Genomic DNA, 1,153,433 nt, shown 5'->3' on the forward strand with positions numbered 1-1,153,433 from the left:
GTTCCTTTCTGGGAACTATGTTGAGAGTGTAGCCCAGCAGCAGAGTACCTACCTATGATATAGCATGAAGTTCCTAGCTCAATCCCCAGTGCTATAAATAAGGTAGGAAGGAAGAACAGAAGGAAGGAAGGAGAGAAGAGAGGGGAATTGAAAGGAAAGAAAACCCAGACAAAGAAAGAGAGAAAAAACAAATAAAAACAACAGCAACACCATGAACAACAAATAGAAAGGGGACAATACCAGAATAAAAAGTTAAAAAACAAGAAAAATAAAATTAATAAACATTTGAAAAAGTAAAAAAGATAGTAGGAAAAAAGTACAAAAGTGGGAAAATAGGAGAAAAGAAGAAAGAAAAAGTTAAAGAGGAAAAGGGAGAGGAAATGTAGGAGAAACATTTTCTAAAAGGGGGAAAGAAAAAAATCAAATTTTAAAAAGAAGAGGAGCAAGACATAAAAATCACAAAACAGCAATCCAAAAGAAAAAAAAAAAAGAATTAATAAAAATTTCCTCCCCACTGAAGTGCTCAACTGAGCAGTCAAGAGTGGATATTGCCTGTGCCAATCAAAGCTTCTCTGTGTCTTCTTGAGCTGTGTGTCCCTTGGTCAGAGCAAAGGCAGAGGGTCATTCACCTCCTTTTTTCCCTTTGTGGTGCTTATCAGGTGACCATCAGGATTTATTTGTGGCTGGAATCAATTTGACTCCCTCCCAACTTCTTTGCATGCTGGACAAGTTTGGGCAGAATGCAGAGCTTGCCAGGTAAAAATTTTTTCAGAGGCTGCAGTTATGTCAGTAAGCCAAGGCAGAATGCAGAACTCTCCAGTTGTTCTCTCTGGAGCTTTTCATGCTGCATGCCTGGAGCGTGAGGGTAATATCAGCTCTGCTACATGACCCAGTATGCTCCCTAGGATGGTGAAATGATATGGAGTGTCAAAGATCTGTAGTACTGGGATCAGAGAGATGGCAGAATCTGTGTAATCTGTTGCCCAGGATTCTGGTGTTCTCAGTCCTGGCTCCCAAGTGTATGTAGTCACACATGACTGCTTGTTCCACTAGGCCCCAACAACTGGCCTGCCAAACTGCCAATTCCAAAGAGAAGTGCCTTCCATTCCCTCCCTCACTGTTGTCTGGTATCTCAAATCATAGAATTCTTAGTTTATGTCAAAACCCCACCCCTATAACCCCACAACTTGACTGAGTCAATGTACTAATACTTCCATGGGGTTCCAGAGAGGACAATTTAGGGTCTCTTTACCTTTAGAGCAGTAAGCTTAGACAATAGGGCCTTTCTCAAAATGGCTCCTAGTAATAATACCATGATAATATGCTGAGAAGTACAAAGAACTTTTCTAGATCCAATTCACAACACAAATCCCAGGTATTCTATCTGTTTAGACTATATTTCTGCAGAGTGCTGAAGCCTGTACCAGTGGTGCTTACTGAGTCTCTTCCTCTTTTACTTCTACCCCACCCCCAAAGGGGCACTTCCTCTCCCTGCACTCCTCTTCCATGAGATGGATGCTATTTCACCCTTTATTCCACTTTGAAAATCTTTAGGTTTCTCCAAGTCTGTCTGTCTACTATTAAACTCCAGCATTCTCCCACAATCACCCACCTAAGTAAGCAGCTGCTCTCAAGTTATTTTAATTCTATCTCATGGGAGAAGCAAGTGAGTGCTGGGTACCTCCGATCCTCCATCTTGAATCCCCTGCCTTGTGAATATCTAGTGTTCATAAAAGCAATCAAGCGACATGATACAAACTCAAAAAAGAAAATAAGTCAATTCAAAACCTTACTCAGTCAGTATTTAATACCTATGGAAAAGGATAGCTAAAACTAATTGGAAATAACTACTAGAATGAATATTTCCTATTAATAAACTAAAAAAGTAATTATGCCCAATAAGTTTTGCTTGGGAGTTCGTGGCTCTATTTGTACATTTGTCTCTTGTCTCTAAAAAATCTATTCCTCTTCACCTGCCTGCTTTTCTTTCCCCTTTAGCATCTCTGATGGATGGAAATGTACCAGAAAAAGGAAAGGAAAAAAACTAAGACTTATCTTTGAGTAAGCTTCAAAGGGATGACTGAAAGATTTGCTTCAAAAGGGGGTGGCAAGAGATGGGTGATGTTTGTGCACTTCATATGGAACTGGCAGGTCTGTGTCCTCCTGGACTCCATTCTCAGGGGAACATAGCTCTGTTTCATCTACCAGTTTCATCTTTAATCCTCTCAGTATTCAGACAAAGGTAAGGCTGAAGAGTTCCTTGTGGAATTATCAAATCTTTGTGTTGGCTATATACTGGCCATAAGGCACTGTGGGGATAGAGGTGTACAGAACTTGTTTTTGTTTTTGTTTTTTTGAGGGTAGGGAAACAACTTTACAATCTAGGTAAAGAATGAAAGCAAATTCACACTGAAGTTTTTGCCTTTTTTTTTTTCTTTCTTCCCTCAAAATATATAGCTTGAAGAAAGCTTTTGGATCATTAAGTTTACTTGTTCCCTTCCCTTCTTCAGATCAACTCTCTGGACTTCAGTTTTATTAAGAGACTCACTCAAGGTGTCAGAGTTGACAAATGATGGACATAGCATCTTCATTTTTTGGTTTTTGGGTTTTTTGTTTGTTTGTTTTCCCAGCAATATTCCCTGTCTGTTCCTTAGTGTCCCTTGGTAAACATCTCCTTGAAACTGATTTTTTTCATCAAGTTTTCAGGATGCCAGTCTCACTTGGCCTTCTTCCTACCTCATTGATAGCTCTTTCTTAGTCAGCCTTGCTTGTTCTTTTTCAAAAATCCGTACTGTAAAGATTGGCAGGCCCCAGGTCTCCATTTTTACACTGCTTTTCCATTTGCTCTCCCTTCATTGGTGATTCCATATAATTCATATAATTCAATTTAATTCTCATATAATTTAATTCTCATTTAATTCCATATAATTCAATTTAATTCTCATGTATGTACTGTTGCTATCTTGTGGAGAAGCAGGCATATACGGGGTGCTCTAATCAGTCATATTGCATTCCCTGCCTTGTGAATATCTAATATTCATAAAGGTGATCATGTTTCACTACAGATCTGTATATCCATCTGCTACCCAGCATCTCTATTTGGATGTCTAAGAGGCACTCAAGCTTAACATGCCCCCAAATTAGTTTTTTTTTCTTTGCTCTCAAATCTGCTCTTCACAGAATCTTCCCTGATTCAATAAATGAAAACTCCGGTCTTCTAATTTTTCAAGTTACCCTTGACTCTTCTATTTCTCTTAAACCCCACATCCACTGAATCAGCAACTTCTGTTGGCTCTACCTTCAAAATATAGCTGAAATCTGACCATCTCTCATCACTACTATTGGTATAATCTTGGACCAAGCCATCATCATTTCCCAACTAGATTATTGCTATAGCTTTGTAACAGGTCTCCCACTTCTACCCTTGATTTCCTTAACGCAGAAGCTAGAAGAATCCTATTAAAACAGAAGCTAGATCATATCGCTCCTGTGACTGAAAGACTTCCATGGTTCCCCTTTCCATTTAGATCAAAAGCCAGTGTCCTCACAAGAACCCACCAAAAGCCATATACCATCTACTTCCTTGTCTCATCTCTTCCCTCACAAACTCTGAATTTGTCTCCTGTTAGTCTCTCCTCACCTGCTCTGTTCCTATACACTGACCTCCTTTTCTGCTCCTCAAATATGTTTGGCATACTCCCACCTTAGGGCCTTTGCACCATTCTTTCTAGTAGGAATACTCTCCCCCCATATATCTGCACTGCTTGATTCCTACAACTCCTTCACATCTTTTCTCAAGTTATCCCAGCAAGACCTTTATTGACTTGCATATTTAAAACTGTGAGCACTCCTCCCCCATCTTGTAATATTCTCCATTCTCATTACTCTTATTTTTCTTGATTGCAGTTATCCCATTTGACATGTTTTACTAATTTGTTTATATGTTGCTATCAAACAATATTTGTAATCAAAACAATATTTGTTTACATATTGTTTATAATATTGCTAAATGACTATTAAAAAGCCTGAAAACCATGGCTTGAAGAATATAGATGTGAGCAGTCTAGGCCAACAGAGTATTTCTGCTCTCTCTTCCAAAGATTTGTGGTCTTTCCATTGTGTTGCTCTACTACTTTCTAGGGCATTGTTCCCATCTGCATAGTTGAAGCTGGGTCACTGCCAGGTCCAGGATCCAGTTGGCAGAAAAGAAGAGAATATGGAAGAAGCAAAAGCAACATGTGAAAGCCTAGCCCAGGAATTAGTGCTTCCATTCACATTTCAGTTCCATGACCACACCTAACTAAGGGAGACAGAGAAATATAATTTACCTGAGCACCCATTTTCCAAGGAAAATGGATTTTTAGTGGACAGCTATTAACATTTATCATCCGTATCCCTTCTCTCCATGCAAACAGGAGCTCTATAAGGGTAAGAAATTTTGAGTCTTATTCACTTCTGTAATCTGAGTATTCAGAATAGTGCCTGGCACATTAAAAGAGCTCAATAAATGTTTGTTGAATAAATGAAGGAACTGTGGCTGTGAAGACTTTTCTTCTGGGGTTAACAACAACAAACATATCTCCCCTAAAACAACCTGGCACTGACTTTTTTTTTTTTTTTTTTTTTTTTTTTTTTGACTGTTATCTGAGAGCTCATTGGAATCCTTCCTTTGGAGAAAAGGGGACTGACTGAGTCTGCACTTTATTGCATCTCAGTCGTGAGATAGTTGCAAATTCTATATCCACTAGCATAATATAAAAGCAGTTCCACAAAGAGTTCCCTATATATTGAAAGATGACCTTGGCCATGTGAAGAGAAGGATTCTCCCAGGCAGAGGTTTTTCTGGTTCAGTAGGAAGTTCTAGGATTATGCCCTGCAGTGATTCAAGATGGCAGGAATCAGAAGATTTTTTTCATCAATAAAGGGCAGTAGGTTGAAATCCTTATCTGTTCCATGTTTCCTAATAGGTTTGGAAATAAGTTCCCTGTCCCTAACTGTGAGGGATACTTGCTCCAAATAGCCAGAATAAAATGAGTCCAAAAATCCTGGACCATTAAGTGGCCCCAGAAAGCCTCTGATAGTCTGTGAACTTGAGTTCCTGTGTCTCACATTCCCTCCCTTCCCCTTGGCAGACAGAACCCTACCTCAACTCACTCCCTTCCCAGATAGAACATACTCTCACACGGGTTACCTCCAAATAGTCAAAATGTAGTTTTTAAAGACTTACCAAGTAACCCAAAGCTCCTTGTATCAAGCTCAGAGGGCCAGTGGTATTTTACCAAAAGTTTCCTAGTGCAAACAGACACCTCTGATGTAAGGGTTGGCTCTGCTGGGTTCCAACAGTGGAAGAGAGGAAATAACCATGAAGCCCAGGAACAGGAAAAAAGTTTCCTTCCTTCTGGAGAAAGAAAAAAAATTCCAACACCATTTTCAACTTCAGTGTAGCAATGGAACAAAATGAAGGCTGTGAGTTTTGTGTCTTAACCATCTTTATCTAAAATGTGTACTAAAATTCTTGGTGGATGTTATTTTAGTGCTGAATTCAAAGCCCAAAGAATTAAGCTCTAAAATTGGCTAAAGTCACTTGACACAAATAATAGTGAGGTATTTGGGTTTTAAAATTTTTTGTTTTGCTCTTCATACCTTGAAGTGCAAAGAATGAAACTACAAACCTCTCTAAGTGATTTTTATAAATATAGCCAGATTGAGGCACCATCCTACATTCAGAGAATCTGTTGCTAAGTCACAATATGTTAATGAGTTCTGGTGCAGAATCCATTTTAGTAAGAAGACCAATTGCTGTAAAGCCATGTTTGTTTTTGGAAATGATGCTAAGGTTCTTATCCATGTTCTAAAGCTTTTTTGTTTAGATCTCTTGAAACAAGGTAAATTCCCTAAAACTGTTTTAAGTCATTGATGTTTTAATTTGTATGCTCCCCTTGTTGAATATTCTGGGGCACTGAATAAAAATATTAGACAGGAAAGCAACTAAATGGAAAGAGATTTAAGACAGAGGTTTTAAAGGGAAAATTACACACACATCCTTTAGTAGACCCATTATCTGTGGTTAATGTCTGGTTCCACCTACTTCCAGACGATTATCCTGTTCTTATGTTATGCTTGGTTACCTAATAGTATCTATTATTTCTAATCTGTTTTTCAGATTTTTTAAAAACTTTTTTTATACCTTTATTTACTTATTTATTTATTTATTTATTTATGTGGTGCTGAGGATCAAACCCAGAGCTTTGCACATGCTAGGTGAGCGCTCTACCGCTGAGCCACAACCCCAGCCCCTGTTTTTCAGATTTTTTTTTTAAGAGACTTATATTCTTGCATGAGAATATTGTTTCATTTGCGTTCTCCTTATGTTTGAGTTTCTTGAAGGCCCTGATTAATACTCCCCAATTTGGGGGAGCTGAAGGCAGAGCCTGCTAGGCATCCCCAGATCTAAGCAAAAGCATTTTACATCAGTTCCTTGTTTAGTTAAAAATTTAAGATTATTCTAAAGGGAAAAAATTCATAACTTCTATTGAATATCTATTAGATGTCTCTCTTTTCCTCCCTGGAAACACAATTACCATTTCTGAGTTTCTAGTTTCCTTTTCACACTTCAGTTTAGATTTGAGTTGGCACAGGCTGTGTGTTAGCCACCAATGGGAAGTCAAGTCTCCATTTACACATGACAGTTGAACCGTGGAGGGTGGAGTGGGGAGGCAGTAATCATGAAATGTCCAGATGTGTAAATCTATAGAGACAGAAAGTAGATTAGTCCTTACCTACAGCTTGGAGGTAGGTGTGACTACGAAGAGGTAAAAGGCCTTTTTTTGAATAGATGAAATGTTCTGGAAGGAAATTGTGGTGATGGTTGTACAACTCTGTGAATATACTAAAAGACATTGAATTATGTGCTTTAAATGGGTGAATTATATGGTATATGAATTATTTCTCAATAAAGCTGTTATTTTAAGAAAAGTATGAACAACAATATCAAAAAATGAAAGTGAGGGAGGCTGGGGTTGTGGCTCAGTGGTAGCTCACTTGCCTGGCATGTGTGAAGCACTAGGTTTGATTCTCAGCACCACGTATAAATAAATGAAATAAAGGTCTATCAACAACTTAAAAAAAAAAAAATGAAAGCAGGCTGGGGTTGTGGCTTAGTGGTAGAGTGCTTGCCTGGCATGTGTGAGGCCCTGAGTTCAATCCTCAGCATCACATATAAACAAATAAATAAAATAAAAGATCCATTGAGAATTAAAAAATATTTTTAAAAAAATGAAAGAAGGGGCTGGGATTTTGGCTCAGTGGTAAAGTGCTCGCCTAGCATGCAGGAGGCACTGGGTTCAATCCTCAGCACCACATAAAAATAAAATGATGTAAATGAAGGTAAAATTAAATGTTTAAAAAGAAAGAAAGAAAGAAAAAGGGCTGGGGCTGTAGCTCAGTGGCAGAGTCCTTGCCTAGCATGCATGAGGCATTGGGTTTAATCCTTAGCACCACATAAAAATAAAGCAAATGAAATACAGGCATGCTGTCCATCTACAACTAAAAAAATTAAAAAATTAAATAAAGAAAAATGTGAATGATGACTGGCTTCACTGGCTTTAAGCAAAGCTTGGGAGTGTCAAGGCAACTCCCCCACCCCATGCACACGCACACCTATATGTGTGTCTTTCCTGTCTCCCTGCTTACCAACCAGCCTCCAAAAAGCAGGACAGATGTAGGAATCCCCTGGGATGGCCCAAATGGAAAGAACAAGCCCGCTTCAAGATCAACTGAAAATCCAAACAGGAAATTTACATCATTATTGCTTCCATTTGTGAGGAAATTATTATTTTCCAGTTACCACACACATTGTTTCAACACCAAAAGCAAAAGTCTGTTAGTCCCTTCAGAAACATGAGTCATAAAGTCTTACCTCATACACCTTTCGTCCATGCTTCTGCTTGAGCAAGTGTCAGTGTGTCATTGATCATTAAGGATGACTATCAGAAAGTTGAAAATATATTTTAAGTGTTAGAAGTTTGTGTATGAATGAGGAGCAATTCTACAAAGACTCCAAAAAACTTCCTAGGAGTAAAATGAAGACAAAAAGGAGCAAAAAGAATCCTACTCTTCAGTCTGAACAAAACTTCCAAAAAGTTCCAATTGCTACCTTTGGGATTCTAGTGTGTTGTGGTGAGGAAGGTTAGCTGGTCTTTGGGATGCAGGAGGATTTGTTTCTAGGGAGAGGTAGTTTAAGGGGAAACTGGTGTTTAAATGTGGAACTAACATATATTTGTACCTTCTTATCACTTTTATTGTAGCTTGCCTCAGGGAGAGAATGAAAACAAACCACTGAAAGTACTCAAATATTTTTTTTTAAAAAAAAAAACAACAACTAACACTGGACATTTGATAACAAATTAGTTTTAAAGAAATGATACTGGTATAATGATTACATTATTTGTAAGAAGTGACATGAATTATGATTTTTTTAATATTTTTTTTATTTTTTAGATGTAGTTGGACACAATACCTTTATTTTATTTATTTTATGTGGTGCTGAGGATCGAACCCAGGGCCTCACCTGTGCTAGGCAAGTGCTCTACTGCTGAGCCACAACCCCAGCCCCGAATTATGATTATTTTTAAGCAGTTTTAATTTGCATTTATTTTTAAGGCTGGGATGGAACCCAAGGACTCTTACATGCTAAGCATATAATGTACCACTGACTATACCCCAACCCTATATTTCTAAAATAGAGACCTTATCTGTGTGAGTTACATAGTGGAGTGTATATGGATAAAACAATATTATACTAAGGATTTGCTTTAAAAAAATTAGGCAAGAAGAGAGGAGGAAGTGGGTGTAGAGGATGAAGCAAGATGGGCCACTAGTAGTTAATTGAATCAAGTGAGAGATCCAAAGAGGTTCATTATACTTTTCTACTTCTATAAATGTTTTACATAATAAAAAGCTTAAACATTTCAAGAAAACAGATTTTTTAAAAAACATTTAGAACAAACACTGGGGCCCCTAGCCAAGGATGCTAAAAAGGAGCTCAGGAGAGAAGTGAAACACTTTACAAAATACAATTCTATAATATTATTTGTCATAAAAAAACTACAGCCAAACATGAATGGAAATGGCACTCTAATAATCAAGTTCAAGTGAACAACAGTGTTCCAAAAGTGTCTACCTCTGTCACCCATTTCAGAAGGGAGGTGACCCAAATAGGAAGTGGCCCAGCTGAGGCTAATTGGGAGTAGCTGGCTGGCTGATGCAGGGCACAGCAGAGTACTGGACTGGCTTCTTCTTGGAACTGCACATGCTGCCAATCCCAAGAGTTCCCCAGCTGAGAGCAGGAAGGAGGGACTTAAGAATGGAAAAACAGCCTTTTTTTTTTTTTTCTGTTTTTTTCTTAATAAGATGGAAATTATTCTGCTGAAACTTTTTGAGGGTAAGGATAAAAATTAAAATTAAATACTTAACAACATAAATATCCTCTATCATGAAATCTTTTTTTTTTAAAGAGAGAGAGACAATTTTTTTTAATATTTATTTTATTTTTTAGTTTTCGGCGGACACAACATCTTTGTTTGTACGTGGTGCTGAGGATCGAACCTGGGCCGCACACATGCCAGGTGAGCGCGCTACCGCTTGAGCCACATTCCCAGCCCAAAATCTTTTGTTTCTTAACATTATATTCATGTAGTCTGGCCTTGGAATTTCAATTAACTAATATGAAATTGATCAGGACCTTCTATTTACCAGAATTTTGCTACATTCTTTGTTTAGAGAAAATTTAGACTAATAGTTAAACAGGAGGATTTATTTTTCTCAAAGAAATTCTGTACATTTTTACATTGAATTTGCACCCATGGCTTAAGTATTGTATTTGTAACTATAATCTAGGTTAGGAGTCAGCAAACTGTTTCTATAAAGAGTCAAATAGTAAATATTTTAGGCTTTGTAGGTCCAATGGTCTCCTCCTCAACTACTCAACTGCCACAGTGGTCGTGAACAATATATGAACAAATGGGCATGACTGTGTTCCAATAAAACTTTATTTGCAAAAACAAGTCGTAGGGAGCTGAGGTTATGGCTCAGTGGTAGAGCACTCACCTAGGGCTCGTGAGGCACTGAGTTCAATCCTCAGCACCACATAAAAATAAAAAAAAGGTACTCACCTACAACTAAAATATATATATTAAAAATGGCAAGCCATGTTTTCAGACCATTGTTGCTGACCCCTGATAATAAAATTTTATCAATAAAGAGGCTGTATTTAACTACTTATCATAAATTTAATGGCTTAAAACAACAAATATATTGTCTTACAGTTCTGGAAGTTGGAAATCTAAAATGGGTCTCTTGGTTAAAATCAAGGTGGCAGGAAAGCTGTTTTTGGGTTTTTTTGTTTTGTTTTTTCTGGAGGGTCCAGGGAAGAATCTTTTTCTCTTTTTTTCTTTGCCTTCTCCAATTCCTGTGACCTGCCAGCATTCCTTGGTTTATGGTCCCTTCCTCCATATTCAAAACTGGCAAAGGCCATCTGAGTCCTTCTCATGTCACATCACTCTGACCTCTTCTGACTCACTCTCTTTCACATAGCATCAGGTCCACAGAGCTTATCTCCTCATATTAGTCACCTGGTTAGCAATCTTAATTCCATCTCAACGTCTGCCATGTAATGTTACATATTCATAGGTTCCAGAGATTGGAAAAACATGAACATCTTTGAGGGGTGACATTATTCTGTCTACCACAGGGTCTCACAGGAAACACTCCATTCACTAATCACACACTGGTAAGGTTTTGCTTATTCTTGGTAGTTAGCTCATGTCATCAGCAAAGATGAGAATATATTAGCACTGGAAGTATACCACTCCTGATTTTAAAAGCAAGACAATTAGCTCACTGTGATCCAGAGGACCAGGTGTGCATCAGCATATATCATGGTACACTGGAGAAGCTGCATAGAACATCTGAAAGCGTGGACTCTAGAGTCTAATGATTCAGATCCCTGCTCCCGCATTTAGGGGGACATAGAACCCATTACTTGCTTTGTGGCATAAGTTTCCTTGTGTATCTAATGGGAATAATAGCCCTCATCGTACATATTAAATGAGATAACAAGTGGGAACCAACTAACCCAATGCCTAGCCCATCATTAATGCTGTTTCTGCAAAACTGTGCGATTCTACTTAGAGTTGAATCATGTCCCTTTGAATACAACTGCCAAATGGAGAAAGCATGCTATGGCCTAATTTCCCTGCAAAGCAAATTCGGATTTGACCCCCACTATAGCATTATAATTGGGTCCTAATTATGAAGTCAAAAGCAACATTTAGACCACCTTAAAATAGCACTATATATAAGCACCTAGTTAATAAAAACCTTCTGGGAATGATAATACCTCAAAATATTTACTCTCAAATTACTCTGGCAGACCATTCACTAGGGACACTGCTGAGGGCTTGCCAAGAACAGCACTCGTCATATGTTAAAAATAGATGTTGGAAAGCCATTCAATAAATGCAGCAACTTTTATAGTCTTAAGAAATGGTATTAAATTGCTTTAGCCAGGGTATGGAATAAAGTTTGTTCAAATATGAAAGCAGAATTATTTTTCTCATTTTGAGAGTCAATCATCAGATGTTTTCAATAAGCAAATTTTCAACTCTTTGGTGCATCATACATGTCCTTCTGCCAGTAGAGTATTCTTAAATGTCTTCTTGGCATCTCATAATATTTTTATTTTTGCATTTTGACAGAACATTAAAAAAAAGAGGGGCAAAAGTTACTTGCCCCAGGCCACAAAAAAAAAAGCCAACTGCAAACTAGAGAAAGGAATCCTAAATCCCAATTGATGCCTCAACTACTAATATACTCATTTGTAGCACTGAATGAAAACAAATCATTCCCTCATAGAGAACTTCCATAATCTCAGGAGAAATATTGACATATCACAGCTGAGTCATTCTTCTGTGGTCTGTCAATATCAAATTCCAAAGCCCTCCAAGTGCTCCAGATACATACCTATTTCGTATTTACCCAGAAGAGCATCTGGAATAAAAAAAATCCTCAAATACATACTAATCTTAACATTAACATGGTTTTTCATGGCAGTTCATATAGAAAGGAATTATTTGCTTTGAAAAAAATTATCCTGAGGATTAATAGCTTTCTCCTTCTCCATCCCTAGGGCTTCCCATGTTTTTTGAATTCTCTACTTAGGAGTAAATCCTTAAAATGAAGCTGACTCATGTGCCCCATGATTAACTGTAACTTCTTTTCCTTTCTTCCTTCAGATCCTTTCCACAATGTGAATATTTCCTGCAGTGAGCAGCCAAGATTCCTCCACCAGTCAAACTAAATGCAAGATGACCACTGTTTTTTGGTAAGTGAAAGGTCTTTGAAAGCAGCTCCTAGACCTCCAGAGAACTTGGAGATAGGCTACTGTTTATTTATCTTTTAAAAATATAAGAGCAACAAAATTAAGAAAGGTCACAAATAGGTGAATTAGCTATTGACTACTTCACTAACCTATTTAGGTCTGCATCAACAGGTTTGGTGATTTGCTTATCAAAACTAATTTATAGGGGCTGGGGTTGTGGTTCAGCGGTAGAGCACTTGCCTAGCACGTGCAAGGCTCTGGGTTCGATCCTCAGCGCCACATAAAAATAAATAAATAAAATAAAGGTATTGTGTACAAGTAAAAAAATAAATATTTAAAAAAAAAACTTATAAAATAGTACCTAAAAGTTATGTCCCAGAAATGTATTTAATTTAACTGGATCACACACTTAAGCCCTTGGCTAAAATAGTCACAGGCATAAAAGAATGCATTTTTCAATGTTGTGAATATTGAAGAATTTGTACCTTTTTCATGTCACCATTGTTTTATAACAATACCATATTATTTTTTCTTTTAGCTGACATGTGTTTAGAAGTATGCAACTAAAAAAAAACCTCATATTTTTTAAATGATAAAACCTGTAGGTAGTAAGAACATAAAATGAGCCCCAGATACTTCTGATGAAGCCTTAAAGATACACATCACCTTTAGTGCATAAAGGCCATTTCTTGAAATTTATTCTAACAATAACACAGGAAAATGTGTACTTTTGTAGAGAGATTTATCCCAACATTACTTATAATATTAAAAATAACTCATCTAAAAATAGAGAATTGATTAAAGTATAACATAGATCCATATTACAGGATACATTAGTTATTTAAAATGTTTTAAGAGAATTTGGTTTAAAAGATTTAAGATACAGTATTGAGTTAAAAGATAAATTACATGCTGGGTGGGGTGGCAGCTTGGGAGGCTTAGCCAGGAGGATCACAAGTTCAAAGCCAGCCTCAACAACTTAGCAAGGCCCTAAGCAACTTAGCAAGACTCTTTCTCAAAATAAAAAATAAAAAGTGCTGGGGATGTGGCTCAATGGGTAAGTACCCCTGGGTTCAAGCCCTGGTACCAAATAAATAAATTACAAACAACACGTACAGTGTGATTCCAATATATATGTACCTTCCTATGTAACATCTGTGTGTATACAAAAGAGAAAAAAGAATGCAAGAATATATCCCCAATATACCAAACATAGTGATAGTGATTATTTCTGGGAATTTCTGTACTTTCCATCCTCTCTGAAATCAAAATGTATTACTCTTTTAAGATCATAAAACATTTTGATATTTTTACTTCAGAAATGGGCTGCTGCTGCTTCAAAATCATCATTTTGTTTTGTTTCTTATGTTGGACATTTATCACCTTAAATATTTATGATGTCTGGCCCTAAGTACTTGGACTTGCTAGATGCCAGGTCCTTAACAGAGTTTGAAGGCACTGGTATATTGGAGATGGTATTTAATTAAAGGCTGAATTTTATATTTCTTTCCTTCAGATCCAAAAGTTGGGGATGTCACTGTAAACTTTACTGGAAACAAAGAAACACCTCTTAATGCTAATGCATATTTGATTGGTTTTCCCAAAAGTATAATTTCTACTCCAGCAGATCCTATTTCCATGGCTTACAGTTAGAGCAGTGATTCTCAAGGTTGACATCCCATTAGAATCTCTTGAGGGCTTTTATGAGTCCCAGACCCCATGCAGCAGATAAATGAATCAGAATCTCTGAGGATTTGATCCAGGCATCAGAATTTTTAATGATCCCCTGGTGATTTAAATATGTGGTCAAGGTGAAACCTCTGAGATAGAGTGACTATATTAATTTTTTGTCTAAACCAGAACACCTTTAAGAGTGAAAGGTGACACATACTTACTGTTTTACTCTGGGCAACAGAGAAAGCCAGCTAAGTCCTGACTACACTGGGACATAATAGTCACTCTAGTTTTGGCTATCTGTTAATGTCACATTCTACCTTAAATTTTTTAAAGACTGATATGAAAGCTCCATACCCCTTGGAAAATCTCAATGCTAGGGCTGGGGTTATAGCTCAGCAGTTGAGTGCTTGACTCCCACAAGCAAGGCCCTGGGTTTGATCCTCAGCACCACATATAAATAAATAAAAATAAAGTTATATTTTTAAAAAAGGGGCTGGGATTGTGGCTCAGTGGTAGAGCTCTTGTCTAGCATGTGCGAGGCCCTGGGTTCAATCCTCATTACCACATAAAAATAAACAAACAAAATAAAGGTATTATGTCCAACTACTTCTAAAAAATAAATATTTAAATAAAAAAAGAAAGAAAATCTCAATGCTTCTGGAATCCTATGAAAATCTTTTTAATTACCTTTAATTCTAACTTCAGTTGAATTATCATTCTCTGTTCAGCCTCTTAGAGATTCTTACTCATCTCCACCCTGAGAATAACCCAAATGGGGGACCCAGGCCCTTCTCCTGGATCTCTGCCCCACTCCCTAAAATGAAACCCTTGAGGACCTAAGTGTGACTAGATCTAGCTAGGAGCTCATCTAGAAGGACCACAGAGAAGATGGTTGAAAATATAATATTTAATGTTTTTGTTCTTTGTTATGGTTTGGATACAAGGTGTCCCCCAAAAGCTCATACATGAGACAATACAAGAAAGTTTAGAGGTTAAAAAAAAAAAAAAAAAAAAAAAAAAAACTTAACCTAATCAGTGCATTAATCTGCTGATATGGATTAACTAGGTAGTAACCACAGGCAGGTAGGGTATGGTTAGAAAAAGAATCCCAAAAGCATGCCTGTGGGATTTATATTTTATCCCCGTGAGCAGAGCTCTCTCTTTGCTTCCTTGTTGCCATGTCTTGAGCTTCATTCCTCTGCCACAATCTTCTACCATGATGTTCTGCTTCATCTCAAGCCTAGAGTTATGGAGTCAGCTGTCTATGGACTGAGACTTCTGAAAACATGAGCCAAATAAACTTTTCCTCCTTCTTGTCAGGTCTTTTGGTCACAGTGACCAAAACAAAAACAAACAAACAAAAAAAACTGACTAAAACATTCCTGAAAAGTCCCTCAGCCATTTCTACTGCACAGGATTCCAATCTTTTTTTTTTTTTTTTTTTTTTTAATGTCTTTATTTTACTTTATGTGGTGCTAAGGATCGAACCTAGTGCCTCACGTATACTAGGTGAGCGCTCTACCTCTAAGCCACAACCCCAGCCCAGGATTCCAATCTTTATCATATTTCCTATCTATTTCTTTTCTTTCTTCTTGAGTTCTCTGTTTACTCCTAAATGTTTATCCCTTTCTTACAGAGGGCAGTTTGCCATGTTGGGGCTATAGCTATGACTTCAGGGTGTCCCTGTGCACTCAAGCTAGCTTACTAAAGCTTTCCTCAAAGACAGTTCCATCTTTCAGAAAAACTTGAGTTCTAGTTGGAAAGCATATTTTTGTTCAACCCACTGCACAGATTTAGGCATCCTTTGTGTTAGAACATGCTAGGAGGGCTAGGAGTGTGTCTCTGTGGTAGAGCCAGTCTGATCCCCAGTGCTTCCAGAAAAAGAAAACTAAAATGGCTGAAACCAAAACAACCAATAGTTTTAAGTGTTGACAAGACTGGAGCAACTAGAACTCTCATAGCCGCTGGTGGAAGTGTAGAAAGATGCAACCACGTTGGAAACCTGTTTTTGCAGTTTCAGTAAAGTTTAACATGCATCTCTCTCTCATGACCCACCAATTGTACTGATGGGCATTTACTCAAAAAAAAAAAAAAAAAAAAATGTCCCCAGAAAGATTTGTACAGGAATGATCACAGCAGCCTTATTTGTACTAACCCCCAGTTGGAAATAGCTGGATGTCTGTTAAGAGAAAAACAGATAAACAAATTGAGGTATATACATTCAGTGAAATACTACTTACATCTATAATATGGATGAATCTTACATTATGCCAAGGTTAAATAAATAACTAACTGAACTCAAGTACGTTTTGTATAATAATATTTATATGAAATCTTAGAACAGACAAAAATAATCTTATGATAGAAGTAAGAAAGTGAGATCAGAGAAAATTTCTGTATCTTGTGCTGGGTGGTGGTTACAGGCATGAACACAGTTAAATTAAAAAACTCATCCAAAAGTGCATTTATAAACTATGCATTTTATTATATGTAAATTATGCTACTGTCTACTTACCTGTGGTTTTGCTTTCTGTAGTTTCAGTTATCCATAGATAGCCTTGGTCTGAAAATTATTAATGATTAATTCAAGAAATAAATAATTCATAACTTTTCAATTTCATCCCAAGCAGCATGACAAAATCTTGTGTCATCCCACTGTGTCCCATTTGAGACCTAAATCATCCCTCGGTCCAGCATATCCATGCTGTATACACTGCTGACACCCTGGCAGTTGAAAGAGAGACACTGGGTTCACAAAACTTTTTTACAGTATATTGTTACAATTGTTCTATTTCAGCATTAGTTATTGTTGAACTCTTACTATGCCTAATTTATAACTTCAACTCTAGCATAGGTATGCACATATAGGGAAAACATAGTATTATAGGGCTCAATATATCTGCAGTTTGGGGCATCCACTACTGGTCTTAGAAGGTATCCCCTGAAAATTGGCGGGGGGTGGGGTACTGTATATGTCACTCTTTTGAGCAGAAAAATATCCCACCCAAAATATAACCTGTTAGAATACATTTGGACCTTAAAGTGAGGTTTTTACAACCACAGAGTAAAATGTAGGAATTAATATTTGAGTCCTGTTGTGTAATGGGGTTGTGCATAAAACACTTAGAAGAATCGACTTTGCCATGAATTACTAAATAATCCTAGGAACCAAATGCAACTCTACAAAATTTCTTATCAAATCCTTTTAAAAACAAGCATTTTAGGTATTTTAATGGCAAGAACTTTTAAGGAATTTTCATTTCTAGGTGGACTAATAGTTTTCCCATTAGTTTGCCTTGAAAATGATGGTAATACCCATCCAATTTAACACAACAGTGAAGAAAGTATTTCTACATAAATACTTGATGAATCTTCTCTTAACAAGATTGTATTTGCCAGTTAAAGGGTTTAAATTGGAATTTCAATCTTAAATTTACATATGACAATGATAAGCTTTCCACCAACTTGAAACAAAGTAATAAATTATCCTTCAACCACAACAAATCTTTTAATAGAATTTTATTTCAAGAATATAACAATCCAGGAAAATTCCAGATGTTCATTTTTTAAAGCCAAACAAAGAATAGAACAAGAATAATCTATAAAACAGAAGTTGCTATTTGAAGGAGAAAAACAAAGTATTCAGGGAAAGAAAAAAAATGAATTTAGGTTTTCTTAAGAGATAAATGTAGAAGATGAAAGGCTTTTGGGGAGTGACTCTATTATCTCTCTATTTGTTGACTATGTGGATGTGGCCGTTAGCACTTTGATTTAGTGCAAAAAGATATCCAATATTTCAAAGATTTACTTTTTACTATCATTCCATATATATATGATATCTTTTGGAAAGAATCTTTTAAAAATTCTTTACTCTCAATTGCCAGTACTTCTCCCTTATCCATAAAAGAATGTCTAAACTTTAAGCCTATTATTTGAAGCTCCTTCTAATCTGACCCAAAGTATCTAACCTTTATCTTCTACTTTTCTGTACTTTCTCTTTGGTCCAGTCAACTCTGTTTATTCAATGACTGCAAAGTAACTTAGTGATTCTCACTTTTAAATTTTGTTCCTGAGACTATTCCTGGTAGTGTACTAAAGTAGAAAGAGCGAATTCTCCCTCCCCACACAGCCACTTATTAACTAGTAATCCACTCATTAACAACATGGGCTTGGGTACATCTCTCAACCTTCCTTAATATCAATTTTCTTATCTGTAAACTAATAATGCTAGTACATACCTCATTTTGATATTTTAGTACTGTGCTTTGAATATTAAATGAGGTGGTTGATATTCCTAATACACCATACATGGTAAATATTACTTTCCTATCATGTTTCACCCTCATTTCTGTCTTGAATTTCTCTAAATCTTATCCTTCTTCAGGGTATAACTCAAGTCCTACGTCTTGAAACCAAGTCAAACCACCCTTTTGCCACTCTATTCGCCCTTGATACCATATTGCCTCACATTGCTATTTAACTTTTTACTGGAATATCTTGTCTCCTCAGTGGTCTTGTAAATTCCACAAAGGGAGGAACTATTTTTGTATGTTTTATACACCAACCCATTGCACTATTTTTCATTCCCACTAGGAGTCTGAAAATTCCTGATGCTCTGCATCCTTGCCAACACTTCTCTTAAAATTTAGCTGTTCTATTATATATGCAGTGATGTTATGGGTTGAATTATATACTCCCTCCAAACTGATGTTATATCTCAGAATGTGGCCATATTTGGAGATAGAAGTGCCTTGTTAGTTATACATTTTGTAAATATTTTCTTCTAGACTGTGACTTGCCATTTTGTATTTATAGCTGCAGTTTTAAATTTTAAGCTCAATTAATCAAAATATTTTGTGATTATAATGTCCTATTAAGCAATTTTTATCTACAATCATATTTTCTTCCACAAGTTTTATAATTTTAGCTCTTACATTTTTTACTTAATTTTTGTATATGGTTTAGATATGAGGTATCCCACAAAAGTACATGTTAAACAAAGCAAGAAAGCTTAGAGGTGAAATGATATGGATTACCTGGGTGGTAACTGAAGGCAGGTGGGGTGTGGCTGAAGGAGGTGGTCAGGTCTTTGGGGTATATATTTTGGAACACAGTTACTAAATTATCCAGGGTGAGGTCAATGATACCCCCACACTCTGGGGGGTAAGAGAAGCCCAACCATTTGCCACTGCCACCACTACCACCACCCCCTGCCTTTTACCATAAAGGTGTACCCAGAGCACTAGCCATGGGAAGGGTATGATTTCGACCACATAGCTAGTGAGCTGGAGAGGTTCTTCCTAGCTAAGAAGAGGGTGAGGGAAATAAGCAAACGGCTTGTCAAGTTTAAGGGTCTACAAAAAGAACAACCTGACGTGTTATTCTGTAGTCTGGCATCTTCTTACCTACCAGGCTTGGAAAGTCCATTTGGCATCACTGCAATAGAAGAAGTGGAGCTGGGAAGAGATGGCATAGTGGCATGGGGCAGGCAGAAGAGGTAGGGACCACTTTTCTGGTCTCTTGTCCCAAAAAGAATGGAAGATAGATTCTACCTATGCTTTTAGGCCCCAGGGTCAGGTGATGTAGAAGGGGAGAGATGAGTGAGGGATGTTGGCTTGCTTGAAATTGTGACTCCATGGGCCCCGGGGATGTTTCCTTCAGGGAAGTGTACCTGAAAACAGGCTCATACCTCAGGAACTTCACCCAACAGAGAGGGTTATTCAAAAAGGGAGAGGCAAGGGGTCATGGGGGTTGGAGATGGAAAGCAGACAAAAGTCTTTATACTTGTAAATGAACAAGACCAAGTCTGAGTAAATGAAATAAGGCAGATTTAATAACTAAAAAGTCACTGAAAAGTCCTGGAATTCAACTGAGATATTAAGAGCCCATGCTACCCTGTGACAAAGGGGGAAATCAGTCAAAGGAAAGAGTTACTGGAAATATAATTCTTCTTTTCATCACATTTTTATCCCATTGGAGTTGAGATTATTCACCAACCTTTTGCAATCTGGAGGTATATCAGAGTTGTGTCTGCCTGTCCTATTCAGTTGAACTTGAAATTTCACTAGTTGTTCTCTAATTGAATGATACATTGCCAGAGGTTAAAGAACCTTTTAAAAATCAGTAAGAAGCTTATTTACTGACAGATATTATCATCTGAGTAATATTTATGATTCATGAATCAATTCTATCATTTCATAGCTTGTAAAATTCCATGATCTTCTCCAAGAGATTTAGCAGCATCTACCTGTCTAATTTTATTGTATGCCATTTATCAGGCAATTTTCTTGTGTACCAAGTTTTTCACTTTAAGATTGAATCATAATGTTATCTTTTTAAAAATACTTTCATGACAACCAGGAAATCAAATTTAAGTGAAAATTCAACTGTGTGTGATATTACAAATGCAAATACCACCAAAGTAGCATTTAAATAAATAATTTCTATAGATGGAACAGATGATGACAACTATATCACAACTTTTTAGCCTAAAGACTGGCAAGTTTTCTTTAATATGAATTACAATTTTGGAACTGTTAAAAATATTTTTTTAAGAAAGAGTGAGAGAGGAGAGAGAGAGAGAGAGAGAGAGAGAGAGAGAGAGAGAGAGAGAATTTTAATATTTATTTTTTAGTTATCAGCGGATACAACATCTTTGTTTGTATGTGGTGCTGAGGATCGAACCCAGGCCGCACACATGCCAGGCGAGCGCGCTACCGCTTGAGCCACATCCCCAGCCCTGTTAAAAATATTTTAATGCCTATTATTATGAACAAATTCTTAAAGTGAATTCAGTGTAATTTTAAATACCTCTGTGATAAAGCTTAGGGGGTAGGTAGTAAATTTCAAATTCTGTAGGTAAATTGACTAACATTGGTTAAGATTGTGTTTAGCTTCCTATAACCTGACTATAGCAACTTATCCAATAGGGGTTTATATTTTTTTCATGTTGTAGGAGTCCAGAGATTGGCAGCATAACCTACAAGCAAAATCCTAGGCTCCTTTCACTTTCAACCCCACCATCTTTAGTGTATATTTTTGCAAACTGTGCTTGTTACCCAATGGATGTGTGATGGCTACTCTACCACTAGCTTGATGGCTGCATTCCAACCAGAAAGCACCAGAAAGACAGGGAAATGGGGATAGCATCCATATCAGAAAATCAAACATATTCCCAGAAACTCGTTGGTGACATCTGCATATATTGCATCAGCTAGACTGTGTCACCTGGTCTTACTTAGCTTCAAGGGAATCTGGAAGGATATTTTTAGCTAGGCATATTGCCTTCCAGAACAAATTATGTGTCTCATAAGAGAAAACAGCCATTGGGTAGAATCTAGCAGTATCACCAAGAGGTTAAAACAAGCCAAGGATCAATCTCCTACTATCAATTGAATGCACCAAGATTTTTCAGTGAGGGGGTACTGAGAGGAGAAAAACAAAGAGAAGTAGAGCATATTCACACAATAATATAGTTCATCCAAAATCCCACCTGCTTTTAGGTATAAAATTAGCTCCTGTGTGGTTACTAAGGAAGACTAAGTTTATATAGTCCAGTCTCCTGGTGTGTCCCTGGACCACATGCAATTTGGGGGGATCACTGTGAACTAGACCTAGCTCCATGTGGTATTTTTGTTTCCAGTCACATAATCTTCTCATATTCACTACAGAAATGGATGATAAGATATATCTGGTGGTTCACTGTGCTACAAAAATATTTCTGTATTGGTTTCTAGTGGGGTTAGTTAATAATCATCCCTGGAAGAGAGTCTTAGCTGGCAATTGCTGTCACTGAATCTACCTTGTTAGAGAATCAAGGACCCAGGAATGGGTCCTTTGGTCCTGCAGGTAAAGACCACAGACTTTAGCACAACTCAGTTCAGTTTTCTGGACCCCTCAAGATTGTCATTCAAGAAAACAATTTTATATCTAATGATTAAACCAAGATGGCATACTGAACCCACGTCCAGCCTCCTGCTTCCAGTCTCAAAGCTGTTAAGATGACAGAAAAGATATATACACACAGTTTTGAAAATAACACAAGTCACTGCTAAAAAAAAAAAAAAAATAGGAATCCCTGAAAGACTTAGGGAATATGGGGATTGGATAGAAAGAAGAATAAATGAGAGATTTTAGAAATGAAAATCTTAATTGTCATTTCTGCCTGAGAGCTCCTAGTTATCCATAAGAAGTTTTGATAGAGGAAACAAAACTTGTTGTTTTGTCTTGTTCTCAGCAAGAAGCACCTTCCAAGTTATTAAGTTAAAAATCACAGAGATGAAGATAAATCATATTATGTTAGAACCACTACCAAAGATTTACATTTGGAAAGGACTTTGGTCAGACCATCCTTTCAGAATTGTTAGACCAGCAGGAAAGAGGATGTTGCTTTTGTATAGTGTTAGCAAATCCTTCTTCCTAGCAGAGCAAAAATAACATGAGATTCCATGTGGTCCAAACAAGGCTTAAGCTATGACAAATGCCAAGACATGTTGGAAGCCTTAACAGAACCACCTGACTCTTTCATACAATTTCCAGCCCTTTGATTTTTCAAGTCCTAGCTGGAAGTACTAGAAACAGAATTTATCTCAGTGTCTGAAAAAAAAAATCACATTCAAAAAGTTGAATCTGATCCTATAAAACAAATTAGTGTATAATGGAATAATTTAAAATTAGCTGGTATATTCATTACCTGCCCATAATATTTGGCATGATTACAATAAAACTCCATTGAAATGCAGAATCTATAAGAGAAACATGAAATAGTCAGGATTCAGAATCATCTGATTTCTTAATGAAGAACAATAGGGCATTCAGTTGGCTGAGAAACAACTGTTCCTCTGAATCACAAATCAACAATATTGGCTTAATTATGTATTTCATATTTTGTTACAGTGGGAAGCCTGTCAGAGATAAGAAATCTGTATTCTAATTACAGATTTATTATTATATACCTTGTGTCTTTGGATAAATCACTTAATCTCTCTGAACTTCGGTTTCCTCATCTGTGATATGAAGGCATTGGACTAAAATATTCTCAAAGAGTTTTTCTACCTCTAAATACTGTGGCTCCACTTTTCTTTTTCCTATGGCTTTTTTGATTCTTTCACCTCCTTTCTCTATTCCAGGCTTCTAGCCTACTCCTGTTTCCTCTTCCCCACTGCCCAGGGTTATTCTGGGTATCTGCCCATTGTAGGCAGCATCGCCTTTCCCAGGGACACTAGTAGAAACTTACTCTTGCGTCTCCCATTTTCTCAGAGCCATTCTAATTATGGACATCCCTCCCTGAATAACAGTTCTTTCACCTAAAGGAGTGAAGTGATGCTGAGGATTCGAGCTACTGTGGCCAGGTCAGGGTAGAGGAAAGATAAAATTCTGCTGCCTCTTCCATGCTGCAGGACCCTATTTATTCTTTGAGAACCAGGGCTTGTGTGCTTGCTTCTAACATGGGTCTGTCCATAAGGAGGGTCCTGGCGGGTTGAGAGACTGGAGGAAGGACATGTTTGACTTAGTTTTGAATAAAGGCAAATAGAAAGCCTTTCCCAGCATGCATAAAAAGCAGTCCTTCTGTCCATTTCACATTTTAATGTATATTTATGCAAATGAGGCAGAGCATAAGTAATTGCATGTATATGCATTATCATCCATTATATACAGAATTATACATAATTTGTAGAGCTATACTTACACCCAAACAACTAAACACCCAACATATGTGGTTTCTTTTTATATATTTGCCTCTGGGATTCTTCCCTAAAACCCTTGGGTGTTTGTCTAGTTCCCACTCTCAGGTTTTCTCCCCATATTGTGGGCTGTGAAGGGGGTTCACTGGGCAGTGGAGATTCCAAGATAATAAAAGTAGAAGTTACTTCATAATCCTATATATTGTTCCTCCTCCCAGTTCTCATGAGTCAGTGGGCATATTTATCCTCTAATCCTGCTTGCTACTACACCCACCCTGCATATGACCCAGACATGAGATCACAAAACTATGAGTGACATTCACAAACTCTTCTGAAGCCCAAATCTGCTTGCTCCAAAACCTGGTTTCCCCCAGCATCTCTCTCCTAGCTGAATTGGCATGGTTGTAGCTATTTATTTATCTCTTTTTTTGAGATGAGTCTCACTCTATTGCCCAGAATGGTCTCGAACTCACAACCTTCTTGTCTTAGCCTCCCAAGTGGCTTGGAATACTGCCACCATACCTGATCCGTCTGTGGTTCTTAAACCTCAAAGTCAGTGTATATTTGTTCATATGTGTACATTTATACTACAGGTTAAGAGATCACATTTTTTTCTTTTAACACACTTAAGTTAAAAATGTCTTCAGCATACAGCCTAAAATTTGATCTTTCCTATTTTGGGGTACCAGGATTGAACCCAAGTACCAAAAGGACTTAGCACTTAACCACTAAGCCACATCCCCAGCCCTTTTTATTTTTTATTTTGAGACAGGGTCTCACTAAGTTGCTTAGGGCATTGCTAAATTGCTGAGGTTGACTTTGAACTTGCAATCCTTAGTCTCCCAAACCACTGGGATTATAGGTGTGTGCCACCTCCCTTAACCTTTCATTTTAACCAAAACATTATCTCTCACCTATCAATATCTTATCTCAAGTGTTATGCTAACACAAAAATACTAAGTCTGAGGAAAACCAAAGGCAAGGACATTCTGTGTCTCCCTTGGTGCTCCACCTCCCCACCCCCACCTTCATGTCTAGACATTGCAGCAGTCTTCACAGTTACCACCCTTTTCCCCCATAATTCATTAGCTATTATTTGACTTGTACAATTATTAATCTGGCAATTCTGTGCAAGTTAAAACACTGGAACATGTTACTCTGCTTTGCCTGCCAAATCACACTAAAATTTGAATCAATGAAGGTGCTGAAAGATTTTTTAAACATTCATCTTGCCTTTTTTTCTGCTTTTGGGGACAGACTTCTAAAAGGGGGCCAGAGTTGCTTAAAAAGCAAATCAACAACAGCAGCATGAAGTCTGCCTTCTTATGCTGCTGTTTTTCACAGTTAACTGAAATCCAGAGTTTGGGGGCGGGGAAAAAAAGGGGAGTGAGGCAGAGTGTACCCACACCCTGAGATCATTACATCAGGCTGGAAAAATGAGCACCACACCCCAGGCAGTCAGATTTCTGGGGTCACTTAATCATGCTCTGTACACCTGTGCTATGAGGGCAGTGCAGCTGCAGACAAATGCTGCTAGACTATGAAGCCAATGTTCCTGTTCCCCCCTGGATTGTGCTGTTTCCAAATGTCCAAGATTAGTTTGAAAAATTTTTGCAAAGTGAAGTAAAGCAAAAGCAACAATGGATTTGCAGTGTGCTCTTCCAGGGTCAGCCTCAGGGCCACAACTTCTCTTCCATGATTCTTCAACCTCTACTCCAGCTTCCAACAGCCCACAGGATCTCAGTGTTCCATGATTGTAGTGTTCATCAGATGCCCTGAGCATACAGTGAGTTGTATCAATGAGGGTCCCTGACAGCCTCCAAAAGTGCCCTCAGAGTTCAGATTCAGTCCCTAAAACTAGCACCAACTCTGTCCACACCTCTGCCTCCTGGGTTTCCTCACTTCCAGTATTCCCAGGAGACGTTACTAAGAGGTGAGAACATGAATACTCACAGGAAGCAGAAATTGATTGTACTTTTATCACAGATTTCCATGGAAACCCAGGAAGAATCAGAAAGGAATTTGATTGGAGGACTTCTTTAGGCTTATAGTCTGCTTAACTTGTTGCCTGCACACTTGAGTGAGATTTAGATCTGAACTGGGAAAAGGGTATAATACACCAACATCATGCTGGGCTCCAATAGCAAGAGATGAGCTTGCCTGCTGACCTTGGTTTCAAAGGATATGGTTAGTTATGGGGTCCCTTGAGAGATCTGGTCTACTTCACAGGTAGTGGCAAAGACCTAGTATTGGGGCAGAAATCCTGGGATGGTTTGAGATTGCATTGATGATCCCAAACCTACCTTGGAAATCTCCAGAAGAATTTGTCTATTCATTCTCTCTATGGAATATAGATAGGACAGTGGGGTTGACCTGAAACCTCTGAAAGCAGTTACTGGCAGAGCCCTATTCCCCTCATTAGAATCCACTTCAGTCTTTAAGTCATTCAGGGCTGGCAAAGGTGATCAAGTAGATTTGCCTTTATTGCTCAATATTCCCTTTTAGAGTCCACATCTCCCATTTTGTTTTTTCTCTTTCTTCCTTGAAGGTGCTTAATACACTCATAGGGCACCTGGGTGCACCAGAGGATTCCATCCCTGTGGCCCAACTAAATGAACACTGGTGCCTTCCCATTACCATTGAGTTAGACTCCATGCTTCTTTCCATGGTGGACAAGCCATTTAAATCTGGCCTATGCTTATCTCTTTGGCCTCCTCCTCTCTTACTAGTTTTTCATGAGCATGTCAATATTCTATACAGAATTTTCTTTGGTATTTTTGTGGCACCATGTCTTCTAGCCTCTGTGCCTGCTACTCCCTTTTCTGGAATACTTTTCTTTCTCCTTTTCCAAGGTCATCTTTGGGATCACCCCTCATCTTTCCTTTCCATGGAGCCTCCCTAATTGCTGTAAGGTGGTTTATATTCTTTTATAGCCATCGGTGTGCCCTTAGTCACACCACCTTATCACTGCTTGGTTGGTTGTTCATCTTCCCCACTAGACACAGAGCTCCACAGATGTAGGAAATTTGTGTGTTTGTCACCAATTTATCTAGGCACCTGAACACATTCTTACTGACATGCTTACCAGATGTAGCTGAAACCTACCATTACCCTTGGCCTGAAGTATCTTGAAAAACAATAATACCTAATAATTCAACTTTAGGACCTATAACATTACCTTCTCTGACACATCATCCTGAGAGGTGAACAAATGAATTCCATCTTAACATACCAGTTCTCAGGGCAAAAGCTCCCAGCACCGTCATCTATTTTGTCAGTGGTTATTTCTATCTACAATAGAGAAGGCCTCATGTTAGTTGCTAAGGATACAAAGATGAGGAAAACATTATCTTTGTACCAAAAAGATCTCAAAATCTAGATAGAAACAACAACTCTAATGTGTGAGAAATCTGTAATGAATGTATGAACAAAATATTGTGGAAGCAGAAAAGAAAAGCTACTGACTCAATTTGCAGAAATTGAAAAAGGCACCATAGCAAGTCCCTTTTGTCTTCCTGCAAACTCCTACTCATCCTGTAAGACTAACTTACCTCTTCCTTTTTTTCCCTCTCCTTTTCTGAGGCTCCTTCAGCCCTACACAGAACAAATGCCTATCAAGTTCCTTGAATCTCAGGAAACTTCTGAAAGTAAGACATGAAGAGCTTGACCCAATGCAAAACCTTGGTCATCAGGCAGAAGAGGCCACCTAAGAGCTAAAGGAGGAAAAGCAATTCTGAGGAGAGCATGATGTGTGTTGTTCAGATTATTTTTTTAACCTCTAAACCTCCAATGGCAACACAGCTTTTTGAGCTGGTGGGTGATAAGTGGAAGCCAAAAGAGCTGTTTCACTAATAACTTGTTATGGTTTGAATATAAAGTGTCTCCTAAAGACTCATGTGTTGAAGGCTTGGTCCCAAATGCAGTAATGTTCAGAGGTGAGGACTTTGGGAAGTGATTGTATCATGAAGTCTCTGATCTTATCAATGGATTAATCCAGTGAGGAATTCGTAGCTGACAGCATTATTGGGAGGTGGTAGAAACTGTAGAAGTTAGAACCTAGTTGGAGGGCATAAGACCTTGGGGATTATATCTTGTCCCTGTCCTCTTCTTGCCTCTGTCTCTCTCTCTGCTTCCCAACTGCCATGCCCTTCTGCCATGATGTTCTGTTTCACCTCAGGCCCAAGGCAATGGAGCTGATCAACCACTGACTGAAACATCTGAAATCGTGAGCCAAAATTAATCTTCCCTCCTTTAAGTAATTTTTCTTAGGTATTTTGGTCACAGCACTGAAAAGCTGACTAACACAGAAACTTTCAAGGATTCAGATATCAGCTGCATGCTTTGAAAGCCCTCTGAAATACTGAAACACAAAGAGGCAGCCTTCCCTTTTAACTCACTGCAGACCACAGCTTGGTGCTACAGGGTCTTTGATGAGTCTGGACTGAACCCTGGCCACCTAGCAGTGGCACCCAGGAAAGACCTCAATGCTACAGGTAGAAAGACAAACGCCCAGTGGGACAAGATAACTCCCTGGGATAGCGCTTGCTAACTTGTGCAGCATGATGAATTACTGAATCATGAAATTAATTCGGTGGCTCATGGACAGCAGTTTTTAATAAACTATAATAATATAAAAGTCAAAGATCCTCACAAATAGTAAGTTTTATGTAAGTAGGCATATATGTATATGCAGGTATATGTATATACATGTATATGTACAATATACATTATGTAAAATATATCCCTTCCTGTGGACTATAGTCAAAATCACAAAGTAGTAACACAAGTAGTATCTGGTAGAAATGGTGTTGTCTTATCTTTAATAAAGATTTCCAGATTTAACCAAGTAGGGTTTGCAAAGACAAGCCACACTGTGCATTATGATAGCCACTAGTGCATGTGGCTATTTAAATTAATTAAAGTTAATAGTAAAAATTCCATTCTTAATTAGTACCAGCCACATTTCTAATGCCCCCCAAAAAAGGCACGTGGCTAGTAGTTTCTGCACTGGATAGTGAAGATATACAACATTTCTAACATCTCAGAAATTTCTATTGGACAGCTCTAGACTAGAAGTTCTACATAAGCAGGAGGATGCAAAAGTTAGGGAAATGTGTATGCTTATTGTTATCTGGGCTTTTACCTATATCCACAGACAGATGAGGCCTGAGAAACCTCAAGAAACAATACACTACCTATTTTTCCACTCCGTTCCAAGCCTAACTAGATTGTAAGGCTTAAAGCTGGATGCTGTAGCTGACTCATCTTTGTTTATAAGAAAAAGTTGCGGGGACTGAAAGCAGGTGAAGAGTTCAGTTTTAGATATGTTTTAAATACACAAGAGATATCCAGGAACGGGTGCTCCTAGGCCAATGATCCTTAACCCTGGTTATGTGTCGGAAATCATTGTGGAGTTTTAAAAATACGAAGATGGGTGCTGGGGTTGTGGCTCAGCAATAGAGAGCTCACCCAGTACATGCGAGGCCCTGGGCTCAATCCTCACACCACATATAAATTAAAAAAATAAATAAAGGTATTATGTCCAACTACAGCTAAAAAATAAATATTTTTTAAAAATATGAAGATGGGGCTGGGGTATAGCTCAATGGCAGAGCACTTGCCTAGCATGTGTAAGGACCTGGGTTTCGTCCTCAGCACTACAAATTCTTTTTTTATTTATTTAAAAAACTACATAGGGGCTGGGGATGTGGCTCAAGCAGTAGCATGCTCTCCTGGCATGCATGTGGCCCGGGTTCGATCCTCAGCCCCACATACAAACAAAGATGTTGTGTCCGCTGAAAACTAAAAATAAATAAATATTTTAAAAAATCTCTCTCTCTCTCTCAAAAAAAAAAATTAAAAATAAAAATTAAAAAAATTAAAAACTACATAGGGCTGGGATTGTGACTCAGTGGCAGAGAACTTGCCTAGAATGTGTAAGTCACTGGATTCGATTCTCAGCACCATGTATCAATAAATAAAATGAAGGTGCATTGACAACTAAAAAAAAAAAAAAAAAAAACTATATAAATGCATGGGCCTTGCTCTAAATCTAGTGGACCAGAATGCCCAGGGATGGGGCATGCACACCTGTGTATTTTTAAAAGTTCTACAGGGGATTATGAAGTGGAATTAAGGTTGATTTCATTATTGATGCCAAGTAGCATAATTATAAATATAAAGCTAAAAAAAGAGGTAAAGCTGCAATTTCTATCTAGAAGTCATCAACAGGGAAACTTTAGTTGAAGAAAGAAAAATTGGTGAGTTCTTTTTTTTAATATTTATTTTTTAGTTGGACACAATACCTTTATTTTGTTTACTTATTTTTTTTTATGCAGTGCTGAGAATCGAAACCAGGGCATTGCACATGCTACGCTAGTGCACTCCTGCTGAGCCACAACCCTAGCCCCAAAATTGGTGAGTTCACTGATGGAGATTGAAGAGTAAGAAAAGAGAGCTAGTCTATGGCCATACCCACCCTGAACATGCCCAATCTCATCTGATTTCGGAAGCTAAGCAGGGTCGGGCCTGGTTAGTACTTGAATGGGAGAAAAGAGAGCTGAATATAAGACCTAAAATAGAAAGAAGCAAACAAATGAAGGAGACTGAGAAGCAGGGAATCAGAGAACTAAGAAGAAACATCAATAAGTGTGCTTTTCAGTATGGAAATATCTCAGAAAACTGGGAATGGATCCACCATTTGACCCAGCTATCCCACTCCCATCTATACCCAAAGGACTTGAAATCAGCATAGTACAGTAACACAGCTACATCAATGTTGATAGCAGTTCAGTTCACAATAGCTAAACTATGGAACCAACCTAGATGCCCTTCAACAGAGGAATAGATAAAGAAAATGTGGTACATATACACAATGGAATATTACTCAGCCTTAAAAAAGAATGAAATTATAGCATCTGCAGGTAATGGATAGAACTAGAGAATATCATGCTAAGTGAAATGAGCCAATCCCAAAAAAACAAAAGCCAGATGTTTTCTCTGATAAGTAAATGCTGATCCATAGTGGGGTGGGGGCTAGGGAAGAATGAAGGTACTTTGGTTTGTGTAGAGGGAATTCAGGGGAGCAGTGGGGCTGTGGGGATGGGAAGGATGATAGAAAGAGACAGACATTATTACCTTATATACATGTACAATTACACTAGTGGAGTGACTCTGAAACTTGTACAGCCAGAGGAATGAGAAGTTGTGCTCCATTTGTGTACTATATGTCAAAATGCATTGTACTCTAAAATAAATAAAGAAAAAAAGTAAGTATACTCTTAGCAAGTAACAGAATACCCTAGCTCACATCAGCTTAAATAATCAGGAAACTAATTATGTCACACAACAAGAAGTTCACTAATATAGACTTTGTATATAGCACATCAACTTATCAAGAATAGTGATGGCTTCAATCATTCATTGTCAGGGAGAACAGAACCACTATTACTGGCTTAGACTAATTCAGGATTGTATAAATGCTGAGGTGTCAATCATGTGAATCATAACAGAAAAGAAGCAGAAATGTTAGATGTCAGAGAAGCCAAAAAGAGAAAATATGGTGGCCAGCAGAGGCAAATGCTACAGTACATAGTAGAATTGAATTATTTTTAATAAAACATATTGTTTGTTTAACCATAATTAATTAGCCTTATGCAGCTGGAACCATGTTATATAACAGTTCAAAATTCTAGCAGGTCACTCCAAGGAAAGAGATCAAGAGAAACAAAGAAGATCCTGGTGTTAAAATTTAAAAAACGAAGGGAAAGTCAAAAGCAAGGAGAAACAAAAAGAAGTTTCTTGAGTTGCTATTAACAACACAGAAGACATCCCACCACCTTACCCAGCCAAGAAAAAATGGTTAAAATTGATTAACCAGAGAACACATATTCCAAAGATCCAGACTTCTGAGCAACTATAACTTGTGACTTATGGCAAATTTAAAGAACTTTAGTGTCTTTTAGTGTTGTCAAGGCAGCCCCATAGCTTTGAAAACTTTGGCAAAGCAATCCTTGGCCAATGGAGAAGCCATCTCTCAGAGGCCTCAGTTGGCTGTAATCCACTATGTAGATCAGTTCCTTGATGCTATTCTCAGAACAAATTTTCCAACAGATGCTAAGTTAATGAAAACACACTGAGAATTGTAAGATAATTTATTTTCCATCTGTTTTCACCTGCATTCAATTGAGAATACCAGATCATGGCCCAGGCAATATATGAAAGAGGCCAAGGGCTACTCCACCCCTATTTCATAAAGTGCCCATGGTGCCAATTTTAACATTATAGCTGTAAATAACAAGACCCCAGAGTCATAAAGAGTGACCTCATTGTCTGACATACATCTGAAGCTTAAAGAAAACTAGTGTGGTGTTATGGATGTTGCTGAGCTCACCAAAGCTCATATGGCCCAGCTTCATTGCTTAAGGGCTCCTCTGTACATTCTCCCCTCCCTTCTCCATCTGGGAATTGCATAAACTGTTTCCAAGGGACCAAAATATAAGAACCATATACTAGGAGGTTTGGTTAGAAGTGAAGGGACCACATCATCTTTACTGGCATAGTCTGGTGGTTTCATTTTTGTGTTACTCAATGAGAAATTTAATAGCAAATGACTGTAGTTTAGATCTTGAACGTCCCCCAAAGGCCCATGTGTTGAAAGCTTGGTCCCAGATGTGGTGCTATTGGGAGGTGGTGGAACCTTTAGGTGGTGAGACCTAGAGGAAGGAAGTTAAATTATTGGGAATATGCTCTTGAAGGGAATGTTGGAACCCCAGCCCCTTCCTGACTGCCATGAGGTGAGCAGCTTTGCTCCACCACACATTCCCGCCATGATGTGCTGCCGCCTCATAGGCCCAAAGGTAACAGGGCCAAGTGACAATGGGCTGAAACCTCTAAAACTGTAAAACAAAGTAAAACTTTCCTCCTGTGATTATCTCAGGTATTTTGTCACAGTGACAAAAAACTGACGAACACACAAAACATTACTGGAGTTATCAATTGAAAATTCTCCTTAAAATCTGTCATCAGTTTCCATGGCCTTTGAAATAAAGTCCAAATTCCTAACATGGCTTATGAGACTTCGCAGTGTCTGTCTGCCCCTCCACTGTCCTCCATGCTGCCTCCTACGTCTCATTGTCCTCTGGGATCCTTGGCAACAGAGGCCCAGTTTCCTGTGTCTGGAATCCTCTCTACCTCACACCCAGTCATCACCTAGTTTACTCCTCATAATCCTGAAGAGCTCAACTCAAATGTCATCTCCTCAGCGAAATCTCCCCTCCCTTTCTAGATTAGATTAGGATCCTTTATTTTACCTTTTCCTACTTATCTGCATTTTTCTCCTAGAGCATCAACTCAATTGAGTTCTTTATGTTTTTCTAGAACACTCTAAATACTGTGATTGTGGTAACATGCTTGTCTGATTCACTATCCTCAGCACCCAACCCAGTGCCTGGCACGTAGTAACTAGTAAGTATCTTACTAAGAGAGTGACAGACTCCCTAAATGAATTACCATTTCTTATCGCTATTTGAGCTAAAATGGAGGTGAATTCTAAATTTTGACCTGTTAGGTACTATTATAGCTCAAAAGTTTTTTCTTCTGCTAGTTAAATTCCATACTATTTTTCCCCCTGTTCAAACACTTCTTAAATGTTTGCGAGCTAATTCACATACCATACAATGAACCCATTTAAAGCATCCAATCCAATAATTTTTAGTATATTCAGAGTTGTGCAACAACCACCACCACAATTTTAGGACATTTTCATCACCCCAAAAGGAAATCCCCATACCCATCAGTGTAAATGTTCCCCATTTTTCCCAGCCCTAAGCAACCATTAATCTATTTTCTGTTACTATAAATTTGCCTAATTTGGACATTTCATATAAATGGAATCATTCAATCTAAGGCCATTTGTGACTGGCTTCTTCATGTGGCATAATGTTTCAAGATTGCAGCGTGTATCAATACTTCATGTTATTGCTAAATAATATTACATTCCATGTATATATTACACTCTATCAGTTGATGGACACTTGGGTTGTTTTTGTGTTTTGCTATGATGAATAATGCTGCTATTCATACATAGATGTACATTTTTTGTATGGACATAGGTTTTTAATTATTACAGTAAATACATAGATGTGAAATTTCTGAGTCTTATGAAAACTCTATGAAATGTTTGAGGAATTGCCAAATTGATTTTTTTCAAGCAACTTTGTCATTTCATATCCTCACCCGAATTGTGGGATTAGTCCAATTTCTCAACATCCTCACCAGCATTTGTTATGATCTGGTTTTTTTTTTTTTTTTCATTTTTTGTTTTTGTTTTTTGTTTTTGAGGAGGGTACTGGGGATTTAACCCAGGGGCACTTAACCACCGAGTCACATCCCCAGCCCTTTTCAAAAAAAATCTTTTTTTTTGGACACAGGGTCTCACTAAGTTACTTAGGGCCTCTCTAAGTTGATGAGGCTTGCCTTGAACTTGTGATCCTCCTGCCTCAGCCTCCCAAGCCACTGGGATATGATCTGACTCTTTTATTTTAACCATCCCAGTGGGTGTGAAATGGTATTTCATTGTGATTTTGATTTTCATTTTCTTGGTAGTTCATGTTGAGCATCTTTTCTCCATGTGCTTATTGGCTATTTGTATATCTTTTTTGGAAAGATATCCATTGAAATCCTCTTCTCATTAAAAAAAAATTTTTTTTTAATTCTTGGGTTCTTTTTACATTCTATATGTGAACCCCTGAGCAGATGTTGTGATGTGCACCTATAGTTTTAACTACACAGGAGCTGAGGCAAGAGGATCACCTGAGCCAGGAGTTCAAGACAAACCTGGACAGTATAGTGATAGTCCATCTCAAAAACAAAATATGAACTCCTTATCACACTTGCAAAAACTTTTTCTCCCATTCTGTGGGTTATCTTTCACTATGTTGATGCTTCCTTGAAACACAAAAGTCTCAAATATTGGTATAATCAAATGTATCTACTTTTATTTCATTACTTATACTTTTGGTATCATATATAAGAAACCTTTGCTCAATCCAAGGTCACAAGATTTAGTTTTGGTGTTTTTTTTTAGAGTTTTTTGATATTATTTTTGTTCTATTTTGAGTAATCTGTGTGTGCAGTGTGAGGAAGAGCTCCACCTTCTTTTTTTTTTTTTTTTTTTTTTTTTTTGCATGTGGGTATCCAGTTGTCCAGTCCTGTTTGCTGAAAAAAAACTTCTTTCTCCCATTGAGTTATTTTGTCACCCTTGTCAAAAATCAATTAATTGTAAACATGATTTATTTCTAGACTCTCATCTTTATTCCATTGATCTGTATGTCTGTTCTTATGGTATACCAGTATCACCCTGTCCTGATTGCTGTAGCTTTTTTAGTAAGTTTTAAAATTACACAGCACAATTCCTCCGAGTTTATCTGTTGTTTGTTTCAGCATTCTATCTTAGTTTTTGCCTTACTTTTATTTTCTTATTCTCAATATTGGCAGCTATTTGGACCTCCTTTTTTTTTTCCTCCTGATATGGTGTGTGGTGTGGTGAATTCTTTTTTTTTTTTTTTTTCTTTCCTAGCTTGCTTGCTTGCTTGCTTGCTTTGTGGTGCTGGGGAATTGAACCCAGGGCCTTGTGCATGCAAGGGAAGCACTCTACCCACTGAGCTATACCCCCAGCCCAAGAAAGTACACGATTTGACATATGTGGTGTGGTGAATTCTTGATCCTTTGATTCTCTTCTAACTTACCTAACATTCATTTCTCTTGAAATTTTTGAGGAGGAAAAGTTGATTTGGGGATCACAGTTTCAGAGGTCTCAATTCACAGATGGACAACTCTATTCCTTGGGACCTGAGGTGAGGCAGAAGAACATCAAGGTAGAAGGGTATAGTAGAGGAAAGCAGGTATGGAAATGGCCATTAAGAAGCATGACCCACCTCCTCTCATAACCCAATCATTTCACCTCTAAACCTTCTTACATTGTTTCACACATAAGTTTTTGGCAGACACCTAATATCTAAACCATAATACCCATAAACATGAGATGTCTTTCCATTTATTTAGGCCTTATAAAATGTCTTTAAGCACTGTTTAGTAGTTTTTGGAGTGTATGTTTTGTATTCCTTTTATTGAATATATTTCTCCTATGTATGTTATTTTCTTATTTTTGAGACAGGGTCTCCCTACATTGTTTAGGGCCTCACAAAGTTGCTGAGGCTAGCCTCAAATTTGTGATCCTCTGCCTCAGCCTCCCAAAGTTGCTGGGACTATAGGCATGTACCACCATGCTTGGCTCTAGCTAGCTTCTTTGCAGAAATAGACAAGCTGACCCTACAATTCTTATGGAGCTGCACATTACATATGGTAGTATACCCCTGTAATCCCAGCAACTAGGGAGGCTGAGGCAGGAGGATCCCAAGTTCAAAGCCATCCTCAGCAACTTTGAGAGACCCTGTAATGCAACATCTAGAAATTTATGTATTGCATTAAGTTGTCATGTTCTTTAGTCCCCTCTCATCAGCATTTGTCTCTTATGACATTGACATTTTAAGAGAATTCAGACTTTTTAATTTTTTAAATAGAATGTTCCTTAGATTCAAGTTATATATTCCCAGCCAGAATACTATATAAGTGTTGTTTTGTTGGGGTTTCACATTCATTTGATGTCCATCTGACTTTCATTTGTGATGTTAATTCTGATCCCCTAGTTGATGTTGCCCAATTCTATTTAGTTATTAATATCCTAAAATTTTAACATTTGTCTTTTTCCTCTGTTCTGACTATATAAACTCAAGCGTTTTCTGTCATTAATTTGATTGCATCTTGTGCTCATTCTTCTTGCTGCTTCTAATTAACTTACCAACCTTCAACAGCATTGTTCTGGCCTTCAATTTATTTCCTTAACTCTGACATCTTCCCTTTTAGACACATCTGTTGTTTCAGCATTCTATCTTGACTTTTGTCTCACTGTTATTTTCTCATTCTCAGTGTTAGTGGCTATCTGGACTTTCCATTTTTTTCTGATATGGTGTGGTGAATTCTTGATCCTCTTCTAACTTACCTAACATTTATTTCTCTTAGAGCTAGAGTTTGAGGTCTAAATAAGGTATTCTAAGCACTTTTCTATATCCTGATGATATAGTCACAGAGGAAGAGGTAGAGAGTTGTGTGTCCTCTTTGTTAAGGACATGAACTCTCTTTACAAAATTTCTCTCATGTTCTACACTAGGAGTTCAAATCTTATACTTGAGGATGTATCTCATTCCTAAAATATTGCTTGGAATTTATGCCCCCAATATTTTTATGAATCCATGGTAAATGGCACAGTTTAGATTTTATTTTTCTGTCTCTAATGAAATTATCAGGACTTTTCCTTGGTCTTCCTAGAGTTGCTTACTTTCCTCATTGAGTCACTTCTCTCTAAATTGAGAGTCCTAGTGAGAATTTGGGTTTTGATCAACTCAGTTTTTTTCTCTCCCAGTACAGCTTCAAGTGACTACAGACAGGGGAGTGGGTGAAGGAATGAGGGGTGAGCAGTGGTATGGTAGTAAATGATTTAAAACTGACTCTCAAAAATAGAAATCCCTAACATATAGGAGCTGACAATAAATACCCCCACTGTAGCCTATTTCAAGCTGCCAATGTGATGTTTGTTATTAAATGTGGTATTGGAACACACATCATTATATAGCATAGCTCATTGTCATGTAGTGTTTTCTCCAAATAGTTACAGTAGAAATAAATAACCTCAAGAACATAGATAATATTGAAATGACATTAAACAGTTAAAGTGATGATTTTTGAGAATTTACTATCTTTGTTTTAAATAAATTTAAAATGAAAACTTTGGAGGGTAGGGTTTGGTAAAAGGTACCTTAGTGTGCCCAAGAGCATGTGAGTTGCTCAAATATATATAATTTATTTCATATATGTTAGATATAATTTTTTAAAGTATTATTTATTAAATGATTCTTTACTGGATCACATTATAGATTCTAGTCAATATTTCCAATAATGCAGTTGTTCTAAACCCTGTCTGGAAATTGAAATCACCTAGGGAGCTTTTAAAAACACCAACATCAGGACCTTATTCCAAAAAATTCTGATTGAACAGGCTTAGGGCGGGACCATGCCATTGGGAGGTTTGAAAAGCTCCCCAGGTGATTCTAATTGGCAGCCAAGGTTGAAAATCCCCACCATAATGTAACATTTAGCATTTTATTAATATTCTAGAGAATCTACTAAAGTGAATATATTAGCCCTCTAAGATGGTAATAAATAGGGAAATTTGTAAAGTTCCTGGAGATGTTTAAAGACAATGAGATAATAATCATAATGTTATTAAGGCTTTTTTTTGACTGGTCCTCCAAATATTTTATAATTTTTTAAAGACTTGTGCAATGACTTATGGAGCAAAAAATATTAAATATACTCATAGTTTGAAGTTGCATATTAAAAAATAGTATATTCTCAGTTTTTCTTTTGGAACTTCAGGATTATCTATGATCAAGACATCAGCATGTCCCTTATCAGGCTGAGTGAGCCTTCTAGAATAAAATCCATGGATGTGTTTTAGTTAATATGGGAGTCAAGATTTATCATTTCAGAGCAAACTATTTCTCAGGAGCACAAATTAAAATTAAGGAGAGATCTTGAAAATATTTAAACAAACAGACTTCCCCAAAAGTTCTTGATTAAAAGGGAATTAATAGACTTAGTAGATATTATAATTTTCTACTAGCTGAAACTGGATTCCAAAGATCTCTTCTTCCTTTCAAATTAGATTTAATTATTAAGTATATTTAAAATAATATAATTTTCTATGGTAATCAGGACTGTTCTGGTTACAAATAAACCTAGTTAAACTAAAGTTAAAAAAAAAAAAAAGGAATGTATTGGGTCCAATAACTGAAAAGTTCAGAGACTGACTTCAGACATGGCTGGATGTAGAGGCTCAAACAATATTATCAGAAGTTGTTCTTGTTCTTTCCATCTCTCTATTGTTCTCCTTCTAAGTAAACTCCATTCTCAAGCAGATTATCTCCTCATGGTAGCAAGATGGCTAACAGTACCTCTAAGCTTTCACACAACTAGTCAGCCAACCTATTAGAATATTCTTCCATCTCAAGAGCTCCAACAAAAATCATTGTATTGAGCCTTACTGGCTCAGATTGGCAGGGTTGTGGTTATATGCCCCTCCTTGAATTAACCCTCATATCGACACAGGTCCAATATTCTGGTCAGGCTTGGGTCACATGCCCATCCCTGGAACTGGGTTGGGGTCAACTGCACCTGAATTATATGCCTGGGGATGGGGGAGAGAGTGGTTATCCAAAGAGAGATAGCTATCAGAAAATTTGGGAATGGATGCTTATCAAGGAAAAACAGAGGTTCACCACAATTTAGAAAATTTTTAAAATTCCCCTACCTCTCTTCTAACTTCACATTTAGCTGTAATCAAGGAAGCTTTATAATATGTTAGAAATCATTTTGTTTTTCAAAATTCCAACATATTATCCTATATTCCTTTGGTTATATATCCTATATTCCTTTGGTTTCATGAGTGAACATCCTCTGATAAGAGTTAGGTACTAAAATAGTAAATGCCAAATGGGTTGGTCTATATGAGGCCATTTGTAAAGTTTGTTATATCTTAGTTTGCCTAAACCAGAGATAAAATGTATTTGGTATGAGAAATGCAAGGTTTTAAAGAATAAAGTGACATGGCTGAAAACACTGCTGTCCGAACACTCTTTAGCCACAGAAACAAAGTCGTATGTCTAAGTTTTCCCTGATTCCAAAGCAGATGTCTTGAGACTATTTTCAAACTAGAAGGAGGAACCTCCTGAATGGATGAGAATATAAACATATCCTACCTCAGAAACACCATCAGCTTCCACAGTTCTGAGGTGGGATTTTAGAAACAAGTTAGTAACTGGTATTGAAAGAGTTCATGGTTTGTATTTTGTTAGTTCCAGTCATCATGGCAACCAACTGGCTCTACATAAAGCCTGAAGCCAGCAGACATGTAATGGAATACATTCCTCCGAGTGAGTCAAAGCCTTGTTGAAAAGGAAGCAATCACACTGTTATGGAAATAAATTATAAACTCCTATGAACTGCTCAGGATTGAAATAAGCAACTTTTTGGAATCACATTTCTCCCTCCTCCCACATATTTTTGATGATAAGTAACTTGGCAATGCTTTATTTCTGATGGGACTGCCCATCACTTCTTTGAGAAGGGGGCATGGTAATACATGGCCTGCCTGCCTGCCTGCCTCACAAGGTTTCAATGAGGATCAGATGAGAAAGTGTGTGTGAGGAAACTGTGAAAAAATGCAGTGAATTATACTAATGCGGCTAATGCTGTTCATTAAGGGTCGTTAACACTCAGAAATGAAAGTTCCAGATCTGATTTTAACCCACCCCTGAGCCATTAGAGTCTACTTCCTATGACACACATACTAATATTTTGCTCATTCTAAAAGCCCAAGTGATGAAACTTCAGCTATTCCCGTGGGGCATCCTATTCTACCACAGAGCCAGAAAGTTCATGCCAATAGAATATAGTGTTTTAAAGCCTGGATTCTGGAGTCAGACAGACATGGATTCAAACACCAGCTCTCCTACTTTTTAGCTATGAGAATTTGGGCATGTTACTTCAAGTCTTTGCATTTCAGATCAAATGCAAACTGGAGGTGATGGTATCTACTTCATAGAGTTGGGAGTAATATTCAATGCAATAAAATTAATGAAAGCTCCTAGCAGTCTCTGGACTGTAGTAAGAGATAAATAAGCATTAGGTATTATTGTCATCAACTTTATTCCCCTTGGGGCATGGCCATCTTTATTACTGATCTTTGTTGGAATTGTTTCATATTAAATTCTTTTTTTTTTATTTACTCTCTTTCTTTCAAATAGTACTTAAATGCTTTCTGCTATCTTAATATCTGAAAAAATATTTTTCTGCTACGATTTGTTATCATCTCATTGATTAGAATAAAGCAATGATTCCTCAAAAAGTAGACTCCATAACAGTTAAGCATTTTTAGTGAATATTGTCCAGGGTTGTTATTGGTATTGTTGGAGTATATGGACCCCAATTCACCACTGTATCCTTATGGGGCCTTATTGGCTTGGAAACGAGAATGTTCTTAAAATGTCAGTGGGAGAGCCCACTTCAGGCAGGCTCGAAGTGACTACTCATGACAGCCATATATTCCCTGACACCCTCACCTGGCAAGGAGCTGGGTTTGGGTGGTCCACAAAAATCTAAGTTGCATAACTTTGGCAGCAAGCTTTGTGCACTATTTAGCCATTATTTGGACAACCTGGTTAAATTCCTGCAGCTTGGGCCTATCTGAACTCTTTTTTTTTTTTTTTTTTTTTTTAAGAGAGAGGGGGAGAGAGAGAGAGAGAATTTTTAATATTTATTTTTAGTTATCGGCGGACACAACATCTTTGTTTTGTACGTGGTGCTGAGGATCAAACCCAGGCCTCACGCATGCCAGGCGAGCGAGCTACCGCTTGAACCACATCCCCAGCCCCTATCTGAGCTCTTCATTCCAGTATTGTCAGTCTGAGTTAACCAATTTCTGCTTCTAGGAACATTCCTTTGGAGAAGAGCAGAAATTTCATCAAACTCTCAAGTGCTCTTTCAAACTGTCAAATTAGTGAGGCCATTGAGCTGATTCTTCTAATAAACTCAGAACAGTATTTGGAGCTGCAAATTTGTATAAGATCAGTTTTTCCAAGAAATGTAGTCTTTCCTTGGGATAATTAATCTGGAAACATTGGCATTTCCTTCTACCTGGCCACATTTGTTTTCTCTGTTTTCTTGGAGACTGACCTTAAGATGCCTACCTCCATCTTTCTAGAAACTTCATATATTCTTTTCCAGCATTTTTGTTAAGTTTAATACCAGGCTGATTTTTCTTTGCCATAAAAGTTTTTAGTCTTTAATAGTTCATTGATTCCTCTTGGACCTGCTTCTCCAACATAGAATAAGGCTTAACAATAGGGAGTTTTACAAGCACACCATATCCTTTAATGACAAACATGATAAGTAACACAATATCTTGACCTCTTCTTTTACCAGCAAACCTCAATAGTTGGGGTGGAGGCTGGGAGCATACAGTAGTCAATTCCCAGACAGACTTTTTCCTCCTTATTCAAAGACAACTTGAGGATCTCATATTCAAGCCAGAACTATTTTGAACAGAAAGGAGACAGAACATTTGTGTCTGGTAAAATCTTTCCCAAGTAGCACTAGATTCTCTTCTTTGCAATTTCTAATGGTTAAGATGCTAATTACACTGTACTTGCCTTCCTTCCCCCCTCTTGAACCTGAGACCTTTTTTTTTTTTTTTTTTTTTTTTTGAGCTGGGCACTACTTTAATTAGAACCACAATCTGAAGGGAAAATGCTCTTGATTAGAGAGGCAATTAAAAGAAGACTCCATGTGCTCCAAAACTATTTTATTCCATCCAACCAACTAGCCTGGTTTCTATTTTGAAAAACATCGATTATGCACTGCATTTAACTTGCCATTTTCAGAATGCCCTAAACTCTAAGGCAAAATGTTTAGTGAGTGATTTATAGTGATACCAATAAACTAGGGGTACCTAACTACATTGGAGTATGGTTTTTAAATTGCAAAGTTGGGAACATTATTTAACACCAGTTTTCCTCACTGATGAAGCTGTAATTTCATCCAGAGAAGCATTTCTTAACCTCAGCATTATTGGGCCAGATAATTCTTTGTTAGGTGATGGGTGAGGGGCTGCTCTGGGCTTTGGAGATGTTTAGCAGCATCCCTGATCCCTACCCACTAGATGCCAGTAGAATTCTAATTCCAGTGTGATAGCCAAAAATGTCTTCAGACATCGCCAAATGTCCCCTGGGGGACACAATCACCCCTGTTGAGACAGACTGCTGTATTTTCCTTGCTTGCTTTTCTGGATTATAAAAGTCTTAGAGGCCAGTGAAAAATAAGAACACATTAGGTCCTGGAATGTACTATTTTGATTCTATTATTATAAAATTCTTTACTTTTCTCACTTGAGAATTTTAGAAAGACAATTAAATTTCCAAATATAGTTATGATATATAAACATTGATCACTGGCAGGTCTCACCTCCCTACTAATGGGTCAACAAGAATAGAATTTTTCATGAGGTTTTCCAAGAGTTTGCAGGGCCCCTCTGTGGCCTAGTTCACTGAGGGCCAGGGTAAAACTACTCATTAGCAAAGTGACTAATCCACAGGCCTATTAGTTGAAATAGTCAGAGAGGGGAAAAGGAGTGTAACGTTTCCTGTGTACTGTTTTCTCTTTTAAAACATAATACATAGTAGTCTAACGAGTAACTGCATCCAAGTTCGTTTTACAGATTGGCAAGTTTGATCTTTGCTGTCCAGTGTTTGCAATTGACCCCATACAGACCAGCCAGCCACCCCATCCACTCTCCACCCCACACCCCACCAACAGGGTTCCAGATAGAAACAAATGGCACACTCAGGATAAACTAAGAGGTTATTTATTTGCAGAGCTGTTGTCAGAGTTTCGGGAAATCCCAAAGGAGAATGCAGTCCATTAGAACAAGTAATAGGAGGGACCTGGTACCAGCCCTAAGCCTGGAAAGGCAAAGGAAAGAGTGGTAACCAGAACCCAGATCTGTTTCTTGCACCACACAAACCAGAAAGCCATGTTGACCTAGCAAGGAAGGGACTTACAGAATGAATAACCCAACTTCACTTTACCCTGAACTCCAACTTCTGACTACTATTTCCTTTTCTTGGAGGGGGAGGTAGTGGGGATTGAACCCAGGAGTGCTTTACCACCAAGCCACATTCTGAGTCCTTTTTTGTATTGGTTCTTCTTAGTTATATATGACAGTAGAATCCATTTTGATATAATTATGCAAGCATGGAATATATCTTATCCTAATTAGTACCCCATTTTGCAGATATACATGATGGTGGGATTCACTGTGGTGTATTCGTATATGTACTAAGTCCTTTTTATTTTTTATCATATTTTTTTATTTTTGAGACAGGGTCTGGCCAAGTAGCTGAGGCTGGCCTCAAGCTTTCAATCCTTCTGCCTCAGCTTCCAAAGTCCCCGAGATTACAATTACCACAACCTCTTATTGGCCAAACCAAACCAGAAGGAAGATGAAGGAATATTATGGTTTAGAGGTTAGGTGTCCCTCAAACACTCATGTGTGAGACAATACAAAAATATTTAGAGGAGAAATGATTGTGTTATGAGATCCTTAACCCAATTAATGACTTAATCCTCTGACAGGAATTAACTGGTAACTGCAGGTTGGTAGGGTGTGGCTGGAGGAAGTGGGTCATTGGAGGAGTGACTTTGGGGTACATACTTGGTGAGCTGAGCTTAGTCTGCTTTCTGATCATCATGTCATCATGTGAGCTGCTTCCCTGTGCCACGCTCTTGCGCCATCATGCTCTGCCTCACCTCAGGCCCTGAACAATGGAGCTGGCTGTCTATGAATTGAGACCTCTGAAACCATGAACCCCCAAGTAAACTTCTCCTCTAAAATTGCTCAGAGTAAGGAAGAGCAGCATTTGGAAATTCTCCCCTGTAATTCCCTTCTGTTTCTTGGGGGTGAGACCAGCTGTCTTAAAGCATGATGAATTTTTTTCGAAGCTCCCTAAACCTCTCCAGAGGGTTCCATTGCTGAACCACCCAGAAACAAACCCATCTTCTACACTCGCCATTCCATTCTGTGCCTTTTTCACTAACCCACTATTCTGGTTTGTACAGGAGTTCAAAGGAAAATCATTTACCAATCTGTTTTCTCCTGACTTGGTGTTTATAACCTCTTCAATTCCATATAATAATTTTATATAAAGCAGATCTTTTTTCACCTTTATTGAGGTATTATTGACAAATAACATTTCACTTCACAGTGGAAGTCATGAATATTTGTAAAGTGCTTCTCAGATAGGCTTTGGGGACTAAGACTTCAGAGTGAAAGATGGGCTAAGTGACACTTATAATTGGAGTAGGTGGAAGTCAAAGCAAGGACTAACCACTTTCACTGTCTTATCCTGCTTCTTCAAAAAGTATGAGCCTCATTAGTCCTTGGACAAACTTGGTGTAGACTTCTGGGTTTTTATTGGTGATGGTGGTTGGTTTGGGGGAGTGTATTTGGCTTTTTTCTTACAAGTACACAAAGTCATTTGTCCTCTAGAACAATCTTATTATCTCAAAATAATAGCACTACAAAAACATGAAACCCTGAAAAACAGAGGAATTCTACTCTGTCTACCCACCTAAATTTGAAAAGCATCTCCCACCATTCAGAAATATCAATGACAATGTAGTTTCTGATTGACTCCTAGGAGAGTTTATAGGGTATAATTTATAAACTAATTTAATAATCTTGAATAGAAAAATAAGTAATTCTCACAAAGAAAATGAATATGGGAAATTACTGTTTATCATCAAAACACAATAGAGAATAACAATTAGGGGTTGTATGAATTACTCTTCAGTTTGCATTTAAATTCACAAAGGTACTTAGTTTGTGATGGTTACATCTAGATAAGCCATTAGAGTACTTTACAAGTAATTACATTTATCTAATTACATTTATCTCAAAAGCATATTTGAATTTCACAACTATTGTATATACAGTAACAAGCCAAGTTTAACCAAATTCAATTAATTTAAATTTAAAAGAATGTAATTTTAAAGTAATTCAAATTTATAAGTAATCAGCTTTTAAAATAGAAGTAAACAGAAATAATTTCTGAATGTTGTATTTCTTCTATTCTCAGTATTAACCATTACATTTATATGTATGATTGATATGGACAAACAGGTAATAATTTAGCTCCTGTTTTTGCTTTGAGAAAATTAAAATTATGCTCTGAAATGACATTAAAAAAAGACTTGAATTCACTACCACACCTGAAGTTGACACAAAATCTGCTAACCCCCAATATTCTTCAGAATTTGCTATAAATTTCTAGTTTCTGACAGAGCTGGTAGGATGGACTTAAGGAACCAAAACACAATTTTACATATAGGTGGACGAAGTGATTCATTATTTCAACAAATACTAATTGAGTTCCTAGTAAACACAAGAGCCTGTGTTAAATGCAAGGGATATAGTGCAAACATGACCAGAGATATCCCAATTATTAAAGTGGAAGAGAGAGACAACAAGCAAATAAATGGGCAGTATTATTCCAGGGAGTGAAAAACGCCATGATAAAAAACATGTCATGAAAGGATAGGAAGTGACTGCATGGGTGGCTTTTTTTTTTTGGACTGGGGATTGAACCCAGGGGTGCTTAGCCACTGAACCACATCCCCAGCCCTTTTAAAAATATATATGTTTTTTATTTAGAGACAGAGTCTTGCTGAGTTGCTTAGGACCTTGCTAAGTTGCTGAGGCCGGCTTTGAACTCAAAATTCTCCTGCCTCAGCCTCCAGAGTTGCTGGGATTACAGGTGTGCACCACCAGCCCGGCATGGCTGTCTAAATAGTATAATCAGAAAAGGCCTCCCAGAGGAGGTGATGTTTAAGCATATATCAAAACAAAGTCAGGAAGCAAGCCATGAAAGTATCTGGAGGATGTTCCCAGCAGAGGAAGTGGCTAGTGCACAGGCCCTGAGGTGATATATTTTTAAAATATAGCAAGAATGCCAATGTGATTGGTCTAAATACAGAAGCAGAGGCAAAATCTAGATCATGCTGGGCCTTGTAGACATGGGAAGGCTTTGGAGTTTTTCCTGAGCAGGAGGAAATACTAATGGAGGATTATAAGCAGAGGAATGATATGATTTAACTTGAGCAGATCATTCTAGTGGCTCTGTGGAAAATAGATGATGAAAGGACAGGGTTTAGAGTAGAGAGACTCTAGAAATAATCTAAGCAAAAAACGATGCTAGCTGTCTACAAGGGAAAACTTGAAGCATATTGAGAAGACTCTCTTGTCCTTAAATATCTTGCCAACTACTGAATATTCAACCCAACATTAACTATAGTCACCATGCTGTGCATCAGATCTCCAGAGCTTATTAATCCTGCATACAGGAAACTTTGTATGCTTACAACTAACATTTCTTCCACTGCCTCACCTTCCAGTCTCTGGCAACCACCATTCTACTCTTTGTTTTTATAAATTTGACTTTTTTAGATTCTTTTTCAGATTCTAGTGAGATCAGGCAGTATTTGTTTTTCTGTGTTTGGCTAATTTCACCTAGCATAATGTCTTTTGATTTTATCCATACTGTTGCAAATGACATGATTTCTTTCTTTTTTTAGGCAGAATAATAATTTGTGTGTGTGTTGTGTGTGTGTGTGTGTGTGTGTCTGTGACATTTTCTTTATCCATTCATCTATGATGGACCCTCAGGTGTTTCAATATCTTGGCTATTGTGAATAATGCTGCAATGAACATGGGAGTACAGATATCTCTTTGAGATTCTGATTTCATTTTCTTCAAATATGTACCCAAAAAATGGGATTGCTAGATTATATGATACTTCTATTTTTTATTTTTTTTTTTTAAGAACTTTCATTCTGTTTTCTAGAGTGGCTGAACCAATTTACCAACAGTATCTAAGAGTTCTCTTTTTCCAAAATTCTTGCCAACACTTACTTTTGTCTTTTTGATAACAGCTATTCTAACAATATGAGGTGATATCTTCTTATGGTTTTGACTTTAATTTCCCCAATAATTGGGGAAATTATGTAGCCAAGGACCATTTTCATGTAGCCAAGGACCATTTTATGTCTTCATTGAAGAATTGTCTATTCGGGTCCTTTGCTTATTGTTTTGGTTGGGTTATTTTTCCTGCTATTGAGTTGTTTGAGTTTCAAACCCCTTATCAGATATATGATTTGCAGATATTTTCTCCCATTCTGTAGTTGTCTCTTCACTCTTATTGTTTCCTTTTTCTGTGTAGAAGCTTTTGGGTTTATTGTAATCCCACTTGTCTATTTTTGCTTTTGTTAACTATATTTTGGGTTCATATTCAAAATATTATTGCCGAGAGCAATATGAAGATTTTTCCCTGTATTTTCTTCTAGTAGTTTTATAGTTTCAGGTCTTATGTTTAATTGTTGAATCCATTTTTTTTTGTAGTTGTAGATAGACAGAATGCCTTCATTTTATTTATTTTTATGTGATTTAGGATTGAACCGAGTGCCTTACACATGCTAGGCAAGCACTCTGCCACTGAGCTACAGCCCCAGGCCTATTTAATCCATTTTGATTTGACTTTTGCATATGGTGTGAATTAAGAGTCATATTCAATTTTCCAGGATGTAAATACCCAATTTATTGAAGAGATTGTCCTTTCCTCATCATGCAGTCTTGGTACCCTTGTTCAAGATCAGTTTACTGTATATGTTTGGGTTTATATCTGGGCTCTCTATTCTGTTACATTGGTCTCTGTATCTATTTTTATGCTAGTACCATACTGTTTTGATTATCATACATTTGGAAAATACTTTGAAATCAGGAAATGTGATGCCTCTTCTTTCTCAAGATCACTTTGACTATTTGGAGTCTTTTATGGCTCTATATGACCTTTAGATTTGATATTTCTATGAAACATTCCATTAGAATTTTGATAGCAGTTTGAATATGTAAATTGTTTTGGGTAATATGGATATTTTAACAACATTAATTTTTCCAATCCATGAACACAAGATATCTTTCCATTTATTTGTGTCTTCCTCAATTTCTCTCATTAAAGTTTTATAGTTTTGAGCATACCAATCTTTTGCCCCCTTGGTTAAATTTATTCATAAATATTTTATTCTTTTGATGCTATTGTATATGGGATTATTTTCTTAATTCTTCAAATGGTTTCCTGTTAGTGTGCAAAAATACAGCTGATTTTGGTTTATTGATTTTTTAAAATACTTTTTAGATTTATGTGGCCACAGTACCTTTATTTATTTGTTTTTATTTTTATGTGGTGCCGGGGATCGAACCCAGTGCCTCACACATGCTAGGCAAGTGTTCTACCACAGAGCCACAACCCCAGCCCACATTAATTTTTTTTAATCCTGCAACTTTACTGAGTTTATTATAACAACGATAACATTTTTTTTTTTTTTTTTTTGGTGGAGTCTTCAAGGTTTTCTTTTTTTTTTTTTAGAGAAGATCATGTCATTTGCAGAAGTCAATTTTCCTTTTTCCTTTCCAGTTTGGATGCATTTTATTTCTTTTTTCTTTCCTAATTGCTCTGGTTAGGACTTTCAGTAGTATATTGGATAAAAATGGTGATATTGGACATCTTTGTCTTGTTCCTGTTCTTAGAGGAAAAGCTTTCATCTTTTCATCTTTTCCCCCACATTTTTAATTAGTGCATTATAGTTGTATACAATGCTGGGATTCGTTGCTAATGTTCATGCATGCACACAATATAACAATATAATTTGGCCAATATGATTTCACAGCACTTTCCCCCTCCCTCCCCTAGTCCTAACCCCCCTCCCTCTGGTCCCTTTCCTCTACTAATCTCCCTTTGATTTTCATGGGATCCATCCCCACCTTTCTTTTCCCTTTTCCTCTCTAGCTTCCATATATAAGAGAAAACATATGATCTTTGACATTCTGAGTTTGACTTATTTCACTTAACATCATGGTCTCTAGTTCCATCCATTTTCCTACAAATGACATAATTTCATTCCTTTTTATGGCTGAATAAAACTCCATTGTGTATATATACCATGTCTTCTTTATTTATTCATCCATTGATGGACAACTAGGCTGGTTCCATAGTTTGGCTATTGTGAATTGTGCTGCTATAAATATGGATATGCATGTATCACGGTAGTGTGTTGACTTTAATTCTTTAGGATAAATACTAAGGAATGATATAGCTGAGTCATATGGTGGTTCCATATCTAGTCTTTTGAGGAAACTCCATACTGATTTTCATAGTGTTTGTACAAATTTACAGTCCTACCAACAGTGGGAAAGTGTTCCTTTCCTCCACATCTTCTTCAACATTTATTATTATTTGTATTCTTTTTTAAAATTTTTTGTAGTTGTAGATGGACAGAATGCCTTTATTTTATTTATTTTTATGTGGTGCTGAGGATTGAACCCAGTGCCTCATGCATGCTAGCAAGGACTCTACCACTGAGCTATAACCCCAGCTCTTATTATTTGTATTCTTGATGACTGCCATTTTGACTGGTGTGGGATGAAATCTTAGTGTATTTCCCTAACTGCTAATGATGTTGAACATTGTTTTATATATTTGTTGGCCATTTGTATCTCTTCTTCTCTTTAATTCATTTTTCCATTTATTAATTGGGTAATTGTTTTTTGGTGTAAAGTTTTTTGAGATCGTTATTCTAGATATTAATCCTCTGTCAGAATAGTAGCTAGCAAAGATTTTTCTCCCATGCTGTAGGTTCTCTCTTCACGTTCCTAATTATTTCCTTTGCTGTGCAGAAACTTTTTAATTTGATGCCATCCCAGCTGTCAACTCTTGGCATTATTTGCTGAGCTTTAGGGGTCCTATTGAGAAAGTCATTGCCTATGGCTATATATTGGAGTGTTGACCCTACATTTTCTTCTAGGATTTGCATAGTTTCTGTTCTGATTCCTAGGTCTTTGATCCATTTTGAGTTGATTTTTAGTTTTATTCCTCAACATATGAATAACCAGTGTCCCAGAACCATTTTCTAAAAAGGCTGTTTTTTCTCCATTAAATGTTTTTGGCACCTTTGTCAAGGACCAGATGACTGTAGATATGTGGGTTTCTTTCTGTGTCTTCTATTCTGTACCATTGGTCTATGTGTCTGTTTTCATACCAGTACCATGTAGTTTGTGTTACTATAGCTCTATAATATAATCAGGTATTGTTATACTTCCATCATTGCTTTTTTGGCTTATTTGCTTTTCTTTTTCTTTCTTTCTTTCTTTTTTTTTTTTTTTTTTTTTTTTAGTTGTTGATGGACCTTTATTTTATTTATTTGTATGTGGTGCTGAGAACCGAACCCAGTGCCTCATGCATGCTAGGCAAGTGTGTGACCACTGAACCACAACCTCAGCCCTTATTTGCTTTTCTTTGAAATTAATTTTAGGGCTTTTTTTCCCCCTAGTTCTGTGAAGAATATCATTGGTATTTTGATGGGGATTGCATTGAATCTGTATATTGCTTTTGGTAGTATGGCCATTTTAACAATATAAATTCTACCTATCCATGATCATGGGAGATCTTTCTATCTTCTGACATCTTCTTCAACTTCTTTCTTCAGTGTTCTATAGTTTTCATTGTAGAAGTCTTTCATCTCACTGGTTAGATTTATTCTTAGTTTTTTGTTGTTGTTGTTGCTGTTGTTATTGTTGTTTTATTTTTTTAGACATTGATTGGCCTTTATTTTGATCATTTATTTATATGCAGTGCTGAGACTTGAACCCAGTGCCTCACCCATGCTAGCCAAGTGCTCTACCACTGAGCTACAGCCCCAGCTCCATGTTGTTGTTGTTGTTTTAGGCTATCATGAATGGCATTGTCTTCCTGATTTCTTTTTCAGTAGATTCATTGTTGGTAAATAGGAAAGCTCTTGATCTTGTAACCTGCTACTTTGGCAGAATTATTTATTAGCTCTAGTAATCTTTTGGTAGAGTTTTTGGATCTTCTAAGTATAGGGTCATATCCTCTGCAAACAGTGATAATTGACTTCTTTCTGTCCTTATTTCTTTTATTTCCTTCTCTTGCCTAATTGCTCTGACTAGAATTTCTAGCACTATATTAAATAGGAGTGGGGAGAGTAGGTATCCTTATCTTGTCCCAGATTCTAAAGTTTTTCTTCATTTACCATGAGGTTGGCTTTAGTTTTTCATATATAGCCTTTATAATATTGAAATAAGTTCCTTCTATCCTAGGGTTATTATCATGAATGGGTGCTGAATTTTGCTGAGGGCCTTCTATACATCTATTGAGAAGACTAAATGAGCTGGACATGATGACACACATGTGTCATCCCAGCAGCTTAGGAAGCTGAGGCAAGAAGATTGTGAGTTCTAAGCCAGCCTCAGCAACTTAGCAAAACCCTAAACAACTCAGCAAGACTCTGTCTCTAATAAAATATTAAAAAGGGCTGGGGATGTGGCTCAGTGGTTAAGTGACCCTGGGTTCAATCTCTAGTCTCCCCCACAAAAAAAGGGAGAGAGGTGGCTAAATTATTTTTGTCCTTAATTCTATTTATGCAATGAATTACATTTATTGATTTGTGTATATTAAACCATCCTAGTATATCAGGAATAAAACAAACTTGGTCATGGTATACAATCTTCTTATATTATTGAACTCAATTTGCTAATGTTTTATCAAGTATGTTTTTTAATATTTTGTGGGGTTTTGTTTTGTTTTGTTTTAGTTATAATTGGATACAATATCTTTATTTTATTTTTATGTGGTGCTGAGAATCAAACCCAGTGCCCAGCACATGCTAGGCAAGTGCTCTACCGTTGAGCCACAACCATAGCCCCTTAAGTACTTTTGCATCTAACTTTATTAGGGATATTGGTTTGTAGTTTTCTTTCCTTGATGTAGCCCTATCTAATTTGGGTATGAGTGTGATGCTGGTTTCATAGAATGAATTTGGAAGTGTTTCATCCCTTCTATTTCATGGAATAATTTGAGAGTTATTGGCATTACTTCTTCTTTAAAGATTTGGTAGAATTCAGCTGAGAGTCCATCTGGTCCTAGGTTTTTCTTTGGCCAAAGGCTTTTTATTATGCTTCTATCTCATTATAAATTATCTGTCTATTTAGATTTTCTATGACTTCTTGATTCAGTTTTGACGATCATATTTGTGTAGAAATACATCAATTTCTTCTAGATTTTCCAATTTATTGGAGCATAAGTTTTCAAAATAGTCCCTAATGATCCACTGGATTTCTGTGATGTTGGTGGTGATTTCTCCTTTTTCACCTCTAATTTTATTAACTTGGGTTTTTTTCTATTTTTCTTTTGGTTAGTTTTAGTGAGGGTTTTTCAACCTTGCTTATCTTTTCAAAGAAACAACTCTTTGTTTCATTGATCATTTGTATTTTTTTTCTCAAGTTTATTGATTCTTTCCTTCTACTGGTTTGGAATTAATTTGTTCTGCTTTTTCAAAGGTCTTGAGATGCATCATTAGGTAGCTTATTAGGGATCTTTCTGACTTTCTTATGTCAACATTCATAGGTATAAACTTTCCTCTTAGTACTGCCTTCATAGTGTCCCAGAGGTTCTAGTGTGTTGTATTACTATTCTCATTGGAGCCTCAGAATGTTTCAATTTCTCCCTTGATTTCTTCTATCACCCATCCATTTTTCAAAAGTATACTGTTCAATCTCCATGTGTTTATATGATTTCTATAGTGGTTTGTCATATTGATTTCTGATTTCATTTCATCATGATCCTCTAAGATGCAAGGAATTATAACAATTTTTTTTTGTATTTACTAAGAGTTACTTTGTGGCATAAAATATGGTCTATTTTAGAGAAGATTCCATGAGCTGCTGAGAAGAAAGTGTATTTAGATACCATTGGATGAAATATTCTGTAGATGTCTGTTAAGCCCATTGGATTTATATTTTTCAAGTCCAAAGAGTCTTTACCAAGTTTACGTCTGGATGACCTATCTAACGGTAAGAGAATTGTGTTGAAGTTACCCAGTATTATTGTACTGGGGTCTATCTGAGGCTTCAATTTGATTAGTGTCTCTTTTATGTAATTAGTTGTATCTACATTTGGGGCATAAATATTTATTGTTACATATTCTTGTTGGATTGTTCCCTTTACCAGTATGAAGTGACCTTCTTTATATCTTTTGGTTAATTTTGGTTTGACATCTGCTTTGTCAGATATGAGAGCAGCTCCTCCTGTTTTGGGGCTCCATTCACATGGTATATCAATTTCCATCCTTTCACTTTCAATCTTTGGATGTCTTTGCCTGTAGGGTGCATCTCTTACAAACATATAATTGTGTCTTGTTTCTTTTAATCTGTTCTGCCAGCCTATGTCTTTTAATTGGAGAGTTGAGATCATTTACGTTCAATGTTGTTATAGAGAGATGTTTATTCATTCCTGACATTGTGATTTATTTACAGTGTTTCATTTGGTCCTATTTCTCATTTGCTTAGCTACTCTTCAAATAAGATTTGTTCATTTGTGAGTTCTGGGTTGTTTTTTTTTTTTTTTTTTTTTTTTTTTTTTTTCCTTCTGTATGAAGTATTTCTTTAAGTTGCTGCTTGTCTTAGAAAGATTTTTATTTTGTCTTTGATTTTGAAGGATAGCTTTGCTGGATATAGTAGTCTTGGTTGACAGTTATTTTCTTTCAGGACTTGGAACACATTATTCCAAGCCCTTCTGACTTTTAGAATTGTGCTGAGAAATCAGAAGTGATTCTGATTAGTTTGCCTCTGTGACCTGACTTTTTTTTTTTTTTCTCTTGAGGCTTTTAAAATTCTATCCTAGTTCAGTATGTTAGGTATTCTGTGTTGTAGAGATGTTCTTTTTTGAACTTTTCTATTTGGGGTTCTGTATACCTGCTATATTTGGATGTCTTTCTCATTCTGAAGGTTTAGAAATTTTTCTATTATTATTCCCCTGAAGAGGTTATCCATTCCATTAGCCTGCACTTTACAACCCTCCTCAATTCCCTTGATTCTTAAATTTGGTCTCTTAATGTTGTCCCAGAGTTCTTGTACATTATGGTCATGATTACTTTTTTTCTTTTCTTTAATGCTATCTGAATATTCAAGGCTGGCCATTTTGTCTTCCAGCTCTGAAATTCTGTCTTCAGCTTGGTCTGCTCTATTAGAGAGACTTTCAGCTGAACACTTTCTTTGATTGATTGTGTCTTTAGTTTCCAAGATTTCTGTTTGATTCTTTTTCAACATTTTATCTCCTTATTGATTTTCTCATTCATATCCTATACTGACTTCCTTAATTCATTAAGTTGTTTTTCTATGTTCTCTTGGCATTCCTTGGTCATTTTTATAAAGATTCTTTTGAATTCTTTATCTGATACTTCATCCACTTCAATATGTTTGGGGTCAGGTGCTGGCAAATCATGAACTTTAGGAGGTGTTGTGTTAGCTTGTTTTTTCATATTTCTTGTATTCCTGTGTTGGGTTCTATGCACCCATTAGTAGGTATTTCTCTTCTTATGTGTGAGATTTTTTAGGGCATAGCCTTCACTTGTCAAAGTATCCTAGAGTGATCTAGAATTGAGACACACACACCTACAGGTGTGGTATCCACAGCCTTTGTGTTAATTATCTCTGTTTTTGCTGTGGCAGTAGATGTCAATAGGTGGGACTTAGGGGCCCACCCCTAGCCATTTCTACTTGGGGCCTGGTCATTAGTTTTGGTTTTTCTCTCTCTTATTCTTTGTATTAAAGTATAGCAGAAGATTGAGTATCATTAATTTGTGTGTGGAGCAAAGTGTGTGACTTTTGGTTTAGTTTATCAGCAGAGTCTCTGATCTTTGAACTTGTAGTGTCCCTGTAGATTCCCAGCACTTCACAGAATAGAGAGAAACAAACAATTGCAAAAACCAGTGCAAACAATATACATCATTAAAATAAATACCTGGTTCATACTATGACATTTATAATGTTAATTACCACACACACAAAAAAATAGAAATGGTGGGATCAGCAATTGCCAACAGCAAAAGCAATAGGTGACCATGAACTATATCTGGCTTCAAAGCAAACAACAAGTGTCAACTATGTCGTGCACAGCAGTAATAATTTCATCAGCACTAATGGTGGGGACAGGAATTATAGAAACCAATAAGTTTAAAAGATGGTAAAAATACAGTTAATTAAGAGAAAACGTGATAGGAAGGTAGAAAAGAGTTCACAATTTTAAAAAATGAACAGAGAATGCAGAAGAGATGTAGCAGGTAATAGTTATAAGGAAGGAGGAGGAAAAATATGAGAAACAAAGTGAAGGGAGAGAGGAAGAGAGAACAATCAAATTTGATAATAGAAGAAAAAGGAGAATGAGAAATAAGAGAACAAATGAAATCAATTCAAAATAAAACAAAAATATAGAAACCCAAACCCCTAACCTTCAAAAGAAAAGGCAAAGAAAAATAACCACATTTTTAAAATGCTAAAAATGAGAAAAATAAGCAAATATGTTTATGTATATATGTCCTTGAACCAATCAGCACAGTAAGAATTTACACACACACACACACACACACACACACACACACACACACAGAGAGAAGATTCTTAACAAAAAATGAAAAATGAAGGTCTGTGTGCTCACCTGTCTTTCCTTCAATTCAGTTTCTTCTGAGCTATGCACTGAGGGGAAGAATAAGAGTGGGGTTATGTTTCTTTTTTTGTGTTGCTCTCTGAGTTGCCAGTTAGAGTGGCCTAAGACTATTTCAGTGTAAGTATTTTGTACATTTCTAGGCATTTATCCATTTCTTCTAAGTCCCCAATTTGTTGGTATATAATTGTATTGGTGGTAACATTTCCTCCCTTCCTCCCTCCCTCTGAACTGTTCTGTTCTGTAAGCTGTAATTGTGTGAACTTATATAATAACCCAAATGTGGAAAGAGGCATAGCATCAATTCCTCCGTGAAAAATATGTATGTACATATTATCCTCTGTTCCTGAGTTTGCAAATGGAATTATCCAGACTGAAACAAGATGATAGAATTAGTTACTTGGTCTTTGGCGGCCTCTTCCTCTACCTTGTATCCCATTAACCTACCCCTACTTGCCTCAATTTCCCAGATTCTGTCCCCCCATCCATGAGTTTTCCCCTGTTTCAGTAAATTCTATTGACCTAAGTATTTATTTCTCCTTTCCTCCTGGTAATGTTATTTTCAGCTGAGCACATGGATGCCCAAAATGAAGACAACATTTCCCAGCCTCCTTTGCAACTAAATGTGACCATATCTCTAAGTTCTGGCTAATGGGAAGTGAAAAGAAGTAATACTACAAATTTTAGGCTCCCTAAAGAGAAAGGTTATGTCCTTCCCTTTGATTTCCTTTCTACTGGTTGAATGATGAGGCAATAGTGAGCTACCTTTGACCATTTTGACCTCTGAGGTCCCAGAACAACAAAAAGGAGACTAGGCCCCCAACACTGAGGCATACTAGCCTGTTCATCATAAGAAAATACATCTTCTAGTTTGTTCTACCCTTATTTTGGAAGCTTACCAGTAGCTGAATCTACAACCTAACAAAATACATACTCCAGTCTCTCAGAACCAACGTAGCCCATGATTTGTATCCTCAGGCAAACTGTTGCTCATATTATAGGTCAATGTAGACCTAGGAGGCTACTTAAGGCTATTTAAGCTATTTCTATCAGCAAATTAATTTTTAAAGTTTCATATCAGTCCCCATATTCCCTCTACTTTCCCAATCTCCACATATAGGCACATTTTCCCTGAGAGAACCTTTTTATACATTTTTTTTAAATTCACCACTATCTTGATGACTGATTTTAGTCTGATTTTATCTGTATATAAATATTTACAGAAGGAGGCACAGTAAATGGTTCAGGAGCCAAAACCTTTTTCAGATTTCTCTCTATAGCTATATATCCTATTATAAAGGATCTGAGAATCTCATCCATCCTCAGATGCTGACTAATAATGGGTCAATATTATCTGTTCTTATGCTATTTGCATTTTATGAAGGAACACAACAAAATCTTCTCTGGCCAGCTTAAAAAAAAGAATTTATCAGAGAATACTAGGAACATTTCCCACAGTCTTTGTCCTATATAACATTAAAAATTCATAAGCGTCTTCTTTAAATTAAGTAAAATGTTCTCCATTTTGCCTTTGTCTCATGTTCCCTCACACCTAGATTAGGGTCATGTGTTCTCCATGAGTGCATCTCACAAATGATGTGTCCTTCTTACATTTGGAAGTATCACATTTGGAGGTCCATATGTTCATTTGCTTCTCACTATGAACATTAATTTTGATCACCCAGGCAAAGCATCATCAGATTTCTCTACTGTATAGTTACTGTTTTCCCCCTTTCAACAAATAAGCAATCTTTACTGAGGTACTTGAAGACCATATAAATATCTTCTTCTAAAAGTGTTCCAGATTAAAGGAGGCTGAGAAACATGACAAATGAATGCAATTCCTGACCCTAGATTGGATCTTCTCCTAGAGGTAAAAAATTTTGTAAAGGACATTTTTGGATCAATTGATAAAATTGAAACACAAGTGAAAATTAAATAAAAATATCATCATTAAATTTCCTGATATTGGTAACTGGACTATTGTTATGTAAAATATCTTTTTTCTTGCAGAAAAAAATATCTTTTTTCTTTTCAGACATGCACTGAACATGTCTATAAGTTTAAAGTAGTTTTCTGTTTTTTTCAATTTTTTTTTAATTGTAGTTGGACACAATACCTTTGTTTTATTTATTTATTTCTATGTGGTGCTGAGGATCAAACCCAAGGCCTCACACACACTAGGCGAGCACTCTTCCACTAAGCCACAACCCCAGCCCAGTTTAAAGTGATTTTCAAGTTTAAAAAAAGTGGTTTTGAAGGAGAAAATTCATAAAAACCTAGGGAAGTGGGATTAAGGGACTCTGATTAAATACAAAGCAACCAGGACCATTGCCCAAACCATTGTTGGTCTGTTCCAACAAAGAGTCTATTGTCTATTGTGAATGATAATGCCATTAATACTTCTGTACATGTGTTCTGATAGACATAAAAATTCATTGCTGTTAATTTTATACTAGGAGTAAAATTGCTTATAGAGCGAACATAAATTCAGCTTTTCCAAAATGACTGCACCCATTTTACTTCCACTAACAAGATATGAGTCCTAGTTTTCTACATCTTCCCCAGTACTTGGTATTCAGTCTTCCTTTTATGTTTGAGCCATTCTGGTGGGTATGTAGTGAGCCTCACTGAGTTCTATTGGCATTTTGATATAGATTTGAAGTGCACAGTAAATAGGTCATGGCTGATGTTTCAGGGCCAACCTGAAGGCAGCTGCTTCTATGAGGAAGTGATTCCAATAACCAATGAAATGGGAATTCTTATAATATATCACCACTGGAATATGATATTGGCTGTAGGCTTATGACGTGTTTACCAAACGTGTATTTAGATTTACAAAGACCCAGGTTTGGGATTGTTCTGATTTTTAGTTTATTTCCTCCTTTACTAGATTCAACTTGTTCCTTCTGTTTTTCTTCAGTCTTGTTTTCATTTTCTTTCTTCCAGAGTTGAAAATGTACTGTACCATCTATATTTCTCCTTTTTAATATTGTCTTATATAGTCTACGAACTTGACCACATCCCACAGAGTTTGCTCTATAACAGTCATGTTCACTTAAAAAGAGAATGTTTCTACTTTGAGGTCTTTTCTAACCTAGGAATTAATGAGAAATGTGTTTTTAAGCATCCAGATGAGAAAATTTGGGGGGTGAAGATGGGGCACCATTTTCTTGTTAATATTTAATTTCATTATGTGGGAGCAGATCTTTTTTTATGTACATATCCATTCTAAATGTAAGATAGGATTTTTTTTTTTTAATCAGAGAATCCCTGGGATGGTAGAAAGACTCTAAACTCAGGAACCAGAAGCCTGAGCTCTGGGCCTGTTTCTCACATTTGGTACCCTGTAACCCTGGACTTCTTACCCTTCAGCTTCAAGATTCTCTTTTGTGTTTTAAGTTAATCTGATTTATCATATTTTCCTTCTAAACATCTTTTCAAGAAGAAATACCTTTAACTATGTTCTTAATTCCTAGAGGTATATAGTTTTTTTCCTGGACTGACTCTATTATTTTGAGTTAGAATGGGGTTATGTCCATCTGGGTCATCAAAATTGGTTGAATAAAATCAACCCCCTTATGGCAATCAGAAGCTACAAGTTTAAATGAACATCCTATCAAACTTAATGATGCATAGTTCTAAGCTTACAGTCAACAGACGTTGGAACTATTAAGGCAAATCTCTCAAGGTTTTAGGAAGCTTCTTTGGATTTTTCTTTTTAAGGGCAACTTTATGGTGTCAACATACAGAGTAAGTATAGACTGATTTTTTGGTGATAATTGCTACAAAACCATTTGCTCACATATCTCTAAATAAAGTCTAGTTGTTAATTTGGGACTTTGCATCTTCAAAATAGCTCCTGAAATTTTCTTTAAAGATTTCTGGGCTGAGCATGTATATAGCTCGGTTATAGAGTGTATGTATGTTATACACTCTGTGTTATAATTAGTTTTGCCTTTTCTTTGTGCTCTTTCTTATCTGGCTTCTTTCACTTGAATTGGTATCTATGAGATTCATCTGTTATTCAACGTCCTCTACTTCTAACTTGGATTTGACCTTGATCAAACTTAAAATAATTTGGGGCTATATTAACTTGGTTATTCATCCGAAAATGAGATATATGACAGCTACCTCTTAGAGTCTGGGGAATAATAAAATTTATAGATAGCTGAATCCATGTTAGTTTTGTGATGTGATGATAATAGATGACAAATATAATTGGAACCGCAACAAAAGCAGAACTAAAGTATTCAGGGCTTGTCAGAATGAAAATGTTATCTCCAGAAAACTTTTCCTTTAGGACACTCGGCATGTTCTTTGCTGATCACATTACCCCTTTTTTTCTGGGAGAAAAGTCTTCACATTTTCTCACTCGGAGTGCCATTGAGCTGAATGGAGACTATTGCTAACATTGGTCAGCTCATGGGAAAGGCGTTATTTTCCATAGATTTGTGTGTGTGTGTGTGTGTGTGTGTGTGTGTGTGTGTGATCTGTGTGGTTTGGATCTGCTGAAAGGGTCGGCTCCCCAAAGCCCCATTCATACATGTGAACCTGCCCCACCAAGCCTTGGGAAAGCCAAGCTTGATCTGAGTGGTGCCCTTGATTTCTGTCATCTGGACCTCCACTCCAGCTGGAGGTGGAAGGATCCATGCTGGCCACGCATCTGAGACATCAAGGAGCTTAAACAGCTCCAGAAGGAATCTGCAATTCATTATGTTTCACAAATTGCTGTTAGTGCAGGACCTGCTCTTTTCGGGCTCTGGCTCAGGCACCGTGTGTGACCTTGGCAGGCTTACCTGACTGAGTTACACATCCATGGGGGGAATGGAGAACACCAGTGTCGTTTGGAAGAACCTCACTCTTTGCAGGAGATGAGAGCATCACCAGCCAGGACATTTGGCAGTAGAGTCACACCCTCCTGGGCACAATCAACTCATCTTTTAGTCATCGGCAATATGGAAAGTTTGGCTGCCTAGTGAAAGGGATGGAATGAGTGTTTTTTCTTCTGCTCTGTTGAGCTGGGCTAGGCTTTTTACATATCTGTTACACCACAGAGTAGCATCTTCCTTTAATGTTGATTAACATTAACATCAGGTCCTGTTCTGCAGGCTGGGAGTTAGAGGTGAAATGGCCTGGGGAGAATGGCCTTAAGGGTGAGTGGGTAGCCTCCCACAAACATGGTAGAGAGGCTAAGAGCCTAGCTCTGGAGTCAGCTGCCTGGGTTCAAATGCTGGCTGTACCAGTTAATTGCAGTATGACTTCAGGTAAGTAGTTATTAACTCCTCTGAGCTTCATTGCCTCATTTATAACATGGGAAGTATTTTACACTAAGTCCTAGAGTTGTCATGAAGACAAAATGATATAATAAAGTGCTTAGCTTATCACACTTTGCAATACATGCTGTTTAATGTAATAAGAATGATAGTCCAAAAATTCAAACATTAATAAGTTTTGTTATTTACTTCCATTTTGTGCACCTATCTTGCCATACTGGAGGGAAATTTGAACTCGGTTATTGAGTCTTTTCCATCCCAGAGCTGTGTGATTGCTTCATGGTTATTGACCATTTCCCTACAGTGGACAAGGTCTTAACTTTCATTCAAGTCCAGCAGTTCTGGTGCTCCCAAACACATTTGGGTCATGAGATTTTGGAGTTCTTATCCCTGGGATCCAGTGTCCCTCCTATACCATGTAGCTAAACCCTCCAATGTCTTGCCACCCTCCTGGGACATTGGAAAGGCAGTGGGGATCATGAGGATCATGCAGACTCTTCACCTCCCTCAAGGCCTCATAATAGAACATTCTATTGTATTCTATGAAGACTACAACTGGTCCCTATTAAATTCACTAGACCATGTTAAGTAAAAACAAGATGGGATATTTTGCCAGTGTTGTGATGAAATGAAATAGCTAATAAATCTGTTAGGAATTAAAATTCTGTCGTTTTCTTACACTGCCCAAGATAACTATAGTTTTGTGTGATGTGTGCAACACAGGCACAACATGGTTTTATCTGAAAGTCCTATTTTTCTTTATTTTTAAAACTTCTTTTTCAGAAAAAATTTAATGCCTTCAGAAAAGTTATAAGAACAATACAACAAACATTTGTACACCACTCATCTGAATTCACATATTGTTAACATTTTGCCATATTTGCTTGTGCTCTCTGTATATACATAACTTTTAATGAACCATTGGAGAATAAGTTGTAGACACATGACCTTCTACTCTAAATACTTCAAGCATGCATTTCTTATGAACAAAGACACTCCCTTAAGAAACAATAATTATCAAGGTCAAGAAATTCAACAGTGGTAAATACAATGTCATTCTCTCTATATAATCTATATTCAAATTTTACCAATCGTCCTAGTAACATTTTGTAGCAATTTTTTTATCCTTCAAGGGTCACTTGCTATATTCAGTTGTTATATGGAAATCAGTGCTTATGAACGCCACTAGAATAGCACTTGATTAGAAGTTAGAAGCTTTGAGTTTAAATGACCTTTGAACCTCTCAGAACTCCAGACCCTTCATCTTGGTAATGAAGATAAATGCGCACCCCTGCATTTTCTCCCAAGGTTGCTGCAAAGGATCCAATGATGCTCTCTATCATTTCTGAATAGAAAAGCACTATGCAAATGTGCAGGACTTGCCCACACATTCATTTCCAGCTAGTCTCCTAGGTCTTTATTATAAAATTTCCATTCCTGAAGGAATGGGAAGGTGTGAGGCCAAGGCCAAAAAAAAAAAGAGTATCAACAGCTAAATCTGACAGAGATCATGGCACAACTAACGCCCTCACAAAAGTCCCTTCAGAATTTTAGGAGTCTTCCTGTTCTCAGATGTCAATTCTTTTTTGTTGTTGTTTGTTTGTTTCATTGAGAAGGTCTAAAAGCTCTAAGAATCTGTGATCCTGTTTCTACAGTCTTCCCCTGCCCCCCCAAAAAAATTGAGGTATAAATCTCACACTGTAAAATACACAGATCTTAACAAATGTTTATCACCTTAGAAGGCTTCCTCATACCCCTTCTTACCCTAACAGCTGTTGTATCCTTGCTTGTCTGTTCTTGAAGTGCTATAGATTCTTTTTTTTTTTTTTTTTTTTTTTTAGTTGTCAATGGACCTTTATTTATTTATATGCACTGCTGAGGATCAAACCCAGTGCATCACACGTGGTAGGCAGGCGCTCTACCACTGAGCCACAACCGCAACCCTGTGTGTAGATTCTTGTGTGTGACTTCTTCTCAACACTGTTGCTTAGATTCTTCCATATTATTGTATGTGGTGGTAGTCTGATTATTTTCTTGATTGCTGCATAGTATTTCATTTGCATATTTTGCAATATTTATCCCTTTTACTGGTGATGGACACTTGTATTGTTTCCGGTTATGATGCTTTTGGTTGCAAATAAGAAAATTTATCTCCCTGAGTTTTGGCCTTAAGTATCAGGGTTCTCTAGACAAACTGAATCAATAGGATATGTGTATGTGTATGCATGTGCACACATACACCCACAGATATTAAGATCTTAAGATTTACTAATGACACAACTGTCCTATATGCAATTGAAAACTCAATACTCCTTTGCTCAGAAGAGGTAAAGTCTTTAATGTTTATTCGAATCCCATAATTTAAATACTATGATGTGAAGTTAATAATAGTTCAATATTCTGATATAAAATCAGTACATCAAGTTACATAAGGAGCTAAGACAGGGATTCAAACAAAGGTATTTTATACATACACACTACTTACCTGGTAATTACTGTCTCTTTAGCCACCACTGATCAAGCAAAAAGCACCAGCAGGAATCCACCTGCATATGGGTCTCTTCTGGGTGGCCTTGTCTTCAAGCATCAGATTATAAGTGTGGCTTTTGTGACAAAAGCAAAATGTGAAAATTCAAGAGCTTTTTAGTCTTCACAGATCCTCTATACAAGGCAACCAGAGAGGCGAAGAGCTGAGCTCAGCAAACACCAGCCTTTGGACCAAATCCAGCCAGCTGCTTTTTCTAAATCAAGTTTTCTTGGAACACAGCCAGACCCATTTGCTTCCATAGTAACTATGGCCACTTATGCACTATGGTGGCTGATTTTGAGTAAATGCCACATAGAGACCATATGGCCCCCAAGGCCTATATATGCATTATCTGAACCTTTTCAGAGAAAGTTTACTACTGCTCTAAAGAAACTTTAATTTGCATTTTTGGGGGGGAAACGGGCGGCATCAGGGATTGAACCAGGGCCTAATGCATGCTAGGCTTAATCTGCATTTTTAAAATAGAGATTTCATCCACACTTGTGTAATTTAAAAATACTTAAACATTTATGAGTTAAAAAAAAAAACAAAAAGAAGGAAAACGAAAGTTATGAAAAGATATGAAAAAATATAGCATAGTAATGAACAATGACCTTCATCATTGGCTCTCTTGGGCCTTGTAGGATATTTAATAGCAATTGTCATTTCCTTTTTTTTTTTTCTTCTTCTTCTTCTTTTCCTTTGTATGTTACACATTTGTCTGTATTCTTTATATTTTTTTTAAAAAAATGTTTTAACAAAATCATCTGGATCTGCTTTGGTGAGGAGGTAATCTCCTGCATATTGAACATCTCTATCTGGATGTCCCACGGGAACTTGAAATGTAACTTCACTAAAACCACAGTCTCCTAGTCTCACCCCACTGCCCAGGGCCTTCTCTCCCCCACTTTATTGGTCCCCTTCCCCCAGTGGCATCATTTCAGTTTTGCCTCAGTCCTTTTCACCATGCTAACCACTCTCCCACCCCCTATTCCTTTCCTGCCCTCACTCCGCACTGTCACCAAAGTTAATCTAAGATGGATATCCAGCCATGTTACGCCTTGTTTAAAAATCCACCAACTGGTTCTGCATCTTTATGGAATGAAGTCCAAACTCTCGAGCATGGCAGAAAGTCCCTCATCATTTGATGCCAGCCTGTTTTTCCAACCTTACCTCTTCCATTATCCTATTCTGCCCCCTGCTCCCCCGTAAGACCCCTACCTGGCAGCTACACAGAGCTATTATGCTTTGAACCCTCCATGTCTTGTCAGCTTTCAATGAGCCTTTGTACATGTTGCTCCCCCTTCCTGGAATGGTCTTTCCCCTCCTCCCTAGCCTGTGAATTTCTGTGGTTCCTTTAATACCTAGCACAATTATCACTTCCTTATTGAACCTTCCCAAGTACCTCAGTCAGAATTGGCTCCCTATGTTAGGTTCCTCATCTGTCTATTGAGCTTTGAGCAGCTTATTAAAATTGTGCCTCTGTCATGTTCATTGTCCTATTTCCAGGGCCTGGGTTATTATAAATGATTAATAAATGTTGTTGGAGGAGCAAAATAATTTCTGGGGCTGCAGTGAGGATTCAGAGCTCATGAGCCTAAGTGTGCCCACGATGGAGGACAATTAGGAACTGATACATCTGGGAATGCCAGAACCATCTGGAGAAGCACTATCAAAATCTTAGGGTCTGAAAATCCTGCCCACTCCCTCTTGCCTTGTGATAACAAGTCATGGAGGGGAGAGTTTCATATTTCTTGAAATAGAACATCAGTAAGTCAAATCCACTTTTATTTTTCTAACACTGAGCAGCTCCTGTAGCACACATAGTATGAATTATAATACCATGTTTCATCAAAAACTTATTCTTTGGGGGTGGGAGAAAGGAATTAGGAAGTAAGGTAACAGGTAGGAAATCTCAACCTCTCATTCAGAGCCCTTTCCTCATACTTAATGTCCTTAGAGACTAACAGATTCTCACCTAAAGGTCATTTCCAGGATTTTAAAAGTAAGGACTACTGACATTTCATAACTACAATTTCTTAGAAGATTAGCACATAGTCCACATGTCTACCTTCCTGGCATTCAGAAAACTCAAATGATTCCCATCCTCTGAGGCCCATAGGGCACAGGGCAGGAAGGTGCTCTGATAGGGCATGTCAACCTAGATGAAGTTTTTAAAGGTCACATGGAAGAAAAGGAGGTAGAGAAACTTGAGCTTCAAGAAAGGAAAAAGAGAAACAGGAGTCTTTGCATGACATCATTTCAAATGTCTGTGTAAAAGGCCTTGAAAATAAACAGGTGCCAACCTGAATGTCTGAGTCTTAAATATACCAAATAATCGTATCAGTCAAGGCCTGAGCATGAAACCAAACATGCAAGGTGAAGACACAGGGAATAAAGGTTTTGTTTGCCAAGATTGTACAAACATTTCCAGATTCTATGGCAAGGAACTTTTCTACTTGGCTCCCATTTCTTGCTGGTGTTGCCCAATGGTTGAACCTGAGAGGGAGCCAGAGAGCAGTTTCTGCAGGTCTGCCTCCTGGAACACAAAGAGGATGGAGAGGTCAATAATCAGAAGGTCAAATCCATGACTCCACGTATAAGCCCAGGGAGACCTTCATCATTGGTTCTCCTGTACCTTGTAGGATATTTAGTAGCATCTAGGACCTTGGCCACTTTTTCCCTTCAAGAAGAGACAACCCAAACTGCCTCTAGACACTTCCAAATGTTTCCCGGAGACAAATTCATTCCCAGTTGAGAACCACAGTTCTCAGAGGACCTAAACTCGCAAAAAATACTAGTTAATGACCACAAAGTGAAATAAGATTATTCAGAATTAGTTTCAGACTTGCATGGTTTTGGTTTTCACTTTGAAGAAGACAATGTAATATCAACATTTAACCTAAAGTAATATTTACTCCAGAAGCTTCCAGAAGATGAAGCCATTTGCTCAAATGTGTAGAACAGCAAATAAGAGGTTGCAAGACACAGAAGGAAGTTTTCCTTGTTCAGTTTCTAACATGTTTAAACTCTCCAAAGCTGAAGTCAGGTCAGCCTTGGTACATTCATTGCCCATGAGTCCTCACACTGCACAAGGAATGTGAGGTAGACGGGACCCCCAAAATGATCCATTTCAGAAATTTTTCTAAGTACTATAATTTTTAGTGATCAATTGTGGTTCCATGTACATATAGTATTCTGATACATCAGATGCAAGAAATTCTCCAAGGGTTTTGTGATATGAGATTAGCCTGGGTGTATCTATTGAGCACCTACTATATGCCCAGCAATGTTCTAAGCTCTAAGGATACTTAGGTGAACCCTATGTTCAAGATGCCTTTGAGGCTGCCAGATGCTCCAGGGAATGTCACAGTGACTAATGACAGACCACAAATGCCAAGGCTTGTACACCCATTTTTAATTTTAAGTAGGCTAACAGCCAGGAAGTAGGGCATTTTGTAACATCCTTAGGAGTCAAAGCCAAGCAACCCCAGGAGCTCCCAGCTGTGTAAGTGACACAGCCCACAGGCCAAAGCACAGCCTTTAGGGGCCAAGATCTCCATATTCCTTTTTTAAAATCCCTAATCAGTGGCAGATGACTACCACACCACTATTGGAGATTTCTTTTGGTTTAGGTTTTTAATTCAGGATAAAATTCAAATTCCCTTCCCAAGGGCAAAATACAAGATTGTGATGGAGACAGGTCCAAAGGAGCAATGTGACCATGAGCTTCAGGGCAGCTTTCCCATGCTCCTTTGGGCAATCAAACCATTTAATTCAAAAATCAAGTTCCAGAAATGTTGTCAAAATAGTTTCAGTGGTTTTCAAAAACATAATCAAACCTAATGTCCACAAATTTCTTCCTTCTTTTAAAACTGCTAAATCTTCATATATATTAATTAAATGATCTTAATCTCAAAGGCATTAACAACATTTATTTTGGACTCAACTACATTTTCCTCTACATTTCACTCTACATGTCTCATAGCAAGATACAGAAGCCTTGGGAAAAGAGATAAAAAAAAAATCCAGTGTCTTATTCTATTCATATTTTTCTCCTCCTATTCATTTGATACTCACTGACCTATTACAGTTTTATTCATTAATTCATTTAAAATACATTTATTTAATTCCTATTATAGTAGCATCAGCTTCTGCAGTAGAGGCTGGACAAATTGAAAAAATTAAGTTATTTTGTTTCTACCCAAGAGGATCTCCTACCGGTGGGAAGAATGTACAAACTAGTTATTAAAAATTCAAAGAGTAAACACTATAATCATGATAAATTCAAAGTACAGAAAAATAAATGTACTAAATTTTAATTTAATAAGTAAATCTAATAAGTTTATCATATTAATATAATTTTTGCTTAAGTTCCTGGAAAAAAATTCCACACCAAGAAGCAAACTTTTCTTAAATTAGACTGACACTCTATGGAATTTTCAGAAAATGCTGACTTTATCTATTTCTTATGTTGGAGTGCCATCTTGTGGCAATTTATTGTAATTGCAGAGCCAACTTTTTTATTTCTTGTGTTATGCTTCCATCTTGTGGATCTTTTGTGTAATTGCAGGACAACGTTTTTTTCTATTTTTTGTGTTATAGTGCCATCCTGTGGAATTTTGGGGGTAATTGCATGTTCAAATTTCTCGTCTATTTCTTATGTTAGAGCGCCGTCCTGTGGAATTTGGAGGCAATTGCACGTTCAAGTTTCTGTTTTTTTAGAGTGCCGTCTTGTGGAATTGGAGGGTAATTGCATGTTCAAGTTTCTATTTATTATGTTAGAGCACCTTCCTGTGGAATTTGGGGGTATTTGCATAGCCAAGTTTCTATTATGTTAGAGCGCTGTCCTGTGGAATTTGGGGGTAACTGCATGTTCAAGTTTCTATTTATCAGTTAGAGTGCCATCCTGTGGAATTTAGGGTATTTGCATAGCCTAGTTTCTTTTTTAGAGCATCGTCCTGTGGAATTTGGGGGTAATCGCATGTTCAAGTTTCTATTTATTTTGTTAAAGAGCCATCCTGTGGAATTTGAGGGTATTTGCATAGTCAATTTTTTTTCTTATTAATTAATTTATTTATTTATCTTGGTACCAGGGATTGAACTCAGGGTCACTCCATAACTGAGCCACATCCCCAACCTTGTTTTGTATTTTATTTAGAGACAGGGTTTCACTGAGTTGCTTAGAACCTTGCCTTTGCTGAGGCTGGCTTTGAACTTGCAATCCTCCTGTCTCAGCCTCCCAAACCACTGGGATTACAGGCATGCGCCACTGTGCCCAGCTATCTTTCTTTTTTATGTGATAGCTCCATCCTATGGAATTTGGGGGTAATTACATGACCAAGTTTCTCTATTTCTTATGTTAGAATGCCATCCTATGGAATTTTTTTGTGTAATTGCAGGACATAATTTTCTAATTTAGATTACCCTTAGTTCAATGTTCATATAATTGCAGAGCAAAAAAAAAAATTATTTTTATTATTGTTTTTACTGTTAATCTGGTTATAGTACCCAAGTATAAATTTCATACAATTGTATGCAGACCTTTTTATTCTTACTCTTGTCATAATGTCTTGGGATAGAATTTTCCTGCAATTATATATGGGACTTTTTTCCTATTATTTGAGTTAGCGTGCCACCTGGCGGTGCTCTGTAATTGCAAATCAGTTGTTTTTCTCATTACTCAAGTTCAAGTGCCACCTAGTGGAATATACCTGTAACTACATATTCCACATTCTTTTCCTACTACTCAGGTTAGAATGCCATAGGGAGGATTTATCATGTAATTGCAGAACTGTTGTTTTTCCTACTACAGATTCTTCTTGATATACAATGTAGTTATGTCTCAGTATACCCAAAAGTTGCATATAAGTCCAAAAATGTATTTAATATCATAACCTACTGAATATCCTAGCTTAGCAAGATAGTATGCTATAGAGTACAGGTTGTTTCCCCTTGTGATTGGGTGGCTTACTGAGAGCTGTGGTCAATGTCATTGCCCAGCATCATGAGATGCATACTGCTGGCCCAGGAAAAGATCCAAATTCAAAGATTGGTTTCTACTGAGTGCATATTGTTTTTACACCATTATGAAGTAAAAGGGACTTTCTGTACTCTAAAATGTCACCTGGTGGAATCTTTCTATAATTGCAAAATGGATATATTCTCATAATACCCAGCAATTGCAGAAGAAATGTTTTTCTATTACAGTATTTACATGAGAGCATCACCTGGGGAAATTGTCCTTTGTTATAAAGTACACCAGTGGTCCTCAAACTTGGCATCCAAATCACTTGGAGATCTTTTTTAAAATAAAGATTGCAGGTCCTTTGTCAGTGTTTCTTATTCAGGAGGATTGGGCTAGGGTCCCAGAATTTGAATTCCTAAAATGTGTCTCAGTTTATGCTGATGCTGCTCATCAGAACCACTAAGTACCCACTCCTTAAATTTTAGCTTCATGCATACTGAGGTTATTCCTGTATAATTGTTTCATTTTTGGAGAGCTATAGAGATTTGGAAACTTTGCTTTCTGGAGTCCCTCCAAAAAACTCAAGGTACTTTTGTCTAGATGTAACAGTTGGGGGAGGGTTGTTTGTTTGTTTTACCAGGTTTTGCAAACTGATTTAAGTCACTTAACAACGTGAGGTTTTGTCTGGTTCTATATCTCCAAATCCCAGAATAGGCACTCCCAAAATATCTGTTGGAAGAATGAATAAATATGGCTCAGGTTGTTTGGATACATATGGTGGCTTCCCACAAAGTAGACCAAAGCTTTTTGTCATCTTTCTTTTCCATAACTTCAGTATCACATTTCAGTAAAAGAAGTTGCAGACAGAATGCTGTCAAAATCATTCAATTAGGTAGATGTAAAACCTGCCACACATTCTGTTCCCCTAAGCTTGTGCATGCCATGACAAGCTCCTTTTCTTCAATGAAGTGTTGATCCAAGGCAGTCTCAGATAAGAATCCCCCATCAAGGGCAGACACAAGGTCACTACTCTGAAGGTGCTTGACATTGGGCTTATCAGATCATTATGTTATAATCACAAGTTTTATTCATACATTTATCCACGCACTCTAGTATGATGGGAATTTAGGCTGAAACTCAGGAACTCTGAGTTCTAGTCTCAGCTCTGTCACCAACTAGCTGTGTGACCTCAGACAAATTACATCCCTGGGCCTTAGATTTTTCATTTGTGAACAAGAGGGCTGAACTGTCACTAAAGCCACCCCCAGCTGTACAGAGTCATGTTTCATTCTTTCAGGCCCAGGGATGTAATTTGTCTGAGGTCACACAGCTAGTAGGTGACAGAGCTTAGACTAGAACTCGGGGTTCCTGAGTTTCAGCGTAAAGTCCCATCATGCTAGACTTTTCTATTTTTGGTAACAGGGATCAAACCCAGGGGGTTGCTTACCCACTGAGCCACATCCCCAGCACTTTTTAAAATATTTTGTTTAGAGACAGGGTCTCACTGAATTGCCTAGGGCCTCGAGTTGCTGAGGCTGCCTTTGAACTCACAATCTTCCTGCCTCAGCCTCTGGAGCCTCTGGGATTACAGGCGTGCCCCAACTCACCAGGCCATGCTAGGCTTTTCATAGAGCAAGTGGACAAATGGGTGAACAAAAGTTGTGATTCCAATTTCCCTTCAGCCTTTCTAATCCCAAAATGAGGATGAGGCCCCAAATTCCCCCAAGCATCCATTGTAGGTAATGAATGAACTTCTCTCTATGTCCCTACAGTGGAAGTCACGTAATCTCTTGGGGAGAATTGAGAGGATCACCATGTACATGAATTTCTGAGTTCTGCAGTTCAGATGAGGAATCTGGTGAGAAAGGCTGCAAAACACTCTAAAGGGCATTGGACACACAGCTTTCTACTTGGAGTGCCACAAACCAACTCCAAGGTTGCAAAAATGCAATTGCCATTAACTTCTGTTGTGGCTGGAACTCCTGTAGGGAAGCGGGTTGGTTGCACTCAGCTATTTGCTAAAGTGAGAAAGGCTTGCACGCCCAGCACCCAAATGAAGCAGGAGAGTCCAGACTGGTTGCCCTCCACTTCCTCTTAGCAGCTTAGCCATCTGTGTTCTAGAAAGTAATACATACCAAACTCACTCCCTCCTGTCACTGCAGGCAGCAGCATTTGATGGCTCCATGTGACCTCCTCTCAGGCTCACCAGACACCAAGGCCAGTTCTCCCAACATAGGCTCTCTCTCTCTTTCTTCCTTTCTCTCTCTCTCCCCCATCCTTTTTTTCTTAATCCGTTCTTCCCTGCATTTGCCTTTCTCTCTCTCCTTCATTTTTGAGCAAACCCACAAGGATTTTTATTTTCCAAATAATTGATAGGGACAAGTCCAAGAGAACACACAAATGCTGGTGTACTCTGGCAACTTGAGACTCCAGTTCTCTCTGTAAAGGTGATACCGCCAGTATTTGCTTCCTCACATGTTGAAGTCTGAACATTAGAGAAGCACACTGAGGCAAGCATACAAAGCAGGGTCTATTTAAAAGGGGTAACATAGACTTGTCCCGGGAGGGAGAGGGAGTGATAGCTGGATAGCTGGTATCCTGATATCCCAAGAAGTGAAGGGTTCTGCCCTTTGTATATGTCCTAGGCTTCCTTTGTTCTCCTGCCCTCTTCCCCTTATCTTTCTCCTTCCTGTGTTTGTGACTAGGCCCAGGAATGCTCAGTGGGGTGGCCAAAAGGTGGGTAACAGGTGGGCTGAAGGGGGAAGGACAGGATGGGCAGCCCAGGACACATTAATTAACAACCTTACAGCTCCCTGTGGGGAGGGACAATTCCTGGGACAGGTTACCTTGGCAACAGATTGGGGGGGGGCAGGTTCTTGATAAGGGTGGAGAAGGGCTCTGAAGTAATTAACATTTCAATCCCTCAGGGGACAGTCTCCAACTTCCCCAACTCACTCAAAATTGGCCTCCCTGATCCGACCTGACTCAATTCATCTATACTGACTGCCTGTCTAATTCTGGCTTCAAAGGCACCTGCTTAGGCTGCCATCGACATATTTCTTTTAAAACAGATGTTGCAAGTCACCAAGAGGTGACATTAGCTTTCTCAATTGAGTGTTTTCTTCAAAGGCACTGAGGCTCATTTGGGAGGAAATGGTGTCCTGTAGGAAACCTTGCTTCCCTTTGGGGTCTTCATGGTAGCTGATCCCCCAACCCAGGAAACGATTCACAAGGGCCACTTTCTAAACTATGGCCGCACACTGGGCTCTACTACCTTTAGAAGGCTGACGAGTATTCAAGACAGTATGAGAACTAGACCCCAAAAGAGCCACATTGGTGTCACCTGAGAGATCCTCAGAAAGGTAGAGGCCTCCCCCCAAGATCTATGAGTCAGAAACTCTGTCACACTAATAAGGCCTAGCCCTCTTTCAAAGGTAGTCCCTCCCACAATAATGACCAGATTCTCTTTAGAAAATGGAAGCTGGTGGCCTGGGTATATTCTGAGTGACAACAGATGAGAAAGATGGCTATGGGACACTCAAGCAGGATTTTGCCTTGAGTCTTGCATGAAAGGATCATTTCCTTACCAAATTTTGGGGCCACCACACTTAAATTCAAAAACCAACCACTAAGTGAAGCGATGCTCATACATACCACTAGGAGTCACTAGCGAGCTGGAAGAGATAAAATAATCCACCTGCACACATCAAGGTTTTTCAAAAGGCTTGGATGTGACCAAGCTACCACAGCCACCATGTAGTCGGTTGTTGTCATAGAATTGCTTTAAGTAGAACAGCTGCAAGTGTAGACTGAATTAGGGCGTTAAATCTGTGACTCAAATACCACTAGAAGCATTTCCATTGGTGATAGGATTTTTCCATAGTGGTAAAATAATGCCTAAAAAAGCTCAGAACAAGGGCTGGGGTTGTGGCTCAGTGGTAGAGCACTTGCCTAGTATGTGTGAGGCACTGGGTTGGATCCTCAGCATCACATATAAATAAATGAATAAAATAAAGGTCCATCAACATCTAAAAATATATTCTAAAAAAATTCCAGAGCAAAACACATTCTTGACATAATCTTTCTTCAGTTTTCTTTTATATTCCAAGCAAAGGGGCCGCATCTAAGTTCAGATGGTTAAACACGGGATTTCACTGGTGAATGTCCAGGAGGACATTCGAAAGTCAGGTGAGAAATAGGAGCAATTTTCTTTGCCCAGACTGCATGGCCTCTCTGGCCCTGCCTATTGAATCTAAAAGTCTCCCCACCACCACCTGCAGAAGTGGCCATTGTGAACTAAGAGGGATGGTACTGCTGCCATTAAAAAGCTCTGGGCTGGAAGGAGTAAAGGCCAGAGAGAAAAGAAATGCCAAGGCTCTGAGGACCCCAGCAGTCCCACAGATGGGGGCCCTGGGCACACACCAGTAGGTGAGCAGCTGTTATGTCAGCTCCTACTTTTTAGCCTCTCATTTAAGTAACAATGTCCTGTGCCTCCCTTTATTTAGCAGCACTTGCCTGTGTCCCCAAAAAGATAGTTGTTAACCCTTAAATCTGCCAAGTGCCCAACTGATTCACTCTCAAAGTATATCTGAAAGAGAACCTTGAAGCTGAGGGGTGGGACAGTCAGTCCAGTGGTTCAGGGTACCTAACATGAAAAACAGGCCCAGAGCTTAGGCCTCAGGTTCCTGAGTTCATAGTCTTTGTATTGTCCTGCGGCTCCCCTGCTTTCCTGAAGATCCACACCAAGGCACCAAGAGGTTAAAAGATTGACATATTTATAGTTACACAATTCTAGTAGAGTGCTCATTAAGGGTCAAGCATTTAGCTTGACAAATATAAACCCATACAAGCTTCATAACAGGCCTATGAAATGAATACTGTCTTTCTTTTTGTTGTTTGTAGTTGTAGATGGATAGCATGCCCATCTCCCCCTTATCTCTCTCCTTCCTGTGTTTGTGACTAGGCTCAGGAATGCTCAGTGAGGTGGCCAAAAGGTGGGAAACAGGTGGGCTGAAGGGGGAAGGGCAGGATGGAGCAGCCCAGGACACATTAATTAACAACCTTATAGCTCCCTGTAGGGAGGGACAATTCCTGGGCCTAGGTTGGGGCAGGGGCAGGTTCTTGATAAGGGTAGAGGAAGGGCTCTGAAGGAATTAACATTTCAATCCCTCAGGGGACAGTCTCCAAAGGTGCTAAGGATGGAATCCAGTGCCTCACTCTTGCTATACAAGTACTCTTCCACTGAGCTACAGCCCCAGCCTATGAATACTGTCTTCGAAGTTTAAAGATGAGGAAATGGAAACCCAGAGAGGTTAGGCAACTTGCCCAAGATCACACAGCTAGTGAGTGATTGAGCCAGGATTTGAGACAGGCAGACCAGTTCCAGAGTACAGAGGCTGGGCTGCCTCTCCATAGGTTTCCAAAGGCTACTTCTGTTTGGAGTTTGGCCCAGAAAACAATTGAGATAGTGACTAGTCATTCATGGTCTGTGTGATGGTTAAACAATTAGGTCAGACAAGGATGTGCAACTTGATACAATGTGCGGTCTGTCCTAAAGCCAGCCCAGGGTGATGCAGCCACTCACAAAAAGAAGGGGTCTGCCCTGCTCTTGGCAGCAACATAGAATGGGTCACAAGTGACACGATGTCTGAAATACAGATCTGTTGGCCCCAGCATTCCATGTTTGCATTCTCTCTGGCTTGAGCACACCCATGGCGCAGTAGGGGAGGTTTTGCAACCCTTTTCCCCACATTTCTACATCGGCTAATCAAAAGGGAGGATCATTACCCAACCTCCACCCCGTGGATGACACATGCACAGGTTGTATCTTGGATTCAGAAACTCCGTGCCCTCCTGAAAACACAATAGCACTTTTCCCCATTGATTTCCTTTGGGAGGATACATGTCATCTTCCATTTTTATAGAATGCAAAGCTAATGATAAAATCCTTCTTTGGCTTCCCACTCTTCTTAGGAAAAATGTCATTAATGAGATCTAACAGGACCAGGATGACCTGCTGCCAACCTTGTACTCCACTCTCAGATCCCATCACAAAGGGCTCTTCCTTAGTGCTATGGTCTGAATGTGCCTCCCCAAAATTCATGTGTTGAAACCTGATCACCAATGTGATAGTACTAAAAGGTGAGAGACATAGAGGAGGTTACAAGATTAATGCCCTGATCAAAGAGATTAGAGGGAGCATCTTAGGCTCTTGTATGCCTTTCTGTTTTTCTACCGTGTGAGGACATAGAATTTGTCACTTCTGCCCTTTTCACCCATTCTACCACATGAGGACACAGCAAGAAGTATTGGTGCCTCGAACTTGGACTTCCCAGCCTCCAAGACTGTGAGAAATGAATGTCTCTCATTTCTAAATTACCCAGCACAGATTGAGATACTCTACTTTTCTGGACCACCCCCAGCCCCTGACTGTCCATAATACAATTGAAAAGGGTTAATTATGTTCATTACATTATGTAATTGTGCTAATTATGTATGTAGTTACTCTGTTTAATGACTGCCCCCACCTCCCCTGCCCAACAAACCACAGGCTCCACAACAGCATAGCACCACAGACTCCCATCTCTCCAGAGCTTAGCTCAGAGAATGTGCTCAATACCTATTGATCGACAGATGAATGTTAATGAATTGCTTGCAACTGCCCAACCTAAGCAAGTCCTTCAGTAGCTTCCATGTGCTCTATGTAAGCAAATGCCAAAAAATCAGAATGTGGATTTTCTTAAATCAACTTAATAGGTTAATATTGAATATTTAATCATTGATGTCTGATATTTGTTCTACTCTTTTCATTAAGAGAAATTTTCAAATATATACAACAGAATACAAAGGATCCCTATGTTGGCATCACCCAGCTTTAACAGCTTATGGTCTATCTTGTTGCTTCTGTATGAATCCTACAAACTACCCAAGCACTGCCACCCTTACTGCTGGGTTGCTTTAAAGTTACTCTTATATATGTGGGATCTGGGGTGTAACTTAGTGGTAGAGCGCCTGGCACAGGTGATACTCTGGGTTTCACCCCCAGCACCACAAAAATAAAAACCAGGGACTGGGTTTGTGGCTCAGTGGTGGAATTCTCGCCTAGCATGAGTTCGATCTTCAGCACCACATAAAGAAATCACTAAAGGTATTTTGTTCATCTACAACTAAAAACATTTTTAAAAATTAAAAAAAGAAAACAAAAAAACCTTCAGTATGTATCTGTATAAGAAGAGGAATTTAATGACATTTGAACACTAAGAACATTTTTCATACCATCAAACATTCAGTCAGTGTAATTGTCCAAATTACCTGAGAAATCTGTGTTTTACACTTGCTTTGTTTGAGTCAGGATCCAACCAAGATATGCCCGTTGTATTTGGTTAATAAATCTCCTTTAACATGACAGTTCCCCCTTCCTCTTTTTTTTTTTTCCAAATCTTATCATTTGTTAACTAAAGACACCAAGTCATCTGTTCCTGTAATGTTTCCTCCATTTTTTATCATAATTATTGCATCCCTGTAAGCTGGCAGGAAACAGGGTTGAGGGGATGCTGGTCTGATCTTGAGACAAGAACATTTCACAGAATATAAAGCCACTTCATCTACTATTGGGGCAGAAGGCAAAAGTTGAATCCATGATCTTCTTAGGGGCTACAAGAGAAAATTATTAACATTCCATGATTCTTTTTTTAAAAAATATATATTTTTTAGTTGTTGATTGACTCTTATTTTATTCATTTATTTATATGCAGTGCTGAGAATTGAACCCAGTGCCTCACATATGTGAGGCAAACGCTCTACCACTGAGCCAAAACCCCAGCCCCATGATTCTTTTTTTTTATATTTACTAGTGGCAACTGTCCTGTAAAGAACTCTCTCTCTCATCAACTACTTGTTTACCTTGAAATTCAGATTGTACAGAAAAGGCAGCATTAATTCTTCATTCTTTTCCTTTAGCATTTGATTGACAGCAGAATGATGGCACACCCACTGCTTCAACCTTGCCCATGCTGACCAGTTCTAATTGGATTCTTTTTTTTTTTTTAACTGTGTTTTGAAACTTTTATTTATTTATTTTATGTGGTGCTGAATTTTGAATTTTATGTGGTGCTGAGTTTTCAGAATAATTGCTATTGGAATGGGTTGGTCTTTGCTTCTAGGTCTTTCTATTAGGGGAAAGACCGATGAGGACGGTGGGAACATGAGTTTAAGAGAATAATTCTATAAATTGGGCCCACTGCCAAAAAAGCAATTTACCTGCAGCCCTGCCTGGCCTAAGTGGACAGGATATGTCACATTCCTTAGCAAACTACCTGTTAACTTCAAGGAAATTCAGGCAGGGAATAAAGTTGGTAAGAGGAACCCAAGTTACTTTGAAGGGAGAAATTTTGTGGCCCTTTTCACAGATCATATCCCATAAAATAAGGATAATTCCTCCTAACAATGAAACCCGTAAGAATGCATGATTGAGAATCCAATTAGAGGGCTGGGGTTGTAGCTCAGTGATAGAGCGCTTGCCTAGCACACATGAGGTACTGGGTTCAAACCTCAGCACCACATAAAATAAATAAATAAAAGTTTCAAAACACAGTTAAAAAAAAAGAATCCAATTAGAACTGGTCAGCATGGGCAAGGTTGAAACAGTGGGTGTGCAATCATTCTGCTGTCAGTCAAATGTCAACAGGTGAACCTGGATAGGATTTTCTGGAAATTTCCCTGGAATCCCCAGTAAAACTAGAGTACAGGAGAGGCACACTGTCCCTCCGCTCTCTGAGAGAACCCACTCTCTCCTTTGAGAGTGTCCCCTTTCCCTTTTCCTATTCCTTCAACAAACTCATTCCTGTTACTCTAAGCAACATGTCTGAAATTTTTCTGACTTGATCACAAGAATCCAGGTTTGGAGGGGGAGGGGTGGTCTTTGTATTGCCTTCCTTTCTTGGAAGGCCCCAACTCTGTAACATTTGGTGTTTCTGCCTAGTTTTTAACGGTTATCATTGGTTATTATCTTCAATTTCCCCAATTCTTTTCTGGTTGCTTTTTTTATTCAGCCTTTTCTGAAACTCTGTTCTCCACCTCTGATTCTTGGTGCTGTGTTCACTCTTCCTCTTCATCATCATCCTTGGATTTTATTCTTCAAATTTACGAGCTAAGAACCCAGAAGGAAATTGGAGAGGCTTGCAGCCTGCACTGTATAGGATCTACAAAAGGGCAAGTTATAAGGACAAGGGAGTTCTCATTTCTCTTCTCTGTGCTTTATTCTTAGTGGACAAACTCTCTTTAAACATTGAGCACCTGTCAGCCAATTAAATGCGATTAAGATGGCTGGCCACTTAAGACTCAGGTCACAGGCTTATTGGGCAGGTGGGTCCAATCCCCCTTTACCCAGGTGTTGGGAATGTTGGTCCTGACTTGCTTCTGTTTCTTTTCTGTGGGAGAAATCTGGTGCATGGAACAGGGGAAGGCTTGAGACAACTGGAGGTGGCTGGCTGGAGTCACTGCCCAGTGCAGCATGAAGTTCTCATATCCTGAGTCTGACCCCGAAAGCCCTCAAGGGTACCAAATATGGACCACTCTCTGTGTCTCTCTTTCTGGTTAACTTGGCCCGATGGTAGAGGGCACCACCTAATGAATTTTGGATCCTGAGATGAAGTCTTAGTCTGATCTGAGGTCTTTCAGAAAGAGGTGACCCATTGATCCCTAGAGCGTGAGCCAAGCAATCTCTCCCTCTTCAGCGATGCTTCTATCCCATGTTTGTCCCTTCTATCAACCTCTTAAACAGGGACTCAGTATGAGAGATTCTCAAGATGGAGATCCCCAGCTTTTAAATTAGACTATTTTCTCTAGACTCTGACAAGACACTTCTTCTGTACCCTCCTCATCTGGTAAGAAAAAGACCAGAAGCTCTGTCTCACTCACTCAAACTATCCCTTATGTCTCCTGGTTCAAAGAGCCAAAAGGAGAAATAAAACATGTAAGACAAATTTTAAAGGGACAACTACCTTGCAAATGTCCTCCACTAAAATAAAGAGTTATCAAGAAGTTAGTATCCTCCATTCTGAGTGAGGCCCCAGCCAGAGGTCATGGAAGGAAGAGAGGGACCTCTAAAGGCTCCAGGATCAGGGAGATGTCCCCTAGCCAAAGAGACAGTTTCCTTAGTGCAGGCACCCATGTTCTGTTCTCTCCCATTTATTTTTTTATTCAGAGGAGAGCCTCATCCTCAAAAATGATACCAGGGATGACCTAATTGCAGTTGAGAAAAAAGAAGACGCCTGATAATTTTCTGCATCTAAACCTGGCCTGATCACCAGTTGGAAGAATAGAAAAATGGTCCCTAGAGGGAAAAATAGCTATAACACTATACCATATGAGACTGTTACAAAAGGGAGAAGAAAAAATGGTCAGAATTGTCCTATGTATGAGATTTTGCTTCCTGTGGCAGCTTTTCCTACTCTTTAGCTGCCTGATACCCATCTAAAAATGGAAGCCACATGAGCAGGTGCCCAAATCAGGTTGAGACCAGAGGGGGAAAAAGTGTCACTTTTAAATCCCAGCTGCTGTGGGACATAAATGACTGTTTATCTGTTCTTTCTCTGGGATTCTGCTAAATTCCTCCCTAATACTAGAGAATAGGAGAGAGAGACGGAGGGGACCTGGAAAGGCCAACTAGACTAGGTCCTGGACCTTTTAAGGATGCTTAAGAGGTTGCATTCTGCCCTGAGATCATGCAGACATTGCCCCAAGCTGTAGGGGTCAGCGCTGCAAGGGAGCCTGATAGACCAGCTTTGTAATGGAGTGTGATGGACCCAGGAATATCAGGGGACATGCTACTTCCTGAAGTTTTCCTCTTCTTTCCAATTGGGTATAAGAAAGGAAAATGGGCCGATCCCACACATACAAGTCATCTTTACCTTGAGAACATTTACCAGAGGATTTCACAGCCTCCCACATTCTTTAAATATTTGCACTGACTCTAATCCCAAAGTATACTCTGGTCTGATAAAGATGTCCCATGTGCTCCTTTACTAGAGTAATTACAGCTGTGACTTTTTAATTTTTTTATAGAACTTCTGTGTTTTTCAGCTCATAGTTTTTTTTTCACAATTGAATCCTGCACACCTAAATTAATATATTTGTTTTGATCAGTCTTGTTTTATCTAACTATAGGTTTTGTTTTTTTTAAAAACCCTCTACCTGTTTTTCTTGCTTTCTTCATTCAGAGGTCAAATTACTCAAGGGAAAGCTCAAAAATCTTTGTTTCTTATCGTTCTTCATGTAAATTGTGTGCACCTGTGTATTGTATGTGTGTCTATATACATTTCCTCGTCTATATATCACTTATGTGGTACCAAAATTGGCATATAGACAAATAAACACTCATAAATTAAATTTTACAAGAAGAAGAAGGAAAAAAAAAAAGGAATGAATCCAAATGTCTTTTAGTTCATCTAAATTGGGTAAATGGATAAAAGTACAGATGTCTTCAAAATTACTAAAACACATATTTGTATAGGTGGTCAGGCAATTAATAGAGTGTTGGTTTCTATAAACATGTTTAGAGTGTAATACTCATTGCTTCTAGGATTTTTCTTCAGAAAAAAGAGATGGCTTATACTGTTAACTATACTTGTCTGATATCTTGATTTTTACATTTAAAAATGACTAAATTATATTTGGCATAGATTGGATTAATTCTCATAAACATGTTTGCTAGAGGAGATATCTGACTAATTTTCCAATTCAAATGCTAAAACATCAACTGCTAAATATAAAATCAAGTACTCTTAATTTCTTGAATTTCAGAAGATATATATTTAGGTTTATTAAATGTGTTTTTATAAATTGGTAAATGAAAAAAGTTTAAGATTGTTTATTTCTGGGTCTTCACTAAAAGCAAGCTTACTAAGACTTAAAATTCTAATAAGCATAATTCTGTATGCAAATAGTACAAAAAGTTTCAGCTCTGTTTCAATTAAAATACTATAAAAAAGCATAAAGTATTTTATCTTATGGGGTAATTTATCTAAATTCAGAAATTTCATAAGGATTGATTCAGAATGTAAATTTAAGAAAGAATCAGCAACTGAACAAAATAGACATAAGAAAATTACAGATTTGGAAATATATTTTAGTATGGAAATTAGAAGGAAAATGTATCTGGATGATAAAGTATTTTATATGATAAAGTAAAGAAGTTATAGCATGTCTAATTAAGTTATACAAGGTTTATGGAGGATAAATCTCTAAAAGTTTGTGTGTAGTTGACTATAATTAACACAATCAATTGAAGTTATTTAAGCCTTTTTTCCTAAGGTCAAATATTAATGTACTGACATAAACCAGAATTTAATTCTATATGAGTTGAAGTAACAAGGGTTTTTTTAAAACATTAACCTGATATCTATCAAGATAATTTCTTGTGTCTGTTAGGTTTTATTGTTTAGAGGAACTAGTCTTAAAGCAATTAGGGTTTGTACAATTCTGAATAAACAAACAACTGTCCTTTTAGATTATTATGCTACACTATGGATTCTAAGTTTTTCTTTAAAAGTTAAACTTGGGCTGGGGTTGTAGCTCAGTGGTAGAGCGCTTGCCTAGCATGTGCAAGGTGCTGGGTTCGATCTTCAGCACCACATAAAAATAAACAAATAAAAAAATAAAAGTATTGTGCCCAACTATAACTAAAAAATATTTTTTAAAAAGTTAAGCTTAGTTAATATAAGGACATAAATGTAATTGTGATGTTAACTATTGCTGGCTCTTTTTGTATATTAGATGTTTTCCTGGCCTCCAAGTATACAAGTCTTTTAAAATGTAAAGCTTGGGCTGGGGATGTGGCTCAAGCGGTAGCGCGCTCGCCTGGCATGCGTGTGGCCCAGGTTTGAGGTTCGAACCTCAGCACCACATACAAACAAAGATGTTGTGTCCGCCGATAACTGAAAAATAAATATTAAAATTCTCTCTCTTTCTCTCCCCCTCTCTCACTCTCTCTTTAAAAAAAAAAAAAAAAAAAAATGTAAAGCTTAGGAGAGCACTTTACCAAGCTGGTGTTCTCCAAACTAAAGTTTTTTGTAGCAATATTTCTATATAAGTTTCTTTCAGACTTATATAGAAATAAAAAATTTAGTTGGGGATTTATTTATGCTATTTAATGTTTTGTAATTAGATAAAATAACCTGTCATCAAATAAGTGATATGTATAAAATTTTGTGTTACTCTTTACACTGAGAAGGAAATTTAAATGTATTTTTGGAAGGTAATAAGGAGAACCTGGTTTGTTTAAAGGTTGACAATGTGGAACATGAAAACATTTTGCCACTTTTATATAAAAAGAAGTTAGGAGCTCTCTTGGCTTTTGTTTGATTCATCTTTCAGATGTAATGTTGCATTGTTGACTGATATTCATATAAACTTGGGAAAAAATATATGAGAACTTTGTAAAATTGTCTTTAAGAAAGAAGCAAAGATCAGCTTCAAAAATAAAACACTTTTTTAAGATTTGTCAAGAGGTTACCTCATCTAAGTTAAGACTCTGCCTCTTACCTTATTCCATGTTAGGATGACTCCAAAGTAGGCTAGACTTAAGTTCATTTAAAGTTAAGCTCAGGGGCTGGGATTGTGGCTCAGCGGTAGAGCGCTCACCTAGCAGGTGAGAGGCCCTGGGTTCAATCCTCAGCACCACATAAAAATAAATAAAGATATTGTGTCCAACTATAACTAAAAAAAAAATATTTTTTAAAAAAGTTAAGTTCAGGGCTGGGGATGTGGCTCAAGCAGTAGCGCGCTCGCCTGGCATGCGTGCGGCCTGGGTTCGATCCTCAGCACCACATACAAAGATGTTGTGTCCGCCAAGTACTAAAAAAAAAATAAATGTTAAAAAATTCTCTCTCTCTCTCTCTCTCTCTCTCTCTCTCTCTCTCACTCTTTCTAAAAAAAAAAGAAAAGAAAAGAAAATGTTTTTAAAAAAAAGTTAAGTTCAAAAGTTAGATTCTTGTTGTAAAGATTTCTGTGATCTTAAAATAAATAGGGGATATGAAATATAACTAAGTAAAGATTTGGGATTATAACAATTATGTTTCTTGGTTCATAGCTATTATACAAACTGAATGTTTTTCCTCTTGTTAATTCCATTTTGTATTTTCCTTTTAAATCTTATAACTGTTGTCTGTCTGTGCTTTGCAGAAGTACAACTTCTAATATAACAACTTGAGTTAATTTGATATAATAGGCCATTACTCATAGGACAGAGGATATAAGGCTGACTTCCAGTACAAATACTTACCCAATTAAATGGAAGGGGTAAGTAACTGTAAAAATTATAGACATTAAAGTTAAAACCCAGTACTCCTACTTCAAGACTGGTGAAACTGGCCTGCTGGGTATTTAAAACCAAAACTTGGAGACCAAATTCAAGGAAGCAAAAGGGCCAAGGAAAAGGTAGCCAATATTTTGGCACTTGCTCTTTAAGGTCAGCTAGGACTCCTGTACGGGCCTTGGGCCTTGTGAACAGGAAGCCAACCAGTGTACATGCTTCAAAGAAGAGCATCACTTGCCGAAGTCTCTGGCTGGGCACAAATCACGAGCCTCCACACAGCTTGTAGATTCAAACAGCAATTCTTTATTCCCGAACTCACACCGGCCTTCTACAAACACGTTCTGGGGGAATCCACGTTCTCTGCCCAAATCCACACTCTGCCCAAATCCCCTTCTGCCCAAATCCACTCTCTGCCCAAATCCACTACTCCTGGGCTTCTGTCTCCCAAATATACTGTCTGACCCTAAGAACTCAAGAGGAACTCAGCAGCAGGATATGCCCTATTCTAAAGGGGGAACACCCTAATCTCCTATTATGCTAAACCGCCCTATTCTAAAGGGGGAACACCCTAAACACAGATCCGCCCTGGTCCTTGAGCAAGGTCACCTTACATGCAATGTCCTGCAAAATGTCCTATTTCCATGAGTCCTTCCACTAAAGAAACATGGGGGTACGCTGGCAAGGAAATTGTCATACCTACTTGGCTGATGGCTCCCAGCAATCACTGGAGAGGGAAATGTCTCTGATGCTTCTAAGAGAAGCCACATGAGGTCAGCAAGACCTTGACCCATCCTAGCACATGACACCACTGATAGAGAAAAGCTAAAGGAGCCAAGAGGCTTCATACATGTCCCCAAAAGTGACCCCCTGAGGAATCTCAACTGACTCTTAACAGTAGGTAGAAACAAAAGACAATTTTGACCAACTTGTTCTTAAACACCTGGCAGGAGAGTTATAACCAAAGCACATCTATACATGGACATTTAATAGGAAAGACTATGACTCTTTTACTTTTTTTTATTAAATTTTTATTATTGGTTGTTCAAAACATTACATAGTTCTTGACTCTTTTACTTTTAATGTAACTTAATATGTATACTTGTGTCAGCCCCACCAAAAGTAAGTAAAGCTGGAGGCTATAAAGGAAGGGTTCTTAGATGGGAGTGCCTGATAACTATCACAAAAGACTTTCAGTATCACAAGGGTTTTCTTTGTTTTTTTGTTTTTTTTTTTTTTTTTTTGAGTCAATATGATACAAATCTTCCTAACCTCCTGCATAGACAAGTTTGATATGTGTTTCTCTGTTTGCTAGTATGATTATCTAGCCCCAATATTTAACCCTCATATTGGTCTAAAAGATGAAACGTGGACAGACAGATGAGGATGGTGGAAACATGAAGTTAAGAGAATCATTCTATAAAATTATTTTACCACTGTGCTGACCCCCATATGCTTTCCTTGCCAAAAAGCAATTTACCCGCAGCCCTCCCTGGCCTAAGTGGACAGGATATGTCACATTCCCTAGCAAACCTGTTAACTTCAAGGAAATGCAGGCAGGAAATAAAGTTGATAAGAGGAACCCAAGTTAATTTGAAGGAAGAGGAATCCAAGTCTTAACTTTACCAAGAAAGCCCTAAATGACACAGATAAAGGGATCTTTACTAAACACAGAAGTAATGCCAATATAAAGATGTTTTACAAAAGTCAGATGGCATTAGGTATTTTAACTACAGCTCATGGGGACATCCATGACATTATAAAAATTAATGTTGCATATATGTTTCTAACAACTCTACTAGTGTTTCTAAAGCCTTAACTGGTCTCCATAACAAATCAGTAAATCAGTGGCATGTGGATCCCACCTAAATCTTTAAGGAGTTACCATCTTCATGGTTTTCAGAGACCAACCAATAATACTGATTACTTTTGTGATAATTGTTTGCAAAAAAATAATGCTTTGCTGTCTTATTTATTGTTGTATTAGCATGATCCCTCACCTATGTACACATTATCCAGTGACCCACCAACTGCCCCCATAGACCTCTAGAGTGCCCTGATCCTAAATACCCATAATTTCATGCATCACCTGATAAAGAACAAGAACTTAGTTTCTAGACATAGCCCCCTTTCAGCAGGGAGTAGCAAGGATGAGTCAGTGCCCAAATACCCTAAAAGAATTAGAGGCCCAAAGTCCTTAATGGGGAAATGTTAGGGGACAGACAGATGAGGATGGTGGAAACATGAAGTTAAGAGAATCATTCTATCAAATGGGCCAACTGTACTGACCCCCACATGCTTTCTTTGTCAAAAAAACAATTTACCTGCAGCCCTGCCTGGCCTAGGTGGATAAAATATGCCATTCCCTAGCAAACTACCTGTTAACTTCAAGGAAATGCAGGCAGGAAATAAAGTTGATAAGAGGAACACAATTACTTTGAAGGGGGAGATTTTGTGGCTCTTTTCACAGACCAGATCCTGGAAGATAAGCATAGTTCCTCCTAACCATAAAAACTATACAAATCCATGCTTGATAATCCAATTAGAACCAGTCAGCATACCAAGGTGACCTAGAGTTGCCATATCAGTAGGTACTTAAAAGTCTAATGTCAGGGCTGGGGATGTGGCTCAAGGGGTAGCGCGCTCGCCTGCCATGCGTGCGGCCTGGGTTCGATCCTCAGCACCACATACAGGCAGAGATGTTGTGTCCGCCGAGTACTAAGAAATAAATATTAAAATTCTCTCTCTCTCTCCCTCTCTCATTCTCTCTTAAAAAAAAAAAAAAGTGTTGTGAAAAAAAAAAAAAGTCTAATGTCATTCTGCTGTCAATCAAATGTCAACAAGTGGACCTGGGTGGGACTCTCTAGAAACTTCCTTGGGATCCCCAATAAAACTAGAGTACAGGAGATGCACACTGTCCCTCTCTTCTCCGAGAGGACCTACTCTCTCCCGTGAAAGTATCCCCTTTCCCTTTCCTATCCATAAATTCATTCCTGTTACTCTGAGTGGCATGTCTGAAATCTGAGTTGACTGCAAGAATCAGAATTTAAAGGGAGGGCTTCATGTTGCCTCAGTTTCCCAGAAGTCCCCAGCTCTATAACATTTTCAGAGGAGAGAGGAGATATATATGTCAATATATATAACTATATATTTCATTATAGGTATATATCACTATAGATATGTCTTTCTCTCTCCATATATAATAGATATAGTTTTTTTTTCTTCTGCAGGACGGGAGATTGAACCCAGAACCTTGTGCATGTTAGGCAAGCACTCTACCAATGAGCTCACCTCAGCCTTGGAGATATATATTTTAAGGGGAAAATAATCAGGAGTTTATACTGGTGTTTGCAATTCAAATTCAGGACCTCTAGGCTTTAACTTCTTGCATTTCCTATTCGTATCTCTTTTAGGCTGAAAATCCTGGTTCCTGATGACATTAACATAATCATGTATACACTTCGTGTATATGTATATCTATGTATGTAGTCTCACATAATAATAACCCTGATAGGGCTTGGGTGGCCCTGGGTTCACTCCCCAGCACCAAAAATAATAAGAAGAGCACTGATAACTGAAAATAAAGATTTTGGGGGGCAGTTAGTTTGTATTGTCCTAAGGATACATCCCACTGAGGAGGCACAGTCACATTTCTGTGGTGTTAAGTTATGTGAGGTCATTCTGTGTAGGGTTATGTCAACAACTTGATATATGATTAAACTGGTTTGTTGCATTTCATTTCCATTTTTATGTTATTGTTTGTTGTGGTTATGTAAAGCATTTATATGGTTCCAAAGATGAAAAGGCCCCTAGGCATAATCCTTCCACCAGCATGGTGTCTAGCACATCAAAGACATTCACAAATATTTGCAGACTTTTATGACATGTATGTGACTGTTTTATTTTAATTCATTCACTGGAGTGATTGGAACCAGAAAACCAAATGCACGTTAAGGATCAGGATTTGCCTTGAAGTACGCTTGATTGAATATCTTTTTGGGTAATTTGCAAAGGAAAGGGTCAAAGGCACATTTCAGGATCTCTAATCTAAATCTGAGCTTCACCCAGAGAAGCACAATGTAAACTAGTGAGTTCTGGGGTGGGGGCGAAGTAGGGTCCTTTGTCTCCAATTTCACTCAAGATAAGGAGTCCTCTTTTCTTAAAAGACTTTCTCTTCCTCAGATCTGTGCCTCATGCAATTCTTTCTTCATCTCCCTGGCCTCCCCTCCAGATGCAGGAAAACTTTGTGAATATTCTAGCTCATATAACTTTACTTCTAGCCTATAGTTAATAACTACAACCTTAACCTGTCACCACCTGACACAATTTCCTAAAGCACCCTCACTTTCAAGGTTGCTTCCAAGTTTGGCTTTGCAATTTCTGCAAAGAAAGAGCACAAAGAAAATGTCTTGGTCATTATTAAAAAAATGGATTCCCTTGTTTTTCCACTGCAAAATTACTATTTTAACCTTTGTAATGAATAAATTTCCTGTCAGGAGATATTTTGAGATTATGTAAATGTCTTGTTTTTTCATCATACTTTCATCCACTAATTTTAGCCTCCATCCATGTTAATTCTTGTCTGCAACAGCAACTGTGATCTTTACCAAATGCTGATTTTCTATTTCCAGCATCTTTTTACATTAATTTTAATTGGAATTCTGTAATGAAAAGTTATTCCTTCTTCCCAATTTATTTATTCAATTATGTTTTTGCAAAGGATTTGTAGCTATTTATTTTATTCTAAAACCAACAACTATCTGCATTTATTTTATCTTTCAAATAATAGAGCATTGGAAAAGAGAGGGAGAAGAGAGAAAGAGAACACTGAAGGAAATTGGAACAGAAGATCTCAGAAGCGGTCCCTGCCCCTTGGCCTGAGACAGAATCCCCAAAGAGCCCTCCTCTACCCCTACTAGAGACCTAGCTTGTTGAAGACAGCCATGGCTCCCTGGATGACATAGTTCACTGAGCTATTTCCCGACAGTACTTTCCATCCTGGTTTCCTGAGTGATATCATGGAAAGAGTTCCTGCCCAATCCATGTTTGACACACGAGTGGAAAATCAACCTCTGATAATTTGAGGTTAATTGATACTACAACATAACCCAGCCTATCCTAACACATTGGTCTAAGCTCAAATGACCCACACATTTCCCTTCATTGTTTTCATTATGTCCTATGTTTTAAATCTTTATAGCATTTGGGTAACCACAACACAAAAATATAGGCTTCTGCTTTTTCCAAGCTTAATGCACATATCCAATCTGCTGTTGTCCACAATTCAGAGTCCCACCAGAAGAAGCAAAAGCTAACAAATTCAGATTAAGCACTAAGACTGAACTCTTGTTCCTATAATATGTGGTCAACTCGCAACATATAGCTGGGGAATTGATTTTTGGATCCTCAAGTAAACAGGGCAGCATTTTAAAACTGTCACATGATCTTTAAAAGCAAGTCAGTGGAATAACCATTTATAGAAACCAGATGTTCTGTCATTTGGCCCCATGTAGCTAACCTTCATCATCTTGTGTACTGAGTCAAGGCTGCAAAGTTGCATCACTGGCAGGACTAAGAGTACCATAGCACTAGCCTGCACAACTACCACCCCTCAGAAGGTAGTGCAGATAGCAAGGAGAAGGTCCCGCCTCCGGGGAGCGGGCACTTTCCCACGCAGGCGCCTTCGGGTCCCCGCCGCCTCAACCGTCCGCCGCGTGGTGACCGGAGGAGCCCACAGCCCCGCCCGTTCTGGTGCTGATATTTAACGAGCGGCCTCGAGCCTTCTGGGTGGGCGGGGCAGAACGTCTGGGAGCCGTTCTGGTTGGTTCGCAGACCGGCGCGGCGCCTGACGTCGTTCGGACTCCGTCACGTCGTGTTGCGTTTAAGGCGTGGCGTCGTCTCGGGGCGCTTGAAGGAGACTAGAAGACGGCCGGCTCATCCTAAGTCGTTGGAGTCGCCGCCGCCGCTGTCGCTGCTCCTGCTCCATGAGGAAGATGCTCGCGGCAGTCTCCCGCGTGTTGGCTGGCGCTGCCCAGAAGCCGGTAAGGCGGCCTGAGCAAGGCCTAGGTGGGGCCGAGACGGGGCTGGAGGAGGGCGAACTGGACCTCCAAGCGCCCGGCTGTTCGCCGTTTGGGGCCCGGCGCCGGAAGGGGGACACAAGGGGAACCGAGGACCTTTGTTTTGACTCCTTGCGGTACCTTCTGCTCCGAGCCCCGGGATGAGAGGCGTGGAGCAGGTGCCCCGCCTGCGGCGCGGGGTAAGGAGAAGGGGTACCTTCTCCAAACCTGGAGTTTGGCTGCGCCTCCTCTCCCGCTCCCCCGTCGGCCCGGCTCCGCCGGCCGAGCAGGAGGAGTGCTGGAGGATTGCCAGCCCTTGTTTACAGGACATGGAAATGGGGAGCCTAGTACTTCTGGTCGCCAGTTGACTCCACTCATTTCAAGTTTTAGTAATTTCATTGTTCTTGATCGATAGGCTGTGTGGTGCGTAATAGTAAAGACCTTGGAATGCGGAGACTTGAGTTGTTCGGTTCGAATATCGTTCTCACCGTTTACTAACTCTTGTGACCTTAGGGAAGCACAAAAAACTTTTTTTTTCTCCCCCGACGTCCTGGTGGCTGGTTTCTTTATTTAAAAAGGAGATAATAAGAGTCTTTTCCCCATAGTGAATCTCACCAGCGTGTACATCCACAAGACTAGCATCCTAATTAGAATATGATATATTCCATGCTTGTATAATTATATCAAAATGGATTTTACTGTCATGAATAACTAAAAAGAACGACAACAAAAGAGTACTTTCCTCGTGGGGTCATCGGGAGGATTCAAGGAATGAACCTTGCCTAAACCTTTCTGAATAGTGTCTGGCATATAGTAAGTGCCATATGTGTTGAATACAGTTGTTATTTTATGGAGTGCCCAATTTGATATACATTTGTTAGACACACATGCACTCGGCTCTGATGAGGGTTCAAACAGGGTCAGACTCGCCAAAAACAAATTTTCCTCCCTTTCTCTCTACGTTGGAGCTTTTCTTGGCAGTTATTTGAGAGAGGTCAGGGAGAGCCCAGAGAGGAAACTGCCTTTACCCTTAAACACACAGAGGCTTAGAGTAAAAGTAGCTAAGAAAACAGAAGTGATCTTAAGAGGGTAGGTGTTAAGATTAAGACTATTTATGGCCCCAGCTTTTACATGTTCCTCATACCTAAGCTTCTAGCGTTTTGACCCTTAGGCAAAGTAAGATAGTGTTTGTTGATATAACTGTCCCAAGCTTTGACTTGTAATTCTGGTTCTAGTAATTTCCCCAGGGCTAAATGCTGCTCTGGGCCTTATGGGCAAAGATTGTCAAAATGTAGGAAGTGGGCTGCTCTAGGAATCCCATTGAGAAATGACAAAACACGATTTGATTAACCCATTAAGTCCCAGGTTTTCAGGTCTTAGATTATTTCAACAAAATTGACACAGGTGCATTAAAATAGGTTGAATATCAATCTAGAGCTTATACATATTGTTAACATAATTGTTATATTTTAATATGATCTTATTATGTAGCTATATATTGCATACTATATTTTTATAAGTGTTCCACAATTGTGCTGATGGGACAAAATGAGTTAATCAGATACTGTATTAGCATTTGAATTGTAACTGGAAGCCCACCTTCCTGTTAATGTTATGTGTGATATATTCAGTGTTTATTGATATTTTTGTTGTTGTTCTAATTAGTTATACATGACAATAGAATGCATTTTGACACATCATACATAAATGGAGTATAATTTCTCATTCTTCTGGTTGTACATGATGTAGAATCACACCGGTCAAGTAATCATATATGTATATAGAGTAATAATGTCAGATTCATTCTACTATCCTTCCTACTTCCATACCTTCACGATAACCTTCTTAAAAGGTTTTAAGAAGTTGAATTGGAATTTCAAACTAATAAATGCTAAATTTCATACCTTTCTACAAGAGTTTCTGCTTTTAAGAAGTGTCATCCTCTTTGGGGATATCTGTTGATAGAGGGCAATACTAGTAGTAGAAGCTCAGAAATATCCTTAACTCTTTGCTGTTAGATGCTTGATGGAGGTTTAGTATTCTGAAAGTAAAATTTATTGTTTCTCTTACTTGCAGGTTTTTTTCTCCTAAACTTAGAGTAAGAAAGTTTAATTCCAGAGATGAAGTCACCTTAGAAAGTGCTCAGTTACCTTCCCATTTGGTGGTGTCAACTCTTCAGATAATTAGTTTTCTCTGTTAGCTGTACTTGTCCTGCGCTGATTAATTAGGAACCATTCCTAGAGCTTCTAAATTTAGCAAGAACTAAAAGTTTTGCCCTTATTTTTTTAAAGGTTAGAGCAATAAATTCTTACTGCGTAGGCTTTTATTACATTTTGTAATTCTTCATATGAGTGAATGTCTTTTTCATTTCAGTATAAATAATACAAAATAGATTAAGGTTTACTTTTTATATTATACATGTAAGAAGCCTTTCCCCCCAAAGAACTGACAAATGGTAAGTAGTGGCTTGCCCAAATTCGGCAAACTTGTGTAACTAGAGTCATATCATCTACCCCTTGAAGGGAAGGAGAAAGGTTAGGCAATTGATATGATAGCTGTGACACTCTGCCTAAAACTAATTCCCTTGTCTTCCCTCCCAGGACTCTGCATGTTTCTTTCATCTTTTCACTTTTTCTTCTCTTTGTTTGCCATTCCCTCTTGAAACAGGGAGCTATGGAGATTTATCTCAGGCTTATAGATTACCATTGTCTCATAGTGTTTGGCATGAAACTTTGAAATGAATTAGAAGATCCTGATTTTATTTTTTTAATGAGATTGATAGTTGAAGTTATAATTTCCTGAAGAAGACTGAATTGCATTAAATTTTTTATTCTTTGTCTTATTGTTTGCATTTCTGGTTTCTTTTTTTTTTTTTTTTTGTATCAGGGATTAAACTCAGGGCACTTGACCACTGAGCCACAACCCCAGCCCTATTTTGTATTTTACTTAGAGACGGGGTCTCACTGAGTTGCTTAGCGCCTCGCTATTGCTGGCTTTGAACTTGTAATTCTCCTATCTCAGCCTCCCGAGCTGCTGGGATTACAGGTGTGCATTGTGAGATGTATATTACCAACATTCTTTTGGCTTCTTGAGAAGTAGGAAACATTTTTAATTTACACTGGTAGAATCTGAAATTTTTGAACTATATTTCGACCTTCACTTAAATGAATCCTATGCATTTAGGAACTTAGTTTTCATTTTATTGAATAAGTTGGGTCTATGTCAAAGAGGAATCCCTTTAGGGGTTGGGGGTGCAACTCAGTGGAAAGGCATATGTTTGGCATACTTGAGGCCCTGGATTCAATCCCCAGTACCCCCCCCCCCCCAAAAAAAAAAGAATCCCATTTAAAAGAGAATATTTTTATGGCTCTCTAGAGAAAATGAATGGTAGTTATCTTTTCAGAAATCTCAGTTAAGCTGGGGCTGTGGCTCAGCGCTTGCCTAGCACATGCAAGGGTTCGATCCTCAGCATCACATAAAAAATAAATAAAGATATTGTGTCCAACTATGACTAAAAAAATATTTAAAAAAGAAATCTCAGTTAAAAATATGATACACTCACATTTCTGATACGGCTTTTAGCCATATGTTTGCCCCTTTCACCCATTGTATCAGTGGTCCTACTTATTTTTGAGGTTCTTAATATTGAAAAAGGGGGATAAATTAGCTTTCTGGCAATTACAGTTTTTGCCCTTCCTGTTCTTTATTTTATGTAGCACAGTTTATCATTTTTCATTGTTTTGACTTTATGATTGAGAAAGAATTTGCTTTTTGTTACCATTGCCACCTGGTTTGATCTCTACTTTTAAATGGTTCCCAAAACTGTAGTTCCTGTAGTTTTATCTGGAGATTTATTTTTCAATACAATAGATAGTTTTGGCTCTGAAAAATAATTTAATGACCCAAAATCCATATCAGTTTCATGACTGTCAAACATCAACTGTTTTTGCTGCCTCACCCCTCAGCTTTACTTTTTCACTAATTTCTAAATTTTCTTCATTTTGAGATTTATTAATGGACTCTACCTCTGTTTAACTGAAGCATTTATTTCTAGTATTTAGAATTTTTTGTATGTGTCATTGGCCTGTTTGTTTGTTGCTTTATCAGATAATGGTACAGTAGTCCCTCCTTGTCTGTATTTTTGCTTTCATTGATTTTAGTTATCTGTGGTCAACTGTAGCCTGAAAAAATTTTAAACAGAAAGTTCCAAAAATAAACAGTTCAGAAGTTTTAATCTATGTGCCCTTATGAGTAGTATGATGAAATCTCATGCAGTTCAGGATGTGAATCATCCCTTTGTCCAAGATACACTTAGTATATGCTACATGCCTGTTAGTCACTTAGGAGCCCTCTTGCTTATAAAATCTACTGTCTCACTATTACAGTGCTCTGTGTAGGGTTCAGTACTACCTGTGATTTTAGGCATCTATTCTGGGTCTTGGAATGTGTAACCCCTGCAGATAAGGAGGAACTGCTATATATTGACAAGTAAAAAGATGAGTGGATAATAGCTTTCTGCCTCTTGGCTTGTTCATTTGGAGGTACACATAGCACATCATTCTTAACTCTTCTTACCAAAAGAAGTCTAGTGCTAGAGTTAGATAGTAAAAAACAAATGCTGTATTACATGTCAGGTGAGTGTTTTATGGGATCTGATGAATGTGCTTAAGATCTCCATAAAAAGAATGTATGCTGGTTTACATGTAAGTGTGTGAAAATGTAGTAGAAAGTGGCTGTTTAATATAGTATACAGTATCTTTGAAATCTAACCTGAATGTTAGCCACCACATAGAATACTTTTGCTGTGAACAGCTCTGTTCCCTTGTAAAAGTAGGAAGAAATCATTACCCCCAAGCGGTGACAGCTACCCAAACATCAAGAAAGAAACACTGTTTTAGAGAACATTTCTCCCTTCTTGGGCCTCAGGAGGAGCCCACCCAGGATTTAGGCTGTTCAAATTATAAAACTGTTGGCTCAAGTCTATTGTTTTTAAGTCAGTGCCTAAATATATCTTTGGTTCCATTTTGTATATTTCTCACTAATGTACTCATTTCATACTTTGAATAGTGCCAATAGTTTTATTTGAAGTATAATTTTAACAGTTAACCTCCAGATGAGGATATGAGGTTATGACTTAAAATAGTATAAAGCCCACAGTCTCTTCATTTTGGCCATTAATTTCATTATATTCCCACTGTAATATTTTTTTTTTTTAAAACAAAGTGATCAAATGTATGGGTTTGGTTTTTCCCATCTTTCATTTTGTCTTCAGAGAGGGGTATGATCATGTTTGATTGGCCAAAGCATGGATTTATTTTGGAAGATGAGGATACCAGCATAGTGAATAGAATGGAAGAGAAGCCCATGAACATGTTGGGTCCCCTTATATTTCAGACTACATCCTGATAATTGATCAATGATAATAATGACTTTCTAAAATAACTGACACTAAAAAAAGTACGGATTTGTGTATTTTTGTCTTCTAGGCAAGCAGAGTGCTAGTGGCATCCCGTAATTTTGCAAATGATGCTACATTTGAAATTAAGGTAAGAGGTATTTTACTTCGTGATGTTTTTCCACAGATATAGTTTTATACCTTCAGAACATTTTGATACTTATGTTTTTTTGACATTTTCTCCCAAATGTTCCAGAATCAAAGGCTCAGGGAAGTTGGGCAAAAATAAGAATTTATTCTTAGCAGTTTGTTGATGTTTCAGGGAAGGGAGGCTTAAATAATAAAACTTATTTCAAACTTTAGGATGTGACTCAGTAAAACATTCGAATAAGAAGGTTCTTATTTTAATATATATATATATATATATATATATATATATTATGTATAACTCAGTTGATGTCTAGGAGTTTTCATTAAAAAAAATTTCCTTCCTCCAAAGCTCCATCCCTTTGCCTGGTGTGGCTTTTATAGATTTAAAGAGTCAGAAATAATATAAAGCATTGATGATATGCTTCTTTGCTGGTTTTTGAGTTCAGTATTATTTGCGACCAAGTTGGATCTTAGAATGAGTCAGCAGTGTTTGCAATATAGTAACTAGGGGATGACTGCCTTGCTCCATTTCAGAAATGTGACCTTCACCGGCTAGAAGAGGGCCCTCCTGTCACGACAGTGCTCACCAGGGAGGATGGGCTCAAATACTATAGGATGATGCAGACTGTGCGCCGAATGGAGTTAAAGGCTGATCAGCTTTATAAACAGAAAATCATTCGTGGTTTCTGTCACTTGTGTGATGGTCAGGTAAGTGGTAGGTTTCTAATAAAACCATGTTTATTTAGGTAAGGTTACTATTTTTTGATTTTTCACTCTTTTTTTTTCAGAAGGATTTGAAGTTGGTATTTAAAATTAAAAGTAGAATACCAGAACCTGCTGTGAAGCTTAGGTTAAGCATTCATTCACATAAAACATTGCCAATTTCCTGTATGCATTCTTAATTTAAAACATTCTGGCAGGGGCTATAGCTCAGTGGTAGATCACTTGTCTACCATGTGTGAGGTACTGGGTTCCATCCTCAGTACCACATACAAAAAATAAATAAAATAAAGGTATTGTTTAAAATAAAACAAAACTTTCTGACATTGCAATCACCTGTACTGTGGATACTCCTAGGAGAAAGGGTTATTTTGTTGTTTTGTGGGTTTAGGCCAAAGGTTACAAACTCAAATGTCTATAGGGGCCAGTTAGATAGGATCAATGAATGAAAATGATTGGATATACAAAACATGGGGAATGGTGACAGACCAGGGTTGAATGGGGCAGTATTCCTGTCCAGAAGGATGCCATGCTATGGTTTCAGCTAGTTGGTGCCAAATGGAAATAAGGGGCTAAGGCTTCATAGTGTTTTATTTCTCTGAGAGAAAACAAGTCTCAGTTTTCATGTTACATCCCCTCAGTATTTTAACATTCACATCTGACTTAGGATCTTTCATTGTACAGGCATATCTGTGGATTGTTTATGGCTTCTGATTAGGGCCTTACCCTCCACTGTTTTTGATGGAAAAAAAAAGTCACTTTCTGTAGTTACTAATGAGTTTTAGCCCACATAACATAATGTTTCATAATATTTGGTCTAATAGAAATCTTTTTATCCAGAAATGAGTATGAAGTATCATGTTGGTTTCTTCTTCCTTTAATGTAGGAAGCCTGCTGTGTGGGCCTGGAGGCTGGCATAAATCCCACGGACCACCTCATCACAGCCTACCGGGCTCATGGTTTCACCTTTACTCGAGGCCTTTCTGTCCGAGAAATTCTTGCAGAGCTAACAGGTTTGCTATGGATTTATAGAAGGGAAGAGAATGAATTAAATTTTCAGATATTTCACCATTAAGGTGCTAACCATTGTAAGTTAGTGCTAAAACCTTTTTGAATTTAAAATTAACCCCCCCCTCCCCCAATCCTCTGGTTTGATGTTTTGGTACATTTGTTGTCCTTGGGAGTAAACTAGCCATTTGTAAAGTCATCTAGTCCCTTAAATGAAAATTTTATAAATCAGAGTGCAGTTATCATCATCAAGCCTGTCAGTAGAAGTAAATCAGTCATGATAAAGTAAGTTGGGTTGAAGCACTCCCTGGTATACGGTGTAGATTCTAGCAATCTTTAATATTCCTATTTTCTTTGTCCCCTTGACTCTTGAACTGTTTAGTTTACCAGTGTAGAAGAGTCAGGAGATACATTTTGACTGGCCAAAAAAGAAGTCCTGACTACTATACTGAACATCTGAAGGCAACTAAATGATTAGAGAACAGGTGTGATTGGAATGAATGGTCAAAGACATGGAATTAGTCTGAACTTCCTTATCAAAGGGCAGGGAGACAAGGAGGAACATGTTTACATGGAGGGACAGAGGCTTTTGGGGATTGAACTGGCCTCAGAGTAAAGACTTGGGTGTGGTTTTATGACTTTGTTTTTTCATGAGTGTGTGTTCTGCCCTTTCTAGGACGAAGAGGAGGCTGTGCTAAAGGGAAAGGAGGATCGATGCACATGTATGCCAAGAACTTCTATGGGGGCAATGGCATTGTCGGAGCTCAGGTAGTCAAAGATGAGGATCGTGTGCTTTTGTAGATATGGTCCTGGCCATGTCTTCAGAAACTTTTGACACCCCAGAGAACTTCTCCCTGAAGGATTTTAGTACTGTGGGGGCTTGGTTTGCTTTTAAATCCCTATTGCTTCTTAAGTTGCCATTTGAACAATTAATAAGTAGATTTGGATAGTGATTTAAAATTTATTCATTTTTATGTTTAACAAGTAGGCAAAGAGCCTCTAGCAGAACTATCCCTTCACTTTCCTCTATATTTCAGCACATTAATTACTTCATCACATCAACTTCACCTGCCTCTGCCTTGTCCTAGGTCCTAACACTAAAAGAGGTGAGCAGTCAGGACTTTAGGGGCCTACTAATGATCCAAAGCCAGCCTCTATCAGTAGGGAGTCCTTGCCCTCATCAGTTATTGAATGATGAAAAATTAATAGCATGCAATATACCGAATAGAGTAAGATTCTGTTACATATATTTTAAACCTATGTTTCATTTTTTAATTCTTTACGGTTAGTAGTTGAATCTTTTTTTAAATTTATTTTTTAGTTGTAGTTGAATACAATACCTTTATTTATTTACAATACCTTTATTTATTTATTTTTATGTGGTGCTGAGGATCGAACCCAGGGCCTCACACATGCTGGGTGAATGCTCTACCACTGAGCTACAACCCCAGCCCAGTAGTTGAATCTTTAGATACAGATAAGTCATTGCCTACTGGCCAAAATAGAATATGCTATATATCAGGGTGGGTGAACAGAGACAGGGTTGGGGTAGGAATAGTGTGTAGTGATAGTGTTATTTCTGTCTCAAATTCTGTCCAGGAGTTAAAATTTAGAGCATTACTCCTCTCATGGATTTCTGTGGTTCCTTTCTTGGTCATCCTTAATGTTATTAGGTGCCCCTGGGAGCTGGGATTGCTCTGGCCTGCAAGTACAATGGAAAAGATGAGGTCTGTTTGACTTTATATGGCGATGGTGCTGCTAACCAGGTATGTGTCTATTAACTTTGTAACAACAATTAGTTTCGGTTCCAAAGTATTGAATATTCAAAGTTGAGTTTGTAAAGAAATAGTATATGGCTTATTGGTTAAAATAGTATTTCATATGTCAAATTAGCCTTTGATTTTCTGACCAAGATAAGAGATTTACTCCTGGGCACATTTTACCCCAAACCTTACAGGGGCACTTCTTGTGAAGAAGCTCTTCTATGCTGTACATTAGTGCTTCTCAAATGTTCTGTGGTGATGGGCTGGTATTATAGATGCTGTTTCACTCTGGTTATCCAGTGGGTTGTATAGATTAACAAAGCATAAAACTAGGTAGTTTTTACATGTTGATCTTTCCAGTGTATTCTGTACTAGTAATGAGGCCCCAGAGAAACAAGTAATGGTATTTTCTTCCCTTAGTTGCAAGAGTATGATGCCTGCCGCTTTTCCCCACCATCCCCTCCATCCATCTCTCTCTCTCTCTCTCTCTCTCTCTCTCTCTCTCTCTCTCTCTCTCTCTCTCTCCCTCCCTCCCTCCCTCCCTCCCTCCCTCCTTTCCCTCACCACCAAAAATTTGGTTTTAGATGAGGCTTTTTCAGTCTTTATGAAAGCACTCTATGCCAGGCAGAGCAACAACTATTGGGATGATGAAGAAGTCTAGAGAAATGAGCAAAATGAAACCATTTCAACTTTTTATAATTACTTACAGGGTCAGATATTTGAAGCTTACAATATGGCAGCATTGTGGAAATTACCTTGTATTTTCATCTGTGAGAATAACCGCTATGGAATGGGAACATCTGTTGAGAGAGCAGCAGCCAGCACTGATTACTACAAAAGAGGCGATTTTATTCCTGGGCTGAGGGTAAGGACATCAGTTTGTAGAGCCAGGGTCACATCCTCTCAGCTAGATACCAGACTTTCTTAGATATGAGCAGGTCATATAAAAGTAAAATGGGGGGCTAGAGTGCTTGCCCAGCATTGTGTGAAGCCCTAGGTTCTATCCCCAGCACTCTTTAAAGAAAGAAATAGGTAAAATGGGTTTGGACAGTTGGATTTATGTTCTGTTGCTATTAACAGGTGGATGGAATGGACATCCTGTGTGTCCGAGAAGCAACAAGGTTTGCGGCTGCCTATTGTAGATCTGGGAAGGTAAAACTCCCCAATAACTTTGTCTTAAGACAAGTGTATGAAGTAGAGTCCAGGCAGGTGAATGGAGTCCTATGAATAGCATGGTCTTGGTAGCTCATATCCTGGGAAACATTCCACTTTTCCCCCATTTGAGGTCAGTCTTCTAGTGTTTCCTCAGTATTTCACCTCTGTCTTCCATTATGATGATCTATTTTTGTTTTGGTTAATTGCTCACCTACCCACCCATTAATTATAAGCCCCTTGAATGACCAGATCAGGGATTGCCACAATGCCCAGCATAGGATTTTGCTTATTAAGTGTGTATAGCTGTGAGAAAGAAAACAATGAAATTGGCCTAAAAAGAGGTTTAAGTACCTTACTCTCCTTAAATCAGTGTTCCACAGCTGAGAAACCACAGCCCTATGGTTACCTTTTAGTGGCATGCCATGTGTATATTTGGGCAGTAGTGTAAATCATATGTGAATAGTAATGATGAAAAAGTCAGGATGGAGGGAAAGGAAACTAGGAGGGAGATGAAGTGATGAGCTAGAGGATGACTAAGGTGAGCAGGACTAAGGTGATAGATTGACTACAGTGGGCTGAGCAGTCCACATGAAGACTGTAAGACTAGGAGCCAGATCCTCAGGTGTGTTTCCCCATCTCTTCCAATTCCTGAGAAGAACATTTGGAGTCCAACCCTGGGTGAAAACATGGTCAGTTCATAGAATATTTTGATTTAACCTGACCAAAGCCTGATCTTGGAACTATGGGAGGGCCTAGAAATCCCCTTTATCACCCCTGGCCCAATGCACTGTGATTCCAAATGACTGAAAGATGACATTACTAAAAGACTAAATGAATAAATTCCAGAATGAATCCACCCTCACCCATCAGTGTTCATAGCCTTGCCAAAGTAGGCTAGTAGCAAGCTGCTTGGTGTGATGCACAGCTGGGCTAGCCAGACTCCTAGCAGAGTTGCAAGCTTTAGATAGTAAAGGTCATTCTGTTAAACCAGCAAAGTCTAGGTGAAGCTGGATTGGTGGCTGGTCCCTGTAAGAAACACTGCATCATAAAATGAGAAAAGTTGTTTAAGTGCAAGTGGAAATCTACTTAATGTCCATGGGCTCTATGACATGTTCAGTGATTAAAAACAAAAAAACAAATTGTTGGCAGACTGCTTTAAGTTCTGTACCACCAACACCAAGTTACTGAGGCTGGCCTCAAGCTTATACAGTCCACACTGTACCTGGCTTTAAGTTCCTATTAAAAATGAGAAGGATGAAATGTACCATAAATAATAAGAAATCCTTGGCAGGTGACTTATAGAAGATTGGATGAGAATATATCGTATGCTGCAAGGGTCTCTATTTGAGGCTGTGAATTGTTGGCATTACTGGTCCTGGTCCCCTTATCTTACCTAACAATTTATGGGTTCCGTTTTAGGGTCCCATCCTGATGGAGCTGCAGACTTACCGTTATCATGGACACAGTATGAGTGACCCTGGAGTCAGGTATAGTCATGGGAGATCTGGGTGTGGTTTTCAAAGAGGATGGGCTTGGATTAGTGCTGCTCACATGAAATTACTTTTGTTGACATCAAGTAGTTATTTGAGTCTTAGTCTTAGTCTGAAAGCAGTACTACTAATAAATTGGTTCCAATATAGAAAGCACTCAGAAAGTCCCTAGATGTTAGCAAGAACAGTAATTTTTTTTTTAAAGCATGTAACTAAATTGTAGAGGGAAATTGTTAGATAAAACAGGTCTGATGGGAGAGTAATATATTTGGAGGCATTTAGCTTATGTAGGCATTATCCCAAATTCACTCATGGCATACTGTACCTGAAGAGAATCAGGATTTGGAAATATTCTGGCTGGGAGGGAGGTGTTCAATAGGTTGAAATATCAAAAGAGCTAGGTTACATTAGGAAGGTGTGAGTTTTCCTTTTTCACTTACTAGATATCTCATACAATTCTGCAGTCACAGACTCAACACAATTAATAGTCAATTTAGTCAAAGTCTATTGTACAAATTAAGTGTGAAAATATACTTTGATTTGGTTTTTTTTTTTTTTAAAAAGGTAGAACACTTGCTTTTAGTGTTATAAATATCATAGAATCAAGAATCAGAAAACCTGGTGTCTTTAAGTAATTGCTGGCCATGCTTTGTTTGGGGTTGTAAGGGAGAAAGGCAAAGTGATTGGCATTGATACCCCAACCCATGTAAAATATAATAGCCTAAAGGAGTGGGACAGGTGACACTTCTTTTGTACTCTTTTAGATCAAAGAAGCAAACCAGAACTTGGCCCCCATTGTGAGAATGCCAGAGAAGCCCATACTTCAGCATACTATTTGCTATAGAAGATAGAAGCAGCTCTTACAGGCTGCTTTCTTGTGTTTTGGAAGTATAACTCTGCTCTTCTCACAGTAACATTAGTGTTGTTGTGTCCCTTCCTCTCAGGAATGTACTCAGATTTCACCTAGCTATCTGCCCCACTGTAACTGTTCTTACACCTATCACTGTTTCTTTCCTCATACAGTTACCGCACACGAGAAGAAATTCAGGAAGTAAGAAGTAAGAGTGACCCTATAATGCTTCTTAAGGATAGAATGGTGAACAGCAATCTTGCCAGTGTTGAAGAATTAAAGGTACATTCACTCTTAGTGGTTTAAGTTTGGCTTTAAAGGTGGCTGTCTTTCCTCCCTCCCACAAAAAGTTGCCACCTCTGGGTAACCACAGAGTCTTGATTTGTTCAAGCCTGGGAAAGTGATATGACAGGGAATAATTCTGAAATCTCATTGGGCTGTTCTTTATTAAGATTAGGTGGGGTGGGCAGCGAACTAAGTAGTGAAAGTATGCATTATCACAGATGATATTGGCAAAAAGCCTTTTTTTTTTACCCTTTCCCCCGTAGCACAGTTTGTACAGTCCTTGGATTGTTATCTTCCTGTCGAGATAAACAGGTGCTACCCAAGCTGCTGTTAATTTAAAAATTTCTTGCACTGTAATCCAATGTTTAGGAAATTGATGTTGAAGTAAGGAAAGAAATTGAGGACGCTGCCCAGTTTGCCACAGCTGATCCTGAGCCACCTTTGGAGGAACTAGGCTACCACATCTACAGCAGCGATCCACCCTTTGAAGTGCGTGGTGCCAACCAGTGGATCAAGTTTAAGTCAGTCAGTTAATGGGAGACGTATGTAATGATGGGCTGTTTGTCAGCAACTATAAGGAACAGCATTTTCAACTTTAATAAATAGCATGTAAATTAAATTGAAGGGAGAGTAAGTGCATGCAGTTTTGTATATTGTTGTGTTAGAAGATGTTGAGTGCTTGAGTGTTTTGTGATTATTATATTATTGTATTACCTATTTCAGATCTACAAGTCTAATAGAGTTTAACCTTCTCCCAAATAGTTGTTTGTCTGGTCACTGGAAGAACACTTCCTTGTGTACCTGTTCCAACCCTGCCATCTGTTTTGGCTATGTCCTGAGAAGACGCAATTCTGGCATTGCACAGCTAAAGCCATCATTTCTTCATATTTCTTTTTATTATTATAACCAGGCAACAGGTGAAAGGCCAAACAACTAGTTTTCTCCATTTACACATCAGTGGTTACAGTCCTATCACATTTAGGTTCTATACTAGTTAATAATGCTTACCCTACAACACCTGTCTCATTTTAAACTACCATTGTATTTAAAATAACAGAATGCTGAGTTTCTTTTTCTGAGATTCTCCTAATACTCTAGGATATCAAAACTAAAGCTCACTATTCACATTACATACAGTTCTATATAATCTTTAAAACATTCATAAATAATAGGTTTAAAAAAATGACAAACTTCACCAGATTCTTGAATTAATTGAACATATCTCTTTCTTGTGTAAACTGAGCAGAATTTGTGTATACATGTACAGAAGAAGCTTTAACCACAAGCAGGAGGATATGTGCTCACTGTGTCCTCCTGGCTTAGCTGAGTGTGATTAAGCCTAGTCCGCAGTCGCTGAGGACTCCTGAGCCTGCCTTCTGTACTGGGAGACTGCGTGCCACAGCCGACAGAGGACACCACCACTGTGGAACAAAGGAGTTACCATAAGAAAGGCAAAGTTCCAACTGACAACCCCAAAACTAATCTAGGATAGGCCTACTTATGGCAAAAGATAATTCTAGATTTTATTTTAAGATTGGCCATCTACTCTTAAAAATGCAGTCCCATTTTAATTTAGATAATGAACAAAACCAAAAATATATTCTCTTCCTGTGTGAATATAATCCTTGAGTGCCAGCAGTGCTAGGACATGGTATTAGAAGTGTGCACAGAAGCGCTGATGGATTGGTGTAGAGGTGGCTATTTTAAATGACATGGGAACAAGACCATGGGAGGGGTTGGGTCTAGTGCACTGGTACCTCATGCCCAGCCCAAACCTGCCAAGATTTTGGAGGGAGAAGAGGTAGTATGTTTTCAAAGACACTGGAAAGGGAATGAATTTCAAGGAGGGGAAGTTACCAGCACTATTGCCTACTTTAATGTATTTACCCAGAAAAGGTTCTAATAAGCCGTTTTGAAGCTCTTACCGTAGTCTAAGGCATCGTAAGTCTTCCTTAGTGATATCGTTAAGAATATCAGAAAGTGTATAATTTTCTTCAACAATCTGAAACAAAGATCAAATACATAAGAAATAAGCAGTTTTTAACAATATCATAGGAATAGTTTTTGGTTATAAATTTACCTTTTCAATTGTATTTGCATCTGTTCCTTGAAGTTGTAGCCAGTCTATAAGCTCTTTATCTGTTCCCTGCCTAGGAGGGGGTGCTAGGTTCTTTGTCATACCTGTAACAATTAGAAATTTGTTTCATTGTATATTAATTGTAACCATAAATCCATGATATAAAATGTGGTATGAAAAGGTGTATTAAACCTGTGTCATTGATCTGCTCTAATATGTTTTATACAATTCCTAGTTCTTAAACTGACTTTCCAGAGAGAACTACCCTTACCTCAGCACCTTAAGTTTGTAATCCGATGTCTTACTTTAAATGTTTAAAAAATGACCTTTCTTCAGGTGCACAGCCCTAACTACACTGAAAATCGGGTGAAATAGGTAGTAGTATTGAGATTTTTACATTACTTCGGCGCTTATGTAGTCCACACCCCAAGAGGTAGCTATAGCCCACAAAAGGAGAAAGTCAGATATACTGACATATAATTTGGGCAGTAAACCACCCTTTTTAGGTTTACTTTTGACAAAACTCGGTCTTGTAAACTACTACCACAATTGAGATACAGATATTTCCATTACTCCACAAAGTTCTCATGTGTTCTCGCATAATCCATCCCCTCTCCTATCCATTCTGATTTGTTTTTTGCCCCTGAAGCTCTTGTCTTTTCCAGAGAACTGTGTGAATGGTTGGTTCTTTCACTTAGCATACTGCAAGTATCAGCAGTTCCCTTTTTATTATTGAATAGTATTCCAGAATCTACTAGAGTCCTGGTTTAATAGAAGGTAATCTCAAAAATTTTTTTTCAAGGCTGGCTAAAATATTAGGCAGGTTTTTTTGTGGGGGGAGTGGGTAATCAGGGACTTAACTCAGGGACACTCGGCCACTAAGCCACATCCCCAGTCCTATTTTGTATATTTAGAGACAGAGTCTCGCTGAATTGAGTTGCTGAGGCTGGTTTGAACTCGTGATCCTCCTGTCTTAGCCTCCTGAGCCTCTGGGATTACAGGCGTGCGCCACTGTGCCCAGCTCAGCAGATTTTTAGTTTGTCTTTCTGACACACCTTAGTTAGAGTTACATGAACAATGACTCACCATTATAATTGAATTGTAATTGAAGGTGATATAATTCTTGAGTTTTCTGTTCTAGCGTTTGCCGTAGAAGATTCTGGTATTCTCTCTCTTTTTGGACTAGGTGTTCCAAGAGTCTGGTTTAAAAAAAAAAAGCATTAGCTCAGTACTATCTAATTCAACTCAAACATTTGTTTAACATTGAGATTGTTGGGATTATGCCTTTAAATTTTTTTTTTTTCATTCAGCTCAGGGGGAAGCAAATTTCTTTCTTCAGAGTTCTGTTAACCAGGTTTCAGCTTATGCAGGGGAACCTACCTTTTCTCATTTAACAACAAAGACCAGCACTTGGAGCGTGGGTACATTTTATATTATTGAAACCCTAGCCACCAAGGTATTTTGGAAGAAGATCCCAGAGATTCCCTCGCCCCTCCCACCATGCAATAATACAGTGAGTAGCCAGTCATCTATGAAGTTGCTAGCCTTGATCTTGGACTTCAGCCTCCAGAACTGGGAGAAGTAAGTTTGTTGTTTGTAAACCACCAGTTGATGGTATTTTGTAATAGCAGCCTGAACCAGACTTAAACAGTTTTGTCTCAAAGTATATCATGAACTAGAAGTTAATCTGATGTCAATCAGTACAACTAAGCCAGAAGGATTACCTGATTCCTTAAGCTTGTCTCTCTAAGATACAGTAGCTGAAAAATAGGTTACCCTCCTCCTTTGGAGGGAGCTGAAGCAAGGGGACAGCTGCTGGCTGAGGAGAGCCAGAGTTTCACAGGGCAGAACTACTAACACTGAATATCTATGCAGAATCCAGGACTGCACAACACTTAATGGATTAGGTCATTTAGGTCTTAATACCACTCAGAGCTGAACTATTGAGGCACTGAGTCACTAAATAATTCACCCAGAGTCACAGAAACTGGGCTTTCCCCATCAGGACAGTCTCCCTAGGACAAGAAAGAGTTTGGCACATCTGAGCCTCCAACTTCTGGGTCCTTTCCATGCCAGCTTGGATCATATGCCTGGGAGAAGGGAAGCAGGACTGGCAGACTGGAGCCATGTTTACCTTCTTTTGTTTGCTTATGTACGAGATTAGTTTTGTTTTAACTGCATGTTCTTTATGTATATTACCCATGCTGGTGAACTAGGGATATAGAACTAAGCTTTATTTGGATTAGTAAAAGTTAATCATTGATGTTTAACTCTGAGAAGTCACTGCAACAATGTGTAAACAGATGAGAACACAGGTACCCCTGGATGATTCAGTGACAAAATGGCATGGGGAGAGGCAAACACTCCTGCCTCAGCAAGGAGGAAATTTTTCTAGTGAGGAATTCCACCCCCCTACCCCTGGCCTTGCCTATATCTTTGTCAAGCAGTCTTCTTCCTACCAGAGTGAAGGAGACAACTTTAGCCAATGCCTGGGCCCCTTCAGTGCAAAGCGTTTTCAGGCCTGTCATTGGGACACACTAGTTATCCCCAGTCACATCACAGACCACCCTGCTACAGCTCTGCCCAACTGCTGCATGGTCAAGGCATTTGCTACAGGATGGGCAGGCTGCCCAAGAGCCACTTCGTTAGTTAGCCATTCACATTAATGTGCTGAATGCTGTTTAACTAATTCCTAAGTCTACTAAGAATAGAAAATAATGGCATGACTGGACAGTGGAGAGGAATGACCTTTGATCCCACATATAACTGAATTGGGAAAAAAAGTTATGAAGAACACTGTTTTACTACCAATTTCATGTTTGTCACCTTCTTAAAATTTTGCCACCACTACTATTTACTTAAGATTTCAGGTCTGTTAAAGAAATGTCTACAAATTAAACCTGAAATATCCTGGGGGTTTGCACAATTTTTCATCCAAAGTATATACATCCAGCACCTTCTCTCCCAATAACAGTTTGCCAGAGCTGTAGATTCTAATTATTTTAAAAGCTCATTGATTTTTGCATTTTGATTTTGATTGATGTGAATCTTCAAAATAAAGAGGAATCATTTTGTTCATTTAACAAATGCTTATGAAACACCTGTTGGATACCAGGAAGTAAACAAAATAGACCTGGGCATTGGGGGAACATTATGATAATGCCAGGGTACCCTGGTTGGGAAGGCAGTTCATTGATACCTGCCTGAGGAACGTGACAAATTACCAGGAAGACACAAGAGGGCAGACTTCCTTGAGTCCATCATCCATAACGAAGTGCAAACACCCCCAAACTCTGCTACTACAGATGTCTACTGAGCATGCCAGCCTATGTGCCATGCCAGGAGTCCCATCTTGGTAAAGATACAGAAAAGAGTTAAGGTACTGCTGTCTTTAGTATGGCAAAGTTCCTTGTGGCCTGTGACAAGGCCCTATACTTATCTGATTCCTAATATTAAAGGAAGGCATTCTAGTTCCTCAGCTGAAACTGCACATAAAACCTTGCCCAGTTCATTGATGGTAAAGACGTGAGGCCCCAAACAACTCAACTCCAAACTGAGGGCCTGGAAGGTCATCACCTGTTGCTCTCCTGCCTGAGCTTGCTCAGCTGGAGGCTCAGGTGATGCTGGTGGGGCTGGGCCTCCTCAGCAACAGCTGCACCAGGTCTTCTCCCTCCCGATGCCACATGTGCTTCGCTTCCGGGCAGGTCTGCTAAGGGATAGTCGTCTTCCACTTCATCTGTGTCCTTATCTACCCCTTCAGTCTCAGACGTAGGCTCAAAGTGAGCTCGGAGCTCTGTGAAATCATAGACCATGGTTATCATGGCATTTAGCTCACGTCCTGTGCCACCAAATGAGGCTACTCAAGGGGAGTGTGCTAGCTTTATAAAAGGAGAGAAGACAATTCTGTTTGGTTCCCTGCACCATAAAAATGATCACTCCCAGTTTATACAAAGATGTAAGGAGGTTAGTCTAGGAGGCTTTACAAAGATACAACCAGGCAAATACTTGCTTAGAGCGTAGGCTACAGAGCATTCAGGAGAGCAGACAGAAGATGAACAGCAAAGTCCCAGAGTAAAGAGAGGAAGAGGCCAGGTCCATAGAACCCTTCTAAAGCCTTCCATTACAGGAAGAAGTATCTCAGAAGGGGAAGTGACTTTGCCATGAAGCTGCTCTAACATTTCCAGAAATAAGTCTACAACAGCCCAAAACTGGGCTGGGGGCATAGCTCAAAATAGCTCAGGTAGAAGGCATGCTTGATAGGAATGGGGCCTTGGGTTTGATCCCCAGCAGGGGGAAAAAAAACACCCAAAATTCCTATAGCTACTAGAAGATAATTCAGAGAGAGGAAAAAGAAATGGAGCCGTTTTCTTTTCAACTATCTAGCAAGCATTTGTGAGCACACACACTGAAATAGGTACCATAGCACTGGAAGATCCGGGCCTTTTTGCATGATGCATTTGTAAGTAGTCACTTTCATTACACTCAGGGGACACATAAGTAAGTACCATATGTTCTTATCATAGACTGTTCACCTTTGATGGGATCTATGACAGCATTCATTTTACTGCAGGATTGTATAAAGCCAACAGGGGAAAAAAATGATTGTTGAATGCAGAGAATAATTCTGGTCTTTGTTAAAGCCTGACGCTGACCTTGACCTCAGAGGGCACTTACCTGGAATGAGAATGGTGATCGCAGCTTGCACTGCTCTGCGGATGATGTTATCCATTGCAAACATCCAGTGGGGCCTAATTAAGTGGTTCCTCAAAATTTTATTTACCTAAAAATCACAAAAATCCAGATTTCTAGTCTGTTGTGCTTTAAGAAAGTCAAGTTCTAATTCTAATTTGCCTTTACTCTGAGATTGAGTATTGGCAATGCTGCCATGGAGTTTTGTCTAACACATTTCTTCTGAACCCAGTCTTCCTCCAGGCTGCCCTAAGTCATGTTGGAGTCTAGAAGATGTGTACAGCAATGGGATTGACATCACAGGACCTCTTCATTGTTTATTCAACAAGCATTTATTGAAAACCTAGGAGATGACAGATTGCACTGGGGGCTGGGGACACGAAGATGAACCAGATAGTCTCGGGCCTGAAAGAACTCATATCTGTTTGGGCAAACACATAAGCTTAAAGTCTATACCTACTTGCTGCCAGATGCCATATGCTCCTAAATCCTATTCTTATGTTCTCTGTGGCCAAAAGCAATCAGCCCACTCACTCAGGTGACATTTCCTGTACCTACCTACATCCTCAATGTTTAGGAGGAGCTGCTAAATTTCAGCATTCAGGTGTAAATAGATGAGAAGAAATGGGGGCTATGGGAGAAGATGGTGTTTATCATGTTCTCCAGGGTCAGATGGAACACTTACAGCATCCTGAAATCCAAACAGTACCAGGTGAATCTGATTGATGGATGAGCTGTCAAAATCCAGGTCTACCTTCAACTTTGATATTGTGGATGCCATCACCCTGTGCTCTGGGGAGCGGATGAAGTCTCTCAAGATCCCGATTATTTGCTTGATATGACCAACTGAGAGATGCAACTCCTCTGAGCTCTGACCACACATACACACAAACATATGAATCATTTTCATTGAATGAGTAAGGGAGGGGGGATAGAAAATTCAAAATGTATTGTGGGAAACTAGACTGCCCATTTGCTAACAGAATTGTGGAATCCCTTGGGGAAGAAGGAGCCTTTGTTCTTAGAATTCCCTCTATATCCTTCCTGGGGGGGTCTTCTGGCAAGCACACATCCTCACCATTAAGTCCCACTGAATGATTCTACCTCCTGTTTGGGCCCTCATCAGGGCCCTCATCAAAAGGCCTAGTTTACAGTGTGGGAGTGACCTCTTCCTAAAAGGACCTTCCCCATCCAAAATAAAGATAGGGGGATCAGTATACTACTGCTGTGTCCTAGTTAAAACTCAAATATTTCTTTTCATCCATAATCATTCTCCATGAAGTGGCTGTTCTCCCAGATTCTGAGGGCAGCTTTAGCATGTCCTACAGCTGGGGGTTAACTCCACCGTAGGCCTCAAAACCAAGATGATAAGAGGCCAGAGGCTGGAAGCCCTTCAGCTTCCTGGTGTTTCTGCTGCCATGTGGCTCTTTCTCCACCAGGTGGTAGCACCACCCCGCAAATGCCTAGAAGCACTGCAGTGATCTGCAAATTCACATTTTAGTGGAGTTTTTTCTTTGTATATTCTTTTGTTTTGTTGGGGAAGGGAAAGATGTTAGAAAATACTTATGGTGCTCACTCTAACTATGCAAATGTTCCAGGCTACAGAGAGGAGTGGTTCCTGTTCAAACCTGTCCAGGGACTTGGACCCAGGTGGGGTGGGATTAGATTAGCAGATGCCATTCCCAGTACCTGGGTCACACACTCCTGCAAGTTAGAAACCACCTGGTTCTGCTCTTCCCAAAGGATTTTGTACAAGATGGCACGGCGCTCACTGTCCTTGCGCAGCAGAAAGAGGCCCTGGTCCCTGTCATCTGGGGACGAAGGTGCGTTCCGGTCTTCTGAGGCTGAGCTCTCGTCTGGAACGCTGCAGACAAAACACATGTGACAATCCTGTGTTTGTCACCAGGAAGTGTACCATCATATGCTGTGGGGGCGGGGCTAAGAGGAATACACTGCAGTCCCCAGGCTCAAGAAGAGGAAGCTGCAGGGAACAAGGCTGAAGGAGGAGGGAGGCCATATCCCCCACTCCCCTTTGCTTCCCCCATAGTAGCCAAGTTTGCAGGGAGAAGGGGGAAAAGAAGTGGGGTTGAGTGCTGGGGGGGGGGAGCAGAGGAAGAGGAAGGGAGAGGAAAGAGGGGGAGTAGAAGGGAAGGCAAGTTGAGAGAGGGAAGGGGGAGAGAATAAGGGGGTATGTGGGAAGGGGAAACAGGGTAAAATGAGGGGAAGAAGAGACAGGAGAGGAAGTGCAGAGGAGGAAGGAAATAAGACAGTGGAACAGAGAGGGCAGGAGAGTAAGCAAAGCGCTCTCCTGGCTTGTCCCCAGACATTCTGCTGCCCTGCAGGAAAGCAAAAGCCCTACCCAGCCCTCTGGTTATGACCCAGCAAGTATTGCATCACTAAGGAACACCAGCACCCCTCACAGGACCACAACAGGGGGACAAGGGAAACGGGCAGTACCTGAGAAGGTGACTGAGCTGGTGCTTGGGCACCTGTGTCCTCTCAAAGAATGTGTCAGGCTGGGCATCAGAGTCTGGGGAGATGGAGCCATGCTCGCTGCTGCTACTGCCCAGAGGTTCCCCTGGTGATGGCAGGGCCAGGGCACTGGTGACAATGCGGGTTCCTTCTGTGGGGGACAGCCAGACAGGGAATGGAGAGGCTCAGAGAAGGACCAGGTGGAGGTTGAGCTTCTGGCAGCCTCTCAGACCCAGGTGCTCACCTGGGGGCTTGCTAAGCCTGCACAGCTCTGACTTAGGTGGTGTGAAGAGTCACCTGAGACCATGGTGAGAAATGTAGGTCTGAGATGGGCCTCATCATAAACAGGTGGTCTAGGGTCACATTCTGTGGAGCAAGTTTAGAGTTATTCTGCCATGCCTTCTGATTCCATCCACCCCAGAGGGAAGATGGCAAATGGCTTCCTTTTCACAGGCTGCTCTTTGTCACTGCTAGTTACAGGCTACTATTCTAGAAGGTGTCACTGGGCTTTGGTAGCCTGTGGGAAAGCTACCACAGGCAGCATCCCTAACACACCCTTTAATCAAGGCCAGGATGGCAGGCCAGGCTCCAAAAATGAAACATCAGGCTCTACACTTAGGGGAGACACAAACCCCAGACAGGTACCTCTCATCTCCCACGTCCACACATTCCCAAAAGAAAGACTTCAAGGAAGTTGGGGGAGTGGACCTCACGGTCACCCTCCAGGCTCCCTGTGCCTGTTAGGAGATGGAGGGATGTTTGCTAGATGGACTTTGACAACCTTCAAACCTACAGCACCTTCCCTGCCACTCTTCACATAAATAGGCACAACATGGAAGCTCAATGCTATGGAGAGCTAGCACTCTTTGTAAGCAGCAGAGAAGGCCCAGGGCATCTCCCCAGCTGTCCAGGTAGGCCTCACCTGAGGGCTTGAAAGCAATTCGGTTCTTCTTGCCCTTGTTCACCTGCCTTAAGAAACCCTCTCTGAGTAGATCAGTGGCAGTGGCCCGTTTTTGAGGGTCAGGCTCAAAACAGAATAAGATGAAGGTTCTGGCTTCAGTTGAAAGAGCTTCTGGAATCTCAGGGTGGATCTTAAACATTCCCACCTGCATTTAAGGGAGAGGTAACCAATGTGTCAGTGAAGCCTCAGGTGATTCAGGGGAATGAATTTTCAACAGAAAGCTCCTAGACCTCCATCCTATGAGGGGCTGGGAATGCTCCAAAGATGCTCAGTTCTGTCCATGCCCCTTTGCAATGCTATGTTCCTGCTCCTCCTATCCACAGGTGGTCTCTATTTCCCTATCCCTGGAGTCTCAGCTGGCCTTTTGAAGGCTGTGATGTGGCTTAGTGGTAGAGCGCTTGCCTAGCATGGGTGAGGCCCTGGATTTGATCCCCAGCACTGAAAAAATAAAAACAGAAATCAGCTGGCCTTTTGTGACTTTCCTTTCACCAAGAGACTGAGGTGAAAGTTCTATGTGAGGGTTTCATAGCTTAGGCCTTAAGATGTCTTGTAGTCCCTGCCCTGGTCCTCTTGGAGCCCTGAGACCACCATACAGGGAAGGAGTCCAGGATGGACAACTGTGTGGACAGAAGGGTCCAACCCTCACTGCCACACCCTCAGTCATGTGCAAAAGGACCTCTCAGAGGATCCTACCCCAGCCAAGCTGCCACCTGGATACAACCACAGGTGTGAGCCCAGGCAAGGCCTGCAGAAGAGCCATCCAACAGTCCACTCACAGAACTGTGAGGAATAACAAGTCACATAGTTATTAGTTACATAGCACAAGAGACTTGAGAGGGAACTGGGCCAAAGCCTGGGGCAGGCTATCTGTTCCCAAGAGACACCCCCCACACCTCTAAGTCCCTATGCATCCACAGCCCACGTCCCCATCCTCCAGCTCTAAGCCATAAGCATACAAAACTTGAGGCTGCTAACCTCACAGACAAATTGTCTAATCATCCACAGCCAAGCCAGGGCCTCCTCCCTAGGGATACAGCAGTTGAGGGAGGTGAACTGCTCCTTCATTTTATAGTTCTTGCTAGAATGGCTGTTTCAGGGCCCACTTTTGGATAGTCAACTGCTATCCTGCCAAAGGTTCCCTGTTCCTGTGACCCATAGGGAAACCAGTCAGTTCTCAGCTGTCACATCTCACTATGACATGGAAATGTTTCTGACAAACCTTGAATAACCTCTTCTTGCATAATTGTTCCCATCAGGAGTGGCTCTCTAGTTTTCTTAGGCATTGTCATCTTAAAGTTTACAGCCTTCCCTGTGTCTTTTCCAAGCCCACTCAATCCAGTGGAGGAAGCTGTTCTGTTTTCCTGATCCAAGCTCATGGCCAGCTCCTCAGCAGTCCTGAGGGCTGGCTTGGCCTCCTTTCCTGCATGGCATGTGGGAGCAAAGACCTGGGTGCTGCAGAGCCTTCTGACTTCACCTCCCAAAGGCCCTTGATGAGGTGGACATGTCCCATTCCCAGGACACTGCTACTCGTGGACAGCACACCCTACCACCTTGCAAATACATCATTTATTAGAGTGCTCTGCTGTGACTTAAAAGCTCCCTTAAGGGTCCACCAGGGCTACTGTAACAAAGTATCACAAAATGGGGGGCTTAAACACCAGAAATATATTGTCTGGGAGGCTGAGACCAAGGTCTCCCCCTGAGGCCAGTCTCCCTCTGAAGAGGCATCACCCCAACCCCCTGCTTTCACACAGTCTTCTCTCTGTGCATGTCTGTCTTGGAGTCCAAATATCCCTTTTTAATAAGGACACCTGTCATTGCTGCTTTGGGGTCCACTCTGATACCATTTTAATGTGATTTTTTTTCTGTGAAAACCCTACTTCCAAATAAGGTCATGTTCTGAGTTTCTGGGGATAAGGACTTCCATATATCATTTTGGGTGACACAATTAAACCCATAACACTCCCCTTGGGGGAAGAATAATTCCCTTTGTTTCAGACACTGCCCAGAAGTTTTTAAAATTTTTGTTGAAGGATTCTACTATCCAAGAAATGAATAACACAGTGGACATTATTTGCTCAATACTAACTTTTTTGTTGGCAACATAAAGTTACTTCATGTGTGACCCAAACAAATCAACATTTTTGCAAAGAATTTGTACAGATAATGAGCTAACCAAAAACAGGAGGCAGGAAGAAGATCCTGGGAGTTGTTCATGCCCTGTGGATGAATTGAGAAAGTCACAGCCTTCGGTTGGGTTTCTGGAGTTTTACAGAAAACAGACAGACATGGCTCTCCAGTGGGCACCATGTTTTTCCAAGCACCAGCTGCTATTTATTCTAAGGCCTGTGATGGAAGCTGCAGGTGAGATCTTTAACCTCACTGGGGGCCATGAATGGTCACTATATGCTCAAGAAGGTTGCTGCTGTCTTCTAGTCCTTGTGTTCAGGGTTCTGTTAGCACTGCAGGGACCAGAAAACTTTGGTGGACTTGAGGTGTTGGCCTTGAAGCTACCTGGGCAGCTGATATAATGGAAGGAAGCTCTGAGAATCTTCTGCTGGGGCCCAGTCAGGCTGAGGAGAGCAGCCAAGGTACTCAGAGCACAGAGTGCTGCTCAGAGCCAGTTGAAGGTGCTGTGCTCATCTCAGAGGACATAATCCCACACTCATATTTTTGAGGTCTTTCTGCCCAAGAGGCTGAGCCAGAGGGTCCGGCAATGATGCAGGCCATGATGGAGGCTGCCAAATGTGGCAGAAAAGCTACTAAAAGGTCTCTGGACATGTACTATGAAGCTATGTCAATGTACCATAGCTTCATTATCTACAAACAATGGCCATTTGACTTTTTGAGACCCCCCTACCCTTTTGGGATGAATAAAAATCTTCCATAGGGGCTGGGGCTGTAGCTCAGTGGCAGAGCACTTACCTAGCATATGTGAGGCACTGGGTTCGATCCCTAGCACCATTAAAAATAAACAAATTAAAGACATTCTGTCCACCCACAACTAGAAAAAAATTTAAAAAACTATCTTCCATGGAAGGTTACTGTTGATAATGGACTCTCAGGGCTGGAGCCCCTTAAATGTTTCCAAAGATACTCAAGAGTCAGAAACTGCAGACCTGACCTTGGGCACATAGGGTTGTCCTGGCATCAGTTTCCTGTGGGGTCATAAGCAAGTAGATCCCCTTTCAAGGTCCCACTTGCCCAGCAGTAAAACCACCACCTATATGTTAGCCTCCACACATGGAGTGTCCTTCCATTAACCATAGAAGGTTGTTAGAATGATAAAGGATACATTATCTGTACCTACAGTTCTGCCTCTCCAAAATCCATTCCTTCAAAGACGCATACCCCACCATGGCCTATGCAAATGAAAAATAAGAGGCTTAATTATCCCCTTCCAACATAAAGGAAGAGGATTCTTCTCTTAGAGCATTTACTTTAGAGAACTTAGAATTTTTTGTTCTTTCTCTCTTGAGATGTTTTTGTTGTTATTGCTATTGTTACTAGGGATTGAACTCAGGGGCACTTAACCACTGAGCCACATCCCCAGCCCTTTTTAATATTTTATTTAGAGACAGGGTCTCACTGAGTTGCTCAGAGCTTCGTTAAGTTGCTGAGGCTGACTCTGAATTTGTGATCCTCCTGCCTCAGTCTCCCGAGCTGCTGGGACTACAGGCACGTGCCACTGCACCTGGTGCATGTAAATCTTTTTAACAGCTAGATAAGCCTCTTACCAGAAACGTCTTTCCCAAGACTTGAGAGCCATTGCTTTGAAATGACATCATTGAGGAAGACAGTGCCTCTATCTCCCAGTTTCTGTAGGAGGGAAGGGGGCCAACTTTGGTGCTGCCTCACTCCAAAACTACCTCCTGTCTTTCCTCTGCAAAAAGCCAATTCCCTAACATAAAAGGTCACCTCAATTACCAGGTGAATTCTAGAGGAGCCATGTGCTGTCAAGTCCTCTCACTTGAGGACTAATTATTTATCTTGAGAATGTGGTTATAACAAATTTTATCTACCTAGCAATATAAAAGGGGTGAGATTTCCTTCAATCTTTGAAATCTTAGCAGATTATCTGTGATGTGCTTGCATTCTAATTTAAAACTTATTAAATAACAAAACCATTTTCCTTCTCTCCTTTGTGTATAAGTTTTCAAGATTGAGAAGAGATCTTGTTTTAAATTGTTTCCCCAACATCTAAACCACCCAAATGACCAAATGTGTCTTACTTTGAACATTGCTGCCTGTGGTTCACCAAGCTCATGGAATGGAGGCTTGCTGGTGGCCATCTCAATGATGGTGCAGCCCAGGGACCAGATATCAGCTGGGGCACCATACCCACGAGGTCCTTGATCAATAATCTCAGGTGCCATATACTGCAGAGTACCTATATAGAAAATAAATGCAAAAATCAGAGCACTATATTGCTTATAAATGAACTGGACCATTAGTTCAAACAAGTCTGGGGGCTTAATTGTCTCGTTAATAGTGGAAGGAGCCTTGTTCTATGCATAAATAATATGGCTTCATCACTTTTTGACCCGAAACATGCAACATGACTTCTTTCAATACTAGGCATATTGAGAGAGGATTGCATAGTCCCTCAAAGGATAAATGGGCCCAATTCAATTAGCATGTTTTAGCACATGCCAAATACAGGGAAACTGGAATGGGAGAAACAGCCTGATCACAAAAAGCTTCCCAGGGGAGGAGACATATATAATGGTGGTGGTAAAATGTGCTAAGTGCTGTAACAGAGGTGTACACAGAAGGCTGGACGAATGTGGATGAAAAAATGGTTGATTCTGTCTGGTCTGAATCAGGGAAATCTATGACTGTGTCAATTTCTTTCGGTCTCTGAGAGGCAAATGCCAAAATAAGATTAGACATATAAGAGATTTACTGGGGAGAAGGTCTATGAAGGATAAAGGGGAGGAGAGGATTGGCAGGGAGAATGCCATACTACAAAGCAGGCCTGAGCCCTGGGGGAAACGGAGGGAGGAAGAGTTAGGTAGAAGAGTCTCAGCATTGCGGGCTTCAGCCAAGTCACCAAGGAGAACTTGCCCATTGGCAGACTCTCATATTGGTTCTAGAACCTTAACCAGGTTCAGACATTGTCAAGGAGCAGCCTGGGTAAAGTGTCACCTTGCCAAGAATGTGATCCAAAGGGGCATCAGCTGGCACTGCCAATGAAGTAGGTTCCTGCTACAATGGTTGAAGAGGTGATCAAAGGGATAGGAGGGTGTTCAGGTATAGGGAAGAACTTGAGCAAGAACATGGGTAGAGTCCAGGGAACAACAAGTGATATTTCACTGGGGGCAGGGTGTAGAAAGGATTAAGGAGAGCAGCAAGAGCATAGTCTAAATGGCAAGTTGTATGTTCTGAAGACTGGCTTTGGGGGCTGGGGTTGTTGCTCAGAGGTAGAGTGCTTGCCTAGCATGCATGAGGTATTGGGTTCGATCCTCAGCACCACATAACAATAAAATATTGTGTCCACCTGTAACTAAAAAATAAATATTAAAAAAAGACTGGCTTTGGAATTCATCCTGTGGTTCATGAGCTACCAGAGGTTACCCCAGGGAAGACACTGATTGGATATGGTAGCAGGAAGACGAAGGGATTATTGAATAGAAAGATGGGGAGCAGGGAGGTCAATCAAGGGCTCTGGGAAAGGGAAAATGTGGCTGGGACATTAGCAGATGTTATAGGCTGGCAAAGAGGTTTAGAAGAAAACATCAAATTCAGAGATGACCTTAGCCAAGGTGTTATAGGAACACTGGTGTCAGAGAAATGAAAGGTCCCGTCTCAAGATCATTCAACCAAAACAGGTTTCCTGAGTTTTACTCAATAAAAAGGGCTCATTTTCAGTTAAAAAAAAAAATAAAAAGTTTGAATCAAATGTATGATGTCAAGATCATTGTAATATTATGAGCAACTAATAAAAAAATTTAAAAAAAGTTTGAATAAGCTACTGCTATGTCCTTCTCTTAAAGATCCAATATCTTACCAGCATTTTTCCTTCCCATGAAAAATTTAAAGACTCTAGAACAGCTGTGACCAAAATAATTTTCTTTAATAATGGGGATGATCTATTCTATGCCATCCAATATGGTAGCCATTAGCCACATATTGGCTGTGGATATGTGGCTAGGAGGCAGAAGAAATTAATTTTAAATTGTTTTAACTTGATTTGATTTCATTTCAATTGATCTAAAGTTAAATATAAAATTAGACTGTATTAGCACAACTCATCAGTGCGACACAAATGATGGCTTTGGTCTCCAGAGCTAATAAACTGGTGGGGAAGTGTTCAGTCAGTTGCAGAGTTGAGCAAGATGGAGGTGCATCACTCTTGATGCACTATTAGGAAACCCCAGAGCCACAGGAAAGGAACTTCCGGTGTTACAATATCCCCTGCAGGCGGTTGCTGCTGTGAATAACAAAGGGAGAGGTGTTGGCAGGGAATGTGCCTTCTAATGAATCCAAAATTCATTAATTAAAAAATGATTTGACACTATGTTGTTTCTTAAGCTATCATCTCCCAGCTCTGCTCTGTGCTGCTAGGTCTGGAACTCAAAAAAAAAAACAAAAAAAAACAAAAAAACAAAAACAAAAAAAACCCAAAACCCAAAACCCAAAACCCAAACCAAACCAAACAAACATTTCTGCTTTGCCTGAGGTTCCCTGTTAGGCTTTGCAATTAGGCAGTGCTAAAGAGATCCCAGAAGGATGGAAAGGGGACTTGTTCTTCCTTGTTCCTGAGAGGAAGCTTACTCTGGACCCTCAGGTGACTCCAGTCCCTATCTTCTTGTCACTCTATACTCCCAGAACCATCTTCATCTTGCCCTTCCAAGGGACTTGCTCCAGCCCAGTGACACGCCCCTCAAAGTTCTAATCCTACCCTCCTATTTGCACCCCCAAGCAAAGATGGCATTGTGGGGCATCTGAATCATGCACAAATCCTGGGAAACTGGCCTGCCTTACATCTATAGGGGCCTCATATTCTCCCTAAACTCCATTTCCTCCAACAGGTGCCCCACCTCACTGTCACTGGCTCAGCACCTACACCAGGGTGGTGGTGCTGAATACAGAAAAAGGTGTCCAGAAGACCCGCAAACACTAACCCAGCCCCCTTGGAACATAAAATTTGTTAGTAGCTCCTGGACAATTGCCCAAACAGGATTTTCAAATTATCAGCAGGGAAAATACATGGCATAAAGAATACTTTAAAAAATGTTATTGTGTTTTTTATACTTTTTATACTTTTATTTATTTTTATTTTTATGTGGTGCTGAGGATCTAACCCAGTGGCTCATACATGCTAAGCAAGTACTCTACCACTGAGCTACAATTGCAGCCCAATTTGACAAAGGCATCAAGACATGATACAGATACCAGGACAAGGGGAGAAATTGGGGCCACAAGGTACACATTTTCTAAGGGCACCTCAGATCTCTGGGTACACAAGTCTTGGGCCCATTGCTCAGAGGCATCCCATCCAGACCAAGGGGTTCAGAGTGTTTAGAGAGGGGAGATACAACGGTAGGGTGTTGAAGGCAGCCTCTTTGGAGAGAGAGCTCTCATTTCATCAATGCATCAATGGATTAATGCACTAATGGATTCATAGCTGAGTAGGAGCTGGTGGAAACTGTAGGATGTGGGACCTAATTGGAGGAAGTATATCCTTGGGGATGTGCCTTTGGGGACAATATCTTGTCCTTAACACCTTCCTCCCACTCTCTACTTCCCAGACACCATAAAGGGAACATCTTTGCTCTCTGGCATGACATTCTGCCTAACAGTGGGCCCAGAAATAATGGAGCCAGATGACCATGGACTGAGACCTCTGAAACCATGAGTCAAAATAAAGTCTTTCTCCTTTTAAGTTGTTCTCAGGTATTTTGTCATAGCAACAAAGAGCTGACTAGCACAGTCTTTCAGATACTGTTAGAGCCTGATGTTTCAAACTTTAAAGAAGGTGCAGCCTCCCATGGTGGTGGGGGCTTCCCTAGTTGCCCAACCCAAGGGATGGTCCCTGGAGGAGACCACTTCTTCCCAACCCAAGGTCTTCAAACTACTCAGAGCTCAATACATGCACATCCCATAGAGGTAAGGTGCACAGAGGACTGGTTCTCAAGGGAGCAAAAGTCACTTATAGCAGCAGAGATAGGGGATTGTAAAGTCTGGGGATATTTTTATTACCTCTCAACAATGGCTTGAAGATGCAGAAACCCTTAACTCTTAAATTAAAAAGTGAGGCCCGTTGTAGAAATACCAGTTTAGGGGTTTTGTTTGTTTGTTTGCTTGTTTCCCCCAGAGGAATCTAGCTTAAAGGCAGTCTTCCAAGACCTGAATTCCTTCATGGAAAGTTGAAGAGGGGTGGATAGAATGTGAGGGGCAAGAGTTGGGGAGGGGCAGGGGTTAGTCAGCCAAAGGCAGGCCCCTGCCCATGATGTGGAGGGTCACATTCATGGGGATCCATCAAGAGCAATTAACAGGAACCATCACCCAGGTCCATAGCACACAAACTCAGCTTATAGCAGTACTAGTTAAGTGACAATATGTCAAACCCCTTTCCTTGCCTTTCTGTAGCTATTGAGTGAAAAAAGAGGTGACAGAAGAGAAGCAACACTGAGTCACCTGAGCAGAGATCACTGCCTACTGCTGTAGCTGGGAGGGTGAGGGGAGAGGAGTTGGCCCTGGGAATGAGGACCAGACCATTGATGAGTATATGAGCCCACATTCTTTTTATCACTCAATTCGACCTGTTTGCTCTTTAAAGTGTCATTTGGACTCTTTGTCTTCTGAGAGTGGCTGGAAAAGTCATGGGAAAGGCCCACTGCTCTGGGCAGGATATTATGGGGCAGTGGGGAAAAAAATACAATGGCTTTTATCATGACAACCTTTGAGTCCCACAGGTTCAACACACTAGATACACATAGGAACTCAATTCTCTCAAAGGCTCCTTCCAGCTCTAATAGCCTGCAATTTCTATATGAAAATAGGTATTTCTTTTTAAATTAATAAATACTTCCAAGTTTACTTGCTGTAAGCCAGAAAGCGATCAAAGTACTTTATCAATATTAACCCATTTAATTCTTTAAAAACCCTATAAGGTAAGTAATAAAACCCTATAAGGTAAGTAATGTGAGCATTTCCATTTTACTTATGAAAAACCTACGGTACACATAGGGTGGGTAACATGTCCAAGGTCTTCCAGCTAGCAAGTGGTTGAGCCAGGACTTGAACCTGCTCATCCTTGAACCAAGGACATTTATAGCCATAGAGTAAAGTTCCTATTCTGAGTTCTGTCCCTAGGTATCTACTCAAGAGGGATGAAAACATACATTCACACAAAAGCTTGCATGTGAATGATCATAGCAGCACTATTTGTGACAGTCAAAAGTAGAAACCACCCAAATGACCATTAACTGGCAAATGTAGTCCATCCACACCATGGAATACTATTCAGCCTGAGAGGAATGAAGGGCTGATACATGCTAGAGCATGCATGAGCCTTGAAAAATATCACACTAAGTAAAAGCAGCTAGATGCTGCAAATCACATATTTTATCATTCCACATGTATGAAATAACCCAGAATGTGCAAATCAGCAAACAAAGTTGATCAGTGATGGCCTGGAGCTGCAGTGGGAACAGGGATTAATGCAAAGGGGCACAAGGATCTTCTTGGGTGGTGGCAGAAATGTTCAAAACCTGCATTGTAGCCAGGCACAGTGCTGTACACCCGTAATCCCAATGACTCAGGAGGCTGAGGCAGGAGGATTACAAGTTTGAGGCCAGCCTCAGAAACTTAGAAAGACCCTGTCTCAAAATAAAAAATAAAAATGGCTAGGGGTATAGGTCAGTGGTAGAGTGTCCCTGGGATCAAAGCCAGCACTAAAAACAAACAAACAAAAAATATATTGTGATAATGGCTACATGATGTAGTAAGTTTACCAGAAACCACTGAATTGTGCATTTTAAATGGGTGCTTTTATGATATGCAAGTTATACTTCAATAAAGCTGTTAACTACCAGAACAAGAACAAGAGGGCTGCATTGTAGCTCAGTGATACAGCACTTGCCTAGCATGCTTGAGGACCTGGGTTGGATCCCCAGTATGGGGGGGAGCCTGTTCTAGTCCATTTACACCTGTGATGCGAGCCCTTGAGAGGGACACAGGAGGGGAGGGATCCAGGCCAAGAAGTTGCCTGAAGCCCTTGGTTCTCCTGCCAAGACTCAGAAGACCTCTGAGTACTATCAGGAAAAAGCTCCATCAGATCCATCCAACCCAGAGTTCTGTACCAACTAACTCAGATTTCTTTACAGAACTGCTCTGTTTAGCAAAGAGTAATTACATGCAAGGGAATTTCCTAACCAAAATGAGACCCCTTCTTTATTATTCCCCAAACACCCATGCATTATTTTGCAATGCAAAATTCATGCCTCCTCAAACCAATTACTTGGGAAATGTGATATGTGATAATGAATTATACATGTGTTTTCTTTGAGATTTTTTTTTCTCCTTAGGGATGCCAATTATGAGATAAATTGTTGGGGGGTTTTATGTTTTTGAAATTACTCCTTGTCATATCAGAGCCCCTCTTGCTATGTATTGCTAAGCTAATTGGTGGCTTCCAAAGAGGAGGATATAAGTCATTTTCAATTAGGGCAGTAAAGTGCTAAGAGAGAAAAAAGGGCCAGTCCTACATACATATTCATACACATATGATATATGTAGCATATGTACATTTGTACCAGAAACAAAAAATGAAGATTCAACATGCTCTTTCTATGGGAGATTCTGATGAAGCCCTGGTGCCATATTTTCCCATTTTGAAACTCACACACTTCCCCTTGTGTTACAACTTAAAAGTAATTTTTGAGGCATTAAAATTCCCTTTTGATGGAGAATGTGTCTCCACTGTGGGTGTCCAGCAACTAACATATAACAAGTCTCTTGTTGAAGAAAAGTCCTTCAAAGCTGAGACTTTATTCAAATTAAGGCTCAAGCTGTCCATTCTACAGCTTTGGTGACTACAGAGATAGAAAACAGCCATAACCCTTAGCGTTCTGCCACTGAGCTACAGCCCCACCCCCAGCCATGTCCCTTTTATAGCTTATTTCAGAGCTATGAGATATGAGAGCTATTTCATAACACTATAAAGCAAGACCTTTGTGACCTTTATGTTCCTCCTTAGGAGACCATAAATCTTTATTTATTAAAAATCAGTACTTCTTTCCAAGGATCAAGGTTTGGGCTACTGTTGCTTTTAAGCAGGAATTTCAAAAAGACACAGGTCACTTGTGAGTGGCATTCTACCTATTGGTCTGGTAATGTACAACTAACTGGTGATTTGAAGTTGGGGACAATACATCATGCATCTGCGCTGAGAAGATACCCAGTAAGTAGCCTTCCAATGACTATAGCTTGTGAAGAAAGTTTAACACTAAAATGGACACCATAGCCCTACTCTGTTATGCTTACCAGTAAAGGTTTCTGTGCATGGGTTCACTCCTGCGAGACGTTTAGAGGTTCCAAAATCAGAGATTTTCACCACTCCACTGTAGGTGTTTACCAGAACATTATCACCCTTCAAGAGAAGAATAGTACAAAATGCTTAAAGACAGATTTAAACAAACTGACATTTAATGGTTCAAACCTTGAAAAATGTTCTCAAAAAAAAAAAAGCCCTCCCAACCTTCCCATGAGCAAGTCACTCAGCATATGCTGCACTGACAGTTATCATGACTAGATATGAGCAAAATGACACTTTGTTGGTTTAGAAAAGCCTGTACCTTTATGTCTCTGTGCACTATCTGGTTTTCATGGAGATACTTAAGGCCTTCCAGGATCTGTTTGGTATAAAACTTGATAGTGGGCTCCTTCATTGGCCCCCATTTGGATCGCAAAAGAGCAGAGAGGCTTCCTAGAAATGGACACAGTAAAACATTCATAAGGATGACAAAGATTCAGTTGTAATGAGTTTAGGGAAATGTAGTGAAGTGACATCTCTAACCTGACATAAGCACTTCATACCTATACCATTGTATATTGCTAAATGCAATGAGTCTTGCCTCTCTACAGTCACAGCCAGAGAACAGACTGGAAGCAAATCAGCCTGTCGGCCAGATTAAAGTAGAGGACAAAGAAGAATCCCTTGTGATCCTTGAAATTCAGTTGGGCCAACTTTGGGATTAGCTCTGTTCAGCTACATGAGGTCAGGAGAAGAGTGAAATATGGCTCCTTGAACTAAAGAGGCATGATCCAATGTTATAAATGACTCAGATCCCATGACATTTGTTTGCTGGACACCCATTCTGTTTGAGTCAAAGCCAGATTTACACCTCTTGCTGTAATCAAAAGTGGACAGGTCTAGAATGAGTGGTCTTTGGAGGTAACAAGGACTAGGATTAGAGAAGGCTAGGCCTCTTTGTCCTCATTGTGAAAAGGCCCCAATGGTAGGTCACCCACCCCAATGGTAGAGGGGTAGGACCATCCTGATTAATAAGCCTTCCCCATTATTCTATTGAACACTGAACACATAGGCCAGTAGAACCCCCCCCCCCCACTTCAGACTCTCTGACCACATGTCCCAGAGAAGGTGGCTTGCCTGCTGGTAAGAACAGGCTCCTGGGTATCAGCCGGTCTCAACTATGCATACTCATACAGGGCTATGCGACCTTACTATACTTCGGTCCCCCATCTATAAAAGGGAATAAATATTTTTTTTCAAGACTGAATTTCCCTGTGTTGCCAAGGCTGGCTTTGAACTTGTGATCCACTTGTCTCAGTCTCCTGAGTAGCTGGGATTACAGACATGTGCCACTGTGTCTGGCTTCCATCTCTAATTCTGTTGTTACCCTTCATCGCAAAACCTGGAACAGTAACAAATGTGAACAGCAATGGACACGTTTTTCTATTAGGCTATGAGTTACCTGAGGAAAAAGACACTGTACTATATCCTTAACATAACCCTCAAAATTGAGCCCATTGCCTAGATCTTAATGTATAAAATTAGACTCTTAATAATAATAGACTCTTGATTTCTGGTAGAATGAATAAAGGAACAAATACAAGTTTCTAACTGAAGTTTTTACATTTGCATTCAGATAATAATTAATATTTAAAACTTTCATAAATTTTATTATTATTTCAGTGAGCTTGCTGCCAGGCCCTGTTCTAGAGCTATATATGCATCATCTCATTTACCCTACCCAACAACCCACTAAGATAGTTATTATTTCAATAATTATTACTACAATTATTACAGTAATTATTATATTCTAATTTTACAATTTATTTATTCTACCAAATAACTGAGGGCACAAAGTAGTAAAATAATTTTCCCAAGGCCACACAGCTTATAGATTGTGGGACCAATTCAAATTAAGAAGGAACTCTTTCTCCTATATTCTACTGCCTACATTTGGGGACTTTGTGGACAAAGCACTGATGTTTGATTTTGTTACTGATGTTATTTTGTAATGTCACTTTTAAAACCTGTGTTCTCTTTTCTCCAAACCACCTTTAAAATTCCTAGACTATGAAGGCCTAGAGGCAGGAGATTGCTCTCTTCATCTCTTTGTCTCCAATGCTGGCACTCAGTAGATATTCAATGAGTATTTGTGAGTTGAATAAACAAACCAAAAATAGTCTGTTTATGTGACATTTGGAAAGTCTGTATCCAACTCTTCTGAGAAACCAGTGTTTTCCAACCTCTACAATGTCTGTCATTTTTTTAAATGGCAGGACAATTAATGATGTCCATATTGTGTTTTCAAGAGTGATTTTCAGAATTTGCCAGAATACAGCAACTACTCACCTCCAGGTACCTGCTCCATAAATATCTTGATGTAGCCATCCTCTGAAACCGAGCCCAGGTACTGGACAATATTGCGGTGCTTGAGGTATTTATGCAGGGCTATCTCCTCATGCAGAGGCTGAGAGTACCTATCATGAAAAATTTAAAAAGCCAGTATCACCTGCCAAATCCTGGGGGCTCTAGACCCTTGTGGCACCTCACCAGCATCCACCCTACTGCTGGCCATCCCTTCCTTATGGAAACTTTCTCTTCCCTTCCTATAAGACTACTCAGCTTCTCATCTGTAAAATATAGGATACAGGCTGAGCATCCTTAGTCCAAAAATCCAAAATGCTTCAAAATCTGAAACTTTTTAAGTGCCAACATAATACCACAAGCAGGAAATTCCAAACATGACCTTGTGTGATGGGTCACAATCAAAACACAGGACCACTATAGTAATGTATCAAATTACCTTTAGGCTATGTGATAGAAGGTGTGTACGAAATGTAAATGAATTTTGTATTTAGACTTAGGTCACATCCCCAACAGGCCTCATGGTGTATATGCAAATACTTCAAAATCTGATAAAAATCCCAAATCTGAAACATTCTGGCCCTAAGTTTTCCAGACAAGGAATATTTAACCTATAATAATACCAGCCATGTAGAGCTGCTGGGGATTAAGTGTGATAAGTTTCTCAGGCACCTAGTAGAGTATCTGGTGTGTGGTAAGCACTCAGTGATTTCTACTGTTACTATCACTATTGGTAGGGCCTGAACTCTCAGAAATCCCTTTCTCTGTCTGCTGTGCAGGGTGGTGCTCTGAAAGATTTTGTCCTCAGCTGCCTTCTAGTCTTATTCTACACACTCATCCCAGACCACAACAGTAGCCACCTAATGATCGACCCAGCCCTAGGTTCTGGCCTTTTTAGTTCATCCCTCATTCTTGGGATTTGTTTAAAATGCACACTTCACCATATTACTCCCCTCCATAAATTCCAGAGACTATAGTCTTTCACACGGCACACAAGGACCTTCAATCATGCCAGATGACACCATTTTAAAGTTTTTGTCTCAAAAGTTCTCCACTGCCCCACATCTTGCATTCAAGCCATATCAGAAATTTGTTATTCTCTGAAAAGATTTTGTGTATTAACATCTTTGTTTCTCCCTCAGGTAGGCCTTCTCTTCTGCCAAACTCCTACTCATCCCTCAAAGACCAGCTTAAAGATGATTTATTTCCTCAAAATTGCCACAACTCACCCAGGAAAATTCACTTCTCATCTATGTCCTGAATACACTCTGTGTACCCTTCTATTATGGCACTTGTCACTTTGACTCATGGGCAAAGTATCTGCAATCCCCACTAAACTGGTAGCGCCCTGGTATCAGGACAGTATCATAGTTACCTTTCTGTCTCCAGCACAAGCCCAGAAGCTGGCACACAGAAGGTATCTGATCATCATAAGTTCAGCCATAAATTCAGGGAGTTAGACAAAATGATCTCTAAGGCCCCTTCTAGCTCTAAAAATCCAGGAACTGTTATGCACACAAAAAACTAGAACAAGCTGGGCACGGGTATATGCCTGTAATCCCAGAGGCTTGGGAGGTGGAGGCAGGAGGATCGAGAGTTCAAAGACAGCCTCAGCAAAAATGGAGGCGCTAAGCAACTGAGTGAGACCCTGTCTCTAAATAAAATACAAAATAGGGCTGGGGATGTGGTTCAGTGGTTGAGTGCCCCTGAGTTCAATCCCTGGGAGTTCAATCCCTGGTACCAAAAAAAAAAAAAAAAATTACCAAACAAAACAAAACCTAGAACTGCTAGTGCTACCACAGAAGGAGGCAGTCCATACCAGGAATTCCCCAAATCTATAAGAATGCAACGACTTATTCATCATGAGAATAAGGGACACAATACTGGATGAGGGACTCAGGGGACCTGGATCCTAGCCTTGTCTATACATAGTCTTGGGGAATTCATCTTCAACCTGGCTTTTCAGACTGGTATAAAACGAAGAATTTGAACTAATTCATTTCAGACCTTATAATTCACATAATTATCACATGCTGTCCCACTGAAAACCAACAACTGAATGGATGAATGAATGAAGGGTCTTACAATGGGTAGAAAATGATGTTTAACCCATCCCCAATCAATAGTGATCACCCAGATAGAGAAATTTTTGCACATATCCATCAAGACCCAGTGCTGGGGGCAATGCTACAACTGTGGGCTGACATGGGATAATTATCTCCTATGCTGTGGCCATGGTTGAATATGTAGCTTCTCTACAGAAACATTTGACAGTAAACACTGCTATGCTTTTGTTTAAGATTAGGATTAGGTAAATTCAAAAAGAAGTGAACATTTAATAAGACTAAGAAATGTCGAGAAAATAAATTAGCAGTATCAACAGTAGAAAAATAGCCTGAAATTCATGGGTCAGATTAAAGGGGAGAATGTTTTAAAAAAAAGTCTATATCACAAAAATCTGATCTTTCAACTACATTTAGTTTTCTGTAATGTCATATCCAAACAAATCATAGCTGATTTCAATTATGACAACATAAGTTTAAAAGCACTCTTGTCAGGGCTGAGGTTGTTGTTCAGTGGTCAAGCATTTGCCTAGCATGCTCGAGTTCCTGGGTTTCATTCCTAGCATCGAAAAGAGGGGAAAAAAACAGACCTCAGTCACACTTTTGTCACATTTGTTTTATCTGCAAATGATTATATAAAAATGTTAAGCTTAGAGCTGGGCATGGTGGTGCATGCCTGTATTCCCAGCAACTCAGGAGGTGAGGCAAGAGGGTGGCAAATTCAGGCCAGCCTCAGTAACTTAGTGAGACCCTGTTTCAAAATAAAATTTTATAAAAGGAATTGGGGGTGTATCTGAGTATTAAGAGCATTTGCGTAACATTCATGAAGGCCTGGGTCCAATCCCCAGTACCCACCCCTCAAAATGCAAAACTTTAGATGGAGTGGATGCATGCAAATGCAACTTTCTTTTAAGACATGACTCTATAATCCACAAATGTCTAAATGAAATTAGTCCATTTCTCAATCTATTTAGATTACACAGAAAATAAAAGCAAATTATTTTTATTACAAGAAAGTTACAAGTTTTGTGACCACATAATGCTTTTGTTCTTAAATCTTCTGTACTATGCATGGTGAGCCTGGGATTTGGGGTGTTGAGATGGCAAGTACAGAATGTGGAAGGTCAGCGCCAACTTGCCTGCTGTCTTTCTCTGGGATTTCTTTGATGGCTATTCGCACTTGATTGCTCAGGTCTCGGCCAGCATACACAATCCCGTAGGTTCCTTTCCCCAAAACAACTCTCTCCCCATTTGCATCGTAGTCATACTCATACTACAGAAGGAAAACAACAGGACACACAATTTGTAGTGGAGAAGCCCCTCAGAAGCCCAAAACTTGTCCATCAGTTTTTAAAAAATTTATAAACATTATTTGATTGCTAAGCAAGTATATAAGTTATATACTTTTTGTTCAATAACAACTCTCAGATATTCAGTTATTTATAGCATGACCTTAAGAATCAGAATCTAAGAAAATTAAAAATATGGCTCACATATAACTTACCTGGCTCACTTTTTGGAATTTTCCAACTATTTTAATGCTACAATTAAAACCTGCTTCTAATCATGTTAAGTACCCCAAATAGGTTCACTATCTGCAAGTCAGAAAACAAATCTCTTTCAATAGCCCAGGAAAGAACTGACAGTCAATAAAGTTAAAATTGTCTTTTTCTTTAATTGTTGGTTGTTCAAAACATTACATAGTTCTTGATATATCATATTTCACACTTTGATTCAAGTGGGTTATGAACTCCCTTTTTTACCCCATATACAGATTGCAGAATCACATCAGTTGCACAACCATTGATTTATATATTGCCATACTAGTGTCGTATTCTGCTGCCTTTCCTATCCTTTACTATACCCCCTCCCCTCCCCTCCCCTCCCCTCTTCTCTCTCTACCCCCTCTACTGTAGTTCATATCTCCCCCTTGTATTATTTTTCCCTTTCCCCTTGCTTCCTCTTGTATGTAATTTTGTATAACCCTGAGGGTCTCCTTCCATTTCCATGCAATTTCCCTTCTCTCTCCCTTTCCCTCCCACCTCTCATCCCTGTTTAATGTTAATCTTCTTCTCATGCTCTTCGTCCCTACTCTGTTCTTAGTTAGTCTCCTTATATCAAAGAAGACATTTGGCATTTGTTTTCAGGGATTGGCTGGCTTCACTTATCATAATCTGCTCTAATGCCATCCATTTCCCTCCAAATTCTATGATTTTGTCATTTTTTAATGCAGAGTAATATTCCATTGTGTATAAATGCCACATTTTTTTTTTTATCCATTCGTCTATTGAAGGGCATCTAGGTTGGTTCCACAGTCCTGCTATTGTGAATTGTGCTGCTATGAACATCGCTGTAGCAGTGTCCCTGTAGCATGCTCTTTTTAGGTCTTTAGGGAATAGACCGAGAAGGGGAATAGCTGGGTCAAATGGTGGTTCCATTCCCAGCTTTCCAAGAAATCTCCATACTGCTTTCCAGATTGGCCGCACCAATTTGCAGTCCCACCAACAATGAACAAGTGTACCCTTTTCCCCACATCCTCGCCAGCACTTGTTGTTGTTTGACTTCCTAATGGCTGCCAATCTTACTGGAGTGAGATGGTATCTTAGGGTGGTTTTGATTTGCATTTCTCTGACTGCTAGAGATGGTGAGCATTTTTTCATGTACTTGTTGATTGGTTGTCCTCCTCTGAGAAGTGTCTGTTCAGGTCCTTGGCCCATTTGTTGATTGGGTTATTTGTTATCTTATTGTCTAATTTTTTGAGTTCTTTGTATACTCTGGATATTAGGGCTCTATCTGAAGTGTGAGGAGTAAAGATTTGTTCCCAGGATGTAGGCTCCCTATTTACCTCTCTTATTGCTTCTTTTGCTGAGAAAAAACTTTTTAGTTTGAGTAAGTCCCATTTGTTGATTCTAGTTATTAACACTTGTGCTATGGGTGTCCTATTGAGGAATTTGGAGCCCGACCCCACAGTATGTAGATCGTAGCCAACTTTTTCTTCTATCAGACGCCATGTCTCTGATTTGATATCAAGCTCCGTGATCCATTTTGAGTTAACTTTTGTGCATGGCGAGAGAAAGGGATTCAGTTTCATTTTGTTGCATATGGATTTCCAGTTTTCCCAGCACCATTTGTTGAAGATGCTATCCTTCCTCCATTGCATGCTTTTAGCCCCTTTATCAAATATAAGATAGTTGTAGTTTTGTGGATTGATTTCTGTGTCCTCTATTCTGTACCATTGGTCCACCCACCTGTTTTGGTACCAGTACCATGCTGTTTTTGTTACTATTGCTCTGTAGTATAGTTTGAAGTCTGGTATCGCTATACCGCCTGATTCACACTTCCTGCTTAGCATTGTTTTTGCTATTCTGGGTCTTTTATTTTTCCATATGAATTTCATGATTGCTTTCTCTATTTCTACAAGAAATGCCATTGGGATTTTGATTGGCATTGCATTAAACCTATAGAGAACTTTTGGTAATATCGCCATTTTGATGATGTTAGTTCTGCCTATCCATGAACAGGGTATATTTTTCCATCTTCTAAGATCTTCTTCTATTTCTCTCTTTAGGGTTCTGTAGTCTTCATTGTATAAATCTTTCACCTCTTTTGTTAGGTTGATTCCCAAGTATTTTTTTTTTTTTTTGAGGATATTGTGAATGGGGTGTTTTTCCTCATTTCCATTTCAGAGGATTTGTCGCTGATATACAGGAATGCCTTTGATTTATACGTGTGATTTTATATCCTGCCACTTTGCTGAATTCATTTATTAGCTCTAATAGTTTCTTTGTAGACCATTTTGGGTCTGCTAGGTATAGAATCATGTCATCTGCAAATAGTAATAATTTAAGTTCCTCTTTTCCTATTTTTATGCCTTTAATTTCTTTCGTCTGTCTAATTGCTCTGGCCAGTGTTTCGAGAACTATGTTGAACAGAAGTGGTGAGAGAGGGCATCCCTGTCTTGTTCCAGATTTTAGAGGGAATGCCTTCAATTTTTCTCCATTCAGAATGATGCTAGCCTGAGGCTTAGCATAGATTGCTTTTACAATGTTGAGGTAAGTTCCTGTTATCCCTAGTTTTTCTAGCATTTTGAACATAACGGGATGCTGTACTTTGTCGAATGCTTTTTCTGCATCTATCGAGATGATCATATGGTTCTTATTTTTAAGTCTATTGATGTGGTGAATAACATTTATTGATTTCCGTATATTGAACCAGCCTTACATCCCAAGGATGAATCTTACTTGATCATGGTGCACAATTTTTTTGATATGTTTTTTAATCCAATTCGCCAGAATTTTATTGAGGATTTTTGCATCTAGGTTCATTAGAGATATTGGTCTGTAGTTTCTTTCTTTGAAGTGTCTTTGTCTGGTTTAGGAATCAGGGTGATGTTGGCCTCGTAGAATGAATTTGGAAGTTCTCCCTCTTTTTCTATTTCCTGAAATAGCTTGAAAAGTATTGGTATTAGTTCCTCTTTAAAGGTTTTGTAAAACTCTGCTGTATACCCATCCGGTCCTGGGCTTTTCTTAGTTGGTAGTCTTTTGATGGTTTCTTCTATTTCCTCAATTGATATTGGTCTGTTTAGGTTGTCCGTATCCTCCTGACTCAATCTGGGCAGATCATATGACTTAAGAAATTTATCGATGCCTTCACTATCTTCTATTTTATTGGAGTATAAGGATTCAAAATAATTTCTGATAATCTTCTGTATTTCTGAAGTGTCTGTTGTGATATTGCCTTTTTCATCCCGTATGCTAGTAATTTGAGTTCTCTCTCTTCTTTTCTTCGTTAGCGTGGCTAAGGGTCTGTCGATTTTATTTATTTTTTCAAAGAACCAACTTTTAGTTTTGTCAATTTTTTCAATTGTTTTTTTTGTTTCGATTTCATTAATTTCAGCTCTGATTTTAATTATTTCTTGCCTTCTACTTCTTTTGCTGTTGTTTTTCTCTTCTTTTTCTAGGATTTTGAGATGAAGTATGAGATCATTTATTTGTTGGTTTTTTCTTTTTTTAAGGAATGAACTCCAAGCAATGAATTTTCCTCTTAGAACTGCTTTCAATGTGTCCCATAGATTTTAACTCTAAGAATTTTTTAATTTCCTCCTTGATGTCTTCTATAACCCATTGATCATTCAGTAACCTATTGTTCATTCTCCAAGTGATGCATGATTTTTCCTTCCTTCTTTTATTGTTGATTTCCAGTTTCATTCCATTATGATCAGATAAGATGCATGGTATTATCTCTACTCCTTTATATTGTCTAAGAGTTGCCCTGTGACATAATATATGATCTATTTTTGAGAAGGATCCATGTGCTGCTGAGAAAAAAGTGTAACTGCTTGATGTTGGGTGGTATATTCTATATATATCAATTAAGTCTAGGTAATTAATTGTGTTATTGAGTTCTATAGTTTCCTTATTCAACTTTTGTTTGGAAGATCTGTCCAGTGGTGAGAGAGGTGTGTTGAAGTCTCCCATGATTATTGTATGGTGATCTATTAGACTCTTAAACTTGAGAAGAGTTTGCTTGATGAACATAGCTGCACCATTGTTTGGGGCATATATATTTATGATTGTTATGTCTTGTTGGTGTATGGTTCCCTTGAGCAGTATGTAGTGTCCCTCTTTATCCCTTTTGATTAACTTTGGCTTGAAATCTATTTTATCTGATATGAGTATGGACACTCCTGCTTGTTTCCGAAGTCCATATGAGTGATATGATTTTTCCCAACCTTTCACCTTCAGTCTATGTATGTCTTTTCCTATCAAATGCGTCTCCTGTAGGCAGCATATTGTTGGGTCTTGTTTTGTGATCCATTCTACTAGCCTGTGTCTCTTAATTGGTGAGTTTAAGCCATTAACATTTAGGGTTATTATTGAGATATGGGTTGTTCTTCCAGCCATATTTGTTTATTTATGTTACTAAACATGGTTTGTTTTCCTTTTTGATTATTTTCCCCCCTTTACTGTCCTACCTCCCACTGTTGGTTTTCATTGTTATTTTCCATTTCCTCTTCCTGTAATGTTTTGCCAAGGATGTTTTGAAGACATGGTTTTCTAGCTGCAAATTCTTTTAACTTTTGTTTATCGTGGAAGGTTTTAATTTCATCTTCCATCCTGAAGCTTAATTTCGCTGGATACACGATTCTTGGTTGGAACCCATTTTCTTTCAGTGTTTGAAATATGTTATTCCAGGATCTTCTAGCTTTCAGAGTCTGTGTTGAAAGATCAGCTGTTATCCTGATTGGTTTACCCCTAAATGTAATCTGCTTCCTTTCCCTTGTAGCTTTTAAAATTCTCTCCTTATTCTGTATGTTGGGCATCTTCATTATAATGTGTCTAGGTGTGGATCTCTTATGATTTTGCACATTCGGCGTCCTGTAGGGTTCTAGGATTTGGGATTCTGTCTCATTCTTCAAGTCTGGGAAGTTTTCTCGTATTATTTCATTGAATAGATTGCTCATTCCTTTGGTTTGGACCTCTATACCTTCCTGTATCCCAATGACTCTTAAGTTTGGTCTCTTTATATTATCCCATATTTCTTGGATGTTCTGCTCATGGTTTCTTAACAGTCTTGCTGAGCTGTCTATGTTCTTTTCAAGTTGAAATACTTTGTCTTCATTGTCTGATGTTCTATCTTCTAAGTGTTCTACTCTGCTGGTAGTATTCTCAATTGAGTTTTTAAGTTGATTTATTGCTTCCAGCATTTCTAGGATTTCTGCTTGTTTGTTTTTTATTACCTCTATCTCCCTGTATAGTTGATCTTTTGCTTCTTGGATTTGTTTATGTAATTCATTGTCGAAGTGGTTGAAGTGATCTTTCATTGTCTGATTTTGCTGTCTAATGTCTTCCTAGAGACTCCAGATCATCTGCAGCATGTATATCCTGAATTCTTTATCTGACATTCCATCTGCTGCAGCTATAACCTCTTCTAAAGTTGAGTTGACCTGCATTGCTTGTGGTCCTTTCTTTCCTTGTCTTTTCATATTGCTCATGTTTCTTTCTGCTTAGTGAAACTGTTGAGTTTTTGAAATTTTCCCCCTATATATTTATATTGCTCTTGTATAGTTGAAAAGTCTCCCTTGCAGGGGCGGGCGGCGTCTCTGCTCCTCCTCCAATTGGGGTGATCTGTCTACCACGCTGGCGGGCCGCTGGGACTGTTCTGCTGGTCAGTCGCAGGTCTGCCTACCTTGCAGGCGCAGACGGCGGCTCTGCTCTGCCCCTACTCCAATTGGGGTGACGTGACTACCACGCCGTCGGGCCGCTGGGCCTATTCCGGGCGTGGGCGAAGGCTCTGCTCTGCCCCTACTCCAATTGGGGTGACATGTCTACCACACCGGCAGGCCACTGGGCCTGATCTGCCGGTCTGTCGCAGGTCTGCCTACCTTGCGGGCACGGGTGGCGGCTCTGCTCTGCCCCTACTCCAATTGGGGTGACGTGACTACCACGCCGTCGGGCTGCTGGGCCTGTTCCGGCCGCGGGCGAAGGCTCTGCTCTGCCCCTCTGGCCTCCACAGTATTCAGCAGGACCCGGAAGAGAAGCAGTTTCCGCAGGTTCTTTAGCCCCGGGCCAGAGCAGTTCCGGGAGCCGGAATTCGGCCGCTCCGGGCTCGGTGTATGTTCTGATAGGAGCAGGCTCCAAGAAGCAGTTTCCGTGGGTTCTTTAGCACTAAGTCTGAGTAATTTGTCTGCGAGACGCAGACAAATGGCAGCCTGAAATTACCTGTTCTATAGCTGAAAGAGCTGCGATCAGTCGAAAACAGGGATGGTGATGTCAGCTCTCCAAGATGGTGGCCGCTGGCTTCCTCTGTGGTCTGACCGGTGTGCAGAACCGAATTGGACCGCTTCCTTCCCCCATCTCAAACCCAGAATTCAGCTCTGAGTACAGTAAATGCACACCTGGCAGGAGGCCGCAGAATCAGCAGTGCTGTATCTTTGCATTGCTAGTTCGTCGATTCTCAGCGCGCGCCGCAGACTCTAGCCGCAGGGCGATTTGCTGAATAAGCAGCATGACCCTCTGTGACAAATGACAAATCGCTCGCGTTTCAGCCTCCATAGCTGATCCTCTTGCGATGAAAATCCTTCCACTAAGTTTTGGAGCACCCCAATTTTGCTGGAAATTCCTAACAAGATAGCTTTTAGCTGTTCTAACTCGTCATTTTCCCGCACAGTGACGTGGTACACGGAGGTGATGCACTCCTTTCGCCGCCATCTTCCCCGGTTCCCAGTAATCTCTAAAATTGTCTTAATACAGAGTGCATATGCTGGGGTCCCTGCCCCTTTCAGTCATAGGGATCTAGGACATACTGCAAAACCTCAATTTCCAATTAGCATTGGTATTTTGTTCTCCCAATCTTATCATCAAAAGCTGTTACACACAGCTGCATTTGAGTTGATCCTTCTCAATTATTAAAACAAAGGTGACTACAGGCTGAGCAGGATTTAAATCACACAGGAAGCAATGGCCATTTCTGTTGTTTTGCATGCTCCACTATGTCTACTTACAGAAGTACAGCTTATATACAAATTAGAGTGTGATAGAGTGCGAGAGTGAGCATGTGTGTGTGTGTGTGTGTGTGTCCCTTCTCGTCTACCTCTACGGATGCTCACGCGGATTAACATTATTAAAGTATCTATATCATTGTCTGATATAACTAGAAATCAGCCTGCTCCATAAAAGATTTATAACTCACACCTTTCTCTACCCCCCACATCTGTTGCCTTCAAAGCATATCACTCAGTTCATTTTTATTACAAACTTACATTCTAAGCTAATAACTCTAGTACCTGATTCAATTATTAAAACGAATTCCTTTGATATTTTCTGAAGGAAATCTCGAGGAATTCATTTCAGTCTAACTTAAAAGTATAATAAAATCTCATTAAATTGTAATTACTGGGAGAACCAGAATTAATGGCAAATCTGAATAACTGAGTAAGATTTAAACATATGTAAAGTGGTGTAGTAATTGTGGACTAGAACTATGCTGTCTGAAAGAGCTTATGATGATTTTATTTTCTTAAAAATGAAAAATTGTTATATTTAGCATACTGTATGCAAGTAGATATTACTCAAGTAATTTTAGACATAAATGCAAAAGTCTGCTTCCAGTGGCCTAACTTTTTCTCCTGGAATCTCATAAATATTATTAACTTACTTAGAAAAAAACCTTTTTATAGATTGTGCATAAAAGGAAATTTTGGTTTATTTCATAACCATATTTTCTTAAGCATTCTGACTGAGAGGATCCCAATGTAATGAGATTTTCTACAGAGACACATTAAACAATCTCTTATAATCATGGATAATGATGGCTGGCTGGTTCATAAGTATTTTAAAATACACTCAATAAAGGATTTTTACAATAAAAATTGTGACTTTTTTTAAGCATCAAAGACATAGTAAAGAACTTTTCTCAAGTTCTAGGCCTTCTGTGACTCACCTCTAAGGTGTCTCCATCAGCCTCTCCTTCCAGCTCCATTGTACTGCCTGCTGCATTGGTTAGCATCTCTTTCACCAAAAAGCAAAACCTAGAACAGCAAATGTCACAAAGATGCTGCCAGTTAGGACCGCTATTGTTTAACTTGGTCTCATTATATTAATCTGTACTTAAATATAAAACAAACTTATATAATAAGTCATGGAACAATCAATCTACTCCTTGATTTGACATGGTACTCTATAGGCTATCCCCATGTGATTCTTGAATGCTCTCTATACAGTACCTCTACCAACTGGTTGGTCAACTGATGCTTGAGCATCAGAGTAGCCATTATCTAGCAACAGAGAACCCATTATCTCCCAAAGGCAGCTCAATCTGAGAACTCAATGAGAGATGTTTCCCTTTTATTGACCTGAAGACTACTTTTATGTGGGTACCCTCCACAGATTAGAGTTAACCCCCTTTAGGTATATGTACCACATATCTTTAGCCACTTATCAGCGTATGGACACTTAGGTTGTTTCCATTTCTTGGTTATTGTGAATAGTGCAGATGTCTCTAATAAATTGATGTCAGTGAGGGCAGAGTGATAATTACCAGAGGATAGGGAGAGCAGCAGGGAGGGAGGGATAGGGAAAGCTAATTATGGGTACTAAGGAGAAGGAAGTTCTGGTGTTCTACTGTACAGTAGGATGTCTATAGATAATAATGAAGCCCTTTATTTTCTTTAAAGCTAGAAGAAAGATTTGGAATGTTTTTATCATAAATAAATGATAATTGTTTGAGGATATATATTCATTTACTCTGATTTGAACATTACAAAATGCATACATTATCAAAACATAACATGGTAGCCCACAAATAAATATATTTTTTATGTATCAGTTAAAAATAAAATTAGAAATACACTGAAAAAGAGTTCTTTTCTACATTACTTCTTTTCTTATCCCTATAAGACTTTCCTTCTTATTCTCTTATGGTTTCTCTTATGACTCATTTGGGGGTTTCTCCACTAACTGGACATTCTTTAAATAAGTCCCTGTATTACTCTTTAAAATTTGGTTCTACAATCAGTATTGCAGGGGTAACTTAATCAGTGCTAAGGATAGCAAAATCAACTCCTTCCAAATCTTGAACAAGGGAAGAAAATGCCATATCATTCATTGACAAAAAGATTAAACCTAAGATCAACTATTACCCATGTCTTTCTCACAAATGCTGTAGAACCATATCAGCCACTTAGACTTGTGTAATTGTTTATTTGCATAAGAGTGATCTTGATCCAGTAGAACATTTTTATTCAGAATTCTTTCATAAGATGGTAAGGAGGGGCTGGGGTTGTGGCTCAGTGGTACAGCACTTGCCTAGCAAGTGTGAGGTCCTGGGTTCGATCCTCAGCACTACATAAAAATAAATAAATGAAATAAAGATATTTTTTAAAAAAGATGGTAAGGAGGAACAGCACATGCTTCAGGAGAATTTCTGCAAGACCATAAAACATTCATTTTTATAACTAATCCATGTTACCTTTTCTTCTAATATTTGAGAATACGGGGAAACCCAAAGTCAGGCTTCTTAGGAGACACATGCTATGTACTCACCATAATAACTAAAATTCTCAGAATTATATTTATTGTTAATTGTTGTTAAACAACTCTCATACCTTACTTTGGGGAGTATAAATTCACGAGATCATTTTGGAAAACTAATTAATCAAAGCTAAATATAAAGCTAACCTAAAACCAAGTAATCCACTCCTAGGTATATGCCCAACAGAATTTAATGTCTATTTTCACCAAAAGGCATGTGTAAGAATATTCATTCAAGTTTTATTCATAAGAGCCACAACTAGAAATAATCCAAATGTTCATCAATAGGAGAACAAATAAATGGTTGTACATTCACATAATGGAACACCATGAGAAATAAAAAGAATGAACAGATACATACATCAGGGCTGAATCTCATGGCTATTATCTTAAGAGAAAGAAGGGAGAAATAAAAAGAATATGAATAATTTTATTTATTTGAAGGTCATGAATGGGCAAAACTAACTGATGATAGAAATAAAAAATACTTATCATTGAAGGGGGTTTAATGGCTAGAAAGGGGCACAAGGCACCTTTTGGGGCACTGATATGGGAGATGGATATATGGGTGTAGGTATATGTAAAAATTTATCTAACCATATACTTAAGTGAACTTTATACACTTTACTTACTGTATATTATACCCCAATTAAAAATTATTAAAATGACAAACCAGGGAAAGGAAGAAGGAATGGAAAGGAGAAATACTGGGGAATGATACTGACCAAATTATATTGTTACATCATGTGCATATATGAATATGTAACAAGGAATCCACTCTTATATGTAATTATAACTGAACCAACAAAAATATGGAAAAAGAAAAAAAATGTAAGTAAATAGGAATAAAGGAGAAAAAATAATCCAAAATCAATCAATCAAGATGTGTGATCTAAAAAAAAAGTAAAACAAAAAAGGCACTGAGTACTGAATGACAGTTATAAACAAAGGATAATAAAACAATAAAGTTGAAGGACTCATTTTTCCTGATTTTACAGCTTCCTACAAAACTACACTAATCAAGAAAGTGTAGTACTTGCCAAAGGAATGATACATAGATTAGTGGAATAGAATTAAACATTTACAGCCAACTGATTTTCTAAGAGTGCCAAGACCACTTCATGGAGGACAAATAGTACATTCAACCAATAGTACTTGGAGAATCACATATCCACATGCAAAAGAATGAAGCTGGGTCCCCTACCTCACACTATATTAAAATGGATTATCTCTAAATCTAACAGCTTAAAACTATAAAACTCTTGGAAGAAAATACAAAAATCATAGAACACCTTGTGTTAGGCAAAGCCTTCCTAAATATGAACTAAAAGTACAACTGACAAAAGAAAAAATGATAAAATGAACTTCAAAATTAAAAACTTTTGTGCTGCAAGTTTTTCAACAAGACAATCCACAGAATGGAATCAAGTATTTGCAAACCACATCTAAAAAGGGACTTGTATGGATTGTATATAAAAAAAACTCTTATAAAATTCAATAATTTAGAGACAAATAGCCCAATTAAAAATAGACAAAATTTGGAGAAACACGGCAAACATCACTTTTACTTGTTGACTCGATTTAACATCACCAGAAATGACACAAAGATATTGTGTATCCCCTAATATGAGGCACTGGGAAAGACACAGCATTACTTTTGTGGTATTCCTGCCCCAAATACATAACATGAATATACTGATAAGCAAACAGCAAACAAATTCAAATCAAAGGACTGCAAACATATTACCTGCACTCTTTGAAAGTATTAAGAAAGACTAAGACTAATGATAATCTCTTTCAGATGAAAGGAAAGTATACAGACACGGCAAGTAAATGTTATATGATTGTGGATTAGACTGTGGGCCAGGAAAAAGTCTTATTTTACCATAAAAGGTATTAGGGAGACAATAAATAAAACTTGAAAATGGCTTCTAGATTACAGTACCATATCAATCTTATACAGTATGATTAGGTAACTACTATAATTACATAAGTATACATTCCTTTTTTTTTTTTTTAGGAAATATGCTTAAGTATTTAGAGGCAATGCAGCATTATGTCTACAACTTGCTCCTGACCAGTTCAGTAAAAACCACCATATGCATATAGAGAAAATGTAAAATAAATGTAGTAAAGGGTTACACTGGGGAATTCTGGTCAAAACATACATATAAGTAAAAGACGTGAACTTTGCCAGACGCAGTGGCACACTTGGGAGACTGAGGTAGGAGGATTGCAAGTTCAAGGCCAGCCTCAACAACTCTGTGAGACCCTAAGCAACTTAGTGAGACCCTGTCTTTAAAGGGCCAGGGATGTAGCTCAGTGGTAAACTGCCCCTGGTTTCAACTAAAAAAAAGAAAAAAAGTGAGCTTTAAAAATTGGGCAAATGATTTGAATAGCTATTTCTTCAAACAAGATATGTAAATAGTCCAAAAGCACAAGAAAATATACTCATATCATTAGTCATTAGAGAAATGCAAATTAAAACCACAATGAGATTCTACGCCACACCCACCAGAATGGCTATAATCAAAAGCACAGACAATAACAAGCATTGGCAAGGATGTGGAGGAATTGGAACCATCATACACTACTGATGAGAATGTAACAGGGAAACAGTCTGGCAGTTCCTCAAAAGGTTAAACACAAAATTCCCATAAGATCCAACATTTTGATATGTCCACACAAAAACTTGAACATGAATGTTCATAGAAGCAAAATTCATAATAGCCCCAAAGTGGAAGCAAACCAAATGCCTATCAACTGATGAACAGATAAATAAAACGTGGCATATTCATACAATGACATATTATTCAGACACAAACAACAAAGTAATGATATATGCTACAATATCAATGAACCTTGGAAACACTATGCTAAATGGAAGAAGTCAGTCACCAAAACCATACATTATATGACTCAATGTATATGAAATGTCCAAAACAGGCAAATTCACAGACTTAGAAAGAAAGGTTGCATAGGGCTAGGGTTATGTGGGTGAGGTTGGGGAGAAAATGGGGAGTGATTGCTAATGCATACTGGGCTTCTTTTGGGAGTGATCAAATTGAGATGTACACTTTAAATGGTTGTGAGGTATGTATATTACATCTCAAAGCAGTATGATCATTTTCTGTAAATTAAAATTTCAAGAAGACAATAAAGCAAACAAACATCTTCACAGCAAAGGCCCTTCAACAATTATTTACCATCAATAGATTGCAAATAGCTGAGTCAGCTATAACTCACCTACTACACTGGTCTTCAGTGGAAAAGTAGATTTGAAAGTCATCAGAGTTATCATGGACATAAAGAAAACAACACCGTTCATCAAACTTAGATAGGCTGTAAAATTGCAAAACATAAGAATGCTTGTATGTAAGTTGTGACACCAATTTTAAACTTTTGAGAAAATCTAGTAACAGATTTTCTTTCACTTCACAAATTCCTGATTCATTAATCTTTTAACACAAACCCCACATTTTGCCTTATTTCTCTATGAAATTTAAAACCAGAGAACTTTATCTTGTTTGTGTTTGAGTTAGCATTTACAACTGACTTTTACCAATGTGTATCAAGAACTTCTTCTATACTCAGTGCTAAGCAGAGCAGAAAAGGGTAAAAACCATTGTCCCTTGGCCTCTAGGAGTTTAGAATCACACATACAAAGACAGGCAAGGTATTTATAAAGTCATTTACTGTGGTATTAAAGGAATTTCTAAACTTGGAAAATATCAGGACACAGTATTAGTGGCCACACAAGGTTAACAGAAATAAACATTTCATCTTAGTTCAAGAAAGGTCTTTAAATATTCTCTGGTTCATTTCCAACCAAGTGTGGATCCAACTCCACAGCACCTCAAATTCAAACTTAATATTCAGCTTGCCTGAACATATCCAGCAACAGAATGTCACTAAACTCCATCTGCTGACAGATCTCACTGTTAGAAAAGTTCATTACCCACATTGGGCCAAAGCCTCCAAAATGGCTCTCACCCTGCCAGGTGGCACTATGAAGAATCAGGCTAGATTCTCTTCCACAATTAGCTCTTCAAATAAAGCCACTTCATCTGGTCCCTTCTAAGTCAATTTCTACTGAGTACAAAACTTAGACCATTTTTCATGATATAGATGACATGACAAATAATGTGTTGAAACAGCATCAGTCCAGAGTGACTAAAAAAAAAAGGTACAAAAGAAGGTCCTCACCTATATATTCTTCTACAGCTTCGTTACTGAGTAATATATTTTTGAAAATCTTTAACATATTTGGGTTACATTGGGTTTTCTGGGTAATATTATCCAAATGTACTACTGTGTATTTAAATTATTTCCCTCCCTCAAAAGTGATGTAATCATTATTCCAGTTGAAGCCCTAATTTGATCAGAATTATAGTGTGACCAGAGATAACTGGAGACTTATTTAGTGGCCTGAGGTAGTCATAGAATCAAAGAGAGGACAAAAAGTTCTAGTCCAAGTTCTTGGATTTGGTAAAAATAGTGAAGAAAATGGAACCTAAAGAGGTTGGGTGATTTCCCAACATCACACAACAAAGGGACTAGAACTCATATCCACTTCAGAACTATTCCCACCCTTGAAAATGCTGGCAGGGTGATAAATGCAGCAGAGGTGTGTTATTGCTGCTTGGAAAAAAACCACAAATGGTCACCATTCCTGAATAAAAAAGCAAGAGCCACACTTCTCCCTGGAGTACACTACCTCACTCCCTCCCTAATAACAATATCCCTGGTTTCATTGCTCTGTCCAGGAGATCCCACCCAAGTGCTATTAGCAAATAACTCCTGGATTGATCCTGAATACTTGTATATAACTTATTTAAGTTTGAGACAAGAGTTTCTTCTGCTGGATGTGAGAAAAGCCACTCTAATAATCCAAGAGACTTTTACTAGCAGCACATTATGGACCTCAGGCAGGGCAACAAAATAGAAAATAGTTTTTATTTTGGGTTCAGTTAAAAATAAGAACATCACAACTCATGAATAATGGTAACCTTAAAGTGCATCAAACATTCACTATTACGTGTATTAATAGTTACATTTTCTTACCTTATTCCTTTAATTGAAGAGGCTGCAAAATTCCATTCGTGGATTTGTTTCTGCAAGTATCAAAGACAGAAGTCCATAGCTTGGTTTTTTCCAAATTAAAAGATCAGTTTTTGTTTCATACTATAGTCAAGCGTTTCTACTATTTTATTTTCAATAGTGGTTAGAGTTTAGAGCAATATACTTTGCATAACTTGGAATACCTGAAATATTTTCTAATGTATTATAAAAATCTATCTGTGCTTGGAACCAACTCAGCTCCAACTTTGCATAGTTGTGTAAATGGGAAATAAACTTTTGAGAGCTGTGAAAAAAAATCTATCTGTATCTCTAGTCTAGTTTAGTGAAATATAAACTTGAAATAAATAATTTGAGATATAAATAATAAGCACACAATAAATACATAATAAGTGGTCTTTCATATTCTATTAACATAGCAGGCAAACTCTAAAACAGGTTTGGGAATCATCCATCTAAGTTGAGTGTCTTGCAAAAACGTTTGGAGAAGTAAGACTATGGTAAATATTGTTCAGTGTTCATTAATCTTCATTTCCTTTTCTCCCTGGGCACACAGCTAAACAACATTTCCCATCCTCCCTTGCAGGTACATGGGGCCATGTGGCAGAGTTCTGACCAATGAGATGTGAGCAGGAGTAAGAGTACTACTTGTAGGTGTGACGCATAAAAACCTCCACAAAAATCCTCTACTTTCTCTTTCCCCAGCCACTTCAAGATGGAATGGGGACTCTGCCAACCCAGATATGACATGAGGCATAGACAAACTTTTATCAAGATGTTGAGGTTTAAGAGCTATTTGTTTTAGTATCTGGCATATCATGACTAATAGAAAAACTGTACCAAAATGTACTTTCTTGGGAGGTAGGTACCAGGGATTGAACCCAGGGGTGTTTAATCACTAAGCAACATCCCCAGTCTTTGTTTTTACTTTTTATTTTCAGACAGGGTTTTGCTAAAATTGCTTAGGACCTTGCTTAATTGCTGAGGCTGGGCTTGAACTTGCAATTCTCAATTTTCCAAGTCGCTGACATGCACCACCCATGCTCACCTCCAAAGTGCACTTTATTATCTATTTATTTATTTTTATTAGAGCTTTATGGTCATAGATAGTAGCTGGGTTCATCCCAACAATTCATTCATGCATAGAAATCAATTTCTGTTCATGATCCCCACTTTTCCTTCTCCCTTTTCCCTCCCGTCCTGCCCCTCCCCCTCTTCTTCCTCTAGTCTGTATGCAGGACTTCTTTTCGCTCATCTATTAATTTGTATTTTATTGGTTCCTTCTGTAACTTTATCCTTCCCTCCACCTTTCCTTTATTTCGCTCTAGCTTGCACATATGAGAAAACCTTTTGAGTTTCTGAGTTTGGCTAATTTCACTTAGCATGATATTCTCCCTTTCTATCCATTCATGGGTAAATGTGATAATTTTGTTCTTTTTAGTGGCCAAGTAGAACTCCATTGTGTGTGATTGAAATTTCATAATCTATTATCTATTGACAGACATCTGGATTGATACTATGCATTCGATATTGTGAATTGTGCTGCTATAAACAATGATGTGGCTGTGTCACTATAGCATGCCAATTTTAGATCTTTTGGGAAAATACCCAGGAGTGGGATAGTTGGGTCATATGGTGGTTCCATCCCTAGTTTGAGAAATCTCCAAACTGCTTTCCAGAGTGGTTATACTAGTCTGTAGTCCCACCAACAATGTACAAGTGTTTTTTCTCCCCACAATCTCACCAGCATATATTGTTTGTATTCTTCATCATTGCCATTCTGACTGAAGTAAAAAGAAATCAATGTAGTTTGATTTGCGTTTCCTGATTGCATGTATTTATTGGCCTTTTGTGTTTCTTCTATTGAGAAGTTCCTGTTCAGTTCCTTTGTCCATTTATTGATTGGGTTATTTTTGAGGGGCATGTTAAGGTTTTTGAGTTCTTTGCATATTTTGGATATTAATCTCCTTTTGGAGGAGTAGTTGGCCAGATTTTCTCCATTCTCTAGGGTCTCTCTCAATGCTTTTAATCATTTCCTTAGCTGTGCAGAAACTTTTAGTTTAATGGCATCCCATTTATTGATTGTTGGGTTTTTTTCTTGTGCTTTGAGGGGTCTTGTTAAGGAAGTCTGCACCAGCACCTATATGATGGAGTGTTGACCCTATGTTTTCTTCTAGCAGTTTTAAGGTTTCTGGCTTAATTCCATTTTGAGTTTTGTGCAGGGTGAATGATAGGGGTCTGATTTCATTTTTCTCCATATAGCTATCCAGTTTTCCCAGCACCATTTGTTAAAAGGCAGTCTTTTCTCTAAGACATATTTTTGACATCCTTGTCAAATATCAGATGGCTATAGGTTTATGGGTTTGTCTCTGTGTCTTCTATTTTATTCCATTGGTCTTCATTTCTATTTTGGTGCCAATACCATGCTGTTTTTGTTATTACATACTCTGTAGTATGATTTCAGATCATATATTGTGAAGTGAAGTCCTACTTCACTTTTCTTGCTTAGTATTACTTTGGCTATTCTCGATCTCTTTTTATTCCAAATGAATTTAAGATTTTTTTCTAATTCTGTGAAGAATGTCATTGGTATTTTGATGAGGATTGCATTGAATCTGTATATTGCTTTAGGTATTATGGTCATTTTGACAATATTAATTCTGCCTATCCAAGAACATGAGATATCTTTCCATTTTCTAAGGTCTTCTTTAATTTATTTCTTTGGTGTTCTATGAGTTGTCACTGTAGAGCTCTTTTAGCTCATTGGTTAGATTAATTCCCAAGTATTTTAAGGTTATTGTGAGTGGGATGGGTTTTCTGATTTCTTCTTTGACTGAATCACTGTTGGAGTATAGAAAAGCAATTGATTAATGGGTGTTGATCTTGTACCCTGCTACTTTGTTAAATTCATATATAAACTCTAAAAGTCTTCTGGTGGAGTTTTTTTTAGATCTTCTAGATAGAGGATCATATCATTGGAAAACAGAGATACTTTGACTTCTTCTTTTCTTCTTTGTATACCTTTGATTTCCTTTTCTTGCCTGATTGCTCTGTCTAATGTTTCAAGGACTATATTGAATAGGAGTGGTAAAAGTAGACAGCCTTAGCTTGTTCCTGGATTTACTGGAAATGCTTTTAGTTTTTCTCCATTTAGTTTGACGTTGGCTTTGGGTTTGTCATAAGTGACCCTTATGATGTTGAAGCAAGTTCCTTTTTTAACATGAATGGGTGTTGGATTTTATCAGAGGTCTTTTCTGTATCTACTGAGATAATCATGTGCTTTTTGTTCTTAATTTTGTTTTAAGTGATGAGTCACACTTATTGATTTGCATATGTTGAACCAAACTTGCAACACTGGAATGAAACCCACTTGGAGTATAAATTTTCAAAATAGGATCTGATAATCCTCAGGATTTCAGAGGGATATGTGGGATATCTCCTTTTTCACCCCTAATCTTGTTGATTTGCTTCTTCTCATTTTTTCTTTTGGTTAGTTTGGCTATGATTGTGTCAATTTTATTTATCTTTTCCAAGAACCAACTCTTTGCTACAATGATCTTGTATATCATTTTCTTATTTTCAATTTCATTGATTTCAGCTCAAATCTTAATCATTTCCTGTCTTCTACTGGTTTGGGGGTTAGTTTGTTCTTCTTTTACTAAGGCCTTGAGGTGGAACATAATCTTATTTATTTGGGATCTCTCTAATTTTTTAATGTAGATACTCAGTGCTATAAATTTTCATTAGAACTGCTTTCATACTGTCCCAGAGACTTTGATATGTCTTCATTCTTGTTCATTTTTAAGAATTTCTTGATTTCTGTTCTCATTTCTTCTTTGATCCATTCTTCACTTAATAGAGTATTTTTTAATCTCCATGTATTTATGTGGCTTCTATTATTTTGCTTGCTGTTGATTTCTAGCTTCATTCCATTATGATCTGATATGATACATGGGATTATATCAGTCTTTTTTGTATTTGCTAAGATTTGCTTCATGGCCTAAAATACAAAGGATTTTATAAAAAAAGTTGCAAGTGCAGCTAAGAAGAAGGTAAATTTAAGCTGTTTTGGGGTGGAATATTCTGTAGATGTCTGTTAGGTCTATTTGATTTATAGTGTTGTTTAGGTTGGAGATATCTGTGTTGATTTTTTTGTTAGGTTGTTTTAAAATCTCCCTGTATTATTTATTGTGTTGGGGTCTATTTGGAATTTAACGTCATGGAGCATTTCTTCCATGTAATTGGGTGCATAGACATTTGGGGAATACATACACATACACACACAGAAAGAATTTTTTAAAAAAACTAATTTAAGAATATGTATATGTAAAAAAAAAAATCTTGGTGTAGACTAGAAGGCTCCACTGAAGTAGTCAAAATATTTGACTGGAATGGGTGGTCAATATCTATCTTTAATAGTCTTTCTTATCAATTATTCTTGTGTAAATACTGATAGAAAGAACAAGGTATGGGGGATGTTAACCTCTTCCTGTTATTGTGTGGCTGAGTTACTAGTTATAGTGGCCTTAGATTGAAGCTGTTTGATATAAGACTCAATTTCCCTTCTCACCAGCATGAGATGGGATGGGTAAGTTGTACAGTCAGTTTGCATTTTGACCCTTCTGTGCACACCCAAGGTACTGCTTCTGCAGTGCATTCTGTGAGGGGAGATCCAGCAGGTGGTGCTGGGACCTACTTGGCCTTCAGGTCTTGCCTGGCTAGGTTGAAAGATGCCTTCTTTGGAGAGACTAGGTGGACCTGCCCCTAAGCCTAGACTTTAGCTTGATTATTTCCATGGGTTTAGTTCTTGATTACTTCCCTAGAAATCCAATCATGGATCAGAGTGACCATGATTATACTCACTTTTGCCCATGAGTTCAGCTTTCCCAGGTGTAGTTTCTGAGTGTATTCACCCCATACCTACTCTGATTTCCAGGCCAGCATATGAGCCACCAGACACAAAGGCACCCCTTAGCCCTTATAACTGAAGTCCCCCTAGGAACAGTCCACTCCAAGCCAATTTCTCTTCTGTTATGCCAGACACTGCCTAGGTTCCTTGTTAGGCACCTGCCAGGATACTATGGCTTTCTCTGTGTGTGTTTTTCCTGATCTACAGAGTCCCATTCATGTCACAGTGGGTGTGCTTGCCCCAAAGTGGCTCCTGGCTCCTCTTTCCCGGACAAGTTGAGATACCACCAGTACTCACTTATTTAAAACCCAAGAGTCCTTCTCAAGGACCTGCATAGTTTGCTACCCCTTGGTTCAGATAAGTTCAGGGAGGGTTTTTGATCTTAGATTTCTCCACACCAAGACACACCACCACACCACCTGAAATGCTGCTTCCTCTAGTCCCCCTCCTTTGCCCACGGTGGGTTGGCTCCCATAACCCTCTTTTGCCCACCTTGTTGAGAAGCTATACATCTATTATCTTGGTCTCATGCCACAGAGCAACTTGGAAAGTCATCTCTTTTACTTTGCCATCTTCCCAGAAACTCCAAAGCACACTTTAAAAAAAACCCAACTTCATCCTCTTACTTTATTACCATTTCTTGCCCTTAAACTGTACAAGGTTAAGCCTTGGATGGAATGTCTAAACTCTAGTTTCAGAAAAACCATAGGCTACAATATGAATACATCACAAGTGTAAAAAAATAATATTAAACAGGAAAATCCATTTTGTTGGCCTGAGGTTGCTTAAAATTGATCCCTGGTAGTATTTACACTACAGGAATCAATAAACACTAAAAATTAGCCTTTATCCCCAGAAAGTTGGCTGTTCAACATTTACTAGCATATTACTGCCTTCCTGCTTCCAGTGAATTTCTGAGTTCTTGGCTAATAAACCAGGAACTTAATCTAATTTAAAAGCAATGGTACAAGGAGTTGTATATATGTATATGTGTTCTCTTTTTACTATCCATACATAGCCTACCAGGAGAAAAAATGCAACACTATATAGAAAATGTCATCTCACTCTAGGCAAATCTGCTTGCTTTTCACAATCCATACAATTTCAAAATTGTAAATGAAGGCAAATGTTTCAAAGGATTCCTCTCAGAGAAAAAGGCAATTTATATTTCTCTTAGACAACTAGGAGCACTTATGGAAAACATTTCATCAGTCAAGGAAAACTAACATTTGCTATGTATATAATTCTTTTCCATTTCTTATTACAGACTATATGCAAAGCAAAACATTTACAACCAGTGAGATATTATATGTACCAATGGAAATTTCTATTGAGAGTCAGCAACCATTATAGGTTTCAAATGAGGTGGGCTGAGTTGGTAGAATTCCATGAAATCAAAACCATTTCAGCTTTATAAGTATAAAGAGTTACTTTAATAGCATCAGTTTTTTTCTGGAACTATTTGTCTAAATATCTGGTATTTTACATCTATATAAAGAAAGAGTGAGATTACAGACCCCTATTTTAGAAATTCTCTTTTATGAGAGTGGTATCAATGATACAAAGAAAATAAGCAAGGTTGGTGTCTGGTAAAGGATTTTCTGAACTCAGAACAGGGTGCTTCATGGAGATGGCACAAAGACAGCAGGAGCAGGGGCTACTGAGGTATGATCACTTTGTAAAAACTATCAAGCTATACATTTATGATTTATGCACTTTTTGAGTGTAAGTTACACAGACCAAATATCTCTTATTTGAAATGTTTGAAACCAGAAGTGTTTTAGATTTTGCAGTTTTTCATATTTTGGAATATTTGCATACATTTTTACTGGTTGAGCATCCCTGATCTGAAAATCTGAAATGTGAAATGTTCCCAAACCTGAGACTTTCTGAACATAGACATTAAAAAAGCTTCAGATTTTGGAGCATTTCAGGTTTTTGGATTAGGGAGACTCAACTTCAATAAAAGGTTTAAAAAATATATCCAAAGAAGCCAGGCTTGCTGGTGCATACCTATAATCCCAATGACTCAGGAAAGACTGAGGCAGGAGGATCACAAGTTTGAGGCCCACCTCAGTGAGCAAGACCCTATCTCAAGACCTTATAAAAAATAAAAAAGGGCTGGGGATGCAGGTCAGTGGTAGACCACCTCTGGGTTCAATCCCTAGTATATTATTTTAAAAAATACCCAAAGAAGAGGCAAATTAAATTAAAGATGTGTGCATTCTTCAAATGAGATGTATCTGTATGAATGCCATATGTGCACTTTATCATAGGTTGAAAAAATATATGCTTCTTTTGTACTCAGATATTTAATGTACAGAGTGCAGGATAAAAACACAAGCACATCATGCTAGCTTGTCCTCACTAATGGTTGCTGACTATTTTCAATGATAAGAAGATTGATTAGTCTAATGTTAAATATTGGACAAGGTTATTGGCCCTCACTTGAGATATCATGAATACATCTGATAAGGAGTTTTTAATATGAATTGATCCTCTGCTTATTGTTTAATGTTGCAAGTTATTTGTGAAGATATTGGTTATTTTTACCTGATTACAACATTATCATTCACACTCTTGCTTCCAGGAAGAAAAATAAACCTCTTTGCCAAGTTAATGGCAGAAGTCTTTTCACGCTCCATGGAAACACATGCACAGCAAATAAATCTATCTAAAGTGTTTGTCAAAGGTGCTATGTTTCTTTATTAAATGCAAAATTTATGAAAGAACAAACTGATGAAGTACTTTAGATAAAGAGATGAAAATATCACCATTACCACAAAACATCAAGCCCAGCCAGCATTTCTGTAATCTCGTGTACTGTTGGTACGAGTACAAACTAGAATGATATAATTTGATAGCAACTATCAAAGTCTTAAATACATGTACCCTTGGGTCCAGCAAGTCCAATTCTAGGAAATCTCTTCTTCTGAAATGCTTCCATGAGCATAGGATGCACACTAGCATATGAATGAGGTGAAATAACAGGTTCATCTAGACCACAAAATATACAATATGACATGAAACCAGGGAATATGACACTTAAAGAATCAAGATGGATCTGTGTGTTCTACCTGAAAAACTTCCCATGATGTATGCATGATTTTAAAAGCAACAAGTATATGCTTGTATGATCACACTGTAATGTAAAATGCCTTTGTGAATAAAACTCGTATAATATATATTATACATATATAAGTGAGTTTAGAGAAAAGATAAGGGTTATCCTCTCAATCACTGGGGGTGGAGATGGGGATAGAAATGGAAACAAGGTCTGAGAAACATGGAGGGATTTTCTCTGCATATGCCCTATCTGCTTCCTTATGATTTCACTATTTAAAAACCTGTACTTGTCATATATTTGAAAATATTACATATAAACACATATATGTCCACTTACAAACCCACATATGCTCCCCATATATACATATACACAATACATAAAAATGGAAAAAATCCAGGGGCTGGGGTTGTGGCTCATCGGTAGAGCACTCGCCTAGCACATGTGGGGCACTGGGTTTGATCCTTAGCACCACATAAAAATAAAATAAAGGTATTGTGTCCAATTACAACTAATACAAAATATTAAAAAATAAAAAGGGGAAAAATCTGCTTCTTTTCTTTCATCTGTGCTTATACCTTCTCATACAGTTCTATATTTCAGAAGTTGAGCATGGGTGAACTATACTTTCCAACTGTAACACACAAATTCTTCCTAGTTGAAAATTGAATCTTTGATTAAATAATAGAGAAGAAAGAGAACTGCTTGTGACTTTTTCCCTTACCATTTCTGTGGGTGATACATGCCATAAAGAAACTGTTCTCTCCTCAGCTTCATTGTTGATAGAAACATAAGAAGGCTGGTAGACTTTGGTTGGCTCTATCACCAGAACCTAAGATAAGAAAATTCTTGTAAGACACGTGAATCTAAAACAGGTGACCCTACCCAGAGAGGAAGTGGGAAGATTTATACTCAACAAATAGTCTTCAAAGACCAGCTATGCTAAGCATGGCTTAAGAAGCCAAGGGTATAGCTGGGCTGTGATTGAATGGGGTGACAGAGCACCAGATAGGGTTATGTAACCTAACGTCATGTAGTGTCTTTTTAAAGAGAATAAGGCAGAATGGGGAGGGACACTTCTTCAGACATGGCAGCCAAGAAAGGCCTGTCTGAGGAGGTGACAAAAGAAAGAGGGAGGAGGTTGCAGCTTTTGAGAGAAATAAAGAAGAAGGAATGGATGGCAGGTCCCAAGTCTGTAAAGGAGATGAAAAGTGAGTGACATTTTCATTGGTAAGGTGTTATGTGGTTAAGAGAGTAAAGGAGGGCTGGGGTTGTGGCTCAGTGGTAGAGCACTAGCCTAGCACTTGGAAGGCCCTGGAATCGATCCTCAGCACCACATAAAAATAAAATAAAGATATTGTGTCCAACTACAACTAAAAAATATTTTTTTAAAAAGAGAGTAAAGGAGAAGGAGGAGGAAGAGGAGGAGGAGGAGGAGGAGGAGGAGGGAGAGAAAAGGGGGCAGGTGGAGAAGTGGGGAGAGAGGGAAAAAGAGAGAGTTGGGAGGGAGTAGGAATACATCTTCAAAACAAATAAAGCAATATGTTTAAGACAGCTAAACCCCCAAAAAGCTTTCACAATTGTCCATTTCATTATGGGTTTGTACCTTTCAGATTTGAAATTTTCATAATTAAAGTAAGATTTTAAAATGTATTACGCAGGAACAAAATAATTATCACAGTCCTTTCCAACAACTCCATCTTTTATTAAGTACTTAATGAAATTCTTAAAAACATGTTCACAAAATCTCATGGCCTACATATGAAACATAATTACTGAAGTGCAATTTCCAGGACACTTAGATATCTTACTTATGAACCTTTATAAATGGCTATAGAATTGAAACAAAAGCGAAAAGCAATTCTGATTTTTCAATAAAGTTTTAAATATTAATCAGTGGCACTGGAGGCAAACCAAAGCTTATTAGGAGACAGTTTTAAATTCCATGTTTCTATTGTTAAGACTATATTTTTTAAGAGCAGGATTTCTCCGCCTTGGCCTTATTGATAGTTTGGGATATATATATATATATTTTTTTTTTTATTGTGGGGGGCTGTCTTGTATATTGTAGAATGGGTAGCAACCTCCCTGGTCTCTAGCATGCTGGTGACCAGTAGAACAACCTCTTCCCCCAGTTGTGACAACCAAAAATGTCTCCAGACATTGCCAATGTCCCTTGAGGACATAATTACTCTAAGTTGACAGCCATTACTTGAGAAGATATAGCCAACTTTTCCCCAGGGAGTTGATCTATCACTTGATGATTCTGCATGGGATTGGTAGTTATTCTAACATATGAAATTACAGTTTTCTTCCCTTTAGAGTATTCAATAATTAAGGTAATAATAATCCCAAGTTTCTTTTGTCTATCTTATAAAGTGAATTTAGGTCTAGGGACATAACTCAGTGGTAGGGAACCTGCCTAGCATGTGCAAGGCCCTGGGTTCCATCCCTAGCATCAGGAAAAGAAAGGAAGAAAGGAAGGAAGGAAGGAAGGAAGGAAGAAAATTGAATTTAGCATAACTTACTGGAAATCTGAGTCCATTACTAACTTCATTTGTTGCTTCAAAAATTATATCTAACCAGAAGGTAAGCCGTTCTTGCCTAGGTGAACGTTCAATAATGGGTTTCTTGAAGCGCCGAATTAATAACAAGTTCTGAACTAATGATCGCAGATACCTGGGGAAAAAAATCACAAAACCCCATAAATTAGAACTGAATTCACGTGTACTCCCTTTAAAACTAGCTACCCCAAAGCTTTATTTTCTTAAATGCATATTCTGTCACAGTACATCATACACAATCATTTGGCAACCATATAACTAATTAAAAGAAACCAAAACAACAGGCAAAATAAGTAAGTCCAACAAAATCATAAAACATGGCTTTTTACCAATATTGGCCTAAACCTCAATTTTAGTACATAGCATGCAAGGCATAGTGACTGGAAAGCATGCTATAACTCTCTTAAACAACAAAAAGCCAAAGTGTTTCAGCTATCAAGCTTTCTGGCTATTGCTGGAAATCCCCTCAAGTAAAAAAAAAAAAAAAAAAAGGCAAGCAGTTCTTAAGTTAAAATTACAAAATAGCAAACTTTCAAACCCATTGTCTTTTGTTTTTAATTAAACTTTTTATTTTAGATCTAGGTGGAGTTGTAAGAAATAATACAGACAGGACCCATAAATTCTTGACCCAGTTTACCTCAACAGCAACATCTTACAAATCTGTAGTACAATATCACAACCAGAATGTTGCCATCCAAACGGTCAAGATAGATATTTCCATCACCACAAGGATCCCTCATGTTGTCCTCTAATAGGTATGCCTACTTCCCTCCCATCTCCATCCTCCCCTTTACCACTAATAATCACCAATCTGAAACTCATTTTTTAAAAACTTAAGACTCTGACCAGGTAGATTTTGATGCTATGAAGTCTTGACTCTGCCTATACCTTTGCTGTCTTCAGGCAAAGTGAACTTTTTGAAGTATAGTGATCAGGCAGTAACATTAACTATATTTCACAAAGTACTAAATGGAGATGGTTCAGCTGAAAGCATCATAGTATTATTTTTCTCTTTGAGGATAAAGTCTGGAGCTATCCTAGAAAGGCAAGCCAGCTAGACTCCAACCAATTTGTTTGGGTACTCACCAGGCCTCGATTGTCCAAATTTTACTCATTCCAAAAAAAGATCTGGCCTTTGACTGAATACTGAGGCATTACTTCTAAATCTCTGAAGTATTCTGCCTATTTCCCTGAAGCCTTGGGCCATGTCACACAGTTTCTACTAAAAATATGAGTCATGGTGGAGGCCTTGGGCCACTCACTGTATGAGTTTGAATACTGGAGGGGTTGGACACTGAGGTCTTAAGATCAATCACATGAACATTCAATGCCTACATGATTCACCTCCAATAAAAACCCTGTACATCAAGGCTCAGTAAGTTTTCCTGGCTGGATATGCTGCAAGCATGCTGTCTCTATTGCTGCTGGGAGAATTAAGCACTGTCCATATGATTCCACTGGAAGCTTGTACATGGTCTCCCCATGTGCTTTTTTTGCCTTTGCTGATTTAATCTATATTCTCTCATCGTAGCAAACCATAACTGAGTATAACAGCATTTCTGAGTTCTGTGAGTCCTTCTAGTGAATCAGATATTAAGAAGAGTGATGACAAAGCAAAGACTGGACTTACCAGACTGGAGGTTTCAGCTTGAATAGCCTCTCTGCTGCTTGCACTGCCTTCCCAACATCATTGGCCAACATGCTGACAGTGAAGAACTGGCCAACATCCCAGTAATTGTTCATTTTCTCCAAGCTCCCTTTTCTTCCCAACAAACTATTCAGTCGAACACCTTCAGAATTTGAATTTTTAATAGTCATGAAAAAAATCTTCCTAGTTTCGGTCACATCACATAAGCCTTTGAGCAGAGGACATGTGGACATTTTACTTTGGCTGCTGTGTCTCAGGTATTCTATCAGGTAGTAACTGATTGTTTCTTTTGAAATATATTGCTAGTTATTTGAACATAATTTTCAATGCTAAACTTGAATAACTGAAACATCAACATCTGCAATAATAAACAGCATTACCTATTTTCCTTAGTTCCATGGAAGTTTCAAATTGTTGTCCAGCAACAATCAGCAAAACTGCAAGGTTAATTCCCGAATAAAGAGATGACTGCAATTCAAACCCCTTGCGATACCTATAATTATAGAAGCACCAAATTCTTATTATATCATCTTATTCTATTAGAACAAAAATGTGTAAATAATGATATAAACTACCTTCTTATAAAAATATTTATTACTTTGTTTTTCATGGTTCTCCCTTTCACCTTGATGAACATGCAGCTCTCCAATGACTGTTTCAAGATGTTGTAATAGCAGTGCTATAACTTACACTAGGGAGTTTGAAATTTTTCTTCAAAAGGCTTATGTTTTTGTAATGAAAGCTATAATGATCACATAAACAGGGAAGTCACTTTAAAACAGACAAAAGAAATTTAAAGTCTATTATAATCCTATCCTCAAAAGATGACCACAATTTGATGTTAAAATCTTCTTTTTTTAAGGTTTGACTCCAGTTGTACATTCAATATTTTGTGATATCAAAATAGCATCAATCATAGGCTATTTTTCTGTATGTCATTTGTTTGTTTTCTTTATCACGATCTGAAATTGTTTTTTCATATATAAAGTCATGATGCCAGAATGCTGGATGGTTATCAGGGCAGCAACAAAAAGGGACAGGAGGGGCAAGGATCTATCACATTAGAATAAGGAACAAGATACAAAACTAGAAATACTATTTTTATACAAAAATAAGTTCCTTTTGCTGAGAAGAAACTTTTTAGTTTGAGTCCATCCCATTTATTGATTCTAGGTTTTAATTCTTGCACTATAGGAGTCTTATTAAGGAAGTTGGGGCCTAATCCCACATGATGGAGATTAGGGCCTAATTTTTCTTCTATTAGACGCAGAGTCTCTGGTTTAATTCCTAGGTCCTTGATCCACTTTGAGTTGAGTTTTGTGCATGGTGAGAGATAGGGGTATAATTTCATTTTGTTGCATCTGGATTTCCAGGTTTCCTAGCACAAAAGAAAAAAGTTCCATTTCAACTATCTTCATTCTTTTCTCTTTGCACAAACTTTCATAGCAGATTTATTTGTAATAGTCCAAATCTTATTCTTTTCTATACATAAAAAGTTTCTTTCTTTCCCATGAGCAAGTATGACTAGTATGATCAGGAAAAAAAACATTCAATCAATGATGTAATGACACAAACATATCTTCAAGTGGCACTGTTAATACCAAGGACTTATAAACCAGGGGTAACAAGAGAATTCATCAATAAAATATTACTTCTTAAAGGGAGAAATTATTATTTGTATCAGTTAAAATATGGCTTTATGAACTTTATAGAATAATACAAGTAACTTCAGACTCACCAGAGGACACCAAGAAAGTCCTTCCTATCCCAGTCAACAAAATTTCAACCTTTTTTGCCCCCACATATCTTGGGAATTTAAAATTCCATATCCTACCAAGTTTGCCTTTTAAAAATTTTCTTTTACAATTAAATGTTATACTGAAGTGGGTGTGGTGGTGCACACCTGTGCACCCAGCTACTCAGGAGGTAGAGGAGGATCGCAAGTTCAAGGCCAGCTTCAACAACTTAATAAAACTCTGTCTCAAAAAAAAAAATCATTTAAAAAACAAGTTAATTAAGAAGAGGGCAAATAAGTTTTCCTTTTCCCAAATTAAAACAGGCCTTACTCAGGGACAGAGATGATTTGGACTCCAATCAGAAGACTGCAGTCCCAGATTTGCCACTAACTATCCCTGTGATCTTTAGCCAGCCCCATGACCTTGGACCAGTCACCCATCTCCCTGGGCCACATGCTTCACATCCATACTTTAGGGTTTGGGTTAGATGATCTCCAAGGTCTTATCCAGGGCATACATGACCTGATCAAAAGACTAAGCTGCATTTATTCCTGTACCTACCACCATTACTTTCTTAAGTAGCTGGGGGAAAAAAAAAACTCCTCTGACTTTTCTGAAGGAGTTACAAGCAGTGATTTCCTGATCTGGGGGTTGAATTTTTAGCCACCAAAATGGGAACCCAGCTTACTATTTTAGCTTCCCTGCTATTCTTCTTCTGCTTACTCCTCACCATCCGTAAGTGTGTCCAGCATGCTTCCTCCTTGGAGTCTTTGCCTGTGCTGTTCCCTCCACCTCACATATTTCTCCACAGTTATCTGCAAAGCCCACTCCCTCACCACCTTCACATTTTTACTCACCTTTACTACCCACCCTATTTAAAATTTCAGACTACCCTCACAACTCTCCTTTTCTTTTCCCTGCTTAACTTTCCCCCATAGCCCTTGCCATCAGCTAACATCCCATACATTTTGCCTTATTTACTTTTCTGACTTCCCTTAACAGCAAGGTGCCTGAGGGCAGGGATTCACGTCTATTGTGTTCACATTCCACATTTCTACCATTTAGAAAATTTCTGGCACAATGTAAGCCCTCAATAAATATTTGTTGAATAAATAAATAATGAACAGATCACTGGGAAGATAATACCTTGACAGTGGTGGATAAGATTCTGGAAGGAAGGTTGGGGTTGTAGCTCAGTGGTAAAGCATTTGCCTAGCCTTGGTGAGGCACTGGGTTCATTCATCAGCACCACATAAAAACAAATAAATAAAGGTTAAAAAAATATTCTAGAAGGGGAAGCTGGGAAGAAGTATGTTGAGCCTTCTTCCTGCCTCATAAATGAGTGAACTTATAGGAAGTGTGTTTTCAAGAGAAAACTCTGTTTTCATGGCTTTCTCTCAGAAAAGGGAATCTGAAAATTCCCAGACCACATTTATTGCAAGGTTTTTTTCACTGCCAGTGGATGGACACACATATGCACATAGGGAAAAGACCTGGATGCTTGGCCTATGTGATTCTGTGCAGAGATGCATATGCTACTTACCACTCAATGGCACTGTCTCTGCTGGCAGCATCTTTACAGTCTGAATCCAAGAAGATATCCTTGTAGATCCTCCCACACAGGCAAAACATGTCAGGAGCTGGGTGGTCACAGCTCTGCAGAACCTGGAGCATGACCTGAAGAGCCTTCTCACGGTCACCTGCACTGTTTCTCCTGAAAGATACGTAAGATCACAAACAGCCCAATCAAGACCAAGAGTATATGTGCACTCATCCTGCTGGAAGATTGGAGGTGAGGATGATGTGCTTTAATAGAAAAAAGAATCAAAGTAATACTTCAGTTTTCTTTTTCAAAAGCAGCAACTGCTTAGGATACATATTAGTAAATCTCATATAAGTATACTTAGTTCCTACTTGATCCTATCTTCAACAAATAAATTGTAAGACAAGAGAAGAGGAAAGTGAGGTAAAAAACCACAGAACAATTGGCAAAGTATGAACACAGACAATGAGTAATTTTTGTTGATTTTTAGGAATGACACCTTAATCATGATTATTTTATAAAAGTGTCCTTGACTTTTAGAAAGACATGCTGAAACGTCTATAGGTAAAATGATGTACCTCTGATTCATAAAAAATCCAGTGATGTAGTACAAAGAAATGGGGGTAAAGGAGAACCAAAACTAATCATGCAATGATACTTGCACAAATGCAATAATTAAGCCTTTATTTTGTCTCTGAATTTTTCCATTTTATACCTTGGTCCTGTTTTTTTTTTAAGGTGTTGACAGACCTTTATTGCAAAGTTTTTTTCACTGCCAGTGGACGGACACACACATGTACATTACCTTCGAGCCACAGCCACAGCCACAGCCTTGGTCCTGTTTTGATATATGTGATTCTTCCTTCTGTTTGTCATATAGAATCTAATTTAATGAGCCTGTAAACTAGATCTCTTTTTGCATAGCCCATCTATGGTATTTAATTTTTTTTTAAAGATTTTTTTTGAGAGAGAGAGAGAGAGAGAGAGAGAGAGAGAGAGAGAGAGAGAGGGAGAGTGAGTTTTTTTAGTATTTATTTTTTAGTTTTCGGCAGACACAACATCTTTGTTTGTATGTGGTGCTGAGGCTCGAACCCGGGCCGCACGCATGCCAGGCGAGCGCGCTACCACTTGAGCCACATTCCCAGCCCATATTTAATTTTTGAAGTGCTAACAATACCAACCCAATTCAAATTTGCTAAAGCACTTAAATAACTTCTAATGTCTATGTCAAGAATATGGAAAATATTAAAATTCTAATGAGTTACAAATTTTCTATACCTGGTATAACCTCATTTGGGGATTTGAAATACACATGATTCTGCAAAAAAAATGTATAACTCAAATGCTTAATTACTGATGTGAGTTCAGGTTGAGTTTTCTTGGGGTTTTTTTTCTTTTTTCTTTTTTGACAAGTTGAGATTTCCCTTAACATTTTTCATTAGCTTGAAACTTACCCTTGTTTCTCAAATAAAAGATCTTTTTGAGTATAAACAAAACAAAAATCAAGCATCTAAAAAAATGAAAAGCAAAAAGAGATTTTCTGCTTAAAAGCCACTTTTAAGACAGGTGCTAAACAGCTAATCGCTTTAGTAGTTAATAATCAGCTTTCAGATCTGCTTATCATTTTCAGATCCCAAGGTATCCAAGAACAAACCTATAGATAAAGACTCCTGTGTTTAATCAGTCAGCAACATCTGTTTCTGGCAATAAGGTCATTTCACAATGAAGAGAAAGAAATGATGACAGTGGTTGAACCTTGGCTGCATATTAGAATCACCTGGGGAGCTTTAAAACCCCTGGGGTCCAGGGTATATCCTGGACCAAACAAATCTGAGTCTCTTATGTTGCACTCTCTAATTCAGTATGCCTGCATCACTGCTAAATCCACTGGTCAATTCTCAGTCCTTGTCCTAATTGACCTATATATGCATTCCATCTACGTGTATTTAATCAAACTGTGCAGTTAACAACTGTATAATCCCTTCTCCTAGGACTATCTTCATTTGATTTGTAGGACACCACATTTGCCTGAATTTCCTCCTTCCTTAGTTCAATTTTTTGGTTCCTGCCCATCTCTCTGATCTTTTAACATTGGAGTATTCCCAGGTACAACCTTTGGATCTTTTCTTTTATTGGTAACTATACCAGATCCCTTGGTGATATAATCCAGTGCCATGATTTTCAAACCACCTATATTCTGATGACTCCCAGTTTTCTATCTCCAGCGCACACCTCTCCCCTAAACTCCAGACTTACATACAAAAAATGCCTTCTCAGCATCTCCCCTGCAGATCTAATACCTTCAATTTAACATGTACAAAATCAAACAATCATCCTACCAAACCTAATCTTCTCACAGCCTTCTCCACCTGGTTTAGCAGGCAGTCCATTTTTCCTTTTATTCAGATAAAAAAAACTTTAGAGCCATGTTTGATTTTCCCTAACACCCTATATCCAATCAGCAGACACAGTTGGCTTTTATTTCAAACCATCTCTCAAACTGGTCCACTACTCATGATGCCCACAATTACCACCCTGGTCCAAGCCACCATTGTTTCCTGCTTCCACCCTTACCTCTCTACAATCTAATCTCAACACAGAAGTGACTGATCCTCTCCACTGTATGTCAGGTCAGGTCACTTCTCTACTCAAAACTCTCTAGTGGCTCCTATAGAACACACACCATTTTTTTTTCAATGGCTTACAAGGCTTTACAAGATCTGGCTCCCAGTTATTTCTCCAATCTTATTTCTTACCTCTCTTACCATCCACTTTCCCATCATCTACTCTGCCTCAGCTGTACAAGCCTCCGTACTATTCCACATGCTCATCCCTCTACCTGAACTATTCTTCCCCCATATATTTACGTGTCATGTTCCTTGCTATTTTCTGATCTTCTATCCATGTCACTTTATAATAAATAAGGCCTTCTCTAAGCACCCAACTTAAAATTACAACCTCCCCTGCCCACCAGCCCTCCCTATCACCCTAGCCTATTTTAATAATTTTACATCTCTCCTCATTTCAGAAGGTAAGCTCCAAGAGGATGAGATTATTTTTTTGGTCTACTCTATTTATTACTGTGTGCCAGTGCAAACTGGATCTGCCACACAGTAGATGCTCAATAGATGTTTATTAAATGAATTACAAACTGAGCAGAACTAAATGTACCGATATGGAAAGATCTCCAACAATTGATTGCTAAGTGAAAAAGAATAATAACAAAATACTTCCTATATGGTCCTATATTTTAAAAACCCTACAGTATGACATTTTAACTGCATGTTAAGTGCATAGCAAATTGTCTGAATTGACATACATCAAACTGACAAAAGTGGTTACTTCTGGAATGTGAGTGGCAGCAGAAACTAGAGTTAAGAGGAATGACTGATTCAAATGTTTCTTTTTCTTTTCACAAGACTATGTAAATACTCACCTATTATTTATGTAACAAAATGAACAGAATAAAACCATAACACTTTATTTGGAATTACCTAATGCTAGATCTTGGTTATTTTTACGCCATTTACTACCCATGTGAATTTTGAGCAGGTCCCTTTCCCTTTCAGTGCCTCAGCTCTTCATCTGAAAAGTAGGCTTGACTTTGCTCACCTCACAGAATTAGGGTGAGCTGCAGGTCTGCCAGAACATTGATTTGCCACTTACCATCCTGTCTTCCTGTCCACCTTTTCTTATACTGTGTGTCCATAAGAGGAAGTCCATACCACAGGAACCACACTTCCAATAAACCTTTTTCCAAGCCAGTCCTGAGATTAACAAGCAAGATGTCTCACTAAATCAGTCTCCTTTCTAGAACAAATTTTGCCTTGGATCACTCCCAAAAACCTTATAAGAGATTCCTTCCAACTAGGATATAGGAGATATGAAATGCCTTCACTCCTGTGGTAACAATAAAAACTCAGACAATACAACAATCACACCAAGGAGAAGGAAGGAAGCCTTGAAGTACTAAATTCCAGTGCTACAAAAGTTTCCATACTTGCTTGTCATTCTGGGTACTTATGACTGGAAGAGGGAGCCTTTGATAGAAAGAGATACTTTGCAAGGACAAGGAAAAAATTATCCCATCTTTAGACAACAGCATGGGACACCATCTGAAGCATCCCTAAGCAAAAACAAATCACTTGGCCTAACAATGCTGTTTCCCCATATTCACCCCCTGCATTTTGCCAAGAAAACCACAGGGAAGGAGATGCTCAAAACCAGAAAGTCATCACAGGCACCACCACAGCACCTGGACTGCAGGCCCTGCAAGAACTGAATCCAAAGATATCAGAAATAGCTCAAATATTAACAAGACTGAAAAGGTAGCAGAGGGACAGGAGGTTGGGGGTTGGGCTAATCACAGGTGAACTAAATCTAGTTAAGAGTACAGTGCTTTGGCTGGGGATGTGGCTCAAGCGGTAGCGCGCTCACCTGGCATGTGTGCGGCCTGGGTTTGATCCTCAGCACCACATACAAAGATGTTGTTGTCCTCCAAAAACTAAAAAATAAATATTAAAATTCTCTCTCTCTCTCTCTCTCTCTCTCTCTCTCTCTCTAAAAAAAAGAGTAAAGTGCAGTCTCTAAAAGAATCATTAAAAATCATATATGCTGGACTGGGATTGTGGCTCAGCAGTAGAGTGCTCGCCTAGGATGCGCGCAGGGCTCTGGATTTGATCCTCAGCACCACATAAAAAAATAAACGAATGGAATAAAGGCATTGTGTCCAACTACGACTAAAAAAATAAAATATTAAAAAACATATATGCTAATCACCAAGCCTGTGAAAGGGTTCCAGTACTCAGAATAGCAAAACAAAATCATACTTCAGTCTCCAGTTCTTTTAATTAAAATGTACAGACTACCATAAAATTATGAGTTGGAAAAGAAGCAAGAAACTGTGACCCAATAATCAAGATAAAAACCTTCTACTGCCAAACTCTGAAATTAACCATAACACCCAGACACTCATTATATGGGTATCTCCCAACTCTACACCACAGTTTACCATTGTCTAGTGGGAGGGATGATAGATATTAAACAAGTATACACAAAAACATGAATGCTAGGAGAATGATTAATGACAGGAATATCATTTTCAGGTACAGTATTCTTTGCAATGGCCATTTCTCTCAGAAAAGGACACTAACACTAGACCCTGAATGATCACTGCAATCAGGTAAGCAATGAAGGAAAGAGCATTCCTGGCAGATGAAACAGCATATTCAAATACCTACAGATGCAAATATCTTACCACTCTTCAGACTAAAAGAAGGTGAGGGTAGCTAGAGAATGGCAAACCTGGAGGAGCAGAGTTGGGGTGGGAGTGAGGCCAGGCCACACTGAGCCATTTCTCTTCCTCTTCTGCAAAGTTTCTCAAAGGCTCTGCCTAACCAAAGACCTCCTACCCAGAAGAATTTAGAAGCTCTTCTTCAAGTTTCCTCTTTTATTCCAAGTGGCTTTCCAGAGCCTAGTGCCTTCCAATATAACTTCCCCTAAACATCTAAACAGCAGCTATCTCCTGATAGGCATGCACCATCCACTGGGCATCCTCACACCCCCCCTCCCAAATGTCTAAGACAACCAGAACATGTTCCCTGAGTCTTTTCCTATGCACTCCTGCATGCAGTTAATAATCCCCTAATGGGCTGGCCACTGATCACAACTTCCTTTCATCTGACTTGCAGGGCAGCTATTCTCAAAACTACAAAAATAGCAATGTTGTTAAAAATAATAATGTGTCATCTGAGGTCACTCTACAGGATCTACACTAACACACTGCTAAAAGAATGGGTAGCAGGTAATTAACAAAGGTATTTTCTCACCTTAGAGAAGTTCTCTGGTGATTAGCATTGATGTTTTCTTTGGATCAATGAAAGAGGCAACATTTTCCATCTGTTCTTAAAGGAGGGATCATGTGGGAATTTTCTCTATACAACGATTCTCTCAATCTTCTCTGAGAAGCCCAATGTGTGCATAATTCAGAGAGGTACTTCTAAAAGTTTTCTGGTCAATAATATACTTAAAGAAATAAAACTTTAAAAAAATTTTTTTTAGTTGTAGATGGACATAATACCTTTTTAATTTTTATGTGGTACTGAGGATCAAACCCAGTGCCTCTCACATGCCTAGCATTCTATCACTGAGCTACAAGCCCAGTCTCTCTCTTTTTTTTTTTTTTTTGAGACAGAGTCAGTCTTGCTAATTTGTCCAGGTTGGTCTCAGACTCTTGGGCTTAAGTGATTCTCTTGCCTCAGCCTCTCAACTAGCTGGAACTACAAGTGCATGCTACTGCACCTGGCTTAAAACACTTTTGAATAGAGAAATATATCTCAGCAAATAAAAACCTTACAGTAGCCAAGCAACTAAGGCATCAATACCTCTCAAAATCAGAACCCATTAAAGCATATTGCTGAGCAGAACAAACCACTATGAGAAACTAAAATGAAATTCTCCCATGGTTCTACACCAAAGAGAAAGCAGAAAGACTCAGAAGTTCACCAGAAATTAGTATTTCAGGAAAAACGACTGATGAGATAAGAAGGCATTAAAGATAAAAATGTCAACTCCAATGTTAATAGTGAAGGTAGCAGACAATGAGGGCATGCACATGCATTTTCCTGGGCACACATATATGGGTATTGTGGCTCTTGCCATTCTCCAACCTCCAGAGCAGCCTGCAACCAGTGATGGAAGGGAGTTAGCAGATAAGTCCCCAGCTTCTCCCCTTGGGTGAGATAACTGAAGCATGTTCTATAGAGTCTCCCAAGTTCCCTGAGAGAATAGTACCCTTAGTTTCCCACAGAGGCAATTTGCTCCCTACCATATTCTCTACTACTTTTCTTTCACTTCCCCTTCTAAAGTGTCCTAGGATCACCTCCCAAATACAATATGTGACCCCAAATTCTTATTTCAGATGCTACTTCTGAGCAGAACCTAGACTATGACTCTAGAAGTACACAGAAAGTTCTTAGAAAAACTCATGATAAAAATAACAATCTTAAATTGCTTTGAAATTAATTCCCTAACAACAGGAACAACAACAAAAGCAGACAGAGTCTACGTAAGGTGACAGGCAAATAATTTGAGAAAAATTTGGCATTTAGTAAGTATGGGCTTTAGGGGCTAGGGATATAATGCAGTGGTAGAGTACTTGCCTAGCATTTGTAAGGCATTGGAGCCGATCCCCAGCACCATCAAAAAAAATCATAAATATGCCTTCTGGTAAACCTGTGTTCTTCTGACAAATTCTTTATTGTTTAAGTTAAACATTTTTTAATACATGTGCTACTAGAAAGCATATAGAGGAGATTTTACTCTCCCTGAAATGGATATCACCTAACAGGACTGAGATTGCTGATAGGACAAAGGATACATTATACTATGATCATTTAACTAATAAAATACTGCTTTAAGTTACAGACTTATAGAACTTTTGAAAGGAAAGCAATATTCAAGATCATCTGGTTCAATTCTTTTTTTTAAAAAAAGAGGACTATAGAGTCTAGAAAAGTTAAGTGGACTGCTTAAGGCCAAGGCCATGCAGTAATTGTAGAGTTGGGCACCTAGCTCATGTCGGTCTGCTTACATAACCTTCAGTAACTCTCTCTAGTGTCTACAGAACAAAATCCAAATTCCTTAGCTTACCAGTCAAGGTCTTCAACCACTGGGACTAATCTCCCTCCTCAGCCATCTGTTCTATTCTAAACCAAACCTTCATCCAGGTAAGCCCACATTGCCTTCCCATGTCATCAAACATGAATTATTAAAATACCTGGGATGGTACCAGTGATCTTGACAAAAAGCAAAGCAAAAACAAAAACCTTGCACTAATAGCCAACCTTCAACCCACCCTCCTCCTTTTCATTTCTGATCTCAGACACTTCCAAAGCCAAGCACCTTGCCCACAGATATCTGCCTAAGCAGTAAAAAAGTGGAGCTAGAACATGGGCCACCTAACTCCCAAACCAACACATTCCCCATCACAAAATTGTCTTTCTTCATAAGTCCTTCAAATAAAAGTCTTCTCTGTATGTTCCTTAAATAAAGTATTCATTCATACTAAAACATGATTTTTCTGAATCATAAGTAAAGCATTATGTGAAACTACTTTACTGATATTTCATCTTAAATAAAATATAAATTTCCATCCTTAAATTTAGAAGGAGGTTACAGTGTTGATTTGCTCGTGCTCAGGTCTCCAGAAATGTGTCCCAGGAAATCCGAAAGACTGTCTCCCTGATTCCTCCTGATTGATGTCTCTATTTCAAGGGCAACACAGTGACAGGAATGACTGCATGTGAAGTCTCTCAATATACACTCAAAGGCACAAGAGGCTGAATCTACAGGCAATTCTCAATAAATGTTTCCTAACAGAACTGTTTGTCCTTTTCCATTTGTTTGGAGTCCTTAGGCAGAAGGTGGGAAGGTAGCTTTCCCTAGCATCTTTTGGACTTACAGTTTGGTCTTCCAGATTCAATATGGCAACTGGAGACTTATGAATGTAACTAGCATCGAATGTTCATATGCTATTTATTCAGAGTGCCAAGTGGAAGGCTTGACAGCAACCTACACTGGTTAATAATTAAGAGTTTATTCTGGGGCTGGGGTTGTGGCTCAGTGGCAGCACTTGCCTCGCACATGTGAGGCACTGGGTTCAATCCTCAGCACCACATAACAAAATAAAGATATTGTGTCCACGTATGACTAAAAATTTTTTATAAAAGAGTTTATTCTGCATGTCAAAATTAATTACTAATAAATTACTGGTTTTCAAGTAATATCTAAATCTGGAAACTATAAAACTTACTATCATGAGCCTTAAAATACTAATCAAGGGAGAAACTGGTACGGCTGCTATTACTATAATTTTCTGGATGTTCAGTTGCAAAGATGAAATATATGTTACAACAAAGTCTCCTGTATCTGCCCTTAATGCTCTAGGGAAAATACCTTAAGCTACCAGAGGAATATATACATATTATATATATATATAACATATATATATATATTTTTTTTAAAGAACATGACAGGGGTTGTGGCTCAGTGGTAGAGCAGGTGCCTAGCACGTGTGAGGCACTGGGTTCAATCCCCAGCACCACATAAAAATAAAAATAAAAATAAACAAAAATAAAGGTAATGTGTCCATCTATAACTAAATAAAAAATTTAAAAAAGAACATGAGGGGCTGGGATTGTGGCTCAGTGGTAGAGCGCTTGCCTAGCACATGTGAGGCCCTGGGTTTGATCCTCAGAAACACATAAAAATTAAAAAATAAAGATTAAAAAAAAAGAACATGAGAAAAACATAAAAACATAAGAAACTATGCTCTTAAATCTAATTGATAGAAAATCTGATGTCAGGTAGGGGAGAAAACTCAATTGTATATTAGTCTAGCTTTTTCAGTGTTGTATTTTCTTGACAGAAAAGTTGGCCACAACATTGTCTTAGGTTAAGACCATCATTAAAGATGACCTACCACTGGAGGTTAGGGTTCTCTTTTGGGAAACTGAAGGGCAATAAACATTTATACAGCATTTTCTAAGTGCCAGGAACTGTGTTAACATTTTTTATTTTATATTCTTACTTAATTTTTAGAATCCCCCATTAATTCCCATTCACAGAAGTCCAGTCCCTGGTTTTTTGGGTTGTCAACAGCCCAGTGACTTTGAAATATTTTTCAAATCATTCTAAAGTTAAATGTTCTCTGGACAACCAAAACCCCAAACTTGAAATGCTCCAAAATCTGAAACATTTTGAAAGTCTTATTGGGGAATTTCAGATTTCAAATTTTCACATTAGGGATACTCAACTGGTAAAGTCTATGCACATATTCCAAAATCTGAAAAAAACTGAAACACTTCCAGTCCCAAGCATTTTGGATAAGTGATATTCCATCTGTAATTATAACATGGTAGATGTCACTATCCTATTTGATAGATGAGGAAGGTAATGCTTTGGAAACTTAAGTGGCTTGGTCTTGACAATAACACTTAAGTATACTGTATAATCTGGAATTCAAATCCAGATCTGTCTACAAAACCTACTGCAATGATATTAATTTCCTATGTGCCTTGTAAGTTCTCTCTTTTTAAAAATATTTTTTAGTTGTTGATGGACCTTTATATTTTTTTCTATTTATTTATATGCATGCTAAGAATTGATCCCAGTGCCTCACACATGCTAGGAAAGCATTCTACCACTGAACTACAATCCCAGCCCCATAAGTTGTCTCTTTTTAAAAATTTTATTTATTTATTTTTAGTTGTAGACGGACACAATACCTTTATTTTATTTATTTTTTTATGTGGTACTGAGGATTGAACCCAGTGACTCACATGTGCTAGGCAAGTGGTCTGCCACTGGGCTACAACCCCAGCCCCATAAATTGTCTCTTAAGTCATTCCAAAGGAAAAAAAATCGCCTCTCCCTACTGACATCATACTATTTTGAGTAATGGCAGCACTGTCCAAGAAAATGTAGAGCACTACAATAGTTTGAAGAGAACAAGTTGGCTTATCTATAAAGTGTGTGTGTGTGTGTGTGTAATAATATGCACATGTGTGATTATATATTTTAAATCACTCATTAACTTCAGTCACCCCTCATGAGCTCTCTCCTCCTTTACACATGGCCCTTCTGCTGACACACAAATAAGTCTATTATAGACTTTCTTTATTATAAAGAAAGAAGGACAAAAAGAAGGGAACTAAAGCAGGAAGGAGAAAAAAGGGATATTATCAGGCTCAAGGAGGCCAGAGAGAAGGGATAAATCCTCTTAAAAAAGAAAACATGTACTATTGGCAGGGCTACCCACTCAGAAGATAATAAGATAGTTCATTTCTCAGAGAAATAATATAACTGGCTTTTTGCTACCAAAAGTATATACTATTAAGAAATGGATATGACACCAAAAACACAGGAAACAAAAGTAAAAATAGATAAGTGAGACTATATCAATCTTAAAAATAAAAACTTTTTGTGCATCAGGGGATACAACCAACAAAGGGAAAAGACATCCTACGCAATGGGAGAAAAATTTTAAAACTCATGCAAGTGATCAGAATATCTAGAACATAGAACTCCTACAATTTAACAATGACAAAACCAAATAATTTGCTTTTAAAACAGGCAAAGGACTTGAAAAGACATTTATCCAAAGATAAATATGCTAATAGCCAAGAATATGAAAAGATGCTCAACATCACTGATCATCACAGAAATATAAATTGAAACTACAATAAGCTATCATCCCATATTCATTAGGATGTTACTATAAAAATACTGGCAAGAGGGCTGTGGCTGTGGCTTAGCAGTAGCACACTTGCCTGGCATATGCAAGACACTGGGTTCGATTCTTAGCACCACATATAAAAAAAGATATATCAACAACTAAAAAAACTTTTTAAAATAAATACTGGCAAGTATTTATTTTCTGGGTTTTTTTTTTAAATAGCACCCTCTTGAGTATGAGATGTTATCTGGAGATATTATACACCATCTGGCCACTATGGGAAACAGTATGGATTTTCTGTAAAACATTTAAAATAGCACTACTATATGATCCAGCAACCTACTTCTAGGCATGTATCTGAGGAATTAAAAGCAGAATCTCAAAAGAGATATTTGCACACCCATGTTCATTGAAGAATTATTCATAATAGTGAGGAGATAAAGGCAATCTAGGGCTGGGGCTGGGGCTCAGTGGTAGCACACTTGCCTAGCATGTGTGAGGCACTGGGTTTGATTCTCAGCACCACATATAAATAAATAAAATAAAGGTCTATCAACAACTAAAAAAATTTTTTTTAAACTAAAAAAAATTTTTTTAAAGCAATCTAAATGTCCATTGGTGGATGAAAGGATAGATAAGATGTGATCTATCCATGCAACAGAATATAGTCAGCTTTAAAAACAAAGACAATTCTAATATATACTCCAACTCAGATGAACCTTAAAGGCATAATGCTAAGTCAAATAAGGCACATACAAAAGACAAATATTGTGTTACTCCACTTATCTGAGGTATCTAAAGTGGTCAAATTCAGGGACAGAAAGTAGAATGGTGGTTGTCAGCAACTTGAGGGACAGGAAAGTAAAGAATTATGTAACGGTTACAGAGTTCCAGATGTACATGATAAAAAAAAGTTCTAGAGATGTTTCACAATAATTTAAATCTATTTTACACTTTTGAATGGTATGCTTAAAAATGGTTAAGATGACTAATTTTATGTTGTTTATTTTCGCTCAGTTTCAAAGGTTCAGTCCATGGTAGGCTGACTCCATTCATTCTGGGCTTGGGGTGAGGCAGAATATCATGGTGGAGGAAAACAGCTCAGGACACGCCAACAACCTTGTTGTTTTTCCTTCCACCATGATATTCTGCCTCACCATAGGCCCAGAGATAATGGAGTCAGCCCACCAGGGACTGAACCTTTGAAACCATGAGCCAAAATAAATTTTTCCTCCTCTACATTGTTCTTGTCAGGTCTTTTGGTCACAGTGACTAGAAAAAAAAATGACTGAAACAACATATGACTAACCAGGACATAGAAAGGGATGGGCCTAATATTTCAAGTGGAAGCCAATGGCTTATTTTGGTTGTTCTGCAGGCAAATAAAATGTAAGCTAAAGTCTGCTGGGAAGAGTGTAATTATGGCATAGAATTATTAACCTTAGCTTTAAAAGAATCAGTGTCTGTAGCATGCTGGGCCAAAATTAGTTCTGGTTCCAGATCTCTTACTAACCAGCTATTATATTTGGGGCCTCTACTTTTATTTCTTTCTCCATCTTCTCTGAACAGAGTTTGGACTACATAATTCTGTCTAAGTCAACAGATTTTGTGGTTACCTTTGCTACTAAGAAAGCAACAACAAATTTATCTCCTTTTGTAATGTTTTTAAGTGCCTGGAAACAATGCACTATGTAACAGGGGGTAGATCTCATTTTTCTACTTTGGATAAACATAGAATAAAGAATTTTATACAAATCTAGAAATGAAGATGGTGATATTGAATGGTGAAAATAAACAAAGAGACAAAAGGAGACTGATGGCTATTGAAGAGGTGATGAACCTACACTGCCTCTTAGGGAAACTGTCCCTTCACTCAAGCAATGTTTTGGCAAGCTCAGAGGAGGAGACACAGATGCCAGCCATAGGTTCTGGAGCAAGCACAGAGACCCTCTGATGTGGGGTGGATTCAGTCACTTTCATCTATTCTCCCCCACATTTATTTCTAGGGCCCAAAGAGCATTTTCCTCTATTACTCAGTTTAACTTACTTATTCCAATAAATGCATTATACATTCAGTTTCCCCTTCAGGTGCTAAGCAATTCAGAGGTAACTTTTGCTGGAATTGGTGGTCTTGATCAAAAGACGCAGGAAGGAGAATATGAGTACATGCCTTCTATTTTGCAACAGGCAGACTTTATTTTGTTTTAAATCTAAGCCTGATTCTCATATTCTCTTTTGGACCATTGTGCCTACTGACTGGATCTCCGGTCAGAATATTCTGCATGCATAGTGTAAGTAATAAAGTCCTATCTGTAAAAGCAATAGCAAACAACAATTGCTCACAAAGGATTCCATGCCATTGAGAGGCAGTAGTTTAACTGTTCAGTGGAAACCTGAAGTATCTTTGAATAAGCTTCTGAATGCAATGAAGTGGAAGATACCAGGAAAAGCTGGCTGGCTCAAACCAGCTTTCCCACTGACAGGGAGACCTTACCTTGCCATCTGAGTGTCAAACGTCATTCATTCCTCCCAACCTCTAGTAACTAATTCATGACAATGATTTGCTCCACTTCCTAAGAGTTAAAGGTCAACAGTAATGTAGGAAGACTCATTTTTTTTTTTACCCATGACTATTTTCCCCCTATGGGAAACGCCATAAAATTCCCCCAAACTGTACACAATGCTAAACCCTACTGAAACTATCCTGACAGATGTCCAAGTTGAATCTAAAGAAAAAAAGTGAAAAAAATCAGAACTGGATTGCCTATATCAATAAAGCAAATGTTGCAATTCTATAGAAAATTCTTAGTCTGGTGCAGGGGGTTCTCAGCATCAAGTATCCTGCCTGGCTTACAATATAGAGCTTCTGTCTAACAGGAGGAAATCAGGCTAGAAGACAAAGAGAAAGACGGCTCTTTGGCATGCAATCCTGGCCATTGAGCTTCTAAATTGGAAGCACATTCATCTCAGGATCACCTCTTAGTTACCCATTTTCTATTTCAAGACCTATTGGTTTGCATGTAAAATTTTCCCCAAAGGCTATGTGCTAAAAACTTGGTTGTCAACCTGTGGTGCTATTAGGAGGTGATATGACCTATAGAAGGCAGGGCCTAGTTGGAGGAAGCAGGTTACTGGGAGGATGTCCTTGAAGGAGATATTTTGTCTCTTAGCTCTCTGCTTCCTGGATACCATGAAGTGAGCAGTTTTGCTCCACCATGTCCCATGACATTCTGACTCACCACAAGCCCACCTGTGATGAAGACAAATGGACTGAAACAGCCAAAATAAATTTTCCCTCTTTTAAGTTGTTTTTCTCAGGTGTTTTGTCACAGTGACAGAAAGCTGACTAACACAATCTGTATTACTCTTTTATTCTTTTGAGAGAATGGTAATCAATTGTTTCATTCTCTGACAAAAGTTAACCTCTACTCTGTCTGGGGAAAATACATGGCAATGAATAACTTACACGGCTCTCAGTTTTTATTTAATAAGACAATTTTTATAGCACTTACAGTGAACCTCATAAGTGATAACAGTTCAAGGACAAGCAAAACTAACCTATGAAGATAGAAGGTACAACAGTGGTTGACCTATAAAAGTGTGAGGGCTGCTGGCAAAGAACACTAGGAACTTCTTTCTGGAGTGATGGAAATATTTTCTATTTTGATTGGGGTGTTATTTACATGTGTGTATTCATTTGTCAGACTCATCAAATTATACACTTCAGATCTATGCATTTCACTGATCATAAATTTTGCCTTGATTTAAGAGTGAGAAGTGTGACCTCACATGTATTACAAGGTTCAAAAAGCCATAAGCTCTTATTTTGCTAATGTCCTGAAAAAACTGCCAATGGCAAGTCAACAACCTATAGCCCAATCCAACTGCTGAGGCAAAGCAGAGTCTCTGAAACTGGGAAATCCAATACAGCAGTCCTCTAACTTAGTTCATCCTCAACCCTCATCTCGTTCACTCCCTGTTGAAGACATCAGTTATGGAAGGTTGATAAGGAGGTGCCAGAACTCTCTGGCTCTCAAGATAAGTTTGAATACTCTCCCAGAGTACTCTGCTGTATGATTTGACATAATTAATTCCCAGCTCAGGCCCAATAAGGAGTGTATCAGGGAATGGTTCTCAAGATATTCACCTAATGCTGCTTCTCTTCCTATAGATTTTCAACAGAGAAAGGGAGAAGGTAGAACTAATACATTTAAGTGCATCTAGAGCCTTGTGAGGTTGAATGTGGCAAACTTCTAGTTATCCTGCAAATCCATAGTAGCCAAGTTTGGCTGGGTATATGACTCCCTTGCTACAAACTACACTTACCAGCTTCCCCTGTAATTAAATGGAGTCATATGACTGAGTGTTCACCAATCGAATGTGATAGAAGTGGCATGTGTAAATTCTACTTGCTTTAAAGGAAATGACTTGCCCTGGGTTTCCTCTCCTACCTATGGAATAGAGTTGGGGTGGAACTCTGAGTGGCAGTAACTTAGCTTCAATTATGCAGATAAGACCAACATTCTAAGGGATGAAAAGAGCTACAGTAGTTGGATGCTAAGTGCTTCAACAACTCCTGAAGCAGGGCTGGGTGCTAGGCTGGTTCACTCTAGCCTGCCATGTGAAAGGGAAATTTCAATCTAATTTAAATTACTGCATTTGTGGCTTTTTTGTTATATAATCTTAGCTAATACCTTACCAGTGAAGTTTCTGAGGCTTATGATCTCCAGGCATGAATTTCCAAGTTTCACATTCTGCTTAGCCCAGAAGTTTGAATTCCCAAGTTCTTTCTCCTTACATACAACATCAATCCGGTCACTTAAACTAGTCATCCACAGTCTACAAGATAATATCAACTCCTTATTCACGCATGCAAAGTCCTCCCAAGACATGGTCCCATCCTCCATCCATGGTCTCAACTTCATCACCTGCATTTGCCACACTGCATCTGTGTTCTAGTTTCAATGGATATTCCCTGAAGGCACCTGTGTATGAAGAACTCTATGCTCATACTCTGGTCTGGCCAAATGGAATAATGTTTTCACCATCCCCGTGAATAAGCTTCTCTAAAACCCCCAAGTAGAATGGTTCCCTCCCTCTACTATACTTCCTTATCACTTTGGACAAACTTTCATTAAACAATGTACCACCTTGAGCTATTAGGGTTTTTTTACGTGTCTGATCTCACTGCTAGAATACATGTTCCAAAGACTAAGTCCCTGAAGGAAGATTGTGCCTTGTCTATCTCCGTGACCTTGGCATTTAGCACATGACCTGGCTTATACTTGGAATGTTAAAACAAAAGAAGGAAGCAGAATTCAATAGGTAGCATGTTTCAAAACCCTACACAGCCAGGCATGGTAGCATACTCCTATAATCTCAGTGGCTCAAGAGGCTGAAGCAGGAGAATTGCAAGTTCAAAGTCAGCCTCAGCAACTTAGCATAGGCCCTAAGCAATTCAGTGAGACCCTGTCTGTAAATAAAATACAAAAAAGGGCTGGGATGTGGCTCAGTAGTTAAGTGCCCTGGGTTCAATCACTGGTTTGGGGGGGGAACCCTACACATACATTATCATTCTTACCGATTCATTGCAAATGCATAGTGGAATTTAATGTTATGCTGATCAGCCAAATCACATGTAGGCAGCATCTCCAGAGTTTCTACCAGCTTGACCATCGCATCATAGTCCTGTTGGAGAGAGATCTCAAGGTGAAAAAGAGAAGAAACGCAGGTCTTTGTAGATTTTTCTGAATAGTTATAAACATAAGCCAGTCTCCAGATTTTAACTTTTCCTTGCATAGAGTGTTTAGTGAAGTTACTTGTAACCTTCACTAGAACAACAACAACAAAAAATCAGAAAATAAGATAAATGAGAGAGAGGGCAGAAAAGAAATTCCTGTTACCAAAGAGAACAAAGGGATTGAGGAAAAACTGTTAAATCCAAAGGCAGAAAAAAAAAAAGTGAGCCTAGCAACCAGGAAATGGCTACTATGTTTTCAGTGGAAAAGGATTAAAACCACCCAGAAAAGCTATTTTAAAATGAGCTAGACATATACATAAGAAAATCTACAGTTAACTTCCCATGTAAAGGGAAAAAATACCTTAGCCCTTCTTGTTTTATCATAATCAGTCAAATTAATCTAAACCAGAATATTCTTTATTGTGGGATGTTGACTTGTGCACTATAGGAAAGGCAGTAGCATTTCTGGCCTCTACTCATTAGAAGCTAGCAAAACATACATATATACATACATACATACATACATACACACACACACAGAGTTTTGACAACTAAAATGTGTTTAGATGCTATCAGATGCTTCCTGGTTGAGAACCACTGGTCTAAATGCTACATAATCATCTAGGGAAAAATTGCTACCATGTGTGTCTCAGTTGGGTCCCCTCTTAGTAGCGCTACCAGTTAACATTTTAGCCAGGCTTACAATCATTGGTATTAGCCAACTTGCTGCCAGCTATGGTTGAAGAGGAGGGTTTCCTACAAAAATCCCAAACCTGTCTTATGGCTCTGCATTTGATACTATTGGCCTAGGAAAGAGAAGACAGTAGTGGATTCCACAGATCTCTTGGCTCACATTTTAGTCCAAGAGGCCCATCAATGAAAGTTTAAGAAATGAAAGGATACACACACACACACACACACACACACACACACAAAGAAATAAAGTGATAATACCTGAAGGCAAGGGCAGAAGGAAGCCAGAAGCCAGGAACTCAAGGGAAGAAAACCTTCAAGAAAGGTTAATCCTTGGCCATGGTGCATGCTTTAATCATTATCACAATCCCTAATGGCACCTGCTACTAAAATCAGTTAGTTGCATCTGTTCATCACTAGGGGTATGAGTTCCTTAGCAGTTGACTCTTCTTGGTCCAAGGCATAAATGGATATCTCCATTATTTAGATTTAAAGAAACATGGCCAACAACTTCCAATGTAGCTTTATAGGAGTCTATAAGTATTGTACATTACCCCGTGTGCCACAGGAAAGGGAGGCAGACTCCCTTAGGAATGTCTCAAAGGCATTAAATTCAGAAGAGGAAATGCTGATTTTCCTCCATGGTACCACATCCCACAAGCCCCATCTTGAGAACTCTCCAGTAGCTTCTGAGGCCTGTTTTAGACTAAATATTTTTTAAAATGAGGAAAATGAGGCACAGAGAAATTAAATAACTTGCCCAAAGTCACACAGCAGTTAGTGAAGTCAGGATTTAGACTGAGGCTAACTGACTCCATTGTCCTTCTTATCTTCTCTGGTCTGCTATGTCCTTTAGGACTTTGTTACTTTTCTAATTTACCACCACTCATCCCAAGGCAGAAAAAATTAAGCCTAGCAACCAGGAAATGGCTACTGTGTTTTCAAAGAATCTATATTTCAGAGAATATAGATATTTAGTCTAAAACAGACCTCAGAAGCTACTGAAGAGTTCTTGAGACAGGGCTTATAGGATGTGGTACCATGGGCTAGGGATGTGGCTCAGTGGTTGAGTGCCCCTGAGTTTAATCCCCAGTATTCCCCCTCCAAAAATGGGGATCAACAAAATAAACCTATACCATAGGTTTGTTAAGAATAGTGAATGAATTTAGGATTAGCAAAAGGCTTGGAACTATGCGTAGCATAAAGTGTATATAAACTGTTAAATTATTAATTCCTTATACTAAACAGTGCCATATATGTGGTCTCTTGTTGGAGCAGTCACACCAGCCCTAATATGAAAAACCCTTCTCTAAAACTCTCATCCTGATAGATAAGCTGGTTGACCTGGTCACAGATCCATTTATATAAAATAGCTACTTCACCATACACCTAGTAAAATAATACATCTAGTGAGAATACACCATACACTGAGTGAGAATACACTCACATGAGGAGTTCTTCATGCCAAGAAAAATTTTGCTATATGCTAGCCTCAGTTAGGCACATTTCATACCTGGATATCACGGTAGGACAGGAGTAAATTAATGATGATGTCTGATGTCAGAACTTCAATATTATCCATGCGGAGTTTGATCCGAGCCAGCTCCTTTGCCAGTTCATCACCCTGGTATTTCTCTCTGGCTTTCCGGATGTCATTCAACAAGGTTTCTTTGTAATAAACACTAGACAGGGGAACAGGAAAACCTCCATTCATATAGATATGACTATGTGCATCCAGGACCCTCCTCCTTGGCACTCAAACAAATATGGTTCTTATTTATGTGACTGAGGCTGACACATGGAGACCTTGGCCCAGACCCGAGCCTCCTCATGCAGCAAACTAAAGACACTTCAATTTGTTATTCACATTTTGCCAAAATGAGCCAATAATGTTAACAAATAAAAACCAGCTCATTACAACCTTAAAAATATTTTCAAAGCTGAAATATTCAAACAATATACAGAATTTTCTATACAGTTCAATCTATTTCCTCTGGTATTTTGAACCACATAGAAGGCAAGATGGTACCTTACTTGAGTATTTATTTTTCCCCTACCAGCAACAGATAATCACAAAGCCAAACAAAACTCCCAGAACCACGAAATACACAGAAATTCATTTTTAAAATATTCTCATTTATTAAGTGTCCCCAGTTAGTAGTCATGAAGGTTTCACCAGTTGAAGGAGAGCTGGAAACTGGTGTCATGTCCCCAAGCAATCCAAAGGGGGTACACAGAAGCCATGCTCGGAAGCTTACAGAAAACGTTGCCTTTCATTCCCCCCACTTCCCTTGTCTTATTTGACTGCCATAATGTTATTCTAATGTAAAATATAAAAATCTCCTTTATGAGGGAGTCTAGATAATAATGTGGATATGTAAGAACATTTAAAACAGTTTAAATCCACACTTAATGTGCCCATAGCCTCTTACAGAGTCAATGCTAGTATCTGATACTTGGAATAAAACCTTGAAAAACAACCTAATTTGGTGTACAGAGGCCAACTTACAATGACCACAGATTGATTTAAATATCTTGCCTATTTTCCAATTAATTTTTAAACAGAGAATGAGCACTGCCAAGCAGTAATGCTGCCAACCCATTAAGAAGCTGAAATGATTTAATTGTAGAGAGAAAAATTAAGCTGTTTCTTTAAAAAGACAGTAGGATAAATCATCTTTCCTAGAGGAAACAACACAAGATAGAATAAGAACAAATCATACTTATGTGAATAATTATAAAACTATGCCATAAAAATGTGCATACATTACACAGCCTGGTCCAATGCTTATAATAAGATCTCAATTAACATTTAAAGAATGAAGTGATATCCCACAGAAAGGGTTTTGATGTAAAAATATTAGTGCAATGCTTTCATTTTTATTTCCTTATTTGTCAACTGCTATTACCCCAATGATGACCAAATCAGCAAATTCTGCCAGTGTTTAAAATTCTGTCATTAATTGAATGAGTCATTAAACTGGGTGACAGCCATTGCCCATTTGGTAGACTATAAAGGCATGAAAGCTATTAAAGTGTTATTAGTTTGGCCTGATAGTAAAAAGTTATACTTCAGTCTTGTTTTCAAGGGTAATTCTGAAAAATAGTTTCAATAAATGAAGAAATCTAATAAGAACAGTAACTTTTAGGTAAATAAAACACTGACTTGATTATGGTTTGGGGACTTCAGATATGTAATAATCATGCAGCCATTTCTGCCTCTGGCAACCAGGGAAGATGTTGCTAATCAATATGAAGTTGGAAATGGCTTCAAAGCCCTTTATAGCATAGGACTCAAGATACTTTATAAATCTATCAGAATTGGCACATGAGCTTAAAACTTACCTGCCATCCTGATTACAGATGTTTGCAATCACAAGTACCATTTACTGTCTCATTATTGTCAAGACTCCAGCCAATTGTGGGGTGGAATCCACTAATAGGCATTTCAAGCCCTTGGAAATTAAAACAAATCAAAAAAGTTCTTTTCCTCCCAATACATACATACACCGAATGAGAAACAAACTTGAACCTATTTCTTGCAAAGATATGACTCATCTGGAAGATTCAAGTTAGCCGACCTCCTTGTCAGACCTGAAAATATGATATTGGGAGAACTTTCTCCCTAAACGTCACTAAAATGTTTGTTTTGCAATTAGACAAAAGTTAGCAAAGTAAAACTGAATGAGGTTTGCTAGGACTGTGTCACAAAAAGTTTGCCATTTGCTTTTTGTGTTGGCATATGGTCACATGTGTCTATGTTTCCAGTCTTCTTCCCCACTAGGGTCTCTAAAAGAAAGTCTGTATCCAGAAAAGAGGCAATGGCATAGAAAAGGAGAACAAAGTATGAACTTCATGCCAATATTTCAGTAGTAACCCTCCATGGTTCAAGGTGCCATGATTTGGGCCAAAACATGACATGAGGTCCTTGACATTTCATTACAAGCCAGTTCTGCCAGTCCTTTGGATTTTCATTTGTTTTAGAAGTACAAATCCTCCTCCTTGTGACACAACTTACAGGAATAAATCCTTTAAATTGGCTTCAAGCAAAACAACTGGATTGCTTGATTAAGAATAATTTTTCTGCCTTTAATTTTTAGAGTAAGAACACTGAAGGTACAGTTTCTTGAGCACTGAGACTCAAAGAAGGGAAGTGACCTTTCCCAGGCTACACAGCTAGGAATCATCTTACCAGGACTTACATTCAAACCTTTCTACCTGAGTGAGTAGTGCATACTACCTTTGATATAAATCTCAAAGAGAACATGTCACAGTACATCCTGAAGTCAGGAAAATATGTAGGTTCTCAAGAATATGAGAACTCAAGGTCAGAATGACCTTGCTGGGGCATTTTAAGAACCCCCATAACTAAGGGAATGTAAAATCATGCTCAGAACTGATCATGAAACAGAATCTCCAAGTTGAAATAGATGGTTAAAAAAAAATTACTGATTTAACTCTCTTGTTTCCTAGAGGAGAAATCAGCCACAGAGAAGAGAAGGTATATGTCAAGGTCACACAGGGAGTCAGGAGCAGACACAGGCCCAATTCTGACCTCCTAATTCCAGTTCTATTCTCTTTTGGCTTTACCTCAGTGACTCAGATTAGTGAGGCTGGATTCCAGGATGATTTTTAAATGATTGACCAATGCTCCTTATTCTCTGGGCATACTGGTAATTTCAAGGTATACCACCTCTCTGAAAGGAAAGGGAAATTTTTAACAAGGCTCCCAGGGCTGTTGGTGGCTGGTAAGAATTACCATGAGGTCACATGGATGTCCTTGAGGAGGCTAATGAACCTGTCCACCAGGGGCATGCACAGCGGGCCCAGAATGGTATCCCAGTTGGGCTGCATGTACTCCGAGGCTCGCCTCTGGGCGTCACTCTCACAGCAAAAATAATCAGCGCATGGTGTCACAATGTAGGGGATGAAATAATAATTTCCACTAGATGCCTGGAAAAAAAAAAGAAACAAAAATGATCCAGAAAGTACTTGTTGCAGAAGTACAGCTGTGACTTTGAGCAGGTAGGACCTGGTGGGATATGAAGAAAAAGATATTTCAATATGAACAACAAATTATGCAATATCACTACAAATCTATTAGACATAAAAAAGGAAACCTCTAAATTTCAAAAGCTCTATCATTTAAATAATAGAACAGAAATTTGGTTTCAAATGCTGAGCTGACCTGTAAATGTTTATGAATTTCACTGGCAGAAATGTTAGAGTTGGAAGTCTAAAAAAAAAAAAAAAAAAAAAAAAAAAAATCAATTGATTCATTTTATGGCCCTCAAACCAGAAGGACTTGAACCCAGTGAGAACCAAGGATTATAATATGGCATATCATTTTTCTTTCAACATATATGAATATGTATTATTTGATAATTTCATACAGGTGAAATATAAACTTTGTTTAATAAAAATTTAGGAGAAGCATATATTTTTTAAAAATTGTTAATTTATATGTGATGCTGAGAATCAAACCCAATGCCTCACATATGCCAGCCAAGTGCTCTACCACTGAGACCACAACCCCAGCCCTGGGGAAGCATATATTAATAATTATGATTAGTCTTAGAGATCTTTTGGAAAGATCCATTGAAATTTTATAAAAAATTCAAATTACCTTTAATAATAGGTGAAACAGTATACTTTTTCTATGGAATAATTATAGTTTGACTAAAAATCATAATTCTTTATATAGCATAAACATCTTTAAATAGAATTATATCTATGCTCAATTTTTTAGCACATTTTAAGGTTGAAATATAATTCTCTAACAACACTCTTATATCATCATCAATCTTTTGCCTACACTATCATAAAATGCAACTAACTTAAAATTTCAGACTTTTAAATCCCTGTATTTCTACATGAAGAATTTATATGATGCCAGAAATAGTTCAGTTTAAAAAAATGTAAGAAGTCAGATGAGATTCTGCAATTTGTATTTGGGGTAAAAATGGAAGTGCATAACTCACTTGAATCAAATGTATGAAAATAAAAATAAAAAGAAGTCAGATGAATTAACGGAGGTATCTAGGTAGTTTTGACATAATATAGACAGATATATTTTTTCTTTTTCCAAGAATGGGACATAGAATAAGAACTAAATTTTCTTCTAAATTAAAAACAAATTCATTAGCTACATAGAAAACTGTCTGAATATCATGATCTCAGATCAAACAGCCCACTTTAGAAAACTTACAATATGGGGGAATTAGTTTCAATGACATGAAATATATATTTAAAAAGTTTTACTTTTGAATAAGATCTGCTTAGAGGAAGACATTTCTATCCTAACTTAAGACATAAATAATCGTATTGAAACCTCTCTCTTTTGGATGTTAGTGGGCTTCTACAGCCATGTTATGACACATTTTGAATCCTAAAATATTTTGTTAAAAGAAATTACTGGTATTATTCCACTAAAACACATTTTAGACCAGGTCAGCTAACTTCCTGTAAGGGCCAGATGATCAATATTTTGGCCTTTCATATCTCACAGTGTCTTTTGCAACTCTTCCACTCTGCTGTTATAGCACAAAAGCAGACACAGACCATACACAAATAAACAAGCGTGGCCATGTGTCCACAAAACTTTATATAAGGACACAAATTCAAACTTCACATCTTTACATGTCCTGAAATAATCTTCTTTTTTCATATTTCCCAACAATTTAAAAGGGTAAAAAAAAAAATGAAAAAGTAAAAATCTATTCTTAGCTCCCAACCCATACAAAAACAGGTGATGGGTCAACATTTTAGACTAAACTTTCTCATATTGCATTATCCCTGAAAAGAGGGTTTTCTGAGAATATTGAACCTGCTGCAAAGCAGCAGCTGGTGACCATCCCTGTGGGTACCAGCTATTGGCATTAACCCCCTCAAAACACAAGTGCCAGTGTTATAAATAGAAGGCTCAAGAATTAAGGTGTGTGGGGGTGATTGCTGAGGAAGGTGGCTCAGATCTACTTCTTCATCAGCAGGAACTGCCTGTACCAAAATAACAAGACCCTTTCCCTCCCTGCAACACTTTTGAGTTCTCAAAGAGACCCAAATTAGCCAGCAAACTAGTAGGTTTTGGTAGGTTAGAGACAAGTTTCTCCCTCATCCATGCCAGGAAAACCATGTTGCTAAATTAAATGCCATTTGTAAATTCAGAAGTGAAAATATTTTTCTTCTATCTGAAATTGGTTAAGTCCATGGTAAAAGCCCTCCTATTTCAGATTGAGAGGGAGGAAAGAAAGGGCTATGTGGATCAGTGAGGTACAGAAGGTAAAATACCTTTGAAGAAACAATCCTAATTAAGCTGGGCTGGAGGTGTGAAAAGCTTCTCAAATTCTATCCCCAGAAAAATAACCATAACTAGTAAAAATTCTTTTTAATAAAGATATTTAAAAATGTAAAGTCTCAGCCGGGTGCGGTGGCACACGGCTCGGGAGGCTGAGGCAGGAGGATGGCAAGTTCAAAGACAGTCTCAGCAAAAACAGAGGCACTAAGCAACTCAGTGAGACCCTGTCTCTAAATAAAATACAAAATAGGGCTGGGGATGTAGCTCAGTGGTTGAGCTTAATCCCTGGTACCCCCTCCAAAAGATTAAGGCTGAAAAAGTGAAGATCAAACAAAGACATTTCCAGATAAACAAAATCTGAGATAAATTTATGCTAGTAGACCTATCTTACAAAAATACTAAAGGAAGTTCTTTAGAATGGAAGAAATTGAGAGTAGACAAAAAATTCTAATAAAAGTAGTTCCATAGGCAATTATAAAATGCAGTATGATCATAAATTTCTTTTCCTTTCTTCTCTTAACCAACTTAATTAAATGTAGAAAAGGATGTATATAATCCATATTTTGGAGTTTATAACATATAGAGAGATGTAAGCTATTTGACAATAATAACAAAAAGCATAGCACACAGGTGGGAATAAAATTGCTTTGGAATAAGGAAATGACACCAAATGGTAATTCAAATCCACAAGAACAAATGAAAAGGACAAGAAATGGTAAATAAAAAATAGATACCACACATATACTCTTACTCTCCTTCTCTCTCCCTCTCCTAATTCTCTTTCCTTTTCTTAGTTTCATTAAAAGACATAATTGTGGGGCTGGAGTTGTGACTCAATGGTAGAGCGCTCGCATAGCACATGTGAGGCCCTAAGTTCGATTCTCAGCACCACATAAAATAAATAAATAAAATAAAGATTTTTTGTGGTGGTGGGGGGCCTGGGGTTGTGGCTCAGTGGTAGAGCTCGCCTAGCAGGTGCAGGGCCCTGGGTTTGATCCTCAGCACCACATAAAAATAAATGAATGAAATGGAGGTGTTGTGTCCAACTACAAATAAAATATATATATATATTTTAAAGATATTTAAAACAAAGACATAATTGTGGGCTGGGGATATAGCTCAGTTGACAAGAGGTTTGCCTCACAAGCACAAGGCCCTGGGTTCAATCCCCAGCACCACACACACACACAAAAGAATTATAACAAAAGTATTCATAAACATTACAAATAAATAATCATAAGCCTCTGTATGGTAGATAGGTAAATTGAAGGTGAACGATCAAATCTATTTGTAAAGAATTATTATATCTTCAACTGTTTCCAAAACAAATGTTTCTACTGAAATCTTGTTTACATTATTCCTTTAGCAAACTAGTCTTCCCAAACAGCACAAGAATAAACTTTGCCCCAGTCCTGCTCAAACCCTAAATAATGAGGTGTGAAAAATAGGATTTTGACAGCTATAAGATATGTGCTGTGACAAGTTGTTGTTCAAGGAGGCAGAGCAACAGCAGCAGCAGAGACCCTGCAGTTAGGATAGGAGGTGATCTTTGGAGCCAATTTTTAGCCATAGTTAGAGAAAAATGAGAAGAAAGAGAGGAAATGCATGAACTCTGAAACCAGCTGAGAGTTTAATAAACAGGACTGAGGAGACAGCAGGAATCTAGAGACTTGGGAAGGTAAAAATACTTCCTTTGAAAAAATCTTTCAGAAACTGTATTAAAGTTTAAGAAATCTGACAGAAAGAAATTGGAACTAATGACTACATTTTAAAAAGCAATTCATAACTTCCAAATGAAAGCACAGGCTTTTGAGTGCAAGTACTTTTATTCTTAAAAAGAGGAAGAATGGGCCCAAACATCTCCAAATGATGGACCACATTCAAACTTTTTTTGGTGGAGAGACCAGAAACTTAAAAGAAAAACAATGATTAACATAATACATGTTCAATAGTGAACGAGGATCAGCTATTTTTAATTGTTACATTTGTAAATGAAAACATCTCAAGAATCCAGCTCATTAAAACAAATTTAACAAAGGCAGCTTAGTTTCCTACATAAAGAAGCATTAGAACCAGTGTTCTAGCCACATTAATATGTAAACTCTTATTCTAAACACTCTACAAATATTTCTAAAAGGATGATTCTCATATAGTAAGTGAGGTCAGAGAGCAGAGTAAAAACCACTGATCTCTGACACTGTGGGGGTAGAAAGTGGAAGATACTGTAAAGTTTTGAGTTCCTAATCTAGCAATTGCAATTTTCCAGAACTACTACCATCTATAAATATCACTACCATGAACAAATCATCCTATATCACTACTAAAAAAAGCTTAATTACATAGTCTTAAATGTTATGGTATTAACTATATACACTTAACCATTCTCCTATTGCTTTACTTTCAGTTTGATTTGAAATTTTCCTACTAAGTACCAGTAAGATGAACATCTTTGCATATAGCATCTTTGTACCATGGTGTTTTCCTAAAGATAGCTTCCCAGGAGTGAAATTACTAAAACAAGTATAAAGTTCTTGATGTGTGTGGCTTAGGTGTCATAAAAGATGAAGCAATTTATTTACACTCCCACCAGCAGAATATGAAGGCATGCCAATTTCATCACCCTCTAAACAGAACTGAGCAATGTTTTGTTTTTCACATATGTTAGATTAGGTGAACAAGACCGACCTTATTAGCACTGAAATAAGAAGTCAGTCTCATTCCCAACTCAAAGGATTCAGGGGGCCAAGGATTAAATCCTAGTACCACTCCAACCTAGATGTACTTATCTATCTAAACCTTGGTTTCCTCATCTTTAGAATGGGGACAATAATAGTGAAACCTTATCAGGCAGTAGAAGCTTAAATATCACCATTTCTGTGAAGTCCTTTGCATATAATGGAATCAATATCAGCTATGTACACTAGTTCTAGACCAGACCAGGAGTTGTGAACTTAGGGGTCTATTAATTTGAATAAGAAAAATTTTGTATTTGTCATCATTTGCTTTCAACTGAAATGTAAGACTTCTTTCAATCAGGAATGTAGGTACTGTACTCTACTAGTATTATCAAAACATGGAATGATGTCACTAATAGAAGTCACAGAATTTTTTATTTCCCATTATAGTTCCTGCAGATACCTTAAAAATAACTTCTATACCCATTATTACTCCAAAATTATGACACATTTTAGGCCTGATATTTGATATTATTTGACATTAGTAAAGCAGCACATTACCATATAAAATTTTTAAAATAGTTTTGATAACTACATTTCAACATAGTCTTCCTGTAATCCTTTGTATTTAAACATATTCAAACATATTCTCAAAAGTAATTCATAGGCTCCTCCAGAATGAAAAAGGGATCCCAAGTCCCCAAAAGGCTAAGCACTGCCTCTCAGGACTCTTTGCAGAGGCATCATATGGAACATCCCAGCTGTAGCCAAAAAATGTCAATGTTCCTTCATTGGATACACAAATAAAGCTTTCTAGTAATTTGGCATATTTCTCATCCACAATAGCTGCCTGGATTATCCAGGACAACTCAGGAGACCAGAGTATGTTGGAACCTCCTCTCAGCTGTCCATCAGGTTCTATCATGGCCACTAACCAAGGAGGCCAAGATGGAAACACAAACCAAGGGACCTAGTTAGAGCAGCACTTATTTTTATTTATGGCTAGTTGCTGGTGGCATAGCTGGTTAATAGCAGCACAGGGTTTAAGAGTTTATTCCTGATGAACTTCATAATGAGACTTTCAGGTTGACCTTTCAGAGAACATTTTTTTATACTGATACAAACATTTAATCAGTCAACACATGGCCTCATCAGAAGAGAGGGGAAAGCATTAATGGCAGATGGACAGTGGTTTAATATCAGCCAAGATGAACTAAGTTCTGAGCACTTGCAGAAGAATGCACATCTTGCCTGCTGGCAGGATGTGGTTCTTTGGATCTTGTAATGCAAATAAGTCACAAATCTTTAATGAAGACCAAAATTGAAAAAGCCCAGAAGACTCTAAGAAAATTTAGCAAGCTAAGGAACAAATATGGGGCAATACTTTTCACACACAAAAAAATTTAAGTTTCATAAACATATCTTTGTCTAGCCAGTTAGGAGAGAAGTTTAAAAATCAGCACATATGGCCAAGCATAGTGGGGCATGCTTGTAATCTCAGCAGCTTGGGAGGCTGAGGCAGGAGGATTTCGAGTTCAAAGCCAGCCTCAGCAACAGCGAGGTGTTAAGCAACTCAATGAAATCCAGTCTCTAAATAAAACACAAAATAGGGCTGGGATGTGGCTTAGTGGTTGAGTGCCCCTGAGTTCGATCCCCAGTACCCCCAGTACCCCCTCCAAAAAAAATCAGCACATATGCATGTCCAGAAAAATGTAGGTTGGTTTTTGTTTTTCATGATCAATGCAAAGAACATTCCACATTGTTACCTTTCTATATTTATTTGGTTATAGGAGGAATAAACATACAGAAGCTGTATAATGATTTCAATAGCAAAATCAGGCTACTGTACCACTTAAAAGTAAATGAAAATATCCCTGCTGGAAACCATGGAGTGCTAACTGACCTATTGCAATAGTTGATCCACTTTGTTCAAACAATTGAATGATTCTCATAACATGACAATTATTTCAAAGCTGGCACAAATCTCAGAAAGCAGCCTATTGTCTCATTTTTTTAGTTTTTAGTTGTTGGATGTTTATTTAATTAATTTATTTATATGAGGTGCTGAGAATCAAACCCAGTGCCTCACACATGCTAGGCAAGCACTCTACCACTGAGCCACAACCCCAGCCCCATTGTCTCATTTTATAGAGGAGGAATCTGAGACCCAAGAATGTTAAGCAACTGGCACACAGATGACTTACAGAGCTAGACAAATCTCAGGCCTTTCCTCTCCCTTCCTAGGACTCTTGTCACTTCAATTTAATTCTGAAATGCCCTTAAATAAATTAAGCTACACAAAATTCCCAACACAAATATATGAGGGAATAGTGAATTTTAAGATATGTAAATTATATCTTAATTTAAAGAAAACAAATGGGTGTCCTGAATTCCAAGGACTTGTTCAGTTGGTAGGCAGAATTTAATATCAATAATGTGGTTCTGACATTGGTCCTGTGACATCTGACGTTACCCTGTGATATTCAAGACGTACAGTGCAAAGTTTTATATTTCACACCTCTAGAGTACTTCCAATTTAAGAGAACAAACAGAAGCAAAAACATAGCCATGCAGGAAAAAACAAAAAGACTGTAATAGGGAATTTAAGATGAGGTAGAAATTACAGAAAATAGCCACACAAGGTAAATAAATACTCAAAGAGCAGAGATTTTTACATGATTTTAATATTCTGTGGATAAAATAAAATTCTTCTTTTCCATCTCTATGGGATGAAGCCTTCCTGTTTGAAATGGAGTCTTTAATAATAAAAGTGGTAGAAAACTTGATTTTCAACTCAGAAAACCCAAAAGACATGGAAAGAAGAAATTTAATTGAAATTTAATTGACTTTTTACCAAACTGTCCCTAAACACTCTATATGTTTAATAATTTTGGAGCCCAGTTCACAGAAAACTTTAGACTTGTGGAAAGCAAGAAAGAAAGAATAGGAGAAATTTTGTTACCCTCTAACCATGTTCACAAGCCAGGAGGAAGACTTCCAGTATTGAACACAATGCCCTCAGAATTGCCAATGTGTGTTTCTCAAAGAATTTCCAATTTATTGGGATTATAAAGATAACCATTTTAATGGGAACAAGTTTCTCTTAAATCTCACTGATTTTCCAGAAAAAGAAAATCACCTAGTCCAGAGGTCAGGAACCAGATTAGTTTTTTAATAACATGGTTTTTAATAAAGTACTTTTTAATAATGTGATCCAAGCTTGGAAATTTAACATTGCTTAAAAAAAAACTGTGAACTCTGGCTTCAGGACATGACAAATGAAAATGTGATCTAGTATACTTCTAACAATTCCAACTGTAAGTATTGGGTGGAACACCTCATTTTCTCTCAGTAAGTCTCCTGGGGACAGGGAATGTCCCCGTGTTTCCTCTCTGGCAAGGTTAGGCAGTTTTCAGGTAATTACCAACCAATTCAACAGGAAAATATTATTCCTGTGCCTATCAGCTTTGAAGATCTATTTTTTAGTCTTGGGGTATATATGATTTATATATTCTCCATATGAAATTATTATGTGTGATAGATATTCAGATGTGCTACCAAGACCCCCTTTCAAGGAAGGATATATTGCCCTAGCTACTGGAAGTTCTTTAACCCCCAGTCCCTACTGTCAGCCCCTTCTGGAACTGCCTTAGTTGCAGAAAGCACCTTATCAAAGGTTACACTCTTTCTGATGATGGATGGATGTAGGGGTATAAAAACCTGGCCATCTCATCCTCACACAGGACAGCTCAGAAAGGCCAGTCAAGCTTGACTTCCTTTAGGGGTTTGCCAAGGCTGTCATTGGTTTTGCATCACAGCTCCATTTCTCCCTCTGCCCAGTGCTGTTTCATTCCCTCCCCTTGCCCAGTGTCAATCCCAAAGGCACTCTTTAATGAACCTCCTGGACCTTAAATTCAATCTCAGACTCTGCTTTCAGGGGAAATCAATCTGTGAAATATGCTACAAGTTCAAAACTGGTTATTCTTGCAAAGGAAAATGAAAACAAAGGAAGTTACAGAATACCTATGGACTATGTACACTAGTGGCAAACCATCAGGAAGTTCCAAGGTTTAACCAATAAAGTAGCCTCATGGTTGGCTGCATTTTCATTCTTTTGCTTTCATAAAGGTGCAACCTTGATCTGTCATTATATAAACAAGTTTTCTGAATTGTTGACATGCTAAGATTGACTATCTTTGTTATGCTGAAGCAACAATATAAAAATTGAAATGGATAAAAATACAGGAAAAGCAAAAAGTCATTTTTGTAAAGCTCTGACTGAAAACTGAATTACATTTCAACTCAATCAAATATTAAATTATGAATTAAAATGTGATGAGTATTCACAAGATTTTTGTAACACTTTTTAATAAATCCTGAAAAGGAAATTTAAAAAACAGTTCCATTTATAAGAGCATCCAAAAGGAAAAAATACTCAGGAATAAGTTTAAGTCAAGGAGGTGAAAGACTTGTTAGCTGAAAATTATAAAAATTGTTGACAGAAATTATGGAAGATCTAAATAAATGGAAAGACAGTCCATATTCATAAATTGTAAGACTTAATATTGTTATCAATAAGCAATCTACAGATACAATTCGATCCCTGTCAATGGTGTGGGTTTTTATTATTGCTGTTGCAGAAATGGAAAAGCCAATTCTTAAATTCATATGGAACTGCAAGGAGCCCAAATGTCCCAAGAAAGGATGAAAAAGAAAAAGTTGGAGGACTCAGACTTTCCAATTTAAAAAATTACTTCAAAGCAACATTAATCAAAACCGTGTGGCTTGTGTATAAGGCTAGACATACATATCAATGGAACAGGACTGAAAATCCAGAAATAAACCTTACATATAGGTTTAGTTGATTTCAGCAAGGGTGCCAAGACAATTCAATAGGAGAAAAGATAGCCCTCTCAGAAAAAAATGGTGCTGGGACAATTGGATATCCACATGCAAAAGAATGAACTTGGACACCTATCTCATACCAGATATAAAAATGAACTCAAAATGGATCCGAGACCTAAATGGAGGTTTAACAGTTTTTTTTAAAATATAGGAATAATATCTCTTGACCTTGAGTTGGGCTAAAAGTTCTTAGATACAAAAAGGGCCTGATCCATAAAAGTAATAACTGATAACTGAATTGAGTAACTGAAGCCTCTGATAAAAAATCTTGCTTCCAGAAGTCTTTCAACTCTACAGTGAGTACACAACCAATTAAAATGGGGAAAATATCTGAGTAGACATTTCACCAAAGATGATCATGAATGACTAATAAAAATATTAAAAGATGCTCAATATCACTAGTCACTAGGGAAATGCAAATTAAAACTACACTAAGATGCCACTTCATACTCACTAGAATGGCTATCATAAAAAGATGGACACAACAAAGTATTGATGAGGATGTAAAGAAACTGGACCTCTCAGTGCTGGTGGAAATTTAGAATGGAACAGTTCCTTTGGAATCATTTTGGCAGTTTCTTAAGAAGTCAAACATGTATAGACCATATGTCCCAACAATTCCATTCTTAAGTATCTACCCAAGAGGAATGAATATGTGTATGTCTTTATGAACACATATGTTCAGAGCAGCATTATTTATAGTATCCCCAAAGTGGAAACAACCCGAAAGCCCATCACTGGGGAGAGGACCAGTAAAATGTGAACTATCCATACAGTAGAATGTCATTTAGCAATAAAAAGGATAAAACTACTGATACACACTACATCATAGAAAAACTTCAAAAACGTGCTAATTGAAAGAAACCAGGTGCAAAAGACCTCATATGGTATGGTTCCATTCACATGAAAAGCCCAAAAAGGTAAATCTATAAGACATAAAACAGATTAGAAGTTGTTTGGGTTTGGAGGTAAGAACAGGGATGGTCTGTAAAAAGGTATTTGAGGAGGTAATGGAAACGCTCCAAAACCAGATTATGGTAATGGCTGTGCAACCACATACATTATTAAATCAAAGTCATTGGGGCTGGGGATGTGGCTCAAGCGGTAGCGAGCTCTCCTGGCATATGTGCGGCCCGGGTTCGATCCTCAGCACCACACAAACAAAGATGCTGTGTCCGCCGAAAACTAAAAAAATAAATATTAAAATTCTCCCTCTCTCTCTCTCTCTCTCTCAAAAAAAAAAAAAAGGAGGCATGAAAAAACTTTAAAAAATAAATAAATAAATAAATAAATGTATGTCATTGAATTAGGGCTGGGGCTTTAGTTCAGTGGCAGAGCACTTGCCTAGCACTTGTGAGGCACTGGGTTTAATTCTTAGCACTATATCAAAATAAACACATAAAATAAAGACATGTTGTCCATCTACAACTACAAAAAAAATTTATGTAAAAATTTAAAAAGTCGGGCTGGGGATGTGGCTCAAGCAGTAGCACGCTCGCCTGGCATGCGTGCGGGCTGGGTTCGATTCTCAGCACCACATACAAACAAAGATGTTGTGTCCGCCGAAAACTAAAAAATAAATATTAAAAAATTCTCACTCTCTCTCTCACTCTCTCTCTTTCTTTAAAAAAAATTTTTTTAAAGTCATTGAATTATGTGTGTTTAAAACAGGTAAATTTGTAGGTATGCAAGTTATACCTAAGTAAAGCAGTTTTTTGGTACCAGGGATTGAACTCAGGGGCACTCAGCCACTGAGCCACATCCCCAGCCTTATTTTGTATTTTAGTTAGTTGTTGTTGTATTTTTTTTTTAATGTGGTGCTGGGGAACAAACCCAGTGCCTCAAGCATGTTAGGCAAGTGCTCTACCACTGAGCCACATCCCAGTCCTTGTGTTTTATTAAGAGACAGGGTCTCACTGAGTTGCTTAGTGGCTTGCTTTTGCTGAGACTGGCTTTGAACTGCCTCAGCCACCTGAGCTGCTGGGATTACAGGCGTGCGCCACCATGCCTGGCTGTAAAGCAGTTTTTTAAAAAAATATTTAGTTGTAGATGAGCACAAAGTATCTTTATTTATTTTTATGTGGTTCTGAGGATTGAACCCAGTGCCTCACACATGGGAGGCAAGCATTTTACCACTGAGCTACAGCCTCAGCCCCAAGCAGTTTTTTTTAAAAAAACAAAACCTGGTACATAAGAACATGAGCATCATTTGAAAAAGTGGTGAGCACAAAAGGTGATGTCATGTTTCCAAAGAGTAAAGGCACACAGAATGGCTATGGGTAGCCCAGCCTGAAGCTGTGAAATCAGCTTCCCAGCCTTTCCATCTCTGCTAAGTAACTACTTCTAGAAATGGAAATGAATGCGCCCAACCTTCTGCCAAATAAAGGTGTATTCAATGTGGCATCAGGCACATAACTCCCTAAAGACAGATCTCAAAGCACCTTGGTTTTCATATATTCACAATCACACAAATATCTGGCTACATGTTCAGGCTGTGGCATGTAAGCTGTACCCCTGACTGACAAAACTTTAAAGTTCACTCTGGCTACATTATATCTATGTGTGTTTTACCAAAATCTTTCCAAAATGATCACCAATGATTTTATCAGATTGTCTCCAGAAATGTCTGGAGTCATAAAACCCAGGCTCCCCGATTCCAGTGTTATCCCAATCCACATGCAAGAGACAACTAAGCAAACTCTCCTTAAAAGTCACCCAATTTACTTTGACATTCTGTTTTAATGTTTAATCGCCATTAACTGCAAGCTGTTCATTCTGCTGATCCAAACCATTTTTCTGTTTGCCCTATTTCCACTCCATCTGGAGCGGAAAAAATAACTGTCTCCTTACTTTCAGAAAGAGGATAACATTTAAGGATAACCATTAATGGTATCTTCCAAGGTTTACATCCCTTCAGCATTTACTCTTTGGTACTATTTTCTAGCCTTCAAGTTATCTCAGGTCCCTTTCAAAATTCTTCTGAAGAGTGGTTACCAGTACTCAGGAAGGGTGTGAAGAAAGGAGGAATGGAGCTTTAGAGGAAGGATAGAAAGTATAGGGATGCAGCAGGATAGAAAGAATAACTTCCAATGTTCTATAGCACAGTAGGTAACTATGGTTGACAACTATTAATTGAATGTTTCAAAATATGTAGTACAGAGGATTTTGAATGTTCCCAACACAAAGAAATGATATTTGAGGTTATGAACATGCCAATTACCCTGATCTGTTCATACATATTGTATATATGTATTGAAATGTAACACTGTACCCATAAAAACATACAATTACTATGTGCCAATTAAAAATATTTTTTAAAAAATTTTTAGTTGTAGATGGACATAATACTTTTTTTTGTTTATTTTATGTGGTGCTGATGATCAAATCCAGTGCACCTCACGTGTGCTAGGCAAATACTCTACACCACTGAGCTACAACCCCAGCCCCCCAATTAAAAATATTTTTAAAAATAAAAATAAAATAAAATTCTTTTGAATGCTGTAATTTTTCACACCTTCCAAGCATGGTAACTAATATTGGGCACTGAATTCTAATGTAATTTAGAGACGTTAGTTGTCAAATCCTGTAGAATAAATTAATTCCTAACAAACAATCAAGACACCTAGGAAGAATGGTGCCAAAGTGTGCTTAGAATTACTATGAATATTAAAGGAATTCCTGGGTATTTCAGAAGGGAGTATGTGCCAGAAGGAGAATACATAGTGGAATTATAACTGAATTCACTACATAGTATTGTAACACTAGAATTATAACACTACTTAACATTTATTATAACACTAAGTCTTTTAGAAGACAAAAATATTTCAAAGTGCAGGCCAGCCATGGTGGCGGACACCTATAATCCCAGTGACTCAGGAGGCTGATGCAGGAGGATTGTGAGTTCAAAGCCAGCATCAGCAATTTAGCAAGGCCCTAAGCAACTCAGCAAGACCCTCTCTAAACAAAATACAAAAGGGCTGGGGATATGGCTCAGTGTTTAAGCACTTCTGGGTTCAATACCCAGTACAAAAGAAAATCCAGATAGATAGAAGTGTATATACACCCAACAGTAAGAAATGAAAAAAGATAGCTTCTTGCCTTCATGTAGCTCATTTTGTTTTAAGGAATAGTGTTTCATAGGCATTTCTTGCATTAAATCCAAGTTACAACTTTTTGCTTGTGCAATAAATATGGAACCACAGATGTTGAATGCTGGAAGGCATCCACAAACAAAAGGACAGAGGTCAACATTTCTCATTTTACTGATATGACCCAAACAAGGGTAGAACAACTGCCCAATGTGACTTAAGAGACAGATGCGACTCCAACTACACCTCCTGGGCCTGAAGCCCAATCTCCTTTGACTGTTCCCCCATTTCTCCATGAAGGAGGTAAAATGAAAAATCAAGATCTGGAAAGAATAGGACAGACTCCCATAAATGGAAAAACATCAGTACGTCAATGGGACAAAAACAAAATGACACATTATCCCGTTTCTTTTCCAAGAGGAACTTGAAACCAGAACCTCTGGCCTTATTTTACAAATCAGCTTATAAATCCACATTCCAATGGTAATTGAACTACCTCACTTGCTTTGTTTCTAGAATTTCATCCTCTGGTAGGGAAGGAGGGTCCAAGTTTCCCCCTCAGGTGGGTATTTTTGTTAGGTGGAGTACTGGGGAGCCCCCCCTCCCCTGCTAGGGGCCTTTTGGGAGGGGTAAAGTCATGCAAAGCTCCTACTCCCCTGCAGAGGGCAACCTGGGGAGAGCTTCGCCTCCTGTGTCCTTTTCTTGGGTCCCTCTAGGAACTCCAACTAGAATAGGAAAAGTACTGAGAGACCCTTCCCTTGTAGAAGTGCTAGTAGGAGGGATATTGAGATCCAAAGGAAAGGGACCAAGAGCCTGTCTAGAGTCTAGGTCATAGATTCTCAAATTACACCACCACAGATCTAGGGGAATAGGAAGCTTGGGGTACATACAAAGGTATAGGATAACCCTGGCACAATTTCTGAGGACATGATCTTATTCATATATTTTTTTTAGGATGGTAGTTTCTAGTTTCATTATACTATCTAAACCAACATGGCAATAAGACTAGATAATCACAAGAACTTATAAGCTGAATCAGGAAACTTCAGTTCATAATAAAGGAACAGGAAGGAGCAGAAGGAAGTAGAATTTCATCTCACTTCTTTTCAGCTTGTGGCAGGGAAATTCAGGCTTGATCCCCTTGTTAACTGGGGTATAAGTTCATGTTCCTTCATCATCAGGGAGATTTTGGTGAGGAAGTATGGGAGGTATTGACTCCAGTAAAAAGACTCTTGGTGGTCCATGGGAGTGCAGGTCCAGCTCAGGATACACCTAGGTGGTTCCAAGCTCAAAGTCCTATGAAGTAATAAAGAATGTACACCTGTCTGACCTTGCCTCCTGTCCCACACTTTCAAAGGGCCAAGTGGGGCCTAAGCTAACTGGTGGATTGAGGGATAGAGGGTTTCCAACTGACCTCCTTAGAAACAACAAACACATGATTAGAAATCACCTTGCTACCTGTGAGATTTTCAGGCAAATATTTTATGAATTTACACTTATGGGCTGGGGTTGTAGCTCAGTAGTAGAGCACTCACCTGGCATATGTGAGGCAATGGGTTTGATCCTCAGCACCACATAAAAATTAACAAAAAAATAAAGGTATTGCGTCCATCTACAACTAAAAAATTATATTTTTAAAAAATTTACACTTATGAGGCTAAAAATTTGAAAATGTAATACTTACTGTGTTTTTTTGAGTTACCATATCCTGAAAAAAAAACAAAAGATGAATATAGTTTTTCTAAACAGTTAATTTTCATAAGCATTAAGTCTCCCCACATCATATAGTGCCCACCTTAAAACAAGAATTAATCATTTGAACCCCCATAATCTGAAAGCTTCAAATAGAATGAACCTCTGATAATCAAAAAATTCACATTCTATGGAAAACTAATCATAATTGTTTAGCTTTGGAAGTACTGGAGGGCATTTCTGCTTATGATGGTTTTCCCATATCAGTGACAATACTTTTGTCCAAAAGATTTATTTTACTTTTTGTAGTTGTAGGTGAACAACATGTCTTTATTTTATTTGTTTATTTTTGTGTGGTGCTAAGGATCCAAACCAGTACCTCACATGTGCTAGGCAAATGCTCTGCTACTGAGCTAAAGCTCTAGCCCCCCAAAAGATATTTCGAGACTCAAATTTGGGGCACTGAGTGCCCTGCATCCCACCTTCCCAGAGAAGAATGACAGTGATAGTAAGAAAGCACTTGGGAAACACTGTGCCATCCTGAGGTTTGAATAGATCAATGTAAAGGCTGCAGAAACACCATGGTCACCCTTCCTACAGAAAGAGTACTACTGGAAGTATTCCTGACACCCTATTAGAACTGTCTAGGCAGGTTCAAATTCATGTCCATTTTAGCCAGTTAACAACAGGATGGTTATGCAGACCTTGAGTATATATCATTTATATGCTAGAAACCAACATTTCTGCAAGAGAAATCATAATTAAATATCTGCCCTGTAAAACATGTTTTATATAATCAGAGAATCTTTTTTTCAGCGATGGGGGTCAAACCCAGGGCCTCACACATGCTAGGCAAGCACTGTGCCACTGAGCCACATCCCTAGACCAAGATTTCTATTTTTGATAAGAAGTTCAGATTGCTTCCTCTGGTATTAGATATAAATGACTAACTACCCATTTCCATTGTAGGAAATATTTGTCTGATTCGTTAAAAATTAAAAATTTTCAATCTTTAAAATTATCTAGATCATAGAACTTTCCAGAGGGCTTTTCTAAAGCATAGCCGAGGAAAAATGTATTGAATTAGGAAAAAATGTTAAAATTTCATGTTTCCCATCAAAGTATAGATTAATAATCTATATACTTTCATATTTTCTAAATTCTAAGTATTCTAAATACTTCTAAGCACAGTGAAAAATCAGTAAAATCAGCAGTTAATATCTAAATCTCTAAAGTTATTTAGGTTGGCTTATAGACTTTAAATATGTTTCTAAACTATAAACTATACATATTCTACAATGTAAAGCACACTGATAAAAGTTTCTTTTTTTCACTGTCATACAAATGACTTCTTCAAATACACTATGTGCTATAACTACAGAGCACCTATCTACGTAAAATGCATGTGAGGTTTAACACATACAGATTATACATCAGAAGCAGGTGGTGTTTCTATCAGGAAATAATCTCAAACCAATATAGAACCCAGAAAAATTTGGTTAATATTAAATAACAAGAAACACATACACACACACACACACACAGAGCCCAAGTATGGCATAAAATTGTCTTGTTACAGTACTGAGGGAATTGGACACTTAAAAAGGATGTCTGTAAAGGCCAATCTCTAAACCCACTAGTTCTCATACCTGATTGCACATTTGGGAGGTTTAAGAAAGTCCCATGCCTGTGCAGCACACCCCAGAGATTGTGATTGTTTGGGGTGTGGCCTGGCTCCTGGGATATTTACAAGCTCTCTGGGTAATTCTAAAGTGCAATCAAGGTTGAGAAACAGTGCTGTAAACAAACTATTAATTTCTAAATGATCTAACATAAAGCAGGATTTTCTAAGATATTCAACAATATTAGCTGAATTTTAGAATAACGCACATCAGACATTTATATTTTGCAAATATAAGCATTTAAAAATGTTCTATATGGGCTGGGACTGTAGCTCAGTGGTAAAGCACCCGCCTTGCATGTGTGAGGCACTGGGTTCGATCCTCAGCACCACGTAAATAATAAATAAAGATATTTTTTAAATGTTCTATATTATCAAAAAATGTTTGTTTCAATCTTGCCAAAATACATTTCAGAAATTCTCAATATTACTGAATTGTATAGGAATACACTTGTTTTCAGTTTTGCTATGTTTTCAGATTAGAGTATAATAACAAATTAAATCTATGGTAAAATTTTCTGCTTATTTTGTAACTGTTAAATATATCCCTGTCATTATCCAAGTCAAGAACTAATTTTTATAACATGTAAGTTTGGATCAAATTGCCCACAAAGGGATTCAGAGTAGTGTGTTTGTGTCAATGGAAGTGAATATTTTTTGCTTTTTCTCTAATGAGCCTGGAAGTGCTCAGGTTGCCTGCAAAAGCATAATGTAGCAACGATGCTCACAGAGCAGCCAGAAATTTATATGTGTGAGGTAGAACCAGTGGTAGGAAAAAAGGTATTGCAAAAGCAATTTTTATTACTTTTCTCACATATAATTCCTGTGCTATGTTACATTTCGGCTTGACATAAAATTCTGCTTTCCCAAAATGATGCACTCAGAGGAAGGTGAACGATGTTCTTTACCTTCAGTGACAGTGCTGTGTCAGCATCGGTATCATGGTACAGGATCACATTATTGGCCATGTCAAAGCTTTCACGGACTCCAAGATGGTAGAAGAGGGAAGGCTGTCTGGAGAAGTCACTCATGTCTACAACAGCAACATCTGAAATGAACAAGACAGGGATGGGAGTGAGAGGACAGATCATCTGTCTACTTAATCTACTTGTTACTGATAACTAACAGGGAGCCATGGCAATTTGTATTTCTACCATTAACCTTTTAGGTAGAGTTGGGGAATGATTTGATTTCACTTAACCCATGAACTGTGGAAGAAAAGAAGTAAGAATTTTTTAAAAAACAACAAAAACCCTCTTCCTTTTTTAAAGTGATAGGAATATAGTCTCAAAATCAGCTAATGAATTTATCTTTAATGTCATTCTTATGAAATATATATCAAATATAGTTTGCCTATTTATGAAGCATATAGTATAATGAAATGAAAACCCAGGTAAGCCCAAGTCATTACATATACACTTCCCTGATCACATCTCCTCCCTCTTGCCCAGAGGAGATCTCTATCCTCATTTCTGGATTTATCATTTCCCTGCACATGTGTTTGTGTGCATACTATAGACCAAATGTTTGTGTCCCCCTCTAAATTTGTATGTGGTAATCTAATCCCCAATGTGATAATATATTGAGATGGTGCCTTTGGGAAGAACTCTCATGAATAGGTTTAATGTTCTTATAAGTGGCCCCAGAGAGTTGACTTGTCCCTTCTGCCATGTGAGAACACAGTGAGAAGATCCAGGCTATGAACCAGCAAGTGGGCTCTCATCAGACAGTGGATTTGATGGTACCTTGATCTTAGACTTCCCAGCCTCCAGAATTATGAGAAGTAAAATTCTGTTGTTTACAGGCCATTCAGGCTATGGTATTCAGTTATAGCAGTCGGAACAGGCTAAGACAGTATGTAAAGACATATATGGGCATATTCTATTTATGAACTCCTAAATAATATGTTGTTCATCTTTGCATGTCTTTGAATTTTATATAAATAGTACCTTTTGTATTTTCTTTCACTTGCTATTTTTTATTTGTAGTTGGACACAATACTTTTATTTTTTTAATTTATTTTTATGTGGTGCTGAGGATCAAACCCAGGGCCTTGCACATGCGAGGTGAGTGCTCTACCTCTGAGCCACAACCCCAACCCCTTGACTTGCTATTTTTTTAAAGCAATCTTTTTAAAGGTTTAATGTGTTTCAGGATAGGTGTATTTTCTGTGTGTGTGTGGTGCTGAGGATTGAACCCAGGGCCTCATGTGTGGTAGGTGAGTACTGTATCCACTGAGCTACATTCCCAGCCCTGACTTGCTACTTTTTGATGTGATTCAACCAACTTGTTCATCTAGCTCCAGTTCCTTCAGTTTCACTTCTATATAGCTTTCCATTTTATCACAATTAGATCACAATTTTTTATCCATCCTATCTATGGAGATTTTATTCATTTTTATTTTTCTATGTCCAGATGCTACAATAAACATTTCTGTGCCATAGTTCCTCGTTCACATATCCATCATCAACTTGACAACATAAAATGCCCCCTAAAGTTGTGTCCTGTCATGAAAACTTATTCAAAAAGGAGCAAATTATTGTATCAATCACAAACATATTTAAATTTGCTTAGTAGTATTAGACACCATTTCAAAATTTGTAATTTTTTGAGAAGATGCAAGAGCTCCAAATTTCATGGGAGGTTCCCCACTATGTGCACTAGAGATACAGAAATATAATGTCCAAACTTCTGCTCACATTACTGTGACTTACAGCAAGTCAATGAAAATTCTGATGAAATGGAATAGAGGTGAGTTGTGGGTGTCAAGTGTATGAGTGTGAGGAAACAAGAAGGTAGGTAGAGGGCTGGGGTTGTGGCTCAGTGGTGGAGCGCTCACCTAGCACATGCAAGGCCCAGGGTTTGATCCTCAGCACCACATAAAAATGAATAAATAAGGGCTGGGGATGTGGCTCAAGCGGTAGCATGCTTGCCTGGCATGCGTGCAGCCCGGGTTCAATCCTCAGCACCACATACAAACAAAGATGTTGTGTCCACCGAAAACTAAAAAAAAATAAATATTTAAAAAATTCTCTCTTTCTCTCTCTCTCTCTTAAAAAAAAGAAATGAATAAATAAAATAAAGGAATTGTATTCAACTAAAACTGAAAAATAAATATTAAAAAAAGAAGGTAGGTAGAAGCCTCATCAGCACCAGGTTCCACAGGTTCTGCAGAGACACTGGGAGCCTTGAGGCCAAGTGTCACCAATTGACACTTTTATTTTTATATATGGATTGCCTACTGTATACCAGGCATTGTGCTGGGTACCAAGGATAGAAGTGTGAATGGGGCATAATCCTTTTCTTAAAAAAAAAAAAGTACAGTACTATGCAGGGAACTAGAAGGAAGTGCACACAGAGCTACTGTGAAGGGGGCTAAAGTGAGGGAAACTGGGAGAGAGGAACTCCCAGGAGGGTGCCTAACCACTCAAGCACGGAGAGCAGTCAGAGAAAGTCTGGAGGAAGTGACGCTGTCTGTGGCCAGAGGATCTATAAGAGTTAGGAAGGTAAATGAGGGCAGAATGGAGGAATGGAAAGGGAAGGAAAGAATGCTGTAGGAAGACAAGCAAGTGCAAAAGGTCAGAGACAAGTTAGGTTGTGAATGTTAATTTCCTGCCCAGAACACCCTAGGAGATGAATCTGGGCTAGCAAGTACCAACTGGCAAAGGGGCCTTCCAAGCATGTTAAGAGGACTGGACTCTACCTTGAGGCAGTGGAAAACAATGGTAGGTTTTTTTTTTTTTTTTAATGGAGAACTACAAATATATATAAAAGTTGACAGAAGAGTAGGAAACCCACATAAGAGTCCCTCACCCTCAACAATTATCATCTCATGATAAGCTCTGTTATAACTCCAGTGCTATCCATATCACCCCCTTCCATATTATTTTGAAGCAAATACCAGTTACCATATCCTTTTATTCCCAAATATTTTAGGATGCATTGCTAAAATATGAGAACTCAGAGAATAAAATAGTCATAGTATCCATGCCTCACCCAAAACTATTTTTTAAATATCAGGAGAAATTTTAAACAGGAGACAATCACATTCAAATTCACCCTTTAGAGGTTGTTGCTAATGATAGGACAAATGCATATGCTGAGGAAACACTTGACAAGACAGCTCGGCTAATTTATCTCAAATGGATAATTCTGATCCCCACAGAGGTTTGCTCAGAGTCAAAAATAACACTGCAGCTGAGTAAATTAGACATTCTGCCTATATGATTGTTCCCTGGACTCCATTACCTACTCAAAATTAAAAATGAAGAGTTTCATACTGATGCTATTTTAAAAGTGGCAACATAAGATACTAATTCCAAGGCCACAATGATTGCTATCTTTAGTTAATAAAGGAGAGGAAACAAAGGAAAGTGATAGGGAAGGGCAGAGTGCAGGGTCGAAGGACAGCAGCCTCCAACTCCCATAGACTTATAGGCAGTCTGGAGCTTGGTGGAGTAGCTTTTTGCCAAGTAAATTAAGTTTTTATCTGGCAACACAAAAAACCTTCCTTTTTATGCCTTCTCAACATTCTATGCTGGGACCTGTAGTACCTCCAGACCTGTACTTCTAGGACCTCACTACCTCCAGAAGTACTTCTATGGCTCCACTCCAGAGGTAGTGACTTTCTAGTGCCATTTAAAATAGGTCAATGCTGCTACTTAAAATAAAAAGTCAGAACAATTCATGTTCAGTAGGAAAACTGACTCAAATTTAACACTGAAATTTTTTGCTTGACATTTGTCACACAGGCTACTAGCATGAATTGATTTTAAGCAATTATTTATTTATTTATTTATTTTTATTTATTTATTTTAGTTGTAGTTGGACACAATGTCTTTATTTATTTTTATGTGGTATTGGGGATCGAACCCAGGGCCTCACCTGTGCTAGGTGAGCGCTCTACCGCTGAGCCACAAACCAAGCGCTATTTTAAGCAATTTATATCCAGACAATATTCAACTGGCTTGCTTTTATAATTTCAAGACACTAATTTAACAGTGGTCTGAATTTTTTTTTAATCATATATAAAGCCTCCAGGTTTGTTTTCCTAAAGAGACTACTAATTCATTCAAAGCTTTAATGATCACAATGGTCACATGGTCTGTCATTTACCAAATTCTTCCAAACACCTCAGGTGAATTTCAAAAGCACCTCACTGAGAGGCAGGCAGGGCAAATACTGGCTTCATTTTTCAGGTGGGCAAATTAAATGCAAACAGGTTAACAGACTTGTTCAAGTTCACTCAGCTAGGACAGGACTCAAATTCACTTTTCTGACCCAAAGTCCTATTCTCCCCAGTGCATGGATAAGACTTACAGCTATCCTGACTCACTCTAAAATCAAGCCACTGAGGAGGAAGACAATGGATATATCAGACTAAATACTAGGCAAAAGATCACAGATTAAAAGAAAGAGATAAGGGGCTGGGGATGTGGCTCAAGCGGTAGCGCGCTCGCCTGGCATGCGGCCCAGGTTCGATCCTCAGCACCACATACAAAACAAAGATGTTGTGTCCGCCAATAACTAAAAAATATATATTAAAATTCTCTCTCTCTCTCTCTCTTACTCTCTCTTTAAAAAAAAAAAAGAAAGAGATAAAATTCACATATTCATTCCCAAATATACCCTATGTTCTTATCAGTCATTAGTTTCCAGTTAGTTCCCAGTGATACAGGCCAGCCTTGGCAAAGAAGCCTGCATAGTATAACTCAGCTTCCTTGATCATGAAGCAGGCATGAACACATCCCTATCTACCAAGGTTTAACACACTTTAAAAAGTGATATACCATGGGGGACTACAAAAGGCCAAGTCCAGTAAAAAGTACACTTTAGCTGGAAAGCATTTAAATTTTACATTGAAGCACCCCTCAATTTATCAATTATAATCATGTCAAAACATGCTAATATAAAATGAGATCAAATATATATGGGCTTTCAATTCATTCAAATTTGGGGGGCCTGGGGTTAGCTCAACTCACTTGCCTAGCATGCATGAGTCTCTGGATTCAAACCCCAGCACTATGTAAAAAGAAAACCAAAAAAACAACAAAAAATATTTTGAACACCATCTTGAACATAATTTTTGTTAAATGTTTTATAAGACTATAATTTTTAGTGTGGTTTATAAGTATTGGATTTCTGCAGTAAAGCATTAGTCAACAAAATGATACAATAGTGAACAGTGAATGATTTACCAGAGAAGTTCTGTAATCATACTGGTTCATGCCAATCTTTAAATATACTCCAGCTTACCCATAAGACTATCTTCCTCCCAGCAGACTAAAATAAATAAAGAATATAAATAAGACTGGCTTTGTCTAAATGTAAATAGTTGGGGTTTAGAATAAGTTTCCTACCAAAGACACTTCTAAAAAATCTGATTGGACTTAATTGCAACACTGGACATCTGAAAACTCCCTTTAAAAAAAGCTCAAATTTATTGGACAGAAGATATATTGACTAACTCCTACCATAATTTAGATCTGACTTTATCATGACTTGGGAGGAGGACCACAAGTTTGAGGCCTGTCTCAGCAACTCAGCGAGGCCCTCAACAACTCAACAAGACCCTATGTCAAAATAAAATAGATTCAGGCATGGTGGCAAATGCCTATAATCCCAGTGGCTTGGGAGGCTGAAGCAGGATGATCACAAATTCAATGCCAGCCTCAGCAAAAAGTGAGGTGCAGCTACTCAGTGAGACCCTGTCTCAAACAAACAAAAATTATAATAATAATAATGAAATAAAATAAAATAGAAAAAGAGTTGGGGATATGGCTCAGTGGGTTAAGCAGCCCTGGGTTCAATCCCCAGTACCAAAAAAGATCTGACTTTATCCATTACTGTTCATTGCTAACACTCTTTCAAGTTAGGCCAATTGAAAGAATGCTCTATCATGGTTTAGAATTTCTAAGACACTAATTTAACAGTGGTCTGGAATTTTTTTATCATTTAAATCTCATCTTCTAATCTTGTGAAAAGGTGTCAACCTACCAATTCAGTGTTAAGAGGTCAGCAAATCCTTACCTAGTGCCACAATAGATGGGTAATAGTTGCTTTGACTATTGATGTTTAACTAGGAGAAGGGAGGGGAAGAGTGGGGACACCAGAAAACTATATCTGGTCCATCTTTTGCTTCCCAGAATCTATTTTTTCTTATAAGAATGACCAAAATAAATCATTTTTGTAGCTATATAAGTGTGATCAACATGTATCCACCACTAGGTTTTCCAAAAGAGATATGGCATATAAAAGCAAACTATGTTTACTCATTGAGGTAAATGGACTTAGTGGGCTCTTAATTTCAAACCACTCTCAGTGAAATAATTGTAAAACAAGTATTGCATGATTTCAGGTGCTTTGTCTTTCACACAAACACGTTTGTCTTTCACCCAACAACGCAGAAAAAAATGAGCTGCATTATACTGCAAGCTAGGTTGCGTTCATTGCTTTAAATGACAGCAATATTATCCATGTTGTCACACCTCCCAGATCCAACTTTGGTTCCCCAGCAGCCTTTGAACACACCACCTCAAATTTTCATCTTCATCACCCAAAGACTCCTTCTCAGGTTTCTTCAACCATTTTATAACAGGATCACTTTGCCATGCGTTTCTTGGGCAAATTTTTTTATGAATTATGGTTATACAAAATATTGGTTATGCATAATTCATAAAAATGATAAATAATAAAAACTCCATTGTGTATATATACCACAATTTCTTTATCCATTTGCTTGTTGATGGGCACCTGGCTGGTTACATAGCTTGGCTATTGTGAACTGCACTGCTATAAACATTGATGTGGCTGCATGTCTACAGTATGCCAATATTAGATCTTTTGAATATATACTGAAAAGTGGGGTAGCGGGGTCATATGGTAGTTCCATTCTTAGATTTTTGAGGAATCTCCTTACTGCTTTCCAGAGTGGTTGTACTGATTTGCAGTCTCATCAACAACATATTAAATGTACCTTTTTCTCCACATTCTCACCAACACTATCTTGATCACTGCCATTCTGATTGGAGTAAGATGAAATCTCAGTATAGTTTTGATTTGCATTTCCCTGATTGCTAGAGATGTTGAACATTTTTAATATATTTATTGGCCATGTATATTTCTTCTTTTGAGAAGTCTCTCTGTAGTTATACTGCCAATTTATTAATCAAATTATTTGGGGGGGGGATGTTAAGTTTTTTGAGTTCTTTAAATATTCTAGTTATTAATCCCCTATCTGAGGAGTAGATGGCAAAGATCTGTAGATCCCATTCAGTAGGCTCTCTCCTCATGCTTTTAATTGTTTTATTTTCTGTGCAAAAGCAAAAAATGTCTTTGGCAAATTTTTGAGACAAATTTCTTATAAACCTTTTCTGACCAGCAGATAACAAGCTCTTCTTTCCACCTCTTCTTTATCTCACCTTTGAGCTACATGCAATTTTAGAGCCCAGCAGAGTTTGATGTAGTGCTACCACACATTGCAAACCATGAAAAATGTACCACTGAGTTTTTCTTTCATAGTGACAAAATTGTAGAAAAGAGTCCTTGAAAAAAAAAAAAAAAGGGTCTTTGCTTTAAGTTGTTCTCTGTCTCATTAAAACGAACATCAGTCAACACCAGAAGACTCATGGTTGCTTTTACATTTACTTCTCCAACAATACCCTTTTATTCTTAATAAAACCAACTGCTCCTTAAAGATCATCATAAACCAATCAAGACATTTGTATGAATGCTGATTTCACCTATTCTGTGTCCTGTGTTTCCTCATTGATGTCTGTCCCCACCAACTGTGGGGGGAACTGATGATATGGGGCCATCACTTGTTGTCCTTACCCCTTCAAGTTTTCTTAAATTTTTTTCACATACCAATTTCCTTTTTCTTAGGTGGTCATTTGACAATGAATGTGAAAAATTTATGATTTGCATCAAGCATGCCTCAAAAACCAGAGACTTTGCAGTAATTATTTACTTCTGAGAAAGCAGAAGCACTTTTGGATACAAGAGTCTCATTCTTAAGACAGAAAACAGATTTCAACAAACTCATCCAACAAGTTTTGAAGCTTTAGCCTTGTGAAATCCAAAGCCAATCTAAGAGTCATTCTAAACATCAAAATTTGTCTTTGCTGCAAGCTCATAACAAAATATTTGATGGGATACATTGGAGGCCAATTAAGCATCTGCTATGGTTTAGATACAGTTGGCATGTGGCCCCCAAAAGGTTCATATGCTGGAGGACTGCTCTCCAGTGCAATGGTGATGAGGTAGTGAAACCTTTAAGGGGGGCACCTTAGTATAAGATGGTTAGGTCATTGTAGCTGCTGCCCTTGAAAGGGATTAATATAGTTCTGTGAGACTCCAGGTAGTTCCTGCATGAATGGGTTGTTGTTTGGGGATAATAATAAGTTAGATAGTGGTAATGATTACAGAACTCTGAATATACATAAAACCCATGGAACTATACACTTTAGATGACTGGACTATATCTCAATAAAGCTGTCAAAACCAATAAGAACCAAGTACTAGAATATTCATAGCAGCAGCACCATTCATAAGTCTCAAACTGGGACCAACTCTAATGTTCATTTACAAAAGAAACAAATTGTGGCATCCTCTTACACAATGCTACACAGAATGACACTGAACAAATTATTGTTATATTGATATATCCCACAAACATAAGTGAATGAAAGGATCCAAACACTAAAATGGTACAAACTCTATTATTTCATTAATAGAATGTATAGAAACAGGCAAAACTAATCTATGCTGCTGTAAAATCAGTATAGTGGTTGCTCTTAGCCAGGGGTAAGGCTAGAAAAGGGCAACAATCACATGCTGGGATGCTGTTGGCATCCACTTTCTTGATCTGGGTGCTAGGTATACAATGTGTTCAGTAAGTGAAAACTCAGAAGTACACTCAAGACTATATATGTGTGTATATATGTACATACACACACACACACACACACACACACATATATCTCGATAGAAAGATAAATTAAGAGGCGTATTCAAAGTAGGGTTTTATGCTTTTTCCTCACCTCCATTCTTTAGCACAGGACAAAAAATGGAGTTAAGATGTAATCTCCAACCTCTAAACTTTTCTTACAAACTGCAGGAGTATAATATGACACAACTTTCTGATGACTGGCCAACTGTCCAAGGGATTCAAGCCCTGAATCTTTTTTTTTTTTTTTGAGACAGGGTTTCACTATGTTATTGAGGCTGCTTTGAACTTGCAATCCTCCTGCTTTAGCCTCCCAAGCTGAGATTACAGGCATGTGCCACCATGTCCGCTGAGCCCTTAATCTTTATTGCCCAAAGCATCTTTCATTCTATAAACTGAAGCTCTGGTACACTTATTGATGGGGGGCGGAAGGTAAGGGTGTAAGGATAACCAGCATTTATGGAGCACTTACCAAGTTCAAGACACTGAGCTTGATTCACTACATAGGAGATTTTAAAAATGAGACTCAGACATTTTAAGTTATCCAGGTCATCCAGCCAATAAATGATAAAGGATAGGGTAGAAATTCAAACTCTGGTGCCTAATACCAATGTCCTTTGTGCAGTACCACTTGTATTATCAGAGCCAGTGGGACACAATGATAGTACATGTGTTGTTCTGTTTTGGAAGTTTTTTCTCCAAAAGGCAGATGGGCCATTGGCATAAAGGGCAACCTGAGCCTCCAGAACTTTTTGGGATGATGAGATGAAAAGGAGGTAGCTGTGGTCCTACGATCTAGAATCCAAGTGCCTTGTAAGTTCATCCTGGCCAAGCCTTGTCTCCCAATATGTTTGAAGCAAGGTTTCAGGCTTGGTTAATCAAAGTCTCCAGTGTCAAACTTCATTTGAGAGGAATCACAGATGTAAATGTAAAAGATAAAACTATAAAGCTTTCAGAAGTACACAGAAGACTATTTGCACAGAAACCACTTGGGAGGTTTCATAAGACAGATAGGGCATGCAATCATGAAAGATTAATATACTAAATTAGACTACATCAAAAATAAAAACTTCTGCTCATCAAAAGTCACCACTGAGTATATGAATAAGCAAGCCACAGTCTGGGAGCAAATGCTTACAAAATATACTTTTGACAAAGCATTTAAATCTAGAAATATAAAGAATTCATAATTCAATAATAAGATGACAACCCAATTAGATGGTACGTGACTCAAGGGGACACCTCACAAAGGAAGACATCTGCATGTCAAAAAAGTGCATGGAAAGGTGCTCAACATCATTAATCATCAGGGAAAGGCAATTAAAACCATAATGAGAAACCTCTACCTCCTTTACCGGAAAGTCCAAAATTGAACAGATCAATAATATAAAATGTTGGTGAGGATGTGAAGCCACTGGAACTGTCACACATGGGTGCTAGGAATACAAAATGGTACAACCACTTTAGATAAAGGGACAGAGTTTCCTATATATACCTATACTTTGATCTAGTCATTCTACTCCTAGGTATTTACTTAAGAGAAATAAAAAAATATTAGTCCACAAAAAGACCTACACATAAATGTTCCTAGCAGTTTTATTTGTATTAGCTCCAAACTAGAAGCAACCTCAATGTCCATCAAATAGGAGAAAGCTGAAACCAACTGTAGTATATTATTACAATGGAATAGTACTTCACATTTTAAAAAACTCAAACTATGATACCTGCAGTAATATAGATGAATCTCAAAAACATCGTACTGAGCAAATAAAGCCAGGCACACTTTGTGAATACACACTGTGTGAATCTAGTTATATAAACTCTAGAAAAGGCTGATCTAATCTATAGTGATAGATGAATCAGTTCTTGAGGTCAATAATGGGGGTAAAGGAAGGAATGCATCAGAGGGGACATGAGGGAACTTTCTGGAAAGATAGAAATGTTCTGTATTGTTATGGGGTTTGGGTTACACATGGTTAATCATTTTTCAAAGTCAGATGAGATGTGTATTTCAATGTATATACATTTTGCATTAAAACACTTAAGTATAATAGTCAAGTAGGGGTGGTGAATGAGTAGAGGAAGAGAAAAGAATAACAATGTTAATAATTGCTGAAGCTGGGTAATATACATGCTTGAAATTTTCCATAATAAATAAAACATTTAAGAGGGAAAAACTTATCTACATCAAATGCTCCTACTTCTCACCTCCTTCTCTTTCCCTCCCCTTCAATTCTGCCTGGCCCCTGGGATGCCCTCCTGCAAACCCTGATTTCCAAATGAGCACTACTTCCTGCCAAGGCCCACCACTCCATTCTGCTGTGCAACCACCCCCCAACCCACAACCATCAACAACCAAACCCCAACAACCATCAGGCATTCCTGCCAAGTTCTGCCACACCCAATAGCTCAAAACCTGCACAAAGTATTGAGAAACATGAATTTTTCCAGGCTACTCTGTAGAAGTTCAGTCCTATCCCAGCTATTATTTGACTAAGATTTGAATACCACCCATCTCCAAACCTGATATGTAGAAGGCTTTTAAATAATAATTTAAAAGCTTATGACTTATATTCCAAAACTATGCCAGCTGACCGCTAAAAATAAAACATTTTTTGCCCTAGTAACAAATAATAGCTAATAAAGTAGCGGGCCAGCCCACAAATGTCAATTCTAAAATGTGCTCAAGGTGATCGGCAATGAATCAACTAAATGCTGCAAGTAAAATGCTTCTTTCATCAAAGTTGGCCCACATGACTAAAAGTTGAGGAAAGTTCCCAGCTTAATGTTGTGGGAGTAGCAGTGGCATGGAAAGGAAGCACCCCCCCCCACCCCTCCCGACCCCTGTGGTCCAGCCAGTACCCAGGTCTGGCAGAACATAGCTGAGGTCTGGATAGGGGCTCTTGCAGCCTGGTCCCTGGGAGTGAAATTATTGCTGCATACCAGGTCACTTTTTGCAGCAGGGAGGAAGAGAGCAAGAAAGCTTCTGAGTTATAATTCCCATTATATTTGTTTAAAGTAAAACCATAATCATATCATAGAAAATAACACAGTATAAAAAATGTGGACAAAAAGATAAAGAACCAGCATGTCCAGCATACACATGAAGCCAGTGTTTCATTCCGATGTGTCCAGTAAGTTCTGTTAGTCTCTTCTATCAGACATGTACTACTGAGAAAGGTTCAGACTCAGAAACAGCATTACGACATACTTTATTTCTTAATAAAGGCATAAGTGCAGAATGCCTATGTCCTGGCCACCATTTTCAACAAGGTCACCAACAGAAACTCTATTCTGAATTTCTTTTGAGGGCATCCAATAAGTTTGGCTTCATCTCAAAAGGAGAAATCAAGTGTCATCTGAATCCACTAAAAGCCGAAGGATAAGCCAAGTATGGTGACATGCCTATAATACTAGCCACCCTGGAGGTTAAGAGTGGAGGATTCCAAGTTCAACACCAGCCTCAGCAATTTAGTAAGACCCTAAGCAACTTAGCAAGACCCTGTTTCAAAAATAAAATATAAAAAGGGCTGGGAATGTGGCTCAGTGGTTAAGCACCTCAGGGTTCAATCCCTGGTACAAAACAAAAACAAAAACAACAACAACAACAACAACAACAACAAAAGTGGATAGAAAGTCCCAGAATCAAGTAAACTGCATCTGTTCCATTGAAGAGTTTGCTCTCTGGCAGAAGATCAATCATTAAATCAGTAATCATTTAATTGCAATTGTCTTATCTGCTAGGAAAAAACCCCTCAGCATGCAAAAGCTAGCAGGGAGGAGTAGAGGAGTCTGAGAAGGTTTCCTGAAGAACTGTGAATGCTGAATAGCTACTGGCCAGAGGAAGACTGCAGGGTAAGGGAGGGGGGATTAGCTACAGTGGCTTCTAGGCAGACAACATGGATTTGAATATATCAAGACTGGCCCAGGACTGGGTGCTGTGGCACATGCCTGTAATCCCAGCCATTCAAGAAACTGAGGCAGGAGGATTGCAAGTTCAAAACCAGCCTAAGGAACTTAGTGAGACCCTATCTCAAAAATTTTTAAAAGGGCTAGGATCCAGGTGTGGTGGTGTACACCTGTAATCCCAGCTGCTCAGAGGCTGAGGTAGGAAGATCGTGAGTTCAAAGCCAGCTTCAACAATTTAGTGAGGCCCTAAGCAACTCAGTGAGACCCTGTCTCTAAATAAAGTATAAAAAGGGCTGGGGATGTTGCTCAGTGGTTAAGTCCCCCTGAGTTCAATCCCTGGTATCCCGCCTCCCATCCCCCCAAAAGACTAGCCCAGCTTTGAGAGACGAGTTAAAAAGCTGTTGGTAGTAACCTAGATGACAGATGATGGTAGTAGGGCACAAAGGGAAATGGGCAGATTTGAGAATCAGTTTGGAAATAATAAACCAGATTTAGCAATGAGGAAAAAGAGTCAAGGCTAACTCCTAGGTTTTCTTTTTTTTTTTTTTTTCTTTTTGGTCCTAAGCATTGAACCCAGGGACACTCAACCACTGAGCCACATCCCCAGACCTTTTTCTTATTATTATTTTGAGACAGGGTCTCACTAAGTTGCTTAGGGCCTTACTAAATTGCTGAAGTTGGCTTTGAGCTTATCATCCTCCTGCCTAAGCCTCCTGAGCTGGTGTGCACCACCGTGCCTGGCAACATGTCTATTTTTATAGAAAGCCAATATCACTATTGGATTAAAAACCAACAGTCACTACAGAATCATTTAATATAAAAAAGAAATTTTTACCCAGCCTCCAAAACTGATGAAACTGTGAAAGGAAATAAAATGTCTCCCCTCACATGGCTGTTATTAACCTAATGCCTCAAGCATATCATATTTTCTTAGCCCATATGGAGGGGCTACTACAACAGTAAGGATCCATGACATGAGATGATCCATGGCTCTCTCTTGACAAAGTATGTCCTGGCAGACAATTTTCTAGCAGTTAGGCTAGATTTTCACAACCTTATCACTATAACAAATAATCTATGTTTTAGTACACTGACAAGACAAAAAGTTTCTCTCTTGTTTATGTAAAATCCAAAATGGATGTTCCTGTTGCAACTGCTGTCCTTCAAAAGGTGACCCAAGGATTTAAGCACCTTCCATCTTGTGCCACCACTGTCTTCTACATGAAGCCTCCAAGGTCACCATGCAGACCATGAAAAGGGATGGGAGAATTTGGGGAGGCCTACTACATGCAGCAACACTTTGGCCAAAAAGTGACAAACATCACTTCTACTTACATTCCATTGATCAGAAGTAGTGGTACATCTCCCTAGCTAGGGAATGTAATGGTCACTTTAGCAGCACAAATATGTGGCAGCCACCCAGCTCTCTCCACAATTTCTTTTTTTAATTTATTCTTTTTAGATAGATATACATGACCGTAGAATGTATCCACCACAATTTTTATCCCCTGATTCTATACAAGCCAGACAGAATCAAAAAAAAAGGGGGGGGGGTATCAGCATAGAGGAAAGTCAAATGACTAATGTGCAGATTAAAGTCCTAGTCTTGGTTTTTATCTATGTTCAAAAAATGCAAGCATTACATTATAAACAGTAATACTTCACAACTTTTAAAAAAAAATCACTGTAAAGTCAGGCACTGTGGTACACACCTGTAATCCTAGTGGCCTGGGAGGCTGAGGCAGGAGGATCACAAGTTCAAAGCCAGCCTCAGCAACTTAGCAAGGTCCTAAGCAAGTTAGTGAGACCCTGTCTCAAAATGAAGAATAAAAAGGGCTAAGGATGTGGTTCAGTAGTTAAGTGCCCCTGGGTTCAATCTCCTGTACCAACAAATAACAACAAAAATCACTGTAAACATAATTGAAGAAAAAATCAGAAGCAAGTCTCTGGGGTCAAGAAAGTGACATTTATAGTGAGGTTCTGCTGGGCACAATGGTACATGCCTATAATCCCAATGACTCAGAGGATGAAGCAGGAGGACTACAAGTTTGAGGCCAACCTCAGAAATTCAGCAAGGCTCTAAGCAACTTAGTGAGACCGTGTCTCAAAAATTTATTTAAATAATAAAATAAAACAAAGGACTGGGGATGTAGCTCAGTTGTAAAGCACCCCTGGGTTACATCCCCAGTACTAAAAATAATAATAATAATTTTTAAATAAATGAGGTTCCAAGAGGAAAGAAGTGAGGCAAAGTCAGACCCAATAGGTATGGAAGATTACTTGTGCCTCAGGCAGTTATGGACAAGGCTGTTCTTGTCATTTGAGCAGTTAATAGCTAACTCAAGGAGGCTTCCAATTAGTATCTAGGTGGAGGCCCTCACTTAGATTGGACATTAACCACCAAACTAACTGGAGAGTAAAGCTACATCAATAACTTGGTGGACTCCCAGGAGATAATAAATTGAATTCTACCAGTTCAGAGCTCACTTCAACATGTGCTACTACAATAAATATATTCAATTATAGCATCCAGGGGAACCAGTCTCCATGGTCAAAATGGATGGAAAGTATGAAACCAAATCACATAGGGTTCCTCACTGCAGGATGTCTCAGTCTTATGTTCACAAGCATTGAAGGCTGCTCTGGAAAATACAGACCAAACACACTGCACGAGCTGAGGTCATAACTAGGGATTCTAGTAAAATGACAAGATAGGCAAACCAAAGGCATATCCTGAAGGAGTTTGTCTTAGGAAAAGAGGGACATCCTTTGTTCTGTAATACTGGAAGTAACCAGGCAATTGACACTTGAATTGACAGGTTTTACAGTTTTCAGGACTCCTTTTTGCAATGGATGATAGATGCTAGATTAATCCAATCAAATACGGTCTTTCTAGGAGCTAAGGACACAAAGAGATGGCTACCAGCTCTGCTAAAAGTAAATGGGATGCTCCTCAAAAAAATTATACTGAATTATCATATGCCCTAGCACCACTTGTGAGTATATACCCAAAAGAAATAAAACTAGGGATTCAAACAGATATATGTACACCCATATTCAAAGCAGCATTATTCACAATAATCAAAGGTAGAAGCAACCCAAATGCTCACTGATGGATAAACAATGTGTATATATGTGACATTATTATTTAGCCTTAAAAAGAAACTAAATTCTTTTTTAAAATATTTTGTTTTAGTTGTAGTTGGACACAATACCTTTATTTTGTTTTTATGTGGTGCTGAGGATCGAACCCAGGGCCCCGCACATGCTAGGCGAGCGCTCTACCACTGAGCTACAACCCCAGCTCAAAAAAGGAACTAAATTCTAAGAACAATTCTATAAACTGAAATATGGGGGAAGCCTGAAGACATTATGTTAAGTGAGATAAGTCAGTCACAAAATGACAAATATTCTATGATTCCACTTATATGCAGTATCTAAAGCAGGCAAAAATTCATAAAAACAAAGTAAAATAGTGGTTACTAGGGGTTGGGGGAGACTGAATAATAGGGAGTTATTATTTAATGGGTACAGAGTTTCAATCTGAGATGATAAAACCCAAATTGTTCAATATGCATAAGAGGATTTTCTCATACTCTGCACAGATATGATAATGGCATATACATGTGTTTACACATTTGTCCAAACACACAGAACATACAACACCAAGAGTGTAATCTAATGTAAATTAAAGACTTGGAGTAATAATGACCTGTCAGTGTATGTGTACTACTGTGTTGGAGGATGCTGAGAGTGGAGGAGCTCATTGTGGGCAGCAGTGCAGAAGGCCATGGGAAATTTCTGTACTTTCCTCTCAATTTTACTGTGAGCCTCAGTGTTCCTTCTTTGTTTTTTTGTTTTGTTTCGGGTTTTTTTTTTTTTTTTTGGTACCAGGGATTGAACCCAGGGATGTTTAACCACTGAGCCACATCCCAGCCCTTTTATTTATTCATCTAATTTATTTATTTATTTATTTTATTTATCTAAATATTATCAAATATTTGAGATAGGGTCTTACTAAGTTGCTTAGGGCCTCACTAAATTGCTAAGGCTGGTTTTGAACTCACAATCCTCCTGCCTCAGCATTCTGAGCTGCTGGGATTACAGGTGTGCACCACCAAGCCTGGCTGAAAAATAGTCTTAAAATAGTAAGATTGCACAACATTTTAAGTGTGTCACTGAAACACACACTTTAAAACCAGTTAAATTGGTAAATTTTGTTATATATTTTATATATATTATACACACACACACACACACACACACACACACTGCCATGATTTTTAAAAGGTGCTGGGTAGTTTTCTTCCCCAACATTGTCCACTTGTTCTTGCTTAGGTGCCTGTGACATTCTTCAGCTCATTCAATCCCAGACTGAACCACATATGACAGTACAAGGAGATGGAAAGATACAATCAAACTCAGCCTTGACTTGCTATGAGAACAGGAGATAAGAAGTGCTTAAGTGTCACTTCTATGACCCTTCAAAACACACCTGGGATGGCTCAATAGTTGCCCTCCCCTCCTTTTTCTAGAAAAACATTTTCTAAGGGAACCTTGGCAACAAGGAATACATTACCTCTTTGCTGTTCCACACAGTAACCACCTATGCCTATGAAACACTTAAAACAGGACTAGTCTAACTAAAGAACTACTCTATTTTATTGCATTTCAACTAATTTAAATGTAAAGAGCCACATATGGCTAGAGGTTACCAAACTGGAACCTCTAGGAAGAAGCAACCCGAATGCTAAAACACCAGTTTAAGGATTTTATACAATAGCCAAAGTGGCAGATTTATATCTCTTTGGTGGAAATATCAAAAAGCTGTGAGGATGGGGCTAGGGTTGTGGCTCAGTGGTGGAGTGCTTGCCTAGCACATGCAAGGTCCTGGGTTCGACTGTTCCATCCCCCACCCCACATAGAAACACACACAATTAAACTACTATGACAGGACTGCATGCCCTGAATTTGAGGGCAAGCCCCCACTTATCTTCTCATATGCTTTTAGGTTTAAGGTAGACACTGTCACTCCATTTTATGTGCTGTATCACATAAAAATAAATAAATAAAATAAAGGTATTGTGCCCAACTATAACTAAAAAACAAATACTTAAAAAAAAAAAAAAGCTGTGAGGATGGAGATCAAGAAGCCAGGAATGGGGCTGGGGTTGTGGCTTAGTGGTAGAGTGCTTGCCTAGCACATGCGAGGCACTGGGCTAAATCCTCAGCACCACATAAAAATAAATAGGGGCTGCGATGTGGCTCAAGCGGTAGCGCGCTCGCCTGGCATGTGCGGGGCGCTGGGTTCGATCCTCAGCACCACATAAAAATAAAATAAAGATGTTGTGTCCACCGAAAACTAAATAAATAAATATTAAAAAAAATTCTCTCTCTCCCCTCTTTAAAAAAAATTATCTCTTAAAAAATAAATTAAATAAAATAAAGGTTAAAAAAAGGAGACTGCTTTAAAAAAAAAAAGCCAGGAGTGGGTGTGGGTGTGGGTGTGGGTATGGGGAGATCATCTATTTAATTCATAAATGAACTCATCACAGTTGCTACATATCCTTTTTCAAAACTATGAAAATAATTTGGGGTTGGGGCTGTAGCTCAGTGGCAAAGTACTTGCCTAGCATGTGTGAAGCACTGGGTTTGATCCTTAGCACCACATAAAAATAAACAAATAAAGGCATTCTATACATCTACAACTACAGAAAAAATTTTTTAATAATTTGATTATAACAAGGTATTGAGAAGTGATTTATTCAAGACCAGGACAAGGTTAACCAAAAAGAGATACATGATGTAATCAAAAATTCAAGGCAATCTAGACCCCAAGCAAGCAAAGCTGATGTCCTTGTTCAGTAGCTCTGGAATTGAAAGCCTGAGATTTGATATCTGAGCCTTCACACCCAACCTGTTAGAAGGGACACTATTAGCAGGTGAAGACCTGGTACACATGCATGTGTCCACACACACAGAGTCCCACAAAAGTAAAGCCATTGCACGTAAATTTTTCAGAGTTGACACCAGCAGGCAGGAGGACAGAGTTGTGCCTAATGGCAAAAGGGACATTCAGAGAAGGGTCTGATCAAGCTTTAACCTTGGAGCAGAATGAACAGAAGTGGAGAAAACCAAGTGGTTCTAGGTGAATAGCCTCCTGGACAACTTCTCAAAAAGATGAGGTGCTGAAGGGTATAGTCAGTACAGTCAAAAATGTCAAGAGTATTTTCTCAATGGGTCCAGCAACCACTTGTTTAAACAAGCCTGACACCCCACCCCCTTACAGTTGGGGAGGATTTGCTCCGCAGAAGAACCACATCCATGCTGCCACCAGTAAAAAGAGAATTATCTGGGCTGAGGGTGTAGCTCAGTGGTGGAGTGCTTGCCTACCATGCATGAAGCCCTGGGTTCCATCCCCAAAACCACACAGAAACACATACAATTAAATACTATGACAGGACTGCAAGCCCAGAATTTAAGGGCAATCCCCCACTGATCTTCTCATACGATTTTAGGTTTAAGGTAGACACTGTTACTCCGTTTTGACCAGTGGAAGACAAGGATTCCCAGGTAATTACTATCTCACATCTAATGCTTATAAATGTCACTCAAATGCCAAAAGCTTGTCACCAAAGTTGCATCATAAGAAAAACAATTCAGGGGCCGGGGCTGGAGGCACTGGGTTCGATCCTCAGCACCGCATAAAAATAAACAAAATAGGGCTAGGGATGTGGCTCAAGCAGCTCGCGGGGCATGTGCGGGGTGCTGGGTTCGATCCTCAGCACCACATAAAAATAAAATAAAGACATTGTGTCCACCGAAAACTAAAAAATAAATAAACAAAATAAAAATATTGTGTTCATCTACAACTTAAAAAAATTAAAAGAAAAAAACTATTCATTGCACACCTGGAGAAATTTCTTCCAACTTGATGTACTGATTTGAAGGCTGAATTGGTAGGGCACACTTACCTAGAGACATAGTATGCCACTCCTTGAACCCCTAAATGCTTGTGCACTGTGGTAGAATACACCCCACCATCAGCGTGTGTTGGCGTCAGGAATTAAAATGTGCAAAAGAATACTGGAGTATTTCTAAGAGGCAAAACCACACCACTTGTAAGACAGGATTCCAGCTCTTGGCTGCGAGGTGAAGTCACTGGGAAGCATTAAGCACCCCTGAGGCTTCCGTGCCGCGTTGTCACTGGCCTGGGGTGGGCATGGAGAGTTTTAACAGCTCCCCAGGTGACTCTAATGTGAATCCTGCAACTGGGACCCATGCCAGTATGGGGCATGCCAGGAGTGAGAAAAGTTGGAGAACTGGGGTTGTGTGTGTGTGTGTGTGTGTGTGTGTGTGTATGTATGCATGTTCAGCATCATCTGGGTTTATGGGATATTTTAAAAGACTGAAGGAAAAGGGGGTCTAAATGCCGGTGGCCTCTATTTTCTTATGTTTAAAAGGGCACGACACTACCTTAGTGGTCTTGTCCAAAATTCAGGGAGTATGGGGAGCGGGGAGGAGAACTAAGGGTAGCGACCCAGGGAGGGAGTGCCATGGCTTCTGGGAGGATAAGGAAAGCTGGAGTGGGTTGGGGACAAAGGGGGCACCCGCCCTCACCTGCATCGTAGAAGGCATCAAGCACCGCCGTCTCCCCGAAGTCTAGCTCCCCGAAGGGCACGGAGGTGAGGTGGGCGCCCTCAGCCTCGCAGGCCCGAAGCAGGCACTGCAGCGCCCCGGCCTCAGGGTCGCCGACGGCGCCGCCTTGGGAGCTCTCGCTGCGCACGTATATTGCCCGCAGAGCCCGCGGTGGCCCGCCCCCGCTCCCGCCGCAGCTGCCTGCTGCAGCGTCCTCCGCGGCTCGGTCGGGCTCAGCCAGCCCCGTCGCGCCCTCCCCTCCAGACGGCAACCGGCACTGGGGGGATTCGGCCGCCGCCCCGAGTGCCCCGGCCAGGGGCGTCCCGTTGCCGCTCTCCATGTGACTGCCGGCGTGCCCTTCCCCGAAACCTCCTCAGAGCCAGTGGCTGGTGGCTGGGAGTCCGCTGGGGGCCACAAGTTGCAGCGTCCGCGCAGTCCCGGCACCTGCTCCTGGGACGCGGGACCCAGAGAGCAACAGGTGGCCTGGCGGCGGCCAGGTGACGCCAAAGGCCCCTCAGAGGCGGACTGAAGCTCCAGCCCAGCTGCCCCGAGCGCCCTTTGAAGGCCAGCGAGAAAGAGGCGGGGGCTGGGGACGTCAGGGCAAGCGGAGGGGGCGGCTGGGAAGGGCGGCGGGGCAGGAACAAGGAGGGCGCCCCCTGCCGCCTCCCCTGGGCAGCTCCCGGAGTTGCGGAGCCAGGAATTTCAAGCCTTTTTTTCCTTTCTTTTCTTTTTTTCCATCCCTCTAGTCTGACCACTATTAGGAGCCCCGATTACTTTTTTCTTAAACAAGTTGAAGCTTTCAAGTAGGGTAAAGACTCTTTCAAAGCACAGATTTGACGTTGATATTCAATTCCAAACTAAATACAGATGTAGTTTGAACCCAGCATTGGTGAGAGCAGATGCTTCATTTTATCCTCAGTTGCCAAATGCATGGCCTTCCTGAGCCCCGTCCTAGAGTCCAGTTTGTCCTGACTTTCACTGTGACCTTGACAAAGCACTAGGAGGCACCAGCAACAAACCTTGTTTGTTGAAAATAGATTCTATGGAATGCTGTAAACCCCAAAGGGTCTTCACTCTGCTTCCAACCCACCATTTTAGTCGCAATGGTTAAATTGTATTTAAATCATAGAATGCACTAGACATTGTCACAAGGTTTTTTGAGTGTTTTCTTCTCTAGTAACAGATTTATTGACATACAATTCACATACCATACAATTCATTCATGAAGAGTGTATGATTTAATGGTTTTTTAGTATATTCATAGAACTGTGCAGCCATCACAATATTAGAACATTTTAATCCCCATCAAAAAAAAAAAAGTACTCATTAGATATTAGTCTCTACCTCCCAACCCAAACAAACCCAGCCCTAGCCAACCACAATTTACTTTGTCTCTATAGATTCACCTCTTCTGGACATTTCATATAAATAAACTTGTACAGGGTGTGTGGATATAGGTTTTTCTCAGGTATATACCTAAGAGTGGGATTTCTGGGTCACATGAAAAATCTATGTTTAACCTTTGGAGAAACTGTCACTGTTTTTCAAAGTGACTGTACCATTTGACATTCCCACCAGCAGTATAGGAGGATTCTTTCTGCATCCTCACTGCTACTTATTGTCTATCCTTTTTATTACAACCTTCCTAGTGGGTGTGAAGAGGTATAGCATTGTGCTTTGAATCTGCATTTCCCTGATGGCTAACCATGGGGAGCCTATTGTCATATGCTTATTTGCCATTTGTATAACTTCTTGGGAGCAATCCTTTGGCCAAAAGATTTATTTTTAATATTTATTTTTTAGTTGTAGTTGGACATAATACCTTCATTTTATTTATTTATTTTTATGTGGTGCTGAGGATCGAACCCAAGGCTGCATACGTGCGAGGTGACCACTCTACCGCTGAGCCACAACCCCAACACCTTTGGCCACTTTTTAACTATGTATTTGTCTTATGATTACGGAGTGGTCAGAGTTCCCTACATATTTTGGACGTGAGTCCCTTATCTGATATGTGATTGGCAAACAGTTTCTCCCATTCTGTAGATTGTCTTTGCACTTTGTTGCTGATGCTCTTTGCAGCACATCACATGCAATTTTGACACAGGCAGGATGGGATTTAACTTGCAACACTTCAGATTATCTTCACATTTTAGTAATTATATAGCCCAGTAGCCACCCCTAAAAGAAAGCAGAAAGTTCCTGTACAAATCCTTGAAGAAATCCTGCCTTACAACCAGTCTTAGTAGAAATCAGGAACTTCACCAGCAGCATCATTATGGGAAATAGGCTTGAAGGAAATCTGTGAGAACACATCCACCAAAGTTGGGAAAACTCACAACACTTCTAAGACTTTTTTCATGCGATGTTATAAAAGGACACATGCATTCTTTGTAACCTTGTAATGCATAATAGTAGTAATTTTCCTAATGTGCCTGTTCATCTGAAATTACTCCAGTGACTGGCACAGCCTTTCAAAGGGCAAAGTTGCCCATTTGAAAATCACTTGCCAGTGTCTTGCTGTTATCCTCACGGCAATCTTCCTGAATTCCTCTCAGCTCTCTCTGGGGTCCTGCTGATTGAGTGAGACATGCAGGAGTTATGAATTCTGGCTTGAATAATATTTTCCTCTAAATACAAACCCTGCTGGGTAAAGAACCCAGCATTTACCCAGCTAACAAGCGCCTTCCCCTAAGTGGGCACACACAGTCCACCTTCTCATTGTCTGCAGTAATTTGCACACCTGAAGCAGGTCCTAGCACCTTCCCGAATGTCCTTCCAATTCCCCTAGTTCCTCTGAGGAGAAAATTGCAAAATGCTGAATTATTCTTTTCTGTTTAGTTCAACAATTATTCCTTTCTTACCCTTACCTTGCCCCTTCTAAGGACATGTCCTGGAAACCTCTTTACCCTAATGCTGAGGTGTCATAGAATGTTCTTCCAGATATGTAGATGAAATCTTCTCTTTGTACCTTCTTACCATGGATTCTTATTTAATCCTCTTCTGCATAGCAGCTGTCTACATACTGCCCTTAGGAGTTCTCTTCTCCAGGTGATACCCCACCTCCCAGACCCTTCAATCATCACTCTGGGACATAACTTTCAGGCCACTCTCCACTCTGATGATTCTCTTAGAGAAGATTCACTGTTTGTCAGTATTGCTGTTTTTTAAATTAAACTTTTTTTTTTAGATGATTATAGATTCATATGTGGTTGAAATAAATCATATAGAGAGATCTAGAGTACCCTTGACCCAGTTTCAAAACCCCAATGGTAACATCTTATTAAAATACAGTACATTAGCCTGGTTGCCGGGTCACATGCCTATAATCTCTATGGCTTGGGAGGCTGAAGCAGGAGGATTGCCAGTTCAAAGCCAGCCTCAGCAAAAGCGAGGTGCTAAGCAACTCAGTGAGACCCTGTCTGTAAATAAAATACAAAATAGGGCTGTAGATGTGGCTCAGTAGTCCAGTGCCCCTCAGTTCAATCGCTATACCCTCTCCCCCCAAATACAGTACATTATCACAACCAGGATATTGACATTGATATGATCAAGAGAGGAAAAACAGCTCTATCACTACAGGATCCCTCCTGTTGACTTTTGAGAGCCAGGACCAATTTTCTCCTTACCTCCTATCCCTAACTGCTGGAAACCACTAATTGGTTCTCTGTTTCTATAATGTTGTCATTTTTAAAATGTTATGTAAATAGAATCACACAGTATGCAACCTTTTGGGGATTCTGTTTCAACTCAGCATGATTCTCTTGGGTTTCACCCAAATTGTTGCATGTGTCAGCAGTTCATTCCACTGTATGGATATACCATCGTTTCTTTATCCATTCACCATTTGAAAGATATCTGAACTGTTTCCAGTTTGGTGTTATTATGAAATAAGTTGCTATCAACATTCATGAACACCTTCTTGTGTAATAACGAGTTTTCATTTCTCTGAGATAAATGTCCAGAAGTGCAAATTTTGGATGATATGATAGTTCCATTTTTAATGAAATTGCCAAGTTATTTTTTAGAGAGCCTATTCCATTTTACATTCCCACCCACAATATATGCATGATCTACTTTTTCTGCATCTTCAATAGCATCTGGTGTTGTCATCTTTAAAAAAAAAAAGCCATTCTGATAAGTGTGTAGTGATAAGTCACTTTTTTTAAATAGATTTTTTTTTTCAGTTGTAGATGGACACGATACCTTTATTTTGTTTATTTATTTTTATGTGGTGCTGAGGATTGAACCCAGTGCCTTACCCATGCTAGGCAAGCGCTCTACCACTGAGCTACAACCCCAGCCCTCATCATGTTTTTTTAAATGCCTCTCTTACATCTGTTTTAGTAAATTAACAGGGGGATAATCCATATGGAAACTATTCTAAGGAAATACCGTTGATTTGTACACAAAAGAATTGATATAGCTCTATTAGGAGAGCTGTGAAATACTGGGAGGGCATTTCTTGGAAATGCAAATGGAGCTGGGTGCAGTAGTGTACACCTATAATCCCAGCAGCTCAGGAGGTTGAGGCAGGAGGATCCTGATTTTAAAGTCAACCTCAGCAACTTAGCAAGGCCCCAAGCAACTCAGCAAGACCCTGTCTCTAAAATATTAAAAAGGGATGGGGATGTAGCTCAGTAGTTAAGCACCCCTATGTTCAATCCCTGGTACCAAAGAGAGAGAGAGAGATAAGAGAAGAGAAGAGAAGAGAAGGAATGCAAATGGATATTTCATCACTATAGGCAAAAAAGTCTCCAAGGTGATGAAGTTGTGAAGCCAACTTTTGGAGTTGTCATAAGAATATAATCAGCCTGCCAGACACATGCCTGTAATCCCAGCAGCTGGGGAGGCTGAGGCAGGAGGATCCCAAATGCAAAACCAGCCTCAGCAACTTAGTGAGGCCCTAAGCAACTCAGCAAGACCCTGTCTCAAAATAAAAAATAAAAATAGGCTGGGAAAATCTCTATCATGTTGGTTTAGGCCCCAACTTTCTTAATGAAACTTCTGTAGCGTAAGAATTAAAACCAAGAATCAATAAATGAGATGGATTCAAGCTAAAAAGCTTTTTCTTAGCAAAAGAAAAAAATAGTGAGGTGAATAGAGAGCCTACAGAATGGGAGCAAATCTTTACCACACACACATCAGATAAAGCACTAATCTCTAGGATATATATAAAGTACTCAAAAACCTTAACACCAAAAAAACAAATAACCCAATCAATAAATGGGTCAAGGAACTGAACAGACACTTCTCAGAAGAGGATATATAATCAATTGACAAATATATGAAAAAATGTTCAACATCTCTAGCAATTAGAGAAATGCAAATCAAAACTACTCTAAGGTTTCATCTCACTCCAGTCAGAATGGCAGCTATTAAGAATACAAACAACAATAAGTGTTGGCAAGGATGTGGGGGGAAAGGTACACTCATACATTCCTGGTGGGACTTCACATTGGTGCAGCCAATATGGAAAGCAGTATGGAGATTCCTTGAAAAACTTGGAATGGAACCACCATTTGACCCAGCTATCCCACTCCTGGGTTTATACCCAAAGGACTTAAAAACAGCATACTACAGGGATACAGCCACATCAATGTTTATAGAAGCATAATAGCTAAACTGTGGAACTAACCTAGATGCCCCTCAATAGATGAATGGATTAAAAAATGTGTCATATATACACAATGGAATATTACTCAGCATAAAAAGAGAATAAAATCATGGCATTTGCAGGTAAATGGATGAAGTTGGGGAATATAATGCTAAGTGAAGCAAGCCAATCCCCAAAAACAAAAGCCAAATGTTTTCTTTGATATGAGGGTGCAGACACATAATGGCGATTGACGGGGGGAACATGGGAGGAATGGAGGAACTTTAGATAGGGCAAATGGAGGAAGGGGAAGGGAGGGGACAAGGGGGTGGGAATGATGGTGGAAAGAGTTAGACATCATTACCCTAAACACATGTATAAGACACGAATGGTGTGAAAATATTTTGTGTACAATCAGTGTCTTGAAAAATTGTGCTCTATATGTATTATATGAAATGAATTGCATTCTGCCATCATGTATAACAAATCAGTACAAATAAAAAAATAGGCTGGGGATGCGGTTCAGTGGTAAAGCACATCTGGGTTCAATCCCTGGTACCAAAACACAGGTGCGCGCGCGCGCACGCGCACACACACACACACACACACACACATACACACACACACATAAAACCTGTGTTTTATAGCAAAAGTGGAACCACTGCTGTCAATCTACTTGGTATGTCTTTCCCGAGTATGTGATATTCAAATATGTGCAGATTGTGGGAAAGCTTGGATTTTTTTTTTTTTAATCTCTTCTAGATACTACTAGCCCTTTTGAGGGAGATGTAGAAGGGTGTAGACATCCAGGGCAAGATGGCAAGTGAGGAGGTTGGGTGCAGAGCCAGACCAAAGGAGCATGGAAAGGGTCTTCTAATGAGGTCAACTTCCTGGTTGATCAAAGTGCTCATGGATACAAGAAAGGGACCCTATCAGACAGACACTTCCAAACTCATGCCCTTAAGTGTGTGTGGGAATCCAATAGAAAAACTAAAATAGATCTGTGGACACAGGGGATACCAATAAATAATAGTGAGGAAATTATGGACAGGGGAGGAGATAAGAAAAGGAGAAAATTCCAGAGATCATAAAAAAGAACAAGCCAAAACTCCTTCACCACTCCCAGCTCTGGGGCTCCTTATTTTGGGAGAAGTCTGTTTGTTGTTGCTTTTGCAATAAACCTGCTTGCTTGCTATCTCTGTGTCTCCTTCTTCAATTCTTTGCTGAGCAGAGACAACAAACCCAACATGCCTAAATGGTAACACTTTGATGAACATGTGGTATTCATATATTTTCCTTAAGTCCCAAGCTTGTCTTTTCATCCTCTGAAGTGAAAAAGGTGTTTTTCACAGAGCAAGTTTTTAATCTTGATGTGGTCCCATTATCAGTTTTTCTATTCATGGATTGCCCTTTGAGTTCCAAACTAAAGAACTCATTGCCTTGCCCTAGGGCATGAATATTTTCAACTTGGAGAGAATTAACATCTTTATTAGGTTGAATCTCCCAAACTATAAACATAGTATGCATCTTAATGTATTTAGTCTTAGTTGATTTCTTCCATTACAATTTTCTAATTTTTAGCATACAGATCTGATAGGTGTTTTATTATATTTACATCCAAGTATTTCTTTTTTCCCTTCTTTTTTTTTTTTTTATGGTACCAGGGATTGAACACAGGGGTGCTTAACCACCGAATTACATCCCCAGCCCTTTATTTTTTTATATTTGAGACAGGGTCTCACTAAGTCTTTAGGGCCTCTCTAAGGTGCTGAAGTTGGCTTTGAACCTGTGATCCTCTTGCCTCAGCTTTCCCGAGCTGCTGGGATTACAGGTATGCACCACCATGCCCAGTTTATATTGAAGTATTTAATTTTCTTTAGAGTGATTTTTAAATGGTATAGTGTTAATTTCAGGCTCTACTTGTTCATTGTTAATATGTAGAACTGCAACTTTTTGTTATTGAATTTATATTACACAACCTTGCTTAGCTTACTTTTAGTTCAGCAGGATTATTTTTATTGGAATTTTGTATGTAGACAATCATGCAATCTGCAAATAGGGACAGTTTTATTTTCTCTTTTCAATTTATATGCCTTTTATTTATTTTTCTTGCTTTTTTACTGTAGCTAGAATTTGCAGTACTATGTTGAAAAAGAGTAGTGAGAGTAGAACATACTTGTCTTGTTCCCAATCTTAGGAGGAAAAACATTCAGGTCCTTCAACCTGAATATGTTAACCATAAATTTTTGTCTATTTATTTATCAAGGCTAGGAAGTTTCCCTCTACTCCTAGTTTTCTGGGAGTTCTTATTGTGCCTGAAAATCAGATGTAAGAATCGTACTCACCTGTCCAAGCCAAAAGAATGGACTAAGAGACACAAAGATAGCAAAAAGCAAGGCTTTACTTTAATGACAGTCTTGCAAGATCAGGTGCTTGGTGGTCAGGGTCACTTGATTGAGTACAACCAGTGTTTTATTCAACTAGAGCACAAGATCCCTCCCTTGGTTCCTCATTGAGTACATGGGGTGCACAATGTTCCTGAACTTCATCTAGGTTTTATTATTAAAGTAATTGGATTACTGGATTATTTAAAGTAGTTATTAGTTGGATTATTTAAAGTAATATACCTTTGGTCTCTTGTGGCAAGAAATGCCCTTGGATTGAATGCCTTTTGGCAGGTACACAGTTTATCTCTGTCGGTCAGGTCAGGTGGGGGTTTCTTCTCACTTCCTGTTTGTCAAAGAGCTTTGATTTTTACACTCTGGTGTTAGCTGTTTGCAGCTTTTCATCCTGCTCTCCCCTCCAGTTGCCTTTCTTACATCCCAAGTCACCTTACATTTAAAGATAAATACTATATTCTGAAAAGGGACCACTGGGATTTCATTTCTCACAGGATTTTTTTTCAAATATTTTATGTATTAATTGATAGGATCATATGACTTTTCCTCTTTAGCCTATTGACTTGGTAGATTATTTTGATTTTCAAATATTGAACCAATCTGGCATACTTGGAATAAATCCCACTTGGTTGTATTGTATAATTCTTTATATACATTGCTGAGTTTGATTTGCTAATATTTCATTAAGGCTTTTTGCATCTAAGTTCATGAGAAATATTGATCTAAAGTTTTCATTTTTTTTGTATTGTCTTTGACTTGTTTGGGTATCAAGTAGTATTAACTTCATAAAATGGCTTGGGAAACAGTTTGTCCTCTTCAACTTTCTAGAAGGGATTGTGTAAAATGGTGTTACTTCTTCAAATATTTGGTGGAATTCTTCAGTGTGACCATTTGGACCTGGAGATTTCTTTTTCAAGGTCTTTTAATTACAAGCTCATTTTTTTTTTCTAAAAAACACTGAAAACTACACAGATTATCAGTTCAATTTTAGTAGTTTGGAGTTTTTAAGAAATTGAACCATTTCTTAGAAGATATTCAATTTATTATCATAAAGTTCATATTTATTCTTTTTAAAATTTTTATCGATTCTTTTTAGTTATATATAACATCAGAATAGATTTTGACATAACCATAAAAGCATGGAATATAATTTGCTCTAATTCAGTCTCAGTACTTCCTTCCTCACTCTCTTGCCCTACTCCTCTCACTGTACTGATCTTTTGTAATTTATTAATAGTTTTGTAAAACTATTATCTTTTTAATGGCTGCAGGATCTACAGTGATATACCATTTTATTCTTGATTTGGTGATTTGTGCCTCCTTTCCTTTTGTCTTTATCAGTTTTGCTATTTATTCAATATGAATATTCAGGTCTACTGACGAGCCCACCAAAGATATTTTTCATGTCTGTTACTGCTTTTGATTTCTAGCCATTTGATTCTTTCCATTTACATCTCTACTAAATTGCCTATCTGATCTTGCATGATGTCTCCTCCCCTAGATCCTTTAACATAGTAATCACAATTATTTTAAATTCCCTCTGATACTTCTAATAGTTATGCCATTTTTAAGTTTTATTCTGATAATTGCTTTGTCTCTTCAAACAGTTTTTTTTTATGTTTTCTTATGTTTTGGCATGCCTCCCAAGTGGGACATTTTACATAGTGCAGCAGATATTGAGATAAATAAGCCCTGAGTGTGGGACTTGATGTTCATCTAGCCAGCAGTTGGGCTGTGCTTATGCTTGTTTTCCTGTGGACATCCTCATAAATTTCCAGTGATTTTCCTTTTTTGTGCCCCCCTCTGAGTTTTGGGGCTTCCCTTTGTGCTGCTCCCCATGGAGTACCTTGTAGTTCTCCCTCCTGTTGTTCCTAGAGGGTTGTTAGCATGCTGGTGGGACATGGGTGGTGGGGACAGGTTTTCTGATATTCTAAGCTTCAGTTTTTGGAGTCCACAGTAGGTTTGTATCTCAGGGGTATAACCATCACAAATGTTTCTCTCTTCCATGGATAGATGCCCCAATCCCCTTCCTATAGTGCAGTGAATATCTACCAGTGTTTTCAGTCTGTAGGCTTAAAGCTCTTCTTTTTAAAAAAATATTTTTTAGTTGTTGATGTACCTTTATTATTTATTTATTTTTATGTGGTGCTGAGGATCGAACCCAGTGCCTCACACATACCAGGCAAGCACTCTACCACTGAGCCCCAGCCCCAGGCCCTAGGCTTAAAGCTCTTCTCCCTGAACATTCAATCTCTCTCTCTCTCTCTGTATCTCTCTCTCTCAAGGTGCAAGAGGGCTGCAGGGGAAGGTAAAGAGGGTGAATTCCCTGGGCTTAACTACAATGGTATTTCACTAGTGCCTCAGACTTTGTCTTTCCCTTGCAGAATAAGCCTTTTGCTCATTAAGGGGGAAGGGTCTGAGATTTCTCAGTGACTCCTGAGCCATTGCCATGGGATTTCTCAGGATTTCCCCCAAATTCTTCCTATTAAAACCAGCTGGGTCTCCCGGAGGAAAAAAGTCTGCAAAGGAACAGAACCTCCTCCCTCCCAATTGCTGTCCCCAGGAGCGTCATACTCTCAAATCAGCCCATGCTCTGCCTCTATCAATTTGTCCCATTTTTCTAGCTTAGTCTTCCTACCTATTTCTATGACATTCGGTGGCTTGGGCCTCTGTAAGCAAATGCTCAGGTCCTACGTCTCCCAGGAAGTGACTATCTCTCTCCAGATTTTGGAATGACCACTTGCTCTGCAAACTCAGTTCTCTATCTCAGATATAGCATTAATCTCCAGGATATCTAAAGAACTCAAAAAACCAAAAACCAAAAACACCTCAATCAATAAATGGGCAAAGGGACCAAACAGACACTTCACAGAAGAAGAGATATGATTGATCAACAAATATATGGAAAAACGTTCAACATCTCTAGCAATTAGAGAAATGCAAATCAAAACTACACTGAGATTTCATCTCATTCCAGTCAGAATGGCAATTATCAATTATCAAGAATACAAGTAACAATAAATGTTGGTGAGGAGGTGGGGAAAAGGTACACTTATACATTTCTGGTGGGAATGCAAATTGGTGCAACCACTCTGCAAAGCAGTATGGAGATTCCTCAGAAAACTTGAAATGGAAACACATTTGACCCAGTTATCCCACTCCTTAGCATATACCCAAAGGTCTTAAAATCAGCATACTACAGCGACACAGCCACATCAATGTTTATAGCAACTTAATTCACAATAAGTAAACTATGGACCCAACCTAAAGTGCCCTTCAACAGATGAAGGAAAAAAAAGTGGTATATATATACAATGGAATATTACTCAGCCATAAAGAAGAATGAAATTATGGCATTTGCTGGTAAATGCATGGAACTGGAGACAATCATGCCAAGTGAAATAAGTCAGTCCCCAAAAAGCAAAGGCCAAATGTTCTCTCTGATATGAGGATACTAACACACAATAATCGAGGAGGGGAAGAATAGAAGTTCATTGGATTAGACAAAAGGGGATGAAGGGAAGAGAGGGGGGATGGGAATAGGAAAGACAGTAAAATAAATCAGATTTTAAAATAAATAAATAAATCAGTAAAATAAATCAGAAACTTTCCTATGTTCATATATGAATACATGATATACTCCATATATGTATGTCAAAATACATTTTACTGTCATGTATAACTAAAAAGAACAAATAAAAAATTTTAAAAACCCCTCAGTTCTCTGTTCATTTTCAATCTATCTAGACTTTTTCTTGTTTTAGGCATGGGAAGATATTTCTTGCAACTCTTCACATCTTGGAGCTGAAACTATTCAACCACATTGAACCTACAAAAATAATGTCAGTTTCCAAAATTTCAACCTAATAGATGCTGGCATAGTCCTGGATAGCGTACCTTGCCAAACCTGGGAAAGATGGCTGTGCATTACTCTACACAAAACTCACTGGGAGTTGATACCTGCAAGGCAATGATCTTCAATTTTGAGTGGGCATCAGAATCACCAAGAGGACTTGTTAAAATACAGGTGGCTGGATTCCTTTTCAGAGTTTCTAATTTAGTAATTCTAGGGGAAGGCCCAAGAAATTTCACTTCTACCAAGTTCTCCATGGTGATACTGAAATCAGAGTTTTAAGATGAGGCCAGATTCTCTGCTTCTGTTGGTGGATAGAGTTTGTTCTAACTTCAGATCTCTGCAGCTGAAATAGTCTTCTCTAGTGTTAGGAGCTACACACAGCAGGAGATCCCTACCAGGGTCAGCAGCCTGAGGGTCGCAGCCTGTAAAGTTGGATTTTTCCTAATACACAGCTCTTAGTGTCACAACAAACCCAGTGACTCTGGGTCAATTTCTTTCTGTGTTCTTGTCTTGCAAACTTGAAGAATGAAATCCAAGGGCAATCACAGAACAGAAAAGCAAATAGAGTGGGATTTATTTAATGAGAAAAGATAGAACCCTGGCAATGTGGGAGGGGACCTGGAAGCAGGATACTGTTTTGGTGTGCTTAGGGGTTCATATAGGTTTTGGATATGAGCATCAATCTAAATCTATGTAAAACAGGCATTGAAAAAAATACCAAAATCATTGGTAAAAATCTATGTAAAACAGCTGGGCATGGTGGTGCATGCCTGTAATCCCAGCGGGTCGGGAGGCTGAGGCAGAAGGATCATGAGTTCTAAGCCAGCCTCAGCAATTTAGCAAGCCCCTAAGCAACTTAGCAAGACCCTGTCTCAAAATAAAAAATAGAGCCAGAGCCAGGTGCAGTAGTGCATGCCTGTAATCTGAATGGCTTGGGAGGCCGAGACCGGGGAATTGCGAGTTCAAAGCCAACCTCAGCAACTGCAAGGCACTAAGCAACTCAGTGAGACCCTGTCTCTAAATAAAATACAAAATAGGGCTGGGGATGTGGCTCAGTGGTTGAGTGCCCCTGAGTTCAGTCCCTGGTACAAACAACAACAACAAAATGATGTAAAATAGGCATTGAAAAAGTACCAAAACCATTGGTCAAAATCTATTTAGAACAGACATTGAAAATAGCACCAAGGCTCTGGAACAAAGGAGCTGTTTCCACAGGTGAGCATCATTGTTTTTTGTTTTTCTATTTGAAGAAGGCCTTAATGATGCCCATTAATCCCTTTATCAGTTAGCTTCCTGTAGTGGTTGAATGATGCCCATTATCCTGACAGCCTGATCATTCTACTATCTATTCTATCCTCATTCAATACTAATGCTTTTCTTCCAGGAATCACACTGGCAAGAACTACTTCCCAGTGGCTTGTCTTGGAGGCACAGGACTCAGGGACATGTTTCATTTATTCATCACTTTGAGGACAGATGGTCAGCCCTGAGAAGTAGTAATTAGGTTTTCATCTGACATCAAGAGAAGGGTCAAGCGTCAACAAAGAAATTTATTCCAGAATAAATCTAAGAGAAAATAAAGCTTTATGTTTTAACACTGAGGTAGCGACAGTTTTCCAATAGTAGATGATCATCTTCAAGATAATGATGTACAGACCTTGGGAACTTGTTTTCTAGAACTATGTTGATGCCAAAAGCACTCTCCTTAGGGTCCAGGTATTGGCTGAGACTCCAGTACAAGTGCAGTGCCTTTGAAGCTTCTCTTCAAGTCTGTTCCGTTTGTCACAGATCTTCCCTAATGCTCTATTTGTGTGCTAGTTTTAGTAAAAATAAAACTGGGCTGCTCAAATTTATAGAATGAATTCCATTTGGCATCAGTCATAATTATCAATTCATCTATTCAGTCAAATATCTATCTAGTGGTTATTGTCTGTCAATGTCTTAGGTTTTGGGGATACAGCAGTGAAGTCACTATCCTCATTGTGTTTCATTCAAAGCAGGAGAGACAGAAACAGATTGAATGTATATTAAGTATTGAATAAGAATAGTGAATGGTCAGCAATAGGAAGTGCTGGGTCCAGATTGAGGTCTCCTTCAAATGCAGAAACCACACTGTGAGCCTAAGCAGTAGAAATGTTAATGAGCACCTTCAAGGCCTATTTCAAATGTAAAAGATCTTGAGGCTCACCTGTGGGAAAACTCCTGCCAACTCCTTTGTCCCAGATGGGAAGGGGAAGAACCCAGAGGGGAATTACAGGAAGGAGTAAACCTCAGGCTAAAGGACACAATTGAAACTTTTTCAATGACTGTTTAACATAGATTTTGCTCCAAGCTCTATCCAAAACAATATAGCCCCTAAGCCAGCACACCAAAAAGGGTTTTTCTGCTACCAGCCCCCTCCTGCTCTTCTTTAAATAAATCCTACTCACTTCACTCTTCCCTTCTGTTATTGTCCACGGATTTTATTCTTCAAATTTGGGGGACAAGACCCCAGAAGAAAATTGGCAAAGCTATGAATCTAATCTCATCTCAAAACTCTGGTTTCAGTATGAAACAAAGTATTGATATGGGGAGAATTGTGCTGGATTGCTGCTCAAGTTGCTTTTATTTAAGGTGTTAGGAAAATCCTTTCTAAGGAGGTGACATTTCATCAGTGACTAGCCAGAAGGAAGAGATCCACACCTGACACTCCCTGAGGCTTAAGGCAAACTTTAAAGAAAGATGGGTGGTTACTCACTTTTGTATACTGATGTGCATTAAACCATGTTTATACTTGGGCATAGACTAATTTTGCTAAAAACCTCAGGTAATTTAAACTTATGACCCACTTCTAGGAATTATCTTAAGGACAAACCAGAAATGTGAGCAAAAAGATTCATGCCCAAAGATGTTCATGGCAGATTTACTTATAAAAGAAAAAAAAAAAAACAGAATTATTGAAAAATGCCTTTCCTTCCTTCCTGAATCTTCTCACCCTCATGGCTCCACTGGGCATCTCCCCCCTCTGATTCCAAAGACTTAAAAAACTTCTCTGTGATCATGTTTTCATTTACAAAGACTTGCCTGTTTACTCAACTACTTCTCCCTTCTTGGCTCTGAGCTTGGAGAGCAAGCCTGCCTTGCTATGAATCATTCAGTACCTATCATGCATTTGGCACATCATAAGAACTCTATACATAAAAAAGAACTCTATACATGTTTGATCAAAGATTGGCTTAATATCATCTGACATATCTATAGGTGGAATACTATATAGCCATTACAAATCTTATTACTGAAAAAAGGTCAATGAGAAGCTAATATTACGCATAAAAATAAAACTATATATACTGAATGACCTTGATTATTAGAGACCCAAACAATTAAAGGCAGTTTCTGACTGAGATTGGGATCATTCCTGCCTTCTCTTTATATTTTTTTGTTTTCTACTTTGGGCACAGTATAATGTAGCTTCACAATCAGAAAAAAATTGAACAAGTGACTGTGTTCTACATTTGAACTTACTGTAGTCATCACTCTGGTCCACTAGATGTTTTTAAAAGAGATTCATTGGTAAGGCTCTTGTTAATAGGCCCATCCTCAGCAATGTGAGGTGTCTGCTAGTACCATGAAAGTTGTCACTCTGTTTTGTCTTATCATCCCATCCCAGATTCTCAGCACTAGATATATTGCTATGAGAGTAGGTAAAATCTACCTTCAGGCCTGAAGCTCCCTTTGATATGTCTCCCTCTTTCAATCCAGGTCCTTCTCCTCATTTCAGATTCACTTCCTCCAAGGAGATCACCCTGATTGAGAACAAACAATAACATCTTCCAAGTCCCCCTCCCAGGACTCAGGCAAGGGGATGGGTGGCCCTTTCATACAAGCGTCTAAAATACCTATTCATCTGTCTCCTTTCAGCATTCAATGGCAGAGCTTCAGCCCCAGCTAAATTATTGGTTCTCCAATTGAGTCTAAGAAATAATCATGAAGCTTGAAAAGAATCATTCCCATTTCTTAAGACAACTGTTTTTCTTTGGGGGAAATAATCCTGGAAATGTTATTATTTCTTCATGGTTTTTGTTTGATTTTGGGATGGCTTGGTCAGTTTGAAAATTGGTTTGTGCTAGACATGGTGGCACATGCCTGTAATCCCAGTGGCTCAAGAGGATGAGACAGGAGGATCACAAGTTCAAAACCATCCTCAGCAACTTAGTGATGCCCTGAGCAGCTTAATGAGACCCTGTTTCAAAATAAAAAGTATTAAGGCTGGGGATGTGGCTCAATGGGTAAAGCACCCCTGAGTTCATCCCCAGTACCAAAAGAATTGGTTTGCAAACCCCTTAAAACTTATGAAAATATAAAAAAATTTGCACTTTCAAGGCACCATTCTATCAAAGAGCTCAAAGCTTGCTAACAAAATTTAATTTTCTGGAGAACTAGGAACATAGGTGAAGGTTGGGTGGGGAAAGCATTCAAGTCTTACATTACTTTATTCTATAAGTTAATTAAACTTATTATATTACCCTTTAAAGAGATGGCACCATGAAACTGCTTCATCAGGAATTTAGCTTTTCTTTTTTTCCTCCTCAGAAAACTCTATCTATGACCTACTAGACCATCTTGTTCTATTGTTTGGTTGAAATAAGTCATCACCTATTGCTCTAACAAGAAAAAAGGAACAGCATATTTTACTTTGAATTCCAAATTCATGAACATGATGAATACATACTGCTGTTTGCATGAAGGGGCTGCCTCTATGACCACTTCGCTTTGTAAAAGAGTGAAAAGGCGTGAAATAAACCCCCCTCTGGGAAACCTGCATGCTCTGCATGGGTTCTTGTTGGCTTCAGGAGTCACCTAAGCTGCATGGGTTGGGAACCAAGCCTCAGTGACCCTAAGGACGGAACAAGGAAACAGGCAAGGTTCATCCCTTTAAGAGACTTGATCCCCCTTTCAGTCCTTTTGCCACTGACATTTATTTATGGATGGGAGGGTTTTCTCTGCCTTGGCCCTTACCAAACCAAGTTTGGGAATAGCAGCTCAGTGCCCAGCCCTGGTCCTAAGAACCTAGCTTTCCCTCTGTTGGATGCCAAAATCAACCATGCTGAACATCCATCACCCATGCATGTGTTTCTTTGTTCTGTTTCTCATTTGTACAAAATCAAAGGGAAATGCTTTTCACCAAGCCCTCTTGGTGCTGAAACATCTTAATATTAATCTGTGAAAAAAGAAACAACTAGAGGAACAAACCTTAATCTTGGTGTGTGTGTGGGGGTTAGGACCATAATGACCCCAGGTTACAATACAAAAGCCTCTGTGACACCTGAGGATTATTTTTATACAGACCATGGCAACTCTGAACAATAAATTATACACCCTGCAGTTTTCCCATCAAGGAGCTGCTTATGAAAGGAAATAAACCTTGCCATTACTAACCAGAGATACACATGTGATGATAGATACAGGATGTCCTTATGGTAGAAAATGAATCATGTACTTGTGTGTGCTCCCTAGAGGGCCTTACATGAATAAAAGTGGCTTTACACAATTATTTGAATAATGATAATTTAATGATTTTTTACACTAAAAAAGAATGAAAACCTAACTAGCATTTTCTGCTTAGATAGGAATGTAAAATTGAACAATTTAAAAAATGGAATTCATAGGCACAGATTTTAATGGGTTATTTCATGTCTTCTAAGGACATTTCTATAAGAGTAATCAAATTGTGTAAAATGGAGAAAAAGGGTTTATGTTCCAAGAAACCATTCCTCTTGGGCCATGACAGCTTTGAACAAAAATATTTTCACAAAATTTCATTTTAATCATCTTCTTTTACAAAGCACAATACTTAAGACTTTTCTAAATACAACTTTAGAAAATGAAGCAAAAAAATAATCTCCATAGATGCTTGGTTGAGTCCATGCTGAATGCAAAAGAATTTTTTTTTCAAAAGTGATACTTTCAAGCTTTTCAATATTCTTGATGGGTCCATTTTGCCAAGAGTAAAGATGGTGGCTGTGTGGGCAGTGGCTCATCCAGTTCCATGATGCAGAATCCTCTTGCTTGTTAGCCCAAGGGGCAGTAATGAAGCTGGATATGCCAACTTCTCTTTCTACATATCACTTCTCCCTCTCTTTATACAAAGGAAGCCAATGGCCTCTGTGAGGAGAATACATCAGCTCTCTACATTCCAAGTTGCTAGTGCCCCATGAGGGTCCCCCAACATCTCAATTTAATTACTAACATTCCTATTCTGTATACACATTATATAAAACTATATCATCAGGGATTTTCTTGATGAGTAAATGAAAAATTCAAACATCGAAGAACCCAATCCTCTTTCTTATATTAGGTGGTGGGGAATCTCTGAAGGCTTCAAGTTTAATGCAGAAAAGCTTAGAACAGTCAAGGGGTACAGGAATGTTTTATGCTGCCGTGAGAAACTTGGTGCTTCTGGCTGCAAGCACACTGAGACCAAGACTGCTAAAAAGGCAATATATCCAGACATGGGAATAAAGGGTATGAGGGTATGAGGTTTCTTTCTTTACACACTCCCTTTCCTTAACTGTGTCCCTCCCTGCTCAGGAAGACCAGGGCATTGGGGCTTTGTAAATACTGAGAGGAAAGTAATGGCCTCAATCAGAATGGATGAGTATCCAGGCAAGAGCAAGGCAAGGGAAGGGAGAGAGAAAGAGAAAGGAAGAGATATTTATGTGTTATACTTCCAATGATGAATAATGTGAGTTTTTGCATCATTCCTTCATTGTTATCAATTTTCATTTATCACGGCTATGTAAAATCTGTTAATGTTGTGTAGTTTCACTATAAAACTCAGGAATTAGGCAAAGCAGCTGCTTAGAAACACATCAAACATCTTTGGGGGCCATTAAGGGACCACATCCTCCATCTCTACCCCTGAACAATCGTGCAATACAGTATGCCCCTTATTTTCAGCTAAGGATGAGAAAACAGTTACATAGTCTAAGGCTGAACTGTTCATGTGCTACAAAGATAAAGCAGATAAGCAAACATCACTTTCCTTAGGAAGGAAAAAGCAATTCCATAAATGCAAGAAAGATCCAATGGCTATACTTCAACAAGACCCTCCCTCCCATTCTCTTGGACTTGAGGAAGGGGTTACAAGTGAGCAAGGCAAATGACATTATGTGAATACAGTTTAAACAATAACACACACAGATAACCCAGTGCAGGAAATAATACAACTTTCCCCCCCTTGTTTTCATTTGCATTTTACTTTTATTTATTTTTGCTTTAATAATGCATATTCTGTTCACGCAAAAGGTGCAAAGGACAGGAAGCAGGGGTTTAACTTGGCTGATGAAAAATCAAGCAGGGATGACATTTCTAGTTTCATGAACAACCTAAAAGTAGGAGGAACTGAAAAAGTCACAGCTGGTACCACAGAGCCCAACTTCTCAGCTATCTCCTCTTAGGACCTTTGGCTAGGGTGAGAGAAGCTGTGAAGACAGTGGCCTCTAGTGGACTTAGATAAGTGGCAGATTTTTCTTTCTTTCTTACTTTTTTTTTTTTTTTCTTTTTTTCTTTTTTTGAATCATGGTAGCTGCATCACAAAAGCTCCAATCAAGAGGGTGGTAAAAAGAAGGCACAGATCATTGCAAATACCAGATTTTCTCTCTCTCTCTCTCTTTTTTTTTTTGTAAATATACCATCATATATAAGCTAAAATTTCTCTTAGGGTGGCGGGGTCTGCTGGCAGGGGAAGGGATGGGTTGGATCTAAAATTGCATATGTAATAGAATCCTAAAGGGGAACACAAAGCGAGGCAGCTTTCACCTGAAGCCAAAGAATAAGACACTCGCTTCTGACTAGGTGTAGTACAAACACTAGGGGGCATCAGTGACAAAACATGATTAAAAACTCATAAAATTATAAAGCTTGTAAACGAATAATCTGAAGTTACATTTTATTAATGGAAAATATCATCAAAATAGTACCACTATGGACTAAACTGCCTGAGTTTTCGTTTCGCATGAGATCTCAAGGTAGAAAAGCCTCTAGCACAATTTGCTCTAAGTCACAACCAGTGCCAGACCCAGGACTACACCATGGGGAAGATTCTCCTCTTGGATGGAATTTGTGTTGTGCTATCAAGACTTTTGTGCTAATCTTTCAAACAGGGACATGTTGAGGCAAACCTTTAATCTTTTGGCACAAGATTATTTTGGCTGGGGCAGAAAATTTGAGTCTTGGACTCAGGATGAATAATGAGACATCTCAGTTATCAAGTATTCATTTTGATTGAAGAGCTTTCTTTATGTCATTCACTTCCATCTATAAAAGGAAAAAAGAATCAAACAAAATTATAATGAATTGGCTGCTTTCATAAAAGTTGAAGACAATCAACCTGCTCAGTGGAAAGAAAATAATCAACCTGAGAATTTCAAAGGTGAAATGATATCTGAATGAAGAATCAATGACAGTGCTAGAAATGACATAAGCCTTAATAACAGGTACACAGGCACAATGCACTAGGAACAAAGTAGGTGTTTTAATTCTTAGGCTACTTGGATCCAAAGTTTGTCAAAAGCAGCAAGGATTCCAGTTTCCTGACACACTGGACCATCTTACAGTGTCAGAAGGCAGCTGTGATTGGCCCAAGGGGGTATGTGTAAGCACCTCCAAAGTAATGGTGAGTTTACCTATCATTTCTTTGAATAGCATGTGTCTTCATCACTAAGGGCACCAACTAGATGAAAGTTGAGCATTGACCTTTGGTCAACTGGAATGCCCACATACTCTCCACCATTTGGTCATGGCATAGTTGAATCAGAGGCTAGAGGGGGACAGAGCTCAGATACCCTGGCAGGACTGATGTGACCACCAGAGAGAAGTAAAGAGATGAAGTGCCAAGTATGGACAGCTACGGTCTCTGAAGTCCCAGTGACCGTATGATGGAAGCCAGATGGCAATGGGGCCTCCCCAGCTCCATGTCCTCTGGCAGGTACTATGATGAAGTCTTCTGGAAACCAGAGGGAGTTTTTCAGAGAGGAGACATTTAAGATAAATTCCACATGAGAAGCCTCACTGGGGGTATGTTTACTGATGTTCCCCTTCCCCAAGAGCTTCTGGAGTCCAGGAAAGGTTGGGTAGTAAGACTATACAATTCTAAGAAGATTGTCACAAAAAGTGCCTCTAAATCTGCAGAAAAGTAACAATCATTTATTTTAAAAATAAGGGCCTGATGGACCCACCTGCAACCGAAGCCGGATTTTCTTCTCTTCATCCAACTCTGACAGTAACTGCTTAATCTCTCGTCTGAAAAGCAGACGGCAATGGAATTAAACAAAAGCCCAATAAGAGACAAGAAACATCTTATTATCATTAAATCCATTTGTTCCTTTTACAAAGAAAATGTAGACCAAACAGATTTCCTTTGCATTATTATTGCTTAAGATTTGTTTCAGACAGAAAGGCTTGACATTATTTTGGGGCCACCAAAATATACAGCCTTCCAATGGTAGGTCTAGAAATGATCTTTGAGATTCCTTAGTCCAACCTTCTCCCAAAAGGAGAAGATGGGGAAACTGAGGCCCAGAGTGCCTAGCCTGACTTGCCCAAAAACCAGACTCCACGTATCCAGGCTCATATTCTGTCCTCTTCCTTCTAATTATTCCTTTGTAACAGAATACTGGTCTTCAAATATAATTACAAAATACCACTCCATCTATACTTCCTTAATTTCCTACAGAGTTTTAAATGAATAAAAAGTAACTAGTATGTTTTCACCAGGTTTTACAAAATCCTACAAATAGTAAGATTCAAAAACTTGGAGAGGAAATAACTGAATAAACAATGTGGCAAGCATGTTGGAAAGAAAGCAGACCTGAGTTAGGATACATGGCCTATGCCTTTTCCAACCTTAAACAATGAAGTGGAACAACACTAATCATCTTGCAAAGTCATGGCTCTATACTGCAACCATCCAAACACTGGTCTGAGAGCTATGTCCTTTTAAAGATATCAAACACTTAATTCTATATGTACATTTCCATGAACTGTGTTGGAAATAGCATAGTAACAGTAGCAGTGAACTGCATTTGCTCATTTCAGGTAAATATCACAATGGTCACTGTACTTGGAACAGTACCCCAGCACGGCTGTAACATATTATCTGACATTAACCAGTTGTGACTCACTGCTGTACTTATTCAAGTACACATTATGTATCCATATCTCAGTGGGAACCACCTAGGGCTTAGGAAAGAAGTAGAATGTGAGATCCTAAATGAATGGCCCAATCTTAGGAAGACCATGTCAGGCAAAGCTAAGTCTGGGTAGGGGAAGTTAGCTGGAGAAATTGGTCCCAAGAAAATGACTCAGCCTTAAATTAATAAAAGTGGGTCTAGAAGGAAAAAGGAAGATGGGGAGTTGATGAAGAAAAGCCAGGGAAGAGTATGGAAGGTGAGCTTGCCTCTGAACACAGAGCACATTTGGGGATGGGGAGAGGTGGCACAGACTTGAGGTGAATACTAAAAGCAAAGTGATACCAAGAGCTAAGCTAAGAAACTGGTGGGGACCCACTGACCCTAGGCATGAAGGACAGGCTGTGGAAGGTTGTAGAAGGCTGCGAAAGGCAGGACTTGGAAGAGGGGCCATGGTGAGGTACTGATTCAGATGTTGGCTGGAGAAGGACCATTCTGGCTATTCACAGACTGCAAAGCATTTCAGCCATGTACATAGTAGCTCCCAGGCATCTCTTAGAGGGTACAATGGGCCAAAACCTCGGAAACAGGAGAGTCTGACAACCAATGCTCTGGGATGTCTTGGGGCCATGGGGTCATTGCTAGGCAAGGGACACACATTGTCTGGACATGAATGGGGCTTTGGGTACCCAAACCTGTAACCTCCAGAGCCATATAGGAGTTGGGGACTTTACGGAGTTAGGGACAGCCTGGCTAGTCTTAGGAGACTCTCTTAAGTACCAACCTGCCAGTTCTTGATATTTATTGGATGAGTCTCCACTGGACAGGAAGTTAGTCCAAGAGGCCCCAATTTCAACGGACATTACCCAACCTAAGTGGAACAGAACCTACTTAAAGTCACATTGCTCAAAGTGAGGGCTTTTGCCAGCCCCAGAAGGCAGGGCTTTTGCCAGCCCCAGACTCCTTCCGAAGGGTGTGATTTCAGGTGTCTGGCCACATTTGCCCATGCATTTCCTGATCACAAGGCAGCCAGGCACCAGGGGACACACTGGGCTGACCCACTAGGCTGCAATGCATATTCACGAGTCTGCTGTTCCCTCTGCTAGAGTGCTATGCTCTTGGCAATCCTGGATGATCTTTTAAAATCCTACTTGGAAATGCTTCCTTGAGATGCCTGTCCCAGTTCCCTCAAGAAAGAGCAAACTGATCTCTTCTGAGCCTCAGTTTCCTCAGATAAGTGCCCTCTATATCTAATCCTTCTACCAGCTTTGTCATTGCAAACAGCATCCTGGGTGATACTGATATATGACACTTTTTTTGCTCACAGGTCTCTCTCCTCATTCAAGTTCTCCCTGAAGATGAGAGATGTGGCAAGAGAGTCTGTGTATGCACACATGGAGAAAGTCCCCTACATCTCATAGTAAAAACATCTTGCTAAGTGAGAAGTCTCAGGTTTAATATTCCCTATATCTTCATATGTTATGGTTCCTCATACAGGCAAACTACTTCATCTGGCAGCTAAGTGAAGAAGTTGCAATTTTTCTGATGCTAGAGGAAAAGCTGGCTGTTGGGCTTATTTAATAAGTGGTATATGTACTGCTATAGTTTGTATCTTGAATGTTTCCCAAAGGCCTATGAGTTAAAGGCTTGGTTACCAGCCTGTGGTACTATTGGGAGGTGGTGGAATCTTTTGGAGGTGGGGTCTAATGGAAGGGAGTTAGGTCATTAGGGGTATGCCCTTGAAGGAGATACTGGGACCCTGGCCCACTCCTGTCTTTTCTTTTGCTTCCTGGATGCCATGAGGTGAGCAGTTTCTTCCATCACATAATGTCATCATGTACTTCCTTACCACAGGCCTGAAGGCAATGGGACCAAACAACCATGAACTGAAACCTTTGAAACTATGAGCTAAAATAATTCTTTCCTCTTTCTTTTAAATTTTACTTTTTAAAATATTTTTTTAGATGTTGATGGACCTTTATTTTTACTCATTTATTTATATGCAGGCTAAGAATTGAACCCAGTGCCTCACACATGCTAGGCAAGTGCTCTACCACAGAGCCACAACCCCAGCTCCAAGCCTTTTCTGTGTTAAGGTTGATTTTCTCAGGTATTTTGTCTCAGTGATAGAAAGCTGACTAACACAGAAATACTGTATTTTATAAGGGATTTCAAGAATTTTCTTTTTAGGAACCTGCTAATGGTATCAGTCCTTGCCACAAACTCATTCTGTATACCCCATGGCCAGCCTACGCCCTGCCTACACACAGTAGACTGAACATAAAAACACACAGCATAATTTAAGTATAAATTAAGCCTCTTGGGGTTCACACACACTCCAACCACTGCTGCCATCATCAGGGGGAGATCTGGCTCACTCTTTGGGGCAGGATGGGACCCAGACTTTCAGACCCAGGTCCTGGCCTAGTGGAGGGCCATCTAGAAGCCATGTGCAAAGGGTCTCTGGGCACTCACTTCTGCTGGTCCTTCATGGTCTCAATGATGCTCCTTAGCTCGCGGACCTGTGTCCTTAGCTCCTCCACAGCCGCCTGGCTGCTGGCTACAGGCTCCATCTTTGGTTTTCCTTCTGTGCTGAACAGAGATGGGGAGTTGGCTCTGTGTCCAGCTGTTCCCAAAGAGGACGACAGTGGGGAGGATGCCACCGAGGACAGAGAGGCTGGTCCGCCGCCGCCTGCTGCCATGGTCCCTGGCTTGGGCGGCAGGGATGCCTTGTTGTCAGACACCTGTGATGAGGGAAGGTGAAGAGGCTTCAAAGAAAGGGATTTGTGAACTGTATCTCCTTGTTCTGGTGAGTCAGACCTTCCTTCAACATCCCTGTTCCCACTTCCTTCTGCATACTTCACTTGTTTATTCCTTCATCCAGAAGCCACTAAGGGCTAATTTCGTGCAGGCCTGTCCCCAACCCAAGTGGGGGAATATGATCTTCTTTATGGAAAGACAGTTTCTTACTGGTTTCATATACAATATAGAGATACCCAATTGCTTTCCAGGTACCACAAACTTTGAAAGTGAGCAAGACATTCGCCTGAGAAACCAGTGGAGTGCAGACAGACAAACAAATCAGTACACTGCAGATGAGGGGAAAGACTGCACAAGAAAGAGGAAGCACAGAGAGGTCCAGAAATTCATTTAAGAGGCAACCATCCCAGAAGGAAAGCAGCAGGAAGGAGCAGCTGACAGCCCCATATTGGAGAGGGCAGAAGAAAGAAGAGATGGTTGGAGAACAAAGATGTAGGAGGAGGGAAGGTCCTAGAAAAGGCCTTTCTTGTCTACACACAAGAAAGCAAAATGCATTCATGCTTAGTAGGTCACAGGGTGCAGGAGAGAGCTAGGGAGAGAGAACAAAGCTGGGGAGGGAGAAGGTGCTGGCTGAAAGGGCGAAAATGACTGGAGCCTGCTAAAGATTGCTGTGGACACAGAAGGCCCGAGGGATGGCAGGAGCTGGAGAGAACTGCTGGGAGACTCACACAATGGAAGCCAGGAATAGTAAAGGTCTGACCTAGATAGTAGCCAAAAAGAATAGACAGATGTGGTAAAGTCAAGCACATCTAACAAAGCACCTGGTGTTGGGGTGGGTAGTAGGAGAGGCTGATGGATTCCCAGTCCTCACAGAGGATATGCCCCTTGACCAGGGAGATGAGATACAGCCCAGAGGGTAAAAGAGGAAATATGGATCAAGGGCCACAGGTGGGGAAGGAAGAACCAGGTATCAAGGTTGTATCTTTCATAGAAGGAAGAGCCCGTAGAAAGCCCAGATAATTATTTCTCTTTTAGACACATTGAATTTTAGGAGCCTGAGGGATGGCCACAAGGGGATGCATCTAGTAGACGCAGCCAGCAACTAAAAGAGTGAGTTGGGCTAAAGGGAATGGAAGCCATGGGGACAGATAAGACAGAGTTAGAAGAGAAGAGGCCCAATGGTGAAATCTAGGGAATGCCCAAGGTGAACAGGCAAGGAGAGAAGGGAGAGAGAACCCTTGACAACTGTGAAGAGTAGAAAGAGAGGGGATGAAGCAAGACCAGTAGAGGAACCTGGGTGATGGAAATCTCCTGGAGAAGTTTCTGGAAGGGAAAAAAATGGTTGAACAGTGCATAAAGAGTGCTGAGAGGAAAACAGGAGAGCCCATTTGGTAGTGCAAGGGAGACAGTAACACAATGAAGGCAGATTAGCTTCTGAACGGGAGGCGAGAAGTTCTGGCCAGCAAGTTGAGGACTCTTCCCGGAAATGTGTTTGAGAAAGGAAGATAGGGTGGAGGGAGGAGGGCATAAACTTGTTCAGAAGCCTCAGGAGGAGACATGTTAAAGGAAAGGTTTTGCTTGTTTTCGGATATGGCTAAGACTATGAACTGCATGATATCTGGGGGGGAAGAGTCAATGGAGGGTCAGGCTGAACATGGAGGAGAGAGGTGGGGGAAGCCTGATGGAAAGCCAGGAGGGCATAGGACCTGGTACAGTTTTGGGAAGGAGAGGAGAGGAGAGGAGAGAGGCACCTGGAAGGTCCAGGGTGGAGACACTGGCAAAGGGAAGTGAGTTGGTAGGCAGGTTGGGAGGAAGCAAAGTAAAGGGATAGGATGTTGGTAAGTGTTAGAGCGGAAGCTGAGGCTGGTGGCGAAGCTTGGCACCACAGCCACGGGACTCCCTCCAACAGCAGGCACCCAGCCGGCCACCCCAGGGCATGTGCCAAGAAGGGGCTTGGCTGGCACAGCAGTGAGGAGGTAGAGTCTGGATTCAGGCTGTGCTAGAGGCAGAGACTGGAAAGAGTGAGCCAAAGCAGATGGGCCATCGTTCCCAGCCTCTCTGCTCGCCTTTTCTCTGCCAAGTTACCATTGAGGAAAAGCGCTCTCTGCTGCCAGGCAGAGTGATCCGCCAGCCCGTGCTTTGTTGTTAGTAGGAGTTATAGTACGAGGGAAGAGGAACTGACATTTATGGAGTGCTGATCACATGCCGGACGTCAGCTCTACAATTTAAACAGGGATTAACTGGCACAAGCATTTCACCAAGCAGGAAACTGAGGTTTAGAGAGCTGGATGGGTAATTCCCCAAGTCTCACAGCTAATCACTGGCAGAACTGGGATTCAAGTCTGAAGATTTGTGCTCTCCTATTATTATGTTTTTGTTAACTACCTATTCTTGGGCTCATGCCTTCTCCCATTTTCCATCTTGCATCCTTTCGTACTTCTCACGACCTACCAATGCCCATTGACTTCAGATATTCTTGAATCAATGCTTCTTTTGGCATTTCCTGTATGACTGGCTCTCGTGACCCATTTCAACTAACAAGTGTTTTTAAAGCTCTCACAGAGTATAGGTCACCACACTCCCTGATAAAATTAGTTCAAGTGGAATTTCTAGAAGCACTGAAAAATACAGCCTGACAACTCCAGGGAAGTGAAATAGGCTAATGGAATAGAATTGCAAATCAGAAACACAAAAAGCCATTATCCACCAGTAGATGTCACTGTAGAGACACTCCAGGGATGTCAGAGAAAACCAGAAAAGAAAAAGGAGTTGGTGATGGTGGTGGGCTCTAAATCCAATTTCAGTAAATAAGATTCTTTATAAAGAAAGAATGCTTTGGTTTTGTGGATAGTTAAAATTGATCTGTCTTATAGGATCATGTTTTGCTTACTGTAACAGATTTTAAGGAAAAAAAATACATGTAAATTCTTAAATCTATGAAAAGTGGTTAAGTGCCTCTAGGTTCAATCCCTGTACTCCCCCCCACCAAAAAAAAAAAAAAAAAAAAAAAATCCATGAGAAGAAAAATCCCACATAATCTTTGGCTTCTTGGGCTATTTCCTGCTTCAAAAGACTAGTTCTCTACTTTTAGACAGTAAGAGATTGCTAATGTTCTGAGAAAATAGTCCCAAATGACTGGTTTTTTTTTTTAACGTAACATAAAATGGAATTTTTAAATCTTGGTTCATATTCATATGCAGAACAGAGATTGTATAGGGTGCTTACTCTTCAAAAGTTGCATGGAGTAGCTAACAATGTCTTTTTGTGTGTGTGATTCTGGGGATGGAACCCTGAGCCTTGTGTATGCTAGGCAGATGCTCTACCACTGAGTTACACCCTCAGCTGTCCTTCTTTTTTTGAGTTGAGGTCTTGCTATGATGCCCAGGCTGGCCTCCAACTCTGAGGCTTAAGTGATCTTCCTATCATAGCTTCCCAAGATCCTAATACTACAGGCACATACCACTGTGCCTAGCTATGTCGTCTTCTTTATTTCTCACAAATAATTTACTGTCCTTACTAATCCCTGGGATTCCTGGGCATGCAATGCAATTAAAATATTTTAGATTATAAATGTATTCTAGATCATGAATCAAATCAGCTTTAAGAGGCCATATTATGGCTGGGTACAGTGGTGCACGCCTGTAATCCCAGTGGCTTGAGAGGCCGAGACAGAAGGATCACGAGTTCAAAACCAGACTCAGAAAAAGTAAGGCACTAAGCAACTCAGTGAGACCTTGTCTCTAAATAAAATACAAAATAGGGTTGGGGTTGTGGTTCAGTAGTCAAGTGCCCCTAAATTCAATCCCTGGTACAAAAAAAAAAAGAGACCCTATATGAACTTCTAATTATAATTTTTGGCCAGCTCTGAACATAAAAGATAAGATCTGTGAGAAGAAGAACACAATATTTAATATTTACTGTAGTCTCTCTAGAAACATGAAGGCTTTTAAAGTTGTTTTGGTTGTAAGGGCATTTGTGATTGTGTGTGTATGACAATTTGAAAAGGGGTTCCGCTACAAGAGAAAATGTAGTAAATAAATCGCTGAATTTGAGCTCACTGATTCTGCCCAGTTGGGACACTTTGTGCAACATGCCTCAGAGACTTTGATGACTATAGTAATCACTATTACTAAAGAATGACAAACACCTGTGACTGGCTGTTTATCCTGCTTTGGTTTATAACCCATCGTTAGTGCATGCATGAAAGGGCAGGGACACCTCACCCTGGCTGGTCACTCACTTGGGATATGGTAACAGTCTTTGAAGTCTTCTTTGACACGTCTACTCCTCTGTGCGCAAGCGAAATGTGTTCCTCTTTATCTTCTTCGGGACTTGGGGAGTCAAAGATATCGGGGCTTGAAAGGGAGGACTGGATAAAGCCAAAAGAAAATGCTTTTGTCAGAATCATACCTTAGCTGACAGCTTTTGTTAATATGATGCTGTATGCTTTTCAAAGCACTTGACGCTTCTATTTTCTCTGTCTCCCCACTAAAACCCTGTGAGGCAGAGAGTGCTAATATCTGTGTACAAGAGATAATAAGAGCTGATTATTGGCAGGTCTGAGACCAAGAAACAAGATTTCCTAAGCCAGGATCTCTACCCCAATGCCAATCAATCACTTCATCCACACAAGCAACCATTGTCCATCTTTTCCTGCTCCCTCCTTTCTCCAAACATTTGCTACTATGTGTCCAGCACAGAGCTTGGTACTGTAGACTTAATGGTGACATGGCACACACAGTCCCTGCCCTCATAAGGCTCTCAGCCTGGTGGGGAAGAACCCACAGTCAACAGAAGACTGCCTCTCACGCTCCTCTCCTCCATCCTTTCTTATCCTTTTCCTCAACCCTTTATCAGGTTCACTAAATCTACTACACTGAAGTGCCCTAAGGACTTATCTGAGAGGAGACCATTTCTAAAGGCAAGGGACCGCCAGGCCTGTGGTCCTGAGTTATGGTTTGAAGGTGTCTCCCAAAAGCTCCTTTGTTAATACAGGAAGATTCAGAGGTAAAAAAAAAAAAAAAAAAAGATTAGATCATGAGAGCTATAACCTAATCAGTCCACCCTAGTTTGAAGAGACTGACTGGGTGGTTAACTGTAGGCAGATGGGCTGTGGCTGGATGAGGCAGGTTACTGGGGCATGCCCTGCCAGGGTGCATCTCCCTATAGTCCCTCCTTTCCACCATGAGATGAACTTTCTTCTACTGCCTTTCCACCATGATGCTCTTCTTCACCTTGGGTCTAGAACAATGAAGCCGGTCCACCATGGACTAAACCTCTAAAACCATGAGCCAAAATGAACTTTCCCTCCTCTAAGTTGTTCTTATTGGGTTTGTCACAGTGATGAAAAAAACTGACTAACACATCCGGTGACCAGAGTTTCTGCAGACCTTGAGCCCAGCCCTGCCTGCTAGCATAACAAGCCCATTTCTTCTTTGGTAGCTGCAGCTAAATCTTTGCCCTCATTACTGTCGCCAGTTGTTATCCATTTTGAAGTCTGTATTTACGAAAGTATGTTTACAGAATGGAGCATCTTTGGGTAAAATATGAGACAACATCCCCTGCCCTTTCTGCCTCATTGTGAAGATCAAAAAGCAGATGAATGGGGACCAATTCACCAGAATTCACTTGGTCAGAAATGATTCTTGAGCTAGAATTGGTCTATTTTAGAACAAAGCAAATGAAAATGAAAATTCCTCTAGCAAGGAATCTTTTTAAATAAAGAATCTTCCAGAGATATCTTGGGGTGAGCTCATATTCAGCCTTATCCCTCTGCCTTCTATCCCTGTGGTAAAAAAATTCCTTTTCAGAATCACCATTTAAAGTCATTATAGAAAAATTATGCCGGTAAATATTGTTTGTTTTCTTCTGTTTACTTACTAAGGCAGAAACTTAATATATTTTAGGGAATTTTTAAGCAAAGTTTGTGCTTTAAGAGATCTTACTTGTTAATCTTCATTTAATCTGAAAATCCAATTACCTAAAATAACACCCCCAACCAAGCTTTCTTATTAATCTAGGCTTAACTGCTTAACTACCACACAATGCCTGGATCCTTTAATTTTGAGATTTTTATTCAAAAAGCCTGTTTCTTCCTATATAACCTGTGTTGCACAAGCTGCCAATCAAACCTTGCTCTTTGAATCGTATAAACATAAATAGCTTTAATTAGGATGAACGGCCGCATGCTGGGGAATCATGACAGGCACATTTCCTCAATCATTCCCCTAGTGGCATTTTAGCAATATGTCCCTATCCACAGATTCCATTTTGCTATGGAAAACCCACAAGGGCTAACTGTAAGAAGAGTAAATAGGAATTCAATGTATACATCCAAATGGGGGCAGATGGGAATGAAGGGAAGAGAACATGGTCACTATAATTCATTACAGCACAAATGTATTCTGTTGTCATAAGTCCATAAGCAGAACCACTCCCTATAAAATGTCAAGCTTTGAGTCACTGTGCTATAAGCTTTCTGTAGGTAGTAGCTGTGTAGTTCTCATTCCCAGTTAGATCCTTGGTACCTGGCACAGTATCTGGTCCACATGGGATAGATGTCTATAAACATCTGTTGCATGAATGAACAACTGTATAGTTCAAAAGTGGGAGGGATGAGATGCCTTAACTTTGTCCCAAAAGTACACACAACTCCCAGGCAGGGGATGCATGAACTGAGGTGAGGATGGTAATTAAAATCTGTTATTTAATTCTGGAAGCCACAGGGCTCTCTGGACCTTGAAAAGTTGGAGAGAAATTGGAAAGAAAATAAAAATGATGAAGGATTTATAGAGAATGTGGAAGAAAGAGGACTGAGAAATTGAAATGGAAAGATGCTAAGAAGCAATGAAATAGACTGTGTGTACGTGCATGTTGAGGTGGGGTGTGAAAAGAGAGAGAAGGAAGAGAGGAAAGAAGGCGGCATTGCCACAGAACTCTACAGAACAGTGAAAAAGGAAGCCGCTTTTTCAAGTCTTTCTCTCAAAAAGGTGTCAATGCAAAGTTAGGTTTGTTTCATACAAAGAGGACAAATAGGACGATTTAAACCACACTTACAGACTCAGTAGATATGAGAGAAGAGGCTCAAAGGAAGTGGCATTCTTTTTCTTCTAAATGGTGACAGCTTATGAGGGATTAGTGATGAGGTGAGAAGAGGAAAGTGTCCTGGGAAACCTACGAAAGGTTAATTCCTTGGTGTATCTAGGTGGAGGTTATAAGACCTTAGAGCTGCAAGAACAAGGCAATGTGATAATTAGAGATAGATTAGACAGACAAACTGACAGACAGATAGATAGCCAGATGACAGATTGAACGAACACACACACACACACACACACACACACACACACACACACACATACTGCTTATGGAAGGTATCTTTGTGGAGGGGAAATTTACAAACTATGGCAAAAGCAAACTATACATTTCCTTTTGACCCAATTTCACAAAATTTGTGCCTAATGAATAATTTGGGAGCAGCACCAAGATTATTCCACAGAACCAGAAACAACATACATATCCAGTAATAGTACACTGGTTTAACTGTCATATACTCACACATTAGAAGAGTAGGCAGCCATTAAATGTGTTGTTCTGGAAGAAGGGGCAATGATTGGGGAGAAAGGTGTGCAATTTAAGGTGGGGAAAGCAAGGTCCAAAACAATATATACTATATATACTATATAATCTCCATTTTTGAAGAAATAATTTTATATATACAAAATAGAAATTTAAAAAAATAAGGATATATAGTAAGAGGTTAACAGTTTTTTGTTTTAGGGGCAGGATTACAAGTTTACTTTCTTTATAAATCATGTTCTTAAAAATCTGGTCCAAGTAACAGGTTTGCAATGAGAAGTTATTCCAAATGACTAAAACAAAAAAATTTCTGTGGGTTATCATGTGTGTTCTGATTGGTGTCTTCTACGTAACCAGCTGCCTCATAAGTCTAAAAACAATTTCCTGAAGGTCCACATGCTATTCCATGGAAGGGTGAAGATGACAGAGCTTTGGGAGACAAAGGCTACTGCCTAGCACTGTATAGCGGCAGAACTTTATTTAGTAAATCTTTTGTCCTGTTTATGAACCACACCAGCCTCATTTTCCTTTTCCCACCATAAAACATGACATTTTTCTTACCAATTTCATTTCAGGTTCAAGCAAGAATCAGTCTAGAAGGAAAGAGAGGGAAGGTGGGAGGGAAGAGGGTGTGCCACCTTGCTGGCAGAAACAGAAAGAACAAATAGAAATATTGCTTGATTCAAGAAGACTTTTAAATCACATTTAGTTGGCAGTGTATTTCATGGTCTCCCTTTCCTCGGGTGTCTCCAATCAGCCATTTGCAGAAGAGTCCTTGGCGAGAATCTCTAATGTTTCCTGCTTTTCAGCTGTAGAGAAGCAAGGAGACCTGAGGAGGAAACACTTACAGATGTGAGCGACTGGGATGGGGGCCGCCTCCCTGTAGCTTTTGGTCTGCTTGTGGTTGGGTGACTGAGTTTCTCAGTAGAGGATACCACGGAGTCAAAACCTTCTAGGTCTAAAACAAAAATAAAATCAATTGTTACAGGGAAAAACAGGAGTGAGAAAGGCTTTTACATTAAGTCACAAGTACCTCTTTTCTTAATAATCATCCTTTCCATCTGGATTATCCTTCATCTTTTACAAAGGTCATTTACATCCTTTGGCCATTCAATAAATATGATTCAAACTTTTCCCTTCAATAACTACATCCATAAAACTTTAAAAAGCTATAAAAAAGAAGATTAAAGTAAGAATTCTCTTTTTCCACAAATCCAAGTCCATTTTAGTGGATAAAAACATTCTTGCAGTCTCAACACAAAAGGCAGTTATCACAAGGTACAATAGCCACAGGCAAATGAATGCTGGTCATTGATTCCAAAAGACAAGAGGGGGCAGGCTCCTCCTCTGCTTGATAATCAGTAGTCTGATTATCAGCTGTCACCCTGATGTAGGTCTGTAAACTCCTTAGAGAGAAAACCAAACTTCTACTTCTCAAATAACTCACAGAGCCCAACCCCATTCTGTTTTCAGAGTCATTATTATCTTCTGCAGTTGTCAGTCTGTTCATCCATTCTTCCCTTGTCATTGAGCAACTACTCTGTCACCCAGAGCAAAAGATCCTGAGACTACACCAGTGAACATGGCAGAAATGGGCCCTGCCTTTGGAGAGCTTACATCCCAGTGACTGATGCTCAGAGAAACAGAAGATCATTCATGTGTCTAACACATGTCCGGAGGGAGGCCTTTGACTAGACTTTGCCAACCTCTTGAATGAATGCTCATACAAATGGGTTACCCAGTTCTGTAGAGTTCTGGGGATCTACAAACCAAGTACAGATGTGTGCGGGATGCTCAGAGGAATGGCTAACAGAAAGGGGCTGACCCTGAGCACCATTATTGCTGTTGACTAGGACAATACCATTTCTTTGCCACAAGTAGACTGTGTTTTAAATGCTATGGCATACATGACCTTCCCAAATCATTCCCCATTCTCCTTTCTAACACAGCCCCACTTTTGTTTTAGGTCAATGTGCCCAGTCCTATGACTGGTCTAGAGACAGCTATGTAGCCCAATTTGGATCACTGGGAAATAAAGTTAAGTCTATTGAGCTTTTAGGAAAGAGATTTCCTCTCTGTTTAGAAAGGGATGAGTGAGAAGAAGGTCTTTTGTGTTATATCCCTCTGCCTTCTGACTTGGGAAGCTGTTGGGCGAGGAGAGGATGCCTGGAGTTTTAGCAGCCAACTTAGGACCACAGGCATGGCCATGAGGGGAGATCTTGAAGATGGAAGAGCCGAAAAATGGAAAGAGTTTGGGTAACTGACAACCCCAATGACCTGCCCACCAACCATGGAATGACCAAGTGCCTAGACTTCTCGTCATGTGATTTTAACAAACCTCTATTATTTTGGTGAATTTTTTATCAGATATTCTGTATTTGCAGCTGAAAGTATCCTAATTGCCATAACTGCAAATATGCTGGCTCAGGGCAGAGAAGTTAAAAATAAAATTATGTGTGCCCCCCCATATTTGGGGGAGAACTTTTTTGCTGATGATTATAATAAATAGTTAGGCTGTGTGACAGCTTACTCTATTAATGAACAGGCAGGTGTTATTTGAAAACTATTTCCTTTAGTGGACTATGCAAAACTAAGCACAAGGCAATGGTCAGGAGAAGCCATTAAAATATACCTGGAATTATATTAAGTGACATTATTCTAGTACCTGGTGAATGAATAATAACTCAATTAATTACTCTTATCAGGGCAAGATAAAAATAATCAAAGGTTAACCATCTGCAAAGACAGCTTGAAGAAAATCATCAGTGGTCAAAAAAGCAAATAACCCAATCAACAAATGGGCCAAGGACTTGAACAGAAACTTCTCAGAAGAGGATATACAATCAATCAACAAATACATGAAAAAATGCTCACCATCTCTAGCAATCAGAGAAATCCAAATTAAAACTACTCTAAGATACCATCTCACTCCAATAAGAATGGCAGCCATTATGAAGTCAAACAACAATAAGTGCAGGTGAGGATGCAGGGAAAAAGGTACACTTGTACATTGCTGGTGGGACTGCAAATTGGCACAGCCAATTTGGAAAGCAGTATGGAGATTCCTTGGAAAGCTGGGAATGGAACCACCATTTGACCCAGCTATCCCTCTCCTTGGACTATACCCAAAAGACCTAAAAAGAGCATACTACAGGGACACAACCACATCAATGTTTATAGCAGCACAATTCACAATAGCTAAACTGTGGAACCAACCTAGATGCCCTTCAATAGATGAATGGATTAAAAAAATGTGGCATTTATACACAATGGAATATTACTCAGCACTAAAAATAACAAGATCATGGCATTTGCAGGCAAATGGATGGCATTAGAGCAGATTATGCTAAGTGAAGTTAGCCAATCCCTAAAAAACAAATGCTGAATGTCTTCTCTGATATAAGGGGGATGACTCAAAATGGGATAGGGAAGAACAGCATGAGAAGAAGACTACCATTAAATAGGGAAGAGAGGTGGGAGGGAAAAAGAGGGAGAAGGGGAGTTGCACGGAGTTGTTATACAGAATACATACATGAGGTTGTAATGAGAAAAAGAAAAAAAAGTGTGTCACATTAGATTGGATAGAGAAAAAGGATGGGAGAGGAGGGGAGGAGTAGGGAGGATAGGAAGGGCAGCAGAATAGAATTGACAAAATGATTGATGTATGTACATTCCATTATGTATTATATGTAAAAATTCATTCTGCTGTCATGTATGACTTAAATAAATAAATAAATAAATAAATAAACAAATAAGAAAATCATCAGTGGTACCTGGAGGCCAAGCAGAAGCCCATTAGTATTTAGCATCTAGGTGAGAATCATAAAGGAACCCACTTCTCCAGCCAGCTCCATGGGGTGCCATGAAGATCTGGGTCAGGGGAGGAGCTGGCTCACTAGACTGGTCCCTTTCAGGGGCCTTCCCTTTAAACAATCTTATTTTCTTAACAGGTTCTCCTTCAGATTCTACCCTTACCTCTACCAACTCCCTGTTGTCTGAAATGGAAATTTCCCATTACACAGGTGGATTGATGCAAAAGGCCATTAACTGACATTAATATTCCTCAATCTTTCTATTTAGTTAGTTTTTTAAATCAGTGCATTATAGTTATATATAATAGTGGGGTTTATTTTGACACAGTTATACATACATGGAATATAATTTGCTCCATTTCAACTCCTAGGACTTCCACCCCCTGCCCCTTTCCTCTACTCTATTGAGCTTCCTTCTATTTATTTATTGGTTTGTTTTATTTTCACTTTTAGTGCATTATAATTATACATAATAGTGGGGTTCGTTTAGACATAGTATTGGTGCATTTAGATATACATAAGGGCTAGGGATGTGGCTCAAGCAGTAGCGCGCTCGCCTGGCATGCGTGTGGCCTGGGTTCGATCCTTAGCACCACCTACAAACAAAGATGTTGTGTCCGCTGAAAACTAGAAAATAAATATTAAAAAGTTCTCTCTCTCTCTCTCTCTCTCTCTCTCTCTCTCTCTCTCTAACTCTCTTTTTTAAAAAAATAGATATACATAAAAGTAGAATTCATTGTGATATATTAATACATGTACATAGTATAATTTGGTCAATTTCATTCCACAGTTCCTTCCCCTTTCCTATCCTTCCTCTCTTCCCCTCCCTCACTGTTTGAAATTAGTTTTTCTCTGATCACAAAAGTAATACATACTCAATACCTGATTTTTTTTTAAAAAAAGAAGTGAAGTTGTTAACAACAAAAGAAGGTCAACTATAATCGTATCACATTGGGACAACTACTGTTTTTTGGTATATATTCCTTTAAGACTTTATAAAATAGAGAGCATAGCTCATACACATGTAATATTGCATTCTGCTTATTTCACTTACCCTTATATGCTATGTCTCTAAAAAAATCTTCACAAATATTTTGATCATTGTAATAATCTATAGCAGTGCCACTCATCATTTATTTACTCAGTGCTGCATCGTTGGATAATTAGTATTCAAATCATTCCCCCTCTTATGTTTTGCTATTACAGAAAAATGCTGCACAAATATCCTTGCGTGTACTCTACATACAATGAGTTTAGCAGGTTATCTATGAAGATCCCTGGCGGCTCTGGGGAAAAGGGAGTAAGGCTCGAGACAGGGTGGTTTGTTGGTGGGGGTGAAGGTGGTTGGGGAGGGCAGGTAGCACAATGGAAAGAGGAAGCCTGGGGCAGGGGAGAGGACAACATTGAAGAGAAAGCCTGAGGAGCAGATGCTGAGCAGACAGACAGCAGAGGAGGTAGAAGAAAAGACTGTATAAAAGTTCCAATGAATAGGTCATAGCCAAGGGCCTTGGCTAGGGGCTCTTGGGACTGAGCTGGACAAGCTAGATCATCACCCTATCCAAGAAACTAAAACAAGCTTTGGAGGCAAACACTGAGCAGGGTAAAGTGATTAAAGAACAATTAAAGATTAATGAACTGTTTCTCCATCTTGGCTGTACAGCAGACTTACCTGGACAATTAAACACCCCACCTCCCACATACACACACATACCCCTTGTCTCTAAATTCTATTCCTCGATTGATTCAACTGGTCTGGCGTACAGCCCGGGTATGGGTAGGTTTAAGTTTCCCCAGGTGATACGAACCATAGCAAAGTGTGAAAAGCACTGCTGTAGCAGAGGTGGGGGCTTAGAGGAGGAAGGGATAAGGAAGGATTTGACCAAGTAGAGGTATGGAGAGGGGAGGCCACCAAGTGAATGGTGGAACATTCTAGGGTGTTCCCGGTGAGTGAAGAGCCTGCTGGGAAAAATTGTACCGGGTAATCTCATCATTATGATGGGTCTTCCAATGTCAGGCTGAGGAGTGCTGGCCTGATTTGGGGGGTGACACAGTTCCTGGAGCACTGGATGAAAGTGGTGGCTAAAAGCTCAGGTGATTGGCAACAGGTCAGGCACACGGCAGCTGGAGAGAGGAGTAGACCCATCAAGCAGAAGAGCATGGGACAAGGACATTAGAGTGAGGGGAACAGATGGGACAGTCTCAGCCCACCTTGGGTTGGGCTTGGCATGTCCACTGGCACATAGGGATGGCCAAGTTCACATCAGGAAACTTTTGCTTCAACTCTATGGAGGACAGCCTCTTCACTCCCCACCCACCCTTCTCAGCCTACTCAAATAATTAAGTCCACCTGGGAGCTTAGGGTTTGACAATGTATGAGGTGGCATTCTATAATAAATTATGCTTTCAGAATGACTCAGAGGCATGGTGTCTATCACCCACACTTAAGCTGTGAGCCCCAGGAGGACAGGAACTTATCTTTGCATTCTCAAAGTCTAGCTCATTCCTGAGGGGAAAAACACCGGATATTCTGTTAGCGAAGGAATGAAAGAATAAATGAACAAATCATCTCAGGAAAAGCTCTTAGTCTAGGAGTATAGCTTAGAGAGGTGGCTCCTAGCGGAACATGAGGCAGCAGTGCCAGGGCAGAAGGCAGCATTCTGTGCCATGGCTCCAGGGAAAGCTTGGCTGCCCATTTCACTTTATTGGCTAAGGTCTGCACTAAATAGACCCATGCATGTTGGCACCTGGCCACACTTAGCAAGCATCTCCAAGACAGATGGCTGAGATGACTGCCTCATTTCTGTCATTGAGAGTAAGAGGAGGGTCAGACTCCCTCAGGAGGAGCCTCTCTTAGCCTCTTAATGAACATTTCTACCAAGTTTAACTTCCTACAATTTTAGCTTTAAAGAGCACTTTTTTTTTTTTGAAACAAGAACCAAACTGAACTGCCATAAAGACAAAGATGTGAACTGTGGATGTCACTCAGTGGTAGAATTTGCCTTGCATGCATGAGGCTTTGGGTTTGATCCCCAGCCCACAACAAAATAAAACAAGACAAAAAATCATGCACCACATATGAGGTCACTTGTTGAAAAAGGAACCTCATGTTATACTTCCACAGACCACAAACTGCAACATAATTCTGCTTTCTGACAGTAAAGGGGACAAACTCTTCAATGCTGTCACATAACTTTTCAGTGGCCCAGAGCATGCTCCTCATGACTGCGGCCATGGCAGCTGTGATTAAGGTAGAATTTCCATGACTAACTCATTGTGGTGCGAAGAAAATGTCCCAATTTTCATGGCGGGTTTTGAAATGAATCAAGTTGAAACTTGATATAAGCTTTCTCAGCCTAGCTGGGAATTTTTCCTCCTAATAGAAAATGGTTTTAATGCCCATAAACTAGTCCAAAACTATTAAACTGGCAAGTGCTGGGGCATTTTTTAAAAGTTTCATAAGGATGAGAGGCTCTTGGCTCTTGTGACAGTTGGAAGAAAATCCCTCTACAGACATATGGGGATAATTGATGTTGGACATGATAGAATCAACTTGGAAAAGGCCCTTGACTCTTCATGGCACAAAGAATTGCCCATTTTCCAGGAACTTCAGTCACGCCCTATTTAGTTCAATTAGAAAATGTAGCCTCATTTTCCATGGATGGGAGGAATGGTACTAGTGACCACAGGTGACCTAGAGTATATCCACTGAAAACTCAGAGGAGGAACAGTCAAAAGTCTGAGACAAGTCAGCTGTCACCAATGGAACTGTTTGGGAGCTCTTAAATGGCCCTGTTGATTCATTATAGCTCACAGCTCTGGACTTGAAAAGGAGCCCTTGGACGGAAGTTTGTTACATTTGAAGCCTGGCAACATCACTACCTCCCAATAATTCTGGAAGCCATTCTTTATGCTCCATATCCCTGTCTTAGATCGTTAAAGCTGCCCAAATTTCTTGCCTGGAACCACCGTAATACATTTCTCACTTTAAGCCCCTCCCCAACTCCATGTACTGCCACCAGAGAGAGATGTATGAAGTGCCTGAGTATGTCTAACTAACTCCTTCTGAGCCACAGAGGCTGGGCACAACTCAGACCTCTTCCAAGAAGTCAAACTGCACCCTAAGGCCTGGAATGAGTGCTTCCCAACTTACCCATTAGTCTGATCTCAGCATTTAGTGCCCTTATTGATTTATCCGACTCCTCCACCAGCCAGGAAATAAACTGTAACTTTCATCTCTGTTTTCCCAGGCCTAATATCATTCCTAGCTTGTGGCAAGTGTTCAATAGATGATTATTGAATAAATTAGCAAACAGCTGTTCTGGGCTTCAATTTTTTTCCACCATAAAACAATAAGAATTACCTGAGCCATCAGTTTCACAAGGTTATTCTCTTTATGAATGAGAGATTATGTGAAAACCCTTTCAAATCATCCAGGTAGAATTTTGTTTTCATACCCCACTAATGGAGTTGTGGGATTTGAGAACATGGATCTAAGAGCAAAGCTAGGAATACTCCTACCTCCTTTTTTTTTTTTTTTCTAAGATTTAAAGTGAGAAAACCCTAAACCCACAGGGCTGCAGGGTCTTTTTCTTCAATGAAGCAACATCATAAGACATTCTGAATAGCAGAAAGAAATCTCACCATGTACATCAGTCATTTGACTAGTGTGGAAATCTGTATAGACCACAAAGATGGGCCCATTACTAGGGCTTAAATGAATAACTATGCTAGTTGAGTCACCAACAGGAAAATTAGCAATGATTAGAGTCTACAGGAAAATAGACCATCTAAAATGTTTAGGGATAGTGAAGATTAGCTGTTGCATTGGTATTTATGATCCAAATATGAAGTCTGCAGGACATAAGCTGCCAAGAGTAAACAAGTTTTGAAACCCACATGGCAGTCACCCCACTACTCCCTGCTTCACACATACACATGCCCATTTCATCCTCACAAAAACCCATGCTGTGTGGGCACTACTCTATTCCATGAAGGGAGACATGGAAGGTCAGAGGTTAGAAAACTCACTTAAGGATGCTGCCAGAAAGTGACAGGGCCCCTACATACAGATTCAAGTCATGGGATCCCTTCTACTACAAAACACTAAACAGATGGCAGGATTTCTGCACTATTCATTCAACTGTGAATTCTGAGAATTGTTTCTACAACAATAATTGTCTTTTGTGGGAAAAAAACCACTCTGTACTCTAATAACAAACTTGGCTTTTTCTCTATTTTATATAAATATGTTTTGAAATGGGCAGAAAAGGGGACTGGCTTCTTTGAGGAAATTTCTGGCAAGAAATGAAAGTTACCAGGCAAGTTAAGGGGAACTGAATGGCTATTTGGTACACATTACTCAAGAAGTCAAAGGTTTAATGTTTTCTCTGATATGTGGAAACTAATCCAAAATAAGGGGGGTTGTTTAAAGAAAACAGAAGAATCAGTGGAATAGATGAAGGGAATGAAGGGAATGGAGAAAGGATGGGATAAGGAAAGATAGCACAATGAATCTGACCTAACTTTCCTATGTACGTATATGAACAAACCCCAGTGAATTTCACCATTATGTATATCCACAAGACGCTAATTAAAAAAAAAAAAACTAAAAATAGCAGAAAGATCAGTAAAGTAGAGAGAAGGGTACAGGGGAGGGAACATGGAGAGGGAAAGGGAAAGTACTGGAGACTGAATTAGAGCAAATTATATTCCATGCTTTTATAATTATATCAAAATGAATCCTAATGCTATGTATAACTAAAAAGAAGCAATAGAAAAATTAAAAAAAAAAAGAATAAGAGAGGGAGATATCTGGTTTATTTACTCATTAATTCAAACTTTTATTAAGTATTTACTTCATGCCAGGCAAAGTGGACAGTTTTGAGAATGAAAGTATAATTGCTCTCTATTAGTGCTTCCCAACAGAATTTGTAGTCATGATGGAAGTTCTCTTTATCTGTACTATTCAATATGGTAGCCACTAGCCCCACATAACTACTGAGCAGATGGGCAAGTACAACTATTTAAATTAAATATAAATAGTCACGTGTGGCAACAAAGATCTATATTATAACCCTGCATCTTGCTATTTCTTCTCATTTACACTCAGTGCATTCATTTAGTGCATATTTACTGAGCATATACTATTAGCCAGGCACTGGACTAGGCATACGGAGATACAGGGATGGAACAAATAGCTATGGTACCTGCCCACATATAGTTTAGAATCCTTTGAGACACACTTTTATATGTACAATTACAAATTCTGCTAGTTATCATGAAAGAAAGATAAAAGATAAAATTAGCAATGACAGCACAGGAACCTAACAGGGGTCAGGGAAGGGGGTCACATCTTACTGAGGAGAGGGAGTGATTTTCTCAACTGATGACAAGCAATGTTAAGTGGGAAAAAGTGGGTTTCCACATTTGCATTCCTTTAAAATTGCTCACTACATGCCCAAATTTGCTATGCAAAACATTTTAATAAATTATACACTTCTTTATTGGAAATAATTATTGCACTATTATTCACAGGTATGTAAATGGACACAACCTTTCTGTAATGCCATTTAGCAACACATCACAAAATGTAAATACATACACCTCCAGATACATCAATACTACTTCTAGAAGTTAATCCACAGAAATGTTTGTGTAAGCATAAAATGGTATATTTCTGAGACCAGTGGTTTTCAGACGATTTTGCCTTGTCTACTTCCTAAAATAATTGTGAAAACCCATGTATATCCCATCACACATCTTAAATTGACATCTAAAATTTTACATAAATTTGAGTTACAAAAGATGTAATTTTTGCAGTATGCTAAATGTTGGTATTTCAAAATATAATTTATGCTGCTTGCTTAAATGTATTCATTCAATATATTTTTGAATAACAGCAATTTACCACTATTATCCATTTAAAAATATTATAAGATCTTAACAGTTGGAAATTTTACATCATTCCTTTTCCTCCCTGAATTTATATTTTTTACCATCTGGTCCTGAATTTCATTCTAATACAATGTGCTTTTAAATCTTTTGTTAATAATGTTATCTTTTTCTGATATAAAAACACGTATACAAATTAAAATTTATGATTTTTTTTCTTTTCTGAAATCATCAGGCTGTAAATATAAAAATATTTTTTGTCTTCTGGACTGAGTTATTAAAATTATTAGCATAAAAACAATCAAAACATATGCATGCATATGTACCATGCATATTTATACATAATTTTTAAGCATGGAAAAATAGAATTTTATTGGGCTTTTTTCCCCCAAAATACTTCATGGTGTATGTGGATGATTATTACTTAATATCAGAATGAAATGGCTTTGTGTTGACTGCGTTCTTCATTTTAGAGATATAAGCACCAAGAAACTTGTTCACATAAACAGAATTAGATGGGACAGGAAGAATTTTGTTATTACAATGTCACTCAATTCTCTGACCTCATGAATTATATACTCAAATTCAGTGATCCTGCATCATCAAGAATTATTTTTAACAAAGTATTAACAAAGAATTCAGTGGGTACCTCCTCCAAATTCATTGGAAGTAAAGAATTAGAAACCAACAGAATTTACAGAGTAAGGATTCAAATCCAAGCATACCTGTCTGAGGCTGCTTGATTTATCTGACATATCTCATGCCCTTCTTGATGACTTGGAACTATGTCACCTCTCTATCAGGGTTTGCTCTAGTTACTCAAACTTAGGATAGTCAACATCCTATCCTTTTACACTTCTCAGTAAGAATTTGCATTTTAAAAAATCAAAATAATTTTTAAAAAGGATGAATAACTTAAAAATCTATAAAAAGTCGTGCTCATACTCCTTAACAGTTACCTGCACTTCAATAGGGCCAGCAAAATTCTTAAAAGGAAAAATCAGTAAGCCAAAGAAAACCCTCAATTAGACCTTAGATAGGGGCACATTATCAATTCTAGATCAAGAAACTAACACAGAGATGGGCACAGTGGTGCACGCCTGTAATCCCTAAGGCAGGAGGATCCCAAGTTCAAGCCTCAGCAACAGTGGGGTACTAAGCAATTCAGTGAGACCCTGTCTCTAAGTAAAATAGAGCTGGGGTTACGGCTTAATGGGTAAGCATTTCCTGGTACCAAAAAAAAAAAAAAAAGGAAGAGGGGGGGGAAATTAACATGGAAACTGAGCAGCTCAGAAACAAATGAAAGAACAAACTACATAATTTTAAAGAGGATTCATAGGCTACTAAGAGAATAGTTTCCTCAATGTCCAAAAAAGTCAGCTAAAAGAAATGGGAATCAGGAGCTGGGGTTGAGGCTCAATGGTAGAGTGCTTGCCTGGCATGTGTGAGGCACTGGGTTTGATTCTCAGCACCACACAAAAATAAATAAACAAAGTAAAAGCCCATTTTAAAAAAAATAAAGGAATCCCTTAAAAAAAAAAAAGAAGTGGAAATCATAGAAACATGGATTGTGAGGCTGGAGGGGGGCCCCTTACAGTCATTTCATTCAAGCCCTTGGTTGAAAGATGAAAACCCAAGGGCTGGGGGTATAGCTCAATGGTAGAGCACTTGCCCCCTGGGACCCATATCAGTATCACAAACAGACAAACAGAAAAGGATAAAATAAAAGAGACAGAAACAAACCCAAGACCCAGAGAGATGCAATGGGTGCCAGATGGCCTGCTTCAGCAGGGCAAGCAGCCTCAACCAAGAGTGTGTTTGCTTTTTGGACAGCAAGATGTAGGTGTCATTTCATCTTATTTAATAGCACTTACTTAGATAAAAGAGAAGCAGACACTCATAACATGAAATGTTAATGCATATGTAAAATAGTAATATCCTAACATTCAAAACTACATAGAAGCCAAAATTATGCTGATACAAAACTTGAGGAAGAAAGAGCTACTGTCCTGAGGCCCAGAGCTCTTCTTTCTCCACTGGGAGGTACAGGAGCAGAGCCTCATCAACTTCTTGGAGAGACTGGAAGGCTCCCATCCCCAGCCTTGGTAACTAAATGAGCTGTTCCTCATCTGTAAAACTTGCGAGAAAAAAGATGACTGGGGTAAAAAGTATTTCAAGTGCTCTTAAAAATCTAATAATTCATGGGCTGGGGTTGTAGCTCAGCAGTAGAATGCTTGCCTAGCATGTGCGAGGCACTGGGTTCAATTCTCAACACTGCAAATAAATAAATAAATAAAGGTATTGTGTCCATCTACAACTTATAACAACCACCACCAACAAAAAATAATGTTGTGTGACTGATTTAACTTTGTATGTGTATATGTGTGTGTTTGTGTGGTGGGTTCTGGGGATGGAACACAGGACTTCACAAACGCTAGGCAAGTACTCTATTACTGAGGCACCTCCAACCCCTCCATGACTGATTTTTACAAAATTACAAGCAATTTTCTCTCTCTCTGTGCCCCTCCCTTCTCACTCTCATGGTATGAGTTTTCACCTGAGTTATACTTCAATATCTGACTCCCTCTGGTGCCTTCCAATTGTCCCACATTTCTTCTCTCCCCTACCTTTCACCTTTGTAGACATGAGCTGGACCTGTGGTTTTCAAACACCAGCCCAAGAACTGATGTGTCTATGCTAAAGTTGTCTCCAGTCCATAAAGCACTGAGAAAAAGGTCAGTATGGTGAGTTTCCCATTAAACTTAATCTATTCAATTTTTAAACTTGGGAGATTATATCCTTTCTAATAATAGGAGATAACATTTTTCAAATGTGCTTAAATTATAAAATAAAAATTGGCAATCCCTTCCAATTTTCAGCCTCTTTGTAAATGATCCGTGAAATTCCAAAGAGCACAAACTGTCAGGGAGAGATGACTCAGGCCTGGGGAGGTGAGGAGAGTATCACCACAGGTTACTGCAAAGGTATGTAATAGGCTTCTTTTGGTTCCAAATCAGGGCACCCTGTTAACCTCCAACTCAGCCTGTCACCACCAGATCCAATTACCTTTTAATGGCGCCCACCAACCTCACTCCCCAACTGCTAATCACTTTTCTTATTTCATGAATCAAAGTTAGCAGCCTGCTAAGCTTGGCCAAGGTTTCCAGACCATACCTTAACAAGAGTCCATGGCAAGAGAAGGATTTTGGCAATTTACTTCATTAAGTGATAATAATAAAATAACATGCTTAATAAATTATAGTTTGTCCATATGGTTTCAGTTTGACAAAGAGGTATGTGAGCATGATTTTCTGGCAGGTTGTGTATCTCTCTGTATACCTGCAAGTAAAACAAAAGCCAGAGCTGGGCTCTGCCAATCCATGAGCCCACAGCTAGTGGGCGGAGAATGGGGAGTATCCCAAGTCAAATAAATGCCATGTGCAATCTGAGAAATGACTGTCACTTGTTCCCATCTTGCTTTCACATTCACTTGCAACTCACAGGCTTCTGTGGAGTACATGGTGGATATAGAGAAGGCTACTATATAAGTCTCTTTGTTGTATACTAGTCTTCAGATTTGTACCCAAAAAAGGCTGAAAAGCATCTCAGCACATAGCAAAGGTAGAAGCACTCAAGCCATTGGGATGGGTAAAGATTGTGAAGGTCCTATTCACAGAGAGGCAGATGACCAAAATACAAGGGGAATATACATCATCTTGGCACACAAGTGAGCTTTTCTGGGGCTGGCTGCAAGTCCACGTGGCTACTAGGCACTATATAATTTATTAAGTATACTATTTTATTATTATCACTTTATGAAGCAAATTGTCAAAATCCTCTTCTAGCCATATTAAGGCATGATCTAGAAACTTTAGACAAGGTTAGAGGCCTGCTAACTTTGGTTCATCAGCCAAGAGCCATCTTAACTGATGTTCCCCCACCTCATGTATCCCTCCATCCCTCCTCAGATGATTATACTCCTCATTATGGGCTAACAGGTGGAGGTGGCTTGGGCATACTCTCGTGTTTTAGAATAATTCACACCACCAAATATATCACTCTAATGAGGTTAGGCAACATTTGTTATGGTCTCCCCACTATGATTTGTTTGACCTCTCCCTGTGTTTCTATAGTCTTCATGAGACATTTCTTACTGGCATAACCAATGTTTATTGCTTTTATACTCATCTGATGTGATGGGATAAAAGATGTTTATGGAACCCCCCATAAGTAAGCACAGTCCCCAAGATGGACTACTAAGACCAAGACTGCCCTGTTGGGGATATACAGGTAGAGTGAGTTCCTGGATTCTGATGAAAACCAACATCTCTGACTGTAAAGGTCTGTAAGTGGAGATGCTCAGTTTGTATCCAGGATCAAGCCCTTTATTTTTATTTATTTACTTTTTGGTACCAGGGATTGAATTCAGAGGTGCTTAACCACTGAGCCATGTCACCAGCCCCTTTTATATTTTATTTAGAAACAGGGTCTCGCTGATTTGTTTAGTGCCTTACTAAATTGCCAAGGCTGGCTTTGAACGCATGATCCTCCTGCCTCAGCCTTCCAAACTGCTGGGATTACAAGTGTGTGCCACCATGAGGGCTGAATTGGGGCCCTTAAAGAACCCAGAAAGATGAGGCTTCCACATGGGCCCGTTTCCTGTATGATTGAAAGACACCTTTTGAAATGAGTGTTGGTGGCCAGCTTGATCTGTTTAATTACTTAGGGGAATACCTACAATGACACCCCTGAGGGGTGGGAACCAAGGAAGGCTCAAGGCACGGCTGGGAGCGGGTCAGGCCTAGCAGCTCTTTTTTTTTTTTTTTTAGAGAGAGAGAGAGAGAGAGAGAGAGAGAGAGAGAGAGAGAATTTTAATATTTATTTTTTAGTTTTTGGCGGACACAACATCTTTGTTTGTATGTGGTGCTGAGGATTGAACCCAGGCCGCACGCATGCCAGGCTAGCGCGCTACCACTTGAGCCACATCCCCAGCCCCTAGCAGCTCTTTTTAATTAAGTCAGTCTCCATAGGCATCAGGAGGAAACAAAAGTGTGAGGGTTAACAAGCAATCAATCAGCAGTGCTGCCTGTTTTGCTTCCATGAAATAGTGACTGATGCTCAACACGATCTCTTTTCTTTTCGCCACATTAGAGAAATGCAGAGCACTTCTCAAATATTGCTGATGGAAATTTAAGTTTGATTGTGACTTACGTCCCTTAATAGGAGATAGAACTGCATATATTCACACATGCACACCCCACACTGTCACATGCAGACTTGTACAACAGCAGCAAATGCATCTGCCATTTCTTGGCTTGGGTAACGCTAACCACATCTTTGGTCCCAAAGGCCATGTTTGGATGTCACTGGAAAGGAGACAGTTTCTGTAAAAGTGAGCCGTGACTGCATCTCAAATATAAGTTCTCCTGTCTGAGTAATTATCCCCAAGAAAGCAGGGAGGTGTTCATACACATGCTTAGCCAGTAGTCTATCTGGAACTCTGCACATGCCACTCATGGGGTTCTTTACATCAGGTTACATATGTTCTACAAAATCTGAGAAATTGCTCAACAACCTGAAATGCTGCAAAGATCAATAACTGGCTGTCTAGCTCCAAAAGGAGAAGTTTAATATAAACTTTTCTAATGTAATATTATTATATAAGCAGGGCAGAAAAACCAACAATCCAAATCAGGGGATCCAAGACATTGCTCAAAATCTGCCCAAGAAACCCCTAGAGATGATTTCTTATAGTAAAAGGTAGAAATTGCCCAATAAGAATTTAACCCCCCTATTTTTGCAGATTTGGTATCATGGTAACAAAAATTTTCTGTTAATGGTCACAATTAAATTGCTTTATATATGTCCTGTAGAGCTTTACTATAGAGAATATAGATTTAGAATATAGCATTGGTGACATTTTATTTGTTGTTCTTTTACATCCACTTAAACACCAGCTATCGAACCATTGGAGAATATGTAACCTCAAATACAATGCTCTGTATGGAAACCAAGTTCAAATCCTATCACTGGCTTGGTGCGTGGCCTACGCCTGTAATCCCAGTGGCTCGGGAGGCTGATGCATGATCTTGAGTTCAAAGCTAGCCTCAGTAGTAAAAGCGAGGTGCTAAGCAACTCAGTGAGACCCTGTCTCTAAATAAAATACAAATTAGGGCTGGGGATATGACTCAGTGGTTGAGTGCCCCTGAGTTCAATCCCTGGTATCCCCTGCCAAAAATCGTATTGCTGTTTCTAGGGCAAGTAACTTGCCACAAGCTTGAGGAAGAGTTCTCTCTCCAAGGTCATGGCTTTGTCCTTGGTTGAATGAATTACTTGTTTAAGTGAATTACTTCAAATATATTTATTCTTTTGTACATTAAATCACTAGTCTCCAAAGCTCTGAAATTATTTTCAAAGTAGGTTTTATATAGATTCTCAGGAAATCGTACAGTCAACTCCAGGGAACACAAGGCTGTACTTGGAGAGTGTGTGTGTGTGGGGGGGTGGTGGGGGGGGGGGACAGTTCAGATAGTCCCAATTTAATATCAGCTTCTTGACACAGACCAGGATTTCTTGATCTCTGTGCTATCCATATTTGGGGCAGGGTCATTCTTTGTTGCTTATGGGGTTGCCCTTTGCACTATAAGATGTTTAGTAGTGTTCCTGTCCTCTACCTACTACAAACCCATAGCCATCCCTACCCCCATGATATAATAACCAAAAATGTCGCAAAATATCCCTTTTAAGGGAGCAGTTGAGGACTGCTGATATAGATCAACCTCTTGCACTGAAGTTTGGACCTAGGTTCAATCCCCCAACTCTGCTTTTTACTAGCTGGTTAACCTTGCCCAAGTTACCTGGCTTTCTTTATTCCTGCACATTTACTCTGAAAACACAAGTCATTATACCATTCCCTCACAGGGCTGTGGTGAATGAGAGAAATGTGCTAAACATCTTTCCTTCCTCTTGCTTGTTCCACTGCATTATTTCAACACTAGAAAATATGAATGCTGGGAGAGGGGAGACAAAAACAGAGGATCTTCTCTGCATTGCACTGGAGCAATGATTCCAGTGCCAGGCTATCAGACACATAGCTATATCCCTCAGAGGCAACCATCTTAGCTGCACCTCAAAGGGGACTCAAAGATTTTAAAGGCATGCTCTTCCCCCTAATATGTTTAGAAAACACCCAGAAGGTTTTAGGAAAACTTTCTGAACACTGGGATTGTTCTGTCACCACAGCTGTAATCAGCTACATATCAACATCCAGGTGGGCTTCCATTTAAGAAAACCATGTAAAATTAAATAGACAAAGCTCTAGGGACTTATTTTCATCCTCAAATGATTCCTCTACAGGTTTTTGAAGAGCTTTCTTAACATATGTAAAATATAATTCTATGTATAAAGAACTGGTTTACACATAATTCAGAAACACCAATATAGCAGCTATTAGTCACAAATATTTTTGTTAAGTGGGGTAGAAGCACCCGTTTTTATTTTTATTTTTATTTATTTATTTTATTGGTTATTCAAAACATTACAAAGATTGCAGAATCCCATCGGTTACACATCCACATTTTTACATAATACCATAATAGTAACTGTTGTATTCTGCTACCTTTCCTATCCTCTACTATCCCCCCTCCCCTCCCCTCCCATCTTCTCTCTCTACCCCATCTACTGTAATTCATTTCTCTCCTTATTTTTTTCCCATTCCCCTCACAAACTCTTATATGTAATTTTGTATAACAATGAGGGTCTCCTTCCATTTCCATGCAATTTCCCTTTTCTCTCCCTTTCCCTCCCACTTCATGACTCTGCTTAATGTTAATCTTTTCCTCCTGCTCTTCCTCCCTGCTCTGTTCTTGGTTGCTCTCATTATATCAAAGAAGACATTTGGCATTTGTTTTTTAGGGATTGGCTAGCTTCACTTAGCATAATCTGCTCTAATGCCATCCATTTCCCTGCAAATTCCATGATTTTGTCATTTCTTAGTGCTGCGTAGTACTCCATTGTGTATAAATGCCACATTTTTTTTATCCATTCATCTATTGAGGGGCATCGGGGTTGGTTCCACAGTCTAGCTATTGGAAGCACCCGTTTTTAAAAAATAATAAACATGGTTTTATTTGTAACATAACTTTTAAAATGTGAATATTCTGTGATTCAGCCACAGTCTTTACTTGCAGGTAACTTCTTCATTGGGCCTCAATTCCCTTCTACACAACATACTCTTGTTGCGGAAGGTAGACAGTTTTTCATCATTCTTTCTGTCTAGATAACATCCAACAACAAATCCCATAGGGACGAGTACATGAACCCAGTGGTCACGCACAATCTGAAGTAAGTTCACCATGATTGCTGCGGCCCTGGCGCCAACAAACGACACCAAAGATCAAGGGCAGAAGCAGCCCAGAAGCACCCTTTTAACCCCATACATACAGATGAATGCTGTCTATTTATTTATTTATTTATTTACATTGGGACCTTAATGTGTTAGGAAAATTTTAGTGTTCCCTTTTTTTCTTTTTAACAGTTTTACTGAGGTATAATTTACATACCATCTTAAGTTAATATTTTTTTAGTAAATTTATAGTTGTGCAATCATCACCACAATCTGATTTTAGAACCTTTAAATTGATTCCCAAATCAAGTGGCTATTAAAAGAATTCCGGGCTGGGGTTGTGGCTCAAGTGGTAGAGCCACACGTGTGAGCCACTGGGTTCGATCCTCAGCACCACATAAAAATAAAAGCTATTGTATCCACCTAAAAAACTAAAAAAAAATATTTAAAAAATAATGATTCCTAGGCCATAAATACTTTTACACTTCCTGGTCCAAATGAACCACAGTCCCTAGGCATCCATAAGAGATCTGAGGATAAATTGCAGTTAGCCTTCATATCTTCTGAACCACATTCATGGCCCAAGTCTAACTTTAAAGGTAGAAACTCTTGGCCCCTAAATTGACTACGGTGCTCTGTGGGTCAAGTTGAAGGCGAAGGGGAAACCTTCACCTTCCTCATAGAGGGGGTAGTGTCAACATAAACAGATAGAAATGGGGCCAGGCATGGTGGCTTATGTGGCTGGAGCAATGATTCCAGTGCCAGGCTATCAGACACATAGCTACATCCCTCAGAGGCAGGAGGATTGTGAGTTCAAAGCCAGCCTCAGCAATTTAGTAAGGCCCTAAGTAACGCAGTGAGATCCTGTCTCTAAATAAGGAGGAATGAGAAGGACTTTCTCCAAGTCAATTAGTTGAAACTAGATGGTTTACTTCACAGGCTGCTTCCCATCTGGAGGCCTGTTGCTATGTGTTCTAGAAGGAAAGGAATTGAAAATCTCTCTGAAGTATTGAAGTATAACAATAAATCCTGCCATGTGGTGGGAACTACAATATACGGCATAATAAAAGTAAATGTTATGGCACTTGACTCTGTGGCCTATAATCTCTCATTCAATCAGAACAGAGATTCTTCTATCAGCAAGAGAAAACTGGACAATTTAATTTTCTTTTCTATTCATGCACAGGCCTATGTTGGAGCTCTTCCATGTTTTCTATTATGTTACTTGAAATATGGCCGTGTAGTTTGATACAAACAATATCTCAAACTGCCATCAACAACTTAGTTTTGGACCAATTGATTTCATTCTAAATTATTGCTGGCTGACAGATGCTGGTAGCTGCCCACATGAGATCTGAAAAAGCCATGTTCTCTAATTTAATATTACAATAATTTTAAATTACAGCTTTATTAAGAGGGAACACAGATTTATTTATAGCTAACACTGATGGTTTCCAATGACTTTCAGGACTATATTATGCTATTCACTGCAACCCACATTTGGACAGCTTCAATTGTCTAAAGCACTAACAAAACATTCGGGTACAAATAACTTCCTCCTTGATTCAAAGCAATGAACAAATGCTACAAAAGCAGCCCAAGAGAGCCGCCCCCTCTGCAGTGCCCTTTTTTCCTTGGTGGATCTACCTACAAAGAACATTCTTGCTGCTGAGTCTAAAGACATTCTGCTTAAAATCTGTTCCTCCTCTGGTCTCTGAGATGTTGCAAAATCTCACTTTTTTCCCTTAAAAATGGACTTTGCTAGGGTTTGATCTTGAGCCCTAAATTCATCTTCCCTTTTTATTCTTTCTTTCTTTTTCTTTTCTTTCTTTTTTTTTTTTTTTTTTGTACCAGGGATTGAACCCAGGGGTACTTAACCACTGAGCTACATCCCCAGCCCTTTTTATATTTTGTTTTGAGACAGGGTCTCATTAAGTTTCTTAGGGCCTCACTAAATTGCTGAGGTTGGCTTTGAACTCACAATCCTCCTGCCTCAGCCTCCCAAACTACTGGGATTACAGGCGTGCACTGCTATGCACAGCTTCATCACCTCCTCCCTTTTTTGGGTACTAGGGATTAAACCCAGGGACACACCACTGAGCCACATTCCCCAGCCCTAATTTGTATTTTATTTAGAGACAGGGTCTCACTGAGTTGCTTAGCTCCTTGCTTTTGCTAAGGCTGGGCTTTGAACTCCTCCTGCCTCAGCCTCCCCAGCCACTAGGATTACAGGCATGCGCCACTGTGCCAGGGTTCATCTTCCCCTTTCCTATGGTAAAGATTATCTTCTTCCTGACCCAGCAGCCACTTCTAAGCAAACAACATTAATTTTTTAAATATTTATTTATTTATTTTTTAAATCCTCGGCGGACACAACATCTTTGTTTGTATGTGGTGCTGAGGATCGAACCCAGCCCACACGCATGCCAGGTGAGCGCACTACCACTTGAGCCTCATCCCCAGCTCAAACAACATTAATAATAAGCATTTCTATTATGTTATTTTTTTTTGGCAGCCTAACAAGTGATTTGCAGAATTCTGGAAGACAAGACAAACACAGGTAAGGAAGTAGAAGCTCAGAGAATCTGTAAATTAGAGAAGGCTATCTAGCCTGGAAATTGAAGATTCATTACTCAAACCCAGGTCTGCAGATGCCAATTCTGTAATGTTTGCTCCTGCCACAGCTTCCAGGGAACTCCTAATCTCTATCTGCAATCCCTGCCAGTCTCTGGAGCCCCAGACCTCTATTTTCAGACTCCGTCCAGCACTGATATGGGGATGTCTGTCCAAATCTCAAAGTAAACATGCTTAACTAAATCCATCAAATGCCCCCTCCCAAACCAGCTCCTTTTGCTGACATGCTCATTTCCACTCAGGTCATTGTTACCCCAGTCACTGAACCCTAAAACCTCACAACTAACCTATCATTCTCTCTTCCTCCCTGTTCCCACAATCAAGTTGTTATTAAAGTCTAGCAATAATTCTCCTGTATTGCTGCTTTTACATCCTTTCTTTTGTCCCCAATCCTTTTGTGAGCAGCTTAATCTTGGCTCTATCTCTCACCTCAACTATCAAATAACCTGACTCCCTGACACCTACCTTTCTTTCCTCTAATTGGTCCCGCAAAGCTGTCTATCCTAATTTTTAGATGTGATCATGTCACTTCAGTGTCAACCATCAATGGTGCCCACTACAAAATAAACCACAAATCTATCCCCTATAAACACTATCTGGCTCCCACTTATATTTCCAGGTCAACTCTCCTCCTTCCCAGGACAAACACTACTGCAGCCAGGCTGGTTTACACATAATTGTCAACACTTAACATGTGACTTCCCTGCCCACCTTCTACCCTGCCTAATAAAAATCCAACTTCAAAGAATGGATAAGTCCATCCTCTTTTATGGAGCCTATCCTAGCATACCAGTCCTGGGGAACATGCTTTCTTTTGATCAGCATTACTTTCTACCACCCAGTCATCATTTGCTACTTTAAGGGCTCAAGTAGATCTAATGCCAATAGAAGGCAGAGTCCATGTGAGGGCCTCAGTACCCAGGCAGCCTTGCATTTAAGTAGGAGGTACTCAAGTATTTATTGGTTGATTATATAGTTGCCAATTATCATTCTGTGTGATGCAAATAATATATATACATTAAGTGGTTAATTTGAGGTATTACAGTCTTTGGGAACTAATGTTTTCTTGGCAAAAATGAAAGAACCAAACCTCAGCATCATTTTTCTGAGTTCCCAAATACATACTTCTGGTGCTTAGTTTTCACAGTATGAAAAGCTTCTATAGACTTACCCTTCCCACATCAATACCTCCAACATTTCCAAACTAGCTGGTTAGACTGGAAAATATACTATTCATATTTGGACGCTAGCCTTGTTAGGTATCTCCAAACCCAAAGAAAACAAAGGTCAACGCTCCTTACAAGCAAGACATATGGCTCTGTGTACTCTGGAGGTAGAAAAATACCTCCCTTCCTGTGTTATGCCCCACCTGACCTTCACCAATGCCCCACCTGACCTTCCAGCATCATCTGTGTTGGCCACTCAACATTTAGAAACAGTTCAGCAGTTGGCTGAATTTTGCCCACCAGTCACTCTGGAGCCCAAACACTGACCCCAGTGGTAGAACTGGAACTTAATTTGGCTCACTTTGATGATTCTCTTTCATTCACAGATGATCGCTGCTCTGCTTCTCCCTGTTTTTCACCAGATCAAATGATACAGCAGGCCAGAGTTCCTGCTGTTATTGCATCAGCCCAAGCTGTAAGGTTATGCTGTCTGACTGGGCTTCTCAAAGGCTGGCTGAGGATGTAAACCAGCTTTTGGAAACAGGGCAAGTACTTTTGGTATTTACAGTCATGACCACACATCTACCCGCAAGCCTTCAAGAGGTCAGGCCAGAGACTGCAGGTCAGCAGTTTGCAAAGATGCAATTCTATTAGCAGATTCATAAGAAAATAGCACCCAAACAGGGGATGAAAACCAGGCAAGAAGAACATTCATGTCAAGCATTCTAGTGCTCTTATAAGGCCTGCCAACTGGTGAACTGTTTCTAAATGTTGAGTGGCCAACACAGATGATGCTGGAAATGTATATTCCATGAAAAATCAATCCCTGATAGTGACTGCCAGAGGCTGGGGGTGGGGTGTGTGCAGGAGGGAGGTGGATGTGGCCAGAAAAGAGCAATGTGAGGAATCCCAGCATATGAAAAAAACTGTGGCAAACTCAACACACACACTGTTATTAGCAAAACAGGACAATCTGACTAAAATTGGGAGATTGCATCAACATCAATGACCTGTTGCAATATTATGCTATAGTTCTGGAAGATATTACAATGCAGAGGTGGGACTGGGTAAAGGGAATACAGAGCTCTACCATTTCTTACTTGTCTGAATCTATAATTACCTCACAACATAAAGTCAAATTAAAATAAGGTAAAGTTCAAAATGTAGCCCTCTACAATATACAGAATATGAAAGAATGCTGATTTATGACCACAGTAGTTACAAATAAAAGATGTAAAGCTAAAAAAGTTTGATCCCTGAATCTGGATTTCCTAACAGAGCTATCATTCAGGTGAGACCACTAAGAGCCTCATATCTACCCAAGGATACCCCCAAATGAACCTCTGACTTATGTTTACCCAGAGAGATTTTAGCCCCCTTCCTGTTAATCACATGGTGGTATCCTGTCCTTGAGAAAACTCAGTAGTATAGGAGACTAACTGGCAATTACCATACCAAAGCTCATTTTAAACTCAGAGTCCAAATACTTAGTGCTGGATCTACAATGATCTCTGCCATTTTGTATTGCACCCATTCACTCTATGCTAAATACACATATCACTTGAAAAATGTGCTCATGCCCACTTTCACAAAAAGGTTTATTCATCATTTCTTTTCATTAGACTTTGCAAGGAGTTTCTGCTAAGGCCAGAAAGGGTAAAAATCCTAGGTACTCTGTTTTCATGCAGAAGGTACCATCCCTTCCCTTCTTTACAAAACTGTGACATCTAAAGTCAAGCAAGGGCTGGCAGCCTGGCATTTCAATTATCATGTTAGTTCTCATCACACTGCTTGAAGGGGGAAACAAGGATCTGTAATTCCTTTCCAACTCTGGAATGAAAGCAGAACAATGTCTTTACTCACCAATGTCATTGCTGCGATCCGAGAGATCCTTGTCCAGGATGCTGGCTAGCGTACTGCCTGTCAATTCAATCTTTGGACCGTCACCCCTACGTTAAAAACACAAGTCCAGACATTTAATAATCGGTATGTGTTCTCGTCATTCTGTGAGCTTTCTTGCTGGATACATGTTAAGGAGGGTGCTGTGCACGGGGCAAGTGGCACTGTTGCCTGTGACGGAGCCACAGGGAGCCACTGGGAGCCAATGAGCTGTCCAGCCACATAGGCCGTGGTACAATCTGGGAATGGACTGAATAACCCCCTCTCCTGCACATAGATTTGAAGATGGCTATTTTAATGACTGCTCCCCAACGCACCTTCAGCCACAAACCCTCCCTCTGGATACACAGGGTGCAACAGAGGCCCGCTCCCGCCCCATGGCCAAATAAGCACTGGCAAACTGGGAGCTTCCCTTTTAAGGAACATGGAATTTAGCCAATGCTGCTTGTCAAAGGTCAGCTACTTTTAACCTTGAAGAAAAGGTTCTCTGGCCTGGGGCTAAGGCACCAGCCAGGCTGTTGACAGGCACAAGGTGTCGAGTTGAGATCTGGCAGTCTGAAAGCTGGCACAAGGGCATAGGTCTGTAAAATTAGATGGCTCCTGGGTGGGTGCCCCTGTGCCCATCAGGACACGAGTGATTTCCTGTATCTGGGCTGGAAGCAGCACATGTTTGGGATGGGAACAGGCCTTCAAGACAATGAGAAAGAAACCCAACTTCCTCATACACTAGCACAAGGTTCTTCCAAATTCTTCTAAAAGGGCAGTTCTTTGGCCCTTTCAGGGAGATGAGCCCAGAACAAGATTATCCAAGGGCTGTGATGGCAGTGAAACAGGAAAAGATTCTTGCCCATAAAATGAGAAGGAGAAGCCGAGCAGTTGTTCCCAGGAAAGCAACAGAAATAGTCCATCTCATAGCTCCTGAAGGTCACTATGGCCTGAAGCTCAACTACACAAGGAGGAACAGTCACTCAACAAGCATTTGACAAATACCTACTGTACTGGGGGTTTGGAGAGGGCCAAGTCAGGTGGTACCTACTCTGGAAAGGAGCATGGTCTAAATGGGAGAGACAGACAAAAAACCACAAGCACATATGGTATAGGCATGCCCAATACAGGTATGCCACAGTCCTGGGTTTGTTCAGAGGATCTGTATGGCCCCGGATGGAGGGCATACAAAAGAGACAGCATTATAGCTGGGCCTTGGAGAAAAAGGGAAAGAGGACATATTTGTAAAAGGCATAACTGAGCAGGGACTCAAAGGTAGGTGAGGGTACACGTGTGCCCAGGGGTCCTTAGACGCAAGAGGAAAAAAGCTGGCAAGGCTGGAGAGGGCCAGGCTGTGCTGGGCCGGGTGTGATAGAGTCTGCTGTGTCTGGTATGTCCTGGTGTATCTGGTGAGTCCTGGAAGTAGTGGGTGGTGGAGGGAAGGCTGCAGTAGAAGACCTGTAAATTTGGAGGGCAAGGAGGTTGTGGGAGCAGGGCTGGGCCCAAGGGCATGGTCTCTACTAAGAGCAATATCACCGGAATACTATTCAATGAGTGTGTACTATGGGACTTACTGGGCCTTTCAGAGCTAGGTTGAAATACAAGTTTAGGCAGAGAATGATCTACTGAACTTGAAAAGGCGAAATAACTTGGGCTCCATAAAAGGACCTTTATTTCTTGCCTTACCCAATTTCCTTTGACTGTGGAGCCCCCCAAAAAGGGTTCTGTTGCAGACTCTTTCTTCATTTCCCTGGCCACCACAGCTCAGGGCCAATGAATCAAAGAGATCCTGAGCCAACTGAAGGGGTGGGAAGGAGAAATACATTTCAATGCATTTTATTGTCAGGGCTCTAGCATCGAGTAATTTGAAGGTCCAGTCAATCCCCCATATGAGTGTGTTCTGCATCTATGGATTCAACCAATCTAAGACTGTATAACTCAACAACAATAAAACAAATAATCTGATTTTTAAAATGAATGAATGAACGACCTGAATAGAGATTTCTCAGAAGAGGAAAAATGACCAACAGGCTTATGAGAAAAATATTCAGCATCATTAATTGTTAGGGAAATGCAAATCAAACCATAATATCTCATCCTATCTCAGTTAGAATGGCTATTGTCAAAAAGACAAAAAATAAGAAATGCTAGCATGGACATGGAGAAAGAGGAACTGTCATATACTATTGGTGGGAATGTAAATTAGTGCAGTCACCATGGAAAACAGTATGGAGGTTCCTCAAAAAACTAGAACTATCATATATACAGCCAAGTGGTGGAGGCGATCCCCCACTCACTGTCTTGACAGGGTCACAGTGAGAAAAAGTGTTGGCAAAGCCGCTCTCCCACTGTCTTGACAGGGTCACAGTGAGGATGAATGCTGGCAAAGCCACGCTGGTTGGTGGGTAACCGAAACCATGAGACCCTTTTTTATGTAATTGGGACTTTGCATTTTCATGCTTATGTTTCTCACAGGAGGCATGAGTATGTTAAATGCCAAACAAATTAAATTTCAGATGGCTAGAACAGAACAGGTAGTTCATGCCTTGGAGGCCGTTCTACCCACCCCTCAGCATATCAAGGACAAAGTAAAAGGCTATTCTTCTATCTTAGTACATTGTGGACAAACCTAATAATGGACAACAATCATCCTCTGAAAAACAAATTCTTTGAAAACTAGTGCACCTTGACTGAGAAACAAACTCTTTGAGAACTAGTGTACCTTGACTGAGAAACAAAGAAACTCTTCGAGAAAGCAGCTCAACCAGTTTTATGAGAATAAATTTAGGAATTAATTAAAACAGCTTTATAAGACACAGTTTTAGAATAATGTTAAAAATATTATTTTATTTAGATTCTTAAGTTTAGAAATTCTTAAGTCTTTAGTTGTATAGGTTTCTGATATGTTTTAAGGATGATTCATACACTTTAAGATATTTTAAATATAAGATTTAAAGGGACTTTTTAGATGGGAATTTTAGATTAAAAATAAAGTACAAGTGTACTTTGGGTTAATGATTGGCTAGGAGACTTAGAGTCTGGTTACGTAGTTTGGCATTAGTTAATAAGGAAATAACATATCTTGGGAAAAATAGTAAATCTTGGGAAAATCTGAAGGATGTAAATTGGTGACATGTTTTATTGATGATTCTGTACTTTGATGATTGTATGGCTGGGGGTCATATCCTGGAAAAATGTAGATCGGTGTGCTCTCAATCATGGTTAAGGAAATGTCATGTCTTGGCAAAGTTTTAAATTATATAACCAATGACGTATTCTGAATCTATAATGATGAGAAAAATTGTAATAAAAAGGGGACCCAGAGAAAGCAGTTTTAGCTCTCTCTCTGGAGATTGCTCAAACGGAACGACTCCTGTCACATCATTTCGCCGACGCCACTCCTCCTTCAGGACTCCCTGGACCCCGCTGGGGCTGGACCCCGACAGTCAAGTGGAATGAAATTGTTATGTCAAAGAGACATCTGTATTTGCATGTCTATTGAAACACTATTCATAATAGCCAAGTTATGTAATCAACCTTTGTGCCCATTGATGGATGAATACATAAAGTATATGTGGTATAAACACACACACACACACACACGTACACAATGGAGTATTATTCAGTCATAAGAGGAATGAAATTCTGTCTTCCAGCCTGCAAAGGGTGTGGAGGGGACAGAGGTGGGGAGAGGAGGATTAATAGAGTACAGGAGTGCAGTTAGATAAGAGGAATTATTTCTGATGTCTTTTTTTTTTTTTTTTTTTTTTGTGATGGGGATTAAACTCAATGGCACTCAACCACTGAGCCACATCCCCAGCACCCCCACCCCTTTTTAAGATACTGGAGATTGAACTCAGGGGCACTCAACCACCGAGCCACATTCCCCAGCCCTATTTTGGATTTTATTTAGAGACAGGGTCTCACTGAGTTGCTTAGCGCCTCACCATTGCTGAGACTGGCTTTGAACTTGAGAACCTCCTGCCTCGGCCTCCTGAGCTGCTGGGATTACAGGCGTGTGCTACCGTGCCCGGCTCCCAGTTCATTTTTGTATTTTATTTAGAGACAGGATCTCATTGAGTTGCTTAGGGCCTTGCTAAGTTGCTGAAGCTGGCTTTGAACTTGCAATCCTCTTGCCTTAGCCTCAAGCCTCTGGGATTATAGGCATGCACCACTGTACCCAGAACTTCTAATATTCTATAGCATAGTAGGATAACTAAAGTTGACAGAAATTAATTGAATGTTTCAAAATAGCTAATAGGTTTTTAATGCTGTCAACACAAAAAATTGATAAATGCCTGAGGTGGTAGATATGCCAATTACTGTGATCTGATCATTACACCTTTTATATGTATATTGAAATATTGCACTGTACCCCATAAATATATAAAATTATGACTTGTCAATTAAAAACAAAAATATTGAGAAAAGAAAAAATATTCAGTATAAAAACTGCATCTGTATTGAACACATACAAACTTTTTTGTCTTGTCATTATTCCTTAAACAACACAATTTAACACCTATTTTCATGGAATTTACATTGTATCAGTTATTATAAGTAATCTAGATATGATTTAAAGTACAAAAGAGGATAGGTTAAATGGAAATAGAATACCATTTTATATAAGTGAATTAAGCTTCCAATAATTTTGGTATCCTTGGAGGGGGTTCTTAGAAATGATTCCCCCATGGGTACTCAGGGATGAAATATTTTAAAAATGCAGAATTATTAGTAGGAAAGGATCATTATCATTTTAAAATGTCTTCCTTTCCCCAAATAGAATAGAATAATTTCTTGAGAGTCCTTTAATATTATTATTTGTTAGCCACAGAGCTTGATGGATTTGGTGGTTTCATCCTCCGAACTCACAGACTCAACTCAAGTTATACTCACAGCCAGACAGTCCTAACCATTTTGGAACACACCAAGAAGCAGAATTTACACATATCCTGCCTGGGGAGAAAGGTCATTCAGACAGTGGGACTAATTAATTCCACTAGGCTGGGTTTGTTGTTGTTTTCCTTGTTTGTGTTTGTTTTTTGCTTGCTTTATCTGGTCAAGAGGGAAGATGGTTTGAGGTGACATCCTGGTGGGAGGCTCAGCAGTAAATAAGAGGGACTATCGGAGAGAAGGAATTTTGCTCCTAAGTTAATCACATACATCTCAGAACAACGCAGCTGCTTCTGAACGTGTAGTTTAGTTGTGTATTCTGGTAACCATGGATCTTGAAGAAGCTGTGTTTCTCTTTGATTTGACAGCTGAAAGCTTCCAGTCCAACATGAGCCTATCTTGAGGGGTTGTTGGAAGACTCTGTTATGTATTACTGTGCTCATCATATCTTGGATTTTATTACTTTTCTGCCCTTATTTCCCTTTTACTGTCACTCTCAACTATTTTGTTCTTTTATATGTATTTATTTTTCTTTGGGATCTGGCTTTTAATTTATTTTCAAATATTATTTTATTTAACTGACAACAATCATACATATTTATGGCATACAATGTGATGTTTCAATACACACATATGTTGTAGAATGATCAATCACACTAATTAGCATATCCATCACCTCAACTGTTTATCATCTTTTTGTGGCGAGAACATTTATAATCCTTTCTTTAGCTGTTCTGAGATTGCAACACATTATTATTAATATAGTCACCATGCTGTGTAATTGATCACTAGAATTTATTCTTCCTCCCTGACTGAAACTTGTGCCTATTGACCAATGTCTCCTCTTTCCCTGTCTACCTGTCCTCTCCACCAGCCACTAATAACTGTCATCCTACTCTCTATTTCTGAGTTTGACTTTTTTAGATTCCATATATGAGATCTATGTACCTAGTGATCTTCTTCACTTAATCTTCAGAAGTGGGCTTTGTCATTTATCCCCTACCAGTTCAAGCTCTGTACATGTAGGTATGCCAAAAAAGTTCCTGTAAATGAATAGGCAAACATTATGATCTGTCTGGACCTTGTTATACCTTAGACAATAACCTGTGGATAAGTTGCATTCTGGTACCAGGGATTGAACTCAGTACTTGACCACTGAGCCACATCCCCAGCCCTTTTTAATATTTTATTTAGAGAAAGGGTTTCACTGAGTTGCTTAGAGCCTTACTAAATTGCTGAGGCTGGCTTTGAACTTGAACTTGCGATTCTTCTGCCTCAGCCTCCCAAGCCATTGAGATTATAGGCATGTGCCATCAGGTCTGGGTGCATTCTTGATTTCCTAACCTATCTTAGTTCTTCTAGGCTGACAAAACACTGTAAACTGGGCTGGGAATATAGCTCAGTTGGTAGAGTGTTTGCCTAGTATGCACAAAGCTCTGGGGTCAATCCCCAGCACCACCAAAAACAACAAACCATTGTAAACTGGTAGCTTGGATTATAAACAAAAATTTATTGCTCACAGTTCTGAGCCTAGAAGACCAACATGAAGGTGCTGGCAGATTCAGGGTTTGGTGAGGGCTGCTCCCTGATTCATAGATGGTATCTTTTCACCACATCCTCAAGTGGTAAAAGCTGAAAGGTTTCTTATAAGGGCACTAATGCCATTTGTGACCTAATCACCTTCTAAAGGTCCCACCTCCTAATGCAACACCTTGGGGGTTAGGATCTCAATAGGTGAATTGGAGGATGACAGGCATTCAGACCACAGCACCTTCATTCTCAAATCACTTCTCACACTTGAGTAACGTCTCAACACTTTTTAAATGAAAAACAAATTCTTGGAGATCCCCTAGATTATGTCTGTTATTGGTTGAATTGTGTCCCCTCCAAATTCAAATGTTGAAGCCCTAACCCCCCAATACCTCAGAATGTGACTGCATTTGGAGACAGGGCCTTTAAGTTAAAATGCGGTCCTTAGGGTGAGCCATAAACTAATCTAGTGTTTTTATAAGAGGAGGAGTTTGGATACACAGAGAAAAGACCCTGTGAGGACCAAGAGGGAAGGCAGCCACCTGCAAACCAAGAAGAGAGGCCTCAAGAGAAACCAATCCTGCTGACACTTTGATCTTAGTGTGATCTTGTGCTCACAACCATGAGAAAATAAATTTCTGTTGTGTAAGCCACCCAGTCTGTGGTATTTTGTTATGGTAGCCTAAGCAAATAACAACTCTGAGAACTCCAAAGAAACTAAAAAAAAAAAAAAAATTTCTGGATTGTGGCTGTCAATGGACAACTATTGCTATATGGGCATTTTGTCTTTACAACTATTAGAATTATAAAGAACATAGTGTAAATGTAAAACTAAACTGTAAACTGATTATAGCTACTAGAGGCTCAATCCCAAATTTGGGGAGTGCTGTTCTGGTGGTTCTGAATAAAAAGGAAAAGTCATTTACTAGAAGTTGGCCAAAGTGGCTGCTCTTCAATTGGCATTTGGTGTGTCCTGGGTGAGCCAGGGAAGAGTTTCATATCTCTGGGATTAGCCTGCAGGCTCTGTACAGATGGTCTGATACCCTGAACCATGAAGGACCACCCTGAAGAAATAAAAACTAATCATCCCCTAGTGACTCCTCCCCAGATTCTAAAGCACCAGCTACATTCTGACAGAAAAGAGATTGAGATCTTGCTCATATATAACTGAGCCCTGATCCTTCATGCCAAGAGCCAGACACAAGCTTCAGTGGAAATGATCTATGTAGGGCCAGAAGCTAGCCTATTTTGAAAACACAGTAGGTGTAGTTTAAAAAAGGTTCTGATCCTTCCAAGTAGGGGAGCTGCAGCTGGTGTTTTGACAGTGCTCAGACTGTGGGTGTGTAAGCATTTTACAATGTCTATTTGTAAATGCCTTTCACTGTATTTATAGCCTCTTTACAACAATGCTAATGAACTTCAGTTCTAAAAAATACCAGAATTTCTGAAATTCACAGAAGCACATGTCTGGAGTGGCTGCCATCCAATGAGGATACAGCCCCCGATAGTGCCCATTCTCCCCCAGTCTGCCCAACACAAGGGTTCTTTTTGGCAAAACAGGGTGTTGTTGAACTCCAAGAAAGAGGAAAAAGCCCATCCTTCTATCATTTACCAGTTCCTATAAGTGTTTTTGTTTGATGGGTTTTATGGTCACAGCTGTTAAATAAAAGAACATAGTAGAAGGCTGGCAATACCTAGCACCATCTATCCAAAGGCTTCAGAACAAAGTTATCCTGGCTCATTTCTGATTTTGAAATTAAAATAAAGCTATTTTGTGTATTTTTCTTAGCAGCTTTAGTTACAGACACTTAAAACACGTGGCTTGAATAGACAACTCGCAGCTAAGAGTCTCCTTACTTTTCTGTACAGGGAGGCTAAATCATAGAGAAGGGACTGAACGGTTGAGGGAACTGAGGAAGGAAAAGTACAACCCATGGATATAACAGCAGCAGCTACTGCTTGCTGAATGTTTACCATATGTCAGGCACTAGAAGAGCATCCTTCAGGTATTAAGTATTCCATCCTCACTACCACCCCTGGAAGTATCCACTATGTCCCGAACCCCTTCAGGGGTGGGTTCCTCACTGGAATGCTGTCACTGGGTGGCTTCCAGCTACTGGCCCTCCAGGGACTCTCTCAACTGTAGAGAGCCTCCTTGTAGGGCAGCTCACACCCCACCATATAAAAGTCTCAGCAATTTCAGTGCAATGTGGGACAATTCAGATGGGCCATTTTAGTTCCAAAGCTCCTTTTGGATTTGGCAGATGCTTTTTGAGCAAGTATCACAATTTGACTTCTCCCTCTGCCCAATCATGCTTCCTTCTCCGTTACATGGGTATGGAATCCTAAAACAAATCTTCATATTCTGCTGGCTCTGGGTCTGCTTCCTGGGGAACTCCACCTGTGACATCCGGATTTTCATTTTATAGGAAAGACAACTGTCAGGAAGGTTAAGTCACTTGGCAATAAGGGTTGAGCCTAAGTCTAATTGCAGAGCTAAGGCTGCTGACCACTTCTTGAAGCTGCTGTATTAATCAGCCTCCTGGTCTTCCAGGCTAGGGATATGGCCATGGGGACAGTGAGTCATCAATGATGCCGGGCAGCCTGTGTCACCTCAGTTCACTGCCAGCTGGGTAAATTATCTTTGCTCCCCGAGTTAAGAAGTCCTAATAATAAACAAAAATCATGCATCCAGAGGGGCCTGTTCTTCCCACTTAGATCTGAGACCTAAGATGGGGCTTGCACACTGACGGGAATGTGGAAGATGCAGTGTGTATCCCTTGAGAATGTGAACTCAGCCAGTGGCATGGCCCAATTTAGCCCAAGTTGGGACAGTTAAGCCAAGACATGTGGCATGGAAAAGGTGTTGAAGTACGCAAGAAGCCAAGGCAAGCAAGCAAACAAATTGCAGCAGCACTAACAGCAGCGACAACAACAAATCCTACAAAGGACCCACAAACCTTCTGGAGGTGAGTAGAGAAGATGGCAGAAAGAATGGCTCCACCCTTCTCACTGAATAAGATTCCAAGTCCATATGGTAACTCTTTTCTGCAGTCCCTCTTTCCCTCAAAAGGATGTACTACCATAATGCAAATGTTTGGGCTTTAACTGCCTAAAACATTTTATGGAGGAGGGGAAGAAGTTGGAAAGAAAGGAAAAGAAATAGAAAAGCCCCATTGTTTATGTGCAGGCAACCACTGTCGCACATGCTATGCATCCTCTATCTTTTTACCACTTCTCATCCTCCCCAGGAGCTGTCCACTCATATGGACAATGGTAGAGGTCAAATGTGAGCCCACAGAGAAACCACCTGAATCATCCTGTCTTCTTTCTCTCTCCCACTCAGCAAACTTATTTATCACCCCATTCTAATGTAAAGTCAGGAGGAATCACCGCTCACCTCCAAGGTCTCAGTCCAATAATGAACCTGAAGATTTACAGTCAATGCAAGTGAGCACTCCTCTTTGCTGCCCACTCTGGAATATCAGACCTCGACTCCATGAAGCTGGGCAGAGCCCTACCCAGATCAAGCCCCACTCTGTTACAGGCAAGGGTCCTATGCTCGGTGGAGGGAAGGGATGTGCCTAGGGCTATGAGCTGATTGGTGGCAGAGCTGAAACCAGATGGAAGGTTTCTGATGCCCAGGCCAATCTTTCCCCACTATACTTGGGATGGCAATAATAAAGACAAGCATCCACATGTACATGTTCTATGCTCCAAGAGATTTTTTTCCTCTCAAAATAACAACTACAAGAGGGTTTGGACCATCTGTGAAGACGGCAGATGTGAAGTCAGTCTTTCAGAAGCGTTCTGCCCCGGGATGCATGTGACTTTTGTGGAGGTTGGATCTTTCCATCAGGAAAGAACAAAATAGGAGCAGCAGGAACTCCAGTTTTCTTTACTTATCAGATGGAGGGCCTCCCTCCCCTTTCCCAGAAATATAGATCCAAAGGCCCTGCTGAGATCTGTGGAGTCCCTATGTGCCCATCTGGTGGCCAAAAATGTCTCTAGGCATCAAAAGCATTTTGGGATTGCAAAAGCGGTCCCACTTAAGTTGGGACAATCTGAGTGAGGCCAGAGGCACAAGAAACAGGAATCAGAGTGGTTTTCCTGGCAGCTGTCCCTTTGCATTGCATGTCCTTGTCCAGATGAGCACAAACAAGCTCTCTATTTATAGATGGTGAAGACATGTTGGAAGGTGATGGGCATTGCTCACTCAATTCCTCTCCAAATTTCTGTTCTTTATGTACACTCTTTAAGTATACATGGAAGAAGGCTTCCCTCCAGAGCCCATGCAGGGCACAACAAGCCCCATTAACCCTCTAAGGCAAAAAGAGGATGCTGTCTGTAGACCTCATCTGCTATGCCTCAGCTTGGAAGCTCAAAGAGGTGCAAAGGGCTTTAAAGAGGCTGAGTCCAACTCCTGGTCTGTGTCTGGACAAAGAAGAACCTATCATTTTACAACTCTAAGAACAGTTTGTGGGTTGCAGCTTGAAGAACGAGTATTTAGAGAAATAATCCATAGAAGAATTGTGACAGAAATCAAATGGTACTGTGCTGTGTGGGTGTCAAGGTGTTAATACTTCCTAGTGTTTCACTGCCTCATTATGGTCATCAGTAGCAGGAAAATCAATGTCACTCAGGGCTAAATCCTGTCAATACTGTCGGTTCTTTTTGTAACAAATAGGATTCAGTCTACATGTGGGTAGAAAGAAAGAAGATTATACATACAAATGAAATCATGTCAGCAAGTAATATAGACAACCCTAAAATATGAAAAGGTGCTTCCCCCAACCTTTTGGGATTTCTGTGCTCCATAATTCAACTCCCCTCCCTCAGGTCCCAGCCTCCCCAGAGTGCCAAACCTGTTGCTGCTTCTAGGGGTGGCTGCTCCTGATATGCTGTCTGATAGCTACATCTCTACTCTCTTGGGGCTCCAGAGCATGACCTGCTTGCCATTGTGTTGGAACCCCTCTTCCATCAAAGTTACCTGCTGAGCTCTTTCAAAGGAGACAAAAAGGAGCAAGGTAGCCTTCCAGCGTCATTTAAAAAAATTTTTTAATTAGTTGTTCATGGACCTTTATTTATTTATATGTGGTGCTGAGAATTGAACCCAGTGCCTTGCACATGCTAGGCAAGTGCTCTACCACTAAGCCACAACTCCAGCCCCTCCAGTGTCATTTTGCAGAGGGGGAAACAGACTCAAGGAGGTGAGCACCTTGCCCAAGGTCAAAGGGTATGTAAGAAGAAGTGTGGGGTTTCTATCCTGGTGTGCCAGGCTCCAAAGCCCAAGCAAGCAGTGAGTGGGCAGGAGCTATGTCTGGCCTGGCCAAATGACTTTTCCATCTCTTAGAAGGGGAGTTGGCCAAATGTAGGCATTTGACAAATATCTGAAATAAATGAACTAAATATATACAAACACACAGAGAAAGCTTTTCTTATCACTGAATTCACATCAAGCATCTATTTTCTGTTCTTTTGTCCAGTTAATTTCTTACAAGGTAAGTTCGCACATGCTTGGCTTCATGCCTACTTTTCAACTCACCCCACATGATTCGATGCATGCCCAGGCATGAGAACCACTGATCAGTCGTTGCTACACACTCTCTTCTTCTAACTTCCATGACAACCTGCTTTCCCTACCCTTTTGACAGCTTCTAATTCTTTCTCTACCCTATAAATAGTCGCCTCTACTCTCTCCACCTCTTCCTCTCCATAATTTCCTAGAGTGATTGCATCCATTCCATGCTTTTACTGCCATCTATGAATCAAAGATACCTACCCTCCATAATTTCTAGCCTAGACCTCCCTCCTGAATTCTCCGAAGACATGTCTTCATTCCTGACATGTAGAAAAGGGAACACTCCAAAAAAAAAAAAATCATACAAGGCATTACTAGGAATCTTTGAAAAGAAATTTGGAGCACTCTAGTAATCCAAATTCAAATGATGGCCTAAAGCGGCCAAGCACACATCTTACCTGCCAATTCAGGGAACATTTGCAAGGCTCACTCACCAGTTTTTCCTTCCCTTTTAAAATTCATCAATTGATTATTTTATACCTAAGAAGAGCAAAGGTCTATTTTATTAATGCTTTCTTTCGTGGATATAGGAGCTATTCACCTCAGGGACATCATAACCTGGACATATATTTCCTGCTAAGTTGAAACCTGTGGTGAATAAGTAGCCAGGTTGCCTTGGTCAATCTAAAGAAAAACTTAACTCCCATACTGGTAAGATGGTCTCAAGAGAGACATCTATTAAAAAAATGTGTTTGTGTGTGTGTGTTTGTGTGTTTGTGTGTGTGTGTGTGTGTGCGCGCGTATGGCTAGGAACCAGGAAGGTCTGCCCTTCCCTAAATACTTCATTGATCTACTTAATCTTTGTCTCAAGCTAAAATGCCTCTGAGCTCATCAGTCACTTACCTCCCTGCGTTTCTCTGAAATCAGAGAAAGCTAGTGTGGAAGTACATGCAAATGTTCCCTGAGTTGGCAGGTGAAACGTGCTCTTGGATGCTCAGGCCTTCATTTCGAGTTTGAATTATGCGATTGCTCTAAATTTCTTTTCAAAGATTCCTAGTGATGCCTTGTGTGATTTTTAAATTTTTTTTAAAGTACTTCCCTTCTTTTCTACAAAACAGGATGAATACAGGGCTCTAGCGTCACTTGGTGTGGAAAAAAATGCAACTCCATTGCACTGCACCTTCCCATGCACTGTACCTTCTTGCCATGGCCTCCAGCTCTTCACAGGAAAGGTACATGTGATGTGATTAACATTTAAAGCAACAGGTCATCTCCAAGGGGCATAGGAAGAGGTCACTGGGCCAGTTCATTCCACTGTCTTTTAGAATTACCTTTTCTGATGCCAGCTTCCATGTCCAAAGTCAATGGACAATGCCCTCTGGGAGGTTTGAGCCCTGGTAACCAATTCTCCTCAACAAATGGCCCACTTACATCTTGATGCTTTCAGCCACCAGCTAATATGAGGGCTACTTACTAACTTGGCTCTGCCCAACACAGGATGGAACAGTCCTGCTACTACAACATCAAGGTCACATCCCCCATCCACTTCAAGAACACTCTCTTTTGAGGCTCATACCACCTGCTACACATGGTTGAACCTTCTTATTATGAAGTGTCAACAACTCCCTGATCACAATGGGAAGACACTGCATTGAAGAACATTGGCTTTCTCCTCCAGCTCTTGCCATCTTTCTGAGCATATCTATGATGACCACATGGAAATCGCTCCCTATCACTTCAGCCCTTAGGACCTTCATTCATTCACCTTCAGCTGCCCACATTCATGCCCTCCCTTGCTGGGGATAGGCCCATCTTTGGAATAGCCCCATCTATAAAATTATAAGCAACAACCTCCCCTTCTGATCACCAGCTCCTGTACTTCCTTCTGATCAGCAACTTCTCCCACTCCAGCCTGGCCTGCCTGGCTTCCTCCTCACATTCCTGTTTGCACTTCCTTCCCCTTCATCCCACACTCCCTGTCTAACAGTTACAACCCTGGGTACCAAATCCTATCAGTTGCCTGCCCCTCAGAACACATGAGCTTGCAGCAGACAACAGGCAAAGCTCCCCAGCCCCAATTCAGGGCCAAAGTCCTGCTCCAACTTCCATGTTCTTTGGGAAGAAAAAGAAATATAATTATAACTTGTATGTCTGAGTTGGGGAAGATTAACAAATCTGTTTCTTTTCCTTTGAGGCCACACACCTGCTCTGCCCTCAGGTTTCTGGCTTGCCACCTCCCACTGTAGGCACTAATTAGAGCTGAGGGCAACCTGCTTCTCTCCACCATTTCATCAGTTTTCCTTTTTGTTTTCTAAAGTAACCTTCTCCCAAATCTCAAGAGCTCTTTTCACAAAGGTTTCTGAACTTATTTTTCATTAAGTTTTATACACATTATGGGCTGTGGCAGAACACTTGCCTAGCATGTGTGAGGTAATGGGTTCAATCCTTAGCATTGCATAAAAAATAAACACGTTAAATAAAGGCATTCTAAAAAAAATCCTTAAAAGTTTTTTTTAATATGTATTTTTTTATAGGTGGACACAATATCTTTATTTTATTTTATTTTTTAAAATTTTTTTTAGTTGTAGATAGACACAATATACTTATTTATTTATTTTTATGTGGTGCTGAGGATAGAACCCAGAGCCTCAGACATGCCAGGTGAGCGCTCTATCTCTGAGCCACAACCCCAGCCCCAAAAAGGTTTTATACACATTATTAAACATATAACCTCATATATTCATCTGTATATAGGCACACAGATTTAGGTATGGACAGTTAATAGGGGTAGACAGAATGCTCTTTGCACTCCAAACACCTTAGTTATGTGGTGAGGTAGATGAGATAAGAACAGTCTACTTTTATATACTATAAAATAATAACTAAGACATCCCCAAGGCCCAGACTATAATTATGGCCTAGGGGAATATCCATTTTATCATTATTAAATTTTTAAATCAATTCTTATAATAATTTTTGAAGTATCTTATCCCTGTTTAAATTCCATACTAACTTACTTTTCCAGAAATTGAAGGAACATTCTTACTAGTGGTCAAGGATGTAAACATCTGAGGGTCCTTAATGTGTGCTTCCACTTGCTCAAACTGGACATAAACTGCTGGCTGGTGTCCTTCTGATCTTCCTAGATGGAATTCCTAAAAAGTGAACTGGGCCATCTGAGCAGGGGCTGGCACACAGTAGCCCCTCAATACATTTGTGTTAAGTGAATCTATCTAAAAAAGACTATAATCTTCTTAAACTTACATATTCCTTTTTTCCCTCAGGGATGCTTGTTCCTGTTTAAAGAGAAAGTGACAGTCTCTTTTAAAATACCACGTGGTAACAAGTTTGCTGGCTGGTGAGGAGGAGCTCAGGCCCAGACACGGCAGCTGGAGCTGATGCCTAGTTCCCAGCAAGAGCTGCCAATTTGACTGTGTGTCCTTCTGTTCAAGCATCTTTCTGTCTGTCCATCCATCCATCCAGTCCAGCAAATTCTGGCAAAGATTTGGGTTCACACAGCACACAATACCCTTTCTTCAGAGAAACTGTGACATAAATCTGAATACAGTTTATGTTCCTACATCAACTAATTTGGCAGAAGAAAACAACTTCATTAAGAGGTAAGTGTATACATCAGTTGTCCAACTGCTTAGCAAAAAAAAAAAAAAAAATTAAAGTGCATTAAGTACTGAGAAATAATAAACATTTTTTTTGATTTTTTAAATTTTTTTTTGCCTGTTAAAAGTGATCACACTAGGTTTCTTAGAATGTAAGACACACATGCTAAGGAGCCTGTACAGAGGCTGGGAAGGAAGACAGAAGAGAGGCAAAATAGAACAAAATATAAGCACTGGCACCTCCTCCCCTTAAGGAACCATGGCATCCAACAAGTGTTTGTTAAATGAGCCACTACCATATGCTCGACACCGTAAGGCATGTGGAGATGACAAAACACACTCTTGATCTGCTTTAAATCTGGTAAAGGAGTCCGGGGGTGTGCACATCCCAAGTGGCACAGCATGGCGCCCAGCACTAGGCTAAACATGGTGTCAGACATTTGAAGGAGAGAGGAATCGTGAGAGATAAGAGAAGGCTTCCACAGGGGGGCGTGCTGATTGGGCACAGAAGTCATGGAGCATTAGCAGGTGTGTGAGAGGTGGCCAGGGAAGAAAGGGAAAGCACCATCACCAACTTGGGAGAAACCAGAACAGTGGTTCTCATAATCTTGACTTCATTAGCAGCAATAGCAGCCGTGAGCTTATAAGAAACGTAAATTCTCGGGCCTACCCCGAACCTACTGAGTCAGCAACTGCATAGTAGGGTCCAGCGATCTGCTTTGAACAGGTTGCCAGTTGGTCCTGAGGCCTGCCCAAGTCTGAGAACCACTGAGTTAGAGTAGGCACTGCCTTTCCTTCAGCCAGCTTGCAGGAATCTCAGGTCTTTTCTTCCTCTCCAGGCCTTTTTGCAAACTAGTGCATTGGCAGCTGGCAGCCAGAAGATGAGTGGTGGGGCTGGGAGCTGGCTACTCTCTCCCACACTGCTCAGATGACATACACAACATTAAGAAGTTGCATTTCCCACTGACTTCTGTCCAAAGCCCTCTTGTATATCTTCCTTGGTGGTCCATACTCCTATCTGACAATTGGATGTTAGGAAAACAAGATAAGAGGAGAGCTAGGTAGAGGCAGGAAGTAAATGGAACCTCTGAGAGCTCACAAGTTCAGTCAGGATGACACATTTCCCCTAGCTTACAAAGCTATCCCATAACCTGAGGGCCAAGGGAAACTCTAGAATGCAAATGATCTTTCATTCAAATCTTTAGAAGGAGCAGCAGGAATATTTTGGAGATTGTTATTAAGTTCACTGAAATGTTTGCAGCCCCCAAAGGCTAACCCAATTTGGCAGCATAGAGCTTCAGCTCTCCTTGCACCAGCTGTAGTGAATTCGACCTTTCTTGTTCCATATCTTTTCCCTGATTGAATAGCTCATATTCTTCTCGGAAGCACTTAGGTTTATTAAACCTTTCCCTTCTGCTGTGCTAGCTTCTGGGCCAACCACACTACTAATATGACTCTTGCTCTAGTCCCTGGGACTGTGAAGTGGCCTCATCATGCACATGTGCAAAAAGCCTTCTACTATCAGCCAGTAGAAGAGAGCATGACTATAGGGGTGTGACCAGCTCAAAAGGAGCCAAGTCTCATTCCTTTCCCCAAAGGCCATTTCCAGGAATAGTTGTTGCATTGGACCTTGGTAGACATCTGAAGAATGACACAGGTAAACCTGTTGCTACTCAAGTGGGCTCACGTGTCACTGAGATGACCACAGCTCTGTGCTCAACTGGGCAGGGGGCTCCACTGCACATAGGTGTGTGTGCAACCATCACTGTTGGTTGATTCTGACATCTTTCAACCATCCACACTGTGACCTGCTTCCATATTTAGATAGCAGGGGTGGGGTGCATTTCTGTTGTTGTTGTTATTAAAAGTAAAGGAAGGGCTGGGGCTGTAGCTCAGTGGCAAAGTGCTTGCCTAGCACATGTGAGGCACTGGGTTTGATCCTCAGCACCATATAAAAATAAACAATAAATAAAATAAAGCCATGCTGTCCATCTACAACTACAAAAAAAATTTTTTAAATAAAAAAAGTAAATAAGCCATGTTGTAACACAGATGAGCATTGAGGACATGATGCAAAGTGAAAGAAGCCAGTCATTAAAAAAGACATAAAAATACTGTCTGATTTCACTTATATGAGGTATCTACAAGGAGTCAAATTCATAGAGATGGGAAAAAGAACAGTGGTTGCCCAGGCTGTGTGGAGGAGAAATTGGGGAGTTGTTGTTTAATGGGTATAGAATTGTGGATTTACAAGATGAAAAGAGTTCTTGAAATAGTTATGCAACAATTTGAAAGTACTTAATGCTGTTGAACAGTGCACTTAAAATGGTTAAGATGGTACATTTAATGTTATGTGCATTTTACCACAATTTAAAAAACCATTTTTAAAGTAAACAAGCTCTTTTTGTCTTACTGAAGGTTATCCCAGTTCAAAGGCAACAATTAAAAATGACATTGAAAATATTGTTGATTTACAGGCATGAGGCTTCATATTTGGGGATTATTTAGGTGCATTCTATTATCATCCTCAATCTACAGATAGGGAAGTGAGGTGAGAGGGACCATGACTTGCTGAGACTCACACTTCACCTATGAGGAAAGCTGAGATTCTAGCCTGGAGGCCTGACTCAAATGTGAGAGCTCAGAAGCCCCATACAACTCTCAACATGCAAATTTAGTTTATAAGAACAAAACCCCAATGTGTTGACAGTACACAAGAAGACCTCTGGGTCACTGACTTGCTCTGGCGTATTATACCAACATGTATAATACATATATTCAATGATAGAAAGTTTTGGCAATAAACTTGTGAAGAGAATTCAACAATTCTTTGATCTGTGGTAGGCACCTCAGTTCTAGAATGCACACAAACTCTGATCTCACATAACTAAAACATGCATTCAGTCAGCCAATAAAGGAATTTTCATCTCAAATATGTCCCTTAAGAAGGCATGTCCCAAGACTTTGAGGGTCTTTCTTAGAGCTCAGAGACATGTACACTAGGAAGATTTCTGCCATGCCAGCTTCTGGGTTCTACAACAGGCCATGTAGTGAAGAGCAGAAGGAGGTTGGGGTATGGAATGGGGCCCCACAGAATAGTGACAGGGTCAGTGGACACAGCTGTAAGGGAGCTATGCATACCCGAGGTTAGCTTGACACCCAGGGGATGAAGGTGGGTGTGCTACCCATGTCTCCAGTCTGCTGGACAGCTTGCCTTGTTCTAACAAAGCCAGGGAAATCCCTGTGTGTAGGAAGGGCCTAGATGTTGTGTGCCTGAGCCTCACCTGCTAATCCTAAATCCCACACTGTGCCCCAAACCTTGCACCCACTTTTTCAGCACTGGACAGAAGGTGGCCAGCATCTTCATGCAATTTTGCTACAAAGTAGAAAAGTGAAGTTTGATCCCCTTTTCTCTTTCCTTCTCCCTCCCTCTGCAGGTCTGTAGCACCTCATCGTGTCCTGTACCCATCCCATGCCCACCCCTTGGTGAGAGAGAAGCAGTACCTGGAATGAGTCAGTGGGCCCACTGGTCGCTCTGGCCTTCTTGGGGGCAGTGCACCAGGTCGGTTGAGAGAATTGGTCTTAGGTGGCCGAGGCTTTTTTGGTGGGATGGCAGGAACGGAGGGCTTCTGTAAGTCCAGTTTTGGCTCTCTCTCTGGTCTTTCTTTAAGTCATTGTTAAACAAAGCATAAAGAAAACAGATGGATCTAGTGTAAGTGACAGTACTTTGATGCAGATTGCTTATTTCCTGCTTTAAAAAAAATCACTGATGCCATTTCTGAAGGTGAAATTGGTAGCAAAGAGTATCACTTATTCCTTGTCAAGTGAGAAAAAGCCCCACAAAGCCATGTAATCTCCCTGTTCCCTTCTCTCCAGGGAGATTACTGCCCACCCTCAGCAAGCTCCTATTCACCCATCAAAACCTAGCTGAAACGTGACACCATCATGTTCCCAACTCAACAGCTGGACCCACACTCAAAAGAAGACTTTCTTCCTCACCTAAGCATTAAAGGCAGCCCTTTATAAACAGGCTCCACTGGGACATTTTATGGGTGTTTGCATGCTTGAAACAGCCCTAGGCTGTGGGCCTCTCCCACATCTGCTCATCTCCCTAGGAGGCCTGTGCTGCTAGCACGTAGCTGATACTCAGTAGGTGGTTGATGGGTTTGATAAATGGCCTACAGGACCTGCTTCTGGGTGTGGGGAGAGATCAGGCCTGACACCTCTCAGGTCTGCTTCTAAAAAGGACTATGAGACAGTAAAAGGGGGAAACATTGGGAGAACAATTCTTCTAGATTCTCTTTGTGTACAGTTTGAACTTGGACAGTAAACTGGGATTTCTCAAGATATATGGCTTCCAAGGCTCTTTGGAGTCAGGGCTATTGGGATGAAGTTGAAACACTGGCCAAACTGGGCAGTGTTCAATGTCAGCTTCAAGTTTTCTTTTCCCAACTAGCCTTGCCCCATGTATGGGCAAAAAGCATATATCCACATTCTTCTTGATAAATACAGAAATTGAGAGTTGCCCACTAGATCATAGGTAGGTTCCCTGGGTTGACTTAGACTCAATGTTTGGGTGCCCAGGCTGACTGGCACCTCATCAGATACTGTGTAGCTCTCATCTTGTTCACCCCCTCAATGTTTCTATAGGGAAACACCCTCCAACCAGGAATGCTAAGAACTCACTTTTTGGCATACTGGTGCCAGAGGAAGGCTCATCTGACATGTTAAGCAGGGGTATGACTCCTGTTGGGTAACAGGACTAGGACAAGAACAGGAACTCTAATAGCCAGCAGGACGAATGGGAGGGAGGGTATGGGCTGCCCTAATGAGCATACCTAGTTTTGGGACAGGGCTGCTTTCCTGGCTTTCCTATTGCTTTTGACGGAGACTTCTGCCTCTTTGACCCATTGTGGCATAGAACAAGGACTCATGGGAGAACAGGGACCAGGGGTGTGCAGCCATTTGGCCAGCCAAGGAAAGTGGTTGCTCACAAGTTAGCCCATAAGTCAGTCAGTGTGGGCCACTGTAGGAAGATGCCCTCATCATGGAGCCTGGCTATCACCTAGACACGAGTCATGTATCCTCCATGAGGACAGGGGATGGTTTGGTTATTTCACCACACGTGATTTTGTTAGTATATATTCAATGGCTATTTTTTTCAGTGATGTGTGACACAGATGTGGCTTTCACAATGAGGTTCCATGACTCAAATTCTACCAGTTCACTGTGAAAGAAAGAGGTATAGATCCTTAATAGCTTGCAATGTTGGTAAAACTTAGAGGGCTGATATAAAATATTAAATTTCACAATAAAATTTCATGAGGCTGCCAAGGAGCACCTCCAAATAATTGTATTCATTAATTTAGCATTTCTCTTATGACTTCAAAATAACTGCTTTTTAAAATGGAATTTGCTCACCTCCTGTTCAGAATAATAACAGCACTTTTCCCATAAAAATGTATGATCAATCAAATATTAGGCACCTAATAAAAGGAGTCCTTTCACAGCATGCAGATTTTGGGGGGAGATACACTCGACATAGTGGGAATCAAACACATTTGTAAACCTGACTGTGTAAGATGTGTTGAGCCACTTCCCTGCCAATGACATTTCTGACCACCTTCAGAAAAGTGAGCACTAAGCTGCTTTCCCCAGTACTCCTGTGTCACTCTCCATCTGATCCCCAATATCTTGGCCAAGGACATGTGTCTGCAACATTATTAAGCCAGAATCAAGAGCCCAGCAGTGACCAAGGAAGAAAGTTTTCATTTGTTTGGATGGGAATTTCACTAAGCCAAGTCTACCCATCAAGAGTAAATGAGCAGGCTGGGGTTATGGCTCAGAGGCAGAGTGCTCACCTAGCATGTGTGAGGCTCTGGGTTTAATCTCAGCACCACATAAAGTAAAATAAAGACAGTGTGTCCACATATAACTAAAAAAATATTTTTTTTTAAAAAAAAGGGTGAATGAGCACTCTAGGCACTAAGCACAGGGAAGACGATGAATAGATACTGTCAGATATATTCTGATAGTCCACTGACTTTAGGACATGGGCAGGGTGGTGACGGCAAAAATATTACAGAAGAATCCCAATATGTTAAGTGACTGGTCTGATTAGTTTCCATTTGATGAAAAATTTTGGCCCTATTGAGTGCCATACAGCCAGCCATCTCCTGCTTACTTAGAAATGGGATGTTAGGGCTGGGGTTATGGCTTAGTGGTAGAGTACTTGCCTAGCATGTGTGAGGCACTGAGTTCCATCCTCAGCATCATATTACAGTAGAGGGGGTAGAGAGAGAAGAGGGGAGGGGAGGGGGGAGGGGGGATAGTAGAGGATAGGAAAGGCAGCAGAATACAACAGACACCAGAATGGCAATATGTAAATCAATGGTTGTGTAACTGATGTGATTCTGCAATCTGTATACGGGGTAAAAATGGGAGTTCATATCCCACTTGAATCAAAGTGTGAAATATGATATATCAAGAACTATGTAATGTTTTGAACAACCAACAATAAAAATTAATTTAAAAAAAATAAATTAATTAATTAAATAAAGGTATTGTGTCCATTTGCAACTAAAAATATTTTTCTTAAAAATGGGATACTTAAAAGTAATCAAAACAAACTCATAATCACCATATTTAAAAGAAAAAGCAAATTCTATGGTTAATACAAACTAGTATTATGACAGACAGCCTTGTCTCTTGCTGTTCTAGAAGTGCCAATGAAGAATTAATTCCATACCTTTTTCTTCTGTTCTGTTTGGCAGCGTTTCTGGTCTTTCAGGAGGTATCTTTTTAAGTTCATGTTTTCTCTCTGTTGTACCTGGGAGGGAAAGGACAATAGTTATCAGAAAATATTTTCTCTATTCATTTATAAGACACACCAGCATTTCAGTATTTATTAGGTATAGGAAAGTCAATTGATTTTTTTCCTCTTGAGCTGGATGCTGGCATAACTTGGCTAACATGAGTTGCTTAGAAACAGAGCAAAAGTAATTTCTAGCCCATTTCATTATGTTTGTTTGCCTATACATTCTCCATTCATAAGAACACCACTAACATTTTCTGGTATTTAAACCTGGCTTCCTTAGGCATAAAAATAGTCACTAAGTAGGGATGGGGAACATATAGAGTCACTCATCAAAATTCAAAAATAAGGGGTCACTGGATATTGTGCTCTATAATAATAAGTGATTTCACAGGGAACTGGATTCCATCTTGTAGTAGTTTTAAAACATGGCTTGGAATTGTTTGATAAACCTCCTATTAAGAGGTGAGATCTATATCTCTTTTCCAGGAATGTGGACAGGTTTGTAACTGCTTTGGCCAGTGGTTGAAGTGATACTATGTAATTTCCAAAGCAAGTCATAAAAGTCCATGTAGCTAATACTTTATTTGTTAGAATACTAGTCTCCATGTAAGAAGACAACTATCCTGCAGAAGCCATACGTAGATATGGCTTACAGGCTCAGCTGAGCCCAGTCTTCCAGGTACCCCTGCCATGGGAAGCCAGATATGTGAGTGAAATAGCCATCTTCCAGGTGGATTCTCCAGCCTCAGCTAGTCCAGATTTTCCAACTGAGGCCCCAGACCTGATGGGACAGAAACCAGTCATGCAGGCCATACCCCGTTTACATTCTTGACCCACAGTATCTGTGAGCATAAAAAGATTCTTATTTTCTGCTACTAAAATTGGAGTACCTTGTAATACAGCAGTAGTACCTACAGCAAAATTTTAGGTCGAGGGATGTGCAGAGATGTTACATTGCTTCTCTATATATCCCTTCTTTTTCTATTGAATCTCTTAAGTATTACATTTTCCTAGCTGCACCACTTTGCATTTTATCTTTACCCATGCAGACTGTAGTTGCTCCCTCACCTGAGCACCACATAAAGTAAAGACGGTGTGTGCTATTAGCCTTACTGGTGCCATTAGCCTCAGGCATATAAGAGAATTTCAGAAATAACTAGAGCACAAACCAATCAAAAATATTTCTCTTATTTATAGACATGGTTGAGTGCCTGACAGACTTTTCACATGACCAGCTCTAAAATGGGTGCTTGGTATTAAAATCTCAATTACACAGCCTCTGAGGCCAAGAGAACTTTAAAAAAATATTCACAGCTAGCTGCTATGGCACATGCCTATAATCCCAGTTACTCAGGAGGCTGAGGAAGGAGGATCACAAGTTCAAGGCGAGTCCAGGCAACTTAGAGAGATCCTGTCTTAAAATTAAAAAAAATAATAAAAGGTTCTAGGAGTGTAGTACAATGGTAGAAATCTCAGGACCTAAAAGGAAGAATCCACTGAACATATACTTCATCTGAATCCCTTTAATAACTCTCTACCTCCTAATCTCAAAGCAGTTCCCAAGATCCTTCATAAATTAGCAGAAGTAGTCTAGGAAGATAAAATGCCATTTTGCTTTGCCCCCCAGAATCCCTTAACAAATATTGGTGAAATTGTTTCTAAAGGATAAGAATTTGCCTACCATGCTACCAATATAGTCTCCTAATGCTAATGAAGAAGTTCAGTGTCATTCTTAGAGATACAGAAAAAAATCAACAATTGGACCATCTTGAAGAATCCAATCTTAGTTAACTACATTCTAGGCTGCCTTAGCCGTGGACCACTTGATCCATCTCCTTGGTCTCCAATGGTTACCAAGGCCTCCAGGAGAAAGGGTTCTCAGAGAAAAACACATAAATAGCCTGCTTTAATCTCTACACAATAAAATATTTATATAGCCAGAACCACTAGGTGGCAAAATGAAACTGTTCAATGCCAGCACAAATGAAGGCCAAGCAGGAGATGTAATTAACATCCCATTTCAGGGCTTAATCTCTGTAATTCTCAATTATGCCTGAGGGAACGGCAAAGGAATCTGGGGTCAGGTTGATTTTTTCTCTCCAACTTGGTAGGCCAAAAGTCATTTTAAAAAATTCTTGGGGCTGGGGATGTGGCTCAAGTGGTAGCGCGCTCGCCTGGCATGCGTGCGGCCCGGGTTTGATCCTCAGCACCACATACAAACAAAGATGTTGTGTCCACCGAGAACTAAAAAATAAATGTTAAAAAAATTCTTAATAAATGTATAAACAATCTGGAAATTTACTCATACTTTAAATGCTATAGAAATATCATAACTGTGAGTTTACAGAACTAAAAATACCCCCACTATTCTGTTTTAGTTGTTACTTTTTAAAATGCCACTTACCTAGCTAGTTACTCATGGAGGAATTTCTCCCCATAATTTACTGTAACAATTATAAAGTGGAGTTCTATTGGGAAATATGAACCATCCTTTTTATGTATGAAAATCTCATGTGCAATGAGTTAACAAAAGTCAAATGACTTCAATTCTTGCTATATTATTCAACCTTAATATCTGAATTATACAGGAAAAAGTGAATTGGACTCTTCAAGTTTAAAAAAGAACGAGGAATGAAAAGTATTCATGGCTAAAAACAACCATCTTTTTGTTGGGGGATGGATAAGTGAGGGAAGTACAAATTTTGGTTAACCACAGAGGACAGACACTGAAAATCCAGCAAGGCCATACATGAACAATGACACTATGGCCCATGGGAAACAATCTTCCCTAGGCTGACTCTCTCCATTAGGCACAGGGGAAGCAGGACAATATTAGGTTCTCTCTTCAAAAGGAGTTTATTAAAAACAAAACACAAAACTCATTTATTTTAAAGTTCTTTTGACCATTCTCTTGGGGAGCTCCCGTTTTTGCACAGTATCAGGGACATTAAAATCACATTTTAGTGATTTTAGTTTGTTTGTTTAGGAAAAGCAGTATATTTGAAACCTGCCTGCTGAGACCAAATCATAATTTCCCAATGTGGCAATCTGTGGCATTTGAATCGAGGAATCTTGAGCTCTACCATGGACAATTTGAATATATGCAAAAGAAAGATGTACAATTTTATTTTATTGAATTGAAAGGTAAATTTATTACCTGCGCCTTGTTTGATGACAGGAGCAGATGGAGGTGGTGGTTTCTTGGGTCTCTGAAAAAACAATCAAAATTAGACCAGATAAGACTGTTGGCAAATTGTCCTCTCACAGAAGGACCACAGACAATATTTTCTATGCACAGTGTGGACAATTTGAAGAATCTCTCCAAAAAACTGAGCAATTCTCTCTCCAGGGATGTCAGCTTTTGGCACCTCTAAACAAATACTAGAATAAATTCATTTGGCATAATAAAATTCTGATCGACAAATGAAACGCTATTTCCTCCTTTCTAAATTTGTAACAGCCTTCTGGAAAAGCACCGCTCAGCAAAAATGGCCTGAAACCAGCAAGCACAATGGTACTCCTACGCTGAAACCACATTTGCAATTAAGATTTAATCTGCTGAATAACCAAGTGATTTGAAGAGAGTCACTATGAAGACAAAAAATCATATCTGCTGCCGGTGAGGGATCTCAACAAAATGTAGGCTGAGGGTCTGCTACAGCCAGTTCAGGTTCTATACCTTCTTCTACCCCTTTCTATGCTGAAGCTGGCAGACCATTTTTGAGGTCCCTCATGGATCAGATGTACCCTGTCACATGTGATAAACTGGAATAGAGGGTTTTTTGTTTTGTTTTGCAAATTGGCTACTATTTATTTATCTCTCACACACTGTCACTCTGTAGGTGATGGAGGCAACAATATAATCAACTGTAATCAATGGCATTTATTCCTGATCTGGTTCCAGATAGCCAGTATTTCCTTGTCATCCAGGATTGACTGTAGAAGGGAGATGGATGGGCTCAACTTGGTGAATTAATAAGTAGTTGGGGAATCCGGCAAGGGTATCATCTTAGTTATGCCAAGGGCAAAAGGGTGAGGGCCAAGGGCAAGGTAAAACCATCTCAATGTTAAAATCATTAAGGATGGATAGGAATGGGAAGCATTGGAACACATGATCCATATTGCTGTTGATACCTCCTCTCTTCAGTTTCTCTGGGCATCATATACTTGTGATTCTAGGAAAGCTCCAGAGACTCTTCTGGTCTTTGAAAACATATTATTGTGTCATTACCACAGGGACCAGCAAACACACATGCCCAGTCCTGGCTCTGACTCACCAGTACTAAATGTAGTACAGGGCCACAGGAAGAAATGGTTTTAAGTAAAACTCAGACAATAGCAGACCTACAAGGAAATTTTGGAGAGCTCTCATAGCATATAGGTTCTGGATTCAGTAAATTTTCAGCACTGCTTTTCAGTAGCTGGGTGAGTCAGCCAATTTCCTCTGAGTTAAACAGTATAGCATGGTCGGCAAGAGGTGGGGATTCTAATATCTGTCACTACGAATCTCTTGCCATCCTTAGCTGTGGTCACTGGGCAAGCAACCTTACCAAACTGTTCCCTCTCATCTATAAATGGTGAATTAATATTCTTTTTCTTAGGAGGAAGTGATTTCACAAGCAGAAGGAGTATTCTCTGACTTGTTTAATCCTTACAAAAACTCTATGAGGTGGTGATATTAGTATGCCCATTCTGCCATTGAAATAATTGAGGCTTAGAGATATAAAGGCATTTCCCAAGGTCACCAGGCTATCAAATGAGGCAGGAGATGGGAGTCAGGCCCAAGGCTGTCTGACCCGCAACATGTTCTTAACCAGCATGAAAGATCCATCATGCCAGAGAAAATGGGTATCAAATTGCAGCTACAGTATGAGCTTACCATGATACAACCTTTACAGAAAAAGACTAGAAAGAAATTAATTTAAAGTGGTGGCCTCTGACTAGTAAAATTATGAATGATACATGTGTTTCTTTCTTAATGTTTTTCTGTATTGTCTATATGAGTACTGACAAACTTTTATCATAAAAAAGCAGGCTGCTGCTGGGTGCAGTGGCATATGCCTGTAATCTCGGTAATTTGGGAGGCTGAGGCAGGAAGACTACAAGTTTGAGACAGCCTTGGCAACTTACCAGTTCCTAAGCAATTTACTGAGACCCTATCTCAAAATAAAAAGGGCTTCCTATGTAGTTCAGTGGTAAAGTATCTCTGGGTTCAATCCCAGTATCAAAAAAAAAAAAAAAAAAAAGAAGGCAAGCTGCTCTAAGGGCCACCTCTCCTTGCATACAGGCCCTCTACTGAGTGGATGGATTTGGGGATGGGTCTCTGGCTCAGGGTTTACCACTCCTCTATCCCCTGTGTCAGTCCCTTCCAGCTCTCCACCAACTCCTTCCTTTTCCTTCCTCCGTTCTCTGTCTTTATGTAAATTATACTGGGGACAGATGTATGTTTACTTAATGAAGTCATCACTGAAACTCTGCCAATTAACCTTCCTGTACCTCAGGATCAGAGTAATTTCTTATTCATGAAACTGCCAACACCCTGTGGCCTAATTCTTTCCAGTTAAATCCCAACAACGCCTACCCCTGGACATCTTGGTCACTCCTTGTTGGTCTGAAACTTTCTATAACCAATTTCACATGAGCTTCTTCTAGTGGAGGACATTACCCCAGCAACCTTGCCTCAAACCACATGGCCCCAAATTAAAAAAAAAAAAAAAAGACAATTACAAGTCATACTATTTTCCAAGATTACTGGGCGAAGAAAAATACATCCCTTAATGTTGTGCTACTTTGGCATGTAGCAGATACATAAAATGTGACAGAGCAGAGCAGGGGGTGGGGAGAGGGAAAGAAGGAAGAAGGTAGGTGGGGAGGGAAGACAGAAAATGTTGCATTAACAGGCAATGTATGAAAAGTGTGGTCCCAGTATGGATGTGGAAAGGGAGGAGGCAGAGGTGTGTGTTTGTGTCTAGAGCAGTGGCCATCATGAAGGTGGTCCCCTTTTGAAAGAAAGGGAAAGTTTGTGAGCTGTCTTGCATCTACCATACTGGATCAGCACTGGTAAGGTGCTTCCTTTGCTACCTTATTAGCAGAGGGGAATTTTCTTTTTTTTTTTCTTTTCTTCCTTTGAATGACTTCACTTTCTCTGGTCCACCAATCTCAACAGTCTTCATGTTTCTTTAGATGAGAAAAGATGCTCCATTTCTAAATAATACTTTTTTTTTTTAACCACTCACTGAGCCACATCCCCAGTCCTTTTTTGTATTTTATTTAGAGACAGCATCTCGCTGAGTTACTTAGAGTCTTGCTAAATTGCTGAGGCTGGCTTTGAACTCGCAATCCTCCTGCCTTAGCCTCCCTAGCCGCTGGGATTACAAGAGAGCACTAAGGTACCTGGCTCAAATAAGACATCTTTTAAGGCAACTCTAAACAAAATTCAGAGCCAGGGGCCCATGTAGTTCTAGAATAGCCCCCAAAAGAGTCATAGTGCAATGCATATGGGCCTACTTAAAAAAAAAATCCAACCAGAACACAGGGCAGTAAGAACTGAGAAGGGAGACTGGGTAAATTTCTAAAAAAAATGTGACAGTAAAAAAATATATGACAGGAGTTCATGGTTGTCAAAGAAAAAGACATGAGGAGATTGCTGGGTTGATTTTTCTCAAAAATGTCCAATTGTGGCTGAATAAAAGGACAGGACTGGGAGGTCTCCAAGTTGTGCAGTAGGCCAAGGTGCCCCTATGGAGTTTGACAGCTACAGGATATTAACTAATACCTGAGGATTCAAAGTCCTGAATTTTTAGAGGCGTGTGTTCTATTTATTTTTGTATCCCTCCCTCCAGGGTGAAAATAAAATGCCCAGCCCCAAGCTCAGGTATCTTTGGCTGGCTCAATTCTCAGTGCTTAAAAAAAAGCAATAGGGCTGGCGTTGTGGCTCAGCAGTAGAGTGCTCGCCTAGCACACATGAGGCACTGGGTTCTATCCTAAGCACCACATATAAGTAAATAAAATAAAGGTATTGTATCCACTTACAACTAAAAAATAATAAAAAAAAAAGCAATGGATGTTAGAGCCACAAGTCATCAGAGGAGTCCCCTTACAGCTGAGAAAACCAAGGCTCAGAGGGGCTGTGACAACAGCTAGGTGGTAACCACAGGGGGCCTAGACTAATCCCTCAATGTTCAGACTGTGGAAATTCATTTAAAAAGAGCCAAAATGAAAATGTCATTAACAAAAGCAATGAGCCAACATTTCCTGATTTCTGAGAGTTGAATGCCTTTCATGGTCTTCATGTACGCAGAGCACACAGACCTAAGTGTGTGTGTGTGCACATCTGCCTGCATATGGAGTTGTTGGCTTAGATGGAGACACCAACATCATCCTTCAAAGGACAAAGTATCTAAATTTGATTTTTTTGGTACCATTATACCACCAGGAAGGAAATAGATCTGGATGTTCTGGAGTAAGGATGACAGGAAGGCAAGCTTTGCTTCCTGCTAAAGGATTACAGAACTGACTCTGCCCTTTGTTTGACAAGACTGCCAGCTCTAAGTAAGAGTTCATCAGCTGGCTCAACTGCTCTCCCAGGAAGGAATTCTAACCTGAGCCAGTTTGCCTTCAGACCTCTGGCCCCCAAGATGTGCTCTGATGAAAAAAACCAGAGAAATATACTCTGATGACTGGGTACACTTTATGCGATATCTCAGTCTGTTTACTATTGCTATAACTGAATCCCTGAGACTGGGTAATTCATAAAAACAAGAGGTTTATTGTGGCTTGTGGTTCTGGAAGTCTAAGCCCATGATACCAGCATACACTTAGCTTCTGATGAGGGCTTCATATTGCTTCAACTTGTGGCAGAAAGTAGATGGGGAAGCAAAGGCAGGCAAAGAGCATGTGTACAAGAGAGATCAAGGGACTGTGGCTGGCTGGCTTGTAACAATCTATTCTTGTGAGAACGAAACTAGTCTCAAGAGAAGTAACCCAGTCTCTCCAGAAATGCATTAATCCATTCATTAGAGTGGTATCCCCATGACCTAACTATCTCTTTAAAAACCTACCTCTTCTCAACACTGTTATGTTAGGGACTGAGCCCCAACATAAGTTTGGGTGGGAACGAACCATATTCAAATCATAGCAGGGGGTTTCCTCAGGGAAATATAAGGTTCTGGAAAAAAATCGCAGCTTGATTTAGAGCAATTCGGGGCCTTGGGAAGCCCTACAATGCACTGAGCAAAGTTATCTGGAGGCTGGAGGAGAGACACAGTACACGATTCCTGACCAGGGCACGCTTCACAATTCTAGAACACATGGGAGGCGTCTGCCCTGCCCTTTCCTCCTTGCCCCTGGAGGAACAGCCACACTTTTGAAGAGTGCAGCTAGTGCTATGCTTGGGGTAATGGCAGTGTGTATAACTGCCCCTCTGCACCCTTCAGAGTCCCAGCAACACCTGCCCTGTCACCTGCATAGGAGATTCCTAGGAACCACTGTACAACCTGCTCTTTAGAGGGTCTCTCTATTGTTTCCTGCCCTCAGCTTCTAGCCTTATAGTCTATATCCATGGTTTCCCTCTTGGCTGGGTGCATCCAAATTGATGGCCTGTTGGGTGGTTAGCTAGACTTTGGTGTTCTGTTTCCCCCTAAAATACTCTCTCAGTTCATCCCCTTGACTCCTTCACTCCATCCATCCCACCCCAGAAGTGATGCCTCGATTATATGCCCAGATCCTTTGTCTGGAATAAAGGGCCTGGATCCCCTTCATCTCAGAAGGGGAATAAGACAGGAGCCCAGCTCTCCCCAATCCTCCATTCATTCTTCCTCTTTTATTTGAGTATAAGAGAGAGCAGCAAGAAGGAGAGGAGGGGCAGAAAGAAGAGCCGGTACACCTTGCCACCACAAGATCAGAGAACAAGGGGGTCCTGACTGCCAACCATGTTCTGTGCAAGCTTTTAGGCCCCATAAAGAGGACTCTTGGTATGTGGGCTCTGCCTTCAAAGAGATTACAGTTCAGACTGAGTGATCCGAGATAAGCACTTCAGGTGAGAGTATATTGAGTGAGATGCTCAACTGGAAGAATACAGGCTACAAGTACCATCAGAAAAGAGAGAGGAAGCATCACCTGGGTGACCTAGGGAAAGCCCACAGGTATTGTATCAACAGGCCATATATGGGTGACATTAATGCATTGTCAAGCCTTATTCCTCTGCATGTGAGACCTCTCAGAAAATTAAATGTACAAGATAATGTTGCAGGTGGATTATTTCACTAAGGCTGCTTATTGGTAGTACACATTTATCTCTTTTATAAACAATTTCCTGGGCATCTTTAAAAATTAGAAAGAACTACAGTAGATTTCAAAAGGCTAAAGGACATGACAAGGAACAAAGAAAATTTTGTTTAAGAGCAGATTTTATAAACGAGGTTGTCAGAAGATCATAGCAAAAAGTCAGGGGCCTCCTAAGAACTTGGTAAAGAGAAGGTGGTCAGAGTTAAAGCAGCAAAACTCACCTACGAAAGATTAGCAATTGTGGATAGCCAGCAAGGGTTGGCTTGTTTTTTTCCTGTAAAATTTGGAACCTGCAAAAGTGCTGCTGGATGATCTAGAACAATTTTAAAAGGCTAGATTGGCACACAACTGTAAATGGGAAAGTGGGAAATCTAATTAATGATGTTAGAATGTGTCTGGTGAATGATATGAATAGAAAGGATCCAGTCAATTAAAAGAATGCAGAAAAATAGAGTAGCTGAAGCTGGGCTTAGCTAAGAATACCCTTGGCAAACCTTTTCCTTCTGGTGTGTGAGGAGGGCCCTAAGTGATACCCGCCAGGTCCTTTGCAAGAACAACTAACTCCTCTCATTTTGATTTCTTTTTTTAAAATTTTTTATTTTTTAATTATATATGGACACAATACCTTTTTATATTTTTACATGGTGCTGAGGATCGAACCCAGTGCCTCACACATGCAAGACCATCACTCTACCACTGAGCCACAATCCCAGCCCCTCATTTTGATTTCTTGCCCTCCAGGACAAAGTGTAGTTTCTGATGAAACCTGATTCCTTTTTTAAAAAATTGTTTTAGTTGTAGATGGACACAATATCTTTATTTTATTTATTTATGTGGAGCTGAGGATCGAACCCAGTGCCTCACATGTGCTAGGCAAGTGCTTTACCACTGAGCCCCAGCTCCAAAACCTGATTCTTAATCAGGCCCATAGAGGGTGAATGCTCAGGGAAGGCAGACCCATATGCTCCAGATGATGGACATCTCGGTTCTTGTTATGGTTTGAAGGCTTATAGCCTGCATCACAGTTGTAGGTACAGTCCTTATAGCTGAGAGGCAGACCCTCCACTGTGGGATATTCACTAGGGAAACACCTAAGGGAACCTTAGCAATGCCCATTTGTAACATGGCACAAACTCTGAAAAGCCCTCCCAATCAATGCATGCTGGCATAGTAATTCCACTTCTGATGATCTGTCCTGTTTTCCTTACAAGAGTCATGGCCTGAGACTTTCTTAAAACACTACCTATAGGAATATCTATTTCATATTTTCTTTTTCTAACAACAGTGAGGAGTTGTTTTTGCTTTTCTTGAGAGTCCAAGTTCCCCGCTATCTTCAGTAACAATGACAGAGCACACATGTCACTTCATTAGAACTCAGAATATTAAATCTATCCAATATGATGTTTAATTTTACTTTCAAAGTTCAAAATAAACAGACAGCCATTGAATCTAGGTTCTCTCATAAATAGCTTACATAATTGCTCTAAAATATGCACCAAGAGATCAACGGGTGCTCTCCCAGAATATCTTGAGCTAAAGCCCCAAGTGTATGTCACCCTACAGAGAGAATCTGCTGAATGCTCTCAGGAAGAAAGACCACGAAGAATTCCAGAAGGCTTGGTGGTAACCAACAGAATTCATGTCCCTACAAAAAATATCTAGCCTCGTCATTATACTTGGTGATACCTACTGAGTCAAAAGATCTGCTATTAAAGAAATGCCATTTGCTTCTGTTGACCTTAATCATCACAGACTGTCCTCTTTTCTGGGTGAGTGATTATAGCCCCAGCCACTGGCAAGACAAGATGACATCTGCTGAAACCAGTGGCAGAATGTTTTAGACTCTGTCATTCACATAGTGCCTTCGTGTTAATGATTCTAATCATATTTACACCATCAACTCAGCAAATGACAGCCCCATCTCTAATCACATTGTCACCACCTCACCAATGCTCAGGGTACAGCAATGAAGGCTGGCATAACAACTAACACAAAGCTGGTTGGCTGGTTTTATAGGCCAAAGGGGATGAAAAAGGATGTTATACTTTGAATTTTTTCAAAGCTAAGTGTCATATTATACAATACTTTTCAGCGGTAGGTTTTACTTTATCTGACAGGTATGACTATTGTTTCCCTAAAATTGGGTTTTCTGCTTCATGGGGACAAGGTTAAAAGACTTATCAAGGAGGTGGTAGCTGTTTGTGTAGGGTTAGAGAAAGGCCCATGGGGCTCTAAAAAGCATACATGCCCCAACAAGCAAGCTGAGCTAAGTCCACTCATCACTGACAACTTCACTCTCCCGGTGAAAGTGCTTCCCTTAATAGCTTATGTAACACAGAGCTTCTAAAAATGTACACTGTGGAGTCCATCTCACCTAAGTGAATTTATTGCCCCACTAAAATAAGAACAGCAACTAAAATGCAGGGGCCACCGTGGAGGCAACTGCACACTTGCTCATTGGCTTAAAAACAGATCCAGATTTTACCTTAGTCATACCACTTGTCACCATAAAAATGATAACTAGACAAGCAATGCATGTTAATTAACTAGATTTAGTCGTGTATACATTTACAATGCATATATACAGTCAGTCATTGCTTGGAATCTGTGGGAGATTGGTTTCAGGACCCCTTGAGGATACCAAAATCCACTGATGTTCAAGTTCCTTATATAAAATGTTATAGTATTTGCATATAACCCAAGCACATCCTCCTGTATACCTTAAATCATCTTGATTTTTTTTTACAACAATTAACACAATATAGGCGCCATGTAGTATAGTTGTTGTACTGTATTTTTAGGGAAGGACAATTTTAAAAGTGTATACATGTTCAGTACAGATGGAAAGTTTTTGAAGATTTTCAATCTATGCTTGCTTGAATCTCACTGTGCTTAAAACACTATGTTGTACATGGTAAATATGCAATTTTATCTTTCATATTTTAAAAAGTGAACCATATTGGCTCAATCAGAACCAATAAGGTAGCAAATGTCTAGCAGGATAGCGAGCTTGCTAAGACTCCTTTTTTTTATTTGTACTAGAGATTGAACCCAGGGGTGCATGACCATAGAACGCCATCCCCAGCCCTTTTTAATATTTTATTTGGAGACAGGGTCTTGCTGAGTTGTTTAGGGCCTCACTAAATTGTTGAGGCAGGCTTAGAACTTGCAATCCTCCCAGCCTCCGGAGCCGCTGGGATAACAGGCGTGTGCCGCCACACCTGGCTTGCTAAGATTCCTTGGCCAATGTGCTCTCCTTCAAAGTTATATGAAGGTTTTGGTATCCCAGTGCTTTAGGACATAGCTGGCTTTTAGTAGCCTCACAAACATAGGCAAGAAGGAGATAACAGGCAGCCTAGATGGTCCCTGGCCTCCACTCATTCTGGCTACCATGAGTATCCTTTCAGAAAGCTCTGGCAGGCACCCATGTCTTTCAATACCAGATTTGCAGCCAAACTAAGCCCAAACAAGCAGCAGTCATGAGTATGCTTTACTTCCAATCAACCGCCATGATGGCCAGCCCAGGAAAGGAAAATAGAATTGTAAAGCAGCAGATCCAGAAAATATATGCAAAGTAACATGAAGATTATGTCACCCTGTTCTTGCTTATTTCTGTAAGTGTGTTTTATACCTCACTGGCTGTCTTTTTTAATGGCTGTTGAGTAAAGTTTTAGATGCAGCTAGATTCCCAGGGAAGGTAAGCAAGACACCAAGTTAACAGGGCTGATTTGATCAGCTGATGCAAAAAAAGCCAGAGTCCCAGAATCAGCCTTATAACATTACTTCACAATTCTGGTTGGAGTCTTTTGCCACTCTTGTGGCAATAGTAATTATATGACTGGAATGCTTAATCTGCAGGGTGCATTAACCAACAGCCAGACACTGTGCTGAAGAATTCATGTACATCATCTCACTCAGTCTTCTCAACTGTTCAATAAGGTAAGTATGAATATTCTCATTATTTTATGGATGAAAATAGTGAGCCTAAAGCACAACCACTATACTCTATAAATGTTTTCTAAATCTCATTCTTGGGTCCTGTTATTCTAAAACATTTCATATCCAGTCATTATAAGTGTTTAGGATCTGTTTTTCTCAGTAATCGATTTTTCTGTCAAGTGACAATCCAACATTGCTAGTCATTAGTAAAAATGTTTCAAGTGATTTTGCCTGGTGGACAATTTTCTTACTGAATGATGAGCTCTTTGATGTATGAATTCTCTCCTAAAATATGGGGGGAAGTGGAAGGTGGGATTGTCATCACTTAGACATCTGTTTCTATACCTGCATTTCCCAAAATGTAATATGCAAACAGATCACCTAAGAATTTTGTGAAAAATGTTGATTCTAATGCATCAGACCTAAGATAGGGCCTGAACAGCTCTAACAAGCTCCTAGGTGATGCTGATGTTGCTGGTCCATGAATTTGACTTCAAGTGTCAAGGACTTAGAAAACATTAGGAAGCTGAATCCATATTATGCAGAACCCAAACTCAAGATTCCAAGAGAGAATAGCAAGTGTACAACAGAACACTCTTCACCCAAACAATACAAGAAAGCAAGCTATTGAAAATCCTTTAGGCTTTGGACTTCAAACCCATTTAATGATCTACAGGGTACAATCTTGGCAGATGCCAGCACTATCTCGCTTCTTAAACAATTATGTCCATTCATCTAAGTAGCACTTTCACCATGAAATGATGGTTTAGTATCCTTGGCAACCAATTTACCAATATTGTAGCTAACCTTACTGTACCTCACCTCAGCTCTACTAGAATGGTGATATGTCAAAGTCAGATTCAGCCTGGTTCAGTAACAGAGCCCCCATAGGCATGAAGAGGATTCTAACCAGGAGAGGTGGGTAGAGGTCACATAAAAGCCTGAGCAAAGAACCCTGAGGTATAGAACAGGATCGATAAGACCAAATTGCCATTCCTCCTTATACTGTAGGGTGCTTCTAGCTTTTCAACATTTCTTGTTACATCATTGGAAGAGAAAAACAACATGTGGAATAAGGCAACAAAAATGGACTGGCTTGTTTGGACAGCAGCATCATCAAATGGGTTCCCACAAAGAAAAACATAAATGAGAGGTGTGTATGCACACATATGGATATGTGTACACAAACATGCATATACAGTATAGGAAGATTTGTAGTCTTGCTCTGCATCCTTAGCTTCATAATGTGTCCGCCATTTGCATAATATTGGTTACTTCACTACCCTCAAGGACCGTACTATGCAGGATGCAGGCAGTACACTTACCAAACCGAGCACCCACAGTCCTCACAGTTTATTTGGGCACTCAAATGTGCCAGGTACTGTGCTAAGTGCCTTAAACACATTATCCTATTTATACATGAAACTCTGGAATTGGGATCACTGTCACCAGGTAGTAGCTGAGTTCTAAAATTGACTTGTTGTAGGTATAGGCAGCCAAGGGCTTAGAACCCAAGCCCATCAAACACTCAAATGCCAGTGTTCTTTAACATTATACCAAACAGTCTCAATCCTATATCCCAAGTCCCATGACAGAAGCCACAATTCTGACAGTGTATGGTGCACTGAGATCAAAGCCATGGAGACTTACATTCCCCTCCTTGTCAAAGTCCGGTGGAAGTAACTTCACGAAGTTATCAGGGAACACGCCTCGTCTGCCATTGAGCTCTCCTTCCCACCAGCCAACATCGATGCAGTCCTAGAAACGAGGCAGGGAAGAGTGAGAAATGGGGGCAAGCATGCTCCAGAGAGGTCTGCCATCCTTTCATGGGAGAACAGAAGCCCTCTCCTTGACGCTGATATCAATGTAACAATGGTTATTAAGTCAGCACAACCCCAAAAGTCAGAGTAGAGAACCAAGTCAGAGCTTCCAGCAGGGACTCAAAGCCCAATGTTGCTTTTAGATACCCTGAATCATGAAGTATTTTTTTAAAAATTTTTTCTTATAGATGGGAGGAGATGTATGGGCTTCTTTTTAAGTTTACTGAAATAAAAGTATTTTATTAACTGCAAAGGAAGCTTAGAAAATATCTTGTGCAAAAATGTCCTCTTTTGGATAACTTGTCACAAAGCTTGTCAGAATTAAAAAGGGCTTTGCAACAGTAAGCCAAGCATAAGAAAAAAATCATACTTCATACAAACTCATTAACATGCTGCTCTCCTTCACCTTCTCCTTTTGATGTTGGTGGAGCACCGTTGTCACCATGAAAAGTCCTTTATCCCCTTTACAGAACTCAACATTTGCTTACTAAATGAATAAATAAACCTAGTCATTCTTCCAGATCAAACCTGCTTTCCTTTGAATAATATATATTCTCTTCTTTCATTCATTGAATGTTTCTTGAGCACCTACTACATCAGGCACTACTGAGCCAGGTGCTAGATAGAGGGCCAGGAGCAAGACTGGAAAACCCCTAAGCTTCTTCAAGCTTCCATCCTAAACTTAATGACCCCATGGTTCTCCTAAGCACTTAACCTCAGCACACAAAGCTACTTATAGTTTTTTTTATAGTTTCAATTGGATGGAAGCCAATTCATTTTAATATATTTTGCATTCATCCACTGGGTGCTCTGGGTTCAATTCTACTTCTAACACCCAATCCAGGACTCACCTGGCCAACTATAAACTTCCTCCCTTGGGCATTTCTTCCTCCACTGTATGTGTATAATACACACCCAACTGTCAAGTCCAGAATTCTTGAGTTAAAACCCAAGCCTCACTCAGACTTGTGATCAACAACTTCTAGCTGAAGCCCAAAACAAATGAAGGCTTTGCAAAAAAAAAATGCTGGCAGCACAGTCACTTTTAAAATTACATGTGAAGCAAGAAGATAATTAATCAAGAAAGAGAGGACATCATGCTCAGGGCCCATGGACTGATGTGTTGAGGAAGAGACCTGGAGGGCTCAAGCATCAGTTGTAGGCCCCAAGTGTACCAGGGCTTATATATGGTACATTTGCACTGCGCTAGATCAGAATTCCAGCAAGGTGAGTTATACATCTGATTTGTTTCACCAATACACCCTCAGTCCTTCACACAATGTTCCACATAATAAATAAGAATCAATGAAGATTCTTTCTGAGACCTATAATCTCCAGCAGTCCAATATTTGAATACTTGGACAAGATACCTTCTAGAAGTAAATCATGATCATCTCCCCCTCTCCCAGAGGTATGTTACAAAGATAAATTAACGCCTTAGAAAAGCATGCAGATATTAGAGATTAATCCTTTGTGACACACTGTAAATTGTAGTCCTAACCAATACTCAAAACAAATTACAGTTGGAGCAACAATTTCAGATTTACCCAGAACAAAACAAGAGTTCAAAAAACTTCTAAATGATAGAATGCTTATCTTTCTAGAAAAAATGACAATAAATCTAGAAAATAATATGGTCCTGCCCTTGTTACATTACCCCCTAAACAATCTAGCATCAGTCCCCAAAGAAGGGATCCACAAACAGAAGTGGTAATGACAGGATTTGGTGGGGTTTTTATGATACTGAGGATTGAACCCAGGGGTGCTTCCCATTGAGCCATACCCAAGTCATTTTTATTTTGAGACAGGATCTTGCTAAGTTGCTTAGGGTCTTACTAAATTGCCAAGGCTGGCCTCAAACTTGCAATCCTCCTGCCTTAGCCTCCTGAGTTGCTGGAATTATGGCATGTGCCCCATACCTGGCATAATTTTTTGGCTTCTAAGGTTCTGACAAATGCCATCAATGATTCTAGAAAAACTTATAAAGGAGGCAGGGAGGAGTGGAATTTCTTTACCCTTAATCCTTAGAAATTAAGTCTTTCAATCTAGAAAATTCTGGTACATTTTTTCCCCCTCCTCTTTCTGCATGTGTCTTTGTTATCTTAAAAACCCAACTTGAAACTCACTTTTAGGAAAGTGACTACCATGAATGACTTCTTTTCTCTAAATTCAGCACTATGCTAATTTGCACTTCATGATTTTTAATTCTACAAACATCTATTAAGTGCAAAATATGTTCAAGTTCTGAAGGTACTGAACATTAAACATGCAGAAAACATGGCCCTACCCGCTGGGAGCTTAGAGATGTATGTGAGAGACAGACACACAATATTCTGCAGGATTCTTCTGGGGAACAGGTATTAACCAAATGTTCTGGTATCAAAAGAAAAGCTGTCAGTAACAGCTTTTTGAATAATCTTAAATCTTCTCGTGTGAGAAGGATTTGTTTATGTAAGGACTGGACCTTCCTCCACAATCATTTTGGATCACCTGATACAGAACTATGTCCACAAAAGGCATGCAAATATTGTTTAGTGCTACCTTTCTAAATGATGCAAAGCTATGCTTCACCTCAGCCTTATGCAAACAATAGCCCAAGAACCATTTTGCTTCATGTGTGAGAAAAACAATAAAGAAAAATTTAATAAGCAGGAACCTATGCAGAGTAACTTGTGAACTTATGCATATCTACAGGGGAAAAGTGTCCATAAGGACATTATATTCATCATATCTCCCATTAGCGATGACTGGCTTGGATGGCTCATCTATACTCTGCTCCTTGAGGAAAACACTAACAGTGCTAATCATTGCTGTAATTCAAAGCAACAGAGGGAAAGCACAAAGAGAGAATACAATATGTCTAATTGTTCTGATTAGTATAAGAATAAACACAAGGCCCATGGATGAGATAAGCACAGTCAAAAAAGAAAACTGTCAGTGTGGTTGAGAATACTAAGAGCATCCAAAGAGAAAAGCCAGTACAGGACAAAAACCAGGCACGGGGTTGGGATGCCTGGAGTGGGATAGATTTACAGAAAAACCAATGCAATAGAAGATTTACAGAAAACCTCAGCAATAGAAGCTAATTTAAGAGAAACAGGAATGATTTTGACAGCAAAATAAGAAGCAAATGTAACTCCTCTTAAACCAAACAAAGGAACAAGGCTTTTGATGGCAGAGATGAAGAGAGAATTATTCATATAAGGGTTGTTCTTCCAGAAGTGTAAACTACCAGCAAATTCAATTTATTTCTCAAGGACCTAAAATATACAGAATAAGACAGGAATCCAGGGTGGAAAGAAAATCATCATGCCCTCGTGGGGGCTCCCAAGATTGGAGCCTCATAGGAAGATACAGCGAATCAAAATGGCATGGAAACACCACAGGAGTGTCAAGTTAGATTTAAAAAACAAGTGAACCAAGAGAAGCCAGGCAGCCGGGAAGAGAAGGATACCAAGAACAGAGGCAATGAGAAAGTCAAGGGCAGGAACACTGAATGAGAGGGAAGGAAAGTGGGAGGGTGGGAACCCATGTCACAGAAGAACATTCAAGAACTGGGGTTTAGAGCAAAGGCAACCCCTAAATGTCTACTGAATAGTGACATGAGGTGTGAGGCAAGATGGCACCCATGAATAAAAGAAAGGGAAGAATGGAGGAATGAGTGGCCAATGATTTGTGAGGCCAGAATGTCACCAGGGTGAAAGTGGATACCGCCAAAGCAGTTGTTGAGTGAAAGAGGAACTATGAGGCAGTAGGTGAGCACTGAGGAGAGAGGTAGTGTGGCCAACATACTATTATTTATTTCCAATCCTGGGATGCTATTAGAATGAAGCAGGAGGTAGAAATGAATTAAAGAGCAGTATGCAGATGAAAGCTTCTGGAAAAAAAAATAATGTTTAGAAATAAGCTCTATTGAAAGCAAAGGAAAACAGACCTGGAGTCTTATCTAGAGTCAAGAGTATGGAAAGAAATTATATTTCTGACAGAGTGTTCACTCTTCCATGATCAAGTCCTCACAATAGCCAAAATGGTTTGTGTATGTCTCATCATCAGGCAGATATTAGAATAAAAGAGAATACTCTTCCTTATAAAATACAAATGCTGTTTTTCCTTTAAAGGAATAAATTAACAGAGCCTTAGGTGTGCTATCATCTAACTTCTATGTTCAGCACTATCTTAGGTTATCTACTCTCTTCTAGCTTAAGGGAGAACTCACTATGGCACAAGGTAGCCATTGCTTATTTTGCCTGAACTCAGAGAAGGAAGAATGCAAATGTTGGCCATGTGGTACTTAAACCACTGTCAGGGATGAAATTTCTCTGGATCTCAGTTTTTTTGATACCCATGAAAATCACTACAAGGTGTAGAGAAGGAAACAACTGCTGGTTGTTGCTACTGTCATTACTGGGATCACATGGATTGGCCCCAGAGTCCCTGAGGGATGATGTGGTCAGGAAAGCTTTTTTATTAAGCTCCTATGTATTTGTCATGTGATCCAGTGCCACCTTTGGGTACTGGTGGGCCATTTCTACTCCTTGCTGCCTTAGGGAAGCCAATTCTAGCCCCTGGCAGCAACTCAAACACTTTGAGGGGGGCCGAGGGGAGGAATGCCAAGGTCTGGGTGTGTCTGAAGGAGGAGGCCATGCCCAGACTTCAACATTGTGCCTTAGTCTGTACAATCCTGCCAGCACTGCCCCAGGTAACCTGGCTGAAGCACTTCAGTGCTCCATACAGCTATTGCAATAGGGACCAGCTGAGAGAACTCCTTTATAGATAACCTGTTGGCATGGTGAGGGCCAAATGTGCTGGGAGTCACCATTGAAGCCTGGTATGTTTACTTCTAAGCTAGACACTTCAAATTTTGAGAAGAGACAAACTTATCACCTGGTTTGTAAATTGGCTAAAAGAATGAGCCACAACTCTCATCATGGGATGTTTTGTCAATATGTTAGATAAGTAACTATCAAACCTGGCTGCACTTTTAAAATCACCTAGGAAGTTTAAAAAATCCCAATGCCTAGACGAGACCCCCACACCAATTAAAATCACAATTGGCGCGGGGGGCGGGGGGGGGGGGCGCGGGGAAGAAGAAGTGAAGGAAATCAGTGCTTTTAACAGTCCCTAGGTCATTCCAATGTTCAAGTTATGAATAGGTTCGATTTAGATCAGTGCTTCTCAAACGTTAATGTGCATACTTCTCATTTGGGGATCTTGTAAAAATGCCAATTAGGATTCAATAAGTCTGGGACACGTCTGAGATTCAGCATTTCTAAGAGGTTTCCCAAGCAATGTCAATACTGCTGCTCTGTGTACCATACTTGGTGTAGCAAAGGTCTTAAAATGGGTAAACTCCTTAGCTGGGCATGCTGGTGCACACCTGTAATCCCTGCAATTCTAAGGCTAAGGCAGGAAGATGGCAAGTTCAAAGCCAGCCTCAGCAACTTGGCAAGGCCTTAAGAAGTCAGTGAGACCCTATTTCAAAATAAAAAAAAAATAAAAAGGGTTGGGGATGTGGCTCAGTAGTTAAGCACCGCTGGGTTCAATCCCTGGTACCAAAAAGAAAAATAAATAAATAAAAGAAAGCTCCTTGAAAACAAGGATCTTATTCATTTGATAACTTGTACAGTGCCTGGGACATACCAGTTCTGACAAGATTCTGGCTGAATAGATGAGTAGATGAATGGCCCAAACTTCCCCTAGACTGTTATTCTACCTTTTCTCATTTTCAAACAGTAAAAGTGGGGCTAGGATTGTGGCTCAGCAGTAGAGCGCTCGCCTAGCATGCGCAGGGGGCCCTGGGTTCAATCCTCAGCATCACATAAAAAAATAAATCAATGGAATAAAGGTATTGTGTCCAACTACAACTAGAAACATAAATATTAAAAAAAAGAAACAGTAAAAGTAAGGTCAAGTTGAAAAGGCAAAGGCAAAGTAAGCTTCTTCTATACAGTCAGGTTTACCTGCTGATCTGTACTGAATTCGTTATTTGTCCATATTTGTGATAAAAACTTTAAAAAGTACCCCAAAAAAGATAGGTCACATTTTCTCCTATCTTTTTTGAGTCCAAAAGATGGAAATGTCAAGCCAAAACTAAGAAAAGATAAGAATGGGTTTACCTCTTAGAAAGTCAAATGTACTCTGCTCAGTTACTTCTTTGGGTGGTCAGTTGTCCCCACTCTCCTTAGGGCCAATTTCCTAGAAGTACCTAGCACAGCTATCTTTCATGACCTTCCCCGATGACTGAGATATCATTTGAGGAGAAAGTGAGTGTTGAAAAATTTCAGCGTGGCTATTAAGTGAGCTTCAGATTGCCCCAAGGGAGCCTCACACCCTCAGCATCCACCAGTAGTATGGAAAATGCTGTTTAATATTTACTAATGAATGCCTTCTGTATGAAGCTGGGGTGGGGTGCCATGTTGAGCAAATGCTCCACGGAAGCCGAAGCCCAGGAGCACTCTGCTCTGCTTCTGCTTGTTAACACCTTTCCCAAGAGATGCAATTATGCTGTATGGCTGGGGCTGGCATTGCTGTTTAGAACTTCCATACCCCGATAAGTCAGTTATTAAAGCAGGCTTGTCCACATCATGGTTTATGAGGTAACTGGAAAAAAGAGCTCTGGTTAAAGAGTGTTAAGGAGGGAAGTTCAGGGACACAGTCTTAAAGACAAGTCCATTCAGGAAAATACCACATTCCAAATGGCAACACACAGGGATGACTGAGGCATAGGCAGTGATTCACTCTTGTAATTACAGGAAGTCATGATCCAAACTCCTGGCTTCTTATTGGACAACAATTTATATGCTTTTCTATATTGACATCTGATTTATCCATTTGACATATTTTAAATTAAATTATTTATTTATTCTAATTTGTTATACATGATGGCAGAATGCAATTAATTTCATATTACACATACAGAGCACAATTTTTCAAGTCACTGATTGTACGTAAAGTATTTTCACACCATTCGTGTCTTCATACATGTACTTAGGGTAATGATGTCTAACTCATTCCACCATCATTTCTACCCCCTTGCTCCCTCCCTTCCCCTCCCTCCCCTTTGCTTTATCTAAAGTTCCTCCATTCCTCCCACTGCCCCCATCGCCATTATGAATCAGCATCCTCATGTCAAAGAAAACATTCGGCCTTTGGTTTTTTAGGATTGGCTTGCTTCACTTAGCATTATATTCTCCAACTTCATCCACTTACCTGCAAATGCCATGATTTTATTCTCTTTTAATGCTGAGTAATATTCCATTGTGTATATATATACCACATTTTTTAATTCCATTCATCTACTGAAGGGCATCTAGGTTGGTTCCACAATTTAGCTATTGTGAATGGTGCTTCTATAAACACTGATGTAGCTGCATCACTGTAGTAGGCTATTTTTAAGTCCTTTGGGTATAAACCCAGGAGTGGGATAACTGGGTCAAATGGTGGTTCCATTACAAGTTTTCTAAGGAATTTCCATACTGCTTTCCATATTGGCTGCACCAATTTACAGTCCCACCAGCAACGTATGAGTGTGCCTTTTCCCCCACATCCTTGACAACACTTATTGTTTGTATTCTTAATAGCTGCCATTCTGACTGGAGTGAGATGAAATCTTAGAGTAGTTTTGATTTGCATTTCTCTAATTGCTAGAGATGTTGAACATTTTTTCATATATTTGTTGATTAATTGTATGTCTTCTGAGAAGTGTCTGTTCAGTTCCTTGGCCCATTTATTGATTGGGTTATTTGGGTTGTTTTTTTTTTTTTTTTTTTGGTGTTTTTGAGTGCTTTATATATCCTAGAGATTAGGGCTCTATCTGATGTGCTTGTGGTAAAGATTTGCTCCCATTCTGTAGGCTCTCTATTCACCTCACTGTTTATTTTGCTAAGAAGAAGCTTTTTAGTTTGAATCCATCCTGCCTGCCTGCCCAGCGCCACCGCATCCTGGAGTTCCATTTGATATATTATAAAAACAGTTAACAAAAAACTAGGTGGGTAACACATCAAAAGTAAGCACACTTCCTGTTAGCCATGCCAGTTTTTTTTTTTTTCTTGAGACAGAGTCTCACAATGTTGCCCAGGCTGCCTCAAACTCCTGGACTCAAGCAACCAATCCTCCTGCCTCAGCCTCCCAAATAGCTGGGACTACAGGTATGCACCACTGTGCCCAGCTTGGCTATGGCAATATTAACTGAAGCAAGTATTGATGCCATGTCTTTTATAAGCTACCCATACTATACCTCACATTTTCCTGCTTCTTCTTTGATCTAGTCATGTGTGATTACATGCTCTCAACACCTGGCTACCTTGTTCAGAGACTGGATTTTGTTGTCTTCCTTGTGAGGGTATTGAGTTTTGAGTTTTGTAACTATGGAAAAGTTGCTTTCAGATAAGATTGACTTAGGGGCTGCGGTTGTGGCTCAGTGGTAGCACACTCATCTGGCATGTGTGAGGCACTGGGTTCGATCCTCAGCATCACATAAAAATAAATAGAACAAAATAAAGATATTGTTTCCATCTACAACTAAAAAAAATGTTTTTTGTTTTTTTTTTTTTTTTTAAAAAGATTGACCTAACAAGGCTTGCTTTTTTAGTCTTTGTTAGGGTGGGTCTAGGGTAGCACTATATCTATGGTTGACTTTTCTGGGTTCTCAATTGGATGCCTGGGGTGTTCAGCATTCCTTATTTTTCTACTCTGCTTGGCCAGAACTCGAGCATCCCCCATCACTGATGAACTCTGGAATATCCACTCAGCTTATAGCTAGTCAGATACTTCTGAAACTCTTTTTCGGCATAACTCATTCCCCTCTACAGTTTCCTGCCTGCAAACTCAAGCCACCCCAGCAGCCTGAATTACAATTTGTTTCCTTTATCCCATAAATCTGCTGCTCTTTGTTTGGGCTCCACTGCCCCTACAATTTGCAAAGTTCCCCCCAGGCAAAAAGCCAGAGTTGATGTGAAACTCATTTTTATGCTTCCCCTCTCTCCAGCATCACATTTCGGTACTATATATTGTCCAGTGCTAGAAACAGATGCTTCCTATACTTTGTTGAATTTTAGAGTTGTCTTTGGCAGGAGAGTTAAGGCTAAAACTCACTACTCTGCCATAGCTTCGACCAGAAATCATATACTCCTTTGAAGATTGTTTCTTTAATTAGAGTGAATTTATTTTATTTTAGATAAGAGAACTTTAAGCTCTATCTTTTTTGTTTGTTTTAATATTTTTTTAGTCATTGATAGACCTTTATTTTATTTATTTTTATGTGGTGCTGAGGGTTGAACCCAGTGCCTCACACATGCTAGGCAAGCACTCTACCACTGAATCACAATCCCAGCCCTAAGCTCTATCTTTAAAAGTCTAAGCTATTTCAAGGTCTAATTGCCAAAAAAAAAAAAAAAAAAAAAAAAAGAAGAAAGAAAGAAAGAAAGAAAGAGAAATGATGTCTGAAATAAAGGTACACGGCTTAAAAAAAAAAAAAAAACAACCCTTGTATGTACCTTTAAGTTGTGGGTGAACCTCTATTTTTATTTATTTATTTTTATGTGGTGCTAAGGATCCAATGCAGTGCCTTACACATGCTAGGCAAGCGCTGTACCACTGAGCCACAACCCTAGCACCAAGGGTTTTTAATTATCATGGAGTTTCTTTTGTTAGCATATGCACTTCTCTCTAATAAGAAAATTAAAGCATTCCTAACATAAAGTAGAGCCATTGTTAAGCATCTTTATATGGGAAGATAAATACATGCCACCCAAACTTTTTCAGAAAATGGCACACATAAAATATTTTATTAATTCTTATAATTTTATTAATAATATTTCATTCTACTAGAAGCCAAGAATATTTGCAGGTCATCATCCTTGATGGAATTCCAACCACCTAAGGCCCTTTCCATCTACTCTGGGACACTGAGGAGGTCACTTTTCTAACTCTATAACCTGCTGATAACACATGGGTTAAGAAATACTACAGGAGAAAAAAATCCAAAACTTTTGAGTGCAGATGTCACTAAGAAATGAGAAAAAAAGCTTAAACCAAACCTCAGTCTTCATACAAAAAAATAGAACTATCATAGGCACTGAGAATCAGAGACCAGAATCAGGAAAGGTGGTGGGGAGTAGGGTGGAAGGTGGGGGGTGCATGCGATAGAGGACAACCAAGGACAGAAACCTCAAAGGCCTCTATGCTCACAGTCAGTTTCCCTCTTAGAAAAAGATGTTTCTGTCTGGAGCCTCTTCAGAGACTAGAACTCATGTTGGCCCAACTCCAGGGTCACCATTCATATTGGGTATCTCCTGGAGTTGTGGGGCATGGCTGTATAGTTTGTACACAATGAATATATATGAATTGCTTCTTGATTTTATTTGTGGTATACTCGATCTTAAGTCTTCTCAGAAAAAGGATATACTTTAATTTTTTTTCTAATAGCAGAATGAAAGACTTTCTGCTTCTATAAATCCACTTCAAAAGTCTGTAAGTAGTATTTCTTTTCCCTGTAGTAATGTGAAAAGGAAATACTTATATAGACAGGGGCCTTTCAGTGTCCTTGTAACCTGGCTTAAAGCACAAGGAACATTAACTGTATCTGAAGACATGTAAGTCATACACAGAATACAAATCATTAAGATAGCACTTTTACATTTTTTTCCTGCTCATTTAAACATAATCAAATATTTGAACTTATGTTTCAACATGTTTTCATAGAAACTCCCTATTTTCTCCTTGCTAGGTCTTTTACATTGAGATGACCACTCCATGCTAAAGTTTAAAAGCTATTTCTAATGGCACCTTTGGTTTATCCATAGCACATGGCTAAATGTACAGTTTACTTCTCAAGGACATGCGTCCTGTAGCTGAATTTTCATTTTATGTTTAGGGAACTGTGTGGGCTCTGCATCCAAATACATACTTTTCTTCCATTAAAAGGAGAACAGGGATGACAGAACATCAATTTGCTTAATTGATAAAGATAGTGGCATTCATACAGCATCTTTCATTATGTTTTCAGATATTTTTCCTTACCTCCTGCACCACCTCTAAGAGATATAAATAGGGCAGTGAAGAAGGGGGAGGAGGTGGTAATCTTCATTTCACAGATAAAGGCTAGGAACACATAAGAGGTGAAGGGCACAGTCATACTCATTTTGAAGGTCAAGCATAATGAGACAGGGCTGGGGTTGTAGCTCAGTGGCAGAATGTTTGCCTAGCACATGTGAGACACTGGGTTGGATCCTTAGCACCACATAAAATAAACAAAATAAAGGTACTGTGTGCATCTATAATTTAAAAAATATATTTTAAAAAAAGAATACCATAGACAGCTGCAGGAGCTATTAGTAAATTTCTACCTTCTACTTCCATTCTTCACCAGGATAAACCTATATTCTTTTAAGAAGTTTCTCCATTAGGAAAACATTTCTTGGCCTAAAATTTTGTTTGGGGCCTTTTTATCTATATCTAGCCAATTTTGCTTCTAGGCCAGGGTAGTGAGTGAAAAATATACTTCTCAGGTCAAATCCAGGCCCTCAGGCTGCTCAGCTGAGTCCCAGTCAGACCAGTGGAGTATGGCTACATCTGTCCATGGCTCTGAGGAACAAGGGTCACAGGGGCAAAGAAAGTCTCCAATATAGAAGATCTATGGCCTTATATTATAAAAGATATTTTTGGAAAGACTCAGAATAAAACCAAGGACCTTGAAATTCATGCAATTACTTATCAGGTGATTACTAATTAAATATTGGGGCTCAGATGGGCTTGTAGGAGAACAGGGTGGAAAACAACATTCTCTCAATAGTGTTTTTGCAGAGCAAAAGTTTTAAATTTTGTTCAAGTCCAAATTGACAGTTATTGTTTATGGACTGTGCTTTTAATATCATGTCTAACAACTCTTTTCTTCTTTGTTTTCATAAATAACTTTTCATGTTTTGTTTTTTCACATAGATCTATGGCATGGTATGTTGAGTTAACCTTTGCATAATGTGTTAGGTTTAGATTGGAGTTCACGTTTTGCCTATGTATGTCCAATTATACCAGTACCATTTCTTGAAAAGATCATCTTTTTTCTCTTAAATGATCTTTGCACATATATATTTTTTTTGACTGGGAATTGAACCCAGGGGTGCTCTACCACTGAGCCACATCCCCAACCCTTTTTACTTTTTATTTTGAGACAGGGTCTCACTAAGTTGCCCAGGCTGACCTGGAACTTGTGATCCTCCTGCCTCAACCACCTGAATTACTGGGATTACAGGTGACCATGCCCAGCATGCCTTTGCACTTTTGCTGAAAATCAATCAGCTGGATTTTTATGGTCTATTTCCAGATATTTTACTTCAGGGGTCAGTAAACTACAACCTATGGGCCAAAAGCTAAGAATAACTTTTGCATTTTTAAATGTTTTTTTTTTTAAAAAAGTCAAAAGAAGAATAATATTTCAATGAATAGGAAAATTTCATGATATTCAAACTTAAGCATCCAGGACTGCGATTGTGGCTTAGTGGTAGAGCACTTGCCTAGCATGTGTGAGGCACTGGGTTCGATCCTCAGAGCCAAATAAAAATAAATAAAGGTATTGTGTCCATCTGCAATTTAAAAATTAAGCATCCATAAATAAAGTTTCATTGAAATTCAACCATGTCCATTAATTTACCTCTATGGCCATTTTCCCTCTACAACAGTAGAGTAGTAATTCTGACAGAGACTGAATGGTCCACAAACCCTAAAATGCCTTCTGACCCTTTATAGTAGAAGTTTGCCAAGCCCAGGTTTAGGATATGAGGATCCTTATAAGCATCCATGCAGAACCTCAGGGCTCTCTCAATGCCACTATAAAAAAAATACTGAAAGGACAGAAGCTTTAAATAGAACCTCTGAAAGCCCTGAGGAAGGCAGAAAAGGAATGCATTTAATAGCCGGCTACCCTTTCCAACTAGGACTAAAATAAAAAGCCTTAAGTAAAGCTATTCTTAAAAGGATGAATCTTGCCACACTATACAGTTAACTATGAAATGAAGAAATTTTAAGACTAAATGGTTTTAATGGCTTTTTTTCTTGAATATCTCTGTGTGTCACAAACTAAGAAAAAATGTTTGTAATATAAAGAATGACAGGTTAAGGACATGAATATGGGATATATTTAATCAATTGGAAAATGATGCATTAATTTTTCAAATTTGGTTCTTTCTAAAATGCAGAATTAGCAGAGATTAAATCATATTAGCAGAGACTGAAAAGGAGGAAAATATTCAAGTATGAGAATGGTTGGGAAACACATTCTCATATGTTCCTGTGGGGAGACTAAACTGGCACAGTCTTTCAGAACGTCATTTAAATGCCCTCAAAATGCAGTGATGCAGTAGCACATTTGGCAATTTTATCTTCAGGAAATAATAACAACTAACATTCATATAGCACTTTTTATGAGCCAGGTTTTCTAAGTGCTTTACCTACTGTCTTAGTCTGTTTTGTGATGCTATAAAAGAATATCGAAGACTGAGTAATTTATAAAACACAGATTTGTTTCTTATAGTTCTGGAGGCTTCCAAGGTCAAGAGGCCTGTGTCTGCATCACTCCATGGTGGAAGGTGGAAAGGCAAGAAAGCATGCATAAGAGAAAGGGGAAAGGGGCCAAACTTACACTTTCAGGATTGCCAGAACATACTCTAGCAATAATGAACCCATTCCCATGATAATAGTGGTAACCCATTTATGAGGGCAGAACCCTCTTGACCTAATTACCTTTTAAAGGTCCCACATCCCAACACTGTTGCACTGGAAATTAAGTTTCCCACATATGAACTTTGACGGACACATTCAATCCATAATACCTGCTTTAATTCATTTAATCTTTACAACACCCGGAGATAGGTGTTATTATTACCCCATTTCACAGATGTGGAAACTGAGGCACATAACGATGGGCAACCTGACCAAGGTTACACAGTTCATAGACTATAACAGAAATAATTATGGGCATCAAGACTTATATGGGCAAGGTGATGATTGTGTACAAAATGGCCTAAAATAGAGAAAAATGAAATAGGTAAATATAAAAAAGATCATAGTATTCCCTCCATATATTAGGATACTAAGGACTTGTTAGTATGTTGCCAAAAATAATCATGATATATTTTGGACAATAAGGGTGAATAATATGATCATATTTTTATTTTAAACTGTAGTTATGTGCATGTATAGGAAAAGTCTGAAAGAATATCTGCTAAAATATTAAGGTATGAGAAAGTAGTAAGGTCATGGGTAATTTAGAATTTTCATTGTATTTATCTTTTTTTGTTTTAATTTTTATTCCAAGAGTAAGTATTTTAAAATTTTAATACATTACTGAAAAGCATATTCCATGCCACTTTTGATCTCAGAAAACATGTTTTAAGGTACAGAATAGAGGACACAGAGACTAATCCACAAAGCTACAACTATCTTATATTTGATAAAGGGGCTAAAAGCATGCAATGGAGGAAGGATAGGATCTTCAACAAATGGTGTTGGGAAAACTGGAAATCCATATGCAACAAAATGAAACTGAATCCCCTCCTCTCGCCATGCACAAAAGTTAACTCAAAATGGATCAAGGAGCTTGATATCAAATCAGAGTCTCTGCGTCTGATAGAAGAAAAAGTTGGCTCCAATCTACATATTGTGGGGTCAGGCTCCAAATTCCTTAATAGGACACCCATAGCACAAGAGTTAATAACAAGAATCAACAAATGGGACTTACTTAAACTAAAAAGTTTTTTCTCAGCAAGAGAAACAATAAGAGAGGTAAATAGGGAGCCTACATCCTGGGAACAAATCTTTACTCCTCACACTTCAGATAGAGCCCTAATATCCAGAGTATACAAAGAACTCAAAAAATTAGACAATAAGATAACAAGTAACCCAATCAACAAATGGGCCAAGGACCTGAACAGACACTTCTCAGAGGAGGACATACAATCAATCAACAAGTACATGAAAAAATGCTCACCATCTCTAGCAGTCAGAGAAATGCAAATCAAAACCACCCTAAGATACCACCTCACTCCAGTAAGATTGGTAGCCATTCTGAAGTCAAACAACAACAAGTGCTGGCGAGGATGTGGGGAAAAGGGTACTCTTGTACATTGCTGGTGGGACTGCAAATTGGTGCGGCCAGTTTGGAAAGCAGTATGGAGATTCCTGGGAAAGCTGGGAATGGAACCACCATTTGACCCAGCTATTGCCCTTCTCGGACTATTCCCTGAAGACCTTAAAAGAGTGTACTACAGGGATACTGCCACATCGATGTTCATAGCAGCACAATTCACATTAGCTAGACTGTGGAACCAACCCAGATGCCCTTCAATAGATGAATGGATTAAAAAAATGTGGCATTTATACACCATGGAGTATTACGCAGCACTAAAAAATGAGAAAATCATGGAATTTGCAGGGAAATGGATGGCACTAGAGCAGATTCTATGCTTAGTGAAGCTAGCCAATCCCTAAAACACAAATACCAAATGTCTTCTTTGATATAATGAGAGCAACTAAGAACAGAGCAGGGAGGAAGAACAGGAAGAAAAGATTAACATTAAACAGAGACATGAGGTGGGAGGGAAAGGGAGAGAAAAGGGAAATTGCATGGAAATGGAGGGAGACCCTCACTGCTATACAAAATTACATATAAGAGGTTGTGAGGGAAATGGGAAAATAAACAAGGAGAGAAATGAATTACAGTAGATGGGGTAGAGAGAGAAGATGGGAGGGGAGGGGAGGGGGGATAGTAGAGGATAGGAAAGGTAGCAGAATATAACAGTTACTAATATGGCATTATGTAAAATTGTGGATGTGTAACCGATGTGATTCTGCAATCTGTATTTGGGGTAAAAATGGGAGTTCATAACCCACTTGAATCTAATGTATGAAATATGATATGTCAAGAGCTTTGTAATGTTTTGAACAACCAATAAAAAAATAATATCTTTCAAAAAAAAAAGAAAACATGTTTTAATAAAATATGTATGGGAATGTAAAGAGCTTTGAGATACTTAATAAGACAGGGGCCATACAACTATAACAAATGACTTGTATCCTAAAATAAAGTTAAAATAAATAATGAAGAAGAATTTCAGGAAAAGTTCTGACATTAATTTAATACACTAAGAAAAAATATTAAGTCACCAGGCATTTTTTTTCTTCTTCTTATAATAACTTATCATAGCAGTAATAATGATTCAACTTTGATGATTCTAAAGCACTTTCAGCTACACATCTCAGTGAAACCTCACAACACCTGTCTTAGGATAATACAAATAGAAAGGTTGGAAATAGAAAACAAAAAAAGGGGAGTTTCTCCAATTCCTTAAGATACCTGCAGAATTTTCTGTGTGTTGTTGTGGTGGGGGAGGTATGCTTCAAGATGCTGTCATCAGGATTACTGATGCCCTGCTACTTAAGCATAGCACTCTGGAGTAACAAGACAATTAAGACTGAACAAATATAGAACAGTCCCTTTAGATAGTGTCATGTAATTTGTGGAGACACATGAACCTAGGAATTTGCATCAAATGCAAACTCATCTGTCCATGATACAAAGGAAAATTCTTTAATAATGAGCATCAAAATTTTGGAATGGCACTGTTTTGACTATCTACTGTTAAACTAAAAAGAAATTTCTTCCCATCTCAGGCCCTATACTTACCATCTTCATCTAATTCAAAACCGTGTGTTTGTGAAAGTAAACAAGCTTGGTGAAGAAGAGTTTTAATCAAATACACTCAGGATGTCATGTTTTTCTTTCCTACCACAGTATCTTGGCTGCTTTTAAGAGGAAGACAAACCAGCAGCCAACTGTAATCCCTTGGGCTTCTAATCCCTTGAGGAGGAGCTATATTGTGACTTCTCTCTTGAATAAGGACATATGCAGTCTAAGGAGACAGGCCATACTGCAGGAAATACATTCTATGACATAAATGACTCATTTGCTGAACACTGACATTTTTCAAATGTGTACAAACTGAGATGATCCCAGACCTGTGCTTAACTTTTTCATTCACTCATAAAACATGTCCTTCTAATGGGTCTGTCAGCATGTCATCACATTCAGGGTGACACCTGCTAATTTACTCCTCACCCTTGAAACCACAATTAATCCTAGCATTTTAGCTCTGCTAAAAGCTTCAGCAGTTCAGAGAGAAGGGGTCAAGGCCAGCAATCTAACTAGCCAATTGGTTTTCTTATACCAAGCTAAAGATCTTTCTTGAGATGCCCAAAGTCACTTCTCTTGGTGGAGGCAACCTTACTTCCTGGGGAGTGGGAAGCAAGGAAGTCTGAAATATTTTTCCCATAAATGTTTCAATGAATTGATGAGAAAGAGGCAGGAAGGGGAAAATAAACACGAGAACAAACAAACAAACAAACAAAAACATATAGTCATAGGACTTAGGAAGTAGCTCAGGACTCCTGCCTTTCTTTTTTGTCATAGTAACAGCAAGCAGAAACCTAAGTGATACCTGGGCCTTGAAGAAAAGAAGAAAGTAAAACATACGAGATATGGGAAGAAAGCGGAAAACAGCCATGAGAGAGGGGGGCTTCAGGCACAAACAGAACTGCACTTAGTCCTGGGCTGGGGTTGTCATTTCACTGGGTATCATTTCATTTCTGGGCAGGTGACCATGGAATCAGAAAGTCATGGATGATGTAGAAAGCATTATAAAAGTGCAGGAACAGAGGCACTGGGGACTGAATTAGAACAAGATACATTCCATGGTTTTATAATTATGTCAAAGTGGATTCTACTCTCACATATAACTAAAAAAAGTAAAATAAAAAGGAGCAGAAGCATGACATTCAAAATGCAAGACTCAAACCAATGGATAGGGGTAATGGCATGCTAATGTTGTTCTACAAGTAATAATGATAATGTCACTAATTTAGAAAGGAAACTCCACTAATAGTTGCCCTGGATAACCAGCAACAACAGGCAAGTCTCAAAGAGTGGATAAGAGTCACCTCCGGGAGTGACTGAGCCCCATCTACTACAAATATCCAGTGGCCTCACAGGAAATATCCTACCCATAGTTACCATCTTGCCCAGCTCTCAAGTCCCACAAGCACTCAAACAAGGAGTCAGGAGACCTCTGTCCTGCCTCTGCCACAGACTTGCTGGGAGTCCCTTGAGAGAGCTGCTTCCATGCTCTGGCTCTCTTATTGCTCCTTTGTGATATGGAGAGAATGCTCATGGTCCCATGTGACCCCCCAGCACTGCTATGAGGAAAAGGCAAGATGCTAAGCTCCTGAGATACTTGTGAAGAGAAAACGACAGCACCCAGAATCCTACACTGGGAAGATCTAGTTAGTATTCAGTTAAATGCTCTCAGCCATTATCTGGGAAAGGAGGGAGGAAAACATGTTGAGGTAGAGATGAAAGAAGCTGGGTGAGTTTTAGCATTCAGTTCTACTCTGCCCCCAGAGCAGAGGAACTAACTCCAAATATTTGGAACCGGGAAAAGACAAACCTCTCAGTTTGCAGTTTTTGTTTTCCCACTGCATTCCAAGCATCCAGCAGAAACTCCTAGCACACCATAAACCCCTTTTAGCAAATCAGTGAATGAATGAACGAATGAATGCACAAACATTGAGAGGGGAAGAAAACAGGGTACAAATTAAAATTGCTGCCAATAATCCCCAGTGTAGAATAGGTCCAATCCCCAGTGTAGGTCCAAAGAAAAATGACTATTAGAGGTGTTGCTAACTATCTTTAGTAACTCTCTGGGTCCCACTCCTTCCTTAGGATGTATCTATTGTTTCCCTTTCATGAACATTGGTGGTAGATTATGTCATCTCAATCCCCTTCCTTCCATCTCCATCACTCCATGATTTTAGTCAATACTATAATCTTTCTAAGCATGGATCCTGATGTTATCAAACAAGCGTGTAACAAGGAAGACATAGGGGTAGTGCATATTTTTAAGGGTCAAAGACACAGCTAACCAAGGAAAATAATTTTATAAGCAAGACCTAAAGATTTTTGTTTACAAAGGGGCCAATAGGAATCCCTTCCTCCTGGTTAGAAAGGACCATAAACGAAGGTCCAATGCTCTGAGGTTGGGAGGCTGTTGACCAAGAGAAGGTATACTGCCTCTCCACATCTGGGCTCATTCTGTCCCAAGTGGCAAGGGTCCCATTCAGTACAGCCTCTAAGGGCTGACAGTCTTAGAGCTAAGCCTTGACCTGGCTCCCACCAAGCAGCCCTCAGTCCTCCTCCAGGGATCTTCTCTATTTTGAAACCAGACCCAGAGGCTTCTGAACTTTCTCAAACATCCTTTGAGCACAAATCAGGAAGGCAGGGATGGGGGCGGCAGGAACACAGACGCAGGAGCTATTTTTGAGTGACTGGAAATAAAAGCTAAACACAGGTGTGTTCTGCACAAGTGGAAATGTTCCCAAATCCACAAGAATTCTTTATAAATAAACTAAAAAACAAATCATTCAGCTTGCCACATCTCAGTTTCCAGGGACACACACAAATAGTTTAGGTCTTTGCACATTATTTCAGGAACCATAGAGGGCTTATAGACTCCCACTAAAGGTGTCTGACTCATTTTCTAGAAAGCCACAAGAACTGACAATCTAGGGCTAAAAATGAGGGCAACTCCAGCTCTGTGACTCTTGCCACAGCATGGAAAAGCAGGGTAAAGGGAAACCCACCCCAACTGACTACAAAAGGCAGTATCAGCAGAATTCAAGGCCAATGGAGAATCTCACAGCAAATGCAACTGAATTTAGAGAACAGCAATTCAGGTCTTTTACCTCAAAACTCAAACATACAACACATACGCATATCAAAATGCACATTAAGCCGGGCACACTGGTGTATGACTGTAACACCAGTTACTTGGGAGGCTGAGGCAGGAGGATCACAAGTTGCAGGACAGCCTCAGAAATTTAGTGAGACCCTGTCTTAAAATAAAAAATAAAATGGTCTGGGGATGTAGCTCAGTGGCAGAGCACCCCTGGGTTGAATCCTGAGTAGCACAAAAATGCATATTAAACAAAGCAGGGTGAATATATTTATAATAGTATATAATCATCTAAATTAACTTCTGGGTGACTCCTGAATTTAGAGGAAGAGGTAAGTATTTTCTAGAATATCACCAGGGTTATAGGCTCAGACTTCATTTTTACAGCTTTCAGCAAGCTAAATATTTAGGGCATGTTTTCCTTTCAAATTCTTGCTAAAATCATACCCACTGTGAATTCTTAATTATTTCAAGTGGATTTCTTCTCTCTCTCTCTCTCTCTCTCTCTCTCTCTCTCTCTCTCTCTCTCCCTCCCTCCCTCCCTCCCTCTCTCTCTCCCTCTCTCCCCTCCCTCTACCATTTTTACCCACTTAATGTCATAGTACTCCAGCCCTAGCAGCTAAGTCCAGACACAAGAGCCCTTGATTCCCATCTCTGAAGTCCAAGAAATAGCAGTTGAAGTTGAATTAACAATTCTTAGGCTTATGGGTACCACTGGCAGAATCCTTCCTGCAAGAGGTGTTTTATACATAGTGTCTTAGTAATTCCCTACAGCAGCCCTGTGAGGACAGCTTTGTGGCCTTTACACTATGGCTGAGGACACCGAGGCTCAGAGGGGTTAAGTTTCATGCCCCAAAACACACAGCCGGGAACTATGGAGCTGAGATTCAAATCCTGGTTTCTCTGAGCTGGTAGCCTACATGACTTGTATCTTAACATGCTGTTTCTGACAAACTAGAATGCTAGGTCAAGGATGGCAGGAATTTTATGGGAATAAAAATAAAACCTGCACCAGTACAGGACAGCAAGAAACCTGATTTCCCAGAAGATCATATAAAATAATAATAAAAACATAATGTTAGAGCACTAGGAATTTTTGTTAAATAAGCTCAAAATGGGCTCAAGTACATGAGTGAAGACTGGCTGTTATTAGTTCTCAAAGAGACAGTTCAGCGGGTAGGCAGAGGACAGTCCAGGAAGCAGGAACACACATGCTTTTTAGGATCAGATTTCTGAGGACACAAGAGCAGGATGGGGACACAGGAGGTTCCTGCAGAACAGTCACAAGGACCAAGGCCAGAAAGGGACTGTGGTAGAATGCCTGAGGAAAGGAGTGTCAGCAATCATTGTCTTGATTTTTCCAAAAAGGAAAGAGAAACTACCCAAGACTGGTTGGTGCATAGAGGTCACGTGAGCACAGCATTGTTAAGGGATGACAAGAAGAAGGGGCCAGGTGCTACGGATGAGGCAGATAAAGCATGAATGGAGTTGGAAAAAGCATCCTTTACCATCCCAGGGCTTTCCTCTGAACCAGGCACAGAGAAGGAGGCTGGACCACTGCTTATTGGGCCCATAGGCCCAATACATGTGACTACATGAACAGGAAGGGGCAGGGATACCAGTAAACAGCTTGGGGGAGGGGGCAGTGTGGAACCAGGGGACCAAGTGTCAAAACAATACATGCACTCTAGGATCAGTGTATAGGCCAGGTTGAGGGACTAAGTGTACACGGGAGAAGACAGCAGCACATTTTGCAAATGTAATATCAAACTCCTTCTGAATACATTAAATAAAATCAATGAAAGCAGAGAAATGGGATGCAACAACCCTTTGGATACTCTTGAAAGCAGTCTGCCACTCTGGCCTATTCATGTTTCCCTACTGGGTGACTTAGACTGGTAGATGTTCCCCGCAAGGTCTTTGGAAAAATCAGATTCCTTTTATCAAACTAGATCTTTATTTTTTAAATATTTATTTTTTTGTTGTAGTTGGACACAATACCTTTGTTTTATTCATATATTTTAATTGGGTGCTGAGAATCGAACCCAGGGCCTCGCATGTGCTAGGCGAGCGCTCTACCGCTGAGCTACAACCCCAGCCCTCAGACTGGATCTTAAACTATGAGGTTAAGGACAAAATCATCAAGATGAATATGTTCTTGTTGGGTGTGGTGATGCATACCTGTAATCCCAGTGGCTCTGGAGACTGAGGCATGAGGATCACAAGTTCAAATCCAGCCTTAACCACTTAGAAAGGCCCTAACCAACTTAGTGAGACCCTCTCTCTAAATAAACTACAAAAAAGGGCTAGGAATGTTGCTCAGTGGTTAAGTGCCCTAAGTTCAATCCCTGGTACAAAAAAAAAAGAAGATGAATATGTTCTCATCATGACATGGACTCAAATGGCAAGGAAGGACTGGGTTATGATGGAGATTAATCATGGTGTTTTTTTTTCTTTTCTCAAACCTTATTAAATATTACGGGCACATCAGGTTTACAATTAAAAAGAAGAATAAAAAAAGAGCATGGTGGCACATGTCTGTAATCCCAGCAGTTTGGAAGGCTGAGACAGGAGGATTTTGAGTTCATAGCCAGACTCAGCACTTAGTGAGGCCCTGTCTCTAAATAAAGTATAAAAAAGAGCTGGGATGTAGCTCAGTGGATAAGCACTTCTGGGTTCAATCCCCAGTACCAAGAAAAAAAAGGTGGGGGGGCTATCCCCTCCTCTAAAAACAAAACCAAAAACAGGGCAATGAGCCCCACTTGCCTTCAAAAAATGGCATCTATTTAATTCTCTGGTTGCTTTATCATTATGGGGTGGGGGGGAAATAACACTCCATCCCTTTCCCTGTATTACTAAAATCAATTATTGGTGCTAATTATTAAAGCATTTGTATTATGCTTCATGCCTGTTTAACAACTTCCTTATCCTGTTTGTTTGGTTACAGGTCTGATTAAAAATAGGAATGCACAATGCATAAGAGAGCAGCTCAAAGGAGGCCAGCAGAAGGATGAGGGGAGGGGTGGTAAAAAAAAAAAAAAAAGGGAAGAACCGTTCCTGTTTCACTTGCAGAAAGGAACTAACAGCAAGGCAAGCATCTTCCCCTCCTCTCATTTCCTCCTGCCACATTCAACACCCACAGAACTATACTGAAATAACTTAAAGGGAGAATATTTCACAGGTAAAAAGATGGACGAGTTTTTAGGTAATCTGCAAAATGGAATAATTTTGCTATTCCAGATAGGTGTCTGCAAAGCTCCACTTTAATACTGAGTCCTTGAAAGGACCAGCTCTTCCCCTAAAATACATCTGACCTTTGGCAAGCTACTTAACCTCTGGGATCCTCAATTCCCTCGCATTTTTGGACTAGGCTCTTCAAACACAATCTCCAAAGCTATTTCCTAGACGTAGCTGACCTTAATCATAAAGGCAAATTCTACTGACCATCATAAAAACTCTGTACATCAGAGAAAAGACCAAAGAGTTCTAGGAATCACTTGAATAATATGACTCAACTAGTGACTTGGTGAGGAGCGCTACATGAATGCAGAAATGGTATGTGGTCAAGACCCGGCAAACCGCATGGCTTCACTTGGATTTTATAGCTCTCCTGGTGTTTACAGGGCTCTGGCTGTAATGATAATAAAATCGTCCAACCTTCTTAGTCCAAACAAGACAAGCAAAATTCTCTCAGGCACTTTACCTGTCTTTGATCTGTAGAGCATACATTCTTTAAGTGTTTTCTGCCTGTGAGGCATGACCAGTCTTTTTAAAGCCCCTCATGGGTCCTTCATGATACAGAGCTTTGCAGCCCAGCTGCTGTAGAGGGCAAAACCTATAGCCAAGCAGGCTGCTTCCTGAGCTATTCCTTCTGGGACATACTTTTTCTACAGGGCCGTGCAAATCTACAACTGGTCCTAAGGCAAACAGAAACCTATTCTATTCTCAAGTTCATTCATTCACCTAGACTTAACCTGATCAAAGGAAAAAATACAAATTCTTTCTCCCAAGTACAGGATCATGAAAACTAGGAGCTTCAAAGGCTAAAGCAAAACTTTGTATTATTCCATGGACACACCAAAACACTCCACAGTTTAGAAGGCAAGAGAGAACCTTCATTTACCTTATTGATGAGAGTTACTATATCTCCTTCTTTGATTGTCAATTCATCGTCATTCTGTGCCTCATATGGAAATATTACTTTGCAGTAATCTTTGCCTGTAAGAAGAAAAGAAAACACAACCTTTAAGGTGTTTTATCTAATGAGCTGCCCCAGGAGAAGGCGCTCTCTGTCACATTAACATCAGAGAAAGGCACACTTAATAGGTAGGCTATTACAACTGCATAAAGCTAGCGCCACCCTAAGAAAATTCCCAAAGAGTGTTCATTGTAGGCTTATACATATTTATTCTCTGCATTCTTCCCCTCACAAATTGTGAACTGCCACTGGCTGCTTTGCAGGAAGAAAGCAAAAAGTTATTCTTGGTCTCAGGAAAACAGATGTATACCATTTTATAAACTCTTTAGGTGCATGCATAAGCACACATCTACAGAGAGCAAAAAGCTTACATGTTGTCCTATTGCCTTCTTTCACACATTACAAAATCAGAAAAAGGATATTTATATATTATATGAAGGCAACATGGTACATAGAACAATGAAAAATCACATCATTATGGTATGTCTTAAGAGATAAATGTTGATATATTTGTATGTGTATGTGTGTCAACCACAACAGCCAATGAATGTTGACAGAATATTCTTTATGCATATGCGTGTGGGAAGGGATGAACCTGTTCTAATACATCCCATGGTCTCTATGTGGGAACCTGCTTATTCACTGATGGGGCTGTTGATTAGCCAGGAAATACATAATCCTTAAAGAGGGAAAAATACTAAGGCCACTCAAAATCAATTCAAGTATGTCCTGAATTATATGCTTTTGGAAATTTGTCTGACGTCATATCACACCTGAAAGCACTGGTTAAGACAATGAAAACACATGTAGGGGATTTGAGACGTTAAGATTTAGAAAACTCAGCTTTTATGACTTAGGACAAAAGGTAGAAAGAAAAATTCAAGAACTAGTATCTACTAGAACAGGCATTTATTATTCTCGACCAGAGTCAATAAGTCTAATGGCTTTGAATATCCTTAGATATTTCCCAAGGCTTAGGCCAGTTCCTGCAGACAGATAATAACCTAAAGCTATATACATAAGTATCAATTATACTGTCCCTTTTATACTTTATGTCACTGAAATGCAGTTCTTTATTTTGGTGAACATCTCATCAATCAAAGATAATGATACATAAAATAAACGCAATTTAAAATCCATAATACAGACACACTGTGGTCTATGGTTGAGATATGACAAAGAGGGAGAGGAAAAAGGAAGGGAAAGGAGAGACAGAGGGCAAGGGGAAGACAGAGGAAAAGGGAAGGGAGAAGGAGAAGGGATCACTTAGTTCTTTGCAGATGTCTTTGTTTTCTGTGCAGTGGCTTAAAGATATCAGTCATATCCCCTATCCTCAAGTTGAAAACCCTGGACTTACGATGGCTTTTGCTCATTAACCTGCATTGAGGGACACTAATTCTAAATCCCATCAAGACCATTTTCCTAAACCCACATAGTTACTAATGTTCCATCTCTTTTTGATTAGGAGTAGCAAAAACTTCTCTTATCTAAATTGGTCAAATGTTCTTTTCATATTGACTGTGCTTGTGAAATATGACTACCTGACCTCAAAACTTAAAACAACACAAACACATGCAGTATTACTAAAGAACTGCCCTGCAGGGTCCTTGCTTTAACAGTAATTCTTTGGATGGAAATCAGGAGACATTTCACAAAGAATTATCAGATGCCCATGGACAACAAAGAAAGAAGGCATAGGTCATATTTTATTCCTTTCAGTCAAAAAAGTTTAAAGTATGATAGACTGCTGTTGGTTGACTTCCCAGCAGCCATTAGCAGCCCACTTCCTGGTTCACAGAAGCCTAATTCGTTCAGGCATTATATTCTGGAATGGAGAAGCCTTCCACAGCTCTAGGGAAGAGTAAAATCTGTCCAGGCAAGTAATTTTCACCTCACTCGCCTTTCTTGGTGATTGATCTAGGGTTAGACATGTGATCTACTTACAGCCAATGAAATGTGAGAGATACTCTGTTTGGGGTAGGGTGATTAGATTTTGTTTCCTGGTTAAAAGAGAGGAAAAAAAGACTTGGAAATAGCTGCCCCTGCCTTTTTGCTTTAAACATTGTTTTATCTTTGTTGGAAGCCAGGGCAATGTTTGCTCTGTTGCAATCATGCTTCAATTGTGAGAAGAAAGCCAAGAAAATCACAGAGAATTTGACACTGAGCTCTGACACTGCTGAGATGTCTTTCAAATGCACCAGCTTCAGGGGACCTGTCTCTGGATCTCTTGTTAGAGGACTTAATAAACTGATTGTTGCTGGGTTGTGGCTCAGCAGTAGAGTGCTTGCCTAGCACATGCCTAGCACATGCGAGGTGCTGGGTTCGATCCTCAGCACTACATAAAAATAAGTAAATAAAATAAAGGTATTGTGTCCAACTACAACTAACAAAAATAAATATGGAGTTTCTTCATGTCAGGGTGTTCTTCCTATGTATCTTTGTCATTCTTTTTCCTATGTTTTGGTGCCTACGAGGATCGATAAATGGCTGTGGAATTGACTGATAGTAACAGTGGGAAAATACTGCCAAGAAGTGCTAACATGCTTTTAAAATGTTCCACAGGGCCATTTTGCTTTATGCTTACAGTTTCCCTATAAGCTAAGAAGGGTAGGTGTCTCCTGCTTTACTGAAAAACAGTTTTAATGAAGGACAATTTAAATGGCATAAAATGCATCCATTTTAACTACACACTTTGGTGTGTTTTGAAATATTTATGCAGTTGTGTGACCATCACCATATTGTAGTTTGGAACACTTCTACCACACAGCTATGTTGTTTTGTGTGAGAGGCATTAGAGAATTATCTAGAAAGCTTCATCTTTAGATAAAAGGAGGAGATAGTACTGCTAGTGGCTACTGCCTACTACCTACTACCACTCTCCATGAAGCAAGTTGCTGCTGCATGTCTTGCCCCTCTTTGCATCCCTAGAACCCCTCAGAACTCTCATTTCTTGATTCTCAAATGATTCCTATAAAGTAGTAGAACATTTGAGGGGCAGAAAGTAGAAGAAGAGGATTCTGGGCCAGGAATTAGGACACTCAGGACTGGGTTCCATCCCCATGGACCTTCTGGAGCACATGACCCATAGCAATCATACATCGTCCTCAGGTATAAAATCAGGGATCAGCCACAGAGGGACAAGAAGAGGGTTTGGTCAATTTTAGCAGAACACTTTTAGCACATTAAATCTTCTTCCAGATCTCAAATATTAAACAACTAATAACAGAGCTGCTATGATTAATTCTTTATAGCTGAACCGTAAAGAAGAATGAAATTATGTTACATGCAAGAAAACAGATGGAACTTGAGAACATTATGTTAAGTGAAATAAGTTAAACTCAGAAAGTCAAGGGTTATATGTTTTCTCTTATATTTGAAAGCTAGAGAGGGAAAAAGGAAAAGAAAGGTAGTGGGGGGGAATCTCATGAAAACCCAAGGGAGAGCAATAGAATAGAGGAAAGGGACCAGAGGGAGGGAAGAAGGGAAGGAAAGGAGAAGTACTGGGGAATAATATTGGTCAAATCATATTGTTATCTTGTGTACATGAATGAAAATGTAAGAACAAATCCCACCATTATGTACAACTATAATATACCAATAAAAATATGGGAAAAAAGAGAGTAGGACTGTACCATCTCCCACTCAGGTCCCCCAAAGCATGTCAATGATGCTCTGAGGGCTCCAACAAGCACACTGGGCAATAACTAAGTTCCTCATACAATTTATCAAAAAAAATGTAAACATGAAAATTTATTAACTCCAATATTGTGATTGTAGTTTCATAATATATGTTTCCTATTTTCAAATATTTACTGAACCACCACCAAGAAGATACTGTGAGCTCTTGAGCCTGTGATATATGAGTAAGCCCTGCCTCTCCCTCCTGTCCTTGCATGGAATTGACAATTTAATGCCTAGAGAAAAGTAAGGGGAGGGGAGTGACAAAAAGAGATGCACACATACATAAACTGATTATGATGTTGTATTTTTGTGTTTCAGAGAAAGGCAAGATTACATGCAGGACAGAGTTCACAAAAGAGGAAGCATTTGGCATATCTTAAGAATACAATCCCAAATCAACTTTGGATGTGGAAAGATTATAATAAAGATTGTGAACAGGGGGCAGAAATGGAGAAGGTAATGAAATTAATTTTTGGAGGCAGGAATTTTCCATCTATTCATCAATTTGATGGATTTAATTAGCCTTGGATCAAACAGGAATGAATACATAGGCAAACATAAAGAAAAAAAGGCACAATTTATCCAGTGATTGAGCCGATTGTCTCTCTTTTTTTTCCTTAGGAAGATTTTAAAATACTAATAAATTAACATAAGACTGAAATCCTGAATTAGTTCTATAGCTTTTTTTTTTTTTTTTTTGTCTTAGAGTCCTTTAGAATCTTATAAAAAGCAATGACTAACTCTTTTCAGGAACAAAACACAACAAACCATACAATGAATGGAAAAAATGTATATAATATAAAAAGGTACAAGGATCCTGATGACATTACCTAAGTCTCAGATCAAGAGCCCCTGTACTGATTATCAGCTTTCAAATTTTAAGAAATTTGCTCAATTAAAAATCACCAAGAAATTCTGTCATGATTCACACCCTCCCAAATCATTATTTCAAATCTCTAGACTTAGAAATTTACATGATATTATAAAGATGGTTGAAGGAATTGAACTCACATGCCCATATCACATAACTCCTTTTAAGTGATTTTATGATCTAGTCAATAAAAAGTTCAACAAGAAAAAAAATCCCTCAGCTTAAACTATAAGCAGAATAAATAATTAACAAGTTGAATATACACACAAAGGACATAACATTAAATCCAGAAGAACTCTCTGAGCTCAGTCAGCTTTGGGATACAAAGATCAAAGTTCCATGTGCCACATTCAGAGTCTAGTAGAAAGCCTTCCAGAGCCATCAGCAAAGGTGGAAAACACTATTTCAGGATACACCTGGAAATAGTGTTTTCTTTTTCTTTGGGTCACAAGAACAAGAGTATCAAGTTCAGTGATATTTAATTTCACCAACATCATAATCAGAATTTCTCCCATTCAACTGTTATCTGAGACATTATTACTTTGTATCCCTTATACAAAACCCCTGGGGACAGAATTTTTCAGGTTTTAGAAAGGAAATATACTGAACATACCATATAATATATAACACCCCCCTATACACACACACACACACACACACACACACACACACACACTACTGGAACTATTAAAGTTCTGCAGCAAATGGATGACTAGTCACCCCAAGCGACCAATAAAAGATGCATGTCAGTCAGTCCAGGCAAATTTTTTTTTCACCCAATGAGCACTAAAACCTTTGAATTTCCAGAGCTTTTTGTATTTAGGCATTGCATGTAAGGGCATGGAATTCTATCATGTCCTGGAGAAGATGGAATAAAGTAAATAAGACTAGTACATGGTTGTCAGGGAGCTTATAATCAAGTAGAGAACATGAGGCATGCATACACACAGTTCTCCACAGGACAACATTGAGGAGAGGACATGAGACATGCATCTAGCTGAAAGCATTCAAGTGTTAGAAGTGGGGAAATAACTTTCAAAATAAAAGAGGATCCCACTAGAGAGGACTAACATGGAAGTGGGCTTTGTACAATGGTCTAGAAAACATCCTAGAAGAATAAGACTGAGGTGTGCTTCTCAGTCATTCCTGATAAGAATTACGTGGGGCACCTAGTCATTCTATAGCTTCCCAGACCTCTTTCCTGGCTCTGAATCTTCAAGTCTAAGGTAGGACCAGGAATCACAGAGTGATTCTCATCATCAGGGAATCTTAAAAACAAACAAATAAACACACAAACAAACAAACTTGGTTTAGGTCTGTGGTTCTCATGCTTGAGTGGGCACTGACACTAGGTGGAGGACTAGCCAAAACAGATAGCTGGGCCCCACCCCCAGGGTTTCTGATTGGGTAAGGCTGGGGTGGGGTCTGGAGATTTGCTGGCTCTGGGAACACACAGTGAAACTCACTGGTCTAGCAATGGATATTAGCCAAGATTCAATGGTAGCAAGGAGCCAAGCTACAGCAAGGACTGGGAATGTGGTGGTGGTTCTGGGATCAGGTGTGCTACATGTTCAATCTAGATAAGAACTCCATATATGGGTCATATTCTAAGAATCTGGGCTAGTGGTAGGGGAATGAAATATATACTAGGCTTGCCATCTACTCAATAGATATCTGAGTATCCACTGTGAATCAGATGGTAATGATGCCGCAATGCCCTAATGGAGTGTAGGGCAGAATACACTAGCAGTTCAAAACTGGCTCTACTACAGTTTGAATGTGTCCCCCAAAGCTCATGTGTTAGAAATTGACTCCCCAGTGTCAATCGTGTTGGGAGGTGGGGCCTGAAGGGAAGTGTTAAGTCATGAAGACTCCACCCTCAAGAATGGATAATGCTGACCATAAAAGGGCTTGAGGCTGTGAGTTCAATATCTTGTTCTCTCCTGCCCATGTGATGTCTTCCACTACATCAGAACACAGCAGGAACTGTTTGTTCATAATGATTTCAAGGCTGATAGTTTCTGTTAGCACCAGATCAGGGCCCAGTGTGTACATTTTTTGACACCAGGTAATGTTAGTTTTCTGACTGATACAGTGGTGGGTAAGCAAATATTGGGCAGATGGCATGTTGAGATGTAGCTCCTGGATTTTGGATATCCCAACTTCCAGAACCATGAACCAAAGAGATTTCTATCAGTTATGAATTGCTCAGTCTATGGCATTCTGTTATAATACACAGAATGGATTGAGACATACTCCCAAGGGACTTTGGTGATACTCTGAGACATTTTTGGTTGTTACAACTAGGGCTAGGAGTACTACTGGCATCTACTGGATACAGGCTAAAAGTTCTGTGATGCATGCAAGACAGTTTCCACAACAGAGAATGGTCCGGTCCAAATGTCAATAGTGGCCTGGTCTACATTTAAACTTGGGGAAATAAAACCCAATGTAGACTTCACTGTTTATGTCAACTCTAACTCAGCACCTTTCTTTATGAAGTTGACTGTAAACCCTAAGTCATAGCAACCACCTTTGGTCTCAAACACTGCTGGAAAATTGGCTTTCCTATTACTTTCCAGGTATTAACTATAACACATTTTACTCTCTTGTAAAAGGAGAAGGCTTCTTTTTATTTTTTAAGAAGAAATGAAAATCTGAGAAACAAAGCCATCCTGTTCTCTACTATAGAACAGAGGCCAGATCACCACTCCTCTCAGGGGCAGTTTCTTCTGCTCAGATGAGAAGCTTGGAGATTCTGGAAGAAAGGCTATCCACCAAGAAAACACAAAATCTTCTCCAAGAGAAGTGTATTTGAAATGCAGATCTTAAGCAATATGGGTAGGACAGGTTCTCTCACAGGATGGCCCTCACTATCATCCAGATAGCAAGGTCTGTGTTGGGGACACTTGATGAAAGGTATTTCCTAAGAAGAGGAGGGATTCCTGGGACCGCGAACTCTAGGGCTTTTGTACACATCAGGTGTGTAGGAAACATGTTTCATACTGAATGTGACCCTAAGCCCAAGAATGAGTGAGCTTTGGGGTAGATAAGTGGGCAGAAAGATCCAGCATGGAAAAAAGGGTCCAAGGCTTCCCAACAGTAGAGAGTTGACCCCTTTTTTTTTCTCCTGTTTCAACATGTAGTGAGAAAGCAACAATCAGCTGAGACCAAGAGAGTAACAATGTGCCCACCATTCATCAGGCAGGGGTAAGAGGCCAATGCTGCTGCAGAACAGGCAACAGTCTCTCCCAAGCTTGTGCTACAGGTATAAAGTGTAACAACCCTCATTTTTGAGCAACTATTGTTTTCTTATTCCCCCAAGAAAATTTTTCCCCTAAAACCACAGACTATCAGAAACCTGCTTTTAAAAACTGTTTCAGTAAGAATGAAACATTCCAATTTTGCTTTAAGGAACTAAGTGACTTTGACCCAAAGAAGCAACCTGTCTACCACCACAAGTGCAGAGCCTTAGTATAAGGGTTTCTGTATACAGCATTGCACCTCAAGCTTCACTCCATAACTGCTGAAGAATTAGGACCGGGGTCCACCTCCCAGTCTAGAAGGATGCTGACTATGTTGTCACAGAGCCCTGTTTTGTTTGTACCTATAAAAACACAGCTTCATTTACATTTCACTAAATTCACTAAAATTTTTTCTTCTTTGTACTCAGGGTACTCTACCTCCAAGGTGTACTTCCAGTACTTTAAACAAGTTTTTTTTTTTTTTTTTTTAAGATAGGATCTCACTAAGTTGTCAAAGCTAAACTGGAATTTGCAATCGTTCTGCTTCAGCATCCTGAGTCACTGGGATTATAGGCATACACCACCACACTGGCTTTTTTCTCTTTTGTTTAATGGGATAGACACTGGCCCTCTGTTGTGCAGCCTCCTTCACTGCAATGAGCCAATCAACTTCACTTGGACTACATCAGACTACAGGTTAGTTCCTGGTAGTCTGAGGCTAATTGGGTGAAAGCAGTGGCAAGAAAGAGTAAAGGGTCTGTCAGTTCCAAGGAACATTGATAATCTCTGCTAACTACTCAGAAGATGGGTCTTAATAAACATGTGTATCCTTTTCCTACTGGTGACTACATGGTTAGGAAAGGGGCCCGTGGCTATTAGCTTTTAAAAGACCCTGTGTTCAATTCAAAACCCAGTAAGTCCTAAGTCATTCATAACTTTCCATTTGCTCAACCACCATATATTATATGCCCACTGAGCCCCTGGCACTTTTCTAGGGTATATGGTAAGGGATATCCATGGTAAGGGATATACATCTTTGATCTAGAGGGACCAATGATCTAACGATAGGAGCAAGGCACCATGTATCATCATCATGGTGGACAACTCTTAAGAAGCAAATCGATGAACAGGGTGATCATACAGGTGGTACAAATGTGCAGTTATAAAGTGAGTGAGGTTGGGCAGGAAAACCTGGCCTCTGTCCCACCAGCCATCATTTATTCAGAAGCCAGATCTGCCTTTGTACAAATTCTGTCAAGGACTTTTATTTTTCAAACTCACCTGATAAACTGGTCTTCTGAATCTATAAGACTAAACCATTAGTTCAGAAAGATGTTGAACTGCCCTTTTGGGGGGCTATTTTTCCTATCCCGGGGGGCTACAAATCTACATCAATTGTAATTAAAAAAAGAGAGAGAAAGTCCAGATGTGATGAGCTGGAGGCACCTCAGGGCACTTCATTATGAATATTTAGACAGTTTTTCCTCTTGTTATGAAAATTATAGCAATCTGTTCCCAAGCAAGAGCTTCCCATGAATTTCAATGCCATAAAAGCTTTTTGTTTGTGGGAGGGGGATGGGGATAATGCTAGTTGTTTAAATCCTGATCAGCTGAGTTTCACCTTCACTCAGAAAATACTCACACGAACATTTTTTGAATCATTATAACTCAGAATTCTGATGTGAACTCGTAGTTGAGCATGCTAAGACAGCTGTGTAGGAAGAAGCTGCCCTCCTCTGCGCTGCAGGGCAAGTTTCATCAGAAGTTTGTCTTCAGAGCAGAAGGAAGAAGGAAGAGTGCTCAGGTGGCAAGCTCAGAGTTGTTTCTAATAACTAGTCAGTACTCTGCACCTTGCACCTGAACAGAAATGTAGCCTCAAAATGCAAAAGCAGGGAAATGATCCAAATGAAGGGGGATTTTTAGTAGACTAGGGAGCCACTAAATGGAAATCATGGAAGAATAATTACTGTAGAATTTGCTCTTGGCAATGAAAGCCAGAGGTAGTGGGTGCAGGGTGAAATTAAACTACAAAATTCTTGCCCTGAAGTCCATAAATAATGTCCATCAGTAAACATCCTCAAGGCTTTGCTGACAGTGATAATCATCCTTTCTTACCACTACTCAGTTACAGTCATATTAACATCTATGCCTAGGACATCTTCCCATGTTCTCAAATTGTTCACATCTTCCTTTTGTCTCTCCCATCTGGCTGTTCAACACTTTGAATACGAAAACTTTCACTGTGAGTCCTAAAGCTTTTAAAATTGGGTCAGAGGATTAAGATGTGGGGGGAAAATCTGAGGGGTCTTCTCAAGTACAACCCCTGATTTCATAGACAATGTAAACAATAAGGAGGAAGGCTTGAGAAATCAAATTATTTCTCCAAAGAAAATCATACCACTAGCTAATAACAATGGAACTATCTTAGGACTCTAAGACAAAACACTCCACCCTGCCTCTGTAAATCTATTCCTCATTAATAACCCATTCCCCTGCCATGATGCTTCTAGACAGCTGGGTACATAGAGATAGTTAATAGATATTTGGGAAATGAATAAGATGTGGTGAGTTAGAACCAGGATTCTTTTACATGCTTAAGGGAGCTGAACATTGCAACTGTGCTCATTTCCAGGCCCAGGAAACCTATCTTAGGTCAAAGAATTACTCTAAAACTACCCTTTCCAACATGGTCACCAATAAGCACATGTGGTTATTGAGCACTTGAAATGTGGTTACTCCAAACTGAGATATGCAACACCTGTAAAACACACAAGGTATTAAAAAGATATCACATGAACAATGAAGGTAATTCATTTAATAATTTTATATAAATTAATGTTGAAAAGATACTATTTAGATATATTGAATTAAATAAAACATATTAAATTCAGTTCAACTGTTTCTTTTTAATGTGGCCACTAGAAAAATTTAAATTATAAATATGGCTCACATGATATTTCTATTGGCTAGCACTGTTCCAAAACACAGCTAATACCCTCTATCCACTCACTTAATCCTTCCAAAAAGACTTGAGTCTCTTGCCTGCAGACATTCCAGAAGTATCTAGAATTATTTAAGCAGAAATGTGTTCAGGAGGCTGGTGGGAGGATGAGGTTGGGTAGTTCTGGCTAAGTGGTTAGGCTAAAAGGGGTTAAGGTTCTTTGACCTGAAGGTCTGTGAATCCCTAAAGTGCTCGAGCTGCCATTTCTAGAATATTTATGCCACCTAAAGTATGCAAAGTACTCTGTAAACGTGGATAAATGTTAGCTCTGCACATGGGTAAGACACATATGGCAGGAAAAAAAACATGTTTTAGAAAGAAAACAAAAAACAAAACAAAACAAAAAAACAAAGTTCTGAATCTAACTTATGGAGGATCTAATGAAACACATTTGTGTGGATTTTTTTCTGACATGTTTGAAAAAGCTTTGGAGATTACGTAAGGATTTTTGAAAATAGGGAAACTCACTCTTTGTCCTGCTGTCCATTTCTGTTTTCGATGGGTCTGGAGTCACTGTAGCTGGAGGCAATTTCTTCCCAATAGTCTGAGGGGGAAAAAAACAATTTAACACATCAAGACAATTCTCTTCATCAAGCAAAGGAACAAAATCAAGATCATAATGTCAAAATACTCAAGACTGGTTCTAAAAACCACTCCCTTAAGTTTATGCTCTGCTCTGTGTACTGGTTGCCACTCTTTAATAGCTCTGATCTTCAATGACAAACAAGGGGAAGCCTCATAAAAAGAGCTTTATCTTTGAAAGCACTCAGTACCTTTTATTTTCTTTCTTCCCTGATGGTCTTTAAGAGTTTATTATTTTCCCCATATTTTTTATTAGTCCATTATAGTTGTACACAATGATGAGATTTGTTGTTACATATTTGTACATGCACACAACATCTCGATATTTCGCCAATATCATTCCCCAGGTACAGTTTCCTTCATTTTATGAGACATTAACTAAATCTATGGAGGGACAGTACCTGGCCCAGTGGCAGTATTCCAAAATAACTGTGAGTGGAAGAATGGAAAAAAGAGGGAAGAAATAAAAGGGATGAAATAAAGGAATGGAGGGCTAGAAGGACAGAAAGATGAATAGGCAGGTGGATGGGCAGGCAGAAGCCAGGTGTCCCAGGCAACTGGACCTTGTTGTGACTCCTTATCATCTAAGATTCGTTCTTGTTCTCTAGCTGTCCCCAAAATGAAAAACAAGGAGGCCCAGCAGCTCCTTTTCCACTAGTCTTTTAATGTTCCACGGCCTTAAGAAGGTCCATTGCCTTGGACCATATGTGCCTATTAACTAGTTAAAAAGGAAAAAAAAAGTATAGTCTGCCTTGACTTCACTTTCCTTCTTTCATTTGAAGTTAATGCTATTACCATTCATTATTTATGAATCATCCCTAGAAAAGATTGGATATTGCCTCTGCCTAAAGATGTTCTTGAAAGCACAGGCTACTGAGCAGCCCCAACAAAAACACCAATACACAAACTAACAAGCTGATGGTTCCAGAGGTAAAAGCTGTCCCCACTCTTTCTCCTTTGCCACTGCACTTGTCTAACCATGATTAATACCTGAGGAAAGTGTCTATTGATACCAGAGAAACATCTGTCACAACCAAGTAGCTGGGTAAATTTCGCTCCCTAAGGAAGGGCTTCACTAGTGAGAATCCCAGCCACTAGGAAGCCCAAACATCTTGAACACAAGAAGAGAAATGAGCTGCATAATTCAAAAACCAGCAGGGTGGAATTTTTCTTCAAATAAAACTGATTCACCACAGATTTTAATTTGAAAAAGTTCTTCATGCTTCAAACATTGAACCTAACATTAAATATGAATAAATCACAGAAAGAGGATAAGATAAATCAAATCTTCAGCCCTTCATGAATTTTTAAAAACATTTGTGACAGAAAGCCTTTGCATTTTACACGGGGACATTTTTATTTAGTGCCGCGAGGCTTTCTATATTGGATAAAAAAAGAAACCCTAAATAATACGCCACCCCTCAACTGCTACTAAGTACTCAAACTAATAACATTTTATGACTCCAAGGAAACATCAGGGAAGGAAAAAAGTTTGATGTTCTTCTGCCATAAGGTCAAATTTGATGAAGAACTGTTCTTAGGATTATCTTGAAAAATCAGGTATTGGTAGTAAAACTAGAAGCTCTCAAAGTATCATTTCATTAATATTCCAGTTCACACTTCCAGCAGCTTGACTATCAATCTGTTTTCCCTTTGGGGGACTCAGTAAAGCATCACTACTGTTAACACATTAAGAAGAAGGAAACAAAAACAATTAAAACTTCAGTCATCACTGACAGTGGAAGGAAGAAAGGCAAACATGTAAATAGTATAAACACAATTCTCAGTCCTGTTTACTTTCCTGAAAATGAGACAAGCAATGGTTTGGGCTTTAAACCAGATGTCTTGCTTTGGAGAAACCTTGGCAGGTTTTATATTCTTATAACTTTGGTAACAACAAACTGCCCTCATGTCTGATGTCTGGTTTACCAGAATGTCCAAGTTTATAGACATCAGGAAAGACCACTGGTTAAATACCCTTACTTCAGTACTAAAAGACATGAAAATAGCAATGCTTACAGTAGCTGTATTTTCTATTTCAGAAAATACAGCACACTAGCCTCTGTGATGGTGAGCTAGATATTATACTCATCTTCTGAAGGTGTTCAGTACCTTAAGCCTTCCTTCTCCTTTGTGGGCCATGATTAAAAGTCTAGAGTAAGGCCAGATCCTCCCCTCTCAGCTGGTCTAGTAGGTGTTCCAGAGACAGAAAGTGTCCTAGTGTTTCTGTCTTCTCAAGAGCCTAGACCTAGGGAAGTGTGGCCTGAGACCAGCAGTACTTGAGAACTTGTTAGCAAAGTAAATTCCCAGGCCACGCCCCAGACTTTCTCAATCAGAAACTCTGGGGATGGTGCCAGCAGTCTCAGAGGGGACACACCCTCCATGGGATTCTGATGCACACTCAAACTTGAGAAGCATGGACCTAGCTGTAGCAGAGGTTCTATTAATATGAATCAAATGCCCTTTCATGGATTCAACACTCAAGTGCCAATTTTCATACCTCAATATAGTATAAAACATCTTTTCTACTCTTCTTCCTCTCCTTTTCCACCCAATGCCTTCTATCTTCTGTATTCTTACTGGCATAATACCTTATCATTGCTACTAATTACACATACACATTGAAGGCTTTATAGACTATCACTATGGATCTACTTTAAGACAGTGATCACCAGGTTGGCTTCACTTTTGTATCTCTTGTTATAGTCCAATATCCACTTAAAAACCTAAGTTTTAAAAATTCAGAAAATTCATTCCCTTGAACATTTAATAATATTAGTCCCTCTCCCCTTTGGCTCTTTCACCAAAAGTGCTAACTAAACTTTTTGGAGTTTTTGTGTACAGTGGGAGTTTCATATATACTCCTGGCTCCACAAGATTCAGTAACACAGTATCAGAATACATAACTATCACATGAGTTTGGTTAGTAGAGCAAGTGATTTTTTTTTCTAGTCAAAATGAAGAAACGAATGCTTCCAGGAAAGACAATCACTGGATTTGAGTCCAGATGAATCCAGCTCCCCAAATGATGAATGTGTGTTTCTTTGTGACAATGGAAAGTGAGACCAGAATAACACTCAAATCAATAGTATAAAATCACTCCTCCAACTGGACTGTAATTCAGGTGCAAACTCCTTTGGGTGTAAAAAGAAGTTTCTAATTATAGAGCAATGCTAAGGAGAAGGTTTAAATCCATCTCTAATGTTCTCTCAAAATACCACACACAAATTCTGCATCAAAAGGCAGTCAGCTGAATGGGTAAGAGGGAGGAGAGATCTGTGAAGTTGCCTGCCCACCTCACCCTGGCCATAGGCCAGACTTTCTGCCACCTATTCTAGACGTGGATGATGTTCTGAGAAGCTACATGTAGACATCACTCAAGTGCTCACACAAAACCAAACATAAGAGATGACCTTTCAAACAGCTGGTAAAAATCCAAGTTAAAGGTAGCTCTTTGATGGCAGTCCTTTTACAATGCTAGCATCTGACAGTACTCCTTCCCCTTCTGTCCAGTACAAATTTATTAGGTGCCCATTTAACACGAGACAAGAAAGCAGACAAGAAGGCAGGAGGATGCTGAGTATCACCACTTGCAACAACTATTTGTGAGGCTGGTTCTCTATAGTGGTGTGTGAGGGGTTCCCAAGCATGCAGCATGGTTATTCCAAATCCTGCTCATTTATAGCATATAGAGATATATAGATACCAGATATGGTGACAAAATAATATCTATATATCACTATTTTCAGTTTCCTTTCCACCATAACTCAGAAGGATCCCCAAATTGCTAGAAAACTCCCTGGAAACTTTTAATATTTATATTTGTTTTTAACATGCTCGCTTCATGAACACCTATGACTGAAAGTGTAATGAAGTCTTCTTGGCTCTCAACAGGGAGTAGTAGGAATAGAGTCAAAGCCCAGTGAAGCAGCTCATGTCAGAGCCAGAAAAGATCACAAAAGCACAAAGATGTATCCTTAAAATGCAGCACCTTATGCACTCTGCTCTCACTGAAAGGCTTTCATTTATCCCAGCAACTGTCCATGTGCCTGTATTTGGTGGGTCCAGCTTAAACTGTAAGCCATCAACAGAAGACATGCCAGAACAAAATACAACTCAAAATTCTAAAAATAATGGACATGGTCCATTAAAGCGAACCTACATTTGTAGTTCCATTCAAGGGACAGAGTTTACCTCTGAAACACCTCTCATACTATTGTGTCAATTCTGATTTCTCAAAGGGCCCTGCTTTGTGGTCTATTTTAAAACTTGGTTGAAGAAAAAATTAAACATTTTCTGTTTATGAAACTGGGTGTAAGGCTTAGAGTTATTCATATGATGCTCACTTCTGTGGTTGTCCCCAAAAGTTAGAATTAAAATTATATTAAACCTCTTTGCTTAGGAGGGAAATGAATTACAGTAGATGGGGTAGAGAGAGAAGATGGGAGGGGAGGGGAGGGAGGATAGTAGAGGATAGGAAAGGTAGCAGAACACAACAGTTACTAATAGGGCATTAGGTAAAAATGTGGATGTGTAACCAATGTGATTCTGCAATCTGTATTTGGGGTAAAAATGGGAGTTCATAATCCACTTGAATCTATTATATGTAATATGAGATGTCAAGAGCTTTGTAATATTTTGAACAACCAATAAAAAAAAAAAAAACCTCTTTGCTTAATCACAGTTAAAGACCTTGCCAGATTCATCGTTGCTTTAGAAGCATCTGTCAGGTATACCACATTTAGCAGTTTAACTACTTTTATCTTCAGAAATAGTGCCCTCCTTGAGATCAGGACCTGGGTGTTTATTATTCTGTTATACCCACAAAGTGAGAAGTCTATAAGACTCTTGTTGCTGGGTTAAATGGGGAGCTTGGGGATAACATCTACTTCCACTCTGCCCTAGCATAAGCATCCCATCACAACAGGTACAAAGACAGGAGACTCCTTCCCTGACATCAGAAGGCCTCTGTACCTCTTGGAACCCCAATGTTTCAGTCACACTGTCCAGAATGTCTTCCTAGGCACCGGTATCCTTGCTTTACTTCCTTTTGTTTCCAAACACACACATCCTGCCTCCTATTGACTGTTGGCTGCCATAAAGAATCCAATCTCAGAAGTAGAGGTGTCTGGTGGACACCTCTCTGCTTCTGATTTCCAAATACTCATACTAGCCTGCTCCCTCACATTCTTTACAGTTTCATATCTATTTGATCAAAAGACTAGATGGATCATTATCACTCAGGTACATGCAGACAGACATCATTTTCTGAAGTGTGTTCCCCCATGATGTTCCACTGGCACATCCACCAACCTACTACCTAATCTCATCATTTGGTCCATTTGGAAGCACTGAATATTCTATCTAATCAAAGCAACATAACATATAAAGGGTCTGAGATGTCCTGTGGTTATTGTTTAACTGTACCCATGTTTATCTTAGTGTATTCCAAATCTTTCCAAGTATAGAAATTCTATTTCTGTGACACCACTAATATATCCCAAGAATGAATATTCTATGAAAGAATAAGATGAACATCCTCCATCCCTTTCCTAAATTCTCTTGCCCATCCTCTCTGTCTCCTAGGCTCATGACATGGGTCTTAACTTTGATTACCAAGTTATTGTACTTCCTGTATCTAATCCATCATCAAAGCTCTGCTGCAGGGCAAAAAGAATTTTGGAAAGGGTATTCAAGCTGAAGAAAAGCAGAGAAGCAAGGCAAGAATGTGTATGGATGCTGGGCATGATTACTCACACCTTCAGTCCCAGCACTTGGAAGACTAAGCCCTGGGGTTCAAGGCCACCCAGGGCAACTCATTGAAGCCCAGACTTAAAAAAAAAAAAAAGGAGGAGGAGGAAAAATGTGTACAGGAAGTGAGGACTCTCAGACACAGGATGGGAGTGGCAAGAGATCACAGCAGAGTGAGAGTTGGACTCAGAGGCCTGCAAGGTAAATAGGGCCACTGTTACAGTACTTTGTGCTTTATCCTCAAGGTACCTAATGATGACAACCAGGTCATTCTGAAAAATAAGTAGAGGTATGGCATGATTAAATATGTGACTTTAAGAAGGATGAAGAAAGGAAAGGACATAAGAAAGCTAAGTAGATAATGGGGAGGTTGACACAATAATCCAACTAAGAAAGTGAACCTGTGGTTGTAGAAAAGAGGTTTGAGAAATATTTAGACTGTGTGTGTGTGTGTGGGGGGGGGCGCCTGGGATAGTGGTTCAGCAGTACAGCCGCTCACCTAGCACGTGGGATGCCCTGGGTTTGATCCTCAGCACCACATAAAAATAAATAAATAAAATAAAGATATCATGTCCAGTTACAACCAAAAATAAATATTTAAAAAATTTTAAAAAGAAATATTTAGACTGTCTACCTGGCCATAGTTCATAGTTACCACAGGCATAAAGCAGTGATTGTGAACTGATTTGAATATGATGGGAAAATTCCCAATTCTGTTATGTTCTTGAGTCTACATATATGCATGCCACGTAGTTAGAGTGCCAACCACACACAAAGACTCTGATTAAAGGAGTCAAAGAGATGGATCTGGTGGCTCAGGGAAGCATTGTAGAAAAATTATCCTAATGGGAAACCTTCAGTAGAAAAGTAATAGGTCTGCAATAGTTTTGATTTAGCTTTTTATTAAAACATCAATTAATCTACCATTTGAACAGTAAATTTTTTTTAAATTAAGACATGAGAAACTTTTGATACATACAAAAACCATCTTTCTAATCTGAAAAATATAACTAGTTTAGTCAAGTGTGTCTTCAAAAATGTCTTTACCCAAAGAAAAAAATGGAAAATTTCTTTCTCCAGAAGAATTTTCCAAAGAAAGTTTTCTGTCCTTCAAAGTAGGAAAGGGAAATGAAGTTGTTTCAATTAGAAAAGAGGTAATATTGGGAACAAATTTTCCTGCTTTTTCAAGGAAAATTGCTACTTAAAAGGCTTTAGGTATATAATGGAATGTTATTCAACCTTAAGGAAATTCTGACACATGCTAAAACATGGATGAACCCAGAGGACATTATGCTGGGTGAAGGAATCCAGTCACAGAAAGACAAATATAGTCAGCCCTCCCTCCATATCCATGTATTCAATCAATCTCAGATTAAAACATTTGTGGAAAACACTGTGTCCATACTAAACATGTATAGACTTTGTTCTTATCATTATTATCTAAATAATACAATTATTTACATAGCATTTACATTGTATTTAGTATTCCAAGTAATCTAGAGATGACTTGAAATACAGGGAGCATGTGTGTGGTTTATATGCAAATTCTACATCATTTTACATAATAGACTGGAGCATCATAGATTTTGGTATCCACAGGGGGTCCTGGAACCAATCCCCTATAAAGGACAACTGTTTACATAGTTCCATTCATATGAGGCCCCTAGAGTAGTCAAATTTATAAAAACAGAAGAACTATGGTCACCATAGGCAGGGAGTGAGTGTTTAATGGGTATAGAGCTTCACCTTTTCAAGATAAAAAATAGTTCTGGGATGATTAGTGGTGATGGTTGCACAATAATGAGAATGTACTGAACAGCACTGAGCTGTACATTTAAAAATGGTTTCAACTGTAGATTTTATGTCATGCTAGGACATGTTCCTCTTTCCCTGCCTCTTTCTTCCTATGGATGCTGACTAGAATGGCAAAAGAATTGCTCATAAGGCTCTGATATCCTGATACTTAATATTCAACTACAAAATAATCAGGGGTATAGATAGCATCTAATGAGGTAAGTTAGAGAACAAATCTATCTGTGTCCAGAAGCTTCCTGCTCAGGGATGCCTGCTATAGCATTCATTCACTTCAGTCTTATCTGCAACACTCCTTTCTACCACTATGAAAGATAAGGTATTGATTCCATAAAACCAATCTCTAAATCTAGCTAACATTAAGTGGTTCCAGCTTTAATATTATAAAACTCATTCTTCACTTTCATCATCTACTCTATAGGCTCCTAAATAACATCACTTACTCCTTTTTATAATCATTGGGGCTCCCCTACTGTACAGAAGAGCAGAGAATATTACATCAAGTTACCTGAGAAATAATGATGCTGTTGTTGTTGTTATTATTATTATTAGCTACTGGGGATTGAATTCCGGGGCACTTGGCCACTGAGCCACATCCCCAGCCCAATTTTGTATTTTATTTAGAGACAGGGTCTCACTGCATTGCTTAGTACCTCTTTTTTGCTGAGGCTGGCTTTGAACTTGCAATTCTGCTGCCTCAGCCTCCGGAGCCGCTGGGATTACAGGCATGTGCCACTGCACCTGGCATGATGATATTGTTTTTGTTTTGTTTTTATTATAAAGAATGAGTTCAGTTCACCTACTTCTTCAAAATAGGAGCTTGTTAAATATATCTGGAAGTCAGTTATACACCTGATACATCTTCTAGATACAGAGTGGTATATTTAGATAATCCAAGATGCTTCAAGAATAGAGATCCACAAAGAGACAAAATTAAGCTCAGGGCACTCTAGTCACTAGTCAGAAAGACATCTTCAACAATGGGGCAAATCCATATTATATGTCTTCAAAGAAAATATTATAGATAACAATGGCTGGAATTCTCTCTCACCACATATGTCCTCACTTTCCTGTTTTGGATTTATGACTCTTTCTATATGTGAATGACTAACTGGAATGGAGGCATGGAGGGTGAGGACTGGATTCACAATCCTTCCAGGTGCCTTACACATTAGAGGTACTAAATGTTCAGGATTTACTTTAATCCTAAAGAAACTTAACATCCACCAGAAAATGTGAATACTTACGGAGAAACTATTGTGTGCAATGCATTTCTGAGGTGCTATGGATACAACAATGCAACAAATAAACCTGTCCCTCTTTTCAGTGTCTCTAGTGAATTAGTATTGAATAGAAATGGTCTTAAAAAGCCTCACTAGCTATGTGATCTCGGACAAGTTACTTAATCTCTCTATACCTCAGTTTTCTCTTCATCTCTCTATACCTCAGTTTTCTCTTCTGAAATGGCAATAATAATTCATATATTCTAGATTTTCTAGGAGGCTTAAATGAAAAAGATATGTAAGGTACTCACTGTTATTGAATTTTACTAAATTAAAAAATCAATCATCATAATGCCTCTTTATGAATTCTAGTTACAAAGAATGACTGTTTGACTGTAACAGTTTTTTTTTTTTTTTTTTTTTTTTTTTTTTTTAAATAAATAGCAGGTTAACAGCTCCATTCCTTTACTTGGGGTCTGGAGAACATGAAGCAACTTTTACAAGACACTCTCACAGCAGAGAGGTGCTTGGAGGAAAGTGATAAATCTGAAAAATGAGAAGGGATGAAAAGCAACAGCCATTACCTTATAGTCATTGCCTGGAAGGAAAAGTAGATAGAACAAAGAAGATAGGAGAACCAAGGAGGGTCAGAGCCGAAAACCCACAGAGCTTTCGGGTCAATAAAGCTTCAGTTAAGGTGTCCCCTACAGTGAACGGCCAGAAGACCATCCCAGGAGCCCCTCAAGTGTAGGCACATGCCAACTGCTTCTGGCTGCATCCAAACTGTTATCCACTGTTAAGGATGGAAAAACAACAAGGCGTGTGTCTGGGAAAAACGGCCTGTTGTCAGAGAACAGAAAGCCTTTTATTGCGAATTTTGATACTCAGGAGCAAACATACCACTATAGAAAATTACCCCAAGCCATCTTTTACAAAGCTTGGCGTCCATTCAATAATGAACGAAGAAATCCTAAACCACTGGACCAAACAGATACTCCTCCCAAGGCAGTTAAGAAACAGGGGCCAAATGAGACCATAAATTCTTGTGGTACAGATATCTAAAGCTGCTAGTGGAAATTACTGACAGATTCTTAGACATGAAAAGCTGAATTCACAACCCTCTACCTGGAAGTAGCCAGGCCTCCTGCCAAAGGCTGCTCTTAAAGGCTTCTTTCAAGATTAGTGAGGAAGAGAGAATCAAAATCTTGTTCAGATCCTATATGGAGTAAATTAAATTCAACACACCTTTGTGGAACACCTACCACTATGCAGGCCACAAACACAAACTGCTTTCCTACCTTATTTTTACTTTCATGTTGTCAAGAGAATATTGTGTTCTCAGTTATAATCTGGGAGATTTAAACATAATGTTTGAAGAGAATCAATGCAACCATCAAGTTCCAGTTCTCCCAGATCTTCTATGTATCTAGATGTTTAAAATAGAGCCTTATATATTAAGGGTAGACCTCAGTGGTATAGCACATGTTTAGCATGCACAAGGCCCTGGGATCAATCCCCAACACCATCAAAAAAGGAAACAAAAACTGGGCCTTACACACAACCTTTTAAAAAGATGTTTACAAAAAGTTTGTAATGACATGGGAAATTTCATATAATGCTAAGTGAAAAAGATACAAAATTATGTGTGTGGAAAAAAATTGTGTATGTGGTATGATCTCAACCAGTTAAAAATGTATGGCAAAAGGACTGAAAGTTAATATTAAAAAATGTTAACAGTGGTTGCCCCATGATGGTTAAATTATCACTGCTTTTTTTACTTTCTTTTTTCTCCAGTGTTTAAAAAAACAGCACTTTTATAATCAGAAAAGAATAAAGTTTTAAAAAATAAAGTACACTAAGGTAGCTATAAAGGATGGTCTATCTCTCCACATTACTGATGTCTGTCCAAAGATCTGATTTGATTTGCAACACCTCCTAACTAGAAATCACATGCAGCTTTCATTCTTGTCATTGTATTTCCTTTTCCAAGCCATTAGTAAGGATGTGAAGAACATGAGTTGTAAAATGAGTCATGACAGTAATTTGTAACGCACCACCCATATAGAACATTCTCCATCCACCATTTATCATCATTCTTTACTTATAGTTATTCATCAGTTTATATCTTCAGTGACTAAGTACATGATGTAGAGTCATTTCCAATTAATGTTGTTCCTAATAAAGTATTGAGACATTTTATCAAATGTTTCCAAAGTCAAAACATACTTCTTGCTCTTTTAATTAAACCCATGAAACCCTTATTCATACAGCCAAAAGGGACTAAAAAAGGAGTTAATAACTTCTTTATAACTGTTTTTTATGTATGATCAAAGACAATGTTTACAGATTCCTCATCTTTGAAGAAGTATGGATTTAAGGGGTGGAATCTATTTGCATAAGGTCCATACTTAAGTCATCCTCAGTTTTCTAGACATTTTCTAGGTTTTCATAAGTAAAAACATTTTTAAAACACCAAAGTAATAACCAAAGAGTTTCTCAAATGGCAGAAAAACAAGCATGATGAAACTCTCCCCTACACCGTCCTGCAAATTTTGAGATTTCACTTTTTTCCTGCTACTCTTAGGACTACTATATTCATATTTACTGAAGAATGTCACAAATTTTAAATTACCCAGATTTCACAGATATTTTCATTTCTCAGTTATTTGGTGAACATCTCCACTTAATGTGAACATACTGCTGACTTGAAAATTAAGATTGACTTTTTAAAAAATGGGATTCAAGATTTGGAGTGTGGACAGATTGAATAAATTCACTTATTTTGGACTGGGGATTGAACCCAGGGTTGCTTTAATCACTAAGCTATATCCTCAGTCCTTTTTATTTTGAGACAGGATTTCACTAAATTGCTTAAGGCCTCACTAAATTGCTGGGAGACTGACCTTGAACTTGGAATCCTCCTGCCTCAGCCTCCTGAGTCTCTAGGATTACAGAGCACACCTGGCTGAGTAAATGCATTTTTAAAAGAAACGTTTTTATAATTTCTAGTCTAGTGGAGCAAAAGTTTAATATGGTCTCTACTTGGCTGTCATCCGTATCCATTCACCCTTTCATTCATTTTAACTTCAATTTAATGGCAAGTCTGAGGGGGAAAAGGAGAGTTCTCTTAGGGTTGGAAATTCTCTTTTGAGTTTTAGGCAAATTATATCTTCATCATATGAACAAAGTAAGTCTTTCCTTACTCATTTTGCATGTTCTCATTTTCCTGTACTAAATATTTCCCCATTCTTCTCCTTTCTCTGTAATATATACAAAGACACTAAATGACAAAACACAGAGAAAGAAAATTTTCATTTAAATCAGAAAACATGAAATCACCTATTTTACCCTTGTGCTGTTTTAAATTGCCCTTTTTGTGGTATATTTTGGTATATTTTGGTTTATTTAGGGGAAGAAGGTATATTTTGGTATATTTTTTTATGGTATATTTTGGTTTATTTAGGGGAAGAAGGCAAGACATCGTACTCAGTAAAATATCCCAATTGACACATTTTCTTGTCTTAAATTCCTTGTCTTTTTCTATTACAATGGAGAATGTTCATTTCAATGTTCTCCATTTTTAGACTCCAGAAAGCAGCAATCCCTCTTTGTGCTTTCCACAAAGACTTGCTATAGGCTGCATGCAGGAAAAACACAATGCAGATTCATGGAAGATGGTGACAAAGGAGGACAAAAAGAAGGAATGTTGCTTTTGTAGTAAATAAAGCCTTCGTTACTCCTGAGTTATTATATTTCATCCATTTCAGATAGATGAGTTCAGATTGGTCATCTCCCCAAATTGACAGGGATTTTCCATAAAAGATTTTCATATCCTGGCCCCCATAGGACAATTAAGAGTTATCAGCCCTCAGTACTGACTATTTCTCCCTTATTCCCACCTATGTCACCCTGCCTCAAGTTAACTAGAGCTCTCCTTTTTTGCAGTCATTCCTGGGACTAGAAAACAGTCACCTCATCAAACCCTGTTTAATTCTTCATTTCCTCACGGCCTCTGTTTGGTCATCTCTCTTTGCTGCAATAATCACTAATTCTCCACAACTCCTGATTTCCAGTTTCTTGACCATCTTTATTCACTTCCTTGTGTCATTGCCTCCTAGAATATCTCTGCTTCTTTCTAGCCATTCAATTTCACATCAAGAAAATCAACCACCATTAGAACTTTCATTTCATATAGAGTTGGGCTAGATAAAAGTATTGCTTTATGGTTTCACAGATCCGTTTTTTTTATTACTTGGAAATTCAGCAATCCCTCTCTGATTCAGCTCTCTCTCTTTGTGACACAATAGTATCTATATTCCTATCACTTGAAAAAAACAGGATTCTAGTTGGGAGCAGTGGTGCACACCTGTAACCCCAGTGACTACGGAGGCTGAGGCAGGAGGACCATAAGTTCCAGCCCAGCCTGAGTGACTTCATAAGACCCCATCTCAAAAGAAAAAATAAGAAGGGCTGGGGATGTAGCTCAGTGGTAGAATGCCCTGGGTTCAATCCCCAGCACCTCAAAAAAACACCAAAACAAACAAAAACAGGATTCTAAATTTTAAGTAGGTAGTCTACTTTCACTGCTTCTAAAAATGCTTAAATGTAGAGGGGGCATTAGGGCTGGAAAGAAAAGAAATTAAATATAAAATTAGACACACAGACCTGTATAGCATCCAGCTCTCCGAGTATAGTAACTAGATAGTGCCAAGCACTGCATCAAGAGGATAAATGTGGACTGTTCTAGCGTCTAAAATGTTGACAGGTTTGATATTATTACTTCACTTACTATCAGAGTCTAGAAAAGGTACCCACAAAATTTTAGAAAAGCTGCCTCTAGTGGAAAGAGAAAATGAGCACCTGAACTAAGAAGTCAAAATAAAAAGGAAAGACAGTGCAGATGCTACCAAAACAAATGGAGCAAAACATATTAAAATCGCTGGCGGGTGAAAATGCTTAGCCAGTAAAAGAAGAAAAAGAAAATGAGGCAATAAATCCATCTTTACCACTTCTAACTTCTTTATTTTAAATGAGCAAAACAGAAATACAACTTCTATGTGAGACAGACCTCAATTTTCTGCTTCCCCTTTTCCAAACCCTGACTATTGGATCCCTAAAAGTTCAAGGATACGTTTAATTGAGCTGACACTTCTGAATCATAAGGCCATTTGTCAAATACCTTAAGGGTGGCTTTTTGATGAAGAAGTGCCTTTTAAGGTTATTCTGATATGCTCTTAATTGTGAATTGTTCATTTTATAGCCCACGTTTTAAAAGACAGAAATAACTATTAGAGGTAAAAGAAGGGCTCATTATGCTTGTGTTTTCATTTGTTTCTACAGCATTTATGGGTATATATTTATTTGAGGATCTGGCCTCCAAAATTAAGAGTCTGAGTTGGAAATAAGTTTGTCATCTTGTACCAATTAAATGGTCTGCAATGCCACAGAGAAGTACCAAAGAAGTTGCTGACTGATTGAGCTCTGCAATCCACATTCTTTATATGTGAGAAAAGACACACCACCATGCCTCTGGATAGCTTGTTTTAAAGTTGCCAGTTTTCATATAGCATTAAATTCATTCCATCCCACTGAAACCCAGTTGGCCAGAATATCATTTTACAACTAGTGAAAATATCAGAGAGAAAAAGGCAAGTTAAGTACAAAGGCATGATCATTTTAATGGCCACTTGGGAATTTATAAAACCTTGAATATCAGAAACCAAAAACATCTGCAAATTCCAGGATATAAATATTGTGAAATAATTATTAGTATCAGGAAAAAGAAAAAGAGGGACAATTAAATACTTACAGAAAATTCTGTATGTCCTACTGAAGGATATTAATCAAACAACTCAGCAAATAACTTATAAAAGGAAGAACTTTCATTTCCTGTCCCCAAGCAATTCCAGAGTAGAAGGTGACAAGAGAAAACCAATCATAAAACTAGCCTTCCCCACTACATAAAATCAATCAAGTACTATCACTTCAAATTAACAATAGCATCAAGGAGAAATTCATCTTTTCTCAAAAGAACTATTTTGAATCTATTCTCCATAAAACTTCCAACTACAGATTCAAGTAAGGGGACAAGGTTATGGGAAAAGCAGGAAATCAACCAACCACCTGGACACTCCACTTAGTTTTTCTTCAGGGACTGTGGAAAATGGGAACCTAGTTCTTCCTTTAAGTAATTTGCAATCTTGTGGGATTATGCAACTGGTTAATGGTGATCCTCAGAGAGAAGGTCTTTTCCCTAACTCTTCATTCTAAGATGAAAAGAATGATATCCTTCTCCCTTAGTGCTAGGCAACATGAACACACATTAAACGCCAATTCTAACCTTAATAAGATGCTACTTCACATCCATTAGGATAGCTACTATCAAACAGAAAATAGCAAGTACTGGTGAGGTTGTAGAGAAATTAGAACACTTGTGCATTGCTGATGGGAATATGGTACAAACTATGAAGTTTCCTCAAAAAATTAAAATTAGAATTATTGTATGATCCAACAATTCCAATTCTGGAGATATACCTGAAAGACCTGAAAGCAAGAACAAGCATTGGTATGTCAATGTTCATTGCAGCATTACACACAATAGGCAAAAGGGGAAAACAACTCAAATATCAATTGACAGATGAATGGTCCAACAAAATGTGGTCTATCCATACTACTTAGAAAGAAAAGAAATTCTGACACAAGCTACAACATGAACAATCATGAAATAAGCCAGCCATGAAAACACAAATCTGTATCATTCCACATACTCGAATTCAGACACAAAACATAGAATGGTAGTTGCCAGGGGCTGTGGCGAGGGTGCTCTGGGGACTTTCTGTTGAATGGGTACAGAGTTTCAGTTTTGCAAGATCAAAAAGTTCTGGAGATGAACGGTGATGATGGCTGCACAACTATTTGAATGTACTTAAAGCCACTAAACTGGATGCTTAAAAATGGTTAAGACTATAAATTTTAAATTATGTATTTACTACAATTAAACAATTACACATTTCTATAGGAATACCTAGAAAGCTTGAATGGGGATTGCCACTGGGAAGTAAAAGTGAGTATATAGGATTAAGAGAGTCTTGTTTTTATTCTGTTGGTATTTTTTTCTTTTACCATATACTTGGGTTATTTTAAACAAAAAAAGAAACCAACCGAAATTAAGTCAGCCTTTAACCTGGAAATTCCTCTTTAAAAATTCAGCTTAAGGGCTGGGGCTGGAGCTCAGTGGTAGAGTGTTTGTCTAGCATGTGTGAGGCACTGAATTCGATCCTTAGCACTACATGATAAAAACAACTAAATAAATAAAAATTCAGCTTAAGGGAATACTCAGGGAAGGAACAATGATACACATACAAGAATGATGTTTTTAATATTTAAAGTATGAGCTGGGCACAGTGGTGCATGCTTGTAATTTCAGCAACTCAGGAGGCTGGGGCAGAAGGATCCCAAGTTTGAGGCCAGACTCAGCACCTCAGAAAGGCCTTAAGCAGCTTAGTGAGATCCTGTCTCAAAATAAAAAAGGGAAAAAGAATTTTAAAGGATACTTTTTTATAATTTTATTTATTTATTTTATGTGGTGCTGAAGATCAACCCAGTTCCTCACATGTACTAAGCAAGCACTTGCCCACTGAGCCACAACCCCAATACCCCAAAAAGGAAAAAAAAAATTAAATGAAATAAAAAAAAAGCTTTGAATATGTGGAAGCAACCTAGGTCATTATCATTTAGGGATTGTTCAATAAATGGTGTTGTATCTCTACAATGAATGGAGACCCTGAAGATACCATGTGACTATATGACAGAAAAAGAGGGCCCATAATGTGCTAAGATTTTAAAAACAGGCAATATTTACTATAACCTATTAGTGTATGAAGAGTGACAGGTGTACACTGCATGCATAGTCAGGCTCAGGGGGAAAAATCTAGAAGGATAAATATAAAATGTTAACTATAGTTCCTCAATAAGAGGACTATGGAAATTTTCTATTGATTTCTTCAACTTTGAGTTTTTATTATTTCTCTAATTATTGCAAAGAATTCTTGTCATGGGATAAGTGACAGTTATTACCATTTCTGAGAAACAAACAAGCAAAGGGTTCAGAAGCCCCTCATAGTCTTAAGGGCTAAAAAAAGTGAGGTAGGGTAGCACTACTGCTGAGAATTTTCCACAGGTCACAACTTGCTACCCATCATGTTCCCTCTCATTTCTCCAATGAAGTCACCCTCTTAATTTTGCACACAAATACCTAATTCTGAGTTCTACTTCTCAGAACTCAGAATGATGACATCAGCAATAAGATCAGCAAATTTCAGATCTCTTTCCCTAGGAAAATCCTCTCAAGCCTCGGCAGAAGAACTTATTTTTATTTTAGTCAACCCCTACTGAGACTCCCCTCATAGATCTGCCTTTGTCTTCCTTCTAGGCAAGCAACAGACGCCATTTAAAAACCTTTCAAGAAGTTGTCTTACTCTTGAAATAATATTAGAACAACGTGTTTCCTTTTTGCCATGGTATTTCCCTTTTTGGGGGTAATTTTGAAAATATTATAATTTAAAGTCAACAGAAAAAGACATAAAGAGAAATACTTTATAGACCTCGGCTCTCCCCTTAAAATTTTTTTTCAATGAGAGACAGGGATATAGAAGACATATGACACACTGTAAAACCTCACTTATCCTGTGGCTTATTTAGGGAATTTTATTTTGTGTTTGGAAAATGACAGACTTCTGCTTTTAGGTAGACAAATATGAACAACTCACAGAAAGAAACATAACCACTTATTACTAGTAAACTTTTAGAAAAGCAAATAGTTCAGTTTCTCTATTTCACTCTATATGAGTATATGAAAATAAATGCTCAGCCCTAAAAAATTAGGCAAATATCTTTACCTCTATAAAGAACAGTTCAAATGTACCCAGAAGTCACTACTTACAGCTTCTCCATTCACAAGGAAAACTCCAAATGTCCGTGCCCCCCAAGAATGAAATGCCCCATAGCTGACTCGCTCTGCGTGGACATATTCTTCTCTCCTAAACTAACCTGAAAAGCAAGCTGGATTTGTTTACTGCACAAACATCTGTAATTGCTAAACAGCTAGCTCTGTGACATGGTGTAACAGTTACTGCTTGTGCAAACTGCCCATCTAAATTACTCTCTGCAGTATGAGCACATGAAAAGCAACACACAGAAATTGGAAACATCTGTAAAAATTAATGGCAGAATTGACCAAAGCATCGGAGGTGAGGGTAGAGGATTAAAACAGTTGAATAGCTTCAGTGCAATATCTGATTTTAGAAAAGAATCCTTACATTTGATATAGGCTCTTCCTTAGTATAACCAGAGTTCCCCCTCCATTGGGAGAGTCTAGCTAGCACACACACATTTTAACCCACTCATGTAAATCCAGTACAAGTCCTGCTACAAAATGGTATAGGTAAGATACAAATTAAAGGGATTTATTATAACTCTAAAAGCAAAAAAAGAAGTACCTCTTCTCCCATCATGCAGTCAGCCTCCTCTCTTCAGTTTGAAAAGGTCCCAGAACTACCCTGAAATCCTCCCACTTCCTTCCAACAGCCAAAGGCACGGAGCCTGAGGACCCAGCCTAACCCTGACTCATACTTGGGACCAAATGAGGAATGGGGAGAACAAAGCTTGCATTTGTTTATGGTTCAGGAAGCCAGGGCCGATTCATGGCTTGGGTGGCTTTGCAAGAAGTCCTCCTCCCCTGCCTACATCACTGCAGGAATCTAGGTTGTCTCCTGGGGCCCAAAGGTGTAACCACTCGGACAAGGAACACACTGAGGGAGTGTTTATTTGGCAGGACCCAGTGACCACTTCGGTTTAAAAATGCCAGAGAGGAAATAAAAAGCCAACTATCTTTCAACAGATCACATGTTTGGAGAATGAGGGCTATCTAAAACATGGTCTGTAAATGAAACATCAATTGTGAAAATGCCTGTATTTTAAAGGAATAAAATTAGTTGTACTACAAAAAAAAAAAAATTACTCATGGAAAAAAAAAAAAAAAAAACCTTAAGAAGGAAAAACAGTAGTAGCTTTATAGAAATACTTCCCCTAGGAAAAATATAGCAAGATTGCTGCCATGTCATCAGATGTATTCCAACGGACTGGCATGAACTGTTTAAATAGCAATTTTTTCCCCCAAAATTAGATACCATTTTAATCACCACTTTAATGAATTTAGAGTCCAGTGGTTAATAGTTCAAAACTCTAGAACCAGAGTATCTGAGATCAAAATCGCAGTAGGGCCACTTTCTATCTGTGTGATCATCAACAACATATTTAAACTTTTTGCCTCAGTTTCCTTATCTATAAAATAGGAATGATGGGGTTAGGGCAGATCAGTGATAGAATGTTTTGCCTAGTACATTTGAGGCTCTGGGTTCCATCCCTAGCACCACCAAAAAACAAGAAACAAAAACAAAAACCTCCAAATGTGAATAATGGAATTAATCTACAGGGGTATTTGGAAGACTAAATAATGTAAATGAAAAGTGCTTAAGAAGAACCTGGTACATAGCAAGTACCATATCAGCCACTATTACAAGTTCAGGACTACTTTACAAATCAGGTTGCCAAATCAACATTATCCACATCATACCCCATTTCTTATATTCTCAAATCCTGATGACCTGTTTCAGTTGTTAACTATGGTTAATGTTTTGAATTTTAAGTTAAACTAATTTTAAAATCATTTAGTCCATATTTCTTAACTGCCTACACTGTGTCCTACTCTGTATAATAATAATCTTTATAATCTGTTTGGGTAAATAAGACATAGATCTGTTTATATATGACACATGAAAAACAAATGTGGGAGATGTCACTAGGTGATAAATGACAAATGTTGATACAAGTGTTACAATATTAGCATTTGGAATTCAGAACACAGATAAGAAATCACTTTAACAAAGTCTAATTAGGATAAGAGAATGGACAAATCTATGCAGAAGGATTCCGAAAACTTTATTTAGATACTCCTCCCTCAAGGAAGTGCAACATAAACCCCACACTTTAAGCCCAGGGTTCAGAATGACCTCTTCTAAAAGAGCTGAGTGTGGAAGGAAAAACCAGAACTTTCAAGGGGAGAAGCTTGACTAACACACCTCAGTCAAGGTGAGGAAGGGTAACATCAACAGTATGAAGTCATCTTGATAGTTTGTGCCCTAATTATGGTGTGATATAAATGGCACTTGCTATGGTTTAGACATGAGGTGTCACCCAAAAGGTTATGTGTGAGACAATGCAAGAAAGCTTAGAAGTGAAATGATTGGGTTACGAGAGCCTTAACCTAATCAGTGTGTTAATTCCCTGATTCAGATTAACTGGGTGGTAACTATAGGCAGGTTGGGTGTAGCTGAAGGAGGTGGTGGGTCACTGGGGCATCTATTTTGACCTTGTTGAGCAGAGCTCTCTCACACTCTTTCTCTCCCTCTCTATCTCTCTCCTTCCCAGTGGCCATGTCCTGAACCACTTTACTCCATCACACTCTTCCACCATGATGTTCTGCCTCACCTTGAGCACAGAACAAGCGAGTCAGTCATCTATGGAATGAGACCTCTGAAACTGTGAGACCCAACTAAACTTTTCTTCCTCTAAAATTGGTCTTCTCAATGAAATTATGGCATTTGCCAGTGAATGGATGGAACTGGAGAATATTATGCTAAGTGAAATAAACCAATCCCAAAGAACCAAAGGCCAAATGTTTTCTCTGATAATGTGGATGCTAATTCACAATGAGGGAGTGGAGGAATAGAAGTATTTTGAACTAGACAGAGAGAAGTGAAGGAAGGGGAGGGGGAAAGGGAATAGGAAAGATAGTAGAATGAATCGGACATTATTACCCTATGTGCATATATGACTACTCGGCCTGTGTAACTACATCATGTACAATCAGAAGAATGAGGAGTTATACTCCATTTATGATCTGTCAAAATACATTCTACAGTCATGTATAACTAATTAGAACAAATTTGAAAATATATTTAAAAAATAAAAAAATCAATCAATAATTTTTTTTGATTGGTCTTCTCAGGATATTTTGGGCACAGCACAAAGCTGACTAAAACATCACTTCTCTTCTGTGGTCTTCCTCCCTAAAACATATAACTTCATTCTAATCATGAGAAAAACTTGGAATAAATGCCTATTTAAGAACATTCTAGGGACTGGGGTTGTGGCTTAGTAGTAGAGCACTTGCCTAGCATGCACGAGGCACTGGGTTCGATCCTCAGCATCACTAAATGTAAAATAAAGATATTGTGCCCACCTAAAACTTAAGAATAAATATTTAATTTAAAAAAAGGACATTCTACAAAACTCAAAACTGTCAAGGTCATCAAAAACAAGGAAAGTCGGAGAAACCATTGTAGCCAAGAAATAGGGTAACTAAATGTAATGTAGTATTCTGGATGAGACCCTGGAACAAAAAAGGACACTGGGTCAAAATGAAGGCAATCTGAAAAAAGTATGGACATCAGTTAATAATGATATATTGACATTGGCTCATCAATTAGGACAAATATATGATATTAGTATAAGCCATTAACAATAGTGAAAACTGATTTTATGGGGTATTGAGAACTTCCTGTATTATCTTCACCAAATAAAAAGTTGATTAAAAACTAATTAGAAAGATAAGCCTGTTGAATGCATATGTATACAGAAATAAATACATGTGTGATTTATAGATATGCAAGAATATGTCCATATTCATTTATAACTGTATTTAACTATGTCCTCCCTATGTGATTTTTTAGAATTTTCTCTATCTTAGGGCATTAATTTCCAGGATATACAAAGAACTCAAACTTCTCACACACACAAAATAACTCAATTGATAAATGGGCAAAGAAACCAAACAGACCCTTCTCAAAAGAAGAAATATGAATGGTCAACAAATATAAGGAAAAACATTCAACATCTCCAACAATTAGAGAAATGCAAATTAAAACCATATAGAGGTTTCATCTCACTCCAGTTAGAATGGCAACTATCAAGGATACAAGTAAGCTGGGTGCGGTGGCTCATGCCTGTAATCCCAGCAACTTGGGAGGCTGAGACAGGAGGATCACAAGTTCAAGGCCAGCCTCAGCAAAAGTGAGGCACTAAGCAAATCACTGAGACCCTGTCTCTAAATAAGATACAAAATAGGGCTGGGGATGTGGCTCAGTGGTTGCGTGCCCCTGAGTTCAATCCCAGTACCCACCTCTGACCAAAAAAAGAATACAAGTAATAATAAATGTTGGTGAGGATGTGGGGGAAAAGGTACACTCTTACATTGCTGGTGGGACTGTAAATTGGTGCAACCACTCTGAAAAGCAGTACAGAGATTCTTTAAGAAACTAGGCATGGGGGCTGGGGCTATGGCTCAGCAATAGAGCACTTGCCTAGCATGTACGATGCCTTGGGTTCAATCCTCAGCCCCACATAAAAATAAATAAATAAAATAAAGGTATTGTGTCCAACTACAACTAAAAAAATAAATATTTTAAAAAAAAGAAACTAGGAATGGATCCACCACTGGACCCAATAATCCAAGTTCTCCAAATATATCCAAAAGATTTTAAATCAGCATACTACAGTGACACAGCCACATCAATGTTTATAGCATCACAATTCACAATAGCTAAGCTATGGAGCCAATAGGTGTCTTCAACCGAAATGTATAAAGAAATTGTGGTACACACACACACACACACACACACACACACACACAGAGGAATATTACTCAGCCATAAAGAAGAATGACTTTATGATATTTGTCAGGAAATGGATGGATCTGACAAATGTATAGATTCTAAGTGAAATAAGCCAATCCTAAAAAACTAAAGGCTGAATGTTTTCACTGATATGTGGAAACTAAACCACAATAATGGGGGTGAGGGGAAGAAGAAAAGTTCAGTACATTAGACAAAGGCAAATGAAAGGAAAAAAGGGGGGATAGAAATAGGAAAGACAGTAGAATGAATCTAACATAATTTTCCTATGTACATATAGGAAAATACCTAAGTGAATCCCACCATCATGTATATCCACAAGAATGGGTCCTAAATTAGAATAAGATATATTCCATGCTGTATAATTTTACCAAAATGGATTATACTGTCATCTATAACTAAAAATAACCTGTTATCTCCCCCCCCAAAAAACTAAAAATAAAAAAAATAAATTTTCTCTATCGTTAGCCTATCTATTAACAAAGGTAATAGAATGCTGACTCCTGGCTTTTTGGTTCCCAAGATATACAAAGAATTTTCTTTGAAAGGAAACTTGGCTCTTCTGTCAGTTCTGCTGCCAACCCAGGCAATGGCAACCCAGCTTAAAGAGTATGCATGAGGTGGGCCCATCTGCCCCTTTCCAAGAGCTACTAGAAGTTCCTGGTGCCTAGCCAATTAGTCATCAACCACGGAGCCCCAGGCTGGCAACTCTCCCAGCTACTTCCTCTCCTATCCGCTAGTCCACATTCCCTGGCACCTCCCCAGTTATCTTTCTAAAGTGCAAAGCTGATCAGGCCATTGCCCAATTGAACTCCTTGACCAACTTGCCAGCCCACCCAGAAGAAGTATAGCTTGTAAGGGGACTGGCAGGGCCTTGTGGGATGAGGCACCACCTCCCCTCCTGTGCACACTGCCAGTATCATGGCTTTCTAACGTCTTTGTTTTGTTTGTTTGTTTTGGTACTAGGGATTGAACTCAGGGGAACTCAACCACTGAGCCACATCCTCAGCCCTATTCTGTATTTTATTTAGAGTCAGGGTCTTACTGCGTTGCTTAGCACCTCGCTTTTTGCTGCAGCTCACTTTGAACTTGCAATCCTCCTGTCTCAGCCTCCCCAAGCCATTGGGATTATAGGCATCCACCACCGAACCCAGCAGAATCCAACATCTTTTAACATTTCACTCAATTACTCCCTACTTGAAAAGATCTCTGGGATACCCCTAGCTCTTCCTTCTCAATATCTTAAAAAGGAACTTTTGTTCCTTCCTTTCTATTCTCATTTTTTTGGACATACCCCTACTAGTCTTTGTCCCCTGCATTAGAGTGGCTTTTATACATATTCAATTTTCTCCAATTAGGAACAATTCTGAGCATCAAATGAAAGGCATGTATATGATGACTGATCAAGATATGACTTGAGGGGAAAGGTGTTAACTCTATTCCAATTAAGTAGATCAGACCTACCCCACCCCAAATCAATAAACTGTCAGGACAAAAAAAATATGCACTTACTATGCAAATACCGCATCTAGACATACCATCTATTCAATATCTTTTCACATGAATTATCACTCCTTAGCTCATTTATATAGAAATCCCAGAGCTGCCACTGCTGATCTATAAAAGGCATTCAATAATGCATCAATGAATGAATGAGTGAGCCAACTGATGAACAAATAGGAAAGTGACTCTATAGCTAGACCACAAGCAGACCCCAGACAGAATGAGTTTTCCTTGATAATTTCAATTGGATTAGGACAAAATACTATCTTCATTCATTGAGTCAACAAATATTTATTGAGGGCCAACTATATATAACAGTTTTAGCAACTATTTTCAAGGAATTGTAAATATAACAGTGACTAACACAGACAAGGTCCCAAATTATGACACTTGTTTTCTAGTGGCTGACATTTAAGACTTAGTGAAGTGAAACAAACAGTTAGCATAGGTACAGCAAAATTCAACTGTACTTCTCAGACTCTGAAATTCTCCATAATCAAAAATGAAAGAAGAAAATCCTGGAAAGGGCACTGCCATTTATAGGCACTTCTTCTGTTCTATGATAGACAACAATAATAACCAACCTTATTCAAGTGATTATTATACACCAGGCACTTTTCTAACCGTTTTATCTGATACTCAGCCTACGCAAAAACCTTCTGGGGAAGATCCTCTCATTATTCTAATTTTAAAGATGAGGAATCAAAGCATTGAGTGGTTAAGTAACTTGTTCAGGAAGAGGCAGTGTTGGATTTGAACCTAGGCTCCCTGGCCTGCATGTTAATAATCTCTATAATCCTAAAAATATAATTTGTTTTGTTTTGTTCTTTGGTACTGGGGATTGAATCCACGGGTGCTGTACTACTGAGCTACACTCCTATCCCTTTTTATTTTTTGAGACAGGTTCTTTCGAAGTTGCCCAAGCTGGCCTTGATCTTGTGATCTTCCTGCCTAAGCCTTCCAAGTAGCTGGGATTGCAGGTGTGCACCACCATGCCTGGCTCCTAAAAAATATAATTTTAAGGCTTTCTGAAATGTGATTCTTAGTTGAAATCAAATAATTCTTAGAAAATACACAAGGCTGAGTGCTTTACAAAGTACATGTCAAACAAACATATATAAAACACCAAACAGAACAAATAACCCAATCAACAAATGGGCCAAGGACCTGAACAGGCAATTCACAGAGGAGGACATACAATCAATCAACAAGTACATGAAAAAATGCTCACCATCTCTAGCAGTCAGAGAAATGCAAATTAAAACCACCCTAAGATACCATCTCACTCCAGGAAGAGTGGCAGCCATTAGGAAGTCAAACAACAATAAGTGTTGGCAAGGATGTGGGGAAAAGGGTACACTTGTTCATTGTTGGTGGGACTGTAAATTGGTAAGGCCAATATAGAAAGCAGTATGGAGATACCTGGGAAAGCTGGGAATGGATTCACCATTTGACCCAGCTATCGCCCTCCTCGGACTATTCCCTGAGGATCTTAAAAGAGCGAACTATAGGGATACTGCCACATCAATGATCATAGCGGCACAATTCACAATAGCTAGACTGTGGAACCAGCCTAGATGCCCTTCAATAGATGAATGGATAAAAAAAAAATGTGGCATTTATACACCATGGAGTATTACTCTGCACTAAAAAAATGATAAAATCATAGAATTTGCAGGGAAATGGATGGCATTAGAGCAGATTATGCTAAGCGAAGCTAGCCAATTCTTAAAAAACAAATGCCAAATGTCTTCTTTGATGTAAAGAGAGCAACTAAGAACAGAACAGGGAGGAAGAGCATGAGGAAAAGATTAACATTAAACAAAGACGATTGGGGGGGGAGAGAAAGGGAGAGAGAAGGGAAAACATATGGAAATGGTAGGAGACCTTCAATGTTACACAAAATACATAGAAGAGGTTGTGAGGGGAAAGGGGGGGAAACAAGGGAGAGAATTGAACAACAGCACAAGAGGTAGAGAGGGAAGGTGGGAGGGGAGGGGAGGGGGGATAGTAGGGGATAGGAAAGGTAGCAGAATACAACAGTCACTAATATGCCATTATGTAAAAAGGTGAGTGTGTAACCGATGTGATTCTGCAATATGTATTTGGGGTAAAAATGGGAGTTCATAACCCAATTGAGTCAAATGTATGAAAGATGATATATCATGAGCTTTGTAATGTTTTGAACAACCAATAAAAAAAAAAAAAAAAAAACACCAAACAGCACCCAACATGTCAAAGAATAGCCTTGTTTCCCTTTCCCTATCAATCCTCCCCACATTATTTTTCCTAGGTAAGAAAATACTGCAGAGACACACTGGGGAGACAGAAACAGAAGTCTGAAAATCCCAGAGACTTTATTCATCCCAGGCAATCAGTGGGCATCTTGGTACCATCTGCTCATTAAAAGCTATGGATTTTCCAACAGCTCAAAAGATGATACATAATTTTCTTATAAACAAAATGAGGGACATCCAATACTCAAAAGTCTCAGATAATCACAAGTTGTGATTTCATTAGTTAAAAAATATATCATTAGCTTCTAGAAATTCCAGAGCTTATTTCTAGTCTTCAAAGGATCAGAAACAGAGCTTTCATTTTTAAAGAAATAACATCATCACTAGATGTTTACATGTTTTAATTTTATGTAAGTATACAGCTTGATGAATTTTTACTAGAATGGATTTTAAAAAATATGAGATATGTATGAAGATATTTAAATTCTCTTACTGAGATTTGGCTAACTAAAACAATTGATTAGTGACTCATTTACATATAATTTTAATTCTAATTCTCCATCACAAATAAAAGCTACAATGTTGATGCCATCAAGGCATTAATTTGGGTGATTGTGATTCTATAAATGAAACTCAAGATGTTAAGAGTTGAAAAAGAGACCTTACAAACAATATCTAGTAGAAAAACAAAATCCTTTTGCATGAGAGATGTCAAAAGTTACAAATGGAAATCAGCTAAGACAAGAAGACCATGGGAAAGGAGCTTTTTGAAGGATTCCTTTGTAGGAAAACCATCAAACTTCAAAATACCTTTTCCAACCAGTCAAAAAAGACTGGCTTGACAGTGATTAAAGAGGCCTAGAGAGGCTGGGCATGGAATAAGACGGCACAAAAAAGTCAGGATTATTATGTATAAATCCATGTCCATTTAGGTCCTGGACTTGCCCAAGTATCTGTAATTTTTTAAATATATTTTTTAGTTGTAGTTGGACACAATACCTTTATTTTAGTTATTTATTTTTATGTGGTGCCAAGGATTGAACCCAGCACCTTGCACGTGCTGGGGGGTGAGTGCTCTACAACTGGTCCCCAAGTATCTGTAATTTATATACCCATGTATATTATCTGACACTTCTTTACCTAAGTGCTTAGTTGGAAGTAATCATCTGAGTGACTCATAAAAGGTGGAAAGAGTTTAGAAAAAGAGGGTAGGATCAGGCTGGTGTCACAGAAAAGCAGCCTGATGAGGAAATTCTCCCTCAGGTCCTCAGGTGGGAGACAGAGGTACCAGCTTTATTCATGAGAAGAAGGTCCTATGTGGGCTGCCTTCTTTCTTAAAGTCTTCCAACCCAATCTTTAGGCTACATATCAAACCTATATCTATGGTTCTCTCCTGATCACCAGATTTATTTATCCATTTGCCTGCTGGAAGCCTCCATTTAATAGTCCCACAAGAACCTCAAAATTCAGCTAGTCTTACCCTAACCTTCCACCTAAAATATATCCCTCCTCTAGTATCATCTAATCAGGAACTAGTATTACCATTCACCTACTTGCTTAAACTATTTGCCCAAGGCATCATCTTCAATTTCTCCTTCTCATTTTCTCCCTAGACACTATCAAACTTCTTGATTCTACATTTCAAATCTTTCCCCAAACCATTTGTTTCTCTCCATGACGATCATTTAAGCAGTTGGAGAAAACATCCCTTATCTTGATGCTTTTTTCCACATAAAGGGAATTGAAATGGACACTCTTGAGACATTCTCTATTCTTGCATCCATTCTCCCCTGGAAGAGTGAAAGGACTTATCTGATAGAATTTAGAAAAAATAAATTGGACATGCTCAGATTTTCTCTCTGCCCCTCTTAAAAGCAGGCATTCTCTGCAGGCCTTTTAAAATCATATGGGTCTCAGCCAGTCTAATGTTGAAATTGGGTAGGTAAGTCTAATTCTGGGAATCAACTAGAAGGCCCATTTAACTCTCACAGCAGACTATACCTTTCAAATTTGCCATAAATTAAGTGGCTATGTATGTCTGGGTCTGTTTCTGGACTCTATTCTCTTCTATTGCTCTATTTACCTTTGCACCCATTCTACACTGCCTCCATCTTTGTTCTTGAAGATCATGTATGCTATTCTTGGTCCCTTACATTTTCATTTAAATTTTAGAATCAGCTTGTCAGTCCCCACCACCACCACCAAAAAGCCTCTTGATATTCTGACTGGGATTGCACTGAATCTAAACATACTTTTAGTGAGAACCGACACCTTTCTAAACCATGAACATGGTATGTCCTACACACATTTCTGTACATGTTATATTGCAATGCTGTTACTGATGAAGGCAAATTTGAAAGGTAAAGATTACTCTGCAGCATAGAAGGAATCATCTTTTCAATAACCAGTGCTGAATTAACTGCATCTCTCTACTGAAAAATTTAGCAAATATTGTCTCTGTATTCTCCATTCACTGGTTAATCTTATTAACTAATACTGTACCTAAATTGGGGATGGGGAGCTATTTATTGGGAGAGCCAATATAAATTTGTCACCTGTTTTTTGAATTTTATTCACCATGTCTTCTGTAATCCACTCCTCACATGGTAGCTGGAATTCTTTCTCTAAACAACCTATCTAGTTATGTTATTTTCATGCTTAAAACATTTGCTGGTTCTGCATTGCCCCCAAGATCAAGTCCAAATCTCCTAACAAGTCTCATAAGGTTCTTCATGATTTGGGCCCTGCTTCTTCCCCCATTCTCATATTTCCCCACTTTCTGCTGGAGCCTTTACACACTATCTGTGCTCTCTTTCCCTCTTTGAGGCATTATACATGCTGCTTTTCCTTGCTAACTCTGGTTTTTTTTTTGCTTGATGAATGCCTAGTAGACCCATAATTCTCAGTCTAAAATCACTTCCTGTACGAAGTAGGTATATATACACATAAACACATGCTCTCCAGTCTTCCTAATGACTTCCTGCCATGTTTGAGAGCTCCTACAAGATACTACACTGTGTTCTCAGCCTGATTATGACCATATTATTATTGCTTGTTTATTTTCTGTGACTCCATGAGGACAGTGATATGTCCCTGAGAATAGTGATATGTCTTTATCATTGTATCCCCAGTGCTGTGCAAACAGTGAGCACTTGACAAACACTAGTTGAAATGAGTTACATTTATAGCTTACAAAGTATTTTCAGCTAACATGCCTTTTTTTTGGAAGTTCTATGAGGTACAATACATAAAAAGATTATTCCCATTTTATAGATGTTCCAACTAAAGTCAACTTTGACAAGGTCAGTCTGCTAGGACAATGGAACCATGCCCCTCTAAACTTCTGATATTTAACCTGGTTCATCTTTTACTACACAATGTTTTCATTATTTTGATGCAGCACACACTTGTATTTATTCTTAGTTTAAATGGTAGATTTTTCTACGAGTTATTTTTTCTTGAACCTTTAATCCAGGGAAAATTCCAATACACACAATAATAGAGCAGAGTATAGCAAATTCTCATATATGCATCACTCACTTTCAACAGTTATCAACTCATGACCAATATAATTTCTTCTATGCCCTACCAACTTGTCCATCTTTCAGTCTACTGGAAGCACATCCCAGACATTATATCATTTCATCTGTAAATATTTCACTTAAGTGGTGCATTACACAAATCATTCACAGGCATATCCATCTGGGAGTATTAAAAAGGTTCATAAATGGAGTCCTTCCTTATAATTTAATAAGAGAAGAATACCTACATTATTTCTTTATTCATAGTCAGCAGGGGGATGCTAAACAATCTCTCTCCTGGCATATAATCTAATCACTATCTCTGGGTGATATGGATTAAAACAATCAAAATAAGCACAAAATTACTGATGCAGAAAAGTGGATGTCGATACTTTGCAAACTTGAATGGAAAGTACAATTTAATGCCTGCAGACATTAATAATAATCATCTTCTCTTTTTCCCTCATCCAAGTTATCAAACCAGTCATGTCAGAAGGTCAACTATCCCAGCCTAAGCAAGAGGCATGCTTGGGTCTAACCTTTCAAATGCTTCCGTACAAGATCCAATTTCTGCTTCTGCCAAATCAAAAGAGCAGCTCCATTCTCAAAGGGAACTTTCTTCCTTAAACATAAATCCTGGACACAAAACCATCCCAGAAGTGATGAGAACCAGGCTGTACACTAATAAAACAATATCACACTCATCAGCTCTTGTGCCAGGTTGTATAATGACATAATGGATCCATAAATCTATGCAACTACCCATGGTACCAATCACAGGAAGCACAGATAGTTTCAAATCTTCTTAGATGTTATAAAAATTGTCCACAGCCATTAGAGCAGGCTGGGAAATTTATGTTTTCCCCAGAGGCTTCACACTGAGAAGTGGGTTAAGGAAGTTTCCAGCACATAGTTTCATTCTGCAAACAAATCAGGAAACAAGACACACACACACATGCACACATAGGAGACACACATGCATATATATTACATAACTCTGATGGAATTATTATGTTTCATTGATATTGCTATTAATAATAATGCTTCATACCATCAATACCAATGCAATAAATCTATTTCACAAAGATGCATTGACCATACAATTACTTTAACTTGAACTATGCAGCTATTCCAGTATTCCACCCAGTCACCCCTTTCTATAGATGTCTGTAATCTCTAAAGTTCTATTATACAGCTTTTAATATTATTCATTTGATAAATACTTATTGAGCACCTACTATGTGCTGTGCACTGTTCTAAGCACATAGTGTACATTAGTGAGGAGAAGGAAGAAGCTTTATTAGGAAGTAGTGAAGATAATGAGACATGAGTGGGTGGATTCTGGACATACTATGGAAGCAGAACTGATAGAATTTCCTAATGAATCAGTCAAGGTCAACCCCAGGGTTTTTGCTCTGAGTGACAAGAGGAGTTGGTGCAGCCTAAAACTAAGATATATGTGGGTGGAGGAAAGAGATGATGTGGAATTTGGGTTTGGATAAACAGATATGAATTTAAGATCTCCAAGCAGAAATACTGAAGTAGGAAGTTAAACCTATATCTGGAATAGCCAGGTACGGTGGCATGCACAAGTAGTCCTAGTACTCAGAACTAAGGCAGGAAGATCACTTGAACCCAGGAGTTTAAGGTCAGCCTGGGCAACATAATGAGACTATCTCAAAAATAAATAAATAAACTTGGGAATTAATATTTTTCATTGATATTGCTATTAATAATAACCCAATATATTATTGGCAGTTAAATCAAATATTAGCAATAATAATAGTCACATATGCGCACACATGCACACACGCACACACACACACACACGCACACACACACACACACACACACAATGTCTTCCTACACACAGAATAAAAAAAGACCAAAAATATAAACTAAACGAAGGGAATGAACTATTTGTTGATTGAGTCAATGGTCAAGTTTACTTCAAACACTTGAATAAAATGGAGAAAAACTCCATCCATTGTTCCTTTCCAAAATGGTGACTTGGTCTTTTGTAAATACTTATAGGAATCTGAATGTGATCATGTGAAACAGAAGTGAGTTCACAAGCTCACTAACTGGATACTAACTAGATAGTTCTCAGATCTTGAGAAACATCATATATTGAATACTGAAAGAAATAATGCTGGGTCCAAGCAACTTCAACAAAGGAAGAAATGGTCTCTAATTTCAAGGTTTCTTCTCTTTCTCCCTTATTCATTTCTAAAGGGATTAAGTATCCCAAAAGCTCCCTTTTCAGAATCTGTTTCTAATGCATGATGACATTGGGCAAGGTTGCTGGGGCCATGGGGGTGGAAGTTCTACAGCTGCAGAAAATGATGCAACCCTTAAAATTTCATCTCACTGAAAAATGAAAACATTTAAAAGCCACTGATAAACCTGCATTAGAGATGTGGCCAATTCCCCATCTTCCAAACCTGCTGGCACAAATGTCAAAGCAAAAATTTCAGCACTAAATCAAATTAACAAACATTCTTTAAGCACAGCACGAGTGTAGCTTATTATAATTTGGAAAATTCCACAGTATTTATTAACTCCTAAGCAAGACTATGATGCTTAGAAGTGTACCACAGTAGACGTCATCAGCAGCCACAAGCGTGATGGCTCTGGGTGTGTTACTATGGCAACGGTGTACTCAGCAGCAACACACAGTCTCTGTCTTGCCAACCCAGAAGTAGAGACAGAAGAAAAGAGCCAGCTCCCTGATGGGAACAACCCAGGGAGTCAATGCAGGCCATCTCCACCATTCACACATACAGGAGACTTCTTTTCAGCAGTCTGAAATCATCTTCAACTTACTCTTACAGAAAAAAAAAATATAATCCCTTTTCTGTATTGCAAAACCACAGTCAATACACCAAAGCACAAAACACTAGAGAAGAGTACAAGAAAAGGAGAGAAATTTCTCGGTATGTGAAAGGTGTTAAAGGCATGTGTCAAGTCCAGGTATGAGGAGCTTTTCAAGAAAGAAGATGGAGAAGTGTGAGGCCATCTCAAAAGTCATCCTGAGAAACATTCCCTAGAGAGGTGCTATACTTTGGTTCTCAAATATCCTCCAAAGACCCATGTAATAAAGGATTGATCCCCAGGGTGATGCTATTGAGTGGTCATGGAACCTTTGAGAGCTGGAGTGTTATGGCAGATCCTTAGGATATTGGGGGCATGCCTCTGAAGGAGACTGTGGGACTCTAGCACTTTCCTCTCTCTGTTCCCTGGCTCATGAAGTGAGTGGTTTTGTCCTGTCACGTGCTCCTGCCATGATGTGCTGCCTCACCACAGGCCCAAAACAATGGGCTGACCAATCAGACTAGACTCTCTAAAACTGTGAGCCAAAATAATCTTTTATCTTTTTTTTAATATAGTTTCTTTAGTTGTAGATGGACACAATACTTTCACTGATTTATTTTTATGTGATGCTGAGGATCAAACCCAGTGCCTCACATGTGCTAAGCACTGAGCCACAACCCCAGCCCCAATTTTTTACCTTTATTCTATCTCAGGTATCTCATTATAGTGGGAAAGCAGACTAACACAAGAGAGTCAGAAAAAAGGAAACAGAAAACTAGAGTATGCGTCTTTTAAAGGAATCTATTCCCACACAGAGGAAGAGCTAAAAAGCAGGGTGGGCAAATAACCAGTACATGAGGACAATGAAACCCTAAAAGAGGCATTAGAAGTCTCCAACACCAAACCCCACAAAATGCACTTTTGGATATGCCACATTATACTGAAATAAAATAAAATGGTCAAACATACCTTTTCTACTGGCAGAAAGTCGTTTTCTACTTCAATTGATCTTGGTCTTAGTTTGATTGGCTTGTCTTTGAAAATATCTCCAAAGCCCACTCCCTTAACTTTCTTGGGCTGGATGGCCGCAGTTGCCATTGTCCCGTTGGCACCTTCAGACTTGGTACTGCTGGAGTCACCCCCATCACTCTCTGAGCCTGTGGTTTCCCTTAAGCCTGTCAAGAGTGGGGATGGGGAGAGAAAGAGCTCAGAAATCATCCAGAGCCTGAAGAGTTTCACAACCAGCCAGGAGCCAACTCTACAAGTGTCACTGGGTGGAAGATAACTTGCACTGGGCTTCTGAAGTCAGTGTGTTGAATATGCTGTTTAGTTAGCTGAGTTTTGTTTCATCTCCCAACCCTTGGCCTTTTTTGGGGGGAGTAGTGGGTACAGGGGATTGAACCCAGAGGTACTTAATCACTAAGCCACATCCCCAGCTCTTTTTTAATTTGAGACTGTGTCTCGCTGAGTTCCTTAGGGCCTCACCAAGACACTGAGGCTGGCTTTGAACTTGCAGTCCTCCTGCCTCAACCTCTAGAGCCACTGGGATAACAGGTGTGTACCACCACACCTGGCCCCCCAGCCTTTTTTGAAAACAGTGAATCAAAGTAACTTCTCAGAAAACCTAATTTCCAGGAGACCTCTTTGAAAATGTGGCATTTCACCCCTCTTCAGCTGGAGCCTGGTTGTAATCCAAACTTGGCTATAGCCTGTGTAATAACAACTCTCCCAGCCCCCTTCCTCACCTCCCCACCCAGTCAGTACCACATACTGTACCTCCAACTCTGAGTCAAGTCAATTAGCAATTAGCAATGAAAGTAACGTTTCCTAAAGGGAAACTGTAAAGCTTAAAGCGATTTAAACACATTAGCAATTAAAGAAACCACACAAAATTATGACTGCCAAAGAATTAAATCTCTTTGGATGGTTTCACGAGGAATAAACACATGCAGACGTGTTTCTCTAGGAAAGCACTGAACCAAACTTGACATTAAGATGGCTTCACTAGAAAGACGATGGTGTTTTTAAAGAGGGAAAGAAAGCTGCCCTTCCAGAGGCCAGAATCCCCAAAGTCTATGGCTCTCCTTCCCTCCTTTAACACCATCCTCTTCCCACAGCTGAATCCCTTTCCAAAGAACACTGGGGACATGTCACTCTTCCTTTGACCTCCTGTGGCATGTGCTGGGAGGCATAAACCAGGTATCAGCAAGACATTATGGACACTTACCTCCCCAGATTCTTTTTTCCCCCAGCTTCCCCACAATCATGTTCCTAAAAGGAAGGGCCTATTTGGATCTAGTTAAGTTTCTGGGTATACATTCTTCTTTGGATGATCAGTACATCAATTTTGCCATCAAAGGGCAGGATTCAGAGGAAATTTTATGGAATACTAAATTTTATCATTAAACTGTCTCTCAAAGCTTCTAGATGTGTAGCATAGCTCCTGACCATTTATTACATATCTCCTGATCATAACGATGCTCTTAGGATGAAAGTATGTCATCAAATTTTGTTCTCTATAGGCCGATCCTGCATTGTCTTCCTACAGTTCAGGTGGCCCCCTAGTCCATAAAAATAATACACCAAATAATTGCTCACATTTTATGGTATTTTTATATAAGATGCTGAAGTCATTCAAATGAGGACATCTCAGTACAGGAAGAAACTATTAAATGAAAACCCGAAATATATAGAAAGGTCATTAGAAATTGCTACAAGTTTCAAAATCAAATCCTTAAACAATGGTTTTCTTTGTTGTTACTGCTATTTTTCATAAAACTGAATTCGTAAGCCAGAAGGGTGGGGGAGGAAGAAGGTCCCTGGTGCAGATTTTAATTAACTAAAAGAACAGCATTTGTGAGCAAGAACAGAGCACAAAACAATGAGGAGTGGCCCACAACAAGGGGGCCACTTGAAATGGATTTGAGTGTGCAAACATGGAAAACCCCCCTGGGTTAGATATCCACTCATGTGTTTATCTGCTCATTGTTTTTGGAAATATTCCTGCTGGAGATATAATTTCAAAGTCTAAATATTGTGTCATTTTCCTTTTAACATGTTCTCATTTTGCCGTATGGATTCTTTCTATGTGATAAACGGCTTGTATATTCTTTTCTGGTTTAGAAAGAACCATTTGAAGGTGAAATAAAAATAATGATTAGTGGAAAGAAACCATCACCACCCTCCTCCCTCCCACCACCACCACCACCACCAGAAGGCAGCAGGGCAGATGGATTAGGGCAAGCCTGTTTTAGTTCTTCGGAGAGGGTATTCAAAGGGATCTTCTAGCATTACCTATTAACTAGAACCATAACATTTTTAACCAATGCCATCCTAATTTCACCAAGTTTCCAGTTTTAGGGATTTTCTGCCTTTGGGCTCATCTTAATAACTTTATATTAATCTCTGTGAGATAGATTCTATATTACACAGGGAGAGATTGCACGGTCATTCAACCACACAAGCATGACTTGAGAAGGAAACACACGGCAGATTTTTCTTCCAGAAACTCTGGCAGCCTGTTTCTGTCGTTCTGTTCTGTCTTTTCTTTCTTTCTTTCTTTTTTTTTTTTTTAAAGCAGCAGTGGGGATTGAACCCAGGGGCACGCAACCACTGAGTTACACGTCCCCCTCCCAGCCATTTTTATTTTTATTTTTTGGTAGTGGGGATTAAACTCAGGGGCACTTAACCATTGAGTCACATCCCCCGCCTATTTTGTATTTTATTTAGAGACAGGGTCTCACTGAGTTGCTAAGTGCCTCGCTAAATTGCTGAGGTTGGCTTGGAACTCATGACCCTCCTGTCTCAGCTTCCCAAGCCACTGGGATTACAGGTGTGCACCACCCACCGGGTCCCTTTTTTTATTTTGTATTTTGAGACAGGGACTCACTCAGGGGCTGAGGCTGTGATCCTTCCTGCCTCAGCCTCCTGAGTAGCTGGGATTACTGGCATGCACCACTGCACCTGGTTGGTTCTGTCATTTTTAAGTATGTAAATTAAATAGCTGAATATATGCATTGGTAAAATAACTCAATATCCAGATCCTTCCCTTTGGAAGAGAAGAAAGATAACTCCAATTTCACATTAATTTGGTGCTGCATCTTTTAGCTACTGCAGTCCTTCATGCACATTAGCCCATAAAACGTCCCCATGTCATTCTCAGAATGCCAGATGACACTCTTGGGCAGTGCAATCCAAAGAATTTACTATGGACTTGGCCCAGTTCATGAAGGACTCATTACTAGGACATCATGAGATAAGTGCAAAAAGTATGTAAGTTTGGAAATGACTATAGCATTTTAGCGGTATGCACTGGTGTGACTTCCAACCATATGGCCAGTTGATGTGTCCACATGAATGGGGCACAGGCCAATCCAGGTGCTATTAAACTCTTTTGGTGAGGCACAGACAGCACACTGCATGTGGAGCAGTCATGTGCAGTAGGACCATGCATCTGTCCACAGTGGGAGAAAAATAAGCTTCACTCAAATACTTTGAGAAGCATGGTTCTAGCATTCACGTCTGAACCTTTTCTTTTCTTACATCCATATACATATGCCTATATGCATACGTATAAACATGCACTAAGGTGGATGCCCTTCCTTCAGGTAACAAAAAAACAAAGTCTCTTCTAAATTGCTCCTGTTGGTCCTGTACTTTGTATAATTTAATGTACTCTTCTGGCACTAATCAGAGCCATTCTTATTTATTTTAAATTTAACACACACATATATAGTGTTTACTATGTAGCAGGAACTATTCTAAGGGCATCATGAGATGAGTTCATTCATCTCTTTCCCCTCAACTTTTGGCAGCCTTATTTCACAACACAAAAGGCTACATATTGGTCCTGCCAAAAAGAAATCTGCCATGTGGTGATTAGCTGAATGAGCAAAGCAAAACACAATTTCTGGCATGGACTTTCATGCCAAAATCTTATTTCTTTGAACCAAGCAATGACAAAATGGTTTAGCAGTTTCTAATAACCCACTGAGAAAAAGCAATAAATGTGAGAGGTTGATGTCTCTCCCAAAAGCCATCTTCTAGTACCCCAGCAGCCCAAAGACACTGGTATAAATACATGTGCCATGACGAATGCTTCTTTCCCCTTCTCTGCACACATGGTTCATGCATGCAAGTCACATACATGATAGAGGCAGAAAGCAAACAAGAAAGCGCCAGGGGCTGATGGTTGGAATGCTCTTGTAGCGCACACCAAGGAGATGACACTTATCGTAGGCAAATAAGCCCATATCCTTGGATCAGAAATTCACACAGACACTTGGCATAAGAGCATAAGCATGAGCAGCTCAGGAAAGGGCAGCTGCGTCAAAAAACACAAGTACCCAGATCTTATCTTTACAATTGCCTCCTGCTGTTAAGGTCACTCACTGTAATAGCGTCTGTGGCCCTCCGTCTTTCCAGGTGCAGCTCGATACAGAATTGTCCCTTCAAAGGTAGTCTTTCCTGACAGTGAATGAGAGAAGAGAAGGGGAGAGAAAAACAAGAGAGGGGGGAAGGGGAAGCAAATGATGGCAAAAGAAGGAAGAGGAAGAGTCTTTAACTGAACTTGCCTTCAATGAATCTGCTGCAAGAGCTTCATCCACAAAATTAATTAGAGACCATTAGGCAGAATTTAAGGTTACAGAATGAGCCCAAAGTCCCCATGCAACCATGACAGCAATGAGCACCCAGATTTGGGGTTTGCCTCTGCAAGTGACCAGCATATAGATTATGCTCAGTTAAACCCGGAAGCCATCTCAAGATTGTAATTTAAGAATAGGAAAACCTCAATTAACCAGAAGGAATACAATTCACAGATTCCTTGAATGACTTAATTGTGTAGCACCATCTTCGCTTTGCAGAGTATAAGCCAGATCTAGGCCCCATTTTTCTTTATTTTTTACCTCTACAGCCCCATATGATAAAAACAGAATATTCAAGCCTCAAGATTCTAAATGAGACCCAGAATTCTCTACAAAAAGTCTGTTGGGCTGGGGGTATAGCTCAGTGGTATTGTACTTGCCTAGTGTGTATGAAGCCTTGCATTTGATCCCCAGCACCACATACATACATACATACATACATGAGAGAATTGTCATCTTCAATGCCTTTAAGCAAGAAAATGTATCAATATACTGGGGAGGGGGGTTCACCAATGAGGTTTGAAGCCAATAGTGGCATTCATCTCAGTGTAAGGGGGTTTCTGTTTAGCATCAAGGACACTAGAAAATCCTGTTTCTTGAAACATCTTAATTGAGGTTTTGCCATATCAGTCATCATGAAACTGTATTTAAGCATGAGGACATAGGACTCACCCAGTGTCATGTGTCAATTTTTTGTTACAAGTAGAGGTTATCAATATCATAAGCCTGGACATATGATTTAAGCCCAAATATCTTTGGAACCAAGAGTAAATACAGAGAATACACACATATTGTCCCACTTTGAGTGTTCTCCCACCCATCCACCCACCCACAAATACATATACACACACATAAACATAGGCCCTACAGAGTACCACAAACAGGTAAAAACAGGTAAAAATGATTTGCTACAAAAATACCACATCAATTAATAAAGACATTACTCTAAGAAATAAGTTCTATAATGGCTTTTGTATTAAATACTCAAACTGGAGGCTAGTTACATCATATAGCTTTATAGTTCAGTGGGAGGGATGAAAAAGGTAGGAGATATGTACAGAGTGGGAAGAGAACAACCTATCTCACTTCGTATAAACATTACATATAGAAATGAGAAACCCAGTAGGAACCATAGTGTCAGCTCCAGGGCCTTGTCACTCCTAATACATGAAGGGATTTGTGAATAATCAGATTAACAACTTAAATAGAATCAGGTATTTCTAATTTCCATGACATATAGACTGGTAGTATACCCTCATTTTGAAATCTGCCCTTTTTGCCAGGTGTGCTGCATCTAATTAAAGCAAATACTTAGGCAATCCAATCACTGACTATGTAAGAATAATCTAGAGAAGCAACAATCTGTTTCAAATGTTCTTGTGAGACTTACAGCTCTTGAGGACACTGATGACAAAAACAGAGAAAGTTAAAAATGGCTAGTTTTCATTTGAACAAATTTTTACTCAACTTCAGTGATTAAGTCATTACTACTCCTGAGACACAACTACTGTTTTGCCAGCCAGGTCCTCCAAAACCGAATAGCCGTCCTGTCCTTGTTAAAAAACAAGTATAAGGGTGGGGGTGGGGGTGGGGTGGGGGGTGGGGGTGGATCACTGTTTTGATAAGGTTCCCCCAAGTACAATAGAATTTCCACGTGCCCTTACACTAAACAAGATCTGGGAGTCACTGAGACAGACCATGGCTTTGATGTCTCTAAATTTGGTCAAGTTTGTCTGCAAACTCTCCCTGTTTACTGGCAACGAAGCTGTCTGGGAGGCAGACTAGGCTGGGGGCTGGGTGAGGACACACAAGCATTCTATTTGAAAAGCAAAAGAAATGAGTAAATGGAAAGATCATGAACATGAGTGATGTTTACCTTATTGGGGGAAATACTGTCAGCATTAAATATGAGTATTTGCAGAGAGCAAACACTATAGAAGGGAAGAATTTTAAGATTCAAACACAAAATCATATGCTTATGCTAACTTTGCCTGAAACTTTGTTTTATGAATTTGCTAACTGCTCTTCATTGCTAATAGAACATTCTTCAAACAGAAAATAAATACCATCGAACATTACAAAGAAAAATGAGTGATGCCCCAGAATATAATTTCTCAGCCTGGCTTTTGTTTTCATAGATGAGGGGCACTGAACAATTGAGTTCTTATACCTGATGAAACACAATATTTTTGTATCATGGGAGTAGTATGCCACATATTTTTAAAAGTCAGTTTCATCTTCGTCTTAGCTTGATGCATCACTAAATAAACATGATCTAAACTTTTTAAAATAAAGAATTAGGAAAATGAGAAATTCAATTCAAACTAAAAACCCATGGTTATTAATGGTTATAGAAAGAAAATGCAAACTTTCTCAAGATTATAATAAATAACTAAAAATGTTCCTGTAGCTACAGGATTTAAAAACAACAAAGGAATATTTTTAGTTTTATAACAATGATTTGAAGTTAATTAATGTTGGGCTGGGGATGTGGCTCAAGCGGTAGTGCACTGGCCTGGCATGCGTGCGGCCTGGGTTCAATCCTCAGCACCACATACAAACAAAGATGTTGTGTCCGCCAATAACTAAAAAATAAATATTAAAGTTCTCTCTCTCTCTCTCTCTCTCTCTCTCTCTCTCTCTTTAAAAAAAAAAGTTAATTAATGTTTTTAAAATGTTTAAAATTAGGCTGGGGTTGTGGTTCAGTGGTAGAGCACTTGCCTAGCATGTGTGAGGCACTGGGTTCAATTCTCAGCACCACATATAAATAAATTAAATAAAGGTCCATCAAAAAGTAAAAAAAAAAAATTAAGTGTTTAAAATTGAAGATACATTTATATCTTTTTAAAAATATTTATTTATTTAGTTTTTAGGTAGACACAATATCTTCATTTCACATTTATGTGGTACTGAGAATTGAACCCAGTGCCCCACACACACTAGGCGAGCGTGCTACCACTTGAGCCACATCCCCAGCCCACATTTATATCTTAAATGTGAGGCAAGCTATGAATGAAAATGAAGTTGGACAACAGTGAAATCTGAATTTCTTTGCCACCATGTTCAAGTAACTCTTATAAAAGTCAGGATATTTTGTGATTATAATTATTTGGTGATCAGTTCTACTTAATATTAGTATGTGTACAATTAAGAATAAAGCCACAATTAAATAGTCATAATCTGGGCTGGGACTGTGGCTCAGTGGTGGAGCACTTGCCTAGCATGTGTAAGGCACTGAGTTCGATTCTCAGCACCACATATAAATAAATGAATAAAATAAAGGTCCATCAACAACTAAAAATATATATCTAAAAAACTTTTTTTAAAAAGTTACTACCATTATATTAAAAAATCATCATTATCTGTGATCATAATAAAAAAATAAGATCAACTTGAGTTAGGTTTGAAATTTGTCAGATTCTGGCCTCTGTATTCACAAGTCAGGCCACACTCAGGACTTAATTAAACTGGGCAATAGTGCTGTCATCTGATACAAAGCTAAATGATCTCTGAATTCCTTTCTGCCCCTAAAATCCTAAGATTCTGTCTGTATTACTGTTGCAACCACTTGTATGTATGTACTTTTTATTATTATTATTATTATTATTATTTTTGTGGTGTTGGGGGATTGAACCCAGGGCTTCACATGTGCTAGACAAGAGCTCTACCGCTGAGCTACAGTTCTAACCCTGGATGTTTCAATTTTTACAACATAATTTACTGAATACCGTGTGTGTGTGTGTGTGTGTGTGTGTGAGAAAAAGAGGGAGGGAAGGAGGTAAAGAAATATGGATCTGGGATGTGGAAGTCTACAATGGAGAAATCTATAAATTCAAACAAACTGTGATATATCAACTAATCACAATGTATGTACCTTACTTGGATCTAGATGCACACTAGCAAATTCATCAAAAATAAGAAGACTATTAGGGGAAAGTGAATACTTACCATATTTTTAATTATTTTAAGGAATTGCTGCAATTTGGGGTGAATGTGTTAATAGCATTTTTTTGGAGGGGGTAAAAGGGATTGAACTCAGGGCACTCAATCACTGACCCACATCCCCAACCCTATTTTGTATTTTATTTAGAGACAGAGTCTCACTGAGTTGCATAGTGCCTCGCTTTTGCTAAGGCTGGCTTTGCACTCACAATCTTCCTGCCTCCACCTCCCAAGCCCCTGGGATTACAGCTCTGTGCCATGGTGCCTAGCCAATAATAGCATTTTTAAGACATCCTATTATTGACAAATACTGAAATAATTATGGTTGAAATTATAAAATATGTGGGATTTGCTTCAAGATTACATGGGAGAGACTGTGTAGGACTTTAAAAATTTGGTCATGGATTGGTAATTGCTGAAGCTCTGTGATAGGTACAAAGGAATTCATTACACTAGTCTTATTTTTGAATATGTTAGAAATTTCCTATAATTAAAGGTTCATAAAAATCTTTTTGAAAAACTACCTTTAAGGTTTCATAAATTCTGTGAATTGGAAAGATATTTTCAAATTTAAATATACAGCAATAGTTTCTGCTACTATGTAACTATGTATCTTCTTCTCTGACATGATGTTTAAACCAAAATATCAACCAATATAATTGTTACAGTTTTTCCTTGTTGTTCAGGATAATCTAGTCTAAGAAGTTTAGGGATTTCATAACCAATCACCATATGTAAAATTAAATCAGAGTAAGAAAAAAAAGCAAGTTCTAACAAATTTTACCTGTCATTCAAAGATAAAAAAAATGCCTTTTTAAGGTAATAAATTCATCAGGCATTTATTAAACACTTTCCATATGACAAGCAGTCATGGTACACATCTTTAATTAATATAGTGCTAATGTTACTTCTATCACATTCATCCACTAATATACAAAATTTAATTAGTACCTCAAGTGTGTTCTTGAAGTAGAAATGTGAAGTACACAACTATGAAATAAGCATGCACAAATATGTACACATACAGAAGCAAGTGTGTGTGTGTGTGTGTGTGTATGTGTGTGTGTGTGTGAGGGGGCGGGAGAGAGAGAGAAACAAAGAGATATACAAAGATTGATTGAGCTGGGGTTGTGGCTCAGAGGTACAGCACTTGCCTAGCATGTGTGAGGCACTGGGTTCCATCCTCAGCACCACATAAATATAAAAATAAAGATATTGGGTCCACCTATAACTAAAATATAAATATAAAAAAAGACTGATTGTACTCAAGTTTCTCTTCATACCAGGATATAGATTTTTATTTATCTTTAAAAAACTCACCCTAATGCCTGACAGCATTTAAATTAAAAGGATGTTTAAATGACATCCCTGTGATCTCTAAAAATTACCAACGTGGTACAAACATTGGAGTTTAACTTACCCCAGAGTCACATGTTAATTAGGCAATCTCTGTGGGAAAACTAATTGCTGTTTATAAAGAGTATTAAGTGGGATGGTCTAACAAAGACTTTGATTAAGTACATTTAAGTTCATACCAGAGAAAAAGCTAGGTGTCTTGTGTATGCCCTACGTTTTGTATTTTTCAGCTTTAGGACAAAAGTGAATATGAATTTGTGATGACAATAAGAGATGTTACAACTGGGTGGAGTGTACATGGGATTTTGGTGTACAGTTTTGTGTTTGTTTTCACAACTTTCGTGAATCTATAATTATTTCAAAACAAAAAGTTTTTTTTTTTCCTTCTCTAAACAGTAAAGTCCATTGAAACCACTAACACCATTTATGGAGATAAGACTAAGCACAGTGAATTTCTCCTTTATGTATGTCTATCAATCATCAATTAAAACAATAAATAAAATAGAAGGAAGACCAGTAGAATAGAGGATGGGGGACAGAAGGAAGAGAGGGAAAGAGGAGGAACTGGGAACTGTAACGGAGCAAATTATATTTCATGCATGTATGATTATGTCAAAATTTACCCCAATATTATGTGAAACTATGATACACTAATAAAGACATGTTTAAAAAGAATAAGTAGATTCATTCTAAAACCAAAGGTTCTGCTTAGACAAATCCTACCAGTATATATAATTTCTGCAAGTGATCTGATTATATAAATTTTCATGATCACATGCTAAAGCAAATCCAGAGTGTAAATGGCTACTGAAAATATTGTCAGAACACTGATAGATACTACTTCTTGATTTCAGAGGACTCTTACATTTAGCAAGCTACAGGGACATTATTTTCACACCTGCTCTTCAATGAAGAGCTCTTTGGGACCAACCCACTTGCCACATTGCCACAGGACTGACCTCTCTGCCTTTGTATCCACTCTTCCTCTGATGCCAGAACTCAGGATTCTTTTCTGAATAACTGGGGATCTGTGTGTCCCTTTCTTCAGGGTAAGCTTACTGAGGGTAGGGTCTCTGCTCTGTATCTTCAGTGCCTCACACAATGTCATAGTAACAACAGGGGCTCAACAAAGGTTGAATGAACAAGGAACAGAAGGAGGAGAAAAAGGATGGATGAATGAACACAAACAGGTGGAGAGATAGGCCCTCTTTTCCTTAACTATACATGCAGGAAGACTACCAAAGCCATTTGCTTTTATCAGAAGAATGCATCCTTGTTAGGAGTCCATGCCTCTCCAGGGACCTCAAAAATCCCTTCAACGATGGGCAGATTCCATGGATTGAACATGGCTATTGAAATTTTGGGGTTCTCCTGGTCCTAAAATGGAGGGCTAGTAATTGAATGAGTGCTGGGGGGCACAGGTGAAGGAAAGACAGTTGAGCCTCCTAATTCTGTGCCAGGAATTCCAGTACCATACCTTTGAGGTGAGAGTTTGGGCAGGGTCAATTGTCCAAATTATTGATTTAGAAATGTGTGGGAGACTGTTTGTTTCAATAGCTCCAAAACTACAAGATCTGAGAGCATAGTTAAAAATAACATAAAGCTCTCCCAAAGAGGATTCTAATACCTCCCCTAAATCTCTGTATCAGTACAGGAATCCCCAAATCATTTCCAAGTGCAGACATGATGCTTCAGTGACCCCAGCATCAATGAGTAACCAAACAGCTTTAAACTGCTAAACACTAACTGGTTATGCCCCAACCAATTATCTTGATTAACAATGAGAGCTACCATTTATTAGAGGCCTTCCATAGGTAAGGTGGCTGATATACTTTATTGCTATTGGAACTCAATATTTCATTTCCCCATGACCTGATTTGGTCCTCCCTCCAAAAAAAGCACATTTAATCCACAATGTCCCTGAAAGTATTGTTATTATAGGACCTAATTACCATGTATGATACTATTCCAGTGTACAAAAAGCAACACTAGGGCAGTTAGAATTCTTATGTGGATTTGAAGTACAATAGCAACTCTCATAGTCAAGCATTAGCAGGGCCATGTTAGTGGAAAATCCCTCTGCCCTAAGCCAGAAAAGGCATCAGGAGCTCCAGGTTACATTTGCTCCAAAATCCTTTCCCAGTACTTCCTTTTATAGACTCCAGGATGGAATGGAGTTCAGGGAAGGAAGGTCCCAGGCTTTAGCAGTGGAGGAAGAGGTACTGCTGAAGCTACTGAGACAACCATCCAGTGTAGCTCTATCTATATATGTCAGGCTGTGTGATCCAGAGCTTCTGAGACACGAAGCAAAAGAGGTCACCTGAGCACTTCTCTGGAAATGGCTTTACTTCCAAATCAGGCATCTGTCTAATCATACCACTGGTTAAATAAAAGAGACATCAAGCCAACATAAGAACACCACTAAAAAGTCAGATTTTTCCAGATGGAAAAGGAAGACATTGAAGAATTATTTTGGCAAGACTGAGCTGCCCTCCTCTTATTGAGAAGTCAGCAACCCTAGGTAGTGTCGCCACTACTAAGACACAGTCAAGCCTCCTACAACATTCATGCCCATGACCTTGGCTCAACACGGCACAAGATAAACACAGACGCCCACGTGGGAAGTTGGGTTAGCGACTGGGAGAACAAAGCTTCCCGGTCCTGACCTTTTGCTCCATGAGCTGGAAAGGGCAGCAGAGAAACTGGAGGGAGACTTTCAGGCCCTGGAGAAAGAAAGACCTAAAGTTCGTTCTCACCATTGCAGAAGGAAACGCATGCTTGCTCAAGGTGGGGCCTAGACTCAGTTGTCTTGTCAGACCTCTGGATTGAACCCAGAGGTGCTTTACCACTGAGCTACGTCCCCAGCCCTTTTTTTGATTTTAAGACAGAGGCCCATTAAGTTGCTGAGAGCCTCACTAAGTTTCTGAGGCTGATCTCAAACTTGTAATCCTCCTGCCTCAGCCTCTCAAGGCACTGGGATTACAGGTGTGCATTATGAGCCCAGCATGTCTTCTCATACTTTTAAGGAAATTAGCATGCACTTCTCTTGTGCACAGTACTTCTTGCCATCAATTATATATATATATATATATATATATATATATATATATATATATATATATATATATACACACACACACACATATTTTTTTGTCATTTTTCTCCATGTTCCACAAGGGACACTGAGAAATTCGACAATCTCATTGGGTTCATTTAAAACATAATTATGAACTTATGGTAAAAACATCTCATAGCTGTATGAGCCCCCCATGAGGCAGAACCATCATGGTATGAGGGCTGACAGTCATCTATCCAGAGATGTATGGAATGTATGGCTGCAAGTCAGACCTCTTCAGTGATAAACTTACTAAACCACAGTGGGTTAAGGTAGTACAATCAACAAAATACCCATGAGCTTTTGTCACAGCCTCTCAGCATAGGACACAGTACAGAAGGGAAGCTGGAATAGAGCTTAATGGTCTCCCCCATTTCCTGTTTGTGGAGTAGACTTGCTTACTTGACTTGGACATCTGCTCATCCTGGGAAATGCCGAGTTCATCTGATTCCCCTGACAGTTCCTTGATGAAGTTGGAAGGAAACATTCCAGTCTTCCCATTGAGAACACCTTCCCACCATCCTTCCTCCACCTGTATAGATGCAAAGAGAAGAACAGAGATGCAGGTTAGACATGGAGGTCCCAGTTTAATCTCCCATCTGTATGGTATGGAGTGGAGCCCACATAGGGACAAAAAGAGGATCCAAAACTTAAAAGTTACCAGGGAACCAGAAAGTAAGCCACAGGGTCTTGAGATTCAGACTATGGAAGGGTGGGGGGGGGGGGTTAATCTGTGGTCCACAAATGTAAGTGGACAACAATGAACACTGAACACACATTTCATTTTCTTTAACCTCTATGTGAAATTTGGCATTTGCTTTGTTTATGAATGTAGGTGACATAATAGAAGGACCTGTAACCAAACAAATCATAGATATTTTCATCATATCACACACGTGTGGGGATCTTGAAATACCACTTGTACTCACTGTTACTTTGAAATGGTGGTGTAAGTTATTCTACCTGGTAGGATATCCTTGTTATTTAATATATTAATAGGAAGAAACATAGATTACTTTATCAAAATTTGCTTTTAAAATAATTTGATAGCTACCTTAATACAAATAGTTCCCTTTAGAACCCTATGTGTTTTCTTTTTTTTAAAAAAAATTTGTTCTAATTAGTTATACATGACAGTAGAATGCATTTTGACACATCTTATATAAATGGAATATAACTTCTCATTTTTCTAGTTGTACATGATGTAGAGTTATACCGGTTGTGTAATCATATATACACATAGGGTAATAATGTCCAATTCATTCTATCATTCCTACCCCCATACCCCTCCCCTCCCTTCACCCCCCCTCTATCTAATCCAAAGTACCTCTGTTCTTCCATAGCCCCCTCCCCTTATTGTGAATTAGCATCCACATATCAGAGAGAACATTTGGCCTTTGGTTCTTTGGGATTGGCTTATTTCACGTAGCATAATATTCTCCAGTGGAACCCTATAAGTGTTTCATTTTATGCATTTAAAATCATTATTTAAAAACTGAGAATAGTTGTTCCAGATTACCAAAACCAAGTAAACAACCTAACAAGAACAGTCTAAGAATTCATTCAGAAGGTACAAAGATTTCCAATAAGTTTCTAGATGACCCTAGAATGAACTGGAAGGGGATAAAGGGAGGTATGGACAGTAGTGAGAATGCAGTCATCTGGGTAGGGAGTGAAGGCTAGATCAGGGGAGCAGTAAGAATGGACAAGCAGATTTGGATTTGAGGAAATGAGGTATGAGCTGGCCTTGAGTGATCAATTAGCTGGTACACATGAGAGAGGGTTAAAAAATATGTCATGTCAAAATTTTGTGCTGGAAGTTGGGCATGGTATGGTGCATGCCTGTAATCCCAGCAGCTCGGGAAGCTGAGACAGGAGAATGCAAGTTCAAAGCCAGCCTCAGCAATGGCAAGGTGCTAAGCAACTCAGTGAGACCCTGTCTCTAAATAAAATACAAAATAGGGCTAGGGATGTGGCTCAGTGGCCAAGTGTTCCTGGGTTCAATCCCTGGTAACCCCGCCCGCCCCCCAAAAAGAATCTGTGCTGGAACCACTAACAGAACAGCAGAAGTCAGAATAGTGAGCTGGCTTCTTGGAGGAAAGTAATTTCATTTTGAGAACAAGCAAGTATTAAATTACCAATATGATGCAGAATAACAAAAAGAAACCTAGAATCTTTGAAATTTTTTTTTACTATGTGCATGCACTACCAGCCCAAATCAATAAATACAATTTAAGAGCTAAAATAATTCAAATAACAAAAAAGAAAATTAGAGTCAAAAGCCAAGTTCAAATCCTATCCTGAAACTTGTGTGACTTTATTCCATTTTTTCCTACCAAAATGAACCCCACTTTTATAATCTGTATAATAGGGATAATTAGCACATGTCACAGTTATTCGTATTAAGGAAGGATCTTGATCCATATTAGAGGTTTATGCATAATGGTTCTACTCTATGAGTTGGGGATACAGAACTATACAGGATGTGTTTATTTTTCCTGGAAAGGGTGACAATCTACCAAGACAAAGTGTGACTAACAAACTAGCAATATAAGGAAAATAAAATGAGAAATACTATGACAACACAAATTCAACTTATCTATACAAAGTCAAGTTTAGTGAGACCTGAGATGCTAAAGGAAGGCTTTGAGAAAAGAAAAGTCACAAATAAGAAAGGAAAAACAATAGCTAAAATTAGGAGAGAGGGCATACAAGATTTTCCAGAAAGGGGGAAGCCGATAAAGCCTGTGAAATGGAGATAACCAGAACAACTTGTTTAGAACATTAGAGAACTCATGGGATACAGACTTGTAGAGCAGAGATTACATCTGTGTGACCACAAATTCTTCAGGAAAGAAAGCAGATGATAGCATCCATGCAAAACTGTCCCAGTGACTATACCAACCATGAATACCAACTCATGGCATTAACAGCATTTCCACTGAAATCATTCCATGTTTCTATGCCAACTCGACTGATATGTATTATTTTTTCAAGGAGCTTTTTATAGGATTAAGATGGTTAGGAAGATTCGCTATGAGCCTGCATATCAATATTCACAGGATTTGTAGCAGGGGTCCTTTGTGCTAAAAAAATGACCTTCTTCCTCCCAGGAATCACAGGGCAGGAGGGGAAAACCAAGGGCATGAACCACAAATGAGCGATTTGTGGCATAGTCCCTGACTGTGCAGGGCAGCTGGGCTAATTCCATGCCATTCAGTTTGATGATGTATGAAATGTTCCTGTTCCTGGTAATAAGCAGCTCCAGTCGGAGATCCCCGAGGGAATTGCTCCTGATGTGTAGGATCAGCAGGTTGCCTGCTGGGAAAACAGGGGTTATCTTCACCTCACCATACCCCTAGATGCCTATATCGGCTGTCACAGCACAGTCTGAGAGGAGTGGCCTATGGGAAAAAGGCAGAGGTCTATCATTAGCCATGCAGTGGGTGGAGGGGCAGACAATCAAACCACTGCTCATCGCCTGAGGGATACACTTCCCATCACAGGCGCCACGGGCACAAGGCTGTTTCTTTGTGAGCAGAACCTTGGGGAGGGGGTGGCCTCGGGACCAATGACAGCTGTTCTGTACTATTTCTTCCTTCATACTGCTGCTTTGGACTTGAGATGAGTCTGGAGATATGAGAAAAATGATCCTCACTCTTACACTATCCATTTTTGGAGATATTCTAGTTCAACTTCCTGCATAAAGACAAGGATACTGAAGCCCAGAGTGATGACATTCCTTTACTTATTCATCCCAAGAGTAAAGCACAATGCATTACACTGAATTAATTGAATGAATGAATGAATGAATGAAAGAGAAATCACTAGGATTTCATTTGTTTGACCACAAATTCTCCATGGGGGCTTATCAAGTCCTGATTCCCCCATAAAAGGTTTTTTCCTTCCACTGAGGAACAAAAGGGACCAAGAGACCCTACTCTATTGGTCACTGTTCTTAACTAGGTCCTGTCATGTCTTGTTCTGTGTGGCCTTCTCTGTGCCGCCATTCCACTGATAGTTAATGAATGAATACTTAATCTATCTTGCACTGGCCCAGGATCTCCACAGATTCACTGGTGAATGAAACAGTCAAAGACCCCATCCTTGAGAACATCTGCAACAAAAGAGAAAAACAGGCAAAGCCTGTACACCTCCTGCTCAGAAATCAAGCTGGCTGGGCTGGGGCTGTAGCTAAGTGGTAGAGCATTCACCTCACATGTGTGAGGCACTGGGTTCGATCCTCAGCACCACATAAAAATAAATAAAGGTATTGTATTCAACTACAAAAAAAAAGAGAGAGAGAGAGAGAGAGAGAGAGAAATCAAGCTGGCTTTTGCTGATGTTTCTGCACTTAAAGAAAGATATGCATCCCTTTATAATAACGTCACCAAGGGCTTAAATTTCTCTCCAAAGCAAAGTAATAAAAGGTAGCAAATGCCTACATTCTTCCCATCCCCACTCATAAATAGTCTTCTGCAGGCCTTAGCTCTAGGCTGAGCACAAACCCCACCTGTGTCTCTCTATGATCAACCTGACCAGCTCTGGGGCCCATGGCTATGCCCTAAGAACAAACTCTGCCTTTGGTTCAGCGTTGGGAGCAAGGCAACTTGCTCCTGGTGAGTTAAATAAAGGCCAGGTAAAAACACTTACACCATTTATATTCCAGTGCCCTGCAATTTTCAGGTCTCTATGATCAACAGCATCTAAATGGGTTCAAGGCTCAAGGAAGTGGTTTCTAGATCATACTCCTGTTAGAAGCTGAGAAAACAACTGGGTGAATTTCAACACCTTGCACCAGCCAATTATGCAAACATAATCCACATTTGTAAGGCAGGAAAGATGATGACTGGAATAAAAAAGATGATGCACTTTCCCATGGGTACTTACTTGGAACAGCTCAAATTTATTATCCTTGAAGATTTTTACCTGTTAACTGCAGTGAGAAGGGAACAGTGGGTTTACCAAGTCTAAAGTCTACCTGAGGGTACAAGTAGCCAGACAGAAAAATCCATGTAAGGACTGCTATAGCTTTTTTCATTCAATGACTATTTTGTTTTCCAAACCCTAGTCAACACAAACTGGAAGGGTGGGTTTGGAGGAAGCAATTGGGAGAGATGGACACAGAGGCCAGTGAAGTCAGACTCATTGTTCCAAGAGTGGTTTTTCCCATTCTTTCCATAAAGGAAAATCAACATAAACTCTAAGGGAAGGTCCATACCTAAACATTAATAAAATCTTCTTCAAAATATTTCAGAATAGGGGCTGGGGATGTGGCTCAAGCAGTAGCACGCTCGCCTGGCATGCGTGCGGCCCAGGTTCGATCGTCAGCACCACATACAAAGATGTTGTGTCCGCCAAAAAAAAAAAAAAAAAAAAAAAAAACTAAAAAATAAATATTAAAAATTCAAAAAAAAAATTTCAGAATAATTAAATAAGGATTTCATTATAGTTATTTCTCCTACCCGTGAAAGGGAAGTGAAAGTATTTTGAACATTTTTAACACCAGAAAAATATTAAGATCATTTTAAGAAATTTTTATAATTGAGGTATAATTTATATCAATGTACAGATGTTAACAGCACAGTTGGTTAGTCTTGACAAATGCTCACTGTATTCTACACCTTTATCAACAAACACGCCATTTTCATCCTCTGGAAAATTTCCTTGGGCCTGTTCCCAGTCAATCCACCTCAAAGCAATCATTAATCTCATTTCAATCACCTTTGATTGGTTTTGCCTTTTCTAGAACTTCATATAAATGTGCAAACACATAATTTAACTTTTGAACACTGCTGAAAAAAATTGTTTCGGAAAGCATCCTTTTTCTATCTGTGGAACTAATAGGAAAATATTTTTTAAGGGGGCTACTTCCTGAAGACATATGCCTACATTATTTTCCATTTTAGTTGCTTTAAATAACTATCCTGTTGGTTTTAGTACATGAAAAGCTGGTTGTGCCAAAAATAATTAAAAAAAATTATCTAAAGGCCTGGACCAATACTTTCCCCCAATTCATGCAAAGTTCATCTCTTGTTGGCCAGAACATTCCATAGACACAGGAGTTGACTTTTTCCCCTTCCCCCATTCTTCCAAGAACAAGTTTATTTCACATGAAAGAGAAATCTATAGTTGAAAAGGAAATTATTTAAGAAAACATATAATTTCTATTTAAGCTTAAGCAAATTCTGCCTAATAAGACAGAGCCACATCCATACTTCATCAGAGTAGAAAGGGTTTCTGTTAAAGCTTCTGGAGACATTCCTCAGCAGTGCTTGACAGTTCTGTTCTTCCCAATAGTCACAGGCTGGTCTACAGGTCCCCAAATTCCTAAGTGACTCTAAGCTAAGGTCTTTCCATCATTCCAATTTGAAAATATGAACAAAGAGGAAATTGAGTGAGCAAGATGACTTTTCTAATGAGTCAAGAGTCTCAAGTTTTGTCCTGTTACTATTCCCAGGTGTGAAAATTGCCTATGGGGATGTGTTAACCTTAGAAAAATCCCTAGGGAAGGAACCTTTAAATGGATGGATGTTCCTTTGAAAGTTCAGTGTGGGCAGCAATATATCTTTTATCACAACTCCATTTTTATTGCATACACCACACATGCTGCACCCTACTTGTTCCAAACCTTCCCAGGTTACCCCCTACCTACTTCAGAGAAAGGCTGTACTATACTAACACTCTGTCCTCTCTCCAGACTAGCCCAGCACCTGGCATAATACAACCAGTGCCTGAAGAATCAGTCCAAATATTGCTTACCTTTCATGTGTCCAGTTGAAATTTCATCTATTCTAGGAAGCATCTTCTTCACCCTCAATGAGACTCCCATCTTTCAATTTCCTGCTCACTGATCAATAACATTATTTGCCACTCTGGTAATAATGTGGGGTTTTAGTTACTTACTTAACTATCTACGTCTTACCCTCCATGACTAGACTGAGCCTGTTTTAAAGCAAATTCCATTCAATAAATCTCTGAATCATCATAAACATGATTTCTTTAAAAAATGTAAGCACTGAGGGGCTGGGGTTGTGGCTCAGTGGTATAGTGCTTCCCTAGTATGTGTGAGGCACTGGGTTTGATCCCTGGCACCACATTAAAAATAAAGAAATAAAATAAAGGTATTGTGTCCATCTACAACTAAAAAAATTTTTTTAAATGTAAGCACTGAAATATTTGATAAATCTCATAGCTATGCAAATCTGTTATTTAATAAATACATTTGAACTTGCAAATATGTTACTTTTATGGGTTGTGGCCTGTTGTGTGTGCTGATGATTCAAACCTAATCACTTTCTCTTCTAAACATGGCTTCCTTCTCCTTAATATTAAAATTTACCATCTCTGTACACTGGGAACTCAGAAGTGTTCACTCCTAAATTATTTGGGGAATAAAATAAGAAAAGCTTGAGCTCTTTGGATGATCACATTCTAATAAATAAATTTTATACTAATATTATCCTTTTTTTTGAAAAAGGATAGGAGTTCTAGAGCAAGTCAGTGTCTTAATGGGTAAGAATGGAGGTATGTTCGGATCACAATTAACCAATTAATTTTTTAATTGCCTGATTTCTCATATCCAAAAATGAAATGAGGATGAATTGCACATCCACACTCACAAAAGATTATCTGAGTTATAGTTTCAAAGCATTTCGAGGGCCTTCTTAAACCCAGCTGAGCAAACCAAGTCTCCTGCCCTGGAAGCAAAATAGAAGATGTGGGTACTTTTTGAACATACAAGTTACCACTTTTTTTCCAGTTGTTCATGTACCTTTATTTTTTATTTATTTATATGTGGTGCTGAGGATCAAACCTGGTGCCTCACACATGCTAGGCAAGTGCTCTGCCACTGAGCCACAACCCCAGCCCCAAGTTAACACTTTTGCAACCCTCAAGCCAGGTTAGTCTTTTACCCACATCAGTCTCCAGTCAGCCTCACTGGGGGCCACTGAGAAATGCCTCAAAAACTAACCATAAAGAACACATAAAAGCCAAAATCTTTGACTATACCTCAGGTCACTATTCGGAGAGAATAAGACCAGGCACATTCAACACAGGAAGAAAGGCAGCTACTTCCCAAGACAGATAACAGACAGAAAAACAAAGCTGCTTCAATGTACTTTGATACCCTCTCCCACAAAAAGACTCCAGAGGCCCTCAAATCTACTTCCCCTGGTAATCTTGTCCACACACCATCTCTGTTCTTCTATAATTAGAATTTCACCTACATTTCCCTGTCCTCTCCACTGTAGACTAAAATAACTCAAATGTGTATTCACAATAACTTCTTTAGAAATATCAATCCAGGGTACCACAAAAATAAATAAATAAATAAATAAATAAATAAATAAATAAATAAATAAATATAACAATCCAGAGCTAGGCATGGTGATACACACCTGTAATCACACATGCATGGGAGGCTAAGGCAGAAGAATCACAAGTTCTAGGCCAGCCAGGGCAAGTTAGTGAGACCCTGTCTCAGAATAATATTTTTTTAAAAGGGCTAAGGATGTAACTTGCCTAGCATGCCTGAGACCCTGGGTTCAAACCTTAGTACCCCAACCCCCACAAACATCAATCAATGTAGGAATTTGCAGCCTGCTTTTTTTTTTTTTTTTTTTTTTTTTTTAATTGGCAGCCTGGGTTCCTTAGGTTCACCTTGATGGTTTTTCCCATAGCAGTACCACCACTCTCCAGCTAGGAGGCGGAAGCAGGGTGAGTATTTTCTCCAGCAAAGGCTATGTTGTCAACTCCAGGACCACAGCTTACTCTCCCTTCTGTCCTCGCTGAGGGGGAGGGCTGCAAGCTGGTAGCTGGCTCCTGCCAGATGAGAAAGTTGTTCATCCTACCAAGGATCAGGGTGGTTTCTTCCAAAACCTGCTTAAGCTCATTGTTTGTCATTGGTATCAAATACCTGGTTAAACAGCATAAAAATATAGAGATGTGAAGAGAGTTAGTGGTAAGAAGGGATAAAGATAACATTTGAAGGTTAAAAGGAAAACCACTGCCAAAACCGGGTGCAGTGGCACATGCCTATAATCCCAGCGGCGTGGGAGGCTAAGGAAAGGGGATCACAAGTTCAAAGCCAGTCTCAGCAATTTAGCAAGGGCCTAGGTAACTCAGCATGACCTTGTCTCTAAATAAAATATAAAAAAAGGGCTGGGGATGTGGCTCAGTGGTTGAGTGCCCCTGAGTTCAATGAAGGAAGGAAGAAAGGAAGGGAGGGAGGGAGGGAGGGAGGGAAAGAAAGAACACAACCAAATTAGGTATGTATGGGACAACTAAAAAGATTGAGGGTGGAAGGCTGTGGAATTTTAGAAAGATATGTACTCCAATTGCTTTGTTTATGTTTTCAATGCACGTTAAAGAAATCAATGGGAATTGTAGAGGAGGCACTGTGGATGCACAAAGGAAGGAACTCAAATCAGCAAACCCATATTTAGGGAAAAGGCCTTGATCCTATATCATGACATTACATGATAAATGACAAATGAATATATATTGTGAGATTTTAAACTAAAATTAGATAATAAGGTAGATGCATATCATTTTTGAGGATTCTCTACTTGATTCAGCTATTTCAAGAAACTAGTCCATAAGGGCCAACATTGTGTGTGTGTGTGTGTGTGTGTGTGTGTGTGTGTGCGCGTAGCTCTGCAATACTTAGTAGAAATTAATCTATTATTCAATAAGAATATAATCTAATATGTACATATACACTGTTATATTTTTATTGATTAATAGATTGATTATATATTACTACAAAGCTATTATTATGTTTTTTTACCTTAATCTGTCCCTTTGATTTAAAGGTTGCTGTTTATTTGGGGGGTTTTGGTCTTTTGTGAGAAGAGTTACCAATTACTACTTATACAATATTTACTGTCAAGAGAAAATGACAGTTTTTATATTACACAATGACAATGGCCTAATATTTGAAATATTACAAGTAAATTGGAATAATAAAGAATAATAAAGTTTTTTATAATTTTTAAAATATGGATTAAAAGATCAGCCTTTACGCTTTATGTAAGTATCATGGACCCTGTGGCTATTTTTCCTTTTTCCTAATGGAAGCAAGCCCAGAATAAAGCCTGGCACTCATCTGGCAGTGAGTGGAAAGGAGCCTGATATTGCAGATGGTGGTAAAGGCCTCCTATCATCTGGGTGGGCACTGGCACAGCAACCCACCCTTGATTTCCCAATAGCCAACAGGCAGGCAAAGTGGGCAATATTTCTCAGAAAGGTAGCAATCACTTTCCTTTCCTTCATTTGTGTTTTTCTTATGCATTATTAAAAAATTAAAGGAAAAATCATCTATTATGACAGGACCATTTTTAATTCTCGTTCCCATTCAGTCTTTGATGATGTGCATCTAGATATATTTTACATGATTATATCCTAGTATACACAACTTTGTGTTTTGATCTGTTCATTTATTTTGCAAAAAATGTTTTCATATTTCCATTTATTCATTTACTTATTCAGTGAGCATTTGTTAAAGTGCATATTAGGTTTCAAGCATTATTCCAGGTACTATGAATATAAAGATAGATAAAAACCAGGTCTCTAGTATTGAAAAGTTCTCAGCTTAGTGGAATACAACAGATAATTATAAGGTAAAGTATCACAATGAATACATACTTAAAAGCCTCTGTATTTACTATCTTAATGGCTTCACAATCTTCTAGCTGGAAAATATAACTTAATTCCCTTTCTTGATTATCTTTCATTATCACAAACATTGCTGTAATTACCATGTTTCCCGTGTATTTTTTCTTTCATTAACCATTTTCTGCACATAAATTCTTAGGAATGAGATCACTGAGTCAACAAGTATTATTCAGATTTTTAAAATAGCTCTTCACATACCTTGCTAAATAGCTTCATCTAAGTATCATGCAGATACACAAATTCATCAGTTAGCCTAAGCTTGCCAATAGTCTTACCATTGAACACTTTCTTAGATATTCATAAGTAGAAACCCATTTTTGTCTTAATTTATACTTCTTTAATTAATATCAGGGTGGAACATTTTCTTGTGGTTAAGAATTTTCCCCTTGTGGCAACGGGGTGCAGTGGTGCACACCTATAATCCCAGCAGCTTAGGAGGCTAAGGCAGGAGGATCATGGGTTCAAAGCCAGTCTCAGAAACTTAGCAAGGCCCTAAGCAATTTAGCAAGAACCTGTCTCTAAATAAAATATTAAAAAGGGCTAGGGATGTCATTCAGTGGTTAAGTACCCCTAGGTTCAATCCGGATCTCCCCCAAAATAAGATTTTTTCCCCTTGTGGGATTTGTGTTTATGGACAAATTTATCTATCACTTATCACTGCTCTAGTAGCTTCCCCAAAATTTTCATGTTCATATATAATTTTTTATAAATTTTCCCTATTTGTTGCTCTCTTTTGCTACATTAGCTTCAAATCATATTAATATTTTAATTTACATTCTGTTTGTTTTTTTTCCTCGGGAATTTCTTCCATGGCTACTATCTTAAGAAAACTGACCTATTGTTGGAATAAATGTTGGTTTTCTATTGTCCATTCATTTATCACTCATTCAACTTTCAAGAACTTTTTCTATGTGCCTTGCTTGAAAACAGAGACTTAAAAAATGATGAATGACATAACAGTACAAATTATTCAAAACTTGGAAATAGGCAAAAAGAGTTATAGGGTGTCCTCCCAGTGCCACTGGAATCCCATTAACTGCTTCTCTAGGGACATACACCTTTATTTGGCACATTATTTACTATTTCTGAGACTGTGAGGTCAGTTGGTATTCAGGGGGAAAAAGTAATCAGAAAATTCTTTCTATATACAGATACAAATGATCAATCAGAATAATGAAGCTCTAAGTCTGAGGCTCAAAATCTTCCCAGGCCCAAGGGAATGGAGCCTGAGAAGCCAACCCAGTGTCAAGGGGGCTATTTCACCAGCAAGGCTGGCTTTGAATAGCCATGACCAAGCAGGACATGGGAATGCAGTACAACAAAAAGAATAAAGGTCTCCAAACCAATGGATCTGTCTTTGTTCCTCAGCCCTGTCTCTTCTTGGGTCTATTAAGGCTCTTTTCTTATCTACAACTGTAAAGTATTCAGGACAAGTTCAGTGAGCTAATTTTTAAAGGAACCCATCACAGGGCTAGACATATAGCTCATTGGTACAGCACTTGCCTAGCATGCACGAGGCCTTGGGTTCAAACCACAAAAAAGGAACCTCCTCACACCTGCCATATACTTGGTCTTCTAATAAATGTCATTTATTTTCCTTCCTTCTAAATCCACTGTGGTTTCTGAATCCATGCTGAGCAGAAGGATCTTAGTCATTTTAGACACCCAGAGTCTATCATCAATTAAAGCAGAAGAGAAAGTTGGTGATGCTAGGTTGGAATTTCAGAGGCATTAGTATTTTGTATTAGAAAGACAATGGTTTCAAATGGCCCCACATCTGACCACAGCTGGCCTGAAGCATTCCTCTGAAGTAACCTGTTTTCTCAGAAGACTCAACTGGATGATTTCTAGGGTTTCTTCAAGTTTGAACATCCAACTTGAAGTCCGGGTGGCCTGTGCATCTGCAACAAGAGCTTCCTATGGCTGTGTGTACAGTGGTCTAATGGCCTCATGAGGCAATGGCACTGCATGGCTGCTTGCTTACCTCTCCTACCACCTCTATGATGTCACCGACTTTCAGCTCAAGCTCGTCATCATTCTGGGGCAGGTAGCTGAACGCCACCTGGCATCGGCGCCTCCGTCGCTCCCCTGGATGGGAAAAGCAGAATGTTTAGATATAGTTCTTCTCCCAAACTAAGATTTTTAAAGAGAGGTTTCCTAAGCATGCAGGCAAATTAAGCTGACTTGTCTCAAATATGCTCTCTGGGACATGGCTAGAGGCACAGCAGCCCTGATCTCTTAGAGGCAGTAGAAAGCAGAGCAATGCTTCTTGGTCTTTTAAAAGCTGCTGGGTCAAAAAAGGCATGGATATGAGAAACTGATCCATTGGTGCAGAAGGCAAAAACCCCACCCCTGAAGCACTGGAGCACAGTGTTGCCTTAAACGGTTTCCCATGGATAGGGCTTTATATTTGCTGCAGTTAATTTTTGATGAAAGCTGATGTGATGTGGTAGAGAAACAAGAATGGTCTGCTTTGAATGCTAGCAAGGCAGAGAGCATTTTCCCCCAAATGGCAAAGGAAAAGAGAAAGTATCCTGACCTTTTTCCTGCTACTCATCACCCTTTCAACATGCTAGAACTCAGGCCTGATAAGCAAAGGCTGGTTAGGTTTCAGTCTGCTCTTGGTACCATTTTAAATGCCCCACAGGGTTCAACAAATCCACTTCTTTCCTCTTCCCTTGGTCCCAGGGGATCCATTAACAGGCTCCCTAGCTGTCTACACAGAACCAACCCAGGCAAATCAAGATAAAAGCCAGGGCCACACTTCACTTCACCAGAGGACATTCAAGGTTACATCATCTCACTCACCCAGGGTGGCCCACCTGGGAGCCTCCAGTTTAGAGCTGGTTCAAGTACAGATATGTCTGTCCACAGCACATCTGCACCACAGATGTGCACTGTGGGGAAAGAGAACATGAATGTGGGACATGTTTGTGTGTGTGAGAGAGAGATGACAGAAACACAGACAGGCAATAGTGGAGGCCCAAGTCAGAGAGAGGTGGATGAGAGCTAAGATGGACACTGCCCCAGAAGTTTGTTGCTTATAGCCGACACCTCACACAACTCCTTCACACCACCACATGGCCTAGAAAACCAAAGGGATCAACGACTTCAAAGAAACACATTTAGAAATGCTAAAATTATTTTGAGGTACTGCCTCTGGGGATTCTTTTTCTTTTCTAATCTTTTCCCTGAGAAAGGAAGTCCCTGTAGGGGTGATCACAGAGCACATTAATGCCCCCGTGCAGCATGACATCACACAAAGAGGAAGGTGTCTGTGCTACATCTAATGTGCTTTCCAATCAATATTTTTCAAAAGCCGGCGGCCTAGTTCCCTGTTTCATTGTTCTCTTCCTGCATCTCACTACGGAAGAATAGGGTTGAAACAGGTACAAGGACAGAAGTTCGAATCAATATCTTGTCTAATCACATCTTTGATGACTATACAAATAATCTCTATCTCGTCATGCAAAGTCATCCGCCAGTGCATCTTAATAAGAACAATCTCAGAACTCTCAGGCCCATCCCAGGTGAGCACTGCAGCCTATCACCATAAGGAGAGCCTGGCTCTCCCTGGAACTGAAGGTCCCTGCATGCTGGCTTGTTTCTCCAAGGCAGCAAGTCCAGGGGAATGATATTCCAGTGCAGAGAACACCATCACTGCTCCATGGCTTCTGATACCATAGAAGGCAAATCAAGTACTCTGTGCCATAGAGGATAGAAGTTTCTCATTCTAGGGGCTGGAGTTGTGGCTCAGCGGTACAGCACTTGCCTAGCATGTGTGAGGCGCTGGGTTTGATTCTCAGAACCACATAAAAATAAATAAAATAAAGGTATTGTGTCCAACTACTGTGTGTGTATGTGTGTGTGTGTGTGTGTGTGTGTGTGTGTGTGTGTGTGTTGTATGTGTGTGTTTTTTAAGAAAAAGAAAATCTAGATGACAAGGCAGTCTTGGCACCCCTGTCCAACCCCCATCCCCAGTTAGACCCCATTAAATGAAGTACATGAGTCTTTAAGAGCTTTCATTTTTTACACATTATCTTCAAAGTAAATTCTGCAGACACAAATTTGAGCATGAAACAAGTAAAATGACAAATGTCTGAAAACTGACACAACCACAGAAATCATCAAAGTCCCTACCAAAATGACTTAAAAGTAAAATGTGAAGACCCAGTGTTAGCTGAAGCTGTAAAACTTACAGTTATACATAAGTTCATATCTTCAAAAAACCCTCTATAGTAAAACATAGTATCTAATCCAACACTGCACAGATGGCTAGGGCAGGAGTGATACGTTCTTAGAAAAAAGACTAATCTAACAGACTTAGGACCTGGAACAGAATCATCAGATTTCTCTAGAGCCAAATCTCTGCATTGGACTTTCCTATGGAAGTCCAGACCTGCCTGGTATCAGAAGAATGATACATTCACTAATTTCTCTCTACCAAGCTAAACAATATTTCTTAAAAAGCCCCTAAGGGCTAGGGATATAGTTCAATTGGTAGAGTGCCTGCCTAGCATGCACAAGACCCTGGGTTCAAACCCAAGCACCACTAAAAAAATAAAAAAGCCTCTAATAAGATTACTTAATTGGTGGCATGAAGTCCTATAAAACACATTTTCAACATACCCAGAAAAGCCCTACAGAGAGCACAAGGGAGAGACTCAGAGGTAGCTGGTGATAAAGATCACGTCACCTGACCCCAAGCAGAAACAGTAACCCTACCCCCTAATTGGGATAGCTCATGATCCTTAAAGCTCTTCTGATACCCATCACTATTAGCTCATCCTGCTGGTCACGTACCTTAACAAGGAAAGCACCAGAACCATTTTGCAAATGAGGAAACCAGGGTTCACTGACTCACCAGAGTCACCAAGCTAGTAAATGGCAGTATTTCCTTGACTGAGTTCAGAGCTCTCTCTCCCGTCCTGGATGAAACAGCTAGTCCCAAATTCACTACAATTTGTATTTAACTGCTTCTTGCCACACATCACCCAGTCTTCACCATAACTCTCTCATTACAGGGTACTCCCATGCTCCAGTATGCTGCTTTTCTAGGCCCGAGCTCTAGCACATCCCTGGCTTGAGCTCGTGTGCCAGACCTACCCAGCCTACGACCCAATTCAGGTGGGATGCCTGAAGATCACCTGCATCCATCCATCTTAAACATCAGGAAGTTCAGGGTGTCGTATTTTTCCTCTCCTGGCATTTCACTGACGTTTACTCGTGAATCTTGACCTTCCTCATAGAGGCAGGGAGATGACATCTCCTTCTAATAGCTACTACAAATTGGAGATTAAAATGTATAATTTATCTATGCTTGGGATTTAGAATCCCTTAGTTTCAGCTACCACCTTTATGCCCAGATGAACTGGGCATAGAGTCTTTGGTGTGAACTCATTTTAACATACTTTACTGGGTTTTCTTCTCTGGAATAAACCAAGTCTTAAAAGAAAAGTTTTCTTTAAAAAATTAAATATATTTGCTGACTATGGCCAAAAATATAAGTCTTAGAAAAACTAAGAAGTAGTACAACCAGAGATATGAAACATTATGCTCTATATGTATAATATGAATTGTGATGCATTCTGCTATCTTATATAACAAATTAGAATTAAAAAAAATAAAAAAGAAAGAAAAATATTTTTCTTTGTACATTAAAAAAAAAAACCTAAAAAGTAGAGAAAATGTGTTTTTCCTCATTCATATCAGCACCATTGTCACTATTCCATGTCATGATGTGTTTTCTAGGCAGGACCACTTCTCACACATAACTGAAACAAGGAATGGACATAAATTTTATCTATACATATTCAAATGCATATGCACACATGGCTTATCGAGGAAGTAAGAATATGGAAGACTCCCAAAGCATATGTCTCTACTTTATATGATAGCCATGAAATACACATACATGAGCATGTGCTCATATGCAGGAACATACACATGCATGTATGAAAAGACAGGCTCACCTTCCACTCTCTCACTAGAATTCATAGCACTTTCCAATCTTAATTAGTTTTACTTAACAACGACTAATATTCATTGAGAAAGTACTACGTTCCAGGGTTTATTAAGCACTTTACCTGTAGTATCCCCATTTAATTCTCAGGTTGAACCGTTAAGGTAGATTACTGACACTCTCCTATTTTTACAGACAAGGAGATTAAGGAGGCACATGGAGATCAAGCATTTTACCAGAAATTTTACACTTAGCAAATAGACAGCCTAGGATTTCAAACCAGGTGGTGCAACTCTAGGGGTCTGGCTGCTTTTAAGAAGACTCAGATTGCAGGAAGGATAAACTAGGTTAACATGGTCCATGGTTAAGAGGTGAAACCACAAAGTGAAAAGCCACAAATAAGGAGTATTTCCCTATAGTTGCTGGGAATTGGGGCCTGTAGGCTCCTGTTTTAATGAAATGGAGAAAGCAAGGCAGCACATTCACCTTTCCTGAAAATGAAACAACAGGAACTGAAAAGCAAACCATGGCCCGGTCCCAGAACAAGACAAACAACCATAGTTTTAGAGCCTTCATCCTAGGGTCTTTGGACAAGTGAGAACTTTACTAGACCAATTCATTCAATGGCCAATGAAAATATAACCACGAATAATGTCAAAGATAAAGAAAGGTCAACTGAGAACTTCCTATACTCAGTCTACTTTTTAACATCCCACATATCCAATGACAAAATAAAACTATAAGGGTTTAAATTATTTGATGCTTTCAAGGAACCCATTAAATTAACCAAATGTATCCTTACTGCATACCTGAGGAACGTGAAAGTATTTTGGAATCATATCACAAAAGAGAAAACATTTGATAAAATCAAAGAGGAAAATCAAAAGTTCCTAATTCCCAGTGTCCATGTTTCTTCTGGCATTTTCCCCAGGCACAGCTTGGGGTCCACCTGTGCCAGAATGTTAATGTGCAGATTATCATTATACCTCTTGAACTCACTCTCTAGGGACAGAGCCAGGGATCTATATTTGAAGCTGTCTATCACTATGATGATGCTCATGAAAATCTAGACCTCCACAATGAATCAGCCCAACATTTCACAGGAGGTAGGAAAACATCTTACAGGAACAGGTGGTCTTCTCTTGATAGACTAACTCAGTGGTTCTTTCTTGGAATGGGCAGGGGGAGTACCAGGGATTGAACTCAGGGGCACTCAACCACTGAGCCACATCCTCAGCCCTATTTTGTATTTTATTTAAAGACAGGGTCTCACTGAGTTACTTAGCGCCTCACCATTGCTGAGGCTGGTTTTGAATTCGCAATCCTCCTGCCTCAGCCTCCCTAGTCACTGGGATTACAGGCTTGCACCACTGCACCCGGCTCAGTGGTTCTTAATCTTAGTGGCACACTGAAATCACCTGGAGCTTTCATAAAACTCCCAAAGTGGCAGTACCTGAGGGACTAGCGCTCCATAGAAAAATGGCTTCTTCTAGGACTGGGGCAAAGAAAATAGAGGTGAGACTGAAATATATGGTTGTTGCAAGTCTTTCCAGTGGCCAACTTTGGGACAATAATAGCATGTACTGAGGGATATGCTAGAATTTGTTCATTTCCAAAAAAGAATTCATAAGTCTATACTGACATCTCAGTAAGTAGCAAGCTAACTAGATAGATGGATAAGACTGATAAATAGGCAGGGTGTGGTGATGCACGCCTGTAATTCAGGAGGCTGAAACAGGAGAATTGCAAGTTCAAAGCCAGCCTCAGCAGCTGTGAGGCACTAAGCAACTCAGTGAGATCTTATCTCTAAAGAAAATACAAAATAGGGCTGGAGATGTGGCTTAGTGGTTGAGTGCCCCTGAATTCAATTCCCGGTACCAAAAAAAAAAAACAAAAAACAAAAAAAGCACCTTTTTTTGTGTTTACAAAAGAATGTTGACTAATTAGTTATTAATAACTAATAAGTATAGAGATTATAGAAAAAGGCAATCATCATTTTGCAACCATCATAGTAATAATTGATTCTGGCAAGAACCAATTGATCTAAAACACTGGGTGAAAGCTTGTTGAGAATTAAAATGTTTACAGAATCTCAACGTGTCTTTCTCAGATTATTATTAATTACAAAAGGAAAATGGTCCCGTAAGAATGGAGAAAGCTGGCAGATACAGCTTTACCCAAGTGATCAAAGTTACTTACCATCACCAATCACAAGACATTGACATTTATCATGTGCCTACAGAATACTCCCGTCACATTTACCTAAATCTAACCATGAGGAAGCTATTCTGCAAATCCAAAATGAGGGACAGTTCACAAACACTGACCTATTTTTTTTCCTTTTTTAAAATCAGTGTCACAAAATATTTTTAAAGGCTTGAGAACCATTTTAGATTTCTAGAGAAGTAAAGATAACCATAAATATGTATAAATGTTAAATGTCAAATTAAAAGAGTGAAGAGATATGACAACTATTAACAATGCATGATCCCTAATTGAGTTCTAGATCATTTAAAGGATAAAGGACATTATTGGGAGAACTGGGTAAATTTGGATATGGACATATTCTAGATAATAACATTATATTGTTACATTCTTGAGTGTGTTAATTCTACTGGGGCTACATAGCAGAATGTCCTCCATGTTAGGAAATACATTCTGAGGTATTTAGGGATGAAGCACGCTGATGATTGTATCTTACTTTGAAATTGTTTAAGAAAAAAAAGAGTATATTTGGAGACAGGGATAAAAAGAAAATATGGCAAAATGATAACTAATGAACCTAGGTGAACGTTCATTGAACTATACATTTGAAATTTTTCCGAGTAAAAATTTTAGGGAGAAATGGGAAAATACCAATACCTGGGCCCTTCCTCTAGAGATTCTGATTTCATTAATCTGGGGTATACCTTGAACATTCGGATTTTAAAAGATCTGTGAAAAGGTGATTCTAATGTGTAGCCAAAATTGACAGACATCTAGACAAATCTGTTGTCCAAAAAAAGAGCATCAGGTCAAAAATAAATGAGACTTTTCCAGAACCACATTACTTTAGAGACTACCTTTAGTATCTTTTCCAAAAAAGAAAGAAATCAGACTTCTAAATACTTACAATATTATACTAATAGTGATAATTATTAGGTGAATGCTGGTATGCTGTGATTTTACTTCACAGGCTTTTGGATCTGTTGTACTACGTAGTTCTAAGTTCTGAAATGTGTTCCTGGAAGGAAAAAAGGTGGAGAATATGGAGATCTCTGCTCTGGTGCACTAGCAACATCACTAGAGGTGCAACAACTCCCCACATTACTTAGCAGCATGATGACTTATTGAAGAAGCTGTCCTTGTGTTAGAAATCTCAATTTATACAGGAGGCAAGGTTTCATGTCTTGGGATAGAAAAAAACAATATAAACTAAACTAAATAAATAGGGAGATTCATACATTTTACTTGGATCCTAGATGTGAAGGAAAAAAAAGTAAAATTAGTGATCTTGTGGACCCTGTATCATATCCTTTATTGAAAACATTTTCAATCATCAAACTATTTTAATGTGATTTGAGGAAGAGGATGACACTTCAGAAACCATTCATGCTCTGGGGGAAAAAGGGACTTCTTGGGTCTTTCTTTTCAAACTCCTCTTGGTTGTGCCTGAACTGTGACATTGAAAATATGTACATGTAAATGAACTAGTACTGTGTGGTCCCTGGAAATGAGTCTGCTTGATTCTTAAAAGGATGTGTATGATTGACATCTCTGCATAGCAGAAAACAGGAACTCCATTTGCCTGCTATTTCAAAGGCAGGAGTCATGGGAAAAGCCGTGATAGCTATGCCAGTGCTCATTTTCTCTCAAGTCCCACAAGAATACAGGACAAAATGGAGAACCAGTAGGGATCCACTTATTAGGGCCTCTGAGCCATAATGAGGAGAGAGGGAGGCAGGTGAAATCAAGAGTCACACAAAAAAAAATCAACTTCATCTTGTTGGTGATGAAGGAACTGAACATCTAGTGTAGAGGCACTTTTGGCTTCAAACTTGAAGTCCCTTCCCTCAGATCTTCACACCAGATGTATGAGGCTCAGATTGGTTGCCCCATCTTTATAATGAGCACAGAAAGGCTGGGTAACTTGTCCAAGGCACATGTTAAATAGATTGTGGTCATCAACCTGCTTCTTCTACTGATCCCAGAAAATACCTGAAGGGCAGACTGACAGTGAGTCTCTGGGAGACTCTGGCTTCCAAGCTAAGGATAAGGACTCTATTTTATGGGCTGTGAGAATCCAGAAGCCTCTGGACAGGTGTGTTAGTCAGCTTTTCATTAATGTGAACCAAATTCATGACAAGAATGACTTAGAAGAAGAAAAAATTATTTGGGCTCACAGTTTCAGAGTTTTAAGTCCATGTCAGCTGAATCCATCGCTCTGTGCCCAAGTGAGGCAGAACATCATGGCAGAAGGGTGTGGCAGAGGAAAGGTATTCACCTCATGGCAGCCAGGAAGCAGAAGAAGGGAAGAGCCAGGGGAATAAGATACAATTCCCAGAGACGTCCTTCCTCCAGCCATTCCCCACCTGCTTACAGTTATCACCTAGTACTATCTAATGGATTAATCCACTGATTAGGTCACCCCTTATCATCTAATCACTTCACATCTGAATATTTCTTCATTGTCTATCACATGAGTTTATTGGAGGACATGTCATATCCAAACCATAACAACAGGGAAGTATGGAACAAGATGTGATGAGCACAGTGACAGAGAAAGAAGTGCTTGGAGTAGGGGGTGTGTGGGATGGCTTCAAGGAGAGAGCTTCAAGGTAGATGGCCCAATGGAAGAAGACAATGGAAGACAGAATGAATCACATACCCAGGGAAGTAAAGGTCAATACATAGTCATGAAGGCATATATACACAGCACCATCATCAGTTGATAAGTCTGTTGGTCCCTAGGGGGCCTGATGACTCTCTGTTACTTGTCCTTGATCCCTAGCACCTAGCTCAGTGTCTGAGTATTCACTCAATCCATTCTTGACAAATGAATGGCTTAATGAGTTAATGAATACCTATTCTGCATCCTGTCAGTGGGTCATGGTTTTCTGGAATACAAACTCCCAGTCAAAGAGGCACTGGAGAAGGACAGGAAGGGTAGAGAGAAGGAAAGATAAAATATCAATGGTGTTAAATAGGGCACCCACCAATATATGCTTAAAAGTTAATGCCATCTTGAATTTTTGATGCTGTGGAGATAAAAAGATGGTGGGCCCTGTGGTGTTGCCACTGTGTCAGTGGTGCCTCATTCTCCACCAGCATTATAATACAAAATATCTGTAATTTTCAACAATGATCTATTCCTAACTGCTTTCCTCTTACAAATTCACAGTCTACTTGCAATTATTCCTACTAAAGGACAAAGCAGGGTTATAATGAACAAAATATTATGTGTATTTGATTTTAAGTTTGGTCCTCTTAAAAGGCAGAAAACATTTATTTTAAGTAGGCAGAGATTTTTGCGTAAGAATGTTCAGGGCAACATTTTTTCTAATACCAAATGCATATTGCACAGAAATCTATATGGGAAACCCTCTGAATGTCATGGTATATTCCACATCCATTAAACACAACAAGTAGTCGTATGCATATTGATGTGAAAAGGTGTCCATAATACATTTTAAAAAATTCATACATTATATGATCCCAATTTGATAAACACATATGCATGGTAACTGCAACACCATCAACTATTTTATTTATTCCTGATCACCCAGAACCTAGTACACAACATGCATTCAACAAATGTTTATTGGAAAATAAATGAATCTACTCAACAGTCAACTAATATGTGAGGACTTAGCACAATTCGATGAACGAGAGAAAAGGGTGTGCATGTACTTGAACCCTCTTGTGTAAGCACATGAAATGGTATGAAAGGCTATACCCCGAAGTGAAGGTGACACTTCCTCAAAGTGACTTTGGGAAAGGTGTAAAGAGACTCATTTAAATGCTTCTGCACATCCATTTCTTTTTACAAAGAGCACGTAAAACACCATTATAGATTTGGTTTTAAATACACAATCACCTATTAATTATCTTGTACTATGAAACTTATCTTTCTGAACACGCTTGCAAGACATTAATAGTAAAGTCAGTTCCTATTCTACAAGTAAATAAATACCAATTGAATCAGGCAGAAATGTGCTTTATAAGGGCCAAATGACAAAGAAACTCTGGTCTCTGAATGACAACTAGCTTCCTGGTCCATGAAGGCAGCCTAGAGAAATGGCTCCATACCTATAGCCCACACTAGTCACAATTCTGATCAGATGCTGTTACAAGAGCTCTGAGGAGAGCACATTATCCTATCAGTGAGCAATTCAAGGTCATTTTCCCTGGCCTGACTCCTCTGGCCCACACAATGGTCTCTATCCAGGGGGAGGGCCCTGTGTCCATCTTCTGAGCTTCCTCATCAAATTCATAGGAACACCACAGTCTCTCAGCCATAGGGATTCCATCTCTGGGTTCCCCTAACAACCACTGCTTTTCTAACACTGTCCTCACTATTATACTTTCATTATCTCTGAGAATCAGATTTATGTTTGTCTCCACCGCTTCAACTCTTAACTCTTTCAAGAACACATTTTTCGACAAATTCAACTCCTTCACCAACTCCCACGTGTGTTTTCTTATGGTTATGATGATACCATTTCTTCATAAATGCCCTCTCTCAATCAAAATGTGGGCCCAGGTATTTAGAAAGAGAGAGAGGAACACAAACCCCTGATCTAGTTCTGTTTCAGCCCTAAAAACTTCAAACTTCAAATTTGTTTTTAATTTTTATTTTTTAGTTGTTGATAGACCTTTTTTTAAATTTATATGTGGTGCTGAGACTCGAACCCAGTACCTCACATATGCTAGGCAAGTGTGCTACTACTGAGCTCCAGCCCCAGCCCCCTAATGCACTATTTAATGAAGCCTCTAGAAATAGTCTAAAAGTTGGCTGATTAAAATATGACCAAAAAATGAGTTCTACTTATTGCCAGCATAATATATAGAAAGGACCATCAACTTAATAATCTGACTTTCTGCAAAGATAGGCTGCATGTGAATATTTTCAATGTTAATACAATCATCTGATATTTCCTTAGAAGCCGTATCTATACTATTGATGTCATGGGCATAAAGAATTCATTGTCGGGTTGGGGATGTGGCTCAAGCGGTAGTGTGCTCGCCTGGCATGTGCAGGGTGCTGGGTTCGATCCTCAACACCACATAAAAATAAAATAAAGATGTTGTGTCCACCAAATACTAAAAAATAAATATTAAAAAAAAGAATTCATTGTCCTCTACCTCCACCATCTAAAACTAGTGTTTTACTGCTTATGAATTTATTGTCCATATTGAAAGCATTAAAACACATTAAGAGAACCCCCCTAGTAACAATGAATACCACCATTATGTATAATTATAATGTACCAATAATTTTTTAATTTTAAAAAGAGAAGCCCAAGCTCACAAGACAGAAGAAACACACAGCCCATTGGACTTAGCACTGCAACCACTATAGGGCTCTTAGCCTCTCATGTATGCAATGGGGATGATGGGAAAAGACCTACTTTACAGGCACGTTTAATGCCACCTGACTCCCTCTCTATTTCCATTTGGCTTTATACTCATGCTTCTGTTAAAAGGAAGCTTTGTTAATTATTTATACTGGCTCAACCAATTTTCTTTTCACCAGTTTTCCCTTCCCATCAGAGTGACACAAAGGAACACTGAAAAACAAAATCAGGGGTCTCAAAATATTCCTTTTCTTTTCCCCCCTTCCTTAAAATGGTCTCAGGCCTTGGTTTTGACCTTTCGACATGCCCCTCAATCCAAATAACCCACCTTACAGCAAGTTATTCTAGGGGACACCTCCCTAAGGCATCTCTGGTCTGGCTCCTCCAGTCCAGACAGCTAGCTCTCTGGGACAGACTCTAAATTTTCAGAGGAAAAAATCTGATACATAAAGCACATTGCTCTTCTCTGCTTTAGCAAGGCTGATTCTGGCAAAATGCCCAAAAGAACTGAACATATTTATAGAGTTTTGTTTGATCTACTTTTAAATGCTCCATGCAGAGTCATTCAAGTGAAATGAGAATACAGAATTTCAAAGGAAAAACTGAAGACTCTAAATATAAGTTATTTGTTGGGCATAAACAAGATTTCTCCCTTTTCTCCAACATACTCCCTCTAATACATCTATTTTTAAAGGTGTTCTCCAACTTTGCTGCTGACAAATAGACATATCATACCCCTAACTTTTACTGTTAAAGGAGGGAAGTGGGCAAAGAGGGAGCAAGACAGAGGATGAGGAGATGGAGAAGGGGGAAAGAGGAGGAATGCGGGGGAAAGAAGAGGGAAGGTTGAGGGAAGTAGGGAGGAGGAGGAGATGGAGGGAGAGAGGGGGAAGGAGAGAGAGAACACAAACATTTTAAGAACTGGGACAAAGGTCTGGAAAAATAATCATCTAGGATCCACATCTTAACTATTCTTAAGAGCCTCTGGGGTCAGGGGACAGATATTCACCACAAATAAATCTGGATGTTCACAGTTTTTAAAATCAGCACCAAAAAATGGCCACTGTAGTGGGAGCTTTAGAGATTGACAGAAAATTCCACACATTCCACTTTTGGGGAAGGGGGAAATCTTGTCACGGGTAGTCAAAATATTTTTAAATTTAGATTCATTTTTAATATAGTTCGCCTTCTCATTTCCATCAGAACAAAGCAGAAGAGGAAACTTAGGCATTTATGAATTGTCTTAAAGTGAATGGGAGTTTATATCTTTGCAATTCATTCTTCAATATTTAAAAAGCTAAACCTCTCAAGGGAAGGTCCTTTTGGGGGTCTGTGGCTAGAATTCAGAGGATCTGAACTTGGTGGAGGCTGGGATATAGCTCAGTGGCAGAGTACATGTGCTACATGCACAGGATATGGGTTCCTTCCACAGCACCCAAAAGTAAACAAACAATAAGCAAACGTGGATACAAAGAAAAATAAATCTTTTATTATCCTCTAACTGAAATGTGGCTTTTATTTCCACTATGAATATAGACAACAAACCACATTGGTATTAGCAGTACCTGTGAATTTTATTTATTTCCCATTTTATGGATAAAAAAATTCAGTTCACAGCTGCGGTTATTTTGAAATATCATTTACACTCATCTCTGCTTCAAAATCCCAATTGCCGGGCTGGGGATGTGGCTCAAGCGGTAGCGCGCTCGCCTGGCATGCCTGCGACCAGGGTTCGATCCTCAGCACCACATACAAACAAAGATGTTGTGTTCCCTGATAACTAAAAAATAAATATTAAAATTCTTAAAAAAAAAAAAAAAAAAAAAATCCCAATTGCCATTAGATTCAATGCAGGATCTTTCTATGTAATGCATTGATAAAGAATATGTATTACTTATGTTTTGCCATGTTTTGATATCTGTATTTCAATATGATTAGTTTCCTTTGTAATATTATGGATTCTATTTTATTCATTTATAAACATTATTCTGAAAAGAGGTCCATAGGCTTCACCAGCTGGCAAGCTGGTTCCATGGCAATTAAAAAATTAAAAAAAATTTAAGAACCTCTAATCCTGTATTTCAAGATTATGGTTTCCAAGGAAACACACAGGTGAGGGGGGGAATTTATGCTAATGCATAAAATAAAACAGTAAACATTTGAACTCTGTTCATTGCAACATTTCATAGGCTTTGGAGCAGCGCATCACAACTAAAGGACTACACTAGGCAACTTCATGAGTCCTGATCCACAAATGGCCGCGTGGCACAGTGTTCAGGAAGTTGCTTGCCAAGTACCCTCTTATTAATCGGGTCAGTAGCTGGCAAGAGCCCCGCTCTGTCATCTGGCGTCTTGGCTCAGTGGAGCTCAATGCCCATGCTTCCTTCCAGGGAGGCCAGCACAGCTAATTTGCAGGCTGACACCTGCCACAGCCTCACCACTGACCCCCTTCCAACCTTTATTCTCTCCCTTTTCTAGCTACTGAAATTCTGGAAAGTACCCTGAGCTTCCTGCCTGCTCTGGGATGAAGATATTGATAAGGCTTCCCTATACCCACAGGGCTTCCCACACAACACTAGCTCTTAGCCCTATTCGGTGGCATTGTCATTCTTTGCATGCACATCCCCATTGCCTGCTAAAGTGAGCACCTACGTGTTCCACGGGGGAAGGAAGTTTATGCCAATGTTTATAACTTCACATAATTTTCTTGGAGGGGCTGCCTGACTTCTAGTGGGGTCCCATTTCTACAGTATCAGTAAAGGATGAAAGACCAGAGGCAGCTGAACAGTTCTTCCAAAAAAGAAGATCTAAAAATCAAGAAAATTGTAATTTCACTTTTAGGAAGTCACACACCAGGCAACTCACATGAAATGTGCAAAGATGTATGCATAATATTCATAGCTTCATTATTCAGAATAGATAAAGAAGACAGAAAAAAAAAAAAAAAAACAGAATCGGCCTAACTGTCCTTCCATCAGGGAACTAGTTAGTTAACTTATAGGTATAACCACACAGAGATTCCAAAAACAGAGCTCTTTTTTTTTTTTGGATATAGGGGATTGAACTCAGGGGCACTCGACCACTGAGCCACATCCCCAGCCCTATTTTATATTTTCTTTAGAGTCAGGGTCTCACTGAGTTGCTTAGTGCCACGCAGGTGCTGAGGCTGGCTTTAAACTCGTGATTCTCCTGTCTCAGCTTCCCAAACCACTGGGATAACAGGTGTGCACCACCACGTCCGGCAACAGTATAGCTCTAATTGAACTGATAAGGTAAGATTACCAAGACTCTCTTTAACCTAGTGAAAAATTGCAACACAGCATAAACAGTATGATCCTACTTGTGTTTTTAAAAGGACACCAGTGTGTATGTATTACTGTGTGCTTGGATTATAGGTCATACACTATGGAAATGATATTTTTCTGGTCAAGTATCTGCTAGTGCTTATAGTTCTGTTTATGTGCAGAGATCATGGGGTGAAGGAGATCATCAGGAACCAGATTTCTCCTGGGAGGGAAGGGATTAGATGTTATTCTTTACAATAAGCCTAACTAAGAAAACTTAGGGTGAGTCTAAAAGAAATTGTATGACTCAAAGAAAAAGAAAAGAGCAGTGAAGTCTAAACAGCACAAGAACACAAGCGCTGGCTTATTGGCAGATAACTGTGTGCTGGTCAGAGCAACAAAACACTCAGAACTATAGGCTTCCTGGAGGGGCTGCAAATGGATTTGTCATCAAGGCCCTCCAAAGCGGTGTCCTTGAAAAAAGGGCAAGCCCCCAAGCATTTGAACCATGCAGATAAAAGAACTGAGATACCTGAAAGTGAAGAATTTTAAGCAGACTTTTTTTTCCCAAACAAATTAGTAATACATATATTATCTGTTCAAAGCAAATAAAAACTTTTCTCATTTCTTTAAACAAATGCTACTTTCTTTGTAAGTACAGGAAAGGCACAAAGGTGCTTTTAAAAAAAAAAAAGGTTGTCTCACACTTAGACTTTTCATTTTCTCAACCAATCTGCACCTTTACTCTCCCCCTCAGAGGGAGGGAACCAAGTGTCACGAAGGGTGTAAATTTAGAAATTGTAAATCTAGAAAGTGTCAATCTAGAAGTCTTGAGGCAAGAAAAGGAACATAGATTTAATGGTGGACTAGAGAAAGGAACAGTAGAGAAAAACAAAAAGTAGAGAAAAATAAATGTCCATTAATCTCCCCAATAATATCAGTTTTTATCAGTACTTAAATATTTTTTGATACTTAAATGTCTTTACCTCAGCAGGCTTAATTACAAAGCATTCTACATGTTACACATGAGAAAGTCTCCTTTTGCATGATGAAACTTTCTGGAAGACAGGACTTGAGTTTTTCTACTGGTCTATGGCAGGGGCTGGCAAACTTTTTCCGTAAAGGGTAAAAGAGAAAATATTTGAGACTTTGGGGGCCATACTTCTCCTTTCTGCTGTTGTAATGTGAAATCAGCCATACACAATACTTTAGTGAATGGGTGTAGCTGAGTGACAATAAAACTTTATTTACAAAAATATGAGCTGAGGTTGTGGCTCAGTGGTAGAGCACTCTCCTAGCATGTGCGAGACCCTAGGTTCAATCCTCAGCACCACATAAAAATAAATAAATAAATAAAATAAAGGTATTGTGTCCAACTACAACTAAAAAAAATAAAAATATTTTTAAAAAATAGGCAATGCCCAATTTGACCAATGGGCCATAGTTTGCTGACCTGGTCTATAGAAAGAAGTGATAAGGATCCAAATCAGGGACTAGGAATGATTTTCTCTTAAAGGAAGAACAAGAGACATTAGTAATGTTGAATTATTGGCTGAGAAGAAACTCCTTATGGATGCTTTCCCTGACTACTCCCATTACCAGCACCATCATGGGACTGCACACCACGCCTAGGTGTGCAGTACTCTCTTCTCCCTACCCATACTGCCCAGGGACTATTTGAGTCTTAAATCCTAGACTCTTAACAGTAGGGATTCAGTTGGTCTCCCTGTAGATTACTACAGGCTAACCCAGAGGCTGACCCAGAACAAACCTTAAGTAATGATCTCAAAAACAAAGAAAAAACCTGGGGTATAGCTCAGTGGTGGAGCACTTGCGTAGCATGCATGAAGCCTTGGATTCAATCCTTAGCACACACAAAAAAGGCAAAGAACAAGAAACACATAAATGAGAAAGATGGGGAAAGAGGAGTTAAAAATGATCCCAAAGTATTAAAGGGAAGAAGTGAAGACCAGTGATACCATCAATTAAAATACAGAAGACAGAAGCAGCAGGGATCCAGGGATCTGATAGGAGGGAAAATCTGCTGCCCAACCATACAGGGACAGCTGGAGGAACGGTAACTGCCTCCTGTCAGCCATTCTCCTGCAGACCACTAGACCTGGGTCAGGTCTCACGGGATGTGTGTTCAGAATTGAGCAGGCAGTCCTGAGCCTGGGCACAGTGAGAGACATGGGCAGGTCTGTCAAAGCACCTAAATGTAAAGAAGTTCCCTGCCTTTTGCCACTGGATGTAAACTGGGAGGTCCATCATTGCTCCACTTGCTGGCCACAGTATAACTCTAACACAGAGAGAGAGGCAGGGTAGAGAAGTATCCAGGATTCTAAGGCACCTACCCTGCTGGGGACTTCCTGTTGTACAAGACAGGTATTTCCTTACAACCTAAGCTAGCTTGAACCATGGGGTCAATGGTTTGCTGCTGAGACCAATAACTAGCACAGAGTGTCGGGGAGTAGAAATGAAGGATTATGAAAGCAAGAAAGACACACCAGCTTAAAGGTTGGGATTGGGGGTTATATGCTTCATAGCACTGGTTGTGATCAAAAGTGGAAAAAACAGAAGATGTCAAATATAACCATAGAAACAGTTTACATTTAAGAAATTAGAGGAGTCAACAAAATGTAAATACAGAAAGGGGAAGAGCAGGGTAAGGGGGCAAATATACAAACACAAAAGGCAAAGCTGAATGTTTCTAGAAAGAGGCAATAATCCAAAGTGCTGCATGGAACCAAGCAGAGGCAGTGTGCAGGAAGGGGTCTGATAGACCTGGGTTCAAAGTCAAATATAGTCAGCCCTCAATTGATATCTGTGGGTTCTCCATCTGTGGATCAACCAAAGATCAAAATCACTTTTTAAAATTGCATCTGTATTGAACATGTACATTTTTCTTGTCATTACTCTCTAAACAATAGAGTATAACAACTACTTTCATATCATTTACATTGAATTAGATATAAATGACTTAAACTATATGGGAAGATGTGCATAGGTTGCATGCAAATACCATGTTATTTTATACAAGCATTTTATAATTGAGCATCCTTGGATCTTGGGACACCTGGAACCAATCTCCCATAGATACTGAGGGATGACTGTACCCACTCACCAACAGTGGGTAGGCCTTGGATAGGTCACATAACCTCTCTGAGCCTTGTTTTCTCCAGTTGCAAAATGAGGATGTTGGCCAGGTGCAGTGGTGCACACCTATAATCCCTGTGGCTCAGGAGGCTGAGATAGGAAGATCATGAGTGCAAAGCCAGCCTCAGCCGAAGTGAGGCACTAAGCAACTCAGTGAGACTCTGTCTCTAAATAAAATACTGAATAGGGCTGTGGCTCAGTGGCCAAGTGCTTCTGAGTTCAATCCCTATTACCCACCCACCCACTCCTCGCCCCGCCCCCCCCCCAAAAGTGAGGATGATGCTATGTACTTCTCAGGGTTGTTTAGATGACTAGACAGATGTCTCTACTAGGACATTGTGCATAGAGAACTGGGATGTACTGACTGTATAAAGGGCCTAATTCTTTACCCCTTCCCATTTTCATTTCACATGACTTTAGAATGCTTCCCTTAAAGGCAAAGTAGATTTCCCAGCCCATGTGACTTACTTTGGAAAACAAAGTAAAATGAAAGCATCAGCATGCAGTTCTAAGCCTAGGCCTGAAGTGAACCTGTATGTTACATATCTCTGTTCTGTTTCATGCTCTGTTATATCTCTGCTAGAAGATGTGAGATACTTAGAGCAGCTGCATGTTGTATGTCGCTGGGGTTTTGTGGGTCATTTGTTGTGTGGCATTAAGGTGGCAACAGAAAACTGATATGATAATGCTTAAAATGGGTTTAAAACCAACACTCAGGGAAGATGAAGTCTGAAAATATTTTACGTTGCTTTTCTCTCCTAGTGAGTTACATTTAATTCCCTTAACTTTTTTTTTTCTTATTTGACAGGGCCCAAAGAGTAAACAGGAGTTTCTAGAAATTTTTCTATTTCATGGTTTTTTTTTTCTAGAAATAGTAATTTTAAAGGACAGGAAACAGTTATCAATTTCCTACTTAGTATAGCATGTTTAGCTCTAGCTAACCAATACACATTAAACAGGAGAAGATAACACCTCCTGGCACAGAATCCCTTTAACCAGCCAAGTCATTCTTTCTACTCAAAAAAATGCACACGCTACAATTGAGGGTAACATTCATACTAACCACTGTAATTATTAATTGATAAAATTTCTTCACTGCTGGTGGGTAAAAGGTTATTGAGTATTTGCCATATTATTCTTGATCCCTTTTTATTGTGGCCAAATATAGGTAACATAAAGGTTATCATTTTAACCCTTTTTAGTATATATTTTAGTGGCTTTAAGTAGATTTACAATGGGAAAATGAAGACTGGCTGGGAAAATGAAAAGTCTGAGTGTGAGATAGATGGTGGAGATAATTACCCAAAATGAAACTCTATGCATTAAACAATATAGTCTGGCCTCACCCCATCCTCTGGAAATCACCATTCCACTACACATCTCTATGAATTTGACTATCTTGGATACCTCATATAAGCAGAAATATGTTGTATTTTTCTTTTTGTGACCGTCTTACTTCACCTAGCATGATGTCCTCAAGCATCATCCATGTTGTAGCATGTGTCAAAATTTTCTTTCCTTTTAATGCTGAATATTGTATGTATATACTACATTTTATTTATCCTTGAAAGGACACTTATACTGCTTTTACCTTTTGCTATTTGAATAAGACTGCTTTGAATTCCATGAATGTATAAATGTGTGTTTGAGTCCCATTTGATCATTTTTATGTGTCTTTACTAAAACTTCATTTTGAAATATAAAACATGCCAAAAGAAACACATCACTTAGCTAACAATCATGTAACAAGGTTATGGGAAGGGATTGGCATCTAGCAATACAACCCAATTTACCATGAATGACTTCTTTTTTTTAAGTTTCTTTTTTAACCATAAATGATTTTATTCCACACCCACTGAAATAAACAAGGAGATGATACTAAAATTGTTCAAAGGAGGTAATATTCTGAAGAATGCTGAGCTGAATACAAAGTGAATACACATCTTGCCACCTGCCCAACCCTGTGCAATCAAACTGAGTAAAGACTAGTAGAAACCTACAGTGCTATGGAATGAGAATGATTGGTTTAGCAACTTCAATACTCAAAATCACCACTGGGCTTTCCCAGCAAAGAACCAGAACCATCTAAAACTCCCTAGAAGCTTCTGACAGGTCATATGGGAACCTGATTTATTCAGTGAACGTTTGTCAGCTATAGGAAAGAGAATGGGCTGTGGATAACACATAGAGGGGACCTCAATATTTCTTCCTGAGGACTCTGGGAAGGGGTTGCAAAGTAGGATCCTTAGGATTTGCCAATTTTTGAAAAAAGAAGAAAAGACCTTCCCAGGAGCCATAATAGCTGGTAGAGTAGAGAATTATAGGAACTTCTCGTGTGTACTCAAATTGAGGTCTCAGAATCATCCTGAACAGAAGTGTGGTCTAGTTCTAAGTCACTGAATAAAGACAGGATATTTGTGAGTGTTTATCAAGTCTTGCTGGTTACCCCCAAGTCCATTTAGTTAAGACTATGCAATATTATGTCTGAAAGGGAGGCCATCTGGGTCTGTGTGGCTTTGTTTTGTTTCGGTACAAAGCTGACACTCATCCGTTCTAATAAATGATCACTTTCCATTTTCCACTTTGACTTGGGCTTTTGGCAGAATGAGTTCATACATCAATGTGAATGGATCGATACAGTTTATAATTTATGAAGATGTGGAGGGAGTGAGATATTGGTCCTACATAACAACCCAACTAATGTATGCCTCTCATCCTCTCTTCCTTTTTGATGCCTCGGTTTAGTCATTTTCAAATTTATTAACACTCCACTGGAACAGATCAGCAGGGAATGAGAACAATGAAATGGTATCCTACATAAACCTTTCTAACAAAAGACTTCTAGTTAAACTGAAGAAAGGTTTCTGTGGGTCATCCACGGATTTCAGTGATCCATATTATCCCCACCAACTCTGTAAATGAAAATAAGAGCTGATGAGACAAGCATGTGTATGTCCTAGGGACCCACTCCAGAATGGAGGTGCTTAGAGCATAAGGCTAAGGAAGAGGAGGATGGACAGAGTGTCAGAGGAAGAAGGAAGGAGTGCGGAGAAGAAGGAGGGAAGGATGGAGAAAAGGAGTCTCTTAAACACTAATGTAAATTGCACATGAGTTCCATGAAAGAAACGCAGAGCCACAGGGCCAAAGCTTAGGAGGGAATGTGTATGTGTATATGTGAAATAGATACAGTATTTCCATGATGCTGAGAGCCATAGCCAAGTAGGAATGATGCATGGCATTTTTGGTTGAAAGGTGACCCTGCTCAGGGATTAGGGTGGCTCCAGGTTTAGGGTGGATCCTGCTGGGAATAGGGCGTATCCTGCTGCCTCAGGCGCCAGCTCCTTGAGTTCCCGTTGAGTTCTCGCAGGGTTCTGAGAGAATTGGTACGCAGAGCCCAGTGGAGGGAGTGTTTTTTTCCCAGAACGTGCGTGTAGAGTGTCAGTGAGAGTTCGAGAATAAAGAGTTGCTGTTTGAATCTACAAGGCTTGGTGGTGGCTCGGTTATTTTGTGCCCAGTCAGACTGCAGCACCATTCCTAGCTTTTCTTGGTTTTCTGTTCCTGTCCAGACCATGTCAGACACATCAGTAACCAGGGGATTTTTTTTTCTTTGTATAGAACTTCAAGTGTCTTACTTTTTGTCACAAAGCTATAGTTAAAAGTAAATTGTGGGACTGGGGTTGTGGCTCAGTGGTAGAGCACTTGCCTAACATGTATGAGACACTGGGTTTGACCCTCAGCACCACATAAAAATAAATAAATACAATAAATGTCTATCAACAACTAAAAAAAATTTTTTTAAAGTAAATTATGGGGCTGTGGTTGTAGCTCAGTGGTAAAGCACTTGCCTAGCATGTGTGAGGCACTGGGTTTGACCCTCAGCACTGCATATATATAAATAAATAAATAAATAAATAAATAAATAAATAAATAGAAGGTATTGTGTCCATCTATAACTAAAAATTTTTTAAAGTGAATTACATAAGGAAATTAATTTCTTCAAAAGAAACAAACTACTCCTACCGATAATTCCAGAGTTGCTTTAAAGCTTTTTAAAAGTCAAGCATAAAACAACTGGTATCATTTTTCCCTAAACAACATTTTTAAAATAAAAATAAAGCTATTGGGACTGGGGCTGTGGCTCAGTGGCAGAGCGTTTGCGTAGCATGTGTGAGGCACTGGGTTCAATTCTCAGCACCATATATAAATAAATAAAATAAAGATCCATTGACAATTTAAAAATATTTTTAAAAAATAAAAATAAATAAATAAAGCTATTAACAGCACATTGCATTCATCTGTTTGCTTTAGTCTGTCAAATAATGTGGTCTAATAAAAGGATTAAAAGAAATAAGAGGAAAACTTAGTGGCAAAACCTTCTAAAAATTTAATTTTTCTTCCAGGGAATGAGAGTATCAAAAAATACATCCAGGTTGGTCCTAGGGACAAAGGGGAGAAACAGAGAGGGAAAAGAAGTAAGAAGCAAGAAGCAAGTGAGAGAACAGGGCTTCTGGGGGTTATCAACTCCCTAAATTTTCAACAAGCCAACTTCACATGGTTAAGCAAATAGATTTGGCTTATATTACAATCTTAAAGTGCCAGGCGCAGTGGCACATGCCTGTAATCTTAGCAGCTTGGTAGGCTAAGACAGGAGGATTCCAAGTTTGAGGCCAGTCTCAGCAATTTAGTGAGACTCTGTTTCAAAATAAAAAATAAAATAAAACAAAAAGGGCTGGGGTTCTAGTTCAATGGTTAAGGACCCCCTGTTCAATCCCTAGTACCCCTCTCCAATCCTAAAGCAATGCTAATCATTGATCATATATAATGATCAATGGGCTCTTGTGAAGCAAAACTGATTATCACATAATCCAACCACCTCTCCTGATTACTATTTTAACTTTCCCTCCCTGGCCCTGATGAAGGGAACAATGAACAAATATCGGAAAAGAAGAAGCTCAGAAAAGAAGGTAAAGCTAAATCTGGCCCATAGACTTCAACAAAAAGAGAATACACACACTCCCATCTGTAATATTAACCAAACTCTTCACACTTTCATTTAGAAACCCATGGGAAAGTGTGTAAAATCAAATATGAATTAAAATAATCACATGAAATTGAAACTTTCCTTGGCCCTGAACACACTGTCACTTTCATCTGTGTTATAAAAGTCAATGTGAAAAATGTAGGCTCCTGCTCTTCCAGCACAGTGTCCTTATAACTGCCATAGCATTACTCAGAGTCCAATTCAAATGTCCTCCTGTTGAACTGTGTCACCTTTTCCCTCTCCACTAATCAAGGGCCCTTTATTGCACCAAAAGTTAGGTTCAGCACTTATTCTCATGATCCACTTTCAAATAAGTCACCTTCTTCCCTCTGCACTCAGCAACCAAAGATAATCTCTATAAATCAGAATTTCAACAGCTTTGTCTTAAACACATGACCTAATAGTTTTCCTCTGATAGTTTACCTTTGCTAACTCTGATTTTTTTGGGGGGGTGGGGGTGGGGGTGGGATGGGCTTACTTGGATTGAACCCAGGTGTGCTCTACCACTGAACTATATCCCTAGATCCTTTATAGTTTTAGAGGCTGGCCTCAAACTTATGATCTTCCTGTCTCAGCCTCCCAAGCCACTGTGGTTATAGGTATTCATCACCATGTCTGACTTCATTTGCCAGGCATTCTTTCAAAAGGGTTAAGGTGCCTGAGTACAAAAACATACTTCTGTTCAAAAGTTAAAGTTGGCTGCAACATAAGATATGGCTTCCTCCTTCAAGGAGTTTATAATCTAGTAGAAAATACCAAAACCTAAACAAACACAATACCCACAGGAGAACAAAAAGTGCATTAATGGTGTGAAATGCAGCCACAAGCATCCAAAAATAATTATTTACAATCAGTTGTTCACTAAGGTTTTTCCAACAGTTACTGATATTACTACAAACACGTGGGTGTGAAGAAGGGGCAAAAGACCTCCACATCCACCTCATATTGGTGCCTTAGGCATATCATTTTTCACTTTTTCCCTCCTTAGTTTCTTTACTTTCACAGTGGACTGATAACAATACTTCTGAGGAGAGAATGAGTTCCTCTCCCCCCTTTCTTTCCTCTCTTTACCTCTTGTGTATATATATATGTATGTATGCCTATCTAAACACACAGATAGAATTCCTTTACACACAGATGTATATGTGCATATGTACAGATACACACATGTATACTTGTAAAGTGCTATCCATGTTCAAAAATTTGTTTCTAAAATGCCATCTGCTCAAATACAGCATTTAATAATTTCCACTCATGTACCTTCTAAAAGTTAGTAACTGATAAGTATTAACAATTCTCTTAATATCAAAAGGGAACATCTTTCAATTCACAAGGGTGTTCCACAAAGGGCTATTTGAGAAATATTCAAGATATTCAAAAAAGAGAAATATTCAAATATTAAATTCTTCTATGTATCAGCAATAGGAAAATAACATGAGGGGGAAAGGGGCCTATTTACAAAAGTCAACAGTAACCACACCTATCTAGGAATAACTTTATAAGAGGTAAGCAAGACTGCACAAATAAAAATACAACAATTGACTAAACAGAGTCACATTCCATGTCTCACTGGATGGCTAGAATCAGCTATTTAGAATTCAAGAGGAAAAGATGTTTTAATTTACAAGAATTTATCTGTTCTGATGTTTGCAAGGAGGGACGAGGGACAAAAGGTTTTCATTTATACCCTTCTACATAAAGATGGCTTGAATAAAAATACAAAACTTCTTTTTAAAAAGCTAGGGAATTGTCAATTATTTCAATACTGACATAATTTTAATAAAATTCAAATTGAAATACCAATAAGATTTTTTAAAAATTTTTTTAGTCGTTGATAGAACTTTATTTATTTATATGTGGTGCCAAGAAACGAATCTAGTGCCTCACACATGCCAGGCAAGTACACTATCGCTGAGCCATTTTTTTTAATTTGAGGACATGAATTTACAATAAATGAGAATAAGTACCACACTTTTGAAAATAAGGAGAGATAGATACCAGGAAGGACACAGGCTTGCTATACTACATATTTCATTGTATTATAAAGCCACATAGTTAACTATATTGATGCAAGAATGCTGAGACAAATTAATGGTACTGAATTGAAAGTACAGAAGACTTGAGTATACATAATAATGTTATATGATAAAAATGAGGTATCACAAATTCATGGGGAAAGGCTAAATGATTCAGTAAATAGTCCTGGAAATGTAGCTATTTCAAAATAAAAATCAATTTGTATATTATACATTAAAATTCCATATAGATAAAAAAATTTGAAGTAGAAAATGAAGCCGTAGAAAAGAAAAGGAAAGGGGCTGGGGATGCGGCTCAAGCGGTAGCCCGCTCGCCTGGCATGCATGCGGCCCGGGTTCGATCCTCAGCACCACATACAACCAAAGATTTGTGTCTACCGAAAACTAAAAATAAATAAATAAATATTTAAAAAGAAAAGAAAAGAAAAGGAAAATTATCTGAGAATTATTTTGGAGAAATCACAAAACATTGAAATGTACTATTTCTGTACATCAAAATCAATGGCAAACAAAATGAAAAGTGATCAAACTGGAAAGCAAACAGTGCCATGAATGACAAAAGAATAATATACTATTTAGTTAAAAAAAAAAGTAAATAAAAATCTTACAAAAAGAGCAAAGATTACTAGTAAATGATAGAAAAAAATGTTCAAACACTCTATTAAGCAGAGCCATTGAAGCATAAAATTCCAAGAAACACACTCTCCATTTCCAGTGGTGGTGCAGAATGGTACAGGAAATCAATTTGATAATAATGAATGAAAGTCCCACAAAATTTATACATGCTTTTGTTCTGGTAATTCCACATCTAAGAATCTTTCCTAAAGAAATCATCAGCAGTAGAGATAAAGATTTATGAGCAAAAATAGCCAGTGCAGAGTTACTGACAACAGCAAGAAAAATTGGAAACATAAATGGATTCTTTCCTCGCCAGCAGAGGCTCTCTCCATGAAGCAGAGAATTTAGAATATAAGAGGTCTGGCTTTTGATTTACAGGCAATCTCATTTTTTTCTCAAGAAATGAACAATGGGAGGCCACAGTCAGTTCTCTACCCTTCTCAAATCGATTATCTAATATTTAGGTCATCTCTAGCAAAAACAGTGTCATTTTGATCCCTCAGACTCACTATCTCCTAGGCAACTGATTGAATAAAGAAAAATATAAAGCTTCACTGAGAAATATATAATTTTAAAGACTAGGATAACATCTTGTCCCTCAGCTGAGAGGGGAAATGTTAAAAAAAAGAAAAGAAAAAGAAAGAGACAGCACCAAGCACTGCACTTTTGTACTTTTTTTTAACATTCTTTTTTTTAACAGCTATATTGAGATGTTATTTGGAGATATGATTCATATAACATAAAAATTCATTAACTTTAAGTGTATAATAAATGTTTTTAACGTATTCACAGAATTGTACAACTATCACCAAAATCTAATTCTGGAACATTTCCATCACCCGCAAAATGAAACCTCATGACCATGAATAGTCACTTTCCATTCCCACCCCAGTTCTAGTCACACACTAATCAACTTTCTGTCACCAGGGATCTGCTGGTTCTGGACATTTCATATAGCTAGACTCATACAATATGTGGTTCTTCTGTGTCTGGTTTCTTTCACTTAGCACTATGCTTTCAAGTTTCAACTATCTTGTAATATCCAACAGTACTTCCTTCCTTCTCATGGCCCAATAATACTCCAATATATGGTTTGGAATACTGGGTCTCATGGTAGCTCTATATTTAACAGTTTGAGGAAGTACTATACTATTTTTCCAAAGTGGCTGCACCATTTGACATTCTTACCAACAATGTATGAATTGTTTACAGTATTTCCTTATAACATTTTAAATTCTCAAGATCAGCAGCAATATCCCCTCTTTAATTGCTCATATAGTAATTTATATCTCCTCTCCCTTTTTCTTAATCAGTATAGCTAAAGTTTATTGATTTTCTTGGTCATTTTAATGAACCAACTTTCAGCTTCATTGATTTTTTTTTTTACTATATTGTTTTCTATTCTCTACTTCCATTATTTTCTATTCCTTATTTCCACTGAAATTTTTATCATTTCTTTCTTTCTGATTGCTTTGAGTTTAGTTGATTTTCTTGTCTAATTTCTTAAGTTGGCTACTGATTCGAGATCTATCTTGGTTTTGAACTTACATATTTGCAGCTGTAAATTTTATCTGAAGCACTGCTTTAGCTGTGTGTGGTTATCTTTTCGTATTTTGTGTTTTCATCTTCATTCATTTCAAAATATTTTATAATTTCTCCTGAGAATTCTTTGACTCATTGGTTATTTAGAAATATGTTGTTTAATTTCCATATATTTGTGAATTTCCCCAATTTCCTTCTGTTGTTGATTTCCAATTTAATTCCATTATGGTCAGACAACACACTTTGTATGATTTTAATCCTTTCAAATGTATTGAAATTTCTTTTACAGCCTAGCATCTGGTCCGTCCTGGAGAATGTTCCATGTACATCTGATCACTAGTTGCTTCATGAAAACAACACTTCATTACTATTTTTCATAAATCTCTAATTTCTTCCCAATTCCTGGAGTCTTACCAGCAGTATACCACATTTAATAACAACTACTACTGTATTCAGGGAGTGACTCCTGACCCTACTTCACTCCCTTGTTTCACCCTACCTCCAAGCCTATTATCTTCACTCATTTTTATTTTCAGTTTCCCAGGGAATCAACAAGAGTAGTTGCCTTGTTTTACACAGGAAATTGGAAAACAGTGAGAATACAACTTGCCTCAAGTTTCAAAGAAACTTTGGAGGTACTGCAGGAGTAGAGTTTAGGTCCCCCCCAACAGCCATTCTTTCTGCACCAGGGCCCTGCTGCCACTGAGCTCATTCTGTTCTCCGGAGAAACACAAATGAACAGGCGGGCTAGTCCCCTCCAGTGCTCTTTCTCATGCATGGGCACACAAGGGAACTCTTTCCCTTCCTGATGGGAATAATGAGGGCAGCCCACCTGGCACTGCAGCTGGGCCTGCTGTTGATGTGAGCATGGTTTAGGGAGGTGGGCCATGAAATGTCCTCATTGTTTGGGCACAACAGTCCCAAGGCTCCACAAGCACAAAATGCCAAGAGTTCAAAGACTAAGCTGAGGTTGCACATGGCATCAGGGGGACCAGGCTGTGATGAAAGATCAGTAGATATAATTAGAAGAAAATGCCCCCTTTCCAAAGTTTCCTCTAAGTGAGTCCAGCTGTTGTCCCCAAACAATGCAAAAAATACAGGCAATACTTAACTATCATCTACCTCTAACTAATTACCTCTCATTAATCAACCAGCTCCCTTGCCAGAAAAATCTCTCTTAGGAATGGAGATTCCCATGTGGGACTTAGTAAAGGTCAGTTCCCCAGACATGAGGAGTGTTCTTTAGGATCTCCCAGGCAGAGGTACTATGTCCTCTTGCCTAGCATGTCAGTAAGTGGGGCCATATATCAGGAACCTTCAGCCACCGCAGTAATTTTATGATTCCATAACTCTAAAATGGTAGGCTATTTGGTTTTCAACTTATATTCCTACATGTGGATTTATCCCCCGGATTCAAAATGGAAGTCTCTTTTACTAGTAGGCAGAGAGATTGAAAAAATCTCTTTGTATTTATGATCAGGATTTTAATGCTATCAAGAAAAACTATGGTTTCCTATCTTTTCAGTTGAAACAGAGTAAGAAGGAGATGGGATAGTTTAACTGTGTGGGGTTTGTCATCATTCTAAAACCCACACCTGGAATCACAGGCTTAATGCTGAGCCTAGTCCCAGGTAGGCCTAAACAAGCACTGGGTTAGGCCCCTCTGTGCCCACTTTTCATGCCAAGGCTCAGCCTAGGCATGAGACACAAAGACCCATGGAATTATCAGTGGTAAATTCCCGTTCATCTTGTCACTTGAGAAATAACTAAAAGACTGGTTTGCAAGTTTCAGGTTCAGGAATGTCCTCCAAACATCATCTAACTCATATTTTTTAGAACCATCATCAGTCACTTCTCCCATTTCTACTTACTCACTTTAACATTCCCTGCGCATTACCTTGGAGATGCTTAGAGAACTCCTTGCCCTAGATGTTAAAACCTAGCACATCCCAAAGTGGAGTCCTAACTAGTATTCAGTCAAATGATCAAAGATAAGCAGGTTTCCTTACTGCAGGACATCTGAGAGCCTATAAGATGCTCTAATGTGCTTGTTGATTCTAAGAGGGAAGCTATAACTGAAATATGACCAGAGAGGCAATTTTCTCCCTTTGTCTGTCTTTCCCCATCCGTCTTTTGTGAAACACTTTGCAGAGCTGAAATACCATACAATACACAAGGGGAAATGCTGGCCTGGTTTCCATCTGAGCATGTCATGCTTGTTGCAAGATCTTTCCCCCTAGGTGGAAACAAGACCCCCTCTCAGAGCACACCTTATACGGACAAACTTGAGCACACCAAGGTCAAATGCAGGCCGCAGAAAACTAAGCTTGTACATGATGGTGCAATTCGATTCAACCCAGAGCTGTCCTCAGAGCCTAGTATACGGTATGGAGCGTGTACAGTTCAGCACTCTGTATCATGTGAGTTGTCAATTCCTCTGCAACATGAGCAAACACCAGTTGTCCCCAATTACACAGTCTTTCTGACTTTTAAAAACTATCTAAAGCTTCCTGCCAGCAATACAGTGAACAAAATAGGAAGTCAGACTTACAAGTGTGTTGTGCTCTCTGCAGAGCATTTGGAACTCCATTTTCCTACAGAAACAAAGTTATAAACGGTGATTAAGTTCCCAGACTAATACACAATGTAGCTAGCTACAATAAGGCATGTCTGCAAATTTCTCAACTAACAGAAACTGAAAGAAAATGAAATTGAAGACATTTTTATTTATCAAAAATACTTGTGCTTCATGGAATACCAAGTGTGTGTGTGTGGGGGGGGGGGGCGGCATCCAGGCCCAGGCAAGAAGGAGTTGCCCTGAAAGAATTTACAAACAATAATGAAGTCAACAAAGTCAGTTGACTTTTTACTTTCACCACCTGCTGGCGACTGATAGCTCAGTAATCAAGTATTGTTCCTAGGAGGAAAATGGGTTCAACAAGAAGTGAAAAAACAGCTCTAAGGGTACTTAGAATTATTAAAGAGGAGACTGGCTCACCTACGGGAATTTTAGTGTGATTCTTTATTATGTCCAAATTAATATCTCTAACCTAAAGTCATGCCTATAAGGGTCACTTTTTTAAATGCTTATCAACAAAAATACTTGTTAGGGGGGAAGTACCACAGAGCAAGGATCAGGAAACATTCTATGAGCTCAATGAGCAAAATTAGACGAGAAAGGAAAAGGGCTAAAGAAAATGTGTGTACAATGTGAGAAGCTGTGGGTCTGAGATGGAACTGCATGAATCGGAAATACTGAGTGAGAGAAATCAAAGGCATCCTTGAATAAGAAATCTCCCAAAAAAGAAAGAAAAGGAAGGGAGCAGGAGGAGGAGTTTCCTAGGAGAGCCACCAGGTGGAGCCACCACCCCAAACCCATTTGGTTCTAGGGATGAGACTCTGGTAGAATATCCAGCAGGAGTCTAAATACAGGATTATTCCATAGAGCCTCCCTGACTCTAGTACTAATGGCTTAGGGAAAGGACACAGAGATGAAAAAAAAAATAAATAGAAGAAGGAAAATTCTAAAAACCAATTTTGTTAATGACACACGTTTAAAAAAAAAAAGTATAAAGAAGGTGCAATAGCAACACCCCTCCACAGAGCTTCTTTCTACCCTTTTCACCCCCATCCCTAAGCTCAACATGCAGCACTACTCAATAAGAAATGAGTGAGGGCCAACACATCCTCTAAAATCAATCACTGGTCCTAACATGAACACCCAATTAAACTCGACAGAAATGCAGCCAGGGAACAGTTAGTTTTAAAAGGCCTCTTGAAAGGCTCTTTGCTCTCAAACTTTTGAGAATGACAGTCCACTGGAAGAAAGGACTATAGATGCATATACAGATACATTCACACAGATGTCTGTATTATTGAATGACCATCTTTCCTGTTCACTCACTGCCGGGTTGGCAGCTTTATTCTCATTTCCCCTGGGAAAGACTAGCTCAGGTGATAGCCAAGAGCTTCCACACAATCATAATGCCTTCTCTTAACTCCTACTCTCCCAGAAGTCCACAAAAGCCAGCTCCTGAGGTAAGATCAACAGGTGATTTGGAAACTCAAAGACTGACTCAAATGCCACATTTTCAGATACCTAGTTAACTATGGGGAAATTCACATTCGTTTCTTCAGTAGGAAATCAGAAAGAAAAACGTCACATTTCTCACACAAACCCTCAGATCTTGCATAGACCTTAAAAAACAAACCACTGGAAAGCCAAAACAGTCGACATTTTCTTTATTAAGGACATGCTTTTTTCCATCCTTTGTTTACAGTTCATTTCCAACAAAGTGCTCAGAGCCTACAAGATCTATGCCACTACCTTAGAACCATGGCAAGCATTCTGGGCCAGCACATATGTATTTGTACATGTGCACGCACTCACACCCTCATCCAGATTCTCACAAAGCAGTCCAACAAACACTTGGGGAATACTACCCAGGCAGCCAAGTAGATACTTAAGAAAGTTCGAAAAGCACATTCCCCCTTTAGAACAAGGGGGCAAGAAGTCACGTGGTGGAATCTGTTTAAGGACTGAATGACTAGTGCTGACACTATGAGGAAAAGGATACACATTAAGTTAAATTCTCCTAATAGCTATAGGCAGCAGACTCAAGTGGAGAGCCATTTTGTGTGGCAAACACACGGCCCATGTTAATGTGAAGGGCATGTATGTATCACCCACCAACATCCAAAATGTATTCTGAAGGACTTCTGTGCTAACTTTTAAAGCAACAGTGTGTCACCAGAGGCAGAGCAGCTGTTGGTCCCTCTGTTAGGAAGATTTTGGAATCAAATCTGTTGGAAGGACTAAACATACTACAAATGAACCCGAAGTGCAATGTTCTACAATCAAAGTCAGACCCACATACCAGTTCAGAGAGCAACCCTCCCCCATCTTAACTTGAATCTCATATGAGACAGACGATCTCACCTCAGAGCATCAGGGCTAGACCTATTACAAAAAACATCTTTTAAACTGTCAGATCTCTCAGCATTAATCTCTGGAAGGGGCAGTAAAATGCAAATGCATAACAAACCTTAAATAAAGATGGGTAAAAGCGTTTATCTTTTAGAAGGCAGATGCCAAAGTAGCAGAGCGACTTAAAAAGATGATTAAAAAATACATTTTATATCAGAAGAGCATAACAATAGTAATAGTAATAGCAAAGAATAATAAATGTGCAAAATACAATAGAGACTTACCAAACACTGAATTCATGATAAACTGGAAATAGAAACAAGGACATATAAAGCCAACCAGAAATCCACGGAATGGCTTCACATTCAGAATGACAGAAGTAAATAAGTGATATACCCCCACCGTGCCATAAAAAAAGGTATAAGAAATGTGCAGCACTTTCTCAACGTTTCCCATGTGACACAGCAGACTGGAAGTGCTTTCAGGCAGAATTGGCTGCTCTTTTTCTAGTCTTTGTATCTGCCCCAGAACCAGGCATAGGGCCAGGCACATAGTTGACAGACAGTAAGCACATGCTATGGAATATTCATTGGTATCCACCAAAGGAAGGAACAATGTCCAAAATCACAGGTAGCAGGAAGGGGTCAGAGAGAGGCAGAGATGCATCTTCCCCACATGGCCTGTTAACAATGCAAACTAGAACCCTGGTCTTCAGAATGGCCAGTGGGGTATAGATAGATTACATCCTGGATACTTAACCAATCACATGGATAAAGTTGATCAGGAAATTCTTTTAAGGACAAAACCAACTAATTTTTTAATTGGTTTTAAATTCAAGCAGAAAAGAATCTATATTCAAATGGACAAAATCCACTACTCATTTTCAAGAACATATTTAGGATATTTGTTAATAACTTTCACAACTTCCATCTTATTCAATTTTGCTTCTAAACACATGAAGACTTTAAAAAAAAATTCTCTACATATCAATGTTCCAATTTGAGAGCCCATCATTCTCCTACATGGGTTTAATGACAGAAGAAACAAAAGAATTAAGTCATTCTCAGAAGAAACCAGACGACTCTTTTCTGTCTGGTTCATGAGAATGGCACTTGGCTCTGAGGAGAGTTTTCGCATTTTCTGTCTACAATTCATCAATGTACTGGAATCTGGGACAACTTTAAGATATAAAATATCCATGCTGCAAGTTGACATGAAAAATGACTTCTTATTCCTTGGGAAAGGCTTGTTCATTTCAAACAGGAAGATCCTCCAGTGTGACCACAGGTGGGAATAGGCACAAGTGCCCCTGGAGTTCTAACGCCCTGAATGTATAGCTGATGACTGCCAAGCCATCTGGGAGGACCTGCTTTCCCTCTCAATTTCAGTCACATTTTTTTCTCAAATGAAAAGCCCGTGGAGTCATTCCAGTACTTGCCTAAATCAACTCTAGTAATCTGAACTGAAAACTGAAACTAGTCATCCCCCCAACTAATGTTTCTGTGGTCCTAGCCTCTTCTCAAGGCTATGAATAAATAGCTTTCTTCAAATCCAAAGTATTTTCTGACCTTCTGCAGGTGTCTGGGGAGGGTGAGCTCATCCCAGACCATGAGGTACCACAACCTGTTTGCAATTGCCGCAAAGTGAAGCATGTCACAAAATGTAAAAACAGCTGAACGCAATTGGGCAAACTTCTTCAGCCAAGTCACTCTCAAATCCCGGCCCCAGTGAAGTGGTTCCTTTTCAGAGGCAGGGTAGAAATAGATGTCACTCGTTCTTTATTAAGCCAGTTCCAAGTCTGTATCAAATGACAAGACTTGTATAAAGAAGAGCCATCTTGATAAAACTGAAGGAAAAGAAATTATGTTTATTCATTAAATTCTCACAGGGTCCAAAGCCAAATGATAAGGGACTCATATACTCTAAGATATGTCCCACATTAATGAATCAAAACAGGCTAATAAACCCTGAGAACAATTTCCCTCCCTCTGTTAATAGACCAAAACATTTATAAGGTTTCTAGGGACAAAGCTTGATGGAAATAAAGGGGAGAGGGTAAACGTCACTCATTTAACTCATAAAGCTTTAAAAATTATTTGGATGAAGTGTTTACCAGGAACTAGAATCACCCCACAGATTTAGTCTCTGATCCTTTTTTAAGGGGGAAAAAAGTGTTTTTTCATTGATTTTGGGTGGGAAAAAATGTAGCTTTTGAATTCAATACAATGAACTATTTATCTGGTCTGACAAGGCCAATCAATCTCCCCCCTCCCACTGTTTATTATAAGGAGTAGTAGAATACTGTTAGTCTTGATGGGGTGGGGGAGGGCCTACAGTCCTGGTACACAATGCTTCCCTTCAGCTGGGAATTTATGTTTGGCCCAGGTGACCCAGAAGGTCAGTGTGAAGCCTGGGACAGAATGAAGATGGGTTGTTATAGGCTTCATATTTACAGAACACCTCCGTGTGTTCAGGTCTCACAGCCACTGGCATATTTAGTATTAAAAGGCCTAAGAGTAGATAAAAGGTTTGTCTTAATTCAGCTTCAGGTTTAAAGTAGAAGACTTTTAAAAAGGAATGTAAATGGAGTAAGCCATCCCATTGAATTTCATTTTTTCTGGTGAATAAAAAATTCCATTAGGGAAACTCAAAGGTCAGATTTTCAGTTGTAAAGAAACAATTATCTGAAAAGTTCTATTCCTTCGTTGATTTAAAGTTCTCAGGTAATTTTACTGAACTCATCCAGATAATTACCTTCATTCCTTACCTTAATTAATTCCTCTCTTGTGAAATTAATTAATTACTTTAAATCTCTTATTGACTTTACAAAAACAGGGTTGGCTGGAGAGGCCTTGCTACTGGTCACTGTGCATGTGAATGCTGGGCCCACTGACCTGAGAAGAGCCAGAGGAAGGGGACAGCTCAGAGCAGCCAGGGAGGTTTGGCAATGCAGGAAGGAGCCTCACTGAAGTCTAGCTCTCAAATCCAATGAGTCTCAGGCCTTTGGGAACTTACTTGAAAGGCTGCAGGAAGCACTTTGAGGGAAAACTAGTTTTACAGCAATGTATGTTAAGTTCTTAAAATGGGAAGCCCCCCACCCCAACTTTAGTAGGATGGGGTTTTTAAAAAAGAAGAGAAAAGGAAAAGAAAGAAAATCCTATAGCTGCTAACCAACGTGGGCCTCCAGCCAATATTTCATCTAAATAATTCAAAAAAGGAAATGTAACCCAGGGCAGCTGGAGGGGGGCAGAGGAAAAGACAGGAAGGAAGACAGACACAAAGCTAATGTTTCCAGTGCTATGATCAATGGGCAGTTTATTGGACAAATTCTTATACTGTCTAAATTTTATGAAAGATTAGCTGTTCTTCCCCATAGTTATGTAAACTTGCCTTCTTTTTTCTTGTTAATGGACCCCTTTGCTAGTACATTTCCTGCTCCTGCTATTGAACAGCTCTCTGTTTCCCTTTAAGGAAGTAATAAGCCTGGGAAAAGTTGGCAGCTGAATGCTGACCTACTATGGGCACACTGAGCTCAGCTCCAATCTGTGTATGCCCTGGCTGGTCCAAGGTCAGGAAACATGGGAGAAAATCTAGTGTGTCCACAGTACAGAATTGAGTAGGGCCATTTCTGCAGTCTTATAGTCTCTCTTGCATTGTTTCAAACACTTATTACCAGGGGAAGATGTGGGAGAAAACAACAGGCTGATACCTAAAGTTAACAAGGTTGTTAAAGGTTTCTATGTAAATGGATATATTAGCCATACCTTCATACATTCTGCCTCATAATCCCAGAGAGGCAGACCATGTGTTTGGGAGCTCAGCAGTTAGAGAAAGACCCTGATAGCATTTGCCTTAAATTAAAAGAAGAGCATTGTCAAGACACACACAGCTCAGCCTGCACATTACCATTCTCTAAATTCGCCTTGCATCCATAAAAATAGATGTGAAAGCAGAAGCTAAAACCCTAAGGAAAAAAACAATCATCATTTACAAATTCTGTCAACTTCCTGACTGTCAAAAAAGCATTTGTATTAGTTGCCTTTATTATAGCTACTAGTTACTACCCATATACGAGTGTCCAAGATTTATACCTAAAACCAAAAGGGAAAAAGTTCAATTTTTCAGCAATGCAAAATTTGACACAGTTCACCCAGAAGTCTCCAGGTTTTGTTTGTGCACAGGGAAGGGGGCTCTTTCTCCTTCACCATACCTCGCTTATTGGTTCTTAAAATTGTTTCAGAAGACAGCAAAGAGTTTCCACTGGACACATCGTGCATGGGCTTTTCCGGAGCTTTGTTGGAGAGAGGGTCTTTCTTCATATCTTTCTTTATTTCCTGTGAGGAAAGATGAGGAGAAAACAAGATTGTAGTTTGAAATTTTAGGGTGCCTCTTTGACTGTATTAAGCTTCATCTTTCTGGAAACTGAACTATAGTAATGCCAAATCAGACCTAATCCTATTAAGTGGAATAATGCTCGGCATGGTGAGGTGAGCATTCCATGTAGTCATTTCATGTGACCATCAAGAGAATGACTGATACATAAAAGCCACCAAAGAGCTTTAAATGACAGTTTGTTCTACTTACTGAACAATGATAAGTTTTGGATAAACAGATTCACCCCTTTAAAAGCTTTCTGATTTCTATTCTTCTCAACCAGGGCTTAGAGAACTGTATTCCCAAATCACCATTGTGCTCACAATTATACTAAACCCAAAAGATTATTTAAATTCGTTTACAGCCATCAAGTTCCTCTGGCTTTTCAGCTTCTGACAAAGACAAAAATAAGGATGACAGACTAAAATAAGGACTATCATTCTCAGCCAAGGTTCAGCAGCCCACCACCCTATTTTGTAAATAAAATTTCATTGGAACACGACCACATTCATGCATATTTTGTATGGCTAGTTTAGTGCAATAACGGCAGAGTTGAGTAGTTGCAACAGAGACCAAAATCTAACATATCTGACCTTTTAGAGAAGAAGTTTGCCCAGTCTAGGTGGATGCTTATCAAAGTTTCATTAAGATCTGCATATTTAAAACCTGGTGGCTGATATAATTATCCGTTGAGCATCTCTAATCCAAAAATCCCAAATCCAAATTGCTCCAAATCTAAAACTTTCGAGTAGACATGACAATCACAAGTGAAAATTCTACACCTGACTTCCAATGATGGGTCATACTCAAAATGCAGGAGCACTAAAAACATTGTATAAAATTACCTTTAGGTTATGTGTATATGAATTCTGTGCTTAGACTTTGGTGCATCACCAAGATATGTCATTACATAAAAGCAAATATTACAAAAAATTTTTAGATCCTAAATTCAAAACTCTGCTAACCCCAAACGTGTTGATAAGGGATACTCAATCTTTATTTCAAATTACTTTAATAACTTACATAATTCTGCAACAAAGCATTCATAACCCCAAATCATGGTAACTCACAAAGTGCAGGTCTATTCACAGGAATTTTTCCCAAAGGGCTTGTCTGAACCCATGATCACACTAACTTAGCGGGAAAGCATGAAAACTTAGGAGCTAGCCTGACTGAATGGCAGGAAGGACTCACAGATAAGGGATGTGTGCTTTAGAAAGAGCAGGGTTAAGAACTGGGGAAGGGTTCTCTCTATGGAATGAGCAGGAAAATCATGAATTATATAAGGGGCCATGATTAGGCCTGAGCAGAGGATAGAAGTAGAAAGAAAACAACTGCTTATCAAAACATTGCCACCAGGCTTCCTACACACTAGGAAGTGAGTTAGTTACCATATCCAATTCTCCAACTGCTAGCTTTTCACAACAGCCTCACCCTCTCTTCCTGTCTCCCCAGGGCCCCACCGGAAACCAGCAACTGAGTCTGGTGGTGTTTTGTGGGTTGAGAGCTTCAGCTTGCATCCAGAGCCCTAAGTAGGCAGGGCTCTGTCCTAGGCCTCCACTGGTATCTCTGCATACTGAACAAAGCTGTATGCTCATGTATGGATATACATGGACACCCACATCGGCAGCCTCCAGCACCTGCTAGAACAGTGGTTGCTGGGGGTTCCTGCAGCCTCACAGGCAGATGGTATCAGGGGACAATCAGCAAACATTGCCCACCTGAGCCACATGATGGCTGCCGGTCAGCTATGGCTCTAGAACTTCTTTGGGGGAAAAACAGTTGCTCAAATCTCACTCTCCATCACAATGTGGCCTATGACTGTGCGCACACAAATTTCCCCACCTTGATGCAATGTGATATCAGTAACACAACAGACAATTTTGTCAAGTAGTGATTCCAAGAAATTCAGTGGGTCAGGGGTGACACGCTCAGTGCTTACTTAACTAATGGCACAAAGCTGGGGAAAGGTGAGGAAGGGCAGAGGTTGTAAGACTGGGAGAGCGACTAGATACAGCCCTAAAAGCCATGGTTCTCAGGAATGCTCATTGTCCAGTGTGTCAACGCAGTACACCATGAGCAGCTGGCTGGGAAGAACTAATCCAATCAAGAGCAGGTAGGGCTGAGCTCCAGCAGCAGAAGGCTGGCCCACAAACCACAGATTCCTTCATTTTCCCAGTGATTATTTACATCTGTCAAACAGAGGCCCAACGCTAAGTGAATTTCTTTTTTTTTTTTAATATTGTTTTTAGTTGTAGATGGGCACGATACTTTTTTTTTTTTTTTTTTAATGCAGTACTGAGGATCAAACCCAGTGCCTCACGCATGCCTGGCAAGTGCTCTACCACCGAGCTACAACCTCAGCCCACTGAGCTACAGCACCAGAATTTCTTAAGTTGCTTCTTGGATAGAAGGAGGGAGGAGATAAAACTTAAAATATGTCCCACATTTTCTCTTTTTTTGAATTTTTTTTAGGTATTAACAGACCTTTATTTTATTTATTTATGTGCAGTGCTGAGAATCGAACCCAGTGTCTCACACATGCTAGGCAAGCACTCTACCACTGAGCTCCAACTCCAACCCCCTCCCTCACATTCTTCTTTTTAAGAAAAACCAATCAAGTATATGGATGCCATAGTGAATGGTGCAGGCTCCTCCCTCAGACACCTAGACTCAATGTCATTCCACCAAAAGACAACACCTTTCTCCAACTACCCCTTCCCAGGGGGCGGGGGAAGGGACCTGTCTTGTTTAACACCCTATCATCCACCAATTTACCAGGCTGGAAAAGTCAGCTTAACCCCCCTATATAATCAGTCACCCAGTCTGGCTTTATCTACTTCCTTAATCTCTATTTCTCTCTATTCTTCCTCTATGGCCTTAAAAATATAACTACCAAGCAAGAGACTTAAATAAACATTCCTCCAAAGAAAATATACAAATGGCCAACAAGCACATAACCAGTTGTTCAACATCATTAGTCATTAGAGAAATGAAAATCAAAACCACAATAAGGGCGAGGTTGTGGCTTAGTAGGAGAACGCTGGCCTGCATGAGGCACTGGGTTCCATCCCCAGAACCACATTAAAAAAAAAAAACCTAAATAAACAAAATAAAGGTACTGAAACACACAATGAGATAAAAAAAAAACTAAATAAACAAAATAAAGGTATTGAAACCCATAATGAGATATCCCTTCAAACCCAATAGGACAGCTAGAATTTTTAAAAATGGAAAATATTGATGAGGATGTGGAGAAAACAGAACCCTTATACAATGCTGCGGGGAATGTAAAATAGTACAGGCCCTATGGAAAACAGTATACAGTTCCTCAAAAAGTTAAACATAGAACTACCATATGACCCACAATTCTAGTCCTAGGGAGGTTCTCAAAAGAATTGAAAGCAGGAACTCAGACAGATGCTTGTATGCCTATGTTTACTGTAGTATTATTCACAACATTGAAAAGATAAAAGTGAGCCATGTGTCCATGAACAGGTAACCAAGATGTGGTACATCTATACAATGGAATATCATTCAACCTCAAAAGAAATAAAGTTCTGATACATGCCACAACTTGGATGAGCCTAGAAAACATGTGAAGTAAACCAGACACAAATGCACAAATATTATACATAATTCCACTTACATTAAATATCTAGATCTAGAATAGGCAAATTCATACAGACAGAAAGTAGATTAGAGATTACCTAGGAGTGGTGGGAGGGGAATGGGGAGTTTGTGTTTAATGTTTACAGGGTATATTTCTGGAATGATGAAAAAGTTTTGGAATTAGTGGTGAGAGTTGTGCAACATTGTAAATGTAATCAGTCCCACTGACTAAACACTAAAATTTGCTAAAATGGCAAATTTTGTTTTATGTACACACTCACACACACAAAAGAAAAAACTCACATAAATGGTATCTAACATCTGAATGTATACCTGCTCTAAGAGCTTTACCTGGATAGCAATTTTTCATCCACACAATAGTCCTACTCACAGAGACATAAAACCAAGACACAGAGTGTTAAGGAAACAAGTAGGAGCCAGAACTGAAGCCTAATCTGTCCAACTTTTGACCTTATCTCATAACCAAGCTTCTCTGAGTCCTGCCTGGATTATGATAATGTCTCCCCACCTTCAGTCTCTCTCCTCCCAGTTCAGCCTCTTCATTGCCACAAGGAACACTCCTAAAACAAATGTCTGCTCCTATCATCTACCTAATGAAATCATATTTGCTTCCAGAAGACCCAGGCCAAGTTCTTTCATTCAAAAACTTATCAAATCACAGTAAGCCACAAGTCCCTGTGTCTGCTTCTGGCTAAAAATATCTGGCATGCATGCTGCCCCCATGGTACCAATTATCATGCAAATACAAGTTGGCCCAATACCTTAATGTTCACATTCTGATGCCATAGGCTCCTATCTGTGTACTTTGAAAATGGGTGATGATGTTAACAATGATATGACCTTACACTGGCAAAGGCTTATATAAATTGAAGTGCTTTTATAGATATTTTTCACTTGTTCCTTCCAATAACTTTATCGGGGAAAAAAATCTGGTTTTGCCAGCCATATATTTTTATACACAAGAGTAGTGAGAGGCAGTCAAAGAGGACACAAGTGCAGACAAGGCCACAAAGCTAGTTAGGGGCAGAGTCAGGCTTGGGACCAAACTCTGGGCCTTCAAAGAAGAGCTCTCCTACATCTCACCTCCCTGAGAAGAGACAATGTCACCTGAAGTCACTCTACCAGCGGCTCCAGTGGGAACCATAGCTTTTCTCCATGTTTAAAGGATGCAGTGTACGACTTTACACACGAGCACAAGACTATTGAGGTCCAAATCTGTGAGATCCCTTATTATCCACATAAAACAGCTCCTTCCTGCAGAGGAGGGTGGACTTGGCATTAGAGCAACTCCTGCCTACCTATAGTTGCCATACTTGGAGCTCTCCGAGGTTCTGATCCAAGTTTCTAGGACTCTAGATTTCCAGGGGTTGAAATCTAGATACTCACTACCTCACCCTCAGTCTCAGCTTTCTGACTACTAAGCCCATTTGTAAAGAATTCAAATGCTACTATCCCAGTAGCAGAGGCTATACTCTGTTAGAATTGTGGGCCCTGGGAGTTTATTGGAATTCACACATGAATGCCTGCAGACATTTTGTTTTCTATACACACTGGCAATGATTTCAGTTGCTTAAAGACAATACAGATGAGAGAGGATGTCAGCAAACCTCTTTACGTGGCAAAAGAAACTCAGCTTCTCTTTGCTTCAAATCTGATGCTTTAACAATGGAAATATGGCATGGACAATAAGACTAAGGTCCTCAACAAGAGATCAGTGCTGCAATGATGCTTGATATATGTTCAAGGACCACTGAGGCAAGGAAGAGAACTCCTCACAACATTCCTACTTCCCAAAGGCATAATATTGAATAAAGCCAAAAGGGTTCACCCATATTCAAAGGCCAAACAGCCCCAACAGGGCCACTGGTGAAAAATTTTTCCATGACACACACCTGCAAACAGCAACCTCAATGGCCAACATGTGATCTGTATGTGACTGGCAGCTAAACTAAGGTAGTCTGCTTTCCAATAAGCAAAGTTGCCTGAAAGTGGCTGGCTGCTGAGCCAAGGTCATTCTCCTCTCCAGACATGCACATACCTATCCCTCATACATTCCATCTCTCCAGGTGCTGGGGGTTTGACTAGCTTGGCTCTTCTTTGAATTAGGTGGTCAGTCTCCAACCAAAATACTGCATGGCAAAACACCAACAAAAGTCCAATTTGATGGTCCCCTCTCTCCTCTCATTCTTCTTGTTTTTCACCAATGATGACACAGGTTAAGGCACAGGATTCATGATGAATGGAGAGAATGGTGCTCTGAGTCAGAAAACCAGTACTAGCCATGGCATCATCATTTACTAGGGATGTGACCTTGGGGGGTAAAACTTAAAGCATCTAAGTGACCCTTTTTGTCATCTGTAAAAGACCCCAAATGCTAAATGGGCCATCACAGAGATGTCTTCAGGATCAAATAGAATTGGAGAGTACTGTACAATATATTTTTACTGTCATTTTAAAATAGCAAGTGCAATAAAAAATAACTACATGTAACAGATGAAATTCACAGTGATAATTTTGAGTGAAAGAAACCAAACACAAAAGATTACATACTGTACAATTTCATTTATATGAAGTTCAGCAACAGGCAAAATTAATCACTGGTGATAGATCTCACAACAGCAGTTACCTTTGGGAAGGCACTGATGAGGGGGGGTAGAAAGGAGCCTGCTGGGAAGATGAAAATGTTCTATAATTTGGTCTGGGCAATGGTTATACAGGTGTACACATCTGAAAAATTCACTGAACTGTACTTCCAAGACCTCTACACTTTACTATAGGCTATTTCAATTTAAAAGAACAACATAAATGCTTAAACTAGTAGAAGACAGTTAAAACATTAGCACATTTAAATCAAAATGTGCTAATATTTTGCCCTAGAAGATCAGAAACATGAAATGCGAGTGCTTGGATGTTTTACTGTTCATCTCAGGTGATGGGAAGCTTTGTGGGATCAACATTAAGGGAATGGATAGTTGTAATTTGCCAGATGCAGCCTATCGAGTGGGTGAGCCAAGGGCTCATCTCATTTACACAATCAGCTGAATGGATCCTTGCTCTTCACCCCAGCTGCCTATTTCCTATCTTGCAATATTTCCTTCTCTCCTGCCACCAACAGTACATGCACAAGGAGCAAGCTGGTGCCAGACACCAGGGGGAGCTCGGCGCCACCATGACCTGCCCAGAATGCTGGTCCTGGGACTTCCCTAAGGAAGGAGGGGTGGGTGAGGTCTGAGCAGGGCCCCCAGGGCTCATGCTAGAAGCAGGACGGGAAAAACAGGTATCATTTGTCCTTTCAATTCTGGTCCATTCCTTTCTGAAGGGAAAGCTTCCATTTGAGCCAGATATGGCTGCAGGATCACAGCTGTGCCCCCTGCAATAGTTCAGGGAAAACCATTTTGCAAAATTACCACTGGCTGGAGATAAAAGAAAAATCTCTAAAAATGAATCTTTACGCCAAATCTACCAATGAAGAGAATTTTGAGTGGATATGGAACCCTAGAAATAGCTCACTGCTCCCTCACATACCTATCTTCCTCCCCACTATACCAAAGGCAAGTTGGAAAAGCAGCCCCACTCTGCATGTGTTCATGGCACACAGAACCTGCTTTCCCAGCCTTCGACTCATTTCAGGGAAGGCTAGTCTCTGTCTCAGAACACATGGGGAAAGACAGCAAGGACTGTGAGAGAGAGCAATAGTACAAGGAGAACTTCAGCTGAATCTGAAAGATTCTGTTTCCTAAAAAAAATACATAGGGCTAGGATTGTGGCTCTGTGGTAGAGCACTCACCTGCCACATGTGAGACACTGGATTCCATCCTCAGGACCACATAAAAATAAAGACATTGTGTCCATCTACAACTAAAAAAAAAAAATACGTGTGTGTGTGTGTGTGTGTGTGTGTGTGTGTGTATGTGATTACTGCAATAAAATACCCATGCTATCAAACCACAAAAGGCACCCACTTCAGAGAAAATTATAAAGAGGAATATATACAAATATATGAATATGTACATTCATACATACATGCATATATAAAGTAAATATGGCAAGATAGTGCACACACTGGTTTTTGTTATATGCTTGAAATATTTCATTATTTCCCCTAAAAATTACATAGTGAAACCACACTGATGTCTCACACCACAATGGCTTTTTCATATTTACAAATAAGCTGTTACTTACAAGAAAATGCTTTGACATCTAATTATAAATACACCAATGACATTTTCAGCCCAAAGCTAAGGAAAAAAATTAATGTAAGAGGATACCTATTACTATATTTTATATAACCTTCAACTGCATATTTGCACCATGATATACTTGTAGTATTATCTCCGAAAAATCACTGATGACATGAGCAGGAAAATAACAAAAAACATGAGATCAACAATCTCTTGACCTACAGGGTGGGGATGAAAGAATGCTGCCAAGAACACAAGTACTGGATACTGGACATAGATAAGAAGAGTTAATCTCAAGTCACAAAGAGATACCATTGCTTCCTGAGTTACAATGGAATTACCTAAGAGACAGTCAGCCTTTTTGCTTGCCCATGCCCTGCTAAACATCTAGATGATTACCACTGCTTCAAAAGGTGTCAATATCAACCAAGTATTTGGACATGCTTCAGAGGTCACTTAATAAATATCTGTCAAGTGAATGGTCAATGATGTGGAGTGTTACAGATACAACAACTATCTACAGATTGGGGGAGGGGGTATCCAATGCAGTCCAAAACTGTGATAACATAAAGGTCTGTGTCATCCCTACAAAAATACACTGGGATTCCCTGGATCACCCTCAACTCCTCATCTCAGAAGATGCAGATCTGGCTTAAAAGTGGTGGGGAAAAGATGGTAACAATAAGAAAATTCACACAGTGCCTCATTTTTCAAAACAAGCATACTTTTTTCTTCATTTGAATGAGAATATTAGACATTCAAAATAAATGTACTCATTTTAAAATTTAACTTAAAAGCACTAGAAGAAAACAAGAAAGAATGTTTCTACACTCTCAGAGAGAAGACAAGTTGACACTGACACACATTCCAGATCAAACACACACACACAAAAAGAGCCAATGAGGGCTGAGGTTGTGGCTCAGCAATAGAGCATTTGCCTAGCATGTGCAAGGCCCTGGGTTCGATCCTCAGCACCACATAAAAAAAATATAAATAAATAAAATAAAGGTATTGTGTCCAACTACAACTAAAAAATAAATATTTTTAAGAGCCAACGAATTACAGAAAACATTAAATACTCTGGGTATGGTGGCACACACCTGTAATTCCAGTGGTTCAGAAGGCTGAGGCAAGAGGATCGCAAGTTCAAAGCCAGTTTCAGCAACTTAATAGGACCCTAAGCAACTCAGTAAGATCTGTTTCAAAATAAAAAGGGCTGGGGATGTGGCTCAGTGTAAAGCACCCCTAGGTTCAATCCCTGATACCAAATAAATAAATGCCTATGCCTTTTTCTTTTCTTTAGTATTTATTTATTTATTTATTTTTCTAAGGCTTGAACCCAGTGCCTCACACGTGCTAGGCAAGCGTTCTACTGCTGAACCACAACCCCAGCCCCAAATGCCTATGCCTTTTGAGTAGTATTTTCACTTCTAGGAATTTAAACTACAAATATATTTGCACATGTGCAAAATGGCATATGTACAAGATTAACTGTTATGGCACTGCTTAAATTAGCAGAAGACTAAAAGAATGTAAAAGAATGTAACTCTGAGAAGTAGGTGCCTGGTTATAAGAGACCATAAATCCATTCCATGTAACTCTCTCCAGGAATGAGGCCACTCTGCACGTTCCAATAAGGACAATCACCAAAACATATTGCTAGGTCAAAAAGCATAGGAATGTATGCTAGTATTTAGGTGATTTGTGTGCCTGACTCATTGGTAATATAGAACCCACAAAAAAAAACAGACAACTGTGGCTGCCTCCAGAGAGGAAAAGAGGGTAGCTGGGGGCCAGGGAAAGCATTATTTAGCCAGTTTTAACTGATACCATGTGCTTATGCTAACTATTCAATTTTTAAATTTAAAAATTAGATAATCAAAGTATATTTACTATTTCTAGATCAGTATTGATTATTGACTGCTACTTTTTTTTGCAAATAAGAAGAAAGTTGACACTGTTTCCTAATAAGAATTTAGCTACATCATTGTCACTGCTAGTTTTAAAGATCCTGATGCTACTAGTCATAGTAATGACACTGTTTGCTAACATATGCAGTTTTATAGAAAGTTTTCCAGTGCATACATTTCATCAAGCAAGGTACACAAAACTAGGCTGTGGAGAAAATTATACCAGGCCCAATCAATCAATTTTTCTAATTATATGATGTAAAATTCCAAGATTCTTGGAATGCAAGCATAACTAATGGCATAATAATCAAGAAAAATAGAATTCATAAGAAACCAATATTAACTCTTATTTATAGTTCTATTTATAGTTCTATCATCCAGTGTGCTTTGATGCCCAGAATGTAAACGTGACCACCATGCTAAACACTTTGGGATTGGTTAATAATGCTCCAATAGGTTAATTACAAAAACCTCAAATTGAGCTCCCAGAGATGGGCACTTTCCCCCATCAAAGTCTCTACTTGGGGAGTCAGGGAGGAGTGTTTCTAAGGACATTATACCTCCTCCATGGAACAGTACTCAAACACAGGAACTTCTGGATCACATGTAAGTAAAAAGCTGGCTCTTGGAGGAAAAAAAAAAAAAAAAAAAAGGAGGAAGTGATGATCAAGGTCCAAAAGCCACTTCTACTGTCTTTTTAATCATTTTCATGATGAGAGCCTATGCCTTTGGTGGAATGTCTGTCCCAGAGCTCTCACCTCCTCCTGTAAGTACACTAATATGGCTGTATGTATAAACGTGGCTGTAAAACCAATGTAATACTGCAATCTGTACACGTGGAAAAATAAGAATTCATACCCCACTTGAATCAAATGTATGATATCAAGATCATTGTAATGTTTTGAGCAACTAATAAAAAAATTTTTTTAAAAAGTCTGGGTCCTTAAGTCAACCCTTCAGGTGTTTGCTCTCTGAGCACCTTAGGAGAAAGAATCAGTTGTACTCATCTTTTGGAATGCCCAGGCACTCAACAAATGAACACTAGCCATTATCAATTGCTCTATCATTCTTTAAAAAAAAAAAAAAAATAGTTGCAGATGGACACAATACCTTTGTTTTATTTATTTACTTATTTTTATGTAGTGTTCAGAATTGAACTCAGTGCCTCATACGTGCTACAACCTCAACCCTGCTCTATCATTCTTATCACAGATATTACAACACCTTCTGTGTGCCAGGTATAAACAAAAGAAGTATATACATCTAACTCAATGTGATTTTTTTACAGTCACAATTGTTCCTAAGATGAATAATCTAATAGAAAAAAATTAAATCAATTAAGATTTTTTAAATATAAAAAGAAACAGGCTACAGTTTTCATTTTCCTAGGTCTTATAAAAATATGAAATTAGCTTACAATTATTACGAGTATACTGTGGGCAAGATACTATTCTAAAGGGTTTACATGAAATAACACATTATGCCCGCAACCACACTAAAAGGTAGGGGCCATTATTGTCTCTATTTGACAGATGGGGAAAGTGGGTCCCATGAGGGGACAAACACACAGGCAAGAAGTGGCTGATGAGGCTGGCTCCAGCAGTCCTGCAGCTGAGTTCCCATTCCTAGCAGCCACAACATGCTCTGCCCACGCAATGTGTACGCTCCCTACGGCTGCTATGCTCTTGCTTCATAGATTCCCATTTCAAAGAGGAGAGACAAGAAAAACGACTACAGTATAACTTTCAGCAGTGACCAGCTTGTGAGTGCCAATGATTTGAAAGCTGCCACCACCACCCCTCCCCCCCGTAAAGAAATTCTTGAATTTTTACCAACAAAAAAGCACCTGTTACAAGAATGTTTATATACATTTCCATCCAAGATAACTTGATTGTCAAGAATAAATTATTCCAAACCCGTGACAAAACAATGCCATTTCATGCTCATTTCCTGATTAAGGCTTTTAGACAGCTGGGCATTTTCATTTCTCAGAGCTGTAGGGAGCTATGCAAATTTCCACACAGCAACTCTAAGATCATTAATCTAAGGAAAGCATGTGCCAACAGAATCCTGGATTTTATATTGTTTCAGTAGAGAAGAGGAGGGGCAGGTTAATCTAATTAGCCTATGTATGGTCACCTGACTTCAGTTAACAAAAAGATCAAATGCTAAATTGTACAGTCAGCACAAACTCCCAAGTAATGAGGCATTTCTCATCACAAAAGGAACAGAGGGGGGATTCTTACGTTGCTTGAAAGCAAATACTGTAGCAATAAAAATAATTATACTGAGCTTATACGAATGATAGGCAGAGCATTTTAATTATCACAAGGAGCTCAGAGCACAACTATATATCAATGTCTTTGTCTCACTGGTGTGTGCGCGCACATAGACACACACACACACACACTCACAGTCAATAAGACTGGAAGATTCTTCTAGTTGAAAGAGGACTAACTGGAGCCGAAGTTGTCAGGAACCAGACACAAGTGGGATCCTAGAATTAGACTCACCCTGCAAGCAACAGCCATGCATTTGCACTCAGGGCCTGCTGTTGTTGCTTTTCTCTCCAAAGTAAGCAGCAGCTGGGTCTGGAAAGACAGCAGCCTGGCATAGGCAGCTGACACTTCAGCTCATGTTCCACCTGATACTGCTGAGGGTGTAACCTCTGTGCCTTGGTTTTGTCCGTTGTAAAATGGGAGATTAAGATATCTTGAAGTTTAAATGGAATGTGGTGAATGAAAGCACAGTCATTGGGGCCTAGAATTCTTAAGTTCCATAGGCAGGAAGGGGAATCCCAGCTGCTAAAAGACATGGGCCAGGTACTAAAGGACAGTTGAGTATTAAAAGGGAATGACTTCTTAGTGTACAATTATACAATTCCTAGTATGGTTGGTCCTACAAAAGTCAAAAAATTCACTTCCATGTACTCTCTCTCAGAAGGCTACTGGGTGGAAGGAGTGTATTTCACCAAATAAAGGAAAGTAACACCAGAGAGAAAAGGATAAAGAACCCAGGGCTCAGTGTAGTCAACATGAGAGGTAACAGGAATTTCCTGGCTGACAGCCTGGTAGCACTGAAGGCAGAATTAGAGAGGCAGTCAGCATAGATAGGTAAATTGAGTCAGGCTGGATCAAGGAGGCCAATTTTGAATGAGTCTGGGAAGTTGGAGTCTGTCCTCTAAATGATTGAAATGTTAATTCCTTCAGAGCCCTTCTTCCACCATTATCAAGAACCTGCCCCTGCTCCAACCTGTGGCTAAGGTAACCTGTCTCAGGAATTGTCCCTCCCCACAGGGAGCTGTAAGGTTGTTAATTAATGTGTCCTGGGCTGCTCCATCCTGCCCTTCTCCCTTGAGCCCACCTGTTTCCCACCTTTTGGCCACCCCACTGAGCATTCCTGGGCCTAGTCACAAACACAGGAAGGAGAAAGATAAGGGGAAGAGGGCAGGAGAACAAAGGAAGCCTAGAATAAAAAGGGCAGAACACCTGCTTCTTGGGATACCAGGATTTCAGCTATGGCCCCCTTCTCCATCCCGAGAACCTGCTTTCTATGCTTGCCTCAGCGTGCTTCTCTAATGTTCAAACTTCAGCATGTGAGGAAACAGAACGCGTCACTGATAACCGGCAGTATCAGCACCTTAAAGAGCAATCAAGTCAGAGTGAAGCAGGACTTGGAAGGCCTCTGGTATTTTTTCCAGTGAGAAAAAGAGGAGAGGGGAAAAGAGGCATTTTATAGAGCTGTTTAGTTCAAGGCATGAGGAGATATACTGTTAACAAACAATAAAAAAGAGAATTACTATCTGTAGGGAAAATTAAAAATTATATGAGAATAATTAGAAAAAAAATATAGAGAGATGGGGGGAGAGAAAGTGTGTGAGCACTGTGGATTGAACCCAGGGATACTCTACCACTGACAGCCCTTTTTATTTTGAAACAGGGTCTTGTTAAATTGCTGAGGCTAGCCTCGAACTTGCGATCCCCCTGCCTCAACCTCCCAAGTTGCTGGAATTACATGCATGTGCCATGGCCCTTACCCAAATTAGAATATATTCTTGCTTCAGTACTCAATATCAATGTTGCTCCATTAATGAAAACATTAAGTATAAATTAAACCAGAACCTGAAATAAGAGGACCTAAGGGAAGATGGCTATGGGGAAGTGAGCTGAAATCTTCAGCTGCCCTAATAATTAACATCTGGAATCAGCAAATCAAGAGAGTGGTATGTGAACATTATTCAGGAGTACTAGAAGCAATAGGTAGGAGGAAGAGTGACTGCCTCCTAGAAGTAAGACCAGGACACAGAGAAAGGGGAGAGGAGATGCTATATACTCAAGTCTTTTAGCACTATATGACCTATGAAACTCTGTGTGTGCATATGTATATATAAAACCATTCAGAAAATTGCCAGGCAATTGCCAGGCACGGTGGCACACACCTGGAATCCCACTTGACTCAGGAGGCTGAGGAAGGGTACAACTAAGTTCTAAGCCAATATGGACAACTCGGCGAGACTGTCTCAAAATAAAAAACTAAAAGGGATGGGTATGTACCTCAGTGTTAGGGCAATCCCTGGGTTCAATCCCTAGTAACAACAATAACAACAACAAAAATAGTTAATAATAAGATACACATGCTCATTCCAAAAAATAAATAGTAAAAGAAAGTACACAGCAAAAGTAGAGCTGCACCTCTTTCACAGTAAAAGCCTTCTCTTCCTCCTCCTCTAGCAACCATTAATGAGTTGTATATGTGTCTGTATGTATGTTTCTACTCGTTTTGTTTTTTGAGGTGCAATCTCACTATTTTTCCCAGGCTGGCCTTGAACTCACAAAACTCCTGCCTCAGCCTCATGCTCCTAGTAAATAGCATGAAATTTTCTCAAAACTGTGTCCCCCATATTAAATTGGCATTAGGGACAAAGACTGGCAAACTTCCAGTAACAATAATGCAGAGTATTACAGGAGAAAGACCAGTGGGACTAAAGGTACTGGTAAGAACAGAAGTTGAGGCCACTCACTCTGCCTGGGAGAAATCAGGGATGTCTTTCTAAAGGGACAACATACCTAGGTAATCTTAAGAAATGAGTAGAATTTTAGAGGGTCTAAAAAGAGCAGCCAAAAGAAAAAATTCCACATTTTTTCCCACATTCTGACATTAGAATTGAAATCTCAGAAATTGTATTTCTTTTCCAAGAAGCCACATCTGCTTTCAGACAGTAGCTGTGAGGTGATTTCTTTTTTCTTTTCTTTTTAAATAAGGAAACACACTCAGCTGAATTTCTGAATCTCCCTTTAACAAACAATCCACAAACTTCTTCCCAACAAACTATTTTTAGAGTAGAAAGAAATTTTTTTCTTTTTCAAAAGAAGCAGCACCAGCTCATATTTATAAGATTTATCCTCAAAGCTTAAAAATAGATCTTAAACTTTAGTGCCAGCCCAGCCCCACCCTCACCACTCAGCACCAGAAAGGCAGACGCAGCATGATTCTAGGACTCTGGGTTTTTTAAAAGTCAGACTCTGCTAATCTCTCCTCCCTGGCATGCTCACAATAAATAGCAGGTGAGGGGAATAACTAAGGAAAAGAATCACTATTGATGATATTCTCCTTTCTCCTTTCACACATGCTGGGAAGCTGCAGTAATTAACAGGCTGAAATACAGAACAATTTCTCAACTTGTCCTTGTCCTTCAATGATAAAACCTCCCTGCCCCCACACCAGTCCAGTAGCTTAGCTTCAGTTCTTGCAGAGCTTTGGTGGTGGTTGTTTTTTTTTTTTTTTTAATTTGGAAGTTAATTTGCTCTGAACCCAGAACACACTGGGGAGCCTGACAAATGGAAATGCAGAGTGATTTTAGGTCACATGTAGGAACATGTGTCGATAATAATGCATCCCGTCGGTATCAATTTTCCAATAGACTGCAATCAAACACACACAACACACAGACACACAAAACACATACACCAGCTGCAAATCATGAGATTTTTACCCATCCCAAAACACAAAGGGACAGAATCACAGGATTTATTACCTTCCTTGGGTGCCTTGTTGCTCTATGTCCCTTTAGACCAATCAGCTATAACCACCCTGGTTCAGCAATAAGAGAGTACTTTCAAAAGGTTAAATACCATTTAAGTATTTTAAGGCTCCATGACACATTCAAGGGGAAAGAAAACACAGAGCAATATCTGGGGTTCAAAAAAAAATTAATAGCACCACTGTTCAATTCACACCCCACCTTATAAATGAGAAACTCAAATTCAATACCTACTGTCCAAAACCCAAATAACCACTTAGAGTAAAGCTAAAATCCACCTAATGTAACTGACTCTGCCACTCAGTCAAATGGCATGAATCATGGGCATTCCTAGACACACCAAACAATTTCAGCTGGCACATTTAAAAAAGTTTAGATAACACAGGCAAAGAACTATGTTCTCCTTTAAGGGAAAAAAAATACAAAATAATGATTTGTGGTGTCTAGATTTGGAAGAAATAGAATATGCTGAGTTTTCAACATAAACTAGATGTTCACAATAGAAAGATTAAAGTGAAGTCAAATTTTTTCACACTGATTCCCAATTATATCCTGTAGCCTGATTTATGATTCAACAGATAAGTACACATTAGTTATTTCAGATATTTCCTACACCCACAAAGCCTAGATGTGGCTATTAGATGCATTCTGGATGAAAAAGCAAAGAACTCGACTAAACCTTAGAGCAACGAGGGCTATATTCAGAAGGTGAAGGGACCACTGTTACATGGACATGATTCCTATGAGCCCTCAATGCTCTGAGCAGAATACAGCACTAACACCCTGAAGCCTGGGCTCCCCAGCCCTGCCTTAATGGTGCAACTCTGCTTCCAGCTCTTTTACTTTTGAGGAGAGGGTTCTACAAACTTGCAAAACATTGCCAAGGTTTATAACTTTCCTATGTTCATATATGAGTACACCACAGTTGAAGCAAGAATTAAGGACAGACAGTCAGTGTAGATAGGTAATGGGGTTGGATGTGGAGAAAATGGAAGCCAACAGGGAAATTGGAGAACTCCCCTGGAAGATTAGAATGTTGTTATTATAATAGAATAACAAACACATATCCATGTTGAAGGCAAACAACTGGCTAGAAAGTGAATTCTCCACCATGGTTATCTCTAGGAGGTTGGATGACACATTTTCATTTTTAGTTCTTGTCTTCATTTTGCAAATTTTAAATGTCTACATCATTTAATAAGGAAAATACCTCTATCAGTGGTAAAAAACAATAAGAAATTCATAACATTGGTTTAAATGGAAGAGAAAAACAGAAGAACTATATTAGGAAAGTTATTTTTTCATTATTTTTAAACTGATACATAAATATGCAAAAGCTGCACATATTAATGAGGTACTGTGTAATGATTCAATATATGTATATGTTAGGGTAGGTGGCGCAAATATCCACATGAGAGACACATCTTGAGTTTAAGAAAAGGCTTATTGACAGAGAATATCTGCCAAGCTGCCCTTCTGCAATGTAGCAGCCTGCTGGAAAAAAACATCTTAACTATATAGTCATGTAAAAAGGAGTAGTTAAAAAATAACCCATCTGGTCCTGTGATTGTTACTTGATGTCTCTGTTGTGGTTTGGGTATTCAGGGACTCTCTGGGGGCGGGCCTAACGGGAAGGTCATGCCTGAGTGGGCAGGGACTGATTTTCAAAATGGAGTTACTTTGGCCTAAGGGCCAACAATTTAAACATACATCTTCAAACATTTATCACTTCTTTATAGTAAAAACATTAAAAATCCTTCCTTCTAGCTTTTTGGGTTATACAAAATCAAGATCTACACTCACCCTACTGTGCATTAAGTAGCACACTAGAACTTCTTGCTCCTTTCTAACAGAAACTTAGTACCTATTGATCTATCTACCTCTCCCCATCTCTTCCCCATTACTCTCCCCAGCCTCAGGTAACCAGCATTCTACTCTCAATTTCTATGAGATAGAATTTTTTTACATTCCAAGTATTGTTAGGGGACAGAAAGATGAGGATAGTGGGAACAAGAGTTTAAAGGAATAATTCTATAAAACGGGCCCATTGTGCTGACCACCCACATGCTTTCTTTGCCAAAAAGCAATATACCTGCAGCCCCGCCAGGCCTAAGTAGAAAGCACATGTCATACACATTCCTCAACAAACTACCTGTTATCTTTGAGGAAATGCAGGCAGGAAATAACATTGATAAGAGGAACCCAAGCTACTTTGAAGGAGGGACTTTTGGGACCCTTTTCACAGACAAGATTCTGGAGGATAAGGATAATTCCTGCTAACCATGATTAAGAATTCAATTAGGGGGCTGGGGATATAGCTCAGTCGGTAGAGTGCTTGCCTCACATGCACAAGGCCCTGGGTTCAATCCCCAGCAACACACACTCACACACACACACACACACACACACACACACACACACAAATCCAATTAGAACCAGTCAGCATGGGCCAAGGTGACATTGAGTTGTCATGGCAATAGGTATTTAAAAGTCTGACGTTACCCTGTTATCAGTCAAAAGTAAAAGGTAAACCTGGGCACCTGGGTGGGACTCTCTAGAAACTTCTCTGTGATCCCTAATAAAACTGGAGTGCAGGAGAGATGCACTGTTCCTCTCCTCTCTGAGAGGACCCACTCTTTCCCTTGAGAATGTCCCTTTTCCCTTTTTCTACCCCTTCAATAAACTCATTCCTGTTACTCTGAGTGTCATGTCTGAAATCTTTCTGACTTGATCCCAAAAAGCAGGGTTTGAAGGGGGGGGGTCTTTACACTGCCTCAGTTTCCTGGAAGACCCCGGCTCTGTAATAGGATGACTGAGATCATGAAGTACTCATCCTTCTGTGCCTGACTTATTTCACTTAATATACTCATCTCCAGTTCCATCCATAGTCACAAATGACAGGATTTTTTTTTCTGAATAGCATTCTATTGTGTATATATACCAAATTTTCTTTTTTCCATTCATCAGCTGATAGACACTCAGGTTGCTTCCATTTCTTGGCTATTCTGAATAGTGCTATAGTAAGTATGGGGGTACAAATGTCTCTTCAACATAATGATTTCATTACCTTTGGAAGATGCCCAAGAGGGGAATTACTGGACCATATGGTTTTTGTTTTGCTGTTCTGGGGACTGAACCCAGGGCCTTGTGCATGCTAGGCAAGTGCTCTACTACTAAGCTACATCCTTAGCCTGGTGGTTCTATTTTCAATTTTTGGAGCTACCTCTATACTGTTTGCCATAATGGCTTTACTAATTGACATCTGCAATAATACACAAGGATTCCCTTTTTTCCACATCCTCACCAATGCTTATTATCCTTTGTCTGTTTTTCATAATAGTCATTCTTACTGAAGTGCAGTGCTATCCCTGTAACAGTGGTCCACTTTACCTTTTGAATATAGCTCTTGCTGCTCCAAGACTTATTTCAAAAGGGACACCCTCTCCCCCTCCCTAATGGGGGCAGGGCAGGCTGCAAAGCACAAGATTACCTTTTCCCCATCCTAAACTGAGTTATCTATCCTTGAGCACAGGCCCACCAAAAGAAGGAGATAGTGCCTGAAGAACTAAGAAGTGACTATCTCCTGAATTAACAAGTGAATTTCAACACCTCACCAAGGCACACCTGGACACCCCATCAAGGCACACCTGGAATGCAGCCTTTGAAGAGCTTCTTAATCACAGCCTCAGGGATAGGAGTCCCCAGTGCTTCTCCTTTGCTAGCAAAGCAATAAAACTTCTTTTTCCTTTTTCTCAAAACCATGTCCTCCTTATTAAAAATTGGCATCAGGGACAAGGTCTGAGTAACATCAGTAACATCTCATTGTGGTTCCAATTACACTTCTCTGATGATTAGTGATATTAAGTATTTTTTCATATACCTGTTAGCCGTCTGTATTTCTTCTTTAGAGAAATGTCTATTCAGGTTTAGTGCCCATTTTTAAATTGGGTTATTTGTTTTCTTGCTGTTGAGAATTCAGAGATCCTTATGTATTCTGGACATTAAACCTTTCTCAGACGTATTTTAAAAGTTATTTAAATTACTGTCAATGACAATGTCCTCTGTAAAAGTTTGGGTTATCACTGACAATAAGAAAGTCCCTTCAGCTTCTGGGAATGCCATAAGAGAAATGAGCTTACAGAGAGAAATCTTTCAACAAAGGGAGTTAACAGTCACCTCTACCAGTTTGGGGAATCTGTGACCCTCAAAACAGAATCAAGGAAAAAAAGAAATGAACAGAGCAAGGTCGAAGGAAAGGTAGTAATCAGGAAACAAGGCCCAAACAGCCTGGGGACAGTTTTTTTGTTTGTTTTTTAATTCAAGGACAAAATTCTAGACCGATTAAGGGCTATTTCTCTGGCTTCCTGAGTCATCACCCTTGCTCCCTCTTTTCCTCTCTTTTGCCACACTGAACATGAATGTGAAAATTAACAGGAGCGATGATAATAATAGCTCCCAGGGGGATAGATTCTGCATAGAGAAAGCTAAAGGAAGCACTCAGAATTCTAAGATAGGTGAGGATGAAAGCAATGCAAAATGAGAAACGAGCAGGTCAGCAAAAATGGGATAGGAGTTATAAGCTCCCAATTAAACATGATTCCAAGACTTCCAGCTATCTCTCCCCCTCATCTTCCTCCATTTGTGTGGCAGATGTCATATTTTAACAGTGGTCCACTTTATGCTTTGAATATAACCCTTGCTGCTCTGCCACTGCAACTTATTTTAAATCGGACATGTTTTTTTCTCTTCCTTTTTCTCCTTCCCCCTTCCTAAACCCAGGGGAAACAAGATTACCTTTCTTCCCTATCCCAGGCAGAGTTATCTGTCCTGGAGCACACACCCTCCACAGGAACAAAGTCTTCAGACTTAGAGGATGGCACCAGAAGATCTCAGAAATGACTTTCTTAAATTAACAAGTGAATTACAACTCTAACAGACAACACGTGGAATGTAGCCTCTGAATCACCTCTTTGAAAACCCCCTGTGCCTCTCTTTTGCTAGCAAAGCAATAAAACTTCATCTCTTTTTTTTCTCCAGACCATGTCCTCGATATTGGATTGGCACTAGGGACAAGAATTGAGCTTTCAGTAATATTATGACCATGAGGAAACCAGTTCCCTGTGTGGAGCTTGAGAAACACCTATTTTTGTCTGGTGTAGCCTTTTTAGCATCTAATCAGAAACCAGATGTGGAATCCAACCAGCCCAGCCTGCTCTGCCTGGCAAGAATTCCTATGGCAGCCCACTTACAAACAGAAACAGACCCACGGACAGACAGACCCACCACAGATGGACAGAGGATTAGAAATACAAACACACATAGAGGGTGATACACAGACACACAAAGAGAAATACAAATGGGCACAAAGACAGCCACAGAAACAGATGCAGAGAGGAGGGACATGCATAAAAAGAGATGCCCTGCCCCCCCTCCCCAGGTAGTCCACAGCATAGGTAACCCTAGTAGCTGGCTTCTATTCCTCTTCCCACCCATACCTTTCCAAGCTATCACTCATGCCAGAGGCTGCTTTGTCCCTGATCACAGCTCTTCTATGAAATTCTATCTTACTTTAAATTATTCAAACTGAGCAAAAGGGGTATTTTTGTTTTCTGAAACTGTAAAGACACAAGTTCGTGTGCATAACTGAGTCATCTGCATTCACAGTCTTCTTTTACAATGCTGGTGAGAGAGTGCATACACACACTGCCCCCCCCCCACACACACACACCAGAATCATTTTCAGAAGAGCTAAATGACTAACCAGGGTCTGGACTGGCATGTTGCCCCCAGGTCCCAGCTGATGGCACTGCCATGTGAAACACATATGGCTTCAGGGAGCAGCTTATGTCCTGAGAACACCCTTGTCACCCAGTGCTACCCTTTCATAGAAAAGGAATTAGCAGATGCTCATCGGCATTCACAAATGTTACATGACTAGAAAAGATAGACTCCTGGGAGCTGGATGGCTGTACTGTCACCAAGGGCAAATAGTCCTCCTGGTTCAAAAACTCTCCTGGTCATCCTAACTGTAGGGTCTTTTTTGAGGACTTGATCCTGATTTTATCTTTTTTTTAAAATATAATATTTATATTTTAGGTGTAGATGGACACAACACAATGCCTTCATTTTTATGTGGTGCTGAGGATAGAAGCTGGGTCCTGCCCGTGCTAGGCAAGCACTCTACCACTGAGCAACAATCCCAGCCCCTGATTTTCTGGATATAAATAATAGTACTTGATTTCCTACTCTGTAGTGTGTGCTTTGTTTTTTCATCTCACCTGTTGTAAACAACAATTTAAACAAAGTAAAAGTAAATCTCTGAAATATCCTCTTGGTAATCACTGGCAATACTCACTTGGTCAACCTGTAAGAAACCTGAGGAAATTCTAGTTTATTCTCTTTTCCCCAATAAGTTTGAGGACTTTATTAATACACAAAGAAATAAATTCCTTGTGTTTGTTTTAAAAACTATACAGGAGCTGGGCACAATAGTACACCCCTGTTGTCAATCCCCAAGTTAAAAAAAAAAAAAAAAAAACCCTATACAGGAGTTTCTTCTTATTTGAAATTTCAATTTTTTGTTTTTTAGGGTCAACCATGCTCCAAAAATATTAGACAGAAAACTATAGAAATAAACAATAGTTTTAAACTTACCATTGTGAGTAGCATGATGAAATCTCTTTACTATCCAATTTCATCCTGCTCTGTCCTATCCAGGACATGAATCATCCCTTTGTCCAGTGTATCCACATATACTACCTATCCATTAGGTTAGTCATACACACATACACTACCTGTCCATCAGTCACTTAGTAGCCATCTCAATTATCAGATCGATTATCAAGGTATCACAGTTCTTAGTAAGTAATCCCATAAATGTCCTAAAGCACAAGAATGGTGATGCTGGCAATTCTGATATGCCAAAGATAAACTGTAAAGTGTTTACTTTAAATGTAAATGTGAAACTACAAGAAGATATTTTGAGAAAAAGACAGTTCACTTTCATATAACTTCCATTACAATATATGGTTACAATTATTCTGTTTTATTAATATTGCTGTTAATCTCTTACTGTGCTTAATTTAAAAATTAAATTGCCATAGATATATATGTATAGGGAAAAGCTAGTACTCATAGGGTTTGGTACAATCTGTAATTTCAGGCATCCACTGGGGGTCCTGGAACATATGCCCTACAGATAAGAGGGGCAATATATATGTTGATCTTAATATATAGATCTCAAGTAGAGGGATCCTCCCAAAAATGACCCAAAAAAGTACAAAGTCCATCCTACGTTGTAAAGACAGACCCCAAAACCTGACCAGAGCTGCTACGACACCATCTGTGTGTTGATCTAGCAAGCCTTCTGAGGACACTGGGTAATAAGTGAAGCTAGAGTTCAAAACAGTTCCCCCAATTCCCCTCTCTGAAAGCCTCTCCAAGTAGTGTCACAGAGAATTTTTACAAAGCATTTGTCACCAGTCCCCAGAGCACAGTCTGTGGAAATTCCATCTATGGAATGACATTAAGGGATTTTATCACATTTGAGGGCAGAAGCCACCCAACCTGACTTGATCCAAATCTCTTCATAGGTCTTCATAGGTACAGTACAAATTCTGAAATCAATGTTCAACAACATCCCCTCAGTTCCCATCAGCCTCACCAAGGTAAATTGCCACGCCACTGTCAACAGTACTAAAATATACCAGAAAAGCTGATGATATTACAGAACTAGAGAAATGTTCCTTTCCTCTCCTATTTACTTGGCTTCTAAACAAATCTAAATATTGGGCGAGCTTGAATTTTTTCCAATTAACTGCTCTTCTTTAGCCTATAAGCCTTTTCTGGAAATTTTTACCACACATTCTCATCTATTGATTTAAACATCATGCCTTGTTCAATGTTTCTCATGAAATATTAGTACTATATCTTAATCTGACATGCCTGCTTACTCTAAATCATTCATGACTGGGGAAATTTTCAGTGCAAACATTAACTCTAGATGGAAGAATGAGCTGTATTAGTTCAATGTCAACTCCAGTCCATTAATAAACCACACAACAAATTAGTCCTTGGTCTATTTGGAAAACCTGGGCCCTCAATGTTGCCATTCAACATCATAGACTCTACTGCTCCTCTGCTCTGTGTCTATTCATCTTTTTCAGAGATTTGCTCCCATTCATGCTTCTTAATGACCCAAAAGCACTAAAGATCCAGCTTAAATAGCCTTAAAGAAAATTATCTTCTCGATTACAGCTAGGAAAGTATCTTAGCAGCTGTGTTTTCACTGAAACAGCCATAATATCGAAAGATTTGCAAGCTACTTCACATTTATTATCCCCCATTGATATTTAATAATTCCACTCACAAGTGCCGCAGCCTAATTTACCTCTTGCAAACTGGCGAGAATAAGATGGTGTCCTTATCCCACAATTCCACAGGGAATTGCACTGGTATTTAGCACAAATGTGACTAGCCCAAAGGATGATAGAACAAACAGGCCAAGAATCCACTCTCCCCCAATAAAAGAATTTGGCTGCTTCAGTTAGCTTATAGGAAAGAAAGACCTCAGAAGATACTTTCTTCAAAATGATCTAAAGTCAGCACACTTAAAAATGTTCACACATGGGCTAGGCTTGTGGCTCAGTGGCAGAGCGCTTGCCTCGCACATGTAAAGTGCTGGGTTCGATCCTCAGCACCACATAAAAAGAAATAAAGATATTGTGTCCATCTATAATTAAAACAAAAATTGTAAAAAAAAAATATTCACACATGAGCAGTAATAGTTCAAGTGACCTAGCAGAGCCTAATAGAGGATGCTGGGGAGGGATGAAAGCAGAGGGAAATACTGCTTTGTGGATGCAACTCTCTAAAGGAAATCCCTAAAAGGAGCACAGGTGGATGAGGGGATGAGGTGTCCACTAGGTGGTGATATCCCTGGGCCAAAAGACAATGGAATTAAGTCCAAATCGAGCTTGATAGCCTAGTTCTTTAAGCTACTTATCACAGGCACCCTGCATACTTTACTGTCCCTCTGATCTGTAACAAACCACCAAGCACCTGCCTCCAAAATCTGTACTGAAATAGCACACAAACACCACCAAGAATGAAAAGACCCATTGAGAGATCACTGAACAAGATAAAGTTGAATCCCCTAGCCCTCTCCAATCAATGTCAGTTGTACTTAGGACTTGACGGGGGAAGGGTAAAGACAAAAGGTAAGCCCTCAATGACACAATCTGAGGAACCATTATCCACTCTCCCTTTCTCTAAGGACTGAAGGTAGTAACTGGCAGGGGCTATAAGCTACAAAGCCAAGTAGGAAGGTCAAAGACAGAGCCTGGGGCCACTTTCCAGGAGAGTTGCCTTATCCTAACTAGAGGAAAAGAGAGGAAGTCAACAGAAAGAGCCAGATTAAAAGGATATGTTCAGTGGGACCTTGTACAAAGGGAAACACAGGAGTATGCAGGAAGCCAAGACCCTAGAGTGCCCAAAACTGCTGGCTTTCTGAAGTGCCCTCAAGGCCCTAAGGACCTGGGGCTGAGTTCTTAACCCAAGTTCTCTATTTCCATAAATGACTCAGTAACTTCACCCCATTACCTGAAGTACAGTAGTTTCCCCTTATCGATGGGGAATATGTTCCAAGCCCCTTGTAGATGCAAGAAACCAGGTACAGTATGGAACCCTATACATACTGATTTTTTTTTCATATACATATATACTTATGATAAAGTTTAATTTCTAAATTAGGCTCAATAAGAGATTACCAGCAATGACTAATAATAAAAGAACACAATTATAATAATAGACTATCATAAAATTTTGTTGTTTGGGACCATTATTAAGTAAAATAACTTGAATGCAAGCACTATGACATTGCAACAGTGGGTCTGATAATCACTACTAAGTGACTAACAGGCAGGTAGCAGCATATACAGCATGGATAAGCTGGACAAAGGGATGATTCACATCCTGGGTGGGATGTAGCAGGATGGAGTGGGATGGTGTGAGATTTCATCATGCTACTCAGAATGCAATGCAATTTAAAACTTATGAATTGTTTATTTCTGTAATTTTCCATTTAATATTTTCAAATCATGGTTGACCGCAGGTAAATGAATCCATAGATGGAAAAGGGGACTTACTGTAATTTGAGTAAGCTGCTATCTGAGCCTATCTAAAACCTCCTTTAGGTACAGTAAGCAGCAACACAGCGAGCACACATGCAGGCTAGGCACTGCACCAAGAGGTCTGGACCAGATCCCTGGCTGCAAGAGCCTCAAATACACCAGTCCTCCAGCACCTTGCTTCACCTACTTGGAAGCAATTGCAGGGGAAGAGGAGCAATGAGGGGGCAGTCCAGAGCAGTTCTCAAAGAGGGGTTCCAGCCAGACCAGGTGGCGCATGCCTGTAATCCCAGCTGTTGGGGTGGGTGAGGCAGGAGAATATCAAGTTCAAAACCAGCCTCAGCAACTTAGCGAAGCCCTAAGCAACTCAGTGAAACCTTGTCTCTAAATAAAATACAAAATAGGGCTGGAGATGTAGCTCAGTGGTCAAGTTCCCCTGAGTTCAATCCCCGTACCAAAAAAAAAACTTACCACTCAAAGAAGGGCTCCAAACCTACAGCAACAGCAGCAGGGAACCTTGGAAATGTGGATTCTCTGGCCCCAACCAGAAACTACTACACAGGAAGCCATGGTGTAGGACCCAGCAGTGGAGGTGGGGGGTTGGGGGTGTTTGTTTGTTTGTTTTGTTATCAGGGATTGAACCCAGGGGCATTTAAATACTGAGCCACATCCCCAGCCCTCTTTGTATTTTATTTTGAGACAAGGTCTTGCTAAGTTGCTTAGGGCCTTGCTAAATTGCTGAAGCTGACTTTGAACTTGCAATCTTCCTGCCTCTGCCTCCCAAGAGCCATAGCGCACAGTTCAGCAACCTGTTTTAACCAGCTTTCCAGAGGTTCTGATACACACAGTGGTGAGAGAACCCCTGGAAAGCAGCTGGGTGGATCTGAAGTCTCAAGGATGAGCACAGGACTCTTCTATTACTTATTCCTTCCCCCTGCCTCCCCAGAGAAAGCAAGAGCTGATTCTCTTCAGGAAATATATCAGCAGAAAGCTCAGGGAACATGGCAGTATAGAATATGGAATAGGCAATTTCAGGTTTGCCCTCTTGGACATGCTCAAATCCTCCTGGACCTAATGAGTCCAGCAATGGAGCAGATGGCAGGAGTTTGACAAGTCTTGACTGCTGCGCCCCTCCCCTGACTCAGGCAATGGCAAGGCCCTACTGAGGTGGATGGCGCAAGGTGTCCATCCTCTGGAGGAGCGCAGTATGTTTCTGGGAATGGGCTAATTTGTTTTTGTATTCCTTTAATAAGTATAGTTGTGACTTCTCATATGACCATTAAGTATGAAGAAAAAAAACATGACTTTCCCAATTAATGCAACTACTTCTAAAGAATGGATCTGTTTGCTCTAAATGCAATGATTCAGCTGTGGAGTGTAAATTGTTAATGTCTAATGAAAAACTCCCTGTATTCCTGTCAAGGAAGTTTTTGAGAAATTAAATTAAAATCTAGAGAAGAAAAATTAATGTTAAGAAGACAGATTAGTGCTTAGTACTGGGCAACTTGTTCTTGTTCCTGTGCACAATGGTTTGTGCTCTTACTCTTGTTTGATTAAAATTAATAACAAGTCAACCACTTGCCATAACCATGGCACCGGTTCCAGTCAGTAAGTCAAGAAAGAATAGTCAAGGTATAGGCCAATAGTTTGGGACATTTGTAATTATTATTAAAAGTTAACTAAGCAGAAACAGCTCAAAGCAAAACATGAACTGAAAGTACAAATGTTTGCTTATGCATAAGCCAAGATACATTCTTCTATTCTGATTGTAGCTAGGTAATATTTTGTTTCTTTGAATAATGATTCCTGTTTTGTAACCACAAAGTACTGTGAGCCTGCCAAAATGAAAAGTATATATGATCAACTTCACAAGTAAAGATTGGGATCAACACCTGCACTTTGGTGTCTGTGTTGTTTCTCCACCCCTCTTTCGCCGACTCCTCACCATCCGTTCGTCTCCCGAGACCCCCTGTTGGAGCTGGTCTCCGACACTTGACCTCCTCACATAATTTCCAAGGACCCAAGGACTAGGGCAATCAGGATATATTTAAGAGTCTACGATTCTTAGGAAAAGCAGGAAAGCTGAATCAAAAGCCCAGGCAATGTGGTCTGAGAAAGGTACCATCAATCCCATGACCCTAATTTCCCACCTAAAAGTTAGTGCTGAGAGCTAGGGTGGTTCAAACAGCAAGGGCTTCCAAGAGTGACACGTTGGGCTGCTTGCAAGGTCAAAACTGACTAATGGAAACTGAAGATTTAATGAGGACAGGCTTAGAATGGATGAGAAAATTATTACATACAGACCGAGTCTTTTGCCTCTTTCTATTTCACTGTGGCTCAGTAAAAACCTGTACTTCAGCTGGGCACAGTGGCACACACCTGTAAATCCAAGCTAATTGAGAGGCTGAGGCAGGAAGGTCTTTTGAGTCCATGAGTTCTAGGTCAGCCTAGGCAACATAGTGAGACTGTCTCAAAACAAGTAAATAAACCTGTACTTACTTCACTTTTTGGAAGTTCATTTTCTTTCATTAATTCCTTTACTTAATCATTCATTTCACTCAACAATGATTCCAACGCTCAAGAAGACGAGATGAAAATTAGGAAGATGCATGTTGATGGCTGAGATTTCTCACTATCTGCTCAGCTTTAGGTCTGGTGTCCAGGAAAGCAGTGCTTTAAGTGACTAATCATACTCATCAGCATCTGTACTTTCTAAATTTTAGCAGTATGTCTATAATTATTGCTTTAGAATTCCGAGAAGTGAAATTACTGGCACAGTAGATATCAAACTAGGCACAAAGATTTACATACAAAGATGATCATCATAGATTTATTTTCAAGGGCAAAAAAGATGGGAAATCCAATTGTCTGCCACAGAGTTGGCTGGCTAAATAAATTGTAGTATACTCCTAAAGTGGAGTTTAAAATGTTCTCAGAAGAGATTTAATGATTTTTTTGGAAACTGCTCATAATATATTAAGTGTACAAAGGATCAATATAGTAGATACAATGTATCAGTGCATCCATGAGTCTAATATGCATAAGAATCTCCTGAGAATCTTGTTAAAATGTATATTCCAGTTTAGTAGGTCTAAGGCATGGCTGGAAACTGTATTTCTAACAAGTTCAAATGATAGGATGGTACTTCTGTGTATTTTACAACCAAAAAGGTATTTTTTAAACATATATTTTTTAAATTTGTAGATGAATAATATCTTATTTATTTATTTATTTGGTGCTGAGGCTCAAACCCAGTACCTCACATGTACTAGCAAGCACTCTACTACTGAGCCACAGCCCCAGCTCCCAAAAGGGTATTTTTAAGCTTTAAATAAAACTTTACATAAAGTTCATGTATGAATATGAAACAACAAATCCCACTATTATGTATAATTATAATGCACCAATAAAAATATTAAATAAAAAAACTTTCTATGAAATATCCATAAAAGATACTTGGGCTGGGGGTAAGAATGTGAATTAATTATAAATGTACATGAAAGATCTTGTTGGATGATAAAAAATGTTCTAAAGCATTTTAAGGTAATGTTTGCATAACTGAGTAAATTTACTAAAAATTACAGAACTATGTTTTGAAATGAGTAAATTATATAGTATGTAAAATATGTCTCAATATCTTTGTAGGTGACCATGCATATTTTTAAAGTGATCACATAGTACTTCTAAAAATCTTCAAAGAATTTTAAAACCAACAATTTGAGGGTAGGGAGAATGAAGAGTTAGTGTTTAATGGGGACACAGTTTCAGTTTGAGGAGAAGGATGGTAATGATGACCATATAGCAATGACACCTCAGACCTATTCACTTTAAAATGGTTAGAATGGTAAGTTGTATGTCTATTTTACCACAATAAAATAATAATAATAACAACAACAACAACAACAACATAAACAAATAATTAATACAAACACTAGCTGTTTTAAAGTGCTATCGATGAAGGGTTGCAGTTGTGGATCAGTGGTAGAGCACTTGCCTAGCATGTGTGAGGCACTAGGTTCTATCCTCAGCACCACATAAAAAAATAAACAAAATAATGGAATAAAAATACAATAACTTGGGCTGGGGTTGTGGCTCAGTGGTAAAGCGCTTGCCTAGCATGTACAAGGAACTGGATTTGATCCTCAGCACCACATAAACATAAATAAATAAATAAAGATTTTGAAAAGAATACAATAACTTAAATGGGCTGGGGATATAGCTTCGTTGGTAGAGAGCTTGCCTCCCATGCACAAGGCCCTGGGTTCAATCCCCAGCGCCACAAAAAAGAAAAAAATAATAATAACTTAAAAAAAGTGTTACCAATGAAGGATTTATTTCCCTCTGCTTCCTTTCCAAGACCCACCCCACCTTGGCACCCCACAGTAGTAGACTGACTGAAAACACCCAGAACCAGTGAAAGGTATCTTAGGTAGAGAAAGAATCTCTGCAGATATAGTTAAGGATCTCAAGATGAAGAGAGCATTCTGAATTATCTGGGTGGTCCCTAAATCTAATGACAAGTGTCCTCATATGAGACATCGAAAAGACAGACATAGAAGAAGGGGATGTGAAGATGGAAGGCACAGTTGGAATAATGTGGCCACAAGCCAAGGGAGCCAGGAAAGCCAAGAACCCGAAGAAGGTGGAAGAGGCCAGCAACAGTGTCTCCCTAGAATGATCAGAAGGCACCTTGGTTTTGAACTTCTAGCCTCCAGACCTGTGAGAGAATAAATTTCTGTTGTTTTTAGCCACATAGTTTGTGGTAATTTGTTGTGGAGGCCACAGAAAACTAATCCACTCACCAATGAGAACTCCAGGCTAGTTCCACCAGCCGCTCCACTCAACTCCCAGGTCACTCCCCAAGACAGCCAGGGACAGGCTAGCTGTGATAGCAGGAATGGAAAAGAGTATAGGAAAGCTTTATATATATACACATCAAAACAGCCCTCCAAGCATGGTGGAATGTGCTTGTAGTCTCAGCTACCTGGGAGGTTAAGGTGGGAGTATCACTTCACCCCATAACATCAAGGAGAGAGAGAGAGAGAGAGAGAGAGAGAGAGAGAGAGAGAGAAGGAAGGAGGGAGGGAGGGAGGGAGGGAGGCCATGGAATGTTTTTCAAGACAGAATCCTTCTGGAAAGATCTACAGATACTCTGAGGGAATATCAACAAATGAAAAGGGCAACTAAAAGAAGACCTCTCTGAAGCACAGCTGCTCCTTGTCATCACTAAGATGGGTTACCATGTCAAGGGGCCTCATTACCACCTGAAGCTCTTTCAGAGAGATCTGAACTCTATTTTTAATTGTTTTCAGCAATACAAAGTGCTAGTTACTAGCAACTTCCAATGGTTGCAGATCAAAATAGACCACTGTAGCTCACTAACCCTGGAGGCAACTCACATCCCTTCCTTGCATTGTGAACCCCACTTTTTAAAAGAACTTTTTCCTTTGAAAAGCACTTAGTAAGACTATAGGAGCTAGGACTTTGAATGACTCTCTGAAACTGGAAGATAAAATTAGATCAGTACATTTGATATGTCTACTGACATTCATTAACTCATCTCAGAAAACAAATGAAAAACCAGGAGTGCATGCCTATAAGCCCAGTGGTTTGGGAGGCTACAGCAGAGGGATCAAAAGTTTGAGGCAGGCCTCAGCAATTTAAAGAGGCCCTAAGCAACTTAGAGAGACCCTGTCTCAAAAAATAAAAATAAAAAGGGCTGGAGATGGCCAGGCGTGGTGGCACATGCCTGTAATCCCAGTGGTTCTGGAGAATTGTGAGTTCAAAGCCAGTCTCAGAAACAGTGAGGCACTAAGCAACTCAGTGAGACCCCCATCTCTAAATAAAATACAAAATAGGGCTGGGGATGTGGCTCAGTGGTCAAATGCCCCTGAGTTCAATCCCTAGTACCCAGAAAAGGGCAGGGGGGCTGGAGATGCAGTTTAGTGGTAAAGCATCCCTGGGCTAAATCTCCAACATGAAAGAAAGAAGAGAGAAAAAGACAGAACTTGGCACACTAAAAACAATAACAAACAACAACAAAAACTCATCCAATTTAACTACTTCTAAGGCTGGACAAACTGTATCCACAGCTTTAACTTTCTATTCCAAGTACATCATGCAATCAATTCACTGTTTCCAATTTTCCAGGGGTTACTTCCAAGACATTAGAGAACTCAATTTCCAAAAAAGCCCTGTTGGCATTCAAAGACCAGCAGAATTACTAAATTCTTCTACTGGAAAATCCAGGCCACTATGTTTCCCAAATGGTTTTAAAATGAACCCATATCAATTATTTGACAACCATCTGGTTGCTAACAAGAGACTTTTGGTAACCAAGCTTAAAATAAAAATGCACAAACTGGCACAAAGTTCAGAAAATCAACAAGAGTCAATACTCAGATCACATCTCCCTCCACATTTCCTTACCAGAATTTTTATCTGATTCCAGAATCTTCATTTTTCTCAGTTACTTATTGCTCTGACTTCTTGTCATGGTAAGATTATCACTGAGATTTCCTATGAGATTACTTGTAAAGATGACGCAGTCAAGAGGAGGTTTGTTTTCTATCCATGTGTATCTAGGAAATGTGGTACACAAGCTAAACTTAAAATAACTTTTTAAATGGTGGCTTTCCTGCAATGCAAAGAATATTACCACTGTGCAAAGAGAAAGCCCCAAATCCAAAATGTTATTTTCAAAAATACTATATTCTATATAGTTCTATTTGTGGGTGAACACCTCTGTGGTTTAATCTGAGGGGCACTGTAAAGATGTCTATCCAGGGCTGGGAAAATCAGTGAGGACCTGAGTTTGATCCCCAGTACCAGAGGGGTAAAAAAAAAAAAAGATGTCTATCCAAAAACTTCTCCTCCCTACCCCTCTATTCTTTAATCCTCCAGAAAGTCTGAATTTTCATCATCAGTTTTAATACTAGAACCAAAGAGGACCTTAGAAGTCATCTGGTTCAACTCCCTAATTACATAGATATGGCTGTATGCCTTGCCCAAAGTAACATTGCTTCTATAACAAGTATTAACCCACCCAGCACTCAACACAATGTCAGATCTGCACAAGGGAAGACATCAACCCACCCCCTGCCCCAGTCTCTATAAATTCATAATCTAGTCCTAGTGAAAAGCAAAATTCAATATAAGAGCTTTGAGAGAAAAAAGGTGTCCTAGATCACAAAAGGGCAGAAAGAAAGGTTTGCTGGTCTTTGCAAGTCAAAGCATTTGGTATAAAAAGTCTCAAACTGTTCAGAATTATTCTCTTAACTGGAGGATCACAGCATGCTAATGCATTCTGATGTGTTATGACATGGAATGATTTTGACCCATAAAACTCTGTATTCTGAAAGGGAACAAAAAGTAAACTTGACCCAAGTGTCCATCATCTGGTGAAAGGATAAACAACAAGATGTGGTCTCCATACAACAGAATATTATTCAGTCTTGAAAAGAAAATTCTGTCACATGCCACAACATGGATGAACCCAAAGGACATTATGATAGGTGAAATAAGCAACTCATGGAAGGACAAATACTACATGGTTCCAGTTACATGAGGTACCAAGATTAGTCAAATTCATAGATTGAAAGTGAGAAGGTAGTTACCAGGGGTTAGAAGGAAGGGGAGTTGTTTAATGAGTACAGAGCTTCAGTTTTGCAGGATGAAAAAGTTCTAGCGATCAGAGTCATGACAATAAACTGTATACTTAAAAATGGTTAAAATGTAAAAATTATGTTTTGTGTATTTTATCACAATTTTAAAACTTAAGTCAAATGAGCTTCAGGCAACCAGCCAAATTCCATTAAAGAAAGCTTTTATCACCTCAAACATCCAATCTGCTTTAAGTGTCTGGGGCTATGGTGGGACCTAGGAGGCCACAGAAATGATCTAAAGATGACCTGAGTAGTCCTTACTCAAAGTGCTTGAGACTAGAACTGCTTCCAATTTCAAGTTTTCTTTTATTTTTTGGATTTTGAGGTATTAGCAGATACATCATGAGATTTCTTGGGGATGAGACCCAAGTCTAAACACAAATTCATTTGTTTCACATATACCCTATACCCATAGCCTGAAAATAACTTTGTACAATATTTTTAGTGTGCCTGCATTTTGAATGTGACCTATCACATGAGGTCAATGGAATTTTCCACTTGTGGCATTATGCTCTTGTTCAAAGAGTTTCAGATTCTGAAGCATTTTGGATTTCAGATTTCAGATTTAGGGAGGCTCAACCTGTAACACACTCAGAAAGGCATTGCCTTCCAAATAATTGAGGTCAGGGTAGAGGGGGACAATAAGGAGGAAGGAGAACCAATGAGACAAAATAATCACTGAAAACTGGGTGATAGATCTGAAGGGGTTTGTTTGACTAATTTCTCTATTTTGCCGGGGGAGTGGGGGCACTGGGGATTGAACTCAGGGACACTTGGATACTGAGTCACATCCCCAGCCCTATTTGTATTTTATTTAGAGACGGGGTCTCACTGAGTTGCTTAACTCCTCACTAAGTTGCTGAAGCTGGCTTTGAACTTGCAATCCTCCTGTCTCAGCCTCCTGAGCTGCTGGAATTACAGGCATGCACCGTACCTGGCTTCTTTGACTAGTTTCTCTATTTAGTGTATATTTGAAATATTTCTAGTGATAATCAAAGTAGAAAACTGATCACGGGAATTTCATTTTGGGGGCAAATGCAAGAGCTTATTTCCAAGTGTACCTAGTTATCTTTGTTGTGTCCCAGTAAGGCACAGCATCTGAGATGCTTAAGTCAATTTAACAGTAGCAACAGTGTGACCAAATACTACTGTCATCATCGGCCATCATCCCTTTCTTTTTAACTTTCTGACTAGGATATATTTATGTCTTTAAATTCACACACACACACACACACACACACACACGGCCAGCTCTCATTCTCCTAGTTTAACCACTCCCAGGAAATTATCACTACCACCCCTAGGTTATTCGTTTCTTGGGCATCTTTTAGTTTCTTTAAGCAAATCATATACATTAGCATATCATTTACATCCATGCACCTTGCTTTTCTCACTTAATATATTTGGGAGATCTTTCCATATTGGTAAAAAGTGTTCCCATTCTTTTTTCTGGCTATAGAGGATTCCATTGTATAGATGTACTATAATTTATATGGGGCATGCAGGATATTCCCAATATTTTCCTATTACAAATCATATCATACCTACTTCATGAAGAAAATTGACTTTATAAAAATGAGGTAGCACACAATATACTGTGACTATTAAACAGCTTTAATGATATCATGTTATTGTCACCTTGGAGTAGTATTCTCCCTCCTCTTGTAGAATCTCTCTTCCCTCAAGGCACAGCCTCCAAATATGCTAAGCTCTTCAAAAAAGCCTTTGATTGTTCTGGCCCACAGCAAGCACTCCTTCCTCTTCACTTCTATACTACACCTTTTCATACAACTTTGCATGTATTTACAACCCATATTTTTCATATATCTGACATGAACTGTGTCATCCTGGAGGCCAGAACTGTTACCTACTACCTTCTGTATTCTGCACAACACCTAGAAGTTTTAGCAAGAACGGACTCAATAAACACTAACTAACTAGCATTAGAAAACACCACCTTTACTCATGAATCACAAGTTTTCTAGACCTAGATGTCCTTCAGAAAAGGTTCTAGCCAGTTTTGCTCTGGGAATTATCATAAAATCATAATCAAATTGTGATTCATTGCAAAAAAAAAAAATCCAAATCCAACAAATTGAATCCTCTTGGCATGCTCTACACACAGAACAGGAAACATCATGACATTCGGAAGGTGCCCGACATCTCAATTCACAGGCACAAAATGATATTTAAATAGCATCTGTGGTGGAGACACAGCCAACATATACAAGAAAGTTACAAGTAACATTGATGTGGGGTAGAGAGGAGCTCTCTCACACTTTTAAGGGTAAATTATGCAGAGCACAATTTTCAATCACATTTTAATTTTACGCTGCAATCTATTTCATTCATTCAATCAATCAATCTATATTGAGGGAGGCCTAGGAAGGCCTCTTGAGAAGGTGACTTTTTTTTTTTTGGACTGGGGATTGAACCCAGGAGCATTCAACCACTGAGCCACATCCCTAGCCCTTTTTAATATATTTTTTAAGAGCCAGAGTCTCCCTAAGTTGCTTAGGGTGTTGCTAAGTTGCTGAGGCTGGCTTTGAACTTGCAATCCTCCTGCCTCAGCCTCCCACGTCACTGGGATTACGGGCAAGCACCACCATGCCCAAGAAGGTAACTCCTAAACTGAAACTTAAATGATAAACAAGAGTGGCAAACCAGGTAGAGGGAGAGCTTCTAACCACAGGCAGAGGTATGCAGATGGCAAAACAGGTTCCAATATAATTATTAATAAGGGTTGAAGTATATTCCTCAAAAGATTTTCAAGTCCTGATCTCCAGTACCTTTGAATATGACCTTATTTGGAAACAGGGTCATTATAGACAATCAAGTTAGGATGAGGTCATTTGGGTGGGCCCTAATCTAATATGACTGGTATCTTTATAAAAAGGGGAAATTTGGATTTAAAAAAACGCACATGGGGATAAAAACCACATGAAGATAACACAGAGTTCAGGTCAATGCACCTACAAGCCAAAGAATGCCAGAAAACTGCCAGAAGTTAAGGATAGACATTTAACAGATTCTTCCTTATAGCTCTCAGAAGAAAAACAATCTTGTTCACATCTTGATCTTGCACTTTCAGACAACAAAGCCGTGAGAATAAATTTCTACTGGTTAAGCCACTAGTCTGTGGTATATGTTACATCAACATGAGTAGACTAATACAATGAATATTAAGTATATTGGGTATTCACACCACACCACAAGCCACTTTCAATCCAACTGAATCTTTGTCCTAAATGAAATTTTACCTGGAACCTTAGTAGGTTAACAGATGAAGAGAATGAAAAAGGTTACTCAAAATAAAATATTCCACCACTTGCTAAATTCATGAGTTCTTTGCAACCCTGTTTATACTTAAAAGAAAATAAAGGAGAAATATCCCTCAAAACATGCTAGAGTGCTGGAGTTGTGGCTTAGAGGTAGAGTACTTGCCTAACACCTGTGAGGCCCTGGGTTAGATCCTCAACATCACATAAAAATAAATAAATAAAATAAAGGTATTGGGTCCATCTACAACTAAGAGAGTTTAAAAAAAAAAAACCCACACATTAGAAACTAGGTGCGGTGGCACACACCTGTAATCCCAGCGACTCCGGAAGCTGAGACAGGAGGATTACAAATTACAAAAATAGGGCTGGGAATGTGACTCAGTGGGTGAGTACCCCTGAATTCAATCCCTGGTACTCTCCAACTGCCAAAAACAAAACAAAACAAAACAAAAAAAAAACGCTGGCGCCAAATAACCTGTGTGAGAGAGTGGAAGGGTGATTACATTATGATATCATGATGTTATTAAGTAATTATGATTAAGACCACCAGTACCATGTGTTATCGGCTGGACATTATGTCCACTTTTTTAAAAACGTTTTTTATTTTTTATTTTTAGGTTCTGGGGATTGAACTCAGGAGCACTCAACCACTGAGCCACATCCCTAGCCATATTTTATTTTATTTAGAGACAGGGTCTCACTGAGTTGAGCACCTCGCCATTGATGAGGCTGGCTTTGAACTTGTGATCCTGGGGCTAAGGATATAGCTCAATTGGTACAGTGCTTGCCTCCGGTGCACAAGCCCTGGGTTCAATCTCCACCACCACCAAAAAAAAAAAAAAGAAATGAACTCGCGGTCCTCCTGCCTCAGCCTCTTGAGTAACTGGAATTACAAGCATGTGCCACCATGCCCAGCTACTATGTCCATTTTTATATTCTTTTTTTAAAATATTTATTTTTTAGTTGTAGTTATACACAATACCTTTACTTCATTTTTATGTGGTGCTGAGGATCAAACCCAGGGCCTCACATGTCCCAGGCGAGCAGTCTACTGCTGAGCCACAACCCCAGCCCACTACGTCTACTTTTTTTTTAATATTTATTTTTTAGTTTTCGGCAGACACAACATCTTTGTTTGTATGTGGTGCTGAGGATCGAACCCAGGCCACACACATGCCAGACGAGCGCGCTACCACTGGAGCCACATCCCCAGCCCCTCCACTTTTTATATTAATTCCAAAAGGTAGATATTGATATTGCTTTTGTCATATTGGAGATTGAACCCAGGGATACTCTACCACAAAGCCACGTCTCAGCCTTCTTTTGAGGGTCTAAGTTGTCCAGGCTCTCCTTGAATTTACAATCCTCCTGCCTCAGCCTCCAGAGTAGCTGGGATTATAGGTACAAAGCCACCATGCCAGTCTGTTGCTGTCCTTTTTAGGGAGCAAAATTAGAGGAGATGATATGCTAAAAGGCCCTCCCCCCCACCATATGTCCACTCAAACTGCCATAACAAAATGCCATAGATTGCAGGGCAGGGCGGGGGCGGTGTTAAATAACAGAAACTCACCATCCTATAGTTTTAGAGGCTGGAAGTCCCAGTCCAAGATATTAGTATATCTAGTTTCTCCTAAGACCTCTCTTTTTGGCTTGCAAATAGTTGCCTGACTCGCTGTTCCCTCACATGGTCAACTTTGTGTGTGCATGTCCCTGGTGTCCTCCTTTATGTCCTGATCTTCATCTCCTCTTATAAGAACACCAGTCATATTGGATCAGGTCCACCCTAATAGCTCATTTTAACTTATCACCTCTTTAAAAATATACCTTCAAATATAGTCACATTCTGAGGTACTAGGGGCCAGGACTTCAATGCATGAATTTAAGACACAATTTGGCCTAAAACAGCCCCTTAAGGAAAAAGCCAGAGCCCACACACCACTCCAGAATGATTTAACTCCAAAGGCTATTTTCCTTGGATCATACTTCCTGACTCTAAAAAGTCCTCTGCATTTACTACAAAAGAAAATTCATTGCTTGAACAATAAGAAATATAAGTGTTTGCTTTGTTTCTTTTCAAAGACTTTCTCTTGAGGTCCTAAGCCAGGAAGATGTTAAGCAGGCCCCAGTTAAAGGCCCCTCTGAGGGCTAGCAAGAAGAGAAAGGAAGGAACCAAGCCTGAGGCCAAATCTAAACAGCTTTGAGCTTCCACCAGCTGGGGCAGGTTCCCTAAACCCTCTCCTAGCATTAGCTAGAGAACTAGAAAAGGGAGTGCCAAGAGTTGGTCCAATTTTAGGTTCACTAACATATGAGGAGTTCCCAGAGATCTGCTTTGCTCTCTGTATCTTAGTCGCAAGGTGGCTCACCACAAACAAACTCAAAAACTCCTGGCCAAGAGGGCAGCAAACATCTGCACTGTCCATCACAAAGCCCCTGACTTCTCAGAAAACACAGGACCTTCACACAGTTATTAGCAGGGGCTCTGGCAGCTGCTGTGCCCACTGGTGGTCAAGGGACCTTCTTCAAATGTCTGCCATCCTCCACCATTTCAAATACCAAATAAATAAAAGGTGGCATCCTGCTATGTCCTTCACTGGGCAGGAAAGCAATGCTCTGAACAGTGAGGTGACAGAGACCTTTATGAGTACCATTCTGGGGAATGAGGATGAGATATCCCGTTAAGTCCTCCTTTATCAAGCATAGGAACCCCACAAAATATGGAGAATTGTAGAACAAATACCCCAAATATATGCCAAATCTTATGTGCTAAGGTAATAAAGACTAGAAACTGAGTGTTGGTTAAATTTTAATTATAATGGCAAACCTGGTCAAAAATAAAAACAATAAAAGATCCCAAATACAACACCAGCTGTAACTTTTACTTTCTTTAGGAAAGGACAGTATGAAAAATGTGGACATGGAGTGTGAGATGCTGGAGAATGGAGAAACATCAGAAAACCTTTCATGGAAAAGATAATAAATGGATATACATGTTTATACCATGCTTCATGTACATTTATTGGATTATATTTACATTGTTATGGTTCAAATAGGAGGTGTCTCCCCAAAAACTCCCATGTTAATGCAGGAGGTAAATGATTAGATTATAATAGCTGTGATCTAATCAGTGGATTAATCCATTTAATGAATTAATAATTTAAATGTATTACTGGGTGGTAACTGTAGGCAGGTAGGTCATGGCTAAAAGAAGTGGGTCACTGGGGGCATGTCTTAGGGATTATATTTTGTCCCTGGTTCTTCCTATTCTCTCTGCTTCCTGTCCGTCATGAGCTGAACAGCTTTCCTCCACCATATCCTTTTGCTACAATGTTCTACCTTATCTCAGGCCCAGAATGATGGAGCTGGCCAACTATGGACTGAACCTCTGAAAACATGAGACCAAAATAAACTTCTCCAAACATGAGACCAAAATAAACTTCAGGTATTTTTGGTCACAGTGAGGAAAAGCTGATTAACACATACATGCTAAAATGCTAACTGACATATTTTTCTATTTCAAACACCTATTGAAAAGTAAATATTGCAACCTCTTTTAGCAATGAGGGTCCGTTTCTAACCACCTCAATTCTAATTAAGACATGTCAAAGTTTACTCGAAAGTTGCCTATGTGAGGATTGTCTCCCCAACTTTACACCTGTACTTCTTACACCATGGATGAACATAAAAGCCCATTTCAGACCAATCCTCAAAGAAAATCTAGAAATACACCCCCCCAGCATACTCAGTCATGAAAACTAATCCCTAACCAGGCACATTGGTGCATGCCTGTAATCCCTGTAACGGAAGAGGTTGAGGCAGAAGGATCTCAAATTCAAGGCCAGTCTGGGCAATTTAGGAAGACCCTGTGTCAAAATTTAAAAATAAAAAATACAAAGGGCTGGGAATGTGGTTCAGTGGTAAAGCTCCCCTGGATTCAATCCACACTACAAAAAAAAAAAAAAAAAAAAAAAGCCCTACATGGTCACTAGGGAGAACATGGTCTACTACTAAACAATTATGGTAGATGAGGTTCTACCTTTGTGTTGCTAATTTATTAATCAAGTTCATGTCAGAGAGGAAAAAATGCCTAATGGAAACATGTCAAGCTATATATTGTTGGTGGAAAGGCAATTTAGCAATATTGATCAAAATTGTAAGGACAGACTTAATAAAACAATTCCACTGGTAGGCATTTATCCTGTAGAGAGACTCACAATAAAGATGATGATATGTTGCAAGAGAAAAGCTTAAAACAACCCCAAATAGGGCTCCAATTAAACAGAATAACGTGGTGGAGCAGAAAGATACATTAAATGAAAAAAGCTGGTTAGATGACTCATACATTGCATATTATTTCCCAATTTGTGGTTTTTAAAAACATTTGAGGGGGATATACCAGGGACTAAACCCAGGGGAGCTTAACCACTGAGCCACATCCCCAGCCCTTTTTCTTTTTGTATTTTTAGACAGGGTCTCTCTAAGTTGTTTAGGGCCTCGCTAAATTGCTAAGGCTGGCTTTGAACTTGTGATCCTCCTGCGTCAGCCTCCCAAGCTTCTGGTATTACACACACCACCATGCCCATCTCACATGCTTTATATTTTAGTTTTTGTATATACACAGGAAAGTTCTAGAGGAAAACAAAATCAAGGGGTGATACATTCCAGAATTTAACCTCTTATGTACCATTTGAATGTTTTACTATGAGCTTGTAATTTTTTATTTAAAACGCATATAGGAAAAATCCATGAACAATGAGAATTCATGAGAATACAGTCTTAAATTTCTCTTGGCAATGTACATAGTCTTTAAGTGAGGCTCAACAATCTTCATCAGACTGATTACCATTCAGGAAGTAGCACAATGCAGTTAAGAGGGCTTTGTGAACAAGGCATGAAACCTAAATGGTTTATTATTAGTCATTGTTTAATCAGGAAAAAAAAAAAAAAAAAAACAAGAAACTTTCCAGACTTCATTCTGTATGCCTAGACAAAAACAAATTTTTATAATGCATTTCTTATAACTCTTTGGGACAAGGGTATATAATATAATCAAAATACAATCTAGAACATTATGAATTAGGTATCCTGTTCTGTGAATGCTAACAGTTACAGTGATTGTAACTTTTATAAGGAAAACATTAGCTGTGAAGGGCTTAAGTACATACACGGACACTCTTAGTTTAGTATGTAATAACAAAATTGGAAAGAAACCAAATGTACACAACAGAAAAATGAATGAATAAATTTTATAGTAGCCATATAATGTGATATCATGTAGCTATTAAGAAGTTTGTTGTTGCATATTATAGATAAAGAAAGATATTTGTGGCATATTTAAGCTACAAAAGGCTGAAGGTAATAGCTTTTTTGACCTGGGCCTATTTTGGAAATGCTATAAATTAGTATATATTTATACATGAATGCTAGAAAAGTTAGAAGAAGATACAGCAAAATGTGAATTGTGGTTATCTCTGGAGAGCAGTATCACAGGAGATTTTGTATGTGTATATTTTGGCTGATCTCTAACTTTTCTATAAAAACATTTTTAATTGTGATTTTCTTTTTTTAATTTTAAAAATCATTGGTTATCGTCTCCTTTCTTGGCAGACCCAATGCTCTTTCATAGAAGAGAATTCAACATGAAACATGTTGCTTGCTCTCTCTCTCTTCTGCCCCTTTGCTGGTCTTTTAATGGTTTTTCTAATGTTTTAGAAACTGGAGAAGAGGACGATGACAAGTCGAACATTTTCAAGTTGTCTTTCCCTCTTTTTAATGCAGCTATCATGTTAGGTCGATGGTTTCTAATGGGGGGCTTTTCGTTGTCACAATCTATGCTACTGCATCTAGTGGGAAGAGAGTAGCACGGGTCAATCTCTATGACACACAAAGATGCTCAGACTGAGAAACCCTGTTTCAGGTGACTCATTAGTCTTCCAGGAACAGCACCCTCCAATGGTTAAGAACATCTGATAAAGATGCTCCTCTGGCAGAGAGGCAATGCACTACTGACCAGGGAGGCAGAATACCTGAGTTGAATTTGGTTCTGCCCCTCTTCTAGCTGAACAACCTCAGGAAGATGACCGTGCCAGGCAGCTGATCTCCCATCCTCCTCTGTAAATTGGGAATCCCACTACTCACCACCCAGAGTACACAAGAAACTTGCACTCAATAATAAAGGAGAAAAGGTTTTATAAACAATAAAGTACCATGCACATGTGAATGGCATTATCATCCCAGGATCTGAAATGTCCAGCCTTACCAATGAAAACACTTTCACAGTTTCAATGGATCTTTGTCTAGCATATTCCCACTGCCCTAAATCCCGTTACCTACTTCATATGCCAACTCGGCAGTAATTTTTACTAAATACTGAGACTGAAAACCATAAAGTTTTTAAAATACATTTTCCTTGACCTAAACTGTGAGCCAGCAGAATTTAGTGACTGAATGGCAAAGACCTGAATCAGACTCCTAGGGAAGAACCTCACCTCTACTATCTGGGTGACCGTGGAAAGAGACATGGCTTCTCTGTGCCCCAGTTTTCTCATCTTTATCCAAACTAGAACATACCTGAAACAGGACATTTGAGAATGAAAGGAGGCACTGCCAATGTTAATGCTAAAACAACAGGTATATACCAGAACTGTCCCCAGACAAAGGACATAAAGTCACCCTAATGAAAAGGATAATAACAGCATCTACCCCACAGGCTTGTTTGTGATGACTAAATCAGATGAAACAGGCAAAGCACACCGTACAATCTTATTAAATGCCAGCTATGATTATAGCTCTTTCTCCCACCTCACTCCCATTCATTCAGCAAATCCTTAGTGCCCAGGCACAACTCTAGGTGCAGATAAAATAACAGTAAGTCACATACACCCACTCCCTATCCACAGCAGTGTTCCTCCTCTTGTTTCAGAGTGTGTGTTCCATTTCTAAGACAGAAGGGGGTGGTTTACAAATGACTGAACCCAGAAGCACTTTATCACTGAGATACATCCCTAGCCCTTTATATTTTTAATTTTGAAACAAGGTCTCGCTAAATTGATGAGGCTGGCCTCAAACTTGGCAATCCTCCTGCTTCAGACTTCCAACTTAATGGGATTACAGGAGAAGACCACCACACCTGCCTATTTCAAGACTTTTCTTACATCTAACATAGTCATGACTTGTTCAGAATTAAACACAAACTTTCAAGCCAGCATTAGAAGTCAAGAACACCCACCTAGGAAAGTCATACTGAACACATAACAGTTAAAAGTCCCCTTTACAAAAATGAACAATGAATTAGAGCTTATCTAACCAACAAAGTTTTCACAGTTTCAATGGATCTTTGTCAAAGATCAAAAACAAAAACACAAACACAAACACACAGAATTTATTATTATCCCAAAGTCCCTGATTCAGGAAGGCTATTTCGGCTAGACTAAAAGTTAGCTATGCATAATAACTCTCACAGAGGGCACTAATTAATAAAAGTTTATAACTTATCAGTCAAGCTTTAAAAACACATTATAGTATTAGCTTTTATTTCTATGTGCATTGTATTAAAATGAATTATGTACAATGTGTCCACCAAGATCCCCTTAGAGAACCTACGTTATGAAAGCAAAGTTAATCTGGCTTGCATTTATATTGAGATGCATGTATACCTTTACTAAGAAATAAGCAGTTTAATTTAGTATACTTAGACAATTTTCTTTAAAAGTCAATACTTATCAGGAGAGATGGGAGTTTCCTATTTTATACAGATGTTCATTAACCTCTAGAGACTTGGGACTCTAATCACAAATCCTTTCCTCCTTCTCCCCAACTCCCGCCTTTAGGCCCACAGTAAAGTTGATCTCAATTACTAGGACCATAAATTCTCACACCCAAATATTTCCACATTCAACTGTGGAGCCTTGCCCTCTCCTCCTTATTCAAATTTTACCAAGGAGGAGAGAGCAAGGCCCCACAGTTGAGAGGGGCTAAGACAGGCTAAGACAAGAGGATCGCGAGTTCAAAGCCAGCCTCGAGCCAGGCTCGGTGGCATATGCTTGTAATCCCAATGGCTTGGGAAGCTGAAACAGAAGGATTGTGGGTTCAAAGCCAGTCTCAGCAAAATCAGGCACATCCTCAGTCGACCCTCCTTTTGTGTCAATTTCTTTTTTTTCTCTCTTTCTCTTTTTTTTCGGGGGGGGGTGACTCTCTTTTTTTTGGGGGGGGGGTGGTAGCTGAGGATTGAACCTGAGGTGCTCCACCACAGAGCTACATCCCTAGTTTTTTTTTTTTTTTTTTTTTTTTTTTTTTTTGAGTGTGTGTGTGTGTTTGTTTTTGAGACAAGGTCTCACAAAGTTGTCTGGGCTGGCCTCAAACTTGTGATCCTCCTACCTAGCCTCCCTAGTAGCTGGGATTGCAGGTGTGTACCACTGCACCCAGATGTACTAATTTCTGATGGCCATTAAGGAAGATATATGCCATTTCTTCTGTAGTTTTGAGAGCTAAAATTCTAGCCAAGCCCCGTCACTGGAAACAAAATATGAACCTCCACAAAGAGAGGGTATGTCAAGTAAATTGTATGTGCATAATTCAGAACAAATTCAGGGACTCTCCAGTTCTATTCTCCATACCTCTGTCTTGATTCAAGAAGCTGAAAACAGTGATGTGTGTTTTGATCTGGTGCTGGCTACACAGACATGCTCAATGTGTGAAACTTCAACAAGCTGTACTCTTATGTGCATTTTATGTATTCATGTTCTAGTGCCAAAAAAAACTTTAAAGTTGATTAATCCATTTAAGCCTCCAGATAAAATAAGCATAATTTACACATTACCTATGGTAGTGTTTTACAAACTGTTTCCAAACTGGGATGTGACTAGTCAGCAGACCACATAATCATTTTAGAAGGTCCTGACCAGCTTTTTTTTTTTAATGGAATGGGGAATACAAAAGGGTATTACATACACAGAAGGCAACCTCAGGAAACTTTGCCTAAGAAAAACTCAGTACATCAATAAAAATTTGATTTGAACGCTATAGAGATGTGGGTTCTAATCCTGACTGATAACAACCTACGGACCGCCCAGTGTAGTGGTGCATACCTGTAATCCTAGTGGCTGGGTGGGGGATGAAGCAGGAGGAACATGAGTTCAAAGCCAGCCTCAGCACCTTAGTGAGGCCCTAAGCAACTTAGCAAGACCATGTCTCAAAATAAAAATTACAAAATTCTGGGTATGTGGCTCAGTGGTTGCATGCCCCTGGGTTCAATGCCTGGTACCAAAAAAAAAAAAAAAAAAAAAAAAAAAACAACCATGTACCTAGCCAGGCACGCCTGTAATCCCAGCAGCTCGGGAGGCTGAGGCAGGAGGATCGGGCATTCAACGCCAACCTCAGCAAAAGTAAGATGCTGAGCAACTCAGTGAGACCCTGTTTGTAAATAAAAAATATAAAATAGAGCTAGGGATGTGGCTCAATGGTCAAGTGTCCCTGAGTTCAAGCCCCAGTACCAAAAAAAAAAAAAAAGACAACTATGTATGTACCTGGGAGCAAGTCACCCAATCTTCATAAGCCTCCAGTCATCTGTAAAGTGGGAGTAACATTATCTACTCCCCAGAATTGGCATAAGGTCTCAGTGAAGTTGTGAACTGTCCACCACAAAGCACTGTTGAGACAATGTCTCCAGCCCTGCCCCCATTTATATAGTGCCCTGGGCTAGGTTCTTTACCAGTGGAAAGGAAAATTTCAAGCAAATATACAGAGAAGGACACTGCCAAGGCTGAGCCCCCATCACATGACTTGGTTGAAGTCCCAGGGAGAACAAACCACTAACATTTGAGAGCAGCCAACAGAGCAGGGGAAAGCTTCGTCCCAGCACGCTTGGTGATAAATCATCCAACTTTGGATTCCAACCACAGGGAAAACCATTTTCCAAGATAATAGGGTTTTTCCCATTATTCTTGGCAGGAGGTGAAGAAAGGCAGAAGGGGAAGAAGGCCTCAGTAAAGAAATAGAGCATTTGTTTTACACAAATCGCTTTGCAGACAGGTGGTTTTCATTTTGAGAACAAAAAAAAAAAAAAAAAATGATGCTTAAAACAGTTCGAGGGTAACTGGATTGCAGCCAGCAGCTTGCCAAGACAGGGAAACAGAGTCCTGGGGTCTGGGGTGCTCCCAAAGTGTCCAAGCAGTGATAGATGCAGACTGGGAATGAGGAGGGACTGGCTAGAAAGAAAGGACTATCAACAAATATTTGTTGAGCATCTACTGTGCATCTAGAACTGAGTTAGGGGCTGGGGATACAGTGAGAGTAACAGACAAGGCCCCTGCCCTCCCAGAGTGGCATTTCTGGTGGGGGAGATGGCAAGTCAATCCATGAGTATTCTGTAAGAAATAAGTATGGTGATGTGATGAGAAGGGAAAAAGGAAACATAACATGGAGGAAGTCCCTTTAGATAAGATGACCCAGGGGGGCTGCTCAGAAAAACACTTGACAGAAAAGAAAGAACCAGCCACAGCAAGCACCAAGGAAAAGGGCATTCCTGGCAGAGAGAAGTACCAGTGCCTGGCCCAAAGGCAGGAGGGGACAGAGTGAGGGCTGGGGAGGACAGGAAGTTGCTTTGGTGGTAGGTAATGTCCAAGGAGGAAGGTGACGCTGATGAGGCTGAAAAGGCAGGCAGAAGCCAAACCATACCAGCCCAGCCGACTGTGGGAAAGGACTTGAATTTCAACAAAGAGCAACAGAGAACTGCTGAGGGTTGGCTCGCTGTGATACATTGCTTTGCTGCTGGAGAAGATAAAAGGAACTCTTAAATTATTATACACAAACCAAGTGTCCAGGTGATAGGATTTCTCCAAAATCAAAGATGAAAAATAGCACTGGCGGAGCTCTCTGATACACAAATATTGAGGAGGCATGGCAGCTAAAGGCAAACAACTTTAGCTTAAATATGAGATGGAATACAAGGAATTCAGTGGGGGAAAGGGATGGGAGAACTTGTGACTGGCAGGGGAATACTATTATTAGCAATTAACTCACAGTTAGGGAATATAAGGCACATAGTAAAGTTAATTAACAAGGCAGGTTCCAGAAAGTGCCCTGTGTGTGCCGCACGCACACACAAACACATACACACACACCCACACCCCCCCCACACACACACACCAGTGGAAAGGCAACTGGGGTTTGATCCATGTATCTGGCATTTGCCTAAATTTAAAAATGGGGTAACTGAAATGACCTGATGTGACGGCGCCCTGCATGTTACTTCTGAATCAGAAACCAGATCGACTGCTGAGCAGTTTGCATCAATGTTTATCTTTGCTTTTTTTCTCCCTCTCACAAGTTGAATATAGGTGTTCATAACTCGGAAACTCAATGCTGAATGGGAAATGGCTCTTCTGAATTATCACTCTCCCTCAAGAGCCCTGATTCAGGGCCCCAGGCCTCAGCATCTTTAACTCAAATATATCTGTCAGACATAAGCATGACCCACTCATAACTTTTCCTCCCTTTTCAAATTTGGTGGGAGTATCATCTGGCCATAACTAAAAGAAGAACCTCGGGCTATGGGCTTAAGCAAGGCCAACTGGCCGACCCCAAGATCAAATCTGATACGAACCAAGAGAACTTGGCACCCTTGGAAGCCATCATGAAACAAGCTGGATCAAATACCCTGGGTGGCTTCTCACAGAACCCAGTACACTGTTGAGGTTCCAGGACAGTGAACCATGGAAGGAGGAGTAGAGACAAGTCAGGCACTTGAGTGTCAGGTGCTTTCACATTCGTTGTCAAGTACCTAGCAGCTTAGGCAAGGCTGTGATGGAGATTTTCAGATAGAAAAAGAAGACTTGGAGGGATTTTTGTTAGTGGTCCAAGGCTATACAGCTAACTGAGCAGGGATTTGAGCCTGACCTGATACCTTCATTGGCATCTAGCAACAATACAACGCTCTTGACAGACCCCAAGCTGACTCTCTATCCTGTCTCCCACCTCAGTCTTACCTCCTCCCCCTTTATTTCTTCCCATCACAGGAAAGTTGGCTTCCACATCTGGCTTCACCCCAGACTCTCAAATCCACCAGCTGCCTCAGAAATGTTACCTGCTCCCAACCCCGATAGGGATCCCTGGCTGCCGAAATGGTCACCTGCCAAAAGTTTGGCTGGATCGAGCTGTCTGTGTGCAATGTCCCTGGGAGAAAACTCATCTGGCTGCAGATAGCAGCAACAGAAAGGAAGAGAACAAACCAGATGACGGACTGCTCAAACTCTTGAGAAGTGCCCCTACCAAAAGGGACTCAACCAAGGAAGCCAGAGGGTGGCTTGGGAAAAGAAATTCCCTTTTGCCACAAACAAGAAAACTAAGACCTGGGTTCAAGTGTAAAATGATGTTGGTCAGCATCTTGGAAGAACTGAACTAGGACCAAATTCCCCATCACATCTCCCTCCTGGCCTATAAGGGAGTCAGGCAACAGGGTACAAAAGATGTAGACATAACAATAATCAAAACAGATGTATGGCCTACTTACACTCTCAGACAAGTCTGCGGCACTCAGGGCTTTGGCTGCTGAAACCTCCATGCTGTGGAGTACGAAATGGTGATTTCTGGCTCACTGTCTGAACTCCGGGCAGAAGTGAGTTCTGCGCTCTCCGAGAACTGCAAGCCTCTCTGATTCACTTGGCAGCAGAATTATTCTAAGCATCCTGTCCCGTACCCAACCCGCCTGCCCCTCCCACTACACATTCACACTGGTGGGTTTTTTTTTTTTTTTTTAATCCTTTGCCCTTGTGCCTGTCACAAATCAAGTGAAACTCATTTTTCAAAATTAATCCAATCTCTGGCACTTGAGAGAGTAGAACCTTTCTGACCAAAAAGGAGGAAGAGCCACTTAATTAGGAAGAAGTTATAATTAACATCAGAGAGAAGAGAGTTGGAGAACCGCAGAGTCTGCAGTAACAGCAAAATGGAGATTATTTGAGACAGCTGAGACACTCCACCCAGGCCTCCAGAAGGAGACAGGCACGGGAAACAAAGGGCATATGGTGTTTGCTTTCTTCAACATCCGTTCTCACCATTAAGAGCTGCAGCAGCAAACGTTCATTACTTACATGTGGACAAACCTCACCCTGAAATAGACTCTGAAATATAGCTCATGAGCAAATAAATTACTTTGCAACAGAGGCCTACCTTGATTTTTTATTACATATAAAGCAGAATTTAATAAAGCCCTAATAACTGGCAGAATGTCTATTTGGCTCCGTGAAGCGTGAATTACACTTGAAAGAAAGTCAAATTTGTTAATTTCAAGTTCAGATTATAACTGGAATACTGACATATTCAAAGCAGAATTTTTTTTCTGAAGAGAGATTCCCCAGGAAATAACTTAATAACTAGACACCAGTGATTTTCTACGATTTACTATTAATGTATTTCATTCAAATATTTCTATCCTAAAGCAAACAAGTTTTTCTAATGTGACTTTATTTCCTACGTGTCAATGATAACACTACCCCCAAAAGACCCACACTATTAAACTGTCCAAAGATAAACTTCAGCGTAGCATCTGACCATTGTGAGAAATTCCTGAATTGGTGAAATTTATATTGAGTGGCTTTAAAAATGCTCATATACAACTGTTTTTTGGGGCTGGGGATGTGGCTCAAGGGGGAGCGTGCTCGCCTGGCATGCACACAGCACTGGGTTTGATCCTCAGCACCACATACAAACAAAGATGTTGTGTCCGCCAAAACCTAAAAAATAAATATTAAAAAATTCTCTCTCTCTGTCTCAAAAAAAAAAAAAAAACAAACCTGTTTTTACTCTTAACACTGCTGAGATCACTGATCACGCCCACTACCACCCAGCCAGGATGAACTGGGACTGGGGTCTACCTGCCTATAGATAATAAGTTCAAAGCCAGAGGATCCCCTTGCTTATGTTTGACATAAAAGGCCCCCAAATAAAGGGAAATGAGATTCACACGATCCAATAACCTTCAGTGAACACTGTGGGCTGCCTACCCAGCAGAGCCAGCTCCTTTCCTTCTTCTCTAGCAGAACCCACTATTGGTTACAGGTGCTCACCATTTCTTAGTGGAGCCCATTCCCAGCTCCAGAAGGGCAGCCTAACGAATTCTAAGCTAATAACCGGTTTTGGGTGGACAACAGGAACTAAGTTCAACCAATTAGCCTGTAGGAAAGGACTGCTCCTCCAGACAAGCTGTGAACAAGAATGAAAGGGTCCTACTGCCAATGGCTGTCATCCCACAACCATCTGACAACCAAGGGAAGACAGTCCTTGGGTGAAGTTACTGCCAGAAGGTCGCTGTGAAAGAGAAGGGACAAGAAAGGGGGTTTCTGATGTCACACTGAATGGCTCATCCCACTACCCTACCTCTAGCCTCCCAATTATGTGAGAAAACAAACCTGTGTTTAAGACCATCCCAGACAGGTTTCTGTTATGTGCTGTCTAAAGTATGCTGACGGGGAAGGGCTGAGCAATAGCTGGGGAGTCAAGAGGAAAAGTCTGTGATTTTGCAAAGAGACTTCTTAAAGTAAATAACAGACTCATGGAAAACATTCCCCTTGATGTTAAAGAAAAAGGAGAAATTACAAAGAAGAGTGGCTGCTTAGGGCTAGGCATGGAAGTTACTACAAATGGGCACAAGGTACCTTTTGAGGGTGATGGAAATGTTTAAGAATTAGATTGTCATGATGGTTACACAACTTTGTGACTATACTAAGAACCAATGAATGGGACACTTTGGGTGAATTTTATGGTAGATCTCATAAAACAACTTTTAAAAAGCTGTGGGCAGGGGACTGGGGCTGCAGCTCGGTGGCAAAGGTCTTGCCTAGCATGCATGAAGCACTGGGTTTGACCCTTAGCACCACATAAAAATTTTTAAAAAATAATTTAAAAAGGCATTCTGTCCATCTACAACTACCAAAAGAATTTTTTTTAAAAAGCTGTGGGGAAGCTGGACATGGTGGCACATGCCTATAATCCCAGCAGCTCAGGAGGCTGAGGCAGGAGGATCCCAAGCTCAAAGTCACCCTCAGCTTACTGAGGCCCTAAGCAACTTAGCAAGACCCTGTCTCAAAATTTAAAAAAGTGGGGGGCTGGAGATGTGGCTCAGTGTTTAAGCACCCCTGGATTCAATCCCTGGTGCCCCACCTGTCCCGCCCCCCGCCCAAAAAAAAAAAAAAAAAAAAAAAACCAAAGCAGTGTGGATACAGATGCTCATTCAGGAGAGGTCACATGTTGGAGGAACTTTTCCTCCATGTTCATCTTATGTTACAACCCCCCCACACACACATATACACTTAAATACTTCCTCCAGTAGTTGTCCATTATCACAAGAGTTCCAGTTCCTTGGGAGCAGTTGCAAGATCTCTAACATCCTGGCTGGGCTTTGCCCCACTTGCCATTTTACTCTCTGGCAAGGCTGATTTCCAGATGTGCATCAAGTTTCTCCTGCCCCTCCAAGCCTCTGCTCACAATGCACTCAGTAGTAGCTCTTGCATTCCATCCTCTTTACTGGATTAAATTTCTTCTCACCTGCCCTAGACTCTTAGGTCCCCTCCCTTTATGCACCCTTACCATACCAGATCCACAAAATATGTGGATAATACCAGATTCAAAAAGCATGTTTCCAGCTGTCCCTCCTCCAGGGTCCCCCCCCACCCCGAGACCTAAAAGAGCACTGAGACATAGTAGATGCTCCAGACATGCCCACTGGACCCCTCTGATCTTTCTCTTTCAGGGAAGGCACCCATTTTTCCTGTGCATCATTTGTGTCATGGAGGTGGGAGGTGTAAGAGCCAGAGGTAGGTTCCAGATGTCCTTGTTCTTGCTGCCCTACAGCGACTGCAGGATCAGCAGGGGACACTGCATTCTCCCAGATTCCATAATGTGTAAACTGGACCCTAGCAGAGACTCCTCATGCTGCTCACACTTAACAACTTCGGCTTCTCAGCTTGGACCCTCCCAGGGACGGAAGTTCCTAGGAACAAAGCACAACGTGGCTCTCGCCATGTCTCAGAGAGGGAGAAGGAGTAGCCAACATTTTCCCTCAGTATGTTTTTTTTTCATCCTTACACAATGTAAGGAGCTAGAGTAAGGAAAGGCACAGATGCAATCATGGGAAACACTTGGTTTAGAAGAAGGTCACCACAACTGGAGGGAGATGCCCAAACCTGGAAAGATCAGGCCCCACCTGGTGTCTAGACCTCAGGAAAAGAGTAACAGTGAGGTTTAGGAAATCCTAAAGAGCCAATTGCAGGGGGGTCTCTGCTATCAAAAAAGAAAAAGTCTACTGTGAAAGGGACCACCCCACAGGGAACCTGGCTTCATCACAACAGATGCAGCCCCAGGGCCTCCTTTCCAGTTGTCCTGACCCTCCACACACCACTAGAATGAAACCCCAAATGTGGGAGCAAAGAAAGAGCTGAAATGACACTTTCCTCGCAAGCATCATTCCAACTCCTACCTCATAATCATGACTTTTCCATATTCGGGCCCCAGTTTCTCTGGACGTGCTCCGTGAGCCTTCTCAGACATTATCTAATGCTAGGCAGGCCAGCAAGCTAACCATTAAGTACTTTTTCTCCACGCTCCCTGATTTAAGCTAGTTTGGACACAATCACAAAAGCTCCACAATTCCCCTCCAAGGAGGGGTGGCTGGTGAGGTTTCGCAGAGAGTTTAGGTCAAAAAAGAAGCTCCTAAAATGTCAGAAAGTTTGTTTTTAAACATCTTAATCTGATTTCTACTGGGAAGTTCGCTAAAGCTGTCATTACTCCCCCAATAAACAAAGCAGGCAGCTTGATTTCTAAATCACTTCAGTTGCTTTTTATTTTTTCCCAAACACCTAAGAGACTTACTCCCAGAGTCTCTAATTCAATGGATCTGGTGTGGCCCTGGGAATTGTTTAAACCCCTCCTGGAGATTCCAGTGATCTGCATAGCCTGAGGTGGAGGGTGGGATTTGGAACATCAGAGATCCTTGCTACTAAAAGTAGCACCAGCTAGGAGCTTCTTAGAATGGCGCAGCTTCCCTGTACTCAGCCACTGCCAGCCCAGCCCTCCCTCCACTCCATCCCAATCTGCATCCTGAGGAAGGGCCACATTACAGTTTGGGAAGTGTGGTCTACAACCACCATCTGGCTTCAGAATCTAGGTTCTTTGTTTCTACTTCACAATTGGGAGGGTACCATCAAAAGGCACACTGTGAAATGTTTTCTTGAGTTTTTTTTTTTAATTTCTGTTTTTTTTTTTTTTGTTCCAGATGCTGGGGATGGAACCCAGGGCCTCAAACATGCTAGGCAAGGGCTCTACCACTGAGCTCCACTCCCAGCACCCTGGATCTTATCCATGAAAAAAAGCACCATCCTGTTCCCTAGTTCCCCGCCCTCCCAGAAAATATGACTTGTCAGGTTAAATGTAAAGGGAGTCAAAAAGTAGACATGGCCTGTTTTTTAAATTAAAGCAATACATTTTTCCATTTGTGCTGGCAGCATCGACCCTTGGATTCCTGCGCATGTTTCAAGTCATCAGTCACATTCAAGTCCTAGAGAGTCAAAGCAGCAGAACCTGCACATTTTTTTAGTATTAAGGAGCTTTACGTGGAACCAAGGCATGCCAGGATAAATACTTCTTGGAACTAATGAGAACTACTAATTGCATCCATTCGTAAAAATCAATATACTCGAAGAAACTTTTTAAAAATTCATATGCTTATTTGCCTTCTTCAAATAACATCATAAGGTATTCACAGGAAGTCGTGGTTTCAATTGAGATGTGGTTGCATATTGAAAAACAAAAAAAAAAAAAAAGAAAAACTCACAGAATCCTATCACGGAGCTCAGCCAAGATTCCCAGCAGGGTCTCAGAACCTGGCAGATTTGGCCCCCCTCCTGCTAATTAATTACCATCTGGTTTGGGTTTTTTTTTTAACATAGCCGAGGCCACCCAGACAATGCTGTACCATAGTACAATTAGGGGTGAGAGAGCATAGACTGTGGAGTTAAACCACCCACAGGCTCAAATCCAGTCCTGGCATTGACAATCTGTGTTCCTCTGAGCAAGTTACTTAACTTCTCTGGTCCACGGGGAGCACTATATAAAGGTTCGCTGTTTTTCTTGCCTAGTATATAATCCCATGAATGGTACAGATAACAGAACTCTGCACACAATGGATACTCAATTATTACTGCTGGTTAGAGAACACTCCACCCAGATTGTATCTTCTTCAGTCTTTTGGTGTATCAAGAAAGGTATTTGGAAATTTTTTTCTTATTCTTTTTGATGGTGCTGGGGATCAAAGCCAGGGTCTCACACATGCTAAGCATGCACTCTATCAGTGAGCTACACCCTGGCCTATAATAATCCTTTCCATCCAATGGAACAGTCTCCCTCTCCAATGATATCCTTAATATGGTTATTTATATTATGCCTCATTTCTTCTTTCTTTCTTTTTTTTTTTTCTTAGTGCCAGGGATTGAACTCAAGGGCACTAAACCACTGAGCCACATCCCCAGCCTTTTTTATTTTTTATTTTGAGGCAAGGTCTCACTGAGTTGCTTAGCGCCTTACTTTTGCTGAGGCTGGTTTTGAACTCACGATCCTCCTGCCTTAGTCTCCCAAGTCACTGGGATTACAGGCATAAACCACTGCACCCAGCCTCATTTCTTCTCAAAGCATAAGCATTAAAACTATATAAAAAAAGAATGAAAAACATTTGAGTGGGTTCAAAATACAGTCTACTAAACAGTAGACCAGTACCAATTACTTAACAGTTACTGAGATCACAAAAACTGATTTCCAGAATGTTCTGAGTAGGGAAGTGCCAGACAACATTGCTATTACAGCATTCATATTATATAGTAACATTCATAGTAGGAAGACAGCAAAGGGAACTGGGATGTTGCAACTATTTAAACTACCCATTTTCACCTCATGACAAATGAACAAGTGCTACATCACTCAATGTGTATTTATTAAATCCATTTCCCTAGGCAGTTTCACCAGCCAATGCTTTAACATAAGCTAAGTTACCATAAGAATTTAACAACTACATTCAGTTTCCAGTTTTCTTCCTAAGATCTATGTGGAGGTCTTGTTTCCCATCTTCTTTGTTACCAAGGCCTTCCAGTTAATTCTCACAGAGCAGTCATGAGAAGTCAGGCTGCCAGCATTCAAATACAAGGATTGACCTATAATAGATTTGCAATCTCCATTAAGTCAGGTAACCTCTTTGGGTTTCAGTTTTCCCATCTGAAATACAGGAATAAAAGCACAGAGTAGTAGTTGAGTTAATGTACATTCTTTACAATCGGAGAGAGAGGCAATGCAATTTTACTGGATAAATGAAGAATCTTCTCATAATTGCAAATTCACGTCTTTTTACCTCCTGCCAGGTCCTGAAGTGGTCACAAATTAGGTATAATAGATTCTCCTTGCCTACCAAAATGGGAGGAGAGAGGAGTAATTCCTCCATGTATTTAAAGAAAGAAAATTATGTAAGCAGGAGAAAACCCACCCACTACTTCCTCTCTGTTAGCCATGACAAAGACACAGTGGCAAGGTTGCTATCATCAGCAATGTGCACCTAGCACTTGTACCTTCCAAAGCACTAATATTATACTGAGGGGATCCAACCTTGTTCATACCTCAGGACCTTTGCACTCACTGTTTTCTACTTGAATGACTCTTAATAATGGTAGGACCCTCTTCATCATTCACATGTTAGCTCTAACGTCACCTCCCCTGATTGATGTTTAGCTGATGACTCTAGCTCAAACAGCCTACCACCCTACCAGCCACTCTATGCTTTTCCCCTACTGTATTTCTCCATTGCAGGTTTCACTGTCTATAATTATCTTTTCACTCATTTATGGTTATGATTCTCTGTCTTCTGTTAGAGGTTTAGCTCTCTCAGATTTCAGACCTTATTAATCCCATTCCAAAAATGGCACCTAAAATGGCACCTGGTACCTAAAGGGTACAGTGGACAGAAATAGGTAATATGTATGTGTATGGTTCGATAGCTCTAACAGCTATATTTGCAGCTAGTCCCAATGACTATTTTGTGTCCTCAGACTGCTTTTACTTGCCTTTTGGCATGCCTTGTAATCCTTGGTTGAAAGTTGGATATTTTCTATAGGGTAGTACCTACCGAGGCAAATGCACCTTCAGCACAGGGTTGTGTTGAGGCTTATTGTTCCTTACGGATATCAGAAACTTCAAATTCCTCTAGTGATTCTTTTTGTCCCCTCTGGGCTTTCCCTTTGTACTGTTCCCCAGAACAAGCCTGTCTCTCTGCTACAATTTACCATTGATACTCCCAGAGGCTTGTTGGCATGCTTTAGGTAGGGGTTGGTGGGGGTAATTCTCGAATATTCTAAGCCTCAGTCTCAAGAGTGTGCAACAGGCCTATGTCTTGGGGACTGTAGCCTTCACAGGTGTTTCTGCCTCTCCTCCAGGTCTAGAGTTGTTGTGCGTCGTCCCCTACCCGCCAACCCCCAGCTGCAGCAGTTACCACTGGTGTTCTCGGTCTACCTCCTGCTTGAGGCCCCGCTCCCTGCAGACTATCTTTTAAGTGAGATGGCGTGGTAGGGTGGGGGTAGGTGAGTTGCCTTCACCCAGCTGCAGTGACATTTCACCAGAGCCCTCACGCCATGTCCTTGCCAGGTAAAATAAGCCCTTTGCTCCTCAAGGGATAGGGTCTAAGTGGATTTCTTAGCAGTTTCTGAGCCAGTATCATGAGCTTTCTCTCTAGTCCTCCCTATGAAAGCCAGGTGGGGTTCCTGGAGGAAAAACCTACAAAGGGGCACACTCCCACCCCCCAACTGCTGCCCCCAGGAGCTTCACACTCTCAAGCCAGCCCACGCTCACCCCCCAGCAATTTTTCACCTTTTCTAGCATCATCTTCCTACCTACTTCTATGGCATCTGGTGACTTCTGCCCCTGTAAGCAAATGCTCAGATCCTGTCTTGTGTCTCAGAAGGAACCTATCTCCCTCCAGATTTTGCAATGGCTGTTCACTCTGTAAAATCCTTTCTCTGTTAATTTCCAGTCTGCCCAGATTTTTCTTGGAAGCGTGGGAGGTACATGTTTGCAGCCCTCTACATCTCTGAGCTGAAAGCAGAAGTCGACTTATTTATTTTTAAAGGATCAGAAGTATGACAAAATGGTAACATTTGATAAAACTAGGTGGTGGGTTGCTAGATGTGGGTTATAGTCTCATACTCTTCTATATTTTAATAGTCCAGTAACATTTCATATTATAAAATCAAGGTGTAGGTGGCCACAGTAGAAAAGAGTACTATAATATAAATAGACTGAACTATGTATACAACACTTGGATCTTGTTCAATAACTTACAGAGATCACCTGGATTTTCAAAAACAGCCAGCATTTTGGCAATACTTCAGAAACCATTCTGCAAAAACACAAATTGTCCCAATATGCCATTAAATTTCAGTTGTCAAAGAAGCAGAAGAAGAAATTAAAATTGAAAGATTAATGGCCTAAAGGAAAACAAATTTATTTAAAAACATGTATGTTTATAAATCAATACATATAAAATATCATGCTGTTCTTTCTTTTGCGGGGAGTACCGGGGATTGAACTCAGGGGCACTCAACCACTGAGCTGTATCCTCAGCCCTATTTTATATTTTACTTAGAGACAGGGTCTCACTGAGTTGCTTAGTGCCTCGCCATTGCTGAGGCTGGCTTTGAACTTGTGATCCTTCTGCCTCAGCCTCCTGAGCAGCTGGGATTACAGGCCCACACCACCCTGCCCAGCCTATGCTGTTCTTTAAACTGATATCCAACCATCATTATTAGTATTCATGGAAATTGAAAGTTATAAATGCATGTGCTCTGTAAGATACACCCCTGGTGAAACTGCAATCAGGGCCACCATTTAGACAGCTAGATAAGACACTTCACCCTGCAGAAGAACCATGAATTGTCAACTGTGCCAGATCCCAGACAGCAATAGATTATGCAACTCCTAGTAGCCAGACATGTTAAACCTTTGGATTGCTACTCCTCTTACCCACATTCCTGATTTGATATAATCAGTAATTATATGTAAATGAAAGCAGCATCAGCTTGTAAGATCTACCTCATGGAAAGAACTTCCCTTTTTACTTAAATAATTCACTAATTTAGTAACCAAATAAACTATATGCTATTAAAGAGTGAACCAAACTGGGCATAGTGGTACACACCTGTAATCCCAACCCTTGGGAGGCTGAGGCAGGAGGATCACAAGTTCAAAGCCAGCCTCAGCAAAAGCGAGGCACTAAGCAAATCAGTGAGACCTGTCTCTAAATAAAATACAAAATAGGGCTAGGCATATGTGGCTCAGGGTTGAGTGCTCCTGAGTTCAATTCCTAGTACCCCTCCCCTGCAAAAAAATGAATCATTAAATAACTACAAAATTTTGGATTTATCTGAAGGACTGTATGTTAAATTCAGTTAAATCAGATGAATATTTAGCATGCTTCTTTTAGGTCCATAAGACCATTCTAGCCACTCTGGAAAGAAATGGGTCCATGTGAATCACCTACTCATCTCTGGCAGCATGACAGACAAGCAAGAGGCTACAGGGCTGAGAGAAACCTGAGTGACTATGAAGTCCAAGAAGTGCAAGGGCCAAGAATGCCCCCAGAGTAGGCTTCATTACACAGAGAGTAACTTTTAATTATTTTATGCTTTAATATTCACTTGTACATTCCTAACTAAAAGGAAAAAAAAGGACATAGTTTTTAGTAAAGTGAATCCTCTTTTGGCTTTCATTATAATGGATAAAGACAGGCCTAAGTTTGACTGTAATGAGTCTAAAATGAGCTGAATCTACCAATCATGAATCTGTGGCTTTAATTATCCTGTGTGGCTCTGTGAGATGCACCCCAGGTGGAACTGCAATCAGGGTCACCATTTAGACAGCTAAATAATACACTTCACCCTGACAGAGAACCATGGCTTGTCAACTGGGCCATGTTGTTACAAGGGCTGTTTACAAATCAGCTACATCTCTGCATTGCAACAGGCCTGAAATTAGATTTTATATCTAGCTTGAGGGCTGGGGACTGTGTTCAGCTTAAAGTTGGCAGCACCCTAGACTTGATTGTCACCTTAAAATATCTGTTAATGGAACCCATTCAAGTTTTAAAATAAAAGGATGAGTTAAATTGAATAAAAAAAAAAACATCAGAGGCTAAAAAAGGAGAAAGGTATGTGGATTTTTAACCACTACTGACAGCAGAAGCTCACACTATAATTGCCTGGATTATATGCACCAAAGAGATAAGCTGTCATGCGACCTTTTGAACCAAGTAACAGAGCAGTCCCTGGAAGAAATATCAAAAAGCACAAAAAATGAACTTTCAACATTTGAAAAGAAATCACACAAGCCTGACATGCTCCATATAGAATTTGTTTCAAAGTTCACATTATGTGCCACTAGAGCCTAATGTTGTAATCACTCATTTAATACACAATAGCTGGAATTATTTTAATATGGCAGATTTATTTTTTAAATGTATATATTTTTAGTTTAGGTGAACACTATACCTTTATTTTAGTTTTTTTTTTTAAATGTGGTGCTGAGGATCAAACCCAGTGCCTCACACATGCTAGGCAAGCATTCTACCACTAAGCCACAACCCCAGCCCTGGCATATGTATTTTTAATAAGTAGGTTGGCAATTATTCCAATTTCAAGATTGGGGGAGTTGGAGGTGTAGCTCAGTGGTAAAATGCTTGCTTAGCACATACAGGGTCCTAAATTCAATCCTAGCACTGAAAAATAAACAAATTAATTAACTTCTTTTTTAAGCTGGGCACAGTGGCAAATACCTATAATCCCAGCAACTCAGAAGGCTAAAACAGGAGGATCAAAAATTCGGGGCCAGCCTCAGCAACTTAGTAACATCCTATTTCAAAAATTTAAAAAACCTGGGCATGCAGTTCAGTGGCAGTGGTAGAGTGCCCCTGAGTTCAATCCCCAGTACCGGAAAGAGAAGAAAAAAAAAAAGATCAGGGGTGGGGAGGCGGGTGAGGTGGGCAGGAAGAGGATAGGGGCATAGCTCAATGGTAGAGACCTTTCTCAGCATGCACACAGCCCTGTGTTCCATCCCCAGAACTGCAAAAACAAAACAAAAAAAGGCTTAACAACAACAACAACAACAAAGATTAGGTTGGAAAAAAAAGTTGTGCACACAATCATGATTGGCAGCTGAGAGAAACAGTTAAGGACTGAATTATACATATAAGCCAGGCTGTTGGACAGCAATTAGAATGACGGCAATAAACCAGATTCCCGTCCTAGTATGCCCACGAAGCTCCTAATATTACAGCATGACTACAAGTTTAGCAGTTACTAATGTTTATGGTTTCAAACAACTATAACGTATCTTTTGCCCATAATCTGTCCACATTGGTTTTGAATGTTATTTCTTTACTATGAATCATATCTGATCAGAGAGCAAACCCCACCATGCTGCAGACAGTGAAATACTGTCCAAACATGTACAGTCCTGCTAAGAATATGCTCACATTTTAACACTTCATCAATCCCAACTATATTTGGTATAAACATACCTTTAAGTGTACATCTAGTACATATTTTAAATATAATTTTAATTTATTTTTTCCTTCCATAATATATAAAAAGAGTCCCTCTTTGGTTTTCACCTAGCTGATATTAATGATTTGCACTCTCCTTCTCAGGTCTTGACCATGGCCTTGTTTTATAGCTAGAAAAGTATTTCCCAAGAGTTGCAGTGCAGCTGCCAGTGGTACAGCTGATTTCAGCACAACCACAACTGGAATCAGATCAGCCCCAAAGCCTTCATTGGGATCAGTGAGCTGGGTGGCCTTCTTGGAAGAAAATCTTGGTGTTAAGAGGACATAGTCGCCAGGGTGTCCCCACACACTGAGCACAACTCTGGAGCTCTGAGAAAATGAGGGTTCACACGGTTGCTCAGGCTCCGAGTCTCCATATGGGACCACCTGCCTCCAGAAACCCAGGGCAGGATGTGGTTTGGCTCGGACAACTTCTCGGCTTACAAACTCAGGCAAGCCCATTTTGTTTTGCACCCAGGCTCCCAAACACATAGCATCTCTTTGTGAGAAAAACCTGGTGGTCCCAGAGAAAGTATGTAAATAAATGAAACGTTCATTCCTTCTTGACAAGCAAAATAGGCAGCTAAGAATGAAAACAGGCTGACTTCATGCACCTCTTTCCACAAATAATTAAGATGGTGCACACGCTCGTGTGCCTGTGCGTGTGATGCTACAGTATGTTGTAACTAAACATTAAACAGACATTTACATTTTTAGCTTAGCTCTCTTTGCATTTCCCTTAGGATTTTTATCCCATCTTTCTAACACAAACATGATGAAATATATCCCAGAGACTTGGGTGGGTGTGGGGGGACATTATTTCAAATTACCTTGTGATTTAAGAAACTAAAGTGAAACCAAATGTCTCCTAAGCAGCCCTAGAGGCATCCTGCCCAGAAGGCCCTGCAAGGATGAACTTGCACCTTTGGCATAGGCCTTGGCTTTCTTTCTAGCTGAGGCTTGCCCTTCCCAGGCAGCAGGGGTGTTAGGGTCTGGCCACTTCTCCCCGTTCTTTTTCCAGCTTTATTGAGGTGTGATTGACAGATAAAACTGTATTTACATAAGGTGTATAGTGTTATGGTTTAATATACATTGTGAAATATTTACTACCTTCAAGCTAATTAACATATCCACCACCTCATAAAGGTGTGTGTGTGAGTGTGTGTGTGTGTGTGTGTGTGTGTGTGTGTGTTGGGGATTGACTCCCATAGCACTCTACCACTGAGTTAGATCCCCAGCCTTTTTCGCTTTTTATTTCTGAGGCTGGCCTCGAACTTGCCATCCTCCTGCTTCAGTCTCCTGAGCAGCTGGGGTTAAGAGTGCACCACCACATCCAACCAAAGTTTTCTTCTTCTTTTTTTTTTTTTTTTTGTTGCACAAACACTTAAGTCTATGAAGCAAATTTCAAATACTATACAATACATTATTATTAACCAGAGTTCCCATGCTGTGTATCAGGTCCCCAGAACTTACTCATCTTATCTTGTACCCTTTGATCAATACCTCCCCTTTTCTTCTACAGGGCAATCTATGCTCAGCAGCTCCTTGGTGAGCTGGCTGGGGACTGATGGGTAATGCAGACTAAGGCTCTGCCTGCCTCTCATTATTCCCCCCAAAATCCTTCTGTACTCCTAATTCCATCGCAGCTTCTCCATCTAAGAGTACCCAAACACCAGGAGTTTTTACAGCATCTCAGTGTGGCTTAATATTTATATTAGTAGCTAATATTTGCTGACTGATTCATATACTTCAAATATCATTCTAAGTTGCTCTACATATAGGATCTGACATCATGGGGTGACAGGTAAGAAAAGCAGCCATCCTAGCCTTGCTAGGTGCCTGCTAATAGCCAAGTGCTATGCAAAGCAAATTTCTTTCTTTCTTTCTTTCTTTTTTTTGGGGGGGGGTACCAGGGATTGAACCCAGGGGGGCTTAACCACTGAGTCACATCTCCAGTCAGCCCTTTTATTTTTTTTATATTTTTATTTTGAGACAGGTTCTCGCCAAGTTGCTTAGGGCCTTGCTAAGTTGTTGAGACTGGCTTTGAACTCGCGATCCTCCTGCTTCAGCCTCCCAAGCCACTGGGATTACAGATGTGCACCACCATGCCTGGCTGCTGTGCAAATTTCTATCTTAGCCTGGACCAGGCCCCTGAACTCCTGACCCACATCCTCAACCCACATTCCAGAGTTCAGCACACACACACAGAAAAACAAAAACAAAAACTAAGAGGTGTCCTTCCCTCCTCCCTCTCTTGCCACATATCCAGTCTTAGCAGCAAATCCTTTTGGCTTTACTTTCAGAAATATCCAGAATCTGACTACTTCTCACTGTTCCCACTGCCATTTCCTGGTTTCCCTAGATTCCTGCAAATGGCCTCCAACATGTTCTTCCTGCTTCCACCCTTACCCCTTGCAATCTGTTTCAACATAGCAGCCTGAGGGAACCTGTTAAAACATCCCTGTCACATCACTCCTCTGCTGGAACTGCCCTAATTACTTCCCATCTCACTCAGTCACAACTCCTCGCTCACAGTGGCCCTATCTGAAACCCTGTGACTTCTAAACCCATCTGCTGCCGCTCACCCCTGGATTTCCCCCCTCTAGTGGGGCACTGGTCTCTGTTGTACCTTCAACATACCAGAGACTCTTTCCTCTGGGTCTTTGCACATGCCTGAAAGGTTCTCTCCCTCACTTCAAGTTTTAAGTCACTGTTTAGTGAGGTCTTTCCTGACTTCCCTGCTCCCAATAGTCATATCCCCTTTCTCTGTCTTTTCCCCTTCAAACATGTTTGTCCCAGGAAACCAGGTCCTGTGGGGGCCCTATATGGGCCTTTTCAATAACATGGTTTCTGAGGCCCACATCTCCTCTCTCCGTACCAGAATCCCCCTTCCTTCCTCCACCCTTCTCCTCCCAACTCAACGTCTATCACTGGCCTTGCCAGTCTCCAAGCCAACCAAGGACAGTAGGTAATGCCTCCTGGGACCTGCTCAGTGCAGGGAAAGGGACCTCCCTAAATCCAGTTGCAACCATCATAGCATAATAACAGAATGTGATCATCCTGAGAGATAACTGCAACGTGCATTACCCATGACAGGCTAGAGAAGTGTAGTGTACAGGAAAATGGTGAGGTTTTTTTTTCCTTTTTATTTAATGGAAAACAATAAGGATAAGAGTTAAGAATCTTAAAAGATACTAATGGTGGAACTCATAACCAGATACAGATGGGTCATGGAAGCAACCTATGCATTAGGATTTTCAATTTTTATTTTATTTTATTTTTCTTTAGTTGTTGATGAGCCTTTATTTTATTGGTTTATATGCAGTGCTGAAAATAAAACCTAGTACCTCACACATGCTAGGCAATCACTCTACACTGAGCCCTAACCCCAGCCCCTCCTTGAGTTTTTTGACATGTACAGTAAATATATTATTATTATCTATAGTCACCTTGCTATGCAAGAGCACCAGAATGTCTTGCTCCTAACTCTAACCTTGTCCCCATGACCAACCTTTCCCATTCCTTACTACTTCTCTCCCCAGCTTTGGGAACCACCAATTATTCTATTCTCAACTTCTAGGAGATTAAGTTGTTTCTATTCCACATTTAAGTGAGATCATGAAGTACTGCCTGGTTTATTTTACTTAATATAATGATCTTCAGTTCCATCCATGTTGCAGATGAGTGTTGAGAATTTTTAAAGCTTCTTGGGTGATATTCATATGTAGTCAAGGTTGAGATCCACTGGCATTTAAAAAAAAAACATATATACTCATAGGAACTTACAAAAATAGCATATAGTGTCTCATGAACCCTTCACCCAGCTTCCCCCAGGGATGATCTGCTATAACTACAGTACAATATCAAAAACAAAGAAGTTGGACTGGGACTGTGGCTCAGTGGTAGAGAGCTCACCTACCATGCATGAGGCACTGGGTTCAATACTCATCACCACATAAAAATAAAATAAAAGATACTGTGTCCACCTATAACTAAAAAAAAAATATTTAAAAAAGAAGTTGACATCAGTACAATACTGTTGACTACACTACAGACCTAATTCAGTTTTTATCAGTCTTTCTTGCACTGATTTGTGTATATATATAACTCAATATGCAATTTGATCCAATGTGCACATTTGTACAACCACCATTGCAATCAACATACAGAACTGTTCCATCTCCACAAAACAGCCCCTTCATGCTACCCTTTTATGGTCATACCAGTCCCTTCCACATACCATGACTGTCCTGTGACAACCAATAATCACTTTCCCAATGCCTTAGTCTTGTTATTTTGAGAGCATAATATAGAGGGAATCATACAGTATGTAACATTTTAAATGAGCTTTATTCACAAAGCATGATGCCCTTGAGATCCACCAAAGTTTTTGTGTATATCAATGGTTGATTCCTTTTATTGTTGAGTAGTATTCCATGATATGGATGGACAAGAATTTGTTTAATCCTTTATCTACTCAAGGTCATTCAGTTTGTTTCCAGAAATCCTTGCCTTGTTCCCATTCTCAAGTATAAAAGCATTTAGTTTTTCACTATTCAGTGTGGTGTTAAGTATATGTCATTTGTAGATGCTCTTTATTACGTTGGGGAAGGTTCCCTCAAATCTTAGTTTGCAAAGAGTTTTTATCACGAATGGGTATTAACTTTTTGTCAATTTTTTTCTGTATCTATTAATATGACTATGCAATTCAATTTTTTTTCTCCCAGAACTTGTTGATATGGTAGATTACAGTGACTGATTTTTAATTTTTTTTTTAGTTGTAGATTGACACAATACCTTTATTTATTTTTTAATTTTTATGTGGTGCTAGGGATTGAACCCAGTGCTTCATGCCTGCTAGGCAAGCACTCTACCACTGAGCCACAACCCCAGCCCACAGTGACTGATTTTTCAAACACTGAAACAGTCTTGCATACACTTGGTCACAGTACAGTATTAATTTTATATGTTGCTAGATTTGTTTGGGTAATACTTCTTTGAGGGGTTTTTGTACCTATGTTCTCGAGGGACATTGGCCTATAGTTTTCTTTTTGGACTGTCTGTTGTTTTGGTATCAAGCCTAGACTGTCTTCATATAATAAATTTGGGGAGTTATTCCCTCTTATTCTATTCATACTATGTAGAATTAATATTAATTCTTCTTTAAACATCTGGTAGAAATTTCCAGTGAAGCCTTCTGAACCTGAAACTTTCCCGTTGTGAACTTTTCAATTTTGAATTCAGTTTCTGTCGTAGTCATTGTACTATTATCTATTTCATCCTGGATAAGTTTTGGTAGTTTATTATTTTTGAGGAATTGACCCATTTTATCTAAATTGTCAAATATACACGCATATAATTATTTGTATTATTCTTTTATTATCCTTTTAATAGCTACAGGATCTGTGGTGATATCACCTGTTTCATTCCTGATATTATAATCTGTATCTTCTTTTTTATCTTCATCAGTCTTCTTAAAGGCTTATCCATCTTATTGATCTTTTTGAAGAACCAGCATTTTCACTGTTGTTTTTCTCTTTTCAACTTCAATAATGATTGCTCTGCTCTTAACATCATTACTTCCATTTTTCTACTTGTTTTGGATTTTTCTTTTTTTTTTTTGCTTTCTTTTTTCTAGTTTCTCGAAGTATGAGCTTAGATTATTGATTCAAGATCATTCCTCCATTCTGAGGTCTACCTCAACCATAAAGCATGATTTTTTTAAAGTAATGAGGAGACAGATGGCCTGTTATATATACCCCTATTTTTACCTATGCACTGTTGTTTAAGTTCCAAGTCTCCTGTTACATTTCCTTTGTGTTTAGAGAATTTTTTTTTTTTAGCCATTACTTAAGAGTAGGTCTACCACTGGTAAATTCTCTTAGTTTTTCTCCATTTGAGAATATTTTTATTTTCTTTTCATTCCTGAACAATTTGGAGTAAACCATTCTTTTCTTTCAAAACTTGAAAATGTTTTGTACTTCCTTCTGGGCTCCATGATTTCATATGAGAAATCTACTGTCATTCGAAATCATTCTTCCCCTATAGGTCATGAATTGTTTCTATCTTGATGATTTGTCTTTAGTTTCTCAAAGTTTGATTATGATATGTCTTGATATAGATTTCTTGGAGTTTATCCTATTTAGGTTTTGCTCTGCTTCTTGATTCTGAAAGTCTATGCCTTTTACCAAATTTGCGGAGTTTCAGCCTTTATTTATTTATTTTTTTAAAAAATAAACTAATTTTAATGGCTGTGCAATATTTCATCACAGTGTCATTTCAAAATGCATTTAATAATTCTCTCATTTGAGCATTTGTGATATTTCTGCCTGTTATTAAGATCATTTGCTGCCACTTTCTTTTTTTTATTTATATTTGACAGCAGAATGCATTACAATTCTTATACATATAGAGCACATATCTCTGGTTGTATACAAAGTATATTCACACCAATTTGTGTCTTTCTACATGTACTTTGGATAATAATGATCATCACATTCTACCATCATTTATAACCCCATGCCTCCTCCCTTCCCCTCCAACCCCTCTGACCTATCTAGAGTTCATCTATTCCTCCCATGCTCCCGCTCCCTCTCCCTATCCACTATGAAGCAGCCTCTTTATATCAAAGAAAACATTCGGCATTTAGTTTTTTGGGATTGGCTAACTTCACTTAGCATTATCTTCTTTAACTCCATCCATTTACCTGCAAACGCCATGATTTTATTCTTTTTTATTGCTGAGTAATATTCCATTGTGTATATATGCTACATTTTTTATCTATTCATCTATTGAAAGGCATCTAGGTTGGCTCCACAGTCTAGCAATTGTGAATTGTGCTGCTACAGACATTAATGTGGCTGTGTCCCTGTAGTATGCTGTTTTTAAGTCCTTTGGGTATAGACAAAGGAGAGGGATAGCTAGGTCAAATGGTGGTTCCATTCCAAATTTTCCAAGAAATCTCCATAGTGCTTTCCATATTGGCTGCACCAATTTGCAGCCCCCCAGCAGTGTATGAGTGTACCTTTTCCCCCACATCCTCACCAACACTTATTGAATGAATTTTATTAATCCATTTTCAATTTTACTAATTTTTTTCCTGTACCATATATAATCTATTATTTAACTCATCCAATAAATTTTTTAAGCTTTTTAATTTGGTTATTTTTCATTTCTATAATTTCTACCTTATGGGCTCTATGTATTTGCTGAGATTTTCTAATTTTTCATTTGTTTGAAGAGTGTTTATAATTGATTATTAAAGCATAAAATTTTTGTCAGATAATTCCAACATAGGAGTCTTCTCAGTGTCAGTACCTGTGGATTGCCTGTTCTCATTTAAGCGGTGATCTTCTTAATCCTTGTTATCACAAGATATTCTTTTATTGTATCCTGAGCATTTGGGCTATTTTGTTACAAGACTCTAGACCCTATTTAAACTTTAGCAGACAGGACCCTCTCCAGATTAAGCATGTAGGTCTGGGCTATCTTGTGGACTGTGGTTCCAATGACAGTTTAGTAGCCAAAACTCATATAGTGCTATTCTGGTCTGCTTCATTTGTGTTATTAGAGGTCATTCTGAAAACCTTGTTACTATTCCACACTTAAGTTTCTATTTTTAAGCCTTTTGGCATGTTAATTCTAGTCAGATTCATGTGTGGGTGGGTCAGGATTTTGCCCAGAACTTCCTTATGCAGGTTTAATGAATCCCTTTTTGCAGCTCCCTTCTGTCCAAGATCTCACAGTCTCTAGTGCGAAGGCCAGGGGTATATTACCTAATATTGCTCATGGAGGTGGCAGAGGTGAGAAGTCTAGAGTCCCTACCCACCAGCAGATGAGGAGAGAGTGGTATTTTAAACCATGCACTTAATTAGCTTAAAACAACACCCATTTATTATCTCTAAGTTCTGTAGGTCAGAAATCCTGGTAGGTTCAGCTGGGTTCTTTGATCACCCAGAGTCTCACAAGGCCAATATCAAGATGTGGGCCAGGTTGGAATTTCACCTGAAGATTTGAGAGAATAATTCACCTTCAGGCTCACTCAGGTTTTGGGCAGAATCCAGTTCCTTGTAGGTATGAGGTCTCCATTTCTTTCCTGCTGCCAGGCAAGATCTGTTCTTTGTTCCTATAGGTTGTAGGTTTCCCATATTCCTTCTCAAATGACCCCTCCTTCAAAGCAGGAAGCAAATCTCCTTCTTCTACCACTAGGAAGAGGAAGCTCTCTAGTCTTAATGGGCTCCTCTAATAAATTAGGCTTACCTGGATCACCTCCCTTTTTTAAGGTTAGCTGTGGCATATAACACAATCACTGGAGTGACAGTTCTTCACAATTACAGGTTGTGAAAATTTGGGAGTGGAATCTTGAGAACCATTCCTAGAAATTTTGCACACCTCACTACCACTGGGTAGGGAGTAGAACAGAGTTAACTATATAGTTCAGCGATTCTGCAATTAGAATGTATTTATTCTATTGTACTTAAATTGAGCATTGTTTATAAATTACTATGTTCTTTGTGTATTTGTAGATTTTTTTTACAATTTCCAGCATTATTATGTTTCCTTATATATTCACTTATATAGCTACTTTATACACAAAGCCACTTGAGAATATCATAATATTTTCAAATCTAGGTCATTGGCTACCAATCCATGTTCTTAAGAAAAAGATATTAGATATAAATGATGATGCTGCCCTGTTGGTGCCTTGTACAAAATGAATGTCCAAGCTTTAGCAAGCAACAAAATTGCCTGAGCTTTTAAAAATATCCTAAGGCTCTTATTCAAACTCCTGTCTGCACCCGAACAGGGACACATGGGAGACCCACTAGTTGGAGTCCTCTGTGGGAAACCTACACTGTACAAGTTTAAATATCTAGTAATGATCACAACAATGTCCTAGATGGTTTGGATTTCAATCTTTAGAAAGCTGGGGGTTAAAACACATGATCTCAAAGTCCCTTTCTAAGCTAAGATTTGATAATCTTGTCATTAAGAAAATAAGATTCCATTATGCATAATCACCACGATCAACTTGGTCAGGGGACTAAAATTCACTGAGGTCACAGCTCTCCCTGAGTCACAAGACACACACACCCCCACCTTCCTGCACTGTAACAGTTACAAAGCCTGAGGAATCCACCAAATGATGTGGGCTCTTACAGGTCACACACTTGTCCTTAATTACTCTAGATCCTTACTTGGAGTAACATTTCTCACAATAATGTCTATCCTATTTGTTAAACTTTTTTTCTGAAAATAAACTATATGTTTAAAGTTGAAACAATAATTTGAGCTGGAATTGTTTACTTTCAAGGGCCCTATGGCAGGGGAATAATCAATAGTTGCACATCTACTAGATTATTTACCACTCATAGAAAAGACATTCCTGAAGAATATATCCTAAACACTGCAAAATGACATGTTTGCTTATAAATTAATAAAAATGAAATATTTCCCCTAATTGTCCTACTTTCAGAATTTGTAGAAAAATAGTATAAGCCCATAAATCCAGGCAAAGGTTGATCTTTGGGGTTAAAATAGCCAACTTGTGAAGATTATTCTCTAAACTTCAGTAAATAAGTCAATAATCTTGACTCCACCTGAGAGGATACTTGGGGGAGGCATAATACAGTAGGCTATGATGGTGACTGACTTAATGCCATAGGGACAATTCAGGCACCCAGATAATGCTGCCTGCTAGAGCTAGGGGACTAGAGCCAGCCTGCCTGGATTACAGCGCTCTCTCTGCTCCTCACTAGTTTGTGTGACTGTGGATGAGTCTTTTAACCTCGATAAGCGTCTGTCATCTGTTCTGAAAAATAAACATCATAAAAATAGTACCTATGTCATAGGGAGGTATAGGATTTAATGAAACAAAACACAGGAAGGGCTTAGCCTCCTTCCTGCCTGGCATGCAGTAAGTGCTCAATAAATTTTGGTCATTGTACACAGACAGACACAGGCTGATTATACACACAGAGCCAGGCTGCCAGTAGGCCTTGAATAGAATGCAGCCATTATTATTCCATAGAGTAACCCAGCAATCAGGGCCAGAAAAGCTAACTATGGGTTCATTTAGCACGTTCTAACAGTTGCCTGATGAATCCACTCAGAAACTTCTCAAGTGGCATTTTAATCAGGAACACCTTTGTTGAACAGCTTTTCAGAATAATATCTAACACACGCTCTAATGACCCAAGGCCAGGTCACAGGCATTAAAACTCATCCTGTGGGAGAAGTTAGATTTGTGACAATGTGATATTCCTTTCAATGTGTCTCCTTTGTGCTTATATCCTCCAGTGCCTAGCACAAAGCAGACACCCAACTCACTCCCTGAGTAGAGCTGACCCCCACACATCCAAGCAGTAATGTTGTGAGCAAGAAGAGGCTCTGCACAGCACAAAATGCACCTGGAAAAATTTCTGCTCCCTTCTAAGAGTGCCAAGTATCCTGAAAACAATCATAAATATAATTCACAAAATTAATGGCCTTTGAGTGAAAAGTTGAATGAAAAGTGAAATTTAATCAAAGAGATCCATGATAGGGTCTTTAAATATAGAACAGCAACCTGGAAACCTCTATTTTACAGGATTTAGTTGTAGTCAATTTGTAATTCTTTCCTAAGTCAAGAACAACAGTGTAACTGTGAGCTTTCTCTAGGAGGGGTGCGAGTATGCAAAATACAGGCCTTCCGCCTCACTGATTTAAAAAAAAAAAAAAAAAAAACTGTATTCCAACCACTCTACATAATTACCAAGAAAAGGCTCTGAGTAAACTTTAGATAGGGCAAAGTGGAAGGAGGAGAAGGGTGGGGGTGTGAGGGTAGGAAAGACCATGGAATGAGATGGAAATCATTACCCTAAGTACATGTACAAAGACACAAATGGTGTGATTCTACTTTGTGTACAACCAGAGACATGAAAAATTGAGCTCTATATGTGTACTATGAAATGAATTGCATTCTGCCGTCATATATAACAAATTAGAATAAATAAATAATCTGATTTTTTAAAAAAGCCTCTCAGTATGCCAGAGACTTTCTAAAACATCCAATAAATGAGAGCTGAGGCAAGGGCAAAGCAAGTAGAAAAATGTCACATTTTGCTCACATAGGATGTGAGCTCCAAGTGCCTCCCACCTTCAGCCATGGGGCAGGCAGCGTGTCAAACATACTTCTACCTAACACATATAGAAACGCCCGAGAAAACAGCTCACTTCCTCACAGACAGTATCAGATAAGTTTAAAGATCAGCAAGCAAATTCTTTTAACCCCTACCGCAGCTTCCTGCTTTCTGCTTTCTACAGGTCTATTTGTGAGCTACAAAATGTCAAGGGCCTGGGTCTTGCTGCACTTTACCAAATGTCCCCTCCAAGAGCAGACAGACACCTGCATGTCAGCTCAAGCCGTGGTGTGAAGGCCTTTTCTTTTTAAAATTCACTTTGCTAACCATTTAAAAATGAGTATCTGTTGGGGGGAAAGGGGGCTGGGGTAGAGCTCAGTGGTAGAACACTTGCCTAGCATGCATGAGGCCTTGGGTTCAATCTCCAGCACTAAATAAATAAATAAAAATTTAAAAAGTATTTTTGTAGATCCATGTCAGAGGAACCCAGAAAAGAGCTGTTTATCAATCCTTTGCATGACTAAAGCACACCATCTGGATCTGAGAGTTAGGTTTAAGAAGGAAGACACTGGTAATTAAATCCAAAGACAGAGCCCACATCTGCCTATAGTAGGTGACTGTCTTTCTGTTTTATGTGGCAGTTTGAGGTCCCAGAAGGGCAGCCATTTTTTTTTCTCAACTAAAAGACTTTGAGAATTCATCCTAGTCTTTCATACTATTGTACGTATTATGATCAATTCATGGTCAATTCAGGATAAAACATCCAAAAGTTGGAAATCAGGCAAAAAAAGATGATCTTGTGACCTTTAAATGCACTTTATAATAAGCCCCCCAAGAGGGTCATCTGCATCTCTGGAAAAGTAACAATTTAACTGACACTTTATTATGACATTTTACAACCCTGTAAAAGAGGAACACATAGAAATATGGTACAATATGCTGCTTCCTTTTTTCCTTTTGTAGAGATGATAACCCCAAAGGCTAGAATTTTATTGTCCTCTAAGACATGAACCAATTTTGAATCGAACTTTACAATCTTATTTGAACATCTCTTTTCCACTGACTTTTTAATCAGTTCCTCATACCCTCACTGAATCAATTTTGTTATTCTGCTAGTTCCCTCATTAAATGAGTTCAGCAAAATGTAGACACATGCTCTCTATGTGCATGTGTTTAATAATGTAAGAATTAGAGTTTGATGGTTTCTGGGCCTAACAGTGGAATCATCTCTGGGAGACTGAGTTCTGTGCTTTAGAGCTCTCACCAGTCATACTCCTAGGGCAGCTACACTAAGACACCAAGATTAGTTCAGTCAGCTCATGTGAGGCACATGAGGCTCAAAGCACAAGTGTGACACCTTCCCTTCATAGAGACCACAGCTTTACACAGAGAAAAACCTACTGGTTGAGAACAAGGCCAGCAAATGCACTCCTACGTGTGTGTCTGTGTGTGTGTGTTTGTTACCAGTCTTGAGCCCAGGGCAAAATTCACACACATGCACACACACACACACACACACACACACACACACACACATATATATATATATATATATGAGAAATGAGTGCTTCTGCCCAAAGAAGACAAGAATGTTCAGAACCTTTATTCATAAAATCCCCAATCTGGAAACAGCTGAAATGCCTATTGACAGGAAAATGGATAAACACATTTTAGTATGTTATCATGGGTTACTTTACAACAAGAACAAAATACTGAACAAAGTACTGATGCATGCAATAACATTTTGTTGTACAAAAGATGCCATATATAGAAGAGCACATATTGGGGGCTGAGGATATACCTCAGTTGGTAGATATACCGCATGCCCTGGGTTCAGTCCCCCAGAACCACACACACACACACACACACACACACACACACACACACACAAAAAGAGCATATATTGTATGAGACCATATATGTGAAATTCAAGTACAGGCAATACTAACCTATGATAACTGATTACCTAGGAAGACATGAATGATTAGACAAAGGTATGATAAAATTTTATGGATGGATAGAAATAGCATTGATCTGGATAGTGGTTACAAAGGCATACTCATTACAAAAACAAAAATCATTCCCAGTGACTCAGGAGGCTAAGACAGGAGGATCACAAGTTCAAGGCCAGCTTCAGCAATTTAACAAGGCCCTAAGCAAGTTAGTGACATCCTGTCTCAAAATAAAGAAATAAAAAGGGTTGGAGATATGGTTCAGTGGTTGGTTAAGCATCCCTAGGTTCAATCCAGTACCAATAACAACAACAACAAAAATCATGCACTCTAATGACTCATACATTTTATTCTATGTAAATTTCATCTTAAAATGAATTTTTTTTTTAAATTTAAAGAGAGAGCCAGGTGTGGTGGCACACACCTGTAATCCCAGCAGCTCAGGAGGCTGAGGAAGGAGGATCAGGAGTTCAAAGCCAGCCTCAGCAACTGCAAGGCACTAAGCAACTCAGTGAGACCCTGTCTCTAAATAAAATACAAAATAGGGCTGGGGATGTGGCTCACTGGTTGAGTGCTCCTGAGTTCAATCCCCAGTACCAAAAAAAATAAAATAAAGAGAGGAGATAAAGAAAAACATATTCCAAAAGAAGTAGGTGCAGAAAGGATTTGAAAAGATTCTTCCACATTTACATTTAATAAATGAGAACTAAAAGAGGGACAAATCCAGAAGGCCACATGGGCCAACAGATTGCAAAGTGAGAGCTGGTAAGATTCAGGTTCGTTTGTGACAATGGGATGGTCTGGTATATGGAATACCAGGAAGATAGCTGGTATTTTTGTCTTGAAAGACTAAGATAATACAGATTTGAAGGTGAACAATGAATGCCAGCTCTGGGAGAACATGCTCAAATGGGACACTGAGTAAGGGTCTGATAAATGAATTCAGAAAATTCTTAAGGAAGGCCCTCTAACAGTGCTAACACCAAGATAAAGGCATAAAAATGAATGAAGGGATTCCACAAAAGAACCTCATTCAATCCAGGGACAAATTATTCTTAGTTTAAATATAATCTATATAAAATCACTTTCAAAACTGTACACCTATGCCAATATGATTGTTACTAACTAAAGACACCTTTTATGCTTTTAGAATTCTCTAAGGAAGTGTTGGTTATTGTTAAACTCTACTGCATCCACCTACTGAATTTTCAATTATAGGCCTGAGGGTGAAGACTTAAAAATGGACTCAGCCATCTGAAAGCATCAAAGTTTCTTCTTCTACCAAATGTGACAGCCACAAGTATTGCAGCCCCAACCATTCCTGCCACATCCTTTCTTCCCTACATGGAGTGAGTACCTCCCAAGAACATAAGTTCCCTTCACTGCACAAGGGCTCAAGCCAAGGTTCGACAACTGATTAGTTAAGAGATAGGAGAGTCAGGCCCAGGGAAAAGGGCCCGAAATAGGACCTGCAGCACACTCACTATGTAGCTGCCACTGCACTAAAAGATTGTCATTGCTGTGTCATTTAATCCTCAAAGTAGTTGGGAGGTAGTTGGGCTCTCAAAAAGAAATAACACGGGCTGGAGATTTGGCTCAAGCAGTAGCACGCTCGCCTGACATGCGTGCGGCCTGGGTTCGATCCTCAGCACCACATACAAACAAAGATGTTGTGTCCGCCAAGAACTAAAAAATAAATATTAATTCTCTCTCTCTCTCTCTTTAAAAAAAAAGGAAATGACACACCCAAATTAGGGTAATCTGAGGTGGGACTAATAAAGAGATTCATATGAAGTAGGTGAGATATTTTAAAAACCCACAGCAATAGCCAAGGGTTAGGGACAAAGAGCCACCAGACCTGCAGGGATGCAGGGACAGGTGTGTGGAGGAATATAGACTGAATGGGAACAGCCACCTCTCTGGTAAGGGACACAGGCAGCCAAAGTGGTGATCCATGACCTCACTAGCCTCCTCCCTCCCTGCCATCTCCTACCAGGGCTCCCCTTAAGCCAAAGCCCATGGGAGGCAGGAGCCACTGCTGAGGGCCCACCCTACCTAGCCCAAAGCAATGCAGGCAGGGCAATGGAAGACATCCTGGGAAAAAGGAACACATCACCCTCCTTCATAGGGAAGGAGTCTTTTGGTCCCCAGAAAGGGGACCCTAGATGAGGAGGAGGGTCACCTTCTAGACTCTCTGTGGGCAATTCCTGCCCTGTCTTTCCCAGCCATCTTCCATAACCCCTTGTAGCATAGCCTTGAGTCCAGGGAAAAATCCATAGGTGTTTACCAATGCCTTCTCAGATTCTGTGAATTTGTGGCTTGAAATGAGGGAGCACTATGCCAACAGGACATGTTAAAGGCTTTCAGAATAGGGCCTGCCCTCAAAACTGGAGCTGATGCTACAGTCCCTGGTCCATCCCAGGCCTCTCCTCTCTCTTTCTGACAGCCCTCCCTCCTTCCCAGGGTTCTCTTCTCTCTTTCTTACAGTCCTCCTCTGTCATTACTTCCACCTTTGTCTTCACTCCAACCATTGTCCCTTTTATCCGGGAAAACCTTCTTGTCACAGAAGAATTGGTTCAACTTCAAGAACAGTCCCTTCCTAAAATTTTATTTGGAAAGGAAAAGAATTACTTCCCATTTCCGCATCAACAGAGTTAATTCATGGTGGCCTGGAAATGTTTTTCTACTCTTAAAATGGAAGAGAAGCCAGGCGGGGTGGTGCACACCTGTAATCCTAGCGGCTCAGGAGGCTGAGGCAGGAGGATCGCAAGTTCAAAGCCAGCCTCAGCAACTTAGTGAGGCCCTAAGCAACTTGGTGAAAACCAAAATATAAAAAAGGCTGGAGGGGCTGGGGTTGTGACTCAGTGGTAGAGGGCTTGCCTAGCATGTGTGAGGCACTGGGCTCAATCTTCAGCACCACATATAAATAAATAAAGAAAAGATCCATTGGCAATTTAAAAAATATTTTTTAAAAAAGGCTGGGAAGGAATATAGCTCAGCAGTTAAGTGCCCCTGGGTTCAATTCTCTGGGTTCAATTCAGAGAGAGAAAGAGAGAAAGCTGCTGGAGTCAAGCATAGGGTGCGAGGTCTATACTCCTACCATTTGTAGAAAGCAGTGTTTATCAGCATGTTACTAACAAAAAGCCCCCCAGTTTTCTGTATACCAAAAAGAAAAGAAAAAAGAAATGCTAGCAGGAACACCCAGAAACAGGATCCTAAAGACCGAGCTAGATTCCTACATTTTTGAGACTTAACACAGTACAAGGTAGAGGACCTAGGGGCTGGCAATCCCAAAGCACATCATATGTTTTTCATCAACACTCCTTGTCCCCAAATCCTACCACTAGGCCCATGGGGCTCCTTTGAGAGCAGGGCCACCTGTTAATGGGCCCATATTACCTGCCTCAAGCAGCCAACGCACACTGTTTGGTATGCCCAGTACTACAGAGAATGCCAAAGAGAACCTAAGGATTTCTGTATGCAGCTCTTCATACCAAGGATAATCTCCTCTTCTCCAATGTGAGATGGGAAGTTTATAGTACTGGTGCTTTTAGATGTAGCTAGTATTTCCCATAAGGAACAGCTTCCAGGTGATCCTTTTTTTACCCAGCAATTTGAACTAGTATTTACAGCTATATAATATGTAATTTATTAATGATAATGTGATATACTTTTGTAAGTAAGTGCTAGATGACTTTGGCAAAGGACGTAATTTTCAAAACCTTACTGGAGAAATAGGTTTTGTTCAGTGCCTCATGGACATAAGGAATAAAAAAAGATAATATTACTCCTATCAAAAAGATAATATAAATATAAAAGTGGAAAATATAGCATTGTTCAGATTCTGTATTTAGTTTTATTGCTACTTCATGTAAGTGGTCAAAACTGAATTTCACTTCATTTTGCATGGAATGGAAAAGGAAAAACTTCTTGGAAACTCTTTAGGCAAATAAATAAGTACATAAATAATTTAACAAGCTTTATATTTTTCTAGCAATTTCTAAGAATTGATACACAGTTTGGGAAGAGAGAATTCTGGGCCTTAAAAAAGCCATTTCAAAACAGGTATCCCAGATATCAAGGGCAAAACTACACATGGTCTTCTTGATATCACCCAGGAGATCAAATTGTCAACAGAGCCCCTGAAAGTCCCATGCAATTCATCCTCAAATACCCCACAGCCTTTGTTCAGCAGAGCCCACAAAGGAGACAGGAAAAGGGTTTTGCTTTGTACTCACTCTTACAAAGTTGTCAGGGAACAAACCTCTTCTGCCGTTGATCTGTCCCTCCCACCAGCCTCCATCCTCCTTCCTGATGTTGGTGATGACCTCACCCACGCTGATCGTCAGCTCATCATCGTGCTGGGCCTGGTAATCAAACTCCACTATGGCCTCCACTGGAAAAGACAGAGAAAAAAGACCAAGTTAGATTAGATGTTATAGAAGTCTGAGGCCCAGCATCCCCGGAAGGCCAGTAGAGTCATATTAAAGGGACTTCCCCTCTACAAATATTTAAAATAATAAGGCCATACACAGCAACCCAATTTTGGTTAACCTAAAGCCTAAAGAACAGAAACCACAAAGTGCTGGTCGTGGTCAGACACAGGCAGAGTGGCCTACTGGTCTCAGGGACAACAAGGGCTTCAGAGGGGAATCACACAATAGCAGCCTAAAAAGATCTGCCCCACCCAGGTGGAGTCCAGTCTCTTTCCCTGAGGACAGGGACTGCAGACAACAGACATGAGTTTGGCCAGTGCTATGAGATGCTAACCTTCCTGGGCCTCAGTTGTATAAAATATGGACCATAATTCCCACGCAACAGAGATATTACCTATCTCTCAAGGACAACGTGTAAAGATGACTGGTATAAATAGCCAGGCTGGTGAAACCAATGTCTCAGACTGCTACTCAGAACCACAACTGCACCGGGTGTAGTGGTGCACACCTGTAATCCCAGCAACTCGGGAGGCTGAGGCAGGAGGATCATGAGTTCAAAGCCAGCCTTAGCAATTCTATTTCTAAATAAAATACAAAAAAGGGTTGGGGATATGACTCAGTGGTAACGTACCCCTGGGTTCAATCCCTGGTACAAAACACACACACACACACACACACACACACACACACACACACAATTGTCCTCTCAACAGATAAATTCTTAGGCAACAATACCATGTTACACTGTCTTCCCATCCTAAACAAAGTATCTCTTATACTTGATAATAGGTGGAGTTAACAGGCTAGAAAAATGGATTTTCTCATTGACAAAGTGCCAATGCGAATTAGCAGAGCCAAGCAATCCAGAGATTAGTTAATTTATCCACAAGTTAATTATATAATTTATTGAGAATTTGGGCTCTTCCTCATGCCTACCTCAATACACACCAATCTCCATACCTTTTCCTTTTTCATTTGCAGCTCCATATGAATGAATGAATACAAAGAGAGCAAAAAGTTAGATGAGCCCCAAGTGGTAAATTAGCAACTCTGAAGTTATGATAAAATAATGGAAAAGTTAAATGATCTCTATTTAAAAAAATGCATGTACTAAAACTAACGGAAATGGGTTACAGATCTAAATGTAAGAGCTCAAATCATAAATCTTTTTCTTCTTGTTTTTTTATCAACATGTAATAATTGTACATAATAATGAGGTATATATAGTGTGATATTTTAACACATGCACATAGTGTGCACTGATCAAATCAAGGCAATTGGCATTTCCCTTTCCTTGTCATTTCTTTACATTTGGAGCCTTCAAGTGCCTCTTTTCTAGATCTAAGAGAGCATAAAAGAAAACTGTAATGACATTGGCTTTGGCAAAGATTTCATAAATAAAAGACAAAAGGCACAAATGAGCAACAAAAAAAATTAATTAATTGAGGTCAGTTTTCTAAGCAACAGCTGGCAGGTGACCACTCACCTGGGTCCCCATCACAAGGGCTTTGCATATCTATTAGCGATAAGTTCCCAAGGCACTGCCATTTCAGAATATCCTATCCACTCAGACTCTCCACTCAGTGTCAGCTAAACCAGCCAGTCATAAGAAACTCAAAGTGGATTTTCCTTTCCCAAAATCATAGTTTCATCCCAAAATTAGCTGACTCACTCCACTGTCATAAATATGCCCAGGATGAGGTTGAGTTGTGACCCATGTCATCACTTATCAATGGAAAGGAGTGTAAGAGCAGAAACAAGGCAACCTTTTTCAATTTCTCCTAGTTCCTAACAAGCATGCAGGCAGAAACATTCCCATCTTCTTGTGCAGGGTTCTGTTCCCCAGCAGTTAAAATGAACCATTCTAACAACTGGAATGGTTAAGAAACAGCTTTCAGAGCACTGGGGTTATAGCTCAGTGGGCTGGGGTTGTGGCTCAGTGGTAGAGTGCTTGCCTAGTATGTGTGAGGCACTGGGTTCAATCCTCAGCACCACATATAAATAAATAAAATAAAGGTCCATCAACAACTAAAAATTATTTTGAAAAATAACAATAAAGGTATTATATCTATCTATAACCAATATATTAAAAAGAAACAGCTTTCAGTTGGGCATAGTGGCACACACCTGCAGTCCCAGATACTAGAAGGTTGAGATGGGAAGATAACCTGAGCCTACAAGTTAGAGACCAGCCTGAGTAATCAGTCCAAGACCTCATCTGTAAGGGGGAAAAAAAACCCAGCTCTCTAGCTCTCTTCAAATAACCTAAAGATGGATCTATGGAAGACTTGCCATAGGAACTGAGGTCCCAGTAACCACTATGCATGCACCAAACACTGCTTTCCACATCATCCCATTTCCCAATTAAACAATATGATGCCCAATGAAAGAACCTGAAGCTCAGCAAGGAAGTTAAGTTCATTTTCTGAGTCACTACTCTCCAAAGTGGGATGGACCCACTTCAGGGATCCGCTGAGATGAGAGGAGAAAAAGAACATCTGTTCATTTTATTTTAATTTTAAAAAGTTAAAAAAAAAAACCAAAAACCCACAACTTCCACTTACAGAATGATACTGGCTCCTTCACTTGGTCTCCAGTTCAGAAAGTCAGGGATCTTTCAAGGGACAGGAAGTAGCCTGAGAGACAGTGGAACCAAGGAGAATTGAACAAGGAGACCTGCTAGAGCAAGCACCAGCTTCCGCACTGTTGAGTGCTCTCCAGTTCTGTGATGACTCCAGGTAAAGCCGCTTTATGAACCTTACCCCTTTAACCTAAAATTGCCCTCAGTAAATGGATTATGGGCTTGAAAAGATTTGTGTGAAGAAAGTAGGAGTTAAGACAATACTTAACTAGAATCTAAATAGATAAGAAAATGGCTGAGCTGCCACTTCAGCTCTTGGTGAAAGTTTTTTTACCAGCCACATTTGGAAGTGAACACAGGGACAAGACAATCACATCTTACAGGGAGATGACCACAGGATTCTCATAATCAACACAATTTGTATCATGGGTTTACTCCCACCTCTGATGTAGGTGTAAATGTTGAGCTATCAGGATTAGTAAGATTTAAAAACTATGTGCCTGAGCCATGTAGAAAATGTCTTGGTTTCCCCCAATTTATAGCCATACAATACTTAATCTGTTGTTTCCCAAAAGTTCATCAAACCTAATAATAAAGGTTTAGCAGGGGTTTCCTTAATCTTAAGTTAGTACAGTAACATACAATCACACGCCATGAAATGATGCTTCAGTCAATGATGGACACATATATGATGGCAGTCTAATGAGACCATATCACCTAGTGATGCCATAGCCATTTTAGTTCATGTAAGCACACTCTACAGGGTTCACACAATGGAGAAATCACCTAATTTTTTAACCATAGGTACCCTTTTTGAAACAAGAAATGAAAAGGCTTAGAAAACTCACTCTCAAGGGCCAATTCCATTAGCACATGAAGAGGAGGGATTCCTGGTGGGTGGAGCTGAAGGAAACTGCCTACTGGCAAGCCTTTGCAATGTGAGAGGAGAACAGAGAGGCTTCTAAGAAGAGGTCTGGGCCTAGGACCTCTCAATGGTGAACTTAAACCCTATGTCCTCTCAGGGACTCAGGACCTGACCAACTTATGGAGTATAGCCTTGTTTCTTCTTCCCTAAACAGCAAGCTGGATTTTCTCTGTTCTCTATATGAATATGATGCCCAATGAAAGAACCTGAAGCTCAGCAAGGAAGTTAAGTTCATTTTCTGAGTCACTACTCTCCAAAGTAGGATGGACCCACTTCAGGAATCCACTGAGATGAGAGGAGATACCAAGATAGAGGGCTGGGGATGTGGCTCAAGCGGTAGCGTGCTCGCCTGGCATGTGTGCGGCCCGGGTTCGATCCTCAGCACCATATACAAAACAAAGATGTTGTGTCCGCCGATAACTAAAAATAAATATTAAAATTCTCTCTCTCTCTCTCTCTCTCTCTCTCTCTCTCTCTCTCCCTCTCCCTCTCTCTTTAAAAAAAAAAAAAAGTTAGAAGATAGAGGTACACATCCTGAAATTTCTTCAATCTCTCATTCAGTGACCCAAGGGTAAGCCAAGGCTAGGGATTAGGGATTGGGGACTCAAAGATAAATAGAGCATAATTACATAATATTTGAGTCTTGCATCCAATATCCTATCTAGATGGTCTTTCCTGATTTACCCTTTCTTTAAACTCCCAATTTAGCCCTAAATTTTCTTAAACATAAGTAATCACATGAACTCTTCCTGCCTTCTGACCACCCTGCCTATGACTGCATCCAACCTAGCTGCCTGGCTCTTCCAGCTCCCAGGCTTCCCTAGCCCTGCCACTGAGACCACCATCAGATGCTGAGGAGGCTTATGCATATGTCCTCCAAGTAGGCACCTAAATGCCTTCTGGGTATGAAATCACCCTTATTTCCCTTCTGGCCCCCTGTGACAGTCCAAGACATGCAATAGGTGCTCAGTGCGGGCTTCATAACCACACCACTCAGCTTCCATTTTATAATGGCAGATAGTTCTCTGCCCAACAAAGGTGCTACTAAAATGTCAAGTGTCAATCACATTTTTGCAAATTGAGTCATATTCTTCAGTGCACTAAGGGAGTTTGCTATTTAAAAGATCCTGCGGTTGATTCTTTTGTAACATGAATAATCACTTCCTGCTTTACTTTTCCTGTCAAGATGAATTTTTTTATATATTAGGTTTCTCTAAGGGTAGAAAACCTATGCAGAGTTTCATTAAGAGCTCCTATATCATGAGCTATATCTCCCCTACCCCCTCTGAGTGCCATTTCCTATGTTCTCTGAAGGATTTTGAAGAGTTTAGGGCTTTTCTGTCCAATACAGTATCGCTAGCCACATGCAGTTACTAAGTACTTGAAATGTCTGAATGGAGATGTGCTCTAAAAGCACAGCAAGTTTCAAAAACTTATTCTGGGGAAAAAAGAATGTATAATTACTCACCAATAATTTTTATGTTGAAACAATACCTTAGATAAGTTGGGTCAAATAAATACATTATTCAGTTTCAGCTGTTTTTTTATTTTTATTAATGTGGTGGCTAGAACATTTAAAATGACATGTGTGGGTTACACTGTATTTATATTGCACAGCAAGGGTTTAGGATAATGCTTGGCAAATGGGCAACGAAGACCTCAGATTGCACAAATGTTCACAAGAGTCCACAGAAAATCTGTCCCCTAAAACCCATTTCCTTGCCTTCAGGAAACTATAAGTAGCTGCACTAAGGATAAAACATTACCTAAGTTTTTGTTTTTGTTTTTTAATAGTACCCTTTGGGAAACTACCTCTGGGCATGAGCACAAAATTAAAACATTAAGCTAAGTAAAATATATCAGAGGTATAATTAGGACAACAGTAAACAAAATCCCATTTCTAAAGGCACCATAAATTACAAAACTTTAAGAATGTCTCCCCATCAGAAAAATAATACCCTCCAGCTGCCCGCTGTGTCAAAAGCCTCCACAAGTTTGCTACATCTACTGTGCTGCAAAAACCAAAGCTACAGTTAACCAGTGTTATGAAAAGATAGAGCCAGAGGAGATAAGAAATCTGCTCAGAAATGAAAACACTTCAACCTTCCCTATCTCCACCTTCAAATTTGCTGAATGTCTCCTCCCCCCAAAGATGAAATGGGTGGTTTTTAACTGTCGGTTGGCTAAGCCAGCTGCCAAGCAGCTTCTCACGGCCAACTTCTCACGGTGGTAATGGTGCAGGCATTTCTGAGCCCCACTCTGTGACCTGGCCCCTCCTGCTTTGCTTGCTGTATTTACTTCCTCTCTCCTAGCCCAGCTTTCTGAGCTGCAATTTCACATTGGCTTATCCCAACTGCCTGCAAGCTCCATCTGGGAAAAGCCCTTATCTTTCCCAGGATTCTATCTCCCTCACTTAGCATCATGTCTGACTCAATAAATATTTGAATAAACCAAAGTACATGAAGGAGAATGAGAGTTTCCAATTAATTTCCTTTGTTTTATACACACATGTGTGCATGCAATGTCGCAAAAGTCTTGATGCAGTTTTCAGTTTTAATCATTTCAGAAGTAGAAATGTTACACACTTACCACGTATGATTTTCCATTTTGTGAGTTCTGAAGAATACACACACACACACACACACACACACACACACACACACACACACACATTGTTGGGGGGGTGCAGTACTGGAAATTGGGCCTTGGGGCACTCTACTGCTGAGTTACACCCCCAACCATTTTTATTTTATTTTGAGACAGGGCCCCTCTAAGTTGCTGAGACTGACCTAACTTGTGATCCTCCTGCCACAGTTTCCAGAGCAGCGAGCTGGGATTACAATGATGTGCCACCGCACCCAGTTCTGAAGAATAAATTTTTAATTTTAATGTTTTGTTTTAGTCCTATGATTGAAGGAAGCACAGAAAACCAAGAAGCAATATTTTTTTACCAGAAAAGATTTTACCAAAAAAGATCATGATTGCTGATTACTGGTGATAGAAAGAACATTAGGTACCATTTCATCAAATCCTTTTCCTAATGTTACGGATGAAGAACTGAGGTCTGAAATGTTCTGCTTAGAAAGATTGAGGACTATGGGCTGAGGACATAGTTCAGTTGGTAGAGTGCCTGCCTTGCATGCACAAGGCCTGGGTTCATTCCCCAGCACCCCCCCCCCAAAAAAAAAGACTGAGGACTAAATAATGGCAGTTTTAAGACTAGGATTCCACTCAACCAAATGGCAGTCTATAGGAGAAAAGGGAAGATCTAAAGCAAGAGCAGAGAAAACTAAGACGGGCAAGATATACAATTTTGTACCACTGCAGGGATTCTATTTTTTCCCCTGTGATTCTGGGCCATAGTTTCCAGAAATCCAAAAGGTACACTAGTCAGGAAAATATAAAAATCTATGTTCAAATCTAAAAAGGCAGAAAATAGATCAGTGGTTAATTGAGACCAGGGTTGGGAAGAGCAACATGTTACAAATGGGTAAGAGGGATCTTTTGAGGTAACGGAAATATTTTTTAATTAAACTGTGGTAAGAATTGCACAATACTGTGAATTTACTAAAAATGTATTAAATTGTACACTTAAACTGGGTAAATTTTCATACCTCAATATAGCTTTTGAAAATTTTAAAAAAGAAAAGCTTGCATGATATATTGAGGAACTTTTGGTGTAGACATTTGTTCATCAAGTTGGCTGACTGTGTTTGTGCCCCAGGGAGAGACCACTCCCCATTCAGGAAGGGGAAACCACTCCCCCATGAGATACAATCTGATAGGACCACCTGTCAACATGTTCAGCACTCTGCCAGCTAATGTATGGGCACAGGACCCAACTGTGACTCATAGTACTTTGACAAAGACTGGGAATGGCTGGAGCAGAAATCCCTTGCCAGGCCTCTCAAAAGAGTTGGAAATCCCTGGAGTTGCCTGGTTACATATAGTCTTTCCCAGACATGATTCTCCGGGTTCTCCTTCCACCCCATAAACCACTTTGAAGTCTTCCAATAAATCCTTTAACTTGCTTCAGTTAAAGTTGGTTTATCTTACTTGCAACAGTAGAACCCCAACAGACTCATGCATCAACTTCTTAAAGAATATACTCTTCCTGCAAGGCGTGGCGGTACATGCCTGTAATCCTAGAGGCTTGGGAGGCTGAGGCAGGAAGATTACAAGTTCAAAGCTAACCTCAGGAACTTAGTGAGACCCTGTCTCAGAATAAATAAACAAAAAAGCCTGGGAATGTGGCTTAGTTCAATACCCAGTATTAAAAAAAAATACACTCTTCCCTACATAAGTCCATACGAAGCCAAGTTGTCACCATCCAGTGCTTTCCTATTAGTGTTGGGGCAGAGGGTTTGGGGGTCTGGACTTTCCAGCTCAAGGCCACAGGTGCTATGGGGATGATCTCCAATTACAAAAAAGCTAGTCTATACACAAGTCACATTTTTCTTTTCCAGCCTCAGCAATTTAGCGAGACCCTATCTCAAAATAGAAATAAAAATGGTTGAGGTAGTAGCTCGGGTGTAAAGTGCTCCTGGGTTTAATCTCTGGTACAAAGAACAAACAAAAAATATGGGAGATGATCTGGTGCAAGAATGAGGAGTGGTACCTCTAAATTCCTATTTATAGAAGCTGCTCCATAAATGATAGTCACTAGTCTTATAAGCCATTATCATGACATGTTGTGAGGGCTTCCCTGAACCTGTCTCCCTGTCTATCTCCTGGATGGGAGCCCTGAAAGGACAGATCTGAGCATTACCTACTGCTTGCCTGGTATCTGGCATACAGTAGGTGCTCAATAAATTTTGGTGATCAGGTGCATCCATACAATCTAGGAGTATCCTGAGAAAAGTGTTAACCCTAAACTATACCTTCTCATTCAGCACAAAGAAATGCAATTACAGATGTAAGCTACTGTTTGATTCAAAGGCTACAGAAAATCAAAGATCAACATGACCAGTTGGCCCAAAACAAGTATGACCCACTGATTCAAGTCTCTCAAGTACTATTTTTTTATTTCTTAGTTGTAGTTGGACACAATATCTTTATTTTATTTTTATGTGGTGCTAAGGATCAAACCCAGGGCCTCACATGTGCTAGGCAAGCGCTCTACTGCTGGGCCACAATCCAAGCCCTCAAGTACTATTATGATCAGCTTCAATTCCACTCCCACCTGTGGTACAACCATTGATCCTAACAGCACAAAGGCATCCAATCAAAGATTAGAACATGAGGCAGGGCCTGGACAGGAAAGCATTCATAAAGCCTGAGGCCTTGGTTCTTTCATAGCCTGTATTTTGAGGCCTCTGCCTCAACTGGGCCTGATCCTGAAACAAAACACCCAAGGGGCTCTGGAACAATGAGTTACTAAACAATTAACCCTTGCAAACCTAGAACTCTTTTCTTTCCAGAATATGCTTTATAGAGAGAGGATAAGAATAACCTGGCCTCCAAGAGGAAAAAAAAAAAATGACTAGGGATTGAACGAAGCAAGGCCCTACCACTGAACTACATCCCTAGCTTTTTAAAAATTTTCTTTACATTGAGACAGGGTCTCACTAATTTGCCCAAGTTGGCCTTAAACTTAAGAACCTCTTGTTTCAGCTTCCCTAATACCTGAGATTACAGATGTGTACCAGCATGCGCAGCCAGAAAAAGCCTTAAGTGAAAAAGAAAGCACAGATAAAGGGTGCAAATTACTTTTTGGATTTTAAAAAAATACTGAACAATAAAGACAATCAGCTATAGTTGGTTAAGCTAATTAATATAGAGAACAGTTGTACACAGCAATCATGTAGGGGAAAATAAATAGGACCTTAGAAAACTGATTTACTAAAAAGTTAAGTTAAAACAGCTTAGTCACTTAAAGAAGACAACCCTTTTTTAAATTCAACTACAAGGGGCTTGGGATATAGCTCAGTTGGTAGAATGCTTGCTTTGCATGCAGTAAGGCCCTAGGTTCAATCCCCAGCATCCAAAAAAAAAAAAAAAAAAAAAAAAAAAAATCAAGTATAAAAGAGAAAGCTTATAAATATATAAATATTTATCAGTTTTAAGCTGGGCCTGGTGGTGTATGCTTGTAATTCTAGCTATTGGGGAGTTTAGGCAGGAGGATCACAAGTTCAAGGCCAGCTTCACTAACACAGGGAAACCCTGTCTCAGAATAAAAGAATATTTTTAAAATATTTTTAGTTAAAGCTAGGCGTGATGGCACACACCTGTAACCCCAGCAACTTGGGAGCTGAGACAGGAAGATCACAAATTCAAAGCCAGCCTCAGTAACAGCGAGGCGCTTAGCAACTCAGTGAAACCCTGTCTCTAAATAAAATACAAAATAGGGCTGGGAAGATGGCTCAATGGTTGAGTCCCCCGAGTTCAATCCTTGGTACCAAAAAAAAAAAAAAATAGGACTGGGGATGTGGCTCAGTGGTTGAGTACCCATTAGTTCAATTCCAGGTACCCCCCCACTGAAAAAAATTTTTTAGTTGTAGATGTACACAATACATTTATTTATTTTTATGTGGTGCTGAGGATCAAACCCAGTGCCTCACACATGCTAGGCAAGCACTTCACCACTGAGCTACAACCCTAGACCTTAGAATAAAAAATTCTTAAAGGGTTGGAGCTGTAGCTCAGTAGCAGAGTGTCCTGGGTTCAATCCCCAACACCCCCCACACACACACACACACAGTTTTAAGTAATAAAATGGCTTGTAGATGAGTAGAGATTTTCCTAACTTTATAATGTCAGCCTGATTCTCAGACTTAAAGGAGACCCAAAGACAGATGTCTGATTAGAAAATGATCCTCTATCTTTCTCAATAAGGAGATCCAACCAGAATATGCAAACTTTAAAACAGAAGAAGGAACAATCTGCTTAGACTACATATTAATTTAATTACAGATTATGCAAAGTAAAACAATTAAAAAACATTGCCTCCTACCCCTCAGCACCCTCTCATTTCATGAATGATTTTATTCAACAAACCCTGCAAGGATGGTTGAAACATATTTGATTGTGGATAACATATCCAAAGGGTTTGCTTAAAATGTTCTATTTAAAGTAAGTTCATGGAGCTCTATAGTACAAGATACTTTGTAAGGACTAAAATAAAATGCAACTCTTGCGTTTTTTGAGGATAGTATGAGGAGGATGGGGAACTGGTTTTATATTTGGACATGTACATTTCAGTGTAGCTAAGCTGAATCAGCCATAAAAGGCAAGGTCCAGGTCAAAAGAAGGGAAGTTAGGAACAATTCCACAGAAAAATGTGGTCAGTAGGCACAGTGGGGTTGGGACAAGGGCTGAGTCACCGTATGGCTTTGTGTTAACAAGAAATGCACCGTCTGGTAAGAGAGAAAGTAGACAGTGAAGTGAGAAGAAACCATAGTGAAACTGCTGCCTTCCCTGGGAAGGCAAAATTATTTTTTCTTTCTTTCTTTCTTTCTTTTTTTTTGTGGTGCTGGGGGTGGAACCCAAGGGCCTTGGGCATGTGAGGCAAGCACTCTATGAAGTGAGCTAGCCCTTGTAGTCATTTCTTGGTGGATAGTTTGAGTCTCTTTCTCAGGACCTATTTCAGCTGTAATAGATATTTCTTTTTCTCTTTTTCTTTTTTTTTTTAACCTGGAATGAACTGCTAATGGTAATACAGGCCAGAAGTAGCACTTCTTTATTTTATTTATTTGTTTGTTTATGTTGGGGATTGAACCCAGGGCCTTAAGCATCCCAGGCAAGCACTCAACCAACTGAGCTATATCCACAGCCCCCTGGGCAGATTTAATGTTCCTCTTCATTTGGACACTTACCCCCCAGGTGTAGAAATCCTGTTACTCTCAGGCCCTGGAAGGTAGAAGAAAGCCTGAGAACCTTCTAAAAGAAAAGACACTGCCCAGAGCATCTTCCTCCTTCCAGTACTTAGCTAGCAGAGTGCATAGCCCCATCAGGCCCTCAAAATGCTTGCTGGTGCCAGGCGCGGTGGTATATGCCTGTAATCCCAGTGGCTCAGAAGGCTGAGGCAAGAGGATCAAAAGTTCATAGCCATCCTCAGCAACTTAGTGAGGGCCCTAAGCAACTTAGAAAGACCCTGTCTCTAAATAAAATATAAAACAGGGCCCAGGATGTGGCTCAGTGGTTAATCACCCCTGGGTTCAATCTCTAGTACCACCCCCACCACCACCCCCTCCAAAAAAAAAGCTTACTGGTGAGTGGGAAGAAATGCAAGGAAGATTTTGACAAAAAGCTGAGAATCCAAGAAGATGAGATCTGAAACAAATTCACAAAGCTAAAGGCAGAAGATAACAGCAAAGCAGCGGCTCTTCAAACAGTCTAGGTTTTTAAACTGTCATAAATGTAATTATCTTGAGCTCCCCCACATCTAAATGGAGGTAATATCTAGCATATTTTGAACACCATAATGTGGTGGTAATTAGGGAGGGTGCATTGGATGGTTTCACCAAAGAATTTACATATAATTGTTAATCTATCAACATAGTAACTGCCAATGTTTTTTGAGTCATTTTTGCTAGTGGTTTTAATAGTTGAACAATTTGAACTAAAAGCTGCTAGAACTAAAAGTATCTTCTTCAAACATGTTTTCTTAATCAACTATATTGTAAACACTTTGTCACAGAATCTGTAAACCACTTACTAAATATGTATCTAAATAGAGTAGCACAAAACAGAAATGAAGTTCAACCCCAACATTTTTCTTTCCTTTGAAAAGTTACTAAATAAAGTAGAATAAAACCTAAATAAACCATGCTGGAGTTGAAAAAATTTAAATCACATCCAAAACTGAAACAAATATAAATAAAACATAAGAGATCAATAGCACCAGAAAGATTTCTAGAAGAATGATCTGAGAGGATCATATGTGCATTTTTTCCAGAAATAATTATATTTGAATCTCTAAATACCATTTTTCCACAAAGGAAGCCAAAAAGTCTTGGGAAAATGACTGATTCCAGGCCATGGGGCAGGAAAGGTGATAAATTTGGACCATCTTCTCATACCAACAAAGCAAGGAAGCCATCAAAGACCATCAGGGTCGTGTCAAAAGAATGTAGAAGCAAATGTAAAGATGCTCCCATTGAACACAAATGGTACAACATATAATACTGCACGGATAACTACAATGGACTGAAAGAGGTTGAATAAGTTGGATGTCTCCTTATGTATGTTTCATAGTAATAGTATTAAAAATCATTGGTCACACTTTGGAAGATGCTAGTGAACCAATTCATTGTTTTGAAAACTAGCAAATCAAGAGAAACAATCAAATATCCTTCCTGCCTTTCCTATATGAATTCAGGATAAAAAAATAGTTGACAAGGAGAAATTTCTATAGCAGTATTCCTGCTAATAAATGAAAAAGGAATGAAGGAATGAGACACCCAACACTTTGCAATCTCCAAGGTAATCAAGAAGCTGGACATTGGTCACTAACAAGTTGACATTACAAAAAGAGAGACAAGCAGGCACTGCTAGCCTTGTGACAGAAGTGTGTGTCACCACCTGTGAAATATTCTTGCCAATGAACTGAGCTTAAATTAGATCAAGCCCCTGGATTTACTATCAGTTTAAGAGAGACACAGCAGGTCCAGAAATACATTACATGGCACCCTGACAATGCAGTCAAACATCAGACTGTAGCCAGGTGCAGTGGCACATACCTAGAATCCTAGAAGCTTGGGAGGCTGAGGTAGGAACGTTGCAAGTTAAAGTCAGTCTCAGCAATTTGGCAAGGCTCTGAGCAACTTAGTGAGAGACACCCTGTCTCAAAATAAAAAATCAAAAGGGCTGGAGATGTGCTCAATGGTTGGCACCTTTGGATTTAATCCCCAGTGCCTAAATAAATAAATGAATGAATAAAAACCCAGAGTGTAGTGAATACTATGTGCAAATGAATTTGCTTACTTAATACCAAAAAAACCAAAAACAAAACAACAAAAATCACAAAGGAAAAAGAAATAAGATGGGGAACGTAAATTAAAACAGACTCAGAGATAACCAATCTATTACAAAATATAGGGCTTTCAAAGCCTGCTTCAAATAAACATCTTTTAAATATTTTAGCTATATGTAAAAATTGGATTTTGAACTGAATGCCTGATGATAAGGAAACATTATTAGTTAATGTAGGTATAAAAATGATATTGTGATATTGCTTTGAAAAAAGTCCTTATCTTTACAAAATACATGGTGAAACACTTCCGGATTGTTAAAATGTTTTAATGTGCAAGTAGAAGCATCATGTTCCCCAATGAACTTAAAAGATGAAGAGAAAAATCTTAATGCTGGCGAAACTCTAGCTGGTGTAACCACTATTTCACAAGTGATTTAGCTAACCATGCTATCTATGCACAGCAATAAACCCAAAAAGGATAATTTTTTTAAGAAACAAGATATAAAAGTGTGTGTGTGTCTATCTGTCTCTCTCTCTCTCTCTCTGTGGTGTTTCAATGCTTCAATTCATTCTTTTTTTTTATATATTTTTAATATTTATTTTTCAGTTTTCGGCGGACACAACATCTTCGTTTGTATGTGGTGCTGAGGATCGAACCCGGGCCGCACGCATGCCAGGCGAGCGCGCTACCGCTTGAGCCACATCCCCAACCCTTCAATTCATTCTTAAGGGCACTACGTAAAGAACTGATCCAAAGTATCTTCCGGTTTTCAGTCTCTGTGAATTACAAAATATAAAACAATATCAACTTATTAAAATTGTCATCATTTCCCTGCAGTAGATACATTACAGAAGATATCCTGAGGGTCTTCTGAGGCTTAACCTGGGTTTATTTTGGAGGTTGAACAATGCTTAGTTCTAATTCCTTTTTAAAGATATACTTTTAGCTACTTACAAAAATAATCAATAAGCATCATCAAGTCTGTTCTGTATCACATGTCTACAGGTGTGCACCGTGGACAAGGCCACCTCTGTGAACATTCTGAATTTGGGTTTCTTTCTTTCTTTCTTTTTTAGAAAGAGAGAGAGAGAGAGAGAGAATTTTTTAATATTTATTTTTTAGTTTTTGGTGGACACAACATCTTTATTTTTTTATTTTTATGTGGTGCTGAGGATCGAACCCAGTGCCCTACGCATGCCAGGTGAGCACACTACCTCTTGAGCCACATCTCCAGCCCTGAATTTGGGGTTTCTTGAGATATTTATTTAATAAGGAAGGCTGTGATTTGGGTTGTTCAGGTGTAAAAGTGGTATCACAATTACGGTTTTTAACGGAGTCCTTATCTGTTTTTTTCAATATTTTTAATTGTAGTTGAACACAATACCTTTAATAAATTCATTTATTTTTATGTGGTGCTGAGAATCAAACCCAGTGCCTCACATGTGCTAAGCAAGTGCTCTACCACTGAGCTACAACCCCAGCCCCCAGAGCCCTAATCTTTAAAAAATACATGCTGAAACATGGAAGAAATATGCTTTAATATAGATCTGGAATGTCCCCCAAAGGCCCATGTGTTAAAGGCTTGGTTCCCAATGTGGTGCTACTGGGAGGTGGTGGCACCTTTAAGAAGTGGGGTCTAGTAAGAGTTTTTAAGTCACTGGGAACATATTCTTAAAGGGGATTGTGGAAACCCAGAATATTTCTCTCTTTTTCACTTTCTAGCCATCATAAAGTGAGTGACACCAGAGAATTAACATGTTCTCTTGCATAGGAATCGAGGTCATCTTTTTGGTAAGGGTCAAGTGTGAGAATAGAATCTGAGGAACTTGAAGGTAAAAAGTCTAGAATAAGTTTACTGCAAAATGCACTATGGAATTTTGTTGGTTTTTTGGGGGGGCGGGGAGGGCAGGGATTAAACCCAGGTGTACTCGAACACTGAGCCACATCCCCAACCCTATTTTGTGTTTTATTTAGAGACAGGGTCTCACTGAGTTACTTAGTGTCTCGCTATTGCTGAGACTGGCTTTGAACTTGCAATTCTCCTGTCTCAGCCTCCCAGCGTCTGGGATTACAGGTGTGCACCACCATGCCCAGCTGGAATTTTGTATTTTTTCCACTGTGTGTGTGTGTGTTTAAATTTACAAAAGGAAAAAAGTGGGTGAAAGATAAATGAAAACACTGATGAGTAGCTGTGAAGACCCAGCAGCATGGGTAATGGCCTGGTGCTCCACCCTCACCACTCATCTGAGCCTACCACAGGGTCAGAGCTAAACACTGCATGGGCACTCAGGCCTGTGTCCATATAAGAGAGAGGATTTTGTGTGCAGAGATCAGTTAACTCAAACAACTGATTTAGGGAGAGTGGAAAAGCTCAGTGTGTAACAGGTATCAAGACAACATAATACAAACCAAGAGGGCACAGCAAGGGGTGGCAGGTGGTAACATGATGACAGTGGACCACCTGAATAAGGCTGATAACCCAGAGGATGGAAGATAGAAGCACAGCATGGGAGGATGTGTGCGGGCAGATTTGCAGACCTAGACAAAATGGCAGACAGTATAGAAGACCTAAAGGGGAGGAAGAGGCAGTGCAGCTACCAAGGATGAATAGGAGTATCTTCACCTTCCCTCCTTCCTTCTTTCCTTCCTTCCTTCCTTCCCTCCCTCCAATATCTCTCATCTATATGACATTCCCTTCTAAAATTCCCTTCTCAGAAGATTCTCCATAACATTGGCCCTATGGCATGGGAGACTGCCTATCCATACAACTCTCCTGGGATTAGAACCCCTCAGAGGATCTTGAGGTTAACCTGCCCTGGGAATGAAAGATATTTGTTCAAACACACATAGAATTAGTACTTCAGGAAACAAATAAACTTAACAATGTATTACAATATACCTGAACATCTCTTGGGGTCAACCACATGATAGGTCTGGATTACATACATGAATGCTGCTTTTGAGAAATATTATGATTTCAGGAAGTTCCCAGTCTTGATCCTAGAACTCAAAACCACCACAATCTGATGCTGGTTTGACACTGACCACCTCACTTGTGCTTATACCAGCCTCCACACTCTTCCCTTGACAATGCCATGTGTGTGCCCATTCAAGAAATCAGGTTCCTTATTCCTTACATCACAAATTACCCTCCATCTTCATGATTTGAGGTCAACAAAATTTTTCTCAGGCCACCCATGTACTAACTAGAGCACTGACCAAATCATTTCTGCTTATCATAAAATGTCTTATAAAACTTTATAATTATTGCCTTAGACCAGGAGTTGGCAAACTTTTTCCTAAAGAGCCAACAGGAAATATTTTAGGCTCTGTAGGGCTTATATTCTGTTCCAACTACTGTAACAATGATAAACAGACACAGACAATAAACATAAACAAATGAGCATGGGGTGTTCCAATAAAACTTTATTTATAAAATAATCATTAGGCCAGATTTGGCCGTTAGGCCATAATTTACTGACCCCTGTCTTAGACTTTTAACTCTTTTATTATTGCTTACATTCTATGTTTTACTACCCCAAATCAGATTAAAATTCCTTAAAAGAAAGTATTAGATACTTTTGTTTACTCTTAGCCCCCACTTGGCATAGTGCCAGGCATATGGTAGGGATAAGAATGAATGAATGAATATATATATATATATATATATATATGGCATTTGAGTGTATGTTGAATGATGTACCACATATTGCAGTTGAGCTCTTTTACGGTCATTGTTCTTGCACACTGATGGTACAAACATTAATTTCTAATGAGTAGTACTGATACTTTATGGATTGTGTGCCATAAAGTTTATTGTTTGTTTGTTTGTTTTTAACTTTCCTGGTCTGTTTATTTGCCAGATTTTTTTTCTAGTTATTTCCACCCATAGCCTAATACATTCATTCCATCAGCTACTTAACAGATGAACACATTCCACAAGTGATTTAGCATCAGTAAGAAGAACTTGAACTTTCTGCAGCTACAAATTCCCACTTGGGCATTCAACATTTCCACTGCCACATCACAGGAGCAAAGAGGAAGACAGAGGTTTGCTCAGGTAAGAAGAAAGCTTTTTTGGGGGGGGAAAAAAAGGAAATCTATCACCAATGCTCCCCACAAAAGCATACATGAAACAATTACCTGTAACCAAAATAAAATTAACTTCAGATTGAGCTCATGACAGTTCCTGTCATATGCTTCTAGCTCACTTCTAAATCAATAACTGCAATGCAGGAAAGGAAGTAGACATCTTCTGAAGATTTTGAAAATGCAATAAACTACACCACCATTGTTCCTCACCAAGAAAAACCCCTGCTTTTGATTATGTCCATACAGATATTGTAAAAGGAACTAAAAAGTAATCATCAGGTCCATTCAGAATGAAACACTAAATAGGTCCCGGAAAACCCAAGACTCCACTTCCTGTCAGTAGAGTCCTTTAGTGGTGATAAAAGTCCCCACTTCCTTTTCTCACCTGACAGCAAGAGCAGTTCAACACATACAGCACAAAAAATGAGGTCCATATCACCCAAGTCACTCTGACACCCATTTAAACATTCAAATAGCTGTAAAAGTCTGATATGGAAGGGCTGGGGTTGTGGCTCAGTGGCAGAGCACTTGTCTCGCACATGTGAGGCACTGGGTTCGATCCTCAGCACCACATAAAAATTAAATAAAGTTATTGTGTCCACCTACAACTAAAGAACAAATATTTAAAAAATAAAAAAGGTATTGTGTCCATGTATAACTAAAAAAAAAAGTCTGTTATAGAAAAGACCAGACTTCCACCTTCCCTTCCCCTGAGGCAACTGCTTATCCCTCTCTTAGGTGACTATTTGGTATTTGCTTTCATGTGTCTAAATTAAAGATTCTAGCATGGCTTTGCCTTGAGATTTTCCCTCTTGGGCATCTTTTCTGCTTTTCTCACATGGAAAATGAAGCCTAATATCCTCCTCTACCACTTACATATACCTACACAGTACCCACCCTTCTCCACTGCCCCAGTATGGATGTAACATATTTTGGGTTGGATCAGTGTTCAATGTTGTTATGGGTTGAATACTTTCCTCCCCCGATTCACATAGATAACCAGCAGTACCTCAGAATGTGGCTTTATTTGGAAATAGGGTCATTACACATATAATTAGTTAAGGTGAAGTCTTTAGGATGAACCCAATCCAATATAACCAGTGTCCTTATAAAAAGGAAAAATCTAGACACAGAGACAAGCATAGAGAGAAAATGATGGCCACCTATAAGCCAAGGAGAGAGGCCTGCAATAGATCTTTTTCTCAAGCGCTCAAAAGGAACCAGCTCCACCAACATCTTGATCTCGGACTTCCAGTCTCCAGAACTGTGAGATAACAAGTTTTTGTTATTTAAGCCACCCTGTGGTACTTTGTTCCAGCAGCCCTAGAAAATGAATGTAAGTGCTTTCACTCATTATGACTACATAAACATTACCAAAAGTCTTATTACATGATACACTAAGATTATGATTCTTTTCCTTTGCCAGTTTCTTTTCCCCAGGAGCTAATACTTTTTGGTTCTTTTGCTTGGTGAAAAGTTCATTTAAAAATAAATGCAACTCCAGGGGGCTGGAATGTAGCTCAGTGGCAAAGCATTCACAAAACCCTGGGTTCTATCCCCAGTTCCCCCCCCAAAAAAATGCAACTCCAAACTCATCCTCATTTGTCTAAATCGCCTCCTAAAAGGCTCAACTGCATCAAATGTCTGTTCATTTCATTTGCCTCAGAGCCTTCTGACCTATAGGGGGCACAGTGAAAGCTGGGGTGCACTAGTCAATGGGTAGGCTGTGGGAGAACAACTCATGGACAGAGACTACAAGTGGTAGGGAAACCAGATAAATGTCTATATAAAATTGGGCATAGTGGCGCACACCTGTAATCCCCATTACTCCAGAGGCTGAGGCAGGAGGATCAAAAGTTTGAGGCCAAGGGGCTGGGGTTGCAGCTCAGTGGTAGAGCACTTGCCCAGCATGTGTGAGGCACTGGGTTCAATTCTCAGCACCACACATAAATGAATACATAAAAAAATGAAGGTACATGAACATCTATCTATCTATCTATATACATACATATGTATGTGTGTGTATATATATACATACATATATATATATATATATGTTTGAGGCCAAGCTCAGCAACATAAAGAGACCTGTCTCTTTAAAAATAAATACGTCTGCATAAACAATGGACTTCCAGAAAATGTGAAAGCAAGTAAATTATCCCTATTAAAAAATTAAAATAACACTTTCCCTCTACACTAACTCCTCAAATTCTGCCTTTGTAACTACAGCAAATTTCTGTTTTTTAAAAACGTAGGGTTCACTGCATCCACCACTGATTTGGCATCCCCACTGCCTGCAGTCTCTGACCATGAGTCCTTCTGCCAAAGGCATCTTCAGAGCAAACCCATTTGTGGTTGCATTTCCCTCCTGTTCCCAAACCCTCGTCACTTTCATGCTTTCAGATAATATAGTCTTTTGAACTTGTATCAAGGCTTTCTAGATAATCCAAAACAAAGACCAGAAAGTTAATCCAGAGTCTCAATGAGTTAAAAGAAAAGCATATAGTCCAGACCTTGCTTTCAAATAAAATTCTAAGGATGCAGACTTTACTCCTCAATTTATCTCAGTCCAGATCAAAGGTTCTCAATGATTTGCTATATATTCCATCATCACATTCCACATAGAAGTGTGTTAACTCCCAAAAATTTATGCAGCAAAACATAATATATGAATGATTAAGATGAGGAAAAATACAGCAAGAAGGTGAAGAAATAGGAAGATCTAAGGCATCAGTGTCATACAGTGTATGAGCACTACACATGCCTACTGCTCAGTTGTGCCAACTCGACTTTGACCTACCTGACAATCAAAACAAAATGGTTAATATTTTCAACCTGGGGTGGGGGACAAAACTTAACAGAGAAAGAAAAATAACTGGTAAAAAGAACTGTGCACAGGAGGCTTTGTTCAGCACAGTGTTTTCAAGCAAAGGGCAACCCAGGTTATAAGATGCATCTTTTTCCTAATGGAACAGAATTGAATTGAAAATATCAGAGTGTATCAAATGTTTGCTGTGAAATTAGTAATCCAAGCATAACTAAACACATGTGACTATGTGTATACCAGGTAATGTAAAATAGATTTCTTACAGAGAGAGAGAATCACAAAATTTTGAAAAACACTAGGAACAGATATTAAGTGGCCTTAATTTCCAACCTGATCCCTGATATTCCCTCCTGCCTGGCTCTGGGTATTGCAGAATGAACTGTTTTTGCTACAATGTATCATTTTCCTAACCATCTTCCTGCTGGTTCCTAGCCTTTGACTCTGTTCAATGAGATTACTTTGTACCATCTAGACCTTCCCCCAGTGGCAGCAGCTTTGAGCAAGCATGAGAGATTGGGCTCCTTTCTCTCTTTCTGGCCCCTCAACCATCTACACCCATCTCTGAATCCCCCTACCACCTTCCTCTATTCTGAGGAAGCCTTAGGCAGGGATGGAAAAAAGAACAGGGCTTTCTCCTGCCTTTCAAACTATCTTTCCAAGTTCCTTTTGAAAATGTGACCCAATGACTTATACACCCCTATTCACATCATCACTCATTATTCATAATAGCCAAAGGGGGGAACAACACAAGTATCCATCAAGAGACAAACGGATAAACAAAATGGGGCCTAAAAATACAATGGATTATTATTTAGCCTTAAAAAGGAAGTCTTGATATATGCTACAACATGGATGAATCTGAAAGCTAAATCAAAGAATCCAGACACAAGACAAATAATGTAAGATTCTACCTATATAAGGAATGGAGAATAGGTGAAAATCATAGAGACAGAAAGTAGAATGGTGGTAACCAGAGACTGGGGGAGAGGGACATGGAGTATAACAGCTTAATGGGTACAGTTTCCATTTGGGATGATGAAAAAGTTCTGGAAATAGATAGCAGTAGCATACCTTGTGAATGTACTTGATGCCACTGAATTGGATGCTTAAAAATGGCTAAGGAGCTGGGGCTATAGTTCAGTGGCAGAGCACTTGCCTAGCATGCGTGAGGCACTGGGTTCAGTCCTCAACACACAAAAATAAATAAAATAAAGGCATCTGTCCATCTACAACTATAAAATTTTTTAAAAAAAATTCTTTTTAAAAAAATGGCTAAAATGAAGCTGGGCACAGTGGCACATGCCTTTAATCCCAGCAGCTCAGGAGGCTGAGGCAGTAGAATCACAGGTTCAAAGCCAGCCTCAGCAACTTAGAGAAATCCTACTAAGCAATTTAGCAAGACCCTGTCTCAAAATAAAACAAAAAGGGCTGGGGATGTGGCTCAGTGTTTAAGCACCCTTGGGTTCAATCCCCAATACCAAAAAAGAAAAAGTGGGTAATCTTAGTCCAATCATGAGAAAACTCAATTTGAGGACAGTCAACAAAAACTGATCAATACTCTTCAAAATTATTGAGGTCATAAAAGACAAGAAAATATGGAAGAACTGTCAGGGAGTGTGGGATATTATTGAGAAATAACAACTACATGCACTATAGAATCCTGGATAGGACTGTAGAACAAAATACAAAACAAAACTAGATCTTAGCAGAAAGACTGATGACATTAAATAAGACCTTCAGTATAATAAACAGTATTGGGGCTGGGGATGTGGCTCAAGCGGTAGGGCGCTCGCCTGGCATGCTTGTGGCCCGGGTTCGATCCTCAGCACCACATACAAACAAAGATGTTGTGTCCGCCGAAAACTAAAAAATAAATATTAAAATTCTCTCTCTCTCTCTCTCTCTCTCTCTCTCTCTCTCTCTCTCTCTCTCTCTAAAAAAAATATATTAAAAAAATAATAATAAATAGTATTATACCAGTGTTAGTCTCCTGACTCTAATAATAGAACTATGAGTGTGTAAGATGTTAATATTTGGGGAAACTAGATGAGGAATATATGGAAATGCTTTATACTATTTTTTCATCTTTTCCATAACTCCAAAATTTGTTCAAAATAAAAAGTCAATAAATAAAATCAATCAGCTAGGCATGGTGGTATATGCCTGTAATCCCAGCAGCTCAGGAGGCTGAGGCAAGAGGCCTCAACAACTTAGCGAGGCCCTGAGCAACTCAGTGAGATCCTGTCTCTAAATAAAATACAAAATAGGGCTGGGCATGTGGCTCATTGGTTAAGTGCCCATGGATTCAATCTCTAGTACCAAAAATAAAAATAAAATAAAATCAACCCATGCTAAAAAAAAATAGCTGATACCATATAATATATAGTTGTGTATCAGTTAGCTTTAATCTTTATTCTAAAAGGTGGTCAATTCATACTTGAAGCACCCAAATAAAAATTAAACACTGCAGCAATGGTGGGTCAACATTTGAAAGACTAATCAGAATCCATCTGCATCAGAGTTGGTTAATTCGAATCATGAAAATGAACATTGGCTCCCTGCTCTATGGACTGGGTGAAAATACCATGTTGTCACCTTGACCCTTATAAGAACCACTTCAAGAAAATCTAGAAAGCCCAGCTGCCTCCTCTCTTCAGAAAGGGGGCCCAAGGGGCTGGGGTTGTGGCTCAGTGGTAGAGTGCTTGCCTCACATGTATGAGTCACTGGGTTCAATTCTCAGCAGCACATATACATAAATGAATAAAATAAAGGTCCATCAACACTAAAAATATTTTTAAAAAAGAAAGGGGGCCCAAGGACTGGGTGAGGGCCCTAGTTCCTCTCCGCTGAGAAATGGCTGAATCCTGTTGTACTTGCCTTAAATGTCTATCCCGCAAGAGGCTTTGCGGCCTAGCCCTTGCAGAGCAGCTGGAGGCACTCTCCTTGTGCATGCTTGCTAAACAAGTGTCTGAAGGAGCAGCCAAAGCGAGTCTTGCTTTCACTGTCACATACCTCCTAATCATGGGACTGTGGGAAAGGATGCACAAAGGTCCCACCTACTATTTCCCAAAAGAACTTGACAATTCTTCATAGCCCAAACCAGTGTAAGGTCAGTTGACAACCAATTATTTCTTAGGATTCTAAGGACTCTGCAAGCTGTGCTAGACCAGTTTACATTCCCCAGAGTGAAGCCCTCCTGGGACAAGGTCACCAGCTGGGCTGCTGCTCTCTCCCAAGACAGCCGTTTGGGCAGTGACAAGCCCCCAGGGACACAGGCTTTTAGTGGCAAGAGTCACCGGATGTACAAAAAGTGACCAAATTTATTCAGCCCAAAGTCTCTGTGTTGCCTCAACAGTGGAATCAATCACAAAGCACAACAAACAAAAAGACCACACTTTTATTTTCTTTGGGGCCAAATGTAATCAACCCCATCTTCTATTTTCTTTCTCCCAAGGGGCAGACTGTCATTTCCTGTCCTCATCTCCCTGCTTCCTCATTCCTCTCTCACTGGCCAGCCCAGCTGTGACCAGTCATCCTAACTCCCTGCTCCCTTTCAAGGCCATCCCCAGGCTCTAGCAGTTCCAGGAGGGTAGCCCACCTTAAGTTCCAGCTGGGGCCATCAAACCTCCAGGACAGCCTTGCAGAGAAACAGGGTTATCTAACAAATTTCACAGCCCACTAGTCTGAGAGAAACCTCTTTCTCAACTTCCTGAAATGCTTTAAAGATGGAAGCTGTCTTCCATGCAGGCTGTTATCAAAACAACTGGCCTTTGGCCTTACTTGATGTGTAGATCTAGAAAAACAAAGTCCAGGATAGGGTGGGCAGAATGACACATGCCCAAATATGCCCTCATCTAAGTCCCAGGAATACTTGTTTGTGAATACCTGGCAAAGGGGAATTAAGGTTGCAGGTAGAATCAGCTGACCTTAAAACAGGATGAATGGCCAGGATTACCTAGGTGGACCCAACAGTAATCACAATGGTCCTTAAAAGCAGGAGGGGAGGGGCACTGAAAGAGAAAGTCAGAGTGATGAGATTTGAGTAGGACTTGATTTGACCTGAAGATGAAGGGGCTATGAGCCAAGGAATATGGCAATTGGAAAAAAACAAGGAAATAGGATTTTCCCTAGAGTTTCCACTGGTATGTAGCCTTGTGACACCTTGAATATTAGCCCAGTGAGATCTATAGCCCTGTAGCTCGCATGCTCATCTGGTGTGTGTGTGTGTGTGTGTGTGTGTGTGTGTGTGTGAGAGAGAGAGAGAGAGAGAGAGCTTTTTAAAAATTTTTAGTTGTACATGGACTTAATATCTTGTTTATTTATTTTTATGTGGTGCTGAGGATCGAACCCAGTGCCTCACATGTGCAAAGCTAGTGCTCTGCCACTGAGCCACAACCCCAGCCCCATAGCAGACTTTTGACTTACAGAACTGGAAGATAATAAATCTGTATTGTTTTAACATAATATTGTGGTAACTTGTTAACGTCAGTGAGAGGAAACACACCTGATTATCAAATGCTTGCTTCAGGCCTAATGAGTGATTCTTATTTAAGTAAATAAGTAAATATATTTAGGCAAAGTCCATAGTACCTTTGAGGTGCATCTCTTGAAGACCCAGCCCCATGCCACTGGCCTCCATTCCTTTAGCCCTTACCTCCAAAGAAACCAGTGTCTGACAATCAAAAACACATGTGGTTTTATGTTGCAGGACAAATTCTAAATAGAACACTTCGCCTGTGCCATTTTTATGAAGTATCTGCTTGACACACATCTTTAAAAAAAAAAACCCACTCAGAGTTATTTCTGTAACTGAAGGTGGGCAAGAATGGGAATAGTAAAATGAGATTATTACTTACGAAATGAGCAATGAAAGGTAAGCCTATTCTTATCATCTAATGCATCTATTTGCAAATAAGTATGGGGATGTTAACTTCCATTTCAGACCACCCCAGGCTCACAATAGGTGGGTCTGAGCCTTAGTGTCATTCTTCAATGGCCTTAAAATTGTTTTATGAAATCTGTTTCCTGGCTATTTGTTTGCCTGGTGCCATAATTCAAAAAGAACCAGGATTCTCTTTTTGATGTGTTTTTCTTGTGGTAAATACTCTTGAATCCACAGTAAAACAGAATCCTCCTTAAATAGAGAGTGGGGACAGAGAAGGGGGACTATGTGGATGTCAGCATATTTCAAAAGATTAGGATTCTCCTTCCAGCTAGCTGGGAGTGAAGGTTCAAACTCTGTAACAGTGTCCAACTGACAAAGGCCTTACTCACTGATTGCTATTGCCCAAATTTGTTATCCCCAGTTTAGGGATAACGAAGGCTAGCCTAAAAATAGAGAGCAATGATTCCCAATGCCAGGATAGTGGGCTATTTAAGCTCTATTTTTAGCAAGTCTCAGTTACCTGTGAAGCAGCATATGGCTCCTCTAATTCTCCAAAGTGTGAAAGCATTCAAACACTGTACCACCTGTGATACAATGCACGGTGGTCCCCAAATGATTGTACACACGCTGACCAAAGCAGATAGCCAACACCCCAGTCTACCCAAAGGGCTTCCAAAGAGACCTGCCATCATGCTACAATCTCTTAGTCATTAACAACAGTTCGAATATTAAGTCAGATGATGGAGGAGTCTCCACTACCAGTTTATGATATGGAAGACTTTACATTTTTGACAAGAGGGCATTTTCTAAGCAATTACTCCCTAGGGAGAAGAAAAGAATCCTGAAGCGAACACCAGGGACTAGTTCAGAATAAAGTAAAAGTACAGCAAGAGGAAACAAGAAGAAAAACATCTATCGCTGCAGGGTATACAGAGGGCCAGCAGCGACACTTCCCTAAAATGCAGGATGAAAGCCCTGCAGAACTAAGCCCTCTGGCTCCTTTATCGCAAATCTACTCTGCACAACCCAGGGCATACAAATGTGCTTCATTACGCACCCAAGAGGAAGTGTGACAAGCCTGAAGGCTGACCACAACTAAGAAAGATAAAGTTGAAGATTTCTTCTGTGGTGGAGCCATGGCAGGGAAACTTGGGAGGAGACAGCAAACCAAGCTAGCCTGCCAGCTGCCCCAACATCGGAGGGTGCTTTACAAAAGGCTATTCGCTGATTGGTCCTTTCTTGGCAAGTTTAATGCAAAAGAAATTTCTGTTAATGGCTAATCAAGGGCCACAGGAAGATTTTCACACATACAGTACAAGTGATCTGGGCAAAAATGCCATTGTGCTGCCAAAATTCTCCTGTGGATGGTGTCACTAATTATTTTACTTATTTCTTTAGGTCTTTCAAACAAGAAATACTTAGCCAGATGTGGTGGCGCCCGCCTATAATCTCAGAGGCTCGGGAGGCTGAGGTAGGAGGATTGCGAGTTCAAAGCCAATAACTTACCAAGACTAAGCAACTTAGCGAAACCCTGTTTCTAAATAAATATAAAATGGGCTGGGGATGTGGCTCAGGGGGTAAGCAACCCTGGGTTCAATCCCTGGTACCAAAAAAAAAGAAAGAAATACTTAGAACTGGGTGCAGTTACACACACCTATAACTCCAGTGACTCAGGAGGCTAAAGTAGGAGAATCACAAGTTTGATGACAACATGGGCAACTAAGTAAGACCCTGTCTCAAAATAAAAATTAAAATAGGCTGGGGATGAGCACAATGGTAGAGTGCCCCTGGGTTCAATCTCCCATACCATAAAAAAGAAGAAGAAACACAAACTCGTAAATATCTGTTACAACATGACAAGGTTAACAGCAGGGAAGACTCTGGGCAGCACTGAGTTGCTCAGTTGTTCCTGATGGCATGCCATGAGTATAGGAGCAGAAGTGAATAAAGGGTACCTTTAAATACAATTTCTGACCTGCTTTAGAGAAAAGAGGCTCTGGCTTCAGAGTCACTTAACAAATATTTTTCTTTTTTCTGCCCCTCCTAAATGAGATGCCATGCCAGGTGTGTGGATGAAAAGGCTATGGTTTTTTCCTGGGCACTGGGAGAACTAGTGTTCAGAGAGCATGATTTGAGGGGTCCCTGAAGCCCCCTGTGGAGCTTCATGAATCAATGAATGACTTCTCCTCAAACAATGACCCTCCTCTCCTGTGCATCTGAGTTCTGGGTGGGAGGGAAGAAGAAAAGGGAATTAGGAGTGATGGGTCTGGCTACAACAAATCAGATATTCTTCCATTTTCCAGCAGTCCAAGTAAAGCAAAGGTAAATAAGATGTCTCATGATCCCCCCTCAAAAAAAAATAACTCATCCCAATTGGTAATTTCTTCTTGTTCATAACTATTAAACCCCAGGAAACTGCAGCATGCATGAATTATTTTAGTCAAGCGTGCTATTCTCTTCTACCTCCTAAGCAAGAATTAGTCAGCTCCAGGCTGAGAGCCAAGATTTCCCAAGACAGAGCCTAGGACAGCGTGAAGGGAGGGGACTAAGCAGAGTCAGCAGAGCCCAGGGAGGACCTGGGAAGGTGATGCTGGAGCCTGCCGGACAAATGAGTCCTGCTGCCTACTAGTAACTCCTAAGTCGTAACCACAGAAAGTTTGTCCCACCTTACATATAAAAATGGGTGTGCATGAATTTGACGAACTATTGATTTACCCCTCCCCCATTATCAGAAGGAAGCAACTAATGACAGAAGAAAAATAAAGATTTCTAAAATCAAGCTGTCTGAAGGAGTAGGGACCTGTAATTAACTCCCAAAGGCACCATCTTCAAATAATATCACGTTGGGGATTAGGATTTTAACATATGAATGAGTCTGGGGAGCACAAAAAACAATCAGTCCTTAGCACAAGCCAAAAAAAGAAGCTCACGCTCGCACGCGCACTCTCTCTCTCTCTCTCTCTCTCTCTCTCTCTCTCTCACACACACACACACACACACACACACACACACAGCCCAGATGAACACGCAAGTTACAAAATGGGAGTTTGATGAGTTTACCTACTGTGTACACATAATGTCTGATAGGTCTCTTCACAGACACAAGGGCTTTTTTTGTTCTTGTCTATTTGTCACACATTTGAACTCCTACTATGTGCCATGATCTTACTATATGACATCATTTAATTGTAGCAATACTGGCTGCTTGCTAGCTTCTGTGAGGAAATCACGAACACAACAGTAGTTGGAAATGCCCTTCACAAAAGGAATGTGGCAAATGAGACCAATGGATGGCACTGTCACTAGTGAGAAAGGACGCAGACCTCAAAAATATGGTTTGTAGTGGCTGGAGTAGTGGTTCAGTGTTAGAGCACTTGCCCAGCATGTGTGAAGCACTGGGTTTGAGTCTCAGCATCACATATAAATAAATAAAATAAAGGTCCATTGACCACTAAAAAAAAATTTTAAATATGGTTTGTTTGGGGGATTAGTCATTTAAACCCTGAGGATTACAAAGTATCAGAAAACAAAGTCCTGTCTTCAGCAAGTTTGCCAGCTCTGAAACTTAATACTTTAAAAAATTTAGTTGTAGATGGACATAATGACTTTATTTTATTTATTTTGATGTGGTGCTGAGAATTGAACCCAATGCTTCACATGTGCTAGGCTAGCATTCTACCACTGAGTTACAACCCTAGCCCCTAAAATTTAAAACTTTTAAAATATATGCACAACCAGGAGATTGGCAACACAGTTAGTTATATGATATAGGGAAGTCTGATCATTATCTCCATTGCCAATTTTCCCCTCTCCATTTTTTGAAATAGAACCCTCCCTCCCCCCATATACATGCACATCCTAATTCCAAGGACCTGTGAATATACTACTTTACCTGGCAAAAGGGACTTTTGTAGATTTGATTAAGGTAAGAATCATCAGATGTGGAGAATATTCCAGATTAATTTGGTAATTCCAATGTAATCACAGGGATCTTTAAATGATGGAAGAGGAAAAGCCAAAAAAGGAAATGTGACAATGGAAGCAGAAGTCCAAGTGATGCAAGGACGAGGCCATGAGCCAAGGAATGCAGGTGGCCTCTAGAAATTGGAAAAGGTAGAGAAAAGGATCATCCCCTAGAGTCTCCAAAAGGTATTTAACACTGCCAACCCATCTTGGACTTCTGACCTTGAAAACTGTAAGTCATTGTTTTAAGCCATTGAGTCAGTGGTAATTTCTTATATCAATAATTGGTAATTACTATTGCCCTGCTCCTAGTTTTTTTTTTTTTAATTTTATTGGTGCATTATAATTATACATAACAGTGGGATTCATTATGCCATATTCACACATGCACATAATATAACTTGACCAACCTCACTCCCCAGTACCTTCCCTTCTCTCCTCCTTCTTCTCCATTCCCTTATTTTACTGATCTTCCTTCTATCATCATCATTATAATTAGTGCATTACAATTATATTTAAGCAGGATTTACTATGATATATTCATACACAGGCATAGCATAATTTAGTAAATTTGGTTCCCCAGGACTTCCCCAAGCCCTCTCCTCCTCCCTCCCTCTTGAACCCCTTCCTCTACTCTGTTGGTCTCCCTTCCATTTTCATGAGATGCCTTTTTTATTCTTTTTTTTTTTTTTATCTCTCTAGCTTCCACATATGACATTCAATCCTTGACTTTCTGAGTCTGGCTTATTTCACTTGGCACGATGTACTTTCCAGCAAATGACATAATCTTATTCTTCTTTATGACTGAGTAAAACTCCATTGTATATATATACCACATTTTCTTTATCTAATCATCTGCTGACAGACACCTAGGTTGGTTTCATAACTTGACTATTGTGAATTGGGTGGCTATAAACACTGATGTGCATATATTACTACAGTATGCTGATTTTAGTTCTTTTGGATAAATACCAATCCACTCCCAGTTTTTGCTGGGCACATGGTTGCCCAGCTGGAGATTGTTTCCCCAGACTCCCCTACAGCGAGGTGTGAGACTATAGCTTCATTTTTGCCATGGGGTGTGACTGGAAATGACAGAAACAGTTTCCTTAACAAAGGGAAGCTACCTTGGGCTAAAAACCGGAGGCTCTGCTGGGGAAACCACTTTGACCATGCTAACATCAGAGAAGCAACCAGGTTTCTGAGGACCTTACACAGCAAAGCAACCTGGTCACCCTGAACAGTTCAGTAATGAGAAGAGAGGGAAGCTGACAGCTGTGTTATCTTGGGGTATCTGTGACAGCAGTTTATCCTATACCCCAATACATCTGGGATACCAAATATGCTAGGAATGGGAGGAACAGAAATGTTTACACTCAGGCTTGGGTTGTAGCTCAGTGGTGGAGTGCCTGCCTAGCATGTGTGAGGCACTGGGTTCGATTCTCAGCACCACATATAAATAAGTAAAAATTAAAAGTCCATCATCTATCTCTCTCTCTCTCTCTCTCTCTCTCTCTATATATATATATATATATATATATATATACACACACACACACACACACACACACACACATATATATACACATATACATACATACATACACATATATACACACATTTACATATAAAAAGAAATGTTTACGCTCTAAGAACACATATTTTAAAAATCAGTTAGGCATTCTCTTCTAAAGCTGAATATTCATATACTTTCTCTCCTTACATGAATACATTATCTTTCTTCATTAGTTGGTTCATTCACTTACTAGTTAAGAACACATGCTAGGGACTGGGGCTGTGGCTCAGTGGTAAAGCACTTGCCTAGTATATATGAGGCACTGGGTTCAATCCTCAGCACCACATAAAAATAAACAAACAAAATAAGGGTACTGTGTCCATCTAGAACTAAAAATATTTTTAAAACAAAACAAAAACATATGCTAGCTATAACTACTTTGGAAATACAGGAACTTGAAACCCAGCAAAACCTCTCCTTGCTATCCACCATTAAAAAATATATCGCTGGGCTGGAGATATAGCTCAGTTGGTACCATGCTTGCCTTGCACGAATAAAGCCCTGGGTTCAATCCCCAGCATGACAAAAAATATAAAATAGATAAAATTTAAAAAGTAAAAACTGTTTAGAAATATATATATTGCACACATGCACCAAAGACATTTGTCAGAATGATGATAGGAAGTCTGTTTGTATAAGAAAAAATTGGAAGCAATGCAAAAGTCCATTAGAAGGAGGAAAGACAAATACACAACGGCATATTCAAATGAGGGAATACCAGACAAGGAAAATAAATGAACCACAAAGTTAAAGACAACAAGCAAATGACAAGTCTGGGCAGTTTCAATCCCAGTTTTATAAAATTAAAATGAAGCAAAACCGGACAGAATGTTTTAAGAGAGATATAAGGAAATGATAAAACTATTTCCTTTATCTAAGAAAAGCAGGGGAAGATGATTTTTTAAAAGATTTATGGGGGTTGTTTCCTCCAGGGCAGAGAGGGAGGTGACAGAGTCTGAGCACACACTGCTTTGGTTCTTAAGCTGAGGAACAGGTTCACAACTATACATATTGTAATGGTGCTTGATGCCATACCCATGACATCAAATGTCATCATCAACTCTTAGAACTGTTTTTATGGCCTAGCACCACATGTAAAGAGAACTGTATGAAGAATTCTGCCAGTGGTTTGAACAGAGAAAGAAATGTGTACACAAAAGACTACAGCACTTCGTCAGCCAAGGGGACCAGATAACTCAATGGGATTTGGTGCAGAAAGAAAGATTCGTCAAGCTGGTGTCATTGACTAACCACATCCATAAAGCACATCATTAACCCACTATGATCAAGTTGGGGGGATTCTGGTGAAGGGTTCTGAATATCTCCCTCTTCATCCCTCCCAAAATCTGGAATACTTATTCTATTGAGCTATTACACCAGTTTTAACACCTTCCTCGTGTTATGTTTAAAAAAATAAATAAATTTAAGAAACCATTAAAAAAAAAAAAAAAAGACTACAGCAAAGCGAGCTGTGTGTGCTCTGTCGCAGCACCAAGCAATAACTTCATTTCTGAAGCACGTCACCGTGTCTCCATCAGTGTTGATTTGAACTTCAGTGTGTTAATTTATACTTAATTTGTAAAATCATTTCAGGTTTATACTTGTAAATGAGCTAAAAGCAAAAGCAATTTAAGTCTAGTTAAATGCCTGCATTTTCAAGTAGCATTACTATCACAGAGTTTAAGGTAATTAAAAAAGCAGGGAATTCTGACACATGCTACCACATGGATGAACCTTAAAGACATTATACTTAGTGAAATAAGCCAGTCACAAAAGGACAAATACGATATGATTCAGCCTATATGAGGTACCTAGAGTAATCAAACTCACAGAGAAGGAAAGTAGAGCAGTAGTTGTCAAGAACTAGTAAGGAGTTCAGTTTGGAAAAAGGAAAAAAGTTTCTGGAAATGGATAGTGATGATGGATGTACAATGATGTGGCCTTACTGCCACTTTAATATACTTAAAATGATAAGTTTCATGTTATATGTATCTTACTACAATACAAAATAAGTAAAAGCTGGGCTGGGGATGTGGCTCAAGCGGTAGCGCGCTCGCCTGGCATGCGTGCAGCCCAGGTTCCATCCTCAGCACCACATACAAAAAAACAAAGATGTTGTGTCCGCCGAAAACTAAAAAATAAATATTAAAATTCTCTCTCTCTCTCTCAATAAAAAAAAAGACATTTGTAAAAAAATAAAATAAAAAAAATAAGTAAAAGCTAATCAACATTAAAAAGTTTAAGGCAGCCAGGCACAGTGGTGCACACCTGTAATCCCAGCAGCTCAGGAGGCTGAGGCAGGAGATTCGTAGGTTCAAAGCCAGCCTCAACAACTGAGAGAGACTGTAAGCAACTTAGTGAGGCCCTGTCTCTAAATAAATAATATAAAAGGACTGGGGATATGGCTCAGTGGTTAAGCCCCTGGGTTCAATCCCCATTATCAAACAGAAAAAAAAAAGTTTAAGGCAAAATAGGGATTCTTAGGAAATATTTTCCTTGTGAAGGGAATTTCAGCATTATTCATTTGAGAAACTCCATTCTATTTGTTTCCCTCTAAACCACCAAGGAGGGAGTTTCAGAGACTAACTAGACGTCATTGCATCTCAGAAAATTATCATTGCATTTGATATGTATTCCTGAAATCTACACTTTTCCTTCTTTCTGGATAAATAGAACTTATTTGAAGGTCCTTTGGTTTAACCACTTACTTCATTGTGTGCTTTCTGAAATGACCACACCACAATCTCCTCCCAATTAGGGAAATGAAAGTTAAATAAAATGTATCATGAAGCAAAACTTTTATATATCTTTGAGTTCCTCTCATTATCAGATCTTATACTTCACAGGCAATCAATAAACACATGTAGAATTTAGTTGAATTCCAATATACAGCAGAATTGAGTCAACTATTAGTTTCCCCTACTAATTCAAGTAAGATCATGTTCACAATTGAAAATTTAACAGGAAAAAAGATACAGCACATTTTAGCTACCAGTGCTTTCTAACATATATTATAATGAATTTTAGAATTTTCACAGTAACTTGCCCCTGAGAGGTCATCATAAATATTCAACTATTTTTTTTTGGCCAGGTACATGAGCTGACATTTGACATATACATGGTGGCTGAGAAACAAATACTTTGCACAATGCTGGCCATTAATGAAACTTATGCAACAAAAATGTAAAACTTTGAGATGGTTCTTCCAACCTGGATCCTGGGGGTTTTAGCCAGCAATACTTGGTGCCCTTTGAAACTTAAGCATAATTTTTAGGGGAATATATGATGATGGTACAAAGCTAACCTAGAAACCACAAGGGTTTATTACAACCATAACCTTTGCTTTGTCAGCACAGGACTTGGACCCATATCTCAGCCAAGTATGAAGTGACTTTAGAACACAGTTTTCCCTGTGGTTCTGGGAAATGAAGTTCCCTCAAATGTCAGTCAGGTGGTGAAAGTAAAAGAAGGGAGGGAAGAAAGAAAGAGAAAAGAAGGAAACAAACCCTCACGGGTTTCAGCTTTTACTGTGTAACCCTTAATCTCATATCTGAACTCATGACCAAGGTTAATCATCTCAAAATGGTGCCATGAAAGAGGTACAGTGCTATGGGACATGAAAGCCTCACATACAGTTTCCTTTAGAGGTATGAAGCCACCCCCTCACCTCCACCCCCTCCACCCTACTCAGCCCCCGCCCACAGTCTCCCACCCCACACCACCCCCACACATGGGAACACCTACAGCCATAAGAGCAAAACGGAAAGCAAAAACAGAAGGACAAGTCCCCTACCATTCCACAGCAATCAATCCCCCTGGATTGAAGTTTTCATTATCACAGACCCTTCCAATCACTTGGTAATCCTTGGAAACAAACAAACAAAAACAGATATAAAATGTCACCCTATCTACCACTTGATTTCCTTAAGTGATAAAAAGGGAAAATAAGTCCATCACATCCCCACTTGTATTATGAAAATCATAGAAGCAATCTAAATGCTCAAATGATAGGGAAATGGTTGCATAAATTAAGATACAAGAACTCAAATATTCATCTACTAAAAACACTAGCTTTGAAGATGACTATTGAAACCGCTGTTGACTGGTGACGAGTTCTTGCTTCCCCAATGTTGAAGAATAACACCAGAAAGCACAGGCCGAGGCAAGGTCAGAGTAGAAATTAGAAATTTATTAAAGGACAGCAGAAAAGACTTCTCCCAGAGGAAGAAGGGGACCCAAAAGGAGGGAATCCGTGGAAGGGCTGTTCTTTCCCCTTTTTATAGTTCTTTCAGTGATGGAATGTAGGTTGGAAGAGGGGTGGGACACAGGTGGGCCAAAGAAGTAATCTGGTCAGGAAGGACTTCTGAGTCAGCACCTTTTGGGATGGGCTATCTCCAAGTCTGTTGGGGCTGTTTCCTGGGCTCCATTAACATTTCTTTGAGGTGGACTTTGGCCTAGGGCCTTTTCAGGACTTCATTAACACTCCATGAGTTGTCCTGCGTTTTCCCTGAGTCATTCCCAGCATGGCCTCCATTTTAGATTTCACTCGATATTAGACCCGATTTACCTGACTACACTGACTACCTAACTTTAAATCTGGCTTCACTATGACATTAAATTTTAAAAAACAGGAATACATATACATATACATATATATGCACATATATCCACAAGTATATACTAAAAAGTCTAAAAAAGAAATGCACTAAAAATAAGGATTATGTTAAGGAACTATATGGGTGGTCAATTTAAATTCTTTTGCTTCCCATTTTCTAAATTCTGTAATATAGCCACTATATATTCATAACAAAAATATTTAAAGTTCAATAATATTGAAGCTAGAATGAGAAACACTGTCCTAGAATCTGTCCACTTAGTCAGGGATAAAGCTCTCTACATCATATCGATGTAACAGTGGTCCACTTTTATGCTTTTAATATATCCCTTGCTGCTCTGCCACTGCAACTTATTTTTTAACTTTATTTTATTTATTATTTTGTTCCAGGCATTGGACCCAGTGACTCATGCATGCTAGGCAAGCATTCTACCATTGAGCCACAACCCCAGCCCCTGCAACTTATTTTTTAAATAAAACTTGTTTCCCTTCCTCTTTCCCTGTTCTTCCCAAATCTCTCCACTCCCTAATCGCAGAAGAAACAGGATTACCTTTCTTCCCCATCCCAGGCAGAGTTATCTGTCCTGAGCACACACTCTCTCCACAGGAAGAAGTAATTCAGACTTTGAGGATGGTACCAAAAAAACTCAGAAATGACCACCTCCCAAATTAACAAGTGAATTACAACTCCAACTGAGAACACATGGAATACAGCCTTTTAAACCCCCTGTTAGGACAGGAGTACCCTGTGTTTCTCCTTTGCTAGCAAAACTTAACTTCTTTCTCCTTCTTCTTAAAGGACCCAGCTCTGGGTAACACAGACAGTGATTATGAGCCTGGTGCCCTCCACAGCAGGGAGCTGCTTCCCTGTGAAGTGGGATGTGGACTGGGGAGGGCCTCTTCAAGCCAGTGTCTCACTCCCGGGCTCTTCCTGGTATCTGAGATAGCAGGAGCCCTGCCAGGAGACAAAAGGTACATACTCCCCAAAAGTTTCCTCTTCCCCAGCTAGGGGGAACATATCCCCTCATGATTTCCTCCTGTAGCCATCTTGACCTTAGACTGCATGGATCAAAAGATCATTTTCAAGGTGAGTACAGTGGTGCCTGTGTGTAATTCCAGCAGCTCAAGAGGCTGAGGCAGGAGGATCACAAGTTCAAAGCCAGCCTCAGCAACTTAGTGAAGCCCTAAGCAACTCACTGAGACCCTATCTCTAAATAAAATACAAAGTAGGGCTGGAGATATGGCTCAGTGGTCAAGTGCCCCTGAGATCAATCCCCAGTTTAAAAAAAAAAAAAAAAAAAAGATATTTTCAGAGGGAGTTGAGGGAAAAGAAGGTTGAGGGGGGAGCTGGGGTTGAGGGGAAAAAGAAGGAAAGGGACAAAAAAAGGGAAGGAGGGGTGGGAGAGATGAGAGACACAGGAGACAGGGGCTGGGGAGGGATTGGGGGGAGGTAGTGAAGCCAGATTTAAAGTTAGGTAGTCAGTGTAGTTAGGTAGATCGGGTCTAATATCGAGTGAAATCTAAAATGGAGGCCATGCTGGGAATGACTCAGGGAAAACGCAGGACAACTCATGGAATGTTAATGAGTCCTGAAAAGGCCCTAGGCCAAAGTCCACCTCAAAGAAATGTTAATGGAGCCCAGGAAACAGCCCCAACAGACTTGGAGATAGCCCATCCCAAAAGGTGATAATTAAGCCCACCTGTAGGCCTCCAACCTACATTCCATCACTGAAAGAACTATAAAAAGGGGAAAGAACAGCCCTTCCACGGATTCCCACCTCTTGGGTCCCCTTCTTCCTCCGGGAGAAGTCTTTTCTGCTGTCCTTTAATAAACTAATAATTTCTATTCTGACCTTGCCTCGGCGTGCTTCTTTGGTGTCATTCTTCAACATTGGGGAAGCAAGAACCCGTCACCGGTCAACAGCGGTTTCAGTAGTAGAGTAGGAAAGGAGAGAGGAGGGAGTGGGAAGGAAAAAGAGGTGTTTCATAAGAGAAGAGGAAATGAAGAGGAGAGAAATGGAGGAGAAAGTATGTGGGAGAGAGGAAGGGCTATAGAAACTGGTGAGGGGGTAGGGTAGAAGAGCAAGAGGAGAGAGGGGGCACAGGGGAAGTGGGGGAGGAGGGAGGATGAAGAAAGACATGACAGAAAGTGGGAGAGAGAGAAGAAAAAAAGAGAAGACAGGGAGGAGGAAGGAGGCTGAAAATCGGAGACAGCCCCAAGGGGGACTGTCCCCTGGTCTCTTCCTGCCACCAGACCCCTAGCACTTCTCAGCCTCAGGAGTTAACCCGCCAGGCGGTGGCTGTTTTTCACAATGTCTTTGTCTCTTCCTCCATTTAAAAACCCACAGCTTCCTTAAAAGAGCCAGACATGTCACAACAGTACCCTTCCCCCATGGCTCCAACCCATCCAACTGCCCCCAACTCAAAAGGAGAAACCAAGCTCAGTTATGTAACACAGGGTCTCAAAGGGTAAAAATAACCACATTACTCAGAAGTACGGCTGTTCCATCCTCAGGGGAGCCCACAGAAGGGAATCTAAGGGTGAAAATTGAAACCAGAGTTTTAAGATGAGACTAGATTCCCCACTTCGCCAATTTCCTTCTGGGTTCTTGTCTTGCATATTTTAAGAATAAAATCCATGGACAATAATGGAAGGGAAGAGTAAACGTGTTACCAAAAGCACAGTCCTTGTCCCTGATGCCAATCCAATAATAAGGACTCAGTCTTGAGAAAAAGGAAAAAGAGGGTTTTTGTTTGTTTGTTTGTTTTGTTTTGTTTTAATTTGCTAGCAAAGGGGACTCCAGTCCTAGAGGCTGTGATTCTGCCCATCAGGGGGAACAAGGGGTTTAAAAAAGGTGATTAAAAGGCTGCATTCCACAAGTTCTCACTGGAAATTCTTTCTTTAATTGGTGGCAATTCCCACCCATTCCACCCCCACCCCCTATGACCCACCCCAAACCAATTACTTTCCTTTCATTTGTTTTCTGAAGGTCAAAGGTAGCTATTAAGCTAAACTCACTCTTAATTAACAAGCACTTTCTCTGCCCAACAAGCCTTAGGCACCCCAGACAAATTCAGGACAGACCTCATTTGAGTTGATACCTGGGTTCTCCATCAAATAGTTTATGGAAGTCAGTGCCTAGAGTCCCAGCTACTCTGGAGGCTGAGGCAGCACGATCACTTGACTCCAGGAATTAGAAACCAGTCTGGGCAACAAAGAGAGGCTCCCTCCCTCTCTCTCAATAAATAAATAAATAAATAAATTAAAAAGTTTGAGAGCAAAGGGACTGGTTAAATGCTTAAAAACTGCCCCATTTTATTCAAGTTTAAAGAAGTATTTTTTGGGGGGGAAGTGTTTTTTGTTTGTTTCAATGTTCAAAAAATAAGAAAGGGAAAGCCCATTTTTGAATCCTTTCAAGAAGTCAAACGGGCTGGGGATATAGCTCACTTGGTAGAGTGCTTGCCTCACATGCACAAAGCCCTGGGTTCAATCCCTAGCACCACAAAAAAAGGAACAAAAAACAAAGAAGTCAAATGAATTTCATCCAGAAGAAGCTGACAAAAGAGAGGAGAGAGCAAACATGGAAGGCCTTTCCAGTCCTTCTCCATCTAGCTCCAGGCATGAAGAGAAGAACTAGTTGGAATAATTAGACAGGACACTAAGCTAATTAGACTTTTCACACAGGGAGGTGGCAGGCGATGGATAAAACTGGTGCAGCCCCAGAGGACCAGACCTAAAACACAGCCCCAAGTTCTAGGTCTAATACAACCCAAAAAATTCCAGCAAAAACATAAGGATTGGTGTTGCATACTTACTGGTAAGAAGTCAAAGCTTAAGGAGACAGTAATTTAAACTGTCTATGCATACTAGACGATGGTGCTGATGGTGCTTAAATATCTAAAATTTGTTATCAACATGAATAATTAATGTATATTGCAAAATTTGTATTTAATCCAAGATGGGAAGAAATAGTAGTAGGAATTTCATTTCATCATGCCACTCTATCCCCCGACACCTGGGGACAGGGACCAGCATCCTGCGGTTGCCCCACCACTTCCCTGGCCACTGGAAATAAATTAAATAAGGCCTTTTTTGTTCTTTTCTTGTCAACTGAATGCTGTTCAGTTAGGAAAAATATCATAGGATTTTTATCATTAGTGTTTTTTATTCCTAATGTTTAATGTAAGTGCAGTTTATCACCGAGGAAAGATCTGCCAGGTACAATTTGCTTAAATGTCTCCTAATGAAAACTACAGAAATGCTTGTAAGATATTTATCCATGAAATAATGATCAAATTCAAAACTAAGTGCTCATAATCAACCAGGCTGCCAGTGTACCTGTGCCAGCTAAAGGAATTTGAAGACAGAAACATGAATTGCCATCAACCTCATATGTGTGAATGAGGAGTCAGCGTGGCACTGCAGTGTTTGTTCCCATGACTCAAACATTCTTAATGAATTCCAGTAATGGCCAAGAAAGCTACCCAAAGAGCTAACACACAAGTGCTTAGGGATATAAAAGTAAATTCAAAATTCCCCCACAGGTGCCTAGAGAGCCAGCAAAACTGAAATGCCTCCCAGAGGAAAGGAGCCAAAACTATTTGCAAAACAACAAACCCATGTTTCTCTTTTCCTGTAAAATTTGAGAATCTCAACTGGGATCCTTGGGCTTCCAAATTTTCTTCAAGTTGTCCGGTGGGTCCAGGAGTCCCCAGAGGACAAGGATTTGGATATTCCTCTTAGAAACTTACTAGGGAGGGGTGATAAAAATGTTTTGGAACTAGATAGTGGTGATGGTTGCAGAACACTATGAATAAACTTAATATCACTGAATTGTACACTTTAAAATGGTTAAAATGGAGCCAGGTACAGGACACATGCCTATGATCCCAGTTATCTCCCTGGGAGACTGAGGTAGAAGGATGACAGCAAGTTCTGGCCAACAAATCAAGACCCTGGCTCCAAAAAAAAAAGATTGTTAAAATGGGAAATGTTATTTTATATTTGATCACAATTTTAGAAAAAAATAATGCAATTGACCAAAAGCCATTAAATTGCACTCTTTATTTTATTTATTTATTTATTTATTTATTTATTTGGTGCCATGGATTTTTGATATTTTTCCAGAGCTTTGTGCATGCTAGGCAAGCACTCACCAACTGAGCTATATCCCCAGCCCTAAATTGCACTTTTTAAATGGGTAAACTGTGTGGTATGTAAACCATACCTCAATAAAGCTGTTTTAAAAAAAAAGAAAACTTGGGGCTGGGATTATGGCTCAGCGCTACAGCACTCGCCTAGCATAGGCAGGGCCCGGGTTCGATCCTTAGCACCACATAAAAATAAAGGTATTGTGTTGTGTCTGTCTCCACCTAAAAAATAAATATTAAAAAAGAAAACTTACCAATGTGATTCTACAATATGTATATTCAGAAAAATGAGAAATTATATCCCATCTATATATATCAAAGTATATAAGTGCATTTTACTGTCATATATAACTAATTAAAACAAATAACAAAATTTTTTTAAAAAAAGAAAACTTATTAAAGAAAGAAGCTGGAGCAAGAGCATCACTGGGGAAGCAGGAGCCTAGAACTCCTGAGCACCTGCAGAAGCCAGGCAGGATGGGTTTCTCCAAATTAGAAAGCAGTCAGGTTCTGCTGCTAGCAGACCATGTCACTCTACCTCTCTGAGACTGGGTCTTGTCATTGGATGGCATGGGCCATGACTGTGAAGGACCCTTCTAGCACTTCAGTTCCAGGGATGGATAAGTGAGTGGTAGAAAGACCCATCATCTGACACAGAAGCATATCCCAGCAGTTTAGCAATGTTGGGCCCCAAAGTTCCCACCTTTCCCCAGGGTAACGGTCCAAGTATTGACAGATCAGGGGGCAACAGTTGTGTTAAGACACTTTCTATTCTGAAAACAAAACGGTGAAAGACAGGGCCAAAGAGCCTTGCTATCCAGGGACTTCTAGGTTCATTTGTAAAATAAAAATTGTGGCTAAAAAAGAAAACCTTATGTTCCAGAATGGAGTCAAATGATAAAGTAAGGAAACAGAGCTTCAACCATCTGTGTTATGAGTCTCCAAGGTGCCCTCAGAACAGGCTTCCTCAACCTCAGCATGGCTGACATTTATTGTGAGAACTGTCCTATGCACTGTAGGATGTTTAGCAGTATCCATGGCCTTGTCAAGCTAGATGCCAGTAGACTGACCTTTACCCAGCTGTCACAACCAAAGTGTCCCCAGTCATTGCCAAATTGTTCCCAGAGAAAGGGGGGTTGTCCCCAGTAGAGAGTCACAGCCCAAGAGAATTTTCTATCTTGAAACTTATAGTTCTTCACAAAAGGCAAGTAACACATGAGACATTACCTTTCTCAACCACTGTGCTACGGGCCACTGTAAACTGTCAGGAAACAGACCCTGTCAGCATGCTCTGCCCAGAAGACAGCTTTACAGAACTGCATGTACACTGCTGGCAGCCCCCAGTCTCAGGAACTAGTAGTAACCATACTTGGGTGAAAAGGTTACTCATTCATTCATGAACATATGGCACTTACTATATTCCAGGCAAGAGTCAGGGCAATGGATTGGGGAGGCCCAACTGGAGATGAATAGACTTCATAGTTGTACAGAAACATTTGGGGTGGTCTTCACAGATGAACAAGGGGTGTGGTAGGCTGCATAATGGTTCCTCAAAAATGTCCACATCCTAATTCCCAGAACCTGTGAGAATGTTCCCTTATGAGGGGCAAAGGGGACTTCAAAGATGTGATCAAGTTAAGGCTCAAAAGAGAAAAGAAGGGGCTGGAGCTGTAGCTCAGTGGTAGACTGCTCAACTCCCATGTGGGAGGCACTGGGTTCAATTCTCAGCACCACATAAAAATAAATAAATAAAATAAAGGTATTGTGTTCATCTACAACTAAAAAAATATTTAAAAAAAAAAAAGAAAGAGAGAGAGATAAAAAGAGAGTAGCCTGGATTATCCGGGCAGTCTCAATAAAATGCAAGGATCTTTTTTTTAATGTTTATTTTTTAGTTTTAGGTGGACACAACATCATTATTTTATTTTTATGTAGTGCCAAGGATCAAACCCAATGCCTCGCACATGCTAGGTGAGCGCTCTACAACTGAGCCACAACCGCAGCCCTGCAAGGATCTTTATAAAAGAAAGGCAGGCATGGCTGGGTTGTGGATCAGTGGTGGAGCGCTCACCTAGAATGTGCAAGGCACCAGATCTGGTTCTCAGCACCACATATAATTAAGTAAATAAAATAAAGGTCCATTAAAAACTAATAAAAATATTTAAAGAAAAAGAAAAGAAAGGCAGGAGGGTCACAGTAAAATAGAAGGAAGCCTGAGGATGGAAGCAGAAGATGGAGCAATGGAGTCATGAGCCAAGGAAATGCGGGCAGCCTCTGGAAGCTGGACAAGACAAGGAAATGGACTCCTCTAGAAGGAACATGGCTGGCCCTACTCACACCTTGACATTAACCCAGTACAACCCATTTTGAACTTCTGACTGTAAGATTACACCACATTTGTGCTGTTTTAAGCCACTACTTGTAGTCCTTTTTCCAGCAGCAACAGAAAACCAATACAGGAAAATTACAAAGCAGAGAAGAAGGATATCTGCTCCCTGTCAAGGGCACTATGTGGGCAAAGGCTCAGAGGTCTGAACAAGCATGGAATAAGTGAAGACTTCTGGAGGACTTCACTAAGGCAGTCAGGCTCTAACAATGTACAGAAGAGTAGCCACATGGGGCCCATTCCAGAAACACTAGGGGCCTAACTGTAGATTGGAAGAGGCTGAGAAAGGAAAAAAGGGAAGGACAAGGAAAACATCAGAGCACCTATGGAAATGATCAGCCAGACAGTAATTCACTCAAGGAAATGGAAGGTAAAAAAGGCATGGCAGGAACCAGAGAGGAAGTATGCTGAGCTTAGTTTGTAGCATGCTCAGTTTGAGGTGTTTAAGACACACCTGGGTGAAATATACCACAGGGTTATGAATGAGAATCAACTCAATAAATATTAATTCTATTTATTTATTTATTTATTAGTTTATTTATTGCTACCAGGGATTGAATCCAGGAATACTTAACCACTGAGCCACATCCCCAGCCCTTTTTAAAACATTTTTTAAAATTATTTTGAATCATTTATTTATTTATTTTTATGTGGTGCTAAAGATCAAACCCAGTTCCTCACACATGCTAGGTAAGCACTCTGCCACTGAGCTACAGCCCTAGCCCCCAGCCCTTCTTATTTTGTACTTTCAGAAAGGGTCTCACTAAGTTGTTTAGGTCTGGCTAAGTTGCTGAGGCTGGCTTTGAGCTCATGATCCTCCTGCCTCAGCCTCCTGAGCCGTTGGGATTACAGGCGTAGGCTACTATGCCCAGCTTTAGTCAATGTTAATTTTAGGCTTACTATGTGCCAGGGACAGGAAAAAAATAACCAGATAGATTCTTCCCTCTTGGCGCTCACAGTTGATTAGGTCCTGAGCTAGGGACAGAGACCAAGATGGGAGATGAAGATCTGGGCATCACCAATACCCAACACCTGAATCATCACTGTGATTGCTGATCACTCAAGGTCACACTTTTCATGCGAAGGGGACCAGGACTAACAAAGTCACAAAGGTAGATGGGGAGGAAGAACCAGCAATGGAGGGAAGAGCAGTAGGGGAAAACAGGAGTAAACAGAGTGTCCTTGAAGCCAAGAAAGAGTTAAAATAAAATAAAAAATAAAATAAAATAAAATAAATAAAAATTTGATTATTGGTTACCTCAGGATGAACAGTTCCTAGAACACAATCTGGACAGGGTCAGAAGACAGTGGTCCTAATAAGTATAGGGCAGTCTCTGTGGAGAAAGTGGGGGAGGAAGGAGCTGTCTCAAGAAACAGAGCAGTGAAGAGGAAAAAGAAAATAAATGCAAAGTATGACTTAAAGGTAGCATCTTAGTCCATTTTCAGTTGCTATAACAAAACGCCTGAGACTGAGTAATTTATAAAGAATAGAAGTTCAAAAAAAGAAAAGAAAACTGCAATAAAACAAAATAATCTTGGGGGGGGGGCGGGTACCGGGGATTTAATTCAGGGGTACTCGACCACTGAGACATATCCCCAGCCCTATTTTATATTTTATTTAGAAACAAGGTCTCACTGAGTTGCTTAGTGCCTCATCATTGCTGAGGCTGGCTTTGAACACACGATCCTCCTGCTTCAGCCTCCTACTGGAATTATAGGCATTTGCCACCACACCCGGCAAAACAAAATAATTTAAGATAATTATCTATCTAGTATATCTATCTAGTATATATCTGCATTGTGATCTTCCTTAAATAAATCTCTATCTAGTTAAAAAATAAGTATGGGTTGGAATAAGTAATAAATATTATAAATGTGGGGAGAAAAAAAGAATAGAAGTTTATTGAACTCATGCTTCTGGAGGTTAGGAAGTCCAACAGCATGGTGACAGCATCTGCTCAGCTTTTTTCTTTTTTTATTATCTTTTTAAATTTATTTTTATGTGGTGCTAAGAATCAAATCCAGTGCCTCACATATGTAAGGCAAGTGCTCTGCCACTGAGGCACAGCCCCAGCCCATCTGCTCAGCCTTGCTGCTCTGGAACATGGCAGAAGGCATTACATAGGATGACAGAGCAAGTATGACAGCCTGGGTCTTTTCCTCTTCTTATACTCACCCTCATAACCTCTTCTAATCTTACCTTTGAAAGGCTCCACCTCCAAATCCACTAATATATGAATTTGGGAATTAAGCTTTCCAATACATGAACTTTGGGGGTCATATTCAAATTAAAGCAGGTCGCTTTATTAATAAGATGCAAACATTTCAATTTAAAAACAAAGATAGAATCTTCTTAGGAAGGAAGAAGGTGGTTGACTATGAAGACTCAATTCTCTAAGAGAAACCAGAAAAGCCAACTCCACTAAAAGCCAAGTCCATTATTCTGCATGCTAGGCGAATAATGTTGCCTCCTCACAACCCAGATGCCCACATCCCAATGCCCAGAACTTGTGAAGCTGTCAGTTTACATGATGACAGGGAGCTCCAGTTGCCAATCAACTGACCCTGTAAAGGGGAGATTATCCTGGATTATCCAGGTGGGCCCAATGTCATCACAAAATCTTAGACATGGATAACAGAGGCAGAAGAGTCAATATCAGAGTGAGAGAGACCTGACCAGTCATTTCTGACCTTGAAGCTAGAGGAAGAGACCAGGAGCCAAGGAGTGCAAGTAGGATTCTCCACCAGAGCCCAAGAAGGAATGCAGCCCAGTGACAGATGAAAAACTTGTGAAGTCTCAAAGCACCAAGTTTGAAGTAGTTCATTGCAACAACAATCAAAAATTAATACAGGTGGGCTGCGGTTGTGGCTCAGTGGTAGAGCGCTTGCCTGGCATGTGTGAGGCCCTGGGTTTGATTCTCAGCACCACATATAAATGAATGAATGAATGAATAAAATAAAGGCATGCCAACAACTTAAAAAATATTTTAAAAAATTAATACAGGTTCCAGGTATAGAAAGTTATGAACATCAAACATCCTAATAATGCTAACAATATATTATTAAGTCCCTTGTAAAAAGGATGGAGGGAAAAGTTGATTGGAAAGAGCCTGTGGGATACTATGATAAAAGTCCATGTGACTAACACTGAAATGGACTGACCTGTATCACTAATGCGAGGTGTTGGAAGCCTGGCTTAGACTGAATTCATTAAAGAATCAGCACTGTACTACCCTAATAATTTCATGAAAGGTTTGTTTCAAAATAGAACCATCTTCATCTTTTCTAAGGTTATGTGTCACTTATAACAGCATGTGGTTTATGTACAGGAATACTTTGTGTACTCCAGTGACCCAGGAGTGCCCACCTACAAGGTGGGAAGGTTGTACACTACCAGGAAGCAGAGCAACCCTGAGGTTCCATTAAAATGCAGATTTCTGGTCCCAGCCCACAGAGTCCCCAATTTAATAATAGGCCTGCTGGGATGGGGCCAGAGAATCTGTATCTCTAAATGGCTCCCTAGGGAGCACATTCTAAAAATCACTGTATTAAGGGCTCTACTTCTCTAACAAAAGCATTCCAGTATTTACCCGTGCTGCATCTTTCCTGTGAAGAGCCTGATTTCTTGGTCCTCTAGTATCAGCCCTGTGTTACTCTGTATTCCTTCCCCTGGTATAGTATTTCAGTTATCTATTGTGCTTAATGCTGAACAAAAGTCCAACCTCTAGAGCTGACTGATATTAAGGAGGTGGCCACAGAATATACCTAGAAAACCACTCTCCTCAGCCACCACCTCCTATTCACTGGCAAGGTGCTCACAGCCAGATTGGGTGTGCTACTTAAGAGAAACAATTCCTCAGAACACCAATATCAAGCAAGGTCACTCTGTGACCATGATGGGATAAGACACAAACAAAGCCACTCCATAATCATGTGTGAACACAGACAAAACATGACCCTTGTCCAAACCACAAATGCGACCAGACATCCCTAATCCTGGCTAATACCAGGGCCTGCTGCTTCTGTACCAACCCCAGCTTTAGCCTGGCTCCAATTTTCCCTGATTCTAGAACATTTGTTAAGACACCCAATCACAGAAGGACCTCTGGCAATCCACAGCAATGGCCGGCTCCCTTAACCACGCCCCAAAGCCAAAAACACCTGACACAGGTGCAAATCCACTAATTCTTTTTTTTTTTTTTTTTTGTACCAGGGATTGAACCCAGGGGCACTTAACCACTGAACCACATCCCATGCCCTTTTTTGTACTTTATTTAGAGACAGGGTCTCATTGAGTTGCTTAAAGCCTCACTAAATTGCTCAGGCTGGCTTTGAACTTACAAATCTCCTGCCTCAGCCTCCCAGGCTGCTGGGATTACAGGCATGGGCCCAAGTTAATCTTTCTAGACACTCTTGATGAGCTGCCCCCACCCCCACCAGTTCCTATGGCACACATTCTCCCTGCAACTAAAAGAAAACTCAGTTTGTATTCCTGGGGGTGTGTGACTGAAGAATAGTGACAACTTATATTCAACTTTCAGATTTCTGCTCAAGCATGATCTCCTCAAAGACCACTCTTCAGCCCTTCTCTACTCTTCTTTCATGAGTTCTACCATAGCTTTTAGCTATACAATGCCATGACCATTGCATTCAAGTCCTCCACTAGACTGAGAAGCCCACACTGGCAGGTTTGTATGTGTTATGCACCTGTTCCTAGCAAATGCCTGGCACAAAGCAGGAGGTTCATAAATATTGGAAGGATGGATAAGTAGGCAAATACTAACCACTGCATGCAACATTCTTTAAGACAATTATAAATGAAAGTGTTGGGGAGGGTAGGAAGGGAAATCAGAGGTACTGGAGAATGAAACTGATCAAATTATACTGTTTTGGGGCTGGGGATATAGCTCAGTTGGTAGAGTGCTTGCCTTGCATGCACAAGGCCCTGGGTTCAATCCCCAGCACCACACACACAAAAAAATTATACTGTTTTTTTGTGTGTGTGCACATATGAATATTATATAACAAATCCCACTGTTCTGTATAATTACAATGTGCCAATAAAAAGGGGGAAAATTTAAAAATAAAAACAAATGAAATTATTAGTGAACGAAAGTAATGCAAAAAGAACTGAAGTGGTAAGAAACAAGATCTACGCAACCAGGATGACAGCAAGGTTTGCTCCTGACATGATGCATATAAGGGGGTGAAGGTCATGCACAATAAAGATAAGGACGGGGGCTTGGGTTGTGGCTCAGCAGTAGAGTGCTCACCTCAGTAGAGGGCTTGCCTCGCATGTGCGAGACCCTGGGTTCAAACCTTAGCACCACATAAAAAAATAAATGAATAAAATAAGAGTATTGTGTCCAACTACAACTAAAAAATTTAAAAAATATATATTAAAAAAAAGACAAGGACCTTTTCTTCTATTTCTAACACAAGATTTGATTGTGGAGGCAAATGTATTAGATTCATTTTAGCTTTAATTTAGAATAAAGCATTCTATTAATAATACAATATGTTGCTCAAAACTGTCCAAACTGGGCTGCGGCTGTAGCTCAGTAGCAGAGCACTTGCCTAGCGCGTGTTAGACACTGGGTTCAATCCGTAGCACCACATAAAATAAATAAAATAAAGGCATTGTGTCCATCTACAACAACAACAACAATTTTTTTTTTAAAAAAAGTCCAAACTTTGTTATTATTCTAGAATTCTTTAAACAGAAGTCACTTGCTGGACTTGCAAAACCTTCACTACTCTCACATTTGGATCATAATATTTGTGCAATTGTAATTAGAAGAGGCTTTCCCTGTGTTTGGCACTGAAAGCATCTCCGGCAAGTTCAGAGGGCACATTCTGATAGGCTTTTTTTTTTTTTTTTTTTTTTTGTACATGGAATTGAACCCAGGGGCACTTAACCACTGAGTCACATCCCCAGTCCCTTTTTGTATTTTATTAGAGACAGGGTCTCACTTAGTTTCTTAGGGCCTGGCTAAATTGCTGAGGCTGGCTTTGAACTCATGATCCTCCTGCCTCAGCCTCCTGAGCTGCTGGGATTACAGGAATGCACCACTGTGCCCAGTACTGATAGGCTTTTGAAAGAGGCCATTTTGCAATTAACCAGCTTCATTTCAGGGTTAGAGATCTGATATTTTTCAGATCAAAGACTATATGATACAGTTTTATTGTGTTATCCAGCAACAGAAAAATTATTGTCAAGCCAGGTAAGTATTCAAATGTATCAAATTTATAAATTGATAAATCTGAAAACCAGAGAGACTTGGGGAGGGTGCCTCTGAGTGTATACACATAACCCTCACACTGTTAAGTCTTTCCACCAGAAGACATACAGAAATCAACTGTTAAAACACCTGCACTTCATCACAAATATACTGCTAAGGATGTTTTTTAGAAAAGAGCAGGGGATTTTACCCAAAGTACTACAAGCACCTTAAGTTCCACTATAAACATTATACTTAGTACCTCCAAGTATTAACTCAAAAAATAAATGAAAATCAATTGCTGCCCCCTCCCCACATAATGGTTACAGTACAAAAGATGAAGCTTGAAAGGACATAAACTGCAAGAGCACTCCTTTATTTTCTTAGAGATTCTTTAGAATTGCCTAAAGACCTGAAAACAGTTCAGATCTGAATGATAAACAGGTCTGTTTCTTCTTAAAGGAGAGTGGATCCTTTTTGCACTGAAATCCATAAAGCACAGGCTGGCCACAGGAACAGACATTTGGATTTCACTTCTTTGGTATGTAACCCACCCAAAAGGAAAGGTGATCAAAACAGCATTTCTGGTTACCTCAGGAGAAAGCAATCCATTCCTAAAGTGACTTGTAATGTTTAAAATATATACTTTTGTCAATGAACTAAATTAGTGCCAAAGCAAAACAAGACCATGAGTTAAGTGCTATGTCTTCCACAGAGTAGGAAGATTTCATACCATCCATCCATTCATTCATTCAACAAACATTTATTTAGGATCTGTTCTGTGCCAGGCACCAAAGAAAATAGTTTCGAGCAAAACTGAGCAACATAGCACTGACCCTGTGGCCACAGAACTTCCAGGACGGGAGATAAATGTTAAATAAACTCTAATATGTAATACTGCTATGGAAAAAATAAAAGGTGCCATAAGAGAAAGGGTATTAATTTAGGCTGGGACTGGTGCAGGGATCAGAGAAGAGCACTGTATAACTCCCTCAGTGACCCACCCAAAATGAAAGGTGATGAAACACCATTTCTGATTACCTCATGAGAAGGCAATCCATTCCTAAAGTGACCGGTAAGGTTTACAGTGTATACTTTTATCAATAAACTAAATCATCAGGGCCAAAGCAAAACAAGAGCATGAGTTAAATGTTGCCTTCCACAAAGTAGGACACTGTGAAAAAAGGTGACATTTAAGCTGAAAAGCCATCAGATCACCACCACTTTGGAAAAGGAAAACCATTTTGGCCAGTGACCACAAACAGGATTTTAACTTTATGTCCAACAACTTTAGGTCCGGTTTAAACCTCTCCTAGTGCTTCTTGTCCTTTATGAGCATCCTATGACTGCTGGCCTGTCACTGTCTGACTGGTGTACCCAAACCCTATTACCTAAACACGGAAAGGTCTCACTTTGTTATGATTTATTGTAATGTACTGGCTTCCTATGCTTGGCCTAGAAACACGCAAAAATAGTCTGCTAGAGACATGAAAAACAGAGGCTGGCTGTCAGCAAGAATATTACCTGGGGAGACCAAACATTTAATATAGCCTAGGAGATCAAAAGTCCTTTGTCCTACAAAGTGCCAGCTCCTCTGGGCAAGAAGGAGGTTCCCATCCTACTGGGTCTATACCAAATGGGACCCAGGGGGCCTTACATTAGCTGTCTACTTGAAACTGATGTTTGTTGGTAAATCAAGAACTGGATCACCATTTCTAGTTGCCCGACCCTGCAGACTTAGAAGAGGCTGTTGCAAGTGTCCTTTGAGCATCACGGAAGGAAAAACTGGCCAGACTAGAGAAGACAGGCTGAGAGGGAGCCAGGGCCAGAAGCACTGGGGGGCGGCGGGGCGGGGGTGGGGGCATTAAGGAAGGCGCGTCAGGAGCTCAGATTCCCTGGACAGAGCACCAGGCCCGGTACTGGGGCGTTTCCCGCCTCCTCTCATCCCCTTCAACCCCCCAGCAAAGACAATTCAGACCCCTGGGGACCCGAAGATTCCAAGTTCCCCCAAGGCAGAGCCAGACGGCATCGCGAGCCCCGCGCAGGGCCGGAGGCCACCAGGTCCAGGTACTTGCATCTATGGAGCAGAGGAGGGTGCGCTCGGGTGAGAAAATGGCCAAGACAAAACTCTCCCCGCCCACCCGAAAAGCCAACCACACCCCCTGCATCCCTCAGCCCCACTGGGGGCCAGCCCCCACCATCCTCTGCCCAGGCCCCCGTGGGTCCCGGTCGGCGCCGCTGCGCGGGCTAAGCAGAAACACCGGCGCAAGTGGGAGTGAATGGGGGTGAGCAAGGCGGGCGAGGGCGCCCACCGCGCTGTCACCGCCCCAACCCTTCTTTGGGGCGCCCTCACCGGCTCTGCGGTCCCGGGATGGGCGCGCCGCCCCCAGGCTGAAATGAGCGCCCAGGTTCGAGCGGCCCCCCACTCACCCATTGGCGCCGAGCCTGGCCGGGCCGCCGAGGCAGCGTGAAAGTTGGCGGAGGCGGGCGCTGGGGTCGGGGCGCCGGGATCCTGGCGCTTGGATCCGGGTGCGGGCGTCGGAACGCGACGGCGACTGGGCTGGTTTCTTCCTCAGTGGCGGCGGCGGCGGCTCAGCGCCGCCCGCTGCTGCTGCCTCTGCTGCTGCTGCCGCTGCTGCCCCGGGGCGACTCCTGCTGCTGCTGCATAGCGGCCCGCTGCGCCTGGCTGCGCCGGGTTTCCTGCTCCCCGCGAGTGGAAATTGCGAAAAAAAAAAAAAAAAAGCGCCGCCCAGTCCAGCGCCGGGCAGCAGCGGCCGTGCGGTCCGCTCTCCCCTCCTCCTCGTAGCCGCCGCCGCCGCTATGCTCCTGCGGCTCCGCCTGCAGGGGACGCGCGGCCGACTGGACGGGGGCGGGGCCGGGGAGGGGCGGGGCTCGGACCGCCTCCGGCCTGTCTCCCAGGGGCGTCCCTGCGGCTGAGACGCTCGGGCGCCCTCCTCACCGCCGGCTCTGGAGGGACCCAGCTCGGAGCGGCCGCCCCCTACCCGCGGCGGCTCGGCTAACGCCCCAGGAAATGCCGCGAGACTCCTCGAGACCGGAGGAGATGGGGGGCTGTGGGGGGAGGGGGCCTCGGAGTTGAGGGGCACGTGGAAAAGGAAGAGAAGGGGGTGAACCCAGAGGGGACAAGGAGAGGTGGAAGGCGAGCTGGGGGAGGGGAGATCACGGGCAGGAGGTGGGCCGAACACCTGCTGAGAGTTATGACAGGTGAGCCCTGGAGGATGGAGACAACCAGAATAAGGCTGCGCGGAGGGGTTGTTGGGAAGCTAGGAGAAAGGGTCCCTTCAGCGTAGCCTGGGAACGCAGGCAGGCCAAGTGCTAATTCTGCACTTGGGAGGCGGTGCGAAGGAGATCGGGAGAAAAGGGTGCAGTGGGCAGGTGGGCACTCTGCCCGGCACTACTCCTCGCAGGGACCCTCCTCACCCCGCATCAGTGTGCCAGGGCCAGGTGGGGTTTGCTTGCTCAGAGATTTTCTCAAGCTCTGATAGTCCCAGGAATCCACTGAGGCAAGGGCTGACTCCTTTCCCAACAGGCATCATCGGACCACGTTGATTCCCAGACCTGGAATGGCCTACCCTTGAGTGGACGCTTAAATGATAACTGGGAATTCCTGGGCAACCCACAAGCTCCTTTTATGGGTCCATTCCCCACCACACCTTTCAGCCATAGATACTCTGCTGCCACTACATTCATTTACTAGCCTGTTATTTCCTTTTCCCTTTCCACCATCTGGTGGTAGGAAGAGATAATGAAATAGATGGGAGACATTCGGGCAGAGGGAAAGTAAGACAATGGAGAATTTAGATCACTGGCCCCTTGAAAATGAAGGAGGCTGAGGGTCAGTGGACCCAAAGGTGACAAAAGCTGACCCCTTACCCAATGGAGAGCTGTCTCCATACCTCACCTAAAATAATGGAACAACTCTAGTAAATTGGTGCCATTCCTGAGATTTCTGTAGAAAGATGTTCTTATTACTGTTTCATTAGCTTAAAAACCCTTCGAGGGGCTGAGGTTGTGGCTCATTGGTAGAGTGCTTGCCTAGCATGTGTGAGGCACTGGGTTCGATTCCCAGCACCACATATAAATGAATAAAATAAAGGTCCATTGACAACTAGAAATATTTTTTAAAAACCCCTTCAAAATCAGTGAGTTATTAAAAAGAGATCAGAAACATCATCTTTCTAAATACTGTTCATGTGTGTCAGAGTAATCTGAACTGGAGACTCATCCACACAGATCTGAGATTGAAGTAGTAGTGACATCAATGTCAGACTCCTAAGGAAGGGATTAAACAAACTGGAGATTAAGAATCCAAAGTGTTGGGGCTGGAGTTGTGGCTCAGTGGTAGAGCGCTGGTTTAGCAGGTGCAAGGCCTGAGTTTGATCCTCAGCACCACATAAAAATAAAATAAATAAAATAAAGGTATTGTGTCCAACTACAACTGGAGAGTAGATATTTAAAAAAAAAAAAAAAGAATCCAAAGTGTTGAAGGAAGGACTCAATGAATACTCAGTTATACCTGTGCCAAGCACCCTGGTGTCTCACTCATTACAAATCTTGGCATATCATGGTTTAATTTCAGGGCAGTGAAGCCTTATGATAAGATCTTAAGAGTTGACAAATGTTGACACTCATAGAGCCTGACTAAACCCACTGTTACTGAGATTTCCCCACCCTCAACTCTACCTGGAACTGGTCTGGGATCTGTCCAAATCCAGAGGTGTTTCTTTTTGCTAAATCCGGGGTCACTGGGTCATTCTAATCCTCTCTCAAAGAGATTCAGGCCCCTGAAAGTGACTGGACATGTTTCAACATGGAAATAGCTGAGCTAAGCTTGCAGTGGCCTGGCATCTGGGGTGCTGAAGATTCTTGGCTGGCTGCCCCATGCATTCTCAGAGCAATGAGTCAAAAGTTGTTGAACATTGTTGGTGAGACCTACATAGCTGGACTTACCTGGACATTGGAGAAGTCAATTCACCTAAACCAGCAAATTGGCTATGGAACTCTGAAGGGAAAAACAATCAGCAGCTTGTTTTGTATCCTGTTTAATCTTATTCATCCCTCTGCCCCACGTGGGGAATATAGTCTTTTTACTGAATTGTTTTGCCAGCTTTCACACAGGTAAAGACAGACCACTTGAAGTTTTGAGTCTTGGTGTATCTCAAGGCATACTTTTGTGGATTGTCTGTTTGTTTGGGGGTTTGTGGTGCTGGGTCTCATGCATGCTAAGCAAGAGCTCTGAGCTACATGTTCAACTCTACCTTTTCCTTCTGGATCCCAAGTGGGCTTTGATCTGGGTGTGCTTTCTTCAAGGAAAATTTGTCATTTTATCACAAAAGCAAGATTTAATATTTTTAAAACCCCTGAGCAAGCCCGGCGAGGTGGAGTATGCCCAGAATCCCAGCAACTCGGGAGGCTGAGACAGCAGGATGGCAAATTCAAAGCCAGCCTCAGCAACTTAGCAAGGCCCTCAGCAACTTAGTGAGACCCTGTCCCAAAATAAAAAATAGAAAAGAGCTGGGGATGTGGCACAGTGGTAAAGTGGCTCTGGGTTCAATCCTCAGTACAAAAAAAAAAAAAAAAAAAAAAAATCCTGAGCTAGGCCCTAATTATAATGTCCTAACTAAACTAAGTTGTGTGAATTCTATTCAAAACACTACAGATTTTTTTCAAGATTCTCAAAATTACAAATGAACTTTTTTTCATGTATTGTTTAGTACTTTTGAATTGTTCTCATTGTCCTTTCATTTTTCCTTTGAGAAAGTTTTGCTGACCACACAAGGGAAGTTAATATCAAGATTCCAATCCAGCTAACATGAATAGACATGTAATTCCTCATTCTGCCACTCTTACAAAACATTTTTACGGAATAGTTAATGAATATTTCAAATTATGTGAATTCATCTCATGAATATTTCTAGAGAAATACAATTGTATTTAATACCACATCTTTGTCCCACTAAACTCCCATTTCTACCAGAATAGAGAACACATTTGGAAAATGAAAAGTATCTGAGCTGTCCCACTTAGAGTGATATCACATGACTTAAAAGTCACCACTGTGTTGCTCAGTGGTAGCAACATTTTAGATAAAAATTGAAGGTGGTTAAGCCTCTGTCTTTCTAGCTCTTATAGCCTATCATACTTGCTCTCTCCAAGTACTCAGACTTGACATCTGTAATTTACATGTAATGAATGATACTTTGCTTTGATAACCTTTAATATCATCTTTAATATAAATTACATGCTGAGTGTTTTACAGAAGACAGTCATTGTAGAGCACTTCTCATGAGCTTTATGGAGGAATGTAAAAAATCTCCCTGTGCCATAAGATGTGCTTAACAAAAGTGAAGGGACACACCCAAAGGGCTTACAAGCTGGCATAGAAACCAGCCTGAAAGGGCTCCCAAAAGCCAAAGGTAGAATAAGTCAAGCGAAAAAATAATAACAGTATTGAATTATAACCCAAAGAATAAAAGTAATATCTTTGAGTTCAGACAGAACTAAATAACTGATTAAAGAAGAAAATAAAACGAGGAGAAAGGGACAAGTCTTACTTACAGAATAATTCCAATAAATAATGTAGAAGGAATGAAAAGAAAAAAGTGGTCATGGTTGACTAGGGCACAATCCAACTAAAAATCTCAAATTTGAGGGTGAAAGTTTAAGAAACAGTATATTTGCATAGCATCAAAATATTTTCCTGAAATAAATGTCTGTGTATTTAAAATGGGAGAAATATATAACTCTACCATGGAGAACCCTGGCAAATAGCACTTTCAGCAAGTAGACAAGGCTCCATGCTGGCAGGTTTTCCTGTTTTTGTTTGGTTGGTTTTTGGTACCAAGATTGAACGCAGGAGCCCTTAATCACTGAGCCACATCCCCAGCTCTAAATTAAATTTATTTAGAGACAGGATCTCACTGAGTTGCTTAGGCCCTCCATAAATTGCTGAGGCTGGGTTTGAACTCCTGATCTTGTTGCCTCAGCCTCCTGAATTGCTGGGATTACAGGTGTGCACCACCACGCCTAGCTCACTCCCCCGTTTTCATTTTTAGTGAATCCTTTTCAACAAATCCAAGAGGAATGGGTTTGCCTGCTCTATAGAGATGCAGAAATGAAATCAGAGAAGTAGATCATTTATGAAATAGCTAAACCATGATTGTCTTTACATGGTTTGTAGGAAAGGCTTGCTTAGCAAAGGAAAACATGAAGGAAGAAACTAGAAGGTGAGATGTACTCTTCCACGCTTCTGTAAAACTGGAAAGGTGGGTTTCTTCTTAAAAAATCCAAAGAATGCCTGAGTAATCAATTTTAAAGCTGATCAGTCACAGAAACTTGTATCTAAAATGCACAAAAAGGTATGTAGAAATATGACATAATGAATCCCACTATTATGTATAATTATAATGCACCAAAAAAAATCACACAAAATGAGCCCTACTATACAGAATAACTTGCCAAGAGCATTTTTTCCATCCTTTTCCACAGCATTGCTTTGTCTAAGAAAATAGTAAATTGGAAGAATAGTTCTCAGAAATTAACAAGGAATATGGATTCTACAGCTTTCTGCCCACCCTATTTGTCCCCCACACTCAAAATTACAAGGGGTCATGTATAAGGAAAAATATTTTCACAGTTAAAATGCAAATCAAATGATAATTTTAAAAATCCCAAAGCACTGCACATTAATTTAAGACCATATAGATGAAATAAGCATTGTAGAAAGTGCTAACGTTAAATAGAATAATTGGTGTGTATCAAGAATAAGTCATATAATCAGGCCAATCTTAAAATGAAGCCTATAAACTAACAATAGGGAGCTTTCCATCTTATTGGTAATGAAGATTTAAAAGTAGAAATTGACTTACAAAAATGGTTTCTTACACCACCATTCCACACCAACTGACTAATTTTAAAAAAATGGTTTCTTTTTTTCCCCTCAACTTTCAGAAGTGAGGCTCAGGGGCCCTGTCACAGGCTAGGTTCCACTGGAACTGGGTCTCTAGGCTGCATAGACATTTCCCAGAATTTCAGACAAAGGAAGGAAGACCAAGTGAGAATGAATGTTCAGAGTCTGGGGAACAGATGGTGTTCTCTAGAGGGCTTGTGTGGAAGGGGCAGGAGTGCAGGATGTCAGATTCTAAGTGGTCTCTGTGCCAGCCAAGTGCAAACAAGACCCTGCAGGCAATGGGTAGGAGCAGAGATCTCCAAGCAGGCCGATTTTAGGAAGGTCACTGGCAAGCTCTGCTCTGCAGAAGCAGAACTGAAGGAGGGAGAGTCTGGGGAGATGTGGGAGGCCAGTGACAGGCCAGAGATATTAAAGGCAAGAAATGTGATGGCACTGACACTGACAAAAAGGAAAAAATCCATTCTAGAGCCATTTTTCAAATCCATTTGACAGAATCTGGTGAGACAGATGATTTGCTCGGCTAAGGAACAAAGATGGAGGACTCTAATGCAATTTGTTTTTTGTGTGGTGCTGGGGATTGAACCCAGGACCTATGCATGCGAGGCAAGCGCTCTACCAACTGAACTATATCCCCAGCCGCATTTTTTTTTTTTTTTTGAGGTGGGTGTTTACCAGGGATTGAACTCCACGCACTTGATCATTGAGCCACATCCCTAGAACATTTTTTGTATTTTATTTAGAGACAGGGTCGCATTGAGTTGCTTAGCACCTTGGTTTTGCTGAGGCTGGCTTTGAACTCATGATACTGCTGCCTCAGCCTCCTGAGCTGCTGGGATTACAGGTGTATCACCACACACAGTCTAAAGCAATACTTCTTTAGCTGGCTTGAAAGCTGGGTAGTTGGAGAGATCAACCAAGTGGAGAAGAAATTTTTTGTTGGGAGGTGGGGATGTGAAGGAGATAAATGAGGTCAAATTTGAAGGGCTGGGGATATTGCTCAGTTGGTAGAGTGTGCTTGCCTTGCATACATAAGGCCCTAGGTTTAATCCCCAGCACCACAAAAAAAAAATGGTGGATAAAAAAGGGAATAAAGCATTGGTTCATGCTATAACATAGATGACCCTTGAAAATATGACACTAGGTGACAGAAGCCAGTCATAAAAGGCCACTGACTATATGATCCCATTTATAATGTCCAGAATAGGAAAATCCATAGAGTAAATTAGTGGTCTCTATTAGCTGGAGGGAATTGGGGAGAGACATCAAATGGGTATAGAGTTCCACTTTTGGAGTGACAAAAGTGATTTTCTTGATGGATGTACAATTGCAAAAATACTAAAAACTATTGAGTTATACGCTTTAAAATGGGTGAATTGCTGGGCATGGTGCACACACCTGTAATTCCTGCTACTCAGGAGATTGAGGTAGTAGGATTGTAAATTCAAGGCCAGCCTGGGTAACTTAGCCAGACCCTGTCTCAAAAATAAAAAAAAGTTTTAAAAGGGCTGGGGGTGCAGCTCAGGACCCAAGTGCTTGCCTAGCATGTGCAAGGCCCTGGGTTTGATCCACAGTAGTGGGGGGACATTGTATGATATGAATTATATTTCAATAAAAGCACGCACACAGGGCTGGGGTTGTGGCTCAGTGGTAAAGTACCTGCCTAGTACGTGTGAGGCACTAAATTTAATCCTCAGCACCACATAAAAATAAATAAAATAAAGATACTGTGTCCATCTACAACTAAACAATATGTTTTAAAAAGCATACATACATACACACTGTGTGTATGTAATAATGGTTACAGTATTTCAACATGGGGTGATGAAAACATGGATAGTGATGATGGTTGCACAACACTCTAAATATACCTAATGCCACTGAACTATACAGTTTAAAATGGTTAAAATGGTAAATTTTGTGTTAGATATATTTTATCAATAACAATAACAACAAAAAATATGACTACATATGTAATTGGTAGATTATGGGGCTGGGCTTTCTCCTGTTTTACCTCCAATAATACTGCCCATGCTGCTTCCTAAACAGGAAATCAGCATTGCAAAAGCCACTACCCCATCGCTCTCAGTGTCATCATCACTCAGGGTTCAGAAAAACCAAGACCAGTGGCCATTACTGAGGGTGAGAAGCCACAGCCATCCTCCAGGTGGTGAAGCCCCTAATGTAGACAGCCAACCCCAGATGGGTTCTTAAGCCCCAGAGGACACCGGACTTAATTGAAAAGCCTCTGAATCAGGCACTCACTTAATAAGATATGGCACAACCCTTATCTAGCACGACTTCTTATTAAATAGAGTCAGTCAAATCAAGTTCATCTCCTCAAAAATAACTACAAGCCAGCCAGAGGCAAAAGTGGGAAGTCAGTGAAGTTCATCTGCTTGTTTTGCTTTCCAGCCCTGGGCTTAGGCTTCCATTCTCTCACTAAAATTTTCTTTTCAGTGCCACTGTGGGTAGTCAAGCGTGGTCCCCAGACCAGCAGCAGCACGTGGGAACTGGGTAGAAATGCACATTATGGACCCCACCCTAGGCCTGCCCAATCAGGAACTCAGGGGCTGGGACCCAGTGATCTGCACTTTAACCAGTCCTCTGGGGGATTCTGAAGCAGCTAAAGTATGAACACCACTGCTATACCTCGGCTCCTCAGAGCCAAGAAGGCTGCTGGGGTTGTCTAATGAACTGGTTGGTCCTTGGCAATGAAAATGGACCCCAGGGAGCTAGTGGTGACATGCATCCCTGAGCTACCAAAACTGACTTGATATTCGGTGAAATATATTTCTATTATTATCATTATAGAAGTTATAGAAGTACTGCATGCTTGGTAAAGAACACAAAATTTGGGCTGGGGATATAGCTTGGTTGGTAGCGTGCTTACCTCACATACGCAGGGCCCTGGGTTCAATCCCCAGCACCACAAAAAAAAAAAAAAAAAAAAAAAGAACACAAAATTGTAAAAATTGCAAATCTCCCATAATCTCACTATTATCAATTTTTGCCGAGATAATTGATAATAATTATTGATGGAATGTCCCTCCAGACATTTTTTAAAATGTGTAAGGATACTAAGGTACATGATTATCCCACATATTACTGTAGTATTCACGCTGGTAACTCCTCCTTAGTTTTCTAATGGTAGAAATTGAGAAAGTTGGTGAAGAGGCACTTTTTTCCTTGGAGGATTCCCGAATGACCTTTCTTTTCTTTTCTTGTTTCTTGGGGGTGGGGGCAGGGATTGAACTCAGGGGCACTCAACCACTGAGCCACATCCCGAGCCTATTTTGTATTTTATTAGAGACAGGGTTATACTGAGTTGCTTAGCACCTTGCTAAATTGCTGAGGCTGGCTTTGTGCTCGAGACTCTCCTTCCTCTGCCTCCCAAGCCGCTGAGGGTACAAGCACTACCTCGCCCAGCACCTTTTCTTGTTTTTATAAATTTGATTGTAAGCCAGGCACACTGGTGCACACCTGTAATCCCAGCATCTCAGGAGGCTGAGGCAGAAAGATTGCAAGTTCAAAGCCAGTCTCAGCAACTTAGTGAGGCCCTAAACAACTTGGTGAGACCCTGTCTCAAAATAAAAAATAAAAAGAGCTGGGGATGTAGCTGAGTGGTAAAGTTCCCCTGGGTTCAATGTCTAGTACCAAAAAATTTGTGAAATATTAAACCTGTTTGAAATAACTTTTTTTTTTTTTAAAGAGAGAGAGGGAGGGAGAGAGAGAGAGAATTTTTAATATTTATTTTTTAGTTATCAGCAGACACAACATCTTTGTTTGTATGTGGTGCTGAGGATCGAACCCGGGTCGCACGCACGCCAGGCGAGCGAGCTACCGCTTGAGCCACATCCCCAGCCCTGAAATAACTTTTTGAGAATGTATTTCATAACCTTATTCTGGGAAGTAATTATAATTTCTTATAAAAATACTTAAGCAATTCTCTGATATTCTTTTTTGGGGGGGAGGTAACCTGGGTTGAACTCAGAGTCACTCAACCACTGAGCTACATCTGCAGCCCTATTTTGTATTTTATTTAGAGACACGGTCTCACTGAGTTGCTTAGCACCTCACTTTTGCTGAGGCTGGCTTTCTGATTTTTTAAATATTTTATTTGTTAGTTTTAGGTGGACACAATATCTTTATTTTTTTTTCCTGTGGTGCTGAGAATCGAACCCAGGGCCTCACACATGCCAGGCGAATGCACTACCACTTGAGCCACATCCCCAGCCCAACCCTGATATTTTTTAATGAGAATTTTCTAGGAGACCGATTCCTTCCTGCCCACCCAGTCTCTCAACTGACCTAAAGGTCAGAAGACTAGTAATGTTTAATGAGATGTTCTTGTTCCTTATGTACACTCTGGCTATGATCATCTAACCATTTGCTTTTCCAAAAATGTCCCAATCAGGAGAGAATCTTGAAATGAAACTTTGATGTGTATTCAGAAATAAATTTTCTGGAAAGTTTTTTTTTCTTTTCTTGTTTTTCTTTCTTTCTTTCTTTCTTTCTTTTTTTTTTTTTGGTACCAGGTATTGAACCCAAGGGCACTTAACTGTTGAGCCACATCTGCAGCCCATTTGGTATTTTATTTAGAGACAGGATCTCACTGAGTTGCTTAGAGCCTTGCTAAATTGCTGAGGCTGGCTTTGAACTTGCAATCCTCCTGCCTCAGCCTCCCAAGCCACAGGGATTACAGGGGTTTTACCACCACACCCAGTTTATGAAAAGTTTTATATATGCCTGTCTCTCATAAACAACATAAAATGGCTTATCAAATAGGGACCAGACTTTCCCCCAGCACCAAAATAAAAGGATGGAAAGATTTCACCTGACATAAAAATTACAGTGTTATGTGTTTCTGGAAAATCTCTCTGGGCATTGAGGATGATCTTAAGATAATTGTTGCCATTTATGGAGAAGCAGGGGGCTGCAATTCTCTTTCATCCTCTTTTAAATTCTCATGACAGCAGGGTAAGTTAAGTGTTATTACCCCAATTGTAACATGGGAGAGGATTTGAATTCAAAGAGGTTGTTTGTCGTGTCTAATCAATATCCCTTAGCAAGAGAGAGCAGACCTGAGAAAGTAAAGTCAGTGGTGTCTGAAGCAATTAGATATGATGGAATTGTCTGGAATTGGGTAAAAGTTTTTTTGTTATGGTTTAGAATTCCTGTTCAACAGTTTTAACATAAAATTCCAATGGATTCTTATGGGTGTTTTGCTTGGTATGAAATCTGGATATATATAGAATGCTTATAGCATAACACTAAGTGTTAAGCTATAGACTACATATTCACACATCCCCTACACTTACAGTTGCTTTGTACCTTAGAAAAAGACATTAAAACTTTGTAAGCAAATATTCCAGAAGGTTAAAAGATTATATTGGGGGCTGGGATTGTAGCTCAGTGGTAGAGTGCTTGCCTAGCACTTCTGAGGCACTGGGCTCCATCCTCAGCACTACATAAAAATAAATAAATAAAATACAGGTATTGTGTCCATTTACAACTAAAAAATGTTTTTTAAAAAAAGGTTACCTTGGGGACTGGGGTTGTAGCTCAGTGGTTGAGCACTTGCTTAGCATGTGTGAGGCACTGGGTTCTATCCTCAGCACCACATAAATTTAAAAAAAAAACATATTATGTCCATCTACAACTAAAAAAGTTTTTTTTTTTTTTTTTTAAAAGGTTATCTTGGAGCCACGTAGCTATAGACACCCTTTTTTTCTCTATTTTCTGAGCCAGCATGGCATGGGGGTACAGCTACTGGCCTAAATGTGATCAGTTCAGGATTGGTACTAGCTGGCATGTTACCTTGGGAGATTTCTTAACCTCTGTACCTCAAGTTTCTCATCTGTAAAATGGGGAGAATAGTGCCTCCTTTATAGGGTTGTCATGAGGCTGTAATGGGTTAACACTTAGGAGAGTGTCTGGCCCTATTCTAGATTTTCCTTAATGAACATAATCTTAATAATGGAAAAGGTTATTTTTTTTAAAGAGAGAGTGGAGAGAGAGAGAGAGAGAGAATTTTTTTAATATTTATTTTTTAGTTTTTCAGCAGATACAACATCTTTGTTTGTATGTGGTGCTGAGGATCGAACCCGGGCCGCACGCATGCCAGGCGAGCGCGCTACCGCTTGAGCCACATCCTCAGCCCCAGAAAAGGTTATTTTTTAAAAATATTTTGTTTTAGTTGTAGTTAGACACAATACCTTTATTTTATTTTTATGTGATGCTGAGGATCAAACCCAGTGCTCCGCACATGCTGGGTGAGCACTCCACTGCTGAGCCACAACTCCAGCACCTGGAAAAGGTTATTTTTAAAGGTTCTTATACCTTTTCTATTTTATGTGTTTCCTTATTTGAATATTTTAGAGTAAGTAATGACTATAGTTGAAAAAATATTAAAAATGATCACGGGGGGCTGGGGATGTGGCTCAAGCAGTAGTACGCTCGCCTGGCATGCGCATGGCCCGGGTTCGATCCTCAGCACCACATACAAAGATGTTGTGTCCGCCGAAAACTAAATAAATAAAATAAAAAATATTTTTAAAAAAATGATCATCGGCTGGGCATGGTGGCTCAGGCTTGTAATCCCAGCAGCTCAGGAGGCTGAGGCAGGAGTATTGTGAGTTCAAAGCCAGCCTCAGCAATTTATCAAGGCTCTAAGCAACTCAGTGAGACCCTGTCTCTAAATAAAATACATAAAAGGTCTGGGGATGTGTCTTAGTGGTTAAATGCTACTGGGTTCAACCCCTAGTACAAGAAAAAAAAAATGATCATGGGACTTTAAAGTGAGCATCTAATTTAACAATTTACAGCAAAGTCCTAATGAACACACTTCTGGTCAATCCTAGCACACTACTTATGTTTACCATTTCTTCCTCTCAAATTCTGGTAAAATGATACTAAAGGAGTTAAAAAGGGAATCTCCACAAGGACAAGGAGACTAGGAAAGGAAACATCAAAGGACTGGGCATTTCAAGGCAATGATAAGGGTTTAAACAACATTTTAGTAGGAAGCCACCAAATTAGAATTTGTAGCAGACTCAGGAAGGAAATCCTTGACTAAGTAAACTCCAGGTGAGGCTCAAGGCTGAGATGAGGTAGATGGTATCACCATCTGAACACTGAGTGGCTGGACCCTCGGGTTCTCTCTCAACAACACTCCACCAGGTAGGAGACAGGAACCTTCTTCTCTGCAGACAATAAACATAGGAGAATCCAGTTCCCAGTACCCTAGTGACCAAGGCTGGTTCATCCTCTCTGCCTGCCCGCCCTGCCACAAACATGGGATGAGAGGCACCTTCTCCAAAAAAACCAGGGTGACCTAGAGGAAAGATCCCCAGAAGTGGGTGCAGAAGAAAGTTCAACAAAACACTGATTTTCTGGAGGCAGTGGAAACCAGATATGTGGACAAATGAAATTGGCACTGGTTTCCCATTAGGCTTTGGAACAGCCTCTATAAACTGGGATAATTGGTGGGAGCTTCTTGGAGAGTCTTGAGGATTGCTGCAAATACTATATCAGCATTGGAGCTTCAGGCCAAGGTCTTCAGAGTCAAGTCCTCTGACCTTTTTGGCAGTGTTCCTGACCGTTACCCTTATTGCCTGCTCAGTATTTCCAATTCCCATATAAACCCTGAATTCTATGTTCAACTTTTTATACCAAAAACTCCTAGAGTGGTTTCTATTTTCTAGACCAAACTTTCACAGATATAGCTGTGCTGGAAGCTTCCATTCCCATACTTGGTCTTCATCCAGCCTGCTCTGGGTAAGGAAATTACAGATGGCTTCATATCAAGTTCATTGGGAGGAAAGCACCTACAGAGATGGATGGTTGCAGAAGACATCAGGATATTTGTTTCCTGTCTTCTTTCCTTGCTGAGTCCTAGATTGGCTGTATCCTTCTATTGAAGAACATGAGTTGTGTCAGCTACCCCCTTCCACATGGAGACCCTTACAGAGTCCAAACATTACTCCTGACTCTTGCCCTTCAGCCCTCAAGTAGTACCAGCTTTCTGTTATTGTCGCTCATGGGATATTGATCTATTCTTTGTTGTTTCCCGTAAATCCTGTTCACTTTGTCATAAATTGTCCCTTTTTAAATCATTCTCAATGACTCAGTTGATGTGTGACACTTATTTCCTGTCAGGCCCTGACTCATACATGGCTCCATCACCCATTACCAGAGCCCCTGCCCAGGCAGGAAAGGCAAAAGCTTTTAGATGCCTCAATATTCATTGTCAAAAAAAGTCGCCAGATAGTTAAGAAATACTTCTAATGTGGAAGAAAAAGAAAAAAAAAAAAAACTGAAAAAAAGGTACTAAGAAAAAAAGCATACCAGTATTAAAAGAAGACTTCAAGCAACAAGCAAAACACTGGAAGATTCACAGAGTGTTAAGAGAAGAAATTGCATCCTTGAAATAAGGTGGGACACAAATGAAAACAAGAGTTAGAGAGACACATACTCAGAGAAACAGATAATGGAAAGGGAAGAGGGAAAAGAGGAGATGAAGTTGTCACAAAGGACAAGAGAGATCATTGAAATATAGCTGAAATTTTAAAAATTGAATAAAATATTGTCATATTAAAATCAAGGACATTTCCAGGAGGTAGGATTAAAAAAAAAAACAAAACAGATAACAAGATGGAAAATAGAACAGAAAGGAATAGGAAATAGGATTGTTCCAGAAAGTCTTATGTCCAAACTATAGGCAGACCCCCCCCACCAAAAAAAAGTAAACAAAGAATTGGAAGGACTGAATTCATCAAATAAGTAACACAAGAAAATGTCCCTAAACTGAAAGACAACTGTCTCTATATGGAAAATACCCACCAGGAGGCCAGGGCAATGAATGAAAAGAAACTCGCACCAAAGCATATTATCATGAAATTCAAAACACCAATGATAAATCCTATAAGCTTCCAGAGAGAAAAAAGAAGTTGCTTGGTAAAGGATTTGGAATCAGAATAGTATCATCCTTCTCAATTATACCTCTTGATGTTGGAGGTTAATGGAGCAAAACCTTCAAAATTCTGAAAATAAATGATCTTTAATCTAGAATGCTATACTTACCAAACCCTCAATCAAGTATGAAGGTGAAATAATGGCCTCTTAAGACATAAAAGGACTCCAAATATTATAGCCTCCAATGTACCCCTTATATAAAATGTCAGAAGTATGTGCTTCAGAAAAAGAAAGGAGTATGCTAAGAAAGGAGAGGGACATGAGACCAAGGAAATGAGAGATCACATAACTTAATAAGAGAAAAAATACCTATGTGACAGTGTATAGCACGCCCAGAGGGCAATTAGTTTGGTTTGAAGAGAATGAACAGCTCTAGGAGGTAGGTCTGCTTTAATTGACTCTTTGGAGCATGTTATTAATAAGCTTTAGCAGATTTAATGGAGTAAGTGGTAGGCAGGATAATGTCCCCTTCAAACATGACCACAGTCTAATTCATGGAACTTTTGCATATATTAGTATCAACCTGAAAGGAAAATTGAGGCATACCAAATGTATGAGCAAAAAGTTTATTTGAGCCAAAACAAGGTTGGCCACCAAATAAAAAACACACATTCTAGGGGCTGGGCAGTAGAGCGCTCCCCTAGCACATGAAAGGCCCTGGGTTCAATCCTCAGCACCACATAAAAATAAATAAAAAAATAAAGGTATTGACAACTACAACTAAAAAAATAAATATTAAAAAACCCACATATTCTAGTTGCTAAGAATAAGTGTTCCCAAAATGGTGTCCTAGGAGTCTGGTTTTATAGATTAATAAACAAAAGAACAAGAAGGAGGTTATAACAAACCAGTTTGTTACAGTCTGTACCAGTTGACAAGAATAGTACAGGATGTTGATTTGGTCATTGGTTGCTTATGTTATATATTCCAGGTAAGAATTGCAATAAAGAGGAACAAGGGATTCTTCAAGTTACTTATTACTCTAATGGCATCAGTACATCTACAAGGAACTACTTTGAAGTGGTTAAAGTTAACTAGATCATGAGACTTTGGAATCTAAGAGGGCATGACTGCTACTCCACAACAAGTGTCTGCCAGGCATGATAGAAGTTTGCAGATCCCCTTTCTCTTATGTATGTATTCATTGATTTATATGAAAAATAGGGATTAAGATTGCAGATGGAACTAAGTTTGCTAATCAGCTGACCTTAGGATGGGAGATTATCCTGGATTATCTAACTAGGTTTAATGTAATCACAGTGGCCCTCAAATATGGAACAGAGAAGAAGAGAGAGTGTCGGGGAGATGACATAGCATGAGAAAGACCTAATGGGCCATTACTGGCTTTGAAAATGGAAGGTGGACTTCAGCCAAGGAATGTGGGCGGTCTCTCAAAACTGGAAAAGTCCAGAAAATGAATTTTCCTCTAGAGATTCTAGAAGGAATGTAGTCCTTCCAATACCTTGATTTCAGCCCAATAAGACCCACTTTGGGGTTGGGGGTTAGCTCACTATTAGAGCGCTTGCCTAGCACCACACATACCCCTACCCCCAACACACAGAGAAAACCCCATTTTGATTTTCTGTCCTTGTTATGCAGTAATAGGAAACTAATTCAGAGGATTTGAATGAGTGTCTAAAATGAAGCAAATAAGAAAATTTGAGCTGGGTATGGGGGTGCATACCTATAATCCCAGCAACTTTGGAAGCTGAAGCGGGAGGATCAAAAATTCAAGGCCAGCCTGTGCAATTTAGCAAGACTCTGTCTCAAAATAAAAAATCCAAAAGGGTTAGGGATGTAGTTCAATGGTAGAGCTGGGTTCAATACCCAGAAAAAAAAAATCAAGGCAGTTATTTATTTATTTATTTTGGTACCAGGGATTGAACTCAGGGGCACTTGACCACTGAGCCACATCCCCAGTCCTATTATTTATTTATTTATTAAATAGTAAATTGAAGTTATACCCAACATTCTTTATTTGTTTATTTTTATGTGGTGCTGGGGATTGAACCCAGGGTTTTACGTATGCAAGGCAAGCGCTCTACCACTGAGCTATAGCCTCAGCCTCCCTATTTTTAAAATAACTTTAAAAATGTGTTCTCATTAGTTATACATGACAGTAGAATGCATTTAGGCACTTTGATATATCATACATAAATGGGGTATAATTTCTTATTTTTCTGATTGTACATGTTGTAGAATCTCATTGGTCATGTAAGTCATATATGTACATAAGGTAATAATGTCTGTTTCATTTTACTATCTTTCCTATCCCCATACCCCCAGCCCTATTTTGTGTTTTATTTAGAGACAGGGTCTCACTGAGTTGCTTAATACCTCACTTTTGCTGAGACTGGCTTTGAATTCATGATCCTCCTGCCTCAGACTCCTGAGCCACTGGGATTACAGGCATGTGCCACCATGCTCAGCAAGGCAGTTATTATTATCAGGACATCAGGAATAAAAATAAGTTGTAATAAAGAAAAAAATTCTACTCAACAAAAAGCACACACATAATATTTATGAGGTTGTATACTGTGTAAAAATTAATATCAATTAACAAAAAGTACGATAATGAAAAAAGTTTTTAAAAAGTATGACAATGAATTGGGAGAGTTTGGGGTTGGAACTGGGAAGGAGTAATGTAAAGAGCTAAATTCTTGTCCATTATAAAAGGAAATTCAATAAATAGTGTCTTAAATTCATAAATCAAAAAATAGCCAAGGTAGGGGTTGGGGCTGCAGCTCAGGGACAGAGCGCTTGCCTAGCATGCGTGGGGCACTGGGTTCGATCCTCAGAACCACATAAAAATAAATAAAATAAAGGCATTCTGTTCATCTACAACTACAAAAAAAAAAAAAAAAAATAGCCAAGGTGTCCCTGGTGAGTAGAACTGAAGAATACAAAGGGAGATAAGCCTTACTTTGGACAGTTGTTTAAACTATGTATGCCTCAGTTCCTGTTGCTGCTGGAATCAATTAGCACAAACTCAGTATCCAAAAATAATACAAATTGATTACCTTACAGTTCTGTAGATCAGAAGTCCAAAAGGGCCTCAATGGACTGAAATTGAAGTATTGGCAGGGCTGAACTCTTTTCAGAGGCTCTACAAAAGAATCCTTTTCCTGGTCTTACCCAGATTCTTTAGAAACTAGAGGCTTCTCATCTTCCTGGGCTCAAGACCTTTTTCCAGCCAGCAATCACACCATTCCAAACTCTGCTTCCATTTTCATCTCTCCTTCTGTGACTCCCCAGTCTTCTCATTTCCTTTATAATGAACCTTGTGAAGACACTGGGTCTACCCAGATAATCCAGAACAATCTCCTCATCTTGAGATCCTTAATTTAATCACAACTTTGAAGTTCTTTTGCCGTGTAAGTTTTTGGGATTAGGACGTAGATATATTTGGGAAGGGGCATTATTCTGCCTTAACCAGATGGGTCTGCATTACCTGAATAGAAAAAAATTTAAATACATGCTCCTTGACCCAATAACTTCTAGGAATTAATTCTAATGTAATAATTATTAATATAAACAAAAATCTATGTTCACAGACATTATTTATGAAGCTAGTAAAGTATAAACTACATTTTCATGACAAAAAGGTTTAAGGTTACAGTTGCAAAAATACAACTATGAAACAATTAAATATTTTGTTATATTGTCATAAAAGTGCTTTTTTTTCCCTATATTTCTCAGCCCCCAAACTCCTGGGATCAAGTGATTTTCCTGCCTCAGTTTTCAGAGAAGATCGGACAATAGGCACATGCCACCATGCCTAGCATTAGAGCTTTTTGATGAACAGAAAAAGATGTCCACTGTATGTTAAGTAACTAAAGTAATGATAAAATACTAAATTTACAAGTATTCAGTTTTTAAAAATTTTTTTTAGATGGACACAATACCTTTTTATTTATTTATTTATTTATTTATTTAATGTGGTGCTGAGTATCGAACCCAGTGCTTCACACATGCAAGGCGAGTGCTCTACCACTGAACCACAACCCCAGCCCTATTCAGTTTTTATCATTAAAATATGTGTATGATGTGTATAAAATATGATCATTTTTGTACATATGTGTACATATAAATTGCGCATACATAGAGTATATGTATACATGTATATTGTGTGTATGTACAGAGTGTGTGTGTACACATGTGCGTGTGTGTATAGAGAGAAAGAACACAGAGTAGAAAAATGTGTGTGTGCTCCAGTGATGAAAGGATGGTTCAATATGCATAAACCATAGAATATATCACATAAATATAATGAAATATACAAATCATATGATCATCTCAATAGATGCAGAAAAAGCACTTGATAAAATTCAACATTCTTCATGATAAAAGCCCTGAATAAATTTGGTATAGAAGAATCATATCTCAATATAACAAAGATTATATATGGGGCTGGGGATATAGCTCAGTGATAGAGTGCTTGCCTAGCATGAGCAAGACTGGGTTCAATCTTTAGTACCATGGGTAGCAGGGAACAAAGGTTATATATGACAAACCCGTTGCCGTCATCATACTGAGTGGAAAAAAGTAAGATCATTTCCTCTAAGATCAAGAATAAGACAAGGGTGGTTGGGGTTGTGGCTCAGAGGTAGAGTGCTCACCTGGCATGTGTGAGACACTGAGTTCGGTCCTCAGCATGCCATAAAAATAAATAAATAAAATAAAGGTATTGTGTCCATCTACGACTAAAAAAAATTTTTTAAAAAAAGAATAAGACAAGTGCTGGGGTTGTAGCTCAGTGGTTGAGTACTTGCCTCGGGTGCATGAGGCACTGGGTTCGATCCTCAGCACCACATTAAAGATAAATAAATAAATAAAATAAAGATATTGTGTCCATCTACAACTAAAAGAATACTAAAAAAAAAAAAAAAAAAAAAAAAAGGAGTCGCCTATGCGTACTTCTTCCCGGGAGGAGCTGGAGTTCTGCGTCGCTGCACAGAGCTGACTCTGGGAGGTATTTGGGCCCAGAGAAGTGGATCGGCCGCCTATGCAACATGGAGTATGGAATCAGAAAGCTGGGGCCGCTGCGGACACGCCCCCGCTGGAGACCTTAAGCTTCCATGGTAATGAAGAGATTAAGGAGGTGGTAGAACTGGATCCTGGCCTGCCGGACCCGGGTCATCTGGCCCAAGAGATGGAAGATGTGGACTTTGAGGAGGAAGAAGAAGAGGAAGAGGGCAACGAGGAGGGCTGGGTCCTGGAACCCCAGGAAGGAGGGGTCAGCAGTATGGAGGGCCCCCATGATGGTGAGGTCACCTTTGCCTTGCACTCAGCGTCTGTGTTTTGTGTGAGCCTGGATCCCAAGACTAACACCTTGGCAGGGACAGGGGGTGAAAATGACAAAGCCTTTGTCTGGAGGCTCAGTGATGGGGAGTGCTCTTTGAGTGTGCAGGCCATAAAGACTCTGTGACTTGTGCTGGTTTCAGCCATGACTCTACCTTAGTGGCCACAGGGGACATGAGTGGTCTGTGGAAAGTGTGGCAGGCAGACACTAAGGAGGAGGTCTGGTCCTTCCAAACAGGAGATCTGGAGTGGATGGAGTGGCAACCTCAGACACCTGTCCTACTGGCGCACAGCTGATGGCAACACCTGGATGTGGAAGGTCCCAAATGGTAATTGCAAGACCTTCCAGGGCCCCAACTGCCCAGCCACCTGTGGTCCTGTCCTCCCTGACGGAAAGAGAGCTGTGGTAGGCTATGAAGATGGCACCGTCAGGATTTGGGACCTGAAACAGGGAAACCCCATCCATGTATTAAAAGGGACTGAGGGTCACCAGGGCCCTTTGACCTGTGTTACTGCCAAACAGGATGGCAGCCTGATCCTGACTGGCTCTGTGGACTGCCAGGCCAAAGTGGTCAGTGCCACCACCAGCAAGGTGGTGGGTGTTTTCAGACCTGAGACTGTGGCCTCCCAGCCCAACCTAGGAGAAGGGGAGGAGAGTGAATCCAATTCCGTGGAGTCCTTGGGCTTCCGCAGTGTGATGTCGCTGGCAGCTGTTGCTTACCTGGATGGAACCTTGGCCATCTACGACCTGTCTACACAGACCCTCAGGCACCAGGGTCAGCACCAGTCCAGCATCATGCAGCTGCTGTGGGAGGCAGGCTCGGCTGTCGTGTACACCTGCAGCCTGGATGGTGTCGTGTACACCTGCAGCCTGGACACTCCTGTCTACTCTCACCACTCTTATTGAATATAGTACTAGAAATTTTGGTTGGCACAATTAGGCAAGAGAAAGAAATGAAAGGTATACAAATAGAAAAGGTGAGAGTCAAATTATCCCTGTTTGAAGATGATATCATTCTATACATAAAAAAAAAACTAAATATGAGGGCTGGGGATGTGACTCAAGCGGTAGCGCGCTAGCCTGGCATGCGTGCGGCCCGGGTTTGATCCTCAGCACCACATACAAACAAAGATGTTGTGTCCGCCGAAAACTGAAAAATAAATATTAAAATTCTCTCTCTCTCTCTCTCTTTTTTAAAAAAACTAAATATGTCACCAAAGGTTATTAGAACTGATGAACAAATTCAGTAAAGTATCAGGATACAAAGTCAACATAAAAAAATCAGTTTTTCTAAACACTAATAATGGATTTGCTGTGAAAGAAATCATGAAAACAATCCCAACCAAAACACACACACACACACTCACACACAATACCTAGAAATAAATTTAACTAAGGAAATAAAGACCTCTACAATGAAAATTACATAACACTGGAGAAAGAAAGAAGAAACTAAAAGGTGGAAAGATCTTCCATGTTCATGGATTAGAATAATTAATATTGCTAAAATGTCCATACTACCCAAAGCAATCTACAGATTCAATGCAGAACCTACCATAATACCAATGACTTTCTTCACAGAATTAGAAAAAAAAATCCTAAAATTCATATGGAAGCACAAAAGACCCCAAATAACCAAAGCAATCCTGATCAAAAAGAGCATCACCATACCTGATTTCAAGACATACTCCAGAGGATAGTAATCAAAGCAGCATGCTATTGGTATAAAAACAGACACATAGATCAATGGATCGGAATAGAGGACCAAGAAATAAATCCATATATCTATAGCTAACAGAATCTTGACCAAAGTACTAAAAACTTATACTGGAGATAGGATGGCCTTTTTTTCAACAAATGGCACTGGAAAAACTGGTATCCACATGCATGTAAAAGATTGAAACTTATTCCAAATCTCTCATCCTATACAAAAACCAACTAAAATTGAATCAAAGACCTTAATATAAGACCCGATACTCTGAAACTATAACAGGAAAACAGGGGAAACACTTCCAGTTATTGTTATAGGCAATGATTTTCTGAATAGGACTCCAAAACCAGAAGTGACAAATGGAGCCAGAAAGGGTGGCACATGCTTGTAATCCCATCTTACTTGGGAGGCTGAGGTAGGAGGATCTCAAATTCAAGGTCAGCCTCAAATTCAAGGTCAATTTAGCAAGACCATGTCTCAAATTTTTTTAAAAAGCTGAGGGGAAGAGCTGGGGATGTAGTTCAATGGTAGAATGCACCTAGGTTCAATCCCCAATACCATAAAATATATCGACAAATGAGATTATATCAAACTAAAAAGCTTTTGCACAACAAAGGAAGCAATCAACAGAATGAAGATACAACCTACAGAATGGGAGAAAATGTTTGTTAGCTATTCTTCTCACAGAGAGCTAACATCCAGAATATATAAAGAACTCAAAACAGTGAACAACAAAAATGTAATCCAACTAAAATGGGAAAATGATCCAAATAAATACTTCACAAAGAAATACAGACTTGACCATGATAGTTGGTGCCGTAGGTCCATCACACAGGAGACTGAGGTGGGAGGATCACTTGAGCCTAGGAGTTTGAGACTAGCCTGTGCAACAAAGCAAGTTTCTGTTTCAAAAACAAATTTTTAATGAAGAAGAAATACAAATGGCCAATAAATATGTGAAAAATGCTGAATACCATTAGTTAGCAGAGAGATGGATATTAAAACTCTAATGAGATACCATCTCACCACAGGTAGAATGGCTATCATAAAAACAAAATGCTGGCAAGGATGTGGAGAAAAAGGAATTCTTATGCACTGTTGGTGTAAAGTGTAAATGTAAATTAGCGCAATCACTTTGGAAAATACCATGGAGCTTTTTCAAAAAACTAAAAGTGAACTACCATATGATCCAGCTATATCACTTATGGGTGTAAATCCAAAGGAAATGAAATCAGAATATAAAAGAGATAGCTACAGAGCTATACTTAGTTTGGCACTACTCATAATAGCTAAGATATGGAATCAGCTAGGTGCTCACCAAAAATGAAAGAATAAATAAAATATGGTATTTATGTACAACATAGTATTATTTAGCAATAAAGAATGAAGTTCTGGGCTGGGGTTGTGGCTCAGCGGTACAGCATTTGCCTAGCATGCAGGAGGCACTGGGTTTGATCCAATACTACATAAACATAAATAAATAAATAAAATAAAGATATTATGTTCAACTACAACTAAAAAAAATTAAAAAAGAAAAGAAGAATGAAGTTCTGTCATTCGCAGCAAAATGGGGGCAGGGAGGACATCATGTTAAGCAAAATAAACCAGACACAGTAAGACAAACACCCCATGTTCTCTCTCTCTCTCTCTCTCTCGCTCTCTCTCTCTCTCTTATATGTGGAAATGAAGAGAAATAAGTCAACCTGAAAGTAGAATAGTGATTACTGGGGACTGGGAAGGGTTCTGTGTGTAGGGGAGGGGAGGAGAGAAGAAGGGTAGATAGATATGATCAATTCATGCTGTATGTATGTCTGGAAATATCACATTGAATCCCATTAACCTGTATAATTAATATGTGTTAATAATAAAAACTAATTAAAAATTTTAAAATGAAAAAAAATTTAAATGAAAAATGTATGTGCATGCAAAGTGGATATATATGTGTTCAAACCCCACAATGATTAAGACCAAATTATCAACTCATTGCCACTCAGTAGTAGGAGTATAAGCAATTTTATCAATCTTCTTTATACATTCTCATACTTTCTAGGATTTTTCCCCATTGAGCCTGCATTACTTATTATATAACCAGAAAAAGGGTTATTTCTAGTTTGTATAAATAAATAAATAAATAACATTGTTAAATGAGCATCTGAAAACCTAGAGATTAACTGCCATAGCAGCTGTCACCAAATATTACACATGTAGCAATTAGCACAGCTAAGAAAAGAAAATACATCAACTACCCTTATTATTTAACACTCTCTAAATTGTGGCTTAGCTATACATGCTCTAGAAATACACTGAAACCGTTACTGTGAAACTACAGATCATGTTCTCTTTAAATTATTTTTTTGTCCTAAGTTCTATGATGCCATGACATCTTGGTGGCTGCTACATGTCCTCTGGTTTCTAGGCAGCTTTAGATACAGGCAGTTCAATTCCCTTCCTTGTCCGTTAGGTGGGGCAAGAAAGCTTTAGAAGAGTTTCTTGCCAGCCAAAATATGAACAGGAAGAGACCAAATTGCAGAAAAAGCAGTTAGGAGTCCAAAAAGTCCTTCCGATCCAATTGGGTAGAATGTGTGCTAAAAATTTTCTTGGGTGAATACTGTTTCCAGAGAGTTTTTTTTAAGAGAATACTATGCTGAAAATCTATAAAGTGTGTTTCATAACCAGAACATTTTCTGACTTTTTTTTTTTTTTTTTTTTGGTGAGGAGAGGGGGGGATTGAACTCAGGGCACTTAACCACTAAGCCACATCCCAGCCCTTTTTATTTAATTTTTTATTTTGAGACAGGTTCTCCTTATGTTGCTTAGAGCCTAGCTAAATTGCTCAGGCTGATTTTGAACTTGCAATCCTTCTGCCTCAGTGTCTTAAACCACTGGGATTACAGGCATGTGCCACCTAGCCCAGCTCTAACATCTTAAAAGTAAATTTCTCTGGTTGAATGCAAATTAAAAGTACATCGAGGTACCACTTTTCATGGATCAGATTGGCAAACACTTAAAGCTTGTCAACACTTTACTGACCAGGCCTTGGGGAAATTGGCACTCTAATACATTGCTGGGGGAAATGCAAACTGCTACAGGTCCTATGGAAAGGGCCTGGTGCTGACAATATCCCATATACGTGTAGCCCAACAATCTCATTTCTTGGAATTTACTCTGAAGATTAACTTCCATCAATATGAAAATAAATATGCATAAAGTTATTGATTACAGCATTATTTGTAATAAAAAAATATCAGAAACTTCTTACACATCCAACTATAAGAGTATGGTTGAATAAGCTATGGTACAGTCATAGTGAAGTACTATGAATTCATAAAGAATGAGGAAAATCTCACAAATTGTTATGGAGCAGCTTCCAGGATTTTTAAAGTGACAATAGAAAAAATAAAAAGGAGGATATAGACAACGCTACCTTCTGGGTAAGGAAAAAAGGGAAATAAGAACACATACATGTATCATCTTGTTTTTACCAGAAGAAACACAGGAAGAAGAAACCAGAATATGGTCACGTGTAAGGAGTTGGAGGAAAAAGCAGGAGTAATACTTCTGAGTTTATCTCCTGGTTTTTATAAGCATGTTAACATTCTACCTATTAAAAAAAAATCAAAGCAAATCAACAAGGATGGGGGAAAGCTAAAATAAACGGAAAAAATCCCAACTACTTAATGTGAATAATATAACCAAATTATGGGGTCTGGGGTGAGGGGTCTTGAATTACTACTTGAATTAGTAATTCAAGTAATGAACACATATCTATATTCTTTCCATTATCTATATACCTTCTATTTTTAAGGGCATAGGGTTAGAGAATTGGGAATAAATCCTGAACTATTTTTAGTAGGCTTGTTTCTTGTAATAGGATCAGCAAAGCAACTCTGAAACTATTTTAGATGCTTCTATAGTTTGTATCTTGAGGGTCTCCAAAGGTTCATGTGCCAAAGGTTTGGTCTCCTAGGAGGCACTATTTAGAGGTGGTAGAACCTTTAAGAGGTGGGGCCTATTTTCTTCTGTTACTTTCTTCTGCCACTAGTAGGAAGTCTTTAGGTGATTGGAGGTATGCTTTTGAAGGGACTAGTGGAACACCAGCCCCTTACCTTCTCTCTTTGCTCCCTGGTCCATGATGTAAGCAGTTTTGCTCCACCATATACTCCTGCCATGATGTGCTGCCTTATCACAGGCCCAAAGGGTAATAGGGTCAACTGATGATGGACTGGAACCTTCAAAACTGTGAACCAAAATAAACCTATTTTCTTTATACATTTATTATCTTAGGTATTTTGTTATAGTGATGGAAAGCTGTCTAATATCGATGCATTACATGACTAACTATACAATGAAAGGATTTGCTCTTGTTGGGAGCCTGGGTTCTAACTGTGTAAGAAGAGGCATACAAATATAAAATAGTAGTAGGCAAGGAAGAATCCTATGGGAGTAGATAAGAGATGTCAGTGTGACCTCATAATTTCTAATATGAGAAATTATGCATATGTATGTGTGTTTCCTAGATAGGACTGCTGGAAAAGTTTATATAGCAAAGACACTCTAATAGCAGTGGGCACTATGGTCTTAGTCTCTAATACCATACACACATAGAGAAAAGAATGATAGAGTAAATAAAAAATATTAATAGTTCAATCTGGGTAAATATTATATGGATATTCCTTTGCTAATCTTGCAACTTTTCTGTACATTTGAAATTATTTCCAAGTAAAAAGTTTTAAATACCTAGATTAAAATATATTGATGATGTTATCTGTTTCTTTTTACTTTTTGTTTTTAATAGATGGACACAATACCTTTATTTTATTTCTTTATTTTTATGTGGTGCCAGGGATTGAACCTAGTGCCTCACACATGCTAGGCAAGTGCTCTACCACTGAGCCACAACCCCGGTCTGATATCATCTGTTTCTAACTACAGTGGAGATGAAAAATAATTGAGCTATACCACCATACTGTATCTTCTCGAAAACAATGAGGGACTGTGTAATGGTTTGGGTATGACATATTTCCCAAAAGCTCATGTGTGAGACACTGTAAGAATTTTCAGAGGTGAAATGATTAAATTATGAGATGTAACCTAGGCACTGGATTAATCAATTCAGTGGTGGGTGGTAACTATAAGCAGATAGAGTATGGCTGGAGGATGTGGTTCATTGGGGGTATGATTTTGTCTCTGGTGAATGGAGCTCTCTGCTTCCCATCTGTCATGAACTGAGTTACTTTCTTCTGCCAACCCATTCACCATGATGTTCTGCCTTACCTCAGGCTCAGAGCTATGGAGTCAGCCTACCACAAACTGAACCTCTGAAATTGGGAGCCAAAAGAAACCTTTCCTCCTTTAAATTGATCTTGTCAGTTTTTTTGGTCACAGTTACACAAAATCTGACTAAAACAGACTATTTTCCCACTCTCAATATTGATCTACTAAGGAAAAAAGTTAATTTCTCTAGATTTCCTGGCTTTTATATTTTTGGGGGGGAATCTATGACATTTACCAAAGACTACACTGTGGCTAGTATCCTCCAAGCCTAATAGTGTAAAGGAAAATTGCAAGGTGTCTATTCTTGAGATGTTAAGAATTAGAAGTAGGAAATGATAGTCTAAAATATTGGTGGAAATGCTCATCTGGGAAAATAGGTAGAACTTGGTCTGTTGGCAAGCAGGGAAGAGGCTGTCGAGGGAAATGAAAAAGGCAAGGCTTGAGTTCTAGAGGAAGTCACCAGTGAGAAAACTTTTCACTTAGCACCTTGCCCAGAGCAGATGTAGTCTGAGGCTTCCCTTCATACTTCTCCCCCTGCCTTCAAGAAACTGTGAAAGAGAGGGCTCCTGAGATATCAGCTTGGGTGAGTAGGAAACCGGAAGGACGGCCCACCATCCTGCCTTTCTCTCCAAGTATTTCATAAGCCAATTGCTAAAATTTGGACTTTTTTTCTATAGGTACAAGAAAGTCGCTATGCGGTTTTGGCTAATATGGAGGATTTTAGTTAGTCAGCAAGTATTTTTTGAGCTGCTCCAATAAGTCAGTTATGAGATAGGTGGAGGGGCAAGAGAAACAGACTGCGGCTCCTCTTTGGTGAACTTGGTCTTAAGCAGGAGTGTATTTAGGTACTTTGGGGCAGCTAACCCAGTGAGGCCAAGCTGGGAAAGCTATCAACCTGAGTCTTAAGGGTCAGGTATAAAGCAACTGAATAGGAAAGGGCATTTGGAGTAATGGAAATTGGAAGCAGCATGTGCAAAGGTATAAAGGCAGGAGGGTGAGGAATACTTCAGGGGATTTCAAATGGCTTGATCCAGTTTACTGGAAGGGAGGCTAGCTGAATAAGAGCGCAGGAAAATAAACACATGAAAAGATACTCAACATCATTACTTTTTAGAAAAATGCACATAAAAAAACACAATAAGATGCCATTTCAGGCAAGATGGCCGCGAAGGGAGTGCAGTAACTCCATGTACTGCGTCACTGTGAGGGAAAATGACGAGTTAGAACGGCTAAAAGCTATCTTGTTAGGAATTTCCAGCAAAATTGGGGTGCTCCAAAACCTAGTGGAAGGATTTTTATCGCACGAGGATCAGCTTCAGGGGCTCAAACGCAAGCGATCTGTCCGTACGGAGTGCTGCTTGTTCAGCAGACCGCCCCGCGGCTGGAGTCTGCGGCGCGCGCTGGGAAACGACGGGCTGGTGGCGCAGAGATACAGCGATGCTGATTCTGCGGGCTCCTGCCAGCTAGGCATTTGCTGAGCTCGGAGCTGAATTCTGGGTTGGAGACGGGGGAAGGAAACGGTCCAGTTCGGTTCTCCACACCGGTCAGACCACGGAGGAAGCCAGCGGCCACCATCTTGGAGAGCTGACGTCACCATCCTTGTTTTCGACTGATCGCAGCTCTTTCAGCTATAGAACAGGTAATTTCAGGCTGACAATTGTCTGCGTCTCGCAGACAAATTGCTCAGACTTAGTGCTAAATAACCCGCGGAAACTGCTTCTTGGAGCCTGCTCCTATCAGAACACGCACCGAGCCCGGAGCGGCGGAGTTCCGGCTCCCGGGGCTGCTCTGGCCCAGGGCTATAGAACCCGCAGAAACTGCTTCTTGGAGCCTGCTGCTGTCGGAGCATGCACCAAGTCCGGAGAGGCCAAATTCTGGCTCCCGGAACTGCTCTGGCCCAGGGATAAAGAACCCGCGGAAACTGTTTCTCGGTCCGGGTCCTGCTGAATACTGTGGAGGCCAGAGGGGCGGAGCAGAGCTGCCGCCGGAGCCCGGAACAGGCCCAGCGACCCGCCGGCGTGGTGTCGCGTAGTCCCGGCTAGAGCGGGGGCCGAACAGAGCTGCCGCCCGCGCCCAGAACAGGTCCAGAGACCTGCCGGCGTGGTAGTCAAGAAACCCCAATTGGAGTAGGGGCAAAGCAGATCCTCCACCCGCGTCCGCAAGGTAGGCAGGCCTGTGACAGACTGGCGGAACAGGCCCAGCGGCCTGCCGGCGTGGTAGACACGTCACACCACTTGGGGGAGGGGCAGAGCAGAGCCGCTCCCCAAGCCCGGATCAGGCCCAGCGGCCCGCCAGCGTGGCAGTCACAACACCCCATTTGCAGTAGGGGCAGAGCAGAGCCGCCGCCCGAGCCTGCAAGGTAGACAGACTTGCGACCGACCGGCAGAACAGGCCCAGCGGTCTACTGGTGTGGTAGACACGTCACACCAATTGGAGGAGGGGCAGAGCAGAGCCACCTCCCGAGCCCGCAAGGTAGGCAGACCTGCGACCTACCGGCGGATCAGGCCCAGCGGCCTGCTGGTGTGGTAGACACGTCACCCGTCACCCCAATTGGAGTAGGGGCAGAGCAGAGCCTTCGCCCGCGGTCGGAGCAGGCCCAGCGGCCCGACAGCGTGGTAGTCACGTCAACCCAATTGGAGCAGGGACAGAGCAGAGCCGCCACCCGCGCCCGGAACAGGTCCAGCGACCTGCCGGCGTGGTAGTCACGACACCCCAATTGGAGTAGGGGCAGAGCAGATCCTCCACCCGAGCCCGCATGGTAGGCAGGCCTGTGACAGACTGGCGGAACAGGCCCAGCGGCCTGCCGGCATGGTAGACACGTCACACCACTTGGGGGAGGGGCAGAGCAGAGCCGCTTCCTGAGCCCGGATCAGGCCCAGCGGCCCGCCGGCGTGGCAGTCACATCACCCCATTTTGAGTAGGGACAGAGCAGAGCCACAACCCGCGCCCAGAACAGGCCCAGCGACCTGCCGGCGTGGTAGTCACGACACCCCAATTGGAGAAGGGGCAGAGCAGAGCCACCGCCCGCGCCTGCAAGGTAGTCAGATCTGCGACTGACCGGCAGAACAGGCCCAGGGGTTCGCGGACGTGGCAGTCACGTCACCCTGACTGAAGTAGGGGCAGAGCAGAGCCGCTGCCTGTGCCTGGAACAGGCCCAGAGGCCCGCCGGCATGGTAGTTACGTCACCCCAATTGGAGTAGGGGTAGAGCAAGAGCTGCCGCCCACGCCCGGAACAGGCCCAGCGACCCGCCGGCGTGGTATCACGTCACCCCAATTGGAGAAGGGGCAGAGCAGAGCCGCCTCCCGCGCCTGGAACAGGCCCAGGGACCCGCAGGCATGGTAGTCATGACACCCCAATTGGAGTAGGGGCAGAACAGAGCCGCCGCCCGTGCCTGCAAGGTAGTCAGATCCGCGACTAACTGGCAGAACAGGCCCAGGGGTTCACGGACGTGGTAGACACGTCACACCAATTGGAGGAGGGGCAGAGCAGAGCCGCTGCCCGCGCCTCCAAGGTAGGCAGACCTGCGACCGACCGGCAGAACAGTCCCAGCGGCCCGCCAGCGTGGTAGACAGATCACCCCAATTGGAGGAGGAGCAGAGCTGCCGCCCGCCCCTGCAAGGGAGGCTTTTCAACTATACAAGAGCAATATAAATATATAGGGGGAAAATTTCAAAAACACAACAGTTTCACCAAGCAGAAAGAAACACGAGCAATATGAAAAGACAAGGAAAGAAAGGACCACAAGCAATGCAGGTCAACTCAACTTTAGAAGAGGTAATAGCTGCAGCAGATGGAATGTCAGATAAAGAATTCAGGATATACATGCTGCAGATGATCTGGAGTCTCAAGGAAGACATTAGACAGCAAAATCAGACAATGAAAGATCACTTCGACCACTTCGACAATGTATTACATAAACAAATCCAAGAAGCAAAAGATCAAATATACAGGGAGATAGAGGTAATAAAAAACAAACAAAGAGAAATCCTAGAAATGCAGGAAGCAATAAACCAACTTAAAAACTCAATTGAGAATACTACCAGCAGAGTAGAACACTTAGAAGATAGAACATCAGACAATGAAGACAAAGTATTTCAACTTGAAAAGAACATAGACAGCTCAGCAAAACTGTTAAGAAACCATGAGCAGAACATCCAAGAAATATGGGATAATATAAAGAGACCAAACTTAAGAGTCATTGGGATACAGGAAGGTATAGAGGTCCGAACCAAAGGAATGAGCCACCTATTCAATGAAATAATACGAGAAAACTTCCCAGACTTGAAGAATGAGACAGAATCCCAAATCCTAGAAGCATACAGGACGCCGAATGTGCAAAATCATAAGAGATCCACACCTAGACACATTATAATGAAGATGCCCAACATACAGAATAAGGAGAGAATTTTAAAAGCTACAAGAGAAAGGAAGCAGATTACATTTAGGGGTAAACCAATCAGGATAACAGCTGATCTTTCAACACAGACTCTGAAAGCTAGAAGATCCTGGAATAACATATTTCAAACACTGAAAGAAAATGGGTTCCAACCAAGAATCATGTATCCAGCGAAATTAAGCTTCAGGATGGAAGATGAAATTAAAACCTTCCACGATAAACAAAAGTTAAAAGAATTTGCAGCTAGAAAACCATGTCTTCAAAACATCCTTGGCAAAACATTACAGGAAGAGGAAATGGAAAATAACAATGAAAACCAACAGTGGGAGGTAGGACAGTAAAGGGGGGAAAAATAATCAAAAAGGAAAACAAACCATGTTTAGTAAATAAATAAACAAATATGGCTGGAAGAACAACCCATATCTCAATAATAACCCTAAATGTTAATGGCTTAAACTCACCAATCAAGAGACACAGGCTAGTAGAATGGATCACAAAACAAGATCCAACAATATGCTGCCTGCAGGAGACGCATTTGATAGGAAAAGACATACATAGACTGAAGGTGAAAGGTTGGGAAAAATCATATCCCTCATATGGACTTTGGAAACAAGCAGGAGTGTCCATACTCATATCAAATAAAATAGATTTCAAGCCAAAGTTAATCAAAAGGGATAAAGAGGGACACTACATACTGCTCAAGGGAACCATACACCAACAAGACATAACTATCATAAATATATATGCCCCAAACAATGGTGCAGCTATGTTCATCAAACAAACTCTTCTCAAGTTTAAGAGTCTAATAGACCAACATACAATAATCATGGGAGACTTCAACACACTTCTCTCACCACTAGACAGATCTTCCAAACAAAAGTTGAATAAGGAAACTATAGAACTCAATAACACAATTAATAACCTAGACTTAATTGATATATATAGAATATACCACCCAACATCAAGCAGTTACACTTTTTTCTCAGCAGCACATGGATCCTTCTCAAAAATAGATCATATATTATGTCACAGGGCAACTCTTAGACAATATAAAGGAGTGGAGATAATACCATGCATCTTATCTGATCATAATGGAAGGAAACTGAAAATCAACGATAAAAGAAGGAAGGAAAAAACATGCATCACTTGGAGAATGAACAATTGGTTACTAAATGATCAATGGGTTATAGAAGACATCAAGGAGGAAATTAAAAAATTCTTAGAGATAAATGAAAGCACAGACACAACATATCGGAATCTATGGGACACATTGAAAGCAGTTCTAAGAGGAAAATTCATTGCTTGGAGTTCATTCCTTAAAAAAAGAAAAAAACCAACAAATAAATGATCTCATACTCCATCTCAAAATCCTAGAAAAAGAAGAGCAAAACAACAGCAAAAGAAGTAGAAGGCAAGAAATAATTAAAATCAGAGCTGAAATTAATGAAATCGAAACAAAAGAAACAATTGAAAAGATTGACAAAACTAAAAGTTGGTTCTTTGAAAAAATAAATAAAATCGACAGACCCTTAGCCATACTAACGAAGAGAAGAAGAGAGAGAAATCAAATTACTAGCATATGGGATGAAAAAGGCAATATCACAACAGACACTTCAGAAATACAGAAGATAATCAGAAACTATTTTGAATCCTTATACTCCAATAAAATAGAAGATAGTGAAGGCATCGATAAATTTCTTAAGTCATATGACCTGCCCAGATTAAGGCAGGAGGATATAGACAACCTAAACAGACCAATATCAATTGAGGAAATAGAAGAAACCATCAAAAGACTACCAACTAAGAAAAGCCCAGGACCGGATGGGTATACAGCAGAGTTTTACAAAACCTTTAAAGAGGAACTAATACCAATACTTTTCAAGCTATTTCAGGAAATAGAAAAAGAGGGAGAACTTCCAAATTCATTCTACGAGGCCAACATCACCCTGATTCCTAAACCAGACAAAGACACTTCAAAGAAAAAAAACTACAGACCAATATCTCTAATGAACCTAGATGCAAAAATCCTCAATAAAATTCTGGCGAATCGGATTCAAAAACATATCAAAAAAATTGTGCACCATGATCAAGTAGGATTCATCTCTGGGATGCAAGGCTGGTTCAATATACGGAAATCAATTAATGTTATTCACCACATCAATAGACTTAAAAATAAGAACCATATGATCATCTCGATAGATGCAGAAAAAGCATTCGACAAAGTACAGCATCCCTTTATGTTCAAAACGCTAGAAAAACTAGGGATAACAGGAACTTACCTCAAAATTGTAAAAGCAATCTATGCTAAGCCTCAGGCTAGCATCATTCTGAATGGAGAAAAATTGAAGGCATTCTCTCTAAAATCTGGAACAAGACAGGGATGCCCTCTCTCACCACTCCTGTTCAACATAGTTCTCGAAACACTGGCCAGAGCAATTAGACAGACGAAAGAAATTAAAGGCATAAAAATAGGAAAAGAAGAACTTAAATTATCACTATTTGCAGATGACATGATTCTATACCTAGCAGACCCAAAAGGGTCTACAAAGAAACTATTAGAGCTAATAAATGAATTCAGCAAAGTGGCAGGATATAAAATCAACACGTATAAATCAAAGGCATTCCTGTATATCAGCGACAAATCCTCTGAAATGGAAATGAGGACAACCACTCCATTCACAATATCCCCCCAAAAAATAAAATACTTAGGAATCAACCTAACAAAAGAGGTGAAAGACTTATACAATGAAAACTACGGAACACTAAAGAGAGAAATAGAAGAAGATCTTAGAAGATGGAAAAATATACCCTGTTCATGGATAGGCAGAACTAACATCATCAAAATGATGATATTACCAAAAGTTCTCTATAGGTTTAATGCAATGCCAATCAAAATCCCAATGGCATTTCTTATAGAGATAGAGAAAGAAATCATGAAATTCATATGGAAAAATAAAAGATCCAGAATAGCAAAAACAATGCTAAGCAGGAAGTGTGAATCAGGCGGTATAGCGATACCAGACTTCAAACTATACTACAGAGCAATAGTAACAAAAACAGCATGGTACTGGTACCAAAACAGGCGGGTGAACCAATGGTACAGAATAGAGGACACAGAAACCAATCCACAAAACTACAACTATCTTATATTTGATAAAGGGGCTAAAAGCATGCAATGGAGGAAGGATAGCATCTTCAACAAATGGTGCTGGGAAAACTGGAAATCCATATGCAACAAAATGAAACTGAATCCCTTTCTCTCGCCATGCACAAAAGTTAACTCAAAATGGATCAAGGAGCTTGATATCAAATCAGAGACACGGCGTCTGATAGAAGAAAAAGTCGGCTACGATCTACATACTGTGGGGTCGGGCTCCAAATTCCTCAATAGGACACCAATAGCACAAGAGTTAATAACTAGAATCAACAAATGGGACTTACTCAAACTAAAAAGTTTTTTCTCAGCAAAAGAAACAATAAGAGAGGTAAATAGGGAGCCTACATCCTGGGAACAAATCTTTACTCCTCACACTTCAGATAGAGCCCTAATATCCAGAGTATACAAAGAACTCAAAAAATTAGACAACAAGATAACAAATAACCCAATCAACAAATGGGCCAAAGACATGAACAGACACTTCTCGGAGGAGGACATACAATCAATCAACAAGTACATGAAAAAATGCTCACCATCCCTAGCAGTCAGAGAAATGCAAATCAAAACCACCCTAAGATACCATCTCACTCCAGTAAGATTGGCAGCCATTATGAAGTCAAACAACAACAAGTGCTGGCGAGGATGTGGGGAAAAGGGTACACTTGTTCATTGTTGGTGGGACTGCAAATTGGTGCAGCCAATCTGGAAAGCAGTATGGAGATTTCTTGGAAAGCTGGGAATGGAACCACCATTTGACCCAGCTATTCCCCTACTCGGTCTATTCCCTAAAGACCTAAATAGAGCATGCTACAGGGACACTGCTACATCGATGTTCATAGCAGCACAATTCACAATAGCAAGACTGTGGAACCAACCTAGATGCCCTTCAATAGACGAATGGATAAAAAAAATGTGGCATTTATACACAATGGAGTATTACTCTGCATTAAAAAATGACAAAATCATAGAATTTGGAGGGAAATGGATGGCATTAGAGCAGATTATGCTAAGTGAAGCCAGCCAATCCCTAAAAAACAAATGCCAAATGTCTTCTTTGATATAAGGAGAGTAACTAAGAACAGAGTAGGGACGAAGAGCATGAGAAGAAGATTAACATTAAACAGGGACGAGAGGTGGGAGGGAAAGGGAAGGAGAAGGGAAATTGCATGGAAATGGAAGGAGACCCTCAGGGTTATACAAAATTACATACAAGAGGTAGCGAGGGGAAAGGGAAAAATAATACAAGGGGGAGATATGAACTGCAGTAGAGGGGGTAGAGAGAGAAGAGGGGAGGGGAGGGGAGGGGAGGGGGATAGTAAAGGATAGGAAAGGCAGCAGAATACAACAGACACTAGTATGGCAATATATAAATCAATGGAAGTGTAACTGATGTGATTCTGCAATTTGTATACTGGGTAAAAATGGGAGTTCATAACCCACTTGAATCAAAGTGTGAAATATGATCTATCAAGAACTATGTAATGTTTTGAACAACCAACAATAAAAAAAAAAAAGATGCCATTTCATACGTATTAGAACAAACAGTATGTTGGCTTTCCATCTGTCTGACAAAACATCTGAAAAAAATAAATTTAAAGGAGAAAAATTTAGTTTGGCTAAAAGTTTCAGTGGATGGTTGTCCCAGTCATTTGGGGCTTACGGTGAGGCAGAATATCATAGTGGCAGGAGCACATGGTGGAGAAGCCTGTTCACTTCATGGCATTGGGAAGCAAAGAGAAAAGGGTAGAGAGGAAGGGACCGGGGACAAAAATATACTCCTTAAGGGCCTGCCCCCAGTGACCTACTTCTTCCAAGTAGGCCCTACTTCCTACAATTTCCATCACCTCCCAATAGCCTATTAAGTCATGAATCCATCTATTGATGAGGTCAGAGCCCTCATGATCCAATCACCTTCCAAAGGCCCCACCTCTGAACATTACTGCATTGAAGATCAAGTCTTCAACACATGAGATTTAGGGGGACATTTAATATCCAAACTATAACAAATGGCTAATAACAAACAAAATACTGAAGCCAGTGAGGATGTCAAGCAACTAGAATTATTACATATTGCTGATGGGAATATAAAATGATACAGCCATTCAGGAAAACAATTTGGTCATTTCTTACAGAGTTAGACACTTATTCATCATATGACCTGGCATTCTCACCTCTGGATATTTACTCAAGTGGAATAAACAATTTATGTCTAAATAAAGACCTGCACTTTATTCATAATTGCTAAAACATGAAAGCAATAAATGTCAATCAAGTGGTGAATGGATAAGTAAATTATGGTATATCCAGATAATGGAATAATACTAGCAATAAGAAGGGATAAATTACTGAGATATAGGTAAAAACATGGATAAATCTTCAAAATATTAAGTGAAAGAAGCCAGTTATACAGCCTACATACTGGATGATTCCTTTTATATGGAATTCTTAAAAAGGCAGAGTATAGAAAACACATTGTTAAATAATCCAATTTTAAAAACTGGCAAATGACACTACCAAAAGCAATATACAGTTTTAATGCAATCCATATCAAATAGCAATGACATTCTACACAGAACTAGAAAAAACAATCCTAAAATTCTTTTGAAGAATAAGAGATCCGGAATAGACAACGCAATCCTGAGCAAGAAGAGTAATGCTGAAGGTATCACAATACCTGATCTCAAATTATACTACAGAACTAAAATAACAAAATCAGCATGGTATTGATATCAAAACCATGATGGAACCCCAATGAAACAGAACAGAAGAAACAGACAACCCGTATACTTAGTCATATGATATTTGACAAAGGTACCAAAACACGTGTTAAAGAAAAGGTAGCCTTTTTAACCAATGGTTCTGGGGAAACTCTATATCCACATGTAGAAGAAAGAAACTGGATCCCTACCTTTCACCCTGCACAAAAATCTACTCAGAGTGGATCAAAGACTTAGGAATTAGACTAGAAACTTCACAATTGATAGAAGCTTCAAGGCATAGGGTCAATGCTCCATTATATTGCAGGCACCAACTTCCTTGATAAGACCCATAAAGCTCAAGAAATAAAACCAAGAATCAGTAAGTGGGATGCCATCAAATTAAAAAATTTCAGAACAGCAAAGAACATGATGAAGAGAGAGCCTACAGAATGGGAGAAAATATTGTCCGCTACTTTTCTGACTGGGGATTAATATCCAAAACATATAAAGAACTCAGAAAGCTTAACGCTGAAAAAAATAAATAACCCAATCAATAAATGGACAAAAGAACTAAGCAGATATTCCTCAAAAGAAGAAACACAAATGGCTAACAAATATATGCAAAAATGTTCAACATCATTAGCAATTAGAGAAATGCAAATCAAAATTACACTAAGATTTCATATTATTCCAGTCAGAATGGCAAGTATCAAAATTACAAATAATGATAAATGCTGATGAGGATGTAGGGAAAATGGTACACTCACACATTGGTGGAGGGAGTGCAAATTAGTACATTCACTCTGGAAGCAGTGTGAAGATTCCTCAAAAAACTAGGAATGGAACAACCATCTATCCCATTCCTTGTATTTATCCAAAAGAACTAAAATCAGCATACTACAGTGATGCAGCCACATCAATATTTATAGCAGCACAATTCACAGTAGCCAAGCTATGGAACCAACCCAAATTGACATAAGAATGGATAAAGGAAATGTGGCATATATACGCAATGGAGTTTTACTCAGTCATAAAGAAGAATGAGGGGCTGGGGTTGTGGCTCAGTGGTAGAGTGCTCGCCTAGCACGTGCAAGGCCCTGGGTTCGAGTCTCAGCACCACATAAAAATAAATTAATTAATTAAATAAAGGCATTGTGTCCAACTAAAACGTAAAAAAAAAAGAATAATAAAATTATGGATGAGACTGGAGAATATCATGCTATGTAAAATAAGCCAGACTCAGAAAGTCAAGGGTCAAATGTTTTCTCTCATATGCAGAAGCTACAGAAAAATAAGGGGGAAAAGTGGGGGTGGGGGATTGGATATCATAAAGACATAGAGAAGATCAGTGGAGCAGAAGGAGATAGAAAGGGAGGGTGGAGGAACCAGAAAGGGGAAGAATTAATTTAATAAAATCACAATATGTGCATGTATAAATTTACCACAGTAAATCCCACTGTTATGTATATGTAGAAAGCACCAATCAAAATTAAATAAATGAGTGAAAGGAAGATCAGTAGAGTAGAGGAAGAAGAGTGGGCACTGGGGATTGAAATAGAATAAATCAAATTCCATGCACATATGACTTCATCAAAATGAACCCATCTATTATGTATAACTCTAAGGCTCTAATAAAAAGAACAAAAATGGCAAATGGACTGAAGAGATACTTCTCAAAAGAAGAAATGCAAATGGCCAACAAATATATGGAAAAATATTCAATACCATTAGTCATCAGGGAAATGCAAATCAAAACTACAGTGAAACATCATCTTACCCCAGTTAGAATAGTAATTATTAAAAAAATGAAAAAAATAACAAATGCTAGAGAGAATGTGGAGATAAAGGAACTCCTATACACAGCTGACAGGAATGTAAATTAGTATAGCCACCATGGAGAACAGTCAGAACATTCCTCAAAAAACTAAAAATAGATCTGCTATATGACTCAGTTACCCAAAGGAAATGAAATCAAAAAGCCAAAAAGATACCTGCGTAGTCATATTTATTGTAGCACGATTGGCAATAGCTAAGATATGGAACCAGTCCAGGTGCGCATCAACAGATGAATAAAGGAAATGCAGTGTATATATACCCAATGGAGTAATATTCAGCTGTAATGAAAAATGAAATCCTGTCATTTGTAGAAAAATAGATGGAACTGAAGATGATTAAGTGAAATAAGCCAGAAAAACAAAAACAAGTATTGCATGTTCTCTCTCAAATGCGGAAGCTAAAAAAGAGTCAACAAGAATATAGAATAGTGATTAATAGAGGTTGGAAGGGTTTTGTGTGTGGGACAGATAAAGGGAGACTGGATTTGATCAATGCAATTTGTATGCATGTGTGGAAATACTATACTAGATCCCTTTAATAAGTACAATTAATGTTTATAAAAATGAAAATATAAAAAACATATTATTTGTTAGGGGTTGGAGGTTGGGAGAGAGGTTTGTCCACAACGAAGCACAAAGCAAATTTTTGGGGTGATAAAGATATTCTAGATTTTTGACTGTGATAGTGGATTCTTGAGACTATGTCTTGGCATTACATCATATGCCTTAAAAAAGGGTGAATGTGACTGTATATAAATTATATGTCAGTAAGACTGAATTTTTTAAAATTAATTCTGGTGCTGGGATGTGACTCAGTGGGAGAGCACTTGCTTAGCATGCATGAGGCCCTAGGTTTGATCCTCAGCACCACACACAAAAGAAATGAACTCTACCTGAGTCTGAAACCTTTAGTATTTATTAGCTGGTGACCTTGGGCAAGTTACTTACATCATCTGTGCCTTAATTTCCTCATCTGTTAAACAGAGACAATAATACTAACTATCTTGTAGGAGTTTTGGTGAAGATGACATGAGTTAATACATGGTAAGTGCTTAGAACATTGCCTGGCAGAGTAAGTGTTCAATACATGTGCAGTTATCCTTTTGGTCAGAACAAGACGAATTTCAGTCTGAAAACCTGGCTTCTAGTTCCAACACACATTATATAACTGTGAGGATCATTTATCTTCTGGGAACCTCTTGTAACCTCAAAGTTGTGATAATGTTTATGTAAAAATTATGTAAAAATGTGGATGTGTAACCGATGGGATTCTGCAATCTTTGTAATGTTTTGAATAACCAATAAAAAAAAAAAAGTTGTGATAATGTTGCCTGTCACCTGCTCTGCATACCATACAGGGTACTTATAAAGATTAGATGGGATTAATGTGAGATCAGGTATGGCTAGTCATTCAAGGCTGGATTTCTTTAAAAACTGGAAAAAACAAACCTGAGAAGACTGTCTAGATTTTGAGTCTTTGGGTGAACTAGTCAAAAATTGAGATGATGAATACAGGAAGAACATTTTTGGGGTTGTCAGTTTCAGAAGGATGAGTTTGTGATGGTTGTAGGACATTTAGATGAACTTTTTTTTTTTTTTTTTTTTTGGTACCAGGGGTTGAACTCAGGGGCACCTACTATTGGCCACATCCTCAGCCGTTTTTATTTTTTATTTTGAGACAGGGTTTCACTAAGTTGCTTAGGGTCTCGCTAAATTACTGAGGCTGGCCTCAAACTGTGATCCTCTTGCCTCAGCCTTGCTGCGATTATAGGTGTGTGCCACCATCATTTCTATTTGACAGATGGAAATAAGTGTGTAGAGCTCAGGACCAGAGAGAACTTTTAAAAACATTAATGAATATGTGGTATCTAAGGGCAACTCTAAATGAAATCATCCAGGGAAACTGTGCAGGAGAGAAGAGAACCAAGGACTGGGCTCCCAGGAACATCAGTACACAAGAGCAATAAAGCCCTCAGAGGAGATGGAGAAAGTAGAAAAAAGTACAGAGGAGAAGTTAAAAACAGAAGCCAAAGGAAGAAAGAATGAAATAGCAGAATTCAGCAAACACTAGAACAGGTTAGGGCTGTGAAAGATGCAAAAAAATGAATATAAAATAGTAAAGGGGATGAGAAGAGTAAATAAGTGAAAAAGAGCCCAGGTAGCCAAGTGCTGCCCTGGGCGTTGGACAGGTGTAGGCAGCATGTCTGAAGAGAGAGCACTGGTGGAAGGGAGAAAATGATGAGAGAAGGGAGAGACAGAAGTCTCCAAATCTGAGGGGCTCATCAAAAGCTCAGTAAAATAAATAAAAGACTTGTACCAAAGAGACAATCACTGATCAATTTCAGAATTATCAAAGGGAAAGTCTTAAATCATTCAGACATTAAAAAAGAAATATTTTTAAAGTAGAAAAGTGGGTCTGGGATTGTGGCTCAGAGGTAGAGCACTTGCCTCTCATGTATGAGGCACTGGGTTTGATCCTCTGCACCACATAAAAATAAATAATTGTATTTATTAAAGAATGATTTCCAAACTATTCTAGATATTTCATATGACAGTAGAATCATATAACATTTCTCCGTTTGGCTTTTTCACTTTGGATAATGTTTAAGGTTCATCTTCTGTTGTACCATTATCAGAATCCCATTTTTTTATGGCTGAATAAAATTCCATTTTATAGCTTTACTACATTTTGCTTATCCATTCAACTGTTGATGGAAATGTGGGTTGTTGACACAAATAATGCTATCACAAATAATACTGCAACGAACATTGATATACAGGAATTTAAGTACCCAGGAGAGGAGATGTTTGGCCATATGGTAATTCTACGTTTAACTTTTTGAGGAACATCTAGGCAACATTTTTTTTCCACCACAGTTGTTGAAGGACTGAAGTTAGCAGTGTTGTGTTCCCTGCACTCCCTTTCACAAACTGCCATCAGCAAGAACTCTCAATATTAAAATCCACTTCTTCTTTACTAAATATTAAGTACCACAAGAAAGGATTAGAATTTGAGATAAGAATTTACTTTGGAAAATTATCTGAAGTTTAACCTGGTTTTTAATATCTTAAATGATGTGTACAACAAAAACAAAACCACTTAATTTGATCATGATGATTCATAATTTCTTAAGACTTGTTTAGCCTTCTGGGGCTGTGACCCTATTCCTTGTCCCCCAAAATAGGTGCACTTGAATGTCACACAAATTTCAAACATGTTTTAAACATATATGTGACTACCTTTAAAGACTACATCAACTATAATCTAAGCCACCAACTAAATCAGGCAAAGCTCAGAAAAAGGACTAATGAAAAAATACAAAGAATATTTTGGAGGATAAAATATTTTTGAGCAGTGGGATTGTGAATTTTTCCCATTTACATACCATTCTATGTGCTTTATCAAAGAAATTTCAACAAATGGAGTTTCAAAGATCTGAGTTGCTGATTCATGAACTAGGCAGCATCCCATCTATAAAACAGAAAGGAACTCCAATGAGCTAAACAGAGTAAATCATTTTTATAGGTATAAAGAAGTGGAGGAGGGCTGGGGTTGTGACTCAGTGGTAGAGTGCTCCCCTAGCATGTGTGAGGCCCTGGGTTTGATCCTCAGTACCACATAAGGATAAATAAATAAAGGTATTATGTCCATCTACAACTAAAAATATTTTTAAAAAAAGAAGTGGAGGAAGTAGGGACAAAGAACAAATATAAGATGACTTAGTCATTTCAAAGTTAACTTTCCTTATAGGGATGTAAGTGAAATCTTGTGGACTTAATAGGATTTTGCTATCATCTCTTTTCTGATTTCTTAGAACAAAACAACTTAGGCGTTGGTGTGGTGACATGTAAGAACCTCAAAAGTAACTCCATTTTGCAGCTGCAGTCTTGAACAACTTTTTCTTATCAGGTTAAGACATTTTGTTTTTCTTTTTAAAAAACAGCAGTAAGGGCTGAGGTTGTGGCTCAATGGTAGAGCACTTGCCTAGTGTGCATGAGGCCCTGGGTTCAATTCTCAGCACCACAAATAAATAAATAAAATAAAGGTATTGTGTCCAACTACAACTAAAAAATAAATATTAAAAAAACAGTAGTAAGATGAATTTAAATTTTATATGATTATGTTAAGTATTGTAAACCAATAATTTTTATTAAAAAGTCAACACAATGCGTACTTAAATAAGCCTACCTGCTTTTTTATGATGTGAGAGGAGGAAGGGTAGAGAGTAAAACTCCACTGGACTATAATGAAGTAGGTAGTTTACAGAGTTAAAGCTTGCTCACATGAACTTTAGTAACAGATATCAAATGGTTAGGATGAAGTGTCATACTTTTAAACAAAAGAATAAACTTTATGAAAACGATACAATGTTCATTATATCTGGCAGAAAAGCACCATTACTCACAATCCTATTACTTAAATAACAGTTTAACAGTGGGTTGGTAAACTTCCAGAACAGTATTCATTCATATGTATGGACAGGATTGATGCAATTGATATATTTTTTATTTTAAAGTTTTAAATTTGATTTTATTTGAATAGAAAAGAATTAGAAATGAAACAGAAGGGGTTGCTACATTTCATAAATATTTCTTCATCATACATCTACTGGTTCTTCAAAGAGTAAGTAAGGCAGTAGTTATTAAACTTGGGTATACAACAGAATCCTCTGAAGGGTTTATTGAATCACTGGTTGTTGGGCGCCCACTTCAGGGTTTCTGATTCAGGAGGTTTGGAGTAGGGCCAAGAATCTATGCTTCTAACAAGTTCCCAGGACATGCTGATGTTCCTGGTTTGACACCACACTTTGAGAACTGTGCTAAGATCAAGGAAAACTAAAAGACTATGAAAAAGTTATGGTGGTCATTAGGGTTTTTATCCCTATAATCTTAAAGATGTTATGAAACATCTCCATGAAAGAGAAGACAGTAGTAGTACCTACTCTTTATCCCACTTTCCTTCCCCCATGTCCCAATCTGTCAATGTGTGTTAAGTTTTGTCAAGATTTCTAACACTTATATGCTATTCTACCACTATGATTCTTGTTTAAACATCTTAATTCTGTAGTTTAATGGACTCAAAGCTCATAAAAATTCCTTTGGCTGGAACTTTATGGGGAAATCTGGTATCCCTTCTCTTCTGAATTCTCATTAAATTTCCAAAACCAGGGCTCACTGGACACAGTCAGATATACCTTATTCCTTCAGTGGCTTCCCCAGGCTGCTCTGGCATCTGGGAAACATCTAGTCCTGGTGAAATGTTGGGATGGTAGCAAAGACTTTGGTATCTCAAAGGTTTTCCTTGATTCTCCTCCATGTGTCCTGGTCACCCCATTAGTTCCTTTGTTCATATTTGGGGGTCCATTATTACCAAGATTTTGTCAACACTGTTTCTTTACTAGTGCCATGCAGAAGGGTTCAAAGTCATACTATACCTTATTGCCATGAGCATCTTCTCCTTTCCTTATTTGGTGGTTACTGAATTTGCTAGGTGATGGAAAAGGAAAGACTTTCTAACCCACCTTAATTTTCCTGCTTCTGCCTAAAAGTAACCCATCCATTAAAAAAAAAAAAAAAAGATCCAAGTGCTGGAAATGTAGTTCAGTGGTTAAGCATTTGCCTAGTATGCACAACTCTCGAGGTCTGCACCCCAGAACCATAAACAACAACAACAACAACAAAACCCTGGGGATGTGGCTCAAGCGGGGTTCGATCCTCAGCACCACATCCTCAGCATGTACGTCGAAAACTAAAAAAAATAAAGAAATATTACAATTAAAAAAAAAAACAAGCAAAAAAACCCCCCACAAAAACTGATTTAGATCCATTAGGTAAAATGTGGTACCTTTATACATCTACTTAAATTTTTGTAATGTAAATAGTTTTTTTTCCCAAAGAAAAAAAGAAAATGTATCCTCCAAAATATTCATGATAATCTTCTCTGTGATACAACCATGAGTAGTTTTAAAATTTAATCGTGTATTGAGATAACCATAGATTCACATGCAACTATGAGAAATAATATACAAAGATTCCATGTACCCAGTTTCTTTCAATAGGTCATTTTTAAAACCGGCAAAATCACCAACAGAATAGTACCTTCTAAGGTTAGTGAATAATTTCAAAGAGGGGATGCTCAACTAGGAAAATCAAAGTTTCAATCTTTTGCATTTATGTCTATTATAATATTTAACACTATTATGTTCCAATTCTTTGTCAATCTCTTCCTGGATAGTTTGTGAGGTTCCTCAGAGCAGGGATTGTGTCTTACTGTGTTCTTAGTGCCAGTGAAGGGCCTAGAATGCAGGGGGGAAGTGGAGGAAGTAATGGTATAGGATGCTTCAAAAAACTAGGAAAGATAGCAGAATACAACAGTTACTAATAGGGCATTAGGTAAAAATGTGGATGTGTAACCGATGTGATTCTGCAATCTGTATTTGGGGTAAAAATGGGAGTTCATAATCCACTTGAATCTATTATATGCAATATGAGATGTCAAGAGCTTTGTAATATTTTGAACAACCAATAAAAAAAAACAAATAGCATAAAAAAAACTTCTCAAATCTTATTCATTCAGGAATTCAGATTCTTTCTAGTCAATTAAAAATGCTGCTGGGCACGGTGGCGCACGCCTGTAATCCCAGTGGTTCAGGAGGCTGAGACAGGAAGATTGCAAGTTCAAAGCCAGCCTTAGCAAAATCGAGATGCTAAGCAACTCAGTGAGACCCTCTCTCTAAATAAAGTACAAAATAGGGCTGGGGATGTGGCTCAGGGGTCGAGTGCTCCTGAGTTCAATCCCCATCCCAAAAGCTACAGACAACCTATTTAACTTCCATATAAAAATTATATATGAAGATCCTAATAAACATATCCTACTAACTACTCATTCATCATTCAATTAACATTTACATTTAGTGAGTTCCTGCTAAGTGTCAAGTAGGATGTTGGACACTGGTGACATTATGGTGAATAAGATTAATATGGTCACTTGTTCTTTTTTTTTTTGGTAATTTTTTTTGTTGTAGATGGACACAATACTTTTATTCTATTTTTTTTTTTTAATATGGTACGGAGGACTGAACCCAGTGCCTCACACGTGAGCAACAAGCTCTCTACCACTGAGCCACAACCACATCCTCCTTGTTCTTATTTTATACACTAAATTATAAAGCAAGTTTTCCTATTTAGGCTTTATATCTTATACATGCAATTTTTTTTAATATTTATTTTTAGTTTTTTGGCGGACACAACATCTTTGTTTGTATGTGGTGCTAAGGATCGAACCCGGGCCACACGCATGCCAGGCGAGCGTGCTACCGCTTGAGCCACATCCCCAGCCCCATGCAATGTTTTTCGAATAGGTACTTTGCAGTTAACATGCTTTGCATTTTGAGACAGTGACAAAAGTATATTCAAATAGGCCTAAATAGCGAATCAGTTGTGGAATGAGTAAATTAAATCAACCATCTTACCCTTGCTACAATAAATAAAAATAGGGCTACAGAACTGATGTTGTTTAACAAGTTTCATTTCTATATTTAATGTCCATTTTCCCTATTAGACTGTCTGTACTATAAAGGCAGGGTCCATGTGTCTTCTTCATTGCCTTAATTTAAGCACACTATCTATGAAATACATAGTTATCAACCAAATAATTAAATATTCATTCAAAGCCCATAACTGTCCTCTAGATATGGGAACAAATGATATCAATTCTTTTTTTCAATATATTTTTTTTAGTTGTAGATGGACACAATATCTTTATTTATTTTTTTATGTGGTGCTGGGGATCAAATCCAGTGCCTCATACATGCTAGGCAAGTGCTCTACCGCTGAGCCACAATCCTAGCCCCTGAAATAAATTATTTTAAAATTTGAAGGGAGGGGTGCAGCGGCCTGGGGTTGTGGCTCAGCAGTAGACTACTCGTGTAGCACATGTGCAGCCTCGGGTTTGATCTTCAGCACCACATAAAAATAAATAAATAAAATAAAGGTATTGTGTCCAACTACAACTAAATTTTTTTTTAAATTGACAGATTTTATAAGTACTCAGACAATACAAAGTTGTCATACTATTTGCATTCACTTCTTTTTTACCATAAGCAGAATGTTAAATATTTTTTTGAAAACCTGACCTATAGAGAAGGCCATCTGCCTAAATTTATTATCCAGTTAGCAATGAAGCAAGTGCTCTTGCCCTATCCCTTTATCAAATGACTCGTGTAAAGCAAAGACTGTCCCATCTTTTCAAGATATGCAAAGACCTAAATGTTTGTAGTAAGATTTTTCATAATCCTGTTATGAAATACCAAGTTCTTACCAACCTTCATATTTTGATTTAGAAAGCTCTGTCTTCACAAGTGCTGAGCAACATTAAAGATCAACAGGTCCTACCCAAGGCTGTAAGTCTCAATGAAAATTAAAATAACATTCACACAAATTGTCGAGTAACTTCTTCAAGCAGAAAGAGCAACAATATTTTACTTTATTACAAATAAACATTTCACAAAAATTTAGTTGGGAATGTATATGTATTGTTAAGCAGAACATAGAAAACATAAAGAAATCAGGTACTGGGACCTAAAAATTTCACTTAAAATCCCATCGATTCTATCTTACATATAATAGGCACACTATACATATCAACTGAACTGAAAATAAACACTCTATAAGATGTGCTTGCAAAACATGTAACGCTGTAGTAGTAAAGTACAATTTTCAAATATGAGATTTTGTCTGTCACATTTTTAAAAGCCTTTAAAAATATGATATGCACAAGCTTGCCCTGAGGGAAAAATAAGATGGAATATAGATTATAAAATCTTTACATTTTCCACAATAGCATTTTGAAATTGGAAAAGAGCAAATAGTTGTGGAAACAACTGAATGAACAAATTACTAAAAATTCAGTGCACTCACAACTACCTGATGGAAAATTTGAAGCACCTTTTCTCTAGCCTTCTGATATCATAATATGAAATGTATGAATTATATAGGCCTTAATCATCAGAAACTTAAGAAAACTTCAAGTTATAAGCCAAAATGTCATCAGAAAAAGAAAAACCCAGTATAAAATTAGCTACTGTAAGGCCACTGTTAAAGTTCTTTCATGTACAGACACTATACAATTCAGATACTTTTGTTTTACATAAACAAAGCTTTCAACATATAAATGTCTGGATATAACTTGGTTAAGTTCTCTCGAAACCATGCTTAGAGAAAAATGCATCAACAAATAATGCCCTTCAAGTATTTCTATTGAGACTTTTTGCAAAAGAAACTGTAGTTAATACAACTTTTAAACTGAATACTGTAATTTAAAAGCAATTTTAAGTGTAAAAAAGTTGCAGCATTCCACTACTGAAAAATAAAGTTATTTTATCAAGAAAGTTACAGTATTAGTGCCTTAGTGCCAATTCTAATTCCGGACAAAAACAGATGTTCCCAAATATCCTCCTGAAGGGTTGCTTCCATTTGTAACAATTCCAGATTAGGTTTCTGTAGCAATGTTTGTATATTCCTACCAAGAGAAAACAAGAGAAATAGAGACTTCAAAAGAAGAATCAATCAGTTATAGTATCTGAGCTAAAGTTCGCATCTCAATTTTTGACAGTTTAACTTATATAGTACTATTTGCACCTTGAGATCCCCACAAAAGTTATGTAGAACCCCAAACACACAAAGTAATAAGAGAACACATCAAAGCAGATATCAAATGATAAGTCAGTACGACAAAAAACATGACACTGGATAACACTGGTATTAGTAAATTGATGAAAACAGCATTCTGCTAGTTGGGTGAGTTTTGGGGAGGGAGGGCATCCCTGGCATAAACTTGAGACACTTAAACCCTTGTCTCTCCAATACAGAGCCTGATGTGACACAAGTACAACTTCAAACTACTATTTTGTCCTTCCCATTATATGATATTTCTAATTCTACAATTATATGGGCTTTTCTAATGACTGATCACTGCAGAGAAAGCTATTAAAGGGGAAAAAGCTTTCTTGCTTTCAGATGGTTACCTACAATGTAAATTTATAAGGTTTCAATAAATATGGGAAAAGAATTCACAAGAACAGTAAGACTATGATTAAAGGGTAATGAATGTGGATTTCATACTGTGATTACTATACACAATATTAAATTACCAACTACAAACTTGACATAAGACCATGCAACTAATAAAAACAAAAATGGTAGAATGACATGTTTTTCAGGGACATTAAAGAATAAAAATTTATTAATACATGTATCCTTACCTTTTACTAGGATCTTACAATATTAAAACTGAAAGAAATTTAAAAGTTGATTTATTTATTGGCATTTGTATTAGTATGGAAATGTTCAATTCCAAACAAAAACAGTGTTGATAGAAAATTCTTATTCTTCTATTTTGGTTAATGAAATGTTCAAAATACATGCAAATATAATTTGTTCAACATCATTCCTTTAAATAGAGGTAGGCTCGATCATATTCTTACTTGTACAATATAAAAATCACAAATTTATCTTTAAATAAAATGTTATCTACTAACAACTTTAAAAGGAAATTCTAACTACAATAATTCAAAAGAAAATTCAACTGAAATTTTTTTTCATGAAAATGTGCAATTGTTTTGAACTGCATTCACCCTGGACATAGCTTCTTTCATACTGTCTCTCAAGTTAATCCCCTGCACTTCCAATGATTTGAAAGTAGAATGCTGAACTAGATATATGAGCTCCCTCTCAGCTAGGTCTTCATAAATTGACACCTGGGTCACTGCAAATGTTCCTCTGCTGGTCCTTTTGCATCTCATCTTTCTTTCACAGAAACCTATCAACTGCTAACCAAGTGAACATCCTTCTCCTTCTCAGTCTAGGAATATGTCCTACTATTAACACATCGAATCCTGAATATACACAGCTTTGGAGGCTCTCTCTAATTTATACAATCCCATTTTACTTTAATCCTACAACCTACTGCCAAATATGGTATTAGCTCTTTCTATGTCCAGCTCTTCTCCATGCCTTATCTTATAACCTACCTCCTCTATGAAGACAGTATCAAATAATAGTACTTACATGCCCTGATTATTCCTATTATACTGATCCTTTTCTCCTGTTAGGCATCTACTATCTGTGAAATTAAGCCCTCAAAAACATAGTATACAGAAAGAGATAAACACAGCAGGCCTGACTACTATCATTGGAAAGTCCTGCTTGTAAGGCTGGCCCTTGACGGGCATGTGAGAACTTAAATTTCAGGAGCGTTCATTCCTACCATTAACTGGTGCATGCTAAAATTATTTGTGTAAATAATATGGTTTCTCTTGAATATCTACTTTCCTTCTGGGAGGCTAGTGTGTGTACCTGAAGCGGGTGCTTAAATGATCAGCACCCAGCAAAAGCCCTGGGTACTGAATCTAGAGAGCTCTCCAGGCTGGCAACATTTCACATATGTTGTAACAACTTGTTGCTGGGGTAATTAAGCAAGTCCTGTATGACTCCACTGGGAGAGGACTCTTTTTAAAATCTGCACTTGATTTCCTCCAGACTTTATATGACTGTGTGTATATATGATAAAATTCAATTCCATTCAACAAGCATTTTCTAAAGACTGATCAGATGAAAGGCAACAGAAGAAGAGGAAAGACTAATGAGACCCCTTCGACTCTAAGAAGTTGATACTATATTTGTGGAAGTAGGAAGGTAAACCATAATAATTAGAAATCAAATGAAACAAAAGTTAAAGAGGGGGTTTTGGTAAGGCTTTATAGTGGGCCTTAAAAGGAAAGTACAGCTTGGTTACAAAAAAGAATAGGGATCAGGAAGCTATTTCTAGCCAAGAAAACTGTAGGAACAAAGGTACAAATACAGAAAAACACATGCTGTGCTCTAAAAAGCAGAGGGCCATGGGGAAATGTGGCTAGGACTAGACCTAGCTAACAAGTTTGGTCTCTTTTTTTTGTAGTCAATAGAACACTTGGAAAGAGTTTCTGTAAGAGAATATGATACAATCTATGTTCCAGGACAATAAGTGTGCTAGTAGTAAAGAGACTGAACAAGCAAATTGCAGGAGGCAAGGATGTAAGACAGCTTCAAAGCTTCCAAAAAAGAGGCCAGGAATATGTAAGAATCTAGAATATAGCAAAAGTAGCAGTTTCAATCAGTAGGGAAAAGACAAATTCCACAATAAATAGGGTTAGAAAAACTGACTAAATTCAGTGAGGAAAAAACAGATCCAACTTCACATTTTATAATATCAATAAATTCTAAATGGATTAAATATTTCTGCATTAAAAATTAACCATAAAACTACCTAAAGGAAACAGAAAATAATTTTTATTAGCACGATGTGAAATCTAGAAACCATATGGGAAAGAACAGAAGTTCACTGGATTAGACAAAGGGGAATGAAGGGAAGAGAGGGGATAGGAAAAGGAAGACAGTGGAATGAATTGGACACAACTTCTCTATGTTCATATATGAATATAGCACAGTGAAATTCCACATCATGTATAGCCATGAGAATGAGATCCTAATTAGAAATAAGTTGTACTTCATGTATGTATGTCAAAAATTGGGCTGGGGATGTGGCTCAAGCGGTAGCGCGCTCGCCTGGCATGCGTGCGGCCTGGGTTAGATCCTCACCACCACATACAAACAAAGATGCTGTGTCCGCCAAAAACTAAAAAATAAATATTAAAATTATAAAAAAATATGTCAAAATACACTCTATTATCATGTGTATCTAAAAAGAACTAATAATGAAAAAAAGAAACCATATGGGACAAACTTGACAAATTCATGACCATCTAAAAGTTCCATGATGCAAAAACCAGCATAAAGAGCTAACAGACATAAACACAAGCAAAATGAATGATAGTAAATAGCTTCAATAGATCACAAGCTTTTACAAATCAATAAGAAAAATCACCATCTCCTAATAGAAACACTGGCAAAGTATAGAAATAGGAAAATTGAGGGAAGAAATACAAATGGCCAATGGACACATAAAAAAGATGCTCACACCATTAATAATCAAAGAAAGGCAAACAATATGGATTACTTTCTGTTATTAAGTTGATACCTGATAATAAAGACAGAATGTGTAGTGCTGGCTAGGACGTAGGTAAGTAGATCCTTTCATGTACTGCTGGTAAGAGTATAAATAAGTAAAAGGGGCAATATGACAAGGTACCAAAATGTCAATGCCCTTAAGCAGTATTACTGAAAACCTGTAAGCTACACTTAAGTTATCAACAGAGGCTTGGTTAAGCAAGTCAGGGATCCCTGAACTGGGGCACACATACCCTTAGAAGTAGATGAAGACATTCCAAGGAGTATGTGAATACAAATAGTTTGAAGGAATTAATTTCCTGACCCTTGAATTCCCAGTGTTCACTTTCCAAAATTATCCTGCCTGCATAATTAAGTCTGGTTCCCTGCCTTCTACCTTATACTTGAAAGATACATCTTCTTCTCATCCTGAATCTATTATTTTTTAAAATTTTTTTTAGTTGTAGATGGACACAATATCTTTATTTTATTCATTTATTTTTATGTGGTGCTGAGGATCGGATCCAGTGCCTCATGCATGCAAGGCAAGCGCTCTACCACTGAGCCACAGCCCCAGCCCCGAATCTACTATTTTATATTACCTGACAAACCTCAAGATATGTCAAGAAAGTGAATGAACCTAACAACTACTAATAAATAGCATTTTTTGTACTCTAAGTCACATGGTTTTCAATTCTTTTAACTTTGCTTAACAAAAACTGAAGGAGGACAAACTCAAGCTGTTGGTAATAAAACACTCAAAATACTTTTTGGTGACAGATCACTAAGTGATTTTTTGGCCTATAATTCAGAGTGAGTCCAAAGAACCGCATTGCTATATATAGTAGTCTTTTCACTCCCATCTATATAATCATATAAACAAGGTTTCTCAGCACTTACATCTATAAAAAGAAAAAATAGAATTAGAATAGATACTTGAACACTGTATTATTCTACTAGCAATAAGTAATATTTATAAGTACATGAACTAGTCGAAAAAAGAAATGTATTTCCAGTAAAACTTTTTTTGTTTAATCAACACTGAATAAAACTTGTAATATATTTATGGTATTTTTAACTATAACATTAACTCAATCCAGAGAAAATATTTAAAACCTAATAGTCACAGAAATCTAATAACATTATGTGACAAATTAAATTTGGTGATCAAGAAATAAATTCTATGGAGGAAGCAGAATGAAATCTAAATTTAAGGCAAAAAAAGAATGAGATAAAATTTCTTAGTGGTAAAAGAACTTATTTGTATATATTTTTTAAATGGATGATGCTAGTTATCAAATTTCTGTGGTATGCAGGTTCCACTGAAGAGATTTAAAAGAATGATGTAACAGTTTTATTTAAGACTGTCAGTGTTTATAATATGAAAGAAATTATATCCTTTACAACAACTCATGATTGAAAAAATAACAGATAACCTAAAAATGTTTAAGAAAGTAGATAATTTTATAAAATTTTAGAGTATGTGAACAAAAAGGTTTGAAAAGCACTTAAATAAACAATACATTCATACAGCGGAATAATATGCAGCCATTAAAACAAATGAATTGAATGGAGTTACGAATGAGTGACAGAAATAAGAAGACTTGGAACATTAAAGCTGGAAGGAGAACTGGCACAAATGATTAGCAGGACGAGTATCTAGGCTGACTTGGGTAGCTGCAAGAGCTATGGACCAGGAGGGGAAGTGAGTGGTCTGAGGAAGAGAGTTTAAGATATTATTTTTAGCAGCTTTACTGAGATATAATTCACATACTATACAGTTCAGCTCTTTAAAGTGTACAATTCAATGGCTTTTTAGTACATTCACAGAATCATGCAACCAACGACCACAGTTTTAAAATATTTTTCTTTAAAAAGAAACCTCATACCCTACACCCCCAATTTTTCTCCTAATCCCTTGATCCCTGGCAATAACTACTCTACTTTCTGTCTCTATGGGTTTGCCTGTCCTAGACATTTCATAAGAATGGAACCATACAATAAGGTGGCCTTTTGTGTTTGGCTTCAGGTTCTGTCATTTAGCACATTTTTAAGGGTCATCCATGCTGCAGCATGTTTCAATACAAGCGTGACTTTGAACATATTAAATCTGAGGTGTTTTTAGGATATGCATGTGATGGTATCTGGGAGGCAGCTGAACATCTGGAGGTCTGGGAAGCAGTCAGGATGGAAGACATTAACAAAAGTGACAGTGAAGTCTTGGGAAGAGGTAAGTGTAATCAAAGCATGTGGGAGGATTTAGGAAGGAGAATAACAAATATCACACCAGGAAATGCTTACATTAAAAAGAATGTTTGGAGAAAGAGAAATCACCAAGTAAGACAGGGAGGTCAGAGGGGTAGGTAGTGAAACCAGAGGCTCTAAATCATAAATGCTCAAATGCAATGATATCCTTACACTTACTCTGCACCTGGCATACTTCAGCTCAGACATTGGCAGGTATACAATAAATCCTTGTGGATTTGTCTGATCTTGGTTCCCATCATATCTTTGGACTCCAGGACTTCCACAATTTCTTTCAACCCCCAAAACCACAAATTCCAGTCTCAAGTAACTTCCTTTCTACGTTGTCTTCATGCCCTCTCCTCTCTTTCCTTCTTTTCCATGGGCAGATATCTGGTAGGCACTTAGCTTACAGGCATAATCTATGAGGTTTTCTGGATAATCTATGGTGCTTAGGCACTCTGTGTCTTCCTAACCAAATGCACAATTGCTGAGAGTTTTTCAGAGGCAACATTCCCAGAGGTGCCTCATGAATTTTGACTAGGTTATTTGTCCTGTTCTGATACATAATCAGATACTCAAGAGTTTCTAAAAAGCCTTTCTGGGGTAAGCAGAAGATATTTAATGAGGGCACTTCTGAACACTAGTGGATAAAAGACAAGCCTTATTTCAGGAAGTAAAAGACAACTTCCATCTTCCAATCTAAGAACAGAATCCAAGAAAAAAGAAACCCAGTAAAGGGGACTTCTGCTTGAGAATCATACTACTTTGTAGGCATCTGGGGAGCCAATGCTGCTTTAGGGAAACTACCACCATATGGGAAGTGGAAGAAGAGGAGGACATATTAGGAGGATGTTTAGGATCCACCCCCACCTTTCCCCAAGGCTATTCTTTGTTGCACACAGGAAAAAACACTGTCTGATGGCACAGAAACAAATTGTACTATGGATAAGGAATGCAAGATGTTCCAGCCATGAATGATGAGCCTAGGCATTCCAATACGGTGGGAGGGTGAGGCGTCCAGATAAGAACAATCTAAATATTCCTAGTGGACTTTGAGACATGTGTAAATGAATAGCTTTATATCCAATTTTAGGGTATCTCAATTACTTAATCATGCATCCTTAATTAATCTAGGTGGCAGTGTAAAAACTGCCAAAAAATGAACTCAACATGGCAAAAAGCCTAAGTGTCTAGAGATGCTACCCAGACTAAGAAGTCTCTCTAGGGTAGGACCTTCAAAGTTCCCTGTGATGCTAAAGCTTGGGATAAAAAGTGATGTAAATGTGAGCTGGGGGATGTAGCCCAGTGGTAGAATGCTTGCTTAGCATGGATGAGGCCCTGGTTTTGATCATTAACACCACAAAAAAAGTGATATAAATGCTACCTCACACATAGTATTCCTATTTGAGCAAAAGTGTCCCTAGTTTTAAGGAAAAAAGGGAGGTAACATTAGAGAACACCAATGATTTCAGGCCTTTGTCCCCGTCTTTAGGGCATGGGGTAAAATGCACTGGTAGGTCTAAGCCATCAGCTTATCTACATGGAATGGGTTTTCAGAGTAGCACAACACTGCTGGGACAGCTTAAAGACCAAGTTAGCTTTAAATACCCTAGCTCAGACCTTGGCAGAAATAGAGCAGCTGCATTTCCTTCCCTAAAGGTTAGAAAAGCAGAGCCCAACTGTTAAATAGGGTACTAATAGTAGGGTACCCAATTTAGTGCTGTGCTCATAGAGCTGGGTTTTGTTCAAATATAAATCTATAAAAAGCATGGTTATGGCTTGCTTGCAGGCACTGACAGACTGGAAAGGCCCAGGTCAAAGTAAGCTATACTACAAGGATATGTGAAGTAGAATCCAGAAAAGTAGCCCTAAGAAAAAGAGTATTAGACACTGGAATTGTAGGAGAGCCTGATCTTTAAAAATCCAGCATGTTGGGACCACTTACAAAGCAGTCGGATGTCAGTGAAAGGCAACAGGAAGGCAGGGCTATGACCCACACTGGATTTTAACTATGATGATATAAACAGCCTAAGCCTAAAGGTTGTGGCTCCCTTTAGGACACAAATTCCTCTGTCCTATGATGATGGCCTGTAGTTTGATTTTGATTTGTTGTGAAGTGGGACTGGTGGGCAATGTAGCCTGAAAGAATGTGGTAGTCAGCAGGAACTGGGCAAAATGAGGCAAAGAAAGGAAGATGAACCGAAGCAAGTCCAAGGAACATAGAAACTACAGGCTAAAGCATGGCTGAGTAAACATTTAGGAGCCCTAAATTACCTACAACATAGAGGTATAAATGGAGTTAAGCTAAAACTCAAAGTTCAGCATAGAGTGAATAGAAGAGAAACAGACAACATGCACTAGAAACCCATTCCGGCAATTAAGGAGAAGACCTGACTCAACCTTACCCCTCAAGTGAAAAGCAATAACTAGCTTTCCTCAGAATAGCCAGGCTGCCACCTGTGACTAGAAACAAATTTCTAGGAAGATCTGCTCCAAAGAAACCTGCCCCACAGGGCAAGAAGAAAAGCAGCATCTCTATCCAAGCCCTGGCACAGCCTGACAGAAGAAATGACTCCAATATCATTCATGCTTTTTAAAAAAATAGGTAGTTTCTTAAAATCATGACATACATGGTAAAATTAGAAACCTCATTTAAGGTACTCAACTAAAATTGGAGGGTGGGAGAGGTTATGTAAGATATTCTATTTAATTCTAAAACCTAAAAAACAATCAATTATCAATCTACTGGTCCATCTTCTGAAAATGTAACTTTTACTAAAGTAATTTAAGCAAGCTCAGTGTAAAGGGGTCAGGCATGGTGGTGCAAGCCTGTAATCCCAGTGGCTAGGGAGGATGAGATAGAAGGATGGAAAGTTCAAAGCCAGCCTCAGCAAAACGGAGGTGCTAAGCAACTCAGTGAGACCCTGTCTCTAATAAAGTACATAAAAGGGCTGGGGTGTGGTTCAGGGGTCGAATGCCCCTGAGTTCAATCCCCAGTACCAAAAAAACAAAACAAAACACAACAAAAACCCAAAACAAAATACTGCAGTTGGGCTATTTGATAGCAAAACTAGAAATATATACATTTCTCAGAAGACAATGGCCTAAAATTATGAATAAAAATGAATCAAAAAGATTGACAAGCATGCCTTTCTTGACTGATTTAATACTATTGTTCTCATTTAAATATAATTATGTGGAAGTTAATCTTATATATATTTATGCTGCATTTTCAAATACTAACATGATTAATTTAAATAAAATCAATCTGCAGCTAAGAATATGCAATTCAAATTATCAAGTAAAGAAGCTTTTTATTAGAGTTAAGGTAGCATGATGGTGGGGCTGGGTTGTAGCTCAGTGGTTGAGTACTTGCCCCTCATGCATGAGGCACTGGGCTTGATTCTCAGCACTACATTAAAAAAGTTAGCATGATGGGATCAACCTTAATTTCCATCAATGATGAATGGATAAATAAAATATATTATACTTATAATGTGGATGAACCTGAAGGACATTATGTTATGTGAAATAAGCCAGGCACAGAAAACCAAATATATGAGTTAATCTTTATATGAAATATAAAAAAAGTTCAACTCCTAGAAGCAGAGAGTAGAATGGTAGTTACCAGGGGCTGAGGGGAGAGTGGTGGGAGGTTAGGGAAATATTGGTCAAAGCACACAAAATTTTAGTTAGAAGGAGTAAATTTAAGAGATCTATTGTAGCCAGGCGCAGTGGTGCAAGCCTGTAATTCCAGCCACACAGAAGGCTGAAGCAGAAGGATCAAAAGTTTGAGACTAACCCCAGCAACTTAGCAAGACACTGCCTCCAAATAGCAGAGTGGGGGGGGGGGGGAGGAGATAGATCTATTGCACATTGACTACAGATAATAACAATATATCATATACCTATAATTTGCCATGCCATGATGTGTGTGGATATGTGTGTGTGAAGTTAATCTTAAGTTATACACACACACACACACACACATTGTGTTGTACAACACAAATACATATAATTTGTACTTGTCAATTAAAAACACATTATGAAAAGGAGCATGTAGTGGTAATGGTTGTATAGCACTGTGAATGTAATTAATGCCACTGAATTGCATATTAAAAACCATTAAAATGGAAAATTTTACAATATACATATTTTACCACAATTTAAAAAAATATGAGTGGGGGTAAAAATATGAATTAGTACACTTTGAAATTATATACCTTTGTATACAGTCTGCTCAATATTTTTTGGCATTCATATCACTTACATTGTACAAGACTAAAATATATCAATTAAAAGCCTTTATCGAAATTACCATTTCAAAGATTAACTATACAACAGAAATCCTAAAGTGAAAAGTTCAAACAGTTGGCATATTCAAAATATTTCAAGTATAATAGCTAAAAGCATTTTAAGGTTAAACAGTCTCGCAACTCTATTAGCATTACTCCTTGAGGTTTTTATTCAACTATCATGTAATAACATCTTAGAAATCTAGGTTGATTCTTTAGTCAAAACTAAATGAAAAATCTCATTTTTCTAATGAACATAGATGATTCAGGAGTTCAAAAGTCACTCAACATTTTTAAATGATCATCATCCAACTAACCTTTTTTTTCCTCAGTAATCTCTCTCTGAATTTATTAGTGATAAATCCCCTTGGACCAGCAAACCGCAAACGCTGATATTTAGCCTGAATGTATAAGCTCTTCTGTACCAGGTCTGATTTATATGGGGGATGGAGTCTACCACCTCTAAAGTTGCTCTGCAAAGGGAAAAAATAATTAAGCATTAAAACTATAGTTCCCAAGTCTACAGGTAGTTAAATGTCTGGTATTTAGAGCTGCCCTTGATTCTAGGCATTACAGATAGTAGAGGGAAGGGGTTTATGATAGTCAAGTACGTTTCCCTCAAACTAGCTTACTAGTTTATTTTATACACTATTTTCTTGAAAAAATTCTTTGTTTTACATAAAAACAATTTTTAAAACTGTTACATAAAAGATTTTGAAATGACTGGGCATGGTGGTGCATGCCTGTAATCCTAGAGATTCAGGAGGCTGAGGCAAGAGGATCACAAGATCCAAGACAGCCTTGGCAACTCGGTGAGACCCCTGTTTCAAAATTTAAAAAATGAGAAGGGCTGGAGATGCAGTTTTGTGGTAGAGCACCCCTGGGTTCAATGCCCAGTGCCATACACACACACACCAAAAAAAAAAAAAAAAAAAGAATAAGAAATTTGAAATGAATTCTTGAACTTCATCATGCTAAAAAAAATACAATTTTCCAAAACCTTCAAAGAGCTAAAATTATTCTGATTCACAGTGATCATATCAAATACCAGTGAGGGGGGGAAAGACATTAAGAATCAATATATAAGAATCAAAAACTTTTAACTTTATTCCCATTGAAACCTTCAAACCCATCTTTCTTTATCACAAAAAAACCCTCATTATATCAAATATGGGTTGTAAAGAGCGATTCCTAGCTTTGCATACTGTCTGGTATTATAATAGACATAAGAGGACAATGAATGTTTGTATGTTCCTAAATGGTATAAGAGGAATTGGTATCATAAATTAGTGCTAGGGGAGTCTGGTTACTCACCAACCTGTCCTCTCCAAACCTTCCAAAACAATTCTCTAAATCTCCTTTCCTCACTCCCCCTACCATGTACTCTTCGTGGCCACCTGCATTTCCAGTATCCTCCTAGAATAATCTAAAACAGAAAGGAGAAGTGGCCCAACTGTTTATCTCTGCCTAAGTCTTAAAATCTTGACTACGTGCTAACTCTTCTGGAAGAGGCTGCATTAAGTAAGCTCTTGACTATAAAAAGGATTTCTCCCTCAAATTATCCAACTACAATTGTCCTGCAAAAAAATATATGTGTAGGCCCAGGGTTGGAACTCAGTGGTAGAGTGCTTACCTGTTGTGCATGAAGCCCTGAGTTTGATCCCCAGCACTGGAAAAAATGTTTAAATTAAAGAATAAATGTGAAGCCATATGAAGCAAAACTCTAGGCACACTTTAAAATGTAATAGGACAAGTTTAGCACAAACTGAATATTTGGAGGCCTAATTCCAGGGAGTCAGGAGAAAATATTGTAGAAAGTTAATACTTTGGTGACCCAACATGCTCTCTCAGGCAAAGTTAACTATAACATTGTTCTGAATTTATTTAACAAAACCCATACCTAATACTTCATGCAAGGGAAAGACTAAACAGACCACACCCTTTTTTCTGTAGGCATTGACAATTTAGTGGAGTATTTGACAGGCAGCTAGTCTTACTGATTTTGCCAACAGGAGTCTATGGATATACAAGGCAAGGGCTGTCCAAACTTGAAGAACATAAAACAGCATTCAGCTCTACTGGCACAAACAGAAAGTTATATTCTTCCATCTCTCCTTACCACTCAAGAGTTAAGGATTCAACCAGTGTTCACTTATTGGGCAGAGACAAAGGTCAGAATAAAAGTTGCAGACTCTCAACTTCAAAATAGCAGCACTGCATACAAATTCATTTCCCCGATTTTTTAAGTAAAATCAGAACTCTACTCAGAAGATTAGTGTTTATCAGATTTATTAGTATTATTTTCTGCTAATTTGCTTTCATTTTCTCAATTTCTCAAGCAAATGTTCACAGGAAAAAAGAAATCCCAGCTGGGCACAGTGGAGCATGCCTGTGATCCCAGCGGCTTGGGAGGCTAAGGCAGGAGGACTGCAAGTTGAAAGCCAGCCTCAGCCACTTAGTGTGGCTCTAGGTAATTCAGTGAGACCCTGTCTCTAAAATAAAATATAAAAAGGGGCTGGGGGGTGCTGGGGTTGTGGCTCAGTAGTAGCGCACCTGTCTGGCATGTGTAAGGCACTGGATATGATCCTGAGCACCACATAAAAAATAAAGAAAGAAAGAAAAGAAAATTATTATGTCCATCTACAACAACAACAAAAAAAAAAAATTAAAAAGGCACGGGGTGGTGGGGCTGGGGATGTGGCTCAGTGGTTAAGTGCCACTGGTTCAATCCCTGGTTTAAAAAAAAAAGAAAATCCCAGCCATTCAAAAGGCTAGGGCAAGCGGATCACTAGAGCCCAGGAGCTGGAGATTCAACACAGCAAGGCCCCATTTCAAAACAAAACAAAAACATAAAAGGGAAACACAATCTAGTTATATGTAAACATTTGATGACAAAGTTGAATAGAAAGAGTTTTGTCTTTAAATCAAATTCTTTCTTTTTTTTTTTCTTAATTTAAAACACCCTGAGTCACATTTCAGCTATTACATGACCAGGGTCCCAGTCAATAGTGGCCTCTTTTGTAATGCCTGGAGGAAGAGTTTACTATTGGTAATTCACTAAGGCTTAAAACAAGCTAAAATTATAAAAACAAATAGGGGCACATTTGCTTTGCAGAAAATTAAGCTCTGTGAGGGGTGAAGATCAATCTTCTATGGCTTCTTCAGGCTGGGAAGATTAAGGGATCAAAATTTGGGGGGGTAGAAATGAGATAGGGATTTAGAATAAAGAAAAACAGAATCTTAAGGCAAATTCCCTTAAGCCACTGAAATTAAGAAATCAAGCCACTGAGATGCAGAAAACACAGTTGCAGACCTTGGCCCACACCCTTGAAAAATGAGGGAAACCCACAAGTGCAGGAAAGCTGGCAAGAAAATTGTGCAGCTCCATCCTGAATCCACCTCCAGTCCAGCCCCCGATATAGCCCTTCTATAAATATGGACCCCCAGCCCAAGTCAGGGCTGCTTCTCATTGTCTAGACAGCATACAATTCTCCCTTATCTATCTTCCTAAATAAACCTCTATATGCCTTAAAAAAAAAAAAAAAAGAAAGTTAAGGTCTGAATAAGCCTGCATATTCCTAAATAGATAGCAAAGAGATGATTCCTTCAACATGAAGCACTAACCAATAGTAACTCTTAAATAAATATAAGATTAAACATACCATGAGCCATTAAAGAAATCAAAACTATTGTTCACTATACTATAATTACTGCATTAAATGAAAAGACTCTTCAAACGCTATCCTCTGACAATAAAATTCAGATTAAGCAGCAACTAAGGCAATGCCAGGAAAAATATATTGGGGCTTAGTCACGTGAGTTGCCACTGCTGGAGCTGCTGTGCTTTTAAAAAAAAGGATTACATATGTATATATCTTTTGGTGGTACTGGCGATTGAACTCAGGGCCTCACATGTGCAAGGTAAGCACTCTACTCCAGTATCAAAATATAAAAAAATAAATAAATAAAAAGTAACTAAAGGGGAGACAGATACTTGTGAGGCTATGAAAGGGGAGCATTGGTTATAAAACCTTCAACATTAAAAAGATCAAGCTTGTTCTTTAGCGAAAGCCATATGATGTGTTATACTGAATTACAGCTTTACAATTATGGCATGTAGACAGAATAATTAGAATGTTAGGTTCTATAATAATTTTCAAAGACTTGGTCACTAGGAATGGATTTTAATCTTTTTAAAATTTGGATTTTAGTTTATTTAAGTTCCATCCTCAGAGTACTTGGTAAAAGATAATGGGAATTATTGGTAAAACAAATGTATAGATGTTGTATTATTGCAGAGTAATTAAAAGAATTAAGTAGATTCCTCATTTTACTCTTTTAGAAATGGGGATATCATACATGATGAAGCACAAAAATTATTTATTCTATGTTCATTTTCCAATTATTAAGGTTAGAGGAAATTTCAGATGAAAGAGAATCATAATAAGACACTATAATTTCATTAAAACTATATGCACAAACTTGATATATCAGAGCTAAACCTGAGATTTACATGGTCCATTTTTGCTTACTATACCTTTGAATTAGTCTAATTCATGTAGAAAGTAAATTTTAACAATTTTTTTTCTTTTTTGTGGCACTGGAGATTGAACCCAGATGTGCCATACAATTGAGCTATATCCTCAGACCTTTTTAATTCTGAGTCAGGGCCTTGCTAAATTACCCAGACTGACCTCAAACTTGTGGCCCTCCTGCTTCAGTCTCCTGCGTAGCTGGGATTATGGGCATGAGCCACTTAGCCTGGCTAATATTTTTTTAGGAAGGATTATCTGCTCACACTATACACTATATTACTGTGAAAAAATTATGAACTTCTAAGTAATCATAACATTACAAAACTTTAAATGATTGGTCAAGAGAAAAGATTATTGCATTAATTTTGAAAAATATCTAACAATGCTAAAGAATCTTCCCTTAAATAAAAGGGTAAGAGGAAATAAGTCTTGTGATGATCTTACAAAAATACAACAATCAACTAGATCTGAGTAATGAGAAGAGCAATATGTAGAAGCACTGAGATCTGCAAATCCATCTACACTGCCTCTAGGTGATGCAGACATCACAATTTCAGTTGATCTGATGCCTCATTACTCAAGAGATTAACAGATGGTATAAAACATGTTTATACCTCTATGGCTGTAGCTATTATTGAAAACCCAACGTCATCCATGTTTTATATAAAGAACTGGATAAAAATATAGTCTATGTAATGCCTACAAATCATGCTATTCCTAGTAGAAAAAATGCTTTTAACATCTAGAAACTTTGTCAAGAAGCCAAGTATTTATAGAAGATCACTCAACTACCCTTCTAAGTCTATGGTTTTGGGATAGTTTGTACTACACCTTTTTGCTCATACTAATTTGCCCCTAATCAGTTAAGTACTTTATCAAGCCTGCCTGGGACTTTCACACACACACACACACACACACACACACACACACACACAAAAAAAAAAAAAAAAGCTTTAATTCTTTCCTTCTTCCTTTTTTTTTTTTTTTTGTGTGTGTGTGGGGGAGAAGACAACACAGAATGAAAAATATGAACAAAGTACCTGTCATAAACAAGAAATTTAGACAAAATGGATTTTAAAAGCACAGCTTTTGAGAGCAAGGAGAGAAATACAACACCTGGACTATTGCTTTTATTCCATTTGTTTGGGGGAATGAGGTGTTTTAGGTAATCAAACATGTTGGCTAATTAAAAACTATCATTTATATTAGCTATAGATATAATTAGAATGTGATAAAATATACTTTAACAAAGTTGTCTGGACCAGAATCTTTCTCTGATGAACCAGAAGTCCTCTCTGATGGTTGTGTGCCTATCTATGGGCAGGGTTTTTCCAATGGTTATTCCTGGAGAAGCATGAGAGCTCTGTACTTAACACCTTAGAGATTTAAGGATAGGCTTAATAGGAGAGTCTGGGATTTTGCCTGTCTCCCCATCTTGTGTCACTCCACCTATATCTGTCTTGTGCATGTGTATTTTCAAGTAATATTTGAAGAAAGGGTTTCACTGGTTAAATAAAAATTAAAATCAAGTCCTGAGGAAGAGGTGATTAATAAACTAATTATAGTCAACTGTAAATACTAGAAATAAGCATATAAACCAGAAACACTAGTTTATAGCTACTATTTGAAACAATACCTCAAAATAGCTTTTAATTATACTTAGAATATTATGTTCAAAGCATAAGCCCAAAGTTAGAATTAAATGGAAAACAACACTCAATACCTTGAAAGGTCTTTTAAAGCCTCTTGTATTTTGATGTTTTCCCTCAACTCCAAATGGTTTTTGAGTAACAATATCCTTTCTCCGCATAGCATAATTCTGCATGAAAAAGTATTAGTATGGGTTAATATGCTTAAATACTGATTTTAAAAACTAGTTTCACCATGTAAAAGACACATGTTTAAATATACAGGATTAAGAACTCAAGGCAGCCAGAGGTGGTGGCTCCCACCTGTAATCCCAGCAATTTGGGAGGCTGAGGAAGGAGGATTGCAAGTCCAAAGCTAGACTTGGCAACTTAAGGGGACCCTGTCTCAAAAAATAAAAAGGACTAGGGATGTTGCTCAGTGGTAGAGCACCCCTGAGTTCAAACACCAGTACCACAAAACAAAAGCAACCAAAGTTGGGACCATGGAGCTTAGCTGTGGGAACACATTTCTCCTTCTTTGACATGACCCACGCTAGTTGGTGAGGGGCCAGTTTCATCCATGCATGTGATGAGTGTCAAAAAACAAACAGAAGGGCTGAGATTGTGGCTCAGTGGTAGAGCACTTGCCTAGCAAGTGAGAGGCCCTGGATTTGATCCTCAGCACCATGCAAAAATAAATAAATAATAAAATAAAGTATTGTGTCCAACTACAACTAAAAAATCAATATTAAAAAAACCCAGAAAAATCCCTACTCTTATTTAATGCAATGGGTGACTTTTAAAAAATGGACTATGAATCTAGCATTTATTTATACAGGCCTCCAGGATAAGGAGATAAACTTATTACTATCAGGAGTTGCTAAAGGATTCCTACTCGTTAAGAACACAAATCCCCAATACTGCAGGAGGCAGGTTTTGCTGACTCAGACAACTGATTTGAGGTGATGTTCCTGCCATGGCTTGGAAAGTACCAGAAATAAGAGAAACAACTACATTAGTAAATCTGTAACCACAAAGAACTTGAATCCTCTGACAGGAATAAAAAAAAGAAAAAAAAGGTAGAGCCCATTCTCAAGACAGTTTCTTATTTCTAAAATCAACAATCTTATAACCTTCTATATGCTCCATTTTCTGTGGAGTTTGATCAGAGGGAGGATTGCAGGCAGCTGCTGACATGATTCCTGATGATCCCCACTAATGATCCTCCCTTTGAGTGTGGATAGGACCTAGTAACTTGCTTCTTGCAATTACAATATGATACAGTAATGGGATGTTACTTCTGAAATTAGGTTACAGACACAGATTCTGGCTTCCATCTTTCCAGTCATTTCTTATGGAAGGTAGTCAGCTGACATTCTGTAAGCTGCCCTATAAAAAGGCAAATCTTTAAAACAGAAAGTAGATTAGTGGTTGGCTGGGGTGAAAACAGGGGGTAACTAACAGGCATGTAGGCTCTTATTGGGTAGTGAAAATATCCTAAAACTAGATTGTTGTGATAGTGATACATCATCACAAATTTACTAAAAAAATCACTAACTTTTACACCTAAAATGAGTGAATTTTACAGTATGTAAATTATATTTTAATGAAATTGTTCTCCCAAAATTCTTAAGTATTATAATAAATCCAGAGATTAATATTTCTTTTGTCACAGTAACTGTAAACCTCAAATGAATCTTCTAACACATACTTAATGCACAGTTATAGGCATTTTGAAAATATATAGTTGAGGAGAATGTACAAAAAATGAAAATTCCGGAACTCCAATCTTACTATGTAAGGTTTCTGAATAAATTTTCTAAAATTTGATTTTACAAAATGTGTAGGTTTTTGGAATCCATCAGCATGAATATTCTTCACCTTTGAAAAACTGGAACGTTGATCATTCCTAATAAAATGAAAGAGAGAAACAAGAATCTATTATTAGTTTACTTTTATCCAACAAATAAACAAAAAAATTTAAAAAGCCCCTTTAGAGACAATTAAAGTAACACAACAGTAAAACTCAATGATCTTTCACTACTAAAGTTACAAACATTAGTTTTTAGGGCTAACACCCTCATTTTAAAAAAACATTATTTAGTTAAGTTGGCAGTAATCAATAGGAGAGGGAAACAATATTCCTTGTATTAGTGTTCCTAATCTGAGGTTCAAGGACAGGCTTCCTGGAGGCTAAAACTCATGTGAAATGTGTGTTTTCAGAGGAAAGACTGTCGCTGCTCTAGAATTTGGTGGCACTGCCCCCCACCCTGACCTTACTGACAGACTCCCCTTTGTAAAAGCACTAATGACTTGGCCTATTCATCAGAGGTGAGGTATGAGACTGGCCCAGGGTCACCTCACTCTGATACTGCTAGGCCAGGGCATTAAAAGGAAGCCTTCCTTCTCTTGATATTGAGAGGTCCTGAGGCCATCAAGTGCTTTTTCCAGGGAGCCCTATCATGGAGGGAGGTCCTTCTTTGGGCTTTTCCTCTGATCCTGGACGCCTCACTTCCACAGCCCTTAGGGAATCCTCTTCCTACATCTTCTGCAGGCCTTGTTCCATGGTAAACCAGCCACTCATGACCTCAGCCCTACTTCAGTACCTCCATACATTTCCCACTGACATTAGGATGAAATCCATACTCCTCATCAGGACCTACAAGGTCCTCCAGGCTCTGGCTCTTGCTGCATTGCCATCTGCCTTACTCCAGTCTCTCCAAAACACTCCAATCTCTCCTGTTTCCACACCTCTGCACCTGCAGTTCCTTCTGTGATCATTTCCTTCCACTTAGATGAAATTTAGCTCCATTTGTACCTCTTCCAAGGAAGGCTTTCCTAAACCCCTCTCTGGTAAACTAAGTAACACAAAATGCCACGTGCACAAAATGTATTTGGGGTGATAACACCTATCTCTTCATGTTTGTAACTACTGGTGCACCTGTGTGTTTAATGGAACAAGCTGCAATTCCTTCAGAGAAGGCAGTTAAGTGGATGGTTCATTTTGTGGCCCCAGCTCTGACCCCCAAACCTGACAAGAAGAAGACACTCAGGGTCTTTTAAAATGTAAAAAAACAAAACAACAAAAATCCAAAAACAAACAAACAAACAAACAAAAAAACCATGTCCTGTTAAAATACTCATGATAAGAGAGTAAGTCAAAATAGTAGGGTGCTAAGTTATATACTGAGGATAATTTCAGTAATTTTAAATACACACATATATGCTGAGAAAAAAATGATAGGAAATGTGCTAAATATTAACAGTGGTCATCTCTAACTGGTGAAATTAAAACTGCCTTATATTTCTATACTTAATTATATTTTTCCCAAATGATTATCATTAGCATATATGACTATGTCTATAAACAAGGAAATGGGCTTTTAAAAACTCTCTTTGTAAGGCACATATTGGAAAAAGGAGTACAGGTTGAGTATCCCTAATCTGAAAATCCGAAATCAGAAATGCTCCAAAATTTGAAACTTTTTGAACACCAACATGATACCACAAATGGAAAACCCCACATCTGACCTCATATGACTAAAGACACTGTATAGATTAACTTCAGGCTATATGTGTAAGGCATATAGGAAACATAAATGTATTTCATGTTTAGACTGGGTCCCATCACCAAGATATTTCATTATGACGATATTCCAAAAAAAAAAAAAACCCTAAAGCTGAACCACTTCTGGCGTAAGCATTTCAGATAAGGGACACTCAACCCGCAGTATCTAGAATAGATAAAGAATTCTTATACCTCAATAATAAAAGACAATAACCTGATTTAAAAATGGGCAAGGAATTTGAACAGAAATTCCTTCAGGTAAGACATACAAATGGCCAATAAATATATGAAAAGATGCTCAACATCATTAGTCATGGAGGAAATGCAAATTAAAACCATAATGAAATACTACTTTATACCCACTAGGATGGCTATAATCAAAAACACAATGAAATACTACTTTATACCCAGTAGGATGGCTATAAAAAAAAAAAAGACAACACCAATATTGGTTAACAGCGCTACTTAAAATAGTCAAAAGGTGGAAACAACATAAATGTCCATAAACAGAAGAACAGATAAACAAAAAGTGGTATATCCATACAACAGAATATTATTCAGCTTTAAAAAGCAATGGAATTTTCTGAAAAGGGAAGGAAATTTTGACATGATACAATACGGATGAATCTTGAATACATGATACTAAGAAGCCAGACAAAGACAATTTGTATGATTCTACTTGTATGAGGTTATCTAGAATAGGAAAATTTATAGAGATAGTAAGAAAGAAGGTTATCAAGGACTGGAGGGGATGAAGGAATGGGGAGTTATTGTTTAATGGTACAGAGTTTGTTTCTAAAGATGAAAATGTTCTGTAAATGGATAACAGTGATGGTTCCATAACACTATGGTTATACTTAATGCCAATTAACTGTACACTTAAAACAATTAAAATGGTAAATTTATATTTTGCCACAATAAAAAAACTGAAAAACCATTCATTGAGAAATTTTGATTCTTAAGCAGGCAAATGAACACTCAGATTGAAGATCTATTTCCCATCCTCCCCACAACTAGACATGGACATGGGACTAAATTTTTAGGCCAACAGTGTTAAAAGTGTCATGTGTAAATTTCAGAGAAAGAGTAGGATGAGGACATGATGGCTAGAGCACAACCAACCACCTTGGGACACGAGGCACATGCTGTGTGCAAAGGTTAGAGGAGGAGCAAGGTCTAAGGAGCCTGGTTCTTTGATGAGTCCCATCTACTATGCCACCTTATCATGCAGATTTCCTACCTCCAATCTTTTATTTTATTTTTTTTACTTGAGACTTTTTTTCTCTAGTTTGTATAATCCATTCTCTACCTAAAAACAATAGTGATCCTTTTAAAATTTAAGTGCAATTATATCTCTTCTCTGGTTAGAATCCTAAATGTTTTTTAATTTTACTAAGAGTAAAAAAGAGTCTTCCATCTTTTTCAGTCCTTCAAAGTCCTTCACGCTTTGACTTTCTCTTCCTTTTCTCATTTTGTAACCCACCAGCTCCCTTTCTAGTTCTTAAGCAAGAACAACCATATTCCTGCCTCAAGGTCTTTGAATTTACTGTTTCCTCTCTTGAAATACTACCCCCCCACCCGTGTAATCCTGTGGCCAAATACCTTAATTCACATCCCAGCTAAATTTTTAAAATCATACCACATATTATTCTTTTCTATTTTCCTCTTCTGCCTTATTTTTCATCTATCACTTCACTAACATGTATTTATTTGCTTATTTTCTTTCTTCCACCATTAAATTCCAAGTGCCACAAAGGCAAGGGCTTTGTGTATACTTTTATCACTGTATCCCTAGTGCTTAAACAGTAACCATAGAACAGAGGAAATATTTGTTGAACATATGAATAAAAGATTCGCACGAAATTCACTCTAGTTTAGTATAGATTATTACAATAGCAAGAATAAAAACTGATGTTTTCCTATAAGCTGACTAGCTAAAAAGGAAGTCTTGACAGTTTGATGTCCTTTTGAAGTACACTGACATTATTTTTAAGCACACATAGCCCAAACTTATATAACACATCTTAATTACATTGTGGGGAACTTAGTAACTCTGATAAGAAGAGGGAGAAATAGTTTTTTTTTTTTTTTTTTTTAAAGAGAGAGGGAGAGAGGGAGAGGGAGAGGGAGAGGGAGAGGGAGAGAGAGAGAGAGAGAGAGAGAGAGAGAGAGAGAGAGAATTTTTTTAATATTTATTTTTTAGTTTTTGGCGGACACAACATCTTTGTTTGTATGTGGTGCTGAGAATCGAACCCGGGCCGCACGCATGCCAGGCGAGCGCGCTACCGCTTGAGCCACATCCCCAGCCCAAGGGAGAAATAGTTTGTCAGAAGCCATGGAGACTTCAGGGTAGAGACTGACCAGAAGGGAGAGCAATGGAGAATATCAGGGTTTTGGAAATCAGATGAAATCCCTGAGAATCAGGTTTGCTGGTGAAGTTTCCTAAGGTATCAGAGAACAGGAATCCAGGTAGATAGGCATTCTAATTTAAGTATTTTTGGCCCTGTCTGCTGCTTTGGAAAGTCTTCATTCATTAAACAAATATGAACTTAGCTCAAGGCAATGGGGATACAATGGTGAGCAAATAGACACAGAGCCTGTATACAATGTTTTTTGTGGTACAGAGGATTGAACCCAGGAGCACTCTACCTCTGAGCTACAGTTCCAGCCCTTTAATTTTTTTTTTAATTTTTGAGACAGGGTCTCACTAAGTTCCCAGGCTGGTCTCAAACTTACGATCCTCCTGCCTCAGCCTCCCAAGTTTCTGGAATTACAAACATGTGCCACAATGCCCAGTGAACCTGCATACAACTTTTTAAGGAAAAATCACACAGGTGGGAAATCACTTTCTCCTATGATTTATTTTATTATGCTTCATTCTTCTGAATGTCCATGGAAACTATATACTGACTTGATTAAAACACAATGAGATCAATTTTTATAAACTGAATTTCTAAGATATAAGATGAAGTGTCTTTTATTTTAATAAGGAAATTGAATTAGGACAAAGAGATAAACGGTTCTATATATAAGAGGTTCTATATCATTTTTTGAAAAAAAGACAGTAACAATCTTATCCATACTGGCAATGATGTGGAGAAATTGCTGTGGAATGTAAAATGATACAGTCAATTTGGAAAACTATCTGGAAGTTCCTCAAAAAGTTAAATATAGAGTCACCACCTAATTAATCAATTCTACTTGTAGGTATCAACCAAAGAGAAATGAAAACAAATTACACAAAAATGTTCATAGCAACATTATTCACAACAGCCCCAAAGTGGAAACAATCCAAATATCCATCAACTGATGAATGGATAAACAACATATGGCACATCAATACAATGGAATATTATTCAGCCATAAAAAGCATCCTCATGCTACAACATTGGATCAACACTGAAAACATTATGCTACACAAAAGAATCAGTCACAAAAGCCATACACAATATGATGCATTTATATGAAATGTTAAGAATAAGCAAATCCGTAGAGACAGAAAGTAGAAGAGTGGTTGCCAGGGGTTGGGGGAAGGAGAAATGGGATACAGTGTTTCCTTCTGAGCCGATAAAATGTTTTGGAATTAAATAATGGTGATAGTTATAGAACCCTGTGAATATACTAAAAACTACTGAATTGTTTACTTCCAATGGGGAATTTTATGTACGTAATATCTCGATTTTTAAAAACCCTCATGGCTCTATATTCCATACCAACTATCCAGTAGGAATTAAATAATCCTGGGGCTGGGGATATAGCTCAGTTAGAGTGCTTGCCTTGCATGCACAAGGCCCTGGGTTTGATCCCCAGCACCAAAACAAAACAAACATAAAATAATCCAACACACCCAGCAAAAGATACCTTGTAGGAAGACATCTTTGCATGCCTCAACACTATTTTCAAAGCTGACATTGATAAATTTTATGTTAACCTTATACACATCACTTTACTTAATTTTAACTACCACTACAAGGTAAGTATAAATCTTATCCCTATTTTACACTTGAGGAAACAGAGACTATGTAACTTGCCAAAAGTCAATTACATAGCTAGGGGTCTAAGAGCAGGAATATGAACTCAGGTCTAACTTCAGTACTCAAGTTCTAATCATTTCAGAGGGTAAAGATATATCCTGAAGCACTACACAGTCTGTACAATGTGCTGATTATCTTAAATCTGTTTGAAAAATCCTATTTCTTAGTACACTGGGTTTCTTAAGTTTGCTGTCTCAAGAAAAATGTGACAGTTTGTGACATTAAAGGGCCCAGTCATGCAATGCATTAATCATATCATATTAGGAGACTGGTGATTTTCACCCAGCAAAGGAAAAGATTTTTACTATTTTACTTTCATATTTTTCATATACCACAACACACAGTTTGATTATCTTTTAATTAGTCCCAAACTTATTGTTAGAATCAAATCCAGTTTTAAATAAGCTCCATCTATTTCAACTAAGACTTAGTTAGGCATAGACTTGACTTAAAAGTCTAGTCAAATATTTCAGTAATTTGATACTATGGACTATATAAAAAACTATTAGCACTATTCCTACTTTCTGGGAGATCTACTGATGAGCCGTTGCCATGCATGGCATCAGTTCTTTAAATATGCCAGTCATTTAATATGCATAGCATAATAAGTTGGTTTTATCATCTTTTTTTTTTTTTTTTTGGTTCTGGGTATTGAACTCAGGGGCACTGAGGAACTCAGGGCACTCAACCACTGAGCCATATCCCCAGCCCTATTTTATATTTTATTTAGAGACAGGGTCTCAACTCAGTTGCTTAGCACCTCACTTTTGCTGAGGCTGGCTTTGAACTTGTAATTCTCCTGCCTCAGCCTCCCAAGCTGCTGGGATTACAGTTGTGCGCCACTGTGCCTGGCGGTTTTATCATCATTTTATAGAAAGGCTATAGTGACTCATCAAATTTGTACAAGATCAAACATCTTATAAATTGGAAAGAGATGAAATTCAAATGTAGGTCTCTACATTTTCTACTACACCTGCCCATTTCATGGATAAACATCCATGAAGAGTTCTGGAAGAGAACTGTACTAACTTCAGGAAATTTTGCATTATTCAGACTACTCCAGAATCTAGGGCAGAATGTATCAGTTTTAATCAGCTTGAGCCAAACAGTCCATAACCTTGCTGGTCTTGGCTTCTGCTAATATTAAAAAATCTTTTATACTTATCTCTAGAATTATGAAGTCCTCAAATATCCACCTACCCCATAATTTTTCTTGTTTAAATCAAGATGCATAGAATGATTACTGAATAATTTTGAAACATTTTAATAGATTTCATTTAACCATAGAAAATGGATTTGAAGGATCAAATCCCTACACTAAAATTATCATCACACAAAAAAACTGGAAAAATGCTTAAACCAAAAGCTCCCTGATAACAGTATGTTTTTCATCTACTGATTACCTCTCTGAAGCACTAGCTATGTGAAAAATGTGCTCATCTTCATTCTGTAATCGTTCTTTTCTCCTTCTTTCAATGTCATGTCGTAGGTCATTTGGATCTATTATTTTGACCAGAGTCTGAGGAATTTTGACAGAAGACAAACCATTCACATTACTGTTAGTTGCACAAAGACCATATCTAACAAGAACCTTATTTAAAAGTCCTAAATAAGTTATTTTGTACTCATCCTGCTATGGTAGTGTAAACTGAATCAAATTTTCTGAGACACAATTGACAATACAGTCAGAAAAGCTCCTAATATTAAATCAGAAATCCCACTTTCAGGATTCTATCCCAAAGAAAGTGCTGTCTACCTAAAAATATTCCAAGTACTATATTTAAAAATAACAAAAATGGAAGTAACTTAAATGTAAAAAAAAAACTTTAAAGGGAAAGGGAAGAACAATTAAATAAATTATGGTAAATAACTCAAAAGAATAATGTACAACCATTTAAATTAATAAATACTATGTGGAAGTCAACATGGAAAAACACTCATTGAAAAAAATTGAAACTTTAAAAGCCTCAATCATAAAAGGTCATGGGGAATTCAAGAGATTTTTACATAAAAGACATGTTATTATGAATTAAGTAAAAAGAAAAAAACATACAAAAGTGCATATATACTATGATAGTGATTATGTTAAAATGCAAGATGTAAGACTGCACGAAAAGATGATCAGATAATATTCTGTATCAAATGGTTGAATAACAGATGATTTTTTTAAAAAATCCTTAAATTTCCTACAAGTTCACTGTAATACTTTGATGATTAGAAATTTTCTGAAAATATCATTCAATAAATTAACCCATCTAAGATTAATCAAATCTATAATTTCACATGTGAAAAACTTTATATATATTCTATTAGAAATGTATTAAAAATATCTTTTCTATAAAAACATTTTACTTTCAATGAATAAATTAGCAGTTCTTTTACAATCTAACATACTTTTTTTAAAAAAGAGCTTTATAGTTATACATAGTAGTTAGGTTCATCCTAACAAAATCACACATGCATGGAATTTGTTTTCAGTTCAACTTGAAACATTTTAAAACAAAAGCCACTTTTCTTACTCCTTGGCTAGTCAAGATAGTCTTTCTAATTAGTAAAGAAATGGGAGGTGGATGGGGGGGGAGGTATTGGGTAGGAACCAAACACGGGACAGTAAAGAAATGTAACATTTCCATTATTTTGCTAGTTAATGTTCCACAGAATCTTTCAAACACTCTCCAGTAAATAGAAGGTCAATATCAAATGAAATTTAGTTTCTTTTCATTCATTTCATGTACAATTTAAAAATATTTTCCACATGACTGGAACATACTTTTTACAAGCTTCACAATGTGGAGTTATGGAATGAATATTAAATGCTAAAATTTTGTTACAAAGCTGTTATCAATAAGGATTGTCCCTTTTAAGGAATATTTTTGTCTTTTTGTCAGCATTCTTGTGCCAACCTGGCCAATGATCATAATCATTTGGAGAACTTTTGAAATTTCCTGGATCTCAACCCCCAATCACCAATCCCTTTTCCAATTAGCATACCAAAAAAAAAAAAAAAGATAATCTCACATCAAAACTTGTGTTCACTTACCTGATCTGGTTCATATACCATAGTTTGTTTACTCTGAAGGTCAGCCAAAGACATGTCTATTCTCCTAAAATAATAAAGGCATATTACAATTAAATAGATTATGCACTGATACCTTGATTCTACTACTACAGAATGGAATTTGAAATAAAGCAGGTATATCTTGGAACAGGCAAAAGAAACCTGCTAACAGGTAATTTTTTTCATCTATATGGTATATGGCAATTTCCCAAGAATCTAGATCTTGTGAAGCACATTTCAGGGAAGTTTTAGGGGTTCTCAGATCACTAGCCTGTGTAACTTCAAACTTTATTCTGGTGATATATTGCATTCTAATATTGATTCAACTCAGCTCACAAGACAGGGTGCACCACCTGCTCGGACAAGTGCTAGCAGAAGATATGTTTTCATCCGGCTGCCCTCAGAACAGCCATTTTGATCACATGATTTCAATGGCTTGACAACTGCCTCTCATTCTTCCAGTGATAACTTCAGTAGGTAACTACTATAGACACAGCAGAATCAAAGTTAGGTAGGTAAATATTATCAAAGTTCTATACATTTAAACAATGCTAGTCATTGGTTTCAATGCAATCTATTCCATTGATGTGCACTGGCTCAGTACCTGCTTGGGTAGGTTCTGTTTTTATGTCAGATACATATTTCTAGAGTCTCACGAAAGTCCAGGTGAGCAAGATCAGGAAGCAAGAGTTCTGAGGTTTACTCCCATGGTTAAATGGGAATACAGTAATCAATCATTACCTGTGAATTTCTGGATCTGAATTCAATTTAATTTCTTTTGCATCTGCATCATGAGTACTTCGCATTTTTGAGAAACGCTCATTTAGAGTAATGACAGGTGATGGAAAATAATTTGCTGAAAAAGGAAATAAATAGTTTTATCTCAACGTAAAACTGATTCCACTTAAAAGATTATATATAAGTACAGGAAGAAGGACCATTTAGAAAACATCCAATGTTTTCTCTTGAAAATACACAGGACCTAAACTTACTTGGCAGACTAATTTGCAGTGTTTGCATGTTTTTCCCAAGCCCAAGCAAGAATTAAAACATCTGATTTATGAATCCAAGGGGTTTTCTTCCTATCTGACATGTCTGCTTACTTATTTAGGGAAAACAGTAGTGCTCTCAAAGTGAGGACCTTTCTACTCCAAGGTAAGATACTATTTGGGGAGCTCTACAGTTCAATAAGAGAAAAAATTAACTCCACAAACAATCCTGAAACATCACAAAAATTCTGACAATGCTAAATGCTATGTTCACATACCACAGGTCTTCCAATACAATTTTGTTTCAATTAACATTAACTGAAGTTCTTGAGGACATTCTGAAATCAGCTATGTTGCACAGACTTTTAATAGGTTAGAGAGAAAGAGAATACACATGCTCCATCAGAATGCTACTTAAGCAATCCTTTTCCCTAACTTACTGTTCCTGTTCTGAGATAATCTCCTGGACTTTTATGTTATACCAGCCCCCTTTCTGCAAATAATTACACTTGCTTTGGGTGAGAGGAGCTAGGGTTGAGAGGGTAACTGTTTCAGACAAACTGCATACTTTATTATTTACTTATTTTGAAGTGCTGGGGATCAAACCCAGGGCCTCACTCATGCTAGGCAAGCATACTACCACTGAGCTATACTCCCAGTCTAAAACTGAATGCTTTCAAGAAAATATATGCCTTAGCTTGAGGGATGCAGAGAAAATAATTCATTTTTGAAATATGTTTTATGAAGGTGAAAAAGATTAATGCAATTGCTAAGTAGTATAAAATAAAAATTCTTAAAGGCCTCCAGCTTATAACACTCACAATTGCCTTATTTTTGTGGCATTACTGGTAGAAGCAGTTCTACATCACTGAATTTTCCAATTAATGGAAAGTTGCCAGAAGCAAAAACAAAACAATTTAATGCAAATCTTTAAAGTATTTATTATGCAACTCTCTGATGTCATAAAGTATGCCAAAGCAAACTGGAATCTTTCATTTATCACTAAGCAATATCCTGATGGCACAAAGTCCCAGTACTGCTCTCAGGGGATTTTAAGAATATCACAAAATGATCAAGACTTCCCGATTGCTTGAGTTTCTTTTTTTTTTTTTTCTTCCCCTGCTTCTTCTTCCCTGTTAGGCTATTGGTTATTGTGTCTCACTGATTTCAGTATGGTAATCTTTTTTCAGTGGTTGACCTCTCTTTTCTAACTTGTGATTTCTAATCTACTACCAGTTGAAGCACAAGGTTATTGGAAATACATCATAAAGAACAATGCTTGAGGCGGGGGCTGGGGCGCAGTGGTAGCACACTTGCCTGCTATATGTGAGGCACTGGGTTTGACTCTCAGGACCGCATATAAATAAATAAAATAAAGGTTTATCAACAACTAAAAAAATAAATATATTAAAAAAGAACAACTATGGGGCTGGAGTTGTGACTCAGAGGTAGAGCGCTTGCCTGGCATGCATGAGGCATTGGGTTTGATCCTCAGCACCACATAAAATAAAATAAAGACATGGTGTTCACCTATAACTAAAAAATAAATATTAAAAAAAAGAACAACTAGGCTTGAATGTATGCCTGATGATCTCTCCAACAGATTCCTAATTCATAATCTAACTTACAATGAAATATTACTATTGAAATATATCACAGGTATTTACCTATTATCTCGTGAAAAGCCAGCACATTATTTTTCTGTTATCCCTAATGTATGCGTAAAATATACCAACCTTTAACTTGATGGATTATTGTTATGATTTCCTGAGCAAATTCTCCTGTAGGTTTGTTTTCAGTATTCTGAGTTGAGTCAAGATGTTCAAACACTGGATGAAAGTTCCCACTTTTCCTGCCAACAGCAACCAAATCATGTGACATCTGTCTCTCTGTGGAATAGCTAGAAGAAGCCCTAGAATAATTTGCAAATGTTTAACTAAATTTGAAACTATTTTGCTAAAAAAAGAACTTACTAAAAATTAAGAGCTATAAAACTAAAAAGACATTTATCTTGTCATATAATTTAGTTATTAGATTATATGATATAAAACATGTACAATAAGTAGGAGAAAACAGCCATAGATAAGTAGTTCTGAGTTCAAATCTAAGATCAGTAAATATTTGTCACTTTAATAATAAAAGCCTCATAATTCTAAGTGAAAAAAAATTTTACTTCAAAACTCCAAGGCATTAAAGATACTTAATATGCAAAGAATAATCAATAAGATTATTTTCTATTTCTAAATGGCCCAAACATTGTATATCCAGCAAGATTATACTATCTTAAAATACTACCACACTTTAAAAGTTGATGTCAAACATACAAACCTCTGACTTCAGAAAAAAATTTATATTTCTACCTGTAATGAGAAGCTTAGAATAGTATTTCAAAATTGAATTCAATTCAAAATTGAATTGCTAAGCAATTAATCACAAAATCTCACCAAGCTCTTAGAAAATATTTTGGTTGTTAGCAAAGTTATGATCATTAACATCAATTATAGTATTTGCCCTAAATGCACCCTTAAAGAAATGCTACCATTTATTATATAACCCCAGCGATTTTACCATTTTAATACCTTCTGAAGCTTTGTAACTTTTGTTAAGAGCTCTCCTGATCTCTAGGTACTACTATAAAAGTAAAGATTATGAAAAAAAGCTAGTAATTATTGAGGGCTTACGAAATGCCAAACATAGGGGCTTAGAGTTTACTAACATTATCTCATTTAATCATTATAATTTAATCTTTATAATCGCCCTATGGAGAAGGTGCAAGGACACTGAGACAATGGATGTTGTTTTACTTTATATCCCAGAAGTTGAGTATTCAAATGAACATTAGTCTTCCAAGTTTCATAATGGGAAACTATGCTTTCTTCCAATAATGCTGCTCTTAGCTTAAAACTATTCTTATATTCTTCATATAGAGGCACTTAATGAATTACAGAAGGAACTGTCTCATTATTTTATATTTATATCTCATATTAGACCCAAAACAGTACTAATCAGCTTATACCTATCTTATCCCTCTGTATATAGCTCAAATTCCTCCTGGCTCTTCCCAAAAATCAAGTTCATTGTCCAAAGATGAGATTTACAACTACTGGGTAAATAACATCAATTTTAGTATCTATATAATACATATTCTATGTATAATATAATAAAGAATATATTCTTTCTGAGTATGCTAAAGACTGTGAAGATAAATCCAAAGGAAGCCTTGAACTATGTTTTAAATAACAGTAGCACCATTGTAATATATAATAACTTATAGCAAAAACAAACAGATGTTTGAGGGCATAGGTGCATACGTGCACATATCTCCTTATTTAAATCAGTCATGCATCCAAAATTGTCTCTGGGTCCTGAGGGGTTTACAGATATTCTTTAAAAATTTTAACTCCTGCTGGGTGTGGTGGTGAAGGCCTGTAATCCTAGCGGTTCTGGAGGCTGAAGTAAGAGGATTTCAAGTTCAAAGCCAGCCTTAGCAACTTAGGGAGGCCCCAAGCAACCTGGTGATACCTTGTCTCAAAATAAAATATAAAAGGGGCTGGGGATGCAGCTCAGTGGTTAAGTGCCCATGGGTTCAATTTCCAGTACCAAAAAAAAAAAAAAAGAAAAAAAATAACTTTTCTAACAAAATGATTTTAAGTGCCTATTTATAACTCATCAGAGCAAAGGCTTCCATTTGACTTTCTATGCCCCCTGCTCCTCAGAGCAGCACTGCTGGAGAAAATTCCCTGCAAGGCAGAAACATGGAAAAGTGATTTGCAGCAGGTTGATGTCACTGCTGTAGTTTCTTGATTCGTTAGGAGGACTTTCATTAGAAAGCCCATTTCCCTTCTTTCCTCCTAATTTGCTGCAAGCTTCCCACTGTGTATCCGATAACTAGCTAAGAGACATTTACTGGTAAAAGCAAGAACAGCCTGTAACAGTTTCCAATAATAAACAATTGCAAATTCTTTCTGTTTAAAGGGGCTTAACGTTAAAAAGGCCTGTTTCATACCAAAAAAATAAAGCTTTTAAAAACATTTTGAGCCAGTCACAAGGGCACAGGCCTGTAATCCTAGTGGCTCAGGAGGCTGAGACAGAAGGATTGCACATTCAAAGCTAGCCTCAGCAATGGCAAGGCACTGAGCAACTCAGTGAGACCCTGTCTTTAAATAAAATACAAAATAGGGTTGGGGATGTGGCTCAGTGGTTGAGTGCCCGTGAGTTCAATCTCTGGTCCCCCCCACCCCCCAAAAAAGAAACAAAACAAAACAAACAAACAAACAAAAAAAAACATTTCATAAGCCAGGCATGGTGGTGCATATGTGATCCCAGCTACTGAGAAGGCTGAAGTAGGAGGATCACAAGTTCAAGGCCAGCCTGGGGAATATTAGCAAGACCCTGCTCAAAATAAAATAAAAAGGACTGGGAATGAATATTGTCGCTGGGTCCAATCCTCAGTGCCACACACACACAAAAAAATCTAGGTGAAAAATAAGTTGTTTGAACAGAACTATTAAAATGGGCTATCTACAAGGAGAAATCAGTTTATAATTTTTTTTGCAGCCTCAGTTTCTGTTTCTGCCAAGAGGAAATCAGCTGATAAAGGTTTCCAGTTTTTCACCCTGTAATTAGCAAAACTTACTTGTGATTTATTACAAAGTAATTACTGGCAACAATTTCTCTTGTCCCCATTCCACACCCAACTCTCAGTCCATAAGAGTGCTGCAGTATACTTTGAAGTTATTTTTTAATTCCTAAGATTTCATTGTTTAAACTTGTTATAAGTTAACATTTATCCTAGAGTTTCCTTGCTATAAGATTTTTAGTTAAAAATATTAAAATTTTCATTTTCTAGAAAATATATTTAAAATAATATAACCCCAAAATAAATCTCTTTAAAACAATTATGGTATTTTTGCTACATTAAAAACCTTCTTTAGACTTGAGAATTTAAAATGTTCTAAGCCTCTATATTTATAAATCTAATCATCTTTTGATTCATATTTTCCTTTTTACTATTTCTTATGGCACAGGTTGATTAACAAGTTAATAATTTCAGGAAATACCCCCAAAGCAAATAGTTGAGCTGAAAAGACAAAATGTTCTCATTTGAAATGCATCTGGACAGTTTTAAAATTAAAATACAGTTAAAAAACTGAATTCTAATAACATTTCCAGTATTGGTCTCATTAAATCTTCCAAGTTCCTCTGTTCCCTCTCACTTTCCCACTAAATTCTCTTCTGTTTTAGGATACTTCCACTGATGTTCTTCCTTGTGTTGTACTTAATAGCTAAGGCAACCTAAAAACTGCAATTAAACCTTAATTTGCTATTGTCCATACTTAGGACTCATCAAAAAAAAAAAATCAACACATGGCAAAACAACAAAATCCCAAACCAACAGATTCCCCTGCCCTTTGGAAGCTTATAACACAATTCATATGAAACATACCAAGTTTTTCTTCAACCAGCAACTAACATCTTACATAGCATACTACTGTTCATAAAGTACTTACCCAATTGTGTCATTTGCTTTTGCCTCCCTAAGGACACATTTAGAAATTTTGGAGAGAAATGTTACAGAGACAATGACTTCCCTTACTTAGCATCTCATTATATTTTTTCACAAAAGTCCTCAAACAAGCCTTGCCAGTTCCAATACCCAACTAATCCATCTTAGAGATGTCAATCTGGGCTGCCAAAACTGAATCATCTCCCTTTTCCTATGAGCTAATTCAGGTTGAGCAGCCCTAATCAGAAAATCCAAAATCTACAATGCTCCAAAATCTGGAACTTTTTGAGTGCTGACAAGACATGACACCACAAATTCCTGTATCTGACCTCATAAGACAGGTCACAGTCAAAACATCCAGGCACCCTAAAAATACTATATAAAATTACCTTCAGGCTCTGAGTATAAGGTGTATATAAAACATAAATGGGGGGGGGGCTGGAGTTGTGGCTCAATGTTAGAGTGCTTGCCTCGCATGCATGAGGCACTGGGTTTGATCTTCAGCATCACATAAAAAATAAAATAAAGATATTGTGTCCACCTAAAACTAAAAAAAACATAAATGAGGGGCTGGAGTTGTGGCTCAGAGGTAGAGTGCTTGCCTAGCATGTGTGAGGCACTGGGTTCGATCCTCAGCACCACATAAAAACAAAATAAAGACATTGTGTCCCCCTATAACTAAAAAATATTTTTTTAAATGAATTTCATGTTTAGACTATGGTCATAACCAAGATATCTCATTGTGTAAATGCAAATGTTCCCAAATTTTAAAAAAATCCTAAATCTGAACCACTTCTGTTCCCAAGCATTTCAGATAAGGGATACCAGACTGTAGTATCAAATCAGGCTGGCAGTCCTGACTTGCCTACCTTCTTAGTCTCCTTTCTCTCTGTTCCTTTTCAGAACCACCCAGCTCAAAGTTCCTGGGTATGTTTTTCTGCCTTCATTAACCTTTATTATATAAAATGTTTTTCACCTCATTTTCATGTACCAAAGACATACAAATTTTTGAAGCTTGGCTCACAGGTCAACTCCTGCACGAAGCCTTTCCTGAATCTCCCAGTCTGGTATCACCTGTTCTGCTGCTCAGCCATACACCACCCCATGAATCACTCGCTGTACTGTGGTACTGCCAACATTACCATATTCATCTATAAAACCAAAGGAGGAAAAAAAGATCCTAATCTTATTCAGCCTATACTTTTGGGGTATCCCAAAAGGCTGTCTCAAATAAGATGGGTCCTCAAAAAATACCCAGTGAATAAATAAATGATGAATGGAAAATGACTTGACCACTCTGAAATGAATGTTTCAGCTAAGAAGATAATAGATTTTAACATTTTATTGAGGCCAATTTAATTTTGATTTTTAAGTTTCTTAGCTTACCTTTTTACATTTTTTGTTTAATTCTGATAAACTTAAATTTAAAATATTTAGTTCTTAAATATTTTGCATATGAATATGCAAAAGTTCAGAGAACTATATGAGCCTTCAAGTGCCTTGTCAACTCAGCTTCCATAGCTATCAACACATGGCCAATCCAAGCAAGATTAGAGAAACTTCAGGTTAATTGGGGCCAAAAGAGTATAGCCAGGTGACCTACCCAATATCACAGAGCTGCTCAGTGGCTCACAGGAAGACAAAAACCTATGAACCACAGCCCCTAACAGAATGTTTACCTCTCTCTATCAGTTTTCCTGAAAGACACAAAGAGAAGCTAGAGTAAAAACCAGAAATGAGGCTGGCTGCAGTGGCACATATCTGTGATCCCTGTGGCTTGGGAGGCTGAGGCAGGAGAACTGTGAGTTCAAAGCCAGCCTCCGCAACTCAGTGAGACCCTGTCTCTAAATAAAAGGGGTTAGCAATGATGGTGGAATGTGTTGGACATCACTATCCAAAGAACATGTATGAAGACATGAATTGGTGTGAACATAATTTATATACCAGTAGAGAAATAAACAATTGTTCTCTGTATGTGTAATAAGAATTATAATACATTCCACTGTCATATATTTAAAAAATAAAATCAATAAAAAATGAAGTATTTCACTTAGTGAATACTAAAATTAAAAAAGAAAAAAGAAAAGGGTTGGGAATGTGGCTCGGTACAAGGCTTTAGTTTTTTAATTCTATGTAAGAGCAAGTATCTCCACCTATAGGCTATAGGTTACCTTCCTTCAAAACTCTAGCTATGGGTTTTCTCACTGTTCCCCATCTGTGCTGAATCTATTTCCTCAGCATCCTCTGGCACCTATCACCCACCTCATCTCTTTTCAGAATGGGGAAAGATCTGATTGGGGCAGGGAGATCTTCTTTGTATCTCTTCAGTGGTAAACAAAGGACTAGATGCAAATGTGGCTGGTGTACTCACTCAGCTCACCATCAACTCTTGATAGCCAACCTTCCTTATCCCAGATGTCTTGTACCAACATCTCAGGAAATTAAAGGAGCCTTGGGTTCAGCTTATTTTGCTCCAGAAACTAGAACTGCCTCCTCCTTCCCACTTTCTCCTCTCCTCCCTTCCACTTCCCTGACCAACATGAAACCAGCAACTTACTTCATCTGCTTTAAGACTACCAGATGTATACAACAATTCATGTTTTGGGTATACAATGATCTTAGTAGAGATGTTCATATTGTAACTCTCTAATTTACATTCTGAAACATATATAATTATGACTCATATACCTTCTACCTCTGATAATGAAGTTTCTTACAGTGAGTCACTAGAATTGTCTTTGTTAACAGCAATACCAACTACACAAGGAATATTCAAGCAAGTGTCTACCTATTGCTGTTCTAGATACAAACTGGAATCTAGAAAAATCACTAGGCGATACCTTTTTAACCATACTAATAACTGAAAGAACAAATAATAGTACTTGACCAAAATTAATCAAATACACAAAATATCTTAGTATTTCAAAAAAAGTGGATAAACTCTCTCAATTTTAACCATCAAATAAACCTTTCTCTGCACCTTATAATTATGATTATTTTAATCTTTCTTAACAAAGAAAATTCTAATTTATGTTAATAATTGAAAACATAAATTCTATTGAGGGCATTAACTACCTTTGTTTTATGGGTACTTCTTCAGTCCCCACGTAATTAAATCCAACCCACGAATCTCGTCCACAATTCATTCATCAACAAATAATTATAATCACAGAGAAAGCTTTTGTTGACTATGATGCTTTATCAAACTGAAAAGATGCACACATTTTTTCAGTTATTTATTCTTCAGGTCTCTGAACAGAGAGGTTTTGCAGTCAAGGCTCTTTATTACACAAGCCATCCTGCAGGCCCTGGGCAGGTATTCAAACATGTGCTGCCAAGCTCCACTGATAGATGATGAGATTTCATATAATTATAGTTTTTAAATTTAAAACACAAGTGCAGTAGCCTCCATTTTTATGGAAGCTCATGTTTGTGATCCATGATGATGATCGAGCTTCCATTTCTCATATCAAATTATAAATTTAACTGTGCAGTATCTTGAAGGAAGTTTAGAAAAACAAAACTCTTCAAAATTGGTATTTCTAGTAGTCTTCAAAAGTGACACAATTTATTAATTCATTTTAAGCACATATAAATATACATATTATAATATATTTTCTATAAGTACAGGAATGTAAAAAACGTATGCAGAAGGATGACTGCTATGCTTAACTTGAAGAAAAGAAACAGAAAATATTTTGTTTAAAAAATCAAGACCTTGTGTTTACCTCCCTTCCCACTCCCATCTTACTCTTTCCCATTTCATTTTCTTGTTTTGATTCAAATACAAATAGGAGTCAACTGTGAATATGAATGCACCAAATGAACATGGTCCATCCCTTTTTCATTGACATACTGGTTGTGTATTAAGATAATGAACAGATTTAGCTGACATAGCTAACTGCAGCATCTTATTATTGTCAGAATCCATAAATGGAGATAATATTCATAATGGAAAAAAGCATGCGAGCTTGACTTTGACTATAACCTATTACAATAGCAGTCTTTTTTTTAAGACTCATTAAGAGCTAAAGCAAATGTCTTATAAATAAGCATCTCCCCAGATTATAGCCTATCTGGGAGAATCTAGTCAGTTAAGCCCAGTCATTTTGACAGGGTAGCAGGAATGACAATAAGTTCTCTGCCTCCTGGAGTCATGAGGGTGGGGGTGGGAATTTGAATCCAAGCCACTCTGACATAGTCACTTCATCTCTCAGGACTTTGCTTTCCTCCTCTATAAAACCAGGACCTTTTCACTCAAAAATTCTCTGAATGTCAGGTAACAGGGAACACAGGCTCTGAGAAACTTCGTAAAGAATAGGTCTTCCTGAACTCCACCCAGCCTATCCCTAGAAAGGAAAACCTGGCAGCATAAATCCGTGAAGAGAAACAACTCCTCAGAATGCCATGCACCCAGGAAGCATCTGGAAATAAGATGTGGGAACATGCAGACATGAGATCACTTTCTATTACTAATCACAGGATTCATCCTCATTACAGGGCTTTTGGGAAAAAATCCAAGCAATCCTTTCCACTCCTTGATGGAACTCCAAGCACACTACCAATTCCATTTTTGAAGCTGCAAAAAGAAGTGGTAGAAACATTTATTGAACATCATAAAGAAAAATGAAGATAATACCTGAATGTATCTACTGTTTTCTTCACATCTACTTTAACTGTAAGTGATTTCTTCTTAATATTGACAGACGAGTGTTTCACATTGGAAAGTTTTTGACTTGTATCAGGTTGGTTACTGGAGGAGTTGCTCTCCTTTTTGAATTCCCCTTCTTTCTTTATTTTTTTCTTTCGTTTGTCATTACAGGGCTTCAAATCAACCTCATTTTTATTTGAATGAGTATAGGCCGCTGAGTCTTTCTTGGATGGTTTAAAAAGTTCTTTGACTTGCCCATCTTCAGTCTCTCTCCCTCTTCCGGCATTAAAACAATCTGACTCTCTACCTATAGGGCCTTTTTGAGAACTGTGTTTTCTATCTTCTTCTTTCAAGTATTTCTGACTTCTCCCATCAGAAAAGTCCTGGTCACCTTCTGAGAGCTTATGATGCTTGTGGCGATAGTCATAGGACACTTTGGTTGCTGAACTGGTCTCTGGATAGTCCCTCTCGGCATATCGGTGAGTTTGAGGTCCAAAATTGCGCTGATCTTTCTTTTCTTGGTAAGGTGGAGGAAAATGCTCAGGCTTCCACTTTGGGTTTCTGGCAGGCTCTCTGTTCTCATACCTCGCCACGTCTTTAGGTCTTTTTGATGTGTGTCCATATTTTCTGAAATCACGATCCTCAGGATACCTGTGTTGACATAAAGCAGTTTACACTTGCACTACAGAGAAGAAAGTAAGAATTTATATGTGTAGAATGTTGGGCAGCATGGCTTTAAATGTAGAACGCAGTTGTAAAGATAACCTATAATCCCACAAGCCTACATAGAGGCACAAGGTAGTTATACAGGAAAATACCATCTTTTTAAACATTTTAGCTAACAACATGATTTACTCTAAAAAGAAATAATTTCACTACTACTACCAGTAGACCACAACTATATTACAATGCTTTTTATCTTTTTTAAACAAAAGCTTTTCAAGGTGGTTATCTTCAACCATAAAGTAAATAGACTTTTCACTTGAGGCTTTATATACCAAATTACCCAGGTTTAATGTTTTCCTATACCTCTTCTGAAAAGAGCTCCTTGTGTCAAAGTCTTCTGAGCCTCTTCTAGGTGACTGGGAATATTTTTCTTCTTGCATCCTCTGGTGCCTCAACTCATCTTCATGCCACTTCCCTTCAAATCTAAAGGAATCTGCTATTGACCTCTGAGGTGGTTTCCCTCTTCTCCCACTTCCTCTAATTCTGCGGTCATCAGGAATATACCTTCCTTGCATTTTCTGGGGATAACAATTCCTCTCATGCTCTATGTAGGGTACACCCTCTGAGTATGTGGGTATATACTGAGATCTTCTGTTACCATCCCCTCTTCCTGGTGAATACACTCGGTGAGGATTATATGTGTAAAAATTTTCTACAGAGTTTCTTATCTCGGGGGAAGGTGATCTATGTTCATAAGATCGGTAATATAGATTTCCACGAGGGGGAATTCTTTGTTTATTCTGTTCATGTTTCTCACTGTCCATTCTCCAAGCAACAGGTCTTTTCGGATATTTTCTATATTCACAGTCATAATGCCCATGAGAATATCTTTGCTTGTAGTATTCAAAATTTCTAGGTACTGGTGATAAAGACCTATGTAAACAAACACAGAAAAGTTTAGCCCATTTTAAGACAATAAACTCTTTGTCTTAATATGTCCTACCTAAAACATTTGCCTTTCCTAAATTCCACTGATTCTCTTACTCAAACTAAATTCATCAATTTGCTACATATATGCATTTTGAATTGTACATGGAGGCGGGGTCTGAACCAATGTATTCCATATGCATGTCAAAATGGGCTGAGTACACCCATCCTACTAAAGTAGGACCAGCTTAGATTCAAGGCAAGATCTATTTTGGAAGATTGTTAATAGCAAAGTACTGGCAAAAAAAGATGTAGTGACTTCAAAGGGCTGATCAGCAAAAGCTTGTATCAGAGTCAATGGCCAAGTAAGAAATAAGCAGAAACAGTAGATCAACACGAATAAACATGTATGAGAGTGTCTGAAAAAATCAAACCCAGCCTCTGAAATTAAGTTAAATTCTAAGATCCAATGATGTTACAACCCAAACTCAGACACCTTATTGACCCCATAGTTTTTCCAATTGATTGTCTATTCTCTTTTCTAAAGCTGTATCAATAAGAGACGTATACTTAACAGGTGGTAGCGAGAGGGGACAGAAAAGTCTTAAGACTTGAATCTTAGGTTCAGTTTTGCTTTAAGTACTTCTATCACAGATAAGTTGCTTTTCTTTCCCACTCCTGCTCCCTTATATATCAACTGAAAGATGTGCTGTTCAAACAGCTTGTTAACTTTGGTGAAAGTGTGCTTTAATGCAACTACAATAGTCTCCAGGGACAACACATGCCTTCTGTATCTACCTTCTCTAGTACCTCAGCCTTGCCAACATGAAGTCTTCTATTCCCACTGAGGAGGAAGGCTCCTGTATCCAGGGAAACCAGTCTGGGTTCCCCAGCCTTAAAGATAAGAGAGAGGAGCACCACTATCTGGAACACAATAAAATTCAATTTTGCACCCGAGGACATTAACCAATCTGACCTGCCTCAATCTCCTTTCTGAAGGTTTAATGTCTTCTCATCAATGAGGAAGCCTCTTTTGCAGTTTTTTTTTTTTAAATCATCCCTTCTCAGAAGGTACCACAGAGTTGGAGCAACCATGAGTGACCTTTTTCCTTTTAGTGACAAGTCTGTGTTTTCCATACATTAAAGGAAGCAGATCTATCTTATTTGGGTACCTACCGGGACATATATACTAGACTTGGCAATTATTTCCCTCTGGAGTCACCAAGCTGGATATATTGGTATTATTTCATTGAAACGAAACTCTGCCATCCAGCTGGCTATACCTCATCACAAGAAGTCTTTAAATGGAAGAGTCCATCTTTTACACTACCAAGGAGAAAAGCTAGTAGTCTGAGGCAGAAACCTTGCAGACTGAAGAAAATACTCAAGATCTTAAAGTAACCCTCATTTCACATTAAAAACTGCTTTGAGACTATATTTTATATCATATTTTATTATATAGCACCCCTTTCTTCTGGAGTTTGCTGGAAAGGTTGTTATCATATTTGATTCTCCTAAAGGGACAAAAGAAAACTGGAGTCTGTTGGGGGAGAGTTCTCTAGTCTCTGGAGTTCAGCAAGGCAAGTCTTGTGAGCAGAGGCACTGACAGCTTTTGTTTCAAGGAAAACAGCCTTGGAAATAGAGACAGAGACTCCCTCAGGGACTGAGGGCTGGTTTGTTTGCTGCCCAGAATAATAAGATAATGTCTCCTCCAAGGTAAAGGCTGGGGGCTTTGCCTACAGCTATTCATAGGAAACTCAGGTTCTTCAGTTATGCCAAAATTCCATTGTTGGCAAAGACAATGGGTAATCCCACTGCTTTGCATCATCCACCCAGCCAGCTACTTCACAGTGCTGGCCCTTAGGAGACCTAGAGGGTAGGGCGTACAATAGGAACTTAAAGCTCAAACTGCCTACTGTAGTATGAGTAATAAAGGCCTTTGTCTCTGACCCAGGAATGCTTTGTGGCAAGCTAACACACTAGCCTGCAGGTAGAATAAAATATCAGACCCTTTATAGTTGTTTTTTTTCCCCTTTATAGTTCTTGACAAAGAAACCTAAGAAGAAATCCAGAAATCAGGCTCTCCCTAAGCTTCCCAGGGTCTCTTGTGTCCCTCATCAGAACTTAACACAAAAGGGTGAAATAAAACAACCTCTGTGATACCTTCCACATTCAAATCCTTTGTTTCTTTGTATTCCCTTTTCTTTCTGAAGATCTTCCCCATTACAATTTGGTCTTGTGGATTACAAAATGAAAACTGTTGAAGAACTGATTGATTAGTCACTACACTGTCAAAATGAACAAGCACAGTGGCCAAGGTACATTAACATGAAAATCCCAGCCTGCCTCTTAGTATGTGAATATGGTCCTTTTTAAAAGTCCCAAGACAAACTAACTGCATTTACTGATCTATGCCTTTGCTTTTCTTCTCCCCCTTAACCAGAATACTTGATTCACTCTTTCTACCTTTAAAAATTTTACCTATCCTTCAATGTCCAGCTAAAATTGTCACCTCTTTTTTAAAGACTTTCTTAGTTCCCTCCACAGACACAGAATTATTCTCTCCCTGACCCTGTAGATCCAGAAGGCTTTGTCCCATTCCTACCGGATCATAGCTGGCTATCATGTTGGTCTCTCCAGCCAGCCTGTATACCTGCTGAGGCCACTGAAGACGGAAGCCCCAGAACCTGGCTGTAGCAGATGTACAATAGACATTGAACTGTTCCAGTCTATGCATATATATACTGTTGATACTACCCACCAGAAAAGAGGGGAGTTGGAATATAATTGGGCTCTTCAAAACTACTATTCTGCCATGAAGAAGAAACTAGAACCTCCTTATTTTCTGATTCTACATTTCTTCAAACACATAGATTATGAAAAAATAAGATAAAACGCACATAGAAGAGTTCTGAACTACATGTGAATTTTTAAAAAATGTAACACTCTCAAAGATGTTTCTCACTCTCCTTTGCTGTGACCATTCCATTTCTTTTTATTAAAATTAATTCTAGATGCCAATAATTAAACTGTTAGCTCCTAGAATCTAGAAATACAACCTCTACCATGATAAATCACCTACTGTGAATAACCAAGTCCCATGAGTTTATTTAAATAGATTTTAAACCAGTACTGGTGAATTTCAAAGTCATAGCACATCCCAACTCCAAGTTGCTTACTCTGCTAAACTAAGAACTGCTCACCTGTGTTTCCACCTGGGCGATCTAGATCGTGACCGTGCCATCCTTTGACACGTGAGCCACTATCCACTTTTTACACTGCAAAGAAACACAATATTAGCAAGTTTATAGAAATGAACCTGCAATCTGTTCTAAAACATGGTGAATGTGACCAAGAAAAAGTTACTTAACCCCTTTGTGCTTCTGTTTTCCCATCTGTAAAATAGGGATGATAAAAATAGCACCCACCTTATTGGAATGCTGTCAGGATAAAATGAATAAAATCAAGGATCAGCAAATTTTCTGTTAAGCACCACATTGTGATTATTTTAGACTTTGTAGACAATTTAAGGTCTTTGTCGAATTTGTTCCTTCTCTTTTAGAAAAAATAACTCCTTAAAAATGTAAAGCCATGGCAGAGTGCTTGCCTAGCATGTGCGAGGCCGAGTTCGATCCTCTGCACCACATAGAAATAAATAAATAAAGGTAATGTGTCCAACTACAACTAAAAAATAAATATTTTTTAAAAATGTAAAGCCATGGGGCTGGGGCTGGGGCTAGGGCTGGGGCTCAGGGATAGTGCACTTGCCGGGCATGTGTGAGGCACTGGGTTTGAGTCTCAACACCACATATAAATAAATAAAGATCTATTAAACAACTAAAAAAATTTTTTTAAAAATGTAAAGCTACGACTAGACCACTTTGAGATGTGCTGTAAGTATTAAACACATCCAATTTCAAAGACCTGGTTAAAAAATATATCATTAATATATTTCTAAATATTTATCATGTTAAAATTATTATTGGGGTATATTGGGTTAAATATGCTATATTGTTAAAATTAGTTTAAAAAATAAAAATGTAAAAATGATTTTTAGCTCAAAGATCAAAGAAAAATAGGCCTGGCAGGCCAAATTCACTATAATTTGATGACCTCTGAGTTAAATCATGAAAATAAGTTATTATGTTTTGCACATACCAACTGCTAAGTAAGTATTCCAAAAAGAAGAAAAAATAAACCCAGAGTTCCTCTATTTGAATACAACCATTACTACCTTCCTGTCTTTTGCCATGTACATAAACACTTCATGTAATCACACTCAAAATGTTTAGAGATACATGATAATATATCCTGTTTTTAAATTGCTAGATTACAAGATCTACAATTCTTAATTATAATACTCAATTGCTGCCTAATTTTCCAACAGATAAACATACCCAAAACTTAATTAGGCATTACTAGACATTTAGTTTACTTCTGATTTTTTTTTCCTACGATGTTTCTTCTTCTTCTCTTTTGGGGGTGGGTGCTAAGGGTCTGAACCCAGGGCCTCACACATGCTATGCATGAGCACTACCACTGAGCTACATCCACAATCCAAATAAGTACATTTTAAAAGTCACTTCTAAACTGGAATTTTTAAGCAATCTTCAGTATTTAAAAGAAACTGATCACTTCAGGAACTGAATTTTGAAAATACATAATTAGAGTATAATTTTCCATACTAGCCATTATTTATATCTCACTTTTGATTTATAATTAAGTAGTTCCCAACTTAGTGGCTCCAAATCCCCAGTAGCTTTCAAAATTGTTGTCATGCATCCATGAATAATCATACAGTCACTATGCACAGACTACAGAATGGATAATCATACGTCTCATATATTATGTACCTCTATGCTGCAAATTTCTGAAGATACTGTGGTAATTAAATATAAATAACTTGGCACTGTAGGTTTTCCACCAATACAAAAAGTACAACTGTTATTGTGTAAATATCAGTTTAAAAAGATGTGGGGCGCAGGGTAAATAGAAAATACTATAATAATGGTGAGAAAACAAAATATGGGGAGGTTGAAATTTATTTTCATTTTATTTTATTAACAAAATAATCTATTCAGATATAATTCCAATGACAATAATTTAACCCATTTGAAGTATACAATTCAGTGGTTCTTAGGATAGTCACAAGGATGTACACCATTACATAGTCTAATTTTAGAATATTGCATAGCCATAAAAGAAATCTCACTAGCAGTAATTTTACATTCCTTTCCCAACTTGGCCCCTGTCAATCTCTAATCTACTTTCTATTTCTATGGATTTGCCTATTCAGGAAATTTCACATAGGTACCTCCAGGTACCCTATTAGTCTACCATACCATAGAATCACACAATATGTAGTCTTTTGTGACTGGCTTCTTGGCATAACATTTTCAAGGTTCATCCATGTTACAGCATCTATCAGTACTTTGTTTCTTTTTATGGTTGAATAATATTCTACTATATGGATATACCACATTTTGTTCATTCATTCACCTTTAATTATACATTTAGGTTGTTTCCACCTTTTGGCTATTATGAATGATGCTTACATAAATACTTCTGTACAGGTTTTTGTGTGAACATATATTTTCACTTCCTATATATCTAGGAGTGAAATTGCCTGGTCATATGGTAAATTTGTTTTTAACTTTTTCAGGAAATACCAAACTTTTCCAAAGTTGCTGTACCATTTTACTTTCCCACCAGCAGTTATGAGGTTTCTAATTTTTCTATATCCTCACCACCATTTATTATTATATGTTTTATTATAGTCACCTGTGTTAGTCCATTCTCCATCACTATAACAAGACCCAAGATAACTAACTTATAAACTGAAAAAGGTTATTTTGGCTCATATTTTGAGGGTTTCCTATCCAAGACTGGGTGAGCCCATTGCTTTGGGCCTCTGAGGACATGAGGACAGCAAGAATAGGAAGCACATGATGGAGCAAACTGTTGATCTCATGGCCAAGAAGCAAAAGAGGTTCCACAATGCCCTTCAAAGACACAACCCAAATGATGGAAGGAGCTCCCATTAGGCCCCACCTCCTGTGGGTTCCATTAACGTACAATAAATAGTGCCACCCTAGAGACTAAGGCTTCAACACATGGATCTTTGGGGGACACTAAACTAAACCAAAGCACCATCCTAGTGCGTATGGCATGGTATCTCAGTGTGGTTTTGATTTGTATGTCCCTAATGTCTGATGGAGGGTAACCTTGAAATATGTAAGAAAACTATTAAATTAATCATACTTCCTTTATTTTGATGTAGTAATTTCAGTTGCACTTATACCTAATTGCTTTTTACCTTTTTTTCCTAGCCCTATGGGACTCTTTTCCTCCAGGTACCCTACTAGTCTACCACACCATACTACTTGCTTTCCTGATCAGGCATGCTGTTCCTACCTCACAGATGGCCTTGCCTCAGTCTGTCTAACAAATTCCTATCCTTTCAGGACCATTTGACCATCATCTCCCCTGGGATTCTTCCCTGGTTCCTCTGCACCCCTGCCTAATTTCTTTTGCCTTGGGAATTCTGGGTTGGTTCTGTGATGATTTTAATACACTCTTTTTTAATCTTTATTTTATTTACTTATTTTTTATGTGGTGCTGAGGATCGAATCCATGCCTGCAAGGCAAGCCCTCTACCACTGAGCTACAACCCCAGCCCTAACACACTATTTATTTACATAATTTTATTTATTTCAATAGGCAAAAGACTCCAAATAGCATACCACAGAATACAAAATTCAAATAGCCCATCTCATAGATGGACAACCACATTAGTAATTGGGAAAATGCCAGTTAAGATCATAGCCGCTTCTTGACTGTAAGATTGACCAAAAAACTTTTAAGTTGTTTTTCTGGAGCATTCGAAAGGATATAAAACAATAGGAATTCTCATATACTCCTAGGACAAATATATACAAGTATAACTAGTTTGGAAGCAGTATGGTAATATCCAATAAAGTTGAACATGCTCATATCCCACAACTCAGCAATTCCACACAGGAAGAACCTTGGAGCAGTAGTTGTCAAACTTTATAGTATGCACTCAAATTACCCAGAGGGTTGATTAAAATACAGATTTCTGGGCCTAAAGTGGGCCATGATTCCAGCAAGTTCCCAGGTGATGTGGATGTTGCTGCTCCAGGGACTATAGAATCACTCACTGGCTTGGGGCAAAAGTGGAGAACACTGAGGAGTAATGTTTACAAGTCATATTTATTGCATGTGATAAAAGAAGTATCCCTAAGAATATTTCCTTTTGAATAATATTAAAATTAGCTTTATAAAATTCATACTACTCAAAATGGATAATTTTTATTGCATATAAATTATACCTTATAGCTGTAAAAAAAGTAGCTTTGGGGTGATGAAACTGTTCTAAAATTAAGATAACATATTATGGAAATGGTTGTAAAACTGCAAAAAATACCAAAGACCATCTGATTGCTCACTTTAAACAATATACTATATCTCAATAAAACTATTTTAAAAATATTAACTTAGCAATTATTTAGTACACATCAGTTGTAACAAAAAGTACTAGTTCTAGAGATTAATGGATAAGAGAGACAGATTAATTTAAATGTACAGCCTGAACTAAGAATGGTTTTTACATTTTTAAAAGGTCGAAGATGACCATGAAGATGAAGATAAAAGAAGTAGCAGCAACAGAATTGTATATGGCTCACAAAACATGAAGTATTATCCGGCCCTTTAGAGAAAAAGTTTGCTGATCCCTGATTTAAACTTAACATACTTGGGCTGGGGATGTGGCTCAAGCGTTACCACACTTGCCTGGCATGTGCGGGGTGCTGGGTTCGATCCTCAGCACCACATAAAATAAAGATGTTGTGTCCACCAAAAACTGAAAAATAAATATTAAAAAAAAACAAACTTAACATACTTGTTAAAAGCAAATTTAATCAAAGGGACCAGAGCTTTAAGAGAAAAGAAAACAGCCAAGATTTGTAACTTGGAAGAAAATGTCAATAACAAAAAAGTAAATTCAATGATATTGCTACTGAAGATAAAGGGGCAGGAGCAGTGAAAGAACCTGTGTGCCCCTGAATGTAGAAAGGAGACACTAGGACAGCAGAGTCATGCTTTCCAGGAGGATACTGAAGAGGATGCATGTGCTAAAAGAAGCCAACCTTACCAGGAGGACACTGGACACCCACCCTTCCCAGCTGAAGGACCCAGCTCCACCAATTCACTTCCTCCCACAATATCCCTTTCCCTTCTCCATTATATCCCTTCTATCATCACTCAACCTTGCATAATTCTCCCATCTCTATGGAACCATACCCACCTGGGGCTACCACCCTACCTCTCCCTTAACAACCAAATTTTACAAAAGGACTTCCTATGTCTCCAGTCTGTCTTAGACCCTTCTTGCTGTCCTCTTCCTCAACCTGGCTTCCACTCCATCACTGAAGCAAACTTCTCTAGCCAAAATCACTAATGAAATCCATGTTGCCAACTCTAGTCATTATTCTCCTTTCCCTCTTCCTTCTTGACCTACCAAAGGCATTAAACACGCTTTCCTTCTCGAAACATTTTCTTCACTTGGATCCAAATATACTATACTTTCCTGGTTTTTCTCCTACCTCCATAAGAATCCCTTCTGTCTCTTTTGCCAGATTCTCCTCAAGTCCCCCCTTTCCACCCCTGACCCTTCATAATGAATCCAATCTCCTTCTGACTGACTTCAGTCTGGCCTTCTCACAGCCTACACTTTCTCCCCAGGCTATACTCTCATTCAATCCCATGGTTTTAAATACCCTATAAACTAGAAAACTTGAGGTTTCTATCTCCACCCTCACCTATGCTCTGACTCCCGTCTTGCAACTGGAGTTGGATGCTGTAAGTATATCCAAGAGCAAACTCCTGACTTCCCTTCCAAATCTTCTCCTCCTACAGTCTGTTCCATCTCAACAAATTGCAGCTCCATCCTTCTAGTTTTCAAAAAAAAAGGAAACACAAGTGTCTATTAAATATATAGAAATATACTCAACTTTACTAAGAATCCAGGAAATAAAATAACAAGCTATTGCCTCATAGGCATGAGATTTACAAAAATTTTAAAGTCTGATGGTACCTATGTGATGACAGGCAAAAAGAGAATTTCTCACCTGAGGAAAATTCCTCTCACAAATAAACATGAAGCAGGAGAAAACTAAGTCTGCGTGTCAAACAGACTTAAATACTGTATATTCAAAAGTTTTTGAGATTTGAGTTAGAAATTAAAAACTAAGAACGGGGCTGGAGATGTAGCTCAGTGGTAGAACACCTACCTAGCACACTTGAGGCCCTGAGTTCCATCCCCAACATTGCAAATGACCAAACAAATACAACCCCCTAACAACAGAAATAGACCAAGCCAGGCATGGTGGTGCAAGCACCCATAGTCTCAGCGCTTGGGTGGCCAGCAGTAAGATCACTTGAATCCAGGAATCCCAGACAAACTCAAGCAACACAATGAGACACGGTCTTAAACAAACAAAACAAAGAAAGAGGGCTGGGGTTGTGGCTCAGTGGTAGAGCATGCACCTTGTATATGTGGAGGCACTGGGTTCGATCCTTAGCACCACATAAAAATAAATAAAGGTATTGTGTCCATCTACAACTAAAAAAATATTAAAAAAAAAAAAACCCAAACAAAGAAAGAGACCAAAGCCACACAAAAAGCAGAAAGAAATGAAAGGAAAAAAGTTAACTGAACTCAAGGAAAAAAAGTGGAATAAAAAGATTAAATCATGGGGCTGGGGATGTGGCTCAAGCGGTAGCGCGCTCGCCTGGCATGCGTGCGGCCCGGGTTCGATCCTCAGCACCACATACAAACAAAGATGTTGTGCCTGCTGAAAAACTAAAAAATAAATATTAAAAAATTCTCTCTCACTCTCTCTCTCTCCACTCTCTCTTTTAAAAAAAAAAGATTAAATCATCTCAAACGTGAAGACTAAATTACAAAGTGCTAAAGGGAAGAATAAAAAAATTAATAAGATACATAAAAGGAAGACAGGAAACCAAGAAAATAAAAATGACACTAAGGAAAGGGAGGAGAGGAAAAGAGAAAACCCAGTAGGAACTGAGGTAAATAAGGAATATGTGTATTATTATGCCCTTAAAGAAAAATAATATTATAGAATTGAACTAATATTTAAAACTATAATTCAAGAAAACTTTCCAGAAATGGAAAAATACCTTATATACCCAAATCTACACATTAAAGGACTTACCAGTTACCTAGGAAAAACTAACTTAGAATGATCAACTCCGAAACATAGTATAGTAAAAAATATTTGATTCAAAGATAAAGATAAAATCATCAAGATTCCCAAGCAAAAAATAACTTAAAAATCTAAAAGAATAAGACCATCATCAGATTTCTCAAAACCAAAACACAAAGCAAGGTGAAAAACAGAGCATTAAAAACAAACAAACGGGGCTGGGGATGTGGCTCAAGTGGTAGCGCGCTCGCCTGGCATGCATGTGGCCCGGGTTCGATCCTCAGCACCACGTACAAACAAAGATGTTGTGTCCACCGAAAATTAAAGAATAAATATTAAAAAATTCTCTCTCTCTCTCTCTTAAAAAAAACAAACAAACAAACGAACAAACTTGGGGGCTGGGGCAGGGTGCTTGTCTAGCATATGTGAGGTCCTGGGTTAAAATTCCAGGACTAGGGAAAAAAAAGCAACTCAGTGAAAGCAAGTATAAACCAAAGATTTTATATCAGCCAAGATATCCCTCAAATATTATGGTGACAGAAAAGTAGTTTTCAACATAAAAGAACATAGGGAATTCAGCACTTACTAGCTCTTCCTGAGAAATCTAGAAAATGAGCCAGAGATACAAACCTCATCCAACCAAACTATGACTGCGGAAAGACAGCAAAAGGACTGAGAGTGAGCACATAAAAATATGAGCCAGGCACAATGGCACACATCTGTAATCCCAGAGACTTGAGAGGCTGAGGCAGGAGGATTACAAGTTCAAAATCAGTCTCAGCAACTTAGTGACACCCTGTCTCAAAAAAATAAAAAGGGCTGGGGATGTGGCTCAGTGGTTAAGTGCCCTTGGGTTCAATCCCTGGTACAAAGTTTGTGTGTGTATGTGTGTGTGTGTGTGTGTATGTGCGTGTAGGGGTTAAGGGTGTAGCTCAGTGGTAGAATGTATTTATAGGATGTGTGAGGCCCTGTGTTCAATCCCCAGCATACACACACACACACACACACACACACACACGCACATGCACACATATATATATATGCAAACATACATGTAAAACACTAAAAGAAAGATGAGGATAAGGGTGGGAAATTAATGTAAAATCGTTGCATTTGCGGGCTGGAGTTGTGGCTCAGTGGTTGAGCACTTGCCTAGCACGTGCAAGGCCCTGGGTTTGATCCTCAGCACCACAAAAAAATAATTAAGATAAAGGTACTGTGTCCATCTACAACTAAAAAAAATATTAAAAATTGTTGCATTTGTGACAGAGTAGAAATATTGCAATAAAAAATGAGAAAAGAAAGAGAAAAGAGGAATGACAGAAATAGCTTCACTGGCAATGTAGGCAATGAACAGATTTTAAGGATATTGGGGGTAAAGTAATATACTAGATAGTAAGAGGTTAAACAAATCAACACGCAATGCTGAGACAACTGGATATTCATAAGTAAAAGAATAAAGTTTGGCTTAAGCTTACACCATACATAAAAATTAACTCAAGGGCTGGGGTTGTGGCTTGGTGGTAGAGTACTCACCTCACACGTGTGAGGCACTGGGTTCGATACTCAGCACCACATAAAAATAAATAAATAAAGTAAAATAAAGGTGTTGTGTCCATCTACAACTAAAAAAAATTTTTCTTAAAAAGTTAACTCAAAATGGTTCAAAGACCTAAATGTAAGAGCTAAATATAGAAAACTTACAAGAAAACATAAAAAATATCATCTTTTGTGACCCTGGATCAGGCAATGGTTTTTAAGATATGGCACCTAAAACATATGCAACAAAAGAAAATGATATGTAAATTGGGTATCATCAAAATTCAAAATGTTTATGTAATAAAGGATGGCATCAAGAAAGTGAAAAGAAAGCCAGGCACAGTGGTGCATACCTATAATCTCAGGCATTCAAGAGGCTGAGACAGGAGGATTGCAAGTTCAAGACCAGCCTTAGCAACTTAGTGAGGCCCTGTCTCAAAAAATAATAAGGGCTAGGGATGTGCTCAGTGAGTGGTAAAATGTTTGCCTAGCATGTATGAAGTCCTGGGTTCAATCCCCAGTATTGCAAGCAAAGAAACAAATTAAAAATTAACAGGGCTGGGGTTGTGCCTCAGTGGTAGAGTACTCACCTAGCATGTGTGAGGCCCTGGGTTCGATCCTCAGAATCACATAAAGATAAATAAATAAAGATATTGTGTCCATCTACAACTAAAAAAAAACTGAACAAAGTTAAAAATAAGACATAAAAATATCTTTTAAGTTGGGCTGGGGATGTGGCTCAAGTGGTGGCGCGCTCGCCTGGCATATGCAGGGCTCTGGGTTCAATCCTCAGCACCACATGGAAATAGAATAAAGATGTTGTGTCCACCAAAAACTAGAAAATAAATATTAAAAAAATTCTCTATCTCTAAAAAAAAATGTCTCCTAAGCATATAACATCACTAGTCACTAGTGAAATGCAAATCAAAAAGTAATAGGTTCCACTTCACACCCATAAGGACAATTATAATCAAAAAGACAGATTAGGGGCTGGGGTTGTGACTCAGAGGTAGAGCGCCTATCTAGCATGTGTGAGGCACTGGGTTCCATCCCCAGCAAACAAAAAAAAGGTATTGTGCTCATCCACAACTAAAAAATAAAATAGAATAAAAGATTATAACAAGTCTTTCAAAGATACAGAGATAATGGAATTCTCATACATCACTGGTGGGAATGTAAAATGGCACAGCCACTTTGGAAAACAGTTTAGCAGTTTCAAAGTTAAACATAAAGTTACCATATGGCCTAACTATTCTCCACCTAGGTATATACCCAAGAGAAATGAAAACATAAGTCAAAATAAAAAGTGGTATAGAAATGTTCATAGGAGCAAATTTATAATAGCCAAAAGGTATAAACAACCCAAACATACACTGAGAAATGAATGGATGAACAAATTGTGCTATACTCATACAATGAAATATTATTTGACTATAAGAAGGAATGAAGTACTAGTACATACTACAACATGGATGAACTTTGAAAACATTATGCTAAGAATCCAGTCACAAAAGTCTGGACTGGGTTTGTAGCTCAGTGGTAGAGCACTTGCCTAGCATGTGTGAGGCCCTGGGTTGGATCCCCACCACCATATAAAATTAAATAAACAAAATAAAGCATTGTGTCCATCTACAACCAAAAAAATATATTTTTAAAAAAGTCCAGGGCTGGGGTTGTGGCTCAGTGATAGAGCACTTGCCTAGTATGCATGAGATACTGAGTTCGATTCCCAGCACCACATAAAAATAAAACAAATGAAATAAAGGTATTAAAAAAGAGTATTTTTTAAAAAGTCCATATATTGTATGATAACATTTATGTGAAATATATCCAGAATAGGCAAATCCATAGAAATAGAAAGTAGTCTATGGTTTCTTGGGTTGGCGGGGGAGGGAATAGGGATATAGAGAGTGATGGCTACTGTGTGCAGGGTTTCTTGGAGGGGTGTCAATGAAGAAATTTAAACAATTCTTTGAAGGATGTTGTGATATCCAAACTCATACACTGCTGATGGGAATGTAAAATGATACAGCCACTTTGGAAAACAGTTTGAAAAATTAGACTGTGGTGATGGTTGCACAACTCTATGACTGTACTAAAAACTACTGAAGTGTACACTTTAAATGGGTGCACTGTGTGGATAGGGTGATTCCATACTAAATGTGAATTCAGCATTTACAAATGCAAAGAAAAATTCCCCAGGAAGACCTATGTTTAATTTATTTAGTTTATCTATCTATCTATCTATCTATCTATCTATCTATTTATTTGCCTAGCACATGTGAGGCACTGGGTTCGAGCCTCAGCACCATATAAAGATAAATAAGTAAAGGTATTGCCCATTTACAACTAAAAAATAAAGATATTTTATAAAAAAAAGGGTTAAGTGTGAAGGTAAAACTATTAGAACAAATACCAAGCTACATTCAATAAAAATAAAAATAGAAGAGTAACTCATATATCTCTCATAGAGAAAGAAACAGCAATTATAACAATCTGTATATTACATTTTTTTTCTTTTCTTTTTGGGGTACTGGGAATTGAACCCAGGGACACTTAACCACTGAGCCACATTCTCAGCCCTTTTTTTGTATTTTAGAATTGCTGAGGCTGGCTTTGAACTCCTGATCTTCCTGCCTCAGCTTCCCAAGCTGTTGGGATTACAACAGGCATGCACCATCATGCCTGGCAACAAAATATTATGATATCATTGAGACTGTACATATTATCTGTCCTAGTAATAGGAATGCTGAGGCAGGAGGATCGCAAGTTCAAAGCCAACCTCAGTAATTTAGTGAGACAGTAAGCAACTGAGCAAGACCCTGTCTCAAAATTTAAAAATAAAAATAAAAATGGGCTGGGGATGTGGCTCAGCAGTTAAATGCCCCTGGATTCAATTTGGGTACCAAAATAAATAAATAAAATTAGAAGAAAAGAATGAAGGCCAGGTGTGGTGGCACATACCTATAATCCAGCAGCTTGGGAGGCTGAGACAGGAGGATTGTGAGTTCAAAGCCAGCCTCAGTAACATCAAGGTGCTAAGCAACTCAGTGAGACTCTGTCTCAAAATATAAAATAGGACTGGAGATGTGGCTCAGTGGTCAAGTGCCCTGAGTTCAATCCCTAGTACTGTCTCCCCCTAAAAAAAAAAAAAAAAAAAAAAAAAATTTATATATATATATATATATATATATATATATATATAAATGAGGAAAACAGTTTTTTAAATATATATATACATATTTTTTTTTAGTTGTTGATGGACCTTTATTTTATTCATTTATTTATATGTGGTGCAGTGAATTGAACCCAGTGCCTCACACATGCAAGGGAAACATTCTACCACTGAGCCACAACCCCAGCCCCCACTGAGCTACAACCCCAGTCTGAGGAAGACAGTTTTAAAAATAGATCTAATTGATAACCAACATTTCTGTATTTATTAAAACAACCAAATAGGCCAAATCTTCATCACGTTGGATTAGGTTCCAACTGCCTTAACAAGACATCTAAAATACAAGAAATAAAATCAAGAATCAATAAATGGGATGGATTAAAACTAAAAAGCTTCTTCTTGGCAAAAGAAACAATCATGGAGGTGAAGAGAGAGCATACATTTTAGGAGCAAATTTTTGCCATACACACATCAGATAGAACACTAATCTCTAGGATATATAAAGAACTCAAAAAACTTAACACCAAAAAAACAAACAACCCAATCAAGAAATGGGCTAAGGAGCTGAACAGACACTTCTCAGAAGAAGATATACAATCAATCAACAAATATATGAAAAAATGTTCACTATCTCTAGTAATCAGAGAAGTGCAAATCAAAACTACTCTAAGATTTCATCTCACTTCAGTCAGAATGGCAGCTATTAAGAATACAAACAACAAATAAGTGTTGGTGAGGATGTGGGGGAAAAGGTACACTCATACATTGCTGGTAGGGCTGCAAAATGGTGCAGCCAATATGAAATGCAGTATGGAGATTCCTTGGAAAACTGGGAATGGAACCACCTTTTGACCCAGCTATCTCTTTTTTTTTTTAATTTTTATTGTTGGTTGTTCAAAACATTACATAGTTCTTGCTATATCATATTTCACACTTTGATTCAAGTGGGATATGAACTCCCATTTTTACCCCGTATACAGATTGCAGAATCACATCAGTTGCACATCTATTGATTTACATATTGCCATACTAGTGTCTGTTGTATTCTGCTGCCTTTCCTATCCTCTACTATCCCCCCTCCCCCCTCCCCTCCCCTCTTCTCTCTCTACCCCCTCTACTGTAATTCATTTCTCCCCCTTATATTTTTCCCCCTTTTCCCTCACTTCCTCTTGTATGTAATTTTGTATACCCCTGAGTGACCCAGCTATCTCAATCCTCGGTGTATACCCAAAAGACTTAAAAACAGCATACTACAGGGACATTGGCTACATCGATGTTTATTGCAGCACAATTCACAATAGCTAAACTGTGGAACCAGCCTAGATGCCTGCCCTTCAGTAGATGAATGGATAAAGAAACTATGGTATATATACACAATGGAATATTACTTGGCATTAAAAGAGAATAAAATTATGGCATTTGCAGGTAAATGGATGGAGTTAAAGAATATCATGCTAAGCAAAGTAAGCCAATCCCTAAAAACCAAAGGCCCAATGTTCTCTCCGATAAGTGGATGCTGCTCCATAATGCAGGTGTGAGGCATGGGAAAAATGAAGGAATTTTGATTAGGCAAAGGGGAGGGAGGGGAAGGGATGGAGTATGGGAACAGGAAAGATGGTGGAATGCAATGGACATTATTACCTTAGGAACATATATGACTGCACATATGGTGTGACACTACATCGTGTATAATCAGAGAAATGAAAAGTCATGCTGCAATTGTGTACAATGAATCAAAATGCATTCTGCTGTCATATATACCTAATTAAAATTAATAAACAAATTTATCTTTAAAAACAACTAAATACATAAACTACTATATAACAAGCCTTAGGAATCCAACCCAGGGCCTTTGTGCATGCTAGGCAAGCACTTTACTGATCTATACTCCCAGTCCCTATATTATTTTTATTAAGAAAAAAAATGGGAGAAAAAACAAATATACAAAATAAGAAATAGGGGGGCTGGGGCTGTAGCTCAGTGGTGAAGTACTTGCCTCACATTTGTGAGGCACTGGGTTTGATCCTCAGCACTACATGAAAATAATGATACTGTGTGTTCATCTACAACTAAATAAATATTTTTTTTAAAAAAATAAGAAATAGTATGGAGGCAACAGCCATTGAAATAGAAGAAAAATTGAATCATCAGATTAGTTGGTAGGTACCTGCCAAATGATTTGAAAATCCAGATAAAAGTTATATTTTACTATAAATACAGATCTCTAAACCTTAATGTATTGGAATTAGAAAGCTTAAAAAGACCACTTTTCATAGAAGAAATAGAAAAAGTTATTAAGGAAATATCCTATGAAAAGCACCAGGCCCAGATGGTTTCACAGGGAACTCTACCAAGCCTCTAAACACCAGATAGCCTCAATGCTCTATAAATTATTCCAGAGACGGATCAAGCCTTATAGGAATATCAACCTGTGGAAGAAGATGAACTAGCAAAAGAGAATGAGAAAGAACTTTGTGAGGAAGGAAACCCTGGGTCGCAAAATTTCAGAATAAAAGGATGTTCTAAAAAGGGAGACTTTCATAGAAAAAGATACATAGAGATCATGCACTTTGCTTGAGTAATAAGTGGAAGTTCAGGAGACTGAGAAAGCCAATTATTAACTCCTTCAGATAGTTGTCTGGGAAGGTGAGGAGAGAAGCCTGGTGGGGGCCCAGTGATGAGAGGTCTAGGGAAGAGGTTTTGAAATGGAGCAACTTGAGTAGGTTTATTCTTGACAAGGAGGGGACTATATGGTATTAGGGATCTAAAAGAGAATGACAGGCATAGTATAGATGAGTCTAGGTCCAATTAGTGCAGTGTTTCCTTTGATTCCTTACTATTAACTCTAAATGATATAGTCAATTTCTCCCAATATTCCATATTTACTTATCTTCTTTATTGATACAAAATACATTTGTATCAGTGTCAAATTCTATGTTAATTTAGCAAACATTACTAGGTGGCAGTGACTGCTAGTGAGTATGAACACAAATTTGGAAGAAACCTAATTTCTTTCCCTGAGAAGCTAATAAGTCTAGTGGATAAAAAAAAATCACAAGAGTGCTAGCACTTCCTGGTTTATAAAGCACTGGACAAATACTATCTCATTCAATCCTCACAACAAGCACTTGAAGAAATTAGAATTACCCCCATTTCACTGGTGAAAAAAACAAGCCTGAGAAAGGTTAACTGTCCCAGATAGAGGACCTGAAACTAGAATCCAGGTTCTTGGTCTCCTTTCCCCAGTATGCAACACCTACTTTCAGAAAAAAGACCCTGTAGGGGCTAGGGTTGTGGCTCAGCGGTAAAACGCTTGCCTTGCACGTACGAGACTCTGGGTTCGATCCTCAGCACCACATAAAAATAAATAAGTGAAATAAAGGTATTGTGTCCAACTACAACTAAAAAAATAAATATTAAAAAAAGACCCTATAGAGACTGCCTAATCACCTACTCAGATAGATGCTCAGTCAGCAGAATTGGGCTTTAACACACTCAAGAGTAGTTGACATCTTCCATCACATGTAAAATTGCCATCTAAATTTGGAAAGCAGCTACATCTAACTGCCTGAACAGTTCATAGCCTCTAGTGCACAAAGACTGTTTCTTTATCATAAACCAAAGGACTGTGTTTAATTTACCTTTATATCTGTCCCCCCTAGGCTTTACATAGTGATTTTTAATATCTGCTCCTTTAAAATTTGTGCAGATTCAGGGGCTGAGGTGGTGGGTCAGTGGTGGAGCATGTGCCTAGCATGTGTGAGGCACTGGGTTCGATCCTCAGCACCACATAAAAATAAATAAATAAAGGTATCGTGTCCATCTACAACTAAAAAAATATTATTTAAAATACATAAACAAACAAATAAATAAATAAATAAAATTTGTGCAGATTTATTCACTCCCCTAAGTTAATAACTCGGATACAGTTCTTTTTTTCCTTTGAAGTGCTAGGGACTGAACCTAGGACCTCATACACGCTAAGCACACATTCTACCAATGAATTACGTACCCTGAACCCTGATGCTTTTATTATTATCGGTTCTAGGGACTGAAAATTTTTTCAGCCATTTTTAAAAACCACTAGTCACATCCCAGCCCATTTTATTTTGAAACAGGGTCTCACTAAGTTGCTCAGAGTCTCACTAAATTGCTGAGACTGGCTTTGAACTTGCGATCCTCCTGTCTCAGCCTCCCAAACCTCTGGGATTACAGGCATGCACCATCATGGAATAGCTATCTAAATTTAGAAATTTCCTTTAAAAATTTACAAACTTCAGGATATTTCTGCGCTCTGAAATTTTTACAAATGAGCACAATAGCAACAAGACAAAGTATGTTTAAATGTACTTTTCATAAATGTCTCATTTGACCCTTAAAACCACTCTACAAGAAAGGTAAGGTAACACATTAAAACCCCTAATTTACAATTGAGGAAACAGTACCTTAGAAAAGTTATGTGATTTGTTCAAGGTAATCAGATATGCTAGAATTCAAGGAAATCCTAACTTCAAATCTCTGTTCAAGGCTGGGGCTGTAGTTCAGTGGCAGAGCACTTGCCTTTCTTGTGTGAGGCACTGGGTTCGATTCTCAGCACCACATAAAAAAATAAACAAAATAAAGGCATGCTGTCCATCTACAATTACAAAAACTTAAAAATCCCTTGTTCAGCTATATAACCTTTCTTTACTAAACTGGTAAAGGTGGAATAAAAGATGAGAAATTGAATTACTATCAATAAATAAGAAAAATAAGTGATAACTAGAGAAGGATGCTTGTATTGGTTGGAGAGAACACAAATGGGTCGTTTTTCTACAGAAATCCTTAAATTTTGCCTTTTGATAGGATGTGGGTAAGGACACCCACAAATTATTGGTAGGAATGCAAAATAGCAATGCCTTACAGAGTGAAAATGAACAATTCACATTTGTTTTTATAAAACCCTTTATTTGTATACTCTGCTCAACAACTCCATCATCTAGGAATTTACACTAAGGAAATCTATCCAACAATGTGTTTAAGTAGTGAAAAATGTCGAATAACCAACTAAATAAATTATTACAGCCATATAATGGCATGATATATAGTTGGAAAAAAGCAATTACAAAAGAGTTTACCTCAAAAATCTCACGTATTCATCTCTGCATTTCTGTGCAGAGATGAATAGGTGAATTTTTCATTGTGATTTTGTATATTTTTAAAGTTTTGTATGTGAATGGCTTACTAAATATTTTTCTTTATATAAATGTTTCTAATAAGGCATATTAAAGGTTTCCTGGGGGAGGTTGTGAAACTGCAGGGATTTCAAATGAAAAATTTTGCAGCCATTTTAAAAAATACTATTAAAAATAAAGCATCACTGGGGGTGTGGCTCTGGTGGGGGGCCTGCCTAGCATGTTCCAGGCCTTGGGTTGGATTCCCCAGCACTGCAGGGGGGATAAAATAAATAAATAAAGCATTAATATACTATTACCATTAAAATACCATTGAAAAATAAAGCACTCTACCCTGACTTGCCACCGTGCCTGCCTGTAGCTGCCTGTAGTCCCAGCTACGCTGGAGGTCGAGGTGGGAGGATCGCTTGAGCCCAAGAGTTCCAGGCCAGCCTGGTCAACATATCAAGACCCCATCTCAAACAAAATAAAAGCACGCATTATGAATCCTCAGCAAAACCTTTTCAAATTCCAGTCTTTCCTCTGGACCTGTGCGCATTTGGAGGTGGGGGGGAGGGCTTAAAAGGTTGCCTGACCAGTAGCTTGAGTGACACTGATTTCTACCTTTAGTTTGTAATGTGTTCCAGAAAAGAAAGGCAATCACCTAAAAGGCATCTCAAAAAGCACCTCAGAAGGAAAATACTTAGGGGTGTAAGTTTCTCTTCCATTTATTTCCCTCCTGACCTACTACCAGGGCAGTCCAGACTGTGACTGGCCCAGTTTCCCAAATACATCCTAGAGAAGCACATGAGATGCGCCAATTTTCAGTATACGTTTCCAAAAAGACAAGTTTTACTATGTAATGCAGGATAAACAGCAGCCTTCACTACTCATTCTCAACGTAATCAAGAGAAGATGCCGCTGCGCTGCGGGAGCACTACACGAGGACAAAGCGGGGACTCCTAGGCTCAGATCCCGCAGGCGACGTGTCGGGGACCGCCTCGGGAACAAGGGCATAGTCCCTGGACACCGCCTTCCCTCCGCCCCCATGACAGACGCTAGGAACCGCGGGGACTGCAACCTGCCGGAGAACCGAGAAAGAGTGGGGTCGCGTAAGCAGGTGCCCAGGTCGCCGCACCAGAGGGAAGACACCGGTCGAAAGGCCAGAGGGACGCTGGCGAACCATCCGCTGGGAGCCTAACCTGGGAGGCCGCTCCCGAGGCTGAACTGGCCGAGCGATCCAAGAAAAACCGGGGAGCGGTCCGGACCTGAGCCGGACCGCCGCATCTTCCCCGCAGCCCCAACCGCCACCCGGAGAACCGCCCATCCCGCGCGGAGGACACGCCCTCCCTGCGGGCCTAGGCCTCTACGCCCCGCCCGTTCCCCAGGGCCGCTCACCCAGCCGGGAAATCCCCGCCGTCGCCACCGCCGCCACCGCCGGCCCCTAGGGCCTCGCCCCTCACACGGCCGCCGCCGCCTCCTACGGCAGCGGCACCACCACTACCTCAGTCGGGCCGCAAGACCCGGAACCACTTCCTTCCGGAACCGCCTAGCCCCGCCCCCACCCCGCCCACTGTCGCGGCCTCGCGCTGAGCCAGCTCTCCATCGACCCTTCCACACTTCCAACGACTATGCCCCGCCCAGTCTGCTCCGGCCAGAGCGCCTGCGCCCTCTGCCGGCCATTCCCACCTTGACCGTTGTCGATCGAGGGCGCCTGCGTCCTGTTCTTTGCCATTCTCCTGCCTTCCCAGTTCAGCTAGAGCGCTTGCGCCTATTCCCACCCTTGAGCGGGAAGAAAGAAACGCAGTGCATATCCGAGATCCAGGGGTCCTGGGGCTGGGGGTCAGGGATTAGAGATTGGCCCTCAGCCAGGTGCAGGAACCTGGTCGTGTGGGCCTAACAGCCTTCTGTAGATGGATGCATCAGGAAGCATAGGTGGCAGCCTAGCACATGGGTCTGGGCCTTCCATCCTTGCCTTAGGCCACAAAGCCCTTCCAGAAACAGCTCACCAGAACCTGCTTCTGTGTGTCCTCTCCCTGCCGACTCAGTTTTAACCATTCCCCTAACCTTTAACCATTTCCCAAGGTCAGAAATGAAGCTTCTACCTGAAAAACAAAACTTCCCCTCAGAGCATTCCAAATAGGTTAATGGTACCACCATCCAATTCAAACTACTGACTCCTGTGTGTGAGTGTGTGTGTGTCTGTGTGTATGTGCACAGACACACTGGGACTAGAACCCAGGGCCATGCACATGCTAAGCAAGCACTCTACCACTGAACTATATCCCAGTCTGTCTATTCTTTTTTTTAAATTATTTTTTAGTTGTAGTTGGACACAATATCTTTATTTATTTTTATGTGGTATTGGGGATTGAACCAGGGTCTCGCCTGTGCTAGGCGAGCACTCTACTGCTGAGCCACAACCCCAGCTCCAGTCTGTCTATTCTTGATCTCTCTCCTTTCACACTCCAGTCACCATCCCCAAAGGCATTATGTCCACACTATCTTGAGTACTACCTATTACCCTCCTTTGTTACTGTTACCTACTGACTACCTGACATTAGTTTTCCTCTCTGCCTGATTTACTGCTGTCATTCCAGTGAAACCAACATACATGACTGAGCCATGCTTCTTCAACTTACTCAACCCAGATGAACTTTACCCCTACATTGTCCATCCATTCCTTGGTTTGTACTCTAGAAAATCTAGATATTAATCACTGTATACTGCTCCATCTCTATAATCTTACATTTTCCAATTCCACTTAGACTGGCAATCCTCATCCTTGCTATACTATATCTCCCTTAGTCTCAATATATTTGTTCTCCAAATATGATAAATATCTCCCATCCCACGAACATTGTTTTTCATTTAAACCCATGGCCTTTGATTAAAGTCCCCTGGCTTACCTGTTGCCACACCCTAATGTCACACCATCACCTTAAAACATTCCAGTTCTCATCCATGTGTGGTGGAACATGCCTGTATCTGACGCAGAAGGATCACAAGATCCAGGCCAGCTTCAGCAACTTAGTGAGAATCTGTCTCAGATAAAAATTTTTTTATGAATTTTGGGGATGTTACTCAGTGGCAGAGCACACCTGGGTTCAATTCCCAGTGTAATCACTCAATCAATTAATCCCAGTTATCTATATTTTTCATCCCTACATCTGCCGTCCCAAGCACTGCATGGGGAAAAAAAATCTCACAACATTTAAAGAATGATGGATGCCACTAACAAATTTGTGGACATCCACCTCAGTGGAAAGTCTTGCTGTCTTAGTAACCTCTTTATATGACCCTGTTGTGTTACCTCTCTTATTGCCAATAATTGCTGCTACAACCTCTTACCGCTGTCTTTAAGTCCTATGCAAATTATCATTTTCCTCTCTTCATAGATCACTTTGCTTTCTGTTTTGCAAAGAAACTTCTTCAGCACAGTTTAAGAGGCTTTTCAATTATCTGGTTCATGCTTACTTCTCATCTTTCTCCACCTTGTACTGTGCACGCTGAGCCACAACAATGCTCTGGCCATACTGAAATTTTTGCATTTTTAAATTTTTTTCATTTTATTTATTCTAATTTGTTATATATGACAGCAGAATGCAATTCAATTTATTCTACACAAATAGAGCACAATTTTTCATGTCTCTGGTTGAACACAAAGTAGAGTCACACCATTCATGTCTTAATACATGTACTTAGGGTAATGATGTCTATCTCATTCCACCACCTTTCCTACCCCCATGCTCCCCCCTTTCCCTCCCTCCCCTTTGCCCTATCTAAAGTTCGTCTATTTCTCCCATGCTCCTCCCCGCACTGCCATTATGAATCAGCATCCTTATATCAGAGAAGACATTCGGCATTAGGTTTTTGGGGATTGGCTTACTTTACTTAGCATTATATTCTCCAACTCCATTCATTTACCTGCAAATGCCATGATTTTATTCTCTTTTAATGCTGAGTAATATTACATTGTGTATATATACCACAGTTTCTTTATCCATTCATCTACTGAAGGGTATCTAGGTTGGATCCACAATTTAGCTATTGTGAATTGTGCTGCTATAAACATTAATGTGGCTGTGTGCCTGCAGTATGCTGTTTTTAAGTCCTTCTAAAAAAATATTTCTTTAGTTGTAGATGAATACACAGTATCTTTATTTATTTTTATGTGGTGCTGAGGATTGAACCCAGTGCCTCACACATGTGAGGCAAGCACTTTACCACTGAGCTACAGCCTCAGCCCCTTGATGCTTAGCTTTTTGAGATCTTTATATACTCTAGAGATTAATGCTCTATCTGATGTGCATGTGGTAAAAATTTGCTCCCAAGATGTAGACTCTTTATTCACCTCACAGATTGTTTCTTTTGCTGAGAATAAACTTTTAGTTTTAATCCATCCCATTTATTGATTCTTGATTTTAATTCTTGCATTATAGGAGTCTTGTTAAGGAAGTTGGGGCCTAATCTGACACAATGAAGATTTGGGCCTACTTTTTCTTGTTAGGTGCAGGGTCTCTGGTTTAATCCTTAGGTCCTTGATCCACTTTGAGTTTTGTGCATGGTGAGAGACAGGGGTTTAATTTCATTTTGTTGCATATGGTTTTCCAGTTTTCCCAGCACCATTCGTTGAAGAGGCTATCTTTTCTCCAATATATGTTTTTCGTACCTTGGTCTAATATGAGATAACTGTATTTGTGTGGGTTTGTCTCTGTGTCCTTTATTCTGTACCACTGGTCTACCAGTCTATTTTGGTGCCAATACCATGCTGGTTTTGTTAGTATTGCTCTGTAGTATAGTTTAAGGTCTGGTATAGTGTTGCTACCTGCTTCACTCTTCTTGCTAAGGATTGCTTTAGCTATTCTGGGTCTCTTATTTTTCCAGATGAATTTCATGACTGCTTTTCCTATTTCTATGAGGAATATCATTGGGATTTTGATTGGAATTGCATTAAATCTGTATAGTGCTTTTGGTAGTATGGTCATTTTGAAATTTTTGCATTTTGAGAATGATAATACTTTTTCTGTATAGTTTAGAGGTGTGAGTCTTATTATCTGGCTTCAACTCAGGAAGGTGTTCATCCACTCCATCTTCAAGAAATGTTTCTGCTCCATTCATTCTGAGCTTTCTTAGGAAGAGCAATTAATTATCTGGGGTAGTTCTCTGTTTTATCATCTTCATTTCATCATCCTTTTTCAGCTTTTCAGTAGACAAGGAATTTGCTTTATTGATAGTGTTGTGGCTTCCCAAAGCATTCAATCTCTATTTTGAAAATTTTATTACTGAGATTTTTGTTGTTGTTATGGGGATTGAACCCAGGAGCACTTAACCACTCAGCCACATTCACAACCCTTTTTTGCATTTTATTTAGAGACAGGCTCTTGTTGAGTTGCTAAGTGCCTCGCTAATTTTCTAAAGCTGGCTTTGAACTCGCAATCCTCCTGCCTCAGCTTCCCAAATGGCTGGGATTACAGGCATGCGCCACTGTGCCCAGCTACTGAGATTTTTTTTTTTTAAAGAGAAAGAGAGAGAGAGAGAGAGAGAGAGAGAGAGAGAGAGAGAGAGAGAGAGAGAGAATTTTTTAATGTTTATTTTTTAGTTTTCGGCAGACACAACATCTTTGTTTGTATGTGGTGCTGAGGATCGAACCCGGGTCGCACGCATGCCAGGCGAGCGCGATACCTTTTGAGCCACAACCCCAGCCCAACTGAGATTTTTTTATTCTTTGTATTCTCTCTCTCTCTCTCTCTCTCTCTCTCTCTCTCTCTCTCTCTCTCACACACACACACACACACACACACACACACACACACCCCACCCTATTGATCTGCATTTAATCCTGTCATTACCTTATGTAATTCTTTTCTGGTTCTATAGAAGCTCTTTCTTCTTTCAAAAGGATGCTAAACTGGTCATAATTTTTTTTCTTTTGGATTCCATAGTTGATAATTTTTTAAAATATATTTTTTCTTCAATGATTGATTTTTGTGTACTTCATTTTGCGTGCGTGTGTGTGTGTGTGTGTGTGTGTCTTATCTTTGAAAAATGTGATGTTTTTCCTTAATCATTATTGGTTAACACACAGTACAAGTAGATGGCTCTTGGCCTATTATTTTTATCTACCTGTGTGGACAAAGAAGATAAACTGTACATAGTAACATAGGTCTTAGTGTATATATGAAAAGCACATATGCACACATACATACAATAAGCCTGAATAAATGGAATATTATCTTCTTTTCCCATTCTTTTTTTTGTTGTTGTTGTTTTCATGTAACCCAAATCTGCTGCAGAACACCAAGTGTGCTTAATACAAGGAGTTTGTATTAATAAGTTATGCTACAATGGTAATCCCCAAATTTCTGTGTCTTCATTATAAAAACAAATGTTTCTCACATTTCATGTCCTTCATGGATCAGCTTTGGTTGTTCTGGCTGAAACCCAGATTCAAGGAATTGACCTGGTCAGAGACATTACTGGTGTCATAGCAAAAGAAAGTGAGTGGGGGTAGAGTGTGTATGGGAGGGTGGGGGTGGCTGGGGTTATGGCTCAGTGGTAGAACACTGGCCTAGCACATGCTAGGTGCTGGGTTCGATCCTCAGCACCACATAAAAATAAAATAAAGGCATTGTGTCCAACTATGACTAAAAAAAATATTTTAAAAAATTAAAAAAAAAGAAAATGAGCAAGGGTGGAGCCACGTGCTTTATGTCAAAACTTGTGCTTAAAGCTACTGGCTCAGTGGGCTGGTGTGTAATTTAGTGGCAGAGTGCTTGCCCGTGCACAAGGCCTGGTTCATTCCTCAGCACTGCCAAAATAAGATTTTTAAAAAGCTACTGAATCAGAAACTCTAGTTGAGCCCAGTGAACTGGGCCTCTGGGTAATTCTGATCATTCTTAAGTTTGAGAACTCCTTCTCTATTGTTTGTATTTCCTGTAAACCAGTATAAGGACATAGAGGTTTGATAAAATTTAGGGTAGTTTTTTTAATATTTAATTTTTAGTTGTAGTTGAACACAATACCTTTATTTTATTTATTTTTATGTGGTGCTGAGGATCGAACCCAGGGCTTTGCGTGTGCTAGGTAAGTGCCCTCACGCTGAGCCACCCACCCCAGCCCTAGGGTAGTTTTTACATCCTTAAAACCAGAAAAAAATGTTTTTAAAAAATGTAAAAGAGCAATTCAGGCTTTGATATAAACTGAGACAAAGTGCCCACTGTTGTCATTTGTTGCGGAGAGTCAGCTTCTAGGGAACTTGCTAGTGGCCATGACATGTATCCCAGCTACTCTTCTTTGTAACTTTCTTTTTAAAATGCTCTCAAAAAGTAAAAATCCTGTGCACTCATGCACATACACATAAAAAGGCAAAAAATGGAAAAAGTGATGAGTGAGGAAAGAGGGGATGAGAACATAAGATGGAAAAGAGTAGAGAAACAGAATGGGTAGCTCCAATCAATACCAAAAAAAAAAAAAAAAAAAAAGCCAGAGGTAAAGACCCCTTTTGGAACCCTAGCTGTCTAGAAGGCTGAGGCAGTAGGATCACAGGGCCAGGGATAATCCTGGCTACTTAGGAACACCAATGGTTTTTTAAAAAAATTGATGTTGGCTCAACACCAAAAGTAGAAGGAGCTAAGAATATGGCTCAGTGACTGAGTGCCCCTGGGTTTAATTCCCAGCTGTATAACCACCAAAATGAAATAAAACACAATTATCAAAAAACAAAAAATAAAATGCTGTGAGAAGAGTAGAAAAAGCAGCTTTCTCATCCCTTGAAAACAGCGTTGGTCCAAAGTTTACCCAGCTTTTGTATAGGTCATCTTTTGCATTGTGCCATTTGTGCCTTCATCATCTACATTAGTGCTTATACCCCAGGACTGAAAAAACCAGGTAAGTTTTCTGCTAACTAGGTGACTTTGTATCTGTGGGTTAGTATTATTCATGAAATGTGATGGATAATGCATAACTGGTCCTGTTTCCTCCTCCTTTTTTAATGTCCCATGCTACGGGCATCTTTTGTAGACACTGTCCTTTCTTTACCTTTGCTTTTTAAATGGCTTTGTCAACAGAAGAGCATAGACAGGAATGATTTATATTGTTTGAAAGAAAATGTTGTTAGACAAGCTTATGCTGCAGTTCCCTCTTTGCTTATTCTAGTCACTGCTTTTATGTTTGCTTTCCTACTGAGATGGAGGACAAAGTCCTAAATAAAATTTGGTAGTTGTTACCAGCCTTCTGGTTCCATAAATTATTTCTGATGAGCTCTTGTGTGATGTAATAATGCATAGTGGCTTGGACCTGGTTCTGAAAGTCATATAATATTTGTGTTTTTTAAAAAAATGATCTGGGCTAGTGTTATGGTTTAGATAGGAGGTGTCCCCCCAAAGCTTCTGTTTGAGACAATGCAGGAATGTTTAGAGGTGAAACAATTGGATTGTGAGAGCTGTAAACTATCAGTGGATTAATCCATTTGATCAATTAATAATCTGAATGGATTAACTGGGTGGTAACTATATACAGGTAAGGTGTAGCTGGAGGAAGTAGGTCATTGGGAGCATGCTTTTGAGGTTTATATATTGTTCCTGGCCAGGGAAACTCTCTTTCTCTCTGCTTCCTGGCTGTCATAAACTGAGAAGTTCTCCTCTACCACATCCTTCCACCATGATGTTCTGCCTCACCTTGGGCCCAGAGCTATGCAGTCAGTCAACCATAAACCACTGAAACTGTGAGCCAAAATATTTTTTTCCTGTTTTAAGTTGTTTTTGTTGGGTATATAGATCACATGGATGCCAAGCTATTACAGCTACCTACATTAATGCGAGGCTAAAATGAGTGACTAGGTTAGATTTACATCTTAATTTTACTGCAAAAAAAAATAAATTTTTTACTCTCATTTAAATGTTTAGTTCCTGGGTACAGTGGTACATGGATTGGGAGGCTGAGGCAGGAAGATTGCGAGTTCAAAGTCAGCCTCAGCAACAGTGAGACACTAAGCAACTCAGTGAGACCCTGTCTGTCTATAAAATACAAAATAGGGCTGGGGGTGTGGCTCAGTGGTTGAGTGCCCCTGAGTTCTATCCCCAGTATCAATCAATCAATCAATCAATCAATAAATGTTCAGTTCCCAAAATGCTCTTCCCCTAAGTCCTTGATAGATTCAGTTCATGTCTTTTTCTACCATAAGCAGTGTTTTTATTTCCTAGTACAACCCCTAAATGAGTTCAAAAGTAATTAAGCTCTCAAAAAATTTTGAGATGAATTTGCTTTGTTCAATCCCATGTTTATTAGGTATCCCATGGTCTTACCCCAGTTCCCACTTTCCCTTAGACTAGTAGGAAAAGAGAACATAATGGACCCTATGGTAGATTTTATAATAATATAATCAAAATATTTAGCACTTCTCCTTTCCCTGGCCCCCTTCTATTAAATTGAATATGACATGTGATTCACATTATATTCCTATTTCACATCTCTAATGTAAATTAATCATGGCATGACAGAGATAGATAACTATGTACTGTTAGAAATACTGAGGTACCACAAGAAATCAAACAAGTGCTTCAAAGTGGGTGGGCAAGGCAAGGTTTTACTTCTGCCAGAAGGGTGGGCTACTGAACCTGGCTAGCAAGTACAGATGGTCCACCTGCTTTTAAACCTAATGCAGCACTACCCTTCACCCTGATTGAAAGAGCTTGGGAGTACAATCTATGTGACTAGCTAATTTTAAAATTGGGGCAGGCAAATGGAAGGGTTATTATTAAAATAGCTACAATTGGATCCATTTAAGGCTAAATATTAAATTCTGAAAATGGACCACTGGACTTTCTATTTCTCATAAATCCCCCCCTTTTCTTTTTATACCTTTCAGTTTTATTTCCATTGAACCCTTTAGCATTGTCATCTATCCTAGATAGATTAACTTTTTGAGGTGGAAATTGTCCATGGTAATGAGTTCTCCCCTTTTTAGCAGTCTGGATAGCCATCCCAGGGATCAGGATCACTGGTAAGATCCTTTCCAGCTCAGTTGAAGTTTGTCTTCTTTCCAGGTCTTGATTAAAATCAAGTCATCAGGCTGGAAGTAGATGAATCGCAAACTCTAGAAGGGGAGTCTGAGCAGTAGTTCATAATAAACATACCAGCTCCCTCCACACACACACACAAAAAGCACATATAGATCTCAAATTGATTCAAAACAAACTTGTGACTCTGACAGAGCTTTTTGGGATCTTTATCAGGCACTCCTATATAAAAACCCTTCCTTTATAACCTCCCAGTTTTACTTACTTTCAGGAGGACTGACACAAATATACATCTCAAATAAAAGAACCATTGTCTTATTTGTTTAATGTCCATGTATGCCTGTATTTGGGTTATGCTCTCCTGCTAGGTGTTTAAGACCAAGTTGATTAAAATTGACCTCTTTCCTATCTACTGTTAGAGTCAGCTGAGATATATCAGGGATCACACTTGGGAATTTGAGGAGTCTATTGGCTCCTTTAGTTTTTGCTGTACCAGTTGTGCCATGTGACAGGATGGGTAAGGGTCTTGCCAACCACATGCAGCTTCCTTTAGAAGCATCAGGGACATTTCCCTCTCTAATGATACTCCTCTTTGCAGAATGTGCACTGGTTGGCCTCCTGTTCTTTAGGGTCCTTTCATCCCCCTGACCTTTATGTTAACTAAGTTTAAAATATAGAATTCAATGTGTATATTAATAATAATCACAAATTCTGCATGGGTTAGCAGTACTAGCAATATTCAAAGGATAGCCTTAAATCTCTTATACGCTTAGGAAACAGTGTTAATGATTAGAAATAGACTTAGTCAAAGCAAACACATATAAAATATATCATCAAATGGCAGTGTGGCCCTTCTATGTCAGATATAGCGTATAAAAGAGAGTATATATTATTATCTTGCTGGTAAACTTACACAAACTTTCATTTTATAAACTTTTACAGAACATGCAAACAAGGCTCAGACAAACATGCTTCTCAGAAGTATATATAACTCTGGTCACATATATTTAGGGTGTCAAATATATTATAATAACACAAAATAATAGTTGTTTATTTAACCAGTTATGAAGTAATCATTTAAAAGATTTAAAAACAGGTACAAACCCCAATTCATTTAAGACTTAGCTTCTGTAAGTAATAAAACCCCTAACAGACACAAGAAAATTATCTTGATAAGAGCATATCAACATTCAGAGTTTGCTTCCTATTAGCACATTAAAATTCTAATAATTTTAATTGGTGCTAATTATAGCCAATTTAATCACATACACTAACTTTTTGAGATTTGCTTAATACAAACTTTTTACAGTTTAGATATTGTACAATTTGTTTACATCCTTAGTTTTGTCCTCTCTTTCATCTTGGACTTTAGCACAAGGATATTACTTTACCATACAAAACACTTTCTCATACAGGAACATTTCTTTTGCCTTCTAATTTTTCATAATAAAATGTATTTCCATACCTATAACTTTCTTTTATCTCTTCTAGTTTCAGACTATTTCTAAATTTCATATTCTGAAACTGAAAGGAAAGTAAGGAACCAGGAGACAGGTGAGCAAGAAATGAAAGACCAGGCAGAGATACACACAAGAGTTTATTTGTCAGATCTGACAAATAAAGCATATTTCTCCATAGACAGAGAGAAGTAATACAGGCTTGGGTTCTGTGACTTTTATGGGGCAGGCTCAGGGATTAGAGCTGGGCAGGTCCTAATGCAGGACCTAAGGTAGGTGAAGCGTTGGGTTGGTATGAGGGAGTGGTGAGCCTTTTTCAGAAAGGCCCTTGGGGGGAAAGCGAAACTTTTTCTTAAGATGGCGGCTGTCACTTAAGATGGTGATCCAGATGCTAAGCAAGAACCTTACATTACCCCCTTTTTTGTTTCTTATTGGGCCCCTTAAGGGACAGGGATGTAGATCAATCTTATGTAGCTTCTTCCTACTGGGGAGGGGCAGTGTCTGGACCCTTGTTAGGGGTGTGGGGTGTCATTGAGGCAATGGTGATTGTCAAGAGGTGCCAGGTGATGATGACTCTGGACAGCCCAATTTTGGTGAGGGGTGTTCAAAGTCCTGTAACAGAAGCTGGTTCATAGTTTGGTTAGAGATCCTTTGAATCTAGTCTTGAATAAATCTAATGATGCAGGGGGCAAGCATTAGCAAAAGGCCTATGACAAGGAGAGAGTTCAGGAAAGATAGTGCCCACTGGAGAAGGGGGTTACTTAGCTGCCCCCCTTCAGTTCCAATGGCAGTAGGAAGCTTTGAGGTGTGAAGAAGATTGGAGACAAAGGGGGCATTAGTAATACAAGTTCCTTCGGTGGTAAGAAATCCACACTCCTTCCAAATAGCAGAGTGGGAGAGAAGTATGTGAAAAGCATATTTAGAGTCAGTGTAGACTTTGAGGGAGGTTTCCTTTGCCAAAGTGAAGTCTCTGATGAGGGCAACAAGTTCAACCTCCTGATTGGATGTATTATTGGGGAGGGGAGCTACTTCTATAACTGAGATTAGAGAGACTATAGCATACCCTGCCCAACAAAATACCTCCTCAAGGAAGGAGGAGCCATCTGTGAACCATGTATATGTTGCCTGGAGCAAGGGGCCTTCCCTGTATGTGGGAGGGACTCGGAAGAAGCTCCTCCAGAGTTTTAATGCATGAATGGGTAAGAGGAGAAGAGGTGGAAGAGTTCTTAGGAGCACGGAGGAGAGTAGCAGGTTTTAAAGGTGAGCACCTGTGGAAAGTAAGGGGGGTAAGGAATGTAAGCCTTTGTAGGTGAGGAGTTCCTTTAGGTGATGGGGAGCCAGGATGGTGAATGGGGCCCCTAAGGTGAGTTTCTTTGACTTGTTAATGAGTAGGTTGGTAGGCAAGGGGAAAGTTAAATTGAAACTTTTTTTTTTTTCCTTAGGTCTCCTATCAAGCCTACTGAGTCTGTATTTCAACATTAGCTTTAGTGTGGCCTTGGTCAGGGAGATTGCTGCCTAGGGCTTTTCCCTTGTTTGTCTAGAAGTAGGGTCTCTGGAGGAATCCAGAGCTTTAGTGGTAAGGAGAAGCAAGAGGCAGGGAAGCAAGAGGAGCAAAGGGAAGACTTAAGAGTGAAGAAAGGAGAAAGCCTGCACATTGAGATGGATGTGAATGGGCTCATGGTGTGAGGCGACAGAAGGACTTGAAACATCCCAGACAGTAGGGTCCACCTCAGAAGTCACTGGCAGACAGAATAGGGGATAATCCTAAAGTAAGGGTGAGGATCAGGGGAGCGGCAGGCGAGTCTGGATAGAAGCATATGTAAGGGGACAAGAAAAGCATGGCCTCCAACTTTGTAAGGATGTCCCTTTCCATAAGGGGGACAGGGCACTGTGGAATGACCAAAAAGGAATGGGTAAAAATTAGAGAACCAAAAGTGCAAACAAGGCAAGGTGTCTGTAAGGGTTCAGAGTAGGCTCCCAGAACTCCTTGAGGACTGAATATGTCGCCCTGGTGACTAGGAGGAAGAAGACAGGCGGACCTGAAATATGCATAGTTACCCTGGGTTCCGCGGAGTGATGGTAGTGGTTGGGTTATGGGGACCTGGGCCTCGTCAGTCCTCTGCAGCCAGTCCTAAGAGTTGGAAAGGGGAACCAGAAGGGCTGGATGGCTGGGAGACACTATAGGCTAGGGAGCAGTCAACAGCTCAGCATCCCTTCTAATGGCATTTAGGACAAGGGCCCAAAGGCTTGCAAGGCTTAGGACATGTATGAGCCCAGAGACCCATGTGACCACATTTAAAACAGAGTCTGAGCAGTCCCAAGGTACCCTTTTGTGGGCCAGTGGAAACAGGGACAAATGCTAAGGCTGGACGGATGGCTTGAGCGAGCATCTGATATTTCTGCTTCCAGGCCTTGTCTCTCCTGTTATATACCTTAAAGGCCACTCTCAGAACTTCAGCTTAGGGGCCCCCTTTCAAGGCACCTTAGTTTGGCCTTATTATCGGGGGAAACTCTGGGAGAAAATGTAGGTCATTAGTAGCTGTCTCCCATCTGGAGTTTCAGGGTCCAGATTAGTATATTGTAATAAAGCCTTAGTCAGGTGGTCTAAAAAGGTTGAAGGGTTTTCATTCGTATCTTGGAAGATTTCCTGGAGCCTTTCATAATTTATACCCTTATGGGCTACCTTTCTAAGTCCTCTAATGAAGCAAGTAATGAATTGGTTTCTACTAGTTACTCCTTCAGGTGGATTATAATCCCAATTGGAGTCCAGATTAGGGATTGCTTCAGTGCCAATTGGATGGGCAGGGGAGGTCTGATGTACCTCATCAGTGTAATTTCTAGCTTGCTTCCAAACTTACCTGCACTTTTCGGGCAGGAGGATGTTAGAAAAGATCATATGGACATCGTGGAAGATCAGATCATATGATTGGGTCAGATATTGAAACTCTTTGATATATGTGGTGGGGCTTGAAGTGTAAGACCCAAGCCGCTTTTCTATCTGTGAAAGATCTGACAAAAACAAAGGCATATGAACCCGGATTACACCATCTACCCCAGCTACCTCGTGTAGAGGACACAGATGTGTGTTGGGCAGCAGCAGCCTGTGAGCATGTGGCATGAGGAGAGAAAGGTGGAGGGGCCAAGGGGACAGTTACTGTGGAGGCTTCATTAGAAAGATAATTATGGTATGGCGGGGGCTCATCTGCTGGAGAAGGAGTTGGAGTAGGATCTTCTGTCCCTTTGAAAGCAGGCATAGGGGAGGTGAGAGCTAAGAGGACTTGAGCAGGAGAGAAAAAGTTGAATAGAGAGGGCCTAGAACATAGAGAGGAGAAGGCCAGAACATATGATATTTCTTTCCACTTTCCCCAATGCTCACAATAGTTGAAAAGATCCCTGATAATATTGGGATCTAGAGTGCCATTAAGTGGCCATTTAGAGTCATTATCCAAAGGATACTGAGGCCAGATCTGATTGCACAAGCGGTTATGTTTTGGGGGGTTTAGGTCTTGGTGAGAGAGAGAGAAACTAGGTTAGCTAGGAGGCAGCCTAGGGAACTATGGGAGGGAATGGATGAGGAGCCACCCATGGTGAGACGTAGGAGGTGAGTTCAGAGGTGGGGCATCCCCCAGTCTCTAGTATCACCTAGTCAAGAGGATGGTTATACTCAGGGGTTGTCACCACCGCTGTGTAAGCATTGGGGCAGGAGCCCATAGAGGTACTTTGTCACCTGCTGGAACTATGTATCAGGAGCAGAAGCCCATAGAGAATAACCCACGGCTGAGTTGGGAGGTAGTGTCACCAGAAACAACTCCTAATCACCTTCATGTTTTTTTTTCTCAAAACTCAGGACCCAAATAAAAGCCCACCTATAGACCTGGTTGACAGTAGGGATCAGCCGTAGCTGTGAAAGCTGTGCCTGGGGGTGCCCCCAACCACACAGTGACCCTGGAAGTGCCAGTGATCAATGGTCAATTCCCGGGACCCATAGGACATTTAGGTTGACCAGAGACAGGAGTCTTACCTGAAATGTCCAGTGGTGGGTACAGAGAGGGCGTTTGGCAGAATGGAGGGTCCGGTCCCACAATGGAATTCAGATTGGGGCCCAGGGAAGCTCAGTGACCCTCAAAGAGGGGAGCAGGCACCTGGGGAACCTGATTCCAGGTTTCGGCACCAAAATGAAGGGAAAGCAAGGAATGAGAGATGGGTAAGCCAGAAATGAAAGACAGAGATCAGGCAGAGATACACACGAGAGTTTATTTGTCAGAGCTGACAAATAAAGGCCATCTCTCTATAGAAGAGAGAGGCAAAACGGGCTTGAGTTCTGGGACCTTTATGGGGGAGGCTCAAGAATCAGAGCTGGGTGGATCCTAATATGGGCGGTTCCTAATGCAGGCGGTTAAGGGTTGGGTTGGTATTGAGTAGTAGTGAACCTTTCTCAGAAAGGCCCTTGAGCAGGAAAGTGAAACGTTTTCCTTAAAATGGTGGCTGTTATTTAAGATGGCTTTCCAGATGCTAAGCAAGGACCTTAAACCAAGAGTTGCTACCTCAGAATCCTGATGTCATTGGGTTGCAATTGGAATTGGTTATGAGTGATAAATATCCTTAATATTGAAACCACTTTCTGCTGTATGTGCAGAACCATCCAAATAGGTATACCTAGTCTCAATTAACAACAACAATAACAACAAAACAATCATTCAACAAGGATTTATCATGTGTCTACTCTGTGACCTGTGCTGTTGTAGGTGCTGGAGATTGAATAGCAAATATAAAAACCAGAGTCACTGAGGCCTTCATCTCATGATAATATGTGAGTCTGGCAGAAAGAGATGCAGGTCAGAGGTCATGGATTTTAATTCATAGATTTCCTATAGTAACAACTGTGTGTATTACTCACAAATATTTGCTGAGCATCTGCGTTGGGTGGTAGGACTATGGCAATCCTGCTATCATAGGGCTTAATAGTGAGGGAGACAGATATTAAATCAAAGAATCTTGAAAATGTCTCAAACTAATAATTCAAAATTGAGTAGCAACAGACCTGGACTTCATGCACATCACAATTGCAAATAATTTCTTAATTTATTTGTCTACTGTTTCTCTTCCCTACTAGAGTATAAATTCTAGGAGGTTGAGGTCAATATCAAGTTTTTTTGTCTGCTCCATCCCCATCCCTAGTGTTAGAAATACCAAGGTGAAGCCAGATTAAAAGATAGGTAGTTAGTGTAGTTATTTAAATTAGGTCTAATATCAACTAAGATGAATAAAATGGAGGCCATTATTGAGAATGGAATCCAGGAAACCAGAGCAGCACTTGGGGAAATTGAAATGTTAATGTTCCCAAGGCTCATAGCCCATCCCAAGGAAATGTTAATGAAGCAGCTCCCAGGAACATGGAGCTGCTAATCCAAAAGCTGCCCCAGGCCCTTCTTGCCCAGATTACTCCTCCAGCCCACCTATCTCCCACCTTTGGGCCTTCCCACCCGCATTCTATCACTGCAAGATAATGAGAAACCAAGGACAGGAGGGTGGGAAAGCTGAAAGAAGACCTTAGCTATAAAAGAAGGAAGACCTCCCCCTTTCATGGATTCCACCTTTTGGGTCCCCTTCTTCCTCCAGGAGAAGTCTTTTCTGCTGTCCTTTAATAAAGTTTTTAACTTTCCACTCCACACTTACCTGGCGTGCTTCTCTGATGTTATACTTCAGCTTTCAGGGAAGCAAGGACTCATCACCAGTAAACAGCGGTAACAGATTGGAGGTCCCACCAAGATCTACACAGAGGTAAGTACCTCTCCATGCACCCCACATCTGTCTGAGGTGCATCTTTCTTTCTCTTTCTTTCTGGAGGGTGATGTGGGCACCCGACGACTACTTAAATGCAATTAGTGCAGCCGCCACTCTTCAAGACTTGGGTGAGAGGTTTCCTGGCCCAGGCAGTTCTCAATCACCTGTTCCATACAGAGCAGGCATGTTGGGTTCTGCCAAAGCTGCTTCCCACTTTTCTGTCTGGGCCCGGAGAGCAATTGGTGTGAGTACACAGTGTCCCTAATCCCGATTTGCCTTGGATGTGTGGAGATGGAGGAAGGAGTTTGGGACAACTCTGGAATTCCTGTCTGGGCTACACTCAGACGTATTCCTAAGGTTCCTTTCTCTTGAACCCCCTCCCAACAGCCCTAAGGGGTATCTAGGGTGATCAGTAGATGAATGGAACTGAGGGAAAGCCCCAGTTACATTTGCCTCCATATGGTTCCTTCACTGGTCAGAAACACTAGTAATTCAGGTTGTAGGACTGAGAAAGACATGGGATAATTAATAAAAGTTGCCCAGGTTCCCCTCACATGCATAGGTAACTTGCACTAGTCTGTTTTAAAATTTCACATTACTGCTCCGATGTTTAAAATGTGCTGTGTTCTCTTTAAGCTGCTAGAGGGAGGCATTTTTAGAATCGACTCTTCCGGGAGTCCTTTAGAAAGAAAGTGCTATATGCCTTACAACCAGTAGATCTCCCTCACCCTCAGGAGATTCCTTTACTTTACAAGGCAAGAAGGCAACAAGAAGAATGGGCAATTCTCTTTTGTTGTGGGTTTTATAGTGGCAAGGAGGAAAGCAGTAAAGCCCTTAAGTCTGAATTCTTCCAGAGTCTCTGGCACAGGGCAAACTGGGACCCTAGCACTTTGCCAAAGGGGACCAGAAACACCCTTGGCAAAGCAAGGTAAGGGATGGGTTTTCTGGACTGTAAGGAAGCTCAAGCTTAGGGAGACATCCCTAATGAGAACAGTTTTCTCTGGCGTGGGTGCCAGAGTCCTGTTTTTTTTTTTTTTTTTTTTTTTCTTCTCAGATGGGAGCTTCTCTCTCCAATATGGTGGGTACACCATTTACTGCATATTGAAAAATTGGGATAAGTTTGACCCACAGACACTCAAGAAAAAGTGCCTCATTTTCTTCTGCTGCCAGGCCTGGCCTCAATACAAACTTCCTGATGGAGAATCCTGGCCACCAGAGGGAAGTATCAATTTTAATACAATTTTACAGCTTGATAAATTTTGCAAAAGGGAAGGGAAATGGTGTGAGGTGCCATATGTCCAGGTTTTCTTTGCCCTAAGGGAAAACCCCAAATTATGCCAAAAATGTAAAGTAGACTTAGCTATGATATCTGCCATGAAGAGAGAAAATCTTAAAGAATCACCTACTGAGGAGAAAGGATCAGGAGGATCCACAAAATCTCCATCTCCTGTTGTTGTACACCAGTGGCCCTCCTGTCCTCCATATCCTGGCCTCTCTGCATCTGCCCCAATGGACAGATTAAATATATTACCTCTCCAGGAGATGCCAGGAGATGCCAGGAGGAGAATTTGAACCAATCAAGATCTAAGGCACATTGTTCCCTAACTTAAGATGGCTCCATTATATAAGTGAAATTTAAGTTACAGTAAATATGCCTATGTTGCATTATGAGTTTAACTTTGATAGAAAAGACATAAATCTTCCATTAGCAAAACACTTGGCATGGAGAAAGTATACACTGCTATTTGCTTAATAAATGAACAGTTATGAATGAGTTGCCTCTTGGATGAGGGCAAAAAAGTCTCATACCAACTCTGTGTCCCTGGACAAAAGGTACAATATTCTGCTGGAAAGGGCAATACAAAAAAATGGATTAAATGCCTTCAGCAGAAGATTCTCAAGGATTTGCAAAGTCAGCAACACTTCTAGTGAGGGAATCTAGTTGAGAAGATAATTTGGGAAACTAGCAAAGCTGTGTAGACTAACTTCTAGTTTTGGGTCTGCTTGATTTCCCCCGGACAAGAGCTTTATGCTGGGGTGGGCCAGGGAAAGCTCAGGCTCCAAAGTAACCTTGGCTTCATTGGAATGCAGCTCAGCACTTCCTACCCCTGTGTGACTTTGGACAAATGACTTAGCCTGAGGGAGACTGGCCTGAGTCTCTCTCTTGTAGAGAAGCTAGAATGGTAACATTCCTCCCTATTTAAGGTTTGTTATCTGTTTCTATTGCCAATTGGGATGAAGATTTAAGAGACAATGCATTTAAAGCCCTCAGCACAATTCCTAATTGACTCAAGGCAGGTTCTCTGGGGACTCTGAGACCATTTAGCATACATGAAGTATATCCAGAATGCTTAAGGTGTGTGCATGTCTGTGTGTGTGTGTGTGTGTGTGTGTGAGAGAGAGAGAGAGAGAGAGAGAGAGAGAGAGAATCAGCTTTGCATCACTGTGACCAAAAGACCTGACAAGAATATAGAAAACTACTTCTTCTTCTTTTTTTTTTTCTTTTAGAAAAGGAAAAAGAAGGCCTATTGCTTTGTTAGCAAAGAAGAAACTCAGGAGACTCCTGCCCAAAGGCTGATTCTGCCCATCAGCAGGAACAGGGGGTTTTAAAGAGGTGATTCATAGAAAATGAAATTAGAGAGGAGAGATCAGGAAAAAGATCAGGGAAAAGATCATGGAGGAAGAAGGTTAGGGGAAAGAAGATCAGGGAGAAGATCAAGGAGGAGGTCAGGGAGAAGAAGGTTGGGAAAAGGAAAAAACACAGAAGATTCAAAGTGACAAGGGATATAGTCAAAGCATCAAGTGAACCCCTATTACATTTCCTTACTGTCAATTTATAACTTCCATTTCTATGGAAAGTGGGTGACAAAATCTCCAAGCTGCTTCCTGCTGAAAGGGGGTGAAGTTAGGGGAAGTAACCTAAAGTCCTTGATCTCTATCAGATGGGGCATGTACAGTTAAGGGCATTCGGCATCAGAGCAGTCCAGAGGTCTACAGTGGCAGATGGCAGGTGACTGGAAAAGGCATACATAGGGCAGGGATCATGCAAATGGCCAAAGCTGTTGCAACTTTCCTGAGTTTTTTTCTCAAAGTAAACAATGATGGAGCAACTTGTGCAGTTCAGGGAGAGAAGGCCCCTGAAGCAAAAAGAGTTTTGGCAGCTGCTAGGATGATCCCTCAGTCTCTCCCTTTACTTACAGGAATAGCTCCTCTGGTTCAGTCCAAGGCAAACTCACACCGTGGACCAATTTCTCCAGTGGTTGGCTCTCAACAAACTCACCACCCACCTTGTATCCTCTGCATTGAAGTGGGGGTGCTTGGAGTGCCAGAACTGCCCAAGAAAGTTGGAGTGGGAAGTGCTCTCAGGTCCCACCTGGGCTCCAAATTTCTTGCTTTGGTCCTTGTCCCTAATGCCAATCCAATAATGAGGACATGGTTTTGAGAAAAGAAAAAAGAAGGTTTATTGCTTTGCTAGCAAAGGAGAAACACCTAGAAGAGGAAACTTCCTTTTTTTTCTTTTTAGAGGATAAGTTTATTTTGGCTCCCAGTTTCAGAAGCTCAGTCAATGGTCTGCTGACTCCATAGCTTTGGACCTGAGCTGAGGCAAAATATCAGTGAAAATGTCAAGGGGACAGATGAGGCAAGATGCCAAAGACAGCAGGAAACAGATTTATTTGGCTGCAGCAATGTTCAGAGGGCAAAGTTTTAGCTGTAATCAATCAATCTCCCTGAACCTCGAGTTCAGGTAGTTTCAGAACTTTATACCCAGTGTGTAGGGGAAGGGGCTCAGAAGTTCAGTCTGCAGAAGTTCACACAAAACAGCTTTTTCTTTCACTGTTCTGGGCAAGTTAACCCTTAAGGACAGTGCCTGAGAAGGGGAGAACTTCTCCCCTTTCTTCCCTCCCCCTGCCAGCTATTACTATGGAGTCCAATTAGTAACATCTTCCATTTCAGAAACACAAGAGGAAATACAGTCACATTATAGGTCACCCCACATCCAATTTCATGGTCAGTTAAAGCCATGTGTCTGGTCATAAACTGAGCTTTTCTCCATTACACCCTTCCACCATGATGTTCTGCCTCACCATGGGCCCCAAGATATGGAGTGCTCCAACCATGAACTAACTTGACTCAGGCTGTTAATCTTCCAATCCCCTGTCCCATTGAGCTTGATACCTTGAGAAATGACTCCTTGGAAACTCAGCTTCATGGGTATGTAAAAAAGGGAACTATGTGAAGTGAAGAAAAAAATTAAAAAAAAATTTAGTTGTAGATGGACATAATACCTTTATTTATTTCTATGTGGTGCTGAGGATCGAACCCAGTGCCTCACACATGCAAGTCGAGCACTCTACCACTGAACCACAGTCCTAGCCCCAAGAAAATTTTAAGAAAGGAGTTTATTGGCACCCAGAAGACCTCAAGGTACAAAGATATGAATTTCATCCTGAGCCAGTGTCTCTCTAGGACTGACTTCAGATATTCAAAAGAGACCCTAGATTTGGAAATCAAAGAGGTAAAGGACACAGGCAGTAAACCCCATTTTTCTTCCATTGCAAGAGTAATACTAGTTCCACAAATCCACATTCAAATTTGATGGCCCAGGAACCTCCAGAATCCAGATGCTCTTCCTCCTGCTTCATTTCTGGCAGAGGAATCCCAGAGCCCCCATACAAGTTGTGCAAACCTCTGTAACTTTGAAATAAAAAACCTATTCAGGCTGTTTGAACTTGGGAAATGACAAAGAAGAGTATCCAGGAACTGCTTCATCTCTTGAGTGGGATAAATCCAACCCAAGTAGATGAATTACAGTCCATGGAAGAAGAGTTGGAGAAGATGGAGAGATGCATAATTTTGTGATAAAAATGAGAGCTCTTCAGATATTGACACAGAGCTTTGTTTTGGGTACTGGCAAAATGATTCACTTAGTTCATTCAACCTACTTAAGCCAACCAGAGAAGCCAAGGGAAAAGTGAGTAGCAGGTCCATGACTGAGGAGTGTATCAGTATGTGCTGAATCTAGACATGCACCAGAATAATGATTTGCTAAGAAATACCCAGCAGAAAATAAATGAATTTGAGTTGATAGAGAAGAAACAGGAGTAGTACAGGTCTTTGTGGGCTACTTCAAGGGAGTTTGCAGATATCTATGACTCACCTTTAGCCAGGGATCTCCAGCTTTGAGTTACATTACTCCTGTCACGAAGCTATCAGGGAGTCCTCAGCCAGACTGCAGTGGCAATTTTTCCAACCTTGGCAAGGCCTCCAAGAATAGAGAATTTCAAGGAACACATTTTGGCAAAATGTCCAAGAAAAGAAGTGACCATAGGTAGGAATCTTTCACCCAAGTCTCTGAAGGAAGCACTGGGGACAAGTCAGAGAGCAGCCATCAGGTAAATCAAAGTGGGAGAAGGGGATAACCTTAGAACCACGATCAACTTTGCCCCTGACTTGTGTGAAGAACTGACATACAAATGCAACTGGCTTATAGCAAGGTCCTCTTAGCTTTGGGTAATAAGACTTCTAGGATGAAATTCCAAGGTAGACACTGTCCACCTGCCATTCCAAATCCAGCACACAGCCCGTGTCCTTCTCTGTAAACTCATATGTATTAGGTGGAACCACATGAAATTTGTTTCATAGGTCAAAACAATTTCACATGGTTGAACTTACTATGTAAGGTATTTTGGACAGGTATTAACCCCCATTCTAAATTTGTCATTCATTCATTCAGAAACACTTATAGAGCCAGTGGCCATATTAGACTCTAGGATGCAATGATGAATAAGTGTTAAAAGAACTACTTATGGGCACAAGTTATGCTCATAAACAGCTCTTCACTGGGGGAGGGGATCTGAGGGAGCTGCTGATCAAAGAGGACACTTGAGAAGAGGTGAAAAAACACCCTGGTTGTTGGCCTGGGAGGCCTACTTGAGGCTGGTGAGGTTGCCGAGTGGCTCTTCTGTGAGCTCTTTAGGGAGGCCAAGGGTAAATCAGGTAAATGGAATGATTTACTCATTCCATTTCTCAGCACACTGCTTGCTACATGACACATAGAAAGTATTCAACAAATGACTGAAGGAATTGGGAAATTAATAGATGAATCTGAACAAGTTCACCCACAGAGCCAGCTGTTTTGAGAGTCATAGGATTTTAGAGCTCGAAGACCTCTCAGACATAGATCAACTTTGTCATTTTGCAGAGTGTGAAGTTCAAGCTCAGAGGTGTAAACTTTATGAGATCCAGTGGCATTACCAAGATGAAAGCTGGGTAGGAGGGGTCTGCTCCACTGGAAGGAGGATTTTCTTACTCATATTAGAATTTCTGGCCCAGGTTGATAAAAGGCAGGTCAACTTTTAGTGGGGTTTATTACTATTAAAAATCTCTCTCCTTAAAACAACAAAAAAATGGGCTGGGGTTGTGGCTCAGCGGTAGAGCGCTCACCTAGCACGTGCGAGGCACTGAGTTCAGTTCTCGGCACCACATAAAAATAAATAAAATAAATTGATCTTGGAAAAAAAAAGTCTCACTCTTGTTAGAATGGCAATGATCAAGAATATGAACAGTAATAAATGCTGGGGAGGTTTTGGGGAACAAAGTAAAAACTAGGGATGGAACTGTTACAGAGTTGGGGCCTTCTGGGAAATTGAGGCAACATGAAGACCCCCCTTCTTCAAACCCCAATTCTTGTGATCAAGTCAGAAAGATTTCAGACATGTTGCTCAGAGCAACAATTTAGTGAAGGGATAGGAAAAATGAAATGGGACACTCTCCAGGGAGAGAGTGGGTCCTTTTGGAAAGAGACAATGCATCTCTCCTGCACTCCAGTTTTATTAGGGATCCCAGGGAAGTTTCCAGAGTCCCATCCAGGTTTACCTCTTGAATTTGACTGACAGCAAGATGACATCAGTCTTTCAAGTCCTCAGTGCCATGACAACTCTTTCACACCTTGACCCATGCCGAGTGGTTCTAATTGGATTCTTAATCATTTTCACAGGTTTTATGATTAGGAGGAATTATTCTTATCTTCTGGGATCTGGTCTGTGAAAAGAGTCACAAAAGTCTCTTCCTTCAAAGTAATTTGGGTTCCTCTTATTCTTTGCAGATAACAGGTAGTTTGCTAAGGAATGTGACATATCCTGTCCACTTAGGCCAGGCAGGGCTGTAGGTAAATTGCTTTTTGGCAAAGAAAGCATGTGGAGGTCAGCACAGTAGGCCCATTTGATAGAATGATTCTTGTAACCTTGTGTTCCCACCACCCTCATCTGTCTCTTAACAGAACTACCATATGACACAGCTATTCAACTCCTTGGTATTTCCCTCAAAGGTGTAAAATTGGCATACTATAGCAATACAGCCACTTCAATGTTTATAGTAACACAAGTCACAATAGCTAAATTATGAAATCAACCCAGATGCCCATCAATAGATGAATAGATTAAAAAATTATTTTTTCTCACACACACACACACACACACACACACACCCCCCACAGGAGTTCTACTCAGCCATAAAAAAATGGAATTATGGCATTTGCCAGTAAATGGATGGAAATGGAGAGTATCATGCTAAGTGAAGTAAGCCAAACTCAGACTCAAAGTTTGAATGTTTTCTCTCATATGAAGAAGTTAAGAGTAAAATAAAGGAAAGAGGGAGAAGGATAGGATAATATAAAGAACCAGTCAAACATAAATTAATAGATGAGTGAAAGGAAGTCAAGTAGAGGAAGGAGAAAGGGAGAGGGGAGAGAGGATACGTGGGAAAAGCAGGAGGATAAAAGGGGCAGTCATGAATTGAAACAGATTTCCATTCATGAATGAGTTTGTTGTGATGAACCCAACTAATATGAATAACTATAAAGCTCTAATACAAAAAGATTCTCCACTTACAATGCACTGCCCCATTGCCCACACAGGGTACATAGCTCTCTTACCTGGCTTTTAGTTTGTCGTGCCACTGCCAAGTTCCAAGCTGGTAGGCTTTTTCCTGACTTCTGGTCTGGTGTTCTTCCATTGTGCCATGCTGAATTTCAGCAAGACTTCAGTCCTTACTTAGAACACTGGAAAGCGTTGGCTTCTTTTTTTTTTGGGGGGAGGGGGGTTTCTGAGGATCAAGCCCAGGGTGTCATGCATGGTAAGCATATGGTCTACTACTTAACTATACTATAGTCCTATTTTTTGTTTTTGTACTGAGGATTGAACCCAGGGGCACTTTATCTTTGAGCTACATCCCCAGCCCTTTTTTTATTTTTATTTTATTTTTTTTATTGGTTGTTCAAAATATTACAAAGCTCTTGACATCTCGTATTACATATATTAGATTCAAGTGGATTATGAACTCCCATTTTTACCCCAAATATAGATTGCAGAATCACATCGGTTACACATCCACATTTTTACATAATGCCCTATTAGTAACTGTCGTATTCTGCTACCTTTCCTATCCTCTACTATCCCCCCTCCCCTCCCCTCCCCTCCCATCTTCTCTCTCTACCCCATCTACTGTAATTCATTTCCCTCCTTGTTTATTTTCCCCTTCCCCTCACAACTTCTTATATGTAATTTTGTATAACATTGAGGGTCTCCCTCCATTTCCATGCAATTTCCCTTTTCTCTCCCTTTCCCTCCCACCTCATGTCTCTGATTGATGTTTATCTTTTCTTCCTGCTCTTCCTCCCTGCTCTGTTCTTAGTTGCTCTCATTATATCAAAGAAGACATTTGGTCTTTGTTTTTTAGGGATTGGCTAGCTTCACTAAGCATAATCTGCTCTAATGCCATCCATTTCCCTGCAAATTCCATGATTTTGTCATTTTGTTTTTGAGACAGCTAAGTTGCTAAGGGTGGCCTTAAACTTGAGGTCCTCCTGTACAGACCTCCTGAATTGCTAGGATGCCAGCCATGCACCACTAGCCTGGCTGGAATTTGTTTTCTTATAAAGGAAAAAGAATTTACTTGAACTCTAATATTTCTATTTCCATTGAGAATTAAGCCAGGCATGGTAATGCAGCCCTGTAATCCAAGCGATTCAGGAGGCTGAGGCAGGAGGATCTCAAGTTCAAAGCCAGCCTCAGCAACAGCAAGGCACTAAGCAACTCAGTGAGAGAACTTGTCTCTAAATAAAATACAAAATAGGGGTTGGGGTTGTGGCTCAGTGGTAGAGTACTCGCCTAGCATACACAAAGTGCTGGGTTCGATCTTCAGCACCACATAAATGTAAAATAAAGATATTGTGTCCATGTAAAACTAAAAAATAGATATTAAAAAAATAAAAATAAAATACAAAATAGGGCTGGGGATGTGACTCAGTGGTTGAGTGGCCCTGAGTTCAATCCCCCATACCCCCTAACCCCCACCCCCAAATTAAGAGTTTGCTTGGAAAGTATTAGTAACAATTTATCTTAAATATTAGGTTTTATTACCTATTGTTGTATAAAAACAATAAGCCCAAAATTTAATGGCTTAAATAAAAATTTAAAATGCCATGTCTCTAAAGGCTCAGGATATTTCTTCTCTCTTTTGGGGAGGTGAGGAGAGGGACTGGACCCAGGGTGCTTTATCACTGAGTTAAATCCCCAAACCCCTTCTCTTTTGGAGACAAGGTCTGGCTAAGTTATTGAGGGTCTCTATAAGTTGCCCAGGCTGGCCTTGAACTTGCAATCTTCCTGCCTCAGCCTCCCAAGTTGTTGCAATTACAGGTGTATGCCATGGTTCCTGGCATCTCAAAGCATTTTAAATCATAAATCATATTCACCTAATATGTCTCTCTTCATTATAGGAGGCCTGTGCTTGGTGCCTGATAAGTGAGCCCATTTGGCATGTTATCCCATTATTTATGTAGCAAATTGGAATGAAAAGGGGAAGAGACTGCCTCAGGGAGTACTATTTTCAAATTCCATGTTCTTGCCTCCAGGTGTAATGAGAACTTGAACTAATGGCTGATAAAGCCATGTTCTGCTGTATGGCTAATGGACTCTTGAAAAAACATACTTAGATGAAAGTATTCTAGAATTAGTGGCGATGGTTGCACAACTTTGTGAATATACTAAAGAAACATTGAATTATATACTTTAAAAGGGTGAATTTTATAATATGTGAATTATATCTCAATAATTTTTTAGAATACTTTTTTAGTTGTTGATGGACCTTTATTTAATATTTATATGTGGTGCTAAGAATCAAACCTAGTGCCTCACACATGATAGACAAGTACTCTACCACTGAGCTACAACCCAGCCCTCAATATTTTTTAAGGCACACTCAGAATTAGGATCCCCACAGGGATCCTGGTCCTTTGGTGCTGTGTTTGGGGGCAGAACAACCTGTCTACCTCCCTTGAGGTCACCAAGGCTGGGGTCTTAAGAGTCAAACACTGCTCTGCCAAGTTCCATCTGTGTGTCCTTGGGGAAGTTACCCTCTCATACCTACCTCATGGCATGGAGAAGCCTTAGAACCATCATGTGTACTACAGGAACTCAGTATATGCTGCCTCTTATCATGGTAAAGAAGTCTGCAAAGAAGTATGAAGCTTGGCAGGCAGAGGTCCACTGCTCCCCACAAAGCTGACCTCCTGAGAACACAGCACATCCTGGTGCATCAGGCAGTTCAGGATCTTTTAGAGGCTGCCCCCAAACCTTCCATCTAAATTTTTGTCCCTGACTTGAATTACCTTGAACCCTAACTTGTAAGAACAGCTTATATTCTGCTGTCCTTATCTTTTCCTGTGACTTCTGGGCTCTTATCCCCACTCCATTATAGTTTAAACTCAGCTGAGCCCTCAGGAGACACTAAGCCACCTGCTACCTTTCTACATATACAAATGGTCAACCTGTAGGTTCTCTAGGCACTAAATTCTTATGTATCTTGAATATTTCTTAACTCTCCTGCTATTCTAAATTCTATTTCTCTGTCAGACTTCACTGTTTAAGTTACATAAGAATTATGTATTTTTACTATTTGCTGAGGAAATTCTCCCCTTTAAAAAAAACTCATAAATTTCTTGGCTTTGTTAGTTTTCTTATATGAACTGCAATTCTATTTTCAAGCTGCCAAAAAAAAAAAAAAAAAAAAAAAAAAAACCAAACATGGACTGAACAGTTGTGTCACTATTAGCCTTCTTTGCATGCATAGGTCTTCTCATTTCTATCATCACATTGCCTGGTCAAATTTCAGTATTGTTATTTCTAGGAATTTTATGGGTTTTGTTGGGATCTATTTCCTATTTATTGCTAATAGATAAGAAAACTATTGATTTTTAATACTTGCCTCCCTATATAATTATTCAATGAGTTTTTCAGTTATTTCTCTTGGTTTCCTTGGGGGAAAGGGAGTATCTGTAAAGATTTCTGGCTTCTAAGAGTTCTTACTTCACTTTGTTTCATAATCATGCTTCCTAAAAATGAGTAGGAATGTTAAGTCAACCTGTGTTATATGCCCTAACAAAATGGAACTCTGGAAACTAGTTTTTTACATCATGTTTGCTTTCTAAATCCAGTTTATGAAAGTATTTGGCTGATAGCAAACTTGTATATACTAAGAAAAAAATTTACAATGTTCACAAAGTAGCAATTGCATTTACACAACCACTGTAGGCCCTAGGGCAAGAACTCCTGACATAAACTACTTCTAATGCTGTCAGAAGCCTGAAAATGAAATTAGTTAAGTGTCCTCTCCTGTGCCCTGACTAGAAGCTCTATTAGCATATTGAACCCCCAGCTTCAGAGATGGCGCCCAAGTTACCATGAGAGTTTCTAATTCTAGTTCCTGTCTACCTAGCTCCTGGTCTAGATTGATGCTGTCTCCCAGATAGTGAATGAGCCTGTGAATTAGATAAGAAAATCTGGTCTGGGTTCCTTGAAAATAACAGTCAAGCTGTAACCCCAGCAACTCACAAGTTTGAGGCTAGCATGCACAAGTTAGCAAAAAAAAAAAAAAAAAAAAAGGTGGGATGTACCTCAAAGAGCACCTCTGGGTTCAATCATTAGTACCCCTCCAACACATAAGAGTCAACATTCCCACTGTAATTTTGTTTAAGTGCCAATTGCTAAGTGAAGTACTCATATAATAGATAATACCAAATTTAACTGTCTTAGTTAAATGCCTGGCATCACAGTGTTTGGATGAAAGCACAGCAACATTACTCAGAAGTTCATCATGTTCTAGGGACAGGCTATCACTTAAATTTATTTCCATAGTTGACTTCACTTGGCATCGACAGCAGAAGATTTTCTAACAAGTTGGACAAGGAAAGTACATCCATGTAGGATTTGGGTTTTTTCCCACATGGTTGCATGGGTTTAGAAAACCTGGTTTGATTTCAGCATATTTCTTCATTGGGCTTATACAAACAAAACACTAGCAGGCCACCAGACTCTTCGATGAAAATGTATTTCACATTAAACAGAATGTTCACATCATGCACATGAGGCATCACCATTCACAATGGTTCTGTGAGGTACAACAGATCACAACTGCATAGATTTCTAGCAAAATAAAGTTGTAAGAAAGATGGCTAGGCATTTTTTGAAAGTCAGACCATGCTATCATTTTCTGTGTGCTTATCATAAAAGGGATTTTCCCCCGGTATTCATCAAGATCAATAGAACTGCATTATTAGAGGCATGTATTTTATTTAGTATATACACATACACAAACATACACAGTTTCCATAACTAATAAACTCTTAAACTGTAGCTGGCTTTAAAAGCACATGAATAAGATTGCTATTGAGATATCTTTATGTCTCCTGATTGCAAACCTCTCTCAGAATTATAAATCTTTCCAAACCTCTTATTGTACAAGTCAAAATAAAGTTTCAAAAAGAAAAGGTCATTTTAATCTGAGTCACATTTTTCCACAAGAAATGAAATTAAGAAAACACAGCATTATATGGCATAAAATGTGTGGCGTATACATTCTAGTGTCATTTTTCCCATTCAGATTTTTTCATGTTAAAGTCTATTACAGTGATGTCCTGGGACCAATTGGAGGCCCCCTTATTTCAGAGCACTATGATTTTTATTTGTGCCTGGATTTATTATAGTTGGGCAAACACAGGAGCAAACCAAGAAAACTCCCAAGATACAATACAAAAACAATAGCAAAAACATGAAAACCAACCATCTGTACATGAGATGCATAATTTAGTTGGAAAGTTACTCATGGTTTGGAGTGACTACAGTTTGGAGATTTTAAGGTATGACATCAAAGATGTCCATGTACAAACAAATATGCATAAGACAACAGAAATTATTACGAACCATTTAACGCTTCCTTACTCAAACACACTTATTACATTAACCCCCAAAAGAGTATAATGTAGGACAATACAGGTGGCAAAGCTTATTAATAAAAAAGACTTCTTCATAGTACTTTCAAACAGAGAAACCCCAGAGGGGGAGAAAACTCCAGAATTTCTTTTCCTTATAAACAAAGGGAGATGTGCAGCCCAAGCTGAATACATGTTTTAACTAGAGTTTGGGTAAATGTCTAGAATATTTTACAAGAGGAGACATCTAAATGTATAATATGTGCTCCAACTCTGGGCATGAGACTGGTCATGGAATGAACTTCTGAACCAGCATCATTCAGGTTATTCAGAGGATCACTATGATAATACAGAAGGACAGGAGATGTTTTAGCAGCAGCTGAAGCTCATAAATAGAACTGTAAAATGAAACACTGCTAAAGCCCAACGAGGCAAAAGCCTCTAGGTTTCTACCATGAGAGGCCAGGGTTTGACTACCTAGGAATACAGTTACATTCTGATCTAATAATTTGGAATCCAGCGTAAAGGGTGACAGAAGCTTCTTCAGATGACCGGCAGCTGATTTGACTACCGGGAACTTCACAGGTTTTCCAAACACCACCTGTATCAATTCAAAAACAAAGCCAGGTGAGACCAATGCAGAAACCAAGTATTTTGCACTTGGTAATTAGGTTTAGGTTTTCGTTGGCTCATTCAGTATTTCTCAGCAGAAATACTGCTGCATTTTGCACAGGACAATTTTTTTAGGTTGGTCAAATTTTCCTTATGTGAGAGTGTCCTAAAACCTGCAGATTTTTGTGGATTTTCTGTTCTTTACTGGACAGTGAGGTAAACCAACTTAAGAAAAGCTTATTAAAGTCAAGGTATGCTAATAACAAAAGAAGCCTCTTAATAAATACTAAGCCGTGAAACTGTCAAGGAAACAATGTTCAGGTGAAATTAGCGTTTTAAGGGTCCAAGAAAGCAGCTTCTTCTCCAAACTAGGGACATAGTTTACTCTAGAAGTGATCTGTCAGTATGGGGTTGGAGCTCAGCGGTAGAGTGCTTGCCTCACAAATGTGAGGCGCTGGGTTCAATCCTCAGCACCACATAAAACTAAATAAAATAAAGGTATTGTGTCTCTTTACAACTAAAAAATACATACGTATAAAGAGAAATAACCTGTCAATCACCTCATCTCATGTGTCAAATGACTGCAGCTGCTTTTCCAAGAATCAAGAGGCAGGGACCCCAAAGTTCTTACCTATAGGCAAGAGCTGAGGTCAGGTGGAAATAAGCAAACAAAATACAATGACCTCAGCCATGTGGCTTCCCCAACCTGTTACCTCATTTCAGAAATAACAAGAAGTCTATGGTATACCACCCCGAACATGCCCCATCTCGTCTGATCTTGGAAGCTAAGTGGGGTACAGCCTGATTAGTACTTGGATGGGAAAAATAAAAAGGTTGGACCAAATCATTTTAGACATCAAAGTTATGTTACAGGAATGGAGCATCAAAGAAAATAAAGTGACAGAATGCAGAGAATATAAAAACATTTGAGCTAAAAATGGTTGCCTAACATGTTCAATCTCCAGTACCACATATACACCAAAAAAAAAAAAAAAAAGGAAAAAATAGCAGGAGGTGTGATACAAATTAAGTTGTGAAAGGATTTGGTGCTAGATCGTATTTTGTTTTCATTATTCAAAACAAATAAGTCCCAAATTTAAGTAAATCAAATATAAAATGTGTGTATCTAAGAATATTCCTACTCAAATGAGAGGGGTTAGGGTATAGTTCGGTGACCCTGGGTTCAATCTGTGGCACACACACACAAAAAAAAAAAAAAAGAAAGAAAGAAAGAAAAAAAAGAGCCTCTAGAGTGCTTTGACAAGAAAAAAGGTCAAGGGTAGGGGAAAAACTTTCAGTGCACAACCTGTAGCTCTTTCCTCTTACTCCCTCAGGTATGATCTAGGAACAGATGTCTGTTTTGGAAGAATCCAGAAGGGGTCTAGAGAAGAGCCAAGCATTTGGCCTATCACTCATCAATGTATATGAATGATGAAGGAAGAGAAGTTCATTTTACCACCTTGTAATATTTTAAGAGCATTTTCTCCTTACCTCTGAAGAAGATGCTACTTGAAACAACTGGCAATCAAACCTTCCCTTCCCACTTACTCCCCAGAACAATAGGGTCTATGAATCAGGCAAGGCATGGCACTGGAGGCTCCCACAGGAAGAAATTCCTTGAATTTCATAGCATTTTTAATATATGCTATAGTATATACCATATTTGTGTTTGTATTTTTCAAATAAAATTAGTCATCCAGAAGGCTGAGTGATGTTTATCCTATCTTCACACACTCTAGTTGGGAAGGTAAGGATTTAGAGTATCATCAAAAGACTGTACCTTTCATTAAAGGGATGTTGTATTTGTCAACAGAAGGAGTTCAGAGTAGTTTCTTGGCCAGGACTGTTAAATCCTTCAATAAGGTTTTTGTTACAGTCATCCAGGCTGAGATTTTCACTGGATCTCTTGGGGAACGGGGGACCAGTGAAATCTAAGAGATCTTGAAGTGCTCGGGCATTACCAGTTCCATTTTGGTCCAGAGACATCCCAGGAATCATTTCACTCACTGGTGAAAATTCTGGGATGGAGATAAGTTCTTCTTTGGAAACAGGACTAGAAGAGATGAAGGAGAGACAGGGAGAGACAGATGGAGGGAGAGGAGAGAGAACATGAGAACTAAGCACACTATGTTAATGTGCTTCATTCTATTTGTAATATTTTATTACACTCTTGTAGAAAAGATAAATTTATAGACAGTTTATGTGTAACACATCATAAAAAAATACACAAGTTCAAGTCTGAGAAGTGGGTAGGCACAGGCCTCTGTGGATGAGAAGAAGGGAAGTAGACCAAACAAGATGTGCAGGCCAAGCTTATGCTGCCCAAGGAGTGAAAGGAAAAATACCTACAGGCACTGACACTTTACTACAGAGTAGCAAGGTCCTTCCAGAACTTTCAGAATAGAACAAACAGAAAGCAAATACCAAAAGTGAACTAAGGAAGGGCTCTAATTAATACTGGGGCTCCTTGTGCTGCCTTTCCAGCAGTGCTGCCCTGGGCAAGCTGCTTTTCCTTCCCTGGATTTAGTTTCCACCCCTATAAAATGGGAAGAACAGTAATCTCTCCCTCTCAGGGTTCCTGTGAATATGAATGTGACTGTATTGGGAAGAGTTCATGGAAAACCATGTGATGTGTGTGTGTGCTCAAGGGGTTCGGGTGCATCCATCTAGTCACCTGCCAAATCAATCTCACTGTTTCTTTTCTAAATCCTGACTTAATCAGTTTGCTCAGCTGAACCCCCCACCCACCTCCTCCCTCTCTTCCTAGATATGGAAGGAGTTGCACTGCTGCTGTCTGCTATAGGCCTAGCAAAGGAGCAAATCCAGGCCCAGAAGAGTGGTGGGCTGGGAATTGAGGATTTGTCCCAGGAGTCCTTTAATAGCCACAGTAAGGTTGCTGCCAGGCTCTTCTTTTCTTCCTTGATGAGATCTTACAGATGAATCAAGAAAAACCAGTTGAACTGCAGAAGCTCAGTGGAGCCACCTCCCTCACACCTGAGCCCAGTTAAGGGGCAACAGCTGACCTACAACCACCCCTGGTGTTTGAAGTCTGGGAAAACTGCCTCATTAAACAGAAACATCCTGCTTCATCTTCATCTTTCCCCACCTCCATCCCCTGCATTTAAACTGGTCAGAGAAAAGAGGAGAAAATGATACCACAAGTTCGGGTGTATCCACCAAGGTCACATCACTAAGTGAGAACATAGTGTGCTAAGCCCCTTTACTTTCTTGAACTCTGGTCAGAGGTGCCACATCTTGTTCCCTTCCCTCCCCCAACAAGACATTAAAGACTAAACACAGCTGGCTCAATATGTGGGTGGAATATGTTGGGTTAACCCTTCAGATTGCCTTAGTTGTTTTCTGCTGGGGACAGAGTGGCACCAACTAGGAGAAGCCTGCCATGATGGTGGTGTTGAGGGATAGGAAGACCCAGGCGAGGACTGAGGGGCCCTGCTACCATTCTACACAGGATTTTCTCTACTGATGATGTCCTGGATTTCACATATCTAGCTTGAGCCCTGTGAGGATGAGTGGAATATTGACGATTAGTGTTACAGGAACCCCACCTCCAGACTAAGCAGAGAACTTACGGTCAAGGACAGAAGGTAAACTGGCAGGTTGGAGCTCTGGTAATGCTTTTACAAAATATTGTCACACTCTCCTAATACAAAGAACCAACCCTTACTTCAACTACCCTACCAAAGGTTGTCCACTCCAATGCCTCTGCCTCAATCTCATACCAATAGATTCTTTTATCTGGGATTAATTTGCCAGATGATGTCATCTACAAAAATGATACCAGTTTATGAATTCCTTAGATTTTTAGAATCTGAAAGCAATTTAGTTCCTTTATCAAGTCTGCAATGACAAGTTTACTTGTGGAGACACATCACTCTGGACACAGGGAATCTTGTTGATCCTGGCAAGGTCCCCTTTACCTATAGGTGCATCTATCCCCCCAGACACAGAGGGCTGGCTCCTAAACACTCAAAATTGCCACTATTTCTCTGGACAACTTCCTTTAGCTGACAGGCACCCCCATGATCATGGTCCTGTATCCCCTAGCCAAGAAACCCACAGTAAATAACTGATGGATACAGTGGTATAAATACAATATTCCTTTTCTCAACTGAACAACTCTCTGGTGGAAATTCATCCTGCAGAGCTCCTATGCTACTATCTGAGAACATATCCTTACTTAGTGCCTTCCCTTCTGCCCACTCCTCCTGAGAATCCTCCCCTATTAAATCACATGCCCAGGCTCTGCTTCTAGGGAGCCTAGTTCAAGATAACAGTATTATATCATTGATGGCTTTCCTATAATGTCAACCAGATCTGATTTAGGTTATTGTATTGTATAAAAGATGGAGAAACAAACTAAAAGACAGTGGTGGTGTTTGGAAAAGAGATGAAGTTTATATGTAAAAGAAATTGACATACCTCACATCCATAGACTGAACTTCTTCAGTTGAATCATCCAGACTGTTTGATTTCCCATCAAGGGCATCCAGATGAACAAATGCCCCAACTGGTTTAAGCCCATTAGAAAAAACATCTTGTGGAAAAGTTTCTGGGGCAGCGCGTCCCACAGCATTAACCTCCTGGCAGGTGTTCAATCCATTGATTTCTGATCAAGAACAAAGTCCTTTAGTGAATCATAAAATATACAAAACGAAATTACAGGAAATACATAAAAAGGTAATTAATTTAATCCTCTGCTTCACTACTGATGCAACATCTTCTGTGGAAAGAACCACCAACAGCCCCATGTAATCACCTTCACATGGGGGAAGAGATGACACACAGCATTATTGCAGGGCCTTGGTAGAAGAGCAAGACCAGATCTTAATAACATATGACCAGTAGTTAGGCTCCCTGGAAAGCATCCTGAGCCAGTAAGACAGTGTGCTTTCTGTGCCAGGATTAAACAAGGAAGCCAGCGTTTTTCCAAATACAGTCAATAGTCCCTGGGCTTTAGAGATGCTCCAGGAAGAAAATCTGCTGTCAGCCACAGCTCTGGGACCCACATATGCCCCTCCTTCACAGGAAGCTTTATGGACTCCCACTATTAAAGGAAAAAACACAAGCACCAGACCTCACACTCACCTATTTTGTTGGGGACAACTGGTTTTGTCTTATTTTCCACACATAGAACAGGCTGAATCTCCACTTTTGAGTTTTCTTTCTGAAAACAAAAAGAGAGTAGATGAAAAGAGGGAAGGCTGACATTACACAGAAAAATAAATGCTTTTTAAAACCACCAGGAGAAATCTGGAGCCCTGCTGGGCCATCTGCCTGTTCCATATTTCTTTGAATTTTCAGCTGTTTCCCTTATCACCATTTTTTTGTATTCGTGCACTACTGTGACTCTCCTTGCACCCCAACCCCACCACTTTGAGAAAATCTTTTTTTTTTTTTTGGTACCAGGGATTGAACTCAGGGCCACTCAAACACTGAGCCACATCCCCAGTCCTTTTTTGTATTTTATTTAGAGACAGGGTCTCAATGAATTGCTCAGCGCCTTGCTTTTTGCTGAAGCTGGCTCTGAACTCATGATCCTCCTGCCTCAGCCTCCTGAGCCGCTGGGATTACAGGTGTGTGTCACCGCACCGGCTGAGAAAATCTTTTAGCTACTCCATCTCTGAAATTCCTCCTTACTTTCAAGATCCTATTTCCTCTTTAACCTGGCCAGAAACAGAGCATGGAGAGTCCATTTTTTTTTTTCCTGGCTAATTTTCTCTGAGACTACAACTTCACTGAATGTTTTCTGCAGTTCTTTCCTGCTGGTTACATAATAGTCATCTGAATTCCTACCTTCACTTCTGGAGACACATCACTCTTCCTTGTTCTCTTCATGATTTCATCTATTCTCTGTAAACAAAACAGGCGAGAGGACCATAATACCAAAAATATAAAATAGTAGTTGGGTCTAAATGCAATTTCACATTTCTGAGAAGACTGGTAAAAGACAAATGTCAGCAGAGGATAAAAAGCATGGAAAGGTTTTCCATTGTTTTTGTAGATGGGTTTCTCTGGCTCTACAAACAAGGTCAAATGAAGCAGACTAGTACATATCCAGGATCAATAATCTATATCCTATCTTTCTCCTTTCTCTCCTTTGGTTCCCTATAAATAAAAAAAAAAATCACCATCTGCCATTCTAGAGGATCACCCTCCAGAAAATGAAGCTAAGGTTAGTTCAGGAGAGATGTCCATAGATTCCCAGCTCCTAGAGGTAGATATAGCATTACAAAGCCCAGGTTGGGCCTAGGATATCATGAGATTGGAACTTTATAATCAGCTTCCTTAAACCCAATTTTATCTATAAATATATTAAGTGTAAATGGATTAATCACTCCAATTAAAAGGCAAAAAATGTCTTTAATACCCTGTATTAAAATAGTAAGTCCTGACTATGTGCTATTCATAAGAGAGATTCTTGTAAGGACACACATAGGTTCAAAGTAAAAAAAAAAATGGCAAAGATTTACCATGCAGGTACCAATCATAATAGGGCTGCCAAAACAGACTTTAAGAAGAAATAATACTAGAATTAAGAAGGGCATTTCATGGTAAAGGGATCAATTCAACAGGAAAATTTAACAATCTAATGTGAATATTCAACTAACAAATAGGGCTTTAAAACATATAAAACAAAACTGACAGAACTGAAAGGAGAAGTAAATAAATTCATAATCACAGATGGAGATTTTTAGATGACAGAACACTAATAAAGTTATACAAGATGTGAACAGCACTACCAAGGAAACTTGACCTAATTGACAATTTTAAGAACACTGCACCCAGTCATTGTAGAACAGAGCTGGATTAACTTCCTGTTCCTGTCTCATCCTAAGTCCTCCTGATCCCCAAGCCTTACCTTCTTCCTCTCCAGTCTCTCCTGCTCAATCTGCAGCATGATTTGTTCTCTTTCTAGACGCATCTGTTTAGCTGCCTCCTGGGCCTTTGCTTCTGCTGCTTCTTTCTGAGAGCAACAGGTAAGCCAAAGCACAGGCTTTATTAAACTAAGAAAGCATTGTAGAAATTCCTGGGCTTTGCATAAGTCCTTTACCCCATTATCTGCCCCAAAGTGGATGAGGCACCAATATTCAATGTAAAATCACACAACCTGCTCTATGATAGAGGAGATACTGTTGGGACTCATTCATATACCCTTATCCCACCATGAAAATCACCTGCAAGCTAGTTTTCATACATGGCCCAGGTCTTGTGTATATAGCCAGAAATTTCCAGGAGTTTTTCCTAAGGAGAAACCTTCCACAAAAAGGGGCAGTATCAGTAAACAAATTGTCCAGTTTCCTCATCCCCTGTACAATTCTAATGCATGATCCCAGTCTCTCAGAGGGTCCCCAAAGCACTAAGTTCCAGGGGCCCATAGTAACCCACTCATGGATGTGCTAGTATATTGGCTTTCCATTTTCTTCCCTAGCAGCTTCATGGGATCCCCTCCCAAATAAACTACTAGCCCCCAAATTTTATCCTTGGGTCTGCCTTTGTGAAAATCCAAACTCACAGATGGCAAATATTTCCAACTTCAATTGTATTTAATAACTAGCCCAGATGATTTAAGAAAAAACTTCAAGTAACTATTATGAGTAATTCAAATTTAATAAAATTTACCTAATATTAAGTAAGGCCCTTTAAAAAAAAAGGAAAATCTGAGGATGACTGTACCTGCTTTTCAATCATGGCTTTTTCTTGTTTTTCTTTTTCTTGCTTTTCTTTCAGCAACAGCTCCTCCTCTGCCTTCTGCTTAGCCTCCTCTCCTGCCTTTCTTCTTTCTTCCTCTTCCTGCCATTTCTTTTCCTCCTCTTGCTTACGGGCTTCTTCTAGGCGCAGCCTTTCCTCCTCTGCTTTTCTTTTCAATTCTTCTCTCTCTAGCCTTTTGAGGACATAATCATCATTAGAAGAGGAAAACATGTTCAAAAGGCAAACTGCCAGGGAACTCTGTCCTGACAGTAGTGGGGAATGCTCAACACATTAATGAATACATGCATTTGTAAAATGCCTCATCTTTCCCAGAAATCTATTTCAGTTCATATGCTTACCAAAAAATATTAACCAGGCTTGACTTTAAACTCTTTACTACAAAGAGTAACACATATTGACTTGTGAAGACACAAAGGTTCCCTCATTGTTCTATAGATGAAGACAAAGGAGACCAAGCCTGATCATTTTATTCAATGACAATTTTTTTAATTAAGCAGAATAAATATTTAAAAACCAAATAAAGATAGAAAATGGGAAGTGATATAATGGCTACAAATATGCCAGTCAGCAATTTAAGAGCAGTGACCATGAGCTCAAAAGTTCATTTGGGGGTTTAACTGGTATGTGACTTCTGAAGCAGCCAATGAAAGAAAATGCTCAACAGAACTTCAACATTTAATGCAGAAATTAAAGCATCTGTTTTTCCATTTGACTTGGCAATCTTTAAAAAATCTATTTTAGCTTTTAATTTGTGCTATATGAAAATTAAGTGGCATTTAGACATTGTCATCCACAAATGAATGGTTCATGATATAATGACAAAGAGCTCTAAGCAGTGAGGAAATATTCTATAAAGTCTAAATGCTGGTTTTTACATTTCAAATGTTCTGGCTCACAAGTGCATCACTGTTAGGCACTGGCTAATCACTGTTAATGTAAACACCTGGTCAAGACTCAAGCTGAATTCTGATTGTGCCACTTGGTGCAAGACACTTGCAAAGCCACTCAACATTTCTGATGCCCATTTTAAAAATGGAAATAGCTATACCACTGCTTGATGGAGTTACTGTGAGGATTCAATAATGCATGGGGATGCCTGGCCCTGGAACATTAAAAAATGTTGGTTTGTTTTACAAATTAAAATGAATACTACCTTCACCTCCAATGCTATTTTTTTTAAAGAAATTTAACACTTTTCTGTTTTTATGTGGTGCTAAGAATTGAACCCAGTACCTCACCCATGCTAGGCAAGTGCTCTACCACTGAGCTACAACCCTAGCCCTCCAATGTTCTTTTATTATTTTTTAAAAATATTTATTTAGTTGTAGATAAACACACAGTATCTTTATTTATGGTGATGAGGATCAAACCCAGTGCCTCACATATGCAAGGCAAATGCTTTACCACTGAGCTACAGTCCCAGCCCCCCTCCAATGTTCTTTTCATCTATAAATCTGTATGTTTTCAGAAGTTACCTTTATATAGAAGCATGAAGTGTTATGTTTCTATTTAAAAAATTTTTTTTTGGCATCAGGGGTGCTTAACCACTGAGCCACATCCCCAGCCCTTTTTTAAAAAAAATATATTTAGTTGAAGGTGGACACAATAGCTTTATTTTATTTATTTATATGTGGTGCTGAGGATTGAACCCAGGGCCTCACATATGCTAAGTGAGCACTCTACCGCTGAGCCACAACCCCAGCCCCCCAGCCCTTTTTTGTATTTTATTTAGAGACAGGGTTTCACTGAGTTGCTGAGGCTGGCTTTGAACTTGTGACGCTCCTGCCTCAGCCTCCTGAGCCACTGGGAAAAACCTAAAGGCATTATCCCAAGAGTATAACAGTATGAGATAATGTACTCTACACCAATAGAGGCTACAGTGCCTAGGAGTATCTGTGGAGCACCTAAAATTATGAACAAATATTCTCCAGAAGAGTATTACAGGGCCTAATCAGAAAGAAAACTTCTGTTTTCTTAGATTCCTTCATGAAAGATAAAGTATACCCCACATAGGATTAACAAAAATGGCTGTGTTGATATCAAGATTTATCCAAAGATCAATCAGAACACTGCTTCATTTCTTATTCCTTTTTAAAAATTCAGTTGTGATTGTCTCAGAAAAGTTAAAATACAAAGGATACATAGTATATGAATCAATGCACAAGCTACTTCACAAAGAACCTGTAATCTGCGTCTTCAGAATCTGAAAATCCACTGCTGCTTCTGTTTATATCATTAGGACTTCAAGGTGCCCAGATGCACATACATGTAGTAACATACTTGTGGCTCCTTATTTTCCATAATTGCCTAGGAATTTTATGAATTCCTCCCCAGAGGTCCACAACACCCACAGTCCTTTTCATCATGCCTTCATGGAAATCCCATCCTTTTAGACAAAATTTCCTCCATTAACCACACTTTGCTTTCTCCAAAGTAGGTAAAAACTAGTATGCATGGGTGCATGCACATACAAACTCCAAAAAACTGGTTTTCACTGTGTAAAATAGGGTCCTTTGCAATTCTCTCCAAGTATGAACATTCTCTCCCTGCTTAAGGAACCAGAGAGAGCATTATTTCATTCTTTCCCCCCACCAGCCCTCTGCTGTAGGTCACCTGTAGCCCACCACCTTTGCCATCATTATCAAGTTCCCTCCATAGTACACCAGGCCTGAGGGCAGTTTTATCATTCTTTCCATCTTTGTTGTTGTCATCCCTCCAAGTCCCATCCCTCCACCTTACTGACTTAGAAAATACCAGAAAACTGCACATCACTGTCATCATTTGTTATTTAATTGATGTATTCCTTGTCCCTGTCCATTGGTGAGGGTCTTCATGTAATGGCTCCTGTCACGAAACCTCTAGTACCTCACCCCCTTCTGTCTCATCCTGCTCACATGACTGACATATGGTCAACCTTGAATTGTTTAATCTTGTGGATGAGTATGTGGGCTCATCATTTTCATTCCTATGTGCTTAAAAGTTGTCATTAGAAAAAGGTCAACCTTCCATGTCTTTCTCTGCTGACCTGCCTGGTAAAGCCTGAACAGTTGATTTGCGTCTACTTCCCTTTTTTCTCACTGCCCTCCAGGACTCTGATCCCCTGCTGAGCTTTTCTGTGATGGCATGAAGGTTTACTCTGTTGTCCTATGCTGGGCCTGGATGGCCCCCAGGACCACTCATGCCCCTGCTGGGCATGAGATCAGCACCAGTTAGAGAATGGAATAAATAAGGGTGACTGGTCATGTGCCCCTTAGCCTTGGCTGTGCCTTTTTTTTATCCTTATCCCTTGGTCCCACATGGCCAGTCCAAATTACTACCTTTTCTTAGCTTTTGTCAACCTCCTTAGTTGATGGCAGCACTAACCACTTTATAGAGAAGACCTGATCTGAGCTGCTGCTTTTTTTTTTTTTTTTTTTGTACTGGGGATTAAACCCAGGGGTGCTAAACTACTGAGTCACATCCCCAGGCCTTTTTATTTTTTTATTTTGAGATAGGGTCTCGCTAAGTTGCTTAGGGCCTAAGTCGTTGAGGCTGGCTTTGAACTTGCAATCCTCCTGCCTCAGTCTCCTAAGTTGCTGATATTATTACAGGCATGCACTACCACACCCAGCTAATCTGAGCTTCTTAAACTGTGCTCCTTTATGGCAGGCATTACAGCTGAGAAATTTCACCCTTTCTTTCCCTAAATGCAAAAGGATTGTAAATGCTACCATTTGTGCTATGAATTCCAGGCTGTTTCTCCAACTAGTCTCTCTTCCTTCCAATGCCAGTTTTCCTCGGTGAGATGTACCTTTCCATGGCTGGCAAAAATATTCAGGTCTCAGGCATCCCAAGGCACCCTTGGTCCTCTCCTGCCAGCCTTCCACTCATGATTGCGGAACGGCCAGCTCACACTCAGAGGCTCCACCCTCTCACCTCTTTCAGAGCACTTCATTTTTCCACTCCTCTTCTCAATAACTTCCCTCCAAAATTCTCTGCTTATCTCCTAACCCAAGACCAACAGTCTTTCCTCACAGCTTTGACATGTCTTAAAGGTGGTGACAACATCAGACCTTCCTCTTACAAGGTCCTCTCTATAACCTTGTGCCATATGAGGTTGTGTTGTCATGGCTTCCTCCTGCTTCAGTTGCCCAATGCCCAACATTGGAGGACCCCCACCTACCCTACCTTGCACCAAAAACCACCTGTTACCTGGAGGCTCAGACAGTGAGAAGTAGCTCTGATGAGCCCTGGGGACCCCTCTGCCTGCAGTTCCAGGTCTGGGGCTCTCACCTGGACATCAATCATATGACCTTGCTCACAGGGACTGCTTTTCTCAAATATTCTTTGATGTTCTTTTTTAGCTTCTTTTATTTTATTTATTTTTTTGAGGGTAGAATCCAGGGTCTTGTACATGCTAGGCAAGTGCTCTACCACTGAGCTACATACCTGACCTCTATTTCGGCTTCTTAATGTGACTTCCTGTGATCCATTTTGTAATCTCAGTAAGAACTCTTACTTGCTAGTTTCTATCAGTGTCTTCTCTAGAGTGGAACCAAGGTCTAAGGTTGTCTGCCCCAACTCTAGGAATCCCACTGTATACCTTGGGCCTGTTTTACATGTTTCTAAGAGAGCTCTGATGTCACTGCTGGTTGGGACTGGACCAACTTTTGTTCTTTTGGGCCTAATTATCTGGATTCCTGGTTGGCCCTTCTATTAAGGGGAGTTTCCCACATCCCTGACTTGGAAAGTGTATCCCTCACCAGCTGGTGACAATAATTTGGCTTTCCACAGTTTGACTAAAGTATCTTTATTTTTCACTATATTCTCTCAAATGGCAACCACATTTCTGTGATTTTACTATTGACTCTAAACAACACAAAACAGATGTGAGGATGATCCTATTCCAAGAGGTGTCCACTGTGTTCCAGCCCCAGGCTGTCTGGTACTTTCCTTTCTCACCTCGCACGTAGTACTACGCAAAGCTTCACATTCTGGCAAGAGAGAGGAAAACTGATTTTTGGTCAAGTGTATCAGTCTCATTTTTATCTAGGCTCCAGGTTTCAATTCCATTTCCAATTACCTAGGGATTCTGCAGACACCTTAAACTTAGTAAACTACCTAAAATAAAATGAATAATTTTTAATTCTTTAAAACGAATTCCTCCTGCCCTTCTGTTATCTATTATTGGGTATACCATTCTCCCAAGTCCTTTGAATCAAACCTTAGCATCAACTTTGAATCAGCCCACTTCTTCTGAGTTGTCTACTTGACCTACTACTGCAATGGTTTCTTAGTCTTTTCCTCCTTCTCTTCCTTTTTCATACATTTACTAAGTATTAGGCACCAGCCATCCAAAGACTGCACCTCAGCTTTTTATGGTGCTAACTGGGAAGAAAGTGACCTAAAAATACATGAAGCTGTTTGTCGGCTGACTACTGGGCTCAGGAAAGGTGAAGAATGGGTGAGGGGTAGTTCTTTTCCCAGGGAAGAGCCAGACAGGCTATAGAGGAGTGAGCTTGAACCACAGCTTGAGAAGGAAACATGTCTGGCAAGAAGCAGCACAAGCCCATGTGGGGCAACAACAAGGTTTGGAGGTGTGGAGCTGTGTGGTGGGGGAATGTCAAAGGGGGTTGCAGGCTGAAGCCTGGAGAAAAAGAATATAGAGAAGCAGGAGTGGTCAGTTAATGGCAGTCCTTTAAGGACTGTTGATGGGTTTGAGTGGATCCTGTGGGCAGGGCTTGTTGAAGGACAGGATCAGAGATCAGAACAATCACACTTCTTTAAATGAGAAAGGTTACTGTGGACAGTGTAGATGGACAGTAGACGAGCCCTGAGAGACCTGGAGCAAGGTGCTCAGATAGTATGCCCAGACACTATCTAGGTAAGACAAAGTGAGCAAGAAGGGAAGAGATATAACAGAGGTACTAATGCAATAGCCAATAAAGATTGATCTGACAAATGATGGGATGTGGAGGAGCATGAAAAGGGAAGAACTGAGAGTGGCTCTGAAACTTCAGACTTGAGTACAATGATAGATGGGGGTGCAGGGCTCATGAAAGAAAAAGGAAGTTTGGGTGAAAGATACTCATTTCTTTTTTTAAATATTTTTTTTTAGTTGTAATTGGACACATATCTTTATTTCATTTACTTATTTATATGTGGTGCTGAGGATCCAACCCAGGGCCCTGCACGTGCTAGGTGAGCGCTCTACTGCTGAGCCACAACCCCAGCCTGAAAGATACTAATTTCTATTTTGAGAATGCTGAATTTGGGGATGTACATGGGACACAATCAAATGAAAACATAAAGTAGTTGGAAATACAATCTCTGGGTTCTAGATAAGTGCTATTCAATAAAACCTTTCTGTGATGAAGAAAACACTCTGTAGAACTGGGCTGTCTATTATGATAGCCACTAGCCGCATGTAGCTACTGAGCACTGAAATGTAGTAATGTGGGTAAGGAACCGAATTTTTTTTTTCTTTCTTTCTTTTTTTTTTTTTTTAAGAGAGAGAGAGAGAGAGAGAGAGAATTTTAATATTTATTTTTTTTAGTTTTTGGTGGACACAACATCTTTGTTTGTATGTGGTGCTGAGGATCGAACCCGGGCCGCACGCATGCCAGGCGAGCGCGCTACCGCTTGAGCCACATCCCTAGCCCCCCGAATTTTCCTTAAGTGACATTTCAGTAGTCACATATGTCCAGAGGCTATGGTAGTAGACAGTGCAATCCTAGAAAGATCCCAGGCCACAAGCACTGATTCAGGTTTTCAGTATGTACATGTTATCTAGTTGCCCCTCTTGTTCCACAAAGTATGAAAGGTTTATGAAGAAAGCTGCACTTACCTTCAGAAATAGATAATAGAATGAGGCAAAGGGATAATAAAGGTAGGAAGGGAAACCAGAGCAGAGCTGTTTAGCACACCAATAGCTCAACATGAAACTACTGTATGAAATGTGAGCCCTAAATCTTTTGAAGCCAGAGGAAATTGTTAGTGTGGCAGAGACAATGGCAGAGCAGGAGTGAGCAACACTATTCAGGAAGGGCTTGTCAGGTGAGAAGCCAGTTAAAGACTGAGGGCTGGGAGCCCAAGCAATTTTTAATGGATAAGAGGTCAGATAAGACTCAGAAGGACATCCCAGAAAAGCAAGAGTAAGCTCATCATGGTCAAAGCAAACCAAGAATTGTTTAGGAATCTGGCAACTAGGAGGGACGGTGGTCATAAGGTTTGAAGAATAAGTGTGATTTGATGAAATAAAGATAGGAAGTATAATCAATTCTTTTGGGCTATGAAGGAAATATGAGAACGAGGGTGGTAGCTGAAAGGTGAAGAACTCCTTCCTAAGCACAAGTAACAATCATGTCACTCACCTGCTCTTTGACACGATATCTCCAGGGTCTGCAATTACCAAGTCCTATCATTGGAGGTCCTACAATTCATCATCTCCTGTGATTTCCCTTCACATAACCTGTGGCCCACCCAAACCAGCCTGAACAGATCACTCAATAATAACAAAAATCTGTCAATATTGACCAAAAAGCTTGAGTGAGAAAATAAATAAGTCCAGAATTTGAAGAAGGGATCAGCCAAACCTACACCCTAACCTTTTAATAAAAGGTCAATGGCTAGGGATATAGTTCAGTGGTAGAACTCTTGCCTAGCAAACATAAGGTCTGGGTTCGTGTTTCAGTAACACAACATAAAAATAAAAAATAGATCAGCAGACTTGTAATTAAGAGATCACAAAGACTTGGCAAAGTCACTAGGGATAAAAAATATACTATTATTTATTATTTTAAATTTAGTGCTGGCCTTAAGTGCTAGAGTACTGCTTGCTTTCTGTCATGTTCGCTCTTCAACAGTACTGGATTGCACTCTGTGATTATTCTAAGAGTTTCCTCTATCAATTTAGTGTCAAAACTGACCTTGTCCTCCTTTACCATGTATTTCCCTCTCTGAACACAATGATCAGCAAAGGCAGGACTGTTGACTGTGACAAAGTGCCCTGCCCTGGTACTATCACTATAGTGGTTCTCAAACATTGGTGTATCTCTAAAACAGAACAGGGCTTAGGCCAGTACATTTTCACTGTTACCTGAATGATTCTGATACCCTCCAAAGTTTAGGGACAACTGTAATGACATCTTTTGTCTTGCTCTAGCATAGGACTTCCCTATACCTCATTGCTCATGGTTATGAAATTAATCCCTCTTACCCTCATTTGGGGAGCCTGTCCAAATCTCTCACTTTGGGGTATAAGTAGGATAAAATAGAGAAAACAATTTGGAAAGCAGAATCAAGATCTCTACATCCAAGACCTTCTGTCTTCCCAGGGAGAATCTCATTCTATAAACAAACCTCAAAACTCCCCTGGTAGCTCCATGAGGCCTGCCTGGTTTCCAGGTCCAAGAAGAGAAAGGGAAGCTACCTGTAACATTTAAAACCAGGAGCTATGAGTTTCCAAGTCCTCTGAAAAGGTCTGTTAATTACATCTAATAGAAGATTCCATCTCCTAAACACTTTCATTGCAGTCCAGGCACTCTAGGTTCCTTTACTTATGCTCAGGTTTTAGCAGTAAAAAAAAAAAACTGTAAAAAGAATAGGCAAGTTGCTCTTTTCAGCCCAGCCTTTGCATGAGATCACACCAAAACTCTGAGCACCTGCATACCTTTCTTGTTCTTCCTTCTCCAATCGTTCTTGCTCCTCCTGTTCCTTCTGCAGCCGAGCCTGTCTTCTCTTTTCAGCTAGGATCTTTGCAGCCTCTCCTGCATCAGTGGTGCCTGCTGTAGGCTTCCCCAAGGCTATATCAAAGAAGAGATGGCAAGAGAAATAGATCAAGGGAAATGAACATAATGATTCCATTCACACAGCAGATGCCACTTGGACATGAAAAATCTAATACTGTGTGGTGATGGGAAATGCTACCAGGAGAGTGTTACAATTATCCCCTAAGCAGGAGAAGGACTAGCTATGACCCTGGATACATATATTCTACAGTGGAGGACAGTGGACAGCTGAGCAGGAGAGACAGGACCATAAGCAAGTCATGAACTCATTCCAACACAGAGGCTTTAAGAACTCTCGTGGAGCATGCTGATTATGGCTAGGTACAGCCTGTATTCCTTAGCACTCCTGTAGGCTTCCAGAACCAACAGCAGGGTTAGCCTCTAGGTCTCCTCCTCCAGGGGATCCTCAGGACCCTCAGTCTCCTGAGGGGCAAGACTTAGGAGCAATGGGCAAGTCTGAGAAAATGGTATGAGATGAAGGTATCCCAGCGGGAAAACAACCCTCTCCCGCAAACCCAAGAAAATGACATATAGATCAGGTCAGAGGGACAACTACCTAGGCCCAGGGGCAGTGTCAACAAAGAAGGTCTACCTGTACTGCTCTCAACCTTCCCTCCTGTGGCAGCATATTTCTCAGTGGCATGCTTGTCCTCCACATGCTTCTCCACCATGTGCTTCTCGGTGGCGTGCTTATCCACCACGTGCTTCTCAGTGGCCTGTTTGTCTGACATATGCTTCTCGGTGGCATGCTTCTCTGCCACATGCTTCTCGGTGGCATGTTTGTCTGTCACATACTTCTCTGGAGTTTCCTCTCCAAGATGGCCACCAGCCTGCTGACTTGAGGCACCTTCCTTTTCCTTGTTGCTCTTCTCTTTCTCTGCTTTCTTCTTGGGTGTTTCCTGGTTGGGAATGGGGGTAAAGCGGTACTTCACAGGAGACCCTGGGTATGATGGCTTCACTGTCTTTGGAGACTGTGGATACACTTTTGAAGTTGTCCTGGAAAACCAAAAGCAAGCCATAAGATGATTTACTGGGCCTGACCACAGAACTCAATTCCTAATATAATCAATTCCACAAAGTTGAATAATTCCATTTTTCTAGAGGAACAAATGTAGGGCTTTAGCACACACTCAAAAGTATCTATAGTATTTTCCCCTTATAGAAATATATGGTATTTATACCACGGCCCTGGTGAAATGAAAATATTTCCCCTTTTTATTGGTGAGAAGGGAAATATTTTAAGGAACCCAGCTGATATCTTAATCTCACTTATGTCTGATGACAATGTAGGGATGGTGATATGGTTTGGATACCATTTATCTCCCAAAGGTTCATTTGCAAGAAGACTGGTACTGATATAACTGTATTGAGAGGTCGTGGTAATTTAAAAGGTGGGGCTTAGTTGGAGGTAGTTAGGTCATGGAGGCACTGCCTTCAAAAATGGATTAATGTCTTTCTTAAGAAACTGAGTTAGTTCTCTTAATGGATTAAGTTTCTTTGCAGTGTGTTATATCTCTCAGAACTGGATTATTTACCATGAGAATGGGTGGGCTGTTAAAAAGTAGGTTAGCCTCCCCTCTGTCTCACTGATACACATGGTCTTCCACATGTGCCCATTTCCTTTGTACTTTTCTGCCATGAGATGATAAAGCATGAGGGCCTGATCAGAAGACTAGCAGATGCTGGTACCATGATCTTGAACTTCCCTGACTCCAAAACTGTGAGCCTAAACAAACCTCTTTCCTTATCACAACAGAAAATTGACTTAAATAGATGGATTGATAGGCATTTTCTCATTTCTTTTTTCAGATGAACACCACAGTTGGATCTGGCTTTGGCATATAACAATGAACAAGATGGCTCCATTTTTAATATTTATTTATTTTTTTAGTTGTAGTTGGACACAACACCTTTATTTCACTTGTTTATTTTTGTATGTGGTGCTAAGGATCGAACCCAGGGTCTCGCACGTGCGAGGTGAGCGCTCTGCTGCTGAGCCACAACCCCAGCCCCAAGATGGCTCCAAAATATATATAACATAAAATTAACCATCTCAACTGTTTTTAAGTATATAGTTAAGTACATTCACATGTTGTACAACCATCACCCAAAACACTTCCATTAAATGATTCCACATTCTCCTCCCCTAGTCCCTGGCAACCACCATTTTACTTTCTGTCTCTATGAAATTGCCTATTCCAGCCCTGGCCACTCGTCCACACAGGTCCTCTGGGTGCCTGAGTAGGACCACTGGCATTAGCACCCGTACAGGACTCCTGGCCGCCAACCTATGCAGGAATCCTGGCTGCTGTCCAACACAGGAACTCAGGCCGCCACTCCTATGTGTACCCCCATCTACCAATGTGGGGCTCCTCTGGTTGCTTCCATCATGGGGCACTGCAACTACTGCCACAGTCCCCTACACACAGTAGCCTGCACCTGGGACACTGCACTGGGTCTGGAGACAGCTGCCAGCTACAATAATGCATGCCATAGAGCTGGACACCATGCCACTACCCGGCCTCACCTGACCCCCAGACACTCCATTGCTGAAAGCAGCTGCATCCATCTTGGGACACCTTGGTCGCCATCTTTAGTTGGGGCAGCTTAGAACACTGGCTAGGGCTTAGAAGCATTATCCAGCTACCGAGAGTCCCCAACTCCCTGCTCTCCCCGGCAGCTGCTAACACGGCACAGTGCCTGCAGCTATGTGTCCAGTCTATAGCCCACAAAACTGGGTCACAAAACCAGGTCCTGAGCTGCCCAATATAAAACAGCTCTCCACAACAGGTGGGAAGCTCCCAGAACACAGCCCACAAGACCTCTGGAGAGAAAGGTTCCTGATTGGGAAATAGAAAGGGAGGGGGTGAGTGAGATACAGTTTAGAGACTACATTAGAGACCAAGAATTGTGAGGTCTACAGGCAATATAAGAAGATAAGACAAGGCACCCACATCACACAAGCAGGGCCCCAAAGGAGATTCCTAGACCAATCCTCCAACCCTAATAACCTTCACCATCCTGAGGGTAGAGATACCAGCAAACAACAGACAACCCCACCTATTGAGAAGGAAAGCTGGAAAGATACTGATCTCCAACAAAAACAATTCTTGTTATCTTCCTTCGAGATTTTTTTCTCTCTCTTCTACCACCATCATATCCAACATTTATGAAACCAAGTACTTTTCATAAATTAGGCTACCGAGGACAAGGATGTCTGAATAGTATATTACAGTGGTGTTGTATATTCATTTATCTCCTATTTTTACTTTTCTTAATATATATTTTTGTTTTATGTACTCTATTGTCTTCCCACTTACTTGTCTCCCCCAAATCACTTTCTCTCTCTTCTCCTTCTACTAATCAACTTCTTCACCCCCAGTTCTTTGTCCACCATCAGAAATTGTAGACCCTTTTGCAAACCTACTGCTCATATTGTAGTTAATAATTGAACTTACCGTTCAATATGATTCAAAACTATATATGTCCCAATAGCAGATATTTGGTTTAAGATTATATATTGTTTGTATTGGGATCTGTTCTCCCCCTTAAAGGAGAGTTATTAGAAATCTGCAGGGACACTATAAGCCTACAGAGTAAAAACTGTAACTCCTGGGATCTACACTTCTAGATGGGAAGATACAAACAACATAAAAAAACAAGGGAAGAAAGTGCCCCCAACAAACCAAGATATTACATCATTAGAATCCATGGCCAACATAACAGAAGAAATGACAGAGAAGGAGTTCAGGATGTACATAATTAAAATGTTCTGTGAATTATAAGATAGCAAATATAGGCAGCAAAAGATCATTTTGATAAAGAGCTACATAAGCAAATACAGGAAGCAAAAGATTACTTCAATAAGGAGATAGAGGTTCTGAAAAAAAAAACAGAAATCCTTGAAATAAAAAAAAAAAACAAATCAAAATCTCAAAAGAAAGTATCACCAACAGATTAGATCATTTTAAGGACAGGACCTTAGACAATGAAGACAAAATATATAATCTTGAAAAGAGTATTGATCACACAGTGAAGATGGTAAGAAATCAAAAGCAGAATATTCAAGAATTATGGGATAACATAAAAAGACCAAATTTAAGAGTTACTGGGATAGAGGAAGGCATAGAGTTCCAAACCAAAGGAATGAACAATCTATTCAATTAAGTAACATCAGAAATTTTTCCAAACATGAACTGCATTGGAAAAATCAAATACAGGACACCAAAGGTACAAAATCACAACATATCCACACAAAGGCACATTATAATGAAAATGCCTAGCATATAGGAGAGAATTTTAAAAGCCATAAGAGAAAGGAATCAGATTACATTTAGGAGGAAACCAATTAGGATATACGCAGATTTTTCAAACCAGACCCTGAAAGCTAGAAGATCCTGGAACAACATATACCAAGCTCTGAAAGAAAATGGATGCCAACCAAGAATCTTATATCCAGCAAAATTAAGCTTAATATTTGATGATGAGATAAAAACCTTCCATGATAAACAATAGTTAAAAGAATTTACAACTAGGAAGCCTGCATTACAGAACATCCTTAGCAAAATATTCCATGAGGAGGAAACAAAAAACAACAATGAAAATCAGTAAAGGGAGGTATTACACTAAAGCAAAGAACAATCAAAGGAGAAACAAAGTTAAATTAAATACCAAAAACAAACAAATATGACCCAGAATACAAATCATGTCTCAATAATAACCCTGAATGTTAAAGGCCTAAACTCACCAATTAAAATACATAGACTGACAGATTGGATTAAAAAAAAGACCCAACAATATGCTGCCTTCAAGAGACTTGATAACATAGGAAAAAAACAAAAACAAAAACAAAAACAAAACATCTACAGACCGAAGGTGAAAGGTTGGGGAAAAAACATACCACTCACATGGACTGCAGAAACAAGCAGGGGTTTCCATCCTCATATCAAATAAAGTAGACTTCAAGCCAATGTTAATCAAAAGAGATAAAGAAGGACATTTCATACTGCTTAAGAAAACCATATATCAACAAGACATAACAATTATAAATATGTATGCCCCCAATAATGGAGCATCTACGTTCATCAAACAAATTCTTCTCAAGTCCAAACAGACCACAACACAATAATTATGGGTGACTTTAACACACCTCTTTCACCACTGGATAAATCTTCCAAACAAAAGCCAAACAAAGAAACTATAGAACTAAATAATAAAATCAATAACTTATAGACTTAATAGACATATATAGAATATATAGAATATTTAATCTATGTATAGAATATTTAATCTATCAATGAGTGAATATACTTTCTTCTCAGCAGCACATGAATCGTTCTCTAAAACAGACCATGTTATTCCACAAAGCAAATACTCTTAGAAAATACAAAAAAGTAGACAGACTACTCTGTATTCTATCATATTATAATGGAATGAAATTAGAAATTAATGATAAAATAAAAAATAGAAGCTGCTCCAATACCTGGAGACTAAATAATATGCTACTGAATGAACAATGGGTTGCAAAAGACAGCAAAGAGGAAATTAAAAAATTCTTAGAGGTAAATGAGAACATTGATACAACATATCAAAATCTCTGGGACATTATGAAGCCAGTAGAAAGAGGAAAGTTCATTGCATGGAGTTCATCCCTTAAAAGAAGAAAAAGTCAACAAATAAATGACCTAACATTACATCTCAAGGCCCCAGAAAAAGAAGAACAAATCAGCAGCAAAAGCAGTAGAAGACAGGAAATAATTAAAATCAGAGCTGAAATCAATGAAGTTGAAACAAACAAACAAACAAACAAACAAAAACTAACAAAACAAAAAGCTGGTTCTTTGAAAAAAATAAATAAAATTGATAAACCCTTAGCCATGCTAATGAAGAGGAGAGAGAAAACTCAGATTACTAACATACTTGATGAAAAAGGAAATATCACAACAGACATTACAGAAATACAAAAGATAATTAGAAATTATTTTGAAAATTTGTACTCCAATAAAATAGAGATTATCAAAGGCATTGACAAATTTCTAGAGTCATATAATTTGCCCAAACTGAATCAGAATGATATACACAAGTAAACATATCAATTTCAAGCAATGAAACAGAAGATGTCATTAGAAGCCTACCAACCAAGAAAAGCCCAGGACCAGATGGATACACAGCTGAATTCTACAAGATCTTTAAAGAAGAAATAATCCCAATACTCCTCAAATTATTTCATGAAATATAAAATGAGGGAACCTTTCCAAACTCATTCTATGAGGCCAATATCACTCTGATTCAAAACCAGGCAAAAGCATATAAAAAAAGAAAACTTCAAACCAATATCTCTAACGAACATAGATGCAAAAATTCTCAATAAAATTCTGGCAAATTGAATACAAAAACATATAAAAAAAGACACTACACCATGATCAAGTGAGGTTCATCCCAGGGATCCAAGGTTGGTTCAACATATGGAAATCAATAAATGTAATTCATCACATCAACAGACTTGAAGATAAGAATAATCTCAATAGATGCAGAAATAGCATTTGACAAAATACAGCACCCCTTCATGTTCAAAACACTAGAAAAACTAGGGATAACAGAAACATATCTCAACATTGTAAAAGCTATCTATGCTAAGCCCCAGACCAACATCATTCTAAATGGAGAAAAATTGAAAGCATTCCCTTTAAAAACTGAACAAGACAGAAATGCCCCCTTTCACCACTTCCATTTAACATAGTTCTTGAACTCTAGCTGGAGCAATTAGACGAAAGAAATTAAAGGAATTGAACAGGAAAAGAAGAACTCAAGTTATCACTATTCACCACAATATGCTTCTATACTTAGAAGATCCCAAAAATTCTACCAGGAAACTTCTAGAACTAATAAATGAATTCAGCAAAGTAGCAGGATATAAAATCAATACCCTTAAATCAAAGGCATTTTTGTATACATCAGTGACAAATCCTCTGAAAGAGAAACTAGGAAAACTACCCCATTTATAATAGCCTTTAAAACATAAAATACTTGGGAATCAACTTAATGAAACAGGTGAAAGACCTCTGCGATGAAAACTACAGAATGCGAAAGAAAGACATTAAAGAAGACCTTAGAAGGTGGAAAGATCTTCCTTGTTTTTGGATAGGCAGAATTGTCAAAATGACCATACTACCAAAAGCACTATACAGATTTAATGCAATTCCAATCAAAATCTCAATGACATTCCTCATAGAAATAGAAAAAGCAGTCATGAAATCCATCTGGAAAAATAAGAGACCCAGAATAGCTAAAGCAATCCTTAGGAAGAAAAGTGAATCAGGTGGTATCACTATACCAGACCTTAAACTATACTACAGAACAATAGTACCAAAAAAACAACAATAATAGTTAAAAAAAAAAAAACAGTGTGGTATTGGCACCAAAATAGACTTTAGACCAATGGTGCAGAATAGAAGACAGAGACAAGCCCACACAAATACAGTTATCTCATATTAGACAAAGGTATCAAAAACATATATTGGACAAAGTATAGCCTCTTCAACAAATGGTGCTGGGAAAAGTAGAAATCCATCTGCAACGAAATGAAATTAAGCCCCTATCTCTCACCATTCACAAAACTCAACTCAAAGTAGATCAAGGACCTAGGAATTAAACCAGAGACCCTGAGCCTAATAGGAAAAAAAGTAGGCTCAAATCTTCATCATGTCGGATTAGGCCTTGACTTCCTTAATAAGACTCCTATAGCTCAAGAATTAAAATCAAGAATCAATAAATGGGATGGATTTAAACTGAAAAGCTTCTTCTTAACAAAAGAAACAATCAGTGAGGAGAACAAAGAGCCTACAGAATGGGAGCAAATTTTTACCACATGCACATCAGATAGAGCACTAATCACTAGGATATATAGAGAACTCATAACCCAATCAATAAATAGGTCAAGGAATTAAATAGACACTTCCCAGAAGATGATATATAATCAATTAACAAATATATGAAAAAATGTTCACCATCTCTAGCAATTAGAGAAATGCAAATCAAAACTAAGATTTCATCTCACTCCAGTCAGAATGGCAGCTATTAAGAATACAAACAGTAAGTGTTGGCAAGGATGTGGGGGAAAAGGCACACTCATACATTGCTGGTGGGACTGCAAATTGGTGCAACCAATCTGGAAAGCATTATGAAGATTCCTTAGAAAACTTGGAACCACCATTTGACCCAGCTATCCCATTCCTGGGTTTATACCCAAAGGACTTAAAAACAGCCTACTACAGTGATGCAGCCACATCAATGTTCATAGCAGCACAATTCACAATAGCTAAATTGTGGAACCAACCTAGATGCCCTTTAGTAAATGAATGGATAAAAAAATTGTGGTATATATACACAATGGAATATTACTCAGCATTAAAAGAGAATAAAATCATGGCATTTGCAGGTAAATGGATGGAGTTGGAGAATATTATGCTAAGTAAAGTAAGACAAACCCCAAAAAACAAATGCTGAATGTTTTCTCTGATATGAGGATGCTGATCTATAATGGGGATGGGGAAGGTGCATGGGAGAAATGGAGGAACTTTAGATAGAGTAAAGGGGAAGGAGGGAAAGGGAGGGGGCAGGGGGGTAAGAAAGACGATGGAATAATTACCCCAAGTATGGGCATGAAGGCAAAAATGGTGACTCTACTTTTTGTACAAGTAGTGACATGAAAAATTGTGATAAATATGTGTACTATGAATTGAATTGCATTTTGCTAACACATATAACAAATTAGAATAAATAAATTTTTAAAAAGTGAAAAAAATAAAGACAATTCATAGAATAGGAGAAAATTTTCACAAATCGTATATTTGATAAGGGCCAGATACACTGAGTACGTAAAGACCTCTGCCTATTCCAGTTACCTCATATAGGTGGAATCATACAATTTGTTCTTTTGTGTCTGACTTCTTTCACTAAACACAATGTTTTCAATGTTCCCAGTTCCTTTTTAAATGCTGAGAAAGAATTCAGCTAAAAGATGGGATTACGGGTGCTTTTTAGGGTTCTTAGGTTTAATAGGATCTTTTTCTTCCCTACTGGGAATATGTAAAAGGTGAAAATAAGACACTTAGGGAAACACCATTTTGTTAAAATGCAGGTCTGTTATATAGCTTCTCCAGCTTAGGACTGGCTCCTGATGAGTACTGGGTGATGAGGATGTAGGCAACAATTGAAATTGATATGTCCAGTGTACCCCAGAGATTTGTGAGTATTTGTATAGAGTTTCTCTAAGAAGGATATAAATCAATCTGTATGTAACCACAAACTGTCTGTTTTAATACTACAGCAGGTTGAACCCTGTGCACTTGCCAACATCCATCAACAGAAAAAAGAGCAATAAAAATGGCAACTCAACATAATATGTAAGGCCAATTTCTTACCAGAGATTTAAAGAATTACCTAATCAGATCCTGGAAGTAAGGGGAGAATCTTATCAGATCAGTTTTAAGCTTGGTCTCAGGCTGCCACAAGTGGCATGTGGGCTGGGCAAGATGTAGGCTAGTTTTCCAATGAGATTCTCATGCTAAAAAGTCAGTTCTTGGTGCCAGGAGAGTACCTCTACCTTCTCTTATTCACTGCCAAGAGGAGGGCCACATGGTAGTGGGTAGTAGCTGATCACCTGATAAAATGAATACTTCTTTAACATGATCTAAATTTCTAAAATCCAGTTGTTTCAGTATCAACCATTCTACTGATGTAAATAATCAGTGTGCATCAAAATTCCATGGCAGGACATCCACACCTTGCACGGCAGTCTGCTTTCCAGCTGGATGGACAGTTTCAACCTTAGGAAGAATTTCTTCCTACTGGCCAAACTGACTTCCCTGTGTCATCACTCCATTACTCCTGGGGCCACATAGAACTCAAATATACCTTGTTTATACAGACGATGCTTTGACTCTCTGCAGATTACTGTCTTATTTGTCCTTTGTTAAGATGGTTCGTGCCCTACATTAGGGTTATCCCACCATTCCTAAGGGATACAGTTGTTCAGATATCTCAGCAATCAGGTGATTCTTTCTAGATGCACTATAGACCTCCTGTTTTCTGATTTTTCCTAAACTCCTTAATTAAAGAAAAATTATGCAGAACAACCCCCCACTGTCCCATGATTTGCATTTGAACGTGTAACAGGTTTTTTCAACTTGGCATTTCTGACATTTGGGGCCGGATTGTTTTGTATTGTAGGGGGCTATCCTGTGCACTATAGGATTTTGAGCAGCATCTCTGGTCTCTGTCCACTGAAGGCCAATAGCAACCTCTGGGCTATAACAACCAAAAATGTTTCTTGATATTGCCAAATGTCCTTTCAGGGAAGAGATTCCCCCTCAGCTGAGAAGCCCTGAGAGGACACAGACAAAGACGCACATAAAATTTATAAATATGAGTGAAGCTTCTCTGGTTGGAGGGGTAGTGTCCAATCCCCACAGTGATCTCAAAGCACACCAATAGGCTGCTGAAAGCCTTGGTTTGAGAGATAATGTATGAGTGCCTTTATACGTATGTGTTTTAGTTGTTGAAAAACAATATGACACAGGTACTACTGTTACGGCCATTTTACAGATGAGAAAACCCAGCTTAGAAAGGTTAAGTGGCTTCCATGGTTAACTAAGCAATGGAGCTGTTGTTTGAGCTCACATCTACCTGACTCGCCTCCTTACAACTTTGTTCTATTCCTTGTGTGACAATAGTGGTTTAGCCTAAGTTTGGGTCACCAAGACCCCAAGATGTTCTTTTTAGAACTGGCATAGAATAAGAAATCAATAACTATTAAATATTGATGGTGTTTCAATATATAATCAAATAAAACTCCAAATGATCCTCACAGATAAGAAGAAACCAAAATCAGGAAGTTAACTGTAAACAGATAAACCATCCCATCCTGTTCTCTCATGTTGATAGCACTCCACTTAAGCATAGCTTTCCAAGGATCTAGAAAAACTTATGTTTAGGTTCAAAGAACATGTACAAACATATGGCATGAGATCTTGTACTTGGCCACACTTTCCTTTTATGCTGTCAGACTGTAAGAACAAAATTAAGCATGCAGACTTGTGTGTTGTCTCTCCATCCTCAAATCCCCCACTGCTCTCTCAAGCTAACAGTATCCTATCAAGGTGAGCAGCATCCATGGCTATAAACCCACTACCCACTTTGTCATAACCACCATGAGGGAGTCTGAGAGAGATTTGATCATCAATTCCTTTCCAAATTCAAAACTCACTACCTATTTATTATGTAAAAATGTGGATGTGTAACCGATGTGATTCTGAAATCTTTGTAATGTTTTGAATAACCAATAAAAAAATAAAATAAAAAAAAACTCACTACCTACTCCCTTGAACACCATGAAAATGCTATGTGTGTCTTTCATCCAATAGCGCTGTAAAGGCAGGGGGAAGATTTGGAACTTAGTGAGAGAGGCTGTAGGAAAGCATAGGAGACTGCTTTTTTTTTTTGGTAATACTGGAGATTGAGCCCAGGGGTGCTCTACCACTGAGCTACATCTCCAGCTCTTGTTTAAAAAATTTAAGACAGGGTCTTGCTAAGTTGCCCAGGGTGACCTGGAATTTGTGATCCTCCTGCCTCAGCCTCTTGAGTTGGTGGAATTACAGGTGTGCAGCACAGGATACCTGGTAAAATTGCTATCTTGTTGTAGATGATGAAGACAGAAACATTTTCTTCTCTCATAAGAATTCCTACTTTGTCTCCTTAAGAAGCAAGGAGGAACCTGCCTAGAGGGATTAGCTTGCTGTCTGCTCTTCATTACCCTCACCTTCTTCTGGGAGAGAGAAATGAGTTCTTTGACTGATGAGACCAAGCAAGTTCTGTTCACTCTAGTTCTCTTTCTGGGACCTGCCTGCAGCAAGCCATATTCTGGGCTTCTTTAAGTGGTACTAAAAGAGGTGAGTTCTGCCCTGTGGTCCTGCAGTTTGCTGGTACCTCTGCTCCTAAATGGATAGATGAGAATGAGGAACTTTTCTGTAGACACTATTCCCACCATTAGGGTTGCCAGAGCTGGAATGGGGGCAATGGGGAAGAGGCTTGAAATGGCTGCAGCCTTAGCAGTCATAAATTCCAACATGACCCTTACTTTAAATAACTCCATTTAAGTAGATCAAACTGTGGGATGGGATTACAATCCTACCAAGAAAAGACCTGAATGGCCTAGTGGGACAGGTTCTGATAGTTTTAAATTGGCAAAGCCCTGAGCAGCCTTCCTTCCACTTGGCTTTAATAGAACTGTCACATGGAGGTTCAGTTCACACCACAGACTGTGAGGTTCTATTCTAAGTAAAACTGGGCCAACCACCCACAAACATGCACTTAAAAATAACTTATACCTGAGAAGTAAGGGTGAATTATTTGGGACAAAATTCAAGAAGTCTGCTTATATTCCCCTACCCCAATTCAATAAACAGGATAAGTTAGAAGACACAGAAACAAACACAACTTTCAAATTAGAGAAGTGTAGGCAAGTCTGATTTTTTTTTAATGGTGAGAGACCAAAAAAACAGACAATAATCTTTGAAGTTCCCAATTTTATCTATAGAGTTTCCTGTTTATCCTGCTTCACCACTTGCTCATACAGACTTAGCACCCTGCCAGCTGCCCTGCAAGAGCATAGCATCTTAAACAAGGCAGTACTGGTGTGGCAGTCCCCACACTTTCTGGCCAGCTCTGTTCACACTATTGTGAGCCAAATGAAATTTGGCAAAACTTTTTTCTCCAGTTTCCTGGAAATAGGTAACTTAGCTTAGAAAAGAAATTAAATATGAATTAATCAAGGGAACTCACTGTGTACTTATACAGTTTTATTTTAAAGTATCTTCTTATCTCTTTAATCACGGTCAATTTGATCACCACAATAACCCAGTGAGGTAGGTAGGAAATTATTATTAGACAACCAACGTCTTAAGAGCTTAGGTGACTTTTTTCAAAAAGATGCAAACAGATGAAAGTACCAGGGCTGGCATTCAAATCAATTTTTTTTTTCTTCCTTCTTCTTTTTTAGCTCTTCTACTTTAATTTTTTTCAGGTTCAATAAAAGTATGACAAAGGGGATTCACAAGGTTTCTTTGGGAAGGTAGCTTTCCTGGTGCACAGGGCTGGATTATATAACCTTTTAAGGTTTCATGACTAGCAGAAAATATGAACAAATACTTCCATAAGTACAGGGGCAAGAGGGACTCTTGGGAGAGGGTTGTCACACTTTTGAATGTGAGTTGACTGCAAAGCAGAACACCAAAAGACTTTTTCCACCACATCCTGGAATCTAGTTCTATTTTTTCAAAGCCATTTAACTCCAAGCACAGTGAACACAGTCTACCCATTAGCTGGGAGGGAGGGATCTGTGACCTCATCAGCACAGCTCAGTCAACATTCTGAAATTTATTATTTCCCAGAGAGAAAAATAACAACCTATACAAACAACAACAACAACCCCCCCCCCCCAAAAAAACCCCAAACCTATGGACACTACCTTAACCCAGAGACCTACATTGGCATCACCAGTAAAGGAAATAAACTGATATCATGAAATGTGGCACTGAGGACCCAGTTATCCCAGCCATGGGATTCCTGTCCAAAATACACAACTTGAATCTAACCACAAAGAAATATCAGACCAACCTAAGTTGAAGGATAGTTCTTAAAATAACTGTTTTAAAAACGTCAAGATCATGAAAAAGAAAGGCTGAGGTGCTGTTCCAGGTTAAAGGAGACAAAAGAGATAAGATGACAAAAAATAATATAGGACACTATATGGGTTGGATCCTGGACCAAGGGGAGAAATGCTATAAAGGATCTTATTGGAACTGGCTAAAACTGCATATAGATTGCAAATTGAGTAACAATAACACCTCAAAGTTAAATTTTCTGATTTTCAAAATTGTTCTATGGGCTGGGGTTGTGGCTCAGTGGTAGAGTGCTTTCCTAACACATGTGAGGCACTGGGATTCAATCCTCAACACCACATTAAAAAAAAACTCAATAAACAAAATAAAGGTATGGTGTCCATCTACAACTAAAAATATTTTTAAAAATGTTCTATGGGTATGTAAAACAATGCCTCATTTTAGTGGTAAAGGGGCATGATACCTATAACTTACCTTCAATTGTTCTGAGAGAAAACTGGGCATGTGTGCATTTCAATGTATATGTCTATAGAGAGCAGATGTGAGACCGTGAATGAGAGTAATGGGTTATAGGAATAATGAAACAAATATGGCTAAATGTTAACACAGGATGAATGGCATACAGGAGTTCTTTGCTCTAGTCTTACAATTTTTCTGTAAGGATAAAAGGGTCAAAATAAAAAGGCTAAAAAGTCTGGCTAAAACTCAAATGATCCTCTGATGAGATTGAAAAATATAGGAATGGGTGAGTATAAGTATGGCTCCAATGACAGGATGTCACTTAACATTTCAGTCATCCTTTTTAAGAAAAATTTCAGGTAAAAATGCAAATGCCTATTGGAGAACAATGGTGGTGGCAAAAATGATGGCCACAATAATCTCTCTCATCCCACATGATTTTATGAATTTATTTCTCCAACTCACTAAATCTGGGTTGGCCTTACTGCTTTGAATAATAGTACATAGCAGATAAGTAATTCTGTGACAATTCAGGGCATATCCTTAACTGGCCTGGAAGCTTCCACATTCTGCCTAGAAGATGGCTCACTCTTCAAACCTAGCTGCCATGCTATGAGATGCTTAAGCCATATGGAGAGGCTACATGCAGGAATACTGGTTGACAGCTCCTGGAACCCTTCAGCCAAAAGCCAGCATCAACTACCAGCAAAGACAATGGTCCATTTTGGACTTCCAGTCATCAAGACTTAGGTAACTGCAGTCCAAGCTGACAACAGACCACAACTGCACAGAAGATCCCTGATAAGAACTGCGCAATGGCAGAACATCCAATGACCGCGAGTTAACCCATAAAACAACTTCATAAAAGACTAAGAGAGAGAACTGCCATGTAAGCTCAAGTTATAGATCTGTGAAAGTTAATAATAAATTGGGCTGAGGTTGTGGCTCAGTGGTAGAGTGATCGCCAAGCACGTGTTAGGCACTGGGTTTGATCCTCAGCACCACACACGCACAAAAATGAAATAAAGATATTTTATGTCTACCTACAACTAAAAAATAAATATTAAAAAATAAATTATAGTTGTAGGCCACTGAATTTTGGGGGGGGTTATTAAGAGCAGCAGTAGATAACTGAAATATTACTCATAATAATGACCCAACCAATTTAACATATATTTCTAGGAATGTAAAACCATTAGAGAATACTTCACACTGAAAAATTTAAGTGCAGGCAAGCATCAATACTCACAGGCAGAGATGGGTTGGGTAAATCTAGTTGGCCACACTTGATTTCTTATCTCTAGGTTACAGGAAGAAAGGTATGCTCCATCTAAATCTTTCAGGGTGTTACTGAAGCTAGTTTTCTAAAACCTATACAAGTACCCGACAATATAAACAATGAAAATAAACCTGAATGCTTAGAAGGGCAATGCTATTAATATGCACATCCACCCAACTGTGGCTTAATTTATCTGAGATCAGGGAGGAGAACAATACACTGTCAGAGCTTAGGAGGTCACAGGAACAGGGATCATTAATCACATGACTCGTCTGAGCTGTTAGATAGGAGTTCAAAGAGGCTAACTATGTCCCCTTTCAAAGCACATCATTTTTAGTGTGCTTTAAAAATCACATTACTTGGTCTCCATAGTGAGAATGTCAAAAGAAAATGGGGTTTATTTTGTGCATGACACCATTTTAAATATCAAGTGTCTCTTTTTTGTTTTTCTTTAATACTGAATGTGCAAAAACATGTACAAAATGTATAAGGTTTAAAGAATATAACAAACATCTACATATCCACCACCTAATCCAAAAGAAAGAAGTTACCAATGTGCTAGAATTTCCTATGTTCCCCTCCCTGATCCAATTCCCTCTCCTCCTCACTCAGAGGCCATCATCACCCTGAATCTTGTTTGCCATTTTTTTACTTTTTAAAAAATCCCATTTACCACATTCTTAAAAACAGATTGTTTAGTTTTACACATCTAGAAACTAAAATAAATGGAATGATACTACTGACATTCTACAAGAGGAGTTTTCCATGCAACACCACAACATGTGGTTGTGGGCAACAATGACCCATTCTTTTTCACTGCCATATAGTTTAGCTGGATTTTTCAGAATTGCCTTATATTCTACATGAGTTTCCATGTTTTTCAGATGTGGTCCATACCCACTGTGGTACAGCTATTAATTTTCACTTGGTGGGAAACTATCTTTCTTTCTGAACATTTTAAAATCAAGTAAAATTTGCTTCTCTTTAGACTTCTCAACTCATTAATACAGGTTGTACATCCCTAACCTGAAATTCTGAAATCTGAAATGCTCCAAAACCCTAAACTTTTTGAGCATCATGTCAGTGCTCCAAGTTTCAGATTTCAGATCAGGGATGCTCAATCCGTAAAGCCTATGCAAACATTCTAAAATCTGAAAGACTCCAAACTGTGAAACCATTTCTGGTCCCAAGCAACCAAAATACACTAAGACAGACACACACTGAGCACCTGCTGTGCAATAAGAAATTAAGAGTTCCTACCCTCAAAGTGGTGCAGCAGGAGACTGAGCCTAAAATGTTCACACAGCCCAATGAGGTACACATCAATGCTGCCTGCTCCCTCACTTCATGCAGAGTTCTTACCAAATATCACCTCCTCAGAGAAGCCTTTCCTGTCCACTTATCTAGTTACCCTCTTCTACCACATCTTGTCATCTGATCCACTTATTTTTTCTTCACAGCAATTATCACCACCTGATATTATACTTGCTAATCACTGTCACGTAAACTCCATGATGGCAGGGACTTTTGCCAAATTTATCACTGAACCTTCAAAAGAATGAAGAATGCTGGATACACAGCAGGTGCTCTATAGGTATTTGTGGAAGGAATGAATGGTAGAGGTATGCATGTGATGCTACCTGAGCACAGAAAAAGGGGTAAATTCAGTTTTGGCTGGTTCCAGAGAAGGTGCCAAGAAGCTCCAGAACATCCTTATCTTTAACTCCCCAAGTTTTCCTCCAGAAATAATTTTTTTGAGAGAGAGAGAGAGAGAGAGAGAGAGAGAGAGTTTTTTTATTTTTTTTTTAGTTATTGGTGGACACATCATCTTTGTTTGTGCTGAGGATCGAACGCGGGCCGCACGCATGCCAGGCGAGCGCGCTACCGCTTGAGCCACATCCCCAGCCCCAGAAATTATTTTTAATTGGTTCCTTTTAGTATACATAACATTAGGATTCATGACAGAATTATAAAAGCATGGAATATAATTTGCTCTAATTCAACCCCCAGTATTTCCCCCATCCTTCCTCTTCTTCTCCCTCCCCTCTACTTTACAAATTTCTGCTATTTACTTTTAGTTTTTTTTAATAGTGGCTTGTGGATGAATAAACATGATGGTGAGATTCACTGTGGTATATTCATATTATGTACATAGGAAAGTTAGATCAGATATTCATTCCACTGTTCTTTTTGTAAAATTTTTTAATTTTGCTTTCATTTTTTCAATATTTACTTTCTTAGTTATAGGTGGACACAATATCTTTTTTATTTTTATGTGGTGCCGAGGATCGAACCCAGTACCTCACACATGCTAGGTGAGCACTCTACCTCTGAGCCACAACCCCAGCCCTCATTCTGCTGTTCTTCCCTTGCCTTATCCCTCTCCCTCTCCCTCCCCCTGAGTCTCCTTCATATAGTTCACCCATTTCTTCTATTTGATGGAATCCCCCCACTTTACCCCCTTCTCTTCCCCCACTTATTTTGGATTAGCTTCCGCATAGCAGAAAAAACATTTGACCTTTGCTTATTTCTCTTAGCATATAGTCTCCAGTTCCATCCATTTAGCAGCAAATGCCAAAATTGCATTCTTATTTTCTTAAAATATTTTTTAGTTATAGATGAACATAATACCTTTATTTTATATATTTATTTTTATGTGGAGCTGAGGATCGAACTCAGTGCCTCACACAGGCTAGGCAAGCGCTCTACCACTGAGCCACAAACCCAGCCCCATAAGTGCATTCTTTATGGTTGAGTAATACTCCACTGTGTCTTTATCCATTCATCTGCTGAAGGGTACCTTTGTTGATTATGTAAATTCCTAAAAAGCCTTTGAATCTTAGAGTATTATGAGTCCAGATAATTAATGCCTACATACATTGCTAGCTTAGACAATGTTTTTTTTTTTTTCAGATTAAAAAGCAACTGAGAGAAAATACTCTTAGAGACATATAATATGGGCAAATTCCAGATGTTATCTGTGCTCTAAGACTCAGAAAACTGAGCTCACTAGGCTGATGCCTTATCCACATACTGCTGATGTTCACTATTTATGGTTTCTTTTTTTAAAAAAAAATTTGTAGTTGTAGATGAACAGAATTTGTTTACTTTTGTGTGGTGCTAAGGATAGAACCCAGAGCCTCCAACATGCTAGGCAAGCACTCTGCCACTGAGCCATACCCCCAGCCTACAAAGTTTCCTTTAAAAGAAGAGCCTGAGACCTCAAAAGCCCATCTCACTCTCACTCTCAAGACAGCCTGCATTCTCCGCACCCTGAATGTGTATTCCTTGGTTTCCTAAATAAATCTGTGCCTCTTTTGATATATCCTAAAATTCTTTTCTCCAGAGTAAGTCAAGAACCTGGCAGGGTCTAGTTGATCCCCTTCTCCTTTTGGGGGGACCTTCTCAGATCCCTATCCAACGACAAGCTGAATCACAAGTCCTGAGCCAGACAGCCCTTTGGACTGGGGTCTGATCTGCACATTACTATATACATGGCTCCCTCTCACCTTGCTTCCTTAAATTAGAGACTATTTTCATTCATTTTTTGATTCTCTGAGGTACTTGACACAGTAACTTGCATTCATTTATCCTGAAAATATTTAAAGCACCTACTATGTGCCTATTACTGTTTTTTAAAAATTTGTATTAGTTGTTGATAGACCTTAATTTTATTTATTTATATGCAGTGCTGAACATCAAACCCAGCACCTCACACATGCTAGGCAAGTGTGCTACCACTGAGCCACAGGCCCAGGCCCCCTATTACTGTTTTAAAAGAGTGGGAATAATTTTTTTTTCCTCTAAATTGAACTATATAAAAACGGTATGGGATTTTATTCAAGTGTCTGATCAAACAAGTATTTTATAAAATTCCTATGACTTGGGGCTGGGACTGCAGCTCAGTGGTAGAGCACCTGCTTCACATGTGTCAGGTATGGGGTTCGATCCTCAGCACCACATTAAAAAATAATAATAAAAAAATAAAGATATTGTGTCCATCTACCACTAAAAAAGTTTTTTAAAAATTTAAAAATTCAGATGATTTGTCTTTTAAAATATTAAACAGTTCTAGAAACATAATTTTTTCAAGATGTTCAACTTCAAAGAAATAGCACAGAGCCAGTTGTGACCTTGCTTCCTATTAGAGCATAACTCCCATCTCTGTAGAATGCAATAACTTACTTGATTATTTTAATGAAATTTATAATAATAATGATGAAACTTGCAAGTTATTATCTGTATAGGAACCATGACTCAATATCTAGGATAAGAGACTAAAACCTGGAAAAACCCCAGTAAGAACTAGGCTTTTCTATTAATATAAATATACCAAGTTAACACAAGCATAGTGATATGTGGATAAGAGCCAAGAAGATTAATAAATAAGACAAGCAAAACTAGCATAGAAAGGACACTGTGAACTAAACAATGAAAATTTAAAAAACAACCTATTAATTCAGAGATGTGTTATGGAAGGATATTAGTAGTCTATAAAAATCATGGTAGGGGCTAGGGTTGTGGATCAGTGGTACAGCACTTGCCTCACATGTATGAGGCACTTTGATCCCCAGCACCGCATATAAATAGATAAATAAAAGTTTTTAAAAATCATAGTAATCTGAGAAAACTAATAATCGTGAAAACTCTGCTAGAAAGTAACACATTAAAAAGAAGAGCTGATGTCACCTTGAAATACTTTAAACAAATCCTAAGTGTTCATTAAATTTGTGTTTTATCCTTCATTCTCTGAGTCAAATGGATGTACTAAACAAGGTCTACATTATCTTCCACATATAAAAACTTTCCTAACCAAGCATGGTGGTGCACACCTGTAACCCAAGCAACTTGGGAGGCTGAGGCAGAGGTTTGCAAGTTCAAGGCCAGCAACTTAGAGAGACCCTGTCTCAAAATAAAAATAAAAAGGACTGGAGATATAGCTCAGTGATACAGTGCCCCTGGGTTCAATTCCTGGTACCAAACCAAACCAAACCAAAACAAAAACCACCAAAAAAAAAAAAAATCAAAAAACAAAACTTTCCTCTTTTCCCAAATTAAATCACATTTCTCTTTCTCTTGCACTATTACTAAAGATGTTTCCATTGTACTACTGTAATGAATTATTTGATGAGTCATTCTTGTTAGTTGGTAAAATACTTCAAAGACTTAAAACAGTGGTGACAGATATACATTTTTCATTTACATATTTTCACTGGTGAGTTTTCCAAATTTCTAATAAAAATTCATGGCTGACAAGTTATTGTTGATGTTAAGTAGACAATAAGATGGGAAAGGCAGAGGAAGGCAAGCAGGTACCCACGCACAATGCAATCACTTCAATCCAGATGCAATCAAAAGAGAAAAGAATGACCAGTAAACAGAATGGAATTTAATGCTGTAAGGAGAAAATTTTGACTGTTTCATTTTGGCAAATAAGAGTCCTGTATTTGGGCTGGGGATGCGGCTCAAGCAGTAGCGCGCTCGCCTGGCATGCGTGCGGCCCGGGTTCGATCCTCAGCACCACATACAAACAAAGATGTTGTGTATGCCGATAACTAAAAAATAAATATTAAAATTCTCCCTCTCTCTCTCTCTCTCTCTCTCTCTCTCTGAAAAAAAAAAGAGTCCTGTATTTATTTACCAAGCAACAAATCCCTTAATGGCACACCATTCAACCAGAAGATAAATGGAGTCAAGGCAGATAGTTCAAAGGCTAGCATTTCTCCTGCTTACTCTTTCTGGCTGGCCATGTCTCATAAGGGAACAGGAGCTATAATGTTAGATAGCACCAAACCCCACTCAAATGGTTCTAAGTCATCAATCAGACTGTCTGGCAAAGGGGAGAGATGCTTACTTGGATAACACAGGAGAAGACGATCTCTTAGGAAGGCCTGCAGGAAGCTCGCATCTTCTCAGTGGGGACCCGAGGCCCCCAGCAGGGATGGAAGTTGTCGCTCGCTGTCCCCTCTTCACCTTCTCCACCTATAAGGACAGAGAGTAAGATAGCCACAGCTCATGACTGGTACTACTTCTACAATTTCTGAAAATATCTCAAATGGAAGTAACATAGTTTTCTTTAAGAGGGATCTGTACAAAGCTATAGTGTAATAGGACAGAATAGGAATCTTTGCAGAGAGGTACCACAAGGTCATCACACTTAGGTCATCCAGTGAAAAGAATAATAGCTTTCAGTCTCAACATGCAGATTTCCCCCTTCTTGTTTTTACCAAGAACTAACAACAGAAGCATATTATGGTCCTGGACATACAGGAACTGGGAAAGAGTATAAAGAGATGATGTTTACTAAGAAAAAAATTACAGGTGAGTAAGAACGTAGTTATAACATTCAAGAAAGTGAGCTACAGACCCCAAGAACATACATAGTATAATGGAGAATGCAACACATCCATTCTTCTGTAGTTTCCCTTTCATCCCTTTCAGCAGAATGGAGAAAGAAATGGATATCAGTGCCCAGCCAGCAGAAAATGCTTCATAAGGATTAGTCCCCTTCTCTCCCTATTATATTTTTCTGTAACAAGTTCTCACTTGGCCCTGATATCCACAAATGTTAGCCCCCTTCCACAATAATCCATCCTACAGCAAATCTAAAAATTGGAAACATTCACTTCTTTTTAAAGAATCTCAGGGCCGTGCTGGGGATAGAGCTCAGTTGGTAGAATGCCTGCCTTGCATACACAAGGCCCTTGGTTCAATCCCCAGCACCACATCAAAAAAAAAAAAAAAAAAAAAAGAAGAGGAAGAAGAAGAAGAAGAAGAAGAAGAAGAAGCAGCAGCAGCAGCAGCAGCAGCAGCAGCAGCAACAGCAGCTCATGGTTTCAGTCAAGTTGTTGCCCTGGCTTAAATGGAAGGACATGATTCTGCTTCCTATACTCATTGCATTCTCTTTGGTTTCTGCATCATTTCTGCCCTGTTGTGCGCTGGCGTGATACCCATAAGTAGTTCTACTGCTCTAATAAGTATTTTGATGATCACTACAAGTACCAGCATGTCATGTTACCCACAGAACTTTCCAAAGGTACCCAAAACTCATTTAATGTCTGAAGAGGAGTGGAGGAGACTTGGTGTCCAACAGAGTCTAGGCTGGGCCCATTACATGATTCATGAACCAGAGCCACATATTTTTCTTTTTAGATGACCTCTTCTAGAAGAGTAACAAAATGAAGTATATCTGGGGTCATCAATTAAATCTTTCACAAATTTAATGTATATGTGTATATACAGTAGTATTCAGTGACTACTTGAAAAATGTACAACCATTCATCCATATCTGTGCATGAGCTACATTCTTCACAGCAACAGAACTCAATTAAATACCACTGCTTTTATGTTATTGCAAGGTATTCAAGATAAAATTTTTCTTTTCTTTGGGTAGAGGGCTACCAGGGATTGAACTCAGGGGCACTCAACCACTGAGCCATATCCCCAGCCGTATATTGTTTTTTATTTGGAGACAGGGTCTCACTGAGTTGCTTAGGACTTCCCTGTTGCTAAGGCTGGCTTTTAACTGATGGTCTTCCTGCCTCAGCCTCCTGAGCTGCTGGGATTACAGGCATGCACCACCATGCCTGGCTCACTTTTTCTTGTGATAGAAGTGCCTGTTTGACATTACCTGTTACTTTTGTTAAATAAAGTTTGTATATTGCAATTTTTAAAAAAAGAGTCCCAGAGCCACAATAAATTTGAAATGAACATATGTTATTATAAAATGCCCAACAAAGCTGGGAATATAGCTCACTGGTAGAGTGCCTGCCTAGCATGGATGAGGCCCTGGGTTCCATACTTTTCAGTGCAAAAAAATAAAAATAGTATGTCAAATAGTGAGTATGTGGTGGTTTTAGCATAAGTCCACACATTATTTGATACTCCTTCAAATAATGGAGGAGGTGAAGTTTAATTCCCCTCCCCTTGAGTTTGGGTTGCTCTTCGTGACTTGCTGTTCTGCCATAGACTGTTGGCAGAAGTCTATGGCAGAAGTGACAAGTTGAGCATAAAAGGCACTAACTACAGCTTCCCTCTTTTGCACTTTCTCTCTTAGATCACTTGCTCTGGGAGAAGCCAGACACCATGTCATTTGGACACTTAAGCAGCTTTATGGAGAGGCCCAGGCAGTGAGGAACTGAGTCCTCCTTCCTGTGGCCACGTTATGACCATCTCAGAAGAGATCCAGTCAAGGTCAGGTGCAATGATGCATGCCTATAACCTCAGCAACTCTGGAGACCGAGGTAGGAGGATCACAAAATTGAGGCCAACCTTGGCAATTTAGGAAAACCCTTTCTCAGAATAAAAAATAAAAAGGGGTGGGGATGGAGCTCAGTGGTAGAGTGGCCCTGGGATTCAATTCGGGATGCAGTCCTGGCTAGCATCTTACTACTCTTAATTGAGAGTACCAGAAGCACTCTCAGTTACTGATCCAAAGAACCCATGAGATAAGAAATATTTGTTATTTTAAGTTGCCAAGGTTTGGAGTAATGTGCTATATAGCAAATGATAATCTAAGTAGTATTATATATATAATTTTTAAATAAGTACACAAAATTGGGAGTACCTGATCAACATTTACTTTACTGATGGTGTCAGCATGACCTCAAAAATACTTTTAAAATATTTAAAGGCTACTTCCCCAAGGTGAAGGCTGACCTAGAGCCTCAGTTCTAATTATCTGTAGAGGTAAGACCAGTCCAGAATCCCATATTCTTAAAGAAGAATTCACTTGCAATACTCCTTCGGATTCCTGTCCTTTGGAGGGCAAGCTATAACATAGATGTCATTAGGAATTTGCAACAAGGCACTAAGATTTAGGAGAGTGCTAAAAGTTAAACAATTTTCAAAGCCTGGATAAAATTTTAAACCAAATCTACTCCTTGAGCAGTCCCTAGAGACCAACAGAAACAGAGAGCCCAGGTCAAGTGAAGGAAATAATCACACTGTCAGATAAACCACATTCCAGAAGGATGAAGGAGTGAGTGGGTTTAAACCTACCGGAGAGGCCTCTGCTCCTGCCGGGGCTCCTTTCCCAGCATCTCCTGCACCAGATGTAGCTGTAGCCTTCTTCCTCTCAGTGGTTCGGGTAGGAGAAGACTTGTACGAAGATTTAAGAGGGCCAACAGGAGCTACACGAGGACAGGCATGGAATACTAGAGAGTTACAGTATAACAGCCAGAAAGACAAGGAATACAGATGGAAAAAGCAGGAAGAGAGGAAGTTGGGGGGAATACCATATGTCTATTAAAATGTAACATGGGCAATTCACATTCTTGAAATATGAAACTTTTCCTATTGTTCACAGAATGGATCCCACCTTTAAAAGGCTCACAGACTAAAGAGTCAAGTTAATTTTAGGCAAATAACAATCTGCACTTTGGAGATAGACTTCACACTGAATCACCTTGGGCAGGCCACTCAACCTCTCTAAATCTCAGTTTCCTTATGCAGGAAGAATTAACATAGCAGGACTGACTGCTGTCTTTGGAAGGGCCTACTTACAAGGTTGGCCTTGGCCAGCATCTAGGAACTCAGATTTCGGGAAGGTCCCTGCCATTAACTAATAAGTACCTAGGTTGTTTATATAAATAATACATTCTGGATGTTTATAACTTAGGTATGTGCCTAGCAGGGGGTGCCTGCATGACCAGCTCCCAGTAAAAGCCCTGAGCACTGACTCTCTAAAGAATTCCCTCAGTTGGAAAAATTTTAAATGAGTTGTCACAACTCATTACTGGGGGAATTAAGCATATCCTGTGTGACTCTACTAGGAGAGGAGCCTTGGAAACTTGTGCCTGGTTTGCTCTGGACTCCTCCCCATGTACCGTTTCCCTTTGCTAATTTCACTGTGTATCTTGCCATAATTAGTTATAACCAAGTGTAACTATGCTGAGTCTTCTGAGTTCTCTGGTGAATCATCAAACCATGGGGTGGTCTCAAGGATCACAACTGGTGTCACATTGTGAATCACTACAGTGACCCTGATTCACTAGGACAAAGGGGCAAAGAATGATGAATCTGGTGCCTGGATAACTATGGAGTCATTCATGTATAGAACAGAAGTCAAGTTGCCTATGGAATTTGAAAGTGACCATTATAACTCCAAGAGAGTTGGCTCAATGGATCCCCTGGCTGTTTCTGGTTGTGCTAACCAAAGTGAAGGGGTAAAGTGCAGCCCAGATAATGCCTTTAGTTTTTATTTTCTCCTCCAAGTAGAATTTGGAAACAACTTTCTTGCTTTTATCATCAGTCGGTTGTTGGAACTTAAACTCTGGGTATAGTGAAATCAGAACACAGAGCTCCATATTGTAATTTTTTATTAATTTCCAAACAAAGGGATACTCTGGCATTTTAAAACTCAATTAGGGACTGGTACAAATATAGAAAACCACTTCATGGGGTCCTACCCTGTGAAAACATCCTGGACACTGATGGACCATCTGGGTTTCATACAACTGCTCATAGAACAGGGCCTGTTCTCTGAGGGACCACCCAAAATCAAGCTGCTCCTCAGTTTTATATTTCTGATACAGAGCCTAAGTGCATTTCTACCTTGTGACCCTGTAAAATCCTGTAAAAGCTACAGGTTAGGAAATACTGGCAATGTGACCCTTTTATTCACCACTGAAAAACTGAACTCCATTTTCTCTAGGGATATGTGACTGCTGTTTTCTTGAGTTTGATTTTCCAAAGAAGCTATAGTTTATAACAATTGACTGAGAACCCAACTCTACTTTCCTCACCTCACCTTTCCTCACATATACCTCAGTAAAGCGATTTGTTAAATGTAGCTGTCTTAGGAAAGGGAGTGATCATTTTTAGACTGCTCACTGGATAAATGAACAGGACAAAAAGAATGGGATTTTGAAATTTTTTGAAAACTTAGAGGATTTTTTTAATAGTCATTTATTCCTTTGGTTGAACAACTTCTACACAATCAATCTTAGGATTTTTGTCCCAACTAATACCTAAACACATTGTGTCTTTCTGATTAAGTTTGATAAAAATGTCTTTTTTTAAAAAAAAATGCTTATCTTTTCTTTGACATATCTGAGTGAGAGTAGGGGATGATTAAGAAAATGTAAATTTTTTTTTTTTTTTGGTACTGGGGATTGAACCCAGGGGCACTTAACCACTGAGCTATATCCCCAGCCCCTCCACCCCTTTTTTGGCATTTTATTTAGACATAGGGTCTTGCTGGGATTACAGGTGCGCACCACCATGTCCAGCTAAGAAAATGTAAAGTTTTGATTCCTGAATGGGACATAAAGAAAAAACAAAACCGAGCACCCTGGGGTGGCATAATGTCACAGAGACATTTGTGATCTTTGTTTTCTAGAACTGATCCTGGAAGCTCTTCTTTCTACCAGAAGGAAACTCCCCGTGCTGCCTTGGTAAGTTGCTGCAAGCACCAACTGCTGAGCCTAGATGGCACATGACAGAGGACTGGGCCAGTTCCTACACAGTCCCTGCAGAACACCTCCAGATACAGTCCACATTCACCAGGCAGAAGAACTAGTGTCACTTAGAAACAGGCTGAGATTGCAAGACTCAGGCAACCCCTTTCCAACTAGTTGAATGGAATTAATTGTACTAGACCGGGGCAAGAAGAACCATGGTAGGTCACATTGTGGGCTGTCTAGCCTGGCCAACACATATTCAGCTGCAAGTGCCCTAATGTTATCAGCTCTTTGACTCTAGACCACTTATTGTATTTCTTATAAGTGGGCTGTGACTACCCCCACATTCCTCTCTGGAAGGTATTCAGATCAAATTCAACTTACTGGTCAGAGCTGGGCTGGAGCCAGGTAAAAAAAGATTCATAAAAAGCCAATGAAGAAAGTGCCTGGCTGCCTAAGGGAGACCCCTCTTGTTAATGGGATTTTCTTTAACTGTTAAGTCCATGACCTTTAAAGGGCACAAGTGAGACCAGTATCATGGGTGGTCTCATCCTGCTGTTAGAACCTACAGGTAATTCTTCTATTAAAGACATCTTGACAATGAATCAAGGGTACGGGTTGCACAGAAAAGAGTTAACATAGAAGACCTGAGTGCTGTCCTTGGAAGGGTCTGCTTACAAGACTGGCCCTTGACCAGCACCTGGGAACTTAAGATTTTAGCAGGGTTCCCTCCATTAACTGATGAGTGGCTTGCTGTACCTAAACTGTTTGTAAAAACAATATAGTGACACTGCTTTCATACCAGAAGCGTGGATTTTGGGTATGTTCTGGTCAAGAGGTGTGTGTGGTCATTCCTCAGTAAAAACTCTTAAGAACTGAATCTCTAATAAGCTTTCCTGGTTGGCAGCATTTCATACATGTCACAACTCACTGCTGGGAAAAATGTACCCTGAGTGATTCCACTGGAGAGCACTCTGGAAACTTGCACCTTGTCTTTCCTGGGCTTTATCCCATGTACCTTTTCCCCTTTGTTAACTTTGCTGTGTATCCTTTCATTGTAATAAGTCAGAGGTGAGTGTGCCTAGATGCCGAGTCTTCTCAGCCTTCCAAGCAAATTACTGATCCTGGGGTTAATCTTAGGGACCATGAAACGTTCTTTACTCTCAAAATAGGGATACTTTTATACAGACTAAGGTTTGTTTATTTGAGATAGAATATAAAAATCCCTTTAAAAAGTGTCCAATTCAATGGGTTTTAGAATATTTACAAGGCTATGCAACCATAACTACAGTCGAATTCCAAAACATTTTCAAGACCCCCAGAAGAAATCATTTATCCATTAAGTGGTCACTCCCCTTCTCCCTTCCCCTAGTCCCTGATAACTATTAGTTTACTTTCTGACTCTATGAATTTACCTATTTTGGATATTTCATATAAGTGGAATCATATGATTTATGGCCTTTTGTGATTGCTTTCTTTCACTTACCATAATATTTTCAAGGTTCATCCATCTTGTAGCATCTTATCAGTATGCCATTCCTTTTTACAGCTGAGTAATAGTCTACTTTACAGATTGGAAACCGTAATTTTGTTTATCTACTCATTGTGGGACATTTGAGTTATTTCCACTTTGTAGCTACTGTGACTAATACTTCTAAGAACATTTGTTGTACAAGTTTTTGTTTGAATATTTTTTTTAAATTTCCTTGGCTCTATACTTAGGAGTGGAATTGCTAAGTCATATGGTAACTATGCTTAATTTTTTGAGGAACTTCCAGGATGTCTTCCACAGCATTACATTATTTTATATTTCTACCTGCAATATGTGAGGGGTCCAAGTGTCTCCATACCTTTCCAATACTTGTTCTTTTTCCTTTTTAAAAGGTTTTAGCTGTGGGCTGGGGTTGTGACTTAGTGGCAGAGTGCTTGCCTTGCACATGTGAGGCACTGGGTTCGATTTTCAGCACCAAATAAATAAAATAAAGATATTGTGTCCATGTATAACTAAAAAAAAAAACAAAAAAAGGTTTTAGCTACACTAGTGGGTGTGAAGTAGTATCTCACAATGGTTTTGATTCGCATTTCTATAATGACTAGTGCTCTTGAACATCCTGTTAAGTGCTCACTGCTATCTGTGTTTCTAATTTATAGAAATAGTATCAACTATTCAGAAGCAGCTACAAATGGGTACAGGTTTATATAATTTATGTGTTATTTCACTAAATGAAATATATCTTTAGAATAAAGACCAAACCTCACATGGATATAGCATTGCTTATCTACAAAGAGAATGCCAGCTCTCATTAATCTTGACATGATGATTTGATCTGATTTGGCAGAAAAAGGGCTTTGAGAGTCCAGTCCAGTGTTTGTCAGATTCTAATGTGCAGGTCAGGTGGGCCTTGAGAGTTGGCCTTCCTACAAATCTCCTAAGTGATGCTGCTACTTCTGGTCCATAGACTACCTTTTGAATAGTGAGGCTTTAAGACATTTTTGCTACCTTATTTATACCATTACTTCATTTAATACTTATGACAACCAAAATAACTCCATTTTATTGATGTGCAAACTGAGGCTTAGAGAAATTAATTAACTTACCCAAAATGGTAAAAGGTAGTGGTAGGGCTGGCTGTGGATCTCCAGAGACTCTTGTCTACAGGCCACTTTGCCAAACCATCTCCCAAGAAAAGTCAACTAACCTTCATAGATTATCAAGTAGATTTTTTCCCTAAAGTACATGCCCTCAGTCAAAATAACTTACTCACCTCTGTGGCCCGTAAAACAGACATAGAAACAGCAAAACACTGGTGGGTAAAAAATGTTATTAATCATTGAAGATATTTCATAAAGCCAGCAAATGGGAAGCAAAACACAAAAATTCAGGAATAAAAATCCCAGGCTGACCAACATTGCTTTGGACATTTTCCTCTATGTCACCAGCTTGGCCTCTTTTACCTGAGTCATTGGCCTGCTCAGAGAGCATGAGTGCACTTCTGCTTCTGGCTAAAGAAGCCTGTGTGGGTGTCAACAGTCGCATTACAAGAAAGTTTTCCATGGGACTAAGGTGCATGCGATGATGAGCTGAGGGATGGAATCAAATGAAAAATTTAAAAAGCAAATTAAAATAAAACAAAATAAATGACAGTGCATGATGTGAATTAAATTTTAAGTGGCAGAACAAACATGGGAAATAAAAATATTCTAACAATGAATGGCTTTGGAGTTCTTCACAGTAAAATCAAACAAATGATGCATCATTTAGAGTTTGGGAGAGTGCATTAATTCTCTTGGGACATCAGAATTCATACAACACATTATTATATTACAGTGATCTGCATAACTCAGAGAATTAGCCCACCTCCCAAGATGTTCATATGGACTCTTACTCATCACGTAGATCTAACATAAAAAAAAATACACCTACAAAACACTTGATTTAGGTCCTCTGTTAAGAAATAGTTCATAACACACTGATTTTTTAAATGAAATGTCATCCTATAATAGTAAAAAAATAAATCCTTTCATACTTTTTCCATGTAAATAAGGGCAAAAAGTAAACAAGAAGCACAAAAACATTAATGGCCAACTGATTAACAGCTTTACTCGAAGAAAACAGGACTCATAATCCAAAGATCAATGACCAAAATATTTTGATGGTTTTAGAATACATTATATGGCAACGGCTACAAAGAATTACTTTGTGTTCTTTGGATGCCTATTAACTAGTAAATTTAGGGGGGGATTAAAATTTCTCAATTTATAATCCACAAGCTGATAATTCAGTTGTCAATAATATAATAAACTTTTATGTTTATATGTTAATACGAAAATGAATTTAATATGTAAGAATATGAACTAATAAAAACATGGAATACACTAATGGAACAGCTGTACAGAATTAAGTGTAGGTGTGCTCTCATTCATTTCTTAATTCCTTCCATGCTCCTAGTGCTTACCCATGAATTGCATCAGAAATCAGCAAGATTCTGATACTCACAGGGATTCTGATGCACGTGCTATGCCTCTGGGATACAAGGGCCATGGTCAATACCAGTGAACAACTACGAAGCCACACCGACTTCTTCCAAGTCACAAACATCCTCCTATTTACCCCTTGGTAATGACTTGACATGATAAATACTCCACTGGCACCTGATATTCCTTCAATGACGCTTTAAAATATACATTTAACATGTGGAGAGCCCTCCATTCCTTAACCTACATATTTTGAAAGGTATAAACTCAGGCTTCCAATGACTCATCTGAACCTCCATTAGAACAGGGACAGTGTCAAATCTATTCAGATTCTGGAACTGGCACATGTCCTATACACATCTCCCTGTTCAAAACTGTGCCTGTAAAGACCCATCCATCCTTTTTCTCTTTTAGAGGCTTTATATTACTCTGTGCTTCTGTTTTCATCTAAAATATAGACAGGCCTACAATCATGGATGACTGCTGAGCTCCATCTTTTCACATAGCAAGTCTCCCAGCTAACTGACTCATTAATTATGCTCTTTCTGGCTAATCAACCACATCCCATCACTGACAGACAGGTACTTTTAAAACTCCTACATACAATGTGGAGTCTTTCAGACTGGGAGTGTATCAATTCCTATCCCTACTCAACAATCACCTGGCTCTAAGAAGCAATGTCACTTTCCAAAGTTTTATTAGCAAGGTCCTGAGGCTCCCACATTCAAACCAAGAGACTAGGATGATGGTGATATTTGCAGAAGACTCAGAGGGGGCTCTCACAAAGACCAATGTTAAGATGCTCACACCACAAAGAAGCAAACTGGAGAGACCATGTCTACATGTGCACTTGCCTCGGTCTGGGGAATAGGATATTGCCACGGTGGATGAAGACAGGCGTTTACTCATGGGAGGCTCCATCTGCTTTGGCAAATTCATGGTTGATGTAGAAAGTTTGTCACATGCTGCAGAGAAACGCATTAAAGACATTGATATTCACACCACTATAGACTGAGAAACACATCCCAAAGTGTCCTTCTCATCCTCATCCACACATCTACGCCACAGTGGCACAGCACAACTCTGCTTGCTTCTATCATCCTGGGATCTCATTATCCTGATCTGGAAATGCCCAGGCTACATCAGCCAAGAAACCGTATACAATTTCTTCAGTTCTTCTCTTCATTTTCAAAATGTTCAACCTCACTCATATGTTCAACTAAAGCCACATTAATCCAAAATCATTTTCTTGCATCCAGGGACTTTTAAATATATTCACACCATACGAAAACAAAACCAACCTGGACCAGAGACAAATCACTGCTGGAAATGTTCTATGGTCTGATTGAGACTAGTGCTGAAACTGAAATTTTCCTAAAGGTTACCTGTGGCTCAGGTTAAAAAAAGATGTAATTTGTAACTCAGGCTCTGTATTTAAAGCAGAATGCCCTTTAGTAGTTGGTTTTCTTCTTCTTGTTAAAAGATGGAGTCAAAATGGCTCTTTTGGGACTGGAGTTGTGGCTCAGTGGTAGAGAGCTTGCCTAGCATGTGTGATGCACTGGGTTTGATTCTTAACACTGCATATAAATAAATAAAGTTTAAAAAATGGCTCTTTTGTAGATGCTTTATTAGTTTAAGGTTAGTATTTTAACACATAACCCTAAGTTTGGTGTTCTCATGTTTCAGTCATTTCAGACAGGTTTCAAAATTAAATCATTACAACCAAGAAAGAGGTTCTAACAGTGCCCTGCCAACCTATATTGGAGCCTGAGGTGAAAGGAAAAATTTGTGCCCATGGCTATAAAGGACACAAACTCATCAATAATATTTTCAAAATCTAACTCCTATGTTCATCTTGTTTTCAAATCAGAGAACGGTCATATCTGACAATTTATGCTGACCAAGTGATAAGTTAATTAGCTGAAATCAAAGTATAATAAATTGGGGATACATAAAATATTTAAACTTGAAGTGATATTTTGATTTTGTGTGTGTGTTAGGGAAACTAGGAATTGAACCCAGGGGCCCTTTACCAATGAGCTACAGCCCCAGCCCTTTTTTATTTTGTGATTTTGAGACAGGGTGGCCTCAAACTTGTGGCTTTCCTGCCTCAGCCTCATGAGTAGCTGAGATTAAAAGTATATACCACCATCCCTGGTGTTGTTTTAAATTTTAATACTTTTATTCAAATTTTAGGGGTTTAACTACTTTAAGATTCTAGTAAAATAATAAGTAGGTAGAGTGTATATTTTCTCTTTTGCCTCAGGCTTTGATATAGTTCAGCATCACACATTTTGAAATTCTGTTTTGTTCACTCTGGACTTTTCTGTATTAATTTTTACTTTTAAAATATTCCATTTAAAATGTTATTTTCATTGCTGAGATTTAGGGCAGCCCCCTTTAAATTGTGTGCCCAAGTCAAGTACTACATTCTTGTGGTTATGACCATATTACCCTGGTCATAACCTTGGGTACTAATTCCATTCTACTTGTACCCACTTTGCGGGAAAAGCCAGTGCCCACCCTATAGGTATTATAGCTAGGCCTGTACAGCAAAGTCCATGGTACAAGGATACTTTTTGTTAAAGGAATGCCAGAAACCAAGGATATTTATTCCTACTGGAAACACAACCTTCTGTATTGTTGGTATTGCTAACCAGAAATGGGTTGAATTTCTAATCTTTATTACATGGGAACAAGGTTTTGCTAGTTCCATTCTTAATCTAAACCATAGAATTTCCCAGGTCTGTATTCAAAATAGAAATCCTTTTGTTTATTTGTTCTTCTGGGCATCAAACCCATGGCCTCCTACATCCCAGGCAAGTGTTCTTCCACTAAGCTACGTCCCCAAAACACAGCGTTTTAGACAGAGATATGAAATGAAGCACAGAGCCAAGTTGTCTAATTCTTTGGATTCCCAGTGTTACTATTAATAAACTCCCTAGCACTCCCTCTCAAACATCCTGGTATCCACCACATTAACACCAAGCCCAAGTATTCCATTCAGAACTCTGTGATTTCTGGATTTTCACAAGAAGTGATCCGAACGCCCTTCTACTTAATGCCTAAAACAGATGATTAATGAAATTGTTAAAGACATAGATGCACAAAAATCAAATAATGACAAGATTTTTAAGGTAGAAGTGAGTTGAGGATGAAATGTCTCCAGAACACTACGATATAAGGCATGCACAGCTCCATGATGGCAGAGGAACAAAGAAAGATAAGCATATCATTCACATCTCTAGAAAAAAATTATAACAGGTCAGACTAAGAAATCAACTGTGAAAGCACTTCAGACAGACAGTAATGGAGGAGGGTGATCAGAACAATTTTCACAAAGCGCTATGGCACGATGATGCTCGGATATACCGTTGCTGGACTCGGCAGCGGTGGCAGTGGTCCCTGCGTCCGGAGGAAGAGTGCTGGCTGCTAAACCTAGAGGAGGGGGTGGGGTATTTTCTGATTCACCTATACAGCAAAAAATCAGAGCAAAGAGAGGTAAAAGAAAAAAGTCCCAATTTGTTGTTTTATTTTACTTTCTAATTAGGAAATTAGAAAAGTTAACAAATGTGTTGCTGACTTCTCAAAAAAGAAAAAGGTATATCACTGCCAAAAAGTTAAAAGCACAATACAACTATATTATAAACACCTTTCAGAAAGAGCTAGTAAATAACTCTGCATAACAGAATGCTGAGATCACTGAAACATAGTATGACACTGAAAAGAGGGGAAAGTCATCCTGAGACTAGTAATAACCCATACATTAAAGTAAACATTTAAAAATTTAAAGATGGGTATGAACTGGATAATGAAATAAGTCCCCTTGAAACAAAATAAAATGAGCAACAAAAATTCATAATGTGAAAAGAAAAAGTCCAATCCTTTTTAGAGAGTAACTGACTTTCCCAGTCATGTCTGAAATAGTGACTGAGTCTCCTGCCATTTCCCTTCCCTGAATTCAGATTACCCCTGGACCTGCCTGCTGAGGCCAGCTAGCCAGGCTTTGCATCCATTTTCTTTTGCTCTCCCTGAAAGCCCAGTTATTACATCAATTGCTGTTTGCTAGCAAGAAGAATACACATCTCCCTCTCATGAGAAATGCATACACAGAAGCTTGGCAGTTTTAAATATCACACCCAAAAAGGGTGCCTGTAAAGCTGTGCACAGCATCCCCAAGATCCTGTGGACACCCAGCCCTGCCCATGATCTCCCACTGGAGCCCTGCAATGCAGGGACAGCCTTGCACTCACCATCACGTCCTCCAGGTCCTGTGGCCAGTGATGTTCCCCACGAACACTTCTTCTTCAGCTCCAGCTGCTGTGTACGCTCCAGGGACCGGCGCATCATTGCCTCTAGTCGCTCCTGCCCAGTTTACACAAAGCATTGGGTGTCAACAAAGAACAAGCTCAAACACCCAGCCCCACTGCACTGCCGCCTCAGTGCTCTGGGGTGAGTCACCAAACCAGGCTTTCTGTGCTCAGCATCCTAAACCCAGGCACACATATTCTCTCTGCCACATCACACTCTCGGTGGGTGGAGAGTAAACAATGCGGCTAGGCTATCACCAGATCTCCAACTGAACACTGTGTCCTGTCCCCTCCTCACCCCTCCCTGGGGAAAAGCTGCTGCTATGCCAGCCCTTGATTTGTTTAAGAATAATGCCCAAGAAGCATTAACTCCTTGAGGCCTGTCTCAAACCCAAGCTTGCACCATCCAGTAAGAGAACTGGAATTTTGCTCCAGAACCAACTGCAGTCTTTATAATTCTAATTTGAGAAAATTTAGATTAAAATATAATCTGAGTTTCTGTAGCCATATACATAGTTTTAAAAAGAAGAATCTATTTTTTTCCATATTATAACACTTTTCTGCACAGTTCAAAATTTAATGAGACAGGAGTATAGAATCTTCTGGCCACAAAGTAAAACATCTATACATCTCCAGCGTTAGGTAGATTTGGGCATGAGGGAAAGAAGAACTAAGCAATTTTTAACCAGAAAAGAAAATCTACCAGTAGGCTTCTCTATTAACAGGGGATTTATCAAAAGCATCCTCCTGTATTAACCAGACTGTTACTTTCCATACAGTTGTCCTTGGCACTGCAGCAAAAGTATTCTTACTCTGCACCTCAATGACTCTGCAAATACCAGCTACTTTCCCTGCCACCACTGGAGAAGGTCCAAGGCAATTCTGGTTTTTATACTGACACCCATTAGCCCTCATAAAACTTAATTCCATGGAGTTCCTGGAACTGGACTACTCCTATCTGACTCCAAAACACAAAGATGATTTTTTTACTAAAACAAGCAAGTAAAATTAAATTAGGACAGCAAAAACTGTGTAACTGACTTAAGCATTAGGAAAAGCCTCCTTTATTTCACTTACTGCAAACATATAAATGTCACTTAGGATGTGCCTGGATTTACCCCTTTTGTCTACACCAGAGGCATGAGATGAGTAGCTGAGTTCTTTACATCTCAGCTTCCTCTGTGTAATTTTTTCTCTGAATAGCATTTTGCTAAAAAACGTTTGCAAATAGTCTTTTCATGGACCTGTGAGCAGAGAGGGGAATTATTTCCTCTTATAACACTCAGATTTATATTGACTATTAATTGTGTTCTAGTTTGGGACTGGGCACTGTACAATCACAAGTATACATTTCCTGGTTGCTCCATTCTCATGAACCTGGGCTGTATAATGCTGATGGCCAGCACTGGTGATTTGCCAGGTAAAAGTTGATGCTTAGAGGAAACAGAACTTCTCCACCATGATGCCTAAAATATGGGTACTTGAGCGTGAGGCTGAATGTTATTTCATTGTATGAATTTAACAAAGCATTTAGTCAATGACCTAATTTAAGTGTTGAAACCTTTCACCCTGAAGAATGAAATTAGTTTTTGGTAGATTTCTTATATATCAGAAGGAACTCATTAGACTGTCTTTCATCTACTAGGGGCTCAATGAAAATAAAAGATATTGAATTTCATAGAGCCAGTTTTACCACTGGAGCAGCTATCTAGGGGGCAGAATTATACAATAATGTTCAACTAAAGACAAACCTATCCCTGGACTGTTCAGTTACTTTTAGAAAAACTACCCATGCCATCTACCTCAAATCCACTGAGTGACTGCAAATTCCATCAATGGAAATTAGGTCATTTGGACCTTGAGTAGGCTTATAAAAATGTAATCATCCCTGAGAAAACGAGACAATCACCTTGTATCACCAATTTTTAGAGAGAAGAGGAAAAACAGGTAGTAAACAAGTTCTAACAGACTTATGGAATCAAAAGAAGTCAGAATGGGATGATTCAAACATATATATAAAAAAACTGGTCCACTGCACTGGTTAGAAGTTAGTCCTGTGTATGGAGGTATTGCCTAGTATTTGCGTATACCTTTCTGAGTCCCTTCATCTGATTGAGCAGAAAGAATCCTAGATTTGGAATCAGAAGGTAAAGATTCATAGTCCACCTTTGCCTACCATTTTTTAGCCTTGTGACCTTGAGTCAATCATTTCACATCCTTGGGCTTCAATTTTCTCAACTACAGAATGAAAATGACATTACCTACTTTATCAGATTACTCTCAAGTCTACAAAGTTAACGTCTAGTCTAGTTCTTGATGTGTAAGTACTTCACCAATGCTGACTGAATCTGAATTGGAAGAGGAGGAGGACTATTAACAGAACATTTTAGAACAAGTGATTCTTAAATGTAAATGTGGCTGTATCGTAATCCCCTGGAGGGCTTATTAAAACAGATTGTTGGGGTTTCTCCCCAGGGTTTCTGGGTAAGTCTGGGGTGGAGCCTGCTAAGAATCTGTATTTCTAACTAGTTATCAGGTGTTAATGGTATTGGGACCACACTATGAGAAGAAAGGCCAAGCATGAAAAGGCAAGGGTAAATTCAGTCACATCAGGAAACCAGTATTAATAAATACTAGGAACTGCATACTGCATGCTGCAATTCCTGCCAAGTTTTGGTTCTCCTGGGTATCATCTGATGATCATCAGAGGATGGGGAAAGGACAAGGCAAATTTCTGTCAACAGAATATCTTCTATTGAGTGGGGCTTATTAGAAGAAATGAACAATAAGAGGCAAAAGCCCCCTTGAGCTCTAAGCTCTAGATCTTCCTCAAAGAACTTGGAAAATCACATCCAAGGTGACCCACTGAGCTGTCCGAGCAACAGTCCTCTACCAGGACATGGCCCAAACACTGCTACCCAGACAGCAATCTCTGTCAGGAGTTGGGGCTGTCAGGGTTATGCCTTTGCCCCTGCTTTTACCATATGTGTTTAGGTGATGACAGTGCAGGGATAAGGCTCCAAGGTGCACAGCTAAGTGAAGTTTTTTAGGTGTATTCATAAATTTCTAGTTTTGGGGTAGGGGTACTGGGGATTGAATTCAGGGGTACTAAACCACTGAGCCATATCCCCAGCCCTGTTTTTTAATTTATTTATTTAGAGACAGGGTCTCACTAAGTTGCTTAGTGCCTCACTTTTGCTGAGGCTGGCTTTGAACTTGTGATCCTCCTGTCTCAGCATCCCGAGCCACTGGTATTACAGGTGTGCACCACCACCCCGGCCCAGAAATTTCTTAGCAAGGTAGGTTTTGTTATCTATAAAGCAATGAGAGTATGAACAGTTTAGATTTGTCAAACTAACTTAAAGAGATGAAGCTATTCTTGGAAAAAAGGCCTTTCCTGGTTATCTGTATAGCAGGAGAAATGTAGAGTTGCCTTCTCCAAATCCCATATTTCAGGGCCACTACTCAGGAAGTTATATTCCTGACTGGGTAAGAACACTGCATATCAGTCCTAACTCAGGTGAAAGTAACGTGCCTGTTCTAGCAGCTTAATTTTGGAACTGTGCAGCATGTGAACATTGTAGGAACCCATTTTTAAAAAAAGATAGGGGGCTGGGGTCGTGGCTCAGTGGTAGAGCACTCTTCTTGAATGTGTGAGGCTCCGGGTTCAATCCTCAGCATTACATAAAAGTAAATAAAATAAAGGTATTGTGTCCATCTACAACTAAAATGAAGAAAAGAAAAGAAAAGATGGTCTCCAGCAAGAAAATTGAGTTCAAAGTCAGGATCTCAAGCAGATATCAGACTTTCCCTCCCTAGGACAGGCCTGGCTAGCCTCCAATACTGCCAATTCTTGAGACTTCTGGGAGTCAGGCTGATCATTCTGCATTGCAGATGAGGAACTGCCACTGCCAGAATAATTCTGTATTTGCTTCTGTGCTTTCTTGCACCCCCAACGTAGTGGTGGGGGTCCTGAGACACCATCCACTTCTGCCTTGGCACAGACATGAAGAGTTACCAAGAACATCATGACAACCACAGGGATGGAAGCCAGGTCAGGGTTGGGTAGGAGTGAGTAGCTAACAGGCCTCTTTTTATCTCCTAAACATCAGACCCCGAGAGGTAGGACTTGTTGGGCAATATGTGCATTTCCAAATAGACTACAGAAGCAAAATGGCCTGCACAGGATGAACTATCTTCCCATTGAGCCTTTTCCTTGGTTGACAAGAGACAGAGCATGACAAAAACAACTTAAGTCTGGCACCGAGAAAAGGACTCAACAATCTCCACAGCCAGGAACTTAGCATACAACAACTCTCACAGAGCTCTTCAAGAACCATGGGGGTGACCACAAAGGGCTTCCTTTGGATAGGAGCTTCTGCAGTGCAGTCTCATCCCCCTTCTCTGAAGATCAAGCACAAACAATGCCAAATAAGCCTCTGTATTGGTAATTACCAACACCAATGTGGTTAACTGGCCAGCCTGTATGTGAAAAGTCTCTAAGCTACACCTGGGTCTCCTGGGACCCTAAGGGTAGGAGCAGGTGGCAGAGAAAGGCTTCTGCTTCCTTGGGTTGCTACACAACCTTTTTAAGCCCAGCTCTCTGCCCAGCCCTACCATGTTCAGGGAGAACAGAAAAGCAAGCTCAGCTTGTTGTTAAGCTGACAAGAGTCAGGAACCATTCCCCACCCCCCATAACCACCACATTATGGGTGCAAGAAAGCACAGAAGCAAATGGAAAATCATCCAGAAGTGAAACCTCTGAAGATTCAGCTGCATGTGGACCAACCATCTGGCATAACATTCCCTCATAGGCAAGGAGGAGGTGTGTGAGTACTTAATGCAACTAATAGCACTAATGTTCTTTTTTAAAAAATATTTTTTAAATTGTAGTTGGAGTGCTCGCTTCGGCAGCACATATACTAAAATTGGAACGATACAGAGAAGATTAGCATGGCCCCTGCGCAAGGATGACACGCAAATTCGTGAAGCGTTCCATATTTTTCAATCTGTATATGGGGTAAAAATGGGAGTTCATATCCCACTTGAATCAAAGTGTGAAATATGATATATCAAGAACTATGTAATGTTTTGAACAACCTACAATAAAAATTAATAAATTGTAGTTGGACACGATATCTTTATTTTATTTATTCATTTATTTTTTATGTGGTGTTAAGGATAGAACCCTGCGCCTTGCATGTGCTAGGTGAGCACTCTACCGCTGAACCATAGTCCCAGCCCCAGCACTAATGTTCAACAAAGGAAAATTAAACATAGAAATTGCCTCAAAAGTGAACCCCTGTGACACCATAGGATGTTTCAGAACACAGGAAGCATGTAACTTGACATTTTACAGTGCTCCTTCCTGGACGCAGCAGTGACAAGCTTTCCCTTGAATCAGCAATCCTAGAGCAATCCTAGAGGATGTCAAAAATCAAAATGAAGAGGCTGGGGGGAAGGGGACAAGCTCTAAGTCATCAAGGAATGGAGGCTGGGCAGAAAATGGGTGAGGCCAGTGACTCATGAGAAGTACAAAGGTTGAGAAAGAAGAAATTGGTCCTCAATTACTGAAACACTGTCACTCTATGGCTTTTTTTTTAATAGTATATATACTCCGTGCCATAATCTCTTCTAGGTAGCTCTCTTTTCACCTTGCTTCAGCCAAGGTCAAATGAATTAAGTGGAGAGAATCTCACTTTTCTAAGGGATTACTCTGTGCCAGGTGTTTTGCTGGACACTTTCACAAAAGTCAACTCCTTTAATTCTTGTAACCATTTTTGTTTGGAGCTGAGGATACAGAATTAGAAGGCCCTTGGCCACCAGATGCTTAGTGGTAGAGCTGAGTAGATGAAACTACAACAATTAGACAGCAGTCAACAATGGTGAACCATGACTAAGAGCATTGCTTAGATCTTTATTTGCTAAGAAGAACAAAGGAACTGGGTGCTTTGTAGGTAAAGATAGATCTAATTGTGTGTTTGTATTCATGTTCATATGTGATTTTTAAGTTAAAAAAAGAGGAAGTAGTAAATATATATATAGTAGAAAACAACCACTCAGAGATTTTTTTAAAAAATACTAAATTTATACGAAAGTCTTTGCATCCTACAGTTTTGGAGATTAACAAATTGCTATATTGTTCATACTAAGATATCATTATACCTTATGAATAAAAAATGACCATCACCTGATACAAGGCTATGATTACATCCTTAATATATTCTTCTTAAGAAAATCTATTACCCAAATATGCTTTCTAAATCCATTTCAGTTTAGAAATAAAGGACTCTGTAGGGGTAACTGCATTATATTTCTTTTTTAAAAGGTAACTGGAAAGAAAGAATGATTAAAGCAGGAACTACAGTAAAATTTAAATACATTAGTATCTTTGTATTTGAGGGTAAACTAATTTTCCAGCAGTGAATCACAGGATCATTTTGTTCTTGACCCTCACAGCTTACACTCTGGCCTCATATCTGCCCTAGAAACACAGACAACCCTCCAGACTGTATTACCCTAACCACAATCCTCTGTGAGCCTTAACTTAGAGTCAGAAAAGGTTATGCCTGGAACAGCTCTTGGGAGACCACCAAATCCAACCTTCTCAATGCAGAGACAAGCAAATCAAGGCCCAGAGACACCAACCACGTGCCCAAAGTCATATAGCAAAGTGGAATCTGAACTGAATAGATAAGTCTGTTTACTATGCCAGAGCTTCTTCCACTGGATCACTGTGTCATCATGCTCAAAGAGCATATGGTGAGCCACTGGGAGAAGATACAGGATCAAGTCTCTCTTGTACCCCAGAGCTGGGTAGGATGTCCAGGTGCTCTCAGCACTACACTCTGTGTGAGCTGCCAAGATGGTTGGGATGAGGGACTCCTGGGGCTTTACCTCCTCCTCTCGGAGCTTCTGCTTCCTCTTCTCTTCCACAGCAGCCCTCTTTTGATCCTCCCGTTGTCGCTGCTCTTCCAGTTTCCGCCATCGCTCCTCAATTTGCTTTTCATACTGGAGCTTAGCTCTTTTCTGTTTCTCCATGATCTGCTGCTCCCGGGCAGCTGGTGAAGGAAAGCAGAAGGTCATTTCTAGAGCACCCCATGTGGCATGAATTAAGAATAATAACACAGAAACAAGAGTGAACAGCAAAACAGTCTAGTGGGATCCTAGGATGCAGTGATGAGACTAAAGTTCCCCAGACCTCCATCACTAGCTGGGTAATCCTGGGCATGTTAACTGTTTGTGCCTCCTTCTCCTCTTCTGTGAAGTGGAGATTATAGTTAGTCATGTATGCAACATCACAATATGGTGACAACTAAATGAGATAATGCACATAAAGTACACAGTAATGCCCCAACACATGGGAGCTAACTATTATTGCTATCACTAAGTCAAACTTATGCACAATGGCTAAACTGTACACTAGCTTGAAACGTGATAGCTGTAAGAGTGCATTCACTCACGTTTAACTGTTCATGTAGCAAGCAGATGCTGAGCTGGGCAAAGGGTTAAAACACATGGAAAAGATTGGCTTTCCCTCTGAGAAACTAAGGACCCTTAACTTCACCTGGTCAAACCATGGAATGGTTCCTCAAAGTAGGCAATGCCTGAACTGTCCAGGAAGAAGCCAAGCAAGAACCCAAAAGCTCCTCTTTTGTCTCAATTGAATGGGGAAATCATCATCTACCTACTTCACAGCACCCTGTGGAGAACACCCTGTACTTATCTGTCTATAGCACACAAGACAGACTTTCTCAATCAAGGCACCCTAATGTAACATAGAAAATGATTTAAGTGCCAATATCTTAGTTTTCCTGAGGATGACTCTTCTAGATGTTCAGAAAAGAAGCTGAGTGAATGCATACAATGAATGCCTGAGGACATAATGACTTGCTCAGAGTTCTCTTTTTTTGCCTTCATGCCCATAGCCCCAAGCACAGTGCTTAGGACACAGAAGAGGTTTAATGATTCCTAAGTGAGTGACTAAATGAACTGTTTGGAAAATTATGCAATGTTTATGAACATACCAGTCTCCATGTGGATCCACTCCTAGCAATTGTCCTAGCTCTCTTTGCATTCATTTGTAGATTTCCCAGGACCTTTAGAAAAGGCCCTCATCACCTCTCCACTTCCTTGGACCTAACCAGTCAAAGTGTACAACTTACCCAGACATTTTTCTCTTTCTTCTCTTCTCTCTTTGGCTAGTCTTTGTCTCTCATCTGATTTTAAAAATCCATCCATACCTGTAAAAGAGAAAACATGATGATTTTCCCTATGGACACACACCTTGGGTCTGGCTGCACACACATCATCCACTGTTGCTTCTTCATTTGAAGCAGAACATCTATCACGCCCCCCATGCACATATACAACCAATCCCCAACAGCTGTAGAGCAGTAGCTATGGCTTCCATGGGTACCTGCCAAGCCATGCTATAGTGGTTCCAACACCAGCATGGGAGGACAGAACCCTTTCCCTAATCCTTTGTTCCCAGGTCTGACCCTGGAAGGGTCTGAAAGTGTAGTAAATGACAGACAGATCAGAGAGACCATGCAGAGATGCTCACCAAACCTCTCCCAGCCTTGTTACCAAACCTGAGGGGGAGAGGAGAAGCATAAAAATGTACAAGACTTTGGATACCAATTATTACATAGATATGAACATTTTATTTTCTGGAAAGAGCCAACTGGTAAGGGACACAAGAGTGTTTCTCAGGAGAGCACTGTAACTCTCATGTTCAATTTCAATTCTGCCAAATTTGCTCTGATGTCAATCTTAGTATCTAAGAATCACAAAGAAGAAAGGAAAATAATGGGATATTCCTGTTGTCATTCAAATATCTACAACAAATAAAATGGAACAAAAGACAGTGAACCCCCCCCCCAATTCCAGGAAATATCCTTAGAGTTCTACATCTCTACCCATCCCCTACAGGACCCTAAGGAGCTTTTATTCTTTTTTCTTTTTTGGGGGGAGGGGGTGGGGAGGAGGTAACTGGAGATCAAACCCAGGGGTGCTTAACTACTAAACCACATCCCTATCCCTTTTTATTTTGAGACACGGTCTCACTAAATTGCTTAGGGCCTTGCTAAGTGCTGAAGCTGGCTATTCCTGTCTCAGCCTCCTGAGCTGCTGGGATTATAGGCATGCACTCCACCGTGCCTGGCTCCTAAGAAGCTTTCTAAATTAAAGAGTAAATGGATCTTCATGACTGTTTTGAAATTAGAAATAATTGCATTCTGTTACAATTGGTTATTCATGAGTATTTGCTACATAATGTTGAAGCCTATCATTCTGGAGAAATTGGCTTTAGTGCTAATGTTACCACATTCCCATTCCCAGTGCCTGGGCCTTCTTCTCTGGGAGTACCAACTGACTTCACACTATGCTTTGCTGCCATAGCAACCTCAGCTCTTTCCAGGGAGGCTCTTGCTATTTGATATCCAGAAGGGGGGACTGGAAGCTTGGCCTGCTGTGGAGGCAGTGGAAATACAGATGGTGAATAACATAGCTAACACTGGGTTGTCACAATTCCCTGTATGAGTCTAATTTTGCAGGCTGTAGGTCTAGTTTTAAAATTTAGTTTAATTTTATAAGTACTGGGGATACTAAAATTTAAGAGAGAAGTACTAGAAAATCAACCCTGGACTTAAAGTGCTATTCTCCATGTTTGTTCTTAGTCAATTCTTAATTATGAAGTTCCCAACATTATGACCATTACAAATTTAAAGGCCCAACATCTCACATCTCAAACCATTCCAGGGGCTGGGGATGTGGCTCAAGCAGTAGCGCGCTCGCCTGGCATGCGTGCGGCCCGGGTTCGATTCTCAGCACCACATACAAACAAGGATGCTGTGTCCGCCGATAACTAAAGAATAAATATTAAAAAAAATTCTCTCTCTCTCTCCCTCTCACACTCTCTTTAAAAAAAAAAACAAAAAACCATTCCAGCCCCCCCCCCCACACACACACACCCAATATGACTCTCTTTTCCTAACTTGACCTCGGGACTACCTTCTGGCTTATACCATTCCTTCTCCCACTCCCACCTGTTTAAACCACACCAACTTTCAAGACCCCACCATTCCCAAGACCCATGATGCCCCATGCTCCCACAGTTTGTGAAGTCCTAGTTTCATCCTCCTTCCCTACAGAGATCTCTCTTCTATAACTTGTTCTCCTCACTACCTGGTGGCTCCAAGGTGCACATGCAATGCTCCAAAGACAGGCATGAAGTCAAGGGCAGAGAGATAAAGTCAAGTTTTTCTTTTCTCTAAACACTTTCAGATTCTAGTTCCTACATCAAGAATTTCATTAAGAATTTATGTAAAAAGCTACAAAAAAAAAGCCTAGAATGTGCGGACAGATGTTTCCTTTAGCACCCAAATCAACCTCCCTACCCAACTAGAACCTGAACCTTGCTCCATACTGCCCACACCACCTTCTTGATATTGGGCCTGCCCTATCTCTAATGAAAGTGTTCTTCAAGCAGGCCAAAAAGAAAGAAAAATGGAGAAGAAAAAGGACCAAATGTTCCATAGATATGCATGGTTTTAGGCTGCCCCCTTGTGGGTACCTGTAAGAATCACATCTTCAAGTCATATCAGTAGTGTTATCATAAAAGGAGGTGACAATATAACAGTTATTATGGACCAAGTGCACTGCCTGAATTTACTGGGCCCAACCACGCTCTGGTGACAGAGGTACTATTTAAGATCCTCATCTTATTGGGGAAGAAACAGAAGCACAGAGAGGTTAACTAATTTGTCCTAGGTAGCACCATCAGAAGTAGAGAAGCCAGACACCAAAGCAAGAACCTGACTCCAAGAACCACACTTCTTTTTTTGAGGTGCATCACTGGGTCACACAGGAAACAAATATTATCCTGGTCCCAAGAATGAGCTTGAAAACCTTAAGAGCAGAATTTGAGTCTAACTCATTAGAGAAGCATGAAAAAGGCAGTTTTAAGAGCCAAGCACGGGCACAGCTAGGCACAGATGCAGTGAATGGACAGGCAGGCTAATTATTTGCTTCTTCCTCAATCTGATTATTTGGAAATGTTTGCTCAGCAATATTGTAGAGGCTGATGATGGGTGGGAAACTGGGATAGCCTGAGGACCATGGGGACAGTTGTAGGCTTGTCCTTGCTCATGTCAAGCAAATCAGCTTTGCTCCACTAAAGTGGGTAGAGTGACTCAAACAACCCAACATAGGCAACTTAGAATCTCTGTGCTGTCCATTTGTCATCCACATGTCACACATGGCTGTTTAAATTTAAAATAAAAGTAAATATGAGGGCTGGGGTTGTGGCTCAGAGGTACAGCGCTTGCCTGGCATACATGAGGCACTGGGTTTGATCCTCGGCACCACATAAAAATAAAATAAAGGTACTGTGTCCACCTACAACTAAAAAATAATTTTTTTAAAGAGAGAGAGAGAGAGAGAGAAAATTTTAATATTTATTTTTTAGTTATCGGTGGACACAACATCTTTGTTTGTATGTGGTGCTGAGGATCAAACCTGGGCCGCATGCATGCCAGGCGAGTGCGCTACCACTTGAGCCACATCCCCAGCCCTAAAAAATAAATGTTTAAAAAAATAAAAATAGGAGCTGGGGTTGTGGCTCAGAGGTAGCGCGCTCGCCTAGCATGCATGAGGCACTTGGTTCAATCCTCAACACCACATAAATATAAAATAAAGATATTGTATCCACCTATGACTAAAAAATAAAATATTTTTAAAAAAATAATAAATAAATAAATAAAAATAAAAACTAAATATGAGTCCAAGTCCTCAGTCATGCTGGGTATATTTCAGGCATTCAATAGCTACATGTAGCTGGTAGCTACCGTAATGCAGTGCTAAAGGAAAAGCATGGAAGCTCATTTTTTGATTCTCTCCTTTCACATTTAGATGCTCTGAGGCAAATATGAAAAAGGAAGATCTGAATTCAATCAGGGTTGGGTTTTGCTGGCTGAGGTGGGCCTGCTCCTTTCCTCCACCCAACATCTGTCTCTTCTGTTTGCAGAGTATCAAGCAAACACTCTGAGAACATCCTTTCAAAGATGAATCAAATAATTAACTTGCATCCCCAGTTTTCACCCTCAAACTATCAGTGACCCTCCAGAGGATGTCAAGAGGGCCCTAGATTCATCCTAAGGCACAAACCAGAAGGCCATGGACTTCATCAATTATTACCACTATCAAAGCATAGCCAAATGTAAATTACAGGAATCCCAAAAGACTATCATGAACACTAATACCAGAGATGACTTCTGAAGACACAATACACCCAAAAGTTAATGCTGAATTCAATTCCACAAGGAAGCCTTTATGTATGGCCTGAAATCCTCAAATTTAAATTTTCCTACCCAATAGTCCTCTATCCCATGTGCCTTGCACATGTTCATTTATTGTGTGTGTGTGTACGTGTCTTTTTTTTGTGTGTGTTTGGAGCTGGGGATGGAACTTATGGTCTCACACGTGCTAGGCAAGTATGCTACCCCTGAACTACACCCACAGGTTGTTTCTTTAAAAAAAAAACAAAACAGGACTTAATTTTATACTTGAATCCCATGAGAACAGATGGAAAACAGAGCCACGCTCATCAGGGATTGAGCAGGTAGGGGCAAGAGGAAGTGGGCAGCTATAAAGAGCATCATGAGGGGTCCCACTGGTGATGGAAATATCTTGCCTATATCAATGTCAATACCCTGGTTGTGATACTGCACTATAGTTTTGCAGGGCATTACCATTGAGGAAATTACGTATAAATTACACAGGATCTCTGTGACATTTCTTATAACTAGAGGTGAATCAACAATGACCTCAAAACTTAAAAAAAAAAAAAATTAATTATAAAAAAGAACCCCCCCCAAAAAAAACCCTGGCACAAATGTGAAGCCCTGGGAGGGACCCAAAACAAACAGAGTTCAGGGGACACTTTGGCTGAGGAACCCTACCTAGAAGAAGAATGAGGGTGCTCACATCAGGACCATCCCTACCCCACTCTTGATGCAATAATGCTTCCCAGAGCAACAGTCTTCAGGTAAATGTGTACCTCTGAAATAGAGGCCTTTTTCTCCATTTAATTCTATCATAGGAAATTAAAAACAGGAATACTGAGCAGCTAAACAACTATTTTATATTTAAAAAAAACAGCATAAAATCTCATACTTCACTGATTTGCCCTTCCTTAGCATAACTTCCCATTATCCGTGGGCTGCAGCAACACATTGAAAAAAACTAATTTAAAAATGAATTTTATTAGCCTGAAGCACTCTACTATTAGAATATTAATGAGCTCATATTAGTCAATTATTCATGGTACTGGTAAGAACCATTACTGAAATACCGTTTTAAGGAGAACCAGCTGTGTTTGACTTTTAAAAATTAATTGCATCAATTTTAAAACAACCTCCCCAATCACACTCACATCTGTGCAATTGCAATGTCCAAGAAAAAAAAAAAAAGAAAGGAAACCAGAGCAAAGAGCTCATCCAACAGATAGTCCAATGACAGCAACTCAGTATCTCTAGGGAGCCCTGACTACTTCAGGAGTAGCCTGGTACCTTGTTCTCTGTGGCCTCATGGGAGCGGACTCTTTCCTACCTCGTGATGATTTCAGTTAGTACTATGATGATCTTAAAGGAGATAAGACCACTTCTTCAACTTTGGCTTTATACTGCAAAAGCTCCCCAGGTGATTGTGATTACACTGTCATTGTTGATTCACATGTAGTTATAAGAAATATCACAGACACCATATACCCTATACAGTGGTAATACCCTGCAAAACGGTAGTGCAATATCAAAACCAGCGTGTTGATATTGATATAGGCAAGATATAGAACATTTCTCTGTCTGTGTCATACATTCATATACACACATGCATACATGCTTGGATCCCCTTTCAGATTCTGGTCCAGTCATAATCAAGTGTGGCATAAGCCTTGGTGCTTTAAAAGTTTCCCATAAAATACTCATGTGCAGCCAGACCTAAGAACTATCCAAGCCAACTGCTCCCCACACTGGAACATGCATCAGAGCCACCCGAAAGGCTGTGAAAACAGACTGCTGAACATCATACACCTATCTCCACCCCAAGTTTCTGATGGAGCAGATCAAGGGTGAGACAAGAGTCTGCTTTTCTAACAAGGTCTCAGTGAGTCTAATGCCACTGATCTAGGGCCTATAGCTTATTAATGCCATTGGTCTAGAGCTCTCTGCTGAATCTGAGGGCAAGGCCCTGCCTGTGGCTCCCCTCTGTATGTCCAGAGCCCAGAGGAGTGAGCCCCCAAATATGTCTTCCAAAGGAATGATCTTTCCAAATCATTCCAAATCATTCCAAAGGAATGATTCCAAAGGAATGACCTGCCCACCTCCAGCATTCATATTTGCTCTTACATACTATTATCTGGGTCTGTTTACTGGACTTAAACTCTTGTCTTATGTCTGAATCCCCAACATTGGTAGGCACTCAATGTTGCTGAATGAATAGACCACGAACATTATATCCTATTGATGAAAATTTCCCAATTTGTAAAGCAAAACAAAGAAATAAAACCTCTACCAGCAGTGTCTATACAAACAAGAGGGCTGGGGCTGGGGCTCAGTGGTAGTGCACTTGCTGGGCATGTGTGAGGCACTGGGTTCAGTTCTCAGCACCACATATAAATAAATAAAGGTCTATCAACAACTAAAGTAATATTTAAAAAAACACAACATTTTTAGCCATCATTGTACCCATTATCCTACTAGAGTTGTGGAAGGAGGTAAAGAAAGACACACAACTTTCCCCACTGCTCCCCATGGTCCAAAACACACACACACACACACACACACACACACACACACGAATCTTTCCTATAAATTCTATCAGCACTCTCTCACAGCACTTTTCCTCTTTATTTCACATTGGGGTCCTTCCCTCTCTCCTTTGAGGTCCTCAAGCACAGGACGCTCTACCTCCATAGGCTCCCTCTCACCACTCCTCCCTTTCTAATCTACCAACCAGGATATAAGCACCTTTAATTCTGTGGTTCTGGGGGTTGAACCCAGTGCCTTATGCAAGCTAGGCATTCACTCTACCACTGAGTTACAACCCAGTTAGAAGCAGCTTAGTTGTCGATGGACCTTTATTTATTTCTATGTGGTGTTGAGAATCGAACCCAGTGCCTCACACATGCTAGCTAAGCACTCTGCCACTGAGCCACAACCTCCACCAGAATGTAAGCTTCTTAAGGGCAGGACCTGAATCCTATTTCTTCTTAAAGCCCTCAAAGGGTCTTATACAGTATTTTGTACTTGATAAATGCTCTCTTTAGTTCATAAAGGGGGTGCAGTGACATATACTGAGCACCTACTGTGTGGCAGACCCAGGATAAGTATTAAGAAAGGTTTCCTGGAGCCAGGTGTGGTAGCATATACCTATAATCCCAACTACCTGGGAGTCTGTGGCAGAAGAATTCAGTTTAAGGCCAGCCACAGCACTTATGGTGATTCTATTTCAAAATAAAAATAAAATAAAATAAGGGAATGGTAGGTTAGTAGCAGACTGCTTGCTTAGCATACAAAAGGCCCTGGGTTCCATCTCCAGTACCTAAAAAAGAAAAAAGAAAGACATGTTTCTTTATTTCCTACAGTCCTTGTGACAGCACCAGAAAAAGGATGATGATTCCCATGGCTTCTGTATGACCCAACCCTCTTAACTGAAACTTTTGAAGCTTCAATTTCCCATATTTACAAGGGGGTGACAGAACTGTCTAAGAACACTAGCTCTGAGGACTCACCATCTTGGAACACACATCGCTCTGCTGCCACCAAACTGTGAGAAAGTCAAGCCACATGTCTTATGGGAAGTGCCTATCTGAGATAAGCTGGAGCCACTACCAACTGGCCCAGCCCAGTCACCACTGCCATCTCAGGACTGAGACCCAAGCAAGAAACAGTTAAGCCCAGGCAACACACAGAAACCTGAGAAAAAAAAATGTGGTATTGCACACCACTGAGTTTTGGGGCAGTCTGTTACACAACAGCAGAACCAGAAGGCCAGTCAACAATCAACTGCAAGCAAATCAGTAGCATTTTCTGTGCATCTATTGCCCTGGAGCCAGTTTTCACAATACCCTATACTGCCCAGTGTCCCCTTCCTGGGGACACTGGCACTCCACTAACATGCTTCACTTCTCAGCCAAAACTGTTCTAGTGATGGTTGTGCTGTCCCCTCAGTCACCATACACTGGAAGCTGCTTCCCACTATGGCCCCCATCAGAGCAGACTCACAAATGGCACCAACTGACATGGAGTGATATGGGCACTTTGCTACTGACCAGCTGATTTGTAGAGGTTCCCTGTGGCAGTGAGGAAACATGATCCAGAGGACAAAGAGGTACTATGGTTTGGATATGGTTTGTCTGCCTCCCAAGCCTTCATGTGTCAAAATTTAGTCTTCATTGTGAAGTATTAAGTGTGTGGAAACTTAATTCAACCATGGTACTTAAGAGGTGGGGCCTGTAGGAGATGATTAGGATTAGATAAACTCATTATGGTAGAGTCCCCAATGATTGAATCCAGATGGTTTTATAAGAGGAGGAAGAGAGATACAGACACAAGCATGCCCCCCCCCTCTGTTCTGTGATGCCCTTTGCTACTTAGGGCTCTGCCAGCAAGAAAGCCATCACCCAATGTGGCCCCTTGACCCTGTACCTCCGGAAGCATAAGCCAACATAAGCCTCTTTTCCTTATAAAGTAGCCTGCCTCAGGTATTTAATTCTAGTAATGAAAAATGGACTGATACAAGGAGCTAAGGTCCCATGAGATGCATTTTGACCAACAAGAGACAACTTGACTTATATAAATTCTCACCCTTTTTTCTAGAAGTGAACTGTCCCAAATCACAAGCATCTCACACCCTCTCTGGACATGGCCTGTGGGTCAAGCAACTAGTTGTATTTAGTTGCAAAGTTGTGATCTGCTTAATGATGTATCATCTTTTATTTCTTCTCCTTCCTTCTCTGGCTTATATTCCTTTCCCCTCACTCTTAGCTCCCTGGAAGAATACCCTTCCATAAAATGTTGGCATGTACAAAAAAGAAGGAATCTGACAATGAGTTTTCACAGCACCATTAGTCATAAGTTATAAAAACCACTAAGTAGAAACAACCCAAATGGCCAACAACTGTTGATTGGGTAATCCATACCATGAAATACTATTTAGCCATAAAAAAGAACGAAGGGGATGAGAGATGTTGTGGAAGACTGCTAATGGGTTCAGGGTTTCTTTGGGGTGACACAAATGTGCTGGTTTTAGACAGTGGTGATGGCTGCACAACATTATGAATGTACTAAATAACACTAAAGTTTATGTTTTAAAATGGTATGTTGTTGGGCTGGGGTTGTGGCTCAGCGGTAGAGCACTAGCCTAGCATGTGCAAGACTCTGGGTTTGATCCTCAGCACCACATAATACATAAATAAATAAAGGTATTGTGTCCAACTACAAAAAAATAAATATTTAAAAAAGGGTATGTTGTTGAATTGTATTGCAATAAAAATTTGCAAAAAATAATATAAGCTGGACACAGTGGTGCATGCCTGTAATCCCAGTGGCTTGGGAGGCTGAGGCAGAAGGATTGCAAGTTCAAGGCCAGCCTCAGAAATTTAGAGAGGTCCTAACCAAGTTAGTGAGACCCTGCCTTAAAATAAAAAAATAAAAATGACTAGGTATCCCTACCCTAGTACCAAAATGGAAAAAAAAATAATATAAAAACCACCTTAGGAAGGTTCTCACAACAAGGTTTAAAATTCATAGTCCAGTTGTGGATTAGTTCAGGGGCACAGTGCTTGTCTAGCATATTCAAGGTCCTGGGTTCAATCTCCAGTGCCATCAAATAAACAAATAAGCAAACAAATAAATAAAATCCACAGTTCAGTTAAATTTGAGTATTGGGCTGGGGATGTGGCTCAAGCAGTAGCACGCTGGCCTGGCATGCGTGCGGCCCGGGTTCGATCCTCAGCACCACATACAAACAAAGATGTTGTGTCCGCCGAAAACTAAAAAATAAATATTAAATTTAAAAAATAAATAAATAAATAAATTTGAGTATGGCCTTCTTCTAGGTCTCCTAAATGATATTTCCTTTAATTCCCAAACATCCAGGTGATGTATCTGCTTCCAAATATGAATGTGATTTATTAGAGTATGCAAAAATCACATATAAAACTGAGGAGCAAAAATGAATGTTGGAAAGGTGAAAGAAAAATAAGTCTGTTACTGTGTTATTAAAAAGGAGGGGTGGTGCTGAAAATTTGCCAATATAAATGTGTTGTGATAAACAGCTGTTGTGATGGATGGCGCATGTGAAGAACTTTCCATAGTGGCCCTTATTCTTAAGGGGCTTATGTTTTCAGATTAATAAAATGAAGACTCCAGGGACTGGGGTTGTGGCTCAATGGCAGAGTACTTTGCCTGGCATGTGTGAGGCACTGGGTTCAAGTCTCAGCACCACATGTAATAAAATAATAAAAAGATCCATCAACAACTAAAAAAATATTTTTAAAAAGAATTTCTTTTAATAGTTCCAAAGCGTACTTATTGTTTTTCTTTTTTATTGGTGCATTATAATTATACATAACAGCCTGATTTATTATAATATATTCATACATGCACACAATAAAACAGTATAATTTGATCAATTTCATTCCCCAGTACCTCTCCTTTCCCTCCTCTCCCTCCCCGATACCCTTGTAAAAAAAGATTTTCTAAAAAAAAGAAAAAGAAATGGAGACTCCAAAAATCAAGTGACCCACATAATTTCAGATGAAACTGAAGACTCTAGTCATTTCCTGACCCTAAACACAATGAGATTTCACCTAGACTGCTACTCTCCAGGGGGAAGAGAGGTGGGATGAGATTCAGATTAGTGAAGAGCAAGAGGTAAAAATTATAGATGGGGGTAATGGTGAATATAAAAATGACAGGAAAAAAATCAAGTGTGAAATCTCACTGAACTTTAATCTTACCAGTGGAAACTGAAAACCATTTGATAGAACTTAGAACCTTTTTCACTGTTGCATGAGGGTATACTGTTTTTGTTCAGAAAGCATCACATATTCCTAATAGTTTTGATTTAAAATCTCAGAACCAATTACCATCCCACAAACTTTCTACTTGAATTATAGTCACTCTTGATTTCTCACCTTCTACAAAGACTATTGGTTACTTTTGTTTTTGTCTGAATATGTACACATATGCCCCCCTTCTGGTGAATCAATAGAAAGGAGATTCTTTCTTTAGCAGTATAAGTAATTCTTTTTTTATATTTATCTTTTAGTTTTAGGTGGACACAATATTTTTATTTTATTTTTATGTGGTGCTGAGAATTGAACCCAATCCCTCATACATGCCAGGCAAGCGCGATACCTTTTGAGCCACATCCCCAGCCCAGTAATTCTTTTTTTTTAATTTTTTGTTTTTGTTTTTAGTTGTTGATAGACCTTTATTTATTTATTTATATGTGGTGCTGAGAATCAAACCCAGTGCCTCACACATGCCAGGCAAGTGCACTACTGCTGAGCCACAATCCCAGCTAAGTAATTTCTTTAAAAAAAAAAAAAGAGATGACATTTCGCAAATACTAATTATGAAAGCATATATCATGATGCTGTTCAACATTTCAACAGTAAATTGCCTAATTATATTCACACATACATATTCAGCTATCCTAGGAACTTCTGCCCCAGCAACTCAATATAGTAAATAAGTTCTCCAGAACCAAAAGAAAATGTGCCAAATTATAAAATCAACTGTGCCCAGTTTTGAGATCGTTCATGGGCTAGAATTTTTCTAAAGACAATATTTCTTAGACAACTACTTTCTGCCAGGTACTATGCTCTATAATTGCTATTTAATTCACAATAATCCTAAAGGTGGCAGATACCTTCTTGCAAGTAAAGAAATTGAGACTCCAGAAAGGTTAAGAATCTATCCAAAGTCATACAGCTACTAAATAGGAAAGCTTGGCTTTGAGGCCAGTTTGGCTGATTCAATGAGAGGGAATGCCAACTAAAGGAAGGAGCACCAATGTAGGGATGTAGGTATTCAGAAGCTATTTTTTCAGTGATGCACAAAGGAGGATGATGAGAAAGAGGAATGGGATGTGCTTGGGCTCAGTCAAATCCCTGCTTGGTGTGCAATACCAGCAATACCAGGGTGATTGTTGGGGAATGTTCTAAGCCTATTTTCCCCGCTTGTTAAAACAGGGATAACAATATTGTGTCATAACGTGAAGTTTAATGAAGAATAAAGTCATCCCTAAGTATATGGAGACAATTAGTTCTGGGATATTGTAGATATCAAAATCTGCAGATGTTCAAAAACCTTATATAAAAATGGTGTGGTATTTGCATATAACCTACATGTATCTTACCATATACTTTCCACCACTGAGATTCACCCCCAGCCCCTGTATGCTTTAAATAATCTCTAGATTACTTACAATACTTAATACAGGGCTGGGGTTGTGGCTCAGTGGTAGAACACTTACCTAGCATGGGTGAGGCACTGGGTTTGATCCTTAGCACCGCATATAAATAAATGAATAAAATAAAGATCCATAAACAACTAAAAATATTTTAAAATAATACTTAATACAATGTAAATGCTACATAAACAGCTATTATGCTGTATTGTTTAGTGAATAATGATAAGGAAACAAGTCTGTACATGTTCAGTATAGATGCAATTTTTTTTCCAAATGTATCAATCCACATTTGGTTGAATCTGTAGATGTAGAACCTGCAAATATGGAAGGCCAACTGTACATGTAAAGCTCTTAGCACATATTAAATATTAGCTATCATCATTATCATCATCAGTTTAGATATATATGGTCCTTAAATGAGGATGTAAATGCAAGTGCTTAGGACATATCAAACAATTGGAAACCATTCATGTTCCTGAATATCATTATCATCATCTCATCAACACCATGTTTACTACTTCAGCTGAGAACTAGTCCCTATTGTTCCATAATCTTTAATCCTTGCTTTCAAATCAACAATATCTCCAGCTTGCCCTAAGCAACTAGCAGGAGACCCACTGGACTTAGAATTCCTGCTTTCTGCATTGGGCCTGGAAGGCTGGGTCCCTGACAGTTCAAATACTACTGTGCTCGTGAAAGGGGCCTAGGCCAAGGCAGTGCACATATTTGCCAAAACTCATTGATGGTACACAAAAAATCTGTGCATTGTAGTATATATAATACATCATATTTATTTTAACGCTACAACAAAAATAGAAAAGGCAAAACACAGAGCTGGCCACCTTTCATATGTCATGTCTACCCAAAGCTACAAAGAATAACCCTAGATTTCCCATGTAACCAAATCCTCACTATGGCTCTGTGAAGAGGCAGAGGGACTTGTCTTCCCAAGAACCCCACGAAATTCCCCTAGGAAACCCCCTACAATTTCTTAAGAGGTCACAAGTTTGCATTCAAAAGCTTGATGTGCTGAGCTGATAATTCTCTTAGAAGGTGAAATTAACAAGCTTAAAGGTAGTTAGAAAAATTAAACTCAATTGATTAAGTATCTACTGAACTATGATGGGAAAGTTTAACTTCCACCCTAGCTCCTACTTTAGGAAGAAGGATTCACCTGGATCCTTGTGTTTCTACAATAAATGAAATACAAATATGTATAATTTCAAAAGAAACCAATATGCACAGCATACTTTAAATAAAATTAGCATGATTTGCTACTTAAATAAAACCTAAACAGCAAAGCTCAGGCTCCCTGAGACAACATGGTGACTCCACACTGAGGTCCATCCTCCTAGCCTTCTTTCCTGTGTGGTGGCTGCACATCTACACTTCCATCTCCATGTTCCCTTGCCCTGTGCACTTCTGGTCATTACAGAATTGTTATTATGTGCCTGATCTTCAGCCACAAGAATCTGAATGCTATTCATCCTATCAGGGGTGACTATCACCACACACACAAAATTAAGCAAGTGGGGCTGGCACCAGATAACAGAGTGAACATGAACAGCAAAGCAATCAGAGGTTTCTACCATGGGCAAAGTGCAAGGGCTGGGTCTCTGGACTTGGCCTCAGGTCCTTTAGAAATGGAGAAGTTCTGACATGTGGGGCTTTAGTTTAGCTGGCCTTGATTCCAAGAGGATTCCTCAGTTTCGAAAAAAAATATGAAAAGAAAGCAAAAAGGTTAGAAAAAAGGCGTTCTTGTAAACAATTTGGAGACACTTAGAATTATTTTGAGAGTTGCAACCCCTGTTCTATTTTACCTATGTGTCTGGCATCCTTAGGACAGTAACAACATAATTCCTAAATGAGGACAATCTTCAAGGACACTTGAAGAAAAAGCTTCTTGGCACAAATAGAATTGTTTCAAACCACAGGAGCAGAGCACAAATTGTACCCCTACTCAACTTCATTCAGGGCAGTCCAGCTGACCTTTTAAATAGCCTTGCAGCTTGTTGATTAAATTTACCTCCACCCACCTTCCTCACTAAAGCTCTCTTTGGAAAAAAAAAAAGAACAATAATCTGAAAGCTCTACTTATTGTTACCAGTAGCCAAAATTTTATTTTAAAAACAGTTAAGACTATAGATTATGATACTGACAAAACAAAGACAAAATGTTGTAAACCTCAGTATTTATTTCTGGGAAAGACTTCTATAAAACAGAACAAATCCCAAGGTTTATAGACATGCATAGACTTCTTTTGGATGTGACTCAGAAAAGGACCCTGCCATATAAAAATAACAGATAAGAAAAGTGCTTTTGTACAGTTTACTATAGTGTTACGGTTTTGCCTAAGTATGTAGCTATCACTGTTTTTTTTCCTTGTTTTACATGGCAGGAAGAAAAAAACAGATAATATATGCATTTGTAAATCCTGGTTTCCTTTCACCTACAAAATCTGTCAGCAAAGGACAATAATATGCTGTTGTTATTTAAGCATGCTACTCCTCACAGCAACTGATGGATTCACCACATTATTTTAAATTAGCCAAAATGTCACACTAAAAGGTCACCACACACACTTCTATTACAGCTGACTAATAACTAGTGCCTTTAAAAATACTCTAATACAGTGTTTCTCAATCAGGGATGATTGTGTCCCGCAGTGTTTGGTAATGTCTGGAGACATTTTTGAGTTGTCACAACTGGGACGGGTCCTTCAGAGTATACACACCTTGGTTCATCCCACATCACCATATAGTAATAAACAAAAAAGCCAGACAATTATAAAAGAATAAGCACGATTCCTACTTGGGTAGCTTTGCTAAAAACTGTAGCCTTTTGTGGCAATATTCATCATATTTAAATATTCTTCAAAAACATAGAATCAATAAACTTATTACAGGTGTTAGACAGCATCACTGGGCATAATCTGTTCACCTAGGAAGGACTACGGCTAAATACATTAATAGTAAGAATTTTAACACCAATAATTTCTGAACATACACCCCCAAACCCCCATTTCCTGGAAAGCAGTGCAGTGAACTATGGTGGGAATTTGTGACTTAATTTGGAGAGAGAGGCTTACTCGGCCAAGCCACCCCTACAACAGATCACACCAGGGAGGTCAAATCTGTTCATCTGCCTTCATGCAGCTTTCATAGGCCCTACTGGGCATTAGTACAAAGGGCATTCGTACAAAACATATTAATCATATTCTCTGTAGATGGAAACAATTCATATTGTGTCTTACAACAAATACCCTGCTCACTTACTATGAGCACTGAGGACAAAAAGGAGAATAGAAATGGATGGAAACAGCTTTGATTCCTGTAAAAAAGAATCCATAAACATTTGAAACCTGAGTTTATTTGATTTGATCAGATCAGAAAGGAAGTCTTATGTACTTGATCAAAGTTATTAAAAACACAGCAGTTCTCTTTGGGCATGTTTTTCCATAAAGAATTGGAAAAATGTAGGTTACCTCACAACCATAGCTACTGTGTCTCTTTTTATAGTAACAGGAAGGATGTCTGTGTTCCCAAGGTAACCTGAGGTTTTGCTCATCAATATGGCACACAGAGCTTTTATCTAGCATAGCATCGATTTTCTGATATTTTAAAATTGGAGTTCTCTGCTAAAGAATAGGGCATGATGGGAGGGCTGGGGTTGTGGCTCAGTGGTAGAGTGCTTGCCTAGCATGTGTGAGGCACTGGGTTAGATTCTCAGCACCACATATAAATAAGTAAATAAAATAAAGGTCTATCAACAAATAATAAAAGTATCTTTAACAAGATGTATAATATCATGCATAGCCAAGATGCTCACCAAATATAAGAAACAAAAATAAATAGCAGGCATGAGGTAAAACAGTATCTTAAGTATTTCTTTCCAGGTGATCATTCAAGCCAATAACAAGCTATTCAGTCTATTTCACTTTATGCAGAAAGGTGTCCATAGAGGACATGTAAAAGATAAAGGCATTTCAAACACAGGGTAGCCCTGAAGTAGGCCTGGTTCTCCTTTCCTTGCCCTGCCATTCACACTGCTAAAGTCTACCCTGCACCCTATCTTGTCTTCTCAGCTATTGCTAGTTCTCAGCCCACAGATGGATCCTAAGGAAACCCTGGCCCCCATTTCAGTTACATAATGAATGAATAATTAAGAGAAGAGCTTATGAGAATGTGAATGGAAAGGAAAAGATGAACTTTAGCACTGAGAGATAGATGCTACACAAACAGGTGACTCCAAGAGATGGAAAAGATAGAGAGGAGAGCTGATTCGGGGACTGAGTTTTCCATTTTCTTCCACTGGGGAACAGTGGTTGGCACCATTTGCAGAAACAGACAAGTAGCTCAGGAGACTTGGGGGGAGGATGAGTTATGCTTGGTTGTAAGGAATTTCAGGAGCTTGAAAAATAGCTGAATGGGAAATTTTACCAATAGCCAGTTTAGATAATGATCAAACAATACAATAAGAACAAGCATCTATTGTGCCAGTATTAAAAGCTTTACATGTTTAAACTCATTTAAATTTCCCAACAAATCTAAGGGTAAGTATTATCTGTGTCTTTTATTCAGGTGGGGAAAGTAAGAAGTTAAGTTTCTCAAGGTCAGAGAACTGATACATGCAGAGATGAGATGCAAACTCAGGAAGTCTGATTCCAGAACATGTAAATTATATTTACAAATATATGATGCATATAAATTACAGGTATCCCCAATATAGCTAAAAAATATATACAGATTCCCTTGCCTGGCTTGGTGGCACATGCCTTAATCGCAGGGGCTTGGAAGGTCAAGGCAGGAGAATCACAAGTTCAAAGCCAGCCTCAGCAACTTAGCGAGGCCCTAAGTTAACTCAGTGAGACCCTGCCTCAAAATTAAAAAATGAACAAGGGTTAGGGGTGTGGCTCAGTGGTTAAGTGCCCCTGGGTTCAATCCCTGATACAAATACATACACACAGATTCTCAAAGACTTTTCAGACACTGTGACTCAGCATCTCTCAGGAGGAGGAAGAAAAACTGAATTTTCAATAAGCAGCCCAGATGGTTCTTAAAATAGATAAGGCAAGTAAGGGAAATACTGTCTTAGTCTACTTCACAAGAACAGAAAATGGAGGCCTAGTGAGATGAGGTAGCGTGATGAAGGTCCCATATAGTTAACAAATGCCCCTGCTCACAGGACTGAGTATATATCAGTATTTTATCTAAGAGCAAAATGTAGAGGAACAGGAAAGGATAGGGTAGGACAATGAAAGCAGTGTCTATGTGACAGGGTCTGCTTCGGCCAAGCAGCTATTTAGTAGGTCATAATCAAAATCAGTAAATAAATTATTTGTTTAAGACAATAAGAACCCACATTAATAAGTCATTTAAACAACTTATCTATATCTCAACCTGTTTTCCCAGATGTGCCCTTGGGCCTAAGAGCTTGAACAGAACTATTTCCCAGGAGTTGTGCTCTCCTTGCCACACTGAGCTCCTGTCTCTTGCTTGAAGAAGTCTAGGTCTGTCTTGATTCCAGGTCTTTGCACATGCTTTGACTCCTGCCTAGAGTAACCAACCAACCCCATACACACATATTCTGAGCACTGAGGATGAATGGCTACTTCCTCCAGGAAGCAATTCCTGCTCCATCCCTGTATCCCAAGAAGGGGCATTCTAAGTGTTCCCACAGTCCTACTTTTCCCCCCAACATTGCAGCTGTGCTACTCTAGCTCCCCATCCTTTTATCTTGTTTACCATTATTTATGCAGATCTCAGTCCAGAACAGACTGTCAGAAGATCTTAGACATTTTGGCCTATCTATGAGACCCTTCAATCTGGTGTCTTCCTGTCAGCCTTTTCTTAATGGATACAAGAATTCTTTTTGTTAGAGAATAACAATTCAATACCTACACAAGGGCTGGGGATGTGGCTCAAGTGGTAGCGTGCTCGCCTGGCATGCGTGCGGCCTGGGTTCAATCCTCAGCACCACATACAAAGATGTTGTGTCCGCCGAAAACTAAAAAATATTAAAATTCTCTCTCTCTCTTTCTCAAAAAAAAAAAAAAAAACACCCTACACAAACAGGTTTGATTCCTCTCCTCTGCAAAGAGTATCATCAAACTTACTAAACCAATGCATTAGTGTCAGCCACTGGCACCTTTGGCTACAGTACATAGTTGGTCCTTTCCCTGACACAGAAAACTGATAAATGGCAGGTCTTTCTTATGGACCCTATTGTGATCAGTTTAGAAATACTCTGGGCTGAAACAACAATGGCTTAACCAGTGGTTGTTAAACTTGAGTTTGCATCAGAGTCACCTTGAGGACTTGTAAAAACACAGAGTGCTGGGTCCAACACCCAAAGATTCTAATTCAAGGGCTAGGGTGGGCCTTGTGAATTTGCATTTCTGAGAAGCTTCTTGGTGATGATGATATTGCTGGTTCATGGACCACAGGCTAAGAGAAGCCCAGGCTTAAACCATAAGACATTTGTGATCTCATTTATCAAGAGGTGTTTAGGAAAGAATCTTGAGGTTGGTTTAGTGGTTGGAAGCTGAAAGACCCAAGATCACTTGGTTTTTTATTTTACTTTATTTTTTGGTGCTGGGAATTGAACTCAGGGCTTTGTGCATGCAAGGCAAGCACTCTTTCAACTGAGCTATATCTCCAGCCCATCATTTGGTTTTTCCACTCAGCCATCCTTAATTTGTTTCCCTTTGTGATAACAAGATGGTGCCACAGCTCCAATGTCAAATTCTCACAGGAAAGAACTACAAGTAGAATGAAAAAGGTAGAAGCCAAAATAAAGAGGATGGGACTTCCTTTTCATGTTCATTTCTCTTTGATTCCAGAAAGTGTTTCCTTAGTCTTTACTGGACTATATGTTGCCAGGGAGGACAGGAGAGTGAATGCATGGGAAAGGGAAATGGACCCACCAAAATGATTGATTTGAAGTGACTCAGCCTGCCCCCATTATTATATACCCCCATCAAAGTTTGTAAGAAGGAAAGAATGGCTGTTAGGTAAATAGCCTCGTTAATCTTTCATGCTTCTGTGTGGATGCCCTGTTGCCAGCCAGTAAAGGGGTGATCCCAAACCAAAAGCCTGCGCTGTCATGCTGCTAAAAGAGAAGTACAGCTCCACACACTAGCTATGTAACATAAACAGCTCTCTGCCTCCTCTCCTCCCCTATAAAACAAGGTTATTTCTGCCTTTGCAACAGAAATAGAGGAATAAGTTTGTTTGCTTGTTATCTCTATCAAACTGAGCTCTTGGAGAGGTACGGCTATGTCAGATCTATCACACATCACAGGCTTAGCACATGTTAGGTACTCAATAAACATTTGCAGAGTAGACCAAGAGTTTCTTTTAAGCACCTGTCCTTAGACACTGTCAAAGTCATTTTAGAAATATCTTCTGAGGATTTTACACTAAAAGAGACACTGCTGAAATAAAGTAGAAGGGAACATGGATTGATTCAAATAACAAGTAGAAGAGATGTGCTGCTGCAAAAGCAGAGAAAAGTGTGTTACCAGGTTGTCATTCAGTCAGGTTCAAGTCTGGACGGCATTCAAAGGACACTGAAACAGAGGAGGAGGACTGCAGGACAGCCTACTGCACCCTTACTCACACAACCTTCTCCAGCCAAGCCTGACTAACAGGCATTGACTGCCTGGAAAACTGCATTGGCAAGCTGTTGAGGCCACCTCCAGGTTGGCTGTAATCAAGATATTGTGATAATAGGAGTCTGGCACAAGGTAGACAGGTGGACAGGATAAAGGAGTGTCTTGATCACATAGTTTGCCCTCTCTGGGCAAAATAATCATAAGAATGTTGTGACCAAGAAATTCACTGGCTTGGTCTCAGTGCTCATTCTCAAGTACCACAAAACAAACTTACCAGACTTTTCCAGGCTTAAAATGGCTACTACATGTCTGACCCATGCAAGGCAACATGCTGCCTTCTTTACACATATCTGCATTTGATACTTAGTATAACCCCATAAAGTAGAATTTCTTTTTGGTACTGGGGATTGAACTCAGGTGCACTCGACCACTGAGCCAAATCCCCAGCCCTATTTTGTATTTTATTTAGAGACAGGGTCTCACTGAGTTGCTTAGCATCTCGCTTTTGCTGAGGCTGGCTTTGAACTATCAATCCTCCTGTCTCAGCCTCCTGAGCCACTGGGATTACAGGAGTGTGCCACCATACCCAGCTTTGTTTGTTTGTTTGTTTGTTTTTTGAGACAGGGTCTCACCATGTTGCTCAGGCTGGTTTTGAAACCTTGGGTTCAAGGGATGCCTCTGCCTCAGTCTCCAAAGTGCAAGCACTACAGGTGCACACCACCACATCTGGTAAGAAGTATTGTTTTAATACCATTTTATTGACTGGGAACTGAGGTCTAGGAAAATAAAAGTTTCCCAGATAACACTGAAAAAGCCTCTGGGAGACATCTAATCTCTGGTCCCTGGTCCCCTGGGGGTCTGAACACTGCATCAAGCAACTCCAGGCTCTCTGTGACTGACTCTATGATTCTCTATTTTTTTTCTTTCAAAATTGGAGATTCAACCCAGGAGTGCTGTACCACTGAGCTGCATCCCCAGTCTTTTTTACTTTTTATTTTGAGACAAAATTACTGAGGCTAGCCTTGAACTTGTGATCCTCCAGCCTCAACTCCCAACACTGGAATTACAGGTGTGCACCACCACGCCAGCTTTCTTTCTCTTTCTTCCTTCTTTCTCTTTCTTTTCTTTCTTTCCCTTTCTTCCTTCTCTCTCTCTCTCTCTCTCTCTCTCTCTCTCTCTCTCTCCCCCTCCTCTCCCTCCCTCCCTCCCTCCTTTCTTTCTTTTTTTTTGTAGTGTTAGGGATTGAATCCAGGGCCTCATGCATGCTAGAGAAGCAGTCTACCACTGAGCTATATAGACCCAGCCCTTTGAGATATTCTAGAAGGCCTCCCTACATAAAACAAACATAGAACTTCTATCATTAGAATGCTCACAATATTCTGTTTTAAGAAACAAAACAACTGAATATGGTGGCACCCACCTACAATCTCCAGTTACTTGGGAGGCTGAGGCAAGAGGATGGCAAGTTCAAAGTCAGCCTCAGCAACTTAGTGGGACTGTGTCTCAAAATAAAAAATTAAGGGCTGGGGATATAGCTCAGTTGATAGAGTACTTGCCTCACATGCACAAGGCCCTGGGTTCAATCCCTGGCTCTGCAAAAAAAAAAAAAAAAAAAAAAAAAAAGGAGAAAGAAAGAAAAACAACAGACAACAAAGGCCACAACTTTTTCCCAAACAGCTAATTCTATTTCTCCCAATCAAAATCTACCGCAGAACATAAGGAAAGGCAGGGCAGATCTTGTTCTAAGAGAACACTGTGCTTCTTTCTAATATGGTTTAGAAAATTCCACAGCAAGGGCCTGCTGTTACTTGTCTCATTCCCAGCTATATGGAGATGTAATGGAAGATATATAGCATGCCAAGGAACAAACACTGCTGATATCTTTTCAACACCAAAACAATTAGCAGACTTATTAAATAGGACCCTGACAACCTGCCCTCTTTTGTCAAGGTTATTTGTTTTGAGAAAGATGGTTTACCTTGATTAAAGCTACCAGTGGCTAATACTAAATAATAAAATGTTCTAATTATCCACAAGAAATTATAATATCTAAAATTCCCGGCAAGAACTGGGAACTGCTTCCCAGACCATGTCAAAGATCAATTTCAGAGCAACTTCTGACCCCACTCTCTCACTGGCCTAGCTCTGTTGTTCCTGCAACCCAGTCAGTGAAAAGAAATCCAGTCTTCTAGTAGCAGAATGAAGGCAGGTGACTTGTAAGGGCATTCCAGTGCCCAACCATGCAAGTGTTCATCCCTGCTTTTTGGGATGGATTCTTGCAGCTGTGTCCTATCCACCAATTCATCCAGTTTGGGAACTACTTAAGGATATATTTATAGCAAACCTGCTTATATTTGATAAGGAAGAAACAAAAAAGATAAGAATGGCACAGGGAGGGGAAGAAGAGTGGTGACTTGGTTATAATTTAGACAGGGGAAGTTATTAATTAAACAAGGATGAAAGAAAACTGGCCAAAAATTCATCAAGACAGTGGATTAGTAGATGGGTTACCTACTGTCAGAAATTGAGGGGAAATAGACTGCTAATGCATGTGGAGTTTTTTGGAGGGTGATGAAAATGTTTTATAATTCATTGTGTGATGGTTGCACAACCCTGTGAATATGCTAAAAAAAACTGTTCAAGTGTACATTTCAAATGGGTGACCTGTATGATATATTCAAAAAAAGAAAGAGAGGCTGGGGTTGTGGCTTAGTGGTAGAGCGCTTGCCTAGCATGTGTGAGGCCCTGGGTTCGATCCTTAGTACCACATAAAGATAAATAAATGAAGGTATTGTGTCCATCTACAACTTAAAATTATTAAAAAAAGAAAAAAGAAAAAGAGAGAGAAAGAGCTGGAGATATAGCTCAGTGGTAGAGTACGTGCCTAGCATGTTCTAGGCCCTGGATTCAATCCCCAGCACTGGGGGGAAAAATGAAAAGAAAAGAAATCTGGCTAACTATTAGAAAACCACAATAAAACCATACTCAAAACAAAATATCAGGGCTGGGGATGTGGCTCAAGCGGTAGCGCGCTCGCCTGGCATGCGTGAGGCCTGGGTTCGATCCTCAGCACCACATACAAACAAAGATGTTGTGTCCGCAGAAAACTAAAAAATAAATATTAAAATTCTGTCTCTCTCTTTCTCTCTCTCTCTCTCTTTAAAAATAATATCAAAACCACAACTACATAATGAGAACAAGGAAATACCAGCATACCTGGCATGAACAAATGGCATATAATAACAAAAGTGTATGAGGTTTTTTTTCTTTGCTCCAAAGTAGAGTAATCTGAACCTGAAAATCAAATATTTAAGGCACTTATTGTAAATAATCTGCTTTATGTCTGGAAATACAAGTAGCTGCAGAATTTGTGATCAGAACGAGAGAAGGAATAGTTCTGAGCCAGAGAAGGCCATGTAGCAAAGTAAACAAGACATGAAGGACTGTCTGCTCCTTGAATCAGGCTTCCAGAACACTTTTGGGGAGTCTGACCCAATTGTGAGGTTCTTCAACATCCCATTCCATAAAAGAATGCCTCATGAGTCACTGAAAATATGCCAGGTAGCAGGGGAGTCTTTCTGAACTTCATGTCTGAAAGCCTTGTGGGGGGCAGAGTATTCCTGCTAAATATTATGTGACATTTCAAGGATTTTGGTACAAATAACCTTTAAAAAATAGTTTAATACTAATCCTGAAAGCTCCCCTCCTGATACACAAATCACCTTCAAGATTCTTTCCCTCCCATCCAGTTCCTAAGAAGCTATAAAAATTAGTGACTATTGGGAATGATTACACAACTCTGTGAATTTATTAATTTAATTAAAACCCACCAAACTATATATTTTGTAAGAATGAAACTTGAGTTATATATTGATATTTTTTAAGTATTTTTCTTAACACTCAAGGCGAAACACAGAATTACCAGATAATACAGCAATTCTACTTTGAGGTATACACCCCAAAGAAATGAAAGCAGAAACTCAAAATACTCCTGCTTGTTGAAACATTATTCACCACAGCTAAAAGGGTGAAGTAACCTAAGTGTTCATTAACACATGAATGAATAAACAAAAGGTAGTAAATCCACACAGATACTATTTGGTCTTAAAAAGGAATAAAATTCTGCCTGGCTCCAAGGCACATGCTTGTAATACCAGAGACACTTGCCTGTAATCCCAGAGACTCAGGAGACTGAGGTGGGAAAATTGCAAGTTCAAAGCTAGCCTCAACAACTTAGCAAGGCCCTAAGCAACTTAGCAAGATCCTTTCTCAAAATGATAAATAAAAAGGGCTGGGGATGTGGCTCAGTGGTTGAGTGCCCCTAGGTTCAATTCCCCAGTACCATAAAAAAAAGGGTAAAATGACGAAATTCATGTTATATACACTTTATCACAATAAAAATTTTTTAAAAATTAGGGTCCTCACCTCTAAAAACACACACTTGATATTATGGGACCCCAGAATATGCCACCTCAAAATATATTTCTTTGACATATTTTGAGACAATTTTTTTAGAGAAATTACAGACAGAAATAGCTATGAAAATCTGTCCCTTTTAAAAGAAAATTCCTTCTCTCTACATTAGTAAAATAAGTAATAAATGCATAGGATTTTTTTCCCCAGTTCCCCCCTTACTTGCCTAAAACTGACCTAAGTAAGATCTAGGAAGTATTACCTGAGAGATTTTATCTGTAGAATAAGACAACCTTTGCTCACCATATATTCCTCAACTCAATCTTTCAAAATTTGCTTCTACTTTTCCCCCAGAAGCCCCAAGACCCTAGTCCTCTCTGGAACTCAGAGCAATAGATACATAAACTTCAAATATCCAGTCCTTTGAGACTTACATTGTGTGTGTGGCTCCAATGTCTGTGCATTTAATTGTTTGGTTTTTCTCCTGTTAATCTGTCTATTCTCCATTCATCATGGACTAAAATTACCATACTTTCAAGGAAAAAGATAAAATTTAAAACTCCCTTAAGTGAGGCAAACCATCCTTATATATAAAAAAATTTAAATTTTCCTGCAATATCTGTTTCAGGGTAATAAGGCAACACACACACATACACACAAAAAGACCTCAGAAAATGAGTGTCCTTCTTGCATTACAAATGTAAGGAAGTAAAAACATTTTAATTGCATTAACTGAATTTCAACTGATAAGATTTAATGCTTATACATTTAATTTGGTCATTTGGAAAAAACAATTCAAATCACTGCAGCATGAATGAATACCTGTTTTTTTTTTTAATTTGTTAAGTATCCCACAACTGTCTGTGTTCACTGATAGACCTTGAACAATTTTTTTTCTTTTCTTTTTTTAAATGTTTATTTTTTAATTATAGATGGACACAATAGCTTTATTTTATTTTATGTGGTGCTGAGGATTGAACCCAGTGCCTCACGCATGCCAGGCGAGTGCTCTGCCTCTGAGCCACAACCCCAGCCCCGATTTTTCTGTTTTTCTTTTGATTAGTACGAGGATGCAAAAGAAAACAATCCCTGTGTTTTCTGTCTTTGTGGCAGCCCAAACTGAATTGGGGAATACATCTGTAGATTTTTTTTAAGTGTATAACTAAAAAAATCTAACACCAAAAAAACAAACAACCCAATTAAGAAATGGGCTAAGGAGCTGAACAGATACTTTTCAGAAGAAGATATACAATCAATCAACAAATATATGAAAAAATGTTCTCCATCTCTAGCAATTAGTGAAATGCAAATCAAAACTACTCATAAGATTTCATCTCACTCCAGTCAGAATGGCAGTTATCAAGAATACAAGCAGGGGCTGGGGATGTGGCTCAAGCGGTAGCGTGCCCGTCTGGCATGTGTGCGGCCTGGGTTTGATCCTCAGCACCACATACAAACAAAGATGTTGTGTCCGCTGATAAATAAAAAAAATAAAATAAATATTAAAAAAAAAAAAGAATACAAGCAACAACAAGTGTTGACGAGGTTGTGTGGGAAAAGGCCCACTCATACACTGCTGGTGGGACTGCAAATTAGTGCAGCCAATCTGGAAAGCAGTATGGAGATTCCTTGGAAAACTTGGAATGGAACCACCATTTGACCCAGCTATCCCACTCCTTGGTCTACATCCAAAGGACTTAAAAACAGCCACATCAATGTTCTAGCAGCAAAATTCACAATAGCCAAACTGTAGAACCAACCCAGATGCCCTCCAATAGATGAATGGATAAAGAAACTGTGGTATATATACACAATGGAATATTACTCAACAATAAAAGAGAATAGAATTATGGCATTTGCAGGTAAATGGATAGTTACAGAATATCATGCTAAGCAAAATAAGCCAATCCCAAAAAAGGCCCAATGTTTTCTCTGATAAGTGGATGCTAATCCATAATGGGGGGGAGCATGGAATGAGTGGAGGAATTTTGGATGGGGCAAAGGGGAGGGGGGAGGGTACATGGGGGTAAGAAAGGTGGTGAAATGAGATGGACATCATTACTCTAGGTATGATTGCACGAATGGTATAATCCTACTTTGGGTTAAACCACAGAAGTAAAAAAAATTTGCTCTGTTTGTGTACAATAAATTAAAGAGCATTCTACTGTCATGTATAACTGATTAGAACAAATAAATAAATTATTTTTTTAAAAAGTGTACCCTCCAAATGAAAGACAACCCCCTAAATTAGCACCATCTCACAGCACTTTCTGTAGTGATGGAAATGTTCCGTATGTGCACTGTTCAATACTGTAGCCATTAGCAGTTGTCTGTTTAGTACTTGAAACATAGCTAGTGCAACCTTGAAACTGAACTGTTAATGCTATTTAATGTTAATTAAATAGCCATACATGGAACTGGCTATCATATTGTCCAGCAGAGTCTAAAGCCCTAAACTTAAAAACTTACAGCATGCCATACAACTTTCTGCTTGCCAAAAGCCATGTGCAGTTTCTACAGTTCCAGAAAATCAGATGGTTTTCTCTTAAGCTATGAGCAAATGTGTGAGGTAAAGCATCCATACTTTGTGTTGTATAGGGGTAGGGGACAAAAAGTAAGTGTTCCTTTTTTTCTCTGTGAGAAAATGCTAACTGCAAAAATGGGAAGAGAAAGCTCACCTAAGATATTGAGAACTAGGACCTAGACTCTGACATAAGAAAATGAATACTATTAGCTATAGAGCCTCCTGAATAAGTCAGAACTATATACTTTAAGAATTTCAAAATATAAATTAAGCTCTCAGTAGGAGAGAAAGAAACACCATTCCTGGGCATAAACTGAAATGCATGGCTCAAAACATGGGTCTCCACTTATATATGCTGAGTCTGGCAGTACTGTCCTGCTAACCAGGGGGCACCCAAGTCTAAGTGGCTGTGCCTCCCAAAAAATCACCTGCTGTGGGGACTCATACATGTGCAGAACTTTGACTCTATTCTTCAAGCCAGAATGGACAGCTTGCTCATCTATGGCCTTATAGTCCATTTTAATATTTCTACTTATGACACATTTCAGTGCTTTATACTTAGTTTGAGGCAGCTATCTCTAAATCACCAGCTCCTTGGAAAGCAAAGACTATAATAATTATATTTATATTGATGTAAATTTATGTTATAAAATATTTTATGCCCATTTATATCATCTGGAACCCTGTATTTGATAGAGATGATGAGCACATTTCCTACTTCACAGATCACTACCTACATAAAAGACATTGTGCTAAATACTTTCTACACATTACCTCGCATAATTTGTGTGTTGACTTCACAAGAGTTTCAATTATTATCCCCATTTTGTAGGTAAAGAAACTGAGGTTAGCATATGCCAAGAAGCTAACCTGCAGCCCCAAAGCTAGTTAGTGGACAAGCTATATTTGATCAGATCAAGGTATTAAGTCATAAACTCTTAACCAAGAAAGAGATGAAAGGGCTACATTACAGGCAATTTGTTCAAACAGTTAAAGGAAAACACTATTATCACAGGAGTAAACATGAAATATAGTCATATCATATCAGGGGGCTTTAAGGAACTAGGGGTGGTGAAGCCCAAAGAAGGGGTCTCACTATATTTATGAAGACTGGAAGGTTTTTCTAAAGGATGTCAAGTGGTTGTCCTATCTGTCTACAGAGGATTTAGCGATAGGAAATATATTTTTTTTAATCAACAGAAAGAATTTCCTGACCCAAGAGGTAAAGGGCACCTCCTGCTTCAGAAATATCCATCAGAGATTCAATATCTGTTCTGAAAACACAAAGAAGACCCAATGCTTAGAGGAAGCAGCTCATCTCACATTCTCTTTAAAGATCCCATCCACAATGGGGTTGTAGGTAAGTGGTAAAGCCCTTGCCCAGCACATGTGAGGCACTGGGTTCGATCCTCGGCACCACATAAAAATAAATAAATAAAATAAAGTTATGTGTCCATCTATAACCAAAAAATATTTTTTAAAAAAGATCCCCTCCTTGGGCTGGGGATGTGGCTCAAGTGGTAGTGCACTCGCCTGGCATGCGTGCGGCCCGGGTTCGACCCTCAGCACCACATACAAAAAAAGATGTTGTGTCCGCCGAAACCTAAAAAATAAAAATATTAAAAGAAAAAAAGATCCCCTCCATACCTGGAGTTCACAGAGGGGAACTCCAAAAGGCTAGTCCCTCAGCTTCACTGGTCCAAGATTACAGAGAACAAAGACAGAGCTGGTCTGAATCCTGGAGAGACAGTTCTCAGTAGGAATGCAGCCAGCTGATCTCTACAACTCAGATACAGCAGAGTGGAGTGGATGTCCAAGACGTCACCTGAACTCCATAAACACCTGGCCACATCCTTTGTGTTCAGTCTTGTGGTATGTGTTTTGGCCACACTATTCAAGGACCCTGTGTACCTCCATTCTGGTACAATTGGCTTATTTCAGATCAGTCTGTGAATCACACACATAATTATTCAAATCACTAAAGGTGTGACACTGTCAGTTTAAACAGAAGGCAATAAGCCCTGCACAAGTCTGTCACAGTAACTCCTACCCTGATATATTTTTTTTTCTCCAAACACCAACTAGCCAGGTTTGGGTAGAAAACAGAGAGGTTTTCCTGTGAGGGCTGAGGAAGTCCTCTGTCACTCTCTCTTAAGATTTTACACACATACCATACCCCAGAGGGTCAAAGTAATGCCAAGCCATAAGAACACTCCCTACATCGGAGCCCCCCCCCCAAAAAAAAAGCAAGACTAAGACCTTGAAACCTTACAGGTCTCATAAAACCAAGTATGTGCCCAGCAAAGTAGCCTTGAAAATCAAAAAGAACACAGCAAGTAGTTACTTGCATCAGGATATTCCTGAAGGAAGCCATGATCTGTCTGCCTTTTGTCTTTTATAATCTTACCTTCTGGGCTTCTCTCTAGTACCAAGCATCTGCATCCACATCCCTGTGTCCAGGGGTTTCAAAATTCATTTCTACTCTAGCTTCACCTTCATCAAACTACTAGCCTCAAGTTTCCAAAGCAGATTTAAATCTACACACACAATACTCTCTGAGATCCAGAAAGTGCTACTTACCTTCAAATCTTTCGTTCTGCAAGTGAGAAGCAGCTGTATGTTGCTACATGATCTGACTCCTGGGAAAAGGAAAACTTGTGTCCCCACAAAATGTTCAAGATCAGGAGTTGCCAGACTGCATTTTCCTCTAATTTACATACACAGTGAAGTCATTTCCAACCAACGCCCTTAACAGTTGAGGCCCAAATCTCCTTTCAGGGCATTACTCACATATAGATTAACCACCTTGTGAAAGACAAGAAGTGTGTAGAAGCTAGAAGCCAGGCTCTTTGCTTTGGTCCTGTTTTATTTGGGAGAAACTCTACCCACCTGATGTCCATGTGCTGAGGCAGACAGTTCCGTAAGCATCGGCTTTCATTTACATCTTCAGCTCTGCTTCCCTGCTATGCTGAAAACTCCCTTCAGTCAGCTCTTAGCATTCAAGGAGCATTTATTAATTCAGCTACTATATGGTCTGCCTCATGATGCAATGTTCAGTTTGGCCAATATAGAGGCAGGTAAACAAACATTCATAAAACAATGCTGGTAAGCTGCAATGAAGCTAACATTAGAGCAACAGAGGACATACTGTCTGAGGTGGTTGCCATGGCTATGCCCTTAAATCCCACACCATAATGACTAGAATGAAAAGGATTGATAATACCAACACTGACAAAGATGTGGAGGAATGAGAACTCCCATGGGAATACAAAAGGATATAGTCAACATAGATGCAAAAATTCTCAATAAAAATCTGGCAGATTGAATACAAAAACATATTAAAAAGATAGTGCGCCATGATCAAGTGGGGTTCATCCCAGGGATGCAAGGTTGGTTCAACATACGGAAATCAATAAATGTAATTCATCACATCAATAGACTTGAAGACAAGAATCATATGATCATGTCAATAGATGCAGAAAAAGCATTCGACAAAATACAGCACCCCTTCATGTTCAAAACACTAGAAAAACTAGGGATGATTGTAAAAGCTATCTATGCTAAGCCCCAGGCCAGCATCATTCTAAATAAAGAAAAATTGAAAGCATTCCCTCTAAAAACTGGAACAAGACAGGGATGCCCTCTTTCACCACTTCTATTTAACATAGTTGTTGAAACTCTAGCTAGAGCAATTAGACGAAAAGAAATTAAAGGGATTGAACAGGAAAAGAAGAACTTAAGTTATCACTATTCACCACAATATGCTTCTATACTTAGAAGATCCCAAAAATTCTACCAGGAAACTTCTAGAACTAATAAATGAATTCAGCAAAGTAGCAGGATATAAAATCAATACCCTTAAATCAAAGGCATTTTTGTATACATCAATGACAAATCCTCTGAAAGAGAAACTAGGAAAACTACCCCATCTATAATAGCCTTTAAAACATAAAATACTTGGGAATCAACTTAATGAAAGAGGTGAAAGACCTCTGCGATGAAAACTACAGAATGCGAAAGAAAGACATTAAAGAAGACCTTAGAAGGTGGAAAGATCTCCCTTGTTCTTGGATAGGCAGAATTGTCAAAATGACCATACTACTAAAAGCACTATACAGATTTAATGCAATTCCAATCAAAATCCCAATGACATTCCTCATAGAAATAGAAAAAGCAGTCATGAAATTCATCTGGAAAAATAAGAGACCTAGAATAGCTAAAGCAATCCTTAGGAAGAAAAGCGAATCAGGTGGTATCACTATACCAGACCTTAAACTATAATACAGAGCAATAGTAACAAAAAACAGCATGGTATTGGCACCAAATAGACTGGTAGACCAATGATGCAGAATAGAGGTCACAGAAACTAACCCATACAAATACAATTGTCTCATATTAGACAAAGGCACCAAAAACATATATTGGAGAAAGGATAGCCTCTTCAAAAAATGGTGCTGGGAAAACTGGAAATCCAAATGCAGCAAAATGACATTAAGCCCCTGTCTCTCACCATACACAAAACTCAACTCAAAGTGATCAAGCACCTAGGAATTAAACCAGAGGCCCTGCACCTAACAGAAGAAAAAAGTAGGCCCAAATCTTCATCATGTCAGATTAGGCCCCAACTGCCCTAGTCTGGCTGGGCACAATTCATGAACCACTTGTCAAGCAGAAAAGGAACTTTATTTTTAGAACACACGCAGTACCATAGGAGCTCTTTAGGAAAAACCCTCAGAGCCCAACTGCCACCACGGGCTTCCCACAAGCCTCTCAACCCCCGACTCCTCCTGCTCTTGAGGCCAATTGGCTGGGTCGCATGGGCGGAGCCAAAAGAGTCCCCCAATGAGCAGCTCCGTGGTCTGAAAGGGTGGACAAACAGCCCAAAGAGCATCACCGCAGAGGAGCCAATCAGCTGACAGCTGGAAGTTTGCTGGGGCCACGGTGAGCTAATCAGCTGGAATTTTGTTGAGGCCCATTCGGCTGTGGCTCTCAACACCCGACTTCCTTAACAAGACTCCTATGGCTCAAGAAATGAAATCAAGAAATAATAAACGGAATGTATTCAAACTGAAAAGCTTCTTCTCAGCAAAAGAAACAATCAGTGAGGTGAAGAGTGAGCCTACAGAATGGGAGTAAATTTTTATTACACCCATATCAGATAGCGCATGATCTCTACAATATATAAACAACTCAAAAATCTTAAAAAAAACAAATAACCATATTAATAAATGGGCCAAGGAACTGAACAGACAATTCTCAGAAGAGGATATACAATTGATCAACAAATATATATAAAAAAAAGTTCAACATCTCTAGCAATTAAAGAAATGATGCAAATCAAAACTAAGATTTCATTTCACTCCAGTCAGAATGGCAGCTATCAAGAATATAAACAACAATAAGTGTTGGCAAGAATGTGGGGGAAAAGGCACACTCATACATTGCTGGTGGGACTGCAAATTGGTGCAGCCAATCTGGAAAGCAGTATGGAGATTCCTTGGAAAACTTGGAATGGAACCACCATTTGACCCAGCTATCCCACTCCTGGGTTTATACCCAAATGACTTAAAAACAGCCTACTATAGTGATGCAGCCACATTAATGTTTATAGCAGCATAATTCACAATAGCTAAATTGTGGAACCAACCTAGATGCCTTTCAGTAGATAGATAAAGAAACTGTGGTACATATACACAATGGAATATTACTCAGCATTAAGAGAGAATAAAATCATGGCATTTGCAGGTAAATGGATGAAGTTGGAGAATATCATGCTAAGTGAAGTAAGCCAATCCCAGAAAACCAAAGGCCGAATGTTTTCTCTCATACGAGGATGCTGATCCATAATAAGGATGGCATAGGAGGAATGAAGGAACTTTAGATAGACCAAAGGGGAGGAAAAGGAAGAGAGGAGAGATAGGGGTAAGAAAGATGGTGGAATGAGATGGACATCATTACCCTAAGTACATGTATGAAGATACAAATGGTGTGACTCTACTTTGTGTACAATCAGAGAAATGAAAAATTGTGCTCTATATGTATACTATGAATTGAAATGCATTTTGCTATCATGTTTAATAAATTAGAATAAATAAAAATTTAAATTAAAAAAGGGTATAGTCACATAGTAGGCAAAATAATGTCTCCCCCACCAGAATGTCAATGTTCTAGTCCCCAAAACCTATGCATATGTTACCTTATCTAACAAAAAGGCCTTTGCAGATGTGGTTAAGTTAAGGCTCTTGAGACAAGGAGATTATCCAGAATTTTCTTGATGGGCCCAAGGTAATCACTAGAGAGGTGAGATATTTAAAGTCAAAGTGAATAGAATGAGACAATGGAAACAAAACAAAGGCTGGAGAGAGAATGAAAGATGCTGGCCTTGAGGAAGGGGCCATGAGCCAAGGAAAGAGTACAAGAAACATTCTTTTTTTTAAAAAGACAGAGAGAGAGAGAATTTTTTAATATTTATTTTTCAGTTTTCCGTGGACACAACATCTTTGTATGTGGTGCTGAGGATCGAACCCCGGCCGCACGCATGCTAGGCAAGCGCACTACCGCTTGAGCCACATTCCCAGCCCAAGAAACATATTCTTGCCTAGAGCCTTCAGAAAGGTTTTGCTGATATCTTAATTTTATGACTTCTGACCTCCAGAATTAAGAGATAATAAATTTATATTGTTTGAAGCCACTAAGTTCATGATAATTTGTTACAGCAGCAACAGGAAATGAATACAAGTCACTTTGTAAAATGGTTTGGCACTATCTTCTAAAGCTGAACATATTTCTACCTTATAACCCAGCAATTCCACTCCTAGATATGTAACCAACAGAAATATGTTTGTTTGGGCACCAAGATATATATAAAAATATCATATTCTTATCAGTTTTAGTCAAAAGGAAAATAGATTGGAAATAACCCAACTGTCCAACAACAGAGAATGAATAGAACAAATTGTAGTATAGTCACACAATGTAATACTACTCAAGAGATAAAAAGAAATGGAGCCACAGATATCTGTAACAACACAGGTTTACCTTACAGACATAACGTAAGTAGGAAAAAAATACAAAAATGGATATTTTTGATAGAAAAGTTCTAGAGGTGGATAATGGTGATGGTAGCACAATGATGAGTGTACTTAATGCTACTGAACTGTACTGTTAAAATGGTTCAAATTGAAAACTGTTATATAATTTATCACAATAAAAAGTACATAATACATGAATCTATTTTTAAAAATTTAAAAACAAGCAAACTTATCTACAGTGAAAAGAGGTGAACAATACCTTTAGCAGGTATTAACCAGGAAGAGGTATGAGGGAGCTTTCTGGGTAGCAGAAATGTTTAATTTCTTGATATAGGTATTGGTTAGATGGGTACATACATAAAAAATTCATCAGATTATATATTTAAGATTTGTGCACTTTTACCTGTAGTCCCAGTAGCTAAGGAGGTTGAAGCAGGAGGATCAGGAGTTCAAAGTCAACTTCAGAAACTTAGCAAGGACCTAAGCAACTCACTGAGACTCTGTCTCTAAATAAAATACAACAAGGGCTGTGGATGGTGATTGAATCCCCAGCCCCCCCCCCCAAAAAAAAAATCTGTGCACTTCAACTTCCAAATGCCAGTCCTGATTTTATTTGCACATGGTTTACTTACATAAGCATAGTCAACACTCTAATGGAAAATGGAAGAGAAAGGCAAAAAACCACCCAAAGTATGTGTGATGAGGGAAGGGTTCAGGGAGGTGAGGTATATACTGAAGGAAGAACAGGGTAGACAAGGATGAAGATAGCAACAAAGAAAAGAATTCTGGGCAAAGAAAACAGCATGCACATGGTCAATCAGATATAAGTGGATGTAAAGTGTGCTGGACACTATGAGCTGGTGGTCACTGGCCAGAGGGGTAAGAAGGAGCCTACCTCAGCAAGCCTGGAAACTCCATCAGCAGTATAGACTACTCTCTAGGAAGTACTAGGCAGGCATTAAAGGAAGTTAAAGCAAGAAAGTGACAGGATGAATCCACAACAGGAAAGGTAATCTGGAAGAGACCTCTAAGGTTTTTGTGATGTTGGTCAGGTCCTAAATAACAGGATCTGACCCAAGGCACTGGCCACAGAGATGGGGTCATGAGAGATAAAGGCAGAATCTCCAGGCTTGGGTGTAACGGGACCAGGGGCTCCAAAGCTATGTGGTTGATGATCCTGCCAACAAAAGTGAAGACCAGCCATATATTTCCTTCAGCCTTTTGGACCAGTCATGGAGGATCACAGTGTTGCAGAGTTAGAAAGCACCAATAAGATCCACCTACTATACTGTCTCATTTACAGACAAGCAACTGAATTCTATTGCCAATGCCTGAGGCCACTGTTTGTAAGGAGCAAGCTAGAACGAGAGCTGAGATTTATCTACCTTAGCAAGTACATCCTAAAGAATAGGGAACATGGGCTGGGGATGTGGCTCAAGCGGTAGCGCGCTCGCCTGGCATGCGTGAGGCCCGGGTTTGATCCTCAGCACCACATACAAAGATGTTGTGTCCGCCGAGAACTAAAAATAAATAAATAAATAAATATTAAAATTAAAAAAAAAAAAAAAAAAAAAGAATAGGAAACATGACTAATTCAGTTGTGGTGCCCAACGCCCCCAAATGCTCTTACTAAAATCAGGTCCCACTACTGAATTCTCTGACTTGGGCTTGTAGTCCAGGTCCCTGTCAACTATTCCTGCCAACCTTTTACTGGAAAAGTTCTCCCTGAAACTCACCTGAATCCTACATATCTAATGGTTTTTTAATGCCTTCTAAGTCAATCTGGTTTCACCAATCAAGCTATATAACCAAAGACTCTGGTTTCAGTCTTTACTCTTCAATGATGCCAACCTGATAAGCTGAGACAGGGATAAAAAGGAGTTAGCTGACTATGGATACCAGGAGCCAGAAATAAGACGCTGTCGGGGACAGTTCCTGTGGCCTAGGGCTGTCCCCTGCCCAAGGAAAGATGGGGCTTGGTTTTGGGCCAAATCAGCCGCTTTGGCGTAAACAAGTTTGTGCCTGTACCAGGAAGTCCACCCCATTGGCCGGTAGAAACCACAAGAGCTCGGGCCCAGTAAATGCTTCCTGTCTTTCCTATTATGTGTCCACAAGGTTGAGATGTGACCTCCTCTGTGATTGGCTCCTATGTCCTATATATACTACGCACTTTCTTGGTACCGGGTTCCTCTTGTTGCGCCTTCAATAAAACCTGTCACAGTTCCGCTGGGTCCTTGTCTTTCTTTTGTTCGACTCTGCTGGACGGAGTCGACAGACTTGTCTATTAGTTTCATCACTGCCTTACAGACCTGATATGAACCACAGGAACTAACTGCTGATTCTGTTCTTGGTGGCCTATAAGCAGCTTAGAGTAGTTGAGTGACAAGTGCCAAATACCAGAGCATGTATAGGAGAAAACAAGAATAGATGGGTTTGAAGAAACTTGTTTGAGATCTGAAACTCTTTCCTCATTTGTGATCATAATCTGGCAAGGTTAGTCAACATCTATTTAGCTGCACAATAGGCTTCCAATATGAAAGCCACTATGGCATGTGGTTATATAAATTTAAATTTTTAAAAATCAGATACAAGGGGTTGGGGTTGTGGCTCAATGGTACTGTGCTTGCCTCACACATGTGAGGCACTGGGTTCAATCCTCCAGCACCACATAAAAATAAATAAATAAAATAAAGGTATAAAAAATAAAAATAAAAGTCAGATACAAATTATAAAAATTCAGTTATTCAGTGCTCAACAGCCACATATAGTTGGTGCCTACCACATGGAACAGCTTAGATCTAGAACATTTTCATCTTCAATAGCAAGTTTTATTAGACAGCACTATATCTTGTGTGTCTTATCTCCTGCTTGAAACAACAGATTGATTGTAAGAGGCACTTACTCAACTCTGAAATCATCTTGACATACCAATGAGGAAAGAATCTTCTTAATTTTTAAGAACTAAAGATAAAATTAGGTACCACAAAAGACATTCAGCATTCTTTGGCAAAAAGGCAGAGTTGGGGCTGGAATTGGGGCTCCATGGTAGAACGCTTGCTTAGCATGTGTGAGGCACTGGGTTCAATTCTCAGCACTGCATATAAATAAATAAAATAAAGGTCCATTGACAACTAAAAAAATATTTTTTAAAAAAGGCATTGAGTCTCGAGTCTCCTCAGGCCTTGCAGTTGAAACTAAGGGAAACCAAAATATAACTAAGAGAAATTAAAGCTCAACAGGGTATACTGAAACAGCCCATTTCTGTCACTTAATTATTCTTCTATAAAAAAGGTTAATCTCATCCCAGAAGATTATAGAGATATGTAGAAATGAATGGGCCATTAATAAGAAGCAATTATTCTTTTTTTTAAATTTTTTTTGTAGTTGTAGATGAACAGCATGTCTTTATTTTATTTATTTATTTTTATGTGGTGCTAAGGATCAAACTCGGTGCCTCATATGTGCAAGCCAAGCACTCTGTCCCTGAGCTACAGCCCCAGCCCAAGAAGCAATTATTCTTTAGAAAAACTCATGACTGATGAAAATAAAATCAAGCGAAGTGGAAATTTAGGTGAGTGAGGAGGGGGGGAAAAGAGCAGGAACATGTTTTTCATTAAGAAATCTGCAATTATAATTAGCAATTTTAAAAAGAGCTTTTGGTCTAAAGACATAACTAAAATTGCTTAAATAATATTGGCTATCTTGCTAATGAAAATGATCTCTGTTAAATTTTGTTCATAGTATATTCTCCACTGGGGGGGGGGGGGGGAATTACCCAAATGCAAGGAATGTTTCCACTGAAGGCTGTCATAATATTTCACCACCAATCGTCACCCCTGACTAATGCTCAGGCAAAGTGAACACATACAATTAGTAAGGCAGAAAAGAGCAAAACCTTCTAAGTGATACCCTCATACACAATGCTGTTTCCCTTTAGTCAGTGCAGTACTGAAAACATGTGCTTAGGTGCTGAAGGAAGAGAACATACAGGGATACCCTTGAGGCAGAAGTTGTTTTAGAAAATAAGCATAGCAGGAAACTCTATTTTGCTCAGTTTAAAATTCTGATGGTTATTTGGGTTAGTGGCATATATTAAGTTGTTTTGGAACAGGGACACAGAACACCACTTAATAAAGGTCTTCAGGTGCCTGGACAAAGACTCCAGCTGCAAGGACAGTTCTTGCTCTATATTTATTTACTTTAAAAAAAATTATTTATTTATTTTAGGTTTTTTAGGTGGTCTTAATACCTTTATTTTATTTTTAATGTGGTGCTGAGGATCGAACCCAGTACCTCACGCATGCTAGGCGAGCATGCCACCACTTGATCCACAACCCCAGCCCTTGCTCTATATTTATTAATTTCAAGTAGTCATTTATGTCCCCTCCCCTTTTCAGAAGGAATTAAAGCTGTTGATAGAAAATACAGTAGAAATAAATATGAAAATGGTCAAGAAAACAAAAAACAAGGGTAGGGACAGAAAAATGAAGCCGAGAAGCAAGTTAATCCAATATATGAACCATAGCAAGTGGGGTATCACACTGGTTGGCTTCCTAATCTAACAGTCAACTCTTTAAGGACCAGTTTTCAAAGGTAAAGATTAACTGCTTGGGGGACAACTTAGTTCAGACAGGAACTTGTCCTACCGGTCCTGAAGTGGATGCTGGAACTGCCCTTGCCCAGTAAGGTCCTCTTAATTAAAAGGAGAGAACCAGCTTAGAATACACTGGAACTGCCTAATGGTGTGATCTCAATTAGTTATCTGTTCTAACAGATTGGCCAGAATACGCAGGTGGCTTTTGTAACAAAGCACTAAGAAGGTATGACTCCAGCTCTGGGGGAAGAGATGATCAGATCCCACTTCACAGAGCCCAGGGAATCCCAACTCAGCAGACCTCACCCAACAAGGGGAGGGGGTTTCTCAACCAGACCCACATGGAATCTGGGAGATTCTGAGCTGGTTAACACTCTCTCCTTCCACAATTACAGTTTTATGATTTTTCTGTTTTCTCTCAATAACAGCTTAATAATTACCATGATGTCAAGCCCACCCCATTTCCACAGTCTGTCAGGTCCCCAAGATGATAATCTGTGTAATCACAACCATAGCATACTCCTTTTGCCCAGACTGGGGAAAGTAAAAGCAACTTCTTCCTCAAGAGCCCAGGCACCCAAGCCTGTTTTATCTTATTGTAGGGGAGACCATTTTATCAAAATGCATTTCCATTTCCACAAACCTCAACCATGCAGAACAGATCCAAGCTGGACTCATTACCATAGCTTCATACCATACTCAACAGCATATAACTGTACTCAATACCCTAGCACTCTTAGTACACTGTGAGGCTCAATCTAAATCACAGAACACTTTCCCATAATGAAGACTTTTTTAGATCAGTGCTGTCCAAGACAGCAGCTACTAGCCAGAGTTGGCTATTGAGTACCTGAAGCATGACTAGTTCAAACCGAGACATGCTAAAGATGCAAAATACACACTGGGTGTAAAGACTCAGTGCAGAGAAAGTAAGATATCTAACCAATAACTTTTTATACTAATTTAATGTTACAATGATAATATTTTGGCTGGGTGTGGTGGTATAATCCTAGTAGCTCCGGAGGCTGAGGTAGGAGGATCACAAGTTCAAATCCAGCCTCAGCAATTTAATGAGGCCCTAAGCAACTCGACAAGACCCTCTCTCAAAATTTTAAAAAGGGGGTGGGGCTGGGGATGTGGCTCAGTAGTTAAGCACCACTGGGTTCAATTTCTGGTACCAAAATAAATAAATTAATAAAACGATAATATTTTGGAAAGACTGGACTGGGTCAAATTATATAAATTTCATCCATTCTTTATTTTTAAATGTGGCTACTAGAAAATTTGTATTAGCCAGAACTGATCTATACTATTATTTAGTATTTTCCTTTGACATTTATTTCCACTTTTTACTTATTCTGACTATATTCATGAAACCACAGTTTGATATACCAGTTGAATTTTCATGACACAACTAAATGATCCATAGAATTATTAAGCCAAAGTTTGAAAAGATAAGTTTATCCATGTGCAACCTAAAACCCTCTCATAGTACCACACCAACTGGGAAATGCTGGCCCACAGCAGAGCTACCCAAAATGTGGTGTGTGGCCTTCATGGATTGGTTTTGGTCTCTTTATTGTTCATTATCAGTTCTCAGTAAGGGCATAAATGCAGAGCATGCATGCTGAAACATTTACAGCAATTTTACAGAGTAATTTCATGTCTACTGATATATTTGAATCTAATATTTATTCTAGTCTCATATTTTAAAACTGGGACTTGAAGGCTGGGGATGTAACTCAGTGATAGAATACCTGAGTTCAATCATGCTCAGTACTGAAAGAAAGTGGGGGGAGGTGGGGAGGCAGGCAGGCAGGTGGGGAAGGGGTGGAGAAAGGAAGCAGGTTGGGGGGAGAAGATTAAAAATTAATTGGGATTTGTATTTTTCTGTGTCTTTTATTTTTTCTAGTAAGTCTAATTTATTGCTTTTTTTTTTCTCTTTCTTTTTAACCAACCACAGACTGGAAATTAGAAAGAAAACCAAAAATTGGTCATTTACTAAAGTTAGTTTGAAACACTAGCCTGGAGTATCAAAGAATCTTCTGCAATTCTTCCAGAGGCACAGTAAGCCTCATGCTCAATCACACCCAATATAGCTTCCTAAGACAGTAAAGTTGATTATGGTTTTCTTCAAAGATTTTCAAGAATAAAGGCTGGTACAGAAAGGATGGGAATTAATTCCTACCAGACCAGGAAATTCTATTAAATGGAACTTTTCCTCCTCCAAGCATTTCAGTTAATAATGTTTTTGCTGTAACAAAAACATTCTAAGAAATGAGCTCCTCAACACCTTTGGGGAGAAAAACAACTCTGTACTAAGGAAAAGGCACACAAAATCCCTGTAAGATATAGATGGAAAATACAGAGCTACATCTTGAGAGCAGTAAAGAAGACATGGGAGGCATGGCCCAAGTACAAAAGAAGCTTGTTATTGTCTATCTGTGGAGGCACAGTGACATGGAGGTTAGAAATACTCAACAGTGTCAGGTGCAGTGGCAAATACCTGTAATCCCAGCTTTTGGGGAGGTTGAGGCAGGAGGATCACAAATTCAAGGTCAGCCTGGGCAATTTAGCAAGACCCTGTCTCAAAATAAAAAAAAATTTAAATATTTTTTTAGTTGTAGATGGACACATTTTATTTATTTACTTCTATGTGGTGCACGGGATTGAACCCAGTGCCTCACACATGCTAGTCAAGCGCTCTACCACTGAGCCACAACCCCGTCCCTTAAAATACAATTTTTAAAAAGGGCTGGGGACGTAGCTCAGTGGTAGAGTGCTTACCTAGCATGCACAAGCCCTGGGTTCAAACCCAAGCATCATAAAAATGTAAATAAATCCAACTTTAAAAGAGGATAAAGAACTCTGATTTCCTGAGAATCTAATTCTTAGCCTTTGCTGCTCAAGTCCCGCCTTATTTAGAATCCCTGGGGGAGGCTCCCAGAACTTCCAGTTTGCACCCCTATATTCTCCTGTTCCAATGCAGGAGATAAAAGATATGCAGGTGCAAGAACATCAAGGAACCCCATCTTACCTCAAAGCAATTCCCTCCCTGCGAGGGAATGATAAAAGTTCTGAGATGTCCTAAATTAAATTACAAAGGGCCAGAAGATGGAATGAAGGAGAGATGGGGAAGGTTAATCAAAAGACCGTGGGGGGATGGGGGAGGGAGGATGGAAATGGGAAAGACAATAGAATAAATCAGACATAACTTTTCTACATTCATATATGAATACACGACCAGTGTAACTCCACATCATGTACAACCAAAAGAATGGGATGTTATATTCTATGTATGTAAGTAAGATACGTCAACATTCTACTGTCAAGTATAACTAAAAAGAACAAAAAAAGGAATAAGATTCTAATTAGAACAAGTTATACTTCATGTATGTATAATATGTCAAAATACATTCTGCTGTCATGTATATCTAAAAAGAACAAATAAATGGTTGGGGTTGTGGCTGACTGGCAAAGCACTTTCCTTGCACATGTAAGACAATGGATTCAATCCTCAGCACTACATAAAAATTAGTAAACAAAATAAAGATATTGTGTACATCTATAACTAAAATGTTTAAAAAAAGAATAAAAAAGAAAGATTGGTTTAGGAATGGGGATTTAGCTCAATGGTAGTGCACCTGCCTAGCATGTGTGAGGCCCTGGATTTGATCCCTAGCACTGCACACAAAGACTGTTTTATATTTTTTAATTTATTATTTTTTTCCTCATTTTTATTGGTGCATAATAGTTTACATATTGAGGGGAATTTGTGGTGACATATTCATACATGCACACGATATGACAATATAATTTGGCCAAAATCACTCCCCAGCTTACCCCCCAAACCTCCCACCCCTTGGTCTCTTTCCTCTACTGATCTCCCTTTGATTTTTAGGAGATCTACTCCCACCTTTGCTTTTCTTTTTTCCCCTTTAGCTTCCACATATGAGAGAAAACATATTACCCTTAACTTTCTGAGTCTGACTTATTTTGCTTAACATGGTTTCTAGTTCTACCCATTTTCCTGCAACTGACATATTTCATTTTTCTTTATGGCTAAATAAAACTCCATTGTGTATTTATACCTCATTTTCTTTATGCGTTCATCCATTGATGGACACCTAGGCTGGTTCCATAATTTTGCAATTATAAATTGTGCTGCTATAAACATGGAGTTGATTATGGTTTCACTGTAATAAGATGACTTTAATTCTTCAGGGTAAATACCAAGAAGTGGTATAGCTGGGTCATACGTTTCTATGCCTATTTTTTGAGGAGCCTCCATACTGATTTCCATAGCAGTTGTACTAATTTACAGTCCCACTAACAGTGTAAAAGTGTTCCTTTTTCTCCGTATCCTCTCCAGCATTTATTATTATTTGTATTCTTTTTTTTTAAAGAGAGAGAGTATTTTTAATATTTTATTTTTTAGTTTTCGGTGGACACAACATCTTTGTTTTTTGTATGTGGTGCTGAGGATCGAACCCGGGCCGCACGCATGCCAGGCGAGCTCGCTACCTCTTGAGCCACATCCCCAGCCCCTGTATTCTTTTTTTAACTTTACCTTTTTATGTGGTGCTGAGGATCAAACCCAGGGCGTCACATATGCTAGGCAAAAGATCTACCACTGAGCCATAACCCCAACCCCTATTATTTGTATTCTTGATGACTGTCATTCTGACTGGTGAGAGAGGGAATTTCAGTATAGTTTGATTTGCATTTTCCTAATTGTACATTCTTGAATGTATGTTAAAACTTCAAAATATTTTTTTTTGGTACCAGGGATTGAACCCAGGGGCGCTTAATCACTGAGCCACTTCCCCAACCCTATTTTATTAGAGACAGGGCCTCACTAAGTTGCTTAGGGCCTCACTAAGTTTCTAAGGCTGGATTTGAACTGGCAATCCTGTTGCCCCAGCCTCCTGAGTTTCTGGGATTACAGGCGTGCACCACCATGCCTAGCTCAAAACCTTAAATTTTGCCATTGCATCCTGCTTGTGGTCCCAATCTAAAGGTACCTATCCCCAAACCTTTGAGAATCTTTTTATCAACAGCTAATGGAGATTCAACAAAAATAACTTATGCCCTCCTTTTCCAAAGTTTCATTATAAAGCATCTGGTTTCTTAGAGCACAGACATTTTTCCAACTGCCATCTAGCCTGGTTGCTGGTGGCTGAGGGAACTTGCCCCAGAACTGCTCCTTTTTTTTTTTTTTTTTTGGCTAGCATCTGTATTGGCTCAATATTCCCTTGTATTTCAGAGATCCTTAGGTCTCATGAGTTTTCGTTTAACAGGAAAAATGGGCAAATGAGTTCAACTTGGTAAAACAACATTTACGTACAGAATGCCACTGGAAAGTTCAAGAGATCTCAGGAACCATGCCTTCTAGTTCCACCATCTCAAACTTTTCCACTGACACAATTATTTAATCCAACTCATTAGTATTTACTGAGCATTCAACCCTGCTTAGCTGCTCTCAGCATAACACAATTGGCAAGCACTGGTTACAGACATATTGTGCACAAAAACCCTGAGGGAGGGTAGATGACCATCCAATTACCCTCTGTACCAGGTGGCACTGACAGAGGCACCTATAACATGAACACAGGCCTTGCCATCTGGTTAAAGATCTAATAGAGGAAATGCACATAGATAATAATGACTAACCAGCTGGAGCATTTCCTGTGTGTTGAGCACTGCCTTACCAATATTAACTGCTGTATTCTCAAGATTGTGCTCCATCTGAGTCTTAAGTCCATCTTTTTTTTAATATTTACTTTTTAGTTTTAGGTGGACACAATATCTTTATTTTACACTTATGTGGTGCTGAGGGTCAAACCCATTGCCTCGTGCATGCTAGGCGAGCACTCTACCACTGAGCCACAACCCCAGCCCCTCTTAAGTCCATCTTAAAGAAAACCAAGGTTCAGTGATGTCAAATAACTTCTCCTAAGTGACACAGGGGGAAGGATAGAGCTGGCATTTGCACCAGGCAGTCTGGACCTCAATCTACTCAGCTTTAGAGGCAGAAACAGCCACCAGTACAGAGTCTTTTCTGCACTGAGCACTCGAATGAACACCTATCTAAAGGAACTGGAAAGTTAATGTAACACAGGCAGAATAAGAGTGCTTTGCTGGAGGTAGTACAGGCACTGACAGGAAGAAGTCCATTAATTCTGACTGAAAGAGCCCAGAGAAAGTGAACCCCTAAAGGGAAAAGGGGAGAAGGGGGCACTGCAGGCTGAGAATAGCACAGGACCAGTGTGACAATGATGTAGTCTGGCAAGACAGTAGAGATCTGGTGATCCTATCTGCTGGATAAAGGTATTTAAGCAGATAGAAACAAGAAGCACTTGCTCCTCATTTGTTATGTTGTGCATATAACACAATCACTAAAAAGAACAGTACATTCTGTAATTTCTACTGAGGATAGGTAAGTAAAAGGAAAGAAAGAATGAATCACTGGTGGGTAATGGGAACAAGCACAAGGTTTCAATATCCTGTTGTTAGAGGAAACAACCAGAGGTATTCCCTTGCCATCATCTACAACAGCTCCTAGGAAAACCACTCACCCACTAATATCCCCCAATTGTACAGAGGTAACATTGTTGGAGAGCCTAAACATCTCAGGCCTTTCTGTCTTTTGCAGTCTCCACAGTGCCCAGCACAAGCTTAGGAACAACAGTTGATCCTCTAGAAATACTGGTTAATTCTCTTTAGAAATGGGTCCCAAATGGTCAAGCTTTTGGTGACCAAGAATGATTAGTATTAGGATCTTAATAAAAACTCAAGAATCAATATTTTTTTTAATTCTTAAGACATTTTCTTAGTACCTGGCCTCCCTAGCCCCTAAAGAACAAACTGTGATACCACCTGGCACTTAAAGTGAACATGCCAATTTCACCACACCAACCTTAAGACACACAATTGTTTATTTAATCCTTTAAACCTTCACACATCTTTCCATTATTTCCAATTTCAAATGAAGGAAATCTTCAGCTAATCTCAATAACAGTAAAGTGCATTAAATGACCATACAATAGAGTTTCCAAAGAGAACTTAAGAATCCCCCCACAGCTGGGCACCATAATGTGCATCTGTAATTCCAGCTACACAGGAGGCTGAGGCAGGAGGATGGCAAATTGGAGGCCAGCCTGAGCAACATAGTGAGACCTATTTCCAAAAAAAAGAAAAACTGAAGGTCCACCTCTAATTAGTACAACAAAACATCTAAATAATTTACTATTTATACTCTCAATGAAATAAAAATGCAAGTTCAAACAACCTCCCTTTTCCAAATTTTTATTCAACAAGGTCCCCAATGCCAGGAAGGAGCAGTTTTGGTGGGTGTTCTGGGTTCTTCCTTACCAGACGCAGTTTGAGTTTCTCAAGCTTTAGTATGAAAATGGAAGTATTCATTTAAAAGTTATTCATATTACTACCCTGTGATATTAAGTTCTGCCTTTAAGGAAAAGCAAGATAAAAACCACAAACTGGTTCCAGCAGTTCGGAAGGTTGATGCAGGAGGATGGCAGGTTCAAAGCCAGCCTCAGCAACTTAGCGAGGCCTTAAGCAACTCAGGGAGACCCTGTCTGTAAATAAAATATTTAAAGGGCTGGGGGATGTGGCTCAATGGTTAAGTACCCCTGGGTTCAATCTCCGTTCAAAAAAAAAAAAAAAAAAATTAAAAACCACAAACAAAAATAAACAAACAAAAAACCCCACAAACTGGAAATGATTTAAGCCATCCCTTCCCATCCATGAATGATGTGACTTAAGGCCCTATCAGAAAATATTTACCCTAACCCCAATGAAAAGCATGTATAAGTGACTAACGAACATTTCCTTTGATTTTTTCCCCTTCCTTGGTTTACCTAATGTATAACACTCATGTCATCTCTAAGTGATAATAATTTACCAAATCATACAAAAATTTGTGCAGTTTTTGTATGCATGTTAGACTGCAGTAAAAAAAAATGTTTTAAAATAGCTCACATTATTAACTGAAAGAAAAGGGGGGGGGGGGGAATGCTGCCAGGAAAAATAGCATGGAATTCGTTTCCATGTTGCTTACACCACCCCCACCCCCGCACTACCTGGGACCACTTTACCGAAGATTAGCACCAGAAGACGCGAGACCTGCTTATCAAATTCTGCCAAATACCTTCACAACCTCCCATTTGGGCAGCCTGTACTGGGACCAGCCCCCCATGGCTCTCCGCAGCTGCAGCCTCATTAGCCGCGACCCCACGTGAAGGGGCAGCTGCCGGGCCAAACACCTGGGTAGCCTACCCAAGGCTTCAGGGATAGCATCCTGGTGGCAGAGGTCACCCATCCCAGAGGCCGCTCTCTCTGCTCAGCAAGTGTGGGTTACACCGGTTTAATTCCCGGGGGGCATGCTGAGAAGCGCAAAGCCACCTTAGCCGCAGGCTGCAGCCACCGCTCCTGCGCGTTTTTTCAGGACGCAGAGAGAGCAGACGCGCAGGCTGGGAGGACTGGGGGAGGGCGTGGGAGGGGGGCCGACCCCTAGAGTCGGCTCGATCCACCTCGATGCCCCCTCCCCCAACAGCTGTTTCTCAAGGACATAGTCTGGTATCCCAGAACCCCCTCCGGCACCGAGCGTGAGCCCCCCCGCACTTCCATCCCAAACACACTTGCCACCCACCCAAAGGCGCACCCTTGGGCGCATCCACTCACCCAGACCACGATGAGGTAGGGAGACCCCGCCACCCGTACAAAAAAGAGGAGTAGCCTCGGGATCCGGCGCCCAATTGACCTCAGGCGGGGGAAAGGGCGTTTATCCAAGCTCTGCGTGCGCCCCCACCCCCACCGCTCACTATCGGCTGCCTTGCGCGGCTGCCCCGCCCCCCAGGGGTCCGAAGCCCTCTGGATCCCCAGGCACTCCAAGGGCCTTACCTGTAGGCCGGTGGTTGGGTGGCGAGGTTCGCACAGCGCCTGGCTCAGCCATCTTCCCGGGGAGCGGGGTGCCCCTCGCATTCCCCTCAGCACGGGATCCCGCCCCGAAAACGCCTCCACGCTCCATTGGGATGCGCCGGCCGCACAGGCGCACTGCCTGGCTAGCCGCGCCGCACTGGACCCGCGCGCGTCCGCATGCGCACGCGTCCTCACACCACGCGCGGTCCTCACACCGGCCTGCTGCGCCGCACCGGAGCCTCGCGCACCCGCATGCGCATCAGTTAACAGCGCGCGCGTTCCGGTTCTCAAACAGTGCGTGTATAACGTGCACATGCAATGTACATTACAGGTCTCACACAGATTGCACGTAGCGTGCCCATGCAATATGCATAAAAACCGTAACGCAACGTGTACACAGGCTCATACTGCTAAACGTATAGTGCACACATACACCAGACCTGCGCGTGCACACGCGACGTGCACACCCAGCTTAAACACACCTTCCACGTGGTGCTCACACAGTGTACACGTGCTCACCCAGTACGCACACACCCTCACATGGCTCAGTGCTGCGGCTCTGGATACAGTTGCCAAGCTAGGTCCTCAGGTGCGCGCCACTTGGGCCAGTGTCATGTGTGCAGATGCCATTGGAGGACCCATTCTCTGAGCACAGTTAGGTTCAAGTTTTTTGTTTGTTTGTTTGTTTGTTTTGGGTTTTTTTGTACGGGGATTGAACTCAGGGGCAGTCAACCACTGAGCCACATCCCCAGCCCTGTTTTGTATTTTATTTAGAGACAGGGTCTCGCTGAGTTGCTTAGTGCCTCGCTTTTGCTGAAGCTGGCTTTGAACTCCTCATCTTTCTGCCTCATTCACCCGAATCACTGGGATTATAGGCAAGCAACACAGCAGGCCAGGTTCCAGTTCTTGAGTAGCAGCTCTTCACGGCCCCTACTCCGTCCCAGGCAGGCGTGTGGTCATCTAGTGTGGGACAGCAGGCTATCAGGATTGGTTTCCAGGGAAAGGCAAGTCAGGATGACTTTGGCCTTTCAACCATAGTCCATTTAATACACACCTCAGAAACCTCAGCGAGGACCACCTCTCTGGGAAGACATACATAAGAAGTTGCCTCAGGAATAGAGGTCAGGAAAGGGGGTGGGTTCTTTCCCCTGGACATCCTTTCCCCCATGTCCCCTATATTTATTATCTTTTCAGAAATATACTGAAGGATTTGGAAGTGTACCTCACTTGTGGAGCACTTGCCTAGCATATGTACGTAAGGATGAAATTTTGATTCCCAGCGCTGCAAAACAACAACAAAAAAAACCCAACCATACTGAAAAGACATCTTTACCTGATCTGCTCAAATCCTCAACTGTTCATCCAGGCATACAAAGCCTGTCAAGTGATAACCTTTCCTTGTGTAACCCAGGCTGCACGTTTTTCTGTTGGACAGTGATCAAGTTGAAGATCATTCCCACCCTGGGGTAGAAAAGTGTGGGGAGCCACTCCAAATGTACCACCGGGATCTGAAAGATCACTGTAGTCTGGCGCTGTAGTGCCATGACTCCTGACTGGGGCTCTTCCCTCGCTCGGATAACAAGGTGTGTTCATTTGGAAGACCCTGACTGGTTGTGTTTCGTGACAAAAAAGAATACATGATTAAGAATTCATAGCTGGGGGCTGGGGATGTGGCTCAAGTTGTAGCCCGCTCACCTGGCATGCGTGCGGCCCGCGTTGGATCCTCAGCACCACATACAAAGATGTTATGTCCGCCGAGAACTAAAAAAATAAATATTAAAAAAAAAAAAAGAAAGAATTGGGCTGGGGATGTGGCTCAAGCGGTAGCGCGCTTGCCTGGCATGCGTGCAGCCCGGGTTCGATCCTCAGCACCACATACAGACAAAGATGTTGTGTCCGCCAATAACTAAATAATAAATATTAAAAAAAAAAAGAATTCATAGCTGGGCTGGGGTTGTAGCTCAGTGGTAGAGCGCTTGCCTTTCACGTGTGAGGAATTGAGTTGGATCCTCAGCACCTCTTAAAGATAAATAAAATAAAGGTACTGTGTCCATCTACAATTAAAAAAATACATAGCTAATGGGTAGAGATTTGGGCGACGACGAAATGTTTTAGAGTAATGATTGCATAATTCTAAATATACTACCATTGAACTGTACATTATTATATTATTTTGGTACTGAGGTTTGGAACCATGGCCTCATGTGTTAGGCAAACTCTCTACCACTGAGCTACATTCTCAGCGCTTTTTATTTTCTGCTGAGACGAGGGCTTGTTAAATTGCCCAGGCTGGCCTTGAATTTAAGATCCTCCTGCCTCAGGCGCCCAAGTAGCTTGGATTATAGGTGTGGTCACCACACTCCACTGAGTTGTACATATTCAACAGGTGAACTTTAAGATGTGTAAATTGTATCTCAATTTTTTTAAAAGAATAAAGCTGAACCCCCTAGGAACTGGCATTTTGACTCTTGGCAAAAAGCTTGGAAACAATCCCTTGTGGCACAAAAAAATGTTTCTGTGATGAACATGTTCCTGACACACCCAAAGGTGTGCCTGGAGGAGTGTGTTGAGAAAGCCAGAAGGGGAGTTTTGACAGACACAAATGAGCAGGAAAGAGAGCAAGTCAGGGCCAGTGTCTGGAGCTATAATAAAGCTGTTTCTAACCCATTAAGATCAAGCCAAGTCAAGAAGAGCATGGAAGCTGTTGCCACTTTTTCTTTTTCTTAGGGACCTTGGGTAGGAGTTTAACCAACTCTTGAGCTCATGGGCCTGATAATATCTGTGTAGCATGCCTCTCTAGTTTTATGCTATTTTTTCTTTTATTTTCTATTCTTGCTCTCTTTTCTCCCATCATAAAGCTTAAAAAGTTTTTTGGTATGGGGGATTTAATCAAGCTTTGCCACTGAGATACATCTCCATCTCTTTTTATTTATTTGAGACAGGGTCTAGGTTGCCCAGGGCCTCACTAAGTTGCTGAGGCTGGCCTTGAACTTGTGATCCTCCTGCCTCAGCCTCCCAAACTGCTAAGATTCCAGGCATTTGCTACCTCACCTGGCTCCTGATATTTTTATAGCTGTATTTATGAGACGTATAAGATATGTACATTTTAAACTTTGCATGCATATTGCACAATAGCTATCATTCTGTTTTTCTGAGCTTAGAATGATGACTTGAAGACCTATGTATCCATTGCAGCTATATACCAATCAAAAAATGATGGGGTCTGGTTTCCCCTTCTGTAGAGTGCCTGTTCAGTCTTTGTTCATCTTTTCATTGGCCTATTTTTTTTTTAAATAATTTCCAGGAGTTTCTTGTATTCTAGATAATTTTTTTTTGTGAGTTTCAATGTTGTGACTATTTCACCCTAGTTAACTAAGCTTTTCTAAGATTAGCAAAAATTTAAATTTTCATGCCAAAATCCTATTAACATTTTTACTCTATAATTTTACCTTCTTATCTCTTTTTTAAAACTTTAGCTGTAGACAAATATTTGCATGTGTATTTCCTAGGATTAAGAATAGTATCTGTCGGGGGCTGCGATCAAGTCAAGATGGCACCTGGCAGTTTGCCAGGAGGAGTGGTTTGTGAGGCAACGCCACCAAGCCATTAAGCTGGTGGGGATTCCTTATTGGCTGATTGCTGTATCTGGATGATGCTAATTGAGTCAAGCTGTGTGTAATCAGTTAAATATATATACCTCTGCTGTTCTGTAATAAAGCAGTTCCCGCTTCAACCATCAAGTTGCTTGTCACCTCCCAGTTATTTTGCCCAGCAAGTATCCTTCTACAACTAGAGCTATCAACTTCAGAAACTTTTTAAAAATATTTTTAAATTGTCAATGTATTTTATTTATTTATAACGCAGTACCAAGAATTGAACCCAGTGCCTCACTTATGCTAGGCAAGCACTCTACCATTGAGCCACAGTCCCAGCGCAACTTCAGAAACTTTAATATGGACATAGTTATCTATTTGGCTGCCATTTTCTCCACCTTATTGCCTCTTGCAATAAGGCATCTGTGGGAAGACACTTGGAGGTCATGCAGGTAACTTATTCTTCATTCTCTCTCCATTTAATATTCATTAATAGTTCTTCCTTGATTCAATCTTTTTCATGATGGTTACAAAATGGTAAAATTCTAAGAATTTTTTACCTTATGGTCTGTGCTTTAAGAGCCTTTTTTTTATAAATAATTTTTTTTAAAGAGAGAGTGAGAGAGAGAGTGAGAGAGAGAATTTTTAATATTTATTTTTTAGTTATCGGCGGACACAACATCTTTGTATGTGGTGCTGAGGATTGAACCCGGGCTGCACGCATGCCAGGTGAGCGCGCTACCGCTTGAGCCACATCCCCAGCCCAAGAGCCTTTGTTAAAAGTATACTTCCCAAGCCCCAAGATACTTCACATTTTCCATGTTCACAGGTCTACCTTTACTAACTTTATTTATTTTTAATGTGGTTCTGAGGATTGAACCCAGTGCCTCATACATGCCAGACAAGTGTGTTACCACTGAGCCACAACCCCAGTCCCTACCTTTACCCTTAAGCAATATTTTTCTGCATATGGTAGCTGGGGATCCAAATTCACTTTTCTCAGCAACATCTATTAGTCTACCCTTTCCCCAATGATTTTTGAAGCCACTTCTATCATGTATGAAATTACCATATTCTCTTTTTGTCAATTTTCTGCACTTATTACTATGGCTTTTGGTACAACTTAATATCTAAAGTGGATCCCCTCTTTACTTTTTAGTGTGTGTGTGGTGCTAGGGATTGAACCCCAGTTCTCATGCATGCTAAGCACACGTTCTATCACTGTGCTACATTCCCAGCCCTTTAGACATTTTTAGAATTCTTAGACATTAAGAATTCCCAGATTAATCTTCTTTGGAACATTTTCCAATCTCTCTTCCTCAAATCATGTTGTACTATTAATTGGAATTATATTAGTCAAAGATTAATTTCAGAATTGACATTTTCATAACATTATGTCAGAACATCCACGAATATAATCTATTTAAGCTGCTTCTTTTTTTAAATGGCATTCAAGTAATAGCTTTCTCCATTATACTAACTTCCTAAAAATTTATATAGTTGAATAGTATGTCTTAAAATATATACAATTTAGTTGTTAGTCCAGCACAGCAATTTTGTTTTTCTAAACTCAGAACCTGTCTCCCACCCTCACCATTTTTGTGTCACTGGGGATGGAACCCAGGGTGTTCTAACACTGACCTACATCCCCAGAGAGGGATCTTCCTAAATTGCTGAGGCTGGCCTTGAATTTGCAACCTTCCTGCATCAGCCTTCTGACCTGCTGGGATTACAGGTGCCACCCTGCCTGGCTCAGAATCCATTTATAGTAGGTCAGTGAACTACAACTCATAGGTCAAATTACAGTCCATTATTTCTGTTAAGTTTTGCTGAACCATAGTTGCACTCAAATATTTGTGTTGTTTACTGTTGTTTTGTGCTACAATAGCAGAACTGAGTAGATGTAACAGAGGCCATATGGCCTGCAAAGTCTAAAATACTTACTACCTGATTCTTCATAGAAAGTTTACCCATTCCTAATTTATTCTTAAGAATTGAGAATCACAGCTGGGCAAAGTGGCACATGCCTGTAATCACAGCTAGCTACTTAGGAGGCTAAGGCAGGAGTATCCTAAGTTTGAGGCCAGCCTGGAAAACTTAGCAAGACCCTATCTCAAAATAAAAAATAAAAAGGGCTGAGGGTGTATGGCAGTGACAGAGCATTTACCAAATGTTCATGAGGACCTGGTTCCTGGGTTCAACCTCCAGCACCACACAAAAATGAGAATCAGAGAAAGCTTTTATATTTGCTAATGGTGGTAGATATTCATAAGTTGATTTTCCTTGAAATGGCAAGCTCATTTGTGAATTATTTCTATCACTATTGACTATATTAGCAATCAAAAATTATGTAATTCAATCAATAATAAACCCAGTAACAACAGAAATAGGTTTAATGAAATGTGATTTTTAAAAGCCACAAAATTTGAGTTGGCTTTATTTCAAAGTTTTGCAAACCTTTTTATTTGGCTTAGAAGACAGTCTCATATCTGCTTTTCTGTTCAATATTGCAGTACCTTGTTTTGGTTAAAGAACATTAAGAAAGTCTGGCCTTGGAGGAATATAGTTGGAATGGACTTTGAAACATCCTGCATGTGAAAATATTAATGGACAGAGCTAATATTAATGGAAGAACTATAAAGATCTACCAAATTTTTAAACATTATTTCTGCAACATTAAAAAGTTGCACTTGCCAGGCACAGTGGCCCAACCCTGTAATCCCAGTGGCTCAGGAGGCTGAAGCAGGATTCCAAGTTCAAAGCCAGCCTCAGCAATAGCGAGGCGCTAAGCAACTCGGTGAGACCCTGTCTCTAAATAAAATACAAAATAGGGCTGGAGATGTGGCTCAGTGGTTGAGTGCCCGAGTTCAATCCCTGGTACCTGCTCCCCAAAGTTGCACTCATTAATATGACTGATCTTTTCGGCCAAGTCTTTACTATGAAGCTGTCAAGCTAATGGTAGTAGATAGTAGTTTCCTTTAAAACCTTTCTTTCTGCTGGGTATGGTGGTCCACACCCAGCGGTTATGGCGGTTCAGACACGAGGATTGTAGTTCAAAGCCAGCCTCAGCAACTTATTGAGGCCCTAGGTAACTTAGTGAGACCCTTTCTCAAAATAAATAATAAAAAGGGCTGGGGATGTAGCTCAGCGGTTGAGTGCTCCTGGGTTCAATCCCCAGTACCAAAAACCACCAAAACCCAAAAATCTTCCTTTCTGCTTGAAAGGTCAAGTTTTGTCACTGGCAAAAAAAAAAAAAAAAAAAAAAAAAAAAAAAAATAATAATATATATATATATATATATATATATATATATCTCATTTTCTTTGAAGTAACAGACTCCATTCATCCATTTTTGTGAAAATGCTGACCACAAAGTATTGAATAACTAGTTTGTCAGCTTTTTTTTTCAAGTAAAAATGATGTTCCATGAAAAAGTGTCTAGTTGTTTGCAACTCATACAAGCACTTTTTTATTATTATTTTTTGTGGTACTAGAGGTTGAATCCAGGGCCGCCTACATGCTAAGTTCTCTACCAGTGAACTGCATCCCCAGCCCTTTTTAAGAATTTTTGAGACAGCCTTAAATTTGAGATTCTCCTGCCTTAGCCTCCCAAATTGTTGGGATTATACGTGTGTAACCACCATGACTGGCACACTTGAGGCAACTGTCCTACCCTGGTATACAGAAATGTTTTATGTAGTACTTTCTACTGTAATAAAAAAATTATAAAGATGTATATTCAAGTGGTGAAATGTCCTTGATCTATATTAATGTACTCATTAGATTAATATTTTTATTGTATTGAGGGACATTCTTATGTAAAACTGGTTATCAAATTTTAAGTTTGTTTGTTGTGAAATTTATTTGATCTTTGTCCCTGTTTCTGGCATACAACTCCTAAAACTGAAGTGATGTTTTTGTATACTGATATGACTGTTGACGGTAGACCCTTGGTAGCTTCAGTATGGGGACTAGTCATGGGAAACTCCAAGGTAGAACTAGAGGGTTGGGCCCTTAGCTGCATTTCTCAGTCAGGAATAGTAGATGAGCTGATGGTTAAGCTGATCACCAATGGCAAATTATTTAATCAATCTTGCCCATGTAATGAATTTCCATGAAGACTCCAAAAGGACAGGTTTCAGAGCTTCAGGATACCCAAATACCAGGGTAGTTCCTGGTAAGACACAAAAGCTTTGTCCCCCCCTCCCCCATCCATCTCTTCATGACATTCATGCTTATCCTTTGTAATATCCTTTACAATAAAACAGTAAATGTGTTTACCTGAGTTGTGAGTTAATCAAACCCAAGGAAAGCAAGTAGGTCAGAGACATAGGTAAAAAAAAAATCCAGGGCTTGTTATTATCTGAGGTGGGGTGGACTGCAGCCTTAGACACTGAAACCACCTTTGGAATCTGATACTAGCTCTAGGTAAACAGTTATCAGAATCGAATTGGAGGTCACTCAGCAGGTTTCTGCTACAGAACTGATTGCTTGAATTTTGTGTGGGGAAGATACCCTGCCTACTTGGTCAGACATTGTCTGTGTGGACTTTTACTTAATATTCTTACGAACCCATTTAGCAAATTCAGAGAAATCCCTGGCAGGGAATATAGCTTGGTGGTAGAGTACTTGCCTAGTAATCTCAGAATCCTGGTTAATCCTTAATGTCACAAAGGAAAAAAAAATTCCATTATTTTTATTCCTGAGATGTCTAAAATAATAAATTTATATGTAATAAGCTTTTATTGAATTCACAAAATCCAACTAATTGTCTATCTTATAGTAATCAGAAAAGGACCTCAAAATTTTGGTGCCACTTTTTGATCTACTATTATCAACTTGTAAATTGAACAAAACATGGATTGGAATAGTAAGGGAAGTGATGAAGCTGGGTTGGGGATATAGCTCAGTGGTTGTAGAATGCTTCTCAGCATGTTTGAGTCCCTGGGCTTGATCCCCAGCACCACAAAAAAGAAAAAAGAAAAAAAGAGTGAACAAATTAGCCAGAGGTATAAATATTTAGTTCACTTGTAGTCCTCTGAATAGTACAAAAGAACGTCTATTGAATGTGATTTTGGCAATTTTCACTTTTGACAACTGATTTACCATTAGAAAATGACTTCTTCAGCACAGGTTTGTGACAGGTTTTACTTGCTAAGAAATGCAACTTCATATGTAGAATGATTAAATGTATTCATTCAGATCAACCAAAAAGACAAAATCAAAAAGTGAACAAGGCGTATCTTTTCCTCATATATCACAATTAAATTTTAAAAAAATCAAAATTTTAGAAAGGAATCACCATTAACAAAAATTCATAAAAGCATTACAAAGTTTGAAAAGAATCAATTATATACTTTGGTGGAAGTTGATTCATATTTTATTTTCTAATTGCAGTTTGCATCTGATTTCTTTACAGTATTCCACATGATGGGAAAGGAAACCTCCAAACCAGCCAGTACTAATTAGTTGTCATGAATCTATAGTAAAAGGACATAAAAGGACTCACCAAAGACTTAAAAATTAAATATCACCAGAGCCATGAATATTGGTAACTATAAACTTTCTCTAAAGAAATATAGAGCAGTTGTTATTCTATAAAATATCAAGCAACTTTGAGTCTTTCATCTTTTAGTCTTATGCTGAATTAAATAAGGTTGGTAGCAATTACTTTAAATATCGTGTCCACATAAATATACAAATATATACTCTACATGTTCTTTCTATCATAGTAATCAAAGACTGCAAGCAAAAGATATGGTAGAGAACATAGAAGACATGCATCTTCTATCTTACACAGTCCTGGGTATCAAAGTGAAAAGAGGCAGACACTGCTCTAAGTGCATTACACATATAAAGATCTATATTATTAATCCTCCCGACAATTCAGAGAGACAGGTACTATTCTCACCATCCCTATCTTACAGGTAAGGAGCCTGAAGCTAAGAGAAGCTGGAAAAGGCACCCATAGTTACCTGTGGTTCAGGGCAGTGGAGGTTTTAGGTACAGGCCACCCGATCCCAGGGCTTCTGCGCTTTTCTTCCTAGCACACTGCCTCACAAGGAACAAGCAGGTGGGTGGGCAAATTCCAATATACTCTCTGAATTGCTCAGTTTATTCTATACCTGAGAGTCTAATATCTCTTCACACTTATACTAAGAATTCAGATTTCGTTGTTTTCTGAATAGGAAGGAAAAAAAGGATGATAGTTTAAGGTAAACTCAAACACAAAAGTGGTATGAAAAAGATCATGGAAAGTTCATGGAAAAGTTAACAGAATAAATGAAACTTACCCTTACTAAGTAGGAAAAAGATAAACATACAGGTAACATAAAGAACCTCATTTTCATTCTGATACTTTAACTGTCAAGCCACAGCCAATACTGGATGTCGATATATCTGCACACAATATAAATCAAGTAGAAATCTAGCTAGGTATTTTATTCAAAACATGCTTTTACCTATTTATTCAGAGTCACTCTGAAGTCAACAACGACAGCAGTTTATAGCTATTAAAGAGTTATTCAACATCATAAGTTAATGGTTATGTAAGATAGATGGATTTAGTTTAATTACAAGCCAGACAGTTTTTCAGCCATGATTCCATAGATGCGATGAGTAAACCAATGGCTGTTTTCAATAAAATATAAAAATTGTCATCATGCATAGTGTACAGGCTCCTAAAGAAGTGGTCTTTTTAAAAGCTGGATGTTCAAGAAAGATTCAACAAACAACTAAATCTTGGCACAACTTTTTACATGAATGCTTGGTTTGGTTATTCAGCCACTTTAGTAACATGATATGTATATACTCTAACTGGAAGTAGAATAAACTGCATGAAAAATGAAACCTTCTCAAATTTATTAGTAATAACTATTATACCCTCTTAGCATTAAGAAGCATTATTCTTAGATTTTAAGCCTTTTATTTTTCTTTCTGGGCATTGCTTATAGCATTGTAATATGGGAATCAAAGAGTATAACCCAAAACAAAAAAAACAAAAACACCAAGAGTTTTGAGGACCACTCACTCCCATGCCTTATTTGAAGTAAAATCAGATCAACAAAATTATAGTTTTCACATCATAGAATTCCTCCAAGTAGCACTGCATGAGGTATAACCTTACCTCAAATATTTAATCATTATCATTCCACTTTTTTTTCAGGAGGCAACAGCAATATACTGGGCTGTTACTACCCAAGCATGAAAAAATATACCATCAGTAAATACATGAATTGGGGACATAGCTGAAATTTTTAAAAACTCTTTAAGGAAATCATATTTGTTAGAGGATGTAAGTAGAAAAACTAAATTTTGAGTTGTACTATCCCTACCAGGAACTATATTACAAATGCAGAGTTCAGTCTTGGTAAATTACATGGAAGATCTAAGGTACAATATAAATTTAGCAAAACACTTTTAGGTATAGAAACCTAAATATCTCATATTTTGATTACTAATGAAGACAATCACTAAAACTCTCCAAGGCTGGTTTCTCATGAATACTAAAAACCAGCCCCTGGTCTCAGATGCATTCCACCCAGATAAATGTTCAGAAACTTCATAGAATAAGAAACATAAACCACAATGAGGCACTCTATACTGTTCTAATAGTGTTTTATGGTACCTCAGATTTTAAATTCAGTTTTTACACTTAGGAAAGTAAATTATAATTGAATGGGATTAGAGAAGCTCTGCTTGTTTTTTTAAAGCCATATGAAGGTTTATTACCATGTGTATTACTTTTCATCACTGAAAAAAAAAATCTCTGGAGACCAATGGAATAGAAGTTCAACAAGCAACACAAATAGATCTGTTTTAAAATCGTATATGATTACAATGTGGCTAGTGAGGTTTGAAGAATTGACAATGAAAAACTAAAGGCATACCTACACTCCTAACACAAGCAAAGGAAACTTTCCACATAATAAAATACATCCTTAATACAAACCAAGATATAATATACTCTGCAGCATGATGTTTTCTTTATTATATTTTTTAGCTGTAGCTCTTCCATTCAGAAACTGGAGACCATGTTTTCATTAAGTTTGTGATTTTTCCTTCTTATTTCCCCAGGTTAGGGATAGGTTGAAAAGGCTTAATTTGTACAAGTTGTTATGAATTTAAATCTTCATTTATATATTTTAAGTGTTAATAAAGCATTCAAAATGTAGCTTGTACATGACTTCTAAAAATAAAATAACACTTTTAACATAATCTTTCTGTTCTGCAAAAATATTCTACATACATATGATCAAAACAATCTTTTCCTGTTTAGGAAATTTCCTATGCACAGTAATTGAGGGGGGGAAAAAAAAAACTACCAATATTTCCAATGTTAAGATAGCTGGGTGCCACCTAGTGCTCAATTTCTGTAACTACCACCTTTACAAATTAAAATTTGCTATTACAACCCAGGTTCTAAAACTACATTTTAGAAATATTCCCCATCCCCCATGTATACGATGGCAAAATAAGATCATGAAAAGAATGCACATAATATCAAAATTAGTGTAAAAGTAAATACTACTTAAATATGAAAAAACAGGCGTATTGTTTTTCACTTTAAATGCAGATTTCTGCCTCCTTCAAAATTTTTAGGGAACATTTGGTAACTGGAATATACAGAAAAATTCTGTGTAGTCAACAGGCTAGTCAAAAGTAGGGCTTAATTATAATTCATAACAAGTACAAGGCAAATGGTTTATTCAAAACATCCATTTACTTACTGCAAGTGGTCAAAGTAGGAAAGGCTGTAATGTATTTTTTTTTCTTTTTTCTTTTTTTAAATAGATGTGCTCTTCTATCCATAAGCTCCATTACATCAATAGCACAAAATGGGCTTAATGTTTCACTTAAGATAATTCAGCATTATCAGTTTTAAGGAAACAAATACCTTAGAAACAAATCAGTCTGCCTTAACAAATCACAATCATGCTAATGAAAATTTAATCTTCTTTTAGGGTTATGTCCAAACTGCAGGACAATCTTCCGAAAAATTGGAATGTAAAGTGTTGTGTTCAATTTAGATCTGAAAAGGAAAAGAACATCAGGTCAAAGAAAACAACAACTATCCTCAATTCTAGTCTGCTATCAGTCCCTCTTTATGCTCTCCTTTGTAATGTATATGTTATACAGAATATTCTTAATAGAGTGTATCCTTCCTTCCTTTCTTTTGTGCTAGTGATCTGAGATTTAATACTGTGGGAGCATTATCTCTTTAAGAACTGGACAAGCATCTCCTAATTCTCTTCTTCTCAATATGATTGTAGGAATATAGCTAGAACACCTCTAGAGAGATGTCTAGGGAAAAAGGTATTGTTCTCAGGCGATTCAGCAAACCCTTACAAAATGCTCAATAGAAATCAATTACCTTTAATAACCACTACCTGAGTCTGCTGGGCCCAGTTTTGAGAAGGTATGGGCACAGAATCAGAAATTCTTTTGAGAAAATCTTGCTTTGCTTAGATCCTCAACCTATCACTTCAGAGTGTGTGGCTTCACACTCATGCATTTTCTCTGGTTAAGTTCCTGAATTTTCTAAAGAGGCTTTCTATTTGAGCACAGCCACCAAAAAATATTTGGATCAGTTCTTAATTCTTAACACATTGGCTACATGTCAAGTTCTTGTCACTTGAATATAACTGTTAATTCTACTGTCATAACAGTTGTTAGAATCTTAGCTCAGGATCTCCAAAGTGAAGTACATTAAAAAATAATAAAACAATGTGTTTACTTTTTCCTTTTCATTTTCTATTTGGGGGTATGCTTTAAAATGTACACAATGGTAGTTATGTACATTGAGTTTAATTCTTGGTGTGAGTATTCTGAATGATTTGGAGATGCACTGAAATGTAAGATGGACTGAAAGATGAATTGAGATATAAGATTAATCAAGTATCTACAGGTTCTGGATCCACTGATTTTAACCAACCACACAGAGGAAACGTTTCAAAAAATGTGTCTGTACTCAACATGTATACTTGTCATTAGTCCCTGAACAATACAGCATTACAAATATTTACTGAGCATTAACGTTCACACTGTATTAGGTATTAATAATCTAGAGATGACTTAAAGTATTTGGGAGGACACACACAGGTTATATAAAATACTACATCTTTTCATAAGGGACTTGAATACCTGTAGATTTTTATATCCTTGCAGTGTGTGTGCTGTGTGTAGTTATGTGTCTATCTGCCTGTCCTGAACTATGATCTGAGATGATTGTACACAAGTGTTAACTGTAGAATCTTGGCGGTGGGTATCACTTGTGGAGTCTAAATCAGACGTCCCCAAGACTGGCCTTGGTATCTCTTAAAAGCTCTGGCAATTCTATTACAGAATCTTGGTCAGGAACAATTACTCTAGGTATTTTGAAATTATATATTTGAATCAAATCAAATATTATTAGTTTTGATTATGTACATAGATATGGGAACCTTATTTCACATGTATAGGGGATTGAAAAGCAGGACTTACGATTATGATTACAGTGTCTGGCATTCATATTGCCAAAGCAAACATTTTTAGGAAGAAATATTGAAAAGGGCTGTTTAGAGTTCCCAAAATAAAAATAACAGTTTGGTTATTTTGTAAATAATTCTAAGGACTTTAATTCATGGACAAGATCCAAAATATACTCATCTAAGTGTTCCATATTCCCAGAATGAATGAAACTTAGTGCAAAGGGCTGGCTTTTCCATGCATAACTCAACAGAAACCAGAAAATGCAGAGTGCATCTACTTACATCATCAATGTCCTCATCATCATCTCCAATGTCATCAAACTGAATCTCATCATCATCTCCAGGACCGAATGTATCAGTTTCATTGATTTTAGCTGAAGACACAATAACAGATTGAAGTATACAAAGAGACTCCCATAAGTCAATGTTTAGTTTAATTTAATCAAAGTTTTCATCATAAGGAAAACCTTACAAAATTCTACCTACCAACACTACTATACAGAACAAATTTCCTAGCAAGGTTATAGCTTTGTCAAGACAGAGTATTTATGTTATAATTATCTTTTGTCCACAGGGGTATTTTTAGCAAGGCAGGCTCTAACTATACTAATTCTGAAGCTATTTACAACTTCCAGGTAGACTTCAAAAAATGTTTGAGCACATACTAACAACTCTATTTCTTTAAGGAAAGCTGGTTTGCATTGATGTTTGAGTCATCAACCAGAAAGATTTGGTCAAATCATGCTTAGGCCTACAACAATGACATGCTATTCCTATTTCCAGATATATTACCATTTTCTATGTCACAAAGGCTAAATAAATAATTTCAGTGGAATTTTCATGATTACATAAGACTGTTTCTATAATAAAATACAATGGATCAAAAAATAACAATAACTGCTAAGCAAAAAAACGGAGGCTTACAAATTAGTATATAAAGTACATTTCCCCTGTGATGAGATTATGAAAGACTTAATTTTTTATGTTTTCTGCATAAAAAATGCATTACTTGCTGGGCATGATGGCACACACTTGTAACCCTAGCAACTCAGGAATCTAAGGCAGGAGGATCACAAGTTCAAAGCTAGCCTCAGCAACTCAGCAAAACCCTGTCTCAAAATAAAAAAGGGCTGGGAACATGGCTCAGTGTTTAAGTGCCTCTGGGTTTAATCCCTGATTTGAAAAAAAAGGAGGGGGGAGCATTACTTTTGTATTTGGAAGGAGTGGAACTAAGAATATTAGTTCTAAAATTTTATAGGGGGCTGGGGCTGTAGCTTAGAGGCAGAGTGCTTGCCTAGCATGCATGAGGCACTGGGTTCAATCCTCAGCACCACATAAAAATAAACAAATAAAATAAAGGCATTCTGTCCATTTACAACTACAAGAAAAATTAAAAAAAAAAAAAAAAGTCTTATAGGATGCAATGATACAGGGACATAATGGATTGAAAACTGATTTTTTTTCTTGTGGCACTGGGTATCCAGCCCATGGCCTTGCATATACTAGGTCAAATGCTCTACTACTGAGCCCCACCCCCAACTCTCCTCCAAAGGAATTTTTAAAAAGTACTATAACAAAATTATTCCTTTCACTGGCATTATACAGAAGTTAACGGCTTATAATAAAATGAACTTACTAAAACTGTATTTTAGCAGGAACAGAATTCAGTAATTTCTCTTTTATAGTATCTAGTATTATGACATAAGCAGACATTAAAAGTAAACAACTAAGCAGACAAAATCCACAAAATTCTACAAAAATTCCTCTACCTAAACACTGATAACCCAAACACCATATGACAAGTGGCATTACCATGCTCTGGAAGCTCGCCATAAGCCTTCAGACTTCTAGCTTCATCTGCATTGTATTTTAAAATTACATCAGCTTTGTTATCCTTAAATAGAAACAAGAATTTTAGAACTGATTACACATACAAAAATATTATCAGTTATTTTATAAATTATTTTTGAATTGAATAACAACATCAAGTCTCACTGTTCTGTTATAAACCTTCTTTAAAGTTTTCTCCTACCTTTGAAAAACATCCTTGGGTTTAACCCAGAAGGAACTAGGTTACGTGCATGACTAAATAATGAGCTTAGGAAAGATATTTACTGATCTTACTTTAAGAACAGAACTGTGAGCTGGGCTTGGTGGCGCACGACTGTAATCCTAGTGGCTCAGGAGGCTAAGACTGGAGGATCACGAGTTCAAAGCCAGCCTCAACAGTGAAAAGCAAGTCAGTGAGACCCTGTCTCTAAACAAAATACAAAATAGGGCTGAGGATGTGGTTCAGTGGTCAAGTGCCTTGAGTTCAATCCCCACCCCCCACCCCCAGTAAAAAGAACCAACCCCAGCCCCCTCTTTAGGTATTTCTGATACAAAAGTTCCACTGACAAATACTGCCTTAAAGTTTACACTTCCCCATTTGAAATTAATGACTCAATTAAGGAAGAAAACTGATCACTTCAGCCCATTGGGATCTTGTTAAGGTGCATGATCTGATTAAAGAGGCTTGGGACTAGGGTCCAAGAATCTGCATTTCCAACAAGATCCCAAAAGACAGTGATGCTACTGATCTCTGGACCACCCTTTAAGCAGCAAGGATATAGAAGGATCATGGGAGATTGCCTAGTCAGAATGTTACTCCTTTCAGAACTTTGGTGTCCTTTCTAATGGGGAATTAATTTTTCTTCCTACTTCTGGGGTTATTAAGATCAAAAGAAGAAGATGGATATTAAAATGGTTTATGAATTTAAAGCAGGCTTTCTCAACCAAGGCAATAATGATCATTATGAACAGGATAATTCTTCATTGTGGGATGCTATCCTGTGCCTTGTAGTATATTCAGCATCACCTCCAGCCTCTAACTATTATGCCAGTAACACTATCCACCTCTCACAGTTGTGACAATCAGAAAAGTCTCCAGGTACTGACAAATCCTGAGAAGGACAAAATCACCCAGAGTTGAGAACCCAATGATTTAAATAATTCTTTATTGGGACTATAAATATACAGATACTATCAAATGGAGATGAGTTCTAAAAGGTAAAAGTCAAGTGGATCTCCCAGATCCATAAAGTTCAGATCATGAAGGGCAACTACCATTTTCTTCCCCAGGTACTCATCTACATTTAAAGCATATATTTATATCAATAGTGTGTACATTTTGTAATTACTCAAGTGCCTGTTTTATTCTCATAACAGGCTATATGCCTTTTCTGGGATGGGCACCTGACTCGGTATATCCCCTATAGTAATGGTTCACAGGTTTTTATTTAAGACTTATAAATTTTAAAAACTTGGGGAAAGAGGCTAAATGTAAGATTATATTTTTATTTCACCATTTAGAACGATAAACCACCACGATGTATTATGGCTCATTCCAAAAAAGGGGAAAACTTTAAATATTAAAAAAAAGAGAGAAAACAGATCATTTAGCTTTTTAAAAAACTTTATGTATGTATTAACTCCACAGATGGGCATCTGGAAAACATAATCCCTGGGATCATCAAAATTTTACCTGGTAGTCTCGAAGACCAACCAATATGATGTCTGAGGTATTTATCCAAACCTACAAAAGAAAAAATCATTGTACAACATATTTAAAATAAAAATGAAGAGACTGTGAACCACTCCAAGTAGTTATCTACTAGAGAATAGAAAATTATGTGGTTTTATTTTCTTCTGTCTTCCACCTACCCACATATACACAGCTCCCTTTAGTTTGAGAACAAAGGATTAATAGTACCAAATTTTAAAAAGTCACAAAATCAGAGCTGCGACTTTTTTTTTGGTGCAAGAGATTAAACATAGGGACATGCTAAGCACAGCTCTACCACTGAGCTACGCCATCAGTCCCAGTGAGTGATGCATATCAAATTTTATTAATATGCTTTATAGCCATCCCACTCAATACAGAATCCAAAATAGGTCTACCTATCAGGTCCCTTATGGCTTCTTAAAACAATAGTTCCCAGCCTTTCCCCCCTTTCATAACATTAACATTTAAAGAATTTTTTTTTTTAGTTATAGATGGACACAATATCTTTATTTAATTTACTTATGTGGTACTGAGGATTGAACCCAGTGCCCCATGCATGTGAGACAAGCACTCTACCACTAAGCCATAACCCCAGCTCAACATTAACATTTTAAGAGTCAGGTTATTTGCTTTGTAGAATGTCCCTCAATTTTCACTTGTTGGCTATTTCCTCAATGCTTCAGATTCAAGTTAAATATGCTGGGTAGGAATACAACATAGGCAACGCAAAATATTCTTTATAAACAATGGAATATACATAAAATCACTAGCAAGACACTGTCATTTGACTAACAGGTAAATTGCTAAGCCCATAAAAACTGCAGGTATGTGTGGGGATAGGGGGGTAGGAGATATAGCTCAGAGTTAAAAAGAGTGTGTCCTGGGGTTGAGCCTTAGCACTCACCCCACCACAAAACTATAGAGGCATTCCCTCATCAATTTTATATTAGATTAAAACAAATCTCCACACCTACCTTTTTTCTCAATTTCCCTCTGATGTGACATAACCTCTTTACACCATCGAAACACATTGCTTCTAATCGTCCATTTCCCAACATTTTGATTACTTGAGCATACTCTGGGGAGGTGGAAAAAAGGGAGGGTATGAAATACTGAACAATTTTTGATAAAAGTAACTTAAATACATGCAGTAAAAGTATAAATACAATGGAGGAGTTATAAATACCACGCTAGTTAATGGTAGAGCCAGAACCAAGACTCTGTAATGCCATTTTTATAACTTGTACCTATTAGACATGTTTTAATTATCTCTTCATTTTGAATAAGTAGACTGATTGCTGTCTTTATGACTGTATGCTCTATTTCTGGAGATCAAAGGTGGTTTGTCCCAAAATGAATATTATACATCATAAATCTCTCACATTCTTTTACTCTTTTCTCTTAGAGCCTTTAGAAGCAAAACTCAAGGAGAGTTCTTAAAGTCAGAAAGGTGTTTCCAAGTAAAACACCAATTTTTTTTGGTGGTATTGGGGAATGAACCCAGGAGTATTTTGACTCTGAGCTACTTCCCCAGCTCTTTTTAAATATTTTGAGATGGGGCTTGCTAAGTTCACCAAGCTGGCCTCCTGCCTCAGCCTCCCAAGTAGTTGGGATCACAAGTATTTGTCCAGCTTAAAATGCCAAATTTTATTTATTTATTTTGAACTCAGGGGCACTTAACCACTGAGCCACATCCCCAGCCCTTTTTATTTCTCTGAGACAGGGTTTTACTAGTTGCCTAGGGTCTCACTAAATTGCTGAGACTGGCTCTGAACTTATGCTCCTCCTGCCTTGGCCTCCTAGGCTGCTGGGATTCCAGATGTGTGCCAACATGCCGTGCGTGCAAAATGCCAAATTTTTAAACAGGATCTTTTCAAATGGGTACCCAGGAAGTTACCCCATTTCACTGCCAATAGAAAATACTCTGAGAAGATTATGTGACCCAAGGATAGTGGTAGTAGCACGTGGGACACAAGACTTCAGACACTTTAGGTTACCCATATAACTGATCCCCAAAGAGGATATACACCAACTTGTAAACATACTGAGAATATTGAAAGGCTCAACCATGGGGCTGACGTGTAGAAGTGAGTTATTCAGACTACAGTGAACCTAGTGCCTCAGGAAGACTGGTCCACTCAGAGGCAGTTTCTCTTTAAAGTAGAAAAAAAAAACATGAAAAAAAGTATTGTCTGCCTAAATAAACACAACTGATAATAGAGGCAAAAGTTACTGAAGCTAAGAAATGAAAAGTCTTGCCAGGCATGGTGGTGCATGACTGTAATCCCAGCAACTCGGGAGGCTAAAACAGGAGGACTGCAAATTCAAGGTCAGCCCCAGCAACTCAGTGAGATTCTAAGCAACTTAGTGAGACCATGTCTCAAAATAAAAAAATAAAAGAGCTCGGGATGTAGCTTAGTGGTAAAGACCCTGGGTTCAATCCTCAGTATACCCCCACCCCACAAAAAATGATCTTTTAGCCAGAAAACATGATTCATTTTTAGTCACTTATGTGTACAGCATGAATATATTTACCAAAAATTCTATAAAAAGGCTATCAAGAAAAGTTATTTGCTGGGCTGGGGGTGTGGCGCAGTGGTAGAGTGCTGCCTAGCATGTGCAAGGCCCTGTTCGATCCTTAGCACCACATAAAAATAAATAAACAAATAAATATAATAAAGGTATTGTGTCCAACTACAACAACAACAAAAGTTATTTGCTGAAGTGCTGAAAATTGAGGCAATTGGTGATACTGGAATATAATCCTATTACTATTTAATTACCTGTTGCAGTTATATAAAACAATAGGCTTAGCTTTAGGAAACACATGATGAAGCAAGGGAAAAGAAACATGTTTTCAACTAAATTTCAAATGGTCCAGGAAAAACCAAACTAAATCAAACCAAAACCATGCATTTCTTTTTTTTTTTTCTTTTGTATTAGGGATTGAACCCAGAGGAGCTCAACCACTGTGCCATATCACTCCCTGCCCATTTTTTTTAAAAATACTTTTTTTAATTGTAGTTGGACACAATACCTTAATTTTATTTATTTATTTTTATGTGGAGCCAAGGATCTAACCCAGAGCCTCACACATGAGTGCTCTACCCCAGCGCCCGCCCCCAGCCCTTTTTATATTTTATTTTGAGACAGGATCTCTCTAAGTTTCATAGGACCTTGCTTAATTTCTGAGGCTGATTTGAACTTGTGATCCACCTGCCTCTTCCTCCTGAGCTGCTGAGATTACAGGCTTGTGCCACTGTGCCCGGTCTATGCATTTCTTAATACACACGCGTTGAAGGATTTAAGGGAGTTCATTATACTAACATCACAACTTTTCTTTAGGTTTGAAATTACTCAAAATAAAAATGTGGGAAAAAACACAAGTGATCTAGTCAGAAATTATGTTATATACCTTGGTTTGGCATTGACAAAAATCTTAACCAGTCTATAAAAGTCAATTGATTGTTTAGTTTTACCCTACTGTACTTTATGAAATCATAAGTTAATGGCACTGGAGAACGGAGAGGCCTATAATGACCTCAGATTCTTCCTTCAACTACAGATGATCTTCTGAACATATCATGTAGCATCATTTACTGTCAAATATGTCCACTAAGCTGGTGCATGGTTGTAATCCCAGGTACCAAGGAGGCTGAGGTAGGAGGATCACTAGTTTAAGATAAGCCTCGCAACACAGCAAGATCCTGTATCAAAAAAATTTTGGGGTGCTGGGGATATAGCTCAGTTGGTTGAGTGCTTGCCTTGTATGCACAAGGCCCTGGATTCAATCCCCAGCACCACAAAAAAATTTTTTTTGGTACTGAGGATTGAATCCAGGGGTGTGTAACCACTGAGCCACACCCCCAGCCCTTTTTAAAATATTTTATTTACAGACAGGGTCTCTCTGAATTGCTAAGTGCCTTGCTAAGTTGCTGAGGCTGGATCTGAACTCACAATCCTACCTCAGCCTCCCAAGCTGTTGGAATTACAGTTGTGTACCATGGCACCCGGCAAAAATTTTTTAAAAAGAGTGGAACAGGAATATAGCTCAGTAGTAGAATACCCAAGTTCAATTCCCAGCCCTGGGGAAAAAAAATCCACTGAATCAAGAAACTGTCAACTACAGCTGTTCAAGAATGTGCAATTCGTTCTTCACACAGAAAAATACAGAACAACATTTTAACTCTGGTTCTAGAAACAGTTCACCTGTGGATGGCCAGCCACCACCTGCACACCAACAGGAATGGACTATTTACAGGGCCATCACAGGGCTGTACCATGGCTGTGTCCTGGTCATCTTTATGTCATAACTCAAGTGTTCACATAAGTCAAGGAAACTTGTGTATAAATCCTCAATGCAGACTGACACCAGGAAATATTATGGAAAGAAAGGCTCTAGAAGTGCAAGAAATGAGAAATGGAGAACAAAAAGGACAAGAGATTTACTGCTCAGGATTATGAATAGGATCCCCTTTAGAGATCTAATTCCATATTTAAGGAGGAAAAGATGTTACAAAAACAAGACTAACATATGAAACCACTTACCTTGCCCATCCTCTTTGAACACCAGCTCTCTTTTTTCAGACTCGTTTTCATTCTTACCTCTGCGTCTATTTTTACCTCCTTTACCTAATTATTTTTTAAAAAGAAAAAAGATATATAAATAATTTGCAAAACAGTATGAAAAGAAACATTAAAATAAGGCTTATAAATTATATTTTAAATCACTAAAGTGAAAAATTCACCTAATTTGAGTACTCTTAATCATATTTAATATTGTTAATATACCACCCTCCCCATTCTTCATAGATTTTTCTTTGGGGATTTTTCTGACCCAAAATACAAATAGCAAATATTATAAAGTCAGGCATCATGGTGCAAGCCTATATTCTCAGACACTCTGGTAGCTGAGGTAGGAGGATCACAAGTTTGAGGCCAGCCTGGGCAGTTTAAGGAGACCCTCTACTAGGGATGCAGCTCAGTGCAGATTACTTGCCTAGTATGTGTGATGCCCTGGGTTCCATTCCCAGTGCTACCACCACCAAACACATACACACAGAGAGAAATACACAGAAAAACATTTTAACTTAGCACACATCCTTTCCAAATAAAACCACAATTCCATACAAATTCCTTGTTTTTCATTTCTTTTAAATACAAACTTGGATCTTTGGGTGTGTTCTGCTAACAGAAAACAAAAGAATGAAAAATAAGAAAGAAGAAAAACTCTCACAAAAATATATAGAACGCCTCATGAATTCGGCCCATACACATTCTTGTAGTAAAATCTTGAGTGCCTTTGGAAGGAATTAGATGTTTCTAAAATGAAGTGAACAGAGTGTCTGGACAAAGAATTGTGGTTTTTCACTTTTGGTATATAGCAGAGTACTCAATCACTGAAATCTCCATTCAAAATTCAATTTACTCTTTTTTTTAATTTTTAATATTTATTTTATAGTTTTCAGCAGACACAACATCTTTGTATGTGGTGCTGAGGATCGAACGCGGGCTGCACGCATGCCAGGTGAGCGCGCTACTGCTTGAGCCACATCCCCAGCCCTCAATTTACTCTCTTTTACAAAGATGATCCTTAAATGATACCCTTGTTGTTTCTTGTTATATATTCACAGGAACTATGCTCTTAACTACCATGCAACCATGCTATCTATTTTGTCATGATTATCTCTATGAGATAATTTATTCCCAGTTACCAGTGAGTTCACTGAAACTCAGATAAATTAAATAACTCAAGATCACAGTCAGTGAGCAGGGTCACCCAGACTCCCGCCGCCACCCCCCCCCAATCCATTTTGCTTCTAGTTCTCAAATTAGGTACCTCTCTAAAGCATTTTGCTCTTTTCAGAAATCTAAACCACATGCTGGGTCTTGATAAATTCTATAAGTGTCTTGTCTCTCTCCTTCCTGAAACCTCAAGAAAGGAGCATTTGTAGGAAATGATGAGGTAAGTTATAGCTACTGAAAATGAACACACTGATTTTGTTGTGATACAACAAGAACAACTCCAGCAACTACAAGAGTTTGAATTTTATCTTATAAGATGCAGCTTAGACTGGATATTTGAAGTTAAAAAGGTGCTAACTGCCCCAACTTTGAAACAATGAAGATATTCTTTATTTGGTTGGTGAATGGATAAACAAACTGTGGTACATCTATATAATGGAATATTAGTGATAAAAACAAAATAATTGTGAGCTCCTGAAGAGACATGGAGGAACCTTAAATGTGTACTGGTAAGTGAAGGAAGCCAACTTGTAAAGGCTATGTACTGTATGACTGTAACTATATATGACATCCTGAAAAAAGCAAAACTATGGAAACAGTAAAAAGATCAGTGGTTGTCAGGAGTTTGGGAGGGAGAGATGAATATATGGAGGAGATAATCAAGGCAGTGAAACTATTCTGTATGATACTGTAATGGTGCATTCATATACCAACCCTAATGTAAACCATGGACTTTGGTTAATAATGTATCTCTACTGACTTAGTAATTATAACAAAGGTACCATACTAATACACGATGTAAATAATGAAGAAAATGAGGGTAGGGGAGCGAGCAGAGAACAAATGGGAACTTTGTTATTTGCTTCTAGTTTTTCTGTAAACCTGAAGCTGCTCCAATAAGCCTATTAACAACAACAACAACAAAAGCAGCAAGGTACACAAAGATACAATCAACAAAATATGGACTGTGATGAGCAAATATATGATACATTATGAAAAAAATTTAAAAACCAGATCTTCATATTAAAAGATATTTAAAAGACCTGTCAGCCAGTCAACACACAGACCATATCTGGATCCTGACTTGGTGTGGATGATGCAAGATTAGCAACGAATTGGGGGTATCTGGAGTTAGGAGATGTTTATACAAAGGTTCATTATACTGTTTTACTTGAAATTTCATTTAAAAATAAGTGAAAAAGGTAGAAGAAGGGTATAAAATTACCAGTGATATGAAAAAAAGAAATACATATTTGCTTATATATAAACTGTTCTCTGAAGGACACACAGAAAATATAAAAATATTTATTACTCAAATTTTTTAAATAAAAAATCCTTTTTATGGGGCTGGGATTGTGGTTCGATGGTAGAGTTCTCACCTTACACTTGTGAGGCACTGGGTTCAATCCTCAGCACCACATATAAATAAATAAAATAAAGGTATATAAAAGATCCTTTTACAAAATGCAGAGCAGACCTAGCTTAGAGCATATGAAGAGGAAAAACTAGTCAGAATAATATTTATGAGATGGAAATGAGAGCTGTGACCAGATGTGGAGGGGAAGAGAAGGGGGAGAGTAAAGGATGCCCAGGGCTTTCACACAAATCCCTTAGGGTCATCAATTCAAGACTTTGTAAAATGAGGGAGTTAGAACAGAGTATCCAAATACCTCTGTTCTAAAATTCTCATTGGAGTCCTTAAAAATTCTTAATTTCCCTCTCACCTATCATTTTTCTTCATACTTTAAATACAATTTCCCACCTTTTGAAGAAATTAATTTTTCTCTCACTTATCATCTTTATGGTAGTAATCTTACATCTCATCCCATTATTTCAATTTGGTATTATTCTCAGATTTCTAATGGCTCAGTACATCTCCAATGAATGGGCCTGTCATCAAACTCAACTGTATTCAAAGCTCAATTTACCTTCTTTCACAAAGCCTGTCCTTAATCAACATTGTTTCTGTTGTATAACCTCAGCGACCATGCTCTTAACTACCATATAATAATGCAAGCCAGGAACTGGGGTTGTGGCTCAGTGGTAGAGTGCCCGCCTAACACATGTGAGGTGCTGGGTTCAATCCTCAGCACCACATATAAATAAATAAAATAAAGGTACTGTGTCCACCTACAATTAAAAAAAATGTAACCTATTTACTCATCACTTCTGTACTTTACCAGTAAGTTCACTGAAGCTACCTCTCCACAGTATTTTGTTCTCATCCCACAACCTAAACCACATTAGCAGTCATTTCCAAAAGGCAGGAGAAAGGCTGTTAAGTGGTAGTGATACCAAGGGACTCATGGGAAGAGCTTGGAAGCAGTAAAAAATGTTCACAATCCAAATATAATCAAGAATGTGCGCCTGGACTTTCTAAAGCAGCACACTTACTCTCTCCTGAGCCAATGTCTGTCACCTTGCTCAATGCTATTGTTAGGTGGGCCACTACAATTTCAAGTTCAGTATTTGAGGCATTTTTAGGTAGCAAGAAAACTAATTTCTTGGAAAAAGACAAGTACTTCAAACCATTATGCCTGCCAGATCTTCAAACTAGAGCACAAGTTCTATTAGGGCCAGGATTATTCCTACTCTGTTCACTGGTTATGTATTTGAGCTTGGCAATTCCTTAAATGAAGCAGTTAAGAGTAGTCCAATATATTGCTAAGGAATGGTGATCTCAAAATCATAGGTAATAACCTCTTCAAAGAATTGGTTTTACAAGTACAGGAAATGACCTCAGTGGTTACTTCTAGAAAGAAAGGAAGAGAGTAAAAAGGGACCAGGGAGGGATGCACACAGGGCTTTGATTTGATGTGTAATTCTTAAATTCACAATAATGAATTCCTAGGTGTTCATTATACTTTTGTATCTCTCAAATGTTATTAAAAAAAAGATTCATTATTTGTCAACTTATCAGCCATGTAATGGGACGCTCCTTAAACTTTCTTTTGAAAGAGTTTTCTTTCTAGAAAATAGTTAGATTCTAAACTAAATCAAATTCTCAAATTCCTTCTTTAAAACAAACAGAAGTGTTTTGGAAAAATTTCCAAAGGGGCTCTTTCATAAGCAAAACATAAGGCTAGTGAACTAGGTGTGACTTTAGTGTATAAGTCCCATTGGAACCAAAGGGGAACCTATTATTCACCAAAAGGTGCAATCAACAGAAGGGAAGTGACTTAGTCCAACAAATATTTATTGAGCATCTTCTAAGTGGCAAGTGCTGGCAATCTGATGTGATTAAGGCAGATGCTATTCCTGTCCTTTAGAACTTATAGTCTAGTGAGGGAAGTGGAAATTTCATCACTCAAAATAAAGATGTGAATAAGATACTTATCGAAGTGATCCAGTTAACATGTCAGAATAAAGAATTCTATAGATTAAAAATTACAAAACTAGGTGTGGTGGTTCATGCCTGAAATCCCAGCTACTTTGGGAGGGTGAGGCAGGGGGTACACCAGTTTGAGGCCTGCCTGGGCAATATAGCAAGATCCTGTCTCAAAAAAAAGAAAAGAAAGAAATGTTTTAAGACTTCTGAAGACTTATATATTCGTCCTCCCTTCTTTTTTGTAGCAAAAAATCTTGCTACAAAAAAGACCTGCAAGTTTTATTTCTGAGACCAGTAAGCTGTGTAGCAACTTGAAGGACTGAATCAAATAGTGAACAGAAGTGTGACCAAGTACCTTGAGAGTAATGAGTAGGGACAGCTACAAAACAGTTAAATAGAAAAGAGAACATAAGTAGGCATGGATCAGAGGAGAAGATCTTAAGATGAATACCAAAGAAGACTTATGGGCTGTGTAATATGCCCCTCTCCAGTGAAAAATACAAAGCTTTATCTGTTTCTACTTGCACAATTTTCTTCAAGAAATTCAAAAGGTATTAAAAGTAAAAGAATGACTGTAAGTCTATAAAAAGGCAAATTTCCTTACTGAGTGTTCTGTTTTTACTTAGATTAAGCCTTCCATTTTAGAAACCCCAAATAAACTTATCCTCCGCTGATAATTTGCCAACGTTTAGCCCCAGAATGAGAGAATAAAGGTTTTTATTCCCATCTCAATACATACATGATCTGAAGCCAAGTCAGAAAACTTCATTAAATATGGATGGAGTCTTTTTTTTTTGGGGGGGGGGGGAGTTAAACCTCATAAAGAAACGGAGCAAAGTAAATCTCTAGAGATTAACCTTAAAAAAGCATCAAGGCATCACAGTTTATTAAGGACAGAGAGGAGCCTCAACAATACTGAACAACTGTCCATAAAGAAGCCCATGCAGAGTGCCAGATGGGCACGAGAGCAGTCATCACTCTTAAAGTTCAGAACGGATCCCAGGGCTTAACTTTCCCTGCGGGGTAAGTCCACAGGGACCCAAGGCCAGGAAATCCCAAGGGAGGTCCTGCGATAAGTCCCTGAAGCGCCGCGGTCAGTCTGGCGCGAACCAGGGGCAAGAGCCTACATTCTCCCACAGGAGGCCCTACAAAAATGGCGTCGGCTCCACCCCAATGTGACCAAACTGGGAAACAGGAGTAACTTCCTCGGCCCTCTCCAGAGCTCCAAGTCGCATGTGGAGCATCCAGGCACAGGCGGGCAGGGCAGGAAGGTCACTGCGGCCTGGGTTTGACCTGGATGCTACGGGCAGGGCCAGGGAAATCGGGCCGAGTAAAGCCGTGGTCTCGGGGTCCGGGTGGCATTACCTTTATTCTTGGGCATGGCGGTGAAGGTGGACTCGCGGAGTCTCCGACTTCTTTCCGAGCGGGAGCGGCGGAGGAGGGGACTCCTCAGAGGGGCGCGATGGGAGACACGAAAGAGCGCGCGCGGGACCAAGCAGCCTCTTGGAGGCCGAGTAGCGTGCGCCGGAGAGTCTGGAGACTGGGTTCTTCCGAGATCCGCTTGCGCCCACGCTCGACAGCAGCAAATGGCGTCGCGGCTGCTTGCGTCGCCTTTCCCCGCCTCCCGCCGCTGGCAGGGCCCACCCCCGCCCCCACCCCCGCCCTCCACCCCGGGCTCTAGGGCGCAGGCGTGGCCGACTAACCCTTATTGTTAGAGCCGAGGGAGCTGAGTTCTGGGAGGGTTCTGAGGCGCCTGAGAGCACGCAGGGGGCGGGACCGTGAGCCAGGAGGCGGTGGAGTCTGGGACTGGATGGACGAGGCCCTGCGTCATAGTAAGGGGAGGATTGAGGTAGCGCCGGCTGCTGTCTGTGCCAACCGTCTGTTGGTCTGTAACAAACCCGGCGTCTCCCGGTTTGACAACTTGCTGACTCATTAACCTCACAGCTAGCTCAGTTTTAATATGGCCCTTTCACCCGCCCAGCAGGCTGGGAACCTGAGGGGAAGGGGAGACCTGTCTGTTATCCATTACCAAAGCATATTTTCATGGCACTTGTTAATCCTTTTTAAATGTCTTCCCTGCCTCCTTGTTGCTTATCACTACCAGCACCTAACAGATTGGCACACAGTGGGTGCTCAATACACATTCGAAAAAAGAAAGGAAGGAAAGACAAGTTAGGTGTTAGGGAATGAATTATGTCCCTCTAAAGTTTTTTTTTTTTTTCACCAGCTATGGAACCCAGGGGTGTTTAACCACTGAGCTACATCCGTATCCCTTTTTAAATTTTTTATTTTATTTTATTTTATTTTATTTTGAGACAGGGTCTGGCTAAGTTGCTTAGGGTGTCACTAAATTGCTGAGTCTGGCTTCAAATTTGCAGTTCTTAGGCCTCAGCCTCTGGAGTCATTGGGATTACACAAGTGTGTGCCACCACTCCTGGCTGGAAGTCCAAATGTTTAAAAATGGAAAGTCTCTGTCAAGCTGGGAATGTAGTTCAGTGGCCGAGTGCTCAACTAGTATGTGTGAGGCCCTGGGTTTGATCCCCAGCAATACACACGACACAGACACAAACACACACTCAAAATCTCTGTCAATTGCCTGATATAAAACCTCGAAGGACAAAATAAACATCAGGGTTTATTTCTCTATCATAGATAACATGATTCCCATGTATGACTGTTCATCAGAATGACTGGGAAAGAGGTGAATCATGTGAACATCTGGGGGAAATATGTCGCAAGAGCAAAGCCTCTGTATAGAAGCATGTTTGGTATATTCAAGGAATAGTAAGAAGGAGCTGGGCATGGCTGTATGTACCTGTAGTTCCAGCTCCTGGGGAGGCTGAGCCTATGATTTCAAGACCAACATGGGTAAAATTGAGAGAACCTGTCTCATTTTTTTTTAAATTAAGAAATAGCAAGAAGTCCAGTGTGGGAAGAATGCAACAAGCCAAGGGAAGAGTTTGGGGAGATAAAATCAAGATCATAGAGGTAAGGAGACCAGATCTTTGAAATCCATAGGAAGTTTTAAACAGATTATTTTGACTTCTTTTAAGAATATGGGGGCTGGGGACATAACTGAGTTGGTAGAATGCTTGCCTTGCATACAGAAGGCCCTGGGTTCAATTCCCAGTAACACACACACACACACACACACACACACACACAGAACAGACTGTAGGGGGCAAAGACGATAACAGAGATCATACCAGATGCTACTGCAGTTATCCAAGGAAAAGATAAAATAAAATGGTAGCTTGGAATAGAGTATAAGGTTTCTTTTGGGGATAATAAGAATGATAATTGCTGCATGTCTCTATACTAAAAACCACTGAATTGTACACTGTAAATTGGACTTTGTGGCTTATGAATTGTATCTCAAAAAAGTGTTCAGAAAAAGAAATGGGAGAATGGGTCTGATCATGGAAAAATAAAAGAATTGACAAATACTACTGGGGACTTAGCTGAGATTAGAAAATATTAGATTGCAGTGGTATCAGCTTGCATAATTGTATGGTTTCTTCCAACATACAGTGTCCAGAAGTGTATACACAGCATAAACCAAAACAATCCAAGATTGGAGTTTTGTTCAATGGCTGCAGTATAAAGGCAAAGAGGTTAGGAAGTTCAGAGTGCTTCTGAGAGAAAAGTTCAGATGATCAATTACGAGGCCATGAGGTTCATTCTGAGTGGTAAAGGAAATAGAGTGGATGAAATTTAAATTTTTAATAAGATTAACTATGCTTTTGAATATCTGGCCTCTGCCTACCTCTTAAGCCTCAAGTCTTCTTACATTTTAAGCTCTACATATACAAAACATTTTGTTTTCTCAAGAACCTCCAATCTGTCTGAATCTCCATACATTTTGTTCTCTTCTTCACCTTTCCTCTTTTAGGCCTCAGCTTAATCAGTTTCCTTGGAATGTCTACCCTAATTCCTAGGCAGCCTGTATATATATTTTTAAAGCATCATCCTACACTTCCTTTACCTATATTTTTTAGTGTCAATTCTATCAATCCAAGGTACATTAACACAAAACTGCAGAAAGCATGAACATGACAAATACTCCTACTCCAGGTCAGCTTAAGGAGTCAGGAATTTCTCCAGATAATCATGGCAAGTAGCCTAGTAAACTCTAAAGATATCCATGTCTAAATCCCTAGAAACTGTGTATATTATCTCACACGGTGAAAGGGAATTTAGGTTGCAGAAGCAATGAAGGTTGCTAATCAGTTGACCATGAGATGGAGCGATTATCCTAGATCATCTCCATAGATCAGATCTAATCATACAAATCCTAAGTGAAATAGGCAGAAGAAAGAGGTCAGAGAGATAGATGCATATGAAGAGGACCAGACTGCTATTGCTGTATTTTTTGTTGTTTGTTTGGTTTTTGCAGTGCTGGGGATGGAACCCAGGGCCTCCAGAGTGCTAGGCAAGCACTCTTAATACTGAGCTGCCCCTGCAGCCCCAGGCATGCTGCTGCTTTTGAAGATGGAGGAAGGGTTCCATGAGTCAAGCGATACAAGTGGTCTTTAGAAACTGGAAAAGACTAGGAAACACTTCTAACCAAGAACCTCCTGAAAGAAGTACAACCTAGGGCTGGAATTGTGGCTCAGCGGCAGAGCACATGCTTAGCACGTGCAAGACCCTGGGTTCGATCCTCAGCACCACATAAAAATAAATAAAGGTATTAAAAAATAAGAAGTACAGCCTAGCTTGAGACCCTTTTTTTTTTAGCCCAGTGGCACCCAAATTAAACTTCCAGCCTTTAGAACTGTAAGATAATAAATTTTCATTGTTTTGAGTCACTAAATTTGTGGTTATTCCAAAAGTGACAGAAAACAAATACAGTTAACATCCTTACAGTGTCTCAGTATAATGCCAACTAGAACTTACCACTGGCCATCATATCTGAATACCCAAATCTATATAAGCGGCTAACACCTAAACCAACTTGTTGAGAGCCACAGTTTAGTCAGAATGACACCTGGCATTTTTGCCAGAGGGAATGGTTGAAAGGTGACACTGCTGTGGGATTAGGGCGGCTCCAGGATTAGGGCAGATCCTGGGGGGGGGGGGAATAGGGCGGCTCCAGGATTAGGGCGGATCCTGCTGCCTTGGGTGCCCGCTACTTTGGAGTTCCCATTGAGTTCTCGTGGGGTTCTGAGAGAATTGGCGCGAGGAGCCCGGTGGAGGGAGTGTGTTCCCGGGAAGTGTGTGTAGAGTGCCGGTGAGAGTTCAGGAACAAAGAGTTGCTGTTTGAACCTACAAGGCTTGGTGGCGGCTCGGTTATTTTGTGCCCAGCCAGACTGCGGCACCAACTGTTATGGGATGAATTGTCTTCTCCAAATTCATAAGTTGAATTTCCAACACCTAGTACCTCAGAATTAAATATCACAGTATTTTGAGACGTGACTGAATTGAGACCATTAGGATAGGGTCCTAAGGCAATATGATTGGTGTCCTTATACAAAGGAACAGGCTGGACATGTAGCTCAGTGGTAGAGAACTTAACTAGCATGAGCAAAGTTCTGTGTTCAATCCGAAGGAGAAGGAGAAGAAGGAAGGGGAGGAAGGGGAAGAGGAGGAGGAGGAGGAGGAGGAGGAGGAGGAGGAGGAAGGACATTCATGGTGCAGAAAGAGGGCACCATCTATAGTCAGAGGTCACAGCTTGCAGGCACCTGAATCTTGGACTTCAGCTTTCAGAACTTTGAGAAAATAAATTTCTATTGTTTAGGCCACCCAATTTGTGGTATTTCAGAATATAAAAACATTTACAGGAAAAGGGGTAACTTCAGGCTTATTAAGTACCCTCTCTATTAGAAATCAGTGACCTCAAATTTCCTTTCAAACATGCTAATGAGACTTGCTAGTAGAAAGACAAAGGAAAAATCCTTCTAAATGCTTTTAGCAAGATATACTTTGTCAGCTTGGCATGGTGGTGCATGCTTATAATCCTAGGGGCTCTGGTGGTTGAGGCAGGAGGATCGAAAGTTCAAAGTGAGCCTCAGCAACTTAATGAGGCCCTAAGCAACTTAGCAAGACGCTGTCTCTAAATAATATAAAAAGGGCTGGGGATGTGGCTCAGTGGTTGAGTGCCCCTGGATTTAATCATCAGCACCCCCCCCCCAAAAAAAAGATATACTTGGTCTTTATAGATGGTTTATTGTAAAACCTGCAATTCATGATGTATGGCTGACTGGAGAGAACAGGGGCTCATCATTAAGTTGTGTAAATAATGAGGTATGAAAAGGCGAAGCTGAAAAAGCAAATGACTCCCTTTGTTTGAACAAAGTCTCCACATATAAATTCACCAGGAAATTTATCCTTTAATTCTGAACCCAAAATATACTGTAATGAGGAAGGAAAGGGGCATTTTTGGAGTAGAATCTGATCATTTTGAACTTCTCCAAGAAAAGAATGTTTCATTTGTGCCTACTGACTAACTTGTATCTTTCAAATCATTAATCAGGTTTTGTATTGGTAAGATGTGTAACTAATGTGAGTTATGTGTGTCTGATCTGACAGGACCTTTGGGTCAAACAAGATGATGCATAACAAAATTATTTTGAACTTATTTCAGAAATATTCCTGTTTTAAGTTCTATTAATACAATTTCAAAAATATGCTTTGGATAGAATAATTTCGTATTATAAGGTTTGATCATCATATAATCAAAATAATCTGATAAAAGGGACATATGTGAATTTATCTGAAACTTTATTATATAAATTTTCATTTCTTTTAAAGATTACAAAACCTGTTCTATGACAGGAATACAAGCAATATTGTTCCAGGATTATTCATGGATACATCTGAAAGAGCTTAGATTACACATTAATAGTACGATTTGCAAACTTCCCAGATTAGACTCTTAAGTAAAACAATTTAAAGTATTCAGTGATATTTGATCCTTTACAAGCAATTCATAATTATATGGCAGCAGTGCCAAGCATCTGATGTGATTTAACCACCAATAAAGGGTACAGTATGTAAGAACTTGTGATATGGTACCTTGGGCTTCTGGCATGCCTTTACTAGAGAGAAACTAGTATAAAGTAAGATCATATATAATAGTAGAAAAATATTTGTGATTTTTCTTTTTTAAAAACTGCTGAAGAGATACCTATCCCATTCCCACCCATGGAGAAAAAGGCAAAATAATTACATCCCATAGGTGTAGACCTTCCCTTTTGTTTAGGGCAAAAATTAAGATAAAACTAATATATGTATATGATTTTAGGAATTACAAACTCATCACCCATAATCACTAAGGATGCTAATGAATGGCAATACCTTGAAGCTTTTTTAAATTAAAAAAACAAAGCTTTAGATGGTAAACTACACATATAGACACACAAACCAAAATCTTTATCCTTATGTCCTTGCTTTGTATTTAAAAGTTCTATTTTAAATACTTGTTTGAAAGACTCAGTACACAGTTCAATCAGTACTACAGTGATAATAGGAGTAAAGATGATCACTTCCATTAGATATTGAACTAATCTACTTAGAGAGGACTATTATAGCAACTCTCTTTTCATATACATTTACATATACTTTACTCAAATGGTATGTGCTCTAAAGACATTTTCTTAAGGTTTGCACCTCTGAACTTCTATCTCTAAATTTCTTTTCCACTAATCTCTATTCAAAATGTCATATACTTTGCTAGTTACTCTGGGAGAAGTCATGGACATTTAAACAGCTTATCATGCAGTTCAAGGTTATATGGCAAAACAATGAGGAAAGTGCCTGAAGAGGTAGGAAGTAGGCTCTCATCCCAACCCTTGGTATGCTCTGTTATTAACAGTTAAAAGACTGGAATCAAAGTGGTAAATGTGAGATTGATAGTAATACAAGACTTAAGAAAATTAAGTTGACTTAGTTACTATTCTTTGAGAACACTCAGTCACATTGGAACCAGTTACAAGTCACTTGATCACACAGAATGCAGCAGTGTCAAAAATACATAAAGCACATTGTAGATACAAATTCTTCTTGGTATCCATATTTGGGTATCATCATTCTGTAGATTCTTCACTGCTAAAAGTGGTTAAGTGTGGCTCTGTAGAATACCACAGTCTCAAGAAAGTGAATTTATTCTTTCGTTAATTGGTCTCCACTAATGGTCACTAGGGGGAGACCAGTAAAATGTAAGCAACCTGGGGCTGAAAGAGGGCTATTTTCATTAATTGAAATAAAAATACTGACTTAAGTCAACTTATCTGTGAATTAAATAAGGCTCAAAGTATACATCCAGTTTAAAATTAGCCACAGGGAATTGAACCTTTCAGGACAGAGAGATCTAAACTGGAACCTTCTGGTTTAAGCACCAAGATCAGCCAAGGAATCTTATGTATTTATGAATCACAGAAAATAGACCTTTTACATTCCTGAGCTATCTGTCCTAATACCTTCCTAAATCTCAAATGTTCAATACCACTATAAGATCTAGTTTACTCTATAAAATATAGTAAAGCCAGCTGAAAAAGTGGTAAGTCATTTATCAAGGCCAAGGAATGTGCACTGCTGGCTTCAATATAATTAAGCACATCTGTGCCAAGGTCCTTAAATCTTGAATGCCAACTCTCATTCTAGAGTGGACCTACCAAGTCCTGTTCCTGCCAAACACATTCTATCTTCTCTTGGAGTCTTTGCACTCACCCACCCTGTTCAAATCTTGCCTGGGCTGAGGGTACATGTCACAGCTAAATGAAAAGCCCCATCTCCCCTGATGTACCTGATCCCAACAGCAGTCACTTCTTTAAAAAAGACAGGAAACGCTTGATTGGAAACCACTCACTGGAGTGCAATGCATATGAAATGGGTAAATTCTACTGCATAGACACCACACCCTTTCTTCGGACACTCAAAAGTGACTTTTCCCACATGGCAGCCTCACAGCATCTTGATGTTAGGTTCTACCAAGATCACATTTTTGGACTTCTGGGGTTGCTTCTGGGGTTGTAAAGGTACTCACATAAAATCTGTTAAAATCAAGGGTCTAATGTATTTAGAAAGAAGATATCACTATAAACCAGGAAGAGCTGAAATGATTCATAAAAAGGAAAAAAAATGGACAAAAGACTTACCTTCATTTAATATCATTACTCGAAAGGGAAGATACAAAACGCATGGTAGTGTAATTCATACTTTCCAGTGCATGCTTGGCAATGTTAAATGCAATCTATCATTCTGAATATTATTGTGTATTATAAACAAAGAGGAAGTTTGTAAAAGGTACTGATATCTTTAAGACTGGACTAACAACTCCTGGGAGAAGCTTGAAAAGTTGGCAGCAACTTGTAAAGGGCAAAAGATTTCAGGGTTCTCAATACCATAACCATAGAGGTCTGGAAGAACTGGGACTTTGAGAAATTAATGACAAGTTTAACTAAGCACAAGCACTACACTTGGAGCACATTGTTGGCCAAGTCTGCCCAAAGGCAATGAGAACATCAGAACCACAGAGAGAACAATTTAAGTTAATAAACTGCATTTTAGGCAGAAAGCCTTCACTTTTGCTTTTCTCCAATAAACTGACAGTTTGACTAGATAAAGAAGGCAATGATCCTTGAAAGGAAAAAAAATCTTGGTATCATATAAAAGTAGATGACTACCTTAAGAATTTTTTTTTTAATTTGGCTACTGGTCGGGGATAATATGAAGGAAAGGCAGCATGGTGTTAAGAAGAAAAAAAAATGAAATGGAGAGAAAAATTCTAGCCTTTGATTTGGGTCACAGGTTCCTTACATGCAATATGATAAAATCTAACCAGGTAACTTATAAGGATTTATATATTTACTTCTAGTTCTAAAAGATGATGGTGGACAATGGGTAACATCACTGGCAAAAATCTGAAAATATATTTTTTGCTCAGAATTATATTAACAGTTAAAAAGTGACAAGAATTTGGGTTGACCATGGCTTGAAAAACTGAACAGAAAAGGAAAAAAAAACAGCTTTCTTTCCAAGCAACAGAAAGCAGCTTTTAATAGTTAGCATCCGTACACTCAAGAGCTTAAAAATTTTTTTATCTAGATCTTCTGATAACCTTCCTCTTTTATATTTTTCATTTAGAAGGTAAACGTACATTTGGTTTCTATGCAACTATCATTTTATGTTGTTTGGTTGGGTTTTATGTGTTGTTGGGCAAAAAGGAATGTTATAAATTTCCTCTTTCTCTTTAATTGCATATAGGAGAAATTAAGGAATTAAAAGTGGCTTTCAAAACATTTAGATAAAGCACACTCTCTTGGCTGAACATTCTTATGGGAAGATTTAAAGCTTCTGGCAGATTTCTGATGTAAATGGCTTAGTACATGACTTAGATCTGTTTGGGCACATTCCTGATGAGGTATGTTAAATCACTTTTTCCTTGCTCTTATGTTTTTTACATTACATCTTGATGTATGCTAGGTAGTTTGGCAAAGATATAGGTAATGATGGGTACAGAAGTTTCTTTCATCAAAAAAACCCGTGAAACTAGCAAATTAGATGTAGATAATGAACACTTCAATATAAGTGGACCCAGGAGCCATCATGAAAATCAGTCATTTCTGAAATCAAAGGAAGAATTACATGGGTCTAAATCATCAGGAGAGACTCAGAAAACAATTAATATTCACTTGGGTTAACTTAGCCATGATTTCAGGTTAGAACAGATAATGTTTGATCAAGAATGTTTTATTCCCTAAAATAACAAAGTTTTAAGTCCAATTTCATATAGAGGCCTGTGGACTTTACTACATTCAAATTAGTGTTTAATATAGAGTATTTATTTAAACACGAAATACCCAATAGGACTTCAATTATGGGTTGCTATATTTTCCTTCACCAAACTTTTTACCATGACTCTTGAAGGCCTTTGATGTATACTGGCAAGATCCCAAGTAATATGCCAAATACTAAGTATGTATACTATGTAAGAGTGAAAATGCAAGGATTACTTCCTTAGTTGAAGAAAAAAGAATCCTAAGGAGTTGCAAAGTATATGGACTAACTTCATAGGTGCACTTGATTTCATGCCCCACACACGATAACTTTCTGTACCATAACAGCTCTCTAGGTTAGTCTAATAGAGCACCTGACATTAAGAAACAAATGAACCAGTGAAACAGACATGGGGAAAAGATATGTACATTTTGAAAGTATTACATTCAACAGCTGTTCCACATGTGGCTATTTTTAGGGCTGTCCAACAATACTGTTAATCCAGGTGAACTATTTAATCAGATTTAATAGTCAATTGATTAATAATAGATTCCAAGTTAAACAAGGCATGTATACATTAAAGAAAGTAGTACAGAAATGTACTGTATATGAACTGTTTACAAAAACATACAAAATGTTGGATGGCACAAGGGATACAGTGCTAATATAAACGGATTGTTTAAGCTAAGTGCTTAACATAAACTGTCCATCCCTATAACTAACAAAGAATATTTAAGGGACATGAAATATTTCCTATAAAAATAATGCTATATGGTGTAGAGTACTTTATTCAGTGTATTTTAGGTGGTATTCATATGTTCATTATTTTTCTTGTTGATTCAGTGAATATATCTTCATCATGTTTTCATTTTCATTTCATCCGAAGCTCCAGGAAAATCTAACTTGCTAACAATCATTTAAAGCGAGAAGAGACGAAAGCAGGAGCAGCAGCAGGAGCAGCAGCATTATGGGTACCAGCTGGGACAGTGTGTGCTTGCAGGTGTCTCTCAGATATGTGCTACCTGTCGCCAGAACTTGTGCTATCAGCTTACACCATGGTACCAAATATCTCACTGAGGTCACTTCACAGGGCTGTTGAGGTGATTTTTTTAATACCTCTCCGCTGAGCAAGAGTAGAGCGGCCTACTGGTTCCAAAACTGGTGACTGATTACGGTTTAAAGCAGAATATGTAGCTGCCATGGCACCCTGAGAAAAGAAATGAAAGGTAACAAAAAAAGTGATATGTACTCAAATATGAAATAAACATTTTCCCCCAGATTTTTTTTGCATACAAATGTACATAGATTTTATTACTTTCACAATGAAAACAGCCACATTGATCAAATCCTCTGATTTAACTAAAACTCAGGCCAATGTGGGAGGTTGGAATTAGATCTGAAAGTATAGGGATGGGTTTAAAACAAGAGGTCCTTATTTTTCTCAGGACTATTCAACTTGTGACTTTGCAATCCTTAATATATTAAAAAAGGAATATCCATAAACTTATCTGTCCTCATTGTTAGTGAATACCTATTTCTGTAGACTGATAGAAATTTAAAAGTCAACTTAAACTAATTTTATTACTGACATTTTGGCATGCCTTGACTTTTCTAAGTCAGCCATGTAAGAGGACCCCATACTAGAAGGTAAAGGTAAGTTGCTGAGGGCATGAGAGGGCTTTTCAGAGTCTCTTCTGGCCCTGACCCTTCTGGAGGACATACAAAAACACTGACTGAATGGGGCTGCTCACCTTTACTAGATGTGGTGCGTCCTGCCTGTTGAGTTGGTATTGTGGCAGTTGATCCCAATGGACAATCCAAGGATGTCTGAGCACAAGAGCAGCAGTCAATCTCTGATGAGGGTCTACATGAAGCATCTTTGACACCAGGTCCTGTTATGTGAAGAAAAAGAGTAAAATAAGTTGAATGCCCCCTCTATTATTTTTTTGCTTCTATTTCTGTAGCATGTGATCCTGGTAAAGATTCTTGCTTAGCTTCTGTGACACTGTTCTTTCCTGGTAGCAGCCCTTTGGGCTCAAAGCAATTTGGCCAAGATAACAATTTGGAAAAAAAATACTCCAATCTCTCTTTTCTCCTCCCTGAGTAACAATAACTTTGGTGCATAATAAAGGGTCAGTATACCACATTTTATATATATTTAAGTATTCTGGCTCTTCTCCCCCTCAGATTTTTTGAGCTTCTGACATTTTTGGAGGTTTATTTCTAAATAATTTTCAACTACCTAAGACTTTGGTGTTGCTATTGAAAAGCAGAACATAAACATCCATAACAAGAATTCAATTGGAGAGGGCTCAATACTCCCATCAAAGATTAGAGGAGTCTTTAAAATTTTTTTTCTATTTCAAAAGCAACTCACAGGCATTACACATAAACCAGAAAATACAGAGAAATGAAAGAACATAAAGAACACGCATAATTTCACTCTTCCAGAGGCAATCACTGTTAACATTGAGTATATATCCAAACACCTTCCTAGGCATAGAATATAGATTCATGTCATCACCACATGGTTTTACACCTTTTCAAATGATAACATAATTGTCATTTATAAATGTCAGAGAAGAACTCTGACTCCATGAAGCTTTCAATTCAGTGAGGGACAGACAAAGCAAACAAGAAGTTCTTTGACGGGAGGGACAAGTAAGTACAAGGTGTATCTAGAGGAACATAAAGAGACACCTGACCTCAACTAGATGGGATGGCTTGAAAGTGACCTCTTAAGAGGAAGGTGAAACCTGAAGGATAAGCAGGAGCTGGATTAGAGAAGGGAAGGGGGAAACACAGCATTTCAGGTAGATAGAAGGGAGTGCATTTAGAGAAAAGACCTCAGGTTCAAGAGAACAGGTCATAGTTGAGGAACTGACTGGAGTGTAATGTGGGTGCAGTACAAATTGTCAAGGAGAATGTGGCAGCCAATGAAGTGGGAGAGCTGAGAAGGGATTAGATTAGGAAGGCCTTTGTAAGTTGTATTAGCAAACCTGGATGTATTCTGGAGGTAAGAGGGTAATAAGTTTATAGTTTAGAGAGATCATAATCACTAAGTGAGGAGGAAAATGGATTTGAGGGGGCAAGCCTGGAGACTCCATTTTAGAAAATGACAGCTTCAAGTAGGGATATAAGAGATGGAGAAAAATGGGTGGAAATGGAATATTTAGAAGAAAGAACTAACAGAATCTAGTGGTTGACTATATATGGGGTACTGGGAAAATGTTGCTCCAAGTACTCTCCTACTAGGCAGTATGGTTTCTTTCTTTTAGTTATCATTAACAGCTAAGAATAGGAATAAGTTACTGAAGAGAATTAGAAATAAAACAAAAGCTGGGTATGATGATGTGCACCTATACTAGCTATTTGGGAGGCTGAAGCAGGTAAAGGATTACTTAAGCCCAGGAGTTCAAAGCCAGTCTGGGCAACATAGAAAGACCCCCATCTCAATCAATCAATCAGTCAGTCAGTCAATAAGGAAGAGTCTAAAAAAGAAAAAAGAAAAAGTGAACAAAGTAGCGATCTCTCCTGTCTAATTCTGAAAGTGGGCCAAAGTGCTTAAAATGAATAAAATATTGCAAAACTGTCCAGGACAAAACCAAATTCATAATTTTAATCTAATCTGTGTGCTTGATTTTTGGCCCAAGTCACTTTGAATTTCTCTCTCCTACTGCTACCCCATTCAATGGCCACTCCTCCTCAGCTTTTTCTTTCTCTCCATATTTTCTTGTGGCACTGAGGATGGAACCCAGGACCTTGTCCATGCTAGGCAAGTACTCTTCTACTGAGCTGCATTTCCAGTCCTGGCTTTCTCTTTTAAGTAGTGGCACTCCCTTTAATTCCTTCCTTGGCTTTTTAGTTATCATGGATGATACCAATTCCTAACTTCAAACTTCACCCCAAACTTCTCTCTGAAACCTGCATCCATATGGCCAGTTGCCTATTGGACATACAAGTATTATATCACATAAGCATTTCAAATTCATTATGTCCAAATCTGTAACCACTGCTCTTCTCAAAGCTTCTTTCATTTTCTACTTTTTGGTGAAAGAACACCCCCCTGCAATGTTTGCCCAAGGTAGAAATGTGAACTGCAAGCTTGATACCCACTTCTTTCCTTCTCCCTCTCCCCCCAGTTTAGGTCCTCATCATTCATAACCTGAAATATACAAAATCTTACAAGTAATGTCCATATTTATTAGGTTAGTAAATACTGAATGAAATGGTCCTGTAGGTAAAAGTGATAACACAGTCCTTGTCATTTAAATGCTCAATAAAGGGTGGCTATGTTCCTATTCTTCTCAAAACCACATGTGATACACATGGCACGAAAGGACTGATAATGTTCACATAATGTAACTTGCTATTAAAGGGACACACCCAAATCGATAGAGAAAGCCCTCCCTCCTACTTTGTGAGTAATCAGTGTTACATCATGCTTGCAATGACAAGTCTTAACTGTACATATTAGCAAAAGTTACTAGTAATAATGTGGAATTTAAGACAGGCTGTTAGTTGGATACAATTTTTTGTGCTCTATATGTATCTTCATCCTCACCCATATTATTCTCTCCTACCCAAAATCATACTGGAATAAAAGTAAATAAGGAGAAAATTACAGAGATAGCCTCAACTGGCCTTGGTTTACTAAAAAAAACAAGAAATGTGTAGCTTTTGATACTTCACTATTTGGGAACATTAATTGATATACTTCTCAATGGATTATAACAGTTTGTAGCAGACTTCACAGATTGTAAAAAGGAAAATCTGTTCACTGCACTACTTAATATTTTTAACAGTTCCATAAAACCCAGAGTAAGCTCGCAATCCTAAGCGGGAGCCACAAAGGTTTATCAGCTATTTTCTCTTGTGCACTCTGTAGTATTCCTATCAATTGTGCATTTCTGGCTGCCTCTTAGATTCTGAGCTCCCTGAGATCAGGAATTCTATCTTTTATCTCTACAGCTTTCATTTATTAAGCACACTGTAGGTGCTCATTAAGAGAATTACAAAGGAAACAGGTACCCAGAAAAATGAAACAAAGGCTAATATTTTATTGAAATTTTTTTTTGTGGTGCTGCTAGGAATTGAACCCAGTGCCTCGTGTGTTAAGCATGTGCTTTACCACCAACGTACACCCCAGTCTAATATTTCATTTTAAGTGCAGTGAAAAAAACAAATATTAAATGTATATACATTAAACTGGTTAGCTAAGGATTAATGCTTTATCCCAAAAGAACCTATATAAATTTTTGATATGCTTTATTTACTTACACATTCATCTCAACTCAAGCTTCCATTCCTAAGAAAACTCAGCACTTTTACCAATGTTTCTTCATTTCCTTTATGTTTTTCTTATTTTGAAGCGTAAAACTTTACTTTTTTTTTTTAATTTTTTAATATTTATTTTTTAGTATTTGGCGGACACAACATCTTTGTCTGTATGTGGTGCTGAGGATCGAACCCGGGCCACACGTATGGCAGGCGAGTGCGCTACCGCTTGAGCCACATCCCCAGCCCCAAAACTTTACTTTTTTAAAAAAACAATTTTCTTCCAGTAAACTGAACATAGAGTCAGTGGTATTCTTGGGATGGCAGATCTAGAGAGAAGGGCTTTTCAATTGGCTTCAAGCAGAGGTTATAAAACTATGCTATTGTTTATTGTGAAAAAGATGAATCCCCTTTCTTCTTCTTTAATTTTTTTGGGTACCGGGGATTGAACTCAGGGGCACTCAACCACTGAGGATGGAACCCAGGACCTTGTCCATGCTAGGCAAGTACTCTTTTGTATTTTGTATTTTATTTAGGCTGGCTTTGAACTCGCAATCCTCCTGCCTCAGCCTCCTGAGTCACTGGGATTACAGGCATTTGCCACCATGCCCAGCTGAGACTCTTTCTTCTTAACATGAATCAAAACTAGAACATGGTGTAATTATTCTAGGGAACAAGGGCTTTGGAATAAGACATTTTATTTAAAGCATCTACATGTTCCCGGTGCGTAACCATAGACGAGTTCACACTAAAACTCTGATCCTTGGTTTTCTTTTTTAAAGGGGATACTACCATCTATTTTACAGAGTTGTTATGAGTATTACATGAGACACTGAGGTGAAATCAAGTGTGATGCACATAGTAGACAAATGAAGACTACACTACCACCATTATTATCCATCAAGCTTGTCAGTAAGAAGTAGCTTTATCTGTAAGGATAATAAGGCCAAACTGACATCTTCTGGGAAAGAAACAAAATAAATGGTCCATTTTGGAGTTCAAGTTATTTGAACTAACATCACTTCAATATACTACTTTGTAAGTTTTTTTCCCCTCAGAACTAGGGACTGAACCCAGGGCCTCATGTATGCTAGGAAAGTACTTTATGACTGAGTTACATCCTCAATACCCTTCAAAAATTTTGGTTAGTATTTTGCTAAATGCCCAGGCTGTCCTTGAACTTGCAATCATTCTGCCTCAGCCTCCAAGTTGCTGGAATTACAAGTGTATGTCACTTCACCTGGCTTAAGCAGATATTTTTAACTGAGAGTATTTCTTCTCACTATGGATTGTGACAAATTATTTTCTCAAGAGCCAAAAGCTTGTAGCAGTGCTGGGCATGTAGCTCAGTGGTACAGTGCATATTTATTATGTATAAGGTGATGGATTTGATCCCTAGCACCAAAACCAAAACGGAATAAAAAAGAGCTTGTACAAGGAAGCCATACTTACCTTTGCTGTATCTGAAACAGAATTCCAGTAACCGCCGCTCAGTGAGAATTTTCCACTACCTATTCGTGCCAATATTTCCTCTGGTGTATCATCAGGACCATTTGCAAATGGAGTGTAACTAGTTTATAATAAAATTAAAATGTTAATGAATAAATTTTTTGGTTGGTAATTTTTATATTCAGTTGAAGTTTCCAAAAGTATTGAGTAATTCAGTTAATACAATACTTTATTAAAACAATGCTCTATGGCCCAAAGTAGTCTAAATATATGGTACTCTAAATATTTTAAGTTAAAATCAACTTAAGACCAAGACATTGATGATACAGCTATAAATGCAGTGTTTTTATTTTATATGTATATAAAAGAAAGCATGATAAAACATGGAAAGATATTACAACATAAGGATTTTTAAAAACCTACATAATTTAAGCAAAATATTGATGAATAAATGGTACACACTCACCCAGTAAGCATTGTATAGAGGAGGACACCAAGACTCCATATATCACAAGCAGCATCATAGCCTTGTCGTTTTAAAACCTGGAAAAAATAAAAGATTAGCATTACCACACTACTGTTTTTTATATATATTTGGATGGACTATGAACTAAATTATATTTTCAAAATCAGTGTATAAGAAAAACTTCAACAGCACATGAATGACAAGCAAGGCAACATATTAAATCTATTCTAGAACATTCTACCAACAATTTGTATATATAAATTTAATTTGGTATTTGAATAACATTATTGAGCTGCTGTAGTTACAAAAAGAAATATAAAACAAATTGATCAATTTCTTATTTTAATTAATTTATATTTTGTATAGAACTAGAGAAATATTTACAGACAATACTTTTAATAACACATAACCTAGTACAAATGATATAGTGCAAAATACCACATATATAAAAAATATATGAATAAGTTGATTCACTCAAGCAAATAATCAATAGTGATTATTTAATAATCATTATTATTAGGCATGAGCTATGACAAATAAGAAAAAGGATCAATTTCCTAAAATAATCAAGATATGGCAGGGAAATATATATAGTTAATAATTCAACATGATAAACATCACAACAAAATTATATCTGAAGTTGTATTTCACATGCTAGGCAAGTGCTCTACCATTGAGCATAACCTCAGCCTCAATTTATTATTGATAAGGGGAGAGAGGAAAGGTTAGAGGGCAGCTACCTTGTGTGCAACCCATAAGTAAGAATTCAGTATGAAAAGGGAGGAGGTAGGGGTAAGGGCAGAGGTCATTCAAATGATAGAGGAAAGAGGGCGGAGGAGTCTCAGTGATAGGCAAGAAGTTCTGAGTAGCCAAACTTTAGGTAAAGGATAGTAGAGACTGCAGAGATTTTGTAATATTAAAGAATTTAGGTTTTTTTTCTTGTAGGCACTCAGATGTGATTGAAGCATTAAACAGGAAAATAAAGGGTTGGCATTTTACCATAATTATTTGTTCAATAAGTCTTCAATTAACAATGATTAACTATTCTATATTAAACACAACAAGCAACTTTTTACATACTAAAATACATAAGCAAACTCTCTCACAATTACCTCTGGTGCAACAAAGTTTGCAGTATAACAAGGAGTCATGAGAAGACCATTTTCCGCTCTCAGCTGTTTTGCAAAGCCAAAATCACAAATTCGAATAGATTCTGGATTACCAGACTCATCCACATAAAGAATGTTGCTAGGTTTCAAGTCCCTGTGAACCACCTAAATTGAAATACAAATTAAAGAGTTAACATTAATGATTCATTTCTATTATAAAACGTTATTCACAAAATGTGAAGCAATGCATTTAACAAGATGATGAGTCCTGACCTTTAACTTATCCCAACATTATAAAATACTGATAATGTAAGTATAATTCTCTTACATAGACTCCAGGGCAAGGAGGAGGAGGAACAATAATAGTTCCTTCTTCCCTCTTTATCCAACTGAGCAACTGGGTTAAGGATAAATACAAATAGAAACAATATCTATCTCCAAGTTATTCACTCATTCCACAATATTTACTGAGTGCCTATCATGTACTAGGTATTCTATAAGGAACAGTAAACACTGGTGAACAAGAAACTTAAGATCCCAGCTGTTCTGTACTGAAAGCTTGCATGGTAAGTAGGAAGGGCAGAGAACAGACAGGTTGAGTAATGGGATGTAGGTGGAAAGGTCACTTTGAATAGCATTGTAAAAGAAGGTCTCTAGAGGGGATAGCATCTGATCTAAGACCTGAAGAACACAATAAATAAATCATAGTACAGTGGGATAAAGTCATTCTAAGTAATGGGAATAGTGCATACAAGGTAGGCACATGACAAATATGTACTGACAGCAAAATGGAATAGGCGTGTGTTGAGGAATAAAAGGGGAGAAGGGAAAAAATAAACCCTCTTTCAAGTATTGCCTTTTGAAGTGAATATGTCACACAAGCAAAAAGATATATTTTCTTTAGAGTTTTGTATTATTTTCCTCCTCTAGTAACCTACTTGAATACTTCTTTTATCATATGCTTCTCTGACAACTGCTTTTTAGACTTGTGTTTCTCCATCACCAAATTCTAAGTCGATATTCTAATCAATCATCTCAGTTTTAGTTCCTAACATCCAGAGTATTACTTCTCCTTCCTTACTATTTTACTAATTACTGATAAGATACTGGAAAAAGAATATAGAAGACTTAGATGACTGCAAAGTCATGAATTCTCCAGTAAATACTGAGTTCTGTTAATTTAAAGGTACAATACTAGGCAAATCTTAATTAGCAGTTAGAAAGCTCTAGAAATGACAATTTCCATTTGTTAGCTTCTAAGGGCAAAGACAAAATGAGAATAAAGCTCTGAAAATGAACTCCTAAAAGAATGAAAATATGTTGTACACCATAAATATATACCATTTTATTTGTCAATTAAAATGTAAAGAAGAAGCAATCTTTGTTTCCTTTGCTTTCTATCCTTCTTCACTCCTGATTTCCTTTTCTCCCCATTTCCCTCATTTTCTCCTTTCTTTCTTTCCTTCCCAGAATTCCTGATATTTTTGCTTTTTACTAAAATTTTGCCTACCCAGATCTCCTTTCTTTAAAAAAATATGATGATCTCATTCATCTTTTCTTGGAAAGCATAAGGATTTAGTATAAACAAGCTAGGATTTCAAAGTAGTACTTCAAAGTTCATTGAAAAAAGTTTAATGTAGAAAAAACCAGTAGGATAATGAATCTATTAGTTATTTCCTATTACATGCAGAAATTAACTCCCACATTTGTAATTTTAGCTAAAATATTAAGAAAAAGAAAGCATGTGCACGCTTGGGGGTTCGCGCGCATGCATACACACACACACACCCCTATCTCTTAATAAAAACAATGTTAAAAATACATACCCCTTGTGCATGAAGATATTCAACAGTTTTGGTTATAGTAAACAGGACGGCACTGGCCTCTCGTTCAGAGAAAAATTTCTGTCTAAGAATTTTATCCAGCAATTCACCTCCTTTCATAAGTTCTGTTACTACATACACGTATTTCCCGTCATCATACACCTGTAAAATTAAGCATCAAAATATAAAACATTATTTGAAGATTTATGTGTATCCCAAAGTTTAACACATTGAAGAGATATACTTTTTTATATTTATTTTTTAGTTGTAGTTGGACACAATACGTTTATTTTATTTATTTTTATGTAGTGCTGAGGATGGAACCCAGGGCCTCACACTTGCTAGGCGAGCGCTCTACCACTGAGCCACAACCCCAGCCCCCATTGAAGAGATATTAAAATTCATTTTATATTCAAACAAAATTTTGCTTCTCACAACCAGTGGAAGATATAAAATGTATAAACAATTTTATATACCTAAAATATGAAAACAAAAATTGATGAGATTGAATGTCAGAAAAATACCTTGTAATTTAAGTCATGGCAATCAAAACAACTATGGGTATGATATGCAAAAGGGACATTGAACTTATATTCTTAGGGCTTGTTTCTCCTCTTGATCTCTTTCTATCTACTGATGACAGCAGGGACTGGTATCAAAAGTATATACTCCTGTGATTTTCCAATTTCTGCAAAGGAAGAACTTCTATAATTATATACACAGAATGAATGAATTATTCTGGCTTTGATTAAATTGAAAAAAACAAGTTATATGAAAGAATTAGGAAGGAAGATTAATTATTAAAGAGAAATTCCATCTAACCACAAAGAAGTGAACTCTTAACACAGAAATAGAAAGCTCACTGGAATTTTGTATTTATACCCCAGACAATCCCTAACTGAAATAATCCCTTTATTAAACTTAAGTTCTTTTTATTTCCTTCTCACTATATTGTTACTGGAAAACTTTAGGTAGCTCCATAAGCAGTACTAGATACTATATGGGTGCTAGGGCCTCAAGCACAGAGAAAATGAAGTTAAATATCTGCCCTCAAGTTTTCGTACTCTATATGGAGAAACAGACATATAAATGGGAGTAAAACTGTGCTGGAGATGCTATAATAAAAGTTTGAGTAAAAGGGCTGGGGTTGTGAGTTAGTGGTAGAGTGCTCGCCTAGCATGTGTGGGGCCCTGGGTTCGATCCTCACACCACATAAAAATAAAATAAAGGTATTGTGTCCAAATACAAAAAAAAAAGTCTGAGTAAAATTTTAGCACAGATATATATAGCCAGCTTAGGGAGTTTCCAAGGCTAGGCTGAGAGAAAGTATTTCTAGATTTCCTTTTTAATTTCCTTGATTGCATTCTTGGAGATTATGTTTTGAGTCACTGTTCAGCTTCACACTTTGATGTGATTTAGTAAACATTTTTCTTCCAACAACAAGCAGAAATAAATCAATCTGATTAAATTGGAGTTTTTATAACACCCAAATATAGCCTTTGGGCCTATGTGAGCACCAGCAATAAGCGAATGAGCTAAATGCTACCTGGGCAGTGCACGCCCTTTGCCGATACTGTTATAATAAAAGCCATAGGAGATAAAGTAAGCAGGGTAACATGACAGCTAGGAAAGGATACCTCATTTGTCCTAAGGGTGGTGATGTGCAAGGCAGACTTCCTGGATGAAGCAGTAGTTTAGCAATGTCTTAAATGTGTGGTAGTTAGCCAAGCAAAGGAGGGGAATAGTGTTCCCAACTGAGGGAACCATAAATTCAAAGACAGAGGAATATGAGAAAAAGAGGCATGCTCAAAAAAAATATATATATACAATATAGTATGGTTAGAGCATAGGGGGAAGTGTGACAACTGCTATAGAGGAAGGCAGGGGCTTGAAGGGCTGGGGAGTATGAATATAAATTGTAGAAAGGGAAGTAATATAGGTAGATAAGTGCATTTAGCTCTCTGGCAGTATTGTGTTAAACAGTTTGGGGAGTCTGCAGAGCTTGTCAATCCTGAATGTTAATTAATAGCAACATTAATATTGGACATTTATGTATATGTTCAAGCAAATGCAGATACTACAAAGAATGTTAAAATACTTTTCTTCTTACGACAAAAATAGAAAATTATAGAAAATTTTTTTCTTTAGAAATGGAATTATGCTACATATGTTGTACTCAAATCTACTTTTTAAATTTACTATATGGAGGTCTTTGTCTACCACATGATATTTTAAAATATCCCAAATGAGAGTTAGACAGCTGAATCAAGTGATCCTTATTAAAGAATATACTTACATCTTTTAGAGTAATGATATTTGGATGCTGTCCATAACGAAGAAGGATCTCAATTTCTTCTGTTGGGTCTCTCTTGCTTTTATCAATAATCTAAAAGGCAAATATTTATCACAAAATCTCATGAACATAAACTTTGAATGTTTGTAACCACAGACCTTAGGTATCATCTCCGTGTGTGTGTATGCATGCATGCGTGTGCATGTGTATATGCCATTTATCATTAGGTGTGTTCACCTACCTGGCTAGACTGTTTAATTAGAAAGGTAGTCTTGATATAGATGGCAAGATTGTAAATGCTAACCCGTGAGTCACATTCCCACCAATCTCTCCAGTGTAAATTTGTAGTAAGTTTAGGACTTACTAAAAACTGAAAAGCCTCAAGAAAAGGTTCAAAAATACAGTTAACATATCTTTTCTTCTACCCTTGAATGTCTTAAACTTTTGGAAATTCAGTTAACTTCTAACCCTGTATAACACCACCACCAGCATCTGTTTATTGAACTAACTTCATTTCTTTTAATATAGTTCTTTAATGAAATATCCCATTAGTTATAAGCTACTTATAAAAATTAACAGTTAAGTAGAAGCTTATTTTTTGTAGCTAAATAGAACACTATGCAGAAAACCACACCTAGAATTTTACTTGTTTAGAATTAAGTTTAATTATTATAATAAAGCTCTTAAAATACTAACATAGCTTTTTAATCCTTGTATGTCAGCTGCTTCTTAAAACATTTCTCATAATGTTTTAATCTGTTAAAGTAATAAACTTGTCTTTTTAAAAAGACAAGTTTGGTTTCAATTCTGAAACAAATTTTGTGGCTTTCATATATTCAATTTTAAAACAGGTCAGTAGTAAATGTATTCAGTAAATACCCAATCACTCCAGCAACTTAGGAAAGAATGTAAATCAGTATTGAGTCCAATCTTTCTGAAATAGATTAGTTGTAAAACAAAATACCCTATTTGGAGAACAGGGAAGACAATTCCACACCATCATTGAAACCAATTGCAAATGATAGTGTGGAATTAGGCAAATGGATAATTAAGAAGGTATATGGAATAGGCATGTTAAGTGAAGAGGCTCTTGGAAACCAGAACACATTGACAAGTGTCATTTTTAACAACATAATCTGATCTGCTAATCTGAGCCCAGTTTACATCATACTTGTGCTTGTGGACCTCAGATTGGTAGTATTACAGTTATGTTGGGATTGAATTTATGAATTTAACTTAAGTCACAGGAATCTTCAAATAGCTTGGAGAAAGCTTCAAGGTTTTGAGCATACTGCTCCTGGTGTCTGCAATTCAAAGGGGGGCCTCAGTCCATTTTTTTTCTGATGTGTTTATGGTGGCAAGACATATCCTTAAGCTGTACAGCAAGTGTATTATTCTTTGTTTCTCCTTTTATGCAAAAAACTTAAAAATTTCTATGTATTCTAGATTCTAATGAGAGCAATAGAAGAAAATATGTTATTTGTTATTTCTATGGTTCATCTTTATATCTGACAGAAAACCTTATGGACACCGATGACTTTTTAAAGTATTTAGATCCAAGTTTGAAATAGTAATAACAATATTACTCTCTCAATAACTAAACATATTCTCATATTTATAAATTAGTACTAAGATTCAAGAAAAGTTGGAAGCTTTAGATATTAATTGAATTGCTTGAACGGGGAGAGCAGACATTACAATTCTGAGATGTGAAAAGGCAGATACTTTGAATATAGTATTTGTTCATTCATAACTCAGATTTGAAAATCAAACTTCATCACAGAACTAGGTGTCTTAGAACACTTGATGAAATGAAAATTGCTAATGATCATAAATTGTATGACCATGGCTCTTATTCTTTTGAATCACAGATCCCTTTAGATGTAAAGACATTATGAAGGTTTTTGCCAGAAAAATGTAAACATACAAAATTTGGCACACAATTTTGGGGAATTCTCTGATACCCTGATGATAAAATGGGGACTTCTGAGAGTAAAAGGAATACTATTAAAAGTGAGAGGTACAAATTTGTATTACCCTGGGCTAACTGGATTATGAATATCTTATTTTTAGCCTCAGGGGAATTAATGGTTCCAGATTAAGATCTTTGAACACCTCTAGCCCAGATATTTAAATTTATCTTAACTTTTTATAACAAAAGGCACTTTTACCAAAGAGTGTACTTTTTAACTGGTACTGAGAAGTATAAGAATGAACTTAAAGAGCCACAGTTTAAATCTAAATATTCTTACCTTCACTGCAAACTCCATATTTGTGGCTTTATGTATACATCTCTTGCAAACAGAGTATGAGCCAACTCCAATATCTTCTTTTACTTCATATCCATCAGTAAACTGAATACTGTTCCTGTGCAACTGCTACGAACACAATTATTAACTGATGAAGAGTTCCATAATGCCTTTAGTGCATTTCATAACAAGGGAATATGTTACTTAGTATGCATTGCTGATGATAACTATAAATGTAAATGAATATTGGTGAAAATAAAAAATAATTATTTATAGCATTTATTCTACAAGTGCTGTTTTACCCTCCTGAGTTGCTCAGATTTCAGGCATGCACCACTGTACCAGGCAAAGTATACCTTTTTAAAAAGCTCATGATCAGAGAAAAGATAGGCTATTCAACAAATGATGCTGGGAAAAGTGGAAATCCATATGTAATAGAATGAAAGTAAATCAAAGACATAGGATTTAGTCCAGAAACCCTGTACATACTAAAGAAAATGTAGGCCCAACACTTCAACATATTTGCTCAGGAACTGACTTCCTTAGCAAGACTTCTAAAGTGCAATAAATAAAATAAAAAACCAATAAATGGGATGACATTTAACTAAAAAGTTTCTTCACAGTAAAAGAACCAGTCAAGAGCATGAAGAGAGAGCCTACAGAATGGGAGACAATTTTTGCCATGTGCACCTCAGATAGGGCACTAATTTTCAGGACACACAAAGAACACAAGAAATTTAACACCAAGAAAAAAAACTAAAGAACCCAATCAATAAATGGGCAAAAAAACCTGAATAAACCCTTCTTAAAAGAACAAATATGAATGGTCAACAAATATATGAAAGAATGTTCAACATCTCTAGCAATTACAGAAATGTAAATTAAAACTACACTGAAATTTTATCTCATTCCAGTCAAAATGGCAGTTATCAAAAATACAAGGAACACTGGGCTGGAGATGTGGATCAAGCGGTAGCGCGCTCGTCTGGCATGCGTGCGGCCCGGGTTCGATCCTCAGCACCACATACAAAGATGTTGTGTCCGCCGAATACTAAAAAATCAATATTAAAAAAATACAAGGAACAATAAATGTTGGTGCGGATGTGGGAGAAGGGTACACTTGGGGCTGAGATTGTGGCTCAGTGGTAGAGCACTTGCCTAGCACGTGTGAAGCCCTGGGTTTGATCCTCAGCACCACATAAAAATAAATAAATAAAATAAAGATATTGTGTCCAGTTACAACTAAAAAATAAATATTAAAAAAATTTAAAAAAGGGTACACTTATACATTGTTGATGGGACTGCAAATTGGTGCAACCATTCTGGAAAATAGTATGGAGATTACACAAAAAAGTAGGAATCTGGGGGCTGGGGGCTGGGGTTGTGGCTCAGTGGTAGAGTGCTTGCATAGCATGTGTGAGGCACTGGGTTCGATTCCCAGCACCACATAAACAAAACAAAACAAAAAACTAAATAAACAAAATAAAGCTTTAAAAAAGTAGGAATGGAACCACCATTTGATCCAGTGATCCCACTCCTTGGCATCTATCCAAAGAATTAAAAAATCAACATACTACAGTGATGCATCCACATCAATGTTCATAGCAGCACAATTCATAATAGCTAAGCTATGGAGCCAACCTAGGTGCCCCTCAATAGATGAATGGATAAAGAAATTGTGGTATATATACGCCATAAAATATTATTCAGGCATAAAGAATGACTTTATGACATTTGCCAGTCAATAGATGGATCTGGAGACTATCATGCTAAGTGAAATAAGGCAAACAACAATAAAGGGGAGGAGAGAGAAGTTCAATAGACAAAGGGTAATGAAGGTAAGGAAGGGGGATAGAAATAGGAAAGACAGCAGAATGAACCCAACATAATTTTCCCATGTACGTAAGTGAATCCCACCATCATGTACCTCCACAAGAATGGGGTCCTAATTAGAATAAGATATAATCCATGCTTATATAATTTTATCAAAATGGTTTCTACTAACATCTATAACTAAAAAGAGCCCAATTAAAAGAACTCATGTTCAAGGGGCTGGATCTCTGGCTCAGCGGTAGCCACTTGCCTGGCTAGTGTGAGGCACCTGGTTCAATTCTCAGCACCATGTAAAAACAAATAAAATAAAGATCTATCAACAAGGAAAAATATTTTTAAAAAACCCAAAAAATTCATGTTAAAGAGGAAATATTGAATATGTACAACAGAAAAAGGGGCCTATAGCTTTGTCTGTGATTTAGCCCCATTCCATTCCCCAAAGAGCTATAGGTTTTTTAAAGAACCTTTGCAAATAAGGAGACGTTTGAAACTTCTCATATACAAGAAAAGACTTATGAGAATTCATAATTAGAACATCTGGATGGTTTAAGATGTACCACTTATTAGGTCATGTAACCTTGAACTTGTGTTTTCTCAAATGATAATGATGAGGATTAAATGAAAATATCTGCAAGTGCTACCTGTTATTTTGGACTTTCAGTAGTCATGCTCTCCTTTCTGTACCCTTAAGTCATAGTTTTATACAAATTCTCAGAAAAAAAAACTGCTCATGAGTTAGGGACTAATAATGTCTGGTAGTTGACAATTAGCAAATTACTGTTTCCACAAAGGGAACCGAGGGAAGTTGTGTTGCCCTTAGCTATACTGATATGAGATCCTCCGTGACTATGTGCTTTGCATAAAGTAGAACTTGAATTTTTTAGAATATATGTTTATGGTTGCTATGTTAAGTATAGAAGTTATAATTTAAAAAACTTTCCACACACTTATGTGCTTGTATAGTAAAAGGGAAAGACTATTCTAACATAAGCTTTGTTTAAAAATGAGTGTTTAGGGTTGGTGGTGAGCTCTATATTACATCACCTACCTAGTGTGCATGATGCCCTAGGTTTGATACCCAGCAATACAAAAATAACTAAATAAACAACAACAACAACAACAAAAACAAAACAACCAGTATTTATGGCTGGGGTGTAGCTCAGTAAGAGAGTACTTGCTTAGTGTGCATAAGGCCCTGGGTTCAATCCTCAGGACTGCAACAAACAAACAAAACCCCATAAATAAACCTAGTGTTTAAACTGATTCTCTAGAAAGCAGAAAGCAAACAAATGACTCATGAAAAAAATTTTAAGAGCAATAGCAACTTGGGCTGGGGATGTAGCTTGGTGATAGCATATTTGAGACCCTGGGTTTGGTCCCTAGTGTATGCATACATGCTCACAGAGAAGCAACTTAGTCATTAAACAAATGTAAGTATTAATTATACCCTAAAAATGATTTAATGCCTCAAAATAGATTTAGTTCTGAGTAAAAAGATGAATTAAAATTTTAAAATTTTATTTTGATTTTTAATTGGCACAATAATTGTATGTATTTATGGCATACAGCATGACATTTCAATGTATGTATATATGTATACAATGTGTAATTAACACATCAGGGTGAATTAAATTTGTCTTTCCATAATATTAGAATGAGAGGAAAGAAATATAATGGTTTGTATTATTTGTGTTCGTCTAACAATATTTAATTTACTACTCCAGCTTCCTGTTATAAACACACTCCAACCTATCTCTATGGTCTTACCTACTTTTTCTGTAACTCTGATAAACAGCTAGGATGAAGAGTAGGGGGCACTCTAAGGCAATGCCCATAACCATTTCTTCCTAATGACAATGGGGGGAACTCCAAAAGAATGAGGGCATAATTCTTGGAAAACTTAAGATCTGAGTTCATTTTTAGTTCTTACGCCTTTCTAAGGCAAAGACTGGTAAACCATGGCCTGTGGGCCAAATTTGGTTCACTGTATGTTTTTTTGCAAATAAAAATTATATTGGCACTCAAGTCATGTCCATTGAATTTTTTAGAATATGGACTGTCTATAGCTGCTTTTGTGAGACAACAGTAGAGTTGATTAGTCATGAGAGAGAAAATATAGCCCATAAAACTTCAAATTTTCTGACCCTTTACAAAGTCTGTTGACCCCTATTCTAAGGCTTCAAGGAACCAGGGGACCTCAGTCCACCACAGCTAACCTGATAGAGGCAGGGAGTGAAACACATTGGCCTGATAAACATTTTGAGGTATGGGACAGGAGACAGAAAAAGTAGAAAGAATTCTATTTTCACATCACATAGGCATCTAGGATTTTGGTTCATGCAATCTTTTCAATGACATATGAAAGGAATTTCTAAGAGTAATGCTAATAATATAAAATATTTTAAATTGCTTACTTAATAGATAAAATCTAATCTTATTATTCATGTAACAAACTATACCTTACATTTCAAATTTAAAATTATTTAGGAATCCACTCACCTGAACAATTGAATGTACACCAACTGTTTGCATAGCTTGGCTTTCATCATCTGAGGTAATAGCAACAAAACTAAACCCCCGAAAAAGCTGATGTGCATTAGCACTAGGTGGAATGCCAGGTGAATCTGAAAAGAAGAAGAAATTACTAAGAATATTCCTTTGAAATGTAACTAAGGGAAGAATTGTTGATTTGTGTCCTTTATCACTTACTCTGGTGTTCTTCTCAGGCACCATGTACCTTCTGCTATCTAGGATACTTCAGTGAGGTGCTGTGTCAGATCTGTCCTGGTTACTCTACATCCTACTAGGATGTTACCACTCTAACATCCTACTCTCCAAAGCCTAGAAAATAAGTTTGTTTTTTTTTTTTTTTGGTGTTAAGGATTGAACCCAGGGCCTTGTGCATGAGAGGCAGGCATTCTACCAACCGAGCTATATCCCTAGCCCAAAAGTAACTAATTCTTTTTTTTTTAATATTTATTTTTTAGTTCTCGGTGGACACAACATCTTTGTTTGTATGTGGTGCTGAGGATCGAACCCGGGCCGCACACACACCAGGCGAGCGCACTACCGCTTGAGCCACATCCCCAGCCCCAGTAACTAATTCTTTTGAAGAATATAATAAATTGAATTATTGGGTTAATAGTATTTGAAATTAGTGCCATCCTATTTAATTCCCTGGAACAATGGACAGTTTTATTATCTGAGTTGTTCAATATGGTAGCCAGTAATCACATGAGGCTACTGAGCATTTAAATGTGCCTATTGGGACTGTTTAATTTCAATTAATTTAAATTTAATTAGCCTCATGTGGCTACTCGCTACCATACTGGACAGTGAAGCCTTATATGATAATCTATCAATGCTATGGCTCCTAGTAAGTCGGGGAGACAGGTTGATATATAGCAAATTTAGGATCTTTTGTGAATACCATCAAGTGTTATCTTGGAAAAGATTTTCTGATTGAACAAGAAAATAATCTGCCATCTTATATTTGAGTGTTCATGTTTCCTCTTTACCTTTGGGAGTTTTTGCAGTAAACTCAGGATCAAAATAAAATGTATCTTCAGGCCTGCCAGTTGCAGGCTTAAAAGGTGGGTGAATTTCTCTTCTATACAGTTTCTGGAAGAAAAAAGAGAAACTTAGACATGTGTCAATTATAAACATATTTTAAACAAGTTTTCATCCTATACTTACATTCCAGTCTATTGTTGAGAAAAATGAATGCCTTTTAATTTCTTCAACTCCATCTGGTCCTGCTCCTATAAAAAATTGGTAGGTTCATTTCAAGGAGAAATGAATAAATAGATAATTATACATATTTACTTAGTTCTGATTTTGCTTTTAATATTTGTCTGAATATTTAATAATCCCAGCACAAAAAAATCCACCCCCACCCCCAAATAACTCCAAACACCAACACACACACAAAAGAAACAAACTAATTAGAATTTTTACCTAATCTGTTTGCAGGATTTCGTTTGAAAAGCATTCGTAAAAGACTCTGAGCTTCAGGACTCAAAAACTGTGGCATCCCAAGTTTGGCTCTAAATAATAGATCCACATAATAACATTTCATTTTTGAGACATCATTATTTTTATTAAAAAAAATTTAGACTTTTTATATTGAAATACTCATAAATTCACACTCAGTTATAACAAACAATAGAGATCCTTTACCAAGTTTCCCCAATGATAACACTTTGAACTTTTAATGTAATATCACAACCAGAATAATGACAATGCATGGATCTCATTAAGATGGCCCCAGTTTTATTTGCACTATGTGTGTGTTTTTAGTTCTTTTGCCAGTTTTTTTTTTTTTACTTTCCACATTTTTTATTAGTGCATTATAGTATGGACGAGCCATAGTTAGTTTATCCATTTTCCTGTTGAAGGAATAAAACTGCTATGAATATTCATGTAAAATTTTAAAATTTTAGCCCCAAAATCTTCTAATGGATTTCTTCATTTTCAGAAATTTGCAAAGAGTACTACTGTGAAAATAAGGCCATCTAAGCCTTAGTTCTGTTACTAAGAACTTTGTGATGCTGGGAAAACCAATCTCTTTCTGCCTGTCTTCATAAGCAAAGGATTGGGTGGGGGCTGGGGGTCTGGCTCAGTTGTAGAGTGACTTGCCTGGCATGCATGCAGTCCTGGGTTGTTAGATCCCTCGCACCACCAAAAAAGTATATAAATAAAATAAATAAATAAATAAAAGGAAGAAAAAGAAAAGAAAAAGCAAAGGGATTGGATACTAGATCAATGACCCTAAAACTATACACTTAGAAGTCTTTCTTGAAGAGAATTTTAAAAAATCCGATATTAAGAACGTGTACTTCATATGCTACTTTCCCCCTCTTAATTCTTTAACAGCTCCTGCAGGGAAAGGGAACTGATTGATGGAAAAGGGGTTTGTGGAACACTGAAGACTGTGGCACACAGTCTGAAAACCACTGGCCTGAATGAGCTTATGGTCTGGTTCAGCTACAGTATATAATTTTATTCTTTTTCCAAACCTACAAATTAAAGAAACCATGATCCTGTAAGTATGACAATAATAACAGAGTTAGAGAAAATGGCTAGAAGAGAAATTCCTATTTCAGAAATAGATCCATTTATTATTCACTGAGCTGTTACTGAGTTATTACGTGCCAGACAGTACTTAGTGCTATGGATACAGAACTAAATACAGCCCCCCTATGGTCAGTGGGGAAGATGAATATAGATAACCTTAGTACATTAGGAGGCAAATCTAGAAAAACATGGAAAGAATGCTAAGTGAACAGTAATGAATATCTAATTTAACATGGGACATTCTGAAAGGCCTTCAATGTAACCTAAAGGTTGAAAACTTAGTAATTTGGCCAGCATTACCCCAAATTTTACTGAATAACATTAAGTTCCTCCAGATATATTGTACAAATAATAAAACATTTCATGAATATTATAGAATGAATCTTACAGAATATGAATTTGTACAATGCTATCTATCATAGCCTTCTGTTGGAGACATAGAATAAAATACATTGCACATAAAAGGTTGAGAAATCTAGAGTCAAGAAATCATTCTTTTTTCTCTTCTATTTTTCTGACACTAGGGATTGAACCTAGGGACATTTTACCTCTGATCTACATTCCCAGCCCCGCCAAAATTAGGGTTATATTGAACAAAACTGAAGACGCAGTGCTATATTAGGTATATTAGGCAGAGCTCTTGAAACAGTAGATTTTTTTTTTTTTAAAGAGAGAGTGCAGGGAGGGAGAGAGAGAGAGAGAGAATTTTTAATATTTATTTTTTAGTTTTCGGCAGACACAACATCTTTGTTTGTATGTGGTGCTGAGGATCGAACCCGGGCCGCACGCATGCCAGGCGAGCGCGCTACCGCTTGAGCCACATCCCCAGCCCTTGAAACAGTAGATTTTTTCCCCTAAGAAATAACTCCAAGGTTAGTAGAGAATGATCTGGATTGGGAGGAGGTGATAGGTGGTAGATATTCTACATTGGAATGTGGATAAGAGGTATCCATGGCCTAAATGCTCAGGCCCTGGGTTTAATCCTCAGCACCCACAACAACAAAACAAAAAGAATTCAATTGGCTGAATCACACTAATTATCAAATCTCACGAGTTCACCATAGTTAAAAAAAAAAAGAAAAAGCAAAGTTAAAACAAACATTAAAAACCTAATTCATTAGACACCACTCCAAATGAAAGTTACCCGGGCTCTGAACAATTGGAAATAATTAAGAAAAATTAAGAAAATAATAAAGTATTCTGCGTTTCTTGGATGACCCTTAAAGTTAACTAAACAGCCCCAGTCAATGAGAGAAAGTTCACTGTTTCAGAAAACATCTAACAAGTGAGAAAGGAATAATAGTAATAGAAAAATCACCATTTTTGAATCTTTTAAAAGATAATTGATTCAAGTACTTATTTTCAATGGATTAAAACATGAGACAAAAGCCTAACAGGGAATTTTGTAGTGGTGGGATCACAACTGGAATTACAGGAACTCATCACTGGTCAGACAACCTGGCATTGTAAACCTCTTAGCTTAACACAATAGGGAGCACTAAGTATAAGCTATGAAATAATCTTGCCAAAAGTTTAACAGAAAAGATGGAAGAGGGTTAGAGATGTGGCTCAGTTGTAGAGTATTATGCCTAGCATGCATGAGCACTGGATCCTCAGCATTTGATCCCCAGCACCATAAAAAAAGAGGATAGAGAAACAAGTTAATATCACAAGGACAATAAAAAGGTTGTACATTCCTAAGAAAAGACTAATTGCTATGTAACCATGATAACAAGAGAACTATGAGAACCGGTTTTAAACCCTTACTTGATTCTCTTTTTTAAAATACTTATTTATTTTTTAGTTGTAGTTGGACACAATACCTTTATTTATTTTTATATGGTGCTGAGGATTGAACCCAGAGCCTCACATGGGCTAGGCAAGCGCTCTACCTCAGAGCCACAACCCCAGCCCCCTTAGTTGATTTTCAATTCATTCAATTATCAATGACAATTTGCCTGGTGGAAACTTCTAAGCCAATCAATCAGTAAGTGGTCTGTGTCCCTGAAAATTAGCCAAACAGGATTGGTCTCACTCAAATAAACACATGTGAATGTCAACTGATCAATAATAATCCCTTCTTAAGTAATTACACTTAGTGATGATGTCATCCCATGTTTAGACCTGAAAATCTGCCAATTCTTAAACTCTATATTTTCCCCCAAGCCCTATGTAAGATCATTGGTCTACTGTGCTGGGAGAGTCTCTACAACAACAACAATATTCTTTCTTACTATGAACAACTAACAAAATCAGCTTTAAATTCTTTGTTTTGGATAGTGAGGTAGTCCCTTCCCTTGACAGAAAATCTGAAAAATTTGGTTAAGAACTGGCATTTGATAACACTCAAGCATTATTACTAGATTTATTATGTAAGAAAACATGCATATTTTCTTTTTGAGTCTTTTATCAGAAGAAGAATTTTATTTTTATTATTTTTTTAGCTGTTGATGGACCTTTATTTTATTTATTTATGTGGTGCTGAGAATCGAACCCACTGTCTCACACACACTAGGTAAGCACTCTACCACTTAGCTACAATCTCAGCCCAAGAGTTTTATTTTCTGAATATGTGCATAGTTTGCTATGGCAGGCGTTTTCAGATTGCAATGCTCTCCTATTCCCAAATAAATATCATTATTCTTGGGGAAAATAAAAAAAAATGCATATTTGAGCAAGGAAAAACTGAATTAAGGTGAGAAATGACACATCTGGAGTGTTTAAAATATTTCAGTTAAGAAGAAAAGAAGAGGGCTGGGGTTGTGGTTCAGTGGTAGAGTGCCTGCCTAGCACATGTGAGGCACTGGGTACAATCCTCAGCACCACATTAAAAAAAATAAGCAAAATAAAGGTATTGTGTCCATCTACAATTAAAAATATTTAAAGAAGGAAAGAAGAGAAAAAGGAATACATGAAGCAAATGTGACAAAGTTCTGATGATTGCTGAATCTGGGTGATGGGTATATGTGATACTTATATATTTCATTTTTCAAAATTTGTATTTGAAAATGTTTATAATTAAAGAAAAACAGAAACAGAAAGAATGGGCATGCAAAAGACAGCAAAGAGAAGAATGCTTAGAGAGGTAGAAGAAATAGATGAGGAAATAATAGGAAAAAATGAGGATGAGGGAGGGGCCAAGAGTGTCAAATTTTCCTCAGAGCGGCCTTCCTTAAGTGTCTTATCTAAAATGGCTCCTGTCCCTGCCCCTTCCCTCACACACTAAGGGGTCACTGGCAGAGTAAATTACCCTGGTTTATTATATACCTACAGTTCCCATTACTATCTGAAAGTATTATATTTATTTACTTAAATATTAATTCCTTATCTCCCCCACTAGAACGTAAGTTCTGTGAGACCACTGATGATTGTCTGTCTTGTTCATACTGCATCCCCAGTACCTGTATAAAGTACTCAATTACCTGTTGAATGAATTTTGTGAATGACTGGTAGACAGTCACCTTTGTGACAACCTTCCACAAGTTTTAGCAAACCAGAAGAACATTAAAAACCATAGTGAGAGCAATTTCAGTAGAGTGATAGAGATGAATGACAAACAGGCTGTGGAATAAAAGAAGCCAAAAATAGTAATAGAAAGCATAGACTATTCTTTTAGAGGCTTTGTACTGAAAAGATGTAGGAAGATGGTGTAATAACTTGAAAGGAAGGTCAGGTCAAAGAAAAGGCTTGGTTTTTATCAACACACAAGAGAGTGTCTGTCAGCTGAAAGGAGGGGGACCAGAGTAGATGGAGTGATGAAGGTTCAGTTCAGTGATGAAAGCCAAGTGAACATTCATTCATTTATGTAGTACATATTTTTACATTTTAAGAATAACATAAAATACAAAAAAATTCAAACAAACAAACAAAAAAACCTGCCCAAATCACATAGCTTAATGATTTACCAAAAAGTGAATAATTATCTGGTCAAGAAAGATAACATTACCAGAATCCTTCATCCAATGTAACCACTTTCCTTATTTTGCCTCTAGCTTGTACCATGTAATATAGACCCTAAAAATATGCTTTAATTTTGCCTGCTCTATAAACTGTATAAATAGAAACACATAGCATGTATTCTTTTGAGTCTGAAATTCCTTTGCTTAACATTCGTGTGAGATTTATCCAAGTTGTTGTATGTAACTGTGGTTTGTTCATTTTCTCTGCTTGTGGCACACCATGCTCATGGGCCAAAGATGTGGACCTGTTTTTGTATGGGTCCTAAGAAATGTTTTCTTCCTATAGAGTTGGACCAAAAAATACAAATAAAGAATAATATGTGACAGAGACTGTGTGTGGCCTATAAAACCTAAAATATTTACAGATAGTAAATACAATTCCTACTCTATTCAACTGTATAAATATATCAGGGTTTATTAATCCATCCTACTGCTAATGAAGTACCTTCTACTAGTTCAAACAATGGTGCTATGAACAGCTTTATACTGTTTTTTTAATGTGAGTTCCTTGATGCATATAAATTGAGTGCATGGCTAGGAGTGGGATAAATGCATGATGGTATACATATATTTGTCTTTAGAAGATAATGACAAAAACTGTTCTCCAAAATGGTTATAAGAGTATTTGTATTTATATTCCTTCCAGCTATGTATGAAAGTTGCCACTGCTCTACATCCCACCAACAATCTATATTTCCAATCTCCCATTTTTTGACTGGAATTTAAATTATATTTAATGAAAACACTCTCTTGCCAATTTGAAATAAAAATGATTTTGTATATTTTAATCTAATGCTGCTGTGGCATCAAGGCATACTGCTTCTTGCTCTATAGGTTTTAGATACCATTGCACTGCTAATTCTCTAGTGCTTTTTAAAAAATTTTTTTTAGTTGTTGATGGACTTTATTGTCTTTATTTTTATGTGGTGCTGAGAATCAAACCCAGTGCCTCATGCATGCCAGGCGAGCACACTACCACTAAGCGACAACCCCAGCCCCTCTCTAGGGCTTTTGAGGAATGTGTTAGACATGTTCTCCTTTGCTGGAAGTCCTTGTGGTAATTTAAGGCTACATTGTATCTTTCTCCTAACATGGATTTTTTAAAAAAATATTTTTTTAGTTGTAAATACACCTTTATTTTATTTATTGGTACGCAGTGCTGAGAATCAAACCCAGTGTCTCACACATGCTAGGCAAACACTCTGCCAATGAGCCACAATCTCAGCCCTTTTCGTACTTTTTATTCTGGTTAAACTATGCAGTTTGGGGCCAGGGTTGTGGCTCAGTGGTAGAGCGCTTGCCTAGCATGCGTGAGGCACTGGGTTCGATCCCTGGCACCACATAATAAAAACAAATAAAATAAAGGTATTATGTTCATTTACAACTAAAAAAATATTTTAAAAAAATTATGCAGTTTGAAGGTTTTGGATATTTTTTATGATCTGCAGGTAAAGGCCGAAACACTTTATGTGGAATTCTTTGCGTGTATGTGTGTGTCTGTGTTACTGGGGACTAGACCCAGGGGCATTCTACCACTGAGCTATATATCTCAAGCCCTTTTTTTACTTTGAGACAGAGTCTCCCCTAAGTTCCCCAGGTTGTCCTTGAACTTGCAATATACCTGCCTCAGCCTCCTGAGTAGCTGGGATTATAAGTATATACCACCATACCTGACTGAAATTCTAGATTTGGTAAATTTGTGATGGAGCCAATCTGTACAAATCAGAGACTCCACACCTTTTGTCACAGTCTGTAGTCTGGATGGGAGTCTCTGACCTACTGAGCACAAAATTTCTGCCATAAGTATAGTGATTATTCTTTTTAGAAGCAATGCCACCCTAAATGTTTAGCCTGCTAGTCTCTTTAATTTTAGCCATTCTGGTGGATATGCAGTGGTAGCTAATAGTAGTTTTAATCTTCATTTTCTTTTATTTTGTTTTTCAAGAGATAGTGTCTCCCTATGTTGCCCAGACTGGTCCAGGACTCCTGAGCTCAAGGGATCTTAACTGCCTTACCCTTCCAATTAGTTGAGACTACAGATATGTACCACCCCACAGGAAATTTTACATTTTATGATTAATGAGTTTGAGCATCTTTTCATAAGTTTATAAACCATTGAATATCCTCTTTTATGTGGTCCCTACCTCTACCCACGTTCTTATTGTTTCTTTTTATTATTGACTGGAGATTGATACATTCTGGGTACAAGTCTCTTTGCCAATTGTGTCAGAAACTTCTTTTACTTTTTTTAAAAATATGATTTTCAGTTGTAGATGGACACAATATCTTTATTTTATTTATTTATTTTTATGTGGTGCTGAGGGTCGAATCCAGTGCCTCACTAATCTAAGGTAAGTGCTCTACCACCAAGCTAAAACCCCAGCCCCTTTTACTCTCTCTTAATGGAATCTTTTGGTAAGATGTATTTTCCCTCTACTGCTCTGCAATTCCCAATGGTTATAAATTAAGGGTATAAATATATGTAAGTCTGTTACTGTTATCTCTAATCACTGCAGAAGTCTACATAATTGTTTCAATGCTATATTGAGTTACTTACAGTTATAATACTTGATATCTGGCAAAGGAAGTCTAAATATCTTAATCTTCTCGAAGAGTATTTTAGTGATTCTTGGTCCATTATCATATTAGAATCAGTATATCAAACCCTCCATATAAAACTGGGTTAAATTTTTATTTTATTTGCATTGCAACTATAATTTTATTATCTAGTATGGTAGCTACTACCCATATATGGCCACTGGACACTTGAAATCTGGTCATCCAAAATCTAAGTGAAAAATACACGCTGAATTTCAAACAAATATGAAAAAACAATTTATAATATGTCTTAATAATTTTTTTTAACTAGAGATCGAACCCGGGGGCATTTAAGCACTGAACCACATCCCCAGCCCTTTTTATTTATTTTGAGATGGGGTCTCACTAAGTTGATTAGGGCCTTGCTTGGTTGCTAAGGCTGCCTTGAACTTGCTACCCTCTTGCCTCAGCCTCCTGAGTCACCGGGATTACAGGTATGCATCACCACATCTGTTTCACTAATAATTTTTTATGTTGGTTACCTGTTGAAATGATAATATCTTGGAATATAGGGTTAAATAAAATATATTATAATTAATTTTGTTTCTTCTTACTTTTTAAATGTAGCTCCTAGAAAACATAAAATTATGTATATGGCTTGCATTATATTTCCATTGAATAACATGATGTATAGAACCTACATCTTTATAACACTGGGTCTCTTATAATGTGAACATGGTTTATCCTTTCATGTTATTTTGGTTGTTTAAATTTCCTTTAAATAAAATTCTCTTGTTTTCTGCATAGAGTTCTTGTATAACTGTTGCTGGATTTAACCCTAGGAATTTGAAAATAATTTTTTTTTTGGTGATACTGGCGATTGAACCCAGGGAGCAGTACCAGTGAACTATATACCTATTCCTTTTTATTTTGAGACAAGGTCTTGCTAAATTACCAAGGCTTGCCTCAAACTTGTGGATCCTCTCCCCTTAACCTTCAAAATAGTGTGGATTATAGGTATTCACTGCCATGACTGTGGAATTCAAATATTTTATTATTGTAAACAGTATCTGCTTTAAAATTGTCATTTTCTGTTACTCACATATAGAATTAATTTACTTTTTTGCCTGCTTTAACTTACTGTCTAGTACCACTGGTACAATGCAGATGGAAGTGGAATAATGAACATTTATCATATTCCAAATCTCAAAAGGTAAAGCTTTCAGTATTTCACTACTCACATGAAGATAATGAGTACTCTAAACCTATGTAGTTTGTTTATATTTAAACCAGGTAATAGTGATGAATTTACTAGCTATTTCTTTATTTTTTCCTCTGAGCTTTATTTATTTATTGTTTTTTTGGCTATTTCTTATACTACATGTCCAACACTCTAAAATCTCATTTTTTTTAGTATGAAGCCTTTATTTTAGAATATCAAAACATCTTCATTAGGGAATACTTACTTAAGGATCATTGTCATTGTTTCTTTTCGATCTTTTCCTTGGAAAGGTAGTGTGCCAGTGAGCATTTCAAACTACGGAAAGGTAAAATAATCAGAGGTATTAGACAATAAATATAAAATCTCAAGGCCAGAAGTACAGAAAGCATTATCTTAATTATAAGTCAAATGTTTAATACTTACACTATATTCATTACAGAAATTCCTGATAAGTCCTAAAAGATAATTGAGCTCTGTAGTTTTCTTGCATAAATTAATCATTTTATTTATTTTTAAATCACATTTCAAATGGCAACTTAAAAGTGTAGATATGTGAATAACCTGACAGATGTCAATTTCATATAAACTTTTTTTTAACCAATACTAGGAATTGAACTCAGAGGCACTTTATCACTGAGCTTTTGCTACATGCCAAACCCTTCTATTTTTTAAGATAGTCTCTGTAAGCTCCTGAGGCTGGCCTTACTCAGTCTTCTAAGTAGATGGGATTAAAGTTGTGCACCCACTGGGCTTGGCAAAAACTAAGGAGTTTCATATTCCTTCTACACTGCAGGCAATAGTTTTTCTTATTTATTATATATACTATAAAATATAGAAAATAAAAAATACCAATTTCTCTCTTATAGAATTCACTTTTGATTATCCTTTAATACACAAAGCAACAGATCCCAATTCTCCGAAAGGCCAAAAATCCAAACCTTACCATTAACACACCAAAAGACCACCAGTCGGCGCTTTGAGTATGACCTCTACGATTAACTACTTCTGGAGCCATATATTCCACAGTTCCACAAAAAGAATATGCCTTCTTTTCATGGTCAATAGACTCTTTACTTAGGCCAAAATCTGCCAAAATAAATACCCCACAATAATTTTCACAAATAAATTTTAAACTCTGAATTCCAAAATTTACATTATTAAAAATTCTAACTCAGGTTTTAAACATAATGTATTAGTCAATATTTGCACCATAAATAATCTTAGAAGAAATTATATAGAAGAGAGTATTTTAATAAAATGAAGGGTTTTTTTTACCTGTTAACTTGATGTGGCCTTCTTCATCAAGAAGTATACTGAAAGAAAACAAAGTCAGAAAATCTCTCAAATCACTGAATAGTGATGTACAGCAACTAAAATGAAATAACTTTCTTAAGCATCAGATCACATTTATTCTAAAATATTGTTTTAGACTGAGAATTACAAAGCAAAGGCAAAGGGTGAAAATATTTTTGGATACATATTTATAAAAGACCCAAAACAATGCCATAACTTAGATTAATGAACAATAGGCACTCAAAAACTATTAGGGGAAACCAAACCAAATAAGCTATATCCTTCTAAGCTGCTCCCCCCCCCCCGCCCCCCCGCCGCCCAGTTGGCCTGACTTAAACATTCCAGTTTCATTTTCATGGTCATTTTTTAAAGTATCTAATTCATGCATCCTTTCCAAGTTCTTTTTTTCCTGACACAACCTACATAATCCTGTTCTCAACATACCATGTTCCCTACATTCCTCATTTTCACTGACCTAGCCCTTCACTATAGACATTCCCCAGTGTTTTCTGGGGAATTACTAAAATCTTATAGTAACTTTTTCTTCTGTTTGACTATTTATTTCATCAGGAATAAATTTCATCTCATGATAGAATTTGGGAAGATAACAAGAAAAACTCAGTAATTATTTGGAAAATAAAAAAAAATCATATGGATGGGGATATAGCTTAGTGGTAGGGAGTTTTGAATATTAGCATTTATGAGGCTCAGGGTTCCAGTCCTAGTACCAACAAATAAACAAAACAAAAAACAATAAATAACATGAAATGTATCCAAAAACAAAATAAATGACAAACACATGTAAAAGTATTACAATTTCTAAATAATCACTTAAAAGGGTTCCAAAGAAACATTTTCTCTATTGCCTGTCACAATATATAATTTAATTTCTGCACATAACATTTTAAAGTAATAATAAAAATAGCTGATAAAAAATGATGGTTACACAACTCTGAATATACCAAAAAACAATTAATCAAACTTTTTTTGAGATGGGGTCTTGCTATGTTGCCCTGATTTACCTCAAATTCATGGGCTCAAGCAATCCTCCTGCCAAAGCCTCTAAAGTGTTGAATTTATAGGTATGCACCACTGACTGAATTATATATTTTAAATGGATCAGTTATATAGTATGAGAATTACACCTCAATAAAGCTATTCTTCAACCTCCTAAGTCACTGGGATTACAGGCATGCACCACCAATATCAGTTTTTTTTTAAAAAAATTGGTGCATTATGATTATACATAACAGATTCATTGAATAAAATAATTCAATCAATTTCATTTTCCAGTACCTACCCCGTCCCTCCCCCTGACCCTTTTCTTTACTTCACTGGTCTTCCTTTTATTTTCATGAGATTCCTTTTTTCAATGTTTGCTTCTCCATTACTGCTACTAAAAGAGTTGTGGAAATTTTGCTCAATTCAGACTTAAAAGTTGAAATTATAAGAAGAAATTTCCAATAAATGGTGTTTGGGGGAAAGTGTTAGCTCTATAACATTCTTCATATCAAAGAATTTCTAGATGGAATTACAGTTAAAAAAACAAAAAATTAGAAGAAAAATATATGATCATGGGATTGGGAAAAGCATTTTGAACAATAAAAGTCATGAGAGAAAACAAAAGAAAAAAATGGATTGATGTAAGAAAAAAGTGTGTAAATTAAAATAACAAATTTAAAGAATGGAAAGCTGGGCACAGTGGCACATGCCTGTACTCCCACCTACTTGGGAGAACGAGGCAGGAAGTCACCCGAGTTCACCAATTCAAGACCAGCCTGGGTAACACAGTGAGACCCCTGTCTAAAAAAAGTAGAAAATGCAGATATAACGTGGGTCAAATGTCTAATTTTTTTTTTTTTTTTTTTTTTTTTTTTGGTGACAGGCTGGCTCCAACAACTCTCTTGTCTCATCTCAATCTCATGAGTAGTGGGGACTCTAGGTATATAGGTGCATGTGACAGCACTTAGCTAAACAGTTAACACTCTTATTTGTGAATTTTTTTTCTTTTATAAATTAATGGGAAAAAACAACATTCTAAAAGAAATACAAGCAGCAAAGGTTATGAACAGAAAACTCACAAGAATACAAACTTCCAATAAAATATATTTCAACCTCATTAGAAAATCAAATAATGCAAATTAGAACAAGACAATATTTTTGTTTAACCAAGATTTTAAAAGTATAGAATATACAGTGCAACAGAGATGTTACACACAGATACACTAATGTAATATTGTGGGAGTTTTATGAAGTCACTTTATTTTTCATGACCTCCTAAACAATTATATTACATTATATTCAACTTAGTAGAATGATTCCTTACTTTTCTGGTTTTAGGTCTCTATAGATTATTCCCAGGCTATGTAGATGATCTAAAGCAAGTGCAAGTTCAGCCAAGTAGAATTTGACATCTTCTTCTGTGAACATCACCTAAAATAAAATAATTTTTCTATCTTTATTTTCTTTTAAGGTCTGTGAGTTTTATTTAAAGTTCCACTTTAGAGTTTAAATAATTAAAGAGTTTATAAATATGCTAATTAGACCTTATCCATAATTTACTCATGAAAGAAATTTGCAAAATAATCTAATTGGTCAATAGCAATCACTTATTAAATGCTAACTATACACTGTGGGGGAAATAGGTTTACATTTTATTTAAAAACTATGTTTAGATTGTGCCACTGTTGTCTCGCCATAGTAAGAGCTTAGAAATGAAAAGTTAAAATACATGCTGAATTGCTACTACTCATTTTACAGTTTATCTTGTGGATATATTATTACTTCTGAAAAACTATGAAAGAAGCTGGGTTTATACAAGGATAGTTTGTCAATTTTAAGTCCTACTTTTAGGATAAATTCAAAAGATAGGAAAAAAACTCTTGTAGCTCAGCTTCTTCAATGTAAGAATCTTGTGCCAGTGGAGAAAATATAATATTGAAATATAACAAAGCTTTAATTGAAACAGGATGAGTACAAATAGATTTAAAACAGACATTAATCATATACCTCTTTGGATAAGCGTGTAAACAAATCTCCTCCCCTGAGAAAATCCAAAATAAGGTATAACTTCCCTTCAGTTTGAAAAGCTAAATGAAGAAAAGAAAATTCAACAATTGTAGTTCATTTTTTAGGTTTATATTAGGAAAAGTCATTCATAAACAAATATTACTTTTATCAAATTAATGATTACATCAGAGATTTAAACTTATTTTCAACTTAGACAAAAACTACTCTTTCACTTGGTTTCCACATGGAAATGTTAAAATCAAGGTTTCTTATTATGGAACTATTAGGTTTTCTACAGGAAAGAGTCTCTTAGGAACATGACAGGACTAAACATGTAATTAATAAGAAAAACCCACGACAGAAAAAGACTTACTTAACCATTAAATAAAATGCAAAAACCATGTCACTAACTACAAAAAAAGTGGGTTGGTTAGATTTAATTACACATAATTTTTTATTTGTTCTTTTTAGTTATACATGACAGTAGATTATATTTTGACACACTTATACAAACATGAAGTATGTCTTATTGTTAATCAACACATAATAAGAATCACTATACCTTTACCCACTGAGAAGTACATGGCTTTGGAGAAAAGAAAGGCCACTGATACTAGAGTTCTTTCTTGCCTTCAGGTTGGGCTAACAGGTAGGGACTATAAAAAGCTGGTTGTTTATTATTATTATTATTAAAAAGCAGTAAATGCTATTAGCTAATCCTATGGCTAACACTTAGAAACTATTTTTTATAAGTTATACTCCATGTTTGCATGTGTTTATTTATTTATTTTTATGTGGTGCTAAGGATGGAACCCAGTGTCACACATGTGCTAGGTGAGCACTCTACCACTCGGCCACAACCTCAGCCCCAGAAACTAATTTCATTTTGTTTAAAAGAAACAATAGCCAGGTGGGCCGGTGCAGGCCTATAATCCCAGAGGACCAGGAGGCTGAAATATGAGAATCACAAGTTCAAAGCCAGCAAAAGCAAGGCGCTAAGCAACTCAGTGAGACCCTGTCTCTAAATAATATACAAAATAGGGCTGGGGATGTGGCTCAGTGGTTGAGTGCCCCTGGGTTCAATATCTGGTTACCCCCACCCCCAAAATAAGTAAAATTAAAAAATAAAAGAAACAAAAATTTCTGAAGTTGGCTTAAGAAGTAGACCAACTTCTACTTGGGGATGCAGTTCAGTGGTACAGCACTTGCCTGGGATGCGTGAGGCCCTTGGTTTGTTCCCTGGCACCATCAAAAAACAAAAAGTTTAATTTCTATAACTTTATTTTATTATATGTATCTGGTAAACACATACAAATATATATCTATATTGGAGCTTATCCAGGAAGTGGGCAAATTAGGTAAAGTGATGAAATGACAGTTGGTTCATAACTTACCATAATGCAACTTGACAATAAAAGGATGATTAACTTCTACCAAGATATCACGTTCCATTTTTGTCCGAACACGGTCTCGAACTAAAAAAAGATCACAAATATGCTGCTTCGCACTATCTTTCAAAGATAATGTTAAAGCCAAATTCTTTGTATTGTCTATTTTAAGTAAAATTTTGCTTATGTGTATAGAAGTATGTAGTATTATTGCTCTCAAATCCATAAAATTAATACAAATATTGTTTACTACATTACATATCCAAAATATACTGTGTTTGTTTATAGAATCTATGCTTTAAATTTAAAAATAGATGTTAGGTTTAATGTCAAATTTTTAAGTATTTAAATCAAAGTTGTGGACAATGAAAAAAATATATAACTTAAAAAAACAAGGCATCTTAATATAAAATATTAAAACAACAAAGTGGAATAGGCTTCAATACTTCCACCAATCATTATCAACTCAAGTCAACAAACGTTAAGTATTTATAAGATGAGGCAGACACAGTAAAGGATGGGAGAGAAAGGGAAAAAAGGAAGTGAGGAAGAGGAGGAGGAGGAGAGAAAATAATGTGATACAGGTAAAAGATGTTTCTTTGAAGTTGGAAAGATCTGGAGTCATCTTTGTAATCTTGATTAAGTTACTTATTTAAATTCACTGAACCTTAGTTACCTCTCAGTTACAAAATAGATATATTACCACTGTACCATTTGAGATAAGGTTTGTACTCACAGCCTGATATGCAAGAGATATTCAACTAAATGGTAGACATTATATCAAATTATAGCACTAGGAATATGATTAAGGGATAAAACAATTTATTATAGCAGTAAGTAGTGCAAGAATTCAGAGGCAGGCAAAATTGGTTTTACCAGCATAGGAAGGTTTGAAGAAAGAGGCAGGGATATGACACAAACTTAAAGACTTTTTAAGTGGAATTTAGGGTAGAAAAGACTGGGTTTAGAAGAGACCAGGTATGGAATACCAACAAGAGTAAAGACATGTAAGCCTAAATGTTGATTAGGAAGGAGCCAAATCAGTATGGAAACAGGTTTAGTACTAGGGAGATGATGTAGGGAGGATCCAATTTGTAACAAGTTGGAAAACCAGGATGTGTGGACAAAGCTATCTTCTAGTCATCAAACATTTCCTGAGCAAAGTTTTGTGCACTAGGCATTAGGAATATAAAAACAAGACAATCTTCAAGAAGCTCATAAACTAGTGGGAATGGCAGAGAAGTAATAAAATGATAAAACATTTTGATCAAATATTATGAATGGTTATGACAATGATTAGGATAGAAAGACTAGGAGAGTTTTTTGAGGGAAACTGGAAACAGGGAGTAAGATGAGTTGGTTTTATTTTCAATTTAAGGTAACCACAAATATTGAAACAGAAATAAGACCTTAGGGCAAAATAAATAAGGTAAATAAATACACATATTCAAACACACACACAGTTTCCCCCATTCTACCAGTTTTCTACTCCCAACTATGAGATTTTGGTACCAACTGACCGAAAATGGGCAAATCAGGAATAGGAATCAATAGTTCTTTTTTTTTCTTTTTAAAGAGAGAGTGGGACACACACACACACACAGAGAGAGAGAGAGAGAGAGAGAGAGAGAGAGAGGGAATTTTTCAATATTTATTTTCTAGTTTTTGGTGGACACAACATCTTTGTATGTATATGTGGTGCTGAGGATCGAACCCGGGCATGCCAGACAAGCGCGCTACCACTAGAGCCACATCCCCAGCCCCAATAGTTCTTAATGTCTATGCAGTTTGTGTGTGTGTGTGTGTGTGTATGTGTATTACTGGGGATTGAACCCAGAGGTGCTGAGTTACATTCCCAGCCCTTTTTATTTTTTATCTTCAGATAGGGTCTCACCAAGTTGCCCAAGCTGGCCTCAATCTTGTGAGCCTCCTGCCTTAACCTCCCCAAGTATCTGGGATTACAGGTATGCACCACCATGCAGCTAGCTCTGTGTTCTGACTTGTCTTGCTAGTATATCAAATTTGATATCAATCTGTGATTTCATTATCTTGTTCATATCACTATCACTACAACTCTGTTGTCTTCCTTATTATATCCAATAGGCCCTTTCTATTTTTTTTTTTTTGGTGAATGAAGTTCATCACCAAGGCCTGTTGATAATTCTGTTCCAATCTAGTCTATATTTGTTCTTTTTTATTATTACTCATACACTCTTAGATTAGTTCTAATTACTTAAACCTGGAATCTACATTTCTTTTTTTCAATTTTTTTTCTTAGTTTTAGGTGGCACAATAACTTTGCTTTATTTATTTATTTTTATGTGGGGCTGAGGATCGAACCCAGTGCCTTGCATGCGCTAGGTGAGGGCTCTAATGCTGAGCCACAACCCCAGCCCCTGGGATCCACATTTCTATCTCTTGCAGTAAGTATACAAAGTATATCATTTAAACATCATTCTTCTCATTAAGTAGTAGACATATCCATCGATATATTCACTATATAGCTCTCTCTTATTATTCTTCTACAATAAAAAGATCAATTACTTGAGAGTTAAGAACTATGGTTTAGTGACTGTGCTACTAATTGGAAGAATTACCTTGGTCAAATCATTTCATTGCTCAGGGATTATTTCCTCTTCTATAAAATGAGGGACTAGAACAAGATGATTTTTTTCTGCTTGTGATTAGCTTGTGAAATAGTTGTCTTTCTTACATTTTCTTATAATTAATATTGATGAGACCTCATTTAGTTGAAAATCAGCAATGAGATTCACTCATTAAAGAATTCCTTCATTTTTCTGAGGTATTATACTATAATTTGGTTTTCTTTCATTATATAAAGACCTAGTGACAAATATAAATCATCCCACAATCAGGAATTCTGACCAGAGTATATATTAGTTCAAAAGAAAGCATGTTTTATATTGGTCAACTTCTAAATTCTAAAATAGAATTTGTTAATACTTGCTTAGGCAACTAGATTCTTCTGACATAGTTATTAGATTTAAATCCTGGATGACTTGAACATGAGTGTGAATAGGAAGAATGCTGTTTATATTTCTTGGGCTATATATTAAGAAACAGTTTTAAACAATGGCTTACAAAATCTTTTTGGCAGACAGACCACTTTAATAGGAAAAAATTCCCCATTAACTTGACCTAATGTCATTGACTTCTATTTGACCTCGCTTACTGTACTAATAGGAACTTTCAAATGGAAAGAGACTTCTGGTTAAACATGGATGTTTTACTCTCTACCTTTCCCCCAACCCCCATTGAAATGATATTAATGGAACATGGTGGCAGGCACGGAGAGATCAAGTCTATGACCTCTTCAGCTGCACAGGCATGGGGAGTCATAAACCGTCTAAATGCTGTTTGCTCAGGATCACTAGGCAATGCTGAGCTGACGTGGATCTGGGGCGAACAGTCTGGGCCTCTCAGAACACACACCTAGCCTGGATCGGCTGAGTTCAAGCTCCCGTTCGCCTGCTTCTCACAGACAAACTGCTGTGACTCAGCACTAAACGATCCTGCTGAAACAATTGGTCGGCCCTTATGATCCTACGGAGGTTAATCCCAACTGAGCCTTCATAGGCAGTGGCCACACGATTGAAACAGGGTTTGGGAGAGACAGTCAGGACCCACCCATTGCATTGGTCACCCGGCAAAGAGAACGAACTGTTGCCATTTGCATGGGATACCACCATGGCAGAGAACTGACGTCACCAGAATGCAGCAGAAGAGATAACTTCATGAAACCAGTGGCGACAGGTGTGTAATCCCCTAGCCTTCCCTCTCCACACAGCAGGGAAACCTCAAGGGCCCCTCCCAGCTCTTCCTTGAGCAAGATAGCCAGACAGAGGGAATCAGAAGTGGCGCGGGACCGCGGCGCGGAACTCCCGGCTACCACTCCCACCAGTGCTGACAACTGAGGTCTCTTGCACCAGCTACTGGGGGCAAGGCTACCGGAGGGCTAGCAAAATTCGCTGAGGGTTCTCAGCCCCAAGCTCTACAAACTTAGGGTCTGAGGGAATGGCAAACAGGGAGAGTGTGCCCAGTCGTTCATGAAAACAGGGCTCCCGGGAGCAGCAGACCTGGCGTGTAGCCAGTACTGTGGTGAGCATCACCGGTGAGCGGGGCCTGGCTTGAGGAAAAGTGGGGAAGTGACTAGACACAAGAGAAGGCCCTAGGCACTCAGGATTGGAGACCCGCCCAGTCTAGGAGGAGGAGCTGCTGCACAGGGATTGGATCTCGCATATTGAGAGGAGAAGCTTGGCCCGGTGGGCACAGCTCCACCTACTGGAAGAGAAGTTAATCAAACTCTAAGACTGCATTTATTAATTTTTTTTTTTAATTTTTGGGTTTTTTTTCACTTTCATTTTTTTGTTGTTGCTTTTTAAATTTTTTTTAAATTTAAATTTTTATTATTCTTTTTTTCTTTTTTTCTATTTTTTTCTTTTGTGTTTTCATTTCTTTTCAATTTTCTTATTCCCCCTTCCTTGAATTCTACCTGCCTACTCTCATTCTCTTTAGTGACTTCTTCCCTTCCCTTCTAATACCTTTCCTCCCAAGGATCAAATAAATTTATAGGAGTAAACAGTAACTCAGCAGTCAAACAGAACAAGAAGTAACATGAGCAGCATGAAAAAGCAAGGAAGAAAAGGAGTACAAACAATGCAGGACAGCCTAAATATTCAGGAGTACCTAGAGTCATCAGAAAAATGGTCAAATAAAGAACTCAAGGAATACCTTAGAGAGATGGAATGGAACCTTAAAAAGGATATGAGACAGCAAATTCAAACAGTGAAAGAACACATTGAAAATGAATTACATGAACAGATAAAAGAAGAAGTTAAGCATCTTTATTAGGAGATAGAGATTATAAAAAAAATCAAACAATAATTCTAGAAATGAAGGAAACTATAAAAAATTAAAAACTCAAATGAGAGTATCAATCACTAACAGAGTTGAGCAAGTAGAAGCCAGAACGCCAGATAATGAAGACAAAATATATCATCTTGAAAAGAGTCTAGCTAACTCAGAAAGGCTGGTAAAAAAATCATGAGAAAAACATCCAAGAGATATGGGAAAACAAAAAAACCAAACTTAAGAGTCATTGGGATAGAGGAAGGTATAGAGGTTCAAACCAAGGGAATGAGTAACATGCTGAATGAAATAATTACAGAAAACTTTCCAGAAATAAAAAAGGAAACGGATATACAAATTGTAGATGCATACAGGACACCGAGCATACAAAATCACAGTAGACCAACGCCAAGACACATTGTTATGAAGATATCCAATATACAGAACAAAGAGAAAATATTAAAAGTTACAAGAGAAAGGAGGCAGATTACATTCAGGGGTAAACCAATAAGGTTAACAACGGATTTTTTATCACAGACGCTGAAAGCGAGAAGATCCTGGAACAACGTATTTCAAACACTGAAAGACAATGGATGCCAACCAAGAATTCTGTATCCAGCAAAATTAAGCTTCAGGTATGACAACGAAATAAAAATCTTTCATGATAAACAAAAGTTAAAAGAATTTGCAGCCAGAAAACCAGCATTGCAAAGCATCTTGAGCAAAACACTACACGAGGAAGAAATGAAAAACAATAACCAAAACCATCAGTGGGAAGTGCCTCAGTAAAGACAGAGGGCAGGGGGAAAGCTAATCATGGAGAAACAAACTAAATTAAAAAAAAAAGATAAATAATCAAACATGGCTGGAAGTACAAACCATATATCAATAGTAACTCTAAACGTTAATGGCTTAAACTCTCTAATAAAGCGACATAGGCTGGTAACATGGATTTGAAAAACAAATCCAACAATATGCTGCCTCCAGGAGACACATCTGATTGGAAAAGACATACACAGGCTGAAGGTGAAAGGTTGGGAAAAAATATACCATGCACACGGTCCTCGTAAGCAAGCAGGGGTGGCCATCCTCATATCGAATAAAATTGACTTCAAGACTAAGTTAATCAAAAGGGATAAAGAAGGACATTATATACTGTTAAACGGAACCATTCACCAACAAGACATAACAAGTATCAATATTTATGCACCAAATAATGGTGCTGCGACGTTCATAAAACAAATTCTCCTCAAGTTCAAGAATCAAATAGACCACAACACAATAATTATGGGTGACTTCAACACACCTCTCTCACCATTGGACAGATCCTCCAAACAAAAGTTGAATAAAGAAACTATAGAACTCAACATCACAATCAATAACCTAGACTTAACTGACATATATAGAATATATCAACCATCATCAAGCGGATATACTTTTTTTCTCAGCAACACATGGATCGTTCTCAAAAATAGACCATGTATTATGCCATAGGGCAACACTCAGTAAATATAAAGGGGTGGAGATAATACCTTGCATTTTATGTGATCATAATGGAATGAAAAACTGGAAATCAATGATAGAAGATGGAAGGAAAAAATCCTACATCACATGGAAAATGAACAATATGTTACTGAATGATCAATGGGTTACAGAAGACATAAAGGAGGAAATCAAAAAATTCTTAGAGATAAATGAAAATACAGACACAACATATAGGAATCTATGGGACACAATGAAAGCAGTTTTAAGAGGGAAATTCATCGCCTGGAGGTCATTCCTCAAAAAAAGAAAAAACTAACAAATAAATGAACTCACACTACACCTCAAAAACCTAGAAAAGGAAGAGCAAAAAAACAGCAAATGCAGCAGAAGAAATAATTAAAATCAGAGCGGAAATCAACGAAATTGAAACAAAAGAAACTATTGAAAAAAATCAACAAAACTAAAAGTTGGTTCTTCGAAAAAATAAATAAGATCAACAGACCCTTAGCCATGCTAATGAAAAGAAGAAGAGAGAAAACTCAAATTACTAACATACAGGATGAAAAAGGCAATATCACAACAGATGCTACAGAAATACAGAAGACAATTAGAAATTATTTTGAAACCCTATATTCCAATAAAATAGAAGATAGTAAAGACATCGATAAATTTCTTAAGTCATATGATTTGCCCAGACTGAGTCAGGAGGATACACACAATTTGAAAAGACCAATATCAATGGATGAAATAGAAGAAGCAATCAAAAGACTACCAACCAAGAAAAGCCCAGGACCGGATGGGTATACAGCGGAGTTTTACTAAACCTTTAAAGAAGAATTAATACCAATACTTTTCAAGTTATTTCAGGAAATAGGAAAAGAGGGAGCTCTTCCAAATCCATTCTGAGGCCAACATCACCCTGATTCCGAAACCAGACAAAGACACCTCAAAGAAAGAAAACTACAGACCAATATCTCTAATGAACCTAGATGCAAAAATCCTCAATAAAATTCTGGCGAGGGCTGGGGATGTGGCTCAAGCGGTAGCGCGCTCGCCTGGCATGCGTGCGGCCCGGGTTCGATCCTCAGCACCACATACAAACAAAGATGTTGTGTCCACCGAAAACTAACAAAAAATAAATAATAAATATTTAAAAATTCTCTCTAAAAAAATTAAAAAATAAAAAATAAATAAAATTCTGGCGAATCAGATACAAAAACACATCAAAAAAATTGTGCACCATGATCAAGTAGGATTCATCCCTGGGATGTAAGGATGGTTCAATATACGGAAATCAATAAATGTTATTCACCACATCAACAGACTCAAAGATAAGAACCATATAATCATCTCGATAGACGCAGAAAAAGCATTCGACAAAGTACAGCATCCCTTTATGTTCAAAACATTAGAAAAACTAGGGATAACAGGAACTTTCCTCGACATCGTAAAAGCTATCTATGCTAAGCCTCAGGCTAGCATCATTCTGAATGGAGAAAAATTGAAGGCATTCCTTCTAAAATCTAGAACAAGACAGGGATGCCCTCTATCACCACTTCTATTCAATATAGTTCTCAAAACACTGGCCAGAGCAATTAGACAGACGAAAGAAATTAAAGGCATGAAAATAGGAAAAGAAGAACTTAAATTATCACTATTTGCGGACAACATGATTCTATACCTAGAAGACCCAAAAGGGTCTACAAAAAAACTACTAGAACTAATAAATGAATTCAGCAAAGTGGCAGGATATAAAATCAACACGCATAAATCAAAGGCATTTCTGTATATCACCGACAAAACTTCTGAAATGGAAATGAGGAAGAATACTCCATTCACAATATCCTCAAAAAAAAAAAATAAAATACTTGGAAATCAACCTAACAAAAGAGGTGAAAGATTTATACAATGAAAACTACAGAACCCTAGAGAGAGAAATAGAAGAAGATCTTAGAAGATGGAAAAATATACCCTGTTCATGGATAGGCAGAACTAACATCATCAAAATGGCGATATTACCAAAAGTTCTCTATAGGTTTAATGCAATGCCAATCAAAATCCCAAAGGCATTGCTTGAAGAAATAGATAAAGCAATCATGAAATTCATATGGAAAAATAAAAGATCCAGAATAGCAAAAGCAACTCTAAGCAGGAAGTGTGAATCAGGTGGTATAGCGTTACCAGATTTCAAACTATATTACAGAGCAATAGTAATAAAAACAGCATGGTACTGGTACCAGAACAGGCGGGTGGACCAATGGTGCAGAATAGAGGACACAGAGACTAATCCATAAAGTTACAACTATCTTATATTTGATAAAGGGGCTAAAAGCTTGCAATGGAGGAAGGATAGCATCTTCAACAAATGGTATTGGGAAAACTGGAAATCCATATGCAACAAAATGAAACTGAATCCCGTCCTCTCGCCATGCACAAAAGTTAACTCAAAATGGATCAAGGAGCTTAATATCAAATCAAAGACTCTGCGTCTGATAGAAGAAAAAGTTGGCTCTGATCTACATATTGTGGGGTTGGGCTCCAAATTCCTTAATAGGACACCCATAGCACAAGAGTTAATAACAAGAATCAACAAATGGACTTACTTAAACTAAAAAGTTTTTTTTCTCAGCAAGAGAAACAATAAGAGAGGTAAATAGGGAGCCTACATCATGGGAACAAATTTTTACTCCTCACACTTCAGATAGAGCCCTAATATCCAGAGTATACAAAGAACTCAAAAAATTAGACAATAAGATAACAAATAACCCAATCAACAAATGGGCCAAGGACCTGAATAGACACTTCTCAAAGGAGGACATACAATGAATCAACAAGTACATGAAAAAATGCTCACCATCTCTAGTAGTCAGAGAAATGCAAATCAAAACCACCCTAAGATACCATCTCACTCCAGTAAGATTGGCAGCCATTCTGAAGTCAAACAACAACAAGTGCTGGCGAGGATGTGGGGAAAAGGGTACTCTTGTACATTGCTGGTGGGACTGCAAATTGGTGTGGCCAATTTGGAAAGCAGTATGGAGATTCCTGGGAAAGCTGGGAATGGAACCACCATTTGACCCAGCTATTGCCCTTCTCGGACTATTCCCTGAAGACCTTAAAAGAGCGTACTACAGGGATACTGCCACATCGATGTTCATAGCAGCACAATTCACAATAGCTAGACTGTGGAACCAACCCAGATGCCCTTCAATAGATGAATGGATAAAAAAAATGTGGCATTTATACACCATGGAGTATTACACAGCACTAAAAAATGACAAAATCATGGAATTTGCAGGGAAATGGATGGCACTAGAGCAGATTATGCTAAGTGAAGCTAGCCAATCCCTAAAAAACAAATGCCAAATGTCTTCTTTGATATAATGGATAAGAACAGAGCAGGGAGGAAGAGCAGGAGGAAAAGATTAACATTTAACAGAGACATGAGGTGGGAGGGAAGGGGAGAGAAAAGGGAAACTGCATGGAAATGGAAGGAGACCCTCATTGTTATACAAAATTACATATAAGAGGCTGTGAGGGGAATGGGAAAAAAACAAGGAGAGAAATGAATTACAGTAGATGGGGTAGAGAGAGAAGATGGGAGGGGAGGGGAGGGGGGATAGCAGAGGATAGGAAAGGTAGCAGAATACAACAGTTACTAATATGGCATTATGTAAAAATGTGGATGTGTAACCGATGTGATTCTGCAATCTGTATTTGGGGTAAAAATGGGAGTTCATAACCCACTTGAATCTAATGTATGAAATATGATATGTCAAGAGCTTTGTAATGTTTTGAACAACCAATAAAAAAAAGAAATGATATTAATGGAAAAATTAAAGTAGTACCCTCTTATCTGTGAGGGATATGTTCTAAGACCTCTAGTATATGCCTGAAATCATGAATAGTATTAAATCCTATATTTACTATTTTTTCTTATACATACATAGCTATACTATGATAAAGTCTAATTTATAAATTAAGCACAGTAAGAGATTAATAACAACCTTTAATAAAATACAACAATTATAACAACATGCTATAATAAAAATTATGTGAATGTGGTCTCAATTGCTCTCCAAATATCTTACTGAACTTTCAATGTTGCATATAAAGGAAGCAATTTACGGCTTCCTTTTTGAGTGTCTAAATTGCCAGTGTCGTTACTTTTGTGCTTAGGAGATATTATGAAGTAAAATGAGGATTACTTGAACATAAGCACTGCCATAACCATCTAATGACCAAGATGGCTACTAAGTGACTAATGGATAGGGAGTAACATATAAAGCACGGATATGACAGACAAAGGGATGATTCATATGGTGGGCAGGACAGAACAAGATGTTATGCTAGGTAGAATAATGCACAATTTAAAACTTATAAATTGTTAATTTCTGGAATTTTCCATTTAATATTTTTAGACCACTGTTGATGGCCAGTAATTGAAACTGTGAAAAGCAAAATCACAGATAGGAGGGGACTACCGGTCAGGCATGATGGCACATGGCTGTAATCCTAGCTACTGGGAAGGTTGAGGCAAGAGAATCACAAGTTCAAAGCCAGCTTCAGCAACTTAGCAAGACCCTATCTAAAAAAAAGAAAAAGAAAAAAGAAAGCGCGGGCGGGGGTATGTGGAGAGGAGGAAACAGCAGAAGATTGGTAAATGGTAATTATCACAGCAGATTAGAGAAAGCTAAACTTTAAACCTAAAACCCTTTTCCATCAGCTTTTTAGTATCTTATTCCTCCCTCAGTCTCTCCCTCTATTTCTATCATTTTGTTCTTCATTACTAGGGAATGAACCCAGGGGTGCTCTACTACTGAAATACATCCTCAGCTTTTAAAACTTTTATTTTGAGACAGTGTCTCATTAAGATGCCCAGGCTGGTCCCAAACTTGAGATACTTCTGCCTCACTCTCCTCAGTAGATGGGATTATTGGTATGCTGCATAACACCTGGCAGTACATCATTTTTTTTTTTTTGGTACTGGGGATTGAACTTAGAGGCACTCAACCACTGAGCAACATCCCCAGCCCTATTTTGTATTTTATTTAGAGGCAGAAACTCACTGAGTTGCTTAGCACCTCGCTGGCTTTGAACTCATCATCCTCCTATCTCAGCCTCCAGAGCCACTGGGATTACAGGCATGCGCCACCACACCCAGTAGTACATCATTTATTTTTTAAACTTTTTTGTAGTTGTAGATGGACAGCATGCCTTTATTTTTTTTATGGGTTGCTAAGGATCGAACCCAGTGCCTCACACGTACTAGGCAAGCACTCTGACTGGGGATGTTGCCCAGCACCACTGAGCCCTAGCCCCAGCCCAGCAGTACATATTTTTAAATGAAGAAAAGTTAGTGAAGGGTCCCTAGGCATTTGAGGGAAGGTCATAAACATGAAAATCATCAAAAAGCCGTAAAATAAAATAAAACAGACAATATTAAGAACAGAATAAAACTAACAAAATGATACGGTACCCATGGAATAGGAACAGGAAATTTTAATGGGGATGTGATAGCGAAGCAACAACTATACTCAACAAATAAGTGACAAGAAGTGGAAACAATGGAAAATCAAGAAGTGGAAACAGAGCTCATAGATGAAAAGATATAGTGATATCAATCAATTGCAAAATGCAAACTCATATGTATGGATCCTGACTCAAACAAACTGCATAAAGGAAAATGAATTATAAATGTAGAACATTTGAAATTAGAACATTGATTAGATATAAGTATGTTAATTTTTAAGGTATAATACCAGAGTTCTATTATTTCTTTTAGGAGTATCTTTTAAATATATATACAAAAATATTTATGAAAAAATTACACAGTATCTGGGATGTGCTTCAAAATATGAAGAGTGGAAGGGAGAGAACATAGATAAAAAAGATCAACCATGAGTTGATAAATGTTGAAGCAGAGGAAGGGTAGGTATATGGTGATTCACTAAATTTTGTTTCTTTCTTAAATATTTGACACTTTCATAATAAAAAGCTTCTTTTAAAAAATAGAATAATTAGCCAGGTGTGTGACGTACACCTGAAATTCCAGTGGCTTGGGAGGCTGAAACAGGAAGATCGTGAATTCAAAGCTGGCCTCAGCAACTTAGCAAGACCCTGTATCTAAATAAAATATAAAAAAGGACTATTTCCTGGTTAACTGCCCCTGGGTTCAATCCCCAGTACTCCCTCAAAACAGAATAATCAGAAAACAAGGCAAATCCAGGAAATTATAAATGATGGTAGGAATAAAAAGGCCAACAGAAAGGTTGAAAGACAGTTGATGAAATTTACCAGAAAAGAGAAAAAAAAAACCCAGAAAATAGAAAAGGGAAAAGTACAGAAAATTAAGGAATGATCCAGGAGGTACAATATATTCAAAGAGCAAAAATTCCAAAATGGAGAATAAATTTCAACATAAAAGTTTCTAGATTGAAAGAAATAAGTTTCTGGATTTAAAAAGCGCTAAATTCACACTAAAGAATACTATTATATAAATTTTAGAATACCAGGGATAAAGAATAGATTCTAAAGATTTTTAAAGAGGAAAAGCTGCTTACACACAAAGGGCCGTGAAACAGAATGGCAATAAACTTCATCACTGCAACGCAAGAAACAATGCCCTCAAATATCTGAGAGAAAATTCTTTCTGACCTAGAATTGTACACCTAGTGAAATCATAAATTGAGGAAGTAAAATAAAGGCATCTTCCAACATGTAAGGTCACAAAAGTTTTACCACGCATTCATCCTTTTTGAAGTGGCCAATAGAAGATGTGTTAGACCAAAACTAAAGTAAACTGAGAAAAAGGAAGATACAAAGAATTCAGGAAAAGAGAATATAATAAAGATGTGAAGGAAATGTGAGTCCAAAAAACTATTTGGGGGACTGGGGCTGTGGTTCAGTGGTAGCATACTTGCTTGGCATGTGTTAGGCACTGGGTTCAATTCTCAGCACCACATATAAATAAATAAAATAAAGGTCTATCAACACCCACCCCCCCACACACACTATTTGGTTTAGCTAGGAACAATTTGTAAAGCTATAATAATAAAAACATTACTGGGAAGATGTGAAAGGAAAATTGTACATGGGTGGCTGTATGAGAACTAAATCCTAATCTTCCATGTTAGAAAGTCAATAGATGATGTCTCCAAGTGAAAACCACTAAAGAATTACAATATAGGAGTGTTAAAGGTAAAGAAAGGCATGAAGCAGCAGTTAAAAAATGAAAGTCATTGTCTGTGATGGGTTAAGAAGCTAGATAGGTAGGAGGGTGGGTGAAGCACTGCTATCTTAAGTGATAAGATTATACCAAAATTACTTTGAATAAAAATGAAAGTTATATTTAAGAACATATTCAGAATTATCCAGCAGCCTACAATTCCAGTAAGTCAAATAAGTCAAATATTTTAACCTTTTTAGGATCCCTTTTATAGTTTAGATCTATGTAATTTTACTTGTAGTAAGCCTAATTTGTTAAAAAAATTTCAAATGCATATTTTCATTTAGTTTTTGTAATTAAAGTATTTCATTTTAATACTATCCTATTAAGTGATACACTGTAATTTTCTAAATATTCCTCTATTTCAATGTTTGTGATTTTTAAATTCTTACTATTTTAAATAATTTTGCAATGAGAATTTTCAAGCAATATGAATTACTGTTCTGAGTTTATTTCCTCAGGTTAATTTAGCAACATTAATGGCTCTTTGTACCTGTTGCAAAACTGCTTTCCAATTTAACTGTGATTATATGAAATAATAACTCATTATTTTAACATCCATTTCTTTGATTTTTTTTGGCAAAATGGAACATTTCCAAAGATTATTTATCTCCTTGGGTAACAAACAGCATTTAGAAATAACTTCGAACTCCATCATTACTTTTACATTTATTAATTGGAATTCTACTGCAAGAAAGAGCTTTTCCTTTTCATTAATTAACTTATGGATTAACTCATGGATTCTTATTTTATTCAAAGGGTTACAATGTATCACTATCATTCATTATTGCAGTGCTCAAATTGTCCCATATTTGGTAAGGAGTCCCCCTGACTCCTTATATTAATATTTTGTAATATTCAAGGCAAATATTTTCTTCTTTCTTATTTATATTATTTTTGATTACATGACAGGTTAAAAATTTTTATATTGCATCAAGTAAGTGGCAATGCCATGAGTGTAGACTCTGTATTGGAAAGAAAATACACTCAGGAAGGGAACAGGAGAGTGAAAGGAAAGGATAGTGTTTATTAAAAAATGTGAAATTTCTTTTTTTTTTAAATTAATTTTTATTGTAGGTTGTTCAAAACATTACATAGTTCTTGATATATCATATTTCACACTTTGATTCAAGTGGGATATGAACTCCCATTTTTACCCCATATACAGATTGCAGAATCACATCAGTTGCGCAACCATTGATTTACATATTGCCATTCTGGTGTCTGTTGTATTCTGCTGCCTTTCCTATCCTCTACTATTCCCCCTCCCCCCTCCCCTCCCCTCTTCTCTCTCTACCCCCTCTACTGTAATTCATTTCTCCCCCTTATATTTTTCCCCCTTTCCCCTCACTTCCTCTTGTATGTAATTTTGTATACCCCTGAGGGTCTCCTTCCATTTACATGCAATTTCCCTTCTCTCTCCCTTTCCCTCCCACCTCTCATCCCTGTTTAATGTTAATTTTCTTCTCATGCTCTTCGTCCCTACTCTGTTCTTAGTTACTCTCCTTATATCAAAGAAGACATTTGGCATTTGTTTTTAAGGGATTGGCTAGCTTCACTTAGCATAATCTGCTCTAATGCCATCCATTTCCCTCCAAATTCTATGATTTTGTCATTTTTTAATGCAGAGTAATACTCCATTGTGTATAAATGCCACATTTTTTTTATCCATTCGTCTACTGAAGGGCATCTAGGTTGGTTCCACAGTCTTGCTATTGTGAATTGTGCTGCTATGAACATGGATGTAGCAGTGTCCCTACAGTGTGCTCTTTTTAGGTCTTTAAGGAATAGACCGAGTAGGGGAATAGCTGGATCAAATGGTGGTTCCATTCCGAGCTTTCCAAGAAATCTCCATACTGCTTTCCAAATTGGCCGCACCAATTTGCAGTCCCACCAGCAATGTGTAAGAGTACCCTTTTCCCCACATCCTCGCCAGCACTTGTTGTTGTTTGACTTCCTAATGGCTGCCAATCTTACTGGAGTGAGATGGTATCTTAGGGTGGTTTTGATTTGCATTTCTCTGACTGCTAGAGATGGTGAGCATTTTTTCATATACTTGTTGATTGATTGTATGTCCTCCTCTGAGAAATGTCTGTTCAGGTCCTTGGCCCATTTGTTGATTGGGTTATTTGTTATCTTATTGTCCAATTTTTTTAGTTCTTTGTATATTCTGGATATTAGGGCTCTGTCTGAAGTGTGAGGAATAAAGATTTGTTCCCAGGACGTAGGCTCCCTATTTACCTCTCTTATTGTTTCTTTTGCTGAGAAAAAACTTTTTAGTTTGAGTAAGTCCCATTTGTTGATTCTAGTTATTAACACTTGTGCTATGGGTGTCTAGCTTAGTATGATATTATCCCCAGTGGGTGACTAATTGGGAATAACATCAGAAATAATAAATGATCATTTCAAATATTCCTTCCCAGATGGTTTAAAGCTTTATAAATCACATGTAAATTATATAGAAAAAAATGACATTAGTAATCAATACATAAAACACTTAGAGATTATGTGGTAAAATAAGCAATACAACTAAATAAAAAGAAGATTTAGTTATTTTTAAATCTACATATAATATCTTCTAAATGATTCTTTACCTTTAAGAGTTAGATCCTGCATGAGATCTCTCAAAAATAAAAATTTAGAGACCAAAAGGCAAGATGATAAAGTCTCTTAGAATAAAATCTATTTTGCCTCCAATAAATCAGTACTTTTTCAAAACATTAATAATTACATTAATTTGAAGATGAATCAAACCCACTAAAGCTCAAGCTGAATTTATAATACTTCTTTTATAACGTGGCAATTTCTGTTCTCACTAGTCATATGATTCCTAGCCCAGTAGGAAAATTTCACTAAAAGTCAGTCTAAATTTAAAGGAACAAATTCAGAATATAAGTAAGTGGCCTCAGAGTCACATGAGCTCTATGGAGACCTTTCAGTTTGTTTAAGACTGCATGAACATTACAAATAGCAGTATCACACTTGAATCAAATGTATGGAAGATGATATGTCATGAGCTTTGTAATGTTTTGAACAACCAATAAAAAAACAACAACAACAACAAAAAACAAATAGCAGTATCACTTACCTTTCAGTGTGGCCTTCTTTAATACCTTCATGGCATAAAGCTGTCTAGCATCAGAGCCTGAGATTTTTTTAACTAAGAAAACCTGTATTTAAATAAGATAAAACAAATGTTACAAAGTACCAGAAACTATATAGCTTCTTATGAAATAAGACCCAAGCCATAATAAAATTTACTATTATACAGATTCTGATACATGGTAGATTAATTTCCCCCAAAATGTGTTGAGAGCCACAGTTTAGTTGGAATGACGCCTGGCATTTTGCTAGAGGGAATGGTTGAAAGGTGTCCCTGCTCCGGGATTAGGGCGGATCCTGGGGGGGAATAGGGCGGATCCTGCTGGGATTAAGGCGGATTCTGCTGCCTTAGGCGTCTGTTACTTTTGAGTTGCAGAGAATTGGGAGAATTGGTGCGCTGAGCGTGGTGGAGGGAGTGTGTTCCCAGGAAGTGTGTGTAGAGTGCCGGTGAGAGTTCAGGAATAAAGAGTTGCTGTTTGAACCTACAAGGCTTTGTGGCGGCTCGATTATTTTGTGCCCAGCCAGACTGCGGCAAAAATGTTATTATACATAGGAGTTGTAAACTGTGGATATAACCTAGGATATAAATGTAAATGAACATATTTTTTCATTTGTTGTTTGTTGTTTGCTGGTTCCCAAAGAGCATGCAATACATCAATACAGGAAAAAAGCCTTTAAATCATGTATGTAGCAATTATAGAAGTTACACATTTTCAATACATAATACAGGTAATGATGGCTCTGTATTTATTTATTTATTTTTTTGGTACCGGGGATTGAACTCAGGGTCTCACCACCACTGAGCCACATCCCCAGCCCTATTTTGTATTGTATTTAGAGACAGGGCTCACTGAGTTGCCTAGCACCTCATTTTTGCTGAGGCTGGTTTTGAACTCACAATCCTGCCTCAGCCTCCCAAGCCACTGGCATTACAGACGTATGCCACTATGCCTGGTTATGGCTCTGCTTTTAACAAAATAAAAATTCTTCTAATCCATAAAAATATTTCTTTTCTGCACTGGAAATTGAACCCAGGACTCCCATATACTAGGTAAGCACTCCATCACTGAGTTATATTCACAGCCACGTGGAAAAAAAATTATTTGCAGTACTGGGGATGGAACATAGGGGTACTATACCACTCAGTTACATCCCCAACCCTTTTATTTCTTTTTAATTTATTTTGTGGTGCTGGGGATTGAACCCAGGGCCTTATTCAAGCGAGGCAAGCCACTGTACCAACTGAGCTATATTCCCAGCCCTCTTTTTTAAATTTTGAGACAGGTTCTTGCTGTTTCCCAGGCTAGCCTCAAACTTGTTATCCTCCTGTTTGAGTCTCCTGAATCACTGGGATTACAGGCCTGTGCTACCACACCTGGCACATCAAAATTCATATATAGGGATTCCTCTTGACAATTTTGTTGATACAATTATTCACTTATGAAAGGTCTTTTCTGTATCTGAAAACAGCATATTAATCTCATTGCTGGGCAGAACAATTTAAAACACTAATACTGAAGAATCTTATTCACAAATATTTACTGTATCTCCACTCCCTACCTTTTTCTAAATCAAATTCTCATATATTCTAAAATTTGAGGAATACATTTCTCAGGTGTATTATCGAACACCTTTATTTTCCAAATTATTTTTGGTTATCATTTTTTTTTTCACGTCAGATGGGTAATGTGCCGATGTCATAACAAGGTTTAGAGGGAGGCACATCTCACACAAGAGCGTGAACACCCAATCATCACGCTTATGAACCGAAGGATCTGGTTATCATTTTTTTAAGTATTTTTTTTAGTTATGGATGGACAATACCTTCATTTCATTCGTTCATCTTTATGTGGTGCTGGGGATTAAACCCAGTGCCTCACTCATGCTGGGTAAGTACTTTATCACTGAGCCACAACCCCAACCCCGTATTTTTGGTTATCTTTAAAACAGTGTGGGATTTATAAAAAATAGAGCCTGCTCTAAATAACTCACAGTCATGCTATAACACAGCTAATACTAGACTACCAATATCTATATCAGTATCTACTCAGTTTGACCATTACATTCATGATCTTTAAAAAAAAACATTTATTTTTTAGTTGTAGTTGGACACAATACCAATACTATTTATTTATTTATTAATTATGTGGTGCTGAAGATTGAACCCAGGGCCTTGCATGGGCTAGGTAAGTGCTCTACAACTGAGCCACAACCCCAGCTCCATTCATGATCTTTTTGTTCCAAGCCTTTAAGCAGACCAACTAAATAGCCTGAATTATATTACCCATTCCTTAACAACTTTTTTTTTGTATTACTGGGGATTGAACTGGGCACTTCACCACTGAGCTACTTTCCCAGACTGTATTATTTTTAATTTTAAGACAGGGTCTCACCAAATTGCTGAGGCTGGCCTTGAACTTGCCATTCTCTTGCCTCAGTCACCCAGAGAGAAAAGTATTCTTAATCAAGGTGGTCTTAAGGTGGACTGCTGCTAAAATGTTAAAGGTAATCAGAGATTATTAATATTTTTGGACAGAAATAAATTCTAATTAGATTAGGATTTATCTGATATTTATTCATCTTAAGATTCTCTAATCAAGCACCTTTGTTCTACTCTATTAAAAAATTCTCTTTGTAGATTCCACCTTTATTCAACAGTATTTTGAAAGCACATTCTTAACACTTTTCAGCACTTCTTAGCTTGCAGAGTACTCTCACAAGCATCTGTAATAGTCACGACAATTTTGGGAGACAGGCCTACTAAACAATGTCTGTTTTATAGCTACCCAAATTAGGGCTTAGAGAAGTTAAACAATTTGCCTGGTGTCATAGTGCAAGTATTGGGACAAGATCTGGGTCAGCCATCCAGTCCCGGACTTTTGCTTAGGGTGATCTTTATTTGTTCCCTTTGGCTGATGACCAGCCACACTAAGCATGAGCACCAGCAGTACCAGCTGACATCCAATCTTCTTCCACTAGAGTATTTCTGACCTTTCTCACTGCTCCATGAAGCTATTCTAGGCTCTGACAGGTCATCCTTGTTTCCTTGGCTTACATTGGCCTTTAAGGATGAGTAAGAAAGGAGACACCCTATTTTTAATGTTTTCTATTTATAGTAAGGTATTTAAGCTACTTCTAAAGAAAAAATGGAGAAGCATGTTAATTCCTAAGAACTTAAATACTGTGTTCCCTAAAATCTACTCTATAAAATAAGCTCATCTATTGGGTTTATTGAGCAGAATGATAATATAATTTAATACCAGATATTATGTGTTTGACCTCATATCATTTAATTCTCACTACTATTCCATGAGGTCAGCACTATTACTCACTTGTTACTTCTTTCCAGAATTATGTGCTAGGTACTGTGCTATTGGTTCAATATATTACCCCTGCACTCATGGATTATATTGTCTAGTAGGGAAAATAGCCAATAAATAAATCATTACACAAAAGAAAAACTGCAATTGTGCTAATGATTCTGGGGCATATAATGATCTGAGAGGATATAATGGGAATATGGCCTAGACAGGATGGCAGAGAAATTTTTGAGATCTTTGAGCTGACAGGCAGGAGAGGAGCTAACCAGTTAAGGAAGGGGTGGAATGGGGCAGGATGTTTCAGGCAGAGAATAAATGGAATAAGGAAAGGCTTTATAGTGGGATGGAGTCACAGAGTGAAGAGCATATAAATGGATGTTCTAGAGATTGCTAGTGATCAGACTGAGGGATTCCTCACCCATCTTAAGATTTGTCCTTATCAAAACAAAAGGAGGCTACTGAAGGGTTAAGAGGGTAGAATGTAAGACTAGCTCATGCTAGCTGTCACATAAATAACGGACTGAGGCAAGAATAAATTTGGGAAGACCTAGTTAGAAGATTCCTTCAATAATAAACCAGGGAGAAGTAGCAGTAGCATAATCTGGAGAGGTGAATGCCTCTCAGTGCAGAAGACTAGCATGATTTGAGAAATCTTTACTAAATCAACTGGACTTGGTGACAGATCAGATTGGCTAGGGTGTTGTGTGTTTGTGTGTGTGCATGCATGCGCTGTGTAGAGAGACTTGAAAGAGATATCAAAAATGCCCCCCCAAATGCTTCCCAAGATTCTGGCTTGCTTAACGGGATGCTATTCATAGTGACAGAGAAAAATGAAACAGGATAGGTTTGAGGGTAGTGGAAGATCATGAGTTTGGTCTTAGACATGATGAGTTTAAAGTGCCTTTGAGACATGCGAATGGAAAAAGTAAGCAGCTGTACAGAAGAGTTTAGAACTTGGAAGAACAATTTAGGTTGGGGATATAAATCTATCATGTCAGCAGTATGTGGGTTATAATTAAGATAATGTAATAGAGAAAAATCAATTAGTAGGAGCTAGAGAGGAGATGGCAGCTTAAGATCAAAACTGGAGGAACTTCAACACTTAATGACTAGAAGAAGAAAATAGGATTCTAAGACGTCAAGTAACTTGCTCAAGAACACACAGTAAGTAGGAGAAAAAATACTGAATACAAGTCTGGCTGACCTAGAGCCTAAGCCTGCAACCATTATGCTCTGATGGCTATTTAGTCAATATTTGGATTAAAAGCATGATTTGGGTTTGAAAGAGGTTAACAACTGTAACAAATTACCCATGTTTGCCAAGCACTGTTAAGCAGTCTCACTAAAATACACAAGAGAGCTAAACTGGTGCAGTTCTGAAGGTTGCTAACAAGACATTTTCAAATGTTTCCTTATAGAGAGGCAGTAAGAAATTACTGCACTGTGAAAATTGAATGCAATCTCAGAAATTTTCTCTTGCTGAAAACCAGTCTAGATAGAGTAGTAGTACTTTTAATGCTACTTCTCAAAATAGAGTACAAAAAGTTCCCATGAGCTTAATAATTCACAGGGAACAAGAACTATTTGAGGAAAACTGATAAAGAATGCTGCATCTTCTTAAGTAATTATTTGTTGACTTTGGGAAGCACATTTTAGATATTAAAAAACAAAGATGTTGTGGCTCAGTGGTAGAGTGCTCACCTAGCATGTGTGAGGTACTGGATTTGATCCTGAGCATCACACATAAAGATAAATAAATAAAGGTATCGTGTCCATCTACAACTAAAAATATTTAAAAAAAAACAACAAAGATGTTATTGAATAGAATGCAAATTAACATTCAAATTTTAAATGCATTACCTTCCAACCTCAACCCAAGTACTCAGATGCCAGTGTATCAAGGGAATATTTTGTGATTTTTAATCATTCAAGAAGCACAACTAGGCTGGGTGTGGTGGCACATGCCTGTCATTCCAGTGGTTTGGGAGGCTGAGGCAGAAAGATCACAATTTCAAAGCAAGCCTCAGCAACTTGGCTGACCCTGTCTCCAAAATAAAAACAAAAACAAACAAACAACAACAAAAACAGGCTGGGGATGTGGCTCAGGGGATGTGGCACCCTTGGGTTCAATCCCTGGTACCAAAAAAAAAAAAAAAAAAAAAAGAACCATAAAAAACACAACTGAAGAGTGTGTATATATATATATATACTAAAGAGTATAAATACTGCCAATTAACTAAGGTTTGCACAGTGCTTTTTTTTTAATTAGTTCTTTTTAGTTATATATTCAACAGATGAATGGATAAAGAAAATTTGCTATATATACATAATGGAGTATTATTCAGCCACAGAGAATGACATTATGGCATTTGCCGGTAAATGGACAGAATTGTTGATTATCATGCTAAGTGAAATAAGCCAGTCCCAGAAAGTCTAAGGTCAAATATTTTCTCTGATATGCAATGTACTTTTGAGTGACTTTATTCATTTTTCCACAATGATAGTAAGAAATGTAAAAGCACAGAAAGCACTGCTGGCATGGAGACTGGTAGTATTTCATAAAATATTTCCATTTCCGTATGTATGAAATATACATAAATTACAAAAGTCAACTTTTTAATCCCAAAATCTTTTGATTAAAATTTTCATTCACTTTTTTAACCTAAACCTTACTTCTTTCTCCAAGGTGTGTATAACACACACACACACACACACACACACACACACATACACACTTTAATTGATACATAATAATTGTATATATTTAAGGGTATACTGTGATAACTGATACAAGTATATAATGTGTAATGATCAGGGTAATATAATTTGTGTTGGGGAAGCTTCAAACTCTTTTCTAGTTCTTAATAAAATAATAACAAATTACTGGTAACTATAGTCTTATTCCCACTATGTAACTGTATTTGGTACCTATTATCCAAACTCCCTCTACTTCTCCCTATCCTTTCTAGCCTCTAGTGACCACTATTCTACTCTCTATTTCTATGAACTTTTTAAAAAGCACATATTTATAACTTACCTTTCCAAATGATCCCTGCCCTAATACTTTTAAAAGTTCAAACTGGGAAGGATCTGCTTTTTCATGTCCTTCCTTTACATGATGTGTGATGGCAATTTCCTTGATGCTGCCTTCTTCCTGTTGAAGTAAATATAATATAGAAAAAACAGTCAGTCCAAGCTACTTTTTTTCCTCCCACCAGAAACCAAGTAATCTTAATTTAGCACAACATTAGAAATCTTCAAGTTAACATACAAAAACGACCCTTTACTGATCTATGAAGTGAATAGAAAACACAGACCAAGCAAATATCTAGAGATAGAATTGTACCAGTCAACTACATGGGCCAATTTAACATTAGTGATGAGTATTTCCAAGTTTTAATTCTCCCTAATGGAGATAATTCAAATAGTTGTAAGGCAGGGAAGAGGGTGTGAAGAAATCTGAAATGGATTGATTACAGTAAATATTGTACTCTGGCATGTGATTGTACTAGGCAGAACAAAGGCTATATACAAAAATCCCTGCTTACTAGAGAGAAGGGTTAAGAAATATTCCAGGGTAAACATGGATACCCTTAATAAAGCTGTTTAAGAAAGTACACTGAAGTTTTATTTGTTTAAAATATCTAAGTTACTTCCCTTTCTAGAATAAACTGGGGTCTGACGGGGATAAAGAAGTAACTCTAAACTGAAAAATTCGAAGAAAAGATTTAACAATTGGATGGAGGATTAGACACTGAAAAAAATGACTATTCTGCATAACAAAGGTTTTAAAAAGTCTTTGGATTTTAAAAGACAGTCAACACTTCAGTATATCTGAGGAAAGGTATCAGAAAGGGAGAAGTGTACATAAGGTTTCAATTACTTTTTTATATTGAGATCAGCAAATTTAGCATAAAGACATATTGTGTGTATAACAAAAATGACAACATAAAACCAAACCTAACAGAAACATAAGCCTGTCAAATAAAGGCTACCGTATCTATTTGACTATATTTTTTTCTGGATGCATAAATACTATTAGAAGAATCTAAATGTGCTATACAAATAATTATTTTTATTACTATAGTATGCCAAACAAATGTTTGAGCTCAATTTACATTTATTCTCTCACTCCCCTCTCTTTGTTGGGGATTACATCCAGGGGTACTCCATCTATTGAACTCCATCCCCAGACCTTTTTGTTTTTTATCTTAGGACAGAGACTTGCTAAATTTCTTAAGGCCTTGATAAGTTGCTGAGGCTGGCCTTGAACTTGAGATGTTCCTGCCTCAACCTCCAGAGTTACTGGGATTACAGGCACGTGCCACTGCACCTGGCTTCTATTTACACTTTGAGATATCCATTGGATGTTGGCAATGTAAACAATTGCAAAGATTTCTCAAAAATATATACTAGGATATCCTAATGTGGCAGCTTCTGAAAATGAGTTATAAAAGGAAAAAGCAGCTCCCAGAAGAGGATAAAAAGGAATCCAAACCTACTATTTTACTTTCTAAGACAGAGGCTGTAGTTAGTAGGTTTTCCTACTACTTATGCAGCCTAACTAATCATTTTAGATTCCTTTGGAATTTATGCAACAACAACAACATCATCAAAAAACAATCTCCTAATATTGGAGTTTTAAAAATATTTATTTATTTATTTTTTGGGTGTAGATAGACACAACACAATGCCTTTATTTTTATGTGGTGCTGAGGATGGAACCCGGGTCCTGCCCCTGCTAGGCGAGCGCTGTACTACCACTGAGCCACAATCCTAGTCCCTGGTTTGGTTCTTTACTTTGTAATTTCACTTGCATTGTCTCCATTAATTCTCACAAAAACCCCACATAACAGATATTAGGGTAGAACCAAACAATAGCAGATTCTAAGATACCACCATTTTTGTGGGCATTTTTCTCTTCAAATGAGATCAAAGTACAAGGGCTTAGAGTAATGCTGTTAGCAGATACAATAGGAAAGACAGGAAGCAAATTACCAAATTAAAAACAAATCTTTCAAAGAACAATATATGTAGGATTGATTAAGTAAGATATAGATTGAAATCCAGCAAATACTTAAGCACCTACCTCATGTCAAGCCTGTTTTAGGTGCTTTTTTCATTTTTTAAGTCTCATTAATGCTTTACAACAAATATTTGACCACATATTAGTGTTTTTTAAAAAAATATTTTTGTTGATGTACCTTTTATTTTTTATTTATTTATATGTGGTGCTGAGGATCAAACCCAGTGCCTTACACATGCTAGGCAAATGCTCTGCCACTGAGCCATAACCCCAGCCCCTCATATTAATGTTTTTGAGGGCTGATAACAAAGCAAGCAAAAACATTTCAGAATTCTCTACGTACTCTCCTATTTACCACTATAAATTTGATATAGATCTTTGAAAGGCATAATGGTTGAATACTCCATAGTCTGTAGTTTAAAGAGATTAAGTGAGGTCTAAAGATCATAAGCCAGGAAGTGTCGCACTAAAGGCTCAAGTTCAGGTCTTCTGACTTCAAAAACAAGGCCCTTATCATTACACCACTCTGAGACTCTCTGAAGCTTTTGGTGGTTTACCATCCCAAGATCAATGACAGGAACCTATAGACTTATACCCCTGGTCTTTGTAACTAGCCTATTATCTCTTGGTTTAGTTATCTCAGTTGCTTAAAGAAGTGGTGTTCGAATATTTGACAGCACATTCATAGTACAAAATATTAGCATAATCCAATATTTGAAAAATTAGTGGTTTATAAATTATATACATGTAAAGAAGTTTTTTCTTTTCTGTACCCAGAAATATTATTACAATATTATTGTATTACATTTTACATACTTGACTCATGAAGCCAAGTTCATGGGCTGGATTCCAGCATGCAACACTTAACCTCCAATGATAAAAACAACAACAAAAACAAAAACTATCCAAGAGCTTAACTGGAATACAGCAACCATTTATGCCCATAAATTAGAACAGCATGAAGAACTATACTCTGTAACGTTTCATGTTTTACCCCTTTTCTTTCTTGGGAAAGTGGGATGCAATTTATCAGGTCACAATATTTTTTCACTTGATATATTGTAGCAAATGCCTATCACAATCATCTTCATAAATAAAGATGCAACACCTGTAAGAAGGAATAATTCCTGAATTATGAACATTCTGCATATTGTAGCAGTCATACAGGATCAAGGTAGTGTGAGCTGCTATCAAGCTGTGAGTCTCAAAATAAAGAGCAGTTACTACTCTCATCTTTAATGACTACCCTTTCTTTCCTCCCATGTAAATTACTAAAAAATGTACTCTTCCTTTGATCCCTTCATTCAATAAACATATATTGAAATACCAACTATGTATCAAGCATGGTACTGGGGATACATTTTCTTAATTATTTTTCTATTTCCAATAGTATCATCCAGTTATAAGCCTTTCAATACCTTTCATGTAGAAATCTGAAACTAGTATGATAAATCGTTAATACCTCTTTTATGCCTGTGCCCACTCCAGTTCATCTTGACAAATTCATTTTCTAAAAGTATACAGCTCCAGTCATATGAACAGGTTACTCAAAAATTCCTCCAATTTTCCCACATTAAAAGCACTGCTTCATGGTGGCATAAAAGGCCTTCTATAATATAGTGTCAATCTACTTCTTTGGTATTATCTTTCAACATTCCCTTACACATAGCCTTTTGTCAACCTGAGTTATTTCCTGTTCCTTAAACTTTGTTTTTAAATTGAAAACAATACGTCCACATAGGCAACGGATCAAACAGTGGCAGAATAGCTTAGGATAAAAAGCACCCTCTTTGCCTAGATTCTGAAAACAATTAATATGGCATTTACTTTCACGTGCCCCTGTGTTCAATCCTCCCCCTCCAAAAAAAAGTTATATTAATTTTACATAAACTTACTTTTTCTCCTAGTTTTGGATAGAATCCTAATTCCTCACTTTTTAAAAAGGAAGTTAACAGTGCTCATTCTTTCTCCAATTTCCCCCACCTGCTGCTAACTATTTTTTACATTTTTATTAATATTAAGGCTATTAAGAAAATGAATGTTCTCTTCTGCAAGTGCAACTAATACTTCATGCTCTTGCCACAGCCTGATTCTGAATTCAAAAGCCTATAGGGACATCCATACTACCATAATAATACATTGTTCAACTGTAGGCTAAGTAATATATTAAATTTCCTTTTATTTGGGCCCATAGCAATGATTCCCAGGCCAATCAAAGGAGACTTAAACAATAATACTCCATCAATGCTTAAATTCATGATAAATTTTACTTTCTTATTTGGACCCTGAATTTCTTATAAGCAGGTTTCTACTCTTCCTGTTTCTAATAGGTCCTCCAACATTCTTGAGTGGAGAGAGAAGTTAATTATTTTTAATTTTTAGCCCCTAACCATACTACTGCCCAGTCTTCTCAGAGACCTTTCCTATACTGGAGACCTTCCTTACTCTCCCACCAGGATGGGCGGGGTTCTTCCAGGCCTGCCGCATAGCAGTTTTTCTGGCTGAATGAACTATTTGCAATTTCCTATTAAAAATACCCCCTTATAATTTCCTAAGAATGGTGGTGTGGAAGAAAACTTTCTGAACAGTGCATATCTATAAATGTCTTTGTCTTCATATATGTATAGTTTGGCTTGGTATCAAAATTTAAAATAAAAATAATCTTGCCTCAAAACTTTGATGCCACTGGTGTGCTTTCTAGTACACAGTGCTGCCATGAAATAAATGGATGTGAACCTGGTCACACTTTTGGGGGAGGTGACCTGGTTCTTTTTGGAAGCTTAAGGATTTCTCTGTCCTTGTTTTCTCTGAAAGTCCATGATTTGAGATATTATAAGGGTCTTCTTTTCTTAAGAATGCTAGATGTTTGGTAAATTTTTATCATATAAAGAGTTAAATTCTTTACCTCTGAAGAATTCTAACATTTCTTTGATAATTTCCTTCCATTCATTCTTCAGGGCTTCTCTTTTTTTGAGACTCCTCTATTAGTTGAATATTGTTTTATGTCTAGAATTGAACCCTTTATGCTTCTTATCTTTTTTCTCCTGTTTTATGTCTCCAGTTTAATGGAGATTTCATTGACTTGACCTTTCAGGATACAAACTAGAATAATGTATATTTATATGTGTATATATACATTTATGTGTGTTTATACATAAATACTAGGGATTGAACCCAGGGGTGCTTTACCACTGAGGTACATCCCCAGACACTTTATTTCTTATTGAGACAGGGTCTCATTAAGTTGCTGCGGCTGGCCTCAGCCTTCTGAGTTACTGGGATTACTGGTATGCACCACCTTGCCCAGAAAAAAAATTTATCTCTAAATTGGGGCACAAAGAGTACAGAAAATTTTTCTGCAGATGGAAAGGAAAGATCAATGCCTATGGCAAGTTTGACAATGGCTGATTTCCAAAAAATTGCCGTTTTGACTATGTTTCCCATTCCAAATTTAAATTTTATAAGACATAAATTCTTACTAATCATATCAGCACACTCTTTTTCTAGCTACTTTTATATATATATGCAAAGCTGCAGTAGTATAATAGGCAAAATATTCTTGGTTGATCTCTCAATGCCCAGGTTGTACTTAATGCTACCAACTCAAGGGGCCATGGATATTTCTGAAATGATCTACAGTTCAACTAGGTCATAAACTAATGTTAGGGCAATCTTGGGCAACAGTTTATAAAGCAACAATGTATTCTTCTAGCTTATACCATGAGTCAGAGAGGAGTATCAAATAAGGCACCAATAAACCTAGAACAGACTGACATGTGCATGTGAAAAACACATCTTATGTTACTAAACTACCTGTTACTGAACTAAATCACACAAAAATATAAAACTACAGTCCAGTGGTTTGTGAAACTGCAGTTTTGCCTACCTGTCCATTTGTTACCATTAAAAACATTACTTTGTGCATTTAAAACAGTTATAAATTCTATATAGTAATTTTTACAAAGTATATGTTTATTTGATGAGCAAAGTTCTAACTGTAGGTAAAATGTTGAGGCTGGCAGTGAATCTACATAATCCTGTATTATTCTTCTATACTTCCCTGTTAAAGACATTTGTCACCCACAGCTTAAATAGTCTTTAAGGTTCACCTTTTAAATGAAGGAAAAAAATAACCTAATATTTCCTTTTCAAGTTGTGAGGGAAAATTATAATTGATCCTAAAATGTAAAAAGGATTAAAGAAAAGGAACTGAAATTAATGATGTCTGTTTGAGTTATAAATATACTAATATTGTAACATGCTAACATTAAGAAAACAAACTGGGTGACTTTAACTGATTTTAAAAAATGATTCAACATTTGGCATTATGCCCTGCCTTGTATACATAATTTCCTTTTTCCTCCCCTCCCTTGAGTCAGGAAGTATGTTCTTGAGGCATTTGTATTTTCTAAATTGTTTTGAATGCCAGAAAATATTATTAAAAATTGAAGTAAAATATTTAAATGTTCCTTGGTAAAAGTCAAGAAAAAAATATTTTTCTAACATAGATATGTAATCATTTTTGGTATAACATAAAAATGACATTAAAAATGAAAAATGCATACTTTGCCCCTTAAAGTTAATTTCAAAGTAATGGAAGCATCAAGATCTCTATAGATACCTGTAATTCTATGATAGGCCTTTGAAAAAGGCAGGTTAACTTCCTTTTTTAGATGATCAAGATAAAAATTTTTTGGTTTTAATATAAAATTAGGCTGGTTAAAGACATGGTAAGAGCACATTTTAATTTATTCTAGATTATAATTTGATCAAATTCATTTTACTTCATCTGCCAATGGAATGATAAGCATGCTTAGCATTTTTTATTTAACAAAATTCTTTAACAGAGTGTTATAAGCCAGCTTCTTACATGTTTGGGGAAAAAAATATTGCTGGTTCTCCAGACTTACATTCTCAATCAGTGCCATGAGGAGCAGTTTTCTCCCAACTGAGAATCCCAATCAGCAAATTTAATGTTTTTTTAAAGAGCAGCAGAATAGCACAATTCTCATGGCAAAATATCAAGTTGATTTTGACAGAATTTTAGATTTTAATACAATGCAAATTACTATCCACTAAGCCCATTTTAACAAAGTAATTGTTTGAAAATTGTGTCTACTTTTAGTCAGATAAAATTACTTGCTTAAGGTTACTTCAATGTGGAGCTTAACTTTCAAGTTTTTACAAGAATGAATTTCAACAAAAAACTGATTTTAAGTTCTTAGCTGCTTAAAATAGCACTCTCCTATCTGCCAAAATATTCCTTACATAATAATAATAATCTCCTATATATTAGTAAATTTGTAATTCTGTTCACTAGTGGTTTAAAAATTAGAATTAAGTCATTTGTTTTATTAAACAAAATTACAAAAACTAGCAAGATAAAAATTACTCCAGCACAAAAAGCCAATGTAAAAATAAGTTGCTAAAATACATCAAGTTGAAACGTATTATACAACTGGCTTACTTTTACTTAAAAAATATTATTAAGTTCTATCAACACTGGTTTTGAATTCTGAAGTTTCTTAAAAGAATATATAAAGTAACTATTTAATTAGCACAATTAATTAGCTCAACTAAAACATTTTATGTTTTTTTAAAGAAGTTGAACAAAGCTTACCTGTATAGAACGAACACGAAAAGACAAAAATTTGAACATGGCTACGAAACCATGTTGGTGATAAAGGAATTTCTGACGGGAAAACCTAAGTTAGAAAGGGAAGGCCAAGCCCCTGCAAAGTTTTCTCCTACCAGCTGTTCCGGCAATTAGAAAATTTCCTGTCAGGCGGGTCCTGAAAATGCTAGAAAAAGAGGCTGTACAGTTTTGCTGTGGTAAAAGAAAGGAGAAACCTGCCGGCAGGGGGACTAATGTAGCTGATAGGTAGGGAGGCCAGAACAGGAAACCCAAATAGATTTGCTGATAGTCAAACCCTGTTGAAATGTTCTTTTCTTCTCATTCCCAGCAGTGCAGACAATTTTCATAACCAGTAAAATGAATGTTATTATTTTAGAATCCTGAGAAATGCCAGTATTTCTTAACTATATGACTCTTAAAAGCAACTGAAATTAGTCACTACTATTAAAATAATAAAAGTTGCTGATGCGCATGTGGAATTTTACCTTTTGTAAAGTTTATACACATACTCAAGACATGGCCTCAAGATGATTTTAAGGTTATATATAGACATGTCATGGGTGTTCCCTGTCAATAAGGAAGAGCTTTATAATTATGGGTAGGAAATGAAGACCACATGCAAAAATATTTAATTGTGATTTAAGTATAAATTCTTCCCATCTTAAATGAAAAAAATATATTTAAATTTACATTGGTTATAAACATCACTTATCAACCAAGTTAAAGACTTGAAGGATCATAGCTAAAACTCAATTTCCAGTTAACAAATCTTTCTTTTTCTTAAAAAGCTGATTCCTGTTATTAGTGAGAAAAAAGGAACACTTTGAAAGAAGTTTGAAAAAAAAGTCAACTTTGCATTTCATCCTTTAATTACAGAAGTTCTTCAAAGATATTTTCACCTTTGAAAAATATTTTCTTTAGGTGTAGATGGACACAATACCATTATTTAATTTATTTATTTTTTTATGTGGTGCTGAGGATTGAACCCAGTGCCTCACACATGCCAGATGAGTGCTTTACAACTGAGCCACAACCCCAGCCAGAAAAATATTTTCTAAAGTCTGTTAATACCTAGAACATGATCATTACAAATAAAACACTAACTAAACATAGCACTAAAACAAAACAGCCCAAGGAACAGCACTTTAAGAGCTGTGGGGAAATGTTTTATTTAATGTAGAACCAACAAAAGGTGTTAATATACATAGCCTATGAGAATTCAATAAAGCCACTGAATTTTCAAAACCTGAAGAGACTGGAGAACACCAAGAACATGGGACTGAGGGTGTAGTTTTGTGGTATAGCATTTGTTCAGCATGAATGAGGCAGTGGGTTTGATCCACAGTACCCAAACCAAAACACCACACTAAAACTAAACAAATATTAAGGATAATCAGCTCACTTTATGAATGACGAAACTATCGTCAAATCTATAGCTGGAGCTCCATTCAGCACATTGATGGAGAAAACACTAAAGTGCCCATTATGTGCTATGGGTATTATATGAGAAGCCAGGGCTTTTCTTTTTCATTTTTGATATTGGGGATTGAAGTCAGGGGCACTCAACCACTGAGCCACATCTCCAGCTTATTTTGTATTTTATTTAGAGACAGGGTCTCACTGAGTTGCTTAGCACCTCACTTTTGCTGAGGCTGGCTTTGAGATCATCCTGTCTCAGCCTCCCTAGCTGCTGGGATTACAGGCGTGCACCATCATGCCTGGCCAGGGCTTTTCTTGTTAAATAAAATCTTTATGGTGATTAAAAAAAACCCTGATCAACTAAAAATTATCCTATATAATCAAAACATTAGAATCAACTTAAGTATCCAGGACAATTAATTCTTCCTGGACAATTGTGCACTACTCAGTTAAAAATGCACGCCTTGGACTGGGGTTGTGGATCAGTGGTAGAGGGCTTGCCTAGCATGTGTGAGGTACTGAGTTTGAGTCTCAGCACCACATAAAAAAAAAAGGTATTGTGTCCATCTACAACTAAAAAAAATTTAAAAATGCATGCCTCAATTTTTCAGCAAAGCAAGCAGTAAAACAGAATTCTCCCATCTCTCAAAGGAATTACTAAAGCCTCCTTCTGATGCTCCAAAAGGGCAGCAAGGTTAGGACAACTACCTAATACATAACTTCAGTCTAAAGATGAAGTGATTCTTAAGACTAAGTTAGGAGTAATGCAAATATCATGTTTTATACAATCAATTAAGGGGAGTATCTATAAAGAGCAGTCATCAACTTTATTCAAGTCTGAAGAGGGGCAACCAAATAATACTTTTTAAAGAATTAGTTGAAATTGGCTTTAATTATGACTAGTGCTCAGGTTAATAATTCATTTTGTTGTGTGTGCTTTTTTAACATTAGTCCTAAGAAAATGAAGCAATATTTCAGTTGCCATAATCTTAAGTCTCCCTAAACTAAAACAACATCTTAATTAAAAACTGTGATATTGCTATATAAGACAAAAAGACAGGTTGGGGTTGCGGCTCAGAGGTAGAGCACTTGCCTAGCATGTGTGAGGCCCTGGGTTCGATCCTCAGCACCACATAAAGTAAAATAAAGAAACAAAATAAAGGTATTGTGCCCAACTATAACTAAAAAATAAAATATTAAAAAAAGACAGAAAATAGTAAATGGTGTTTTACATCATAGGGAGATGTTAGGACATACAGCTACCTGTCTGGAAAATGCAGAGAGCATAAAGGAAAGTAATATAGATCTGATTTAAAAATTTAAAAAACTTCTTCATCACATTATAACTTATCACAGACCAACTGCTATAATTTACCTCCTAACGTAACATGAGCTCTGAAAATTTATTTGGTGCATCTCTTATGGCATTTGTTACTGTTTAAGCATATCCCACTCCCTGACCAGATTACTCTTGAGAATAGGCATCATACTTATTTCAGTATTCACAAAGTAGATAGTAAGAACTCAAATAATGTCTGCCTGAATAAATCATATGCTAAAATGTGAAATGGAAGCTACTTTGTGTGGTTGTGCACATAAAACAAGATATTATTTATACTTTTTCTACCTCTAAACTAAATTTCTTAGAACTTATCTTTTTACGTTTCAGCTAATTTTCTTCATTTTTTTCCTATAGATTTTATCATTTACCTTTAATGTAATATATGTCCATTATAGAAACAATAAGGATAAACAAAAAAAAGGATAAAAATAAAAGGAAAATATTCCCATCTGAGGTTCTCTCTAGTCTTTTTTTAATATGATTTTGGGATCATCCTACACATATTATCACTTCTGTAAAGGGTGAGGTAGTAAATATTTTCAGCTTTGCAGGACATATGGTTTCTATGAACTCTGTCAATGCAGTGGGAAAACAATTGGATGAGGTTGTGTTTTAATAAAACTTCACTTACAAACACAGGTGGCAACTGGGGCATGGTGGCATATGCCTGAAATCCCAGTGATTCAGGAGGCTGAGAGAGGAGGATCACAAGCTTGAGGCTAGCCTCTGTAACTCAGAGACTCAAAATTAAAAATAAAAAAAGGCTTGAGATGTAGCTCAGTAGTACAGTGCCCCTGGATTCAAGCTCCAGTATCAGAGTAAGAAATAAACCAGGTGGTATGCGAATGGGTATAGTTTGCTGACCCCTGTTCTATTATTAAATAAACTTCAATGCATTATTAAAACTGCCAAATACTACTACAGAAATCTGTTGGACATTGACCTTCTAAAACACTATGATGTCCCATCTTTAGTGTACATCCATACTTATAATTTCTCCAGAGCAACCCTTTCTCTTCTCAGCATCCAGAAAAATCTTAAAACACAAATTAGACCAGATTATGCCCCTACTTCAAATTCTTTATGGCTTTCTATCATAGAAAAAGAACCCAAACTTCTCAGTCTGAAGTTTTAAGTAATCACTAACAAATGTTTTGTTGGTCCTGACTTAAGGAAAATACTCATGAAAGCATTCAGATGATACAAATACTTATAAATATAAAAGATATAAAAGAATAAATATTTAGTTTTATAACTTTTTATCTACTACTATGGTCACCTATTTATCCTTTGACCTACTGATTTGACAACTTACATGAATATACACTTCCTAATATTGACCTATACTTGTATTTCTGGAGAAAATCCATTGTTTTAATATAATTCCATACTTTATTTATAATATAAGTATTTATATTTGTAAATATTAAGATTTTGCAGCTTTACTCATTAATGGAATTAGTGCATGGTTTCCTTTTCTGTGCTAACATTCAATTTCAAAGCTATACTAACTTTATAAAAGAAACTAGATGCAATGCAAATTTTGTTTGTTGGGGAGTCAACTTAAAGAGCACAGGAGTGATCTATTTCTTGAAAGTTTACAAGGTTTCTAGTGATTTAAATTTCTCCCATGGTCATTGCTATAGTCAGTTTTTCTTGCCATTCTCAAATGAAATAATTTAAATTTTCCTTAAAAACCATATATTTCAAGCTGTGCATGGCGGCACACTCCTATAATTCCAGCTGCTCTGGAGGCTGAGGCAAGAGGATTTAAAGTTCAAGGTCAGCTTGGGCAATTTAGGGAGACTTTGTCTCAAAATTTAAAAAAAAAATTAAAAAGGCTGTGGATGTAGCTCAGTGGTAGAGCACCCCTTGGTTCAATCCCTAGTACCACAAAACAAACAGAACAAAAAAAACCCTCAAACCCCAAATAACCCAATCCCCCAGAAGAAAACAACCACATATTTCAGCAAGACTTTCACATTAGTATACTGTTACACTTGTTATTTAGTTTTTGAAACTGATCTTCAGGAAGATTTCAAGCATACCCAAAAGTAGACAGACTAGTTTAACAATCCCTCGTGTGTCCAACATTCAGCTTTTATAACTTTCAACTCATGACCAATCTTTTCATATACTCACTTCCCTCTACTCCCATAATTATTTTGAAGCAAATACCAGACATTATATCATTTCATCTCTAAATATTTCAGTTGTTATGATGTTTTAATCTCCTTCCTATCTGTGGTTATATCCTGTTTTGCTTTCCTAATGTGGTACATTTGCTCCCCCCTCCCGCCTCGCTGTTTTCTAATTAACTGATTTGGAATTTATATTGAACTTCTTCCTTCTGCTTTTTATAGGTTTACTTTGTAGTTTTTTTCTTTTGCGTTTTTTCAGAGTTCTTAATTACTTTATTTGAATTAACTCATTTGTTAATGAAGTTTTCTTTCAAAGAATAACTATCATATTAAGATAGTACTATATTCTAGGTACCATGTTTCACATGAAATTATCTGTTAATTTCCACTATAGTAAGGAAGTACTATTATCCATACTACAGATGAAGATAATGAAGCTTAGAAAGAAGATAGATAGCCTGCTGCACAAGTCTTTACAGATTAGAAGAGGAAGTGGTGTGATATTGGTAGAAATATAACCAAGCAATTCAATCTGAAGGAGAGTTCATGTGAATAGTCAGTAGCTGGCAAAATACCAGGAGGTGCTCAATCTTTTGATAAGATCCTGTAGCAAGAGGATTCAGTAAAATGTCCATAGCAGAGTTCCTAAAAAATTTTCTGCAATATGTACTTGTTGGTAGGACCCTAACCACAGTTAAACGCAACTATCAATCATCTTCATGACCCTGTGACAGATGAATCCTTCTGGAGAAAAGAATCAACTCCCACAATAGAAAATTAAAATTGACATGTTCTTTAATTTGTTTTCAGTGTTGGGGATGAACCAAGGGCCTTATGCATGGTGGGTATGTACTTTATCAATGAGCTAAATCCCAAGCCCTGAACATGCTTTCAACTGATTCCTTTGGATGAAAGGAGAAGGAAAAAAATCTGTATTTGTATGAATTACCCAGTTTTTCAAATACTAAAGGGTTTTAATATCTAAGGATTGCCATTTATGTGCAAGAGCTTCTCTAGCATACATATCAATAGCTAATGCAAAAAGTGCTAAGATTTTAAGGTTTTAAATCTGAGATGGGAAATAAATTTCATAAAGGTGATTAACTTGAATCAAATGGTAGTAGTTTCCTAGAGCACTGAGAAGGCTTTCTTCTAAGACCCTGTCTCTGAAAAGCATGCTGTGTTCCATTTTCAGTCTTTCCCATAGGCAAGAACACAGGGCAAGGGGCAGCAGCACCATTGTCCCAGATAAGAATCTTGCAGTAGACAGCAATATTATTCTTCTCCTGTCCACACATTTTTTTCCTGCGTAACCTGAAATTCTTTTTACTTAGTCATGCTTGTCTAAAAGAGTTAAATTAAAATATTCATTTAGGTAAAGGGGTTACAACTTTCCATATGCCCATATTTCAGGTTGACTCAGCCAACCATTCATATTTGAACATAATTTAATTAAATCACACCACTTTCTTTCCAAATAGATGAGATCACTCAACCTTAAGAAATGGGTATTGTGATGAATACACAAGAGGATAGGAGAAGTGAGTTTGAATTAGAGGCACCATATGAAGGAAGCAAGGCATGAAAAAAAAATTTTTTTTTAAAGATCTTAGGGGTGGAGAAAAGGGATACCAGGAAAGGAGAAAATAGCCCTGAAAGAAAGCCAAAAAATAGCAAAGGGAAGACTTACATGCTTGGAAATTCTTCCTACTACAAACATACCCTATTTATTGTCACCATACAGTGCTAATTATAATGCTACTTTTCTCAGAAATATTTTCCTAAGTGGTATATACTTAAATCTACTAGATTATTTTTCCCCAAGCTGAGTACTAAAATATAGTCTCAGCCAATGAGAGAACAGACAACATTCTATACAGTCAATAAGTATTATTAATTTATAATGCCAAAATTTTTCTCTGCCAGTGACGACCATATAATATTTTCCTGTGTTGAATAGCTATTGTCCTACTCTGCTAGTGTTTCTCTTTCTATTGTTTATTTTGTGCTTGAACTACAATGACTATGAGAGAGAATTAAGTATGTGTTAGACTCATAGCTATGAGTATCATTCTAGATGCTCAGATGCAAGTATAAAGGCAGTTTGAGGGAAGTTTTAAGGAAATGGGGGGAAAACCAGCAGGTAAGCAGAAACTGGATTTTATGAAGAGCATCAGACACATCACTGGAGCTTTATGGTTACTATATGAACAATAGGTAGAATAACAGTATAAGTGGAATATGGAAAAACAAACAAAAAAAAAAAAAAAAAAAAACTAGTGCTACCAGCCCAGCAGGATTTCAGGGGATTTGAAAAGAGCAGGAGATGCTATTAATTAATCTGGTTTTTAAGATCATCTGCACTCTCTTTTTAAACCAGTTTTACCACTACTGGTTGAGTAACATTTATCCAAAATGCTTGGGCCAAAACTGTTTTGGATTAAAAACAAAAACAAACCAAAAAAAAAAACCAAACAAACAGGGTTGGGGTTGTGCCTTAATGACAGAGGCACTGGGTTTGAGCCTCAGCACCACATAAAAATAAACAAACAAAATAAAGACATTGTGTCCATGTATAACTAAAAATATATAAAAAATTGAGAACATTTACAAATTCATAATGAGAAATCCTGGAGATGGGACACAAATCTAAACCTCAAAATGTAATATTTTTAGTGTACCTACAATTTTATTGCAGTCTGTCACATGAAGTCAGATGTGGAATTTTCTACTTGTGGCACTGTTTGAGTACTCAAATAGTTTTGGATTTTAAAGCATTTTGTAATTTCAGATTAAGGATACTCATTCTGTACTACTTTTAAAAGTTTTCTCTAATTCTTAACAATTATGCCCATGACTATGACATAAGAGCTATGAAAAAAAGAAATAAACAGAGGGGAGTCTTTAGTTCTAGCTACTCAAGAGGAAGAGGCTGAGACAGGAGGATTGCCTAAGCCCAAGAGTTTGGGGCCAGACTGGGCAAATACCAAATAGCGTTTATCTTATTTATATATAAATGAATGAAAGAAGAATGAGAGGGTCAAAGGATCAAGTTAAGGGAAAACAACTCATTTCACAATTTTGCCTGACGGCTAGGCCTATTGTCAGCCAAAAAATTACTGGCTATCATCTTGGTTCCTAAGGGGGGATATTTTATCCCTGGTGAACAGTCTCTGGAAGGAAGAGGACAGGGAAATTAACACTTATTAAGCTCTTACTTTGTGCTAGGTACTTATTTGTCTCCTTAAATTTTCAATTCTCAAAAGGAACTTTGCTGGTATTGCATCAACTGTTAAGAGAACTATTTCCTCATTATGCAGGATATTGTTTTAATTCTTCTTTGATAACCAAGGGTACCTCAACAGTTAAGACTCCCTCCCTATTTCTTCAGCCTGGATCACACAGAGCAAGGATTCCTGTGGCCAGATGAGAAAGGATAGACAATTTTGGAGTTTAGGTAGCTGTGTTTTTTGTTGTTGTTCTTTTTAGGTATACATGACAGTAGAGTGTATTTTGACATATTATATATACATGGAGTATAACTCATTTTGAAGTGCTATAAGGGGCATTCTAACTTCTACTATGGAGGCAGTCTCCCTCCCTAGTCTCACAGAAATCAGAGAAAACAAAGGGTACTGGTTAGCATTAAGTTAATTGTGTGAGAAATTAAACTAACTATGCATCAATATGGGTTAACAAGCAAACATTACTGGGGAAGGAAGAAGGTGATGATGGTTAATCTTCTGGTATAGATCAATTTAGTGGGACAAATTTTCTTCTATTTTATGAGATACATAAAATACTCACTTTAGATGGGTGAAGACCGGAAAGGATTGAACCTTTAGAAAGTCAGAAGGAAGGAAAACAGCATTAAAGTTCCAGAGGATGGAAGACAAGGGGATCTAAGATATGGATGGGAGAAGCAGATTTTGGGGCAAAGACCAAAGGGAAACAGGAAAGATGAGGTATGGATAAAGGAAAAATCCAATCAAAACAAAATAACTCTACCAGAAATAGAAACCTAGGAGATCTATTCAGGAGACATTCCATTGACTATCTCAATATATCAAGAAGGACTAGGTAAAGATATTTTATATTCCAGAGAAGGCGGGCTATCCTTTATGTTTATCCTTTTAGGCAAACCAATTTAATTACCTCTAACATATCTCATCACCCTGCCCCTAACTTTGGCTTCTGTTTATACCATTTCCCATGAGAATGCTTTCACCCCAATATTAAGACTTACTTCTCAAAAACTCTTTATCTATTCTTCAAACCTCAAGTTAAGTTTCATGTCTTCTGTGAATTTTCATTTTCTTACACAGGTTATACCTACTTCTAAAATTTTAGTTAAATTGTCATCAAAGGTTAAAGGGTCAGGGCTGAGGTTGTGGCTCAGCAGTAGAGCACTCACTTAGCATGTTCAAAGGTCTGGGTTCGATCCTTAGCACCACATTAAAAAAAATAAAATAAAGGTATAGTGTCCAACTAAAACTAAAAGAAGGTTAAAGGGTCAAAGATTGCTACTAGGCTTATAACTGAAAAGCAACAGTACCCCACACTCTTGGTACCCTTTCAACTCTTTTTTGTAGTTCCCTCTGATATTTACCTCTATGTGATAAATAACAACTTAATAGTACTTTCTCATTAATTTCAGATATTACTTTTAGACATACTATTATGTAGATGACTTAGCATTCCTATTGCCAATTTTGGTTAAGTCCATTAGTCTTTGCAATTCGTGTGTCTATTTAAACATTGCTCATTGATGAGGTACTTTAGTTACATTTCTTATTTTTCCAGTGTACAACTTTTGCTCTTCTCTTATAGTTGCTTTGTTTTAAAACTTGTTTTCTTTTTTTAAAAAAGAGAATATTTTTAATATTTATTTAATTTTTTTAAAAAGTTTTTGGCAGACACAACATCTTTGTATGTGCTGCTGAGGATCGAACCCGGGCTGCACGCATGCCAGGCGAGTGCGCTACCGCTTGAGCCACATCCCCAGCCCCAAAACTTGTTTTCTTTTTATCTCTCAGAATTTTCCCACCCTGCAACAGCCTCTCCAGCGAATTTTCAATATTCCAATCTACTGGAGAATTCATCACTTCTATACTAGTACAACCCCCACCCCCAGCTCTGGAGGACAGCATTGCTGGAGCCATCTGTCTGTCTGCTACAATTTGAATTGAGTACTCTCTGAGCCTACTGAATGAACTAGTCTTCTGAAGCCTCCTTTATTCATCAGGCTTGTAGTGTTGGATCCTTTGTTTCCTGAATACCACATCTCATTTTTTTTCTTAGTTAACAACTCTCCAGTGTGGTGGAGCCCTTTTTCTAGCAACTTCCTAAAATAGGTGATGTCTGAAAATATCTTAGTTAATAATCAATCATTTTCACTAAGCATTTTAAAGGCATTATTGTTTTCTAACTTCAATATTGAAAAATCTAATAATATTCTTATATTCAATCCTTTTTTTTTAAAGAAAGAGAGAAAGAATTTTAATATTTATTTTTTAGTATTTGGCGGACACAACATCTTTGTTTGTATGTGGTGCTGAGGATCGAACCTGGGCCGCACGCATGCCAGGCGAGCGCGCTACCGCTTGAGCCACATCCCCAGCCCTCAATCCTTTATATATGATTTTTAAAAATCTGTAAAACTTTTAGGGCCTTCCCTTTATTCCTGGTGTTTTTTACCTTTATTTTGTTTATTTATTTCCATATACCTTGTTTTGGAATTCCTCTTTGTTAAATAGGAGATTGCTCTTTCTTTTTTTCTTAATCTCTCTGTCATACTATTTATTTTGGGAGAGTTTTCCTCTACTGTAGCTTCTAAATATTCTACTAAAATGTAAAACATTCCTATAACGTTTAATTTCTAAAAGTATATTTTTATGATTTTTAAAAAGAAATAGCAAACCTTCTATTTTAAGGAATCAATTCAAACACATTAGCTTTTCATTTTTCTTTATCTTGTATTGTCTATTCCTCTAAAATTACTCTTTCATGTTGGAAGCCTTCCTCAAACATCTGATATTTGGCTTTTTCAGAGTAAAGCACTGCACACTTACAGTCTTAGCTACTTGAGAGGCTGAGGCAGGCTAGCTCAATCCCAGGAGTACCTGGCCAGCCTGGGAACATAGTGAGACCTCCACCTCAAAAAAAGAAAAAGAAAAAAAGGCAGGGGGAGAAAGGGAAGGTGAATGTTTGTGTGTCAGGCAGTAGAAATGGCTTGGATGTTCTGGGCCTGGTCAACTGGAAAGCTTTCTTGTAGGTTTATCAGCCAAGTAGGAAGTCTTTACAAATTTCTTCAGGTAAGGTCACCCCACTCTCCTGCCAGGAAGACATGGACCTGTGGGTAGAGTGGGGCTCTATCACCATTCAGTAGTAGGATTTACTTGACCTCCCTGTTTCTAGCCCAGTGCCTCACCATAGCTCCTACTGTGCCTGAGATCCCCAAGTCTAGAGCCTCTCTGGTTTTCTTTATAACTTTTTTGTTGTTGCTGTTTTGTGGTATTGGGGAATAAACTATGGGGTACTCTACCACCGAGTTATACCTCTAGCCTTTTTTTTTTTTTTTTATTTTGAGAAAAGGTCTCACTAAGTTTCCCAGGATGGTCTCAAACTTGCAATCCTCCTGCCTCACCTTCCATGGTAGCAGAGATTACAGGTATGTGCTACCATGCCCAGCTCCATCTACTTTTCATATTATATCTTGTTCAAGTTATAGAAATTTTCTGATTTCAAAGATTAGGTTTATGTTTCTTTTTCACCTTTTTGTTTTGGGTGATAACTTCCCAGAGAAGAGGACCAAAACAGCATTATTTTGTCATTTTAAAATTACAAGTTTCCTTATATGCTTTTGTGCCTCTAACAAGGTAGCAGAATACCTGGCACTGAATATATATTAAGTACTTGGTTAATCAATGACTAGAATTGGTTACATAAAGACTAATGTGCTGTAAGAAAAACACTCCAAAATGCAATTATGCAAACAAGGTGGCTATTTGTCTTTCTCAAAGAGTGGTTCATAGGTAAGTGGGTAGTTTAGGGTGAAGAGGTGTCACTAGATAATTAGATTATTAAGGGACTCTCGTCTCTTCTCTCATGTTTTTACTCTGTTCTCTCGACTGTCTTGTCTTGGTCAAAACTGGCTTATCATCACTACCTTGCATTCTAGCCCATGGAAAAGGGATCAACCAATCTACAAGAACACCCACCAGTTGACAAGTTCCCTATTATATTTATTATCTCTCAGTTTCTGTGGGCTAGGAATCTGGGCCAATGACCATATGAGCTTGAAAACAGCTCTTTCCCCAGTCAAGTTTTAGATGAGGCTCTATCCTTGGCCAGCATCTTGACTGCAGTCTAGGAGAGTCTCTGAGCCAAAAGATCTAGTTATGCTATGCCTAGATTTCTTGCCCACAGAAACTGAGATAATAAATATGTATAGTTTTAAATAGGGCCCTAAGTTTGAGTAATTTCTTTTTTCAGCATTGGGGACTGAACCCAGAGATTGTAGCTCTACTATTTTTTATTCTTTGAGATGGGGTAATTGCCCAGGCTGGCATGGAATTTGCAAATTGCTGGGGTTATAGGCATATGCTACCATACTTACCATAATCAGCTAGTTTGAAATAATGTAATTCACTAAATAGATAACTAATACAACATTTCAACTTTCATCATGTAAATTATTAGTTGACAAAACTTCTGATTGTGTATCAGAGGCAAGAACAGTTTAAAAGTATAAGATTAATATACATTTTGACAATATTTTATATTTAATACCATTAAAGTAATATTAAATACTAGGGCTTTATCTGATACCAAACCCTAATTTTTAAAATCTGGAATGATCTGCCGAACAACTTTATCCAAGTTACTAGTAATATGTTTGTCCTGTACCTTTCTACCTATCTCTAGAATGCATTTTTTTTCTTCCACAGGTTTAAGAGCTACTAATGCCATAAAAAAATACAAGCCATATAATAAAGCCATATAATAATGCTTTAATTTTAGCCTAGAGAGAATAGAAGGTTTGGAGGTTTCCCTTCCAAAGGAATATTTAAAAAAAGAAACAAGGCAGTTGAAATCAGGAAAATCAATATTAACACTGACTGTTTTTACACCTGCTTACACGTAAATACATACTATAGACCATTGAAATAAAACGCCTCAAATGGTTTGGGAGTGGGTAGAAATCTAGACCAAATTTGAAGGTAGCCCCAGGCACAAGGCCTCATGTATGGGTCCCTATGGTAGCTAAAATAAACCCATACTTTCATTTAATTATAAAATACTTAATAGCAATGGGGTACTACAAACAAGGAATAAGTCAGACTAGGTCACTGCAGCTCACAGTTTGGTAGGGAATACAGACAAGTAAATGGGATCTGGTGTGGTATTGCCATTAGGGTATACACAAGCTGGTATAGTGGCACAAAGAAAAATGTCAGAATTGGAAGTGGTAATTGTCTTGGGAAGATGTATCCATTGAAATTATATATAAACTTGGACTTTAAGGATGACTAGGAATTAAATGGAGGGGGTTGGTAAGAAAAAAATATGAAAGAAAGAACATCACCTATGAAAGCCCAGACGCAAAAGAGAAGCTAATGCGTTAGGTGGATGGCCAGAGAGGATGTGGAAAGAAGTATGTAAAGAACTTATAATGCACTGCATGGTCATTCATACTGAAGAGTTTAAACTTTATTTAAAGAAAGCACAAAACTACTCAGGAGTTTTTAAAGCAGAAGAGTAAATTGGTCTCACTCTTCCCTAGATGACATAAGGTCCATGACAATCTGATTTCTGAAAAGTAAACTTTCCCAAATGTTAAAAAGCCTATAGAAACACATAACTGTATATATATGTACATACATACTGGCAATATCCAGATGAAAGACATAGCACAAAATCCTGTTTACAACATAAAATCTACTACAAATTACCTTAATAGGAAATGCATAAGAACTATGTCACAAGCTATGAAATTTTGATAAAAGAATATCAGGATAAGTGTTGTTTCTGGATGTGAAGACTCAACTTTATTATTTTTTTCCATGTTAATCTATAAATTTAATGCAATTCTAACAAAAATCCAAATATATTTTTCAGGGAGTAACTGACAAATTGATTGTAAAGTTTAATCTGGAAAATTAAATGCATAAGACTACAATTTTGAAAAGTAAAACAGTGGGAAGGCTTGCCTTGCCACATATAAAAAAAACTTGATTTCAGACTTCTAAAACTATGAGATAATAAATTTCTGTCACTTAAAGCCACCCGGTTTGTGGTAATTTGTTATGGCGGCCCTAGAATAGTTATATTTGGGGTATAACACAATTTTAAATATGATGAGAGGTATCTCAAAAGAGTGAGAAAAGAATGAATTTTATTTATTCAATAAATAAGGATTAAGAAAGTGGACTATTTAGAAAGAAAAATTAGATTTCTGCCTCATATGAGATACTAAAATTCCAAGTGGATCACAGATCTAAATGCAAAACCCAAGCCAAATCAAACAAACAAACAAAATCCGCAAACAATAAAACCCAAAGATAGTAGTAGATGAAAATGTAAGAGTATATTTTTATAACTGTGGTGCAAAGAAGGATATTCTAACTAAAACATGAAACCAAAAGCCAGATGTGACCATTTAAAAATGAAAACTTCTGTATACATACAATGAAAGACAAAATCAATGTTCAAAAAAAAGGGATAAAATAATTCAAAGGTATTCAACAGATATGGAGTTAATATTCAGAATATATTCAGAGATTATACAGACAAATAAAAAAACAACAAATAACCAAAAAGAAAAATGGGTAAATGATAGAATACATGGGTCAATCAATAATGTGTGGATATTTAATCAAATAATCAACTGAGATACAAATTAAAATGAGAAACTATTATTTATTTAGACTGATGAAATAAATATTTTCTGATAATATCTAGTATTGAATAGGGAATGGTTGAACTAGTACTTATACACTGAAATTTTTACAATCTTTTAAAAGAGCAATTTGGTAAAGTCTTTTGAAATTTATATGTCCATATCCTTAGTTTCACCTCATCTTTTACTAAGAGTACATCTAATCAAACACAAGTTGACAAAAACAAATAGGATAAAATTAGAAAACTAGGTAACCATTTAAAAAGAGATCTATATATACTGTCATAAGAAGATATTGAATGAAAAGACCAAGTTGTGCAACACACGTATTTTCAGAGAAAATGAAGCTCAAATTATTTTGTAAACATAAATAATATTTGTCTTATGTGTATAATAGCAAGATTAACAACTAAGCTGCAGATATGGTTATTTTGTGGGGGAGGTTGGGAACAATTTTTTAATTCATTTATGTAATATTTAACAAGTGTCCATTGTGTACCAGATATTGGCTCTAAGTGCTGGTGATTCAGTAATAAAATGACAAAAAATAAACAGGTGAGGAAATGGCTGATATCTACTTTCTATGTTAAATAATTCTGTAAATTATGATCTTTCTATATATTTATTAATAAATTTATGGTCAGTTTGATATTTAAAATAAGCTATAATGCATTAATAAAAAACTTAACAATATAAAGCAATGTGTTTTATTATTCTCTTAAAAGTCAGTCATGACTTTTTATAAAAGTCACTGACATATTTAAAAATATGTTTTGGGCTGAGTACACGCCTGTAATCCTAGCAATGCAGGAGGCAAAAGCAAGAGGATCAAGTTTAAGTCCAGTCTGTGCATTTTAGCAGAACCCTCTTTCAAATTTAGAAAATTTTTTAAAAGGCTGGTGTAGGGATGGGGTATAGCTCAGTGGCAGAGCGCCTGCTTGCCTAGCATGCAGCAGACCCTGGGTTCAATATCTGGCAACACACACACACACACACACACACACACACACACACACACATCAAAATAAAGAGATGGTTTTAAACATGGGAAAGTGAATTTTTAAAAAAGGTGGTGTGTAGCTCAGTGGTAAAATGCCCCTTGGTTAAATCCACAGTGCCCTCTGACACATGCACAGGTAAATTCAATGTGAGATAGTGACAAGTTTCTAATACTGTAAAATGATTGCTTTGCTCAGTTTAAAAATAAGAATAATTTTGTGGCATCTGATTTGTCTCTATCCCTTGTGATACAATATTCTACTTACGGTTTGTGGATTAATCTCCTCCTCTCCCATAGGTTCATCCATAATTTGCTGTCCATTCTGTGAAAAGCACATCAAGTAGAAAGTTACCAAAACAGATTTCACATCAAAGTTAAATGAAGACAAAAAAAAAAAAAACACTAATTCAGAAATATTTTCTCTATAGTGCTCTAATGAAATAGAACCACCATCTAAGAATGCAGTTGCAAATTTGCCAACAGGTTGTGCTTCAAAAGTTCTTCTGTAAACTAATTATTTGAAATTATAAAAAATATTTTCCCATGAAATAATATAACAAATGATGACTACCTTTCCAGGTGAGCCCTTGAGTTTATTTCAATAGTTAAATGCATTGCAAATGGTCTTAGTTAAGCCTCACCAAAGAGCATTTACAACATTATGTATGGCAAAACACATTCTAAACTCCAACTTTATTAAAAATTAATCAGGGAAACATTGATTATTTCAGAGATAACTAAGCTTAATTTCTACATCAAAATAAATTTCAGATGGATTAAACATTGAAATGTCAAAAAATAAAATTATGTAAGTCTCAGAATATAGGTGAATAATAATCATGGAGTAAGGAGGTTAGAAATAATAAGGAAAAAATGACATCTGAATACATAATACTTTAAAACTTCTTCTGCCAGACCCAAAAAAAGATAAAAGACAAACTGATTACAAAAAATAAAGTAACATATGACAAAGGGTTGATATCCTTGATACATAAAGAGCTTTGTTTAACATACCTGTAAGAAAAAACATGAACCTCAACAGAAATGAACAGGGGAAAAAGTTCATTAGGCCTTAGTACCAATCACAAAAATGCATTTAACCCAAAGATACCTTTTGCCTTTCAAATACATAATGGTTTACAAATAACAGCAACACTCAATGCTAAAGTGGGCATGGAAAAAAAGAACATTCTGGATTAACTACTGGAAAAACTGTGAATCAGCACAACCTTTCAGAAGGGCAATCTATGTCTATTAAAAAAAACAAAATTCTGAAATGTCTCATTGATTCTACTTCTGTTTTTTTTTTTAAATGGACAAGTGCACAAAGATGTATATATACAAGAATGCTCACCATAATTTTTTCCAAAAAGAACTCCAAATTGGAAACCTAAATTCCTAACAATAGAGAACTAGTTAAATATATATTATGGTACATCCATATAATGGAATACTATACAGTCATTAAAAATAATGATAAAGATGTAATTTATTGACATGGAAAGACAGTCACATGTAATAAGTGAAAAAGGAGTTTACAAAACAATATGAATTGTAATGATCCCATTTTAAGCAAATATATACATTCAAATATGCATATATTTGTATGGGGAAAACTCTGGAAGGATATACACCAAAAATGTCAACAGTGGCTATCTGGGTGGTAGAATTTTAGACAATTTAAATTGTTTATTTGTTTTCTTATTTGAATGTTCTAATATGTTTACAATGTCTACAATGAATATGTATTACTTGTGTAATTTTAAAAAAAACAAACAAACAGAAGTCAGGAACACAGGGATTTCTCTCATTCCCTCCCTGGAAAAAAGGAGTAGTCCTTTGACTACTCATTAATTCAACAAGTACAGAAAGATCTAAGCTAACTGTCTTATGAGAATTGTAAACTGGGAAATAAATGCAGCTCACCTATTATTATTCCATTCACCACATGGGGCAGCTTCTCTGAATTTGTCCTCCTCTCTAATCTTCCCATCCCTATTTCCATCTCATACATTCCATCTCATTCATGCTCTGTTCTAAGTACTGATCTGGAGAGAAAGGGTAAATAAAATATGGCCTTCATCCTAGAATGTCTACTGACTTATACAAAGGGTACCCTTCAGTTTTACCCACTCACAGAGGATGTTCCTGGGTTAGTTAATATCTATATAATACTATAAATTTAGCACAAAAATGGTGCTAATGTGCAGGAAAATTGGGGAGGCAGGTAGAACATCTTTAGTTTCCTAAGACATTTTCAGAGGCTACAATATTGCCCATTTCTATGGTAAACACATCCAACTGTCTCAAGGATACTATTTTCTCCTAAAAGCTACTACTTTTTACTTGACTGGCTACTGATTGTCTTTATCCTAACACCCCAAAGAAACCTTAAACTAGCTCTTAAGAACTCTGTTTCTGGAGTCAAACACATACATTTACAATCCTGTTGTTACTACTAATCACGAAGCCTTGGACAGCTTAATCTAAGCTCTAATGAAGATTTTTAAAGTTTCATCTTCAGAGAGTTGTTGTGGAAGATTAAATGAGATAAAATATATATAACCCTAAGCATAATACCTGGCATTTAGTAATCAATGTTATTTTTATTATGTCCAAAATTCAATCACCTTACCTATGGCCCACCAACTTGCCCCCTCTCCTATATTTGCTATCTAAATGAGTGGCACCATCACTCATCTAGTAGCTCAAACTACATTTTCTCATTAATTGTAAATCATTATCCTCTATAACACAAATCTGCTCAATGTCTGTTCATTATTTGGGTTTTTTTTTTTTTGTAATACTTGGTCTAACTTGAACTGCACTTACATTTTCCTAATTTCCAAAATTTTATTTTGGAAATAAAATTTGACAACCATCTGCTCCTTGTAATTTTCAATGTATTCATAACAAGTATCACAATTTATAACTTCATTTTAAAGCAAACCAATACAGTAGAAACAGCACTGAATTTCGAATTGGTAGATCAGAGGTAGAACCAGAGATCTGCCACTTACAAACTTTGAGATTTGAGACTTTTCTCTTAGCCTATTACTGTATCTGTTCAAAATGGAGATGTTTTCCCTATCTACCCAAAGATTTATTTATTGAGTCAAAACTGAAATAACTCATAAGAAAGCATTTGATAAAGAGCTGTACCAATGCAAATTACTATTAAGGTAGTTTCAGGAAGATAAAATAATACTCCATCAAGTCCTTTTGATTTTGAAATTAAAATACTTAGGACTGGTAAAGGATCTCAAATGTCTTCTGTTTTAACTACACATCATGTGCTTTAATTCTTTTTACCTTGTTATCGCCTATGTTTGAATACCACCAGGATAAGAATGCAGGCTCATCAGGCAGTCTTTTACATTATCTCAGAAAAAGCACTGCTAGTAACTTTCCTCAGCCACAAATACACTTTAAAAGGATTACTAACAAATGGTTAACAAATGAAGAACTTGTCTGTAGGCTATCTGCAAATTCACAGGAAGTAAATCTACAACTATGACCATAAATTACTCTGAATCTCAGTTTTCCTAGATAACTCAAGTTTCCTCAAGTCTGTCTTTGTTATTAGTTCTTTTAGATAAGACTTGTCACCCTCCTCTTTTCTGAGTAAATGCCAATTCATCTTAAAGAATGGTATATGGAATTAACATTCCAACCTTAGTAAGACCAATGCAGAGTAAAGGGCATAACACCTCCCTTGTCCTAGATAATACACTTATATAAATGCAATTCACATCTTTTGGTATCTGAACAACACACTTTTGACTCTCAGTGAGTTTTCTGTAGATTAAATACTTATTTTCTTTACTTATACTCAACTAAGCCCCGCATCTTCTATCCCTACCTGTTATTACTTCCATGAATACAACTTTAATTTTATTCTTGATTCATCTTTTCCACCTCTGACCCATTGCTACAGTTTCTAGAGATTATATTCTAAATTTGTCAATCAGCCTTGTCACTATTTTTAGCTTCATGTCATCCACAAATTTCCAATATACTTTCTTAACTACCCAGCTAACTAACAGTATAAACAAAGCAATCTAATAAAAAAAATTAAGTGAGACATGATCTAAAAGGTATTCTATTCTCTACCGTTTGCAAAAGTATGGATTTCCTTTCTAAGTTTAGCAAAGATTCAAAATTTTGAACAATTTGCCAGGTACAGTGTCACATGCCTGTAATCCCAGCAACTCAGGAGGCTGAAGCAGGAGGATCCCAAATAACTTAGTAAGACCCTGTCTCAAAATAAAAACTAAAAAGGGCTAGGGATATAACTCAGTGGTAAAACACCCCTGGGTTTAAGCCCCGGTACCAAAAAATTTAGGAGAATTAAGTTTTGGCCGCGCCCAGGGGCACATGCCTATAATCCCAGCGGCTCAGGAGGCTGAGGCAGGAGGATCGCAAGTTCAAAGCCAGCCTCAGCAAAAGTGAGGCACTAAGCAACTCAGTGAGACCCTGTCTCTAAATAAAATACAAAATAGGGCTGGGGATGTGGCTCAGTGGACCAGTGCCCCCGAGTTCAATCCCCAGTCCCCAAATAAATAAATATAATTTGAATGACTTAATTTTTAAAGTAGGAAAATATGAAAGTTGATATTATAATACATATTTGAAAAACTTTACAAAGCTTTTTCTACCAAAAGCATCTCCATTACAATGAAACTTTTCTATCTTTGAAACAAGAATTCAAATGTTATCTATTAGAAATGTGCATAAATTTACTTCTACAGTTGAAAAGTTTACATTTTCTTTTTGAAAAAATGACCCAGTTTTCATTAGCAATTAGGTTCTATGGGTTAGCAGAGTCTGACTCAATACTGTATATTCTATAGTTCCCAAAGCTCAAGGAACAGTACTTATTAAACAGGAAAATGTATTTCTCTAAAGAAGCAACAAATAGATAAAAACATGTGTTCTAAAGATGTGTTTACTGGATGTAAACCTTAGCTCTGTCACTTACTGGTGTAGTACTTGAACTTGGATAAGTTACTTAACATTTCGAGCCTATTTTTTCATTCATAAGATGCATATAATGTTTATCTCACAGGGATATTGTAAAGGATCCACCAGACAGAGACGCTCAGTAAATGCTACTTCTCTTCCCTATTTGCCTCAAATGGCTGTGTAATGTTTACATTTCTCAGATAACTTCTAAAGATGTAAAGCAATGAAGAAGTATAGGAAAGATGCCTGTTTTACCACTTACTACAGTCAATTTCCTGCCAATTAGGGTGGAAACAATCTTTAATATGTGTGCTATATTTCTATACAATGTGACTAAAGAATGAGTATGGACCAAAAAACAGTTTAAAAGTGAGGCAAATGTATTTATCCTCTCTCATCCCACCACGTCGTCTCCTAGCCAAAAAAACTGGAGCCTGGCAGATTGTATGTATGCAAATATTATATGAAATACTGAAAAAGGTTAGGAAATGCTAATCATGCTTTATTTTGTTAGTCTGAAATGTGTAAAAAGTCACAAATTGGAATAACCTACAATATGGGTCTCATCAGAACAAATCAGATAAAGGAAACTGCTTGAGTTTCAGCAGGAATTACTTTCAAAACAACCTTCAATATTGTATAAAATTATCACTTAAGATCATCTTCCAGGTTTAGAAAAGAATAGTTTAATCAGTAATTCTGAACCAAGGTTTCAGGACTTCTAGAGCATTTCCTAGGTGTTTTTCAGGGAAATGCTGACATGTTAAAAAGAATATTTCCTTAATTTAAAAAAATTCATTTTAAGAAACCCTATTAAGCAGATTGTTTTGCTGTAATGGCACGTTACCATGCACATTCCCAGGCTATTGTGACATCTCTGAAGAATATAAGTTAAAAAATTCTTCAAGTCCAGCAGATCATCATGTACAAGTATACTAGGACTGAATAAATGATCAGATTGATAAAATACAACCTTGACCTTTTTTAAGACATATCAACTACTGACATTCTCTTACCTATAAATGAAATGTACATATGAACACTGGCAGAAAAGGATACCTGACAAAGAAAAAACAGTCTGAAATAATAGGAAGGGAAGAAGAAAAGAAAGGGTCCAGAGCCATAGTGTACTTATATGGAGACCCAGGTTGTAGGAACAAGCAAGGACCACACTTTTTTTTTTTTAAACCACCCTCAAGTTTCCACAAGTATTATCTGCCTTCCCAAACTTCCTGATATCAGCAGAGGTTTCCTGCCCAAAGCTTATGTAACAGGTGTTTCATCATGAAGGTGCCGAATATGAGGCATTAAAAACCTCCCTCCAACTTTGGTTAAGATAACATCACATTGTTCAGAATCCAAAGAATCTTCTATGCAATCACATTGAAACAATAAGAAACAAGCATTTTATATTCTTAATAAGGAATGTATATAATCCTTACCAACGTGACAGGATTAAGAATCAGCTCCTCATTTATCCTAAGGAAATATCAGAGATGTGCATAAAGACTTATGTACAGTGATATTCATCATACTCATTATACTGAAAAATAGAAAACAATCTAAATGACCAACAGGGGACTGGTTAAATAAATCATAATACATCTATTAATATGTAGGAATACTATTAAATGGTTAAAATTAGGGCCTCAAAGAAAAATTAATGATGCAAAAATATGTTTGCAATATATTAAATTAAAAAGGATACGAAACTATCAGTATGACCCCAGTTTGCATCCTCCCTCCCAGCGTGGGTGCATGTCATTGGCAAAACATAAAATCTTATCAGTAGTTACCTGGGCCATAGGATTTTCTTCTTTGTACTGTCTTTTCAAAATTATATACACTTATTATGTATTTTTATACAGAAAAAAAAAACAATAAATGTAATTAGAAAAATCAGTTTTATTTCTAGTTATGGTGCCCTTATACCTGCTTTATTATTCCTCTAGCTACCAAAGACCTGTTAGTACCCAAGATTTTTCTATTTCCTAGACTAGGGTAGAAATGACCTCTGGTTATATCTACATTTCTAAGTTTATGAGGACCCTTTCAGAAGCTTTTATTTATTTTCTCTGGTCCTGTGGTTGTGGCCTCAGAAAATAAGCTTTAGGCAGGCCTGAATCCACTTCATGTTTTTTAAAGTGTACCCCTAAGGGGAATTCTGCTTATGACACAAGACATGTTGAGATAAGAATAAAGAAATGAAAACACAGTAGCCAAAATTAAGTTTGTATCATGAATAGCAAGTATTAGAACTGACACTGCAGAAAAACAGAATCCATCACAGAGGACAAATTTGAGTAAATGAAAAAAACAAAAGAAAAAAGTAAAAAAAAAAAAGATTTTAAAACTATGGAAGACAAGACAGAAAAATAATCTATGAACAACAGATGTTCCTAAAAAATACAAAACAGAGCAATTTAATTAATCAAAAGTACAAGAAAATTTTCCAGTTCTGAAAAAAATACCTGAGACTGGAGACTGAGAAGGTTCAACAGAGATCATCAACACCAAGACATGTCCTGGCAAATGTTTTTAAATTTCAAGGATAAAGATATAATCCTACAAGCATACAAGCAGAAAAAAATAGGTTATTTCAAAGGAACTAGAATCAGGTTGACCTCAGCTTTCTCCTCTGCAACAATAAACTGCCAGAAGACAATGAAGTAATGACCTATAGGGAGTTGAAAGGGAAAAGTTAAGACCTAAGAATTTTATACCTCACCCTAGTTTTTCATGTACAAAGGTCACAGGAAATTATTCTTAGATTTGCAAAGTCTTATAAAATTTCATCATCCTGATAGTATCTTTTTAAAACAAATTGTTCGAAGGTACATCTTAGACCATCAAAAGAGAATCAAAAAATAGTTCAAGAATATTTGAGGCGGGAAAGAACTATTGAAGTATACTGACACCAACTTAAAAATAACTGAATTAATAATTAGTTCTACTAAAAGAAAGGGTAAATAATGAATAAAAATTGATAAGTATATAAACAATATAAAAGAGAAAAGCACCTCAGGCTAAATTAATGTGGACTTAAAAGAGGTAATAGGAGAAGCAAAGACTCTAAATACTCCATCTTTCCTACAAGGATATTTAACAACTATTTTTAGTAATTATCTAATAAATTTTAGAATATTTTGAAAAAACACACAATAATAAAAAATAGACATCGTTACAGTCCAAATCACTAAAGAAGATAATAAATGGCAAATACCATTAACAGTCCTTTATGCAGACATCGAGTTCAACCCTAAGAACATGAGGTGAGTATAATTACCCCTACTTTGCAGTTGAGGAAAGCAAGGATCAGCAAAGTTACTGATTGGCAAAAGCAGAATTCACACCCAGATCTTTCTAGCTATATAATTTATTTTTCTATATTTCACAACCTCCTCAAACAAAATAATCCATATGGCAGAAGAAAAAAAAAACACAAGAAACAAAATGACAGAACTCATTCCAAAAGTAATAATATAAGAAATGTAAAGAGTCACTTAATGACATTTTATTCAGCCTTAAAGAAAAGTAAAATTATGTCATTTGGAGGAAACTGGATGGAACTTGACATTATGGTAAGCAAAACAGTTCAAACTTAGAAGTTGAAAGGTCATGTGTTTTCTCTACGTGGAAGTTAGAAGTGAAAAAGGAAAAGAAAGGTGGGGGGAAGGTCTTATGAAAATCATGAAATCGTGAAAATTATGAGATCAGTAGAGAGAGGGACTAGGTGGTGAGAGGATGCTGGGGAATGTTATTGGTCAAATTATATTGTTAAATTGTATTCATATAAGAATATATAATAATAAATTCAGCCATTATGTACAACTTTAATGTGCCATTAAAATGTGGAAAAGAGTGACTTACTAGGTATTTGATGCTACTACAGAATTATTGATATTTTTATGAGTGATAAGAGTAAGGTAGGTATATATTTTTAAGTCATTATTTTTAAGAAGTATAAATGCAAATATTTACATCTGAATTGGTGTTTCTAGGATTAACTTCAAAATAATCCTCTGGAACAGGAGAGGAAAAGGTTGTGGGGTGGGTTGGAAAGGCTAAGTAGAAACGAAATGACAGGGTAGGAGTTGGGTTATGGATACAGGGTAATTCATTACACTACTTATTACTCTGCATTGAAAAATGTTTCACAAAAAAATCTTGGATTTTCCTTGCATGCACAAGGCCCTGGGTTCAATCCCCAGCACCACACACACAAAAAAAATCTTGGATATTATTTTTAATTAAAGTAATCCCTCCAAAACAGGTAAGTATAGAGACACGTAAAGAAAAAGAAAGCAAGTGTTTGTAACATTAACACCGAAAACAAAATGTAAGGCAAAAACCTTATGCTGATTAAAATGGTCATTTTATTTGGACTAAAGATATAATCAGTATTGAATATACATAGTAATCGTAATTGGTATAATTTACTGAGCTCTTACCCACCAGGTAAATGCTAAACACTATTAATTATCTTTGATGCTTCTAAAAACTTTTAATCACCAATTTTAAAATGAGGAAATTAAGCCAAGATGAGTATATCAATATTTTAAAGTACTGTATTCCCAGCCCCTAGCAAAATTTCTGCCATGCAATAGGTACACAATAAATATTTGTTGCATACACAAAAAGTCTAATATTCTGTGCAAAGTGAAGAACACATTCCACCACAAAATCTAAAACTCCTAATCACATAAAAATCTTTTAATGATGACTTTTCATAGTAAGAATACAGACGCTTATTTCCTTCTGTGTATATTTCTCTATTTTTTCAGATTTTGTACCATTAGCATGTGTTATTTTTTTTTTAAACACAAAGTCATCAAAAAGAGCAAGTGCATAATAGCACAGAACATTTAACCAGACTTGACAAACCACAAAACACAAAAGCAGATGCTTTGGGACTATAACATGAAATCAATGGAAACATAGTGGATGGGAAAATTTTAGCACACTAATACCAACTAGCAAAGTAAACAAAATAAGGACAAAGCATTTGAAATAATTTGTATTAGGATAGGTAGAACAATTTTTTTTTCTTGTACTGGGGACTGAGCTTAATGGTGCTTCGCCATTAAGATACATCTCCAGCCCTTTTAATTTTTTGAGACAGGGTCTCATTAAATTGTTGAAGCTGGTGATCCTTCTGCCTCAGCCTATTGAGCCACTAGGATTATAGGCATGTGCCACTGTGCCCTGTCTAGGATAGGCAGATGATTAATTTCATTATATAAAAAGACTATGGGCTCTTTTCAAGCATTTACGAAAAGTTATAAAAACTGACCATGTTCTAGGTCTTCAAGTAAATCTAAAATTCTTAAAAGCATGACATTTTCTGATTGTTATAAAAAAAATTGGTTAAAGAAACAAACTAAAGCACTCAGTCAGAAATTAATATTCTTCTAAATAACTACTGTATCAAGAAGTAAATAATAACAGCTATCATTTATTCACTTCCTATTTTGTCCAAACTACAGAGCTAGCTGTATTATGCATATTCTTTCATTTAATTCCAATTAATCATTAATAAACAATTAGGTATACTGTTATGTAAATAAAAAGGTTACTAATTTGTCCAAGATCACAGAGCTTTTAGGTTTGAATATAATTGAACCCAAGTCTGAATACAAAAGCTACTATTTTCTGTACTTAGAAATGTATTACTGCTTCAATTCATGTACAAACATCTAACTATGCTCATTTATCTGTATTCATACAGTAAAATTTTGTAAAAAAAAAAAAAGTAGAGAAAACTGGAGTTCTTTAACAAGCATATTTTAAAGTGTCCATTATTTAAATACACTAGTCTAAGAAGGTTATAGTTCATTTTTCTATCATTAATCAGAAATATTAATAATGATATTAATAATAGATAGTAAAAAATGATTCCATTAAATATATCCATTCTCAGTAGGGTAATGAAGAAAACAAAATTAGATCAATTAAAATAAGGAATATAAGGTAAATACTAGATTTACTTCTAGAAACCAGTATGACCTTGGAAAAGTCACTTTTTGATGGTACTTATCTACAGTCCATAAGAGTTGTATGAAACCTTGACCTACATGGATTTCAAAAGTTGGCCACCAAGTGTGGGCAAGGCTCTGAGGTGTGGTTTCTTCATCCATAAAATATGTGGCTGAGAATTCTTCCAGCTTGAAAATAATTAAAATTTTAGATTATTTAAGATTTTGTGGGGTTTTACACCTAAAGAAATCACTGATTTTATATTTAAGGAATTTTTATATTTCTGCTTCCCTTTTGTTTGCATTCAAAATAGTTTTTTATATAACCATCAGTGGTGTGTTCATTCCCTAGTGTAAACAAAGATAATGTCACTTAATGTTGTCACCTAAAAGAAAAATGCTAAATATAAAATACTCTTTTTCTGTGCAGATTAAGGAATCTAACAATTTTGTAATTCAATTTCCACCATCCAACTTTATTTTAGTAAAGCATCAACTTTAAAAAAAACTCTTGCCTCTCCAATACCTTCAGACACTACCTCTTTAGTACAAAATGGTAGTATTTCCCAAACCTGCCTGATGATCAGAATTACTTCAGATTCCTATTAAATTGCACAGGGATGGGGGACAGAGTTCAGTGGAGAGGTCTTCCTTAGCCTGCATTCAAGGTCCCCAGCACTGTGGCCTTTCCCCAGATGGAAACTGAATCAGAATTTCCAGAAGCCCCAAGGCTTAGTAGCTTATTTTTCAAACAGGTACCTTAGATGACTCTTATGACAAATCTGGGAAATCAGTGTAGTGAAATGATTATGGGCTTTGGAAGCTGACAAACAAGTTTCCAAACCTGGCCTTTTTGTCCTTTCATAGGTGTGACTTTGGGCAAGTGATTTGATGTGAATCAGTTTTCTTATCTGTAAGAATCAGATACTTGTTTTGCCAAAGGCTGTGGTCAATTCAGTATGTTTAGCCATACTGGGTGTTCAGAATGTATCCGCTTTTCTTTCTTTCTGCTCATCTTGCCAGGGGAAATGACAAATCCTTATATTTGAGGGTATTTTGAGGAACCCCTTGCTCTAACTGGCCCACTTACATTTCTTAGGAACAAACCTAATGATTTCTTTAGGCCAATTTCCAGAGGATCAATGAAGCCTTTCCATCCAAATCAGATGAACCATCATGCTGGCTTCAAAGTCCATGTTCTTATTTTGCTATGACTATGGCAAAACCACCATGACCTCTTTTTACATCTATAAAACAAGTGATGCTTAAATGTCTACTGCATCGAATCCAATATACACTGTTGATGATACAACTGTTAACTGTTAATAATCACTTAAAATAATTCAACTTATACAAAGCTTTACAAACATCCTTATATACAAAAAGACAGCATTTAATAGCTTACAAGTAAGTGAAATGAGACAGTGGGACTTGCTCAAATACACAATAAATCAGACTCTACTTAACAGTATTTGTGTGGTATGATCTATATTTCAATATAAAGAGTTTTAAATTCTGAGGTGAATTTACTAAGAAATAATCCAATTAACTATATAAAATCACTCTAGATATAAATACAATCTTGGCTTATAAAGCTAATAAGACTTCTTTCTGAAAAGATAACCACAAATTATAGTTGTATAGTTATTAAGAATAAACACTAAGAGCATTTTAATAAAAATTGTTAATTTTAACTGTTAACATAAATTCTAAATAATTGAGAGCTACTTAAAGAAATCTAAAAAACTCTTAAAAAATTGGAACATTCATTCAAGATACAAGGAAATGTTATGCTCTATTCTTTAAAAAAATACCCTCAACTCCTATTGAAACTAAATTACATTAAAGAACCATAGCTGTCTCCCAATTTTTTCAAATTATTCTTTACTGTAATTTAATAATTTTCTTCATTTAGGTCCTATTCTCTCCTTGCTATGCTTATTTCCAGACATTAAATATTTTTATTGTTATTTTGAATGAGACAGTTTTCACCAATATAATTTCTAACCAGCTATAACTGGTAAACAGGAAAGCTACTTATTGATTTCTGAATTCATTGTGTAATATCACATTATCATTAGTTTTAACAAACCTTTATAAATTTCCTCAGATTATCTAAGTAGATGATTATATCATCTATGAATACTTGTCTTTTATATTCCTTTTGAATTCTCTTATTTTCTTGCCTAATTGTATTAGCAAGGTCTTTGAGAATATAAAAATAGAAGTGAAAATAGCATGCATACTTTAAAAATTTTTGTTTTTATTATTTCATTATAGTTTTACATAATTATGGGGTTTATTTTGACATATCCATAAATGGATATAACATAATTTGTTCCATTTCAATCCCCAGTACTACCCCCTTTCCTCCCCTCCTCTCTGATTCCCTTCCTCTACTATACTGGTCTTCAATTATTATTTTTTTTTAAAATCAGTGCATTAGAGTTATACACAAAAGTGGAATTCACTGATATATTTGTACATACATGTAACAATTTGGTCAATTTCACATAGCATATATACACAATGGGGTTTTACTCAGTCTTAAAGAAGAATGAAATTATGGCATTTGCTAGTAAATGGATGAAACTAGAGAACATCATGCTACATGAAATAAGCCAGACTCAAAGTCAAAGGTTGAATGTTTTCTCTCATCTATAAATGCTAGAGAAATAAGGAATTTGAAATGGCTGGTGCGGGGGGGAGGGGATCTCATGAAAATAGAAGGGAGAACAATGAAGCTGGGAAAGGGAATTGAGCAGGAGGGATGGGAAAGGGGAAGAACTGTGGAATAAAACTGACCAAATTATGCAGGCATAATTTTAATAAAACTATAATATGTGCCCATCAAGCATGATGCTAGCTAGCTATTGGTTTGAGTTGTTTTAATATGAAGGATATAGCCTTTTATTCTCATTAGTACAATGATTGGAAATAAGGTTTTCAGTAAAAATACATTTATCTAATTCTTTCTTATTGTTTATTTGGAAATGATCATAGGGTCACAGGAAATTGCAAAACAAATAGACTCCATATACTCTTAATCCATTTTTACTCCATGGTAACATCTTACATCATTTCCTGTCAAAACCAAGAAACTGACACTGGTACAGTGCACAGATCTTATATTCAGATTTCACTGGTTTTACAGGTACTTATGTGTGTCCTATGCCATTTTATCACATTTGGACGTCATTGTATCCACCACAATAGTAAAGATACTTAACAGTATATCACCACCAGGATACCCATTTTGCCTCTTTTTGATCCTTTCTTCTTCCTAATCCCTGACAACTATTCATCTATTCTTCACTTCTATAATTCTATCATATCAAGAATGTTATATAAATTATATCATACAGCATGCAACTTCTTTTCACTCAGCATAATTCCACTGAGATTCATCTAAATTGTGTATTAACACTACTGTTCCTTTTCAGTTGCTAAGTATTATTCCGTGGTATGGATGTGCCACAGCTTGTTTAATCATTTACTATTGAATTATCTTCAGTTTCTAATTTTTTAATATTACAAATAACGATGTCTGCATTTGAGTACAAACTTCTATGTGAAGTAAGTTTTCATTTCTCTGGAAATAGCCTAGGAATGCAACTGATTATATAGTCAATATACATTTGGCCAAACTGTTTCCCATAGGGGCTTCATCATTTTACATACCCACAGCAATGTATGAGAGATTCAGTCTGCCTGCATCTTCACCAATATTTATCACCATTTTAAAATTTGGCTATTCTAATAGGTATGTAATGATAGGGAAGTGAAAATTAAAATCACAACAAACTAACAGTTAACTATGTTGAACATCTTTTCAGAGTCTTATTTGCTATCCATATATTCTCTTTGGTGAAGTGTCTTTTCATTTATCCATTTTCTAACTGGATTGCTTCTCTTTGTTCCTGTTGAGTTTTGAGAGTTCTTTAAAAGTCTCGTCTCATATACATGCTTACAAATATACTCAAACTGTACCTTGTCTTTTTTTAAAAAATGTATTAGTTATAAATGGACACAATACCTTAATTTATTTTTTATGTGGTGCCGAGACTCAAACACAGTGCCTCACACATACTAGGCAAGCACTCTACCACTGAGCAATAACCCCAGGCCCCTTTTTATCTTCTTCAGAGAAAAAGTTATGGATTTTGATGAAGTTCAATTTAGTTTTTCTTTTATGGATATGCTTTTGGTATCAGGTCTAAAAACTCTTCACTTAGCCCATGGGCTCAGAGATTTTCTCTTGTCTTAAATTCTAAAAGATTTCTTCTTTTACATTTAAATCCACAATCCATTTCGAATTAATTTTCATATAATGAGTGAGGCTTGGATGGAGGCTCACTGATTTACCTAAGGACATGCAGTTGCTACAAATACCACTGGTGAAAATGCTACCTATCCTTGTCTATCAAATTCTTTTACAACTTTGACAAAAATCAGTTGCCCATACTTGTGTGAGTCTATTTTTAGTTCTCTATTTTGTTCCTTGGATCTGTGTGTTTATCCCTTTGTCAATATCACAGTATTTTGATTACTGAGGCTATGTAGTAAATCTTAAATTTTATTTTTAGTTGTAGATGGACACAATACTTCATTTATTTATTCATTTTTATGTGGTGCTGAGGATTGAACCCAGTGCCTCACATGTCCTGGGCAAGTGCTCTGCCACTGAGCTACAGCCTCAGCCCTATATAGCAAATCTTAAAATTGTGTGAAGTGGCTCCTCCCACATTATTTTATTTTAGTTTATTTAGTATTTTTTTAGTTATAGTTGGACACAATACCTTTATTTATTTTTATGTAGTGCTGAGGATTGAACCTTGTACATGCTAGGCGAACACTCTACCACTGAGCCACAACTCCAGTCCCTTATTTTAGTTCCTTTAATTTTCCATTTCAATGTCAGAATAAGCTTGGGTTAAAACTATAGATGAACTTGGGAGAACTGACATCTTTACTTCAAATCTACAAGCATGATATTTATCTCCATTCATTTAGACACTCCTTCATTAGGATTTTTTACTTTTAGCATACAAGTCCTATACATGCCTTGTTAGATTTACACCTAAGTATTTTTTGAGCCATTATGTTACTGTTATTTCAGTTTCTACACATTTGTTACTAGTATATATAACTTATTCTTAAATGATACTGTCTTACAAACTTGTTGAACTCATTTATTAGTTTTAGGGATTTTTGGTAGATTCCCTGTGATTTTCACTGGAAACTATCATGTACCTAAAAATAGAGAAAGTTTTATTTCTCCCTTTTAAATTTGTATCTTTCATTTCATTTTATTGCTCATTATGCTAGTAAAAATCTCCAGGATTATGTTGAATAGCAGTTGTGAGAGTGGACATCTTTGTCTTATTCCTGATCTTTAAAAAAAAACATTGCTTTTCACCTTTATGATGTTAACTTATGGATTTTCTTTTTGCCATTCTCTATCAAGTTAAGAAAGTTCCCAACTCTTCTTAGTTTGCTGTATTTTTATTATGTTTAATACTTATCCAAATGCACTTTCTGCATTAATATGATTTTTCTTCTTTAGCCTTTTAGTATGCTGACTTGAATGTTTATTGGGTACTGAAACAATCTTAAATCCTTGAGAAAAAAACCCCACTTGGTTTATATGCCTTCTTACGGATTTGTCTTCCTATTTTTTTTTAATATTTATTTTTTTAGTTTTCGGCGGACACAACATCTTTGTTTGTATGTGGTGCTGAGAATCGAACCCGGGCTGCACGCATGCCAGGCGAGCGCGCTACCGCTTGAGCCACATCCCCAGTCCTTGTCTTCCTATTTTGTTGAGGATTCTGTATTTTGTTCTTGAGGTATAGTTTCTGTACCATCTTCAGGTTATGATGTCAAAGGGTATAAGTTCAGGTACCCAATTTTAATTTTTAATTGATCTCTGTTCTTTTGCCTTAAATAAGAAACTATAGAATAGCAATAACAAGACTGAGGAGACTACTGACTGCTTGATCTTTGTTTTCTTTCTGTAACTTTCTAAAACTAATCTAACTCCATGCTGCATTCCTCTAAACTCTGCTCTGGCTGATAAGGTTATGATAAGGTATCTAAGGCATTTTCATAGAACCTAAGATTGTGTGAATCCAGTTGGAAAACCACAGTTCAAGGAAAAGCTTTTTTTTTAATCACATATTAAAAAATGAAGAGGGGCTGGGGCAGTAGCTCAGTGGCAGAGCGCTTGCTTTGCAAGTGTGAGGCACTGGGTTCGATCCTCAGCACCACATAAAAATAAATAAAGATATTGTGTCCATTTACAACTAAAAAATTTTTTTAAAAATGAAGAAAATATTTAAAGCATGTGTTGAAAGTAAGTTTTCTGAGAATACACACATAAATAAGTAACTACAAGGAACTTCTACATCAGCATTCAAGCAAAACTCCATTTAAAATCCCCAAATCAGTTACAAAATAAGCCTAAGAATTATATATACAAATGGACAATAAAGCACATGAAATGATCCTTAACATCCTTAATCATTAGTGGGATTCAAATCAAAACAAGATATAATTTTATACCACTATGATGGCTATAGCATAAAAAAGTAATACATGTTGAAGAGAATGTGGAAAAACCGGAACTTTCACACACTGGTGGAAATGTAAAGTAGTGCAGGTGAATTGCAAAATGGTTTGGCGTTTCCCTCAATATGTAAAGCACAGACTGACCACAGCAATTTCATTCCTAGGTACATAGAAAATTCAAAACATTTACCCAAAAACCTGTACTCAAATGTTCACAGCAGCATATTTCATAATAGTCAAAAAGTAGAAACAATTCAAATTCCATCAACTGATGGATAAACGTTTATACCCACAAAATGGAACATTATTAGCTATTAAAAAATGAAGCATTGATAAAATACTATAACATGGATGAACCCTGAAAATATTATGGTAAGTAAAAGACACTAGACACAAAGGGCACACATTGTAGGATTCCACTGATATGAAATGTCCAGAAGAGGCAAATTTATAGAAACAGAAGATTAGTGGCTGCCAGGAGCTGAGGGAAGGGACGAATGGGGAATGATGGATAATGTGTATAGGATTTCTTCTTGGGGTAATGATAATGTTCTAGAATTTGATACTAGGGATGGTTGCACGATTATATGCATCTATCAAAAACCAATGAATTATATACAAGAGAGAATTTTATGGTATATAAATTAGATCTAAATTAGACCTAATATAAATCAATATAAATTAGACCTAATAGTTTAACAGTCTAAAGGAAAAAACCTAATAACTATATAATTTTTCTTTTAAATTTCCTCCCATTGAAGTATTGTTAAATAAGTTTTCCTGAAAAGAGGATGCAAATATAAACCGATAATGATTTAACAAGCTGCATAAAAACAGAGCACATTACTCAAGCATACACCTAGGGGCTTCTGCAAGAACTATTAGGAGATGTCTCAGAAGCCTCTTTCCCAAATACTGCATTTTTGCTTTAAATATAAGACTTTTTTGGGCTGGGGTTGTGGCTCAGCGGTAGAGTGCTCACTGCTCATCTTGCATGTGCGAGACCCTGGGTTCGATCCTTAGCACCACATAAAAATAAATAAGTGAAATAAAGGTATTGTGTCCAACTACAACTAAAAGATAAATATTAAAAAAAAACATATAAGACATTTCATTTCTAATACAGCTGTTCATAAATCTCAAAGCATCTCTCAAATGTCAAATGTTTTCTCTCAGGCCAGCTTACAAAACTCTATTTAACTCATTCTGCATTTGAAGAGTAATACTGATTTTATTAACTTTTCTAACTATTAACTACTTAAACATTGGCTCTTTTATGAACAGCATTCCTACTTCATGCCAGAACTACATGTTCACTATTGGCACCGTTGGGAAAAGGAGGGCTTCATGCTACATATGTATGAGAAAGCACCTATCTTTCTAGGTGATTACCCTCTACATTCCCACAAAAATAGCAACTCATGCAAACCAACTGGCTTCTTTCTCCTCTGTAGACTATCTAGGTATCTAAGATGTTCTCAACTCAAGCACGCACTCTAGTGGAAAAATCAATGGAATTTGCAATCTGTTGAGACTTGGGTTTGAATCTTTGCTCCACCACTTAGTAGCTGTTCAACCCTGAGCCTGTTACTTAACCTTTATAGGCTTCAGAGTTTCCTCTTTTGTCCATCTCATTCAAGTTGATGTAAATTAAGTGTCTAATCAAAGGGGGCATTCAGTAAATGTTTCCTCCCATTTTCACTTGGGAAAGAAAGAGCCATGATCTTGATCCATGCCCCATTATTTGTCTGTAGGTAGGACTGATTTGATTTTGTAAACTGAGGATTGACTGTATTTAAGCCAAGGCAAGAACGTATATTAGGTTTTTTTTTAGTACTCTGACACAGAAAATAAGGATTCAAAATTAGCATGATAGTAGAGAAAAAATTGAACTATGATGCATTATGCCTCTTTCAAAATTTATATAAATGATGAATTTAAAAGTTATAGATATGTTGTAGACAGCAAAATAAATCGTAACGAAATGAAATGTACTGCATCATACCCTAGCTGACTTTGTCAACACATTACCCAGGGCAGGCCTTCCTGAACAAATCTCAATTTTCTTATATAAATAGGGTAGATTTAAATTGTTCTCAGCTCTAAATTTCTATGCTAAAAAAACCTAAAACAGTTTCATGTTCCAAGATGCAAAAGTCCACTTTTCCAGTTTTAATTAGCACAGTGGAGTGAACAGAATGCAATATTTAAAGAAATATACCAAGAAGTAATTTTTTAATCCAACAGCATAGAAGATAATTCTGTATTTTCACCCTGAGATGTTATTTTTGTTCTATATCTCTGTCCACAAGTTCAGCCCACAAGAGGAAGCTTGTAATTTATTTTTGTGGTACTGGGGATTGAACCTAGGTATGCTGTACCACTGAGCTACATCCCCAGCCCTTTTCAATTTTTGAGACAGGATCTCACTAAGTTATCCATGCTAACCTCAAACTTGAAATCCTCCGATTTCACCCTCCTGAGTAGCTGGGATTATAGGTATATGCCATCCCATCCTGTCTGCAATATTATTTTGATAGCTAAATTTCCCCAATGTTTTCATTTTATCACTCAAGTGAGAAACGTCACTATAAAAACTAGTAAAGTTGTAGAACAAGCAGAATGGTGATTTGTAAGTTATATAACCTAAGAGGGTTATCAAAGTCTTCAGGGTAGGACAGGGATAAGACCACCTAACTAACACAATTTGGAAAAGCATATAAAATATCCTTTTCTTTAGAAAAAAGTTTAACCTACTGACTTCAAAAGACAGACAACAGAATGTAGAATTGAAAAAAAAAAACACTGGTGTAGGGAAAAAGGGTATAATTTGTACAATCTATAATTTAGGACTTCATTGGTCAATATGGTAGTCAATAGTCACTGGTTACTGATACATTTAAATTAATTAAAATTAAAAATTCAGGGCTGGGGATATAGCTCAGTGGTAAAGTACTTGCTTAGCATGCATAAGGCCCTGTGTTGGATCCTCAGCACCATGAATGAATAAATGAGTGAATGAAAAAAAGAAAGAGGAAGAAGAAAGGGAGAAAAATTTATTTCCTCAGTCACATTGGCCATATTTCAAGTGGCTACTGTATGTACTGAACAATGCTGATCTAGAAATTTTGTAAAGTAAATCTTTTATTATTTTGTATTGTTTTCAGGTAGAAACTTCTGCTCCTAAATGGGAAATAACATTTCAGAAGCTGAGGATTTTACAATACGTTTTATAAGATTTCTAGAAGAGACTTCTCCTAAACCACTGCCCTTGAGATGCAATTCAATTTATTAATGTCAAAACGATCTTTTGCTTCAGTCTATCATTTGACATCTGTTTCTAACATATCAAATGACTGAGCCAAGTTTCCTACAAGCTTTGTGAACCAAAAGTTCAGAGCTAAACTCACAGGTCTGATTCAAAGATGAGACCATAAACATATATAAGATTATAAAAATCAATTTATTCCATGGATATATTCCTAAGACTTTTTGGGCAGTACTGGGAATCAAACACAGGGCCTTACACATGCTAGGCAAGTGCTCTACCACTGAGCTACATCCCCAGAGATGTTCTAATTAAGATGGGGAAATTTCATTTAACTTACTGTGGCATTAATTATATTTATACTACAGGAAAGAAGAATGTCAAGAATCTAAAAGTGCTTTTGGATTTATCCCTCACATAAGTGTAGGATACCTAATATTTAGGAAACGGGCACTATTTCATGGGAGCAAAAACAAAAAGACTCACAATATGTTGTCTCCAAATGGGGCAGCAGGCTAGCTTTCCATCTTATAGCTGCCTGTTCTTTACTTAATTTGCAGTCTGCTTTCTGGTTGACATCTTCAAGAAAGGTAAATATGCAGAGCAGGTAATGGCAGCAATTGAACATTCTGTTATGGTTTGTGAAGAACATAAAATAACCATTTATTATTAGGTATGACCAAATAATAATCTTGATCCCAGAGGTGTGTGTTCATGATGGGCAGACACTAGCAAAAGGGTGAGGATGCTATTTTACATTGTTTGGTAAACTGTAACTTCTTAAAAAAGATGAAGTAAAAACATTCCCATGTTAAAAATGGCTGCATCAAATACTATTAACCCTCGCTATCTATACTCTAGTAACTGCAAGTTAGAATTAATTAATTTAAAAAGGAGAATGGGGGGAGAGTAAGCAAATGGACAGTAAAATAAAGTGGCATATGATTAAAGATAATTTTTTTCAAATTGAATATTATCAAACTGAGTACTGAGCCAGTCAATGTAGAGATCATATAGGAGGGACAACCAGCTTGATATTAAAATAGATTATGATCAATAGCTGTCAGAAAATTGAATAAAAGTTAAAATTGTTTTTAACTTTTTTAATTTTTTTATTATTAGTTGTTCAAAACATTACAAAGCTCTTGACATATCGTATTTCATATATTTGATTCACACGGATTATGAACTCCCATTTTTATGTTTAAATTTTTAGTTCACTATTAAGAAAACTATCGTATGATTTAGGAAGATTTTAATTCAAAATGAAATGAAAACTCTTGATGGTTAAAGAAAAAGCTTTGATATAGTCAATTAAACCTAACAGCCCATTTCTAGGCAATATCAGATGAGTTTACTGTAGTTATCAGACTTTTCAAAATCATATTCTGCAAAGCACTTGTGTCCTTTAATTTTTATTTTTAGGAAGTTGTAGATGGACAGCATGCCTTTATTTTATTTGTTTATTTTTATGTGGTGCTGAGAATCAAACCCAATGCCTCACACATGCTAGGCAAGTGCTCTGCCACCAAGCTACAGCCACAGCCCAACTTGTGTCCTTTTAGACTTCAATAGGTAGTTTATGAAAAGGGGTGCCAACATCAAATCTCAAATGCTGTGGGCTATATATGTTTTGCAGATTCATTGTAAACATTATCTTAGAAGTTCTAAGAAGTTATACAGTTATTATACTGGTTAAATCTTGTTTAACTCCATATTTCCTAAACTTATTTGATTATTTCACACTCCCTTGGCTTTTTGGAAGGGGGATGGTTGTTGGGGCACAGCTGTATCTTTTTTTAAAAAAATATTTATTTTTTAGTTGTAGTTGGGCATAACACTTTTATTTCACTTGTTTATTTTAGTATGTGGTGCTGGGGATCGAACCCAGGGTCTCGCACGTGCAAGGCAAGCGCTCTACCGCTGAGCCACAACCCCAGCCCCACAGATATATCTTTTAACATCACATCTCTAGATACTTCTGTTTAAAAATTACTGTGTAGTATTTTACTGCTTCTTAAGTACCAACACCATATAACAGACAAAATCCAAAGGATTACATTTCCAGACAGGGAAACCCAGTATTTATAGCATATCTAAATAACTAAATTTATTTGTAATAATGGGGAAAGAGATGTGCTATATTATTTTCCTAAAATGAAATTAACAGAATTGACTCACCCTAAAACTTAAAAAAGGTATACATATTTAGTTTTGGTATGTTTTAGAAAGAAAATTAAAATTCTATGTTTTGATGCTATATATTGACTTTAACCATTTATTCTGGGACCCATCTTCAAGAGGTTGACACAGGATATTCTATATTTCTTCATATACAATATTATTTTATGTAGTGTGAAGGAAAAAAATCATTAAATCATGACATGTCACAGACTGTGAGACACCTTCGATTTTGAGCAATGTTAAAACCTAGACCATACTTTCTTCCTTCTTCCTTACATATTCTTCACCATGTTCTTTATCTCTTTTTTCCCTTTAAAGACAATATTGAGGCTGGGTGCGATGGCGCATGCCAACAGCTCAGGAGGCTGAGATAGGAGGATCACAAGTTCAAAGCCAGTTTCAGCAATGGGGAGGCACTAAGCACCGCAGTGAAATCGTGTCTCTAAATAAAATACAAAATAGGGTTGGGGATGTGGCTCAGTGGTTGAGTGCCCCTGAGATCAATCCCCAGTATTTAAAAAAAAAAAAAAAAAAAAAAAGACAATATTGAGGAAAGACCAAGAAGGACAAGACTTAATTCTTACAACTATATTCAAGTATTATGATGTTCCATGCTCTGGGGCATTTATCTGCCAGGGTGTAAATGCTGTCTTTTTTATTTTTTGTGTCCTTTTTTTATGACGACTGTTTACACAGATCAACCAATAAAATCATTTTTATTGTTCTGCTTGATTCTGAAAAAAATATCTGAGGAAAACAAAGAACTTTCTCAGATAGAATGAATCATCCCTCTTAAAGAACTATGTATTATTTATTAAACACTTAAAACCATGTATTGAACAAGTGTTTTATATATACCATTTCATTTGTTTTCCACAACTATGAGGCACATATTATTTCATCCCTATTTTACAGATTGAAGTACAGAGATATTAATTAACTTGTGTAAGATTACAAAAGTTATTACATATCAAGAGCCAGGACTCAAACACAAGTTTTTAGGCTCGGAAGTTTATATTCTTTAAAATTTTGACATTAATCCAAATTATCCCACTAAACTCCTTCTAAATTTTAAGGAGATAAGCAAAGTTGAAAGACTTAATTACAAGTAACTAATGTATTATCTTAAAATAGGACAAATGTAGTAAATTATCATTATGTCCTATATAAATATATTTTCTCTCTCTTGAACTTGTTTTATAACATATATTTATGTTTGTTCTGTTAAATCCTGACAGTTTACTTAACAAATTATGTTTTGTTTTTTTCTTTGCTTTTATATCTTTTGGTTAAGTTGATAAACCAGAACATCTTAGATTTGATATTTGTTCCAGATTAGTGATACAGGTTCCTGTATTAACTTCAAAAGAACACACTGAATGGTGAATGGGAAGGAAATAACTTCTAATGCTAGGCATTAAAATACAGTTCCTTTTTTTCTATATATATATATATATTTGCACAACTGCACCCTAATGCTTTAAAACTTGTTATCTACCAAAAATACTGACCACTATTACACTTATGCATTACTAGACTAGGGAGACCAACAACATGTCATTGTCCTTCATTATAATATGAACTATTAGATCTAAAACATTCAGTCTGCACTGGGTGAATTGTGCCACTCTGACCTCACCCATCATTTACGCCCTGGCAGATACATGTCCCAGAACATGGAAATGCAGAGCAAATTTTGTTAATTATCACAATGGTATGAAATTTTTAGTGGATGATCATCTTAAAAAACCCCTCAGAGTAATTATTCTGTAATTCAGACATCTGGATAAAGGATCTGCTATATTTTTGATCATTTTATAATTTACCAAATGTTAAGTCCTTGGTCAGGAGTGCATACCTCAATTATGCCGCTCTTCTTATATAAAAATAGGATATACTTATTGTGATTTCCAGAAATATACTACAGAAAAGGCAAAATCTGTCTATACTTGTTTCTTTAGCTAGATAAAAAAAATTAATTCTTTATCTTAAAATTCAAATGCACTCAAGAAGTTTCACATTTTGGATCTACCCCATTCATACAAATCAAGCTGCCAAAATGAACAAACTTTCTTAGATTAAAAAATGGCATCCTATATTATAATCACTGTAAACAACGAAGTGTTCAGCAATATGTCACAGTTACTCGACAGTTGACATGTAACAATACCTGTTCTCTCCTCAGATCTTCACTTGGGGGAAAGAAAAAATCTGAAAGGTAGTAACAATGAAATAGGGAAAAGAAACTTAATAAAACATCTTTTCCCCCCAAAATCAATGGTCATACTTTAATAGGACATTGTCCCTACATATGAAATATAAGAAACCTACATAATTTTGATATAGAATTACTACAGGATCTCTATAGTATGCTGTATATTATATTACAGAATACTATATCATCTCTTGAGGTTTAGAATGACTGCACATTCACTAAAGATGATCTCCAATACAAGGATCTTATTTTTTGTGAGCAAATATTTAAAAAAATTTTTTAGTTGTAGATGGACACAATATCTTTGTTTGTTTATTTATTTTTATGTGGTACTGAGGATCGAACCTAGGGCCCCCATCTGCAAGATAAGCGCTCTACCACTGAGCTACAGCCCCAGCCCATGATCAAATATTTTTATAGTTAAAATTCTTCAATGCTTTTTAGGTGCTTATTTAAAGACATTAAAGTGGTTATTTTTATGCAACATACTGTATACAACACATTGTATACAACACATTGTATTGTGACTATTTTTATACAAGAAACTTCTGTAGAACAAAAATAATCTCCTTAATTTAGCTATTTTGAAAGTTGTTTAGATTTACTATCATTTATACCTAAGCCACTGCAGCTGAGAAAAAAGTATCGAAGTTAGGCTTACAAACTAGTAAGTGTTGTCCCTAACAGCAGTGACAAGGGTTTTGTAGAAGAGAAGAGCCAGCACTCCTTGATATTCATTTCCTAAACAGTCAAACACCCCAAAATGTACTAGCATCTCTAAATAACTCATTAAAGCGCTCTGAATTCACCTAGACCATTTAGGAAGTGATTTTGATTTCTATCTTGCATCAACCCTTACTTTGCTTACACAGTACTTCCTTTATTATCCTAAATTTGCTTCTTTAAACATTCAGCCTAGTTCTAGCCTATCATGTTCTGACCCATGTTTGAGTTCAACCACAAGGGTTTTTTTGTTTTGAACACCATGAGACTCTCGTGTGAGGTCTTAAAGCAGGAAGGCTGGTGTAAAGGAATAAAGAAACTGCCTATGTTTTTATTTTTAGTGAGGCACTCAGGTATTTTAAATTGTTCATATTTCAATGTAAGAGTAAAATAAGAAAAAAGATTCATAATCACCTTATTTCTGACCTTCATGATTCCCTTGGCAGACATTTACTAATTCCACAATATGTCCATGTCACGTATTATGTTAAATGCTGAGGATGTGGAGATAGAAAAGTGTCTCTGCTTTCAAGAGTTCACAGAATACAGATAAGACCATAATATAAAATTTTATATAAACCAACCCTGAAATCCTTTAGCCTGGAGAGAAAAATTTTGATGTACCTGCTCAAGTAACTATTTTTAAAACTCTCAATGTTACTCTGATAAGATAAAATTTTTTCTCTGATGTGAACATACTAGAAAGGAGATAGCATAAAATAACATTAGACCTCAGAGTGAAAACTCTTATCTCTTCCCTCACTGGCTTCAATATTTCCAAATTGTATCAGAACTGACTTGAAACAGCTGAACAACCAAAGGAAACAAAATAACTAAAGGCAATATGTTCCAGTTTAGTTTTAATAATTCTAGGTAATGCACTCTGTTTGACATACCTTATGCCAGAATAGCAATTAAAAACAGATCTTTGCAAACTGCAAATTGTGGAATCCTATTTGCCAGGTTTTGGAAAACATGACAGTAACTGAAATAACAAGGCTTTACCAAATGAGATCTCTTACAATAATCTGTTTCTGAAAAATACATGACCTCTAATTACTGGCATATTTATATCCTGAATTTTTCCACAAAGGATTTGAAGCAGCTACCCTAACAAAGCAAAGCATATGAAATGTATCCACCTGGCTTTGAATTATGGCTCTGCCATTTACTATGTATAATCTTTGTGCCCTTAACTTCTGAGATTCGGTTTCCTAATCTGTAACAATGAGAACCATAATCCCCTGCTGGGTCATAGCAAGGATAAAATGAAACAGCACATTACCGGGTATATAGTAGATGCTAAAGAATATTAGTTTTACACCTTCCTTACCTAAATGCATGCTATATTGAAAAAGGATAAGGCAGAATTTTAAATGATTTCCCCCTACATATCAATACATGCCAAACATAAACATGTATTGCAGTTGTTAATGTCTACATCTAAAAATTCAGGCTCAAAGTTAATTCAATTTCTTTCACAAGTTCAGCACTATGAGAACATTTTATTAACCTTTTGTTTTTAATGTAAAAAAAAATCTGAAAAAAAATGAAAATTGGACCTTGGCACACTGTTTTTCACACTGGCCATTTGAAGGATAAACATTCTATATTTGATTTTCTTACAAAAGAATTATAGTATTAAACTGGATAACGATTTTAAATGAAATTCTCGTAATTCTGGCAATCTTAAAAACATGAATTCCTTTTTTTTACTTTTCTTTTTAAGGCAACATATCAATGTCTTTCCTGTCGAAGCGTAACATTTAAATTTTAAAAGCATGATCCAAGTAGCAAAATATTAAGCACAAATCGTAAGTACTATTGCAACTCTGCATTAAGATGAACAAGTAAACATTTTTTACAGTAGTGGAGGTAGCCGGGGAAAACGTTGAAAAGCGATTTGAACTGATCTCCCTCCCCCTCTATCATACCGGAGAAAGCAAGTGTCCCGCATCTCCGATCAAACCGAGCCTCGGTTTTACTGACGTAACCAGTAACCCTATCCACCTCTCACACTGCGGAGGCTGGCAGGGCAGCGGCTGCCGCCAAGTACACCACTCATCGGAACCTGCCCCATTCCACCCCCGCGTTTCAGTCATGCTTTCCAGAAATGGGGTCACTCACTCAGTAACTATTACACACACGCAGCCTATCATCCTCTAATCCCCCAAAGTCCGCTGCGAGGAAAGAAGACAGCAAAAAGTCAAGAAGGAAGAATCACAGACGCGCCACCATCAGGAATTGATTTTCCACTTCGGAGCGGAGCGCTGATACCCTGGAATGAGTCTTGTCTGGATTATTTTCGCAGACCCCGAGTTGGTTCTGGGATGAGAGAGGCTGCAAAAAGCTCAGGGCTGTGATGTGTCCGGGGAAATTCTGTTTTGCCCGGTGGGGATATAGTTTGGGTTTTCTGGCACTCGGGTGGGTGTCTCAGGGACAGTCACCAGATTCCGGACTATGAAACTATGAAGCCCTTTATGGCGGGCGCTGATCTTGAATATTACCCGCTCACCTCCACGGACAGGAAGCTCAAGTTTAAACTCGCAGGGATGGGGTTCTCGAGCTCAGTGACCTCAGAAACCTGGGGGTTGGGGGTGGAGGACTTCAAGCTTCACTTTTTCCTTTGCAGCAGCAGGAATCGCTGCTACAGATGGGGAGGCAAAATACTCAGCAGTCCTGCACCCCTTACCTGAAACCCCCATGAATCTCCACCCCTGCCCAGGCACGCCCTTCTCCAGGCAGCGACTCCCTTCCCCTGGGCTGGACTGGAGTCCGGCTCCCCCGTGAACTCCCTCACCCCGCAAAGTCGCCAAGGTCCTTGGAACCCTCGACCCTCCAGGGCCAAACTTCTCAACTCCCCGCCGGCCCCCGTTCCGGCCCCCGTTCCACCTCCTGCTTCCCCCACGCAAAGTTGATTAAAATCAGCTTCTTGCAAAGCCCCAGCACCCACTCCAAACCCCACGCGCCACCACACTGTGAGCCCCCTGGGTGAGGGTGAGGAAAAGACAGACGGGCAAACACACCAACCCAACAACCCAAACCGGAATCCCGCACCCGGGGCAGACACGAGAGAGAGAGACAGAAGGGACCGAGTGGCTAGCTCCCGGGGAAGAGGTAGACCGCGGGGGCGCGGGGAGGAGGCGCGCCGGCCCTAGCCGCCCAGCTGCACTCACCTCAGCGCTGTCGGACGGGCTCTCCACAGCCATCTTCTGCCACGGGTCCGCCAGCTGCGCCAGCGGCATCTTCCCCCCCTGCCCGCCGCCTTCACCGCCTCCTCCCTCCCCGCCCGCCCCGCGGCCGGCCCCGCTCCGTCGCCGCCCTAGCCCCACGGCAGCGGCGGCAGTAGCAGCAATAGCGGTGGCGGCGGCCCCAGAGAGAGCTCGACGCCGACACTGACCGCCCGAATGCGAGCGCCTGGCCACAGACGCCCGCGCGCCAAGCAAGAGCCTCGCGCCACCGCTGGGCACCGGGTCTCGCCCCTTTCTTTCTCTCCTCCTTCCGCCGCCGGGACTACGGCTCCGCCCCCCGCTCCCGCCGGTTCCCGCGCCCGCTCCCAGCAGAACAGCGACCGCCGCGCGCTCCCCCACTTCCGCTCACAACATGGCGCCTAAGCGATACCTGTCTCTCAGAGCGAGGCTCAGCCGCCGCCGCCACCGCCGCGCGCACCCAGGGGCGGGGCTAGCCGAAGACTCTGCCCCGGGCCGCTGCGCTCCGCTCCTCCCTTTTCCCACCCCCCACCCTCCTTTTCGCCCCAGCCTCAGCTTCTGGGCCTCGCCTACTTTCAGGAAGGGCGAGCCCGAGAGATCTGGGGGCGTCGGCAAGAGGCGGGGGAAAGAAATGGGAAAGACAGGATGAACGAAAAACTGGGCGCCTTTAACTGCCACGGGTCCAAGCAGATCTGAGGCTTCTTGGGAATGAGAACAGTGGTCCCCGCCCAAATAGAGAGGAAGATAGGCAAGGCGCCGGGGGCGCAGTCCCGTGCCAATGATCCAGGAAGGAGGCGTGAAATGTCTTTTAGGCCTTTCTCCTCTGGGGGTGCGTGTAGGCGCGCCTAGTCTATGAGCACATCCCTTAATGGCCCAAGATCCTCCCTCTCCAGGGTCACATGCCGGGCATTCACCTGCCCCCCACCCCCGGACTCGGGGAGCTTCGTGCCTGGAATCCCCACAGGGGGTTGGCTCCTGATTTGATTCAAGGCTTTCCAAGTTGATGCTATTGTGTTGAATTTTTATTTGAGATCCATTCGTCCTCCTTGAGTCGCCCCTCTAACCCAACAAAGCCAGTACCTCTCCCTAAGTATGTAGAGCCCTGGATCTTCAGCCCAGACTCTCGCCCTCCCTCTCTTGCTACCTAAGTGTTAAAGCAGAAAGCAGGGAGGTTCCTTAAGGTTGCCCTTCTCGGCAGAAATGGGGAGTTATTAAAATGTCTTGTAGGCAGGAGTGCGGGGTTCCTGCTTCTCTGTTGACTTTAAATAAAAGATTAGATTAAAAAATCAGGCTGGTCGTGGGCGGAGGAGGAGGAGAAAGGGAGGGGAGGGGTTCTGACTCCTCCTCCTGCTCAAGATGGGGAAGCCCCAGTTAAGGAAACCTCAGCCGGCAATCAACCCGGAGAAGAGAAGGAGAACTCGTGGATAGAGGCCCGGGCGTCCGTATTGGGTCCCGGAAGGGTTCGACCCCTGGTTCACCAAACCAGGTACACGCTTAGTGCGCCCAGGCAGAAGTGTGTAAAAGTCCCCAGCCTGAGTGGAAAGCTACTGTATGTAGCCCCTGGCCAACCGCCCTGTAAGGGGAAGGGAAGAAAGCAGAGGGAAATCTCTGGGCCGGCCTCTTTTCAGTCCCCGGAGCCTTGGCCAAAGCGTTCAGATCCTCCCACGCCTGGCGACCACAGCGCGTCCCCCCGCTGCGCTCCCCTTGTATGCCTTTTAACAACTTCCTTTCATCATCCCAGGGCACAGACACCTGGAGATCCCCAGCCTTCCTCCCTAAGCAGGTGTGAGAATGAGATTAAAGACTCACACACAGCCGGCCAGGTCTGTGCGGATGGTGTAAAGTTTCTCATTGGATCTACAAGAAGCAAGTGGTTGGAGCTCTTTTTGTTGCCTTCAACAACGCACCCATTAACACTCCGGGCCCAGGAGCCTCGTGGGTGGGGGAGGCACCAACTGTTTAGAGAGTCTGAGAGGGCAGCTAGAAATCCTTGATAGGTGGCCTGTCCCTCAGCCTTGGAATCAGGGGCCACAGTTCAGGTTGGGCAACATCTAGACAGGCTCAGTCTGATGGTGGAGGTGAAGGACAGACGGGACCACCTGGCTCTGTGGTCTTGTCACTTTCCTCAACATACTTGATTCAGGTACTGCAAATCCAACCTGGGTGGGTCCAAACTCTGCTAATTTGGTAGTGCCTTCTTTGTGTAATTCCTGATGATAAAACGTGCTTCTGCTAGCAGAAATTTGAAGATAAGGAGTTGTGCAGTTATTTTGCATTTATGTACAGAATGCTTAATTTATCTTTCATTTACATTGCCAGGCCACATTATCATCTTCATAGCAAAAAGAACTTCGTCAATTTGGTTGGTTTAAGGTAAATTAGCTCCCCAGTGATCAATTAATCCAGTTATTTTCTTGCTTTAGTAAAAACACAACATAGTTGAAGACAGTTATGTGTCTAACACTTTCCAGTGCTAATTACTGCACAAAAAGCATGAAATACCCTTTTTAAAGTAAAGAAAATTCTATGCCATTTTCAGTGTCAACTTTTATTCATTTCTGTTTACCTTGAGAACCAAGAGGAATAACTTTTTTAACAAAGTGATCTGTAAAAGTAATGTGAGCAGTGGTCATATTGTGGAAATTAAGCATTAAATGGACTGTTAACAACGGGTAATACCACTACCACAAATGCCTTGCACAAAGGATCAACTTGAAAAGTATTTGTGATTTGATTGAGAAAAACACTGTATTCTCTTTCCCTTTGCCCTGAAAGAAACGAGTTTTCTTACTGTTAACAAGAAGCTTTTTTTCTTTTACTTCTTCTATTAAATCTAGTGATGCAATAATTTTCTTTGGTTGGGGAATTTGGGAAAAATCAAACAAGGCTGGAGGATTTTGAACATAGAAGTTGATGTTGCCCTAAGCAGGGTTACTCCCTTGACCAATGAAGGGTAACTATTCAAATAATAGTTATCTCCTATCTCTAGACTTGCAAAGGCTAATATGGTAAGCACTAGCCACGTGTGGCAACTGAGCACTTCTGGGGATATAGCTCAGTTGGTAGAGTGCTTGCCACCCTGGGTTCAATCCCCAGCACCACACAAAAAAGAACAAGGTTGACCAATTGAAATTGAGGTATTGTAAGTGTAAATTCATAGCAGATTCTTTTTTAGTTAAAAAAGAATGTAAAGTATGTCATTAATAACTTTTACATTTACCACATGTTGAAATAATATTTTGTATTGGGTTAAACTATTTCATTAAAATTAACTTCACTTTTTAAAAAACCCTTTTTGTGTAGCTACTATAAATGTATACTTACATATGTGGCTTACTTGTCAAGATTCACACTATAATTCTATAAGACAGTACTGTTCTAGAATTTTCTTTTGATATTGAGCATTTTATGTATTCCTACAAGTCCTATAACTTTAAGTGATATCTTCAGATTCCATTGTCTTTTTGGCCTTGTCAAGGCAAAATCAGAAGAAAGGGCTGATTCAGTTATCTCTTGATCTCTCTACCCCAAGTCTCCAGAGCCAAAATATTGGAAAGTCATTACTTTCTCCTACAGCAGGGGAAAAAGCAAACCTCAGTAGAAAAATCTGAACTAGGTTTCCAAGAAATCATTCCTAATGCATGACAGGACAACTAGATTTAACCTCCTCTGCCCCCAACAATTTCCTGCTATAATTATAACCTTTGTATACAAGTTTAAATGGGCATTTATTTAACAAAATAACATTTGTTCAAAAATGGAATTTCCTCAGTCTGGAAAAGTTGCAAAATGACTAACTATGGCTTATGATGCAATCTCTACCTCACATATATCCCAAATTCATGGCTATATAGATACAGATGTGTCACTACTATAGAAAACCCACTAAATGTAATCATCACCTCCAGGAAAATGCTTTTCCTTTTACATTATCTAAAGCATATTTATTTTTCACAAAAAAGAAAAAAGTAATCAATAGGACTATTTCTTTTAAATGAGAAAGATAAGATTTAGACTCCTATTTTGTCTCACACGAGACAATAGTTTAAAATAATAAGTGATGGGATATCTTTCATGAATGTGAATTTTTTTCCTTGAAAATTCCAAAAAAAATATTAAGAATATTTTCAGTATAGTACTGCATGCCTGAAATCCCAGTTACTTGGGAGGCTGAAGCAATAAGAATACAGGTTAGAGGTCAGCCTAGGCAACGTAGGGAGACCCTGTTCAATATAAATTAAAAAGGAGGCTGATATGAAATTCATTGGTAGAGCACTTACCTAACATGTGAGGCCCTGGATCCAATCTCAAGTACCTGGGGCTGGGGATAGTTTTCAGGACTGGGGATATAGCACTTGCCTACCATGTACCATGCTCTGGTTTTGGAGCTATTGTTAGCAGCTTCAGAAAGGAACTATTACTGCATACATAATGCAATTTTAGTATGGCACTCTTAAAGTTATCTCTTTCCATTTGTTGTATGAGCATGTACACACACACACACACACACACACACACACACACACCACTAATTTGGCATCTATATGAACAATTTACTTGAGAGAATTAAAATTTTGGAAAATGTAAGGATCTTCTCTAGTTTCCCTCCAGACATGAAGTTCAATGATTTTAGACTGATATATGATGAAATACATTAATAAAATCTATAAGGAACTAAGGTAAAGACATTCTATGATACAAATAAATTAACTTTTTAAAAAACATTCTTTCCAGTAAGGTAGGATGGGGTCATGGTAAGAGCAGAGATGAGCTTGTGTCGAAATTCCAGGTTCTTTTATCTAAGATTCAACTTTGCCCAGAAAGGGATTAGTATATAGTAGTTGCTCAACAAATATTTGCAAACTAAGCTTAGTTTTCCCCTTCTTAAATAGGAATAATAATACCTCATAGGGTTTTTGGGAAGATTAAGTGGAGATGAAGTCTGTAAAACATTAAACACAGTGTCTGCCCCCTAGAAAGCATTCAAAAAATGGAGCTATTGTTAGCAGCTTCAGACAGGAACTATTACTACATACACAGTGCAATTGAAATATGGCACTCTTGAAAGTTATCTCTTTCCATTTGTTGTATGAGCATTTTATTGTAGTATGATCTGTTTCTTTGGGGCACTATTATATCACAAAAAAGATACTATGAGTAACTTCCTGAGGAATTCAAATAAAACAGCATGTAGAGTAACTGACTGTTCTGTTTTTCAAACTACATGTGTTGAAATGTAAATGATTACAGGTCAGTTGCCTCATAGGCTATGATCAAAACCTTGTTTATATAATGCTCAAAAGAAACTAACAAATGTCTGATTCAAAGTTAACATTACCTGACTCATGTAGGGAAGATGGGAGGAACAGGGAAGTATGGAGCCTGTGTCAGGCATGCTTTAATGTTTCTTCTTTATTGGTTTCCAAAATGTTTAATCCTTAGAGGTGTCATTTTGTCTCAGAGTTGTTTGAAGGGAAAGAATTATGGGGCTTTGAGATTTGACAAGGAACTGAGAAGCCATTCTTGGAGATTTAATAAGCTACTTTTTTTCCTTCAGTCTTCATTTTACTGGAACAGAAAAGACTGTCTAAATGTTCTTGTTATAAACACCAATTCATAAGAGGGAGATAATACATTAAAGTTTCATTCTCAAAATGATATTAAAAGTGACTGCTTTAACATTAAGCAAAAATCATGGTATGAAATATTCCTCCAGGGGATAAACATTCCTGTTATAACTATCAATTTTCTTTGGTTAGTTAGAACAGTGGTTCTCAAATATTTTTCAGTCCACAAACATTTTGAAGCAAAACCCAAAGACCACCAGTTCCTACTCATCACCACAGGACAAAAGAAAAAGTAACTCCAAAACTTTATGGAAATATTGCTTTAGAATATGGCTGCTATTGTGTTTTTTAAAAACATATATATGGGACTGGGGATATGGCTCAAGTGGTAGCGCGCTCACCTGGCATGCATGTGGCCCGGGTTCGATTCTCAGCACCACATACAAACAAAGATGTTGTGTCCGCCGATAACTAAAAAATAAATATCAAAAAATTCTCTCTCTCTCTCTCTCTCTCTCTCTCTCTCTCTCTCTCTCACTCTCTCTTTTAAAAAAACATATATATGTATATGTTGTAGTTTGACACAATACCTTTATTTTATTTATTTATTTTTATGTGGTGCTGAGGATTGAACCCAGCGCTTCACATGTGCTAGGTGAGTGTTCTACCACTGAGCCATAATCCCAGCCCCAGTTATTTTCTTTAAAGTTTGTTTGTGCTTTTGAATGTAGATTTGAGTTTTCTTTAAGAAAACTATCATTTTTTTTTTTTTTTTTTAGTGACTTGCATTTAAGACCATCCCCTGACCAGACCTCAACTGGAAGTGACACTATGGAATTAAACAGAACTCTATTCCATGGCTGCTAGCTAAATCCCAATTTGGTGCTTGGGAAATCTGTAACTTTAGTCACAAAGTTGTGAGTTAGGCAGTGTCTAATCAGGTCTATTGCTGGAAAAAGTGGTCATGGATTAATTATGGCATATATATAAATAAAGTACATTTTCATCAAACAACACATTGATTACAATTTCAGTAGCTTATTTTCAAGTCAGTTTTCTGGTATGCAGTAAGATTAAGATAAATGGGGCACAGTGGTGCATGCATGTAATCCCAGTGGCTCCAGAGGCTGAGGCAGGGGGATCTGGAGTTCAAAGCCAGTCTTAGCAATGGTGCTTAGCAACTTAGTGAGACCCTGTCTCTAAATAAAATATGAAATAGGGCTGGAGGTGTAGCTCAGTGGTCGAGTGCCCATGAGTTCAATCCCTGGTACCAATAAATAAATAAATAAATAAATAAATAAATATTAAGATAAATATCTTAGGGGGCCATAAACATTAAGGAATTCCTTTGAAAAAAGACAAATTGTAAAACTGTCTACTAAACAAGGAGTGGATTCTATAGGTAAATGACTTTATTTGAAAATTTAAGAGACCCCACCTAAAAAACTACATACACATAGCAAGTTCATGTTTAAGCCAGAATAAAGCAATTGGAAGTCTTATTAGCAGTTTTGAACACTACCAGTTTTTATAATGATGGTTATGATGACAGTCACAGACATTTATTGAGTACTTATTGTGTCAAGCACTATCATCAGTGCTTCACACGTATTAATCTTTTTAATCATCATTATAATCCTAAGGATACTAAATACATATTAGTAGCAGCTAAGGACTATTGAGTGCTTGCAAACTGTTAAATGGTTTACATACATTATCTTGTTTGATTTTAACACTAGATACTATTAGCAAGAGGTAGTGTTTCACAATGGAGTTCAGCCATAAAAAAAGAAAAAGAAAAAGAAGTAATGTCATTTGCTGGTAAATGGATGGAACTGGAGAATATCATGCTAAGTGAAATAAACCAGACTCAGAAAGTCAAGGGTTGAATATTTTCTTTCATTTGTGGAAGCTAGAGAGAAAAAATAAATACAAGGAGACCTCTGGAAAATAGAAGGGAGATCTATAGAGGCAGGTTACTAATGGGGAGGAAGAAGGAGGGGCAAAAGGGAAGAACTGCGAAGTGAAGTTGACCAAATTATGCTATGCTCATGTATGAATATGTCACAATACATCCCATTTATATATATAACTATAGTGTACAAATTAAATAAATAGAAGGAAGGATAATAAAATAGAGGAAGGGTATCAGGGAGACAGAAGAGGAGAGGGAAAGTGAAAGTATTGGTGACTGAAATGGAACAAATTATGTCATATGCATTTATGAATATGTCAGAATGAAGTCCCCTATTATGTATAACTATAATACACTAAAAAGTATTTAAAAATCATGTAATAATCTCTAATCCAAATGTTTGAAGGTTGTTATTAATTAATTGGTATATTTAAAAATAAGAATATAGGCATCATTAAAGTTGCTATATTTCATTGAAAAAAAGTGTTTCAATTTGTTAAAGAACATTTTCAGTGCTAGGATGTAGCTCAGTGGTAGAGCACTTGCCTTGCATGTACAAGGCCTTGGTTCAATCCCCTGTACTAAAAAAAAAAAAAAAAAAAGAATGAATATTTTCACTATAATTAATTCTTTCAGAAAATTTCAGGAAAATTCTTGGGATATTTTACCATAAAATATAACTAAATAAACATTTAAAGGAATATCTTTATGAAATATATCTGCATGCCATATTTCTCTATTATGAATTCTATGACATGTCATTTTGAAAAAAGAAAAAGAAAATTAGTTTCACTTTCTCCAAAGAGCAATATAAGGTTTTTGGAAGGATGTTAAAATAGATAAAGCAAGACTTCTTCTCCACAGGTCTTTAGACCACTGAAAGGGGTTGAATTACTTCCCTATCCAAAAAGATATTGAAGTCTTAATCCCTAGTAACTTAGAATGTGACTTTATTTGGAAATAATGTCTTTGCAGATACAATTATTTAAAAAGAGGTCATACTATAACAGAGTGGGCTCCTAATCCAATATGACTGGTGTCCTTACAAGAAGATGACCATGTGAAGACAGAAACACTGCTAGAATTGGAATGATGCATCTACCAGCCAAGAATGTTAAAGATTGCTGACAAACCACTAGAGGCTAAGAAGTGGCAAAGAAAGGTTTCCTGTAGATTTCAGGGGGAACAGAGTCTTGCTGCCACCTTGATTTCAGACTTCTAACTTCTACAACTCTAAGACAATAAATTTCTATTTTAAGCCATCCAGTTTGTGGTTCTTTGTTAAGGCAGTTATAGCTGACTAATAAAACCACTGAGATGGGTTTTGCTTAAATAATTGCAAGGCATTTTTCACTTCTGAAAGCACTGCATCTACTATTAAGGATTTCCTAGAGTAGTAGGTACATATGTAAGCAATGGGGAAAAATAACAACAGAAAGGAATTTGTAAAAATTTTAAAACTGGATTAGTTGGGGCTGGGGTGGTGGCTCAGTGGTAGAGCGCTAGCCTAGCATGCATGAGGCACTGGGTTCGATCCTCAGCACCACATAAAAGCAAACTATTATATCCACCTAAAACTAAAGATACATAAATAAATAAATATTTAAAAAAAACTGGATTAGCAATAGATCATAGAATTTAATTTCTTCAGTTTAACACTTAAGGCCAACAAAGAACCCCAATTCTTCTTTAAAGATCTCTGAAATCTGGATGACTCCATATGAGCAATTTTCTCCTAGTATGGTGTAGTGTTATTATTTGTTAGACTGCAGTGAAAACATATACTAGCTTCTTAAATCTTCCTATCTGGGAGGTCCATATTAGTGCAGATTTTGTGTTTTATTTAGAAACTAACTCTTCTCTATTTCTCTTCCTGTATTTCTCAAGATGGTTTGTGGCATTAATATCTACTTAGTTTACCAAATTAGAAATGTAGGTTTCAGGGTCTGGAGGTTTAGTTCAGTGGTAGTGTGTGTGTTTAGCTTGTGCTTAGCTTGAGGTCCTGGGTTCAATCCTCAGCATAAAAACATATGAAACAAAACAAAACAAAGAAAGGAATGTAGGTTCATGGTGTCATATGACCCTCCTCCTTCTCCCCTTCTTCTTTAACCTCACCCCCTCCATTATTTGACAGCTAGATTGTGTTGATTCTGCTTTCTGTTCTACAATCTGTCAAACTCTCTCCTACTCTGCCTGAGGTTAGGCCCCCACCATCTCCAGCCTGAATTATGACAGCTTCCTTCAGAGTATTTCTGACTTTCACCCATTCTCCACACTATGGCCAAAGGGTGATCCTAATATAACATTTTGTTTATTCCCTGCTTAAAACCCACAATAGCTTCCTAAAATGAAAGTCTCATCTTGTTTATCCACTGCTTAAAACCTCAGTGGCTTTCCATAAACCAGGATAAAACTCTAGCACTGTTCCATAGATGGTACTGGCAAAATGAGAAAGAAAGCTGGTTGGATCAGGGATTGGAATATCCATCAGAAACTATAAGTCAGGAAAACAAGATAAATGGTGTAAACCCCAGGATCCTGGAGAGATAATGTCCAAATAACAGGTGGCTCCCCTCCTTCCTTCTTCGGGGATATACCTTTATCTGATTGTGGTCCTTAAAGACAGAAGAGTAGAGAACCATTTTTTTTATTATTTATTTTTTTAGTTTTCGGCGGACACAACATCTTTGTTTGTATGTGGTGCTGAGGATCGAACCCGGGCCGCACGCATGCCAGGTGAGCACGCTACTGCTTGAGCTACATCCCCAGCCCAAGAGAACCATTTTTTTAAATTTTATTTTATTTTATTTTTTTCATCTTTCATACATTTGATTCAAGTGAGTTATGCACTTCCATTTTTACCCCAAATACAAATTGCAGAATCACATCAGTTACACATTCACAATGTTTACATAATGCCATATTAGTGACTGTTGTATTCTGCTGCCTTTCCTATCCCCTACTATCCCCCCTCCCCTCCCTTCCCATCTTCCCTCTCTACCTCATCTGTTGTTGTTCAGTTCTCTCCCTTCCCCCCCCTTCCCCTCACAACCTCATGTGTGTGATTTCGTATAACGATGAGGGTTTCCTTCCGTTTCCATGCAATTTCCCTTCTCTCTCCCTTTCCCTCCCATCACTCATCTCAGTTTAATGTTAATCTTTTCCTCATGCTCTTTCCCTCTGTTCAGTTCTTAGTTGCTCTCCTTAAATCAAAGAAGACATTTGGCATTTGTTTTTTAAGGATTGGCTAGCTTCACTTAGCATAATCTGCTCTAATGCCATCCATTTCCCTGCAAATTCCATGATTTTGTCATTTTTTAGTGCTGCATAATACTCCATTGTGTATAGATGCCACATTTTTTTTTATCCATTCATCTATTGAAGGGCATCTGGGTTGGTTCCACAGTCTAGCTATTGTGAATTGTGCTGCTATGATCATTGATGTGGCAGTATCCCTGTAGTATGCTCTTTTAAGGTCCTCAGGGAATAGTCCGAGGAGGGCGATAGCTGGGTCAAATGGTGGTTCCATTCCCAGCTTTCCCAGGAAGAGAACCATTTTTAAAGCCCACTTGCTAGATTGGTTTCCATTACTTCCAGACTTGGCAAAATGTTTCCTTTGGTTCTTTTTCTCCTCTCCCAAAAATATAGGTCATGTTTAAAGTTCTATCTTTTAATATTGTATTTTATAGCAAAAAATACATCATTTAAAATGTTTTTTAAACTGTTACAGTTCAGTAACATTAAATACATTCTCATAGTAGCACATTCAATCTCCAAAACTCTTTTGTCCTGTAAAACTGAAACTCTGTATCCATTAAACAACAACCCGTTATTTCTCCCTCTCTTCAGCCCCTGGTAGTCATCATTCTACTTTCTGTCTCTATGACTCTGTCTACTTAGATACCTCATATAAGTGGAATCATATGTCTTTTTGTGACTGGCTTATCTCACTTAGTATAATGTCCTCAAAGTTCACCCATGTTGTAGTGTGTGACAGGATTTCCTTTGTTCTAAGACTGAAAAATATTCCATTTCATGTTGTGAACAGCGATCCTAAAATCCTTATAATTTCCTGAGTGTTAGGAATGACTTTTTAAAAAAAAAAATATTTATTTTTCAGTTTTCGGCGGACACAACATCTTTATTTTATTTTTATGTGGTGCTGAGGATCAAACCCAGCGGCCTGTGCATGCCAGGCAAGTGCGTTACCGCTTGAGCCACATCCCCAGCTAGGAATGACTTTTCTAATAAGGGACTTTTCCTGGGCTTCTGTATGGGCACTGGTCACCAGCAAAACTGAGCATGATTAAAAGCTTGAAACTTAAAAAAACAAAACAAAACAAAACAAAACTTTCAGCATCCTCCCCTGTCCTTTAGGGAGGAGAGAAGAATTGGAAATTGAGTTAAAAATCAATCCAGCCTACATGATGAAGTCTCCATTAAAAATTTAAAAATTCCTAATTTGTGGGGTTTAGAGAGTTTCCAGATTGGTGAACATATCCATGTGCCCAGGTGCATGATATACCTCAACTCCACAAGGATAAAAGTTCCTTTACTCAGTGAAGCCAGATTTAAAGATAGGTAGTTAGTGTAGTTAGGTAAATCAGGTTTAATATCCAGTAAGATAAAGAAAATGGAAACCATTATTGAGAATGGAGTCCAGGTAACCAGAACAGCACTTAGGGAAATTGAAATGTTAATGTCCCCAAGGCCTGGAACCATCCTAAGGAACTGTTAATGAAGCAGGTCCCAGCAAACAGGGAGGTGCTAATCAAAGCACCCCAGGCCCTTCCTGCCCAGATTACTCCTCCACCCCATCCCCAGGGTCATACCTATTTCCCACCTTTCAGCCTTCCCACCTGCATTCTATCACTGCAGGAGAGAGGGAAACAAAGGACAGGAATGTGGAAGGACTAAAAGAAGACCTTAGCTATAAAAAAGGGAAGATCTCCCCCTTCCCGGATTTTGCCTTTTGGGTCCCCTTCTTCCTCTGGGGAGAAGTCTCTTCTGCTATCCTTTAATAAAGCCTTCCACTTTCCATTCTACCCTTGTCTCGGGTGCCTCTCTGGTGTTATACTTCAGCATTCAGGGAAGCAAGGACTCATCACCAGTAAACAGCGGTAACATCAGTACTCATCTGGACCTATTCCTATGAACCCTTTCCATCTGGACGTTCATCTGGATGTTTTTAAATATCCTTTATAAACAATGTTTTGCTTATTCATTTATCTGTCAATGGACAATTGGTTTACTTCTGCTTTTGGTTATCATAAATAATGTTCCTATGAACATGGGTGTGCAAATTCATAGTTCTATATTTGATTAAATGGTAGATTGACAAATGGTCACAAATTACTCCCCTTCGTATATCCATACCCCTTTGAAATGACTTTGCATCAGAGTACAGAGTTTACTTTTCTTTTCTTTTTTTTAAGAGAGTGTGTGTGTGAGAGAGAGAAAGAATCTTAATATTTATTTTTTTTTTAGTTTTCGGCGGGCACAACATCTTTGTATGTGGTGCTGAGGATCGAACCCGGGCTGCACGCATGCCAGGCGAGCGCGCTACCGCTTGAGCCACATCCCCAGCCCCAGAGTTTACTTTTCTACTGTGTGAATCTCAGACAGCTTGATGACTATCTGTGACCAATAGAATGTGATGGAAGCAATTTGGTACTGGTTTCAAGTCTGAGCCTCAAGAGTTCTTGTACGCTTCTGCTTACTCTCTTGGAATCCATGTGAACATGTCCAGATTAGAATTATTCAAGGATAAGCAAGTATATGAGCAGAGATGAGCCATCTTAGATGAGGCCTGAAAGAAGTGGGAGTGCCCACCCAAGCTCAGCAAAGCTGACCTGATAGCTAACTACAGATGCATAAGTGAGCCCACAAAAGACCAGGACAAACATCCAGTTGAACCCAGCTTGAATTTCCAACCAGTGGGATTATGAGCCAAATATATGATTGTTGCCTTAAGCATTTGTGATTTGCTACCTGGAAATAAATAACTAATATATATTATTCCTCTTTAAACTATAGATATCCTCCTTTGGAAATCTAATCTAATTTCATAGGGACCTCAATGATCACTTCTATATTGAATGACTCCAAATTACTCTTCTCAGCCTTGACTCAACTTTTCACATAGTTTCATCTTGAATTTGGAACTCCATCTTGGATATTCCAACTAGATATTATGTTAACACTTCAAATTAAATATTTCCAAATCTGAATTTCTCATCTTATATCCAAGCCTGACATCTGCCATCAATGTTTCTATTTTTGTTGGTGGTACTATGATTTTTTTTTAGTAAACCATTCTCAAAACCCTACAATCATCTCCAATTCCTCTTTCTTCTTCTCAGAGTCAGATGTTATCTTTCAAAATACCTTTTTGTTAATTTTCTTAATTTTTATTTATAGGACTATTGACCTTAATAGCTTACTTACTACTCTCTCAGCTCTGGCCTTTGCATCTTCAAATTAATCTTATCTAGTGACTTGAGATTCAGTTTCCTGAATGATGAGTTTACTTCTCAGCTTTATTAACTACAAGAATGTTTTTCCTTTGTCTTTTTATTCTTAACATTTGGATCGTTTCCATTGACTCTCTCCCTTGATATCTTTTCCCTTTTCTTAAAAATATTTAAATTTATTTTTGGTTCTGGGGATTGAACCCAGGGGCTTTTTATCATTGAGCTACATCCATAGCCTTTAAAAAATGTTTATTTTGAGGCAGGGTCTTGCTAAATTGTGCAGGGTCTTGCTAAGTTGCTGAGGCTGCCTTCAAATTTGCAACCTCTCTGTCTCAACCTCCAAAGTCACTGGGATCACAGACATGCAGCACTGTGCCCAGCTTACCTTTTCTCTTGAGCAAGGGTCATGTTTTCCCTCTTTCTTCATATGTCTAATAAATTTGGATTATATCTTGGATATTATAAGTGACATGTGTTAGGGATTCTGGATTCTGTTATGTTCCTCCAAAGGAATTTTTGGTCTTTTTGTTTGTTTTTATAGGCAATGAACTTAGTTGAACTGAAATTCTAAATTCTGTCTTCCCTGTGGTGGGTGGCAGCTGAATTCTTAGCCACCTACCCCCACACACTTTTTTAGCTTTATCTGGGTTCTTGTAGTCTGTCCTGTATATGTGCTTCCAGGATCAGTCAGAGATTTAGGCAGTTAACACTCCATATCTGGCTCCCTCCTTTCAGCAATTTTTACTTCCTTCCCTAAACTCTGTCTTCAGATTCTTCAATCCAATTGGACTGCTACTTTTAGCTACCCTGCTTGGTGAAGACTGAGACTTGTCTTTAGGTAGAAAGTTGTAAAATACATATGAGAAACTCACAATGAGCTGGTGCTATCCTTCAAGTATTGATCCTTTTTGCATCTGCCTGCTTTTGTTTGTTCTTCAGTGCCTTTAGGAAGGATTTTTAAAAACTTGGTCCAATGTTTATAGTTGTTATGTAGCGAAGCATGGTCACATGAGAGCTACTCAGACATTATTAGAAGCAGAACCATTCCACAAATTTAACACCTTCCATGACTCTCCATTGAAGTCTGTGGGCCAAATTAAGTCTGTGGGCTTGATAACTACTATGGTGTCCCCTCAAATAGATTACTCATGCTTTCCCACTTATGTCAAGCCATTCCTTAATGGAACTTTTGTTCACTCTTTTCTTTACTGTTAGATGCCCTTTCCATCTCTGTCCATCAAATATCATCCATTTTTAAATGCTCTGTATCTTGGCCTCAGGTCTTTGTCTTCCTCTATCAACACTTTCTCCCTACTGATTTTATCCAGGTCCATGGATTAATTCTATTTATATGCTAATGATTCATAGATTGATATCCTCACCCTTTATACCTCACAGACAATCCATCAGTAAGTTCTTTTTGGCTCTAGCTTCACAACAGATCTGTACTCCATCCACTTCCCTTTAGACCTACAGCTACAATTGGAATTTAAATCACTATGATCTTTTACCTGGACTTTTCCAGTAGTCTCCTTAAAGGTGTTCCTTCTTCCATTCTTACCTTCCTAACAATCTATTCTCCAATCAGCAGCCACAGTCACTTTTTAAAAATGCAACCCAGATCATGTTACCCTTCTCCTTCTGCTTCAGTAGCTTTCCAAAGCACTTAGCATAAAATCCAAACTCCTTTCTATGGCCCACATGGTCCTATGTGATCCAAACCCTACCTATCCATTTGATATCATTTTCTATCACTCTTTCCTTTTATCATTGCACTCTGCCCACATTGGCCCCTTTTCTGTTTCTTGATATCTCCAAGCTCTTTCCCTTTTCCAGGAATATTCTACCACCTTAGTTTTCCCTATTGGATTGTAGTATCTTTGAGAGTAGGGACATTTTTTCTATGTTTTTCTTGAAAGAAGGAGTGAATTCAACATCAATAAACTTTCTCCGGAGAGCCTTTACTGAATCTCCTTGATGGAAATATACTCTCACTTTCCTTGAATTTTATGTCCATGTTTCTTCTAGCATTTACCACTTCCTATCTTATGTTACAGTCACTTGCATATGTGTTTTATTTTACCAAATTAACAATCAAATCAGAATGGGCAGAGTCTCTGCTGGATTCATTTGAGTATTCCCCACATGGCCTGCTGCGGGACTATGCACAGAGCAGTTCTGATAGATGTTGTGTGAAATAAATAACCACGCCAATACTTATTTCTATTGAAGGGGTGTGTTATTAACATTATAAACAGTGCCAACAATAGTCTTAGGTTATTGGTTATTGCTGAATTCCTTTGGAATTAATGAAACATCATTCACTTGCTTAAGTCTATATTATAAAATGTTCTTTAAGTGGTTCTTAAGTGTTTTAGTGCTTAATTAGAAATGTTGAAATCTCCCACAATATTCTGATTGAGGCAAATTTAAACAACACTGCCTGAAATGTTCATGCAACCAATATGACTAAATGTTACAAAAACATGGCAAAGAGTCATGACTAATTTGGTCAGCAGAATTCCATGGGTATATTCTATATAATGGATAGGTAGCAATTATGGGGTCCTACTAATAAAGTTTGAATAATGAATTTTATCAAAATCCATTTGAACATAATTCAAGTCCCTGAAATGGAAAAGTTTTCACTTTAATTACATAAATCTCCTGAACCTTTAATAGGCTGTTTTTTATGATCTCATCTTCTTCCTTGACTCCATTTCATTTGTTCTTTCTAGTTTTCCAGGACTTGCTGATGAACTATGCTTCTTTTCTGGTACTATTCCAGGCTTGTACTTGGTGTCTAAACTCATTCACCAAACCCATTAATATCATAGCAGCTACACCTCAGAGAGAAATACTCTTTAATATATTTTCATCTAATAGAATCATTCACAGGTTTTACTGCCATAGTTTTCTTGTCATTTTTAGTTCTTTTTACTTGCTTCATTGAAACTTTGTATAGCAAGGTCAATGTTTTAGATTGGATTCTTTTTTAAAAATTTTTTAATTTTTTAGTTGTAGTTGGACACAATATCTTTATTTTGTTTAGTTATTTTTATGTGGTGCTGAGGATCCAACCCAGGGCCTCACACGTGCTAGGAGAGCACTCTACCGCTGAGCTACAACCCCAGTTCCAAGATTGGATTCTTTATTTAAGGTGATTATCAATTATTTCTATTTTTTTTCTGCTTTTGTATTTTGTATATATTGCTGTATTTTGCACAGGATCAATCCAGAAGTTTTCAATAAATTGAAAAGAGAAATTGAAGCACAGCCAACCTAGAAAAACATACAATCAAAAACTATGTGAGCAAGGTAATTTAAATGCAAAACTAAGATGCTTCTAATCTTGACCTGCAAGACATTGCTCATAAATGACAGTGTGGAACAAAGTATTAAATAATTCAAGATCATTGATGTCATTGTTATCTGCACAAATACAATTGACTGAAAATGAATAATCTTTTCTCTCTTCAAGAGAAATGATTTTCTTTCTCGTTCAAAATTTCACTTCTACTCGTCTTTTTATCTTGGTGGTCAAGTTTTTACAGTAGTACACAAAAGCTAATGTGAAATAGAGCTAAAGTATATCCTTCTTCATACCAGGGGAAGCCTCTCAATTAAGGATGTATTTAACTGTAGAAAACAGAATAGCCAACCAAAAGTAACTTAAGCAATAATGGTATTTTTTCGTATATGACTAGGGATTGGGTGATTGCAAAGTTAGTTAATTCAGTGGCATCACAATATCATTGAGTATCCAGGGTCATTCCATTTTTTTGTCCCACCATTCTTAGAGAGTTGGTTTGGCCTTCTAAAGTGTCCCATCACAATTGCAAGATATGTACAACAGTTCCAACTATCATATGTAGACAAAATATTAGCCTGAGGAAGAGTAGTGGCATTTCCCCTCATAGGTCTATTTTTTATTCAGGAGAAAATTCTTATCAGTTGTATGGCCTACATATTTTGCCTCAAGTCCTATTGGCTAGAATTCAGTTCCATGTCCAGGCACTAGCTACAAGGGAGGCTGAGAAAGCAATTATCTGTCATTTGTAGCTTTCAAGGCCCAGAATACTCTCAAGGCTCTATATAGTCCTCCTTTTCTAAAGCTTCATCTCCTACCTCTCTGTCCTTTAAGTACACAGTTGAAATATCTCAGGTTTTGTTGTTGTTGTTTATGAGGACATTAAATTGGGCTAATGAAGCTGGGTTGTAAGATAATGCTTTGCCAATTGGTGTAGCCATATATAATATGACCTACCCTGATTTGGATATCTTAAGGCATAAGTATAGGTTGATGCAAACAAAAATAGCTCTTTCCTTTATTGAGTTTGTACACCAAGCTTATTAATCATGCATACATTTTTGTGGCCTGTATAATAAAGGATAAGGAGGTCACGAGAGTTGACAGTTTCTAGAAGCCATTACCTCACAAAGAAGTTCAAGAGGTTTTAGAAGACATCCTTAACTATCAAATATATTAACAGTAATAAAGAACAGGGACAGGGTCTTGTGAGTTTTGGTTCACAGTATGAAATAGTTTGTCAGTTTTTTTACTGGTATACACTTTAGAACTGTCATTGTCTGACATTCAAAGATCACACAGGTTATGATCCCTCTTTTCCAATGGAAGGCCTGATCTTTGCCTCCCATTACAGTAAACTGAAAGGCAATACAAAACTAGATAAACATCTATACATTGCCAATAGATTGACTATACAATCTGTCTGCCTTGGGATGGTAACATTTTTAGTTTGGATTCTAATAATTTAGAATTTGTGGGAATCTTTTTTATATATACCTTGTATAATCCTTAAGGTAATTTAACTAATAATGTAGTACAGAAATATTGAAGGGGGTATATTTTTATATGATCTTGGGTGAGAGAATGTTTAAGGACAGAAGCTGCACTAAAATAGTTCATAAATATTTTGAGGTCAAGATTCCATGGAAATTTGATGGAAATTATGGATCTATCCCAAGAAAACACACATACACAAGACAGCAGACATACATTGGAATTATCTGCTTAGTACTCTTTGGAAACTGATTTTCCATCCACTTGGTTTTCATAGGAGTCTCAATTCTGGTACAACATAAGCTCATCACTGGCTTCCTCTGATTGGTCAGCAATGATCACTTGAACCAAGTCAAGCCAATCAGAGTCTGAGCCCAAGACTTTTTAGAACTAGAAAGGAGAAATAGGGCCAGTCTCTCCTAGGATGTTTGAAAAAGTAAGACAAAAAGATCTAGAATCAACTTAGTGGATGAAAACACCTTTTCTTTACCTATTCCTAGGTTCACGGCTGAGGTACCTATAACACAAGACAGATTGACAAGAGAAAAGCATACAAATTCATTTAATATAAGTTTTAAGTGACATGAGGGCCTTTATAGGGAAATTTAAAATTCAAAGAAATAAATAAATCAGTATTTTTCATGCTAGGCTTGATGGAGAAGTAGATAGTCATAGAAAAGTATGATTGGATAACAAAGCATGATCCAATAATAATAAATTGGGGGATGAGACTTAGTAAACCTGTTTGTTCAGAGAGTCTTTGTGTTCTTGTGTCTTTAGATATAAGGATGTTCCTTACATGTACAGAGAGGGCCCTCTTGAATGAAGGTCTTATGATTGGTTTCAGGGGAAGGACAGAGAATCCTTCTTAGATTTTATGACTTGCTTAAAAGGAGAAGGGCAGAGGAAGGTCAGAGAAGACCTTCCTGCTTCTGTGGTTTTCTTGAATGCCAAGGTGACATATTTTGGAGTAGCATGCCCTGAACCCTATCATGACCCATGTTTTCCATGTAATGGAGGAAATCAGTTTGTAGCAAGGAAGAAGAATAAAACTAACAAACCGAAAGAAGTAGGAGAGAATTTAACAAATGTGCCCCTTATTCTTTTTTTTAAGGCCCAGCCAATCACAAATCTTATTTTAAATTTTATGAAAAGTCTTTATTCTAACTTCCTTTTTCTGCTCAAACAAAGTTGATTTGAGCATTTACAGCTATATGTAAAACTGAATTTGCAATTTCAGGGGATTCATTAGGGGCTAAGGATTCCTCTGTGTATTAGTGTAACTACTTGTGATCAAATGGATTTTGCTAATTAGACATGAATTATCTAGTAAATGAAGTAAGTTTAACAGGTCTTCTATTAACAAAAAGTTATCAGGTTGGATTATAATATACATATATTAAACTTTTTCATTAGCAATGTCCTGCAATTCAGGCTTTCTCATATTTTAGACTTCTCCACCCATATTTGCCAAGATTTTTAAGAAGTTTTAAGTGCTTTTAACGTTATATTGATTTTCTTTTTGAATATGAAATGAGATAAAAAGAAATAATAGCACATAGTTTATTTTTTTCCTTCTCTGGGAAGCAATCAGGCCCTAGCAAACTATAAAATAAAATTTATTGTTGTCCAGTTTGTGAAGCACAGTGAAACTTTCAGTAATTTATAGCAGGATGTAGACTTTTCTAGTGATATGAACCACAAAGCCTTCTCTCTAAAGTACTCCTTTCCCGGTATACCTAGAGCTGAAGACCATGCTGAGGATGGAATTACAGAGAGGAAATCAGATGATGATAAGTGATGTAGTATTCAGGCTTTGATGGATCCTAATGAACTACTTTTCTCAAAAACAAAATTGTAGTCAGTGAGAAAGTTCTAGATATCTTTCTAATTGAACTGACATTTTTTTCTTGACAGCTGTTCTGCCAGATGAATCCTAAAGGTCTTCTTGACTTTTATTAATTTTCATCAGACAAAATTGCCTTCTCTGTGACTTTTGCCTAATTTACTATTCACCTACATCCTACTTTCTGCCTTTACCTCCTAGGCTTTTAGTTCTTGATTATTCCTAAGGCTCAGAAAATTTGATGAGGAGAAGGTCCACAGAAAGCTGGATACTGAGATTAACTCCACTTTCAATAATACTACATTTAATAAAACCAGAAGAAAAAGATGGAAATTGTAGTTAAGTTGTAACCTAATATTAAAAAGATACATTGAGCTCTTGGAGGATGGAGTAATTCTCCCCAACCATGTCTGCTCCTGTTTCATTTACATGAGGACTCCCCCTTTATAAATAGGTGGATGTAATAGTGTGTCCATGATGATAGATATTACCATTTATTCTATTTACAAAACAGTAGCAGATAATACATGGTACTTCATCTATCTTATTCTCTCAAAATCTGGAGGCTTCCCATATTTCCTGTTTTAAAATATTCATGCTTCCTTTTTTTACCATCCTCTTGATCTTATAAATGCTATTGTGCTTCCAAAAGAGAGTACTTATAGGCTTTAGAAATGTACATGGGTTGTGACATTTGTAGCCAGAGTCTGACATTTAGATGGGTTCATATTCAAAACATGTCTTTTAAAATTAGCATAGAAATCAAGGAAATATAGTCAGAGAAAAATGGTTATGCATACACTTCAGAGTTTTACTTCAGGCATTAAATAGGAATTGTCCTTCCCTGGATGTGGGCAATCACAAATATCGTCGATATTGAATCAAAAAGAAGAGACAAACAGTTTAATGGAATAAAATAGACCTAAGTACTTGAGGAAGAGAATTCCCATTCTCTTGTGGGAGAAACCAGAGAACTGTAGGGAAGATGAGGAGTTGTGGGAAAAAACAGGGAACTGGGGGAAAAACAAGGAACTGGCGGAGAAAATGGAAAACTATGAGAGAGGCAAGGAATGGAAGAATTGTAAAAGGGAGGGAGACATGTGAGAGAAGGATGGACTATTAAATAAATGGGGAAGACCTCAGTGTTCTGTGTACCTGAAATAAAATAAAATCAGACCTTATCTATTGTAGACAAAAATAAATAAATTTAGGATGGATTAAATGTTTACATATAAAAAACAAAACAAAATATCCTGAGAGAATATCTAGAAAAGTACACATAGAAACTGAGGTGGGTTAGACCTTCTTAACCAGAATTGGCTGAGGTATATGTTACTTTATAAAAATGTGAAAATGGCAACAACATACAAACATTATATCTTTAATAAAAATAGCTTTTAAACTCAATATAAAAATGTGTAAAAAATTTAAAGAGGCAATTATTTCAAAACTCACAGTTGAAAATAATTTATTAATCTAACTTTTTGAAGGGACACATGTTTTTACTGGACAAGTGAAAAACATTTTAAAATCTAGATCAGCTTATACTTTGAGAATGTCAACAGTGTTTTTTGTAGAATAGGTAATTGGAAGATAAATACATAAACGTTGCAGTTATATTTCCTAAACTTTCAACATTTCTATTTTATACATATAATTTCTCTGCAAATAAAAAATGGGCCACAAAGCAAGCCCAGATGGTCAATAGCACAGGAAAAGATACTTTTAGCAAAGGGAAATGCAAAATAAAGTAACAATAAGATATTGCCCATGAAGCAGGTACAAAATCTAAAAAGATTTATTACATATATTGTTGGTTGAATGAGGGAAAAGGGCACTCTCATTCATTGCTAAGGGAAATTTGACCTGCTACAGCTTTTTGCAAGACAATCTGGCAACATCTATTAAAACTAAAACTATCTATTCCACTTGACCCAGTCATCCCTTTTTAGGGTATCCAACTCTTAAGAAATTAAGAACAACAATTGATATACACATACTCTGCTTGTATTAGTAGAAGATGGTTACCAAAACAAATGTCTATTAATAGGGAATGGTAAAATAAATTATGATCTATTTACCCAATGGAATATTGTTCATTCAGCCAAAAAAATGACAGTTATACCAGTATACTTAAACTTTCTCATGGTATTTTTGAATGACAAAAGCAAGATATAGAAAACATGTATAATATAATCTCATCTTTCTAAGATAGTGACCAAATAGCCCATTTTGTGTGCATGTATGTACAATTATATGAGCATGGAGAAGATATCTATGGAAAGACACTAAATTTCTATAATGGTTTATTTGGAATGGGGATACATGTGAGAGAGGGGTCAAGAGAAGGGGGGAGGAAAGCTAATCTGAATAGGAAAAGAAATAATAAAGACTGCATGGAAAATCCAAATGTGTATTATCTGATTACATTTACACATTTTTGTAAAATTGTATTTGTGGGTAGAAATGTAAAAGGCAAAAAAAAAATTGAAATGTGAATACCAGATTTTTAAAAAAGGAAATCAAGTGTTCTGAGCTCAGGGTGTAATTTGAAAACATTTTTATTAGGTGAATTCCTTCCATGAAATTCTTTTCATTTTTCTTCTTGTTCTTTTCTTTTTTACTATAAGCCAAAGACCAGAAAAAGTGGTAATGCAGAAGTTTTGATTGAGTTCTGGTGATCATAAATCTTCCCTAAGGAAAGAAAATAACATTTACTAATGTGCTTTGAAATTTCCACAGAGATTCCCTTTCGCAGAGAACAGTATTTATATTTTGTATTCTCCTCTTTAAAATATCAATTTGTGATAATATAAAAATGCTTAAATTACTTAGTCAAATTATTTGATGTCCTATTTATTCTATGTCAATTTGGGTCTTACCTGAAAACAGATGGCCCATTCAAACTAGGTAGCTGGGGAAGGTTTGACAGAGGAACTATTTACAAAAGCATTAGCAGGAATTAAGGAAACCGGAAGGCATTGTGCCCCTACCCTGGAAAGGTAATAGTCATTACCACTTCTAGGCCTGGAGGAACAAAGGGAGGGAGCGCTATCCGGTACTGTCTGGCAGTAGCCCAGGCCTTCCACAAAGGGATGCAGACAACCTGTAGAGATCCTATGGAGAAAGAATTTTAGGAATCACTACCCCAAGTTCTTGCTACTGTCTGATCCCCTGCTGGTTTCCTCTTGTTTTTGAAACCCCACCAAAAGCCAGAAAACAAGGAAGCACACTGATGCAGTCCATATAGATCAGCAGGATCACAGAACTGGGGAGAGAGCTGTACAGAGTTATTTTGAAGGGGCAAAGATTCTTCTACAACAAATTTCTTCAGAAAATTTTATGATTGATGAAGATGAATTATAATATTCAATCTATGGCTTAAATTAACACATGGAAGTTGGTTTTACACTGATGTGAATCTGTTTGAAAAGCTTAGCATGAAGCCACATGACACTCACTATCCTGTGATTTAATTAAATTAGTTAGAAGTCACACACAAAAAAGAAAATACCCAAGACAATCTATGGTAGGGGTCAAGTCAAGAAAAGAGAAAAAACTAAGAGCATAGGGGATGAAATATAGGAGATGAAGTTGAGAAGTTTAAGTTCTTTTTTTGGGGGGGGTTATCATGGATTGAACTGAGGGGCACTCGACCACTGAGCCACATCCCCAGCCTATTTTGTATTTTATTTAGAGACAGGGTTTCACTGAGTTGCTTAGCACTTCACTGTTGCTGAGGCTGGCTTTGAACTCAAGATCCTCCTGAGCCGCTGGGATTACAGGCGTGCACCACTGCAACCAACAAGACAAATTCTTAATGTAACTTTTTCCCCCTAAAGTTGGTATGTTCAGACATGTATTCTACATGTAGATGAAAGATCACTTGTCCAGGAATTAGAATACCTATTTTCTGAATCCTAGTTATTTTTTAAAAATAATTTTTTTAAGTTTTAGATGGACCCAATAACTTTATTTTGTTTATCTTTATGCAGTGCTGAGGATGGAAACCAGTGCTTCATGCATGCCAGGCAAGTGCTCTACCATTGAACTATAATTCCAGCCCCTGGATCCCGGTTATTATTACTAAATAGCATTATTTACTTCTGCTAATTTAGTAACTAATTTCTTCCCTCTGTGCTTATTTCATCATCTGTATAAGAAAAGGGTAGGACTAAATATCTCCAAGCTGTAATTTTACCCAATCAAAAATTAAGAATGAAGTAACAAAAATTGAATGAGAAAAATAGAACACTCAGAACAAGAGTCTAATTAAAATAATTATTTCAAACAAATTATAATTTTCCTCTTAGTCTACCTCACAATAGAATAGGTCACTAAGAGATAATAAATTCCCCTGCTCAATGAACACCCAGTTGAAAGGATCATATCTTCAGGAAACACCATCACTGGACAATGACAATGGAGTTTTTAGGAAGAGGCAGTAAAAATCAGGGCCTAATCTAGTCTCTGTATATTATATCATAACTGAAAATCATTGAACAATCTATATTCTCCTTCTTGTGACATCACACAGAAATCTCAGAATAAATCTTGCTAATAATGTAAAAGGAATGGAGAAAAATTCCTCTTTCTCATTCTCCTTCACTCTCATTCATGGGTTCTTACTGTCATAACTGGAGAAATAAAAAAACTGATACATATGTAGATATTTTGGTGACAGTATTTGCTACCCAGAGTACCTCTTATTTTTGGAGTAGCGTTGATTTAGGCCTGCTTGATTAATGCACATAAAACAATAACAAAAAAGGAGAGGAACTTCAAAGAGAGGAGAGGTGGAAGCAGTTTATAATTTGTCAAGATATGAGTATCTTTATTTTAAATATATAAAGCCCTGGAATGGAAATAATATCTAAAATTCCAAAAAGCCAATATTGTATTATAGTCAATATTATATGAGGATGTCCTATAATAGAATATGGCATAGCTTGTTACTCAACCTTTTTTCTTCCCTAACTTGTCTCTCATCTGTGAGATTCCGCACATTATGTTCAATAATTCAGGTGAACTCTGAAAAGGCAGTTTAGGTTATCCTCCTTTTATATCCCCATCATCACAGAAATCTAAAAGTATCAAGAACCCAAAAGCCACCCATTGGCCCACACTGAACACCAGTACCCTTCGGGACACACCACAGGTAGTTGAGGAATCACTGTCATTATTCCTCCAGAACTAGCCTCACTCCCTTGAGTGTGATTTACCTTTTATTTGAAAGATATGTATATTAAAATGTGCTAGTGGATTCCTGCATTGTTAGAAATTATTCTTTTTTCTTTGGCTCTTATTTAAAAATGAGAATTACAAAGGAATCTCTCAGGACTCTTTATTGTTGCTTAATAAAACACATTTAGAGGCGTAGAAGTCCCTTGACTTGAGCTCAAACGGCACAAAGTGGTAAGCATGAATAATTACATCATCCTTCACCCTGCTCATGCTTTATTACTTAATAATGCAGGCTTACATGGAGTGTAAGCAGGCCACCTAAGGGGTGATTACGATATTATTCTAAAGAGGTGGCACATTCACTTGCTGCTGCTTCTACAAATGTTGCTCTGTGATCTATGCACTTAATTTGTACTTTGCCTTTCTTTCATTATTTCTGAAACAAAATTTGGTAGCAAATAAATGAATATATACATAAACAAAATAATAAACAACTTGCTCTTGGAGAAAATTGAATGCTAGTGGAGCCATATTACTACTGATAATTCAACTAATGTGTTTAAAACTCAATATCATTTCTTACTAGAATGCTTAGTGATATTTAACTGTACCAATTTAATCCTCCTGCCCCTCAGAGAATCCCTTAAGATAAACATATATGTTTGAGGAAAATGTTTTTAAATAAAAGTAGTAGGAATTAGGGCTGTAGTTCAGTGGTAAATATATGCTTAGCACGCATAAGACCCTGGTATCAATCCCTAGAAACAGATTAAAATAAAGGTTATTAAATAATAGTAGAACCAGGCATGGTGGTACACACCTGTAATCCCAGCATCTCGGGAGGGTGAGGCAGGAGGATCTCGAGTTCAAAGCCAGCCTCAGCAACATAGTGAGACCCTAAGCAACTATTATTTATTGATTGATTTGATTGATTTTTATTTTGGTACCAGAGATGCTTAACCAAATAATAATAGTATATTTGCTAAGAAAAACACTGGAATCTTCTTGATTTAATTTTGTTTATGTTTTACTCACATTTCTATGAAAGAACATGGAGTAATAATTAAGGCATTACTAAGGAAATTTACATATTTTTTTATTTGTAATTTTATTTACAGAGAAGTCACTAGAAAGACACTTATATCTAGGGTACATTTTTGAACCTCATGATATTAATGCTATCACAAAAGGATTATTTAACCCATTTGTTTACTGAAACTGTATTGTTTGTGGACCCATACCTAAAGGGAATGGTAAGACCCTTTCTTCATATTTCTTCTAAGTGTGGAGATTTAGCACCAGTTTAAAAGAGATATTTTATTTCCCCCTGCAAGAATTGAGCCTCTTGGGCTCTATGCCTCCCTTTTTATCCTGAGAAGTAATGCATGTGTAACATGAGAAAATTTAACAACATATTTGTTATTTATAATCTTTAATGTATTGTTGTATTTCCATGAGAGGTTATACTGATTTTCTCTTGTAACTTGATTCATGCAAAATGTCTCAACTCCTCTGTATTCTGAGATCTTTTTTTAAAAAAGCCAATAATACGTTTGTAATAAGTAGGGTGCACATGACAAACTGTTACAAGATTATAATTGTCCTACTGTGACTGCCTCGATTTATTTAGAATATTTATTAAAAGTCAGAGAGATGCTACTTGGTGTCAGTGGAATGATTGCTGATTTGAAATTCAATAGGACAGCATATCTTCAGTAAATTTGGCTCTCTCCTTCCCTATTCTGTCCTTATTTTTTATTGCAAAAACAATATTATAGCACTAATGAGTATTTAGAAAAAAGAAATAAAATTCCTAATATTGATACTATTATTTCAGTTTGTTGTCTTCTACTTTTTGCCCATGCACATTTATTTATATTTTTAAACATAGTAGCAATCATAGTATATATACAGGATTGTATGCTTTCTAAATTTATTTGGACTAATGCATAAAACATAAAATATTACATATTTATTGGTACCAGGTAATGTTTTCATGCAGGTATATGCTGTGAATTTTTTTTTTTTTTTGCAATGCTAAGGGTCCAACCCAGAGCCTCATGCATGCTAGGCAAGTGCTTTACCATTGTGCTACATCCCCAGCCACACATTATGTAAGGCTTAAATCAGAGTAAATACACCTATCACCTCAAACATTTATTATTTTTTTCTGGTAAAAACATTCAACATTTTTTCTTCTAGCTTTTTGAAATATACAGCACATTATCATTGTCTATAATCATTACCTAATGTGCAATAGCACAGAACTTCTCTAACTATAACTTAGTACTCCTTTGGGCATAATTTGGGGGCAGGGTGCTGGGGATCAGCTCCAGAGCCTTGTGCGTGCTTAGGTGAGTGCTATTCTACTGAGCTATACCCACCATGTACAACCTGATATTTTGATATATAGTTAAATGATTAAATTGAGCTAATCTCACATATTATTTTGTGCTGAGAATACTTAAAATCTACTCTCCTAGCATTTTTCAAGAATATCATATATTGTTAGTTATATTCATCATGTTGTACAATAGATCTGCTGAATTTACTCCTCTCATCTAAAATTTACATTCTGCTTTTTATTGTGGACTCTTTTGAAAAGAGAACTGGAATTTCTACAAGGAGATTGCAAAATAGTACTAAGGAGACTATGTCACTGTATCTGGAGAGAATGGGGGGGGCAGAGAGAACATGTGTTGATTGTGTGAATTTCAGGTTTTTCAAATGTGATGTAACATTTACCTCAGATTTTCTTAAAGATTTGAACCCAACCATCTTTGCTTGGAAAAGGGTACAGAATGTAATTAAACTAAAATTTGTGAATGAAAGTAGATCAGCATTTTCTTCCTGCCAGATTGCTAATTAAATGCCATGGAGGACTTGCATATTTAATTTTAGTCATGTAAAGAATGTGCAATAGTTGGTAGGCAAGAGTTTTGGCCAGGAAAGAAATGATTATATTTTTAGACTATTTTGATATGTCTGTTAATTTATTACCTTGTGATGTAGCTCAAGTGTAGAAATGGAAACATTCCTTGATTTGATTCAGAGTTAGGGTTTTGTCAGGCAAAAGAGAAATGTACTACTTGAAGGTTCAAGTGATGGACCTTAGGGTTCAAGGCAGAAGAGGGAAGAAGATGGAGGTAGATGAAGGTTAATGGATGAAGATGAAGTAGGGGATATCAAAAGGCTGGAGCTCTCTGTAATAAGAACAGACAGTGGTAAAAACAGCAAGAGAACTGGAAGAATGGTGGGTTGTTTTCAGTAGGTTTATTAAAACTGAAATAAAATCTAATATGCAAGTGAGTTTGTTTATTTAAAATTTTTTTTATGTTGTCAAACTTTAGGACCAGGACCAGAACAGAGAACAGTTTGGGAATTGAAACCCATTCATTAAATAATTAATTCATTAATTCAATAAAAACCTTACTTACCACTCCTATGTAGCAGACACTATTTTGAATGCTGAGAATACAGTAGTAAACAAAGCTGAAAATTTTCTGGTTTAGAATTTATACTCTAATGAAGGAGTCAGACACTTAATAAATAAAATAGCAAATTTTAATGGGAAAAAGATGTTTCAAGAGCAGGAGGTCTAAGAAGCTATTTTAAATGCAATGGTCAGAGAAGTGAATAGGGAAGAGGGCATTTTTGGTAGAAGAACAGCAAGTGCAAAGCCCCTGAGAGGGAGATGTGCTGGGTAAGCCAATCTCTAATGTTTGAGAAATGCAGGGAAAGAGTACAAATGGAAGCCCAGGTACTCTATGTTTAAATGTTAAACTTTATAAAATGTATTTTGTATCCTACCTTGACTAATATACCCCAATATTGACCCGGAAAACTAGGTCTAGGTTTAGAAATCTTGACTTCCTCAGGGTCCAGCCGTTACCAGAACCTGGTGGTTCAGTGTGAGATAGCTGCTGCCTTCTGAGCCTAGTCTGAGGTCAATCTTCCTTTCTAATTTCACCCCAGGATCCTTCCACTACCATGAGGGGTACTATACAATGTGGGTAAATACTCTATATGTCTAAGCTCTGTCCACACAGCTCCAAATAGTTGTCCTTTGATAGTTTCTTGAGACTAGGAATGTGCACATTCATGATACAGTCTGTTCTTGGGAGGATGGACCAGGTAAAAAGTCCAGGTCAGCCCTGGAAGGAAATTATTGGCCATTTGAGCAGCATATTATGGGGTCTGGCTCCCAGAAAGTGGTCCACATGGGCATAGGCTCTGGATGGGCATTGTCTTTTGATCTCATTGACTCCTGCCCTAAGGCGAAGAGTGCTGCTGTAGGGGAGGAGTTGGAGTAGGACCCTTGGAATTATGGGGCTTAGAACAGCAGCCCCTTTGTCAGGACCTATGGATGGCACTTTTGCTTGTCACGTTTGAGGAGGAGCAAGGAGGCTATTCCTATATCTTTAGGATTTGAACTGTGATGATGGAGGAGATATAAAGCTTCTGTTCTGTGGAGGGTCTATAAAAAGTAAAGGAAGGAAGAAAAGGAAACCAGAATGTATGGAGCATCTGTGATGAGCCTGGCTGTGTGAAATATGCTTTTGCTTGTGTGATCTAATTTAATCTTCTGAATAACCCCAGGAAGTAAGCTTTGTACTTTCCTGTGTAAGGTTAAGAAAATAAACTCAAGGAGGGCACTTCCTTGCCCAGAGTCACACAGCCAGTGAGCCGTGGAGCAAAGGCTCAAACCTAAGGCTCTATTTCTAAAGCCTATATTCTTCCCATTATGCCACATTGCCTTTGAAAGATATTCTCAAAGCAAGACCTCATTTGTAATGAGAGTGAAGAGCGACAGAGAAAGTTAACTCATACCACATAGAGGTGAAAATGACTGCAGGGATCCTCCATCCAGGACTAATTCCTGTACTGAGGTCCCCAGATCTCCTGGGAGTCCATGAAGTTAACACACTTATTTACTAGCTCTAGGTAGTTTTAAAAATTGAAGTCTGTGAAATTCATGTAAATGCATATAAATACATACACTCTTTGTACAATTCCGTTTATTTTTCAAATGTAAACACCTGTGTAAGTAATTGCCCCAATCAAGATATTTCCCAATATATGTCCCTCACTGCAGAAATTTCTGTGTGCCTATTTCTAGGCAATCTTCCCCCACAATAGGCAGCCACTGCTCTGGTTTGTATCATGATGGGTTTGTTTTTGCCTGGTTCAGAACTTGATGTAAATAGAACCACACAGTATGTATCTGGCTTCTTTGGTTCATCATGTTTTTTGAGATTTATCCATATTATTAGATAAAAGGAGTTCTCTACCTTTTGTGGCTAAGTAGTACTCCATTGTATGAATATATCACAATTTGTTTATCCCTTTGCTTATTGGTGAACATTTGGGGTCTTTCTTATTTTTGGTTATTATGGATAAAGCTGGCATAAACATTCTGGTACATCTCTTTTTTTGTGAATTATTCATTGGTTTATCTTAGGTCTATATCTAGGAAGGGAAATGCCAGGTCATGTGGTATGTGTAGGCTTAACTTGTTAAGAAACTTGCAAACATTTCCAAAGTGGTTATATCATTTTACATTTCCACCAGCAATGTTTAAGAGTTTCAGTAGAAAGCTTATTTTAAATTTTTTTAATTTTGAAATTTTTCAAGCATAAAAAGATAGTGTAATCTTAATAACTGACAGTCATGTATAGACTACCCAAATTTAACATGTTAACAATTTCCTGTATTTGGGTCAGATCTTAATAAGCTTAATAGTACAGATACACTTGTAGACTATCTCCCCCATCTCCTTCCTTTTCTTCCTCCCTGGAAGTTAGCATCATCCTGAAGTTGGCGTGTATCTGTCCCACGTCTGTCTATTTTTAAATCTACAACACAGTATATGAACCATTTTCAATATTTCACTAAGTCTAACAAAGATGGCATATTTTCCTGTGATAGGGCTGAGGATGTATTTAAAAACAGCAGCCATCTTGGTAAATAAGTTGATTTAATCCTTTAAACATTTTTATTTCCTGCTTACTGTTGTTTATTGATTATAACATATTAATTAGGTGGTTTACACCTGTAATTAGTAGAAAAGGGGGAATGATAATTTTTAATTTTAAAAGGCAGTTTTTGTGGCAGATGGAATTCTTGAAGGGGAAGTGTTTGAGGGAGTTCTTGGTATTGCACTGGTGGGAACTGTGGAGCTAATATGACCCTCCCAGATTATGAGTAAGGAAACTGAGGTGTGACTTGCTAGCTTTTTACAGGTAAAGATTGCCAGACTAGTACTAGAAACAGGTCTACTGATGATCAGTCTACAATTTGATCATACCATGTAACTTCCATGCTTCTGGGGGTGATCAAAGATGGAGAATGGAGAAAGAAGAAAAGAAAATGTGATATGGAGGTGGGAGGAAGGAAAAAAATTCATAAAAACAAGAAAGCAGAAATGTGGTATTTTAAGGAAGAGGTTTGCCCTTCATATGAATGATTCTTAGATTTTGGTGTATATTTTTGGTAGCAGTATGTGGTGAGTCACTAACAAAGAGCTTAAGACAGATGAGTTAACATAAATGGACCAAAATAAGCTGTGGTCTCTAGGCTGAGCAGCTGTTGAACAAACCTGCCAATATTTTATTTCCCAGAGAAATTTGCAGTGGATTAAAGTGAGCAGGCTGCAAGTATCTCATTAGAAAATTCCGAACCTTTCCGTTTTCTGTGCCTTAGGTATGGCTATCCATGGGAAAAAGAAAGACCCCAGCTATTCACTGAAGCTCTACTTTGTGGAAGAGGGTTGACAGTGAAGTGTGCTGGTGGAGGCATAATGCAGAGAGACACAGGAATCACAAAGTCTTGGATTTTCAGCTCTGATAGTGCCCTCAGCTGGGTAAACAAGGGCTTCTTCAGCCTTCTCTGTGGTTTTGCTTCCCATCTTTTGAATGAATGTCTTGGATTGGATGACCTTCAGGTCCCTTCCAGTTAAAAATGTATAGTTCACATTTATCGAGCACTTAATTTTTAAGTGCTTTACATATGGAGCCTTTCCTCTCCATAAAACTATTGAGGTTGTTTGAAAAATTGTCCCATTCTCCATACAAACAAACTGAAGCTTATAGAGGGTAGGACTTGCCTGAAGTCAAATTGCAAGCTGTGGCAGAGCCTAAATCCAACCTGAGGCTGACTGAGTAATGCGGGTTCTTAACTACCATTCTAATTGCCCCTTCTCCCTTAGCAGGAATTTAGGAAAGCATTGTCTTCATATCCTCTTCCTTTCTACAGTTATCTGTTTTAAATCATTAGGCTTCAATTTCACTGTAGTGGATTTTCAGTTCCTAATTGGAGCCCCTTGCTGCACCCACACACTACTCTGTGGGTGAATGGCATTAAAGCTAGTAAATCAAATTCAGGACACACACCTCACACAAGACAGAAATAGTGTTGAGCAGGACACAGCAGGGCCATTTGATTCAGAGGATCTTCATCAGCTTGAATATTTTGTACATTCTCTCCAGTGGACAATCTGTACCCAATGTTCCTGCTGATGTCACTGGCAGAGATGTCTTATGAGGAGATACCCTTTTGAAGAGCTGTTTCAGTAACCTCCTCTATCCTGATTTAATATGATATGGCCATGGCAACATCAGTAATAGTGATGGCTCCTTTGTTCCCTTTCATAAATGACACACCTTCTTGCACTGCCACTCTTACAATGAAGACATCAGATATGGGAAAAACATTCTTCTTTCTAATTTAAAATAAAATAAGTAAACACTAAGGTTGTGGGTGATGTTATCTAACTTTACATTCAAGATGAATCTTTAGTCAGTGACTGACAACCCTGTTTTTAAAGTCTGCAGGGGATATTTAGGAGTGATATCATACTTTTACAGTCTTTTATTTTCCATCTACAGATAAAGAAACAGAGCCAAAGCACTATCTAATAATTCAAACTAAAAAAGAGCCATGCTTCTTATGTATTTGGATGTTTTAAGCTATAGAAATTTTGAGCTGAAAAGGGAACACTCAATCTTCTTTTTTAAAACCGCTTTACTGAGGCATGTTGACATACAAAATATGTCAAAAGGCAAGAATTAAAGTGTGATAGATTGCAATAATGACCTTAGTCTTTCACCTTTACCTGTATTCACATCCTTTACCACATGACCTTGCAATTTCATTCACTAAAGAGGCAGAGTCTATTTTCTGTACCCTTGAAGCTGGACTGAGCTTGTGGCTTGTTTTGGGCAACAGGATGTGAAAGTGATGGTTGGCCAGTTCTGAGTCTAGGCCTCAAAAGGCTTTGAGCATTTTCATTTACCTGTTCTGTGTTTGCATGAGAACATGCCTAGGTTATCCTACTTGGAGACACCACATGAGAACCAGAGATGATTCACACTAGTTATCACAGCTGAGGCTATCCTAGATCAGTTGAGCTACAGCTGGCTGACTGTAAAGCCTACTAGTGAGTTCAGTGGAAATTGAGAGCACTGCCCATCTGAGCCCAGCCTAAATTGCCAAACCCCAGACTTCTGAACTGGACAAACTGTTTAAGGACATTGAGTTTTGAGGTATTATACAGAATTAATGACAACTGGTAACTGATATAGTAAGTGAGACTTCAGTTGTCAGGAAAACATTCAGGAAGTACCTAAGGATTTGGAGGATTGCAGGAAGTAGCAAGAATCAAATTGTGACTTAAAAGCACTTTGAAGTCCTTCCAAATCAACATGGTTATGGATCCCCTACTAATATTCATTCTGTGTGCATATACTGAGTCTATTATTGGCAAGACACTTTGCTAAGCAGAATGCTTAGTGAATAGAAGCACAAGAAAAGCAAAAGTAAATGGGAGACTTGATCCAGAGAGGCTGGCCATAGGAATGAAGGTGGGTGAAATGGCTGATGATATTTAGGATAGTGGATAAGGGCAAATTTAAGGACTTGGTTATGGGGCTAAAGGTCAAAGAGAAGACCAATGAAAACTGAATGACATTAAAGCTCTGTATAAAAAGGAAGATACTGAATCTCAATCATGGAAGAAAATATTTGTACTTGATGCAGAAGTGTTGAAAAATTAACATCCCTACCTCTAATATGCCAGCAGCAATCTTTGGCCAATGAATTTGGGAGTTGGTACATAAATAGCCCAGCTCTCCTGACTCTCAAATGGGATAATCCTGAAGCTTGTATTTTATACCTTCCCCATAATTTCCCTATAGAACTAAACTTCAGTCGCCTATTGTGGTAGCTGGGTCCATAACACACCCTCTGTCTGTCTTCTCTTCCCCACTTACTGCAAGGCCACTAGACTTCTTTCTGTTTCTTAAACAAGCCAAGAGATTTCTTGCCCAAGGGCCCAAGGGCCCAAGGGCCAGTGGTTTTACCTACTGCCTGAGATGCTCTTCTCCTTTTATTGGCAAGGCTAACTTCTTCCTGTTGTTCAGGTTCCAATTTAAACTTCACCTTGTTAGAGAAGCCTTGTCTGGCCCCCAGATATAAGGTAGCTTTCTCGTCTGATTTTAATCCTCCTGATTACTTTTTTCATTATGGGATGTTTTTCTTACTTATTTTCACATATCATTGATCAGGGTAAATTGGCACCACCTATCTGGGAAGGTTGTTGGGTGGTATCTACTAAAACCACCCGTGGCCTAGCAATTTCATTCTGAGGTATATATACAAGAAGAATGAGTGCTTATGTTCATCAAAAGATATGTATAAGAATGCCGGACACGGTGGTGCATGCCCGTAATCTCAGCAGTTTAGGAGGCTGAGGCAGAAGGATCCTAAGTTCAAAGCCAGCCTCAGCAAAAGTGAGGTGCTAAGCGACTCTCAGTGAGATCCTGTCTCTAAATAAAATACAAAATAGGGCTGGGGATATGGCTCAGAGGTTGAGTGCCCCTGAGTTCAATGCCTGCCCCTCCCCCCAAAAAGATATGTACAAGAATGTTTACTTCAGGTTTGTTACTAATAGCCAAACTCTGGGACTACCACCAAATGTCCACCAATAGGAGAATGGAAAAATAAATTGTGGAATAGTCAGCAGAATATGCTACAAAGGAACACTATACAGCAATAGGAAGAACTAATTGCTGCTTCACATAGCCACATGTATGAATTGCATATAATTGATGATGAATGAAAGAAGTTAGGCACAAAATAACATATTGTATGATTGCATTTATACGACATCCAACAACAGGCAAAACTAATCTAAGGTGGTAGAAGCTGGAATAGTGTTTACTTCAGGCAGGAGGATGGCTGGAGATATTATATATCTTGATGTGGATGGTGATTCCATGAGTACATACATATGTAAAAAAGTCATGGAGAGCTGGGTTCAGTGGTGCATATCTGTAATTCTCCTGACTTGGGAGGCTGAGGCATGAGGATTGCAAATTTGATGCCAGCCTCAGCAACCTATTGAGATTCTGTCTCAAAAAATAAAACTATAGGCCTGGGGTTGTGGCTCAGTGGTAGAGTGCTTACGTAGCATGCATGAGGCACTGGATTTGATCCTCAGCACCACATAAAAATAAACAAATAAAATAAAGGCATGCTGTCCATCTACAACTGCAAAAAATTAAAAAAATATATATAAAAGGATAAGTAAATAGCAGAAAGATCAATAGAGTAGAGGGAAGGAAACAGAGGGTAGGAGAGAGGGAGGGAGGGGAAGGGGAAATAGTGGGGCCTGAATTAGAACAAATCATATTCCATGCTTTTATAATTATGTCACTGCATATTCTTTTGTCATGTATAATTAAAAAGAACCAATAAAAAGAGAAATATCAAGGGTTGGGTCATAAAAAATAAAATAGCATAGTACTAACACAGAATTTGACAGACAGAATATAATAGAAAGTCCAAAAGAGACCTTATTTTTAGAATAGTTTTGCAGGTAATAATATAAACATATTAGTGTTCAATAACTGGTCCTGGGGCAACTGGATAATTATTGGAAAATCTAGAGACTTTAGATACTGCATATTTCATACCTTATTTCAATAAAAATTCTAGATGGACATAAAAAATAAAAAGGGCAGAAGGATATAGCTCAATGGTAGAGCATCCCTGGCTTCAATCCCTAGCACTAAAATAAGTCATTGAAGTACGCACTTAAGACTTGTGCACACTCTATGAATTTTCTACATGATATTTCATGAGAGCAAGGACATTTTCTGACTTGGGCATTACTGCCTGAAATAGCAAGCCATTACTAAATTCTTGTTGATTGAGCCAATGTATAAATGTGGATTTTCTCTTTGTGATTTCTTGATGACAAATACATGTAATAAATATGTTTATAGTAAAAATGTGGGTTTGCATTTTTCCTCAAAAAAATTAAACAAAAAATTAAAGTTCTACAGACAAGGTATATATTCCGTGTGCTCTTTTTTTGAGGAATCAAAGGTGAATCAGCCTAACTATAAAGACACAACTGATTATATAAAATGGGAACATGGCATTAATGCCATAAAAACAGATGCTAAGCAAAGTGTTAACAGAACTAGGAAGAGAGATTTCAACTGCCCAGCTTTAGGGAAGTGAGATTTGGTCTGACCCTGGAACTATTTCTGCAGGTAGTGCTGGGTGGGAGAGAGAAACAAAGAAAGGGGAGTAAGTGGCAGGGACAAAGGCAAGACAATAAGCACAGAGCAGGTTCATGAAATGAAGACATTGAAGTGTCTGAAGCCAATGGGAGGAGAAAGGAGGGAGACTGTCAAAGCAGGTTGGGGCCTGCTCACAAAGGATCTGGACAACTTGGCAAGGAGTTTGGCATTCACTCTGTGAATAGGGATTAAGTTTTAAGGAGGGTAATTTTTGTCCTTCCTAAATTATGTTAGAAATATATTCTATCACTTTCATACATCCAGTCTGAGATACTAAATTCACGTAACATCAAACTTACCATTTTTAATAACTCAATAATGGGCAAAGGAACTAAACAGATACTTCTCAAAAGAAGGAATACAAATGGTCAACAAATATATGAAAAAATGTTCAATATCTCTAGCAATCAGAGAAGTGCAAATCAAACCTACACGAAGATTTCATCTCACTCCAGTTAGAATGGCAATTATAAAAAATATAAGTGACAATAAATGTTGGCGAGGATGTTGGGAAGAGGGTATGCTCATACACTGCTGGTGGGACTGAAAATTGGTGCAACCATTCTGCAAAGCAGTATGGAGATTCCTCAGAAAACTTGGAATGGAACCATTTGACCCAGCTATCCCACTCCTTGGTTTATACCCAAAGGACTTAAAATCAGCATATTACAGGGACACAGCTACATCAATGTTTATAGCAGCACAATTCACAATAGCTAAACTGTGGAGCCAACCTAGATGTCCTTCAGTTGATGAATGGATAAAAAAAATGTGGCATTTATACAGCATGGAATATTACTCAGCAATAAACAGAATAAGATCATGGCATTTGCAGGGAAATGAATGGTATTAGAAAAGATTATGCTAAGTGAATTAGCCAATCCCAGAAAAACAAATGCCGGGGTTGACTCAAAATGGGGTTGGGAGGGAGAGCAAGGGAGGAAGATTATCTCTAGATAGGGAATAGGGGTGGGAAGGAAAGGGAGAGAGAAGGGGAATAGCATGGATGGTGAAAGGAGACCCTCATCATTATACAAAATACATGTACGAAGATGTGAATTTGGTGTCAACATACCTTATATACATTCAGAGATATGATAAATTGTGGTATAAAGGTGTATTAAGAATTGTAATGCAAAAATAAATAAACAAAAATTTAAAAAATAAATAAATTAAAAAATACAAACGATAATAAATGCTGGCGAAGATGTGGAGGAAAAGGAACACTTTTATATTGTTGGTGAGATTGCAAATTAGTAAAACCACTATGCAAATCAGTATTGCAGTTCCTCAAGAGACTAGGCATGGAAGTACCATATGATCCAACTATACCACATGTTGGAATTCATTGCAAAGAAAATTTTTTAAAGTCATCATACTATGGTAATACAGGCATACCCATGTTTATAGCAGTACAATAGCCAAATTATAGAACCAGCCTAGGTGTCCATCAACAGATGAATGGATAACGAAAATGTGGTATAGACATACAATGCAGTTTTATTCAACCATAAAGAAAAATGAAATTATGTCATTTGAAGGAAGATTGATTGAAGTAGATAATTTTATGTTAAGCAAAATAAACCAAACTCAGAAGGTCAAGGGTCGTATGTCTTCTCTCATATGTGGAAGCTAGAGAGGAAAAAGGAAAAGAAAGGTGGGGGAGGCAAGGATCTCCTGAAAATCAAAGGGAGATCAGTAGAGAAAAGAGACCAGGGGGTGGGAAGGGAGGAAGGATGGGGGAAATGCTGGGAAGTGATGTTGGCCAAATTACATTGCTATATGGTGTGCATGTATGAAAATATAACAACAAATCCCATAAATATATAAACTATAATGCACCAATAAAAATGTGGAAAAAGAAAAATGAAGTTTATAATTCAGTTTTAATATATTCACAAGGCCTTGCAACCATCACCACTAATTCCAGAACATTTTAATTAACCTAGAAAGAAACCCCATACCTATTAGTAGTCACTCTCTATTCCCCTTCCCCCAAACCACTAGCAACATTCACTAATCTACTTTATGGGGTTTTCCCATCCATCCTCTGGCACTTAATATCTACTTTGTGCCAGAAATGAGCAAAAATGAATAAGACCTGGGTCTTTTATCTAAAGAATCCATTGTGTTTAAAGGCAGATAGAGAGTAAGCAACTAATTCTAATACAATTTGCTGAGCCTCTAGTAAATGATTGGGAAAAATGAGGAGGAAATGAAATACTACCAAGGGTTTAAGCTAGGGTATCCTGAAAGATGGTAAAGTCATCATGTGACATGAAGAATGCAGATGAAAGAGTGTAATTAGAAAATATGTCAAGGTTAATATATTCCCCAAATTGTTGGGAAAGTGGGTTTGGAACTCCCGAGAGAGGTCTTGAATAGAAATTATATTTAGGTGCATTTATATAGAAATGATAGTTTATACTTTGGGAGTGGATGAGAGTCTCAAGGGAGATCATGGAAGACAGAAACTTGAGAATTATCTATAGCAAATCTGACTAATGCCTGAACTCAGCCTACCCTATGCCAATACCCATGGCAGGCGGGTTGTAATTGAACATGTAGCCTCATAATCCTTCTCAACACATGGCTTCATGCAGTTATTACCAATAAATCCACTTACCATTTCTGGTTTCTTCTCAAAGGAAGAGTGCCTCCAAGTAAGAGTGAGCTGCTTGGTTGTTAGGAACAGAGTTAACACCCAGGAATTGAAATAGGAGGCTGGCGGTGATCTTATAAAGGTTGGTTTCACTAGAATTGAGAAGTGATATGATAAGGTTTGAATAGAGAATTGGAGGTGCTTTCAAATGCTCATCTGCCTTGAACCCACCTGGGGAGTTTATTGAAAATAACCTGAGGCTATACTCTGGCTCCCTGAAGCTTATTCTGCTCCCCCTTCCCCGCCCCCAGAGCATTTTGATCAGGTATATATGCATGCAAAGAGAGGGAAGCTACTAATAGGTTCTCACTGTAGCAAGTGCTGTTTGTGTCCCTTTCACTATTCAGTACACATCGCTTGCTTTATGCAGAAGCACATATGACTCCCTGAGGACTTTCTTTGGCCACTGGAGCATGCTTGACCTGCTTGCTAGAAATGCCAGAGAGTTAATTTCCCAGGGATCAGACCTCAACCAACTAAGAACGGGAGTTGGTGGGTAGATAGCTTAGTTTCTTCACTTCTCAGGCGTGTTTCATTAAGTATCCCAGAAGTCCTCAGTAGGGTTGAGCCTGCGATACCCCAGGGGTGGGTCCATTAATGCACTCTGTATCAGCTTCTTTCCCTTCCCTGCCTCACTTCCCTGCTCTTAACGTTTGCTGAGATTACTGCTCACCTCAACTATTAGTACCCATATCCTTGTCTCAAAGTGGGCTCTTGGAGAACCCCAAACCATGATACTTAAAATCTTATTCCTTCTTCCTGGGCACATAGAATGACACATTCCAGTGGCTTTTGCAGACTGGTTGCATCCATGTGTCTGGGCTCTGACATGTGGGCAAGAGTGATAAATATCACCTCCAAATCTAGCCACAAAACTCCTGGTGTGATGATCCCTCTCAAGTGTTCCACTCTGTGGTGATTTGTGGAGCCATGTGTTTATGATGGCAGTATCACAAGATACAAGTTGCTTGGATTCCCAGGTCATTAGTTGGAAGAAACTAATCCTGTACCAGATTATGATTTGAATGAATGAGAAATAATTTTTTTTTTATTTTGGGGGTTACTGCAGATTGAATTCTGGGTCACTCAATCACTGAGTCACATCCCCAGCTCTATTCTGTATTTTATTTAGAGACAGGGTCTCATTGAGTTGCTTAGCATCTCCCTGTTGCTGAGGTTGGCTTTGAACCCAGGATCCTCCTGTCTCAGCCTTCTGGGCTTCTGGGATTGTAGGTGTGCACCACTGCACCTGGCTGAGAAATAAATCTTTATTATGTTAATTTACTGAGATTATTTTTATTACAGAAGCTACTATTAATTGCCTTGACTAATACACCTGCCCTCTCAGTTGTCCCTCTCCCAATTCTGCAAAAATCACTACCCTCCACCCTCTTTGAACAGTTTCCATTTCCTCAGTGTGGCTGACAACATAGCTGAAAACAGCCATGTGTTAAAGGCAAGGCATATGATTAACTGATTAAAGTGCATTAAAATCTGAACAACAGTTTCTGAAAGATAATTCTGTTTTCCAATGGTGAATCTGTGAGGGAGATGTTTCCAAACACTGGAGGCTTCTTCTTCTTGCATAATCATTGGTACAGACTGCTCTCAGTGTTATCTGTGTTGTTTAGAAGTATAAGAAAGAAGGGTCGGCACTTCTAAGAGATTATTGACTGCTGGCCTCCTGAATAAAGTTCAAACTCCTTAACCTGGCATTTCCAGGTATCTCCAGTTGATCCCAACCAACATTCCTACCCTGATATTTGACATTCTACTCCCAATGGAAACTCTCAAATCACACTATGCAGGACAGGTTATTTTTCCCACCATACCATCTCTCTGCATGCAGTGCCCTTTTCTGTCTTCTGCTCCTTTCTAGATCCAGCTCCTGCTCAAAGGCCTTACTTAAGTTGCCTCCTCCATGAAGCCCTCGAAATCCATTTTTCCTTCCTGTTTTCCCTACTAGTCATCTGACTTTTGTCATTCCATCATTCTTTCTTTCTTTCTCTTTTTTTGGTGGTGCTAGGGATTGAACACAAGGCCTTGTGCATGTGGGCAAGCACTCTACTATTTCTGTCTTTTTATGTGTTTGTGTCATCTCCTCTAAAGTAGAAATACACTATTTAAATAAAAATTATGCCTATTTCTTTTTAAAACTTCCTATAGCTTTTACATAGTACTGGGTATATGATTACTGAAAATAGAGACAAAGATATAGCAATTGAAGACAGGTGTGGTCTCCCACACCTGTAATCCCAGCTACTTGGGAGGCTGAGGCAGGAGGATCACAAGTTTGAAGCCAGCCTCAGCAACTTAGCAATGCCCTGTCTCAAAATAAAATTTTTAAAAGGCTGAGAATATAGTTCAGTGGTAGACTACTTGTCTAGCATGTATGAGGCCTTGGGTTCAATCCCTAGTGCCACAAAACAAAGAGAAATAACAATTGAACTTAAATACCATAAATGTAAAGTCTTATTCAGACCTGATTTAAAAAAAATACTTTTATTTGGAAATACTTTCAAACTTGTGGAAAGGTTGCAAGAATAAAAATAGTATGAATAACTTACATATACTTTTTGCCTGGGTTTACTTACAGAAAACTTCTCATTTTCTTTCTGTTTTTCTGATAAAAATCGATCTTCTCTATGCACCAACACACACACACACACACACACACACACACACACACACACACTGCTTTTCTGGACCATATGTCAGTGAATTACTTATGTTATAGGTTTTTATACTATGTATTTCAGCATGTATTTCCCAAGACTAAGAATCATCAACTTTCACCAACCTAATACTTTCCCCCAATTTAATATTGATACATTTCATTTATTGCTCTCATTCCAACTTTGTCACTGGAGCCAATAATGTCCTTTATGGAATCTTTCCTCCCCAATACAGGATCCACTATTAGACTATGCCTTGTATTTGGTTGTCATCTTTCCTTTAGTGCCCTTAAATCTGCAACATTTTCACAGCCTTTGTCTTTTTGACATTGTTATTATTTTTAAAAAATATTTTTTAGTTGTATATGGACACAATATCTTTATTTTTAAATTTTTTAAAATTTTTATGTGGTGCCAGGGATTGAACCCAGTGCCTCATGCATGCTAGGCAAGCGCTCTACCATCCAGCCACAACCCTGGCCCAGACATTGTTATTTTTAAAATTAACCCTTACCACCCCTTTTCAAAGAATGTCATGAAATTTTAAAGAATCTTTTGGGTTTGGCAGACTATTTTATATAGTTACATATGCATGGATGTAGAGTTTCTGAGTAGTGTCATAATCATTTCCAATGCAAGACACCAAACTTGAATGTCCTTTTATTCTCATTCTGAACTTATAATCAATGGCAATATTTTGAATACCACTGTACAGGAACCTTTTCCAAATTTTATTTACAAGACCTTTCTCCTTAGTTAAGTGGAGTTGAAGTGGAAGAGGAAATCACAAATCTCTTTCTCCTCCAGCTTCTGCTGGGTTGCAGGCTGCATGGGAGGAAAAGTCAATAGAGGAAGTGAGAGAGTAAACTGAGAAGTTGAAATCAAAGTGGTGGGCTGCTGAGTCTCTGCTGTGGTGTTTCTGAAGTCAAAGCATTTTTACAGACAGCATTCAACCATAGTTAAAAGAATCCCTATGCGTAGAAAGGGAAGGTATTAGTAATTTCCGTTGTCTATGAGTGGAAACAGAGACACTGACAGGCTCAGTGGCTTCTTTTTTACATTGAGTCTGAGAGGCAGTGAGGAATCATGGAAAAAAAACTGATAAAGGAGTGAATTCAATCAGGAAATTTGGATCTATTTATTATTATCACTGCCAAGTCATATAGCTCAGTAAGTCATATCACCCCTGAGCCTTGGTATCATTATCTGTAAAATTAGGGTTGGGAAGTACTGAATTTGCTGTTTCCTTTGGTGCATCTGAAAGTCATTGGTGAAGAATTCCAGCATGCATTCAATGTATATTTATGAATACCAGACTGTGGCAGATATAAAGAAGGGTAGGGCCTCACCTTTTTTCTCGAGGAACTCCCAGCATGTTGACAGGGGCAGGCATGTGAACAAAGAATTGTGATTCAAGGTGATAAGGAGCAAGTTCAAGGTACAATGGTGTTAAATGGTGATAGTAAGCAACTTTCTCTGTGGGAGTGAAATGCTTCATAGAGGAAGTGACAGTGGTTGTTGAGCTGAGTCTTGAAGTGGGGACAGAGCATTCAGGAAGAAGATGCACAGTTGATGTGGACTGTACATACTTTGAGCTTGCTGGAATACAATGTGCCAGACAGAAATTGAGGGTAATGAGACTGGAATGATAGGTAGTCAGTGGGCCACTTTATCAGGCAGAGAGGAGTTTGAGGCTGTGAAGAAAGAACTCATGGCAAGGAGATAAATAGGGGATTCTGGTGCAGTAGCTATAGAATTGAAAGACACTGGGGAAAGGAAGCAGCTGAATAATTGAAATATGTTTAGGAGAACGATTTGGGAAGGCTCACCAATTTGCCATGGGGGTGAAGTGAGGGAATGTCACAGGAATTCCATGTTTCTGCTTTGCCAAGTAGACTGAATTGTGGTGGTATTTACTGCAATTGGAAATCTCCAAAGAGAGGCAGATTTAGAGGATGCATCATGAGTTTAGTCCAGACTACATTGGCCTTTAGGTATATATGAGACACCCAAGAAGAGATTTCTAGTAGGCAGTTGTACAGATGGATCTAGAACTCAAGAAATAACATGTTATAAGTGTGAACACTAGCACCCAGGGAGAGCTCAATTTTAAGAAAGGACTGTGTTAAGTCTGAATTCTTACTTGCTGAGATGTTATTAGCTGTATGGTATCAGGGGAGTAACTTTGAATCTGTTTCCTCATGTTTAATGAGGACTCCAATTTGTAGACTTGTGAGAGTTTGAGATTAAAAAAAAAATCCAATCGATGGAAGTTATAAGAGGAGCAGGAAAGGCACCCTGGGAGACACCATTAAACCTGAATTTCATTCATCTGCTTCCTAAAGGTGTCAGGAGGAGCCATTTGCTAAGTTGCTGCCTCTGACTGTCTTTCTTGTCATCTAAATTATCAGTTGCTTAATTTCTCCAAGTCTCAGCTTTCTCTTTGTAAAACAGAGACCATAGCAACTCTTCTGGTTATCTTAGAAAGTTCTTTTGAAAAATCAGTGAGATAAGGTTTGTGTGAACATTGCAAACTGTCATATAAATGCTTGTTATTATCATTACGAATGGAACAAACAGACTTTCACAATTCATCAGCATTTTTCAGGCTGTTAGGGAAACAGACTGAAGGCGGCCCCTTTCCCTGGTGAATTAAGAGGAACTCCTCATGCTGAGAGTAAAGACTAGGAGGGCTGTGACCCCCCACAGCCTGACTGCACTGAAGAAGCTGAAAGAGAAGATTGTCCCCTTAGACCAGCCTAAAACAGAATAACTAAATTTACATATGTATATTTCCTGTCTTTTTGTCTCACCTCACTGCCTCTTCTTTAAAAGTTCTGCTCCTAACTGATGATAAAAACTAAGGTATCTTAGTTTCCTGGGCCTCCAAAGATGATGAATCTTATTATCCTCATATATGAACTTAAAATATGGAAAATGTTAAGGACAGCAAATGGTTTGTAACTTTGTAAATACTTAAAATATGGTGTATATTTTTTTGCTTATGAACTTTCTGTAGTATAACCATTGTTTCTGTAGTTTAATTAAAATGTTTTCTTGGTGTTAAAAAAAGTTCTGCTCAACTTCGGGAATTTCAGAGAATGAATCTTTGAAACAACTTTCTTCCATCTTCCTTCAAAACTGGCTTTGAATAAAATCTATTTTCCTATCAAATTGATTCCGAATATTTCTGGAGCAGAGAGCATTATGGACTAGCTTCTTCCTCTCCAGGCAGGATCTTGTGCCACCCCATAACTGTACAGCTCTGGAGTGTCAGTTAGCATGAATACTAAAGAATGTTTTAATTAGTGAGAGAGGCAGAAGCCGGGGTTGCTGACTCTCAGCTATACTTATGCTAATCATCGTGTGAGGCTCTTATCCACTTGGGATTTACCTTCCAATAGAGTAGTGATTGTGGGTGCAGGGTAAGAGAGGTGGAAGCAGGAAGTAGAATTGTGGATTGGAATTGTGATACCACCTGGGACTTGGGGTCTCTCTTTGGTTTCTTCTTATCTCCTCTGCCATCCCCACAATGGGGAAGTAAAAAGACAACTCTGCCCTTAGTGGTGTGATCTCAACTCCTCTAGAATTTCAAATTTTATCTCCAGATGGAGAAAGATAACCCACCTGTGTAAACAGTAGCATTAGCACAAAGCATGCTTGTACCCAGAAGCCCCTTAATAGATGTTAGTTCATTGGGCAGACCAGATATTCAAAATGGAAAAGGACAGTAGCATTCACTGGCGGAGGCAACTCCAGGCCCAAACTAGTCCACAATTGGAGATGGACTAGGCCAGATTCTGATCTGGGGGCAAGGATGGAAAAGGTTAATAACTCAGCTCCTGATGAGGTTGCTTTTACTTTTATTTTCTCCTAAAGCAGCTAATAAGGCATGCAAATGCTGTAAAGAATGCAGGGAAAAAAGGAAAAAAAAAAAAGAATGCAGGGATGTATATGCAGCTTCCCATCATGTGATTTACTTCTTAGTGATCTTGGCAACCTGAAAACAATGAAATGTCCCCTAGACCAGAGGAGCCCAGAGTTGTGGACCAATTGTCTTTTAATTCAAGGGTGTCAGCATCCAGAAACAACTCATACAATCAAATAAGACAGTGGTCTGGCATACAATAAGCCCTCTCCATCAGGTCTAAGACCCAGATCTGATCCCTGAAATTCTTGCTAGGGCACCATATGGCAATTGCATCTTATCTGTGCTTGCACTAGGAGTTTTCCATTTATGTTGACTTATAGGCATTCCACAGCAGACGTGGCCATGACCTATATATATGTGCCTATGTTCCTCCTACCCTCTCTCTCCTCTCTCCTTTCCTTCTTTCCATTTTTTAAAAGGCTTTTCCAGAATAGTTTTATTTTTACAGAAAAATTGATCTGAAGGTACAAATAGTTCCCATATACTTCACTCCCTGCCCCCCACCCAGCTCATATTTTCTTCTATTATTACCATTTTATATTAGTATGGTACATCTGTTAAAATCAATAAATCAATTTTAATATATTACAATATATCAAAGCCCATTGCTTATTCAAACTTCCTTGGTTTCCCTAATGTCCTTTTTCTGTTTCAGGATCCTATCCAAGATACCATGTTACATTTAGTTGTCAAATTTCCATAGGCTCTTCTTAGTTGTGACAGTTTCTCAGACTTTTCTTGGTTTTGAAGACCTTGACAGATTTGCGGAGTACCCGTCAGATATTTTATAAAATGCCCTTCTAGTAGTATTTTTCTAATGCTTTTCTCATGATTGTACTGGGGTTACAGGTTTTGGGGAGGAAGTCTACAGAAACATAGTACCATTTTCATCACATCATATGAAGGGAACATACTATGAAGATGATTTGTGACTTTTGATGTTAACTTTGATTACTTGGCTGAAGTAGTACTTGTCAGTTTTCTGCACTTTAAACCTATCATTTTTTCCCTTCTTTCCATTCTGTATTCTTTGGAAAGAAGTCATTTTGTGAAACCCACAATTAAGGAGTTCTACTTCTTTTTTGGTGGAGTGTCTGCAAAATTTGGAATTCTTCTGTGTGGGAGATTTGTTTCTTCATCCCCATTTATTAAATCATTATTTATAGCAATATCTACTAATAGATATTTATTCTATACTTTGTGTTCTAAATTCAATCATACTTCAGTTATTTTGCTGTTTAAACTGTTCCATCTTTGACCATTGGGAACTCCTTCAGTTGGTGCCTATGTTACTTTGACATGTACACAATATTTGTGTGTGTGCATGTATGTGTGGGTTTGTGTGTGTAGAGCATTTTCTGACTTTTGGGCACTACATGTCTCTTTTTTATTTTTATTTTTTGGTACTGGGGATTGAAACCAGGTGTGCTTAACCACTGAGCAACATTTCCAGCCCTTTTTATTTTTTAAGACAGGGTCTTGCTAAGTTGCTGAGGGCCTCACTGAGTTACTGAGGCTGACTTTGAACTTGCAATTCTCCTGCCTCAGCCTCCTGAGCCACTGGGATTACAGGCATGTGCCATCGTACCTGGCCTACATATTTCTTTTTATTTTTTTTTTAAAGATTTGTTGTTGTTGTTTAATACCTTTATTTTTATTTATTTATTTTTATGTGATACTGAGTATTGAACATAGGGCCTCATACATGCTAAGCAAGCACTCTACCACTGAGCCCCGGTCCCAGCCCTACATATCTCTTTAAAAAAATAATTATTAATTTAGTCATTCAGTGTGAGTATACTGTATACCACGCAGAGAGAATTGGCAAAAGCAGAACCTGGCACCTTGCCTTCAAGAACTCTCATTACAGGTAGCAGAAGGGAGGACAGACATGCAAGAAAAGAGATCAAGACAAGCAAGTGTGGTGAGAACTTTGGCAGAGGGAAGAAACTCAGGATGCCCAACTTAGTTCTAGGTACTCTCCCTCCTTCCTTGCCTCCTCTAAGTATAATTTTTCAAAATAGTTTCTGATTGTATGTATTTCAGTAGTGTCCATTGTGATATTTCCTTTTTTCAATATGTATTTTTTTAGTTGTAGGTGGACACAATACCTTTATTTTATTTTTCTGTGGTGCTAAGGATTGAACCCAGGGCCTCACACATGCCAGGCAAGTGCTCTACCACTGAGCCCCAGCCCCAGCCCCAGCCCCAGCCCTGATTTTTTAAAAAAAATTTTTAGTTGTAGATAGACACAATATCCTTATTTTTATTTATTTTTATGTGGTGCTGAGAATTGAACCCAGGCACGCACTCTACCACTGAGCTACACCACAGCCCCTAATATTTCCTTTTTTATCATGAATTTTAATAATTTGAGTTTGCTCTCTCTCTGTTAGCGTTGCTAAGAGTTTATCAATTTTATTTATTTATTTTTTCAAAGAAGCAATTTTTTGTTTTGTTGATTTTTTGGATTGTTTCTTTTGTTTCAATTGCACCTCTGACTTTAATTATTTCCTGTCTTTTACTACTTTTGGTATTGATTCATCCTTCTTTTTCTAGGGCCTTGAGATGTAAGTTAGGTTATTTACTTATTGACTTTCTATTCTTTTAATGAGTGAACTCAATGCAGTGAACTATTCTTTTAGCACTGCCTTCATAATGTCCCAGAGATTTTGATATGTTGTATCATTATTCTCCTTCACCTTTAAGTGTTTTTTAAAAAATTTCATCCCCAATTTCTTCTTCAATCTTTTGTTATTTAAAAGCATATTATTTAGTCTCCTGGTGTTAGAGTAGCTTCTATTTTTTATTTTATTGTTGATTTCTAATTTCATTCCATTATAATCTGATAGCAAATACAAAAAATAGAGATAATACCTTGCATTCTAAGAGTTGCTTTGTAGCCTTAGATATGGTCTATTTTAGAGAAGGATCCATGTGCTGCTGAGAAGAAAGTGTATTCAGTCATTGATGAATGAAATATTAAATGTATTTCAATTCAGTCTTAATTACTAATTGTATTTTTTAATTTTATAGTTTCTTTATTTAGTTTTTGTTTGGAGGATCTCTGCAGTGGTGAGAGAGGTGTGTTAAAGTCATACAGTATTATTGTGTTGTGGTCTATTTGATTCTTGAAGTTGAGAAGGGTTTGTTTTATGTATGTAGATGCTCCATAGTTTGGGGCATAAATATTTACAATTATTATGTCTTGTTGATGTATAATTACTTTAAGCAGTATGAATTGACATTCTGGTCCCTTCTGATGAACTTTAGCTTGAAGTTCACTTTATCTGATATGAGGATAGAAACCCCTGCTTGTTTGCAAGATCCTATGAATGATATGGTTTTTTCCCATCCTTTTACCTTTAGTCTGTGGCTATCTTTGCCTATGAGGTAAGTCTCTTGGAGACAGCATATTGTTGGGTCCTGTTTTATAATACACTCTACCAGTCTATGTCTTTTTAAAAAAAATTTTTTGTTGATGGACCTTTATTTTATTTATTTGTATGTGGTGCTGAGAATCGAACCCAGTGCCTCATGCATGCTAGGCAAGTGTGTTACCACTGATCCACAACACCAGTCCCCAGTCTATGTCTTTTGATGGATTAGTTTAGGGCATTTACATTCAATGTTATTATCGAAATATGATTTTCATTGCCTGTCATTTTGACTTATTTCTTGTTTTTAATTTGAATTAGTTTCTCCATTGATTGACTGTTCTTCTAGTGTAGTTCCACCCTTTGCTGGTTTTAAAATAATAACAGGGCTGGGATTGTGGCTCAGTGGTAGAGTGCTTGTCTAGCACACGTGAGGCCCTGGGTTCAATCTTCAGCAACACATAAAAGTGAAGTAAAGGTATTGTGTTCACTTACAACTAAAAAAATAAATATTTAAAATAATAACAACAGCCAATGCAAACAATATGCAGCATTAAGCCAAATAGTTCCTGCTATGACGTCTACAATGTTGTCACAATAAACAGAATTGATGTGATTAGTTATTGCCTACAAGAAAAAACAATAAGTTTGCAATTGTTTGGTGGACAGGAGAGAACAGAAGTGATGTAGGATGTGATGATTATGAGGGAGGAGGAGAGAGGTTAGAAGTAAAATTAAAAGGAAGAGTGAAAGAAAGAGATTGGCTGTTAGCAGAAGAAAAGAAAGATTCCAGGGAAACAGATAAGTGAGTAGGGAGAGGAAAAAAAAGAAACATGTCCATTTTAAAAATAAGTTGCAGTGGCAGAGCAGCAAGGGCCACATTCAAAGCATAAAGTGGACCACTGTTACAGTTTCACACTGTGAAACAGCCAGGAAAGTGACCTGCTCTATTCTGCCATCTTGAAACCTCCCTCCTCTAAGCATTCTTGACTGGGTCTTTTAGGAGAAGCTTCAGCTGCACACCTTGGTCTACTTTCTCTGTCTTCCCTTGGTCTCTGTTTGATCCTTTCACTTTTCTAGGTCTGGTGGTACAGGAGAAAGAACAATACTGATAAACATTAATTATAATCAATGTTGGTATTTAACATAGGCAAGATGGCTCCTGGCTATAGCAAAGAAGGATGATGGCAGCCCTTTTTTTTCCTCTTCTAGGGTTGAAAAGATTTTTTAAAAAATATGTTTATTGGTGCATTATAATTATACATATTAGTTAGATTTGTTGTTGCATATTCATACCTAAACACAACATAATTTAATCAACTTTACTTTCCAGAACCTTCCCTTTTCCTTCCTTTCTCTGGTCTCCTTCCTCTACTTTAATGTTCTCCTGTCTATTTTTGTAAGATTACCCCAACCACCCCTTTCCCTCAGCTTGATGGCAGCCCTTTCTCAGCCCTTTTCAGGTCCTGCTGGCACAGAGCAGGGAATGGTTATGGCAAATAGGAAGGGAAAATGAGTGAGAACTGCATTAGCAGGAATATGATTTTATTCCCTTCCAACCTGCAGCCTTATTGAATCTCAGTCTCAGGAAACTGCACTCTTAGTGCCTGGCTTCACTTTTCCAAAGCCTGGCTCATGGTCAACTTTTGGTTAATCAACATCTGAGCAGCAATTATTTTTAGATTGTTCACTATATGTTCTGCTACTCAGTGTTATGTGATCATGTAATGAAATCCATGCCCTAGTGCATTAACTAACCTTTTGAAAAAAGCTTTCAATAGTATCTCTCTGGGCCTCCTCCCTCACAAAGAGCTGGCAAAATGCTCCTGAACTTGAGTGCTAAATGTTGAACCATTAAGAATGCTGGTGAAAGCTATGAAGTCATCAAGTATTGACCTGAGAGAACATTTAGCACCATCTGATTCTCCATCCTGACATCAACATGAAATGGACCTTACATGCCAATGAATCACTTTCCCTATTTAAGTTCACAGGGTTTGTCTAAAATAGCTCCCCTGGTACAAAATAGAAATTCAGCCTAGGGATTATTATGGTGAGTGGTAGATTTAAGTTCTATGCTTTGATCATATGGAAAAGAAGGTTTACTAAAATTAGATTATTTTTGGTGGGGGAGGGATGATGGTGGGAGGTGCTTTTTAGTCACAGAAGCCCATAGAAAATTATAGATTCAATCCATTTATGTTTCCTTAATATTCTGTGTTTTCCAACTGTGGTGCAAAGAGCTATTCAGGATGTAATTTCTAGCCATATATGTCAATTTAGTTGGTGTTGCATTGATGTCAGCCCCCCACCCTTCAGTCCTTCCCATTTCAGTGTACCCCAGTCTGACCTCTAACTACAGCACCTGTGGTTTTTTTTTTTTTTTTTCAAGAGAGCTCTGATTTTGTAGGCCAGAAGTGTCACAAGATTAATGCCATCCAAGTGGCAGTTTCAACAACAAACACCCTAGGATGATGCAATGCATATAGCATAATATAAGACATTTTTAGAAACTCTGCTCTGAGAATTTTATGATTATTAAATGTAAGGTTATTAGTGTTCTTTTTTAATTGGTCTGTCATTTTCTATAGCTTTGCATTTTCCTTGAGTTTTATGACTATTTCCTCCAGGGTCCAAGCTGTGGTGGAGTGGGAAGCCAGATCATACCCAATTAGATCTTCCTACAAAGTCAGAGTGTATGAAGGAGACTTGGAGGCTAAGGGGACCATCTGTGAAAGAGTTGTTTCAAGGAAGTACCATAAGTGGAGGAAGAAAAAAACACCAAGAGTGAAATAGGACTGCTAAGTGTTGGAGTAGTAGATGGTTGGGTCACAAACTAGATGTGCTAAGCCAAAATAAAATCAAAGAGGCAAAGGAATGAAGTGAGGGTGGAATGAGATAGAAAGCCTGTTCAGGATGAATCACTTAAATGCCAGAAGTTCCTTGATGTTCTTTGCTGGGCTGGGCTGGGCTGGGGATAGACCAGCATAGATGACCCTTATAACAGACTAAATGAGATTATGGTGCACACACATTAATGTGCTTACATGTACATATGCACATACACATACACACAATTGAAGGCATTGGATATTATTTTTTATTGGTTATTCAAAACATTACAAAGATTGCAGAATCACATCGGTTACACATCCACATTTTTACATAATACCATAATAGTAACTGTTGTATTCTGCTACCTTTCCTATCCTCTACTATCCCCCCTCCCCTCCCCTCCCATCTTCTCTCTCTACCTCATCTGCTGTAATTCATTTCTCTCCTTATTTTTTTCCCATTCCCCTCACAACCTCTTATATGTAATTTTGTATAACAATGAGGGTCTCCTTCCATTTCCATGCAATTTCCCTTTTCTCTCCCTTTCCCTCCCACTTCATGACTCTGTTTAATGTTAATCTTTTCCTCCTGCTCTTCCTCCCTGCTCTGTTCTTAGTTGCTCTCATTATATCAAAGAAGACATTTGGCATTTGTTTTTTAGGGATTGGCTAGAGAACTTTGTGGGGATAGGAAAGATAGGAGAACAAAACAGATATTATTACTTTATGTATATATGTGACTTCATGACTGATGATTCTACAACATGTACACTGAGAAAAATGAGAAATTATATCCCATGTATGTATAACATATCAAAGTACATAAGTGCATTCTACTGTCATGTATAACTAAATTAAAACAAATAAAAGATTAAGAAGGTAAGAAAAGACAACTTTGAAGAAGACATCATGGGGAAAAATAGAATGATGATAGACTCCATTATACTTATTTTCTGTTTTTTTTTTCTGGTTTAGTGTTATTTTATTCTATATTATTTGTCTTTTCAGGGCTTAGTGTCTCTGATGTTCTTAAACTGGCCCTGGAACACACCTTCAAAATGCTCAGCAGGCAGCAATCATTTACCCATCAGAGTGTCTTTTGTCTTGAATCCAGTCTGGAGTGTACATTCTAGCCTGTGAGCTGATTTTTATTTCTGTTACTAAGGTTCCCAAGTGAATACCAACTCATTTTACTAAGATCCTATCCCCGACAAGCCTTCCCCAGGCCTCTTTCCTTGAAGGAGCTAGCCTATGCCCTAGTGCCTCCAGCTACTGGCTGGTTTTGGAATCCTGTTAGATTCCACTGAAATCAAGATGGTGTCACTCTTATCAATCTTGCCCTGAGCCTTCTGCTCTTGGACTCCTTCCCAGTAGATTATCAGATAACCTTGACTGTTGGAGCCAGCTGGACAGGCTTTGGAACATTTCAATATAGATTGTTGTTCATATTTCTTGGGACTAGCCCATAGAATACTCATAATATTTGCTACAAGATACCAGCATGCTTTACAGCTGAGCCTGCATGGTTACTTGGCGGGGGGAGCTTTAAAAAGTATGAATTACAAATGTAAGCTCCACCAACAGATTTCTATCTTTTCCCTCCTTATTGGTATTTCCCAAGTCCTTTGAAGAGTGCCTGGCACAGTAGGCATTCAATCAAACTTTGTTGAATAGAAGAATGATATGATGTTGACAAGGAGGAAAAGAAATATGGCATGTCACATAGGGAGCTTTTCAATTAGCTCAGATATGTATGCATTATAAATGGAATGGAGACTAGACATAACTGTTTAATGAAGAGTCTCAACTCAGTGGGGATAGAAACATGAAAGTGTTTTATTTAGCTTTAATCCCTGCTTCCAACTGTGCTCTGTCGTATTGCCCTTCCTGTTTTCTTAATAACATTTTGGGCAGATTCCATAACTTTCTGGTTACTTTTGATTATTAAAAGTCCAGTTTAAAAATCACAATCTCAATTTTGATCTCAATCTCATTTCCTCTTCTGGCCAAACCCAAGGTTGAGCTGGGTTGGTGTGGCTTGATGTTGCTTTAAAGTTTATCTTACCCCTCTTCCAGGGTGTACCTTTCCAAGCACATTGGCTATGGGGAGGTGAGAAAAGAAAAAGGATAAAGGCCTCTGTACTTAGTGGGCTGTTGTTGTCACTCTTTCCCTTGGCTGTTGTGGCTACTTTGGTGTACACTGCCAGGCCTCTGTGCCCTCTGGAGGCAACCTTCCAAATGTTGGCTTTCTTATGGACCACATGGTGAGTTTCTTTAGGGCAGTGGTTCTCAGAGAACCTTTCTTTGGTCTGCAAGATCAAAATTATTTTCATGTTAATACTAAGATGTCATTGCCTTTTTCACTGTGTTGGCATTTGCAGTGGTGTTGTGAAAGCAGTGATGGGTAAAACTGCTGGAGCCTTAGCACAAATCAAGGTCATGGCACCAAACTGTATTGGTAGTCATGATACTCTTGATTGCTGTGTGTTTCTGGCAACAAACCAAACCAAAACAGACTCCAATTCCAAATAAGAATGTCCTTGATGAAATAGTAAAAAGTTACTAATTGTGTTAAATCTTGACCTTTGAATACATTTTTTTTACTACTTTGTGAGAGAAAATGAGAAGAATGAACAAAGCACTTCTGCTTCATACTAAATTGTAATTGTTGACTCAAGAAGAAAGATGACATCTGATCAAGTTGCAGCTGAACTGGCCACTTATTTTGTTTTTTTAAATATTTTTTCTTTTAGTTGTAGATAGACACGATGCCTTTATTTTATTTTTTATTTTTATATGGTGCCAAGGGATCAAACCTAGCATGTCACACATGCTAGGCAAGTGCTCTACCACTGAACCACAACCCTGGCCCCACTGGTCACTTTTTAAAAATATTTTTTTAGTTGTTGATAGATCTTTATTTTATTAATTAATATGCAGTGCCGAGAATCGAACCCAGTGCCTCACACATGCCAGGCAAGTGTGCTATTGATGAACCACAGCCCCAGCCCCTGGCCACTTATTTTTAAGGAATATTATTTCACTTGAAAAAAATGCCTGACTCATAAATGAGGGTTATTTAGACTTTGCCATTTTCTTGCAAATGAGTGAAGTAAGGCTTGTCACTTTAAGGAAAACAACTGACAGTATTTGTTGTCAATGATACAATTTGAGCTTTCAAACAAAAATTAAAATTTTGGAAGACTTGTCTCCACCACTGTGAGCTTAAAAGCTTTCCGGTACTTATAAACTTTTCTGGGGAGCTGACTGGTGAGATCAATGGTGGTATTGGCAAATGTGACTTTTTGAAACCATATAATGAAATGTGTCAACATGTGGAACATCTGCATAACTTAGTGAACTCATATTTTTAAAATACCAATGTAACAAAATCACGTAAAAGATTCATTTAAGGTGCAGGGTCGACCAATTGATTTTCATGTAACAGAATATGAAAAGTTCACTGTTATGGTTTCAGATTCCACAGTGCAATTAACCTTTAAGAAATTATCTTTTACTGAGTTTTTGGTGTATCAAAGAAAAATAATTTATAATTTCCTGAAAAGGTCATTAAAATACTCCTCCTTTGGGGCTGGGGTTGTGGCTCAATGGTTGAGTGCTTGCCTACCACATGCAAGGTGCTGGGTTTGATCCTCAGCCCTACATAAAAACAATAAACAAACAAATAAATAAAAGGTATTGTGTCTAAAAAAGTATTAAAAAAAATACTCCTCTTTTTCCAACTACATATCTGCATGTGGCCAGATAGTCTTTATATTCTTAAACAAAGCCAATATATTGCAACAGATTGGACGCAGAAGCAGATGCGGGAATACAACTATCTTTTAAGTCAGAGACTTGCAAAAATATAAAACAATGCCAATCACTAATTCTTTGTATTGGAAAGTATAGTTATTTTTCATGAAAATGTTATTTATGTTAATATAGTTATTATTGTTATTTTAAAGTGAATCAATTGATACATATAAAATTATCAGTTTTAATTTCAAATATAGTAAATATCCATAGCTATAGCCCACATGAACAAAGGGTCTTTGGGATTCTCAATGATTTTTTTTACTTATTTTTTTATTTAATTGATTTTATTTTTTTTAAATACATGACAGTGGAATGTATTACAGTTCTTATATGCATATAGAGCAATTTTTCATATCTTTGGATATAAAGTATATTCACACCATTTCATGTCTTTATACATGTACTTTTTTTGCATTACAATTTTTAAAAAAAATTTTTTACTTATACATGGAGACAATATCTTTACTTTTTTGTTTGTTTATTTTTATGTGGTGCTGAGGATCAAACCCAGTACCTCACATGTGTGAGGCAAGCACTATGTCACTGAGCCACAACTCCAGCCCTACAATTCTTATTAAATATATATACCACAATTTTTCATATCTTTGTTTGTATATAAAGTGGGTTGACACCCAATTTGTGTCTTCATACATGTACTTTGAATAATGATGTCCATCATATTCCACCATCCTTGCTAATCCTCTGCCTCATCCCTTTCCCTCCCTCCCCTCTTCCCTATCTAGATCTCATCTATTCCTCCCATGCTCCCCATCCCTATCCCACTATGAGTCAGCCTCCTTATATCAGAGAAAACATTCGGCTTTTGTGTTTTTGGGATTGGCAAACTTCACTTAGCATTATCTCTCTAATGCCATCCATTTACCTGCAAATGCCATGATTTTATTCTTTTACTGCTGAGTAATATTCCATTGTGCATGTATGCCACATTTTTTTTATCCATTCATCCACTGAAGGGTATCTAGGTTGGCTCCACAGTTTAGCTATTGTGAATTGTGCTGCTATAAACATTGATGTGGCTCTGTCACTGTAGTATGCTGTTTTTAAGCCCTTTGGGTATAGACCGAGGAGAGGGATAGCTGGGTCAAATGGTGATTCCATTCTCAGATTTCCAAGGAATCTCCATACTGCTTTCTAGATTGCTGGTGGGACTACAAATTGGTGCAAGCAATGTATGAGTGTACCTTTTTCCCCACATCCTCGCCAACACTTATTGTTGTTTGTCTTCATAATAGCTGCCATTCTGACTGGAGTGAGATAATATCTTAGAGTAGTTTTGATTTGCATTTCTCTGATTGCTAGAGATGATGAGCATTTTTTCATATATTTGTTGATTGATTGTATATCTTCTTCTGAGAAGTGTCTATTCAGGTCCTTGGCCCATTTGTTGACTGGGTTATTTGGTTTTTTTTTTTTTTTTTTTTTTTTGGTGCTTAGCTTTTTGAGTTCTTTATATACCCTAGAGATTAGTGCTCTATCTGATATGTGAGGGGTAAAAATTTGCTCCCAGGATGTAAGCTCTCTGTTCACCTCACAGATTGTTTCTTTTGCTGAGAAGAAACTTTTTAGTTTGAGTCCATCCCATTTATTGATTCTTGGTTTTAATTCTTGTGCTATAGGAGTCTTATTAAGGAAACTGGGGCCTAATCTCACATGATGAAGATTAGGGCCTACCCTTTTTTTTCCCCCAAAATTTTTTAAACTTTATTTTTATTTATTTCTATGTGGTGCTGAGGATCAAACCCAGGGCATTGCACATGCTAGATGAGTGCTTTTACCACTGAGCCACAACCCCAGCCCCAGGATTCTCAATAATTTTTAAGAGTACGAAAGATCTCAGAACAAAGTGTGAGCTCTGCTGTTTCAGGTTGGTGACTGGAGGAATCCAAATCATTTGGGATCTCATTAGAAATGCAGAGCCCCATCCTAGATCCGATGAATCAGTCCTGCATTTTAATAAGATCCCCAGGTGATTCGAAGTCATAGTAAAGGCTGAGAAGTATTGCATTACAGGTACTCGGGAGGCCTCTCCACTATGTAGGTCTCCAGGGGGAGAGAACTGGTTTAACCTCTTCTTCTTCCCTTTCCCTCAGTACCACTATTAGGTGTATGCTCCAAGCCTCTTGCTGCTGGGGTGGGGGTCCCTTTATGTAGTGAGCAGTCCTCTTGAGTGGGCTGCTCAATTGCTCAGCACAATTGCTCAAGCCCAAAGACCTTCCTCAATGTCTCCTTGGCCTGTAGGAAATATGTTCATTCTTGCTTTGACAAACTGTGGCATACAGGATGCCCACTGCTAGTCACCCATCTTCACTGCCATATCCCAGTGGGCTGTTTCAGTATTTGCCCTGTCTTGCCCCATTCTATACTAGGCTAGAAGCTGGTCCTTCCAGGGCCCCTTAAACCTCCAAATTGCTCAACTGTCCCTGACCATGCTCTGATTTGCAGTAGGATAGGCCTGCAAATTCTGTACCTAATTAAACATCCAGCTGGAGAATGGAACCCATCCCTATTGCCAATTCTTTTTCTTGTTTTAATTTTCTACCCTCTCCTTCCCCACAATGACTACTACTACACTTCTTATTCCTCTTCTTTGACTCTTCCTTCCCCTCTTCCTTCTTTGTAATAGCTTTATTGAGATATAATTAATATGCTATACAATTCACCTGCCTAGTGTAAAATTCTGTGGCTTTTAATATATTCATGATTTTCACAATCATCAACACAATCACTTCCAGTACATTTTCATCATTCTGAAAAGAAACCCTGTACCACTTGGCCATTGTCTCCCACCTTCCCCTCTACCCTGTCCTAAGTGACCACTAGTCTACTTCCTGTCTCAGTGGATTTGCCTATTCAGGACATTTCATATAAATAGAACCATATACTATATGACTCTTTGTGTTTGGCTTGTTTCACTTAGCATAATGCTTTCAAGGTTAATCCATGTCATAGCATGTATCAGTATATCATTCCTTTTTATTACTGAATGGTATTCCATTGTATGGATAGAATGTCATTTATTTACCCATCTGTTTGTTGATGAACATTTGAATTGTTTCCATAATTTTGTTATTATGACTATAGTACTACTGAGAATGTTGGTGTACAAGCTTTTGTGTGAACATATGTTTTCTATTCTCTTGGGTATATACCTAGGAGTGGAATTGCCTAATCACATAGTAAATATTTGTTTGATTTTTTGAGGAAACTGCACACCATTTCCCAAAGCAGCTGCATCATTTTGCACTCCAACTAGTAGTGTATGTGGGCTACAATTTCTCCACATACTTAAACATTTGTTGTCTATTTGATTATAGCCATACTGTATGGAGTGATAGCTCATTTTTGTGATTGTGGTTTTGCAGTCCTTACTTCTGGTAGGCACCACTTCATCTTGCTCAAGGGTGTTGAAGGAGATACTCCTTCAATCCTTTTTCATTGGGATGGAATAAAGTCTGCCTCTTATCTCACTACGTTCCCACCTGAGGAATAGTACTGTGGCTCCTGTGACTCCTTCCCCAATATGCAACACATAGAGATTGGAAGAAATTGTGCCTCCCCTGCTTTTTAGGTCTGATGACTGACAAGAGTGGGGCACCCTTTGTGGGTATCTGGTCCTGATTGTTCATAGTTCTTCTTAGAATGTGGAGCCATTTAGTACTTCTATCTTCAGCTCAAAGTTCCATTCAACATTCTCTGATTTATAAAAAGAACAAATACAAAACTGTAAAACTATTATCAGAAATTCTTTAACCCCCAAATGAGTTGAGGCTTGATAAAAAAAAGCTCACTCTTTTTGGGGGGATGTTTTATAATTTATCCTTTGCTCCCCCAAAATACAGACTGGATTAGCCTGTTTGGTTCTAATAGTGTCATGTCAGTGGGCAGTGGGGACAAGGCAGAAAGGTCAGAATGCATTTGGCTAGGAGGAACCAAACCCAGAGATAAGTGAGATGATCATAAGAGAGCCACAAGCTGCTATAAATGGATTTATGTCTTCTGACACAGAAGAATGACAATCAGAGAATTTAGACAAATGTAGATGAAATTGCTGAGCCACTGCTGGTAATTCTGAGGAACTGTGGGGAAGAGGAGAACTCAAGGACTGGAAAGGAAAAATGTCCTAATTTCCCAAAAACTCTAACCTCAAACTGGAAATAATTGAATTCACTCAAAATTCTTGAATGAATTATTAAATTGAGTGGTTTATGGGTACTTAGAAAGGGTCGAGGGTTTGGCTATTCAGAGTGGGGTCACTAAGTCATGTTGGGTAAGCTCTATTTTCACATGAATATAGTTAGTATCTTGGCAGATTAGAGATGGTCTGGCATCTGGCATCAAGCCTCTACAACTCAATTTTAGTTGGGTTTACCACAGTGTCTTCATAAAAATTTACTTCCTGATAAGATGGAAAATTATAGTCTGGATGAAAAGCTGTGGGGGATGGTGTGCATATGGAACTGGTTGAACAACATTACCAAGAAAATACTGATTTAATGTTAAACCAGAGAATTTCTTGTAATAATGGTAATAATAATGATAAAAATAATGATAGTAATAGTAACTGTTGCTTATTGAATTCTTACTATGTGCCAGACATTGCTAGAAATGCTTTATCTAGATTAATCTATTTAACCCTCATGATTCCTTCATGAGGTAGAGACTATTATGGGAAGTCTGCAGATGTGGAAAGTTGAGCTATTAAATTATTTTGTCTAGCTAGGTGCTGTGGAGCATGCCTGTAATCCCAACAGCTCTTGAGGCTGAGGCAGGAGGATCTCAAGTTCAAATCCGGCCTCAGCGAAAGGTAGGCACTAAGCAACTCAGTGTGACCCTTTCTCTAAATAAAAATACCAAATAGCACTGGGGATGTGGTTCAGTGATCAAGTGCCCCTGAGTTCAATTCCTTGTTACCCCCCCCATCCCCCCCAAAATATTTGTCTAATGCCATAGAGTAAATGATGGAGTTGGGTATTAAATTCAGAGATTGTCCTCTTAACAAGCATGTTCAGTCTTTGCATATTAGAAAATACTCTTTCAGATCTGGCTATTAAAAACCCCAGCTCTACAAAGTAATACTTTATTTCTTCCATAATAGGTCACCACTTTTGGGTTTGCAATTCTAGGGGTTTGGGGTGTGTGTGGGCAGATAGACAATGTAGCTACTTCAGGCTCAGCACTGTAATTTCTTCCTCTGTTCCCAGTGTAGGTCATTTTTGCCTTTTGTGGGAGGATGAGCTGAGCTGGTGAGAAAATCTGAATTGTGGAGTCAGAGCAAGCAGGTTCTTGTGTGAATTTGGTCAGTACTCTTCTTCTCTCAGGAGCCTTCTTTTCATAAAACTTGTCTTTGATTTCGAAGTGAAATGTTATGACTCCTATTCAAGGATGTGAGGTATTTGCCTGCATATGGGCATATTTTGGGGTCTTTGAGCTCTTGGATTTCCTCCCAAAATGTGCCTCATTGCTGGTTCCCAGGTGGGAACTATTTTTCCTATCTTTTAAAAAATCAGAGCTTCTCTAACTTTAATGTGCATTGAAATCCCTTGGAGATCTTGTTAAAATGCAGATTCTAATTCAATAGGTCTGAGAAGGATCCCAAAAGTCTGCATTTGAATAGCTCCTGGGGATGCTGATACTTGTGGTTCTGACCCATTTCAAGTATTGAGATTCCACATCACTCTTAAGAACTCCTGAACTCCAAAATGCTTAGTAACCCATGAATTGATCTTGATGTTATCTCTTTAATAATATTAATCACTAGTTATCAGGCTACAGAAAGCACTATAAAGTATAAGGCATACCTAAGTGGGTTTGTGGAAAAGGATACTTTATTTGTAGTTCATATCAAGATTTGATTGAATTTGACTTTGATTGTTTGAGAATGAAAATATTGCTATTACATAGATGGTCAACATAGGGCTTGATTCTCACCATATAATCGGAAAGATAAGCACAACAGAAATTCATTACTTACATGATGACTCAGTCGTGAGAAAAACCCACAGATGATGTCAACTATTCTCAGTCTATATTTACTACTAACTCTGTAGTTCATTTCCCCCAATACCATTAGCATTAGATTCAGCATATGAAAGTTAAAAAGTAGAACTTTCATCAAGATAGTCCTTCTTTTTTGATAAAAATCCTAATGTAATCTTTGTCCAGAGTACCAAAAAAGAAAAAAAAAACTAATAATATGAGATCTAAGGTTGTTTTCAGATACTTGTCTTCAGAAAAGCTGTAAATATTCTCATTTTCTACATCTGTACAACTGTCTTCTTATCCCTTCTGAAATGAGCTAGTCTACCTGTCTACTTTCCAAGAGTAAGAGTAATTGGGTGGACCCCTTAAACATTTTAAAGTTGGAGAAACACATCAGAAATGAAAGCCTGTGAAGACTGATGGAGGAGAAAATTTTACAGAGACAACATGAAGCATGAATCCATTGTCCATTTCTAGGTTTTTTAAGCAAGTCCATTTTATTTAATTATTATTTTTTTAGTGCTGGGGATCAAACTCAGGGCCTTGTACATGATAGAAAAATGCTCTAATACCTAGCTATATTCCCAGCCCCGCCCCCCCAACACTCATTTTAGAGTGAGGGTAAGAGGGGAAATGTGTAATAAAAGATTAAGTTTGAAGCTCTTTCCCGTCGAATTTTACTTTATTAAAATTTGGATAGTGTACCAAGATGATTATTGAATATATCTAGGTTTTCATCGATTCAACTGACTTGTGTATCCTATCAGTGGTTATGAGTTCACATTTGAACATTAATTATAACTGTAGGAAGTTACTTACATACAAAGGCAGCAAAATGTTAGACCTGGATGCCATAGTACATCCCCGACAAGCTGTTATTTAATATCCTTTTTGCTTTATGAGACCAATTTTTGCTCTGGTGTAGAGATTTCTGTAAAAGGTCAGTTCTGATACTGGAAGGGAACATTTAATAAAAAATAGTAAGTAAAAAGATAATGTAGAGATTACACCAAATAATAACCTTTATTCTGACACAAACCAACCTCTACCAAGAATATAAAAATGCAAAGCTATTGTATGTTGAGTCATATTTAGAGAATTAATGTTAGTTATAAAGTAGCTATTATGCAGAATATTACAATGTAAAAACATCATGTTATATTTAGAGAATTAGTATCATCCACTGAAAAACTTGTTTTTTATGTTATTAAAGTTAACAAACACTTTTGTTTCATCCAAGACAATGCGTCATTTAGTTATTCATATCATCACTAAATTTTTAAATGTCTTATTTAGGTTCAGCTGCATTGTTTTATTTTAGAAGAAAAAGAAACCCAAGTACAGTAAAAATTTTGTTTTTTATGATCAAAAGCTTCAAGTATTATTAAGGTAAAGCCATGCAAAAATTATTTGTATATGTTCACTTTTCAACAAGTTAGTAGGAAACATAAGATTAATAATCTAGAATGATTATCAAAATTCAAGGAATGATGGTGATTTCACTAATAGGCACTAGTATTATGTGTTGTCTTAGAAATTTTGGTATTCTGCAGGATGATAGTCAAATAATTCATACTTGAGTATTCATCTTCATTCAAAATGATAGTTACCTATGTCTGTTCCCTGGAACTAACTGCTTCAAGACCCCCTCCTGCCTCAGATTTCTCATTCAGCCATTTTTCCTTCATACATTCTTATCTACTCCTTCCCCATCCGGGTCCTCACATTAGCTGTGTCATTACTAGCATGCACTTTGGTGGTGGACTATTCTGAGTTCAAACCTCAGATCTTCTACTTCCTAGTCACGTGTTTTATACATAATAATAATAGTACTTCATTGTCAGTGTGATTATGTGAACCACATAAGGGAAGATAGGACGAGTGTGGGTGTGTAATAGGCCTACATTTGGCCATACCATTTCCTCTGTTTTCTCCATTTCCTGTCACTTGTTAGAGTCAAGTATTTTCTCCCCATCTGGGACTGGCCCCATCTTCCACCCCTTCTTGGTCTCACACCAGAGTTTCCATTAGTGGGTGCAATGTACTCAGAGCCTTGAGATGGCTACTACACAGTCCTGTAATTAGGCATGCAGTAGGTCATGTGGGTGGTTTCAGGGTATGTGGATTCTGGAAATTGGATAGTAAATTCTGCCAAGGAAGGTGTTGTGTATTATTCATCCCCAACACAATCCCAGTACCTGGTACATAGCAGGTACTGAGTAAATGTTGACAGAATAAATCCACAGCTGTCTCTTGCTACTAATGGTCCCAGACTGGGATGAAGGAGGAAATAGGGAAGGGCATTATATTGTGTAAATAAAGATGTCTAGTGTAATTTACATCAGGATTCAAAATATTTCACTGGTGAATTATCATTACAGTTTACATTGTGCTTTCACATCCATTATTTGATTTAAGTTAAGATTTCACTCCAGTCTACTCTCAGCAGAGCCTTCAGAGTAATTTTTCATAACATGAATCTAATCGTGGCACTCTCCTGCTTGAAATCTTTTAGGTCTGACCAGCTGACTTCAGGATAAAATTTAATCATTTTTCACAGGGTGTGCCCAGACCTTCAAGATGTAATCTCTACTCCCTTCTTTTTTGTCATCACCAGCCCTTTCTTCTCCTCAGATACATAGAACTCTAGTCATACAGAACCCCTTTTAGCACCACATTTACAAATGCATCTATGCCTTCCACTCATGCTGTTCTCTTTGTCTAGAACACACCCTCATCTATCTTCTTTATGGGTCCCATCCATCATTAGGCATTAGCTCAAGGGTTATTCTCTCATAAAAGCATTTATTGGCTCTCTTAGACTGGAATCCCTTAGAAGCAAGTTTCTGTTGGTAGATTGTAATATCAGCCTACAATGAGTCACATTTCCCTGTGTTCATGCTCCTTTGTAATATGAGTTTGCCACTCTTTCTATCAATAAGTAGAGCCTGGTTATATATCATTTGAATCTAGGCTGATTTAATCAATGGAATGTGATGAAAATGACATTCTGGTCCTCTCTAGCCTAGGTTTTAAGAGGCCTTTTATCTTTTACTTTTGCTGTCATAACCCAAATGCCATGTAAAAAAGTCCAGGCTGTCTTGCTTAAAAGAGAGGCCATGTGGAGAAAGAGTACGTAGAAGATAATATAGATGCCCAAGTCAATGGCCAGTGCCAAGGCCTCAGATACACTGGTGAAGCCATCTTGGATTCTCTAGCTCCAGGTAGGACACCCCAGATGATATTATTTGGAACAGTAACAAGCCATCTGTTAAAGAATGTTTGTATCTCCCTAAAATTCATATGTTATCCCTGATGAGCTCTATCCAAATTTCTGACCCCTAGGATCATGAACAATAAAAAAATTACCTTTTTGATTAAAAATTGTATGTCTGAAATTATTCAGAATTAAAACAAAGTAGAGAATAGTAGAATGTACTCCCATGTACCCACTATTCAGGTTAATAATTTTAATTCATGACCATTCTTATTTCAAATATACCTACTACTGTCCCTCCCATAATATTTTAAAAGGAAGTTGCTTTGAGCCACTAGATTTGGGTGTTTTGCTACTCAGTGATAGATAGTCACAACATTCTGAGACAAAGATTTGAGTACAAGTAATTTATTTGGGGAGGGATCCCAAAAAGTACTGGTTGGGGAATGGGCAAATGAGACAATATGGGGTATATTAATGAGCAGATTATCACTGTGGGCTATGAGGTTCATCCTACTGGGGACCTATGGGGACTCCATAGAACAGGCCTCAGAGTTGTTCCTCCCATAGGATGAGGATGGCTGGGGTACAAGATAAGGGGTACATTCCCCCTTATCTTCACTGAAGCATTTGTTTCCTGACTTTTATGCAGGGCTCACTGCATAAGAGGGTTGAAATATAATGAGATATGAGAGGTTAATTAAATTCTGAGGGAATGATGCCTACATTGGTTAACATCCAGTGAGGTGCCCTTCTTCTGAGATACTCCTTTGTCCACTAATATAACACCCCATGCTGATCTCTACTATAGTATTTGTTATACTAAGTGTATTTGCTCATTTTCCCTACCAAGTCCTCCAGACTGTAAGCTCCTTTGTAGCAAGGGCTGTATTTTATTAATTTCAGATCCACTAGAGCTTAGCATAATACATTACACAAATCACATGACAACAAATACTATTGGAATGTATATCTTTGTTTCCTCATAGCAATCTTGTAATAAAGGCAGGTCAAGGCAGTTGCAAGCCCATGATACCTTAACTCCCAAACTGAAAATATTCTAAAGAATATTTTTTCCTGAAATTTGTGTTAAAAAAATCATTTGGTGGCAAAACCTAGCCTGAGCAGTTGTGGCATTCTTTTTAGGCTTAAACAGTGTGAATATTCCTGATTGTGACAGAAATATTGAGGTGTTTGATCATTGGGTGTGCCTGGCCTTAATATTAGTGATGTGAGAAAACCTTCTGGGCTATAGGATCAGGAACTGGCCAATCTGACTATCTCTCAGGAAATCTGACTTGAGACAGAGAAACCCCAACTGGTCAGGGTTGGATAGTGAAGTTAGGACCTTATGTAAGCTATACCTGGAGTGGCCATTCTCATCACATGTTCCTAAGGCAGAGGTAGTCAGTCTCAAGAGAGGGATTGGCAACACCATCTACACAGAACAGAGTAAGAGCCCACATGACTTTAGAAAGTAGGAGAGCGCAAACTTCAAGCTTCTTAATTTCTCATTTCATATCTTGTTGAGGCCTGACTGAACTTATTGCCACTGGGTTCTGAGGGATACCCTTTGTATGTCTTTTTCCTTGAGTTAATTTGAGTGTATTTTTTTCTTATCACAGTGTTTTCCTATCAAGGTAAATGAGTCTTCTGGGTAGGCCAGAGAAGATTTGTTGGTAGCATTTCTATCCACTAGATATTAATTCTCCTACTTTACTCTGGGGCTCCCAGTGGTTTGGGCCTAGAAGTGGAAAAGTCATTTGTGTGTCTTAGGGAGGAGGAGGAGGAAGTTTATGCTATTGGAGCTCATGTGCCTCCCTCTAAATTGGCTTTAGGATAGGGAATGAAGAGAAATTTGTCTTCCTATAAAGATGCCTGGCCAGTAATTGATAGACCAGTATGTGAATGAAAAAATAAGAGGATTGTTTTAGGAGCATTCTTAAAATCCAAGAGCACTTGCTGGCATTGTTCTAATGAAAACTCACATATACATAATGTAATAGGAAGGAAGATGCTTCCCTGGGATATGGTTGTTTGTATAAAATTGCCAGCCAAAATCATTATAGTTTTCAAAATGAGGTCAAAAAGTTTATAAACTATGAAATGATCTAGAAAGTTACTGAATAGATATATTTTGTTATTTTTCTCTGGGAAGATTCTGGTCCGCATTCAAATGTAGAAACTCATTCATAATTGTTGTGAGTAATAGACAAAAAATAATTTAAAATATTTTCCCACAATATTTATTTACATACCCAAATTCCAATTACTTTATGAGACTATAATATTGGTTGGTGATAGAAGTATGAGGCACTGTTGTCTGAGGGTACAGGGAAGGGAAGAGGCTTAGAGCATCTGTATATAAGATACAAAGAAGGATTAGGAATGGTTTGATTTAGGATCAATTCAGAATTTAGTAGTCGGGGCTGGGGATGTGGCTCAAGCGGTAGCGTGCTCACCTGGCATGTGTGCGGCCCGGGTTCGATCCTCAGCACCACATACAGACAAAGATATTGTGCCTGCCGATAACTAAATAAAATAAATAAAAAACTATATATTAAAAAAAAGAATTTAGTAGTCAATTATTTGAGGTCAAGGGAATGTTTTTGAGTAGAACTGCTTCTTTATACGGAATGCTGGGAATCCCAACCTGGAACTCAAATTGGGAGGAGGCTAGAACACATGCATGAAGTCTTAGTCTGTGTTTCCTCAGAAGCAGACCCAGAGACAAGGATTTGAGCAAAATAGTTCATGTGGAAGGTGATCAGGAAGCATTGGTAGGGAAGTAGGAAGTGATACAGGGAAGGAAAAGAAGCCAACAGAGGGGAGATTATAGAGTAAATCTAACAGGGTTTGTGCTAGCTGATTGAGCTGCATACTTCTGTGGGCAACGAAGGCTCATTTCACCTGGGGAACAATAGGAGAGAGTGTAGAATGTTATAAATTCTACCAAAGTGGCAAGGAAGCTAGGGAATTTATCCATCAACTTCTATCAGTCATTCATTGGTTAAGGACTGTTTCTGGATATACCAAAGAGATGTTTTGGGGAAATGGGGTGTTATGTACCTACACACAAACTGAGAGGGCTCCAGCAGTCAGAAAAATCCCCAGACAGGCAGCCATAGGTACTTGTAATTGAGAATCATTGGGTCAGCATGTGTAGGAATAGTAAATTCCAAAGGAATATAGGCAAAACTCTGATAGCATCTGTGGCACTATATCAGGAATGATATAGGAAGAACCAAGGGGACATCAATCTCAAGGGTGGCAGTACCAAGACAATTCAAGAAAATGATCAGGAACTGCAACAGTGGTTTCTTATAGAAGATGGTGGCCAAATAAGCATGAGAATAATTGTCAGAGAACTGGGGTTAGGTGATAGGAGTTTCTCATAAGAGTCGTTTCTCTTTAATTACCTAATTGTATACTTGTTTCCAAATCACTGGACTTCTTTGATATTTGTTTCCTCACAAATAAAATGGAAATAACATCTGCATTACCTACTTATAGGGAAGAACAAATGAAATATTTATAGGAAGCCCTTGGAACCTGAGTAACATCATAGAATTATCAAAAGGAATGAGATGACAAAGAACAAATTAGGAAGAAGTTTAATTACTTTTTTTTTAAATTTTAAAAATATTTTTTAGTTGTTGATGTACCTTTTTAAAAATTTTTTATATGTGGTGCTGAGGATCGAACCCAGTGCCTCACACATGGTTAGGCAAGTGCTCTGCCATGAGCCACAGCCCCAGTCCCAGGAAGAAGTTTAATTCTAATTTTTTCCCCTGTTTCCAGCTAAGGGGCTTTGGATGACTCTTATGAAGGCAAATTTCAATGTCAAGTCGCTAACAAAGCTTGAACATTCAGTTGTAAACACCTGGCTGGGATAGAAAATGTGTGGACAGGATCCAGAAGCTGCTCCTGGCACCAAAGTACTGACTGTTAGTACTGTTACTGAGACAGGCAAGGCCCATTGTGTCACACTAACAGATGACACTAGTCACCTAAGAGATGGATGTTGGTGTGAAATGGGAGCTGAGGACTTCAGATTTTTTTAAAAAATGAGAATTTAAACCTTAAAAGGAGTGAATGTAATCCAAATACAAATGCTTTTCATGTAATTTCTCCAAATTAATCACTCTAATCACATTTCTTAAGGCATCAACTAGATGTGAACTTTCCATAATGTATAGGTCAGACTTTTGGTTTCCAGAGGAGATAGGAGGATAGGACTAATCAGTCACACTTCCACCTAAAGCAGTCCTTGAAGTGGGTCTTGCCAAGTGTAATCGCTTCTGAAGCAAGTATGAATTGTCACAAAGGGAAAATAATAGGGTTATCTCAGCATCTTGGGGATGACTGCCATTTTCACCAGGATGCCTAATGTCCTTTGCCTTGAGGGTTCTTAATGATGGTATAATTTTCAGCAAATGCTGTTTAATGGAAGGCCTTTTGAAAGGGTTTTACAAAATAAAAAGGCTTGACTTGTTGGTTCAGCCCATACACTGAGATTTTCCAAATGTAGTGCAATAGTACTATTAAGAAAACCATTGAATGGACTAATAAGGGAGGATGTTGCCTGTGATAACAAAGAGAAGGCAATAGAAGTTTTATTAGCATCAAGTAAGATAAAAATATCATAATAGGCCCATCTGGGAAGCCCCTAATTCTGGGAACAGGAAGAGTATAGCTAGTATTTAATAAATAATCTCTTTAAATAGAATTTCCCCCTACTTTGGCAGATTCTTCCCTTGCCTTATGCAAAAGTCCTTTATTCCTCCCTTTCTATGTGCCTGTTATTCGCCCCCCCCCCCCCCCAGTTTACTAGTTTCCTCCATTTCATTCCTGATTGTTAAATTCCCACTGACACTTGGCTTATTTTCAAATAGACAAGAAGGTGGTACTGGAGTTTGCCAAATGGTGATGCAATAACTCATTGTAATAAAAACCGGAACTCTGGGCATCTATGCTGAGCTTATGAGAGATAAGAGCTTCCAAACAACACGACTCGATTTGACTCCAAACCAACATTTTATCTTTTTCATCCCTGCCTATATTCCTCCTGGAGCACAGAGAAATAAGACTGTCAATTTACATAGATTTTCTGTGTTCCTGTCCACTGACTCTAGCTTATTTTTCCTCTTCTGTTTTCACAGTTGGGTACCTGTAGGAATGCTTGGGTGCAGCAAACCCACTTAGAGCTTCTGCTCCTGGCCGTTGTATAAATATATGAAAGGATCCCTACAGCATTCTTTTATATCTTTGAGCTTAGTCATTGCCTTACATCACCAGACAAGTTTCCTTGGAGATTTCCTTTTGTCCATATTCAATAACTTATCCTTTCCCTAAAGAATTTAGTCACCTATGCTTTTTACTTCTAGGGCTTTACTCTGAAGATACATCAATTTCTCCAAGACCCTCTCATTAATTCATATGGCCAAACAACATAATCAGAAGTTTAGGAGAAAACAATTTACTGTGGATATAAGAAGAATATTATATACCTCCTGATTTAATGTTGGAATTTGCCATTACTAAAACTCTATGAGGCTTTTCCTTCATCTGACCTGTGCCTCCCTTTGTATTCTGATCTATTGCTACAGTCCCCTTTTCTCTGTGTTCTCCAGTTTACTGAACTATCTTCAGTATCCTGAATTTGCCATAGCATCTGTTTTAGTTCTAGTAGAGCCAAGTCGTATTAGTTATGGTAATTCTAGCTTCTCTTTCAGACAAATTCTGATGTCTCCATGACTTTAACACAACAAAAACTCCATGAAGCCTGTCTCCATCTTCTTATGCTGCTATAACAGAATACTCAAGACTGGGTAATCTATAAAGAGCAGAAATTTATTTTCTCAGAGTTCTGCAGGCTGGGAAGATCAAGATCAAGGTGCCAGCATCTGGTGAGGACCTGCTTGCTGCATCCTAACACAGCAAAGGGCAGAAAGACAAAAGGACACTAAAATTGTGTCCTCACATGGTAGAAAAGCTGAAAAGAGCAAACTCATTTTTGAAAGCTCCTCCATTTGTGAGGGAAGAACCCTCATGATTTAAACACCCCCAAAGCCCCCACTTCCCTGTTGCATTGGGGGATTAAGTTTCTAACACAAGAAATTTGGGGGATACATTCAGACCATAGCAAAGCCCAAAGGAGTTCTTGATTCATACGTGGCCTTCTAAGTGGTATTTATGACACATGATCCTTTCCTCAAGAGGCTTTATGTCTGCATTGTGCTGGCAGAGATGAAAAAGGCTACATAGCATGGTGCCTGGGAGGCTTTCATGGGCTGGACCTGGAAGTGGTACATAAAGATCCTCTGATGTTTATTGTCCAAACTTTGATACACAGTAATGTCCAACTGCAAGAGAGGCTGGGAAATGTAGTCCTACTCTCTGCCAGGAAAAAGAGCTTTGACAAGTAACTAGCCAGGCTGTAGTATCATAATGGGTAGTTTATGTCCATGATAATTTATTATAGGGCATTATTGGCTCAAAAAACATTTGGAGGGCCAAAGAATCTGGTTTGGTGGCTGTATGGACATTAATGACACCCAAGTTATAGTACCTAAGTGCTCTAGCAGGAGTCTGACTATCTGAATGCTTTACATCTTATTTACCATGGTCTTATAACATGACCATGTTGCATGGTATGCTATGGTCAACACTGCTCAATGTCTACAGCCATGTTCTGCCACCCTCACCTGCACAATGATTTTGTGTAATACCCATTTTCTCACCTTGCTTTCTTCAGTATCAAAGTTCATGTGGGTGCATCTGATTGATTGAAATTTAGGTAAACACTTGTGCCCAATTATGAGGGAAAGCAATGAAGGTTTCTATCTGCAGGACATAGTGACTTAATATGGGAATTCTCCAAATATAAGAAAGTTGTTTAAGGGGTTAGGGCTGTGGCTCAGTGGTAGAATGCTTGCCTGGCATGTGTGAGGCCCTGGGTTTGATCCTCAGCACCACATAAAAATAAATAAAGGTATTGTGTCCAACTACAACTAAAAAATATTTTTTAAAAAGAAAGTTGTTAAAAAGGTGCTGTGCACTTTTAAACAACTATTTCCTTGAGTTTTCTTGAGATCAAATACAGAAACAAAGACTTGGTAGCTTATTAGGAAAATGATCCCAAGAAGCAGGGAGGAGGGAATTGTGAGAGTGAGGGAAGCAGGAAGGACCAATTAAATGTGAGGTGATTATCCTTTGGTCAACTGGGGCTCAATGTCTCTTGGACCCTTTGAGGAACTTTGTAGAATACACCTCAGAAATGTCTTCCCAGTGTGGGGACACAGGACATTTATTCACTCTTATTATTTATTTTTTGGTTTTCTCTGAGAATATATCCCTCACCCCATCTGTGTTTCTGGACTGTCTTGTATAGAAAAACAACCTTACATAAAGCTTTGAAAAACTTCCTGAGGCAAAAGAGGAGAAAACATGGGAAGGTCATGATGTGGCACATAGATCCTTATAGTATGCTGTATGTTCACACAGCTGAAGTGGAAATTAGAGGTATAGTGAAGGGATTCCCTCTCCATTAATTCTACATACATATTAACTGATAAAAGGTGCAACTGTGGTCATATTGTCCTTCTGCTTAAAGACTTTAAATCCCATGATAAAACTATGATTTGATCTAATATTTTCAATTTTTAACTTAAAAGGTTAATGCTAAGTACCTGACATTCAAAGTTATCTCAGGCCTGGCCCTTCAGAACTTTCTAGTTTTCTCTCCTGTAGTCAATATATGAGGTATAGTGTGTTGTTCTTAGAATTTGGTCATATTTCACAAGCTGAAATCTGGTGGATAGAGTGGTGTCAAAAATGGTACCTTTCATGAAAACATTAGTCTAGTATACCTCAACGAGACTACCCCCAAAACCATCATGTAGACCTCCTTTCTCTGGAGGAATGAATTGAAATCTTAATGACTTACACGGGAAGGGGCTTAATGAAAAGATTTTGGGTACCTTCCAGGATGGCTGCAACCTAGCTCACACATTGGCAGATGAAGCCATAACTTTACTAGAGGTCATACCTCATTGTAACATTCTTGTTTTCAGTGAACATTAGATGCTACAGCTTGTGTCATCATACCAGTAAAGTTGGACAGTTGGATGTTGCCACCTTTGCCCTAGCATTTTGACATGGCTACCACTGCTGCTAATGCTGTTGCCATCATCACCAAGATGGATCTTCTACTGCCCCCTGCTTCATTTTGTTAGCTCCCTATTCCAGTCTGGAAGAATGCATGCAATTGTTGGAGTAGTCTCACAATGGCAAGGAATGTGAAATAATAAGTGTAATAAGACATCATCCACCTTGTGGCATCTTTTTCCCATTGCCAAACTTCTTGCTCTCAAAAAATAAATTGCACAACTTGGTCTACAAAATACCAGATGATCGCTAAGGTCCTTTTTGCCTCTAAGAGCCTGTGCTTTCCTCATTTTCTACAGCTAACTACTTTTTCAGTGAGAGATTTATTCTCCAGGGCAAGGCTATTACAAAGAATATGGACATCTTTCTTGGCTCATTTACTTCTCAATTTTATGCTACCAATTTTTGTTTCAAACTAGAATAGAAGGGCAGAATCCACATTTCTTCAGAGCAGCAGACTGCATTAACTTAATGTCTTAGTATTTCAAGACAGCCAAAGGGCTCTGTCAAAGATATTTTGTTGTTTTTACTCCCATAATTATACTGGTTTTAGAAAGGTGGGTGTAATCTCGTGGGCACTCTATTACAGTTGGTTATACGAAACTGCCTTTCAAAATTGCTAAAAGCACCTCAGTGTATCTGCAGTATGATAATACTAATCTTGGCTTGACATAAATGCTAGTTTTATGGCTGTATGCTCCGTAAAAAGTGTATTTTAGCCCGAAGAAAATGCCAGTGTTTAGGTAATTTTGACTTTATTTTGTCTCTCTTGATCTGTAATAATCATGTTTAATTTTGACACATTTAGTTAGACATCTTAATACCCTAAATGCTGTTATAGTAAAAGAACTTGAAGCAAAATTAAAATTTCAGTAATTTGTTGAAGAATTGTGTAATCTACTAGAGACTATTTAGTTCTATGCACATTGTCACTTAATCATATCAAAATGTAAAAATAGCTGGTCATAGTTCTCTCAGGTTTCAATAGAGGATAAAGTAATAGAATTGTGAAATCCTGATTTGGTAAGGGTTGTTAATGTTCATCTTGTCCTGTGTTTCACTGAATTATTATTAGGTATTTTTTGAAAAAGCGTGGTTCTTGGAGAAGTATGGGAAATGCTGTATTCTGTATCTTTCTTATGGGCATTCATAATGCATGTTAATACTTTAAAGGCACTGGGAAGTCTTGTAATAAAGAAACCTGTTTACCTATATAGCATTCTTCTTAAATTTGACATGAAACCTGTTTTGTTTATTATTATTGTTATTTTTTTATAAAAGTTTATTAACATAATAATAAGATAATGTTTCCATGCAGCTTGGGAAACGTATCTATCATAGCCTATTACCTATTCAAAACATCCTTGCAAGACATACTCATCCAGGCTTTATTTGGTGGTTACATTGGCAAATTCAAAGACAGCATTAAAAAAGATAGACCTTGGTATGAGATGAACACCACACTGACACTCATTATTACATTGAGACTTTCAAAGATCAAATTCACCTTAAGTATTAAGTTACAAAGGAATAATTTGGTGAGTTACAGTAGTTTATCAATGTAACTTTTATTCAAATTACCTTATAGTCAAACATTATTCTTAGAAAGACTGTCTAGAGAAATTCTTAATTTTTAAGTGAGAAATTTTTAATTTTTAAATGTTATCTTTAAGGTGTCATCTCATATTTGACTTTTTTTAAAGAGAGAGAGAAAGAGAGAGAGAGAATTTTTTAATATTTATTTTTTAGTTTTTGGTAGACACAACATCCTTATTTTATTTTTATGTGGTGCTGAGGATCGAATCCAGCGCCCCGTGCATGCCAGGTGAGCGCATTACCGCTTGAGCCACATCCCCAGCCCTCATATTTGGCATTAACTTTACTTTCCTGTAGTATTATTATTATATTGTCCTTCATTATGGTTGCTACATATCAATAATGTGCTATAATTTTGTGGTTCTGTGTCAAAACAATCTTTCCATTTGAATTAGGAGATATTTTCACAGATTTGTAGCCATAGAGTGATGTTCACCTCACTGTCACATTTGAAAATGGAAGATATGGTGATAATGTATTGTTTTCTCCATGGGGGCCAGGCCCTCTCCCTGTTTCTAGGCTATGGCTCAGGCCTGGCCAGTCAATGCAATCCTTCCTTTGACCACAATGATTCAGAGTGATGCTAGGTAAAAAAATTAAATTGACTTCTGGAATTCTGTGTTGGGATCCAATTCTCCCTGGGTCTCTAGCATTTCTGCACATCTCATAAGTGAGGAATTAAATGCCTGTTGTTCTGGACTATCTTTTCAAGGAGGTTTATGTGTTCTATAACCTTGAAAGAATAACCTCTGTCTCCCTTCAGAGCAAAAGACAGGCATGCTTATTGTCCAGTAAAATAAAGATAGTATCTCTCTCTGAACCAATTGGCAGGCATGCTTTCTGCCCATTATAAAAGATTCAGGTTCATCAAGTTCAAGGTTCCTTTCCTGTAATACAATCCACTGCATGTACAGGTGTCATCTAGCCCTTCTCGTATTGCCTTATGGGAATTGGGTTTGGGGGCACTAGCACAATACTGATGAGCTAACATGCTAGCTACTGCTGTTGCTAAGAAATTGTCCTTCATCTGTGACCTAGTAATCTCACGTCTTCTACCAGCACAGTGACAAATGTAAAAGCTCAGCTCCTTCACAGTTCTTTACACTTTGATGGAAACTCTGAAGTGTCTTTTCTGCTGAAGTTTCTGAGGAGAGGGGATGTAAACTTGAGCCTGCTTGCACCACCTTGCCACTGCAAGAGGAGAGATTATTTGTCTCAGAATGGAACCAACACAGAGGAAAGCAAAGCACTGAGGGACAGAGGTGGTAGAATCATCATTATAGCTGTCACTTATTCATCACCTATTTTTGTGTCAGGTAGTGTTAGGCATTGCTTGTATTGTTGTTCTCAAATCCTTTTGTAACCTTAAGAAGTTTATCCCTGTTCTACTGAAGAGGTAACCGAGTTTCAGCAGTTTGCTTCTTTTCACATATGGACAGAGAATGGTTTTGTGTTTCTCTTTTTCATTTTTATTTAGGCCTTTTCTATTAAAATATTGTAAACATGAAAATGGTTTTTCCATAATTATTTTTAAATACACTGAAGAGAAATTTTAAAAGGAAAAAAAAGAGGAAAATAGTCATAAGTCCAAATGACACATTTTTTTTTCTTTTAACTGCAATTATTGTCTATCCCACCTAACTGATGCTTTTTTTCCTCTTAGCATTATTAGACTCAGAAGTGCAAAGACCTTGGAAAATTACTTTACCTTTGTGTGTCTCCATTGCCTCATCTATAAGATGAGGATTAATAAGAGTAGCTACCTCTTAGGTTGTGTTGATTAAATGAGTCACTATATCTGAATTGTTTAGAATATTGCCTGCATGTAGCAAGGCTCAAATACATTGTAGCTATTATTGTTACTGTTGTTGTTTTTATTTGAGGGGATGAGAGTGGGTGAAATGAGGAAAGCAGGGGGTGGGGAGCAGAAACATCACTAAGGCTTCAGAGAACCTTTTCTGTTAGAAGACTTCTCACCTCCCAGCTTCCCTTTGTTTCTTTTCTTGGTTCCATTCAAAAAAGAAAAAAACATGAAGAGTATAAATTTAAAACTGGGCATGGTGGCAGGTACCTGTAGTCCCAGCACTTGGGAGGCTGAGGCACAAGAGTTGCTTGGAGCAAAGGAAAGGAGCTTGAGGCCACCCTGGGCAAAATGGCAAGGCCCCATCTCAAAAAAGAAAAAAAGAAGTAAGTGTATGCAATCTTTTGATACTGGAAATTTAAACCAGTGGTGATCTACCACTGAATTACATACCTAGCCTTTTGTTTAAATTTTTATTTTTATTTTTGAGATGGGTCTCACCAAGTTGCCAAGGCTGGCCTCAAACTTGTGATCCTCTGATTCTCCTGCCTCACCCTCCCAAGTAGCTGAGATTGCAGGCGTGTACCAGCAGGCCTCTCAGCAACTTTTTGATAATCTCCCTCGAATCATCATCCTAGGTCCCAGATGCTAGGTTTCTCTTTATTAATATTTGTAACTTTGCCATGGTCTTTGGTTTTATAATCTACTCACATACCCACAATTAAAAAAAGCTTTAGATATTACCTACCACTTCTCTGTTCCTGATTTCCAAAACTCTAGGTGCAGTTTCAGATGTATTTACACATGGCTTCTTCCTGTGCAACACTGATTCCTTAGCAAAAAAGCGAATTTAAACTTAAATGACTTAAAACAGATACTTTTAAAGTATTTATTATTATTATTATTATTATTATTATTATTATTATTATTATTATTATTATTATTTGCAGTGCTAGGGATAGAACCCAGGGCCTCATGTGTGCCAGGCAAATGCTCTGCCACTGAGTTCCATCCCCAGCCCTAAGCCCATTTTTTTGGAGGGGGGAGTAAACAATCTCAAAAATGGTCAAGTACATATATTCATACTCCTTAATTTGTTTCTTAATGGGTTATTTTAATTACAATCTTATTAGCACTCACTGATTTGAACAAGACCCTTGCTTACCCCAGATTCCCCGGGGTTTGGCTTTTTTTCTCCCCAAGATTTAAACTTTTCTTCAGTTTCTCTGTTAGGTTCAGAGGGCAGGGGTGGGTTGAAGGAAAGCAGGCCTGGAGGTGGGGGGACATTCCTGCTGTTCATGTACTCTCGTTGCCAACTGCTCTGCTTCCTGGAGAGAGGTTCATTTTGCTAGTTTATAAGTGGGACAACAGAGCTCATATTTTCCTATTCATGCCAGTTTCTTTATTCAAAGAATTTGAGATGACTGTCTCCTTAATGTTGCTGCAAGACAAGCTGGGAACAATGGGAAAATCTGAGCTGGGACTAGTCTTTCTTATGTAATGATGAGTATATGTCAAAAACAAGAATAAAAACAAAGATAATGAATGATATCATTAAAACTAATAACTTAGCTCAGCAGTGCTGATAGCTTTTCTTTTCACAAACCCTTTATATTCTTAAAAAATTGAGGACCCCAGAGAGCTATTGTTTTTTGTGTTATATAACTACAAAAAATAGTTTTGACCTTGCAAAGGTTCTTGGAGATCCCCAGGGATCTCCTTACTCTACTTTGAGAGCCACAGACATAGATGATTTTTAGATAATTTTAAAGGCAAATTTGAGCAGGTGCAAGTCATACAGGAATTACATGATCATAAACACAAAACCAGATTCTGTATAATTAAGGAGGACATTATTTTCTTTTTTTTTCTTGGTGACTCTGAGAAATAAGATTTTGACTAAATCAAGTGTAGTGAAATCTTCTACACCAGCCCTGTCCAACAGAACTTTCTGAATTGATGGTGTTTTAGTTGGCTTATTTGTCATTATAACCAAAACACCTGACAAGAAAAATTAGAGGAGGAAAAATTTATTTTGGCTCATGGTTTTAGTAGTCTCAATCCATAGAAGGCAGACTCCATTGTTCTGAGCCCAAGGTGAGGCAAACCCTCGTGGCAGAAGTGCATGGACGAGAAAAGCAGCTCAGGATATGGCAATCAGGAAGCAGAACCCTGGTCACCAGAGAAAAAAATAGAATCCCCAAAGGCATACCCCCAGTGACCTACCTCTTAAAGCCATATTCTACTTTCCTATAATTACCACTCAGTTAATCCATATCAGTGGATTAATCCACTGATTAAATTAGGAGAACTATAACCTAATCATTTCACCTTCAAATATTCTTGCATTGTCTCACACATGAGCTTTTAGGGGATACCACATATCCAAATCATAGTCGATAGATATGTTTATATGTACACTGTTTAATATTGTAGATGGCTACTGAACACTTGAAATGTAGTTGGTGAGACTGAGGAGAATTTTATTGTATTACTTAACTGATTTAAATTTAAATTGAAATAGACACGTGGAGAGAGGATACCATATTGGGCAACATAGTTCTAGACAATAGAACTGCCTGGAAGAAGTCACTTCATCAAAGAAATAAGAAATCTTGTTGGAGAAAGATACCTCATATAGAAAGTCGTCTCTAATCACAGGTGACCTCAAGGACAGGGTTGAGAAGATAAAATTGAAGCTACAAATGGCTTTTTTCTGTATGGCTGCTACCACTCTTGATTTTACCAAGGAGTGGTTTAATTGTTAGATTCAAAGATTAATTTCTCATTGACTAATATTGCACAACTCTGTCACTTCTTGAGGTGCTTAGTTCTGCCATAATTGCATGCATAATGTCACTTCTGATGTTTTGCCTCTGTCAGTGACAACAGGATCAGGACATCCCCAGAAGATGGTTGTTCCTATCTGCAAAGGGGTCATCTTGGTCTGCATTGGGATGAGGAAACTCTCTTACCTTACCCTAGTCCTAACATTATTCTTAGTGAGATGTTTAAAGGAGATAAAGAGGTAGTATATATATATATATATATATATGATAGTCCTGGTACATTGTCTTGAACACACTAATGGCTCAATAAATGTTACTTTCATTGCTTTTTAGAGTGAAGGAGCCTGGAAAACAGGTGGTATGCTGAAGTTGGTGAACTGGCTGTTGCTGAAGGCCCTTAATGAGGTCCTCATTGTAAATCTCAGGCCAGGATATTCCCAGGACAAGAGCAGGTATGCATCACTCTAGATGCTAGAACTGTAGATGTCTGTATGTATGTACGTCTGTATCCATCCATCCATCCACTTGAAATACTGGGGATTGAGCCAGGGCCTTACATATGCTAGGCAATGCTCTATCAGTGAGCTACATTTCCAGCCCCAGATGTTCTAATGCCATGTCAAGCCTTCCGTGTGGCAATTCCAGACAATTAAAATGAGTTGGATAATTACCCTGTGGCTTTTTTTTTGGGGGGGGGGTTTCTTTGTTCTTTTGTTTGCAGTACTAGGGCTTGAACCCAGGGCCTCATGTATGGTAGACAAGTGCATTATTGAGCTACACCCTATCCCCTTCCCTATGGCTTTATTCAATGTCATCCAATAAAGGTAATTCACATTCATCTGGGTAATAATTACCCCTAATCTAGGTCTGATGGAATAAGAGTGTGCACTAGAGTGTAAACAATGGGAATGGAGAGGAAGCAGTGTATTGGAGAGAATTTGAAGAAATTAAGAGGATACTGAGATTGACAACAGAGGAAAAGGAGAGGCAAGAGGCAAAGTTGATTGATGGAGGAGAATCATTCTCAAATTGTGGTTCCTGGGACCAGCACCATAGCTTATCCTGGGAAATTCAAATTATTTAGTCTCTTTCCCCACTTAATAAGTGAAAGACTCTTGAGGCTGGGCCCAATGATCAAGTTTAAGAAGCTTTCCATGTAATTCTGATTTACACTTGAGTTCGAGAATATCCTAGCTCAAACAACTGGGCATAGAATGAATTAAATCTTCCATCTTTTTCTTCTTAGGTCCTTGATGGATTGGATAATGCCCATATTCACTGGGCAGGGACACCTGCTTTACTTAATTTACCAATTCAAGTCCTAATCTCTTCTGGAAACACCATCACAGACATACCCAGAAATACTGATTAACCACTTATCTGAGCATCCCTGGCCCAGGCAAATTGACACATAAAATTAACTAAAATAAAATAAATCAATAAAAAATAAAGTTTCTAACTGCTCAAAGCTGCCCTTTATTTTTGGAGATTTGCCCTTGGCTTAACAGGAGAGATTAAAGCCCTCTGTCCCCACTCTGGGGTCCAGAGTTGGATACTGAAGTACAAAAATTTGTCCCTTTGGTTTTGAGAATTGACAATTTGTGGTGTGGTTTATGCTCCTGAGCCCCTGTATGGTTTAGCTCAAGACTGAACTTTCCTGAGAGCATACCCATGCTTGACTCCCTGCCCTATTCTGTGTCCTCTACTCCATAACATCTTGCTTGACTCCCTGCCCTATTTTCTACTCCTATATATTACAGGGAAACCTTCTCCAGAGAGCATTCCTCAGTGCATCATGAGCATCCAAATCTGTCTCAGGCTCTGCTTTTAGGAAAAGGAGATGGATCTAACGTCAGGAAGTTGCAAGAAGACCCTTAGGGGTGGAAAAGATATGTTGAAATTACATCATTTAGGATCACCTGGAGTTTTTGAACATTTTTTAAAGTGGAATACACTTACAGAGTTTTAAAATTTGAAAAAAAATCTGTTTTAACTCATTCCCCTATCTGCCCACTCACCTCCCTTCATAAGTCACTGCAGTTATTAATTGCTTTTGTATTACTCCAGGGATTTCAAAAGTGCATAGACATGCAGATACAATTTTCATTCTCCTCAACCTCTTTACACAAATAATTTCTATATCCAGTATTCTGCACCTTGCTCCCCCCAGGTGGATTTTGGCAGACTTTCCACATACAGAGATCATCTTTACTTTTTTATTTTTATTTTTACAGCTTCCATTGAAGAGAGAGATCTTGTAGCCTGTCCTCCATTTATAGCCACTTAGGTTATTGTCTTTTGTTGTGTTTTTGGATAATTACTGAAACATATAAAGTTGCCTCGATCAGTGTGATTCTTTACAATGTGGATGGCCTATATTTTTGGTAGTCAGGTGTTCAAGGGGGACGTTAATCCTTTCATAGGAGGGCAATGTTAAAAGTCAGAAGGTTTTATAACAGGGAAACCTCCTCTTTAGGAAAACCTATGATGTCTGGATGAATATGTTAAAAAAGAACACATAAATTAGGAGGTGATGATATATTTTTAAAAGTGTTTCATTTAATATGTTTACTGAAGTGTTTCTTTGGGTGGAGAGTTGCTGTGATTTAATCTTAAAAAAATCTGAATTAAATTCATCTTTGTAAAAGCACATTTCTTGTATTTAAGCAAGCTACTCCTATATTGTTTTGTATTCATTACATACAATGTATGTATTTTAAGGCTCATTTGAGCTGGGATATTATTGTGCTGAAGTTTTTGTTATAGTGAATGGACATAGGTTAGGGCTTGGCAATATTATTGTTGAGTTAACATTTCTGTCAACATGATACTTATTTTTATGAAATTTAATGTGGAATGATCCTTTGGGGTCTTGAAAGATGTAATTCATTTTTTAGAACCTGGCTTTGGAAGATATTTTGGCTTGGCATTGTAGAAATTTTGTTTTTGAATGAAAAACATTACAACTCTCTTCACTGGTTTTCTCTTTATTAGAATACTTTAACTAAAAGAATAATTAATATCTTCTCCAAGAAGGGGTCAAAATAAATATTTAAAATTCAATTTCCTAGAATTAAACCAGAGTTATTCTTATGACATTATCAGTAGTTTTCTGAATATTTCCTTCCCTTTTTTGATATGTCAGACCTAGACTGCATACATTACAATTTCAGGCTCAAAATTTGTTGTTTTAGTTCAATTGAAGTAACACTTTGCTACTAATTTCTACCAATGTTACACCTAAATAGATTGCAAATTCAGGGAAGTGTTACCAATACTGTTTTCACAGAGCATGGAAGTTGTTAAATGTTAATTGAAGGGATTTTTTTAAAACAGATTAGTGGTTCTGCAGTTACCCTGGAAATTGGGACATAAAAGTTCTTGGCCCTCCATATTATTCCCTGAAAATGCAAAATAAAAGAGGGTGTTGTAGTTACATCAATATATATAGGTAAGCATTAGTTCAGGTAAGAAAGGAAGGTGTTAACAAAGGCCAGGGAGAATTCTTTCATTACATATGGGAGGAATTTTCATTGAAAGGGCACTTAATACCCAGATAAGTCTACAGAAATGACAGATATTAAAGAGTCACAGACTTTTTTGAACAGAATTTTGTGGCAAAACATGGAAAACAGAGAAAGCATGTCATGTTTTATCCATGTGCTCAGTTGTGCCAATATTGGCTGAATGTTGCACAACAGCACGGTAGCTGTACTTACCGCAGCTGTCGTTTAAGGAATGTGGCAGATTTGCTTGACTTGAAAATTGTTCCAGCAAAAATTCCATTTTTACTTTAGGAATTTTCTTTAGAAATTGGGGAGAAGTCTTAGAAAAATGCAGGGTTGGATGCTCCTTGTTATTGACTTGTCTATTATCTTCCCTGATAGTTGGGATAGGGGAAGGCACAGCTGAGACTGGGTTTCAGGGGCTGGAGAGGGGTGGGAAAGGGGAAAAATTACCTTTTACCCAGGGTAACAGTTGTGAAACTGTTGGGCAAATAACCAGGATCAACTTGGCTGAAGTTGGGGAAGGGGTCCCTCATCCCCAAACAAAGCAAAGTCCAGACAAGTGCTTTGTGAGGACTTCTCAAGCCAGTGGTGAGAAACTCAGCTTGCAACAATTTTGGAGCCCCAGTGCCCTTTTAATAAAATTTATTTACAGCATCTCAGGACACCAGTGCATCTAAGTCTCCTTTCTCTCCTGATCTTTCCAGCTTCCTTTCACCAGTTGACCTGGTGTGGAACTCTGAAAATCTAAGAGCTCACCCATCTGGAATGTTAAGAGGCAGCATCTAGATAAGAGGGTTTGGATTACATGAGAGAAACACGGCTGCTTTTTCCTGGTCTTTTTATTCCTTTTATCAACTTGTTTTACAAAAACTGTTATAAAATATACACAATGCAAAATTTACCATCTTAACCATTTCTAATTCTACATTCAGTGGCATTAAACACATTTACATTGATGAGTGACTATAACCATCATCCATCTCCAGAACTTTCCATCTTCCCAAACAGAAACTCTATACCCATTATATACTAACTTCCCATTTTGCCCTCCCCTCAGCCCATGGCAGCTACTCTTTTATTTTCTGTCCTTATAGGCCCACTGCTTTACCACTGAGTGACACCCTCAGCTCTGTCCTTATGAATTTTACTATTCTAGGTGCCTCATGTATGTGCTTTATCTTGTTTTATGAGCATAAAAATCTACCATAGCTCCATTTGCTATGCACTTGCTCACTGAGGGCTTGCATTTAGATGTAGATACCACTGATGGGGACAGATATTAGGGTGTCTGGGCAGCTGGGCAAACACTGATCTGGGACACACAGCACATTAATAATCTGCATACCCAGGTGCACGCTGCCAGGGACCAAGTGAGGAAGCTACTGCCATATTAGACTGGAGTCTAGGATGAAGTATCTCAGGATTTCACATATTCACTGGTAGACAGAGGAAGCTGAATTCTGAAAGCTGTGTAATGAGGGGATGGGGAGGGCTGGGCAAACACGATTAGTCACAGAGCACCAGGCCTAGGTTATTTATTCTCTGGAGAAACCCAGGACTCTTGAGTGGGATGGATTGCTGACTATGAAGCTGAGTAAATTTGACCAAGAGGCCTAAACTGAGGGGAAACTGGTCTCTTTATGAGCTCTATTGACACTGAATAGAAAAGTGGGCTTAAGTCCAATTTGTTTCCTAGCAAAATAAATACATAATATCAAGGGAACTTCCTTGTTTTCAGAAAGCGGAAAGAGTTGAAGTTATTATAAGTAGAAAAGGCAAATGAAAAGGAGATGAGTGGTTTTGAGGATACGATAAAAATATCTTGGTAGGCAGTTACGCATAAGTGTAAAAGGATACTCTGAAATCTTTCCTGGCTGCAAGGGCGAGGGGAGTGAATTACAGTACCCAGCAAGGTTGTGGGTGTGATTATATTCACGGGTATGCTGGACTTGGACGATGGACCAAGTGACAACGTAAACCTTAGAAATAGCATGTTTGTTTTTGCCAAAATCATGACAAACTCATCTCACTTAAAATGCCAACATTGTGTTAAAATTTAGATCTAGATATGCATGTAACAACATTATATATATGTATATGTATGTATATATATATTATACATACACACATATATAATTTAGAACTAGAGTTGTCGGTGTAAAGAAATACTATGTGTTTTAAGATGCCTAGACAAATCCCCTGTTCCTGACATTGTTTAGCTCTCAGATCTTACCACTACCCTCACTTTAATTAGGGCTCTTAAGACTGTGATGTGAGCCCCTTCTCATTAGGAACTAAATTGTCACAACCAACACTTTGCACTTTTCAACAGAGAATAGTCTGTTCACAGGCATTGTCTATCCATTATTCCTTACAAGGAACCAAACATTTAAAGATGAACTGAGAATTCAAGATGGGTCCTTTCATAATTTCAGTTTCTTATATCCATTTAGATTATTTATTATTTATGTAACAGTTTTGTGTCCTGATACTACATGCTTATTGTAGAACATTTAGGAGACACAGACAACTATAATAAAAAATAAATCACTAGTAATCCACTATCCAGAGACGGATATGGTCATATTCTGATGTATTTTGTCTAGTTCTACTTTTTTTAACTTTTCTATAAACTCTTTTCTCTATTACTGTTTTTCTCCTGTTTTTACCTTTTACTTTAACATTCCTTTATGCACACTTTTCTTAGCTCTGAAAGGATTTTTAAATATTGTTATTATGGTCATATCATTTCACCATATGGCTATAACTGTACTTTTATTCTTCCCCTGGTATTAAGTATTTAGATTCTCCCAAGTTTTTGTTATCAGAGATGACTCTTTGATGAGCATTCTTTTACAATAATCTTTTGACTTTTTCCTTAAATTAGAATCCTTAAAATTGAGCATGATCAGTTCTTAGAAAAACTTACTATATTCCTTTTCCTCAAGGTTGTACCAATTATACTCTCACTATCAGGATATGAGATATCTGCTGGTACTATACTTAATACAATAATTTTAAAATAAACTTTTCTTCTTTGGCAAATGTAAAATGATTATTTTAGTGTTGTTTGCATTTCTTTGAGTAAATAGGCTAAAAACTTCAGTATGTTAATTGGTCATTTGTGTTTCTTCATAAAATTGTCTGTTCATATCCTTTGCTCATTTTTTCCTATTTGTTTGCCTTTTTATGTTTTTGGACACTAAAATATCATCCTTTGTTTCCTGTAGTAATTAATATAACCCAATAGTTTAAAAAGATGTTTATGATAGCCATATAAAGTACCCAGAAGGATTAGATGGAGAAAATTTTCAGACTTTATTAAGGAAACTGATAAATGGAAAGCATGCTCCATTTGCCTTTAGGAAGACTTAATACTCTATAGATATAATTCTCTCTAGGTTATGTTATAAACTAAATGTAATTGAAAAACATTTATGGGACTTTTTGGGGACTTCAACAGCAAACTGATTCTAAAGTTAACATGAAACAATGATGTGCCCAAAATGTTTCAAAAAATTAGAAAAAAAAAGAACAAAATGTAGTAGGGTAGGGGAGAGATCCATCTTTTCAGATAACAAGACACATTAACAAATTACAGCAAATAGAAAAGAATGGTATTGAAACAGGAATAGACAAATAATCCTTTAAACAGAATGGAAAGCCCCTCCCAAACAACCTTTGATGTAAGACATGGCTTGCTTCACAAATCAGATGGGAAAAAACCAACTATACTCAATGATGATAATGTTGGGATGCTTGATTCTCAATATGGAAAAAGTTAAAATCAGACCCTTACAGCATATCCTCAAATAAATTCTGCTAAAGTCCCGAAGGTTAAAAACAACAACAAACTCAACTGTAGCAATAACAATAATGAAACAAACCTTCCTCTAAAGGAGAAGAAAATGTAGAATGATGACCTGGTACATGTAGCTATTTTTTTTTTTTTTTTTTTTTTTGCCTGGACACTGCATTTGCTTTCCAACTATTTTCCTTGTTTTCTCTCATGCATCCCTCCATCTGTTCTCTGTCCTGCAGAACACAGTGACCCTTTTAAAATGTAAGTAAGATAAGATCTCTTTTCTGCCTCTCTATAGTGGCCCACAGATCTCCCTCCCTTGCCTACCTCTCTCACTTCATTTCCTACCACTTGCCCCTAATAACTGAATTTCAGGTCCATTGGCCTTCTTGCTGATTATTCTTCAAAGACTTCAGACATCTTTGTCAACTCAGGGTGTCTTTCCTGTCTTTCCCCTCCACCTGGGATGCGCTTGTGCCCCTGATACATGCATAGCTTATTCCCTCAGTGCAGCCATTCCTCTGTTCAGAATGACATCTCCTGACCATGCTAGTTACCTAGGGTAGCTCTCTGTCCACCTGCCCTTGTGTACTTTTCTTCATAGTACTTTCACTCCCTGACAGTAAATTGTATATTTATGTAAGCTCCATAAGGGCAGGAACTCCATCTGTCTTATTTGTCACTATAGGTACTAACAGAACAAAGAATAAATACTTAATATTTGTTCAATGAATAAATGAATGAATGATCTTGGGTTTCTTCCCTCTCTGCCTCTCTCCCTTCCTTTCTTTACTTTTCTCCCTTCAAGTCTCTCTTTCTTTCCTTCTCTTTCAATAAGACAAAGCTCAAACCATTAAACATTGATAAATTCAGGTATCAAAATACAAAATGTCTGTTTGTCACATGATAATCCAAAAATGTTAAAAGCATATGATAAGCAGGAGAAGGCATTCAAAATGCATATAACAGATAAGTGTCTAGCATAAATATGAATAAACTTTATGCATACAGATTCTATGAACATTAGCATACAAAGCTTGGTATGAATATATGTATTTAATATTCTTTGGGAAATAGCCAGGAGTGAAATTACTAGGTTGTGGTAAGTATATGTTCAATTCTTTAAGAAACTGCAAAACTGTTATTTTCAAAGAGGCTGTACCATTTTTCATTTACATGAGCGATGAAGAAGACTTCTAGTTGTTTTACATTGTTGTCAACACTTGGTATTAGGTAGTCTTTTTACTTTTAGCAGTTCTAATGGATATGTAACAGTTTTGTTTTGAATCTAATGTGTAATGATGTTGAACATCTTTTTTGTATGCCTTTTGACCACTTCTATATATTATTTTATATAGTGTTCAAATCTTGTGCCTATTTCAATAGATTATTTGTCTTATTTTTATCAAGTTATATGAGTTCTCTATATATTCTGGATACAAGTATCCTGGATATCTATTGTGCAATATATTTAATATATATAACATTTCTTGCTAATTATGGCTTATCCTTTGATTTTCTTAGTCTCTTCTGAAGAGCAGAGGTTTAAATTTTGATGAAGTTCAATTTATCATTATTTTTTTCTTTTTATATTTCATGCTTTTGTGCCCTAAGAAATCTTCACCTACCTCAAGGTCATGAAGATATTCTCCTATGTTCTCTCCTAGAAATTTAAAAATTTTAATCTATTCATTTTGAGTTAAGTTCTGTATGATGTGAAATAAGATCTGTGGTTAATATTTTTCCAAAAGGATATCTAATTGTTCCAGCACCACGGTTGAAAAGATTCTCTCTCCATGTGAGTACCTTATTAAAAATCAATTGCTCATTTATTGTGTGGGTTTATTTCTGGACTCTTTATTCTGTTCCATTGATCTATGTGTCTATCTTTATGCCAATACCATTTTTTTCTTGGTTACTGTAGGTTTACGGTAAGGTTTTTTTTTTTTTTTTGATACTACGGATTGAGCCTAGGGGTGCTCTACCACTGAGCTGAATTCCCAGCATTTTTAATTTTTTGTTTAATTTTGAGAGAGGGTCTTTCTAAGTTGCTGAGGCTGGCCTCAAATTCGAGATCTTCCTCTCTCAGCCTCTTGAGATTACAGATAGGTGATACTATGTCTGGTCTAAGTCATTCTTGAAATCAGGTAGTATAAGCTGCCTAACTCTTGTTCTTATTTTTCTGAACTGTTGTAATTATACTGTCCTTTTGATTTCTATGTAAATTTTATAATCAGTTTGTCAATTTCTAGGAAAAAAAGCATGCTGGGGTTTTGATTGTGATTGAATCAAATGTATAGATTAATGTGGGGAGAATTGCATATTAACAAGCTTAAGTTTCCCAGTCCATAAAGACTGTATTTTCCCATTTATTTAGGTCATCTTTAATTTTGATAATCAATGTTTTGTAGTTTTTAGGGAACATTCATTTCACAAGTTTGTTAAATTTTTTTCCTATTTCACATTTTTAATATGTATTTATTTTTAGTTGTAGGTGGACACAATACCTTTATTTTATTTTTAATGTGGTGCTGAGGATTGAACCCAGCGCCTCATGTGCCAGGCAAGTGCTCTACCACTGAGCTCTAGTCCCAGTCCAGGATTTCACATTTTGATGCTATTGGAAATGGAAAACATTGTCTCTTCCATTAAATGTGATGTGAACTGTAGGCTTTTCATAGGTATATTTTAATCAGGTTAAGGAAATTCTTTTCTATTTTTAAATTGCTGAGAAATTTGATCATAAATGGGTGTGGAATTTTGTCAAATGCGTTTTCCACAACCATTTAATGAACAGTTTTTCCTCCTTTATCTCTTCTTGCAGCATTGTTCTTAAGAGTGAAAAGTTAGAAACAACCTCAGTGTACCTCAATAAACAAATCAAGTTCATACAATGAAATAGTTTATAGAAAAATGACAAAATACTTGCATACATGATCAATGTGGATAGATCTCAAATATTCAATGCTTAGTGAAGAAACAAGATGATACTGCATCATTTTGGGGGGTGGGGGTTATACTCAAATTTCAAATACTTTATTTTAGAGGAATACCTGAACAGCCTGAGAACAGAAAGCACATGAGTAATTTTAACAATTCTTTAAATTATATCCTTTCTGTTAAGTAGGTACTGAGAACAAAAAGCAAAAAGGAGACATCAAGGGTTATGACCCCTAGGGATGGAAAAACAAAGGAAAAAGGTCAACATTTTGAAAACTAAGAGACTTGTGGGAGGGGCCCCATAGGGCATGGACTTGAACGTCTGAGGAGGGCAAAGGCTGATTGGCTGGTTCGGGTGTCTATGAGCTCAAAGGGGGCCTAAACTGTTTTGGGGAGTGCTAAAAAGATGGTAATTTGGAATAAACTATTACTAATAGCATGAGTCTTCACTGCTGGGGTGAGGAAACATTGCTAAAGTAATGCTGAAAGGCACATAAGTAAATAGAACCATTGACCTTCTTATCTTACCCAGCCTTCCAGTTTGCTTCTAGAGTCTTCTATTGGCACAGTCAATGTAGAGAACAGGTGGTGAAGGAGAAATGTGGTTACAGAGTTTCAGCCTCAGCATCACAAACTGACATACAGGAGACTGAGATTGAGGTTGAGGAAAAATAGTTTCTTAACTGGCACTTCTCTATTTTGTCTTTTTTTGGGTGTGTGTGACAGAGTCTTGTTTCTTCAAGGGGATCAAATATACTTTCTTCCTTGTCTTTATGGCTAGAGTATGACCTAGGCCATTTGAAGGGACTTTGAATTTTGAGAGAGTGATGTCAAGACTCAGGAAAAGTTGAAAAATTACTCATGGTTGGAACAGCCATATTGAGAGAGTCCAGAGGTAGGGATGTTTAATGTGCAGAGGGGGTTGGACCAGTGATGGCACCTAATAAGACTGTTCCTGTGCCATAACTTGACCATGCCTCCCATAGTCTGATTGGCTTTGCATATCCCTGTCTTAGGAGGCCATCTCCATGCTTCCCTTTTATATGCTAATGATCCAATAAACCATAAATCCTTCTTCTTCTTACTTTCAGCTAAGTACTCAAGTTGATAAAAAACCATGTATGTAAATTTTAACAAATGAATAGAAGCAAATATTTAAAAATGATAATTTTGTTAACCCTAAAGTTGCTAATTCTGGGTGATGACCTAGAAGTTGTGATCTTTTTTCCTCAGCCCCCCAAAGTCACTGGGGTTACAAGTATGCTCTAGTATGACCTGAACTGCTCATTTTTGTTTTTCCTAATCTTTTAATAAATAGATTTCAATAAATTGTATTAGTATAAGCCAGGGCTACAAATGATTTTAAACCTCAAATTCTAACCATTTATTTATTTCTGTATTCTCTTATTGCAGATTGTCTTCCATGAGGAGCAGGGAAAGTTTAATGTGCAGGAAGGGAGGAGACAGAAACAGGAGTGACCAGAGAGAGAAACTGACCTGTGAAAGGGGGCCTAGTGACAGTTTAGGCCAACCCCATAGAGAGCTGTGTGACTAAAATAACCCACAAAAACTGTCCTGTGTGAGCCTCTCTGCAGCATAGGGTGATCTTAGAGTGGCTGAAAGCTGAAGGCTACCTACTAACTGCACTCCCAGCAGTGGGGGCAATGAGCTGTCCACTGAAGGTGTCTTAGGTAGTGAGTTCCATGTCTACCATGTGTTGTAACTTTCCAGAAGCACTTTCTACATGTGAGGTCTGTGCTAGGGCATGTTCACATTTGTCATATCATAAAATTCTCACAACACTCTGAGATATGTATTGTGTTCTATACATGAGGAAATTTGGCTTGTGTTTGTTTTTCCTGATGAATATCTGGCATGGGGCAATATTTTACAGGTGGCCAACTACTTGCAGCAGTCTTCCTGCTTAAGCAGAGAAAGAGAACTCTTTATTGGGGAGTGCTGAAAATTTGGACTGGATGTTCTGCTTTTAACTTCCTCTTGTACTACAGAGTAATCACTCTTCTTTCCTTGTTCTTATTCTCATATATATATATAAAATATATATATATATAAATATAAGTTTATGTATAATATATTATACATATATATAAATTTATAAATATGTTATATATTTATATAAATAAGTTTTTTTCAGTGGGATGGGTTGCCTTGACATGATAGGTATAACCAGGATTGTAACAAAATAATTGATAAACACTCTTCTGACTTGTTGCTCCAGAATCACTTCTCTGCCTTTCATAGAATTTCTCATTAGTCAGCAACTGGATGTTCTAGCCACATGGAACACAGAGGTGACTCAGTTTATTATCTGATGATCTGGAAAGTTAACAAGAGCAGGGCAGTGCTTAAGTGTCATTAGGAGAAGCAAATAGGTACCTATTAGAACTTTGAAAGACACTTCTGCTAGGGAATCAGTGGACAGTTTTCTTTGAGTAGTTAGATAGGGAGACTTAGGAAATTCAGGTGTTTCAGAAGAAAACAAGTAGGAATAAGATCAGCCCAAGACTGCATGGAGCAGGAGAAAAAACTGAAAAAAAATTTCAGAACTGGCTCCCTATCCAGTTGTGAGGCTAAGGCCAGCTCTCTGGGCCTGTTTCCTTTCCTTTTTTTCTTTTCTTTATTTTATTTTTTTTTTTTTTGCAAAGGTTCTTCAAAGCTCAATCTTTCTTTTATTATTTAAATAGAGAGGTAGAGCCAACAAGTAAAAAAAAAACTATATAAAAGCATAAAAAGATGAAGCAAAGGGATTGATTAAGTGTTCCTGTTACTTAGGTTCTTTTAATCATGTAAGACAGCCAAGTTTGTTTCATTTTAAGATTTAAATTTCATTTCAACTGATACAGTGGGGAGGAGGATTCCTGAGTATTTCAAAAAATGATTACCAAAAGTCAATTTTCTTTTGGTAAGTTTATAAAATGGAGAGCCTTGAGGTGGTCATATTTATACTTGAAAAGGTAAAGCTGATCTTTTTGTAATGAAAGGAATGTTTTTGAAGAACTTGGCACATTATAGAGAGAATTATAAATTCCTGGAAATAGTGGTTTGAGTCTCATGTTTACTAAAAATACTTTGTTGGCCCAAATAAAATGATGAGAGAATAATTCAGATGAGCAGAGGCACAAGATATAAAATTAATTTTGAAAATATATAAGGATAAAGAATTAGCAGACTTTACTACAATCATTAAAAGGAAATAGAGACCTCTTCTTTTTATATAGCAAAAGTAATGTCAATGAGCTCAAGGATATTAGTGTGTATCAGATTTATTAGCTCCTAATTTACCAGTTTCATGACTTTTTAAAAATCTTTTTTCCCCTGACAATATCTACTGTTGAATAGGGAATGTTGAACTGGTACTATACACTGAAAAAATATTTTCTTTTTGGTCCTGGGGATTGAACCAGGGTACTCTGCCACTGAGCTACATTCCCAGTACTTTTTAGTTTTTTTACTTTTTGAGATAGGTTCTTGCTAAATTGCTGAGGCTCATCTCGAACTTGTGATCTTCCCACCTCAGCCTCCTGGCTTGTTGGGATTATAGGCATGTACTACCCTGCCTAGCTAACTTTGTGTCTTTGAGAAACCTACTGAAACCTCTTGAGCCTTAGTTTCTGCCATTTTGAAATGGAGAAAATATTGGTACCTATCCTTTTGAGAATTAAAAGTGCCTGCATAGTGCCCGATACAAAATAGGAGCTCAAAATAGAAGAATATAAATCAGAAATAAATGCATTCCTTTTTACAAAGCCTTTCTGAAAATGATAGCAATTACTGGGCAGAGAGAGCTGCAAAATGAGGACATCTGATGAGTGTAACTAATGTCATCTACAAACCCAACCATGCAGATTTTAGCACAGAAAAGGGAAGCCAAGACTCAAAATTCCCTATTCTAGTCATGATGCCATTTTATGCTAAAACTCTAAAGCTTCATTACTATTTCCTGTCACTTTAAATATTTCACTAATTACTACAGCCTTTGAGAATGAATTAACAAAATTTCATCTAGACTCGTGAGTGTAGAGATCATCTTATTTTTATAAAGATTTTAAATTGTTGAATTATGAGCAGCTATAATGCATATAGCAGGATATTCATGTAATTGATTCCTTTAGAAAAAAAGGTTAATCAAATGCTCTGCTTGATAAAAAGAAAATGGTCTTTACTGTTTGTGCTTCTTTGAAATGCTTTTCTGGCATTATCAGTTGGTTGACTCAAATGTGACCTTATCCTGTGGGCAGTGAACCAAACCCTTTCGTCTAACTCAAGAAATTGTGTGTCTGTGTGTGTGCATGTGCATGTGTGTCTATTCCCCCTTTGAGGTCACTTTGATTATTAAACTCTATAGAATACTATGCTGTACCTACCCTGAAGAATGGAAGATTTATTTTGGTTCCTTCCTTTTCCTTATTGCCTAAGCAGGTTTTTTTGGTGTGTAAATACGTATGTGTGACCATGTGTATGAATAAAATATTATACTAACACTTCATCTCAAAAGAATGCAGTGATGTAGCAACCTGACCTTTCAGGAACTTAGTACAGAACTAATAAATAAGTAAAACAGCTCTGAGTAGCTAAACTAGATATCACTCAATCCTTGCATAAAAGCAGATGCACCTTCTTACAGGATTGTTTCCTGGTCCCTTCTTTAAAATTTACTTGTACTTAACACACTATTCTTATCATGAAGGTTATCTGCCCTCAATCCTATCCACAACAGTTCACAGCAGATTAGTAGCCGCTAGTTAGAAGTGTCATTTTGGCAGAGTACATTCACAGGGGGTGCGGATGTTGAGAGGTCACAGGAACAGGGGTGGGGGGAGAAAATTGATAATGCAGATACAAAGACTAAAATAGGCAAGTGAGTTGGGATCATTTCATGTAGGGGAAAAATACATCAATTTTATATAGAAGAGAACAATTATTAGAATTCATATTCTTTTCAAATCCCAAAACAATGAAGGAAAGATTATGTTTTGATGTAGAAAATTCAAGATGGTATGTGATAAAATTTCAAAAGATTTCAATCTGAGTGAAAAAAAGTTAAAAAAAAGTGTTCATTTAGGCATAATTTACATGCAACAAAGTTCACCCTTTTTAAGTATATAGTTTTACAAACTTTGAGAATATACAATTGTGTAACTTCATTTACTTGTTCTTTTTTTTGGAAATTTTAATATTTATTTTTTAGTTTTCCGGCAGACACAACATCTTTGTTTGTATGTGGTGTTGAGGATCAAACCTGGGCCGCATGCATGCCAGGCAAGCACGCTACCACTTGAGCCACATCCACAGCACAATTGTGTAACTTCAGTATGTAGTCCTTTAAGTCTGGCTTCTTTTATTAAGCATAATGCTTGAGACTCATCCATGTGATCTGGTTAAAATAAAAAGGTTTGAGCTTAAAATTAGAAGAACTAGCTCATTATTTAAGTTCCTGATAACTGAGATTTTTCATATAAAAATAGTTCTTTTGAAAATAAATCCACACTAGTATAAAACAGGCAGCAATATTTACCATTGGTGGGGAGAGTAAATTGGTACAAACTTTCTTAGCCTTTCCTCAGTTTTTCCTTCTCCCCTCTTTTCCTCATTTAGCAAACACACCAGAAAACCTATGATAAGTGCCCAGAATTCAATAAGGTGTTCAGTAAATACTTATTTCTTTACCCTTTCCTTTTCTATTCTTTGTTTATATCTCACTCCCCATTTAAATTATCTCCCTTCAGGTTACTTAATTGTTCAGCTAAGGTGAATAATTATGTTAAGAATTGCTCATCATTGTCCCAATCTCCTTGACTTCTAAGGCATGCCCTGCAAATGTCAGTCTTATTCCAGACTTCAGGGAATTAGTCACCTGTTGAAAAGTTATCCAAAGAGAAATAGGGCTTATTACCCTGGCCTTTCATACTATGTTTATTTACACATATGTGTCAGACTCATTTTGGGATGCCAGCTGAACTTACTCTTCTTTGACATTGCCCTCAATAAAGGGGAAGGTCCTGGCAGTCATGTTTCTAGTGTGTGACACTTGGTCTCAATTGATTGGGCTGGGAATAGATATCTGCAACCAATCATAAGCTGTACTGGCTTAATCTAATCTTCTCTCTTGAGAAATGAAACAGAAGAACCCAGAGATAGCCCCATGGTGGATTCTTGAATCAAAAAGTCATCTAGAACTGACTCTCAAAAGTTTTTCCTGAGAGAAACTGGAGTCTGAACCAGACTTTGAGAGATTTTTGGGGACCAAGAGAGGCCCCAGAATTAATCTTTCTTCAACATGCCAGTTGCTGTATCTCATGGTCCACCAAAGCTTTGCTTTCTCTTTGGATGCTACCTTTGGGATTGCCTGTTGTATCTTTGCAGTCACCATTTCCCTTTCACTCATGCAAATGTGAATGGGTTCCAGTTTACTGAAGCAAATGTCTATTAGGACATTTTCCTTGAAGTTAGGATTTTTAAAAATTTCTGAGAGAGGGCTGAGGTTGTAGCCCAGTGGTAGAGTGCTTGCCTTGCATATGTGAGGCACTGGATTCGATTCTCAGCACCATATACAAATAAATAAAATAAGGGTCCATCAGCAACTAAAAATATTTAAAATATTTAACGTTCTGATAAAAATATACTTATCTATGAAAGAGTCTTCATGAAATACATATTTCAAAATTGCAACCTGACAAATGTATTAGTGTCTTCTTGCTGCTGTAACAAATTGCCACAAATTTTAATAGTGTAAAAAACCCCATACATTTGTTTTCTCACAGTTTTAGATGTTAGAAGTCCAGAATCAGTCTGATTAGACTAAAGATGTTGGCATGATTGCATTCCTTCTGCAGACTTCAGGAGAGAATCTGTTTCATATGAGGCTGCATTCCTCAGCTCTGTAATCTCTCCCCTTTACTCAGACTTCTTATTTCTGTTGTTGCAGTTCCCACTGCCTCCTTTTTTGTCTTCTTCCCTTATGATTATACTTAGGGCCCACTCAGATAACCCAAAATAATCTCACCATTTCAAGATCCTTGGTTTAGCAACATCTGCAAAGTACTTTTTGCTATATAAGGTAACATTCATAGATTTTTGGGATTAGGGTGTGGATATTTTTAGGGGTCATTAGTTGGCCTACCATAGGGAAAATTTTTTTTTTCAGTCTTAAAGGTTAGAGCATATCAGGAGGAAAGATGTATTAGTGGCATATATGAAGCCAAGTGGAAAATGGAGGAAGAATTAAGGGATAAGCAGCCAGAGGGCAAATGGAAAACTGTATAGATTATGAGTCCTAAAGACTCATAAAGAGTGGGCAACTGCAAGCATAGTGTCATAAGCCTCTTATGCTATATATGAATTGTTATATTACTGAAGGCAGAGAGTGAGAAGTTCAAGAGGTATACTGTAAACCATAAAGTAAACACTAGAACAATAAAACAAAGAGTTTCAGCTAATAAACTGAGAAAATGGAATCATTAAAAAACAAAACAAAAACCAAAACCCTCAGCTTGAGGATGATAAATCATGAATGCCGTTGAATGTGAGTTTGGAGTTTCTCCCTATATATATATTTTTTTAATTTTTAAATTTGTTGTTGTTTATTAATGCAGTGCTAAGGATCATCAGCAAATAAAAATATTTAAAATATTTAAAGTTCCAAAATAAGAAGACAAAACAGGGGAAAAGGAAACAAAGAACAGATGAGATAAATAGAAAAAAAACCCCAGTAATATGGTAGATTCAGACACAATTATATCAATAATAAGATTAAATGTAAATGATCTAAATGCTCCAATTGAATGGCAAATATTGTCATATTAGATTTTTTTAAAAAGCAAGACCCAACCATGTCAGAAATGTGAGGATGGCACAAAATGTGTTTGATGTTTTAAAGATTATTATTTGTCTCCTTTACAAATATGGTTAAGCCTTTTTATTTTATTTTTTTAAACTTTTTTTTTCTTTTTTTAGAGAGAGAATATTTAATATTTATTTTTTAGTTTTTCGGCGGACACAGCATCTTTGTTTTGTATGTGGTGCTGGGGATTGAACCCGAGCCGCACGCATGCCAGGCGAGCGCGCTACCGCTTGAGCCACATCCCCAGCCCTGGTTAAGCCTTTTAGATATAACATCTTTTGTGCATTTTTCTTGAAATTTTACTCATCAGGAGAAGTGTAGATGTATATTTATTATTTTTAATGTTGCAAAATATATTAAAATACAATAATCAAGAACTCTAAAATGATGAAGAAATAAATGCACAGATAATAGAAATATACAGAGTGTATTAGCTCAATAACTTTAGAGACTTCATTATATCCTGTTTTAGTCGATAAATACTTAAAAATGTAAATAAAAATATATAGAGAGGGCTGGGGCTCTAGCTCAGTGGCAGAGTGCTTGCCTAGCATGTGTGAGGCACTGGGTTTGATCCTTAGCATAAATAAACAACAACAAATTTAAAAATTAAAAAAAATATAGGGAGAAACTCCAAACTCACATTCAACAGCATTCATGATTCATCATCCTCAAGCTGTAACATAATGAAAGATACAAAAAATATGAAGAGAGAAAATTGTGTTAGAAAAAAAATGAGTTACATGAAAATAACTCTTCTACCATCCTCAGCTGAAAGTGAACATATTGCATATTCCAATCTATCCTTTATCATAATGGTAACTTTAAAATTTTGACTAGAACAATTTTTATAATAAAATTGTAATTATAGTTAAATTTGGATAAAAATTCTGACTTACTATTGTATCCCAGAAGTTCTTTCTGTTATGGAGAGATTGTTTTAGCCAAATATAAATTTTAATACTCATCCATTTAATTCCAATCCAAAACATGTATTCTGTGTGACTATATTATCTGTATATATGTCTACATCCTGTTTTAAAGTAAACATTATAATATGAATATGAAGTGCCCTAAGTCCCTAATGTTCTTTAAAAATGTGGTTTTAAATAACTATATAAAATTGAATCATTAAAATGTATCATGGTTTAAATTCTCTTTTATTGGCTATTCAGTTGTTTTCCAAATTTCTAAGTAATTATAAATGTGGTAAATGTCTTGTACAATATATCCTTGACTTTGTCTCTGGATTTTTTTCTCCCTTCTTCTGAAGCCTTGCGCTAATTTCCACTCTCACATCTAATACACGAGTGCCATTTTCGTAAACCCTTGCCAGCGCTGACTATTATTAGTTTTATGATTTCTGACAATTTAATAGGCAAAATTGGCATCTCATTATTAATTTAGTTTGCAGTCTCTCTGGTTAGTTGGTCCAACTTTTTCTTTTGTAAAATTTCTATTTATGTCCTTTTCCTGTTGTCCAGTTGCTGTTCATATTTGTGTTTATTTATAAGTGTTCTCTATTTATATAGTAAGGATTTTGACATTTATTTATTAAAAATGAAAAGTGTTGACTTAGAAATGCCTTCTGTATTCTCATGTGCTAGTACTCTGATAGGCTCAGATGGAGTGGGTAGAGAGAGAACGTGAGGGTGTTTACTGGGAACATTATTGGTGGGGAGCATGTACAAGTGAGCGGAAATTCAGTTCATCTTCTCTACACTTCCAGATGATTTTTTCCTAAAATAATACTGTCACTATGCCTTCTGCTCAAAATCTCCCTATTTGTCATTATTTAGCCATCTACCAAAGCGCAATTTCATCATCTTGACATTCATATTTCTCCATATTTGGACTCCCAGTATTTGTTTCCAAATTGTGTCCAACCCAACCCAATCTAACCCAACTCTGTCTAGACTAGTCTAATGTGTTGAAGATATAGAGATGAGAAGATCTCTTTCAAGTGCCTGCAGATGAAGTAGGGATGTACAAACAGAAGATTACAATTCATGATTTAAAAAAAAACTCATGTCAGGAATGTGCAAAAGATATTATCAGGGAAAAGGGGACAGGCAGCTTGGCTGGAAGAGAGGGATCAGGGAAGTTTTCCAGAAAAGAGGATGGATGCAATACATTTTGACAGTGGTCCAACAGCTAATAACAGTTCAGGGAGTAGAAGGAATATTCTAAAAAGAGAAGATCATGTGGGATCCAGTTTGGGTCAAGTGAAGGGATGTGGGTAAAGTGGTCAAAGATGAAATAGATGGGGCCCAGATAGCCTACTGCATCAAGGGATTGGGTTTTAACTTTAGAGTAGTGGAGATTAATTGAAGAATTGTAAACAGAGGACTACTCTGACCAGGGTTATGCCTTAGAAAAATCACCCTGGCTGTATCTTGGCCTGAGTGTTTTGACTCATACCTGTTGTCCTGGGATTCTGCCCATGTTAGCATTTGTGATAGAGGTTTCATTTTAGAATCAAGAATTATTTTTTTCAATATGTTTTTTAGTTGTAGATGGATAAAATATTTTTATTGTTTATTTATTTTTATGTGGTGCTGAGGATTGAACCCAGTGCCTCACATGTGTGAGGCAAGTGCTCTGCCACTGAGCCACAATCCCAGCCTTCAAGTATTATTATTAATAAGCATTAAAATAAGTCAGAGCAAGTTTGGTCGACCTGTATTTGGTACTTACAGCTTTTGTCATGGTCTTGTTTAGTAATAAGATGAATATTCACTGAGCACAGGCCTTACTTTATCATGTAGTCAAATCTGGAAAAAAACCCAGTGAGCCTGCCTCTTTTCCTGACTTTTCTGTTACAAGGTAGGTAGTTATCTACCTTCCAGCACAGGGGAGCATTCAGGCTGCTCCCTGATAAAAACCAAGTGGTTCCAATATTAACAGCTTGGAGGGATCTAAGCTCTTCTGGTCTCTGGTGGTAGTGGGAGAAATATTTAAATCTATTATCCCTGCCAGCCTCTTTGTGTATCAGTCAGTTGCTGTGGCTCATGCCATAGTCTGAGACATATGTCTTATGTAAAGCTGCATAGGCCACCACTTGGCCACATCAGTGGGAAAATGTGGGACATCACTGGTGAGTTGTGTGTGAAGTATGTGCAGGAAATAAAGGCTGAGAAGTACTGCTGGAGGTTAGAAAGAGTCAACTGAATGCTTTTGCTACAGGGATTTTGTCATTTATTGTACAGTACAAACTTATACTCTATTATTTATTATATTGTTAGCTAATGCTTAATATTTTTATTTTTGCAATAAACCCTTCTGGCAGCAATGAGCTCAAGGGAATGTTCAATGAAATATTAAGTAGCAATTTTCACCTCTCAAGACCATTGATGTTGAGTATATGACCTGCACAAAGTGTTTGTGGACATTTATCACCTGCCATGGAGGCAATGGAGCTGTAACTAACCACATGAAAAACAGAGGACACAAAGTTGCTGAAAAAGCATTGTCATTTGCTTCAAAAATAGTTGTCACTATGAGAAGCTTCCTGGAGACAGCAATTTACCACATGAAGTGGCAGATGGTGTGTTCTGTCACCCTGGACATTTGTGGGCCTAGGGCAAGAGAACAAATGAAAGCCCACATTTCATTAGGTTTAAATATTTACAGGTTATGAATCAAGCTAGTAAGTTGTTAGATAAAATGTCCTATGCTTCTCCCTTAACAAAAATATCTTCATTATGACAAGATAAAAAACATGTGCAAAGCTATGCTTTTTAAAAAAGATTTGTTTTTTAAAACAACCTTTATTTTATTTTTATATGGTGTCGAGGATCGAACCCAGTGCCTCATGCATGCTAGGTGAGCACTCTACCACTGAGCCACAAACCTAGCCCCAAAGCTATACTTTTTATAATGGAATTGGAAAAAACTCAAAGATGACTACACTTTCGTGAAGTTGATAAAGTTGAGATGATAAATACAAAGTTTAGATGATTAATACAAATAATATAATATAATATATAATTCATGAATTGTTGTGTATTTCATAAAATGTTGTGTCCTTGGGGTTGGGAGTGTAGCTCAGTAGTAGAGCACGTGCTTAATATACATGAGGCCTGTGTTCCATCCCTATCACTACCCGCCCCCTCCCAAATTAGTATTATTTCCTTCATTTCAGCAGAATCACTAATTATATTTTTATATTCAAAATTTTCATGTAATTTGCATTCTCTTAACAGCAAAGATTTAAAGGATCAAAAATAAAACTGAATTGTATTCAAGATATAAAATTTGCCTATATGTTCATCAAAATATATAAATGTAAAAAATTAAGTTACTTTTTGTTTTCAAAAATGATTTTTCTAAAATATTTAAAATTATCAATTAAAAGGTAAAATATAATTAATGAATATCATGAATTTTTAAAATCGAATTAAGTACTGATGAAAATTGTATGAAGGAATTTTATAAAAGTAGAATTATTCACAATTCTTGGGTTTACTGTGTTTCTACTTGCCAATTTAAAGAATTTGAAGCTCACTTCACCCAAATTACAACTGGTTTGACATATATAATTACATATTTTAAAATATAGGTATTTGTATGGATATATGGACATGCATGAAAGTAAGAATAATTTGAACTGTTTGATATTGTAAAATAGTACAAATACTTGCTAAATCATTAGTATTTATGGAACTCAGGAGGGGAACAAAAAAAATATTCTCAGCACTAATGGGAAATAATACTTGGTTACACATATATCTATTGTATTCTTTCTATCTTGGGGAAACATTTAATTAATTTCACTTTTATATAAGTCCCTCCACTTCCCAGCTCTTGACTGTGCTCTAAAATTCTTTCAGTCTCCGATTTTGAAAACACCATTTGATGCAGTTTTCTTTCCAGGACACTAGAATAGAGCTGTGGAAAAGAGGTGCCTTAGCTTTGAAAGTATTAGTCTTGAGTGTGGACACTCAAGGTGTTGGCTCACAGTCTACCAGCTCTCAGTTTGGGATCTCAAGTAACAGGGTGGCCCCTGAGTTTTAAAAGGCATTTACTTAAAAAAAAAACCAACAACATTTTTCTTTAGTTGTAGTTGGTACAATATCTATTTATTTTTCTGTGGTGCTGAGGATCGAACCCAATACCTCACACATGCAAGGCAAGTGCTCTACCACTAAGCCCAACCCCAGCCCAAAAGGTACTTACTTTTTGAGTGCATTTATGCTGTGTAGTGCATCAGGGAAGGGGTCCTCATCTACATTTAATGGTGTTTGCATTTGGCTTTGTGTAGTATATATTTTCATGTAGATCTAATTGCTAAACTTTAATTCCTTTTTTTGTATGTACGTTGTGTTCATACAAAAAGTGAAGCAACAGGGCTGCGGCTGTGGCTCAGCAGTAGCACTCTTGCCTTGCATGTGTGAGGTACTGGGTTTGATCCTCAGCACCGCATATAAATAACCAAAATAAAAGTCTATCAACAACTAAAAAAATATTTTAAAAAAGTGAAGCAACATCTGTCAATGTGTTGGCTTCATTAGAAGATAAAGAAGTTCACAAAGAGTTATATGACATCAGTTTTATATTAGTGTCTTCAGATGCTGGGAATATCAGTTCATTCCAGTTATAGCTTGATATTTTCATCCAATTCATGGATCTAAATAAAGCTTTTGGAGCTTCATTCTGTCAAAGGTGTAACATCTGCCATGATTGTGAATGCTATAGTAAATTTATTTTAAAAGTTTAACATTTGAAGATAAAATAATTTGTTTTAGAGATAATGGCTAAAATATAAATTTTGGTGCAGTGAAGACAATTATCTTAGTAAATTCAATATAAGGAACTGAACTATATTTGGAATTAGTCAAGGTGCACACATAATTTATTATATAAAGAGAAGCTACAATACTACATCAAAATAGAAACTACAGTTGTCAGAATTTACAAATGTTTCTTACTGTTAGAGTACCTGAAATACAAAATTTTTATAACAAAATATGTTGAATCAAAAATACTTAGATGTTGGGATATGTGTCATAAAATGGATTTTAGAAATGTTTGAGGCTTTAAAGAATTACTTTGTAAATCAATCAAAGTGTGCTACATTGGTATTGAACATTTTTGTAAGTCCTAAATTTTATTTCTTGATTTCTTAAAACCATTTGGATGTCTTTAATCAAAGTATTCAAAGAAGGTTCACATTTGAAGATTTTGGAAAAGAATCATTGAAAACAAAGCTTGCAAACAGACATTAGATTTCTTCTAAACAAATTAAATTATGCGAGTTCAAATGATCTGTAAGACCCAATTTTGCAATTCTATAATTGAATGTTGGAATACCTTGACTTTGAAGGGTCTTTTGATGAAACTCCTATTTTTAATTGGATAAATTTATAGTTTGTACCAAAATAGAATGAAATTGAAAAGCCCTACAATTTTGCAGCATCTGAGTTGTGCAAAACATTAAAAAGGATCACAAACAGAGTCAACTAATTTCAACAGCCTTGTCACATAAAAATATTTGTTAAGGAAAGATACTCCACATGGAGGCAAAAAGTCACTGAGAAAATATTTTGGCTTATATATTTACACATATCAGTAAAAATATAACTTTAGAATATCCTTTAGGGGGCTGGGGATGTGGCTCAAGTGGTAGCGCGCTCGCCTGGCATGTGTGCGGCCTGGGTTCGATTCTCGGCACCACGTACAAACAAAGATGTTGTGTACGCCAATAACTAAAAAATAAAATATTAAAATTCTCTCTCTCTCTCTCTCTCTCTCTCTCTCTCTCTCCTCTCTCACTCTCTCTTAAAAAAAAAAGAATATCCTTTAGGTACATAATTTACATCTCAGATATGTTTCTCTCAATCAAAATATTCTATCTAAACCACCCATCTATGGTCAATTGTTTTTCAACAAGGGTACCACAATCTTTTAACAGGAAAAAATGTAGTATTTTTTTTTAAATGGTGCTGGGACATGGACATCCTCATGCACAAAATGCATTTAGCCTCATAACTCACACCATATGCAAAAATGAACACAAAATAAATCAAAGACCTAAATGTAAGTGCTAAACCTATAGAACTCTTAAAAGAAAACATAGGCATAAATATTAATGATATTTGATTAGACAGCAGTCTCTTAGATATGACATTCAAGCACAAGAAATGAAAGAAAAAATATGACTTCACCCAAATTAAAAACTTTTGGCAGGGTACAGTGGTACACACCTTTAATCCCAGCATGTTAGGAGGCTGAGGCAGGAGGATGGCAAATTCAAGGCTAGCCTCAGCAATTTACTGAGGCCCTCAACAATTTAGCAAGACCCTGTCTCAAAAAATAAAGTGGTGGGGATGATAAAGTGATAAAGTGCCCCAGGTTTCAATTCCTAGTACCAATAAATAAATAAATAAATAATAAAAATAAATAAATAAACTTTTGCATATCAAAGGATACTATCAAAATGCACAAACAAACCTACAGAAAATACTTGGCAATTATTTATCTAAAGAAAGTCTAATATCCAGAATAAATAAAGAACTTAAAATTCAACAATAAAGTGTCAACACAATTAAAAAATGGGAAAATGGCCAGGTGCTGTGGTGCATGCCTGTAATTTCAGCGAGTCAGGAGGTTGAGGCAGGGGGATGGCAAGTTTGAGGCCAGCCTCAGCTACCTAGTGAGGCCCTAGGCAACTTAGTAAGACCCTGTCTCAAAATAAAAAGGGCTGGGGATGTGGCTCAGTGGTAAAGTGCCTCTAGATTTAATCCCCAGTACCAAAGGTGGGGCGGGAGGCAAGGAAAAGGTTTTAAAATAGATATTTTCCAAAGAAGACAGGTAAATGGACCAATAAGCACATGAAAAGATGCTCTACATCATTGATTATCAGGGAAATGAAAAATCAAAACTACAATGAGATACTTTGTATCTACTAGGATGGCTATAATAAAACAAATGAGAAGTGGAGATATTGGTCTCCTCATATATCATTGGTAGGATTGTAAAATAGTGCAGTCCCTTTGAAAAATAGTTTGGCATCTCCTCAAAAGGTTGACCATATAGTCATCATTTGACCTAGCACTTCCACTCCTGTGCATATACCCAAGAGAACTGAAAACACACTCACACAAAAACCTGGATATGTATGTTTGTTGCATCTGTATTTATGATAACACCAAAGTGAAAACAACCCAAATGTTTATCAGCTGATGAATGGCTAAACAAAATATGATGCATCTATATCATGGAATATTATTCAGAGACACGAAGAAGAATAAGTACTGATTCCTGCTAAAACATAGATGAACCTTGAAAACATGGTAAATAGAAGGAACAAAAAGCCAAGTAATTTATAATTCTATTTGTAAGAAATATCCAAAACCGGCAAATATGTAGAGTCAGAGTAGATGGTAGTTGCTGAGGGCTGTAAGGAACAGGGAAATGCAATTGACTTTTCATAGGTGTGGAGTTTCTTTTTAGGATAATGAAAATATTCTGGAACTACATAGTGTTGATTGTCGCATACCATCATGCATATACTGAAAACTACTGAATTGTATGATTTATTTATTTTTTAATATCAGGTATTGAATCCAGAGGCACTCTATCACTGAGCTACATTCCTCGGCCCTTTTTATTTTTAGTTTGGGATTGGGTTTCCCTAAATTGCCCAGGCTAGCCTTGAACCTGTGATATTCTTGCCTCAGCCTCCTGAGTTGCTGGAATTACTGGCGTGCACCACCACACCCAGCCTGAATTGTATGTACACTTTAAAATGGTGAATTTTAGGTTGTGTAAATTTTATATTTTTTTATTTATTGTACTGGGGATTGAACCCAGGGTGCTTTACTGATCTACATCCCCAGCCCTTTTTATTTTTTTCTTTGAGACAGGGTCTAACTAAATTGCTGAGGCTGGCCTGGAACTTGCCATCCTCCTGCCTCAGTCTCCCAAGTTGCTAGGATTAGAGGCATGCGCCACCCCTCCCAGGTGTTATGTGAATTTTATATCAGCACAAATGTAATGCCCTGCTAAGACCAGTCAATGTAAAATGTCAATAGTTCAAAATTTAAAACCAAAAGATTATAAGAAGCTAGAGAGGATTATAGGAATTTTTAAAATATATATATATATTTATTTTTTAGGTGTAGATGGACACAACACAATGCCTTTATTTTTATGTGGTGCTGAGTATTGAACCCGGGTCCCTCCTGTGCTAGGCGAGTGCCTTACCACTGAGCCACAATCCTAGCCCCATTATAGGAAATTTTATAAAAAATTTAAAATAATACAACCATTTTGAAACAATTAAATTCTTTAGAAAATGAAATGGTACTATAGATATGATGTAAAACTAAAGTATGTTAATTATGAATATACATTGAGATTATTTTGATTATTATATGACTATCAAAAACACAGTTTGAGTTTTTGCCTTCATATGCACAGATATAAATAATTTCATATTAAATTTGTTTTTTAAAGTTTGTGAATAGAACTATCTTATAAGTCTAGCAATATAAAAAAGATGATTTATTGGTCAATAAATATTTCAAAAATTATGTAATTTTACTTTTTAAAACTTTCCTTTTTAGTCAATTATCCCAATAAATTATATGGCCACACTATGGATGTTGGAGCAGTAAGCTTAGTGAGGAGGCTACCACCTCCAGGTAAGAGATGATAAAGTCTTGAACTAAGGCAGAGGTTGTGGGGATACATAGAATTGGACAGGGCTGGATATATTTAGGAGGAAAAAGTGATAGGATTTGGTAGCTGGTTGGAAACTGAAGCTGAAGGAGAGGAAAGAGGTAGAATGGGTTTCAATAGTTGATGGTATGATTTACTTTAGGAATACAAAAGGAAAAGGTTATAAGTTCTGTTTTGGACACGCAGAATTTGAGATGCTTACTTAAAACTCTCAATGGTTTCCCAGTTGCTTTCCATTATCTTAAGATTGAAATCCTTCAATTCCTGAATAACTAACATATATACATTGTATATACACACTTGAAAACAGCCCATTCTCAAGGTAGAGAGAAGACTTGGGAACAAGGCAGTGGTTAATTGCTAGATTATGGCACAAAGCTGAAATGTCATAGAAGAGGAAAAAGTTAGGAACATGGGTGCCAGATTGGCTAGGAATGCAGGACCAGTAGGTTGCCAAGCAAATACTTAGTGTCAAATGAGGTGATTTGGAGCACAATATGGTAGTGAGGTAGGACAGGGAACCAGGCAGAGCAAGGAGTCCTGCTTCCTCTCACACTTTTACTTGAATGCTAAAAACCAGGGCTGTTACTGGGTGAAGCAAGAGATCTGCCAAGGGCATAAAATTTAAGATGGTACTCAGATATACTTATCTACACCTGCAACTAACACAAGAGTGAGAGCCTCATTAAACCCTAGGTGCTTCTCTTGTCTCAGTATAGTCCAAGTTCTGCTAAAAACATTCTCTCTATACCCCAAAATGAGTCATCAAATCTAGATGAGCATATAGTAACCTATGGAATTGTTCTTGGTGTTAATTTTAAAATGCATATTTTAAAATGTAGATTTCCATACTTTGAATATAATAAAGTAATCCCTGAGGGACAAATTTCACAACCACACACAAACTTAGGGGATTTTGATACATGAGGCCTATAGAAGCCAGTGGTCTTTAGCACATAGATGTTGTTTCTTCATGCATCTGATCTCACAGCTTGATAGTAAGATCCTGGGAGCTCCTGGTAGCTCCTCCAAAACTTTATTGGTGATTTCTACTAATCACTTAAGGAAGCTATAATACCATTGCTATACCAAATCTTCAGTCAAGTAGAACAGGAACAATATTTTCCCAACTTATTTTATGAGGTCAACATTACCCTGATACTAAAACCACACAAAGCCTAACAAGAAAGGAATAGACTAATATCCCTCATGTACATAGATGCAGAAAAACTTAGCAAATAAAATCCAGCAAGATATGAAAATGATGTTACACAATGAAAGAACTGGGATCAATCCCAGTTATGCAAGAGCGGTTCAACATTTCAAGACAAAACAAAGTTGATTTAAGATAACAGATTGAAAAAATGATCATTTCGTTAGATGTAACAATTATTTTTGACAAAAAAAATCCACACACATTTTGGATAAAAAACCTCAGAAAACTAAGAATAGAAGGTAATTTCCTCAATCTGATAACCCTTATCTATGAAAACCCTGCAGCTAAACTGAATGGTGAAATACCAGACTTTCCTTCTTGGACCAAGAACAATACAATTATATTTGTTCTGACCATTCCTATTCAATATTAAACTGGAGGTCTTAGCCACTATAAGGTAAGAAATACAAATAGGAAAAAAAGACAATTGAAAGATATAAAATAAAATTGAAAAATGAATAGGTGAAATGGGGCTGGGGTTGTGGCTCAGTGGTAGAGCGCTTGACTAACAAGTGTGAGGCACTGGGTGCGATCCTCAGCACCACATAAAAATAAAGATTATGTCCATCTACAACTAAAAAATATTTTTAAAAAAATGAGTAAGTGAAATGACCTTTCCTGTAGAAAATGCAAAAGAATCTACCAAAAAGCCCTAAAACTAATGTTGATTTAAGCAAGACTGCATGAAAAAAAGTAAAAATAACAGTCTAGCAATGAATAATTGAAAATCAAAATAAATATCATTAAAAACTGACACATTTAGATATAAACCTAATACAATATATGCAAGATTTTAATGCCCAAAATAAAACACTGCTGAAGGAAGTGAAAGAAGATCTAATGGAGAGCTATATCATATTTATGGATTGAACCACTCAATATTAAGATGCCAGTTCCCTCTGACTCGATCTATAGATTTAATGCAATCTTGATCAAAGTCCCTGCAGGAATTTTTGGTTTGCAGTTGATTCTAAAATTTGTATTCATGTGAAAATTATAACATCAACTTTGTTGTTAGAAAAAATTGTGCTGAGAAACATTTATTGCCTGTTTATTGTGTGCCAGGTATTGCTTCACAATCTTTGAATGCATTGAGAAATCTAATCCTCACAACTCTCTGATGGAGGTGAAATTATGTTATCACTAGTTTATGGATATGCAAACAGAAGTCCAGAGTGTGAAGAGCTTGTCTGGGGTTATCAATTTTGATTTGGAGATTTTGCCATTGCACCCAACAAACTGGAATCCAACTGGAATCCAGAGTCATGGTTTTCATTTACTTGCAGTCACAGTTTCTGTACCAATTAGCTACTGTTGCAGACAACCACACCATCTCACTGGCAAATGATAATAAGCATTTAGTTTCCATAAATCTGCAGGTTGGATGGCTTTTCTAGACTCAGCTGGACACTTCCAACTGTAGATTAAGTTCAGATCTGCTTCATATGACTCTCATCCTCCTTGAATTGTTGAGCTTAGTCATGACCTGTTCTCATGGTAGCAAAAGAAGAAAGAAGGGCTCCCATTGCAACTAAGGCCCATATCAGTCTGTATATTATTTCCATCTTTAATTGCTTAAGTACAAGGGGGAGAAAGTAGAAAACTGAAGATATTTCTGCAGGCCAAGGAAGCCCCTCTCTATTCTTCTTATAATGCAGAAACGACAGGCCTATGAGTGATTTCCATAGGCAGGCTATCTCAAAGAAAGTAAAGTGCAAAAGGAGGGGCCATTTCTGTTCAGTGACATTTAGACCACCTGATGGAAGATAAAGGGATGTCAGACTTTGATCTATATCTGTTAAAGTCTTATGGAGGGGTGAGTGATGGGTGAAAGCATCTGTCTACCACTTCCCTGAGGATGAAGAAATGTTAGGAGAAATGTTAGGCTCAAGGAGGAATATACAGAGAAGTTTTTCTCTCATAGAAGATAAAGAGTGGGTTCTGTACTTCTTTTTTTTTAATATTTATTTTTTAGTTCTTGGCAGACACAACATCTTTGTTTGTATGTGGTGCTGAGGATCGAACCCGGGCCGCACGCATGCCAGACGAGCGCGCCACCGCCTGAGCCAAGTCTCCAGCCCGGTTCTGTACTTCTTGACATCCCTTTTCTAGTCCTTAACATAGAACTATTGACATAGAAGGTGCTAAAGAATTATTTATAGTTGAATAATGAAAGAAAAAGTTGCATTTTCACTAATGAACTACAAACTTCCCTCTCCCAAACATGACTTCTTGGGGCTTCTGTTCGACTTGGCAATAGACACACGTGTTTGCATTCTGAGAAGTATTTTGACCATTTGTTTTGGTTGCCCTGAGTTACTTCAATACAGTCCAGAAGAAGCTTGTTCTGCTGGGGTTTATCACTGATTGCAAAACTAACCCTGGCTAGCAAATCTGGTAAATTTCACTTAGTGCATGTTTGTGTGTCATCATGTTTGTGGTGTGTGTATGTGCGTGTGTCTGCACCCATGTGTAATTCACTCTGAGCAGTTTCCATAGGAAAAAGAAAGGCAAGATGTTGCCCAGCTGCATTGTTCTGGCAGGACTTCTTCATATAATCCTCCTGGAAGTTTCTGTAATGCTCCTTTCCTTTCCCGTCTTCCTGTTTCTATAGAACTGTGAAGATTTACTGAGTCTCTCCAGCTGTCATCATCGAAAGTCATCACTGAGACATTTTCATATTGCCCATTCTGGGGTGTGAGGGGTGTAGGACAGGATGCAGTGAGGCATATGACCTTATTATATAAATCAAGCATTATTGGAAGAAAGTTAAACTCATCAAAAATGTTAAGATGTATTATTTGACCATGCTCTCAGAAGCTGGCACTACTGATTATTGATAATAATTACTGGGACATGCACATGAAGTGGATAGGTTTCCCAATTCCTAGAATTTGTGGTGGGGAGGGCAAAAAACTGTGGCTCTCCTGGCCCCCAGATGTTAGCACCAATGTCTAGGCACAAGCAGGTGAAACCCCAATAAATAAACTCTGAGAAGAACCAGGGCAAGCATCCATGATTTCAGCTGACTGCAAATTACACCCCAGCAGCATAGGTATACTCCAATGAACCCTCTAGGGAATGGTGATGAAGGGAATGGGGACAAAGCCATGGTGAAGTGGCTCTGTTGGGAGAAGACTTACTCTGTGAGAGATGCTGTGCCAAGTTCTTTAGTCTTTCTGAAATCTTGAAATACAAGAAAAATTGCATTAGAATTCCACCTGTCCTCATCATTAGTGACAGTGTGTGGTGAGCCGTTTCTGCAGATTATGGTCGCCATTGCAAGATGGCGCTGGCTCCACTGTGGCCTGTAACAAACAACTCCTTGTTTGGGAGAGTTGGTGCATGGTTTCTCAGCACCCTGTGAGAAAGTTCCACGTGGCAGCTTCGCATTGGGGCTTGGGATGCTTTATTAAGGCTGGGAGGGGCATCCGACCAGAGAGGAATTAGAAGAAATATCAGGGGCCTGAATAAACTGCTGAAAGAAGATTCCTGAGTTGCGTCTTCCTTGCGGGCAAGGGGTCGCGACAGCAGTGATGGGCCAGTACCTTCAGAGGACTTCTCCAGAGCTGCACTGAGCAACCAGTTACATAGCCCAAGCAGTAGGAATGGTCACAGGGAGAGTAGGGGAAGGAGAAGCTGAGTCCAGAGTCTGTTGTGTACTTGAAGGCAGAAGCTGCTCTGATGCCCACACCCCAGGACATGACTATTTACCCAAATGCAAAGTGGCCAATACTAATGTGACTCTTCAGGCACTACTGATCACCAAGGTGGAGGTGAACCATTAGAGTGTGGATGAGCTGCCAGCCAACCCTGGTGCCTGGTGCCAACAGCATCCCATGTGGGGCCTCAAGCAGATTCTGTACCTGTAGCAGAAGCAGCTCCACATCCAGGTGAATGTGTGGGCTGTACACACCCTCCACTCTAGTGTGGCAGTGGCTGACACCCTGAAGACTTTAGGCAGCTACTTTCCCAGCAGGTTTCCACTGCAGTAACTGCTCAGCTAGAAAGATGGAAGACAATGTCTGTTTCTGGATGCCTTGAAATGAATCAAGCTATCTCATGGAAATATCCCTTCTATGGCCAGCTCTTTGTCACCAGGGCTGACACCCTTTCCCCTGAAGCCAGATGGGTCATGAGTGCTCCTGAATGTCATCTCTTACCTCCCGAGTGCTTGGCTACCTCAGGCCCTGACACTAATCCATTCGGGAAAGGGAAAGGGAAGTCACCAAACATTTTTGCTGTGGGTATCAAACCTAAAGACAGGTCGATTTCTATAGTACTTTTTTTCAGGATTGATAATTCTTTGCAGATCCACCTCTGCTCCCATATTGGAGAGAGCCTCTTTGTGTGCTCTGTCTGTGGTCATCACTTTACCACCAAGGGCAACCTCAAGGTATACTTTCATTGAAAGTCTCAGGTAAAGAGGAACCCCCAGCTGTTTTCTGAATTATATAACTAAAGGGCAACAGGCAATGGCATCCTCTATGCACTCGGTTCTTGTCCTTCAGACAGCAAACCTGTCCTTGTAACAGGGACCACTTCTGTATGGGCCATCAAAATCTCTCTTCAGGGACTAAACCTTAAGGACCTCATGGGTGGCCCATTGCCCAATGACTGCAGCATAGGCCTTCTCCAGAAAGTGAGGGTGGACCCACATGACCTGGGCTGGGGCCAAACTATAATTCCCCAATGGTTGGTGGCTTCCAGGGGAAATGGAACCCCAAAGCTAGGTTCAGAGATCTGAAATTACAGCAGGTAGTGGTGAATATCAACAACGCAACCACTGACCCTAGTCTAATTTGCCGCTGGGTCTTAAGCTGCCAAGTCTCTCTCGAGATGTATTAACATACCCACACTGGAGAGAGGCCATTCCACTGTAAGATCTATGGACAAGCTTTTTCCACCAAAGGCAAAAAACATACCATTGGATGAATGCATCTGTAGAGATTCAGCATTCATACCCCATCTGCCTAAAGATATTACGAATGTACATGAGTGGTTCACTCTGAGGTGATGACTTCCTTAGATGCCCCAGAGAAAGTGGGTCCTACTTTGGGCCTGCAGTGCTACAGCAGCTGAGAAAATGACTTGGTGGAGATGCCTGACCAATGACTTGTCCTCACTCATGGGTGATTAGGAGTATCAAAGCTATGGAAACCATGTCCTTCCAGGCAATGTCTCTGGCTAATAGCTAAGCAGAAGCATCAAGTCAAGGTCTCTTGATGCTAGGGGCAAAGCTGAGAGCTCTGAGAACAGCTGCCCTGAGATGAAAGGTTATAGCAGTCTCCCATCAATATTTATTGGAGCACAACCCACCTATGTCAAAGTTGAAATTCCCAGCATTTGTAGAACTATTCCTTAGGTCCCCAGGCTTCACTCCTTTGTTAGTGGCCCAGGCACGCTGACAGGCCAAGAAACATGGCATAACACAGTGTGGGAAGAACTTCTCATCCACCAGTTCCCTTCAGATTCATGAGTGGACGTGCACCAGAGAGAAGCCTTTTGTGTGCAACATACATGGTTCAACTGTTACTACTGAAGGCAATATGAAGGTCTGCTATATCACCTGTGGGGCAAACAATAACTCAGCTTACTGTGGCAGGAAGCTGGCCATCAAGAACACAATGACTCTGTTGGGTACAGATGGAAGAGAGTCTCAGAAATTTTTCCCAAGGAAATCCTGGCCCCTTCAGTGAGCATGGACCCTATTGTGTGAAACCTATTACACCAGCATGCTCAATAGTGGCTAGGCCATGAAGACTAATGAGATATCAGTGGTTCAAAGTGGTGACATTTCCACTCTCCCAGTTTCCCTGGGGGCCAGCTTTGTGGCAAATAATGTCACTGTTTCCAAGATGGATGGCTCCCAACAAGGTACCAGTGCCAATGTGGAAAAACCAGATGTTGCTGAAAGTATAGACAAACACCAACTCCCTTACTTCCCAAGAAAAAAACATGATTGTGGTCAGTTAAGCTCAAGGAGAACTTGCATGAAAGGAAAAATGCAGACCAGGTGAAATTGCTATTATCTGTGCTATTTTGGGCTTTAAAGAACCCATCTCCTCCTCCTGCTTTCTTTTTTTCTACTGATATGCAAATGATATTTACAGTTGTGACTACAACCTTGGACAATCCTACAAACACAATTGTTGCAATGCTTCTTTGAAAAAAATGAAGAGGAAAAATTGAAAAACAAAAACAAAATGCATACCAAAGCAAACAGACTAGATATTTTTTGTTTTTAGTGTATTTATGAGTGCATTATAGACATTACTAGGATTCATTTTGACATATTCATACATTCCCAGAATATAATTGGCTCTAGTACAAATTTGAGAAGCAGCAGGTCTTGCAAAGCAGCTTTGTTACTTCTGACAGACTATATGGAATCCTTCTACAAACTAGAGTGACTGTTTTCAAGGATTGTCACTTACTTCAAAGTGAAACAGTTGGAACCACAGTGGAAAAGACAACTACTTAGCCTAATCAGGTGTGTAGAGTACTGTTTACTTCTATGATAACCATATGATAGTGAATGGACAAGTTCTGTTGTCTATTTAGAGACCTGTTTTGTATGCCCCACCAATCCTAGACCTACCTTGTTTTGTTTTCTTTTTGAATGTACTTTAAGAAAAACAACAACAACAACAAACAAGGTTGTAGAATTAAGAAAATTTCTTCAACCTTAAGTAGGATGCCCTCACATGAACGTATTTTAGTCCTTAGGGAGCCAATGTGTGTGTTGCTGCTTATTTAAATACAGTTCATTTTAATCCCCAAGAGTGCCAGCCACTCTGCACAATTCACAGATGCCTTTGTCTTCCTGGACACCAGAAGAGGTGGCACCTGACTAGGGACTCTCAGGTGAATTAATGTAGTTCTTCAGGGCCTTCTTTATTAAAGAACTGCATTTTCATTCTTTTAAAATGTGTCCCTCCCCTCTTGCCTCTTCCTGTTCCCCTTACTCTATTCTATTGGTCTTCCTTTTATTTAGCTATAGTTTTTAAAGATAGTTTATGTTTTAGTTGTAGTTGGACACAATACCTTTATTTTATTTAATTATTTTTTATATGGTGCTGAGGATCAAACGCAGGGCCTCACACGTGTTAGGTGAGCTCCCTACTGCTGAGCCACAACCCCAGCCCCTAGTTTTTATAATTAGTTCCTTAAAGATACACATACAGGTGAAATTCACTGTGGTACATTCATATATGTACATACCATAATTTGGTCAATCCCCACCCCCAGTTCTTCTTTTTTTTCCTCCTTCTCCCTAACCCTACTCCACTGATTACCCTTCTATTTCATGGGATCCCCATTTTGTAAATTTCCTTATTGCTCTGTAGCTTCCACATGAGAGAAAACATTTGGCCCTTGACTTTCTGAGTCTGGCTTATTTCACTCAGCATGGTGTTCTCCAGTTCCATCCATTTATCAGCAAATGCCATAGTTTCATTCTTCTTTATGGCTGAGTAAAACTTCATCATGTATAGATACCACATTTTTATTCTTTTTTTTAATATTTATTTTTTAGTTTTCGGCGGACACAACAACATCGTTGTTTGTATGTGGTGCTGAGGATCAAACTGGGGCTGCACGCATGCCAGGTGAGCGCGCTACCACTTGAGCCACATCCCCAGCCCCACATTTTTATTCTTGAGAAGAAACTCATAAGAGGGCATACTTCCTATCACAGGTTCATATACTTTAAATTTTTTTTTCCCATTGGTGCAACTTATGCCAAGTAATAGCAAAGATTTTAATTTTTTCCCCCGAGTATTGCATGAAGGATATAAAATTGGAACAGGCAAATCCTGGGTGTAAAGGCTTTGATTTATCTACCTCATTTATTTTTTATTTTTGTAGCCATACTCTTTATTTTTCTATTTCATGACCACTGAAGTAATCCCAGGCCCTGTCTTAAAGCTAAGAGTTGATGTGTTGTTGGTAACAGCTGAACATTCAAGGTATCTTTGTGATTCCCTCCTTTATAATCCCCTTTTGGACATGTAATAATATAGAACAAACAATGAAACATTGCTCTAAAGGTTTAATAAGGAAGGAGAAACAAAGACCCCACTTCTGAGCCAAGAATTCTTTCCCACTATGTGGCTTTCTCTCTGCTGAGCTCATGATTCCTTGACAATGTGTAATTTACAGAGAAACCCCTATAGGACCTGACACTATTGTTCTGGGTCAGGAGCAATAGCATTTCTTATAAGCCACATTTCATCTCCTTTGAACCCTCAGCACAGCACAATTTCAAGGCCCAACTATGGTGGAATCTTTCTGAAAGGACCTTCAAGAGAAATGCATGGCCAGAAATAGATGTACTTTCCTCAAATTTGGAGTGAGAAAGTTTCACTCTCACATGACTCTTACAAGGAGTAGTCCAGAAATATGTAAAATATTTCAAATTGTGCCCATTTAGTTCCAATTCTATTATTATGTGAGCCCTGTAAGGTCAACAAATGTGTGTTGTTGTAAATCGGCACTTAGGTGCCTGGAAGAGACAATAAATATAAGCTGAATAAATGCATGGATATAATGAAATATCACTTCCTTAATAAAGCTACCTCCCTTAAGCCACTAGCATTTCTGGGAATTCTGTCATTTTGAATTTTTTTGTTTCTTTAAATTGACATAAGTTATACATATTTATAGAGTACCATGTGATATTTTGATACATGTATACATTATGTAATGTTTAAATTAGGGTAAACATATCTATCTCCTTAAATATTTATCATCTTTTTTGTGGTAAAAACTGTTTATTGCAGCACTATTCACAATAACCAAGGAATGGAAACAATCTAAGTGTCCCTCAACTGATGAATGGATAAATTGTCATACATACACACAATGGAATACCATTCAGCTATAAAATGGCTGTCATTTGTGACAATATGGATATGACCATGGGTCATTTTGTTAAGTGAAGTATGGTAGGCCCAGGAAGACAAATACTGCATGATCTCACTCATACGTGGAATCTAAAAAAACAAACAAACAAACAAAAAAAACCTTACAGAATGGTGGTTACCAGAGGCTGAGGAAAGTAAGGTGGAAAGGTGGAGAGAGGGAAAGTGTGATCATTGGGATTTTTTTCATTTAAAAAATACTCCACTAGAATTGTCAAATACTATAACATTTACAAATTGATTACCACTCATTTTGATTATCTATTTTGGTGTAACCATCCTGAAACTTAGTAGCTTGAAATAATAACCATTTATTCTCTCATGATTTTCAGGGTTGAAGGGGCTCAGCTGAACAATTCTGCTCTGTGGTGTTGACTAGGTTGTAGTTGTCTGGGGACTTCACTGGGCTGTGCCTCATGATGGCTCCCTCACATGACTGGCTGGTAGTTGATGCTGGCTTTTGGTTGAGCATTTGATCAGGGTTATCTTCAGGTAGAATGCCCATCCATGGCCCCTCTATTTGACTTGGGCTTCTCATAGCATGGCAGACAGCTTTGAGAGTGTCTATTTTTTGGAGGTGGGGTGGGGTGGGGCTAGGGATTGAACCCAGGGGTGATTAATCACTGAGTCACATCCTTACCCCTTTTTATTTTTTTGAGACAGGGAGGCCCTAAGCAACTTAGTGGGGCCCTAAGTTGCTGAAGCTTGCCTGAACTTGCCATCCTCCTGCCTCAGCCTCCCCAGCTGCTGGGATTACAGGCTTGTGCTACCACACCCAGCCTCCAGAGTGTCTTAAGTGTGTTTGAGAGGAGAAATAGTCCATTTGCAGTCTAGGTAAAGAATTTCTCAGTGCTATTTTGGCTGCATTCTATTAGTTAAGCAGCCACAGAATCATCCCTGATTGAAGGGAAGAAACATAAAATATCTTTTGGTGGGAGAGTTAAGAATTTGCGATCGGGCTGGAGATGTGGCTCAAGCAGTAGCGCGCTCGCCTGGCATGCGTGCGGCCCGGGTTCGATCCTCAGCATCACATACAAACAAAGATGTTGTGTCCGCCGAAAACTACTAAAAAATAAATATTAAAATTCTCTCTAAAAAAAAAAAAAAGAATTTGTGATCATCTTTAACCATTAACATGGAGGACAAAACAATGGTAAGAAACAACAGTAATATAGAATGATTAAAAAGATTGCATCAGGAGGCTGGGTGCAGTGTTGCACAACTGTAATTCCAGTGGCTTGGGAGGCTGAGGCAGGAGGATCATGAGTTCAAAGCCAGCCTCAGCAAAAGCGAGGTGCTAAGCAACTCCGTGAGACCCTGTCTCTAAATAAAATACAAAATAGGGCTCGTGGTGTGGCTCAGTGGCCAAGTGCCCCCGAGTTCAATCCCTGGTACCAAAAATAAAAAAAATTGCATCAGGAAAGCTTACTGATTAAGTAGATTGGATTGATTGTTTTCTAACAATCAAATTAGTTGGAAGTAAAGCCTGAGATGAATACTGTGAAAAGATTGCTGAATGGTCATTAAAAATCTTTGAGGAATTATGGTAAACAGGGATATCCTGGAAATCCAGACATGTGTAAATGTCACTTCTATTTTCAGAAATGGGAAGAAAGTGGAATTACAGCAAAATTTGATTTTGATCCCAAGCAAGATGCTAAAAGATATTATTAGAATGATTAACTTTAGCTACATGTGTTACAAATTCAAAAGAAGTATAAAAATATGGAAGATTATTTTTCTCTACATAAATAAGATACATAAGTAGGCAATGTAAGGTTGATATGGTAGCTTCATGAAGTTATTGAGGATCCATATTTTTAAAGCTCATTATTTGGCTATCTCTTGTCCTCATGGTCCAGAATGGTGGCTAGCATTCCAACTATCTCATCTACATTTCATAGTGAAAATCATGGAGAGGGGGAAATAGTTCATCATCTCATCTTTTAGAGATATTTTTCAGGAGGCCAGCATACAGGCTCTGCTCATATTGCATTGACTAAAACTTAATCATAGTCATGCCTACCTAGAAAATGTAGACTTAATTTTAGGTAGCCATTAGTTCATTAAAGAATTGGAAGTTTTGTAAAAAACAAGGGCAAGGCTGGGGTTGTGACTCAGTGGTAGAGTGCTTGCCTAACATGTGTGAGGCACTGGGTTTGATATTCAGCACCATGTAAAAATAAATAAAATTAAGTTATTGTGTCCATTAACAACAAAAATATTTTTTTAAAAAAAAAAACAAGGGCAGAATTGATTTTGGAGTAGGCAACTAGTAGTGCCTGCTCCAGATGTTTTGTGACTATCAATAGAATCTAGTGTGAGTTTTCTAAGAAATCATGTCAGAGATGCTATGGTTTCAGGAATGTGGTTTCCTTTCCTGTTTGGGTTTTAGCCAATGATGTATGCAGGCTCATTGCATATCAGACCATCTTACCTGCCTTCTCAGACTCTCAGCTTCTTTGTCTCCTGTGTCCAATGCCATTTGTTTTGCAGTAATCTCCATGTGGGCTCAAAGGATCCTTGAGGCTAAAGCCCAAATTCTTGATTCCTTTTGTCATTTCCCAATGACAACACAAGCTTAGGGTATGGAATCTAGTTTTCCCAGTGACTGTCAGGAAACTCAGGTAATGCAACAGAAAAGAAGTATGAGTTAACTCTACATGGGTGAACTTGGACTTAGGGAAACAGGAGACAGGGGTTAATCAATAGATATGTTTTTCATCCTTCCCTTCTGTGGACTATTCTCATACTCCACTTTACAGCATAGTCTGCCCAGAGATGTATGGACAGACATCACTCTCCTATGATTGCACAGGTTGGACAGAGAGTAACAGACAATGCAGGGATATCACCAAGGAGATACCTTATTTGATGTTCCTTTTGCATAGAGAAAGAGTGACAAAGTGGGCAGGAGCTGAAAGAGCCCATGCACTTGACTCTCAGCCAGTCTGAGGGAAAGAAGAATGGGAAAGCACTATTGGGTGAACTTACTTCATAAGATCTGGCAGCAGAGGCAAACCTTGGTATTCCCGTGTAATCTGGCTGGCAGGTTATAAGAGGCCTGTGGTACTGTGCTCTTATATCAGAGGCATGGTGGCCCTGCCCAATGGTAAACATAGCCAGATTAGGCTAATACCACTCCCATTTGCTTTTCCTCTTCCCTTGGAGAGGAACAAGAGATGAAAAGTGAGAGGGGGAATGGAAAGCCCATTCTTTGGAAAACCTGAAAAGAGAAGGGTAAGGACTGCTTTCTCTAGGAAGAGAGAATCTCATTTCTTTCTTTTAAAGAGTAACTAGAATTTTAAATAATCATAGACATATGTTAGAAACAGCTTATCTAGATTTCAAGAAGTCAAGTAACAAGCCCTCTCATGATATCCCTTGACCAGAGTTTGTCATCCTTGGTACAGTTGACACTTTGGGTAGGGTAATTCTTGATTATGGGCATTGTTGAGTATTTAGCAACTTCCTGGCCACTACCTACTTGATCCTAGTAGCACTTTCTCCAGTTATGATAACCAGAAATGTCTCCAGAAATTGTGTAGGGTTCCTGGTGGGCATAATATCTCCTATTTAGAAATCTTTGCTTTAGATGTTGGTGTGCACTTACTCTAATCTCTGATCATCCCATTGTCTCTCTGTACAGTCGGAGTGGTTTATTCACACCTCTGGATTTAAACATTATCCCTCCATGATGATTCCTACATCTGACTTTCTGCACTCAAGATTTTTAAATCCAATTATCTATAAGATATAGGCAACTGGATATAAAACATGTACCTCAAACTATGTGCCAAAAATGAGATATACTGTCTTCCCTGCACAGCTAGTCTTCCTGTATCCCTTCTTGGTAAACAGCATCACCATGTTACTTAGTTATCAAGGTAATGTTGAGTCTTTTCCTTTGTTACCTCCACACTGAGTCAGTACACTTTCAATCCTGTCTCCTTGATAGCTTTCTAAGCATCCAGCGCTCTCTAGCCCCACTGCTACTGTCTTAAACCAGGCCTTTATACCCTCTTGCTTGAATTCATCTCCCTGCCTTCAGACTTCCCTCTTTCCGATTTGTTCTTGACAAAGCAGCAAGAATTAGCTTTCAAAAACATGAGTGTTTTGCTCAGGTTGGCTCAAAGCTTCCTAATAGCCATCAGGATGTAATTTAAGCTCCTTATTTTGAAAGCAAGACCCCCTTTTCATGTCTGGATGGAAGCAGGGGGAAGCAAGCAAGTTGCTTTGGGTATAAAACTTAATAAACTCAACAGGGTTGTTCAAATGCAGGGTTGGCTTTTTGAGAGTGAGCATCACTTTAAATGCTACTCCTGAGGTGGCTTGCTTTCCCTACCCAGGTTGCTTTGCCTCTGCTATTCTCTGATTTCCTATCTCCTCACTTCCCAACCCAACTGCCCACTTGTAACAGTGTGCTGCTTGCAGACCTTTGGACTGCTACCATAACACCTGTCTTACCAACAGACTCTTCCTGGAGCTTCATGGTAATGACAGAGGGCCAAAAACCCAGATAATGTTGGCCTCATGATGAGTCACAAGCAGCAAGAAAGTAGCAGATGTGATTCTTTCCTTCAATTATTTTATTGTGGTAAAATACATGACATAAAATTAGTCTCTTAACTATTTTAAGTGTATAGTTCAGTGATAGTAAGTACATTCATATTTTCGTCAACCATCTATTTCCAGAACTCTTTAAATCTTGCAAATTAAAATACTTATATCCATTAAACAAACAACAACTATCTATTCTCCACCCCCCCATCTCCTGGCCACCACCATTCTACTTTGTCTCTGATTTTGACTGACCTTGGTACCTTGTGTAAGTGGAACTATACAATAACTGTCCTTTGTGATTAACTTATTTCACTTAGCACAATGTCCTAAAAGTTCATCCACGTTGTAGCTTGCATCAGAATTTCCTTCATTTTCAAGGTTGAATAATATTATGTTGTATGAATGCACCACATTTTGCTTATCCATTCATCTGCTGATGGACTTAGGTTTCTTCAATGGTTTAGCCATTGTTAATAATGTTACTATGAATAGGAGTGTGAAACTATCTTTTTGAGTCCTGGATTTCAATTTTTGAATGTATATTCAGTAGTAGAATTACTTGATCATGTGGTAGTTTTATCAAATGTCACATTTTAAGCCTAGATCAAAGGCATTCATCTTTTTAAGGGAGGTCAGGTAGACTTTATTCAGGAGAACTATTGATTCATCACATGCAATTCTGCAGTAGGAAACAGATTGCTGTCATCTCTGAATGTAAAGGAAAAAGTAAAAAATTAGAATGAAGGTTAGAACTAAGGAGCAGAGTAGGGGTCAGTGGGCAGAAATTACTAAAAAGAAACAGCAAGGTAAGAATGATTGTGTGTAGACCATCCTAACAGGATTCCTTAGAGAACACTATCCTATATTTTTCTTATGTCTGAAGCAGAAATATAATTAATTTACATTTTTTGTTCTACTTTTAATTATTTGAGGCCAGGAGTAAAGTCTCATCCTTTCATCTTGGATAGAAGACTAAATCCTTGCATTCTTTATTTTATGTACATAATAAATAAAAATAATTTAATATTAAACAAATACTTATTTTTGACTAGTTTCTAAAAATGGAAGCCAAGAAGCAGATTTCTATGTCAAAGACATTCATTTTGACAAAAGCTTACACATGTAAAACACATAAAAATCTTGGGCTGGGGACATAGCTCAGTTGGTAGAGTGCTTGCTTGCATGCACAAGGCCCTGGGTTCAATCCCCAGCACCACAAAAACAAAACAAAACCATACAAAAAGTTCTTAAAATTCATCTTCTATTACAGTTATTGTCACAACAACATCATACCTCATAGCATGTGATTGCTGTGATGTAATTTAAAATAGTCCAGCAAATATGACATTTTTTTTCATGTTACTTTTAATCTATACCCTAGGGGTGGGTAACATTTGAAGTCCTCTAATTATGGAAGTTCATCCCAGAGATTATTAGCTCTCCAAAGACTCTAATCACAAACCAACATTCCCAAAGCACCTACTATAAGCCTTCAAATATCTTAATCTCAAATCAATATCACAGGCTTTGTTAATTAGCCTAATGGATGTTTCAAATTAGTTTTCAATGGTGAAATAAATGATATCCAAGAAGTATGCATTAACTAGAAATATTGTCTATGAGGTCCTGCCTTTGCATAATAGGAGTTTAAGAATCTAGTGAGGCCAATAGCCCCTAGCTCTTTAAAATGACCTTCTAGACTCAGAATTCTAGATGGAGCCAACGTTTAACATTTATTGTAAGTTACCCGATTCTGTCTAGAAGGTTTGATACATTCAACAGTTCCAATATTGTATGTGTAGCTAACAGGAACCTTTCATGCAAGGTATAGTAGGAGCAGTTAAAGGATCATAACAGTAGAACTTCATTAATTTCCATGATCATCTAGGTGTCTCCTTGTAAAACTGTTAAGTGTCAGAATTTGGTCTGATTCTTCCCCCCACCTTTTGGTACTGGGGATTGAACCCAGGGGCACTTAACCACTGAGCCACATCCCCAGCCTTTTTTATTTTTTATTTAGAGACAGGGCCTTGCTAAGTTGCTGAGACTGGTTTTGAATTTGTGATCCTCCTGCCACAGCCTCCCAAGTGGCTGGGATTACAGGCACACATCGCTGTATCTAGAGTGATAATTCCTTCTAACACACTATCTGGTAGTGATGTTGATGAGAAGATCTACTAGACTCACCTATTACTATTGAAGCCTATTTCTATCCATCTAAAAAAAGTCATAAAATAGGTGAATCACCAATTTTCTTAGATCAAGTTGCAGCATGTGTCTTATTGGAAGATAATGGAAGGGTAAACCTGCCCATGTAATTTTTTATCCCAATTTGGAGATGCTTGCCTGCTTGTAGAGGAAATCTTGGCCAGTAATTCTACCATCCTTTGGCCCTTAGCATCTTGTAACATAGTTCTTTCTGAAAAGAACTGGAAAGAAACTATGCCAATGGAGTGGGGTACTCTTAAAACTTCAACAATTGGAATTTCAATTCTTGCTCCAATATATGACTTCCCCAATGTTCAGCAATAAAGCTCAGGTAAGTTTTAAAAATTACATGCTGATGAAACACGAAGGTGGACTGTTCTATCACATTTTCCTTTTATGGTTTTGGTACGATAAAATAAAAGATGTTGGATGTACCTAAGCTAAATTGTGTCTGGCAGAAAAACAACTATTTCATGATGCCACTAGCCAAGGATCATTGACTTATTTAAATAGAAAGTCATAGAATTTTTAATAAAAATTAAATGGAGAAAAAGCAATATTATGATTTGTGTAACAGTTAGCATTTTCTTTGTTAAGTCATGACTATATTTTATGAGGAACAAATTAAAGACTGAAAATTCATGATCTAATTATAAAATGAGAAGATGAATCTTCATATATTTCTCATAGATTACTATCATCAAATACAATTAAAAACCATATCAATAGGACACATTTTAATGATATATATATGTAATTGCTATTGTGTTGATTAGTGATTTAGCTTAAATGGTAAACAGATCACTTAAATTGTCACTGAACCAATTTTTGTGCTTTTCTCACTCTGATGTAAATTATAGACTTTGGAGAATTAAAACTAATAATTTTCCCTCATCTTCAAATTGTCTCATATACACACACAAAATACACCCACTTAAAGTCTGTAGGCTTCCATAGTCCCTTATTCGTCACTCTTCCAGGCCCCAAGATGGAGATGGTCAATGTACCTAAAAAAAAAAAAAAAAATTCCTATGCTGCCACTCTCCCTGCTTGAGGTCCTTTTTAGCTTTCAGCCTGGGCTGTAGCATCAAGGAAGTTTTAAGGATGTGAGGACTCTGGGTTACAGACTGTGGGCATAAGAAACAGGGTATACCCCTGGAGTAAAAGGGATATAACTAGGAAAAGGAAGAACCTGAGATGTGAAGAGCGTATGTCCAAGGCAAGAGCCAAGCAGGCCCTCTCTTCTTGCTCTGTTTTGACTCTTCCCAAACCATCTTAGTGCCAGGACAGGGAAAACAGGAAATGAAATTGAACATTCAGTGCACTGGCTTGGCAGTAAATTGCTGTGAAAAGCTGTCAAAGTAAAAATTTTATGTCAATATGTTTTAAGTTATTTGTGGCTAGATTAAAGTCTCTGGGTAAGTTTTTTTAGGGTTTTAATTATTTAAAAAAAATGATTCCCTTGTGGCTTTGTTGGGATGCCTACTCAAGGGTCCCTGACTATATACTCTGAGGTGCTCTTTCCCACTCTGAGACTGCCAGTATAGGCAGTTCACCTTTGGCTCAATAGTGCTGAGTATGTATCCTCAATACTTCCTTGATGCTAACCGTAACCCTGGGCTGAGAGTTGATTAAAGATCCTCAAGGTGTGGAATGGCAGCATAGTTGCCCCTTTGAGGAATGTTCAGAGCCATAATCCTGGGTCATGGAGAGTAGGGTATCCAGGGCAAGGTAAGCAAGGGAAGGATAGGTATGTTTGAGTCCACATTTAACTCTTAAGTGGGTGCCATTTTATAATATTGGAATGAAAGCCAAAGGGAATAGAAAGGAAGATAAAAGGGTATCTTTGTTTTGCTCTTCTACCAAAGAATACCCGATGGAAACATCCAGTGAATACATTCCCAGGAACTAAACTTAATCACATGTTCTGAAACTAATATGATGTCCTATGGTTAGTGGATTGAGCACTGCCTTTGGATTTAAATCTAATTGTATGATTTTGGAATACCTCCGTATCCTCTGTAAGACTCTCTTTAATCATCAATAAAATGGGGATAAATCTGGATTTATTTAGTGAAAGAATATACTAAAGTACCTAGGACTATAGTCTAGGGGAGTCATGGTAGTCTGTTACATCTATGGCCCCCATGAACTATATGTCTCTATATTTGTGCCCTTGGGTCCTTGAATCAGGGTTGAATTTGTGATTCAACGGAGCATTTTCAAAACCTAAGCCTTAAGAAGCCCTGGTAGTTTCTGCCATGTTGGTTTTGGGAGCTTTGAGCCACCATATAAATCTGGCTATTCTGCAAAAGAGAATTTGTCAGGAGGATATGTGGAGGGAGAAGAGAGAGAGAGAGAGAAAGAGAGAGAGGGAGGGAGGGAGGGAGGGAGGGAGAGAGAGAGAGAGAGAGAGAGAAAGAGAGAGGGAGGGAGGGAGGGAGGGGGGAGAGAGAGAGAGAGAGAGAGAGAGAGAGAGAGAGAGAGAGAGAGAGAGAGAGAGAGAGAAAGAGGGAGGAAGAGGGAGGAAGAGGGAGGAAGAGAAAGAGAGACACCAAGCTTCCTGGTGTCTCAGCTGAGCCTACCTCTCAATCAACCTGCTAGCTAAATGCAGGCACATGAGTGATTGCTGGCAAAACAAGCAGAAGAACTATAGTAGAAACCAGACTAGATTGTGGAATTGTGAGCAAAGAAAATATTTGTTACTTCAATACATTAAGTTTTGGGCTATTTTGCAAGAATAGATGAAACAGAAAAGAATGTGACTGTTGTGTAGATATTGTTTATGTAGTAGAACATGGTCATTAATGAGGTGTGTGTTCTAGGCCCTTCTTAAATACATTATGATATTTAAATTCACTCACATGGTCAAGTAAGACTGAAATATTAGACTGACCTCTTTAGACTGATGATGATTTTTAAATATAGCTTATTTGTAGTCTATTTATTAAAGACCTTGCCACTTTTTCACTTTCAGCATCAATATCAATAGATGCTGTCATCCAAGGGAAGTTTGAACTAGGGAGTAAAGTTTTCCTTTCACTGTCAGCTTTCTGTGTAGATGCATGAAAGAGCAAAGCTGCTCCGAGATGTGGTTGACAGGTGGTCTGCTAGGTTCATTCATTTGATAAGCAATTTTCATGGCTCTCTGGCTTTGTACCATGGGAAATGTGATTTTGTGGCTTAGAAAAATTATACATTATGAGTGTCATGGGTGCTTAAGGTGACTCAGGAATAGTTGGAACTGTGAATGTGAAATCCACAAATGAAAGTAAGTGAACTGAGGTAGTTGGAGTTACAGTCTACCTCCCAAGCTGCCTTATTAGAATTTATTTTCATTATGGAAAATCCATTCGAGATGGACCAACTGGAGATGACCTCTCCTCCTTGCCACAGGGTTGGACACATGACTGAACCTGGCCTTTCAGCAAATGTTGGCTTCTCTTGGTAAATGTTGGGAGTCTGTAGTGGTTAGTTGGTGAAAGTCATGTGTACTTTCCCCAGGACACCATTCTCAGGTAGCATCCTGTATTGCAAGCAAGTCTTAGAGCAAATAACCCCCCAATATATAAGTATTTACTAGTGAGCAGGTCCCAGACATACCAGTGTGTTCTTTGATTCAGGAGTATTCCATTCTTACCTAGACACTTGAAGAACACCTTGTGTGAGAGTCTCTGGTGGATGCTACAATATTCTGGTAGTATAATGGGCCAGACCTGTAAGTGAGCCAGGTGACACGGCTCTCCTAAAAGGGAAGGACTGCAGGGTAGTGGGTCTCCAGCCTCAAGTGCCACTTACATCATTTGACTGTTGGGCTTGCTGGGTCCTCATGTGGCAGGGGTGGTTGTACATTTTTCCAATCAAATATTACTCATTTCATCTATAATATTTTCTAACATTCTTTATGTTAATTAGGAAACACTTCATGTGGAGATTTTGATTTTCAGGACTACATTCTCACATCTGCTGTTGAATATTTAGTTTGCCCATCTAGATGCCACCACTGGCCTTTCTCTATTGGCTCTCTGGCCCAGGTTGCCTATCTCTATGGACTGGCTTCCTGACTCTTGGATTTCCCTTATCCTCCAGCTTCCAGAAGGTTTGGCTAATGGTGGGCCCAGCAGGTATCTGGGATGAGAGGAGAGTGGGATTAGGATATTTCTTCCCCCTACCCCATTCCTGCAGGACTGCCTTGCCGGGCTGTGACTCTCACAAAGGTCACAGCTCCTGTCAATGTGGCATTCTCTACATGACCTTCTTTTGCTGGGTTCAGGTAACCACCCCTTTCCTTCATCCTGATAACAGCTATTCCCTGTGGTTACAGTCCTGTTACTAGCTCCTGAGTACTGCACATACTTTGAGACTTCTGTATACCCTCTGCACACTCCTTTAATTATCCTAACTAGAGTGGGGTACCTTTTTTTCTGCTAAGATCTTGCAAAGGTGCCGATTCCCAATTAGAGGATTTCAAATATAACCACCCTTAGAGTGGAGATCAGACTTGATTTATATACATATCTTACATTGTTCATTCAGAAACATTTTAAAAGCAAGTTGCCATGTACACAATTTAATACTAACTTCCTGGCAACATTGATTGGCTAAAGATGAACCTAGATGGACCAATTGGAGCTCCTCCAGGAATTTTTTCTGGTATGAATGTTAAAGAGGCAACCTCTTTTTGCTGTGATTGCTAGATATAAGGGTAAATAAACATCTAAACTTCTAGTAGATACTTTTGCTGTCCAGAGAAAAAAGCTTACCAAAGACCAAAAGTCAACAAAAGGAAGACAGAATTGACAGATGGATAGAAAGGGACAAATTCTTCATTATATTATTGGACTCCTGGATCTAACTATGCCTGAAGCTGAGATTTTTTTCTTTGAACCTTCAAGTTATGAAAAGAAATACATTCCTTTTTGGTTGTGTATCTAGGCTAGTTTGAGACTCAACTAAATGAGTCTTGACAAATGTACAAAGCGTCTGTTTTCAAAATGTTTTTATCCATTTTGGGGCAAATGATGCACCTACAAGGTACCTGAAATGAGTTCAACCAATGTAAGAACTGCTACATTTTGATAGAGGAGGAGAGATTTATCAAGAAAGGCTGGCTGGCTGCCCAAACTGAGGTTCAGTAGGCTAGTGAGATCTTTGTGAATCTGCATGTCGAGGTTTGAGCATTGCAGGCTTAGAATATTGATTCTATTAGTGCAATTGAGACTACCCAAGTTTGAGGGGTTGGCTTGTGCTAGTCATTGTACAGAGCACAGACAGGCATAAATTTCCCAATGGAAAACCTAATTGCTGAGCAGACAAAAAAGTTTGTGTCTTCTTATTGGTGTGGTCTCTCTTTGTGGCAAATCTACTAAAGCAGCTAAATTATTATCCAGAATCCTAATTGGAGAACAAGGAGTCAGAGCTAGGACAGTAGGGCATGAAGGGCCAAAGGGGAGGAAGAGGAGTCAATTACCTGAGCATAATGGTGAATGTCCTCAAGCTCTAGCTGCCTGCAGCACTCACCTCGAGGTAGAGTTTGTGTTAGTTCCCAGTGACAACAGTAGCAATTTCCCACAGAGTGGCTTAAAATAAGAGAAATATATTCCCTTACAGTTCTGGAGACCATGAGTACAAAAATCAGTATCACTGGGCCAAAAATCAAGGTGTTGGCAGGGCTTCACTCTCCCTGGAGGCTCCAGGGGACTGTCTTATTTCTTGCCTCCTCCAGATTCTAGTGCTGCCAGGTATTCCTTAGCCTGGGGTGCTCCGATCTCTGCTTCCGTCTTCACATAGACTTCTCTGTATGTCAGCTCTCCTTCTCCCTCTCTCTTGTAAGGACACATGTGATGGAACTTAGGCCCACTTGGATAATGCAGGATAATCTTCTCATCTCAAGCTTCTTAATTTAAGCACATCTGCAAAGTCAATTTTGTCATATAAGGTAATGTCTGCAGGGTTCAGGGATTAGGATGTGCATATTTCTGGGAGGGAATTTTACAAGCTACTTCAGAGGTGGAATGCTCATTTGGGTTATACAGAGCCCCTTTACTCCTGGTTGGTTGTAGAGACACTGATGATTCTTGCTTTCTGAGCCTTCTTTATGTAGCTCCAAATATGAGCATTCTTTTTTTCTGCTATTAATATCTTTTTTAAAAAACAGTATGATTCAATCAGCATTTTAAAAAATTCCAGTCATATTCCAAAGATATCTCTTTAAGACCATTCTCAAAATCATTTTGATGGGACGTGGGTGTCCTCAAATTTTCATCCACAAATTGTCAGGAACTACACAAATTATTTTGGTGAATGCTCATCTGTTACTTCATCCCTTCCTGGATATGCCTAGATGTCACACTTGATTCCTCCCATTTATTGACTGCAATGAACACTCAGGAATATCCACATGCTAAAATCTCTTCCCAGCTATTCTATCTCTTCTGCCACACACCCCAATGCACACAGGCGTGCACACACACACACACACACACACACAACCACACACACAGAGTACATTTCTTCTATTTATGGAAGCTTCTGGATAATTGTCTCACTTCTGTGATTCTTTGGGCATATTTAGATTTGGGCAGAATTGAATTTTCACCTCTTATTAGATGTCAATACAAATATGATTTAGCTTACTTAGTGCTCCCAGCCAGCTTTGAATTAGTTAGGACTACAAGTGTACAAAACAGGCAGACTTGTTATATGTCAATTTTCTCTTACTTAGTGTAGAACATTTAGGATATCTGTGATGCTGGGCAGCTTTCTGAAAGCCCCAAGCCATTTCTTCCATTTTGGCAGGCAGGAGAGCTACAAGAAAACTGTCAGCATCTGCTTGAAAATATAAAGAGTAGAGAATGAAACTCATGCATTTGACAAGCTCTTTATGTTCTGTGCACAAGGGCTGGCAATAACCAAATCTTGATTAAACATTTATCGTGCTGTCATTGGCTTTCAGAAGAAGAAAATATTTAATTCTACTCTGGTTGTAGATTATGCTTCTTGGGACCCATGCCTCTTTATCAACATATGGCAGATTTGATTCAATATTTAACATGTAAACACATGGCTCAGTTTCATGGGTGACCACTTCTGGTCACCAGGCCCCAGGTGAGTGCAACATCCCCATTCAACGGAAGTCTTTGTGTTGGTTTAAGGTGGTTGAGGGACTTGTGTAAATTGTCTTTGCTTTTGCTATATAGTATTTCCTCTATTAAGTAAATGACAAATTGTATTCAGTTTGCCTTGGTATAAATAGTGTAATAGTGTTTTGCCTGTTGACAAAAAACAATTTCGAGAGGAGAGCTTATCTGATGCCAATTTATTGCAAAAATATTAATCTATGCCTCTTTGCAGAATTAAGGGTGAATGAATCTTCCTATATTCATGTCTCTTCACCACCTGCTCCTAGGAAAACTCCCCATCTTATCACCAACCATTTGCTAATGTGAAATGATCCCTGAGCATGTTTCATTAATTTGTACCCCCTTCTCTCCCTTTTGTATTTCCTCCTTCCCTCTTTCCCCTTTCCTCCCCTTCCATCTGTTTTCTCTCCATTTCTTCTTCCTTCTATCCTTTCTTCCTTCCTCTCCCCATCTCCTTTCCTCTTCTTCCCTCACCCCTTCCTCTCTCCCTGTCGGAAAGAAACAGTGCTTACTTATTACATGTCTACAGTGTGGTGGGCACTGTGGTTGGCATGGTGGGAAAGATGAACTCAATAATGTAGTTCCTAGCACTATGGATGTAGTGCCTGACTTGACTTGAGAGGATCAGATACATGTTCATGGAAATGATGACTTTGAAGGAGAGTTGGGGTTCACCAGGTAGATAAGGCCAAGGCATTGATTGTCAGCAGAGGCAATAGCACAAAAATAAGAACAGGGGCAAGGAAAACCACATCCATTTTCTCTCCCTTCCCCCTTCTCTCCTTATCTTCCTCGTGCACATATATATCGAGTGCCTGTGTTGTAGCAAACACTTCTCTAGGTCCTGAGAGAGGACCAGGTCAAAAAGACAATATCCCTGACCTCTGGCAACTTATCTGCTACAAGTTGGAATGGCACATGACTTTCTGGGACTGACATGTCTCATAATGTGTTCAGGGACACCCTTGTTCCACGAGACTGTTCAAATATTGGGGAATTGTACATTCTGAATTCTCTTGGAGATTCACAATGAATAATTCCATAGTCAAGGCTCTGGGAAGTCTTCCATCAAGAAGCCTGTTTTGTTTTTTTTTTTCATTTACTCGACATTTCTCCAATGTGTTTAACTAAAGGCACCTTATTTTAAGTAGGAGTTAGAAAACTACCATTGCATGATATTACTAATAGTCTCTGCAGGAAATGTTCAAGCATTCCATTCTTTCAACCTCTTTACCCATTATATCTGTTACCTATTTTCAGAATAATGTTGCATAGAAAGAGTCACCAAACCTCCATGGCATATAGCAATAAGTACTCAGTAATCACATATCTTGGCTGAATTTGCTTTTAGGTTGGTCTGGTTAGCTCTTCTCTGGGGCAACTGGGGTGAATTAGCTGTGTCCTCATTGTCTCATTCTCCAGAAGACTAGCCTGGGCCTATTTCTCTGGTGGTGGCTGATGTAAAAAAAAAAAAAAAAAAAAAAAAAAAAAGTCAAGTGGCACCATGCAATTTTTCAGATCCCTGCTTCATCAAGTCTTCTAACATTACAATGTCCAGAGCAAGCCACGTGGCCAAGTCCAGAATCAAAATGGCAGTGGCAGGGAGCTGGTACAAAATTACAGTGCAGAGGTCAAAGGTACAGGCTTATGATGGCATGGGGGAGACTTAGGGCAATTTTAGTATTTGTCCACATCTACTGAAGGCCCCAACTCAAGGATAACCTTTTCCATCAAGATTTTTCTGACTTCCTCAAACCCATGCCCATTTTTTTCTTCTGAGATTCTTTTAGATATTTTTTTTTTAGTGTAGATGGACACAATACCTTTATTTTATTTATTTTTATGTGGTGCTGAGGATGGAACCCAGTGCCTCACATGTGCAAGGCAAGTGCTCTACCACTGAGCCACAATCCCAGCCCTCTTCTGAGATTCTTTACTGTGCATCCAGTTCTTCCTGCTAGGTCCAGAAACTCTCTTTAATTCTCAGCTTGCTTCACATTGGCTCTCCTAATTAGATGATAAATTCCTTCAAGGTAGAGATTACTTTTTTAAAAAAAATTTATTTATATCTCCCAGAGCACCTGGCATGTTGCTAGTCATGCAGGGGGCAATGGACATTTACTGAAGACCAATTCATTGACATCAGAAGTTTCTAGACATATGGGAAGCAGGGTCAAAGGTCAGGCTAGCTCCTGGGGGCTGCCCCTGAAGCATGGTGCCTGTACTACCTATGTAACCCAGGATTATGCCTACTTACAGGGCCTGGCTCAGCTCCAGGAGGGCAGGCTTTTCTGCCAAAGAAACATCAGAAAAGCCCTGCAGCAGAGCTGGAGGTTGTGCCTGTGTGCATGTGTGTCTTTGCTCTTGTGTTTACAGCCTTTGTAGGGACTCTAACCACTTCCTCTGAACTTCAGGCCATGTGGGCGCCTCACCTCTCTTGTGGTAGTGGTCCCCTAAATTTGGGGCCACCCAGCTCATTCCTTCCTGTCTTATGTGGGCTTCCTGTCTGTTCTGGTTTCAGGGTCTGCATTTCTGATCCTGTGGCAGCCCGGTTGGAGAGGAGGGTGGGAGTATGAGCAAAACACTCTGGGAGTGTGCTCCTCAGAGTACAGCCCCTGGACCAGCAATGTGGACTTCAGGGGAGAACTTGTCACAATGGTGCTACCCCAGGCTTCCTGAACCAGATTCTGATTTTAACCAGAGCCCCAGAAGCAGCTAGTCTGGTGCCCCTGTTCCTCAGCTCTGAAACCTAAGCAAGTCACTTTCCTGCTGATTCATCTCTCATAAAGCTGAGGGACACATTCATCTTCTCCCTAGTGTCAAATTGGATATATTCGATTATGCTTGCAGTCATTCTGACTATTTTGTTGCTTTGTTAGAGAAGTAAATAGGTGTGGGAAGTGATGCAAAGTCATAGTCTACACAACACCAATAACTTAAGAGAGCTAGAAGAAACTATTGAATATCTCCTCTAGCTCCTTTTTGTTTTATAGCCACTTAAGGCCAAGCCTTTTTAAGGGAAATATCCATCTCTTGCTGTCTGTACCCTTACTATGCAAAGTGTGGTCCCTAGCCTGGCATCAGGGTCATGGGGATGTATGCTAGAAATGCAGATTTTTGGGGTTCCAAGAATTAGACCTTTCAAGTTAGAATCCACATTTACCAAGACCTGCTAGGTGATCCATACAGGAATCTTTAGGGAATGCTGGGCTAAATGACATGGACACTGGGAATGCTTAAAGACAAATAAGGCCCAGAATAGAAGCAGCATTTCACAAGTCATAAGAGCACTGGCCTTAGAAACAAAAGAAACCTGGATTTGAATCTCAACTTGCCACTTCTCGACTTGTGGTTTTGAGAAAGGTACTTAACTGAAGCTCAGAGAGGGTTTCCTCCTTCATAAAATGTGTAAAGCATTTAGCATGATATCTGGCACTAAGGAAGTGCTTGGTAAATGTTAGCCCAACAGGGTTTATAGCTAAAAACACAGATTCTACAAGACTGATTGGGTTTATAATCCTGGATATGCCACTTACTAGCTGCATGAGCTTCATCAAGTCACTTAACTTCTCTGTGCCTCAGCTTCCTCATCTGAACAATGGGAAGAACAATGAGATTGTGATGAGAATTTTATAGGATAATATTTGCAAAATATTTAATTATGGCCTGGCACATAGTAAGAACTAAGCATCTGTTAAAAATTATAATATTGTTATTTTATAGATTTCATGAAATGAGGAGTCAGGTATACATACACTTTTGTGTGTGTGTGTGTGTGTGGGGGGTATTTGGGATCAAACCCAGACTCATACATGCTAGGCAAGTGCTCTGCCACTATGCTAAATCCCCAGCCTTCATAAACATTTTAAAATTTTACTAAGAGAAGGAGCTATTTCTTCCTCACATAAAGGAAACCAGGAAGTATGCCACCCCATGTTACCTTTTTGGTATCATCTGGATCCATCCTCACCATGTGGCCTCTAGCCTCATGGTGGAGGATGGCTTCTGTAGTTCTAGTTCTCATTCTCATGCACCAGGCCAGCACAATGAAGAAGATAAGGAGAGTCAAGGGGCTTTGCATTAGTTATGGATTGCTGTGTAATAAATAACCGCCCAAAACCTGGGGCTGGAAATAAATGTTTATATGATGTCATAGTTTCTGTGGGTCATAATTAGGAGCTGCTTAGTTGTGTAGCTGTCCCTCAGGCTATCACAGGCTGCAACCAAGGCATCAGCTGGGGCCACAGTCATGTCGAGGCTCAACTGGGGAAGGAACTGCTTCTGAGCTCACACCTGCAGTTGTCACAGGCCTCAAAAGATCCCCTTCCAAACTCACTTTTGTGAGTCTCTCCACAGCTGCCTCAGGACATGGTGGCTGGATTCTTGCATTAGAATTTCAGCTCTCACTTAAGGGGAGGGAATTGCATAAGGCCCTGAATACTAAAAGGGGACTTTGCTGCCTTCAAGCAGCCTTTCTCGAATGCCTACACAACACTTTTGCTTATAGATCATAGGCCAGAACTCAACCATATGGCCATACAAATTTGCAAGAGAGGTTGAGAAATAGTCTTTCAGTTAGATGCATTTTTTACTCTGAATGAAAAAATCAGAGTTTCATTACTAAGGAAGAGAGGGAGGATGGTTAGTTCATAGTCTATAGTTCTAACTAGTTCCAAGATGGTGCTGATGCTGCTGGTCTCCAAGTATGGTTCTAGATTCAGCAGCATCAGCATCACCTAGAAGCTAGTTTGAAACTGGCAAAGCATTTTGTGGTGCACACCTGTAGTCCCAGCCACTTGGGAGGCTGAGGCCAGAGGATCACAAGTTTGAGGCCAGCCTGGGCAATTTAGGAAGGTCCTGTCTCAAAATAAAGAAAGCTGGGAATGTAGCTTAGTGGTAAAGTATCCCTGGGTTTAATTCCCAGTACTGAGTTGGCCTGGACCCCAGGCCTGCTGACTCAGAAACTCTGGGGATGGTGCCTAGCGATTTAACCCTCTAGGGGATTCTGATGCTTGCTCAAATGCGAGAGCCACTGCTATAGAGGATAAGTTAATTGCCAATCTTTTAATAAAACATGCAATTCTTTATAAGAACTGACAACTTGGTGTTGTCTTTATTAGCATCATCTTAAATGGAGAGGCTTTTAAAGATGAGATGTGCACTACCTAATGATCACAATTTACTTTGTTGTTTCCATCTTGAGGTTGCATGGAATTTTATCAGGTGATAAGCTCTATTGAACAGATAAAGCTTGAGGGCACACTTGGCAAAGGGGATCATAAATGAAATTTCCTTTATGTTGGGCAAAGAGCTGTAGATCCTCAGTGGCTGGAAATTCCATAGTAGAACCAGAGTAGGGTTATGTAAAGTAGCACTTATATAATTAATATATAATTAAATCCAGCAGAACTGGTTTCAATCAAAGCTCAGGAAACAATAAATGAGGGTAGGCTGTTAAAAAGGGGGCTTCCATAATCTACAAGTATATTGTTGGAAGGCATATGCACTGGTGTGGTAGAAAGATTATGGAGTCTACAGCCCAATTCCAGTTGTCCATGAGCCCAAATTTCAGTAAGGAGAAGACCTCTGAGCTTCTTTTGCTTCCTAAGACAGGGGTGGTAATAACTACAGGTTTATTTGGCAGATGTATAGCACTGTACTGAATCTCTGATGCATAGTTAAGGTCAATATTATGATGTAGTTTCTCTTCTCCATCTTTATCCAAATAATGTATAGTAATGACTTGTAGTAATAGCACTTTTAAATGTTTTCAGAACTTACAAGGAAATAAAGTGTTCTAAATTTGGTTCTGAATTCCTTGAAAATCTGTCCTTTGTTTTATTTCATTTCTCTTCATTATGCCAGTTTACATCAAGTTACATAATTCTAGTTCCATTTGGTGTTGATTGTCAATCTTCATTTTTTCCCTTATTGTTGCTACCCTCTTTTTTTGCAAATGGGTTTTGCAGTTTAAACACTCTGGTTCTTTTTTGTTTTGTTTTGGTTGTTTGACTTTCCTTTTAATTAATTAGTCCTGACAACTTCTTGCTTCTGAAGAGCAGAGGAGAGCAGTCAGAATCCATCACTTCCAGTGTGTGTCTACCACAGAAGGGAAATATGACCTTATGCTGAGGTGACACACTGCTGAAAACTGTCCTGTCTTTCTACTCCTATGTCTGTGTGTCTATGTATGTATGTGGAGAGGGGTTTCTATGCACTTGAGTTCTAGCATCCTCTCTTCTCCCCCTCATACCTCTACTCCAGTGTGATGTGAAGCCTCCCTTGTTCAGCTTCTTGTTTGAAAGGCCTGCTGCTGTGGATTTAAGATCCCCAGCACTCCCATTCCAACACAAGAGGAGAGCTAATCCTATTGCATTGAATGCCAGGTCCCTTATCTCTTAGTGGGACTAGATGGTGGCATATTTTCTCTGGGGAGAAATTCAACAGTGAAAACTAGCAGGCGTTCTGAGGGCTCTGGGCCACACAGGAGCCAGTAATCCAGAAGTGTCTTTTATGGCCCTCTTCTCTATGATTTTAGCTTGGGGCCTTAAGGACAGTTGACACATCATTTCAGAGAGAAAGGCCTTTACTTGGGGGCTGTGGAGTGTTGTTCTTTTTAGGCTTTCCTTGTGGTGAGTAGGGTGGAATAGAAGGTTGTCAGGTTGCCCCATGGGAACAGCCCTTGTACTAATTTAGTGTATTATCTTGGGGTCTAGTCAAGGACAGAAACCCTCTTAGTTGTTTGAACAGTGAGGTTTGTATATAAAGATATTGTTAATTAGGTATAAAGTTGTTAACTAGGTAACCAAGAGGACAAAAATGGAACCTAAGGTGTCATGAAGTAGCAACTTGAGGGAGCAGATTCTGTCCCCGAGATTGAGGGATCAATGGAAGATACTTGAAATGACATAACTAGAGACCTAGAGGACCCCTTTTTGCTGAAACTCAGACTTCCAAGGACAGGCACTACCTAACTGCAGCTAACCTCAGAGGAGAGTGTTGTGGGCCTGAACACAAACCCTAGGGAAAGGGATTCTGGTTCGCAGAGTCAAAAAGGATGCAGGTGCTTTGTGGAGACCCAGTACCAGCATCACACAGAAAAGCAGAGAAGGGCAGGTTTGTGTGCTGATAGAAAATAAATTTATAATGGAACAACTTAATAACTGGCAACAAGAAGTCTAATAAGTCCTCAAGTTTTTTTTTCCACTATTAGGTACATCCTAGGACAATGCTTCTCAATTTTTCAACTTTAGAGTGTGTTATAAATCACTTGGGGATCTTGTTAAAATGTAGCCTGTCTGGAGTGGGGACTAACATTGTATATTTCTAATAAAATCTCAAGTGAGGTGCAGGGCTTGGACGGTAAGATCCTAGGAAGCCTAGAAGGACTCAGTATTTCTGCTTTTGCATTAGGTATGGAGGACTACCTTCTGCAGGGCTCCTTATTGTATAGCTGTCTCCTTGTGACACCCACAAGGAAGGCATGTCTGAGGCTCTCCTCTCTTATATTCCTTCCCATCTAGGATTATTTCATTTCTATCCTCCAAATCAAATTTGCCAGGACTTCGTTATCTGTTGGAGGTTATGAGTGGTCACAGGGCAAAGACTGGGCTCCTTTTTATTTTTTGTACTAGGGATTGAACTCACGGACACTTGACCACTGAATCACATCCCCAGCCCTATTTGGTATTTCATTTAGAGACAGGGTCTCATTGAGTGGCTTAGCACCTTGCTTTTGCTGAGGCTGGCTTTGAACTTGAGATCCTCCTGCCTCAGCCTCCTGAGTTGCTGGGATTACAGGTGTGTACCACCGTGCCCAGCTAAGACTGGGCTCTTCTAAGTGACATTAATATTTGCACCTAATGCTTTTCTTGCCTTCAGTCAAATAGGGATGTAGGAAATGGGCCCATTGGGTTCTTTATAGGTAGTTTCACTGAAGGAACTGAAGATGAAACTCTATGGATAATCACCATTTTGTGATAACTCCAGAGGGTGTTTATTGTCTGATGTCCAGTTTTCTGTTTAAAAGTTAAAAAAGAATCATAAACACACACATGATCTCCCTGCAAGCTTTCAGTACCATATGTTTTCCTGAGGGGATTATCTTGCCAGATCAGAGTGAAGAGAAATTATATTGTCCTCAAACAGCTTGAATGACAAGACCATGCTTCATAAATTGAAGGTATAACAAGCAGGGTAGAAGTCTCAGCCAAAAAGCAGAAATCTGGGAACATCTTGAGAAAACAGCAGCCAAAGAATAAACTGAAAGCAGCCCTGGCCACCATCAGCCTTTGGCAGCTTGCTTTGGGATGCACGTTGGTGCTGAGCCCAGGAGCTCCATAAGTGGACTCAGCCACTGAATTCCCACTGGTGCAGGGTGGGGTGGTATTTAAAGCTGGCTGTATGCCTCTTTTTCACAAACGAGCCTTCCCATCTGGAAAGAGGGTGCAAAGGTGAGTGGACAGTTAAAAATAAATACCACAGGAGAGAGAAGATGGAGGATTAGAGGAAGGTTACACTCCCCAGCAGTTTCTTAGCACCAGACTTAAAAAGCAGAAACACTGCTCCTGAGTGAGGTGGGTAACTAAGGGAACTCACTGAAATTCAAAGGACCATAGAGACAAGGAAACTCAGAAACTTCAATATAAGAAATAATGCATTAGAGATTCTCCAGCTTGGTTGCTGAAGGAAGGAGGAGCACAGGCAGAAAGAGGAAAGCCCAGAGGGAAAAAAAAATTGCTTGGAGGAAACTGTGGATTAGAGAGGGAAGCTGATTTTAACAGACCCAGAGTCAGTGGGAGAAATTGTTGAGTAAAAAGCAACCAAAATTGCTTAGCTTACCGGTGGATAGTTAGGTGGGAAGCATGGTTGCCTGTATGGGAACCATTTATAAGCACTACATGGCAGCAAGCAGAGGCATAAGATCAGGAACTCATAAAGGAAGTTGACAGCTGACCCAGCAGTTACCTATTTTGGGCTGCAGAATATGCCTAGACAAGTGTGATTGAAATAAGCACAAAGAAATTTGTGCCTAGGCCATTCAGGCTCTGTATACCGAGGAGACAGAGCTCCCTTTGTTGCTAGCATCCCATAAGAGCCATTGGGAAGATGCCTATAATGGCCAGACAGGAGCATCTGGACTCCAGGGCCGATTCTGGATAATTCACATCTATAGCAGCAAATATGAAATATGTGGGAGTTTAGACCTTACACCCTAAAAGTGGAATTTATAAGATGCACCTGAGACCCAGATGTCCAGCAGAGATCAACATGTCCCCAGCAACAGGGGATGTGGATCCAAACTTAAATACTCACCAACAGAGTTCCAAAGGTCAGCCAAGACTAAATCCCAATTACAGGAACTTCTAATTTAGAACCATTACAGGAGTACACAGTTTGTCAGCACTCCCCAGTCTCTCCTACCCTTTACTGGGAAATGGGAAGCTGAGAGCTACTACAACCAGCTTTGGCTCCTAGCCACAATGTCTGGCAGCTGGGTGAGGAACACAAAGATGTTGGACCTAGAAACTCCCAGCCCTTGATCCAAGGGTTACAGAGCCCAAAAATAAATACAAAGAATGAAAATCCATCCATGCCAGTAGTTTTGATCACCTCAGTGGAAAAAAATCCTTTATTTGTCATTAAAAATTTTTATCTTGTTTCCCCCTCCATTATTTTACTCTTTTTATTTCAATTTTAAAATGTTTTTTCAAATTTCATTTCCTGATTTGTTACTTAAAATTTTTTCTTTCCTGTGATACTGTGTGCATGTGTGTGTGTTCTCACTACATAGATAGGTGTATGTACACACACATGCATATACATACACACACATATACATATACACACATGTGTATATATAATTTTCCATATAATTTTACTTTCATTTTAATTTGTTTCTTCTCCACCCATTCATTATTTAGGTTTGGATTGTCTTAGGTGGGGTAAAATCATGTGCATTTGTTTATGCCTTGGTTTTTGTCCCTCTTTTTGTCCCTTCTTCATTCTCTTTCCCAATTAATAGTCAAATTTTCCTTTCCCTTTTTTAATTTGTTCTAATTTGTTTTTCATGCCAGCAGACTGCTTTTAGGTTCATTGTACACAAATGGAGCACAGCTTTTCATTTCTCTGGTAATATACATTGTAAAGTAGCACCACGTGTGCAGTCATACATGTACGTAGGGTAATGATGTCCATCTCATTCCAACATCTTTCCTACCCCTATGTCTCCTACCCTCCCCACTCTCTCCTTTCCCAAAGTTCCTCCATTAGTCCCATGCCCCCTTGTTTTTATTACTTTTAGTTATCTTTTTACTCTTCCTTTATACCTGTCATCAGTTACTTATATACTGCCTGTCCTCTGTTCACTTTTTTTTTGAAGAGAGAGAAGAGAGAGAAGAGAGAGAGAAGAGAGAGAAGAGAGAGAGAATTTTAATATTTATTTTTTAGTTTTTCAGCAGATACAACATCATTGTTTGTTTGTATGTGGTGCTGACGATCGAACCCGGACCGCATGCATGCCAGGCGAGTGTGCTACCACTTAAGCCACATCCCCAGCCCTCTGTTCACTTTTAAAATATTTTAAAAATTTATCTTGCCTTCCTACTCTATTTTCACTTAAGAAACTGTAATCCCAATATCTGATAGAATCATATAGTTTATATAATTCCTAACCCATTCATTTTGATGATTATTAATTCAGTGGACAACATAGTAGACCTCTGTTGTTTAATTCCTAGTCTAGTTTATGGTTTTATATTGTTGGGGCTGATGTTAAATGCTGACCCCACCATTCCTATACAGGTAGCAATTAGTGTCATAGATGGCAAAGTAGACACCAAACATTTATATTTGTTGCTAACATTAGTGAAATTCCTGGATCCCTCTTCCTCTAAGGGCTGGGAAGTGATTAGGGCACTTCAAGTTCACAGAGAGATCCTGCTGCCTAGCAATACTCACAACATAGTCAAGTAACAGTGATTCTCACCCCACACATGATCTAGCACCACCTGAGCCTCAACAATCTTCAACACATAGAATAGGGGAGAGAAAATTCCCAAACCAAAAACTAGGCCCCAGGCAGGAATATCCAGATGGGGAACTCAGGTCCCATCCCTGGATATCTACATCAAAAACAGAAAGAAGTCCCAGAACAAAAAATAGTTAACTACACACAGAAGGACATGTGCATAAAAAAAGGGAAATCCATCTCAATAGATGCAGAAGTCCAAGACCTCTGAAAACATGTGGAAACAGGCTAACACATTTCCCCCAAATTTCATAATCCCCCAACAAAGGATCCCAGATATGGAAGTGAATGAAATTCCAGAGAAAGACTATGAAAAACTGGTTATTAAAATGTTTGATGAACTAAAAGAAGATCTAAGGAATGAATTAAGAGAGCAAATACATAAGATGAAAGATCAGTTTGTTAAAAGAAATAATGAAAAAATGAAAACCCTATCAGAGCTCCTGGAAATGAAAGACAGTTTGAATCAAATAAAAATTCACTTGAAAGCATCGCTAACAGATTAGATGCTGAAAATACGGCTGCTAAGTTCTGAGATCCATACTTTGGTTAATACACTTTTTCTATAAAGGGCTAGATAGTAATTCTTGGCTTTGAGAACTGTATGTTCTCAGTTGCTACTACTGGACTCTGCTGTTGTACCATAACAGTAGCCATAGATAATACATAAACAAATAACTTTGGCTGTATTCCAACAATATATCATTTATAGAAACAGGCAGAGGGCTAAGTTTGACCAGTAGACTGTAGTTTGCTAATTTGTTTTATACACATGGCAAAAATTGAAAACATGATACATGTTCTTGATTTAATTTCTATAGGAATTGAGAAGGATAAAGAATATGAGATGGAAAATGACAGGAGGGAACAAAAGAATTGCATGAGAAGGAGGAGTTGGGCATAAGAAGGAGAGAATAGATGAAAAGAAAAACCGAAAAAGAAGGAATAGATATTAAAACAACTTCAATTTCTTTGAAACCAATAAGATAAAAGAAAGTGAATTTTGAGCCTTACCCAGGGCTGTGTTCTAGTTTTTCTGTACAAGACAAATTCATGTTCCTCACACCATTTTATTTTCAAATGACAAACTTAATCAAAGCAGGCACAATGAAGTTTGTGATATTAAATCACTGTCAAGTTATGCCTCTATAAAAATAATTGTCCAACTGACTGTCAGCTAAGTAACAACAATTTAGAAATACATAATTTATGACCAGGGATGATGAAATCTAGAAAATATTTCCCAGGAAAGAATTATGTTTTAGCTGCCCGATAGCAAAACAAGTTCTCCATTATGAATACACTGATTCCTATGACATTTTTGCTATCTCAGAGATTAAAGTGTTTTTTTGAGACGTCAAATGCCTGATATTGCTAAAACTCTCAGAAAGTTTTGGAGATGGTTATTCTTGTTTTGCAAACATTTCCCCCTTCAACATACTTTGAAAGATGATTTCAGATGTCTTTAAAGAAGCTTTCTTTTTCATAGTTTCCTTATTGGCTTCTTTGCTTTCCTGTGCCAGCATGGAAATTATGTGAGCCAGCAGTACAAAGCCTTAAAAACATTTGAAGAGGCAATTCACACTGCTACTTTAGAGAATATTTTTAAAACACAAGAATCTGGGGGCTGATAAATTCCACAACTATGAACAGTGGATCAAATAGAACCACTCGAGATTTCTGGAATGTGCCCTGTTTTCAGGGGTCCTTGTGGATGTAGATGTCTCCTTCTGTAGTGGGTGGTGTGGTGTATTGGTTATGGAAACTCACTGGCTTTGGACACAAATCACCTTGGCTTGAGTACCAGCTCTGTCTGTGGCTCAGCTTTTCCATCTGTAAAACGAACACGATAATATCAGTATTGTCTTAAAGAATCTTTTGAAAGATCAAATGAATGAAATACATGTGAGCACTTAAGAGAATGTCTGGCATATAGGAAGTATTCAATAAATGTTATTACAATTAATAAGTAATAGACAGAAACCATAACAAGTCTGATTTTCTTTTGAAAGTTTGGAAATACACACATCCCATGGGTGACAATCAGATGGTTAAATATTGGCAATGTTAAGCTTTATAATGTATATATGCAATGCCAAATTGCCATGTCAGTTTTTTGTGCAGTGGCAATATTGAAGTTAATTATGTTTTAATCAAAATACAATTATTGCTGATTGAAAGTTGCCATGATGGTTAATGTATTGTAAGGTAAAGTTGATCATATTTTGATGTTAAACTTTAGCCCTGATATCTAAAAGGGGTCTAAAGCTCAGAGGAGATGTTAAAGGTAATTCAAATTCAACATAGCCCAAACTCATGTCAAACTTGGTCCAATTCCAACGTAACCTAACCCACTAATATTATTATTATTTACCCAGTTTTGTAAGCCAGAAACTTTGGAGTCTTCTTTGAACCTTCTTATCAAATCCAACCTACCAGTTTGCAAATTTTACCTCTTGCTATGTGATCTGAATGTTTGTATTCCCCACCCAAAATGTATATGTTGGAACTAATCTCCACTATGATTTTTTAAAAGGTAGGGTCTTTGGAGGTGATTAGATCATGAAGGTAGAGTTTTCTTGAATAGGGATTGAGATCTTTATAAGAGAGGCCTGAGGGAGCTTGTTAACCCCCTCCCCTACTCTGTGAGAAGGTATCATATATGATAGAAAAGGACCTTGCCCAACACCAAATCTGATGGTGCCTTAGTTTTAGACTTCCCAAACTCTAGAACTATGAGGAATAAATGTTTTTATAAGCTACCCAGTCTATGGTAACTTGTTACAGCACCCCCAATGGACTGACACACCTAAATATATCCCAAATTTAGACTTATTTTTCCATTGCCTTTATATATAACCATTTGTAATCCAAGCTACCAATACCTCACATGTACTACTAGGTTAACCCCCTAATTGTCCCATAACCATTCATTTTTTCCCCTATAAGATCCATTTTTAAAACTCAGATTCGGCTTTATTATCTTAACTGACATCTACTTAACCTGCTGGATATACTAGTGCTTTCCATTTAGTCCCTCTGAAAAATAACCAATTTGTGCCCACGGCACATTAAGTGTTCACTGCTAGTGGATTACTCTTCAGGATGTTCACATATTTCTGTTCCAACCTGTGAAGCTGTATGTTTACTAAGAGCCCTAACCTGTTTGTGTCAGTTTTTGAAAAAGATTACATAATTTAATGAAGTATTATGTAAGTTGATGAAACATGAACACATTCATAATTCAAAGAGCTATTTTTTTCCTGCAAAAATTAGGTTGAATGCTTTGGGAAGACTCAATAAAGGCAAGTTTCTGTAAAGAAAATTGCTGTTCAATTAGGTATGAGCGAGATATCTGCAAAAGATCTGAAAATAAAACTCAAGGAGGATTATGCACTCAGAATGCTTGCAAGTGTATTTTAGTTCTTTCTTAAAAGAAATGGAAATTTGTAGATAACTTATAGATAAGAAAGAGGCCAGGGAAAGACATTCATCTAACCCATGCTTAAAGACAAAGTCTTGGATCTTCATGGAGAGATTGGTAAATGAGTGTACATTGTGAATAAAGTAGTAAAGTTGTGTGCATATGTCATTTTTTTTTGTAGTGGGGGTTGAACCCAGAAGTGCTTAACCACTGAGCAACATCCCCAGCCCTTTTTTGTATTTTATTTAGAGACAGGTGTCCCTGAGTTGCTTAGTGCCTCGCTAAATTGCCGAGGCTGGCTTTGAACTCGCAATCCTCCTGCCTCAGCCTCCTGAGCTCCTGGGATTACAGGCGTATACCACCACACCTGGTACATATGGCCTTCTTAATGGTTATTTTTTTACCTTATAAATTTTTTATTTGTTCTAATTAGTTATACAGGACAGTAAAATGCATTTGATGCACTTTGATATATCATACATAAACAAGGTTTTACAACCAACTGCTTAATTACCTGTATAGATCACCTGTGACAAAATTATACCTTGAATTTAATATATTTGAATTCCTTCCTCTTTGTTTATCTCATAGTCAAAAATCCTTAATGTGATGGACAAGGTCTGACTTAGGTGAGTTTACTTAACCTCATCTTGAAACATTAAGTTCATGTTGAAAGTTTCCTCCTTGGGTCCCTGACCTTCTTTCAGTCTCCCTCAGCCCAGAGCACTCACTGCTTCCTTGTTCACCCCTCAGATCATTCCCTGATCTTCCCGAGGAGGTCAAATCCCCATGGTCTTTGCTTTTGTTATATCACCTTAGCTTTTAGCCATGATAGTTGCAATTTTATATTTCTTTTGTGATTATATGACTGGTGTGTGCTGTATGAGTTTCCTAGAGCTTCTATAACAAATAACCACGAATCAGGTGGCTTAAAACAAGAATTATTCTACCACTGTCTTGAAACCCAAAAGTCTGAAATCAAGCTGTCATCTGGGCCATGCTCCCTTTGAGAGCGCTAGGGAAGAATCCTTTCTTGTCTTTCAGCTTCTGGGAGTTCCTTGTATTCTTTGACATTATTTGGCATTTTTGGAATTTAAGAAAGCAGCAAGAGAATCAGCTCAAATATTAATAGTTGTAGAGGTGTCAGTATTGATCCCCTTCATAAAACATGTCTCTACCAGGTAAGATTAAGGCTGACTCAAATTCAGTCACAGGATCAAGGGCTCCTATATTCTTCCTTATGAGAAATAAATATTTACTTTTGTGCAGACTTCTTTTGGGTATAGAAATGGGTCGTTGATGTCATTTTCATTCCTAAAAGCAACAGAAAGGAGGAGCTTGGAAACCAACCAGGAAAGACTATAATGTCCATTAGCAGATAACTAAAAGTATTTTACCATGTATTAAGCATCATCTAGGTCATAAACACTTCATATTAAGGAAAATCCTCACAGCAACTGGTAGGATACAGATTCCTAGCCTCAGTTTATGAACAGTGAAACCAAGGCTCAGAGAGGTTAAGAAGTTGGCCAAGTCACACAGCTAATAAATGTGTCTTAGAATTGGAACCCAGCTTGTCTGGCTCCAAAGCCAACATATTTTCCATTTTGCCAAACTGTTTCCCAGAGTCTGCCCTCTAAGGAAAAGAGCTAGTCCTTTGGTGTCTTCTCCTTTTCTTCCACTTAGCATTAGATGGCAATTGGATTTCTTGCTTTACAAACTGCGATGTTTGCATCAGTCAGGGTGCACAAAACCACATAATCAACTTGATGCATCTTTCATGTCAAGTCATTTATGAAGCATATTTTTTATGAAAATAAAAATTCTAAGATGAAATGGGAGATTGAAAAATATATTTCCTGCTTTTAGGAAACTGCTTTGAGCTAAACAATCATGCCAGGTGTGGGAATAAAAGACCTCATATTCATCCTTCTAGACCTTTACAAGGGCTTTGATAGAAAAGTCTGAGGAATATTTCAATACTATGGAAAACTACTTGTAAGAATGTATTAATCAGTGATCAGTCAGAGGCAGAAAAATGGAATCCATTTCAGGTATTCTGGAGAGGGTTCAACACCAGAAATTGTTTACAAAAAAGAAAAAAAATGTATTGGTTGCCAGGCGCAATGGTGCATGCTTGTAATCCTAGCGGCTCAGGAGGCCAAGGCAGGAGGGTCATGAGTTCAAAGTCAGCCTCAGCAACTTAGCAAGGTGCTAAGCAACTCAGTGAGACCCTGTCTCTAATTTAAAAAATATGAAATAGGACTGGGGATGTGGCTCAGTGGTCAAGTGCCCCTGAGTTCAGTCCCGAGTACCAAGAAAAAAAGAGTTTTGGTAAGGCACAAAAAACAAAAAGGGAAAGGCGAGGAAATGCAGCAAGTAACCACTATAGAAAGCTACCCTAGGGACTGGCGGAACTATTATTAAGATTGGGGGCGGGGGGCAAAAAAGGAAAAGGTGATATTTCCAGAGCCCAAGAGCATAGTCTTCACTGAAACTGTTCACAGCTGCTGCTTTTGGAATCCTGTCACTCCTGAAAATACCAAAGGCCATTGTAGCCTGTAGCTGCCTATGATGTCAGATCTGCTAATATCACTGTAGCGCTCAGTGCTGGCAGCTACCAGCAATTGCCCATCACTACTTCTGCTGGAAAAATAGATGGCTATCTGCTAAGTCTGCTAAGTCTGCTGAGATATCACCAGGATTAGAGAAAAGTGTCTTCTCCTTTTCTTCCACTTTCCAATCTTTTGTCATTCACTCTCAGTGGCAGAACCTAGCCAGAGGCCAACAGGCAAGGGAGTCTGGAAAATGTAGTTTGTTGGTTTAATGAGTAAAGAAGGATTGGAATACTGCAATCAGGCAATTGACTGCTATTCCCTATTGTGTAATTAGTAATAGGACACATTTCTATGAGAATTTTTCTTTCTTTTTTTTGGGGGGGGACCAGGGATTGAATCCTGAGCCATATTCCCCAGCCTTTTTTTTTTTTTTTTTAAAGAGAGGGAGAGAGAGGGAGAGAGAGGGAGAGAGAGAGGAGGGGGGAGGGAGGGAGAGAGACAGGGAGGGAGAGAGGGAGGGAGGGAGAGAGAGAGGGAGGGAGAGAGAGAGGGAGGGAGAGAGAGAGGGAGGGAGAGAGAGAGGGAGGGAGAGAGAGAGGGAGGGAGAGAGAGAGGGAGGGAGAGGGAGAGGGAGGGAGAGAGAGAGGGAGGGAGAGAATTTTTAAATATTTACTTTTAGGTGGACACAACATCTTTATTTTTATGTGGTGCTGAGGATTGAACCCAGTGCCCTGCGCATGCCAGGCGAGTGTGCTACCACTTGAGCCATATCCCCGCCCCCCCAGCCCTTTTTAATATTTTATTTAAATGGCTTTGAACCCATGATCCTCCTTTTGCCTCAGCTTCCTAAGCCTCTGGGATTACAGGCGTGTGCCATCATGCCCAGCTACCTTATATTTCTTTCCAAGGAAATTAAAGAGTATGTATCTGATTTGAGAGGAAGATACAATTTCTTACTTCCCCAAATCTATTTCTGAGGTCAGATAGTGAAAGTTTGTGTAACAAGTTCAGATAGTGAGGAATAGCAGAGAGAGAGAGAGTGGGGTCGGGGAAATCAGCCTTTATTGTGTTCTAGTGTCAGACCTCACACAGAGAATCTTGAAAAAGCTGAAAACACTGAATGGATTCATTTTTTGGTCTATCAAGCAATCATGGGATGACCCTATTGACCCTATCAAGAATAGCTTTCTTAGGAAAGTGTTCCGCACACTGTACCCCATGGTTAATATTTATTTTGCCAAAACAAAAGCCCAAAGCTCCCATGTGCCTATATTTTGTAAATGATGTATATGATAGTCCCTATTTTTATAAGCTCTGCTGTGCACATATATATTACAGGTTTTTAACTGTTCTCCAGGTGACAACCCAATTTAACCTGATCTTATTTGATTCTGGGAGCCCCTTTTTACTAACAGCTTCCAGGACTTTATGTGACCTGCTGCCATAGGGAACCACTATTAGTGCTGTTTCAGTCAAATTGTGAAACATGTCTTAATTTTGTTTCAGGGAAGTATAATGTCAGCTCTGAACTTTACTCCTTGACTCTAGATGTTTGTGACTTTGGAAAATAATTTTTCACCCTATGAGCCTTCATCTACAAAATGGAGCAGGTAATATCTACCTCACAGGCTTTATCTAAAGACAAAATGAGATATGAAAACTCTATGGCACATTATAAAGTACCACACAAATGTAAGGATTTCTAGTTTCTCTAAGGTCTATTTGAAGTCCCCAACTTATGCTTCCTCTCCAGCAGTGGGTTCCCCTGAGCGGAGTCTCAATTCTGGACCCTTTCTTCACCTTTCTGTGATTCAATACTTATCTGGGGCCTATCAGATACTTCTGGCTCTAGTTCCCAGGTGAATCCTGGCAGCCATAACCGATTTACTTGACTTTCTTTTCTGTCTCTCTCTAAACCATCCTAAATATTATCAGAGTTTTCATTCTAAAACAGATTACTGATTTTTCCTCTCTAAAAATGAAATAAAATAGAAATGTTCATTAATTCACCTTTGCTTACAAGTAAAACTTTTTTAAGTAGATAATCAATACCCTTTTCTAATCTTATCTGTCCCTCACCGCCAGCACCAAAGTTCTAGTCCTGTGGTCTACCCCTTTCTGCTAAAACTCTAAGAGGCCTGGACTTGAATTCTGGCAGAGCCTCTAGTTGTGTGAACTGGGACATGTTACTTACCCTTTCTGTGCTCCAGTTTTTCTCCTCTGTAAAAGAGAATAATAACACTACGTATTGTATGGGATTGCTTCTAAAATTACTTGGGGTAAAGTCATATCTATAATACTTTAAGAATATTCTACATAGTAAATGAGCATATATAAAACCTCTATGGCAAACTGCAGAGTATCTTGCAAACCTTCTCTGTGAGCTTTCTTTGACCATTTCCTGGATTCTTGCCTCCATTTTGATACTCTCTGAATGTAATATTCTCAAAGAACTTGGTCCTTCGTTTTTGGTAGCTGTAGTATCATGGCCTTGTGATCTATGTATAAGTCAGATGGTTCTTAATGGTGTCTTCAGCTGGCACAGTACAAGCAGCAAAATAAGTTTGTTGAACTGACTGAACTAAAACCTAAATTCCTAAGACATTTTTAGTTGATAACATGGATTAGTATTCTTATTTGCACATTTCTTTACCCTGGGACAACAACTCCAAAGGTGAAATTTCAGCCTTCACCGATTAGGTGACTGGTATGTACCAGTACTATTCCCCTGGTTAGTTCCAGACCAGCAGTAGCAGCAACTGGGGATTGTTAGAGCAGTAGAACTTTGGCCTGCAGACCCCAGACCTACTGAATCAGATTCTCTGGAACTGGGTAGAGATTTGTGTTTTAGCAAGATGCTAAAGACTTATGCATGCTAATGTCCTAGAAGCACTGGCATAGAATTGGAAGGAGAAAAAGTTCCAGGTTTCTTCATTTGACATTTTATAGAGAAGTGCCTATCTGTGATAGCATGCTTAATCAGAGACTGTTTCTTTCTAGCCAACTGTATCATATTTTCAAATAAGCAAAATTTCTTAGAATCCAACAGAATTTTCTCTAGTTCTCTGAAGTGTGAGGAACAGTATTTTTATTGGATTGTTATATGTCTAGCAAATTTTAAGTTAGACAAATAGAGAAAACTAAGGCTAAGGGGAAAAAAGAGACACATTGGTACTTTGTTGATCAAGTCTGTAAAAGTGTGACTTGTATTGAATCCATTGACCATACTATCCTTAAAGCATTATCCCAAACTATTAAATGGAAGAAAACATCTTAGTTTTTGTTTTTACACTTAGGCTTTACCCTTCCACAATGAACATAGGGATTGTATATTGCAAACAGAAATGGTTCACGGCTGGAACCTGTTATAAATGTCGTCTTCTCGGCTGTGGGAATAAACACTTCAGAGCTTAGATATTAATTACTGTCACATGAAAAGCAAGGAGATGTATTATGACTTCTCGGCTGTCAGAAAGCCCATCTTCTTGCAAATGGCAGCACTTCACAGGGTTTTTTACATGGTATAGTTTATAATTTGCATGGCTGACCCATTATTTTAAAATACCAACAGGAAGATTAAGAACGTCGACACAAAAGCAGCACCAACCAATGCCCTTTGGCCCTCCTAAACTTGAAGCAGAAAGCTCCCATGCCTTTTAAGGAAGATTATAATCTTCCAAAATAGAAAAAGGGGTTACAAAAGAATTATGTTCTATAATAAGTTTAGGACAATCCAGAATTCTCCTCAAGCAATTGCAGAGTTCAATGTGATTTGTTTACATATGCTTGCCCTGACTGGGTAATTTGGGCATAGGTTTTTTCTAATAAAAGGATGGCCAGCTCTGGAACAGATTTGTGTCTGAAAATTTGGTCTGTTCCTGAATTCTGGACTGTTTTGGGATCTCATCCTTTGGTGGATTGCCAATGGAATAAATCACACACGGCTTTTGTGAAACGTGCATGACCTCAGGACATTGGGACTTCTCTAAGCAGATAGGGCTAAGTGGAATTAAGTGAATTAGTCTTTGTAAAGCACATTGCATAATGCCTGCCACATGGTAAGTACTATATAAATGTTTTCTAAATCCATGAGAAGTTTTACTTTGAACTAAGGAATGTTTCATCTGTTCTTCTAGGAAGACTTGGACTGAAAAATGGATTGATCTTGCAAGAATGGGTGTCCTGGAGTTCAGGCTGTGGAACTCCCATGATTCAGTTAGTACCGATTACATTATTTTTAGTTACAACTGCCATTTTTCCAAGTTCCTGCCTAGGATTCCTTGTGGCAATGCAGAGTAGCAGAAAGCAAATTGTATTGGGGGTCTCATTCTAGATACAGCACTGCCATTTAGTAGCTGAGGACTTTGGGTAAGTCATTTCACCTCTACCTGATCTTCATTTTTCTTCCATGTAGAAGCTAACAAAGGATATATCCTCGTAGATATATCTTGAAAGCACTATTCACATGGATGGCTTTATCCTCAGATATTCACTTCCAGTATAACTAGGGGTGGGCAGCCTACATAATTGGTGAGTCACTGAGGATGAATAGCTAAGAGCTGACATATTTCCCAGAGGGGTGGAGCAGAGATGCTGCAGCGGGAATGTCAGGAAACTCCCTTTGGTGAACAGCATGGGGAGACAGGAGAATCCCTCAGTTGCTACTATTACAATTTTGAAATCTAAGGTTCACTGAGACACTTCAAGACACTTCAGAAGTGTCCTCCTCACTCACAATCGAGGACATTTATTGTAATTGTCATTGTTTCTTGCCCACCCAGCATCCATTCTGTCTTCTTTTCTAGCAGAACCATGCATTTTTTCCATTTTTAATTGGCATGTTATAGTTGTATATAATGATGGGATTGCTGTTACATATTCATACATGTACACAATATAACAATATAATTTGGCCAATAGCTCCAGAACCATGTATTTTTCAGCCATGTTTCCTGGGAGAAGCTGATCCTATCCACATCTTCAGAGAGCTCAAATGGCTTAAGGTCATTCTCCTTAAAGTGGCACAGACAACTCTGAAAGATGAGATCAAGGAAAATTTGCTGCAAGCTTTCTGGGGAAGTTTCCTCACTCTCAGGAGAAAGCAACAAAAATAGTTTCTATTTTACTTGGGGTTCCTGAGCCTAGAGGAGACACCCAAAATGGCTCCAGCCATTGCTACTTGCTTAACACTGAAGTCAATGCTGAGGATGTCAAAAACAAAGATGCTAAGGGCCAGGGTGGGAGAGGTAAAGACATAGTGAGCCGAAATCACACCAACTGACACTAAGCTTCCCATGTGTTACCTCATCAATCATTACAGCAGTGTTTGAAGAAGGCGATGTTATCCCTGCTGTATGGGATGAGCAAACCAAGTTAAATCGCTCAGGGTCACTGATCACGTAGGTGGAAGATTTAGAACTCAAACTGAGGTTTGTTCAAATTCCAAGGTTGTGTTTAACTTGTGGTCTCCTCACAACCTTGCCTTGATTAAAAAAAAAAAAAAAAAAAAAAAAAAAAAAAAGGTCAAGGAGCAGTATAGTTACTGTGGCCATGAAGTTAGCAGAGCTGGGAGTTAGATGGCCTGGGGCTTCTCTTACTCTCTCTGTTGGCTTCGCTGCCCAGCATTTGACCTTTCTTGACCTCCATTTCATCATGTGTAAGACAGTTGGACCAGATGTTTACCGAGGTTCTTTTTGGCTCTAAGATCTTTCGAAATGCTTGGTAAACCACAGGGAGGGATGAGAGAAAATAAATAACATACATTTGGTATCTTGAGAAAGGGTGCTGGGCAGGATTTCCTCTTTCAGCCCGAGATTCAGGGAACCTGAAGAACAACAGAAGGTTCCATGTGGCATTCAGTGGGACAAGCCAAAACCAGTTTAGATTCCTTGCTATTGCAAGAGGAATAGGGCTAAAAAAGAGACCAAATGAGGACTCTTTTCTATAGGGTCTTCCTCAGTTATCCAACCAGCTTGATTGCTGGGTTACTGAAGAGGGGGTTAGGTTCTGAAGGGCATTCATATTTTTTTGCTTTTTAAACATTTTTAGATATACATGACAGTAGGGTATATTTTGACATATTATACATATGTGGAGTGCAACCCATTCCCATTATCACAGTATGGGGTATGGGCATATAAGACACTTTAAAACATTTGACTTCTGTTTATTTTTTGTTCATTTTTTTGGTCTTTATTTTATATTTATATGGAAGAGTTGTACATATTTATGGGTTACAAAGTGATGTTTTCATAGATGTATATGTTATGTGATCATCATTTTAAGGCAATTAATCATCTTCAATATTTATCATTTCTTTGTAGTGAGAACATTCAAAAATCCCCTTTCAGGTCTTTTGAAGTATATACTAAATATCACACAAACAACTTTTCTAGTGCTATAATCAGAGATAACAATAGTGCTCAGAGAGGCTTTGGCCCTGAATTATCAGGGAGGTACCCCTTTTCCAGAGACCTGTATCTCTTCTTGGGGTTAAGAAAGGAATTGAGACTCAGATATTGTGAGCCCTTAAGTCCCCCACTTTTAATACCTTTATTTATTTATTTATTTATTTATTTATTTATTTATTTATTTTTATGTGGTGCTGAGGATTGAACCCAGTGCCTCACACATGCCAGATGAGTACAATACCACTGACCCACAATCCCAGCCCTCTTTTAAGTCTCTTTCTATATTAGTGTTCTAGAGCTGCTGTAAAAAAAGTATCATAAACTGGGTGGATTAAATACAGGTTTATTATCTCAGTTTTGGAGGCTAGAAGTTCAAAATGAAGGTGTTGGCAGGACCCTGCTCCCTGTGAAACCTGTAGAGGTTTCCTGGCCTCTTCTAGCTTCTGGTAGTTTCCTGACCATCCATGACATTCTTTGGCTTGCATCACTGGTTCCATTACTCCAGTATCTGCCTCCATCATCACATAACTGTCTTCTTCCTATGTGTCTCCCTCTTCTTATAAGGAAACCAATCATATTGTATATTAAGCATCCACCTTATTTCAGTATAGCCTCATTTTAACTGATTTTCAATAATGCTTTCTACATCAGGTTACATTCTGAGGTACTGGAGTTAGGAATTCAACATATCTTTTAGGGACACAATTTGACCCATAATAGCATCCATCTAGGCAAATTCCTACCTACATCTAATTAAGTTCTTACTGTATGAAACTTTGTTCATCTATTTGGGGCAACTACACCCCCCCCTTCAATGCCACTTTCATGTTTGCTGAAGATTGATTCTGTCCTTAAGAAATTTTGAGGGTGAAACAGGAGAAACTGGATGTTCCTGGAGAAGCAGCCACAAACTGGCACTTCAAGTATTTGTGTGTACACAAATCCTTTGAGGATCTTGTTGAAAAGCAGTTCTGAATGTAGTAGGTCTGGGTGGGGTCTGAGATTCTGCCTTTCTAAAAATCTGATGCTGCTGATACAGAGTAGCAAGACTCTAGATCTAGAATAGATCTGTTTACATATGTTTAAACATGACTAAAAATTATTCTTGGGATATTTCAAAACTTCAGCTACACAGCTGAAGTTTTGAAATATCCCAAGAATAATTAGGAAAGGTCCCAGTAAACTATTTGACAAAATATTCCAAAATGGGAGAGAGCAATTCAATTATTTTCATTTGAGAGTGAAGTCAGAAACATCTGTGCACATTCATCTGGATGGATACAGTGTTTTCTAGTTTCTGGACCATGGTGAATTTTTGAGACATGCATGTCAGAAGCTTTGACTCTTAGAAATGGACAACTTCAGTGTTTAGGGCAACCAAGAAACTTCCTGTCTAAGTGTGCCAGAAAAACTTTGTTTGGAGAAACCTCAGGCCAATTTTGTCAGGGACTACCTATTTCTTACCGTGAGGAGTCCAACAGGCAAATTTCTTTGGGTTCAAATTCTGTTGGAGGCTTGGTCCTGGGACCCACCCAGATGATCCCTGAAGACTACATCTGTGGCTTTGCTCACGCCCACACCCATAACCCTCCTTACTTGCTAATTCCCTCACACTCTCAATGACTCCCAGACGCACCTCACCATGCTTGTTAGGAACCAGACCAGCATGTACAGAGACCAGGTGGAAGAGCCAGGGTGAATCCAACTTGTGGAAGGTCCACCCTCTGGATGAACTTCCATAGAATAGGCTCTAGAGAAGTGCAGTCCTTTGTGATATCAGAGACTGGCAACTTGGTTTTCCATAGTGACCTGATTATTTTAGCTCAAAAAACACCCATGCACTATTGGCTTTCTTACAATATTTAGTTAGACAACTATCTTTCTAGAAAGTTCCGAGTATTTGGCATCATGTATCTTTTGGGTGACAGTGTTAGTTTGTTTCCACGGTCAGCTATCAGAATACAAATCTCTATAACATCTCCAGAGTTGAGATATGGAGGAGAAAAAAAAAAAAACAGCATAAAGTTTTGTTTACCTGTTGCTGTAGAACAAATTCTCCCCAAACTTAGTGGGTTAAATTGGTAACTATTTTACTTGCTCATGTTTTTGCAGATTAGGGATTTGGAGAGATTGGCTTGTCTCCGGTCCACAATCTCCAGGCCCTTGGCTAGGTGGCTTGAATAGCTGGAAACTAGTTGAAATGGTTTAACTGGGGCCTCAGTTCTATGCTATGTGGTATCATCATGTGACTATTTGGGTCTTCTCATGGTGGCCTCAGTATAGTTAGGCTTCTTATGATCAGATAGTGGAAGCTTCCAAGCTTTCCAAAGGCTTGATGCTCAGAGGGTTAGCTCAGAAAAAGCACAATGGCATGTTCAACTGGTCAAAGCAAGTCCACAAGCCTGGCAAGGTAGTCATGCCTACGATTTCAGCTACTCAGGAGGGTGCAGCAGGAGGATTTACAAATTTGAGGTCAGCCTCAGGGAAGTGAGACCTTGTCTTAAAATAAAAAAAATAATAAAAAGGGCTGGAAATGTAGCTTAATGGTAGAATGCCCTCTGGATTCAACCCCAAGTACTACAAAAAAGAAAAAAAAGAAGAGTAAAAATAAATAAGTAAAAAAGGTTGAGGATATAGCTCAGTGGTAGAGCACCATTGGGTTCAATCCCCAGTACTGCAAAAAACAAACAAGTTGAGTGTGGTGGTATACTCTTGTAATCCCAGCACCTTAGGGAACTGAGGCAGGAGGATCACATGTTCAAAGCCAGCCTCAGCCACTTAGTGAGGCCCTGAGCAACTTGTCAAGACCCTTCTCTAAATAAAATACCAAAAAGGGCTGGGGATGTGGCTCAGTGGTTAAGCGTCCCTGGGTGCAATCTCTAGTACCAACAACAACAACAGCAAAAAACAAAGCAAGTCAGAGGATCAATAAATTCAAGGGGAGTGGAAATAGGTTCTACACCTCTTTATGGGAGGGGTGGAAAGAATTTTTAGAAATCTTTAAGCAAAGAGAGAAGTGGAAAGAAACTTTTTTTTTTTTATTTTCTAGGCAAGCTCTGATTAGATTAAGTCAAGCCCAGCAGTCAACAGAATTTCCTGTGATTCCTGAGTGCATCCTTCCAGTGGCCAATTTTTAACTTTTGGGTGGATAGTCAGCAAATGGTCTTTGAACCTTCAGACACACACACACACACACACACACAGTCTTAATTTTTTTAAACTTCCCTTTTGCTAGACCTTGCTAAATAATGATTTCTTAAAAATTTTCATATTTTTGTTGTTTTACAAAAGTCATTTAAACCATACATACATTTACACTTACAAAGTTATGATTTTGTTGCAGGATACACAATAAGATATATAAGTGCCTATCTACTCACCTTCCCAAAAGGAACAACTGCAAATAGTTCATTGTGTCCCTCTATACCTTTTCCTATATATGCATATTCAAGTATATGTGCATATGCTCACAATTTTCCTTAAATGAGATATTACACTGTTATTTTAAATGGAAAAAGCAACTTGCAAAATATGTCATGGTGATTGTTTCATACTAATATTCCTACACACTGCTTTCTTTCTCTATTTTATTTTTTTGCAGTACCTCTACCACTGGGCTACATCCCCAACCCTTTAATTAAAAAAAAAAAAAAATTGAAGCCAGAGGCGGTGGCATATGCCTGTAACCCCAGCAACTTGGGAGGCTGAGCAGGAGGATCATGAGTTTGAGCCAGCCTCAGCGATTTAGAGAGACCCTCGACAACCTACAGAGACCCTGTCTCGAAATAAAATTTAAAAAATGGCTGGGGATGTAGCTCAGTGATAGAGCACCCCTGGGTTCAATCCCCAGTACCAAAAAAAGTTATTTTTTAAAAATTTTGAGACAGGTTCTTGCTAAATTGTCATGCTGTCCTTGAACTTGTAATCTTCTTGCCTCAGTCTCCTGGGTAACTGGAATTATAGGAATGTACCACCAGGCCTGGCACTGTTTTCTTTTAAATGGGCGCATGTTGTTCCATCTTATCAATGTGACATAATTTATGTAAAGACTCCCCTGATAATGAACTTTCAGTTTGCAACTTTAAGAAGTAAATGACAACTGAAATAAGTACATTTTGCATCTATACATTTTTGTACATGTGTAGGTATTTTTATATGGTAGATGCCTGGAGTTGTAACCTGGGTTAGAGAACATAGGTATATACAATTTCAAAAGATACACTCAATGGATCCTCAAAATCTGGAGTGCTGAATTACATTCTTCCATAGCCCTGAAAACAGTGGGTAATACTAATGCTTTTAATTCTTCCAGGTTAATTGATGGGTGAAAATAATATCCTATTATTGCATTTCTTTCCTATAATTACTGGTTAACTTTTATTCCTTTCTCTGAAATATTTTGTTATCATTTGTCAAGTTAAAATATTCTTTATATTTTTGCTAAATATCTGTGGAGCTCTTTATATATATTAAACCTTTATTATTTTCCCAAAGTGAAATTTCTAAATATGATATTGATGGGTCAAAGGGTTGACCAGTTAAGGGAAGGCTTTTGACATTTCCTAGTGGAGTTCCAGGGAACCTTCTTAAGTCTTCCTTCTGATTATACCCCATGGATGAATTGAGTCTCAATTCTTGCCAGTATACAAAAGACCGCTGTACAAAGGCGATAAAGCTGCGAACTACACACCAATATATTCTAAGGCTATTGAGGACCAGCTGTGCTTAGCTACTTTGCAAATAATTACCAAACTTCTGAATGTAGCTGGGCTGAGAGGTGGCCCATGAACCATTTTAAAAGCCAAAGAAGATCTTTCATTCATTGATTGTGCCCTTTTTCTTGTTCTGCTGAACAAGGGAATCTAGTCTCTGGTTAGTTACTGAGATATTTGCTGATTACTTATTATGAACCAGGCACTATTTTAGTCACTTAAGATCTGGAATCTCTAAGGATAAGGTCAGTTTTTTAATACAACAATTTAGTTGAGTAGGACATTTGCAATGCCAGATTTCTTCTTTTTTGTGTGATTTGGATTTTAGACTTTATGAGGCTGTTACATAATTGTATCATTTAACCACTAAGTTAAGCTGGCCACTTAGCCTTTGAACCTCAATGTGACTCTTGTGTTCTCTACTCACATAAAGAACAAAGCAGTTAAAGTTTTGTTAGACATGGCTGTAAGTGAAAGAGAAAACTGGTAAAAAGTTGAAAAGCAGATAAGTTGTGGTGTGTGGACATGCACAGGAAATAAGTTGCTCTTAAAGGAAATATGATTTAGGAGATAGCCAGGGGCTTGCAAAACACTTTTGTCATTTAAGAATCTAGAAATTTGCAAAGGTCTCAGGATATACCTCAGCAGTCTCCTGAACTTAATATATTTTAGAAACATTTCATTAAAAACTAGTGCTACAGAGACAATTATGGTTAGGAGATTTGTATACCAGTTATTTGAAGTCTTTAAAATCCAGATCATTATCATGAGTGACTGAAAAGTTGTTACAACTGGAGGTGTTTTTTTTGTTGTTGTTGTTGTTTGTTGGGTAGTCTAGTGACTTGTTCAGTTGGAACCTTTGAAACATATGTGAGTACCCTGTACATGCACAGCATGGATGTGTTTGCTACTGATGTTCTCAGTAGTTGGAGGGACATAACTAATCCCTAGCACATGGGATTTAAAATATGAGAATTTTGTTTGAGTTTTAGCTCTCTTCCTAGTTGAGTCTGCCATCTTTGGGGAGTTATTAAGCTCAGTGCCTTGTTTTCTTGTCTTTACAGATGAGACTATAGATGCTGGCAACAGAACTTTGTAAAAACAACCTCTAGATGGGAACAAAGCAACCTTGAAATAGGAAAGTATAAAATTCGTTATCAATGTGAGTTTATTATTTTGTTATAATAATAAAAACCATATTTATTCACCAATCCATTAATAGTTGCTGATTACCTGTCATCAACCAGGCATTAGGCTAAGTACTGGAATAGTGAAATGAACAAGACCCGATTTCTGCCTTGATAGAGTTTATAAGGCAGTGCAGATGATGGTCAAGATAGTCTAGTCCAGTCATTGCCATGCTCGATGGAGCTGGCTCATGTGCACTCACAAGAACTGATTGTTAAATTTTCAGGAATTCTGAAAAGCAAGTTGTTAAACATAGCCATTATTAAAAATAAAGTTCTATGGTCTATTCTTATTATTCATGGATTCCATATTTATGAATTTGCTTATTCAATAAAATTTATCTGTAACCCCTAAGTCAATACTTGTGGTCATTTGCGAACATAGGCATGTGCAGAGATGTGAAAAGTTTGAGTTGTCCCATGTCATGTTCCTGGCTGAGGCTGAATAAGGCCTCCTTGTTTCAGCTCTCATACTATAAATGAATGTCCTTGAATGGCATATTTAGTGCCATGTTTTTCACTTTTCTGTGTGGTTTTTTTGTGTGTGTGTGGGGGTGATATTGCTGTCTAAAATGGCCCCTAAGCAGAGTGCTGAAGTGCTGTCTAGTGTTCTGAAGAACAAAAAGGCCATGATGTGCTTTATGGAGAAAGTACAGGTGTTAGATAAGCTTCATTCACACATGAGTTACAGTGCTATTGGCTAGGAGTTCAATGTTAATGAGTCAGAAATATATATCTGACAAGGTGTCTTTAAATAGAAATACATATAAAACTAGTTTTTGTATTGATTGGTTAACAAAAATGTTTTTATCACAGGCTCACAGGAACCTAACTTTGTATTTCTCCTAGAAGCATTGATTCAATATTTGTTAATTCAGTGTTTGCAGCAACTTTTTAGAAGATAACTACTGTGAATAATGAGAATTGACATTATGAACTTAAAATAAATTACACAAAAGATTTAAAATTCCCCAAACTCCTTATTCCCTAATTATTTTGCTACATACTACTAGTATCTATGTTTGTAACATTATTTATGTCTATTGTATTTGAACAGTAGAAATACTATATGATGGGGGTATTACCATGCATTTCTTTCCAACTACCTCATGTTCAGTGATACCAAGTCAGTAGTTTGACATAGGCCTAGGTGGGAGCATTGTATACCATGGAACAAATCAAGGTTCTTTCCCCCTATCCCCCACCTAGTTAAACATTTACCATACATAAATACCTTCAACTGTCTTTAGAGGCCTGTTCTTGGAGTCCACTCTCAGGTTTTTGGAGAGTGCCCAAAGTTATAGAAGATTTTTTTTCTCTTACCTCCACACCAGGTCCATTAGCCAATGACTGACTTGGGTTCTCATGTTTTGCGGTGGGATTTACACTCCTGAGCTTCCCTTGGGATCCCAAAGCCTGAGATCATAACCTCATTTGGCTCCCTCCTCTTTCCTGTCCTGTTCTCTTACCCTTACAAGTTTTTCCTGGGAGCTCTTCCTTGATTAATTGCTTACACACAAATCCAAGTTTCAGGGTTTACTCTTGAAGTATCCCATCTCAACAGTACTCAAGCCACCAGTGTAGATGCATCCCAGGTCCTAGTAGTACTAGTAGATCTTGATTTTCTGGTTTAACTCCTCCTTAAAAAGCCAGTGCAGGTGGGCTTGGTGGTGTATGTCTGTAATCCCAGAGGCTCAGGGGCTGAGGCAGGAGAATTTCACTTTCGAGGCCAGCTTCAGTAACTTAGTGAGGCCCTATCTTAAAATAAAAAATAAAAAGGGCTGGGGATGTGGCTCAGTGGTTAAGTGCCCCTGGGTTCAATCCCTAGTTAAAAAAAACAAACGTGGATGTGTAACTGATGTGATTCTGCAATCTGTATACAGGGTAAAAATGGGAGTTCATAACCCACTTGAATCAAATGTATGAAATATGATATGTCAAGAGCTTTGTAATGTTTTGAACAACTAATAAAAAAAGCCATTGCTTTACAATTTTATTCTTTAATTTAAATGGCCTGTAAACATGTGAATTAAAAGCTTTTCAGGTTTTGTAGTTGCTACTTAATGTGCTTAATGCATTCACATGTTGATAAAATATGAAAGATTACTGGAACATTGTCATTTACCCTGACCGGCTTCTTGATGGGTTTGCCTCTGCTGAGCTCAGCTAGTGGCCTTGAACTCTGACATGCAATAATAAATCAAGCTTTCATCAAGTTCTTCTTAGCTTGTTGAGAAACAAAAACCCATAAGCAATGGTGCAATAACTTCCTTTGAAATTCTAATTTCTTTTACTGTGATCAAAATGTGAGAAGTAGTCAAAAAGCCCACCGTGCTGTTATATACAACAGGAATATGATTCTCTAAATAGGTTCTTCATTTTCAAATTATTCTTGCTGTTAGCAAGTGCCAGCTCAGATGCATGGTCTGGGTAATTCTGCAGTAATTAAATGCTTGCTTGGGAAAACAATTTTAGATCACTAAATTGCTTTATTGCATTTTGAAAGGCTGAAAGGGGCATTCAGTCAGGTGGAGACTATGTGTTTTCTAAACAAGACTCAAATTATTCACATGGGCAAAGACTGAATTTGAGAAGGAAGAGATTTGGGGCACAGGGCAATTATTGCTCCAACAGTCATTATAGAGTTCAGTAGGCCTCATAAAAGGAGGCCTAGCTCAAAGATCCCTGGCAAAGTTTTGAGGGTAAGGAAGAAGTGCCTCCTTAGCTAATCTTAGTTTTTAAAGTGAGACAACTTAATGCTAGGGATTTTACTTACTTTCATGGATTACTCCGTGGTTCAAACAGCTCTGTACAAGAAAGAGTTCCCGCCAACTTCAGTTAAATTATGTAATTCAGAGGAAAGCATAAAAATTATGATTTCATAAAGTATGACATAGGTGGGAAAATTTTTAGTATAAACGTTGGGAATCACATGTATTACTGCACACAAAACAAATGCTTCACTGAGGCTTCTAACTATATTCATGCTTTTGTTTTTCCCCTGTATTTTTTTATTGAACAATTATTTACCCATGGTGAAATGCACACATTTGAATTGCACAGCTTGATGAATTTTAAGAATGTATATTCTCATATAACTATCTTCTAGATAAAAACAGAATAATTTAATTACCCTAGATAAGTCCCTCATGTTCCTACCCAAATAATACCCTCTTCCAGAGGTAACCACTACTCTTATTTTAAGACACAGATTTGTTTCAGTTGTTCTTGACATACATAAATATAGATGGCTCTCTTTTTAATTTTGTCTGATGTCTTTTGCATATCATAATGCATTTGATATTTACCCATATTGTAGTATCCCTTTTTATTGGTAGGTGGTATCCAGTTGTATAGATCTACCATGGTTTATCTGATCTCCTGTTGATGAGTTGTCTCTCAGTTTCTGCTTACTATGAACACAGCTTCTATGTATATTCTTGAATATGTATTTTTGTAGACAATGTACAAAACAAGGCTGTTTGAATACTTATTTTAGATATATACCCAAGTAGCATTGCTGGGTCTGCCTTTGAAATTTACAAAAAAAAAAAAAAAAAAAAAAAAAATCCATAGCAATTGGAAGGATACAGAAAAAGTGACTTTGTCCAATATCTGTTCTTGACAAGGTGAGGAGAAAACTTTGTACTACCCATAACATTGCTTCAGCAGTTAGGCTTGAAATATCTCAAGTTATTGGTCAGCCATGAGGAATTAGGGAAATGGAATTCTGGTTTTTGTTTTTTTTTTGTGTGTGTGTGAAATGAATTTAAACATCACATGTCAAACAGAAGCATTCAGGAGTCTTTTCAAAGGAATTCTTGTTACTTTAGGAAATTAAGCTAATTTGAGACTCAACACCTGTACACAGGATCGTCTGGGTTCACCTTGGGATCACTCATGGCCTATGATAATCAAGCTCTGCTGGGAAAAGGGTACATTATGAGACTTCAGTGCTGCCAAAGTGCCACAGAAGCTGACCCATTGATCCCCAGGGGCTCACACTCCAGAATTGTTCTTTGCCAACAACCCTCTGATAATGGAACTGGGCTGCAGACCAGCCTAACCACACAGAACACAGGGCTGGTAGACTTGTAAAGGGGTTATGGCGCCCCCTGGGGGACACTGAAGTTCCTCCTGTAGACATAACTTCCCCAGGTCAAGTTCAAATTGTAATGAGTAATTTCTCAGGCATCCCTCTTTCAGTAATCCTCTTCAAAAGTCTCAAAGTAAACTTAAAATTTTTCTTAGTTTTATTGGGGAACAACTCAATTCAGGGAAAGCTTATGAGGACACACGTAATGTCCAAGCAAGAGGGGAGAGGAAATCTCTAGTTTGTTTCTAGTAGAAAGGCTTTTTTTTATGTGATCGAACAATTTCTAATATTTGTCTTGTTAATGAAGGTGGCAGGATAAGATGACAACTTCAAAATTCTGCAGACCAAATGCCTCTACAAGATGGCTGTGAGCCTTTTGTGTCTTGCTTGCTCAGGGTGTAAAATGAGCGATTCTCAACCCACGTCAGTACCACTCTTCTAGAAGTGAGCATTTGGAAGTGTGTGGGAGCATTTTTGATTGTCACAATGACTGGGGGGCACTCTACTTCCATTTGCTGAGGTGGAGGAGGGAGAGGAAACGCCTAGCATGAAGGAGAGTTGTCCCATCCAAAATGCCAATAGGGCCCTTGTTGAGAAATGATATCCCCCCACTTGAGGCGATCTGGAGACACTTATGTGCAATTCATATTCAGAAGGCTTAACAAAATATGTCAAGCAAGTGAAAGTAGCAGACTTAAGGAGATTTCTGAGACAGGAGTGGAATTAAGCTTGGTTTGGACATTTGCATGATCACTTCGCCCAAAGTAGAAATGTAGCACTGGCCTTGAGTGGGATATGGAGGTGGGGAAATTTGTTTTCCAGGCTTCCTAGCATCTCTTTATTTATCCTCTTCCAAACAAACGTTCACTGACCCTGCTCTCCTCCCATGCTTCTAGGAATAAGGAAGCAGCTGATAAATTCATTAAGTCATGAGCATTTTGTCTTACTCTTTCCAGCAGGATACTGGGAAGGGAAGAATCTCAAATGCTGACACTTCAGATGTGGGGGAGGAAGGTAGGTGTTTTTGGCTGTGATCTCTTTCTAGAACTTCTTAAATTATCCCTGGGCAAGTAATAACTTGTTTTTCTTGTGAGGCTGGCTTTAGATGTGGAAACCAAAGTGTTAACATTTACTGTAACCATGACAAAGTCAAGGAAGGAGGACTGGATGACTTTGTAAATGTATTGGCAGATGAACCAGTTGCATAAATTCTTTTGCAGGATTGAGTTTACACAGTGCCATGTGTATGACATTGCTTTGTAAACTTGAAAGTACTATGCAGTTTTGATGTATTTTCATTATAACAAATCTTCCTTATATTTCTCATAACACTCAACTCAGAATCTTACCCAAACTCTCCATTAAAAATATCCATTAAGTAAGTGTGTCCCAAATGAAACAAATGATTAGGCATAACAAAGAGGTATGTCGGAGATCATGAAGCCAAGGTCTTGTGTTGCCATATTTATTGATGTGCTGACATGCCTCAACTTGGATGGGGTTGTTCACTGAGGGGGAAATCTTGCTGCAGTATTCCTTTTGCTTCCATTGAACATTTCCTGAGAGGGAATTCTTTCTCACTTCTCCTATGAGGACAGGATTGAGGATAGATCTCCCTGAGGCTTCTGAAGGACAGAATTATTCTGTATCTAATTAATATGTGAAGGAATTATTGGGGACTACTATTGGCGATCATTTTCCAGTGCTTGGGTCAACTAGTGATGATGAGAGTCTAATTCCTGAAGCCCCTTGGATTGTTGGACTCAATTCTCTAAGATCAGAATGTTATGGATATCTCCACTTCTTTCCATGGTTGGGAAAGTATCAGAAATTACAAGAACTTAAGTATAGGCCAACATTTATTGAGCAACAATTGCACTAGCCACTATACTATACACTAGGATATGAAACCACTTTCATTGTGCTCACAATCTGAGGAGAGTGTTGGTGTGTGTGTGTGTGTGTGTGTGTGTGCACGTGCGAGCATCGCAACCTTGGTTACAGATTACAGTCACCTTAAAAAACCCATGTCCAAGCCACATTCTCAATTTTAAAAACTTCCCAGGTGATTCCAAAGTGCAGCTGAGGTTGAGAAATACTGGAGAAGGGGAAGGACGCAGATCTGTTATGGGAAATTTTAGATTAAAACATGAAATGTGCTCTGTGGAAGTTAAAACCAAGTGTAGCAGGAGATGCTCAGAATAGAACAAACTAACTCTGACACCCAAGAGAGGCTGCCTATGTCACCAAGAGAGTTAGAAGAATACGGGAAAATGGGGAATTCCTGAAATAAGAGGGTATCCAAAAAATCATTTTCTGGTGGAACAAATTTCCCTTTGTACATTAATTTTTGTTGATTTTGGGGACTTGAAAACAAGAATTGACAATTCATATACTCCACTTCCCACTCTTCTTGCCTTCCCACCCTCTTTATTAAAACCTTTGGCCACTTGCATGGTGCACAGAATGCTAGGTAGAGGTTAGTGATTGCTAATACAGTAAAACAAAAGGGAAAAATGAAAGCTTATTGTTTTTCTCTGCTTGTGTGAAAAGAACATGAATACACTATGCGATGTGGTCATGTGGCTAAGGATAGACCTGAAAATAATAATTTAAAAGCCCCATTAAATGTATTACACTTCTAGCTCTAAATACTAGCTCTAAATACATTAACTATAATCCTTGCAATACCCCTCCAACAGAAGTATTCTTATATCTGATTAATGAAGGAAAAAGCAGGCCTAGAAAGGCCAAGTAACTGGTCAAAATTCCATATGTATTTTGTGGCACTCTTGAGATTCACATCCACATCAGTCTGATTTGAAAGGGCTACTTCCCACTTTGCATCTGAACCAGTCATATCTGTGAAATGACTTTGTTGAGGTGGGCCTGTTGTATTTGTGGGGTATATATCTCAAAATCACACTGAAATAAATATAGATGGTGACTAAATTCAGTCACTACTACCGTCACCATCACTGAACTTAAGGATCTGTTGCATGAACTCTTACATAAATCTCAATGAAAGGGGAAATATAGGGAGAAGCGAGTTGAGGGCTCCTTGGGCTGTGAGATTATAAAAATCATGAGTTAGTAAGAAACCTAATTTCTGGCAAAAAGGAAACACAAGACAAGATTTGTTGTGCATTTTAGAGGAACACACTTTCAGAAAGTGAAACCAGTTGGCTACAAACTAGAGATTCAGTGCCACAAGATCTTGAGTGTACTGAGCTTTTGAAAAATAAAATAGGATGAAAGCAACCTGAACTAAGAAAGCAAATGAACAAAATCACAAGCCTAGAGATTATTCCATTTTCCCATTTCTCCTGAAGAAAATGAGAATGTAGTTTTGAAAGCTTTATTTTCAAGTCTTATAGCAAAGCCATATTGAGGTAGTAACCCCTGTGTCGCCCATCCACAGGAATTCACATTTAACTCTTTCTCACACCATTGAGGTAGCAATGAAACCTTTTAATACACATTGTTCTCCTGCTGTTACTACCTTGCAGGCAGAGAGAAAGAAATTACATTCCACAGCTTTTGAGTTTCTAAACAGATTCAGAGAAAGACTTTGAGCTTCACCAATGTAGTTTTTAAAGACTAGAAGAGCCAAAATTTATGCTATAAACCTATGTTTCTCAATGTCTTTGCATCAGAATCACTTGGAGGTGTTTTATAACCTACTGGTGCCTGGACTTTATCTGCAAAAACTCAGTTTTAACTGTTTTTTGATGGACATTCATTTATATGTTTTTTTTAAAAACTGCCTAAACAATGGTAATGTGCAGCAAGGATAGAGAGCCATTCTCTTAAAACAGTTGTTCCCAAACTTTGTTATGCATTAGAATCACCTGGGGAGCTTTAAAAATTCCCCAATGGCAACGATGCAATGCGCCCACATCAAATCCCCAATGCCAAGGTTGCACCCATACCAATTAAATTAGAATGTGTGGAGGTGGGAGCTAAACAGTAGATTTTAGAAATATTCCTGATCATTGTTCTAGGGAATTATACTTAGATTCCACAGACAGGCAAATGAGAGGAAGGCAGAAAGTTGTGTGTGTGGTGGGTGGGCAGAGAGAGATAGAGACGGAGAGTTAGACATTGGTGTGTCCTTGAGAAGGGGCTCTGTGATCACCTCTTATCCCCACCAAGATATGATGGACCATAAAATATTGAACAGATAGTACACTTCAAGAGAAAAAAGATCCTGATTTGTAGGACTTGCCATTTTTTTATGGTATAAATACTCCCACCATCACCAATGTCAAATGACCATGTAATATCATCGATTCTGAAGTTGGACAGAGATGCACATAGTTGTGGCTAGGGAGCCACATATGAACTGTCCCCTAGATAAATTCTCAAACATTTGAGGAGATAAGGGCAGAGAGTCTTGTGGTTTATTTCTGGGCATAAACCTGAAAAGGGATGAAACCTGAGGTGTCATGGGGTACATCTAGGCAGGTCTTATAGGAAGGGCATAAGATTGCCTCTCAAGTCTCCTGTTGCTTCTCAGTGGTATAAGGGAAGTTTCAGACTTTCCTGTACTCTTGACAGTGCTATGGAAGTGCTGGGCACATGCTGGGAGAGTTCAAAGGGCTTTGAAGTTAGGATGAGAAAGCGATGGAGGATTTTGCTACTGATGGGCACATGGAAATCAGCTACAGATGTAGATATTGGAGTGGATCAATGAGCCTCAAGACTAACAGCTGAGAATTTGATGCTTCCTTTTGATGCTGATGTTACTAAACTCAAAGACAGAAAGGCCCAAGGAAACAGAAAAAGTGGATTTTAATACTCTCAGTAATTAGATTTTTTTTTTTTTTTTTTTTTTTTTAATACGGAATGCATCTAGAACCTGTCCCTCTTCTGCTCTGTGATTCTCACATACTGTCATGGGTAAGAGCAATTCTATTTTTTGGTAGAAGCCCCAAAGAAAAGTGAAACAATTTTAGGTTCATCTTGTTGCAGCTCTTCAAATAATTCAGGATATTTTTCTCCTTTCTTGATTCTGGAAGAAGTAATTGGAAATATCTTGCAACTTCTGAGGAACATCATACCTTAAGTTTACTGATGCAAACTTCTTGAAAAATGGGACAAGATGCTACATCTTATAAATGTATGCATGCAAATATACCACTTAGGATAGTGATGTTATGGGAGATTCTTTCCCCATTCTTTGGGATGTACATTGCTGAACTTCTCTGCCATTTGTGGATCCCCAATGGATAGTGCTCACTGTGTGTTTGACAGTGTTTCAACTAGTGCTGGCCTTCTTCTCTGTGATTCTCATATACTGTCATGGGTAACAGCAATTCTATTAGGAGAGACAATAGCAGAAAGTAAACCAGGGTGTTGATAAGGAGATCTAAATTCTCACCCTGGTTCTGTACCTGCTGTGTGATCATGGAAAGTTAACTGACCTCTCTGAGCTGCTCACTACATTATCCCTGATCCCTTTCTGTGCTGACTGAAACATCACATAATCTTGCTATTTTATTTTAATACTCTTTTTTTGACCATTCATCCCATTCCAGCTACTTCCCTATTTCTCTGCTCACCTTTCTAACAATATATCTGGAAACATTATTGTCCATGTGTGATGTCTTTACTTCCTCACTTGACAGTTTCTCCTTAACCCTCATGATATAGCCTTGTTCTCCTGTGCTCCATTGAAACTGCTCTTGCAAGATGTCAGTGACTTTGATGCTACCAAGTCCATTGATTAATGGGCTTTGTCTTACTTATCTCAGCACCCTAGACTCAGTTGACTCTTTCCTTCTTGAAACACCATTTTTATTTTTTATTTTTTTAGATATACATGACAATAGAGTGTACTTTGACATATTATACATACGTGGAGGATAACTTATTCTAATTATGATCCCATTCTTGTAGTTGTACATAATGTGGAGTTTCACTATAGTATATTCATATATGAACATAGGAAAGTTATGTCTGATTCATTTCGTCTTTCCTATTCCCATCCCTGCTTTCCTTCATTCCCCTTTGACTAATCTAATGAACTTCTATTCTTCCCCTATCCCCTTTATTGTGTGTAGCATCCACATAGAACATTTGACCTTGGGTTTTTTTTGGAGGATTGGCTTAGTTCATTTAGCATGCTAGTCTCCAGATCCATCCATTTACCAGAGACTGTCAATAAAGTCATTCTTCTTTATGGTCAAGAAACATTCCATTTTGTATATATTTGACATTTTCATTTGTTGAAGCTTGACTATTGTGAATTGAGCTGCTTTAAACATTGATGTGGTTGTGTCACTTGTAATATGCCAATTTAAAGTCCTTTGGATATATATCAAGGAGTGGGATAACTTGGAATGGAACCACCATTTGACCCAGTTTTTTGAGAAATCTCTATACTGCTTTCCAGAGTGGTTGCACCAATTTGCAGTCCTACCAGCAATATAAGAGTGTAAACTTTTCCCCACATCCTCACCAAACTTATTATTGCTCGTATTCTTTAAAAAATTTTATTTGTTCTTTTTAGTTATACATGACAGTAGAGTGAATTTTGACAAATCATATATACATGGAGTGTAACTTCCCACTCTTGTGGTTATACATGATGTGGAGTTATACTGGTTGTATATTCATATATGAACATAGGATGCTGCTTGTATTCTTGATTGTTGCCTTTCTGTCTAGAGTGAGATGAAATCTCAGTGTACTTTCAATTTGCATTTTTCTAATTGCTACTGATGTTGAACATTTTTTTTCATATATTTGTTGACCATTTGTATTTATTCTTCTATGAAGGAAGTGAACAGACACTTTGCCCATCTAGAGTGAGATGAAATCTCAGTGTACTTTCAATTTGCATTTTTCTAATTGCTACTGATGTTGAACATTTTTTTTCATATATTTGTTGACCATTTGTATTTATTCTTCTATGAAGGAAGTGAACAGACACTTTGCCCATTTATTGACTGTTTTTTTTTTTCGGTGTTTTTTGAATTCTTTACATATCCTGGATATTAATGCTCTATCTGAAGTGCAGGTGGCAAATGTTTTCTCCCATTCTGTAGGCTCTCTTTTCACATTCTTGATTATTTCCTTTGCTGTGAAGAATCTTTTTAGTTTGATTAGAATCCCATTTATTGATTCTTGATTTTACTTCTTGCACTTTAGGAGTCTTGTTGAGGAAGTCAGTTCCTAAGCCAACAGAGAGTTTGAACTACATTTTCTTTTAGTAGTAGCAGCAGGGTCTCTGGTCTAATGCCTTGGTCCTTGATCTACTTTATTTTTATTTTTAGTTGTAGATGGATACAATACCTTTATTTTGTTTGCTTTTATTTTTATGCCAGGGATAGAACCCAGTGCTTCATGCATGCTAGGCAAGTGTTCTACCACCGAGCCACAACCCCAGCCCCCACTTTGAGTTTTGTGTAGGGTGAGAGAAAGATTTAATATCATTTTGCTACATATGGATTTCAAGTTTTCCCAGTACCATTTGTTGAAGAGGCTATCTTTTCTCCAATGTATGTTTATGGTGCCTTTGTCTAGTATAAGATAACTGTATTTATGTGTCTTGTATTCTATTGCATTGGTCTTCTTGCCTGTTTTGGTACCAATACCATGCCATTTTTGTTACTATAGCTCTGTAGTATAATTCAAGGTCTGGTATTGTGATGCCTCCTGCTTGAAACACCATTTTTGCTTGCTTCATGTTGTTGTGGTGTGTGATCAATACAATCAATAAGTTACTAATACTGATTGTTAAAGCAATTGATGTGTGGTAAAACTACTTGATCACTTGTAACAGTTCCTTCCTTGCTGGAGTAGCAAGAATGGAGTCCCTATGGCTATATGAGCAAACAGGTGTGGCCATAGGGACTCCATCTCAGCTATTCTAGACTCTACCTTAGTTTTTCTGTTATTGCCCTCATGAAGAGACAGGTATAGGACTCAGTTCTGAGAAAACAAAATGAAAGCTTTTTCTGCTAAATTATAAAAATATATTGCCTTCTGTACTTTATACATCACAGCTGTGTTCAGACCCAGGATGGTTGTCTAACTCTGCTCTGCTAACTGCTTTTTTTCAGCCCTTGTACCCTGCTTGCCTGCAATTCGCAGATTCCACAGGATGTGTTTTTCTTCCTTAAATATTGGAACCACAGACAACCTGGTGTGCTTCTGTCAGATGGACATTTGGGCATGGCAGAAGTGTCCCTGGCCAGATAATAAAGCTCTCTAATTTGTTTCAAATTAGGTCTTTGAGTGTTTTCTGAGAGGTCTCCCTATGACGATGTAACACTATACTCTCCTAGCTTTCTTCCTACTCCATTGGTGGTTTCTTGTTGGTCTCCATTGCTGCCGCTTCTTCCTCTTCAAAACCTTTCCATATTGGAGTGCCACAGAGCTCAGTCCTCAGACTCCATCTCTTTTCTAATTAATCTCCACTGTGGGTGCTCTCAATCAGCCTCACAATTCATCTATGCTCATTACTGTCAAATATTTGCTCCAAATCTCTTTCCTGAACTCTGGAATTATATATCCAACCCCTTACCAATTACTTCCATTTATATGACAAAGAGGCATCGCAAACCTAACATGTCCAGAGTGAACTCCTGACTTTCCCTTGGTCTTAGGTGGTGTTACTAACCTCAACTATCAACTGCCTTCCTATAAGAATTGGACATTCCTGCCCATTGTCATCTGATATACTCATCTGAAATGAGTATATCTTCCTGTTCTGTTGATGGCTAGTTAGGCCATGTGACTTGCTTTGACTAAGGAAATGTGACTGGAAATGGCAAACCATGCCCGAATAAATGCTTTAATATATGTTGTATAGTTCCACAATTTCTCTTTTCCTTCTGCCACTAGACTGAGGACAGGACATCTGACAAATCCACAAGCGAGAAATAAAGATTTGTTGTGGTAAGCCACTGAGACTTTGGGTCATTTGTTATCACAGCATAACCTTCTGAAATTTGATAGATGTACTTCCTGTTTCAGTATCTTTTTGAAACTACCCCAAATATAGAGGCTTAACATAGCAACGGTTATTTGCTCATAATATTTATAATTGATCAGGGATTTATGAAGACAGTCCATCTTTGCTGTATCTGGCATCAGGTGGAGTGGCTAATGGGGCTGGATGTACCATTTCCAAAATGGCTGGTTCATAGGCTGGCCATTCAATGCTGGCCATTGGCTGGGACCTCAGTTAATTCAGTTATTCTCCTAGAGTCCACTAGCTACTTGGGTTTCCTTACAGCCTTGCAGTTGTATTCTCAAACAGCATTTTAAAAAATATTTATTTTTTAGTTGTAGTTGGACTCAATACCTTTATGTTATTTATTTTTAGGTGGTACTGAGGATTGAACCCAGGGCCTCACATGTGCTAGGCAAGCTCTCTACTGCAGAGCCACAACCCCAGCCCTCAAACAGAGATTTCTAAGGAATAAAAGCAGATGCTTCAAGGTTTCTTGTGACCTAGTTTTTGGAAGACACACAATGTTTTCTGCTTCATCTTGTTGAAGCAGACTAAAAGGCCAGTCTAGATTTAAAGGAAGAGTAAAGAGTCTACCCCTTGATGAGGCACTGGCAAAGGCATATTATAAAATGGCATATAGTACACTATTGTGGCCATTTTTGGATACATAATCTGCCACAAGCCATCTACGCCCCATCCTGAATACCCTGCAGTCTTTTTCATCTAAGCCAGAGGTAGGGGAACTGCCTGCTTTCATAAATGAAGTTTTATTGGAACACAGCCATGCACATTCATTTACTTACTCTCTATGACTTCTATGGCTGTAGTTACAATGGATATTTTATGGCCTGTAAGGTCAAAGATATTTACCATCTGGTCCTTTATATAAAAAGGCTGCTGATGTCTAATGGATTATAATCCATCCATATATTCAGATCCTAAACCAGAGTGACTCTTGGTTCCTCTTTGTCTCAGACTCCATACTCAATTCTTCTGGAATTCTCCCAGCTCTTAGAGAAAAAACTGGATTCTGATTTCTTTTCACCACGAATACCACAAGTCTAAGCTACCATCGTTTTTTTTTTTTTTTTTTTGGGACACCATCAGCTCATGACTTGATAAATATTCCTGTCTGACTCTTATCCTATTCACAATCTTTTCTCAATATAGCAGACAGATGATCCTTTAATATATGCTAGTTGGATTGTGTTACTACCTTGTCCAAAACCTATATTGGTTTACCATTACATTTTGAATGAAATTGAGGATTTGTATTGGGACCTCTGAGGACTTATGTTATCTCTTCCCCCAGCCTGTGCCTACCACGTGACTGACCTCACCTTCTTCTGTTCCTGCCTTACTTCTCAGTCACAGTGGCCTCCCTGCTTAGCTCTCCAAGTATGTTCAGAGCCATTCCCTCTACATGTAATATACTTGCCCTGGCTATTCACAGGCTAATTGCCTTACTGCCTTCAGGGATCTACTTGAGTGGCATCTTAGAGAAGACTCCATTGACTCTTCTATTTAAAATAGCACCCTCAGCTCTGTCTTTTACTTTGCTTTGCTTCAAAGCAATCACCTATTTGGCTATTTCTACCTCCCTGTTAAAATGCAACTTTATATACTGTATCCCTAGCACAGTGTTCAATAAATATTTGTCTAGTGAATCTTGAGTGAATGGGCCTCAGTTTCCTCATGTGTAAAATGAATGAGAGGGCCATCTGGCCAGAGCATCTGTTACTGAACTGATTGCCAGGATTTTTTCCACTGATCTGACTGGCTAAGTAGGCGTTCCTTTCCTCGTTATGTCAGTCCCTCCAGAGCCTATAGGTGGAACAGAGTCTTCCTTTTCTTTGGGCAAGAGTCTGAGTCCCAATACTTGCTTGCTGGAACCTCAGAACAAGTTCTCTTCTCATGAGGGGGTTTCTGCCTCTTATAAGTATCATGAAAAAAAATCAAATGTAATAGTATATTTTAAACTATAAAGTTCTATCAAAGTGGAAAGAAATAAGATGTAACATAGATGAGGACTGACTTTCTAGCATCACCCATAATTCCCCTCTTCTCCCCATTAACTCTCTCCATCACCACCATTATCCTGGCCTGGGACTAACTTAAAGGGGTATGTGAGACACAAAACAGAAATTGAAAACAAAACACAAGAGCTTTGGGAACTGGGAATCAAGAGGGTATTAAGTTAGCCAAGAAAAATTGAAGGGAAAAAATGTTTCTAACTTTGGGGTATGGCTAGTCTCCCTACCTTACTGGGTTCTAGCACTGTAAATAAAAACAAAGCCCCACAAATGAACCCAAACCCAAACCACCTTCATCATTTTAAGATTCTTATAAACTAAGTTTACAGGTTAGCCTCTTGAATAGCAGTAATTCAAAACCCCCAAATTCTCATAAGATACTTAGATTATTGGAATACTAAATGTATTTGAGTGATTGATCACTCAAAGGTAATTTGACCTGTTCCTTAGCAGGCTTTTTTCCCCAAGGTGTACCTCATGATAGGGATGAAGGTTTATTTCTGGGATTTGTAGGGGAACCAAAGAGGCCGTCGAGTCAAAATATTGGTGCGTTTTTAGCCAAGCTTTCTGGATTTCAGGGAGTGTAGGCAGCTAATGATCATTTAATTTGGGCATTTTTCACCTACGCAACAGTAATGCATGTTTAGGATTATGTTTCTTTGGCTTTATCTCTGTCCTAATGAGAATAAAAGACTAAGTATTTTGAGTATCTAATGGGATAGAGCTGACTGAAAGCCATTTTAGGTTCGCTTATGATGTGAGCTGTATCTAGATACAATCTAGAGACATCAGTAAGTGGGAATAAAAATGTCATTTCTTTGATAGATTGGGTCTTTTCACACTTACCCTGTTTTGACCTTCTGAATATCCCTGGGTCCCCAGCTTTCAGGGCCTTGAATTTTTCTGTCTTTTACCTTGGAAATGATACAAATCCACATGAGGAATCATCACAGGACAAACATCATTGAAAATCCTGGTCAAAATATTACTCTATTTTCATCTTGACCTTCATAGCATAGTGATTAAATGCATGAGCTATGAAATTAGATGGATGCATTAAATTCAGCTCTGCCACTGACTAACGTCATGAATTTATGCAATGTACTAAATTTCCCCAAGCTCCAGTTTTTCCATTTCACAGAATGGATGATAGTTATCTAATTTATATGACTGTTTTGAGACTAAATTAGATAATTGTATGTAAATGTCCACTGCCTTGCACATGGCAAGCACTTGATCATATGATTAATAATTATAATAATATCACTCTTTTTAGATTTAGAATGAGAGACTTGCCCAATGTATAACCACATTTGACCACATAATCATTTCAGATTTTATGCTAACAAAACTTTGTTTTTTGCAAAAAAGTGGGATGCAATCATCATGAAGCTTTTAAAAAAATTGTGCTAGTATTACTTAAAAGTTCTTACTAAACTTTTAGTGCAAGGGTTGGATGCACAGAATACTATTGAATATATATTAATGTGGTGGCAACAATTATGTGGTGAAATATGATAGTTTCCGAGGGGGCACTATAATGAAGTGCCAGACTTGGTGGCTTAAAGTGACAGCAATTTATTCTCACAATTCTGGAGGCCAGAAGTTGGAAATCAAGGTGTTGACAGGCTTCCAAAGGCTCTATGTTTCTTCCTAGCTTCTGGTGGTTGCTGGCAATCCCTAGTGTTTCTTGGCTTGTAGAGGCATCATTTCAACCTTTGCCTACATCATTACAAGACATTCTCCGTTGCTCATGCTCCCCCCACCATGTCCAAACCTCGCTCTTTTTTAAAAGGACCTTAATTATTGGATTAGGGTTGGCCTTAATGCAATAGGACCTCATCTTAACTTGATCACATCTGCAAAGACTCTATTTCTAAATAAGGTCACATTTGGGGGTTCTGGAGTGACATGAATTTTAGGGGCACACTATTTATATCAGCACACCCAATATAGTAAGGTATTAAGTGCTAGAAAATATTGAGGGGACTTGCAGAGCTCACTCTGAACTAATAAGAACCTGGAAGGAAGTGAAATAACAGAAATGAGTCAGAAGGCCCTGCCTCCCCGACTCCCCCAGGAGAATCGTGCATATTTAGTGGGTGCCTGCTATGCCCGAGTATACTACCACCTCTTCCTACCAGATTCCCCTGCTCAGCTCTGGAGTTGAAATTTGGAAGCAGCTAGGAGCAGGGAGAAGGATGGAGAAAGGTACATAAATTAGAGGCTGAATCCTATGAATTCAGGGGCTAGGTTCCAGTCCATTTGCAGATGGAATAGGATACATTACTACACCAGAGGCTGGGGGACAGATGCAATTGACATCTTCATCACAACATTCTTCAGTGGTTTCCCATGTACTACAACAGAACTTTCAAAACTGCAGTGTGCAGAAGAACCACTAGATGAATTGTTGAAATGCAGATTCTGAATCAGTGGGTGTGAGGTGGGGTTTGAAACTGCATTTCTCACAAGCTCCAGAATGATGCTAATGTTGCTGGTCCGTGGACCAGTGTCAGTTCTGGGCTTGGCTTGCATTGCATACCACTCTAAGCTAGTGAGTGTCCACCTTTTAGAAATACCTTGGCTGAAATAATATTATCACAATTAAAGTTAAAATTATACTCAGTCAATATCCAAATTTCCTCAGTTGTCTCCAAAATGTCCTTTAACGAAACAGAATCAACTCTAGGATTACCCATTGCAAGTGATTATTTCCCCTTCCATCTCTTTTGTACCAAGTCTCTATTTGTTTATTTATTTTTGCATTATAATTCTTTAAATTTATCACCTCTCTGTATACAAGACATATTGACACCAAATTCACATCTTCATACATGTATTTTGTACAATGATGAGGGTCTCCTTCCACCATCCATGCAATTCCCCTTCTCCCTCCCTTTCCCTTCCACCCCTCTTCCCTATCTAGAGGTAATCTTCTTCCCATGCTCTTCCTCCCTACCCCATTTTGAGTCACCCCCCCTTATATCAGAGAAGACATTTGGCATTTGTTTTTTGGGATTGGCTAATTTCACTTAGCATAATCTGCTCTAATTTCATCCATTTTCCTGCAAATGCCATGATCTTATTATTTTTTAGTGCTGAGTAATATTCCATTGTGTTTAAATTCCACTTTTTTTTTTTAAATCCATTCATCCATTGAAGGGCATCTAGGTTGGTTCCACAGTTTAGCTATTGTGAATTGTCCTGCTATAAACATTGATGTGACTGTGTCCCTGTAGTATGCCGTTTTTAGGTCCTTTGGGTATAGTCCAAGAAGAGGAATAGCTGGGTCCAATGGTGGTTCCATTCCCAGATTTCCAGATTTCCAAGGAATCTCCATACTGCTTTCCATATTGGCTGCACCAATTTGCAGTCCCACCAGCAGTGTATGGGTGTACTTCCACCCCCCCCCCCCCAAGCATCCTCACCAACACTGTTGTTGTTTGTCTTCATAATGGCTGCCATTCTTACTGGAGTGAGATGGTATCTTAGAGTAGTTTTAATTTTCATTTCTCTGATTGCTAGAGATGGTGAGCATTTTTTTGTATATTTGTTGATTGATTGTATATCCTCTTCTGAGAAGTGTCTGTTCAGGTCCTTGGCCCATTTATTGCTTGGATTTTTTTGGTGCTTATCTTGTTGAGCTCTTTATATACCCTAGAGATTAGTGCTCTATCTGATGTGTGAGGGTTAAAAATTTGTTCCCAGGATGTAGGCCGCATATTCACCTCACACATTATTTCTTTGCTGAGAAAAAAAAAAAAAAAAACTTTAGTTTGAATCCATGCCATTTGTTGATTCTTGGTTTTAATTCTTGTGCTATAGGTGTCTTATTAAGGAAGTTGGGGCCTAGTCTCACGTGATGGAGATTAGGGCCTACTTTTTCTTCTATCAGACGCCATGTCTCTGATTTGATATCTAGCTCCTTGATCCATTTTGAGTTAACTTTTGTGCATGGCGAGAGAAAGGGATTCAGTTTCATTTTGTTGCATATGGATTTCCAGTTTTCCCAGCATCATTTGTTGAAGATGCTATCTTTTCTCCAGTGCATGCTTTTGGCACCTTTGTCTAATATAAGGTAGTTGTAATTTTGTGGGTTAGTTCTGCATCCTCTAT

General features: G+C 38.7%; 7 protein-coding genes, 1 long non-coding RNA gene, 3 other non-coding genes and 4 pseudogenes across 22 annotated transcripts; 7 read left to right on the forward strand and 8 right to left on the reverse strand.

Moving 5' to 3' along the window:
• The first annotated feature begins 90,005 nt into the window (after positions 1-90,005).
• Pdha1 (pyruvate dehydrogenase E1 subunit alpha 1) lies at positions 90,006-105,281 on the forward strand. Its single transcript, XM_077107594.1, has 11 exons — positions 90,006-90,159; positions 95,661-95,720; positions 96,254-96,427; positions 97,326-97,452; positions 98,124-98,215; positions 99,121-99,213; positions 99,920-100,075; positions 100,291-100,362; positions 101,785-101,852; positions 102,879-102,987; positions 103,360-105,281. Exons 1-11 carry the CDS (start codon positions 90,103-90,105, stop codon positions 103,522-103,524), a joined length of 1,173 nt encoding a protein of 390 aa, XP_076963709.1. The 5' UTR covers positions 90,006-90,102; the 3' UTR covers positions 103,525-105,281.
• On the reverse strand, positions 103,905-222,508 carry Map3k15 (mitogen-activated protein kinase kinase kinase 15). The gene is made up of 30 exons (XM_077107593.1): positions 222,151-222,508; positions 201,584-201,723; positions 198,987-199,010; positions 183,100-183,293; positions 179,854-180,022; positions 177,489-177,595; positions 160,672-160,842; positions 157,773-157,885; positions 157,375-157,534; positions 155,709-155,859; positions 153,905-154,012; positions 145,193-145,242; positions 143,375-143,470; positions 138,540-138,627; positions 130,238-130,371; positions 127,021-127,148; positions 124,994-125,124; positions 124,683-124,788; positions 117,422-117,579; positions 113,151-113,334; positions 112,214-112,379; positions 111,446-111,620; positions 110,442-110,627; positions 109,742-109,847; positions 108,757-108,860; positions 108,644-108,705; positions 106,154-106,266; positions 105,071-105,171; positions 104,916-104,992; positions 103,905-104,411 (listed from the first exon to the last, which is right to left on the reverse strand). Exons 1-30 carry the CDS (start codon positions 222,506-222,508, stop codon positions 104,330-104,332), a joined length of 3,942 nt encoding a protein of 1,313 aa, XP_076963708.1. The 3' UTR covers positions 103,905-104,329.
• A 17,296-nt stretch (positions 222,509-239,804) lies between these two features.
• Positions 239,805-578,778, reverse strand: Sh3kbp1 (SH3 domain containing kinase binding protein 1). 4 transcript variants are annotated; one of them, XM_077106292.1, is made up of 18 exons: positions 578,405-578,778; positions 526,641-526,798; positions 447,715-447,838; positions 411,367-411,470; positions 399,105-399,234; positions 385,614-385,819; positions 351,919-351,994; positions 340,578-340,672; positions 316,510-316,617; positions 304,793-304,844; positions 301,567-301,647; positions 298,323-298,482; positions 279,237-279,322; positions 255,375-255,484; positions 251,189-251,317; positions 246,664-246,932; positions 243,238-243,301; positions 239,805-242,317 (listed from the first exon to the last, which is right to left on the reverse strand). In XM_077106292.1, exons 1-18 carry the CDS (start codon positions 578,406-578,408, stop codon positions 242,276-242,278), a joined length of 1,998 nt encoding a protein of 665 aa, XP_076962407.1. In that variant the 5' UTR covers positions 578,409-578,778; the 3' UTR covers positions 239,805-242,275. The 4 variants fall into 4 exon arrangements, with proteins under 4 accessions (XP_076962407.1, XP_076962406.1, XP_076962409.1 ...); XM_077106291.1 differs by having other exon boundaries at positions 246,664-246,956; XM_077106294.1 differs by lacking the exon at positions 251,189-251,317.
• Positions 273,372-274,191, reverse strand: LOC143639199 (NADH dehydrogenase [ubiquinone] 1 beta subcomplex subunit 1 pseudogene; annotated as a pseudogene).
• Positions 578,779-584,122: 5,344 nt separating the features above from the next.
• On the forward strand, positions 584,123-599,082 carry LOC143639333 (angio-associated migratory cell protein pseudogene; annotated as a pseudogene).
• Positions 599,083-625,772: 26,690 nt separating this feature from the next.
• Positions 625,773-688,005, reverse strand: Bclaf3 (BCLAF1 and THRAP3 family member 3). 5 transcript variants are annotated; one of them, XM_077107201.1, is made up of 13 exons: positions 687,910-688,005; positions 669,601-669,675; positions 665,834-666,403; positions 664,793-665,455; positions 656,384-656,499; positions 654,400-654,514; positions 653,641-653,704; positions 652,004-652,119; positions 644,880-644,907; positions 643,094-643,189; positions 638,469-638,504; positions 637,153-637,308; positions 625,773-626,769 (listed from the first exon to the last, which is right to left on the reverse strand). In XM_077107201.1, exons 2-13 carry the CDS (start codon positions 669,639-669,641, stop codon positions 626,740-626,742), a joined length of 2,031 nt encoding a protein of 676 aa, XP_076963316.1. In that variant the 5' UTR covers positions 669,642-669,675; positions 687,910-688,005; the 3' UTR covers positions 625,773-626,739. The 5 variants fall into 5 exon arrangements, with proteins under 5 accessions (XP_076963316.1, XP_076963314.1, XP_076963313.1 ...); XM_077107199.1 differs by having other exon boundaries at positions 656,384-656,559; XM_077107198.1 differs by lacking the exon at positions 638,469-638,504 and adding an exon at positions 627,512-627,539 and having other exon boundaries at positions 644,793-644,907; positions 656,384-656,559.
• A 29,510-nt stretch (positions 688,006-717,515) lies between these two features.
• Positions 717,516-824,906, reverse strand: Map7d2 (MAP7 domain containing 2). The gene is made up of 18 exons (XM_077106812.1): positions 824,831-824,906; positions 777,416-777,493; positions 776,148-776,311; positions 769,194-769,305; positions 768,313-768,411; positions 765,795-765,905; positions 758,564-758,694; positions 755,418-755,545; positions 734,908-735,142; positions 734,745-734,805; positions 734,029-734,161; positions 725,343-725,550; positions 724,528-724,632; positions 723,462-723,518; positions 722,754-722,832; positions 722,088-722,274; positions 719,428-719,700; positions 717,516-717,636 (listed from the first exon to the last, which is right to left on the reverse strand). Exons 1-17 carry the CDS (start codon positions 824,880-824,882, stop codon positions 719,454-719,456), a joined length of 2,187 nt encoding a protein of 728 aa, XP_076962927.1. The 5' UTR covers positions 824,883-824,906; the 3' UTR covers positions 717,516-717,636; positions 719,428-719,453.
• LOC143639606 (U6 spliceosomal RNA) lies at positions 774,149-774,255 on the forward strand. Its single transcript, XR_013154749.1, has one exon. It is a non-coding gene; the product is annotated as a U6 spliceosomal RNA (small nuclear RNA).
• On the forward strand, positions 802,781-802,898 carry LOC143639570 (small nucleolar RNA SNORA31). Its single transcript, XR_013154718.1, has one exon. It is a non-coding gene; the product is annotated as a small nucleolar RNA SNORA31 (small nucleolar RNA).
• Positions 824,907-837,179: 12,273 nt separating the features above from the next.
• On the reverse strand, positions 837,180-853,139 carry LOC143386037 (eukaryotic translation initiation factor 1A, X-chromosomal). Its single transcript, XM_077106912.1, has 7 exons — positions 852,893-853,139; positions 847,003-847,086; positions 843,429-843,532; positions 842,434-842,484; positions 840,723-840,804; positions 839,193-839,284; positions 837,180-837,472 (listed from the first exon to the last, which is right to left on the reverse strand). The coding sequence occupies exons 1-7, from the start codon at positions 852,906-852,908 to the stop codon at positions 837,467-837,469; spliced, it is 435 nt and encodes a 144-aa protein (XP_076963027.1). The 5' UTR covers positions 852,909-853,139; the 3' UTR covers positions 837,180-837,466.
• A 5,091-nt stretch (positions 853,140-858,230) lies between these two features.
• Positions 858,231-973,270, reverse strand: Rps6ka3 (ribosomal protein S6 kinase A3). 5 transcript variants are annotated; one of them, XM_077107679.1, is made up of 24 exons: positions 972,772-972,822; positions 951,132-951,225; positions 950,103-950,139; positions 943,961-944,017; positions 920,269-920,385; positions 913,898-913,979; positions 897,234-897,314; positions 895,840-895,919; positions 895,157-895,263; positions 892,813-892,850; positions 892,481-892,623; positions 891,782-891,852; positions 882,700-882,788; positions 882,439-882,503; positions 882,261-882,363; positions 881,242-881,366; positions 876,913-877,038; positions 874,664-874,753; positions 872,371-872,529; positions 870,548-870,709; positions 869,436-869,512; positions 868,973-869,090; positions 863,995-864,135; positions 858,231-863,450 (listed from the first exon to the last, which is right to left on the reverse strand). In XM_077107679.1, the coding sequence occupies exons 4-24, from the start codon at positions 944,000-944,002 to the stop codon at positions 863,328-863,330; spliced, it is 2,139 nt and encodes a 712-aa protein (XP_076963794.1). In that variant the 5' UTR covers positions 944,003-944,017; positions 950,103-950,139; positions 951,132-951,225; positions 972,772-972,822; the 3' UTR covers positions 858,231-863,327. The 5 variants fall into 5 exon arrangements, with proteins under 5 accessions (XP_076963794.1, XP_076963795.1, XP_076963793.1 ...); XM_077107680.1 differs by lacking the exons at positions 950,103-950,139; positions 951,132-951,225; positions 972,772-972,822 and adding an exon at positions 973,217-973,270; XM_077107678.1 differs by lacking the exons at positions 950,103-950,139; positions 951,132-951,225 and having other exon boundaries at positions 972,772-972,879.
• Positions 915,585-915,686, reverse strand: LOC143639596 (small nucleolar RNA U13). Its single transcript, XR_013154740.1, has one exon. It is a non-coding gene; the product is annotated as a small nucleolar RNA U13 (small nucleolar RNA).
• Positions 973,271-974,167: 897 nt separating the features above from the next.
• Positions 974,168-1,054,455, forward strand: LOC143639488 (uncharacterized). The gene is made up of 3 exons (XR_013154685.1): positions 974,168-974,290; positions 1,053,385-1,053,503; positions 1,054,298-1,054,455. It is a non-coding gene; the product is annotated as an uncharacterized LOC143639488 (long non-coding RNA).
• Positions 1,054,456-1,085,013: 30,558 nt separating this feature from the next.
• LOC143639334 (sal-like protein 4 pseudogene) lies at positions 1,085,014-1,087,075 on the forward strand (annotated as a pseudogene).
• Positions 1,087,076-1,087,079: 4 nt separating this feature from the next.
• LOC143639336 (sal-like protein 4 pseudogene) lies at positions 1,087,080-1,088,083 on the forward strand (annotated as a pseudogene).
• The last annotated feature ends 65,350 nt before the right edge of the window (positions 1,088,084-1,153,433 follow it).

The sequence above is a fragment of the Callospermophilus lateralis genome, chromosome X (genome assembly GCF_048772815.1).
Source record: "Callospermophilus lateralis isolate mCalLat2 chromosome X, mCalLat2.hap1, whole genome shotgun sequence".
In the NCBI taxonomy this organism is placed as follows: Eukaryota; Metazoa; Chordata; class Mammalia; order Rodentia; family Sciuridae; genus Callospermophilus; species Callospermophilus lateralis.

Bases quoted from the DNA above. Each gene is read 5' to 3' on its own strand.
- Map7d2 (XM_077106812.1), bottom strand. From the start codon at position 824,882: ATGGCTGAGCCAGGCGCTGTGCGAACCTCGCCACCCAACCACCGGCCT. The intron at 734,162-734,744 runs GTACAGGTAGAC...TCTTTGATATAG, and splicing joins AGGAGGGAAGGTTGAGAGCA to CCTTGGGGAAGCCTACAGCA. The intron at 725,551-734,028 runs GTATGCAGGTGC...TGTCCTCAAAAG, and splicing joins GAGAAGGAAGAACAAGAAAG to GCTAGAGAGAGAAGAATTGA.
- Pdha1 (XM_077107594.1), top strand. From the start codon at position 90,103: ATGAGGAAGATGCTCGCGGCAGTCTCCCGCGTGTTGGCTGGCGCTGCC. The intron at 97,453-98,123 runs GTTTGCTATGGA...TGCCCTTTCTAG, and splicing joins AATTCTTGCAGAGCTAACAG to GACGAAGAGGAGGCTGTGCT. The intron at 99,214-99,919 runs GTATGTGTCTAT...AATTACTTACAG, and splicing joins GCGATGGTGCTGCTAACCAG to GGTCAGATATTTGAAGCTTA.
- Bclaf3 (XM_077107197.1), bottom strand. From the start codon at position 669,641: ATGGCACGGTCACGATCTAGATCGCCCAGGTGGAAACACAG. The intron at 656,560-664,792 runs GTATTATCTTCA...AAATTATTCTAG, and splicing joins AAAACAGTAGATACATTCAG to GGCTTCTTCTAGCTATTCCA. The intron at 652,120-653,640 runs GTAAGTGAACAC...AAAATTCCTCAG, and splicing joins TGGTATATGAACCAGATCAG to ACTCTGGTCAAAATAATAGA.
- Sh3kbp1 (XM_077106291.1), bottom strand. The intron at 340,673-351,918 runs GTGAGTTTCCCT...TTCTTCTTACAG, and splicing joins AATGGACAGCAGGACAAAGA to GCAAAGATTACTGCAAAGTA. The intron at 279,323-298,322 runs GTACTGCTTCTC...TTTTTAACGTAG, and splicing joins GGCCCACTGACTCATTCCAG to GGGTGACGGTCCAAAGATTG.
- Map3k15 (XM_077107593.1), bottom strand. From the start codon at position 222,508: ATGGAGAGCGGCAACGGGACGCCCCTGGCCGGGGCACTCGGGGCGGCG. The intron at 145,243-153,904 runs GTAAGGGAAAAA...TGATACTTGCAG, and splicing joins ATGTATCACCCACAGAAATG to AAACAAATCCACGAATGGAA. The intron at 130,372-138,539 runs GTGAGTCACAGA...TTCCTTCTGTAG, and splicing joins CTGATGGAGACACCTTAGAG to TATGAGTATGACTACGATGC.
- LOC143386037 (XM_077106912.1), bottom strand. The intron at 840,805-842,433 runs GTAAAATTTTGA...TTTCTATTTAAG, and splicing joins TTGGTCTTCGAGACTACCAG to GATAACAAAGCTGATGTAAT. The intron at 839,285-840,722 runs GTAATGCCACTT...TTGTGTCTTCAG, and splicing joins TGGCGAGCTTCCAGAGCATG to CTAAAATCAATGAAACTGAT.
- Rps6ka3 (XM_077107678.1), bottom strand. From the start codon at position 972,840: ATGCCGCTGGCGCAGCTGGCGGACCCGTGGCAGAAGATGGCTGTGGAG. The intron at 877,039-881,241 runs GTGAGTGGATTC...TTGTGTTCGTAG, and splicing joins GTGTACATTCAATTGTTCAG to CAGTTGCACAGGAACAGTAT. The intron at 869,091-869,435 runs GTGAGTGTGTAC...ATTATAAACTAG, and splicing joins CTCTATACAATGCTTACTGG to TTACACTCCATTTGCAAATG.